The sequence below is a fragment of the Mesoplodon bidens genome, assembly GCF_964165515.1.
Source record: "Mesoplodon bidens genome assembly, chromosome: 4".
In the NCBI taxonomy this organism is placed as follows: domain Eukaryota; kingdom Metazoa; phylum Chordata; class Mammalia; order Artiodactyla; family Ziphiidae; genus Mesoplodon; species Mesoplodon bidens.
Window position 1 is genome coordinate 67,092,488 of NC_138160.1, and position 1,153,433 is coordinate 68,245,920.

General features: G+C 37.8%; 6 protein-coding genes and 1 pseudogene across 16 annotated transcripts; 4 read left to right on the forward strand and 3 right to left on the reverse strand.

Moving 5' to 3' along the window:
- The first annotated feature begins 347,547 nt into the window (after nt 1-347,547).
- On the forward strand, nt 347,548-348,000 carry LOC308615868 (cytochrome c oxidase subunit 6A1, mitochondrial-like; annotated as a pseudogene). Its single transcript has one exon. The product of its transcript is annotated as a cytochrome c oxidase subunit 6A1, mitochondrial-like (transcript).
- A 64,593-nt stretch (nt 348,001-412,593) lies between these two features.
- On the reverse strand, nt 412,594-446,131 carry TMEM167A (transmembrane protein 167A). Its single transcript, XM_081232753.1, has 4 exons — nt 446,022-446,131; nt 425,682-425,791; nt 421,273-421,307; nt 412,594-413,565 (listed from the first exon to the last, which is right to left on the reverse strand). Exons 1-4 carry the CDS (start codon nt 446,022-446,024, stop codon nt 413,495-413,497), a joined length of 219 nt encoding a protein of 72 aa, XP_081088879.1. The 5' UTR covers nt 446,025-446,131; the 3' UTR covers nt 412,594-413,494.
- A 123-nt stretch (nt 446,132-446,254) lies between these two features.
- XRCC4 (X-ray repair cross complementing 4) lies at nt 446,255-814,415 on the forward strand. 7 transcript variants are annotated; one of them, XM_081231089.1, is made up of 9 exons: nt 446,301-446,429; nt 471,933-472,081; nt 479,113-479,288; nt 560,539-560,705; nt 567,944-568,096; nt 568,976-569,082; nt 611,515-611,662; nt 683,454-683,536; nt 711,261-711,378. In XM_081231089.1, the coding sequence occupies exons 2-9, from the start codon at nt 471,943-471,945 to the stop codon at nt 711,287-711,289; spliced, it is 1,002 nt and encodes a 333-aa protein (XP_081087215.1). In that variant the 5' UTR covers nt 446,301-446,429; nt 471,933-471,942; the 3' UTR covers nt 711,290-711,378. The 7 variants fall into 7 exon arrangements, with proteins under 7 accessions (XP_081087210.1, XP_081087215.1, XP_081087209.1 ...); XM_081231084.1 differs by lacking the exons at nt 683,454-683,536; nt 711,261-711,378 and adding an exon at nt 811,949-814,415 and having other exon boundaries at nt 446,255-446,316; XM_081231083.1 differs by lacking the exons at nt 683,454-683,536; nt 711,261-711,378 and adding an exon at nt 811,949-814,415.
- LOC308615551 (large ribosomal subunit protein eL34-like) lies at nt 671,622-672,101 on the forward strand. Its single transcript, XM_081231090.1, has one exon. It carries the CDS (start codon nt 671,661-671,663, stop codon nt 672,012-672,014), a length of 354 nt encoding a protein of 117 aa, XP_081087216.1. The 5' UTR covers nt 671,622-671,660; the 3' UTR covers nt 672,015-672,101.
- A 1,379-nt stretch (nt 814,416-815,794) lies between the features above and the next one.
- Nucleotides 815,795-930,954, forward strand: VCAN (versican). Of its 3 annotated transcripts, none has more exons than XM_081232754.1 (15): nt 815,795-816,372; nt 827,852-827,927; nt 839,774-840,151; nt 843,765-843,939; nt 844,024-844,151; nt 858,813-859,106; nt 866,188-869,172; nt 888,170-893,404; nt 896,970-897,083; nt 899,315-899,428; nt 904,347-904,505; nt 905,756-905,838; nt 923,657-923,801; nt 929,135-929,317; nt 929,464-930,954. In XM_081232754.1, exons 2-15 carry the CDS (start codon nt 827,858-827,860, stop codon nt 929,589-929,591), a joined length of 10,191 nt encoding a protein of 3,396 aa, XP_081088880.1. In that variant the 5' UTR covers nt 815,795-816,372; nt 827,852-827,857; the 3' UTR covers nt 929,592-930,954. The 3 variants fall into 3 exon arrangements, with proteins under 3 accessions (XP_081088880.1, XP_081088882.1, XP_081088881.1); XM_081232755.1 differs by lacking the exon at nt 815,795-816,372 and adding an exon at nt 817,429-817,536; XM_081232756.1 differs by lacking the exon at nt 866,188-869,172 and having other exon boundaries at nt 815,814-816,372.
- Nucleotides 930,955-945,035: 14,081 nt separating this feature from the next.
- Nucleotides 945,036-945,545, reverse strand: LOC308616327 (small ribosomal subunit protein uS19-like; the record flags this gene model as incomplete). Its single annotated transcript, XM_081232598.1, has 1 exon — nt 945,036-945,545. One exon carries the CDS (start codon nt 945,543-945,545, stop codon nt 945,036-945,038), a length of 510 nt encoding a protein of 169 aa, XP_081088724.1.
- A 30,898-nt stretch (nt 945,546-976,443) lies between these two features.
- HAPLN1 (hyaluronan and proteoglycan link protein 1) lies at nt 976,444-1,048,585 on the reverse strand. 2 transcript variants are annotated; one of them, XM_081233939.1, is made up of 5 exons: nt 1,047,791-1,048,585; nt 1,008,977-1,009,102; nt 988,041-988,412; nt 980,106-980,408; nt 976,444-978,065 (listed from the first exon to the last, which is right to left on the reverse strand). In XM_081233939.1, the coding sequence occupies exons 2-5, from the start codon at nt 1,009,074-1,009,076 to the stop codon at nt 977,776-977,778; spliced, it is 1,065 nt and encodes a 354-aa protein (XP_081090065.1). In that variant the 5' UTR covers nt 1,009,077-1,009,102; nt 1,047,791-1,048,585; the 3' UTR covers nt 976,444-977,775. The 2 variants fall into 2 exon arrangements, with proteins under 2 accessions (XP_081090065.1, XP_081090066.1); XM_081233940.1 differs by lacking the exon at nt 1,047,791-1,048,585 and adding an exon at nt 1,028,589-1,028,642.
- Between the last annotated feature and the right edge of the window lie 104,848 nt (nt 1,048,586-1,153,433).

The following is a 1,153,433-nucleotide window of genomic DNA, read 5'->3' on the forward strand; positions in this document are numbered from 1 at the left end:
GGGCATAGCTCTTTAGGTATATCTTCAATGGAGAAATCATCTCAAACCTGTGATTAAATCAGTGTTGGGAGTTTTAAGGGTACCCTATAAAGAATATCCTTTGAACAAACAGAATTAAGACAAAAGAGGAAGGCAGATAAAGGTAAGAGTATGGCCAACACATGATACAAAGAATAGTGGTTAGATCATGGACTTCAGATCATATGGGCTGCATTTGAATCCCAGGTCTGCCACTTCCTGAAGGTGTCACCTAGGGAAAGTTGCTTCCACTATCTATGTCTCATACTCTTAAACGTAAAATGGGGATAATAAGAGTATACCTGCCATAAAAGGTTGCTGTGAGGATTAAATACTTAAGAAAGTGCTGAGGGAAGAAAAAAGTGCCTGGTACATGGTAAGAAGTATGTAAGTATTAGCTATTATTATTGTTGGAAAATGGGGCTACTGTTACCAATCTCTAGAATTAAGAATATTTTACCCCCGTCTCCTGCAAGTCATGGCAGGCCTGGATCAGGCAGGCCTCACCCATAGAGAATCTACTCAGTTAAAACTTGCAGCAGAGAGGCTAGGAGGAGAATTCCCCCTCACAGCAGGCAGCTGGCCTCCAAGAAGAAAACAGAAAGTAGCTGAGCTGGGCGTGACCTGTTTACTCTTCTCGAATTTACAGATCAGATGAGTTGATCTACCTTCTCTGAGATGAAGTAAATGCACAGAGAGGGGCCAGGAGTATTTAGGAAAAACACCCCCCTCACAGAAAACAGGAGTAGAGAAAAGACATTCCTCACAATTGGCCTTTCTCATAGGACACTGTGAGGACCCTTCCAAATGACAGCAACAAAAAGCCAATTTTAGCATAAGTATAAAATGACATTTTAAACTCACATTACTGAAATGAATTAAGTGGAATGGCCTCACGCATGAAAGGTGCAGATGGTTAAAAATGACAACTCTCTGCCTCTGTCCATCTCTCATCTCTGCTTGACTCTTCAGGTTCATGTTGTCTCACTGCATATAGATTTCCTTCATGTGGCAGAGAGGAAGACCACTACCAGTTCCCCCTCATGCTCTTCCAACTCTGTGACACAAAAGTCAAGGCCTCCTCTCTTTCACATTCAAACTGAAAACCCTGAGGAGATGCCCACCTCTGAACTAGCTCCTTGGCTCAAGGGATGGTCTGGTTGGGCCACCTCCTGTCCTTTGTGGTTAGTCAATTGGGTTTTATGCTTGTTAGTTCAAAAACAATCACATTAGAAGGGAAGGCCCCTCAACTTTTTCCTTGGTTCCTGAGGGGATCCTGGCCTATTTGCTTGCATAGTGACTGACATGATATTGAATGAATGAATTTCACAATCTTTCAGATTGTGAGATTGAGAATCTCACTAGTTTTTCTATTTTAGACTATTCTTTATCTTCCTAGCCTTTAAAATGTGTTTTAAAACCTATTTTTCTGGGCTTCCATGTGGTTGAGAGTGGTTCCAGTGGTTGAGAGTCCGCCTGCCGATGCAGGGGACACGGGTTTGTGCCCCTGTCCGGGAAGATCCCACATGCCGTGGAGCGGCTGGGCCGGTGAGCCATGGCCGCTGGGCCTGCGCGTCCGGAGCCTGTGCTCCGCAACGGGAGAGGCCACAACAGTGAGAGGCCCGCATACCACAAAAAAAAAAAAAAAAGAAAAAAAATGTATTTTTCTGAGTCCTTAATAAATAATCATAATTATATCTTTTAGGGGATTTGTAGAGATAAAAAATAAGCTGTTTCTGATATGGCTTACAGCAACCAATTAGTTAGGAGCATCATTGGGTTGCAGGAAATCTCTTAAATCAAGGGAGCTATCTGGCCAGATAGAAATAATGGAACGAATGTACCAGTCTAAACATTAGCAATTAAATGGAGACTGTTAAATCAGCTATTCAGGCTATAAGTCTCTGAGAGAGACTTATAAAATGAAATGTATCTATTTTTCATGGACGTTTGAACTCGTTCATACTCCAGTTCCACCAGCTTCTCCGTGTATTCCTTGCTCAATTAGAGTTTTTTGTGGCATGGGATAAAATAATGTTCAGCCTGGTGTTTGGTAATCAATAGACTATAATGCTTAATTTAAATCCTTCCTTACAAATTCAGAGGAAAGATTTTCACTTTTTGATTTGGATACAAGAACAGAGCCAGGGATTAAGAATTGCAGGGCAGGGGGTTTACTTGGGAATGCCATCCTAGGGAGCAGGGGTGCAGGGAAGGACGAGTGAAGCAACAAAGAAGAACATTTTTAACGAAGTTGGACACTGCTGCAGGTGGCTCTCGCTTCTAGGGACCCTTACAAAACATGTCTAGGAGCCCATTCTCCACTGACCAAGGCTGGCCCCAGGGGCATTAATTTTCTCTCACTTCTGATGTGCACATGCATGAGTTTCCAGTAAGGTTTTCTTGGGTAGCCCACCTTGGGCTGTCAGAAATCCCAGGCAGGAAGGAGAGGAAGGGTGGATCAGGAGGCCTTTGAAGTGTTCAAGTGGTGTGTGATGCACTGGCTGTCTACTGCTGTACACTCTTCTAACAGCCTATCTCCTGACATTAACCATATCTCATTCCCTCACATACAATCATGTGTTTGCCAGGAAGCATCATCTTGGGGAGGGCACTATGCCTGGATCTGGTTCTCAGAACTTCTTTGAAGGCCCCTCTCTGGGATTTCCAGAATCTATTTAGGGCTATCAATTTGGTTTATCTCTTCTAGTCTATAGCAGCTATGATAGTTAATTTTATGTGTCAATATCTCTGGGTCACGGTGCCCAGGTATTTGATCAGACATTATTCTAGATGTTTCTGTGAGGATGTCTTTGGATGAGATTTGCATTTAAATCAGTGGGATGTGAGTAAAGCAGGTTGCCCTCCACAGTGTGGGTGGGTGTCATCCACCCAGTTAGATACCTGAATAGAACAAGAGGGAATTCTCCAGCAGTTTGTCCACAGATTTCATCTGCACATTCTGCCGTTCCTTTTCTATAGCAGACTGATTTTGGACTCAAACTGCAACTCTCTCCTAAGCCTCCAGCCTGCCAGCCTTCTCCATCAGATTTTAGACTCGCTAAGCCTCTACAATTGCATGAGCCAATTCTTTAAAGTAAACCTTTCTTTGTATATATACATCCTATTGGTTCTGTTTCTCTGGAAAGCCCTACTTATACAGTAGTTATCACAGCTTCAGAGAGAAAAAGGAAGGGTTTTTTACAGGGCTTAGTGGATGGGGTTCTTAAAGTAATTGAATGGCCTGTTACCTAGAGGTCTTTGTTAACATCTGAAAATTAGTGGTGGAAAAATGCTGCTTAAAATAACCCATTTCATACAGAACCAAAATTTCATAGGAAAGTGAGAAAAAAAGCTTCATTGGGATTCACCTTAAAGAAAACTCATCTATGTCCATGCCACTCTCTCACTTTGTCCCAGTTTACCCTTCCCCCTCCCCGTGTCCTCAAGTCCATTCTCTACATCTGCGTCTTTATTCCTGGCATGGACATATATACACTACCAAATGTAAAATAGATAGCTAGTGGGAAGCAGCTGCATAGCACAGGGAGATCAGCTCGGTGCTTTGTGAGCACCTAGAGGGGTGGGATAGGGAAGGTGGGAGGGAGACACAAGAGGGAGGAGATATGGGGATATATATATATATATATATATATATATATATATATATATCTGATTCACTTTGTTATAAAGCAGAAATTAACACACCATTGTAAAGCAATTATATTCCAATAAAGATTAAAAAAAAACTCATCTAAAGTTGTAAGAATCAGTCAGTTTTAATTATGTCAAATGAAATTTAGGTGTAATTGCAATTATGTACTATTAGGTCAAAAGGTATATTGTGTTGAATATTTTGCATATGATTAAATTTGTAACAAAAATATGACGCACTTTATGTTGACTTTGGCAGCACAATGACTAGTTCAGACATTTTGGCAAAGAAACCTTTTGACCCCTTCATCAATTTTCTCAAGAGCCTCTTGGTATTTTGATAGTCATTCTCTTGAAAGCTGGTGTTGCCTTAACTCGTGTTGATTTTTTTCTTCTTCGATTGCTCACCAGGTAAGCAGATTCTCATTTGTCAATGTCTTATGTAATACGTGAATGTTTCTCTAAAATCCCCTTCTATGGCTTCATCCAATTTTATGTCTTTCAGTAGATTTGCAGTTTCACTTGGAGAGCGGTTCATCATACTTGCATTGTACTCTTGGCTGTTGCACACATTGGCAGTTAAAGACTCTCCAAGAAGGACTCAGGCATGATGGGTTGAGATAGAAGCTGATGGTTAAACAGGGATGATGATGGTAGAAATAAATGGGGTGGTGCTGGTTCATCAGTGGTCAGTTCCTTAGTGTTATGACCAATTTTGTTCCCCTCTAGAGCAAGTTACAACCTGTAATTGCAGGGACTCCAAACAGGGAAAATAACAAGGAGTCCTTTTATCTCAAGACCGCTAGAGGAAGCTGGGTCTATGTCTCCAGGGCTCCCCAAGATTGGCTGAAGCCCAATTCCAAATCACATGGCCCAGATTGCTGACCCCTGCTTCAGCTGTTAGACCATAGATCCCACTCTGCATTAGCTCGCAGTAGCTTGACTGTATTTCAGGCTTTAAAGACATGTCAGAAACAGATGAGTCATGTTTCTTTTGGAACAGATACCAAATTCTGCTATTTTATCTTGGATTTCCGTAGAGACTCCTTCAGACAGGGCCTATGTACTTGGTAATGTTTATTGAGCAAGTTGATAGAGTTGATGAACTCAAGCTGCCACTTTAGACAGTTTCTGATTTTCTTTGTCTGCATGGAGGCAAGGTGACTTTCATCTAGAGCACATACACACAGTTTGCAGGAGCTTGAAGCCTGAAACTTCAGCAGATTGGTTATTTCAGCAAATAGCTTTGAGAACCTGAGCTAGTATGTCCAGTGACAAGATGCGAGAAAAACGTATGCTGACTGTTTTTGGTTGGGGGTCAGGTTCAGTACTGTAAGGAAGTAACCAGGCACTTTGCCCAGAGGTCTGTCTGGACAAAATTACCTGTGTATTTGGCCTTAGGTGTGGTATAGTGATTAAGTGTGTGGCTTCAGAGTCACAGGGCTGGGTTTGGACAGTGGATCCTCTGCTTAGACATTTTATGATCTCAGTCTAATCCTGTTATTGCTCAAGTCCTCAGTTCCCATGTATGTAAATTAAAAACATTAATGGCACTTGACTCCTTAGGTTACTGTAAGGATTATAAAAGATGATACTTGTAAAGGGATTACACCAGATGTTCCCAAACTTTCTCAGCTCATGGCGCCCTCAGGGTCTCAGTCATTTTTCACGGGGTTCTCGAGCCAAAAGAAATACCTAATGGCACAGTGAGGATGCACAGGTGTAATTCAGGTATGACTCATGATGGAAATATGGGAGCTGAATCTTTCATTTATTAAGTAGTTAGGGCCACATATTTTAATACATATTTATGTCCTAACAGTTTAGTGGGTACTTGAAAAGATAATACATATACATTGAAAGATTAAACATATGTTTCATTCTTAACCAGAGTGTTTTACCCATGTGATTATGTGTTTGTTGGACACTGTTAAATTTCTCAAACTTTGAAATCAGATTGGATGTTGCCACTCTCATTTCCTGTTCTACATTGATTTTCCTGCAGTACTTGCTTTTTATCACAGTGCCTGTGGAAAACCCAGCTTCACAAAGATTTAATGTCATCAAAAGGAATGTAGTGTGATCTGATGTTGAGGGTGAATTACGTCAGGTTAGTAGGTCATGCAGTGTTCTGTAAGTGGAGAGGATCATGGTTTTCCTTGTAATGCAGAATAGCTCCCAGAGGTCCTTTGCGTTCACTGTGCTGCCCTGAGGCAGGATACCATTTGACAAGCTTGGGATGACACTCTCTGGCACTTTGATCCCTTATTAATTGGTATCCTGAAGCCCAGCTTTCCTATTCTGTTTGCACATGTCCTTAAAAGCTCTTCCAGGTGACTTATACATGTAACATGCTTTGTTGGGGAGGAATGACACTTGAACAAGCACAGTGACAGAGTATGTTATCTGATGAAATCATCATCACTCAGTATCATCTGGAAGAGCAGTTGGGTAGCTACTTTGCACAACACCATTCTGGATTTTCATTGTAGGTGTAGGGCACTCCTGAGAACACAATATGAGTGATGTTCCTTAGAGCTTCGCAAAATGGAAACCCTAGAGTATAGGGTGACAGGCATCGTGCTAAATACTTCCTATGGATTATCTCATTTAATCCTTAAGAAAACCTTCAGTAAGCTTTTAGGAGAGGCAGTATGCCTTAATAATAAAGTTGTTTCTGGAAATAAAAGGTTGGTGTCAAAATCTTGGCTCTGGGTGGGATAGGGAGGGTGGGAGGGAGGGAGACCCAAGATGGAAGAGATATGGGGATATATGTATATGTATAACTGATTCACTTTGTTGTAAAGCAGAAGCTAACACACCATTGTAAAGCAATTATACTCCAATAAAGATGTTAAAAAAAAAAATCTTGGCTCTGTTGCTTACCCATAGTGTGATCTTGGTAAAGTTGCTTAATCTCAGTGCCTTAGTTTCTTCATCTACAAAATGAAGCTAATAATAGTCACCTACCTCACTGAATTTATTATGAGAATAAACTAATTTGTGTAAAGTCCTTTGAATAGTGCCTGACAGCCGATAAATATTAACTTTTACTGTAAGTACTATTATTATCTCTATTTTACATATTACTATTTATAATAGAAAATTGAGGCTTTAGAGATCTTAAAAAGCTTGCCTAAGTTTATATAGCTAGTAAGCAGTGATGAGAGGGTTTGTCTTTCTCCAGTTACAGTGCTCTGGGGGAAAACAAAACTGTCTCCCATTTGAGAGGGCCAAATGTCACCTAATCTACAAGAAAACTTAAAAATCTCAGGTCACTGATATACCCTTATAATTTAAACTCTTATAATTTATAAAATGTATGACCCATTTCCACGTTTGTTACTTGCTCGTGTACACAGAGCTCTCTAATTTTGCCAATCTATGGCTCAATAGTAAATCAGTGCAACAGACTATGTTGTAACATTTTTCCATTAACATCTTATTTCATTACTTAAGGAAAATCCAATGTCTTGTCTTGCACTTTACTCTCATGCAGCAAGACTCTATTTTCTGAAAGCCAGAAAATAAACTATGGTGTGTGCATGTCCAGCTTGTCTGTTTCCACCCATGCCTTCATCCCTTAATGAATGACAAGGAATGATATCATCTTTTACAAAACCTCTTAACCACATAACTCTACTGAAAAAATGGTAACAGAATGTCCGACTTTTGGCTGGGAGGAAGGAGAGAGAAATATTCAAAGCCTGGGCCCTTTGGAGAATACCATGGCATGGATGCCACAGGTTGTCAGGACTCTGCAGAAAGGCCTGGGGACCTGTGCTCAGAGCAGGACAGTAGGCCAGGGGAGTGAAGAAGGAGGAAGGACAGGAGAGCAGGGGAGGAAATGGGGGACATTCTGTTTCATAATTAACTTTGTCCAGTATTGCAGGCAGCCACCTGAAGGGGAGAAAACAGAAGTGAAAGGCCACTGACATTTACTAATTCCTGTGTTAAGTATTGTGCATGCATTTTCACATACTTAACCTTTTTACTCTACAAAATAACACTGCAGCATAAATACTATTTAACAGAATATACTGTTATACTGAAGAAATACAGAAAAGTAAGTTGCCAAGGGCTCCTGAATGCTGGAGCTAGGGTTGCAAATAATCTCTGCTCCCCTCATTCTGTTAGGGAGTACTTGAGTGACTATTAAAATCTTTTGTGGTCATAGCACAGTGGTGTGCTAATTTGCAAGAGTTAGTTCTGCTCATATCTTCCCAGCTCTGAGCTCAGTGACATGTTGTAGCTTGAAATCAGCCCCCGTGGTGGTAGCTTGAAATTGTGGGAGCATGTATACTGCAGAAATTGACAAACACTGCTTGGCTCCCTGGAGTAACGTACCACCCTTCCTTGGGGGTAATGAATGGTAGTGAGGCTTGGGATGGAAGGAGAGGTTAACTTTTTTTTAACATATAAATTTATTTATTTTGTTTTTGGCTTCATTGGGTCTTTGTTGCTGCGTGCGGGCTTTCTCTAGTTGCGGTGAGCGGGGGCTACTCTTCGTTGCAGCGCAAGGGCCTCTCATTGCAGTGGCTTCTCTTGTTGTGGAGCATGGGCTCAAGGCATGCGGGCTTCAGTAGTTGTGGCTCACAGGCTTAGCTGCTCTGCAGCATGTGAGATCTTCCTGGACCAGGGCTCGAACCCATGTCCCCTGCATTGGCAGGTGGATTCTTAACCACTGCACCACCAGGGAAGCCCAAGGAGAGGTTAACTTTTATGTGACGAAGAGAGAGAAGGGCATCTGGGAGGGAAAATGAAAAACATAGTTGAGTTCTCAGGAAATTAGTTTTAGGAAAAATATACTTATGAAAGTTGAAGACCTTCAAATTTATTCCCATGAAATTTTGGCCCAGGTGCCTGTATTTCTCCCAGACAATCTTCATATCCTCTCAGAGGTATGTATAAACTAATTTGAAGATCACCAATGAAAAGATGTAGTATTAAGAAGAAAGATACTATCCCTTTAAATAGCTCACAGTGTAAAAAGAGAGACAGATAAGTAAATAGAAAAATAGAATATGGTATAAATCATGTTTATAGAGCCTAGTTATGTTCCTTCCACACAAGGTGGGAAGTTTGCAAGGCCAAGGGGATAGACTTATCCACAACATGTTGCCCTCTCTCTTTTAGACCAGGTGACCTTTCAGGATACCTGGGATCCTGTAATGCCAGGTTTGCTCAGCCTCTTCTCCGGGCCTGTCCTCCTGAGGACATTTGTGTGCATCTTCTAGGCCTGAGGGGGAGGTAAAGGGTAGTTGTTTGGAGGAATGCGGGCAACAGTTGAGATTGTGGGCTGGAGTGTCTTCATACGTACATGAGACACCTGCCATGCTGAATGGAGCCAGGGATGAGAGGATAAAGGAGGAGGACCCTGGGTCAGGGGAAGTCTCTTCCTGTGCAGCTAAGCACTGGTAGGGAACGTTGCAGGCCTGAGAAGTATATATTTGGATGAGGCATTCTAAATTATGAAATTATATTTGTCAATAAAGAAAATAGAATATACTTAACAGCTTGCTAGTTTGATTAATAGGTTTCAGATAGTAAGGTGTATGGTAGGTGGACCTCCATGTCTGTTCCTACCCCAGGCCCTGAAAATGTTGGGATGCGAAGGTTGGAGACTGGCTACACAAACTTTCCAAGCATAATTTGGCAGAGGAGTAAAGTGATCAGCTTTGCATTTCAGGAAGGTCAGGCAGCAGTGTAAGGGTAAGGGAAGGGACACAACAGCAGGAAGTCCAGACAAGAAATGATAATTCATTGGTATGATGACAGTAGGAATAAAAGGAAGGTGGGTTAGAGAAATATTTAGAATGTAGAACTCACAGGGCTTAGTTGTGACATTGAATTACCATTCAGTTAGAGACACCCAGTTACCAGTTGCATATTTGGTCAGGATCTCAGGAGAGAAGTTGGGACTCAAGCTATAAATTTGGGGGTCATAGATGTGTACAGAGGTCGCTGAAGTCATGGGTGGGCAATGAGGTCACTTGAAAAGTAAATAGCATAAGGAGAGGAATCTTGAGACCAAATCCCTGAAGCAGCATTTAAAATACAGGTAGAAGGTGAAGAGTGCTTCAAAGAGGCTGAGAATGAATGCTAGAGAGTGGGCGAGAAACCCTGAGGACATGGTGTCAAGAGGGCAAGAGGAAGTGTGTTTAGAAAAGAAAGGTCAACAGTGTCAAACGCTGTAGAACTGTCAGATAGAATATGCACAGAATAGTGTCCCTTGGGTTGGCAGTATTCCACATCGATTTAGTCTGGTCAGTAAATACTCTTGACTGACTAGGTGTGGAACAGCAGAGATAGCATAAATCTGTAAAAGAAGAAGTGATACAAAAACCCATGGGAAGTTAATGCAGCCATGCTCTCCTAGTAAACTTGAACTGTGATTGTGATATCATCAGGTAGTTGTCACCAGCCAAGAACCTGGCACAACCCTAGGTATTGTGGAGATGTTAAAATCTGGCAGCATGTTGATTTCTAAAGAAGGGGGAAGTACAATAATAAAAACAGATGAATTTCTGTGGAAAAACTTTTTCTAAAATGTAAGTCAGTCGGTGTTATCTGTCGCCACAGTTCTTCCTGAGCTGCTGCTTTCTACCAAACCAAGTTCTATCCTTCCTCCACAACCAGCATAAACCCTACTTCTGCCAAAGCTGCTCCTTCAGGTTTGGCCCCTGCTCATTTGACTTTTCTTATCCACCTTTTGCTACCTGTGAACCACTATTCTACTCTAGTTATTTATCTGTACTATCTAATCACCCCAGTGATATTTTAAGGACTTTGTCCTCCTATCTATTTCCCATGGTAGCTGGCATGGTGGTTAGCAGATTCTCAAATATTTTTGAAGGAATCTTTGATTAGCACAGGGCAGGAAATGTGCCAAGTGAGTGGTGTCACTGGGAACAAGAAGGGCTACTTCTTTATGTCTTAGAAATGAATAATCACAGAACGTTAGAGTTGGAAGGGCCTTGACAAGGAATGGCCTTGTCTAACTCCAAGGTCCATTTATGACTTTTAATTAAACTTTCAGAGTGGACAAGTTATGAGGTATTATTCTTTATGTGGACTATGTAGGTGGTGTCTTCGGGACTTGGCCTCTTTGCTCTCATAGTCATTCCTTATTCTTCTCTGGGATTGGGAGGCTGACCCATGTAGACTGCATTTCCCAGGTTCCAGCTGAATTCAGCCAAGGACAGGCTGATGGGAGATTGGAAGGTGGGCGAGGGGAGCCAGGGTGTTTTGCCCTGGTTCTGCCTTGGCTGATGTTTCCAGCAGTGACACTGTCTTCTCCATGGCCCACATCCTGTTGGATGGGTTGCTGTGGTTCCAGGTTGACTGGCTTCTGGGCTCTGCTAATCCAGTGTTGATTCAGGGTGGTGGTGACTTTCTGTGTTGCTAATCTCTGGGCTACCTCACCGTTCCCTATTTGGTTTCTAAACTATTTCGTCACTGAGTAACCAGATTTCCTTATTACATTCCCCTTGTTTGGAATACATAACGTAAGGACAACCACAGAAATAAAGATATTAAGTGTAGTGGGGCTGGGGCTGGGGGACTTGAAGAAGAGATGAAAAAGAGAAATGAATGTTTTCTCCAGGAAAGAAATACAGGAATGGGTTACTAAAAACAACATGTGCAAAAACTCTGAAAACAAATGTGAGGCCTCACCAGAATTACTAGCAGCAAAAAGATTTTATCATTGGAGTAATTTGAGAATCGATTTCTCTGACTGAACGCAGTGGAGCCAGAAAGGAGACAAAGGGGAGCTTGTGATCTGATGGAGATGAACTGGGAAAATTGATTTTGGCACTTTGGCCTGTGGAAGGAAGTGAACCATACATAAGTACATAAGTAGTAAAAAGGGAGTTAGCTGCTACTTGGATGAGTCTTGATTTTAACTTGGTGCCACTGATGCCTTTGACATTGTAAGACAGTTTCTACTTATACCAGATTGGCAATGCAGCGGAGTTAATAACCGAACAATTACTGGTATCAGGATAGAGTTTCTAGATTAGCATCCCTTTGCCTTATTTGTTTATAAATCACCAGTGGATTCATGTCCCGCCTAGAAAACCTCCTACATTCAAAGATGGTCTTTAGGCTCTGTAATTTCCCTGCTGTGGCCAATCTGAGTGCCAGTATCTTTTTTAAAAAACTGAGCTATGAGTTTATGTTCCTTGAACTGGAAAGATGAGAGTATCCCAAGGCCCCATAAACCATACTTCTGAAGGAAAGGGAAAAATATTCTCATTAAAAAAAAAAAATCCTAATTTATTTTTCTCTTTGTAATCAAGCCCAAGGCTATAGAAAGTTAAAGCAAACCCCTGGCCTGGAGAAGGATACATATGTGGCCATTCTGAATGTAACCAAGGAGGTAAAATCTGGGAACAGGCTCGTTTTCAATGGATTGAAAGCATTTAATCTTTGTAGTTTTTCCAGGAAATGCTGCCTAGATATTGGCTTTTTCAAATAATTTTGTTTTCAAGTTTTCCTGGGGTTTGGAGTATTTTGCTTATTGGATTGGGATTAGGTCGTGGGCTTTTGTGATGTAAATGAACGTTAGTATTCAGCCAAAGGCAGCCTTTGCATTATTTGGCGACATTTCCTCAGGATTCTCCAAAGGAAGCCAGAGACCTTCAGACTTCCACATTGTATCAGAGTGGGACTGTTTTTTCAGATTTTGAGGAAAATCACAATCTTTGCCCATTAAACCGGGGCTGTTCTGGTTTTGTGGACTCTGATTAGTTAGGGACTTCCTAGAAACCAAATCTTGCTCTGATATTCTACTCCTATCTCTTATTTTTTAAAAAGCACCATTCAAATACTTGACAAACCTTTCTTTTGGACTCTTTTAACTGCATTTTTATAGATTTATATAGCTATAGCATTTTTTTCTATATGCCTTACAAAAATTCCTTTTTCTAATTAATTTTCAATCTGCATTATGACTTCAAATACCAAAACAAGGCTCAATACTTTAGTAACAGCAATGGGCCTCTAATTTATCAGTCACTTGGCTTTTCCTTTTATAATATGTTAGTTGGATTTCAGGGGGGAAAAAACCCCATAAATCCTAAAAGACTGGAGACCCAAGGCTGTATATTAATAAAAGTGGAAGTGCTGAGGGCAGGTGTGGTTCTATTCTTTGTTCTCTGAGTAGCTACTCCAAGGCGGAGGGGAAGTGCTAAGCACTGAGATTCTCAAGTTCATAATGGACACAGAATTTGAGAACTAAAATTCCAGTTACTTGCTTTCTTAATGCCTCAGCTTCCTCATTGAGCAAAAGGATCCTTGTGAAATCATAATAGTAATTATAGCTAACATTTACTGCGTATTCTTCTACAGAGGGATTTACTAACCTATGGAGGGGTCCTGAGTACTATTGATATATATGACAATACATGAAGATCAGTTTCCAACTATATACCTTACAAGCCTACATAGATTTCATATACTTCAGGAAGGTTATGCTTTGAAAACTTAGCACTCCATCCATGGCCAGTCTGGGGCCACAAAAGCTTTCTAGCCCCCAGACTGGGGTCTCTGCTGAACAGAAGGCTGACCATAAGCTGACCCAGCACAAAGCCCTGGTTTCCACACTGACAGTGACTATTAGCCAGGCTCTCAATTACAGTATCAACTTTCTGGAGGAAGACTAGAAAAGAATCACACTCCCCTTATTCCCAGATATATGTAAAACAAGGCACAGTGGTAATCATAAACAATAAAGAGGAGGTTAATTTGCTTTCCATCTAAATCTGAATGCTAGTATAACCATTTAAATAGTGCCAACAATGGAAATAAACAGAAGACTGAGTTAAACCACAAATGTACAGGCCCACACCACTTGGCACAACATAAGAGCCAGCAGTATTGAAATAACAGCAATTAATGCTTTATATGTAAAATGAATCATAAGACTGTAGAGGGCCAGTAGAGCAGTTTATCGAATTGAACCAGCGTGACCCTAGAGAAAGGAATATGTCCTTTTTGAAATGAAGGAATGTGTTTCCATAACGTTTCTTAGAAAACATGTGAGTTCTTAAAACTCTTAGAGCCCAAATCTCCTTCCTTATTCTCCTTGGAGTACTGAGAGGCTGGGGAATATTGAGATGCCAAGGTAGGGGAAGAGAAAAGGGCATTAGGTGGGGAGCCCTTCAGTCTGTCCTGTGCTACTACTGAGGAATAACGGCATCTTTTTTCTGCCTGGCACAGGTTCTCCACATTTTTTTTAACCCTAAACTATTCAATATATACTACTCCTCTTGTGTCTACAAAGTAGAACTGCACAGTGGTTCCTCGAGCGTCTCTCTGCAAATAAATGAACTTTGTGTGACTAAAACACAGCATCCTGCATTAATCTTCATATGTCTCAGAGTGAGCAGGCCCAGTTCTTATGCTTCAGTCAAGCATTTGTACAACTCACTGTGTGTTAGGCTCTTAGCATTGAGTGGTGGTAAGTGTAGCTCATGGGCGCTATGGCGATGACATTTGGGGCCAGTCACTTGCAGGTTGTATAACCCCATGCAAATGATTTAATTTCTCTGTACCTCAGTGTAATCATTTGTAAAATGGGTGTGATGATCCTTACCTCATAGGATTATTGTGAGAATTAATTAAGACTGTGTATGTTTATATTCTACCTTGCAATGTGTCTGGTATTAATCACTTCTCAAAAATTAACTATCACACTATTATTACTGCGACCCAGTTCTGCCCCACAGACTTAGAGTCTGGCTGGGGAACATAGGATATATATTTATGGAACAATGAGTAAACAGGTCTTTGTTAGTTTTAAGTTGCAGCTCCCTAGATGGCACTTTCTCAAGCTGGAAGTCATTTCTCTCCTCTCCATGTCCCTGTGCCAGTTTGTTGTCATTAGAATGGATTGCTGGGGAGGTTGTGTGAGACTTTTGTAAGCACCAGACTAGGAGTGGGAGATCAAACTCCATTTCAGACTTTCCCTTTTCTTTGTTGGCTGGCTTTGCCCAAGTTCCTTAACTCCTTGGGGTCTCTATTTCCTCATCTATAAAATGGGAATAATACCATAATTCCCTCTCAGGATGTTTGTGAGGATCAAAGAGATCATGAAACACCAGAGTATTGAAATTTATTATTAATATTGTGTCGTGGTTATTTATGAATGTGTCTTACTCCTCAAACTAGACAGAAAGATTCCCAGCATAGGGACTTGAACAACCAGTTTTCAAAGGCTGTGGGCTAGTGGGGGAGATTCACTATAAGAAATATGGCAGAGCAGCACTTAGATAAATATTTCTAGTCCATCACTTTATCCCTTGAGCCTTTGTTGCCTTTTTCCATATAAATTATTTTGATTTTTGTCCAAGGAGGATCCAATGAAGGGGGAAATAGACAGTTGGGACTGTCAGGGAAAATTTGCAAGAACCAGCCAGGAAGGGCAGACAACAAGTAGACAATAGTAATAAAACAAGGTACCTGTTTGTTGGGGTGAGTTTTGAACTATGATAGATATATGCAATGTATTCTTTATTTCCAGGACAAAAACACTCAAGCCAAAATAAACAAAAACAACCATTCACCAAGAACCAACCCAAGCATCAAGAACTCCCCTACTCAATATCATAAGAGCCAAAAAGAATCACAAGTAGTTTTAAGTTGCGGCTCCCTAGATGGCACAGAATTAAAAAGATCTCGCTGATGCTTAGGCCCAAAGCCTTCAATTGTGGACAGCCACAATCTGAGGCTGACTGCATGTATGTCTGGTGTCCTTACACTGGGCACCCAAGAGAAACCAGCAAAGCTTACTGAGTAACTGTCACACATTCCTTCAAAGACTGGGAGAGGGGTCATTCTTATTTATTACCACCTCTTATGATTTTAATGGGGTCCTGATTTGTGGTAACCTCATTCTCAAAGTGCAGAACCTGCAGATCTAGAGGGCCAATTATACTTCGCCATTTTATATAAGGGACTTGTGCATCCTCAGATTTTTGGTATCTGCAGGGGTCCTGGAAACAATCCCCTGCAGATACCAAGGGATGACTATAGTTCATCTTACAACAATCCTGTGAAGGACATATTATTTTTGTTCTATTGATAAGAAATAAAAGAATCAAAGAAGCTAATTAATTGTTTCAGTGCCACATAGCTTATTAATGATGAAGCCGAGCTATTAAATCTGATCATGAATCCACTGTTTCTGGAGAAAGCAGATTATTTGCTTTTATCTTGATTTTTAGCAAACATCTCAAAGATTCCACTCTGGCCTTTAAGCAGTGCTTAAAGGACTTGCATTATTCCACAACATTGTGTCTAGTCAGAGGCATATGCAAAACTATCTACACTACAGCATACTTTTTTTCAGTCTACTTTGTAGGTACTTTTAATCTGCATTTTAGGGAACTATTCTTTTTTAAAATTTTTTATTTTTATCTAATTTTTTAAAGGTTACTTTCCATTTACAGTTATTACAAAATATTGGCTATGTTCCTCATGTTGCACAATATATCCCTTAGCCTCTTAAACACAGTAATTTGTATCTCCCACTCCGCCTTCTATACTGCCCCCACCACTGGTAACCACAAGTTTATTCTCTATATCTGGGAGTCTGCTTCTTTCATGTTATATTCACCAGTTTGTTGTATTTTTTAGATTCCACATATAAGTGATGTCACACAGTATTTATCATTCTCTGTCTGACTTATTTCACTTAGCATAATGTCCTCCAAGTCCATCCACGTTGCTGCAAATGGCAAAACTTAATTATTCTTTATGGCTGAGTAGCATTCCGTTGTACATGTATACCACAGCTTCTTTATCCATTCATCTGTTGATGGACACTTAAGTTGTTTCCATGTCTTGGCAATTATAAATAATGCTACTATGAACATTGGGGATGCATGTATATTTTCAAATTAATATTTCTGTTTTTTTCGGATATATGCCCAGGAGTGGAATTTTAGTCTTTTGATAAGCCTCCATACTGTTTTAGGGAACTTTTTTTTTTTTTTTTTTTTTGTGGTATGCGGGCCTCTCACTGTTGTGGCCTCTCCCGTTGCGGAGCACAGGCTCCAGACACACAGGCTCAGCGGCCATGGCTCATGGGCCCAGCCGCTCCGCGGCATGTGGGATCCTTCCGGACCGGGGCACGAACCTGTGTCCCCTACATCGGCAGGCAGACTCTCAACCCTGCGCCACCAGGGAAGCCCGGGAACTATTATTTTTATTTGTCTTCCACAGGTTCCTGTATAATTCTGCAACAGGGCAGATTCTTGTAAGAAAGGCAATCATAGATTAGTTTTTGAACTAATCAATTGAAAAAAATTCTACCTCCAGTACAAAAGGCTATCATGATTTGATCGTTGTTAAAATCTAATATGCCTAAATACAGGCAACTTGAAGCCTTGTAAATATTTTATTTTTTATTACATTGTGAGCAGCTGTTTTGGCTAAATGAGTTTTCTGGAGCAAGTGTATTACTGTATAATGAAAGTTCACTTCAAAAATGAGATTATTTCCTTCAGCAATTCTCTGATTTATGTAATGTTTAGCAAAAGTGGTGTCATAGAACAGGATATTTTAAAATATTTTTCAGAGGCTCTGGAAGTATTTCCTGGAATACTTTACGAAATTTTGATTTGAAAACTAAGCCAATACACTGTTTAGTTAGGAGTGTTTCCCTGTGTTTGCATAATTTAAGACACTGTGAGAAAAATGGGATCTTTAAGTCTGGGAAGTAAATTCTTTTCTCTTGAGCCAGCCTTATTTTGGTGATCAAAGTGCCTTCCTCATTTTCTTAGTGATTGACATTGAGGTGTGTCCCAGAGTCATCACACTATGTGGGATATTAAAGATCAGATATATACAAATATAGAGCCAAAAGCCTCTGTAAATGTTTTAGTGAGCTTCATGGTTATTCTGTAGTTTATCATCATTTCTACCAGTTGTCACTAAATGCATGATGAATGAGAATGAGAATCAGACTGAAGTGCAGACTGATCTGCCCCAAATTGTGAACTTGGCCAAGTGTGTGCTGAGTTCTTTCCTCTCCTTCCTCTTTTCCTGCAGTCCCTTCACATTGTGACCAGGTACCTAGTCACCCAATGTGTCCTCATGTTCTTCCACTTTGAGTCTCATGCTGGTTTACAAGGGTTAAACTTTTCCCTGTTTCCTTCTGTCCCAGAGTAATCTGGAAGGGAATTTATATCCATTGAGTACCTTCTCTCAGCCAGAATCTTGTCATGATTTTCTCTCAAAACAATCTCCAAGAAATATTAGAGGATATTATTCCCATTTTACACGTGAGGCTCATATACACTGAGCAAATTGCCCAACTCATATCACTAATAATTAGTGGAACTAGTGATATAAGCCCAGGTCTGTTTGACTGACAGCTCATACGCTTACTACCATGACATGCTGCTTCCCAATCTAACTTACTACTTCATTTTTATTACTTCTTCAGAGGCCAGCAAAGTGTCTGATAAGATCAACTCATGAACCAGCTCCAGATAAGTTGTTAATGGCTTGATGTCAAGTCAGTGAGAGTGTGGGATGGACCACCATTCATCTGCAAGTGGTTCCTCCTGAGGTCAGCTGTTTGTGCCCTTGGGAATCAAGGTTGGGGACTGTAGCACGAGGTGAGCCTGGGGGCCTTTACCCAGGAGGAATTTCATTTCTCATTTGTCCCTTTGAGTGTCCTTATTTGGTAAATTTTCTAACTCAAAGTGTGTTCCTTTTAGATAATATTTGTATTTTAAAAACATCCTTGAGTGACGTCGGCAAGATGGCAGAATAGGAGGTCCCAGCCTTTGTCCCCTCACACAAACACTGATTTAACAACCATCCCTGGATAAAAATACCTTTATGAGAACTTCATAGTCTAGGTGAGAGGTCACAGCACACATTTCTGGGGCACAGAAATGAGAAAAGATGCATTGAAAAGGCTGTATATATTAAGAATTTGCAGCTTTTTGTATGTCAGTCATACTTCAATAAAGTGGTTTAAAAAACAAAAAAGTAAAAGCAACCTTAAATGTCTTGAACTCAAGTGATAGAGTAGTGTAGAAATTTTAGGCACAGGGTAAGGGAGCAAGCACTAGTCTTCTCCTAGCTCCTCCCTTCGCATCTCATCCCGCAGAAATGACTTCCTAAGCCACCTACATAGAGAGCCAGCCCGTGAATTATCCTTGATGCTCCATCAAGCCTAATCTCACCTGGCTTCAGATGAATAACTGTATGAATGTGAATGTGGCAAAGACAGTTAGTACAAACTAAATACTTCCTGTGCTTCTCTAAATTTGCTCTCCTCCCTGCAGTTAAGGCTGTGTGACCAATTTAGTTCAATGGACTGTGAGTACAAGTTAAAAGTCAATGTTCTTCCTCCATCTCTCGTCCCCTGCTTAAGGAAAGGTGGAAGAAACTTGGATCCCTGAATTATCAAATGAGCAATAGCTGCTCTGGAAAATTTGCCCCACCCACATCAGACTTACTTGAGAGAGAAAAGAATCTTTGTTTTGTTAAGCCACTGAGATTTTAGGGTTTATTTGTTACTGCAGCATAGCCTATCACGTTCTGAAGAACACAAGGAAATTTTGTGTAAAATGCCCTCCTTCTCAGGATAGATGCTCATTGAACTGACCTTGCAGAAACAGACTTGTTATTTGAAGAAAAGTCCTGCCTGAAAACTGGGAATTTGTTTCTGCTTTATAATGACAGCCTTGGAGAACCTTCAGACAGCAAATTTATATGAGTATCGAGAACATTGAGTATTGAGGAACAAAAGTAGTTGTAGTCATAGGCTATAGATAACTATGGTTCTGTGCTATGATTCTCCCCATTCCTGCAGTGAAGGCTTAGTTTTTATATGTGATGCAGCATTGCAAATACCCCTTTCCCAGGTCAAAATGGCTTGGATGATAGAGCTGCTATTTAATAAGAAATGCATCTGTGGCCCATAATGGGTAGTTCTGGCTTTGGCACTGGCTTCTCTCTCAGTGAATTCTGGGGTTAAAATAGATGCTATTCTCTATATGATTCTTACAAAAAGAAGGATTAAAAAATTAGAGCACTATAAAGGAAGCTTACAATGTTGCTGCCAACCCTCCCTGAACCACTTGGCCAGGACATTCCTGTGTGTTTGACAGAAGGCCGTCTGCCTCTTTCCACCTCCAAACTCTGTGTCATGCTCCAAGGAATATGCAGATGGCAAGAATGCCAAACACACCAACCACATTTTTCTGGGTTGAAGATGTTGGGAAAATTGCAAGCAACTTATCATATTTTTTTTCTTTTCATGAAAGTCCTCCTTAATTATCTTTATTGGTTAAAACTCTCTTCTCCAAACTCTCTCCTCCTCTCAAGTTGGAGCTTTTTGCCTCAGAATCTTTCCCCTTAGGCCTTTTGGGCTCTTTCCCATAATAGTTTTAGCCTCATCTCTCAAGGGATGTCTTGTCTGCCCTGATAGAGGCCTATGCAGTCTAAGCAGGCTCAGCTTTTGAATTCACTGCCTTGTTTGAATAGAAGTTTATTACACCAAAACTTGCTGTCTCTTCTTTTCTTTTAAAATCTCCTGACATCTTATTTATCCCCACCAGGATCCAGATAGAGCTCCCTCACATGTGGCTGTTCTGGCTTCATGACAGGCTCCATCCTGCCCACCCCCTGTTGAACTAAGTGAACTCTCAGATTCTGTTTGTTGTGTGTTTAGAGACACCAAAAGCAAATCTCAGAAAATGATGGTAGGGTCACTTCAGTATCCAAGTTCAATAGAGTAGCTGGGAAGTAGTATTACTGTCTTTTGGGACCATTTAAACCCTGCCTCTTTTGAGGACTATTCAGGAATGGCACTGATTAGTGTTTTAGAAGCAGAGAATTCACAATTCTTATGAAATGTTATAAAGCTATTTAGGGGGCTGAGTTGACTTAATGCCTTTCTTTCATTGAGGAGAGACTGTTAACTCCAAACACTCAACTCACTGTCCTTTACCCACACTTCTGAAACTCTATTAGGGTGGCTCAGACTCCAGATTCACCAGGAGTTTATATGGAGAGTCTGAGAAAAGAAGTGGTGGCTTTCCTGATTTGACCATCTTTATTTATTGCTTCATGACAGTATGGTCATTAATGTCATGACAGGTCATGAACCACAATGATTTATCAAACTCCAGTCAAAAATGGACTACAGTGAAGTCACATGTTAGAAAAAAGACTAAATTCCATAGGCAGTAAGTAAGTGAAAATCACAGAGACAGAATAATTCTTGGAAAGCTTTAAGGAAGATGCTCTGTTGGAAACCAAGATAGATCCAGTTTTCAGATTTTCAAGCAGATGAGCACCAGATGAAGAGGTTGGCTTACTTTTAGGGGCCATGTTATTCCCAAAATATGTAATTTTAAATACTCAAATCTCACTTAAGGGAAAAGTAGATTCACCTCTCCCGTGGCTAGGGCATTTTTTCATTGAAACAAAGGAAGGCAGGTTGCCCTCAATTGCAAACTCAATCCCCAAGTTTCTATGCCTAAATTTGTGTAATTTAGATGCACATATGGTGTGGTTGCACATATGATAGAACTACAAAGGTAGTTCCTGGAAGAAGGGTTGCCAGTCCCTAGTTTTGAGAGATAGGAAGGAGATCTGGAGTCTATTCTGGTGGATGTCACTATCGAGGACAGCAGAAGTGTTATAAAGAAGGGATTATTAAATGTAACCTCAGTGAGGAGAAAGAAACATCCATCTTCTGAATGAGCCTTTGACAGTACAGAGACTACAGAGATGTGTAGAGGGAATGAGGCTTCTGGAGAGAATCTCTAGGTACCTATATTGGAGCTGAAGTTCTAAGTGGATGAACTATTAATGGTTGCCAATCCAGGAGGTGAACTCAAGGGTACACTCTTGTAAAATCTGGAGAGCTCAGGTAGGGCTGTGGGTACCCCAAAGGGCTGGAAGATCCTTGATCGCTGTGATGTCAGAGTTTTGAACAGACTACTGTGTCGAAAGCAACAGTGACAGGAAGAAATATCTGCATTACAGTCCCTGGCTTGGAAACTCTTTCCTGAAATTTTAAAAGTTGGTTGGCAAAGTTTCACTGAAAAATTGTATTATTTTGTTAGTAAGCAACTTTGATGATTTCCATTGTAGCCAGTAGACTCTCTTTTTAATACTTTTCCTCTGGCCAGTGTAGTTTCGACTAGCAACCCTGAGCTGCCAAGGAAAGATATTTGTATAGGTTTCTGGATAAGACTTGAATGAGGGAAGTCTTGTCCAGGGACATCTCCGCCATAATGTGGGAAGAGGAAACAGGATGAATTCTGACTTGTGTCCTCCGGACTTCATCCCCTAGAGGGCATACCTGTGAGGCTTCCTCACTAGCCACATTGGGATTCAAACCCTGACCAGGAGTCATGACTACTTTTCTGTTAAAGAAACCTGAGACAACATAACAGTGAGCTTTGATTGTCTGACAAATCAGTGGCATCATTGCCATGTGACCTCTGGCTCACACTTAACTGGTAATGCCTGTAAGTTTTGTGTGAGAATCCCATATTTTCGTTTATATTAAATCAAATATCAATTTAAATAAAGGGGAAACAAAAAAAAAAGTATTCATGCATTGAGAGACCCCAGATTTCGTTCTGGATTGCTTCTAGACTTGGATGAATGAAAGAGAGGGAACCATAGCAATTAGCTGGGGTTTTTTTTCCCTTATAAAGTAAAGTGATAGAGGGTTAGGCGGTGGGTTGTGGATGTTGACTAGCCTGAGATCGGTTGCTGGGCTAGCATTCTACAGGTCTGTGGATGAGCAGCTCTCTTTGCATAAAATACAAATGAAATGTGCTCTGAAACCTGTTTTTTACCTAACAGCTCTTCCTAGAGAGTGTTTCTCTGTTAACTGTGGTTCTGTATTTTGGATTTCAGTAAACAAAAAGATCCATGTGCTTTTTAATAATCCCTATGGTAATAGGTTTCTAATGAGCCTTGTGGCTCCAGAGCTGGGGTGCGTGAACAATTCAGGGCAAATAGGTAGATTAAATAGCCAATGCCAAGTTGCCAAAAAGAGTAATAATATCTGAGTACTGACAGGCATTCTATTAATTGCTCTACCTGCCTTGTTTTATTAATGCTCAAAATAACCCTATGAGTTCAGGATTGTTTTGATCTCATTTAGTAGATGGTTGTAGTGCGGCTTAGCGAGTAACGTCCCCACACTCACAGAGCGAGAAGGTGGCAGAGGCAAGAATTGAATACAGGTTGCCTGTTGTCGGGAAGGCTCTTTTAAACATAGTGTGATGGTCTGTTGACTTTTTATGTTTATTGCATTAAACTCTTTTCTCAGGGCTTTTGGAAAATTGAAAATATCTTAAAAAGCTACATGTTTTAAGTGTTTTAAAATTGCCATCTAAAAACAAGCATGTAACTTAACCAACCGTTAAAAAATTTATATAAACTTACAGTACAATAAAATGTTCCAATTTTAAATTAAACCGATGAAAATAAATATCCAGTTTAATTCCCAGAACTGTCAGCTACTCTCTGTCTATCCAGTCAACTAGACATTATCAGCTCTTTGTGTTTGTCAAGAGTTTTATTGAGTTAACCACCAGTCGTCTGGTGTTTTGATTGTTACTATGGGTGCCGTGGCTTTGCTCTGCTTTGAGAACTGCTGTCAGAAGCGATAACACGTAACTGAACTGGTGTTTTTCCCAATGAAAAGACTTTTAAATGGAAGACTGGCTTAGTGCTAACTACTTTTGATGAAGACTATGCACACAGTGAAACTGCCTCTAACATCCTCACAAGTAACCTTTCCTTGAATGTATATTTGAAAACCCCAAACAAAAGCCAGTGACAACAACAATATTCCCAAGGAACCTATTGCTTTCATGAACTGTCCCGAAGCCTCAAGCAGCTTAAAGCTTTTCACAGCTGAGTTCACACATTTTCTGAGGATGCTGAGAAGAGTTTGAGGGGGTGGATCTAGAAAAGTATGAGTGAAGCTAGGGGAAAGAATGACTATTTCTTACATTTTAGTTTGACTTTCCTCCCAAACAGGTTTTCTTCATGGGGACCTCTTCTTTGGGCAATCATGGCATTTTCTTATTTTTCATGGTATGGCAAAATATTTAACTTTTCTTGCTGGAGAGAGTTGTCATAAAACACATGAAGGACACTTTTGTTTTTTAGCTGCACTAGTGTAATGTCCCCTCTTCCACAAACCACAAAAACTCGACCCCACCCCCTCTGTGGATTTCAGAATACCATTTCTGTCTGTTTATGATCAGGAATGTGTGAGATAAAGAAGAGGCAGCTCTTCTCACCACAAACCACATTTCTGTATGAACCCACAATAGGGTGGGCTTCTAGGAAGACAAGCTTCATGTTCTCAAACTTTATAAATGTTTTCCCCATTCCTCCTCTGCCTTTCTCATTGTTTCTGCTGGCTTCGGGCCTCTCCTGCCTTTCCCTGGCTGCTCTTACATCGATTTTCTCACTGGACTGGCCGGTTAGCATGTTAAATATCGTGAGAATAAGCTGCTCCCTGTCCTGGCATTGCTTTTCGAAGGAAACATTTCCTTCCCTTGTGCAAGCCAAGGAGTTACTTCTATGAGGAGAAAGTTGGAGTGCTGATTGGAAACATGCATGATTGCTGGTTTAAATTTGGCTTATTTGCAACAGACAGAGGTTGGGAGAGATAGGAGAGAGGGATTCTCCTGCTTCTGAGGTGGTTCCCCCATCTGCTGCTTATTAGGAGCAACTGTGGAGAAAAGATTTTGAAATTAACTTAGTTGTGGAATAATAAAGTAGGCCTTTTAATATGAGGGATTATAAATGATTACCCTAGAAAATTAAGGGACGACTTTTTCTCCCCTAGGTCCCTTACTTTTTCTCAGGTGGTTTGGCACCAGGTAGAACCTGGAGAAGTATCCTGTACCTTCTGTATCCTCAGTGGATGAAGGTGCTGTTTTGTTCCCTCTGTGTAAAGAGCCTAGATTCAGGCTTTCGAGACCCAGAGTGTACAGCCAGCCAGAAGCCGTTCACCCACACGTCCCCAGTCTTCTGGAATCTACAACACCCAGGGGTATTCTTAGTGACATATACAGCTAAGTGTCTGTGGAGGGGCAGGCCTGCTGGTCTTAACTGTTCTGGAGCTCTCAGGTAGTACCATAGAAGGTGGCATTGGGGCACAGGACTTCAAAGAAACAGTATATTTTAAAACTTGCCTGACTATCTTTCTCATCGTTCCAGCTCCTGAACTTTTTTTAAGAGGTCAGCATCATAATCTGAACAAGACACCCAGCCCTCCTAAGAGCTATTCTCTGCATATTCTCATTTATTCATTTGTTTGTTTTTCTTTTTCTCTCCCCAAATTGAATGTAAGAGCTGCAATAGCAGAGCTCTTGTTACTATCTTATAATCCCTATGACCAGAGCAATGTTTGGACTGTTATAAGCAATTCACACTCAGATGTTGACTGAGTGAATCAAGGAAGCAATGAAGGAGACTCTCTGCCCGTAAAGGGTAATTCTGGATGCCACCTCAGACCCAGGATTAAAGGAGATGGTTCTGCATTGGGACTGAAGGCCCAGATTTGCGATAGATCAGTAGAACCCCTAAGGTCAATTTAGCCTACATTTTGGGATTAGGCAGGAGGAAGCCTAATCTGTGGAAATGAGACCACTTTCTAGACCACTTTCCAGACCACTTTCAATTACCAAGATTTGGGGAGCTTTTACGTTCACTTGAAACATCTTCATCAGAGAGCTCTCAAAGTAGGAACAATAGTTGTCCATTTTTTATGGCATAAGTTTGCAGGCAAAGTGCTCAATTAGTTCTTTAAGGACCATCTAACTCCATGATTCTGATTTTCCCTCATTAAAGTGCTCCTAGATTATTGATCTTAAAGTTATTTTAAGTAGTCACTTTTGGTTTTAAGAGTCTGATCAGAAAATCATCAGTTACCTCAGAAAACAGGGGTTTATGGTAAAGACAGATTTTACATCTTGTCATGAGAATTTTTTGATTTGTTACTTTGTAATTTCTCTGCTAGAGAGTGATGAAGGTCACCTCTTCATGCCTCAACTGTGAGAGGAGAGGTTGTAACTGAAAAAATTTCCGTTGGTCATTTTGGGTGTAAAAGAGGAAGGCAGGTCATTCCAAACAAGAGAACCCATGAAAATTATGTCTGAGCTTGGCCCTCCTAAGACAGGGATGTCTCTAGTTGGTGCTCAAAATTCTGAAATGTTCATGGAGGGAAATCTCAGCGCAGAGGACTGTGACTAATCACAAGCCTTGTCACTCATTATTTTTTAGTGTTAACTTGAGTAGAAAGCAAGGGGACTTTCTGAAATAATCTGCTAAACGATGTCTGTCTCAAAGAGTTCCAAACCTTTTATTTATTAGCTAATAACAAAAAGTCTAATTAATGTGGTACAAGTAAGGAGGAGCAAGCCTCCATAACCTTTGAATAAAAGTATTCTAAATTTCTTGAGCTCTCTTAGTCTACCATGATCTCTCCAACTTTTCTGCTTGTAATGACTGTATATCTTCAAATTCTATGAGTAATTGACTTATTTTCTCATTCTAATTCCAAATTTCCTGGCATTCAGAGAATCTTATGGGTCATGCTCAGTTAGTTGCTCCAGAACATGGCCAGAGTCTGAATTCATCGTGTGAACCAAGTGACCATGATGGGGTTTGGGTTCAGCATTGGCTTCCATGAGGCTGCCCCTGGAGAGCTCTAAACAGAGAATTTTCCCTCAGAAGAAGCCACGTACACAGCAATGATTGAGAACCCTGGCATGTCTGAGACAGAAACCTGGCTTGTTAGTGCCTGCAATTCTTTGAGTGTCAACTCATTACAGAACAACAAGGAAGAATTTAGCTTCCATTGAAGCTGAAAGCAGCCTTGGGTAGTACTTAGATGAACTCCCTCATTTTATAGATCAGAATCTGATGAACAAATGCCTTGGCCAAGATCACAAAGGTAGTAAAGGCAGAGCTGGGAGAACTCAGGTAGACTCACTTGAGGAGTGAAGACATGGTTCTGACAAATTATCTCTAAAACCTTTGCTCCCCCACATTCCCCTCTCCCCCTATTTTCTTTAATTTCCAAATGAATACATTAAAATTATAATTAGAATATCAAGTAAAAAGGCAATAAAAAGTCCAATGTTCTGGTAGGTTTTCATGTGTTTAACCTTATCTAGCTTGTGAAATGGAAATAACTTTACCCAAAGTTTGGTAATATTGTTAACATTGTTTAGGCTGTTTGACTTCTCTCTGTAGAAATTGATAATATACCTCTGACTACATCAACGGAGGAAGTATGTAAGTGTATAGAGAAGATTAATATTAAACCAAAAACTCTCATTTATTTGAGAGAGAGATCCAAGTTGGGAAAAAGAAACAATTTATAGAAGAAAGGACATTCATTGATTTCAAATGCATAAAATAAACAGAGCCAGACTAACAATTTATTTATCTGATGGGGTTCGTAAGGAGACCTACTATGATGACAACTTAGTGTATTAATGTCTTGTAATCATAAGTTGTGCTTCTGGAGTATATATAAATTATCCAGAAATGGGGGTTTTACAAAACTAAACTTTATTGCAGACGTTGTTCTAAAGAGTACCAATTCTTATTTAGTACACCTGAACTTAAAAGTTTGGATAGTTTTGAATATTTTTGTTTCAAAATCATGTATTTCTCTGAGATTTCAACATGCTTTACCACAATTAGGTGCACACACATATAATCTATGGACTGTATTTTGCTGATGACTATGTGAATCTCAGGACTAAAGGGGAAAGGCAAGGATGGTGTTCACCAAAAACTGATTCTTAGACTAATGACTGCCTTAGGCAAGAGACCACACCCTGCTGTTCCCATTCATTCTAGATTTCATTCTTTAAGACTTTAGCATAGAAAAGTGAGAAATGAAATATGATAAGGGCTACTTATCATTAACATGTAGGTATTTTGAAGGAAAAATTGCCCTTTTTGTTCTTTGACCATGGGACCTGTGTTGAAAAGCAAGAAGAACAATGCCCTATAGATTGATATTTAGGACCTCTACGACTCATCTCCTCTTCAGTTCAGGATCAGTTTAGTCTCTGATGCACAGGGTAAAACTCTGGAAAACAACCCAGTCACTTTCATCCTGTTTGAGGACTGCTGACTTTTATCCTTAGTCAGTCTTTTAGAAAAATTTAATTGTTGAATTTGCTTTGGCAGTTAAGCTTGATGTAGTGCATTAAAAAAAAATCGCAAGCCATTTAATTACAATAAAGGGAAGATAATTCCTTAATGGCTGCTGCTGTAATAGATAGTCATAACAGCTTTCTTCATATTTTTCATTTTTTCACCATTTCAGACAATCCAAAGGAGAAAGAATGAGAGGGCCTGTTGAGTGTACTGCCAGCGAGCTAGACACTGAGACAAAGAATATCAGTGACACGGCAGTTCCTCAAGAAACTCAGGCTGTTTTTAAAAAAAAAAACGAAAAAATGAAAAAACAAAAAAACATGAGCTTGAGAAATTTTGGTGAAACCCTTGAGGAAAAAACTTAGCAATATTAAAGGACATTCTGAAAGTTGCTGGAGATATTTATTTCACCCTTTTCCAAAAGACTTCATTGGTTCAATTCTATTTTATGAGTAGAATTAATAGGACCTCTCTCATTCTCCTCTCCCCTGTTTCCTCCCCAAAACTCCTCAGGACTGACTCCACCTCAGATCACTACAGAATATAGCTATAGACTCAAAGGGAATGCACGCACTAAACTGAACCATGCTCCCTGATATATCACATCCCTCACCCCCAGCTAACACATGCTTTTAAACAAAGCATACAGGGACCTTTTTCAAACCATCTTTGAGTCAAAGGGAAATAACAACAGGTGACACCCCAAGAGCAGCTGTGGTAGCTAGAGAATTATTGCTTCCTTCACTTTGTGGCTCTGTTGAGTCATCAGAAAGTACAAGTGAAAAATCAAAGCCAGATGACTTTGTTCTATAGGAAATGCTTCTTAAGATTCTGATATGGTTAGTAGGATAAAGGCCTTTGTAGATAATCAAACTTTATCTATTTATTTGTTCATTAATTCAAAAATATTATTGAATACCAGTTTGTGCTAACCATATGTTAAGTGGTGTGATACAGTGGTGAGTAAAGCAATAGTAGACACCCTCCCTCCCCTCCTTCAATTCTTTACTTATATGTATTGTAACACTAAGTCCCATGCTGGCCACTCTATCTGTAATTATTCCCTCACTTCTTATCACACACTTCTTATCACCCTTCCTTACTTTTATTATCTTTAACCCTTATTACTATCTAATATATAATATATTTTACTTATTTATTACCTGTCTCTGTCACTATAATGTAAGCTTCATAAAGCCAGGAATTTCTCTTCTAACGTGTCATAGCTATTTATATACCCAGCACCTAAAACAGTGCCTGGAAACAGGCACTCAATAAATATTTGTTTAACTAATCAATTAATTAATGAATGAAGCAATTGGAGGCAAGGACATAACTACAGAATGGCACCTAAAGCCCTTCTGTTTTCCATCTGGATCTATTCATTTGTATTCATTGCATTTTGTTTTTCAACTTCCTAGACATTTTATTGTTTCTTCTCCAAAAAAGTCAGGAATGACAGTGTCTGAAGACTTGGTAAAAACACAGTTGTGTCTGTGGTATTCCTCTGATCTACACATCAAAACTCCTAGCAGTAAAGGAGATCAGATTTGCCTGGAAAACTTATTCTTGATAACCATATGCTTGCACAAGGGCTCCAAAATCATCTGCTAAAATTTATTAATTGGGTTGATAATACCTACTTTGCTGGGTTTCTATGAAAAGTACATGAGATAAAGTAGTGAAAAACTGTGAAATCTGTATAATGTCTTTAGCTGGTAGAAGTAGTAACATTAATCTGTTTTATAATTTGATTAAGGATCAATATCAAAATCCCTGGCTTAAAATATCTTGAACTATAGGTCACGGAGATGTAGAAGAACCAGCAAAGAACACCAAGTAGGAACAGCCAGAGAGGTAGAGAAAACCAGGCTATGGTGTTATCAGGGCCAAGTGACAAACTTTAATTAGTAGGCCAATGAAAACAAAGCAATAGCAAGGTGGACGTTATTGATGACTTTTATAAAAGCAGTTTCAATGGATTGGTGAGGGAAAAACTTTATTGAAATAGATTTAAGAAAGTTGGGGACTACAGGTATAAACAGCATTTGCACAGACTTTTGCTATAAACGAAAGGAGAAAAATGAGGTATGAGGTCATAAGAGTTTTTTTTTTTAATGGTGCCCCCCAATAATAACCTGTTGATATATTCTGGAAATGATGCAATAGAAAAGAAGAAAGTTACCGATGTGATTTATAGAAAGGATAATTTTGGGGTCTACTGGACAGGTAATGATATTGGCCTTAACTAGAACAGAAGTGTTAACATTTTTGCCCATGCCCATGAACTATTAATAGATATTGCAAATTTGGTACAGATAGCTGATACACTGGATAATAAAACTGAAATTTAAAATGTCTTTCATAGTTCAAAAACAAAGTAGGCTATACCCTCAGTAAAAGAATAACCTTAACATTCTACTTTACAAAGGGAGATGCCAAGACAACCTGGACAGTAGGGAAAATATTATCTCTGATGATCCATAGCTAATGGATTACCCCACCTGAGTTTAAGGTTCAAAGCCAGATAATCTGTGATCAGAAAAGACTGCCACCTGAGGAATTATTTTATCATAACTGCAAATTGGTAACACTTCCAGGCACCAATGTAAAGGAAATGAATATTTCTTCTGGAGGAACCTAGTTTTTACTCAAGCTTCGTACAATTTTCATAGATAAATTCTCAATGAATAAGTAATCACAGTCAGAAATTACAGATGAGGTACTGTGAGGGAGAACAAGTAGAAATAACAAACAGCAAAACCAGACCCATAAAGCATCAGTAGTAGAGTTGGTATTTGAACCTGGACAGTCCAACTTCAGAGCCCAGCTCCTAACCACTATGTTATACTATATACTTTTTGGTATTCTGGAAACATATTTAAATAAATGAATGATGGAATCTAAAATTCAAACAAAGAATAAGAAAAAGAAGGAAATGGAACATTTAAAAACTAAAAAAAATTGAAGTTAAAAACTCACTTGGAGGCATAAACAGAAGATCAGGTATAATTGGAGAAATTAGTAGACTTCAAGTTAAAGTTGAAGAAATTTCCCAGAAAGTAACAGAAAGGCAAAGTGATGGAAGATATGAGAGAAAGGTTAAAAGATGAAAATCCAAATGTTTAATATATATCTACTTGGAGTATCAGGAAGACCTATTAGATAAAGTGAGAGAAATTAAGTATGTGCACAAATAATGGCTAAGAATTTTCCAGAATTGATAAAAGACATCAATCATTAGCTTTAGGAATTCCAGAATATCAGAAACAGGATATCTAAAGAGACATTCATAACCACACACAAAATCGAAGTACAACATACAAGAGATGAGAAGATTTTAACAAGTGGTCTAAATAGACTGACAGCAGTCGGTTCAAGTGCAGCAATGGAAGGCAGGTGGTGGAATACTATCTTCAAAATACTGAGAAAATGCTTGTTAACTCAATTGTTTATCTATTAAAAGTTATCTTTTAAGAACATATTCAGAAAAACAAAAACAGAAGCTACATTATCAGTAGAACCTCAGTAAAGGCATTTCTAAAGGATGTACTTAAGAGGAAATGTCATAGGAGTGTTTGACCTGCAAAATGAATGGTGAAATCAGAAAACTCTATTAGACATTGACTATCTAAAACAATAATAATAATGCCTACTATGTGAACCTAAAAATATAAAACTAAAATACAGATAATCAAAAGCAGGTAACTTGGGAGGGAGATAATTAAAGCTAAAATTTCAAGGTGGGTAACACGAGACTCTGTTAAATTAATTATGAAGGTCAAAAATTTTCGATGCAATCACTAAAACAAAGAAAGTGTACCTATCAGTCACTCTATTACAGAGAAAATAATGAAATTACAGAAATAAAATATCTGTAGTTTTATCAACTGGAATACATGTAAGGAAGAGCAACCAGAATATCCAAAGGTCTTGAAACAGGGCATGAAAATATTTAGTTTTGGTAAGAAAATACATTTTGGTGGGGGGGGGATAGCTCTAATAATTTCTTGAATTTGATAGTCTTTGAATGTTTAAGATTTATCATAAAAGGGCAGGGTTAAATGTACTATTTAATGCTAGAAGATTGAATTAGGGCTTTAGATATGAGTTATAGGGAGGTAATTTGGGGGTTTATTACAAGGGAAATATTTATATAAATGGAATGGTTACACTTGAGACACTGAGCTTTTCTTCACTGGAGGTTGTAGCATTGTCTGTCAGTCAACTTTTGTGTGGCTAACTCCTGCAATGGGTCAAAGTTGGACTAAAAGAACTAAATGAACTCTGCCAACTCTAAGATTCTAAAATAATACTATAGAATTAATTTGTTTAAATCATGCTAACCACCATAAAGGCAGTAATTTATTCAGTCTTTGCAACAGCACCATAAGTGTTGTCTCTGTTTTGCAGGTGAAAATGCTAAAGTTCAGAGAGTGTAAATAACTTGCTGAAAATATGTGAGTTGTATAGAGTATAACTGAGATTTCAATCCAGAACTGTCTTACTCCAAATTGGGAACCTTTCCAGCATGCCTCACTGAACCCCAGAATTAGGAGCATCAACTCAGTTCTAATCTTGCCAGATTCTCACAGGAAAAGTCCCCTCTGTTTCACAATATTTGTGTAGAATATCATAAGCCAAAATTGACAAAAGCAGACACACACACACAGGCTAAATTCCTCATACAGACATTGATGTCTCCTTCCTTTCTGGAAACCTACATATTATAAGCACTTAAAAGAAGCCTTCTTCATCCATAAAAAAATACATTTGTCAGTGTGAATTTTGAGGGTAATTTTGTTTTTAGAACTAATTCCCTCCATGTACAAAATAAACCTTTAATAGTTCTCATATAATTGATTTTCATTTGCATTGACCGATATAAAATTTGTTTTTCTTTTTTGTGTTTGATCCATTCAACGACCTTTAATGAGGTTTGGTAGTGTTGGATATTCTTGTGCCAGTTCTGCTAATACATTTTAACATTGGCTTGTCTACTAATAAGAGAAGCCCAGAACAGCTGCACTACTACTGAATGAAAAGAAACCTAATTTGGAAGATTAGGTTTCAATTTCATTGTCACTACATGCCGATAATCAGTTGGCATGTAGTGACATTTAAGAGGGGAGTTAGGTAGAAGATAAATGGATAGAAATTATTTTAGACAAAATAGAATAAAAATTGAACATATCATGAAACTGAATTTGCACTAAGTTAAACTGCTAAGTGTTGAACATAGCCACAATGGTCCAGAGAAAGGAGACATTCTGTTACCCTGATTAGAGATGCACAGATTCTATAGACTTGAGCTAGATGGATCTTTCCTGGAAGCAAATTTTCTAGTTAGACAGATTTGATGGCATTTGGTTGGATTTAGGTGAGCTCAAAGTAAACAGTCCAGATCTAAATCCTTTCACCTGGCTGGTAAACCTGTTGGGTTCATAGGTCACTGGGGAAAAATGGCTCGTTTGACTGAATAGGTTTTGTCAAAGCTTCCAGGAGTTGTCTCTGGGCTAAGAAAAGGCATGGAAAAATTTGACCCCTAAGGAAACGGGGAAAATGTAGCGCACACTGTTGGGGCCTGTCATCTCCTAAAGTTCTTGCTCACATGTAGGATGAGTGTGCACTCTACCCTTCAGTTTTGTAATGGTTGAAATCCAATTTCTACAGCTGACTGCTAGGTATGTCATGTTTACTCTTCTTTTTAATCACCAATAGGCAACAATCACTATTATTGTTGAATTTTAGAACTCTACTTTTCCTTAAAAACACAGGTCTTACTGTGGGGAAAGCAGGGATGATGGCAGGACTGCTCATCTGCTCTCCCTTATCACTGATTGAAGAATGGAGGTAGAGTAGGAGAGAAGGGGAATCTGGTTGATAGTTCCAATCCATTTTGGCTTGCCCAATATAGAAGGTTTCCCAATTGTGTGTGTGTATGTGTAGGTATATGTGTAGGTGGCAATGTTTTGATGCTGTCTTCTGAAGAAATACTGACATAATCATGCTGAGGCTGTGCTTGATATTAGTTCCCTAAAGGAGTGTCCTGAAGGGATACCCTAGCTTCAAACATTGGCTCACTAGACTTACTCTAGGGGACCTGCTGTTTTCATTGCAACACTCCTTTCTTGGGAGACATATATCTTTCTTGCTTTATACAATTGCTAAACTGAGGGAAGTTTAAGCTAAGCTGTGTCTCTCTCATGTATGTAGGTGGGTAAGTTTAGCTAAGGTCAAACTAGGAAAATTTTGAGTCTGTGTCTATTAGTAGTCATCTTGCCTTCCAGGAGGAGAAAACCCACATGCAGAACAAACTCAAGCAAAGAGAACTGGAGTTGAGATACCAAGAGATCCCTGCAAACAGTTTGGCCTAAACCCAGTTCTGTCCCTCCAGATCCCAGTTACATGAGCTAATAAACTTAATTCTTTTGCTTAAGCTTAGATTTACTTGCATTTTATCACTTCCAACTAAACCTGTGCAAACATACCCATAACCTCCAAGATTCAGAGTAAGATAGACACTGAGAGATCTATTTTATTTGAATCATTGTGATGGCCAGAAATTATATTTATCCAGAGCTCTAAAACTGGCATCACCAAACCATCATGTAGGATTTCCAAGTGGCCTCATCTTTGCACTGCTTACAGAGAATGGTGGCTGACTCATCAGTATGACCTGAAACCCCAGAGACCCAGATATCCTCAGAGGGGATATCTGTCTCTGATAACCCCTTAAAGTGAATACATCATAAACTAATGAGGGAATATGTGGGCTTCTGTTAGCCTGTGGCTATTTTCCAGTCATTTTACTTGAATGGGACATTTATTTACTCCTTTTTGACATACAGTTTTGTGGCTCCCAGGTATGATCAGATACTGTATTTTAGGTATTGATGAATTCTTCCTGAATGCATTATGTTTTTCTGTAAAACTCTCTACCAGTCTTCTTCCACTCACCATTTAGGATTTTTTGGGGGGAAAGATGCCCTTTAAATTGTCTGCATTATTAGAATATTATAAACATGGAATGCTAAGTTAAACCTGACATTCTTCCCCTTAGCTCACTGAACTATGACGTTTTTTTTTTTTTTTTTTTTTTTTTTTTGCATTACGCGGACCTCTCACTGTTGTGGCCTCTCCTGTTGCGGAGCACAGGCTCCGGACATGCAGGCTCAGTGGCCATGGCTCATGGGCCCAGCCGCTCCGTGGCAGGTGGGATCTTCCCAGACTGGAGCACAAACCCGTGTCCCCTGCATCGGCAGGTGGACTCTCAACCACTGCGCCACCAGGGAAGCCCTGAACTATGACCTTTTTACTACAAGCACATAAGTTAAGTATGCACTGTCAGCTTTAATTGAATTTCCTAAGTTATATTTATGATTTAACCCTATTCCACAATTGGAATTTTAAAAAGATGAGTCCCATAGTTATCTTTACTAGATATGTATTTATGCTCATGTTCACTCTCACCAATTCTTCTGCCAACATGGCAGGTTTTCATTTTGAGTACCATAAAACTGCATTTGTTTTAGTGGACAGAATTACAGAATTACTGTATTTTAATGATGCTGTTTTCTTTATTCACTGTTCAGGCCATTGCTCTAATTTTCCAGTGCAGTCATGGCTAGGCAAACTAAAGTGTTTTAGGCAGTATTTAGGATGGCTTGCCTCCACCATCCAAAAACATGCTGGTAATACCATAAATCCTTAGAAACTTGGAGATTTTTCTCAGTGTGTAAATACAGAAGTGTGGGATGGATTTTGCTTTGGGTGATTTTGGAGGGGTGGCCATGCAAGAAATTGTTTTCAGAACAATCAGTCCCACCATCTGTGCACCAGAAAACAGATTCATGGGGCTGATAGCTACCCTTGGACACGGTCAGCAGAAAAGAACTCAGGAAACCATTGAGATCACCTACCTTTTATGAGAAAATAATTGGAAAAAATGGCTTTACAGAACTGCCTTTGCCTGGTGGAGAGAATCTGAAGATTATTAGGATAATGCTGATTTTTGTGTTGTTGTTTATATCACATGACTTATTGCTGCCTAACTGGCAAAATACTATCTTCCTTTCTCTTAATAATGAAAGTTTCATACCAGCATTATTAGGAGGTTCTATAAAAGGTCTAACTTTAAAAAGAATATGGAAAAATATGAGTGAGTAAAGAGCATGGAAATGTTGAATTTGCAAAGATGGACTGCTTTCCTTAGGTAAAAAATACCTTCCTAATTTCAAACTCTCTCCAGAGGGCTAAGGAAAGCTTTAAATATCCATTCAAAATTCTTCACAGCCAGACATCTCTTTTAAAGGATTTAGGTTACATCAGTTGATGTAATTAGCTCAGATTGTTTGGGTGATTCAAATCCCAAAGGTAGCAATACATCTGTACAGCATACACATTTCCCCTCTGTGCGAAGGCGCCAGTGGTTTCGATTTTGGTTGGTGTTTTGAGGGGGTTCGAGGGGGGGCAAGAGAATGAGCTGGTGGAAGGTAATACAGAGGAGAATCATGTGCTAAAAATGTTTTCTGATGCTATCTGATTTCCTCTTAAATCATTCTTTGAAAAAGAAATATCAGTTTGGACTCTGTTAGTGGTCAAACGTATTAAAATAAAACATCTTTTGTTTCATTAGACCAGTTATTCTTTACTCCCCTTTGAGTATCTGGCAAGCCATATAGAGCTGGAAGGAGGTGAATCTTTTAGTCACTCGGTGAACTGGATGATGTGTCATTTATTCACCTCTGACTTGCAGGAAGGGGGTCCAGAATCTGTGCTTTCAGAGAAAATCCAGTTGCTTTATTTTATATTTGAATTTCATATTACATAGAATCTTTAAGCTATGAAGGTGTATTCATGCTTAACTATTTCCAACTCCTGATGGTGTTGCACCTGACCCATTTCATAGCTTTCTAATTCTTAAAAATATGTAGAGCGTCAGATAATGCCATCTTTCATGATAATTATTAAAAAGGCTCATTTCCACTACAAACCCACTCTATTTCTTGACTAGATTCTACATAGCTTTGCCAGTCTCTACTTACTCCGTGTCATATTAGCAACTGTGGAAAACAATTGTTGCTATCTTTTAGATTAAGTTATTTTTGAATTTAGATTAAAATCTTCAAAACTGATGATGTCTCCTATAGTGAGAAGATTTAGAAGAGGTGGATATAATGTGCTCAATTAATTAAGAACTTGGCATATATTTATAGAGTTTTTATTGACTGTGACTAGATCTCCAAAGGTAGAAATACATAATATTTTTACGAGAAAATTTTCTGTTAATATTTTATATAGCTTAGCTTAGTGTTGTGTATATTCATTTGTGGTAGAAAGTTATTATTTTAAGCAAAAGAAACTGTTCTGCACACAATTTTGTCTTTAAAATCAAGACTTCTTTGGTTTGGGAGTACTAGGATTTTGAAATCACATTTTATCCATGTTCTTAGAAATGTCTGGTAAAAAGATATCTGAGCCTTAGTGAAAGAATATAAAATGTAAGAATTTCAATTACACTTGAAAGAAAAGTGAAAGAAAAGTCTCCAACCTGAGACTGACCACAGTATTGGAGGAGCTTAGGTGTTTTTAAATAAATGTCTTAGTTTTGGCCCATTTGTCTAAACATCACAAGGGAGAGTGCTTTTCCCATCAATTCTAGGGCCAATCTATACAATTCTGGTCAACTTTTTCTACCTCCCTCATCCACTATATATATTTTCCAGGGAAATTTCCTGGTTGGTAATGGTACAGCAAATTTACTCTTACTCCTGGAATTGTTCAACATTAGAGTTGCAAGAGTCCTTAGGAATCATTGTCCAGATCTTTTTTTTTTTTTTGCAGTACGCAGGCCTCTCACTGTTGTGGCCTCTCCCGTTGCGGAGCACAGGCTCCGGACGCGCAGGCTCAGTGGCCATGGCTCACGGGCCCAGCCGCTCCGTGGCATGTGGGATCTTCCCGAACTGGAGCACAAACCCATGTCCCCTGCATCGGCAGGCGGACTCTCAACCACTGAGCCACCAGAGAAGCCCCAGCTCTTTCTTTTATAGGTGAGAATTCTGGGGTCCAAAGAGGTGAAGCAACTTTCACAGTGCCATACCATCAATCTTTGTCAGACTGGACTTAAGATTCACTGCCTTTGAGATTCTATATTCAGGCTCTGGAATCCATCACTCTACATAGGTTGGTGGATTTCCAGTCCACCAATTGGGATTTTTGAAAGACAGGAATCAACCACTCTGTGTGGTGGTGTCGTGATAGACAAATCCTTTTCCAAGCGAAGAGATACACTGCTTAAATGTGACCAGTCTTTAGTACATCAGTGCTATAGCTTGGCAGTTACTCAAACTTTCTGGAAACAATTGCTGCAATCCTCCAGTTGGACGAATTCACTTCTTTCACTTGCAAGGCAGGAAATAAGAATTTCTACACAATTACTGCCCCTTTTTCTGTACAAGGGCTTGAATCAGTGATCATTTTACATTGTTAACAGGTGAATTAGATCTTTTTGCCAGCAGTCTTTAGTCATAATGTTTCATGCAGTCTATAAAAGCAGGTCTATCAGTGTGTTCACTTTTCTAGACCAATACTCAAGATGGAAGCTAGAACCATGTGGAACGCAGTGGAGAAAATTCTCAGGGGTTATCCTCATCCTGTGTCTTGGTCAGGAGTGTGGGAAGGATTGAAGGATTGATTTTTCATGGTTTGAAATAGTTTTTCACAGAAGAGGGGGCAAGATTTTCTTTAAATGTATAGAAAATGAATCATAATAAGCAAAATACAGATTTTTTCTGGATGCTCAGCCTGCTAAAATTTTTTTATAAAAGGTTGTTCAAGTTTGAACTATGTAATAGAACTCTCTAAAAATTATGTTTGCATGTTGAGTAGGGCCACACCAGGGAACTGCTCTCAAAGCTCCCTGCTGGGTAGGGAGAAAAAGTGCGTTTGCCCATCTGAGAAAAAGCTGATGTTTTGCTATTTGACACACAGAGAGTCCTGATACCAGATTACGGATGTCCTAATTGAATATGACCTCTGCGTTTCATCTCCCCTCCTGCCCTCAGTAAGCTGTGGAGGGGCCGAAGGAATCTGCTAAGTATAGGAGGAACCGTAGGAGCACAGGGGAGAAACAGTGAAGGAGCTGGCTGGTCAAGCTTACTCTCCTCCCCTGGTGCTGGCTTCTGAGCTGAGGAAGGGGAGAAGTTTTAAATTGGATAAGAGATCAAAGTTTTGAAATCACCTGGATGGGTCTTCTTGACAATGCAATGGTGTCTTCAAAAGGTTTTACCTAGGGGAGGGAATTAATAGTTGGTAAAGCAGGTCAAGAGGAGATTTATGAAAAAGAATAAAATTATTTCCTATTTGTGTCCTATTAAAATTACTCAGTAAACGAGTAATACTTAGAAAGTTTTCTCTGATAGGTTACTTACTAATTATGAAGGTGTTTCAATTTCACAAAATTCTGACTTTTAAGAAGTCAGTTTTTATAACAATCTGAAACTAGTCCTCCAATAGACTTTATAGCTTTAGCGCAAATTCATCTCTTTGGGTCCATCCAGAAGGAAACTAATATCTAGAATAACTCTTCTTTACCTTCCCACCTTAATTCTAAGATAACTCTAATTTTAGGTAATGTCTCTATTTCTTTTACCCTCCTGGTCTCAGCTCTGAATAAGTTCCATTAATATATTAAATGGAAGTGCCAGAGTTCAATGTAATTACACTGGAAAACAATTCTTAGTTGAATTAAAAAAAATAAAGAGCTTGAAATAGGTAAAGATTTAACTTTTGCAGTGGTGGTCTCTTTGAGACTATGATTTGGGGAATAGCTCTGTTCTCACAAACCAAAATCTAATCCTTCACATGACAGTGACTAAATTCTCACAGAAACCCTCCCCCACTATTTGTTTTTCTTTTTTGCAATTTCAGATATAATTTGTTGAAGGGGTAGTGAAAGAGTCAGTGCCATCCTTACTCCCTTGATTTCATAGCCACTGCCATCTTGCTGATATCCCACTATTCAGCAGTTGTGAAGGATGAACCCATTATGAATTGGGCAGGCTAGCGAGAAAAGCGAAAAATTCAAACCAGACAGATGTGTGTCTTGCTTCAAGTCTTTTTATGATTTATCCAGGTTGCAATTTTACCTCTGGCTTTCATTGAGTACTTAACTCCAGCAGATGAACAATATTTTGGCAGTGCTGTATAGTGAATGCAAGTAGAGTAAGGATTAATTTTGGAGGTGCTTCCAAACCATAGAACTGGTGGCAGAATGCCAGCCCTTCAGAATGCCTTTCCCAACGGCTCAAATCAGCAAACTCTTGGCTGTTAACAGCCAAATGAATGTTGCAGTTTTCAGTGGTACCTGTTACATTAAATCACATATTGATGGGGAAAGAAAGCAGAAACATCATGCCATTTTGTAGGAAAAAAAATGAAATCCAGAAGCTTTTCTGCCAGTGGTAGCCTAGTTTAATAAGTGAGAAACCGTTTTGGGGGTTTATGGTCTCCTATTTATTTGGGTGGAAACCAACAGAATTTTTCACATGTTACTGTGACTTTCTATGTTAGTTCTGAGGTTGTTTCTTCTCTGGCACGTGACAACCCTTGAGACTGTGCTTTCTACACTCCCTAGGTGTAGAAAGCAAATAGATGCATTAAGCAAAGCCCAGAATCCTAGTTAATAATTCACTGATCTGACAGACAGGTTATTAACAATAGTGTTACCTTCAAATAAATCAGTAAATTATCAGCACATTCCTAGATGTGTGAAGTATAATAACACAGCCCGGACTTAACTTACATTGGGCAGCGTGGATTGGATTTGTGGTATTCAAAGACATTCACACTGCATCCTTTTAACCCATCTCCTAAGTAGTCAATGTTCTCACCTGCCCCATTTTTCATGGCCCCACTCACACACTATTCTTATGGTTTATTCCAAAGCATGGCTAGTGCTGTCTCTGTGACTTGGAAAACACCAGCCCTTCTCTCCATTTCTCTTCAGTTTTCTTGGAGCAGTTGTCTTCACTTTGCCATTTCCTCACCTCCCACCCATTCCCCAATCAACTCTGATAGAGGTTCTATTCCCACCACTTTATCACAACTACTCCTGCTCTAGACTCCAAGGTCTAAGTGGCTAGTTCCAAGGGATGATGTCCTCCCCTCAGGCTACTGTTCTTAGTCTCCCTCCTCAGTATCACCTTCTCTACTTGGAAGGTGTCTCTACCTTAAATGTTTGACTTCCTCAGGGCTCCTCATGGATCTTCTTCTTTTTTCATTTTATACATACACACTAGTGAGTCTGCTCTGCCCCTGTGGCCTCATTTTCTATCTATATTCTCTCACCTGCCAGATCTACCTTCCCTGTCTGACTTCTACCTGCATGGTAGACATCTCTATTTGATCTTGTGCTAGTGATTGCACAAGAGTACAACTGTACTCATGGACCTCCTCCCCCAAACTTAATTCTCCTGCAGGGTTTCTTATGTCAGAGAATGATGCCACTATCAACGAACTTGCTCAACCTGGAAATCTTGGAAACATCCAAGTGTTTCTAATGCCCCTTTTCTCTTTTCTCAATCTCCATTTAAAAACTACAACTAGTCCTGATCAATTTTACTTTATAAAAATCTCTTGAATATATCTATTTATCTCCATACAACAACATCCACTTTAATCTAGTCCACTGTCATATCTTAGTAGGTTTAATAGTTTCCAATTGCTGCTGTAACAAGTTACTATGAATTTGGTGGCTTAAAACAAAACAAATTTATTTTCTTACAGTTCTGGAAGTCAGGGTCCAAAATGGATTTCAGAGGGGCTAAAATCAAGTTCCACACTATAAACTAAAAAACTGGTAAACCGGGCTTCCCTGGTGGCGCAGTGGTTGAGAGTCCGCCTGCCGATACAGGGGACACGGGTTCGTGCCCCGGTCCGGGAAGATCCCACATGCCGCGGAGCGGCTGGGCCCGTGAGCCACGACCGCTGAGCCTGCGCGTCCGGAGCCTGTGCTCCGCAACGGGAGAGGCCACAACAGTGAGAGGCCCGCGTACCACAAACAAACAAACAAACAAAAAAACAAAAAAACCCTGATAAACCAAGAAATAATAAAATTCATTAATCCAGATCAGTAGTAGAATAATGTATTAGTTTCCTATTGCTACTGTAACAAATTACCACAAACTTAGTGGCTTAAAGCAACATAAATTTATTATCTTACAGTTGTAGAAATCAGAAGTCTAAAGTGAATCTGTAGGCTGTGTTCCTTCTGGACACTATAGGAGACAATCTTTTTTCTTGCCCTTTCTACCTTCTAGAGGCGGCTCACATTCCTTGGCTCAGTGACCCCTATACTCACCTTCAAAGCTAGGAATGGCCAGTCAAACTTTTCTCGTGCTGCCTAGCTCTGATATTGATTTTCTTCTGCCTCCCTCTTTCACATTTAAGAACCTTGTGATTACATCAAGCCCACCCAGATAATTCAGGACAAGCTCCCTATTTTAAAATCAGCTGGTTAGCAAACTTAATTCTATTTGCAACTTTAATTCCCCTTTGCTATGTAACATAAAATATTCACAGGTTCTAGGGATTAGGCTGTGGACATCTTTGTGGAGGAGGAAGAGGTAGGTATTATTCTGCCTGCCTACCACACTGGGCCAGTACAGTAGCCTCCCAACTTGTTCTTCTGGCCACCATCTGGCTCCGGCCTATGCTACCAACTATATAACTATATATAGTTTTAATGATAAAATATGCATAATATAAAATTTACCATTTAAAAATACATATTGTACAACTATCACTACTATCTAGTTTTAGAACATTTTCATCATCTCAGAAGGAAACACCATACCTATTAAGCAGTCACTCCCCATTCTCCCATCCCCTTAGTTCCTGGCAACCATTAATATGCTTTCTGTCTCTACACATTTGCCTGTTCTGGGTATTTCATATAAATAGAATCATGCAATACGTGGTCTTTTGTGTTTGGTTTCTTTCACCTAGCATAATGTTTTCAATGTTCATCCATGTGGTAGCAGGTAACAGTACTTTACTCCATTTTATGGCTAAATAATATTCCATTATGTGGCTAGACCATTTTGTTTATCCATTTATCGGATGATGATTGATTGACTTGTTTCCAGCTTTTGCCTACTGTGACTAGTTCTCCTAGGAACTGCCAACCACATCTGATCTTCTCTCCCATGGCTCCCCACACCTTACTCATTTCTATCATTTTAGTGTCATATTCCATTATTTTTTTGTTTCAATATTTAATTCTTTAATAAATAAAATGAAAAATGAAAAACTAAGAATTCTTTGCACAAATGTCCAATTCAGGAGTCTGTGATACACTGATTTCTTTCCAAAGTGTTTTTGATTCCACTGTCCTATGACAGTCTAGTGTATTAGTTAGGTGAAGAGTTCACAGATGCAGAAACTGAGTTTAAAAAACATTTCAGATCGCATATTTTGTCAGTGGTGTCACTGAAAAAAGAGGTTACATTACTCATGTTATTCTCTATTTTCATCTTTCCAAGGACAGACTGTCAGTGCATTAGGCATTGTCATTGTCTAGAAATTTTAAAATTGCAGGGCCTATTTTTCATTCTATGGGGCTGACCTAAAATCTATGTTAACCAAAAGGTACAAGCTGTCACAGGTCATGATACAAGATGATAAATGGGTCTAGAACAAGTTCTAGTTTTGGAGTCTTCTTATTTCATAAAAAGGACAATATGAGGACATTGATTGAAAGGGTTTCCACAATGTGAAGCCTCAACATATTACCCATGACTAGGAGCAACTTTTAAGGAAGAAAATGGACTTTTGAATATGAGTAAGTGTTAAGTAAAAAATTCAAAAATGGAAATCTGGAGTATCTTTCATGATTTTAGCTTTTAATCTGCTTTTAAAAATTATCTTCAGGACTAAATAAAATTTGAGTTCTTTGATTTTTCTCAATTAAAAAATAATCACTCAATTTTAGAAGTAAAATCTTATTTAATGAAAATAGTAAAGCAAAGACAATTGTAAGTAAACATTACATGGGGATTTCTATTAAATATTATACTTTTGTTATAATGTGTTGAATCAACAAAGTAAAAATAGAATGAGGAGAGAGGGAGGAGGGGGGAGAGACAGAGAAAGAGGTATGAAATACCCTTATTCACATACACAGGTTTCTACTCAAATGGATTGATGTTATTGATCCTTAATGGGTCCTAATGGGGTTTAAAATAAATACTTTGAACTATTAAGTGATCTACTGACATTTGGTGTAAACCTCCATAGAAATGGTAGAAAGAGAAAGCATTGATTGAAATTCTTCAGTGTGTATTTTCTGAGGAACTCCTTCAGCATGAAAGAACTCATACTTTGCGGAGGCAATAATTGACCCATAGCAGGTTCTCAAGAAAAGATCAATGAATGGATAAATACTACATCTGCCCTCCCTCTCAACCCCAAGTGTATTTTCAGTTATACCTGAACACACACACACACACACACACACACTCACTCACTCACTCACTCACTCACTCACTCACACAGAGGGACTTACCACCTCCAGAAGGAACTCACTATCCTTTTGTACTGTTTTAACTGTTAGAATTTTTTTTTTAAACATCAAATCTCTCTCCTTATAACATTTGCCAGTTAACTTTTGTTCAAGCCCCTAGGATCCAAGATAGAAAAATCTAACCCTTTCTTGCCCAATCAAATGGAAGTGGAGAAATGTTGTGGCCTCTTAAACACTTAACCACTCTTAAAATGTTGTGGTTCCTTTAACTATATGAAAATGATAGTTCTGATAGTCTAAGGTTTAAAATCTTCACACAAAAGGACATCTTAATTGTATCGGAATAAAATGGATTTTTTTCTCCTTCCTGAAAATAGCTAGAGGCAAAAGTGTATATTGAAAGCAGTTAGCTAAATTTCATGGAAACCCATTTTTCCTTATTTGCCATAGGAGCCATGAGCACCACCACCACCGTTAAGGGATTTTGAGGCTGTGGGAAATTATATCTTACTAACAGGAGTCCTACATCCCTTCATAGGGTCACATAATATTTTAATTGAAGACTGCCGGACTGGCTTGTCTGAGGGTCAGATGCCTCTGCTTAGCACTTATATTATTATGGAATGATTTTGAGGTTCTCAGTCTGAAGAGATTAGGTTTACATTATAGAATGTTGTCAGAGTCTAGAAAATATTTATAAACGTTTTGAACACTTGAAAGGACCCTGGGATAAATTGCCATTGAATTTGTTAAGGCCACTATAAAAGGTCAGTGAATAAAAGGAGGGCTGAGCTCCAGTTCCGTTAAAGTACCTCATTAAGCCAAGAAATCAAGCTATTAGATAATCACTAATTGTTGAGCAGTGGCCATTAGGTTAGAAATAGAGCAATGTGTTTTATATGCTCATATGTAAGTAGAATATTGCTTTCATGAAGTGATCAGACTGATAAGGCATGTGCAAGACATGTCATGGACATGCGCTAAATTTCTTTCTTTTCTTCCTCTTTCTCTTATTTTGGGTTATACAGACCCAAAATTGTCCCCATGTGCTGTATATTGGGGCCATCAGACTCAGTGACCAGATTAAATAATTTGTCTAAGTTTCACTAATATGTCTTTATAGGACTTGATGGAAACTTCACAATGCCTGGCACTCTCCCTAAGAAAAGGAGGCTGCCACAAATGTGCAAAAAGACTTCTTTTGGATGCTTCCTTAGTGACGGAAGTTCCTTCCCCTCTTCTAACCGTGGTGTGCACTTTATACAGCTTCTGGCCACTCGGGGTGGAGGTGGAAACATTTGAGCTCGGGTGGCCAGCTTTCCTCCTGACAGATGCCCTCCCCTCAGTGAATGCAGCAGGAGGAAGAAAGTCCATGTGTGCCCTCTGGGGCAATGGTGGCCCCCTTTTCTGGTAGCTGTTCAAACTGGATAAAGGCTGACTTTTCTCTCCACAAAACGGCCAGAGGATGTAGAGGAGTTTATTTCTCCTTCACATCCAGGAGATGCTACCCTTCTTCTCTTACCTCCTCACCTCCATAGGAGAACCTTATTAACCAGGATGAAAGCTTTCCCTAAGTCATCCGAGATCATAGGTGAACACACTTCCCCCATGAGCCTGTGGTCCGGGAGCTGCCCTTGTGGCTCTGGGGCAAGCTACTGGTGATTACGCTGGAAGAGGATGGGTGGAGTGGATTGACCACAGGTAGTGTGTTTTGCTGTTAATTCTGCAAGGAGACTCTGAGAGGATTTACATGTATCTGACAATTACCCTAAAATGCTTCTCACTGTAATGATGTGTTGGGAAATGGAAAATGCTCAGGGTTCATTTAGCAATCATATTCTGATAGTGTTCTCTCAGCATATTATGGGGTTTTTCCCTCCCTCTTTATAGTAATATATAGGAGGAAACACAACAACAGAAAATTCATATTCAGATGAGAACCATTTTAAACAACTAGGGAAATTATCTGAGAAGAGACCTCTTTGAAGTGTCTTGGAGGTTTTCATGAATAAACTTTGGAGGGCTGTACATTCTAGCTATCTTCCCCACAAATACAGTTTTTGAGCTTGTAAATGCCCACAGTGTATATGCCTGAACACGTACATGTTTTCATTATGTCCCACAATTCCCTGCCATAATTACCATGGAGAAGAAGGATAGAACACTTAGTTATAGTTAAATTCACACTTGTGAATTTAACTCTTAGTTGTCTTTCAAGGCTGTCCATTTTGATTAGAGCTTGCTTGATTATGTAAGACTATCTCCAAGCCTGAAAATCTGTAACTCTTAAGGAGACCAAGCTGAAGTCTTAACTTTTTTGAAAGTGAATGTCTTCCAAATTTCATCTCAGCTTTTTTTAAAAAGAGACTGATATTAGAAAACTGTAAGTGTTTGTATTTAAATAGGTGTACAGTTCTATTTTATTGTATATGAATTAATGATGTATTTATATTAAGTTTTGCCTAAAAAGTAAATGTTATTACTATTGGATACATAATTTTATTATTTTTAATCACTAATATGAAGTTAAGTGTGTGGTCAGATGCCTGTCTAGAATCTCTAACTCAATTTTCCTCTTACTTAGTTTAAATCTGTTTTTAAAACAGTAAATCTTGCAAGCAGTTTTACTTTCCTTAAATATCATTTACAAATGTTTTTCCACTTTCTGAAACTCGATCAAGTATACTGTGAAAGGACTTTTAAATCTCTCTGCTTCTTGAAATATAGATAAAAGCTATAAAGATTTCCTACTGTATTTGCTGTTATAATTTTGTACTGAAATCCCACAGACCACAGTATTTACTAAATCAGGTTCTCAGAATAATGCATTGTTTACCAAGGCATGTAAATATGGTTTCCACAGTTAATAAGTACTATTGACTGAAGGGAACCACCAGAACAGCAGAGTTACAAGGGATACTTTATATCACATGAAGAAAAGTTTCTCACTAGATTATTAGGTTTTTGCGATTTTTTTTTTTTTCCGGATGGTGTGTCAGGAGAATTAGTAGACTGGAAAAAGACTGCAAGGTCAATAGCATAAATTGTATGTAAATAGCCAAAACATATTGTTTGGGTTGCCAAACACCCACAGAAGATTGCATTATTAAGGTAGGAATTTGTACACCTTCTAAATACGAAGTGGCAACATTTCCAAACACACAGGTCATACTCATACGTATTTATGTCAAGCTGCATGGTAGAATGTCCAATTTGTTTATTTTTCCTTGTCTTCTTATTAGATGATGATGCTTGTCAACAATTATTGAGCTCTTGCTATGTGTCAGGTACTGTTCAAGGGCCCTAGATGCTCTATCAATTTATTTACTCCTCTCTAGCATACTTTTTAGTCTCATTTGTAGGTGAGAGATCTGACTTGGTTGCAATTTGCATGGAAAAGAAAAAATCTTCATGCTGTCCGTAAATGCCCCGTATTTGTCTTCCTTACCTTTTATTATCCTTTTTCATACTTGAGAACACTTCATAAGTTTTGTTTGAGATAATCTTTGGAATACTGTTTTCTTCTTCCAGTTTTATTAAGATAACAATTGACACACAGCCTCGTATAGGTTTATAAAAGGTTTATAAGGTGTGCAGCATAATGATTTGACATCTATACATCATGAAATGGTTATCACAATAAGTTTAGTGACTATCCATCATCTCATATAGTTATAACATAAAAGATATAGAAAAACATTTTTTTTCTTGTGATGAGTGGTTTGTTGTTTTTATTCCCTCCTCGTGTAACCTCCTTCACTCCCAAGTCCACTGCCCAGGTAAATGCCATCACATAGGTCTGATTCCTGTCCTACCCTTTCCCTTCCTTTTCCATCTCCCACACCCAGCTCAGCAGCAGTGCTGGTCCTTCTAACTAAACAAGAAAAGTTTTTGTTTTTGTTTTTTTTAATGGACACAGTCATTACTCAGCTTAAGTTGATTGTCACCATAAGATAATGTTGCTCTAGAATGATCATAATCTGGCTTTTAAACAAGAGAATAGAAATCTAGGTTTTACATGCAAAATTTCTGATTTTGAAATAATGGTTCAAGTTTTGAGGGGAAAAAACCTGAAAACTGAAAAAATATGCTCTTGGGCATATCTAGGCTGTAAGTTTGAAGTCTCCATTTCTACTCCAGTCAGTGCTCAGTTCATTGGTTACGATTGTAGGTGTTAAAAAACAACTGCTACTTTTATACGTAGAAAACTTTCGATTCCACAAATTACAAACTTCAAAAAAAATTAAAAGAAAAACACAAGGCATCACAAAAAGTACTGACTTCAGTAATTAAGAAATTAATTTAAGAACGATATAAGTCTCTAAGGTTCTTTGTTTTTCTATTCTGCCTCTCCAGTCATATTGCTTATTCTTTTACTTCATTTGGCAAACTTCCTTAGGAACACTGAAAGTTTAGTTAAAAACGCAATGGCAAGGGTTGCCAAAGGGGAGGGGGTGAGGGGAAGAGAGAAATAGGTGAGGGAGATTAGGAAGTACAGACTTCCAGTTACAAAGCAAATGAGTCACGGGTATGAAATGTATAGTGTGGAGAATATCATCAGTAATAATGTAATAACTTTGTACAGTGACAGATGGTAGCTAGACTTACTGTGGTGATCATTTTGAAAAGTATAGAAACACTATATTGTATAACAAGAAGTAATACAGTGTTGTAGGTCAATTATACTTCAAAAACAAACCAACAAACCAACAAGCTCATAGAAAAAGTGATTAGATTTGTGGCTACCAGAGGCGGAGGGGAGGGGAGAGGGGAATTGGATGAAGGCAGTCAAAAGATACAGACTTCCAGTTATAAGATAAGTAAGTACCAGGGATGTAGTGTACAACATGATAAATACAACTGACACTGCTATACATTACATATGAAAGTTAAGAGAGTAAATCCTAAGAGTTCTCATCCTGAGGAAAAAATTCAATATCAAGCAAAAAATTAAGGCTTTCTAATTTTCAGCATCCCATTATTTGGATTGTCTTGGGGGTGGCACAGTGCACTTCACTGAAGTAAGCAAATTGTTTAAGAAACTATACCAGGTGGAAAGCAAACTTCAATTAACAGTAGAAAGGAGGGCCCTTTAAACAAGCAAAAAACACTTGAGTGTTGTTTACAAGTTGGCAAAAGCCATCCTGTGGTCGAGAAGCTGATAAAGTCTTGAATGAGGGCCAGTTGGGTCTCTAGGCAGAGGAGTGGCCTGTGCACGGTCTGTGGTTCTTCTTAGATGTCTCTAGCAAGCCTGAGGTAGGGCCAGTGTGGATGCATAGGAAAGGGAGAGGAAAAGGAACAGGGAGAAACATTAAGAGAGAAAGAAGAGAGAACTGTAATCATAGCTACTATTCAATAGTGCTAACTATGTGCTGGCTTTGTTTTTTGGTTCTTTTTCTTTCATTTCATCCCCTCCTCCCTCCCTGAGTAAGCCTACAAGGTAAATGTTAATATTTTCATTTTATAGATAAAGAACCTGGGACTCAGAGAAGCTTCTGTATAGGTTAGACAGTGGTGGAGCTGATGTTTAAATTGAAGTCTGCCTGACCTCCAAGTTATTAATCACTACAGTATATGGTCCTCCCAGTGTCTCTTATGGAAAGGGAAATAAGGGTGCCCCAGAAGTTCCCTCAAAGGCCTATTGGCAGCTCCTGGACTAGGCCATAGGTGTCAAGATGTTAAGAACATCTACCTTGACTTTGGCTGTTCCAACCTTAAGATCACTTGAAGTCAATAAAAAATGGCTGGTGTGTCCCAGGGATTAGTTTTATAGATTGCCTAGCACTTCATGCCAAGAGAAGCAATTCCATTTCTCATGTGGCCCCATGTGGTTCCAACTCCCTTTCCTTCCTTGCTGTGCAGACATGCACTGTGGAGTATAAAAAGTGATTTGGTGGCCAAATATTACAGTATGGATGGAAAACCCTTGCCTTATGCAGAAGCAGCTGTGGGGTTCTTGGTATTATTCTTTCTTCTCTGACTGTCTGTTAAGGAAGCCAAGTGAAAATGGACTCTCCAGGATGATAGGCAGTTTATATATGCAGAACTGCACGCATCGACTAGGTTTTTGGTAGTTGGATAGTAGCTTTCCAGATAAAGCCAATGATATTCAATTATGGATGGAGATCTTCAGCATTCAGGTTCTATTTTTCTGACTCCCCAACACAAAACCAAATTATGGTTCATCTCTGCTGTGACTTCACTTCTCTTTTGCAAAAACCAGGATGCCCAAGTTTAAGTGGTTGATACTTTTTAAAGATTTAATTCAGCTTTATTTCAAGGCTAAAAGCCAAGTTCATCATGACCAAAGTATAGGCTGAAAAAAGGGGTATGTAGCACATTAAAAATTTTCTTGATTATGAGAAGCAGTTAGAACTTCCACAGTCTTAGATTCCCTGCCTTTTCTTTTTCCATTGCTGAGTTTTAGATTCTTGTGTATAGATAATATATCTTGTATATCTAGATGAAAATTTTGCCAGAGAACCAAAACAGTCACTATTATTAATCCCCAGTATAGATAAAACCCCAATTAGTTTGTCTTTTTCTTTTTTTTTTTTGGTTGGGTATTTATTTCTGTTTATTGCTGTAGGTGGCAAAGATTAAACAGTACTGTTAAGTAATTTTTTAAATGTACTGAACATTTATTCTTGGTCAGATACAATACCAAGACATAGCCCCTGCCCTCAAGATTCCTATAGTACAAAGGAAGAAACAGGAAAATAAACTGACAAATACCACTCAGTAAGCTAAGTAGTTATGACCCCTGCCTTTGGTTGGCTGCTGCTTCTCCTTCATCCCAGTGAAAGTGTCTACTTCATTCACAAATGACATACCCAAAGGCTGAATCTTCCTGTGAACGTGTGTGTCTTACGGGAAAGGGAATCGAGGGAGGATTTAGGGGTCAGGAGGGAACTAACTTGATGTACAAGACATTCTTCCAGGCTCGAGGTAGGGTGTGGGCACAGGAGCCTGCATTCAGAGGATGACTTCCCGAGGATGGAGGCTCTTTGCCTTGTCTGGAGCAGCAAAGCTGCTGGAGAGAGATTTCAGTCAAAACTGATATACAGGTGGAGCATTGTAACATTCATTTTAAGCCAATTAAATAGGGTAAGAAGGACAAGGAACACCTCTGAGAACTTTGTGATTGAAATGGTTTCCCTGTTCACTGAGTAGAGAGAAAGATGTGTGATGAAAGGAGAAGCATAGTTCTCAGGGTGTAATTTTCAATTTCAGAGCCAGAGTGAGTAATTTATAAAGAAGAGTAAAATAAAGCCAATTTTTGCCCCCCCAGAACAAGCCTAGCTAGTTCAACCAAGCGAAGGGTGATTTTCTACATATTTAATCCATGTAGAGAAGTATTATTTGGAGCACTTGCTAGAACTTCTTCACATTGGTCTATTTGATACATTTGCAGAAAAGTGGTTTTCGATGTATGTTTTTTTTTATTAGTTTCTGCTTTATAACAAAGTGAATCAGTCATACATATACATCTGTTCCCACATCCCTTCCCTCTTGCGTCTCCCTCCCTCCCACCCTCCCTATCCCACCCCTCCAGGCGGTCACAAAGCACCGAGCTGATCTCCCTGTGCTATGCGGCTGCTTCCCACTATCTATCTGCCTTACGTTTGGTACTGTACATATGTCCATGCCTCTCTTTCACTTTGTCACAGCTTACCCTTCCCCCTCCCCTCGGTGTATGTTTCACTGGCCAAAAAGAAGGTTGTATTTGGCTTCCTAAAAGGTGGTTGTGTGTGGAGATGAGTGGAGGAAATTGTCATATTTTTGGTTATTTTAAATTTAATTGATAGAATCATGAACTGCATTCAAAGGCTATGTAGACCATCGTTTTCTGAGAAATTCACCAGATGTTATGTGGTTATATGTGAGCACACCTGAAAAGGATTTTAAACATTAAAGTCTGAATCCAAAACTATTCTTTAACATTTTAAATTTTTCTTAAAAAGACTCTTAAGACTGAAGGATAATAATGTTTAGGAGGTGAGCTTACCAAAGGCCCAATCAGTGAAGCCAGATCTACATGAAGCCCTAAATCAACTTCTGCCTAGTGGGGTCTTAGAATTGTCTTAAATGAAGAGGAAAATTGTCCATAACTGCAAGTGGAAGTAGTCATTAAGACAGGGTCAATCACCACCAAGATAGATCACTTTTCAATTTAAATGTGTTTCATTATTGGACACTATAATAAACCAGCACTGAACAATGAGATCACTTAAATTTACCAGATAGTTCACTTCCTGAGAAACTCGTTGCCTTGCCTTTCTCTCTGTTCTCTCAATACTCCAATACCTGATGCAGCAGATACTACAGAAACAACTAAGGAAAACTCGTCACCCCAGATTTGATCATATATGGGGAGTAAGATGTGATTGCCAAAGATTACAGGTTTATACTTGCCCAGAATATACTTGTGCTATCAGTCAATAGGGTATCTTTGAGTCCCTGTGGGTGAAGGGAGGCAAAATTTTACCTCTGCCCATCTTAGGTTTTCAGCTGGGACTCTTTAACAAAAAGACAGATTGACAAGAGAAAAATAGTTTATTAATGCATGCAGTACGCATCATGGGAGAAACTTAAACCGAAAGTAATTCAGAATAGCAGCTTTGAGTTCCAGCTTATATAACATCTTCAACAAAAAACATTAAGTTACTAGAGACATGACAGACACAGTAAGGCAGTTTTAGGCTTCCAAAGGCAGCAAACTGGGAAGGTAAACATATGGGTGGAAACTAATGAGGTAAAATTTGTAGATTCCTCTGGTGCCACCTCTGGGCTGATAAGAGTCTGTCTCCAGTGAAAGGAGAGTTTACATCTTGCTTTTAGGCAGAAAAGGGAGAGGTTTTCTCTGCTTTTGCTACTTCTTAATTGCCTTCAGCTCAAAATTATTATTATTATTATTATTTTTTCTGTACGCGGGCCTCTCACTGTTGTGGCCTCTCCCGTTGCGGAGCCCAGCCTCCGGACACGCAGGCTCAGTGGCCATGGCTCACGGGCCCAGCCACTCTGCGGCATGTGGGGTCTTCCCGGACTGGGGAACGAACCCATGTCCCCTGCATCGGCAGGCGGACTCTCAACCACTGCGCCACCAGGGAAGCCCCCAGCTCAAAATTATTTTTATGTCAAAGAGGGATATTTTGAGGTGACATATTCTGGTTTCCTTTTAAGGAGCACTTAACAAGGGCCTTCCCTAGCCAAAGGGTGTCTTTAGCCCCCTAAAAATATCCTCTTTCTTCTGGCGTCCTGCGTACTAGTAACCACAATTTCTGTTACTGAAGTCTCAACGACGGAAAATGGTCCCATGCCTTTTTTATCTTGAGATCATATTATACTTACAGAAGATTTACGGAGATAGCCAGAGTCTCTGCCCTTAACCCAGCTTTCCCTAATGTTAGCCATTCTGTATATCACCGTCTTATTGCTGTTTGAATTTACATTTCCGCAATGACTACTGATGTCAAACATCTTTTCATAGGCTTATTTCCACCCATATATCTTCTTTGAGCATCTGCTCAGAAACATCTCCCATTTTTAAAAAATTGGGCTGTGTGTTTTCTTTTTTGGGGGGTGGGTTTGAGAGTTGTTTATATATTCTGGATATAAGTTAATTATCTATATATAGTTAATCTATATATTAATTTATCCTGGTCTTTGGTGCTCTTTATTTCTTTTTGCATATTCAAGTTTTAGTCTGATTTCATATTCCTTCTGCCTGATGAACTTCCTTTAGCATTTCTCATAGAATAGATCTGCTGGCAATGAATTCCATCAGTTTGTATTTGTTTGAGAAAGTCTTTCTCCTTTAGTTGTGAAAGTTATTTTCACAGGCTGTAGATTTCTAGGTTGATGATTTCCTCCCAGCCCCGATACCATCACTTTAAAGATGTCTCTCATTGTCTTCTGGTTTACTGGTTTCCGATGAGAAATCTGTTGTCATAGTTCTCTTTCTTCCTCTCTGCATGTAATGTTTCTTTTTCTTCTAGCTGCTTTCAAAATTTTACATTTGTCTTTTGTTTTCAGCAATTTGAACATAACATTAGAAGACGTGTTGTGTCTGTATGTGTGTTAGTATTTATCCTGCTTGGTTTTCTGTTTGGCATCTGTAATTAATATTGGAAAATTCTTGGCCAAATTTTCTTCAAATATTTTTTTCTGCCCTGTTCTCGCTCTCTTCCCTTTTTGAGTTTCTAATTACGTATATGTTATAAATGTTTGAAATTGTCCCACAGCTCTTAATTATTTTAGTTTACTTTTCACTCTTTTTTTCTCTTTGGGTTTTAATTTGGGTTATTTATATTGACTTCTCTTCAAGTTAATCGATGCATTCATTGGTAGAGTTAAGTGTACTGATGGGCCTGTCAAAGTCATTCTTTAACTTTGTTACTGTGCTTTTCATTTTTAGCATTTTCATTTGATTGTCTCTCTCTCCTGATGAAATTACTCATCTGATCTTACATGTTGCCTACATTTTCTTCAGAGCTTTTAACATATTAATCACCATTATTTTAAAATTCCCAATCAGATGGTTTCCACATCTGTGTCATACCTAAATGTGGTTCTGATTATTGCTTTGCTTTGTGTCTTCTTTCTTTCCTTTTTGTATACCTCATAATATTTTTTGAAAGCTGAATGTCTTGTATAAGATAGGAAAGACTGAGGTAAATTGTTTTTATGCCTGGAAATAGACACACTTTTCCTTTCATTAGGTCTTTAATGTGGGCATTGGAGTAAATATAATGAGCAGTTGGGCTGGTTTGAAGTTTGTTGTTGCTATGGTTACCCTCAATGCCCCACAGGCTTCAAATGTGGATGCCTTGTGTTTAATCTGAGAGTTTGGAGAGCAGTGTCAGTTTGGCCCTGCACTCTAAGTCTTCCCTTTCTACTTTACCTCAGGAGGATCTCTTTGTCCATTCTTGCTCCTCTGATGTCCCTCTCCCCACAGTATTCTTGTTACTTGTTATTTGAACTTTTTCCTTGGTGGTGGAGGACAGTGGAATGGAACATCCTCTACTGTTATAACTAAATCTCAGTCTTAGGTAGGGTCTTAGGAGTATGGCCTTCTCAATTCTCCTACCCCTTCTCTGACTGTAATTTGGGGCCTAGTGTGTATTCCTGCCCCTAACATAGGACTAACCTTTTGTCTTTTTCTATTTCCCTCCTCCCACTGCAAGTTTTCATCTGTGTCCTAAGGAAAACATCATTGTTATTCCTCGCTTCCCCAAAGATTAAGACTTTTGTTCCATAGGGAGACTGGAGACACCGAAGAGGTGTCCTGCTTCTCCCACAGGGCTCCTCTTCTCCTCTCCCAGGTTTGCATTAAAATTGATATTTCTTAAGACTTTTTCTTTTTTGTGGATGAGCATCCAGTGGGGTTTATAGAAAAAAAAAAAAAAAGGGACTGAGAGTATGGACTCTCCCAATTTCTGTGGTTCTTAGCTGTTTCATGCTGTCCACCCAGTCCTGTCCTGCCTTCAGCAATTCATCAGTTATTCTAGCTGAAGGCTCACTGGTGTGTGGTTGCTTTTAACCTGGGTTAGTGAGTGCTTATGTCTCCTCTCTCCCAGTAGGTGCCTGTTTCTCTTAAAATTTTGAGCAAGTTATTTGTTCTGCAACTGCAGGTTTCCTATAGGTTAAAAAAAATGTCATGAATTTGAAGCTAGTTTAGCTCTTTTTCATTGCAATGCTGTGAGTAATATTCCTTCCAGCTAAGCTCAGCAGATAAAATACAAAACACCCAGTTAAATTTGAATTTAAGATAAATAACGATTAATCTTTTAGCATAAATATAATTCCATACAAAATTTAAATTTAACTGAATGTACTATATTTTTATTTGCTAAAACTGCCAACCCTACTCTGAGCTCTCTGTATCCTGGTGCAGAAGTAGAATTCCCATAGTTTTTATTTGTTTGTTTGTTTTGTGTGTGTGAAGTCTCATCACAAGCAAGTTCCATATTTAAAGAACATTTTAAAACAAGTGATGTTTTAAAAACGGAGCTGAAATAAAATATAATAATGAACGCAAAGGTATCAAGTCATAGTGACATTTGAGGTTTCAGTGGAGAGGATATTTTTACTTGAGTTTTTTTAGCCTTTCTGCTACCTGCCAATCGTACCCTATAAGCTGGACTAAAATTTAGGTTTGGTGAACAGTTGCATTTTTTTCCCACTTATTCATTAATGATGTGATTTTTCTTACTTTGGGATCATGGAGTTCTCTGAGAAACTATTGATAGTTATGAATACTCTCCTGGGAAAAAGTTGTATAACATTTTCCACTTATGATTTCAGAGGTTCACATGACTGTAAAGATCTTTTACAAAACCTTAGATGAGGCAGAGAGGGAAGAAATATTGAATGTTACCTCAGCCTATCAATGTCATGTCAGACATACTGGGCTGTGCTATGTATTGTGGAATGGATGACAGCATACTGATTACTGTGCGACTGGAATATATCTATTTTGGTCAAGGAGATACTTATTTTAGAAATAGTTTTCTTTAACCATTATCTGCATGAGCCTGTGCTCCATTTGCATTTGTATTTACTTCCGTGTTTGACACAGCTATCTATTACACAGAGCAGCATTTTTCTTAAACTTCCAAAGTACAGCAGACACACTGTGAAGCTGAACTTGGATGATCCATCAGTGCAGACAGCCCCATTTCATGTTCTGGAAGTTTTTCAGAGTTATGTGCTTACTTCCATATGTACCACAATGACATCTCTCCTCTTTCCATATATTGTAATAAGCTAAAATATAGTGGTTGGGTCACTGGGACAAAAGGATGGCATAGAAACAAAACAATGTAACCTCACTCTATTGTTCTTTAAGTTTCTTGTTCTAGACTATGGGTTGGAAAAAAATAGTTGGCAGGCTGGCCCTCTTTTTATAAATAAAGTTTTATTAGAACACAGCTACACAATTTGTTTACATATTGCCTCTGGCTATTTTCAATCTACAAGGACAGAGTTGAACAGTTGCGACAGAGACTGTATGGCTCATGAGCCATGTTTAGTATCTGGCCCTTTAAGAATGAGTTTGCCGTTTTAGACAAAGGACAAAGAAAGATAGGAAAAGAACAAATTTATACATGACCACAAGCTGTTGTGCTACTCATTTAGTTTCCACAGCAAGGTTGTTGCTATGTGAAAAATTGCTTATTTATACTTAAATTCTTTAGAAGCCCCCAAGTTGCTCTCAGAGGCTCAGAGGCAATTTCAATAGCCTCTTTAGACTAGTTTGGAAAATCTCTCCAATTCTCCCTTCTACTTTAATTCCTCATTAGTCTTGGGATAAAAAATCGAGTAGAGTTGAGAGCCAATCAACTTGGTTTTGGGGATAAAAACTAAGCAGAGTTGAGAGAGAGAATTAAAAGTTTTATCTCAGCATGAGATCAGGAAGGGAAGGAGAGAGCTATGTAATCCAAGAATAAATACATTTTATTTAGGAGTCTTTTATCATTCTTGGAAATTTTGCCAATGATTTTAAATGAAAACTAATTTTCTTTCTTTTTTCTTTCTAAATAAGGAAATGCTGAGAGAGGCATTGCATTTTTCTTAAAAAAAAAAGATCTGTGGAATTTCTTGAAAGGTCAGTTGTAAAATGCTCTCTCTCACACATAGATATACACAGACACAGATAGCTTTTGCAAAAAATATTATCTGGATTCTGGGGCACAGACCATGGGGTTAGGATCTGGGATTTGACCTTCTTTCTGCAGAGAGCTGTCAGGCATTATACAAACTCTACAGGAACCAGTAGTGTTTGGGAAACTGCCTGAGATAGACTGGATATCTCAGAGTTTACGTGCAGTTGTCCAGATACGATTCTAGCAGTAATCAGAGGTGTTCTTTTACTCATATTTCTGTAAAAATAACAAAAGAATAAACTGGGAGCCAAACCCACACTATGAAATTAACTTAAAGATATTTGCTAGAGGTCTTCAGTTGGTGTACATGATAGGTGGATAAACTGCAAACGTTTCAAGTTGGGCCACTACATTTTGATCCAAGAGGACAGTGTATTTGAGTTGTAACTGAGTGTACATGCTGTAGCAAAGTCTGTCAGAGAGAATATTGGGCTGAACAAGTTTTGTGCCTGTGAGGTGAAAATGCTATAAAAAAGAGATGAGAGACGTGTAATAATAAGCCACAGGAAGAGTATATGTTTACTGGGTTATGCTAGAAATTTGCTTCTTCAATATATAAGAAATAGAACCATCAATATTCTAGCAAGTCCTTGACCTGGTAACACCATGCTAAGGGGAGACAAAGTACCTTAGCTTGGGTTCCCACACCCCAACCAAAAACAGAGCCTGAGACAAGAGCTTTAGTAATTTCTCTCTGAGAAGAGGTTAACAGGTGGGAGGGAAAGCCAATAAAGGATGCATAACTGACTTGGTCACCACTGTGAGCACCTGGTGCTTGACGGCACTGGGGCCTTCTGGGGGTCTACGTAGACTGTCAGAACTGTCCTTTATGCAGCAGCAGAGGGATGATGATTCTGCTGGCTACTGTCCTACATGGGTCTAGGGTTGCCCCATAAGGACTAACTCCCTTGCACTTCAGGTAGCAGAATTGGCCATCCCAAAATAGGCCTCTTTGGCCTAAGGAAACTATGAGCTGATTATTTTGAGGAATTACAGATAAAGGAGAAACTCTGAAAACAAGAGGAGTAATACCCCTTTCATAAGGGAAATTTACATTAGAATGGGGGCCTGTACCAGGAAAGAAGATATTACCAGAGATCACTTTTTCCCCTGAGAGACTTATCTGCAGGGCAGGGCAATTTTGGTTACCAAACTTTTCCTCTTTTCACCTTCCCATGAATTACCTTCCCTCACTTGAAGCCCCAGACCCTATCCCTCTCCTTAGCTCAGGATGGCATATAAGCCTCAATCGTCTGGCAGCCTTTGGAGTTTCATATCTTTGTGGGGTGTACATAATCAACATTATTGTTCTTTTCTCCTGTTAATCTGTCTTTTATTATGGGGGAGGGAGGGTCTCAGCCACAGAACCTAGAAGAGTACTGGGAAAATTAATTTTCCCCTCCTACACAGGTTTGTACATGTGTAATGGTGAGCAAGTTCCCACAGGAGTCTTATACCTGTAGTGTCAGAAGTTTTGGGGCACGAAGTGCAAAACAAACAAGACAACTAAGGGGAGGTGCTGTCAGCTTATACCTGTGAGAAGCCAGCTGCCATAGCCACAGCTGGAATCAAAGTTTGCTGTGAAGATATTAGGAAGGGGAAGTGTATATTAGAGTTCTATATTGCTGTCTAATAAATGACCCCCAAATTTAATGCTTGAAACAGCATCATTTATTATCTCCATTTCTGTAGGTCAGGAATCAGGTGTGATTTAGCTCAGTCCTTCTCTGCACTGAAAAGCTCTGGATGAATATACTAACATACAAACAATGGAGGTTATGATCAAGCGGATTTTCACCTTTTCCTCAACTATTCTGAAACTTTTGAGATTTTTTGTAAGTTCTTAGTTTACTCATGTAATCAAGACAAATATATAGTTAAAATATATCACAGTTGCTTAAACACTGTTTAACAGATAAATATCAACCTCCTCAGCCAGGCACAAAACACACTTCCTGATCTGGCTTCCACCTATGCCTGGCCTTATTTCTCATAATTCCCTCTCTGCAAAGGCCACATTCTAAGGAGCAGAACTGTTCCCTGAAGATGCCATTCCCTCTGTCTGGAATGCCTTTTCTCTCCTGTTTGCTAAGCAAACTTTTATTTATCCTTTAAAGCCCGTCCCCAAAGGTGGTACCTCAGTGAAGCCACATCTGACTCCCCAGGCTTCATCCTCAGACCTCCTTGGGAATGTATCTCTTATAGCCCTTTTCCCATGGTATTTTAAATCTTTCATCTCTCTCCTTCTGGATGGTGAACACAGGAATTCTGTATTTATTCTAAATGTTTCCTCTACAATTGGAAAGCCGATACTTATATGTTTATATGTTTATTTATATGTTTATATGTCTTCCTGTGCTACTATGTTAAGAACCATTTAGCTCAAGTGATACAAAGAAGACTGAGTGACAGAATTATAAATTAAAAGGAATAAATATTTTTCTATCTTTTCAAATTGTCTTTGTTGTGGATTAGTTATCTGAAATTTGAAATATATTTCTAGAAGTTAGTTTACATGGTAAGAGAGTAAAGGAAGAAAGAATGGTAAAATGTAAAACCAAATAGGTCTACTGTATGATCCAAGGGTGACTTTAAAGTCTTGCTATACCCTGAAAATTTCTTTTCATTTAACAATTTTGGAGATATATATATATATATATATATATATATGTAGTTTAAATTATAGCTAATTTTCCCCTAAGAAACTGAAGGCATCAAAGAGGGAGCTGGATTCTGTTTCACTAAACCAAGCTGACATCTCTGGTTCAATCCCAGAATCTTAAAGGCTACAAAGAGATAGAAAACAGCCCAACTTGCAGCTCAGACCATGAGTGAGTTTGCCAAGCTATACGTTAACAGCAAGCTCCACTGGGTTTATAAACTGCCCAAACTTGGCACATACTGGACTCAGTTTTATTCCTAGTCTGTTCACACTTCAACATCATGTTCTAGAATAATCCAAAATATCATGCTTAAGAAGAGCAATATAGTCTATGTAGTGGTTCATTGGGAAATAGCTTCTCCATGTTTTAATTACCTTTCTTCCCAAGGCATGACAAATGCTTCAGAGACAGCAAATAGGAACCCAGAAATAGTGCCCACACTTTAATGTTAAGTACATATTCTCCTAGGCTAAATGCACTTTTCCTTAAACCTAAAAGTCAGAATTACTAACTTTTAGAACAACTCAAAATGAGAGGACAGAAGGCAGTCTGCACTGTTTCGTATGTTAAGCTTTAACAGAGTAAAGAGATGTGTCTGTTTGGCCAGTGGCTGCCAGTGCTAGACAGTGGTTGACCAAACCCTAATGTGGAGAAATATCAAACAAGACAAAGAAAGAATTAGAGGGAAATGGTACAATTCCTCATTAACAGCTAAGTGCCAATAAAAATGGAAAATCAAAATGAAAATGAATCAAAAGGAAATTGTCTGCCCATAAAAATCACTGGGGGAAAATAGACTGCTAAATCATACTGTCATTTTCTTTATACTCAGCTCTCCATTAGGAATGAAAAATTATCCAATTGTACTAAAACTTATCTTGGAAAATCTTAGTACCCATGCTGGTTTTTTGCACACCAGCCCCCTGCATGAGTCAGATCCATTCCCTGCTGTTCCCTGCCCTACTTTGGTCTGAAAGACACTGACGCCTAAGCACACTATTACCAGGGCTCCTTGAAGAATATCCTTGGCCAATGATAGGCACCACCAGGAGATAGGAAGGCAGCATGACAAAGGGGAGGTCATTTTTTTTCCTGTATCCTGCCTGCTTTGGGCTGTTTTCTGGCATTGGGTGCACCCCTCCACCACTAGAGGTCCTATTTTATGGGCCCTTCTCCCTGGCTCTTTCTCTCATTGGGCTTCTCAATGCTTATCTCTCTCCTGCCCCTTCAGGTCTAGGCATGATAATGCCTTCCTGTATTGCTAGTTCCTAAGAGATTCCAACATCGTTTTTGGTCTCTCTTCACCCAGCCTACACCTCTGTAAATGGTCCCTTATGAAAGTCTTTTTTATCATGTGAGTTGGATTCTCTTTCTCCATGGGAATTCAGTGATACAATTCTCCTGTGAGTCCTGAGAGGTAAACTTACTCCTGAAGCATCAAGGCACCTGATTTCGCATCCTTAACCCTCCTTGCTCACACCCCTGCTTGTTGGCTTCAGTTGCGTAAGAAAATGTGCTTGTTGATCGTAAGTACACTAGTGTAGTTCTGATGAATTCTACTCGTTAAACTCTACCCTGACTCACCCCCACTGACATCTTAAAAACGCCTTCGGTCACTTACATCTCATCATAGTGCTGCCCAGAGCACCAAACCACAAGCAAGTTTTGCTCTGGAGCTGATCTTATGCACAAGATGGTTGGGCGATGGTTGTCTAAAGGCGTGGGAAGGGCGACATGTAGGGAGACATCATGAGGAGGGGTGCCCAAGTTGAGAAAAGTGTGTGACGAAATCTTTTTCTAACCCACACTGAAAATTTGTTTAAGTGACACTTCAGAGAAAGTATAGAATCTTGCTGCTGGAGGGGATAGAATTCATACAGTCCAACGACTTCACTTTATAGATAAGAAAACTGAGGGTCAGAGAGACCCTCTGAGAGACTAAGTGTCTTAGTACAGAAGCAGGACTAGAACTCCAGCTGCCTCTGCAGCTTTTGTTCAATAAAATCTTATTGTGATCTCATATACTCATGGTCTATGGAGTGGGCAAAGTAGTGTGCCAAAGTCTGCAGCAAAAACAATTTATATTGATCAAAGAGAAAAACAATTAGGAACTGATTTTTATTTTAATTTTTGGATGCCAGAATTGCCATGGGATAGGAGATGAAACTTTAATTTCATAGTCTTGCTATATTTTAAGATGGCTTCTATTGAGGAAGAAAGGAAGGGAGGGAGGGAGGAGCTAGTTTATTTAAGACTAAACTTCCTGAGAAATCAAATGTCTACATCTTACATATATTAGCTCATCTGCCAGGTAGACACTGTCTCTCATCAATGACAAAACATGCTGAGTTTGCCCCTGACTCATTCAATATGGCTTCAAAATACAGACTAATTTTTCAGTCATCCTCTAGTCTAAAGCTATAAGTTTTCCTTTTCGTTCATTTAAGTTTCCATGTTCATTTGCAGAAATTTTAAACCTACTTTCCACCATAACATGTGACCCCTCAATGTCTAAGCAGTATCATGTAGTGATTAGTTCATGGGTTTGGAATCAGACAAACTGCATTTAGGTGCCCCTCTGACATTTCCACTAACCATGTGACTTCGGGAAAATACAAAGCCTCTCTGCCTGCCTTGGTAGTCAAACGGGGATGCTAATAATAGTACTTAACCTTTTAGGGATGTTGAAATTAGAGTTTTAAAAGTGAAGTCCTTAATAGAGTGCCTGGGGTGTAGTACATGTATGATATAGAATAATTATTATTAGTGGGAATAATTGTTTATAACTACCATCTTCTCTCTTCTCACTTAATTTCCCAGTTAATATTAAAAAAACAAAACCTTTGCTGCATAAACGTATTTCATTAGAGATGGTATCTAGCTCAGAGGATTAACTGCTAATAATTTAACCTAGATTTTATACTTCTACACAAGTAATAATAGTAATTAAAGAGCAGAGCTGCCTGATTAGATTTAACATTTTTTAAAATCGTATCAAAACACAAAGGATCCATTGAAAATGTTATCCAGAGGAAATTACCTTTGCCTCCTGTGTGGCTAAGGGAAACTTTTTTTCCCTGAAACTAATTCTATGACTTATTTTATCTTGTATTAAAAGTTTTAAAGGCTAATAAGAAAATTGTCCAACAAGGCAAGTAGTGGCCTGGAAGATTGAAGTACAGATTTTCATAAATCAGACTATTTTCTTTCTCTCTTCCCGTTATATCCAGATAACTGAATAAAAGTTTTGACTTTCTTTTGGTAAATGTTCAACATAATGATTTAGTTTTTGAACTTCAAACAAACTAAATAAACCCAACAGAAGACATAACTAACATAACTAAAGTCATTGCAAAGATAATTTCCCAGTAGTTACCAGTTACCAAGGAAGTTCAAGGAATCACTTCTGAGGTCCCTTTTAAAAAATATATAAGTAATGCCTTTATTTGTTAGTCAGAATGATCAGTTAAGACTATTTCATAAATACCATGAATAATATAACATTTTAATTTCTTTTCGTTGATGTTGCTTGCACCATGAACAATTTTAATTTGAACTCGTAGACGTTACATGTGTAACCTCTGACCAGATGGCCTCTTCCAGTTGGTCAAATCAACAAGTCAGTCCATCATTCTAAAGACTTCTTAGGAATCTCCCATTATGTTTTTTTCAGTCCTAACTTTATCCTTATTCCTATTTCAAGATTCATACATGTCAGCATATAGCATCTTTATTATATATTCACATATTAGTCAGAAATACTCTTCTCGGGCCTCCCTGGTGGCGCAGTGGTTGAGAGTCCGCCTGCCGATGCAGGGGATACGGGTTCGTGCCCCGGTCTGGGAGGATCCCATATGCCGTGGAGCGGCTGGGCCCGTGAGCCATGGCCGCTGGGCCTGCGCATCCGGAGCCTGTGCTCCGCAACGGGAGAGGCCACAACAGTGAGAGGCCCGCATACCGCAAAAAGAAAAAAAATAAAAATAAAAATAAAAAAAATAAAAATAAAAGAAATACTCTTCTCCATTGAGGGTAAGTGTGGAATTATTATTGGTTGCTTTCAAATAAGAGTTAAACTTTCTCCTCAAGGTCAGCAAATGGGGTTTGAATTTTTTCCATTACCAATAGTATCAGAAAGGATTAGGTTCTGCTACCAATAACAGAATATTCAGACAAAAGTGGCTTCATCACACAGAAGTTTATTTTTCCTAAAGGTTCAGGTAGGCATTTGCTGGCTTGGTTTGGCACCCCTAGGATATCTTGGCCCAGCTCTCTAAGATACGCTTTTTTTTTTCTCCTCATGAGTCCAACATGGATGCTGGAGATATGGTGATCATCCTCATTTCCTGGCAAAATTGCTTTCTCAGAAATGCCACTTAATAATCTCTGCTTCTATCTCATTTGCCACCTTCGTCTGTGAGGGAGGCAGGAAAATAAACTCTTTGTAAGAAAAAAAGAAGGAAAGAATAGATGTTAGATTGCCAACTTGTGTTTCTGCCACCCCATTCAGTCTTAGTTGATGTTAATTTTTCTATCTAGACCCTTCTAGGATATTAGAATTCTACAAGAGTCCTTACTTAAAATCACTTCCATATTTGACAGTTATTCTTACATACTTCTTTGTTTTCTAAACTCTGCTGCCCATTTTTGTAAGCTTATGTTCTCCTCAACATCTTAATAAATGAAACAAAACAAAACAAAATAGACAGAATGTCAGTGGAGAAGGAAAAGGATCAAACATGTTGCTTAATCAGAAATGAAAAATAAACTGGCAAGAGGACCAAGTGCATCCACTGTATTGGATAATATGTGTGCAGTGGGATATGAGTGACTAATACGGATAAACAACAGATTGTTCTACCAGAGCCCTCAACAATTTCCTCAGGGTTGGAGGGGACAATTGCAACTGTTTGCATCTCTTGGCCCTCCTGCTTCTTCTGATTTGACCCTGCATTATACGTATTTTGGCTTTTGTGTGTCTGATGAAGCAGGCTGCAATTCCTGAGCTCTAATGAGTGATTGAATCTCTCTTGCATTGTTAAATTCAAGCCAATGAATATATATATGTGTGTGTGTGTATTATATATGTATGTATGTATGTGTGTGTGTGTATATATATATATATATATATATATATATATATATATATATATATATATATCCATGAAGAAGCCAAAACTAATCCAAAAGCAACTACAAAGATATTTAAATAATTTCCAAGTGTCAGAGAGCACCTCATACCTGAAAATTCACTGTTAAAATGTGAATTGGGGAAGTCCGGGTAAAATGAGAAATAGATCATTAGAATCAAGAAAACTGAACTGCTGGGTTGTAATTAGATGTGGCATTTGCCATACTGGCTTTATATACACTGAGAGCTCTGTGTAAGGCTGAGGCTGTGACAGGACAAACTCTTCCCTCACATAATAATTTTTAACTTTTAAAATCTGTAGCAGTTGGAGCTCTTGTTTTACTGGTAATGGCCTGATACATGTAACAATAAACTATACCATAATAGGGCTTACAGTTGTTATGGGAGATTTTAGGGATTTAAAACCAAGTTCCCCTAGCTCCACCTTTCATTGGCCTACATTTGGGTGTCTGTCACTTCCATAAAATAAGAAAGTGATGATCTTTCCCACCTAGAGTTCTGTTGTCAAGCTACGAGTCATCTCTTAGAGAGGTTAATGCAGCTCAATAAACACCATTGTGCTTACAGGAGAAGATACCATTTCTGATGACAAGAAGCTCTCAGTGAGTAAATGGTTGTCTTTCCAGCAGACACATGACTCTAGATCTGAGTAGTCTAGTCTCCTTAGGTGAAAACTTTTTGAGAATGCAGTTATTCTTTTTAGTTAGAAAAGTTAGTTATCACTAAAAGTTAATGTGGTTTAAACTGACCCTAGCACATGAAAAGATGCTCAACAGCATTAGCCATCAGGAAAATGCAAATTAAATCTACAATGAGAGACTTCCAGTTTTTGATCTGGTATAAAATGAGCTTAGAAGTTGTCACTTTGTCTTAACAACAAGTAAAAAGTTGAACAAACTGAAAAATCAACAACTCCTGTTAGATCTGCCAGAGAAGTGAGATCATAGGAAAAAGGAAAAACTGCAACCCCCAATATTGGAGAGACAGACAGGAAGATACAGAGAACTACAACTTACTGGCGCAGGTATCCATGAGCAAAAATCTCCGTGGGAATCAGTACCTGTGTAGGAAAACCTGAACTGTAATTCACAAATTGCTGGAGCTCAGTGTGAACAAGTGTGAGTTAAAAACTCCAGGATAACACAGTTAGAGGGGCACTCCAACACTTTTGTGAGTTTCACTTCCAGGAACTCTACCATGTTTTTACAGTGAATACCAGAGAAAAATCCCTTCATGCTTCTGGCAGGAGAAGGGGAAAAGTCACCATTTTGAAATAGCCAGAGCATTCTATTCTTAACAAAGCCTGTCCTCAGGAGAAACTGTGTTATCAGAGTCTAACCTGCTGGGGTTTTATCAGAGCCTATAGAACTCCCAGAGAATAATAGGAGAAAAACTAGATGATTTGGGGTATGGCAATGACTTTTTAGGTACAATACCCAAAACATGACCCATGAAAGAAATAATTGATAAGCTAGACTTTAATCAATTAAATTCTGCTCTGTGAAAGACAATGTCAAAGGAATGAGAAAATAAGCCACAGACTGGGGGGAAATATTTTCAAAAGACACATCTAATACAGAATTTTTATCCAAGGTACACCAAAAACTCTTAAAACTCAACCATAAGAAAACAAACAACTAGATTAAAAAAGGGGCAAAAACCTCTTAACAGACACCTCACCAGAGGAGATATGTAGATGGAAAATAAGCAAATGAAAAGATGCTTCACATCATATATCATCAGGGAAATTTAAATTAAAACAATACAGTAAGTCCCCTACATACGAACGAGTTCCGTTCCGAGAGCACGTTTGTAAGTCCAATTTGTTCGTAAGTCCTACAAATTTAGCCTAGGTATCCAACTAACAGAATCGGCTATATACTACCATACTGTAATAGGTTTATAATACCTTTCACACAAATAATACATAAAAAACAAGCAAACACAAAAAATAAACATTTTTAATCTTACAGTACAGTACCTTGAAAAGTACAGTAGTACAGTACAACAGCTGGCATACAGGGGCTGGCATCGAGTGAACAGGCAAGAAGAGTTGCTGACTGGAGGAGGGAGAGGAAGTGGGAGATGGTAGAGCTGAAGGATCATCAGCAATAGGGGACGAAGGGCAAGCTGCACTTTTATTCATGCCTGACATTGACGACACAGGTTCTGGTTCCTTGCTAGATTCAATTCTATCTACCCACTTGAAAAAACAATCCAGTGATGTTTGGGTAGTAGCTCTTTTATTCTCATCATAGATGACACGGTAGCATGGGATTGCATTCTTAACAGCTGCTGTAACCTTCATGTACCGTTCTACTTTCAGGTCCTGTGTCTCAAAAACTAACAGTGCCTCCTCAAATAAAGAAAATCCCCTTTCCATTTCCTGTATCGTGAATCTCTTCGGTTCTTCAGTTACTTCTTCTTCCTCTTGTCTCTCTTTGTCCTTTCTCTGTGCCTCCAATTCCGTTAAGTCTTCATTAGTAAGCTCCTCGTGTTGCACAGCAAGGAGTTCAGTGAAGTCGTCCTCCTACAGATCTAGCTTGAAATAAAGATGCTGTACTACTGTACTCTATACAGTACTGTACAGTAAAGTACACAAAAGCACAACCACTTGTAGAGGATGCATGCATGTGACAATGTATGCTGGACATGGGAACTAACTTACGTGATTGGACATGTAAATGCATGTTCGCATCTTTGAAAGTTCTCAACTTGAAAGTTCATACGTAGGGGACTTACTATAATGAGATACTACTATATACCTATTAGAATGGCTCAAATCCAAACCAATGACAAACAAATGCTGGTGAGGATGTGGAGCAACAGGAGCTCTCATTCATTGCTGATGGGAATGCAAAATGGTACACAGCCACTTTGGAAGACAATTGGGCCGTTTCTTACCATATGATACAGCAGTATTACTCACTGGTATTTTCCAAATGCATTAAAAACTTATGTGCACACAAAAACCTACGCATAAATATTTATAGCAACTTTATCCATAATTGCCAAAACTTGGAAGCAATAAAAAGTCCTTCAGTAGGTGAATGAACTGTGGTACATCTAGATAACAGAATATTATTCAGCACTAAAAAGAAATAAACTATCAAGCCATGAAAAGACATGGAGCAAACTGAAAATACATATTTCTAAGTGAAAGAAGCCAAACTGAAAAGGCTACATACTGTATGATTCCAACTATATGACATCCTAGAAAAGGCAAAACTACGGAGATGGTAAGAAGATTATTGGTTGCCCAGGGTTAGAGAAAGAAAGGGATGAATAGGTGGAGCACAAAGGATTTTTATGGCAGTGAAACGATTTTGTACGACTCCTCAATAGCGGATACACGCCTTATACATTTGTCAAAACCATAGAATGTACAACACCGAGAGCGAACACTAACATTCAGGTGATAATGATGTGTCAGTGTAGGTTCGTCAGTTGTAACAAATTTACCAGTGTGGTGTACAGACAGTGGGCATATGGAAACGCCAGAATCTGCACTTAATTTTGCTGTGAACCTAAAACTGCTCTAAAAAATACAGTTTAGTAATTTAAAAAACCAGTGAGCTATCCCTACACACCTATCAGAATTGATGAAATAAATATTGACAACACTACATGCTGACAAGAATGTGGAAAAATTGAATCATTCATACACTGCTGTTGGGAAAGTAAAATGATACAGCCATTCAGGAAAACAATTTGGCAGTTACTTAATAAACTAAACATGCAACTACCATGCGATCCAACAATTGTCCTTTGTCCTCTAGGCTGTTTATCCCAGAGAAGTGAAGACTTATGTTCACACAAAAACCTGTACACGAATGTTTACACCAGCTTTATTCATAACAGTCCCAAACTGGAACAACTCAGATGTCCTTATTGGATGAATAGTTAAGCAAATTGTGGTAGATCCATACCATGGAATACTACCCAGTAAGAGAACTGAGAATACAAGTAACTGTTGATACAAGAAGTATCAACAGTTGATACAAGAAGTAACCTGGGGGCTTCCCTGGTGGCGCAGTGGTTGAGAGTCCGCCTGCCGATGCGGGGAACACGGGTTTGTGCCCCGGTCCGGGAAGATCCCACATGCCGTGGAGCGGCTGGGCCCGTGAGCCATGGCCGCTGAGCCTGCGTGTCCGGAGCCTGTGCTCCGCAATGGGAGAGGCCACAACAGTGAGAGGCCCATTTATAGCAAAAAAAAAAAAAGAAGTAACCTGGGTGAATATCCAGAAAATTATGCTGAGTGAGAAAGCCTATCTCGCCTATCTCCAAAGTTTTTGCACACTGTGTAATTCCACTTATATAACAGTCATCAAAGGACAAAACTTAGACAATGGAGAACAAATTAGTGGTTGCCAAAGTTTAAAGAGGGAGCGGGGCATGAGGGAAGAGACTGTGTCTGTGAAAGTACAATAGGAGGAATTGATGGAAATGTTCAGAATATTGACTTATCAGTGTCAAGATCTAGTTGTGATACTGTACTGTAGTTTTGCAGGATGTTCTCACCTGCAGGCGGCGGGTTAGGGGAACTAGGTACAGTGTACACAGGACCTCTCTCTGCCATTACAACTGCAGTTGTCTATAATTATGTGAAAATAAGAAGGTTTAAAATAAATACATGTAACACATTAAAACTTTACAATTTTTTCTTCAGAAACAATCAAAAACCCACAGCTGTCCTCAGAAGCGATTTGGCTTTAAAAATTTTTTCTAGCCAAAAGGCTAAAGACTTTCCTATGTGAATTTTTAAAGAGACTGGTCATCAGAAAAAAGAGAAAGCAAGTGAGGGAGATGAAAAAAGATGGAAAGCATGTGTAGTATTTTGCATGGTCCATTCATGCAATAAATGCCAAACTGCCAAGTCACTTATAGAAGAAAGGTTACTAAATGGGAAAATAGGTACTATGTATTAATACATTAAAACACAGGTAGAAGTAAATAAATGTTGTCAGATATGTATTAATAGTCATAAATTCATTTGACAAATCTGGCATATTCCACAAAAAAATGCACTAATCATTTCTGTGCCAAGTAGTGGGTATAAAACAGTGAGCAGAAAAGCTCTTACAGCATCTGTCCTCATGGAACTCAATCTGTTGGATGCGTGGACTTTTTTGCTCTTCTGTTTCCTTTAGCGTACTCTGTTAAGTTTCATGTGGGATCCAAAGGACATATTTTATATAGTTTGTGACCTTAAAGTGATTATAATTTTGGGTGCAGGGACAAGATTCATAAACACATAATAAAAATCAAAGAAAAGTAGAATATTGGGCATAGGTCCACATTGATAGAAGGTTTCAAGTCTGAGACATCACCTTGAGTGGGTGTGGAGGATGCTTAACTCTGCTGAGGGTGCCCAGACACTTCACGCACAGGTCAGTAGCAGCAAAGGGAAACAGAGTCTCCTATGGTTGACTCTTGGCCCCAGTTTCTCTGTGTAGCCAACACCTCACTGATTCTTCTAAACCAGATTTATTGTTTGAACATCCTTGCTCTCTGTGACTTCTCCCCTCCTAGCTGACACTAGTGTTGCATTTTCATGTTGTCTGTACACTTTTTGAATATGAATTTCCAGAGTCTGAGCCCAGTTCCCTTGTAAGGTTCTTCACTCCCTTTCCAAAGGAATTGGTAAAAATATTTGACTTTTTTAATGTGTTGGTGACACCACTGAGCACATTAAAGCCTTCTCGGTAAGTAGACCTAAGGATAGCTCTGGAATTCTCTTCCAGCGCTGAGTCTCTAGTGGCTGATAAAGGCATTCCCCAAAGCAGTTATGACAGCATGGAGAAGGTGTGGGAAATGATGTGTTTCTATAGTGGCTTATGAAAGGGGAGTCTTTCATTCAAGAGCACAGAGGATGCCCCATGTAGGAGTGAGTATAGGACACCCTGCTGATAATGTCATTAAGTGAGCTCAGTGTAGACTTGCAGAAATAGAGCGTTACTGCCTGGCATAGCCACCACTGTACACTGACCAGAGGAAGATGGCATTTCATTATATAGTTTCTATGTATTCTCTTATTTTGGGGATTAACAGACACTTGCCTCCACCTCTGTTAAGCACTTCATGAACTAAGGCCTTCCCACTACCAGACAAAGACACAGTTTCTACTGGCTCTCAGGACTCTAATCACTCTACATACCTCCACAACTCAAAATTCCATGAGGGGCTTCCCTGGTGGCGCAGTGGTTGAGGGTCAGCCTGCCGATGCAGGGGGCGTGGGTTTGTGCCCCGGTCCAGGGGGATCCCATGTGCCGCGGAGCGGCTGGGCCCGTTAGCCATGGCCACTGAGCCTGCACGTCCAGAGCCTGTGCTCCACGGCGGGAGAGGCCACAGCAGTGAGAGGCCCGCGTACCACAAAAAAAAAAAAAAAATTCTCTGAGGACCATAATTTTTTGGACACTGTTCAGCGAATGGGTGGAGATTGTTTGCAATGAGTCTCACTCAGCAACTCAGGGCAAACTGCTCTGTGTTCTGTTTTGTCCTAGTCTGTGGAATAAGCTTTAATAAAATTCACATGCCCAAGGCCTGTGGTTGCCTGTGAAACTATTTCATCCAACAATGAAATATTTGGATTGGCTGACGTGGGCTACCAGCTGGCTAAACATTGGTGAGGCTGGGTGTATTGAAATGGCGTCATTAGTAGACGTTGGCATACACTTTGTGGAGATAAAACCACTATAACAGGACTGTGTCCAGCAGAGAATGGGAAATATTTTAAGGGAGGCGAAACCTCAAGCTTACAATATTTATAAAGTACTTTGCAATTGCAAATGGATTTTCTAAAGAGTCATTTTTCTCCCTTTCAAAAGTTTACTTGTATATCCAACGTCATGATACCCTGATATAAAAGTAAAATAGTCCTCTAAGGAAACAATGGTGGTTTGTTAGGGGCCCCAGACCAAATTTCCTGAGAGACCATTTTACTGTTATTGTTTAAGTCATATTGACCTGGGGCTCAGAAAATGCAATCTCAGCAGCAGTCTTTATTCTTTCTACATGTTAGCTGTCTCCCATGACAAGCCTTCAGGGTAACAAAAAAATGTACATTGAAAACTCTCATTGTTTGTTTTTCCCGAAGTTCCTTATGAAATGTCAGTATCTTTGAAGGGGTTTTCCTTGAACTGAACTCCTGAGGTTGGAGATTTACCAGGTTGATTTAAGAGTTTGAAATCCTGGAGTGTTTCCATAAAATGAGGATTTACAGTTCATAAATATAATGACAAAAGTGTGAAGATACATTTTTGTTCTGAAAAACTATTGGAACAAAGGTACTTTTCATAAAAAGCTTCAGTGCTGCCATTTCCTTCAGACAGAAGTCTATTCTGGCTTCATGAAGTAGCTTTTTATTGCCATTTGTTTGATTTGCTCTCCCTCCCTGCTTCATGGGGAGCCACTTCCTCCTGAAGGTGTGCAGATGGAAAGAGGAATTGAATTCTGGGGCATTTAACCAGTGATGAGCATAAAGAAATGAAAGGAAGACATGTTGCAAGGTAGAGCACATTCCTTCTGTTTGTCTCATCTCTACCTGGGTTCAGCTTCCAGATCATTATAGTCTGGTTTTCACATTTATTCTCGGATAGGTAGCTACATTCTTTCTTGCATGTGGCAGCAAATGACTCAGTTATTAATTGACATTAAATTGGCTACTATGACTAACTGTTTGGGGAAAGAAAAATATGCCACACTCTGGCCTTACCCAATGGTATGGGGAACAATTAGGAAATTGTGTCGCTAACGGACCTTCTCAGTGGATGATAGAAGTGGTATGAGACCAGCTGTTGATGTAGCTCTGCAGAAAAAGACCTGTGTTGAATAATAACAATGGATTCATGAGTCTGGGGAAAATCTCTGGACTTTCTTCCAATTTAGTTGTAAATTGAGCTGACATGATTTCCAAACTCAGGATGAATGTTGGAGCTTACCTTGAGGTTAAAGAAAGAACAGCCTTCCTTCTTTATCCCAATGAGCTTACTTTAACCCAAATCTTAGAAAGGGAGAATCATGGTTCTGTCCTTCTCTGACTAAACATTCTGCTCTATAAATTTCTAGCAACCCAGAAGGAGGGAGGGAGTGTTGTGCTCCCCACACCCCTTAATGCTGATATTTGGTTAGAATTGGAAACAACTTGATATTGTGAAAAGAGCACTAAACCATGCTCTTTGTGTCAAAGGAACTATGATCTAGTCCTGAATTCACCATTGACAATAATTGACTGTCTTCAAAACTGGGATGTTTTGAGGGTGAAAGGGACGGCTATTAATACACCAGGACAACAGGCATAAACCAAGACTGTCTTGGGAAAACTGGGATGTATGGTCATTCTACTACTCACAATGTGTTTGGGCAAAAGAGCCCACTTCCTTAAAGTTATAGTTCCTCATCTGTAAAATGGAAATAATCCTATTTTATAAGATTATTGTAAGGATATAATGAAAGAATATGTGTGCAACTGTTTTGTGAACTGTGAACTATGAAACCATATCCAATGCAGGTGAAATCATGATAATTAATTTTATCAGCCGTAGCTGTAAAATGCTCTCAAAGGAATGTCTATGTATTTCTCCTTGGACAGGAGCAGAGATTTGAGAGCAGCAATTGCAGATATAAACCCAGATAAGGTGCGGTTTCTAGGTTTCTAAAGGAATATTGAAGGAACCAAAGTAGAGTGCTCTATTTTTGACAGATTTTTCCCTTTAAACCAATATAATTTTTAAGAAGAAGTAGGGCCTCATGTGAGAAGAGGACTGTGTTTGGGGAAGTGTTAGGAAATGTTGAAGATCCTGATAACAAAGTTAGACAAGTCTGTTTCTGTGTATATGCAGAATCTGACCTAAAATATAAAGGTCTGACATTTTGCAGAATTAACTTTACTCTTAAGTTATTGCAGCCCTGGTGAGGAAAACCCAAGGACTCTTGATCCTTCTCATGTCATAATTTGATGTTTTTTGGTCTGACTTTGCTGATCATCTTCAGGTCCTCTACCCCATTGTGTTAGTTTGCAGGATTAGAAGGAATCATGATGCCTTTTGTAGAGTTCCTGCCACCACACTGACAACTGTGTTCATGGTCCATGTAGCCTAACCTCCCCCACCATCATCCAGCCATCTGCTCAACCTACTGGCCATAGTTCTCCATTAAGCAACTGGAGGCCAGTCATTAACAAACACCTTCTGTTGGCTTACATGACCGTGACCAAGAAACTTCGATTGGCAGTTTGAGGTCACACAAGACACTTGACTTTAGTATGTTTTATGTAAGAAATTTAATTCACAGGCACGACCATGTAAGCACTATATACATGTCGATTACATGTGAATAATGCAAGGTCCATGGGCATGTATACACAGAACGGCTCTTTTGCCAAATAAGGAGTTTCTAGCTATGGAAGTATCCCTTTAAATCATCCAACACATATTTTGGAACATCTTTTAAGTTGAGAGTGGGGCTAGTTAGGTGATTGGCACAGATTTGTGTTTCGTCTCCATTGAATACAGTTTGGTGCTGGGAGGCTGCTGCCCATTCAGGATTTCCAGCTCTTAGATTTCTAGCACACCTGACATAGTGAAAACTAGTTTCTAGTTCTTGACAGTGAAACATGAATAGAGGTGGAGGTACCTTCCTCCAGTCTGATCCCCATATACTGGTTAAATCTCAATGTCTCCAAGAGCCTGGAGGAGGGAGGGTCCAGAAGGTGAAAAGAGCCTGGACCCTGAATAACCATGTGGAAAGCTACGAAGCCAAGGAAATTAATGTGAGAAATATAATTCTATTATATTAAAATTTGAGAGGTTATCTGTTAGAGAAGCTAGTATGATCTTAAGTAACAAAGCTAGGCACTGGGACTTTATTTACAATTTGTTCACGATATATTTGAGATAACCTACAAGAATACAAAATTTAAATAGAAAATAAAAAATAAAAATGGGAAAATACAAATTAAATTATAAGACCAAAATCAGTGGTAATTTAGAACAGAAATACTCAGCTGAGCCACAATTTTGGCTCTTGAATTCCAGGAAACCAAAGCAATACTAAAAATAAATTCTTAAAGTTATATGATTCATATTGTCCATAAGAAGAGAGCATACTAATTTCTGAGGCAAAGCAAAAAATTTCCTGACACTTCAGTTTGAAAAAAAATTGTTTTATGGAGTGTCATTTAGAGAATATGTTCATTGAATAATAATGAACAATGTCCTCAACCATATCTCTTAGTACATATAAATAGTGACATTTGTAGAGACATTTCTTGTAAGGTGTTGGCATCTACCACAGGGCAACTTGTCAGTGTGATTTGGCAGTGGGGGCTAGTTAACAGAGATAAATAAGACATGTACCTTGAACTAGAGAAACTCACTTTCCCACTTTAAGTGGGAAAGAAAGATATGTTGCACAGTAAACATCAATACATAGTAATAAGTATGGAGAGAGAAGTATTAATCAGTATGTTCTGGTCAGTTTTATAAAGTTTTCTTTCCTTCTTAATGCTGTTTTTCTTTGGAGCATTTATTTTTCTTGGTTTTATTTATTTTATTTCAACAACATACATTTTCCAAGATAAGAATAAGGAACTTTCTAGATATTTTAGTTACTCCTAAGGTTACAGTCTCTGGAAACAGCACAGAGGGAAGATGAGGAGGGGTAGGCAGAGGCTGCAGAAAAGACATAGGCTTTGGATCACATAGCCCTGGGTTGAATTCCAGCTGTCACATTTATTAGCTGTATAACCTTGGACAAGTTCCTTCACATCTCTCGGTTCTAATTTGCCAGAATGAGACAATAATACCTGCCTCAAAGATAACGTACGTAAACAGTCTGATACTTCATTCGATCACAACTATAACCAATCGTCCTCAACACTACTCTGAATAAAAGATTAAAAAAACTAAGCTTTACTTAAATATTTTCCTTAAATCCTGCTTTCAACTTCCTTTTAGAGGAAAGAAGTGAATGGCAAAAAAAAAAAAAAGCTTGTCTCTTGAATCTCTGCAAATATTCTTTGGTCAGTTCAAACCCAACAGTGTTTCTCAAAGTGTGTTCTTCAGATCACCTGTATAAAAATCCTCAGAAGGGTGCTTGTTGACACTTGCTCTTGGGTTTCACTCTCTTACTGAATCAGAATGTTTGGAGAGGGGCAGGAAACCTGCATTTAAAACAAATTCTCCAGGTAATTGTTATATACATTGAAGTTTGAGAACCATTGCCTTAAACCACCTGGATTTGAACTACCTTAGTGAGAATGGCTACTGGCAAAAACACGTTTATCACAAAAGAAGAGTCATTATATTCACCAAACTGTTTTTATGAAGGTAGGAACATTCTTTTCCCATATTGTTTTAATATTGGTATTAAATATAAAATATTAGAATATAAGCAGTGGAAGGATGAGTAGTCATGAAAAGAGCTGACTTCAAACAACTGAATTTTCAGAAATATTAATTTGATGCATATGCATGCATAGAGATTATTGTACATAAATAATCCTCATAATTGATGTAATTAGCTTTACTTTTCATTTTTAGCCTTTTTTCTTCCTTCAGTAATTCTCCTGTGTCTATTTAGAAGCATCAGCACAGGCTGTTTTTCTCGGTATCATAACATAGTTAATTCTCATCATATACATTTGTAGTTATAGTCAGTTACTAGATGAAAAGACTGGTCCTTAGGGAAGAGTATTTTTAAGGCTTGAAGCTTCAGCTGAAAGAAGTCATTGTATATCTCAACCACTCCACTGCCTCCCAGCCTCATAAACCAATTTCTGATCACTCCTATATTTACTAAATTATTTCAGAAATGAATTCATCATCCATTTCTGAGCTATTCTCCATGACCCTACCACTTGACGACCAAGTCAGATAAATCCAGTAGTGAATTATATAGAAGAATTACAGTGCTTCTTGTCAGAAAATGTACAGGTGAGAAGACAATGGAACAGCATTTCTAAAAATATCTTTCAGAAATGAAGGCAAATTAAAATAGCCAAGATGTGGAAACAAACTAAGTGTCCATCGGTGGATGAATGGATAAAGAAAATGTGGTATAACACATAGATAGAGAGAACAAAGTAGTGGTTACCAGAGGGGAGGGGGTGGCAGGGGGAGGGTAAAATGGGTAAAGAGGATCAACCTTATGGTGACGAATGGAAACTAAATTTTTGGTGGTGAGCAGACTATAGTGTATACGGAAGTAGAAAGATGGCTGTATTAGTATTCAACAAGATAGGGCTCAGAACAGGAAATATTACCCAGGATAAATGGGGATGTTTCAAAATAACAAACAGGTCAATACATCAAGAAGAAATAACAATCCTAAATTTATGTACACCTAATGAAAGAACATTAAATTTCATGAACCAAAACCTGAAAATACTGAAAACAGAAATAGACCTGAAACTACTGCAAACAGAAATAAACAAATCCCAATTATAGTTGAAATTTCAACATTCTTTTCAAAGAATTTGATAAAACAAAAAGAAAAATTAAGTCAGGCAACAGAAGCCTTGAACAAAACTATTAAGCAGTTTGACCAGTCATTTATGGAATACTCCACCCTAAAAAAGAAAAAACACACATTCTTTTCCAGTATACATGGAACATTCATCAAGATAGGCCATATGCTAATTCATAAACCAAATCTCAACAAATTGAAGAGGATTAAATTGTACAGAATATGTTCTCTAACTACAGTGAAATTTAGTAGAAATTGCTAGCAGAAAGATATATGAAAAAAAATTCCCCCAATATTTGGAAATTAAACAAAACATTTCTAAACAACTCATGGGTCAAAAATCAGTCACAGAGAATTTACAACTAAATAATAATAAAAGGCCAATATATCAAAATTTGTGAGATAAAGCTAAAGAAATACTTAGAAAGGAATTTATAGGATTAAATAATTTTATTAGAAAAGAAAAAACAGGGCTTCCCTGGTGGCGCAGTGGTTGAGAGTCCGCCTGCTGATGCAGGGGACACGGGTTCGTGCCCCGGTCCGGGAGGATCCCACATGCCGCGGAGCGGCTGGGCCCATGAGCCATGGCCGCTGAGCCTGTGCGTCCGGAGCCTGTGCTCCACAACGGGAGAGGCCACAATAGTGAGAGGCCCGCATACGGCAAAAAAAAAAAAAAAAGAAAAGAAAAAAATCAATGATTTAAGATTTCACTTCTAGAAACTATAAAAAGAAGAGCAAATTAAATGTAAAATAAGCAGAAGGATGGAAATAATAGTTGAATAAATGAGTTAGAAACCATAAAAAGCTTGTTCTTTGAAAAGTCAGTAAGATCAATAAAATTGATTAGTTTCCATACAGATTGAAGAAAAATTCACAAGACACAAATTACCTGTATCAGGAGTGAGAAGAGAGAGCATCACTAACGATCCTATAGAATTTAATTAAAAGGATAATAAAGGAATATTTGAAAACACTTATGCCAATAAATGTGAAACTTAGAGGAAAAGACACAATTTTTAAAAATAGACTGCCAGAGCTTACTTAAAAGCAATAGATAACCTAAATAGTCCTATAATCTCTAAATAAATTGATTTCATAGTTAAAAACTTTCCCATCAAAAAATCCCCAAGCTCAAATGACTTCACTGGTGACTTCTTCCAGTTAATGAAGAAATTATACTATTTTTACTCAATCTTCCAGAAAATAGGAGGATAGAGTATTTTCTAACTCATCTTAGAAGGCTGGAATTACTGATACTAAAACAAGGCAAAGGCAAAATAGGGACTAAATAGAGAGTCCGGGTACAGATATAGACATATGGTTGATTTTTGACAAAGTTGCTAAGATAATTTAATAGAGAAAGAATAATGTTTTCGACAACTGGTGTTGGAACAGTTAGGTATCAAATGGAAGAAAAAGATCCTAACACCATATATAATTATTGATTTGATGTATCATGGCTCTAAACATAAGAGCTAAAAATGTAACACTTCTAGAAAAAAGTAGGAGAATCTTTTCTGACCTAAGTGAGACAAAAATATCTCAGGACATAATCATAAACTGTAAAATAAAATGAAGAAATCACCTCATCAAAATTCAAAATTTTGCCCTACAAAACTTTTGGCTTTGTAAAATGGACAAGCAAGCCACAGACTGGGAGACAATATTTTCAAAACATATGTCTGATAAAGGACTCCAACCAGAATATACAAAGAGTACTTCTATCTCCATAACAAGAATAGAAACAAATCAGTTAAAAAGTGAGAAAAAAAATTTGGACAGACACTTCTCCAAAGAAGATATAGAAATGGAAAATAAACATATCAAAAAATGCTCAATATCATTAATCTTTAGGAAAATGCAAATTAAAACCATGATAAAATGCTTGTTCTCATGCACTAGAATAGCTAAAGTTAAAAATATTGACAATATCCATTGTTGGCTAGGATATGGAGCAACTGGAACTCTTACATATCACCAGTGGGGATACAAAATGGTGGGAATGCAAAATGGATAAAGTTAGGTAGTTTCTTAGAAAGGTAAGCAAACACTTCCCATATGTATTTTCTCAGAGAAAAGAAAACCTATGTCCACAGAAAGACTAGTATGTGAATGTTCATAGCATTGTTTTCACCGTAACCTTGAACCAATTGTGATATATCCATACTATTCAGCAATAAAAGGGAATAGACAGCTGATGCAAAAAACAACATGGATAAATCTCAAAAGCATTTCGCTGACTGAAAGAAACTAGATATAAAATAGTGGGCACTGTATGATACTGTTTACCCTAAATTCCATAAATGATGGAACTACAGTGACAGAAAATAGATCAGCTGGTGCTAGGTACTGAGGAGAAGAGGAAAGGATTAACAGCAAAGAGGCAGAGGAAAGTTTGAGGTGATGAAAAGGACTTGATTATGGCAATTGGACCATATAGTCAAAATTATTGCACGTTGTTGTATGTAAGTTTTGCCTTAGTAAAGGTTATTTTTTAAAAAAGAACCTGAAAAACTGGTTAACTCCAGTGTTATGCAAGGGAAAATAGCTTCCCCTAGAATATCTTTTTGTGCCTGACAGTAAAGAACTGTGCAGAGAATACTGGGGGAATGTCAAAAGGACCAAGGGACCAGTCCAAAGGAAGGGACTCTCACTGAGCAGGTCAGAGACAACTTGAACATCAAAATAAATAATGATATACTTCATGTGCATAAAGTGAGAATTGACCAATCCACACTGTTATAAATAAATTAATGAAAAAAATAAACCAGTGGGAGGAGTAAATGGAACACTCTTCTTTATAGCTAAATGCCATGCAAGTAAAGGTGGAATGGTGGTATTAGCAAATCATCAGTGGGCAGTAAAACTAAAAGTTTTACAACAGACAGGATATTAATGTAGTCTCAAAGTGTCCCACCCCTCCTAATTGTTCTTAATTATAAAGGGAAAAATGGTAACTTCACAGTGGAGAAAACTAACAGACACCATGTTAACTAAGTGATCAAAGCTAGTATGGCCAATACTGGGACAGAAGATACTGATAGCATCTTCTGAGAAGGATGCAGCAACATTTCCTTGCAAAAATGCATAACCTGAATCTAATAATTAGGCAGTACCAGAAAAACCCAAATTAAAGGACAGCCTATTAAAAAAAACTAAGATATATTCTGCAAAAATGTCAAGGTCAAAAACGAAAGGCTCAGGGACTAGAACCCCAGATTAAAGGAGACGAGGGAGAAATCACAGTAAAATATGTTTTGATCTGGGGTTCGATCAGGAAAAAAAAGCTATAAAAGACATTACTGGCAAAATAGTAGCTATAAAATAGCTATAAACAAATGACATTGTAGGCACAATTTGAATATGGAATATGAGTTAGATAACAGTATTATATGAACATTAAACTTCCTGATTTTGATAACTTCACTGTGGTTATTTAAGAGAATATCTTTGCTTTTAGAAAATACACACTCAAGTATTTAGAGGTAAAGGGGCATGATGTTTTCAACCTACTCCCAAATGGTTTAGAAATAGTATGGATACAGATGGAGAGAATCATAAAGTAGTATAAACAATTCATGAATCTGGATAAGACATCTATGGGGGTTCTGTGTAATAGTACATTACAACTTTCCTGTAAGCTTTAAATTATATCAAAATAAAATGTTGTAAAAAAATAATAACCTGGCTTAAAAGGGTTTGGGTCTCTTTTTTAGATTCATCTTTCATTCTCTTAATAACTTGACAGCCATCAACTGAAAATCTGTCATGTGTCAGGAATGGATCTAAGCTCAATCAGCTCTACAGAAACAAAGCTCAATATATTGTTTCTAATGTCAAGAAGTGCACTCCCTAAGAAATATAGAACTGGGATAAGTGATGTAGCAGAGTTGGTCCAGGACAACATGTGAGACATGAGAGAGGCACTGAGCAGATTTGAGAGGCACGGAGACATCTGGGAGGAGATGACCTTTGAGCTGGGCTTGGAAATTGAGTGGGAGTTAACCAGGTGCAGGAGGCTTCCAGGCAGAAAGGGCACAGATACAAAGGAATGAGTTCAAGTTCAAATGAATGTGTTCAAAGAAATGCAGGTTGGTTTGTTATGAATGGTCGGGGAGAGGTGAGCAGAAGCAAAGTGAAACAGGAGCCCAGAGAGCAGCCAGGGTCAAATTATGAGCATCCTCGATGCCGTGTTGTAGATCTTTTCATTGTACCCCGAATGTGACATTTTTGGAAGATACTCAAGTGGAGATATCCTTCAACACAGAAGAGTCTGTGGCTCAGGAGGATAGTGCTGGGTTGGAAACTGACTTTTAGGAAACATCAAAGTACAGAGGTCATTGAAGCCATGGGGGTGGCTGGACTCATGAAGAGAGAGGGAGTTGGAGCATGAAGAGAAAAAGATAACAACATGATCCTTGAGATCATCAGTATTTATAGGACACTAGGAGGGAAAGGATGCGAGTTCAGAAGAAGAGGCCAAAATTTGGGAGGAAAACCAGGAGAGAATGAAATAGCAGAAAGGAATTTTTAAAAAGCGGTGGGGGGATTTCAACAACAACAACAGTAATCCACAAAGCTTAATATTAACACTTTTATTCCCAGATGAAAATCCCGTATATAGTATCTGAACTAAAAATTCATCTCCTCAGTCATCTACACGTTCCTTGCAATGTGACTTACTGAGCCCTGTGGATAAGTAGGTCAACTACCTTTCCACCCTCTGTTTATAGAACTTCATCAGGAAAAGTAAGGAACTGTACCATCTGATTTCCAAAGTCTTTTCTGCTTTAAGTCCCTGTGATATTACAGATGCTTGCTCAGGATCCAGGACTCAGATTTTTCTATGTTAATAGAAAACAAAGTTGCATGTGTTTCATCTATACTGTGATGTGGCAGGAACTGCAGCTGGATGTGACTTATTTCCAAAGAGGGCAGAGGCAAGGCTTTGGAAACATATTCCAAGTAATTCTAACAGTCTGCAGTCATGTGAAACTTCAAGAGTTTAAAGCAACAGGAGAAACGAGACTGCTATTTGTTAGGCCTGCTCGACCACATGGCTTCATTTACATCATTACGTTGGGCTGTGATGTGGGGCTGAGGTTAAAAGTTTAGTCTTCAGACAAAACAGGTGATTCAGATGGTGTCACACGTGAAGGGCCCAGCCATATACTCTCACACAGACTGTTTCTGGTTTTTAAAAGAAAACTAGTTGTTCATCTACTTGAAAGTATTTGTACACACATGTCATTTTTGTGCTTTTCCTATCAGTTTTGCTCAAATAACTGTCAAATATGTGCTTTATGTAAACCCAGTGCTGACCACTGCTGAGGAATAGAGAGATGAAAATGACACAGCCCCAGATCTCGAGGAACTTCCCATCTAACAAGGGCAGACTGACATAGAGGTGTGCGAAATGGGATCACTGCTATGGCAGGAGGGGAGAAAGAAGTCTTAGCTCACTGTGTCCCATTGCAGACACAAACAGTACACCAAACCCTGAGATCTGAGTTGTAATAGCACAAAGCCTTGGAAAGAAGAGACAGTATGCATTTGAATTTGGCTATCACCTAAAATATTAATTAGAGGTGATACAAATTTACATGAAGACTTGATATTAAAGGTGGGGTGAAATTCCATTCCCCCTTGTCCCCTTTCCCAAGGGAAGGAAGAGGAGCTTCTGGAAGGATAAGGTAATGTGGTTGCCGTTGGGGCTCTAATATTGTGCTCACCTGTGAGATTCTTCAGCTCCCCGTTTGTGCTGTTTATATGTGAAGGAAGATTCTGAAAAAGTAAGACATTATGTATTTAACAGCCACTTAAGTAGCTCTTACTCTGTGCCAGGTACGGTTCTGATTCACAAAGAGTAACTCGATGCTTTTAATAAACATGTAAAACCTTATTATCCCCATTTTACAGGTAAAAAATTGAGGCAAAGAAGGGTTAAATAATTTGCCACAGTCACATTTATTTTATTTCATTTTGTTGAAAGTTCTCAGAGGTGAAAATGGCCTAAGACATTGTTGAGAAGGGGAGGACCTGGCAAATGACACGACAGATGGCTCAGTCCTCAGGCTTAGAATTTTGATGCCGTCTTCAATGCCTCTCTCTCTGCTTTGTGTGCACTCTTCAGAACTTACTGTTCCTTCCCTATGGTATCCCGCAAAGCACTGCCCTTAGTCCTGGGCCACTGGGGCCCCTCCTCTGGGTCCCACACCTCAGGGCCACCCTCTGGTTCCTGGAACTGGCTGGGTCTACTGGTGCCATTCTGGAGGGTGTCCCAAGCCTGTAGGGGTCCTGGGTGGTCCCTGTTTCTCGCTTCAGGGCACCCTCCTTGTTCACTGAGGAAGTACAGACCACTTCCCACTCTTGCATCCTTTCAATCTAACTACAGATCACCTTTCCAACTCCACCTCTCAGGTGTTACACGCTGTAACAAAGCTGAACTGGCTCTTCTTCAAGCTGTCTGTCCCCTTCTTATCTCCTCACCTTTGCTTTTAATATTCCTGCCCCACTTCTGTCTCTCCCGTTTCTCTCCATTAAAATTGTACCCAATCTTGAAGGTTTCACATGCCTCCCTTTCCCCAAACCTTAAGTCATATGTCATAGCTCCTTCTTTTCATCTATAGTGCTTATTTACAAAACTATACTTCTTTTGTAGATTTTTCGGGGCCTCTTTAGAAGCTGACTTAAATGGCATGAAGACTAAGAGGCCTGGCCAGGGTTAGGGTTCAAATTAGTCAAATAGTCGTTCATATTGGCAGAAACATTTTTACTGCTGCCAACTATTGACACTTAACATGATTAGTTTTATTACAGAGAATCACAGACATTAAAGAGAATATGAAGCTTGTTCTTAAAGGGGAGCTGGTAACAGGAATAAGCTTGCAGTTCTCAAGATGAAAAGCCCAAATGCTATTTTGAGTAAAAACTAAGGACAAAAACAGTCTAAACCAAGACGGTCTAAAAATCTTATTAAATGCCATGCATCCACAAAGACATTTTTTTTCTTTTGGAAAAGAATAGAGTAGGAGAAAAGCAGCTTTCTATCTTTTGCCTTTGTTGTCTTAAAAAAGCAGATTCTGCCAAAACTATAGCAATCGTGCAGATCTTGGCATCTGTGATCTCTAACAGGTTTCAGATTCCGGAAAATGACTTGAAAGTCACATGTCAGCCAACTAAAGGGGCAAAGGGAAATGCTGATAGGGAGTGAGTTTTATGTGCTGTCGAAATTCTGAGGGAAAAAATATGCAAAATGCTAATCAGAGAGCCTTCAATCTTTCATCTTCCCTTTAGAACAATGATTAAGCTCATAATGTCTTTCAGAGACTTGGGCAAAGAAAAAAAGCTGGGAAATCAGTACAGCAAATGGCAAACATGCCATGGGTGTGGATTAGACTGAGAACCAGCATCAGTGAGAACATGGTATTTGGGTAACACTGTCCCGGGATTGGTAAACTTAGATCTGTTATATTTTTAGTCTGAAACACACTGAAACACAGATGTGGATGTGAAGGCACAGATGCGATTAGAGCAGGCAGTTTGGTGATGAAGGTTCAGATACCTCTGATTTCATCTAGGTCCAGCCCACCTGTCACAGAGGAGGAAAAGAAGACTCCAGAATAGTGAAGTGGCCTGCTAGAGTGAACAGGCTAGCTGGTGACAGGAACACAATTAGAATCCAGGTCTCTTGATTCTTAGTGCTCTGTCTGTTCTTCACATTGTCTCTTCTTTTTCATTAAGCTCCATTCAGCTTAAAAAGTAATGTTAGATTGGGGGCTTCCCTGGTGGCGCAGTGGTTGAGAGTCCACCTGCCGATGCAGGGGACACGGGTTCGTGCCCCGGTCCGGGAGGATCCCACATGCCGTGGAGCGGCTGGGCCTGTGAGCCATGGCCACTGGGCCTGCACATCCGGAGCCTGTGCTCCACAATGGGAGAGGCCACAGCAGTGAGAGGCCCGCGTACCACAAAAAAAAAAAAAAAGTAATGTTAGAGCCTGAGATCCTATGGTTATCTTACTGTCAAAGATGAACAATTAGAAAATAGATCAAAATTGTATTTTCACTTCTATTGTGAAGGAACCCAACTTGATGGTTTAGGGAAGCCCTTATGTCAATGAGATATCAGGTAGCATGTGATGGTGCAATCGGATTGGGGGCTGGTGGGCCATTGGGTCATAATTAGCCCAGCTGAACTGCTAGCTACGACAACAGAAATATAAATAGGAGAATATTCTCATGTTTTGCAGACTTTAGAATGTTTGTGTGTGTATGTATCATTTACATATAAAAGGTATTTGCTTTATTTCTTTTATTTTTGGAAGTCAGAACCTGCTATTTCCTGAAATCAGTAGTGATTGGAGGGGTGCCTGGAAACAAAATATTGCTACTTAGAAACATATCTTTGGGACATGGACTAAGGGAATGTGGAAAGAGCAAGGAAGTACAGGCCAGATAGTGATCAACTAGGTAATTTGAGTTTTCCAGGTAGATAGGTACATGGGACCTTGAAATTTTTTAAAAAAGGTAATTTGACATTATATTTATTTGTTTGAAATCACTTAGAAATTGATATGTCATAGGAAACCTTTCAGACCTATGCAAGTACACCAATTGCAAGAATTAGACTTTCTTTTAAAAAAGCAAGGGAGTGTTTATGTGGTAGGGTATAAACTGCAGATTTTTCAAAAAAACTCTCCCTCAAGGCACTTTTGTTCCCAGCTCTAAAGCAGAAATCGAAGGAAGATATAAAACAGGGAACACAAAGATGTTTCTGTGCTGCTAACATGGCCCCCGGAGTCCAGCATGGGATCCATACTGCAGCAAGCTCATGTTCAGAGATCCAGGCAAGTACAGGGTGCTTTATTTTGTAGACAGCCCAGACTGTCCCAAAGAGATTAGCTCACACTAATAACAGTGCTTAGACCAAATAGCTCCATTCCAGAAGCCAATCCTAAAGCCCTCATGTCTGACCTCAGAAATGTCTTTTTATTTATTTGCGTCCCTGCTCTCCTGGAATGGTAGCAAATGGCAAAAACCCTGGTCAAGGATATCCATGTAATGCTGACTTAAAGCAGGCTCAGGTCCAGGAGGGTGTGGCTCATATGCGTTTCTTTTGAAAACTAGGTTAGAAATGTGACCTAATGCTAGAAATGTCTGTAGCTCCCAGAGAGGAGGGAGCTGTGACAATCTGGTGCTGGTGAAGATGGCAACTTGCCATCCTGACAGAATTGCTCAGTCAGCTTCCAGGACACGTTCCTCCAGTTTATTTTAGGAACCAGTAAACTACACTAGAGGGCAGACTAACTTAGACCTTTTTTCCCCTTCCAGTTTAATCCATTGTGTTTGACAAGAACCATTATATCAATAGAAATGTAGTCCTGCGAGTGAATCAAACTGTGGCGATGTTTCATTATCACTGACGGAGATTGTGCCTCTGCTGGTATTTCCTTACTTAACTTTGTCCTAGGGCATTTAATGTCTTAAATGCCTAATCTAGGTAAGATTTAAGGACAATAAAACAACAAAAAGCCTGTGAAGACAGTAGCTGGCATATAATTATTACAAGCTATCTTAATGGAAAACAAATACCACTGTGAGAAGGAGGTAATGATCAGGTACAAACAGAAACCTTTTCCAAAGGAAGAGGAAATACATGAGACATCATCACAGTGAGATAAATTGGATTCATAATGCTAATTTATGCTTAATATGGTGCTTTGTGATTTCTCATTTTTTAAACCATGAAATCTCATTTCCTTTTCTTTTATGTGACTATGAAGCAGTCTAGGGACAAAGAGGACAAGCTGAGTGGAAATGGACGGTTCCAGAAATAAGCTCAGATGGTCCTATACCACCTCAGATCAGCCTTTTTCATAATTTTAAGATGTAGTGGAGAAGGGTGCAGAATTTTCAGACTGATCACTGGGCATAGATATTATGATGAAACTGCTTGATTGACACAACTGTTCACTAGTCATTCTTTTAATTTACCCAGCTAACAGGTATAAGAAATAAATATGTCTCATAACTAGTATATTCAGGGTTGTCCAGAGAAGCAGAACCAATAGGAGATATATTGACATATGTTAATTTACATATATGATATATAATAATAGGATAACCAGTAAGAGATCGATTGATCTATCTATCTACCTATCTATTTGCCATCTTCTTAACTATCTAATTTATTATAAGGAGAACTGACTTATGTGATTATAAATGCTGAAAAGTCCCAAGATCTACAAGCTGGAGAGCTGATGGTATACTTCCACTTCCAGTTATTCATCCAGAAACCACCCTCAACAGACACTCCCAGAATAATGTTTAACCAAATATCTGGGCACTCCATGCCCAGTCAAGATGATACATAAAATCAACCATTGCAGCTGGTCTCTTGTTGTATTTATGTCATGCTTTAGAGATTATAAAGTACTTTCATAAACATCTCTTTTGGTCCTTACCACAAACCTGTGAGATAGGTAGGCTATATTACCACTAACCTTTTCACAGGTGATGACTGTGACCAAAAGTAATTATTAAGTCAGTGAATGATCTTCATGCCTTTTACAAATTATGAAAATGAAGCATAGAGAGATTTTGTAACTTGGCAAACATATAGTTTATAACAGATCTTCCAAATCTTAGCCCTAGACCCTTTTGACTACATTTCACATTTATTTCAAAGTCTAAACAACAGCTACAAGAACAATCAAGTCTCCAAAAGATGCATATTCTGATATATAATAAAAATTTCCTTGGCCAAGCTTGTCCCTGTTATAACGTACATAGTGTACCTGTAATAGGCTTGACATATTAAAAAAAATGTTAACTTGAACTCATGGTAGTAGAGGTTAAAATGGGCAAGAAATAAACGGAATAAGTATGTCAGCATAATTAATAATCAAAGAGCTACAGGAACTGCCCCAGACCAAAGACTTCTTCCCACTAATAACTCAGATTTGTCAGATTTCCTTTTCTTTGTTACTTTTCTCAGACAGCATTTTTTCCCCTCAATATATTCCTGGGACGTGTAGCCCATTAAGTTTATAGGATGTTTTCATTTGGTGACCAGGGGCAACAGAGTACTTTAGGGGTGTGGCCTCTTAGTTGTGGCAGATGCTAAAAGGGGGCAAAGAGCGCAGAAAAGGGAACGGAATGCTGAATCAGACAGAGTTTTCATTCTCTTGGTTTTGTGAGTATATAGTAGCCATCCAGATAAAAATGTTAACTCATTCATTCATGTAACTTCTTTCTTTACCTGTAAATGAGAGTTCAGTGTAGTCACATCTTGCTTAGGGACAAGACCTAAAGTTGTCACATAAAGCAAAAATCATACACAGCCAAAATCACCCTTGAAAACCTTAAATCACCCTTGAAATGTAGTATATAGAGTTTTATAATCCTGTTTAACAATTTGTATGCCTAAATGTGTAATATATACTATATAATAAAAATGCATATGCAAATTTAAAAAAATAGACACAAAAATTATATGTATTAAAACCCTAGACTCACACTCAGCATGGCATGATGCTCATGCTTGGATGGAAGTGTTAACTACAGGTAACTGAGGCTCTCACATCCCATCCCATCTTCCCTCATTCCATGGCCCATGCTCATTCAGTGGAATGGCAGATTGAGTTGCAATGTAATTTTCCTCTTTTAATATTTTATCTTGGCATAATTTCAGATTTACCAAAAAGCTGCAAGAACAGTGCAAAGAATTCCCCAATGTTAACATTTCAACCACATTTGCCTTATTCTTTTTGCTCTCTCGTATTTTTGCAGTAGATTTTAAAAACTGTTTCCCCTTATTTGTGCGTATATTGATTGAGTTCACATATTTTAAGTGTACAAATGATACAACCCCACTCAAATTGCATCTCAGAGAAATTATGAGAGCGATTTAATTAATGTCACTGGTGTGCATTAGAATCTGACAAAAATGCATAAATCAGAGCTCAGTGAAATAAAGATGCCCAAAATGTTGACCTGGCCAAGTAAATTAATGCTAACAACTGTAAAAAATGAAAAACAGGCACTTCACTGTTGGTAAAAGTGCTATTTGGACTGAATTATGAAAATCTTCACTAAGCCAGAAAAAAGCCTGCCTTTTTGTAATTTGCATCACTAATGTGCTATTACACATTCGTGTTTTTTTGTTTGTTTAACATAGAGATGCAAGTGACATGTATGAGCTCATGAATAATTCAAAGATCCACTGTGAGTTCTCACCTCTGATTTCCATTGTTCCTCAGCAGAGGAGGTCAGCTTTCCATTACCATCGGAACTGGAAGAATTGTCACTGTGCAATATTATTATTATTAACATTATTACGAGTGATTATTGTGATTACAAGTGATTATTCTTACAAGTAATTATTAAGATCCTGAATTATCCGGTCTTCAAACATCAGGACACAACTCATGCATTTCAAAACATAACTCACTGCATCTTAATGTCTGTTTGCATATGAAGCTGGTCAGTAAGTTACTACCTGATGGAGAACTTGACCATCTTTGTGCTCTTGTACAGGCTTAGCATAGAAGTTACACTTTCTTAAACAATCTGTTTCAGATCATAGAAGATGCTAAAACACTTCTGAGAGCAGAGTAAGGAATATCCAAAAAGGGACCCCCAATGAATAAGTCAAGTCAATTGAAGTCTGCTGTTCTTTTTAGAAATGACCCTTTGTCAGCTGGTTGCCTTTATGATTTTAATGATATATTCAATACCTGCAGTACTGTTTCCAAATCGATGTACATAGAACTAATCTCCGTGACTTCCTTTGTCTATAGGATACTTAGTTTTACTTGTTAGCACATCTCGGCCCATGCCCAACACCCGCACACCCCTACCCCACCAAAAAAACAGTGAAAAGATGGAATAGTCAGTGATGGTTCAGAAACTCACAGAGAAAACAGTCTTTCAAATGAGTGCCTAGTGAACGTTGAGGAACACCAGCTGCTTGCTCTTATCTATTATAGGCTGTGGACATATAAGTCATTGAACCATAGTAACACTGTGAATAGAGTGAAATGTTTACTGTGGATATGGCACAGTGCAGGCACATCGTGGAAGGAAACTGAGGGCAATCCGAGAGCACGGAGACAGAGGACATGGGTCTCAGCACTGGATCTGCCATTTACTAGCTGTGTGACCCTGGGCATATAACTTAAGGGAGAGGCAAGAAGAAGGACTGTGTCTTTAATGCAGCATTTACTGGGACAAGAACTTATCAGAAGTCATGCCATTTAATCCACAAAACAGGCCCAGACACAGATGTTGTTAGCTGTATGCTATCTATGGGGAAACTGAAGCTCAGAGAGGTTGGAACCTGTCACCTTCTTAGAGCAAGGTAAACAGGAGGGCAGGCCACCATAAAGGTTAAGGGTATGGGCTCTGAGTCAGTCGGACAGAGGTTCAAATCCTCTGTCCTAGCTCTATCACTTATTGGCTGTGTATTCTCAGGAAAATTATTAAAATAAGCTTTATTTTTCTCATTTCTGAAATGGGAACATAATCACTTTTCTCTCCTGGGGTTGTTGTGAGGTGTAATTAAGATATTGCACTCAACTGCTTATCTCAGTGCCTGAGCCTATAAAGTGTTTAATTCTTTAGTTACGTTATTATTAATTTATGACAGAAGTGGAGTTTTTCAAACTCAAAAGCTCACAGATAACAATAATGACTCCCCTCTCTTCCCATATTATAAGCTTTTGGGGGAGCTGGTGAAATAATGTGAGGAAAGTATCTTGTAAATGGGTGTGTATGCACACTTTTGCAATTGTTCTATTTGTTCTTTATGAGTATGTCCTGGGTCTCTAGTCGCAATATAAGTTTCTGAAAAGCTGGAGTCATATTTTCATTTCTTCTAGACCTTGTGTTTCTAATTCAGATCTCTGAAAATGTAAAGTCCACAAAAAACCCTGATTCAGTAACTCTCACTGTCATTTATCTGCAGCACTTTTACTCAAATTAGAGTTTCTCAACTTAGAAACTTTTTATTTTGTATTTATCATCTTGGATGGAAAATTATATAATCCAATTTGTCTTATATAGAAGAAGGGTATTGAGACCCAAGAATGCCATGAGTCCAGCAATCACACTTTTATGATATTATAAATCTCCCCCTTCCACATGTCTTGAATATTGTTCATAGCAGCAGAAATCATTTTAAAGGGGCATGTTACTATTTTTAATACCCACAGGTGTTTCATTCTTAAACTTCTTTCTTGTCCACATGAATTGCTACTCTTACCCAGTACTGAAATAAATGCATATTAATTTTTAGGGTTGTTTATTTTATTTCTGCAGGTACATATTAATTTTGGAGTCCAGTTAAACCTGTCTAGACCTTAAATGCCAGCAGAGCTCTTAAACACATTTATTTTTTATTGTTTTTGTTACATTCTTTATTATCAGAATTAATGAATGTAGTTTTTATAAAGCTTATTACTTACTTACCCTGAAGACTGGATTTGAGCATGCTGTTCTGGTCTGCTGAGTAAATGGAGATTTAATTACAGATATTTAATTGCTTATAATGAACTTCATGGACTGGAACTAAATGAGCCCTTCTTACCCATTTTCCATATTTACATGCACTGTACAAACTCATCCTGGTCTAGCTTCCATTCTGTGCAGCTTTCACTACCAACTTATGAATCATCATCTCCTGGGGTTGTGATGTCAAACGTATGTATGTTGGACAGTCATACAGGGATGGTCCCTGGTTTTTAAAAGTATATAAAGGAAAAAATATTTTACTTGAAAGCAGAAATCAGGGTTAACCTTAAGAGAAATGAATTCATGAGCTAAAGAAGAAGATAACCTTCATTTTGGAGAAAGCATAATTGGAATTTTGAAATCAGAAACCTCACTCAAAGATTCAAGTGAAATGTGGAGTAAAATGAAACTCTAATATCTAACCATATTTATTTTCAAAAAAGTCAAATACAAAATGGGATATAATGGAATAGAGGGATTTTGGTGGTAGCAGGACATAGTATTAATATTAAACTGTAACAGTGATTGATTAAAGTTCAGTTACCGTTCCCCTTCACATTACTATTTTTTGGTGAAATGTTATGGAGAAAACTATATTTACTAAGATTTAATGGACTGAATTTTAGTAAAAAAATTATTTTACACTAGAAACACATTTATCCCGAAGTATAAAACAAACTTAAAATATGTATGTGATCCTGAAGGCTGATGAGTGCTTTAATCTGAACAATTTTATGATTAAATTTTCACTTCGAATTAAAACAGGTATTCATATTTGGACTTAGAATCTGGATACCGTTTATATTGGCTTGAAAGCAGGGAGTTAAAAAAAAAACTAGTTTCAGCAAAACTGTCTCAATCAATATGATTCCCAATATGGTGCCAAATATACTGTAAATTCACAAATAGTTTTTTTTTACTTTAAGTGTTCTTTGAATGTTATGTAACATCGTGGTCCCTTTTCTCTGTCTTGTGCATGTTTCCTTTATTTTCCTTTATTAGTAAGTCCATCTCCTTCTCTCAAACCTCACCCCTGGGATGTCCAAGAATCCCTCAGGGTGCTGGCTCAGGTCTTAGAGAGGGTCACCCTCACCTTGGTGCTGGATCCAACTTCAGCTAGGCCAGGGAACCTAGGAGGCCGATGAACTTCACAATCATCTCTAGAGATAGTTGCTTCAGAAGGAGCTGCAGAAGATCTCAGGTCAAACTCATGGAGTTGTCCATTATCACCACTAAGACCACTTTTAACACTGTCTCCTGTTAGACCGGAAGTGCTGACCCAGGGGCTGAGCTTTCTGGTCCAGTGGTTGCCACTGAGGCTGGTGTAAATTCCTTCTCTTGCGACAGTGCTTCAAGAATGTGATACTGGCCTCGGGCAATGGAGTAGCTCTTTTTATTTGATAACACAACGATATTCTCGCTGGCTGCCTTGGGTGTTGGAACATGTTCTCAGGGCTAGTAGTTTATAAATGTGGGGTATCCATTCCACTTTGGTCCTCCTCACCCTCACACTGCATGAACAGTCAGCCTTTATTCCCGTCTCTCATGGGGATTTTATTTCAGGGCTCTCATTACCCTTCCCTGTCACTTGCCATTTGTAAGGATTATCTCATTTCACCTTGTTAGGTTTCAGTATAAATCTTTTGAATCTTTATAGAGATATATCAACCTTCTGCCCAACAACCTTCAAGATCTCCATCCAACATGTACAAAATATCAGTTCTGCCTCCCTGGATTAGCCTCTACAAATATTTTCATTGAAGCAATTGTTTTCATAGAAAATACTGTATTTCATGAGCTTTCCATTTATGAAATTACAGTGTCTTAGGTTTTGGATAATGATCAAGACTCAATTTAAAATTATCTGAAAGAATAGTAATTTAGTAGAAATTATCTTCATTTGAAAAAGTGTGATACCCTTTTAAAAATTCTTAGTTTGTCTCATTGAAGAAAATTGTACAATATATTCTGGAAAAATATGAAACCTAAATACTCATGAAACTGTACTTTATCACATTTCATGCAATAGCTTTATTATTTTACTTTTTTTCTCATTTGCTATGAGGATGACAAAATGAATATAAACAGTACTCACAAAATTTGACATGTTCACTTTTTTGACCTTCAAAAAAATCAGATAATACATGATAAATTTTAAAAACTAGCTCTGCATTACATGTGGTCTATTGGACACAAACCAAAATCAGTTGATGCTTTTGACAGAAAGGAACTGCAGACATAAGCGTACGGTAGGAGGCTCTCTGAGTGTCGTGGGCTGGAGGGGATGGGTTAGGAGTAGGTGACTTCAGAGTGACCATGGGTGAAGATGTGAACACTTTCCTTCCCGTATGACCCAAAAAGATAGATGGAAGGCTGTTTGAATGTAGTCTAGCTTTGGATGATTTAAGATATATGATATCTTAAATATCATATATCTTAAACAAAAATATTGAACAATATTTTCAGAGAGTAGGGAACAGAAAAACATCTCCAGCTTAGTCTTTGACTCACCCTCAACGAGTTTCATGGCCATGACTATGAGATATTATGGCAGTCGAGGGTTTGGGACATCTCAATACCTTGGGGTTAAAGTCAGCTGTCAGCAGGTATAAGCAAAGTCAGTATTCAAAACAGCACTTTTCATTAAACTAAGACAAATTAAAAATATGCATGCTTTCTTTCCCTTGAATAACACATTTGTAAAGAATTATTGGGCAGACCCTTTGAGGGAAGGGAACATCAAGCATTGCGTTATCTCAGGGATTTGGGGAAAGATTAGTTCAGTCAGGTTGTTGGAGGTGTCAGCAGGGGAAGGAGGCTGACTTTCACTATCTCTGGTTCTTCTTGATGGATATGTCATCATGGACTCGGAGTGATTAATTGGAGTGATTTTCACCTCATATTTCTTTGACTCCTTGCACTTGGGCACAATTTTACTGATTACTCTTGGCTCTGTGACAGCCTAAGATAGTTTAACACTTCAAAGGCACAGCCATTGGAATGGAACCCTGTTATTTTTTAATAGGAAGGGGCCCTAGTCATTGTTTAGAGCTTTACCTTTACTTTAGACCTAAGACACATACAAGTTACTTGTTACAAGGATAGCAGGAACAGCTAACATTTATGGGCATTGTGATAAGCAAATAACATGGACAATTTCATGTAATCCTCATGATGATCCTGTGAGGTCCCCAAAGGATCATCATCCTATAGTCCCCACTTTACAGCAAGAAAACTGAGGCACAGACAGGTTTAGAATCCTGCCCAGAGTCACACAACTCAAAAGGGTAAAAGTGAAATTTGATCTAAGTAATCTGGCTGCAAAGGCAAAAGCTTAAATCTTATATCAATACTATACTGCCTTTTTATTTTATGCAAAATATTACATGGCAAATTAGTGCAACCCAGGTTGTCTGCCTCCCAGTCTTCTGCTATTAATCATTTGATTGAGCAATGGTAATAGCCTCCAGTTTTAAATATATTCATTCATCTATATTATATATACACACACATGCACACATATAATCAGCAGTCCTTACTTCATTGTCTTGCCCCTTTCCTCTATCTTTCTTTCTTTTCCCAGCTTTACTGAGATATAAATAACAAATAAAATTGTATGTATTTAAAGTGTACAACTTGGTGATTTATGTATATATTGAGAGATAAAGTTACCACAATCAGGTTAATTAACACATCCATCACATCACATTGTTATGTTTTGTATGTGTGTGGGATGAGAACACTTAAGATCTACTCTTTTAGCAAATTTCAAATATACAGTACAACATTATTATAGTCACCATGCTGTACATTTTGTATTTTCCTAAAGACCTTTGCCATGAGTTTAATTTACTCACCCTAAAGAATTTTGTACAACTGTTAATGTAAGTAACTGTTTGCAAACTAGGAGCATCTTTTTGTCCTTCCCAACCCCAATTCCCATATGTGAATTCTTTTTCCATTTGTTCCCCTTTCAACAAAAGGCTGTTTCTCTTCTGTATATTCCCTTGTTGATCAATTACTCTCCGTCAGTCCAAACACAAAATCCCACACTCTCCCAAGTACCTCTAGCAATTGATTTTATTTTTTGTCTTACTTATGAATTTATCATACAGAAAAGTGCATACACATAAGCTCCTTGACAGATTAATTACCATACAATGAAGCCACCCTGGTCAAGAAATCAAACATTGCCAACACTCAGAAGCCCTTTGTGGATGCTCCCTCATTATGCGCTCCCACCTCCCAAAAGGTAACCTCTATCCTCAATGCTGTGTTGTTTATTTTTTTTTAATATGTAGTTTTACCAGCTATGTATGCATACATTGAGTTTAATTCGACCAGTGTGATTCTCATTGTCTTCCTCTTCTCTTCATCTCCTTTAAGATGTCCTATGTTCTTCTTCTTGTCACCTTCACATTTCCAGTACAGAAACTCTCTGTTTAATCTTTGCATCATGCATATTTCTTCCACAGTTTAATCAAAGTTTTCCCTCTACCATTGCGGTGTACATTCATCTCTTGTGAATTCTCTGCTTGCCTTTTTCTTTTATTCATTGCTTAATTTTGTCCTTACATCTCATCATTCCCTAACATCATGAAAAGAAAGCAGAAATTCAGAAATGTGTTAGGGAAGGAGAAGTGGCAGGGTATGGCACTTAACTGTTTCTTACCTTCAGAGATAAGCACTTGAGTGTGGATTCCACACTTGATGAGCTCAGATCTCCAAAAGGCTGCATGTCAGCTGCTTGCACTCCTCCACAAAGAGCTGAATCAGTCCTTCCACACCACCCCACCCCATGAAAAATCCTAATGGAAAACGGAACACGTAACACATAGAACAAAACCTGGGATCTCTTTGTGCTTATTAGAAAAGGCCTATGATCTTCCCCAGCCAAAAACATTTCAACATTGTTTCATTTAAAGAAAATGACTATGCAGCTATCCCAAATCATGTTTTGAAGACCATTTTATGATCTGGGGCAAGTGCTCAAATTTCAAATTTTTTACAGTCAGTAAAAGAGCAGGACCCCAGACTCTATACAGAGCATAATCCCAATTTGGTGAAATAAATGCAAGGGGAAGAAATGTGGAGGAAAATATTACAAAATATTACTGTATTTATCTCTGGGTGGTGGTGGGATTCTGAATTATTTTTTACTTTGTTCTTTACATTTTTCTGGATGTACAGGCTTTTCTATAAGGATCATGTTACTTTGAAACCTGAAAAAAAAATGTTATGTTAAAAAAAAAAAAAGGAAAGAAAATTAATGACCTCATCAGGTAGTTTTCTGCGTATTCTCTGACAAAAAGAAACAAACAAAAGCAAATCCGGGGAGAGTTATACAAGCCTCAGTGTTTGTCTGAGTCAGAGCCCTGCTCTACAGTCATCATGGACCATCACCCCCCCAGCAAGACAAAAGAGTGCCGCCCCGGAGAACGAAGTCCCAGAGCTGTCTGGGGTCTTGACCTGGAGGAGATTTTGTTTTGATTGCAGACATTTAGGCTGGCACTGCTTTGCCCTTTCTGTTCCCATTCCTCAGGTGCCTTGATCTGGGCACTTTGGGGTCGTACTCAGCACCCGGACTTCTCACCTTACGTACCCCTAAGTGTTTCAGTAGGACCTGGGATCCGCGTTCCCCTGGTGAGTGAGGAGGCCGGGAGAAGCAAAGCGCTGCCTAATACTGCGTTCCTCGCCACCCCACACCTGCGTTCTCACGCCTGTGGGGGACACGTGGGACACCAGGGCATAGGGCGTGGCTGATTAAGGACACCCACTCTGTGGGTTCCTTTCTTCCTGCTCTGAGCTCGCCCCCCGCCCCGTACCCCCAATTGTTGGAGACTGCAAAACGATGGGCAGCGCCAGGAAGCAGCTAGAAATGTTGGGTCTCCGTGAAAGTGAGAGTTTGGGTTGCAAAGTTAATTGCAGTTTTCATCAGGATAAAGATATCCAGATGTGAGAAAGAATTAAGTCCTTGACCATGCCATGGAACAGATGACTGAGCTAAAAGAAACATTTATTCTATGAAGGAAGAAAATGAATACACCTGCATTACTTTCTGTCTATTCTCATGTTTCTCAAATTAAATTAAACCATCAAACAGGTTATACTCGCTAAGGGAACAAATGCAATACTTTACTCAAGAGTGTTTGATGTAAATTTCTTAATGAAGGAAGGATAAAAATACATTTACATGATATTTATGGATGTTGTAAGCATTGCAAGGGCTTACACAAAACTTCTTATTTCCAAACCTATCATATAAATGTGCTGAATCCATTCGGTACATTTTATCCATAGAACATTTGTGAGAAGTTATGAGAACAAGTTTCAGGTGAGGCTTGTATCTCATTACTTTAAAGTAGTACTTTATAAGATTTTTGACGGAATCGGAGAATTCTGGAGTTGGATCTCAAGGTTGAGATCATGTAGTTAATTTTTTATATGAAAAAAAGAAACACCGAGGTCCAGAAATAAATATATATACATACCCATTACATATATATGACTTGAAACCTAAATTGAAGTTAATGGATTTTTCTTCACATTTTAAAATATCCTACAAGTTCAATGCTCTGTTATATCAATATTAATATTTGTCAGTTAACTAGTTGGTAGATTTTTAACCATGGCAAAAAAATAATATTAAGCAAGAGAAGTAAAAGGGGCTAAAAGAAAAAATATCTATCATGAAAGTGGAAACCATGGCTTGGCATATGAAGGAAATAATATGTTTTTATTGCTACTAGTTACACAGCATAATTTTTAGCAGTGTTCTCATCCCAGATGACAGAAATCACCATCACACACTAAATAAAAGCATGGGCTGTGGATTTAGAAAAGACAGAGGGATGAAATTTGGGCCAAGTCTACAGTGAAGAGGTTCAAATATCTTATAGAGGATCAGACCAAACTGGTCTTTCAGAATTTGGGACAGTTTACTTTTGGCAAAGTCCAGTTTCCTGTTCACAAGAGCAATGGCTTCAGATTATTTTTTGAACATCAAACAGGCTTTTTTTTCAGGACCTCATTTTGATGAGTTCTGATGGGTAATCAGAAATACATGGATTAACTCTGCTTTCAAATAAACATGGGTTTAGCAATTAAAGAGAAGAAAGCTTGGCCCAGTGTGCTCTGAGTCATGCCAAACTCTAAACATGGGACTCGGCAGTTCAGGGTATGGGATGAGAACATGTGGTTGAATTAGGCCTCCTCCAGTATTATCTTAATAACCTACAGGTCACCCTATTTTGCTCAGGTCTATCCTGGAGGATGAGCAAACTCTTGGTGCCAGAATATTAGGGACTGTCCATCAATAGCCAGCCACACTTGTGTGGCAGAGATTCGGGTGACTGATCCTGTGCCACCAATTCTTTGGGTTTAGATGTGTTCCCACAAACCTCATTAGCTTTCCCTTCACATGACAGTACAGCGTGGTGGGCGAGGGCATGGTTTCTGGAACCAGATTCCAATCCCAGATCATCCACTTCCTACTTATGTGGCCTTGAGCATTTGATTTAACCTCTCTGTTTGCTTACCTATTAAATGGGAACAATAATACTGCCTGTTTTATAGGGTTGCTGTAATGATTTTATGAGGTAATAAACAAGTACCCAGTAGATGTAAGCCGTTATTGGTATCTATTTAAATTCTGAGAATTTGACTAAAATTTTTCAAAAATTTTGTCTCAGGCTCTTAAGAACAGACATGGATGGACCTAGAGATTATCATACTAAGTGAAGTAAGCCAGACAGAGAAAGACAAATATCATGTGATATCACTTATATGTGGAATCTAAAAAAAAATGATACAAATGAACTTATGTACAAAACAGAAATAAACCCACAGACATAGAAAACAAAAACTTATGGTTACCAAAGGGGAAAGTTTGGGGGGAGGGATAAATTAGGAGTTTGGGATTAACATACACACACTACTATATATAAAATAGATAACCAACAAGGACCTACTGTATAACACAGTGAACTATATTCAATATTTTGTAATATCCTATAAGAGAAAAGTATCTGAAAAACTATATATATATATGTATATATATATATATATATATTTATATATATATATAAAACTGAATCACTTTGTTGTACACCTGAAACTGACACAACATTGTACATCAACTATACCTCAACCAAAAAATAAAATAAAAAGACTAGACAGCACCGTTAACTCTAATGATGTGATACTTCCAGAGAGAGCTGGACTAGAAAAGCGTTAGCACTTTGAAAGGTCACATTTGATAAGAGACAGATATGGGAATGCTGCTATTCTCAGCACTCCTGGGTAGGGATTTACATTCTTCAGGAAGAAATCAAATTAACTAGGTTTTACACTGTCAGCAAAAATATGGGTAATGAGTTTAATAGGAGGAAAATATGGATTTTTCTTAAAGGCTGGTCTACATTAATAAAGTAGATGCTTGATATGCATTTAGATAAACATTTCCCAAAGTTTGTCCTATGGAACACCAATACTATAAGATGCACCTTGCAAAAAGGGTTCTATGGTCCAGTACATTTGGGAAATGATGATTTGCACTATGCCACTATTATCCCACCTTAAAAATTCATAAGGTACCTTAGCTTATGAAAGTCTCTGGTTAGTTCTGCTGTAAAGAAACCTATTTAACTTTAACCCAACATTTCCCAAAGTTATCTGACTGCAGATCCCAGGGGAATTTTCCATGGACCACACTTTGAAACATGCTAATATATATATCATCTAAGGAAACAATCATGGTTTCATTGTGCAAACTCAGGTGTACTGGAAGATTGGATTTCTTCAAAATCTTGCATATTGCTACCTCAACTGTAGGCTTTAAATTATTTAGTAGAGTGAACCTGCTTTGTTCCACCAGAAATCTGTGACTTAATCTTTCTTCATCTGAAGTTACAGAGAAACTGAAATTTCTGCAGGTAACTTCCCAATAGCTGCATTTCAGTACTTTTAGGTTCACTTAGATAAACATTCTTTCTCCACTGTGTTTCCTTAGCCTTTGAATTAATTGGGAGCAAGGAGTGGCACATTCAGACTTGTATGGACTGGACAGAGAGCTAGTGGGTGGAGATCCACTGGAATTATGAAACCAAGGCCATGATTTGAATAACAAAGTGCCAGACCCTCAGTTACTGGGAAGAAAGGCTCTCCCTCCATTTACCAACTGAGCAGATGGGATTCATCCCTGGATGAGACACTTTGAGGACCCCAGAGATGAGGGACAATCGCATCTATCACATGGCAGAGATGCTCAGATTTTTTTTTTCCCAGGCCCTACAATCAGTGCCAGAGTCCTTGGGACAGGAAACAGCAATGAAGACCAAGTCAAATTCCAAGCCTCTCAGAATATCGGAATAAAGTGCCCTGTTTTTAGTCCTAGTCTGTGGATTAACAGCTGGGTGTGGCATTGGTGGAGCACAGACACAGACCTTCTTCTTCACTCTGTTTAGAGCTGGGGCTGTGGGATGGGAGAGGGAAACACCAGGCTATTCACAGTGGAAGAGCAGCGCTTTACAGATGCTCATGTCTTCTCCAAGCTGTGGCGATAACAAGGGCAATGGTGTCTGGGGTCTCTAGGAAGTTCTTGTACTCAGTCCACAAGGAGGTTGTATGGGGGATAGTGACCCGGCATCAGGACCCCCGTGAGGAGGAACAGTACTTGAAATACCCTTGAGGCTTTTTATTCTTGCTGCAGCACTGCTGACATTCTGCCTTCTACCCTACTTACATGTGAGTTTGTTTTCCCCACCAACTGCACGTGCCTTAAGATCAGACCTGGATTCTTCGTGTAATGCCTGCTTCTCTGCACACAGTGCCCTTCACAGAAGCAAGTACTCAAGCAGAGACATATAGATTAAGTCCATATCTCAGATCTTTCTTTAGCTTATCCTGGATGAGGCAGCACAGCCACTAAGAGAGTAAGACTGGCACCAATACAACAGTAGACCCTTGCAAAGGAGCAAGAGAAAGGTGTGGCACTGAGTGAAATGTGGCAGGTGGATTCACATGTGGCAGGAACGGGGTGCCAGTCATGCTTGGCAGAAGGTGAGACCAGCTGCAGGAGGAAGGATGTGCAGGGGTCCTAAATCAAAGCCTCATCATGAAATAATTCACCTTGCTTTTGTTTTGGGGTAATCTCTTATTCCAGAGATTAATGGGAACAAAGTGAACTTCAAAGTTCCACGTGTGTGTGAAGGCCTGCTCTACTACATATGAACTATGTTCAAGGCACTGCATTGGATTCTGGGGCTCAGGCACCGTTCTTGCCCCTGAGGATCTCAGAGTTCAGGAGAGGGAAGCAAGACAAGTAAATGGTGGAGGCACGTAAGGAGAGGGCAGATCTGCTAGAGTGTACAAGGTAGAACAAGCCCTATGAAACTCAGCTTTTGCTGATATTAGAAAATTAGTGGCTAATCTAAATGATTACTAGGTAGAAAGGGCATGGTAGCTAGAAGGGACCTCATGAATGAAGAAAAGGAGGTGAACTACAACCATGGGTGTTTGGTGGGGATGACAAATAGTTGAGAGGACCCAGAGCATGAGTGGAGGCGTTGGCACAAGACTGTAAAAGTAAAACAGAGGCAGGTTCCTGGAGGTCCTTGTCTACCTCCCTCAGGGAGGAGTGGAAGCATCTGACCACCTTTCACCTGGATCTGCAATGATTCATACGTGAATTTTTAAAAGACCACAGAGCTACAGAACGTATAGAGGGCTAAGACTGCAAGACTAGAACAAAGAGATAGAAAAATCTGATAATAACTGCTATAAGAGAGAAGGGGGTCATAAAAGGATAGCAAGAGGGAAAGCAAGGAGAACCAACATAGAAACATGAAGACGAAAACATCAGAATGTACCTTCCTATTGGTGTCTTGGCTCCAGAGTCTCTCTGATCAAATGCCATCTCTTCCAGGAGGACACCCTTTCCTTGACCACCCTTTCTAAGACAGTATCCTCTACCTTGGTCCAGTCACCTTCTGTCCCTTATCTTACTGCATTTTCTTCACAGACCTCATCACTCCCTGGGGTAACATTTATATCTTGTTTATTGCCCATGAGGGAGGGACTTTGCCTTTGTCTCTGTATTCTCAGCAAAGAGAATTGTGCCTGGTAAGGATAGATACATAATAAATACGTTGTGTAAGAATGAATCGAGGACAATGGGGTCATTCATTGAGATTCCCACTAGTAGAGGAGTAAGTTTTTAGGAGGAAATGAAAAGCTTAATGCTTGACATACTGAGTTTGAGAGGAATCATCAAATACGTATTTGTAGGAACAATGGAAGTGAGACCTCCCTCCATGAGCTATGGAGTGGGGAGAGGGCCATCATAACAACAACAACCACAGCTAATGTTTATTGAGTGCTTGCTATGTGCCAGAAACTATTGTAAGCACATTGCTTATGCTAATTCACTTAATCTTCACAATAGCCCTCAGAAGGAGGTGCCATTATTATTCCCACTTTATAGCTGAAAAAATAGAGGCTTAGAATGATTTCTGAAACTCCTCCAAGGTCACACAACTGAGAAGTGATATAATTGGATCTCTTAAGAACACAATTATTTAAAAGTTGGACAGCAGACTGGGAACTGGTGAAGAATACTGGAAGAAGGAGGCCAGAGACATTAGTGGACAAGAGAGTTTAAGAAGGAAAAAGATGACATTATTAAATGCTGCAAGATGACAAAGGAAAAGAGTTCTTTAGTTTGGAAGTTTCATTTACATTTTTCAGAGCTTTTTCAGTGATATTTTCATCTGAACACACCAGGTGTCAGTGGTTTGAAGAGTGACTGGGAGGTGAGTAAGTTGGTCTCTCAGATTATTCTTCTGAGGAGCTTGGCTGTAAAGGGCTGGAGAGAGATGAGGAAATAACCAGAAGTAGACACAAAGTAGGAAGAGAATTTAAAAATAGATAATATAGATATTATGGGCTGCGGGGGGAAGAAAACAGAGATGGAAAGAATGAAATTACAGGAGAGAAAACAAAGTGCTGGTTTTGAAAAATGTGAAAAGAGATGGGACAGAGAACACAGGTGTCAGAGAGATGACAATCAGGGGCTTGGAAAGTGTGATTCAAGACATGGCAGAGGAAGCTGGCCAGGACCATGTAAAAGGACTGTAGGTTTCTGGACTTTCAAATAAATTTAGATGATACATTTCTCATGGACTCCGTCTATACGTGTGTGTGTTTGTGAGTACATGTGTGTGCTTACACAATAATACTTAGCATTCTGTGAGTGGAAACTAAAAGGTCACTAATGAGATTGAGCCAAAGTGGAAGGCAGAGTGGCAGGAGGATCCTGAGGGTTCTGGCTGAAGTGATGCAATGGGGCCTTTGAGAGTAGAGAAGGAAACAGCCATGGGGAGGGTTACGGTCAATGAAAAAAGAGAGGAGGAGGCTTTGAAGATCTGAGATTGGAGAGCAGTTGCATTGGAATCGAGGGGGTGAGATTGCTGGGGCCCAGGACTGTATTCAGGGACCACTAGATGGAGCAACCCTAGGTGATGATGGGGCCCGGGAGGGGTTCATAAGGGTGGGTGGCTGGGGTGGAGTGCAGGTGAAGGTTGTTGGTTTCAGGAAGTGAGAAGCTCTGCGGGTGGGTGATGGACGTGTCACTCACAAGATGGTGGATGCTGTCCAGTGATGGCAGGACTTGGGGTGGAGAAGTGGACAGTATATTCCAGGAATGGGTCTCAGGGGTGTGTGGGCTTGGGAGGTGTGTAGACGACATAACAGCGGCAAGATGAGAGGAATGGCTGGGTGACACAAGCTGAAAGGCAGAGAGGTCATTCTACGAAGGAAAAAGGTTAACGTCCTGAAGGTGGTAAACGGAGGAATAAGCAAATTCTGGAAGCCATTTCCCCATCCTAGCTATTGCTTCAAACCAACTTAGGTACCTCTTGATTCTGCTCGTTTTAGGACACTCTAGATATACCTAAAAGAACCAGCCTTATGCTGCTGCTCCACCCCCTCCCCCATCCACCTTCCGCCATATTCCACCCCCACCCCCATCTCCCCACCAGGGGTCACTTTCTTTGAGAAAGATAATGAATGCAGGTTTTCCAGTACAAGTGTCTCCAAAGAAGGCTAATATTTTAAGCTATCGTTTACTATGAACTGAGGTCTGATCACCTGTCCACTCAGCTAGGCAAGAACCTGAGAGACGAGAAATTGAATGAGATTTGCCAGAGAGTCTCCAGCAAAGAAAAGTTAGGTGCAGAGCACCTTCCTCTGGCTTGTGCCGGTGATCCAACCTGTAAATAGGAATTCTGACCCTGCAGCATGCATGGGCTACGTGAACGCCCGTGGGAAACTCAGGGGCACTGGACAAGCAGGTGACAAGTGGTGCTGCCCTGAGCCTGAGATGGATGCTCAGGGCCCTAATGGCAGGGCTGTGCAGAGACCTGGTTCCCTTATGAATATAGTCCTCATGCTGTTTTTTATCCTTTCTCACTCCTTTAACTTGTTAAAAATAGGAACAGAGTTATCTTTGCAGATGAGGCAGCACAGATAAGGAGGGACTGGGAAGGTTTTGTTAAGTCCCTATTTCTGTGTGTCTTGTTTGATGGGAGACAGGGCTCTAGGCTAGTCTTGGTTCTCCACCTACGGCTTTCTCTGAGCAGAGATTCCTGACCCTGTGACTGGGCACTTCAGCAATGCCATTTGCAGTGAGCCCAGAGAGGCAGTGTGCCAGCCTGGCAATCCAGTGGGCTCCAGCAAACAAACTATTCTCCTCCATCGGTAAACTGCTGTCTTGTCCTCCATCCCTGCTCCCAGACAGAAATGGGGAGAGTCAAACCCCAGTGCCAGTGTTTGCAAAGGTGCTATGCAGAGCTGCAGCTGGATTGTAATGGAGGAATGAAACACACAGAGGTACTGAAGCACAAGTGCTCCTGGGAAAGAGTCCACCCAGAGACAGCAGAGAAAACGGCTCTCTAAATGTGCCTTCATTATCCCAGGTATTTTAGTGGGTTATCTCAAAACAGGTGGCAAAGCAAATACATAACTTCTGAGTGCCTGATTTTATTGGGTGACAAAACATGCTGGGTAGTGAAAAGTGCCTTGGGTGGTTTGAACACTATAGACACATACCACAGATAGTTTGGTCCTAGTTTTTTCCCAGATGTACAGACTGATTGTTCACAGGGGGAGGAACTATGGATACCCAATAGTTGAGCACTGCCTGCCTTTTCAACTCTTGGAGACCTAGCCATTGATTTTGATTGGGGTCTCCCTCATCATCTTGATGACCCGTGAACTAGTTCAGCAGTCAGCCCTTCATATTTTAAAGAGAGCTCTCTCTCCAACAGGTGGGTCCACATATTCACAGGTCTCTCTGTTGCAGACAAAACAGGTCCGATTTCAAGTCTCAAGCCAGAAAAGGCCATTGTTATTGTTCTTACTGCAGGGGAATGGGGAAAGGAAAGGAAAAGCTAGGTAGAGGAAGGAGCTGGCTGGCCGCAATCTCTTCTTTAAGGCTTCTCTTTAGTCCTGCTAAATTCGCTTGATGTTTGTTCATTCTGAAGGTTTCATATTTTGTTCATATATGCATTTAGTCACAACGAAGGCATTTTTCTCTTTCATATAATGTGGAACATTAAAAAAAAATAAGAGTCTGGTGATGCACTGGGGAGGTTTGCTTTTCCTAGTGTGTGGTTCTTGGCCCAGAGTGTATAATGGTTGGAAAAAAATCAACACAAGGCTGCTCTGTACAATATTATGTCTCTGGAAGAGAGTGGTTTGGAGGGCTTTATGGAGCACGGATCCTAAAGGTAAGAGCCTTTAACGAGTCGCAACTTAGAGACTGATGAAACCTTACATTCAAACCTTAGATAAATAAACTAAAAAATTTCCAAAGGAGAGCAAGTCACCAAGTGTTCATGTTTGATTTAGATATTGCATTTAACTATTTTCCAAGTTTGATATATTCCCCTTTTTGGCAAGAAATTAATAAAACAAACATACATACATGTTGGTAATGCATGTCTCTTATTGATGTAATATCTTACTATTAGGATTTTACTATGTCCCTTCTAAAACAACTTGTCACTCTTCAGTTTTCCCCAGGAGCATTGGGGAAAGACCATCAGGTACAGTTTGCTAAAGACTCTTTGAGCAACCCTCTCCATTAAACTTCTCTGCCTTTTATATTTACTGGTCTTCACTGACCCCGTATCTTGGGTTTCTTTCCCCTTAATGACATCACTTATATTCAGAGAATTCCGTAAAGCCCATCACTAGTCTGAGGTAAGGAAGGCTTAGCATGCACTTACGATTTTACATATACCTCATGTTTTAATAAAGGACTGAGGCAGAAGTAACAGATTTTAGGGATGTTGGTGGTCCTCTGTAAGGGATCTTAGTGCAAGGGCGGGGATGTGGTGAAGAGGCTGCAGCACTTGATTCTGAGGCTAAATTGGCAGAGTGCATGATTACGCCTGGCTTCCTTAAGTGCTGTTTCTGCAAAGACAGGGATTTATTGTAAGGAACTTAGGAGTCATCCCTGACTCCTCACTTTGTCATCATCCCCTAACATCCATTCATTTCCAAATACTGATTCGTCTAAAATATTCCTTGAGCCCAGGCCCTTTCATCCCCCCGCTTTGCCACGCTGAACTGCTTCTAAGCTGGATTGGCTGCCTTTGGTTGCCTGCCCTTCCCAGTCCATTCTCTGCTCTGTCACAATGAAATCTAAGTCTGATCACATACCCTTCCTGAGGAAACACGTCCGTGGACCTCCCATTGCCTACTGAATGAAGAACAAAATCCTTACAGGGCCCATCAGGCCCCAAACGATCTGCACTGCACCCACCTATAGCCTCATCTTTAATTAGAAAAAAAAGTAAACCTAATGAGAGAGAGAGAGATGTTTGGCTAACAACAAACGTGATATTTGCTTGACGTACAGTGCAGTCAAAGAAACAAATAGATGCAAACACAAGTAGACATTTTAGCATAAACCCATGTAGTTCCAGGAACAAGGCTAAATTTTTTTCCCTCCCAATCTGCCTTCTCCCTTCCTTTTACTTTCAGCTCCACCCTACAATCTCAGTTTGGGGTTCTTTCAGGGTCCATGTAAGGTCAGCAAACTGTCTGCACCATGAATGGCAAATAGAAATACAATGTGAACCACATACGCCACCTTACATTTTCTAGGAGGCATATTTTAAAAAGTAAAAAGAAAGAAGTGAAATGAACACATTTCATTTAAATGTAATCATTTCAACATGTAATCAATATAAAAATGATTGAGATATTTTACATTGATTTTTTTTCATTCTAAGTCTTTAAACATCAGTGTGTGTTTTACACTTAGAGCTCATCTCAGCTTGTACCAATCTCATCTCAAATGCTCAATCAATAGTCACATGTCTCATGCCCACGCTATTAGGCAGAGCATGCCTAAGTCATTTATAGAGCATTGCAGGTTGGCCTGACATAAATTCCCATTCTTCACTTCTGTTTTTAAATATTCTGTGTTTTACATTCTGGGTATCTTTATAAGTTAAGACTATACCTCTGAGATTCAGGAATTAGGGTTGTTCCCCTAGAGGGCTCTGGAGCAGTATTCTTCCTTCTCTCCAACAAAATGGCCCCCAGATTCATTGTCCATCAGTCATTTATTTTGACAAGTCAGAGATTCCTAATATAGGGTCTGAAGTAATCACCCTAATTTTAGTTGCCCTCTGAACATCTGCATTCCAAAGTATCCAAGCATTGATGCTCATCCAGTGAGTGACTTAACAATGACTTGTCTACAAAAGGTATTCATGGTTCCTTATAAGAATCCTAAAATATGGAACTAGAAGGGATCATGATTATTATCTAATCCAATGCTGAGTTGTTAGGCAGCTTGATGAGGGAAATACAACCTAATAGTAGTAAGCACACATCTAGAACTTAGATTCCTGGACTCCTGGACCAGTGTGTATCCTGTCCATTACTTAGCATGAATATTGATGATTCACAGTCAGGACTCTGAGACCCAATGAACAGTGTTCCCATTAAGGGCCATACTCCTTGACTTCCTCTCAGCACATGATCAGTGAATGCAAATGTCATCTGGGTTAAATAGAAAGGCTGTGGGTAACACAGTATTAAGCCAACTATGCCCAAAGCAGCATGTCTTTTGGTATAGCTGAGTCAGGTATGTAGCCAGTCGTAAACCAAAATGAGGCCTACAGATTGTGGCTTTTCTTGAGATAAAAATGCTCTTTTCTCACGCACTCTACTACAATCTCTTTCTCCCACTTAGTTATGAGTGAAGAATCTCTATATACAATGACAGGATTCCTTTTGGTGAGACTAGCTGCTGCTCAACCCATGAACCACTGCCAATATCCTGGTCGGAGAGCGAGAACCACTCAGCTACTTACATTCAATTTTTGCTTTTGTTCCAAGCTGCTTTTCTCTGTTTGAAAAGCACCAGTCCCCTTATTTGTTCCACTTTGTAGTAATGTGTGAAAAGTGCCATCATTACTGGCAATAGCTTCCCGGGAGCTTTTCTTATCCTGGTTCAGCAGTTGCATGTTAACTAATCTGAAAATTATTTCCATGTTAAGTTCTCTTTTATGTTAAAAATAATAAACAGTGCAGCCTGCCTAGGAACTATTTACTTATTTTTAAGCAGGCTTAGTGGACACAGGATCTTGAAAAGATGTGAAAAGTGCTCAGTCTATGCCTGACTTATTCTAAATCATGAAGTGTGGAGAGCGCACTTAAAGAACTCAGACCTGAGCTGTGAGTTAGACGTGTATCTCCCATACAACATAATTGTGGGGTCTGAAAGGCGCGGGTTGCCTCTGTGGAAATACCATGGAGAATCACGTGGGAGGTTTCTATAGCAGTGCTCTTTCCTGCAGCATGCCAGCGAGGCAAATGGCAAAGGAGGCCTGGGACATTAAACCATGAAAAGTCATTAGCACTGTCCTCTAGGCCAGATGCTTTTCAAAGATTGCAATGAAGATTTCTCCCAAAGAAGATTGTCTGGTGATTGACTATTTGGCCACTTGAATAATTGCAAACTCATTTCCTTATGAGCATGGTTTCCTTTGGGTTGGCTCACTTGGAATCCTAGGATGTCAGGATCTTACCATCGCTGATGGTAAGAGACGAACACGAGGTTTTATGACTTGAAAAGGGTCACTCAGCTGGGACTAAAACCCAAATCTATTCCTAATAGTTCCTCAAAACCAGAGGACCTGGTGTGTTGCAGTTTGTTTTATTAACTCATTAAGAGAGCTGCCTCCTGATGGAAATGTCAAAAGAGAATATACCAAATTCTTCTCTCTGGAAAACTATCTAAATACATAGTAGGCATTACTTCTAATATCTACAGTCTCCATTGAATGTAACAGAATACACACTTAGTATTTATATTAATTCTGGTTTTAAGCCTTCCCATCTTAGAACATAGGTAAGCCATTGGAACCAATGATGAGAAAACAGGTTAGTCCCCGTCCAGCCACTCCAACCCAGGGATAAACTAGATTTGAATAACAGTGACAGGGTAGAATTTCCTTACTCACCTCCTGTCTAAAAGAATGTGTGGGGACTTCAGCCTCTTTAAATTCCTCCCAGTTAGCTTAAGAAATCCCTTGAGCTTATTTCCCTATGTGATCATGTAAACAATACTGCTGGCCAGTAGGTGGAGTCTTCCATTTTCTCCGGTATACACTTAAGGATGCTGTTCTGGTACCTCATAGAGAGGTAGCCCTTGCTTTCTCCCATCTGTCTGTTAGAGTAATGTTGAGCTCTCTGAACCCCATCTGATCCTCCTTGATGCATTATGTCCTGTGGGACTCCTAATCAACTCCAGACGTAAACCAGACAGACTAGTCAGGCTTCTGTGCCCTCTCCTGCTTTGCATCTTGTGTTGGGTTCCCTAAGTCCTGGTTCGGCATCCTGCTGAAGTGAAGAAAAATTCTCTATCCTAACTCGTCATACACTATTCCACGGTCACAAGGCTGGGCTGCCTCATGCTGTCAACGTCATACAGTGAGCTTAGGGAAATTGCATATTCGCTCCTGCTGCTGTCCTCTGCCTTTCAGAGGCTTCATCGTGTGGGACTGTGGCACAAAGCTGAAGTGGAGGAAAGAGCTAGAGGGCAGTATATATCCCAGCTGTGCTCACACCGTTGCCCTTGGTCCATACTTGGGTGAATCACATTTTTCTGTCCTTAGGATATGTTATTTCACATGGGGCTCTTCGTTTCCCCAGGAAGACATTGTCTTTGAGGCCCCATGCACGGTGCTCAGACAGATGTGGATTTATACGATGCACGTGGCTCAAGTCCCTAAGATGAGGATGTTTCCTTCTAGAACAACAGAAGAATGCATTTAATGTAAACGAGTTTCTGATTTCTACCAGAGTTCAAGACACAGAGAGACTTTTTGTCCTGTAGTTAATTTCTTTCGGTTCACAGTTATCCACAAAACTTGTAGTCAATAAGGTACTGTTCGTTGTACCACGTATGAACCATGGAACATTGTAGTCACTGGTATGCTGGTAAATTATCAGCAGCTACCTCTGGAGAGGACAAAAACCCTGATTTGTAGCATTTGTTGATTTCCATGGTGTAAATACTCCCACCAGTGCCAGTTTTAAGCCACCAAAGTAACATCACTGAAGGTGGAATTGGGAAGAGACATTCAGGACCACACCATTATATAGTATTTTCACCACGTAGAGTCAATAGTTATAAATAACCTCAAGGGCAGAGATATTAATAAAACATAGTAAAATAATTAGGAAGTGGTGAATTTTGAGTATTTGTTACCTTTGCTTTGAATATAATTTATTTAATTGTAAATTTATATAACTTTTCAATAATGGCTGTGTTGAATAAGTGCTCACAAAATTTTTGAAAATTTAACAGTCGGTTCTTACAAGCCAGCACAGCCTGGCTCCAGCCCTCCGCTGGGTGTAATATAATGAGGCGAGTCTAATACTAATCTTCCAGAGCTGTGTGAGCTAGCACTGCAGATTGTCGTGAGGGAAAAATGAATGCATATGAAATAAAAATGTCTAGCATAACGCCTGGCACATTGGGGCTCAATAAATCCTGAGTGAGACCAGAATAGTCTTGGATAGTAGAAGAGGCAGGAATTAGTTTGGTGCACTGAAGCAAGTCAGAGCTTTCATCTTAATAATTCTGAGACTGTGTGCATATTGTGTCCCGCTCAGGGTGGATCAAATCCTGCAGTTAGAGACCGAGAAGGAGAAAGAGAGAGACCAAATGACATCATCTTGCTTATGCTCCTCAAATGGTCCTCATTAAGTTGACTGCACAGACTATAAAGAGGGATTTTAAGAGCCTGGAAAAGTTGAAGGCAGACAGTCCCTTGTTCAGAGGATGAAATGGGGGTAAACCATAACATATGTATCAAATAATATAGTCTTTGTTTTATGTAAAATTTATTTTCTTCCCTCCCCTTCCTGGACATGGAAGAGACCTAACTTGAGGTCAGTTCTCAGTACCCTTGAAAGCTGAAGAAAGGGCAGGACTGATTTGACAGCTTCTCTGGCAGGCACACGGCTGGAGTCCACTGCACAGTGGCAGCCTCGCCAGTTAAATTACGAGGGCTGCTTTGATGAGAGGAGGTTTCGTGCTTTATGAGGCTGATAGCATTCAGCGTTTAAACCATTAAATTTGCATCTGGGAAAGCCTTGGTCAGGAAAAGGTAAAAAGGTCAAATTTTCATAATGGCTTTCAGAGCCAAAATGGTATCTTTCCTGAGGGGCTGGCTGGAAAACATTCAGCTTTTTGTTGTAATAGAGGTCTTGCTTAATTGAAAACCAGTGAGATAAAGAGATCTTTTAACAGGATGCTGGATACTTAATACTTAAACTCATTGACAGATATTTTCCTACTAATGATTGGGACTAGTGGCTAAATATAGGGCACTGCTGTAAACAGAATGAATCTCCACATTTAAAGTTGTGAGGATCTATTCCCCTGAATTCATCTTCATTGATACTGTCAAATTAAGCAGAGAATTGCCACACCTCCCATGAACTTAGTGCAGTGTAGAATCAGACTTAAAGTCAGATTTTCCAAATTGCTTTAGATGGAACCCCAGAATTTAGTAGGGATTTTGTAATTTCATTGTGCCAATGACAGCTTATTTTATTATTTTTTGTTTGCTTGTTTTTTGGGTTTTTTTTTTGCGGTACACGGGCCTCTCACTGCTGTGGCCTCTCCCGTTGCGGAGCACAGGCTCCGGACGCGCAGGCTCAGCGGCCATGGCTCACGGGCCCAGCCGCTCCGCAGCATGTGGGATCTTCCCAGACCGGGGCACGAACCCATATCCCCTGCATCGGCAGGTGGATTCTCAACCACTGGGCCACCAGGGAAGCCTGACAGCTTATTTTTAAATGATGTTTGCTGCCCTAATAGTTCTTAATTCTATTTCTCCCAAGAGCAGTTAGTTCTGCTATAATGTGACACGTGCATGCCTTAAAACCACATGCTATGCAAAATCATTTAACAGAAACCATAGAGCTTTGACACCAAAGCATGAAACACAAAAGGCAAAATTGACTGAACCTCATCAAAGTGAAAAACTTTTGATCTGTGAAAGACCCTGTTAAGAACATGGAAAGACAAGCTACAGACTGGGGAAAAAATTTGCCAACCACGTAGCTGACAAAGGACAAGTATCTAGGATATATAAAGAATCTTAAAATCTTAACAATACAAAAGCAAACAAGCTAATCTAATTAGAAAATAAGGAAAAGACATGAAGAGACATTTTACTGAAGAGGATATACAGATGGTAAATAAACACATGAAGAGACGTTCAACATTAGCCCTTAGAGAAATGCAAATTAAAATCACAAGAAGAGGGGCTTCCCTGGTGGCGCAGTGGTTGAGAATCTGCCTGCCAATGCAGGGGCCATGGGTTCAAGCCCTGGTCTGGGAGGATACCACATGCCGCGGGGCAGCTGGCCCCGTGAGCCACAATTACTGAGCCTGCGCGCCTGGAGCCTGTGCTCCACAAGAGAGGCCGCGATAGTGAGAGGCCCGCGCACCGCCATGAGGAGTGGCCCCCACTTGCCGCAACTAGAGAAAGCCCTCTCACAGAAACGAAGAGCCAGCACAGCCATAAATAAATAAATAAATAAATATTAAAAAAAAAAAATCACAAGAAGATATCCCCAAACCTGTCAGAATGGATAAAATTAAAAATGGTGACAATATTAAATGCTGGCAAGAATGTGGATTAACTGGGTCACTCATACCTTGCTAGTGGGAATGTAAAATGGTACAGCCACTCTGGAAAACAGTTGGACAATTTCTTAATAAAGTAAGCATGCAAATTCCATACAGCCCAAAATTTACACTCCTGGGCATTTATGCCAGAGAAATAAGGACTTAGGTTCACACAAAAACATTTACATGTATGTTCATAGCAGTTTTATTTGTAGCAGCCCAAAACCGGGAACAACCCAGATGCTCTTCAACCCTCAATAGTTTGTGGTACATCTGTACCATGGAAGGCTCCTCAGCAATAAAAAGGAATGAACTACAAATATATACATCGTGAATTGCCAGGGAATTACGCTGAGTGGAAAATTTCAATCCCCAGAAAGTGATATACTGTAGATTTCATTTACATAACACTCTTAAATTGACAAATCCATAGAAGTGGAGAACAGATTAGTAGTAGCCAGGCATTAAAGATGAGGAGGGAGACCAAGAGAAAAATAGTAGTATTTACAAAAAGGCAACAGGAAGGATCCCTGTGGGGATGGAATCGTTCTCTAACCTGACTGTCTCAATAACAATATCTTGATTGTGATATTATACTATCGTTTTGCAGGATGTTATTATTGGGGGAACTAACTAGGTAAAGGATACACTGGATATGTCAGTATTTCTTACAATTGCAAGTGAATCTACAATTATCTCTAAAGACAAATGTTTAATTAAGAAAATTACAAGGGTACTTTTAAAGAATAATAACCTTATAAAACTGGTAGCACAGTTTTACACAGTGTTTAAGAAATACATAAATACCACGCTAAACATGGCACTTTACCTTAATGAAGAGCTGAAGTTTGCATGTGGAAGTAGGCTTTGCAGGGCTTGCAGTTGTGAGTTACTGTGATGTGGTGGAAGGAGGGTTGTTACAAATGGGATGAAGAGTTATAACACCAGATGCATTGGTGTGGCTCATAACACATGCAGTGAACTGAAGTAGCTGGTGATGTTTGAGACCTGAGATGTTGCACGTATGTGTTTTGTGTATTCCTGCTCGTCTCATCATTGAGCTATGTACAGTTTTCTGTGTTCACCTACTGTTTCTTCCAGTCAGAATTACACATAAACACAAAATCTGTGTTATCCTAAAATTGTCTCCTGTTATATCAGTTGCTTTGAAACAAATTTGCATTTTTCAAAACAAGAATTAAAGCAGACCTGATTGTACATTCAGTAAACAAAAGTGATGGTATTTCCAGATAATTATTGGAAAGGGAAGAAAATCCGACTTCAAAATAGATGTCATCAAAGATTTCAGAGACTTTGGGTCATGTTGATCCTACATGTATTCCTTTCTACAACTGGAAAGTATGTTAAAATTTTGGCAAGATTTGGTTCTCTGTGTTTCTCCAATGTAAATTGATTAAACTTAAAAATAAATAAAACCTTCTAGATTTTGACTTAAAGACAGCATTAGGGTGGCATCAGATGTGAGCTAAAAGGAAATAACACAATTTGAGAAAAGAGATTGGGCATAAAATATTCTTTTTTTCTATTTTGTTTATCTTACCTTTACTTTGGTCTAACATGTAAGGGAGAGAAAAACATAGATGTGGTGAAAAATAATAGCTTTTTTTAAAGGAACTTGAAATTTATTATATTTTGTTATTAAGAAGTATTATACCTAATGAAGTAGATGAGAACATAAACAGATTGAATATTAGAGCACATTATTACAGAATAGAAAATTGAGCCCATGGTTGATTGGTTCACTTAGGTAGAAACAGAGTCCTAATAAAACAAAGGCCATAAGTTGGAGTCCTATGGCCAAGTTAACTGTTTATTTCTGTTGATACAGATGGCTCGCCTAACCAGACCTGCCATCTTGCAATACATCCTATTGGTCACAGAAGAAATTTATGAAATTATACATTGTTCAAATCTGTTGAGACCCTATTGCTTATAGATCAATAGTATAAAGGAATTTTAACTTAGATACCTAGGCAATGAGGCCGCCCATGACATTACTATAATCATGGATTTATTTTTGTATAACTGGTCTCAGAGCTCAAACACTGAAATATTATGTGGTGATACACAAATTATGGGGAGAAAAGCACCAGATGATTTTCTTGTTCCCAACTTAAAGTTAATAACCCCCAGAGATAGTGGGATAAGAAGCGGTTGTGGAGAAAAAGTCTGAGCTGGATGTTGAAACATTAAAAAAGATTCAGTTTTCTAGATGTGAGAAGATGATGGTAACAATGACAAAAAGACGGAGATACATGTGGGTAGGTTACGCTCCAGAAGAGGAAGACACCATGGGTAAAACTCACACTCTTTCTCAAACCCAACTGTGAACAATAAATTAGTGAAAAACTGAAGGGAAAAGCTCTCCATTTTTAATAAAACAGAGAAATAACCACAACCTCAAACCACAAATTGTAAAGCAAACCTTCCAAATACTGAGAAATCTACACCAACAAAAACGAGAGGGAGCTGAGTGCCCAGACAAACCTTTTCAAACATCAGGCAGGAGACAAATTTCCTTAGAAGTCAGCGTTACGGTCCTGAAAGGCTCAGCCAATGATCCTTTAATTAAAGGGATAAGAGCTCCAGACTGTGGGCCAACCTAGGGGAAGTAAGAGTATTCCTTATAGACAGCTAGCTGAAATAGCTCAGAATGGCCAGGAATTACGTCTGCTCTAGCCTCTTAGCCTAGGTAAGTGATAGGGCAAAGAGGAAACAATCTGGCATTTGAGGGATTGTACTGTGAAGAACACTGGATTTTTGAATGCCAATCTTGAAGGAAGAGAAATACGTACCCAGATAAGAAGAGAAACAGACACGATGAGAAAGTGTCCAATATAAACCTGTGTTGTAGAGTTGTTCATCTGTTTATTCAAATAATATTGAGAACCTTCTTTGTGCCAGAACAACTGCTCTCTGTTGGAGAAACATCTCAACCCTCACAGAGTCACCTTCCAGGGATGAAGTTGCATTCACATTCCCAACTCAAGAACACTCTTCATGACACTATTCTTTTTTTTTTTTTTTTTTTAATTTATTTTTGGCTGCATTGGGTCTTCGTTGCTCCATGCGGGCTTTCTCTAGTTGCGGCGAGTGGGGCCTGTAGTAATCCTGTAGTCCTGCATTGGCAGGTGGATTCTTAACCACTGTGCCACCAGGGAAGCCCCATGACACTATTCTTTAGCAAAAAGCTGGCTCCATTTAAAAATGAGTAATCATTAGAAAAAAATGAAAATGGATCATACACATGAAAAGTGAGTAAAAATAAAGCAAAGAAAGAGCTTAAACAGCAGGTAAATGAAGAATATTATCTTTTTATTTTTATCACTATAAATGTTAATTTCACATCAATAAAATAAGAGTATGTTTTTAATTCCCAGGGACCAAAAATGAAGATGGAACTGAAAACCTCTTCTAATGCTAAGGCAGCCCTAAAGGTGTTTGCCAGTACCAGAAACGCATGGCCATCGATTTTAACAGCTACGTACAGGACAGAAATAAGGCATTAGGTCTGTGCAAGGTGGGGATTAGAACTAAGAATGCTATAGGGTAGGCAATAAAAATTTATGCTTTTTTGAAAAGGGAGACAATAAATTAATTTGTCTTTACAGTGAAAAAGAAAGAAATTATCTCCTGAGAATTTGTAACTGGAGACCAGCCATTATGTGAGTTTGGAGTTTTAAATTTGGACTACCTGTGCAGTCCAGGAAACCTAAAATAGGAAATTAATTTAAAGTGATCATAAGTGTTCCAGAGTCACTGGAAGAAACCAATGCAAAACTTCTCTGGAGGAATGTCTCTGCCGCTTAAACCCTCATGATTCCCACAAACATAGATTACCAAACTAGGAGCATACACTGAAATTATAAACAGCAAAACAAACCCCACAAATTAACAGAAACAAGTAAGGAATGAAAGCTCAAAGGACTTCAAATTTTGGAAATATCATGTAAGAAACATAAAGTGATTATCTTTAAATATATAAAGAAATGAGTGAATCTAAGAGACTATGAGAGCAAATTAGAAATGAAATGAAGAGTTTAATGGACAGGTTAAATAGGAGACCAAATACAAGTAAAGCAAGGAACAATAAACTGGAAGATAATTCTGAGAAAATCATGCGGAATATACGTCAAAGGGAAAGTGAGGGAAAACATGAAACTGAGTTAAAGAAACATAGGGAGGGTGGTAAAATGAGAAACTCAAAATCTACCTAATTGGATTCTTAAAAAGAGAAAATGATAGGAGCCAATGTTAGAGATAACTGCCTAAGAAGTTTATATAACTCAAGAGAAACATCAATCCAAAGATTCAGGAATCCCAACAAATCCCAGGAAGAATACAGTAAAAAATACATATCTACACACATTGTTGTGAAACTGCACAACAGCCAAACCAAACTAAAGATTTTGAAAGCACTTTGAGAGAAAAGAAACATTATCTATAAAGGAAAGAGACACTGATGGCTGACTTCTCAACAGCAATAGAAGTTGGAAGATAGTGAAATAATATCTTCAAAATGCTGCCAGAAGAGTATTATTAACTTGGAATATTTTTCCTAAAGAGCAAAATAGTCCACTTTCAGACAAATCAAAATGGAGATTAGATTACTAATGGACTTTCACAACAAAACCTTCTATGAGATGTACTTCAAGAAAAAAGAAATTGAACCCAAAAGTCCTCAGAGTCAAGAAGGAAAGATGAAGAAAGACATTTTAAACATGTGGGAAACTCCTCAAAAATATGAAGCATATAAAATAATAATGATTTCTTTAAAACAAGAGTTTAAGTATAGAAGCATAAATAACAAGATGGAAGATTAAATTGGACTTGTGGAATTTGTGTTCTAAGGTTTTTGTGTTGTATGTCAGGGAGGTAAAGATGATTAACTTAAAAAATCACTACAACAGTGTTAGGGAGTACCAAACATGAGAAGACTCTGGAGGGTGGAGAGAAGAAATCATGCCAGCTAGGGACCTTGGGATCGTTCTTATTTATTTATTTTTCCTGCCTTTTCAATTGGCAGATTTCATGCTATTACTTGATTGAATATTTTTTTCTTTCATTTGTTCTATTCTTTTTTCTAAGAACAACAATGTATACATTGGTATTCTTTTTTTCTGCTTTTCATCTTTTTTAGAATCACTTTTATATCTTTTTCTTTTCCATTTTATTTTTATATAATTTTATGAAACTTTTCTATCTCTTGTTTACCTTTTATTGTTTTTTTTTTTTTTTTTTTTTCTTTTCTTTTTGCGGTATGCGGGCCTCTCACTGTTGTGGCCTCTCCCGTTGCGGAGCACAGGCTCCGGATGCGCAGGCCCAGCGGCCATGGCTCACGGGCCCAGCCGCTCCGCGGCATATGGGATCCTCCCAGACCGGGGCACGAACCCGTATCCCCTGCATCGGCAGGCGGACTCTCAACCACTGCGCCACCAGGGAGGCCCCCTTTTATTGTTTTTAATGTAGCTTTCATCTGTTGAGGTTTTCTTTTTTTCTTCTATTCTTTCCTGAGCTTTAACTATTTGTTGGTCTTCTCCTGATGTTTTATCATCTTTTCTTTAACCTTTTATATGATTTATTTGGGATCCTTTTTTTTTTCAAAGGCCATGTTTCAATCTCTCAGAGAGTATGAGAATGATATAGATGCTTTCTCTTTCATATAAGGTTTTCATGTCCTTCTCCTTTGAGGTGTGTGTGTGTGTGTGTGTGTGTGTGCATGTGTATGTTTCTGTGCTCCTTTCTCATCTTTGGACCCAAGTAACTATATTAAAGTTAGTATTTGCTGATGAATAGTGTGGGGAGGGTTAGGACAGGGATCTAAGTCCATATGAGGCTTCAATTCAGGTTTGTTGTCTCAAACATCTTTCAAAAATTTGTTATTCTCTGCCATAGAGCTGCATATTCAAATCACTAATCAACATATGAAAAATGTTCAACATCCTTCATTATCAGACAAATGCAAGTTAAAATCACAGTGTGATACACATCCACTCGAATGGCTATGATAAATTGACTGACATTATTAAGTGTTGGAGTGTCTGTGCAGCTACTAGACTATCATATACCATTGGTGGGAAGGATACATTGATGCAAATGTTTTGGAAAATGGTTTGGCCACTAAAGTTAAATATATATATATTCCCTGAGCTATACCAGCATTGATCTGAGTGTTATTATAATGATGGAATAGAGAAAGTCAAGGTGAAGAGTGGATTTAACTGTTACACCAATCTTATTCTGAGCAGTAAAGTATTCACACTTTATAGAGTAAAACACTAGTTTCTTATAGGAAAAAATTAGTATCAAGTTGATACAACAAAAGATACAGAAATAATAAACTTTTGGGTAGATAATTTCTTTATTCATGGAGTCGTTCTACAAATATTTGTTGAGATTTACAATGTATCCCCCAGTACAGTTGCCATTACCAGGAGCTAACATCTGGTAGTAGGAGGTAGCTATATAAATAAACACAGTGAAGTGTTGTGTAGTCGGGATGGACGTGTGCACACTTACAGTGAGGGCACAAAGGAGGAAGTGGTTGGCTTTACCTGAGACAGTCAGAAAGGGCTTCATACAGAAGGTTATCTTAAGCTGAGTGTCTGTGTAATCATTATTGTTATTGATATTATCATCATTATTAAAGCATATAATTTAGAAATTTATAAGCATGGCAAAAATTACAAATTAATAGTGATAAAACTTGTATTTTTGATCTGTAGAGCAACATCATACAATGGTAAAGAACAATAAAGAAAGCTTAGGAGAAAAAGAAAGAGATGGATCATTTTGGGGGGTACAAGCTTCTAATCATTACTTTTTACCCTTGAGTTTGTGTTTGTTGACTGTGATTCCAGTGACTAGGCACTGAAACCTGACAGTTTTTCAGGACTGCCCCTCCCCCTCTCCCCCTCCCCCATACTCCTTTCGTCAAAGCATGAGTAGACCCAGTGTACACACCTGTGAGATCAACTTTCCAGTCTAAATATCTTACATAAAAATCTTTTGAAAGCAAGAGGGTGCACTCACTTAAAGCTTGAGGAATGGGAGCCAATTTTTAATTTGTTCCTCCTGTTTGCTGAAAATATAGTATTTTTCTTTCAAAGACTTTATTAGAAGCCTGGTTTTCTTATGGGAACACAGACAAGCAATTTACGGTGATAAATTAGTGATGATGGTTAGAGTCAAGAGTTTCTTCAGTTATTAGAGGTTTGTACTATTTTTCAAAAGCATTAAATTTGCACAAATATTTCAAATTTTAAAGGAGCCGGTTCCAAAAAGAGAAATAAGAGCAGTTAATAATGACAGTCATGATGACAACAGGGACAATGATGACTACTACCATACCTCACAATGTGCCAAGAACCATACAAAGCATTTTGCATATAGATTCTCTTTTAAGGTTAAGTGCAAGTGAATGTCAGAGTCTTATTAGAATTATGTCAGGAAGTCTATTGTAAAAATGTTGATGGCAGAAGAAAAAACTTGCTTTGGGTTATTTTTTGAAGCCATAAAAGCAAAGGAAAAATAGGCCTGCTGCCCAAGGACAATGGTACAATTTTGGAGATATGAAAAGCTGAACTCCACATTCTATTTTGCTTCTCTTGTCCGTCAAGAAGAATCATCTATAGATGGAAAACGGTGAGATGAATATGAATAAGGGGAAATAAGCCCATTAAACACAAAATGATTCTAAAAGTGGCCCTAACAGCTCTAAAGGAGTCTACCTAAAGACCAGAATAAATTCAACCACAAGGTACAAAAAGAACTTTCAAAGGAGAGCAGCACCAACCTTGGAATACAGAGGACTGCTGAGAGACCAGGGATGTGTGTGTGTAACTCTGCTATTTTACAACAGGAGAAAAGTATACTCCATGAACTGCTTTGACAGCCTAGATTGTAAGAGAGATTATTATATTTTCTTGATTTTAAGTCACACTTTTCTTTTTTGCACATTAACATTTTGGAAAATGAGAGGTGTCTAGTAACCAAAGACAAAGTACACCCTCAAGCCACCAGGCCCAATATAGATTTTTAATGCCTACAGATGCATTAGTGATGATTAGTTACCACGTGTTCTTCTGTTAAGTTATTTGCATTTAACATATATGGTAGATTTGAACTCAAATTTGGTTCCTTTTTTTGTCATATAAAATATCTTACAAACCATTTTGATCTATTGGAATGAAAAGCTATGGGGCATACAGAATATATATTACAAAAGAACACAATGATGACTGGAAGGAATGGTCATGTTTTCTGGAATAGATCATAGAATTTTCAAAGTTCAAAGTGTTTGTTGTGCTGAATCTATGTGATGTCCTCTACCTGACAAAAACTTCAGAGTGCATTTTTAAATTTTGTCAACAGCCAAGCCTAAAAGTAACAAGAGATCAAGACTATGAGTGTGGGTTGTGAAAGAAGAGTATTATGGCAAGCCAAAATTATTTAAAAGAATTCTTAGCTTCTGAATGTAAAGAAGGCTGAGATTTTTTGAAAGTAGTATATAATTATAGGGTAACTATGGGCTAGTTTTAATGAAAGACAAAAATAATGTAATTCCCCCCAAAATATACTATTAAATTGATGTAATTTCTTATCATTCTGTTATATTACAATTAGATAATAATGGCATTAAAGATAAACCCTAACACTTAGGGTTAAATGGTTTTAGACAAAGGGGCCAAGAAAATTCAATGAGGAATTTTCATAAATGATGCTGGATGCTGGACAAAAAGGTATCTATATGCCAAAAAAAAAAAAGAATTTAGACTCCTTTCACCTTACACAAAAATTACCTCAGAGTGGATCATCGGCATCCATATAAGAGTTAAAACTATAAAACTGTTAGAAGAAAACACAGAAGTAAATCTTTATGATCTTATGTTAGTCAATGACTTCTTAGACATGAAACCAAAAACCCAAGTGATAAAACATTGATAAAAGGGACTTCATCGGGGCTTCCCTGGTGGCGCAGTGGTTGAGAGTCTGCCTGCCAATGCAGGGAACACGGGTTCGTGACCCGGTCCAGGAGGATCCCACATGCCGCGGAGCGGCTAGGCCCGTGAGCTGTGGCCACTGAGCCTGTGCGTCCGGAGCCTGTGCCCGCAACGGGAGAGGCAACAGCAGTGAGAGGCCCGCATACCGCAAAAAAATAAAATAAAATAAAATAATAATAATAAAAAAAGGGACTTCATCAAGTTAAAAACTTTTGTGCTCCAAAGGATACCACCAAGAAAGTGAAAAGACAGCCAGCAGAATGTGGAAAAATATTTACAAATTATAGCTCTGTTAAGAGACTTGTAGTTAAGATATATGAGACTCAAAACTGAACAATAAAAAGGCAACCAAATTTTTTAAATGTACAAAGGATTTGAATAGACATTAATCCAAAGAAGATGACTAATTAGCAAATGAAAAGATGCTCAACATCATTGGTCATTAGGGAAATGCTGATCAAAACCATGTGATACCACTTCATACCCACTAGAGTGGCTATAATAAAAAGTGTTGATGAAGATGTTGAGAAACTGAAGCTCTCATCCATTGCTGGTGGGAATGTAAGATAGTACAGCCACTTTGGAAAATAGTTTGGTCGTTCCTCAAAACGTTAAACATAGAGCTAAATATGACCCAGCAATTTTATGCCTAAGTATTTACCCAAGAGAAATGAAAACATATCCTCACATGAAAACTTGTACACAGGAGCATTATTCACAACAGCTAAAAAGTGGAAATAACCCAGATGTCTATTACTTGATAACTGGATAAATAAAATGTGGTATACCCATAAAATGGACTCTTATGCAGCAATAAAAATGAAGTATTGATACATGTACCACATGGAAGAACCTCAAAAACATTAAATAAATTTTAAAAAGCCAGTCACAAAAGAACACACATTGTGTAATGCCATTTAAAGAGAGTGTCCAGAATAGGCAAATATATAGAGACAGAAGGTAGATTTGTGGTTGTCTGGGGCTATGGAGAAGGTGAATGGAATGGGGCAGGGATGGGGAGTAACTGCTAATGGGCACAAGATTTCCTTGGGGGATGGTGAAAGTGTTCTAAAGTTACATTATGGTGATAGTAGTATAACTCTGTAAATATACTAAAAATCATTTAATTGTACACTTTAAAAGGGTGAACTTTGTGGTATATAAACATATTTCAATAAAGCTATGTTTTTAAAAGGCATTAAAACTGAATAGTTTTCAAGCAAATTGAAAAGAAACCAGAGATCACAAGCGCCTGGACTGAGTTTACTAAAAGTAGGTCAAATTCCATTTTTCACAGGTGGGGTTACTCATCTACTAGATTGAGAAATGCCATTAACCTAGTGTATCTGAATTTTATTAAGTTATATTAGCAAGGTCTCTCATAAAGTCCCATTTGACAATTGAACAATTTTGGGAAATCAGACTTGAAATCATGGAGAGTTTGATGGATTCATAACAGAACAAATGTACAAAAAAGGGCTGATTGGGCTTCCCTGGTGGCGCAGTGGTTGAGAGTCCGCCTGCCGATGCAGGAGACACGGGTTCGTGCCCTGGTCCGGGAAGATCCCACATGCCGTGGAGCGGCTGGGCCCGTGAGCCATGGCTGCTGAGCCTGCGCGTCCGGAGCCTGAGCTCCGCAACAGGAGAGGCCACAACAGTGAGAGGCCCGCGTACCACAAAAAAAAAAAAAAAAAGGGCTGATTAATGAATATATATCATTGTTAGAGGGATACTTTGTTGTGAGTTGCAGTATTATGTATCAAATATTCTGATTAGCATTTTTATCAATGACTTGGTATATGAATGATCGATGAGAATAATCATTTATTGAATTCTAGCAGCAAATGCTATCACTGACAAAAGATCTCAATACATTTGCTAATATTTATCTGGATACACCTAGTAAAAGAAGCAAGAGGAAAATGAAACAAAAGGCAAGAAATATTTCCTGGGATGAAATTTTTATAGCTTATCATGTATTCATATGTTCCAAGTAACTATAAATGTTAAAATTTAGAAAAATGGGGTCTCAAGTTAACTACTTATTTTTCTCCAAAGTTCCCCCAAATTTCAATTCTGATCTGAGTAGCTAAAGCCACTGGGTGTTACACACATACTGAACAACATTGCTAGTCTTGGCCAGTACAGTCCCCCATGGACTAGAGCTGCAAGCCGGCCATAAAGGGTAGTACTGGGTTATGTTTCCAGACATAGAATCCACTTGCTAAAGCAAGAAAAGGCTAAGAGACTCTTGGGGAATTAACATCCTAAAAGAACCCATCAAGTCAACCCTCTGTTCTTCCAGCCAGTTTGAAACAGAACTGATGATTCTGTGCACATGTTGTCCTTCTGGATTGCATGTTGGCTGCTCCATCATATTTACTAAAGGTGGAGAAACCAAGTACAACATGTTTTGGAAACTAAATACCTGGTGTTCTGACATACTTTCTGGATGAGCCGTGAGTTAGTGGGTTCCTCACAAACATTGGTCTGTTCACTCATTGTTTACTGGGAAAGATGTTTGCTCTACTCTCTCTCTCTCTCTTTTTAAAATTGTTTGGTTAGAATAGATTTTTTCTTTGGACCTTTTGAATGAAGTTGGAAGTTATGGTTCTGCCAAAATGCAGGTTGCAAGGCACCTCTAGGTGACCTAAACTACTACACCAAGCATGAATCACATGCTTTCAACATTTTAGCAAGGGTCTTTCAAATACCAGTGTCTGTCCTATTCTCCAATGAAATAGATACTTGATGCTTTTCTCCCGGGGCTTCTCTCAGCAACCTACTTCCACAAACAATGCAAAGCAGAAAAGTGGTGGCATTTAAAAGGATGAATGCTGAAGATTACATTTCTCCTCTAAATAACATATACTATGTGAGGGCTTTAATAATTAATCTAAAGTATTCATAACATAGTCATTTCTACCTAGAATTCTCTGATAACATCTCTTTCCTCAGTCATAAAATATAATTTAGGTCAAACCACATGATTGCTTTGATTTGGATATGGGATTACTTTGCCTTGATTCTAGAGTTTTCAATGATTCTAGTAATCCTAACAATGCATACCATTTATAGAGAAAAGTGCCAGGCAGTTACGCCAAATATATGCCGTGTAACATGTCCAAACTTTTAGCGTTTCTGGGAGATAATTATTACTGTTCTCATTTTCTATATGAAGGTGTTGGCACTCAGAGTAATTAACTCATGCAGACTCAAAGCTAGTAAGTGGCAGAGTCAAGATTTGAACCCCTATTTGTCGGGCTCCAGTCTATTACTCCCTCTTCTGAGTTGGGTAAGGCAGTCCCACATTCCTTTTCTTTCAGTTTTGCAAGGCTTTGTTGTTGCTGAAGTGGGAATATGTAGATGATTATGTAGAGTAATGAATATTAGGTGAGAAAAGAATATTCCACTCAGGGGTGTTAACTATATGTGATTTTAAACCTTCATTTTATAAAAGTTGTAATTAACCCATCTGTTTATTCATAGCACAGATTATTTTCTTAGTCTAAACCCCTACCATTTTTCTACCTATATTAAGTCCTGAGTCTTAGTTTTTGATTTGATATTTTATTATCTTTTCTCCTTACTTATTCTAAACTATACATTTAAAAATAATTTATTTCTCTCATTTATTTGTTATCTCCAATTTCATATTTTTCTCAGACAATTCACACATGAGAAGAATATTGTGGACCACTAATATCAGAAAAGATAAGACTACCAAAAAAAGAAAAAAAAACGCAATCCCTCCCCAAACCTCTATGTTCCTATTCATTTGTCCTGTCTTTATTTTTTTTTGTCTAGCAAGACCAATAGCAGAGATATTACTTCTGTCCTATTTGTGTCTTATAATCAAAGATTTAAGAAGTGCTAGAGCTGCAGTATTTTGTAAGTAAAAAACAAAAAAACACAAAAACTTGATATAGAGGAGGGGAGTAATAAGACCAATTTATGTTTTAGGAAGCATATTCTGGAGATATGGAGCATATTTAGGAGATCATTGTAATAGTTTAGACAAAAGCCAGTGAGGTTTGAACAAAAATAGAGGGGATAGGTGATAGAGGTATCAGATATGGAAGCTGTTAAGGAGATACTATCTACTGAACTGGACGAATGATTGGATGACAGGTATGAGAAAGAGGAAATGTTCTAAAGTGCTTTCAAAATGAAGAAGAGTAGGTTTAGGAGGAAAGGTGACACAAATAGATTTTTTAATCTATTTGCTTATCACTCTACCATTAGACTGTAAGAGTCAGTAGGACACGGACTTAATTTTGTTTAATGCCTGACGTTTAATAGGCACTCAATATAGGGTAAGTTTAGTTTTGGTTATGTTGAGTTTAAGGCGTTCGTGGGTCATATAGTTAGAGATGTAAAGAGACTAGAAGAAAACAACTAAAATACACTTGTAATTCACTCTGGTTGTTAGAATTATGATAATTTTCAATTTATCATTTTATTCTGAGTACCCCAAGTTTATTTTAGTATTTTATTTTGAATACCCCAGATAACTACAGTGAATATACATTTTTATTTTAAGAAAAAGGTAAAGCTTATTTATTGTTTCAAAAAAGAATAAGACTGGACAGACAAATATGAAACCATCAAGGCAGCCTATAGGGACAAATAATATATATCAAAGAAATAGCTAGAAATTTGAACAGCAAGTTTATACTAATTTATATTCCAATCAAAATTTTGATAGTGCCTGTGTCACCACACAATAGAGCACAGATGTCATAGCTTATTTTCAAATTTCATATGCTCCTTTATTATTTATTAGGAGGATCAGAGTTCAGAGCTAAATCACTTGGTCCTAAAGACTAAAAAAGCAAATAGCTGGTAGCATCCCTTACCCATCAGCTCCACTCTTAACATTATCCACTTATCCTTTTGTTTTGAGTTTCTGAAGTCTTTTGTTTTAAGGCAAAAGAGGTCATTATATCTGCCTATAACTGCTGCTAGTTGTCTTTCAAACCAACCTTTTACAGAAAAAATTTTTATAGCAGGCAGACTATTTTACAACAAAATGAAATATGAGGGAAATGAAATAAAAGCCACACATATAAATTAGATGTACATAAAACAGTTCTTTGTTTTTGTCTTTCCAGCCAGTGAAACTTTCAATTGAGTTTCTCTAAAACAGAAAGGGTAAGACCTAACTTTATATAAGTCAGTAAGGCTGCTTTTCACGGCAGCGTAAAGAAAGAAGAGAAAAAAGGATGAAGAGATTTCTTTCAAGAACCATAAGAAACAAAGAATTAAAGGATGTTTAGTACCATAGAAGAATGGAAGAACTGTGATGCATTTGAGGAAACAGGAAAAAAAAAAAAAGATTTAGCAAGGAAGAGAGTAGGTACAAACAGAGCAGACATATTTCCTCCTGGTTAAAACGTAAAATATTAAGTATTCATTGCAGACAGCAATGAGAGCAAAGTGAAGAGATGGAGAAGGAAAAAAAGAACAAAGGCTGTCAAATGTCATATCGTGTTTCCTGTCATTAGCTTGTAGGATTTTAAACTCTAACCAAGTGCATGATACTCTGTATGTGTCTGTAATGTGGACACACACATTTGATATTTCTGGAAAACTTGACTTTTACTATTGACACTCTTCCTCTGCAAGAGGTTTCTTAGATGCAGACGTATTTTTAGTGAGATATGACAGATTAATGATGTACCAAGAACTGAGAATAAAAGATCTAAAAGGTTTCTAATGTCCCAAGAAGAGAAGAGGAAAAAAGATTACTTTGGGGGGAAAGCACCAAATTCAAAACCATCCTCATATTTCAACATTCAGAAAGAAGTTCAAAGACGTTATCAAGTGCCCCCTTCAGTATTTTACTGTGGGCATCTTCATTATAAAGTCACTAAGAATGTCATAAATGCCAAGTGTGAAAGAACATGATGTAAGGTTTAGAGACTGGGGAAATTCTTGAGTTACTTTTCAAAACCCATGTAGAGGGAAATAGTAAAAACTGCTGGCTGGAATATGTCATGACATCAAGGATGTATATCATTCATGTATTTATGAGCAAAGGTGTTGCTAGCTAGGTCATCATGCACAGGAGACATGGCAATGTTACAAAAGTCAGCTGTGGACCAGTTTCTAGGCAGATTTGAAGTATTTATAGAAGAATATAAATATAAGTAATAATCGTGACCAGGAGAGACTAGTATAAACCATCAATCACAGCTCTTTTTCATAACAGTGAAAACCTACGGAAGATATATTTGCCCTTAGATACTCATCATAAATTTGGGTTTTACATGCACTTAATTTGACTTGTGCAAAATTTAAACATTTCAGTTGTAGTCAACAGTGGCACACTATAACACGGAGAAAAATGTATATATTATATTATTTGCTTGGTAATGGAGTTTATATTTATTCCAGAAGAAAAGGAAAAATAGAAACAGTAATTAGGGTGAGACAAACTGTGAGAGAAATTGACAAATGCAGGAAAGGTGGTACAAGATGGCATTCAAGGGCAAAGTATGCATACATTAATGTATTATGATGCATGAAAGTTACTGGCCTAGGTTGTGAATTATATTATTAATAGCTTGGTAGACTCAGTGGCGATGATCTATTTATGTGTACATGGGTGTGATAAACTGATATCATTAATGGTCTCAGGTCTTCACCCTTCCCTAGGTCCCTGTCCTTTGCCGTGTGACTTTGCATGTGGAAGTGAAGTATATATCCATGCTTCTTGATTCAGGCCCTCAGCTATGTAACTCACTTTGGCTGGTAGGATTTAGAAGATATGACCAAGCAGAGACTTGGAAAAGTGTTGGCATATTTCTGCTTGTGCTTTCGTCCTCTGCCATCACCATGACGACAACATGTCTGAGCTAACCAGGATGATAAGATCCATGTGGAGTAGAACTGAGTCATCTAAGTCACTCTAGCCACAGCCATTAGATCAGCCTTTAGCTAGCCAACCCTGCACGTGCAAATGAACCCTGCCTGGATTACAGAGATGCTTAGCCGCAGGCCCTAGATGTGTGAGCAGTTGATGCTAATTGTTGTATGCCACTGAGGATTTGTGATTGGTCATTATAGGGCATCTTTGTGGCCATAGGAAAACAATTCAATGGGCAAGATGATTATACTTGTAATATCCAGGGCAGCCAAATGATTTCTTATGGATAGGCAGAGTGGATCATATACTTTCGGTTATCTGTCACTCCTAAGATTTGTTTTGAATAGTGGGAAATGATCAAGTTTTCAAAGACTTTTGTAAATGTCTTCCCTTGTAGAAATCAAATATTTAAAATATTTTATTAAATGTATTAAGAACCTAATGTTAGCCATCTGGCCCTCTATTTTGAAGGAAGAATTATAAAAAATAGAAAAGACCCCATAGAAATTTTCAATTTCTATGTAGAACAAAAATTAAACATAATTTTTATCCATATCTATTTTCCAAAGGTTTATGTGCTTTACAATAGTTAACACTGTTAAGTGCTTACTGTGTGCAATATTTTAAGAGAGGTACTAACACTATAATTTACAGTGAGAAAACTGAGACCCAGAGAGGTTAAGAAACTTGTTCAGAATCGCTGAGCTAGGAAGTGATTGAACTAGGACATAATAAACCTCCACACTTAACCACCACACTTCACTAGCCTGAAAAATAGGGAATAATTAAGTGCTAGATTTGGCAATACACTTGTGGTTTTATTTTTAAGGCAGTATTTCAGTGTAAATGTATTTTAATCATTTATAAGTGCCCAATACTTGTAATTGCTTTTCTATTCAATAAAGTGAAAAGAAAGAAATGTAGAATAAGGCATTTGGACACCTGCTGCTAGTTCTATCACCTTTATTTTTAGATATTTTTAGATATTTTTATACAAATTAACCACTTTTGTCTTCATTTCCATCATATACATAACTGGGGCAATAGCTTTTGATTCATTAAAAAAATAGTGCTTTGCATTTCCTACATTAAAATACAGAATAATTATCATTGTTATTTGTTGCATTAATACTTAAGAGATGGTAGTGATGGCAGTCACATGATGTCTAATCACATGATTCTGCAATGTATTGATAGAATCCTGATCTATTGATGGTACCACAACCATCATTATAGATGCCAAGACCCTTTGTACATAGTGTCCCCAATCCTAGGCTGATAATAACCATGCTTTGCCACTTCTAGGCAGTCAGGACTAATACCATTTAGCTTGCAAAAGAGCTATGCCTAATGCAGGCAGAATATACCACTAATTTTTTTTTGGAAAAAAAAAAGGTTTTTATTGGAACTCATCTTAACATCAGATATACCTGGTGTTGGTTAGAAAGAACCATTTGTATATTTGATATTGATGGTGCCAAAACCAAACAGTGACTGGACATGATGGGGAAAGATGTTGAGAACAAAAACCTGATTTTGGAGAGGAAAATAAAAGCCAGTCAGATTCAGTGAGGATGCCAAACCTGGTACAACAAAATCCTTTTACAAAATATAAATTTATTATGAAAACCTGGAATTATAATCTGAGAAAGGGAAAGAAAGATAAAACAAAGCCAGCAGGAAGGAGGCAGGAGGAGGGAGAGAGGGAAAAAGAGAAAACAAAGGGGAAATGAGAGGAAAAAGAAAATATAGCTGAGCATGACAGAAGTGCAGAAACTTACCTGCCCAAATGGCATTAAAGCCTTGCTATGTAATCTCATCATAAAACAAAGCATGCTGGAATACAGTGCTCTACCTCCCATCCATTACACCACTTTTAATTAGTTACTATGACTAACATTAGACCCATAAAACTTGTGTTGGCTGCACCTCCAACTACTGCGGAGAAAGGTTGTAACATGGGCTATGCTTGTCTTGGGTGGATCCTGGCATTGTAGAGACCTAGAAGAAAAAGGTGAAAACATCTCACGCTGTTCTTAGGCAATAGCTGGAGAAAATGAATGATACAGACCATGAATTTTTACTACTCTTTCAAGAAGAGTTTTTCTAAATGTGTTCCTCTTATTCTTAAACAATATGAAAGATCACATAGTGGAAAAATCATAGGTCTGAAGCAGAGGTTCTTAACTTTCACTATAAGTCTATGGTATTCTATTCTGGCAACACAAGCTGACTAAGACATTGATAGTCACAGGAACTAGGAATACCACAGAAATTTGTTGCATACATTTAAAATGGAAAGAAATGTTTAGTTACAAATTATAAAATAAAGATATAAATTGGTTTTCCTATCCAAGTTCATGGATCTCCTGAATCAGAGTCATAAATCTAGGTTTCAATAAGGGCTCTGTCACTTACTGACTGTGCAAACTTTGTCATTTTAACTTTCCAAGCTGGGATTTTTAAAATCTGTAGAATGAGGGCATGAATATATACTTTATAGTGTTGTTTCATGATCAAATGAGATAATAAAGATGGAAAAGCTTCATAAACTATAAAGTGATAACAAAATGTTAGCTAATTTTATTTTGTTTTTTTATACTTGCATCATTAAAGCAATTTTAAATTTGGTTTGGATTCAAGCCAAATTCAATAAGGTTGGAATCCAATTTGTTCTCTCCTGAAGTCAAATGATTCTTCAATCTCCCATCACCTTCTATGTAAACATAGGAATGAAAAAAAAAAGATGCAAGAAAAAGAGTTGAAAGAAGCTAAATAAAGTAGAGCAGGATCTAGTGAAAGGAGATTAACTGAAGCTAGTTCTCTCCTCTCTTCATTTTTTAAATGAAGTCAAACATTCATGTAGTCAAGTGCACAAAATGCACAAATTTTAGGATTATACACCTTAATGACGTTTTACTTCTCTACAGACCTGGGTAACTACTACCTAGAGCAAATTAAAAACATTTCCAGACATTCACAGAAAGGGAGACAAGATGAAAAGGCAGAGGGCTATGTACCAGATGAAGGAACAAGATAAAACTCCAGAAAAACAACTAAATGAAGTGGAGATAGGCAACCTTCCAGAAAAAGAATTCAGAATAATGATAGTGAAGATGATCCAGGACCTCGGAAAAAGAATGGAGGCAAAGATCGAGAAGATGCAAGAAATGTTTAACAAAGACCTAGAAGAATTAAAGAACAAACAAACAGAGATGAACAATACAATAACTGAAATGAAAACTACACTAGAAGGAATCAATAGCAGAATAACTGAGGCAGAAGAACAAATAAGTGACCTGGAAGACAGAATGGTGGAATTCACTGCTGCAGAACAGAATAAAGAAAAAAGAATGAAAAGAAAGGACGACAGCCTAAGAGACATCTGGGACAACATTAAACGCAACAACATTTGCATTATAGGGGTCCCAGAAGGAGAAGAGAGAGAGAAATGATCCGAGAAAATATTTGAAGAGATTATAGTTGAAAACTTCCCTAACATGGGAAAGGAAGTAGCCACACAAGTCCAGGAAGTGCAGAGATTCCCATATAGGATAAACCCAAGGAGAAACATGCTGAGACACATAGTAATCAAATTGGCAAAAATTAAAGACAAAGAAAAATTATTGAAAGCAGCAAGGGAAAAATGACAAATAACATACAAGGGAACTCCCAAAAGGTTAACAGCTGATTTCTCAGCAGAAACTCTACAAGCCAGAAGGGAGTGGCATGATATAATTGAAGTGATGAAAGGGAAGAACCTACAACCAAGATTACTCTACCCGGCAAGGATCTCATTCAGCTTCGATGGAGAAATCAAAAGCTTTACAGACAAGCAAAAGCTAAGAGAATTCAGCACCAACAAACCATCTCTCCAACAAATGCTAAAGGAACTTCTCTAAGTGGGAAACACAAGAGAAGAAAAGGACCTGCAAAAACAAACCCAAAACAATTAAGAAAATGGTCATAGGAACATACATATTGATAATTACCTTAAATGTGAATGGATTAAATGCTCAAACCAAAGGACAGAGACTTGCTGAATGGATACAAAAACAAGACCCATATATATGCTGTCTACAAGAGACCCACTTCAGACCTAGGGACACATTCAGACTGAAAGTGAGGGAATGGAAAAAGATATTCCATGCAAATTGAAATCAAAAGAAAGCTGGAGTAGCAGTACTCATATCAGATAAAATAGACTTTAAAATAAAGAATGTTACAACAGACAAGGAAGGACACTACATAATGATCAAGGGATCAATCCAAGAAGAAGATATAACAATTATAAATATATATGCACCCAACATAGGAGCACCTCAATACATAAGGCAACTGCTAACAGCTATAAAAGAGGAAATCAACAGTAACACAATAATAGTGGGGGACTTTAACACCTCACTTACACCAATGGACAGATCATCCAAAATGAAAATAAATAAGGAAACAGAAGCTTTGAATGACACAATAGACCAGATAGATTTAATTGATATTTATAGGACAATCCATCCAAAAACAGCAGATTACACTTTCTTCTCAAGTGTGCATGGAACATTCTCCAAGATAGATCACATCTTGGGTCACAAATCAAGCCGCAGTAAATTTAAGAAAATTGAAATCATATCAAGCATCTTTTCTGACCACAACGCTATGAGATTAGAAATCAATTACAGGGAAAAATACATAAAAAACACAAACACATGGAGGCTAAACAGTATGTTACTAAATAACCAAGAGATCACTGAAGAAATCAAAGAGGAAATCAAAAAATGCCTAGAGACAAATGACAATGAAAACGTGACGATCCAAAACCTATGGGATGCAGCAAAAGCAGTACTAAGAGGGAAGTTTATAGCTATACAAGCTACCTCAAGAAACAAGTAAAATCTCAAATAAACAATCTAACCTTACACCTAAAGGAATAGAGAAAGAAGAACAAACAAAACCCAAAGTTAGCAGAAGGAAAGAAATCATAAAGATCAGAGCAGAAATAAATGAAATAGAAACAAAGAAAACAATAGCAAAGATCAATAAAACTAAAAGCTGGTTCTTTGAGAAGATAAACAAAGTTGATAAACCATTAGCCAGACTCATCAAGAAAAAGAGGGAGAGGACTCAAACCAATAAAATTAGAAATGAAAAAGGAGAAGTTACAACAGACACCACAGAAATACAAAGCATCCTAAGAGACTACAACAAGCAACTCTATGCCAATAAAAAGGACAACCTGGAAGAAATGGACACATTCTTAGAAAGGTATAACCTTCCAAGACTGAACCAGGAAGAAATAGAAAATATGAACAGACAAATCACAAGTAATGAAATTGAAACTATGATTTAAAATCTTCCAACAAACAAAAGTCCAGGACCAGATGGCTTCACAGGTGAATTCTATCAAACATTTAGAGAAGAGCTAACACCTATCCTTCTCAAACTCTTCCAAAAAATTGCAGAGGAAGGAACACTCCCAAACTCATTCTATGAGGCCACCATCACCCTGAAACCAAAACCAGACAAAATACTACAAAAAAAGAAAATTACACAGCAATATCACTGATGAATATACATGCAAAAATCCTCAACAAAATACTAGCAAACAGAATCCAACAACACATTAAAAGGATCCTACACCATGATCAAGTGGGATGTATCCCAGAGATGCAAGGATTCTTCACTATACTCAAATCAATCAATGTGATACACCATATTAACAAATTGAAGAATAAAAACCATATGATCATCTCAATAGATGCAGAGAAAGCTTTTGACAACATTCAACACCCATTTATGATAAAAACTCTCCAGAAAGTGGGCATAAAGGGAACCTACCTCAACATAATAAGGGCCATATACAACAAACTCACAGTGAACATCATTCTCAATGGTGAAAAACTGAAAGTATTTCATCGAAGATCAGGAGCAAGACAAGGATGTCCATTCTCGCCACTATTATTCAACATAGTTTTGGAAGTCTTAGCCATGGCAATCAGAGAAGAAAAAGAGATAAAAGGAATACAAATTGGAAAAGAAGAAGTAAAACTGTCACTGTTTGCAGATGACATGATACTACACATAGAGAATCCTAAAGATGCCACCAGAAAACTACTAGAGCTAATCAATGAATTTGCTAAACTTGCAGGATACAAAACTAATGCACAGAAATCTCTTGCATTCCTATACAGTAATGATGAAAAATCTGAAAGAGAAATTAAGGAAACACTCCCATTTACCACCACAACAAAAAGAATAAAATACCTAGGAATAAACCTACCTAGGGAGACAAAAGACCTGTATGCAGAAAAGTATAAGACACTGATGAAAGAAATTAAAGATGATACAAACAGATGGAGAGATATACCATGTTCTTGGATTGGAAGAATCAATATTGTGAGAATGACTATACTACCCGAAGCAATCTACAGATTCAATGCAATCCCCATCAAATTACCAATGGCATTTTTTATGGGACTAGAATAAAAAATCTTAAAATTTGTATGGAGACACAAAAGACCCCGAAAAGCCAAAGCAGTCTTGAGGGAAAAACACGTAACTGGAGGAATCAGACTCCCTGACTTCAGACTATACTATAAAGCTACAGTAATCAAGACAATATGGTACCGGCACAAAAGCAGAAACATAGAGCAATGGAACAAGATAGAAAGCCCAGAAGTAAACCCACACACCTATGGTCAACTAATCTATGACAAAGGAGGCAAGGATATACAATGGAGAAATGACAGTCTCTTCAATAAGTGGTGCTGGGAAAACTGGACAGCTACATGTAAAAGAATGAAATTAGAACACTCCCTAACACCATACACAAAAATAAACTCAAAGTGGATTAGAGACCTAAACGTAAGACCAGAAACTATAAAACTCTTTGAGGAAAACATAAGAAGAACACTCTTTGACATAAATCACAGCAAGATCTTTTTTGATCCACCTCCTAGAGTAATGGAAATAAAAACAAAAATAAACAAATCGGACCTAATGAAACTTAAAACCTTTTTCACAGCAAAGGAAACCGTAAACAAGACGAAAAGGCAACCCTCAGAATGGGAGAAAATATTTGCAAATGAATCAACGGACAAAGGATTAATCTCCAAAATATATAAACAGCTCATGCAGCTCAATATTATAAAAACAAACAACTCAATCCAAAAATGGGCAGAAGACCTAAACAGACATTTCTCCAAAGAAGACATACAGATGGCCGAGAAGCACATGAAAACCTTCTGAACATCACTAATTATTAGAGAAATGCAAATCAAAACTACAATGAGGTGTCACCTCACACCGATTAGAATGGGCATCATCAGAAAATCTACAAACAACCAATGCTGGAGAGGGTGTGGAGAAAAGGGAACCCTCTTGCACTGTTTGTGGGAATGTAAATTGATACAGCCACTATGGAGAACAGTATGGAGGTTCCTTAAAAAACTAAAAGTAGAATTACCATATGATCCAGCAATCCCACTACTGGGCATATACCCAGAGAAAACCATAATTCAAAAAGACACATCCACCCCAATGTTCATTGCAGCACTATTTACAATAGCCAGGTCATGAAGGCAACCTAAATGCCCATCGACAGATGAATGGATAAAGAAGATGTGGTACATATATACAATGGAATATTACTCAGCCATAAAGATGAATGAAATTGGGTCATTTGTTGAGATGTGGATGGATCTAGAGACTGTCATACAGAGTGAAGTAAGTCAGAAAGAGAAAAACAAATATTGTATATTAACGCATATATGTGGAACCTTGAAAAATGGTACAGATGAACTGGTTTGCAGGTCAGAAATAGAGACACAGATGTAGAGAAGAAACGTATGGACACCAAGGGGGGAAAGCAGCAGGGGGTGGGGGTGGGGGTGTGATGAGTTGGATGATTGGGATTGACATGTATACACTGATGTGTATAAAATGGATGACTAATAAGAACCTGCTGTATAAAAAAATTAATTAAATTAAATTAAAAAAAAAATTTTCCATATGCCAGATGTTTCCTTCATGCCCTTCCCAGGCTTGTCCAACCCTTACCCTTGAGATAACCACTATTCTGACTTGAACACCATTGATGATTTTGCCTGTTCCTGAACTTCATATAATGAATCATATAGTATGTAGGCTTTTATGTCTAGCCTCTTTGCTCAGTGTCTGTGAGCTTCATCCATTTTGCTGCATGTTATCCATAGTTCATTGCTTTTATTTCTGTGTAGAGTCCCTTCACTTTTAGCACTGATTTCATCTTGCTCAGAATCCTACTAATTCAAGTTATAATCTGTGCCTCCACTTTAGAGATGGTACAAATATGTTGACCAGTTGCCCTCTTAGAAGAAATAGTTTCCAAGACAGCTCATAATTCGCAGATCTTTCCAATTCGGGAAGAAAACTCTTCCATTTCTTGTGGGTATACTTTCTTTCTCTAGGTCTGGAATGCATGAAAACATAAATAATCTATAGTGTGAAACAAGATAATATGAACATTTTTGTGGTCTTTTCTGCCACCATCTTTGAGCAATTTCCCAATAGACCAAATCAACATTGAATCAATAATGACCATTGTTATAAATTAAAGGAAAAAAATCCAGATCTAACATTCACAATAGAAGAGCAGAAAATCATCTGAGACTCTAATACAAACCTCTTCGGGAATTTGTGAGTATAACTCTGGTCCCATCATATTAAAGATTGTTATGCTTACAGAAAAACTGAGACACTGGGATCTGTTTGCAATTACCAAATCAGAATGCAATTAACTAGTCACTGGGAACAAACAATGGTGTCTTTAAATGCCCTTTTGGAAATGTAGAATTGGTAACGGGGATCAGGTTCCCGAGGTTCGGATGTTTTCACTTATGAGTCTTCCTATAAAATATAGGTATGAGGGCCACTGTGGTAGTTTGTCTTAGGAGAGAGAGAGAGAGAGAGAGAGAGAGAGAGAGAGAGAGAGCGCGCGCGATGGAAAACACAAAGTAAATGGCACTTCCATCTGTGTATTGGAGCTTCTCTTATTCTCAGAACACTTCAAAGGAAACTTTCCCTCCATTCCCTGAGTCATTTTGTTCTGACCTCACTTATGTATAAATACATTTCAACCTAAGGATTGAGGTTTGCTGGCACATGATCTTTTTTCCTTGTAAAATTATTATAGGAAATGTCTCTGATACAGCTGAGATGGGTAATTCGGGTTGAAAAAACTTTGCTGCGTATGGAAATAAGAATATTTCATTTTTCTTTCTATAGCAGCATAGCTGACAAGATAGAAACGTTCATTTTCCCCCTTCTGTTTTGCAAAAGCATTTCTCTAGTGTATGATTTCCTAAACATTTGTTTGATGTGTGTTAGCTATTTGATATGTCTCCCAAAATCGGTCTTTAGTCAGCTTTGGGCTCTAGCTTTTAGTGGAGAGCAAAAGCATTGAAATAGATACGTAATGGTAGCAATAATAAAAACAAAATAATAACATTTTCATACTTCCAATACTTGTCCATTACAAGGGACATTAACTCAGTGAAATTAATATCCATTTTCTTTATATTTCTCCTGATACTGTACTGATAGAGGTGGAAAAGTGTAGTACAATTGTTTAAAGTTGAGCAGGAGAAGAAGCAGTGAAGAGCCTGGATGATCCATGAGCTATTTCTCAGACTCAAGTTTGGTTCACTAATGGCCCTATAATGATGATCTCAGAGAGGATCATGGGAGCTGTGAAGGATTCCCCCGAATTCAGTTGACTTCTGAGGCTTATGTTCCACTCACTCAGAAACAGTGGGTTAGTTGAGCCTAGGCAGTTTATGCAAAAAAGTAGAAAAAACAATTATCTCTAAAGAGTGCTTCCTCAGCAAGAAGAAAGAAAGCAAGAAATCACTCCTAGTGATTGCAGGCCTGGGGGGAGAGTACAAATAGAGTATCTATACTGTTTCTCTAAATACTTAAACATGATACATCAAGAGAAAATACTCAAATAAAATATCCTAGCCTCCTACCTTAACAAATGTACCTTGATAACAAGCTGGAAAACCAGGTTAGAACTTGACCACTCAAGACTCCTGAGTTCCCAGCTGGCATGTGGCATATAAGGGAGGCTGGTCCAGGCTCTGCCCACCTCTCCCCATAACCCAGTCCCACTTCTCCTTCAAGCCCAGCTCCCTCCGAAATCTCAAGGTTTCTCATGGGTTCACGGGCAGACTAGCCCTCTGGTCCAAGCTCCATCCACAACCCCTGCAAACAGTCATCCCATGGCCAGCCTCCAGGCCTAGGGGTGTGTACATTATTGGCTCAGAGGGCCTCCCAGGAGATCAGACCTGCAGAAAGTGTGGCTCAGGTCCTTCAAAAAGCATTTGGGGCCATTTGTGCAGTGAATTCCAGGGTCCATGTATCTACAGCATAGTGTAGAAGCAAGGGGAGGGCCCTGGGTGGGTACGCCCCTCAGCCCCAAAGAAGCCTCACCCCACTGGGAGAGGCATGACTGCAGGAGGCCAGGGTAGAGCCCTTTACAGAAGGGGCCCCCCTTGCTTGGGTCTAAGACAGTACTGAATAGCTGCTCTTGATTATATGTTAAAGGATGTCAGACACTCCCCAAAGTCTGACCCTTAATGTACCAGGGACTGTGCCAGATACTGCAGATTCAGAGATGAATCAGTTACTACCCTTGAATGAATTATCCTCTTGTGAAAAGGCTACTATGAAATGCAAACATTAACACAGGCAGAGAGGGGAGTTCCTTCCTTTCCCAGGACCACTGTAATGTGACTTTGCCCCTAAGATGGGCTAATTGTTCTATTTAATGGGTAGCACTGAAAGCCAGACCCTGGTCAGCACGGCCACTGATTCACATTTTCTGAGAGATATACATGGTCAGGTAAACAGCTCTTGACCTAGTTCCTGCTTCAGTCCTGGCCCACTGCCTGCTCCCCACCCCTTCCTCTGACTGCAGTTTCCTAATCACAAACTGAAGAAAAGGGACACTCCCCTGCCAGCCAGTGCCCAGACTAACCCATCCACGATTTAGAATCTTCCTGAACAGTAGACACACACACCAGGGCTCTCTCCTGGCCTAAACCAGAAACCAGGGGAGGAGGCGTCTGGGTCTTTTGATTTTTTCCCATCCCCCAGACCCCCAGCTAGATTATCTGAATAACCAGAGAAACCTAGAAGGTGAGACACTTTGCTGGACTACTTGCCCTGTCCCGTTAACAAATTGAGGTCATAATAAAAAGATTGTATTTGAATAGAGACCTAAGGAACCTAATAACCAGATGAAATGAATCTTCTTGGATCCTAGATTTGACAAACCAGCTGTAAAAGTGTTTTAGAAACAATTGGGTAAATGTGAATGTGGTCTCAGTATTGATTGAAATGAAAATTTATTAAAAGGGAAAGATGGGGCTTCCCTGGTGGCACAGTGGTTGAGAGTCCGCCTGCCGATGCAGGGGACACAGGTTCGTGCCCCGGTCCGGGAGGATCCCACATGCCGTGGAGCGGCTGGGCCCGTGAGCCATGGCCACTGAGCCTGCGCGTCCAGAGCCTGTGCTCCGCAACGGGAGAGGCCACAGCAGTGAGAGGCCTGCATACCGCAAAAAAAAAAAAATAGGGAAAGATGAAGATCAGTGATTGGGAAAAAATCAAGTTGGCAAAAAAATAAAAAATAAAAAAGTACAACACTTGCAGAAATATCTGTAAAGATATGCTTAAGAATTTATAGTAGTAATCACTGGGTGGTGGCAATGTGAAGTTTTTATTTTTTTCTAATTATCTACAATGTCTGCATACTTCTATAATAAAAGTATTATTTAAAAATAATTAGAAGTTGTAATATTATATTTTTCTTTTTTTAGAGAATTACTACATACCTCTCAGCCTATTCTTTCAGACTAGCTCAGACCTGGTGCAGACCCCAGAGCAAGTTGTGATCTAAAAATCATGCATTCCCACAGGTATTCACAGGGAGAACCACATTAATCTTTTACCCCAAGTTTATTGAGTTAAGGTTAATGTTATTCCTTTAGCTTCCACAGAAATGAAATGGAAACATCCATTTGAAGAATGATTTAAAAAACTATAATAGAAGTCATTTTCTATTATTTCATGTGGTATCTCTTCAGTAAGTACCTAATTTATGAATTCTTTCTGGAGTTCAGTGCCTGGAAAAGAATGTTTTTCCTTTTATTAATTCTTTTTCTGGACAAGAGAATTCTATAATCTATCAGGTTTTCCTGTTGTCTTGGCTGCTGGGGAACTCAGATGTAAATTTAGCATGTAATTACATTAGCTAACTAATTACCTCAGAACTCGCAAGAGTCATCTATTTTCTCATTACATTTCATTATTATTTCATATAAATCTATTTTTAAAACAATTCTAATTGCCCTTTTCTGTTCATATGATCATTTTCTACACCATTTGAAATTCATCTGGGGAGAAGGTAGACTATAAATAAATAATAGGACTGCCCTACAGATCTCTGTAGAGCCTGCAGGCAATTTAACAAGTAGTAAATAGATAGTGTTTTAAAGCATCTTCCCAGCCTGACACTCGCCTCACTTTCTCTGAGTTGTGAGGCCCCTGGGGATGGACCTCCCCCACCCCAGCTGCAGTTATATAACTGGATTGGATGGACACATGACCAGATCCAAGCGTGAGAGACTCTATTCTGGGCATTTGGAATTGATAAAGTGAGTCTCTCTGGTCTTGCTTCCTTACTCAGGATGCTGTGAGGCATAAGTAAGCTAACAATTAAAACAGTGTGTAGTTGTCTCTTTTTATCTTTGAAAAGAAATGTAACTTAAACAAATCGTGTTGAATCATCTTATTTTGCTTTTTCTAAAAGATGTTGGAATTAAGAGAATATTCTAAGTTCTGGAACCAAAGACAATCAAACACAACAGTACACTGTGCAGTGTTTCATGAAGCACCCTTAGTGAGGTGGGAGGGGCAGGAGTGAGGTGGCCATCATCATCACTTGGGCATTGAGGACCAACAGCACATTTCATTCCTGCATCCCCCAGTTCCCTGTAGACGAGGAAGATTTCAGGAAAGTTTGTTTTTTAAAGGCTACTGATAATTCTCAGGCCTGCCTGTATCCCTACTTCTTCCAGGAATGAACAAAGAAAGGATTTGTGTCCTTTTTAGTGATGACTATCCCACTGAGCATCATTGCAAAGGTAATGGTGTATGTGCAGTACAACAAAGTCCCTGCCAGGGAAGTGTACTTACTTCCCTACATATAATGATCATTTTCAATCAACTCCACCTTTGTAGTTTCATACAGCAATTTTTGTTGTTGCTGGTGTACTATGTGGCATTCAATGCACTGTGTCTCCAAGTTTCAGTTTATTATGAGCACCGGAGTTGTTCCCCCAAAACTAGGAATTACACCAAATCCATGTTTTGTCTCATCAATTTGGTCTCTCTAACTAAGTGGGTTAGAATAAGAGTTCTCTCTTCTCCCACCAGAACTGATTAGGTTAGTTTTCAATAAACGGTCACTGATTTCAGTTGAATTAAAATTAAGGTCACACTATTTTAAGTGGCATGAGATTGCAGCTTGTTAAATAAGTTCCTTCTGGCTTGGAAGGGTCAATGAGTTTCTCAGATGAGACAGGCTCAGTGCTCTTACAACTAAAATGCCCTGAATAGAGCAGTGAGAGGTGGCTGGGATAGTTAAACCTCCACCAGATCAAGGACCTACTGTGAATCCACTGTACTATCCCTCCCAAACCCCCGACTCAAATTCTCTGCACAGATTTCTGATCCCTCTATTTTCTGATTTTCACATGTCTGTTTAAAAAAAAAGTGATGTATTCTCAAAACAGAAACAGATGTGAGATCCAATTTCTTATTGGAAGTGACAAAACATATAAAGATTTGGCAAGATATGTGTTTCACATATTTCAAGATTTCAAAAATAGTCATCAAACAAATGCAAGAAGAGTTAGATAGCAGGGTGGTCTTTCTCTGGTTTCTTTGTTCCTTTTTCTAAGATTCCCATGATGGCCTATTGTCAATAAGATATGGAAAATACAGAAATGTCTCATATATAACAGAAAATACATACTATTAAAGTAATGATTCAAGAGAAAAAGCAGTAAATGTTCTCCTAGTTTTAAATAACTGAATATAATCATTTCTACATTTTAACGTGACCATAAACTTTCATCAAATCACTTTTAACCAAATGAGCTTTTTCTATCAAAAAGAGAAAAAGCTCAGAAATGAATAATTTTGCTCATTAAGTTCTAAGGGCAGTTGCTATACAGAGCCAAGAAGCAGGTGTAATAGCCTTTAAGAAAGAAAGGTGTGAGGAGGAGGCACACCCTGATGAGCACGTGTGATTGTGATAAGTGACTAAGCTTGCATTTATACAGCACCATTTCTCAGCATTTATACAGCACCATTTCTCAAGGGAGGCAATCGGTAATATATTCGCTACAGTGCAGGGCTCTGCTGTAAAACCCATACTAAAGAGAAATGATGTGGCTCTTTTTAAAATAAAGGCATTTGGGTCTGATGAACACTTATCTAGTTCTTACAATGTACCAGACATCGGGCTAGATAAGGAATTCTTGCTGTGATTTAACTTTCACAATAACTCTCTTTGCTATCACTACCTCAATTTTTGTAAAGGGGGAAACTGAGGGTCCAGAAAAATGACTCAGTCAGAGTCACGTATTTGGTGAATTGCAGAGCCCGGATAAGAATGCAGAACTTTCTGGGGCTAAAGTTGTTTTCACTCTACCCCAGTTAAATCAAGGGAAAATGCTACAAATTTTCAGGGATTCTTATATTTGAAAAACACTTAAAGTTTGCAAATTAGTAGGACTCTATGGTAGAGATGAAGAAGGGTTTGCAGAGTTTCAGGGATGTGCCAAGTCTGCATGGCTTGGCCGCTTTGGGGGACTTGGTTTAGTGCCTGACACTCTAGTCAAACTCAACCATAGAAATGTTACTGCATGTGTCGCATGAAAAATCTGTTCTCCTTAGAATAGTTGTCTTCCAACTGTGTCTTGAGGAGCCTGAAGACCACTTCAGAGAGTCTCAGGTGGGCGCCTGGGAGAGAAAGGAAACAGCAGCTAAAGAACAAAGAACTGGGGTGGAATCCGTGCAAACAGGGCTGTAAGCAACCTCTCCCCTTTAATTGAGGAGGCTTGATTTAATTTGCTTTGTATATTTATCTCCCTCTTAAGACTTTGCTTGAAGAAAAGGGTTCTGTGGCCTTAAAGTGTTTGAAAACTAGATATTGCATCATTTTAAAGGTTTTGTACATTATGTATCCAATGCATTTAAGGAACCCAGTTAAAACCAGTGATTATGAAATAGACAAGAAAGGAAGGTGGTGCAGAGTGTTTAAGAGTGCATACGGTTATGCGCTATTCTTCATGGATGTCACAGTCGATACTTACCAGCTGGTTAATGTTTACCAGTAAGCAGAAAACTAACCAACTCTGTCCATGTTGAGGCTTCTGACATCAAACTTAATAGATGTTCTTAACGGGAGCCTTGTTAGTGTCCCAACAGCTGTCTGTGGAGCCTGAGGAAGTGAGCACGACACTGGTGGTTAGACTTCCAATTTTTAGAGTCACTGTGAGTCTTAAAAGTGAGTTGTGCTAAGACTTCTTACAGAAGGACACAAATAAATAGATCTCATTGTAGACACTCTCTCCCAAATTATCAACCACTTGGGGATATTCACACACACGCGTGCACACACACACACACCCTGTTCTTCTTACGTTGCTTCTGAGTCTATGCTCTAAAGAATTTTGTGCATACCGTTAGTGTAACCCCTACTATACAGCTAGTGGTGTCTGTGTCTGTTTCTCCCACTGGCCTGTCTGTTTCTCATAAAGATCAAATATTACTCATTGTAATCCCTGGAGTTGGCACTGAGCATGGCACACAGATGCTTAATGACAATTCTTTGAGTATTAAAGACTATATTAGAAAAAAAAAGAGGACAGAAACATATCAACTCTCATTTGATCCTTGTTAATACAAAGAGAAAGAAGGTTTATCTTCAGGTCTTGAAAAGCAGTATGCTGCCTTACAACTTGACTATTATTCATAATTATTCCAATTTCAAAAGTATCTACAATTAGGAAAATTGGTAATGGAGTTAGAAAAATGCCAATTTCTTTTTCTGCAAGACATTTTGCATTAGCAAATATAAGTCTCAGAAGACTAGGTGGAAAGAATGTGTATAATCTGACTTTGTACCTTCCAAAGTCAGTTCGCATAATGATGCCTTTTTATAACAAGGGTGTTGACTGTTCTTTGCAGGAAGAAGAGTATTGGATGAACTTCCAAGCTTCCTTAATATCAAAATCAAAAACTATCCTGACTGTTGTACACTGGTTCTCTGTCATATTTCTTTTACTTTTTCTCAATTTTAATTGGGTTGAAGTAAAATGGTGTGGTTTCTATCTTGTGTGACTCAGAGTTTCCCCATTGACAATCCAGGCCAGTCTGAGCTCAGGGATGGGAACTTATTCCAGGGGACGGCTTTCCTTCTTTGGCACCCAGAAAGGCTAGTTGAGTCTGCTGAGAACAAGGGCCCTGGGACATGATCCTGAACCTTCCAAAGTTCTTACTCCTGAAAGGGGCCTCTCAGCTGCTACAGGGGCCATTGTGACCATTGCTCTATTCTGCTCCAGCTGCCCTTGGCACCTGCTTTATTCCCATGTTTAAATGTCCTTCCCCAGTTTCCTCTGGGAGTTGAAGGAAAACATGAATACATCTACTTCTGAGTAAGTTGAAAGGAAAGATGAGAGACACCCTATTTCAAGGTATGTGTACCTCTCTGTGTCTTGACTAATCTTTCTTCTTCCTTTTTAATATTTACAATTGCATCAACTTGGCTCCGGTAGTTCAGAGTTCACCTTACACACTGTTCTCAGGAATGCTTCTATTTTTTTTCATTTGAAGGTACCTGAGGCAAATGAGGTGGCTTGAATCATGAAGCACCTTGTAACTCCCCAGTTGGGTGGCTGGGACATGATAAGGGAGGTTTTAACAGCATATTCTGGAACAGAAGTTCTCAAGCTCGGTGGCCCATGAGAGTGCCCCCTGCACGTCTGCCCAATTCTCTACAAATCTCTGAGTGTGGAACCAAGGCATCAGAGTTTCTTAAAAGTTCTCCAGGGGATTCAAAAGCATGGCCAAGCAGCCACTGCTATAGAGAGAGAGGTATGATCTTTCAAAAATGGTGATTGGGGGTAATCCATTAAACACATTTTATGGTTTGTTTCTTGCTGCTGTAATAGGCATCTTTCCATATCCTGAATGCAGAAGTCCATCCTTTACGAATCTAAGTCACCACAAGAAGATTTGACTAAGTCAGATGGTTTTCTTTCAAATTTAGGTACATCATGTAAACAGCACAAAATTGAAACACTGTTCTCTCAGATGAACTCAGAGACCGATAATACATCTTTATGAGCCAGGAGTACTACAATTTAACATTTAGAATTCATTTTCACTGCCATTCAAAATAAATTGCTCAATCACTGATAATTCTAAATTCTTGACTCATACTAGATGATAGAAAACAAACGTGGGTGTCTGGTTCCCAAAAGCTTTCTCTTATAACCTAGTTTCTTCATTCTTTCCCCTCCTGTCAAAATTTGGTGTGAAGGATGAAGATTTATAAAGAAGTGGATCTAGAAAATCTAATGTCAGTCCAAGAGCCATGTATGTTTTGAAATATCAGTGTCTTCTGTCATGGTTTTTAGTTTTAAATTCTCAGTCAATGTTTTAAAAGGCATAACTCATTTAAATGGCCAAATGTTTCTCTTTTCAACCAAGCCCAGAAATATTTCTTTTACTTTTTGGAAACAAACAGGGTAGGGATTCTTGCTGCTTAGAACACTTCTTGCTGGTAGAAAGGGAAGGCCTCTGTGTTTAGAAGGAAGTGAAGAAAGATCTCAGAGACATGATGTCATAGAGCAGTAAATTAGGGAAAAAAAGGAAAAAACTATTTTCAGACATCATTTAAAAAAGAGAAATAGGCTAAATTTGCTTTGTCAGATTTGATGGACATGCCATAAGCGGAAAGCCAGATTTCTTTTCCTAGAGAACAAGGATTAGTCTCTGGTTGGTAGCTACATTCTGTGAAATACCTTTCTCTTTCTTTAAAGTGTTTAAGATTGGGTGTATGGCCTATAGTCTGGGCAGGGCATTGGGAGGGCTGCCTCCTGATTGCAAAGGCTCCATCAGTATCTACCCAGTGACGTTATCTTTACAGTGGTGGGAAAGGACACTGCTTTCTCTCCTTTGGAAGCTGCGTGAGTTAATTAATTAGTCTGATAAACCTATGTTACTCTTATTTTCCACAAGAGAAAGGAGGGATAAATCTAGAAATAGCCTCAAAACTGGGCTGAGGGAGCTTCTTTCCTCCATACCCAGACAAAGCGAAACGAAGGGAAGTGAGCCCTTCTCTAGTTCAAAGAAATGGAATATGTTCCCTTTTATAACATGAAACATTTTTATTCCTTCCTTTCAGGAGAAGTTGGAAATCAAAATTAAGGTCACAGGGCCTCTCTGTTTCTGGTGTTGATTATGAACATAATCAAGATCTAATGCCACTGAGAGAAAATCCTTCTGTTAAATTCAGGAGGGCTCTGCGTAGAAGGAACCTCTCTTTGCTCACTCATCTTTAGACACCTCTCTCTATCACGTCAGCCCTTTCGGAGAACTTTGTGACCATGACGAGGAATCTCTGCATTCCTGTTACCATTATTTAAAGTACTTTCATTTATAAAATGACATGGTTTGACTTATTTCTTTCAATTTGATTACTAACCTTCAGAGTTTAGCAAAACTATAAGTAGTAGGTTACTTACTAAATTAAATAAGTCTTACCAATTTTAAGGAAAATCTGATTGCAAGAATAAATATTTAATATATATAATTAGCACTTTCCTATAGGTATTTGACTAGGCTCTCAAAAGATGTTTGTTGGTTAGTGGTTGATTGATAATAGGTTACCAGTTGAAATAAGACAAGGACAATTCTCTCTAAATACTCAGTGAGATACTTTTGAGTCTATCTGAACAGCATACATACTAAAGGAATGAAGAATGAGCCAGAATAAGATTTTTGCACCTGAGCTGAACTCCAAGAACTATAGCCCATTCCTGGACCTTAGGTGTATTGATGATGAGAAACAGGCCTTGAACAGGGAGTTGAAGAAATTCAAGTTCAAGTGGTAGAGAAGATAGATGGTGACCTAATCGGGGTCAGGGGTCCAGCTTGGGGTCTGAGATAGCCTTCCTCATGGGTGCACCACACCAGCCATCTAGCTGCTAGGTGCAGGGAGCATGGGAGCAGTCACATGTGATACTTTCTTTCATTTCTCTATTGAAGGAACAAAACAACAGCAAAGTTATTGTTGTTTTCTGAAGTTAGTTTGGGGAGGATGGGAAAAAACATAAAACTAACACATGCTTTTTGTAATAATTCCAACAATACAGACATGTTGTATAAAGAAAATGTTAATGTCTCACCAGAGCTACTCCATTCCAGTAAACAATGTTATCAGTCCAGTGTGATGATGTCTTATCCACCTTTTCCTATGCTCTTTATAAATATATACAAACACATTCTCACATAAGTCTTCTCCTCTATTATTTTTTTTACAAGCATAGGACCATAACATATATATTGCTTTGCAAACATTCTTTTTAGTAATTACATGATAAATTATAGTATGAATGTCCCACAGTTAGAAGGGGGTGGTGGTCCTTTTTTTCATGGAGGATAGGGGCACAGAAGTTGCATTATTGGGACAAAGAATTATTATGTTTAATAGATACTTTTCAAATATGATTTTTATATGCATTACATATATTAAAATTAGCACAGTGAAATAGAATGTCTCCATTTCTCATTCAGTAAGGTAAGGAAGTACATAAAGTGTGTAAGTTCTCAAGGTCTTTATCTCTACTAAAGACCTCAAAAGATGATGATGATGAGTGTGTGTGTGTGCGTGTGCATGAGTGTGTGTGTGTGTGTGTGTGTTGTATGTTACAACAAGTCTGGCTTAATAGAGCTTGACCTGGGAAGTTATGGAATTCCTGTAGTTATTTTGTCAGTCAAGTTTCAATCAAAGAAGTAGAACCACTAAAGTATATTAATAGATCTATTGATATTTTATCTATCTATCTATCTATAGCTATATCATCTATAATTATAGATATCAATGATATAGATATTAATACAGACTTTTAGAGTGATCTGATCTTACACAATCATGAGAGCTGGTTAAGCACTCTCTATAATGCCATTGTCCTTGCATCTGATGCTAAAGCCTGAAGTCTGCAGGGCAGGCAGCAGGAAGGGAAATGGGGAAGAGCAAGCGCAAGTTGGAATATATGAGGACACACACGTTGGTTTTCATTGTCTCTGACCTTGCTGGTGTGTGTCCCACAGAAGCTGGGGATCCTTTGTCTTGAAAGTAAACATAGACACTGGCCCAAGAATCAGAGAAGCTGAAGAAGTTCCAGGGAAGGGGGAGCAGTTGCAGTCTCCAAATCCCACAGAAGGATCTCTCATGGGGTCCACCTTAATGGGAAATGGACAGGAAAGGCAATTCTGGGAAACGTATTTCAGCCTAGCCAAGTTAACACTATGGTTATTATGCAAAAGGCTATAATAACGTCTCTAACCAATCCTCAGTATTCCAGCAACATTCTCATTTGGTTTTCTGGCTAGCCCCCAAGAAATTTTTTAGTGATCTAAACTAGAAAAAACAACATTCCCAGAAAGGTGAGATTGTTGTGACACAAACTTGCACATGGGCACACACACACACACAAACATACACACATTCTTTGATTATGATTACTGCCAAGGTTCCTGTTTTAATGTCTAATTCATCTAAGTTTCTACTTTCACCATACACCCTGATTTCTATTATTCTACGACACCAATAAACTCCTGAATAATATAATTTCTGTGTCATCTGGAAGTTAAAATGTCATCATTTATTTTTATGCTTAAAATATGGTAAAATGGGCTTGAGGGAAATTTTTGGCTTTTGTCCAAAATATGCTAAAAGCAACTGCTTGCTGTTTGTGTTGTGTTGTGGTGTATTCATACCCTGTTGGACAAACTGTATGTCTCCAATCCATCAGCATTTTGGATAGAAGAGGATCAATCTTGTCTTATGATGTCAATAATGTCTTATTGATGGCAACATTGTTTCACTTCAGTGAGTCTTGATTCAAATGATTCTTCTGTCTTTTACGATTAATACTACTTTTAGCCAAATGTATCTTTGTTTTTGGATCACTAACATAGGACATGTGTAAGTGGTTTTGAAGACGCAGGAAGCTAAAATCATAGAAATCCTTAGGTGTTCCCTTTGGATGTTAGCAGAAGTATTATTGAACCCATACCAAGTGTGGTTGTGTTTATGAATGTCAAAGGGATTTTCTTTTGTATTGAATTAATGGTCTTTTTGACTTCCTGTCTTCTCATCCTCTATTGCCCACACTATACATTTCAGCTGAGATCACTTAAAAATATAGATAAACTCTTTCCCACCCTGTGTTCTGGGACCGATACTTTTCTCAGTCCTTCTAGACTAGCGCAGGTGAGGTGGCATCTAGTCAACCTTACCAAGTCTTGTTTAGACCTCATGCTCTTTTTTTCATTTTTACATAATATATAGTTATTATTTAAAATGCAAGACAAAAATGACAGCTTATTCCAGCAGAGAGAGCATAAGTGTACATTGGGAAAGATTTGGCAAATATCTCAGTCCAACTGCATAGGAAAAAGGCAATGATGGAACAAGATATTAAAAGAAAAATAGACCTTCTGCTCTCAGAGCTCCCACTCCTAGGCCATGTGTGGGAGAAGCTTCCTTTTTACCAAAACGGCTGGTAGAAAAAAGGTCCCAAAATATGGTATCTGAATCATATGGTAAACTTTATAAATTTTCAGATCTCTAAGTCCCATTCCAAAAGTTCTTATTACCAGGTCTAGGGTAGGACCCAGGAAATAGTAAAGAAAACTTTCTCAGCTCTTTGAATGAATAGCTGGGTAGAGAGACAACTGACATGTTCTGTTGGTAAAGCAGCATTTCTATAGCCTCTGTTTTCTTTAGAGACTTACTTTCCAAGTAGAGAAAGTATCATTCTTGACCAGTACACTGTTGCTTTTTCCTGTTTTGATCAGGATCAGTCTTATTGGTAGAGAGTCAATTTTGTGCCTCTGTGTTGTGATTTTCTCCCATTAACTTGGAACCTTTACTAAAGTTTTATTATACTTTACAGACTAAGTTTAGATATGCAGGGGGGCAAGCCTTGCATTTTCCAGGACTTCCAGGGTTGCAAGTGACAGAAAACAACTCTTATTCACCTAGAGATTGTGAATTGGCTCCCAAAACTAGGAAGTCAAGAAGGGAGCTGGCTTAATTCATTGCTAGAAATAGAAATGTAGATGGTGTTGCTGGGGCCCTCTCTCTATCCATCCCTTGGCTCTGCTGCTTTTTGCCATGATGGTTGGATTGTCCCCCTCCTGCTGTAGCCCTCCCTATGGGGGCAGATGACATCCACTGGCACCTTGAGCCCCAATCTCTCCCCAGTCCTTATTTGTCCTTTGTATTGACAACCAAGTATTTGAATCCCAGTTTTAGAAAAAAGAATCTTTTCATATTCTATGTTCTTTATGCTTTGGATGGGAAGAAAAAGGGATAAAAATAGGCTTCTGAATTTAAGAAGAAAGATCATGAATATGACAAACTGCCTTCTTTATGAATTAGACAAAATACTACTTCTTTTGCAATCTAGGTAAGAAGACTGAAAATGTTATCAAATATATTATCACTGAACATTGCAATATCAGCTTCTGAGAGTAAAATTAAAAATCATTTTTATTAATTTTTAGGTAATTAGAGCAAGAAAGGAATTATAGTCGGGACCTGTGTTTTCTTAGAAAAACAAATTAGTGAGATGAAAATGTAGTATGTTTAGGCCATGAAAAGAGGTAAATCTACTTTACATCCACAAAGTGGCATTTCTCTTTCCCTTTCAAAAATGAGTCTTTTTCAGCTGCAAAGACCCTCTTCCCTCTGCAAACTGATATGATAAATGGGAATATGAAATCACTATAGAAGTAGAATTATTATTCCTGTTGTGGGATCTGCTTTTCTCTAAGGCATCATAACTCCACGTGGAGGAATTTAGGATTAACACCACTGGCCTCTCTCTGCCCCTCCCTTACTCCTGCCCAGGGGAGGAGGAGAGACTGCACAGGGCCTCAGAGCTTCTGGGTTGGCTCATCAGATCACCTGGTCCATGCTCCGCCATGTTCTCTGGAGCCTTCACTTCATGGGAGACCTGCAGCTGCTTGGCTCTGTCGGAAACTTTTGGAGGTGTAAATGCTGAAATATAAAATCACAAGCCATCTTGGCTGCAAATCAAAAGTCACATTGTCCAGTTTATCAGTAACAAAAGTAATACTTTGATCTCCATCTGTCTGACTCTTGGTTCTGTCTCTCAATTCTGCTTCGGAGTTCAGGTAGCAAAGAGAAGGATGCTAGATACTGATCCCCTAAAATCCCAACAATATTGTTATCATAAGCCACAGTAAAATTCATAAAATAAAGGACCGTGTCTTCTAAAGTTGTTTTTCACAGTAGCAAGTGCATGAACACATACATACAAATGGTGTTTGAAAGTGCAGTTTCCAACACCGAATTGGAACAGATGCCAAATAGTTTTCCTCCCTATGCAGCCAAAAGAGGAGAGTAACTCAGGCTAAAATCCAACATACATTTCCAGTCTCATGTGGGACTGAGACAACCAGAAACTGCCACTCACTTTCTGCTTTGCTAATATAATGTAACATATCTTACATCTTTATTTTTCTGAATAATCAGCTTATAATTTGACCAATCTTAAAAAAATCAGAAACATTTTTCTTTTTGTTTTATTCTAAATTCCCACTTCAATATATAAACTCCAATTTGTCCTGAAAAGGAGAAAGAATGTATTCCATTTGACAAATTGCAGCGCTCCCTCCTCCCTTACCTATCTCCCTTCCCGATTCCTTGTAATTCAGTTTGCTTTGCAATTGAAAAGAAAATACCAGATCCTCTAGATTTTTGGGTGTGATCCAAAATTGCTTTCAAGGATCCCGCTGGTTCTTTTGGTGAAGGAAAATCTCAGTAGATTACCTGACTGAAATAACAGGACCCCAAGAGAATTGGGCACTAAGCAGTGGTGCTTAGCTGCTGAAGTGAACTGGCTTAGTTACTTAGGAAACAATGCAAAATTTAAAAGTAATAATTACACATAAGAACCACTCCTCCCATTTGTTTTAGATTGCTTTTCTTTGTTCTCCTAAGTTGCTTAGATTTGGTCCACTTCCAAGTCCATTTAGAATTCTAGACTCTGGTAACGGAAAAGCCCTTTAATTCATCACCTCCATCCCTTGGATAACTCTTCATGTGTCGACTCAGACAGCTTAGCTGTACAACTAACACAGCATCACATACAAAGCCGACCAGAAAACAAACCCACCCATGAGCTTCCTTTTTAGTATTACTTGTTGATTTTCTCACTAACACTTGGCCGCGAGAATTCATAAGAAAATCTTTGAGAAGTCAGAAGTTTTTGTTTGGTCATTAATTTCAGCATGAAAGAAGAGTATAGAGAAAGCAGCAGAATCTGGGTAAATTTCCTTCTTCTTGATTCATAGTGCCTGAATAAAATGCATACAAGTTTACTTCTAGAAAGAACTCAGCTAGCACAATTAAGCTGACCAAAGAAAGCAGCTTTAATACGCAAGGATTGCCTCCAGCGTTTCACACCCCTCATCTCTTCCATCCCATTAATTCTTTGCCCCTGGATGTTTTTCTTCTCTGAGGAGAGTTTCTGACAGCTGAGGAGTGGGGAAGAGGGAAAGTTCTCTCATCCAGTGTTGGGAATTGAAGAGCTACTGGTGAGTCTTGAGTGCCTTTGGGACACAATGGCCTCACTTAGCCAGCTTGTTAGAGTTGCTGTATTTATTTCTTCTTATTCATTGTACTTGCTTGGCCATCCTTTTAGCCTTTTAGTGTCTCCTTCTCCTTTGTGCTTGCTAACATCCTGCACAGCACACCCATGGATAGAGATGATTAGACAGCACAGTCTAGGCTGACGGTAATGGAAAAGCAACACTATCTAAATTCCAAGTCCCAGCTGCATCTCCAAAATCCAGTCATGTTGACTATCTTTTGTGGTTTTCCTACTTTAGATTGATTTTATTTTATTTTATTTTATTTTTTAAACTTTTTTTTAAAGATGTTGGGGGTAGAAGTTTATTAATTAATTTATTTATTTTTGCTGTGTTGGGTCTTCGTTTCTGTGCGAGGGCTTTCTCTAGTTGTGGCAAGCGGGGACCACTCTTCATTGCGGTGCACGGGCTTCTCACTATCGCGGCCTCTCTTGTTGCGGAGCACAGGCTCCAGACGCGCAGGCTCAGTAGTTGTGGCTCACGGGCTTAGTTGCTCCGTGACATGTGGGATCATCCCAGACCAGAGCTCGAACCCGTGTCCCCTGCATTAGCAGGCAGATTCTCAACCACTGCGCCACCAGGGAAGCCCCTAGATTGATTTTAGAAAGGGACTTGGCCAAAGAACCATTGTTACTCAAGAACTTCTTAATACGTGATGTGAACCATTTTGAAAATCCTAAGTTTCTGGGACTTGGCTTCTAGGTTGCCACCTCTGAGATGTGCTGTAATTACAGAACATTCCACTGTCAACTAGAGTTGTCCCTTCAGACTGCACAAACCCCCTCCAATGTTTCACATAGAAATTCCTGGCCAGAGGTAAAAACAGCAAACAAATACAGTCCTTATCTTCTGATACTGGTTAGTTTGCTTCCAGTCCTCCTGTCCTATGAGAACCTCTGCCTTTCTCCTACTTCTTGTGATTAATCACACACACACAGACACACACACACACACACATACCTCCCTGGAAAAACAGTCGTGCTGTTTTCCTTTCTCTGAGGCTAGTCAGTGATAAGAACCATATTTGAAAGCCAAATAGTACAAAGTTAACCTCCCTTATGGCTAAAACACAAGATGCTATTTAGAAAAACGTTGATCCAATCACCTCTGGCTCTGTTAAATAAGGGATCCCTAATGTGGCCCGTGATCAAACTCACTTCCTCGTTAGGAGCAGGAGCATAGGAGAGACAGAGCCTCCTTTGTTTAACAGAGGCTGTGTGAACTCTGCCACGAGTCCCCAGACACCCCTAAGTCCTCTGTTCTGAACGTGTAATTAATTCTTAAGAAACCAGGTACCACAGCAGTCGTGGCTTGACAGTAGATTCATTCAGCACCAGCCAGATGTGAAGGGCTTTCAAAGGGACCAAAAGGCAAGCCTATTGCCTGGGGAAGCTGGAGATGGTAGCCTCTGGTTTGCAGCCTTGCCATCACCTGGTAATGCCATTTCTAATGTATTTCAGTTCGCTCTTAAGAGTCACAGATGGTTTTGCAAAACCAAAGGTTATTGATTAACCCAGAATGAGTAGGAGGTCCCTATCTGAGTTCTTATATTTTTCAGCCTAAAATAACTTAAAAACCACTCAGTAGGAAATCCTGACATTAATCATATATTACTATTTTTTGTGCTGTTTTTCAAAGATGGTAATGAGTTATTTTCAGGGATTAAAGGAAAGACACTTTCTTTTAAAAATTGTAGGTTCTTTAGAGAATTTGCTTCATGGAGAGGAATCATAAGTTTCCTCTGGGGAAACTCCATCAGAGTGTCACTAGATTCAGTTCTATTCAACCTCTATCAGCAATTAGGAAGCTATAGCAATTTCCCTTTTTTTTTTTTGGCAATTAGAAATGACACAAATACTTTGAAATACTTAATGCAATAAGCTAATTTGGAATGAAAAATTATCTTGACATTAGAATCAACAAAACAGACTTTATCAGCAATAAATATGTACACTTACATTCAGGATTTAAAAATCAATTATGCAAGAACAGGATAAAGGGGGCTGGGTTTCTTAGAATTCATATGAGTAAAAATCTGGGGATTTTACTTTTATCGAGTAAAATTCACTAAGAATTGGCCATATGGTTTGGCGATGAAAAAAATCTAACATAATTTTGGACTACATTAATAAAAGGTCATTTGTACATTAGTCACATTGTATTCTGCCCTAGCCAGAGAATATCTGCAGTATTATACAAAACTTGGGACATTGCATTTTTAGAGTGACCCAGCTTGTCCCGAAGGTGCAAATGGCAAGGAATTTGGAAACTTCGTCAGATTGTGTTAAATAAACTGAGTAGACATCTTCTAATACAGCTTCCTAACTGGTGTGACAGCATCCATGCCCAATTATCATTTATCTTTGGCTGTAATATGTTCAGTTATAAGGAGCTCATTACTCTACATTGTTGGGCAGCTTCCAATTTTAAAGTCTTTTCTAACTCTGCCTTCTGTATTGCACTCTTAAATCCTAGATTATTAGTAATCTATTTCTCCTGACAAGCCGTTATAGATTTTGAAAGCCTGTTATGACTTTTTCAGAGAATTTAAAGAAATTGTTTCTTTCCCTCAGAAAAATGAACTTGTGAGAAATCTTATCAATACAGTAATGAACAAAGATGTCTATCAAGTATTTGAAACACGAGGATAGGTAAAGATTGTAACTCTCATAGGTTGTTATAATGTTTGATAGATAATCAAGCTTTTTAAAGACTTCTTCACCTATTCTTATGTTTTGTCCTTTGAGACCCTGGCCTGATCTTTAAACATTGTTAGCAAATTTATCTGATGTAGTGACCTTGAATTACTACAGCATTCTCCTCGGAGGTCATCTCTCTAGTCAATTTCATGATGCAAGTGAGCCACAGCTGGTAGTTTGGGAATGAGTTGATTTTTGTCTTTAGGAATATTTGGGAATATGACTGATGAAAGTAGTAATTTACTGTTTTAAGTTGGCCCTAACTACTCTTTACTCTTTACTCCGCTAAAGACTTACCACGAAATGGTGAAGAAAAACTATCGAAGATAATAATCTTCATGTTACACTTGTTCTTAATTATTTAAAGTCTGTTGAGAGAGAGAGAGATTGGTTGATTCAGACAGTCTAATATCAAGTCACATAAAGAAGGAAGAATGGGCAAGAGACAGGAGCTAAAGGATTCCGAATTTGAAGCAGCACTAATAACCCTAAGTATTAATACCAAGCTTGTTTACAAAACCTCACATATCAGCCACTCTCTGTTAAGTTTTACATCTGCCTCTGACAAAGACAATGATCTAGAGGGTAATCTGGAATCTTTGGACTTATTTCCCCAAAGGTGATTTTTATCCAATGCTCCTTCACACTCTTTACACAGCGTCTGATTGTTCCAGGTAGGATTCTCTTCAGTCCATCTCTAACAAGAGCAGAAAATATGTCCTTGGCTTCCAAACTCAAGGAGACTAGTACAGAGAAATTCTGTTTGCTTTCATTTTTGCTAAATCTTAGTGGTAAGAGGCAAATTTCAGGGTCCCCTGAAGTCTATTTGAGAACTGAGGATGTCCCCATGTGAAATGTCCCCATGCACAAAAAAGGCTCTGGGTGATAAAGAGAAAAGAAAGGAAGAGAGAAAAGGAACCACACAGGGACTTGATGCCACTTGGATGGGAGCGCAGACAGGCAGTAGCTGAGGGGGAGGCCGTGGTTATTGCCCTGTTAACAGGTCCCTCTGAAAATCCATCATTAGAGGCGAGTCCTGAAACAAGGTGTGGGAACTGAGAAAAGGAAAAACAGGAAATACACACCAACAATAAAAAGTAGGCTTTTTAATGAAAAACATATCTATAACGTCCAAAGATTCAGCGATGAGAGATGCCAAATTCATGGAAATATTTATTAGTGAAGTGAGTGAGTTCATGTTCCTTAGGATGATCTCTTTCCTCTCCTCAAAGAGAAGAATAAGGAGAAAATGCACAGAATGAAAATTTTATCCATAAATATATAATCCTATGAAGTATATTTCAAAGCATTGTACAGAATTAATATCTTTGCTACTTCCAATGCTGCAGTTAATTAGCTCAGCCTATGTGGAAAAATGAAAAATGAGAGAACAATGAAGTAAAGCAGGTGCCAAAGGATCCTGGAATGAGAACAAAGACAAGGAAATGAGACAATTAGCAGCCATAGAGCAGTAATCCACAGGCAAATTTCCAGGAGACCTTTATGGTGGGTAATTCAGAAGTATTTATTCAGCATTTATTTGTTTAAGACTGTCCTAAGTACTGAAAAAAAAAAACTATCTAAAAATATGTACAAATAGGTAAGAAACTAAAGAACAAAATAAGGCCATTTGTTTCCAGTAATGAATGTGCACATGAATGAAAAAATTGTGTGGGTGAATTTGGCGTAGACATGGAAGGATCTAGAAATGATATAAATGTTCAAGGTTCTGAATTGCATTTCAGAGACCCTGATAGTAGAAATCATGTAGAAATGAAAGAGATTCTAGCCTTCTACTTTCTTTTCAATCTGCGTGTGAAGAACAGGGAGCCTTTGTTACATCGCCTCATATACTCAGCACGTAGATGGGGAGCATCCTGGGTGACTTAGGATGAAACAAACAACCTCTGGGGTCACCAGCCACTCCTCTACAAAATGACACTTAGAATACTGTCACCTTAAGTGTGGCCTTTGCGCTCTGATGGTTATCACAGTGGTTCTAAGAGAGCCATTAATGGTTTTTTAAGCTTTACATATACATTAAATAATTCTTGAACAACCTCAAGTTTAGGTTCTTTGCCCCCATTTATATCTCACAAATCTAAAGGAAAGCGACAGAAAAGCTTTCCCCATATTGGGAGTGCCAGAGTGACTAGAGGAAATGAGTCATCAAGATAATTTATGATCTTTCCCATAAGTTGCAATGCACGAACATAGTAATCCTTTGTTATCCATCCCCTCAGTGACCAGACTCCCAGACCTTGATGGAACATAATTAAAATAGGATTTCTGTAGACTCAGGCTCTGCTGCATATCCCAAAATGGTTTTACCTCATTGAAATATACACATTTAATAATGTTTACTGTTTTTTACTTTCCTGCTATATAATCACATTAAGCTAGCCTCAGTAAGAAATTGTTTTTTAGATGAATGAAATAAATTTCATGGTTTCTCAGAGCTTATGATCTATAGGAGAAAAAGAGAATCCCCCATGGGAACCGGAATACTCAGTAAAGTGTGCTAGGAGTCACAGGAGAGGCTCAAAGTATTGGAGGAGAGAGAGAATTTACATTCAAACCAGGGGTGTTTGTTCAGTTGTGGTATTTTAAGATTTGAAGCTTCTGGATCAATGTGTAGCTTCTAATGAGGTATGAGTTTTAAAACTCTGGTTATTTTTGAGACTCTCTGGATAGGAAAGCCAAAAGGATGCTCTTCAACTCATTTGCAGGAGGTAAAATGTTTAAGAAATCTAAGAGATGGTTAAAGTCCTATATTTTAAATAATAGTTTTATATTTTCATATATTTGTAAAATTTCACTTTGAGTGTGTTTCTAGGTTTATCACACATTACCTTAAATTTTCCCCCACCCCTGAAATGTGATTTAGCCTGATTGGGTGTTGAGGGGTATCCTCCAGGCCCAGAGCAAGGATAGCCTTTCACATCCGGTCTTCTTATAAACACCCTATCATAAAGCACTTATCCTTAACACCTTGGAAAATTGGGTAAGGCCAAGCCTTTTGTCTGCCACTTTATTTATCATGTAGATGTAGACCATTGACAATTCCAGACACCACACAGGGGCAAAGAAATTTCTAAAGTAACACATCAACCTCCCTCTTGAACATCAAACTCTATTCTGTGTGGGAATATTTGCTGAGTCAAACTCTGGTTTGGTAAAAATATTTTCTTGGGTGGATCCAACTCAGCGCTTAAAAAAGTTATCTGACTCATGAAGAACACATTGCACATTGTTTAGTCCTGGATATGCCAGCCCATTACCTACCCTCCTGGAGACATTAGACCACATATCCGCACATGTGCACATGCGTGGTCCATGAGGTCAGCTAGCAATTGCTCATTGAAATACTAGGTGCGTTTTCCTAAAGTTTGAGTATTAACTAAATTATGTAAAAACCATAACGATTTAAAATATTTTCTTCTAGACAATGCAGTCCAATTTTTGGTTTAGAGAGTATGGTCACCATACAGTGTATATACAGTGATGCTGCTGACCCACCTTCAGTATGGCATATAAATCTTTGCAGTTCCCTAGTGATAATCTTGCCAACTTAAATGTCTGAGTAATAAATTAGTTAGTGAGATGCCTGGCTAGATTTTGCAACATTTGCTTAGCAAAATGGGTTGGAACCAAGTTATGGCCCTTTTAGGGAATAATCCAGGCAAAAAGGAGTATATGCTTTCTGAAGATGATGAGCTGAATGATAGGGAGAGAGTAAGATGCACAATAAATCCCAAGTAGAACAGAGATTCCAGAAAAAAAATAAGTGCAATCACAATACTATACCTCCACTTCTCTGTCTCTCAGATGTTTCTAATCTCTATTCTGTAAAAGGTTTTCTAAAATGTGATTCGCTTAAGGCACACAATTTGTGCTTCTATGTGCTGCTTCCCACGTTTGGCACTTCTATTTAGAAAGATTTCTGCAACATGTGGGATTGATTTTTAAGTTGTATACAGGTATAAAAAGAATTGGTAATTAGCCAGGGTGTTTAATAAACATAGAAACACCTAGACCTGATCATCCCAGTCTTAAATCTAATGCTACATTAGTCAAATTAACAAATTATTAATAATTATTTCCTTCCTTAAAGGGTGATGTGGCGTAGAGGAAGCAGAATTAATCTTTTTAACAGTCTACTATAAGTTATGCAGTTTATGCACAATAAGTGACTTCTGCTTCATGACAAACACTATTCTTAGCATTATTTTACTAATGAGAGAAATGGAGACTCAAATTAATAACTAGCCCGAGGTCACAGAACTAGTAGTCAGCAGAGCTAGAACTTGAATTTTGGTAGGCTGCAAAATCCAGGCTCTTTTTAAAACACTAAGCTGCCTGGATCAATTGAATTGATATTGCCTAAATGAAGAACAGTAAACCAAAAACATAAAACCAAGGAAAGATGGGAATATCCCTGTATGATCCAAATTTATTGTTTCTTCCTGGCAGCTATAACTATAGAATCCCTGGTGATCCTAAGCACTCGAAGATGAATGCATAAGGTATGAAAAGTCTTTGCATTGAAGAGCTAACTGATCAACTAATCATTCCAATATGTAGTCTATGGCAACCTCCAGTGCACTGTGTGGCCGGGGGAAATGAGATATAAAGGAAAGTACCACGGCTTCTTTTATTGGACTAGAAACATAAAAGAGGGGGTTAAGCAATAACACATATGAACATTCATTTGCAATTACCTCTCTTCTAACTTAATGTAGGGCCTTGGGTCATTTGATAAACTAGCAGTTTGGGCAATTCAAGGCATAATAACTTCCTCTCTTTTCATAGATCAGAGTCAGAGAATAACTCTCCCAAATCGTGCATTCCTAGAAGTCTCTACAATAAGCTTTTGGTGCTAACCAGTCTGGGATTTTTAGCCTTCTAAGTGACCTTCTAACACTTTCCTTCAAAACCTCATGCTTGTGGTTTGCTAAATCTGTCATGGGTCTTTTCATTAGGAACTGCTTCCTTTTCCTTATTTTGCATTGCTTCCCCTTGTTAATGGCAGTACTAAATTTACCAGTTGGGAATCTTCTTAAAGACAATGTGGAAATCAGTATTGGGAATTGAAATGAATTTCCAAAATGTTTATGTATCCAGATGAGTCCAAAAAGCCCAGTTAACAAAAAATGTCTCTGAGCTATGGAACTGAATGAAGTACCATCCAACTTATCTCTAGTCATCATTTACAGCATTGTTAATATCAGGGGAAAAAATGTATTCCCAGTTCTATATTTATTTACTTAGTTAGTTAGTTAGTTATATAAGATATACTCATGAATGCCTTCTAAGGGCCAGGTTAAATGGTAAGTGAATACCATGAGCTGCTCATGGAACATTCAGTCTAGTCAATTAAACACATTAACACACAAACACAAGTGTGATAAGGGAAAGTACAGGATGCTGCTGAATACAAGGCAGGGGCATGTAACAGCCCAAAAGATGAACAGGAATAAGCAGGTGAAGGTGACAAAGAGGAGGAGACAGGTCACAGGAAGAGGGAAAATGTGTGGAAGATGAAACAGGAAAAAACACAGTTCACTCAAAGTGCTTAAAAAGCTGAGCAAACTGGAGCTCAGTCTAAGAGGGGGTTAGTGACCGGATGAAGCTGGACAGATGGATGTGGGTTGGGCCTCAAGGGGTTTAGGAACAAGTGAAAGAGTTTAGACTTTGTCCCAGGGAAAAGGGAAGAGTTAAAGTAAGGCAATAGCTTTGTCGTATATTCTTTTTAAGAGATGCTTGTCAAACTTGGGAGTGCATAAAAATCATCTAGGGAACTTTTTAAAATATAGTTTCTTAGTCCCTACTTACAGAGAGTATGAATAGTGGTCCTGAATGGACTTGAGATTGCTGGTCCAGGGACCACACTTTGAGTGGTCCTGTTTTATAGCGTTCCCTCTGACACTCTGCGGAATATGTGGGAAAAGGGCGAGACTGGGAATAAAGAGCAATCAAGAAATTCAAACTGTCATTTATTTGTTGGTTCATTCACTCATTCAACAAGTGTTTATTTTGGAACAGTCCATGCCAAATAGTAAACACAGGTGATATAGAAGTGAAGAAAACAAAATCTCTTTTCTCATAGAGCTTACATTCTAATCAAGGAAACAGACTCCCCCTGCAAAAAATCTGATAAATAGATAAACTATATGAGTTGGTGATTAGTGCTATGAAGAAAACTAAAACAGGATAAAGGGAATAGGGAATGGTGGTAGGGGGGTGATGCTATTTTAACTAGTGTAGTCAAAAAAGGTCTCCCCGAAAATGTGACATTTGAGTGGCGATCTGAGTGAAGTAAAGAAGCAAGTCGTAGATGAAAGGAAAAGCTTTTCAGGCAGAGGGTTGGCGTGTGCAAAGGTCCTAAGTGGGAAGGTCTGGGGGGAGGTGTTTTGGGGGAGGAATAGCTAGAATGTCAGCAGGAGTCAAAGAGGGAAAGATGGGCATCAGAGGTATCAGCCAAGTCTGGGAGGCAGGAGACTGTGGTAGAGATTTTGGATTTTCTTTTGAGAGAATTTAGAGGTGATTGAAGGGGTATAGGTGTAGAGAGTTTGTTGTTCAATGTTTGAACAGAAGGAAAATTGCTAGTAGCGGTCACTGTGAAGAATGGGGAAAGCTGAGACAAGGGAAACATAGCAGGGCTGCTGGGAGTGCTTGAGGATGCTGTAGTGAGTTTAAGGTGCCCATCGATGTGGTTGTATGATTTTTCTCCAGCTGCTCCAGGTACAGGTGAAGAGAAGGGTGGCAGATAGATTAAGTATTTTGCAAGGAAGATGATATAATTTAAAAATGAGAAACTACAACAATAAATAAACTGAGCCGATCTCACCATGGAATATGACAATTTGTGACTTGTGTATTTTATAGATATACTTTCCTAGATGAGCATATTATTCAATGATTCCAATCTTCTGAGTGCTAATATTCACTAAACATATTCACTAAGTGCTAATATGAACACTTAAAGGCTTTTCCTAAACAGCACATCATCCAAAAGTAACTTAGTTTTGGATATCACTGAAGTTGTATCCTTGCTGACATTTGAGTGTAAGGTCTCCATGTTAAGCCCACCTATCAAGCAAAATAATGAACATACCTTTTTAAGGATGTGGAAGATGGAAAGAATACTGTGTCTTCACTCTATCCTCCTGCTTGGCTGATCTTTTAGTTCTGATTACATTGAAAAACTGATGCAAGCACCGCCAAAAGCTGATGATCTCTAAGCTTGCTTTTAAACACCATCCAATCAGCAGAAAGATAATGGTTTTGGTTTAAAAGAAAGCAGTATCCAATTCCAAAAAAGCTGGAGTAAACAACCATCTCAGCCTCACAATACTGAGGGGCGTGTGTCAGGAAGCACGGTGGTGGGATGCGGTAGTAGTGGCTTGGGAATCACATAAACTGTGTCTTTGCTACTTAAATCTGTGCCACACTGGGCAAGCCTCAGTGGCTTGTCTAGATCTTGACTTTCTCATCTGTTAAAATAAGGGTGGTTGTACCGAGATTGTAATGTGGTTACAAAAAACAACATGTAAAAAGCCTAAAGCTAACAGAGTGCCTAGTTCATGGTAAAGCTGCATACATTTTTAGCTGCCATTATTTTTTTGTTGTCTTGATTAACGAAGAACTTAAAAGATGATGGAAAAATGAGTAGGAATGTGAATGGAAGATTTGTGAGAAATAGCCTATATTGAAGGCAATTGAGAGATGGATGAATGAGGACATTTACATTATCAAAATTGTGAAAAAACACATTCAAAACTTACTTAACATTGTTGCACTTTGAATACTATAATCAATGAATATTGATTCTACTGGGAAATAGGCATTTGATGTACTTTTAAGTAAAAATTTAAATTAAAAATTAGGATACAATTAATAAATACAGTAGAAACTTTGGGTTACATTGCAGTAAATGCAATAAAGGAAATCACTCATAATCCCAGTGTCCAAAGAAGATGATCAAAGTTTTGGTGTATATCCTTTAAGCCTCTTACAAAATATACATCAATAATGTGGTTTATAAACAATATAACATTATCTTAAAATTAATTATGGCAATGATAGTGGTTTTATAGTAATGAGAGGTTCGATATTGTATCCAAGACAAAAGCCCATTCCATTGATTTCTTTTCTTACTGTTTATTCCTACTCAGTCAGAACTTCCTAACTCACAGTTATTAAGAATGGGACTAAGTGTTTGATGATTTTCTCAGATAACTCTGGAGATTCAGATGAAACAATGACCCAGAAACCATGGTGCCAAGAGAGTCCAGACAATAGTCCAATATCAAAGTGATAAAAGCTTGCAAGATGAGAATGGCACCAGCATTGTTGAAAAGTTCAGTGGTGATTATCCCCAGCACACATAGTAGGATATACTGTTAGACAACTGGGCTCCCTGGTAGCAATGTGGGTAAGAAGATACTAAAATAATAGAGGTCATATAGAGACTTAACTACCAGAAACAAGGTGGGTGCAAGTACAGCACTGAAAGGCAAGGTTAGAGGGGGTTATGGAGATAAAGAGAAGTTAGCATACCTAGCAGCAAAGTGAATGGAAAGGCAACAAGGATATTAATCTATACAATAAAAAGAAATGAAAGATAGATAGGATTAGATGGCCTGAGGGCAGCTGTCCAATAAATAAAAAGTTAAGATCCATTTCCCAGTTTTAGAAACTGAGCTGTTTTGGGGCTCAGAGCTCACTGACCATAGGATAAGGTAGGTCCCCAAGAGGAAAGACTGTGCAACATAACAGAAATACATAGAGTAACAATCCCCCAAGACCCTTCTCAAAGGAGGCCATTTACTCATGTAACTGTATTGTGAGAAAAGGAGAATACTCAGATGTTTTGAGGTCTGCTCTAACAGGGTCCAGGTTGACATCAACATCAAGGCACATAAAGCATCAAGACGGAAGGTGGCCCTATTCAAGGGCTTACAGAGTGTTCGATCCACTGACATGGCATCCTAACTATCATCCCATCAGACCAAGGATCCCAATTTAAAATAGAAAAGGGGAGGCAGTGGGCACATGCCTAGGCGATTCACTGATCCTACCCTATACTGTAGCACCCAGAAGTTGCCAGCCTGATAAAACAATGGAATGTCCTTAAGTTGGTGTAGGTGAGATCGAGTTTGGAGATGACACCTACTAGAATGAAGTATTATCCTTTAGAACAGAATATACCCCAAATTGATGACTATTACATGATGCTTTGTCCCCATGCAACCAATTCATGGTTCCAGGAATTAAGAGCAGAGCAAGACTGGCCCTACTTACTGTTGTGCCCAGAAACCCACCTCCTACGTGGCACAGGGTTCCCAAGCAAGCAAAAGCAGAAGTTGCAAAGACTTAGTAAGACTTAGGTCCGGAGCTGACACCATGTTGCTTCTGCTATATTTCATTGGTTAAAGCTAATCACAGGGCTAGTCCATATTCAACAGGTATTTACTGCCTTTCCAGAGTAGAAGGGGCTCAAGGTAGATAGCTTGCCATCTTGATGCATCAGGTCCCCTGATTATCAAAAAAACTTTGGACTGTGTCCAGCTGTTTTCAAAATATTCAGGTATTTCCCTTTCCCAGAATGCAGTCATATGAGTACACTGCCATGGGCCCCGTTGGGGAAGAATGAGGGGATTACTACTCTACATACTTATTATGGTGTTGAGGGGGCTTCCTACTGGGAACCTGGTTTGAAAATGTTGTTCTCTTTGGGGGCAACCAAAGGGCACAACTTCTAGGCCACTGGGAACCACCACTGTCACAGACTACAACACTCCAAAACAGCTCATTATTTCCCTTGGGTTTTCCATGGGAACCCAGGCTGTATCCAATTCCAAAGGTAGTGCTTCACTTGCCTTTCTATACCGTGAAGGAAAGCACCTCTAGCGTGAAGGAAGTGTGGGCTTCCCTTCTGAGCACATACCTATTGTCTCCAAGGTAAGGGTTATAAACTAGGAGTTAATTAGTATGAATATCCTAGGCCTCTTCTTATGTGATCCTGTATTTCTGCTTTAGGGTCTTATTCGTGTTTTTGTCAGATTAGTGTTTTGTCAGATTTTTGTCGGATCTGCAGATCATTTAATAATCCTAATACCTATCTCCTCTGGCACTTTACTTCTCTCTCCCATTTTTATTTATTAATATTTTATAGGCAGGTAGAGGAGGGAAAATCAGGAGTAAATAGTTTTCTGTCTTCATAATTAAAGATGAGTTTAATTCAGTCATTTGGAGCTGGGGTTGGTGAGGGGAGCCATTAGGGAGAGGAGAGGATGAGCAACATAATTAAGAAACTTTTCAAATTATGCACATAACTCTCTGGTGAGTTGGTAGAGAGGGGAAAGGGAAAAGTTTGAGGACCATCATCAGTACTTTTTAATGGAGAACATATTGCAAACATAATGCTTACTTTCCCAAAATTTATTGGGAAATGGGGAATATTCATCCTTAATTTTTATCTAAACCTTAATTCAACATTTACAATTTTTAAATTCTTTTTACTCACAATGTGTTTTACAGAATCTGACCCTTAGCAGTTAGTATGAGCTATCATTGCTTTTTGTTGAAATTTTTCTTGTGTCTGTACCTACCTAATAGGTAACATAAAGTAAGTGATACAATTTCTGGAAATTTTGAAGATAGAAAGTTATTTAGAGAGAAAAATGAAATTTGATGAAAAGCCAAGTATTTTCAGCACTCTCTCCATGGCCCTCTTTAGATATCTCAAATCCCTTTGTTTCTGATCAAGTAGCTCCCTCTTTGACTTAGGCAATTGTCCTTTACAAGGTGACTTGAAGGCCAAGTGATACTCTGGGTCAAATTAGCATTTAGTGAACTAGAAGTTTCTGCATACCACCACACTAGCTTGAGGCTTTGATCATGCTAAAAGCCCATTGTCCTAAGTCTGTCAGTGCACCTCCGCCAGACCCAGAGTGAGAACTGTCTCCTTGGTAGCTCAATTTCCAATTGTAAATTCAACAATAAAAATAAACATGTAATATGAGCTGACAAATGGTTGATAAAATATGAAAATATGCTTGACCTTTCTCATAATAAAAGAAATGGAAATTAAAACTATACAGGACATCCTTTTTTTTTTTTACTATTACATAAGCAAAACTTTTAAATATTCCTAGTAAACAATGCTGAATAACCTATAGAGAAATAAGCATTCTCATATATTGTTGACAGGGGCTTACCTTGAGTAATTTGAGATCCAACCATTATTTTTAAAGGCTTTCTTTGTTTTCTAGAAAATTTTCAGAAGGTGTTACTCTTCTATTATGTAGAGTATTCTAAAGAGTTGTAATTTTGCTATTTGATAATTTTATTCTGTAGGCAAGTTTTTCATAAAAACATTCCTATTGCCTTGGCAATATACATTGTTTGGGTAATTACTCTATAATAAAATCTTGAGAAAAAATTTGGAAAGTTTTAGAAAATCATACCCAGCATGATTTCTCTTCTGCCTAAAATGACCAGATATCTTACAACTAAATGTGTGTTGATTTACTTACTGATTACTAGTCCAAGAATTCAATCAATATTTTATATACCTTCTCAACCTTTCAAGATCGGTAGTGTTCACATAAAAATCCATATTTCTGGCCATACTTAAACTCAGTCCATATATTTCCATGAGAAATCAATGAATTGGAGCTGAGGTGCAGCTGGACACTTTAGAAGGAGCTATACTCTTTGAAGGGACACAATCCCACCCTGCCCAAGTTACTCTTTTATTGTTACCTACATGTCAGTTTATGGTGCACTTTCAGATTCCTACTGCGATTTACTGAGAGTTTCTCAACCTTGGCACCGTTGCTATTTGGGGCTGGATAAGTCTTTGTTGTAGGAGCTGTCCTGTGCATTGCAGGATGTTTAGCAGCATCCCTAGCCTCTTCCTGCTAGATGCCAATAATGCCCTCTCACCCCCAAACTCCATTGCAGCAACCCAAGATGTCTCCAGACATTGTCAGTGTCTCTTGGGGGGCAAAATTGTCACCAGTTGAGAACCTCTGGTTTAACTACAATCAAAACTGCAGAAAATATGACAGTTTTAATAAAACATACTTTTCAATTTACCTGTGGATACATGGTCAACCCACTATCTATCTAATATTTAACCAGTTGCAATACAGTAAAAACAACTGTATTTTGAAAGTGATTTCTGCTAGGATCAATAGTCTCTTTCCTTACTTTACCTTAGATCATGCTGCTTCAGATGTTTTTAGCCATGGTTTATGAATTATGCTTGACATCAAGGTTCAGATTATTAGGTTAAGTAAAAAGCAATTTGAAAATGGTCCAGTGGTGGCAAAAATAAGATGTTTATGCAGGAATGTAAGTTACATAGGATCATAAGGTTGTAAAGAGTCAACAGCAGCTGTTTTGGGAGAAAGTTTGACTGCGTATCAATTAGGTTCATTAAATGGATTTCCACCTCAAATTCGAATTTGCCTAATCCTGTTCAAATCATTATTCATCTCTGACAAGATAAAACAATTACTAAAGAAAGAAGGTCAAAAAGTTGTTTTTCTACTTAATCTTTCTGCGTTTGGATTTAGACAAGTACAGGATAGTCAAAGCACTAAGCTAGGGCACCTCCCTTCAAGGGGCCGATGGTGGGGGAGAGCAGGAATGCGGTGTAGCTGATTCACTTTGTTATGCAGCAGAAACTAACACACCATTGTAAAGCAATTATACTCCAATTAAGATGTTAAAAAAAAAAAGCTTTAGTGATGACACTGTGGTCCTCCCCTCCCAATTCTTTTGAAGGAATTTAAGAAAAAAATACAGAGTGAAGTAAGTCAGAAAGAGAAAAACAAATATCGTATATTAACGCATATATGTGGAACATGGAAAAATGGTACAGATGAACTGGTTTGCAGGGCAGAAATAGAGACACAGATGTAGAGAACAAATGTATGGACACCAAGGGGGTAAAGCGGCAGGGGGGTGGGGGGGGAGATTGGGATTGACATGTATACATGAATATGTATTAAATGGATAACTAATAAGAACCTGCTGTATATAAAAAAAATAAAATTCAAAAATTCAAAAAAAAGGAAAAAAAGGAATTGCCACCTAGTATTGGACAGTATCCTCTTGTGGCTTTATCCTCTTAGACTCAGCCTGACTACAGTGCCTGCCCTGCCTACCTCATAAGGAAATTTTCCACACCCACGGTCTTTTATGCCTGGTTAGCCCTGATTTACATTTCCTGAAAAACCTCGCTAACAACCCCAGCTGATCAGAGGTGGACATGTGACCCAAGCACATCCAATTCCTGACAGGGGATTATGACATTGTTCCGGTCCTAAAAAATGAACTAGACCAAATGTATTTCGTCTTGAGGATTTAATCTAGGAAATATACATAGGAAGTTGAAGTTAATATACTACATCGAGAAATTGGCCAAGGGGCACAGTGAGGGTGTTAAGATAGAGCTGTAAGGCATCATGCCAAATTAATGTTATGAATAAGAAAAACATCTATGAGTATACAGAAACTGAAATATAGAACAATCATATTCAGAATAGAAGAAAAGAATAACTCACTTCTTGACTAGCTATTTGGGAAAGAAAAAACTATTTTTGAATTTCCACCTCTCTCCTTTCATTAGAATTATTTGTAAGGATTCCAGCAAAAGGTAATATTGTCAAGTATGTCAGTTGTGGAATCAGGCAGCCTGGGTTCGAATCACAGCTTTACTATTTAGTAGCTGGAGTTTCATGGTTGTACAAATTACAAAACTCTCTGTGCTGCAGTTTTCTCCTTCCTCACAATATGGAGAGAATAAAGCTGAAAGGAATCATTTTAGAAATAATTTTCTTCTTAATGAGTGGGTTTTTGCATATGCTTACCTTCTTTTGTTCCAAGCTCTCAACGTTGTCTGCGGCCTTCTGTTTTCTTGTTACTTTTTTAGTTCCTGAGAATGTTAAAAACAACAACAACAGCAAAACCACCACCCATTGTGAGCTAGTCACTAGCTTAGGATATTATACCTTCCTGGGAGGCTTTTGGGCAAGTCATTACTTTCTAGGATACTAACTGCTCAAAACATCCCAGGTCCCTACACAATATAGCTCCACCTTTTCCAGGTTTACCTCCTTATTTCTTTTCTGAGATAATCACAGTCCTGAAACATTCACTGATTTCAGATACACCTCTCTCATTGCAGGCTGGGCAGTATGGGAGGCATTTTCTAAGATGGAGATGAATATGCTGGAAGGTTAGCAGGCAGCAGTCTTAGGATCAATGACTGTAGAAGGGGAGGGAAGGAAGCAAGATGAGCAGAGAAAGAAGCAGGGCTACAGAGCAGATCCAGCAAGGCCTGGGCAGGCCCGACGGGGGACATGGCAGCCAGGATAACCCTTCAGAGATTTCCCAAATCAGAGCAAGGGGACGAGACCTTTATACCCACGCTCACCCCATTGACCAGTTTTAGATGTGGGCGACCCCTGGAAGGGACAACTCTCATCAGCTGAATCAGCCCCCAGAAAGGCCCCACAATTGAGGTCTATTTGCGGGCAGCATCCCCAGCAGTTGTGAAAATACATCCTTCAGTCCTGAAAGGGAATCTTGGGGGGCATAGTCCAGGGTCCCAAACAGACCTCTGCAAAGATAAGGATATTGAGACCAGAAAGATCCAGTCTAGACTGTATCAGACAAGGTCCATATCGGTGTCACCAGCTGGCTTGTGACTCTTCAGCAGGTTTTCTCTTGCCCGTGTAATAAAGTACAGACTCTCCTACTTGGCAGCCAAGCCCCACTGTAGACCTTTCTCTCTCTCTCCTTCCTTTGCAACCCCCAAACCACTAGAATACTTTCTCCTGGGCTCATGTTTCTTCCTCTGTATGGAATACCCTTTGACAATCCAAGCTGTGTCCACCCTGGAAGCCTTCCCATTCGGTCCTTCACTGAACACTCACCCCAGCCTTGGCTACCAGTTCCTTCTGTGGCACATGTAGATAGTTCCATCTGCTCCATTCATCTGGGCCCTTGAATGCACCCTGCTCTGTGTAGCCATATATCTGGGCAATGTATCTATCTTGCTCTGCCTGTGAGATATTAAGCTCCTTGAGGCATGAACTATGTGTGTAACATCCAGCCTAGGGCCTGGTGCACGGTGCTCATCCAAAATACATTTACTCCTCAAACCCTGACCTACTTCAGATCAGCTGTGTAGAAGAAAAAAATCCTTGCTTCTTAAAAATGCTCATGAATGCCCTCCCTGAGCTCTCCTCATACCTGGGTGCCCCTGCTTCAAGAAGAACTCATAAGGCACTGCTTAGTAGACAAAAAAAAAAAAAAAAAAAAAAAGACAAATAAAAGGATGGGAGCCCCGTTCAGATGTCCTCCTCACTCACAGCATACTTCAGGACAGGAAATAAAGACTTCCTGCCCATTCAAATAGCATTATTTCTGTGTAAGCTTATCTACAGCCATGTAGAACGAAATACACACAAAGTGAGTTAATCATATATCGTATGAATTGGTTAAAATTGAGTTCAAGGAAATCAGAAATTTTTGAAGAATAACAAACTTCTGAAATTCACAGTCATTTCCTGAAAGTACAGTCTGGTAAAATTGGCTTATCACCTCACTTTTAATGCACATATACGATTTCCTTCTTACAACATTTCCCAAAGGGATGAGAAAAAAAAATATTTCACAACTAGGGAAGTTTTATAAGAGGGATTATCTATATTTCCTGAATAAGAAGACTTCTCCCTCTCCAAGCACACCTGCAGTTCCTAATAACCGACTTAATGCAATTTTCCTCTAATTGAATCAAAATTGGCAATGAATGTTGTATATGTCTCAAAAAGTGAATTTTTCAATCTCTTATTTACTGGTTCATGAAACTGGTTCCCTCTAGTTTCCCAATCTGGAGGGGTGGGTTTGCAAGGAGCAATTAGGGATAAGATAGCCAAAGAAACACAAAGTCGGTCGAAAAAAGAAATCTGTGTGTCTGGCTCTCTCTATGAATTATGACTATTCAAGGGGGAAAAAAATCTGAACCTTTGCCAAAAGGCTGGCGTGTAAAGGAACAGCTGGAGTTTTCTGTTAGGGGTTACAATGCATTGCTTGTTCCATAAGGGGAAAAGGGGATCACTTACCACAGAGACTACACATCGCATGAGACACTGGTACATCTCTACCTCGTGAAGAATTTTCTTCAAAGGAAAAGAACTAAATATTTCAGGAAGGTCATTGGAGATCTTTGGGTACAGACATGCTGACCTTCCTGGTAGAAATTTGTAGCCTTTGTGATGTGCAGACTCCGTCTCTATAGATGCCTTCATGTGCTATAACTTTTATACAGGATGTATTGTTTAAACTGCCAACCCTAGTTTCAGTTCTTTTCAAGGCTCAGGAAATTCTAAGTGAAATAAAACCCTATGGTATTTTTCCTTGGTTGAAATGCAAATAACATTTTGAATAAGAATGTAAACAAGCACATAAACATGGCACCAAGTTGGAACCTTCAATGGGACTCTAAAATTGAAATGTTTTAAACAGCAAAATACAAATGAGTGATGAAGAATGGGGAAAGAATGATAACCACATTTAAAAATCTATCAGAGAAACCAGAAACTCTGCCCCCACTGTGTTATGTCCCTGAATCTGTGCTCACAGTAGGTCTATCTGTTTGTTTATCAGCCCTGAGAACAGTACTAATCAGTGTAGGTTAAACTCAGAAGAACAGTCCTCCCCACCAGGGTCAAGGCAGAGACAGAGAAAGAGTCACATTTTTTCTAACACTACTTCTAAACAAACAAAAAGCTTTTTAAAGACTATTGGGCAAATCACGTTCAATGAGCTGTGATCAGTTTATTACATGCATTTGGGGTTAATTTCCTAAATTTCTAAAATCAGTGGAAGAGTCAGACTCCATCTTGCTGGTTGAACATATTAATTTTAAAATTTATCTTTGACTTGCTTTAGGAAGTCACATGTTTAGATATTCATAATATCTATGGAGAGAAAAAGTAGAACTGATGAATTTAAACCAAACTTGAGGGGTTTTTTTGGGGGGGGAGGTCTCAAACAAAGGGGAACAGGTTTCCAGGATTCATTGTAGGAATCCTCTATCAATAGAAGGCAGCTAGCTTAAGGGTGGAGCATACACCAGCCCTTGTGTCTTCTTGGATCATGGTCTCAACAATAAGCTGCACCAATGGGCCAGGGATTGTTCAGATTCAGGGGCAACTCTGAACCATTGTAGCAGGGAATATGCCACCCACTTGTCATTAGAGAACCCCTCACATATAATTTAGACGTCTGGCATTTGTGGTGAGACTTCAAAAGAAAGAAGTAACTATAGGAGACATGAATAATAGTTTCCAAAAAGGTTCTAGTTGCCTGACGGATTCCTATCATTTAAAATGTCTGTTGGCAGGTATACTGAATAAAAAGGATTTCTTCTCACCAGGATTTTACAAAATTGTTAAATGCTCATATTAATGTTAAAAGACTTGAAGGAAAATAAGAGGAGCCCACATTTTATTTTATGCTCTGTTTGCTCAGATCACATGTTAATGTTTCAGAAAGTAGCTTATTACCATTTCTATTAAGGAAGTCCCTTTCTACTTCATTTACCCGGTTGGATTTCTTTGTTATCCCACTGACAAAAGGAGTCTGTTTAGTACTTTTGTCACTGACCTTTTATCTTTGTTCATAGTTTACTCTATAATATCTTATGTGAGACTATGTATTTTTTAGAATGGGTAATGTCTGTAATCTTTTTTAATACCATACAAAGAAAAAAAGGAAGTCCTTAGTAGTAGAACTGTAGTTTTCGATCACATTTCCTTTTTTAAGCATCCTAATTTTTTAAATTGTGGTGAATACATATAACATAAAATTTAACCATATGAACCATTTTCAAGTATATAGTTCAGTATTAAGTATATTTCACAACATGCAACCAATCTCCAGAACTTTTTCATCTTGCAAAACTGAAACTGTACCCACATTCCTTCCCCCCTCCAGCCCCTGGTGACCACTATTCTACTCTCTGTTTCTATGAATTTGACTACTCCAGATATCCCATATGAGTGGAATCCTACAGTATTTGTCTATCTGTGACTGGCTTATTTCGCATAATACAATGTCCTCAAGGTCCATCCATGCTGTAGCATGTGTCCAAATTTCCTTCTTTTTTGAAGCTGAATAATATTCCATTTTACGTATATACCACATTTTGTTTACCCATTCATCTGTCAATGGACACTCGGGTTGCTCCACCTTTTGGCTACTGTGAATAATGCTCCCATAAACATAAATGTACAAATACCTGTCTGAGTCCTTTCAATTATTTTGGATATATAAGTGGAATTGCTGGATCATCTGGTAATTCTATTTTTAAATTTTGAGGAACCACCTTACTGTTTCCTACAGCAGCTATACCATTGTACATTCTCTCTAACAATGCACAAAAGTTCCAATTTTTCCATATTCTCATCATCATTTTATTTTTGTTTATATGATGAGCCATCCTGATGGGTATGAGGTGATATTTCACTGTAGGTTTTATTTTCACTTCCCTAATAATGAGTGATAGTGGACATATTTTCATATGCTTGTTGACCATTTTTATATCATCATTAGAAAAATATCTGTTGAAGCACTTTGCCCCATTTTAAATTAGGTTATTATTTTTTATTGTTGAGTTGTAGGACTTCTTTATATATTCTGGATATTAATCCCTTATCAGATAGATAATCTGCAAATGTTTTCTCCCAGTCTATAAATTGCCTTTTCATTCTGTTGATTATATCCTTTGATGCTTTGATATAGTTCAGTTTATTTACTTTTATGTTTGTTGCCTGCAGCCATAGTCAGTCAATTGAGATTTGTACATTGTGTAGAGACTTACTAGATTTCTACATCTGTAGTTGAATTTAATGCTGTTCCCATTTGGCAGTAGTTTCTAGTAATTTTTCAAGTTTTTAAGCTTGATGGACAAGATGATGACTCTATCCCTTTAAAGGGTTAATTAGGTTGATGAAAATACAGAGATTAGGGTGTATTTAGAGAACTGCATTTTTTTGTCCAGCCAAATTTATGCTACTCGTTTTTTTGCAGTGAAAGACTGAAGGGATTTTTCATTACTATATATTTTAGCTCTCTCAAACATAGTAAAAATGGAGAACTGATGCTTTTAACGTATAATCAGAAACCTATGCATTAGAACCCAACAGAGAAAAGCAAAAGATATTGTTCCTACAATATGTATTGTAACTACAATTAACACAACCTGCCTTCCTCCAAAAACCAAATCTTTTGATCTTCACTGAGACCAAACAGGAGTTTCTTTGTATAGTCTTAAAAGTCCTGAATGCTGAGAAGCTAACTCTGGGGGATAAAATATTAAAGAAGCTCTGTTTGTGTTAAGAGAGCTGTTGCTCAACATTTGTACAAGACTTAGTTACTCCACTTTAGTGAAAGTAGTACTGTAGGATTGTAGTTTCCTGGTGGAAAATATGGTAGCAAAATATCAATAAAAATTATATGGATTTACAGGTAAAGGGAGAAAGAGCAACAACAACAAAAAAATACAAACACTTGTTATTCTTCTCAAATAGCTACCATTAAATTTTTCTTTTGCTTTTTTCCCCTCCATTTGATTGTGACACATGTTGAACTAATGGATCTACGGTGTGTAGCATTTATTGTTTTTCTTTACAAATCTGTATTTAAGCAGTTAGAAGTATTTCACTTTTCTTTTTTCTATGGTAATTCAGTAATTACTAAAATAGATAAAGTTTAAGGTCCACAGCTATCTGCGTTATTCTCTGTCTCTCATAGCAGACAGATTCTTATGGGTCAAATCTGAATTTGGTCTTTGTAGAAGTTTTAAGACCTCAAGGCTGTCTCACACTTGCTGTCATTTGCCACTTTTGACTCTCAACTTACTGGGAGAGGGTATATTTCTGCTGGTCATGGACAACTTTTTGTTCTCATATACCTGAGATTTATAAGGACCTGAGTAATGTCATGATAACTGTATGTCACCTCTCGAGATGCAAATCTGGTTGGATGATGCCTCTATGGCTTTTTCTGTGAATACTTGACCATCTATGGAAAGGCAAATTGGCTTATTACATTAAAAGGAATATTTCTTTTCTCTTTCTTTTTTGGTTACTTTGATATTAATACTCTTATTTTTAGTTTTGGAAGGCGAGTAAGTGTTACAGTGGGGAAATTTAGAAATAAACAGAAGGAAAAAATAGAAATAAAAGAAATGATGAAGAGTTAAGAGAAAAAAAGGAGAATGATTAGGAGGAGGAAGTTGGGAAGAAAAGAAAAAGTACAACAGAAGATTTTGATCTGCCCCTCTGCTAATTTCCTACAGTTTGGGGATTTATACTGTAATTATTATTCAAATGACCTTACACATTAGTATGGTAAAATGAAAAGAGTTGATTAATTGGGAATTCAAGCTAAAGGAGCCTTTGAAAGAACCTCATCTAGCTTAGCCCCATAATTGCTGGGGAGGAAACCACACGGTGAAATGGTTTCGCCAAGTTCTTCCTGGTCATTAATAGTCGAACTGGAGTTAGAACTAATGACCAAGTCAGTATTATAAAGCGACCAACTCAAAATTTAACAAAGACCACCCCCCCATACATTATACACGCATAATTCATGCCACTGCAGTCTGTGTGAATCCTGCCCTAGGTGCTGTGCAACACAATGGAACTGGGTCAGAGGCCCTGGAAAAGGAATCAGAAACAAATTTAGGCCCTGACACAGTAGACACATCTGTTCACTTTTCTGGTCCAAATATAAGTGTTGGACTGATGACTTCTAAAGTCTTTTCCAGGTCTGAAAATAGATTTCTAGGAATATATCCTCATTCAAACTCACATGGAACTCCCCACATGCTCAGTCCAGGAGCACTTTTCCCAGAGCAATATTTGCCTAGTGGATCTCATCAGCACACAGCCTGCAGTGTCAACACAGTCAGCCTGGTTGGCCAGTCAGGTGGGGATAAGCTTTGCTATTTTACTCACTTTGAAACAATCAGAGTTACACTCTTCATCATCCACACCACCCAAGTGTGTATTCCTGATCTGGCCAAAGTTGTTAAATGGCTCAAAGGGGAAGGAATTTTTTCTTTTTCTTTTTAAAATTCTCAACAGAGAACAAAGTGAAGGATATTAGAAGACCACACACCCACAACTCCTGCGCTAGGCTCTGTATGTCATCCTAGGGAGGACAGGTCCCTCTTTCTCCAGCCCCCAAAAATCTAAAAAATAAACCTTAAATTTGTACAGCATGAAGTTAACTCCTTTGCACTGTGGAAAGAACCTCAAAAATAGACTTGGTTTACTGAAGAACAAAAGAATGAAAACAGACGTTAAGACTTTTGTAAACAGTAGAAAATGGTCTACAGATGGATGGATGGATTGCCATAAGAGCTGATGTACTTGTAACTAAGTGGAGGGAGCATACGTCCTGTTTGGCCTGGGACAGTCGTGAGTACTTCTCTTATCCCAGTGTAACTAACATCAGCACCTCCTTTCACTTCAAAAGTGTCCCACTTGGGACATAAAATAGCATGGTCATCCCTCAAATAGGCCACACTAATGAAAGTAAATCTTCCCCATTCCAGGAGGGAAGGGGACCGCTCTCTTCAAGGCTCTGTTTCAAGGTCCTCACCTTGAATTCTAAATTCAAGAACATTGGCCTCCTGTATATCCATTACCAAGTTGATCCTCTCACTTCAGTTGCCTATCTGTCTAACCATGAGAAAGCTATTTGATCATACTTCTGGCTGATCCTACCCTTATGTTGGTCCATATAAAGGCAGATTGCCAAAGGCAGCATCTTCTGAGCCGTGTGTCGTAACACTGGGAAAAGACCTTCTTCTCTGTTGAGAAACATTGGCTCTCTACAGCTTAACAATTTAGCCCTTATTCTCCCCTTTATGAAGGAGAGTGTGTTAACTGTTAACACGTGCCAGTTGCCAGCACCAATAAGAAGGAACAGTTTCATACTGGAACACAAAAAATTAAAAAGCTTGCTTGTGGGCAAGAGAAGTAGACTGTCAATACATTGTGTGTTTTTACAAACGTGAGCCAAAATAAATTTTCAGATGTTTTCTATGGATCATGTGACTGGGGAGAGGAATTGTTGTTGCTGGGCAAGACAGGGCTTCTAGCATCATCACTCATGTGGAAAGTCAGATCATCACACTGGGGCTTCGAACCAGGAAGTGCTGAGCATCCCATGACACAGAGAAACACATGTGGATGAACAGGGCATCCTCCGTTCCCCGTAAATCCAGATACATCCTGGGGAGCAAAGGGAAAGGAGATGAACCATCCACAGGAGGCATATTTATTCTGCAGCTCCCTCTTTTTTTTTCTGATGGTTGGTTTTAGTTTTAATTTTTTAGAAGTATATGGTGAATAACCTGGGAAGATTCATTTTTGCTTTACAGTGTCTCTAAACAGGCAGATGAGATGTCTCTGCATTAGACAATAATCGTATCAGCTATATCCTATGAGAAGAGCAAGAAGGATAAGATGTATATGACCTGTGATCATGTGTACAAGGAAAAGAAATCTCTTTTTTAATTTTTGCATTTTTTTCACCAGAAAACACTAACTGGAAATTTAAAGTTACCGTGTCTTACTCTGGGAGATTTTTTTTTTAACAGAAACATTAATAAGGTGTTTCAAGACCTTTCAAAGTAACAAAACCAGAATAAATAATTCACTTGTTTTTAAGACAACAAATGTTAGTGTTATTATTAATAATGTTAATATTTAAGTAGAAGAAAAAAGAAGCCATTTATTATAAAAATATTTTAGCAAACTCAGACTTAGCTTTCTGAAAACAACACCACTCCCCGGTCAAGCTTATTCATCCTATCTAAAATTCTTGTTTTGTTTTTAAGAAATTTCTCATCATCCATATCCCTGAAGCCATGTCTTTCTATAATATTACTTTGACATTTAAGTAAAGCTTTCCTTCCTAGTTCTGGAAGCCATTTCAGCTAACCTCTGAACACTTTTAAAATCACAAAAGGAGCTAGATTGAACTAAATTGTGTTCTTTTTTGACTTAAGGTAGATTCTGTTCCCTCAGTAGTTATTTAGCCAATAGTTCCCAGGGAATTTTCCTAAGATATAAAGTGAAGAGAATCAAATAGGAGACCCAGAATATTTGTACATAACTTTGGCATTGTATTTGCATAGACCTCCATGGAGCATGAAGTTTGCTTTCTGCCTAAAAATATTTGTTTGCTATGCTTGAGTTAATTTTTTTCTCCCAGTATCATGTCTTATCCCTCTTTGTACTCATTGCATCATTTATTAAAAATATTTATTGAGAGCGCAGAGCCTCAAATGCAGACAGCAGAGCAGCAGTGAGGAGGAAGCGAGAACCCAAGTCCCTCATGGGCCCCACACGGAGCTCAGGACCCCCAAAGAGGCAGCGGCAGGAGCGCACGGTGTACACCAAAGAGCAACTGGACGTGCTCAAGGAATACTTCCAGAAGAATGAGTACCCTGGCTACCAGGACCGCCTGTGCCTGGCGACCAGGCTCAGCCTAGAGGAGCACAAACTGCAGGTGTGGTTCAAGAACCGCCGGGCCCAGCGCTCCCGGCTGCAGCGACTGGCCAAGGGCTGCCGCTGCCGCCGCAGTTGCCGGCCCCGCATTCCCAGACGGCCCGGGATTCCGCAGGCCCCCTCTGCCCAGCCCCGCGGGGATGCTCCCAGCGCCAGAGCCCAGCATCTCCAGCCACAGCCCGGCCATGTGGGCCCCGGCATAAGGCGCCCAGGCGCCCGTCCAGGCTGCTTCAGACCCGGCCCCGGCCCCAGTCTGGCCTCTGGACCCCTACGCCCCCAACTTTGGCCCAGATCCTTTTCCAATTCCAGTGATATTCTCACGCCAAGACCCTTGCTTCCCGACGTCTGGGTAGCAAACAGAAGATAGCTTTGTGGATGAGAATGACTTAGGCCCCGGCCGGTTACTGACTTTATAGGGTCATCTGTCCCCGCAAAGTCCTGCAGACCCCGCGAGGCCAGAGAGAACTAATGCGTTATGGGCGCAGATGCGGGAAGTGGTGGCCGCTTGTCTTCACAGCTGGTTACTCTCAGGCACTTGTCCGCACCTCCCTTGATCCAGCCTGGGGAGGGGGCATTTTTGTGTCACTGTGAGGCCATCAAGGGTCGCGCAGCTCTGAATGTCCCCCTCCCAGTTAGTATTTGGGGAACACGTGGGCATTTCTGTCAATGCCTAAGTCAGAGGTGGAATTACGTTCGCAGTGTACATTTCGCTTTCGTGGATGCTCCCAAGAACTTTCTATAGGACCTTCACCAGCCTCGCAGTGAATTTAATTAAAATCGCGTTAAATCTTTAAATATATATATATATATTTATTGATTATAAAACTGTCCCATAAATTGACTAATGAGAATAAATAGGTCTAAGCAGTCCTTGGGAGCTTTTTCATCATGAAAATGATTTCAACTTTTGAAGGGTTTTTTTTTTTTTCTTTTTCCATTTTTGCTTCGATTTTTGTTTTTGTCCATTAAAGAGAGTATTCCAAGTAGGATGCTCTTAAGTGACATTCTGGGGGCAGGTCATTCCTCACATTTTTTTTAACTTTTTGGTTTATCAAGAAAAAAATCTAGAAGTGAGAGAACCAAAAGAGAGGAAAATGGCTTAGTTAGAGTCAGTGGAGAGTCTTTGAGGCATGCGAGATCATCACCTCGTCTCTGGGCTCCCATGTTCCCTGAAGCATGCCCTCTCTCGGGGCACCCGTCACCATCGTTCTAGCTACTCCTTACATGACTATTTCCCTCATCTTTTAATGGTTCAGTTGCTTTAGAAAAAGATCTTCCCTGAGCATATAAATGGAAAAATCATGAGGTCCCACTTCTCAAGATGTAATGACTTACTAGGATTTATAAATTTTTCAAAAATGAAATAAAAACCTGCAGATCCAGGCTGCATCATTGTCTCTTTTGCTTACAGAAGAGACTAGAAAGATTTGATGCCTAGTTCTTATTAAAACATCATACTGTTATAAAAATCCTTCTTAGTTGTACCAACTATCTGTAAACTAGATGCTTTCTTTGCCTTTAAGGCTGAAATAGCAGTCTTGCTTTTCATACTGTTCTGTGCTTAGCCTTACTTGAAATAAAAATCATGTCCAATTTTCTCACACATCAGGTTTCTTCATATGTGAAGACATTTGCTTTCTTACTTCAGACCAATGATCTGATTACTGTCCTTTAAAAAATAATATCTTGGAGGGTTAGGGTTCATCAGTATTTATGTTCCATTTATTTGCATTCTATCCCTTTGAGAAAATGGCAAATCCCTTTGGTATGCCAGCAGGAGAAGGGATGTACTTACATACAAAAGCAGAAACAACTTTTGTTTTTAACAAATAATTTTTTTCATCCAGTTCAAACAAGGATTTCTGTACAATCTGTCAGTTGATCTTACCACACAGTAAAGCTGACTCACCTGTTTAATTGACAGGAATCGGGTTTGAATGGGCTTGGATTTTTTTAATTTTTATTTTAAAGAAAAGAACTCAGCCTCCAGGAATACCATTTTAAAAATCAGGGCTTAATTCCTCTTCAGAATTACAATTACTCAACTCTTGTGCCTTATTCATTTTTACATAGTAGTTTTCTAAATCGTTTGTTAACCATTTTACAGCCATTTTACAGATTCATGATGAAATGTATTAGTCTCAGTATATATTAGTGAATAGCTACTTATAAGTACTAATCAAAATGAAACAACCTAGCACTTGAATATTCATGCAGAGTTTTATCTACCGGATAAATTATGGCCACTTGGTTTGGCTGGTCTAGTATCTTAGGCATTAATTGCATAATACTCACCACTTTCTCCAACTCAATTTTGTTGAGAATTTTGTTGTGTTTAAAGGTATCCTTAATTAATACATAAATCCCAGTATAAAATGAGAGATACTAATCAGTACTGGAAAGACATTTTTCTAGCGATTATAATTTTTGTTGTTCATATGTTCTGTATTGATGGAAAAAAGGAAGCTATCTTCTGCATCTAAAGCAAAACTTATTTGTTTTTATTTTTGACAAAAAATTCTAAAACCATAGTTCCTGATAATACCAGAATCACTGAAGTTTTGATCAGACTTATAAAGAGAAGCATAAAAACGTTTTTGTAGTTTTTACAGAACCTTTTAAAAACTTTTCTCCTTATCAGTTTGATGATGATGCATCTTGGTATAGCTTTCCTGTTTCTTGTGCTTGAGGTTTATTGAGCATCTTGGATCTGTGAGCTTATAGTTTCATCAGTTTTAACAATTTTGCTCAATTATTGCTTCAAATAGGTTTATATCTCACCCCTTTCTTTCCTCTCCTTTGGGAACTCTAATTATATATATATATATATATATATATATATATATATATATATATATATATATATATATATATATGGTCATTTGAAGCCATCCCACGGATCACTGATACATTGTTCTTTTTTGTTGTTTACACATTTTCCTCTGTGTTTTTTCATTTTACTGCTCTGTCTTCAAGCTTTGTAATCTTTTCTACTGCAATTTTTGATCTTCTGTTAATCTCATGCAGTGAATTTTTTTTAATCAGACGTAGTTTTCATCACTCTAAGTTAAATTTGGGTTGTTTTTATATTCTTCAGTGGATGGAATGCAATTATAATAATAAATATTTGAATGTCCTAATCTAATTCCATCATCTTTGTCATCTAAAAGTCAGTTGCAAATGATTGGTTTATCTCACTATTTTTCTTGTTTTTTGCATACCTTTAGATTTCAGACACTGTGAATTGTACTTAGTTGGGTGCTGGATATTTTTGTATACCTGTAAATATATATATATATATATATATATATATATATATATTTTTTTAGCAAGTGAGAGTGAATGGTTTCTCACTTTTCCTCTCCAGAACCTGCTGGCTCTCCTGCGGAATGTGTGAGCACTGCTTAATGACCCAGGGGGGACTGCCCCACTGGGGTAAAGGCTTTCATCCAGCTAAGCCTTCCTGATATAATTATTTGGAGAAAGTGGGTAGCAAGATTTGAAAGTGAATTCTTCACTGCAGAATATAAACCAAGTAAGGATAAATACAGCAGTTACTACATGACTTCCAAGTCTCATAAACAGAGTTCTCAGAGCCTAGGCCTCCAGAATGAAAACTGGTATTCTTTTATTTATTTATTCAATAAAGTCCTATGGAGACTACCAGGAGTTAGATAGTCGGGTTCCAGGGGTTCAAACAAGAAAGACTTGAGCTCATAATCTAGACAAAGGCCAGAGAACACATCTAATACAGTATGATAAGGGCCAAGTGTGGCAGATACAAGGCCACATGGAAGCAGAGGAGAAGCACTTGTTTTTGTTTTGTTTTGTTTTGTTTTTTACATCTTTATTGGAGTATAATTGCTTTACAATGGTGTGTTAGTTTCTGCTTTATAACAAAATGAATCAGTTATACATATACATATGTTCCCATATCCCCTCCCTCTTGCGTCTCCCTCTCACCCTCCCCATCCCACCCCTCCAGGCGGTCACAAAGCACCGAGCTGATCCCCCCGTGCTATGCGGTTCAGGTAGTTTCTTCACACACATGCCCCAATCAGTACTCGGCTGAATGCTCCTTTGCAGATCCCTGGACATCTATCTCCTGGGCAGCTATCTCCTCTCTGGTCCTCTGCAATCTCAAGGTACCTTGGCTTCCCAGACTCAAAGCTGCCTCCTCAACGCATGAACTCGCTGAGCCCTGCCTAGCTTCCCCCTCCTTTCCTGTGGCCTGGAAACTTTCTCCAGGCAATTGTAGAAGTCAACTGATGTGTTTTCCATGTCTGAGAGATCCTTCTCCACACGATGCCCAATGTTTTGAAAGTTGTTGTTTCCTATATTTTGTCTGCTTTTCTAATTGTTTCAGGCAGAAGGGTAAATTCAATCCTTATTCCTCCATCAGAAGCAGACTTTACAGGATGGATTTTAAAACAAAATTGCTTTATGTCAGCCCCTTAGCTCCAAATCTCCAAATAGTTTCCCTTGCAACACTCTTTGCCAAGGTCCGCAAGATTCTCCATGATCTCATTACCATTCTTACTCCACTTGACTCTCATTAGTTGTCTGGCTTTTCTCCCAATATGCCAAGCTTGTTCTTGCCCCAGGGCCTTTGCTCTAGTAGACGTCTCCCCCTGGAACACCTTTTTCTCATATTTTCCTGACTCCTCTTCACTCAAGGCTCTACTCAAAAATAATCTCCTCAACAGGGCCGTCCTATCTAAAAGAGTTCTGAACCTTACTTCATTGTATTTCCTTACACTGCTTTATTTTTCTAATGATCCCTTATTCCTGAAATTATATTATATAATTCTTTGCTTACTCACTTATGGCTGTTTCTCCTATAAAATAAGGGGAATGACTTTTTCTTATTCACTGCTTTATCATTGCCTGGCACTAAGTAAGTGCTCATTACAGATTCATTGCATGTGTGGATGGGTGGATGGATGGACATAACCTCGGAGTTAAAGGGTAGCAGAGGATCTATATAGGAATTTAGGTACTGATTAACATTTCAAACAACTCTTGTGTCATCAGCTGGTATAGGTGGCTGGAGAAAAAAAAACATTTTTTTGGTAGAAAATGGAAGCTAAAAAATTGCTCTCTTCTTCTTGTTCATTCAGAATTTAAAGGAAATCCACAACCCAGCAGTCAGAAAATGCAAGTGGTTAAAGGTTTACTCTGATGACCTCCCACCCCTTATTTTTCTTCCTTTTCTTGTTGCTTCAGCTGTTGTTTCTCTTTCATTTTGTCTGACAAAATCCTCTCTGTGGCTTGAAAGGCAAGTTCCCTGCCCCATGATGGCTGCATTCATGGTTCTTTTGTCTTAAGTCATGTAGGGCTACTTACTTTTGCCCTGTATGGCCAACAGCCCCATTCCTTTGTGGAGCCTGACACAACTTTGTCACTTTATAAGGCATAAAGATAAGTCTTCAGCTGCAGAGGACACATCCTGCCAAAACTCCTATACCATCTTTCAAAGTCATTTTTAGGAATACATTTCTTTCCACTAATATATCTATCACACATCTTCAGCTTGGCCGAAGTCATTCTGTCACTTGAGCTTGTTACTGAAGTGCCAAGCATCCTCAAAAATAGCATGTCCTACACCATGGTTTTAAGATACAAATTGGATAAGTTGATATTATTAAATACGATTAGACCTGATGCAGTAGATATCTTCTCTGAATGTTAAGTATAAAAGTCTAATTTTTTTTTCCAGATGAAAACAATCCTACTCGGAAATGAATATGTGGATTTCGTCTATGTCCCTCATTTATAAATATACACATTGGTAAAATATTACAAATTACTTCCTGGGGGAAAGGGTCTCTCACTCCCCACCCCAAACTCTTGAGAATAAACTTAAATTTAGTGACTTACCAAGTTATGCATGGATATCCTTGCCCTAAAATATTGCAATGGGAGGGGAGGGGAGACATCTGAGGAAAGAACATCTAATTCTGGGGGGAGAGACAGAGGAGCTGAATTTGCACATTAAGATTTCCTGACTTGATAAACTCCTACTTCCATGATGGTTATAGATGATCACATCATTTCAGGAATATTTATGATTGAAGTTGTTCATGGATTGATTTGGGAAACAACTTCCATATATATTGATAATACTGTTTCTATAGGAAAGTGTATTCTGAATTACAAATAACCACCTTATAGCTAAGCTTCTTTTTTTATAGCTAAGGTTTTGAAACACAATTTTCTATAATTTGGGGACCCTCTGCATTCAGGGAACAAAAAGACATAATTGCCAGTAAGTGCCTCTAGTAGGGAAGAGAATGATTCACTCCCGTAGAACAAAGTAAATCCAAAGAAGGAATAGGTTGGTCTTCCTTCAAAAGAGAAACTTCTGGTAGAGTAGAGAGTGTGAATTAGATCAGGGGACCTGACTCATCATCCCAACTCTGTCACTCCTAGCCTCAGTTTCCTCATCTATCAATTCATGACATTAGCCTTGATCTGTTCTTTGATTCTTAAAGATTGAAGGATCGGAAGAGTGGTTGCATGTGGCCTTGTTGCTACACTGAATCTTGTGACCACTGAATCTTGAGTCTTCCCAGTGTCAGGAGTGGGACTGCCAACCTACAAGTCCCTTGAAGTCAGCAGTCTGCAGCAGTCATCCACTGGAACCAGCTCTAGGCTAAATTGAAGAGACGGCTAACTTAGTCTTCATTCCCTCTTCCCTGCTCTCATCCTAGTGCCGTCCTTCTTGGTGCCCTAAGACTTCCTCTGACTTTGTGGGCTTCTCTTCCTCTGTTGACACCCATAAATAATGGTTTAAATGATGAAAAAGGCTCCATACACTCCTTTCTGGAGTATGTGCTTTATAACAGAGGACAAAGCCTCTTATTAAGTCAAAGGAATTCATCCCTAAGTGTTGAATCTTAGGCATTAATGTGTTATTTGGGGAGAAGCTCAGGGGAAAGAGGATTTTTTCAGCACCTAAGAAATCATACTGCATAAATAACCGATTTATTCTACTAGCTTTTCAGAAATTGACGGTACAGTAATGGTTTTCAGCTCTCTCTGCACATTAGAATCTCTGAGTTTTTAGAAAATATCTGAGGACACAAGTCCTGCCCACAAAGATTCTGACTTATTTGTTCCAGGGTGGAACCTGGGCACTGGGGTATTTTTAAAACTTTGCAGGTAATTCCAGTGGGAGACCAGGATTGAAAGCCCTTCTTATATAGGTACAAAAGCCCCTTTGCCCTTTCCTCCAGAGATCCCTTCTTTCCCATTCCCCCTGGCCCTGCCTCTAGGCCTCTAACAGGCCTGACAGTTCACCCCTCTCTCACCTCTGCCTCCTTGCTCCACAGGGCTGAGTGGGCCAGGGTGTCCACTCACTGCCCCAGGATGGAGGAGCAGCACTTCCCTGCCTGGAAAGGGGGTTTCTCTCAGAGGAAGATGTCAGTGGGGCCCCTGACTTGCCTCCTATGTGGGCCTGAGCAGGTGGGCCCTGGCCCACTGGGGAGAATAACATGCTCCTTATTCTCTAAGATGATTTTTCTAGTAGATGGACTTACAAGGGGAATTTTCTGAACAATTTGATCAAATTACAATCTATTTCTGCTCCTGTAAGTACCACAAATCAATAACAGCAGTTTCTATTGCAAGTTAGTGAGTTTAAACACTGGTATTAATGTTTTATGTGCTGAGAAATCTGTACATTTACTTGTAGTCTTTTTCTGAAAACCTTGATCACAGCCTTTTTTCTGTGAGCTCCTAAGAAAGCCATGCACAACTGATGGGCAGTTAATTGAATCAGTGAAGTCTCCCAATTCTATAGCCCTTGATTAATTAATTATTTTTGCAGAGAACTGGATCCACTTAGGCTGGTCTCTTAATGGTTCTCAATTCTGACTGCACATGAATCACCCAGAGAGATTTTTTTAAAAATATCTAGGCTCTGTACAGAGAGGAAAGAAAAACCCTCTGAGGATAGGGCACAGAAATGGTACTTATGAACTGTGCCCCAGGCCAGGAGATTTTAATGTGGAGCCAGGGGTGAGAATTGCCACTCCTCCACAGAGCTTAGCAAGTCGTTTTGGGGACAAGTCCACCGCTGCAACAAGTCTACTCAAACCTGTTCCACACACAGGTGAATTCTCTTCTGAGGTGCGATGTTTGGTTTGGTTTGATTTGTAAATCCTATAATGCCGAATTTTGAAGAATGATGTTGACCAGAAGCAAATGTAAGCAAACCTTTGGGAATCATCCGTTTTTCTGTATTTGAGGATCTGTTTTATACATAACGTCATAAAAACTATAAGTATTTTTGCTTTTCCTGCCCAACCACGCATTACGGAACTTTGCAAGAAAGAAGCTGGCCCATCATGAGGATAGGACATTTCTTTAACACTTCTGCAACACGAGAATACTGGAGCAACACAGTGACCTCCTTTTCCCTGGCCAGCAGAAGGGAGAAGGACATCACCTGTGACTGGACACTAGAAGGGACTATCGGAGGAAACTTTCTGATATCAGAGATTATTTGGGGGAGGAATTTTTTTTTTCTGTCATGAGAAACTGGAGTTTCCTTGCCTCTGGCATTTAGGAGAGCCCTTTAACTTCCTATACTAAAACTTTGGACAGTAGGATCTGAATGCTGTCTTTACCAGCCTTGCTGTAAATGTACTATATGATCAAATGGGAATTTTCTTGGGATGAAGAAGAGAACATAATCTGATCACTCCTGTTTCCAGCGAGGCAGCCAAACAGTGTGTTAGGGCCCACGATAGGGAATATGTGCTCTGCAAAGACACAAACCAAATTTGATTTTCTAGTTTCTGTGGAAATCTAAAGATGACATTTAGCAACTACTTCTAGTTGGAATCTTATTCTAAGTAATTGTAAAAAAAAAAAGTACACATAAAGTATACATATATATGTGCATATGTGTATATGCCATTTTTGACAAAGAAGAAGAAAAACACTGTCAAGAAGAATGATGCTTAAAACATGTCAAGACAATTTTATCAAATAGAAAATAAAAGAAAGGGAGGAAGAGGGGCTTCCCTGGTGGCGCAGTGGTTGAGAGCCCGCCTGCCGATGCAGGGGACACGGGTTTGTGCCCCGGTCCGGGAAGATCCCACATGCCGCGGAGCGGCTGGGCCCGTGAGCCATGGCCGCTGAGCCTGCGCGTCCGGAGCCTGTGCTCCGCAACGGGAGAGGCCACAACAGTGAGAGACCCGCGTACTGCAAAAAAAAAAAAAAAGAAAGGGAGGAAGAGAGGGAGGGAGAGAGGGGGGAAAGGGAGAGGGAGGGAAGGAGGGAAGGAGGGAAGGGGGAAGGGAGGAAGACAGGAAGGAGAAAAAGGAAGGGAAAGGAAGGGAGGAAGGAAGGGAAAGGAACGGAGGGAGGAAGGAAATCCTAGACTGTGAGAACCTGTCTGTCCAGACCAGCCGTATCCATCCAAGCCCTGTGAGGATGCTGTGAATGCAGAGTGATGATGACGTAGAACAAGGGTGGAGTCTGGGAGATCTCTTTCTGTCCTTTAGCATCTGTATGACCCCAGGCAGGTCTTTCTTCACCTCTGAGGGCCCCGCCTTCTGAAAAAGGACAAAATTTCCTTTGAGTTCTGAGATTTCCCAGGAAGAGGAATGAGGGGAAAAGTGCCATCTGAAGGCAAAAGGGAAATTTGCTGACAAAATTAGAAACATGCTAGTCAAATTTCAAACAAGTAAAGGCAGTAGCATATTATAAGACAAGGATGTATTCCGGCTCCCCCCATTCCTGATGTATTGACGTGAGTGATATCGGGGTATTTCAGGTTTATTTAAACAGAGAAGCTCTGCTTTGTGCAACTGTATTGCTTATCAGCAGCCTGCAGAGTCCCAAGAAAGGGATGTTTTGAAAATATGGAAAAGAAATGTCAGGGGCGGAGTCTAGCTTTTTGGCCCTGAAACGAGATTGCCCTGTGTTCTCTGGCCATTTTTAGGAATCTGTGTTAGTAAATGGAGGCCACAGCATTCAGTTTTGAGGAAGGTGGGAACTTGTACCTCTTCCTTTCTCCTTCTGTGTCAGACCTTCTAGGGGAGGTTCTAGAATGATTAGGCTTTTTCCAGTATTAGTACGATGGCTCTAAAATCTAATCATTATTTAAAATCTGCTATACTGACTAGGTGTGAGTTTGGGAATATATAGCACCTGAATACCTAGGCGCGTCCTGCCTCACCAAGGAGACGCTGTTATGGAGACAAAGTGCTAAGCTTTCAGCCTTTAGCAAGGATGAAAAACTCCACGCAACCCGTTCTGTTCATCTGAGGTTTAAAAGGCTCTTGCAATAATTAACGGGCGAGCCAGTTGACGTAGTGAGGTCTGTCCTCCTGGGAATTTGGGAAGCTGCCCACAAAACACTGGAGCTTTCTGCCCAAGCAGAGGATTACATCCTGATCCTTGGGAGAGACCCTCCCATTTGTCCTTTGAAGTGACTGCTTCTCTGCAGGTGTCAAGTAGCTAGCATCTTGGGGCTGGCTTGCAGATTTGGAGCTTTCTGCTAAGTACTCTCAGCAACGCTTCTCCACGGGTCTTTGGGAAATTTACTTAGTAATCCCTTAAAAGCTTTATGGATATCAGAGACAGTTCTGAAAGTAAAATCAAAGAAGGCTGCCCAGCACTCTCATTCCTGGCTTCAGTTTTTTTAAAGGTGGGGTAGCCCAGGTAAGGCCTGGAAACCGACTACCTCCTCCTATTCACACATTCAGCGCCCTGCCTGCCTGTTCCCAGTCAAGCACATGGGTCGTAAGTGGTCGTTCTTTGTTAAATGTCCCATACCAGGATTTACTGCACCCAGGAAGAGGCAGTAGGGGTGTGTCCCATTCCTGCGGCCACCTTGGCTGACATCCCTAGCTCAGCCTGGGGCTCCGGGACCAGCTGTTCCACCAGAGCCAGCCCCAGGTGTTCACTTTTCCTGTTTCCCCTTTCTCTCCCCAGCAGCTCTTTCAACCCCCTCTTAGTCAGGAAAGAGACATGATAGCCCTATTTGCCTCTGTGTGTATTTAGGATATTAGTATTTTCCATATTTTCTGATGATGTCCATTAGTGCTTTGGCAGGGAGGGCAGGACGAGGGGCCATGGAAGGTCACATCGGGACAGGATTCTTTGCTTCCTTCCCCAGCTATCACTTTTTGAAGTTTAACTTCATTGGTTGTGCCCCTTTGTTTAGCTGTTTCTTTCAAAAATTTTAAAACTTCACCAGACTTAAATTTTATTTAAAATCTGTACATGACCAATTAATTATATTCATTTTACTTCATGGTACGGAAGGTAGATTTTTTGATGGTTCTTTATTTCACCAGTTTTGGTCAGAATAATTGTTAAATATTCTAAAAATGTCTAAATTTTTTTTTTTTTGGTTAACAATAGACAATTTTATTTTCAAATAAGACTTGTTTGGTTTCAAGTCCTTGCCGTGTGACTTTGACCAAACTACTTCACCTCTGTAAGAGTCAGTTTCCTTAACTTTAAGAACTGAGATAATAATACCTACAGTCAGTGTTGTAATGATTGCATGAAGTAATGGTGTCCAGCTTTCAGGAGAACACCCGATCTATGGTAAAAAATCCATAAATGATAGTGGCTCTGAGGATGATAAGTGAATGCTCTTTGTGCAGAGGAAGGCACAAGGTAGGTGGTAGAGGAGGAAATCAGTGTGTTGGGAATATGCAAGTTTGGAGCACACATGAAAGCAACAAAAGGAAATACTTTATTTAAAGATTACAGTGATAAGCAACAGAAAAGAGCTCCAACAATATGTATAACAAGTAGTGAGATAGGCTTTGCTGACATGTACATCACATGCCCAAACACACACTCATTACCTCTCACCCACTTGCATATGCACACATATACATATAAAGTCACATACACACACCACACCCATGTACATACTCATCCACATACGATCATTTATGTATAGATATGTATAATGCATGGCTTGGAAAGCTATTGATAGTAAGGCTTTTAAAACTATGTGTTTAGCGTAATCAGTCAACCTGTCCTAGTCTTACTGCCACAAGTGTCCCTGGCTGTTTCCAGCACAATTCTATCCCAGATACAGGTCATTCACTTGACTATACATTGCATTGTCCTCGTAAACAAGCTTCTTTCCTTTCTGTGGCCCACGTGGTCTCTGTGGTCTTCTATTTTTTAATCTGTTAAAATACTTTGAAGTTCAGCTTTGTGGATTTGACATCCAGCTCTCACTGGAACCTAGTAGTGGTTTTCTATTTCTGGTTTATTGCTGAAGAGTGATCAAAAAGAGAAAGCATTAGGGCAAGGTCACTCCAATACACTAAAAAAGAAATATATCGATGGCGAACATTCCAAGGCAAAAAAAAAAAAAGAGGGCTCTCTCTCTCTCTCTCTCTCTCTCTCTCTCTCTCTCAGGGTGATTTCCTGTCTCTGTCCTGTCTTAGAAAATGAACTATAATTCTCTGAATTATTTGCCACATTACTTACTTTATCAACCATGATATTCCAATCTTTCTATCTGCTTGTAATTAAAGAGAAGAGTCTCTGAATGTCACCAGGACACTGGGGTACAGGCAATGGGACTTGTAAGCTGCTGTAGAAAGATTTTGGTTAAAATTTCCTGCTACTTTAAAACTCCACTACTCAAAAAAACAAAAACAAAAACAAAACCCGTCTAGTAACACTTTACCCCACAAAGCGCTGCTAAACCTTCAGATCTGTGCCAAGCTGCCAACATGAGTATCTGTTCGGACAGATGATGTTTGTACAATCTGTCAAGCATAAAACCTACCTGCGAGTACAATATAGGAGAAGATGAGAGGGGAGAACTGATTATTATGCTCAGAAATGCTTGGCGATCCAAGATAAGAGTAAACACATCCAAATACAGGATGGTCGTGTTACCAACAGAGAGGGCATTTGAGAAGGGTTTGTGCACATGAATCTCCAAAGTAAAGTGTGAAGTTTCCCCTGACAAATAGTGCTGTGGCACATGGTTTTGGGTCCTGCATGCCTGCTGTGGGCCAGCACTACTTCTTAATCTGCTTGGTGTGGATACAATCTATGAAGGTCAAGTGGAGGCAGGCAAAGACGAATACAAGGTAAATGTAGTCAAGACCAACCTGGTGCCTTTGCAAGCTGCTTGGGTACAAGCCTCACCAGAATGATCCCTGGAAACAAACCTTTTGGGGCTCTGAGGGAGCTGTGGATGGATGCAGATTCAACCCTAACAGCACCAAATGATTCCTGGGTTATGGTTGAGAAAGCAAAGAATCTAATGCAGAAGCACTTTGTAAGCACATCAAGGAAAGAAGATAAAGGAGTTTATAAGAAACCATTTTCTCTATATGTTAAGAACAGCGTAACTCCAGACCTGTTAAACACAGCTCTCTCAAATTCCTAAAACAAAAACAATCTTATCAAGTCTGATCAATTACCATCCGGTCTAGAATATCTCTATGGGACACATTTTAAAGAGGGCTTCCTAGGGTATAGACCCATGAGGCAATCAATTGTTGTCACCAGAGCACCATTACAGGACATGAAATGTGACAACTTCTGAATCTTAGCAATAATTCATTTTCTCCTCACTCTAAATGAGGTCAGTGAAAAGCCAATACTTGGGCTGGACCTCAAACCGTTATTTTAATAAAAACATATATGTAACTATATATGAATGGGAGTTGACGACCTCAGGGCTCTGGCCCTCTGTCAGTTGGCTCCCCAAATCACCTCTTTGGGGAACCCTTGAGAGAAATCCTATCTATGACAGACTTGCTGGCAAGGAAGAGTGGTGCAGAAGAGAGACCTGGAGTTTAATAGCAAACTGTGATCTTATTTAAGTAAACGTGTTCATAGATTATAGTCTGGATATGGGATTAAAAGGTGATGTGAATATAGTGATTCCTTTGACTTCAACAAGTCCATAAAATTTAGAAAGAAAAAAAATTTAATGTTGTGGAAAGAACTGGACACTGGCATTCTCATCAAGCTTTTGCCTCTAAGAATTATTTGACACAGACTAAGTAGTGCAGCCTCTCTAGAAGCCCGTCTTCACACCTATAAAACAGTGGGATTGGCTGAGAAAACCTGTAAGGCTTGCCAGTCACAGCCACAATAACTTAGAATTCTGGATTCCAAGTGTATGGATGAACATTCTTCTGAATTTCCCCAATATGTTGCCTATTCAGTACATTTTGCACCGATAATACTTTGAAACTTTATCAAGTTCAAAATTTCCTATTCAGGCAGAAACTAAAGAATAAAGAAACATTTACAAAATTCCTCTTTTAGTCATTATCTGGCATTGTTTTATGCCATGTGGACAATTTTAACCACTTAAGAATGATACCTTTACTCCATAAATATTAAATGTGATACTAATCCATTGTAATACTAAGTGCCAAGAGTCACAGATAACCATGCTAGTACAAGTTTTCTGCATTATGGTGAGAGAGATGGATTATACAGCACAATGCACTGGGGATATGAGGAGAACATGGAATTAGTAATAGTGTTTGTGTCGCTTTATAACAGCTTTTTGGTCTTTTAACAAGAATCCTGCCATGTGTGCCCTTTAGGGCTAAAGACTTTGCTCAGTGACTATCATTCCACTGCATTTTGCCCAGCATTGATATGTATGTAAAACATACAAAAGGATATCTAATCGTTCTTTTGTAAAAGTATCCATCCTTTTGGGTTTCTCTCTGGGATTGGACTGACCGTGAAGTCAGAAAACTCATAATAATGCTAGTGTTCCGAAAATACAATGGTGTGTCTCCAACCCTAAATAAATTGTAGAATGATGAAACACAATCCCATTATTCCATTTCTTTACATATGTGTCACTCTCCATTAGGTCATAAAATAAGGTTGCAAATTTAAATGTCTCAATGGACAGGGGAAGAGTGAATGAGTGAAACAGCTAGGATTAACATAATAGGGAATGATGGGGAGTGCAGAAAACTGGAAAGTGTGTACCACAACCTAGAGAATGCAAATGAACTTTCTAAAAGAAATAAAACAAAGACCCCCAAAAACTATGGGGCCAAAAACTTATGACACTGTTCTTTCCATGGATAAGCCACTAAAGTGGATGTGGACTCTTCAAGGTGGAGGAGGGTAAATACTAGTGACTGGCCGAGGTTTAGAAGAGTTTTCATGTCAAGGAGTTTCCTGGTTCCCTGTCTAGCGATATGTTCTACTGCCTAGGGGAGTAAACCACTGCTAATTGCCCTTACTTAAATTTCTATTATCTGAGAAAACAGGAAACAATTTTCATCCCAATACCTAATTGCGCACAGATTAATTTTACTTCCATAGAGAAAATCAAGTGAAGATATGATTCCCCATAAGTGCTATATGACTCTGCTTGACATCACACAACAGCTCTTTCTCATTAAGCAATAGGCTTAAATTCAAAATTTTAAAATATCAACAACATGTTCACATTTTATAGGCAACCATTGCACATCGTGTGTCTAATTGGGATCTAAATTTGTGGCCCGTTGTCAGATAATCTCCTCACTAATGCTCACAACAAGTCTGTTATAGGATTTATTCATTTTGACAACATTACTTTCTTGGGTGTTTTCACTTTCTTTGTTAGGGGTCTCGCTTCAAACTACATTTGATGGAGTACGTGCTAAGAGAAATACAAGCCAGAAGTTAGAGCAATGTCACCAGTCAGATGTTGCTCTGAGGAAATCAAATCTTAGAACTTCCAAAGGAAATGTGAAGAACAAACAGTGCTCGTAAACTCTCCTTATGAGCTCGTTAACCCCAGAGAAGACTATGATGAGTGAACTCTGTTAGAATTTTAGATGATGCTAATGTCATTTGAAGCATCTGCTTAGGTAGGCAGTGAAGTGAGGAGATTAATAATACAGGCTCTGAAGTCAGAGGGCTTGGGTCAAGTCTAAGCTCATACTTAATCACTTAAGACTCAGGTTCTTCATCTGTAAAACTAGCTGCCTCATAGGCTTGTTAAAAAGATCATGTGAGAGAATTTGCAAAGGATTTAGTGTCAATTCTGACACATAGTAGGACTTAATAAATGATAACATATACTACTGTTAGTATTTGTCTGAAATTAAAGCAAGAAATCAAATGGCATTTAATTATTTTGGGGTCATAAAGAAGCTTACATTCTACTATTCCTTATGCTGATTATTTAAAAACTTCAACATTTGTATTATATATATATGTGTGTGTGTATGTATATGTATATATATATTTATATATATACACACACAAACACATATATAGCAGTTTTTGTAAGATTATAGTTAAAAAATGATAATTTTACCTAGAGTTACAATGATGAGGGAATCATCTCCATGCAAACTCCATCAGCAGTGTTGGAAACTATGGCAAGAAACTAGTGTAATTACTACACATTCAAGGCCCTGCATTCTTCTTATTCAATTACTGACTTCACTGAACTTTCAGATTCTTATTCAAGCATGGTGAAGAGAATATAGTATGTTCAATCTCTAGTTGAGTAATTATAAATAATTAAATCTAATTAAACCCTCATTATGCATAGAGAAAAGCCTAGCATTTCCTTGGGTCTTGAGATGTTCACGCAGTCTCATGACTAGCTCGGCTGGCTGTACACAGCAGCACAAAACCTGACTTGATAAGAAACTTAAAAAATCAGCAGATGCCAGGAATTCCCTGGTGGTCCAGTGGTTAGGACTCTGCACTCTCACTGCCAAGGGCCCGGGTTCAATCCCTGATGGGGGAACTAAGATCCCACAAGCCGTGTGGCAGGGCCAAAGAAAAAGGAAAAAAAAAAAAAACAGCAGATGCCACTAACTCACTTGTGCCCTTGAACAAGTCACTCAGTTTCTGTTAAGACTTAACTTGCTCACCTACATAGCCTGGGGTAGGACCAGTTCCTTCCAAGATTTCTTCCAGATTTCAAAGTCTGTGCTTATATGTTCACCTGCTCCACCTTTTTCATATCCCAACATAATTTAAGGAGAGCAGCACATTCCCATCATAGGCAGTGGGAGAAATCCTAAAATAGGAGGATAGGTGCCGCCTACTGGAGAGTACCAGAATTGCTAGTGGGGTAGGAAAGGGGAATTTGTGGTTTGAAGAAATCCCTCCACCCCAAGGTAATCTTTCAATGCCCTACAAGCGGACTTTACTTCCCTCTTCTCCACTAACTGACTTACCCTAACCATCCAAATATTAAATTTTAAAGCTTATATTATTTAGAAAATCTCTAATCCAGGGGTCAGAATGGGGTGGCTCTCAACCATTAAGAGCCTGTATTTGTACTTTATACAGTCAGTGTTCTTAAGACATTTGAATTAGTTGTCAAAACTTACAATTCAGGAGAATTCACAAAAATCTGAATTTCTGGTTTCCTTTGGAAATTCAGACGATCAGGCTACACTAGGCTCATGTTCCTGCAGAGCAATAAGTGACTGCAGCAGAGAGGTAACTGAATCTCCCTGCCCTCCCACTGTCCACAGCCCTGCCACCTCCCATGACCTGCATAATGTTTATCACTCTGCATTGTTCTTTTTCTCTTCTAGTGGAGAAACATTTCTCTATACCCTAGCTCTATCGAAGGTAGGCCGAGTAAAGATAGACCATGCTTTTTACAACCACCCTGTTTCATTCATTTATCATCAGTGTGTCATCTTATTTGGCCCTGTACTACAACCCCTCAGTTTGTTTCCCATGGACTGGCCAGTCCAATATCAATTTTTTTTCAGCTTTGTCCTTTTGAGAAATACTTATTTGACCATTTTTTACTTATATTCATACACTCTCAAGTTGATTGCCATATTTTTCTTTCCTTTAAATCCCATTTAACAAAGTATATTATTTGTACAGAAAAGCACACATATCATATGTATGTAATAGAACAAAATTCACAATGGACACAAATACTATAAGGTAAATATAAGAAAATATAAGCAAGAACTTCACATAGAAGCTGACAAAGTATCTATGAAAGATATAAAATATCTAATTATAAGGAACAATATGCCATATTCATAAATAAGATGCAATAATATAAAAACATCATTTATCCCAAAATTCATTTATAAAGTCAATAAAATTCCTCCCAAAATTTAATATTTTTTGGTGAAACTTAATAAGATGATTCTAAAATTTACATATAAGTTTATAAAGGCCAAATCTATTGAAGAAAATTTTCAAAAAAGAAAAATGTAGAAGGACTTGTCCTAAAAATTTCAGGACTTTAAGCTATGGAAGTTAATATGATAAAGTATTGAAACAAGAATGAAAAAACAATACATAAATTGATACATCTGCGTTCCTAGTTTCTATATTATGGTCTCCAAATATAATTTCCTACTAAAATGAACCAGGGCTCCTTAGAAGAAATAGCTGATTCTAGGTTTGAGGTAATACATTTATAAGATGGTCTAAAATATCTTGTCATCTCCAAAGCAAGGAAGCTCTCAAAACTACTAAAATCATGACAGAAGGATTTAGGAGCCAACTTAAAGAGGTTCCCACAGACCAGAGATAATCTGAGTATCAATAAGAATGACAGTAAAAATGATTGAAGTAAATATGTATATATCCTTGAGATCACAGTGATACTACACAACAATAACCACCATAACACACCTCACTCATCATTTTTAGGGGACGCTACAGAACCAAGTCATTTTGCCAAGTAGTATATAAAGGTAAAGAATCAAGCATTTATCCTGACTTTCCAATCAAAACAATAACTCAAGTGATCCAAATAGGTGATGAGAATTTATTTTTATAAAAAGTTTTCAGCTAATAAATGAAGAAGGAATGACAGAATTAGAATATCACTACTTTGTAACCCTTGTGGAAATAATTAATCTAGGCAATGATTACTAACATCACCGAAAGCAATCAATCAATCAATCAATCAATAAATGACATGGCTTGCTTTCTAATAGAAGTACATGTCTCAAAAGTACCTGTGGGAGTTTTATACATAGAGGTGACTGAGTGAGGACATGGAGAGGCTTAAGGCATTGAAAGAAGAATTTTATCATTGATACTTACATGTCCCAAGAGGAGGGGGCATGCCATGCACTCGGGGTCATGTTGGGGAGCACCAGATTTGGTCAGGAGGCAGAAGGGACAAGGGGAAAGCATGGCCCATGGACTTCATTGTGTTTTCTGGTGGGAAAGCAAGAGAAACAGTTTAGGATTGGCTAGTTTGAATAATGTTGGCAGGCTCTGGTCTCTAGAGGTCATCTTTAGTTGTCCAGTACCTGGCCCTGGTAAGCAGGGATCTTGCCTCCTGGAATGTAAGGGCCAGATAGAGGAAGTGGTTCGGAGTCTGGGCTCTGAACTCGCTGGTGTATATATGAAAGTCCTTTGCTATCTCTAAGGATTGGCTAACGCTGGGAGGGGCAGCCTCTCCCCAGTCAGCAAGGCCACAAATAACAGAGCATCAGGAATACAGAAAATAGGAAAAGATAGTTTATACAGTACACACTGCCGCATATGAAATATTATTGCCTCCAAATCGAACCTGAAAGGTATAAACCAGCACACACGAAGTATTATTACCAAAAACAATTAAGCTGATCAAGATTTGAGACCTGACTGCCAATTTAAAGGATATAGATTGCAAAGAAGAAATTGTTAAAGGACACCCAAGGATACATTCAGCAAAATCCAAACTATAGGAGACTCTGTAAGACAGATAACACTGTTTCTTAAAAAAAAACAAATTGTGAAAGTAAATAAATAAATAGGAGAGGGGGACATATAAATGAAGAGATCACACATCAATCAATTGTAATATTTAGATCTTATTTGGATCCTGATTCAAATAGACAAACTAAAGATATACAATACAATTGGGAAAACTTGAACAGGAATTGGATATATAATATTAAAAGTTTTCATTAATTTTTTAGGTATGATAATGATTTTGTAGTTATTTTTAAAGAATCCTCCTATTTTAGAGACACAGGCTGAAATAGTTACATATGAAATAATATTCTGTCAGTGATTTGCTCCAAAATACCCAATGGTGGAAATGGGGTAGGTGTATAGGGAGTGGGTGCATGCCTGAAACAAGACTAACCATCAGCTGACCATTGTTGAAGCCGTATGAAATGAACATCAAAGTTCATTATATTATCTTTCTACTTTTTAAATATGTTTACATTTTTTAAAATTTATTATTTATTGGCTGTGTTTGGTCTTCCTTGCTGCGTGTGGGCTCTCTAGTTGCAGTGAGTGGGGGCTACTCTCTGTTGTGGTGTGTGCGCTTCTCATTGCGGTGGCTTCTCATTGCAGAGCACGGACTCTAGGCATGCAGGCTCAGTAGTTGTGGCTCACGGGCTTAGTTGCTCTGCAGCATGTGGGATCTTCCCAGACCAGGGCTTGAACCCATGTCCTCTGCATTAGCAGGCAGGTTCTTAACCACTGTGCCACCAGGGAAGCCCTATGTTTACATTTTTGCATAAAAGTTTAAAGTAAAAAGCTTAAAAAATAAAAAGCTGAGAAATTGAAATCTGACAATATCCAGTTTTGCAGGGGTGTAGAACACTAGGGGTATAAATTGATCCATTGACTGGATCAGTTGGTAATTGTGAGGACAGGGGTACTCCATGACACAACATATCTGGTAATTATGAGGACAGGGGTACTCCATGACACAACATATCTGGTAATTGTGAGGGCAGGGGTACTCCATGACACAACGTATCTGGTAATTGTGAAGACAGGGGTACTCCATGACACAACATATCTGGTAATTGTGAGGACAGGGGTACTCCATGACACAACATATCTGGTAATTGTGAGGACAGGGGTACTCCATGACACAACGTATCTGGTAATTGTGAGGACAGGGGTACTCCATGACACAACGTATCTGGTAATTGCGAAGACAGGTACTCCATGACACAACAGTTCCGCATCTACTTACTCCAGAGAAATTTTTCACCTATACATGGGAATATACACACAAGATTGCCGTTACTTGTTGCCAAAAAAAGAAAAAAAAGGAAATAACCTAAATGTTCATTAATATTTAGGAAAAGATAAATGAATCCATGTAAACAAAAGATACACCACAAATTTAAAAGACATGAATGAGAGCTTCATGCATCTTTCAACTCTTTTGAGTTGAAAGAAAGCAAGTTGCAGAATAATAGATGAAATATAATTTACATATAGCTTATATAAAGCTTAAAAACAAGCAAAATTAAATGGTATCATATTTATGAACAGATAACTAAATAGTAATAATATATGAAATATATGTTGGTCTGATAAACTCCAAATTCAGGACAGTAGTTACTGCTGGGAAGGAAGGGATCAATACAGGATCTTGGAGAAACCTCTAGGAAACAAATAAATAAGTGATACTTTATCTCTGAAACAAAAATAAAACTAAAGCAAATATAGCAAATTGTTAAAATTCACTAACTCTGGATGGTGGCTACTTAGTGTTTTTCTATATTATTTTCCATAGTTGCCAACATGTTTTAAGTAGTTTATCATCCTAAAATAAAAATGGTGGTATGGGGAATTCCCTGGTGGTCCAATGGTTAGGACCTGGTGCTTTACTGCTGGGGCTGAGGTTGGATTCCTGGTCAGGAACTAGGATCCCGCACACCACATGGTAGGGCCAAATTTAAAAAAAAAAAAAAAAAATGGTGGTATGCTCTGTGTTAATAATGCAAGAATGGAATGTTGCAGCTGTTTCAAAATTGCCTTTAAATAAATTAATAATTTAAGCCCAGGTGAACACAGTAATCGGTCGAGGGAATTGAAAGTTTGAACCTCTAGGGTATTAAGTGAGTGTTGTGCTACCCAACTGGCCTCGTAGCAAAGGTTTAGCTTTAACTGCTATTGAAAGGGGATAAACATATATCATTATACTAGCTTCTATTTTTAGTGCACACAATGAAGATTAGCTGTATTCCTTCCCTTGACTTTTGAAAATCATTGTTTCCACTTGTAATGTAAAACTTTTTTTAGTACTAGCTTGGCTTTGTAGGGTGACTGCATTATTAGATGCCTCATATACACAAATGCTCTCTCCTAATACATTTTAAAGAGCCCAAATGAGACATTCACTTTTTCTTTTTACACTGCATTTGAAATTAGGCTGTAGAAAACAGACAACTTAGTGATGACTGTCTCCAAATACTGAAGGCAATAAGGAGCTGCAGAACAATCCACTCCTTGTTAGTTACAATGGTTTCTTTCCAAATGAAAAAGATATTTTAAATACTCAGAGCTTGGGGTTTTTTTTTCCTCCCTTTCAATCTTATTTTCTGTCTTTCTTTTTTGTCATTAGTATTGTCCTAGAAAGGAGGACCTGTGACATCTCTTCAATTCTGAGAAAGTTTCATTTAATACTATAGCCGTATTTTACCGTTCTCAGTTGGCACTTAGCATGTTCACTCTCACAGGAAGCAAGGTGTGAAATGTACTATAGAGCAGTCCCATATGCATGACTCCACAAAGATGCCTTCTGCTGCACAGCTGAAGCCTGTCAGCAGTATCTTTGGGGTGCAGCAGTAACAAGTAGTGGTAAATGGAGACAGAAGGCTAGCCTCCGAGCACTACGAACCCTCAGCGTCTGAGGGGGGCTATTATTTGTTCCTTGTTAAGAAAGCAATAGAGAGATTCCAATACACTTGGTAGAATCCCTGAAAGAAAGCTTAGTCAAAAATCTCTAGGATCCCTGCCTCCTTAATTTCAGGCTGGTAAAACAAGAAAGACCTAGCTCTCTGCTCAGGTGAGTGATGAGATGGCACAATTACCCAAGGGTGACAGGCTTGGAGTAGACATCACTTTTATAATGTTGGAAAATTGTACATGGTCTTCAGAAGCAAGACCCGATGTAGATGTGTGTGTGTGTGACATATGGGGGACATTAACCCAGTGCTCTCCTTTTCAGACAATGATGCAGAACAAAAATGTAACAGAAAATCACTCAGGTTTGGAATGAATCATCAGATTCTACCCTCCTTCCTTTTCTTATGGGAGCACGCCAGGAAAATGGCCTCAATTATACAGGGAGGGAGAATGTGAAAGACTAAAGCTGTGCTTAAGTCAATGCAAAGACTCATATTTTCCCACTCTCCTCTGTTGCCCTTTCGTCAGATTTCCTTCCTAAACAGGGACTGAAATGGAATAGATACATGAACTCTTTAGTTTCTTTTTGTTAATCTGTACTTTTGCCTTCCATTTTATCTTCCTTGCTCTGTTCTCATCCCTTTCCTAATTTTCTTTCTCCTGCTTCTAGCTTGACATTCATAATAACCTTTTCATTTGGTTTTTACCCCAAACCACGTTTGCATATTTGTTCTTATAACTTCTGGTTATTGCAGTTGTCATAGTTCTTTGCTAGCTGTTTTCTCATCTTGTAACAGCTTCATCATAATTTGGATGTCTTCAACAAAATACATAAACTCACTCTCATACTAAACCACAATTTTTGAAATTAATCCAAAAAAATCATAGTATTTCATAAAATCCCCAGAGTTAATGGGTCAGTAAATAATCATAGGTTGTCTCCAAAAAAACCCCACAAAAAACCCAAAAAGTATTTTTACCAACGTGAACAGAAAATACAAATGTTCCCTATGAGACTCTGAAAAATATATGAATAATTAATTCCTGTAAACAAAATTCTCCTCCCATGGTTGCGATTATTTTGACTGAAATCTTAAGATTTATTTCTGAGTTTTTCTTGAGTCTACAGAGTCTACCATCTAGTCCTAGGGGTCACAGTTTGTAACAGTTCTTGGAATAACAAGAAAATCACTGCATATGTTCAGCTCCTCTTTGTCTCTGTCAATGAACTTTCATTGGTCTAATATTTTGTCAACAGTTCATCAAGGTAGTGAATGAGCAGTCTGACAGTTCTATCTCCCGGGAGCACCATTTCCATCTGTGAGGTCTTCCAGTTGTCTCTCCACAGAAGAGTGAATGCATAGGATTGTTTTAGGGACTGGGTGGAGGAGCATAGTCCTTTCATCCTCAGGAGTCTAATCCAATCATGGTAACAGGCCCAAGTCATTTATTCTTTCTCAAAATGTGTTTACAGAAGAATTTTTGTTTGTCTGCTCAAGCTCAGTTATTTATGTAATGGTATGGAGCATTTAGCATCCAATTTTTGTTTCTGAAGGACTGACCAAGTAAGCTGACCAGACTGGAACCACATCTTTCTCATTGTTATACCTCCAGGGTTTAGCTAATTTAACAACACAATGTAGCACTTCACAGACATTAACTCATTTCATCTCCACAGTAGCCCTGGGAAATAAGGCTATTTCTTTGAATTTATCCCCCTTTTAAGGCTGAGGAAGCTAAGGCACAAAGATGTTCAGTGACCTTACTTAAGGTCACCACAGCAAGTAGTAGAAATTGGCTCCAAGTCTCCACAATTATGATGCTAGTTTATATGTCTCTGCTCTACTGCTTTTGGTGCTTCTATGTATTCAGTATAAGTCTATGAATGAGAGAACAAGTAGAAAAGAGAAAAGGAAGAAAGAAGGGAAGGTGAGGAGGAAGCAATTTTAAAAATATATGAATCTCGGGCTTCCCTGGTGGTGCAGTGGTTGAGAGTCCGCCTGCCGATGCAGGGGACATGGGTTCGTGCCCTGGTCCGGGAGGATCCCACATGCCGCGGAGCGGCTAGGTCCGTGAGCCGTGGCCGCTGAGCCTGCGCGTCCGGAACCTGTGCTCCACAACGGGAGAGGCCACAACAGTGAGAGGCCCGTGTAACGCAAAAAACAAAACAAACAAACAAACAAACAAAATATATATATATATAAATCTAAAAATATTATTAATGATTCAGGGAAAAAATTTGGATCTGAATTCCCTTGTTATTATGTAGCACCAGCTGGAATAAATTTATCTTTTTAATATATTTTGATAGCTAAAAAATATAGGTAATATTTATTTAAATTTTTTTAATTAAAAAAATTATTTAAAATTTAAAGCATAATACAATGAATGTCCACAAAGCTAATACTCATTCAGAAACTAGAATGTAAGTCTACCTATGTGTTACTAACCTACCTCATCTCATTCCCCTGGGAAGAAGTAACAGCTAAGTGAATTTTGTGCTCATGATTCCCTTCCTTTTTTTGTATAGTTTTATCACCTATATAGGTAGGCTGAGCAATAGATTGTTTAGTTTTGCCTGGTTTTGAGCCATATTAAAATGGTATGATAGTGCATAAAATCCTCTATCATTTGCTTTTTTCCCTTCACATTCTACTTCTAAGATTCATATACGTTAACTCTTCTTTATAAAATGTCCTATAGTTTTCAATGCACTTTATGTAAATTATCTCATTTGATTCACATAAAAATCTATTGATAATAGATAGGTTGGTCTAATTTTTCCTATTCCTTTTATAACAATAGTATCAAGGACTACTCTGGCAGCCACTAACAAACCCAGATTTTTAGCCCAGCCACCGTATGCATCAAGACCCACAGGTCAATTTGGGTGCTAAGACTTAACACAAACAGCAACACTACAAGCCTTCGTATCAATGAATATGTTTGAATGCTTGCAATTGTGAATTTGCTTTCCATGTGGTGTGGGTGTTCCCACATAATACTGCGAGAAAAAAAAGTAAAATGAGTCAACGCCCTCTTCTTAGGACTTCTTGGAATTTCATCTGATCTCCATATGTATGGCACATAAGTAAAGGTTTGTGTTCATTCCAAATATGACTGTCATGTCTAGTTCACCATATCCAATAGGATATGGTAAATAATAGCATATGTAAATTCCAAAATAATATATCTGAGCGAAGATTCTGTCTTCTATTACCTTCCAAATATCTTTTACAGACATTCTTGCAGCTGCCTGGCAAGCACGTGAGGCAGGAAAAGACCTGACATTCCTGTGGTTGTCATGGCTTTTGTGTTACTTATTACTCAGTGATGTGCTAATATCTACCTTACAAAATAGCACCAGGTCAGCGGAGAAATTAGAATTTTGCTTCCTACATGAAATGTTCAAAACAAATATGCCAATGGCCCATGATACCTGTGAGAAGATTAAGAATGCAGAAAACTTCTGTCAACTAAATTGAAAGGGTGCTAAATCCTCTGGTGGTTTCCTCCATGACATTGGACTAACTGATATCTCCCTGTCTAATGTGGTATATTTGACACAACACTGATGCTTTCTTCATGAGTTTTGACTAAAGTTATGTTTTTATAGGGGGATTCATTAATGAATTGAAGAAACTAACCGGGCAATTCAAAGCACCCTTCCCTGACTATTGGGAAAGGGATGAGAGGTAAATTTTCCACATAAACTTTTCAAGTTTGTTCTTGTTTGTGGATTAATTAACTGCCTAGCCACACACACAGAAAAAATTAGCCATTACATGCGTATATGAGAAGCAGTGTATTCTGTAAAAATAGTGAGAATTGACTTGTGCTGAGACTAAAACAGTTACCATCCTACAGATAAGAACAAGTTGTCCTTTTTTTTTTTTAAGTTGTCCTTTTAAGTAGCCAAAAGAACTGCTCCCCTTTGAGTTTATATGACTTAAGAAAAAATGCAGAGCAAAAGTTGTTTCCTTTTGCCTCATTAGCCTACAGCACAGCAAGGAAGTTGAGGGCACTTGATTTGGAGTCAACCAGACTTAGGGTCAAGGCTCATCTTTGCCACTGATTAAATTTGGAGCTTAAGAAAATTACATAAGCTCTTTGAACCTCAGTTTCCAACATCATCAAATGGGGACATTTTAAATGGTCTTTATTTCATAGAGTTGCTCTATGAGGTAAAGCAGATAGACCAGCTGACAGTGCCTGACATATAGCAAGAGCTTCTTATAATAGCATGTCCTGTTGGGTGATGAGATCATCCTGCTCATTTAAAGAGTTCTGTCACACTTGCCATTCTAGAATAGTGCTTTCCTGCAGATGAAGTGCCAGTGGCCACACTCTTAGACATCATTTTGCATTTGGTTTCCATGTGGCCCCCCAGCTGGAGCAGAAGGACAGGCGTCAGTGCTCAGCAGCACCTGGGGAACAGCAGGTTTGCACTAGGGTTGCGCTTTCTCTACTCAGCCATCTGAGGGGCCGGAAGGGTCCCTCCAGCCTCCTCTCCAGCAGTGTGACCCCTATGGAGAGTCCGTATACACAACCCAATTTCATTCTGCTTCCACATGGTGATCGTTGTTCCTTTCTAGGGCTTCGTGTTTTCTTTCTTACCAAGTCCTTTTCATGTTGAAGTTAGTCAAGATGCACCTCCACAGCAGGCGTGCTCTCCCCTCCTGATGAGTATCTACTTCTTGTTTTCATCCCACATGGTCAAAGCTGGTTGTTTTGTGAAACAAACAGGCTAGGCTAGAGTGAGGGCAAACAGGCTGTGTTCCCACTCAGTGGGTGGCATCTATAAAGGAAAGTCCCACGTTCAGTACGCTCTCTTACCCAGTGACTCTGTTTGAAATGGTCAAGAAGAGCAAAGCAAATCTGGACAAAAGGAATAAAGTTCATGCAAGTGAGATTTGCTGGTTTTGATCACAGCCCATTCTGTCTCAGAAACAAAACTGAGCATGGTGTTTTAAAGACAAGTCATTTGGAAACTGTAATCAAGTAGCACAAATGTACTTACAATATGGAACTGAAGTGAGGAGTTCCATTCTGAAAACTGAATGATTCCAAGGGGCTTCCAATGACTGGTATTTAACTAAAACATGACAATTTTAGCTCACCACTGAATAATACACACCACAGGGAGGCAGAAGATAAAAAGCAAAGGAGAGGGGGACTTTCAGGTTCAGTTCAGGAATGGAAACCATAAAGAACAAGGGTAGAGTGGAGAAAAGAAAAACTGAAGGACAACGTTATGGAGTGTATTGAAGGAGCTATATGTTTAATGAGAAATGGTCATGCTCTGAGTTAAGAGTTCTCTGAACTCTGAAGTTCTCTGAAGTCTCAAGATTCCTCCTTGTTCGATGCTTCCCATAGGCAGTCAGCTGGCAACTTCCTAGGTTGCATGTTCCTCTCACAATAGTTTCATCTTTGACTGTTTGGCTTATCATTTCTTTTTCCCAATATAGTTCTTGTACATACTGTCATTCTTGATGTCTATACAGTCAGCTGCATTGATTGAGACTGAGTAGGATTTTCATCTTAAGCAGATTTTAAACTCATTTGAACATATTTCCAATTGAAATTATTTCAGTGCATTCTAGTACACTTTTTTTTTTTACTTTTGAATTTAATTTTATAAGAAATAAATTGAACTGTGGTGGTGGTTTTTTGAAACTGGACACTAAAAGGGTGAAATTTACTTAATATCAATTATACTTCAAATTTTAAAAAGCTTTAAACAAAGAGAAGTAAATGTTGCAGAAGTATCTGCTAAATTAGAGTGCAATAGATAAACAAAACAAGTTGGGTATAGTATACTGAAGCTTAGAACATCATGAGCCCTAGATTTTAGGCCTAGCTATGCCACTAATTAACTGTGGGGCCTTGATGTGCAATTTAACCTCTAAAAACTCAGTTTATCATCTGTAAGATGAAGGGCTTATCCAGATTAGCATTTCTCAAAGTAGCATTTGGCAAAATGCTAGTTCTTCAGAATGTTTGGAGTTTTGTGTAAAAAAAAAAGGCGGGAGGGGTGGGATTCCTTTGTCAAATAAATTTAAGAAGGGTTACATCAAACAAAATCAAATAGGTTTATTTGGTGCTGGACTTCTCATGCTTTTTGCCTATATACAAAATGTGTACAAAATTCCCTAAATGTATTTAATCATCATACCCTTTATCCTCTCCACCCCAGCCTCCAGCATCTAGTGTATAAACTTTGGGAGACACTTACTAAACCCTATTATCTTCTTGACAATTGTTCTGATAATTTTCTCAGGCAATAATTTTACTGTAACACTTAAGTTCAAATATAATGAAGCATCAAGCAAAATGAAGTTATTAGTTGCTTATTATAATACAGTGATTTGTCACAGGGAATGAATAGTCAGGACCACACTTCATGTTGCATGTGTAGACACAGACATGTTCAATGTATTCATCATATAAATACATTTCAGGTTTGCCCCAGCATCTTTTGAGTGATTTCTATGTAGAAAGCAGGCTGAGGCTAGCAGAAATAAGAGATAACAGTACAAGTATGGGCAGAGTCAAACCAAAGTCTATTGGAAAATATAAACAATGGTAGGCCTAAAAAATGTTTGAACTCTGTTACAAACTTGAATCAACTATTTTCTCTTTCCTCTCCAACAATTGTAAGAGCCAAGTCACAGTACAAAAGAGATCTCATTTTTAGCCCTATTCTGGGAGCCCCTATACTTATTGTTGGGGTGCAAATCTGGAAATGGGAGGATCTTTTTGAACTGAATGAACTAGATAAGCACTAGACTGTTTTTCCACACTCTGATCAGCAGCCCAGCTTTATGCAGTAGTGCTTCTAAGAAAAAGCTCATCTTAACTTTCCCAAAGTTTGTTTGGTATATATCAAATTATTTATATGCTGTCAAAAATTGGCTGAAACCCAGTTATTCACAGCTATCCACAATTGCTAGAAAACTTAGCATATAATGTTCCTGTGGCCTCTCTGCCTTTCTATGAGGAACTTATCTAGTTATTAATGGTTATTGGCCTCCTTTACCATTCTTTTGCAACAAAATCCTTCTGGACAGCACAAATATAGAAAATGTAAATAGGTCCCATATAATAAATGACTACTTTTACAATAGTTTGACTATATGCTGTATATGATGAACCCCAGCAGTCTTCTCTCTTTCCTAATTTTATTTATTAGCAACAGTGGTTGCTTTTCTTATGTTACCAGAAATAATACAGAATTAAGCAATTCCCAACATATATTTCTTATAAGTTAAATCCAAATAAAAACCTTGCAATTAAATTAATGGCACCATTTTCTTGGAAAAAAGTTGAACAAATGCAACGAGGAAAATATGAAGTCCTCAGTCAGAGTTGCAGAAAATAAAATTATGGTATACACAATTGGAAACAGAAGGATAACAGAAGTTTGTGGCCCCTCCAAGGCAAAATTTCAAGAGTGACCTCACTGGTCCTTTACTTGAGAAAATAAACCAATTTAGGTGTCTTCTCCTTCACAATATTAGAGATACTTATGTTTCATTTAAGCTTAAGAAGAAAGGAGGAAAACACAAGCAGATATTATTGTTTTCTCCTGTATATTAGAGCAGTGTTTATCCATCAGCTAGTAAATAACTAATTTTTAACAGTAGGATGCTTCCTTCTACTACTGACTATACTTATGCTACTATACTCCAATCATCCTGTAAGGGAATCAGAAGTACCGATGGGGTCACTAATAAAGCTCTGTAAATACCTTAAGTTGATATAACTCAACTTTGAATTAGTGAATTATAGTCTCACCTTCAGTCCCTAAACTATAACCTTTAACCTTTCCATAGTCTGCCTGGTCCCAGATGCTCCTCGGACCACTTGGGTGAAAACTGCTTTCATAATTGTAATATTTCTATACTTAGTTTGATATTGCTAACAAAGAATCAGATCTAGAGAATTAATACCATTAGCTTCTAAGACAGAGACATCAATTCTTGACCTAAATGTCAATAGTAAAAAATCTCATGGGATAATAAAATTGTATGGGCCTTTAGATTTTTTTGTTGTTGTTGTAATTTCCTTCAGTCCAGATATTTACAAAAGACCTTAAAAAGTAATATATTTGATTTTGGTTATACAAGATGGGTAAGTCCGAGAGATCTACTCTATAGCATAATGCCTACAGTTAACAATACTGTATTGTATACTTATAAATTTGATAAAAAGATAGATCTTATGTCAAGTGTTCTTATCACAATAATAATAGTAAGTAATAAAAGGACAGGAGGAAACTTTTGGAGGTGACGGACGGATAGGTTTATCGCATAGATTACGGTATGGTTTCACAGGTATATACTTACCTCCAAACTCATCAAACTGTATACATTAGTCATTTACAGCTTTTTGTATGTAAATCATTCAATCAATCAATCAATCAATAAGCAAACAAATAAATGGAAGAAATTAATTTTTAAAAATAATATATTTGAACTTCTTCAAAAATAAAATAACTGCCAGTTATATATGTCTTGTTCCTGTTCTGCAAAGAAAAAAGACGGAAAAGGTTACTTGAAAGTTTCCAGCAATACATTCAAGGTACATAGTAAGAGATTTTAAATGCTTATTGAATTGAAAGAATATCAGCTAATAAGTAATAATTTGTTACCTACTAATCTAATACTAATACCTACTAATCCCAACACTCAAACGTTGCCAAAACTAAACTATGGGCTGAAAAGTTTCAAAAAGCTTTAGAACAAAATAGGAACTGGGCTTTCTTCCTATTGCAGCAGGAAAACAGACATAATGTGTCCCAGCCACAGGGAACATTTTACTGTCCAATGAGTCTTCTACCTGCTATTAAATGCCAGCAAATTCTTCCCAGAGGGGAAATCATGGACATTTTCTGTATTTTGGGACAGAGCAAGATGAGTCTGTGCTCTTCATACCCTTGCCTACATGTCCCTACTATGTGCTAGGACAGGACTGCCATACTGGGCGACTGGAAAAAGGTGATGAGCTAAATTTGAGGAGCAAGAGAGAAGATGCTCCTGGTCCTAAAATATCATCCTTCCACATTTCCCAAATGGGTGTCCTCAATTCCTATATTACTGCTTCATGCCGAGACCTTGAAGACTGTTAAAATGAAAATATTTGGGTTTGCAGCACTTTGGCAAATAGGTTTGACCCCATTTGATTTCTCTGATCAAGTGGCAGAGGCTGTCTGTAGTGTGCTGACCACCTCCAAACTCAGCAGAAAATAATTCTGTTTTTGATTAGCGATGTCTGCTATGAACACAGAAGAAGAAATCTGTAACATGTAAGCTGAGTATTTCCTGACCCTGTTGTTTCTGCCACCATTATCTTGATTTTCCCTTGAAGATTCACTTCTTCCCTAACATATCCATTTGCATTCTAAAATATTTGTATCTCTGTTTTTTTAACACATTAAAATTCAGATCAGTTTGATTAAACAAGAAGTGTGTCAATAATCATAGGTGTTCCCTCCTGTCAACCACGTAGGCAAGCTATTTGGTTGGTGCAGAGAGGGGAGATTTGCTCTAACTTCAGTCCTATAATAAATGCATTGAAGATGAAAATTTTGCGTTGAATCATACACTTTGTGAAAACGTTCAGCAGTTAACAGAGCATTTTGCTGAGACAGAAAGAAAGAAAGAGAGAAAGAAAGAGAGGAAGAGAGAAGGAAAGAAAGGAGGAAAGGAGGAAAGAAGGAAAGGAAGAAAGGAAGAGAGAGAGGAAGGAAGGAAGGAAGGAAGGAAGGAGGAAGGAAGGAGATAAAAATATATTTCAAGCCAGTACAGGGTTGTTCAAGATATTTTAAAAGTGGTACAGAATTACATAACAAAACAATATATGTGTGTGTGTATATATATATATATATATATATATATATATATATATATATGATATATGAGATAATCTGCAGCAGCAAATTTTTTTCTGAAAAATTAAAGAAGCTGTTTAAAAAGAAGGGCTATCTACCAGTGCAAGTTTCTAATACTGATGTGCTTGGTTTCTTCTGCGAAAGGATATCTTATTTGATTTAATGTACTCCTAAAATACACTTACTTCCATGTTTATCTCTTTTTCTCTAACCATTTATTTTCCATGACAGTTTGATCTTGCTATCTATGACACTTTTGAAGAAGTAAGTCCAGACTTTGTCAAAGGGGTGTTATATATCCTTTTCCATAAGAAAATCTTTGAGACTTTCCTAATAGAGCTTGATCTTGGGATCCATGCTTTCAAAAATAAGTTTAAAGATTTTCTTTATTGAGCTATTTATTTCCTCTGTAGCACTTACCTCAATCTGTAATTATTTTGTTATCTGTTTCCCTGTTCTTTGTCTACCCCATACACTACATGAGGGCAGGGACTTGTCTGTCTTGTTCACTGCATCTCCAATACTAAGCAGAGTGTCTGGCACAATAATTATGTGTGAAAAGGATGATGAATGAATGAATGAAGCTGATGGTGATAGAACAGAATACAGGTGCTTTTATTTTGCAAACAGGTTTCTTCAACAATTTAAATGGGAAGATCCTAAGTAGAGCGTAGGAGTCTAGATTCCTAGGCCGCCACTCCCAGTGCATCCCTGCCATTCCTGGAATAAGGGATTATGAGCCCAAATCAGGTTTTCATGCCTCTGTTGGTCCTGACCCTGCCTGGAACCTTTATTCAGCAAAGCAAGCTATGGCACATTTTCTTCTCATTGTTTTACCATTTGAGTCTACACAAAAGTTTGGGCCTTTCAGTTCTCTGCCAAGAAACAGTCTCTACACCATTCATAACATCTGGCCTACAGCTTTTAATAACCCACAGGATGGCTTGACATAAGCAACAGCTAATTTCATATTATGCAAGGTTTTGGTAATATTAAAAAATGAGATAATATACATGAAAATGCTTTATAAACTATAAAACCCTATACAAATGAAATAGATAATGATCATGATTATTACTATGATCATTGTTGCCTTAGCTAAGACAGAAACCTCTTTGAAAAAGCCTTTTCACATTCTGTTCTTTTGGCTTTTAAGAAATATTGAGCTACATGCTTTCAAGGACATTGTTTCTTGGCATTAAAATAGAAAAAAAATTTTAAATCACATCAACACTTCCAAGTGCTATGTTATAAAAAAGAAGAGAAAAAACAAACAAAACCATTTCCTGTTGACCCAGATCCACCATTTATCCAAAATGTGGAGGACAGGCAATTCTGGGTAGTTTACATTTATTGGGCATATAACGTAAGGTTTGAAATATACTTTCATTTCCTACCATGAAGAATGAGGCTGATTCTCTTTTTACACAAATTGTCTCCTTATCCTGCTTCACAGAAACTATCTCCTCAGGGAAGAGACCTCGCTATGCGAATCAACACAACAGTATCTCAGATCACATCAGACTCATCATAAGAGAAATAGAAGTTGCCTTAAGTGTAACCTGAAGCATATCAGAAAGGTCCCCTAGACCCAAAGTCTCTACCTAGAGGTCTAGCCTTGAGTTCTGAACAGATGGAATAATAATCCTAGTCTCCCTGACTACTTTCAACTAACAAGCAAAAGTCACACTAAGCAAATGGGAGTACAAAGATAAATACATACAAACATGCTTCTTTAGCATACAAACTGAATTACATGTTATCAAGAGAGCTCGCTGAAAAAAGGGCAGTATCAGAAAGGGTCTTACAAACAAATTCATCTGTTTCACAGCTTTGACATTTGCTGTTCAAGAACATTCAGCTCTCTCCCACTACCCTGAGTAATATCACTATTTCCTAATAATCCAGATAAAATAAAATGTAGACCAAGAGTCGCTGAAAGCCCATAACTACTAAATAAATGATATAACAGGATTCTGAATAAGTTGATAGAGATTTCAAACATGAAACATACTTTCATGAGGGATTGTACTAGAAAAAATCTAGCTCATTAATTTTTGGACAAGCCAAAGCACTTTTCAAGGCTTATTTTTGCAACATCAGTTTCTCTTCCTTTAGCTCCCCTCTAGTTATGAAGAATCGGAGGGGAAAGTAATGAAATCTATCTCTGGTAAAAGGCATCTAATTAAAGAACCTCGATATTATTTACAAGCATTTGACACTGACTTGAGGTTTCACTGATGGTTGGACTGGAAATTGGCATTTGTGAAGAAGCTCTTAAAAATATGTATAATTTAGCTTTGGTAGTTTGCTTAAAGTAGAGGTTAGGCTCTGCCAGTGACCATTCATGAACCTCTAGGAGTGGATATTCTTTTGGTGAAAAGGTAAAAAATAAAGACTCCTTTTTCCTACCAAGGTGCTAATTATCCTTAAGTTTATGTAGCTCTGACTGTTCATGGGAGATCTTTATAATTTACTACTGGGTAGGTTCTCTCTGTGAAGCTTCTTTTTTTTTCCCTTGAGAGAAAAAATTTTTTTTAACTAACATCCTTGCAAATTGGATAAGTGTGGCATTACAGTGGTTTGCAACCCATTGATAGAGGCCCATATGCTTTGAGCTTTAGTAACAGCATTTGAAAGAGAGATTAAAATCCCCTTAACCAGCAAGCATTCACTTTCTAAAAGTTCCTATTTCCAAGGCATGAAAGCACGGCATTTTGAAAGCCATGTAAGTCCAAGCAAAGCAAAATGTACCTCTACACAAATGAGTTCAGTGGTGGTCAGGGCTTTCAGAAAATGACTTTTTTTGAGGCTGTCTGCCAGAAGAGCTGGCCCTTCACTCAACATCACAGCGTTCTTCTGCCATCATGGTAATTACACATGTTGCCAACCCAATTAAGATTGCATGGGGAGAGATGAGTATTCATTGTAGCCATTTCACTTTACAGTCAGTGGTAAATTCTGTGAGAAAACTTCATCCGGTGACTTTCCCATCCTCTTGGAAGGGGGGCCCTTGGTAGTCAGCCAGAAATATGCAAACCTATCAATATAATTCATGCTGCTTAGGGGTTCAAAAAAACAGATATTTCCCAAGGGCAAATTAGCCTTTGGCATTGGAGCTCTAGATTATTTATCCACTCAGGCACATCTATACAATGAGAAACAACTGCCTAGAAAGGCAATAAAATGTTGCATACAGTTCCCAGGGGAAGGCCTGCCTGATGAAGCATTTAATCAAGTAGGTCACAGAGCTGTTTGCCTTCTGCACGTGCAGGGGAGGTAGGCAGTGAAGCTGGTTGAGAGGAAGCCATCTAGCCCAGGGCCTGATTTTCTCCACAGGGCTCCTCAGGCCAAGTCCCAAAAGTCCATCTTCAGGCTCTTGAGGGGGTGTTTCCAAGCTCAGAATGTCAGCTCTGCTTTCTCAGAAAACTCAGGGCAGGAAGGTGTTTATTCTCTTACACTCTTCTTGAACTTTCAGACTTGTGGTCAGAGCTTCTTGCTCATCATTTTGAGTGCTTTAGTTTTCTTTCCTCAATAATAATGTAGACTACACAAAGGCAGGATGATGACATGTCCCCCACAGCATCTAAAAGAGTGCTTAGATGGATAATTGGTTCTTGAAAAATATGTCTCGATTGGTCTATTTATGGCTCCTCACCTAAACAAAATTTTTATTTGGAAATGGGAATACCCCAGTCACTTACGTAAACACTGCCTTCGCTTTCTTTTGATCTAAGCTTTTCCCTCAGCCCTTTCCATCTAATGGTTCCCTACTCTAAAGTCTCCTGGGTCCAAAATTTGCTACTTAAAAAATTTTCAGTATATAGGTTTTCAAAGTAACTATGCATCAGAGCAAAAGCACAGTATCCATTTATCTAATAGTATTTTGCATTATAAGAATACAAGGGAAAAGATCTTCCAGAACTCTAGTTGATCATCTCTAGAGGAGTATCTGTACAGATTATCTGGCCTCCTTATTCAGGAAGCACAAAGAACCTTTCTTTATGTATTTGAGTATTATGGATGCATTTGTTTGTATAAAATGGGCAGGCTCTACAATGAGTTCTAGTGCTAACCTCCAGTTCCTCTTCACTGTAGAACTGCTGATGACTCATTTGGGGTCTCTGTGCACTCAGACATAACATAGGATAATTCCAGCTGTATTTTGGTCACATTATTTAGCTTTGATATCTCAAGTTTCCAAATCTGTAAAATGGAAACAGCGATAGTACCAGTTCAAAAGGCTGTTGGGGAGATTAAATGAGTTAATACATGTAAAGCACTTACTGCCTAACACTTGATGTGTACTCATCAATTAATAGTTTTTTTTTTCTTCCAGATTTAGGGATGTTCTGATGTGTCCTAGTAAATCTTGTCCCATATCAGCTGAGAGTAGTAGGGAGATGCCTCTTAATTTGGGATTCTTAGTGCTGAGTCCTTGACCTTTTATCATATACTTGTTCAAATGACAGGCTTCAAGTGATGACTCTATTTCTACGACCTCCAGATTATAACTTAGATTGAGAGATTCCTAAGGACACAAACTCTATCCTAAATTTCTTTGTATTACCCACCATGTCTAACACAGTATGTCACACAGAGTAAGAGCTCCGTATTTATTTTTTGTTGATATTTTTTTCTGTTTCTTCCTCTCCCGTTGTCCAAGGCTGATTATGGCAGCGTTCCACTCTTCATTCTCTTCCGCACCATGTGTGTTTTGATCTGTGAGGGGTTACAGAGCCTGTGAAGCATAAAGCAATGGGGAACTTAACACATCAGTAACCAAACATGTGATCCTTGCCAGAACTTTTGCTCTTTAGATGGAAGAAGGGGCAGAGATTTTTTTGGACAGATTTGTGTCCTGGGTCATGTTATTTGTGGGCTACTGGTGGGTTACTTATGGGCAGGTATGCTGATAACATTGGAAGGCAATACAAAATTTTCACCAAAAATCAACTGAAGCCAATATGAGAAACATTGATTTTGATTGTAGCAACTTTGGCTACAACAGTGGGGGAGACAGTCCATAAAGCTGTGTTTATGAGAAATGCTCCACCATGTGAATGAAATAATGGATGAAAAATTCAAATTCACTGGGATAGACTCCTTTCCACACATTCTTATGTGGTCCAAGTACAAAATACCTTTATTCTCACCTATTCATTGCACCTTTGAATACAAATTCGATAGTGAATTGACTTCATTCTCTCCAGAGGAACTGTTTCCAGTGCTAAAAAATTCAACCACAAAAGAAAACCCTTGTAGAGGAATTTCACTCCAGTGGGAAGAAGCAACCCCCAAGCTACCAGATTGTTTTTTCATGAACTTTTTGGAAAGTCCCCTCTCTTATTTAGTCCCTTACCTCCCCATTCAGCCTACTCCCCTTATTTTAGTTTCCAGAGTTATCTTGTGATTATTATTAATGTTATTAACATGCTATTTCAGACAGCCTACTCTCCGGTCCATAAGAGTGAAGCATACCCTTTCTTTCCATCTACTGGCAAAAGACCTCTCTTGTACTTTTTTTTTCTTTAAGTTGTGACTTTTCCTGGCACTTTGGTTTCATCTCATTTGTTCTGTGACCTGTGTACAAGGCATGTCTTTTTAGTTGGAAATGAGGTAGGGTTTTTGGTGATCACTTACGCATGTTGCCGTTTTCCCTTTGTTTCTCTGCCTACTCCGTTCTAAACCCCTCACATGATAAGGTGAACTCAATTGATTTTGAACCAGGTGAGAATTGAACTTTGGACTAAAGTTTTAAACAAATGGGTTTTTCGAGTGAAGAGCTTTAATGGTTTTTGCTTTTAAATTTTGCTCTTTTCAGTCATGTACCACAATGTTCATTGCAGCTCTATTTACAGTAGCCAGGACCTGGAAGCAACCTAAGTGTCCATCAACAAATGAATGGATAAAGAAGATGTGGCACATATATACAATGGAATATTACTCAGCCATAAAAAGAAACAAAATTGAGTTATTTGTAGTGAGGTGGATAGACCTAGAGTCTGTCATACAGAGTGAAGTAAGTCAGAAAGAGAAAAACAAATACCATATGCTAACATGTATATATGGAATCAAAAAAAATGGTTCTGAAGAACCTAGGGGCAGGACAGGAATAAAGACGCAGTTGTAGAGAATGGACTTGAGGACACGGGGAGGGGGAAGGGTAAGCTGTGACAAAGCGAGAGAGTGGCATGGACATATATACACTACCAAACGTAAAATAGATAGCTAGTGGGAAGCAACCGCATAGCACAGGGAGATCAGCTCGGTGCTTTGTGACCACCTAGAGTGGTAGGATATGGAGGGTGGGAGGGAGACGCAAAAGGGAGGGGATATGGGGATATATGTACACGTATAGCTGATTGACTTCGTTATACAGCAAGTAACACACCATTGTAAAGCAATTATACTCCAATAAAGATGTTTAAAAATTTTTTTTTGCTCTTTTCAATGCTTTTCTAAAACCTGGATGTTGTTTATCATTAGTAGAGGGCATTTGAACTGCATGACTAAAAAGATATCAACTATTATTCAGTGTGTTACATATTTTTTAAACACATAAAATCAAATCAGAATTACTTGTTCATTAGTTGGTGACTTAAATTTGCACTATAATGAGAAGAATTTCATGCTATTGTCCAGCATGAATTACTGAGGCAATCTCAAATAAGGAAATCTTCCATTGGTCTGAACATCAGAAAAGGGGTAGTCATGTATCACACTAGTTTCTGTGGCTGCCAAAGGGGTCAGGAAGATCCTTCATGATGTGGGATGAGGGCAGTGATAATTGCAAGAAACAGAGTCTCCTTAATTTCTGGAACCTAAGACAAACCAGAGAGAAGGTTCCTGAAGGCAGGGATGAGATCTTTCTTTCTCATCCTACAAGCCCTCTCTTTCCCACCAGAATCAATAAGAGGGAATTTAAAAAGTCTAACATTAAATCTGAATTGAATTTTTAGTTTCGGTTAGAGTGAAAGCCTTTCAAATCTCCTAGAAATAATCACTAGGCAGTTGCTCCCTCCCCACCATAGCAAGTTACTTAATCTCTGTCTCAGTTTCCTCATCTTTGAAAGCTGTATAGCTTACCTCCTCCACCATCTCTCACATACCCAGCTTGTTACTCAAGCTGTACAGCTTTGTATCTTCAATGTAGGCTATTTCTACACAACTAAAGTGTAACAGAGAATTGAAAGTAGTATGAAGAATTGAAGTCTCAGGCCCAGTATCACTCTTGCAACACTCGGAGAATGACTATCTTTTGAATAGCTGTTTAAGTGCCCTGAAACTAGGCCCTGTGGTAAAGAGAGAAGTAGATGGTATAGGTAATATACCTATACCATGGTATAAGTAATACTACTTTACAGCCCATTTGCTTCAAACTTCACTTCACTTCACACTTCACCCCAAGTTCACTAAAATGACTTGTGCTAAGACCAGTATCTTCCTAATTATCAAATCCAATGGAAAGCCAAGCTATTCCCATTCATTATCTTAAGTGACCTCTCTGGAGCATGTGGCACTGTGCAAACGTGGACCACTCTCTTTATCTTGACTCTTTTCTTCTTTTTACTTTGGAGAGATATTATAGAAGAGACAAGGGTACCAAGTCTGGAATCACATGCCAACCCCACTACTAACTGGTACTCTTAGGCATGTTACTGGGCCTCTCTGTGCCTCGGTGTTCCCATCTTAAAAATGGAAATAATAGAACTTACTTTATAAGGTTATTGTGTTGGTTGAATTAACTGAAGCACAATGCTTAAAAAGAGCTCTCCCACGTAGTAGATTCAATAAATATTAGCTTCATTATTGATAACACTGTTTTTCTTAGCGTTCTTCCTGTTCTGATCATTGTCTCACCGTCTCCTTCAGGGGAACTAATTCCTTCGCCTAATCCCATAAAATCAGCATCCTTGTCATTCTTGCTCCACACACTCAGCTTACATGATCTCATTCACCCCAAACCTTCACTTACAATCAAGAGGTGAAAGCCCCTTCAATCTCAGTCTCCAGCCAGGCCTCTGAAGCTCCAAGCATATCTCCAAGTCTTTACTGTACAATTCCCCTTGTTTGTATTGCGGAAATCCCAAACGAACTTTTTGGCCAACCCAATGCTATCAGTACCTCAGATTTAATATGTCCACAGAGGAACTCATCAGCCCCTTTACAGAACTTTAACCACCAGAGACGAGGCTGTTCTATTCAAAACAAAATGGGCAACATGGGACGGGGCAGGGGCTTGGGGGGTGTGTGTTGAATGTTGACCGTTCTCCGGCTCAGTTCCAGCACAGGGTGGGCAAAGAGACTTCAATCCAAGAAGGTAGATTTGGCTCAGATTTTTATAAACCTTGCTTATAATTCTGAATCCCATTCCATAGGGAATGGGGGATCATTGAAAATTTCCGATTAGAGCAGCACCTAAAAATGTGATCGCATGTTTCTAGCTCCCGTGTCAGCTATTAGACTCTAATGATATCATGGATGACCTCAGTCTCTTTCTCTGTCTTCTATGTACCTCTGTAAAGAGCTTCCTGCTGTCAGATTTTCTCTGAGTGAGCTGAAAATGTTTAATATGTGAACACGAATCCTTTCCACCATGGAAACCTGAAGACCAGCTGTTCGGGCTCCCTGCCTTTTTCTGAAATCTCTGCTGAAATGAGATTATCCAGTTGCAGTTGCAGGACATCAGGCCACTCTGATAGTTGTTTCATGGCCTTTTAGACTGAACTATTTTAACTTGTACCTAGGAGGGTATTTTTCAGATTTCCTGAGTTATGATAACAGTTTAATATTAGATATCTCAATAGATGGTAGATTCTGATTTCTTTACTACCCATATATTCATGCAGCAAAAGACCAAAGGCCAGGGCCCAAACTGGTTGCTCACTGGTAATAATTTAAGCTACTCTAGAGAGTTAGCAGGGCAGCCAGACAACTCACAGGAGAGGCCCTCAAAGCATCTTTGCTTTATCTGGTAAGAAAATGTAGCAAGTCAAAGAAGATATCCTCACTCAAGACCATCACCTAACACAGTGCAGGACAAAAGAGGATCACAACCACACCAGGTTTAGATGGCATGGAGCATCCACAGCCAGGAAGAGAAATTTCTGACTGTTATATGCCAAGTACACAAAAATTACTCAGGAGGAATGCTGTTATTCACACCATTTCATTCAATATCTATTAATTTAGCACCTACTATATACCAATACAAGGCACTCTTCTAGATGCTGGGAATGTTCCAATAAACAAATAGACAAAAATCCTCATACTCGTGGAACTGACATCCTGTTGTACTGAGAAGGAATTTGAGACATAAGAGAAAGTTTGGTTGGAAATGTTTGCTTACTGTTCTTACTGAGACCAAATTTCTTAATTGTACATCTATGCTCTAGTGTTAAAACAAATAATAAAGCACACACACACACTGAGATGTATGCCTATATATGTATATATTCATACATAATCATATATATCAATATAATTAACAACACCATTCCCCTCACCCCACATGTATTTTTACAAGTAAGAAGGTATTCTCTCAGATGGTGTCACAGTTGAAAAGAAAAGCAGATGGTGCTTCTGGATGAGGCAGCTTGCTTGCTGAAATGTCATGGATATACAGAAATAAAACCGAAAATGAAAGGCAAGAAAAATTCTCATTTGAATAACGAACTATCTCATGTTTCCTCAGAGCCACGTAGCTCAGATAATGAAAAGAAACACTCTCAGACCCTTTGTTCTGCATGTACAATAAAACTCAAACCACATGTCTGTCATGTAACAAGCCACTCTGGATAATTTCTTGAAGAATAATAATCACTATTTGATGGGACCACTTGTAAAATCCAGAATGTACACCAGAGAAACTGGCACTCGGAGTAAACCATCCAAGGGGTAATTTGTGGGAACAAATGATACACCGAGTATTGCATTTGAACTTTGAAACAATCACTCACACACAAAAGAAAACTAATGTCTGAGCCTGCTCTCCACCCCAGCTTCCTGTCACTGTTCATTTTTCAGTGTTCCCCATAGTTGAAGGAAGCCCTCGGGACTCATGGCAGCAGATAGTTCAAAATGATGCCTATAAAGCTTTTATAATTATTATTATGTTAAACACATAATTTGGTGGCTTTGTTCTGTGACTATATGTGCTTATTTCAGCCTTATAATAGTTGCCAAATTCTGCTGCAGGATTTGTATCCTGCAGTGAAACACACAGACCACGGACTCTTTCCTCTGCACACACAGTTCCACCAGCACTAGGCACACAAACAATGCCCATCACTGTCTTCTGGGAGCCTTGTCCAGACCTGAAGTGACAAAAGGGAGTGACTTTGGACAAATCAACAGCATGTAATTACAGGTGAAGAGTTGGGCTTTACTCCCTTGAAAGGTCTTTGAGGCCTGGGATAAATTTTGACTCAACACCAATTCAGCTGGTTTTAGGATCAGTTGTTTACTTAAATCTGTAACATCCAGATTTTACACAAGCCAAGAGACCCACCCGCAGAGCCTGCCCAGAGTGTACTGTCTTCCAACTACCTTCTGGGGCAGGGAAAATCCTTCGGGAAAGATGAAATGAACGATACTTGAGATGTGACCTTTAGCACTGTCAGGGTGGACCAGAACCAAGCAGTTAAGGCCCCTGGGATCCCAGTGATGTGGAAGAGGAGCCGACCATTGTATAAACCCCTCTGATTGCCGTCCCCCCGACCCCCCCACTGGCTTCCTCCTCCAGAAGCTGCTTCTGGGAGCAAAGCAATTTGCCTGCTATTTGGAAACAAACCACCCCAGGTCTGAACAGACAGAACACACATTTCTTTTACGGAGAAGGTGAGATACCCTGAAAGCAATGTGAGCCAGCAAGGGAAGAGGTTTGGAAAATTGATTGAATTGTTTTCCCTTAAGAGTTATTTGATTGAATAGTGAGAGGCCAATTGTTAGGATTTGAAAACAATTCAGAAGCTGTAGAAATCCTTTGATTGTAACCTCCCTTGCCCAGACTTTGGTCTCATGAGAAAGAAAACGCTCCACAATTAGACTCAGCAAATAATGGCTCCACGAAGGTTCTCAGTAAGGGCAGATGAATCAAAGTCAACAGGAGGCAGCCGATAGCAGTGCTCTGCAGTCTGGCAAATCCTGGTTTTAAAAATCAGGCCTCTCCTACGTAGTGGAGAAATCGGACAGCATATTGACCAGGTGGTCACAATTAAAATATCAAGGAAGGGCAGACAGACTTTGGTGCCTCTGGGTGTCATATCCTGAGAAGCACACGACCTCATCTCGGTAGTCGTCTGAACAGGACATACATAAAGTTGACTCTAATCATAAGGAAACATCAGAAAAATAATTTTGGAGCACTTTATTTAAAAGGGAGGAGTGAGGCTGGAGGCTTCACAAATGACAATGTGATAAAAGGCAATGAAAGGATAACATGTGATCTTAGACTGGCTCCTGGATGGAGGGGGAAATGCTATAAAGAACACTGTTGGGCTAATTGAAACATGGAAATATTAATTAGAGATTAAAGTATCCAATGTTAAATGCCCTATTCTGGTTATGTAAGAGAATGTCCTTGTTCTTAGGAGATACACACTGAAGTATTTAGAAGTAAAGGGGCATAATATATGCAACATATTCTCAAACAGTTCAGAAAAAAATATACATATATATGAGAGAGAGAGAAGATGGGACAGAATGGAGGAGGAAGAGAGAACGAGAAAGGAAGGAAGAGAGGGAGGGAGGAAGGAAGGAATTAAGGAAGGAGGGAAGAAGAGAGGGAGGGAGGAAGGAAGGAATTAAGGAAGGAAGGAAGAAGAGAGGAAGGAAGGATAGGAGGACAGGAAGAAGGGGAAAAGTAACTGGAGCAGAATATGAACAATAGGAGAATCTTGGTAAATCATATAGCGATGTTCTTCGTACCATTCATGCCACTTTTCTATAAATTGAAATTAATTCTAAATAAATACATTTTTAAAAAAGCTTTTAGGATGGATACCAGGGTGTCCTTTAAGAGAAGGCAAATTGGTTCCTCTATTTATGTGTTCTAGTTTATTTCAGAATCTTCTCAGATTAAGGGTGATTAAATGATGAAGGAAAATATACATGGCATCCAGGCATTAGCTAAAACCTATATGAAAGGTTAAGTGAGTCTATTTTCTGATTATAATATTTGGTTAAGAAAGTATTTGAAAGACATTTAATAATTTTTTAAAACAAATCAATAATACTATAATAGAGCATTTAGTAAACATAAATCAGTTTCTAAACTTAAAGAAAAAAAGCAGCCTCTTCAGCTGCTTGTCCAAGATACTCAACCTTTCTGGGCCATGGTTTCCTTAGAGTAACATGGAAAAAAATGCTACCTCGACTTCTCCTAAGGTTTACATGAGATAACATATGTATCGGTGTACATGTTTTACTGTAACTAAAAACATAACTCAAAGTAGTTTAAATAGTAAGGGAACTTATTATCTCACAGAAGAAGGTGTTCCAGTTCAGGATATTGTCTCAGAATAAATATGCTGAACTTACTCTACTCCCTCTTTTCATGTCCTGCCCGTGTTCCCATTGGTTAGAACCAACTGGAAGCCAGAGGACAAGACAGCCCATCCATACAGGTGCAGACAAGTCGGTCTTTTACAGCAAAGAGAAGGGTGAGAAAAGTAGATGATGGCTATGCAGGGTGAAAGGAGGATATCTGCCCAGCGCAGTTTAGGTTTGGTTGATTGATTTAATGACTGTGGCATCAAGGATCTAGATCCTTCCATTAGATCCTTCTAGATCCTTCGGGGTCTGCCACCCCGAACTTTGGCTTCTTCCCCCCCAAAATGGAAAAACTCATTACTTTCAGTCAGATTTCCCAGATTAGGTCTCATGCCCAGCCTAAATCCAATGACCCATTAGGTGAGTGCAATGCTCTGATGGGCTTAAACCTGGGTTTTCAGAAGCCCCTACAGGAGAGAGAATGGAATTACTATGATGGGATTAGCCTGTTTAGAAACCATTCCTTTGTTACTGCACAAAGGAAGGTGTTGGAATGAAGGTCAGAGAGTTAATCTCAGTGTCTATTATAGATGTAAAGCACCCCTACAATTCCTGGCACTGAGTGGATGCTTAATCATTTTTTTTTTCTTCCTGCTGGGCAAGGCCCTCTGCCAAGCACTTTTCTTTCTTTTTTAAGATTTATTATTTATTTATTCTATTTCTTTATTTATTTTTGGCTGTGTCAGGTCTTAGTTGCGGCACGCTGTGTCTTCACTGTGGCGTGCGGGCTTCTCTCTGGTTGTGGTGGTGGATTTTCTCTTCTCTAGTTGTGGCGCGTGGGCTCCAGGGCATGTGGGCTCTGCACTTGTGGCTCAAAGGCTCTTTAGTTGAGGTGCACGAGCTCAGTAGCTGTGGCATGTGGGCTTGCCCCGCGGCATGTGGGATCTTAGTTCCCCGACCAGGGATCGAACCCACGTCCCCTACATTGTAAAGCAGATTCTTTATCACTAGACCACCAGGGAAGTCCCCAAGCACTTTTCTTGCTCCTAAACATTCCGGGCATTAGAATGTGACACATAGTTTCTCTTTTTAGAGGATTTGTGATCCACATGAAGGAGATGAGGAATATGAACATAAAAAATATATAACCGAAGAATATCAGTGCAAAGTGGTATATTACTAGGGGCACTGATTTGGGGCATTTAGAATAGTGGTTTCCATGACATGGTCTCTTGTAGACGGGTGGAAAGAGTAAAGCATTACAAGAGTTTGGGAATCCAAGTGCTCATCAAGCATTAACCCTAGGTTTCAGGCTGTATGTGTTAATAATAAATATATACCCCGAGTGCACTCACATTTCTTGGTGGTGGAGCAACCTTCAGCAGTCTCCCCTGCAAATGGGTTGGGTGGTCTAGCACCACCAGTCCCTTACACACCTGGGCTTTTGTTAGCCACAAGCGGAGCATGGCAGCCATGCTCTCCAGCAGCTGGCTCCTGGCTACTCCTTAGATGAGTGTTGGTGCTGCCTGGATTCCCCTTCCAGTAAAAGTTCCTGCAGAAGTGACAAGTACCCTGGGGAGCCATCCCTCACCACCCAGTTCCCCCCAAGGCAGGCCCTGGTGAGCCAGCTTGTCTTTGGAAAGTCCACTCTCCCCTCCTGGCCATGGTGTTGGAATCCCCAGAGCTCTCAGACTCTCCCCAAGGCTCTAGTGGCATAATCCTCTGTGAACTGGCTGGGGAAGCCAAGAGGAAGCAATTGGGTGGCTGGCAAGGCACAACTGCAGTCACCAGCCTTCATGTCAGAGGCAACAGAGCCCTAGCTAGGCAGGCTGCAGTGAGCACAGAAGCAGTTGGGTTTCTTTTTGCATCAAAACACCAAAAACGGGGCTTCCCTGGTGGCGCAGTGGTTGAGAGTCCACCTGCCGATGCAGGGGACACGGGTTCGTGCCCTGGTCCGGGAGGATCCCACATGCCGTGGAGCGGCTGGGCCCGTGAGCCATGGCCGCTGAGCCTGCGTGTCCGGAACCTGTGCTCCACAATGGGAGAGGCCACAACAGTGAGAGGCCCATTTATAGCAAAAAAAAAAAAACAAAACACCAAAAATGAAGTCAAGAGTACACCACTGTTACTACCCTTTCCTTATGCAACCAGCAGAAGTAAAATAATAAAATAAAAATATTATCTGCTAGTATTTGTGAAATGTTAGATACAAATTAACGTATTATTATATTCATGGTAGCTTTTTGCTATTATGTATTTCACTCAAAACTAATATTAAATGAACAACCATTGTCGTAACACATCCCTGAAATGCTTTTCATGCTTATGAGATATCAAACTGGAAAAAGTTGAGACCCCTGATTTAGGAGTTCTTAGTTGCTTTTACCCTTAGTTGTTTTACCCTCCTCCTCCCAGCACACGTTCCTTGTCTTCCTATGGGAATCATACGGGCTACTTCATTCTTGTCATGCTGTTCTGTGCCCCGTGAACTTTCAGCTGGAGTTTGTATTAAAGAAAGTACTGAGGAAAGGGAGAGATGTGCCTGGCAGGAGAACCTGACCCTTTTATAAGCTTCTGCTACCAGATCCCACTCACTTGCCCTGGGCTTCAGAGCATCCACTCTTCTTTCTGGACACAAAAGTGCTCTGTCAGAACTCTTGGGTTGAAGACCCATCTTGCCAAGGAACTATTTTCCACTGACAAATCAAGAACCACATGTGTGAATTTTCTGAGGAAGAACATCTATTTTCCCTCATTTCCCATTCTCAAGAGAGCAATGTAATATTTTTCCTGTAGAGACAGAATTTCCTCTATTTCATTCTCTCTAGGGGATTTGAAATTAGATAGACTTTTTCCAAATCCTAACTCTGTATTTACTAATCGCATGACCTCAAGCTGTATTTTACCCATCAGTAAAAATGGCTTATGGTGAAAGATAGGATATTCATCTTTACACCATCAAATACATATAGGAAGAATTCAGTAAACTGTTGAGTGTATGAAAGAATAAGTAAATAAATTCCTAAACATCCCTATCCCAGCCAAACTAGACCATGATCTTCTTTAAAGCCATAGAAATAAAACGTTAAGTGGCAAGTACAGCTGGAATGGTCTTGGGTGATCTGGAGAAGACATTCTCTTAATTGGAAACCTCTGGCTATTCCATTCTTGGTATATATCCCAAGGAGGTGCTCACACAGATCCAAGAGGACTTGTGCAAGGATGTCCACTGCAGCATTACATGTGGTGGCAGAGAGTTGGGGCGACATGGGTGTCTATCACTGGGAGTGTAACTGTCAAAAGAAATGGATTCAGTATACACATGGCAACATGGATGTATCTTAAAACAATGGTGCTTAAGGACAAAAGTAAAACACAAAGCAATTTACACACAGGCACACAGAACAGCAATAGTCATTTTGCCAGGAAAGCATGCAAATGAAAGATTCACAATAAAAGCCATTGCCTTTCTTTTTTCTTTCTTTCTTTTTTTTTTTTTTTACTTACTTTCATGGCAGGCAAGGTGTAAAAGGGGAAAAATCAGTTTTATTAATCAGATGTTACAAAAACAATATACCATTCCTTTTCACACAAGAATAAAAAGCAGGGGCTTCCCTGGTGGCACAGTGGTTGAGAGTCCGCCCGCTGATGCAGGGGACACCAGTTCGTGCCCCGGTCTGGGAAGATCCCACATGTCGCAGAGCGGCTGGGCCCGTGAGCCATGGCCGCTGAGCCTGCGCGTCCGGAGCCTGCGCTCCGCAGCAGGAGAGGCCACAGCAGTGAGAGGCCCGCGTACCGCAAAAAAAAAAAAAAAAAAAGAATAAAAAGCAAATCCAAGAAATTAGTTTGTTTAGTATTTCTTCAAATCACTTGACATTGGCAATAAAACATTAGCTGAGCTGGTATCTATTATAATTATGCATGCTGATGTATGTTATTTCTTATTCCATGGAACACGTGGCAACTCTCCAGAAACTCTTGGTCTGTTATTATATTGTAATATTCTTCAATACAGAGGAAAACTTTTTTAAAAAAATTTTCCACTTTTGTTTGAAATGATTTCCCATGCCTTTCATGGACCTTGGTAATGTTCCAATACTTTTCTAATCAATCTAACTTTGTAAGTTGTCAGAACAGATTTTCTTCCCTAAAATTTCTATGACACTATACATTTAATATCTTTTATACATAAATCCTTCTATTGTTTTTTCTTTGTATTGTTTCCTTTGTTTCTTGAGAGTCATTTTTTAAAGATCTATTGAGTTATCTCCAATTTTAAAAGCTTTATTAAATAAAGTAGCTCTAGAATTCTATTTTCAGAAAAACTGAATCTGTAAAATCTTTTTCACAATTTTCTATCATGTTCCTTGGGGTTTGTGACTCACTTCATTTGAAAAGTTTCTAAAAAGAGGGGTGTTAGAACTTTGAGGAGTATGAACTGTTTTGATTGAACTAGTTGGCAAATTCAGTCACATAACCAGAGAATTCTGATAAGAAGTTTGATGATTATGGGATTGTTTTGTTGTTCTTTTCATATATTGAGTGGCTGCCTTCATGAGTTTACCAAAACAGAAGTTTTGTTTGTTATGTTTTTGCCTCATTCTAGTCCATAATCAAAAACTAACTATATCGAACATAAAAGTAAAGATTAAAATTAAACAATAATTGTAACTTGATAAATGAAAGTTCCTTCTTCATGTAAACAGTTTACAAATCTCCCATGTTCAGAAGTTGTTTTCATTGTCTTCTTTGGCCATTAGCATCACTGACATAAAAATATCACACTGCACAAGCTCTTTAATCTATCGACATGATGTTGGCCTCCATTCCTAAAGAAAATCCTCTCTATGGTTTCTGTGGGTCATTGGATTTGATAATGTGAATAGAAAAATAACAATTGCCTGAAAACAGAACATAAGGGCTGCTTATGGTGTATTAAAATAATAGATCAGTTTATTGTCATTGGTTTGTTTTATAGATTTTGGGTTTGTAATTGCTGTCATCCTTTAATCTCCACCTGCAGTGCAGTGTAATTTAGGAGTCACTGGGTGTTGGTTCCATGTGGCTCATTTATGTCCCTGCTACTCAGTGTGGTCTGGGGGCCAGCAACATCAGTAGCTGCTATTGTTTTTTGGTTGTGCAGACTCAGGCCCCAATATGCACTTGAATAGACTCTCCAGATGCTTTGCGTGCACTTGACAGCTTTGACCTTCTAACTGGTTTCTTCTTGCATTCATGCATGTTCCTAACATGACTTCAGTTTCTGGGATGAATTACTTGTTTGTTGCTTAATTAAAATGATTATAACCCCACCAGCAATACTGTTTATTTCTGTGGACTTCTTTTTCACTGTCAGCAGTAACACAAAAACAAACACATTGACTTTCTCCCCCAAGTTAATTAAATCAGCAGAGTCCCATTTGAATGCCCTTTACCTGAAGTTCTGTCTTTAGGAACTGCCCTTCTCTAAGATGTGGCCTCACTAGCAACTCAAAGCTCACCTCAAACATGTCTGTTAACAGATGTTAAAGTTATAAAAACCAAACAGTAAAAGTGGGTCAAGGAAAGAATGCCTGCAGGAAGGAGGAGTGCTTCAGAATGCTCTACTCATTACCCTTTTGGTCCAAGGGGATTTCGCAGGTATCTTAAAGGCAGAAGGATCTGGCTACTGCAATTTCTGCACAATAACTCTCCTTTGCTCCTTTCTTGAATTTAGCTCAGCAGTTCACAAACTCTAATGTGCTGAAGAATTACTGTACAGCAATCTTATGCAATAATATACATCTTGGCCTCGATGGCCTAGTGAGGAAATTTAAGGGTGGGTTTGACTTCCTGAAATTTTTATCTTATGTAGTCATTTAAAACCTAATCTCCATATAAAATGGGGCTGTACTTTATTGTTTTAAACATCAATAACTGAAGTTCCTGAAGTGTTTGTATCATGTGATTAAATATTCAGAATTACTAGATTATTTTGGCATCAATTTACCAATTTTTTAAAGTACATATGTTATGTAGGTAAAATAATTGATAATTCGGGGAAATGCTCAAATGTTAATAATGGATTATCTGAGTGGGATGTAAAAATAACATTATGTAACAAATTAAAAGTGGAAAAACTGAGTCTGATATTCACCACATAAAATACTTTTCCTCTTTATATAATGTTACCTTAGCTGTCCAACTACAATTAAGATTTGAGCTGCATATTATATTTCAGTATTATATTAACTTTGTGTGTTACTGATTGTTCTTTCAAGAACATACATTGGAGAATATATGCAGAATTCTATATATTGTTTGCATCTCTTAAAGATCCCCCAACCATTGGGAATATGTCAGAATGGGTACGTGCTGACCTTGGAACCACTTACCTTTGTGTTACTCCTGTACATGCCATGTGGGGAAAAAAGGACTGAACATTAAAGAGTATGTGATTGACTGAGAACAGTGGAGACCAGCCAAGTCAGTGCTCATGAGTTAGTAAAAATCATAGTTATTTTGCAATATGAACCTTTCTGTTAATTTGGGTTTAAGGCTAAAGAAGCATTATATAAATACATTGACGTTAGACTGCTGACAAAGTAGAAATGTTTTGTTTTCTGAAAACACCACAGACTATTTCTGAAATGTTTAGACTTTAGCATTAACCAAATGTACTTTCCAAGTACCTTTCCCCTATTTATAAATATGAATACATATAGTCCATATGTTTCTGATTAACTTGCAACTAATTTATCAAAATTGGCAAGACCTATTTGCTAAGCACAAGGTCTAGGGAGTTCATGAAAAAAAAAAGAAAGTCTTTTAAAATCTTCCTTTTGGATTCAGTTAATCCAGAGGGGATTCAAGCTCTGATTATGAGAGTTTATTAAAAGTTGAGAAGCCATTGCATGTTTCTTTTCACTTTATTTTTTTCAAACTTGAAAAAAATTTATTTATTATTTATTTGGCCGCGCCGGGTCTTAGTTGTGGCAGGCAGGTTCCTTAGTTGTGGCTCATGGGCTCTTTTAGTTGTGGCTCGAGGGCTTCTTAGTTGCTGCTCAGTGGCTCCTTAGTTGCAGCATGAGAACTCTTAGTTGCGGCATGCATGTGGGATCTATTTCCCTGACCAGGGATTGAACCCAGACCCCCTGCATTGGGATCGTGCAGTCTTACCCACTGGACCACCAAGGAAGTTCCACTTTATTTTTCCTGTCTTATCTCCTTTGCCATTCTGAGAGGTCCCCAATTCTCCTATTGTTTGCTTTGCTCTCAGGATAGGTCGGACATGTCCATTAACAATATTAACAATGATAAATCCCCAAAATGTGTATTATGAATATGAATGCTTTCATCCCCCTTGATTCTTATTTTCCAAAAGAAAAAAGTTATTTGAAGTCAACTGTATAATAAATTCAGCACATGTGCTTTGAGTTTCTTCCATACTTAACTGATGGTGTGTTTCAGTCTAGATGTTCTCCACTTAAACATTCCCTAAGACCCAATACAGAAGCTAAGTGTGCATATGAGCAATGGAACAGCTGAATATCTACACGTCAATCTATCTGTTAATTAATCAGTTAAGAAATATTTCATATTATCCAGTCTCCCAAATGTGCTTTATCATAGGACTTACTTGAGCACTTCCTTAGCATACAGAATCCCAGGTCCCTGCTCTGGAAGCTGCGGAATGGGTATATTTAAACAATGCCACAGAGTGATTCTTGACAATCTGGTCCCCAGAGACACTATGCTGGTTAATTATGCTGCTATGAAACAGAAGTTCTCAAAAGGCCTTGATTTGGGGTCATTTTAATCTTTTCAATGAATATTACATTTTAAATGTACAATTATATGTGATTTAGTATTTACATATCATAAGACCTTTCCTATTAATATATTTATGAACTGGAAGATTTCCTGTATCAGACCACTTGTCTCAATTTTTCCTTTGGAAAAATGATCAACATAATATTAAGTATAGTCTTTTTCTTCAAGAAAATTGAAGAAGCTGTTTAGACAGGGGACGTAATATGATGGTGACAGCCACAAACTAGCTTTGTGATTTTGGACAAGTTACTTCATGTTTTTGAAATTTATATTTGGCCATGAAGGCAAATATCAAAATTAGAAATGGAGTTGCATATACTTTGAAAACAAAGTAGCGCTATGTCATTGTTTTTACTTTATTTGGTCAAAGTATTTATTTTTACTTTGTATTTTAGGTAACATTAAAAGAGTGGTAAATGTGTAAGTTTACTGTTATAAAATGGGGGACATGGATTAAAACAGGTTAAGTATAGGTTTAGGCAGTGCATTTGTTTTCTATTGCTGTGTAGCAAATTATCACCAACTTAGCAGCTTCCAGAAACACATTTTATGTCATAGCTTCTGTGGATCAGAAGTCCAGGTGTAGCTTAGCTGGCTCTTCTGCTCAGGATCTCATCAGTCTGTAATGCTGGATTGATTTGGAGCCTTGAATAGGGAAGAATCTGTTTCTAAGCTCATTCACATTGCTGGGAGAATTTATTTTGCTTTGGTTATAGGACTGAGGGCTCTTGCTTCTTACTGGTCATCAGCTGGAGGCCACCCACAATTCCCAGCCCTCTCCATTGGCAGTTTATACCATGGCCATTTGCTTTTTCAAGGCCAGCAGGAGAATCTCTCTCTCCAGTTCACTAAGATGGAGTCTCATATAACAAAACAATCAAGGAGTGACATCCAGCACCTTTGCTATATTCTGCTGATTAGAAGCAAATCATAGGCTTTATCTGCTCAAGTGGAAGGAATTCTACTAGAGGCATGAATCATGTGGGTCACCACGAGTGGGTCCACTTCAGGGGTGTCAACTAGATGATCTCTTGAGTAAGTTATTTACTTAGAAAATAGTGTGGCTTGAAATATGGTCCCTAGACCTCATACTTGAGAATCTCCTGAACTGCTTTCTAAAAATGCAGATTACTAGGTCCAAAGCCATACCTACTGAATCAGAATGTCTTGGAACAGGTTGAGGGAATCCTTGTTTTTCACAAGCTCCCAGGTTATTCTGATGCATATTAACATTTGGGGACATTATGATTCCTATGATTCTGTAAGTTAATTGTGGAAAAGTAACCTTTAAAAGGCAATGAGGATACCAAAGAAAAAATAAATTGGACTTCATTAAAATAAAAACGTTTGTGTTTCAAAGGACACTGTCAAGAAAATGAAAAGACAATTCACAAAATGAATAATGTACCTAATAAGGATCTATTTTCCGGAACATATTCTTACAACTAAAAATTCTTACAACTCAAGAAGACAAATAACCCAATAAAAAAGGGACAGAGAATTTGAATAGACATTTCTCCAAAGAAGATATAAGAATCTTTCCATAGGCATGTGAAGATATTCAACATTATTAGTCATTAGGAAAATGCAAATCAGAACCTCAATGAGATACTACTTCACACTCATTAGAGTATTAAAATAAAAAAGATGAACAATAACAAGTGTTGGTGAGGACATGAAGAAATCGGAACCCTTACATATTGTGGGTGACAAAGACCCCCTCCTTGATCAGACTTAAGTCAGGCTCCTCTGAGCCCTCATCTCCACTAGACATCATCCTTGGCCTGCCCATTCTTGGATTGATGAGCCCAGTTCAGCAAGAATCCTGCCAAGACAGTTTAGCAAGAATTACCCACCTTGATACCCAACTCAGATCCTCTTAATGATTTTCCATCCACCTACTCTCTCACCCTGCCAGCTGTCTGTAAATTCTCAGCTGTTCCTGTTATATCTGGAGTTGAGTTCAATCTCTCTCTCCTGTTGCAATAATTTTGAATAAGTCTTCCTTGCCTATTTAACTCCATCCAGTACAATTTTTATATGACAATGGTGAAAATGTAAAATGGTGCAGCTATTTTGAAAACAGTTTGGCAGTTCCTCAAGAGGTTAAATATAGAGTTACCCAGCAATTCCATCTCTAGGTATATATCCAGGAGGACTGAAAAGATACCTTCACAAAAATAATTTGCACACAAATGTTCATAGCGTATTCATAATAGCCAAAAAACAGAAACAACTCAAATGTCTATCAACTGATGAGTGGAAAAACAAAAGGTAGTATATCCATGCAATGGAATATCGGTCATCCATGAAAAGAAATGTAGTAATAGATGTTAAAACATGGATGATATGAAGACATTTTGCTTAGTAAAAGAAGCCAGGCATATAAGGCTATATATAACATAATTCCATTTATATGAATGTCCAGAAGAATCCATAGAGACAGAAAGGAGATGAATGACTATCAGGGCTGAGGGAGGAGGGGATTGGGGACTGACTGCTAATGGGTACGAGGTTTCTTTTCAGGATCATGTAAATTCCCTGGAGTTAGATAGTGTTAATGATTGTGCAATCTTGTGAATATACTAAAGGCCACAGAATTTTACACTTTAAGAATGTGAACTTTACGGTATATGGATTATATTTCAATTTTTTGAAGTATATTTTAAAAAGCAGTGAGGAAGAATCATCTTCTGAATGAACTTGCCTCGTGTGTTTGTGTTGTGTGTATGTCTGAGTGTTGAAAATGAATATTCATTATGAGACTAAAATAGAAATACTGAATGTTAATATTTCAAACAAGTACACCATCAGAATCCCTTCTCTTTTCCCAATCACTATACCTAACCTTACATTAAGCTTTTAAGGATTTGTCATCCCTAAATAATCAATAGAAAAGACACAGGGAACAAATATGTGTGAATGAACCTTTTCTGCATCACATTATCAGAGATACACACATCTTCTCAGGTACATAGCTTTTCTCACCTGTGCTTCTCTCAAGCTTTATGTTATCCAGGAAAGGGGGGAAAAAGAGGAGGAGGGGAAGGAGGAGAAGCAAGCAGAGGGAGAAGGAAAAGAGATCAAAAAAGAAAGGGAGAGGAGAGAGTCATCAACGTGCATCCCCAAAACTAAGCTTTCTGGCTTCGTGCTTTGAAGCTACTGCTGGTTTTCTCCAACACCTTCTTGAGCTTAGGCATTTTGGCTGCAGAGCATGTTATAATACCTTCCATAAAACATTCTGCAATATTCATTTGTAGCTGTTGAGTTACATAGCCAGTAGTTTGGAAGGAGAGAAATAAACCGGAGAGAAATAAACCAGAGAGAAATAAACTGCTTTGCATAAGAAAGAAACAGGAAACTCATGGGTGAGAGACAAGCAATTAAAACAGCCTAAGGAGGGGTGGGAGAATCTATTTAAAAGACAGGGTCCCAATAAAATGGTGAGATGTCCGGCTCCGTGGCAGGGATTAGCCATTGAGAATGAGGAGGGACTTTTTAAGAACAGGATTCTCTAATACAATTGAAAGTCACTTTCTGAGTGGTGCTATAGTAAATACCACTTGCTTTCCCTCAAAGTCTGCTGAATGCACAGCCTTGTGCATGTAGTAGTGTGAGGGGTGAATAAAAGCCAGAGGTCAGGGAGAGACTCCAGTATACAGGTGAGGCAGTGTGTGGGTTGCAAATGAACTGCACATATAATGAGGTGAGAGAGTAGGGATGTGTAAAAAGCAGGAGATAAACCTGATGAGGGGATATATTGACTGTATCAGAAGGACCCCTACATTTCCCAGTCTGTGTTCTGCTCAGCTTTCTTCTCAGAAGAGATGGTAATAGGGCCTCCTATGAGTCAACAAAGAGTAAAACTGAAAATATTAAGCTTATATGTTTCTTACCCTATGGACCAATTGTGATTATTTCTGGTCTGATCTTGAGTAAGGACTTGTAAGAATTCAATGTGCAGCATGTCACATACAGAGAATGACCCAAGTCCCTGCTAAAAGACCGGGTTTGAGCCAGAACACCCTAGCCTGCCCATCCAGCCATATTCACTGGGCAACTACAAAGTGTTTAATGCCTTGATCCATGTTTTGGCATGAAGATCAATAAAAGATGGTCTCTGCTATTAAGGAAATAGCTGATCTGTGTTTAAAATGCAAATATAACGTTAATGGTGCTCAAGTACAGTGCTACTCAGAGTGTGATCTGAACACCACTGCTAGTCCACAGATGTTTATTGTTTCAAGATAAGTACAGAAATTGAAAGTAAGTGTTTAAAACTTTTATTGTACATTGACAGAGTAATTTTGTACCTGTTGAATCTAATGATTAATAATTGTGATTGTATTATACATCTTTTTATTTCATTTTTCTATGAATTGATTTGTATTGTATTTTACAAAATTATTAGTCCATGATAGATTGGAGCTAAAAAAATACTAGTCCTTCACCACTGATACTTTGTGAAATTCTGTTCTAAAAGAGAGATGTGGGATGCACTATAAACTTTCCCTGGAGAGTCAGGGTAAACCTCCCAGAGGAGATGATTCTTCAGGAGAAACCTCAAAGATAAATAGATTTGTCAGGCAGGAGAAGGAAGAAAGGCATTGCAGGAAAGAAGTGCTTATACCAAGGTAGAGAGTCATCAGACAGCAAGGTGCTCTCAGAGGACTGCAAGTATTTCAGCATGGGTGCTGGGTTTGGGGGCAGGGGAAATTACCAAGATGAAATTGGAAAACGGCCTTATACCTAAGTTTGAATTTCATATTGCAGGCAATGTGTGAGGTTAGCAGGTAAGAAATATAGCTTGTCTTAGTCTGCTTGGGCTACCATAGCAAATTACTATAGGCTGGATGGCTTAAACAACAGGTGTTTATTTATCACAGTTCTGGAGGCTAGGAAGTCCAAGATCAAGGTGCTAGCAGATTTGGTTCTTGGTAATAGCTTTCTTCCTGGCTTGCAGACCACCGCCTTCTCACTGTGTCTCTACATGGCAGAGAGAGGAAGCTAAGGGCACTAATCCCATTAAGGGGGGGTCCATCCTCATTATCTCATCTCCCAAAGGCCCCACCTCCTAATACAATCACATTGGGGGTCAGGACTTTACACATGAATGGGGGTGGGGGGCACAAATGTATTTCCAAACATTCAGTCCATAACATAGCTAATGAGTTGGCCATATCTTATTAGAGTGGTAACTGTACATCCAGAAGAGCTGCCCAGTAGGCAGCTATGTATACCAGCAAGGTACACTGCAGAGACTCAACTAGGTTCAAGATTCGGTTTGTAAAGTCATCAACCTAAAGGTGATAGTTAAAGCCAAGGAAGCACTATGATGCTACAGATAAGAAATATAGAGTGAATAAAGAAGAGGGTCAAAAACCATAGCAGCTCCAAGGTGCAGACAGGGAAAGAGGAATCTGCTTAGGATTCCATAACACTCCGTCAGAGAGGGAGGAGGAGAATGGGAATGCAGAGTCAAAGAAGCAAAAGAGAATTCCAAGGATGGGGAAGGGCTATTCAGGAAGCACTAAGAAATTGATGTACCCCCTAGTGCCTCCTATTGGCTGGCCTTGTTGCTTAAAATTTCATCATCTGATCATCCCAAATGATGGCAACCTGGGGGTGGAAAGAGACAAGAGTATCTTGACTTGGCTTAGTTTCAGTTCAGACTTTGCTACTTATTGTGTCACCACCAGCAAATCATTTAGCCCCTCAGAACCATAGTGTGGTCATCTACAAAAATCAGGATACTATTGGATTGGCAAAAAAGTTCATCTCGGTTTTCCCATAAGATGTTATGGAAAACCCCGAACAAACTTTTTGGCCAACCCAATATTTCTAGCCACGTCTTCTCCTTCATGGGGTTGTCAGTATTGAGTGAAATCATATGTGTGATTATTAAAATGCTATATCTGCAAAGTGATAATATTTTAAAAGTCTTCTGCTAAGCTGCAACATCTTAACTGAGAAGAGTTAATCCATAATCATATTTATGGATAATTAGTTCTCATCAGCTTCCTCTCAGTGATGGAACATATGCTTAGGTGATCATAGGAAATGTCCACGGCAGGAAATACAAAGTTGGGCATCAGAGGGACACTGCAGAGATGGATGACAACTAAGGACAGGGGCTGTTGAAGAGGAAAATTGTCCTGGGCCAGAATCACTGGGAATAGAATGGGTCATGAATTCACAGCATTCCAAAGTCCCTGCAATCTGGTGAAAGGACAGGTGGTCCTTTGAACTTAAGTTTTAAAGTTACATTTAAAAGGCACATGCGGGGCTTCCCTGGTGGCGCAGTGGTTGAGAGTCCGCCTGCCGATGCAGGGGACACGGGTTCGTGCCCCAGTCCGGGAAGATCCCACATGCCGCAGAGCGGCTGGGCCCATGAGCCATGGCCGCTGAGCCTGCGCGTCCGGAACCTGTGCTCTGCAACGGGAGAGGCCACAACAGTGAGAGGCCCGCGTACCGCAAAAAAAATAAAATAAAAAATAAATAAAAGGCACATGCAGTAGAATAGGCCCTTTAAAAGAAATAATAGCTTAACTGTTGGCACAATTACCAGCAGGTTTTCTAGTGTTAAGTATACATTCTGAAAATAGAAAGGCCATTTCATAAAACTTCCTCTCTAGCCAAACAATCAAAAGCAAGTGTTAAAACTCTCAGACCTTTGGATGACAGAATTACTGAACTCAAGGAGGAGATACATTTCTTACCCTGGGACCTCTAAAATTACTGGTAACATGACTATGGAAAACGTGTCAAACAAAAACACCAACTTCAGACAACATAAGTTCCCAATTTCCCCATGAAGAATATCAAATGTTTTAGACTTACTGGGCCAAACATATGCTCAAGTTAGGTAAAGAGAGTGTGTTATAATATTTTTCATTTCTCTTGCTGTGCATTTATTGTTAATATATTACAAGGAAAATGAAGGTGATAAGTTGACAAAATACAGACTAGATGTCTTGATGGTCAAATTTAGTTCTGATTAAGGCAGCTGCTATTAGGGAATTTCCCATAAAGGGACTTAAGTCTTCCAGCCTTGGGCTTAAGGAGAAAGGGAGTTATTGATGTAGAGATAAATGAAATAAAAGAATAGGGAGATGACCTGCCAAGTGAAAGATTCTAAAGGGAGACAACTTTTCTTGAAAGCATGTATTCATTCATAAAACAAATCCACACTACAATTATTAATTAGCCCTTTTATGTGCCATACATGTTGCCAGTGCTGGGGAGAGAGCAGGAAGAACTTGGAAGGGGCCCCTGCTCTTATGAAGTTCACAGTATAGTTGGGAAGACTTAGATCAATCAAGCAATTAAACAAAGCATCACCTAACTGGACAGACAATGGAGTGTTGGATGGAGATGAATGAAAGGTCATTTGAGGCTATGGATACTGTTAATGTCTATAGCATCCCCTTTCCCTCCGATTCCTATTTGCCTCACACACTGTGACTCTGTTCCAGCCTTCCTTTGCTTTTAACAAAAAAATCTGAAAGGTTGCATGTCAGAAACCGAAGAAGCTCCTTGGCTCAGCATAGAATCAAGTGCAAGTTCCCTCACAGCAACCAAAGTTCAGCCATCAAACTAACGACATGCGTACTACCTATTGTGCTTCATTGTAATTAACCTAAATGGTTCAGTGAAATCACTTTAACTTGTATATGCCGACAGACTCAAACTACTTTTTTTGCTATTTTTCTCTTTACCTTTTAGTTTAATCTTGTCTGTTGTTGACATCATAGATCATGCTAGGAGACATCACTGTTTCTCCAATTTGCTACTGTCTGAAATTCCTTCCAAAATGATAAGAGAAAGGAGTGGTGTCTTGTATCCCATCAGCAGGGCTGGAATGAGTGACATTGAAGAGTCAGAGCTCCATATGCTTGGGCCCTTCCAAGCAACTTTTTGTATTTGTAATTGTGTATTCTTTTTTCTTGAAGAGTGTCCCCAAAACCTGGATCCACCCTCAAACAAGATTCAAACTAAAAAAACTATATGCCCCTGAGAATAAAAAATGTTGACTAAAGTATATTCCTATCATATCAACGGGGCATCACAATAAAAGATGTATTTGCAGGTGGGTCAGTACTGTCCAGGGAGGGAGGAAAAGGTATAGAAATAAACTTTACTGGTCTTCTTTACTCTTGCTTGGGGTGGACACTGTCCAAACATTCAATAATTCAACAAATAGTTGTTGTGTGCTCACTCTGTGCCAGGCAGTGTCCTAGAAAAGTGGGATTTATCAGGAAAATGAAACAACTAATAATACCTGACTTGTAGAGCTTACGATCTAGCAAGGGAAGACAGACAATAAACAGTAAGCATAATAAGTAAACATCTATTACCTTAGAAGGTAATAAATACAATAGGGGGGAAAGGTAGAGCAGGATAAGGGAGACTGAGAGTGTAGAGTGAGAAAACAAGTTCCACACTGATAGTAAAAGACTGGTTATTTTTGTAGCTCTAGTAACAAGACAACTTCAGTGAATCAGGACAACTCACCTCTGTGAACACACTTTTACAAGCCAAGCAATCAGTGTCAATCCCTTTCTTCTAAAAGTCAGCCAATCAGAAAGGAACTTGTTCCAAAAAATCATACCTCTGAGTGCCAACCCACCAATCAACAGTAGTCTCTTGGAGTAATCTCTCTTCTACCAATGAATTCATGCCTCTGAAATTCTGCCAATCCTTAAACTTCATGTTTCCCAAAACTTTATGTAAGATTAACGTAACAGTCTGCTCTCTGCTTTGCTTGGAGAAGCTGTGGGTGATCTGCATAGCTCTCTCTGACCATAGTAAGGAAAACAATTGAGCTTTGTCTTTTTAATCTCTGAGTTGCTAACGAATTGATGGGTAGACAGTATCGGGTGGTGGACAATTGGACAGAGTAGATCCCATTGAGAAGATGACATTTGAGCAAAGATAAGAAAGCTAGAGAGTTGGCCAAGTGAATAACTGGAGGCAGTACTAAGAAGGGATGAAAAAGGAGTTCACTCTTCCCTAGATCAGTTCCTGAGTTCTTCTCAGCAGGAGGTTAATGTTTAAAAACATGGACTTTTTAATGACATGGTTCTTACATGCAAACTTACTACACTACTTGGTGTTTAATCAGAGAAACAGGAATCTGTTCCAATATTGAAAGAAAAATTGACAGTGCTAGACATATTGAGAGATGGGCTGTGGGTCTCCAAAAAGGTAACTTCTTGAGGATTTTCATGGAAAATTTGATTATATCTAAATATCACTTTACTTACTGATTTTCAAACCTTATCATCAAGTAACATGCAATTCCATTTATATGGAGACATAATGCTGCTAACACTATATTTCAGGTACTATTAAGTAAGTTAATTTATTTAACCCTCATAATAACTCTATAAACTTATATGCATGCATCCCTATACACATACATAAAAATCCTATAAAGTTTTCATTTTACTTATGAAGGAACTGAGGAACAGAGAGGTTTAGCAACTTACCAGTGTTACACATGTGGTAATAGCAGAGCTCGGGTTTCAGACCCAGGGAGTCTGGCTCTGGAGTCTGAACTTCCACAAGACTAGGATATACTACTCTCTGAATGCTTTTATGATTAAGTACTGACTTTTGCAAACTCAAAAATGGTTACTTTCTTGCAAGCAAAGGCAAAGTGTCTTCTCACCAGGCAATCTGAAGTCATGAATTCACTGTGTAGCCAGAAAGGTTAAGTGTTGAGAGAGTCAAAAGAAATGTAGAATGTACAGACCCCTGATGTTTAGAAAAAATGAAACTCTCTAAGACAATAGAGAAACCTTCCTTGGCCTCTCCAAGTACACCGAGGTAGCATTTTCTGGGAATTAATCATCTGCTCATTCACCATTCTCCATGCCCCTCTGCACCTGCTGCATCCACCCTGCCCCTCCAGAATGGGAGCATCTGAGAAGGTAGAAATCTGCTGTCTTCCTCATAAAATCCTAGGTGCCTAGTATGGGGCCTGGCACAAAATAGAGTCTCAAAGTTGTTTTGAATGAAGTAATTAAATGAATGGGGAAAAAAAGGAATAAAATTGTCGTTTACATGATGATTGACATTTCTGTTCTTTTTTATATCTGTGTATGAGTCAAACATGCAACCATATATGCAGTAACCTTGAGGCTGCTGCTTGTCACTTTCATGGAACCCCAGGTAATTATGCTGTCCTGAAAACATCCATTACTTATGTAAAATCTTCAGATGTTTATCTCTAGGGGCAGTCAACTTTAGGTGACCTAAGGCAATTTTTGGAAGCAGTAGCTACTAAAACTAGTAGAGAGTGGTTGCTCTCTTTTATGTATATGGTAAATTTGCTGTCTTTAGTGTTGCCTTCAGAATAAGAGAAAGTATGCGCTTTTAGGCTGAAGAGTAGAGATAATGAAATGGTGAGGAAAAGGCCAAATTCTTTGCTGGCTTCTAATGATTAGCAATAAAGACAGTTAAAGTTCAAGGGTGTGCTGTCTGAGGCAGAGTTTTTCACCTCAGGGCAATCTTTGCTTCTTTGTGAAACCAAACTGCCTAATTGGTACCCTCCTCTGGGTCCCAGGAGCCCTGTAAGTATCTAGGGCTCCCAGCTATCTAGCAATAATGGGGACAAGAGGGGAATAAATTATCATTAAAGACTCATTGTCCTCCAAAGCTGGGAGTTTCAGCATTTGAAAACATCAAAATGTGCTAGGTCATTTAATAATTCACTTCCTGAAGCGCAATCTAATCTTAATTGAAATGTATGTTCTAATTAGCACTTTGTGGGAAACCTAAAATAGAACCACACTTCTAAAGGTATTTCTTTGAGGAAGCCTGGCTTTAGTTTTATTGAACAGCTTTCCCTTCATCTTCATAACTTTGTAGTTCACATAGGTTTTATAAAGATAACTTTATTTTATAAAGATAAATCTAAGGTGGGTTTTTTCCTTAGGATTTGTTCTCTCTCAGAATTCAGATGCCCGGCTCTACAACAGAAAGTGAACATGAGTGCTTTGCAGATGATTTTTACTTATACATATGGCTATTATGTTGTACATTTTAAACATTATATTTAATGCAGTAAATTCAAGTGCTTTCCATATATTTTTTTTCCTCCAACTCCATGTGGGTTAGTTCTTCCTCTACTATTTCATAACCTTGAGGGATATGTTAATAGGCCAAAGAACGACCACATACCAGCTTCAAATTGTATATAGTTAGGACTCTCTTGGCTGCAAGTAACACAAGACAGCTTAAACCATTAGGACAAATATTGTCTCATTAAATGGAAAGTCCAGAGTCAGGGCAAACTCCAAGTTTGATAAGCAGCCCAACAATGTCACCAAAGCCCTAGGTTCTTTCTTTCTCTCCTCTCTACTTAATTCAGTGTCAATGTCATCCAAAGGCTGGTTCCTCCTGTAGTACCAAGAAGGTTGACAGTGTTAATCAGGCCTTTATTCTTTCTTATTCTTGTCCAGCAGGAGAGAGAAAAGAGAATCTCTGCCCACAAGCAAGGTCTCTGCTGCCAGCCTGGCTGGGCAATCTTAGGCTCCAGATGAATTATAGTTTCCAAGGAAATGTAGTCAACTTAGACCTTCAGTGACCAATATGGTGGCCGCTAGTCACATATGGCTACTGGGCACTTTGAAATGTGGCTGGTCTAAGATGATATGTGCTGTAAGTGAAAAAGATACACTGGATTTCAAAGACTTAATATCAAAATTATATCACATATCTCAATAAGTTCTATATTGATTATATATTAAAATAATGTTAGATAAGATAAAATACATTATTAAAGTTAATTTTACCTGTTTATTTTTACTTTTTTAAAAAATGTGACTACTAGAATATTTTAAATTACATATATGACTCTCTGTATTTCCTTTGGACAGTGCTAACTAATCTGGATTCCGCCTGGGGGGTGGGGAGGTGGGCAGGTATACATTAAAACAAAATTCAGGGGTCTTTTAGAAAAAGAGAGAATTGGTGTTCAGTAAACAGATGGCCTACTACATCTGGAGAACTATTTCTTTAATTACTCTCGCTGTTTTTATTCTAATTGCTAATTGGTGGCTAGAGGATATAGGAAAATCAGTAGCCAGAGGTGGGTTTCATTTGGGACATGACAGTTTTCTCTAAGCATTCCAAACCTACAACCACTGTCCTGTCCGGGAGTTCCGAGAGAGCAGAGATTTCAAATACTCTTCCTCATTTACCTGCAAAACCACTTACATGTGGGAACAAAACTGGATTGATCTCATAGGCTTGAGTTCTCTTTGACTACTGATGCCAAAAACTCGACCTTTGTGCACCAGTGCTGAATTGAATCTCGGAGATAGAGTTTGGGGTGAAGTAGCAAAGAATATCTTTATTGCTTTGCCAGGCAAATGGGGGACACAGCGGGCTTGTGCCCCTCAAAATTGAGTGTCCCAACCCAGAGGGTATTTGGTGAGGAGTTTTATCGCGATGGTTCCAGGGTGGGGTTTCTGATAAGGATCAGGGTGTGAGCAGGGCCTGCACTCCTTTAATCTGTCCTCAGGTGGTCTCCTGATGAGCTTCTCTGGTTCCTTTAATCTGATCTCAGGTGATCTCCTGCTAAACTTCTTGAAGTTATCAAACTGTGGCCTTCTCTGGAATGAAAAATGCTAACATCTTCCATTTCTTCGGGGTTTAAGTTCTGTAGAAGAGCTCAGAGATATTGTTATGTGTATCCCTTGAGGCATAACCAGGACCCTGCCACAAGGCTGCACTATTGTTTCTTGACTGTTCCTGCCTTGTCTCTGCATCCCCTCCCTTCCCTGATTAGCAACAGTTGGAATCTGCCTTTTGGAACTCAGGGAAGGTCATGGAGGCTGGAGTCTATTCCCTACAAACAAGAAACAGGAGGGCTACCCTGGTGGCACAGTGGTTGAGAGTCCGCCTGCCGATGCAGGGGACACGGTCCAGGAAGATCCCACATGCCGCGGAGCGGCTGGGCCCGTGAGCCATGGCCACTGAGCCTGCGCATCCAGAGCCTGTGCTCCACAGCGGGAGAGGCCACAACAGTGAGAGGCCCGCGTACCAAAAAAGAAACGGGAGACAAAGAAAGGCTCCCAAGCCCAGAAGCCCCACAGGATCCTCCTAGGTTTCACTACTTAGGCCTAAACAATTTTATTTTGTTCATATGCAGTATTTATTGTTATTAAAGCTATATGTAACAGCAGCACCAAATGCATAACATTGATTAAAATGCTGTGGGGACAGGAAAATCATTGATGGGTATTGCTTCCTGCTTTTCTCCTCAGCACTATTTCTCTTTCTCCCCTTGTGTTTTCTTTCTCACGCTCATAGGTGGAAGGGTTCTTTTCCACATTTACCTTATTATGAGGTTATCCTTGTCTCTCTGACAGCTAATTGCACGACTGTTCTAAGAACAAGGATTCAAAAGAATTTGTAATCAGGAGAACTTTAGAAATTGGCAAAGAAAAATCAGTGTGAATTCTCAACAAATTATATGTTATAGTCAAGATTCTCAGTCATAAAGTGAAAACACTTGCTTTGAGAAAATTTCCCCTCTCTCTTCATTCAAGAAGTGCACATGGAGCAGAACTACATTCTCTTTTAGAGTCAACTATACCCAGAGCTGACATTCAGCTGGTGCAGCATACAGCACAGGCTATACCATGAGCTACAATACTGAAGTATTTGTGTAGTAATCAGTAAGTAACCATGGCCTCAAGCCCCCAGATGCCCTTTTTGCCACCCTGGCTCTCCTGGCCTCTCCCCTGCAACCATGTTTTTTTCAAAAAACATAATTAACTTCCAAGATTAAAAGAGACCTAGTTAACCATGAGCATATGAATGCTGTAGACTCAGGTCATGAGGCCATAATGCCTGGGTCACTCTTCACCTAAGAACTTCCTCATAGAGCAGGCAGACAGCTGTAATTAGAAGGAAAAGAATCAAGTTCTACAAGTGTGCATGCCAACCTAAGCCTGCAAAATGATGGCCAGCGTCCCAACCATACTTTAGCTTTAAAGTTGGATTGAGAATGAAGCAGCTCTTTGTTAAAACCAAAGTAGAACAAAGCATTTTTTTTAATCATGCTTGACGTAGATAACAAAAGAAATAAATCCAAATTAGAGCATGTGGTTGACCTTTTTTGGAGTGGGGGTGAGGATGGAAGTTGTTGAATGTAGACTTTACAAATGCATATTTGTTGCTTAGTAATATAAGGAGCAGCTTTTTACCAGGGGGGAGGAAGATGCAGGTGGGGAAGGCTTGAATCTGCTTTCAATAGGAACAGACAGGATGTATCTTCTCTGACCTCTTGCTACTCTCCTATTTATGTCAGGCCTTCTGGGTGACTGTGCTCAGTTTCTTATTTAAATCCAATTAAATCTGAGACTTGAGTAAACACACATGTATATCATCCAGAAGATAGTATTAAAGGATTCTGCACTTAGGCCAGAGCAGCTGTATCTTTTCTTCTATTTAAGATTTGTTCTTTTTCTTGGGATCTTTGGGGGAAAAAATTGGCAGTAAATATTGGGGGTTTTAATTTCATACAAAACCAAAGTGTTGCTCTTTTCTGGTCTTTCCCCCTTTTTGATCTAGGCCAGACTGATTATATTAAAACAGAGTCTGATTGGGTCTCCCTTTTCAGAGTCTCCCCATCACCCACAAAATAAAATCCAGCCTCCTAGGGGAACCTCAGATTCCCTTTATGTTCTAGTCCCTCCTTGCCTGTCTAGCTTTATGTCCTGCCACTTCTCACATAGAATATTCCACCAAACCCAGACTCTTGCAATTTCCCCTGCTCAGAGCTATTTCATACCTGCATGCTTTACCAGCCTCGTTTATCTTACCCACATTATTACCATGTGTGTTTGTGTGTGACTGATCCTCATCTAGCTGGTGAGCTCTGTAAGGGATGGTCCTCCCTCCTAATTGCCTTACACTCCTCAGTGGGTAGTACAGTAACCAGTACGTACATGGTTGATGTTCTGTGAACGTCTGATGAAAGAATAAGGCATCATGTTCCTGAGGTATAGGAGCCTGTAGACACTTTCATTATTATTGGATAGTTTCTAGAAAGAAGATGATTGAGGGCTACCTGTGAAGGGCAAGAGTTTGAATTTACGATACTTGCTTACTCGCTTTGTGCCAAAGTAAATGATAAAAGGTCATCAGAAACTATAGGACTTTAGCTGGCATACAACTGTTTTGCACTTCATGGACATGGATGTGGAGGGTATCAATTAATCAAGAACTAAACTGGGAGCATAACCATCCTGAGAACCAGCTAAGTGACCTTGGGCAAGCTGCTTAATCTCAGTATCATCTACTCTGTAAACTGGGAGCAATGATAGACTATTTGCATTCCCCACCTTAGGTGGAGGTGTTAGAAAATGAGAGAATATAATTTTTGTGGACATTTCTGAAAATGTAAATAAGGCAATTCCTAGCAAGGAGTGATCTTGCCCCACCCCCCAGAGGATCTTTGGTAACGTGTGGAGATATTTCTGGTTGTTGCAACTGTTACTGGCAGCGGTCACTGATGCTGGTAAAAAAAAAAAATCCACAATTCACAGGACAGTCCCCGGACTCTCAAGAAATAATTACCAGGCCCCAAATAACACTAGCTCTAAAGTTGGGAAATCTCTATGTATAGGGCACTGTGACATTTCTTAACATTTGGTTCTGTTAATATTTTTTCTTACATCTTTATTAAAGACAACAAAGGATGACAATAGTACTTAAGTTTTACCAACTGTAACTTGGAGACACGCTGGATTTATTGAATTGTAGATTGTCAACATGCCATTCTCTGCCACCTTGGTTAACTAGCTGCTATCATTGAGCCAGGTGCTATTCTAAGCACTTTACCTGTATTAACTCATTTAATCCTCACAACAACCCTATAAGGTAAATAATTTATTACCCCTATTTGACAGATGAGGAAACTGAGCCAAATTGACAAAGCCGGGTTCGAACCCAGTCTTGCTCCAGGCATCATGACAAAGATTCAGCGAAGACTAAGTCTCTCCACCCTCCACTACGAGTATCTCACTTCTGGTCTTAATTTTTTTTTTAAGCTTGTGTGATTTTCTTTTCATTGTCACCTTTGGCAGGGAAATTAACTCTGGTTTCTCAGGTCTTCTTAACGGAGGACCTACTGGTTTGAGGTGCTTGACTAACTGGAGAGGAAAACGGCAACAGCATGGAAAAGGACATAGGAAACAAACCTCTGAAGAATCTGGGATTTGAGCCTGGCAGTCTATGGAAAAGCACTTCATAAGTGGCAGGGCAGTGGTTTTCAAACTATAGCATATTCAAGAATTACCAGGGGAGCTTGTTAAAAATGCTGATTTCCCAGCATTACCCTAAGAGCTTCTGAATCAGAGGATCTAGGAGTCTCCCAGGAATCTGCCTCTTTAACAAGCTCCCACGTGAGCCTGATGCAGGTGGTCCAAGCGCACGCCTTGAGAAACACTCTGGTATATGTAGGGCTTGGGGACAAGCACTAGCTGATCCCAGAAGAAGATTTGGGTTTGCCTGCACATTAATTCAAACCACCTGCGAGGGAGCATATTCGTGCTGTTCTGGTCCTGTAATTCGCTAGCTTTAGGCCAAGGAGGTTGATTGAGAGGGCAGGGATGGGGAGGACGGAAAGGAGAAGAAAGGAGTAGGGCAATTACAACCACTTCCAGGGAGGTGATTGTTTCCCTGCTGACAGAGAAGGAGCTGTCACTGGAGACCCTTCTTCCTTCAGTGTCCCCCTAATTGGCTGTTGTGACTATCGTTCTGCCCCAAGGGAGTTTAATAGAATCAAGAAGAGAGAAGAAAAGGATGCCAAATAACTTGGAGCAGGAACAAAAGAGGAACAAGGCTCATTTCCACCAGCATGGAGAGAAGCCCTGATTGGTCCCTTTCCCCAAGGTCCTCTTTCACACCATCTCTGTCCGAGACCTTTCCCCTCTTTTTTCTTTTCTCCCTCCCAGGGACCAATAAATGCAGGTTGTCTGGACAAGCAGAGCTTTATAATTATACAGGGAAAAATTCCGATGGCCCAGAATTCTGCCATAAAGTCATGTTGTGCTATTGCAGCAGCAAAGCCGGGGATGTTTTAACCTTCTCGCTGAATCACATTGCTTTGGAGATGAACACCAGGCAGAGGCTTTTTTATTCTGAGCATCTTTTCAAGAGATCAATTGAGTTATTTTGATTTTAACATCTGAGCAGTATATGACATGCGTTAACAACGTAGGCAACTTCCCTTTCCCTGAACTGAGTAACTTAAAGCCATTTCAGCAATATAGTGTAGCATAGTGATTAAGATTGCCTGGCTTCATTCCTAGCCCTGCAAATCCCTGGCTGTGTGATGTTGAAGATTACTTTACATCTCTAAGTTGCAGGTACTAATCTGTAAAACTGAGATAATAATAGGACCCCACTCTCAAAACACACAGGCGCGTGTGCGCGTGCGCGTACGCGCGCGCACGCACACACACACACACACACACTTCAGTGGATTGTTGTGACCACCAGATGAGACAGTATATTTAAGATATTCTTCCTCTTTCACAATAAACCCACAGTGTTTGCCTCCATCATTCAACTTGTTTTCCCTGAATTATTAATGTTTGATATTTTAAACCCATCTCTGGACAAAAATCAGCAGAAAAACATAAGGAAAAGAGAAACAATGAGAAAGGTGTTTCCACTCTCTTCGCATTGAATTTCAAATTGTGAGCTGGACAACAGATGACTTCCATCCGAAGGGAAGTACACAGAACTTGAGAAGCAGACAGAGGAGAACAAGATAAATCACTCAGTTGCCTACCACACACATCGTGAGATATTCAGTGTGGATTAGAAGTTTCTTACCAACAGTTTGGCCTCCATTTCTTGAGTGGTTTTATATTTCCAGACTGCAAACAAATGATTATGTGTGTGAAAAAAATATGTAATAGGCTGGAGGACAGATTCAAGTGAGCCAGAAGACCAGGGGCTCTGGAGTTGCAGCTCTCTGCACAAGAAATCCTCTGAGTGCAGAGTTGCCGCCAGGCATCTCATTCACGGGCAGCTTCCTCCCGGTGGTGGCTCTTGAGAGTAACAGCCCCCAGTCAGTGTCGGGGTTAGCAAGCAACTCATTCCCACTTCGACATTCCAGGAGAGAAAGTCTTGATTTTAAAAACAAAAGAAAACCGAAAAGCCCTGCTGAGCAGACTTAATAATACACACACACACCCTTCTCCTTTAAGTAAATTAACCCTTGAGGTATTGTACCTTTACCAGATAGCACAACCTCCTGGGGAAATCGAGTTAGAAAGCAAGCTGCAATTTTACAAAGTAACTTCAAGCACCGTCCTAAATTACTGCTAATAAATTTTATTTTAAAGTGGAACCTCTTATAGTGAATTATATCATATGCCTCATCTCTCAATTGGGTGCCTGAATGAAAAGCAACTATCATCATCTTAATAATAGTTTTAGCCACTCAATTAGCCAGTTTTTACTTTTGGACTTAAAGTTGCGCTATTTTTGTGTGTGTGTGTATTATCCAAGTCATACATGCTTATGGCAAAAATTATTACATTTAAAGTAGTTAATGCACAGATGATAACAATGAATAGTTGACTGGATCATGAGCTTATTTTAAGAATTATAAATAGATCTGTACATATTTGCATGTTCCCTACATACCCCCTTAGGAGGACACAACAAAACATTTTTGTGTTCTGGTTCTCACCTTGATTAGCGTTTATTAAGCATTGATGTGTGCAGAGCATTGTGCTAGACTCCAGGGTTGAAGCGGGAAAAGGAAGAAGAGACACCATGTAATGGCATAAGGTCCAACCACTCTAGGAAGTGTACATTTCAATGGAACAAATAGACTCATGCATAGATAAAGCAAGAGGTGGTGGGAAGAGGAAAGAGAAAGCTCTTACTTATGTCATAATAATTGAAATTCCTAGCTTCAAGTAGCCAAGTGATAGCATCACTGTTCTAACCTTTCTCAGGATTGGGCAGGAGAGCAGTACAGAGGGAGTGGGAGAGAATTAGAACTCCCAAGTAGAAATGAGCCTGGGTCTGACAGCAGGCTGTACCTTCTGACCTTTTTCACATCATGGTATATTACGTAAAAAAAAAAACAAACAAAAAAACCCCCCACAATTTCATTTTTACAACGGATCAAGGCAAAAGGACTTGTGTTGGAGGAGAATGAGGCACCAATAACCCAGGTCTTATCCAGCTGCTTCCAAGTCACCTCTGGAGCCAGACATACCCATGGGAAGCCCTGCACATTCAAGACATGCTGCTTACATGGCTTTACCCACTGGGGAGCCAGAATCTTCAGCATAACATGAAGGAATGTTGTCCCTACAGAGCTAACTATGGTCTGTGGGATGTAGTGTGCTTAGCAAGGCAAACTGAGCTGGGATGGAACCCCAGCCTGAACACTCACTAGTTTACATGACCTTGGGCAAGTTAGCTCACGTCTCTAAATTTAGGAAAATGTCTAAATTTAGGGAAATAATATGTAGTGCCCTGTTGAACCATGTTGGGGCCTGAAACAAAAGGAAGAATATACCCTCCTACATACACTTATCAAAATACCCTTCCATATTTTGAATCAAGTAGAAAAATTTAGCAGAAGCTCTCCAGCGAAAAAACATGCCTTTTTATAAAGCTCTGTGTTGCCCAGTCCACTCACGCCATTACTAACTCTAATCAAGTGGCTGGTGGAGGACATGCTGACTGGGAATGACTGTTCCTATTGCATAATAGTACAGGGTTGTCAGACACAACCTGAAATTTTTATTTTTAAAAAAATTAAAAAAATTTTTTAAATTTTTATTTCAAATTATGTTTTATTCTTCATGGAGTTTTTGTATTAGTTTTGATTTTTAAAAAAATATTACATGAAAATATTTTGTTAAGTACAGAGTTTTTTGATGCCGCTTTAAATTTTGCTTCTGTAGTGAGTACATCACCTGCCTCATCGTGGTCCTGAAAATAGGGACTTTGAAAGACTATTATAATTAGGAGTAAAGACTGTAAAATACCTTCACAAAATCAGTACTTAAAAAGAGTAGCCATTGTGATTGTATTTCTACAAGATCTGCAGAGACTCTTGTAGCTATTACAGGACACATTGGCTGGGAATCCCTGAAGCAGCAGTGTGAGGACCTGCAGCTTAGTCAACAGCCTTGAGAAGATGGTCAGTGAGTTCTGTGATCAGCCCCCAGACCCTGCTCATCAGGAAGTGTTGATGATTCTTAACCAGAACCTGCAGGAGATGGGGTTTGGACCAGCTGGGATTTCTCTTAGGTTCTGGGGACTCTTTTGTGGATCCCAAGCTGCACGCACACCTGTCACTTTACACCGTAATGATTACACTCAGAGAGCTCTCAGTCTTCGCACCCAAAATAGTCTTAAGTACTGAGTTACCGGTAGACGTCTATAAAAAGCTCTGCTTCTCTCCTTCACATTCAGCAGAATGCAGACGGCCTGCTTGACTGTGCTGTAGGCCTTCTGTCTCTCCAGCTAGGGAACTCTTCTCTCTGGCCCAATATTGGGTCTCAGTGACAGACCTGGGGATTTTAAATCCCCCCTTGGCAGGAGGATCAACTCCCTTCTAGGAGTCTGCCCCAAAGCCTTCCCTGTTAGCAGCACTGGGCCTCTTCCTCCTCAGCAGGGGCAGCAACTCAACAGCTCTCCTGTCCAACCACTTCCCTTCTGATGGCGTGAAAGCTGCAGAAAACAAACCGACGCGAAACATCACTTACCTCTGCCTCTGAGAATATAGTTTGGGGGGATTTGATGGAAAGCATCGTAAAAGCACCAGCGTGCAGTTACATTCAACAAACACTGGAAAATTAGCACACTGACTGCCTCTAACTACCTCCACTTATTCTCTAACGTGGTGTCTAGCCAAACAGTTCCTGGGTAACTTTGTGATATGCTACTTTCAGCTTAAGAAAGCAAACAAATAGGTACTTTAACTTTTCATTCCCTGGGTTGTTTGCAGAGGGAAAAAAAAGAAAAAATCAACCTACTCAATACTGAAAAAATTTTAGGCATCAAGAGAAAGCGCTTACCAAAGGAAGGCCTTGACAAAACGTAATATCTAGACACAACACAGGCCTTCTCGCTTCTGATGCGTTTGCAGCCTAAATAGTAAAATATGCTCTTTCCCATTTCACCTTCTTTCCTCAGAGATCAGGCGGACAAACAGCCCATCACCAACAGTTATCACACTTTGTCTGTCCCGGATGCCAAAGGCTCTGTAAGCAGAGAATGAACAAATGTGAAATAAATGTTAGCTGCTGATTTCATTCTTACTCAGAACCGTCCCTCTCTCACTTCTGAGTCACTATGGAGCTCTCAGATTTGCCTCAATCGGACTCATTTTACACTCTGGCTTTTCTTCGATCTGCTTTTTTCTCTTGGTGTGCAGTAAAAATAAAGTGTACTACAAGATGGTGCTGTGTTCTGCATTTGCTTGTTTACATTTTAATTCCAATTCCTTTATTATTTATTCTCATTACAAAGGCAATCTATGTGCTATAAGCTATTCCAAAATAGAAAGATATAAAGAAAAAAGTGGAAAAAATCACTGATAATCTCATCATCAAAAAATAGTCACAAGCAACATTTTGATGTACCTTCTTCCGGATTTTTCCCTGCCTCCCCTTCCTTATTTATTTATTCTCTATCCATTTTCTTCCCCTGCTTATTTGAAATGCTAATTATATTACATAGAAAATTCCCAACGATTTGTCAGTGTGTTTTCTAGACTCTATCCCAGTGATTTTTTTGTACTGACTCAGAGTTCTGAGGGCTCTTCAGAGCCTTTGGGGTGTGGGCAGGAAGCACATCCGTCTGCTGAGAGCTGGAGGTTCTGGGTCTCCCAGTCCCCTTTTACCAGACCGATTTTTTTTTTTCCCAGACATTTGGGCTTGTGTGTGAGATTTTGTTAGAATAAAGAATTACATGGCAAAACCAAAATCAAATTCAGACTTCACATATTCTGCTCCATTTTCCCATCAGGGTAGACTTTGATATAACGCTTTAGTAGCAGTCATTTTGGTGTGACTGCATTGATGTGACGATTTTGAAGTTAGGATGTCTCTCTCTATGGCCTAAAAAGCAATCATTCCGTGGATAACTCATCAGTGAGTACTGTGTGAAATAGACAGACATCCTCACCAAATTCCTGAGCCATCCCTGGGCACAGTTGTCCTTTTCTGATGTCCCCTGTTGGTGCCTCTCTCCATCCCAGGGAAAGAAAAGAGTTCTCACAAGGTCTCCATTCATTCCTGGCTGCTCTCCCCGCCCATTCGTGGTGATGTGAAAGTTGGACACACCCCATAGCACTAGAGGCCTCCACAGTGGCTGAACCTGACTTGCTACCCAGGGACTACCCACCTGATACACTAGTTTTCTTGCTGTAGTAACTGCCTCCATGTACAGATGGGACTACGGGGCCCCAATTGCTCTTTGTCTGTCTTCATAGGCCAGGGACAGCTCACCAACCCCATTGTCATCCCCTCCCCCCTCACATTCCCTCACTCGCTAATGAAACCTCTCAATGTCTCACTTCTGCTCCAAGACTAACCATTTCCCAGGATTACTGAGAGTAGGAAAGGACCCACTTCTATCAACCAGGATGTGGTCTTGCCTCATGACCAAGAAGGAGAATAACAGACAAGTTTTACATTGGTATATATTATATATTTAAAGTGTGGGTTATCTGTCCTACTCATGACTACTTTGTCACATAAGCAAAGTAAGCAAAAAGTTTGTACATTTTCTGAGAATTTATTTGTATATTAAATGGTCTGCCTTTCAATACTTTCATTTCTCTATTTACTATGGCCTTATTCATGTACATTCAATTAATAAGTTATTGAACTCTTTACTAATGGCACTTATTTGAAGATCTAAAAGATATACACCTCTTTGTGTAGACTTCCTCCTTATTCTAAATCTATCTAAATCAACATAAAGTAGATACAAGAGAGTATGTATGAGAAGGGGCGGAGGGGGACTCAGACCTAACACTAACATTTATACAACGCCTCAATGATATATGTGAATTATATGAAATTTATAAATGGGGTTAGAAGAATAGGATTAATATATTTGGGGAGGCTGGTTTATAACAGGCTTTTGAAATATTTTATCGAATTCATATGACTGTAAAATTAATGCATATGTAATTTTTAAAATCCCAACAGTGTAGCACTGAGTAAAGTAAAAGTTCTTCATTTTTGGTGTAAGGGTTAGAGATAGAATAAGGGTAAAATGTGTCTTTGGTACAAATTTCTTGGAAATAAAAGAAAAAAAGTAGGATCACTTTTGTAGGATCATCTTGGTGTGATTATGCAAGAATATTTCAGATTGAAGGTCTACACCAAAACCACACAGTTTTCATTGCTGTAGCTTTATAATATGATTCAATATGTAGCAGGTCAAAGACCCACTAATTACTCTTCCCCCCATCCCCCCGCCCTCAGGATTTTAGTGATGACTCTTACTTGTTTATTGTTCACTTAAGAATCATTTGGCTAAGAATTGAATTAAACTTTGACCTTACAGAAACAGCATTTTTAGCAGCTAAGAGACATGAAAATATCTAAAGTCCTAGTCTTTCAATGCAACACTATTATAGGCTATAGGCATTTTGCTTCTGTGAGCATCACCAGAAACTATCTTGACCTTTAATGCTTAACATCTGTCCTCATGATAAATTAGAATTTGTGAACACAGTTGGTGGTTCTTTCTATTTTTACACTGTTTTTCCCCCGGGGAATGTTTCAAAGAAGTGAGCGTGTTGTCCTGATCAATTAGCACTTTATTGGCACCTAAGTGCAGCTCTGCAGCTCTCTTAACAGGAATCGTAGGGTATAAACTTGGTGGGGAAAAGAGGAGGAAGAAACTTCACATTACAAAGTGGGAAGTGGTCTCTTGAAGGCTAATTTTGTTTTTCCTGCAGGTTGCTCTTTGTAACTTCAGAAAATTTATTCAAATGTATCTATACACACAGTTTCTAGGTGGCAACACAAACGTTTCACCCATTCCCCTTCCTCTTCTCCTTTATCTTATGTTCTTGTAGGTTGTGATGAGCAGAGACTCACTCAAAATACTCAGGTTATTGGATTTTATTTTAAAGATATATGGGAAAATGAGGACTCTTTAAGCTCTTTCAGGTTACAAGGAACAGAGAACCTTGCGATGGCGGTTAAATATAAGGATGCCCACTGAAGTAAGAATAACAGGGGGAAAAAAAGAGTTTTATATTGGCATGTATGACATATTTTGAAGTGTGTGTTAGCTGTCCTACCTATGAATATTTTGCTGCATAAGCAAAGCAAGCAAACAAACGAAAACATGAATTTTCTGAGAATTCATTTGTTTATTAAATGATCTGCCTCTCAAATACTTTGATTTCTCTCTTGACTTTACCATGGTTTTATTCATTTTTACTCAACTAATAAATTGTTTGAATGTTTACTAATAGCAGCTGCCCATTCAGGCCTCAAGGAACTAGAACATGTTCTAAAACGGCATCAGAATATAATGCTTCCTACTCTAATACGTCCTTCTAATAGGTCTCAAGTTATCTCTGCTTTCACTTCTTCTGAGAATTCACTTCTGACCAGCGTTCTCTACTCTTTTTTTTTTTTTTTTTGTGGTACGCGGGCATCTCACTGTTGTGGCCTCTCCCGTTGAGGAGCACAGGCTCTGGACGCGCAGGCTCAGTGGCCGTGGCTCACGGGCCCAGCCGCTCCGCGGCATGTGAGATCTTCCCGGACCGGGGCACAAACCCGTGTCCTCTGCATCGGCAGGCGGACTCTCAACCACTGCGCCACGAGGGAAGCCCAGCGCTCTCTACTCTTATCCTCTTTGCTTGTGAGCACCTTCTTACTCCTGGTACATGGCATCTCCCTATTGCCTCCTTTCTCTGTCTCCCTCAACCCACGCTACTCTACTCTGCCAAGTCTCTCTGGATATCTGGCGTTCAAATTCACCCGGAGGGAGAATCTGATTAGTTCAGCCTGTCACAATCCTTACTAAAAAGCTTTTGTAGTAGCCTCTAAACGGACTGCTTTTGTATCAGGCATCAGTCCCTGGCCCAGTTAACTGTGACCAGGGCAGGGTCACCTGGCAGAAAGCATGAGTCTCCATGCCAGGGAATCCCCCTGCAGCTGCTTTTCTCTGAAAGACATAATGCATATGACAGGCCTTCAGAGTGGAAGGGCCTGGTTAGTATGGGAAAATTTTAGATTTCTATTCATGCTCACTAAAGGGGTCAACACTTATACGGCCACAAATACAGGTCTTGACATTGGTCATTGAAATGATAGAGCACCACGAATGCAGCTCAAAGTAGCACATGTTGGCAGCAAAGATTTCTTGGCCTTTACCACTCAAATACAGCAGTGAGTGATTCCAGCCAGAAAGGCGTAGCTGATGGGGAGTATGGTATGTGATCTAGATTTCCCCAATCATACCAGCCTGGGGAAAGGACATCAACAGCAGCAGCCAAATAGCATTTGTCAGAGTCCATCGTTTTGTGCTCAGAAGGAACTGGTTTTTTTCACCAATGGAGCTTGCATTTCCTGGAGGGTTTCTCTCATGTGCTAGCAGAAATAAGCCTCTGGACTACTGTGGCGTATTTGAATTCTATCCCTCTTTTGTCGTGACTCCTTGTGATGAAGACCCTAACTGCAGCTGATGCCAAGAGTAGCAGCTGTGCCGCCTGCCAAAAACACCATTGCAGCTGCTTCTGCTGCTGCCGCTGCCTTCCAAACAGAAACTGCTCCTGCCTGCAGAAAAAGATGTCACTATATCCACACCAAGTGTAACTCTGCCCACTGTAAAGACATGACAAACAGCCACAGCTGCAGCAAACTCCATTTCCACTAATGTTGCTGCTTTCATTGCCAGCAATGTTGTCACCACCACCAGTGCCACTCTTGGTGTCTGTGGGCCAGATGCCTTGCACTCTTAATGTCCCAGAGAGATGTAAGAAAAAATAGCTTTTTAACTTTTACTTGTTAAGTAAAAGTAACTTTTACTTTTACATTCAAATTTTATCCTCCATAAACTTGGCCATGAGTCCATAGGAGCTGGGCCAGGGCATAATCTAGGTGACAAATTGTGTCCAGAATCATCCCTCCCTTCCAGTATCAGCTCACTGGCTCCTCTCCATCTCCTCATTGCTTTGGGATGAGTTCTTTCCCACAAACTTCTTGGTGCCTCATGTGTATAGGAGTACGATCGGCCTCAGGCAGCCCACAAGCTGCAGAGTAATTAGCCACTTCAGGGGAATTAGCTATACCTTGTTATGTGATTAAGTAATTTAGAGATCACCCAGCCTAAACGATATAGTCTATAAGCATGTGTTTAAGGAGATTAGGGGATATCTTAACATATATGATTGATGTGAACAAGAATTCGAATTTTATCAGCTGTATTCTTCCCAGTCTACAGAAAGAAAGAGAAGGTAGGTGGTCTCCCTGCATTACAGAAATGGGAAGACCAAGATGCAGAATTTTTGCACTTATTCAACATCTTTCCGAGGAAGAAGACACTGAATCTGGCAGACAAAGATATCCCAATCATTACGAATGCGTAGTCTATTTTAGCATAAAAATATCTTCTTCTTCACCATAGCCTGAGTAAAATACCAATACTTCCTCAAGATTATTCAAGTATTTGCTCTACTTCTGTGTTCATCAAGACATTCTTGTGGACTATTAAATACATTCACTTTGAGCATTAATAAATTTGGGACTCTGCAGGGAAATCCATCCTCGTGTTTAGTGTTGGACACAGTATTAGTTTTCTGTATAATACTGAGTAAGTGTACACTATACTTACTGACTATATCCTACTTTAAAGTTTTAGAAAGTTACTCAAACTAAACTCTTTACTGCGAATTACAGGCACTCTTGATTCATAAACATCGTTATCTCCCTAAATTCATGTTCTTGTATATGATACTTATTTTAAATGGGAAATTAGAGAGACATCACTTAGTTTCTTTAAAAATAATAATTTTTCTAAAACTATAGAGAATGTGTCTTTTGTGAAAAAAAGTATTTATGCTGTCTTTTTATTTCCCCTAGGGCTATTAAACACTGTGTGCTAGTCCTTTATCAGCAGTGTTTATACTGCATGATTTTGTTTATTTAGATGCTTGTATAGAGTGTAAAATTATGGGTTTGGTGGTTTGCAGCTAAAATTTGCTTCCCCACTTCCATTCTTGCTTTTACTTGAATTTTGAAGGTTGTTTTTTTTTTTTTTTGGTATCTTTTGTTTTCCTCTGTAAAGCAGATAAAGAGTATGTAAACTCCCCAAGGAACTCTCTGCAGATTGATAATTGGGGAGAATTCCTCTCCATTTGGGAGGTGCACAATTTTCAAGTCCAGTCATATAAAAGGAGTATAGCTTGGGTCAGGCTGGGAATTGGCCTTGTAATGTCTGTAGCTTTTCCAGACCAGGGTAGTTCTTCTGCTTGCCCTTCACCTCTCCCAGAAGAGATCCTATTCTCTTTTTAGTTTAGGAAGCAACTTAGGAAGGCTGATTGGCTCAAAGCTGTGGAGAATATCAGTTTTCAGTTCATTTATTCTTTACATGAGTCAAATATAAGCCTACTTTGAAAGAATAATCTAGAGCTGAGTTGTTCACCTCTACTCCTTTAAATGGGTATTTGCTATGCACCCTCTGACAGGGGAACACTGGCCTTGGTCAACTTCTTAGATTGTTCTCAGCTCATCCTGATTTTGTGACTTCTACACTCTTAAGTCTCATGGACTCTTTGGAGCTAAAGTCAGTTTGCCTTTCAGAAGTCTACATGAAGTTACAATTATTGAACCTAACTCAATCATGCACAGCTATACAACATCAATTATATTAGTTTTTATTTTTGTTTTATTTTGTTTTGGAGGGCTAGGAAGGTCTGTTTTTTGTTTTTGTTTTTTGGTCGCAACTAACAGAAAATCAACTTGAACTAAGCCAGGCAACCAAAATAGGAAAGGGGATTTATCGGTTCATGGAGACTAAAGACTGAAGAAACAGAAAGGATACAAATGCATCTGGGTCTTAAGTCAACAGGAAACCTCCATCTGGATTTTGCAAGGTCTCTCTCATTCTCATTCTCTCTCTCCCACTTTCCCTCTCCATGACTCTCCTTGGCTCTTCTCAGGGAGTTGCCTTCATTCTCTTTCATGGAAGTCTTCTCCATGGGGCAAGAAACCACTGATGGCTTTTCATTTCCCTGTGTGGTTCCTATATACCAGAGAGGGGTACTGAGTCTCTTCTTGGTGGTTAGCATTGCTCAGGGAAGAGTTCAGAATGACTTAGCTGGGAAGGTGCCCACCCCTGGACTAATCAAAGGACTAATCAACAGTACTGCTTTGTAAGAATTTGGTGGTTTCCATAGGAACCACGGGTTAGATGGGGAGGGAAGGAAGGAGGAGGAACAAGTACCCCAGAAAGAAGGGGAGTAAGGGTGCATGGTATCCACAGAAAGGAAACAGTATATGCCCATTTGAGAAATGTGGTATAGCTGTATGGACACAAGGTTATTCCTTTTCCTTATTGGAGTAAGCTGACGTATGTTTATTTGTCACTGCCCCACATTCACTCCCAAGATTAGATTTTCCCCCTTTGCAGTATGTGGGAAAAATAGGCTTATTTGTACGTACTTAACAATAATTAAGATCTTTTTTGTATTGTGGGATAAGTTATCTGATTAAATTCAACTTTTTACTTCATGAATTTGTCAGCTGATTGGTTGATTCTGCATCCACAAAGGAGTTTGAAGTGGGTTAAAGGAAACACATTCAGACTCCTTCCATTGTGTGTGATATGCCGAAAGTAAAACAAATTTTCCACACAGCCAGTGCTGAAAATAAACTATGATTTCAATCGCAGAATCAAAGAGTCATCCAGAAAACCACCCTTTAATGGCACTCAAACTGCCATTTGAGTTACTTTTTATTTTTTTCTGACTTTAAAGGTTATGTAAGCATTGTGCAGCTCATGGCTCATCCAAATATTGGACAAAGGAAAACTTCAGAAATCTCCCAGGAATTTCCTCTGGTTGTAAATTAATAGAAAGGATGGAATTTTTGACAGTCAATGGATAAATTTAACAAATGATTACTCATTAAAAACACAAACAAAAAGAAACCAAAGCCACCCTGGCTTTGAGCATTGGCCTCACTAGCAAGATTTTTTTCCCATTTTCTTCCCCTTTTGCTCTTATTTAGATGGCTTTAGAGCAAAATGCACTGTTGGAAATTGAACAAACCAGTTATCTCTGAATACACTTCTTGCTTCCCTTTTCCCAGAATCCATCTTTGAATGCATACTTGCAGAAAGGGTCTGTCTTGATAGGCAGAAGGACATTTTCCACCAGAGGTCAATTTGGCAATACTTCAGCCACGCAATCTACAGACACTTACTGAAAGCCTACTCGGTGCCAGCGACAGTACTAGGTGCTGGGTTACAGCACTGAACAATCAGGATAAGGACCAATCTTCATAAAGTGCATAATATTCTCCAGTTTCTCTTCTTCCTCCTGCCATCAAAGTTCTGTCCTTGAATTTCTCTTTTTACTTGATCTCCTTTGATCATCACACGTAATGTTCCAGTTGTATAACTTGCGAATCTATAGCTTTGTGTGTTAAATAGAGTCCCATAGATCTAATGGCACGTAAAACTTGTCTGTATTTCTGGTTACCACCTCAAATTCAATATGTCCTGAAAAATGAATCATCTCCATCTGCCTTCAGTGTCCTCCTTCCTCCACTTCTGATCATTTCAGTCCCATTATTCCCACCCCATCACTCAGACTTAAAATCCCAAACGTCATTGCAATGGGTTTAACAGGTCTTTGGCTCCCAATATTTCCTCTTTCTTTGATCCAGATTAAATTTTGATGTCAGAGGAAAATTCATGACGAAAAACCAATCATTAACTCTGATCACATATAGGAAAGAACTTAGTAAATTACAAAAGTGTACCATGTTAGTTCTTTTCCATGTTCGTTATCATGTTACTACTCAGCTGAGGAGTTTTCAACAACTACCTACACTTCTCAAATTCTAAACTCTTGGACTGGACATTTGAGGCCCTATAGGATCTACCCCCTGTCTATTTTTCATACTTATCTGCCTTCGATTTTTCTGTGCATTGTTCACTGTTCCTTCACAGCCACATTGAAGAGCCTCGTCACGCATGCTTTTCCTTTGTCCTGGAACACACATCTCCCAGTCCGTCCCTTCATGTCTCTCTCCTTGTGACCAACAATTGAACTCTGCCAGGAGGAGAGGTCCTAACGTGGGAGTAACGGGATTCCACAGGGCATAGGATAACTGTGACTTCATGGACCAGTTAATATAAACCTTTGTTTGAAAATGCCAGGCATGAAAAGCTACGAAGAAGTATTGTAATTCAGGGAGGGAAAACGGGCAAAAATTTTATGGGGCTTGAGCAGTAGGACGACAGTCAGCATATGCTACTTTCAGAAGTGGGAATAGAGGGACTGATCTTGGAGTCTGGGTGTTTGGACAGTCTGGAGTTTTGATATCAAGAGCTGTGGAGAGGATGAGTTAGGGGATACAGTCATTTGCAAGGGGATATAGGGGTGGGGAGGAACAGCTGCAGGGACCCAGGACATGTGAGAACTGCCGTGGAAAATTCTCAAGCCTCAGGTCCTTCTGGGTCTCTCCCAGTAGACTCATATCTACTCCACTGTGGATTTACCCTAGATCGGAGAGCTAATACGGCCTCCTCTGAATCATATAAACTGGCTACAAAATTTTCAGTAAAGAGAAAGATGAATAAATTAAATTCTACCCTTCTTTGTGTGTGTGGTTCATTTAACTTGCACAAAGAACAACTGAAATCTGGAAACTTCCCAAGGACTTATTGTTTGTGCTTGTCAGCACACCTGAGTAAAATCAAACTCCTAAGAATTATCTAATCTAACTTTACAGGTGGCTACAGGGAGGAATAAATATCTAAATGCTTAGGGGCAAGTCAAGTGTAAAATATGCTTTGTGAAAATGCCTGATGAATTATGACATGATATGCTTCATTATAATAATGAATGATCTGAGAGTAAAGGACCCTCAGGCTTTTGAAGCTCATTGGTGTCAATTTGGGGAACAAGGGTAAAAGATTTAATCTTCAAGCTTTGCTGTTACGCTTTATATTGGGGTCTTTTTAGAAATGTTTATGATTGTTATTCAATAAAAACAACAAAAAGTAGATCTGCTATAGAATTTTTATATGAAAAATTATCAAGCTATAAATTTATCTTGTGATATTTAGTCTATGCCAACTCAATTTTGAAAATAAATATAGAAAAGTTAGAAGTTTATTTCTTGATTATTCATATCAACTTTCCATTTGTAGTTGTGACAGATTTCTCAAATTTGGTATTTCTTACACTGAACTCCTGATCTCCCTCCACCAGCCTGATCTACCTGAATACATACATGTCCAGCTCAGTAAATGGCGACTCCATCCTTCCAGTTGTTCAGGCCATGATCTTGAAGTCACCCCTGACTTCTCTCTTTTTTATATCCCAACGTTCAAGTGATCAGCATATTCTATTGATTCTATCTTCACAATAGATCCAGAATCCAATCAATCACTCCTCATGTCCTTCATCATCACCTTCCTGGTCTAAGCAACCATCATCTACTGTTTATTGCCGTAGCCTTATCCTTCTTTCGGCTTTCCTGCTTCACTCTTCTTCCATATAGTCTACTCTCAAAAGAGCAGCCAGAGTGATCCTCTAAAATCTCACATTCTTCTGCTTAAAACTTTTCAATATTCTCCCATTTCTCCCAAAGTAAAGATCCTTCAAAGTCTCTCAGAGCCTCCAAGGCCCTGCAAAATCTACCCCCTTATCTCATATCCTGTTTACCTCTCTGACCTCACCTCCTGGCACTCTCTCCCCTGCTGAGCTTCAGCCACATTATCTTCCCCGCCCTTCTTCCATTCTCAAGGTGCTAGTGGTAGCCTCTGGGACTCTTCCCTCCAATGTGAGTTTTCTATTCCTGACCCCATAGGAGCTGCATCCCCTGCATAAGAATTCCAGCCTTGAAGCTAGCAGTGGACAGTCATCAGGAGAAAACGGTTCCTACCATACTCCTTTAAATTTCTTCTATTGAAGTCACATGTTTACTCTAAGTATGAAGAACAGCTAAATCATACGTGATGGAAAGAAAAGAAAGGGAAGATGAGGAGACCTAATGGAACTATAAATTTATGAGAATGGAGCCTTAAGCCACAGCTGAGATTAATTCCCAAAGTACTTCATATTATTTTATATTCTTACTTTTCATTAAAACGAGAAATTTCACATGAACATTTCTGTACCATTTAGAAGAGAGACATGAATATATAAATGTGTAGACTGGTTCCTAGGCACCCAATTAAAGCTGCCAGAGTGGGTTATCTTCCAGATTCTGAGAAACACTGGTCAGCTTTGGAAGATAGAAATATTTCATCATTGATACCTCTAGCCTAGGCAAACAACTGAATTAAGATTATGAATTTTAAGGTCCTAGACACTGACCAAAGAATAAAGGAAATGAAAAAGCAAAAAAAATGCATGTTCTATGAGGTCCAGATTAAGAAACATTGATGAAATCGACAAAGCAAGCCTTGCTCTTTTTAGTATGTATTACACATTTTCTTAATAAAATAAGACTGTCCACATGATTCACCTCAGGTTTCCAGCACTGACTGCAAATATGTTCGTCCTTTGGGAAAACAGGAAAGGATATCTAATGATGCAGAAATAGTCATAGAGCAGCCAGGAAAGAAAGAGACCAGAAAGAGAAGCGAGGACTGGATGGCAAAAGCTACACCCAAAGAGCTTGAAGTCAGCAATCAAACACCTCCTCAAACTATGCTTGACGATTTCAAGGGGTGGGGGAAATAAAAGAGTAACAGACATTGAACCTCACTCGTTTTTCAGATGTACTGTGATTTTTGCTTGACTTCATCAGTAAAAGTACGCATTACCTTTGTCTTTTATGGTCAATTCCTAGACTATTTTAAACTGATCAAATTTTGTCCAGAAACTGGCATTCTTTTCCTATGATTTCCATATTTTCCAAACTCCTGGAGTTTCCTGAAATTCCTAGCAAGAATTCTAGATATCATAGTGTTAATTTTACTTCTTGTTAAAAATATTTTGCTCCCACCATCCATCCCAAATCCCCTTCACATTCCTTTTTTTACTTGTTTGTTTTATTGAGTTTTCGGTTTTAATAGACAAATAAAATTTTAGGATATTGAAAGGTAAAGATATTTACCTTCCTTGATTCCTGAATAGAAACACTTTTATCTATTTTTTGGTTCTTCTATTGTTTCTTCCTGTATCTCTAGATTATAAATTTACCTGCTAGCTTTTGATTTGTTCATTATAGTCATAATCTGCTATTAGCTTCCTGCTATGATGCATTATGATTTAACACATTTACATAATTATATTGCCAAATTTTATTTTTCTTTTAGTTTGCCTTTGTTGTTTATTTTTGTTTCTATCAACTACAAACAGTATTCTTGACTCTGCTTCACTACTGTTCTTCCCCACTTTCAACCATCTGTACTTATTATACATGTATATTGTCAAATTTAATAACATTTCATTTTGTTCTGTGTCAAGAAATACTTCTATTTTTTTAATATAAGGTTTGTTATTGTTTGGCTAACACCTATTGAGGACTTTCTACGTGTTAAACACTGTTACAAGTGCTTTGTTTAAATTAACTCAAGCCTCACGAGACTATAAAATAGATAACTTATTATTTCTATCCTACAGAAAGGAAATTGGGTAGTATAGAAATCAAGAAAATTTATAGATTCATATAGCCAGTAAGAAATTTAGAGATGGTGCTCGTAACAGCTGTGTAATACTATCTCTTTAGGTTGTCTGTTCAAGTTGAAACTCATTAACCACTATTTACATTCTAATAAGAAATCAAATGGAATCCATGGCAATGCCAAGTAGTGTGCTAGGATTATACTTAGTTTCTTATCTGGTCTGTTTTCTTAGAGTTCCTAAGTGCTTTTTTTTTTTTCTTACTTTACCTTCCTTTTCTGTCTCCTAAACTGTTTTAGGATCTCAGGAGTAGTATTAAATCTTTTTTTCCTTTGATACCTTTTCCCAAGCCTTCCATTATTCTGCTCCAAGTTGTTCTGATTTCTCTCTAGGATGGATCATCACAGCCCCCTCACAGATGACTGGATCATCTGTTTGCTAGATCTCATCTCTTCTTGGTTTACTGTCTCATTGTGCTATAGCATATTCTCAAGTAATATCCTAAGAAATAGGATAGTATCTTTCAGGGGATGTACATTTTTGAAGGTTTTAAAAATGTGTCCTTCTTTGGACAGTTGATTTGACTGCTTTTATGATTCTAAGTTGAAAATAATTTCCATTCAAAGCTTTGAAGGCTCCATTACCTTCTAGCATTCAAAATGGTTGACTGGATAACCAATGCCAAGCTTAAACTTATTATTTTTGTTGATATGCTCTTTCTTCTCCTTGAAAACTACTAGGATAGTCTTTCTCCATGGTATTCTGAAACTCTATGACAATATGACAATTAATCTGGGCTGTAATACGTGAGGCACTCTGGATTCCCTGGACTTATTTAGTCTGAAGACTTTTGTCTTATATTCTAGGAAATCTCTGTTTTTGTTTCCTCCCTTCTATCTTTTCTGTTCTCTTTCTAAAATTCCTATGAACAGGCTGTTGAGCTTTTGAATAATTATATATGTGAATATATATCTTAAAGCTTTTTTCTCTTATTTTCTTTTTAGCCTTTTGATTTTTATTCTAGAAAGTTCACTCAATAGTCTCTTTTAACCCTTCCATTTTTTTGCTTTTCTATTTTTTAGTTTCAGACAACATATTTTTAAGTATCTAGGGATCTCTTTGGTCTCTGGTTTTTATTTTTCATTGCATCCTGTTTTGTTTTATGGATGCAGAGTCTTCTCTGATTTCTCTATATTAATTAGAAGTGTTTGGGGTCTTTTTTTCTGAATTAACTCTATGTCCTCTAGGATCATGTTTTCCTGTTTGTTAATTTTGATCTTTCTCTTTTTTTGTTGCAGGGTTTTCTCATGTTCAGTGTCCCTTGTTTTTCATTTATAGTTAAGCACGAGGCCACAGAAGAGTCAGTCTCTCTGGGGTGAGTGGGGCTAGTCAACTGGCCAGCTCTCACACTAGGGGACTCTAAAATGACAGAACAGAGGCATTTGCTCCAGTGCCCTTCCTGGCTGTCCTGGTTCTCCTTAGATTGTTCATTCAATACGATGGGAAAAGATCTTCCTCCTTTTTTCATTGGTGGGTTTGTTTGTTTAAGGAGTGTGTGCCTAGCTTCCAGGAGTGCTGTGTGCAGGGGAAGGGAAGGCTGCAGCAGGGTAGTCTATATTCTGTACTTCAATTCACTCCCTATTCAGTGCCCCCTGCTTCACCCCTACTCTCCACTGTCCCTGTGATTCTACGAGCCACATTCTCTAGTGCTGTGAGAGCTGATGAGTTTCCATCTGACCTGCAGCTCTCCCCTCCCCTTTCAGGCTTCGGCCTTCTCTCCTCCACATCAACAAATCCCAATCATCCTTGTCCTTCCAGGAAAGTATTGAAATGTCTATTCCGATGATGGCTCCCTTCCCATTCTCTTCAATATTGAGAGTTTATACTTTCACTATTAATGTCAGACCCTGCAATCTTCACTAACAGAATGTGCTAAATGTTGTGGTTTGGCTATTAAGACATTTTATGTCAGCCCTTTTTTCTCAAAATATACCTCTCTTCAGCCTTGCAGGACTGAAGATATTCCTTTCTGGTTCTTCCACCACAGTGTAATGAAACCGGAAGTTCTGGAGTGAGCCTTAGTTTTGGGTGTTTTGGGGAAGCTCTGAGTGACTAGAACATGCAGCTGGGGCTGGAAGGACTGCTTTTGCTGGAAGCACAGAAGAGGCAAGCTGTAGTCCATCTCAGTGCTGATAGATGTCTCTGCGTGACCTATTTCGAATATTCTGCTTTGGTAGACATTTTTGAAAGACTTACTTGATAATATATTAAGTCATTAACTAAAGTTGAGAGAGTGCCGTATCAAGCTACCGAAGTGTTATCATCAAGTTCTGCTACTCGTCACGTGCAAGTAACTGTGTGTGTAATAGTTATAGGATCAGGACGTTGCCGACTCCTACTTTTCCATGGTGCAATGGGACGGAAAAGCCTCCTGTGATGTACGTCCACAAGAATGCAGGTCTCTGTGGGCGCTCATGCAATAAAGTCATGTTATGTCACTTTTAAACTTCCCATAAGGAAAAGTATGTATTTCTAAGTTAAACATCTATCCCAGTTCAATTACCAGTTCAATTACCAGTAAATTACCAGTATGATAAGTGCCCCCCAGATACTATTAGAACTGTTCATTTTTAATGTGCAAGTTTATAAAACATCTTGAAGCGTGATTGTGTCCCCTTGGCCAAAAAGCTCTGAGTTCCCTGCCCATGCCCCACTTTTACATTAAAGCTGCCACTCCTTGGAAGATAAGTTTTCCCAATATGAAAGAATTTTGAAATTCTAGTGTGTATCACCTGATGAGTTTATTAAAAATACAAAATTCTGGGCCTTGAGCTCAGAAAAACTGATTCAGTAGATGTGGCCCAGGAATCTGCATTGAATAAATTGTGCAGGTTATTCAAATGCAGGAGGTATTGAACCTTCCTTTGAGAATCACACTCTGAGGCATAGAGGAGAAAGAGGCAGATTAATTAGCAAGCCAGTGTCTTTTGATAAATACTTTAAGAGGAAACAGAGTAGAGAAAATCAGTATGTAAAGGTCTCTAAAGGACCTGAGTCCCACTAGTGCTAAATAGATGGTAATTCTTCACATTATACGTGTAAATGAACCAAAAAGATACGGAAATCATTATCAGGTTAATTTCATTTTTTAAAGAAAAACTCATTTACTTAGGTAAAGAACTTTTAGTTATCAAAATGCCAAACTTTGAAATGACAGTATTTTCATTCGCTTTGTGAAACCCTAATTCTACAGAATCATGCTTCTTCGGCATACAGGATTGACTTGTGTCTCCCAAACACAGAAGACACACAACCTCAGCCTGCCCTTTTAAAATAAATAGCAGTTTTCATACTTGTCTCTTCCCAAGAATATCTCTTAGTCTCTGAACCTCTGTGTGTTTGTTCGTTGTGTCAGGGCAAACCTCAGGCTCAAAGACAAAAGTGAACAGGTGAACATGTTGAAACTGGAGGCCTTTCTTTGCTGTCAACTATTTCACTCAGAGGAAAGATCACCAAAGGGGGCTAAATGGTTGAAGACAAGTATTCAGATGAAGTCAGTATTACATTCAAGCCACTCTATTCTTTTTTTAAAGAACCTGAGCTATTTTTCACTATGTTATCATAAATGTAGGCAGGTAGAAACCTGCAGACTCAAACTGTGAGGGAAGTAAAAGTGACAGAAGTATTTGTTAGATACTTAAGTAGCTTGGCCCATCTTCCTCTAGTGTATATCCATCAGACAAGCAGTTATGATTGCTTTACAGATATCAAATTCTTCAGGAAGGTGACTCACTCTGATCGAAAAGCCTAGCATGATGGGGCCCAAAATAACCATGGCCAGGTGCCAAGTGAAATTTCCCCTAAACATGACTATCTTGCCCATTTCCACAATCCCAGACAAGGGTTGCTTCAAATCGATTCACCACCCACCCCATCCCTCTACTGGTTAGAGCAAAAGTCCTTGACTTACTTTCCCAGTCCCCTAAATTGTCCCTTCTAGCCTGCATTTCTCATCTGGCTGTAAGTTTGTGGCCAGTATTTAGTGGCTGACCTGTGGATGGACTTAGCAAAGCTCAGATCTGCTCATCTTGCAGTTTTAAAGATATTTTGATTCCCAAAATGATTAGCTTCTTTTTATACATAGAAATGTCCTCAATTACGAGGCTCGTCACACAAGAGGGAGGAGAAAAGAGAGAAGGTAAAGGGAAAATAAAGGGGTCCCTGGAAGATGTCTGCTGTGAGCCAGCACTGGTTCTGCCTATGAACCCTTCACCCTCCTCCTTCAATAGGGTTTGGAAATTGGTACAAGTCTTTCCATTCTATTATTTACCTTGTGATTCAGATTTTATTTTTTTTAAAAAAGGATCAGTTTACCTATAACATATTGTGACCAAAAATAAAACTCAAATCAAGAGAAGTTTGCTAGTTGACTTATATTTTATAGGGTGATGAGAATATACTACGCCTTATGCCAAGTGAGTATCAGTGTTTCAACCATCTTCATTAATTAAAACTGCTTGTACTGATGGCCCATTCTGTGCCAGGCACTGAGTTGAAATAAAGGTCCCACTGTGCTCGCTTTGGCAGCACATATACTAAAATTGGAAGGAAACAAAGACAGTTAGCATGGCCACTGTGCAAGAATGGCATGCAAATTTGTGAAGCATTCCATATTAAAAAAAAAAAAAGGCAGTCCCACTGATCATTACATACATATCACCCAAACTTAAAAAAAAGGCAGTCTTAATTTCTACATGCCACTTGAGTTTATTTATTTTAATTTTTATAAAACAGTTTTTCATTTCTTGCCCTTTATTATCACTAAAGAATATTTTCTGTGTTTTCAAAATCTTCTATGATGGTTCATATGTCATCAGTCCTCAAACTGTGGTTGGTACACGCTGGGATGGAACTGCCATCCAGGGGCTTAGAGTCTGGTTGGTGAGAGAGATTATTCAAAATATGATGATCTAATGCAGTAACCATGTCTGTGATCCTAAGTTGAGATTTTACCTAATAAGTAATAACAATAATTATTTCCTCATTTTTTTCCTGGGAACTAATGATCAAGTTTAGAGAGATGCTATGTTAATACAGTAACACAAAACACTCAAAATATTTCCATTAGATTTTAAGTTTTTTCTTTTAATTACAGTAGAACATAGGTTTAGCTTTCTTCATTTCACAATACTTGAAATTATAATACATCTAATGAATGAAAGCAGGTGGTTCTCCCTGGCTCCGTGATTGAGTTTTCTGGGCCCAGGAGTAGAAACAGGCTACCCTGTGCAGACAGCTGAGAGCACCACAGCAGGTGAAGCTGAGAAGAGGAATTGAGGAGATAATGAGGCCTATGAGAGTGAACCAAGTAGTGTCAAGTAAATAATTTAATTCTAGCCTTTTTTCATTAATATTAAAAAATTAGACAAAAGGGGAGTTTTGGCTGTCTCCTTCTGGTACCCATAAATTACATGTGTAGCATTAAAAATGTCTGTTCCTGGTCTAGGCTTTTAAAAAGTAGCTCAGGGATTAGATTAGCCATAGGAGGTCTGAGACTAATACCTAGGATTCTGACTCCTAAGGCGATGTTTTTTCACTACCATATACAATAGCCTGATCGTCAGCAAGAGATATCTTACTGAAAGGGACTTTCTTATAGGACATAAAGGCGACTAATGATCTATTCTGGAATGCCCAGCAGAATTCTTTAGCTTTAGTCTTCAAGATTCAAGTGTGAGCAGCTGTCATAAAGAGCGAGTTCTCAGCAGAAACAAGGGCATGGGCACAGGGCGAGGTAGTGGTGGGAGGGGTAAGGATTGTCTCTTCTCCCCTGTCCTGCCCCAGGCCAAAATGTTCCCTTGACTCTCATTTCAGAATCACAAGTCAGAGGCAGCACTTGTAGAATGGCTGGATATTCACAAAAGCACTGCTCTTCCTTTCAGTACCCATCCAATCTGAAAACCAGAATGATTGTAATCTTTGATCTCTGGATTCAGCCACAGGGTTTAGAAACAGATGTACATGAAGAGAGACGCTGAGCTGATCAATTATTTTTCTAAGTCATTTTCTAACAGTCATATGAGAAATCTCATGACAAAACCCGACACAATTTAAACACAACCTTAAAAATTGCTTTCAGATATTATTATAAAAACACATCAATAATTAGTCGATAAAACTAACAATGTAATAGGGAGGTCAGAAATTGAGTTTTTACAATTAATAATAGAAATCACAGAAAACACACCATTCAAAGAAAGTAAGTGCTATTTAACACGTTTTTCTCCTTTTCTGGAAATGAAGGATGACAGTCTCAGAACTTCAAGAAGTAGAGGTATTTCTGTGAAAAGCAATCAATTAGATGGGTCAAATGAAGCTATCAATCATTTACATCTATGTATTCCCATTAACATTTACAAAGTTTTGGCTCTCCAGCTGGTCCCCATAAATTATATTCACAACACCCCAAATTTGTAAAGTGTTCAGTCTCAATTAAAAATAATTTGAAATTAAATTGGCAAGGGTGTGGTGGGTGAAGATTGAAAAAGCAGTGCAGGCCAGAGGGTAAAGTTAAATTTGAACCAAAGCCACAGCATCTTGTTATAAATATGCTTAAAATGTAAAGTCTTTGTCTTTGTCAAATGATGTGGGAAACTGAGAAAATTCTGTGGGGATAATTAAAAGAAAGTAAAGAGAAATCCAAAGTTACCTTTGATTTGAGGTATTCAGAAAATTCAAAACCAAAAAGATTTTTGATTTCGTTTTGGCTTGAATTATCTAAACATAATTGCTATGAATTTCTCCACTTCAGTTATTATGTTTCCCTTAGAATAAAAGATAAAAGGATACTATTTAGAAGCATGTTTGTTGAACAACAGCTAGAGTGAATTAATAAGTATAGTCTATACAAACACGTAAATCCCCACAATATTTCCTTTCTTCTTCTCACTTCTTTCTTGAGAATATCTGGAATTTTAATTGCCAATTATTCTTTTTTAAAGTAATAGAATACTATTTACACTTAACTATAAGTTCTATAGTTTTCCTTGCTCAATTATTATTTTTTTAACTCATAGTTTTTCTTATACTCAGTTTTTTATTTTGCTGTAGCGTATCCCCTTGAAATTCTTTCTGAGAAATTCTGTGGGTGGTAAACTTCATGACTCCTTATAGGTCTTAGTATTAGTTTGCATTCTTGATTCAAAATTATTTTCCCACAGAAATCTTGAAGAAATTGTTTCACTATTTTCTTGCATTCAGTGTTGCTGATGAAAAGTCAATAGAACATATTGATCTAGCACAAAGTAGGTAGATTCTGGAATTTAAACAATGAAAGAGATAAAGGAGTTCAGCGTTTTTACAGTGAGTGATTAATCTGAGCAAGGAGTGAAGGGTGGACAAAAGGGGGGTGATGAGAGTTTGAAAGTGGTAGGATCAATGGATTGGACTTCTTGACAAGGTCAAACGATAGATGGAGTGGGCATACAGAGTAGGTTTGATGATTAATTTTATGTGTCTATTTGACTGGCCCACGATGCCCAGATATTTGGTCAAACGTTATTCTAGATGTTTCTGTGAGAGTGTTTTTGGATGACATTCACATTTAAATTGGTAAATTTAAGTAAAGCAGATTTGAGTAAAGCAGATTGCCCTCTGTAATGTCTGTCAGCCTCATCCAAGCAGTTGGAGGCCTTTGGACTTGAATTGCAACATCAGCTCTGCCCTGGGTCTCAAATCTGCCAGCCTACCCTGAAGATTTTAGACTTGCCAGTCTCCATAATTGCATGAGCCAGTTCCATAAAATCTCTCTCTCTCTCATACCTATCTATCTATCTATCTATCTATTTATCTATCTATCTATCTATGTATCCAGGTACTGTCGATTTGGTTTCTCTGGAGAACCCTGACTAACACAATCGGTGAGCTGGAAGGAAGCACAGAAAGTCATGGTCAGAAGGTAAAATTGAGGATTTCTGATTGAATTATCTGAATAAATATATGTAATCTCTGATAGATTAAAAACATTAGTGAAAGTTTTCTAAAATGCTTAACCCATTCACAGGGCATTAATAAAGAGGCGGGAGTGTTTAGTTATACGCAGTATCCCATTTCCTTAGGATGTACTTAAGGTTAAGCTCTGTTCTTAAGGTTATACTTCAGATGATAAAAATAAATAATAGTAACAGTGATCATGGTGATGACACTGGTAGCAATAGTGGTATTAACAGCTAACAATAACAAGTGTTTTGTCTATGTCAGGCTCTATGTTAAGCACTCCAAGTGTCTTACTGCATTTAAACTTCACAGTAATTATGAGATAAGCACACTAGTGCACACTAGTTAGCATTATTTTAGAGATGAAGAAACTGAAACATATAAAGGTGAAACAAATTATCTAAGACCATATAACAACTAAGGGGCGATGTGGTCCTGGAAACCAGATCTGCTTTATCACTCCACTTACCTCTTTGTATATTTAACTTGGACACTAAGGTAGAATAATCTAGAATCACTACCTTATTCTTCTTCCCTTCCCCTCTACAATATCTTGCTCACGTGTTATTCTGTCCTCAGTCTTCTTCCTGGACTCTAGTGAGCCTGTGTCACTAACTAGATGCTCATCCCCGGGCAATTCACATCAGCCATGCAGACCTCGCCGTCTCATTCTACAATGTGAGGCTATCTTGGCCTCTGTGCCCCTTCTTTCCCCTCATCTTGTGAGCCTGTGCATTTGCCTAACATTTATTTCAGTAGCTGTACTTGTTTTCTTTCATTGCGTAACAAATCACCACAAACTTAGAGGCTTACTACAACACAAAGTTATCATCTCAGTTTCTGTGGGTCAGGAATTTTGGCACAAAATGCTCTGTTCCGGGCCTTACAAGACTGAAATCAAGAGTCACCTGGGGCTGTGAGCTCATCTGAGGCTCAGGTCCTCTCCCAAGCTCACCAGTTGTTGGCAGAATTCCGTTCCTTGTGGTTGTAAAGTCCCTGTTTTCTTGCTGGCTTGTGGTCGGGGATCATACTCAGCTTCCAGAGGCCACCTGCACTTGCCTGACATGTGGCCTCTCTGCAGTTTGTGTTTTCGAATCCACCAGGAAAATCTCTCTGATGTGTCTCTCTGTCTTCTAGAACCTCTATTAATAGGGCTCATCTGATTACATCTGACCCACCCACACTCAAGGAGAGATTTTTTTTCTCCAAGCAATATGATTTAGAGGGCCATCCATTCTGATACATGTTGTTTTTGCTCATTTATTTTTTAGTTGCTATATTGAATCCCATTGTATGAACATACCAGTCATCCTTTGGATCTTAGTTCACATATTTCTTCAGGAAGGACTTTTCAGATCTGACAAACTCCCCCCAATGCCTCATTACCATTTAAATAGATAGATAGATATAGATCAATCAGGTCCCCTAATGAGGCACTCTCATAGCACTTGGTAGTTTTCTTTGTAATGCATTTTTACTACTCATCATTATTTGGATTACTTGGTTAATTTCCCTCTTCCCCACCAGTTCATAAGCCCCATGAAAGAAACAATCATGTTTATTTTGCTCACTATCATGCCCTCAGTTCCTAGCATGAAGGAGTTCAATACATATTTGTTAAGACTGTTCTGGTGCAAACATTTCTAACAGCGTGGTTCTGATAGAATTATATGGCCATGGGCATTGGTGAAATGTGGAAGAGAACTTCAAAGTCAAATCCTCTGTCAGTGAGAGCAGGAAACTGGAGGTTGGTGCACACAGGGCAACAGACTTTGGAGCTGCAATAACGCTGGATCCCTGCAGTGGAGGGACAGTCATTGCTTCTCTTTTCTCCATCAATAGAGAGTTGTGTGTTTATGGGGCTCAAGGTTATTTTCTTTTGAGAGAGTTAGTTGATGGAAGGTTAAATAAAGCCACAAGTTTTTACTTAAAGAAAACAGAGAAAATGAAGAATTACTTTAATTATGAGCAATGTGTCAAAAGAAATGTTTCCAAAATTAATCTTTTCTGGGAGTGTAAAAATTCTTCCTATAATTCATTTTAACTCCTCTTAAAAAAGGAGGGGGCTACATTCTACCCAATCCTTCTCTTGTAGACACACACACACACACACACACACAGAGAGTGTTCAGTTAGCTCCTGCTCAGATTACAACAAACAACATGAATTAATTACAGGCATTAAAGCTTTTCTTTCCAAGGTGTTTGCTTTCCAAAGATTATTTTTTTCCGTGTTAGCTGCAGGAGGTACCCCTTTATGGTTAAAGAAGAGGCTCATTCTGGAAAGTGACTATAAAAGCCTTAGCACTGCTCCCCTCCTTCAAAATACCCCAAAACCAAGAGGTCAAGGGTCAGAAATGTTACACATCCAATTGTGTCTTTTAAAGACAGCTCAACTGAAATTCTCCTGGAGAAAGAGAGCAGAACAATCTTGGAATGGCTTGACTGTTAACATTTGTTCTTAATATATCAAAATTCTCCTACTCCTGTTCACAGAGTTTCTGAGTATTCTCTGAAACCTTTTCAGTTGAAAATCAGTCCAATCCCAGTAGTATGGGAGGATTTAAAAGAATGGAGAAGGTGTTCCATTGATTTCTTTTTTCCCTTCAATGTAGATTAGTGAGAACACTCTAAGACGTTGTTTCTTACAGGTCAGGGTTTGTTTGTTTGGGTTTTTTTCCTTCTTGGTCTCCCTAAGGGGAATGTGTTGGTAGGGGAGGAATTGTTGAAAAACAGGAAGGAGGAAACGAAGTGTGGGAAGAGAAGGATCTAAGATTGAAGATGTTAAGTGTAAAGTGAAATTGTCAGGATTTAAGTAGCTTCATCTAACTAACCTGCCATGAGCTCTGTGTGGTGACATTATAATGGTCCTGCAACCTGAAACCCAGGAAAGGCACGGAAAAACAGGGGGAAATTTGAGGTTTCCTATACAATAAATTCTGGCCAAGAGCCAGAAGCTTTGAGGGTTTTGCAGCCATTTTCAGACTGGTCATGTTTTTTTTTTTTGTTTTAACTTTACACTCATGCAGATTTTCTGGAAGTTCAAGGAGAGAGTTCACAATGTATTGGCCTTGGCTTCAGTGATTTGTGATAAACAGTAACCTTCTGCAGAGTTTAACAACGGTGGGACAAAGCACACCATAAAGAATACAGGGTAACTTCATATAGTATTAAGGAGTCATTGACATAAAAGTCCATGAAATGTTAGGTCTGTGAACAATGGCAGAGCAGAGTATCAGAAAAACAGTTACTGAAGATAAGTGGCTAAACCTAACGTTGGATGTAAGGCAGGCAGCAGGGGATAAAATGTCAAAAGAAGCAGGTCATAGATCTCTATCTCTTGTCTCAGCAGAGGAGGTCAACCAGATGTATAAAAACAACTAAGGATTTGGAAAGAGAACAGCGGGTCCTTTCCTTCTCCCCACATGCAAGGGAAATGGACATAGTTTTAAGAGAAATAAGTGAGGAATCGATATTCCCAGCTCCCCACATACCACCCCATTGTACTGACACTGATGATTTGCTCGGGGTCAGATGAATATCTTTAGAGGCTCTTAACATGGAAAATATTATGAGGTCCTTCCCACTGGCAATTTAAAACAATACCTAAAGAGTGAAACACAACTTGCAGGAATGCTGAAACTAAAATAGCCTCTTTCTAGATCTTTTTTAGTAAGAAAAATAGCTTTGCTGAGGTGTAACTGACATACAATAAACCAGATGTTTTGATTGCAGAATCTGGCTGAGTTCACTGGAGCTTGACTTCTCTTATTGGTGTGGGGTTGGTGGCTCAGCTTTGTTGTTGCCCTGGACCCACAGTGAGTCTGCTTGTTGGTTGATAACCCCCTGGACTCCTTCCAGATCCAAACAGGGGCTGGAGAAGGCAGAGGGAGAGGACCGGGGCACAGGAACAGAGCTTACACTGGATAACTGTGGAAAGCCTTCCAGAATCATCTTCCCTCTGAAGTGGCTGCTGGTCCCAGGCCTCAGCCCTCCTGGCCAGTGAGGAGGGTGTGAAGCAGTCCTCTTCCCCACATGGGCTGGGCTGCTGCATCTGAGGTGGTGTGAGCGAGGGGAGAGCCCTGACAGTGCCATGGTGGTCACTTAGCAGTTGAACTTCCAGGCTGCAGAGTCAAGCCACTGAAGGGAAAATGTCTGTACTTGAAGTAATCATAGGCTTTCTCCTCTAATACCAGCCTGTCCTGCCAGAGTGTCAGCAGCACAAAGGGCCCCAGTATTCTTCCTCCATCACAGAGTACATGGCACATCCCCCTGCCGCTTGGCTCCCAGCTCCCTGTCTGGACAGGAACACAGCTGGGCTTTCATCTAATAAGGGGTGGATTCAAGCTGATTACTTTTGTTTGGCCTTCACTGAAGACAACAGAGCAGGAGGCATTTTACATTTGTCTTGTATTCGAAGCCCCAATGCAGGATGACTCAAGAACATTTTCTTCTCAGAGCAAAGGCTGCTAGTGAAAAATCACATTAAGAAAATGCTCAGAATTTTGTACAGAAGGCATATATTACTTGCATCATCAGAAAAATAAAACAGGATTAATTTAAAAGAGGCAGAAAGAGAAAATCATCTTAATATTTTCAGTAATTGTCCAAAAGACAAATTGCTCTCTTTTCCTTACTCTCTCCTTGGCAATATCCTCTACCCCCATGGCCCCAACATTCACCCATAGGCTGATGGTTCCCCAAATCTATATCCTCAGCCCAGTCTTCCATATGAACCCCAAACTCATATGTATCCAACTGACTGCTTGTTGTCTCAATATATAAATATATCACAGCTTCCTCAAACTTAACACTTGAGACACTGAAATTCTTTCTTCTTTCATGACCTTCCCCAAATCCTCACCTCCTTCTATATTCTTTCCTTATTTATCATGCACTCAATCAATAATCCAGTTGTTCAAGTTATCCTTCTCTCCTTTTTTCATTTCCCTTTATCCTAACATTTCCTATATCCCATCAATTTTCTCCTTCTGGTAAAATTATACTTTCCTGTATAATAATACTAACACTTATTTAGCACTTGTGTTGTTCCAGATACTATTCTAATTGCTTTGTATGTATTAATTCATTTAACCCTCACAATGACTCTAAAAAGCAAGTACTATTTTAATCCCTATTTTACAGCTGAGGAAACTGAGGTGCAAAGATGTTATATAACTTGCCATATAATGTCATACAACAGGTAACTAAAGGAGGAAGGGCTCAGACCCAAGTGAGTAACGCCAGGGCCTATGCTCTCAATCCCAGTGCTGTTCTGCCTTCTCAAATTATTTATTATATACATTATATACATATGTATTTACATATACACACTGCTCTCCGTCCTCACCACTTAGATAAAGCTCTGACCATAATGTATCTGAATGATTCCTCCTCCAGAATTAAGTTCCTAAACCACAAATGTGCCACACTCCTGCTTAATCTCAATGGATTCTTAGGAATGATTCTCAATCATTTTCTCAGATGGTCATTCTCACAGATGTGTTGCTGAATTTGAGGCAACATGCACGTGTTTTGCCTTACTGGTTTACCAGGGCTGATACTGTGGCAGTGACACCTATCACACAGAACACTGAATTGGGGTGATCATGAAATGATGGAGAAGGGGTGTGGGTTGCTAAGTAGCCTAGAGAAATGTTAAGTTGGGCCAAGGAAAGCACATGTCCACGGAACACGAGTGAACTTTTCCATCTTTGTATAATCAAGGCAGGATGCAGTTCTACTCAAACCGTTGGCAAAAAAGATCTGCCATAAATATGGATGCAAGTTCATTTCTCTCAGGTGCCACCAGAAATCCAGTGTACAAACAGATGTGAGAAACTCAGACCTGTTAGGAAAAGCAAGTCTAGAGGATAAAGTTCAAAGTCCTTCTCACATCGACAATGCCATTTGTCTATTCTCTGGTCCCATCTACCATCACCCCACTTCTCCCTTCACCCCAAACTCTGCTCCAGCTTTAAGGACATTATGTCTGAGCACACATTCCTCCTTCATGCCTCCCCGCCTAAAGTTTCTATCTCCTCTGCCTAGACGGCCCTTTCTTGGCTTTCTGGAAGGTGTGTTTTTGTTTTTTAGGGCTTCACTCAAAGATCATCTCCTGTGCCTTGCCTACGCTTTGCACTGCGTAGATAAGCTACTATTCTCCCCTATACTGTGTTCATATACTCACCTAAATCAAATTCTATTACAGTGTTTCACAGAACATCGTAATCGTTCATTCTTATGTCTCCCTCACTAGACCAGTAGCTCCTTAAAAGTAGGGTCTTTGGTCATCTTTATATAGCAATTCCAAGCATACTGAATAACATATTGTAGATGCCCCATAAATACTGGAATGAAGGAAGGTACACTGTTTCTAAACTATTTAGTGAATCAGGTCACAAGTGTGTTGTTTTGGCTGAAATGACCTGTATAGCACATTCTCTTTGACTTTATCATTTTTATGCTACAAAGGAGAAAACACCAGAAAGCTTTATTTCAGCTAGTTGTCCTTTTTCCTCAAATAACATGGGAACACCTATTATAAAAAGTGCCAGTAAAGGGCCAGAGATGCTTTAATGGATTCTGAGGATGAAGGAAAGGAGTTTCCATGTGCCAGCAACTTAATATTTTCCTGCTTCAGCTGTCCTGCCAGAGACTATAATTCGGGAACTGATCTCAAGCTGAGCAGAGGAAAAAATTAGTTGCTTAATGAAAATGGCCAAATGTTATCAACAGCTATTTTGTGAGAGGAGATGTGTCAGGAGCCATCCCCAGGTAAAATGGACTTCTGCTGAATTCCAGCCATCTGCAGGCTTATGAAGCCTCGCAATACATCTCCTGAGGGAGCCTTTTCAGTTTTGTGCTTTTTCTGATGCTAAGAAATCAGACCCTTGTGATTTACTACAGGGCAGTTATAGGGATGAAGTCAACTATTTCCTAGGAAATCTAAAGACTGAAATGAGAAATTCAGAAAATAAAAATATTTTCTATGTTAGAAAAATATATATCAGAAAGCTTGAAAAGTAGGAAAAAAATAACTGCGCTTAATAAAATGTAGAGTAACGAGAGTCTGAAAATCCTTTAGTTTCCAGTATATTTTTTAAATATCTAAGCTATATTAGTTTTCTTTTTTGCCTGGGGAATTACAATATTGTGACTGTGTAAAAGAGTATCATTCTAAATAAATATTGTTAATTTCATTGAATATATCTTTGAAGGTTTAGTATTTTGATGTTTGAGGTCTCCATAGCACATTATAGAGAAGGAATATAGCACAGAAGAAGTATTAAAGGGCTCCAAGTAAGAAATGCTAGTCTGGCTTTATCATTTACAAATTCTGTGACCTTGAGCAAGTCATTTAGTCCCCGCAAAGTTTCAGGTACTTCATCTATAAAATAATTTTTTGATAGTGTTTTAAAATTAATTTATTGAATTTATTCATTTCTGGATGCACTGGGTCTTCATTGCTGTGCGTGGGCTTTCTCTAGCTGCTGCAAGCGGGGGCTACTCTTCGCTGCAGTGCGCGGGCTTCTCATTGTGGTGGCTTCTCCTGTTGCAGAGCACGGGCTCTAGGCACGCGGTCTTCAGTAGTTGTGGCTTGCGGGCTCTAGAGCACAGGCTCAGTAGAAGTGGCGCACAAGCTTAGTTGCTCCGCGGCATGTGCGATCTTCCCCGACCAGGGATCGAACCTGTGTCCCCTGCATTGGCAGGCGGATTCTCAACCACTGCGCCACCAGGGAAGCCCCTATAAAATAATTTTTAAAGATATCCCTACCATTCCACTCCCTATGTTCCTATCTCAGCTCATAAGGTGGAAATTGACCAGTACTTCTCACCTCATAGGCAATTCTTTGAGGCCAAACACAACTATTTTCTCTGCATTTTACTTTTCCTTCCCATGAGAGGAAGAAGTGATGTAATTGACTGATGCAATTAGGGAGAGTCTAATATCTATTAGTCTTGGTTCCTTTTTTGGAAGGGATAATGCCTTATTTTTTTCTGTTTAAATGTGGCCACTTTTTCGAGGTGGAAGGCTATTATCTTTGTTTTCAGTTGTTTCAGAATCAAGAAGAGGGGATGCATAATTAACTGGTAATCTCCAGTGATTCCCAACAATAACACTTGTGATGTTAGTTGCAGATCAGGAGGGCAGAACGTGCAGCAAACCTGCCATTGCTCTAAGGACTCGATGGAAATCCCAGTGATTTTAAGATATCATACAGCAGTACAAAAAAAAAAATTAATCTTATTAACAGAGAAGATAGTGAGGGGTTAGAGGTGGTAACATTCAGAACAGAGACTCTAACAAATTTTTGAAAATCTGAAAGGGTATAAAAGGCAATTGACATATGAAATAGAACACAGCAAAATGCAGGTCCAAATCCACTAATCCCAGACTGCAGTGGAGATGGAAGTGGGAGTCAGTTTTCCCATTGGAGGCCCCATGCTGAAGGTGGCAAAAAAGGAAGAGTGTGGGAGAGAGAAACAGAGCAAACAAAGATTATCTGGAGGTCTGTGAACCAAATCACTGCCCAGTGTACCTCTCATCTCTCCTTCCTCGCACCAGAAATAGAAGGTCAAGTAGCCTAAATTGCTTGAACTGCTAAGGCTTATGTTGTGGTATACAAGTTTGAAACCTCTTTGTCCTAGCATTTAGAGAAACCGCAACCTATCAGCTGATGTCCAGATCACTCACCCTGAAGCAAATCATTTTATTTGACACACCCTTGTCCACATACATAAAATTGTCCGTCAAATTTCAATGTAGTGGAGGGTACTTTTTGGGAAAAAACCTATTCACATACCAGCAGATGACACTTATACCAATCACTTAAAATAAAGAGCCTCATTCTTTTTTTTTAAAATAAATTTATTTATTTAATTTATTTATTTTTGTCTGCATTGGGTCTTCATTGCTGCACATGAGCTTTCTCTAGTTGTGGTGAGCACGGGCTACTCTTCCTTGTGGTGCGCAGGCTTCTCATTGCGGTGGCTTCTCTTGTTGCAGAGCATGGACTCTAGGTGCGCGGGCTTCAGTAGTTGTGGCACGCGGGCTCAGTAGTTGTGGCGCATGGGCTTAGTTGCTCCGCAGCATGTGGGATCTTCCTGCACCAGGGATCGAACCCGTGTCCCTGTATGGGCAGGAGGATTCTTAACCACTGCACCACCAGAGAAGTCCAAGAGCCTCATTCCTTATTCTTAAAGTGATTGAATAACAAAAACTATAGGAAAACTAGAAGCACAGAAGAAAAAGGACAAAATAATAAAACAGAAAAATCAACTTGGCAGAAAACAGAAGAGAGTTTAATAACAGCACTTGTATAGCACTTATTTGATGTCAGGCATTGTTTTAAGGACTTTATATATATTAACTTACGTATTCCTCACAACTACCTTGCCAAGTATGTATCATCACCATCCTCATTTTACCGGTAAGGAAACTGAGGCACAGAGAAGTGCGGTGAGTTCCCCAAGGGCATCCAGCTGGTACGTGGTGGAGGCATGATTCTAACAGGGGAGCCTGGCCCCAGAGTTTGCTCTCTTAATCAGTCTGCCAATTCTAATTAATATCCTACTGTGATGTGAGAAGACATTATATTCATGTAATAACAATAGAATGCAATATTTTAAAGGAACCTCCCTAAAAGTTGTTTAAAGATACAGAGGCAATCATGAGCAAGAGATACCATAGCTCCCATCTATTTGCCTAATTATATTCACAAACTGAATGTACAGACATTTTAGAAAAATTATGAAGTATTCTATTTAAACCATCCTACACAAGTGGAATCCATCCTAATATGGAAAGGTTGCCACAGAAGGAAATTCCACAAATTTCCTTTGTAAACCTTTGCAATATTTAACAACCCATATTATTAAGAAATTCTTCTTATATCTAACCTAAATCCCTCTCGCTACATTTTTAAACATTTCCTTGTTTCCTTATTTGGTGGAGATGGAGAACAGCTGGCCAGCATTTTGCATATTTCACCTTTAGGCCAAAATAATGACAGTTGTTTTAACTCTTCCTGGAAGGCTGTGCTCTCTATCCCTTTATTCCATTTTCTTAGATCTCTTCTGAATCCCCCTTCCATCTTCTCTGCATTTCCGATTCACCTTTAGGGCCCGTCTGGGAATTGAGCAATGTGAAAAAATTAACTCAGTCCTTTTTCAACATTATCAACACCAATTTCTAATTTGTAAACAACACTGTTAGAAGTACTTGAATTCATACTGAGTCATAGTGAGTAAGTCACATCCTGAGAACACTGATAATGAAAGAGAAATTATACTGACGCCTCCAGGACATGGGAACATTATTAAGGGGCAACACGGACAAGAGGGCAGCAGGAAAGAGCAAACCGTGGGTGTAGAGCAAGGACAATGAGTTGTGTTGGATGGGGCTCTGCTGAAAGTGGGAGCAAAGCTACACTCCTATGTCCTGGGTGTGTGTGCTTAGGGAGGGAAGCTCTGTGTGTGGTGAGGCAACTGCGTCACTTCCCCGGGGTGATAGTGTCTGTGCACAGCAGATGGGAGCTGGCAGAGGTGGGATGAATGAGCCATTTGAATGGGACACACCAGTTCTGAGGATGACTCTGTCTTCCAGCTGCCAAGGAGAGGGCTCTGCTGCTCTGATGGGGTGAGAGCAGGTGTAGACGGTGGTGGTGTGGAGAGACTCGGATCAGCCAGGCGAGGGCCTCCGTGGAATCCAGGACCAGTAACACCTTGTGTTTGCCCAGGATGGCCAACAAAGCACTTCCACATTCTTGAGTTATGTCACACTTCGCCCTGTGATGTTAACAGGCCACACATATTATCACCGCTCTACTGGGAAAGAGAGGAACGCACAATCACATGACCAGAAAAAAAGGGAGGAAAGCCCCTTGCCTTTTTGCCTCCTCCTCTGGTGCTCTTTGCTCCACACCACCCTACCTTTCCTGCAAGAGTTCTCAGGGCACGTATCAGTGAGCATTTTGTTGAGATTCTTCTGTAAGGAAGAGGGTGCTGCTTAATTAGCTAAAGACTTCCGGTACCTGAACCCAAGATGTGCAGAGAGCATGCTCCATAAACACTGAAAGGAGGTAATAACTAATATGATGAAATGGCAAGGAGGAGGAAGTTGTTTCATTGGCACGTTGAATGGTAGCCTGTAGACTCCCCCAAACAACTGATTACCCTCAGGAGACACCGTTTACTCTGGTTCAGGATTGGACAAAGCTGCCTTAACCACTGTTGTACTCCTTGGTGAATAAACACTGAACAGAAAGAAGACAAGTTCCTTAAATACATGTGCTCTTTAATCATATAAAAGAATATATTCAAAGAATTATTAACGTTATTTCCTATTCACAATACCCTAAAACCAAACATTATCCCCATCAGGGTAAGCTGTGTACATTGAATTGTTCATCAGTCAAGTAAGAACTGAATACTCTGTTGAAACCAAAGCAAAATTTGTTTTTTTTTCCCACGATAAGAAAAGGCTTCTTCTTCCCACTCCAAGAGTTTCCACACAGATTAGAGAATGGTCTATTTTATTTTGACAAAGCTTTTGGCAAAATGTTAACCAGCCACAAATGTGGCCTCCAAGCCCAGGAACCAAAGAAACTGATACTGTTCCTTTGAGAAATACATAGTTTGTCCAACAGATGAGAGAAAGTAGAAAACCCTAGTTTGTAACACCTAGTAAATTAGTAAATCCAACTATCCCAATTATAGTGTGAAATTTCTCATAAATCAGCTGCCATTAAGTCACATTACACAATATCACTTTTTATTTTTACCATATTTTGTCATGCTTCCCAATATAAATTAATGGCTAGCTTAGTGTGCTCAGTTGTTTATTCATTCAATACTCTTACAGGAATATGGAAACATTCAGCCTGTACAAGTCAGTTAGACAACATGCAACCGCCAGTAAAGAGCAAGACAGATACATCTGGCCCCTGCTCCACAGGGCAGTCATATAGGTGGCCAGATCCAAATCTTCCTGACCAATCAGAAAGAACAGCTATTAGATATCTTGGAACCAACCATGGAAGTATAACTATGAGCAATAGAATAGAAAACTCATTCTAAATCCCATGAGGCTATCCATGGAAAAGTACAGAAATTTTTTTGTTTTGTATTTGACTTCATAGTTCTGCCATTTTAATCAAAAATGTATTCTTGGTCCTAGGAATATAACTTCTCTAAATGATATTCCTTATTCTGTACAAATGTTCTTTATGTATTCTGATTACTGTAGGCTTAAAACTTCAATCATGAGATGATGGTGTTTATGGTGGTTTGTGGACCTACGTTCTCCATCTCATATATGTCTGAAGAATATTCAGTCTTATTTGCTCAGGGCATCAGTAGTTATAATCTGTCTACACAGTGTATCAAAGCATTCATTTATCTTAGTTCATGGTGTAAGTAAGGCCAGGTAGTATATTTGGTCCCTCTAAGAGTCATGCATTTTACACAGTGACAAACTGCTGCTTGGTCACCCTTGAACAGACCACAAAGGGAATTGGGCATCTTTGGATGATTCATTCCAAGACCTATTGCCTGCCAATGAAAAATGAGCTCTTGGGAGCCACTAAATGTGGGTTCTGTTCCATTATGTTCATCTGCAACCTTCTAATCTGCTTGTGTAGCCATTGAAATGTTTGCCCATTTCACACAGCCAGTGATCCCAGAGAGAAGGCCCTTGGAGGGACCAGGAAATCAGTGTGGGTCCAGAGCTTCCACAAAGAGCATCTTCACTGGCTGCACCACTCCTCTGTCCTGGCCTGGACTGGGTACCCTCTTTTGAACTTAGGCTGGGATGGCAGAGTTTCTCATCCCCTGTGATCATTTTTCTACACAGCTTTTATTAACTGAGCAGAGCAGAGAAATGCAACTTGCATTATAGCCAAACTAATATGTGGTAGAAATTCCCTGAGGGATTAAGGTGAACATACTGTCCCCTCCCTCTGAGAGACAAAGTCAGGAGAGTGACAAATCTGAGTTCTGCTTCATTATGCAAAATATACAATCCCCAAGGGCTTTATCTGAAAGGAATCTAAAGACTAATGAAATATAAAATTCCACCCTATAAATGAAGAAACTGGCAAACCAAGAAGTTAGCAAAGTGATTAATGTAGGTCAGTGGTGGAATAATGTATTAGCTTCTTATTACCATGAGCTTAAAATACAAATTTATTTTCTTAGAGTTCTGGAGGTCAGAAGTCTAAACTGAGCTAGCAGTGTTGTGTGCCTTCTGGAATCTCTACAGGTGCTTTTAGAGGCTACTGGCATTCCTTGGCTCATAACCCCACAGTCCCTCTTCAAAACGAGCTATGTAACATTATCAGGTATCTTTCCTCTCTGACCTCTGCATCTCTTGTCACCTCCCCTTCTCTGAGTCATCCTCTTACAACGACCCTTATAGTTAATAATCTCCCAACTCAAGATCTTTAACTTAATCATGAACGCAAAGTTTCTTTTACTGTGTAAGGTAGTATATTCACAGATTTTGAGTATATGGGGTGGGGGTCGGGGGGGAGGCAGGATATTATTCTGTCTGCCACAAATAACAACCAAAAAGTCTAAACCTCATTAGTGACTAAGAATCTAGCAAATACATGTGTTAATTTTGTTTTAAAAAGTTTAATAATTATTTACTAGATCTGGGATACTGTGATTGACAAACATGGCAAAGCAAATAATAGGCCTGAAATTCTCTCTATTTACTTTGCAAAGGTATATTTTAAATGTAATTCTCAAGTAGAGAAGCCTTCTTAAGATCCTTAGAAAGAAAAAAAATTAAGAATAAAACTGTGCTGACATATAGGAAACAAAGACCTCATAATCCCAATATTTTAAAAAATGATCTTACAAATCAAAAAGAATGGGATGAACAACACAATAGAAGACATGGATAAAATGAGCAATTTACATAATAAAACACACAAATGGAAAATGCATATGTAATAAGAAATCCTGTTTTACTTCTCAGATTGGCAAGATTAAAAAGATAGGTGATAATAATCTTTACAGTGGCCTACAAGGCCTGCATGATCTGCCTCCTCTCCCTCTCTGATCCTTCTCTCTCCCTCTCTGATCTGATCTCCTCCTCATCTCCACCTCACTTGTTTGCTCCATCCAAAAAAAGATGCCCTTTCACACACTGTAATAAAACAACCTTGCAATATCTACTAAAACTCAAATCTATATACCACTTGACCTAGCAATGCACTTATAGGAATTTAACTTTCATAAATATTTACACAATGAGGTTGTATTACAAAAGTGTAACTAAAAAAACTTCCCTGGTGGCGCAGTGGTTGAGAGTCCGCCTGCCAATGCAGGGGACACGGGTTCGTGCCCCGGTCCGGGAAGATCCCACATGCCGCTGAGTGGCTGGGTCCGTGAGCCGTAGCCGCTGAGCCTGCGTGGCCAGAGCCTGTGCTCCACAAAGGGAGAGGCCACAACAGTGAGAGGCCCGCATACTGCAAAACAAACAAACAAACAAAAAAACTTGGAAACAACCTAAATGTTCCTAACTAGAGATTTGGTTAAATAAATTAATGTAGGTTCATAAAACAAAATACTATGTGACAACTAATTTGAGTGTGTGCATGTGTATGTGTGTGTGTGTAAAATATTTCTCAAATATACCGACACGGGAAGATTTCTGAATTGTGTCATTTAAGATAACTAGTAACATGTCTATTTTTGTCCTTCAGGCTGCTGTAACAAAAACATCATAGTCTGGGTGGCTTATAAACAACAGAAACTTATTTCTCACATTTCTGGAAACTAGAAGTCTAAGGTCAGAGTACCAGCACGGTTGGGTTCTGGTGAGAACCATCTTCCAGGCTGTAGGCTGTCCGTCTTCCCATTGTCTGCTCACACAGTGGAAAGAAAGATGAGAGAGCTCACTGGCATCTCTTTAATAAGGGCACTAATCCCAGCTATGAAACCTCTGCCTTCATGACCTTTTTACCTCCCAAAGGCCTCTCCTCCTAATACTATGTCATTAGGGGTTAAGATTTGAAATTATGAATTTGGGAGGGGTACACAAACATTCAGTTCATAACAATGTATGTTATGTATTATATACTTATTCATTATACTTTGTATTACTTATAAAACAACTGTATCCTAATACACGTCCTTTCCAAAATACCTGAAAATGGCTGTAAGAGGAATGAATATTGTTTTCCATTTAGCTGATTATTGACATATATAAACTGTCTTAGTGCATTTGAGCTGCTCTAACAAATTGCCACAGAATGGGTGGCTTATAAACAACAGAAATTTATTTCTTACAGTTGTGGAAACTAGAAGTCTGAGATCAAGGAGCCAGCATGGTCAGGTGAGGGCCCCCTTCTGAGTGGCTGATTTATCATCATATCCTCACATGGCAGAAGGGGCTAGAGATTCTCTGGAACCTCTTTTATAAGACACTACTTCTATTCATGAGGATTCCACCCTCATGACTTAAGCATCTCCCAAAGGCCCCATCTGGTAATACCATCACATCACTTTTGGGGATTCGAATTTCAACATGTGAAGTCTGGGGGGACACACACATTTGCACCATAGCATAAGCCCAGAGGAAACATTTCTTCAAATCATTTTTTTAATTCTCCCTTCCAGTCAGAGAGAAAAGACCTAGCAAAAACTGGCTTTGTCAAAATATTGGAAAATCTCATTCCTTGTAGTCTCTGTTTTACTAGTCAAAGTCACCACCGTCTGTTATACACATTATACTCAAAGCCCTTTGGATGTTTTCATTACATTACGTATTACATAGAGAAGACTTAGGCATCCTTAGAATTTTTATAAGCATATGTTCTTCCTTCCTTATGAGGAAATGTAGATCTCATTAAAGTAAATTTTTCTAAAACGAAATATTTTAATATATAAGCTTAGTAAGACTGCATCTGAAAGCCACAACTTTTGTTTGCTACAATCTTACGTATGACCAAATTGACCTACAGCAAATTTTACTAAAGACAGAGCAATAACAACTTTGTCTTATTCTTTAAGAAAACTCAAAGACAGTGGTCTTTGTGTAATTTCTTCTAGTTTTTACATGTATATTATTTTTGTTCTCACTAAAATGGTTTCTAATCATTAGTGTCACCAGTTAAAATTATTTTAAATAACCAAATTCTCTATTTTTACCTTTAATGGAGTCATTTCCAAACAATCACTTTCAAGGTGGTTTTTAACTTTTTTTTTCTGCAAATCCATACATGCAATGTTATAGACAATTTCCCTCTGGACAACATCCTCCTAGCCATGCATGTTCAGTTTGTTCTCAATGTCCTACAAAAAAAAAAGCACTGTGTAAGGTTAAATTGAAGCAGATTAAATTTGAATTAGAAACACTTTTGTATTAACATGGAAGTGTTAGTCATATTTCCCCCTTCTACTCTTGGAAATCAAAAAGACAAGAAATATAAAAAGAACCCACAAACTCCATTTTGGCAAAACTAGGTAGCAGATTTAAATTACAGTCTCAAAAATAAATGTGAAGGCTACCAAAAGCAGCCAAGACCAGGCAGAAGCCACACATAAAACATGAGGAAAATAGCAAAGAGAGTCACAAGATGATCCAATGGCAGCAGATTTCAAAAAAACACACTTCCTGCAGGCGAGAGGTTCATTGAGAGGTGAGGAAGCTGTATCCATGTTGGCAGCAATGGATGTAGGACCTGTGTGAGTAGGGCTGGCAGCAGAAGTCTTCATGAACACAGTTAATTAGAGAGAAGCAGAGAAGGCGGGGTTACATAAAAAACACCCAGCTAAGCCATATTAGAAGGAAGAAGTCTGTCTCTGAGGAAGCAGAATAGGAGAGAGCACTGCATTAGGAAGCCTGAAAAGCTACAGTGGTGTTTCTTCTCCTATAGGAGCTTTCTATGAAAAGTTGCTCAGGAAAATTCAAATTGTTCATTAATAAAAGGAGTTGATACAGTATTGATACAAAGGTTACATAAGAGAAGATATGGAAAATAGCACTAAAACCTTCAAGTACGAGTAACATTCGCCAGAAAATGTTGCCACAAAGCAAATGAAAGTTGTAGCCAAATACTTCATTGTGAATTAAAAAATTTAATAGATCAGTTTTCTCTATAAAAGAAAATCATAAAGCAGAAATAAATAAGTAAATAATAAAAATATGGAAGACTGAAGTAACATGATAAATAAGACATCTCGTCAAATCAACTGATAAAGTGATATATGCAAGAAGAAATTTCTGACTATGGTAAACAAATGACTAACCTTTCTTTATATCATTTAAACATTTTTTCAAACATCTGTTTTATTCATTAGATTATTTAGTTTCCTCAACAAAGAGAATTATTTTTAAATAGTTAATATTTCTCTTTGGTTTACCATCACTTTGAGGAATTTGGTGCACCTAGGTCAGTGTTTCTTGAATTTCAGTAATATAACATTTTAAATGAAGAGAAAAGTTCTTGAAGCATTAATGTTAACTATAATTTTTATTATATTTTTTAATTGTACATATACCAAAAAATTAACTGTAAGCTTGTCTCACAGTTGTGCTACAACTATAAAACCAAAGCAGACAAATCAATGTAAACAAAATTACAAACATGAAGAAGTCAAAATTGAAATTAACAGATTATGTGATAAAGTACATTGTGTGGAAATGAAGTCACCATTCACAAGACCAGTAGAGAGTTCACATGCCAACACCTCTGTGTGCCTTTTGAAGATTCAAGTCTCCTTCCAAGTCTTTTTCAATTTCAAATTATGCCTAATGATGTAATTTGTTCTTTACTTAGTGGGAAGCCATCATTTCTAAATTAAGTAATCTTTTGTTCTCTTTCTAACTAGCACACAACAATGACAAGGTACTTTTTGGTACCAATAAGAAAGTTGAAAAAAATGCAACTGTAAGCACTAAAATCAGATGGTGCTATTCAGCTATAATCATTCAGAATAGCAAACTGAGCTTCTACTAATTTTATTTTAGCATTTTGTGGAATACAAAACAGAACTTTGAAAGTTATTTTTAGTGTTCTTTCAAACCCCTGTTTGAGAAACATTATTCGAAATTTTTAGAAACCTAAAAATTCCCTATAACCATCTTTAGATAACCATACTTGGTATGTTCTTGGCAAGCCAAGTGTGATTTTATAACATCCCAGAATTCTTGCTGCCTGAGTCTCACATTACACACAAGAGTACTGTTTTGTGCCCTCGTTATAAGACTTAATATCAGTGTGGAAATCTCAGGAACTTAATGTTTCACCTTTTCTGAGAGTAATAAAGACTCCAAAAACTCAGGGTATGACTCTTTAGATTTAAGGGGGAGTCAATTAGAAGACTTCAAGATTCCAGAATACGTAGTTAGGGGTCAGAGTCTGAACCCAGTGGACAGATGGAGAACTTTGGAGCTGGGAACAAATGAGAACATTAAGAACTATAAAGACATATAGTTTTATCTTCAGTACATATTACATACTATAGATGTAGAAGGGGAGATATGCAAATAATCAGTGATAGACTCAGAGTCACCCCAAAAAATAGATTGAGATTCCACCAGTCTCTTCTCCAAGCACTGAGGCTATAGAGCCTCTACGCTTTCACAAGGTGCCCTCCACATAGAAAATTCCCCTGGATACAGGAACTCACAAATCACTTGCTGGTCACCGTTAAGTTTTCAAAGATGCCTCTTTATGAGAATTATCATGCCCTCTTCTTTACCTCCCATACTTTCTCTGTCCACTTGTTCTAGAAAGAACTGTTCTGGAAGTCCCTTCAAGTTACTGTCTTTTCTGAAGGAAAATGGATAGCAGCAGGTGCTTGAGAGGTGTTTTCCCCATGAGAATAGATGGGAAATATTCCAGGTCTCTCTTCAAAACTATAATAGAATTAAGTTAACATTTAAGGCGTGACTAAGAGCTATAGGCAGAATCAACTAGTTCTTGACCATATTCTACATGTGCTTGTAATGGACTATTAAAAAAAAAAAAAAAGTGTGCTTAGGTTAAGAGTTCCAGGAACTGGTTAGTCACAGCTTTCCATGCTTTGTCATGGAGAGCACTTTTAAGCAACGAGAACAAATAAAAATACTGATCCCAAACCATATTGTTTTTATCATAAAAATATGGTAAAAACAGAGCCAGTGCAGTAAAAGTGAAATAACTATACAAATGTTATCATGTGACTCTGGTTTATTGAAGGGAAACCTCAACAAAACTATCATGTCTAGATCCAGCATCTAGGTCTCCTAGTCATAATGCACTATAACTAACAGAAGTGAGGGTTTATCCCTGCATTTGCTTAAATTTGCTATACTAACTTAGCTTTTTGTTTTTTTTAAGGGTGTATCAAAATAGGTTTACTCCCTTTGGGCTTTATCTCCAAATTATGGTATTTAGTTCAGTGCTATACCCAGCCTATAATACACTAGCAATAATGTGTGATGTACTGCTAATATCCTGGAGAATTCTACTGGCTGTGTTCTTGAAGCAATGTAGCACCTTAGCACCATGCCTGTTGAATAGTTATGGATCACACGTGGGAGCAAATATTATCCTGTTACCTTTTGTTCTACTTTAAGTTTTTTCATCATGATGTCTCAAGAAATTTTACTATGAACTGCAAGTTTTCTTCTTTTCCTATTCTAGATGAGGAGATATTGTATGACACAGGTGTTTTCAGATGCATAAGTACACACATATACTTCTCATCACCACAATCATTTTAACTGTCTGGACGGTATACTACCCCTGCACTTTACTCTTGGAAGTGGTCCTTGCTAACTAAGAAAATAGCTTTGGTTCATGTATTAGTCTGCTAGGGCTGCCATAACAAAATACACAGACTAGGTAGCTTAAACAGCAAAAATTGACTTTCTCACAGTTCTGGGGGTTGGAAGTTTAAGATCAAGGTGTCTGCAGTATTGGGTTATCCTTCGGCCCTTTTCCTTGGCTGGCAGATGGCCATCCTCCTGCTGTGTCCTCGAGCGGTCTTCTCTGTGCATCTCTGGTGTCTCTTCCTCTTTCTGTAAAGACACCAGTCCTGTTGGATTAGGGCCCCACCCTTATGACCTCATTTAACCTTAATTACCTCTTTAAAAGCTTTATCTCCAAATACCGTCACATTGAGGGTTAGGGCTTCAACATGTGAATTGTTGGGGGCATACAATTCAGTTCGTAATAGTTCATAATCTTAAAGAGATAATGGGCTGGTGTCTCAGTAATAGATAAAAACAGTCACACATTTCTCCTCTAAAGTCTCCAGATCTTTTCATGATATGTATAATCTTAACCCCAGGGTACCACATCACATCATGTGTCTTTCCAACCAACGTTATAATGGACACAAACACTTCCAGATGTTGACTGCTGGCTGAATCAGCCTAGAGCTGGATTCATGAGCCCTTTTCATGCCAGAGATTGGAGAAATAATTCTATTCTCTGCTCCAACTGGATCAATGCATAAGTGGCTGGAGTTATTTCAACTGGTATCATTTGGTCTAACCAAAAATTAAAATATGGCCTCATGAAACAAACAAACAAGCAAAGAAAGTTGAAATTATTCAGGTTAGAGGCTATAGACCACTTTGACAGCATGATCTCTGCTGGAAGGAATGCTCAGGCAAGCAGATAGAGCATCTCTAATTATGAGGGTGTTATAATATCACTGTCCTAACAAGTGTCCTTTAAGTTAGAACTAGAAAGTCTCCTCCTGTGAAAATGGAAAGTTTGCTGGGATTATTAAATTTTCATAACATGGTAGAGTTAATCCACTTGTTCTAGAGGGCAGGGACTGGGTAAAACATGAAGACAAGGATGAAATCACTCAGTAGCCTGACTGAAGTCAGGAGAAGAAATCTGTGCTCTAAAATAAAAAATTTTCTCTGAGTACCAAAAAAATGTAAACTCTGTAGACTCCTTCTATCCCTTATCAAAGTCCACTGGAAGATACACAGTGGACAGACCAGGTCAGGAAAACAGAAAAGAACAAAGGCAAGACTTCAGTTCCTCTTTATTAACCACCTGAGTTTCATTTTGAAGTAGAAGAGAAAAGGAACCTCCTCCAAAACAATTTCACCATTGTCGGTTACTCTTCAGGTCTCAGCCTGATTCCCTCCTCAGTTCTCTGAATCAGAAAAGAGACACATAAGACCGTGAGTGCAAATAAAATCACACAGACCAGTAGGCTGAATGTTGATTTGGTGTAATTAGGCAGCCCTGAGAGCTCTCAGTAGAAACTGCTTTGATTTTTGACTTTTAGAAAGTTGTTCTACCAGAGGATTATTATGGTAATTGAAATTAGGAATAGAATTATGGTTGGACCCTAAATAACACGATGTGGATGCTAAAGCTGGTATTTAGCTGTTACACTGAACAATTTGGAACAATGGGAGGGACAGGGTGTACTCGTGAGGGCTCTAATTTTAATTTTGGGATTGCCAATTTGTTAGCCTTTCACTGTTTCCTTAAAGGAAATGCAGGGTCTAAAGGAACTTGTTCAAGACCTATATTTAAGTAGAAAATTATGAGCTTCACCTCCTAAGGAGGAGATATTTAACTTTTTCTTTCTTTGAGGGTAGTTCACATTCACAGTTCTCAAAACCTCTGCTACAAAATGAGAGATACTCTACGATGGATCAGTTGTAAGAGCTCATTACTTTGGGAGCAATCCGTTTTACAAGTGTTTGTGTAACCCATTTTTCTGCAAAAAGGGTGCACGTAGGGGTGCTACTATAAAGACATGATTTATAGGCAAATGTATGATAGAAGATCAAGACTAAAATTCGCTTGTCATAAAGCATAATTCTGACAGTTAATTTGCTCTTATCTTCATCTGCAGACATTTGAATGAATGTATATCAATGGCAAAGAGTTGTTATGTATCTTCATTAGATGATAAAGAGGATTATTATGATAATTGAATTCAGGAGTCACAAAGAATCAGCTTAGAAATTAGAGTCACAAGGAGCAAATCAGTGAAAAGTAGGGAATATTTGTTTTGAAAAACAGAATAGGCGTGGCCTGTTATGTTTTCCCCAAATTGACAGTGCATCTCACTTTTGTCTCTACCTTTAAAAAAAAAAAATACATGTGATATTCATACACAACAAAGCTAGGGGAGAGTCCTTGTTATCTCAGCCTCTGAGAGAGAAGCACTATTAACAGTGCAGTGTGTTATTTTTTCAAATTTATTTTATGTATATACTATCATATTACTATCGCTGTAAGAATGGGAGTATATATAGTACATGTTGCTCTGCGATATTTTGTCACTAAACATATCATAGGTGACTTTCTATGTCATTTAATGAGAGAGAAATGTACAAATCACAGACATGTGCTAATAAATACATTAAAAGTTTTTGGAACAAACAGGAAACTATAAACTGTGCTTTGCTCTACAACGTGAAAATAGAGATGAGGACAGTGACTGCAAGACTTTTAATTCTCCATTTTGTTTTCTTTTAAATTATTAAAGTTTTATTTATAACCATGAATTATTTTTATCATAGAAAGCTAGAAAAGCAAGTGAGCAAGAAAGAGAAAAAGAGAAAGGCTAAATTTAAAAGGATAAAGTAGAAAAACAACCCAAGTTTCCTAGTTGTAATTTTTGTACTAAAAAAAATAATGAAAGATCAAATATTTAATCTATTAAATCTTTGGCTACTTCTAGAAAAGTCCATAAGCAGTAAAATTTTATCCAAACTCCCAGCGCAAATCGTTAGCTCTGGTACAAACCAAATCGACACCCCTCTCGTCCTCTGAGATGTGTTTTCATCGTGAGCTGCCCAATCTTGCTTTATTCATGTACTCTCCATGACAGGGAGGGATAATTCTAATACAAAGCATTGTTTTTTTGTGGCCAACCTAACTAATGACTCTAATGAACAGAAGGCCCAGTAAATTCCCTGAGAAGTTTGATTTCTACAGCCTACTTTTGGGTTCTTTTTTATTCCAAGGTAATGCCTGGACCCAGTGGAGGGAAATCTTTGTTTATTTCCTTTGATCTTACTAAGAGCTCATTTAAAGCAAAGGTCCCAACTGGGGACCTGCACGTGAGGACAAATATACTAAAAAGTATGATTTCTTGGCATTGCGCATCTTTCCGGTACATTGCACAGCGTCTCCTCTATGAAGACTCCAGGGAGAAATTTCCTTCTGGTCTCAAGAACAGTTGAAGGCACCTGAGCAATTGATTTGTTTTTACATTATGGACAATGTGGATTTTCCAATAAGGCCTGTTTCTGGTTTTTATATTATTTAAAATATGTAACCTAGATGTCCCTAGATCACACTAGCCTAGGGGCACAAGTGAGTCACATTAAGATTAACTCCCAAATACTACTGGCTGATGGGCCTCAACCCACTGCAGAGAAGACCCCATGCTCCAAGCATTTCTGCATATCCCTCAGGGGGAATCACATGTGTTTACATTCATTGATTTTTAAGTAGAAGAAACCAACTGTGTTAATTTAAGCAAAGAAAAACAAATTTATTGCAAGCATTAGGACATGACCCGTAGAACCTAAGGGCAAGAATGCATCCTTGCCTCAGAAAAGACTGGAACCAGAGATTCCAGTGTCGTCAGGATGTTTCCTCATCTCTGTTTCTTGCTGCCTAATATTCTCTCTCTCTCCCTCTCGCTCTCTCCCTCCTCCACCCCCAACCCCTCTCTTTCTCTCTCTCTCTCAGCTTCTCCTGCTGATCCAACTCAGTAACAGAAAATAAAGACAACTGAGGGCTCCCAGGTTTATATGATGCGCGTCCAGCTACCTGGAAAGAGACTGAAAAATATTTCTGGGTCCCTATTCTGAATTTCTGGGGAAGGGATTGAGAGCTGATAGTCACAGCTTGAAGAGAGTACTCACCTTTGTTTGCTCCAGCCCACTGTGGCAATGGTGACAAGGACATGTGGCCTTGCAATGGCCTTGTGGCTAGGTGGGTGGGAGGGTAATTCCCAGAGAAGGGGATGAGCAGAGCTATGCTGACAGCAGAAGACAGCTTCGGGGGGGAAAGAGACTGCCCTCTGGGTATGGTCACCCACCCCCATGGCCCCAGAGTGAGCTGCCGGGCTCATGCAAAACTCTGCTCTGCATTGTTCATCTGATCCAATTGCTGAGCAGTTTTAAAAGAGATTTTTTTTAATGAAAGCAATATTTACTGAAGATGTGACCTTTGATACTGCTGATTGGTGAAAAATCTTTCTGGAAGAAAATTTGGAAATAGGTATTTAAGGCCTTAAAATGCAAAGATCTTTCGACCCATTTCTGGAAATTTATCTAAGAAAACAGACAGATATATGTAGAGGTTTATCACATAACGAAATTGTTTATAGTGGAAAATTGATATGATGTTAAAGTGTTATAGTAGTTGGATAAATTATAGCACATTCGTTTCATGGACTATAACATCCATCTAAACATACAGTATATTTATTAACCTGGAAAGATGGTTGTGTATAATAATAGATATGAAACAGAACAGAACACACAGCACAAAGTTAAATAGTCATTTCTGGTTGAGCAAGTATAGTTGATTTCTATATATTTTCTCCAGATTGGTTTATTTATGTTTTCTAATTTGTCCTCAATAATCGTGTCACTTGTATAATATTTTTTTAATCTTTTGAAAAATCACACTAGTGATACAAGTTTTTTCAACACATAAACGTTACCCCAGCATTAGAGATAAATGTTTGTACATCCTTCTTTAAAAAGCAGAAAGGACAGCTCTCATAGTTATAGAGACTATGCTATGTAGCCCTCTATATATTAATTTCATAGTCAGCATTCAAAAATAGGAGAAGGAGGGTGAGAATAAAGAAAAAGTGCACAGAGATCTAAGGAAAAAACTTCTCTCTTTAACACCTTTGTCAGCTCTCCATCCTTCCGTGGTTCTCCAGCAGGGGTGGTACCACTCCTAGGGGCTGTTGGGAGATATTGGGCAGAGGACATTTTTGGTTGTCCAGGGACTAGTGAGCATGACTGACATTTAGTGGGTCGAGGGAAGAGAGGCTGGCTACCCTACAAGGCTTGGAAAATCCAGAACAAGAAAGACTTGTCCCGCTCAAATGTCAATCACACCCTCCACTGAGAGACCCTGCTAAACTAAACTTCTCTGAACAAAATCCAAGGCCTTCACTCGCTAACCCCTGCCTATTTTTCTAATCTCCTCTCTCCCAGCTTCCCTTCCTGTTTTATACCCTGCTCTGTCCCACTTTAATTCCTTTTTCCTCTGTCCCATGCCTTAACCATATCAAATTTCTGGCAATTCTCATAGAGTGCCAAGAAGTATTATGCTTCTCAGCTTTCATTTGGTTTAGATTATTTGCTCTGCCTAGAATACTCCTTTCATAAAGTCCTACTTATTCTTGAAGATTCAGCTTAATCATCTCCTTTGTGGAGCCTTTTTTTTGGATCATAATTCTTCCCCTATTTTGCCCTCATTGTTACTTTTGTGCATCGCTATTGTAACACTTAAAACACCATACAGTATTTCATGTCCGTATTCTCCTACTAGAGGTACAAGTTCCTTGTGGGCAAGGAGGGAATACTTATTCATGGCTTAACCCCAAACAAGAGGAAAAAAATCTCATGTTGCTCAACAAATGCTTGTTAGCTGGGAGAAAAAAATGGAAATCAGCTTTTCTTTCTGTTGCCATTGAAAAAAATAGAAAATTAATTCAATCAGTAAAAAAAAAGGGTTTGATTTCTGCCTCCAAATTATTTTCCATTTCAATAAAAATAATGTTGACATCTGCTTCATTACAATCGCACAAAATGATTGGGGGAAAAAAAGGCAAGAAAATATATTTATTGGCTCCAAATGTGTCCAAAGGCTTAAATGCTAAGAAATCCACATTTGTGTATGGTATGTGATATATATGTGTATCATTCTATTTGTAGTACAGTTTATTCTATTATAATGTAGACCTGCTGGCAAATGCAAAGCAAGTTTAGGCTAAGAAGAAATTCCAATAATCTTTATGATTGAAGTTCAAGGAACTCCGAGGAGATTCATTTTTACTGACAGTTGCCTCTTTTTGCTTACAGAACATATGCTATGTTACTGTGATCACTGAATTTAGGGAACTGAGCTATAAAAACATATTGAGCAAATTAAAATTAAGAGTCAGAGTCCAGGGCTTCCCTGGTGACGCAGTGGTTGAGAGTCCGCCTGCCGATGCAGGGGACATGGGTTCGTGCCTCGGTCCGGGAGGATCCCACATGCCACGGAGCGGCTAGGCCCGTGAGCCATGGCCGCTGAGCCTGCGCATCCAGAGCCTGTGCTCCGCGACGGGAGAGGCCACAACAGTGAGAGGCCCGCGTACTGCAAAAAAAAAAAAAAGAGTCAGAGGCCAAAGACAGTGATCTCACTTTTGTTTTCGTGTCTTGATCTTTAAGGTTAAATGTTTTCCCCCTTCTATTAATATAAAGTGTTTAGAAATATATTAGTCATTTATTAATAGGGCATCTATTAATTATGTTCATATTTTAGGAGACAAACACCGTTCTCTATTCTAATTAACAACTTGAAGCAATTAAAACATCAGATTTGTGAAGGGTGTCATAACCATCTAATGTTTCAACTGGCTATTTTATTCCACATCAGACACCACTCTTCCCCCTTGAAAATGATATAACTACAATGTACTAAGCACTGTGTATATTACTGTGGCAGAAGCAAAAAAATAAGAATCTGAACGCTCCCTTCTAACTGTTCAAACTTTAGTAGAAGGAAGAAAATATACATATAGATAAAGTAAAAAGAGTAATGACAAATCAGAGGAGAATCTTCTGGTTGTAGGAAACGTGAGAACATCTGAGGTAAAAATTGAAAGGTGGATAAGTTTTGGACTGCTTCATTCATGTGGATGAAGACTATGACAGATTCAAAAGAAACAGTCCTTGCAATCATAAAGATTTCACAAATAGTAAATTATTTGATTTGAAAATTAGGATGTATCTGTTCTTTATTTTAAAAATTATCAGTAGGATTTTTGCTTCAGGTCAAAATGGAATAACAGGGACTGGATCTACCCTTCTGCCTGAAACAACCAAAAATCAGAAAATACCTGAAACAATGGTGTTGAAGACACTGAACATCTATCAATAAAATACAATGATTCCTGAGAGATGGGAAAGAAACAAAGTGAGCAAATTGCCCCAGTTTACTGCCAGGGACCACAGCACGGAGAAGGAGAACTTGGGTGGAGTACTGCAGATTCCCTGAGTTGAGGGAATAATGATGAGAGTCTGGGGAAGTAAAAGCAGCAAGAGCTTGAAGGACAGAAAAACAAAGGAGAAAATTGCACAGAAAAAGAACCCCAGAGGCTCTTCAGAGTATCTCCATTGAGTATTCAACAGAGTATTGATAAGTGCATGCATAAGGAAACCACCCGGAGCTAGGGATAAAACTACCCCCAAAATAAAAAAGAATAGTACATGGGCTCACACAGGGCAAGAAGTATTGTCTGTCCCACCAGTCATACAGAAAAAACTCATAATTCAGAGGGCATCACAGAATACTTAGAATAGTCTTACTTCATGAGTGAACAATCAGTCCTAGTTTAAACATGGATCTAGTGCTGTTAACAAATCTTAAAATCAAGACCCAAAGGGATCATACTGTTTCCTAAGTAACTTAACAGCACCCCAGAACAAACTTCAAGAATATTCATAGGGGGCTTCTCTGGTGGCGCAGTGGTTGAGAGTCCGCCTGCCGATGCAGGGGACACGGTTCGTGCCCCGGTCCGGGAGGATCCCACATGCCGCGGAGCGGCTAGGCCCGTGAGCCATGGACGCTGAGCCTGCGCGTCCAGAGCCTGTGCTCCGCAACGGGAGAGGCCACAACAGTGAGAGGCCCGCGTACCGCACCAAAAAAAAAAAAAAAAGACTATTCATAGGAATATAAAAATGTCTAAAACCAAACGCCAACTTGACCTAATTAATATATGTGAGATGTTGCTAAGGAAAATATATACCCCTAAATGCCTATATTAGAAAAGAAGAGAGGTCCATCTTGGAAAAAGAAAAGCAAATGAAACTGAAAGAAAGTGATAAATAAGAGAGTATGAGAGTGGAAATCAATGAAAACCCAAAGCTAGGTTTTTAAGGTTTGTTTGTTTTTTTTAGGAAGATCAAGAAAAGTGATAAACTTCTATCCAGACTGATTAGGGAAAAAAAGAAAATATAGATATTACTGATACAGATATTACCAATATTCTGACAAGATTTGCTCTTTTTTTCAGTGAAACTGTTACTTCTTACTTGGTAGTAAATGCTAAATGATCTTTGAACACAAGTATTTTCCTACTTGTCTTGCCTCTTATTGAAAACAGAAATGTCTTTACGTTTGTGTGTATGAAAAACATTTAAAATATCTAACAGATTATCTTATCAAAGAAACTGAAATCTCCCAGCACCAGGAGATTATGTCTGAAAATGAAACTGCTTATGACTACCATCACTTCAAAAAATAATTGCTCTTCATCAAGTGACAGTAGTTGAAACCTGATTTTTCTTTGAATGTACATATGCTTTACCTCAAAAACCTGTGACATGTTGCTATGAATTGAAGAAAGTCTTTAAGTGCTCAGACCTCAAGTATAAAAATATGTCCACATTTTCCTCTGATCTTGAAGATTGACCTGTACATCTTCTAACTGTGCTCTAAACATTTCTATCCATATTTGATTGCTCCAAAAAAAAAGAAACCCTCTGAGATTAGTTAAATAACAGGCAATCTGTTTAGGGTTTAGTTCTGTCTTTTGGGCTTTATCAGGATGGAAGAAGCTTGTGATGTAAATTTCTCAAGTAAATATTCCTTGATTATCAAAATGAGATTTCTCACCAGCATTTTGCTTTTAACATCAGAAAGAAAGATGAAGGGAAGAAAGGCGATGTTTATACAGGGAAGCTGGGCAGTTGTTCAGGAATGAGTTCCAGATGCTATGGCCTTGAAGACCTTGGCTTCCATGGAAGGCCTTATGTCTTTCATGGTATGAGAAGCTCAGGAGAATAAATTTCCTTTCAAAACCAAATAACTCAATCTCTTCAGTAGTTGCAGCTTGATGGAAGAGGGTTTATTTACCCTGTCAGGTAATGTCAATACACCTAACAGGACCATGGTGCAGGCAGGTTATCGGAGAAACTGGAACATCTCCAAGGAATCTAGATGTATATAATATCAATTTATTATAGATTCTGCTGCTATTTCATTCATGATGCTAATTTATCACAATTCAAAAGAATGAGAAGTTTTCTCTAAGCTTATGTATGAAAAATGGGGGACTTCCCTGGTGGCGCAGTGGTTGAGAGTCCGCCTGCCGATGAGGGGGACACAGGTTCGTGCCCTGGTCCGGGAAGATCCCACGTGCTGCGGAGCGGCTGGGCCCGTGGGCCATGGCCACTGAGCCTGCGCGTCTGGAGCCTGTGCTCCGCAACGGGAGAGACCACAACAGTGAGAGGCCCGCGTACTGCAAAAAAAAAAAAAAAAAAGGGAAAATCCAGACTTTTTTGGATGATGTAAATCTTCAAAAAATTTTTGAGGATGTTTTCCTTAAAGAAGAGTTTAATGGCTCTATAGGTGCTTGTTAAATAAAAGATTATAATAGATACAAACACATTGAAATGGCAAAGACTTAATCCTATGAGAAACTTTCTGTGAATTATATCTTGTCTGCTATGAATTTTGTGTACATTATTAGGTTTAGATGAAACATTCTTTGTGTGACTCTATAATTTTGTTAAGAAGAAGGCTTTCTGTTATCAGTTTTATAGACCTGCCAAATCATGACAAATGTACTGAGCAGTAACTGTGTGGAGCACTGACCCTTGAACTTGTAGTTCATCCCTCATCTCTCAGTTTCCACCACTGCTCCCTGACAATCGATGCTCCAAACAAAAACAGTCAGAATGATCTTTTCTAAATGGAAAGAATTCATATCTTACTTCTGCTCAAGACCCTCCAATAGGTTTCCATCACATTCAGAATAAAACCCAAACTCCTTATTGTAGCTTTAGAAGTTTTTCATATTCTAGACCCTGCTTACCTGCCCCAAAGTCCTTTCATTCTTCTCCCCATTCACTCACTCTGCTCTAGCTACCTGCACCCAATCAGCAGTGAGAGCAGAAGTTTCCATTTTTTGTGTGCAAACATGGAGACTTGGTACATATTGCACATTAACAAATAACATACATTGAAAGGAGTTATTCTGCAGGTATAGAATTTAAATATCCCTGGAGAGCATTCTATCCAGCTTTTCCTTCTAGGTATGGACAACGTACACTCTTACATTCATTTCCTCTTTATAGATCATTGTTATGATGGGTCCTCTGAAGAAGGAGATAGAGGGAAGAAGGAGATAGCTAAAAGTCCTCCCTCAAAACAGTTTTTAAAAATTGGTTTATTTCTTATTTTATGTTATATAGATCTCTTCTCAATGGTTTATGTCTACCTTCACAGATTGAGATTCATTCCATAGGGGGATGGAAATAATGATTTTGAGAAGCCTGGCCACATTACTCTCATATTATTTACATTTTGACTGGTTTGCGTTTGCTTACATATGGGGCCAGGAGGGGAAGGGGCAGTATCAATTTGCCTTTAGGTTCATTTCTTCCAACTGCAAATATGAAACATACCTGTCTCCACATTTGTATTTTAAGATGATCTGTTTTGTTATTTTAAGTTTCCTATACATTAAACAGCAAACTCCATTTTTCAGTTCAGTCTCCACCACCACTTCCAACTGTTGATTATTGGGCACTTGCTTAGAACTGGAATCTGATCTACGTGGTTTAAATGAAGCAGCTCACAAGTGTCCTGCAAGGGCAAATCGTGGTGGCCCTTTTACACGTGAGGAAACTGAGAATTTAAGTGGTTTATCCAAATTCATGCATCCTATAAATACAACTGGACTGAACAACCAGGGAACTTTCTTTTGTCTTGGCTGGTAAAGTATTTGTGGCTGGTTAACTGGTTACCTAACAGCTGGTTAGAGGCTAAAGTTCAGTGCTAATGAGTTGAAAGTCATAAACGGGAAGTTTAAGTGCAGGCTTTCCTGTGATTCATAACTGAAAGTTCAACATTTAACCCTAGACAGTCAACATATACTGTTATTCACAAGGAGGACAGAGTGAAGGGTGGGTGGCTTAGTGTAATTCCATCACAAATGCAGGAAGCAGTACTCAGAAAACATGTTTCCTGATGAATAGCCAAAATCATCCTCTTTTTCCAAAAGCAACAATAAGTTACATTTAAGCTAGGAAATCATCAATAGTTTTCACTCTAATAGCCAGGCAATGGAAAAACCAGAGAATGGTTGAGCTGGATGCTACCAGCAGATCTCTCTGGTACAATCCCTTCATTTGACAGATAAGAAAACAAATTAAAATTCAAGAGCAGGGACAGGGGCAGGGATTACTGGATTATTTCCCCAATGTCTCTAAACCAGAAGTACAGAGTGGAGAGTAGAACTTGATTTCTCTGACTCTTGGTTTATGGTTCTTTCTACCAAACTAGGGAGAGGGTATGCTGCAGCCCCAGCCTGAGCCTGAGAGAAATTATTTTCTGGCTACCTCCTGAATGTGAAGAACACATAACTAACCTGCCTCCAGATGTAAAAGAGAGAATGGAATGCATTGTTTCCCTTAGGGGATGGCCAAATCAAGAGAACACTTTTTTTTTTTTTTTGATTCCCATTGAAAGCCTTTAGTTTTCCCTTAAAGCTTATTGAAATTTACATTTCAAATTTTTCTTTCTTTGCCTCATTAGTTCCCCTTTCTTCCTCTCAGAATCCTAAACCACACCATTCTCTGTGAGCAATGCTCCCAAGGTTGTCTTTCATGGATAAAACACCAACCAGCCTCTCCTAATGTCTGTGGGCACTTCAAGAACAGTGCCTGTTCCTTGTAGATTTCTTCTCTCTCTTCACATAGAAAATAAAAGAAATTTTCTAGAAAGAGATTGACTTTCATAGAAATACTGATTTCTAGCATATGTCTCTCTGTGTAGGTAAATTCTCCTTTCACCTTTAAATTGTGTAACTTGGCAGGATGTTGACAAAATAACAAACATGGAGACCAGGAAATTGTATAGAAAGAAAAATAAAGTAAAATAGGAATCTAAATATTTAGTATACATATATGATTCACCCTGTTTTCAGCCAGTTAGAGTCAACTTTTTATTCTTTGACTAAATTGAAAACAAGTGAAAAGAAAGCAATGTGATGGTGTAATACAGTTAATAAAGTCTTTTGTTTATATCACCATCACACTTTTAAATTATACTTTCTAAATTTGACTTCACATCTCCATGATACCTAATGAAAGCTGTAAATCAAGTAATTGTGTAGATTTTATTCAGAATTATAACACTGTACTCTTAATATTACTCATATGCTTAAAACAACTATGATGGAATTCTTTGTGATTTATTTAGACCAGTGGTTCTCAAATGTAGTGAGCATCAGGGTCACTGAGAGGGCTTGTTAAACAGAGATTGCTGGGCCCCCATCCCCAGATTTTCTGATTCAGTAGGACTATGTGATATCTGAGAATTTTCATTTGTTAAGAAGCTCCCCGGAAAGGCTAGTCCTGCACATTTTGAGAGCCACTGATTTATACCAATACAAGTCTGAAATTCTTTCTTTATGTTGGTGTAAAGAGACACCTTAACACAAAAGCAACCTCAGACACAGACCATTTGGCAAGAATCAGATTTGGATTTTTCAAGTGTCTGGAGAAAATGATTGTGGACAATTTCACTTTGCCTCTTTTCAGCAAAGTCTCTTCATCCAGGTGAGCCTCAAGTGACTCCCAGCCAGACTGTCAAATCTAATTCCAAATCCTAAGGTACTTGGAAAATACAATAAAATGTTTGTAAATGCAATTGATCTTGTGAATACATAGCAAGTGTCCTTAGAAACTAGCAGTTCATAGATCAAATTATGTAAATGCTGCTCAATGTTCATAATGTGCAAATGAGAAATACTGAAAGAAAGAAGTCCCACTCAACAGTTTGGTTATTAGGAACTACCTGGGTGGCACCCTTCATTCAGCCTTGTTCTCATCCTGAATGAAGTCAGTCCCTTTGCCCAGTAGTCAAAACAAACATTAGCAAGACAAGAAAAGAAGGAAACAATGAGGAAAGACGTAAATAATTACCTTATAGCTACTTGTAACATTGCTGCAGTTTTTATGCACAATAGAAATAGTCCCAGTTTTTCTTCCATTAAAAAAAAAAAGATCCGAATCATAAATATAAGTCATGCTCATTTACTTCCTCCGTGACAGAGTCAGCTTCAACAACACAGCTGGCTGAGATTTATTGCGCTAGACAACTGTTTGAGATCCATGGAAGCCGTTTGGGGAGCAGATAAGCACAGCCTAACTAGAGAAACACTAGGTTTACTTCGGTGTGGTCTGGTTGGTTACTCATTCTTCCTGGACTATTTCCTGAATGGAAGTAATCTATTTTGCAGTGGGTCTGAGTACCTTTTGTGAGAGACACTCTATGTTCTGAACCGTAAGTGGGAACTTCAGGCTTCACTGCCATCAGGCCTCCCCTGAAAGGCCAGTAACAGCTACGAAAGGACTTGATAATTTAAGATGAAAAGGCATGATTATGAGTCTCAAAACCCTAAGTGCCAAAAAGCATTTAAACAGAAGACTGACAGGCTTGTCAAGCAGTAATGCATCTGTATTTGCATCTGACCTGAAAGCACTTTCAACATATGCAAAGAAAAAAAAAAAATCAACTGAAGAAAAGTTTTTTTGGAGCAAAAGGTCACCCCAGCTCTTCAGCTGTCACCCCAAATTAGACGTTGTTTGGAATAGCTCTGTCTTTAGGGTTATGTATTTGTTTTCTTGAAGGATAAAGTAAGAGCAAGAGGGACAAAAAGAATGCATTTCATGTCCTTTTAACTGCAGTGAATCCACAGGCACTGGTTCAAAGATGGAGACTGAGCTGTCTGTCAACTTGGGTAGACATCTCCTTTGTCAACACTTTTGTCACCAACTTCCGTCTGGTCGGCTCGTAGCATTTGTAATCATTTCCTAGTATAAGGGGTTGGAAAAAGGTCTCAGTTTCATTACATCAACCATAGGTCAAAGTCTCCATTGATAAAGTGTGGATAGTAGAAGCCAAAAATATTTTAACCTTGGACTTTTTATTTTGTTCCAGCATAATAAACCTATGTATGAAATCAATCGAATGGGTCTTGCAAAGGCCTATGCCAATTAGAGAAAAAAAATTAAACGTTTCTCTTACTGTTATCTACCCATTATTCTCAACTGTCATTGTGTCTGTAACATAATGTGGATTCACTGGGTTTAACTAGGAATTTGAAGGTAACCTTATACACTGTATATTGTAAATGTTGTAAATTGATCAAATATATATGCCTTTGAGCATATATATTTCTCTTAAGAAAGAGAACTTTAGAGTAATTTTACACTCTTTTCCAGATATGCTTAAGTCCATTTTCTGTTGTAATTAACATAAGGAGAGCTCTCTTGAAGCTATTTACAGAATGCAATGTCTCTAGGGGTTAGTAAATTGCATGCTTTTGAGGTAATTTCCTAAGGAAGAAGCTTTTATACCTTACGATGAAATCTCTTGGACACCTCCCATGGAGCTACAGTTGACTTTCATATACAATATAATGACTACATGTCAAAGAAAGAGTGAAAAACTGTACGTCTTCAAAGAAATAGGAGCCCATAAGCTTGCTTTCTTTCTTTCGACACATTTAACATACAGTTAGCCCACAAAGACATTTGAAAATATATTTTCTTTTGCAAAGATGGGTGATTGTTTTCAACATTACAAAGCAACTGTAGCTTCCTTGTTTAAAATGTTTTGTTTATTACTGTTTTGTCGGGGAAGAAGAAAATTCTTCAACAAAGTAAGGATTTTGTAAAAATATAAACCTTAATGAAAAATCATATTATGTTTTATGAAGAAAACAAGCAAAAAAAAAATCTCTTGGTCAAAGTTCCCAGGAACTTAATAATTATAGGCTATAATATATATATATATATATATATATATATATATATATATATAATTTATATATATGAGCCCAGATCCTATATATCAGAACTTTAGAAATCTTAGACATTCTTCGTATTTTCAACTAGCATCATGATGCAGCTCTGTCCTATCTTCTATCTGTCCTTTCTGCAATGCTTTTTAATTTATACTCATTAGTATAAATGAGTGTCACTGCTATTCATGAAATGTTTCAATATCTGAGGGTAGCTTAGTGTAGATACATATATATATATAGTTATATTACAGGTCTGAGAGGGTTTTGTTTTTGTTTCTTTTTTTTGTTTTTTTTGCGGTACGCGGGCCACTCACTGTTGTGGCCTCTCCCGTTGCAGAGCACAGGCTCCGGCGTGCAGGCTCAGTGGCCATGGCTCACAGGCCCAGCCGCTCCGCGGCACGTGGGATCCTCCCGGACCGGGGCACGAACCCACATCCCCTGCATCAGCAGGCGGACTCTCAACCACTGCACCACTAGGGAAGCCCTTGTTTTGTTTTTTTAATTACTGAGCTGTTCTAAGCATAACCAAATACTGTAAAAAAAGGTTTTAAGAAATAAATTATCCTGCTAAAAGCAATTTATATAAAAATATAAAATATTTTGAATGACCTTGCTCAATAGTAAATATTTCTAGCCATAATAGAAGCCAAAGAAATAATCATATTTTCTTGGGAAATTAAGTCAAAACAGGATAGGTTTTAGCTTCCTGAAGTTTAAAAAGAAAGTTATATTTGGGAAACTGGGCATCATAATAATATTATATTAACTTTCTGTAGTGCTTTTTGAGTTTGCAAAACACTTTCAGATATATTACATTTTCTATCTTCAAAATAGCTTCATGAGACAGACAGTGCAAGTCATCATTTTCCAGATTGGGAGATTGATGCCCAAATTAGTTACCTGTCCAGGTTTATGCAACTCTCAGCCATGCCTCTGATTCCAGCCAAGTCATGGTGAACACGTGTATAGATTTTGACCCACTTCCTTCTGCCAGTGCCCATCCTCAGATATAAGCTCCTGAATGCTAGCTTCCTTCCAGGGGCTTCTCTATCTCTCGTGTGGGATGTCCATTTCAAGGGAGTCCACGCAGCATTGAGTTGAGCCACCAGAAGCATGAGGGAATAAACACCAAGTGGGGCAATTCTCAAAAAATGGGGGAAGGCAGACAATGGATAAAGCCTCTTCCTTTCATGCTCTGTGTAGACAATTCTGAGAAGCCTTTTAGAAGGAGTTTTGTGTGAGCCTTTATAAGGCTCCTGAGAAGACCAACGCAACATAGCATTCTCCAACACCCTTAGAATAGCGTTCTCTCCTTCCATTTCCCCTTTGTCTGGTCTCAACTTCTGTTCACATCCCCAAATAAACTACCCTGTCTCAGACTCTGCTTTCCAGAGAGGACTCAAGTTAAAATAGTCACCTACATAGTCAGAGTAGGTAGTGGGAAGTAGTACGGTTTTGGACCTCAAGAGAGGAGTAGACATTTGAGATACGTAGTTGGAAATAATTGTTTATTTACTTTAATTGTTTAGTATGTAGGGAATTCCCTAGCAGTCCAGTGGTCAGGACTCCGTGCTTTCACTGTTGAGGGCTCGGGATCAATCCCTGGTTGGTGAACTAAGATCCTGCAAGATGCGCATCTTGTCCAAAAAAAAAAAAAATAGTGTGTAAAGCCTTAGGAATACATGGTAGAAGAGGAGAAAGAAGAGGGAGAATCCTGAAAAGAGAGAAGACCTACAGACAGAACGGTAGGGAAGAGCAACATCAACAAGATACATAGAGGAAAAATATCTAGCAAAAGAGAAAGAGAAAGAATAGTCAGGGAAGTAAGAAAACCAGAAAAAGGTAGTCATGGAGGCCAAGAAAAGAATTTCTACAAGGAGCCATTTTCCACCTGGTTCAGTGCTGTGTTCCAAGATGCCCAACATGAAAGACTAAAGAAAAGTAGGAAAGATACAGAAAGGGGAAACAGTGTGCTATACTGGACACATGTTTGGTTTTTGTTGCACTACAGAGTATAGCACATGAGCACACAGACAATTCCAGTGCTTCTTCCCAGTGGCTGGTAGATGAGTTTCTAATTGTGACCTCCTATAACCTCAAGCTGAAAAACACACTTCACAGTGGTTATCTCTATGTATTTTCCTGAGTATGCTTTACAAAATAAAATGCCAGTTGTCCAGGGAGCTTATCATCCTATCTGAATAACCATAAAATGATCTAGAATACCATAGCAAAATAATTTTTCAAGATTATTAGTTTTCTTCTTAAAAGCATTTGCTGCAATCCTACATGTGTGTATGTGTCTGTGTGTGTGCATTTAAAAAGTTTGGAAAAACATATGCCAACATAACAGTGGCAATCATTGGGTGTTGGGATTACTGGAATATTTTAGGTTTTTTTTTGGGGGGGTGAAGTAGAAAAGAATAGCTTTATTGCTTTGCCAGGCAATGGGGGACACAACAGGCTCATGCCCTTCAAAAACTGTGTGTCTCAACCAGAGGGAATTTTTTTTTTTTTACATCTTTATTGGAGTATAATTGCTTAACAATGGTGTGTTAGTTTCTGCTTTATAACAAAGTGAATCAGTTATACATATACATATGTTCCCATATCCCCTCCCTCTTGTGTCTCCCTCCCACCCTCCCTATCCCACCCCTCCAGGTGGTCACAAAGCACCGAGCTGATTTCCCTGTGCTATGCGGCTGCTTCCCACTAGCTATCTACCTTACGTTTGGTAGTGTATATATGTCCATGCCTCTCTTTCACTTTGTCACAGCTTACCCTTCCCCTTCCCCATATCCTCAAGTCCATTCTCAAATAGGTCTGTGTCTTTATTCCTGTATTACCCCTAGGTTCTTCATGACATTTTTTTTTCTTCTTAAATTCCATATATATGTATTAGCATACGGTATTTGTCTTTCTCTTTCTGACTTACTTCACTCTGTATGACAGACTCTAGGTCTATCCACCTCATTACAAATAGCTCAATTTCGTTTCTTTTTATGGCTGAATAATATTCCGTTGTATATATGTGCCATATCTTCTTTATCCATACATCCGATGATGGACACTTAGGTTGTTTCCAGCTCCAGGCTATTGTAAATAGGGCTACAATGAACATTTTGGTACATGACTCTTTTTGAATTATGGTTTTCTCAGGGTATATGCCCAGTAGTGGGATTGCTGGGTCATATGGTAATTCTATTTGTAGTTTTTTAAGGAACCTCCATACTGTTCTCCATAGTGGCTGTACCAGTTCACATTCCCACCAGCAGTGCAAGAGTGTTCCCTTTTCTCCACACCCTCTCCAGCATTTATTGTTTCTAGATTTTTTGATGATGGCCATTCTGACTGGTGTGAGATGATATCTCATTGTAGTTTTGATTTGCATTTCTCTAATGATTAAAGATGTTGAGCATTCTTTCATGTGTTTGTTGGCAGTCTGCATATCTTCTGTGGAGAAATGTCTCTTTAGGTCTTCTGCCCATTTTTGGATTGGGTTGTTTGTTTTTTTGTTATTGAGCTGCATGAGCTGTTTATAAATTTTGGAGATTAATCCTTTGTCAGTTGCTTCATTTGCAAATATTTTCTCCCATTCTGAGGGTTGTCTTTTGGTCTTGTTTATGGTTTCCTTTGCTGTGCAAAAGCTTTGAAGTTTAATTAGGTCCCATGTGTTTATTTTTCTAGGAGGTGGGTCAAAAAGGGTCTTGCTGTGATTTATGTCATAGAGTGTTCTGCCTATGTTTTCCTCTAAGAGTTTGATAGTTTCTGGCCTTACATTTAGGTCTTTAATCCATTTTGAGCTTATTTTTGTGTATGGTGTTAGGGAGTGATCTAATCTCATACTTTTACATGTCCCTGTCCAGTTTTCCCAGTACCACTTATTGAAGAGGCTGTCCTTTCTCCACTGTACATTCCTGCCTCCTTTATCAAAGATAAGGTGACCATATGTGCGTGGGTTTGTCTCTGGGCTTTCTATCCTGTTCCATTGATCTATCTTTCTGTTTTTGTGCCAGTACCATACTGTCTTGATTACTGTAGCTTTGTAGTATAGTCTGAAGTCAGGGAGCCTGATTCCTCCAGCTCCATTTTTCGTTCTCAAGATTGCTTTGGCTATTTGGGGTCTTTTGTGTTTCCATACAAATTGTGAAATTTTTTGTTCTAGTTCTGTGAAAATTGCCGGTGGTAGTTTGATAGGGATTGCATTGAATCTGTAGATTGCTTTGGGTAGTAGAGTCATTTTCACAATGTTGATTCTTCCAGTCCAAGAACATGGAATACCTCTCCATCTGTTTGTATCATCTTTAATTTCTTTCATCACTGTCTTATAATTTTCTGCATACAGGTCTTTTGTCTCCTTAAGTAGGTTTATTCCTAGATATTTTATTCTTTTTGTTGCAATGGTAAATGGGAGGGTTTTCTTGATTGCACTTTCAGATTTTTCATCATATAGGATGCCAGAGATTTCTGTGCATTAATTTTGTATCCTGCTACTTTACCAAATTCATTGATTAGCTCTAGTAGTTTTCTGGTAGCATCCTTAGGATTCTCTATGTGTAGTATCATGTAATCAGCAAACAGTGACAGCTTTACTTCTTTTCCAATTTGGATTCCTTTTATTTCCTTTTCTTCTCTGATTGCTGTGGCTAAAACTTCCAAAACTATGTTGAATAAGAGTGGTGAGAGTGGGCAACCTTGTCTTGTTCCTGATCTTAATGGAAATGCTTTCAGTTTTTCACCATTGAGGACGATGTTGGCTGTGGGTTTGTCATATATGGCCTTTATTATGTTGGGGAAAGTTCCCTCTATGCCTACTTTCTGCAGGGTTTTTATCATAAATGGGTGTTGAATTTTGTCGAAAGCTTTCTCTGCATCTATTGAGATGATCATATGGTTTTTCTCCTTCAATTTGTTAATATGGTGTATCACATTGATTGATTTGCGTGTATTGAAGAATCCTTGCATTCCTGGAAGAAACCCCACTTGATCATGGTGTATGATCCTCTTAATGTGCTGTTGGATTCTGTTTGCTAGTATTTTGTTGAGGATGTTTGCATCTATGTTCATCAGTGATATTGGCCTATAGTTTTCTTTCTTTGTGACATCCTTGCCTGGTTTTGGTATCAAGGTGATGGTGGCCTCGTAGAATGAGTTTGGGAGTGTTCCTCCCTCTGCTATATTTTGGAAGATTTTGAGAAGGATAGGTGTTAGCTCTTCTCTAAATGTTTGATAGAATTCGCCTGTGAAGCCATATTGTCCTGGGCTTTTGTTTGTTGGAAGATCTTTTATCACAGTTTCAATTTCACTGCTTGTGATTGGTCTATTCATATTTTCTATTTCTTCCTGATTCAGTCTTGGCAGGTTGTGCATTTCTAAGAATTTGTCCATTTCTTCCAGGTTGTCCATTTTATTGGCATACAGTTGCTTGTAGTAATCTCTTATGATCTTTTGTATTTCTGCAGTGTCAGTTGTTACTTTTCCTTTTTCATTTCTAATTCTATTGATTTGAGTCTTCTCCCTTTTTTTTCTTGATGAGTCTAGCTAATGGTTTATCAATTTTGTTTATCTTCTCAAAGAACCAGCTTTTAGTTTTATTGATCTTTGCTATCGTTTCCTTCATTTCTTTTTCATTTATTTCTGATCTGATTTTTATGATTTCTTTCCTTCTGCTAACTTCGGGGTGTTTTTGTTCTTCTTTGTCTAATTGCTTTAGGTGCAAGGTTAGGTTGTTTATTCGAGATGTTTCCTGTTTCTTAAGGTGGGATTGTATTGCTATAAACTTCCCCTTTAGAACTGCTTTTGCTGCATCCCATAGGTTTTGGGTTGTCGTGTCTCCATTGTCATTTGTTTCTAGGTATTTTTTTATTACCTCTTTGATTTCTTCAGTGATCACTTAGTTATTAAGTATTGTATTGTTTAGCCTCCATGTGTTTGTATTTTTTACAGATCTTTTCCTGTAATTGATATCTAGTCTCATAGCATTGTGGTCGGAAAAGATACTTGATACAATTTCAATTTTCTTAAATTTACCAAGGCTTGATTTGTGACCCAAGATATGATCTATCCTGGAGAATGTTCCATGAGCACTTGAGAAAAATGTGTATTCTGTTGTTTTTGGATGGAATGTCCTATAAATATCAATTAAGTCCATCTTGTTTAATGTATCATTTAAAGCTTGTGTTTCCTTATTTATTTTCATTTTGGATGATCTGTCCATTGGTGAAAGTGGGGTGTTAAAGTCCCCTACTATGAATGTGTTACTGTCGATTTCCCCTTTTATGGCTGTTAGTATTTGCCTTATGTATTGAGGTGCTCCTATGTTGGGTGCATAAATATTTACAACTGTTATATCTTCTTCTTGGATCAATCCCTTGATCATTATGTAGTGTCCTTCTTTGTCTCTTCTAATAGTCTTTATTTTAAAGTCTATTTTGTCTGATATGAGAATTGCTACTCCAGCTTTCTTTTGGTTTCCATTTGCATGGAGTATCTTGTTCCATCCCCTTACTTTCAGTCTGAATGTGTCCCTAGGTCTGAAGTGGGTCTCTTGTAGACAGCATATATATGGGTCTTGTTTTTGTATCCATTCAGCCAATCTGTGTCTTTTGGTGGGAGCATTTAGTCCATTTATATTTAAGGTAATTATCAATATGTATGTTCCTATTCCCATTTTCTTGATTGTTTTGGGTTCGTTATTGTAGGTCTTTTCCTTCTGTTGTGTTTCTTGCCTAGAGAAGTTCCTTTAGCATTTGTTATAAAGCTGGTCTGGTGGTGCTGAACTCTCTCAGCTTTTGCTCGTCTGTAAACGTTTTAATTTCTCCATCAAATCTGAATAAGATCCTTGCTGGGTAGAGTAATCTTGGTTGTAGGTTTTTCTGCTTCATCACTTTAAATATGTTTTGCCAGTCCCTTCTGGCTTGTAGAGTTTCTGCTGAAAGATCAGCTGTTAACCTGATTGGGATTCCCTTGTGTTATTTGTTGTTTTTCCTTTGCTGCTTTTAATATGTTTTCTTTGTATTTAATTTTTGACAGTTTGATTAATATGTGTCTTGGCATATTTCTCCTTGGATTTATCTTGTATGGGACTCTCTGTGCCTCCTGGTCTTGATTAACTATTTCCTGTCCCATATTAGGGAAGTTTTCAACTATAATCTCTTCAAATATTTTCTCAGTCCCTTTCTTTTTCTCTTCTTCTTCTGGAACCCCTATAATTCGAATGTTGGTGCGTTTAATGTTGTCCCAGAGGTCTCTGAGACTGTCCTCAGTTCTTTTCATTTTTTTTCTTTCTTCTGCTCTGCAGTAGTTATTTCCACTATTTTATCTTGCATGTCACTTATCCATTCTTCTGCCTCAGTTATTCTGCTATTGATCCCATCTAGAGTATTTTTAATTTCATTTATTGTGTTGTTCATCGTTGCTTGTTTCATCTTTAGTTCTCCTAGGTCCTTGTTAACTGTTTCTTGCATTTTGTCTATTCTATTTCACAGATTTTGGATCATCTTTACTATCATTATTCTGAATTCTTTTTCAGGTAGACTGCCTATTTCCTCTTCATTTGTTAGGTCTGTTGGGTTTTTATCTTGCTCCTTCACCTGCTGTGTGTTTTTCTGCCTTCTCATTTTGCTTATCTTACTGTGTTTGGGGTCTCCTTTTTGCAGGCTGCAGGTTCGTAGTTCCCGTTGTGTTTGTTGTCTGTCCCCAGTGGCTAAGGTTGGTTCAGTGGGTTGCGTAGGCTTCCTGGTGGAGGGGACTAGTGCCTGTGTTCTGGTGGATGAGGCTGGATCTTGTCTTTCTGGTGGGCAGGTCCACATCTGGTGGTGTGTTTTGGGGTGTCTGTGGACTTTTTATGATTTTAGGCAGCCTCTCTACTAACAGGTGGCGTTGTGTTCCTGTCTTGCTAGTTGTTTGGCATAGGGTGTCCAGCACTGTAGCTTGCTGGTCGTTGAGTGAAGCTGGGTGCTGGTGTTGAGATGGAGACCTCTGGAAGATTTTCGCCGTTTGCTATTATGTGGAGCTGGGAGGTCTTTTGTGGACCAGTGTCCTGAAGTTGGCTCTCCCACCTCAGAGGCACAGCACTGACTCCTGGCTGCAGCATCAAGAAACTTTCATCCACACGGCTCCTCAATTTGGGATGATTCGTTGTCTATTCATGTATTCCACAGATGCAGGGTACATCAAGTTGATTGTGGAGCTTTAATCCACTGCTTCTGAGGCTGCTGGGAGAGGTTTCCCTTTCTCTTCTTTGTTCTCACAGCTCCCGGGTCTCAGCTTTTGATTTGGCCCCGCCTCTGCGTGTAGGTCACCGGAGGGCGTCTGTTCTTCGCTCAGACAGGACAGGGTTAAGGAGCAGCCTCTCCGGGGACTCTGGCTCACTCAGGCTGTGGGGGAGGGAGGGGCACGGAGTGCGGGGCGAGCCTGCGGCGGCAGAGGCCAGCGTGACGTTGCACCAGCCCAAGGTGCGCTGTGCGCTCTCCCAGGGAAGCCATCCCTGGATCCCGGGACCCCGGCAGTGGCGGGCTGCACAGGCTCCCCAGAAGGGGGGCGTGGACAGTGACCTGCGCTCGCACACAGGCCTCTTGGCAGTGGCAGCAGCAGCCCCAGCGTCCCACGCCCGTCTCTGGAGCTCCTTTAAGCAGCGCTCTTAATCCCCTCTCCTCGCGCACCAGGAAACAAAGAGGTAAGAAAAAGTCTCTTGCCTCTTCGGCAGGTCCAGATTTTTTCCCGGACTCCCTCCCAGCCAGCCGTGCCGCACTAACCTCTTCAGGCTGTGTTCATGCCGCCAACCCCAGTCCTCTCCCTGCGCTCCGACCGAAGCCCGAGCCTCAGCTCCCAGCCCCACCAGCCCCATCGGCTGAGCAGAGAAGCCTCTCGGGCTGGTGGGTGCCGTGCGGCACCGATCCTCTGTGCGGGAATCTCTCCACTTTGCCCTCCGCACCCCTGTTGCTGTGTTCTCCTCCGCGGCTACGATGCTCCCCCCTCCGCCGCCCACAGTCTCCGCCCGCGAAGGGGCTCCTAGTGTGTGGAAACCTTTCCTCCTTCACGGCTCCCTCCCACTGGTGCAGATCCCGTCCCTATTCTTTGTCTCTGTTTTTTCTTTTTTCTTTTGCCCTACCCAGGTACGTGGGGAGTTTCTTGCCTTTTGGGTGGTCTGAAGTCTTCTGCCAGCATTCAGTGGGTGTTCTGTAGGAGTTGTTCCACGTGTAGATGTATTTCTGATGTATCTGTGGGGAGAAAGGTGATCTCCGCATCTTACTCTTCCGCCATCTTCCCCGGAAGTCGAATTTTTTAGTTTTAAAAAATATTTTTATTTATTTAATGAGATTTGTGGGAAGGGTATGTTTTTCTCTTAGAATTAATACAAAAACTATCAAAAAATTTTTAACCTAAATTGAATTATGTAAAAAATGTTTCCTTCATAAATTGTTGGCTACTTAAACCATCTCATCTTCAATATGTTGTCAACTCTTCTATTTGCAGCCCAGATAAATGGGGTTTTCTTCCAAAGCAGTTACCTGTAGATGGAGGTAAAAGTGGTACAGAAATGTCTCCCTGCTGGCTTAGTGCAAATAGATCAAGGAAGGAAAACTGAACACTCATGCAGCTCTTGTTTTCTGTGGATTAAAAGATATTAGTCCTTATTGTAAATATCTGGGACATCAACTGTGTATTAATTTTCCCCTTTAAGGAGAGGTGTGAAGGGAAACTCACAAAATTTAATCCTAAAAATGACCTAATTCTGAATCAGAGGTATTCTTCTTAGAAAGTGATGGTTGGATTTATTTTGTGTTTTTGGTTTTTAAATTTCATTTCATTAGGCTAACAGATGTGTCAACTTTCATGCTATCATTTGAAATACTGAATGGATTCAGCAGAAGTTAGTTGATTTTCTCTGATAGGAACCTGAAATGTTTTCTCTTTTGAGGGTTTGGAATATATAAAATTGATTATAAGAAGGAAAATTCTTCAGCAAAAGGCTTTAATTTACAAGAAACAACTTGCATGTCCAAAGACATAACTTTGAACCCTGCTGAAGATTTGGTGTTGGGTGAACCCTGACAGCAATAAGAGTCTTTCTGGTTTACTGTGCAGGGCACCAAATCCCTTCCATCAGTGGTTTTCAACTCCTCAAGGTTAAAAACTCATTGTACCAAAACTAAAAAAAAAAAAAAAAAAAGAGAAAACTCTCCGTAATAGTTGCTGTTAGGGAAATATATAATGTCAGAGAGCTATTATAAATTCATTATGTCTTTGAAATAAATGTTTTATTTTAAAAAATTCCATCAGCATCCACACACATTCGAATATATGTCATTTATCTGGGAGTCTAAACAAAGAAAGCATCAAAAGTGGAAATTTCCAGTTTTTCTCTATGACCATAATTTTTTTAAAATCTCCATTATAATAATTGAAGGACAATTTGTTATAATGCGTAATATTCAAGGAAGACATTGTGCGGTAGGAGCAAATGAGCAATATTGACAAGTGTGGTATGATTCAAACAGGTGAAATGCCCACACATTGGTCTTGCTGTTTGTATATTTTGGCAAATAACAAATGTTTTAAAGATTTAAGCTGCAATGGTTAAAATGCTTATTTTTATGCATCTTCTTTCTTAATATATATAACAGAAAGAAAACCCAAAAGAATACATCCAGAAAATTTGGAGTATACTTGTTTTGAATTGACGTATCTAAATTTTGGTAGTCATTAATTTGAAAGTGGTTATTTCCATTTAGTCTGAATAAACACCCTTCTACTGGGAAGATGTATGTGGAAGGGTAATTTTTTGAGATCTTAGCATCTGTTTTGTTTACTTTTTGATCTTTCCCTCCCCTGCATTGTGATCATGAAGCACAGTGTATCAGTAAAGACCATGAGTAAGGACTCTCAGTCACAGTGCAAAGTGAAATCACCACAAAAGATTACTGATTGGCTTCCCTAGAAAGTCCAAGCATGGCTAGAACCAAAGCTCAAATGTTGCTAACTGTCTCTGCCTATCTCTGCTCTGCTTTTCTTTGGACTGTTTCCATTGTCTTGTGGGCTCCCACCCCAGCTCTCAGCAGCTCCAGAAAAAAAGCCTTGGGTCTTACTGGCCTGGCTTGGGTCTTCTATGCATCTCTTACCAATCACTATAGTTAAAGGGATAAAATACTCTTATTGGTCAGGATTGGGTTATGTGTCCAGCTCAGCAAAAATTCTTCCCATATAAGCCAAACAAACTAATAGTGGGGAAGAGTTGTATTCCCCAAGGAAACCAAGGTACTGTTACCAAAATAAGGAAAAGTTACAGGGCAGACAAAAGCAAATATATTCAAATCTCCCTGTCTCAGGAATTTTTACAGAGATGAAAGCAGATGTTGCTTGAAGACCACATTCCAGCAGGTCCTGAGCCCTTAGGGATCCAGGCAGCCTGGAGCCAGAGAGCAGTAAGCTTTGCAGAGGGACCAGTGAGAAATGCAGGGGCCTCCTCAGGCTTTGGTGCTACACAAAGACTGAGGACTCTGATACAACCAAGGGGAAGGAAACCCAGTGATGATTATGACAGAATTTCCCATCAGCCTAGTATGTTGGGTGCTTGGTATTTGATGACTAAGATTTATGTGACCACCCATATTATTCAGGAAACAGGAAGTACTTAGAGCATATGAACTCATGCCATCTTTGACAAAACCATGACACTCTAGGAGCCTGTGAGCTCTGGGTTGGAAAGTAAATTCCAGATCCACTTCAGCAGTATTATGCATAAACACACTGTTGTGAAACAGATCTCCAGAACTTTTTCATTTTACAAATCTGAAACTATACCCACTAAACAAAAACTCCTCTTTTCCTCCTCCAAGCCCCTGGTAACCACAATTTTACTTTCTAGTTTCATTCCATTTGTGATTGAAGAAAATACTTTGTGTGATTTTAATCTTCTTGAGTTTGTTAAGATTTGTTTTGTGGCCTAACATGTGGTCTATCCTGGGGGATGTTCCATGTGCACTGAAGAAGAATGGGTATCCTGTTGTTGGATGGAGTGTTCTGTATATGTCTGTTTGGTCTAATTGGTCTTTCCTATTGTTTAAGTCCTCTGTTTCTTTATTGATCTTCTGTTTGGTTGTTCTAATTAACCTTTATAAGTCTCAGTTCCTCATCTGTAAAATGATGAAAAAAGCAGTACCTACCTCACAGGTTGATATAAGGATTAAAAATGCTACTCTTCATTAAGTGTTAATACTTGACATGTAGTAACTGCTCTTTAATGTCAGTTACTATTATTAATCCCAAAGAAAGCATGAAAAGGTCAGAGTATATCCATCACCATATTTCACACATCAGTGCAAGATGCTTAGCCAAAAGACCAAAAGGTACAATTAGTTGAATTATTGAAGGACAGATTTGCCAAGCAGTGGAAAAGAGGAATATTACAAATTTCATTTGTATTTATTGTAACCCAGTTGTCAGCTGGATGCCTTCCTACCTCCACCTTCAGCCATCTACCAATCAAGAAGTCTTCCTGCTCTCACCTATATGCTCTCATCACAAGATTTAGGAATACTTGACATAAACTCCTAATTTTCATGACCCAGAAGGGTCCAGAGCCCTCCCCATACTTTCTACCGATTTGTAACAATTTGAATTCTAATATTTTCCCTGAAACTGTATAGGATGCCTTGTTTCAGCCTCTGCTGACCTAGATCCAAAATTCAATTTCTTAGCTGATGTCCACAAAAGATCAATTTGAGGGGACTTCCGGGTAAGATGGCGGAAGAGTAAGACGCGGAGATCAACTTCCTCCCCATGGATAAACCAGAAATACAGCTACACGTGGAACAACTCCTACAGAACACCTACTGAATGCTGGCAGAAGACCCCAGACCTCCCAAAAGGCAAGAAACTCCCCACATACTTGGGTAGGGCAAAGCGGAGAGATTCCTGCACAGAGGATTGGTGCCGAGTGGCACTCACCAGCCCGAGAGGCTTGTCTGCTCGCCCGCCGGGGCAGGCGGCGCTGGAAGCTGAGGCTTGGGCTTCGGTCAGAGCGCAGGGAGAGGACTGGGGCTGGCGGCAAGAACTCAGCCTGAAGGGGGCTAATGTGCCACAACTAGCCGGGAGGGAGTCCGGGAAAACTCTGGAGCTGCCGAAGAGGCAAGAGACTTTTTCTTCCCTCTTGGTTTCCTGGTGCGCGAGGAGAGGGGATTAAGAGCGCTGCTTAAAGGGGCTCCACAGACGGGCGCGAGTCGCGGCTGAAAGCGCGGAGCCCAGAGACGGGCGTGGGACGCTGGGGCTGCTGCTGCCGCTGCCAAGAAGCCTGTGTGCGAGCGCAGGTCACTGTCCACACCGCCCTTCCGGGAGCCTGTGCAGCCCGCCACTGCCGGGGTCCTGGGATCCAGGGGCGGCTTCCCTGGGAGAACGCACGGCACGCCTTGGGCTGCTGCAACGTCACGCCGACCTCTGCCGCTGCAGGCTCGCCCCGCACTCCGTGCCCCTCCCTCCCGCCCGGCCTGAGTGAGCCAGAGTCCCCGAAGAGGCTGCTCCTTAACCCTGTCCTGTCTGAGCGAAGAACAGACACCCTCCAGCGACCTACACGCAGAGGTGGGGCCAAATCCAAAGCTGAGACCCGGGAGCTGTGAGAACAAAGAAGAGAAAGGGAAACCTCTCCCAGCAGCCTCAGAAGCAGTGGATTAAAGCTCCACAATCAACTTGATGTACCCTGCATCTGTGGAATACATGAATAGACAACGAATCGTCCCAAATTGAGGAGCCGTGTGGATGAAAGTTTCATGATGCTGCAGCCAGGAGTCAGTGCTGTGCCTCTGAGGTGGGAGAGCCAACTTCAGGACACTGGTCCACAAAAGACCTCCCAGCTCCACATAATAGCAAACGGCGAAAATCTTCCAGAGGTCTCCATCTCAACACCAGCACCCAGCTTCACTCAACGACCAGCAAGCTACAGTGCTGGACACCCTATGCCAAACAACTAGCAAGACAGGAACACAACGCCACCTGTTAGTAGAGAGGCTGCCTAAAATCATAAAAAGTCCACAGACACCCCAAAACACACCACCAGATGTGGACCTGCCCACCAGAAAGACAAGATCCAGCCTCATCCACCAGAACACAGGCACTAGTCCCCTCCACCAGGAAGCCTACGCAACCCACTGAACCAACCTTAGCCACTGGGGACAGACAACAAACACAACGGGAACTACGAACCTGCAGCCTGCAAAAAGGAGACCCCAAACACAGTAAGATAAGCAAAATGAGAAGGCAGAAAAACACACAGCAGGTGAAGGAGCAAGATAAAAACCCAACAGACCTAACAAATGAAGAGGAAATAGGCAGTCTACCTGAAAAAGAATTCAGAATAATGATAGTAAAGATGATCCAAAATCTGTGAAATAGAATAGACAAAATGCAAGAAACAGTTAACAAGGACCTAGGAGAACTAAAGATGAAACAAGCAACGATGAACAACACAATAAATGAAATTAAAAATACTCTAGATGGGATCAATAGCAGAATAACTGAGGCAGAAGAATGGATAAGTGACATGCAAGATAAAATAGTGGAAGTAACTACTGCAGAGCAGAAGAAAGAAAAAAAATGAAAAGAACTGAGGACAGTCTCAGAGACCTCTGGGACAACATTAAACGCACCAACATTCGAATTATAGGGGTTCCAGAAGAAGAAGAGAAAAAGAAAGGGACTGAGAAAATATTTGAAGAGATTATAGTTGAAAACTTCCCTAATATGGGACAGGAAATAGTTAATCAAGTCCAGGAGGCACAGAGAGTCCCATACAGAATAAATCCAAGGAGAAATACGCCAAGACACATATTAATCAAACTGTCAAAAATTAAACACAAAGAAATCATATTAAAAGCAGCAAGGCAAAAACAACAAATAACACACAAGGGAATCCCAATCAGGATAACAGCTGATCTCTCAGCAGAAACTCTACAAGCCAGAAGGGAGTGGCAGGACATAATTAAAGTGATGAAGGAGAGAAACCTGCAACCAAGACTACTCTACCCAGCAAGGATCTTATTCAGATTTGATGGAGAAATTAAAACCTTTACAGACAAGCAAAAGCTGAGAGAGTTCAGCACCACCAAACCAACTTTACAACGAATGCTAAAGGAACTTCTCTAGGCAAGAAACACAACAGAGGGAATATACCTACAATAACGAACCCAAAGCAATTAAGGAAATGGGAATAGGAACATACATATCAATAATTACCTTAAATGTAAATGGACTAAATGCTCCCACCAAAAGACACAGATTGGCTGAATGGATACAAAAACAAGACCCATATATATGCTGTCTACAAGAGACCCTCTGCAGACCTAGAGACACATACAGACTGAAAGTAAGGGGATGGAAAAAGATATTCCATGCAAATGGAAACCAAAAGAAAGCTGGAGTAGCAATTCTCATATCAGACAAAATAGACTTTAAAATAAAGACTATTAGAAGAGACAAAGAAGGACACTACATAATGATCAAGGGATCGATCCAAGAAGAAGATATAACAATTGTAAATATTTATGCACCCAACATAGGAGCACCTCAATACATAAGGCAAGTACTAACAGCCATAAAAGGAGAAATCGACAGTAACACAATCATAGTAGGGGACTTTAACACCCCACTTTCACCAATGGACAGATCATCCAAAATGAAAATAAATAAGGAAACACAAGCTTTAAATGATACATTAAACAAGATGGACTTAATTGATATTTATAGGACATTCCATCCAAAAACAACAGAATACACATTTTTCTCAAGTGCTCATGGAACATTCTCCAGGATAGATCATATCTTGGGTCACAAATCAAGCCTTGGTAAATTTAAGAAAATTGAAATTGTATCAAGTATCTTTTCCAACCACAATGCTATGAGACTAGATAACAATTACAGGAAAAGATCTGTAAAAAATACAAACACATGGAGGCTAAACAATACACTACTTAATAACAAAGTAATCACTGAAGAAATCAAAGAGGAAATTAAAAAATACCTAGAAACAAATGACAATGGAGACACGACGACCTAAAACCTATGGGATGCAGCAAAAGCAGTTCTAAGAGGGAAGTTTATAGCAATACAATCCCACCTTAAGAAACAGGAAACATCTCGAATAAACAACCTAACCTTGCACCTAAAGCAATTAGAGAAAGAAGAACAAAAACATCCCAAAGTTAGCAGAAGGAAAGAAATCATAAAAATCAGATCAGAAATAAATGAAAAAGAAATGAAGGAAACGATAGCAAAGATCAATAAAACTAAAAGCTGGTTCTTTGAGAAGATAAACAAAATTGATAAACCATTAGCCAGACTCATCAAGAAAAAAAGGGAGAAGACTCAAATCAATAGAATTAGAAATGAAAAAGGAGAAGTAACAACTGACACTGGAGAAATACAAAAGATCATGAGAGATTACTACAAGCAACTCTATGCCAATAAAATGGACAACCTGGAAGAAATGGACACATTCTTAGAAATGCACAACCTGCCAAGACTGAATCAGGAAGAAATAGAAAATATGAACAGACCAATCACAAGCACTGAAATTGAAACTGTGATTAAAAATCTTCCAACAAACAAAAGCCCAGGACCAGATGGCTTCACAGGTGAATTCTATCAAGCATTTAGAGAAGAGCTAACACCTATCCTTCTCAAACTCTTCCAAAATATAGCAGAGGGAGGAACACTCCCAAACTCATTCTATGAGGCCACCATCACCTTGATACCAAAAGCAGACAAGGATGTCACAAAGAAAGAAAACTACAGGCCAATATCACTGATGAACATAGATGCAAAAATCCTCAACAAAATACTAGCAAACAGAATCCAACAGCACATTAAGAGGATCATACACCATGATCAAGTGGGGTTTCTTCCAGGAATGCAAGGATTCTTCAATACACGCAAATCAATCAACGTGATACACCATATTAACAAATTGAAGGAGAAAAACCATATGATCATCTCAATAGATGCAGAGAAAGCTTTCGACAAAATTCAACACCCATTTATGATAAAAACCCTGCAGAAAGTAGGCATAGAGGGAACTTTCCTCAACATAATAAAGGCCATATATGACAAACCCACAGCCAGCATCGTCCTCAATGGTGAAAAACTAAAACCATTTCCACTAAGATCAGGAACAAGACAAGGTTGCCCACTCTCACCACTCTTATTCAACATAGTTTTGGAAGTTTTAGCCACAGCAATCAGAGAAGAAAAGGAAATAAAAGGAATCCAAATTGGAAAAGAAGTAAAGCTGTCACTGTTTGCAGATGACATGATACTATACGTAGAGAATCCTAAAGATGCTACCGGAAAACTACTAGAGCTAATCAATGAATTTGGTAAAGTAGCAGGATACAAAATTAATGCACAGAAATCTCTGGCATTCCTATATACTAATGATGAAAAATCTGAAAGTGAAATCAAGGAAACACTCCCATTTACCATTGCAACAAAAAGAATAAAATATCTAGGAATAAACCTACCTAAGGAGACAAAAGACTTGTAGGTAGAAAATTATAAGACACTGATGAAAGAAATTAAAGATGATACAAATAGATGGAGAGATGTACCATGTTCTTGGATTGGAAGAATCAACATTGTGAAAATGACTCTACTACCCAAAGCAATCTACAGATTCAATGCAATCCCTATCAAACTACCACTGGCATTTTTCACAGAACTAGAACAAAAAATTTCACAATTTGTATGGAAACACAAAAGACCCCGAATAGCCAAAGCAATCTTGAGAATGAAAAATGGAGCTGGGGGAATCAGGCTCCCTGACTTCAGACTATACTACAAAGCTACAGTAATCAAGACAGTATGGTACTGGCACAAAAACAGAAAGATAGATCAATGGAACAGGATAGAAAGCCCAGAGATAAACCCACGGACATATGGTCACCTTATCTTTGATAAAGGAGGCAGGAATGTACAGTGGAGAAAGGACAGTCTCTTCAATAAGTGGTGCTGGGGAAACTGGATAGGGACATGTAAAAGTATGAGATTAGATCACTCCCTAACACCATACACAAAAATAAGCTCAAAATGGATTAAAGACCTAAATGTAAGGCCAGACACTATCAAACTCTTAGAGGGAAACATAGGCAGAACACTCTATGACATAAATCACAGCAAGATCCTTTTTGACCCACCTCCTAGAGAAATGGAAATAAAGACAAAAATCAACACATGGAACCTAATGAAACTTCAAAGCTTTTGCACAGCAAAGGAAACCATAAAGAAGACCAAAAGACAACCCTCAGAATGGGAGAAAATATTTGCAAATGAAGCAACTGACAAAGGATTAATCTCCAAAATTTATAAACAGCTCATGCAGCTCAATAACAAAAAAACAAACAACCCAATCCAAAAATGGGCAGAAGACCTAAATAGGCATTTCTCCACAGAAGATATACAGACTGCCAACAAACACATGAAAGGATGCTCAACATCTTTTCATTAGAGAAATGCAAATCAAAACTACAATGAGATATCATCTCACACTAGTCAGAATGGCCATCATCAAAAAATCTAGAAACAATAAATGCTGGAGAGGGTGTGGAAAAAAGGGAACACTCTTGCACTGCTGGTGGGAATGTGAACTGGTACAGCCACTATGGAGAACGTTATGGAGGTTCCTTAAAAAACTACAAATAGAACTACCATATGACCCAGCAATCCCACTACTGGGCATATACCCTGAGAAAACCATAATTCAAAAAGAGACATGTACCAAAATGTTCATAGCAGCCCTATTTACAATAGCCCGGAGATGGAAACAACCTAAGTGTCCATCATCGGATGAATGGGTAAAGAAGATGTGGCACATATATACAATGGAATATTACTCAGCCATAAAAAGAAATGAAATTGAGCTATTTGTAATGAGGTGGATGGACCTAGAGTCTGTCATACAGAGTGAAGTAAGTCAGAAAGAGAAAGACAAATACTGTATGCTGACGCATATATATGGAATTTAAGGGAAAAAAATGTCATGAAGAACATAGGGGTAAGACAGGAATAAAGACACAGACCTACTAGAGAATGGACTTGAGGTTATGGGGAGGGGGAAGGGTAAGCTGTGACAAAGTGAAAGAGCAGCATGGACTTATATACACTCCCAAACGTAAGGTAGATAGCTAGTGGGAAGCAGCCGCATAGCACAGGGAGATCAGCTCGGTGCTTTGTGACCGCCTGGAGGTGTGGGATAGGGAGGGCGGGAGGGAGACGCAAAAGGGAGGGGATATGGGAACATATGTATATGTATAACTGATTAAATTTGTTATAAAGCAAAAAAAAAAAACAGATCCAGAAATCTAATTCTCCCCCAAACCTACAAAACACAAATTTACATTCCTTTCTGAGAAACTGGGCAATAAAATATTCACCAAAATTTTATATAACAACAACAACAAAAAAAAGATCAATTTGAGCTAACAATTTCATGCATTCTAAAACGTTCCTAAAGTTTCACAAGGTCATGGGAAGAGGTCACATCCCACTCTGCCATTTTCCTAGACCTACCCTGTTCATTCTCTCCTTCCTTTGCTCCAACCGCTCTAGAGTAATAAGCAATCCTTACTCGTATCCCTTGGAATGAACTTTTTACTTTCAAGGACAATTATCAAGATATATTTTCCAAGCAAATGTAGTTTTCTTATTGAGGAATTCTATTGCAAATGTTAGACAACTAATATTTTTAAGCCCATGACATTCAGTTAGGCTCCATTATATACTCCCATTCAGGAGACAGAAACTGTGCCCATTCTTCATAAAAGTTATAGAACAGGAGCGAGACCTTTTTTTTTTTTTTGGCCACACTGCATGGCATGCGGGGTCAAACCCATGCCCCGTGCAGTGGAAGCGTGGAGTCCTAACCACTGGACCACCAGGGAATTCCCAGGAGTGAGGCCTTGAGCAGAAATGCTACCACCTAATCTACTGCAAATGAAATAACATTACATGACACTGTACCAATAATGAACACCAAGAGTGTAATGAATCTGCAAGAATTTTAAAATGAAATATTACTATGTTTAAAACTCCAAATTATTATGACTATCTAAGTGTTTATAATTGCAGACTTACTTTTATCTCTATTTTCAATGCTGATATTTTGTATAATTTGTATATATTTCATTAAACTCTGGGGATTGCAACTAAGACAAAGAACGTGATTTTCTGGTCTATAGGAGATTAAGATTCCTTCAAATTATCTGTGTTTCCAAGAGAAGATAACTCTGAGATTACAAAAGTATTTACTTAGAAAGTTAATAATAGATATAAACTCCAGGAAGGCAGGAACTTTTGTTCACTAAAGTATCCCAAGCTCATAGAATAGCATCTGGCAGGAACTCACTTCACTTTGGAAAAATTAATTAACATGTAATAATTTATAGAACTTCATTTATCCAACTTACATTTATTATGTGCCTATTTTATGCATGGCTGCTTCTAGGTGAATTAGACTTTCAATTTATCCAATTTTATTTTTAAGGTCCCCAAATATTGAAACTTCCATCACTTTCTTAGAGAGATTAACAGCTCTTATACTTAGGAAGCTTTCCCTGACAATTAAATATTTTATTTTTCTTTTTATTCTTTCACACAGCTCAATCCTTCAACTTCCTTCTCAGGTGATCTTTGCTGGCCTACGCACAGCATCTTTTCTGTACAGTATGACTTGTGCTAAACAAAGCATCATGTTCCAGATGTGAACTCTTGAGTCATTTTGCAAGGAGCTATCAGTTCTCTGTTAAGCACAATAATTAAGTGTAGTTTTTTGTGGCATTCAATTTTTATATTTTTATTGACATAATTGCTACTGAAAATTACCTTTCCTTTTTTCCCTTCATTTGGAACTTTTTCAGGATGACTGTGTTTTCATCAGTATATTACTAAAGCTAATATCTAAAAAACTTCTACAGCTAACTTTGAGAGTCATTTTACCTACATTTTCTCATGTAATTCTCACAATAAAATCTCAGTGATATAAATATTATTATTATGGCCATGATACAGGTGGAGGATGGGGTCACATAGCTATATTGAACTGAGATTTGAATCTGTCTGTTGTGACTCAAACTCTTAACTACTCTGCTATTGTTGTCACATGTTAGATCGAGTTTATTTACACTTAACTACTTTTGGCTTAATATTTAAACTTTCCTTAACTACTTTTGGTTTAATATTCAAACTTCTGTGCTTATTGTTGGTCTATATCTCAGGACAAAATCTTGGGATGGAAAGGTTCTTATTTTTCTCCACACTCGGTACAATAATACACGTTCAATTTGGAAGTAGATGTTTGTTGGTAGCCTATCAGGTATCCATTCCTGTCTTTCCCCTTCCTAAGAGCAACCAGATTTTCCTCTGGGGGATCAATCTTCCCCCATTGTGCAGCAAGCATATGGTTTGAATGGAACTGACCCCACTTCCTGCTCTAGGTGTGGACTGTGATATCAATCCACCTGTTCATCCAATCCCTGATGGTTGAGGAAGGAACAGTCATTTAGATTAAAGTCAATCAGAACATGGCATTCATTTGACTTCAGAGACTGGTTTAGCTTGGTCCAGGGTGAAATTCAGATGTTTATGATATGGTGGAGGGAAGAAAAGCCCTCTCTCTTGCTTTGGATAGTGTCATGAATGCTAGTGAGACCTGGAATTGCTGCAACTGTTTGGTTATCATGATGGAGGCCAGTCTAGACAAACCAATGCATGGAGTGAGACTGAGCCAGGTGAACTGATGGGAATTTCAGCCAACTTCCTGGTTAAACCATGACTGAAGCCCACTCTGTACAGATGAACTAATAGTTATATATGCCAATAAATTTCTTCTGTCTTTTGTTGCTTGGAACTGACATCATCCAAACTGATAGAACTACTCTCATTTTTATTTCTTCTTAATTTTCCTTTTCTGTTACTTGACCAAGAAGTTTCTCTCAAATTTCTACTTTTGAAGGATATATTCTGTGTTGAACTTTGTCCTTGGAATAACATAAATTTTAAAAACTCATTTAAATTAGTTTCTAGATTTTTCTAATTTCCTAGTCATTTCCTTTTTTGGTGCTTTATTCACTTGAAATCCTTTCCCTGAAGCCCATTTATTAGTGTACTGAATTATCACAGTTCAAGGTCACCATAGCAAAGTTGCCTCTTAACTTCACATTGCCAATCAATTAGTTCCTGCCAGTAAACTGTAAATATAATATAAATATTCCTGTCAATAAGCTGTGGATACAGTATGGCTTTGCATCCATTCAGACCACAAAAACCATATAATCTTAATGGTGGAAGGAACCTTAGAAGTCATCTAATCCTGCTTAATTATTTTACAGATTGGAAAATTAGAGCCAAAAGAAATTAAATGACCTGCCTAAGGTCACACAGCTAATGGTAGGTCTCCTGTGATTCCTGGTTCTTTCCATTAAATCATGCCCCCCCATGTGCAATGAAGCCTACCAAAATTAAATAAATATAACCCAGTATTTCAGGAGACTAGTATAATTCCATAATGTCTCATGTAACCAGTGTGCCATAAACCTTGGAAGCAACATAAGAAGGGCACTGAATTGAATTGAATTGGTTTTCAAGTCTCTGTGGAAATTAATATAGTTTTCTGTGGTTAAAATTCTATTTGAAATTTGACAATCACTGAAGATTGATTTTTAATACATTTTGGATCATAAAGTTGACTTCTTAATGCTAAAAAATTTCACTGAAGATACAATGTAGATTGTTTTCATAAAACAACAGAAATATTAAGTATGAAAGAACATGATTTTGGGTGGACTCTTCTTTCCCTACTTGAAGACAATGATATTTATATATTAAAATTATTTTTCACATACTTCCTATACAGCAGATACACTCCTCTGTTGTTCTCCTCATATGTAGCATGGCTCTCATCAGAATCAGCCTGGGACAGTTCTAAAATTACAGATTCTCAGATGCATCTAGAACCAGAAGCTCAGAAGGAGAGCTCAGATATCTGTATTGTTTTAAAAGTTCCTCTGGTGATTCTGCTAGTTGGTCAAGTTTAGGAAGCACAGCTCTATAGCATTCTATAAAATATGTGTCTAGAAATGTTTTACTGTAAAAACAAACAAACAAAAAAACTCCAGTGTACAAACACACACACTCATTCTGAGAACAGTGGATGATGACTACAATACTTAACAAGATAAATAGTCACATCTTCTGTGTTGGTGAAAATAAGCATGCAAAAAAAAAGCCAAATTTCATTGACTCCAAGATACCATTGACTGTAAGGTGCACCATTATTTATGTACCACTTGGGGGAAAGGAAAGTTACTAAGCTGACATGCCATCAGTTGTAACATGCCTTGTGATTTCAGAGATGATAAAAAACATGCATCTTAAAATGGATGAAGTACAGTAAGTTCTACTCTTGTAATTGGAGTTATAATGGTGCCCGCCAGGTTGAAAGTGTATAAAAGAGGGAGATTAACTTCTAGAATATTAGGATAAGGGGAAACCATATTAATGATCCTAGCAATGCTACTAAGAAATCTCTGTGGATCTTATATGCATCAACTTCCAAGGCTTTTCTGATAACCAGAAATCCATCCTGCTGAGATATGAGCTCCCATGACACCTTAGGGAGCTTTGGTTAAAATTGATGGTGGAACAAGGCCCTTTATCTACAGATCTGACTTGATGCACACCACCTCCACCCACACCCTGCCCCCCACATTCTTCTCAGAGGGGTCACAGAGAAGCAAAGTACTGAAAGCAGAACATGCAGAAGAAAAAGAAAGTGACTGTTCATAAGGGTGGCACTCAATTTTTATTGTGCATTGAGGTGAGAGAATCTAATTTTAAAGGGTTTCATATTATTGTTGCTTGGACCAAAATTGTAGTTGTATTTTCTGTTAGGCTGCTCAACTTGGTTCCTATAGCCAACTCTAGAAATGCTTTTAGTTTATCTCACAAAAGAAAAGCCAAGATTTATTGAAAGTCTTTGGTATTAATAGGTGAATAGTGACTGAAAAGTATGGACTGAACTTATATTCTAACCAAAGTAAACCTCTTATCCTTCTCCCTCCTTGATATTCATTGTAAATAATGATGCATTTGGATTTATCTGTCTTCTTTGTTTCAAAACTACCCATACTAATTTCATGGACATAATATCCTTCCTTGTTTATAATGTTAATGTCATATATTTTAGCATTCCCTCTGGCTGCCCTGCTAACTCAGTTTCCTTTGGTCCTGAGGATACCACCTCCCTTTATGCTGTTGGCTTTTCTTAAGTGTGCCTTAAGAAAAGGATATTTTTGGATTGTGCCTTTATGTTTACCATTGGGAGTCCTTATTAGATTGTCTTGACACATCTATTCATGTAGTTTCTTTGGGAGAATGTGGGCACTGCTGTTGCAGCTTGCATGCCACGCTGCTTTTAGTGAGAAAGGGGGTAGGGCAAGATATGCCACTAGGCAGTAGCTGTTTTCGTGATCTGGGGTGATTCCTTCTTTAATCAGAGTGCCCGTTTTCGTTGTCCCTAACTGGAGGCAGACTTTAGATTTTGTGGTCCAAGGTAGGAACATGAATAGAGCTCAACATTCATTTCTACTCCTTATGACTGACTCCAAATAATGATCCTATCCAATGTCCCACCTATGCTTGGCTTCCTCTCACTCTGTCTGTGACCCACCGCTAGTACTCCTCTGCACACATCCTGGCCCACAATTTCTCAATTTAACTTGATGTCATCTGCTTTCTAACATTCATGGGTTCATCACAGGTTTCAGTCATATGAGTTTTATGTCTTATTTTCATGAGCAGCTATATATTTATGCATGTTGTATGTGTAATTTTAGAGGTTTGGTGAAGGAGGGTTGAATGTCAGTTTGCCAGATTGGAAGATTGGAGGAGGGAAAAAGTCAGGGTATTTCCCTTCCGTTTCGTCTGTTTTTTTTTTGGCATCTCTAGCAATAGTTCTGTTTTCTCTGCGGCTTCAATACCCATTTACCCCACGTTTAAGGATCCCAGACCAAGGCTAGACCAATAGCTGTATGGTTCTACCCTCTAAGCTGTGTTCCCAGAGCTTGTAAATAGTGGTTTCCTGCTATCGTATGCCTTTTATTTCTCTTAACATCTCCTCTTTTCCTTTCTACGTTTTGATTGTGTGGTAACCAATCACCTGTACTAAATTCCTTTCATTTAAAATGCCTGGGACTTTCCTGGTGGTGCAGTGGTTAAGAATCTGCCTGCCAATGCAGGGGACATGGGTTCAAACCCTGGTCTGGGAAGATCCCACATGCCACGGAGCAACTAAGCCCGTGCGCCACAACTACTGAGCCTGTGCTCTAGAGCCCACGAGCCACAACTGCTGAGCCCGCGTGCCACAGCTACTGAAGCCCGCATGCCTAGAGCCCATGCTCCGCAACAAGAGAAGCCACTGCATTGAGTAGCCAGCTCACAGCAACCAAGAGTAGCCTCCGCCTGCCGCAATTAGAGGAAGTCTGCAAGCAGTAACGAAGACCCAACGCTGCCAAAAATCAAAAAATTAATAAATTTATTAAAAATAAATAAAATGCCTAGAATAGTTTGTTTTCTTGCTAGTCCCTAAATGATAGAGTAGAAGACCAAAGCACCTTCTCAATCCACCATCTTAAAATAAACATTTAGAAATGTTAATAATGTTTTAAGAGCACAGTTGAAATGCTATTTAAAATCATCTAGGAAACCACAGATCTATTTTCTGTACCAGGTCCACAACTCCCTAGCTGAGTAATTTGACAGAGCAGTTGGGACCATTCTGGTCGTTACATAGGCTGCCATTTCCAGGCATACCTGCAACTGTGCTTTAGTGACAATGATTATTATTTATCTAATACTGTTTATATCCATTTTTAATTTGCAACCAGAAGAACTGTTTTCAACCTGCACTGCACCTGTTTTTATGTTCAAAAGAATTTTGATGTCAACTCCAGCCAGCTGATGCAGTTTGGTGTTGCCATGCTTGCCATGAAAGACATTACTTCAGCCACCAAAAGCCTTTAATTGTCTACATATTTTAATTTCTTTGGCAAGCACTTTGCCCATTTAACCCAAGAAATCAAAACTCTTGTATTTTCTTTGTCCAACGAGAATTTCCTCCCTGCATTGTCCTTGTCTCATGGCAAGTGAGGAAGAGACGGTTACCAAGGAGCCACTGTATGCAACTCATATTTCTCCAAGGCCCTTTTCTTCTCAAGAACCATCAGTAGCTCTTCTCCCAATTTACTCCTTGCTTTCAATTAAAATTTTAGGTTTAGATCAGTAATTACTTATTATTTTATATAGAATGATTTAAGATTACCCATTAACAAGTTCAGCATGATGGGTTTTTTTGGGGTTTTTTTTGCAGTACGCGGGCCTCTCACTGTTGTGGCCTCTCCTGTTGCGGAGCACAGGCTCCGGACGCGCAGGCCCAGCAGCCATGGCTCACGGGCCCAGCCGCTCCGCGGCACGTGGGATCTTCCCGGACCAGGGCACGAACCCGTGTCCCCTGTATCGGCAGGCGGACTCTCAACCACTGCACCACCAGGGAAGCCCAGCATGATGTTTTTTAACAAGAGATTTTTACAAGGCCTAACTTCTTTTTTTCTCATGAATATTTATACCTCTGAACTAAACACAAGAGCTTTAAGTCATCCAGGTGATGATTTGTTCACAGGTAGTTGTAATTAAAGCAAATCTATTTTAAAGTGACCTTCCATATGTGGACACATCTTGTACCTGAATTATAAGCATTCATTGTAATTGAATAGGACAGCTAAAATTTTCAGTTTGGATCTTCCCTCTCTAAATTTCTAAAGCAACTCAGATTTTTTTATAGGCCCTGAGAAACTGCAGTTTGATAACCACATAGCAGCTTTTGAAAAAATAGGCCTCTGACAAAGCAGATTCCAAACACAGTTTCACTAGACTTTTAAGAGGACCATCATTTCTTTGTCAAATCACACACACACACACACAAAAACTCAGTCTAAAATATTCCATAAGCGTAGACCCTTTGAAGATGGATGAAGAACAGCTACAAGGCAAGAAAACAAAGTTTTCATTTCTTCTGGAACTTAGAATAGCTGCTTCTTCGTTCTGCACAATCTCACCCACTAGTAGTTTCACCCACTGGTCTGACTGAGGCAAAATAAGTCATAGGCTGTATCTCAGATATTTGTTCTGACGGTCAATGTCTTACTTCTCAAACAAGCTAAAATAAGGCACCATGAACTCTCTACAAAGGAAGTAGACAATATATATCACCTCTATACTGGTTTACTCACCCTTCCCCAGATTTCCATCTGGAAGCACCATTTTCAAGCAAGCATCATAAATATGTGGAGGGCCAAATTGGCTGGCTGTGTAAATACTTATGCCTCAGAAAACCCTTTTATTCATGGCAAGGCTGGATTCCACTGGGACAGCCAATGTGGGCACATTTAGCCTTGGCTTTTAGTCCTGGCTCATTCCTTCCCTCCTGAGTTTCTGAGCCACATATATTTTAATCATTCCAGCACACTGATTCATTGAAAAATAAACACTGAGGCGATAATTAATTAGAAAGGCTGCATATTCTTCTCCTACAGCAAGTTGAGTCTCTTCCTGCCAGAAATTGACTGTCAGGAAAGGAGGTGTGTAATATCCTTATGTTTTGGTTTACATTGGTTCATTTTTCATCAGATCCTCCAAGCTTTGATACCTGTGGCTTAATATTCATAACATTTTGCTTGGATTTTTGACTTTATTCAAAACCCGTATAACTTCCACAACCAATTGAAACAAACCAGATGAAAGATTTCAACCACATCCACTCATCAAACCAATTTGTTGCTGTTTTCTTAGGTTTCTGATTCCCCCATCTGTGTGGCTTGGTTCATGTGAGGCCAAATTCAGAAATGGGTGGGAACATATTGCCTAACTAAAGGAGTGTTAATCATTTCCACTAATAGAGGGAACCTTTCTATTGCTACTTTACTGATGGAATCTTTACCCCAAGGCAAGAAACAATAACAAAATCCCTCCTACCTTCCTGTCTCAAAAGAATTATAATCTGTCTGGGAAACAGCCATCCCCAAGAGATGTTTATTGAATGCCCTCAGGGGGTGGTACTCCTCTGGAAATAAGCAGCAGGTCAGGAAAGAGTAAGCACTGCACTTGGAGGCTCTGGGTTCCAGTTCTGGTCTGCCATTTATATCCGTTCTAACCTTGGAGAAGAACGGTCATCATTTACTGAACAGCTCAAATTTGCCAGGTATTTTCCATCCATTTAAAAAATGTCACTAGGGCTTCCCTGGTGGCGCAGTGGTTGAAGGTCCGTCTGCCGATGCAGGGGGCGTGGGTTCGTGCCCCGGTCCGAGAGGGTCCCGCGTGCTGCGGAGTGGCTGGGCCCGTGAGCCATGGCCGCTGGGCCTGCGTGTCCGGAGCCTGTGCTCTGCAACGGGAGAGGCCACAACAGTGAGAGGCCGGCGTACCACAAAAAAAAAAAAAAAAAAAAAAGTCAATAATGCTACAATAATGATTAAACCCCCATTTTATAGACTAAAATGAAGTAAGGCACAGAGAGGTTCAGTGACCTGCTCAAGTACTAATAGCTAGCTAGCAATTTGCAGAGCCAGGAGCTAGCCCTGGGTTTGATTTTTCAGACTCCAAAGCCTACTGCCGCTTCACTATACTATGACAAGTAATTTTCCTTTGCTGGGTTTTAGTTTTGATTTATTTTAATCTGAAAAAATAAGATGATTGGACTAAAACTTAAAAACCCCTTTGAACATGGATACCATATGGTCCTATAATTGAGCCTAAGCTTTAAACGTGTAGAGATTATAGTTTGGTTCAGTTCAACCCAAACAATACACATATTTATAAAATAAATTTGGGCGGCAGTGGGGAGGGGTGGTATGAGATTAAGGGTCTGGTATTAATCTGGGAAAGCTTCCGGCCTAAAGGGTTTTCATCTGGTACAGGCAGGAAGAGACACGATGTAGGATGGCAGATGGGAGGAGGTCAGCTCCAACCTCCGAGGGTCTCTGGGCAAACGCGGTCGGGGAGGATTCAAAGTAAGAGAACATTAGCAGGTCTGACTGGCTGAATGACAGACTCTCTGGATCAAGGCATCCATGCTGAGGAAAAGGAAAATGGGTCCTTTACTCAGTATTCTTCCCTCCATGGGAATTCAATAAACATTATTGACTGACTAGCTGAGGTGAACTGAACTGCAGAATTGCTTTGAAGCCCATAGTTACAAGCTATAATTGAGAAACTATCAAGAGATTCAAATTCATGGAAAACCAGGAAAGAATAATGTTTCCATGTTTCAGAGCTTGCCAAAATATAGTTCCCTTTCTGCTGTTCATTTCCTCCCCGGCTTCTAATTCACTTTTTAAAACTTTTCCATCAAGGAGAAGTCTATTTTGTAACTATGCATAATTACTGTTTAGCATCTTTCTTTCTTTTCAAAATGTTGAGAACTGTAACTTTTCTAGTACCCTAGGGGGAAAGGGGCACTAGTTGTAAAGACTGTTCTATTTGTTTTCCCTGATAAAGGAAGGACCCTATTAAGAAAGGAATACTAATATCCACAGGATCACTAGCTACAAAATAACCATAAATAAATGCAGGTTGAGAACTATAGCCCAACTCTGTACAGTGAGTTCTTCCAGTCTTTTTCCTCTGACACTGTATTAATCGTTGGCTCCTGAGTGGCTTGAAATATGCGATCTTTGAACCTATAAAACAATCATATATACTATATGCCAGGCACCTTTTGCTAGACACTTTATGTATATTACCTTTAATCTTTGAAGCAATTCTTTAAGGAAAAGGAGATGTCAGGGCAGAGTAACATGCCCATGGTGGTAAAGCCAGGTCCCAACGCTGGTCTTTTTGACATCAATCCCTTTCTCCTTCCTCTCTGTACCTTACAGAAGACAGGTATCGACCAGCAGGTACCTGTGCTTGTCCTTCTGACAAAATCACTGATGTGATCTTTAATCATTCTTTCAGAGTATCTTTGGACTAGTCCTTTACAGAATCATGTGAAATGTGCCATAAACACAGCCACTTATACCCAGATATGTCCCGCACCTTGGTCTGGAAGCAAATTTTCCATTTTGAAGTTAATGGGTGAAATTTTAAAGAAAGGGCCTAGGTGTGAAGAACTGTTTACCAGAAAGTTAAAATTACTGTTTAAACAGACCTCTTTGTTAAGCGATAAAGGCAAACCTTGGGATGGGTGAGATCCTGCTACGTTCTCATGCAGGTTAATAATTGCCTTACAAACGAGCACAGCACACGGACACTCAGTTGCTCCAGGTCAATTTCCTGCAAAGATAAACAATGACATGGGCACTACTAAAATCAAATGCATCTCCTTAAACATATATGCCCATAAATGTGTACATATGGTATATTAGGTTGTTTTCATTCGACAATTTTTTAATTAATAAAATTCACTCACAATTTGACTCTCTAAGGAAAACCCAATGATTGATCATCTCCTAGGTTATCTAATTAAGTAGGTCTAAATAAAAGTTTGCTTTTCTCAAAGGATCCATGTAATATAAATATTAAGAAAAGTACAGAGTGGATTTGTCAGCTAACTCATCTTAAGTGAAGGAACAAGAGGTCTTGGAAATCACAATGATGTGTTCATTTCACTTTGTTGAATAAAAATGATAGATGCCATGGCAATTTCAACAAACAAAGCTAAGGAAACACAGTGTGAGGGCAGCCCATGAGGAAATTAGTAGAACATGGAGAATAAGCTTCTTGATCTACTGATTTTTGATCCATTGCAATTTATTATGTATCTTCATGCTCTTTGAATCTGTGATTCTCTGTGAAAGTTGTTTCTTTGTTCTTAAAGCAGAAGTTAGGTGCAAATACTAGGAATGAGACAGAAGTAAACCGATGTGGTTAGCCCATGAGCTCAGGGCTAAATCCCAAGCTATAAGTTTTTCAAGTCAAAACAAATGTGTAAACTAAGAAAAATGTCTTGGTAAATGCCACCAACCCAGCGATTCCCACAGGCACTCAAAAAGCCTCAGCTACAAAACTACTGTGGAAGAGTTGAGTATTTGGAGACATTAGCTAGGATAGCCTCAGTCAGCAGATAGCATTTGGATCAATAATCACTCCAAAAATTATCACTCCAAAAGCAGTCAGAGGCTTCTTATTGTGTACGTTAGATTTATTTGTGTATTTGCGCACTTACTCTTGCCACTAAAATAGCAAGTCTTTTGTTCAAAGTAGAAAACTGCCATTATTTTATTTATTTCATGCCTTCATGATTAATACATTGTCCTCCTTCTATGGCACCACTAATAAACCTGGTATGTTCTTTTTTGGCAAATTCTTGAAGATAAAAATTCAATAAAGACAGAAATGTTAAATATCTTGAAATCAATTTGGACCATTTTTCAGTTCTTTTCTCTATAATTCCTCCTTTTTAAAAAACACGCAAAGTTTAGACTCAGAAGAATTTTATTTTCAAATTCCAAAATTTAATTAGAAAACCTTACTTATTAAACAGTAACTGGATATCAGTTTAGAACCATTTTCTCCCAAAGGGCTGGCAGTATACGTGGGAGTCTTCGAAATTTTCTGGCACATCAAACACCTAACACCTTTAGCCTTTCCTTTCAGGGGAAGAACTTGCCCATAGAACTGTTTCACTACAGTTTTATTAAGCAACTAGTGACAAATAATATTTTTATATCAACCCAGGGAGGTAATCTAAGTACCTTAAATTATTGACTCACTGTTCTGAAAATGTTAAACATATATTGCCCTCATGTTTTAAAATGTATCCTAAGAAACAGACTTGCCTGGTCATCGCAGTGGACAATCTCTAGAGTGTGGACCACATTCACAGAAGTAACTGATATAATTGTCTGATATCTAAGTTATTGGTAACCTCCACCAGTAGCATACAAATGAACTTATTTACAAAACAGAAATGGACTCACAAACATAGAAAACAAACATGGTTACCAAAGAAGATGGGGAGGGGGGAGATAAATTAGGGGGTTGGGATTAACGTATACACAGTACTATATATAAGAGAGGTAAACAACAAGGACCTACTATATAGCACAGGGAACTCTACTCGTATCTTGTAATAACCTATAATGGAAAAGAATCTGAAAAAGAATAGAGAGATAGATATGTATAACTGAATCACTTTGCTGTACACTTAAAACTAACACAACATTGTAAATTAACTATACCTCAATTTTAAAACTGTAATTATAAAGAAGAAGACCAAACCTTCACTTTATGGTACTGGATTAGGCACCACACAATCATGTGCAATAGACACAATCTGTTCCTGCCACTAGCTCCAAAAATAAAAATGACTGTGTCTTCATGTTATCACATATAATGTATGTTAATTCCATCAATGTGATTTGAGTCCTGATTTCTAGTCTGCCTTAGTATAAGAAAAAAAATGAAAAAAAAATTGGGTTGACCATAATTCTTTTCAGGGAAGACACTGAAATTCTTCAGAAAAACTTTCATAGACTCTTGGGATTAAAGGTACAAGTAAGGCTGCTCTTCAAACTGTTCTGCAAGACCAAGTGGAAGAATTTCCTGGTTATATCAGAGAGGTATGGACAGGAGTGGAAATTAAAGGAAAATGGAAGAAGAGGAGTAAAAAGAGTGCTAACAAAATTCTGTCACTCCACAGTGAGACCCCATTCACCTAATATCTTCCATAAAGTTACAGAACCCCAAGCTGCTTCAGTTCATGTAGATGAATCAGTAAATTTATTCACTTTTTAACTTAGTTATTAAAACAGGTGACAGGAGGGCAGCTGGGACTGCAGGTGTTAACAGAGAAGTGAAGTAGACAAAGAAAGAGGAGATAAACTTTAAATCAAATTTTACTAATACCCCAAGGGGAAAATAGGCCCCAAATGGAGTGTGGGTTGCATACGGTTTTTCCAGACCTTTCCAAACACTGTGCAGTGAGCTTCCCAAGCACAATAATCTCATACTGTATATAGAAAACTATCTCCTGAAGGACACTGCTGTTTGCCCTAGTTTCATATGAACTTTTTTACTGACTATTCCTATATCATATAGACTTACCTTTTATGCCTATAATCCTGATATTCTTCAATTAGATTACAGCAGAGTTATGGACAAATAGAGGTATTTCAGGTGTCCCTTTACACACAGATTTCAAAACAATGTACATCTTTCAAAATGTTTAGAATTTATCATGAATTACATATTTTCAAGGTATGAAGATGAAGTAAATTAAAAATTCTCTTTATGCTATTACCATGTGGCAATCCCCACATGGGGGCTGATAAATAGAAATGCTTGTCACCCTTTTTGAATGATATGGGGAAATTAGTCTTGAATAATGCAGATTATTCAGGGTAATTGGGAATGTTTCTTTGGCATAGAGTATGATCACCCTGCTGTTAAAGAGATTGGAAAAAGCATCAGAGAGTAGCTGGCATGAGATATGGAACTTGAATGACAGGACTATAACAGGCAGAAATGAGAAGATATCATTTAGAAAGAGGGAAGACACGGGGACAAGAAATCAGATGTGTTTGGGGGAAGAGCCTACAGTCCCATTCATCTGTAGAGTGAAGTCCAGAAGTCAGCCTTGGGAGCCAGCTCTTGGCACAAGTGTCAGTGTTCTCATGATGGAACAGTGGTCAGCTCCTTCATTGAGCTTTTTATGAAGCAGGCGTTGACAAGAGGAAAGAAGAAAGGAAGAAGTTGGAAGATGCTAAGTGTTGACTACAGCTGGCAAATGGGTGTGATTGGGATCAAAATTATTAATGTATGACTGTTGCCAGCCTTTCCCATCCACCGACTGGCTCAAGAGGAGTCTTGCTTTTCTATGCCATTTCTTCCCTTTCTCCAGCCACCTAGGAGGCCCTTGCCTTGTCAGTTTCATTCTGTAGGTTCTCACAATCAAGAATGGAAAATAGACAAAAGAGCACATAATCAGAGAGGCAACAGAAGGCCTGTGCCATTGTTATTGGAATATAAAGGAGTACAGCAATCTTCAGGAAAACCCAATACACAAGCTGAAAACAGCTTTCTTTTTCTGTTTCTTTTTCTTTTTTTAATCCAAAGCAAAGTTAGATAATAAGAACCAGAAGTTTAAGGAATATCCTCTGCAGGGGGTAGCTCAGCACCATTGTAATTTAGACATAAATATAAATTATATTCATTGGTTAGTGGGATCAGGGCTATTATGGTAGGCATAAATAACAGACTGGGGAGATTTTGCTAAATTAGACAAAGACTAGGGAGACATTGAGGGCTCCTGAACAAGGTGGTGATGTGATTAGTATTCTTCTTTAGGAAAAATTATCTAACAGCTTTATCCACATAAATGAGAGAGGAAAAAAATTGAAGACAAGTAAAATCAGATAGACTTTGCAATATGCCAGTTTAAAGGTAGTGAGGAACTAAAAGAGGAGAGTGAGGACAGAAAAGAGAAGATGGCAAGGTATTTGGAAAGCAAGCTCAACAGTACCATGATGAGAGGAAAAGGAAAAGAGATAACAATTTGAGGTTTCAGGCCTCAGAAATTGAGGGAATAGAAGTGCCATTAACAAAAGTGAGGATACCAGAAGGAAAAGCTGACTTCAGGGCAGACATCGTTAGGTCAATTTTACATACATTGTTTTTTATGTACATCTGGGTGAGAATGTCCCATGGACAAATTGAAATGTAAGCTCCAAGAGGAAAGGCCTGTGTGTGCCTTGCTCCCTTTGCCCCATGGTATCTCTGAAGCCCAGCATATAACAGGTGATCAATAAACACTGCTGAATAAATGAAGAATGAAAGTCTACCCAATACTCTGAGTTCTTATGATACATGATTACAATTTTTCATGCTTGTTTCTCTTTATTTATAGATTCTGCTTTATACACATGTGTCTTAGATCTCCATTTCCGAGTGCCCTCAACCCTTGTTTGTTGAATTAATGTTAGTAGATGCTCTTTAATCGTAGTTTATGTACAACCCCATTCACAATTCTCATCTGCTTTTAGCATATTCAAATAAGATAAAACTCACTAAATGCCATATTAATATAAATAGAGAAATATACATATCTCTAATACTTATTTTAGGGAAAGAGCAACAGATATAAATAACTACAGGTATAACTACGTAAATAACCATCAGCATTTCATCTGGTTATTCTGTTTGGTTAAGAGCCTACTTGAAGTTGTCAACTATTACATTTCCTTTCAACTACAAAGAGCCTGAAAGGGCTTCCCTGGTGGCGCAGTGGTTGAGAGTCTGCCTGCCAATGCAGGGGACACGGGTTCATGCCCTGGTCCGGGAAGATCCCACATGCCGCGGAGCGGCTGGCCCCGTGAGCCATGGCCGCTGAGCCTGCACATCCAGAGCCTGTGCTCCGCAACGGGAGAGGCCACAGCAGTGAGAGGCCCGCGTACCACAAAAAAAAAAAAAAAAAAAAAGGAGCCTGAAAAAGACTGTTGGGCAACAACTTGGAAAAGACTATTTAAAAGGTAAATATGGGTCCTGGTCGAAGATGGCAGCGGCAGCTGGAGCCCAGGTTTCTGGGCTGCTAGGTCGTTCCTGGCTGTTGAGCCAGCCTATGTCGAGTGGCGCCCACAGCAAGGAGGGCTCAGCTCGCATGTGGAAGGCCCTCACCAACTTCGTGGCGCTCCCCGCGGTGGGAGTGAGCATGCTGAATGTCTTCTTGAAGTCACACCACGGAGAGGAGGAGAGACCCGAGTTCATCGCCTACCCCTATATCCACATCAGGTCCAAGCCCTTTCCCTGGGGAGATGGTAACCATACACTTTCCGTAACCCTCATGTGAATCCGCTTCCAATTGGCTATGAAGACGAATAAAGAGAACCTGGACCACTACCCAGTGAAGACCACAACACTGGTTTGGACCATTACTCTGCACACATGGACCAGAAAATTGTACGGGACCTTAAGCTCACCTCCTTGTATCCAGTGATGACCATTATACTTGATGGCCATTATACTGATCTTCTGTCCCTTTGCTTATGGCTTAAATAAATAACTTAGTCACGAGCTGAAAAAAAATGTAAATATGTTTTAATTTCATGAATGGCTGGAGATTCCCTGTACTCAGCAGTAACATATGACTCACATTTGTCCATGGCACAAACTTGTAGAGCAGATACAGATCACAAAACTGACTGTCTCACAAGGCTCCTGTGATACAAACTTTTCCCAAGGTCCTCTCTCTCCTCCTGCAGTGTGTGAGGGCCTTCATAAGGAACATGGTGTTTCTATTTCAGAAAAACTGCACATCCCATATTCTATTTTAAAGGATTTGACAATATATGAGCAGTGTATATATTTATATTGAAAAGGTCTCTTTGGTCATTATGGATGATTCACTGGAGATGTTCCTCATAAGCATGGATTTTAATCTGCAGTGATTCGCCTTACCCCTTGGACTGAGATGGCTTCATGAAAGTTAGATTTTTTTTTAAAAGGCAAACCTTGAAAACAACATCTGGTGTTGAGTTCAGAAATTAGAACCAGATATGCTTCCTTATCCATATTTCGGTTCACATGAGTAGGCTGCCAGGATGGTGAAAGGGAAAAGGTTTGCTAATTTAATTTTTGTCTTGTTTTTAAAGAAATAAGAGAAATATTTTAATGCTCAAAGTAGTTATGGGTCTTTTTAAGTATACAGACCATCCCTGAATGTACATAAAGAAATATTAGAATTAATATAAATTTTAGGTAATAGTTAGCATTGTAACAATTCACATTCAAAGGATTCGCCGAGGGTTTCCTCTAAGTAACAAGAGCCAAACAGTATAAAGGCCTCATAGATTGCTTTTAAAACCAGTTTTCCAAATAATTTATGGTATATGTGTTCCCCCAAAAAACTGAGACAGCAAATAACTATTTGATTCAGCTATATTTCGAGCATTAGTATACATCCCATTCAGAATGTCAACATGAAAGAGCAACTAGAATTTTTGTTTTCTAAAACTTCAACAATAACTAAAGGTATGCACAGAAACGTTGGGGATGGTGATTAATAGAATTCTAATTTGGGGTTTACAATTTACCAAGCACTACAGAGCCTATTTTATTTTGCCTTTATAATAAGCTTAAAGTAAACCAAGCATATATTGTTATTTCCATTTAACAGATGTTAAAATTGAAATCTTCAAACATAATGTGTTACATAGTTACTTTCGTAGATCCAGTAAGTACTAGAACCTAGATCATCTGTATCTTAGAGCTTTTTCTATTATTTCATAATACCTTTCTGCATGATGAAAATCCAACAAACAGTGTCCCTAATTGGCTGGTATTTGAAACCTTGGTTTTAACTGCACTCAATTCTAGAAAAATCGATCTGAGTGAAACATCAGCATTAAAAAACAGACATACTAACATTGCACTTGGAATATCTGTGTGATAAGGAATCCATTAGATCTGGAACTCATTACTTTGACAGGATATCTCTATTAGTGAATTTTTCTAATTGACTTTGTAAGTATGATTTTTATCTTCTACTTTTTTTCAATTGTTTTACATGTAAGTTTCTCCATAATCTTTCCATTTCAAGCAATTCTACATCATGAAAATATGTCCTTTGTTCATCCAAGTGTAGAAAGGGTATAAAATTGTCTAATGCATATGCTACATCAATAAGATTTATTTTCCTTTTTTGGTGGGGTGGGGGTGAAAAGGCATCTTTTAAATTCTGCTCTACATCTTACAAATGAGAAAATTGAAATGGAATGTTTCCCTTTTTTAAAATAGGGTTTTTCTTGGTGGCATAGCCCTTTGGCTATTCTGTTGAGGTCAAAGTTTTATTCCAGCACTAGATTATTGGGTTTCCCAAAATGAGCATGAACCCTGGGACATTTTGCATTTTTCTTACTCCCTCCCCAAATAATGGATAGTCAATCCGTCTCTTTATATGAGATTAATAGCAACAACAACAACAATAATAGATGTCTTTAATTATAAAATTTAGTGTTTCCAGGTGTGGAAAAACAGTAAGGAAGGATGAGAAAATTACAAAATAATGATAATGCATACTTTTTTTTGTACTTTATAGTTAATACAATTTGGCTGATTCCTCAAAATCTATGATGTAGACAGTGAAATTTTTATTCTTTCTGTGCTCAAGAGATAGAAATAGGGGCTCAGAGAAGATAAATAAGTTGTACAAGCTGATATGCTCAGTAAATGGCAGAAGTGGATTAAGAATCCAAGCAGCTCTGCTCTGCTACTGATTTGCAGTGTTTATGCTACAAAGTTCTCTAATTCTGAAACTACATTCACTTTGAATAGCCAGATGAGACAAGTGCAGACTGGTCTGAAATTCAGGAGCTCTGAATTCCTGTCTCCACCCCATTTGGCCTGATTTAGTATTCTCAAGTAGCATGGCATCACAGTTAAGTGCATGGGCTCCAGAGGCACCCAGACCTGGCCTTACATCCCCATTCCTCCACTTAGCATCTCAAGGAAGCTTCACAAGTTAGTTTCTCCAAGCTTTAATTTCCTCATCTGTGAAACAAAAATTGTTATGAAACTTAAATATAACAAATGTAAAAGTCTTGGCCACAATAAGTATTGGATAAATCATTGCTACTAGCACTTCACTTTATGCTGATTTCTCTTTTCCCATTAATACATATATTTCTTGGAGGAAAGAAAGTGAAAACCCATAGAGGTTTCATCACACACAAAATGCTGACCACACACAGAGAGCCCTCCCCCAGGCACTTACGTTCTACCTTGGACACCTTGGAAGTATTGCAAAGGTTCTTGAATACAGATGTACAAGAATAATTTCTTTGAACTGAATAAGTAGTATGTCTTACAGAGCTATGTGACTCTATTTCTTTTATCTCTAGGTTTTTTTTTTTTTTTTTTTTTTGTGGTAGGCGGGCCTCTCACTGTTGTGGCCTCTCCCCTTGCGGAGCACAGGCTCCGGACGCGCAGGCTCAGTGGCCATGGCTCACGGGCCTAGCCGCTCTGCGGCATGTGGGATCTTCCCAGACCGGGGCACGAACCCGTGTCCCCTGCATCGGCAGGCGGACTCTCAACCACTGCGCCACCAGGGAAGCCCTATCTCTAGGGTTTTGATCTCATAATAAATAAGCTGAAAATTTACTAAAAAGCTTTATTGAATTCCAGTATAGATTTTCTTGATCAACAGATGGTTAGAGTATTACCATAATTGTAGATGGGGTAGGAAGGCATTGCTTTGTGAAAATATCTGACATTATTCAAAAGGGATGGGAATCAATGTTAGTTTTCAAACCTCAATCAGCATGAATTCATAAGTATTTCTAAAATCAGATGGTACAATTTGATACTGATTCCTAGAGGCTAAAGGATTCCTTTTAATTTATGGCTTGGATTCATTTCCTTGAATGTATCCCAACAACTAAAAAAAGATCATGTTTGATGAAATAATCATAGTTAACAATGAATGCCCTGTTTTTTCCTTGTCTCCTTTTAATTCTGTTACCATTCCAAAAATATAGGATTGGAAATCAGTAGTAATAAATGTAAAGGTGAGAAACTCAATTATAATTCCAAGGGACTCATTCAAAGACACCCCAAAATCTTTACACAAATATTAGTGTTGATAACTCCATTAATATACTTATGTACATAAATTCAGAGTATTTCTGTATCATTTACCATGTTCTCAGTCACAAGTAATAGGAAGCTCAAAATGGATTAAACATTAAGGAAACTATTGGCTTTCATAGCTGGAAATTCAGAGGTAAGGTGAACTTTGGAGGAGGCATTATCCAGTGGTTCTGGTTGGGTTCCCTGACAGTTTTCTCTGCTCTGTCCCACTCCTCAGGATGGAGCAGAATAGCTTCAGAAGATACAAACCCCACAACAGCAAATGACCACAGCCAAGAGAAGAAAAAAGTAGCTTTCAGAACTCTCATAAAAGAGAGAGAACTTCTTTCTGAATCCCCCCAAAATTCCCCCTCAAATGTGTTTGGTTGAAATTGAGTTGCATGCTCATTTTTATTCCAGTGTTTGGGGTGGTAGAGTGATGGAATTATGGCCACTCAAGGTCAACTTTCCCTGAGGTACTTGGCTGTGTAGTAAAAGGGTAATGAATGAAACAAAACTGAGATTCTCTTGGGAAGGAATAAATGGAGAATATGTACCTCTACATAGGCAACGATCAGTGTCTTCTGCCTCTTTCAATATCTACCCATTCATTTTTCTAAGAGGTATTAACTGAGATAGTTAACAATATCTACCCATTCATTTTTCTAAGAGGTATTTACTGAGATAGTTAAGATCCTGAAACAAAAATACTCCTTCTGATATACTCTTGGAAGAAAAGTACAAATATTTTAAGTATTAAATAAATTGGCTTGAGCTATGAAATTCTTATATTGCTGGCAAGCAACTATGTCACAAGTCATGGACAAGATTAAACTTTAAGTTTAATGGCTGGGATAAATCCAAGTATAAGAAAGGAGCACACTGCAAATATGTTTCATGCTCATACAATGGTGCATATCACCTCTTAAAAATGTAAACCAGAAGATTTCATGCAAACTAAAACACGTTTTCTCATAGAAAGCACTCAGTTTTGGGATAGGCATTCAGGAGTGGGATGGTATTAAGATTCATATAATGCCAGATGCTACTATGATCCACAAATTAATTTTAACCAGTGATCTGTCCAGAACCCAGTAACAAAAATACTTCCCTGGAAATGAGATTTTACTTAAAAAAAGATTTATATATGACTGTTAATGTTTACCACGATTTTTAAAAATGAAAAATGAAGATTTTCAGAGGTCTAATGAAGCCAAGAGGAAAATAAAGACTTTCTGGAAATGGTGTTTTGGACAGTGTTGACTGCATCAAAGTAGGAAATTTTTTTTTTTATTTTAGAGTTTCTTTTTATTCATGCCCTATAATTATTTTTAAAGCACTTACAAATCTCTTCCCCAAAAAAGTTTGGGCTTTTCTTTTTTTTTTAATATATATATTTTTTAATGTGACTTTATTTGGAAATAGGGTCTTTTAATCTATTTAATTTATTTATTTTTGGCTGCATTGGGTCTTTGTTGCTGCACTCAGGCTTTCTCTAGTTGTGGCGAGTGGGGGCTACTCTTCCTTGTGGTGCACAGGCTTCTCATTGCAGTGGCTTCTCTTGTTGTGGAGCATGGGCTCTAGGCGCACGGGCTTCAGCAGATGTGGCGCTTGGGCTCAGTAGTTGTGGCTCACGGGCTCTAGAGTGCAGGCTCAGTAGTTGTGGCACACATGCCTAGTTGCTCTGCAGCATGTGGGATCTTCCCAGACCAGGGCTCAAATCTGTGTCCCCTGCATTGGCAGGTGGATTCTTAACCGCCGCACCACCAGGGAAGCCCTGGGCTTTTCTTTAAAACTAATTTAACTTTGAAAAATTATTGTTTATATTAATTGATTAAGTACAAAACGGATACTATACCCAGAAAGAATTAAAATGCATAGTCCTGCCCTCAAGAATTTAAAATCTATTTGAGGACATCAATCCAAAAATATAAGAAACAATTAATAAACAAAAAAATGATAGCATTTAATTAACCACTAAATTGTGAATTAAGGCATAGTCATATAGAAAAGACCAGATGAGGAAAATCATGTACTTCAGAGAAGTTGCAGAAGCCTTATTAACATCATACTAACATCTATTGAATACTCACCATGTACCAGATATGTTTAATCATTAAATCATATCATTTAATCCCACTACAACCCTATACATTCCAATCATTATCATCAATATTTTACAGACAAAGAAATTAAGGCTTAGAGAGATTAACTTGCTCAAGTTGAAAAGTTAGTAAAAAGCAGAATTGGGAATTGAGCCCATATAGTCAAATCCTACCATGTGGTTACTTAGTTACTAAGGTATTCTGCCTCCATGGAATATGACAAACTTGGTGAGCACTTTCAAGACTTAGAGGTCCTTCTAAATCAAGGAGGATAGAGAGAGGTATTTTAGGAAGGAGGACCAACACCATTGAAGGCATAGTTGCTGGAGTGTCCATGGTATATATTAGGGCCCTTAAAAGAAACTGCGCAGACTGAGTCTAAAGTTTGAACCAAGTCAAAGAGAAGAAAAGGTTGGACAAATTCAGTGGAGTTGGGTTACAGAGATTAACAGAGGCATTGATGGTTTTACAAAACAATTTCTCAATATAAAATAACCATTTGAGGGACTTCCCTGGTGGCGCAGTGGTTAAGAATCCGCTGGCCAATGCAGGGGACACGGGTCCGAGCCCTGGTCCGGGAAGATCCCACATGCCGCGGAGCAACTAAGCCCGTGCGCCACAACTACTGAGCCTGAGCGCCACATCTACTGAACCCCACATGCCGAGAGCCCGTGCTCCACAACAAGAGACGCCACTGCAATGAGAAGCCCGCACACCGCAATGAAGAGTAACCCCCGCTCGTGCAACTAGAGAAAGCCCATGCACAGCAACAAAGACCCAATGCAGCCCAAAATATAAATAAATAAATAAATTTATAAATAAAAAATAACTGTTTGAACTCTTTCCTCCCCCCTCTTTCTCTTCCTCAGCTGCATCTTCAAATTCCAAAAGACTTGAAATGAATCACCAGAGACCACCCAACATCTTTCAGACATTTAGATTAAACTCAAAAGCATAGAAGTGTTCTTAATAGCTAAAAGGTTAATACTTTTCAAATCCTGGGTCAGCCTACCCCAGAGAGAAAGCAAGAGACATCCTGGTAACCTGGAAAGCCCCCAGGCCCCCAGGTGACCTTCCAGGGATGCTCCTCCACATTCCACATATTTTGCAGTCTAGCCTTGCCTTGTCAGTTCGAAATGGAATGTTTATAAATACGTGGTTAATCTCTGGGCTAAAAACTGGCCATTGTGATTGCCTCAGGGAAAGATAGCTGGATGGTTGGGGAACATTCAAAGAGAAGAGACTTGCTTTCCTTCTCCCTACCAACCCCTTGGACGTTTTCAATTTTGAAGGCTATACATGTTTATGCAATATGTTTATTGCAAATGAATTAACTTTTTAGTGGCCTTTTTGCCTGTCTCAGAATGCATTCAAAGCACAATTGCCAGCCAAGTTCCCAAAAGCACAGTTCCCATCACATCCTGCCCCATCCCAAACCTTCAGTGCATGCCCATTACTAATAATAACTAACTCACAAGGTTCACAAGAATTGATTTACTGATATCTTTTATGTTTCACACCACACTTTGAAGTAGGTTATGCCTCATATGACAAGTAGTAAAATGGCACGTAGTGAATTTAAAAGATTTGTTCAGGGTTACACAGCTAACTGGTAATGCTGCTGAGACTTGAGCTTTTAATACATGCCACTTTCTGTGATATCATGCAGCCTCTCACATACAGCATAATCAGATCAAAACTCTTTAGCCTACCATTGATTTCTAACCTTCCTTGGAAGTTTTCTCATGCAAATCCTCAACACCTATCCTTCGCTCCAGGTAAACTAGTACTTAAACACTGGTTCCCCAAATACCTCTCACTCTTCTATCACTGTATCTTTTCTCATGTTCTCTCTTTCCCCTTAGAATGTCTCCCCACTTCATTTGTCACTGAAAATCTTCCAGTTAACCACAAATGGTCCCCCTTAATGCACCTTTCCCAGAATCCCCCAGTTTTCAATTATTCTCTTCTCAGTACTTTATTATGTATCTCACAAAACTACATGTTAGTCTTAAATTGAGTTGAATTGGTATTTGTCTTAACCTCACTACAAAACTGTAAACGTTGAGAACAAAGATCATTGCTATCCATGTTCGTTTTTCCAAATATCTAGGAAACTATTTTCACTTATTAGAGGCTCAGAAACATTTGTTGAATTCAGTTTGATAACTGATTTTTCTGGAACACCAGGGGTGCGTTGTAAGATGAAGCAAACTTTGGAGAGAACCCAGAAACTGATTTTACAGTAGACATCACGAACTGGTAGTTTGTGACACTCTGAAAGACATGTGTGTTGTTAGCACAGGGTTTGTTTCTTTGGGGGTTTAATTTTTAATTTGAATTATTTGCCAGCATTTAAAATCAGAAGATCTCATGTAAAAATCTAAATTTCTAGCTTTTCTTGAAAATGGGAAAATCTAGCAACACTGAGCCTGCTCTACCACATGACAAAATTGGCTAGAGTTGGTAAAACCTGCCCGTTTTCAATAAGGTGCCGGCTGTCTGGTGTGCCACAGCCCACCATTCATGGTTGTCTCACACCGAGGGGGCTATACTGATTTGTGATACCTGTTGGATGCTATACATTTACGTTTGCAATTCCTATCAGAAATGTTGATCCTTTTTCCTTCAGAAAAAAGTCCCTAAGGCTCATTACCTCTACCCAGAGCTCTACACCTATTTCAACAATGGGCTGGTGAAAGCAATTTTCTCAACCATCTTTGAAAAAGTAGCTTACCCTCCTCATGTAGGAAAACCTCAAGGAGAAGTTAAGTCAGTTGTTACATTCAGGTGTATTAATGGAAATACAGAGAAATTCTATACACAGAAAGAAAACTGTCATTTGAACTACAGGATGTCACACTGAGACATTGCCAGGGAAGCTATTTACTAGTGTCCCACAGTTGGGGGGGAGCAGAATACAATGCAGGTGACAGAATCCCATAGCAAGAAGGGATCTAAAGAAAGGCAATCCAATGCTTTAATTATTTTTATGACATTCCTACCAAATTGATTTTTTATATCTTCAGCTCTCTGATGAGGGCAAGCCCATTTAAATTTTCACAATTTGTACTTCAAAAGCATTCTTTTTTGCATGTAAGGAAAAGATGATTTATTGTAACTTTCCCTCATTAGTCCTTCATTTACCCTCTGGGGTAACAATAATCACATGTGACAAACTTTTTTTATATTTAAAGACAATGGTCATAGTTGCCTCAAAGTCTTCCATTCTTCAGGTGAAACACATTTGGTTTCTGGTTAGTAAGACTCTCTTCACCCCCTGATTATTTCTTCTCTGGTTCATTATATTCCATCAAAATTCTTGGCACCCCAAACTGGCCAGAGCATTACAAGTATTGTCTGGTCCAACAGAGCACAGCAGAGAATACTGAATCACTTTGTTACAATAACTTTATTTATGCATTCTTGAAGTTTAATTAGTTGTTTTGGCAGCTACAAATCTCTGTTGACTCACATGTGGTTGCAGTCAACTGGAACCGAGTTGCACCACCAAGTTCTGTTAAAGCTCATCTTCACCATCGTGTGCTTCCACAATTAGCCTTCTGGATTTCATATTTATCCCCATTAAATCTCATCATGTTTATATTGGCCCATTATTCCAACCTGTCAAGGTCTTTTTGGATTTGATTCTAGAACTCTCTCTCCTTGATTTCTATCTCTGAAAATTTCATGTGTAGTCAATTATTTCCTCCAAGTCACTAGAAAATAAGCAGAGCAGGAAAGGACTGTGCTTCAGGTCCTCCTTTCTGGTTTCCAGATTCAAGCTGGTCCTTCAATATGTTTTGAGAAGAGACATTTACCTGTCAGTGATCCACCCAACTCTATTGTTAGTTTTCTTTATCTGTCTTTAAGAATACTATGGGAAAAGAAATGTTGAATCCCTCAAGTGCACATGCATACACAAAAATATATACTTTCCTCGGGAGAGGATTCATAGCTTCCACTAGATCGTCAGAAAGTTTCCTGACATAAAAAAGATTAAGAACCATTAACTTATTAATTCTCCAGATACACAATATATTAAAATAGTTCTATTTTTTAAATCTCTGATGATCATTATTTATTGAGTGCCTACCTTGTGCCAGGAAAGCTCTAAATATTGAGATATCAATGTGAACATAATAGACCAATCCTCTGCCCTCATGGAGTTTACATTCTAGTGAGGCAGAACATTGACCATAATGACCAAGATTAATAAGGAAGCCAATAGTATGTTTAATAGTAAGTAGTGCTAAGGAACAAAAATAATATAGAGTGAGAGGATATGAAGTGTTGAGTGAGAAGGCTGCCTCACTGAGAAGATGACATTTGCGTAAATACAGCAGCAAGTGCAAGGCACCCTGTTAGCAAAATGCTTAGTCTACCCAACGAACAGCAAAACTGCAACAGAGTAAGCCAGGGGAAATAGTAGAGATGATTTAGGAGAGGACTGTGGGTAGGGAAGCCAAAATATTTCTCCAACGTGGAGGGAGTTTCCCCTTAGGGTGCAGCTAGAAATGTGGGAGAGAGGTTTTTTTAGTTGTCGCAAGGACTCCGGGACCCTACTGGCACTTTAGGGGAGCAGAGGCACTCTGTAGGACTCTTTTGTATGGTGGAAAGCTGTTTTGCCCATTGACAACAATGGACTTTACTCCAAATGAGATGGGAAGCCATTAGAGATCTCAGTGCAGGAGAGTGAGTGGTCTAACATATTTATCAAGGCTCAGCCTAGCCGTCGTGTTGGAGATGAAGAAGACCACAGCAGAAGCACAGAGACCAGTTAAGAGGCTGTCACAATAATCCATGTAAAAGATGATGATGGCTGAACCAGGGTGGTAGAAAGGAGGAGATGACAACTGGTTGGATTCTGAATAACTACTTAAGATTGAGTCAACAGGTATTGCTGATGCAGTAGAAGTGGCGTGAGAGAAAAAGAAGAGTAGAGGATGAATCCAAGATTTTAGGCCTGATTACTATCTATCATTTGGAAGGATAGAATCGTCATTTGTGGTTGTGATGGAAAACTCAGAGGGAACACAATTTTGGTTGGAGGTGGAGGGAGTAGGAAGAAAGGCCACATGGCATAGCCACTTAGACTGATGGATGAATGCAAGTATATAAGGATATGTATTGTATGTAGATACAGTTACAGAGAGATAAAGATACAGATATGAGTACTGACACAGAAAAAATATAGAAATGGGGATGTAGGAAGAAATCTAAAAGAGACCAAAAATGTTAACACCAGCTATCTCTAGCTTTTTACTTCATACGAAGATTTTTTTCTTACATGTTTCCTAGATTATTTACATTAAGCATGTCTTAATCTTGTGAAATGTAAAAATTTTGAATATCTACAACACTCATTTATGAAAGCGACAGAGCTCTGATGTGGTTTTTCTTTTCAGTAGACTCCTCCTCCCTCTCCAACTGCTTAGGCATCAGTTAGCAATGGACTCCCAACTTGCGAGGCCACTTGTAGGGATTTTAAATCTCAGCCTTACTCTACTGTGGTCATTATAACCATGCAATACATTTCCAGACCCCCAGGATTTTCATTTCGAGGAGAAACGGTGGAATTGTTAGCAGCTGGATCCTCTTTGAAGGAGCAAGCCACACATATTTATAGAGCTTTGGGGGATTGTAGGAGGAGCGAAACAATTGTCACTCAGGTCCCCTTTCCTGGCAGCACCTCAAAGGTTACCAAGTGAGAACAGCAGTGCCCAGCTGCCCTGAAAATCCAGAGAGAGTGAAATTTAAAACTTGAATTGCCTCTCTCTTCTCATTATGTATTATTTGTCAATCATGGATAAAAAGTGGTTTTTGCCCTCCAGCTGCTAGCCCTGGGGTGCACATATCACTCAGTGGTGCCACTTTCTTGTGGAACATTGCAAGAAAAATCAATGATTACACCTTTCTTTGAAAGGAAGTGTGGTCTTTCTTTTCCTCATTTTTTTTTCTTTTTTCATTTTAACCTGATGGCTTAAACTAAGAAGGCAAGTCACTTGGAAAAATATAAATAAACTTTGTTGTTATGGTGATAGACATCTTAGATATGGAAATAATATGTATTAGAACACATACACTTTCCTTTTTCCTATTGGAGCCAACATGTCTGAAATGTGCTGAATGACTACAGCCTGGTGGGAGAGGGATACTGTACTCCTTTGTACCGGACCTTGCAAGTGAGCAATAAAATGCACATTATCACTCTGTATGAAATTCAGACCTTTAAAAATAGATTCATTTTGATGCCCGCCTTTCAAGCTTGTTTTACAACATCAAAACACATCGCCCTCATTTGTACATTTCACTCATGTGACGATGGAGTGCTTTTAAAAATTTTTTAGCACCATTTTAGGACTCAGTAACTTTTTATTGTACTCTGCAGGGAGTGAAGATACAAAGCTCAAATACGTTTTCAGTTGATGTGATAAATACGCATTAAGCCATACTGTACACAACTTTCTGTCTAATGTTCTTAAACAAAGTACCAAAGCATCATCTGTTATTCAAGCACATTCAAATAGGAAACATTAGCATCTGTTTGTTTCTAAAATTTGCACCTTTGGCTTGTATAAAGGAGAAAAGTCCCAATAGAGGCAATGCTGAACTTTTTAAAAGATTTATTTAGTCAGGAAAAGTACACTAAAGGCATCAGTTGTCACAGTTTTATTCTTTTGTAAGTTAAATACCACTCACCAAACAATTCAAAATTGTGGTTAAAAGTACACATTTTATAGGTGAATCAAAATGCTAACATAATTGATAACCTACAATGAAACAGATCCTGTTAAATTAAGATAAGACGATATGGTCTCCCTCTCATTCTTTTCTTTTTGTCATAATTCCACCTAGGCACAGACATTGATGCCAACTGGAAAAATCCAATAATGGAAGCCCCAGCAGGTTCAGCTTCCCCTTTCATGCTCTAATTGACATGGAAATGTGAGGTGATCACATATGTCATAAATTTTACAGAATGTAGGTTTGGGCAGTAAGGACAATCCAATAGTTTGGGCCCACCTATTTCTTCAAGCTTCTTATTTTCTGTGGGCAGGATATGCACCCTGCAGTAAGCTCAGGTTCAGATGGAACACACTGAACTGACTGGGCTTCTGGCCAAAGCTGTGCATTGCCATGGCATTTCATATGGTTTCCACCTGAGTACTGAGGATGTCTGTCTGTACCTGTGAATGTATGTATGCAGGCTGCCACCTCAGCTGGTTCTGATTTACACCTAATTCTCTACAGGATCCCTAGAAGTGAACTTTGGTGAACTTTGTACAAGTTTGACCTTCAGAACAGACCTGAAATCCCAGTTTTGTCTGGGATTCCATTTCAAAGTGAGGACGTCTTTCCAAGTTACATGTTTCCAACTATTGTTGATTATTTGGCCCCAGTATCTATCATGTTTAATATTGTACATTACTGAATATCTAGACAGTGTTAAAGAACTGGAACTTAGAGGACCAGCACCATGGAATGGGTGGTTGTAGAACACCTACAGTTTCAAAGTGTGTCTCATTAAAGAAACTTCCAAATACGTGAGGATTTTGTGGTGGTCCTTGGCAACAAGTATCTACTAGTTGCTTTTAATGCTCCTCTTTTTCTCTTTATACCTCTTTACTCTTCCCAACTGACCCATCAAAACTGAGAAAATAAGTCAGCCAAACTGAATGCTTGCTCTTGCTTTGTTGATTGTCTCTGAGTTCCCAATTTTATGCCTTTGTTCTCCTGTCCTTTACATGGGCTACCTTTCTCTTTTTGCCATGTGTTCATAACCTCACTAATCATATGGCTCCATTTACAGCCTCTTCATCCATGAAGACTTTCATGACCCTGTCAGCTGGAAATAATCCTTCCTTTATCTGAGCTTCCATAACTCTGATGGAGTGGTATCATCATCATCATGTATATACATGTATTATCTCCCACACTAGACTATAAGATGCTTGAGGGCAGGACCAATTTTTTAAAAAAAATTTTATTGAAGTATAGTTGATTTACAATGCTGTGCCAATCTCTGCTGTACAGCAAAGTGATCCAGTTATACACATACATACATTCTTTTTTTAAAAATTATTTTCCATTATGGTTTATCACAGGATTTTGAGTATAGTTCCCTCTGCTATACAGTAGGACCTTGTTGTTTATCCATTCTAAATGTAATAGTTTACATCTACTAACCCCAAACTCCTAGTCCATCCCTCTCCCTCCCCCCTTCCCCTTGGCAACCTCAAGTCCGTTCTCTATGTGAGTCTTTCTATTTTGTAGAGAGTTTGATTTGTACCATATTTTAGATTCCACATATAAGTGATATCATATGGTATTTGTCTTTCTCTTTCTGACTTACTTCACTTAGTATGATAACCTCTCGTTGCATCCACGTTGCTGCAAATGGCATTATTTCATTCTTTTGTTGGCTGAGTAGTATTCCATTGTATATATGTACCACATCTTCTTTATCCATTCATCTGTTGATGGACATTTAGGTTGTTTCCATGTTTTGGCTATTGTGAACAGTGCTGCTATGAACATAGGGGTGCATGTATCTTTTTGAATTATAGTTTTGTCTGGGTATATTCCCAGGAGTGGGATTGCTGGATCATATGGTAATGCTATTTTTAGTGTTCCGAGGAATCTTCATACTGTTTTCTATAGTGGCTGTGCCAACTTACATTCCCACCAACTGTGTAGGAGGGTTCCTTTTTCTCCACACCCTCTCCAGCATTTATTGTTTGTAGACTTTTTGATGATGGCCATTCTGACTGGTGTGAGGTGGTACCTCATTGTAGTTTTGATTTGCATTTCTCTAATAATTAGTGATGTTGAGCAGCTTTTCACGTGCCTACTGGCCATCTGTATGTCTTCTTTGGAGAGATGTTTATTAAGGTCTTCGAGGGCAGTACTAATTCATCTTCCTTTCACTCAATTGTTAGAAAGATGATAGAGTCACTCAAATGATTTGTTGAAAGAATAATGAATGAATAGATAGATGAATATTCATTATATTCAAATATAAAGTGACAGGAGAACTTAAATACAGGCAATAAGTATCATAAGAGAAGGCTGCAGTGATAAAAAGTATTTAAAGAGGAAAGACATTTTCAGGGCCCTCATTGCTCTTGTGTACTGTCTAGTTAGTGCCAACGTCACCACCACTGTGAGCCTCAGAAGGACAAGCACCTCATGGTCCTCATTCAAAGCTACATCCCCAGTCCCTAAGCCCGGAAACTGGCATATAACAGACACTCAATAAATGTTTTTTTTTGAATGAATAACATGTTGAATTTTTAAAAGCAAAGACTCTTTATATAATGTAAGCCTCTGGGCTAGAAAGAGAAATTTTAGGGACATCAGGAGAAGATTTAAAAAAAACACACACAAAAAAAACCCTAAAGCATCTTAAGGCAAAACACTAAAAATGTTCTCCCAATATCTACCTGTCTGACCTTGTCTGAGCCTCCTTGAGCTTTGAGTTCTCCCCCTGTTCAATGTCAAGTTGATGAGACAGCCACAAATGATAAACTCAACCACTCTCTGTGTAAACTCAACCACTCTCTCATTAGCCCAGAAACAGATTAAAAACTGATACTGGCTCTTGAGAGTTCTTCTGTTGAGCACTCTCTTATTTCCAGAGTAGCTCCAAATTTGATAAGATCCAAGCCTTTGGAGGAAAGATTAGCATCAAGCCCAGTGGGGATTTTTAATCACATTAAAACAAGATAACATGTTATCTGAGAGAAAATTAATCCTCACATCTAGGCCATGTTATTTATGCAACTTGACACATGGGTATTCTTTTAAATAGTTATCTGGTCCATTTCATTTCATAGACTTTATTGCCTTGACACCTAAATATCTTTAATTTATGAGCATTCAAATGTTTCTTGATTAAAATAACTAGAAATTTTATTATTTCTTGCTTCATAAAATAAGTCATATAGTCAAACTCCTAAAGAGAGCATGTTGATATCATATTTCCAGGTTTATAACATCAGGTACCCAAAACTGACAACATAAACAAATTCATTTAGTTCTGCACTTACAACTTAATATTAGTTGGAAGAGATCTACAGAAAATTACCTGGTGGCTGGTGCTCATTCATGAAGTGATGAAGAAAGGTGGATGCATGTTTGAATGAACTTTGTAAAACAACTAACTGCTTGTTTTGGTATCATATCCTACTTCAAAGTATGCAAAACCTTTATTTATTTATTGAACTAGCTATTCACAACTCTTTCCACAAATGACTTTATTTTTTTTAACATCTTTATTGGAGTATAATTGCTTTACAGTGGTGTGTTAGTGTCTGCTTTATAAAAAAGTGAAACAGCTATACATATACATTTATCCCCATGTCTCCTCCCTCTTGCATCTCCCTCCCACCCTCCCTATCCCACCCCTCTAGGTGGACACAAAGCACCAAGCTGATCTCCCTGTGCTATGAGACTTCTTCCCACTAGCTATCTATTCTACATTTGGTAGTATATATATGTCCATGCCATTCTCTCACTTCCTCCCAGCTTACCCTTCCCCTCCCTGTGTCCTCAAGTCCATTCTCTACATCTGCATCTTTATTCCTGTCCTGCCCCTAGGTTCTTCAGAACCTTTTTTTTTTTTAGATTCCATACCTATGTGTTAGCATACAGTATATATTTTTGTCTTTCTGACATACTTCACTCTGTATGACAGCCTCTACTTCCATCTACCTCACTGCAAATAACTCAATTGAGTTTCTTTTTTATGGCCGAGTAATATTCCATTGTATGTATGTGCCACATCTTCTTTATCCATTCATCTGTCGATGGACACTTAGGTTGCTTCCATGTCCTGGCTATTGTAAATAGAGATGCAATGAACATTGTGGTACACGACTCCTTTTGAATTATGGTTTTCTCAGGGTATATGTCCAGTAGTGGGATTGCTGGGTCATATGGTAGTTCTATTTTTAGTCTTTTAAGGAACCTCCGTACTGTTCTCCATAGTGGCTGTATCAATTTACATTCCAACCAACAGTGCAAGACGGTTCCCTTTTCTCCACACCCTCTCCAGCATTTATTGTTTGTAGATGTTTTGATGATGGCCATTCTGACTGGTGTGAAGTGATGCCTCGTTGTAGTTTTGATTTGCATTGCTCTAATGATTAGTGATGGTGAGTGTCCTTTCATGTGTGTGTTGGCAATCTGTATATCTTCTTTGGAGAAATGTCTATTGATGTCTTCTGCCCATTTTTGGATTGGGTGGTTTGTTTTTTTGATATTGAGCTGCATGAGCTGCTTCTATATCTTGGAGATTAATCCTCTGTCAGTTGCTTAATATGCAAATATTTTCTCCCATTCTGAGCGTTGTCTTTTTGTCTTCTTTATGGTTTCCTTTGCTGTGCAAAAGCTTTTAAGTTTCATTAGTTCCCATTTGTTTATTTTTGTTTTTATTTCCATTTCTCTAGGAGGTGGGTCAAAAGGATCTTGCTGTGATTTATGTCATAGAGAGTTCTGCCTATGTTTTCCTGTAAGAGTTTTATAGTGTCTGGCCTTACATTTAGGTCTTTAATCCATTTTGAGTTTATTTTTCTGTATGGTATTAGGGAGTGTTCAAATTTCATTCTTTCACATGTAGCTCTCCAGCTTTCCCTGCACCACTTATTGAAGAGGCTATCTTTCCTCCATTATATATACTTGCCTCCTTTATCAAAGATAAGGTGACCATATGTGTGGGGGTTTATCTCTGGGCTTTCTATCCTGTTCCATTGATCTGTGTTTCTGTTTTTGTGCCAGTACCATACTGTCTTGATTACTGTAGCTTTGTAGTATAATCTGAAGTCAGGGAGCCTGATACCTCCACCTCTGTTTCTCTTTCTCAAGATTGCTTTGGCTATTCGGGGTCCTTTGTGTTTCCATACAAACTGTGAAATTTTTTGTTCTACTTCTGTGAAAAAGGCCATTGGTAGTTTGACAGGGATTACATTGAATCTGTAGACTGCTTTGGGTGGTATAGTCATTTTCACAATGTTGATTCTTCCAGTCCAAGAACATGGAATATCTCTCCATCTGTTTGTATCATCTTTAATTTCTTTCATCAGTGTCTTATAATTTTCTGCATACAGGTCTTTTGTCTCCTTAGGTAGGTTTATTCCTAGGTATTTTATTCTTTTTGTTGCAATGGGAAGTGGGAGTGTTTCCTTAATTTCTCTTTCAGAATTTTTGTCATTAGTGTATAGGAATGCAAGAGATTTCTCTGCATTAATTTTCTATCCTGCTATTTTACCCAATTCATTGATTAGCTCTAGTAGTTTTCTGGTAGCATTTTTAGGATTCTCTATGTATAGTATCATGTCATCTGCAAACAGTGACAGTTTTACTTCTTCTTCTCTGATTTGGATTGCTTTTATTTCTTTTTCTTCTAGGATTGCTATGGCTAAAACTTCCAAAACTATGTTGAATAGCAGTGGTGAGAGTGGACTACCTTGTCTTCTTCTGATCTTAATGGAAATGGTTTCAGCTTTTCACCATTGAGGACCATGCTGGCTGTGGGTTTGTCATATATGGCCTTTATTATGTTGAGGTAAGTTCCCTCTATGCCTACTTTCTGGAGGGTTTTTATCATAAATGCGTATTGAATTTTGTCAAAACCTTTTTCTGCATCTATTGAGATGATCATATGGTTTTTATCCTTCAGTTTATTAATATGGTGTATCACGTTGATTGATTTGCATATATTGAAGAATCCTTGCATTCCTGGGATAAACCCCACTTGATCATGGTGTATGATCCCTTTAATGTGCTGTTGGATTTTGTTTGCTAGTATTTTGTTGAGGATTTTTGCATTTGTGTTCATCAGTGATATGGCCTGTAGTTTTCTTTTTTTGTGACATCTTTGTCTGGTTTTGGTGTCAGGGTGATGGTGGCCTCACAGAATGAGTTTGGGAGTTTTCCTTCCTCTGCTATATTTCGGAAGAGTTTGAGAAGGATAGGTGTTAGCTCTTCTCTAAATGTTTGATAGAATTCACCTGTTAAGCCATCCATTCCTGGACTTTTGTTTGTTGGAAGATTTTTAGTCACAGTTTCAATTTCAGTGCTTGTGATTGGTCTGTTTATATTTTCTATTTCTTCCTTGTTCAGTCTCAGAATGTTGTGCTTTTCTAAGAATTTGTCCATTTCTTCCAGGTTGTCCATTTTATTGGCATATAATTGTTTGTAGTAATCTCTCATGATCCTTTGTATTTCTTCAGTGTCAGTTGTTACTTCTCCTTTTTCATTTCTAATTCTATTGATTTGAGTTTTCTCCCTTTTTTCTTAATGAGTCTGGCTAATGGTTTATCAATTTTGTTTATCTTCTCAAAGAACCAGCTTTTAGTTTTATTGATCTTTGCTATTGTTTCCTTCATTTCTTTTTCATTTATTTCTAATCTGATCTTTATGATTTCTTTCCTTCTGCTAACTTTGGGGTTTTTTTTTTTGTTCTTCTTTCTCTAATTGCTTTAGGTGTAAGGTTAGGTTGTTTATTTGAATTGTTTCTTGTTTCTTGAGGTAGGATTGTATTGCTATAAACTTCTCTCTTAGAACTGCTTTTGCTGCATCCCATAGGTTTTGGGTCATCATGTTTTCATTGCCAATTGTTTCTAGGTATTTTTGGATTTCTTCAGTGATCTCTTGGTTATTTAGTAGTGTATTGTTTAGCCTCCATGTGTTTGTATTTTTTACAGACTTTTTCCTGTAATTGATATCTAGTCTCATAACGTAGTGGTTGGAAAAGATAGTTGATATGATTTCAATTTTCTTAAATTTACTAAGACTTGATTTGTGACCAAAGCTATGATCTATCCTGGAGAATATTCCATGAGCACTTGAGAAGAAAGTGTAATTTGATGTTTTTGGATGGAATGTCCTATAAATACCAATTAAGTCAATCTTGTTTAATCTGTCATTAAAGCTTGTGTTTCCTTATTTATTTTCATTTTGGATGATCTGTCCATTAGTGAAAGTGGGGTCTTAAAGTTCCCTACTATGATTGTGTTACTGTCAATTTCACCTTTTATGGCTGTTAGCATTTGCCTTATGTATTGAGGTGCTCCTATGTTGGGTGCATGTATATTTATAATTGTTATAACTTCTTCCTGGATTGATCCCTTGATCATTGTGTAGTGTCCTTCTTTGTCTCTTGTAACAGTCTTTATTTTAAAGTCTATTTTGTCTGATATGAGAATGGTTCCTCCAGCTTTCTTTTGATTTCCATTTACAGGGAATATGTTTTTCCGTCCCCTCACTTTCAGTCTGTATGTGTCCCTAGGTCTGAAGTGGGTCTCTCGTAGACAGCATATATATGGGTCCTGTTTCTGTATCCATTCTGCCAGTCTATGTCTTTTGGTTGGAGCATTTAATCCATTTACATTTAAGGTAGTTATTGATATGTATGTTCCTATTACCATTTTCTTAATTGTTTTGGGGTTGTCATTGTAGGTCTTTTCCTTCCTGTGTTTCCTGCCTAGAGAAGTTCCTTTAGCATCTCTTGTAAAGCTGGTTTGGTGGTGCTGAATTCTCTTAACTTTTGCTTGTCTGTAAAGGTTTTAATTTCTCTGTCAAATCTGAATGAGATGCTTGCTGGGTAGAGTAATCTTGGTTGTAGGTTTTTCCCTTTCATCACTTTATTTTTATTTTTATTTTTTTTTTGCGGTACGCGAGCCTCTCACTGTTGTGGCCTCTCCCATTGTGGAGCACTGGCTCCGGACGCGCAGGCTCAGCGGCCATGGCTCACGGGCCCAGCCGCTCCACGGCATGTGGGATCTTCCCGGACCAGGGTACGAACCCGTATCCCCTGCATCGGCAGGCGGACTCTCAACCACGGCGCCACCAGGAAAGCCCCCTTTCATCACTTTAAATATGTCCTGCCACTCCCTTCTGGTTTGCAGAGTTTCTGCTGAACGATCAACTGTTAACCTTATGGGTGTTCCCATGTATGTTAATTGTTGTTTTTCCCTTGCCTCTTTTAATATTTTTCCTTTGTATTTAATTTTCGATAGTTTGATTAATATATGTCTTGGCATGTTTCTCCTTGGATTTATCCTGTATAGGACTCTCTGTGCTTCCTGGACTTAATTAACCATTTCCTTTCACATATTAGGGAAGTTTTCAACTACAATCTCTTCAAATATCTTCTCAGTCCCTTTTTTATTCTCTTCTTCTTCTGGGACCCCTATTATTTGAATGTTGGTGCATTTAATGTTGTCCCAGAGGTCTCTGAGACTGTCCTCAATTCTTTTCATTCTTTTTTCTTTATTCTTCTCTGCAATAGTTATTTCCACTATTTTATCTTCCAGGTAATTTATCCATTTTTCTGCCTCAGTTATTCTGCTACTGATTCCTTCTAGAGAATTTTTAATTTCATTTATTGTGTTGTTCACCATTGTTTGTTTGCTCTTTAGTTCTTCCAGGTCCTTGTTAAGTGTTTCGTGTATTTTCTCCATTCTATTTCCAAGATTTTGGATTATCTATACTATCATTACTCTGAATTCTTTTTCAGGTAGACTGCCTATTTCTTCTTCATTTGTTTGGTCTGGTGGGTTTTTACCTTGCTCTTTCATCTGCTGTGTATTTCTCTGTCTCCTCATCTTGCTTAACTTACTGTGTTTGGGGTCTCCTTTTCACAGGCTGCAGGTTCGTAGTTCCCATTGTTTTTGGTGTCTGCCCCCAGTGGCTAAGGTTGGTTCAGTGGGTTGTGTAGGCTTCCTGGTGGAACAGACTGGTGCCTGTGTTCTAGTCGATGAGACTGGATCTGGTCTTTCTGCTGGGCAGGACCACATCCGGTCATGTGTTTTGGGGTGTCTGTGACCTTATTATGATTTTAGGTAGCCTCCCTGCTAATGGTTGGGGTTGTGTTCCTGTCTTGCTAGTTGTCTGGCATAGGGTGTCCAGCACTGTAGCTTGCTGGTTGTTGAGTGGAACTGGGTCTTCGTGTTGAGATGGAGATCTCTGGGAGAGCTTTTTCTGTTTGACATTATGTGGGGCTGGGAGGTCTCTGGTGGACCAGTGTCCTGAATTCGGCTCTCCCGCCTCAGAGGCTCAGGCCTGACACCTGGCCAGAGCCCCAAGACCCTGACAGCCACTCGGCTCAGAAGAAAAGTGAGAGAAAGAAAGAAAGAAAGAAAAAGTTAATAAAATAAAATAAAATAATTAAAATAAAAAAATATTATTAAAAATAAAAATATAGGGCCTCCCTGGTGGCGCAGTGGTTGAGAGTCCGCCTGCCGATGCAGGGGATACGGGTTCGTGCCCCGGTCCGGGAGGATCCCATATGCCGCGGAGCGGCTGGGCCCGTGAGCCATGGCCGCTGAGCCTGCGCATCCGGAGCCTGTGCTCCGCAAGGGGAGAGGCCACAACAGTGAGAGGCCCGCGTACCGCAAAAAATAAATAAATAAATAAATAAATAAATAAATAAATAAATAAAAATAAAAATATATAAAAGCAATTAAAAAAAGGAAGAAAGAACAACCAAACCAAAAAACCAATCCAACAATGATAACAAGCACTAAAAACTACACACACTAAAAAAACAAAAACAAAAAAATGAACAGACAGGATCCTAGGACAAATGATAAAAGCAAAGCTATACAGACGAAATCACACAAGGAAGCATACACATGCACACTCACAAAAAGTAAAAAAGTAAAAAATATACATATAAAAAAAGGAAGAGGGCAACCAAATCAATAAACAAATCTACCAATTATAATAAGCTCTAAATACTAAACTAAAATAAACATAAAACCAGCAACAAATTAGATGCAGAAAGCAAACACCAAGTCTACAGTTGCTCCCAAAGTCCACCACCTGAATTTTGGGATGATTCGTTGTCTATTAAAGTATTCCACAGATGCAGGGTACATCAAGGTGATTGTGGAGATTTAATCCGCTGCTCCTGAGGCTGCTGGGAGAGATTTCCCTTTCTCTTCTTTGTTCGCACAGCTCCTGGGGTTCAGCTTTGGATTTGGCCCCGCCTCTGCATGTAGGTTGCCTGAGGACATCTGTTCCTTGCCCAGACAGGACAGGGTTAAAGTAGCAGCTGATTAGGGGGCTCTGGCTCACTCAGACTGGGGGGAGGGAGGGGTACTGTATGCGGGGCAGGGCTGCAGCAACAGAGGCCAGTGTGACGTTGCAACAGCCTGAGACGTGCCACGTGTTCCCCCTGGGAAGTTGTCCCTGTATCACGGGACCCTGGCATTGGTGGGCTGCACAGGTTCCCAGGAGCAGAGGTGTGGATAGCGATCTGTGCTTGCACACAGGCTTCTTGGTGGCTGCAGCAGCAGCCTTAGCATTTCATGCCCGTCTCTGGAGTCCGCGCTGATAGCCGCAGCTCGCGCCAATCTCTGGAACTCGTTTAGGCGGTACTCTGAATCCCCTCTCCTTGCGCACCCTGAAACAATGATCTCCTACCTCTTAGGCAGGTCCAGACTTTTTCGGACTCCCTCCTGGCTGGCTGTGGCACACTAGCCCCCTTCAGGCTGTGTTCATGCAGCCAACCCCAGTACTCTCCCTGGGATCTGACCTCCGAAGCCCGAGCCTCAGCTCCCAGCCCCCGCCCGCCCCAGTGGGTGAGCAGACAAGCCTCTCGGGCTGGTGAGTGCTGGTTGGCACCGATCCTCTGTGTGGGAATCTCTCCGCTTTGCCCTCTGCACCCCTGTTGCTGCGCTCTCCTCCGTGGCTCCGAAGCTTCCCCCTTCCGCCACCTGCAGTCTCGGCCCATGTAGGGGCTTTCTAGTGTGTGGAAACCTTTCCTCCTTCACAGCTCCCTCCCAGAGGGGCAGGTCCCGTCCCTATTGTTTTGTCTCTGTTTTTTATTTTTTCTTTTGCCCTACCCAGGTACGTGGGGAGTTTCTTGCCTTCTGGGAAGTCTGAGGTCTTCTGCCAGTGTTCAGTAGGTGTTCTGTAGGAGTTGTTCCACATGTAGATGTATTTTTGATGTATTTGTGGGGAGGAAGGTGATATCCATGTCTTACTCCTCTGCCATCTTGAAGGTCCCTCCCACAAATGACTTTAAATGGATTCTTCCCTGATATGATTTCATTAGAAGTGAAAGGGAAAGTTTACCATTACTTAACAAACTTTACCTGGTTAGTGAAAATGAAAAGTATAAATGAGATTATAAAGAGAGAGTTTAAGATATGTCAATACCTCAAATACCTTTAACAATTTAATAAATATCATTCATATATCAATTACCTAGCCAGGAAACATTTCTCAATCACTAATATTAAATGAAGCAAGTACAGCCAAAAGCTATTTAAATCCAATAATATGAAAATTAACATTATTACATTATAACCAAATTACATCCAGTGAACTACCAGTTATTCTTATTTACTTATTATAAAGAAAGCTAGTCCCAAAAGCTCTCTCTGTTACCTGGGTTGTTACTATTTATAACTGTAGCAATCAAGTTCCTAAAAAGTCACTTAAAGCATATTTAATATCACATTCTCAAACTAAAATTTTACAACATCAATTACCAAAAAGGTGAGAGTACAAACAAATTTATTTAGTTTAGTCACTTATTTTACTTTAAAATGTTCTACTTTGTGTGTGATATGCATTCTAGCAAGCTACTCATAGGATGCATTCTAATTTTCAGATACAAACTACAAAGGCCTGCATAATTACATTTCTGATTTGGACTAATGCAGTAAAACAGTTTCAAAATTCTGATAAGGAAAGCATTCACTCAATATTTTAGGTAATCATTAATTTTTCACCTGAAAACACAAAGTGACTACCTCAATGATGAGTTCAAGCTTAATCATAGGTTCCAAAGTGTTACGTTAGTTAAAACATGACAAACAACCACAAAGCAGCATTTCTTTTCTACCCTCACTTATTCATGGAAATGCTATGACCAGGCTTAAACTACACTATCACATATTCCCTCTTTTTTGAAAATTAAAACCAATAAAGTAGGCAGAACAGGCATTCTCACTCCATTTTACATATGAGAATTTTGAGACTCAGAGATCACACAGTTGGTAAACAGCAGACCCAGAGAGCCAGATTGCTGGGAAAAGAATTTGCCAGCAAAAATTAATGAAGCATTTTGCATTCAGGTCAATCATAACCACTAGCTCTTCATTTCCTATATTTTTTCCAAGAACCCTTATTTGCTTTCCTATGGATCAACCTAATTTGTTTCTACTCTACTCATATAGTAGCATGTCTACTATATGTGATCCATTTATTCCAGTCAGATTTCTATTTTCCATTGTCCTTGGACTCATGTGTTGGTATCCTTAAACAGTTTTGGGGGTTTTTTAGGTTGTCAATCAAAGGTCTTATAAGTTTTTCTACCTTTCAAAGTACCCTGTACCTGAGAAAAATTAGAAGAGCAGAAATAAAATTCAGCCAGGTCAAAAACATATCTTAAGAAGAAATTTGCTTTGTGTACTGCCATTTACCAAGTACTCACTTGATTCCTACCATGTATCTTACAATGATTGAGGGAGTCATTACCTAACAAGGGAGACATATAATAAGCCAAAGATGACTACATGTACCATGGTATGTGCTCTAATAAAAGCAACAAGTTAGAGAGCTTCCAGGAGGGCGTATGTAACACTGGGGGAATTAGGGAAGGTTAATAGAGAAGGGTCATTGAAAGATGAAAAGGAATGAGCAAAGAAGACCAATCCAGGTGAAGAAGAGAGTTGCCCAACCTGGTGTGGCACTTTTAAGAACCTGCCTCTTTCTGGCAGAATGTGATGTGTCCCACAGTGTAGAATTTCCCATTGCATGCTCAATTTTACTAAACTTTTCTTCTTGAAACTCCATTTTTCACCAGCTTTGTATGACCCATCTGCTACCATTCTGTACCTTGACCTCTACCCCATTGGCTCGATAAAGGAGCCAATCTGTCTTACACCTTGACCCTAGCAATGGTTCATATCTCAGCATAATTGTGGGAAATTCTTGGACAACACCACCTCCATTCAACCCAAAGTCTAGCACCTTCCAATGATCCATAGCTCCTTAAATCACTTCTCTATAAAGTCTGCCTCTTCCTCCTGGGCAGGACCTGAAAAATGGTGGGAAATCACAGGATATCCTCCAGAGACAGACAAAAGTTGAATACGGCTAGAAAATGTTTGGGAAAAAACAAATACTAGAGCTAGAAAAGTAAAAACAACAACAGTAATAAAAATTTTCAAGCATTGAGCAGTAGCTATCTGTTAGGCATCATGTCAAGAATTTTTGTGTTATCTAATTTAATCCTCACAACAATTTCACAAGGTAGATCCTCTTACTTTCTCTATTTTACACATGAAGTGACTGAAGTTCAGAGTGGTTCAGTAATTCCTGAAAATCACACAAATGGTAAAGGAAACAGTCAGGCTCACCCACACTCCAGAACCCACACTCTTAAGCTATATGCCTCCCAAATGTAGATCAGGTTAGCTTGTAAAACCCCATTTCGTGCTTCATTAAAAATCTGAATTTGATTCTTATGCAATGAGCCATTGAAGGTTTTTAAGCAGTGGTGTGTTTAGACTTGAAATTTAGAAAAGGTCATTCTGGGGACATAGGATAGGATAGAGAGAATGGAGAGAGTTCAAAGAGCACTGCAGGACCCCATGGTGATGAAATGAGGCCCTCAACTTGTATGGTAGCCATGGCAAAAGGAAGTGATAAGAAATATTTGAGAAGTAACTTACCATGTGTGAATGGATGAGGAAGGGGAATCAAAGAGCATTCCAAAGTCTTTCATCTAGCTGGCTATTGGTGGCTGCGAACAGTATCAGCAAAGAGAGAGAACACAGAAGGAACTGGTTTAAGAGACAGGATAAGGAGTTGTATTACAGCCCACCACCAGACACACTTCCCTCCATGATCAAGCTTGCTTGGTCCAGATTGTTCTTCCAAGTCAATTTTATAGCTGAAATTTTTTTTTTTAAAGTAACTTTCTTGGAGATCTTTCAAAGAGTATAAAATCCATGGAGACTAAGAATTTGTGGACAGTCTGTTCTGATGGGTCTGGCTTCACATTCCCTTCCTACTCCATTTTCTAGAATATTTGTAGGCACCACAAAGAGAATCCACTACTATCTTCCAAATCAGCATCCAAGCCTTACAGGAAAAAGCCCACCCAGCAGGTTTTTAATTACCTCTACATCTAACAACACAAATATCTTCATTATCTTCTCTCTCTCTTTTTTTTTTTTTTTTTTTAATACCATGACTCATCAGACCACCAGGTAAAAAGCCTCAGGTCAGCAAGCCAGCAGCCAGGGAGAGCACAGAAAGGAGAGAGAATGGCTCTTAAAGTCTCTCACTTCAAAAAGCTTTTGTAGCTTATTCTTGCAGAGCAGAAAGCAACTTTTGAGTAGTCCAATTTACTGAGATACCACAAGGCTGACACAGTTGAAAATCAGTCCTAATATGAAAATATAAATTGGCTTCCCATGCTGAGAAAAACATTTCCACAGAGCCAAATATTTCATCACAATAACTAAAGCCTCTGTCTTAGTTCTAAGTCATGTGTCAATAAGAGGGTTGCTTATTTTTTAAACCTTGTGTCATGTGACCCAACTGCACCATCTATAATAATTTTCTGGAGTGAAACAGACAACCAGGACCCTCTCTCAAACACAAATACCGAGGCCAAGTCAAATCAGCAGCTGCTCTGTTTCTGAATGAGCTGTTGTAATTTAAACGTCTCATTCCATTGGGAACTAAGGGAGGTGACATAACCCAGAAGAAGCTCGGAAGTGAGAGTGTTTGTGGGGGTGGCTGAACTATGTGACCTTTAAGGTCACCTTTAAGGTCTGCCCTCCAATTCTGTCTTCAGGAGTCAATGAATGTACTTCAGGAGTTTTTGGTGCTCAGGACAAGCTCCTTGAGATTTTAATTTGAAAGAAAAAGAAAAGTGAGGCTACAAGTAGGTGGATATGATGAAAGGTTTTTCTTTACATCACCTTCCATGGAAAGTATTTTTAAGTAGCTAGTTAAACAGTGGATGTCTATTATGCTCTGTATTATGAGAAAACAGGAAGTTCATTTTCTTGGACCAAATCCATACTACAATGAAGAGTGCTTGAGTAGCAGTAACGGGCAGAGATCAAGTTGATTCTAGGACTTTGCTTTAACTCAGCTAAGACTATCACTAAGCACTCTCTGTATTTTATTGTTTAAAAAACAAAATAGAGGTAGTTAAAATGGACTTGGAACATGATACACAGACTGTCACTTCAGTAATGTGGTCAAATTTTCTCATGAAAGGTGGATCTCAGTTTTTATTCTAAATTGTACAGAGTCCATTTTTCTGTTTACTAAATGGTATCATTCAGTTAGCATTCAATAATGCCTAATTTAAAAGATCATATAATTAGCTCAATAGATGCAGAAAATCATCTGACAAGATGATAAGATTCAACACCCTTTCAGGATAAAAATCTTCAACAAACTAGAAATATCATGTAGTCTTAAAAAGAAGAAAATCCTTCTCGTTTGCAATAATATGGATAAAACTGGAGGACATTATGCTAAGTGAAATAAGCCAGACACCGAAAAATAAATACTGCATGATCTCACTTATATGTGGAATTTTAAAAAGTCAAACTCTTAGAAGCAGAGAGTAGAATGGTAGTTACCAGAGGATGGGGGTGGGAAAAATGCAGAAATGTTGGTCAAAAGGTACAAAGCTTCAATTATGCCAAATGAGTACATTCTGGAGATTGAATGTGCAGCATGGTAACTATTGTTAAAAATATTGTATTGTACGCTTAAAATCAGCTAAGGGAATAGATCTTAATCTTTCTCACCAAAAAAAAAAAAGATAACAATGTGAGGTGATAGATATGTTAATTAGCTTGATTGAGTGTGGTAAACATTTCACAATGTATACATTTATCAAAACCTCACATCGTACCCCTTAAATACTTACAATTTTAGTTTGTCAGTTATACCTACATAAGGTTGAAGAAAATAATGGAAAGAATGGCTAATATACTTCCACTTAGAATTTGGCTTGTTGTATTATATTCCAGTTTGGGGAGGAGGGTACAGTATAAGACATAACTCTTCTAATTGACTAAACATTCCAAGCAGGGTTTTTACCATTTATTTTTAATATTCTTTAGAGAAAATTTATCAGCATGATCTTTTGGTTGGGCCAAGAGCATTTTACAGATTTCTATTCGTTACATTGAATAGTAGTATGTACAATAAATATCTTAGAAATTTTCCAGCTAGTTTAGGCCTCTTATCCTAAAGTTAAGATTGCTATCAAAGCTAACATTTATGGAAAGATCATGATGAGATTAAGAAAGTATTGAGATTCTGTCTTTGTAAAAGCATATAAGGTCCCTGGGTATAAGGGTCTAATTATCATGGTATAAGGTCATGTGCCATATCCTAGACCTTACCATGAACTCTGAATTTATGTCTCAAGTGATATATAGTGCTAATTTCAATTCCAAAGGATCTAGAAGTTACTCATATTTAATCATTTATGTTATATATTGAACCAATTTCTCACCCTCTATGAGAACTGCCTGGGATGTTTTATGAGCCTGAAATTCCCCCATAGGCCATCTAGTGTGTATCCAAGTGTTCTGTGTTACTTGGATCAAAGTACTCTATTTACAGCCTTTGGAATACCACACAGCTTCCAGTGATTTCTGACCTTCTGTGGAAGTTTGGATATGGGAGTGCTTGTCAGATTTGTCTACTGGACACCGCCTAGACGTGGGGTCCGGTCCTCCTCTGTTCTTGCCCTCCCTTGACCCCCAAATCCAGGATTGCTGGCAGAGTAGTTCATACATAGCTCAGCTTGGAAGTAGAGCACACCCATCCAAGCCTTAAGGACTGCTTTCAAAATGACATTTTGAGAGTAAATTTGGGAATCTTCTCAGGCCTTCAGCTGGGACTCTTTTCCAAACTAGTGCTGCTGCTTATTTGGTGCGCTCAAATTGGAAGAATTTCTCAGGTACTCTGAGGCTGTCTTTGACTGTGAGGAGAGAAGCAGAAATGAAACCACTGCCTCCACTGATCTCAAAGACAGAAGTATCCTAACCAGCAGAGATGATTCAGCCATACCAATCTCTTCCTACTTCTTCTGGCCTCTGATCAGCTTTAGTCTTGGGTTCTGGTTTTTTTCTTGTTTGGGCTTTGTTTCTATTTTCTAGCTCTCAACTTAGCTTGGCCCTTGTTTTTTATTGCTTAAATAGAGCTGTTTAAAGAACACTGATTAATGGATTAATGTGAAACTGGAGGGAGCTTTTCAGAAACCTGTGCAGAGTATCCTTTGCCCTATTGTCATATTCACCTATTCCAATGGCTTGGATAAGACATTATGCTTCTCAAAATTTCAAACTCTACATGGTAGAATTCATATTAATATTCTTTATATTTATTCAGGGCTTTGCTGTTTTAAAAAGTTTCTGCATATAGTATCTCATTTGATTCTAGGAATGATGGGTGCAGATGATAAGATAAATTTCAGTTCAGTATGAAAGACAGCTTTCCATAAATTGACCTGTCCACAAATGAAACAGCAAGCTTCAGAAAGAAATAAATTCCAGGCAGTGGAAATGTTTGAGTAGATGGTAAACAGTCAACTCTCAGGGATTTTGTAAAAAGATCCTTGGTTTGGGTGAAATCTTGGATTAAATGACACTGTGATGAGAAAGACAGAAAATGAGAGGAGATACATATTAATTCAAATATATTGTCTCGGGAGAGAGAAAAAAATGAGAATACAAGCTACAGTTTTCTTAAAATCTTTGGCTAGATTATAGAACTCCCAAATACAGCTTTAATATAGCACATGTAGTTGAGCAATTCATCATTTTTTAGGTTTTGTTTCAAAAGTTCAATAAGAATCTGAAATGGTATAGGCTTAAATCATGGTCTCAGGATTACAACAGGGATGTGTGATTTACTTCTCCTCAGACCAAAATGACCTAAAACTGAAGAGTTAATGGGAATATCTGAGGGTTAAGTGTAAGTGGGAGCAAGATGCATGTGAAGACTGAAGACACTGCCCGGGTACAGATAGAAGGATGGGGGTGGGAAGGTCAGCTGGCTGTGGAAAATGCTGGGGTGGCCAAAATGAAGAGAGTAGAATTACCAACCCAGCATAGGGCAGGGCTAGAATGAGGTCACTGCCCTTTTGAATTAGAAGCAAAGGAATCAAACAAACAGCAGAACTGGTTTGCATTAGTGCTTCCATAGTTGAAAGAAATGCCTCCCTTCTTCACTCCAAGACCAGCTCCAGTGGAATGTTTTAGTAAAATATTCACTTGGCCTAGTCCAACGTTACCTTAAGAAAGAAATCTTTTTGTAAGTTCTTAGAAAAAAGTTTTTAATGATTTTATGGTACTGGGATGGGCAGGTAGGGCAAGGGACCAACACATTTTCCTTTCTATTTTACTGAGGTGATTTTTTTGGGGGTGTAATATACTATAATGTAACATAAATAACATTAAATTCAAATCACTTGCTGTCTTTCATATCTGACTCACATCACACACAAAAAAAGATTATGAAAAGTGTTATTTGCTTGGCTTGGGTACATTTTCTATCCTACACCTTGATTGCCATTGACAGGAATGCCAGGCTAAAGATGCTCTTCAAATTTTACCATGTGTAAATGTGTAACTTGGAAAACGTTCAGGATAGTTGCTCACTTTTTTCAGGGGAAACTGATTATAAATTACTAACAATGCTTTATAAAATGATAAGTACCTAGCAATCAGATCTTGTTGTTTTTGTTTTGTGTTTTACCATTCTCCAATAAAAGAAACCAGGGCTTCTTGGAGGAACATCTGATTCTAGGACTAGGACAGGAAATATATAAAATGATCCTGGAACATAGTGCCAGAAAGTAAGGAAGTTCTCAAAAACAAAACAAAACAAAACAACAAAACAAAAAGAATCTAAAAAGACCACAATGATGGGGGGGGGGATGTCAAAGAGATACAGGCACCAACTGAAAGCTTCCCAGTGGCCCAGCCAAAGCGGAAATGATTTGAGCAGCCAAGTAAATAAAGTTGTATTGGATAATAACCCAAAGTATAAAATAAATATTAGTGAGTCCAGACAGCTATAAGAAAATAGGATTGGTTAAAAAATAATAATAAATTGGGTAAAGAGACAAATCTTTCATGCAAAAATAATTCCAAATAATTTATGAAGCTATTCTGCCCTCAGGGAGGTGGAGCATAATTCCCTACTATTTTAGTTTGGACTACACATAGTAACTAACTTCCTGCCCAAGTGTACTGTATGGAAAAGGTAAAAAAGAGAAGCTTTAGAGTGTAGAAATCTGACAAACACCGCCTGAACCAAGTGGTCAAGGTTAACATCACAGTCATAAGTCATATGCATAGTGTGTGATGAGAAGGGCACTTTACATGTGTGCTCTTCCTCCCCCAAACTCATAAGCTCAGTCTAATGATGAAAACAAAAATCAAAGAAATCCCAACTGAGAGCCATTCTACAAAATGCCTGACTAGTGCTTCTCTGAATTGTGAATGTTTTTAAAAACAAGAAAAGCCTGAGAAACTGTCACAGCCAATAGGAGCCTAAAGAGACATGAAGTCTAAATGTAACGTGGTAGACTGGCACAGAAAAAGGACATTAGGAAAAAACTAAGGAGATCTGAATAAAGCATGGACTTCACTTCATAACAATGTATCACCATTGGTCTATTAATTATGACAAGTGTACCATACTCATATAAGATATTAATATTTGGGGAAACTGGATTCAAGGTAAATGGAAGCTCTCTGTACTATCTTTACAATTTTTCTATAAATCTAAAAATACACCCCAAATAGCTGGAATTATGCTACACTAAAGCAATTTCTCTGAGATGATTTTTGCTGCCATGAAAAACCACCTACCGAGATAAGAAGCTTTCTTGACTTTTCACGCTTATTAGCTTGAAGATTACATGTAAGAAGGGACGCTGGAGACCCACTTCTTGAAGGACTTGTCAGTGAGAAAATTTAAATGTATAATGAACTATGTGCCACTGTGTAGAGCACTTATACCAGCGCTTTTATGGGTTTACCTCTGAAGTGGAGATGTCGCTGCTTTCATATTCCACTTGCAACATTTTTAAAAGCACGAAAGTGTTCTAAGGCAGTAGTATCCATATTACAGCAAAGCAACCAGTCGAAAAATAAAATAATGACATATCAGTTGTTTGGACTGTAGAGGCTATCAGACAACCAGGGCGAACAATTAACAAGAGCCCGCTTAGTTTGCTAAATGTAAATTTCTTCTTAAAAGATGAGTGAAGAACAGGCTTCAGCTGGTATGGAAGGCAAATATGTGTGCTTTTTCATTTTGAACAAAATTTTGGCTTTTAAATTATTCTTCCTTGAGTGCATTATCTTGAGAAGAAAGAAATGAGAGCCACACAGAATGTTTCAGTTTTACATAGCAACATAGGTAGATCTGATCATAAAATTTCTAAATTTAATTAAAGTTTATCACTGTAAGCAAGATAAATCAATTGCCAACAAATATGGTCACCTTCTGCTCTGAGAGGCTCTTAGCCAAAAGGAGAGAAAGCCCTGTCTTTTTGTGGAAGAGCCTTGGGAAAAGAGGTTCAGTGAAGAATTTGTCTTACTCTGATGGGTAGAATTGAGCATGAGACGTGAGAAGGGGACAGCATAAAAACATAATTTATGTTACAGTTTATAACCTGACTATTCATACAATGGCATCTACACTGGCACTGCAGGAGATTCATCTTGAAATTGTAGGCAGGAGCCCAGTAACCAAGACTAGCAATCTATGTACCTAACACACACAGGTGAGAAAACAGAGGCACAGAAAGCCCAAGTTATTTGCAATCATACAGTCATGCAGGGGGTCCTGGACTGGGGCTCTGTGACCTTGGGTTCTTCCTAGGAACGATCCCTGCCTCTTTTACAAATATCAACCTCAGCAGATAGACCTAACTAGTGTTCTGGGAGGCTACAGAACACCTAATGTCAGGTTAAAAAAAACCTGCTCACAAAGTTCAGGTTGATTGATCCTGATTCTTTTCTTGAAGCAGAAGGAAGAAAAGATGCTCCTACCCTTTCACTGTGTCTCTCACTGAGACCTCAGAGTTAGGAAAGCTCTGTCTGAATGGTGTCACTCTGCCTCAGAAGTTCAACTTGATCAGCTCATATACCTATGCAAACCCCACCAAGCTTCTGAAGCAATCACACGAGGGAGTCTAAACATGTTCTGATGCACACGAAGAGCAGGAAACGTGTCCTGCGCATCTCAGCTTCTGTGCGGGATGGATATGCTCACTGCCTCTGGCAGAAGCCAGCTCAGCGTGCCCCCTTGATTCCAGCTCTGAAACCCAAGTCCTGTGTTAAGGGCCAGAGGAGGGGGGCTCCGTGCACGGCTGGAGAAGCACATCAGTAATAATTTAGCACTCAGCAGCTGCAAGAGCAGGGGTCCCTGCCAAGTGCCAGTCTTTGATTCTCCTCTCTACCAGGCAGTAGCTAGTTCATTTCCTGGGCACCCAGCCACATTTCAGAGAGAGCAGGACTGGTGATGGCTGGGACAGCACAGACACACAGCCCCCTGAACAAGTAACGGCTATGAACCAGCCTGCACTATTAACAGTGTTGAAGAATTGAGCTATTAGCCATAACTAAGAGGATACGGGGAATGATTCATTTATAGAATTGTAGAGTCAGTAAAAATGTAAAAAGTTCTAAATAAACGCATTATAATAAGCAGAACATGATTTAGAGCCCCAGCTTACAGGGTGGCTTCTAAGGTAAGTTCCAGTTTTGTTTACATGGATTCTGGAGCTCAACTGGTTTTATAATTAAAAAATAAACAATCCACCGTTTCCTGTCAGATCCCAGGGTGGTTCCTTGGAGTCAAAGGGGCATCCGTCATTCCAAACATAAGATAATCAATGGATAGGAGTGTGTATGTGGGAAGTAGGGTTTATGAAACAATGGCTGCCTCGGCAGTGTGTGAAAGGCTCCTCGAATTACCACTGCCCAACAGAAAATCTCATTCATATCTTCCCTAGTTTTTCACCATCAATCTCATCTAGATCAGATCCATGATTTCAACATCAAGTCCTGTTCGTGGTGGCATTATTGCAGCACTCTGTTTTTATTGGAAATGGCAGCTCTTATTTCAACAGACCCCCTGGCTTCTGTTTGTGGCAGTCTGGGTTTGTGTTCGTTGTCAGCCTAAGGGTTAAAATTCATTTTAAATTACAGCATGATGGATGCAATCCTTCTTTTCACTTGCTTCAGGAACCATTTGGTAATTTGCATTTAAAGTCACAGACTCTATTTGGGTTTAAAAGCAAATTGTATTACAATTAGTCTCTTTTTTTGAAGGTACAAGGAAAAATAAAATCATTATTTAATCGACAGTGAGCTAACCTGGCGTGTTGCTGAAAAGTTTTTGAATACTAACGATAAGTTAATTCTGTAATTTAAGATAGATGACAACGCAATTGCAGTCACCATGTTTTGAACATCTGTATGCATATTTTTTCAAGAAAGAAAGAACCTTGAATCATCCTGGCCTTAACCCCTTAGAAGTCCTAAGGGATGCCTGAGCCAATTAATAAGGAGCCCCTTCACTTGAAGTATTTGGAAAGCCAACATTTGTGGTTAACAGGGAACATCAGTTAATCACATATTAGGGATGATTCCTTTGTTCACTGTATAAAAGTGGTTTCTAGCAGATATTCTTATATTCCCATACACAATATTTATCTTCTCAAAGCCAAACAAATTCCAACAGCCAATGTGACCTTTAAATAGTATTTTTTTCTGTCTCTTAGAAAACAATTTAAGGGGTTTCACTATATTAGTGGGATTTTCCCCTTTTTTTTCTAGTCTTCAAAAGATTTTACTTTCATCTTCTTTTGCTTTCTCTCCAGCTACAAAATGTGCTCATTACGGGCCTGTCTGCCAGCTACAAAAGGGAGGAGACTCCTATTTCAACAGGTCTGAATCTCAATAGCCACTTTCATCTCCCGAGAGTTCAATTCTGCTCTATTTAATAAAACCCAACACTTCAGTTATCAGAGTCATTAGGAGGAAGCAGGATTGGAAGAAGGAAAGCCTTCATTTATTTCAGTGCCATATATAATTACACCATTTATTTCCCTAATGGGGTCTACACTTTTCCACTACCTTTTTTCTCCTTTCAGAATATTTCTAAGGAAAGCTCATCATTTAGAAAACAAAGACTAAGCAGTAACAAAATTTAAAAAAACACTCCTTCAGAAACCAAAGTAGTTCTAGTACCAGGCAGTTAACACCAAGTAAGTGCCAGGATGCTATTCATCCCTAAATAAACCAAACCCCCCTGAATATCATTGTCACTTTGTTTATTGTCTTTTCCCTTCAACTAAGGTGAAGTATTTTGATGAGCCAAGTTTTCCCTATGACACAGAATAAAAGGGATTTAAGTTTGATAACTCTAAAGGGCTACAAGTCTCTGTGGACTGCAGATATGACCGATAAAAGTTACAAAATGCATCTCCTGAAGGTGCAATCAGAAATCCAGTATTACATTAGCACATGAAAACCAAGCTCAATTAATTAATTATTTCTAATCATCCATCCTTTGTTTAAGAAACTAAAAGTTACAATTAATTGAAAGTGCAAAATATCCTGAAAATTATCTGTTAGGTCTATAGGGAAGTGGTTTTCAATGGTTTTCCACCAAGGTCATCCATATCCTGATTCCCCAGAGTTCTGTGAGCTATGAGATAAGCCATCAGCTCTTCCTGATTGATATTAACTCAGATGATTTAAAAAATGAAATCACATCATCCTAGAATTTTTTAAGCAGAAAAAAAACCCCAAACCCATATAGTTGGGAAATTGCTAACCTGGAGCTCATAACCTCCTGAATATATAAGCATAATTGTTTATAGGTATGTGCATACTTTTGGGAAGAGGATCCTTGGGTTTTGTCAGCTTTCTTAAAAGATTTATGACCCAAGGAAATGTAAAAATTATTAATCTAGTTCATTCTCCATCTCTGCAAGAACTTGCTATATAATAAAGCTGTATTTTTTTCTAATGTTCTAAGCTAATCCATGATTGATGGTCAATCTGCATACTGTCAGCCAGAATTGTGTAATATTCTCCACATACCGTTGTTGGTTCAGTGCATTTAATGAACAGAATCAGAAACTTTGCAACACAAAGCAAAATGTGCTCTAACTTGCCCTTGGTCTCCTGGGTCAAGAGTTTTATTATAGTCGTATAGATTAATCTGACAATTTTCTTTCTTCAGAAATCATTGCTGGTTCTTATTCAAGCTCTCTATAAAATATAATAAAAACTAATTTTTATACCTTTTTCATATTTTTTCAAAGCCTTATAAAGGTATGCTGAGCTATAATTTCTAGTCTTGATGGACTGAAACTGGAAATGTGAATTTCATTGAGGAGTGAACTGGAAACCTGTAAAGATTATGGATGACATGTGCACCATATGGAAAACATTGTTCAAAATTCAAATTGTTCCTTTCAAGTGTCTCTCACGTCTCAACATGGCTTTGTTTTTCTAACATAAAAAGGTCAGATCCCTGGTATGAGGTGTCTTTTGCCTAGATTTGACATCCTGCAGCACCAAGAATCTTTTTTTGTTTTGTTTTTCTACTACTTTTCCTGGTGTTAGTTTACTCCTCATCTCTTCCCCACCTTCCGCATCGCATGTATTCTCCCCTTCCTACTCAGCCTTACCAACCAGAAAAAGAAAATAAAACTTGTAATGCCATGTAAAAGTAGACCAAAATGAACTATCCTGACAATTATGTGAAAAACGACAAAATCATAAGTCATTACAATCTATATAGTAAAGCAAAAGTCAAAGACTCCCAGGCATCTGAAAATGAAAGGAAGGGAAAATCTTACTTTTTAAATTTATGTGAAATGTATGAAGACAGAGAAATAGATTTTAACTGGTGGTCACAAATGGTGGTGGTTTCCTCTAGATTTACTCAAGAAAAGGCTACATGTCTGGTTTAGCTGAAGCTAGTTCCCTGGCAAGAAGAAAATGGAGTTATAAGTGCCTCTACTTTGTATAAATGTATACACTGATTTCAAAACTGATGGTGTTCATGTGTCACTTTCCTTTTTCAGTAACACTTCCATGTATCTAGCTTACAGAATTCAGAGTCATATCACATGAAAAGGTCTAACCCTGGTGTCAAACCATCTAAGTCTTAGACTAGAGCCACCACTTACTAACACTGTAACTCGTCTCTTAATCTCCTGAAGCCTTCATATATTTAGGTACAAAATGGGGATAATAATAGCAACTACTTCAGACTTTTTGTGAGGTTTTAATAAGATCATGAATGTAAAGCAAAATGTCTGACACACTCAAGTTTGCCATAAACATTACCATTATTAGTACTGTTATTTTTATTATTATTAAGTTCCGTGCCTTGTGCTCTCATTTCAGAAAACAAGCCACAGTGCCCTTCTCGTTGGGATTCCAACGTCATTCAGATCATTTTCATCTTAACATCCTTCTATACCAGTGGTTCTCAAACTTCAGCCTGCATCAGAGTCACCTATCTGGCTTGTTTAAAAACACAGATTTCTGGGCTCTGTTCTCATTGTTTCTAATTCAAAAAGCCTGGGTAAGCCCAAGACAGCATTTCTAACAAGTTTCCAGGTGGTAATGATGCTGCTAGTCATGAATCATACTTTAAGCACCAATGCTTCTATATCAGGGTTGGCAAACTTTTTCTATAAAGCACCAGGCAGTAAATATTTCAAAAGCAACCCTGGACAATACATAGATAAATGAGTGTGACTGTGTTTTGGTCAAAGTATATTTAGGCACAGTGATACCCTGCATTTTATATAAGGAACTTGAGCATCTGTGGATTTTGGTATCTTGGGGGGGTGTCCTGGAACTAATTCCCCCGTGTATACAAGGGATGACTGTACTTGAATTTTATATAATTTTTATTTCATGGAATATCATTCTTTTTAAAATGTTTTAGTCATTAAAAAAATAAAAAAAAACATTCTTAACTTGTGGGTCATATGGAAATAGGCTAGGGGACATTTTTGGCCTGTGGGCCATAGTTTGTCAATCCTTATTCTATGGAGACCCAAGTGCTCTTTACCTGCCCAGTCTGAAGCAGAGTCATCGACCTTCCTCCCTGGCTCAGCCTGAGCCTGGTGGTTTACTCACTACCAATTGGCATCTCACCAGCAGGTTGGATAAATTACTGGTTTTTTAGCCTGCTCACTACTGCCCTTCCTAGAAAGTGCTACTTCTATTACTCTAGCTTATTAGCTGCAGCTTCGGCCTCTCAGAGCATATACTTCAGTATGTGTAGAGGAGTCGGTTGTCTCTCCAGTGCTGATATCCCTCGTCTTCTAACAAGTTTACACTAATTTCCTTTAGGGTGTGTACTTAATTTCCTCCACTGGTAATGGCCCTGTGATTTGGGTAAGTTAGGCCAATCAGAGCATCTGATTTCCCCTGGTCATGGTGATTGGTTTAGGACCTCATTCTGGCCAACGAAACATGAAAGGACTTTTGCTGGGGAATCCTGGGAAAGGAGTTTATCCACTCTTCATCAGGAGCTAAGGAAGAGGTCCTTTCTTTCCCTGTGTACTGCATGGTAAGGAAGCAAATTCCGTAATTGCTGTAGCCATTAATGTTATTATGAAAGAAATAAGGGTGAGGCAAAAGCAAAAATAGAGAGGATAGAGCTGAGAAAACTATATGTAAACAACCAGAGTCTTATTCACAGTTCGTGATCACACTTCTGGATCAAGCCACATCTGAATCAATTTGATTACTTATTAACTGTGATTAAGGTTTTTTATAAGATTCTCTGATTTAAGCAGCCATTGAAAAACTTCATCAATTTTTCCCCTCCTCTTTTCTCTTATGGGATATACTTCAATTAGGCGTTACACCCAGGGGTAAGGGATAAAAGAACAAGTAATTAAACCGTTGCTGTAATCTTAATTACCACTAATTGAATGAACCCTTGGTGTGGCAGAATAAGATTGTTTCTTGCAGTCTTTTTTATCAAAAGGCTATTTGACGGAGTGGATGGATAGTCAAGGCAAAGCTGGCAGGAATTATAAATATTCTTTGATTCCCTTTCTCATTTGTTTCTCATTATAGAAAGATGACCTATGACTTATTTAGAAACATCTGGGTATCTTGAGGCATATTCTAAGAACTCTCCTTATTATAAGACTTGAATATATACAAAGTGCTTGAGAAATAAGAAGCATAATTATGACTAGAGTCATAAGTAGCGTAGATACCACTTCAGTCATGTCTTATGTTTTCCAGTGTTTAAAAAGATCAGTTAGCTGCTGTTTGACTTCATCTGGGTGTCCCTGTCCTTGTTAGAAGATGGGAAGCATTCAACCAGCCACCTATTCTGGAGGATGTTATTAGAAGGAGCACTTGACAATGAGCTCTTCCTGGATTCTTTAGTGGGTATAAAATAACACTGCGTAATTGTGAGAGTCTGTGGGTAACTTGCATGTCCTTGAACCCCAAGAGGAATGTGTTGGAATAGTTATTTTAGTTTCAAACAACAGAAACAAAATATAGCTAATTTAAGCAAAAATAATGATAATATTAAAATAAAAGGAGTAGGAAAGTTACTAGAAAGCTTTTGAGGGTTTTCATGAGGATCTCACCAGAATGCTGCCATTAATGCACCTTAACTCCACTTACTCCAAGACTCACTGTCTCTCCAAACTAGATTTCAGATACCTGGGGGAAAGAATCTGGTAGTCTCTCCTAGCCAGGTGTCATCCACACCTGGAAAATTCAGCCCTTTGTGGGGTATTCCCAGAGAAGCAGGAAAACTAAGCTAGGCTGGCAATCAGAAAGGGTCTAGCTCAGGAAACTTGTATCAGGTACACATCACTCAAACTCACCTGATCTTTAGGAAAATGCCCGAGTTGGGGGCAAAGATCTAACTTCCATAAGAAGGAAGAAGTCTATTTCTTGTCGAATTCAATCAGACTTAACATGTTTGGTTTTTTGTGGGGGTGTTTTTGTTTGTTTGTTTTTGTTTATTTTGCTAAGGAAAAATTCAGTATTAGGCATACATCTGCATTTTGATGGCCAGGGCACAGCCTGTTCCTCATTGCCTTGGTGTTCAGTACCTCATGTCCATTGAACTGGCAGAAAGATAGAAGCTGTTTAAGATGCTCCTTAGGAAGTGGGTGATGTTAATGAAAGTTTTGAGCCTATTTCTTACCTAGAGAAATCAGTATAATGTATGGTCATCAATAGCAATAGCAACAGCTACTTATTTACAAATTGACCTCTCCATGAGTCACTTTTGCTATACCAGTAGCAGTATAATATCTGGCCCATCTCTAAGCCTAGCAGTATTTTCTGGTGAATGACCCTGTAACTCTCTCCAGCAACAAGCTAGGTGAACCTAATCTGATGGTGGGGAAATGCATCTGAACTCAACTTCCCATGGGAACTTGGATGTGCAAAGTCTCCAGGAGCTGAACAGCTATCTCTTATTATTGTCCTAAACAACTAATGGCTTATTTTGCTTGGCAGCTGAGTCCAAATCATGTGTTCCTCCAACTAATGTTACTTTCAAACCTGACCTATGAGAAGGAAGAGCAACAGGGGTCAAGGTCCATTTCCTGGAGCACCCTTTATATTAGCTATGCACCAGCCCAAACATGCCCCCCTGAAGGATGTGGGGTAACTAGTTACCCATGGACAGCTCACATTTCTGCCTCTACATTCTTGTCTTCACCAAGTAATACCACTTGGGTTAACTCTAAACTTTTTGCCCAACACATAGATATGCCTGAAGTTACATTCAAGAAAGTTGTAGAAGTCAAGAGACTAGAGGTAAAATCAGACTAGATTTGCCCCAGATTTGTTTTCGTTTCTATAGCGGTGCTATCAACCTAATGATTGTTAAAATTCTTAAGAGAAAAGTGGTGTTTGGCAGAAGATTTCCCTGCTTTTTTTTAAGGAGTTTAACTTTTGCTCCTGGGATATGTGCATGTGCAGAGAATTGAACACCTTCATAAATGAGAGTGTTCCTTTCTTTCCTTTTCACATATATTTACTTCCAGTAAATCACTTGGGGTGTGAGGATGAGAGAAGAATAGCATATTGATTCAGGGTTCTATGTAAAGACAGGACAAAGGTCTTACAAGTATGATCATCTCATTGTCATTATTCTAGAGAAAATGATGTTTTTTCCTTTTTCCTACATGTAGCCCAAATCTCCAAATTCCTACTCTGATTTAGTCTCCACTTTCCAGGTATGCCACTTCTTTACTGTCTACTGAAACTCCATGGAAGGGAATGGGAAAGCATAATGACTGGGCACTTTTGATAGATATTTGTTGCTTTGATACCTGCTTAGCATTTGAACCCCCTCCCGGTAGGTCCCTTACTCCCCTACAGAAGTAGAAAGGACCAGATAGTTGCTCTACTCATCTGCATGGCAGCCAGGGCACTATCAGAAGACCTAAACTTGACCAGTAGTAATTGCCACTGGAATAAATTGAAATATTAGCCCCAATTCTTCATCCCATCCTGTGTGTGTGACTTTTGCTATGTCACTTCACAGCTCTTCTCATTAGAGGTGGAATGTTTTTTGTTGTCCCCTTGACTTTGGGCTTGCCATGTGACTTGGATTTGCCAACAGAATGTTAGTAGATTTGATGTTGAAGAAATTTGAAACATACTTATACAGTTTGGCTTGCCATCTTGAACTTCTGCCATCACCGTGAGAAGAGATGTCAGGCAGCTGACTGATGCAAAAAAAAAGAGATAAGGAGTTTTAGTGGAACCCAACTTGAGGTTTGGAGCCAAGTACAGCCAAGTATAGCTTAGATCAGCTAACCCCCACCTCACCCACAAATGAACAAAAATAAAATACTGTTATTTTAAGCCACTGAATTTCAGAGTGCTTTGTTATGCAGCTCTGGTGTGGGAACAGTTGACCAATACACTCAGCTTGGCACTTTGAATCTATAGCCCATGATGCATAGGAACAGACACTGAAGAATTTATCTCCTCCACAGAGAGACTGTATTCAGGGACAAGTGATGAAGTGCTGAGGACAAGGCTCAGTGTGCAACCAGGGCATTAACTTGGCTAAGATTTTGGCTACCCAGCTTCCCTCTCTTCTTGTTTGATTTCCTTACCTGGTTTGTTGGTCTTCTCGGTTATTCTATGAGATAACTAATATCCTTCCAGTGAACTTATTTTCTGCTTAACTTGGTTTGGGTCAGTATGTAGTGTTTGCAAATAAGAACCTGTCTGAATCAGCCCTTATATTTCACTGGAAGTGGAGGATATGGAAAAGCAGAGAGTGAAACTGGCCAAGAGTGGAGGAAGCAGGGACATTAGTTCATGGGTCCACAGTTCTGATGGCAGGGTGTGGAGAATTTCTGCATAGTGTAAGGTGGGGTTTTTATTTTATGCTTCTGAGAACTTTCAATGATTCCTACTTTCACATAGAGCATGTGAGTAATGGGGTCGGTGAGTAAGCTTTCTTTCAAAAGGAGTGATCAAACTTTTTCAGTCAGTAAACTATGTTCATCAACAATCGTAAAACTAATAAATTATGTCTCACTGACACTTCTATTCCTTATGTAATTGTGTTTTTTTCACATCTTTTTGGAGTATAAATGCTTTACAATGTTGTGTCAGTTTCTGCTGTACAACAAAGTGAATCAGCTATATGTATACATATATCCCCATATCTCCTCCCTCTTGAGCCTCCCTCCCACCCTCCCTATCCCATGCCTCTAGGTCATAACAGAGCATTGAATTGATCTCCTTGTGCTATGCAGCAGCTTCCCAGTAGCCATCCATTTTACATTCCGTAGTGTATATATGTCAATGCTACTCTCTCACTTTATCCCAGCTTCCCCTTCCCCACCATGCCCTCAAGTCCTTTCTCTATGTCTACGTCTTTATTCCTGCCCTGACACTAAGTTCATCAGTACTGCTTTTTAAAATTCCATATATATGTGTTAGCATACAGTATTTGCTTTTCCCTTTCTGACTTACTTCACTGTGTATGACAGATTCTGGGTCCATCCACCTCACTGCAAATATCTCAATTTTGTTCCTTTTTATGGCTGAGTAATACTACATTGTATATATGTGCCAGATCTTTATCCATTCTTTTTTTGATGGACATTTAGGTTCATTCCATGTCCTGGCTATTGTAAATAGTGTTGCAATGAACATTGTGGTATATGTATCTTTCTGAATTATGATCTTCTCAGGGTATATGCCCAGTAGTGGGATTGCTGGGTCATATGGTACTTCTATTTTTAGTTTTTTAAGGAACCTCCATACAGTTCTCCATAGTGGCTCTATCAATTTACATTCCCACCAACAGTGCAGGAGGGTTCCCTTTTCTCCACACCCTCTCCAGCGTTTATGTTTGTAGATTTTTTGATGATGGCCATTCTGACTGGTGTGAGGTGATACCTCATTGTTGTTTTGATTTGCATTTCTCTAATGATCAGTGATGTTGAGCATCTTTTCATTTATTTTTTGGCCATCTGTATGTCTTCTCTGGAGAAATGTCTATTTAGGTCTTCTTCCCATTTTTGGATTGGGTTGTTTGTGTGATATTGAGCTGCATGAGCTGCTTGTATATTTTGGAGATGAATCCTTTGCCAGTTGCTTCAGTTGCAAATATTTTCTCCCATTCTGAGGGTTGTCTTTTTGTCTTGTCTTTGCTGTGCAAAAGCTTTTAAGTTTCATTAGGTCCCATTTGTTTATTTTTGTTTTTATTTCCCTTACTCTAGGAAGTGGGTCAAAAAGGATCTTGCTGTGAGTTATGTCATAGAGTGTTCTCTCTGTGTTTTCCTCTAAGAGTTTGATAGTGTCTGGCCTTACCTTTAGGTCTTTAATCCATTTTGAGTTTATTTTTGTGTATGGTGTTAGGGAGTGTTCTAATTTCATTCTTTTACACGTAGCTGTCCAGTTTTCCCCACACCACTTATTGAAGAGGCTGTCTTTTCTCCATTGCATATTCTTGCATCCTTTGTCAAAGATAAGGTGACCATATGTGCAGGGGTTTATCTCTGGGCTTTCTATCCTGTTCCATTGATCTATATTTCTGTTTTAGTTCCAGTACCATACTGTCTTGATTACTGTAGCTTTGTAGTGTAGTCTGAGGTCAGGGAGCCTGATTCCTCCAGCTCTGTTTTTCTTTCTTAAGATTGCTTTGGCTATTCGGGGTCTTTTGTGTTTCCATACAAATTGTGAAATTTTTTGTTCTAGTTCCGTGAAAAATGCCATTGGTAATTTGATAGGGATTGCATTGAACTTGTAGATTGCTTTGGGTAGTACAGTCATTTTCACAATATTGATTCTTCCAATCCAGGAGCATAGTATATCTCTCCATCTGTTTATGTTATCTTTGATTTCTTTCATCACTGTTTTATAGTTTTCTGAGTACAGGTCTTTTTCCCCCTTAGGTAAGTTTATCCCTAGGTATTTTATTCTTTTTGTTGCAATAGTAAATGGGATTCTTTGCTTATTTTCTCTTTCTGATATTTTGCTTTTATTGTATAGGAATGCAAGAGATTTCTCTGCATTAATTTTGTATCCTGCGACCTTACCAAATTCATTGATTCATTCTAGTAGTTTTCTGGTGGCATCTTTAGGATTTTCTATGTATAGTATCATGTCATTGGCAAACAGTGACAGTTTTACTTCTTCTTTTCCAATTTCTGTTCCTTTTATTTCTTTTTCTTCTCTGATTGCTATGGCCAGGACTTCCAATACTGTGTTGAATAATAGTGGTGAGAGTGGACATCCTTGTCTTGTTCCTCATCTTAGAGGAGATATTTTCAGTTTTTCACCATTGAGAATGATGTTTGCTGGGGGTTTGTCATATATGGCTTTTATTATGTTGAGGTAGGTTCCCTCTATGCCCACTTTCTGGAGAGTTTTTATCACAAATGGGTGTTGAATTTTGTCAAAAGCTTTTTCTGCATCTATTGAGATGATCATATGATTTTTATTCTTTAATTTGTTAATATGGTGTATAACATTGATTGTTTTGCATATATTGAAGAATCCTTGCATCCCTGGGATAAATCCCACTTAATCAACAGTGTATGATCCTTTTAATGTGTTGTTGGTTTCTGTTTGCTAGTATTTTGTTGAGGATTTTTGCATTTATGTTCATCAGTGTTGTTGGTCTATAATTTTCTCCTTTTTGTGATACCTTTGTCTGGTTTTGGTATCAGGGTGTTGGTGGCCTCATAGAATGAGTTTGAGAGTGTTCCTCCCTCTGCAATTTTTTGGAAAAGTTTGAGAAGGATAGGTGTTAACTCTTCTCTAAATGTTTGATAGAATTTGCCTGTGAAGCCACCTGGCCCTGGACTTTTGTTTGTTGGAAGATTTTAAATTTCAGTTTCAATTTCATTACCTGTGATTGGTCTGTTTATATTTTCTAATTCTTCCTGGTTCATTCTTGGAAGGGTGTACTTTTCCAAGAATTTGTCCACTTCTTCCAAGTTGTCCATTTTATTGGCATATAGTTGCTTGTCATAGTCTCTTATGATCTTTTGTATTTCTGTGGTGTCTGTTGTAAGTTCTCCTTTTTCATTTCTAATTTTGTTGATTTGAGTCTTCTCCCTTTTTTTCTTGATAAGTCTGGCTAAAGGTTTATCAATTTTGTTTATTTTCTCAAGGAACCAACTTTTAGTTTTATTGATCTTTGCTATTGTTTTCTTTGTTTCTATTTCATTGATCTCCACTCTGATCTTTACAATTTCTTCCTTCTACTAACTTTGGGTTTTCTTTGTTCTTCTTTGTCTAGTTGCTTTAGGTGTAAGCTTAGATTTTTTATGTGAGATTTTTGTTGTTTCTTGGGGTGAGTTTCAATTGCTATGAACTTGCCTCTTAGAACTGCCTTTGCTGCATCCCATAGGTTCTGGAGCATTGTCTTTTCATTGTCATTTGTTTCTAGGTATTTTTAAATTTCTTCTTTGATTTCTTCAGTGATCTCTTGGTTATTTAGCAATACGTTGTTTAGGCTCCATGTATTTGTGTTTTTTACTGTTTTTTTTTTTTTTTTTACTGTAACTGATTTCTAATCTCATAGTATTGTGGTCAGAAAAGATGCTTGATACAATTTCAATTTTCTTAAATTTTCTTAAATCACAAAGGTTGATTTGTGACCCAGGATATGATCTATTCTGGAGAACATTCTGTGTGCACTTGAGAAGAAAGTGTATTCTTGTGCTTTTGGGTGGAATGTCCTAAAAATATCAATTAGGTCTATCTGGTCTATTGTGTCATTTAAATCTTGTGTTTCATTATTTATTTTCTGTCTAGATGATCTGTCTGTTGGTGTAAGTGGGGTGCTAAAGTCCTCCACTATTATTGTGTTACTGTAGATTTCTCCTTTTATGGCTGTTATCATTTCCCTTATGTACTGAGGTGCTCCTACGTTGGGTACATAAATACTTGTAATTGTTATGTTTTCTTCTTGGATTGATCTCTTGATCATTATGTAGTGTCCTTCCTTATCTCTTGTAACATTCTTTATTTTAAAGTCTATTTTATCTGATATGACTATTGCTACTCCAGCTTTCTTGTGATTTCCATTTGCATGGAATATCTTTTTCCATCCTCTCACTTTCAGTCTGTATGTATCCCTAGGTCTGAAGTGGGTTCCTTGTAGACAGCGTATATATGGGACTTGTTTTTGTATCCATTCAGCCAGTCTTGTCTTTTGGTTGGAGCATTTAATCCATTTACATTCAAGGTGATTATCGATATGTGTGTTCCTATTACCATTTTCTTAATTGATTTGTGTTTGTTTTTGTGGGTCTTTTTTTCTCTTCTGATCTCTGCTTAGAGAAGTTCCTTCAGTATTTGTTGTAAAGTTGGTTTGGTGGTGCTGAATTCTTATAGATTTTGCTTATCTGTAAAGCTTTTGATTTCCCCATTGAATCTGAATGAGATCCTTGCTGGGTGGAGTAATCTTGCATATAGGTTTTCCCCTTTCATCACTTTAAATATGTCCTGCCACTCCCTTCTGGCTCTCAGAGTTCCTACTGAAAGATCAGCTGTTAACCATATGGGGATTCCCTTGTATGTTATTTGTTGCTTTTCCCTTGCTGCTTTTAATATTTTTTCTTTGTGTTTAATTTTTGGTAGTTTGATTAATATGTGTCTCAGTGTGTTTCTCTTTGGGTTTTTTTTTTTTTTTTTTTTTTTTTTGGCAGTATGCGGGCCTCCCACTGTTGTGGCCTCTCCCGCTGCGGAGCACAGGCTCCAGACACGCAGGCTCAGCGGCAATGGCTCACTGGCCTAGCCGCTCCACGGCACGTGGGCTCCTCCCAGACCGGGGCACGAACCCGCGTCCCCTGCATCGGCAGGCAGACTCCCAACCACTGCGCCACCAGGGAAGCCCTCTCTTTGGGTTTATCCTGTATGGGACTCTCTGTGCTTCCTGGACTTAATTAACTATTTCCTTTCCCATGTTAGGGAAGTTTTCGACTATAATCTCTTCAAATATTTTCTCAGGCCCTTTCTTCTTCTCTTCTTCTTCTGGGACCCCTATAATTTGAATGTTTGTGCATTTAATCTTGTCCCAGAGGTCTCTGAGACTGTCCTCAATTCTTTTCATTCTTTTTTCTTTATTCTGCTCCCTGGCAGTTATTTCCACCATTTTATCTTCCAGCTCACTTATCCGTTCTTCTGCCTTAGTTATTCTGCTATTGATTCCTTCTAGAGTATTTTTAATTTCAGTTATTTTGTAGATCATCACTGTTTGCTCTTTCATTCTTCTAACTACTTGCTAAACGTTTCTTGTATTTTCTCCATTCTGTTTCTGAGATTATGGATCATCTTTACTATCATTACTCTGAATTCTTTTTCAGATATGTTGCCTATTTCATCTTCATTTATTTGGTCTTGTAGGTTTTTACCTTGCTTCTTTGTCTGTAACATATGTTTTTGTAGTTTCTTTTTTTTTGTTGTTTTTTTGATGGGTGGGGCTGTATTCCTGTCTTACTTGTTGTTTGGCCTGAGGCCTCCAGCACTGGAGTTTGAAGGCAGTTGAGTAGAGCCAGATCTTGGTGCCGAGATGCGGACCTCCGGGAGGCCTCACTCCGATTAATATTCTCTGGGGTCTGAGGTTCTCTGTTAGTCCAGTGGTTTGGACTCAGCGCTCCCACCATAGGAGCTCGGGCCTGACCTCCAGACTGGGAACCAAGATCCCGCAAACTGATAAGAAATGGTGTGAATAATTTTTCTCCACTGTAAGTATAGCTTATTGTCCAATATGCCAGCCACTAGCCACATGGAGCTATTCAGCATTGAAAGGTGGCTAGTTCAGATTGAGATGTCCTTCACTCTGTTCAGTGGCCACCAACTGGATCCTTAGTTTCACTTAACTTCTTGGAAAACGCATGTTGTTGCTCACAAAGAGAACAGGAGGGTGTTGAGGAAATGTATCACTTCTTCTAACTGTGCTCCTGTCACTGGAATCCCTGCCTCACCCCATGGGCAAGCGGCCAAGCAGGCCCCTTATCTAATTGTTAATACTTAGATGGCTTTTTGATATTCTAAGAACTCCTAGTGAGGAAGGTGGAATAAATCATTAAGTGAGAAGGAAGGCTTCAATCATTAGCCACAACTCCTATATTATAGGCTTCTTCAACATGCCATTCATTAACCTGGTTTCAGTAATTAACAGAATTATAGAAAAATGTTTTAAATGTCCAAAGCTATACATAACTGCTACAAAATCATTCATGCTCAGATTTTCTTACTAAGACTTGTCAAGTGCTTCATTTTTTCAAAAGCCTAAAAGTATACATAATTGAGTGGTGTAATAAATACTAAATTCTCTAGTATTGTATTAAGTATGTAATGTGAATGGAGATATGTTTGCCATTATTTTCATAAACCAGAGAGTCAGGAAATTTTATAAAGTTGACATCTTTGTGTCATGTAATTGCAGATAGATGCATATAATTCCATTTAAAATAAAAAAGAATTGAGTTTCATCACTTAAAAAAATAAATTCATTTACTTAGCATGAATTTTACATTCACTGCAAGACATTTATTTCTGGAACTTGGATCACACTCACTGTGTTGTATATGTAAAACCTTCATTGACTAGTATATACATTTTAAGTTTATTATCTTTTGCCTTTACACAAAACCCTTGGCAGACTAGTCTTAATGCATACATGTTGGAGATAACTGAGTCTGTTTCTTGTCAGTTCTAAATTTAAATGATTTACTTTTCTTGATGGTTGAAAATGCTTGAAGTTGGGGCATTAGGGGGTAAATTCAGGCCATTTGTGCTTCTTCAAAGAATTTAGAATTTACATGATAGATGAAAGGTTACTAAATACTGTTCACATTCTGGATTTAGAGAGGCAAATAGGAGTGCCCATCCTTAAATATATTAACTTCATATGAAACATCTAGTTTGAGAAAATGAGTGTGGGAGGAAGTGGGAAAAAGGGAAGATTAGAGCAACATATTTGGAGAGAAAATGACAAAGACCTTTTATATTCTCATGGGAATGAAACAAAGAGGGGAAAAATATCAATAAAGCAAGTTGCAAAGAAAGTTTGATGGCCTGAAAATAAAAGCATGAAGAAAAAAAGTAGAGCATGAAATTCAAATGTACATTTGTTGCCATTTATTTTATCATGTATGTTTACCATAAAAATGCAGATTTAAAAAATAAAAGGAAAGAGAAAAACACTGTCATTCCTACCCCTAGAGAAAGTCATTCTTAGTATGTTGGTATATATTTTTACAGTCTTTTCCTAAAAATGTGTGTGTGTGTGTGTGAGCACACACACACATACACACTTACACGTAGAGGATTTTTTACACTAAGGGATCTCATTCTATCAAGTGTTTTGTAACATATTTCATCACTTAATATAGTGTGTGCATCCTTTCATGTCAAAAATCGACTTCAATATAAATACACTTAATGGCTGCATAAATATTCCATTTTGTAGAATAAACAAATAAAAGAATTCTATCAAAATATTCTGTAAATTGATCCCTCACAACTTCCATTATTAAAATGGAGCTACAGCCCCCCTACACCCTGAATGACTGAAAAACTGTGGAAGCAGAGGCATCAGTAGGCTAGAGTGCTGTTGCATACAGGAGTGCTTTGCTTAGTCTGAAGGATCTACAACACTCCCACAGCCTCAGCTCACTGTTCAGTTTCCTGTGTCTGATGTTATTCAGTCTCTCTCACTTCCCAGATGCCTAATTTCTTTTGCCCAGCCTGGGGAACATATCTGTTTTTCTCAGTGTCCTGCAATGTTTGATAGAACTGGATTCAAATATGGTACTTCAGTGGCTGATTCCCCCATCTAATGCATGCACGTGCTTCACTGAAGACTCATGGTCTTGGGGGAGGGAATAATTTAAAATGCATCATGTCCAACTCTAGAGAAAACTGATAAAATATGAATGTTAAGCTTTTTAAGGGTGTGATTTCAGTTTGCAGGTAGAGGTGAAATGGAGAGATATTTCCAAGTGCCCTTGAAATAATCAGAAATAAGCAGTCAACTCTTTTGCATACATGTGCCTCTTATCTTGAACAAGAGACCTGTTCATGCAGACCTAAGTGGAACTTTGGAATATCCATTTAACTTAGGTACCTGTGTAATATACATTAATCTTAGAGGACACTGATATGATTTGTGCCGTGCTGTCCTTTTAAATATGTCATTACCAAAGTGGAAACAATATACTTATCCAATAACAGTCTATGGGTTAGATAAATTATGTTGTATTCTATAGCAGAATACTCTCCAATTATTTTTAAATGGTATAATAGCAAAAATCTATAATTTATGTAAAGATGTTCATGATGTATTTTTTTGTGTTTTAATTTTTTATTATTATTAAAATTTTTTAAATTGAATTTTCATTTTATAGTTGACTTACAATGTTGTGTTAGTTTCAGGTGTACAACAAAGTAATTCAGTTATACATATACATATATTTATTCTTTTTTTAGATTCTTTTCCTATATAGGATATTACAGAATATTGAGTAGAGTTCCCTGTGCTATATAGTAGGTCCTTGTTGGTTACCTATTTTATATATATTAATGTGCATATGTAAATCCAAAACCCCTAATTTGTCCCTCCCCCGACCTTTTCCCTTTGGTAGCCATAAGTTTGTTTTCTATGTCTGTGAGTCTGTTTCTGTTTTGTAAATAAGTTCATTTGTATCATTTTTTTAGATTCCACATATAAATGATACCATATGGTATTTGTCTCTCTCTCTCTGACTTACTTCACTTAGTATGATAATCTCTAAGTCCATCCATGTTGCTGCAAATGGCATTATTTCATTCTTTTTTATGGCTGAGTAATATTCCATCATATATATGTACAACATCTTCTTTATCTATTCTTCTGTTGATCGACATTTAGGTTGCTTCCCTGTCTTGGCTATTGTAAATCGTGCTGCAATGAGCATTGGGTTGCATGGATCTTTTCAAATTATGGATTTCTTCAGATATATGCCCAGGAGTGGGATTGATGGATCATATGGTAGTTCTATTTTTAGTTTTTTAAGGAATCTTAAAAATTCCTTAGTGGTTGTACCAATTTACATTCCCCACAACAGTGTAGGAGGGTTCCCTTTTCTCCACACCCTCTCCAGCATTCACTGTAGACTTTTTGATGATGGCAATTTTGACCAGTGTGAGGTGATATTTCATTGCAGTTTTGATTTGCATTTCTCTAATAATTAGCAATGTTGAGCATCTTTTCATGCGCTTTTTGGTCACCTGTATGTCTTCTTTGGAGAAAAATCTATTTAGGACTTCTGCCCATGTTTTGATTAGGTTTTTGTTTTTTTGACATAGAGCTGCTTGAGCCATTTGTATATTTCAGAGATTAATCCCTTGTCGGTGGCTTCATTAGCAACTATTTTCTCCCTTTCTGAGGGTTGTCTTTTGATCTTCTTTATGGTTTCTTTGCTGTGCAGAAGCTTTTAAGTTTAATTAGATCCCATTTGTTTACTTTTGTTCTTATTTTCATTACTCCAGGAGGTGGATCAAGGAAGATGTTGCTGAGATTTATGTCAAAGAGTTTTTTGCCTATGTTTTCTTCTAAGAGTTTTATAGTGTCCGGCCTTACATTTAGGTCTATGATCCATTTTGAGTTTATTTTTGTGTTTAGTGTAAGAAAATTGTTCTAATTTCATTCTGTTACATGTAGCTGTTCAGTTTTCCGAGCACAACTTATTAAAGAGACTTTCTTTTCTCCATTGTGTATTCTTACCTCCTTTGTCATAGATTAATTGACATAGGTGTGTGAGTTTATTTCTCGGCTTTCTGTCCTCTTCCATTGATCTATATTTCTGTTTTGTGCCAGTACCATACTGTTTTGATGACTGTAGCTTTGTAGCATAGTCTGAAGTCAGGGAGCCTCATTCCTCCAGCTCTATTTTTCTTTCTCAGGATTACTTTGGCTATTCGGGGTCTTTAGTGTTTTCATACAAATTTAAAAATTTTTTGTTCTAGTTCTGTGAAAAATGCCATTGGTAATTTAATAGGGACTGCATTGAATTTGTAGATTGTCTTGCGTAGTATAGTCATTTTGACAATATTGATTCTGCCAATTCAAGAACATGGTGTATCTTTTAATTTGTTTGTGTCATCTTTGATTTCTTTCATCAGCATCTTATAGTTTTCAGAGGACAGATCTTTTGTCTCCTTAGGTAGGTTTATTCCTAGGTACTTCATTCTTTTTGATGTGATGGTAAATGGGATTGTTTCCTTAATTTCTCTTTCTGAGCTTTAATTGTTAGTGTATAGGAATGCAAGAGATTTCTGTGTATCAATTTTGTATTCTGCAACTTTACCAAATTCATTGATTAGCTCTAGTAGTTTTCTGGTAGCATCTTTAGGATTTTCTATGTATAGTGTCATATCATCTGCAAGCAGTAACAGTTTTACCTCTTCTTTTGCAATTTGGGTTCCTTTTATTACTTTTTCTTCTCTGATTGCTGTGGCTAGGACTTCCAAAAGTATGTTGAATAAAAGTGATGGAGGGGACATCCTTGTCTTATTCCTGATCCTAGAGGGAATGCTTTCAGCTTTTCACCATTGTGAATGATGTTAGCTGTGTGTTTGCCATATATGGCCTATATTATATTGAGGTAAATTCCCTCTATGCCCACCTTCTGGAGAGTTTTTCTCATAAATGGGTGTTGAATTTTGTCAAAAGCTTTTTCTGCATCTATTGAGATGATCGTATGGTTTTTATTCTTCAGTTTGTTAATATGGTGTATCACATTGATTGATTTGCGTATATTGAAGAATCCTTGCATCCCTGGGCTAAATCCCACATGATCGTGGTGTATGATCCTTTTAATATATTCTTGGATTTGGTTTGCTAGTTTTTGTTGAGGATTTTTGTGTCTATGTTCATCAGTGAAATTGGCCTGTAATTTTCTTTTTTTGTGGTATCTTTGTCTGCTTTTGGTATCAGGGTGATTGTGGCCTCATAGAATGAGCTTGGGAGTGTTCCTCCTGCAATCTTTTGGAAGAGTTTCAGAAGGATAGGTCGGAAGGATAGGATAAGATAGTTTCAGAAGGATAGGATATCAAACATTTATCTCTTCTCTAAATGTTTGATAGAATTGGCTTCTGAGCCATCTGGTCCTGGACTTTTGTTTGTTGGAAGTTTTTTAAATCACTGTTTCAATTTCTGGTGGGCAGGGCCATGTCAGGTAGTGAGCTGTGAGGTCAGTAAGGCTCTAGACAGCCTGTCTGCTGAGGGGTGGGGCTGTGATCTTATCCTGCTGGTTGTTTGGTCTGAGGTATTCCAGCACTGGAGCTTGTAGGCTGCTGGGTAGGGCCAGGTCTTTATGCCAAAATTGCAACCTCTGGGAGAGCTTACACCCATCAATATTCTCTGGGGCCTCTGTCACCAGTGTCCTTGCTGCCCCAGTAAGCCACAGCTGATCCCCTCCTCTCCAGGCAACCCTCCAAGACTCATAGGTACGTCTGGCCCAGGATCCTATGGAGTTACTTCTTTTTGCTGGGTCCCAGTGCACGTGAATCCTTGTGTGCACCCTTCAAGAGTGTATTCTTTGTTTCCCCTAGTCCTGTGGAGCTCCTTTACTCAAGCCCTGCTGGCCTTCAAAGCCAAATGCTCTGGGGGATCCTCCTCCTGATAGCAGATCCTCAGGCTGGGGAGCCTGACATGGGGCTTAGAACTCTCACTCCTATGGGAGAACCTCTGTGACACAATTATTTTCCATTGTGTGGGCCACCCACCCAGTGAGTATGGGATTTGATTATATTGTAGAAGCACCCCTCCTACCATCTCGCTGTGGCTTCCTCTGTGTCTTTGGGTGTAGAATATCATTTTTGTAGGTTCAAGCTTTTTTTGTTGATGGTCGTTCAGCAGTTAGTTGTGACTTTGGTGTTTTTATGAGAGGAGGTGAGCTCAAATCCTTCTACTCCGCCATATTGTCCAGGAATCTCCCATGATGTACTGATAAACAGGGAGGCTACAAAATAGCACGTGCTATTTTATAAAAATAAATTGTATGCTTTATCTTTACATGGCTATCTTTGCATGAATATCTTTACATGAATTATTAATGGTGGTTGTTTTAGACTGATAGGATTATTGGAAACTTCTATTTTTTTTCTTTTTGTGTATTTGTATTTTTTAAGTTTTCTGTAAATCATAGATTTCAATTTTGTAGTGAGATAAAAAAATTTGAAGGGGCTCATTATACCATCTCTCAAGCAGATGGCTTGTCATTCAGAGGTTGCCATTCTCTTAAAAGGCAGAATCAATAGCAGAAATTAGAAGTATCTCCTGCTGAGTGACTCATACTGTCCTAGGGTGATGAGAGGTAAGGGGCAGCTACATTAGCATGTTTCCTTGGATTATCATGAGTAAAAACATTTGGACAGCAGAGAGTAGGGGGAAATGATTAGCAATTCAAGGCCTAAAAGTTATTTTCTTAATATTTTTTTCCTCCTTCTTTTCTTTCAAGTTGATGTGGACATTTCCCTTTGCATGGTGTAGCTAATGGGTGAGCTGATTCTTGCTGATATTCATAGAATAGGTTAATCTCAGGATTAGGTTTAAAAAAAAAAAAACAGGAGCAACAAGCACATGCTCCCTGAATATTTCCTACTGAAATAACCACTGTTCAAATCACAGAATGTCTCCTGTAACTCTTTAAAATGATTGAAGTGAGTCCTTATAGAATTTCTGGCAAGGTGAATTCCTGGGTACATTTCACAAAGTAGAATTTCCAACCACAGTGGGATTTCCAAGAATATGTCTAGAAGAAAACAAATGAATCTTCACTCTCTAAGAGCTCTTTTTCTTTGTTTAACCAACTGCTGAGAAATATAAGTGGGGGCCAGTGAAGAACAGCTTGTGCTATAAATAGTCATCGGTTTTTAGAGCTGGACAGGCTTTTAGAGATCATCTAACTCAAATCTGAGAAAGATGAGGAGACTCGCCCCAAAGTTTTGTATCTATCATACAGATGGCGGCTCCCTTCTCACCACTTTCCCATTATATACGTGGAAAAGGAGGACTGTATTCACTTTCTTAGGCTGAAGCTCTGTTCCTTACTCATATTTTCTCATTATGCCTTTTGGCATTTGTGCCGCAACTGCAACTACATATGCTTCAGTAGATGGAAGAAGTGGGAGTAGGATTTGTAACATGAGCTATACCTAGATTATGTGGACGAGAATATTAAATAGAATGTACTCAGAGATATTTGTCCCCTTTCAAAGAAAATTAAGCATAAGAATTCAGTTTATTTCAGTTTTAAATCTCAACAAGTTTATTCTCTGAGAGCCAATTTCTCTAGATTTCCATGACATTTTCAGATGGAGCAGAAAAAGTCCCTATGGAATAGATTAGAGAGTGTTAATATGCTTAAGTAGAAAGAAAACCTCTATAGAAGAATTAGTGCACGTGACTAAGGTTCTGTGAAGTCTGCTGATTGTACCAGCACCAGCTCACCAGTACCTTCCAATGACCACTTCTTTCCTTGTAACTCCATTGGGTGTGATTCAGATTGACCAAGATCATCTATCATTTCGTTGGACTTCTTCACAGCCCCTCTGCTTCCTAGCTGAGTTATTTATGTAACATTATTCCACATGGGAAAGTCCAGCTGTTAAAGTTTTAGAATCGGGAATAAGAACAGATTTTTATTAGATCTTTCATCTTGTCTACAGTGTGTTTTTCTTGGTTTAAATAATGATAACAGCATGCTAGCACCTCTGCCATAACTCACTCTCCTGTACGTGTCTTTGGAGGGGAGAATGCCCTTGTACTTCTGGAGTTCCAGAATGAGGCTTATATAAAACTGAATCTGAAATCAATGTGTGGGATGGTATAGCCACCTGGTGAGTTTGAACTCATATGCCTGGGGTAGGCACTGCAGAGGTAAAAATGATAGAACTAAACTACAGATTGGCGGGAGCAAGGGAGGGATATGAGAGAGAGAAAAGAAAGGAGTTTAGGGGATTAGAAAGTTTCTATCATAGAAGGAAAGTTGTACTGTTTACAAAAATAAGGAAACCCAGACAGAAGCAGATTTAGAAGGGATAAACAGTTTTGTTTGGCATATGTTTTTGACTTGCTGGGAGGCGATCCAAGTGGGTCTTTAAGAAGATGTGATGCCCTTGTGTCAGCTTGGTTAGGCCATCCTACATTTCCCAGAACTCCATTTCCTCTAAGGTTTGGTTAGAGTGGGCCACAGGAGAGTCTCATGTGAAATTTGAGGGCAGAGGTGCAGCAACCACCGTTTTGTTAGCTCACACATGTTGTCCCAGGTGTGCTAAACTTTTTAGCATGAGGCAATGGCTGGGCCTATAACTATTCCACTTTCTCCTTCAGTTTCTCTGACCCTTGGCCAGATGTGTGTTTAGCTCCAAGGTGAAGGGCACTGGCTTCTTTCTGCAGGACGTCCACAGCACCAAGATCAGAGCAATAATAACCGATGGGTTTCAGTCCATCCTGAAGCTTCTAGCCTTTCCTTCCCAATTACCTGCCCTGTGGATTTCAGTTCCAATACGAGATCCAAGGACAGCCTGATAAGACACTATACCTGCTCCAATTTTGCAAGCAGGTATTGACTCATCCTTTGCATGAGTCTGCCAGTCTTCTCTATGGCTCAAAGCACTGCATAATTTGGCTTATTTTTCTATCCAACTTCTACCATTCTTTGTCTTATTTAGTTCATGCTTGTTTCCTATCAACTTCTCCACTTCAAGTCCCAAGCTCTTTCCCGTCTCTGGGTTCTCGAGTATGCTGTTCCTTCTGCCTCCTGGCTCATGCTCTTTTCGTCTGCAGGTCTTAGCCTAACCCATCAACTTTATGGACTGGCCATCTCTGACCACTCCATCTAAAATCATCCTTTGTTTGGTGTCTTCAAGGTCCTTACTAGAGGTTGTGTATGCCTATCTAATTATTTTGATTAGTTGGTCTTCATTAGACTCGAGGTTCTGTGACAGGAGGAGCTGTCTTGTTCCACATTGTATATGCTGATGCTGGCACTGTATCTGGCAAACAGCCAGTTCTCAAAGGATTCTTCTAGAAATAGAAAGGAAGATGTGGAGGAACCTACTTTGTGGGACAGCCATGTCAGAGGGATTAATTTTACATTCCTTGGAGGCATAAAGACTATCCTGAATTCTACCCTTATTTCTGTTATTCATGGCAAGTCAAATAATTGCCTAGGGATTCAGGAACCATCTCAATAGTTTCCTATGTCCAATTTCTGTCTTAACAGATTCAATTACGCCTCTTTGAAAGGATGCTTGTGATAGTAATACTTAAAAATAAAAACAACTAGGATTGGAGTTGCCAGTAGTATGAATGCAGTTTTAAGTTATGGGTTTTAAGTTCTGTTACTGTATGTTATTTTAGCTTTGATTCACTTAGAGCTCAAAACAGTGACCCATTAACAGAGATCTGAATGAGGTTTAGATTACATACTCATAAAACTAACTTTTCTGAAAACTCATCTAACTTTATTACCCTATATTTTGTGTTCTACAGCTCTTTTAATTTCATACTGTAAACTTCTTAAACATATTTTATAAGTCAAAGTACTCTCATCACTTTCCAAGATTTAATAGAGGTTCCTCCATTTGTGAATAACGTTAGCTAAAAAGCAGGCAAAGAATAAACAATACTTTTATTAAATAAAATCAAAAGGAAAATCCTATCTTGTTTTTCTAAGGCCCTAATGAAATGTTATTGAAAGAGTATTCTATCTTCCTTTCAGTCTCCAAGATCAAATCTTTTGGTGTTCCCCTGAGTCTGCAGATCATTTTTCTTTAAAACTTCACTACTGCAAATATTCCTTCTTTGATGCCAGCCTTCTTGAAATCCTTCATGCCTTAAATGTGTCCTTATTTCTTTTTAAGCAGTCTAATATCTTTGCACATTACTTTTCCAGCATTTAGCCTACACATACTACGTGATCAAAAGTGTTGAAGTGGCTCATAAATTAGACGTTTTTGGCAATTTGGGTACAAACCTTCGATTACTACACATTTGCTCCCAGGCTACCTCCCTTGCCAAATAAAGCTCAAACAGTAGTGGTGTCTGGGTATTTTGAAATTCCTGAGTGTTCTCATCCTCCACAAAGTGTGTGTGAAGTGACGTACCCTATTTCCAATATTTATGTTTCTCTCTCTTTTTTCCTCCCAGCAAATCTGTTATGGTTCAGGATATTAATGCAAACCCTCCGAATAGAAAACAGACTTTGCTTTCCTACTGTGTTAAACTAATGGTCTCAGGCAAAGCCATTTTGAATTCTTTTGATCTAAGTTAGAAATCAGAAACTTAGTAATTTTTCTCTATAGTCTCACATCAACTCGTAGTTACAGTGGAGCAGTGAGGGAGGTTTATAATACACTGAGGATACAACTAAGATACTGTTTTTCTATTCGTATATGAAGTTTTTTTTTTTTTTTTTTTTGCGGTACGCGGGCCTCTCACTGTTGTGGCCTCTCCCGTTGCGGAGCACAGGCTCCGGACGCGCAGGCTCAGCAGCCATGGCTCACGGGCCCAGCCGCTCCGCGGCATGTGGGATCTTCCCAGATCGGGGCACGAACCCACGTCCCCTGCATCGGCAGGCGGACTCTCAACCACTGCGCCACCAGGGAAGCCCTATGAAGTACTTTTTGAATTCAAAACTCAACTAAAAATATAGTTGTTGCAATTCACTTAGTTAAGTCAATTATTTCCGGTAACAGGTCTAACAAATGTTTGTGTGTTAACTGGGTGCTGGGAAGATAACAGTAGAAAGACCATGCTACCCAAAGCAAGGTACACAGTACATGTTTTTTTTTTTCCATATTTCTCAATAAATGGTATAAATTGGCTGAAAAATCTCACTCTGATGGTCACTGCTCACAGATTTTGATAGCTACTTGCCAGAAGGCTTGGGCATCTGAAGGCTCTCAGTTGAGGACAAGTTGAAAGTCACTGTCAATAATTAATTGTTGGGTTTCCCTGGTGGCGCAGTGGTTGGGAGTCCGCCTGCCGATGCAGGGGACACGGGTTCGTGCCCCGGTCCGGGAAGATCCCACATGCCGTGGAGCGGCTGGACCCGTGAGCCATGGCCGCTGAGCCTGCGCGTCCGGAGCCTGTGCTCTGCAATGGGAGAGGCCACAGCAGTGAGAGGTCCGCGTACCACAAAAAAAAAAAAAAAAAAAAAAATTGTCACTTGTACTCAGAATCAGATTTCCACCATCTCTGGAGGGAATTCATGACTTCACATCTAAAGCAAGTCATAAGACTCTTGAAGGCTCACTCAAAGAAACAGCAATATAATAGATTGAACAGCTTTAAGATGTAAAACAATATAAAAATAAAACTTCCCCAAACCCACCTTGACCAGCCATGAATTAAAATGCAGGTAAAACAAACAGAAACATTCCTCTATTCCCATCTTACTCAAAACATGGCAATTTCAATACTCTAACCAACCCCTAAAAAACCTTTCACTCATCTGACAATAAGACAAAACTAGGAGGCTCTTGCAAGTTCATTTTGATTTTTATTACATACCACAGACGTATGCACTAACCATAGAGTAGGATGATTTTTTATATTCTCAAGACCACAGGAAATATATTTCCACATACCCTTTTTTTTTTTTCTGATATTGGAGTGGCATTTCAGATAACCATTTTGGGACTGGTTGAGGGCAAAGTAAAAGAAACTGTGGAAGGCAATGTATAGATTACATAATCATGAAGCTATTTTTGGAAGCTAGTAGTAACTTATTGAGAATAACAGGGCTGTGCAGTACTCACGATGCTGATATTATACAAGTACTTATATTTTGTTCATCTACTGTTACTGGATACCAAAGAAAGTAAAGAGGGGTCCCTAAGAATCTTCCATTCTCGTTTTCAGTTTCCTATGATCCAGTATTTCTCAAAGGCTTTGAAAGGAGCACATGTCCTTGTTTATTAGAAATCTTTTCTGTGCACCCTGGAAATGTAGAAATTGCAACCACCTTCGCTTCTTATGCACATGCGTGCTTTAACAATCCTGACTACTTTTGGCACTGATAGAGTATGAGCTACTCAGAGTTCCTGAAAATACTTGACCTGACTGGTAAGTTACCTTGGCTTTATGCTATGCAGGTGCCTCTGGAGAGGAATGTATTCTTGGTCCAAAATAAGGTTGGCATGGATATATTCAACCTTGTTTACACATACACCAAGGGAGGATTTTATTTTTATTCTTGAATTTTTTTGTCAGGCAGGAGGAAGCATATTCAGCTTCAATTCTGAGGTAGATAATAGATGGAAATGAGAAAAATACAAGACCCTCTAGGATCTAACCTCTCTCCACCTTTCTAGGCTTATATCGTAGTGTAGTTGACCCTTGAACAATGTGGGGGTTAGGGGCGTTGACCGTCTGCGCAGTCCACACTCCAGGGATATCCTACAGTCAGCCATCCATAAGCGAGGTTCCGTAGCCAGAGATTCGACCAACCTGGGATCGTGCAGTACTGTAGCATTTACGACTGAAAAAAACCCAACATATAAGTGGAGCTGCATAGTTCAAACCTGTGTTGTTCAAGGCTCAGCTGTACTCCCCAAGTGGCTGGCACGACAAGCTAGGTACTGATGGTCCATAATATACCCCTGGTGCTTTTGCATATTGCTCTTAAATTCAGCTTAAGCCTTGCTTCTCTGGAAGGAAGTTCATACCCCTGACTGAGCTGTCACCTTTTTATTTTCTTCTAGAATCCTGGTGTTATCTCAATAATAAATGCTATCACATTGCACTTCATATAAAATAACCTAATTTCTCTCTCACTCACTACATTATGAACTGCTAGAGGGAAGAAAACCGTGTACTTGTGTTCAGTGATAATAGATTGAATGTACTCTCTTAATGCCTCTTAAAAATGCTGAGGGCTTCCCTGGTGGCGCAGTGGTTGAGAGTCCGCCTGCCGATGCAGGGGACGTGGGTTCGTGCCCCGGTCCAGGAAGATCCCACGTGCCGCGGAGCGGCTGGACCCGTGAGCCGTGGCCGCTGAGCCTGCGCGTCCGGAGCCTGTGCTCCGCAACGGGAGAGGCCACAGCAGTGAGAGGCCCGCATACCGCAAAAAAAAAAAAAAAAAAAAAAAAAAGCTGAAATATAAATATTCTATTTACAAGTGGTAGGTCTTTTTCACAAAACCAGGCAGAGATCTTTTTTTTTTTTTTTTGATGCGGGTAGGAGTTAATTAATTAATTAATTAATTAATTATTGCTGTGTTGGGTCTTTGTTTCTGTGCAAGGGCTTTCTCTAGTTGTGGCAAGTGGGGGCCACTCTTCATTGCGGTGCACGGGCCTCTCACTATTGCGGCCTCTCTTGTTGTGGAGCACAGGCTTAGTAGTTGTGGCTCACGGGCCTAGTTGCTCCGAGGCATGTGGGATCCTCCCAGACCAGGGCGCGAACCCGTGTTCCCCTGCATTGGCAGGCAGATTCTCAACCACTGCGCCACCAGGGAAGCCCCGAAATCTGTTCATTTTTGATTTTGTGAACTTGAAGAAGTTACTTCACTGAAATCTCAATTTTGTGCTAGGTTAGAACTAGACTGATCTGCATTTTACTAAGATGATGGTGTCTATTACAAGTTACATATTACTACTTTTCCCAGCATAGGACTGTTTTGAATCTGACGATGTAAGAACATTCAGGATAGTAGTGTCTGGCACAGCAGCATAGGCATTAACAAAATACTGGACTTGAATCTAAACTTTTTTAAGCCACAGAGGGAATTCAGCAGACTATGTCTTCTTTTGATTGAACATCTTTTAAGACTGCCTGGAAAGAAGGCATGCTCCTGCCATTGGCAAAGCTGAGGCCAATCAGGAACTAAACATGAGCACAAAACAAATTCCAGGCAAGATGAAATCAAGAGATTCTGGAGCCAGGAAGGAGCTTAGGGAGGGTATTTGAATCTAGCAAGCTGTGGACGTTAGTGCCCATCATCCCATCTGGCCCTGCACCAAGACTATGTGACAGAGGCCGTCCATCTGATGTTTAAATTGATCCTTGGTCCTCTTCTGCATCTTACCACCTCACCAAGACCACAAAAGGAATATCTGAATATTCTGTGGGCTTAAAACTACCTACACCACCCTTTGGGTTAGAGAAAAGGATTTAGTGGTAATTCTTTGGAAAAAAAATACATTAAAGAAAATGCTCATTGCTTTTCTTCACAGGATCTTGTGTCTTTCACCACCTCCCAAAGAGCTTGTGTTTCAAAAGGTCAGAATGTCTGGGGTCAGAAATAAGCTGCTTCCCCTTCTGTTCAGCATCTACACACAGTAAAAAAATGTTTATATGTTGCCACAAATTTTCCAAAAAATTACTTCTTCCTCTACTTTCCACCTACCTCCTCTGAAATGCCAACTTAAAAGAAATGTCCTAGAACTGATTATCTAGAATAGTCCTCCCTTTTTCATATTAGATTTGTGTTAGTATATAAAAAATTAGTTGATATAGCTTTTGGAAAGTCTAGTTGGCAGCAGAGCTGGACAACAGATGGCCACTCAAGAAACTAGACCCAGAAAGGTGACTTACTCTGCACGTATATGCTGATAAGAGTCCTATTTTGGTGATACCCTGAAAATCCTTGACCTAATGCAAAGCCCAAGAGACAGTGCAGAGTAGGAACAATTATCATAACCTGATTAACCCGTTTAAGGCAAAATATACCATTTTAAACCAACTATAGATAAGCCAGAAATGTACAATAAACAAATATACTGACAGCCAAACAGCAGCTTTTATCTTTTGCAAAAAAAAAAAGCAGGCAATGTGTAACAAGATTTTCTTAGATGTTTCCTAGAATTCTAAGTATTTTAAAGTGGTCCTAAAAATAGGTAACTTTTAGTTCCATACTTTGTTTCTGCAGAAACAGCTACTGGAAGGCTCGTTTAAAAATAATTCTAAACAATTTTTTTTCTTAAAAAAAAAGTTTATTCTTTTTATCTTTATGGGGAATTAACAGCTGACGACAATATCTAATTAATACTATGTATAATGGGCAATTTTTAGTTAAGAAGTTCTCCTTCACTTTGAAACTTTAACTGAATTTTGAAATGTTAACCATAAATGTGTAATAACGGCTCTACTACAAAATTTATGCCACATTTCCAATGTTTCTCTTGCCTCAGTGAAAATTACTGAAGGTCCTCCTTTATCATCAAAGCTCAAAGACATTTATGCCATGGCATACGGTAAGTAGATGTGAAAACTGTTTATCATCATGTAGTAAGTTACACAAGATTCCAGTTCAAGTTGATAGACAAAACATAAACTAGATTTAAAGTGCTGTATTAAAAAACAAAAACACAGTTTGCATTTTGGGGTAATTAAAATGTAGAGACCTAACACTAAAAAGAATGAAAAACACGTGTAAGATTATCATTCTGTTTAGCTCTTTTTTACGCTAAGCATGTAGTCTTATTCCAAAAACAACAGTTAGCTGGTCAAATTTATGCTTAAGACATTGATCCATACTTAACCAGAGGTTTCAGAGGCGATAACACCAGTCAGGTATTCTGAATTCTTTTATGTTAAATAGGAACATTTTCTCAATAGCACTCTTAAGTCACTTCTCATTTATCTTCCTCCTTAAGAACTGCATAGGCTTGTTTTAAATAGTTTAAATACCTGTAATAAACTACAGTTTGCTAACAGTAGAGGTACTCTGGTTAATGCTCAAAATGATGTGGCCAGAGGAAAAGCAAGCATTATTAAATATGAAGGCGTCCTTTCCAACACGAATTGAACCTTTTTTTTTTTTCAATAAAAAAGCTAGTCCAGAAAGTCTCATTCTATAAAGATTTATCGTTTCCAAATCATGGTGAAAGGAACTTAATTTACCAATTTTGTTTTCTCTTATGTGCCTTAAAGATACCTCACTAAAAACTGGTATCTGACACAATAGAATGACATATGCAGAATGTAATATTGTAGTGACAGTACTGAGGTTGATTGTTACAGACATATTTAAACTCTGAGTATTAAATGGTTACATCCTAATTATTTATATAGAACATTGGTCCAATAACAAAAATAGAGAACAGCAGCTGAAAATTTATCTCATTCAATGTTCAGAGATAAAAGGGTTAAACATTCTTTCCATTATTTTCTGCAGACAAGTCCTTTTTTTCATATTTAAATCTGATTGCAACTGAATTCTGGCATTTTTCCAAGCTACTGTATGAAGAGGATGCTGAAGGCCATCACAATACAGCATACCGCAACATAAGGACTCTTCCGTTCACCTGTTGGAAAAAAGGTAGATATATTCACGTTGGTTAGCATAAGGCTATTACTTACTACAGGAAAGGGGCATATAAAAAACCAAGATAAAATTCTTGCCTATGAAGCCCATATATTTAGGGGCAGGGGTGGGCAAAACAAACTACATGCAACATAAAAATGAGTATACTCCAGAATGAGCTAGACTATACTGATCTATTTCTAAGACCACCTCCTTTTCATGCCTTTAGAAAACCCTTCATGAGCCATTTCAGTGTCACTGCATAAACCCAGATATTAAAAAATATAACACAGAGTGTAGGCTAAAGAGCCAAATGAAATTATCTCAAAAACTCAATTAAAACCAAAGAAATATTGCTTGTTTTTTCCCTATAAAAAAGGGAAATTTCCACCTATAAAAAGAAATTCAACATACAGTTTCTAGCCATACTTTTTTTCTTCATTGATAGCAATTCATGACAGTTATAAGGGGTAAAAAATAAGCATTCCTAGATGAAAATAAACAGAGGGTGTTCAATCAAACTGCATTTACAAAATCAACATAATGTAGAATGTTTAATAAAAACATATCAGAGAAAACTAAACTATTTCTGAAATGGATTTCATATCAAATCTTTTACAGTATAATTACTCTGGGTTAGAGATGTAGAACTTAGAACAACCACTTCTGTATTAGTCAATTTTCACATGTGTTTAAGGAGTGTTTGTTTATACTCAGAGACTTTCCTTTGCATGAAGTAGATCTGGAGTTGGCTTGTGAAACTGTCTTATAAACAGAGATCCTGCAATTGTGAGCTAACTCAAACTCATCTTGTTCTTTCCTGTTTCTTCAGTAATTGCAAGGCTGCACAAAGCACCAGGCATTTTTATGCTGCCTTGAGGGCACGTAAGAAAGGAAGAAGGAAGGAGAAAGAGTGATGTGCTACTTCTAGGAATAATCCTGGGTATGTACCTGGTTCCTTTACAGAGATGGTTTATACTCACCTCACCTGTGTTTTTCTATGATGTTTAAAATAATCTTTTCAAGTAACTAAGTTCCGTATTTCACTAGCAAGTTCAGTTAACTACTTCTGGAAAATGTCAATCTTGACCACTTATCAACTAAAACCTTGAAGGTCATCTTCATTTTCAGAGCTTCCTCACTGAGATCATAGTGATACAGTCAAAAAATTTATATCTTTGTTCAATGGTAATATTCACAGAAGACATTATACACATACAAATAAAATAAACATTTGGTGTTTTTCTGAAAGTTTTTTTCTATCCGTAGACATTTAATGGCCTGCATTCCAGCTAAAGGAAAAAATCTAGAAAGTGAGAAAATACAGTGTTTTTACAATATTATCTCAACTGGAAAAAAAAATCTTTTGAAACTAAAAAATACCGTGGTTCCTCATTTTTTTAGCCATGCTGATTCTTTCAGGGTAAAAATCTCAAGTTACCCAACAAAACAACAACAACAACAAAACAATCAGACCAAAATTTCTGGGAGATCTCATAAGGAAGCCTGTCACTCACCATAGGGCTAGATACTCTCACTGTCTAATATAGTCTTCTTAAACACTAAAAGAAGAAACTAATATTGTCCTAAATTTTCCATCTGCTGGAAATTAATTTTTGAGGAAGTTCTTCTCTTCCTCATCCTCCAACTTAGAATGCTATAATTTATATATGGGTTTCATTTTCCCGTTTTTAATTTTCTTAAAAGAGACTGCCATGTGGTAGAGGCTAAACATCTTCGGTTGAACTTGGGTTAGAATGTTACTTCTTGTCTGGTCTTAGGTCTCTATAAGTGAATGTGAAACAGTTGCTGTAATGTGATGTGTAACATGATAAGATGATCTGGCTGGGCCTTTTCCCATTAAAACTGTTTCCTTTCTTTGTGGATATATTCTGTGTCAAGATAAGAGAGGAGCGTGTGGTTGAGAAAGCACCATATCACCATCAACATTTTCTAAACCACTTTGCCAAAATGAAAAGCTAATGCTTTCCACCTAATTGGCAAAAATGAATAACTGAACCATTTAACCTATGGTATTCATATAGTCAAGACAGGAAAATGGAAATACATGGGCAAACAAAAAAAGGCACAGTTTATAATTAGACATAAAAATAGGTAGTACTATAGGATAACATGAAGAAAGCTATAAACTAGATGTCTGAAAACTTTAGCTATACTTTCAAGTAAAAATTGTGAACAAAAGGATCACCTGGATTGGCTACTAAATGGAGTTGTACATCGTTTTCTAATTTATTACACAAAAGGTGGATTTAAAATATCTTAATATTTTATTCATGAGCTAGCAACTTTAATGTTAGTATGACTCTAATCCAGTGATATTCTCTACTCCCTCAAACTGTCTTGCTCTTCCATATGTTCTCTCTCTTTTTTATTGAAGAATAGTTGATTCAATGTTTCAGGTGTTCAGCAAAGCGATTCAGATAGACACACACACACACACACACACACATTTATACATATACTCTTTTCCAGATTCTTTTCCATTACAGGTTATTACAAGATATTGAATATAGTTCCCTGTGCTATATAGTAAGTAGGTCCTTGCTATTTCTATTTTATCTATAGTAGTGCGTATCTGTTAATCCCAATTTCCTAATTTATCCCCTCCCCTTGCCCCTGCCTTTCCCCTTTGGTAACCATAAGTTTGCTTTCAATGTCTATGAGCCTATTTGTTTTGTAAATAAATTCATTTGTATCATTTTTTTTAGATTCCACATATAAGTGAGATCATATGATATTTGTCTTTCTCTGACTTAATCTCTAGATCCATCCATGTTGCTGCAAATGGCATTATTTCACTCTTTTTTATGGTTGAGTGATATTCTATGACTGCAGTGAACATTGGGGTGCATGTATCGTTTTGAATTATGGTTTTCTCTGGATATATGCCCAGGAGTGTGATTGCTGGATCATATGGTAACTCTATTTTTAGTTTTTAAAGGGTTCTCCATAGTGGCTGCACCAATTTACATTCTCAACAACAGTGTAGGAGGGTTCCCTTTTCTCCACAACCCCTCCAACATTTACTATTTGCAAACTTTTTGATGCTGGCCATTCTGACCAGAGTGAGGTGATACCTCATTGTCGTTCTGATTAGCATTTCTCTAGTAACTAGTGATGTTGAGCATCTTTTCATGTGCCTGTTGGCCATCTGTATGTCTTCTTTGAAGAAATGTCTATTTAGATCTTCTGCCCATTTTTTGATTGGGTTGTCTCTTTGATACTGAGCTGTACAAGCTGTTTGTATACTTTGGACATTAATTCCTTGTTGGTCACATCATTTGCAAATATTTTCTCCCATTCCATAGACTGTCTTTTCGTTTTGTTTATGGTTTCCTTTGCTGTGCAAAAGCATGTAAGTGTGATTAGGTCCCATTTGTTTATTTTTGTTTTTGTTTCCATTACTCTAGGAGTCGTATCCAAAAATATATTGCTGCGATTTATGTCAAAGAGTGTTCCGCCTATGTTTTCCTCTAGGAGTTTCATAGTATCTCTTAAAATGGATTAAACCACTAGATGTGAGTTTATTTTTGTATGGTGTTAGAGAATCTTCTTAATTTCATTCTTTTACATGTAGCTGTCCAGTTTTCCCAGCACCACTTACTGAAGAGACTGTCTTTTCTCCATTGTATATTCTTGCCTCCACTGTCCTAGATTAATTGACCATAAGTGCGTGGGGTTTATTTCTGGGCTTTCTATCCTGTCCCACTGACCTATATGTCTGTTTTTGTGCCAGTACCATACTGTTTTTATGACCATACCCTTGTAATAGTCTGAAGTCAGAGGGCAAGATTCCTCCAGCTGTTCTTCCTTCTCAAGATTATTCTGGCTAATCGGAATTTTTGTGTTTCTATACAAATTTTTAAATTATCTGTTCTAGTTCTGTGAAAAACACCATTGGTAATTTGATAGGGAATGCAACTGAATCTGTAGATTTCCTTGGGTACTATGGTCATTTTAACAATATTGATTCTTCTAATCCAAGAACACGGTGTATCTTTCCATCTGTTTGTGTTATCTTCAATTTATTTCATCAGTGTCTTCTAGTTTTCCGAGTACAGGTCTCTAACCTCCTTAGCTTTATTGCTAGGTATTCGATTCTTTTTGATGAGATGGTAAATGGGGAAACTACTAGAGCTCAACGAATCTGGTAAAGTCGCAGGATACAAAATTAATATACAGAAATCTGTTGCATTTCTATACACTAACAAACAACGAAATACCAGAAAGTGAAATTTTGGAGACAATCCCATTATATTTTCTCTTTGTAGTTTACGTGAGGTATTATTACCAGCCTGTTCCTTAGCGAGATTACTTTTTTCCTTGAGTGACCTGGATCTTGAAGCAAGGAGTTTGGTGTATATATATTTACATTTACCATTAGCTATCAGCATTAGCCCTTGAGGGTGCTTTTTTGTCTCGTTCTCGCCCTCTTTTTGGTTACTTTTGAAGGGCTTAAGATTTCTTCTGTTGTTTCAGGGTTTGCATTGGGACTCTGCAAACGTGCACTAAAAGCATCAGAAAATACTGTCTCTTGGGGAGATTGGCCAAGATGGCGGAGTAGAAACACCCGGAGCTCACCTCCTCTCACAAGCACACCAAAATCACAACTATTTGCAGAACAACCATCAATGAAAAAGACTGGAACCTACCAGAAAAGATCTTCTACAACCAAAGACACAAAGAAAGAACCACAAGGAGACAGGTAGGTGGGAAGACTAGCTGTATAGTCAAGTCCCATACCACTGGGTGGACAACCCACAAACTGGAGAATAATTACATTGTAGAGATTCTCTCAAAGGAGTGAAAGGTCTGAGCTGAACATCAGGCTCTCCAGCCTGGAGGTCCTGCACTGGGAAGATGAGCCCCCAGAGCACTGGCTTTGAAGGCCAGTGGGCCTTAATTTCGGGAGTCCCATAGGACTTCGGGGAGAGAGACTTCACTCTTAAAGGGCACCCACAAAATTTCACACACTCCAGGACTCAGGGCAAAAGCAGTAATTTGATAGGAGCCTGGGTCAGACCTACCTGCTGGTCTTGGAGAATCTCCCGAAGGAGCAGGAAGCAACTGCAACTCACCCTGGGGACACAGACACTGGTGGCAGCCATTCATAGAGTTACTTCTACCATGGGGACACTGGTGCTAGCAGGTACCATTGTGGAATCTTCCCTCTACCTTATTAGTGCTAGGACCCAACCGTGCCCTGGCCCAACAGTCTATAGGTGCCAGTGCTGGGACACCTCAGGCCAAGCAACTCACTCAGTGGGGATAGAGCCCCACCCATCAGCAGACAGGCTGCCTTAAGACCCCCTGAGCCCACAGCTGCCTCTGATCATGGCCCTGTCCAGCAGGGTCCCAGCACCCAGTTCCCCAACCAGTGGGCAGGCACCAGCCCCAGAAACTCCTGGAGCCCAGCCCTGCCCTCGCCTCTGGACCAGCTTCATCAGGTGGCAGACACCAAATTCAAGAAAACCACAATCCTGCAATCTGCAGACAGCCTGCCCACACCCCTCAGTAGGCCAGACCCTGCCCTGGGACCAGTTGGGACATGGTCCTGCCCACTAGCAGGCCAACACAAGTTTCAGGACACCCTGGACTCCATACAAAACTGTGTCAGGATCCCCTCCCCACCCCCCTCAGTGGTGCTGGGAAAACAGCTACATGTAAAAGAATGAAGTCAGAATAGTTTCTCATACCACATATAAAAATAATCTCAAAATGGATTGAAGACCTAAATGTAGGACCGGAAACCATAAAACTCCCAGAAGAAAAACTAAGTGGAACACTCTTTGACATAAATCATATTTTTTTTGGATCTGTCTCCTAAAGCAAAGGAAACAAAAGCAAAAATAAACAAATCAGGCCTAATTAAACATAAAAGCTTTCACACAGCAAAGGAAGCCATCAGCAAAACAAAAAGACAAACTACACAATGGGGGAAAATATTTGCTAATGATATGACTGATAAGGGATTAATATACAAAATCTATAAACAGCTCATACAACTCAACATCAAAAAAACAAACAACCCAATTAAAACTGTGCAGAAGACCTGAATAGAAATTTTTTCAAAGAAGACATAGAGATGACCAACAGGCAGATGAAAAGATGCTCAACACTATTAATCATCAGAGAAATGCAAATTAAAACCAAAAATGAGATGTTATCTCACACCTGTCAGAATGCCTATCATCAGAAAGAACACAACAAATGTTGCTGAGGATGTGGATGGTGGTGGGAATGTAAATTGGTGCAGCCACTGCGGGAAACAGGATGGAGGTTTCTCCAAACAGTAAAAATAGAGCTACCATATGACCCAGCAATCCCACTCCTGGATACATATCCGAATAAAACAAAAACATTATTTTGAAAAGATACATGCACCATAATGTTCAAAGTAGTATTACTTACAATTGCCATGATATGGAAGCAACCTAAGTGTCCATCAACAGGTGAATTGATAAAGATGTGGCACACACACACACACACACACACATACTCTCTCTCTCTCTCTCTCTCTGGAATACTACTCAGCCATAAAAAAGAATGAAAATTTGCCATTTGCAACCACATGGATAGACTTGAAGGTTTTTATGCTAAGTGAAATAAGTCAGACACAGAAAGACAAACACTGTATGATATCACTTATATGTAGAATCTAAAAAATAAAACCAAATAGTGAATATAGGAAAAAGTAAACAGATTCACAGATCTAGAGAACAAACTAGTAGTTACCAGTGGTGAGAGAGAAGGGGGGAGGGGAAAGACAGGAGTAGGGAGTTCAGAAGTACAAACTGTAATGTATAAGATACATAAGCCACAAGAATATATAGTACAACACAGGGAATATAGCCACTATTTTATAATAACTATAAATGGAATTTAACCTTTAAAAATTATGAATCACTATGTTGTACACCTGTATCTTATGTAATATTCTACATCAACTATACTGCAATAAAAAAAGAATACTGGCAAATAAAATGCATTTTAATTCATTTACTTACCAATCATTTGAGAGTCTACTATGTGCTGGGCACTGTGTTAAATGTTATTATATACATAGTGTTATGGGACAATGTATAGTATATATTGTTATCTAACCATAAACACAAACACACTTAAGGTGCTACTAATCTTATTATGAAAAGTTAGAAGATATCCACATTTACACAAAGTTCAAGTATGACCACATACATGGATTCAAAAGATGAAATAGTTCATGTTTTCTAAAAGCAACCAATAAGTTTCTATGACCTAGCAGAGGGCGATTAGATGGTTGCTCAGCAAGCCTTTCATTAAATGGAAAAATCATACTGTTATCAAAATGGTACACATTATACAGAATTGCATGCTCTATACTAAAGTATGTATGCATGAAACTATACATATTTGTCTGAAATCTCTCCAAAACCAGGAATGCATAGTATTTGATATCTGAATTAGAGAGACTTTTGTCATATTTTCCATCTCCCTGCTAATGAAGTATTATGAGCTATCTATGAAGTCTAGTTTTAAATAGTGTCAGGAAAAGAGTTAGGTGGAACTCTACAAACTACTGCAAAATGCACATAGTTGGGAAGGCTGCACTTTAAAAACTGACATTTGATTTGTTTGAACACAACAAGTAAATTGGCCAACAATTTACAGATGAAGAAGTGGAGAGGGATTATAGATAGATACTCACCAATTCTGGCACACTTCCAAAATATACCCAACAACCTGCAAAAGAATTAAAAAAAGTAGCTACTGTTTACTGGGAAAGGTGAATTATTCAGAACTATATGGAGAATTTATTATATAATAGTATTTTAACTGCTGATGCTTTGCTTTAAACTGAAATGTAGTTGATGTTGAGCCACCACTTATGGAGAAAAGCAGGACACAATAATAGCTTATCAACCATCAATGTATAGAAACTGTCAGAAACTGAACATATGTTGCGTCACAGGTTAAGCCCAAAGTAAATTAATGTGAGAGTGGCAAAAATTTGCACCAGGGCTTACTATCAGAAGATTGATTCAGTCAACTTCAAGTGCTTTACCTTCAAAAGCAGAAAATACATATGCCCATTTAAATAAATGTTAACTTTGAGAAAACAGTAAATGGGAACAGTTGGTTCTGGATAAATTTTGACATTAAAAAATAAAACTCATACTGAAAAAACTTACTTCTTACTGAATATAGTTCTTTATTTAAATGATCTATAATCATGAACTCCAATGATAGCATTTACATAACTATAACATTAAATAAGGAGGAATACAAAAATATGAGCCTATATTTCAGTGTAATATATTCAATATAATATATTTCAACATATATATTTCAATGTAAGTGGAAAACCCTAGTTTCATATAATTGTATATGAAATTAACTAAATATGCCATTTAAAACACATATACTCTGGAAATAAGAAAAATTAGACTAATGTGTCCATTTCAGTTCTATGAATGAATATATTATGAATACATATTATATAGATATATCACTTATTTTGCATGCATTAAAAAATACCAGCTCAAAAAAAAGGACAAGTCATTCAATGAAGAGATATTTTGAAAAAAAAACACACTGTAGACAACTATTTTGTTGGTGTGACAAAAGAATAGAATTATAGTTACACATGGTTACAAATCAAGATAAATTAACATTACTTATTAGGACTGGTATAAGAAAATCATAATGTTTAAATTACAGGGAAATTTATAATTTTTTTTTTTGGCCCAAAGAGATGGCTGGCAATGAATCATTGTATTCGAATGGTTAAGACTGAAAGAAAATGCTGATTCAATTAAGTTCTATACACTTTCCTCCTTCGAAGTGTACAGTAAATTCCTGACATCAAAGCAAGAAGTCTCTTAGTACAGATTAAATGAAACGGGCAAAAATACAAGTTTATTGTGAGGGATGGGCATTCTGACAAGTGAAACAATTTTCTTCTCATAGGAATAAAAAGGACAAAAATCATATACATTCTTGAAAGCAAAGGATCAGGGCTAGATTGTGCCTAAGTTCAACCCTACTTAATTGGTTGCATAACTGTGGGCAAGTTATTTTACCTCTTTTATCTCTTTATCTCATCCTCATAGGGTTGTTACAAGGAGTAAATGAGTTATTACACAGAAAGTCTTTAGAATAGTGATTAACATGCGCTGTGTTCAGTATTACACAGGCTAAAGGTGTATGTGACATAACTCCAGGTATCACTTAAATTGGCTTACATTTCATCAAAAAATGAAAGACAACTGGTTAGTGATCTGCAAAGCCTTGAATGCTTGATTCTAAAAGTCTATGGATTATAAAATGCATTACTGACTTAAAGCTTCTCTGGCTGAGGTACTCAGAGGCAGGACACCTGAAGTTCCTCTATGCTTAGGGCCCCACAGAATAATCTGAAACCACATGACCACAGTCAAGGTCTTTTCAGGTCTTATAGTCTAGAAATAACTAAAAGCCTCATCAGGAAATTGGTATAACACACTTAGCATATTGAAAGCTATTTAAATGAAAAAAATTTCCCAACTTGGCAACTTAAGAGATTAATTGGTACTGCTTTGGCCTTTTTCATGTATTTCCCTAGCTAGACATTTCTGTAATATCCCAAATGCTAAAAGGAACTTTCTTAGCTGGTAAAAACCAATGCAGGTACGCTGCTTAGTTTCTATGGATATAAGCCAATAAGTATATCTGCTGATAAAACTATTAAGTCTACGAAAATATGAAGCAAGACAAAGTAGCAATCTTTCTTTGCTGCTTTTTAGTCCTATATTATTTGAGGCAGCAAAAAATTAATTTGTTATTTTCAACAGTGAAGTTATCAAGAACTCATTTTATCTAATTGGTCCAGATTATCTTCACTTTAGCATGGAATACTCACTATAATGAAAGGAAAGCTTATTTTTTTTAAATTTATTTTTTGCGGTACGCGGGCCCCTCACTGTTGTGGCCTCTCCCGCTGTGAAGCACAGGCTCCGGACGCGCAGGCCCAGCGGCCATGGCTCACGGGCCCAGCCGCTCCACCGCATGTGGGATCCTCCTAGACTGGGGCACGAACCCGTGTCCCCTGCATCGGCAGGCGGACTCTCAACCACTGCGCCACCAGGGAAGCCCGGAAAGCTTATTTTGAGTCTCATAAAAATATGTATTACAACAGAACAATGACCAGTAAAAATTTCTTCTACAGAAAATACTTCACATGTACAAGTCAAAATAAAAGGGGCTTAACATTTATATAAATAGAAGCAAAGTTTTTAAAAAAAGCTTTGAAACTGTTGACTATATCATTATATATTTTAAAATGTGAAAATAGGCATGCTATTTCTTTGGTTTTTATGTAGGAGAAATATACTACTACTCAACCTCTACTGTAAGGTTGGCAGCCCTGAGAACTCCTTTTTTAATGTAGCATGTTATGGATGTATTCCTGCTTCCAAAGGAATGAGGAGCAGACATTTCCACATGCAATCTACTTTTTTGGTCACAGCATCAGAAAAGTACAAATACACTGTTCTGCCACTATGAGATTATTCTTCAATGACATAAACACTTAAATTCCTTATTAGACATTATGTATTACATTAGAAATCTAAACTAATGATCAATGATACTGTTTACTGGATTCTACCATATGCTTTAACTATAAGTTAATCGTTGGGGGTTGCAGAGGAAGGGTAGGAGGAAATAAAACTGGCTGGGTAGAAAGGCTTCAGGCACAACTAAGCAACAAAGAAGATTATATAATTTCAACAAAGGGACAAAGTATTGAGTGCTGAGTTCAGAGAAAAAGGTGGACTGATGAGAAGATAATGTCTACAAAGGAAGTGAGGCATTGTCAGAAAAACTGATGGACAAATAACATCTATTTTCACCTTCAGTAGGTTAAATAAAATCCCTCATGCCAATAGAGACAGACAATCAGTTTACTGGAACAGGATTATAGATTTTCATTATTCAAAACTGGTTAGGGGTTCTATTTATATCTTTATAGATGTTCAAACAAACCTATGTAATAAAAAGGAACAGTAACAAAAGCCAAATGATTTAGATAATAGGATGTTTGAATAAATGTTAATTATGACTCCAAAGATATAATAGAGTTGAAGGAAAGAGAATTATTTCCTCTCATGGTTGAGTATCTACTACCTGGCCTTTTGTAGGGGCTTTTTATTAGTGGAAAAGCAGAGTTTGACCTTGCAGGATCTTAATTTGGCCCTTTTCCTTTCATCAAAAACAAAAAAGGTGCTGGAGATAATTAATTATTTGTATGTGAAGTATTCTACTATTCCATCCTATTATTTTTTAAGATGATTAAGTGAGGTACAGGATCTTACCACAAAAGAATTCAGACAATTGTGAATTCAAGAAATTAATAAATCTGTAAGGCAAAGAAAGTCTGCATAGTTTTCACCACATGGTCTCTGTTTTTTTACATACTTGTCCTTCTGGTTGAACTCAATATGCATTTCTGTATTAGGAACATGGCACTTAAAAATTTTAAGTCTTTGTGGTGTCATTTTAAGCTTAAATTTTTTTGGGGCGTGAACATATAATTAAAAGTGATGTGACATGCCCAAGACTTAATTTTTATTACTTTTTTAAGTAAGCTAAATAAATTTCTCCAAAGATGTTTGCTTTATGATACAGATGAGGAGCCTATATGATTAGACCAATCTTGGAATGAAGAGGCAATGTCTATATTATTATTTTTATGGACACAGCGCTAATAAGATGTTTAATGCTTTCAAAATATGATAACCAATTTTACTAATATTCTATTAAATACTAAGGCCAAACACTGTCTTTGAAAGTACTAAATTGTAGCTTCAATCTCCGAAAAAAATCTATCACATCTTTTAAAATACACTTTTTTTTTCAGTCCAACACATTTCAGGTCACTTCTGATATTTATATTTTTATTTAGTGAGCTTCTGTGAATATAAAGATTTGGATTTTTAAAAATAGGGAAAAAATAATATAAAAAGTTATTACAAACTAAATTACATACAGAAATTAAATTATTTAATGACTTTCAATAACTGACATTCAATATCTCTAAGAACTAATTTGGGTGATTAGACATTATTAGTGACATACCCAGTTTTATTCCTGTCCAGGAGGCTGGGTGCCAAGGATCGGATATAAGCACAGGTACATATAAGCAGCAAGATTACAGTCAACAGACTCTGAAAATTGAAAATGGCAGACTAAAAAGAGAAAAAGAAAAATTAATGTCACAAGATAAACTGCACAGGTAAAAAATGTCAATTTCATATTAAGAATCATACTTTTTTCTTCAAAAAGGCAAACAGAATGACATGTCTGAGAACACTTTAAAAGCAAAACCACAAGGTATTTTGAGAGCATACTTTCGTCTCCATTCTTTGGGCTAAGGAATTCAGAAGATGTAACAAAAATTCTAAATTCAAGAACTTAAAAACACTACCAAAAATGTCATGAATCCAAAACAGCTCACCAAAGCTTAACCAATAATTAATAGAGATATTATTCTAGGATCCCAGACTACTAGGCAGGATATGGGGTCTCCAAGCTCTGCAAGTAAGCTGGTTATATGACCTCAGTTGACTATTGGCTTCTCTAAATCTCTGTTTCACATCAGTAAAACTGGGTGGAGAATGGGGAGACAGACTCAATGCTGGCTCAAGTTTCTTTAAATTCTGAAATTCTTTTAGAATAAGAATGCTTTAAATTTAAGTAATCATGTTCTATTTATTGACTAATACTACTAGCCTATTAGGTTTTGGTGAAAGAAAAGAACTTGCTCATTCACTGCTGAATTTTTAAAAGTTATTAAAATAAAATTTAACACAGGATTCTGTTCCTGAAGAAAACTGTTATATGTTTATCACAATACTCATCCCTGAAGAGTGGACATTGTCTATGAACTCTGAATCTCCAGCACCTGACTATGTGCCAGCCGCACAGTGGGAGCCCAATAAGAGATGACTGAATACAGAAAATAATTTTTAAAAAGTGCAGGAATACTACTGTACGTATAATAAAGAATAACATTTCCATTATATACAGGCAGCTAAAATATATCAATCTCACACAGTAGCCAGCAATATGCTTATTTAGTAAATTCAGAAGTACTTCCCGAGGGGGATCATGATGGCAGAGTAGGAGGATGTGAAGCTCACCTCCCCCAACAAACACATCGAAAATACATCTACATGTGGAACAATTCTCACAGAAAACCAATGGGAAATGGGCAGAAGATCTATACAACCAAAGCTGCAAGAAAGACCTCCGTGTAAGTAGGTAGGACAGGAAAAGAAAAAAATGGATCAGGATGGGACCTGAGCCTCTGGGGGGGATGTGTAAAGGAGAAAAGGTCCACACAGGCAGGCTTAGGGAGACCCCTTGCCTGCTGGGACAGACAGAGGGGCTAGAGAAGCCTGGACTTTACTTGAGAGGAGTATGCGCAGGCTGGCTTGCTAACAGTCACGGTGGAGGGAGACTGGTGCTGGCACCTGTACCTCACCACACTTCCCAATCAAAGTGTGAATCTGGTGGGGCTACAAATACCTACAGCAGCTAAGCAGTGAATCTTGGCAGACAAACCCTAGGGAAAGACTCCATTTAGCTGCAAGGAGCTAGTCCTGAGGGTCTGGGGTGTGGTCCAGGTCTAACAACAGAGCGCACTGTCCCGATGTCAGCACTCCTAAGGCGGGGGTGGGGGGAAAGGGGGTGGGTCTGGGCTTTGTCAGCAGCACCTGGTGGAGCACAGAAAGGCATGTATCTGGTACAAAGCCTCTAGGGAGGAGTACTCAGTGCTCCAGTTCTGCCAACCCCACACCTCTGCTTGGAGTTGGATCTGGGGTGGACAGGTCCTGGGAGAGGCCTGCCACAGAGGCCGTCAAGGTCCCAGGCAGCAGCCCAACCATCTTGATTCATGCAGCCACAGCACCCTGGCCCCCAGCGCCAGCCTAGTCCATACCACAGCCTAGTACTACATCTAGGACGAACACAATGGAAAAAGGGAAGCAACTTTGGACTGCATGGGAGGTACATAGGTTCACCGTGACCACATGGGCCTCACCTGCTTCAGCGGTCACCTCCTTTGGGACAGGGCACACACTCAAGGGCAACGGAGCCTCATCAAATCCAACCCTCAGGGCTTCTACTCCAACAACTGGGGAGGAGGCCCTGACTCCAGCAGGCCATGGAGCAATGAGGGGGCTCTGCCTAACACCCAGTGCAGGCCCTGGACACCAAAACACCAATCACATCCCCATCAAGGGGATGACAGCCAGCAGACTCTGGGGAGAAGAGGTGGCTGGCATCCATACCAAAACCAGCCCTCACACCAAAAATACTGGACTCACACAGAGTACATATGATGCTCCCACGTTGAAAACACCCCTTCAAGACCACAGTAGAAAACGTTTCTCCTAAATTCAGACAGAAGAAGTTAAGCAAAATGAAAAAGGAGAGGAGCTACTCCCAATTAAAAGAACAACAGACATCCCCTGAAAGAAATGAAGCAGACCTCACCAGTCTCCTAGACCCTGAGTTCAAAAAGCAGATAAGAAAAATGCTAAAGGAATTAAGATTACCAATAGAAATGCAGACCACTGTAACAAGGAACTAGAAACTACAAAGATGAAGCAATCAAAAGTGCTGAGATAACAACCAATCTAGAGCAATCAACAGCAGACTAAATAACACTGAAGAACAAATAAGTGATCTGGAGAACAGAATGATGGAAATCACTCAATCAGAACAGCTAAAGAAAAACAAAATTTAAAAATGAAAACAACTTACGAGATTTCTGGTATAACATTAACCATACTAATGTTCACATTACAATGGTCTCAGAAGAAGAGAGGTAAAAGGGGATTGAAAATTTATTTGAGGAAATTAGGGCTAAAAATTTCCCAAGTCAAAAGAAAGAAACAGATATCCAGGTACAGGAAGCACAGAAGGTCCCCAAAAAGATGAACCCAAACAGACCTATACCAAGACATATCATAATTAAAATGGCAAAAGTTAAAAACAGAGAGAGAGCTCTAAAGGCAGCAAGAGAAAAACGAAGAGCCATATACAAGGGAATCCCTATCAGGCTATCAGCTGAATGAATTCTCTGCAGAATATTACAAACCAGAAGGAAGTGGCATGATATACTCAAAGTCCTGAAAGGGAAAAACCTGCAACATACTTTACCCAGCAAGAATATCATTTAGAATAGAAGGAGAGATAAAGAATTTCTCAAACAAGTAAAAACTAAAAGAATACAGCAATACTAAACCTACCCTAAGGTCTCCTCAAAAGAGAAAAGTAGCAAGAATTTATACGAAAGTGAAAATTACAATAGGAAAGGCAAACATATAAAAGGATTGAAGATCATTTAAATAAGACATTACATTGATTAAAAACAAGAAGGGACTTCCCTGTAGCGAAGTGGTTAAGAATCCACCTGCCAATGCAGGGGACACAGGTTCAATCCCTGATCCAGGAAGATCCTACATGCTGAGGAGCAACTAAGCCTGTGTGCCATAACTACTCAGCCTGCGCTCTAGAGCCTGCATGCCACAACTACCGAAGCCCATGCACCTAGAGCCTGTGCTCCGTGACAAGAGAATCCACCACAATGAGAAGCCCATGCACCGCAACAAAGAGTAGCCCCTGCTCACTGCAACTAGAGAAAGCCCATGTGTGGCAATGAAGATGCGATGCAGCAAAGACAAAAACAAAAACAACAACAAAAAAAACTGTAAAAAGCAAGTAGAGATAGTTATGGATCAACATACTTGAAAACCCAGTTCACCACAAAATAAAAAACATACGATAGATTCACAAAAATCAAAAAGAAAGGAACTCAAGCATAATACAAAAGAAAATCATCAAACCACAAAAGGAAAAAGAAGAAGAAATCAACAAAGAAGTACAAAATTAACTGGAAAACAAGGTTTAAAATGGCAATAAGCACATACCCATCAATAACTACTTTAAATGTCAATAGACTAAATGACCCGATCAAAAGACACAGAGTGGCAGATTAGATAAAAAATAAGAACCTACAATATGCTACCTACAAGAGACTCACTTCAGGGCTAAGGAGACACAGACTGAAAGTGAGGAGATGAAAAAAAATATTTCAGGTAAATGGAAATGACAGTAAAGTGGTGGCAGCAATAATCATATCAGACAAAGTAGACTTAAAGTCCATAAAGAAAAAGGACATTATACAATGATAAAGGGATCAATACAATTAGAGGATATTATACTCATTAACATATATGCACCCAGTATAAGCACCTAAATATATATCAATAGAATACTAACACATAGAGGGAGAAACTGGCAGAAATACAATAATAGTAGGAGACTTTAACATCCCACTGACATCAATGGACAGATCTTCCAGACAGAAAATCAGTAAGAAAACAGATGTCCGAAATGACACAATAGACCAGTTGGACTTAATTGACATCTACAAGACACTACATCCCAGAAAACCAGAATACACATTTTTTTTCAAGCGTACATGGAACATTCTCTAGGATAGACCACATACTGGGTCACAAAACAAGCCTCAACAAATTTAAGAGCATAGAAATTATTTTAAGTATCTTTTCTGACCACAATGGTATGAAACTAGACATCAACCACAGGAAGAAAAATGGGAAAAGAACAAACACATGGAGACTAAACAACATGCTACTAAAAAAACCAATGGGTAGGGGCTTCCCTGGTGGCGCAGTGGTTGAGAGTCCGCCTGCCGATGCAGGGGACACGGGTTCGTGCCCCAGTCTGGGAAGATCCCACATGCCACAGAGCGGCTGGGCCCGTGAGCCATGGCCGCTGAGCCTGCGCGTCCGGAGCCTGTGCTCCGCAATGGGAGGAGGCCACAACAGTGAGAGGCCAGCGTACAGCAAAAAACAAACAAACAAACAAAGAAAAACAAAAAACCAAAACAAAACAAAAACCAATGGGTAAAGGATGAAAAAAGAAAAAAAATCAGAAAATACCTTGAGACAAATGACAATAAAAACATAACTTTACACAATCAATGGGATGCAGCAAAAGTTGTTCTAAGAAGAAGTTCATAGCAGTACAGGTCTTCCTCAAGAAATAAGAAAAATCTCAAATAAACAACCTAACCTACTACCTAAAAGAATTAGAAAAGAACAAACAAAACCCAAAGTGAGCAGAAGGAAGGAAATAAAGATGAGAGAAGAAATAAAGATTAAAAAATCCCCAAACTAACAGAAAAGATCAGTAAAACGAAGAGCTGGTTTTCTGAAAAGATATACAAAATCTACAAACTCTAGCCAGGCTCACCAAGAAGAAAAGAATGGGCCCAAATAAACAAAATAAGAAATGAAAAAGGAGAAATAACAATTGATACCACAGAAATCATAAGAGAATACTATGAATAACTATATGCCAAGAAATTGGACAACCCAGAAGAAATGGACTAGTTTCTAGAAACACACAGCCTGCCAAAATTGAGTCAAGAAGAAACATAATTTTAACAGAACAATCAAAGTGAAATAGAACCTGTAAGAAAATACTCCCTGCGAACAAAAGTCCAGGGCTGGATGGCTTCACTGGGAATTTCTACCTAACCTAGAAAGAACTTAAACCTATCCTTCTCAAACTGGTCCAAAAGGTTGAAGAGGAGGGAACTCTACCAAATTCATTCTATGAAGCCACTATCACCTTGTTACCAAAGCCAAAGACACTACAAAAACAGAAAATTATAGGCCAATACCTTTGATGAATATAGATACAGAAATACTCAAAATGTTAGCAAACTGAATCCAACAATACGTTAAAAGGATCATACACCATGATCAAGGGGGATTTAGCCCAAGGATGCAAGGATTTAACAGTATCCACAAATCACTCAATGTGATATACCACATTAGCAAATGGATGAATAAAAATCACATGATCATCTCAATACATATAGAAAAAGCAAACAAAATTCAACATCCATTCATAATAAAAACTCTTGTGAAAGTAGATACAGATGAAACATATCTCAACACAATAAAAGCCATTTACGACAAACCCACAGCCAACAATACTCAACCCTGAAAAGCTAAAGGCCTTCCCACTAAATTCAGGAACAAGACAAGGATGCACACTCTCACCAATTCTATTCAGCACAGTATTGAAAATCTTAGCCACAGCAATCAGACAAGGAAAAGAAAAGGTATCCAAATTGAAAGGGAAGAGTAAAACTGTCTCTGTTTGCAGATGATATGATACTCTATTTAGAGAACCCTAAAGTCTCCACACAAAAATTAGCAGAATAAATGGGGCTTCCCTGGTGGCACAGTGGTTGAGAGTCCGCCTGCTGATGCAGGGGACAGGGGTTCGTGCCTCGGTCTGGGAAGATCCCACGTGCTGTGGAGCGGCTGGGTCTGTGAAGATCCCACGTGCTGTGGAGCGGCTGGGTCTGTGAGCCATGGCCACTGAGCCTGTGCGTCCGGAGCCTGTGCTCCGCAACGGGAGAGGCCACAACAGTGAGAGGCCCACGTACCGCAAAAAAAAAAAAAAAAAAAAAAAAAAAAAATTAACAGAATAAATGAATTCAGCAAGGTAGCAGGATACAAGATTAATATAGAGAAAGCCATTGCTTTTCTTTTCACTAACAATGAACTATCAGAAAGAGAAAGTAAAAAAACAATCTTGTTTAAAATCATCTCAAAAAGAAAAGAAAACCCTAGAAATAAATTTATCCAAGGAGGTGAAAGACCTATATGCTGAAAACTATAAAACACTGATAAAGAAAACTGAAGATAACTCAAAGAAATGGAAAGATGTCCCATGCTCTTGGATTGGAAGAATTAACATTGTTAAAATGGCCATACTACCCAAAGCAATCTACAAATTTAATGCAATCCCTATCAAAACACCCATGACATTTTTCACAGAACTAGAACAAATAACCCTAAAATTTACATAGAACCACATAATTCCCAAAATTGCTGAAGCAATACTGAGGAAAAAGGACAAAACCGAAGGCCTAACACTTCCAGACTTCAGACAATAGTACACAAAGCTACAGTAATCAAAACAGCATGGTACTGGCACAAAAACAAACATACAGATCAATGGATAGAACAGAAAGCCCAGAAATAAAACCACACACCTACGGTCAATTAATCCAGAACAAAGGAAGCAAGAATATATAATGGAGAAAAACAGTGTCTTCAACAAGTGTTGTTGGGAAAGCTGGACAGCTACACATAAATCAATGAAACTAGAATATTCCCTCACACCATATACAAACTCCAAATGGATTAAAGACCTAAATACAAGACATGACACCATAACTCCTAGAAGAAAACATAGGCAAAACATTCTCAGATATAAATTGTAGCAATATTTTTTTTAGCTCAGTTTCCCACGGCAAAAGAAATAAAAGCAAAACAAACAAATGGGACCTAATCAAACTTAAAGGTTATTACACAGCCAAGGAAACCATCAACAAAATGAAAAGACCACCTATGGAATGGGAGAAAATATTTGCAATGGATGAGACCTACAAGGGGATAATATCCAAAATACACAAACAGCTCATACAACTCAATATGAAAAAAACAACCCAATCAAAAAGTGAGCAGAAGACCTAAAACTAAATAGACATCTCTCCAAAGAAGACATTCAGATGGCCAATAGGCACATGAAAAAATGCTCAACATCACTAATTAGAAAAATGCAAATCCAAACCACAATGAGATACCACCTCACACCCATCAGAATGGCTCTCATCAAAAAGTCTACAAATAACAAATGCTGGAGAGGGTGTGGAGAAAAGGGAACCCTCCTATTCTGTTTGTGGGAATGTAAATTGGTGCAGCCAGTATGGAAAACAGTATGGAGTTTCCTTAAAAAAGGAAAAATAGAGCTATCATATGATCCAGCAATCCCACTCCTAGCCATATATCTGGAAAAGATGGAAACTCCAATTTGAAAAGATAGATGCACCCCAGTGTTCATAGCAGCACTATTTACAATAGCCAAGCAATGAAAACTAGTCAAGTGCCCAACAACAGTGGATTGGTTTAAGAAGATGTCACACACACACACACACACACACACGCACAAACACACAATGGAATATTACTCAGCCACAAAAAGAATGAAATACTGCTATTTGCAGCAACATGGATGAACCTAGAGAATATCACACTAAGTGAAGTAAGTTAAAGACAAATATCATATGACATCACTTATACGTAGAATCTAAAACATAATACAAATGAATCTATATACAAAACAGAGACAGACTCAGAGACACAGAAAACAAACTTATGGTTGCCAAAGGGCAAAGGTACATGGGGAGGGATAAATTAGGAGTATGGGATTAGCAGATGTAAACTATTATACATAAAAGAGATAAGCAATAAGGGTTTATTGTATAGCAAAGGGAGCTATATTCAATATCTTGTAATAACCTGTAATGGAAAAGAATCTGAAAAAAATATATCTGAATCACTTTGCTGAACACCAGAAACTAACAGAATATTGTAAATCAACTACAATTAAAAAAAAGTATTTCTTGTAAAGTCAGGAGTTAGACCAAAAATAAGAGTTGTAAAAAAAACTATTTTAAGGTGAAACTGTTACTTGCAAATATAAAGTGTTACCTGAAAAGCCCAAAAGAATCTAGTGAAAAATGATTACAGACCATAAGGGAATTAAAATTGATTAAGGTGGCTAGGCACATATTTAAAATACTTAAATCAACAATCATCAAAATTACAGTATCAACCAGTTGAGAAACAAAATGGAAAAAAAGGACTCCATTTATAACAGCAATTAGAACAAAACACTAAAATATATAGGAATAATCTTAACAAGAAATCTGTAATATTGGCATCAAAGGCCAATTGACAAAGCCTTACAACATACTGAAGCATACAAAAGTAGAATGGAGTGGTATGCCAGGTTCTTATATTGAAAGGCAATACTGTAAAGCTAATCTATAAATTTAAAATGAACCCAACTGCAACAAGTTACTTTTGTTGAAATTGACAACTGATACTGAAATTCATATGGAAAAATAAGTAAGGAAGAATAGCCAAGAGATCCTAAAAAAAGAATTAGCTATCAGAAACTGTCATAATATTTTTTAACCTTTTACACATTTAATGATTTTTATTTGCTAACTATTCAAAACATTAAAAAAATTATACATGTTATTTGCCAATATTTTAAGGACAAAAAAATGCTTCTGTACAATGCTACGTGATGGAAAAACATGATTTCACAATCGGTATATCTGTAGCTATGTAAACCTTTATGCAAAGAGAAGACAATGAAGTGATTATCACTGGAAGGTTTTCAACCTAATTATCAACTTTTCTGGATTTCTCAAATTTTCTAAGTGTTACGATTATGGTCTGAAGAAGGTAAAATTGATTTGTAATTACTATTTTAATAACTGTTCTCTGTGCAAATCATTTCTTCATGGATATAATAAGGATAAAGTTTAATATGTCTTGTTTTTAATTGAACTGGATTTTAACCTTGCATCTGTGAAAGCAAGTAATATGTATTTTTAAACTTGAAATAAGTCAATAAAAGAAATGGTGATCAACTCTAGAGAGAAATCATAGTATCTCACAATGCTTATTTTTAAAGGTCATATTTTGAACATGTATATGAATCTGTCGATGAATAGTATTTGATAATAATCTAATAAAATATAAAGCACAGGTTTCCTCCTAGCCAACATAACTAAACATGTATTTGATATCTACTTTGTCTGGAGCATGAGGGTAGACACTGGATTAAAAAAAGTACATAGCAAAACAGGAGACAAGATGGTGGAGCAGAAGGACTTGAGCCCATGTACTCTCATGAAAACACCAAAATCGCGACAAACTGTTGAACAACCCTCGACAGAAAAGACTCCAATCTACCAAAAAAGATATTCTACATCCAAAGATGAAGAAGCCACAATGAGACAGTAGGAGAGGTGCTTTTGGCAGGTGGGCGACCCACAAACAGGAAAATACTTATATTGCAAAGGTTCTCCCACAGGAGTGAGAGTTCTGAGCCCCACGTCAGGCTCCCCAGCCTGGGGGTCTGGCAGTGGGAAGAGCAGCCCCCAGAGCATTTGGCTCTGAAGGCCAGCGTGGCTTTAATGTAGGAGCTCCACAGGACTGGGGGACAGGACTCGACTCCAGGAGGGCAAACACAAGGTATCACGTGCACTGGGACCCAGGGCAAAGCAGTGACTCCATAGGAGCCTGGGTCACACCTACTTATGGGGATTGGAGGGTCTCCTGGGGAGGCAGGGAGTGGCTGTGGGGGCAAGGACACTGCTGGTGGAGGCCCAGGGAATACCCACTGGCTGCCATGTTGGCCTCAGCCAATGGCCTGCAGGCTCCAGAACTGGGATGCCTCAGGCCAAGCAACCAACAGGGTGAGAACACAGCCCCACCCATCAACACACAGGCTGCCTAAAGCCTTACTGAGCTCACAGCCAGCTCTAAACACACCCCTTGACACGGCCCTGTCCACTAGAGGGACAAGACCTGGCTCCACACAACAGTAGGCAGGCAACAGTCCCTTCAACCAGAAGGCCTGCACAGACCCCTGGACCAACCTTACCCACCAGGTGCATTCCTATACACTAATAACGAAAGATCAGAAAGAGAAATTAAGGAAACAATCCCATTTACCATCGCATCAAAAAGAATAAAACACCTAGGAATAAACCTAGCTAAGGAGGCAAAAGACCTGTACTCTGAAACCTACAAGACTTTGATAAAAGAAACTAAAGATGACACAAACAAATGGAAAGATATACTATGTTCTTGGATTGGAAGAATCAATATTTTCAAAATGACTATAATACCCAAGGCCATCTACAGATTCAATGCAATCCCTATCAAATTACCAATGGCATTTTTCACAGAACTAGAACAAAAAAATCTTAAAATATGTATGGAGATACAAAAGACCCTGAATATTCAAAGCAACCTTGAGAAAGAGGAACAGAGCTGGAGGAATGAGGCTCCCTAACTTCAGACTCTACTACAAAGCTAGTCAACAAAACAGTATGGTACTGGCACAAAAACAGAAATATAGATCAATGGAACAGGATAGAAAGCCCAGAGGTAAACTCATGCACCTATGGTCACCTAATCTATGACAAAGGAGGCAAGAATACACAATGGAGAAAAGACAGTCTCTTCAATAAGTGGTGCTGGGAAAACTGGACAACTACATGTAAAAGAATGAAATTAGAACATTCCCTAACACCATACACAAAAATAAACTCAAAATAGATTAAAGACCTAAAGGTAAGGCCAGACACTATAAAGTCTTAGAGAAAAACATAGGCAAAACACTCTGACATAAATCATAGCAATATCTTTTTGGATCCAATTCCTAGAGTAATGGAAATAAATACAAAAATAAACAAACGGGACCTAATTAAACTTAAAAGCTTTTGCACAGCAAAGGAAACCATAAACAAAACGAAAAGACAACCCACAGAATGGCAGAAAATATTTGCAAACCAAGTGACTGACAAAGGATTAATCTCCCAACCTAAACATCCACCAACAGAAGAATGGATAAAGAAGATGTGGTATATATATATAATGGAATATTATTCAGCCATAAAAAAGAATGAAATGCCATTTGCAGCAACATAGATGGGCCTAGAGATTATCATACTAAGTGAAGTAAGTCAGACAGAGAAAGAAAAATATAATATCACTTATATGTGGAATCTAAAAAGATGATACAAATGAACTTATTTACAAAACAGAAACAGACTCACAGACTTTGAAAACAAACTTATGGTTACTAAAGGGGAGAGGTGGGGGGAGGGATAAATTAGGAGTTGGGGATTAATATATACACACTACTTTGTATAAAATAGATAATCAAGAAAGACCTACTGTAAAGTACTAGGAACTCTACTCAATATTCTGTAATAATCTATATGGGAAACAAATTTGAGAAGAATGGATATATGTACATGTATAACTGAATCACTTTGCTGTACATCTGAAACTAGCACAACATTGTAAATCAACTGTACCCCAATATAAAATAAATATTAAATTTCAAAAAAGGACACAGCATGATTCCTTTTCAGTTTATAGCTGACAACAAAAATAACTGATATTCACGGAATTCTTTTTTTTGGTTATCCTATCTATCCTCATATTTGAGGCAGTTGTTATTAATATCCTTCTTTTATACATGAGACAACTGAAGCACACAGTAGTTATAATCAAGTTAGAATATTAAACTTTAAAAACTCAATAGCAACTCATAGCATATGTAAATGATAAGTCAGCAATGCTCACAAAAAAAAGAAAAAGAAAAAAAAGAGGCCATTTTCCCAAAGAAAGGTCAGGAGAATCTTCAAGGAGAAGGCAGGAACTGAATCAAGCCTTAAACGGCACAGTCACATGGCAAAGAATAGAGAGCAGGCTCCAGAGGAGACAAAAGCATGGAAAACGTCCCCACAGAATCAGGAATTCGCAAGTTCAGGGAATAATGAGCAGACTTATTGTTTTAAGCAAAGGATTCACTTAGTTAAGTGGTTGGAAAAGAAATTTGCAAAGTAGGTTTATCATCTTCCTAATAGAGTATCTAAATTCATGATTTTGCAATGTATACTTTTTTTATTCCTTGAATGTCTTGTTAAAGAAACATGCTTACATGATATGTCTGGGATTGGTTTCTAAATAATCCAGTGTGTATGGTGGGAGGCGTGGGGCTGATGATGAAACACTAAGTAACTGAGACTTAGTTACACTCTTCTTTCTTCCTTTGTATGTTTGAATTTTTTCAAAATAAAAGATTTTTAAGAGGCACTTAAAAACATACTGTTATTAAAGAAGTGGGGTGTGTATATCTGTGTGTGAAACCGTTTACAACTGAAAACCATTTACAAGTATGCACTATATGATACATACAACTTTGTTCCTGGGGTTTATAGACCCTTAAATTTAAACAAATAACCTTAGGTGGTACAGTCTTTTAGATGTACTCAGTCTCTGGTCAAGAGTGTTTCAAACTCACGGACACTAGCCTACCACTGCTCAGCCTACCTAAGCATTCCTCTTAATGCTTAGCATCTGTTGCCCACTGATAAAATTTTAGTCTCAGAGTTAAAGGAAACAGATGTTACTGTCCTTTAGAAAAATAATTGAGATTTTCAATACGAAAATGTTATTAAAGGGAAGGGAGGAAGCTAAGAAGCAAGCAAACATTCGATCACAATATAGAGGGTAAGATGATTAAAAAAAAGGTGATAAGGGAAGTAAAATTCATTTACTATGTTTTTTTCTCAGATCCTTCAAATCATGCAACCTTTTTCAAGGTACTCTGTGTTTTTGTACATGCTATCTATTTTTTTCAACCTTTTGGTCTCAACTCAAGAGTCGCCTCTTCTGAAAAGTGTTCCTTGTCCCTACTCCCCACACCAAGCAAAGTCTGTATCTTTGTACACCTATGTGTTACACACATACCTGCCACCCACCAAATTGTAGTGTAATTGTCTCCTCTATTTTATTGAGGTTCTTATCAATCCCCTGTGCCTATTAAACAAAATAGTGCACAGTAGTCACTGAAAAATGCTGAACTAACAGGAACTTGACAACAATTGCAAATAATGAACATTTTAACAAATTCAAGAGAACATTTTAACAAATTCAAAGGCACACTTAGATTACAAATTAACAATGCATGCTATGTTTTCTTTAAGAGAAACCTCCACACATTGCTTTGCATGTATATTTACTTGTCTGATATTTTGGAAAATTCAGAATGAAGAAGCAAATATATTTATGTTTATGGTAAGGGACCAGGCTGTAGGGTTTCTCCTCAGCATCCAAATCTTTTATCACTAACTGGAATTCAGAGAAAGTTCAATTGAGCAGCCAGCCTCGAGGTGCCTGCATATGGGAGTGTGTTTTTCTGAGTCCACTTAATTTGTAAGAGAGACACCCTCAAGAGTTCTGGATGCCTGAGTAGGCAAGCTGGCTGGCAGAAAATTCTTGGACCTGAAATAGTTCTCAAACCTAAGGTTTACCTAATTTTCATCGAGTACACCCAGTGGCAATGCCCTGTGACAATGCCAGGGAGTATACAATGGCACGCTATTCATTTTAATAAATTTAGCTAACTATTAAATAACACACATTGGAACTAAGGAGTTATAAAACACAAGACAATGTGTTTGTTCTGGAGGCTGTAGGGAAGAATCTCTTTTCTTGCCTTTTCCAGCTTCTAAAGGCTGCCCGATTCCTTAGCTTTGTGACTTCCTGATCACTCTGACCTTGACAACTTCTTTTGTTATGTTATGACTGTCCCGCCTCCCTCTTACAAGGATCCTTGTGAATAAACTGCCCTGTCTCCCCATAATTCAAGATAATCTTCCCATTCCAAAATTCTTAACTTAATCACACATGCAAAGTCCCTTGTGTCAAGTAAGATAACATATTCACAGTGTTTTTTTTTTTTTTTAAAAACGGGGTTGGAGAGAAGGGCATTGTCTACCACACCTACATTTCCTTTTTATAAAGAGGTATCCAGTAACATTCCCTAGACTCAGGGCTGCCTGTAGCAACTTCTGGAGCACATCCTCAAATACAATCAGAATGGTAACCTTTGGGGTCCTGGAATACAGGAGCCCTGCCCTGACCCTAACTGGCAATGAAAATCCCAAACTTTTTTTCTCCAAAGGCCCCTTTTACTATCCCTCCATATTCCAGACCCATCATACTACTCAGAGCTGATTAGAGCTTCTGATATGCTTCAAATCATTGTACTAAACTAACTTATCCAAACCAGAGGAAATACACTTAATGACTCAGTCACTTTGTATAATCAATCTGAAGTAAATCGCAATTTGTTAGGCCACTGAAATAACAAAAATAATTCAGACTTTCAGTTGGTCACCACTAGATCAAACTGTTCATCAATGAAAGATAGAGATTGGCCAATGCAAAGCTTAGTTTCCAAACATGAAATAACCTCTAGTGTTGACACATCTCTTTAAAATTCTCTGTTCTCAAGTCAATTTGAAAAGTTAGGAATATTTATTTCAGATTCAATTTCTATCATTCTATCTATAAAGATATAATTTCTTATTTTCAGAGTCATTCCTGAACGTTAAAACTATATTAAGTATGGATATAAGGGCAAGAATTCAATACAGAGTTTTGTTTTTAGCTGTAGAAATAAAAATGCTTCTAAGTAAAAGAATACCCAAAACATTAGGAACAGAGGAAAAAACGGTGAAAAGATCCAAGCAACAGAACAGAACAAATAAGGAAACATTGAGAAAAGCAGAAGAAATACACATATTGATATGCTAAACAGTGCTCTGCCCAAGATGCTAAATGACTGGTTTCTAACTGTACTTAATTGGCAGAAAGACTTCGACTAAGCCTCCAGTATATTCATTAGTCCTGGATCACTTGAGCTTCATGGAGCTTATTTACTTATTTTTAGGATTAGCAACACAAATTATTTAACCAATGTATTGATTAAGGCCCGTTTTTATGCATAACACTGTCTAGGAGCTTCAAATGTTGACTATGTGGGAAATACATTTTTACTGACATATTAACTAATTCTTCCAGTTTAACTGAATACCAAAATTTTCTAAAACTGCAAACACTAACAATTTTACTTGTTTTAAAAACCTACTGTTTTTACACAAAACTAAAGTCACTGATCCCTTTCTGGAGGTGGAAGGAAACCCAGAAATGACATTCCTGACCTAATTGTGATAGAAATTATACAGCACTGGAAAAGTGGGTCAGCATTTTATCATTTACAAATCTAGGTGAGGTCAGCATTTCCCAACTAGTTTCTACTTTTAAATTCATATGCACCACTATTATCCCTTAAAATGGAGAACGTGGAAATACAGGGACAAATGTAAGGTAATATGTGAATGTGCAAAGACACCCAACACGCCGTGTGCCCAAGATAAGTGACCACAGGTGACTGAAAAGATTTCTAATAACACACAGAAATATTAACATTTTCTTTTGCACCTCAACTCTATTCTCCACTGGCAACATTGGTGGTCATTTGTGCCTATTTTCATCTCATTGTCATGGTACCTAGAGTGCATTTGCTATATTTGTGCTGCTTAATTTGAGCTATTTTATGGACACCTCACATCTAAATATAAAGCAACAAGAGTGTCACAGGTATTAACAAGAGAAAGCATACATATAACTATGATTAATAGTAGACCTAAGAAAATGAAGATGTAAATGCTTCACATGTCCTTGATAAATTGATAAGAGAATTGATAAGAGATAAGAGAATTGATAAGATAATTGATAAGATTGATAAGAGAAACTATTCTGAAGGAAAAGTGCAAATTCTGCTATGAAAAAAGTACTCTGATCATGCAGTCAGATAAAGACAAAGAATGACAAAATGGAAAAACCTGCAAAAATATCAAGTCAGGGTAGGAACCCTGGCTACTCATTAGAATCACCTAGAGCTTTAAAAAACAATCAATGCCCAGAAATTTGGACTGAATTGGGTGGGCATATAGTTTCTCAAAGTTCCCTGGGAGTTTTTACTTGCAGTCAAGGTTACAAGTCACTGTGCTACAGAAGACCAGCATCTACTTCAGATACCTACCTATTAGCCTGAGGTAGTAGTTTTCAAAGTGTAGTTTATGGAATTTTTCATGGGTTTATGCAGTCAAAACTACTTTTATAATGCTAAGAAAATAACCTGCCTTTCTACTGTGATGTTATTTGTATTGATGGTGCAAAAGCAATAGTAGCTACAGAATTGTCATCTTAACAAACTCCCTCCACCCTCAACCACTGAGGCATACAAACACTGCTTTTTCTCTTGAATTTCCTGTGGAATTATCGGCATTGTTGTGTAATAAAAAGGGCTCAAGGTTTGGTGACAAACAGAGCTGTTAAGTTTAAATTTGAGCTTCACTATTTATCAGCAGTATGGTCTTGGGCAAGACACGTAATCATTCTGCGCCTTTTTCTTCATATGTACACTGTGGCCAATAATGTAAGTTTTCAATAAAGCATTGTATGTAAAACACATGACAGAGTAGGTGCTTAATCAATATTTCCTTGCAATCCAACCAATTATCTAAACTGGAGTTGTGCTTCACCACTCCTTACTAAGCACCATCAAAATGATTTTATTTATCCTTATCTTTCAAACCTAACTACTATTGTCAAGAGTTAAGGCATTCAATCATCTACTATCACTGTATTTGTTTCTAAACTAGTCTTCCAGATTTTAATCTTCTATGTAAATAGACCCTGCACATTGTTACCAGTTGGTTTTCCAAAATGCACACCATTCTTTTCCCTGCTCAAAGTTTTTATCAGGTACACAAACATCATCAAAATATAAAGGCCTTGAAATGACTTTAAGATCTGGCCCCAATCTTTCTAGTCTCATCTCTCATCATTTCACTGCTTAACTTCTGTTCCTGCCAGTCCCCAAGCAACTATTCGACTTCATGCACTTTGTGTCCATAACTACCATTTCCTTTATCTGTCTGAAGGATAGAAAATGCTTTCCCAGCTCTAGCTAATGATTCCTTCCCTAATCCCTACTCACTCCTTAATATACAGGTCAGAGTGTTACCTCTTTGGGGATGTCTCCCCAGCAGTTCTGAGCCACAATTACTCTTTGCTCTGTTTCTAACATATTTCCTATGTATCTCAGCTACAAGATGAGGGAAACTATCTCACACCCTTTCTCTGATATTTGATTTAACTATAAAATGGGGGCAATAGGTCCTACTTTGCAGGGTTTATGAGCATTAAATGAATACATCTGTAAGTCACGTAACACATCAACAGAGGAAGAAATGAAGACAAACTTCCTCAGGTTGATCAAGCAAAGGCTGGGCACTGGGAATGATTATAACCCTGTTTGGCTCAGTCTAAAGCCCATGTTCTTTCCACCACACATGTCGTCTCTCTACGTCCTAGCAGCTAACACATAAAATTTACTTATTTAATACTCGCCCCCACTGGACTGTAAAATCCTTGAAGACAATGAGCACGTTTTACATGACTTTGTATCCCCAGACTCTCATTCATTTGAGTACCAACTCTGACACTGTGATGTAGAGATTAAAAGACGCAGTTCCTACTTTAAGAGCTCTGCCTAGAGAAGGGAAAAATATAGGCAACACTTTACTGCTGTTTTCTATGCAAGAGAAGCACTGGGGGTATATACATGGAGTACAGATGTCCAAATAGATACCTAAAAGGAGCAGAAGAAAACAGAAGGTACAGGGAAGGCTTCTTGGGAAGAGACGAAATTAAAAGTATTAATTCATAAATGATATAATTATCAGACTGTTTATGCTTTGATACTTGTAAATTATTATTGCTGATAAACATTTTATGGTCTTCAAATGCATTTTAAAAAATGGATTCATTAAAATACAGTAATTCAGATTTAAGTCATTATCACTGGGCTACCTCACAAATATACCAAGTGTAGGTACAAACTCAAAAAGAAACCTCATTGTGTAGCTCTTCCAACTACAATGTACGTTTTCTGAAATGTGGACAACTTAAGCTCACAGGAACAGGGCAGGAATGAAAAATTAACCACCGGGCAGTTGTTTCTATTTTCCCCCATGTCTGATTGACATGTTATATCTGATAGCAACAAATCATTACGACATATTTTATCCTCAGTTATGTTGTTTTTATTAACAACAGCATGAGGACTTCTGGCATCTGGACATTAAAATAAGTTTGAGTTCTGGCTTCACTACCTACTAGGTGTATAACCCCAAGCACGTCAGTCTCCTTGTGCCTGACTTCCATTGCCTGCAAACATATATTCAGTTTCGAGCCTGAAATAAGACAGTGCTTATAAACTGATTTTTCAAATGCAGCCTGGCACATAGCAAGTGCTAATAAACGAGAGCTATTATAGTTACTTTGAAAAAACAAGTATGGCCAGATGATTCAAATACTATTAATCTTAAACACAGTATGTCTTGCTTCTGGATAGCACATAAGACAGTAAGGTGATGAAAAGAATAATCTATCTCTGACTGTACTATGAGCAAAATAACCCAACTTCAGCCTCGAAGAGCATATGCAAGAATTAAGAGTAACAGTCTCTCTACTCTTTTTGAATTGAAAAAGGAACATTTTCTAAGTTAAATAACCGCTCACTCATGACACAAGTGTATCCGTCCTATCATGTGGTAGGTGGAAAAAGACGCTGGCCAAGGAAGGAATAACCCGCTAATAAACTGCCATCTCATCTATAAATGGTAAACTTCTCCAGGGAAGACACTGTGACTTATGCCCCAGCTATAACCAAAGTAGCTGGCATAAAGCAAACAACAATTAATGAGTTTTCGATTAAATGTCTAAGGGTTTTGTGCTGTATGGGATTCTGCAGGAACTTCTGGGAACACAAGCTCAGCAACTTTTCACTGTATAAGAGCTTTTTTGTCATGGTTGCTTTTGATACCATAATAAAAGGCATGCATCTTTTCCCCATAAATATGCTCATAAACGCAAATCTGGCACATGGACCTCATACATTCACCTCGAGGCCTGGTGTAGAGGCTGTTGGCATTTACCGTAACGAAGGTGAAATGCCTGCAGACATAGCTTGGGAGATTTTTGCTATTACTACTGATTATTACATCTGTCCTCTGCCTATGCTGGCTTTATTTTTCTCAACCTGGAGACGTAAGCATTTTGCGAAATTTTGTGACTTATTTCAAGCTTTTCTAAAAGGCCCAAACTATTAAAGGAATCTGCAATAAGACAAAGTAACACATAAAACCTTCTTAATGTGCGGAAGGGGAGGAAGGCCCGAGGCCAGACACACTCCAAGCACATTAAGCTCCTAGAAGAGAAGCCACCTCCGCAGACAACTCCAATCATTAAAATATAGCTCATAAAGTAGCATCTCTAAAGTTGAGAGAATGGAGTTGGAGGGACCCAAAAGGCCACTAATTCAACATGTGAAAATTAAGGTGTAGCACTTGGGGTTTATTTGACAGCAGGGAAATAAAAACCTGGATCAGGCCCGCGGAGAGAGAAGGCGCCGCAACATAACAAGCGCAAACCCGGGCAGCGCTAATGCCTCAAAATGACCACAAAGAGTCTAAGTAACTGATGGGTTAAACCAAACCAGCGCACTTCTTCGAAACAAGTCAGGAAAGTGGCCTCGGCGTGTGAGGAGGGGTTCCGCGGCCCCGGGGTCTTTCTTGGGCTGCCGGCCCTCGTTCTCCCTGGTTGGACGTGGAGGGGCCACATGGCTCCCGGGCCTGTGCATCCTCCGAGGCCCGGGAAAATCAAGTTAGTGACAGGGTTCCCTAGCCGGGGACCCAGGATCGCCGCCCAACCCTCCAGCCCTTGTGCGGGCCCGCAGCCCCTTCACAAAGCTCAGCCGCGACCCCAAAGCCCCGGTTCTTACCATAGTGAGGCCGGCGAAACACCAGCCACATCACCCTTCCGGGCCCTGGGCGGAAGAGGCGTGCTGGCCCGACTTGCCTTTCTCGCTCCTTCCGCGGTCTGGTTGGGCCTGTCAGGGTACCTCCTCCTGAGCCGCACGTCTCAGACTCTACGATAGGCTCCTCTGTACCGGAAAGGGCGGGGTTTAAGTGACGTCATTCAGCCCCGCTGAAGTAAATGACACTCTCATTGGCTGCTGGTCGTCTGCCTGTGGGAGCGGGGCTTTTCGAGGAGACCGGAAGTGGAATTACTGACAGGTAGGGTCCTGAAGTGGCGACTGCCTCGTTAGTCCAGTTCTTTTCTTTTTTAGCTTTGTAGAACTCCGCAGCGCGCAAATTTTTTCCTGCTTGGATTCCCCCGCCTACGATGTGTAAGCTTTTGGCCCTTCTGTTTATGGACTCTTCGGGAACACCTGGGTTCCCTGGGCTTACACGCAGGGCGTTCATCTCCTGGGCTCCCTTCTCAGTTTCTCCCTTTGCACCTGAGAGAGATTCTTTGGAATGTAAAGCGCCTTTGAAATGCCCTGTAAAGTTGTGGGATTAGGAGGACACTTGAATTCGGTGGGTTGTGTTGAGAAGGTGTTGCATAATTTCTCTAACATTGGCGTTCTCTCTCTTCCAATCCCCAGCTTTTTGTAAATTGTAAATGGGTTCCATCTGGGGCTGAAACGTACTAGGCCCGTTGGGGTCAGGAAAGAACTTTCTGTGGTAACAAATGGAAAGGAACTGCGTTTCCTGAGTTCAGTAGTTGATTAGGTACTCCAGAGAAGGAGTCCAGCTGTAAGATCAATAACATGCCAACTTTTTCTTTTAATCAGTAGTATTATTATTTAGCTTTCTCTAATTTTAATAATCCCATTAGATAAGACTCTATTCCCCCCCACCCCGAGATTCTTTTTAAAATGTTATCAGTTTTTTAATGCTTTGACTTAAAGTGGGGTAGAGAAAAAGAGGAAAGGAAACTCACATGAGGTGTTGATTTATGTGCTGTTCTTGGCCAAACTATGAGACCCTTCTATATTTAGGGCAACAGTGATTAGAACATTTGGGTTTCTCCTGTGATTACATCGTTGGCTACAGCCCAACACGTTTTCTTTTTCTTTTTTTTAACCATAACTAACTTTACTTTTGAATCTATTGAATTGTTAAGAGTTGGTCAAATACACAAATTTAGCAAGTATTTAGCTGAGCTTTATTCATGGGATCATGAGAGTGCAGTAGAGGAATAAAGATGGCCTGTTCCTTCCAGAAATTTAATGGGCATGGGGAAGAGAGGAATAAGAAATGTATAAAAACGTACTGTACCCTCCTCCTATCAAAAAACAAGCCATAGTGCTCTGGCTTGTGATTGCTTTAGAGTATACCTTGCAAGTCTTGCCATTCAAATTAAATAACCTTGGCTTAGTTATGGGAAATTATGTTGTGCAACTCATCAAGCTTGGCTTCTAAAGTAGTAACTGTGTCTGCAGACATTTTGCTTTCATGTGAAGATTGTTTTCATCTTTAGGAACGCTTAGGGTAATATGTAATACCTGAAGTGCACCAGGAAACTGAAGTTGTTAGAGATCACAATTTACTATATTTATGGATTTGAATTAATTTTAGGCCATGGGCTCTTATGTACTTCAGCTTCAAAATAGGAAAGAACAATGTCAGTTATTTTAAAGTTACCCATAGAGGAGCCCACATAGCAATAGATAAGGCTGAACATACGTAAATGTGTAGTTTGTTTTTCATGTATCACAGCAAACAAAGTTAATCTGATGTGTGGCAAGATCTCTAGGGAGGTGGTAATTGAGCTATATGGTCATTAAGCACATAAACTCCCTGCTCTTGGTTTTCACTGTGAACTAATGTAAGTACTATCTTACATTGCCGTTTCCAAAGTCTACTTTCCATAGCTCTGCTATGGATTCTCATTTCAAACTATCTTGGATCATTTTCTTACTTACTAAAAATGAAATCTGACTCTATTATTTCCTTCTTCAAAAATTATTGTCTCTCCTGCATCCAGAAGAGTATTTTAAACTTTGGTTTCATGGGTTCAGTAGGATTGTATGCAAAAATAGTATGTATTTATGTTTTTCTGTGGAGAGAATGCATAGGCTTCCCCAGTTATTGTAAGGATTAAATGAGTTATTACAAGTAAGTCATCTAGCCAGGTATTTGACATACACTAAGCACTCAGTAAGGGTTGCCTGTTGTGTGCCTGGCTTGCTTTCTTCACTAAATTAAAAACTCTTTGAAGGGAGGGATAATGGTGGAGGGCTGATTGACTTGCATGTTAAGCACTCAGTAAAAGGTTTTTTAAATTAATGGTTTTTAAAATTAAATTGGTATTGCTTTTATACCACCAGACCACTTTCTTCCCTCTTCTCTTTTTACTTTGTGTCTAGTATTGATAGTGTTGATTATTTCCTTTTATCTGACTTCCTTTTTTCCCCCTCATTCAATGATATTCACATATGTTAGAAGACGATGGTTTTACTTAACTCGTTTTCTTTGATCCTCAACTAGTTTTCTTTGATCCTCAACTAGTCTCCATAGACTGAGGTTGAAGTTCTTTGTTATCTAGTGTTCGTTTTTGTCCTTTTTTTCTCCCTCTTTTTTTTTTTTTTTTTTTTTTGCCGTACGCGGACCTCTCACTGCCGTGGCCTCCCCCGTTGCGGAGCACAGGCTCCGGACGCGCAGGCCCAGCGGCCATGGCTCACGGGCCCAGTCGCTCCGTGGCATGTGGGATCCTCCCGGACCGGGGCACGAACCCGTGTCCCCTGCATCGGCAGGCGGGCTCTCAACCACTGCGCCACCAGCGAAACCCAGCAAATTTTTAATATTGATAAAATTGGGCTCTTTCTAGGAAAAAAAACACCACTGAGACTTTCGTTGCCCAAAAGAAAAAATCTGTGTGAGATTTCCAAACTGTTGATGAGGCATTCATGCTTTTACTAGATGCCAGTATTGCCAATAGCTTTAAATTAAACTTTTGCTTTTGTGCTATTGGGAAATCCCAGGGTATTTACAAGGTAGTGCACAGATTTTCTCCCAATGATGGAAATTTGCTCTTAAGATTGAGTTAATGATGGTTAGTTTGTTAACATGATTTCTGATACTTGGCACAAAAGTTAGGTACACTAATTTTGCATATAAAACACTGTTTAATTCTAGATAATGAGCCAGACTTTCCAACTACCTTTTATGGCAGGCATTCTGGATTCAAACTTCTCTCTGAATATCATCATCATTGTTGCAGTCTGTAAACCAATCTTTTATAAATTTGTCTAGCTTTTAGGACTAACAAAAAAGGAAATAATTTAATTCGATAAATTCTGAAAACGCTTCGGCGGCTTTCACCCTTAGCAATGGGGTTGAAAATGATGATTAGGCTTGGAATTGCTGTAGTCAAAAACAAGTATTACTTGGAGTACACTCCTGAATTTGTGCCTTGTTTCTTTGAGCGTTACTAACCCTGCAGAAGTGACCAAAATGTTGAAATAAGCAAGGAGTTCAGTCTGGTCTTTGTGTGAGAGGATGCTATTAGCTTACTTGTAATTTTGTCGGAACAGTTAGTGAGAATTTTATTGAATAAAGAAAGATCTTGCTCAGTTGGAACAGAAACAAGTGGCTGCCAAGAAATAAGATGCAGTCATTCTTGAAGAGACTCATCAAAGTGTCCTGACAGTATAAATATTGACATGCTGAGATATGTCAATATTTACCATAGAATTTGGAAGTTGCCAAGTTCCTGTTTAAGAAATGTGACCCTAGCATTGAACACAGTATATCAATAAATAAGGAGCATGTCCAAATGAACAGCTGCTCAGAGAAAATCTCAGAGAAAATAGGATAACATCTGTCTAAACTTTAGGGCACTTCAAAAGTTAAATTTTAAAAATTTATTGATGCTTCTTTGGTAATTTTTAGGTAGATACATGTATAATATAGTATATTAATATAGTTCTATATGTAGGTTTAACTTAAGTGTTTTTTAAAAAAATTACCACATGGTTGCAATTTATAACTTTGTAAATTAGTGGTGCTGTGATACTCATCTCTAAAATGAATAAAAAATAAATCTTGCCATAATATTGTGTTTAAGCACCAACCTCTTCATTTTAAGCATTATTCTTACAGAAATTGGCTCGTCATGCCTTAGATATTACTTTTGGGAACCAAAAGTTTGTGCTCTGAGAATTTAGCAATAGAGAAAACATAAGCTTCTGAAGTTTTACTGTAATGAAGAAATTTGTCCTGGTTATTATCTGAAAACTATGTCTTAGAAGAAAATCTGTAGGGTAATGAGCAAGTAAAGTCAATATGTTTGGTTGAGTATCACAGGTCACCACTGTTAATTCCCATATGAATATCACTGTAATATAACAGAGCACTTGGTGAAAAACAGATGTTTGAAACCTTTATATCAAGTCATTGGAACCACACAAACAACGTGACATCTATTTTGCAGACTTCTAGAAGGTTAAACTTAACATTCTTAGAATAATAATAGTCCAAGCAGTCCTAGAAGAGCATAAACCATGGGTATTGGGACTGGTCCTCTCATTGCTTCTCTTTTCTGATAGCAAAGATTGATTTTGTACAGTAATCTAATCATGTTACCATATTGTAATGTTATGTTTATATTGTGAACAGTGAATCCAAAGTACAGTTGAGGTCATATATTCTTGCAGAAGCTACATTTGTTTCTATAAATAACTTGATAAACATGAAGAAACAGCTTTGCTTAGAGGTTCATAAAAGACTTTTGATCTATTTTCAGTGTATTAAAGACAGAAGCAAAAACACAATTTTAAAATTTAAATTGACTGGATCCCTCTTTTGGGGAGGCTTTGCCAATATTTTGAGGTAAGATGTTGAGTTTTAAGGAGAAAACATTAGAATATTAATTAGTGATTTTTAAAACTTGGGAAACATTTTTTGCCCTGTAACGAAGACTTGAACCTTTGTTTTGAATAGACTTTTATGATTTTTTTTCTAGAATCATTAGCGCCTTATGCAAAATATTTACCAGTTGTCTTCTTGAACCACCTGTTTACTGGTTATTTATTATGTAGTGACAACAAAGTCCCAGTGTTTTTGAAATGCCATGTGTTTTGGATTTGATAAGAACGGAAGCATATAAAGCTGAAAATGTAAAACTTCCTGTTTGGTATTGAATATTATGTTTAATAGAGTGTTTCCCAAAGTGTGTACTTATACCACTGATGGAGTATATACATTTGCTTACTTACAACTGTTTTGCACGTACTTTGAGATAATTCACGTAACCAATGAATGACAATGAAGATTCGTCCTGAAATATGCCTGATTCCAAAGACTGACACAGGTAGCTTAAGGAAAAAGGAATTTCTTGGCCTCACACCTAAAACATTCACAGTTAGATCTAGATTCTGGTGCTGCTGAAATCAGATCTGACCTGCTGGCCACCCCTCAGTTCTACTTTCTGCTCTCTTGGTTTTGTTCCCAACAGCTCCAGTCTTGGTTTTGTTCCCAACAGCTCCAGTCTTACAGCGTCGTAACACCAAATCCAGTAGAGAAGAGTATCTATCCTTTATATTCAAATAAAAGTCCTGAAATTGAGCCTTACTGGCCTTAGTTGTCCTAACTTGAATCACGTGCTCATCTTTGAATCAGTTACTGGGGATTAAAATGTAATGTTGGTTTAGCCCGGGTCTGTGTTCTGCTGGAACTTGGGGCCAAAAGTCAGCTTGCTCATAGCCTGTGGATAAGAATAGCAGATGTGAGGGGGGCGGTCACTCGAAGTTTTATTGCTACCAGTAGGGAGTCTGTTTTGGGTAACAAAAATCAACAAATTCTCTCTAAATGTTGGGTGAATGAACACTTTTAACCTGAATTGTGGTGGAGCATGGACCAAGACACTGATGGCATTCTCTGACCGATGTTTAGTGACAGCTAATAATACAGAACTCTTCAGTTGAGAATGGAGGAGGAAAAGTATAAACTAGAGTCATTCCAATTGGTACAGATTAAATGAATTCAGCCATTTAAGTTAGAATCGTTTATTGATTACGAGTCAGGAACTATAATAGGTATTTGACTTATATTGGTTAGATAAAAAAATCAAAGATATCATGAGTCTAATGATGTGCCATAGGATGGGAAATTTTGGAAAGTTTCAGTACAATTATTACTTCTGGTTTCTTTATTGTGGATATTCTGTGCAATCTTTGAATATACTTGTGATTCATATTGAATATTTTGTTCAATTAAAATTTTTTACACATTTTGGCCTTAAGACCAAATTACTATTTTTTAAAATGTTTGTTTATTTTATTTTATTATTTATTTTCTTTTTATTATTTTTTGGCTGCGTCGGGTCTTAATTGTGGCACGCGGGATCTTCGTTGAGGCATGCAGGATCTTTTTCGTTGTGGCGTGCAGGTTTTCTCTCTCTGGTTGTGGTGCGTGGGTTCCAGAGTGCATGGGCTCTGTAGTTTGCTGCATGCGGGCTTCAGTTGAGGTGTGCGAGCTCAGTAGTTGTGGTGCATGGCCTTAGTTACCCTGCGGCATGTGGCATCTTAGTTCCCTGACCAGGGATCGAACCCACGTCTCCTGCATTGGAAGGCAGATTCTTTACCACTGGACCACCAGGGCAGTCCAAAGACCAAATTATTAATGTATAGCTGATAAATATTGAAATAATTTAGGTATTTTTATTATCACCTTTTCAGTTGATTATACAAAACAGATTTTTTATCCTTAGTATCTTTGATTCATTATTGTATAATAAAATTCAACAATGTATTATGCACTAGTATCCCTGGTGTAATGTTTATCAGATAGGAGTATTTACTAGGACCAATAATGAGTTCCATACTTTTTTAGATAGGCTCCTAAATTTTGAAGTATTAAATTATATATGTAAGAATAAATTTCTAATAGACGACTTTTTCTTTTTTACAGAAGTACCCTATACAAACAATTATCCTGATGGTCAAAGAACACTTTTTGAAAACACTTTTCTTTTTCTTTTTCTTTTATTTATTTTTTTAACATCTTTATTGCAGTATAATTGCTTTACAAGACTGTATTAGTTTCTGCTTTATAACAAAGTGAATCACTTATACATATACATATATCCCCATATCTCTTCCCTCTTGCGTCTACCTCCCTCCCACCCTCCCTATCCCACCCCTCTAGGTGGTCACAAAGCACCGAGCTGATCTCCCTTTGCTATGCGGCTGCTTCCCACTAGCTATCTATTTTACGTTTGGTAGTGTATATATGTCCATGCCGCTCTCTCACTTTGTCACAGCTTACCACTTTTCTTTTTATACATTTTATTATGGAAAATTTCAAACATATGTAACAGTAGAGAGAATAATGGATTCCTATTATCTAGCACAACAATTATCAACTCATGGCCCATCTCATTTCATTTATATCTTACTCAAACTTCACTCTTCTTTTCTAAATTATTTTTAAACAATCCCAGACATCATATCACCTGTAAATATTCTAACATGTATCTTTAAAAAGTAAGGACACTGTAGAAAACATAACCACAATTCTATTAACATAGCTTAAAAAATTAACAGTAATTCCCTAGTACTACCAGGTACCTAATCTGTCTTCAAATTCCTCAATTACTACTTCATAAATTTTAATATTTTGTTAGTTGAGTCAAGATTTAAATAAGGTCTTTAAATTGCAGTTGCTTGTGGCTTTTAAGTCTCTTTTAACTTAAATAGTCCAACCCTCCTCTCCCTTTTGCACGGAAGTTTACTTGTTGAAAAAACTGTCAGTTGCCCCATGAAGTGTCCCACTGTTTAGATTTTGCTGATTGCATCCCTTTAGTGCCATTTAACATGTTCCTTCATCCCTTGTGTTGCCTATAAATTGGAGGTTTGATCTGATTCTGTTGAATTGTTTTTTTTTTTAGCATGAATATATCATAAGTAATGCTATGTAGAGTTTTATGGCTTTTACCAAGGCAACCAATGGGTTATGAGTTCTTTTTTGTATTGGTTAAGCCAGTGGGTTTTGAATTCTTTTCTGTTTATATCTCAAAATACAGTAAGTTTGGCTTTAAGACAGAATTTGTATTAGGAAATAAAAGAAGTCAGGATGTGGGGAAAGGGAAGAGGAATACTTATATATATAGATATGTTTACTGGCCATAAATTTGTCATTACTCTAGTAACTCTTCACTTCTCTAATTTTAAAACAAGTGATGTTAGGAGTTCCTGTCTTGAGCCATATAGACTCAAAGAATGTTTTTCTTTAGAATTTCATGAGTTCTCATTAGTAGAAGAAGGATTGGCTCTATACCTTGAAAATTCTGTTTGTGGTTAGAATAATCTAAAATAAAGCAGTTGTTTGTAGAGAAGGTATGGTAAAGTTGTATAAAGAACTTTCCCTCTACTATTTGAAGTCTGTACCTGGGTTATTTTGGGTTATACATCAGGTCATGATTTAGATTTGTGTTAATACATTGTGATACTTTGTTCATAGGTTAAGGAAAAGCAATTCAGTACCTTGATAGTTATAAAATGAGAAAATTCAGAGAGAGGCTGAGAGCTAAGAAGTAGAGTTAAATATGAGACTCATAAAGAGGCTATCTAGGGTTGAGACACTTTTAAGGCAGTGTGTTGGATAGACCTAGTTTTGAATACACTTCTATCTTTACTACACCTTGCTGAATTTCAGTTTTCTTGTTTTTAGAATGGTTCTGAAGATTAAAACAATATATGTAAAATTCTCAGCACAGTTCATGACATATGCTCAGTTCATTTTTGTTCCACTCCCTCACTGACAGCCACATAGCTTGAGTTTTTAGGATAAATTAATGACTTAATAAAGCTCTATCTGTATCGTACATTTTAATTAGCTATATATGTACCTTAATTTTTCTGTGTTTATCTAGTTGTTTTTGTTCTCAGATTATTACCACCCTCTTTTTCATTTTGTCCCGAGTCTAAGAACCTCCTTAGATGTTAAACCAGATATACCTGAACTGAATGTTTTCATCTAACTCTCTAACCATGATCTTCATGTCCTAGAATAGTCTAACTTGATTGAATCTTATTGGCCATCAGTTAAATAGATACCTCTATTACAGATAATTTCCAAACAAGGTTTAACCAAAAATTAGGCATTTCCAAATAACACCAGTTCTGTAAAATTGGTCATGGTCATCATTTGTCTATGTTTTCTGAGCAAGCAAGATACCATACTAAAAGACACAAAAAATTTAATATGATTTTGTTTTTGAAAATTTGATCATTTATTTTGATGTACGTCTTTATTTAGTTTGGAGCTAGGTCCCTTTTTATAATGAAAAGCATTTATATCAGTGGGCATCTTCCTGGATATTTTGTGCTATGTTTCATTGGACATTCTTGTATCTTGGCCAAAGAGGAGTATTCATGCAGGAAGAATTGAATTTACTAATATGCGTTTCACTTGTTAATTAAAGATAATTTTCAAGGCATTGGATTACATTGTTGTTGTTTTTAGTGAATCTACGAGTTTATTATTGGAATTTTATTTTATAAACATTGGATTCCTCATATGGACATACTCTTAATATCTCTTGTTTTTGTTTATTTTGGGCCTGTAAGTTTTTTTTTTTTACATTATAAAATGTAGCAACTTCATATATCATCTACCATGTATTTAAGGTATCTCTTCCTTACTTTTTTATTATTATTTTAGCTCCCATCTAGCAAAATTATATACTACCTTGTATTTTAGTTATAATTTTGTAGAACTCTATTTTGTCGTGTTCTTGTAACTGGATTAAAAGCTCCTGAGGGAAGGCATCATTCCTTTTTTTTTTTTTAATTTGCTGTTGTTCTTATTGAGCACAAAGTTTGCACATAATGCTTCCTCAGTGAATGTTTGACTGGTAATGGAGTGGACTTTTTTTAACTGGCTTTCCTCAAATTGATATCAGTTCATTATTTCAATTTATGGAAAGTTTTGGTTTTGTTCTATGTACTAAGTGACTCTGAAACTAACTTTACTTTGAATGGCTTTTCAGATCAGCTCTTTAAATTCCTCATTGCAAAATTAAACTTACTTCTCTTCCACAAAGTAGCTTCATTTGTTACTAAATATTTTATTAATTCTTTGGGGAAAGTGTTTGTTTAAAAGATAATTATTTCTAAAGAATGTGATATTTCCAACTTCTTCCTAATGAGAAGAATCATCATTGATGACTCTGTAGTTTGAATTTTGTTGATGACTTTAATTGTTTTATAGGATGAACATCTCTGATTCAGTGCTATTTCATAATCTTTTTAGGATTTAGTTTCAAAATTGATGTTTTGTTGTAGTCAGAAAAAGACAATGGATTGATTAATCTTTCTGATTAATATGGTAATGCAAAGAGGCTCTTTCTTAGCTATGTGACCTTATTTTTTTGCTGCCTGCTACAGATATTGGCTGCCAGACACTGCCATTCCACACTGTAGAAGCACAGCCTCCAAAATTCTGATACCTTAATAACAAATGACTTTTAATCTAGGTTAACTTCATTGCTTGCTTTATTCAAATGTTGTAGAAGTCAAACCATAGGAAGTCAGCAGAGTGGTACTAGAATTCTGAAGCTGTCAAAATTCCATTTCAGAGTCAGAAGCTGTATACTCTAAACTCACTGTTGAGTGATTCAATGGGCATAATTCAGCTCAGGCCCTCTTCCATCAGGAGGAAGAGCTGGAAGAATCTCTCTGACCACGATGATCCTGATATCTTCCCTATATTAGACCTTCTTTCTTTTTTCCCCAGTTGGTGAATAAGATGATTGACAGCTGGGATCCTTGGAGGCTGATTCTAACTGCTTTCAATGCTTCTGGACCTTGAAAGGATGGATAGATATTCACAGGTATAGACCAGAGGTAGATATTTTAGGAGAGGGAATAGCATAAGCAAAAGGGCAGTTGCAAGGGTGGATTCAGAATTCCTACTCAGCCTTTAGGTCTTAGATCTCATTTCCTCTAGAAAACTTCCCATGACTGTCAATCTGGGTGTGTCTGATCTGGGTTCCCCTCTTGCCTCTTACTGCCTTTTTATGACTCTTAACCTCAATGTTTTGTAACATGTGTTTATTTGACTTTCTCTTCATGAGAGTATAAATGTTCTGAGGTCAAGGGATATGTCTATTTTATTCATAGGTCTATTCTCAGCACCTAGCATAGTACCTGTTGTCTGGCAGGATCTAAATAAATATTTATACATGACTCGTCATATTTCAAAAGTCACTTTTTTTGTGAGAGGCCAATCTGGGCCTCTTTATCCAGTGACATTAGAAAAGACCAGATTTCTCAGGTAAAGATTCCCTATTCCAAGAGCTTGGGGACAAAAGAATTGATTTCCGATTTAGTGGAGGATATACACCAACAGCCTTAAATAAAGCTGGACTAAGGCTATTTTGTTTGGCACATTGGGGTGTTTTCCAGCACCAATAACCAATTCTCCAGTTCTCCAATACCAACTAGGTGTCCGAAAATTCTATTTAATTCTTACACTGCCTACCTGGAGTTAGTGTCAGTTTCCATAGGTTAAAGGGTTCAGTCCCACAAGACTGCTGTCACTTCAGATGCCAGTTGCAGGTCCCGGGTCACCCATACTTCTGACCTGCTACAAATTGGGGGTTCCCATGACCATCTCCTCAGATTTGATAATTTGCTAGAATGGCTTACAGAACTCAGGAAAACACTAAAACACTTTACTTTTTAATTTACTGGTTCAGTAAAAAAGATACAGCTGAGGAACAACTGGAAGAGATGCATAGGACAAGGTATAGGTTAGGGTGCAGAGCTTCAGTGTATTGACTGGGTAAGCCGCTCTCCCAGTACTTAGATATGTTCACCAACCCAGAAGCACCCCTCCCCCAATTTCTTTGTTCCAGAGTTTTAATTGAGCTCAATCTCCAGTTCCACACTCCTCTCTGGAGTTGAGGTGGGGGTGAGGCTGAAAGTGCCAACCCTTTAATCTTTTGGCCTTTCTGGTGAACAGCCACATCCTGAGGCTATCTAGTGACCCCACCCTAAGTCAACTCATTAGCATAAACACTGGTATGATTGAAAGGGGCTCTTCATGAAAAACAAAAGACACTCCTGGTGTTAGGACTTGTACTCTTCATAAATTGTACAAGGCTTGATTTAAATTTTAGGGATACAAAGTTTCAATTCAATTTGAGAATGCATCACATAAGGGGACTCAGAATTGAATCTTTTCTTTGATCTTGGAATCTCCTCCCACTAGAGTTATCCACAGTCTGTTCAGGGATGTGTTTGGAAGTGACTCAGACTCAGCAATTACAGCATGGGAGATAAGTGTGTAATTATTCGTCCAGTTAGGTATGTTAAGTAATCATGTGCCATTTATAACTTAGTATAATTTGAACCATGTGAAATTGCCATTTTTTTATAGGTTAAAAAATGTGAAATATTGGCAATTTCATATGGTTCCTAAATTCTTTTGTTTGGCTGAATTAGGTAGGGTCACCAGTTGAGGATATGTTGTAGGGTTTTTTTTTCAGGGTTAACTCTCATTTGTACCCCAGTCTTATCATTCATCCCCTTGTTTGCCATTAGAAAATAGGCAGATAAATGGGTATAGTTTTAAGTAAATGGTGGATTTGTGAATGGGGGAAAAGTATAGTACAAGTCTTGTTTCTTTTCCATACAAGTGCTTTTAGTTACATTTCAGTTCTGAGCAGCACATTTTTCTAGTAGAAGAGGCTTGAATCTTTTGATCTTTTTGATCTGGCCACCCAAGATGTCTATTCTCTTGATTTGTACATCCCCTGCTTAACCAGTGCCTGCTTCACCTACACCCTCCTCACAGGACTGACCTTCTTACATACGTGCCCCTGCCCCAGCTAGTGATTGTTCACATCAAGGGTCAGTGAGGGGCCTGTGCCCCTCTGCTAGTTTCCCTGGTAGTTGAGGAGCCCACCTGATGTCAGTTCCCCCTGTAACTGGGAACTTCCCCCTTCCCACCCCCCTGGAGCGAAGCCTGCCATCACATCCTGCCTGCTGTCTGCCACACTTGGTGAGGTGTTGCTCCAGGATCTTGCTTCAGACATGTAAGCTCCCCTTATACATTAAACCACTCATGTCTCTGTTACTGACTCCAGGCTCTTTCTTCGGTCTTGAAGCTGGGCAAGTACAGGCCTTGCAGGCCTGCATGGTGTAGCCCAACAACTTTGTGTAAGCTTAACTGATGGTGTTTCATAGGAACCTCTTCACTCTTTCTGAAATTAAAATATGAGAGAGGGTCAAAATTTTGAGGCTTAAGAAATCATAATTGTTAAATTCTTAATGAAAAAATACTGTTGGTTAAGCTAATACTATATTTGAGGTACTATCTTACTTCTTCATTTCTGTTGTGTCTTTCTCATAAGAAACTGCAATCAGAATGGAAGTATTGTTGTGAACATTTAGAAAGTTTCCAAAATGTTAAGTATACTCTCATTCTTTCTGCCAAAGTTGTTTGTAATCAAAAGTGTCCATTTGATGAATATAAAGGAAATCATAGTCTTGGAACTTTGAGTCCAATTCTAGGTGTTAGATTTTATGTGGGAAATTTATTCAGGCCATTTTATTGTTTTTTAATACTTCATTGGGTAAGAGAAAAGAAAGGAGAGGAAGTGGAATTTGAACAAATCACTGAAACTAATGATTATTAATGGTGTTTGTAAAAGATAAGCAGAGGAAATGAGCAGTAATATGATATTTGGAATGCCAGCAGCTGGCATTCCATACTCATAAGAGATAATTGAAAATAGTCTGTAACCATGGCAAAGATACTTTAGGTTTAGACTTATTTTATTGTTCTAATGCTTTATTCCTGAAGCATCAGATTGTTTATTTAATGTCTTCTTTGAATATCAGCTGTATATTACAAGTGTTTGAACAAGATTATACCAACAGTCTTAATTATATTTTGCTCTTAGGGTAACCAACCATCCTAGTTTGCCTGGGGTTGTTGAGAGATTTCCTAGGACATGGGACTTTCAGTGTTAAAACCGGAAAAATCTCAGGCAAGCCTGGACAGATGGTCACCTTACTTTCATTTCAAATTTAATCGAATGGAGAAAATCCTGACATAATTAGAAAGGTATTTAAGAATCCTGTAAATTCTTTACCCTTAACGTTTAGAAAATTCTAACTTGAAAACATTATTTCAGGAAAGCATTTCTTCTATAGAAGGTTAGTTTTGTTTTAATTGCTTTGGAAATTTAAAGGTAAATTGATTTTGTGGTCATTTTTCAAAAAGACCTTAATTTACCCTTTGGTCACATAGATAACAACCAGCAAATCGACATGCTATTAATAATGAAAATGCTAGGAATAAATTATTAATTAAAAAATACTCAGTGTGGGAATTCTGATAAGATAAACAGGAATAGTCATTGCTTTTAAGAAGTTCTGAACAAATAAGAAAATAGTCTTCTTTTCTGAAATTGTTATATGATGTTTGTGTTAAACGTAAGTAGCTGAGCGGCTGTTGTATAAACCTTTCTTTCCTTTTTATATATCCTTGAAGTTTTGTAACATGATAAACTTTTAAAAATTTATCACCACACTTTTGGTTTACAATTTATATTTTTTTCTTTTCCTCGTTTTTAAAAAAGGGAAGGTCAAACAAAATAATGTGATCAGGAATCTAATTACAGACTATTAACAGCATGTGCATGTGCTAATCTTTATTCTGAACTCACTTTAGTTATCAGCCTACTTTTCTCAACAAGGGGGCACTTAAGTTAATTGCTTCATTAGAAACATGCTTTTACCCCTTTCTGATCCATAAGTACGACTCCTTGGCAGAGCTGCAGAAGTTTGAACACCTGCAGCCCAAGCATCTTGAAAGGAAGCCATAACTCACTATAAAGGAAAATAAAAGAAGCTCAAGTTCAAAATGGTGTTATCAATGATACAGTGTTGTCACTAACTTGAGCTGACCTAAGAGAATTGGCTTCTGCATTGCTTCTTATCAGCATCCAAAAGGGCATACAAAATTCTTTGTAAACTAATTTAAAAAGTGTCTTGTTTATTCAGAAGCAACTGTGAATGGTATTTGTTCAGAGTGTAGATCACATCAGCCAACAACTTATTTCTCTTCTAAGAGAGAAGCCAAGTATCAAAGACACAAAGTACTAAAGATAAGCTTCTCAATTCTCAACTGTTCTGAGCTCTCAATAAAGCTACTGATGTACAAATTGGGGTGGGACCCAACTGTTTCCACCTGCAGGCTTGTCTTAGATCCTTGGCTCTGGCTCGGAGAGGTGCTGATACTAGTCTGACCTTTAGTGCCCTTAGAAAACAAAACACAGGCTTTCTTATGGCCCTAATCAATCATTCCTTCTGAAGATTCCATCCCCTTTTTTCAAGTACTAGTCTTGGGGCAAAAAACCCATGGCTGACTATTCCCATTTACAGTGCTGGTGAAAGCAGAGATCCTTGATTCGCTCTTAGGGAATCTTAAAAGACATTATAAGTCATCCTTTTTCCTGTTTCTATGGTGGAGTCTTAGATGATTTGTATTTGATATTTAATGAGAGGGTGACCTCAGTAAGTAAAAGAATGAAGTGCTTTCAAAACTGGTTCAAATAGTATATTATCAGGAAATTAAGACAGTTGATATAAAGAAAACATAAGGCTATTGAGGCATAAAATACTTATAGGATACTGAGTTGTCACATTTGAGCTATTAATATGTTAAGTCCCTAAGTGTGGCCAGCAGGTAGCATCCAAAATTTCAAATCTGAGTTAACTAGAATAGAGTCTTTAAAATAAAATCATTTACTTTCTGTGATGAGTATCTAGAGTTAATCAGAAAATTGGAAAATATTTGAAACATGAATAATTCAAAGATGTTAGAACTAATCTGACCCCTAAATGTCTTTTTAACATTATTATGACTAAAACCTTTTGTATCATTGTGAAAGTAGGATTTACTGATAGGTATCTGGAATATTGAATTTCAAATTAACTTGTTTCTATAATTAGAAATTCGTCACTTGTTTCAAACATGCTAAGAAATAACAGTGAAACCAATTGCTGTTTTAGAGTAATTCTAAGTTTCATTAATGCTAAAAATAGCCAGGATTCTTCAGGCACATTTAAGAAAAAATAATCTGCGTAAGTGTGTGTGTATCTTTGTGTGTGCATATAAATTCTATACAGGCAAAAAACTTCATCAGTAGTTTCTATTACATTCTTCCCTCCCGGAATTGTGGTTTTGGGCCCATTAGAATTATGTAAGCCTATAAGTATGTCTTTTTCAATGATTGGCATAGAAAAACCGTAACATATTTTCCAGTAATTTTCGAATTTAAGAATTGCAGACCATATGGGTAATTTACTGCATGTTAAATGTATTGACTAATTGATCTAAAGAAAATATTTACAAGTGGATGAAGCATTTCAGAATTAAGTACATCTAGGCAAAGAAGAGCTCAATGTAGGAAAAATTTTTGACTAAGTGAAATATTTAAAAATAATTATATTTTTTCAGTGATTATGATGTAGTCAAATTTACAAATTTCATATTTAAAAATATTAACATAATTGATGTGGCTACAAATATGGTTATTTTAAACTGTCTTTTTCTTCTGGGAAGAAGAATAATTTTCTAAGTAAACTTTAGGCAGATATTAGAATGATTGATAACTTATCAATTTAGAGGTATCTTACACTTTTTTTTGGAATTTTTGAATTTTATTTTATTTATTTTTTTATACAGCAGGTTCTTATTAGTTATCCATTTAATACATTTTAGTGTATACATGTCAATCCCAATCTCCCAGTTCATCACACCACCCCCCCACCCCACGTTGCTTTCCCCCTTTCGTGTTCATATGTTTGTTCTCTACATCTGTATCTCAGTTTTTGCCCTGCAAACCGGTTCATCTGTACCATTTTTCGAGGTTCCACATATAGGCGTTAATATACGATATTTGTTTTTCTCTTTCTGACTCACTTCACTCTGTATGACAGTCTCTAGATCCATCCACGTCTCAACAAATGACCCAATTTCGTTCTTTTTTATGGCTGAGTAATATACCATTGTATATATGTACCACATCTTCCTTATCCATTCACCTGTCGATGGGCATTTACGTTACTACCATGACCTAGCTATTGTAAATAGTGCTGCAGTGAACATTGGGATGCATGTGTCTTTTTGAATTATGGTTTTCTCTGGGTATATGCCCAGTAGTGGGATTGCTGGGTCATATGGTAATTCTATTTTTAGTTTTTTAAGGAACCTCCATACTGTTCTCCATAGTGGTGGTATCAATTTACATTCCCACCAACAGTGCAAGAGGGTTCCCTTTTCTCCACACCCTCTCCAGCATTTGTTGTTTATAGATTTTCTGATGATGCCCATTCTAACTGGTGTGAGGTGATAACTCCTTGTAGTTTTGATTTGCATTTCTCTAATAATTAGTGATGTTGAGAAGCTTTTCATGTGCTTCCTGGCCATCTGTATGTCTTCTTTGGAGAAATGTCTATTTAGGTCTTCTGCCCATTTTTGGATTGGGTTGTTTGTCTTTTAGTATTGAGCTGCATGAGCTGTTTATATATTTTGGAGATTAATCCTTTGTCCGTTGATTCATTTGCAAATATTTTCTCCCATTCTGAGGGTTGTCTTTTCGTCTTGTTTATAGTTTCCTTTGCTGTGCAAAAGCTTTTAAGTTTCATTAGGTCCCATTTGTTTATTTTTGTTTTTACTTCCATTACTCTAGGAGGTGGATCAAAAAAGATCTTGCAAAAAAAAAAAAAGATCTTGCTGTGATTTATGTCAAAGAGTGTTCTTCCTATGTTTTCCTCTAAGAGTTTTATAGTGTCTGGTCTTACATTTAGGTTTCGAATGCATTTTGAGTTTATTTTTCTGTATGGTGTTAGGAAATGTTCTAATTTCATTCTTTTACATGGAGCTGTCCAGTTTTCTCAGCACAACTTATTGAAGAGACTATCTTTTCTCCATTGTATATCCTTGCCTCCTTTGTCATAGATTAGTTGACCATAGGTGCGTGGGTTTATCTCTGGGCTTTCTATCTTGTTCCATTGATCTATATTTCTGTTTTTGTGCCTGTACCATATTGTCTTAATTACTGTAGCTTTGTAGTATAGTCTGAAGTCAGGGAGTCTGATTCCTCCAGCTCTGTATTTCCCCCTCAAGACTGCTTTGGCTATTCGGGGTCTTTTGTGTCTCCATACAAATTTTAAGATTTTTTTTGTTCTAGTTCTGTAAAAATGCCATTGGTAATTTGATGGGGATTGCATTGAATCTGTAGATTGCTTTGGATAGTATAGTCTTTTTCACAATATTGATTCTTCCAATCCAAGAACATGGTATATCTCTCCATCTGTTTGTATCATCTTTAATTTCTTTCATCAGTGTCTTATAGTTTTCTGCATACAGGTCTTTTGTCTCCCTAGGTAGGTTTATTCCTAGGTATTTTATTCTTTTTGTTGCAGTGGTAAATGGGAGTGTTTCCTTAATTTCTCTTTCAGATTTTTTGTCATTAGTGTATAGGAGTGCAAGAGATTTCTGTGCATTAATATTGTATCCTGTAACTTTACCTAATTCATTGATTAGCTCTAGTAGTTTTCTGGTGGCATCTTTAGGATTCTCTATGTATAGTGTCGTGTTATATGCAAACAGTGACAGTATTACTTCTTCTTTTCCAATTTGTATTCCTTTTATTTCTTTTTCTTCTCTGATTGCTGTGGCTAGGACTTCCAAAACTATGTTGAATAATAGTGGCGAGAGTGAACATCCCTGTCTTGTTACTGATCTTCGATGAAATGCTTTCAGTTTTTCACCATTGAGAATGATGTTTGCTTGGGTTTGTCCTATACGACCTTTATTATGCTGAGGTAGGTTCCCTTTCTTCCCACTTTCTGGAGAGTTTTTATCATAAATGGGTATTGAATTTTTTCAAAAGCTTTTTCTGCATCTGTTGAGATGATCATGTGGTTTTTCTTCTTCAATTTGTTAATATGGTGTATCACTTTGATTGGCTTGTGTATATTGAAGAATCCTTGCATCCCTGGGATAAATCCCACTTGATCATGGTGTATGATCCTTTTAACATATTGGTGGATTCTGTTTGCTAGTATTTTGTTGAGGATTTTTGCTTTTGTTGAGGATCTATGTTCATCAGTGATATTGGTCTATAATTTTCTCTTTTTTGTGATGCCTTTGTCTGGTTTTGGTATCAGGGTGATGGTGGCCTCATAGAATGAATTTGGGAGTGTTCCTTCCTCTGAAATATTTTGGAAGAGTTTGAGAAGGATGGGTGTTAGCTCTTCTCTAAATATTTGATAGAATTTACCTGTGAAGCCATCTGGTCCTGGACTTTTGTTTGTTGGAAGTATTTTAATTTCAGTTTCAATTTCATTACTTGTGATTGGTCTGTTCATATTTTGTATTTCTTCCTGGTTCAGACTTGGAAGGTTATACCTTTCTAAGAATTTGCCCATTTCTTCCAGGTTGTCCATTTTATTGGCATAGAGTTGCTTGTAGTAGTCTCTTAGGATGCTTTGTATTTCTGTGGTGTCTGTTGTAACTTCTCCTTTTTTATTTCTAATTTTATTGATTTGAGTCCTCTCCTTCTTTTTCTTGATGAGTCTGGCTAATGGTTTATCAATTTTGTTTATCTTCTCAAAGAACCAGCTTTTAATTGTATTGATCTTTGCTATTGTTTCTATTTCAGTTATTTCTGCTCTTATCTTTATGATTTCTTTCCTTATGCTAAGTGGGTTTTGTGTGTTCTTCTTTCTCTAGTTCCTTTAGGTGTAAGGTTAGATTGTTTATTTAAGATTCTTCTTGTTTCTTGAGGTAGGCTTTATTGCTATAAACTTCCCTCTTAGAACTGCTTTTGCTGCATCCCATAGGTTTTGGATTGTCGTGTTTTCATTGTCATTTATCTCTAGGTATTTTAAAATTTCCTCTTTGATTTCTTCAGTGATCTCTTGGCTATTTAGTAATGTATTGTTTAGCCTCGATATGTTTGTGTTTTTTACGTTATTTTTTTCCCTGTAATTGATTTCTAATCTCATAGCGTTGTGGTCAGAAAAGATGCTTGATATGATTTCAGTTTTCTTAAATTTACTGAGGCTTGATTTGAGACCCAAGATGTGATCTATCCTGGAGAATGTTCCGTGTGTACTTAAGAAGAAAGGGTAATCTGTTGTTTTTGGATGGAATGTCCTATAAATATCAATGAAATCTATCTGGTCTGTTGTGTCATTTAAAACTTGTGTTTCCTTATTAATTTTCTGTTTGGGTGATCTGTCCATTGTTGTAAGTGAGGTGTTAAAGTCTCCCACTATTATTGTGTTACTGTCGATTTCCTCTTTTATAGATGTTAGCAGTTGCCTTATATATTGAGGTGCTCCTATGTTGGGTGCATATATTTTTATAATTGTTATATCTTCTTCTTGGATTGATCCCTTGATCTTTATGTAGTGTCCTTCCTTGTCTCTTGTAACATTCTTTATTTTAAAGTCTATTTTATCTGATACGAATTTTGCTACTCCAGCTTTCTTTGATTTCCATTTGCATTGAATATCTTTTTCCATCCCCTCACTTTCAGTCTGTATGTGTCCCTAGGTCTGAAGTGGGTCTCTTGTAGACAGCATATATATGGGTCTTGTTTTTGTATCCATTCAGTGAGCCTGTTTCTTTTGGTTGGAGCATTTAATCCATTCACGTTTAAGGTAATTATCGATATGTATGTTCCTATGACCATTTTCTTAATTGTTTTGGGTTTGTTTTTGTAGGTCCTTTTCTTCCCTTGTTTTTCCCACTTAGAGAAGTTCCTTTAGCATTTGTTGTAGAGCTGGTTTGGCAGTGCTGAATTTTCTTAGCTTTTGCTTGTCTGTAAAGCTTTTGATTTCTCCATCGAATCTGAATGAGATCCTTGCTGTGTAGAGTAATCTTGGTTGTATGTTCTTCCCTTTCATCACTTTAAGTATATCATGCCACTTTCTTCTGTCTTGTAGAGTTTCTGCTGAGAAATCAGTTGTTAACCTTATGGGAGTTCCCTTGTATGTTATTTGTCATTTTTCCCTTGATGCTTTTAATAATTTTCCTTTGTCTTTAATTTTTGCCAATTTGATTACTATGTGTCTTGGCATGTTTCTCCTTGGGTTTATCCTATACGGGACTCTCTGCGCTTCCTGGACTTGGTTGGCTATTTCCTTTCCCATGTTAGGGAAGTTTTCGACTATAATCTCTTCAGATATTTTCTCGGGCCCTTTCTCTCTCTCTTCTCCTTCTGGAACCCCTATAATGTGAATGTTTTTGCATTTAATGTTGTCCCAGAGGTCTCTTAGGCTGTCCTCATTTCTTTTCATTCTTCTTTCTTTACTCTGTTCCGCAGCAGTGAATTCCAGAATTCTGTCTTCCAGGTCACTTATCCGTTCTTCTGCCTCAGTTTTTCTAATATTGATTCCTTCTAGTGTATTTTTCATTTCAGTTATTGTATTGTTAACCTCTGTTTGTTTGTTTTTTAGTTCTTCTAGATCTTTGTTAAACATTTCTTGCATCTTCTTGATCTTTGCCTCCATTCTTTTTCCGAGGTCCTGGATCATCTTCACCATCATTATTCTGAATTCTTTTTTGGAAGGTTGCCTGTCTCCACTTCATTTAGTTGTTTTTCTATTTTTCCTTCATGCAGTAGAAATCTGTCTGACTTTTCATCTTGTCTCTGTTTCTGTGAATGTGGTTTTTTTCCACATGCTGCAGGATTGTAGTTCTTCTTGCTTCTGCTCTCTGTCCTCTGGTGGATGAGGCTATCTAAGAAGCTTGTGCAAGTTTACTGATGGGAGGGACTGGTGGTGGGTAGAGTTGGCTGTTGCTCAGGTGGGTAGTGCTCAATAAAACTTTAATCCACTTGTCTGCTGATAAGTGGGTCTGAGTTCCCTCCCTGTTGGTTGTTTGGCCTGGGCGAACCCAACACTGGAGGCTACTTGGGCTCTTTGTTGGGGCTGATGGCGGACTCTGGGAGGTCTCATGCCAAGTAGTACTTCCCAGAGCTTCTGCTGCCAGTGTCCTTGTCCTCACGGTAAGACACAGCCACACCCCGCCTCTGCAGGAGACCCTCTAGCACTAGCAGGTAGGTCTGTTTCAACCTCCTATGGGGTCACTGCTCCTTCCCCTGTGGCCCAATGCACACACTACTTTGTGCCCTCCAAGAGTGGAGTCTCTGTTTCCCCCAGTCCTGTCAAAGTCCTGCAATCAAATCCCACTAGCCTTCAAAGTCTGATTCTCTAGGAATTCCTCCTCCCATTGCTGGACCCCCAGGTTGGGAAGCCTGACATGGGGCTCAGAACCTTCATTCCAGTGGGTGGACTTCTGTGGTATAAGTGTTCTCCAGTTTGTGAGTCACCCACCCAGCAGTTATTGGGTTTGATTTTATTGTGATTGCACCCCTCCTACCTTCTCATTGTGGCTTCTCCTTTGTCTTTGGATGTGTGGTATCTTTTTTGCTGAATTCCAGTGTCTTCGTGTTGATGATTGTTCAGCATTTAGTTGTGATTCCGGTGCTCTTGCAAGAGGCAGTGAGAGCATGTCCTTCTACTCCACCATCTTTTTTTTTTTACGCGCAGGCTCAGCGGCCATGGCTCACGGGCCCAGCCGCTCCGCGGTATGTGGGATCTTCCCAGACCAGGGCATGAACCCGTGTCCCCTGCATCAGCAGCCAGACTCTCAACCACTGCGCCACCAGGGAAGCCCCCTACTCCACCATCTTGAACCAATCTCATTAGACTGTTAATTTTAGATTTTTTTTCTATCATTCTGGAAGTTTCTCTGCTTCCTTGTGCTTTTTTCTGTAAGATAGTACAGCTCTAGCCTTCTATAATTAAGCATGCCTCTCATCCCCCAGAAGATAGAGAAGTTAGTTTTGTTTTGTGAAGATCTGACAGAATGAGTTGTTTTGATTTTCATATTCATTTGTTAATTGAGAAAAATATGATGCTTTATTTAGGAGGACATAATAGTTTTAAATTGAGAAAGCAAATTAAAATGACTTAAAAATTTGGCTTTTATTAAAACTTATTAGTTATCAATGAAATGTCAATTAATAATTTACCTTTGGATTGTCACAACATAGTATTTATATTGATCATAAAACTTGGAGGCAATTTTATACTCTTAGCTTTTTTAGGATCACCTAGTAAGAGATTCATGCTATGTGATTGAAGAATAATTCTCTCTAGTTTTTCATCTTTGAAGTGTGTGCTTTGTTCCACATTTTGACTTTTTATAATGTTTTTTCTTTGCATATTTGTAATTTTTAGGGTATTCCTTTAGTTTTGTTAGCATCTATAGCTTAAGTATTTCTTAATGAAATGTACATGGGCAAAGGATATACCAGTATTAGAAAAAATATAGTTTTTTGCTTTGAACTAAATAATACGTGGCATATTGCAGTCTGGTAAGTTTGAGGTCAATCTGGGCAAGATTCTAGAGTGAATTACTGGAAGAATTGTTTTTGAATTAATAGAAAAATAACCTGTAATCATTAGAAATGAGAGTGGGATCACTAAGAAAAGGTCTGTCTTAATTTCTTTTCCCTCCCCTCCCCTCCCCTTCCCTTCCCTTCTTTTCTTTTTTTTTTTTAATAGCACTCCTAGACTGGCAGAGTAGGTAGGTTTTACGAAGGACCATCTTGATATCCTTGTGACTTAAATGGAGGTATCAGCAGTACACCCACCTAGTAGTAGTGATTGATGTCTAAGAGAGGCTTGTTTCTAATGGCAGGCCACAGAAGTCTATGCTTGAGCTTATTCTGCTCAACATTTTACATAAATGATTTTAATACTCAGAAGGGAGGTTTATTAAACTTTTAAATGGCAGGGTCAGCAAGGGATTATAAATGTGCTGGATCACAGTAACAGAATCACTATTCAGTGTAACCTTGACAAGCCAAATGTATAATATTTGAAATTGCTCATCTGCAAAGAATGAACAAAACAAAAATTGAACCTTGTACACATATTCGGTCACATGATTTATGACAAAAGTAACAGCATTGCAGTAGGAAAGGGTAGTCTTTAATAAATAATACTTGGTCAATTTGATATCCATGTGGAAAAAATATATTTTGACCCCTCCTGACAATTGATGTACAAAAATCAATTCCATATGGATTGCAGTTCTAAATGTGAGAGGTACAATTATAAAGCTCTTAGATAAACATAGGAGAACATCTTGGTGACTAAAGAGTTCTTAAGTAGTACAGAAAAAGTATAACTATAACATACAGATTTTGATAAATTTTAACTTCATGAAAATTGGAAATTTCTTTTCATCCAAAGATACCATTATGAGAATGAAAAGATAACTTACAGAATGGCAGAACTGTACATATATCTGTAAAAGGATTCATAATCCAAAAAGTAAAGAACAAAACAAAAAGAAAATAATATATCAATAAGAACGTCAATAAGAAAAATACAACTGAATAAAAACATTGGCAAGATTTAACAGATACTCCACAAAACAGGATGTTCAAATGCACAATCAAGATATGAAAGGGACTCAACATCATTAATCATCAGGGAAATGTGAATAAACCATTGTGTAATACTACATACCCACCAAAATGGCTAAAATTAAAAAGATGAGAAATGTTTGTAAGGACATGGAGTGATCAGAACTGACATACCAAGTGTGTAAATTGGTGCAAACCTTTTAGAAAGTTTTTGGCTGTGTACTACTAAAACTGAACATATGCATATCCTCTGGTCCAGAAATTTCACTCATGGGTATATACTCATAGGTATATGCCCAACAGAAAAGCCTAGATATTGCTAGCGTATTTATGGAAGCACTATTTATGCTAGTCAAAACCTGGAAAGTACTCAAAAACCTGTCGCTAGTAGAATGGATAAATAAATTGTACTATACCCACATAATGGAATATTATACAACTATGAGCATGATCTACAATTCTAAGAAGGATTTCTCAAACGTAATGTTCCATAAAAGAAGCCAGACACAAAATAAAATGTGCTGTATGATTATATCTACATGAAAGGACAAAGATACTCAAAATTCTAATCTGTTAGGAAAGTGGTTATTTGGGGACACAGTGACTGGAAAAGGGGCGTTGTGAGAATGAGTTCTGGGGTGGTAATGTTCTGCTTCCTGATCTAGGTACTGCTTACATGGATTTGCTCAATTATAAAACTTCCAAGTTAGGTTTTAGATATCTGTAATTTTGCCTGGATATGATACTTCAATATAAAGTTTTAAAAATGCAAAAAGTTTATTAGCCTTAGGCTCTAATAGCTTGATATAATCCATCTCCATTACAGGGTACTTCTATCTCAGTGGACAGAGTGAGTCCTGGGAACCCCTTTCTTAGAGAAGATGTGATAGGTATGGCCAACTCTTGGGTTCTGAGATTTTCTTTTCCAAATCTTTATGCTACTCTCCTTTTTCATTTACACAGTCTTTCTCCAGATAGACTAAGAACTTGATCCAATTTATCCTCACTAATTATAATCAGATTCCAATCCTGAGATTACTCCCAGATCACTCACACAAGTTCTTGTGACCATTTGTCATAGAGAAAGAGGCTTTGGGGAAAATGTGATCTTCATATTGTTGGAGATGGTCTTTTTTATTCAGCTACACAACTTGGGCAAATCATTTATGAGCCTCTGCTTTTATCTGTAAAAATTGTGAATCAGTATTGAACAGAACTGTGATTTACTGAGTTTGATGGTTGGCTATTATATAGCTTTTTGTTTTACTTATTTCCTTGGTGCTTTGTATAGCTGAGAGACCAGTACAGAAAGCATCATTATTTGATAGTCACAGTTTCCTGCAAAAATATTTTTTTTCTTTTATAACAGGTGATCAGAAATGGAGAGAAAAGTAAGCAGAATCTATTTTGCTTCTGAACCTGATATAATTCATTTTCTACAAGTTGCTTGGGAAAAAACACTAGGATCTGGTTTTGTTATTACACTTACTGATGGGCAGTCAGCATGGACTGGGACAGGTAATGTTAAAAGCGAATTTTTTAAAGAAAAATTTCAATAATGTGCTATTCTTCAGTCCTCAGTGATACTTCAAATTAAAGTGTTTCTTTAATAGATATTGGTTAAGAGGAACATGATTGCTTTTACTTGTTACTGCTGTCTGATTTACACACAGATTTGTAATATTAATATTATTTTCTGTAAGTAATTAATAGAAGGATAGAGAAATAACCATTTGAGTCATAGTTCTTGGAGTTGGTCAGAGTTTTTAAAATGATCTCTTTATACAAAACATAAATAGTACTTTTTATATGTATCTTTTCTTAGGACCCCAGGGAAATATTGGGAGGCACAGGAAGGTGGATTGGCTGGGCCAAGGCTTGGGAGAGTGGGGTGATGGTGGTTTTCTTTTTATTTCATATACTTACATTGTTGAATTATTTTCCAGTGAACATGTACTACATTTGTAACAAAATGAAGCAGAACTAGTAGCCTAAAACTTTGTAAACCAAAGTTCAAACCCATATATGGGATTTTGGCTGTTATTTTATGAAATAGACTTTTGCTTTTTTTATCTTTGGTAATAATCTTTTTAAAGAGGTTAATGACCCTGAAATCATTTATGGAACATTGCAGATATAAAGTCAAAATATCTAGAATTATGTTTTACTCATATAGCAAAGTTTTGTTGATAATATACTTCTAAAGTGTTTTATTGAAAGATTTAAAAAGCTATTTCTACAGTTATGAAATAGTCATTTCTAGAGTTATGTTGTAAATGATGTTTTAGGTAAAATAATTTTGTCATGTTAATTTATGTGCTATTTGTATCTTCTATCAACTTTTGAAATATTCCCCTAAAATTTATTACTGTAATAATTATTATCACCTTTTAAAATCACAATACATTGTGAAGTTTTGTTTTCTTCTTGAGTATTACAAATTCTGTTATACAACATAGTCAAACTGAATTTGTACTTACAGGGTTTTGGTTTTTATTACTCATTTTTTTATGACAGAGAATGAGGAATGGTAATATAAGTATTACTGTAAAATAAAGAAATTTCAAGGATAATGTTTGTAGTACCTGTTATGGTATCTATTTAAGCTGTAAATTTCTATGTAAGAGAATTCAGTTGTTGGTTTGTTGTTGCAGTGCAGAACTGGAGGAAAATTTGTCAGGTTAGCTCTATGTATGCTGGTGAAGGTATACCCAACTGACAATAACTCTGTTTTGGGGTAAATGGTACACAGGGTTGAAGACAATGGCAGTAGGCTAATGCCAGTTTTCAGGGAGAAAAGAACAGTTCCAACAGCACAGCCCAGGAGGCAGGTCCTAGGTGATGTGGTTGGTTGTATGTAAGGAATTTATAACTTAGATATTTCCAATTAACCAATGGTTTATTCTGTATAACAAGAAGTTATGGTCAGACGGATGACCTTGAGGTATTTTAAGGGCCTTAATTATCAAAGAAAAATATTAAATTTTGATGTAGTCAGTAAACCTCGTTCACCAAGACAAAGAACAATATTACGTTGTTTGAATTTTTTTTAATACCATTAAGGACTGGGAAAAGAAAAAGAATACTGTGGTTAACTCTTAAATCTTAATTTAACCAGAAATTTAAGTTAACTTTAAATTTATGGAACATTTTGTTTATGTCATACAAAATGTGCTGGCAGTTGTTCTTAATGTTGTTAACATGAATATTGTTTCACTAGCCTACATTCATTGAGAGCAAAGGACACATCTGATTTGCCAACCACTGTTCATAAGTATTTCTATTAGTACATAGGACATACATGCCTTGATGGATATTCTCTGAAAGAAAGAATGAAAGGATGCCTGAAATATATAAAATTGGTTAGGAAAAAGAAGAAAGTAAACTACTCATTTTAGAGTTAGCATATATTTTAATGAAAACTCCAGTTTCATATTTACTTGTTGGCATTGATCATAAATGCAGTATGTTTTACCATTTGTTTTTCAGCTAATGAAATTTAGTGTGACAAAAATGTGATATCAAACTTCTGTATCCCTTGGTGGATTGTTAATATTTTGGCTTCCTGTACTGAACAAGCTTTCAAACAGAAAATTTTATAGTGCACTGGATCTGGTCATTTATTTTCAAAGATACTGAAGTTTTAAATCTCACAAATGTTTAATGCCTTTTATTACTCACTTGTGTGAATTTCAGGGACAAAATACGTAACCAAATAATATAATATTGTTTCCATGTTTAGTTAAGTCTTATACATAAATATAATTTAGTTTGGCACTTTATAGATAGACAATAAAATAATTAAGAATATTGAAACAATTAAATAATTGAAACATGAAAATGAATTTCCTTCCTATACCTCATCCTGTTTTTTGTACAACTTTTTGATTTCTGCAACCTTCAATTTGGATAATTTTTTTTCTCTTTTCATTTGAGTGAAATTAAAAGGATGTGGGGTTCCTTTTAATCTCCCACACACTAAACTCACTGATTTCTTTTCCATTAGCAATGTTTTATCTAATGAATGTTTTGGGGTCTAATTATCATGTGGTCTATCATCACTTCAGCATTATAGAGGGTTGTATCACAGGATTAAGTCACAAAGTGGGTTAATGATCGATGACTGTTATTTGACTTTCATAAGAATTGCAGTCAGCGGTAAGAAACTTATATCACCCATCTCTGGAGTAAAGTTCATTGAAGAGTAAATTAAACTTTTTAATGCATTTATTATCAAATAATTATATCCACCTATATTTGTTCTAAACACTGATATGTTTGGTGACCTATATGGAGATTATGTGACAGAGCTCAGTAGAAAAAGGATTTTTAAAGAATGAAGTAGAAAAGTGGGTCCGTGATATGATGACTTATTAAGTCTGTGTGTCTTCTCAGCTCTGACACAAACTTAGGATATGCAGTCTTTTGGTTCATTATACATAAGGATCCAAAGTAAAGAATTTTCTTTCCTTACTTATATCTTCACCTACCCACAAATGGTGTTAAAGTGATGCTTTCTTGGATCCTTCCTATCCGAGAACAATTCCTTGTTTTTTGGTCATCTTGGCCTGCTCACTTTTTATGCCATATTATGTTGCTCATCTGTATCCTTGCTGAATTTTATTATTTCCATGGCTTTTATCCGTGGTCACTGAAGTTTTTAAAGGAGCTTTGACTGCTTACAGCTGTGCTTCCTGCAGCACAAAATTCAAAACCGGTGACCAACTTGTTTTTCTAGGATTGAAGTTCTAAATAGGCAGTCAGAATTTCATATTGACTGTTATAGGAAATGTTCAAGTAAATTTTTCTTCTTAAACTAATACCTTTTTTTTTTACAAAACATATTTTTTAAAGGAGAGGCATAAATAGAAATAATTTCCTTTCACATGTTTTTTTCCTGTCAAGAATGAAATATTTTGAAACACTAACCAATGCAGCATTCATAGATGGAGTAACATACTAAGAGGGTATCTGAAAGGTTATCTAAGATGTCAGCACTTGAATCAAGGCTCCATAAGCCTGGCATTTTTGTCTGTCTAATGGTTGTATCCCTCGTGCCTAGAATAGTGCCTGGCACATAGTAGACTCTCATTAAGCATTTTTGGACTAAATGAATTGAATCAATAAATTCTATTAAATATTTTCAGACAGGCATCTTTTCATTGTAATGAAATTTAGAATACTTTTTACTAGATGTTTTATCAGACATACTTTATTATTTTTTTAATTTAATATTTATTTTATATTGGAGTATAGTTGATTTACAATGTTGTGTTAGTTTCAGGTGTACTGCAGAGTGATTCAGTTATACATATACATATATCCATTCTTTTTCAGATTCTTTTCCCATATAGGTTATTACAGAATATTGAGTTCCCTGTGCCATACAGTAGGGCCTTGTTGGTTAGCTATTTTATATATAGTAGTGTGTATATGTTAATCCCAAACTCCTAATTTATCCCCTCTATCCCACCTTTCCCCTTTGGTAACCATAAATTTGTTTTTGAAGTCTGTGAGTCTCTTTCTATTTAGTAAAGAAGTTCATTTGTATCATTTATTTTTTTTCATGTTTTCTTATAAGTTTTTCTATAGTTGCATTAAAGATAGTTTCTACAGATTATTTCCTATTTCTCTGAGAAGTAATTTCTCTCTCTCTAGGTACTTATAACTCTTCAAAATTATCCAAACACAAAATATGAAATTATTCCTCAGATAATATGCATTTGCCTTCTTACTTTTATGTTTTTTCAGAAGAGTTAATAGGGTATTTGAAAGGTCAATAGATTTGATAGTGGTGATCATCTTAAATATGCATATGCTTCAGAGAGAGAAAAAAGTATGTTGAAGTATTTTAGAAGCTGTAAAATTACACAAGAATATTTTTATTCTTACCTTTTTTCAAAGGCTGTGTTGAGACTCATATTTCAATATTAGAATTTATCAAAAACTGATCAGGAAAAATATATGGATGCATTCCCAGACTCTCTTCCTCATTGCCTGTCATGGGGCTTCTAGACCCTTGATAGCACATGGACCAATGTTATGAAAAGCTGTTATATTTTTAGGGATTCTTTTTTTTTTTTTTTTTTGCGGTACGCAGGCCTCTCACTGCTGTGGCCTCTCGCATTGCGGAGCACAGGCTCCAGAGGCGCAGGCTCAGCGGCCATGGCTCACGGGCCCAGCCGCTCCGCGGCTTGTGGGATCTTCCCGGACCGGGGCACGAACCCGTGTCCCCTGCATCAGCAGGCAGACTCCCAACCACTGCGCCACCAGGGAAGCCCTTTTAGGGATTCTTTAATCAAGATTTTATTGTTTCTATATTATTTCATACCAGTGTGTTTTCTTAATGTTATGGAAGTAAATAATTTAGCTAATGTCCCATATCTCTGCTTCACCTCAAACCAGAACAACCAGAGAGATATAAGTATGACCCCAGTTTTACCACTTACCTACTTCATGACCCTAGATCATTACTTGATCTCTCTGAGCCTCACTTTTATCATTTGTAAAATGAGAATATCTATCTTTCAGTGTTGTAAGGAATAAAATAGATAAATGTAACCTTTAAGTAAAAAAGTATAGAACCCTATGAGTCTTTCATCATTGTGGTATCCTGAGTTGATACAGGAAACCACCCAACCATACGTACATTCCAAATAAATATTAGATTAAATCTTGTAATTTTAAAAGCAAATAAAGAGACACATTGCAGCCTTTGAATCTAAGAAAGGGAATCCCCAGGTGCCATGTGTGAAGAGGTATCTGAAAACCGAAGTGGTTAATGGGAACTAAAGAACTATAAGTTCATGGAATATCTGAACTAGTTACACATCTAAGTGACTGTGGTTGTAATACCTGAGTGGAGTGGCATGTTGAGACTGCAGGCCTCTTAAGGAATTTCTTTATCTCTAAAGATAAAGAAAGTAACCTGGAAGTGATCCTGTTAGAAAAATCTTTAAAAAAACAAACAAAAAAATTACTCTGGCTTGGAGATGTAGAATCAGAGTAGTCACGAAGGGTTATGAGTAAATTAAAAGTCCTAACAGAAATCAGAATCCTGTCTGTGTTATATAAGTGTGAGGGTGGGGGGTTTAAATTTGAGCTCCCTTAAATTTGCCACAAGTGTAAAAACCAAGTGAAGAAATTAACTTTCAAAACTGGACCAGAACTGGTGAAACCTGTAGGGACTACAAGAAAGGCCAACCAGTAACCTTCATTTAAAGCCTTAAATGAAGGACTTCCCTGCTGGCACAGTGGTTTAGAATCTGCCTGCCAATGCAGGAGACACGGGTTCAATCCCTGGTCCGGGAAGATCCCACATGCTGCGGAGCAACTAAGCCTGTGCTCCACAACTACTGAGCCTGCACTCTAGAGCTCATGAGCCACAGCTACTGAGCCCACGTGCCACAACTACTGAAGCCCGCGCGCCTAGAGCCCGTGCTCCACAACAAGAGAAGCCACCGCAATGAGAAGGCCACACACCACAACGAAGAATAGCCCCCACTCACCACAACCAGAGAACAGCCCACGTGCAGTGAAGACCCAACACAGCCAAAAATAATAAAATAAAATAAATAAATTTATTTTAAAAAATAAATAAAATAAATAAGTAACGTCTTAAATGAAGACTTTCTGCTGTCCAGAGCACTTGATACTCTGGCTAGAGGAGAGTCATGTTCACACCTCACAAAGCAGGAAAGGAAAAAAGGCAGAGCAAGAATGTGTCAGCAGCTAGAAGAAATGGCATTCATACCCTAGGAACCACGCAAAGAGAGTGATCTGAATGAGATCTTAAATATATTTAAATCCTTCAAATATTGAAAATAAGGGTGTGGCAAGAACAAGATATTATGAAAAAGAAACAGAGGATATCTAAAATTGAACACGTAATTATTGAATTAAAAATCTCTATGGATGAGTAAAACATCAGTTTTAAATGTACCTAGATGAGAGAATTGGAAGCCAGATATATAATATAACGCAAGCCATAGAGGAGACAATAAATATTAATTCCCTTCCCTTTCCTTCCTCATCGACTCCCTTCATCTACCGTTTTTATTGTTGGCACATAATTAGATGAGAAGAATGAACTCCATTTTTAGTTTAATTTGACTCTGCCCATGTGAGTGAGAAATAGACTATAGACTATTTAATCTCTTTAATAATTGAGGCAAGGAAGAAAGATGTTTTAAAATATTGAGCTTACTAATCATTATAAGAAATAATTGCTATGACCTAAGAGCAGGTACACAAGATGGTTGTTTCTTTGGTAACTTATAATCCATGTATTTGATCTGAGGACAGAGAAAGAACACAAGGAGTCTAATGCTTTCTGATGAGATTTGAGACTAAATTAATGTCTCAAAAATTGCTAGTTCAGTTAAAAGGTATAATTTGACTTAAAAATGTGTGGTGCAGACATTGATTTTACTTTTTGTTTAAATTTCTGTTACATAAGTAATAAATTAGTAGCAACAGGTAAATATGTTTATTCTTAGGTTTAGAATTTATTTTCAAGTAAATAAGGCTTTTATTACTGTTTCTCATAGTTTGTGAATCAGAGATTTCCCAAGAAGCTGATGACATGGCAATGGAAAAAGAGAAATATGTTGATGAACTGAGAAAAGCATTGGTGTCAGGAGCAGGACCAACTGACACATACAAGTTTAATTTTTGGAAAGAGTCTTGCCACTTCTCCTTTGAGAAAAACTTGAAAGATGTTTCAGTAAGTAAAACTTTCCATAATGTTATAATTGGTAAAATGTTAGAGAATACTTATTGAGAAATTATTTAAGTAACTAGCATATTATTCCCAGAATAGCTCAGAAACAAAAGTTTAAAAAGTACTTGGTTTCCAAGTGGAAGAATGCTTCAAAGTTATATCATTAAATGCTTTATATTAATGAATTGTGAAAAAAATTATTGGAAAATATATTTCATTTTTAATGCTTTAAGACTAAGTATTATTGAGATAATTACATGAATGAGCAGTATGAAAAGTGGCGTCAGAAGTTTTAGACCGTGAGACAAGGCTTACTGAAATGAGTTTGGGGAAATACTGATTTTTGAGAAAGAAAATAATATATTTTTCTTTGAATATTTAATAATTATAACCTATTTTCTTCTTTATTAGCATGTATTTGCAATTACAAAATTATATAGATAAGTGTAGTAAGACATTTGATTAGAAATTAAGGTATTTTATTTATATTATCAAAGTTAGAAGTATTAAAATAGAAAGAAATAACTTTCAACCCAAGCTTTCTTAAGTTTACAGTTATTGAACAGTTTGTGCTGAAACTAAATCGAGTTTAAAAAATTCTTTTTAAAAAAAAATCTTTAATTCAGAATGATTAAAGGGATTTCACCAATTAGAGAAACATTTGAAGCAACAGATGGAATCATTAATTTGAAATATATATTATCCTGTATAGAATAATACAGAGAGCCTGGCTTCAGTAATTATTTCTGAAAAATTTAGAATTATTCTGAATTGTTTAGAAGATACATACTAATAGTACTTAGCTGCCAATTTATGTAAGTTTCAATAAGCTGAGGTTCTTAAGATGATAATTTAAATTAGGGTAAGGTTTGAACTGACTATTGAAATTTTGTTATTTATCGCAAAGTGCTCTTTCCTGTGGCTCAAGTACAATCAAATGATGTTATATACTATGGAACTGCTGACTGTTTCTTCTAATATTTTGAAGCAGATCATTGTCAAATTGGTTATAATGCCATTTCCCACTCAACAAGCATATGTATGTAATGACTAACATTATTTCATGCCTCCAGTTTCTGGTTTTCATATGTTTTGTGTACACTGGTGCATAACAAATTAAGAGCGTGAGAGTACTTTTGGGTACTTGAAAGGCTTTTGGTATCTTTGACATGGTGAAAAGGAGGGTTTGGATGGAGTACTTGCCATGCTTAGCTATACATTGGAACTTGCTGCCTTGGTGAAGAAAGTCCTCATGACTTCAGTTGTTTACAATTGGCTTGGCATGTATCAGACTCAAAAACCGTGACAATAATCCTGGAAGATAGCTTGCTTACTACCCTGATATTAATCAACTTTATCAGAGCCAAAGGCTTGAACCACTAGCTTTTCAACAGGTTTTCTCAAAAAATAGAAACAGAGTAAGAGATTCCTAGTAAGGCAAATGAGTGTTGGTTCCCTAACAAATATGCCCTAAAGCACTACAATGCAGTTTAGATACCTGCCTCACTATTTATTCATTTATTAATTTGCCTATGAGAAAAAGAAAGGCTACTTTCAGAATGGTTTGATGAGGAGGAGTTCATGACTTGGCTTACTTGAGAGATATTTTTGGATGTTTGAATGAGAAAAAACTTTCAGTATGAGGTGCTACAGTCAGCCTTACGGATGCAGATGAAAATCACAAGTTTATTTGGCCAAATTTCCGTGGGAATCTTCTAGTGCTGTAGGATGTGCTTCTGCAAATTGAATTTTAGAGTGACAGTATCTTTTAAATTCATCTGCTGGCAAAAATATGCAGACAATTGGAAACATGGCAGAATACTTTTTAAGGCTAATTTTGCTTTGGATGACCTAAAACTTTAAAAGGAGTTTGTAATCCATTCCTTGATGACACAGATGTCTGATTGTTGCCAAAAATGACCTCTTACACTTAGAAGAAAAGAATAAACATAGATTCACCTCAAAAGGTTATAGTGAATTACGTTTTGTTGTTGATATAAGGTTACTCTCCCATGACAAAGAATATTCCATGAGTTCTAAGTACATTTGCTACCAGTTTCATACCTCTTAGAGTCAGGGTTTTTGGGCATTTGTTGTCATCAATTCAAGAAGTTTTATCTGTCTAATTCTGTGTTGAAGATCGCTGCATAATTTGAACATTTTGAGTATTCAAGTCATATGACTTATTTGAAATTTACATTTCTATCAAAAATTTTTTTCCTATTTTTAAAAGAGAAGTAACTACTAATTTTTATATTCAAGAAGACCTGTTTTTTTTGAAATATTACCTTGTGTTTTAATTGTCCATTTCCAAAGCAATGAAATATTTAATATGTATAATGTATATGTTGATGTTTATATACATTTTTTGAGGGATGGGTCCATAATTTTCATGAGATTGCTTTTGAGTTCATAATACTCAAAATTTCATTTTTGCTCTCATTGGCTTTTCCTTACAGATAACATAGACTTTTAATTTTAGCTTAATTCTCATTGGGATAAATGTTGAATGGCCAGTTGGACGCTAACTCTTTTTCTCCGTACAGTACAAACCTCTGGGACCCTTCCTGCCCCATCACCAGGACACTTCAGTTGGCAGTAGATTGTTCTGGATGACAGCATACTCTAGTACAAGCCCTTAGAACTCATTATCTCTTCACTATAAGTACTGTCGCCTACTCAAGAGATTATCATGTACTTTGTGTCACCGTTTTCCCCCTGCCTTTCGCAGTTCATATGGATTTTGCAGTATATACTTTGTCATGCAAATAATACATCTTAATTAAAAATGTCTTCCTCTTCTTCTCTCATAATTTGCTCTGTTCCTTCAGAAAACATTTTCATTCATGAGCCATGTATAAAAGACCTAATTTTTTTTTGATAAGAGTAACCCTGGGGGGAGACAAAATACCTGTATGCAGAAAACTATAAGACACTGATGAAAGAAATTAAAGATGATACAAACAGATGGAGAGATATACCATGTTCTTGGATTGGAAGAATCAATATTGTGAAAATGACTATACTACCCAAAGCAATCTACAGATTCAATGTAATCCCTATCAAATTACCAATGGCATTTTTACAGAACTAGAACAAAAAAATCTTAAAATTTGTATGGAGACACAAAAGACCCCGAATAGCCAAAGCAGTCTTGAGGGAAAAACATGGAGCTGGAGGAATCAGACTCCCTGACTTCAGACTATACTACAAAGCTACAGTAATCAAGACAATATGGTACTGGCACAAAAACAGAAACATAGATCAACGGAACAAGATAGAAGGCCCAGAGATAAACCCACGCACCTATGGTCAACTAATCTATGACAAAGGAGGCAAGGATATACAATGGAGAAAAGACAGTCTCTTCAATAAGTGGTGCTGGGAACACTGGACAGCTACATGTAAAAGAATGAAATTAGAACACTCCCTAACACACACAAAAATAAACTCAAAATGGATTTGAGACCTAAATGTAAGAGCAGACACTATAAAACTCTTAGAGGAAAACATAGGAAGAACACTATTTGACATAAATCACAGCAAGATCTTTTTTGATCCACCTCCTAGAGTAATGGAAGTAAAACCAAAAATAAACAAATGGGACCTAATGAAACTTAAAAGCTTTTGCACAGCAAAGGAGACTATAAACAAGATGAAAAGACAACCCTCAGGATGGGAGAAAATATTTGCAAATGAATCAATGGACAAAGGATTAATCTCCAAAATATATAAACAGCTCATGCAGCTCAATATTAAAAACACAAACAACCCAATCCAAAAATGGGCAGAAGACCTAAATAGACATTTCTCCAAAGAAGACATACAGATGGCCAGGAAGCACATGAAAAGCTTCTCAACATTACTAATTATTAGAGAAATGCAAATCAAAACTACAAGGAGTTATCACCTCACAACAGTTAGAATGGGCATGATCAGAAAATCTATAAACAACAAATGCTGGAGAGGGTGTGGAGAAAAGGGAACCCTCTTGCACTGTTGGTGGGAATGTAAATTGATACAGCCACTATGGAGAACAGTATGGAGGTTCCTTAAAAAACTAAAAATAGAATTACCATATGACCCAGCAATCCCACTACTGGGCATATACCCAGAGAAAACCATAATTCACAAAGACACATGCACCCCAATGTTCATTGCAGCACTATTTACAATAGCCAGGTCATGGAAGCAACCTAAATGCCCATCGACAGGTGAATGGATAAGGAAGATGTGGTACATATATACAATGGAATATTACTCAGCCATAAAAAGGAACAAAATTGAGTTATTTGTTGAGACGTGGATGGATCTAGAGACTGTCATACAGAGTGAAGTAAGTCAGAGAGAGAAAAACAAATATCGTATATTAACACATGTATGTTGAACCTAGAAAAATAGTACAGATGAACTGGTTTGCAGGGCAGAAGTTGAGACGCAGATGTAGAGAACAAACATATGGACACCAAGGGGGGAAAGCCACGGGGTGGGGGGTGGTGGTGGTGTGCTGAATTGGGCAATTGGGATTGACATGTATACAGTGATGTGTATAAAATTGACGACCAATAAGAACCTGCTGTATAAAAAAAAAATTAAATAAAATTCAAAAATTAAAAAAAAAAGAGTAACCCTGGGTTCATAGTTTAGTTTGCTCATATGTCTGTTTTCTCATCTATAAAGTTTTGAAGTGATTTCTTGGATTCATTCCAGGTCATCTAACATACTGCAGTTTTATGTTTCCAAAAATAGTCCTAATGAAGGAAAGCCATGAGGTTTGAAAGAAAATTAAACATGATAAGCACACATACACACACCCCCCCACACACACTATAAGCATACACATGAAAATTGGCTTTAGGTTTCTATTAGAATTAAAATAAAGTCTTTTTGCATTTCTCTCCCTTCCTCTCTCCTGACCCTACCAGCAGATATTGGCTTCGGATACAGTTAGCCTGAAAATTTGATGACTTAAATAGCATGGAGGTTTGCTTTTCTCTGATGTAATGATCCAAATAGGCAGGCCTGGGTTAATACAATGATTTTATGATGCAGGGGCCCAGGCTTCTTCAATCGTGTTGCTTTACCATTTTTAACAAGGAGTTTTTATCTCATTGTTACTGTTATGCTCACCTTTCAGGCAACAAGACTGAGTTAAAGAGAAAATAAAGCACACATGCATTTTCTTTGACCATCACTGTAAAATTGCATGCATTACTTTTGCTTGCATCCCATTGTCCAGAACTGTCACATGGCTTCACCTAGTTGCAAGGGAATCTGTGAAGTGTGATCTTCAGCTGTGTCCTATGCCCAGAAATTTTCATTACTGTGTAAAAAGGGGAAGGTGGATATTGAGGGACAAGGAGCAATCTCTGCATGTTACAGTTTAGGAGAGATTGAAGTGTCATTCAATCATTTAGAAGGGTTTACTTTTATTGTTACAAGGGTCTTTCTCTAGAATTTTCATTATAAATAATTGTTTCAGTTGTTTAAAAAATGTTACAACATATAGTAAGATATAGGTTAGTTTGTATCTTACTATATATCATAACTGTTTTTTTAAGTGGAAGTTAAAAAAGTTCAATCAACCTCCCTACATTTATTTAACTTACATTTCTCAGATATAGAAAAATGAAGTAAAATAAGTTAGCCCAAAGCAGTCAAAGTTGTTTTTAAAAACAGCAGTCTAAAATCCTATATTATTGCCATGTGTCCCTGTGGTTTGGGGGACTTTGAAATCAAATGGGTATTTCTAGATGAAGTATCAGAATTGGAGCATTTGTTATGGTACTCTGCCAAAGAGTTTGTCAAAAATAGTAATGATTTTCAGGTTTGTGGGAGTATGGGTTGCAAATGTGTTGCTTGAATGCCTCAAAAAGAAATTGTAGTATTCTTTATTTCCATGATAAAAGTATTTGTATACATACGTCTGCCATTTTTGTATTAAACGCTTTATAATTCCTGACCTTTTGGAATGTGGGAACTAAATCAGTAATGTAAGTGGTGCAGAAGTCCTGATCAAAGTATATGTTTTGTAGCTAAGTCATGGAAAAGACTTTAGAATTATTACTTAAAAAAATTAATTTTTAGTTATACAGCTTTGTATTTGAGAACTCATTTTCCTTTTCTTTTTTCATATTGCTCTGCTTTGATTTAAACTGTTTTCTTCTTTTATAAGAAACACCTCAGTCATTATATTTTAATTTTTTCAGTTATTCCAGGATTTTTCAGAAAATAAACAACTTAGAGTAAAAACAGAAGTAGGAAGTAGCATGTAAAAACTATGCTCTGGGCTTCCCTGGTGGCGCAGTGGTTGAGAGTCCGCCTGCCGATGCAGGGGACACGGGTTCGTGCCCCGATCCGGGAAGATCCCACATGCCGCGGAGCGTCTGGGCCCGTGAGCCATGGCCGCTGAGCCTGTGCGTCCAGAGCCTGTGCTCTGCAAAGGGAGAGGCCACAACAGTGAGGGGCCCGCGTAAAGCAAAAAAAAAAAAAAAAAAAAAACTATGCTCTGAGAACTTTTGAGTATTAATATTAATATTTGCTTATTATTTTTCAGTTAATCTCCTTTTCAGTTAACATGTACTCTCGCTTCATCATGTGGCGTTGGCATCGTCACTCTCTGTATGTGAGGAAACATTTGCTAAAAGCATAAGCAAGTTCCTAAGGAAAGCACAGGTAGTAAGTCAGGTAGGGTAGAATCCAGGTCTCTGTCAAGATCAAGTAAAATTATTGTTGTTGTTGTTTAGGTGTAGTGTACATACAGTAAAATGTACCTATGTAAAATTCAGTTTTCATTACTCTAGACAGTTCCTTTGTGCCTCTTTGAGGTCAATCCCCAATTAGCCCCTTTCTTCCTCACTCTGCTTACTCTCCAGGCTCCAGGCAGCCACTAAACTTTTAAATTTATTTGGACTTATACTGAGGCTCCAGATATAGTCTCTCTTGTTCAGTGGTCTTTGAACACTTGAAAGAAATGTTTATTCTGCTGTTGTTTGGTGGATTGTTCTATAAATGTCAGATCAAGTCAGTTGAGCTTGTTTAAGTTTTCTATATTTTTGCTTATTTTCTATCTACTTGTTGCACCAATGACAGAGAATGTATTCAAATCTGTAACTGTAATTATGGATTGGTTTATTCTCCTTGAAGCACAATCAGGTCTTGCTTCATGTATTTTTGAATCTTTGTTATAAAGTGCAAAACATTAAGGTTTGTCTTGTCCTCGTGATGATTTGACCCCTTATCATTATGAAATGACCCTCTAACACTTAAAATTCTTTGATCTAAAATCCACTTCCAGCTTTCTTTTGATAGGAGTTAGCATGGCGTATCTTTTTCCATCCTTCTGCTTTTGACTATTTTTGTCTTTATTTAAATTGGGTTTCTTTTAAGAAATATATAGTTGGATTTTGCTTTTTTAATCCAATCTGGCCATCTGTGTCTTTTAATTGGGGTGTTTAGGGCATTTACAGTTTATGTAATTATTGATGATGGTTTTAAAATCTGCTGTCTCTTTCTGTTTCACCTTATTTCCTTGTTTCTCTTATTGTGTCTTTTTTTGGACTAGTTTAGTATTTTTTTATGATACTATTTAATCTTTTTGGTTGGCTTATAACTCATTTTTATGCTATTTTAAAGCTTGCTTTAGAGTTTATAGCATGTATCTTTACCTTATCACAGTCTACCTTGAAGTGATATACTGTTTTACAGATAGTTTAAAACTCTTATAGCAATATACATTATATATACACACACACATTATACATCCATTTTTTCTCTCCTGGCCTTTATGTTATTTTGGTCATACATTTTACTTCTATTGATATGTATGTTATAAACTCCACAATATAGTATAATAATTTGTGTTTTTAACAGCCAATTAACTTTTAAAATCTATTTTGAAATAATTTTAGACTCACAAAAAGTTTCAAAAATAATACATAGAGTTCAGGATACCCTGCACCTGGGTTCCCCAATGATAACAATATATAACCATAGTACATTATTAAGAGCAGGAAATTGACACTGGCACAATATTATTAACTAAACTACAAACCTTATACAGATTTTGCTACTTTTTACAAGTAATCTGTTTTTTTGTTATGCTTTTTTGTTTCATTTTTGTGTGTTTATAGTTATATGAATTTTATTACATGTATGGATTCATATAACCACTACCACAATCAGGGTGCAGAACTGTTCTGTTATCACAAAGAAACCTCTTCGGTCCTTTGTGCTACCCCTTTATAGTTGTACCCGCTCTCCAATGTAACCCTCAGCAAACACTTATCTGTTCTTCATTACTGCGCTTTTGTCATTTCAAGAATATTACATTAATGAAATCATACAGTATGTAGCCTTTTGCGATTAGCTTCCTCTACCCACTGAGCATAGTAATGCCCTTGAGAGACATTCAAGTTGTTGCAAATATCACTAATTTATTTTTATTTATTTCTGAGTAGTCCATTGTATGACTGTATCAGTTTGTTCATCCATTAATGACTTAAGAACATTTGTGTTATTTCCACTTTTGGGCTATTACAAAGCTGCTTTAAACATTCATGCATAGGTTTCTGTGTGAATATAAGTCCTCATTTCTCTAGTGCAGAGATTGGCAAACTATATCCTGTAAATCGGCTGCCCATTTTGGTAAAGTTTTACTGGGACATAAGTGTGCCCATTTGTTTGTGTATTGTCTGTGACTGCTTTTGTGTTATAATGGCAAAGTTGAATAGCTGCAACAGGACACTGTGGTGTGTAATGACTAAAATATTTACTTTTGGTCCTCTTAGAAAGAGTTCGCTGATCTCCACCTTAAGATAAATATCTAAGATTGGGAATACTGGGTTGTGTGATAAGTATGTGTTTACCTTTATAAAGAAACTGCTAAACTGTATTCAAAATTGGGTGTACCATTTTATATTCCTACCTGAAATGTATGAAAGATCCACACTCTTTCCAGCACTTAGTGTTGTCTGTATTTTTTATTTGAGCCATTCTAATAGGCATGGTATGTATGGTACCTTATTGTGGCTTTAATTTCTATTTCCCTAATGGCTAAGGCTGTTGGTTTCATGTGCTTATTTGACATCTGTATAACCTTCTTGGTGAAGAGTCTTTTCAAATTTTACCCATGTTTTTAGTTGCATTGTTTGCATTTATTTATCAGATATGTGATTTGCAAATATCTTCTAGTCTATCATTGGTATGTTCTTTTTTTTTTTTACATCTTTTTTTTTTTTTAAGAGAAATTGCAGAAGAAACCAGAAGTTTCTAGGAGGTTGAAATGAGGGGTTTTTTTTCTTTTTAAATTTACTTATTTATTCATTTTTGGCTGCATTGGGTCTTCGTTACTGTGTGTGGGCCTCTCACTGAGGTGGCTTCTCCTGTTGCAGAGCATGGCCCTAGGGCGTGAAGGCTTCAGTAGTTGTGGCTCGCGGGCTCTAGAGCGCAGGCTCAGTAGTTGTGGTGCACGGGCCCAGTTGCTCCGCGGCATGTGGGATCTTCCCGGACCAGAGCTCGAACCCGTGTCCCCTGCACTGGCAGGTGGATTCTTAACTGCTGCACCACCAGGGAAGCCTTGGTATGTTCATTTTATTAATAGGGTCTTTTGTAGAGCAGTTTTAATTTTTGATGAATGGTCCAATTTGTGGATTTTTTTTATTTTTATGGATTATTCTTTGGTGTCATGTGTAAGGACACTTTACCTATCCCTAGGTCATGAAGATTTTCCATGATTTTCTTTAAAAAAGTTTTATAGTTTCATGTTTTACATTTAGATCTGTTATCTGTTTTGAGTTCACTTTTGTTTAGGTTAAGGTCCATTTTCTTGGGTATAAATGTCCAGTTGAACTAAGACCATTAGTTGAAAAGACTCTCCTTTCTCCATTGAATTGCTTTTGCCCCTTTATTAAAAATCATTGGCTGTACTTGTGTGGGTCTATTTCTGGACTCTGTATTCTGTTTCATGAATCTATATGTATATCCCTCCACCAGTACCACACTGTCATAATTACTGTAGCTACATTATAAGCCTTAAAATTAGGTTGTGTAATTCCTCTAACTTTATTCTTTTTTCAATGTTGTTTTAGATAATTTAGTTTCTTTGCCTTTCCAAATACATTTTAAAAGCAGCTTTACTCTGTTTACAAAAAAACCACAATTGAATCTTCTAGTCCATAAGCACAGTATTTTTTAGATTTTCTTTGATATCTTTCATCAGTATTTTGTAGTGTTTATTAGCACACAGATCCTGTATGTGTTTTGTTAGATTTATTTCTAGTTGTTTCAGTCTTTCTGGAATTATTATAAATGGTTTTGTTTTTTTAAATTTGAGTTTCCAATAATTCCATTACTCATATATAAATATAGTTTATTTTTTTGTGTTGACCTTATAATCACCAACCTTGCTAAATTTCCTTATTTGTTCTAGAGTGTTTTGTTGTTGTTGTTTTATTATATGTGTGTAATTTTGTTGGTATCTTTTACTTATATAATAATGTCTGCCAGTGGGTATAGTTTTATTTCCTTTTCTCCCCCCCCCCCAATATTTATGCCTTTTATTTCCTCTCTTTGCCTTATTTCACTGGCTAGGACATGAAACTAGTATGTGGAATTTTAGTGGTGAGAACAGAAATCCTTGCCTTATGCCCCATTTTAGGGGGAAGGCATTCAGGCTTTCACCATTAAGTATGCTGTTAGCTGTAGTTTTATTTTTCAAATGCTCTTTATCAGATTATGGAAATTTCTTTCTATTCTTAGTTTGCTGATTGGTTTTATTATGGATAGATATTGAATGGTCTTAAATGCTTGTTTCTGTATCAAGTCATGGTCATATGAGTTTTCTTTTTTAGACTGTTAATATGGTGGATTACAAAGATTGAGCTTTTGCCTTGAATTCCTGGAATATACTTGATCATGGTGTATGTTTGTGGTACTGGGGAGAAGAGTGCCACCTGATTAGTGCAGAGTGAGAATGGCTGGATGTTAAGTCCCTGCCCACCATTTCCATGGCCACAGCCCCAAGCAGAGAGAGGAAGGGACTTCACCTTCTGAGTTCAGGGTGAGGGTGGTAGACTAGGCTCCACCTACAGCCTCCTGTCTTTAGTACAGGATTGGGATCAGGATGGGGATAGGCATGTTTCTTCTGGGTTCTTAGCCTGAACTGAGAGGGGAAGGGTTTTAGGCAAAAGGCTTCTGCCTTTCCTGGCTACCCTTTTCTACTTACCACAGCCAGACAGAAGTAGTTTTTCTTTTTGTTTATTTGTACCCACTGGTGTTTTCATGTTGCAGGCTTCTTTAATATCCAGGTTGGATATATGAAAGTCAACAAAACAAAACCAACCAGGGAACTTTCTGCCAGTCTTTCCTCAAGTTCCAAGGTTCCTAGTAAATCTGCTTTCTTTTCTCTACCTTAAAGAATCTTTTAATAGTTGCTTTAAGTCTTTCAGGATTTTTGTTTGTAATTAGTGAGAGTAATAGAATGTAATGAGCTATCTCCATCTTGTCCAGAATCAGAATTCTGAGTTGTCTTTTAAAGTGATTTAAATATTTTGAAAGTCTTTTATATTTACCCACAAATTTACCTCTTCTGGAGCAATTCATTATTCTGTGTAGATCCAGTTTTCCATGAAATATTATTTATGTCCTGTCAGAAGGACTTTGTTTAATGTTTCTTTTCATGAAGGTCTGCTTGTGATGGATTCTGTCAGGTTTTGTGAATCTGCAAAAGTCTGTATTTCACTCTTCTTTTTAAAAGATATTTTCACTGGGTAGAAAATTCTAAGTTAACAGTTTTTTTCTTTCAGTACTTTAAAAATGTTGCTCTATTGTCTTCTGGCTAGTCAGTTGTCATTGTTCGTATCTAAGCAATGTGCCTTCTTTCTCCAGCTTCTTTTAAGATTTTTCTCTTTATCACTGTCTTTGAACAATTTGATTATGATATGCCTTAGTGTAGTTTTTTATCTTTATTGAGCCTCTTTGATCTGTTAGTTTATATTTTTAGTCAGTTTTGGAAAAATTTGGTCATTATCCAAATAGTTTTTCTGTTTCCCTTCCTTCCTGTTTGGAGACTCCAATTATATATATCAATACATATATATTATGTTGCTTGAGTTTGTTCTATAGCTCCTTGAGCCTCTTTTCTTTCTTCCTTTCTTTTTTTTCTCCCCATTTTTATTTTTGAATAGTTTCTATTGCTCTGTCTTCATATTCACTAGTTGTTTCTTTTGCTATGTGTAATATGCTGTTAATTCCATTCAGTGTATCTTTTATCTCAGAAATTGTGGTTTTCATCAAAGTTTGATTTACATCTATTTAATGTCTTTTCTAACTCTTCTTACCATGTTTCTTTTACATTCTTGAATATATGGAATAAAATTATAGTCACTTTCAATGACCTTGTCCATTAATTTGGTAACCTGTATTATTTTGGCATAGGTATTGATAGATTTTTCTGCCCTATCATATTTTCTGTGTTATATTTTCCCTTTTTGTTGCATGCCTGCTAATCTTTGATTGGATGCCAAATATTGTAAATCTTACTTGGTGCTGCATATTTTTGTATTTCTATGAACTTTTGTTTTGTTCTGGGACACAGTTTAAGTTACGATGGAACAGTGTAATCCTTAGGGTCTTGCCTTTTAAAGCTCTGTTAAAGAGGACCAGAACATTTATTTTAGGTCCAATTTTACACCCTATTGAGATAAAAGACTTCCAACTCCCTTATCTGATTCCCATTCTTTCTACAGAGGGTAGTAAAATGAAGAATTTTGCAATTATGTGTAGCATGTTAGCTTTGTCTGTCAATTACAGTACCTTAAGTTAGATCACATGTTGTGATAATGTCTCTTAGATCTGTTGCTTATTTTGCCCCTACAGAAACTTTTAAAATTTGAGATGGTATTTCCCCCCTGGGTAGGATGGCATGGTCTTCTAGGTATCATGATGCATTGCATCATGCCATGCACTTAAGACACTAAGGTTAGGAAGAAGATTATCAAGACACCCAAGTTGTGATAATCTTCATTATTTAGTTACTTTTTTTGAATTTGGATTTTCTTTTAATTCTCATGACACTCCAGCTTTAACTAAGTCATTAAGTTATCATCATTTAAAATTTGAGTCTACTAAGGATAAAGTACTTAAGGTGATTCTAGGCCTTTGACATTCTTACTTCAGAATTTTAAATTTGCAAAATATTTTTAGGTCACCTACATTCTTTTTTTTTTAACATCTTTATTGGAGTATAATTGCTTTACAATCACCTACATTCTTAATACTGTTTTAAATTATTGCATAGAAAAAATTAAAATTAGTTATACTTAGACAACTTGATTTTCTGAAGCTATAAAGACCTACGGTCTTCTTTATCAATTTAATCAAATTACATTCAGTTGTTTGTTTTCTTAGATAGGCATTGCTTTTTTATTTCTAGAAGAAAATTGTTTATTATGAAATTCAGTCAAGAATCAGATTTTCATTGACTGTTACTATCCTGAAATTGTAGGTAAATAACCAATTGAGAAAATTAATAGAATCTAAAATATTTGAGGAACATGTAAAATCAGATGGTAATGATGATGATGAAGGTGGTACATACTTTTGTATTAGCAGGAAAAATTGTGGAACATAATTGCTAATTAAGTTGATATTAAAACTAGGTATTTTAAAAATGAATGCAGAACAGAAATCTTTAATGTTGATAAAAAATCATAACTAATGTAATAATTAGACCACGTAGGATATTTCAGTGGTTAGGTTTGGAAGAGATGCAGTGTAGTATAGCTGTATGTACCTCTTCAAAAAATATTGAATTTAGGAAGTTTATAGAGAGAGAAGTACTGTTCAAATGACTTTGAAACTATTATACATTTTTTAAAGGCTATACTTTTATACTTTAAAAATTCACTACTAAAACAGTTTATAGCCTACTGCACCTATGTAACCCATTCTGGACATGCTACTGTCCCATTGCCTGATGACCTGATTTGGATCTCAGGTGTGGGACTGTGGGCAGCTTATTCAGTTGTTTGTCCTCAGTTTTTCTCTTGTAATTCAGAAATAATACTAATACCTGACTTAGTGATTGTAAGGATTTAATGAATTAGTGTATAGGTGTGTGTGTGTGTATACTTTTTCTAGGACAGTTCTTGCTTATAATAGGCACTTTATAAATATTTGTTGTTATTAATTATTTACTTGGGTGTCTCTTCCATTATACAGTAAAATCCTTGAGGGCAGTGACCATGTCTTAGCTGAGTTTGAAATTCCAGCAAATCTGGATGTCTTGGGAGTGACCTTTTGTTGAGAGGAAATGTGGCATAATGGAAAGAACTTGAGATCTTGTCTTGAGTCTTGTATCTATTTCTAATTATATGGGTTTCAGCAAGTCATTTGTCTTTATTTAATGATGAAAAAACTGAGTTCATATAGGCTAATAATGAGAACACCCAGAGTTTATGGCTGTAGGCAGTAAGATTGATGTGTGTGTGCAGATCTTTGTTAACTGTGAATTGTATGGTTTGTGACCTGTCCCATCAGGTTGATGCCTTGTATTCAGAAGGGCCTCCAGCATATATTTCTGATATTATCTATAAATGGGTTTATACACATTGTCTTAGCAGATATTCTTTATGCCAGTTTAAAATTTTATCCCATTTCAAGCTATATCATTTGAAGCACACTATAAATAAAATCAATTTAAATATGATGATATAATTTTTGTAATCTTGATTTCACTTTTGATGTGTCTGGAGATTAAAAAATTGGGAGTGATGTAGAACTCCCTTGACCTCAGAGAAGCCTTGTTAAACACATGTTATTGTTATACTGTATGCTCTATCAGATGTAAGTTTACTGGTGGATCCAGAGCTTCGTTTTCTCTGTTGAATTTTCTGGTATAGTAACATAACATACGTTGATTAAAATTGGCCCCATAGTAAATAATTTTTATTCAAAACAGGAAGCATGCAAAAAAAATAATTGTTTAAAAAGGTATACCATTATAACAATTAAAGATTAATTGCTTTATTTGTGCAGCTTCTGGAGAGGGTGTGATATTTCTGGCTACAAATGATCCAAAACCAGTCCAATAGTGGAGATATGCCCATGTGACTAGAACGATAGTGGTGGATTATAATGATGTTTTTCCTGATTTGTTATGGTTCTTGATCAATTTATATCTTTTGACAGCTATCTTTTTTAACACTTTAATTTTAGACTTATAGAGAAAGTGGCAAAAATACTAAGGAGAATTCCTGCATATCTTTTACTCTATATTCCCTAATATTCACATTTTGCATAATCATGGTACAGTTATTAACAATCAAGACATTAACATTGACACAGTAATCTACAGATCTTATTTGAATTTTCCCATTTTTACCACTCTTAGTCTGCCCTGGCTTCCATAACAAAATACCATAGACTGGTGGCTTACACAGCAGAAATTTATTTCTTACCGTTCTGTAGGATGGGAAGTCCAAGATCAAGGAACCATCCAGTTCAGTTCTTGGGAAGAACCTGCCTCCTGGCTTGCAGTCGGCTGCCTTCTTGCTGTATTCTTACGTGGTGGACAGAGAGCTAGCTCTAATCTCTTCCTCTTCTTTTTTTTTTTTTTAATTTAATTTAATTTAATTTTTTTATACAGCAGGTTCTTATTAGTTATCTATTTTATACATATTAGAGTATATATGTCTTCCTCTTCTTATAAAGTTACTAATCCTATCAGGGGACCCTGCCCTTGTGAATTCATCTAAACCAAATTACCTCCCAAATGCCCCACCTCCAAATACCATCACATTAGAAGGGGTTAGGGCGTCAATGTATGAATTTTGAGGAGAAACAAACATTTCAGTTCATTATGCTCACTAAAGTTTTTTTTCCTGGTCCAGAATACAAGTGTCTCACATTGCATTTGATGGTCTCCATTATCTTTTAGTCTGTGAAAATTCTTCAGTCTTGGTTTTCCTACCTTTGAAGAACACTGGCTGGTTATTTTGTCTGATGTTTTCTCATGGTTAGGTTGAATTTATGGATTTCTACAAGAATATCAAAGAAATGATGTTCTATCCTTCTCAATGCAACATATTATGAGGTACATGTTATCTATCTGCATTATTACTAGTGATATTAACTTTGAATACTTGATTAAGGGAGTGTCTGCCAGGTTTCTTTCCACTGAAAACTTGCTATTTTTTCCTTTTGTTGTTAATAAGTATCTTGTGTTTAGGTAATTTTGAGAGTATACAAATATCCTATTTTTCATCATAATTTTACCCACTAATTTTAACATGCATTGATGATTTTTGTCTCCAACAGTTATTAGTCTGATATATCTAATTATGATTTTCTAGTTTCATCATTCCTTTACTTCATTAATTGGAATTCTTCATTAATTGGAATTCTCCTGTAAGGAAAAGCTGTTTCTTCTCTTCCATTTATTTATTCAATTATTTATTTATATGAGTGTATAATCTTATGAGTACATTTATTTTATTCTGTGGGTTAAATTACTCTCATTATTTGTTGCTCAAATTGTCCTCGATTTTGCCATTGGGAACTTCATCAACTTTCAGGTCTTTGAGATATGTCTCCATTACCTTGAGCCCTTCCTGACTTTCTGGCACTGCAAGATGTACCAGGCTCATCTTGTCTTTCCTGACTCAGCCCTGGAATCAACCATTTATCCAAAGAGCAATAGTTCCTTTTATTTAAGATTACATTTTATAATCAACATCTGGATACTAGCTGGGCTTCTTGCTACTGCGGTGCCATTGCTTCTGGGTCCTCTCAGTGGACTAGCAGAGCTAGCAAATACATGTGTAAACTTATAAATATATGGGCACACATCTGCATTTCTCCATTTGTATATGTTAAAAGCCTTTAGTTCAACCCAGTGTCACAGAGTTTATTCTAGCCTTCCCCTCTTGCTTATTTGCCACTTCCTCTGGCAGTGAAAAGTCTGGCTTTCATTATCCACAATATGTTTACTTATTTACTCAGTCCTAGTGTAAATGTAAAGTAGTTTCAGAGTTGTTTACTTATATCCCAGTGAAAAACAAATTTTCTAAATATAGTGCACTATTTGTATATAGTTCTTTTTGTCTTTATCCTTACAATGTACATTTAAAATACGATTTTCCAAAATGTATTAAATTAGTTTTGTTCCTTCCCATCCTTTCAGTGTTCCTATTCCATTTTGGGTTCAACTCACATTCCGATTGATATTATTTATTTAGTTTTTGGGATGTGAACATTTGCCAAGAATCAGCTATATACAAAGGTATATTCAGAAAAGGGCCACTTCTCCCTCATCCCTACTACCCTCTTCCCATTCCAGTACTTTTTCCATTAAGTTCCAGCAGCTCCTCTAGGTAACCAAGCTCATTAGTTTCTGGTTTATATGTCCCGTATTTCTTTTGTACAAACGAGCATGTATATTTTTTCACATTTTATTCTTTCTTATATGAAGTGTAGTATGCTGTAAACACTTTTTTTTGAATTTTTTATTTTTTCACATAACAACGTTTCCTGGAAATCACTCCATGTCAATTCATAAAGATTTTCCTCTTTCATCTTTACAGGCACTTCATATTCCATTGTGTGGGAATATAAAATTTTCAACTTCTCTCCTATGTATGAGCATCTAAGTTGTTTCCAGTATTCTGCAATTCAGAGAGTGCTGCAGTGAATTATCTATGTATTTTTGCATTGTTGGGGGTTTATCTTCAGGGTAAATTCCCAGATGTGTGATTGCTAAAAAATAAGTGCATATATTGTTTTCTTAGATATTGCCAAATTCCCCTCCAGAAGAGTTGAACCAGGTTGTATTACCATCAGCAACATATGAAATTGTCTGGTTCCCCAGAGCCTCACTAACAGAACATACTGCTATACTTTTTAACTTTTTCCAGTCTGATAGGTACAAAGTGGTACCTCAGTGTTAGTTTGCATTTCTCTAATTTTGAATGAATTCGAACACCTTTTTATATGTTTATGGGTCATTTTTGTATCTTTTTTTAATATATGGTCTGTTCATTTATTTTACATTTTTTTCTGTTGGATTTTGGTCCTTTGTACTTGAAATGTTAAGAGGTCTTTCTGTGTTAGAGGCATTAGCCCTTTGTGTGGGTATTCTTTTAAAGTGTTGCAGTGAGATTTATTCAGTCAGTGTGCTTCTTTGGAGTTAAACTTCCCAAAATATTAATCTGAAACAGATAAATATATAAATAGCCTTGTGCTGAAAAAATAATGCTATTTCAGTCTCTTTGTGACAGAAATGAATCAGATATTTTGATCACCTCTGTAAGGCCCTTGTTATTCTCTAAATACCTCTTACATATACTATCTTATGAAAAGTGCATATTTTTGTGGGTATGTGGAAATGCCTTATTCTTCAAGAAGTTTTCACTTACCTTCTTTTTTTTTTCAAAACTGGTGTCACCTTTCTTGTTATTCCTATAGGTCATCGAATTATTTCGTAATTCGATTTACACTGAGTTGAGTTCAATTTATAGCTGCATAAGGTCTGGGACATTGTAATTGTCATATTTCATTATTTTACTGTGCTTAATAATGAGAATGACCTCTGTATGCCATACATTATGCCACATGCAACCCTGATGATTTTATGAAATAGGTCCTGTTTATTCTCACTATTATGGATGAGGAAACTAACATTCAGTGGTGTATTACTTAATTCGGAGCCAAATAGCTAGTGAGTGGCAGAGTTAGTGACTTCAAAAGCATGTGGGCTAATTACCATGCTCTATATAATATCTCTTAATTTTGGATGTAGTTAATGTGCTCAAATTTTTATTGAATTGATTTATTAAAGTTCTAAGGCATTCACTATATTCCAGGTGTAAAGTTGGGAGGACCTTGGCTAAAGGAGCAGCAGTAAGTGGAAAGAGTCATGGCAAGACAAATTGCACATCCACATGCAGCCAGTATATACTGAGCTTATGTTGCCAAGTTTGTAAGGATCTTTGAAGTTTTGTCAGGGTAAGCTTCCTTATTTTTAAAGAAATTATCATTAATTTTGATTACACTGGTAAAATAGCTCATTCTGTACATGGCAACTGGGTAGTTGACATCCCTGAGATGCCCATTTCCTTTGTATGTTGTTGCAAAATTGTTATTTAGAGATCCCAGCTGTGATTTTATTTTTATTTCTAAGTGCTAAATGTTAGACATTATTAAAATCTCCTTCAGATAAATTACTTGTTCAAATAATTTTTACAAATCCTGTTTAACATAAATTTTTTTCAATAGGTTTGCTTGTCTATTTGGGATACATTACTTTTGATACAACTTCATTTATATTATGTGATCTTTTACACTTCATACCACTTAAATATAGACATTCAAATAGTTATCAGTGACAGAATACTTTTTGATGAAAAGTGACAACTTTTTTTCATGTCATTTTACAGCCTCCTTATAACCCTGTGGAATAGGTATGATTATTTGTTAAGGTGATTCAGAGATTAAATGGTTTACCTATTCCAGTGCTGTTTTGATTTTTGGAGAATCACTTTTATTAGTATTTTTTTTTAATTTACTATTATACTTAGGTATAGTAAAGTCTGTTGAACATTTAAATTAAATGAAAATATAGAAATGTAATGTAAAACAGCTGTTACTTAATTTTTTGGGGGGAATAGCTGTTACTTAATTTTAAAGATATTCAATATAAGTTAATATTACAAGTTCACTCAAGTTGATTAACTTTTCCTCTTAATTAAAAATATGACTGCTAAAAGCAAAAATTTTAACATTATACTGTGGGATTGCTATTTACCATTTCTTTTTGCTCCTTATTCCTTCCTGCTGATCTGTATTCTTATCTGGTATCATTTCCTTTTAGCCTAAAGATGTTGCTCTAGCATTTTTTGTAGTGTAGGTTTGCTGGCAATGAGTTCTCTTAGTTTTATTTTATCTGCAGTTGCCTTTATTTTGCCTTCAATTTTGGAAGATCTTTTTGTTGGGCAAAGAATTCTAGATAGACTTTTGTTGTTGTTTTAGAAATTTCAGTGTGTTAATTTTCTGTTTTTCAACCTGTTGTTTCTGATGAGAATTTAGCATTCACTTGAATTATTGTTCTCCTGTTTATAATGTGTTTTTTTCCTGGCTGCTTTTAATAGTTTCTCTTTATAGTTGGTTTTAAACAATTTGACCATGATATGCCTAGGAGTGGAGTTTAAAATTACTTCACAGGGGTTCCTGAGTTTCTTGAATCTATAAGTTTATGTCTTTCATTAAAATTGAGAAATTCTGGGCCATTATTTCTCAAAAAAGTTTTATTTACTGTCATTCTCTTTCTTCTTTCCTTCTGAGACTTCAGTTAAAGGGTCCTGAGCCTCTATTTATTTAAAAAATCCTTTTTCTCTCTGTTCTTCAGATTCAATCATCTATATTGATCTTTCTTCAAGTACATTGTCTCATTTTTCAATTCAATCCAGTAGTTTTTGAATTTAATATTTTTTATTTGTAATATTTCCTTTAGGTTCTTCTTTATAACTTTTATTTTTCTGCTAAGATTCTCTACTTTTTCATTTATTATCATCATATTTTACTTTAAATCCTTGATCATAGTTATATTGGCTGACTTAAAACCCTTGTCTGGGGCTTCGCTGGTGGCACAGTGGTTGACAGTCCGCCTGCCGATGCAGGGGATGCGGGTTCATGCCCTGGTCCGGGAGGATCCCACATGCCATGGAGCGGTTGGGCCCGTGAGCCATGGCCTCTGAGCCTGCGCGTCTGGAGCCTGTGCTCCTCACCGGGGAGGCCACAACAGTGAGAGGCCCGTGTACCGCAAAAACAAAACAAAACAAAACAAAAAAAACCCCTTGTCTGCTAATTGCAACATCTGGATAAACTCATGTCAATCTTCATTGATTGTATGTATTCTATTTTTAATATGTTTTTGTTTCTTCATTTGTTGAGAACTTTCAGATTTTGTCCTGGACATTGTGAATGATATATTGTAGAAAGTGGATTCTGTTAGACTCATTTGAAGAATATTGAATTTTATTTTTGCCTGTTTGTTTTTTAAGTCATTTAACTTGGCTGTACTCCAACTTCAAATTCTGTTTCCCATGTGGTGGGTGTTAGCTGAAATTTCAGGTCAGTTCTTTTAACCTTAGGAAGGCTGCTTGGAATCTTTGTCTTACATACTTGTTTTGAGGATTAGCAAGAGACTTGAACAGTTTATCCATAGAATTTAGAGCTTCCCTTCTCTGGTTCTCTCCTTTACAGAATTCTTCCCCTTACTTTCTTGCTGTGGTTTCCCTGGATTCTGTCTTTCAATTCTATAGGAGAGTAAGACTACTGTTTTCTATTAAATTTTAACTGCTCTTCATGGCAGGGATTGGGGTCCTAACTCAGGCCATAAAAATGAGAATCTTACTCAGTGCAATTTCCTTTTTTCCAAATTCAGCCTGCTTTTGTTCACTTTCCTGTGCCTTCAGTTCTTTTTTTTTTTTTTTCTGAACTATTTTATTCAGAGTTTATAATTGTTATCTAGGGTAGGGTTGGTTTTATGGGAACTATTTGACCATGACTAGAAGCAGAGATCTGTACTTAGCTTTTGAGTTCTCCAGTCCCTTATGGTCTGTGGCTTTTCTCCATATTTCAAAAGAAGTATGTTTATACTGTTGAACTTTATGCTTGTTCAGAAATTGGTGCTCTGGCCTAATTTCTTAGAATCAGTCTCTCTGCTGTCCTAGTTTATGCCTTGTCTAATTAAAGTCATGCCTGTATTTGAAAAGTGGACAATTTCCAGGGAAAGTGAGCAGCTGGTATTGACACTCAAAAGAGTTATGAAATGAAAGTAAGCAAAGGGCCAGTTCGGCTGAACCTCAGGAAAAAATATCTAATGGTGAGATTTGTGAGACTAAACAATCTGGCAAGGGGACTTTCTCTGAGCTGTTTCAAACTGAATTGGAAAAGTCAGAGGAAAAACAAGTAATCAGCCCAGGTCATGTATTGGCTGATGGACAGTTTATATGATCTCATAGTTACCTTTCCTAGTGGCTATTTGACTCTGTGGTCATTATCAAGAAAGCCTTTTAGGTTTTATTTTATTAACATGCGTGTCTGCATTGGAGTGACAAAATGGATTCCTCTAAAAAGTTTATAATTGATAGTAAAAATTCTCCTGGAAAGGAGGAAATAGTATGATATTAATTTTATATGTTCTTTATATAATTTTTTGATATCAAGGACTTGAACTGTTTATCATTGTATTCCCAACACCCAGGATAGTGCCTGGCTCATAGAAGGAATTCAATAAGTATTAGTATCTTTTGTGCTTTTATTATGCTTACTAAGAAACAACCTAATCTCAAATGAATGTCAGTTATTGAAAGTGACAATTAAATTTGATGTTTTCTATTATTTCTCTTAGTCTTCTCTGTTTCTGTTTCCAACCCTAAGTCCAGAGGCCTGAATTTAAGATGTTTAGGTGTGCTTTGTAGTTTTGGTCACAGGAAAAAACAAAAGGTTAATTTTGTTGTAACTGTGAAATGCACTGTAGGAAAACAGAAAATCAAAGTTTTTTTTTTCTGGAAGTGAGAGTATTAAACAAAGTGGTTAACGGTACCAGATATGAAGTCAAATAGTTCTGACTTTAAATTCTGGCTACATATTACACTCGCTTGTGACCTTTGAAAACTTCCTTAACCTCTCTGAACCTCAGTTTCATCATCTTTAAAAAATGTGGATAATTAATACCTATTTCATGTGGCAGATGAGAGTTTAAGATGAGTTTATTGTATAAAATGATTTAGCATCATACCAGATACACGATAGACACTCAGTAAAAGCTGCTATTTTGTGGCGATTCTTCTATTCATCTTAATCTTCTTTGTAGTTTCTTCTTTCTTGCTTTTTAGGTAATTTTATATTTTAACATGGGACCACTTACTTGCTCTGTGACCTTGAACCTTTCTGGTTTACTTTTGATCCTCAGTTAAAATGTTTATGAAATGAGGAATTGAATTAACTCAGAGTCTCTCCCTTGTGCCATCTCTGATTGATGGGAGCTTCTTGGAGCTCTATTCTTCAGAATACTCTGGAGCTACTTTCATGGTTCACTAGAGGACATCCTGTAATGATATGAATCTGAACCAGATTTGACATCACTTATCTATTCATAGGCTCAGTCTTCAACTTCCAGTAAAGGAGAATGTAAAACAAGTCCTTAAAGACATGTTTATGTAACTTTACATTTTTAAAGACAAATACTTATTGAGTGCCTGCTTTATATAATGCCTTGTGTTAGGTGCTTACTTTGGGTTTGTGAGGGGTGAAGATATCAGTGAATAAATGACTTTCTGTGGAATAGATAGCTTAATTAGGACATTCAGTATAATAATAATAAAGAAATTATAGTAAAGACACAAGAAAATAAGACACAAAGAAAGACACAAAGAAATTGTATTAAATGTACTCTAAATAGATATGCTTTTTAACAGAATATTTAACAAGCTGTAAGAACTTTAATTCCTACCAGCAAAAACAAGAGTTTATGATATTTTATTTTTTCAGTGTTGTACAGTGAATAGCCCTATCTAAAACAAGAAATTTATTATTAAATCAGAATACTAAAATATAGTGCATTTTGTATTTAATTATCAGATCATATAGTTGATATGTCAATATGACCATATTGGTTTATATTTTTATTTCCTAATGGTTTCTGCAGCCAGACAGAGATTTGGATCAACCCATTGATGGTTCTTTTTGATGGATCTTGAAATGTGAGAAAAGTCTCCACTTTACATAGTATTCTGGTATTCATAGAGTTTATGTTGGGCTCTTGTTCTGTTTAGTTAATCAGGGTTAGCATGTATTCTTCAAATGACTGAAACACATTGAAATGTGTTATATTACCTTACTCTTGGTCTACAATATTTTAATTTTTATTTTTTTGAGATATAGGAAACGTGTAATGAATGTGTCATTACATGTTACATTGTGTTACATGTTATACTTTAATAGCAGCGTAATGATTAAAGGCAGCTTTAAAGCAAAATGAATAATTTATTCAACACAACAAGAAACTCCAAATATTTTTAGTATTCTAATTATAATTCTTGTTCTCCTTTCAGTTTTTTGAAGCAGTGATCAAAGAAGTTGCATTTCTGTGTGATTCAGTATTTTGAAATATTTAGTCCCAACCAAAGTAATATTTCATCAAAAGAGATGGTGTCGTTAGAACTGATTTATAAATGCACTGATATGCTAATCCTCTAAGCTGCTATCTGGCAGGTTGTAAATGTTTTATATAGGAGCACTTTTTTTGGGTTTTGATTAGAGTGAGCAGAGGATGTTGTTTATTTCTATTAATGTAACAGTTTGGTATACTGTGGCTAAACTGACTGCAGTGTCAAAATGGACCACCCACAGAGAGTCCAGTGAGGGCTTACTGAGGATTGGCTGCTTAAACTGCTGCCACTTACCCAAATAGCATTGCTGATTCTGTGACTTAGTGCTTGATCTAAGTTAGTGATTACTTAGAAATGAATCTTTCCAAGTGCCTGAACTGCTGATATTCTATATTAAAAAATATAGGAAGAATCTTCTTTGGTATAAATCTAAAATCTGATAAGTAAATTGAATCTTCAAATTGTGGCTATTCTCTTAAATATTAGCATGGAAAACATCTTATTATTTTAAATAATGTCTAGCTTTCTATATAATGCTATCATTCTTCATAAAATATTATATTTGTATTGTCTGTCTCTGTGTTTTGCCACTACAGTGGGATTTTTGAGAATATTAAAAAAGCAGTTATCTCTCTGATACTAATTTTATTTGGTGTCCTTGAATGATGCACATTCATAGCAATCTACCATAATGAAGTAAGTTTTACTTTGCAGGAGAAGCCTCTTGGTGTTAAATCTTCCTAAGGATGATGTGGTAGATCAGGGTTTGAATGGTAGTATAACTGTTTGGTCTGAGGATATAGTGTTTGGAATAGCAGAGGTCACTTGGAGTTCAGAGTGTTTCTTAGGTAATTTAACTAACTGCTCAATTAAGGGAAAAAGCCTTGCTCTAAGATGAAGTTGTTTTTATTAGTCACAGAAAATATAGGTACAATGAAGATATTTGTGAGTATTTACTACTTACTGAGGGTTTAACATAAGTACACACACACACACACACAAGTCCTCGCACTGAGGGTATATGAACAGTGAGAAAGATTATTGGACTTGTGCGCTATGAAGTTTTTCCAAAAATTACTCTGTGCTCTGTCACACAGCTATAAACTAGTGTGAAGGATTTCTAGGATTTAGTGTGGTTGGAATTGTTACTTTCATGATAAACATAAACCTAATTATTCAGGGAATTGGGTGTTTGTATAATTCATAGTCTGCTGGTCAAGAGAATTTTTTTATATTGAAATATATGTCATATAAATAGAGCTTGTGTGTTTTTTTAATATAGTAAGTTTTAAAATAAGATTTGTTTAAAATAAAAACAAAATTCCTACATAAGCATTCTTATGTAAACATAAGCATATAGCACTTTTTAAGTGGTTTGTTTGTCTATGGCCCTCAATGTAGAGAGTGGTAAGTTAAGTGAAAATGAGTTAGTGTAAATTATGGTAATTTATGTTACAATTATAGTGGAGTCTTGAATGAGGGCTAAGTTTTAAAATCAGTTCCTAAGGTAATAGTTGGATGTAATAAAAATTACCCTCGAAAGTCCTTTAAATTGGTCTTAAGTATAACATCTATGGCACTAAGTCCAGCATAGGCAGTTTTTTCCTCTAGTGATAAAAGATATTACTGCTTCTTTCACTGGCCACCAGGTAAAGTAGTAAAAGCTACCTTTAGTTTAGGTACTTTGTACCAAAAATATTTGTTTGTATTTTTTTACATAAGCACATAGAGTTGATTTTGCATATCTTAAGTATGTGTATGATGTAACTTCACAGTATTGCTTGTGGTGATAGCCTTAAGGTAAGTATTTATAAAAAGTTGCCAAGAAGAAAGGAACATAGAGGAGCTACAAACAACAGCCAGAAAACAATTAATAAAATGGCAATAAGTACAAACCTATCACTAATTACTTTAAATATAAATGGACTAAATTCTCCAGTCAAAAGACATAGGGTAGTTGAATGGATTATAAAAAGAAGATCCTGAGCTTCCCTGGTGGCACAGTGGTTGAGAGTCCGCCTGCTGATGCAGGGGACACGGGTTCGTGCCCCGATTTGGGAAGATCCCACATGCTGCAGAGTGGCTAGGCCCGTGAGCCATGGCCACTGAGCCTGTGTGTCCGGAGCCTGTGCTCTGCAACGGGAGAGGCCACAACAGTGAGAGGCCCGTGTACTGCAAAAAAAAAAAAAAAACCAAACAAAAAAACCCCCTGCTATTTGCTGCTTACAAGGGATTTACTTCAAACCTAAAGACACTAACAGACTGAAAGTAAAGGGATAGAAAAAGGTATTCCATAAAAATCGAAATGAAAAGAAAGCTGCTTTCTTAATACTTATGTCATAGAAAATAGACTTGAAAACAAAGACTGCAAGAAATGACGTAGAAGAGCAGCATAATGATAAAGCAGTCAGTCCAACAAGAGGATATAAAACTTGTAAACATTTATACACCCAACATAGGAGCAACTAAACATATAAAGCAAGTGTGAACAGAAATAAATGAAGAAATAGACAACAATATAATAATAGTAGGAAACTTCAGTACCCCTCTTACATCAATGGATAGATCACCCCGACAGAAAATCAGTATGGAAACACTGGCCTTAAACAACACATTAGGGCTTCCCTGGTGGCGCAGTGGTTGAGAGTCTGCCTGCCGATGCAGGGGACGTGGGTTCGTGGCCCGGTCCAGGGAGATCCCACATGCCGCGGAGCGGCTGGGCCAGTGAGCCATGGCCGCTGAGCCTGCGTGTCCGGAGCCTGTGCTCCATAACGGGAGATGCCACAACAGTGAGAGGCTCACATACCGCAAAAACAAAACAAAACAAAACAAACAACAACATAAAACAACAACACATTATATGGGATTAATAGATATATGCAGAACATTCCATCCAAAACAGCAGAATACGCATTTTTTTCCAAGTGCATGTGGAGTATTCTCCAGGATAGATCACACTTTAGGCCACAAAAAAAAAAGAAGTCTCAGTACATTTAAGAAGACTGAAATCATATCAAGCATCTTTTCCAACCACAGCACTTTGAAACTAGAAATTAATTACAAGACGAAAACTGGAAAAAACACAAAATATGGAGACTAAACAACATGCCACTGAACAGTCATTGGGTAAACAAAGAAATAAAAGAGATCAAGAATACCTTGAGACAAATGAAAATGGAACCACAACTTTCCAAAATCTATGAGACACGGTAAAAGCAGTTCTACGAAGGAAGTTCATAGTGATATTGGCCTACCCCAAGAAACAAGAAAAATCTGTAATAATCTAACTTTATATTTAAAGGAACTAGAAAAAGAAGAACAGATAGAGCCCAAAGTTAGTAGAAGGAAGGAAATAATAAAGATCAGAGTGGAATAAGTGAAATAGAAACTAAAAGTAAAAAATAAAGAGATCAATGAAACTAAGAGCTGGTTGTCTAAAAGATAAAATCGACAAAACTTTAGCCAGACTTATCAAGAAAAAAAGAGAGAGACGCAAATAAATAAAATCAGAAATGAAAGAGAAGAAATTACAGTCAGTACTACAGAAATACAAAGGATCATAAGAGAATACTATGAACAATTATATGCCAAAAAATTAGACAACCTAAAAGAAATGCATAAATTCCTAGAAACATACACTTTTCCAAGACTGAATCATGAAGACATAAAAAATCCAAATAGACCAATTATTAGTAATAAAATTGAATCAGTAATCAATAAAACTCCAACAAAGTCCAGATCCACATGGCTTCACAGGTGAATTTTACCAAACATTTAAAGAAGAGTTAATATCTATTCTTCTCAAATTATTTCAAAAAATTGAAGAAGAAGGAACATTTCCAAACTCATTTTATGAGGCCAGTATTATTCCTGATACCAATACCAGACAAAGACACTACAAAAAAAGAAAATGACAGGCCAATACCCTTGATGGAAATCAATGCAAAAATCTTCAACAAAATATTAGCAAACCAAATTCAACAATGTATTAAAAAGATCATCCACCATGATCAAGTGGGATTTATTCCAGGGAGGCAAGTATGGTTCAACATCCACAAATCAGTCAATGTGATACACCACATTAACAAAACAAAGGATAAAAGTCATATCACCATCTGAATAGTTGCAGAAAAAGCACTTGATAAAATTCAACATCTATTCATGGTAAAAACTCTCAACGAAGTGGATATAGAAGAAACATAACTCAAGATAATAAAGGCTATACATGACAAACCCATAGCTAATACACTCAGTGGTAAAAAGCTTTAAGGTTTTCCTCTAACATCAAGAACAAGACAAAGATTCCCACTCTGGCCACTTTTATTCAACATAGTATTGGAAGTCCTAACCATAGCAGTTAGGCAAGTAAAAGAAGTAAAAGTCATCCAAATTGAAAAGGAAGAAGTAAAACTATTACTGTTTACAGGTGGCATGACACTGTACATAAAAAACACCAAAGACTCTACCAAAGATATGATTTGAACTAATAAATTAATTTAGTAAAATTGAAGGGTTTAAAATTAAGATACAGAAAACTTGCATTTCTATATACTAACAGTTATTAGAATGAGAAATGCAGAAAACAATCCCATTTATAATTGCATCAAAAAGAATAAAATACCTAGGAATAAATTTAACCAAGAGGTGAAAGACCTGTACCCTGATAACTATAAGACATTGATGAAAGGAATTGGAGGTGACACAGATAAATGGAAATATATACTGTGATCATGGATTGGATGAATAAATATTGTTAAAATGTTTATACTACCCAAAGCACTCTACAGATTCAATATAGTTCCTATCAAAATATCCATAACATTTTTCACAGAACTAGAACAAATAATTCTAAAATTTGTATGGAACCACAAAAAGATCCTGAATAGATAAAGTAATCTTGAGAAAGAACAAAGTTGGAGGTATCACATTCTCTGATTTTAAACTACACTACAAAGGTACAGTAATCAAAACGGTATGGTACTGGTACAAAAACATACATGTAGATTAAGGGAAGAGAAATGAGAACCTAGAAGTGTAAAATGTTGCCAATATGTAATCAGAAGAGCTTGGGCTTTGGTGATAGATAACTCCCGTTATCTATCACCAAAGCCAGCCCATTTACTCAGTGTGTGGCCTAGGGCATTTTCCTAAACTTCTATGCGTCAACCTACTTACAATGGGAACAGTAATATTTCTCTGATAGTGTGTGAAAGTGGTCTAGTAATAAGTTAACAACAACTACATTTCTGTTTTCTTTTTCTATTTCCCTATGAATGTAACTACAAACACTTTTGAAAAGTAACTAGAATTACATTGGTTATTTTAAGTGCATCTAATTTATAAAGACTTTTTAAAGCCAAATAATTTGTTATTAGTCATAACACATTCTGTATCCCCTTCCTGCTTAAAATATTTTAACAATTCTTCAAAGTTTTCTGATAAAACTCAAGTTTTTATCATGGCACATGAGGCCCTTCATGATCTGGTGTTCTCCAACTTTCCCTGTCCACTTTCACGAAAAAACTCTTTCTGCTGGTGCTGCTAGTTCTCTCACTATCCTTATCCTGACTAACTGCCAGCACTTTGACACTTATCAACATATGCCCCTTGGTTTCTCAAGTCATCTCATCTCCACCCAGTCTTCTCTTACAGGTCTGAATTCTATTCCTTCTATGTATTTCCACAACACCCTGTATGTTGACATAGGTATTGTAAATATTTGACCTACCTCTTAAATGCTGTGCTTTACTTTATTTGAGGTTGTGGACCATGTATACACAATACGCAGCATAAGTATGTGAGATCATTAACCAATCTTTGGCTCAATTAAAATGTGGAATTTTGAAAAATAGAGAAGAGTTTATTTGAGCACTGCTCTGTTCCTTTGAAATAGTTTTTGAGACCCACAGTTTTCAGTTGCACACTAAACTGTGAATTTTTTATGGACAGTCAAGATTCCAACTATATCATATTTTTATGTTACAAACTGAACATCGTTGCTTTTTGAGAACTGGTGGTTTCCCATGAACAATACAATGGGCTTGAAAATGTCTTCTATGCTTTACTCAGAGGGTTTATCACCCTTTTAATTCTATTGGCATCAGAAGACAAAATAATCATCATCAGTAGTCAATTTTTGTCTGAGCATCTAGACATATTAGTCAGAAGCACTTGTGAGAAACTGGTGCGCCACTGTAATTAACTAACTGGGTGTTTCATGGAAGCAGTTGGCAATGTCACAGTCAAGAGATTTCAACTGTGATAAATCTGCAGAGTGGTTTGCTTGTAAATATGGGTGCTATTTTAGGAAAAAAAAATTGAGAACTGCTTTTCTAAATCAATGCTCAACTAGTCTGTTGGCCAGATACCGCCTGTCTGCTGTTTTTTTAAATAAAGTTTTATTGTAACATAGCTACGCTGATTTGTTTCCATATTGTCTGTGGCTGCTTTTGTGCTACATGGCTGAGACAAATCATTGCAACAGAGAACTGCATTGTCCTCAAAGGCTAAAATATTACTATCTGACCCTTAGCTGAAAAAGTTTGCTGACCCTTGCATTAGGTATTTTGCCAGTTTTACAGTTTGACAAATGTAGAGTGAGAAATTTATATATACATACTCTAGCAAGGAAAGTAAACTCCCTCAGAGGCAGGTTAGTAAAATGAAACCTACTTTTGGTTTTTATTATATCTATTAAAAGTATACCTTTGGGCTTCCCTGGTGGCGCAGTGGTTGAGAGTCTGCCTGCCAATGCAGGGGACACGGGTTCATGCCCCGGTCTGGGAAGGTCCCACATGCCGCAGAGCGGCTAGGCCCGTGAGCCATGGCCACTGAGCCTGCAAGTCCGGAGCCTGTGATTCACAACGGGAGAGGCCACAACAATGAGAGGCCCGCGTACCGCAAAAAAAAAAAAAAAAGTATACCTTCAAAATGTAAAAATCATGACTCTCCTATAAATATAAAATGAACCCATAAAAATTTCTACTTAACTCATTAATTAATGAGGGAGCCTATGTTAAAAATATTTCAAAGGAGAATATTATATATATGTGTATTTAATCAGTAATTCTGAAATAAAGTTACTAATCCACATAACACTGCATAATATTTTATAGGGCAATGTAATATTTGGAATCATATTTTCTGTGGGTGAAAATGAGTGTATTTGTTCCAGACAAAATTCATTTCTGTGTACAAAATCATTAGCACTGTCAGTTTTCTATAACTTACCAAATTATAAAAGAGCCTTGTCTAAGACAGTTATGTTTGTACACCTCTATAGAATCAGATAACTTGGAAGGCTCTCTAGAGAACATCCCGCATTCCATTGAAAAGACTGGGAGATATCTCTTTGCCTATTTCAAAGTCTTTAACAATTTTCCCAATCAAATATAAGCCAGTTAAAAAATACTTTGAAACAATAAAAATGTAGGAATTAAAATAAAAAATAATGCTATTAACTGTTGTTCCAAAGAAAATGAAACACTCAGGTATAAACTTACTAAAACATGTATAGAATCTATATCAGAAATCAAAGAAGATCTAAATCAGTGGAGAGATATATTATGTTCATGGATTGGAAGACTACGTAGTAAAGATTTCATTTCTCTCCAAATTGATCCGTAGATTTAATTCACTTTCTATCAAATTACAGTAAGTTTTCTATAGACACTGTCAAATTTATAAATTTTATTCAAATGGAAAGGCATAGACCCTAGAATATCTAAACAATCTTGACAAGGAAGAATAAAGTGAGAGGAATCACTCTACTTGATATGAAGGCTTGCTATAGGCTACACTAATCAATACAGTATGGTGTTGGCAGAGACATAGACACAGATCAATGGAACAGAATTGAGAACCACTGAAAGACCCACACAATTATGACATTGATGTTTTCAAGAAACGATTTTACTTTAATTCATTAAGTGTTGTAATCAAAGTAGATATAAAGTCCTGAGACAGGAATTATCAGGGAATGGTCAACTGTGGGTCAAGGAACCAGGAAGTGCCTCAAGAAGTGAGCATAGTAATTAAGATGGCTCTGCTCCACTTTGCATCATTGTTTAAGATTTATGCTAATCTAAAATTAGCATAAATTAGACTTTTTTTTTTTTTGCTCTGGCTCTCCTTGAGGAAGATGGTGAAGAGAAGTGAAGTGGCTACTACTACAGCCACCTGGGACTGCTCCCCAACCTTATTTTTTTTTTTTCCAACTGATTTTGATAGAAGTGCAAAAGCAAGTAAATGGAGGTAGGATAGCCTTTTCAACAAATGGTGCTGGAGCATCCATAGGCAAGAAAATGAAGCTCAACCTAAACCTCATACCTTATACAAAAATTAACTCAAAATGGATCACAGGTTTGTTTGGTTTTTTTGCGGTACGCGGGCCTCACTGTTGTGGCCTTTCCCATTGTGGAGCACAGGCTCCAGACACACAGGCTCAGTGGCCATGGCTCATGGGCCTAGCCGCTCCATGGCATGTGGGATCTTCCCGGACCGGGGCACGAACCCATGTCGCCTGCATTGGCAGGCGGACTCTCAACCACTGCGCCATCAGGGAAGCCCCGGATCACAGGTTTAAATGTAAAACATAAGACTATATATATTTAGAAAAGGTGACATAAGGAAAAATCTTTGGGATATTTTTGGGATCTAGGTATAGGTAAAAAGCTCTTAGCCTTGATGCCAAAAGCATGATTCATGAAAGGAGAAATTGTTAAAATGGAACTTAAAAAAACTTAAAATATTTGCTTTGCAAAAGACCTGTGAAGGGCTTCCCTGGTGGCGCAGTGGTTGAGAGTCCGCCTGCCGATGCAGGGGACACGGGTTCGTGCCCCGGTCCAGGAAGATCCCACATGCTGTGGAGCAGCTGGGCCCGTGAGCCATGGTCGCTGAGCCTGCGCATCCAGAGCCTGTGCTCCGCAACGGGAGAGGCCACAAAAGACCTGTGAAGAGGATGAAAAGACAAGCTATAGACTGGAGAAAATATTTGCAAACCACATTTCCCACAGAGGACTAGTGTCTAGAATATATAAGGAGCTCTGAAAATGCATTAGAAAAAACACAAATGATTAAATTATAACAATGGGTAAAAGACATGAGCAGACATTTCACTGTTCTGTTCACTGAAGAAAATATTTAAGTGGCAAATAAGCACATGAAAAGATGTTCAACATCATTAGCCATTAGGGAAATTCAAATTAAAACCACAATGAAATATCACTGCACACCTATCAGAATGACTCAAATAAGAAATAGTGACAGTAGCTGATGCTGGAGAAGATGTGGAATAACTATCAGGTGCATTGCTTTTGTGAATATAAATTGTCACAGTCACTCTGGAAAACAATTTGGCTGGTTATTATGAAACAAAACATACACTTATCACGTGACCTACCAATGATACTCCTGGACATTTATCCCAGAGAGATGAAGACTTATCTTTACACAAAAACTGTTCAATAATGATCATGGTAGCTATGTTCTTAGCCAGAAACTGGAAACAACCCATATGTCCATCAACAGGTGAATGGTTGTACAAACTGTGGTACATCTAAAATGGAGTACTACTCAACAATAAAAGTGAATGAACTATTCCTATACACAGCAACTTGGATGAATCCCAAGGGAATTATGCTGAGTGAACAAGGCCAATTGCAAAATGATGCCATTTATATCAAATTCTTGAAATGACAAAATATAGAGATGGAGAACAGATTAATGGTTGCCAGGGTTTAGGGACAGAGCAACACGAAGGATTCTTATGGTTGAAGAAACTGTGGTAATGGAATGTGCTCTTGATTCTGGTGATGGATACAGGAACCTACACATAAAATACCAATACTTAGAACTTAATATACACACAAAAATGAATACATGTAAAACTGTAGATATCTGGATGAGTAGAGTATAGCAGTGTCAATTTTCTGGTTGTGATATTGCACAATAGTTTTCCAAGATGTTACCATTTGGGAAACTGGGTAAAATCTACAGAGGATCTCTTTGTACTACTCCTACAACTGCATATGAATCCACAATTCTCTCAACATTAAAAATTTAATAAGAAGAAAAGAACATGGATCTTTCCAGAACATTCTTTTAACCTTAAAACAGTTATTTAAAATAAATATGTTTGAAGCCCTAGAACAATTGTACTTCTATATACAGGTAAATATTCTTAGGTATTAAGTTTAAATTAGGAAGGGGGGAATCTCTTAGTTCCTTAAAATTAAACAAACGTGGATATATATTTTTTAATTTGAATAATTAGAAATCAATATTTATCATTAACAGCAGTGAAATTAACATTTTTAATCTTTTATAGTTTGGTAACAGCTAATTCATTACTTTAGTTACCAAGAACTATTGTATCATTTAAAAATTTCTATAAAATATTAGTTATAAGTTAGTATGTTTTGTACTATATAGGCTTAGAAAATAATAAATAATTTTAAGCCATTCTTATGGAATTATAAGTAGTTCTGTGACTACCTGGCTAACTATAGCTCCATTTTAGAGTACTCCTTGGGATCAGTCCTAGTGTCTGTAGTGACAAAGTGCTTTAGCAAGGGAAATGATGAATATAGAAAATATTGTAGTTATGTATGGATTTGGATAATTTCTACTGAACTGAATGTGTATTATAAAACTTGACTGTTTTTATTCCACATTAAACCACATATTCAGGTTACATTATTATGTACTGACATCTAATTTTTTCTTTGAGTGAGTTCCTGACTTTTCCCTAGTGGTGCAATTTCAGCAGAAATGTATTAATCAGAAATAACAGTGCACATAGACCCTTGGTAATCAAAATGGAAAAATGTGTGTCACTGGTTTTAAATGAAGTTTTTTTATTGTTCTTAATAGAAGCACAACTAAAATGAAAATAGCTTCCTTCATTTTTATACTAACTGAAGATTTTATAGCTTTCTTGGAAATAATTTCTGTTCATCAGCTTTTAGAGTTAGATAAAAAATAATATACATTTAAAAACTTTTCGTTGATGAGATTTTCTATAAACCTTCTACAAAGGAAAAGATAATTACTTTTGGATTCAGTTCAGTGACAGTTCTTGTTCTTCATATATCACTTTTTTGACAGTAGGTAAACCTGGTATACCAGGAAGAAAGCCACCTGCATACTAAATATCATTCTGGTCTCTCATCTTATTTTCTCCAATGTGACAGTCAGTGGCTATACTATTCTTATAAAACGCTATCTTGTGAAGAAAATACTGTCATGATTATGATATATGTTTTCCAGAGTTCTGAATCTAATTTCAAGACACTATGTTTATTCTGAAAAGTAAAATACACATTAATGATTGTTTTAATTTTATGAAGACATTTGGTATCTTTTCCATGTTTGCCTGTGTCTAAAATTTATAGTTAGATACATAGATATAGATATATATAGATATCTCCTTGCTACTTTACAAGTTTTTTGCATATAGTAGGTATTAGTTTTCTATGGCTGCTGTAACAAATTACCACAAGCTGGATGGCTTAAATCAAATTTATTCTCTCACAGTTCTGGAGGCCAGAGGCCCCAAATCAATGTGTCTGTGTAGACAGGGCCATACTCCCTCTAGAGGTTCTGGGGGAAAATCTTTTCCTTGCCTCTCCCAGGGTTTTTTTGTTTGTTTGTTTGTTTTTCCAGTTGAAAAAAACTTGTGGTGAAAAATCCTGTAGCTAGTTAACCTCTAAAGTCTGACTGTATGATCAATTTTAAATGCTACAAAGAAGTCTGATTGGGTTTGTCAGCTCAGGACCTTGGATGAGCTACTTACCTCTATATGCCTCACTGTCTTAAAAGGTGGGGATTATAGTAGCACATATCTCTTAGGCTAATAGGGAGAATTAAATGAGTTAATTCATAATTAACTGTGAGCTATTATTATAATTATTATCTGAAATGTACACAGTTCTTAGGGATCTACCCTCCCAACTAGAACATAAATACCACGAGGACAAGAAATTTGTCTTGTTGGTTGCTGGGACTCCAGAAGCTAGAACAAAACCTGACACACACTAGACCCTCAATAAACACACCTTGTTATGTTGTCTTTTTCCAGCTAACCTATTCTTTTAAAATCAACATTATTAACATTTTTGAAATTTAGCTTTTATTTTATCTGCATATGAACATCTAAATACATTTACTACCTCCATCTGTGTCAGAGTTTCTCAGCCTAAGCACTGCTGACATTTTGGGCTAAATAGTTCTTTGCTGTGGGGGTGGTGGGAGCTGTTGTTGTAGGATGTTTAGCAGTATCTTTTTTTTTTTTTTTTTTTTTTTTTGCGGTACGCGGGCCTCTCACTGTTGTGGCCTCTCCCGTTGCGGAGCACAGGCTCCGGACGCGCAGGCTCAGTGGCCATGGCTCACGGGCCCAGCCGCTCCGCGGCATGTGGAATCTTCCCAGACCGGGGCACGAACCCGTGTCCCCTGCATCGGCAGGCGAACTTTCAACCACTGTGCCACCAGGGAAGCCCTTAGCAGTATCTTTGACTTCTACTTACTAGATGCCAGTAGCAACTTCCCAGTTGTGACAACCAAAAATGTCTCCAGACATCGCTAAATGTCCCTGAGGGTCAAAATTGCTGCAGTTGAGAACAACTGACTTTAATTCAGATGTCTCTCTCTAGCTGGCATTTCCCTTCTCAAATGTCCTGCTTGACCCCAGGAAGTCTTAGTCCCACTAGCTTCCCCTCCTGCGGCTTCCTAGAAAGTTTCTCACACATTGGCATGGTCCCCTGCCTTAGTTCCCTATGTGATAACCAGTACGCTTTACAAGGAATTACACAGAGAAAACCACTGAGTGCTGAATATGGCTGTTCTGAATTATCACATTGCAGGAGTTAACAAAAACAACAAAAAAATGGTGAAATACATGTAACATAAAATGTACCATCTTAACCATTTTTAAGTGTGCAGTTAAATGACATTCACATTATTTTATTTGCCTTTTCTCGCTTTTATAGCTGCTGTTCCTTGTCTTGTGGCCACATCACTGTAGTTTCTGCCTCATCTTCATCTCACCTTCTTTGTGTGTGTACGTGTGTGTGTGTGTGTGTGTGTGTGTATGTGTGTAAACTCCCTCTCTCTCTTATAAGGAGGATAAGCTCTTTCTCTCAAGACCTCTAACTTAATCACATATTTTGCCATATAAATTAATATTTACAGGTTCCAGGGATCAGGAAGTGAATATATTTGGGGGGAGCCCATTATTTGAGACCATCACAGTAGACATTCATTAAATATTTAATTATAGACAAAATATGGAGTTACTTTTAGGATTATTTTATGTAAGTGATTTCTTTACATATCAACTTTACAAATCAACTGGACAAGTCATGAGGTAACTACAAAGTGCCTCTTGGTCCCCTACAGGATATGGCTCAAACTTCTTCACATAGTCTTTAAGGTGCCTGTTACTTGGCTTGTGTCTTCATCCCCCTTCATCTCTAATCTTTCCCAGTCTTATGGATTCTTATATATCCAGACAGATGCATGTGGTCTACCCAGAAACTACTCTGTTATTTTATTCTGTACTCTTGCTGATGTTCTCAACTTATCCAGAATTCTCTTTTTTAGCCCTTCATGCATTCTTTAAAACAAATAATTCTTAGGTTTAGGGCTGAGAAACAAGGAAGAAAATGGATATAATTTAAACAAGCATATCCAGTATTATAATAATCACACATTTGGAAAAGTAACAGTTTGTTTCTTTGTTTTAAATTTAAATTACCACAGTTTATTTATCCAGTCACCTACTGAAGGACATCTTGGCTGCTTCCAAGTTTTGGCAACTATAAATAAAGCTGCTATAAACTTATGTCCACACAAAGACGTGAACAGGGATGTTTATAGCAGTTTTATCCATAATTGCCAAAACTTGGAAGCAACCAAGATGTCCCTCAGTAGGTGAATAGATAAATTAGCTGTGGTACATCAGATAATTTAATATGTTGATAATGGGGGAGGCGATGCATGTGTGGGGGGGTAAATGGGAAATTTCTGTACCTTCCTCTTAATTTTGCTGTGAACCTAAAACTGCTCTAAAAAAGAAAGTCTTAAAAATTTAATTTCTAAAAACAAAGCTTGTCAGATCTTGCTTGCTAAAAGTATGCTCAAGATTTGATTCTCGATCAGACCTCCTTGGGGGAGTCCTCATTAAACTCTGAAGAGAACCTTGATGTATTTCTAAAGAGGGAAAGGATTAAAATACTTTAACAAAATATTACTTTTGTCACCTTTAGACAGTTAACAAAATATTACTTTTGTCACCTTTCCTTCAGTTCCTATATTCAAGCAAGTAGTATACAAAACTATTAATTGCTCCATACATACCTGTCACCTGCCAGTTGTATTTACTAGCCTAAAGGGGTTTCATGTGATCTTACATTATGTGAAATTGGAAACTAATAAGTTAGATGTAAAGTACAAAATAAATGTTTATTGAGTCTCTAACTCTGTCCTCAGTGGATTTCATTCCAGCAGGTGAAGATTCATTTTAAATTAGCCTCTTCTAGAATTATTTAGAGTTGAAATCAGGAAGCAGCTCTTAGATGATCATAGTTTAGGCCTTTTTCTAATACATCAAAAAATGAACCTAAAAATGCTGTTCAAGCTGTAAGAATAGACATGATTAGAATATGATTAACTAATAGTAATTTAGCATGTAGAATGCTTTAAAATCATTTACACAATTTGAATGTCAGTATTCATTTTGGTACCAAGAAAAACTTAAGAAAAGTCATTTTCAACACAATGATTTCTTTCAAAAATCATTTAAAAACTAGAAACTTCTAGGATATTTTGTTTGAAACTTTTATTTTAGCTGTTTTTTCTCTAGCTTTATACAGGCAATATGAACTGTAATCTTCATTTTTTTTTGCGGTACGCAGGCCTCTCACTGTTGTGGCCTCTCCCGTTGCGGAGCACAGGCTCCGGACGCGCAGGCTTAGCGGCCATGGCTCATGGGCCCAGCCGCTCCATGGCATGTGGGATCTTCACGGACTGGGGCACGAACCCGTGTCCCCTGCATCAGCAGGCGGACTCTCAACCACTGCGCCACCAGGGAAGCCCTTCATTTTTTTTTACATGTTAATTTTACTCTCATTAGTTAAATGCTTTCTGGAAATTGGTAGCTTTAAAATGGAAGAGTAAATTAAACAAGTTATTATAACTGATAGGTCAGTTGTGAATGAAATATGTTCAGTGCCAGAGAACTCTTAACTATTTTATTTCAAAATTTTTAGAAGGGCAAACTGGAAAGGATATAACCTTTCATTCTGAAATGAGGTCTTCAAGCATCATTTATTTACAAGTATATTCTTCAGGGAATGTAACCTATCTTCTTTGCCTTTTGACAAACAGTTGAAAATTTAAGACATTCATCAAAGCAATTCCCCGGCCAATAATGGTCTGGTCCAGATGGGATTTTCTCAAGTGCTTTGTCTGGGCTAGTTCTCAGATATGATCAGGCTTAAGTGAAGGGGCGTTCATTGCATACCTAGGGAGATTATTGCATCATTTGATAGACTTCACTTTAAGAAAATGTTTTGCTTTGTTCGGATTTATATTGTTATTGTAGTCATGCCCTTTAAGCCACTTCTATTTTTTCCTTTTACTCATCCTCTTTTTTGCCCCTACTGCTATATTTACATTTGTTTCAAGGTGATTTATTCATTGTATAGAAAGCAAAATGTCTTTTATGGAATGATTCACATAGTACATGTGAGTCTTAGGAACTGAATTTAGGTTTCTAGAGGACCTAAATGCTAGTAATAGTAATTTCTACATATTATTGTTTTTAAATTATGTGTACTTATAGTATGTTTCATAGATCTTTTTCAGCTATTCTTTAATAAGTAAGAACTTTTATTTTTTGAATTATTTGAATGTTTTATATTTAGGAATACTCATACCTATTTTGATACATGGAATACAAACATGGAAGAGAAGGGATTATGGCAGAATTACTGAAAGTTTCCTAAACAGGCATACATAATGTTATTTAATTTTGAGTATGTATTGTGAAATCATACTATTACTATATAATATAATTATGTAATTATATTATGAGTTTGTGCTAATATCATCTAAAATAAATGAACAAATATAGTTACCATTGTATTTTTGCTTGTGCCAAATGTACATTTTGTATAGTTGAGTAAATAATAATTACATAACAGACATCTCAGTCCTAGTTACTGTATATGTCTTTACATTGTGTATTTCATGTAATAGCTTATTTCTGGCTGAGGGTTTTATGCACTTTGATTTCTTTTTGTCTCATCTTTCTAAACATTGTTCTTTTCGTGGATAATATGGGGTACAAGTAGTTTAAAAAAACTAACTGTGGGCTTCCCTGGTGGCGCAGTGGTTGAGAGTCCGCCTGCCAATGCAGGGGACACGGGTTCGTGCCCCGGTCCGGGAAGATCTCACATGCCACAGAGCGGCTGGGCCTGTGAGACATGGCCGCTGAGCCTGCGTGTCCGGAGCCTGTGCTCCATGACGGGAGAGCCCACAGCAGTGAGAGGCCTGCGTACCTCAAAAAAAAAAAAAACAAAAAACTAACTGTGTATTCTATTATCTTAGTGTTTGTAGTGTAATTAGAAAAACTTAATGAAAACATTAAAACTAAATGATAAAATTCTCGATGAAGACTATGACTAAAGGCCTATAGCTCTGAGTGTATCCTTGGTATTCAAGAATTTACATTGTTGTGCTTCCAAAATTTGTGATGTAAAATAATTTCTTTCTCAAGGCACAAATTCAAATCCTGTATACCGCAGAGGATCTTCTGTGGAAGTTAAGTCACTAAGTGAGAGAGTAAAATTGATAAATTGATAACTCAAAACAATTTTGTCTTTTTGCAACCCACAATGTTATAAACAAAAACTATTATGAAGTAATAAAACTATTTCTTTGTGAAAATCGTTATTCACAAGGAAATGAAAATGTGCTAGTGATGAACTGGCATTAAGAAATAAAATGTAAAAAATAAAAGTTAGGCAAACTGAGGACTACCATGTGAACATTCCATTTATTACTTAGGCTATGGTAGTTATTCTTTAAAAGGTTACAATATTTCGTGAGCATTAAAATATTAATATATTCTCAGTGATATACTTTTTTTTAACATCTTTATTGGAGTATAATTGCTTTACAATTGTTTGTTAGTTTCTGCTTTATAACAAAGTGAATCAGTTATACATATACATATGTTCCCATATCTCTTCCCTCTTGCGTCTCCCTCCCTCCCACCCTCTCTATCCCACCCTTCTAGGTGGTCACAAACCACAGAGCTGATCTCCCTGTGCTATGTGGCTGCTTCCCACTAGCTAGCTATTTTACGTTTGGTAGTGTATATATGTCCATGCCACTCTCTCACTTTGTCCCAGCTTACCCTCCCCCCTCCCCATATCCTCAAGTCCATTCTCTAGTAGGTCTGTGTCTTTATTCCTGTCTTACCCCTAGGTTCTTCATGACCTTTTTTTTTTTTTTTTCCTTAGATTCCATATATATGTGTTAGCATACGGTATTTGTTTTTCTCTTTCTGACTTACTTCACTCTGTATGACAGACTCTGGGTCCATCCACCTCACTACAAATAACTCAATTTCGTTTCTTTTTATGGCTGAGTAATATTCCATTGTATATAGCCACATCTTCTTTATCCATTCATCTGTTGACGGACACTTAGGTTGCTTCCATCTCCTGGCTATTGTAAATAGAGCTGCAATGAACATTTTGGTACATGACTCTTTTTGAATTATGATATACTTTAAAAATAATCAAAAGTCATAACTGAGAAATACTATCATATACATCAAATTAAGTTCCTTAGTGAGATAATACTTTTAGGTAGTGAAGAGGTCTAAGAAATTGATGAATCTTACTTAAAAATTAGTTTTTATTAGTTGAACAAGGAAATGTTGAAACTAGGGAGTATCTCTCAGATCTATGTCTTAAACATATCTAAAATCAAAATCCTCAGTATTTATTTGGTAAAATATTAATTATTGCAAAACCACCTATTTTAAGGTACATATAATCTTCAATATGAAATATATCACTAATCTTATGGCAAAACTTTTGGTTATTTAACTAGCTGGAGATATATATACACACATATGTATTTTCTCTTCCTTTCTTTCTAATAAAATTTATATGCAGTGAAATGCACCTATTTTAAACATACAGTTTGATGCCTTTTGAAGATGTATACACCTATGTAACCACCACCTCAATCAGGGTACAGAACCTTAACATCACCTCAGAATGTTTTCTTGTGCCCCTATCCATTCAATCCCCAGCCCCTATAGGCAGCCACCCTTCTGATTTCTCTCAAGGTAGATCAATTTTGCTTGTTCTTGCACTTCACATAAATAGAATCATACAGTATGTAATCTGATATGGCCAGCTTCTTTTGCTCAGCATACCATCTGTGAGATTCATCCAGTTGGTGCCTGTATCAGTAGTTCATTCCATCTCATCGTTGAACAATACTGTGTTGCTTTCATATACCAGAATTTGATTATCCATTAACCAGTTGTTGGACTTTTACATGGTTACAGTTACAACTAGATTTGGTTTATCTTATTTCTTTAATTGTTTTTTTTCTCATCAATATTTTTAGAGCAGCTGTAGGATCACAGCAAAATTGAGAGGAAATTACAGAGATTTTCCGTATATGTATAGCCCTATTCCCACGCATGTACAACCTCTTCAGTGATCAACAACCCCATTTGTTACAATCAATGAACCTTCATTGACACATCATTTATCATCCAAAGTCCATAGTTTATGTTAGGGTTTAGTCTTGGTGTTATACATTTTGTGGGTTTGGACTAATGTATAATGACATGTATCCATCAATTACAGTATCATGTAGAGTGTTTTCACTGCCCTAAAATCCTCTGTTCCTCTGCCTACTTATCCTTCTCTCCACTTCAGTCCCTGGCAACCACTGATCTTTTTATTATTTCCATGGTTTTGCTTTTTACAGAATGTCACATAGTTGGAATAATACAGTATGTAGACTTTTCAGATTGGCTTTTTAAATTAAGTAATATACATTTAAGATTCCTTCATGTCTTACACAGCTTGATAGCTCATTTCTTTTTAGTACCAAATATTATTCCATTGTCTGGATATACTACAGTTTATTCATTCACCTACTGAAGGACATCTTAGTTGTTTCCAAGTTTTGGCAGTTATGAATAAAGCTGCTATACACATCTATGTGCAGGGTTTTTTTGTAGATAAAGTTTTCAAGTCCTTTGAATAAATACCAAAAAGTGCAATTGCTAGATTGTGTGGTAAGAGTATGTTTAGTTTTGTAAGAAACCCCCAAGCTCTCTTCCAAGGTGACTGTACCATTTTGCAATTCCACCAGCAATGAAAAAGTTTCTGTTGCTCTATGTCCTGTCAGCATTAGGTGTTGTCAGTGTTCCAGATTTTGTGCTTTCTGACAAGTGTGTAGCAGTACCTCATTGTTGTTTTATTTTGCGGTTCCCTGATGACATATGGTGTGGAACATCTTTTATATGCTTATTTGCCATCTGTATATCTTCTTTGGTGAGGTGTCTGTTAAGGTCTTTCCCTTATTTTCAAATTAGGTTGTTTGTTTTCTTATTATTGAGTTTTAAGGGTTCATTGTATATTTTGGTTAACAGTCTTTCATCATATTTGTCTTTGCAAATGTTTTCTCCCAGTCTGTAGCTTGTTTTTTTATTCTCTTGAAATTATCTTTTGCAGAACAATTTTTTGTAATGAAGTTCAGTTTATCATTTATTTCTTTGGTGGATTGTGTCTTTGGTGTTGTATCTAAAAACTCATTGCTGTACCTAAGGTCATCTAAATTTTCTTCTATATTATCTTCTAGGAGTTTTATAGTTTTGTACTATACATATAGTTCTATGATCCACACTTTGAGTTAATTTTTGTGACGCATATAAGGTTTGTGCCTAGATTTTTTTGTGTGTGTATGGACGTCCAGTTGTTCTAGCATGATTTGTTGAAACCAACTGTCTGTGCTCCATTGTTTTGCCTTTGTTCTTTTGCCAAAGATGTTTTTCATTAATTTTTGAATGTCAGAGACTATGTTTATTTAACCACTGTTCCTCAAACATTTCCATTCAATTATTCTTTTTGGCTAAAGGGAGTGAGCTGGGTGTATGGCCTATTAGTTAGCATAAATGCAAAATTCCCTTGAAGTGTATTGCTTTAAATATTTCATATGATGCTTTCTGTTAACATGGCAGAAACTCAGTATAAATTCACAAGGTTAAGAAGAATAGCAGAGGATATCTAAAAAATAGATCAGCTCGGTGCTTTGTGACCACCTAGAGAGGTGGGGTGGGGAGGGTGGGAGGGAGACACAAGAGGGAGGGGATATGGGGATATATGTATATGTATAGCTGATTCACTTTGTTATACAGCAGAAACTAACACAAAAATGTAAAGCAATTATACCGCAATAAAGATGTTAAAAAAAAGAAATATCTATACAATTTTTGAAGATGGGAGACAAACGATTTGTAACTCAGTAAGTGGAATGGAAAAAGAGTCTAATTCTTTTAGGAGAGGTTGCTACAGAGGCAAACAGATTCCTAAACAGAAAGCCTCAGGAATTGGAGGTATCAGTTATATACCTCCAAAGCTAAGGGTATAGAACACTGTTAAAATCATGATAATTTGTTTAAGGCTAATAAGGGACACTTAGACCACCCAGGTAGCCATGCACCTAATTTTCCCTCTTCTCATTCTCAGAAAAAAAAAAAAATCTGGGTTTACAGACACCAAACAAAGCTGAAGAAAGGTTGAGTGACTTTACTAAAAACATGAGGATTAAATGAAAGTCTCCATAATGAACACTGGGAACAGGCTCCCTTCCCTTGCTTAATTGCAAGAATATAAGCAGCCAGTCTTATAACTCCTAAGGACAAGGATGAGCTGATCAAGAGTAAAGACTCGGATATCGGCAGATGGTGGGGGGGGGGTCTTTGAATACAGTGACTCTGCATGACCACACTATACTGAGGCCTCCCTATACAGAGATTACAATCAGGTTTTAGTTTTTCACTGTCAAATACAGATGGCTAGCAAAGATTGCCAGACATTGGGGGAAATCCTGTAATATAAAACACAGTGATCAAATCAAATAAAAAATATAAAACAACTTTGAATAAACAGAGATACTGAAGGGGAAAGAATAAATTTCTAATAACTTATAATTAATATGTTCAGATAAATAAGAGAAGTTTGCATTAGTAAGGCAAAGATAGGATATATGCTATTAAAACAGAGCTGTCAGAGAAAGGGCAAAGGGTCTGGGAAATTAAAATAAGTTTTAAAAAATATTAGAATAGTGGAAGATAAACAAAGGCAGTCTTCTAGGAAGTAAAATTATAAGAAAAAGAGATTAACGAAATGGGAGAGGAAAGAAAATTTGATCATCAATCCAGGAATTGCATTCTCTAGTAAGGGTTCCAGAAAGAAATAAAGAGGAAAATGATAAAGAAAAAGTTAATTTTTAAAAGACAAAATACAAGAATATTTGTTGGATACGTGGGACATATATAACATATATGAAAGTGTCCAGCACAATGAATGTAAAAAGACCCATACCAGCTCACATATCATTGTGAAATTTCAAAGCACCAGTAATATATTGATGAGCCCCCAAAAATCTGGAAAAGGAAGAAAATAGATAGAATAAATATACACTAAACATTGGGAATGAGAAAATATTTGTAATTCTCAATAGCAATACTGGAAGCTATCAAGAAGTAGACCAAATTTTGAGGGACAATAAGGTTTAACCAGGAATTCTTTCATAACCAACCAAACTGTCAGTTGTCAATAAGGATACTTGCAAATATTCAAGGTCTCAGAAATTTTATCCAACAAAAATTCCTTCTCATTAAGTTTCTTAAGAGTGTGTTTCACTAAAATGGGAGTACACCAAGGAAGAAGGAAAATACAGGTAATTACATCATAAATAGATATCCAAGGAGAGAAGCAAAGGGAAAGATAGGTTGATGGTGATGGGGTAAAATCCCAGGATAACTGCTTTGTTTCAGCCTTAGGGAGTAACCACCTGAGAGTTGACAAGATGATGGAGGGCTTTAGGAAGGTTTTACCCAGGGGAAAATGTATTGCCTAATTAATGGTTGTCCATGTTGAGAGACATTTATAACTCTGTTGGAGACTTTGGGGATGAATTAGTGATAAGCATGTAGAATACAGGTGCAAAAATGAGGCAATAATTAATTCAGAGAAAACAAATAAAGTTGACCCTTGAACAGTGTGGTAGTCAGGGGCACTGACCTCCTACCCAGTCAAAAAATCTACCCGGAATTTTACAGTTGGCCCTTTATATCCACAGTTCCTCTGTATTCCCGCTTCCTCTGTATCTGCAGCTGTGCATCCCTGGATTCAACCAATCTTGGATTGTATAGTACTATATAAGTGGACCCATGCAGTTCAAACCTGTGTTGTTCATGTTAACTGTTGCTGTACAAGAAAGAAAATAATAAAACATAGTGTATTATGTAGTTCAGCCATGAACAGTTTTACACATTGCATCATTATGTAAACACTGAAATGATTTATTAAGAAGTTTAACTGTGGTGAATGAGTGGAAGCAGAGAAAATGAATTAGGGGTGAAGAGTGGTAAAAAGAGTTAAATTCACATCTTGCATAGTGAGGAGATTGAAGAAAGACTATAAAGGAAATAGTGAATGGCTAAAATTGACAAGTTGTGAAAAGTAGCTAAAAGCATGAAAAGGGATGCTTCTCTGGAGCTGGAATCTGGGTGTGGGAGTGGAATGGGGCTTTTTCAGAATAAATCTTGTAGAACTCTTTGACTTTTTAAATTACATGTGTGCATTATTTTGGTTAAAAATGGAATTAAAATATGCCCATGACTTCAATATTCTCTTCCATATTGTACTTGTAATAGTTTTAATATTAATAAAAATTTCTACCTCTCAAAATGCCTGAGTTAAGTGTTCACTGGATGTGCCAGTTGAATATGTGGATTGCTGTGCCCACTTCCTTGGACCATAGCCGCATACTTCTAATACGATATAAAACCTAGTCTGAGAAGTATAGATTTAAATTTTTTTTACATAAAAATCGTGCTGTGAACATTTAAGAACATGAATACATTTTTAATAAATAAAGTTATGATAATGGCCACTAGTGCACAAATGAAAGCTGTTAAGAAAAACACAACACCCCCAAACTTCGGATATTCTGTGACTGAAAACAGCAATCTTTGTTTTGAAATTTGTTGTCCATCCAATCTGCTGTTTATCAAGAACCTACATTTAGGTGGATAGTACATTGTATGGTGAAGAGTTTGCTTATTCAAATGCTATTTGGAAGTTTTTGTAAATAAAGATATGACTGCTTTATAATAATCTCATTGTATTGAGGAAGCACTCCCTAAATCTAAATGCTTATGTGGGATTTTTATCTCTTGAAAACAAATTGAGAAAAGCTGACTGTATTCAATAACTTTAAATTTGTGAAACCATGGGATTTCTATCAAGTAAAGGACTAGGACATCATCTTCTGTAACAATCTGTCATGCTTCTGGGCTAGGAATAAATCCATGACAGGAGATGGATTAGATGATCTAATAGTTATTTTTCCTTTTAAAAAGAATTCTTGTTTTCTTTTTAATAAATTAAGAAAAACAACCACCCCTCATATGACAGGGATTAGACCTCCTTCTAGATTGTGAAAGAATTATTGTCTATATTTTAGAAACAATATAAGAGGATTTTGTATTGATAATTAATGTAAAACCATTGCCAACCTATGAAAGAGACTTTATCTTGAATGTATTTAAAAAAATAAACCAATAAAATTTACCTAATATACACAAAATAACAGTTACTTCATGCAAAGATGATAGTAATGTCAAATACTGTAAAGTATTTGTAAATACTGTAAAATACTGTAAAAAAATGAATTTTGAGAAACAAAAGAGGAAGGTAGGGGGAAGTAATTTATGATTGGGCAAAGACAACTTGATGTTTGTCTTTTATGACTCATAATGAATATCACAAATTTGTTTTTCATGAGACTGTGGCATATTAAGCTGGAGAACTGTAATAGATTTTAATCGTAGGAGACAGAAGGGAATGTTGTCCAGTTTTGCTGAGAGAAACTGTGCTTTTTTCTTTAGTTATGAAATAGAAAATAGGATAATCATAAAGAACTAATCTTGTGTGTACAACATTGAGCAAAAAGTATTTATTTTTTAATTCTTATAGTTATGTTCATTCCTTTCTTAGTTTTCTTATACCGCTCACCAAATTGCATTACTTCTCCAAGTAAAGGTATATATACTTCTCCAAGTAAAGGTATACTTCTCCAAGATATATGCCGCTATGACACAGACATCCAAATTAAGAGAAGAAGACAAAGTATTGAGTAGAGTTCCCTGTGCTATACAGTAGGTCCTTATTAGTTATCTATTTTGTATATAGTAGTGTGTATATGTCACAAACTTAGACTTTTTTTTAACATCTTTATTGGAGTATAATTGCTTTACAGTGGTGTTAGTTTCTGCTCTATAACAAAGTGAATCAGCTATACATATACATATATCCCCATATCCCCTCCTTCTTGCACCTCCCTCCCACCCTCCCTATCCCACCCCTCTAGGTGGTCACAAAGCACTGAGCTGATCTCCCTGTGCTATACAGCTGCTTCCCACTAGCTATCTATTTTACATTTGGTAGTGTATATATGTCCATGCCACTCTCTCACTTCATCCCAGCTTACCCTTCCCCCTCCCCGTGTCCTCAAGTCTGTTTTCTACGTCTGCGTCTTTATTCCTGTCCTGCCCCTAGGTTCTTCAGAACCTTTTTTTTTTTTAGATTCCATATATATGTGTTAGCATATGGTATTTGTTTTTCTCTTTCTGACTTACTTCACTCTGTATGACAGTCTCTAGGTCCACTCTAGGTCCATCCACCTCACTACAAATAACTCAATTTTGTTTCTTTTTATGGCTGAGTAATATTCCATTGTGTATATGTGCCATATCTTCTTCATCCATTCATCTGTGGATGGACACTTAGGTTGCTTCCATGTCCTGGCTATTGTAAATAGAGCTGCAGTGGACATTGTGGTACATGACTCATTTTGAATTATGGTTTTCTCAGGGTATATGTCCTGTAGTAGTATTGCTGGGTCGTATGGTAGCTCTATTTTTAGACAAACTTAGACTTTTTGATGATATTTTCAAATAAGAGTTTACCTACAGTTCCAGAGACACCCTGACAGGATAAAAAAATAATATTTTTTTATCTTACTTCTTAAAATTTGAGTCCCATTGTCAGATTAGATCACCTATATTGCACTATGAATATTGTTTATTATTGTAAATGCATGATTTTATTATGATTAGACGTGCATAGAATTTTATATTAAACCGTTGTAAAGGCACATAATTTTATGTTAAATCAATAATTTGTTAAATGTAAACATTTAGAAGAGTTCCTTATATTTAAGACTGTGTTTAATATTTCTCATTTTCAATATGTCGTGAGCTAAAATTTTAAAAATAAAAAAGAAGTGGAAGTGGCTCTGAATCTTATCTTCCAAATTTTACCCTATTTCTGAAATTAAATTAAAAAATTAAGCTTATTAAATAATTACATTTCTGAGAGCCCTGTGAAAGACTAACTTTTAATGATAGGGTATGCCATTTGAATTGTATCAATCAGATAATATTAAATTATTTCAGGGAACACAAAAGAAAAAGCTCAAGGAGCCTATGCTTGTGATTGTACAGCAGTCAGCTTTCAAATTCATGATCAAACACATAAATCATATTCTATAGATCTTTGATGCATTATTATTAATTATAATTATGTATGTGCAGTGTCTATTTGGAAAGTAGTCTAATCAATTCTGTTTCATTTACTTGTATTTCCTTGAAACGTTCTAGTAATAGCCTCTTTGTTCCAAGTTATCAAATTTTTTATAACCAAAATTAGATATTAAGTATGTGTAGTCAGCTATCACCAGTGTACCATATAGGATGATTGATAACTTTTGTTTATATTATTCTGTGAAGTTCTTTTGTTTATTATTACTTCAGATAGTGTTCTTTCAGAATTCTAATCAGATGGCATTTTCATGTAGGAAGTCAGATTGCCTGTCATTAGAGTGTTCCTGCTTTTCTTCTCAGTGTATCTTCATGACTTATCTTTTGGTTGTTTACAGACTGCTATCACCTCAGTGCCATAAGAGATAGTGTAGACCTCTATGTCTTTTGTCCCCCCACTTAAGAAGACCAAATATAAATTTGATTACTTGGAAACAATTATTTTTAAATTTTGTCACATGATAGTCTATAAGTTGTCATTTTTCAGACACTTAATATAGCATTTATATGAGCTAGGATTGTTATAAGTGCTATATCAGCTAATTTAATAATAACAACTATATGCAGTTGATACTATTTATTTATTTATTTATTTGGCTGCATGGAGTCTTAGTTGAGGCACACTGGATCTTTTAGCATGCGGGCTTTTAGTTGTGGCATGTGGGATCTAGTTCCCTGACCAGAGATCGAACCCGGGCCCCCTGCATTGGGAACACGGAATCTTAACCACTGGACCACCAGGAAAGTCCCTTGGTTGATACTGGTATCATCCCCATTTTACAGATGAGGAAGCTGATACACAGAGAGGCACATAGCTAGTAAATGACCATTGTGCCCTCAGTTCTTTTTATTTTTATTGGATGAATAATAAGAAATTTTTTTTTATAGTGTTTATTTTTACTTGTTGACAGTTTGCTTTATTTATTTATTTATTTTTGGCTGTATTGGGTCTTCGTTTCTGTGCGAGGGCTTTCTCTAGTTGTGGAGAGCGGGGGCCACTCTTCATCGTGGTGTGCAGGCCTCTCACTATCGCGGCCTCTCTTGTTGTGGAGCACAGGCTCCAGACGCGCAGGCTCAGTAATTTTGGCTCACGGGCCCAGTCGCTCCGCGGCATGCGGGATCCTCCCAGACCAGGGCACGAACCCGTGTCCCCTGCATCGGCAGGCAGACTCTCAACCACTGTGCCACCAGGGAAGCCCCCAAGAAATTTTTGACCTTAAAAAGCGTCCCTATGATTACAAATCATACCTTTTAGTAGATAAGAATAAAAACAGTATCTGATTAAAGAAGTCTAAGGAATCCCTTTAATACTTATTAATATACTCAACTTCCATTTATTTTATTTCAATTCAAATCAGTTGCATTTTTTTAAGCCTCAATAGAATTATGTGCTAGTAGAGCACTGGGTTGCTCCAGGTTACTCATGAAGTACTGTTCTTTCCTTCACTAAGCATATTTGTTCATTTGTCTTTTCTATTAGAAGTATAAAGAACTTTAATAAGTAGACTATATTTTCTATATTGTCCTTGAATCTGGACTCATAATTTCATGTGAATTTGCTACTTTTGGCTTACTTATACCAGCAACTATTTTGTACTCTTACCTTAAATTCTAGTTTGGCATATGCCTTTAAATCTTAGTCTCTATGAGTAGATATTGAAGTCCAATGCTTATGTAAAATTTAAGTTCATTTATTTTCTGCAGTGAGGATGCTAATTCCCTCTTATGTTGGGTTACCCTGCTTGCTGTTGTCATTTTTAACTAAATAGCTATGGACTATCCGAACTTCGCATGGCTAAGCATTAGTTGATCAGGGGAAAAAATTAAATTAAATTGCGTTTTATTTCCTGTCTTATCTTTGGATTTCTATTTTAATGACAATCAATTTGTAATAGTGGAGTTTATGGAGTTTACCAATTTCAGTAAACTCACAACCCACCTCTTCAGCTGCTTTGATTATTGAAAAAGGAAGGAAGAAATATATCTGGAAGGCTTTTGATTAACTCTTAGTTATATACCTACTAAAATGTATCACACATTTTGCCACTGGGACATTTTATAGCTGTCTCCTTTTTGTTTTTAATACACTTTTTTCCCCATGTGAAGACATCTCTAAAGTTACTGGGTTTCTAGAAACATAAATAGAGAACAGATGGCCACTCACACCTTATGATGAATACAATGGGGACAGAGGACTTTCATCACGTCATGGGCAACATGCTAGCTGTCATGTGGTGGACATCTGTGACTGAAATAGTCCCTGCTGTTGTTGTGGAGTCTCTCAGGTCTGGTGTCAGTCCTTTTTACAGTAGCTTATTTTCAAGCAATTGGGTTTCTCAGTTGTTTATTAGTCTGAAAAAAAGAAAGATAACTCTGAATAAATAAGAGTTAGGAAGTGTCCCAAATAAAGTTGTTTTTCTTTTAGATTGTCCTGTAGTTGTGCAAACTGATTCGTTAATGTTGACTGATATCTCATTACTCATCAGCATTGCCAAATTTGGGAATTGAATTTCATTAATGAAACGATCTTAATGGACACATTGCTATACTTGTATACCTGTGGACAGAGCGCTGTAAAACAAAATAAAGCATTGCAATTTAGATTAACTCAGGGAGAAGACCAAAGGTAAAAGTTAAATCATGAATTATATCAGTAGGCTTCCAATATTTATAACTTTAATATCCAAATCATGAGCAATCCCTAAGGGTCTATGACAGGACAGAAATGATCAGTAATTTTCTGTAACTATGAATTTTAATTTTTCATCGCAGATTCTTAGATGGCAGAGTTTCCTCTTTATCCACATATAATATGATATTTTGTTACAGTAGCCTTTGAAGTTTCCAAAACATTGTGTCTTTATGGAAAAATGGTCATCAGATCAGAAGGAAAATTTTGGTGAATATTGAAAATGCTCTTAACTTGTAACAAAACATATCTGAAACACATCTCCTGAGAGCAGTGTGGCTTTGAAAATGTTAGGAGCTATTGGAAAGGTTTATGTTTTGTAAATGTGAATTCCTAAGGTCTTAGAAAATCTAACCATGTCAAAGGTCTTGTATGAAATTTGTAAATAAATGGTATAATAGAGGGCATTAAGGTTCTTAAACAAAACAAAGCAAAAACGGAGACAAAACCAAAAGGATAAGTTTTAAAAATTACCTGATTCTTAGAAAGAAATTTGAACTATTTGGAAGTCTTATCCACTCTAGTGACCTCTATATAAGAATTTACTAAACAGAAAAAAATCTCAGTTTTATACTATCTAAAGTACCATGAAATTTGGAATTGTAGAATATATACTAATTAATTTTATTCTGTCAGCAGAGCCTGTGAGTGAATTTCACATATTTAAGCTGTTCTTCAGAGAAATTTTTGTTACACATGTTTTACAGTAACATTTTCAATAGATTATTCTTTGGAAAAGTCAAAACTCATTACTTTTTAGATAGTATGAAGATTAAGGACAGGAAATTTTAAAATTTTACACTTTGGTATATATTTTGGGCATGTAACATATTATATTAAAGTATTTCCGTTAAAAAAAATTCTTTCAATCTCTCATATTTTCTCCCAAGCTAAATAAGACTGCATCTATGAATCACATTGATTTTATTTTGTTAAAGACTGTAAGAAATTATTAGGAGCAAACTCATAATTATAGCTGGCAATATAAAACTTGTTAGGAATATGAATTTGCTTTATGGAGGATGTATAAGTTATGATTGTGTATCGTTTGATGTGTTTATTTTGATATGTTTATTTAATTTTAAATAGTAATTAAAATTGTTTTTCTCTCAATGCTCTAAATAATGTGAAATGTTAAAGAAACTATTACCTGATTAGGTAAGGGTTTAAGATAATCCTATTATACAATAAAATAACATCCTAGAACTTTAAAACTTTGAACAAACATGCAGAATTAGTTACCATTTTTCAATTCAAAATGAAAACAAATGTGAAAGTTTCCTGATCCAGGGAATAATGAAATAACCCTCCTTTCTAAATAGGTATAACCTCTGAAAGTAAAATTAGTTTCTGTGAGGAGATATTCTTTCTGAAAAGTCTCTAGCATTTCTTGAGGTGAAATACATGTCTATGATTAGGGTAATCTCTGGACATAATTGATTTTATTAGATTTATCTTAAAATATTATGAAGAAGACACTATGGAATTAGAGGATTTTATGTTCTGGATAGAAAACTGGAATCGTGGTAATACTGCATGTTGAAATCGCTGAGGACAATGATGCATAATCCTCAGGCCTTTTGTAAATCCAAGTGGACAGAGAACATGACCTTCTTGTCATTCACATTTGTGCTGAGCTGATCACTCAATAAAATACCAAATGATATTCATGAAAGTAATGTGAGTGATCAGAAAATTGTTATATGGATTTCTAGGACTGACCTATGATATAAGTCTCCATCCCATTCCAGGTACATAGAAATGCTGAGACATGAAAAGAGGGGTGAAATCTCCAGGGGACAGAAATGAAAAGATAACTTGAAGCTGGAGTTTTGCTGCATTGGCCAGAGAGGTCATTTGGCCAGTATAGTTCTAGAGACTTGAATTTAATGTCTACATGGTGATAGGATACTAGGGATTCACTGTGGGAGGCAGGGCAAGGGTGAAAAGGGAGGGAGCCTCTTGTGCACATGTGTAAATGGAATCAGAGTTTATAATGTCCCCACAGCACAGGGATCCCAGGCCAAGAGTTTGTCATAAATAATTTCTCAAACTCTTGCAAAAGCAAATGCTAAGCTATATAGAAGCTAGTGCAAAGCCCATGCAAATGGGAATCTTATGAAGAGAATACCCCTTCTGAAGACGAGTTCAAAATAAAAAATTCCAGCCCACATGAATCATCTAACATGACTAACATGATACAGTCAGCAACCACAATAAAAAGGACAGTTATTACCATGAAGTATGAAATAATATAAAAAAGTAATATAAACTAAGCATATTTTAAGTGATTAAGCATATTTTAAAGGAATATGAAACAATAAAAGGGAGCAAAGGAAACATAAAGACATAGAAAATAGAGGAACAAAGTAAGATGGTAGAAATAAACTGGTAAATCAATTATGTGAATATTAACTCTCTTAAAGAGATTCTAGATTCTACAAAATGCAAAATCCAACTTTATGCTGTTTATAAGAAAGACATCTAAAACATAAGGATCAAAATGATTGAGAAGAATGATAAAAGTAATGCACCAGACAAATATTAATCAAAATATAATTTATGAGGGAATTTTATTATTATACCAAAAATATACCTGAAGCCAATAAGTGTTGCTGGGAATAGGGAAGAACTAGAAAAACATAATAATTCTGAGAACCTGTATTCACCAGACAACATAATCTCAAAATTCATAAAGTAACAATTAATTGACTCAGTTACAAGTTGAAATTTAAAAATCCAAACTCATATGGAAAGTTTTTAAAACATCTCTCTCAAAAATCAATATATTAAGCATATGAGAAAACAGCAAGAAAATAGAAGACGTGAACAGTGTATTTTAACAAGATTACTTGGATGGGTGGATGGATGGATGGATGGGTGGATGGGTGGATGGATAGATAAGCAGATAAGTAGATAGATAGATAAATGGATAGATGGATAAATAGATCTATCTAAATGGGTAGATTCTCTAACATTAGAGAATATACACTTCTTTTCAATCTTACTAAAGCATGACACAATATTTAACTATGTACTAGGCCACAAAGGACTAGTAAACTAGAGAATCAACATGCAGTTCTAGTTTTCTATAAAGAGTTAATTACGAAAAGATTGTTTCTGCCACAAATATAAAGCATACACATATAAGAAAATTCATGGGCCAGAGAAGCAATTTAAAGAAAGTTTATGTAATATTTAGAATTGAACAGCAGCCAAAACACTGCATATCAGAACTTGAAGCTAAAGAGTTAGCATAGTTTTTAAACGCATATTTTAGCAATGATTGAAGATTGATGAGCCAAGCTTTCAACTCAATGCCACACGATCTGAGAAGCAGGGTGTACAACAAAGAGAATCCTCAAGATGATGCTGAAGGGAGATCCAGGATGACTGCACTACAGTTGACTTAGAGAGCATACATCCATCTTGGAGTAGTGGTTGGTCAGAGAGCCAAGAGGGATGAATCTGAGGGGGCTGGTAGTGGGTGTGCTTATTTGTTGTGTTGGATTGTTTTGAGTTAAGAGTTGAAATTTGCCAAACGTAAGTTGTTTTTAATATTTCCCCATTATCATTTAACATCTATTTTATCCTTCCATTTTTTTAAAGAATATGTTTCAGATTTATGTTCTAATTTTTTGTAAAATAGTCATTTTTTCATAGTTCATTTCCTTTTTAAAATTATGGATGATTTTATGTTGTTTGACTAAGTTTAAAGGGAAGTGCTTTTGTTCGGTTTAGAATATATGCTGACTGGATAGCAAAGAATACCACCTTGAAACTGTTCATCTGAGGACAACTCTAAATTTTAAATACTATTTTCTCAAAGATTGATTTTCTTATATTCCTTGATTTGGAGTAGACTTTTCACTTTTAATCTAGAGGGAATTGTTTTGTTCTCTTTAGGGAAAGAGAGTTGAACTTTTACAAGAGGATTATGAAACACGAAGCGAGTGCTGTACTTGCTAACATAAAATGAACAAAATGGACACATCATGTCACGGGCTGCTTGTCTCCCTCAAGAGACAAAGACTAGGCCAATCTGGGCTCTCCTTCTATGAAGTTAGAACAGCTGGAGTTTGACATTTTTCTTCTCTAAATCTAAAGACTGGATAATGTTCATATTGGATCTTACTTGTCTTTCCCACTTTTGGTCTCCTGTGTTCTTTTTGGCTTGGGATCTTGGTTAGTGTGCAGGATAAGCTTGAGGAAAAAAAAAATCCTTCTCATTTCAGGATGAAATATTTAAAATAAACAGGCTGTGTGTTTATTACTGTGGAAACCAGACAGTAAGTATGACTGTAAACAGAGTGATTTCAAAAGACTAAGTGATTAAATGCCAACAGGACTGCAATAATGCTATCATTCTTTCATAGCTTTTATTTCTACCGTAATTATTGAAATGCTTTCTGAAATAATTTTATGAAACTTACGTTAACCTTTTGTCATACATACATGATTTTTTAAAGAGTTTTAGAAGAAATGTCATTTATTTTACTGAATGGAGAAACTTGAAGGTATACTTGTTTTCAGCAATTATGATGGTTAGACTCTTCTGAAAGTGTTAAATTCTCAGGAATCACTTGATAACATTTTTCATGTTTGTTAACCACCAGTGAAATAGTGATTTTGTATCTTGTGAGTTTGCTGCATCCATCTGCTTTCTTCTCCAGTCTTTTCATGGGAATGCATTCTGAAAACCTAGTTGTAACTGTCCAACTCCTCTGATATATAACTTAAGATTTTATGTAACACAGGTTATTTCTCATTCTAGTGAATCATTTTGTGCCTGATAGGACATTTGGGTAAAGCTTAATGAAACCAAAGTTGCTAGAAAATGAATTTGGCTTGACTCACTCATGGTAGTTGCACCAGCCTTATCTTGAATCAGTCCCTGTTGTTTCATTCAAAAAAACTGTATTTTCTATATACTAAGTACATTAGTTTTCTATTGTTATATAACAGATTGTCACAAATTTAGCAGCTTAAAGCACCATCCATTATCTCACAGTTTCTGTAGGTCAGAAGTCCAGCCATGGCACAAGTGGGTTCTCTGCTCAGGATCTCACAAGTCTGAAATCACAGTGTCAGCCAAACTGCATTTTCACCTGGAGCTCAGATTCCTCTTCCAAGCTCAAGTGGTTGATGGCAGCATTTATTTCCTTGCTGGCTGTTAGCCAAGGATTGTTCTCAGCCCCTGGAAGCCACTCTTATGGCTCCCTCCATCTTCAAATCCAGCAACAGAGAACTTCCTTCAAGTTGACTCCTTTCTCTTCACAAAGATCCCAGTCCATTTTGAGGGCTCACATGCTTTGCTCAGGCCCACCAGAATAATCTGTCTTTTTAAAAGTCAGCTGTGCTATATAACCTAACCTAATCATGGGTGTGACTATCTCATTAAATTCTCAAGTTCTCACACAAAAGGAGAGGATTACACGGAACATGTACACCAGAGGACTGGAATCTTGAGGTGCATCTTAGAATTCTGCCTACCATTAAAATAATAGAGGCTGTTAGGTATGTATTTCTTCAGTTTCTTTTTTCCATCTTCATCTGTGTCTGTATTCTTTTCTTCCTCTAGTTTCAGAAAAGGAAGACTCTTTATTTGAAGTTTAAATTCTTCCTTCCTGGTCTTTCCCACCCCTCCTTGAATTTGCTCTATTAGACCTGCATGTGTTCTCACCCTCACACTCAGCTTTACTCTTGTATTTTCATTTCTCCCTGTCTATTTGCTCCTTCCCTTCAACTTATATGTTGCGTGGTCCTCAGTTCTCTTCACTCAAGTGAATCTGACTGCACTTTTCTATGGCTCAGGTTTAAGTCTCCTATCTTTTTTGAAGGAACTTTTCCAAACAGCTGATTTTCCTGTCTCTGGTCCTCCCTACTCTCATCTACTCCCAGAGGGACATTCTAAAATGCAAATCTAATCACACTATTCTGCTTAAAAATCAGTGGAAGTCCCACCTTGTTGCCTTTACCAGAGGACCACATATGGACTACAGACAGGTTATGTTTGGCCCTTATATGCAGAAAACACTTTAAACCAGTTTCCAAGAATTTAAATCAGGAGCTTATACCTAAAAATATGGATTTCTGGCCTCTCTTGAAAAATTAGAAATCTGAGTAGTCTGGCCTACATTTCTACAAGGCAACTACTCCTTCCACTACTACTACTACTAGCTGCCCCTGTAGGTGGGAAATGTTCTGTATAGTTTTGCCAACCCATCAACTTTATTCATTTACTTTACCTGCCTAGCCCCTGAAGACAGTGACTTTACAAGCCCTGACCTAGAGAATAAAGACTAAATGTCTTAGCATTTATCATTTTTCGTAACATCATTCCATTCATAATTTTCAAATCATGTTGCATCTTAGTTGACTGATTACGTTTCAGTTTCTCCTGCCAGATTATGATTTCCATAAGGACAGGAAGTATGCTTTGTTTATGCTTTCACTCTCAGCCCCTAACAATTTCTAACACATACCAGGAACTCAGTGAAATTGATTTAAATGGTGCTGATTGTACTTTCACACTTACATACTGATTTTATGTGTCCATATAAATTGCTAAAAAGGCAATACAGACAAAAGTAGGTATCAACTCTCTAGCACTATTGGAAAATCTTAAAGCATAACTTTATGGTCTACCAAAAGTGAATCAATAGAGTCATTTTGACTGACAAAGAATAATCCATTGTAATACTGTTATAGTGGCAGTGGTGGTGGAAACCCTTCAACATTTTCAATGTCTTGTTCCTTTTATACTTTCATTGGAGTATAGGAATTTGGACTCCCCTGACGGTGTTGTACGTTCAGAACATAGAGAAAATAGGGCTTCCAGTTAGCTCTTGTTCCTTTCTCTGTAAGATACTGAAAGGCTTTCTCTTTGTTTACATCCATCAATCAATAAATATTTATAATTTTTCGAAGTAGGTTTCCTAACCATTGCTATTCATTAAAGAGCATTTTAAACTATGATTTTTTAAGGTGTTTTGAGAATGATGGTTTTGGTTATTGGAGGTGATTAATAGAATTTCCACTGTAATTCTTTATGATTGGATTAAAACATGAAAATGTAAATGGGATTATTGAACATACATAAATCTAGAAGGATGAAGTTTGTAGTGCTTTGTGTACTTAAATTTTCTTGTTAGGGTTTGTCTGCAGATTTTAGTTCTGTTTTTCAGAAATGTCATATTGAATTACTTAAAAAAAATCTTTCTCTCCAGTATCCCACAGAAGCATACTTGCATGGAATTAGAGGTAGATTCTCATGTTAAAAAGAATCATAGATTGTTGTTGGCAATGAGAGGGAAATCATATTTAATCCAAGACAGGGTGGTTCCTCTAGGTTACTCACTGATGAGACAAAAACAATGGAAAAATTTGCATCATTGCTCTTTTTCTCCCTCTCAGTAAAATTGTGAACAAATTCTTTTTGTGATCCTGTTTTTGTGTTGATCTCACAAGTTGAAAACATTCTGGACTGTTCCCTATTTCAATGGTAGTTCACAGTGATGACGTGAATTGTCTACAAGAAATTGTTTTCTGCATATGTTCCAAAAACAGTCATTATTTGCGATATTCTCTGGTTTTATTTTTAAATATTGTTTCAGTATTTCTTTATTTTGTTATTTATAATGTTCAATCAACACTCATTAAAAAAAAAACAAAAACCTGGATAAAGGTAGTGCTTACCCACTTCACGTTTTTTTTATTTTTTTTAATTGAATTGGCCAAAAGATAATCAGGGCACAGTGGGGAAATTTAAGAAATGAGTTATCTTTAGGACATAACCATAGGCACTATAAGACTGAAATACTACCTGTATTAGAGTTTTCCAGAGAAAAAAATATATATCTCCTATGTAAAGTATCTATCTATATAGATACAGATATCGTAAGGTATTGGGTCACACAGTATGGAGGCTGAAAAGTCTCACTATCTGGAGACCCAGGAAAGCTGGTGGTGTAGTTTAAAGGCCTGATAGCTGGAGAGCTGATATTGAATTTCCAGTTCAGGTCTGAAGCCCTAAGAACCAGGAGAATCAAGGGCAGGAAAAGATCTATGTTGCAGTTCAAGTTGTCAGGTAGAGAGTGAATTTAACTTTCCTCTGCCTTTTTGTTCTATTCTGGCCCGCAGCTGTATGGATGGTGCCCGCCCACAATGGGGAGGGCAATCTATTTGACTTAGTTCAGTAATTCAAATGCTAATCTCTTCCAGAAACACCCTTACAGACGCACCCAGAAATAATGTTTAACCAGCTCTCTGGGCATCCAAATAAAATTGACACATAAAATTAATCACCACACTAGCTATTGCCAATCTTGATATTGAGAGTCTGATTATGGTCCTATATATTGATATCGTCCTTAAAATTTCACACTGCTACTATAATCCCCAAAATGTGCCCATCTATTCTGAGATTGATGAACTTGTGAAAAACATTGAATATAATGAGCATTTTTAAAAATTGAAGTATAGTTGATTTACAGTGTGTTAATTTCTGCTGTACAGCAAAGTGATTCAGTTATATATATATACATATATATATTATATTCTTTTTCATTATGGTTTATCACAGGATATTGAATATAGTTCTCTGTGCTATATAGTAGGATCTTGTTGTTTATCTATTCTATATATGATAGTTTGCATCTTAATGAGCATTTTTAATAACACTTCTCATATTATATAACAGGTACCTTTTTATAAGAGTCTCTTTGTGGGCAGGAGCACTGTATTATTTCTTTGTACCTTTGATATATATATATTAGTATTTGGTGAAAAATTCCTTTAAACTGTTAGTTGGGTTAAAAGTGTGAGAATGAACAATTCTTTGAAGTTACATATTAATTTTTCTTTTTCTTTTTGAATGTCACTCATATATTACCTGGGAATTAGGGTAAACAGGTTGGATGATAGTATTATTTCAACTTTTTGAAGTTCAAAGATCAAGGTCACAGCTTGTTGGCAAAGCAACCTCATCCTAGACGATAATATTTATATTTTGTATATCTTGTTCTGGAATTTAAGTACCAAGAATGCGGATAACATAAAGAAGAGAATTTCAAATTTTAGAGCCATTTTGTGACACATCCCGTTTTTCTTCATATTTTTAGCTTCAGCCAAAAGGAAAATATACATAGGAAGAAAGAAGTGTGTTAAGAAAAACCAGAATTCAAATCTAATTGTCAATCTTTGATATCACATTTAGGTCTAAGAAATGGCTATTAAAACCAATTTAATTGTTACATTTGACAACATCAAAATTGTAAAGTAGACTTTGAATTTATGCTCAATAAAAACAGTTGCTGCTAAGATACAGAGTTGTTAAAAGTAAAAATCTCAGTTAAACAAATGCTAAACAAATAGGAATTTACATTTCAGATAGCTATTCCAGTAGATATTCAAGTTCAGAAAATCTTTCTAGATTGCAGAGTCAAGGTGGCCAGATTTCTTAAAATCATTAAGAGGAGATCTACACAGATGACCTTTGAGGGTGGAAGTATATTAGGTGTATCCATATGGATGAGAGTATTTTGGTTAAGGGGAAGATAAGGGCAGAATAAAAAATAGCCTTTTTTAGCCCCCCAATAATGCCTGGTTTCTATTTCCTATGAGACTAATGTGCAATGAACTAAAATATTAGCTCTGTCCAGTTTAGGAAAACAACCTAACCTTATGGGAGCCATCTTCTATTTATTTACTTAAAATTACTACTTCCGTAGTGATTCTAAGGAACATGGAATGTGATGATTGCTGTCACTTAATATATAGAATCCCTTTGGGAAGAGTTTAGGTCAAATCATTTCAAAAGCAGTTGGCCATCCCCATGTAACTTTCTTTGGCTTATGCATTGGCCCAGTTAGCAATACTTCAGTGGCAAATTTGAGTTTATCCAAAGCATGAACTTGTAAAAAAGCTTGCCATGAACTTCAGAAGTGTACTTACCCAGTTTAAAAATTAAATAAACCTGTCAGAGCTCCCTTTCCAATGAGGAGCTCTGTATGTGCACACCAGGCATTATGGCCTCCTTCTTCAATTTATAACCAAACACTGATTTATAAAATTAAGTCATGGTAATTTTTAAAGAGTCTACATTCTGTGGTTTTCTGGACTGGCTTATTAAGGGGAGTGCTTTTTTTCTCCGTTAGTATGTTGTAACCTTGACGATAAGTGCCAAAGCGTTTCTCATAGCTAAATATAAACCTTTGATCTGACCTTTTGAGTCATACAATCAAAGAAAAATTATTCTTTAAAAATTTTATGAAATATTCATTTTGTGTCTGACATTATTTCCCCATTGGCTTTGACTTTTCATGTAACCATATATCTCAGTATACACGGTATTTTCAGAATGCCACCCTCCCTTCCATTGCTCCCTCACTTGAGTTTTAGAGATTCATCCCTTAGCACCCCATTGAATGAATGGAGATTACTACATTGTCAAAATACAATAACTGCTATACCATTTGGACATTTTTGGCAATGGGTAAGTGTTCTCATTTGAGATTGCTTCATAAGAAACAGTTCACAGAAGTGGAACTACAATATGCCAAAGCAGTTGATTTCTTTTGGACTTAACTAAGTTTCTGGTTTTAATATTTGCTAACAGCAAGGTGCTATTATATGTAACATGACTTATTTACATAATTACCACAAAACACTTGGTATTTCATCTAGTAATGACATTATTTCATTGAAAACAGTAATTTTACTACTGCAATATTTTGACATTTTTGTCTGGCTACATTTACACTTTGAGCTTTTAAAGGCTGAAAATTCATGGTTGTAGTATAGTTTGTATCAATTTTTCTAAAATTAATCTACTAACATTGTAGGCCTTATAAAATACTACTACCCTCTTTACATTTATGTAAAGCAGATATTCTATCTGATTCATCTTTCTGTAATGTAGATTGCCTTGTACATATACATGGTAGGAACTAAAGAAAGAATATTTAATTGAATTTCAAGTCTTCATGTAGGATTCTACAGAAACTTATTGACCATATTTCATATATTCCTTGTACTACTTTAGTCTTAGATCCAGAGCTCAAAATCTGAATTTATTACAATTAGCCCCAGAGAAATATAATTTGATTTATTTCATCACATTGAGTGGTGAAACATATTCTCTGAACATGTCTTTATTATTTTGAGGACATTAATTCATTGACTTCTGGTATCCAACATTGCCATGGAAATCCAGTGCCATTCTAATTCCTTATAACTCATTCACAAGTAACCTATTTTATTGCTGTGTAATCTCTTAGGATTCTCTTTTTGTCCCATATGTTCTAAAATTTGATGATGCCTTGCCTTGCTATGAGTCCTCTTTTGATTAAGAGTGCTGGGACCTTAGTAGACCCTTTCCATTTGGAAATTTAAATCTTTCAGTTCATGTATTTCTTCTGCTTTTTAAATTCCTTCTCTGTTTTGTTGTCTGTTTTGGCTAATTCTATTATGTGGATTTTAACTCATCCTGTACTGTACTGATCCTCTCATTTTCTCTCCTATTTTCCATCTATTTACTTATTTGTGTGTGTGTGTGTGTGTGTGTGTGTGTGTGTTTAGCCCAGAATTCCATCCTTTGACACCTCAAGTCAGGAAGAGAGGACTCTACTTGTTCTACATGAGCTCTAGGACCGGACAGTGCCATGTGAGGAACAGTCATACAAACATGGATCTCACCCTATTTGAGTACTTTCTAGTTGCTGCCTGTTTTCTGTCATTCTTCAGTCCTTGAAATAGGGTTTTGTTTCTTGGGTGTTCTTTTTTTTTTTTTTTAAGTGTTGGGGGGCGTCAGAGTTTATAATTGTTATCTCCAGGAGGGCTTAGTCTAATACAGCTTACTTTGCTATTAGCTGAACTAGAACTATCTCAATGTTAACTTTTAATTACATTTTTCTTTGTGAGAAAATTCGGTTCAATGCATGGTTACCATCCATTGTACTCTCCAATTCTTCTCAATCTCATTAAAAATAGTTGTTAATTTTTATACTTTACAGGCAGTTTTCCTATTAGGTAATTATCACCTAAAAAAAACTACCTTGAAAAATTTAAAATGTTTTTTAGACCAATAATTTATTTTTATCTTGTCTCTATGTCAATAAAGAAATAAAGTAAATATTACTAGTTTTCTATATAAATATTTTAGATTGGAATTTGTTTTTTAGAGATCTGCCATTAAATTATAATAAGTATGCTTGTTAGGATTCTTAGTAAATATATTTGGATGAAAATTCTGACAGAAGAATTTTTTTTATTATTATTTTTTTAACATCTTTATTGGAGTATAATTGCTTTACAGTGTTGTGTTAGTTTCTGCTGTATAACAAAATACATCAGCTATATGCAGACATATATCCCCATATCCCCTCCCTCTTGCATCTCCCTCCCACCCTCCTTATCCCACCCCTCTAGGTGGTCGCAGAGCACCGAGCTGATCTCCCTGTGCCATGCAGCTGCTTCCCACTAGCTATCTGTTTGACATTTGGTAGTGTATATATGTCCATGCCACTGTCTCACTTCGTCCCAGCTTACCCTTCCCTCTCCCCGTGTCCTCAACTCCATTATCTACGTCTGTGTCTTTATTCCTGTCTTGCCCCTAGGTTCATAGAACCTTTTTTTTTTTTTTTAGATTCTATATATGTGTGTTAGCATATGGTATTTGTTTTTCTCTTTCTGACTTACTTCACTCTGTATGACAGATTCTAGGTCCATCCACCTCACTACAAATAACTCATTCGTTTCCTCTTATGGCTGAGTAATATTCCATTGTATATGTATGCCACATCTTCTTTATCCATTCAACTGTCGATGGACACATAGTTTGCTTCCACATCCTGGCTATTGTAAATAGTGCTGCAGTGAACATTGTGGTACCTGACTCTTTGAATTATGGTTTTCTCAGGGTATATGCCCAGTAGTAGGATTGCTGGGTCATATGGTAGTTCTATTTTTAGTTTTTTAAGGAATCTTCATACTGTTTTCCATAGTGGCTGTACCAATTTACATTCCCACCAACAGTGCAAGAGGGTTCCCTTTTCTCCACACGCTCTCCAGCATTTATTTGTTTATTTTTGGATGATGGCCATTCTGACTGGTGGGAGGTGATACCTCATTGTAGTTTTGATTTGCATTTCTCTAATAACTGGTGATGTTGAGCATCTTTTTGTGTGTTAGTTGGCAATCTGTATAACTTCTTTGCAGAAATGTCTATTTAGGTCTTCTGCCCATTTTTGGACTGCATTGTTGTGGGGGTTTTTTTTTGATATTAAGCTGCATGAGCTGCTTGTATATTTTGGAGATTAATCCTCTGTTGGTTGCTTCATTTGCAAATATTTTCTCCCATTCTGAGGGTTGTCTTTTTGTCTTGTTTACGGTTTCCTTTCCTGTGGAAATGCTTTGAAGTTTCATTAGGTCCCATTTGTTTATTTTTTTTTATTACCATTTCTCTAGGTGGTGGGTCAAAAAGGATCTTGGTGTGACTTATGTCATAGAGTGTTCTGCCAGTGTTTTCCTCTAAGAGTTTTATTGTGTCTGGCCTTAATCTTTAATTATCTTTAATCTTTAATCTTTAATTAAAGACCTTAGGTCTTTAATCCGTTTTGAGATTATTTTTGTGTATGATGTTAGAGAGTGTTCTAATTTCATTCTTTTACATGTAGCTGTCCAGTTTCCCGAGCACCACTTATTGAACAGGCTGTGTGTTGTCCATTGTATATGCTTGCCTCCTTTATCAAAGATAAGGTGACCAGAGGTGCATGGGTTTATCTGTGGGCTTTCTATCCTGTTCCATTGATCTATATTTCTGTTTTTGTGCCAGCACCATACTGTCTTGATTACTGTAGCTTTGTAGTATAGTCTGAAGTCCAGGAACCTAATTCCTCCAGCTCCATTTTTCTTTCTCAAGATTGTTTTAGCTGTTTGGGGTCTTTTGTGTTTTGATACAAATTGTGCAGTTTTTTTGTTCTAGTTCTGTGAAAAATGCCATTGGTAGTTTGATAGGGATTGCACTGAATCTGTTGATTGCTTTGGGTAGTATAGTCATTTTCCCAATGTTGATTCTTCCTATCCAAGAACACAGTATATCTCTCCATCTGTTTGTATCATCTTTCATTTTTTTCATCAGTGTCTTATAGTTTTCTGAGTACAGGTCTTTTGTTTCCTTAGGTTTATTCCTAGCTATTTTATTCTTTTTGCTGCAATGGTAAATGGGAGTGTTTCCTTAATTTATTTTTCAGATTTTTCATCATTAGTGTATAGGAATGCAAGAGATTTCTGTGCATTAATTTTGTATCCTGCTACTGTACCAAATTCATTGATTAGCTCTAGTAGTTTTGTGGTAGCATCTTTAGGGTTCTCAATGTATAGTATCATGTCATCTGCAAACAGTGACAGCTTTACTTCTTCTTTTCCGATTTGGATTCCTTTTATTTCTTTTTCCTCTCTGATTGCTGTGGCTTAACCTCCAAAACTATGTTGAATAATAATGGTGAGAGTGGGCAACCTTGTATTGTTCCTGATCTTAGCAAAAACAGTTTCAGTTTTTCACCATTGAGAACGATGTTTGCTGTGGGTTTGTCATATATGGCTTTTATTATGTTGAGGTAAGTTCCCTCTATGCCTACTTTCTGGAGGGTTTTTATTATAAATGGGTGTTGAATTTTGTCGAAAGTTTTTTCTGCATCTATTGAAATGATCATGTTGTTTTTATCCTTCAGTTTGTTAATATGGTGTATCACATTGATTAATTTGCGTATATTGAAGAATCCTTGCATTCCTGGGATAAACCCCACTTGATCATGGTGTATGATCCTTTTAATGTGCTATTGGATTCTGTTTGCTGGTATTTACTTGAGGATTTTTGCATCTATGTTCATCAGAGATATTGGCCTGTAGTTTTCTTTTTTTGTGACATCTTTGTCTGGTTTTGTTATGAGGGTGATGGTGGCCTCGTAGAATGAGTTTGGGAGTGTTTCTCCCTCTGCTATATTTTGGAAGCGTTTGAGAAGGATAGGTGTTAGCTCTTCTCTAAATGTTTGATAGAATTCTCCTGTAAAGCCATCTGGGCCTGGGCGTTTGTTTGTTGGAAGATTTAATCACCGTTTCAATTTCAATGCTAGTGATTGGTCTGTTTATATTTTCTATTTCTTCCCAATTCAGTCTTGGAAGGTTGTGCTTTTCTTAGAATTTGTCTGTTTCTTCCAGTTTGTCCATTTTATTGGCATATCGTTGTTTGTAGTAATCTCTCATGATCCTTTGTATTTCTGCAGTGTCAGTTGTTACTTCTCCTTTTTCATTTTAATTCTGTTGATTTGAGTCTTCTCCCTTTTTTTCTTAATGAGTCTGGCTAATGGTTTATCAATTTTGTTTATCTTCTCAAAGAACCAGCTTTTAGTTTTATTGATCTTTTCTATTGTTTCGTTCCTTTCTTTTTAATTTATTTCTGGTCTGATGTTTATGATTTCTTTCCTTCTGCTAACTTTGGGTTTTTTGTTGTTGTTGTTCTTCTTTCTCTAATTGCTTTATGTGTAAAGTTAGGTTGTTTATTTGGGATTTTTCTTCTTTCTTGAGGTAGGATTTTATTGCTATAAACTTCCCTGTTAGAACTGCTTTTGCAGCATCCCATAGGTTTTGGGTCATCTTGTTTTCATTGTCATTTGTTTCTAGGAATTTTTTGATTTCCTCTTTGATTTCTTCAGTGATCTCTTGGTTATTTAGTAATGTATTGCTTAGCCTCCATTTGTTTTGTTTTGTTTTTACAGTTTTTTTTCCCTGTAATTGATATCTAGTCTTGTAGCAGTGTAATCGGAAAAGATACTTGATATGATTTCAATTTTCTTAAATTTACCAAGACTTGATTTGTGACCCAAGATATGGTCTATCCTGGAGAATGTTCCATGAGCACTTGAGAAAAATGTGTATTCTGTTGTTTTTGGATGGAATGTCCTATAAATATTAAGTTTGTCTTGTTTAATCTGTCATTTAAAGCTTGTGTTTCCTTATTTTCATTTTGGATGATCTATTGGTGAAAGTGGCATGTTAAAGTCCCCTACTATGATAGTGTTACTGTCAATTTCCCCATTTATGGCTGTTAGCATTTGCCTTATGTATTGAGGTGCTCCTATGTTGGGTGCATAAATATTTACAGTTGTTATATCTCCTTGGATTAATCCCTTGATCATTATGTAATGTCCTTCTTTTTCTCTTGTAATAGTCTTTGTTTTAAAGTCTATTTTGTCTGATATGAGAATTGCTACTCCAGCTTTCTTTTGATTTCCATTTTCATGGAATATCTTTTTCCATCCCCTCACTTTCAGTCTGTATGTGTCCCTAGGTCTGAAGTGTTTCTCTTGTAGACAGCATATGTACAGGTCTTGTTTCTATATCCATTCAGCCAGTCTATGACTTTTGGTTGGAGCATTAAATCCATTTACATTTAAGGTAATTATTGATATGTATGTTCCTATTACCATTTTCTTAATTGTTTTGGGTTTGTTTTTGTAGGTGTTTCCCTTCTCTTGTGTTTCCCGCCTAGAGAGGTTCCTTTAGCATTTGCTGTAAAGCTGGTTTGGTGATGCTGAATTCTCTTAGTTTTTGCTCATCTGTAAAGGTTTTAATTTCTCCGTCAAATCTAAGTGAGGTGCTTGCTGGGTAGTGTAATCTTGGTTGTAGGTTTTTCCCTCTCATCACTTTAAATATGTCCTGCCACTCCCTTCTGGCTTACAGAGTTTCTGCTGAACGATCAGCTGTTAACATTATGGGGATTCCCTTGTATGTTATTTGTTGCTTTTCCCTTGCTTCTTTTAGTATTTTTCCTTTGTATTTAATTTTTGATAGTTTGATTAATATGTGTCTTGGTTTGTTTCTCTTTGCGTTTATCCTATATGGTACTCTCTGTGCTTCCTGGACTTGATTGACTCTTTCCTTTCCCACATTAGGGGAGTTTTCGACTATAATCTCTTCAAGTATTTTCTCAGACTCTTTTTCTCTTCTTGTTCTGGGACCCCTAGAATTCGAGTGTTGGTGCATTTAATGTTGTCCCAGACGTCTCTGAGACTGTCCTCAATTCTTTTCATTCTTTTTTCTTTATTCTGCTCCCTGGCAGTTATTTCCACCATTTTATCTTCCAGGTCACTTATCCATTCTTCTGGCTCAGTTATTCTGTTATTGATTCCTTGTAGAGTATTTTTAATTTCAGTAATTGTGTTGTTCATCACTGCTTGTTTGCTTTTTAGTTCTACTAGATCCTTCTTAAAAGTTTCTTGTATTTTCTATATTCTGTTTCTGAGATTTTGGATTATCTTTACTGTCATTACTCTGAATTGTTTTTCAGGCCGCTTGCCTATTTTGCCTTCATTTATTTGGTCATGTAGGTTTTTACCTTGCTCCTTCATCCTGAACAAATATTTTTGTCGTTTCTTTTTTTTTTTTTTTTTTTTAATGGGTGGTGGTATATTCCTGTCTTACTGGTTGTTTGGCCTGAGACATCCAGCAGTGGAGTTTGCAGGCAGTTGGATAGAGCTGGCTCTTCGTGCTGAGATGAGGGCCTCCAGGAGGCCTCACTCCGATTGATATTCCCTGGGGTCTGAGGTTCTCAGTCCAGCAGTTTGGAGTCGAGCTCCCACCACAGGAGCCTGGGTCCCACCTGTGGCCTCGGAACCAAGATCCTGCAAGCTTCATGGCACTGTGAAAAAAAAAAAAAGAAGGAAAAAGGAAGAAAAAAGAAGGAGCAGTACAATATCAAAGAATAAAAAACAAAATAAAATTAGAAAGATAAAAAATAAATTAGAAAAATAAAACTATAATCGAAACAGTTGCAACAAGGTAAGAAAAAACCACAACAGGAAAAAGAAAAATAAAGGGGGAGGGGGCGGAGAACAAGCCAGAAGGAGAGATCACTAACAAAGTATAAAAATAAAATTAGAAAAGTGAAAGGTTTATAAACGAATCAACAACAATGAATCAATAAGATAAAGCAACCCCAATCTAAAAGAGGAAAAAAAAAAAAAAGCCTTGGCTATAGGGGCAGAGTTTAGGCAGGGGGTGGAACTTAGGCAGGGGCAGGGTTTTGGGTGGCAAAGAACCTAGGCAGGTGGAGGGGTGATGGTTGAGTGTGCGGCACGGTCTCTGCTTAGGACCTACACAGGAGGGGAGAGGTAGCATGTTGAAAGGAGGGCCTTTGGATTGTGGAGTTCGGAGTTCTGGAGTTTGGAGGTAGGGCCCTGGGTGGGGTGTGTGGGTGGGGTTTAGGCCCAGCGTTGGAGGGGGTCTCCGAGTGTAGAGGTAGGGCACTGGGTAGGTGGGTGTAGGGGCGGGGCTTGGGCTCTGTGTGGCAGGAGGGAGGCTCCAAGGGCAGAGGATTAGGTCCTGGAGCCCAACAGGCTTCCCGTTGCCTAAGTGGACAGGGAAAGCACAGGCCCCGTTCCCTTCCATTCCTTTGCACCCCTCCCCCACCATCTCCCCCAGGGTCTCCCCGTCACCACTGGACCCCTAACCGTGGGTGAGTCCCGCTGGGTGTAGGAACTCCTTCCCTTCCCCAGCCGCCCCTCAGGGGTGCCGGTCCCGGGGGTCCGGCCTTTACTTTTGCTCCCCCTCCTCTCCCTCCCACTCCCTCAGGACCCATTCAGCTGGAGGGAGCCTAGGTGGGCAGAGGATCAGGCCTGGGATCTCGGCAGGTTCCTGGGAGTCCAAGTGGGCAGGGGAAACCTGGCCACGCTCCCTTTTGATCCTCTGCCCTCCCAATGGTTCCCCAATTTCCCCCTTCAGGTGTGGGATCCCTTCCCCTCCCGCATCTGTCCCTCAGGGCCTCCAGTCCCATCCCACCTCCACTTCTCCCCCTTCACTCCCCCCACACCCCACGTCCTACCTGGTGACCTACTCTGGGGGTTCCTCCCATCCCCTTAGGTGTCTGTGATCCCCCACCGGTGCCTGGTAGGTGCCCTAGTCATGAGGAGGCGCGAATTCCGTGTCCTCCTAGTACGCCATCTTGATTCCGCCAAGATGGAATTTTTTAATCCATAGTTTAAAAAGACAGTTATTAAGCTTTGTGAGATTTTTTTTGAAAGAAATTCATATACCAAACAAAAAATGGACATTTTTTTTCTGGATTCCTATATTTTATCATTTCATTTAAACGAGGATTTTAAAATCCTAGTTGGTACTTCTATGGCTTTTTAAAGATCACCCCTTTTGAGTTTACTAGTTTATGATAACTGATTTTAAGGAAATGCAGTTATAGTTAACACAATAAGTGTTTATGATTTTCTTTGTTTGTTTCCAAAAATTTCTAATGTCAATATAATGCCTTTTAACTAGTCAAGCTGTTTCATGAAATATATATAGTTCAGTGCTTTGGGATTGAGAGAGTGGAGGTTGGCTTTAAGTTTCTGTAATTTTTAACTGATGAAAGTCCAGGATTCATAATCAGAAAAAAATGTAAGATTCTATTGTTTTCATTTAATTTTCCTAGAGAATGTTAGAGAGACCTAAGCAGTTGTTACTAAACAGTGTAAACTGGTTTAAATTCAGAAATAAATAGTCCATGATATTTTGTACTATGTCTTATTAGGATATATTTCCTAAGTATCTCATAGTAGATATTTTATCATATTGTAAGTTTTTTTTTCCCCAGTGTTGGCTTGCTTATTGTTTCTATGAGGCCTTAGGAGCTAAGCAATAGCACACAGTGATTCCAGCCCCAGTGAGATTTTTCTCTGTCATACTCACTCTGGAATGCTACTGTGTTAAAGTAATCAACCGTTTTTAGAAGACAAATCAATATCAAACTAACAAGAGAGTGGAGTTTCGTGCCGTTTGGTATTATTTCTGTTGTGGCTTATTTGTAAAATCCTTCATGCCCAGCCCTTAGATTGTGTTCATGAATGTCTTATAGGATAAGTCATTATTTTGAATACAGTGGTTATATTTGCTTGTTCACGACCCACTTCAAATAAATGTCAGTATTGGGATTCTAAAATAGAGACTGCTAACTTTCCCAAATACCATATAATCCTTTTGATATGACCAAGGAATTCAAAATAACAAAAAATAAGACTACTAAGTAGGCAGTTACATTCATATTTCTACCTACACATCATTTGGGAGTCTTATCAGCTACAGTGTAGGGAGTTTGATTAAAAAATAAGCAATTGGTACAGCCACTATGGATATAAGAGTATATACATTCCTCAATAAACTAAAAATGGACCTACCATCTGATTCAGCAATTCTACTCTTGGGTGTATATCCAAAGAAAACGAAAACACTACTTTGAAGAGATATATGCACCCCAGTGTTCACAGCAGCATTATTTACAATAACCAGGATATGGAAGCAATTTAAGTTTCCATCAAGAGATGAATGGGTAAAGGAGATATGGTACACACACACACACACACACACACACACACACACACACACTGGAATATTACTCAGCCATAAAAAGAGTGAGTTTTTGCCATTTGCAACAGCATGGATGGACTTGGAGGATATTATGCTTAGTGAAGTAAATCAGACAGAGAAAAACAAATACTACATGTGTTCACTTAAATGTGGAATTTAAGAAATAAGACATGAACGAATGTAACAAAACAGAAACAGACTCAACAGATACAGATAACAAACTAGTGGTTGCCAGTGGAGAAGAGGGATTGAGGGAAGGAGCAAGATAGGAGAAGGGGATTAAGAGATACAAACTAAGAGGTATAAAATAAATAAGATACAAGGATATAATGTACAGCACAGGGAATACAGTCAATATTTTATAATAACTTTAAGTGGAGTATAATCTGTAAAAATATCAAATCACTATGTTATACATCTGAAACTAACATGACATTGTAAATCAACTATACTTCAATAAAAATTTTTTTAAATGAAAATAGAAACGAACAAAAAATTAACAATGAGAAACTTAACCAAAGGATATAAAAATAACCCTTGATTAGATAAAGAAATGCAGTGGTCCTGAATGGAGAAATTACACTGTAATTCATGTTGGAAATAAGTTAATTCCTTATAAAATAACTTGAAAATGAGTGTAATTCCAAACCAAATTCCTAGTATATTTTTTATGCTTCTTTGTTTTTAGTTTGTCTGAAATTCTGATATGTGTCACTTTTGCCATATTCTCTTAGTTAGAAGCAAGTCAGAGACCTGCCCACACTCAGGCAGAGGGAATTACATGGGGCCTGAGTACCAGGAGGTTGGGATAATCGGGGGCAATCTTAGAGGAAATGCTGAGTATTCTGTAAGCACTTGTTTTTCTGCCTGTAATCTTCTGATGGCTTTTTCTTAGAATAAGTTCTGAACTTGTTACTGTGGCCTACAAAATCCTATATGATCTACTCTCCTGTATACCTTTCCAATCTCGTCTCTGTTCTCTACCTCAGTTTTTGCAAGGATTGTTCCCTGACCACTATATCTAAGCATACTCTGCCCTCTAGTAGCTATCTTATGACTCATTTTATTTTCTTCATTGAATTTACAACTGTGTGAAATTATTATTTGATCATTTGGCATCATCAACCTCCTCTACTAAAATATAAGGTCCAAGAGATTGGACACATTGTTTTTCTTGTTCACAACAGTATCTCCAATGCTTAACATATAGTACATACTCAGAAAGTCTGATAAATGAAGGAATGAATACATTCTATGTTTAACCATGTAAGAATGGGGATACTAATTTGAGTAATATGTAGCCCCTATCCCTTTGCAGCTTTCAGACTAGTACAAGAAAAAAAAGTTAATATTGTAATGCTATGATAATTGTCCATGTTCACCCACTAGACTACCCAAGTGTAACTGAATGAATGTCTAATGGAAAGTACAGGGAGGAGTTAGTTTAGTAGTGAGAGGGATGGACAATGAATTCTGTCTTAGCATTTGAAGTTTCAGGTCTGAATAGGACATACTGGTGACATCACTCCAAAAATGAGTTAAATGTTTATAGAAGTCTGGACTTTAGGAGAGGTACCACCTGTAGATACACGTTTGGCAGTTTTCAGCTTATCTGTAATAATGGAAGCTGTGATTGTGGATAACCCTAAAACTCTACAGAGAAAAAAGAGAAGTAGGTCAAGGGACCATTCCAAGAAATATTACCATTTAGGCTCTAAGTGGAAGACAGAGAAGCATACTATGAAGATATGATTAGATGAATATTATGAAATCTAGTAGAGTGTCAGGAAATCCAAGGCAATATTTCTTTATCAGAACCTAATATCAAAATTAAAGTAACAGGCAAATAATAGGCAACCCCTGCCTTCTACCTACCCCACTACCCCCAATTCAGTTAACTATGGGAAAAGCCTTTTAGTTGATTCTAAATCCATGTATAGTAAAAATTTTCATTGTTAATTATAACCCCTAATTAGACCAGATAAGTCTTCTAGTTTTTACTATATTTTCCATGAACCAAAAGGCTCATCATCTCTATTTCAAAACATAATGGAATGAACATTTACAGTCATTCAAAGTAAAAGTAACTTCTGAGATACTCTTATCACGTGAACCTTTGGGCTTTTCATTCTCAAGGATTCTCTGACTCCCACAATGAATTTTGCAATTATGAATACCAAATAATTCTTAGATGGTACTTAATATATTAAAACATATAGCATGGCCTTAAAATCTAATAATTTTTATCCCTATAATTAGAGCTCAGTGTATTTTCACTTTTAGATGATTGCATTTTGATTGTAAGAACCTATAGGATCTACAGATCTACAACTCTGCATATGCAGAGCCTTGTTTGATCATATAATCATCTTGAGATATTTAAACCTTTTAAAATAAGCTTTAAGAAATTTGGTCAAGAAAATAGTTGGAAAGGTGAGATTAATAGTCTCACAATAAAGCTCTCTTATCTGTTTAGAAAGTCCTTATCAGTATTCTTTTCTCAGTTCTAGCTACCTTGGAAGTTAAATGTGACCAGTTGTCAACCTAGGTATGTCACTGCTTTAGAAGATTCATTTGTAATATTTTTTATTTAAATCTAAAATAACATTTCAGCAGGTCACAAAACCAAAGAGTTCATGATACTAAGATCTTAGTAAAAAATAGTTGATTCAAAATACTTACAGTTGATGATTAACATAACTAGGCCAAAGTAATACAGTTTAGTTTCTTTTTTACTACATAACTTGACTGATTTCCTTTATTACTAGAATTTTACAACTATGTATTACAGCAATGGTATATTTACAACTATGTATTTGTCTACAATAGACAAAATATCCTGTATTACAAACTATAATTAAATAGGCTTTACTTTTTTAGTGTATACATATCTAGACACAGCTAAACTTTTTTTTTAATACTAATAAATTTTAAAACACATACTGAAAAAAAAGGAGTTCCTATCTGACCATTATTGCCTAGGAATCACATCAAAATATCTTTATTCCTCCTTTTCCTTTAGCTTTACATCTTGGTTCCCAGGACAGTAACGAAGATTAATTTTGTAAGGTTATTTAGACTACTTTGATAACATATCAAAATTCAGCTCTTTAGTTGATATATTCTTAGCAGAGTATCAACTCACACCTTGATAATCCTCCTATCCCCAGAAACATTTGGAATGACCATAGACAATTCCCCTGGAATTAGTGTTTATTTAGTGTATTTTACCAATACTATATATTCTCTTTTATCTGTTTGGCCACTCCAAAGAACCTGATAACTGAGTACATATATAACTTTATACATTCTTTAAAAAAAAAGTATGTTTTTAGGTTTTTATAAACTTATGTATTATCACAGTATTGAGAGCTATTATGCGATATTTTAACCATGCCCTTTTGGTTGAAATTATACTATTCAATAAAATAAAACCGTTACATCCTTAAACAGATTAAAATATTTCTTAATTTGTATTCAGAGAATCACTGTCCCAATTATTTCCTTTACCTGCCACATTATAATTGTATTCTCTTATTAATAAGGATCATTGCAATTTTTAAAAATTCGTCTTTATTGAGCACTTAATATATGTCTAGAACTGTATAAGACACTGTGGAGACTAAGGAAGACATAAGATAGGGTCTCTGACCTCAAAGAGGTAGAAATTTAAAGGAAAAGACTGCATTTCTGAAACAACAAGAGAAAAATATGGGGAGGATGAAACTGAGTGAAAAATTGTGTGAGACAAACTCTGAAGTATCAAGAACAGAGAAGCCAATGTAGGCTAAAGTAGTTAAAGAGAATTTGATCTGGACTTTGAAGTGATGAGTAAGGGGGTGTGCCATTTAATCTTGGATTTAAAGAATTGACAGATAGGTATCCAGAATAAAAGCCTGGCTAAAGAAAATGGATAAGTTTTCTGAAATTGAGAATTTTTAATGCAGATCAGATCAAAGATGCTATCTGTTTTGCTAGTTAAAATAATGACAATTTAGAGTCAACTAGTGCAACCTACTATGATTACCAGTATTTAAGAAGTTAATTGTTTTCAACTTTTTTTTACATGGAAAAATAAAAACATAGCTTAAAATCTTAGATTATAGACTGAATGAGATGCTTAATATAGGTCTGTGTACACTGAATTCTCCATACGATCTTGAGAACTAACTACAAGAAAGAAATTTATTTTTGCCCATGCCTCTAAAGAAGAGATATACTTTCAAAATGTCTTTAATTTGTGGTTTCTGACTCTGGTGTACCATTTGAAGTCCTGATTTCATATTGCAGATTATTTTGAAATTACAGAACTAATAAAGAACATCTGTGTTAATAGCCTTACATGTCCAACAAAAAACTAAAGTAAAAGATTTTTAAATTGACAAAAACATACAGTGTAACTTTTGTTGGAATTTGCTAGTTTTAAAAACAATACTTTTCTAAAGTTGTCACTTCATTTGAGGGATGGTATAAAGATGGGCTGAATATAGAGTTAGAGCACAAAAGTATTTTATGCTTCTCAACTCATTAGGCCTGATTTGAGGCCCTTCTGTAAATGCAGTTCACATGGGCGTGTGGTCCCTTGCATCTATGAGGTAGACAGGCTGGAACAGAGGTAGTGAGAGTGGAAGGGTGCTTCCTGCCTTGGCTCTGAACCATACAGACAGGATGGTCCAGCAGACTCACTCTCTCATACATTCCAGAATTTTTCTACAAAATAAGCAAATATCTCAAGTAAAATATTTTTCTTGGATTGAGTTTTAAATACTTCTTGATTATTTTTATTGTTTGGAATAACAGATGTTCACGCCTGTTAAAGGACCCCAAACTAGTGAATATAATTAGAAAAAATAGAAACTGAAAAATACTTGCCTACTCTTAAGAGGAAATGACATTTTAAGTTTATTCTATACCGAATAGCCAAGAAGAAATTTAAGAATTCTCGTTTGAGAATGGACTTGAGGATATGGGGAAGGGGAAGGGTAAGCTGTGACAAAGAGAGAGTGGCATGGACATATATACACTACCAAACGTAAAATAGATAGCTAGTGGGAAGCAGCCGCATAGCACAGGGAGATCAGCTCAGTGCTTTGTGACCACCTAGAGGGGGCTAGGGAGGATGGGAGGGAGATGTAAGAGGGAGGAGATATGGGGATATATGTATATGTATAACTGATTCACTTTGTTATAAAGCAGAAACTAACACACCATTCTAAAGCAATTATACTCAAATAAAGATGTAAAAAAAAAAGAATTCTCTTTTGGAATTTTGGATATAAGAATTTGAATGATACTTTGAAAGAAGTTTCTTGTTATTAGTGATTTAAAATTATTCCCTTTTTCTTTTGCCATCTAAAATAGAATGTTAGGGGGCTATCCTTGTGTTTACCTATGCATTTGTATTTTACTGATTACTGTATTCAGGATCAGCTTGTGATCCTGAATATCACACTTTGAAATGGATAATGGATCCTTATCCATTTGACATTGTTGAAACTTCCAAGTGATGAAAAACTCTTTTCTTTCTAAAAATGTCCATCTTAGTCAAAGCTTCCTGACAATTGTGATAATGCGAGAATACAAAATCACGGTGTGGGTTTATGTTTTACTGATAATGTAATCTATTGTCTAAAGATAAAATAAGCTTAATTTTTCTTCTGTATCGACTCAAAAAAGTAATATTCTACAGCTAATCTTTATTTTTTGTATGTTTGTTTGCATAAGAGAAGCTTTAAAAGGTTAGTGCTCAAATTTACTTTCAATTTATATATTCTTTACATAGATAAAACTTTCCTATTGAAACTTATATACTTGTTAAATGGACTCATTATATGCACTTATATGCAAATGTTTTTGGCCATTTGATTCTAAGTATAAGAGAAATAAATCAGATGTGACAAATAATCTGAAATAATTTCAAAATTCTTAGAATTTTTCCAAGTCTCTTTTGGGTAAAGGTTTAATAATAATAATTATACTATTTTAAAATAATAATTTTGCTATTAAAATTAGAATTCAGCTCTAATTTAGGTTTTATTTATCTATCTACACAACTGGATGTACTTATTGAAATATTGAAATAAAGGACAATTTTTCTTAATCTGATTCCCATTATTTTGTTAAGAAAGAGAAAGAGGTGAGATAAAACAGATAAAACAAATTAAAAGATTAAGAAGACATTGTGACCACCTCGGATTTCAAAAAAAAAATTACACAAATACATACACAATTTCTTTGTGACTAAACCAGTACTATTCAGTCCTCTAAAATGTGCCTATAATAGAAGAATGTAAATATCCTTTGTTTTCCTTTACATTTTAAGAAAGTATATATAAATGTTTTTCAACACCTCGGAATTGTCAGTGTTTAACTCTTTTCACAGGGTTTCTAATATATTAAGTAAAACATCTACCTGTGTTTTCGATCTGAAAATTTTAAATAAATTGGTAAATATAATTCATCCAGAAAAGTTTACTGTGTGGGGTTAAACAACTAAATGCTTCTAAATTATAGGAATTAACTGAAATGTTTTATAAATTGCCACTCAGATTGCAAACATTGAATTTTTACTGTAGTGACTTTTAGTTTTATTTGTAAATTGACTAACAGTGATTTGTCTCAGAATTATCAATCACTGTTAAATATTTCTCAATCTGTATGTAACATATTTATAGAAATACTCCTTTACAAGCAAGACATTTTAGAAATATTCCTATTAGTGAATGCCATAATAGAAATTACTGATCCAGGAGACAAACAACAACACAAAACCAAAAAAACCCTTTTGAACTCTCAATTTTGCCACCTACTTAATGCCTTTAAAATATCTCTTCAGAATTATGTATAGGTTCTGAACCTAATTCTTCCTCTTACTTGTTTGTTTAGCATACTCATTTATGTCAGGAAACAGTGTAACAGGATAGTATAGTAGGATCTTGATTTTATTCCTTCAATATATTAGATAACTACTCTGAACCTCACTTTACTAATCTATAAAATGGATATAATAATAGTTCCATTTTGGTGATGATTAGATTAATTTGTATTTGTGCTATGCTTGAGTTATACTTCAATTATAAGGTATATAATTATAATTGTCATTTAAAAGCTTATTTTAGTTACAATAATTCTCATTTTAATAGTAAGGACATTATAGTTATTAGTAAATCATTGTGTTTCAGTATCTTTATCTACCAAATGAGGAGAGCCTGTGTTCCTTTCAGAATTCCTTAACTATAATAAAATTGTATTACACTGTTTTATTTTGTAGTGCCCTCTAACAGAGGAATTAAGATATTTTTATGTCTTACCTTTATGCAAAAGTACTCAAGTTTGACATGTGACATTATTATTTATAAGTTATAGTAATAAATTGTTGGTTTTTGATAAACCTGGTAACAGTCATTACTCCTTTATCTGTTTTTTAAAACCTGTTTTTTAAAACCTGTTTTTTATATTTTTCTTAGATATTACAAAAATTTTTCTCTTCACAAGTAGCTTCTGTCAGTTATTTGATTTTACCATCAGTACTAACAGAAACTAGAGTTAAGAATCTTCATGTAGGGACTTCCCTGGTGGTCCAGTGGTTAAGACTCTACGCTTCCACTGCAGGGGGCACAGGTTTGATCCCTAGTCAGGGAACGAAGATCCTGCATGCATGCCACATGGCCAAAAAAAAGAAAAAAAGAGTCTTCATGTATAATTTCTTTCCTTATTCTGAGCATAGTGACTTAAATTAGGTAGTAGCAAACAGATGGTAGTATGCTTATATGGTATTTATGTTGTTTTCTTTGCTGCTAGGAGGTGGGGGAATGACTTACCACTTAAAAAGAATTATTCTTAGGTTATATGTTGATTTATATGATAAGCTTTAGTAAGAAAGTAGGAAATTGCCCAGTAATTTTGTTCATTGTATTTATATATGGTAAATGCTCTAGATTGAAATCTTTTACCTTTTTTCCCCTCAGAAGAAAATATGTGTATTTAAAACTGGGCCACTCAAACTTGATATTCTCCCCCAAAGCTAATCATGTTTTCCTTTCATCCTAGTTCAGACTTGGTTCCTTCAACCTACAGAAAGTTGCAAACCCAGCTGAGGTCATTAGAGAACTTATTTGTCATTGCCTGGACACCACTGCAGAAAACCAAGCCAAAAATGAGCACCTGCAGAAAGAAAATGAAAGGCTTCTGAGAGACTGGAATGATGTCCAAGGACGGTGTGTGCATAATGTGCTTGTATCATAAAAACACTAAGTTCTTTATATCATTGTAGCTATAAGTTAATGATTTATACATTTATAATATATGTAGACTAGCATATATTTAAAATGAAATCTGTCATTAATTATACCTTTGCTTAATATGATTAAACTAAATTATTGGTCATTATTGTACATTATATGAGTACATTAACACTTTTAGGTCCTTAGTATTTGGTGGCACCGGCAAACTAATAACAATAAGGAGTAATTGGACAATGAGAATCAGAACCCATTAATACTAATCAAAGTTTAAGAAGTTGATGTTTATAAGGATTAATTGACTTCAAGTTATAAGATTAATAATGAATAAAAAAGACATGAAATATAAATAAGCATAGTTGATTCCTTATTTGGAATCTTTTTATGAATGGCATCTATTTCAGGTGAAGTTTGTGTTTGGTTCCTAATAAAGACTTATTTTTGCTGATTGATTGAAAATTCATACTATCAGCATTTTAAAAAGAAGTAATTGTTACTACTGGATAAGACATTTGAAAGTCTTTATTTTCCTGATTTTCTCCTTATCTTTTAAACGATGAAGAAGAAAGTGACCTATCTTCTCAATTATGCATTTTCTCAACTATATCATAATCTAGGCTGGTCCAGGGTATAGCGTGTATTACTCTATTATGTAAAAGATGTTTGAAGGAAATAAAATATATGTTCTGAATATTTGTATCTCTATAAAGATATATTAATATAATATGCATGCATTTGTATATATATACATTGCAACATTTGAAATAATTATGTAGAATATATAAAATAATAATAATTATTATTACATCCAGTAAGTAGATTTTTTATCTTCCATTCAAACCAGTTGCTCTAAAACATAAGAACATTTATCCAATTTAGGGTCTTTTTAGGGCACTCACTAAGATTGTTCTTTATGGACATTAGTAAGTATATGGGGGAGTGCATGAAAAACGTGAAGGGTTTTATCATCATCAATATATGTATGTGAAAATGAGGTTGACTAGAGGAAATTGTTTCTATACATTTACTTATATTTATTAATTAATGCAAGGCATCAACTTAACACCTATCACCTAAAACTTGGTTCTATTTGGCTCTCATTTATTACATTAATAAAGTATCTTGTTTTCTTTTAGTTTTTTTTTTTATAAATTTATTTATTTTATTTATTTATTTTTGGCTGTGTTGGGTCTTCGTTGCTGTGCACGGGCTTTCTCTAGTTGTGGGTCGCAGGCTCTAGAGCGCAGGCTCAGGAGTTGTGGCGCGCGGGCTTAGCTGCTCCACGGCATGTGGGATCTTCCCCGACCAGGGCTCGAACCCGTGTCCCCTGCATTGGCAGGCAGATTCTTAACCACTGCGCCACCAAGGAAGTCCCTCTTTTAGTTTTGAATTAATTTTTATCTCCAATTATAGAAAGTGATTAGACCAAATCAAAATTATATAAATGTTAGGAAACCATACAGAAAAATAATTTAGCATTTCTCTTTAACTTTCTCTTTAAAATTCATGTTCCTATGAATTAATATCAAATATTTGTTCTAGAAAGCATGTTTTGGGGCTCATGTCAGTAGTTTGGGTGTGTTTTTCTATTTTATATACAAAATAAATCAAATGAAATGAGACGTACTCTGCTCGTGATAAGCCATTATATTAAAAACTCAAAATACCCTCAGGATGATTGGAAATTTGATTCACAAATTGCCCACAAAAATGCAGACTGGGTACTTGGTACTTGAGCAAATTGCTTTAAAATGTCTGCCAGAGGTTGAAAGAGGTATTATCTCATCAGTATTCAACAACACTGCCATAGGATGGAAAGCAGCAGGGAACAAAGATGAGACAGTGGAGACAAATATACCTTGTGCTGTAAAACAGCATATGAGGGTATATATAATATGTGCCCCACGGATGCTTGATTTGCTATTTCTGAATTATCCAGAAAATTCTTTGTGTTATTGTGGCAAAAAGTTACCTATTTGATCAAAAGCATAGCCATGTAGCTTATCACCAGTCTTATTATGCTCCAGCTATTCTTTTTTTTTTTTGTAAATACTGGATCACATATCTTCTTCAGGAATTGAAGATGTGTGCCCTTGGAGTGGCCCTTCAAACAGAGGAAACAAAATCCATTCCAGAGAATTCTAGGCTCTTGGTTGTATTCTAGATGTTGGATTAGTAGATTTATCTATTTTCCAAATTTGGTTTTCTTTCCTATCACAGAGAAAGTGGCCATTTTAAAGAACTGTAAATACACCTTGGTCGTGGCCAAGCAGTATTTCCTGAAGTGTTCCCTCTCCAGAGCCTTAGTACACTGGGAAATGAGTAAAGGATTTACAGCTCCTGCTTCCATAAGGCAGTAGTACTGATCAAGAGTCTTTAGAGAGATTAGAAATAGGATACAAACATAGTGAGTTAGGTAACTGACCACATAGATAGTAGAGTTGAGGTCATCTCATTAGGCCTGGTCACAGTTCAGTTTCCTGTGCTGCTTCTGATTAGTCTTATATCAGTGTCCATTCATGATCCAATCATTTCTTCCTTATCATTGTTCAAGACTATGTGTGCCTGGGAGAGTGGGGGTGTGGGGCACAAAATAGGTGCTGAGAATTCCCTTAGAAGCTATGGTACATAGGTCTGAAATATATTTAATACACAATAGGATATTATATGAGCAAAAAGCAGTCATATACATGTGTGCTTATACCATGGAAAATGTTCATGATGTGTTGAGGTGAAATGTGAATTTCCAAAAATATGAAGAGTATCTCATGTTTTTTGTAAAATATGTCTTTAGATAGAGAGTATCTAGAAGGAGAAAATTCAGTGATAATAGTGTGTGTCTGAAATTGTGGATTAAATTTTCCTTTACTTCTTGGGAGTATTTTTTGCATATATTTTTATATTTAAATATGTATCATTATTATAATCAGAGCCAAATCTAAAGCTATTTCCATTTGGGATGACAGTGGAGAATAAATAAGGTTTGAGTAAGGAGTGAGGAATTACAGTAAGAGTAAAAAGAATGAGCTTTAACGTGTAGACTTTTAACATATATATTTGCTGTTATTCTTTTATTTGCTATTTAATAATTGCAGTCTTAGCTCCATTTTAAACAAGTGACATTACTGGATTAATTTAATTCTGTATAGTTTAGATAAAGGAGAAGACATTAGAAATATTGTATGTAAATCCTTAGGTCATTAGCTATATTTATTTCACTGGTTTTTCCTATTTAGTTTCAAATAACAACTCTCAAGTTCCACGTTACTGAATAGGTCTTTTGTTTGCACTCAGACATCAAGTTAGAAACTCTCTAGCTTTGCTCTGAGTTATAGTTATTAAACCTATAACTGAAGGCAGTTTTCAGCATTTTGAATTGGATTGACACTCATGGAATCATTAGAATAGAAGAGACCTTGAAAGCTCTTCTACTTCATCTCTCTGCCTTCAAGCTAGGATCACATTATAGCCAGATGAATTTAGTCCAATTTTTAAAGACCTCAAGAGGTATCTTCAACTCCCGTTGGTAGCCCATTACATTGTTTAAGAACAGTCACAGGCAGAAAATTCTTCCTTCCACCTATTGGTAATCTGAGTCCTTCATGGTGTACTGAAGGCCATTTCCTCTTGTTCTGTCATCAGAAAGGATGAGGAACAGCTGTTTACCATCTTCTTCAGTACTTAAAGGCTTATTAAATCTCTTTACCACTGCTTGCTTTTCCGTTTCTTTTTAGCATTCTTTGTCCTCTGAACTCTATGTAGATTTTCTTTTGCTGCACAACCCTGACCTGGATATAAATTTGATCAGAGCTGTAAATACAAGGATTACTGCACTGTTTCTAAGTACCACATGTTCACATTTACATATATATTGTTTTATTTTGGGTTATCATTTACTCTTTTATTTTGGATGTTATTTCTCCATGAAATTACCTTGTTTCTGCTCTTATTTTTGTTGTTTTTTTGACATTTATTCTTAAATTCTTTGTTTTCCCATCCAGAAATATTTTATTTTGAATATTCAGTGTTTTCCATATTTAGTTTTTACTCTTTTAGTTTTTTTTTTTTTTTTTTTTAAGTACTATCCTTTGGTCTGAGTTCCTAGATAACCTCAGTCCTAGGCTGCTAATTAAACTTTATTGTTCTGTTGTCCCAGTCACTGTTAAAAGGATAAAGCATCATTAGGCCTTTCCTGTTTGATGTTTATGGTTTCATCAGGTTTGAGCTTTGCTTTGTAGATGATCCTTGGACTAGCTGTGGTCTGATCTGGTTGTATGTGAATTCTCCTTTAGTATTGCTAAACTTAGCAATGAATCCCGTATGTCTCACTTACTAATACCTGTTCATTTCTTGAGGTGGAGGGTTGGCAGGAGGCAAGTATCAATAATATGGAAGGCATAGTAACATCATAATGCTGTAAGGGAGGAATGGCATTACAAATGTGATGGGAGGATGGTATGTACCTGTTAGTTACTGAATATTAAATAAAAAGATAGAGTTCTCTGAATTTGTTAATAATTAATAATCAAGAGTAAATTCATATCCTGAAACTATTCACAATAATAGTATTTCCTAGCCAACCCCCACTCCCCAGCTTTGTCTAGGAAGTGTTATTCAGTTAAATGATTAGAGGTTTGGTTGTAATAAAATCCTAAAGCTTTGCTAAAACCAAGCAAGGTTAACTCACAGAATGCCATGCATTCTACTGAGTTTGCTTTCCTATCACAGAAATGTTGTTACCATTGACAATGTAGCCGTGACACTATCTATTTAGATAAATAATATTCTTTAGACAAAAAAGATATATTTCATTTTGATATCTATTTTCATTTTTAATTCATGAGTTATACCAAATGTTAATTTTAATAAAGGTTTGGAAATTTGCTTGATAGTTGATAAGTACACATAATCTTTCAATCAAGAATTATTGAAGTGATTTATATGGAAATTAAATATGCCTTTAAATCAGATAAATTACTAATTGGTTACTATTGTTATGGTTTTACATATTAAATTATTATACAAGATTTTTATTTTAAATTTTTATAACTGATTTTTCCTTTGTATATGTTTAAAGTATTTTATTGTACACTCAGGTGTATGTTCTAGTTATCATTTAACATTTGTTGTTGTGTTACATTGGAAAATAGTACAAGAAAGTAAGAATATAATGTTTACAAACACTTTGCATCTGAAATATAAATGCAGTAACGTCCCAGCTGAAAATAAGCCATCAGTATTGGCAGCTTCTCCTCAACTTTGGCTCTATTTTTTCCCCACACCTTTTGGAGTACTTCTTTCTCAGAGAGCTTTGCTTGATGATAGAGGTACTGCTATATTAATATTTATCACAGTTTTTTTTGCAAGTGGATAAACAATTTTTTAAATTAAAGTTAAGCCTGTATAAAATGTTCAGCAAGTACAGATGAGTATGAAATTAAAAATCCTCTATCCTTAGCCTACCCTTGGAGGTAATTAATTTTTAGAATTTCTATTTTCATTCTTTTGGTGATTTGCTACATATACTTATTCACTCTACTTCTTAATGTTCTGAAATTTAAGATTTACTTGTTTGCTCCCTGCTATAAGATGAGGAATTTTGAGCACTTCCCCTGGTCTTGTTTTTCTCCCCTGAACCGCATCCCAGGTTTCATTTTAATTTTACTTTCATGCATCTTTTGGTCACATTTATTTATTTTTAAGTCCATTAGCCTTTTAGGCAATGTAATTGATTCCCTCTTTACAAAATATAAGCATTAAGCATCCCTACGCTCTTTCATTTATTTTCTTCCTTTCTATGCCTAAACTCTTTTAGCTGTACCATTATGTGCATCACTTAAATATCACAATTTTTTAGAAGCTTGAAGACAATGAAAAATATTACTGTTACAATAGTGAATAGCTATTAAAGGAGTGAAAAATATAATATTCAGAAACACTGGTTTTCCATTTCTTTATAAGATGTCCATATTAACTTGCTCACTTCATTCATTTATCTGATAAATAGCTATTCAACATGTGTTGAATGCCAAACACTATGCTAGGCACAGAGGATAAAGCAGCCAATAAAACATACATGCTCTCTGCCCTTACGGAGTTCATAGCCTTGGCAATGACTACGGTATAAGACTGCCGTAATTGGTCCCAGAAAATATAATGCCATATGTTCCCTTTCATCCCTTGAGAGGCCCTAATTCTTTGCATTTCTAGCTAGGTAGTCTCTTGAAAGTATAAGGGCATGTATATCAAATTTTGACATTTTTGTTTCTAATTATTTCACTGAAAAATATATATAGTTAAATAATATATATAATGAAAATACTAGAATACCTGTATAGAACAACAAGTATAATTAACAGTATGGTAAAGAGAAAACCAGGCAGAGCTAAACTACTTTTAAAAGAATATATTACATGAAATAATTTATATTTGAATCTTTAAAATAGAGGTTTATTCATGGTGTGTGTGTATGCACATATCAAGTATATACAACCTCTGCTAGTTTGCCTTCTTTATTTTATATATATCTGAGAGATTAAAATTAGTAAGTCTCTTGTTAGCTCATTTGAACATTGTAGGAAGAATTATAGATAGAGAATTTTATGTTTTGTCTTATATATCTAAAATTTAAAATGTATAGTGTTTCACATTTGCTGTTTCATTAATCTCCTTGGAAATTTCAAGTTGGATAAATATGTGTGTGTGTGTGTGTGTGTGTGTGTTTGCTGGGTTATAAGATACAACTGGGTATGTCATGTTCTTGTGGAGCAGTTCATAATCTATTTGGGGAGAACAGATTAGGTAAATCACTTAATCACAAAACAAGATCATGGTTGCTATTATAGTAATATTAACAAAGTACAAGAAACATAGGCTATAGTTACTCTTGTTTGAAATTTCTCCCACAAATATGTGCTTTTGGAAATAAACCATAGATGTGAATAAGTTATTACATTTAGAGGTTTAGATGTTTTAAAAGCTTTTTTGCTATCAGTTTCCAATTTCTATCCTTTTCTCAGTATGTAAACTACAAACGCTAATGAACAATAAGTTCTAATTATTTGTTTACCTGTATAAAACTTTAAATCAATGAAAACATGTTTAAATGATTTTAATGGTATTTTTCTTGAAAAATTTTCTTGAAATTGTCTTCAGTATTAGATTGAATAATGCTAAAACAAAACACATGATTTATTTATTTGTTTATATTTTAGATTTGAAAAATATGTGAGTGCTAAGGAAGCTTTGGAGACTGATCTTTATAAACGGTTCATTCTGGTGCTGAATGAGAAGAAAGCAAAGATCAGAAGCTTACATCAATTGTTAAATGAAGTTCAAGAACTGGAAAAGAACATCGAGCATAAAAGGTATTTTGACCTTTCTGTTTTGGGATGGCAGATGCAGACATTTTAGTGGAATTTCTTCCCAAACTTAATGAAAGTTAGATGCCAACTTTTTAGTAATATGAGATCATTTGATAGTCTGGGGTTGGATGCTCTTGTTGTTAGATGCAGTGGACTGGAGAATTCTCAACATGATCTCTCCATGCCTGCCCAACTGTCACACCTAGACTTAAATCATAAAACTGGCATGAGATTTACCTAAATAATATTAATTTAATTCTTAGGCATCACTAAGAAATATATTAATTAAAAGCTTTCATCTTCTGCAGAACCATAGAGTTGGGCACACATTTGTAATCTCGATGTCTAAGCAATGCTTAATTTTAGAATCAAGTGGCTCTAAGTGTGAATATGTACTTGATTTTTAAGGAAGAATCATAGGTGACTTATGACTGGTATGGCTTGGACAATCCTTAAACTCTCTGTGCCTTACTTGGATATCTTCGTAATAAGAATAAAGGTACCCATCTCAGAGTTTTGGGGAGACCAAATGAAAGGCAGAACTGCTTTGAGATCAGTAAAGTACTGATTACTCTGTGACCCACAGAAAGTAATTTAGAAGAATAGTATTGTGATTTGATAGATAAATAATAAATGATAATAAACTGACTCAAGAATTAATTATAGTGAGCACTAAACCACATTTATATAAGGTAAAAGAGAAACTTGTTCTTAAGAGAGTTAACATATAGTCTTTAAAGTGCTTTCATCCTAATTATATATATTTCAATATATATTTGTTTAATTATAATGTTTTTCCAGGGATATTTTCTATAATTACTTACTGGTGAATTTGATACCTAGCCAGGAATGAACCATAAGTCTACCTCTCTCTGTTTCTAGGGAAACTCCAACATGTTCTGAAATGACTACTGACAGAGATGCAATCTATGATGAAAGTACTGATGAGGAAAGTGAAATCCCACCTAATCCCTCTGGGTTAAGTCCAGGTAAAGTAAATACATTTATTTCCTTTGTTGAACATCTCACTTGGGCTTATTATTTATTACTTATTATGATAATAAACCTTAAAGAAAAATGTTATGAAAATAATTTTTTCTACACACATTCTTTAGGGTTTTTAGTCTAAAACCACAAGTACTTAATGTTAAAAATTAATATTTATTATAAAATGCAGCAACTCATTGGCAACAACAAAACAAGCAAGCATGCACATGTATATACATACACACACACATATACATCAAGGTATACTATTCCTCATTAAACAAAGATGCATAAACGATAAGCAAGATATGTCTTCACGTCAAATATGTACCAGGAACTCTTCTATGCAGTAGAGAGCAAAACACAAAAATTTCCTCTTTCGTGGAGTTTAAATTCTAGCCAGGGAAACAGAAATAGCAAGATGAGTAAATTAAAGTGTGTTAGTGATAAATGCTGAGGAGAAAAATAAACCAGGGAAGGATGATAAAAAATGTCAGGGTGGGAATAGGGATGAGGGTTGTGATTTTAGCTAAGGCACCAGAAAAGACCTCGGTGATAAGGTGTAAGTCTACCTGTGGGAAGAGCGTGCCAGGCAGAAAAAGCAGTTAAGTACAAAAGCCCTAATGTGGGAGTTTGCCTGATGTGTTCAAGCAATAGCATGGAGAGCAGTATGCATAAAGTGGAAAGATGAAGATAGGGAGTATTAGGAGATGAGGTCAAAGAGGCCAGATGATGTATAAGGTCTTCTAGGCCATTGTATGGATTTCAGTTTTCAATTTGAGTGATACTGGAAACTGTTACAGAATTTTAACTAGTCAAGTGACATGATCTGACTTGAGTTTCTTTTTTTTTTTTTTTTTTTTTGCGATACGCGGGCCTCTCACTGTTGTGGCCTCTGCCATTGCGGAGCACAGGCTCCAGATGCTCAGGCCCAGCGGCCATGGCTCATGGGCCCAGCCGCTCCACGGCATGTGGGATCTTCCCAGACCGGGGCACGAACCCGTGTCCCCTGCACCAGCAGGCGGACTCTCAACCACTGCGCCACCAGGGAAGCCCCTGACTTAAGTTTTAACAGGATTAATCTGTTGTGTTGAGAATATAGGATGATAAGTGCAGAAGATATAACAGACAGAAAGCTAGTTCAACAGTGAGTGAAGGATGAGAGGGCCTTAGACGAGAGTGAAAGCAGTGAAGGTGGTAAACAAAGGGCAGATTCTAGAAATGTTTAGAGGCAGCAGAATTTGCTGATGAAGTGGGTATGGGTCATCAGAGAAAGATAGCGGTGATGGTAAGCTTTTTGGAATGAACTATTGAAAGATGCAGTTGACCTAGCAAGGTGGGGGAGACTGCGAGGGAAAGGGCTGGAACTCAGTTTTGGAAACATTAATTTTGAGATATTGAGTAGAGAGATGGATATACAAATTTGGACTTTGGGGGAGGGCTCCTGCTGACAAATAAGATGGTATTTAGAGCTGGCTGAGATCTGAAGGGAGTTTGAGAAGACTGAAAAGAGCAGTGGTCCAGGGACTCAGCCCTAATACACTTGAGTGTGCAGAGGTCAGGAAGATGAGGAGACCAACGCAGAAGACTGAGGGAGCAGCAAATATTGTAGGTGTGGGATCCTGAAAGCCAAGTCGACAAAGTGTTTCAGGGAGGAGACTGTGATCAGCTGAGTTGAATGCTGCAAATTGGTCAAGGAAGAGGAGGATGAGCACTGACTGCTGTATTTAGCAATATAAATGTTATTGGGGCTCTTAATAAAACATTTTCAGTGGAATGGTGGGGAATAGAATAGGAGGCACAAAAGGAATGAGAAGAGAGAGTTGGAGAAGAGATAGCTAATATAAGCAACGTTTTTAACAAGTTTTACTGTAAAAAAAAAAAAAAAGGAAAGACCCAGGTCAAGAGCTCGAGGGGGAAGTGAGGTCAAGAGGGTTTTTTTTTTCTCTTAGATGAGAGAAATAATGCTTTGTTTGCATACTGATGGGAGTACATAAGGAGAGAGAGAAAAAAATGTCCAGGCAGTAGACAGAGGTAAGAATTGCTAGAATACTGTCTCGAAGTAGATAAGATGGGATCAGATGCACAAACGGCAGGATTCATTTAGCTAGGAGCATGGGCACTTCCCCTAATGACAGGAAAGAAGGTAGAATAAATGAACAAAGACACAGGAAAGTGTCTAATTACATTCATGGAAACGTTCTGTTGTTGATTAAATTAGTTGATTGATTAATCTGATTCTAATTAGATTTGAATTGGGTCAGTCACACACAGACTCTCATTTTGCACATGAGAGTAAAATTTCATTTGGAGGCTATGCTTGGTTTACATTTGTGGCCCATTTAAAGTGAAATCCTTTTTTAAAATAATCAGATGTAATTGAAAGCTCACAAAGAAAGAGAATCTGTACTCTTTCCAATTTGAACGTTCTGAATTTTTATTAAACACAATGGCCTTTGATTTTGTTCCCTATTCAGAGTATCTCACGAAACTTTGATGTAGATGAAAATTATTTTTGAAGAGAAAGTATACAGTTAAACATGGGTACATGAGAATGGGGTCCTTTATGTGTTGTCTCTTTTAAGCAAAGCTTTACGTTATAATAGTACTCTTTTAAATTTGGCAAAATTTCTCTTCAAAAATGTTTAGGTCATTGCATATTTTTTCTATATTTTACATGGAATTTTTTCTTTAACTCATATCTAGTTCACAACATATTTGACCATAGGTCTCTGATTCTAATTTTTTTTGTTTTGCATTTAACTTGCTTTTTACAAGTTTTCTATGTCAAGAATTAAGAGCATTTTTTATTAGAAGTTTTAACTATTCTTTTCTCTCTGCTTCAGCAAGAAGTGTTCATGAAACTGGTTTGCTAAAGGAAAAAAAAGTGAATCTTAGATCTAAAATGCTTAATTTTGCATTAAGCACTAGATTCCGTAGATCTGAGGAAAAACATTATACATGTTAAACAATAAAATCAGCCTCATAATTTACCAGATTCCATAATCTATTCTTTTATGGAGACAAAATATATTCTTAGTCCATGAGTTTTTTTTTTTTTAATCACAGTTTAGTCTTTTGGTATTTTATATATTACTACTATGTGTTTGGGGTACAACAGTGAGAATTTCTTCCCTATTCTGCTGTCTTGACAATAACTTCTTAGAGTACCAGTAAATACATGAATTTATTTTAGATACTGCAGGTTCATGTGTGTTTTCTGTACAATAAAAACTAGAGGAAAACAAATCGATGGGATTTAATACATTTATCTTTCAGAAAGCCATTTCTTTAAATGGCTAGATCTGTAACTTGACAGTAATTTTTATTAAAAAATATATTTTCATTATTAATTATTAAAATCACCAGATTTCCTCATGAGTTGTTTACATTATTACCTCATTCCTGCATAATGAAGAGGTTTAGTGAGCCCAGAATCGTTTAGTGGTTCCACAATATTCATTCAAGTAAAAGATTTGAATGAATATTGTGGAACCACTAAACAATTTTTATGCATATACCCAGAAGTAGGGAAGGGATATTGTAGTTTGTAGGAAACTGATAGGTAACATTTTTATGAATAAGCAATCTGTTTTATTACTTTTTTCCTCCAAAGTTTTTAAATTTCCCTCATCGTTAGGATTGTTGAGGAAATAACTAATGACAAGTAGTTCAATCCAATAAGTGACATCATGTTCATATGTACTACACCATATTTAAAGGTTTAAGAAAAACCTTTAAAATATTCACTAACAGTTTATTAGCTAAAAGTAGATCTCTGAAGTATTCTAAAACTTGAACATCACAGTCGATAGCACCCCACGACTATGTTTTATGTTTTTCTCTAGTAAGATTTGCTTTCTCCATGTCTTAATTTCCAGAATTTCTAGAGAGGTAGCAGTTGTTTTACAGACTTTATTTTCTAAACTGTGACTGCATACTGAAGCCCTAGAGTTCATAGATATTCACTTTGTTTCAGATTAAGATTATGACAGATAAACTAGTTGCTGTGTTCCCTATTTATAGCTCAATTCCTGGATTACAAAGGAGGATGGGTCACTTGCATTCTCATCTAGTTGGTATTAACTCCTTGTGGCTTTCCTGGTTAGTCTGGACTCCTCCTACCTCCAGAGTTGTTTTTGTTTTTTAATTCAATGGAAACGTATTGGGTTATTATAGATATTATTAAACAACCTTCTCTACAGGAAATCCTCTGTTTCTTTAGTTACAATTCAAGGTAATACCTGAGGTCCATCACTGTGGAGAAACTTCAAGTTGAACTAGGTCCACTGAATAACAGAACCTCACCAAAATATACAGAGATATAAGTGTAATTGGTATAGCATTTTAGTGACAAAAGGCCACTAAGCAGCAGTGCGTGCAAGTGGCCTTTCATTTGCCCCAACAATAGCTGATCTAACCTAAGAAATAACTTAGGGTTATGCAGATTTTTATATTGTTTTATAACCATTTTGATACTGCAATAAAAGTAGAATTATGTGAAAACAAGTTTTAAATGTATGTGAATGTTCTAAGAATTTTGGCAATTATTACAAAGCATTTCTTAGTCTTAACAGAATTCAAAATGCATGTGAATATTTAGGGAAAAATTGGGTTTATTTTATAGAAATAGGATCTTTATGTGAAGCATTTTGAAAACATATGGTTAATGGCTCCTACTTAGCCACCACAAGAGAACTTATTTTAACATGTCATTAATTATTTTTAATATTATTTAAAATTATTTTCATGAATAACCAGTATTTTAAAATTATAGTTATTTCTATTAGAAATTGACAAATTTATAACATTTAGAGAACAATTAAATCAGCCTTACCAGAAGTTCAAATAAGAAATATACTTATTCTAGAATGTTTTAGCCTTCTTAGCTTCATATAAAGGTGCACAACCACTAAAAACTGATAAAATAAGCTTTCTTACCACTTTTCTGCATAATTATTAGCCCGAGATTTAGCACATTCATTTAATTAGTCCTCCTGCTTAACCAACAGGAAGGTCCCTGTATAACTGCTATCAGTAGTTCAGGCTTCTCTTAGTTGGTGGGCTTCCTGAAAGGAAGGGTAATTATAGAATAGCCTTTTGAATATAAATGAATGGCCATGTCAAACAGTTGATGAATACTGATATAGTAGCTTTTAAAAATAGAACAGAATGCAAAATTTCCAAGTATCAAAGAGCTCGTTGCTTTGAACACTGAATGTCTCCTCACAGAGGGGATAACAGCATGTCCTGCCAAAGAGATTACTCAGAATTCAGCTTTAGAATCACAGACTCTGCCCTTAATATTATCCAGCTTGTTTATCATAGGCACACTTGTTTATAAATTCTGAGTAAAAAAGCTTGATTTAGTAGAACCTATCACAAAACTGGAAAAGCAATTTGAGTGTATTTCCTAGCGATCATGGGCTCTTATATATAAGCAACTTTGCAGAGGAATGATGGCATATATTTGAGAAATCTAGATCTAATATAGTTCTAGATCTGCTAGTACAAGCCCATCATTTTTCAGATGAGGAAACATAGGCCTAGAAATGTTAAGTACATTACTTTTGGCCACACAGGAGAAAAGAATGAGAAAATATTTGCCTTCTGTAATAATAGAGTGCCCACTTTTGCACATTTCTTTTTGAGGTATTGTAAAAACCCTTGGGACTTTGCTAGCACTAAAGAGACTGCCACTGATGCAATAGAATAATGAGAGCATTTTTTTCTTCTAAAGAGAAGAGAGATCCTATTTATACATAAATTTTCCATAGAGGTAGTCAATATCATCAGATTAAACAAGCTAGGCTTTATGATGTAAAGCTTGTGGAGAAAATTCCAGAATGTACATATTTCTATTGAGGTCATCCCTCTGTATATTTTTTTTAATTGAGATATAATTGACATATAACATTGTGTAAGGTGTACAATGTGTTGATTTGGTACATTTATAAATGCAATGTGATTACCACCGAAGAGTTAGCTAACACCTCTATTACATCACATATTTATCATTTCTGTGGTGAGAACAATTAAGATCTAGTCTCTTAGCAACTTTGAAGTTTATAATACAGTATTATTGACTGTAATCACTCTGCTGTGCATTAGATCTGCAGGATTTATTGATCTACTAGTTGCAAGTTTGTACCCTTAAACAACAACTCCCCAGTTTCCCCACCCCCAGCCCCCAGTAACCATCATTCCACTCTGTTTTTATGAGTTCGGCTTTTTTAGATTTCACATATAAGTGAGATCATACAGTATCTGTCTTTCTCTGTCTGACTTACCTCACTCCCTGTGTATACTAATTGCTTTAGATTTTGACTTAGTATTTTATTTACCTGAGAACTCTCAAATGTACCAAAGGTATTTAGCAGATTTGTGATAACTTCTCTATACCCCACTATTAAAATATAACTTTGATATAACCTCCTAGGCAACTATTTCTACATTTTTTTATGTTCTTGGAGAGACAAAAATAAATTCTGTTAAGGATATTTGTCTCCGGCTATGGGTGATGAGAAGGTTGGCAGAATCTCTCCTCCAAAAGTAATTATGTATCTAAAATTGCCAAAAAAGAAATAAACATATACTTCATTGCTCTGGAAATGAGCAAAAAGCAAACAGCAATATTAGAAGTATTTATGCTTAAAAAAATTACTGAAATTCAGGTAAGAATTGGGAGTCTGTGGAGTTCTTGCCCCAGCTACCCTCGTTGCTGTTCCCCCATCCTCTGTTTCCTGAACTTGATAGATATGGAGTTCTGTCAGGACCTGGGAGGACTGGGAACTGTTTCCAGCCATGAGGACTGGAAACTGTTATGCCTGGACCAAATAGGTCTCACTTAATTATCAGTGGAAGGTGATACCCACATCCAACAGTGTTGTTGGTGGCAGTAACTATCTTGCCAACAGTGGCTAACTGGGTTGGGCCAGTGAATCTAAATAACGTGAGGTTAGCCTGCTATGTGGCTACATTTATACCATCTTTCTCCAAGTATGTATGACTAGGATTTTACAGAGTATGGCGACTTGACATAAGTAGTCATCTACATGATGTTTCAATGGGTAATACATATGTGAGAAAAAACTATGTGGTCACTTATTTAACTTAAACAATTTTTTTCTTTCCTGCATAATCTCTCCTAGTCTCTAATATGTTAATGTGCATAATGATGAAAGATAGAATGTATTGTGAAACAGATCTCAAAATTATAAGACCTTAGGAACTTTTAAAATGGGCTTTATTATTCTGTGGAACCCAAGTGAGAAACTCTGCTTTATATGGTTTTGAATCATATATGAATTAGGTGAGAAAAAGGGAAGTATCTAAAGAAAATAAATATTTTCCTATATTTCTGTATGTCCCAATTTTAAGAGGACATGTACTAAACATGAGCAGAAGATCATGTAAATAAGGTTATAGTCTCAAAGTGTAGCATAACCCATGAGAATCATATTAAACCTTAGAACATGCAGTGACTTGCAGGAATTCTGAGAATAATTTAAAAATGTTATTTTACCATTCTTGTGGTAAGAAGCCTGATCTGAGAATGGACATAGGACAAATGTTGGTTGATATAATTAATGTTAATAAGTGACAGAAACACTACATAAATGCTTTTTAATTTGTTCAATCCAAAGTGAGTTCTTAAACTCTGGTTCTTTTTCTTGTTTGTTTTTGTTTCGTTTTTATAAATTTATTTATTTTTGGCTGTGTTGGGTCTTTGTTGCTGTGTGCGGGCTTTCTCTAGTTGTGGTGAGCGGGCGCTACTCTTCGTTGCAGTGCATGGGCTTGTCATTGTCGTGGCTTCTCTTGTTGTGGAGCACAGGCTCTAGGCACGTAGGCTTCAGTAGTTGTGGCATGTGGGCTCAGTAGTTGTGGCTTGCAGGCTCTAGAGCTCAGGCTCAGTAGTTGTGGTGCACAGGCTTAGTTGCTCTGCAACATGTGGGATCTTCCCGGGCCAGGGCTCGAACCCATGTCCCCTGCATTGGCAGGCGGATTCTTAACCACTGCTCCACCAGGGAAGCCCAACCTCTGGTTCTTAAAGAATGTTTAGTGGGGAATCTTTGAGCCCTTTGGAATTATATGTAAAGTTATATGTATGTATGCATGTATTAGTTTGCTAAGGCTGCTGTAACAAAGTACCACAAACTAGGTAGCTTATACAATAGAAATAAATTGTCTTAAAGTTCTGAAGACTAGAAGTCTGAAATCAAGATGTCAACAGGGTTGGTTCCTTCTGAGGGCCATGAGGGAGAAGGATCTATTCCAAAATTCTCTCCTTGGCTTGTCAATAGCCATCTTCTCCCTGTGTCTCTTCACATAATCTTCCCTCTATGTATACCTGTGTCCAAATTTCTTCTTTTAATAAGAACACCAATCATATTGTATTAGGACCCACACAGATGAGCTCATGACTTTATTACCTCTAAATACTCTATCTCCAAGTGAGGTCACATTCTTAGGTACTGGGGATTAGGACTCTAAAATATCTTTCTGGGAGGGGATACAATTCAACTCATAACAATGGAAATGTACGTTTTTCTGAAGCAAGGACCCAAACTTTTTATCTTTTCAATAGGAACCATGTTCCAAAAAAGATTCAGAACCATTGACCTAGGAAAACGATGTTTAAACCAGAAAAGATGGAATAAGACTCATTAAAAGGAAACTTAAGCTTAGAATAAATGAGAAATTGAGGTGAAAAGAAGAGAAAATAGCCATGTTCAGACAGAAGCTAAGTCACCATCTATTAATACATTGGACTGGAGGTTTGTCTAGAGCTGCATTGTTCAATAAAATAGCCATCAGTCACATGAAGCTTTCGAACAGTGGAAATGTGGCTAGTCCAAATTGAAATGTGCTGTAAGGATAAACCACACATTGGATTTCAAAAATTTAGTATGAAAAAAGAATATAACATGTCTAATAAATTTTGATATTAATTATATATTAAAATAATATTTTAGATATATTTAGTTAAATATAATATTACTATTAACTTCATCTTCTTTTTTACTTTTTAAAATAAGGCTAATAAGAATTTTAAAATTCTCTATGTGACTCACATTGTATCTCTATTTTACACACGTAAGATCTATTTGATCTTAATGTTTAGAAACCTTCCATCTCAGGCTGATTCTGTGGTTCTAGAACAGATTTAGAGTATTGTGAAAAAGAAATCAGATTTTACTAGCAAGTTTTTATGAAGCTCTTAAGGTAAGTCATGAGACCTTTGGGTGGGTGTAGATGATTGTGGGTGTAATTGAGTATTGTAATACCTAGTAAACGCAAAAGGTGTTACACTGTTTTTTGGATTCATTGTAGTAAAACAGATTTCAGAAATCTGTTTTACTACATTTATCAATTTGACTGAGAAAAATGAAGCTAAACATTTTCACTGGCGCTGTAAAACTGCAAACCCCTGTTAAGACAAAGGGGTGTAATGCATCAGCAATCTCTAAATCAGCTGAATGTCTATACAGTAATATGTAGGATTCTCATCTCTCTGTGATTGTGACAGGGATCTCTACCACAGACAACACATCTGGTTCCTTTAGCCATTTCATCAATATCACCTATAAGCCATACTTAAGATCAAAAGGATAGAGAAGGTTACCAGTGATGAGGTTCTGGAATGTTGCCAGCCCACCAGCATTGACAACGATATTTGCTGCAACTTAACTCTGAGGGCCTGGGGATGTGTGAAGGATGGATATCAGCAGGCTTGCTAAGCAGAGTCTGAATGCATGATGCAGTGAAAGAGAACAGTTACAAGTAGGGTAGGCAAAAGAAGTACTCAAACTGAGACCCTAAGTGCCAAATTCAAGCCTTGTAAAGCTCAAGAATGCTGAGAAATAGTAGCTGCAAATATATACCTATTGGCACTCAGGATTTTGTGGGGAGAGGGGAAGGGTTATAACTTGGGGGATGACAGAACAAAAAAAACTTAGGGTACTTTCAATCACAGTGACTAGCTATATTAACAACCATATTAAAAAAAATTAAATGCATAACTTGGACTAAGTCAGAGGTTGTAAACTGTTGATCCTTGTTACAATCTAGGTCACATACTTTGTTTTTCCTCGGTGATATCAGTGTTTCAAATAATAAATTTGAATGCATTTAAACAGGGCATAGGTTTCCTTGTTTTCTGTAGTCCTCAACACTTCTCTTAGATCTGGCTTACTTCATTCATTGATATCACTTGCATGATTTCTGGAAGTATTTGAGTGTGTGGCCCCTGGAAATTGATGGTTATACTGACAATGAAGACTATCGCAATAGTTCTTCTATCTATCATAACTATCATATCATTACTACTACTACTCCTACTACTACTACTATCACCACTACCACCACCACTACCATTACTACATCTACTTCTATTACTATTACTGTTCTGTTATGGTTCCACTACCATTATTACTGGTAGCATCATCACCACCACCACAACGACTACAGACTCATAGTTATTTTACTCACAGCCCTTATAAATGGGTGCCAGAGTCTATTCTAGGTTTCTTAGATGCATTGTTTCATTTACATCTAATAATAATCCTACAAAGTGTGTACTGTGATTATGACCATTTCACAGCTGAGAGAACTGAGGCACAGAAATATTAGAGAACTTGCCCAATGTAACAAGCCTAATAAGTTATGGAGTTGAGGTTCTAACACAGGCATCTAACCACAGAGCTCATCTCTGAGAACGCTTCCCATGCTAAAATTCTTCATGTTCAGTAAATAGAACACTAATTTATTAAAATCTTAAGAGTTCTGTATGATTTCATATTTTAATTCAAGTATATTTGATGCCTTCATTTTTATAAAATAATTTAAGCCTCTTAAAAAAGGAAGCATGGAATATTTGGCCTCCTTCTTACTTAATAGAGTGGGCACACATTCTACTAGAAAAGCTATAGCTTGGTGACATTAATGCACCGTTAAGATGAATGAGAATGTTCATGTCTCTTTTGGAAGTTGTGTTATGATTTGATGGCAAAGCAAATAAGGCAGGAGAATGGTGATTTATACTCAGTCCTTGTTTAAAAGCCTTGGGTAAAGTGCTAAATAAATATTAAGTAACACTATCAAATGTCCATATGGACATTAAAAAATATAGATTTATAGTTTTAAGTATAGACTTATTCTATATGCTGTTTATTTATTATTTGGTGGATAGAAATTTTAGAATTGTTTTATCTTTCTGGTGAATTGACTTTTTCTTATCATTATGAAATATCTCTCCTTATGTCTAGTAATGTTTCTTTCCTTAAAGTTGTCTTTGTCTGATAATAGTATAGCTATAACTTTCTTTTCCTTGCTGTTTACAATGGTTTATCTTTTTCATGTTTTCCCATTTTTTTCAACCTTTCATATATTTAAAATCTGTCATTTGTTAGCAATATATAGTTGTTTTTTAAATCTACCCAGATAATCTTTGTCTTTTAAATTGGTTTGTTTACTCCCTTTATAGTTCAAGTAGTTACTTATATACTTAGATTTAGATCTACTAAGACACTATTTGTTTACTTTTATTATTTAAACTTCCCCCTTGTTAATTGTGCATTAACTTGTTAATTATGCATTCTTGTGTCTTTTTTTTTGTTTTGTATCTTTGTCTTAGTGATTACTCTAGAGATGGCAACATACATATCTGACCTATTACATTCTAGTGTAAATTTAACTTTCATACTTCCTAGATAATGCTAGGACTTAGGGCAATTTAACCACTTAACCTCATCACTATTTTGCATTATTGTAACATGTATTTGAATTTGTCATATATTCGAGACCTCATAAAGTATTATTATTGTAACTTTGAAAAGTTAATATTCATTTATGTTTATCCATATCTTTACCTTTTACTTTGTTCTTTTCTATGCTTTCTGTTTTCATTCCAGATTATTTTTCTTCAACTTAGAGAATTGCCTTTAATATTTCTTTTAGTGTACTTCAGATTTTGACAAATTCTCTTGGTTGTGGTTTTTGTGAAAGCCTTCAGTTTTTTAAGGAATTTTTGCTGGTATGGATTTCTAGGTTGACAGTTGATTTTCCTTCAGCACTTTGAAGATGCCGCTCCATTGTCTTCTGGCTTCTTTTGCTCCTTGGAAATGAGTCAGCTCTTAGTCATATTGATGCTCCTATGAAGTTAACGTCTTTTTTTTATTCTTGCTGATTTTATCCTATGGCTCTGGTGTTTAGCAAGTTTTCTCTGATGTACCTAAGTGTGGTCTTCTTTTTATTTTTCCTGCTTGAAGTCGTAGAGCTTCTTGAATTGGTAGCTTGGCATCTTTTGTCAGTTTTAGAAAATTATTGGCTGGTAATTTTTCAGATATTGACCCTATCCTGTTCTTTCCCTTCTCCCTTTCTGAGAATATGATTACACTGATATTTGAGTTTTCCACATGTTAGAGTTTTCACCATGTTTCACACATTTCTTATGTTCTTTTCCTTAATTTCAATCCTTTCAGATTTCTGTGCTCCAGCCTAAATATTTTCAATTGATCCACTTTTGTTTATTAATATTTCCAATATTTGTTAATTTGTTCTTTACTTATCTCCCTTTTATATCAGGAGTCAATTAGGGAGGTATTTTAATCTACTATGAAGATATGTTTCTCTCCATTAGGTTGTTAGCTGTTCGAAGGTGGTGGTCCCTCATGGCACCTAGTTCATTCAGTGTCTTGCAACTAAAAGGAAAGTAGTAATTTTTAAAAAATAATTTATTTAGTAAATTCAATTATGTGTATGCCCCATATTGTTTTACTGAAGAAAGATATATGCAATGTACTTTGAAAGTGTTTTTTCTCCATTGATGATATAAAAGTGCCGAAACTAGTAATAAGCATGTTGTAGTCATATACTAAATGGGTTTGTAGTAAACTGTTCATATAATTAAGAAGTAATTGTCTTAAATTATCTATATGGTTTTCTCTGGTTAATACTGTGCTCTGTGACATGCATTTTCAACATTGTTGTCTAAAGACAGATATTAGCGTGTTTTCCAGTTGGGATGATTTCAGCTGCAAGTATTACAAAGACTCAGTTTTAGGTAGCAACAAGGAGTTTATTATCTCATATAGCAAGTTTGAACATAAAGAATTTCCATGGTTGGATAATTCAGTATGTCCACACTGTCATCAAGAACTCAAGTTGTTTTTATCTTTCTACTCTATTCTCTTCAGGCTTTTTCTTTCATGTGGTAAAATACTAGACGGCTGTCATTGCTTCAGCATATCTATCATATGTGTATGTACATTTCTTCTCAGGGCTTCTTAAAGAGTTGCCACAAACCCTTTTCTGAAACCATCACTTGTAGGGAGAATGACATACCTTCAATGATTGGCTTAACTAGTCAAGCCTTCATCTCTAAGGCTCCCCTGTGGAAAATGAACAAAAAGCATTATCTGTAATCAGAAAAGAAGGGATGTTGGAATGGCTGTTGGCTAGACGTGGAAAAAAGCAAAACTAAGAGTCATCTCCTGAAAAAGTTATATTTTCCATGCCACTGTCAGGAATCCTTCATGCTTGGTGAAGTGGATTTATCAAGGGATTTCCTAGGAAACAAACTGGGTATCTATATTTTACAACTCTGCACTTTATTTATTAAAAAGGTCTTTATTTAATCTCAGTTCTGTGATCATTGAAATAATGTATAACAATTTTTACAATGAAGTATGTCTGTTGTTCATAATTTTGAATATATGTGGTAGACCAAAACGTTGGTTTCATGCTGAATCTCATTGTGATACTACTTTTAGATATGTCATCTTGATTATAAATTACTTGAGAGCAAAAACCAGGTACTTTTCTGCCTCCAAAGTTTCTATCTGAAGTAGGACTTGCATAAAGGTTTTAAAGAGGTAGAACTAATCTCTAGCCTAAGCCAACACTTGAAAAGCAATTATTGATAATATTTTCAAGAATAACTATAATAAAATCACCAGTGCTCAGTTGCTAGAAAGTTGAGTCCACATCTAGGGTTTTAGATGCTGGCCAATAATTAATGAGCATCCATTCATAATAGATATCTACATTTCACTATTTTAAAAAACACTATTTTGGAAGATTTTTATTGTTTTATTTTTCATTTATAGCATGTAAACTTTGGTGGTTAACTTCATTAAAAAAAAGAAAAAAATGTTCAGAACTGAAGTGCCCTAGATGCTGATTTTTCAGGTCATCAGTTTTGGCTACATTCTCTTCCATGAGGCCCTTTATGATATTCTGCTTTTTCCTTTACCTTAAACATTTACAGTCTCTTTTTTTGATTAAGATATATTTAGGCACGATACACCTTACCATCCCTATATTAGCAATATGGGATTTATGTGTGTCAATAATAGCCAAATACTGGCAATTCTGTGTGTTTCAACCAAATATTACAGCTCCCTTGGTTCAGAAAAACAGAGACCAGCTTGATTTGCAGAGGATTTGTCAAGTGCAAATTAGCACCTTAACTGAATCCCAGCAAAAGATAATTAAAATCAACATAAACAACTCCAGAATTTAAACACTATTGTTCATTTTTTCCATGTCTCTTGATATAATGCTCCACTGTTTATCATTGGGAGGGAACTAGGAATGGTGTTGCAATGTAAATGGGAATTTTAAAAAAATTTGGTGTGTAAGCTGGCCTTGATATGAGGCTTTGACATATACCATGATACTCTTAGGCATTATGATGGCAAATATTGTGATGACTACAAGATGCATTAACTAAGATTATACAAGTCAGGCTGAACTCTTTCCTCAATATATCACTTTGGTGACTCCAAGGTTATTAAAACTGCTGAGGCCAGTAGTGTTAACAGTTGGTGATAGGATTTCAGGGATAATTCTATTATTGTTGACCCAAAAGGCCAGTGACGGATTCTGAAGAATGCCTTCCTTTGAATACATTTGTAATGGTTTTTATTTGGAAGAAATGGTTCAGTTGAGTACTAACAGGAAGATGAATTTGAACTAGAGAAATATCTTCTGACAGATTATCTTCATTCCATTAAAAATATTCTAACAAGAAATATTAACATATTTTTTGCTAAAAATGAGTTTTGTGACCAAATAAGTTTGGAAAACACTGAGTTAATAAAAACTAAACATGTTTCTTCTAAATTGTTCAGTCTTTAATATGGTAATTAGTATGCACTTTTTAATACAGCATGCACTATTTTCCACATTTTACCATTTGAATGATTAGAAAGTTAATTTATTTCCAACAGAACATGAGATTATTGAAAATTAAATAAAGTGCATAACAATATTTGATATACTTTTTAATTTGCCTTCCTATACTGGGATTAATTTCATTGATACTAGATTAAGTTTTTAATAACAGTGTTTACTGAAATAGAGGATCTGTGCATTTATCTTTATTTACTTTTATTGGTTATTCTTTTTCATAGATATATTGGTAGCATACTTGATTTAGAAGTGCAAAATTATGAAGTTAGGTAATATTTTTAAAATAAAAATTTTAATAGTATCAATTTTTGAGAGATTAAAAAATGTCAGATAGGTTTAGTTTACCTGACAAAACACTTGGCACTTTCCTTAATAAAAAAGACTAATTTCAAAGGCTAATTAATGTGACTTTCTTCTTGAAAACTCTGAAGGCTTCTTTTCATGATTTTTCAACTGCAGATCAAGACTTCACAGATCTTTCTCTGCTATATTATGGTATAGCTTTCCAAAGTGAAATAAAATAGACTGTGCTACCACTAGAGTCAGAATTCACGTGAACAATATCTTTAAAACATGGTGTGCAAAGTATTTTATACTTGCTGTAATTTCCATTACAAAGGAGATTAGCAATAATGAGTCATTTCTTTAAAAAACTTAATTGCTTTTTAAGTGACAGCCTTTCTTTTACATTTTATTTTAAGCTCAAAGATAAACAAAACAAAAAAATAGCATCTGATAGTTAAATGGAGAACCTCCCATAGTCATGCTGTCAGTTGGAAAGCCTTTATTTTCAAGCCAATTTCTTATAGCTCAAGTTACAAAGAGTGTGATTGGCAGCTCAGTCACTTGGTAACTCAGAAGTGTGTTGCTTTAAAAACATAAGATGAAGGTGCTGCCACTTTATTAGCATCTTTGTGTTGCTTCATTCACTTCATGCTTATTTAGGACCAGAGAATTAAAAACCAAAAATTAAATACTTTAAGAACTAATCTGTGTGGCTCACTTAGAAGGAAATTTGACATTTGAATTCTGATAAGTCACCCTCTTGTAAGAATTCCTTTTTGCCTAAGGTTGCTTGTGTATTGTTCTATCTGCTTATTTAAATATCACATAAGTGGTAACAACCCACATATTTTAGATGGTACCTCATTTTAGTGCTACTTCTTTATTTGATTGTCAGCATCATGTAAATAAAATACATGTTCATAAGGAGAAGCATAGCCTATTTTAATGGAAAAGATTTAGACAGTGAGCTGAGAGCTCATGTCTAATCTTCCCTTTATTATTGTGGATAAGGATACATGTCCCTTACCTCTGTATCAGGCAGGGATTCTGGAAGCCATGTATCAATAATATATATGAAAGTGTTTGCACTCTCTAGAGCACATGGACTAGTATTATTCTTGTCCATGTTACTCTTTCATCTAGGAGATAACGTTTTTCTTTGTTTCCCATACTCTTTGTTCTGTGTTCTAAGAGGTAGATGAGTTAATTTACTGTTATTCCTGCATCACCTAGCACAGAGCCTTGCTCACAATAGAATTTTTAAATTTGTTTATAAAGTGGTGAATGCATCCTTTACAGTATAATTGAATATATTTGACATGAACATAATAAATGCAGTTTACATTGGATTATTATTTTAAATTCATTTTACCTGTCATGTTGTTTAAACATCATTAGTAAAATTTCACAAATTTGGTCTTTTATTGTTGTTACCTGGCATAACATCAGGACTGCCTCAGAGTTTATTTTAGCATCGTAATATTGCTAAACAAAGCCCAGCAATTGTGACTTTTATTTGGCGCAATTTCCTACCTATTTCAGAAGGATAAAGTATGGTTTATTCAGTTGTTTTTCTCTACGCTTCATAACACTTATTTAAACATTGTGTTATATCAAATTAGCCTAAAAGACTCCATTCATTCTCTGTTCTTTGGCTGGTGTGCCACTTACTCACAGATTCATTGACTATGATTGATTATAAACTGCCTGTGAGACCCACTTACATGGATTCGTCATTTGTTAGAGTTTAAATGAGTCACAATTCCCTCTGCTATTGGACTTTACGACGTGTTATAAGGTGTTTTTAATGACTTTCCCTGCAAAATACACTTCTTTCATCTGCAGGTCAGCTTGGTTTAAATCTCTATTTTGTTGGACATCACCCCAAAGAAAACTTTTATTCTTCATTATTCTTTTCTTTCCATGAAATATGTTCTTTCCTAAAATGTTTTAAAAGTCAAAGTGCAAACTAATTATGCTTCCATAAAATATTTTCACATAAAAGTTGCAATATTCTACATCAGCCTTTTACATTTTCTGCATTCCTGATCAATTTTAGAATGTTCAACAAATGCCACCAATTTAATCAGTTGTCTACTTACCTGATCATGAGCTCCTAAAGAAAAGGGATAATACCATGGTTTACTCTTGCTTCCCAGCATCAGCATAGTGCTTTGTACCTAAGGGGTAACCAACATTTTTTGTCACACTGAATTGTCCTAATATTTCCATAAAAGGTCTATGAAAGATCTTCCTAGGGAGAGCTCCACAAAAGTCTTTAGTAGAACTATTGCCTCAAACCAAAAATTCAAACAATAGCTGAGCTGTCACGTTTCTTAGGTGGCTGTGCAAAAGACTAGGCATTAGAGCATTAGGACTTTCATCTGAAACTACTCGTACAGTTTGAGGTTGAATATGTGGAGTTTTATCCACATTCATCTAGATAACCTCTTTTATGCCCCTTTCATTCTAATATCTAAATTAGGATAACTAGGATTATTTTAATCAAATTCTGTTCAAGAGCAAGGTCAATGAGTCTGGTAAGTTTCTGGTCCAAAGAGTAATGGGAAAGTGAACTAACATTGATTTTGTGCTGCCCTGTTGGGATGCCATGCTGTGTGCTTTACGTAATTTATCTCATTTAATCTTGACCACAATCAATATTAGGCCTTAGAGCTCTCAATTCAAGAGAGGTTAAGTAATTTGTCCAAGGTCATTCACTTAGTAAGATAAACAGCTAAAATTTGAACTCACTTGTGGCTGACAACAAAGTCTATGCTTTTTTGTTTGTTTGTTTGTTTTTGCGGTATGTGGGCCTCTCACTGTTGTGGCCTCTCCCGTTGCGGAGCACAGGCTCCGGACGCGCAGGCTCAACGGCCATGGCTCACGGGCCCAGCCGCTCCGCGGCATGTGGGATCTTCCCGGACCGGGGCACGAACCCGTGTCCCCTGCATCGGCAGGCGGACTCTCAACCACCGCGCCACCAGGGAAGCCCTATGCTTTTTAATTACTAACTCTGTTATTCAGGTTCTCTTATTATCAAGTAATAACTAGATTTGGTTGTTAAATCTTATTTTATATGGGTGAACTGACAAGATTTAATATAAAGAATATTGAAGTCAGAAAGCTATTTTGACATTTATTATACTGGAAAATAAACAGTTACGTAGACATTATTTATTATTTAATTTGATGCATAAAAGGATCAATCTGTAAAGAACGCCTTATAGTTGAATAATTCCAATGTCAATATAAATCTTATTTCTCTAACTTTGACCTGCATACCCATGTGTTCTGTGTCTGTCTGTGCAATAGGCAAATGGAAGTACCCAACCGATTCAATTCTGATTTTCTCTGGATGTGAATCCAGAGAAAGAATAAAATCCTCCTCTACTCTTCCTTAATCTTCAGCACTATTACTGTTGTTAATAATTGGCTAGAGTCCTTCCTCGGTATCTGTGGGGTATTGGTTCTAGGACCCCTGTGGATACCAAAATCCAAGGATGCTCAGTCCCTTATATAAAATGGTATAGTATTTGCATATAACCTATGCACATCCTCCCATATACCATAAGTCATCTCTGGATTACTTACAATGCCTAATGCAGTATAAATGCTATATAAATAGTTGCCAGGGTACAGCAAATAAGTTTTGCTTTTTTGAACTTTCTGGGATTGTTTTGCCAAATATTTTTAATCCACAGTTGGTTGAATCTGTGAGACCAACTGTACATCACTTTTGAAGCATTAATTTAGTATAGTATAATTGATTTTTTGCTTACTGATTGTTGCATTAGGGGCAACTCATTCTTCCCCAGAAAAGCACAGATCTCTCTTGAATTAATATATTATCCAGAAATGTTTATTTCCTATAACTTCCATTAAAAAAATCTTATATACCAACAATAATTATTGAGTGATTTATACCGCAATTATTTACAGCACTATGAAACCTAGGATTCCACTGTAGTGCTACCAATACCTTAGTTCTTTCATCAAGGCATTTTTTGCTAACCTCTTGCATCTCGTTTTTCTCATCTATAAAATTTAAGGAGAAAATTAGATGATCTCTGAAGTTCAGCCAACTCTAAATTTATGGTTTTCCAATGCATTTAAAGTCTACTGTTTGTTCTACAATATAATGAGGTCAGGGGAAGTCTGTGGTGGCCTAGGAGATAACTATGTAATGCCATTTGGTAGAAGCGTATTCCTAAGTTTTCTTCTACCTATTGCCATCCCAATAATTCTGAAAAGAATTATATAAGTGACTCACTGCTGAAATCACAGCTTTATTTCCCTCCATCTGATTTTTGGAAAGTCCTAAGGTATTTGATAATTCCGCCCATCAGAAATTATAAACTAGAAATATAATCAAGGGGAAACTTAAAAGGTATAAAATTTATCAGCCTGGGCTAGAACATTTCTTCTGTGTCACTAGGAAAATGTATGTTTTACCTTATTTGTATTGCTAAGTCGGGGCAGGGGATATATTAATGGAGACTACTATAAGTTCCAAAAGGTTTAAATTTAAACCTCTTTAAATAAATCTTTATGATTTACATATTTATATAGTATTAATTATACCTTTAATATAGTATCCATCAATACTCAATAAAAATTAGCTGAAGCTAGCATTATTATTAATATCGCTATTACTATTGGTAGTGGTCATGGTAAGATGTACCACTGTTAAATATTATATTTTATTTAAATTTTCAAAAAATATCTAAAGAAAATGTTGCCAATAGCATTCATTCTAGAAATTCAAATATTTATAAAAATATTCTTGGAATTTAATCTTAGTAGAATTTGATGAGATTTATGAAGAGTTATAGTGGCAGTACTCAGAAAATAAGAGCTTGTCTCTTGAACAGATACTTTTGATTTTGGGAAAGGATCTGCCAGTCTTCAGAGAAATGTAAATTGTTAGGATAAACAATGAGTCTTCATCCCTGTGTGCCTTTCAGAATTTGGACAAAGCTGCTGTGTGCTAATAATCTTTTAGTGCTTATTTGTATCAGTAGATGTTATTAAATGCTCACATAGCTCTTTCTTGAGCAAATTCTGTAATTTGCAGATTGATTTTAAATAGCACAAAGATAAATATTAAAGGATGAGCTATGAAATAAAATAATAAACACTAATAAATGCCAGTAGACCCAAAGCATTCATCTATGTGTGTATATGAGCAAATAAGAGAGAATTGTATTTACATATGTGATTTTGCTGATGTTGAAGTAAGTTTGATTTTTCCATGAGTCAATTTATTCTTCATAAAAGAAGCAAGCTTACATCATACCTTTTAGCTATATGGTTCCCAGGTTCATTAGTAATAAAAAAAAAATTAAACCATTTTCTTAGGAAATGTAAAATTTTTTAAGATACAGAATTTTTGAAGCATAGAAACTAGGCAAAATAGGGTTAACTTTTTCTTTCAGAAATAGTTAGTTGCTAAGAGACCACCAATAGATGTAATGATTCCAAGTTTCAGGCGTCTCTTAAATAGGCTTGTATCTCTTTATCAAAGTTGTTTAATTCCTGTCACACTAGACTATGTCATTAATAATTAAATGCCTAATGATTCTGTTCTCAGAAAATTTTAAATTTTGTTGGGGAGAAGAAAATAGTGTGTTAGAAAGCATCAAATTAATTTATTTACTTCAACATTTGTTAAGTGCCTGTTAGGTGTTGGGCCTGATGTCTGGCTCCAGGGATGCCACATTGAACAGGATGTTGTTTCTGCCTTTTAGGAGTTTAACTTCTATTTGAGGAAAGGAACAATTAATTACAATGTAAAGTAACAAGTGTACATCATAGAAGGTACTTAGTATATGGTAAGTGAATGAATGATTAATGAATGAATGTTTAAAATGCTATGTAGAAAGTGCCCTGAGGTAAAGAGGATGGTTTACAGAGATGGTGAAGTTTGAGCTGTATATTGAAGAGTGAGGAGTAAAACTAAAGAGTGAGAAGGCTGAGAAGGTAGTACAGGACATTCCAGGTAGAGAAAAAAACATATGCAAAGGCATGAAGGTGCTTTGTTTTTTGTTTGTTTGTTTTAAGAAGAATAAAAGAGTAGGACAAATTCAAGGAAGGGAGACAAGTTGTATGTGACTGGCTCCGAACATGTGTGGCAGAGTGGTGAGAAGTGAGCTGGACAGGAGGTCTGAGAGTGTTATGATTAGACTGACATTTTAGAAAGAAAACTCTGGTTAGAGTGTGGAGGATGGGCCAGAAAGAGGAAACCCAGAAGGCAGAGATGAATTAAAAGGGTACTGAATAAAAACAAGAGAAAATAGTGTCCTCCAGAATAGAGGGGAGAGAGACAGCAGGCTGTTGGAGATAAAATTTGACAGAACTTGGTGATTTCTTCCACACGAATGGGAGCATCCTGACTTTTAGGTTTCCATCGTAAGTTAGTAGGTAGATGGTAAAGCTAGAAATCAAAACTAATGAATTAAAATTTTCACATACTAAATTTATGTTTGGGAGACCATATATATATATATATATATATTTTGGCTGCGTTGGGTCTTCATTGTCGCACATGGGCTTTCTCTAGTTGTGGTGAGCGGGGGCTACTCTTCGTTGCGGTGTGGGGGCTTCTCATTGTGGAGGCTTCTCTTATTGTGGAGCACAGGTTCTAGGCACACGGGCTTCAGTAGTTGCAGCACGTGGGCTCAGAAGTTGCAGCACACAGGCCCTAGAGCACGCAGGCTTCAGTAGTTGTGGTGCATGGGCTCAGTAGTGTGGCACGTGAGCTCTAGGCTTCAGTAATTGTGGCATGCGGGCTTAGCAGTTGTGGCTCGCGGGCTCTATAACACAGCCTCAGTAGTTGTGGTGCATGGGCTTAGTTGCTCCACGGCATGTGGGATCTTCCTGGACCAGGGATCAAACCCATGTCCCCTGCATTGATAGGTGGATTCTTAACCACTGAGCCACCAGGGAAGTCCCGAGACCTCAGATTTTTCAAAAATATACTGGAAACAGTTGGAATCCTGTATCCAGAAAGCACACAATGGTAGATGCTTGTGCCTTTGTGTGTAGGTGGTTTCTGAAGCTGTGAAAGTGGGCAGGGTCTCCAGGGAGAACCAGTACCATGAGATACTGAGAGCTCTGAAACTTACCCTCTACGGGCACTGTCAGAAAAAACAAAGATTATTTTTGAGGGGTTTCTAAAGTAACCCAAAATAAGTAATACAGATGTGTGAAAACCAATCTTTATATCTGACATCTGGTTAATGTCCCACAGGACTTTCAAAGAGTGATTCATTCACTGTGTTAAAAATTCAGCAATAAAAAATAAAGAAAATAAAAATTTGAGTTGTAAGATTTTTAAGTTAATACATTTGTTAAATCATTGGATTCATATTATTTATTTTAAAATCCAAACAGCCCAAGTCTGTTTTTCTTGTAATGAATATACGTGTGAATTAATTCTGTTAAATAGAGTAATACTTTCCCAGTGCCAGTTCACTGATCCTTTTTTCTTCTCACCTCAGAAGAAAAGTCTATCTCTTTCAAAAATGGCTTATGCTCTAAAATAAGTCTTTCAACTTTTACTTATACAATAAGAATATATTTCACATATCAACTGAGTAAACACATTTGTCTGTATGTGTGTGTAAAGCTGACACACATTTTATGAAACACTACTTACGCTTGTTATATCTTATGATCTCTGATATTCTCTAGGATATTTTATTTTTTTAAAAATCTGAGTACCGGGCTTCCCTGGTGGCGCAGTGGTTGAGAGTCCGCCTGCCGATGAGGCGACACAGGTTCGTGCCCCAGTCCTGGAAGATCCCACATGCCACGGAGCGGCTGGGCCCGTGAGCCATGGCCGCTGAGCCTGCACTCCACAACAGTGAGAGGCCTGCGTACCGCAAAAAAAAAAAAAAGTAATTTCTGTAACACCACATTGCTGTTTGTATTTGCAAATAAGACACCTCTCTCTCTAGAAGTAGCAGTAGTTGGTAAGTGTTCTGGTTATACACTTGTCTTCGAGGGATAAGAATGATGTTTTAAGGGCTGTGGTGTCATTAAGTTAGTTTTGCAATGATGAGAAGGTTGAGTGAATGTTCCAGCAAAAAATGAAAATATATTCAGGAGTGTACTGGTTTGCTAGGGTTGCCATAGCAAGCCTGTGGCTTAAACAACAGAAATTTATTTTCTTACATTTCTGGAGGCTGGAAGTCCCAGATCAAGGTGTCATCGGGTTTAATTTCTACTCTCTTGTTTGCAGGTGGCTTCCTTCTCGCTGCATCCTCATGTGGCCTTTTTTCTGTGTGTGCATATCCCTGGTGTCTCTTCTTACAACGGCAACAGTCATTTTGTATTAGGGCCACTCATACAATCTCATTTAACCTTAATTACCTCTTTAAATGCTGATCTCTAAAATCAGTAGCATTCTGAGACGTATTGGGGATTAGGGCTTTAAAAATATGGGTTTGGGGGGCACACAATTCAGTACATAACAAGGAGTTTCTTATCATGAAAAAAAGGTAATCTCCTGCACATAGTTACCTGGATTGTGGATCAGTTTAATGAAAATGAGAGCTAACAAAGAGATATTGACAGATAGAGCACTGATCCTGAATACTGATGTCAGCAGGATAAAGGAGGCAATAGGTGAGGAAATTGGAAGCACATTTTTATGATGTGGAGAAAGGAAGGACAAGACAGGAAGATGTGCTAAATTTGTTAGCCTAACCAGCCTCCCTAGATGCAAGCATAAAGTTGATGTTCAGAGCTCTGCAAAGTTTACATCTTGCTTCATGCCAGACACTGAGAAAGTCTAAATTAATAGAGCATGGAGTAAGTGATAGTAGGGATGTGGCAGATGAAGGCAGGCTCTCAGAGCATATCTTTTTGAGATAATACATAAAGTTAAAATGTTTGGAATATGTGTGTAATTTGAAGATACTGTTTTTCTAAAATTCCAAAGATTGTACTATTTTACATGGTGAATGTAGTAGAAAACTGAATATAACTCTCCTCATCATGTACTTTAAGTATTAGTTATTTCTTCCTTATTATGGATTAAATTTTCCTATTTTACATGTTTAGTAATTTTTTTTATTATATACTAGGCATTACGATCTTTATGTTGTTGAGAGTCTAGAATCTGTTGTCTTTCTTTAAAGAGTGTTGAATTTTGTTCTGGCAGGCAGTTAATTTACTGGCAAACACATTTGACCCTTTTCTTTTCTTTTTAAGCTTTCTTAAGGTGGGTTTAAACATTTCAGAAGTATCGTTGAATGCTCAGCATTTTCAATGTGGTGTTTTACTCTGCCTGTCAGAAGTTCTACATCTCTCAGTATATATTTAACATCTGGAGTATCTATTCAGCTCACAGCTCTGGCTCATCAGCTATTTTCTGCTGAGCTTCACAGTCTTGCTCTCTGCACTTGCAGCTTGTTATTCATCCAATAACTTAAGATGACCCTTTTGGGGGCTCATTTTTTGTGCAGTTATTTCTTTTTCAGTACCCAGCCCCGCAGGTTCCAACTATTTAAATGACACCAGACTCTGATTTCTGCCTCTTCAGTTGAGGGAAATCATTATGCCGGGCTTGAGTTCCATCTACCTCCCTGTGCTGCGGCCTGGAAAGTGCCACCAGTCAGAAAGACAGAGTGGTCCTGGGCTCACCTCTTGTATCTCCCTTTTTTCTGGAAGGATAGTACTGCATTAACTACTGTCCAATGTGGAAACCAATTATTTCTTCCTGAGGAATTGAAAACACCTTTAACCTGAGTTATGATAAAATTAAATTCAGCTTTGTAGAGGTTATTTTTTTGCTGAGGTTAATTTCATATATTCATACTAATATTACTACTGTGTTGAAGAAGTTAAACATGGCTATATGTTAGCAACATATCAAAGATAAATCACACCAGTTTGAAACATTAATGTAAACCACTTTATAGGAACCCCATCCTGAGAAGGAGAAGCATGTTAAAATCGCTTGTGTTGAGAGAGGTGTTCTGAGGATGGTTCTACTAAAGAAAGTTTGTTTTCTTAGCTTTTGATGTCCTTGGGTAACAAAGTCAACATTCTTCCGTATTTAATGAAAATAGGTTTGGAAATAGCAACAGGTGTTTTGGTAATAAAAAACTATTCATGGCTTAAATCATTAGGGTGCCCTGTTTTCTTTATTATAATTACTGAAACAAGAGATTTTGAAATTAAACTGTTGCCCTGTAGACTTGAAGAAGGGAGTCTAGGAAGTGACCTTATTGATCTTTGGACCTATCATGTTTAGTATAACAACTTAGAGTTAGTAGATTTTAAAATAATTTATTGTCCAAAAACGTAAACAAAACAGAAACATGTAGCTACTAGAAACCTAAGAATATCATTTGTATTGTCATCATAGAAATAACATATTAATAAATATAAAATAAATAAGGAAAAGTTAGACAAATTACTTTTTGAACGACTGTATAAGATTTTTTTCATGAATGTCAAAATGTGCCAGTTTATTTAAATTTCCAATTTAAAAATGTTATGTGATATCTGTATTTAAAAAGAATGATTATTTACCTAAAAGTTACATGGATAGAATAAATAATTGTTTGAGAGATATTTAAAAATATTTCATGTGATCAGTGAAGAAAAACATATAAATTAATTTTAGATAGAAGTTCAATAAATATTTCCTCCTTGGTCTGTCTTTTCTCCCTCCGAATCATTCTCCTCCGTCCCCTCTTCACCCTTTCTGTTTCTCTCTCCCCCTCCCTGCTTTCTGACTTTATTTTAAAAATAAATACATAAATTTGGATCTAATATTATTGTGTGTTATCGTGATCTACTGAAAAAAAAAAGCCTTGAGGCCAGGTCTCCCAAAATGGTGAGATAGTGATCTGGGTAATCAGGCAGAGGTTCCAGTTACTTCCCTGAGAGATAACATTTGCATTTTGCCAGTGTATCTGGATAATTGCCTCTAAAGCCTAATTTTCTGTAACTGTAGAGGCATGGCATGAAGGTGTGTTCATACCATCCTCTTTCCCAACTTTGATACTTTATGATTGAATTGCTTATTTTTCCTTATTTGTGTTCTTTCTACTTCCCTAAATTCAGGATTCAAGGCAATTGTTTGAGTGTCATGATGGGCTTGACATCTATGTTGTTACACTGGCAGCCAAGGTCCAGCTCTTGGCAAGGTCTTAAATCCTGCATGATTATAGTGGGAAGCAGCAGCACAGCACAGGGAGATCATCTTAGTGCTTTGTGATGACCTAGAGGGGTGGGATAGGGAGGGTGGGAGGGAGGCTCAAGAGGGAGGGGATATGGGGATATATGTATACATATGGCTGATTCACTTTGTTGTACAACAGAAACTAATGCAGTATTGTGAAGCAATTATACTCCAATAAAGATCTATTAAAAAATAATAGTAAAAAATAAAAGTTTTGACAACATACAATATGAATGCACTTTAAAAAAAAAGAGAAAAATTTAAACCTTACAGAATTTCTAGTTGCTGCTTAAACCATTTTAAAAATGTACCAAGGGGCTTCCCTGGTGGCGCAGTGGTTGAGAGTCCGCCTGCCGATGCAGGGACACGGGTTCGTGCCCCGGTCTGGGAGGATCCCACATGCCGCGGAGTGGCTGGGCCCGTGAGCCATGGCCGCTGAGCCTGCGCGTCCAGAGCCTGTGCTCCGCAACGGGAGAGGCCACAACAATGAGAGGCCCGCATACTGCAAAAAAAAAAAAAGTACCAAGTGTTAAGAAAGGAAGGTGATTTTTTTTATGTCTATTTTCTATTCCATTGTTGTTCCTAGATTATTATCCCTTATGGGTAGAGATTGTGTCTATTAATTTTTTTAAAGGGCAATTTTATAAAAGGCTGGTATCTATTTAATGCATGGTTTTCATGACATATATATTTAACTAATGATCTATATTAGTTTATCCATAAAGAACAATTACAGGAGTCTGTATACTGGCTCAGCCATTTATTAGCTTTGTGATCTTGGGTACTTAATGTCTCTTGAATGATTTCTCATATGGAATATAAAGATGATAATAGTGCCTATCTCATAGAGTTGTTGAGATTCAATGAGTTAATCTAAATGAAACACTAGAATAATGTAGCTAGGTATTTGCCATCATTATCAAAATAACAGCTAATTTATTCATATGCTAATATGTCTTAAAGTCTTACTGTTATCAGTGTTCTATGTAAGCAATCGTACATCCTATGTGCTTCCTTATATAAACAGTAAATGCAAAGTATATGCATTCTGCTATGATCACAGTGTTTGTCCCCCCAGGATTCATATGTTGAAATTCTAATGCCCAATGTTTAGAAGTGAGGGCTTTGGGAAGTGATTAAGTCATGAGGGTGGAGTATTCATGAATGGGATTAGTGCCCTTATAAAAGAGGTTCAAGAAAACTCCCTTGCCCCTTCTACCACGTGAAGAAGGAGAAAAAAGTCAGCAATATGCAACCCAGAAGAGGGCCTTCACCAGAATCTGACCAGTCTTGCAAAATCAGAATTTAGGGGCAATTATTCAGATACACTGGCAAAATGCAATCTTCACCAATCTGACTAGCCTCCAGAATTGTGTGAAATAAATCTGTTGTTATGAGCTACCCAGTTTGTCATACTTTGTTATAGCAGCCCTAACAGACCAAGATACATTCCCATTTTCTTACATAATATTATTTTGTTTCTGTTTGATTAAAAACAATAATGCATTTTCATTTAATAGTCTTATTAGAATTTAGAAATGTGACCTTTCAAAGTTGATTTTATATTTTTGAAAGTATTTATTTCAATATATTTAAATGTTACTACACAAAGTGACTTAGACTTAGAAATTAGAACACAATGATCTAGTCTAACCCAATAATTTTTGAGTTTAGGAAATTTAGGACTAGCAGAGTTACTTTTTAAATTTCACTATTAGATGGTGTCTTAGATGAGGATTAAACTGTGATCTCCTAATTCACATCTAGTGTACTTTTAACTACTCTGTGCTGATATTATAGGGCTCAAAAAAGGGGGAGAAGGTCTTTGCTGTCCGAATATTTGAACAGAAATATATTTAAAATTGTCTAAGATATCTGATTTGGATGATAAAGTTTGTGGGTATGTGTCTTTCTCCTGCCTGGTAACTACTCTCTCTGTCACTACCCTTCTAATAGCTCACAGATTAACATACATATCTAAGAAAGAATTGTATATTATGAGCAAAGAAACACATGCCTAATTGCTTTTGCTGTGTAAAAATGTACTCTTTTTAAGATGTGAAATATTTATGAATTGACAATAACAAATCTGCTAGAAGATTTAAAGCACTCGGAACTTTGGTTCTTTGACTCTACTCTGAGGTTATCATTGGTAACTGGTATTTGAGTTACTCATCATTAGCACTGCTGTGCTAATGGATTAACACCTGTTGAAACTTTTCAAAAACATAAGTAATAACCTATGACTTATTGCATCAGAATTTTTAACAGGTGAGGGCTGGGGTTTTACATTTTTTACGTGCTGAGGATTATAAAATGCACCTCCTGTTGAGAGCTACTGCTATAAAAGATAGTTTTGGTGGTTATGGGAAACGATTTAAAAAAACCCACCACCTAAAGAAAGTATGGTCCCTAGGTAATCTTTTATACTATTGCTACACCTGTATAGGAATCTTCCAATAATATCATTCCAAATATGTTGTAAAGAACACCAGTTCCTCAATATGTTAATAGGTTTGAGTAGGGAAGTTGGGGACGTATTCTATAAAGTTTTAGAATTACAAGTTTCAGAAAACACAAACTTCATATGTTTAAGATCTTCAGAATGTTAAAACAGAGTTGTTTCCCAATTCTTTTATGGATTCTTTTATGGTGGACTCTTTTGTATGTTCTACATACCAGAAACACATAAAACAAAAAAGCGTGGGAATATTCAGACTTAAAACTACATTAATTCTGAGAAATATTCCCACCAGAGGGATGACTGTGGGCAGGGGGACACATTAAGGTTACTGAATAAAAAACGTTGACACTTTCTCTCTATTAATACCAACTTAATTTGCCTACTTCTGAGTAATTATTTGACTCTTTTCAGTCATGATGAGTCAGAATGGAACTCAAAACCTTACTCTTCCCATTCCTGTTTCTGCTGAATCTGTACTCATCCTGAAAAATCATTCTTATACAATACTCTAAGATACTTTTACTAAACTATTAGAGTTGGCATTAAAGATGATATCCAAAAAAAGTAAGTATTTTTTTTATGTTTCTGTTGAATCAGTACCTGAACCAGAAGTTTAAACAAACATTTTGTGCTGAGTCCACTCTAAGACAGTAACATCAGCTTTTACTCAAATGATTTATGAACTCATTAAATTTACCTTTTTTTCCTCTGCTGTTTGAATTGGTAAAATAAATCCAATGGCAATTATTTAGACAGTGAGTTTAACTCTTTGTATAGTCATCTACAATAATCATGTGACCAACAAGAAATGTGTTACTGTCTGTTGAATACTCATTCTTGAAAGTCTCCATTTCTTTCACCCTCGTGTTTCTATATTTTCTCTATCAAGTTATTTGTCTAAGTTTCTGACCAGTTATCTTTTTTTTTTTATCTTTGGCCTTGGTTAGGCATAATACTTCTCACTTTTATTTAGGGCATTTACAGTTTTTGGTTTTCTAATTTATGTATAATCTATATGTATTTATATAGATATGGATCCATTTATCTATCTGAATAAACACCAACACAAGTACACACTTTTTTTCTGCTTCTGTACTTTCCCGGCTGTGTCATGGTAACTTCCCTCTGTAACTGTGTTTCTTGGCTAAGATGTCTGGTAACCATTATTTACAAATAATATACTCTTTTGTACAAGGTTAGAATATTCTCCACAAGGGCATTTTAAATGCCAACCATAGTTTAATGTATTAGGTTTTGAAATCAGTGTTTGCTTTATAATGAATATTACAGGCTGTTTTTTTAGAAGTTATGTTTATGGATAAACAAATCAGTCAAACTTTTATGTTTTTTTTAAAACTTATTTTTATTGGAGTATAGTTGATTTACAATGCTGTGTTAGTTTCAGGTGTATGGAAAAGTGAATCAGTTATGCATATATCCACTCTTTTTTAGATTCTTTTCCCATATAGCACAGGGAACTCTACTCAATATTCTGTAATGGCTTATTTTGCTATTTTTGCTTATGTTTAACTGCAAAAGGTTTGCTCTCTTTTAGAGTCTATTTATAAAATCTTCAGTATTTTCCTTGGTGATATTTTCATTCAACAATGATATGTTGAGCACCTACAACATACCAGGCAACATGATGAACTATTTTCCTAAATGTCAGTTTATTATGGATTAATTATAAACATCAAAAATGTGGGGATACACAGCATTTACATCATTGGAAAGACATTACTTATATTGGTAGTCTTATCATTTTTTTTCATTTTATACAAAATTATAATGCCTAAAAATTTCTAGCTCTTCATAGTAACAGTTTGTCCATTTTCATTTTTGACTAAACATTATGGTAAGTGCATCTGTGCAAAAGCTTGTTTTATGAATTTCAGGGAGAGTAAGACGCATAACTCTGTGAGGCCAGCTATTGGTATGATGTCCCTACTTCCCATTTCATGATTAAAATACCTTGAGAGATTGAAATTTGGACTAGTCGTTTATGAATTATAGTGAAGTGGCATCATATATATACTTAATTTAACCTTATTTAACTAAATTTTCTAGATAAATATAGATTTTACAAATGAAGAAAATCGCAGTTTTAAATAGTTCTGCTGACTGCCTGCTATTCTACTTAACAAGTCTATGTCTACAGTGGTGGATATAATTAAGCCTGACAAGAGTAAATACCATTGTGAAAAACCTAGGAACAAGTATGACTAACTTTAAAGTTTGGGGCTATTGACAAGGAAACGGTAATTACTGATTTAGGTAGCCAAGCAAATAAGGTGATAATGTGACCCAGGAAAAAAAAAACAATGAAAAATTAATTTGGAACCAAAAAGAAATTTGAATAAGGAAGCATCAGAGGAACTGATACATCTTTCATAGAAGGTTAAGATAATGACATTAAACTAGAAGAAGTAGGAATTGAATCTTTCTGTATTGATGATGTGTTTAGATTATTGAAAACCTGGGGTGATTTTCTTTCTGAATGTAATTTCTCTATGAAACTATGTATGGTATTCATTAAGTAGTTATGTATGAACATTACCATACAGAGTTATATATACTGTGTATTATTGTACTTATTGGACAATTTAAGGAATTTTCAAGGGTAGTTTTGCTTAATTGTGATTGTTTGCCTTATTCACTGACTTTACAATAAAATTTAACCCCACTTTATCTACTTCTCCAGGAAAACCCAAAACAGTTTTTCTCTGTTTTCCTTCATCTGTGACCTTAATCACTCTTCTATACTGCAGTGATAGAAGGAGTAAAACGTACTATGAAGGCACAGAGAAGGGATATCTAATTGACACTTCTAAGGCCTCCTGACAGAGTAACATCTTTACTGAGATATCAAGGATGGGTGTGAGTTAGCCAGTGGGTGGTAGATGGTGGAACACTATTCCTAGAAGAAGATCACATGTGCAAAATTCAGGAGTAGAGAGAGAGGTAGAATGGAACATCAAACAAAATTCAGTAAGGCTGTAAAAGTAAGCTGAATCAGGAAAAGTAGGAGACAATAAAGTTTATTAGGAATTTTATCTTTTTCTTCAAGGTAGTAGAAGAGTACATGACTTGATCAAATTTGTATTTTTGGAACAATTCTCCTAGATGTTTTGTAGGGAATGAAGTGTAACTGCTTTGGCCATTTATAAGCTATAGCAATAATCTAGGTAAGAGATTATGGACGTACTGGGGATGCAGAGAATTATTAGACAAATTTAAGAACTTTTTAGGAGGTGCTGATTGGATGTGTAAGATGAAGTTTTGGAAGGCATCAAGAATGATTGTTTGGCTATTGGCAAGTTGTAGGGATAATGGCATTATGAAGGCTTTGTCCTGAGACTGCACATTACTGAGCAACATGTTGAAAATGATTGTTAGACAAGCTTCATAAACATGTGAAAAGTATATATTCTAACGTGAAGATCTAACGTGAAGAGTATAGATTCATAATAAACTAATAACTTTCTGAAGTATTATTCTCTTTGTCAAATCAATGCCTAAAATATTTTTTGCTCTTATTTGTTTACTTTTGAGTATTAAGATGAAAGAATATACAAATTATTTGTTTAAAAATAAACACTTTACAGGGTTTTTATTGAAAAATTAAAAATCCATGAGCATTATGAAACAGTGTAAAATGTTTGGAAATGTAGATGTTTGGAAATGAAATTTCTGAAGAAAAACTTTCTCATTTGGGTAAAACATTTAACCCCAAACTAACTTAAAAGTGCTTCAAAATGGTCTGAAAACACATTTCTTTTTCTTACCAAATTTAGATAATATTAAGGTAATCATTTTTAAAAAGCATAATAACTTAAATTGTAGAATCAAGGCATTTTTTTTTTCCACCGGAAATAACTATTTGGTCTAACTTCTCCACACCTGATTTTGTGGATTAAAAATAAAAACCTTCACAGAATTGTTACGGGATTTACACTAAGTCATTAAGACGTTGATTAACAGAGTCAGGTTTAGGATCCTTGTGAAGTATTTTGCTAATTCTGTGTAAATGTTATCTTAGTTATTTGACCATTTGGCACATATTTTTTTCTTAATCCTTCTTAGTGAAAGTATTACTTTAATCACATTTGGTTTGAAAGATAGTTGGCACAACATGCCTAGCACCACAGATCTGGGAATCTCCCTTTTGAAAAGCATCCCACAGTTGTCAAGGGACACCTCGGAAATTTAACTTCATATTTGCCTCTTCATACAACTACTCCAAACTGGCTAAGTGATACCAGAGAGGCATTTACCTCATTGTAAAGGAGTTTAAATAAGTGCAAATAAAGCACTTTTTCTTAATGTACCAAAGTTATTCTAAATCTAAGATTAAGCAAATACTAGCAAAATGAAGTGGGAAAGTCTATCATGTCACAGAACCACAGTCAAGTTCTTCTTCTTACCCCTGTGAATATTCAAAGAAAGGGTTTGTGCTACAGGTTAATGACTCTTACCTACCCAATTCATCAGAAGAGGAAATAGAGGTAAGTTTAATGAGTTCATAAATCATTTGAGTAAAAGCTGATGTTATTGTCTTAGAGTGGACTCAGCACAAAATGTTTGTTTAAAACTTCTGGTTCAGGTACTGATTCAATAGAAACATAAAAAAAAAAAACTTACTTCTTTTGGATATCAGCTTTGATGCTAACTCTAATAGTTTAGTAAAAGTATCTTACGAGTATTGTATAAGAATGATTTTTCAGGATGAGTACAGATTCAGCAGAAACAGGAATGGGAAGGGTAAGGTTTTGAGTTCCATCCTGACTCATCATGACTGTAAAGAATCAAATAATTACTCAGAAATAGGCAAATTAAGTTGGTATTAATAGAGGGAAAATGTCAACATTTTTTATTTTGACTTGCTAGTTACACTAGTGATCTTGTCCTAGTTCTAACCAGTTCACCTAGAGTCACTGCAGATAACATAATGGTAACACATTATTAAAATAGAAACAAACTGGAAGATTCCCTGTATCATTTCATTAGTTTTTGTATTTCACTTATTTTTGTCCATTTTTTTCAGTTATACTAGTTCAATAAAATCCTCCTGAAGCTATGTAAAATGTCCAGGTTTTATTAAAAGTTGGCCAACATAAAAGAGGATGAAAATTTTAAAAAGCTTTAAATCTATTAAGAAAATGCTGGAAAAAATGTCTTAAGTCGACAGAAGTCCATACCTGACTCATGTACAACAATGAAAGCTTTATGTTGGCTCCAAACATTGCATGATGTAGGTCATAGGCAGAGACCCCTTCATAAAGCTGGTGAAAGCTGAAAAATTGTGGTTTTGTTTTCTGAAAACTTATTAACCATTAAAATGACTTTCCAGTGTTTGTTATTTTGAATCATAAAATAATATAAATTGAAGGCTAATGTTGCTCTTTCATAAACTGCTTTTCCCTACTAATATTTTTATTTTCTTAATGTTAACTGGACTGGCAGCAGCAGGCATAGCTAATCGATAGTGTAGTATTTTATGTAGATTTAAAATAATTTTTTAAAAGTTATTTTTAACTCTATTAGTATTTGAGAATTTATGCCAATCAACTAACATTTATTGAGGAATTATTATGTATTAGAGACCATGCTAGTCCGTCTTATACCAACAGTGAATTAGACAAGCTCAGCCCCTGCCTTCATGGAGTTTTATAAATATTAGATAAATTATTAAAAGTATGATGAAATCTACTAAGGATGTTGTGGGGACTTATGAAGGACTACTAGTCTTTTAATTTTCTCCTTTGGGAAACCTACTTCAGAGCTGGCTGATACTAACAATTATGCTTTCAAAAGAAATACCCATACAAGAAAAAAAAAACAAACCAAAAACCCAGAATGAGAAATCAGGTTACAATTGGTGTTTCATAATGAAAAAAGAGGAATTAAAGCTTCACAGATTAATTTGGAAAACAGTAAAAGGTTGGAAAAGTCTGCCTACCTTAGAACTTTCAAATCCGTGCCTTTATAATTGCTTGTGTAACTAATAGCTTTCTTGCAAAAATAGTTGTGTCTTTCTGCCCTTCAATTATACACTTTTTGAATACATGGTGATGGTGTCTTTGGGATAGTGCCTGACATATAGAAGCTACTCAATAAATATTTGTTGAATAAGTGAAAGAATAAATGAATCCTTAAGATTTCAAGAACTGAGTTCATTTAATATTAAAATTCTTAGAAATATATTTTTAAGTGGATTGTTTTGTAGATATGGAACAAAACTTAGTATATTCAACTTATATTTTTTTCTACACTGTGAACACTTTTGAAGCCTGTATTTTATCTTTAGTGGCCCACCCTGCCTCTGACATTGAAAGTATTGGATTTCCAAAGATGACCTTTTGGGTTACCCCAGTGTCAGTAAGTATTTGTCATTAAGTCTGACTCCCATCTGTGCTGGCTAAAAGCGGAGCCTGACTTTTGGAAAAGTGTATGCACATGGATGTGCGTGCATACATACACTTTTAAGTGTTTAGTGAGATGTTAATTATCAGTTTATTTGGTGATTGCTAATAATAGGTTAGACCATTGACCTTCCGTGTAAGGTCATCAGTTATTCAGGTTAGATTGTGAGAGCTGGGTAGAAACTGATTACAGATTTAGAAAAGGGCTATTTGACGGTGAGGAAAAAATAATGTTTGCTTGTTTGGTCAGATTAGAAATTTACTACCTCAAGATAAGTCACTTTAAGATACTGCTTATTGAAGTATGGTGTGACTAACCCTATCTAAGCTTTTTTTGCTTATCTTTATACCTGTCAGTAAGACAAACTACAGAGGCACATTGGTTGGTTATTTTCCTTGGTGAAAGAAAGAGTATGTTTTTTGAAGTTTCAGCTCTACTTAGGGTAGTATTTTAAGGTTTGGATTTTGGTTTTTCCCCTCAATATTTTACATCTTTCAAAAGAAAACACAATGACTTATTGATTCTAACACTTAATAAACATTTATGAAATGAATAAATGAATAAAATAGAAAAAAACAGCCACAGCAGGCTGGCTGATCTATATTCATAACAGATGATAGTTCTGTGACAGTTGGGTTATTTTGAATTTGGAAAACCATGAATTTATTTTAATTTTTTAAATTTAATTTTTATGTGCCTAAGAAGCTATAGAAGATAGCCTGAAAGCTCTTCAGATTCACCTAAATGAATCTGAGTATACAGGTGTTGAAGGGCACACACATTTTGTTAATAATACTTATTGCTGATATCAAATATTTCTGACAATATCAAATATTTCTGACACTATGATTTATAAAACAGTTATATTATCCCATGTAATCATGGTTAATATACATTTTTTTCACAGAGGAACTTAGAGATTCTGTAATACGTCAAAGGTAAATGGCAGAAATAAAGATTCCAACCCAGGTCTTCTGATTGGATTTTTCCCTATACTTCTTCTGAGGTCCATAAGTAAATAAGTTTTGATTAAAAAAATAAGATACACATTTCAAAATAGGAGTTCAAGTCATCACATTTCTCATGTATAACACGATTGGGTAATACATTAGGAATATAGCAAACTATAAGGCATGGCCTCTAGCTGTTGAGTGTTCATAATCTATTTGGGAAATAGGAGATATACATAAAAAGAATAACAATACAAGATAGTATTGAGTGGTTCAAACTATAAGCCCTATAGAGAAAGGAGAGATTGCTATGGACTGGAACTACTAGGGGTGACTGAAATGACTGAAATGGGCTGTGCTGAAGGGGAGCACATAGTTGAGCCAATAGAGGATTGGAGGACATTCAAGACAAGGAAAGTAAGGAACAAAAAAGGAAGATGTCGGAAGCCTGGAGCCCTTGGAATAGTTTATATACTATGGTAGAAGGTTTGTGGGAGGTATGGTCAGAGAGGCAGGTGAGGGTCATGTTGTAGGGAGATTTGAATGTAGGACTAAGATCTTAGGACCTTATTTTATAGGTGATGGGGAACCACTCAAAGTTTTTTGTTTGGATATGGCATATTGTAAATAGCATACATTTTTTTTCTGCTCCAGGGACCTGAAGATCAGAGCCTTCTTCATTCAGTAATTAAAGAGCTAAGGAGCCATTGCCATGAATAACGTGCCTCAGGACATTAATTTTTTTGTGTGGGAGGGAAGTGGGTTCAGGGGCTGGAGATAGGTGTATATGTTTGGTGGGGGACCAGAAGGAGAATGGTGACAATCTCCATTACAGTTCCATAGACTCTTTGTGTATGTGAAGATATGTATATTATGAAGAAGGAAAAAAATCCATAGATATGAGATAATAAAGAATCCCTAATAAAATTAATTATAAATCTGAAAAATGATTTTTTTTTTTTTTTTTTTTTTTTTTTTTTGCGGTATGCGGGCCTCTCACTGTTGTGGCCTCTCCTGTTGCGGAGCACAGGCTCCGGACGCACAGGCTCAGCGGCCATGGCTCACGGGTCCAGCCGCTCCACGGCATGTGGGATCCTCCCGGACCGGGGCACGAACCCGTGTCCCCTGCATCGGCAGGCGGACTCTCAACCACTGCGCCACCAGGGAAGCCCTGAAAAATGATTTTTAAAAATATCAATATTTAGGTGTTTAATCATCAGAGACTTAAGTTTACCAGGTAGTTTAACTCATGGGGCTTAGGCTTAGTTTAGCCAACAGTGTCATTTCACTTCAACATTGAGAGCACCCAGGAAGGCCAAGACTCTGCCCCGCTCATGTCTGAACCACTGCTGCCAAGCTCCTGTAGTTCTTCTATCAGATAAGAAGAAGGGTGGCTTTCTGTGGAGCCTCCTTTTACAATAACAAGGCTTGTGTAAAGATTCCCCATTTTCTAGATGCAGTGAAGCTAATTAGAAATTGAAATTCATCCCACAGCTCTGCCAATCAGTATTTCAGCTGTAGTAAGTTAATTGGCAATAGTTTTTTCTTTTCTTTTCTTTCTTTTTCCTTTTCCTTTCTTTTCTTTTCTTCTCTTCTCTTCTCTTTTCTTTTTTTTAATTTCCTGGAAATGGTGAAAGACACATTGTTATGACAAAGAAACTGATGATAATATTAAAAACTGAGAATTCTGGTTGTGGAATCTCAGAAAAAAGCTCCCCTGTCAATATCAGATTCATACTCTTCTGCCTGGATTTGAAAGCTTGCAAATTTATTTAACATGTCTCTCTATCTTCTTTTTCCTTCCTCTCCTTACCTGCTGCCCATACTTATCCAGTCTCATTTCCTGCATCTTTTTCTCTCATGAACACTCCTCCAAACAGGCCACACTCCTTCTCATTACCCTTTGAACATTTGTTATTCTTTCCAACTATATTCAAACTCTTCCTCACAGCTAAAATGAATATGTATTACCTGGTAAGCTTAATATGAATTGATTTTTTTCCTTAAAAATGGCATGCAAAACTTGAAAGTGAAAACTTTGTCACCATTAAAAATATGTAGGGTTATGAATAATATAGACATTTTGGAAGTTCCATATTTGGCTTTGTGTAGATGTAGTTCAGATATCTTCTGTTGTATATAAAACAGCTTTGCTTGTTTTGAGATCCAGAATCGTTGTTCAAGGCATCCAGAGTCAGAATAGAAATAAAGTATACAGCCTTGAGACCAAATGGAATCTGAGGACCAAACATCAGCACAAGTAGTGGAGAGAGGTGGGATGGCTTGAAATTTGAGGAGTGCTCGAGCTGAGCAATTTAACACGTAGGTACCAGATGTTTGGAGTAGCGCCTCATTTTCCTGGTTACTGGCATTGTAGTGCGAAGAGGAAAGGATAAGATGGAATGTTTTCCTTTTTTAAAAGGCTATATAATTATTATCAAAACTTCGTGTTAAAGACATATATATTAAGTGAATCTATTACAATATGATTCGCTATTGCATGTATGTAGTAAACTGAAGGGAAAACTGTTTCTCATGGTGCAAACACAAACCAGAAAAGATATACTTGGTTTAACCAGTAATTAAGCTTTTATGGTAGTCATTTTTCCTTATGGCAGTGTTACAGAGAGCTACACTGTAACTGTAAAGAGAAAGGAATAAACATGGTGCAGTAAACTGACGTGAAACTCTTGGTTATACAAAACTCTTAAGTTCTTTGTGGTACATAATGGTAGCCACCAAGAAGTTTAAACTGTAGGAATAATAATAAATTATCAGATTAGGTTTTCCCACATATACAATTATCAGCTAAATATTTACTAACAAGTAAAGACAAAATAATTCATGAACTTGTTCTATAAGCTTGAAGAAGTTCCAGCTGTGTGTCCTTTTAGGTGTTCCAGTCACCCCCTCATATAAAATGTTCACTTTTGACAAATATAAAGATTCCTGAGGTAGGAATGGCAATTTTTCCTGGCATCAGGCAACCATAATCATCCAGAGTTCACAACTAGACACAGAACTACTTGAAGATTTAGCACAGGGCATCGTCTCTAAGAGTAAACAGACCTCATTGGATTCTTATAGCCTGTTCATAAAATGGTGGGGAGTATCTCTAAAATATTTTAGCCAATTTTTGTATCTTAAATGCCTTTAATTTTACTCATGAGAGCTCATATGCAATATTCATCATGCATATTTTCATACCTTGTTTTCACCAATAGATACACATTTTTGTCATTCAGTATACTAATTAGTGAATCATCAGTTATTGAGATGTAAATAAAATAAGTGCCTCTAGTAGCCCCCTCAAGTATATAGACTTTATTATTAGAATCCCAGAAAACTACTCCTGGTCCGTAATTCTTGAGTAGATGCCACGCTCTTACTAATACACACCTTTAATCACATTGAATTTTAAAATAAATTCTAGGCATTATAACAAATAATATAACCATTTGACGTATAAAATACCCTATTGGGTGCCAATGCGTAAGTTGTTATCTGGAGTTTTGAAATGAATGGCAGAACTTTTATGTAACTTTATTTTTTAAAAGTTCACCTTAGCTTTTAATTTAAACAACATTCTTCCCTCATAATGTCTAACATGTCATTAAATGCAATCTTTCTCCATTTTACAAGTCTATCTACAGTTGAAGCATCCTCTAACTCTGATAATTTTGCTAGTTTTATTCATAGACAAGATTGTACTTTGTTGATTGCTTATGTGATTGAGTAAACCCTGTGTAAGAGCTGACTGGGTGAGAAATCAGAATTATCTTCCTTAGTCACCTCATAGCTTAATAAAAATCAGGGTATCATTCAGCTGGAATACATTCAGAGAAAAACCCCTTTTTATTTAACTTTCTTTATTCCCAATACATTTTTAGAGGTTAATAAAATAATGTATAAGAAATCTAATGGAACTTGCATGTCTTAATAACTTAAGCAGCTTTGGAAAGTAAAATATGCTTTGATGAACATTCAGTTAATATTTTATCAATAAGTAATTTGCCTACCAAGCAGAAATATTTTTTAATTGTCATAATGATAAAATATAAAAGCAAAAGCTGGGCTTCCCTGGTGGCGCGGTGGTTGAGAGTTTGCCTGCCAATGCAAAGGACGTGGGTTCGTGCCCCTGTCCGGGAGGATCCCACATGCCGCAGAGCGGCTGGGCCCGTGAGCCATGGCCGCTGAGCCTGCGCATCCGGAGCCTGTGCTCCACAACGGGAGAGGCCACAACAGTGAGAGGCCCATGTACCGCAAAAAAAAAAAACAAAAAAAACAAAAAACAAAAAAAGCAAAAGCTGTGTGATTTGGGCAAGTTACTTAACCTCTCTAAAGTCTTGGTTTCCTCATAAATAAAATGAAGTTAGTAAGTACTTCACAAGGTTAAAGATGAATAAGATAATATTTACAAAACCCATAGCAAAGTGTCCAGCACATACATTCTCAAAAATGGTTGTTAGTTCCAGGAAAAAAAATCCAAAGAAGCATTTCAAGAGGGTGGTCAGTAGTGTCCAAGTGATGTCAGGTCACTCAGAGAAACCTGGACTGCACAGAATGAGAACTCAAAATGCAGACTTTTCTTCTAGAATGTGATATATGTGTGCCTGAACAACTACTCACTCTGCAAATTAGCACACTAAAATTAATAGAGCTTATGGGGAAAAAAAGTTAAGTTTTGGGCAGAGCACTTAAAGTCTATGCAGCTTTACATTGTTGTTGTTAGTTCTCCAGTTACAATCCTAATAAAAACATCAACTCCATTAAATCTCTAATAACATTTGCACCAAGCATCACAGTCGGCTAACCCTTTGCATCATCATACTTCCTTTTAAACGGAGGAGATAGGAGGTATTGAATGCATTTGATTACACTAGTTTCATCAAAATTAAACATCTGATTTGAGATACAGGGAGAAATGTCTTCACAGCTCTTTAGGTGTAATTGCAGCTTCAGCAGAGAGCTTAACTTTTGAAAAGTATCGGGTTCTTGACTCCACTAAACCAGCCCGTTTGTGCTAACGGGATGGACTTGTATAGGATTTTTAGACACTCATCTCCACTTTTTAAGGCCTTTATACATTGCTAAGGTTTTCTCTTTAATTGGGGTGAAAGCTTGCCCGTGATCACTTTTAAACATTAACAAGCTGGAAAAAAATCATATGAACCAACAGGACATCCAGAGTCCAAATTATACTGATATTGTTCATGATTTACCAATAGCAAAGGAGCTCTTTTTTACAGAAATATGTGTTATAGAGAATATACTGTGTATTGGATGAAACAATGAATATTCTGAACTCCCCTAAAGCTCTTGGCAATTAAGTTTTTCATAGAGAATAAAGGAATATAAATCAAGCCTGTTTCTATTGTTGCTTCTGTTTCATGTATATCAAACATTTTTCAGAGTAATTTAATGGTTTAGCCACATTAGAGACATCTGATAGTATTTTCTTACATTTTTCTTGTGCTTATTCCCTACAGTTGGCTAAAAAGTTTATGAAAATTATCTCTGGATCACTAGAAGTCCCCATTCCTGCTAACAATTACTGTTTTGCTGTCAGTTTGATTCATTATTTCCATAGCAGTATCCCCCCCACCAAACACCTTTTAGAGTTGCCTCTAATTCAGTTTTATCTATGCATTTGAGAAGGTTGTTGTTCAAGATAGGCAAAGACTGTTTTGATCATGTTGTTCCGTGTGTACAATATACTTCAGATTTTATATTGGTATTAAAGTATTATATACTATCTAACTAGCTCACCTCACCAAATCTGAATAAATTAAAAAAGTAATTTTGCTATATTTCAATGTGTCACTTTATATCAGTGCTCAAGCGGCAAGTTGATACTGTGCTCAAAAATTATATGCATAATTTTGTTGGGTCACATTTTTATGTGATTTTATTTTAGCTACTGTAAGAAGAGATGATTCCATTATTTCAAGTCCTGATGTCACTGATATTGCACCAACTAGAAAGAGGAGGCAGCGGATGCAAAAAAATCTTGGGACAGAGCCTAAAATGGCTTCTCAGGAGCATCAGCTTCAAGAAAAGGAAAAGTAAGTCATTTTATTCTTTGCCAAATAGTGAGATGACATTTAAAAATCTAATATATAATCTTAAAATTATATTTTTATTTCTGAATTTACTTATGGCTATTTTTAAGAACAAAAATTATGATTTTGGAAATTGTAAAATGTTAGAATCCATTTATTTTCTCTGGTTTTTGGTTAATTCCTATTAATATTTAAAGTGGAAGTGCTAAAAATATAAGTAAATTTTTTTCCTTGTGGTTTTATGGATTAATTAGAAATGGCATGTAGGATACTAAAAACATTAGAATCCAGCTTATGTTCAGTAAAGAACTTCGATCGAATTTACTGCTTTAAAGAGACTCATAGAACATTCGGCTTAGCCACTTGATTTGATTATGTTTGGTATTTTTTCAAAATGTCTCTTTGTAGTAATCAATTTATTCCTATTAGATTTTGGAATTATAAACTGTATTTTTGCTGTTTTTCACTTTTTGCTTCAGACTTCCCTCCTTCAGTATACATCCCAATTTAGTTGTCATATGTTGAGGTGTTGGGATAACTAACATTTCATTGCAGTAAAACAGTCTGCATTTATAAGGAATATTATCAGTTGAATCCAAAATGAATGTACAAATCATTTGTATGTGTGTGTGAGATATATATATATATATATATATATATATATATATATATATATATATATATATATGCCCTAAGGTTTTATTTCTTTTTCTCTAAACTTTTTATTAATTTAGCAAATGGTAGTTGAAAAATAGCCTTGTGACAGATGATATTACAGACCACTGGTATTCAAAGTATAGAATGAGGATCTGAGGGTTCCCAAGGCCCTTTGTGGTGATCCACAGGGTCATCCCTTCTTCAGTTCCATAGCTATGTGAGGCCAGATTTTCTTCATATATTTTAATTAAAATAATTGTCATATCTGTTTGAATGCAGAAGCTAATGAGAATCTAACTGTTTTCATTCAAGCCAGCCATCAACAGATTTGCAAAACATTGACCTCACAAGATTTTTTGTTTGGGAAATATAATGATTTTTGTAAAGAATGTGTTATTCATGTTATCATATACTCGGTTTATTATTATTTTTAATTATTTAATGCATATTTTAAGTTTTTCTCAGTTTTTATTTTGAATATGGCAAATACAGTCCACATGAACAAAAGTTCTTGAGGTCCTCAAGAACTTTTGAAAGTGTAAAGGGGTCCTGAGAGCAAGAAGTTTTAGGATTCTGTTATAGACAATGAGGATGCCAAGACAGGCACAATCCATGCATTCAGGAAACTGAGCCTGATAGGGGGGAATTTTCGAGTTTCTTGCATCAAAGTTTGCATTGTACAGTTAATAGTGGCATTGTTTTGTTGTCTGTTTATCATTGGGTTTTGAGTTTATAGTTGCATTACCATGGCTTATTAACCATTATATCCCATTAAATTTAGCTAGGAAGCCTGACTTCATTACTTGTTTTCAATTCTAAGCATATGCTGGATTTCAAACATTTCTGTCAGTCGCTCACAATGGTATTTCCTCTGTATCTCCTGCAGTAGTCTCTCAGTAGAATTTACATTCATTGTATGACTACCACATGATTTCACATTGTCTAAGGAAATGCCCAGTAGTTACTGTTGTTTGTTGAGAACAAAATAATTGTGGCTATGGCCTTCCCTCATTCATTCGTTCATGTATCATTCTTTTAACATATGTTTACATGCTGAGCAAACTTGACACAGTCCCTGATGTCATAAAGCTTAGTCTACGTGAGAGGAGACAAACATTACTCATATGATTACATAGATATGAGGAGTACAGTAGTGGAGTAGAGAGCAGAGATTTAGGCAGAGGAAACAGCCTGTAAACATGTGCTGAGGTGGACTGTGTGAGGGTGAGGGCAGTGGAGAGGGAGCAAGGAAGGGAGGGATTGCGATGAGGCTGAAGGCTGCTCAGAGGCCAGTCCTAGCTGGGCTGTGTGACCCTTGTTAAAAATTCAGCCTTTTCTCATGTATATGATAGCATTTCTGGTTCTCACATCGCAGAGGATTTTTCTTTTGGTTGTCCCTACCTTTTGATATTGCTTTTTGACTCTTCTTAAGGGTTATCAAAATATTAGATTGACTAGAAGTCTCTGATATTTTAGTCATTATTGTGTCTTCTTAGATATAGTCATTTAAAATTATCTAAAGCTATTGTCCTTCCTTTCTTTTTCATTTTTTAATTCTGCTTTCAAACTGCTGAATGTTGTACAGTTTTGGATTCCCAATAATAAAACTTTAATTCTTTTGAAACACAGTAAACTAGAAAATTGAAAACATACTGAAACTTATGTAGAGTACTCACAAGGATAATAGCCTAAATTGGCATGTGTTAGCAGTCCTGAGGTGCAGAATTGTACTGACATTTTGCCTTTTTCTTTTTTTTTCGGTAAATATAAATTGTTTTCAGGAATATTTTTAGATCTTTGATGATCTCCCGCTTTTAGTAAGACTCTGAAATCCTTGAATCTGGTATCTATTGATAAATATTCATTAAAATTTTTAGTGTGACTAATCCACACAATATGATTATACTTGGGGAACCCTCATCCTCTCTGTCAACTAGCGTCAACACTAAGAGTTATTATTCAACATAACCATGTGGTATACATTCCTTGCTATTTACTATCTTACATCACTTGAAATTATGATTTGTAGAGTTGTTTGGTATGTCCTTTTAATTCTACATATTAAACAAAATGAACCAGCTGACAAAGACTACAGAAACTGTGAACTTATTTTCATCCTTATATACTTTATTAATATCATCAGGTAAAATTCTGAGTGTAAACAATTTAAAATCACTTTCTATAAATATACAATGGCATGGACTTCCCTGGTGGTGCAGTGGTTAAGAATCCGCCTGCCAATGCAGGGGACACGGGTTCGAGCCCTGGTCCGGGAAGATCCCACATGCTGTGGAGCAACTAAGCCTGGGTGCCACAACTACTGAGCCTGCACTCTAGAGCCCGCGAACCACAACTACTGAGCCCATGTGCCACAACTACTGAAGCCCATGTGCCTAGAGCCCATGCTCTGCAACAAGAGAAGCCACTGCGGTGAGGAGCCTGTGCACCGCAATGAAGAGTAGCCCATGCTGGCTGCAACTAGAGAAAGCCTATGTACAGCAATAAAGACCCAATGCAGCCAAAAATAAATAAATTTTGAAAAGTAAATTAAAAAATATATATATATATATATACAATGACACAATATGTATTTAAATTAAATAACACTATATTTGGGCTTTATTAGACACCCAGCTTAAGTTTTTAATGCTTTATCATATAACATAATAATTGAGGAAGAATTTTCATTTCAATTTTTTAAATTTAAGAGCTCTTATTAATTCTTTCAACATCCTCAGAAAGCTAATATAATAAAAGTCTGTTAATACCATTTTGTTGGTATGACATGAAATCATTATGGCTAGGTAGACTAGTTGGATTATTTTAACAAAATGATTAATCCAGTCATTATTCACTTATTTGTCTAAATTGAATCAGTGTCCCAGTCTGTTGAAATTAGCAACCAGTTAACAAAGTCAGCCAATAAACAAAATGCTCAGTTTAAGTGATTTAATCAATACTTTAATGTCTGTTACTTCTTCAACTATTTCAGCTCATTTCTCCCCACCTGCAAATTCTGCTTTACCTTCTTTTGGCTGTTCTGTTTCTCATTTCTGTAGATTTTCTTTATCAAAAGCAAACTACTTTTTTAAGAGATACTGAAATTTGTATCTGAACAAGGGACCTATAAATGAAAACTTTCTCTTAGAATCAGGGCTCCAGACCCTGGGAGACGTGACCAAGAAGAGAGCCAAACCCAGGTTACAACCAAATCATGTTTGTACTGGAGACCAAGACAAGGAGCCAAACACAGGGCTACACCATGCAGACCTAGTTACCAAAACCGGGATATGAAGTTCTTATTGGAGCAGGAACAAGGGTTATCGCAAATCTCAAGCAACTCTAACTCTGAGCTCCTCCTTAAATGACTCTTGACTAGAAAAAGCATTAGCTTCTGTAGTCAGAAGAGCTGCTAAATATATAGGTGGAACAAAATGCCTCTAGCTCCGAGATTTGAGTAGGGGGGGCAAGAAAGCTCAGACGTTTATTCAAGTTAAATGATATTGAGTACAGAATTTATTCTTTATGATAGCATTCACAGGCTGCATTCTACAGAATTATATAAAAGGAGATCTTAATAGGTATCCCACAGAGGGTTTCATATTCAAATAAGTTTAGAAATTGCAATTTCTAAATTCAATTGGAATTTCTAAACTTATTTGAATATGAAACCCTCTGTGGGATACCTATTAGTAAGGATCTCCTTTTACATAATTCTGTAGAATGCAGTCTGTGAATGAGAAGGAAATCCAAAAAAGAGGGAATATATGTATACGTGTAGCTGATTCACTTTGCTGTACAGTATAAACTAACACAATATTGTAAAGCAACTATACTCCAATTAAAAATAAATAAATAAAACTAAATTTCCCTCTCAAAAAAAAAAAAGAAAAAGAAATTGCTGCATACCACGCTCCCTTATGCTCCAACCCCTAAAACTTGGAGATTTATATGTTAAAGGATCTAAAAAAATCCATAGTAAATAATTCATTTGACTTGTTTAATCATTTTTCAAAAGTACTCAAGCATAGCACCATCATGCAGTCTGCTTTCCTCCCTCCCAAAAAGGGATTAGTGACAGTCCAAGGGGTAGCATTCTTTAGGGCCGTAGTTTGGGATATGAACTCTCAAAATTCTCAAACATTAGTGATTTTAAGTATATAAGATCCTTTCAACCATAATTATAGGGTTTTAGGCATTAAATGTATCTCAAGAACAAAATGTTAGTTTGTATATAGGACCTTCCTCCCCACCTCCCCATCTCCCCACAATCCTATTGCTTAGAAAACCTCCTACTTGTCCGAGCAACTGCCCTTCTGGGAGCAGCAGGGTCATTTTCCAAGAGAATTCTAGTGATTGGAACACATTCGTACACCCCTAAAAGAAGGAGTTCAACATCATCTCAGCTGCAGGATAAAATCATTAAAATAGTTTGGGCCAAAATTACAAAAAAATACTTGTATAGTCTTTAGACACTTTTATGTAGTCTTTGTTTCTGCAGGCTAGCAAGTAAAAATATATAGGTTCACATATCTCGTGTAAGGCACACAGACATGATGTAGTCTTCTTTGTGATGGATGTTTTCTGAAAACACAGAGTTCTAACACATTGTTCCAAACAACCTTAAAAATATTACCAAATTATAACTTTTCACAGATGTTGCTTCTTGAACTGTAAGGAAGAAGTTTTAACTGTGTGTTCTGAATCAACCTTTAAGTGGTCCCGTTAAGCAGTTGTGTAGCTGCAATATTTTAGGTGTTAGGTTGTAAATCAACATGTGCATCCGCACGCACATGCAGAGTCACGCACCCCTACGTTAAGTTCACAATTTAATTAGCCAAGGTTGCACAATCTTATCATAGTCCATGTGGCTGCACAGAGCAGGAAAAGGTGCAGCACATCTTAGCACAGTATTTCTTCACCTCCTTGGAGTGGGGTGAGGTACTACACAGCCACCACTGATACAATTTGTTTAAGATACAATCTTCCTCGACTCAGAAAAGCTCAGTCTTTCCTTTTTATTCTAGAAGCTTACAGCATCATCCAGGATGAAATTGCACAATCCATGCACTTTTGTTTAGAGGAATAATTATACACATCAGGCTCTCCTGGCTCTGAACCAAAGTTCTCATGTCTATCAGAGCTTTCCAGGGTTCTAGAGAGTCCACTTCCCCACTGTAGCCCAATTGCAGTCAAATAGAGTTTAAATGAAATATTTACTATTACTAAGATTCTTCTTAGGATGATGTGTTGAAGAAAGTTATTTGCCTTCTTCCTGTGTTTCTGTTATCAATGTTATAGATTATAAAAAACTAAATAAAACCTAACAGTAGGCAGGGAAAGAGCCCAGTATTTATTAATTAATTATCTTGCTTACTTTATTTTTTTTAACATCTTTATTGGAGTATAATTGCTTTACAATGTTGTGTTAGTTCTGCTGTATAACAAAGTGAATCAGCTATATGCATATGTATATCCCCATATCCCCTCCCTTTTGCGTCTCCCTCCCACCCTCCTTATCCCATCCCTCTAGGTGGTTGCAAAGCACGGAGCTGATCTCCCTGTGCTATAGCTGCTTCCTACTAGCTATCTATTTTACATTTGGTAGTGTATATATGTCAGTGTTACTCTCTCACTTCATCCCAGTTTACCCTTCCCCCTCCCCGTGTCCTCAAGTCCATTCTCTTTGTCTGTGTCTTTATTCCTGTCCTGCCCCTAGGTTCATCAGAACCATTTTTTTTAGATTCCATATATATGTGTTAGCATACGGTATTTGTTTTTCTCTTTCTGACTTCACTCTGTAGGACAGACTCTAGGTCCATCCACCTCACTACAAATAACTCAATTTCGTTTCTTTTTATGGCTGAGTAATATTCCATTGTATATATGTTTTAGGGTAGTTTTAGGTTCACAGCAAAATTGGGTGGAAAGTACAGAGAGTAGCCATCTACCTCTGTCCCCACACATGCACAACTTCCCCCACTCTCAGCAGCCCCCATCAAAATAGTACATTTATTACAATTGATGAACCTACCTCGACAAATCATTATCACCCAAGGTCCGTATTTTACGGGTTCACTCTTGGTGTTGCACATTCTATGATTTGGACATATATATAATGTATATAATATAATATAATAATTTGGACATATATATAATATATATAATGTATCCATCATTGTAGTATTATACTGAATTGTTTCATTACCCTAAAAATCCTCTGTGCTCCACCAATTTACCCCTCTTTCCCCTTAACCTCTGGCAGCTACTAATCTTTGAAATATCTCCATAGTTTTGCCTTAACCAGAATGTCTTATAGTTGGAATCATACAGTATGCAGCCTTTTCAGATTGCATTCTTTCACTTAATAATATACACTTAAGTTTCCTACATATCATTTGATGATTTGATAGCTCATTTCTTTCTGGTGCTGAATAGTAATCCATTGTCTGGATGCACCACAGTTTATCCACTTACCTACTAAAGGAATCCATTTATTTCTCAATAAAATGAGGTTCATCTTCTTTGTTTCCCAATTGTAAAAGCACCGCATGCTTATCTCCCTCCCAAAAGCAGAAAGTATACAGAAACAAAATGGTAGCTAGGAAATGCATAATCCCACCCACATGGAGACCACCACTATTACCACCATGGTATTCTGTATATTTGCAGATCTCTTCTCTTCCACACTTTACGTGCAAAACAAGGCTCGTACTGTTTATGATGTAGCCTGCTATTTTATTTTATTTTTTGTGGTACGCGGGCCTCTCACTGTTGTGGCCTCTCCCATTGCAGAGCACAGGCTCCGGATGCGCAGGCTCAGCGGCCGGCTCACGGGCCCAGCCGCTCCGTGGCACGTAGGATCTTCCCAGACTGGGGCATGAACCAGTGTCCCCTGCATCAGCAGGAGGACTCTCAACCACTGCGCCACCAAGGGAAGCCCGAAGCCTGCTATTTTAATATTTAAATGTATATCTCTACTTTAATAGATACATTGCTTCAACATCATTTTATATTTATAGTGTCCCCTTGTGTAAATGTATCATAATTTCTTTAACCATTTCCCATACTATACATTTAGGCCTTATCCACATTTGTCCTATCGCAAAGAATGTTGTATATACTTGTACATTTCTACTATCGCAAAGAATGTTGTATATACTTGTACATAAATTTGCACATATGACTGATTGTTTCCTTAGTATGAATTCCCAAAAGTGAAATTACTAGGTTAGTAATGTACTTATTAGGCATATGTCTTGTTAGTCCTTTGTTATGTTTTGACAGAGTTCCTCCAGAAAGCTATCACAGCTGGTACTCCCACAAGCAGTGTTTGCCTTTTGTTCTTTTGTTTTCCAATTCATTCTGATCATTGCTGGGTCATTTTAATCATTTAATCAATAAATAGTATCTCATTGTTTAAGTTTTGTACCTAGCCTTTAGAGACATCCTTTTTCTCTGACATTTATTGATTATTGATATTTCATCTTTTTTTATTACCTATCCATAACCTCAGCTGATTTTCAGTGGAGGTCTTTGTCTCCTATTGCTTTATATCTAAAAGTATTAATTTTATTTTACCCAGACTATCATTTGCCTTTTAATTTTTGTTAATGATATTTTGTATTTACATAAGTTATTAGTTAATCAAATCCATCTATCAATAATAATGATAATATTTAACATTCACTGAATACTTATGTCCTAGATACTGTGCTAAACCCTTTATATATGCCCTTTATATGTCTCACTAAACTATACCCATTTTATAGATTAGGAAGCTCAGTCCTAGAGAGATTAGATAACTTGCCCAAAGGCAATGCTACGTCTGTGATTTTGAATCTAGGATCATCTTATTCCAAAGACCATACTTTTTAGCTACTTTATTATACTGCTTCAATAAGTAATATTTAATACGATTAGTGTGCGCCAGGGGTTGTGTTAAGCACTTAAATTCCTTTAATTCATTCATTTAATTCATTCAATTCTTACAGAAACTCAGTGAATTAAGAGCTGAGTAAATATCAGATTCAGTGACTTCGACTGTTTGTTCAAAATTTCTACAATAACACAGTAGAGATAGAACTGCAGCTCTGTGAGTACAAGGACTGGTTTAATAGTACCTCCTGCCTGCCTTTCAACATGGATATGAGGGTCAGATGAGATCACATGAATGAAAGCACCATCTAAGTAGGAAGCTCTAAGACTGTGATACACTGTTATTTTTAAAGCACTGTTTTCCCAGGGCTTTTGGCTAAATCTTGGAAATCTCTTCCTGGAAAGGAAACTTTGTTTATGGAGTTTTTTAACCTGTAGTGTTTCCTTTCCTCATAATTCTTATGGAAATGAGGATTGCCCATACCTTTCTATGGCACATTTGCTGAGTGTTAACTCAGCAAATCTTCTTTCCTTCCAATTAGCAGTCAATAAGATTATATTGAAGGAAAATAACACAATTGGAAGACCGGGTTTTAAAAGCAGTTGATAATAAGTAAGTAAATAAATAGATAGATATTTACATATATTTACATTATATATATGCATTTGTATTCTATCATTTTGTTTCATTCAAAATTTAATTTCTAACTCATTCAAACATTTACTCATTTTTTACAGTTTATTCATTTGCATCTGCCAATTTAGAATATGGTAGTTGACCATCCTATTCTTTCAAAAAGAAACTATTTTCATGTTTATACCTTGATTGCTTTTTTTTCTAATTTAAACCTCAACATATCTGATGTGTGTGTGTGTGTCTGTGCACGTGTGTGTATTTAATTTTCGTGGATAATATAATTTATCAGATTTAAATATCTAATTCTTGAAGGTTTTTGGTAACTGAACTTTAAACTTCTCTAGTGTCAAATTAGGGACATAAAATGTATGTGCAATTGCTATATATTTGCTTTGGTCATCATTAGCAAACCTCATTTTTTATACAACTTTAATTTTATCATAATGTTTATCTTAGTTGCAAAAGTAAACACAGTGGTGGTTTTAAAATGAGATAGGTTTTTATTAACTTCACTGTGTGTTTACCTAACTCTTCAGGCTGTGGCTCTCACTTTCCTTGCTGCATGTTTTGATTAATGGCCCCCTGGACTTGTTCCAGAATATACTGATTATGGTCAGTGCATTTCAAAGATGATTTATTAGTTGTGTTTGCAACTCAAAATAATTAAGTAAAGATTGATCATATGCATTATTATAGGTTTGCCAATAAAATCAGCAGTTACACTTTAAGATACAGGTTGCCTGAGTGGACTTTTTTCGCTATACAGAAAGGACAAAATATTAATATTTTTAAAAAACATATTCAATATCAACCACAGCTTTATGGCCTTTTAAAGCATGATTATTAAATATGTCCGAAGCTTAGGCTTATAAGTACATGCATTTTAAGTTCTTTTTTAACATAATTTCAAAATAATATGTTTCAATGGAGATTACATAGATGTTTAAATAGAGTATTTCCATGTTTATAGCTCACCCTGGGAACAACCTGTACTACAATTCCCTCAGGCTATTACATGCATTTAGATTTCAAATTACTGACAGACTTGGATTTCTGTTTTAAAACAATTTTAATAAGAAGCTATTATAATCTTTCTGTGTTTTAGGTAAAGGGAATTTATCACATATTTCATATATATTATATTTCTGTCACTTGAAAGACTTTCTCACATAAAATTTTTCCAAATTTCACTTGATAATCATTATTGTTTCAGGCATTTTAAGTACTCTACCAACACAGAATAATGTGTAAATATTCATTATACCTGGTCAGAGGGGTTATTAATCAAAGGAAGTGACTCCCTGTTCATAATTTATAGTTTAATATTCTTTTTTTTTTTTTTTTTTTTTGCGGTACACGGGCCTCTCACCGTTGCGGCCTCTCCCGCCGCGGAGCACAGGCTCCGGACGCGCAGGCCCAGCGGCCATGGCCCACGGGCCCAGCCGCTCCACGGCATGCGGGATCCTCCCAGACCGGGGCACGAACCCATGTCCCCTGCATTGGCAGGCAGACTCTCAACCACTGTGCCACCAGGGAAGCCCTCATATATATTATATTTCTGTCACTTGAAAGACTTTCTCACATAAAATTTTTCCAAATTTCACTTGATAATCATTATTGTTTCAGGCATTTTAAGTACTCTACCAACATAGAATAATGTGTAAATATTCATTATACCTGGTCAGAGGGGTTATTAATCAAAGGAAGTGACTCCCTGTTCATAATTTATAGTTTAATATTCAAAGAAATATAGGAGCATTTATTTTTTATTATTTGGCATACTGTATTCAAAATTTACATTTTAACAGTGAAATTCTATAACTTAAATCATCTACTATGATATGTAACTAAATGTTAAATAGGTATTTGTTTTGTATTAAACATCCTGAAATGAAATAAAATGGCTGTTTCATGTTCTAAGCTTGTGTGAAAGCATAAACTACTTATGTCAAAATAAGAAGATATAAACCCACAAGTAACAGTTCTTGGCAAGTAGAGTAAGGAAATCAAATATGAGGATAAAGAAACAAGAAATGAACAAACAGAAAACCTAAATAAATTAAAAGTATATAACTATTCATAAGTATTATTCAAGGATTTTGTTCAGTTTTGGTAAATCATTATGAAAGGACAAAGAATACAGACATGCTTTGTTTAAACATCATTATTAAAAGTTTTTTCAGTAAAATTTTAGGACATTGTTTACTTGAAAATCTTTTACAATAATTTTGTTTCTAAGTAATTCCTTAAATTATAATTTATCAGTGACTTGAATAAAGCAATGTTATCATTACCAGCATTATTGAATGCTGTCTTCTGCATACACCACTTCTAGAAATACAGAATAAAGACTGTGTCTTCTACAATCTTTGTATAGGAAATAAAACAATGAAGGAAGATTAATCAATAGCATACATTTATCTTTTCCTTTTTGGCCACATTATTTTTCCTGACAGATTATCTTTAATATGTATATAGCTAAAATGTGCTAAACTCCATAATAGGTACAAGAACTTTGAAATTTCAGAGAAGGGAGAGTTGATATTCCATTCGGAGGACTATGGAATAAGCAGATGTGATAAGATCAGAGAAGACTGGCTAGAAGAAGGTGATATTTGAGTTTAGCTTTGTAAAGTAAATGGGGGTGTCTAGAGACAAAAACTGAAGAAAGATAATGCAGAAACTAATAATTGAATCCAGGCTCCCAACTCCCCTTCTTTCTTTTAGTAATAGAACCCGTTCTGCCATCCCATGCATCTGCGTGTTTTAACAGGGCACATGGCTCCCAGCCTAGAGGATACATTTCCCAGCCTCCCTGGCAGTGAGTTATGGCCATGTGACACAGTCCTTGCCAATAGGATGTGAATGGGAATGATGTGTACAATTTGGGGATCTTGCCCATAAAATGATTCGACATACATTCTTGACAACCCTGTCTCTTTCTCCCTTCTCAGCCCATCTTCTACCAGGCATTTAAGGAAAACATCCTAGGAGATGCTAGAGTAAAAAAAGAGGAAGAATTGTAGTCCCTGGACAATCTTATGGGGCAGGGCAGCATATCCACCACGGACTACCCACTACCTTTAGACTATTGTGTGAAAGAGAAATAAATGTCTAGCTTGATTGAGCCATGGTGCTTTTGGGGTCTGTTACAGAAATGAAATATCTCCTGACTAAGAAGGGCCTTCCTGTCAGAGGAACAGAGTGCATAAGTAAATATATGGAGGAAGAGTCTGGAAGATAGGGAACCAGTGACCTTATCATGAGATGCAGAGAAATGTGAATAAAACCAGCGAGGTAGATGGAATTTGGTACTTAAATGCTAAGCTGATTTATTTGGACTTCTTTTATGAAAGCAGCAAGGACCTGTTAAACATTTTCAGCCGAAGAATATCATAATGAACAGTACGTTAGGAACATTTCTTTGGAAACCATACATTTGATGGAGGGAATGTTTACAGATTGGCAGTGAAGCTAGGATATTACAGTAGTCCAGGAAGAATTATCTGAAGAAGAATAATGATTATAGGTGTGAGCATGATTGAAAAAAAGGGAAGGGATGGATTGAGAAACACTTAAGGTTGCTATCCTCTTACTATGGAAGAACTGGGAAACCTCATCAGTTATTGAAAGCTATTTGTTAAACATTGTCTTTATAAAAGTAAGTCATCTGTCTTACTTTAGAAATCAGCCTACCGCAAAAGCTGGATAAACAAAACTTGGTGGTCATGGGCATTGACTTCCCAGAAGACTGGAAAAGTTTTCTTTGTCAGGCTGGGATATTTGTACACTCAAGTATATAGACATATACTACATTAATTTTATATTATTTTACTTCTTTTTATTTATTCAATTTTTTAAAATTAATTTTTAGCATATAAGAAAGTATTTTAATCAGTAGACTATGTCCAAGTCACATTTTTAAAAATTATTTATTTATTTATTTATTTTTATTGTTGTCCAAGTCCCATTTTTAAAAAAGTTGTCATTCGGGAATGTGTACTATAGCCTTTGAAAGCCTTCCTTGATGTAGGTGGGGTCCTTGTTAGCTCCAATCCCAGGAAGTATTCCTTTTGGACATGTACTTTCATTGCAGTCTGAAGTTATGGGATTTTTCTTACTTGGAGATATATTCTACTTATGGACTACAGAGAAAATCAACTTTTTCACTGTCACAATCTGTTATGGATATAGTGCTGATTTTATGAAGTGTTTTGCCTAGGGCCAAAATATCTGACTTTGTAGGAATTTCCAGACTATAGGGGATAAAATAGGAATTGTACTCACAAATGAATTTGGCAAACTAATGAAGTTATGAGATAATGATATAAAGCCAAACGGACCTATATATTCAGAAACCGTGAAAATAATACTTTTTTATTTATTGAGGTTTATTTTTGGTTAAGCAATAAATGACACCATATAAAGCACAGAAACTGTTAAAGAAAATATTTCATTTGTTTTCAACTGCTGTGTGTGCAGGTAAGACAAACGAAAATCTCCATATTCTTACTGAGTAATAAGATGGTCTTTCAGTCTAAAGTATACTTTCGGAGTCTTCCATATAAACTGTTAGGAACATACACCAGTAACTTCTAAAGGAGGAAAATAACCCAGCATAGGAAAGAAAACTAACCATTACAGATTATCATTAGATATGGTTATAGGCCTCTGTCTTTTATCTCCTCCTTAATATAGGAATGGAGTACCTATTATGTGTCAATTACTGTGCCTGGTGCAGGGCTACAGCACCAAACAAGATAGAACAGGTACTTTGCCTTTGGAAGGATATGATATAGTTGCAGAAACAGATCAATAAATAATTACAGTACAGTGTGATAATGAGGCCATGTGATATGAGGTCCAGATACATTTGGAATGCCTAATTAAAATGAATACTAGAGGTAGGCACCAATAACACAAAGGAAAAATTATTACCTTTTTTCCGTTAACCCAGGATGGACACGCAGATAAGTGACTGCAAATAAGAAAATATATTACATTAATAGAGTTCAAAAATTAACCTCCAAAACTGGGAATTTCATACAAATCAACCATTACAGAAAAGAAAATATTCTACAACTAGCATGATACCTGGCACATAGTTGGTACTCTATAATCATCAAGTAAATGAAGTAATAAACAGGTCTATAATGAGATAAAGGAGATATCAAAGTAGATCTCATGCGGTTGAGTCTTCCCATTTTTTGGTAAATGTTTCTACCATCTACATAGTAATGAAAGCCTGAAATTGAATCATCCTGAACTTCTCCCTCTCCCTCACCCCACATCCAGTACAACTGCTCATCTCATACATTCTGCCTTTAAAATATCTCTTAGAATCTTTTCACTTGTTGCCCGTTTCTACTGCTGCTAAGCTAATGTAAACCACAATCATAATTTACCTAAATACTGCCGCCTGCTCCTTCTTGGTTTCCGCGTTTCACTTCTCCATCCTCTAATCCATTCTCCACATACTGAACTTCAGAAAACAGAAATTTGATTATATCTTTATACTTCTCACTGTCTCTCCCACTTCCTATACTTTCCCTAAAATATTCCAGTGGCTTCCCATTGTACTTAAAATCTAAACTCATTACCATGCTCTGAATGACCTTGCCCCTGCCTCTTGAACTAATTGTGTGATTCATTCGTTTAACAAAGATTTGGGGACACAGGCATATATAGTCAATTCTCATTCACAGTAGTTATGTACTATAAAGTTGCTGGGGACACTGAATTAACAAATACTGTGTCATTGTCTCTAGGGGAAATACAGGGTTAGGTTCCTGAAGCCTCTGGTCACATTTTTGCCAACCAATCAATACATAACCTGGTTTTATGTACATTTCTGTTTAAAGACACCATATTTGATATATATTGTTGATTTATTAACATTGAACTCATGGCCAACAGCACTATAACTCATGCTTGGATGAAGCTTATCTAACATATATTTTCTCCTATAAGGAATATCATAGCCTTCTTGTGATTGGGAACATTAGGTAGCACTCCAGTTCTATACTTGGGGGCCATTTAAAAAAGCAAAATCGGCAATAAAAAGCACAAAAATGGAAAAAAAGGCACTAAATACACTGCAAAAAGGACACTTGTGTTTACAAGTATGAGAGGTGAAACTGGAAGATGCTAACCTTGTTCCACCTCAGCTGGGCATATGTACTTCAGGGACTCAAATTTTTCACTGCTCCATGCATGAGCATGTCTGCAAATGACTGAGAGAACACTTTAAGTGTAGATTTGAAGGTTGGAAGTAAATTTTAGCTAGTAGGTGAATCTGGAATTCATGAATAATGAGGATTGACTGTAATTAGTATTTAAACCATGGGATCAGAGAAAATTCTGAATAAAGGATACCCATGACTGAGCCTTTAGAACGTTTGTTTCAGGATTTGGGGATTAGGTTCTACATATATCATCAATGAGAGGCCAAGCTCTGAGAAAGGGGGACTATTACATAGGAAGAAGATGAGGTGATTATGATTTAATAGAAGCTAAAAATATGTTTTGAAAAGAAAAGATCAACTCTCAACTGCTACTGAGAAATCAATAAGGACAGAGACGCTACCCGGGTCTCAGGGAGTTTTGAGACAGATGACTAATTAGAGTGGAATGAGGTGAGAATTAGACACATAGAATATGGGTAAAACTTTGAAGGAGTTTTGCTCTAAAAATGAGCAGACAAGTAGAGATGTAGCCAGAGAGGGCTGTAGGCTTGCTTTCTTGCTTATTTAATATAGGAAGTAAGAGAATGTGTTGTTATGCTTTTGTTGATGACCAAGTCAAGTAGAAAATAGTGATCTTGACCAAGTTATTCAACGTTTCTTGGCCTTACTTTTTCTTTCTAAAAAATGTAGGACTTAACCAGACAAAATTATCTTGATTTACTTTATATGTAGTGAAACACCATATTATAGTGATTTAGAGTATGGATGCTGAAATCCAACTGCCTGGGTCTGTGTTTTAGCTTCACAACTTACCACATGTCAGCTTGTGGACATCACACTCAACCTTTATATGCTTTGATTTCCTTATCAGTAAAAAAAAAAAGGGTAATAATAGTGCCTACCTAGATTTGTGAGAATTTTTAGATAGTGCATGTAAAATTCTTAGCACAGTGCCTGGCACAAATACTAGCACTCAGTACATGTTAACTCTTTTCTATTTATCATCATTTTTATCATCTATCTCTAATATGCTATCATCTGTGAATTTCATGTTTATATTACTTGTTCTTTCAACTCTCTGCACATGCTCTATAGTATATACATAGTGTGGAAATGTCTTCCACCATTTTCTGTAATACTTTTATAAACAATGATAATTTCTATTAGTGAACCAGTAGAAAGTCCCATATTTAAAGCAGGACTCTTTGGAGGAGATAGTTTTTCTAATAAAAAAATTATTCAGCAAATATTTGAAGGCCTAATATTTGCCAGGCACTGTCTTAAGTGATATAATAGTGAACAAAACAGAGTCCTTGCTTTCATGGAGCTGAAGTCTTAGTTGAAAAAGAGAAATCTTGAACTCATCACAAATTTCAATTCCTTTTCGAAGTCCTGTAACATGTGTCTTTGAAAATTTAGAAAATCATGTTTTAAAAAAAAAGGAAAGGAAAGGAAAGATTTTTGGAAAGAAACAAATGTCAGAGGAAGAAAGAGAGGGAGTAAAAGGGAAGAAAATAAAAAGGGAGGGAAAGAACCTCAGTATGATAATGTGTAAAGGTTAAAAGTTTATTTTTCTGGTTGTCTGGAGTCTTGTGTATATCTGCCAAATCCTCCTTCAGAAGTTCGCTATTAATATTTTTTTTTCATGATTTAAACATGCTGTCATTTAAAAAAATCATCTTCTAACTCTAATCTTAATGTTACCCAGTCAGTGGTGTTCGCTAATATGTCATATATATCTCATCTCAGAGTTCAGGCCCACATTTACTGAGTACCAGACACTGTACCATTCCTTTTTCTCAAGGAGCTAGCAGCCAAGTCATCTAGTTAAAAAGATAATTTCTACATAATATAACAACTTTTAAAATACAGATATACACAGGCTACATATAGGAAAACAGAAGGGATTTTATTTAGCCCTTTATAATCAACTGCTGACTCAAATGTATTCCTGAATTATGTTTCAGAGGTAGTATTATACCTTGTCTATTCAGTGAACCCAACTGAAATTTTCTTTTTGTTAAAGTCACCTGAAACTTTGAAAAATCTTGTTTCTTTTGGCATTTATATTATTTTATTTCATTTTCTACTGTCTTTTGCACTTTTCTTTAAACTTTATAGTTATTGTAATTCTATTCTTTATTTCAAATAATTTATAATGATAAGACATCCAATCCAGTGACTCATTCAGTCTGAACTTTAGAGATATCATAGATCACTGATTTACTCTAAGATTCTTAAATTTATTACTTATTACACTCCCATTTGGATTTCAAGCAATGAAGGGGACGCTATTGTGCATTATGTAAAGTAGCAGACTGTAATTCTTTTCTTCCTACTATTTTATTTTCATTTTGCCCACTTCAGATAATTATTGTATTAGTATTGGAATGAAATTTATTATCTAATCCAAAATATATGGTCATGTAACCTTTATATAAATATTTTGTGGGACAAAAAAGTTTTACTGCTTTAAATGAAAGCCTGTTTCACATGCCAGTGTCTACCTATTAGCCCTACTTCTTCTGCCTTCTGTGTCATATCAGATATTCTACATTAAAGTCACTCATACAGTATAGTGGAGTTGTGTTCTAAATGCAAACAGCTTATTCACATTCAGCATACACTCTCCATTCCCCTCTCCCACCATAAAAAGGGGAGGAGGAGGGAGATAGGAAAAAGAACAATTTAAATAGTTCAGGGCATTCTACTCAAACATGCCCAGAAGTGGATGTCAAGTGGGAAACATATCTTCTTATCCCCTGCTTTCTCATTATTCTTCCATAATATGAGGAGCACATCTAAAGAGAAACCTTTTTCATACAACTGGCCACTAAACACAAGATAACTACTTCACAAAAAGCCATTTATCAAAATAGCAGGAAAACCCTGTGGTGCTGGACCAATTGAAATTGGTATATCGTGATGGAGTATAATATTTTCCAAAGGGTTTTTCAGGATAACTTGATTTTCACATTAAGACATACCATTAAAACCCAACCCCTAACTATCACTGCATTTAATTTGGAGACCATTTCATCCTCTGAGTTTTCTCCTCTGCACACTAGAAGAACCTAAGTTTACCAGCACTCCCCAAGTATAGCGTGGTTTTACATGGGCAGTCTCTTGGTTGTGGTTGCCTTTCACTGAACGTGTATAGTTTGCCATCGCTCCATTAAAGTCGTGTTCCCAGAGTCCCCTTATATTTCAGATGTGGTGTGATCTATACAGAGAAGAATGAGACACCACACTTCTGTTAATATGGGATGTTCCGTTGCTGTTACACCTTTTTTTTTTTTTTTTTTTGCGGTACGCGGGCCTCTCACTGTTGTGGCCTCTCCCGTTGCGGAGCACAGGCTCAGGACGCACAGGCTCAGCGGCCATGGCGCACGGGCCCAGCCACTCCACGGCATGTGGGATCTTCCCAGACTGGGGCACAAACCCGTGTCCCCTGCATCGGCAGGCGGACTCTCAACCACTGCGCCACCAGGGAAGCCCGCTGTTGCACCTTTTATTCCTCAGATATCACTAATTTTTTTTTTTTTGAAAACCTACTTAAAAAGGTAAGTACGAATGCCCTGAATTTCCTAAACTTCAGTTGTGCATGGGCCACCATTTGGATTTGCATTGTATCTGAGTTTCACCGCCTCCCTCCACGATTTTTGCCACTTCTTGGTAACAGTTTCACTATGAGTTAATTATTGATTAAATCACTTTACTTTTTAAATTAAATAAACTTATTTAAAGAAGAAGCTACACTTTCTTATCTTAAATGGAGAACCAGTATCACTTGAACGTAAATGTAAATTTTCATACAACATAAAGTTAATGAATACAGTAAAATTTGATCGTTATCTGAAGGCTCTGCACCTGTCTATGGTTCCCTCTCTATTAAAAGGTCTACCAGCCATCAGCTCTTTGAGAGAGAGATCACTAATTTTACAGCTGTAGCAGCTGCTGCTGCTTCTCAGTCAGGACTCCCCAGGTAACTGCCTTCTAAGGACATGCCATGGAGTAAAGAATTAGAGATAGATTAATATCATAGCTCTGTTCGATGCTGTGTGATTTGGGTCAAGATACTTTATCACTCTGAGCCTTAATAGTCTAATTTCTAAAGTGGGAATAGTAATACCCACCTCGTTAAAATTGATGAGGGGACTAATATAATGTGCCAGTCACGTGGTAAATGCTCAGCAGTGGTTACTACTGCTACTCGGTTCTTGTTCATTTTCTTTTTCCCTTCCAGTGTCTGACTGTCTAGGTTTGAATGCAAATTGTCTTCCAAGTTAACTACTTGTGATAAAATTATACTATGAAAGCATTTAATTTACGTATTATTACGTTTAATAATTTATAATCTAATAATTTTTATCACTGGAAATTCCAGAATAATTATAGAGTGGCCAAAGATGAATTTAGAAGTGTTATGTTATGTAACATTTGTTTCTTGCTTGCTGATACCGTGTACCTTGTACATACTCAAATCATAAATACCTTTTCAACAGATATTTGCTCAGTACCTAGCATGAGCCAGGCACTGATCTCGTCACAGAGGATATGGCACAGCACAAAACAGCTGACGTTACATTCTAGTGGTGTGAAATAAGCAAACAATAAACAAACAAGGACACATCAGATAATAATCAAGAGATATGCAGATAATTAAAAGAGGGTGACATGGGCTTCCCTGGTGGCACAGTGGTTGAGAATCTGCCTGCTAATGCAGGGGACACGGGTTCGAGCCCTGGTCTGGGAAGATCCCACATGCCGCGGAGCAACTGGGCCTGTGAGCCACAACTACTGAGCCTGCTCATCTGGAGCCTGTGCTCCGCAACAAGAGAGGCCGCGATAGTGAGAGGCCCGCGCACCGCGATGAAGAGTGGCCCCCACTCGCCACAACTAGATGCACAGAAACAAAGACCCAACACAGCCAAAAATAAATAAATTAATTAATTTTTTAAAAAGTAACAAATGTGCAAGTACAATTGGTGTCTTTAAAAAAAAAAAAGAGGGTGACGTAAAAGATAGTGATAAGATGGTTCCTCTTTATATAAAGAGGTCATGGAAGGTCCCTCTGAGGAATTGATATTTAAAAACGGAACCTAAATGACAAGCAGACATTGCTGCAAAGACTGGGAGGAAACAAGTAATGCAAAGGCCCTAAGGTGAGCCAAACCTGGCATGCTGAAGAAAAGAGGGTCCATGTAGTGGGAAAGCGAGGGAGTGGTATGTATCGATAATATAACTGTGTGGTCAGTGAAATGGATTCAGTCAGGTCATGCAGGGCTTTGAGGGCCGATATTCTTTAAATTTTAGTCACAGTGTAATGGGAGATTTTAAGGAGGGAAATGTCATGGTCTGATGTTTGTTTAAAAGATTGCTATGACCACTATGTTGAAAACGGATGTAGTGGTGGGGGTTAGTGAAAACAGAAGATCAGTTAGGAGGTTTTACGGTAGTCCAGGTGAAAGTCGGTCACGGCTCAGGCTATTTGTGGGGAGAGCGAGGCGTTCTTAGACCGCGGGTATGCTTTAGCAGTAAAGTTGCCAGGACTTGCTTCTAGGTTTGACTTAGAAGAATAAGGGATGGAGGGGAATCAGGAGGATTCCTATGTTTTTAGCTTGAGAAACTAGGTTAGTGGTGCTGTTTTCAGACACAGGAACGACTAAGAAAGCAGATTTGCAGAGCAGAAAAATGAAAAGTTCTGTTTTGGCTAGGTTATGTTTAAAATACTTAGTAGACATCAAAGCAGAGATAGCAAGATATATGATTCTGGAGTTCCTGGAAGAGTGAGGTCTGGAGATAAAGATTTGAGAGTCCTAAACATTTGGGATTTATGGCTATGATCTTAAAGTGAGAACACTTGGCATGAGTGAGTGTTTCTCTTCAGCAGTGCTTGAGTGGTTCCTAATGTGGAGCTTTAAACAGTAAATACAGTAAAGGTAAAGAGAGATAATATTGTAGTGTCAGAGTTCCAGGCTTTATTCTTTAATAGATTGTAACATCTGTGGAAAAATGAATTCAGTCCATTTTTGATTATCTATTTTATGATTACACCTGGCTTGCATAGCCAGGTGATTACTTTCTGGGCTTGCAATTCATCTGAATAATTTTGTTATCTATTTCTGGCAACTTTACTGTATCAGAACTGAACTTTAAAATATAGTATTGGGGGAAAATTTCCAAAAGGACATAATTACTTTACTGAAATCACACTTTAATCAAGCTGTTCTCTTCATGTACTGGATCAAAAGAATTTGTTGGGAGCCTTTTAAGTCATAGGTTCTAACTTAACAGTCCAGCCAAGTAGAGAAAACAAAGATACATGAAACCATAATAGACCAATTATTTGGGTGACTGTGATAGTCATTAGTTCTGTTCACTAAATATTTCCAGTTCTCTGTCATCTGGGCACATGGTAAAACTGAACTTCATAGCTATAGCTGAGTGCAGCTGTGATTCTAGTTCTCACCAGCAAGTTTTGATTAAAAGTGAGCGTCGTGTAATTTCTGAGCCAGAGAACTTTCTTTCCTTCTGCCATGGTGACTGGCAATGCTGGTAACTGCCCTGTCATCCAAAGTCCTAGAATGAGGACAGCACAGAGTGGAGCCCCCAAGCTACCCGTGATGAACATATGGCACTAATGAGAAATCAAAGCTTTGTTGTTTCAAGCCACTGATTTATTGGGATATTTGCTACTGTGGTGTAACCTAACCTATTCCAACCGATAGAATAGAGTGTCTAGTCTACATATAGCATATTCTTAGTACCATCACAGTACAGCTTAAAAAAATAACCATAAGACAACATTGGTTGAAAGTTCAATACCACTCCCATGAAGTAAACATTGACACCCTTGCCATAAACAGAGTAGAGGGTCACAATAAGCCACTGTTTAGCTACATTATTACAAACTTATTGCATTACATTATTACAAACTTAAAATATATAACATCATTCCAGATGTTATGATCGGGAAGTTTTATTTTCTCTCTGTACCAATGTAATTGCATAATATGGAAACTTTAGGAAACATCAAATTCTCAACAATTTTGCAAATTAATATCTTGTTTAATAAAGAAAAATACAGCATTTTCAGCTTTTTCTCAAGCAGGTAGTAAGGGTAGATTTTATTATTCACAGAGCTATTTAATAAATGCTCTTTTATAAACTCATCTTGTGCCAGCCAGACAAATGGAGTCCAGCTCCCATCCAGAAGGTTAAGAGAGAAAACACTCAGAGATTTGACATCACTTCACCCCACCTAGTGACTTCACTTTCCACTTGACTTGCTTGTTGTCTGGCTCCGTTATTCATTGAACTAAAAAATGTACTAACCAAATTAAAGCTGTAGTCTTCACTTGCACTAAGTGTGCAGGGATTAACCACAATGCCGATGACCCAGAAACTCATTAATTGAGTAATTTTTAGTCATAAAATTTTTGAGGCAGGAGTGCAGTAAGATAGTCCCTTCTTTTCCTTTACCAAATACTTAATAATATCTTCATCCATTGTTTAGTTGTAAACTGGCATAGAATGTTAGCCAGTGAAGCATGATAGATGGGCTTTATTCACGGTCAGTGTCTGTGCCCACTGTCTATCTCCTCATGATTTCTCTGTATATCCTCTTTCCTGGAGTTTACTTTAGTGTAGAGTTTGCCTACACTATACTAATAGTATCTATAGGAAAAAATTCTGGTGTTTCAAGGTAATGTTTGCAAAGAATCTCCCCTGTAACTTATTAATTGCAAACCAAATAGTATTCTACTCAAAAAGGCATCCTACAATGTTGGTATAGTTATAAGAATATCAAGCAAGGGAGTAGGAGACCTACGTTCAAGTTTCAACTGTAATTTACTAAACTGTTTGCCTTGTTTAACATCTTTCAAATCTGCCTCCTCCGTTCCATGTCCCTGTCACCACCTTGGTTTAAGCACTTGTTACATAGCAACCTTCCAGACTTCACACAGCTGCCAGAGTGACCCTTCTAAGATGTTAATCACTTCAAGTCTTTTAATGAGTCCCTACAGTTTTCAGGATAAAGTCCAAACCCCTCAGCTTAGTACACAGAGCCTTTCATGAGCTGCTCCTGGCCTAACTCTCTAGCCCCGAGGTTGTAAACTGGCAGACTATTAGCAAAATTCAACTCACATATGTGTTTGGTCTTGTTTGTACCATGTTTTCTTTAAAATTTGGTACCAACACTTATTTAAAAATTAAAAGATTTCTGGCTTCTCTTCAGATTATAAGATTATCCCCTCACATGGTGACAATTGGCTATACTGACATTTTCTCTTTAGAGAGGACATTAATTTACCACAGACCTCATCCATGAAGTTTCACCCATTTATGTAACTTGTGTGCATTCAAATTTTAACCCCCTAGTGTTCTCCTCTCCAGCCACTTTTTAAGGTTTATCCTTTAGAGTACTGAATTATTCCCAGTTCTTCCAAAGTTTTATGCTTATCCTTGCCTAGAAGGCCCTACAGCCTTTCCATTTCTTTATGTCACTGGCCCATTCACTTCCTTCAAAGTACAGTAAAACTGTTGCCTTCTTCAGAAAATTCTTCCAACCTATCCTTCTGAGGTACCTGCATTACCTTATTCTCCCATAGCATCTATCACACAGGATAGTGTTGTTGATTTGTTTGTTGGTATTCCCGCTAGGCAGTCAACTCCTTGGGGACAGAGATAATGCATAATTTGTCTTTGTGTCATAATTTGGGCTCTAGGAAGCCACTGTGGGCCTTAGTATCATCATCTATAAAATGAAGAACATAGATAATCTCCAGGGTCTCTTCTTATTTGAAAATCTGCTTTATACTGTTCATTTTTAGGAATCTGGAGTCAGAGGCTGCTTTGAATAGATTTTAACCAAAGCTTAGATATAACAAATAAGACTTAAAGTAAGGCATGTTGTGCCCTAAGGCACCAAGTAACAAAGATATTCCCCTCCAAAGGGGACTATATGCTTTGGTTGGTCATTCCTATATAGAAGCTGACTGCTTGACTGATCATTGTCCAAAGAAAGCAAAAGACTAATCCATTGGGCATCTGGTGGCATTTAACAAAAACGAATTATTGGTGCTTCGAAGAGGGCACTTATTTAACCTTAATAGCAATCTGTTTGGCATCATGAGGAAGAGACAGAGAAGAAGAGGAAATATGTCAGAGAGAAATAGAATCTGATTCAAATGTTACACATGGGTTAGTTACCGTTAAAAGCAGAACAGAAAATGGGTACCTCCTGCTGGTGTCAACTGGTTTGGGTGTATTGCTAGCCTGAATTGGATCGAAATAAATATACTAGCCATTATCCCCATTATAATAAAAAAAACTTTAACCCACTAGCCATTGAAGCCTCCACTAAGTATTTCTTAACACAAGCTACCACATCCATGCTACTTATAAGAGCAGTCATCATTAACTTACTATATTCTGGCCAATGAACTATTACAAAAATATTCAACCCAACAGCATCAACAGTAGTAACAGTAGCCCTGGCCATAAAACTAGGACTATCCCCTTTTCACTTTTGAGTGCCCAAGGTAACACAAGGCATCCCATTAATGGCAGGCCTAATCCTATTGACATGACCAAAACTTGCACCTCTATCAATCCTTTAGCAAATCTCACCATCAATCAACCTAAACCTAATACTATCCCTGTCCATACTGTCCATTCTAATTGGAGGGTGAGGTGGATTAAATCAAACCCAACTCCGAAAAATCATGGTTTACTCATCAATCACCCACATAGGTTGAATAACAGCCGTCTTACTATACAACCCAACTATAACAACTCTAAACCTAGTAATCTACACTATAATAACCCTCACTATATTCATATTATTTATTCACAGCTCGGCCACTACTACACTGTCACTGTCACACACATGAAACAAAACACCTGTGATCACAACCCTTACCCTAGGCACTCTACTATCAATAGGGGGACTCCCACCACTATCAGGATTCATGCCTAAATGAATAATTATTCAAGAAATAACAAAAAACAATAATATTATTTTACCCACACTTACAGCCATCACAGCACTACTTAACCTGTACTTCTACATGCGACTCACATACTCCACTGTGCTGACCACATTCCCCTCCATAAAAAACATGAAAATAAAAAGACAGTTTGACTCCACAAAACAAATAATCCTCCTACCAACTATGATCGTAATATCCACAATACTTCTGCCCCTCACACCAATACTATCAGTGTTGGATAGGAATTTAGTTTAAAACAGACCAAGAGCCTTCAAAACCCTAAGCAAGTATAATTTACTTAATTCCTGCCTAGTAAGGATTGCAAGACTATATCCTACATCAACTGAATGCAAATCAAACACTTTAATGAAGCTAATCCTCACTAGATTGAAGGGATACATCTCCCAAGAATTTTTAGTTAACAGCTAAATACCCTAGTCAACTGGCTTCAATCTACTTCTCCCGCAGCAGGAAAAAAACAGCGGGAGAAGCCCCTGCAGGGTTGAAGCTGCTTCTTCGAATTTGCAATTCAATATGAACAATTCACCACAGGGCTTGGCAAAAAGAGGACATCACCTCTGTCTTTAGATTTACAGTCTAATGCCTACTCGGCCATTTTACCTATGTTCAAAAACCGCTGATTATTCTCAACCAACCACAAAGACATTGGTACTTAATATTTGATATTTGGTGCCTGAGCTGGAATAGTAGGTACCGGCCTGAGCCTGCTAATTCGTGCTCAGTTAGGTCAGCCTGGAACACTGCTCGGAGACGACCAAATTTATAATGTGGTAGTAACAGCTCATACATTTGTAATAATTTTCTTTATGGTCATACCCGTTATGATCGGTGGCTTCGGAAACTGGCTACGCCTCTAATAATTGGAGCACCTGATATGGCTTTCCCCCATATGAATAGCGTGAGTGAGTTTTTGACTACTCCCTCCTTCTTTCTTATTGTTGCTGGCACTGTCAATAGTTGAAGCCAGTGCAGGTACAGGCTGAACCGTATATCCACCCTTGGCTGGAAATTTAGCACGTGCAGGAGCTTCAGTTGACCTTGCTATTTTTTCCCTACATTTAGCTGGTGTGTCCTCAATTCTAGGGGCTATCAATTGTATCACCACTATTATTAATATAAAGCCACCACTGTAAACCAATATCAAACACCATTATTTGAATGATCAGTATTAATCACAGCAGTATTACTTCTATTATCCATACCTGTACTAGCAGCCAGAATCACTATACTGCTAATTGACCGAAACTTAAACACAACCTTTTTTGACCCTGCATGACCCTGATGATATAAGATGGGGGAGATCCCATCTTATATTAACACCTGTTTTGATTCTTTGGACACCCTGAAGTATATATTTTAATCCTGCCCGGATTTGGAATGATTTCACACATTGTAACCTATTACTCAGGAAAAAAAGAGCCTTTCAGGTACATGGGTATGGTATGAGCTATAATGTCAACTGGATACTTAGGGTTCATTGTATGAGCCCACCACATATTCACAGTGGGTATAGACGTTGACACACGAGCATAGTTTACATCAGCTACTATAATCATCACTGTCCCAACAGGAGAGAAAGTGTTTAGTTGACTGGCAGCACTCCATGGAGGTAACATTAAATGGTCCCCAGCCATGATGTGAGCCCTGGGTTTCATCTTCCTTTTCACAGTCGGTGGGCCAACAGGTATTGTCCTAGCTAACTCATCATTAGATATTGTCTTTCATGATACTTACTATGTAGTCGCATATTTTCACTATGTACTTTCAATGGGGGCTGGTTTTGCTATCATAGGAGGGTTTGTGCACTGATTCTCACTATTCTTAGGATATACATTCAACTCAACATGAGCAGAAATTCACTTTGTAATCATATTTGTGAGTGTCAACATAACTTTCTTCCCACAACATTTTTTAGGTCTATCTGGCATACCTCGACGATACTCCGACTACCCAGATGCCTATACAACATGAAACACTATCTCATCAATAGGCTCATTCATCTCATTAACAGCTGTCATGTTGATAATTTTCATTACCTGAGAGGCATTCATATCCAAACGAGAAGTCCTAGCAGTAGAACTTACTACTACAAACTTAGAGTGGTTAAATGGCTGTCCTCCACCATATCATACATTTGAGGAGCCAACTTAACGTCAGTCTAAAATAGTCAAGAAAGGAAGGAGTCAAACCCTCTTTTATCGGTGTCAAGCCAACATCATAACCACTATGTCTTTCTCCATAAATGAGATATTAGTAAAATTTTATGTAACTTTGTCAAAGTTAAGTCACAGGTGGAAATCCTGTATATCTCTACGGCATATCCTTTCCAACTAGGGTTTCAAGATGCAACATCACCCATCATGGAAGAATTACTACACTTTCACAACCACACACTAATAATTGTCTTCTTAATTAGCTCTCCGGTTCTTTGTATCATCTCACTAGTGCTAACAGCTAAGCTAACACGTACCAGCACAATAGACGCACCATCTGAACCATCTTACCGACCATTATCTTGCTTTTATTGCCCTGCCATCGTTCCGAATCCTGTACATGATAGATGAGATCAACAATCCATCTCTTACTCTAAAAACTATAGGCCACCAATGATACTGAAGTTATGAGTACACTGACTACAGAGACTTAAATTTTGACTCCTATATAATCCCAACATCAGACTTAAAACCACGGGGAGTTACAACTGCTAGAAGTAGATAACCCAGTAGTGTTGCCCATAGAAATAACAATCCGAATACTGATCTCCTCTGAAGATGTATTACACTCATGAGCCGTACCTTCCCTAGGCCTGAAAGCAGACGCAATCCCAGGGCGCCTAAATCAAACAACCCTAATATCAACACGACCAGGTTTGTATTACGGACAGTGTTCAGAGATTTGTGTATCAAACCTTAGCTTCATGCCAATTGTCCTTGAATTAGTACCCCTAAAATACTTCGAAAAATGATCCACATCAATATTCTAAACTCATTAAGAAGCTAGATAGCATTAATCTTTTAAGTTAAAGACCAAGAGCTGAGACTCTCCTTAATGGCATGCCACAATTAGATACATCAACATGATTCATTACCATCTCATCTGTGTTTCTAACACTGTTTATTATATTTCAACTAAAAGTCTCAAAGTACACTTATTACCCCAACTCAGAATCAACACACACCAAAGTGTAAAAACAGTCCACCCCTTGAGAAACGAAATGAATGAAAATCTATTTGCCTCTTTCATAACCCCAAAAATAATAGGACTCCCTGTAGTTATTTTAATTATTATGTTTCCAAGTATTTTATTTCCAACATCAAAATGACTAATAATCGCATAATTTCCCTTCAACAATGACTAGTCCAACTTACATCAAAACAAATAATAAGCACCCATAATCACAAGGGACAGGCTTGATCATTAATTCTAATATCACTCATTTTATTTATTGGGTCAGCCAGCCTTCTAGGACTACTACCCCACTCGTTTACACCCACCACACAACTCTGAGTAAATGTAGAAGTAGCAGTTCCCCTATGAGCCGGCACCGTGATTACAGGTTTTCATAACAGAACAAAGGTATCTCTAGCTCACTTCTTGCCGCAAGGCACACCCACCCCCCTCATCCCCATACTAGTGATTATCGAAACTATTAGCCTGTTTATCCAACCAGTAGCACTAGTTGTGCAATTAACAGCCAATATTACAGCAGGACATTTATTAATACATCTAATTGGAGGGACAACTTTAGCACTAATAAGCATCAGCACTACCACAGCTTTTATTACATTCATCATTCTTACCCTACTTACTATCCTCGAATTTGCCGTTGCTATAATTCAAGCCTGTGTTTACCCTCCTAGTAAGCCTATATCTGCGTGACAATAATAATGACCCAGCAGACCCACACATGCCGCATAGTAAAGCCCAGTCCTTGACCCCTTACAGGGGCCCTTTCAGCCCTCCTAATAACATCCGGCCTAATCATGTGATTCCACTTCAACTCAATAATCCTACTAATATTAGGCCTACTAACTAATACTCTAACAATATATCAGTGGTGGCAAGAGAGAGAGCACTTTCCAAGGCCACCATACACCAACTGTCCAAAAAGGGCTTCGATATGGGATAATCTTACTTATCGTCTCAGAAGTCCTTTTTTACCAGCTTCTTTTGAGCCTTCTATTACTCAAGCCTCGCCCCTACTCCTGAATTAGGCGGGTGCTGGCCACCAACAGGCATTCGCCCTCTAAACCCCCTAGAGGTACTGCTTCTCAACGCTTCCGTGCTACTAGCCTCTGGCGTGTCTATTACTTGAGTCCACCACAGACTTACAGAAGGAAATCCGCAAGCACATACTCCAAGCCCTCTTTATTACAATTGCCTTGGTTGTATATTTTACACTCCTACAACCCTCAGAGTATTATGAAGCTCCACTTACAATCTCAAACGGAGTATATGGATCAACTTTCTTCATGGCCACAGGGTTCCATGGCCAGCATTATGAGCCCATAATCATTGGGTTCACCTTCCTTACTGTCTGTTTTCTGCGCCAATTAAAATTCCACTTCACATCCAGCCACCACTTCGGCTTTGAAGCCGCTGCTTGATACTGATATTTTGTAGATGTTGTGTGACTATTCCTTACGTATCCATCTATTGATGAGGCTCATAATTCTTTTAGTATTAATTAGTACGACTAAATTCCAATCAGTTAGTCTTGGTACACTCTGAAAAAGAATAAGAAACTTAATAATAACCCTACTAACAAATACAGCACTGGCTTCATTGCTCATACTCATTGCCTTCTGACGCCCTCAGCTAAACACTTAAACAGAAAAAATAAGTCCCTATGAATGTGGATTTGACTCCACAGGATCCACCCACCTGTCCTTTTCTATAAAAGTTTTCCTAGTAGCAATTACATTCCCCCTCTTTGACCTAGAAATTGCCCTCCTACTGCCCCTCCCCTGGGCAACTCAAACAAATAATCTAAAAACAATACTTACCATAGCTCTACTTCTAATCACATTATTGGCAATTACCCCAGCCTATGAATGAACTCAAAAGGGGCTAGAATGAAAAAAAAGGGGGGGGGCTAGAATGAACTGAATATGGTACTTAGTTTAAAATAAAACAAATGATTTCGACTCATTAGATTATGACTAAACTCATAACTACCAAGTGTCTTTAGTGTACATAAATATTATTATAGCTTTCACAGTATCCCTTGTAGGGCTGCTAATATATCGATCCCACTTAATGTCCTCACTATTATGTCTAGAAGTCATAATATTATCACTATTCATCATGGCAACCCTAATAATCCTAAACTCACACTTTACCTTAGCCAGCATAATACCAACCATCCTACTGCTGTTCGCAGCCCGCGAAGCCACACTCAGATTATCCTTGTTAGGAATAATATCAAATACATATGGCACCGACTACGTACAAAACCTTAACCTCCTCCAATGCTAAAATTTATTATCCCTACGATTATACTATGCAATGGGCGATCCTTAGGATAAGTTGGTATGACAATGAATACCTTAAAACCATTTGATCCAGAAATTTAGCCTCCAGGAATTATCCTAAGGAAATAACCATGACTGTGCACAAAGATCTGACTTATTTATAAAAGCAAAAACAAACACACAAACAAACAAAACCACAGAAACAGTGTAAATGTCCAGCATTAGGAAATTAAGTCAATGGTTTTAAAACAGTACTTGTTTGAGTACAGGGCTCCATAGAAGTGTGTTGACAATCACCTCAGGAAAACCCTGGCCCTTCATCACCATTTCAGAGTATTTTCATTTTTATTTCTTGTACATATTAAGGTTACATGTGAGATTTTCTTTAGAAAAAAATTATTCTGCACATAAAAAAATTTGAAAACCACTGGATTCAATACATTACAGTAATTGATATAACGATAGATGTGGAAACAGGTATGTTAACAGATCAGTTTATCTTTGGGTAGTGATTATAGGTCATTCTTTTTCTTAGTTGGGTTTGTCTCTATTTTCCACATTGCCTACAGATAATGTGTAATTATTTCTGTAGCCAGACCCCCAAAAAAATGGTTTTTGAAAAAAAGAATTAGTTGACAGCAATAAGTATTCCACAAGCCATTAAAAATTTCCCAGGTTACCATTTTTGGCATTCAAATCATAGGTTTTATAAGCCCACTACCATTATGAAATTTTTCCCATGAAATATCATAGGCTGTAGAGAACATTGAAGATATAGTCCAACCCCCTCATTTTATATTTGAAGAAACTGTGATCCAAAATGTTTTAGTATATTGAAGCTAGGGCTTAGAGCCTGTGGTCTTGTGAGATTCCATGTGCTTTTTCTGCTGTTCACCTAATTTGTAGAATGGATAGTTATAATTTTCATTTCTCTCATTTTTGTGTACCTAGTCTGAGCATCTGTCATTGTGTTATTGCTTACTTTTTCCTATGAGTGAAAATTTGAAGTACCAATGGTCAGAATTTCTCTATTTAGAGAAATTGGCACAAACTATAAAACATTAAAATGGGTCCTAAAACTGTCATATGACTCATTGTTCTGATTTATACAATTAGAGTTTTATGATCTACTGTATTCCACTAATTCATTAAATGTGTATGTTCACTTAGATTTATAATTTAGAGCTGGATTAAATTGACCTCAAATAATTCTTACAGTTCGCCTTCACTCTTGGCATCTAAAAGGGAGACATTAGATACATGTTCCATCTGCCCCGCCTTCCTTCTCAGACATGAATGTACTTGGAAATCACTCTTAGTTGTGTTTCAGGATCTTAACTCAGCTCTGAGTTATCTTGCTATGATCACATTGACACCCCCCAAAATGTTATGGCTTTGTGTAATATTTTTTACATATATGTATATACGTCAGTACTTTCCTATGGTTCTTTTTTTTTTTTTTTTTTTTTTAATGACTCCGTGTGTTTGGGACTTTGTTTCTAGGGCTGCTGGAGACAGTAGTGACACCTCCCATTGAGAGGTGTGTTTGCCAGTTTAGTCATTTTCCAAATCAAATCAGGTCCCTCTGGGAGTCCTTTGTGATTCTTTTATTTATTTATTATTTATTTATTTATATATATATATTTTAACATCTTTATTAGAGTATAATTGCTTTACAATGGTATGTTAGTTTCTGCTTTATAACAAAGTGAATCAGTTATACATATACATATGTTCCCATATCTCTTCCCTCTTGCGTCTCCCTCCCTCCCACCCTCCCTATCCCGCCCCTCTAGGTGGTCACAAACCACCAAGCTGATCTCCCTATGCTATGGGGCTGCTTCCCACTAGCTATCTATTTTACGTTTGGTAGTGTATATATGTCCATGCCACTCTCTCACTTTATCACAGCTTACCCTTCCCCACCCCCGTATCCTCAAGTCCATTCTCTAGTAGGTCTGTGTCTTTATTCCTGTCTTACCCCTAGGTTCTTCATGACCTTTTCTTTTTTTTCTTAGATTCCATATATATGTGTTAGCATACGGTATTTGTTTTTCTCTTTCTGACTTACTTCACTCTGTATGACAGACTCTACGTCCATCCACCTCACTGAAAATAACTCAATTTCGTTTCTTTTTATGGCTGAGTAATATTCCATTGTATATATGTGCCACATCTTCTTTATCCATTCATCTGTTGATGGACACTTAGGTTGCTTCCATGTCCTGGCTATTGTAAATAGAGCTGCAATGAGCATTTTGGTACATGACTCTTTTTGAATTCTGGTTTTCTCAGGGTATATGCCCAGTAGTTAGATTGCTGGGTCATATGGTAGTTCTATTTTTAGTTTTTTAAGGAACCTCCATACTGTTCTCCATAGTGGCTGTATCAATTTACATTCCCACCAACAGTGCAAGAGTGTTCCCTTTTCTCCACACCCTCTCCAGCATTTATTGTTTCTAGATTTTTTGATGATGGCCATTCAGTATGAGATGATATCTCATTGTAGTTTTGATTTGCACTTCTCTAATGATTAATGATGTTGAGCCCATGGTTCTTTTTTGTTTTAATGTTAAGCAGTGAAAATTAGGTAGCCCTTTGAACTTGGAGATGCTGAAGAAATAGTGTGAAGTAATGTGTTTCAAATAAAGGAAATTGGATAGGTTGAAAAACATGTCACTTCCTCAAAGCCTCCTCTGAACCCCCAGCTCCCCCCTCCCCACCAAAAGTGAGTAATTCATAAGGAAAAGCAAACAGAACAAATACATGGCAGTTTTCAGTTTAGGTGAAGGTGATATTGTTTGTTATTGAAAAAAACTAGAAATGAGGGGGACTTTGTAGTGCATTCTTTTTTAACTATTTCCCCCAAGAATCTTAATGTCTGAATTTACTTAAAATGCAGACCTTCCAGGCTTCTATCTTATAAAGAGCATTTTGCTAAAAAGAGTTGTAACTTAAACTGAAATAATTTACACAGTTGTTTTTACTAAAATAGTAGATTTAGCATAAATTTTAATATATTTTTAAATGTCATAGTTTTGCAAATCTGTTTTCTGATTTCGTTATTCTAACTGTTTTAATACATTAGGGCTGCTGTTCATTTACTCTCGGAATCAAGCACAGAAGCTCACAGAATTAAAAATTGAATCAAATTTGTAAACAGTTTAATAACTTGAGCTTACATGCAAATTTATTTTCTCATGATTAAACCTTTGATGTAATGCTTCCAATGAAGCATTCAAAAGCTAGGAATGCTATGCCACTAGCTAAATGTTTCAATATTGTGGCACTTCTTGGTTAAAATTTTGAGTTAAATACCTATAGTATATAGTTTTAGAATAGTAGCACTACCTGATTTTATTTTCCAGATAATATTTAAGAAATCACATTTTATTTATATATAAAACTGTACAGCTTTTAAAACACACACACATATTACTTCATTTAGTTTTTACACAAAACCTGTAAGAGAGGGAGATGGAAGATTATTCAGAAATGAGGATAGTGAAGTTAGTAAGGGACCCAAAATTTCATGGTTGTGCACATGTTCTTAGAACCTGCTGTGTGTCCACCATTGTTTCCACTAATCTTTTAGCCTCTATAAGTGAATATGTGTACCCTAGAATTTCTTACAACTTAATAAAAGCAAGTTACAAGATTGTACATACATTATAATGGCAATTGGTAAAAAACAGAACAGAAAATGGCAAGTATTTTCTATTGGTGAATAAAGGTTTTGAAAGGTTACATATACACTGTTAATAATGGCTACCTCTGATGCAGATGGGGGTTGGAATTGGGGGCGAGGGTGAGTATCTCAAACGAGATTTTAGCCTTATCTAAAGTACAGTCTAAGTACATTCATGTATGACTTGTAGAATTTAAAATAATTTTTAAAAACTGTAAGGAATGTAGAGTTGGATTCTGGGAGTTATTGGACTATATCAGGAAAGAGAAGGGATAGATTGAGAGGTAAGTGGGGGAGTTACTACATTTTGTAAATAAAAACAGGTCATCAAGCTGTCTTTGGAATCTCTGTGTAAAACAAAGGAATGGAAAGTAAGTATCTTTTCAGAATCATTCTGATTTGTTCATAGTTTTGGGAAATACTCTGCAAAGAGAAACTGGCTGTGGTGCTATATTGTGCAACAAATTAATATCAATCAAAGTGAGGGGGGATGTTTGTTTCATCACAATAGCTTTGGTAAATTAAAAGTAATAAATCCCTCTGAGAACCATGAGTATGTTCTTGTAAATTCTTCATTGTATAACTTTCTGGTCCTGTGGGTAATTCCTTTGGCCTTTATTTAGAGGGGTGGAGGCATGGACTGTGGTTACCTCCGCTTCTCTCCACCCTCCTGGAATGTAGCGTCTGATTTACAAAAACTTAAAAACATGACTTTTCACAGGAGCTCGCTATTACCTTTTTCAAAGTTTGCTTGAATCAGAAGTGGGATTCGTGTAAAATATCCCCTGACCTTGTCATGTGTTCCTTTAGAAAAGCCAGCAGATCCAGCCCTTAATGCTTGGTTAGTAAGAGAATATCCATAGCTGGGTGAGGTTCTAGAATAATTTAACATCCACCACACATCTCTGACTGAAACCTAAATGTGACTCTTGGGACCAATGGACTATGACTTGGTCTGTCTGTGTGAATTTCAGTATCCTTTCTCCACTAATCAATTTCATGCCTAAAATCTCTAAAAGAAGCTCCCTGTTACAGTTCTTCTCTGACCTTTCTGACTCACACATTCACTTTTCCGTCTGACAGCTTGTCACCTTTATTCCACGCCCAAAGCAGCCAACTGTGGTCTTCACCCTCACTTAGTGGCTCTCTGAAGTGATTCTCCAAGATCCTCTCTTTATAATACAGGCAACTCTCTACATTTATTTGTGATAACAGTAATAATGATAGCAATAATAACAGCAGCCATAATTTATTTAGCACCTACTATGTTTTCACCATTCACTACATAGATTCTCTCTAGTCTTTACAACAGTCTTGCAAGGTAGGTCTTGTTATCCTCATTCAACTCATGAAGAAACTGAGGTACAGGGAGCTTTTCCAAGCGAACTTTCCCAAGGATATGGCAAAGTAAGGATATAGATCCATGTCTAAATAGTATACTCCAAAATAAGCGTGCCTGATAGCAGATCTCACTCTATAGTGGTAACTGTGAGGTTCCAATGAACACATATTGCTATCAAAATCAGTTTTTTGCCACGCATCAGTTTCTTGTTAATTTTGATGTTTGCTATAAATTAAACAGATATGAGTTAAACTGTTGAAAGATAGTTACTATTACCTTTTCCTGGCATTTTCTGCTTCAAAGTCTATATTAAATGCTATTTTCAGATATTTATACTAATCTGATTATCTGCTAGTCACATTCCTATCCTAGAAATTGTTCAAAAGAATTGCGTACCAGTGGTCTCTGTTCTTCAGTAACTACAACAAAGTCAACATATAGTCAATCACTGGTTTGGAAAGGTGGAATGAATTCTATTCATTCAAAATCATTTCTTGGTTAAATAGCAGTTAAGAACACAGGCTTTAGAATCATGAGCTCCCAGCTTTTTTGACCTCAGGCAAATTACTTCATATCACTAAACTTTTTTCTTCTCTGTTAAAGGTCATATTAAGAGGTCATAGCTTGTAGTTTTTTGTTTGTTTGTTTCCTCTTGTTTTGATATTGAATGAGATAATCCATGTAAAACACATAGCATAGTGTATATCTTATGATAATAAATGTTTCTCTTTATTATTATGTAATTTTTATTTGAAAATAATTGTTTAGCATTTGTAGCTATGTAGCATAATGACTTAACACACTTGACATACTGCAAAAATTTGTTGATTTAGATCATAAAACATTGCAAGGTTTTGGTGAAAGTTTTTATTATTCTTAGCTAGACTGCAAATACATACTAATGTGTAGTATATATCTTGAAGCCCTTATAAAAAGGCTTCCTTAAAAATTTCTTAATTGGTAGTAAAGATGGAATTAAGAACAGAATTCGTTGTTTGGGACTTTTATCATGTGAAAACATATTTTCCCATTGCTGCTTAGATCAGATGAAAATAAAAAGTTATTGAACATCATTATTCCAGTAACATGAGCCATCTTCTTGGTCCTAAATGTCAAAGACCTAAGCATTGCATCAGTGTCACTGGGAAGCCTAAGGCAAAAATGAACAAATAGAAAATTTTGTGTCAGTCAAGGTTCTCCAGAGGAACAGAACCAACAGGAGAGGGGTGTGTGTGTGTGTGTGTGTGTGTGTGTGTGTGTGTGTGTACACATATACACTTTCATTCATACATATATACACACATATGTATATGTATATATATGAATTGTGTGTGTATATACATAATATATGTATGTATACACACACAGTTCTAGTCAACATATTCTTAGATAGGCAATTGGAAATGAAAGGCATACATACTAGATCTGTCAGTGGATTTGGTATTCGGTCCATTCATAAGGTTTCAGGGACAATATGAGGAAGAAAAAGAAAAATCTTCAGTGCAAAATTATTGGCAGAAGCTTATCCATCTGACAAGGAAATCTGTTTTCAAACAACATACAACTCAACATGCCAGGGCAACAGGGAGAAGATAGCACAGCTCTCTAGACCTTATTCTGCAAAAGTTAATCCAAAGGGTTGAAAAATAAAGCTGAGTTAAATTTTATTAATGTTGATGTTTGATTATTTCAGCCTGACAATTTACAACACCATTTTATAATGCAAATAGTTTTCTTTGCTAACCTTATAGATGATTCAGGATGGAAGTGCAGACAGGTATCTAGAATCTAATCATAAAATCCTTGTGATATATCTCATCCATAAATTATGCAAAAGACTGTGGATTGCTGTCAGTGTTTTCACCATCTGTACTATGTTCAGTCCTCCCCCAAATTTGAACATATTTTAAATTAATGAATAAATTCAGTATTATATAAGATATTTACAGTTCACAAGGTACTTCCATATACATTGTCTAATGTAATAATTTTTTTCATCTTTTCATGAAACAGCTTTTGGTTTAATTGATTTTCTCTATTGCTATTTTGTTTCCAATTTCATTGTTTTTTGCTCTAATATTTACTGTTTCTTTTCTTCTCGTTGTTTTAAGCTTAAATTAGTCTTCTGTCTCCTCAAATGGAAGCTTAGGTTATTGATTTTAGATCTTTCTTCTTTTCAAATATATGCATTCAAAGCTATAAATTTCCCTCTAAGTACTGCTTTTCATCCATCCCACAAATTTTAATAAGTTGTATTTTCCTTTTCATTTACTTTAGAGTTTTAAAATTTCTCTTGAGATTTTTTATTTGACCCATGTGTTTAGAAGTATGTTGTTTGGAAGTAATTAGAAATATGTTGTTTAACCTCCAAATACTTTGGAATTTTCCAGCTGTAACGTTTCTGTTACTGGTTTCCAGTTTATTTCCATTATGGTTTAAAAACATACTTTGTATGATTTCTGTTCTTTTAAATGTGTTAGGCTATGTTTTATAGCCCAGTGGATGGTCTATCTTTGTGAATGTTACTTGTGAGCTTGAGAAGAGTGTGTATCCTGCTGTTGTCGGATGAAGGATTCTATAAATGTCATTTAAATCAAGGTGATTGATAGTGCTGTTCAGGCCCACTGTATCCTTACTGATTTTCTACCTGCATGATCTGTCAGTTACTCAAATAAGGGTATTGAATCTCCAACTCTAATAGTGGATTTTTCTGTTATACCTTTCAGGTCTATCAGTTTTGCTTCTTGTATTTTGACCCTGTTATTAGTTGCATACACACTTAGGATTATTATGTTTTGTTGTCTATTATATCTTTTTTTGGTTTTCTGAGAAAAGCATTATTTCTCTGATTTTGAAGGATAATTTCACTAGATATAGACTTTTAGATTTTTGGGCTTTTTCTTCAACACTTTAAATATTTCACTCCACTTTCTTTTTGTTTGCATGGTTTCTGATGAGAAGTCCACTGTAATTCTTTACTTGTTCCTCTCTAGGTAAGATATCTTACCTGCTCTTGCCTCTTTCAAGATTTTTTCTTTGTCTTTAGTTTTCTGCAATTTGAATATGATATGCCTAGGTGTATGTTTTTTGTTTTATTTTTTTTTCTGATGTTTGTCTAGTTTGGTATTTCCTGACCTTCCTGGATATGTGGCTTGTTTTCTGTCTTTAATTTTGAAAAATTCTCAGACATTAGTACTTCAGATATTTCTTCTACTCTGCTTCCTCTTCTTTCTTCTTGTGTATTCCAATTATTCATATGTTATACTTTTTGAAATCGTCCCATAGTTCTTGGATATCCTGTCATTTTTCATTCTTTTAATGTTTCATATTTCAGTTTTGCTACTTTCTGCTTACCTGTTTTCAAGCTCACTGATTTTTTTTCCCTTGGCTGTCTGCAGTCTGTTGATGAGCCCATCAAATATATTCTTCATTTCTATTATAGTGCTTTTGATTTCTAGCATTTCATTTTGATTTTTTTCTTAGAGTCTTCATCTCTCTGCTTACATTGTTCATCTGTTCTTGCAAATTGTCTACTTTTTCCATTAGCACCCTTAACATATTCATTGTAATTATTTTAAATTCTCTGTGTGATGATTCCAACATCTATTCCATGTCTCAGTCAGGTTCTGATGCTTGCTTTTACTCTTAACACTGTTTTTTTTTCCTTGCTGTCTATCATGCCGTGTAATTTTTTGTTGAAAGCTGGACATGTATTGAGTAATAGGAGCTGAAGAGGACTTTAATGTGAGGATTTATGTTACTGTGCTCAGAGTTGTGCTGTATCTAATGTTTATTGTCAGAAGCTTCAGATTCCCCCGGTGCCCTTGTTTTTGTCTCTCCTCTTATCTTTGGACTTCCCTGAATACTTCTCCTCAAAGAGAGTCTTCCAGCTCTTTCAACTCTAATCAACTGTGTTTTACTGAAACCCTATTGGTGTGATGGTATGGTGTAGGAGAAAGGCATTCTACCTTTTTATGATTAAATATCAGTCTTTCAGCAGGCCTGTGTCTTGAGGCTGTGAGTTTCATAAGTGTTTATCTGATGTTATAGCTCTTTTTTCCCCTCTTCTCTTAAGTGAAATAAGAAAGGGAGGGAGGCTGGAGCATGAGAAATATCCTTACCCGATATGGGAAGAAACTCAGATCAGGTCTTTTTCCCTGGAGAGTAGGCCTTTGCTACAGAGAGTCTCTGGGTGTATTTCACAAAGATGACTCATTCCCTCCCCCCTGCTAGAATCAGGAGAAGATCTTTCTTGGATCTTCACTATGAGAACCTGGTGGGATTCCTGGAGGCAAAATCCAGGAAAGGGTGGGGATTCCCCAAAATGTGCCCCCCACCCCAGGAGTTTCTTAATCTCCAGCTAGTCTACATTCAGTCTCCAGCAGTGCATTGCCATTTAACCAATTTATGGCTCCCGGGTCCTCAACTCCAGGGAAACAGATCTCAGCCTTGATAATCTGGATTAACATATCTCTCCAGATTTTGAGGTGATGGTTTCCTCTCCAATCTCAATTATCTGATTGGTCCAACAAACTGATTTTCAGTTTGTTCAGCTTTATTTGTAAGTATAAGAGTGATGACTTCCAAGCTCTTTACATATCAGAAATGAAACTGGACATCTCCCTTATGCAATACATTAAAGTTACTTAATCCAAAACAGAGAACTGAAATATTGTTGACTAAATTCAGCTTTAACAATTGAGAAATTATAAAAATGTGGTTACGTATACATTATATAAGAATGATATATAAAGTGGGTACTTTTATTAATTCTGTTTAAGAAAGTCAAAACTTAAATGTCCATCTGTATTTCATTCATTTTATAAATACTTATTGCATGATAACTACATTACAAGTACTCTGATTATATTCTGTACCATGTGATTTATAAGGATTCTCTGCTAAAAATAAATCTTCATTACTTGGACACTTAAAAAGCACATTATTAAGGCTCAAGCTAGCAGTTTCTTGACTGAAAAATAGTTGGGAAGAATCTGTTTCACCTTATTATTTGCATAAAAGGAAATTTTTCATTATTTGTGACTTCTTGTTTAAGAGCCTATGTAGTAATTTAGAGAGCTCAGGGATTTTCTAAATTAATACAAAGAAGTCTAAGTTCTCTACAGTTTTCTTTTCTCTAATCTAAATAAATTGAATTTTTATCCTTTTGTCAATAGTCACTATTCAGAGATTTGTAGAATGCTACAAAATTACCAATCCTTGTGAATATTGGCCGGTAAAGATGTGCTTTTCTTTAGGCATGATAATAACAGTATCACTTTTTTTGGGGGGTGGCTGTGTTGGGTCTTAGCTGCAGCACCTGTGATATTTGCTGCGGCATGTGGGATCTTTTGTTGCAGCACACGGGCTCTTCGTTGCGATGTGCAGGTTACTCTTTAGTTGTGGCATGCGGGTTTTCTCTCTCTAGTTGTGGCACACAGGCTCCAGAGCGCACGAGCTCTGTTGTTTGCGGTACGCAGGCTCTCCTGTTGTGGCATGCAAGCTCAGCAGTTGTGGCATGTGGGCCTAGCTGCCCTGCAGCATGTGGGATCCTAGTTCCCCAACCAGGGATCGAACCCACGTCCCCTGCACTGGAAGGCGGATTCTTTACCACTGGACCACCAGGGAAGTCCCAATAATAGTATCACTTCTGAAGGAGAAATGTACACTCAAAAATCATTACTTCGTCATGTTTTGTGGTCAGTCAGCTTAGGTAGGTTATGCGTGTGTTGTCAAGACTTCAAAATCAGCAGATGAATATGAATAAATTCAGAAAGGAAATAAAATAAACATTGCTGGTAACTTTTAATATTTAGACATGTAAGTATGTAGAATACAAGCACAAAATGTATTACTATATCTTATTTTTCTGCAATGTGTGAAGATTTTCAAAAGCAAAACAGGGCTTCCCTGGTGGCACAGTGGTTGAGAGTCCGCCTGCCGATGCAGGGGACATGGGTTCGTGCCCCGGTCCGGGAAGATCCCACATGCCATGGAGTGGCTGGCCCAGTGAGCCATGGCCACTGAGCCTGTGCATCCAGAGCCTGTGCTCCGCAACAGGAGAGGCCACAGCAGTGAGAGACCCGCGTACCGCAAAAGAAAAAAGAAAAAAAAGCAAAACAAAACAAAAATGTGGGAGGCACTCTGGTGAATTGGAAAGCCTAGGGGACAAAGAGTTGAAAGATTTGGGTTTTAAGCTCTGGTTAGGCAACGTGTTTGTGTGACTTTGAGTTCATTTATCACCTCTCCTTCCTTTTAAAATTTCATACATAAATGAGACTTTTGGATCAGGTCATTAGTAAGAGTAGTTTCAGCTCATAAATTATATAATTCTACTTCACAGTTCACACTAGGATTATGCAATTATAAATTTTATAAAATATGTATAAAAAAAGTTTTGTCATTTTCCTATAAAATTTGCCTGAATTTTCTTTCTCTCTTTCTTTCTTTCTCTATTTTCTGTTTCTTTCTCTGTTTTTTTCTTTTGTGTTGGGAAGGGTAGAAGAAGAACATTGAAAAATTTAAATACTTTTCCCAAAGAATAATAGCAATGCTTTCCTTGGATAAAAATTTGTTACTGGACTTACACGTAAACAAGGTGGATAGATGCTTATGTAGAATAGTTGTTGGATCAGCAGAATAGAACATCTTCCCTCTGACTTAATCCACCTTCAAACTTCATTTACTGTTTATGGTTTATTTCTTTAGGTTAAGACAGATAGGCCTGTGCTTTTAAAATTTCTGTACACCTGATTATTACCAACTTTATCTGCCAAATCATTTTAATTTATTAGGTGCTTTTCTATGACACCTGATTCAGAGGCACTATGTGTTAAGACTTGATTTGGGAGAAAGGGAAGGAGAAAACAACTGGATCCTGGGGCATTGCTCAGAGAGGGTAAATTTTGATAGGTAGATAGATATGAAAGATACATACATACTTAAAATTTTGTATTTGTATAAATGCGGCATATATATTGTGTGTATGTGTGTGTATTTATATATATTTGAGGTGTAGGGCAAGATGTGGGACTTGAGGACATTCTGTGAATAAGACATAAAGAAAGGTGAAGCGAAACTACCAAAGTTTGTAGGGAAAACTGAATCCCATCATTTCTTATAAAGCAACATCTCAGAGTTTGTTCCTTGAAATAGTAAAAGGGACTGTCCGGCAAGTAAGAGGTTCCCTAGCCATCTGCTTTGGGGAAACTTTGCAGGCTATAGCCCTTCCCTGAGATTCACAGTGAACGTTTACGTGTTAGCTTTATTGAATCAACATTTCCCAAACGTGTTTGAATTTAAAACATCTTTTACTGGAGTGTCTCATGGGATTTTGGAAAACACTTGCAGAGAGCACTTCCTGTTTACAATTATTACAAATTCTAGTAAGTATCCTCCTGAATAATTGAGATTGACTAAATATTTTTCTGCTGAAGAATTAAGTGTTTTGTGGTATTCATTAGCAACAAACTTAAGCTCTAGTATCTAATTTGAAGTAAATCTTTAAATATGTATTCAACTTTCCCACTGTTTGCCTTATGGTAATGAAGTGGCATTATTTTACTTCATATAAATGAAATTTTAAATTGTACCGTATTTCCAAAATTAATGAAATGATTTATTTTTGTAGATAAAATAATTTATAGTTCTGCAAGTTAAACACAGCAGGACTCTTTCTTTTTTTTTTTTTTTAATTAGTTTCTGCTTTATAACAAAGTGAATCAGTCATACATATACATCTGTTCCCACATCCCTTCCCTCATGCATCTCCCTCCCTCCCACCCTCCCCATCCCACCCCTCCAGGCGGTCACAAAGCACCGAGCTGATCTCCCTGTGCTCTGCGGCTGCTTCCCACTATCTATCTACCTTACGTTTGGTAGTGTATATATGTCCATGCCTCTCTTTCGCTTTGTCACAGCTTACCCTTCCCCCTCCCCATATCCTCAAGTCCATTCTCAAGTAGGTCTGTGTCTTTATTCTCGTTTTGCCCCTAGGTTCTTCATGACATTTTTTTTTTAAATTCCGTATATATGTGTTAGCATACGGTATTTGTCTTTCTCTTTCTGACTAACTTCACTCTGTATGACAGACTCTAGGTCTATCCACCTCATTACAAATAGCTCAGTTTCGTTTCTTTTTATGGCTGAGTAATATTCCATTGTATATATGTGCCACATCTTCTTTATCCATTCATCCGATGATGGACACTTAGGTTGTTTCCAGCTCCGGGCTATTGTGAATAGAGCTGCAATGAACATTTTGGTACATGTCTCTTTTGGAATTATGGTTTTCTCAGGGTATATGCCCAGTAGTGGGATTGCTGGGTCATATGGTAGTTCTATTTGTAGTTTTTTAAGGAACCTCCATACCGTTCTCCATAGTGGCTGTACCAATTCACATTCCCACCAGCAGTGCAAGAGTGTTCCCTTTTCTCCACACCCTCTCCAGCATTTATTGTTTCTAGATTCCTTGATGATGGCCATTCTGACTGGTGTGAGATGATATCTCATTGTAGTTTTGATTTGCATTTCTCTAATGATTAATGATGTTGAGCATTCTTTCATGTGTTTGTTGGCAGTCTGTATATCTTCTTTGGAGAAATGCCTATTTAAGTCTTCTGCCCATTTTTGGATTGGGTTGTCTGTTTTTTTGCTATTGAGCTGCATGAGCTGTTTATAAATTTTGGAGATTAATCCTTTGTCAGTTGCTTCATTTGCAAATATTTTCTCCCATTCTGAGGGTTGTCTTTTGGTCTTCTTTATGGTTTCCTTTGCTGTGCAAAAGCTTTGAAGTTTCATTAGGTCCCATTTGTTTATCTTTGTTTTTATTTCCATTTCTCTAGGAGGTGGGTCCAAAAGGATCTTGCTGTGATTTATGTCATAGAGTGTTCTACCTATGTTTTCCTCTAAGAGTTTGATAGTTTCTGGCCTTACATTTAAGTCTTTAATCCATTTTGAGCTTATTTTTGTGTATGGTGCTAGGGAATGATCTAATCTCAAACTTTTACATGTCCCTGTCCAGTTTTCCCAGCACCACTTATTGAAGAGGCTGTCCTTTCTCCACTGTACATTCCTGCCTCCTTTATCAAAGATAAGTTGGCCATATGTGCGTGGGTTTATCTCTGGGCTTTCTATCCTGATCCACTGATCTATCTTTCTGTTTTTATGCCAGTACCAGACTGTCTTAATTACTGTAGCTTTGTAGTATAGTCTGAAGTCAGGGAGCCTGATTCCTCCAGCTCCGTTTTTCGTTCTCAAGATTGCTTTAGCTATTCGGGGCCTTTTGTTTTTCCAAACAAATTTTGAAATTTTTTGTTCTAGTTCTGTGAAAAATGCCATTGGTAGTTTGATAGGGATTGCATTGAATCTGTAGATTGCTTTGGGTAGTAGAGTCATTTTCACAATATTGATTCTTCCAATCCAGGAGCATGGTATATCTCTCCATCTATTTGTATCATCTTTAATTTCTTTCATCAGTGTCTTATAGTTTTCTGCATACAGGTCTTTTGTCTCCTTAGGTAGGTTTATTCCTAGATATTTTATTCTTTTTGTTGCGATGGTAAATGGGAGTGTTTTCTTGATTTCATTTTCAGATTTTTCATCATTAGTGTATAGGAATGCCAGAGATTTCTGTACATTAATTTTATATCCTGCTACTTTACCAAATTCATTGATTAGCTCTAGTAGTTTTTCGGTAGCATCTTTAGGATTCTCTATGTATAGTATCATGTCATCTGCAAACAGTGACAGCTTTACTTCTTCTTTTCCAATTTGGATTCCTTTTATTTCCTTTTCTTCTCTGATTGCTGTGGCTAAAACTTCCAAAACTATGTTGAATAAGAGTGGTGAGAGTGGGCAGCCTTGTCTTGTTCCTGATCTTAGTGGAAATGGTTTCAGTTTTTCACCATTGAGGACAATGTTGGCTGTGGGTTTGTCATATATGGCCTTTATTATGTTGAGGAAAGATCCCTCTATACCTACTTTCTGCAGGGTTTTTATCATAAATGGGTGTTGAATTTTGTCGAAAGCTTTCTCTGCATCTACTGAGATGATCATATGGTTTTTCTCCTTCAACTTGTTAATATGGTGTATTACATTGATTGATTTGCGTATATTGAAGAATCCTTGCATTCCTGGGATAAACCCCACTTGATCATGGTGTATGATCCTTTTAATGTGCTGTTGGATTCTGTTTGCTAGTATTTTGTTGAGGATTTTTGCATCTATGTTCATCAGTGATATTGGCCTGTAGTTTTCTTTCTTTGTGACATCCTTGCCTGGTTTTGGTATCAAGGTGATGTCGGCCTCGTAGAATGAGTTTGGGAGTGTTCCTCCCTCTGCTATATTTTGGAAGAGTTTGAGAAGGATAGGTGTTAGCTCTTCTCTAAATGTTTGATAGAATTCACCTGTGAAGCCATCTGGTCCTGGGCTTTTGTTTGATGGAAGATTTTTAATCACAGTTTCAATTTCAGTGCTTGTGATTGGTCTATTCATATTTTCTATTTCTTCCTGAGTCAGTCTTGGCAGGTTGTGCATTTCTAAGAATGTGTCCATTTCTTCCAGGTTGTCCATTTTATTGGAATAGAGTTGCTTATAGTAATCTCTCATAATCTTTTGTATTTCTGCAGTGTCAGTTGTTACTTCTCCTTTTTCATTTCTAATTCTATTGATTTGAGTCTTCTCCCTTTTTTTCTTGATGAGTCTGGCTAATGGTTTGTCAATTTTGTTTATCTTCTCAAAGAACCAGCTTTTAGTTTGGTTGATCTTTGCTATCGTTTCCTTCATTTCTTTTTCATTTATTTCTGATCTGATCTTTATGATTTCTTTCCTTCTGCTAGCTTTGGGGTATTTTTGTTCTTCTTTCTCTAATTGCTTTAGGTGCAGGGTCAGGTTGTTTACTCGAAATGCTTCCTGTTTCTTAAGGTGGGATTGTATTGCTATAAACTTCCCCCTTAGAACTGCTTTTGCTGCGTCCCATAGGTTTTGGGTCGTCGTGTCTCCATTGTCATTTGTTTCTAGGTATTTTTTAATTTCCTCTTTGATTTCTTCAGTGATCACTTCGTTATTGAGTAGTGTATTGTTTAGCCTCCATGTGTTTGTATTTTTTACACATCTTTTCCTGTAATTGATGTCTAGTCTCATAGCATTGTGGTCGGAGAAGATACTTGATACAATTTCAATTTTCTTAAAATTACCGAGGCTTGATTTGTGACCCAAGATATGATCTATCCTGGAGAATGTTCCATGAGCACTTGAGAAAAATGTGTATTCTGTTGTTTTTGGATGGAATGTCCTATAAATATCAACTAAGTCCATCTCGTTTAATGTATCATTTAAAGCTTGTGTTTCCTTATTTATTTTCATTTTGGATGATCTGTCCATTGGTGTAAGTGGGGTGTTAAAGTCCCCTACTATGATTGTGTTACTGTCGATTTCCCCTTTTATGGCTGTTAGTATTTGCCTTATGTATTGAGGTGCTCCTATGTTGGGTGCATAAATATTTACAATTGTTATATCTTCTTCTTGGATCGATCCCTTTATCGTTATGTAGTGTCCTTCCTTGTCTCTTCTAATAGTCTTTATTTTAAAGTCTATTTTGTCTGATATAAGAATTGCTACTCCAGCTTTCTTTTGATTTCCATTTGCATGGAATATCTTTTTCCATCCCTTTACTTTCAATCTGTATGTGTCTCTAGGTCTGAAGTGGGTCTCTTGTAGACAGCATATATATGGGTCTTGTTTTTGTATCCATTCAGCCACTCTGTGTCTTTTGGTGGGAGCATTTAGTCCATTTACATTTAAGGTAATTATTGATATGTATGTTCCTATTCCCATTTCCTTAATTGCTTTGGGTTCGTTATTGTAGGTATATTCCTTCTGTTGTGTTTCTTGCCTAGAGAAGTTCCTTTAGCATTTGTTGTAAAGCTGGTTTGGTGGTGCTGAACTCTCTCAGCTTTTGCTTGTCTGTAAAGGTTTTAATTTCTCCATCAAATCTGAATGAGATCCTTGCTGGGTAGAGTAATCTAGGTTGCAGGTTTCTCTCCTTCATCACTTTAATTATGTCCTGCCACTCCCTTCTGGCTTGGAGGGTTTCTGCTGAGAGATCAGCTGTTAACCTTATGGGGATTCCCTTGTGTGTTATTTGTTGTTTTTGCCTTGCTGCTTTTAATATGATTTCTTTGTGTTTAATTTTTGACAGTTTGATTAATATGTGTCTTGGTGTATTTCTCCTTGGATTTATTCTGTATGGGACTCTCTGTGCCTCCTGGACTTGATTAACTATTTCCTTTCCCAAATTAGGGAAGTTTTCAACTATAATCTCTTCAAATATTTTCTCAGTCCCTTTCTTTTTCTCTTCTTCTTCTGGAACCCCTATAATTCGAATGTTGGTGCGTTTAATGTTGTCCCAGAGATCTCTGAGACTCTCCTCTGTTCTTTTCATTCTTTTTTCTTTATTTTGCTCTGCATCAGTTATTTCCACTATTTTATCTTCCACCTCACTTATCCGTTCTTCTGCCTCAGTTATTCTGCTATTGATCCCATCTAGAGTATTTTTCATTTCATTTATTGTGTTTTTAATCGATGCTTGATTCATCTTTAGTTCTTCTAGGTCCTTGTTAACTGTTTCTTGCATGTTGTCTATTCTATTTCCAAGATTATGGATCATGGAAATAGAATCTTGGATCAGCTTTACTATCATTATTCTGAATTCTTTTTCAGGTAGACTGCCTATTACCTCTTCATTTGTTAGGTCTGGTAGGTGTTTATCTTGCTCCTTCACCTGCTGTGTGTTTTTCTGCCTTCTCATTTTGCTTATGTTACTGTGTTTGGGGTCTCCTTTTTGCCGGCTGCAGATTCGTAGTTCCCGTTGTTTTTGGTGTCTGACCCCAGTGGCTAAGGTTGTTTCAGTAGGTTGTGTAGGCTTCCTGGTGGGGGGGACTAATTCCTGTGCTCTGGTGGTTGAGGCTCGATCTTGTCTTTCTGGTGGACAGGTCCACGTCTGGTGGTGTGTTTTGGGGTGCCTATGGCCTTATTATGTTTTTAGGTAGCCTCTCTGCTAATGGGTGGGGTTGTGTTCCTGCCTTGCTAGTTGCTTGGCATAGGGTGACCTGCACTGTAGCTTGCTGGTCGTTGACTGAAGCTGGGTGCTGGTGTTGGGATGGAGATCTCTGGGAGATTTTCGCTGCTTGATATTATGTGGAGCTGGGAGGTCTCTTGTGGACCCGTGTCCTGAAGTTGGCTCTCCCACTTCAGAGGCACAGCACTGGCTCCTGGCTGCAGCACCAAGAGCCTTTCATCCACCCGGCTCAGAGTAACAGGGAGAAAAAGTAGAAAGAAAGAATTAGTAGAAGAAAGAAAGAGAGAGGGAAAGAAAGGAAGAAGGGAAGAAAGGAAGGAAGGAAGGAAGGAAGAAAGAAAGGAGGGAGGGAGGGAGGGAGGAAGGATGGAAAGAAAGAAGGAAAGAAAGGAGGGAGGGAGGGAGGAAGGAAAGGAAGAAAGACAGGAGGGAGGGAGGAAGGAAAGAAAAAGAAAGTGGAAAGAAGAAGGGTGGGAGGGAGGAAAGAAAAAGAAAGAAGGAAAGGAGGAGCGGAGGGAGGGAGGGAGGAAGGGAGAGTAGGAAAAAAAGAAAGAGCAGGTAAAGTAAAATAGAATAAAGTATGAAATATAGTAGCGTTATTAAAATTAGAAAGTAATTATTGAAAAAAAAAAAAAAAAACGGACCGATAGAACCCTGAGACATATGGTGGAAGCAAAGCTATACAGAGAGAATCTTACACAGAAGATTACACATACACATTCACAAAAAGAGAGCAGGGGGAAAAATCAAAAATCTTGCTCTCCAAGTCCACCTCCTCAATTTGGGATAATTCGTTGTAAAAAGAGGAAAAGGGCGAGAAGTCTGAAATCTTGCTCTCTAAGTCCACCTCCTTAATTTGGAATAATTCGTTGTAAAAAGAGGAAAAGGGGGGAAAGTCTTAAATCTTGTCCTCAAAGTCCACTTCCTCAATTTGGGATGATTCGCTGTCCATTCATGCACTCCACAGACGCAGGGCACATCAAATGGACCGTGGAGCTTTAATCCGCTGCCTCCGAGGCTGCACAGAGAGATTTCCCTGCCTCTGCTCTCACAGCTCCCGGGTCTCAGCCTTGGACCTGGCCCCGCCTCTGCGCGTAGGTCGCCGGAGGGCGTCCGTTCTTCGCTCAGACAGGACGGGTTTAAAGGAGCCGCTGATTCGGGGGCTCTGGCTCACTCAGGCAGAGGGGAGGGAGGGGCGCGCAGTGTGGGGCGGGCCTGCGGCGGCAGAGGCCGGCGTGACGTTGCAGCAGCCCGTGGCGCTCCGTGCGCTTTCCCGGGAAAGCCGTCCCCGGGTCTTGGGGACCCCGGCAGTGGCGGGGTGCACAGGCCCCCCGGAAGGCGGGGCGGACAGTGACCCGCGCTCGCACACAGGCCCCGCGGCGGCGGCGGCAGCGGCGGCGGCGGCGGGCCGCGGTGGCGGCGGCGGGCCGCGGCGGCGGCGGCGGCGGCGGGCCGCGGCGGGCGGCGGCGGCGGCGGGCCGCGGCGGGCGGCGGCGGCGGCGGCGGCGGCGGGCCGCGGCGGGCGGCGGTGGCGGCGGCGGCGGCGGGCCGCGGCGGCGGGCGGCGGGCCGCGGCGGCGGCGGCGGCCCACGCCCGTCTCCGAGGTCCGCGCCTTACCCGCGGCTCGTGCCTGTCTCCGGCGCTTCCCCAAGCAGCCCTCTTAATGCCCTCTCCTCGCGCACCAGGAAACAAAAGGGAAAAGAGTCTCTTGCCTCTTCAGCAGCTCCAGACCCTTTCCCCGGACTCCCTCCGGGCTAGCCGTGGTGCACTAACCCCTTCAGGCTCTCTTCCTGCCGCCAGCCCCAGTCCTCTCCCTGCGCTCCGACTGAAAGCCGATACCCGAGCCTCAGCTCCCAGCCCCGCCCGCCACGGCGGCCGAGCAGACAAGCCTCTCGGGCTGGTGTGTGCCTGAGGGCACCGGTCCTCTGTGCCAGAATCTCTCCGCTTTGCCCTCCGCACCCCTGTTGCTGTGCTCTCCTCCGCTACTCCGAAGCTTTCCCCCTCCGCCACCTGCAGTCTCCGCCCGCGAAGGGGCTTGTAGTGTGTAGAAACCTTCCCCCCTTCACGGCTCCCTCCCACTGGTGCAGGTCCCGTCCCTATCCTATTGTCTCTGTTTATTCTTTTTTTCTTTTGCCCTACCCAGGTATGTGGGGAGCTTCTTGCCTTTTGGGGGGTCTGAGGTCTTCTGTCAGCGTTCAGTAGGTGTTCTGTAGGAGTTGTTCCACGTGTAGATGAATTTCTGATGTATCTGTGGGGAGGAAGGTGATCTCCGCGTCTTACTCTTCCGCCATCTTCCTCCGGGGTCAGGACTCTTTCTTTATTCTCATACTTACAGACTAGTTAACATCCCAGTGAACTTAATGGACCGGCAATTCTTTCTTTCCTCCCCCCCACCTTTTTTTTTTTTTGGTTTAGTTGTTTGACCAATCGCATATTAATGAAATTATTTTTTCATAAATTCACAATTTCATCAAATGTGTGTCTTTTGTTTATTTTCTAGACTAGCTGACAAAAATGTATTTTGGATTTTTCTTAGTTCACCAGAAAAGAGAGGAACTTAAGTCTTTATTTTATTGTAGATTTAGTGACAGGATAAAGTGATCTTTTAAAACTCAGTATATAGTATATATAGGAACTAGAATTAGTTCCTATTGTCATAAAAATAGAAATAATAGTGAGATTTATTATTGGCCCATTTCTTGCTCAATGTAATTTTATTTAACAGTTATAATTTAAAATGTAAATAAAGATATGGATCTCCATTTTTGTCATCTGACTAAGCTGTTCTTTTCATGGATACATTCCCACCACACCAGAGACTTTGTCTCTAGTCATAGACCCAGTAGAAGATGTTCTCCACTCCTTATTATTTGTCACCAGTCATACTCATCTTATATATCACTATAGCTTCTTCCCTCCTCTCCCAAAGAAAATGATGTCCTTTTTCATGACCAAACCTCCACAATCTTATCTCCTAATACTACCCTATGCTTTACTTATCAGTTACTGTTCTCAAATCAGACTTACTGAAATTCTGTAAATATTTCTCATCTCTTCACTTTTATGTTTTTGTTTTGCCTAAACTCTCTGCTTGAAAATTCTTATTTCCTATTCTTTTATAGTCCTAGCCTTTAAAAGTCACCTCTTCTACCAGACTTTCCTGGAAATACTGAGTACAGTCTTTCCTCTTTGAGCTTGTAGGCTATTAAGTACATCATCTAATTTTTAATCCATTTTGCCTGGTATTTATGTATGTGAATTACCTCCATACTAGGTTTTTAAGCTGCTTGAATGCTGAGGCAGTGCTCCGGCACCTTCTGTATTCATAGAGCTTCCATGTTAGGAAAGTAACTTTGTAAAAAGTTGACAAATATAAAAACTAATCGTACACTATGATGTATGCTAAAAACAGGGAGTTGAGATACGTGGTCAGGAAAGACTCGAGGCAGGTAATATTTAAGCTTCATGTAAATAGAAGGAATAGGCTTTTAGAAGTGAGATATTCCGTGAAGAAAGAAGGGTATATGCAAATGTTCTAAGGTGGATAGAACCTCGGCACGCTTAGGTAGTAACATACACAGGAGGTTAACACACACACACACACGCACACACGGAGAGGTAGGCAGGCCAGATCATGCAGAGCTTAGAGCCCAAAGTAAGGGAGGTTGGATTTTATTCTTTGTGCTTTGGGAAACTTGCGGGGTTTTAAACAGTGAATTTTGTTATTTGATTTACATTGTGAGATCACTTTTTCTGCTCTATGATAGATTGATTGAAAGTGGTCCCAAGTGGAACTCTGGAAGACCAGTTAAAAGGCTGCTCTAATCCAGATGAAAGATGAAAGGGGTGATGTATTGTCAGATTCTAGATACAGTTTGATGCTTTGCAGTGGAAGATAAGAGAGAAGTAGCAAATAAGCATGACCTTGATCTCCTTTACCTCCTCTGCTCTTCTTTCCAGATAGCAGCAGCAGTGATATTTAGCATTACTTTTTGCCAGAGTGTAAATTATATAAATTACAAATCTCTCTTGAGGTTGACTTTATTTGATGTAACGTTTGGAAGAGTTCCAAAATGATTGGCAGAAACAATGTGTAAAATCATTTGGAATCACATCTACCTCTTTGCCTGTTCCATCCATCTTATTCTGACACTATTTCAGCACATCCTTTCATTTCGAATGAATCTCATTTTCTTTTATGACACTCTTGTATAGGACATGCAGATGAAAATTAATTTGGTACTATGAGAAATGAGAACTAATTTAGCAAGGATATGTCACCATGGCATTCTCTGCAATAGCTGTCCTTATCAGCACTATCATTTACACTAGCCAAGTGTTATTCCCCCTAAATTTAAATCTTGCTTCCTACCACTTATGGCCTTTGAGTCCATGATAGAAAAAGCAAAAGCAAAACTAAGGGGGGGACCTCTTCCATATAGAATGTTTATGCTACACAGACATATTATTCAGACTAATTTTAACTTCACTTACTCAAACTTAAATTACATATACTTTTATATGTTAGCCAAATTCCAAGTAAATGAAAATTATAAAGAAAATAGAGTTTTCTTTAATATTCGCTTCATTTGTGTTAACGAACTGAATGGCCTCAAAAATCTGTGCATAGAAATATTTTCTCTTGAGTTTTCTAAGATTATTTAGAGAATACACTAATATGCAAATATTTTAAGTATCTGTTAATAGCAAGTAACAGAAATATGCAGTGTTTACTTTGGGGGATTGGCTGTGAAGAAGTACCTAACAGTGAGGATTATTAAACTTTAGATGATATTAAAGAGTGAGATCAGAGAATACTTTAAAAATAGACTTATTTAAAAAATAAATCTATATCTGTTATCTATATAGTATATGTATATACACACAAATAAAATATACCATAGCTCAGTTGCTTTTCCGTGTAGGTCATAGAGATATTGCCTTAAAGATTGCGTCTTAAATTCTCTCTTTTTAATGAATGAAAAAATTGTGTGCTTTAACATTTTCAGTTATTCACCAAAGAATTTTAAAGTAATAGCTATATATTTAGTAGACCTAGTTTCTGTTAGTTCTCTTTGGCACTGAAATTGTAAACAGGAAGGTAAATATCTGTGAAGATATGTCCTTTCACACGCTCTTCAAGCCCTCATTATTTCTTATCTGATGTATTATAATTTTTCCTAACACATCACCCTGCTTCTAGTTTTCCCTTTCTCTAAGCCATTCTCTGTCTTGCTGCCAAAATGATCTTTCTAAAACATATCTAATCATGCCATTCCTTGTTTAAATTCATTATTTTAAAATCCAAACCATCTCTCATTGCGTGTAGGACCCCTCAGTGCATCATCTCTTTCTGTTTCTGGTTACACAGCTGATGTATACCATTGTTACCCCATTTTGAAGTTAGGAGACTGAAGCTCAGAAAGGCTAAAGAACTTCAGCAATGTCACAAAGCTAATAAGTGACAGAGTTTAGGTTACATGTTATATGAATTCAGTCCTTTGAAGTTTGTTGAAAATTTTCTTAGGCACCATAAATGTTCTATATGTGCTAGAAGAGAATATGTCTGCATTTGTTGGGTGAAGTGTTCTATATATGTTCAGTGGGTCAAATTTGTTAATCTTCTTATTAAAATCTATATCCACATCCATTTTCCTCTGGTTATTCTATGAAAAGAGATGTGTTAAAATCTTTCACTACCATAATAAGCTTGTCTATATCTTATTGTAGTTGTTAATCTGAGTCTATGTTATTAGATAAAATAGTTTATCTTCCTGAAAAATGGAATCTTTAAATTATTATAAAATCACTCTCATTATTTCTAGTAATTCTGTTTATCTCAATAAAAGATATTAATATAATCACGAGTTTTCTTTTTGTTAGCATTTACCTGGTATATATGTTTTTCCATCTTTGTTACTTTCTACCTTTAGATATCCTTACATTTTGGAAATCTCTCTGGTATACTGCATTTAACTGCATTTTTTGTTTGTTCGTTTTTGTTTTGTTCTGTTTTGTTAATCTCATCTGATAGTTTTTGTCTTTCAACTTTTGTTTTTTTACTGTTTTGGAGTAAATATACTGTTTCTCTTCTTTTAGTGGCTACTCTACAATTCCAACATGTTTTCTTAACTTATGAAAGTGTAGAAGTCAATCATGTACCCTTTTGCTCCCATCAGAGAACACAATATTTGGAACACTTGAATTCCTTTAAACTTTAATTCCTTTAATACCTAAATCCCACAAAGTTATATGTTATTTTAATGTATTTGAGGATAGTTAAATTCTTTTTTTTAAAAGACATTCTTCTTATTGTTTCATATATGTAGCCAGTGATCATTTAAATTTATCTACAAATTTATAACTGTCACTGTTCTTATTTTCCTTCTTGGATTTAGAACTACTTGCATTTTAGAACTACTATCTGGAATTATTTTCCATTTATCTGAAATACATTCTTCAGAATTGCCTTTAATGAAGCTCTATTAGAGGCAAACTTTCTCAGTTTTTTAGTGGGTTGAAAAATGTCTTTGACTTTTGCTCTTGTGAAAGTTCTACTGGAGCTAGAATTTGGGTTAGCAGTTATTTTCTTTCAACATGCTAAAGATTTAATTTCATGGGAAATTGAACATTTGCTGACAGTCTCACAATCACTCTTTGGGAGGTAATCTGCCTTTTCTCACTGGCTACTTTTAAGATTACATCTTTGTCTTTGGTGTTCTGAAGTTTCACTCTGGTACATCCAAGTGTGAATTTCTTTTTGGTTATTTTGCTTGTGATTTGTGATTTTTAAGGAGAATGATTGGTCACTTTCATTGGTTCCAAAAATTTCTCAGTCATTATTTCTTCAAATATCTCTTCTGTCTTATTCTCTCTGTCCCTTTCTTTTGGAACTCAAATTACACTTAGGTAAGGCCATCTTACTCTATTTTCTATGTCTCTTAACCTTTCTTTGACTTCCTATGCTGAATTCTGCATAATTCCTTCTAGTCATGTTTCAGGTTACTAATTCTCTCTTCATATCTGAAAACCTAATCTCTGTTAAGCCTGACCATTGAATTTTGAATTTCAGGTATTATATTTTTTATTTCTAGAAATTGTATGTGGTTCTCTTTCAAATATGCTTTATCATTGTTTATAGTTTCCTGTTACTATTCTTAAGAGTATCTTTTATTTCTTGAAATTTAGTAAGCATTGTTATTTTATTGCTGTCTGTTAGTTCTAATATTTGAAATCTTTGCAACCAGTTTCTGTTGTTCTTGTTTCTACTGTTCTTGTTCATAAGTGTTGTTTCTTTATGAGTGAAGTAATTTTTTACTGTGTGATACTCATTTTTTCTTAGAAAATTACTTGTAGGAGGTCTTTGAGACCTAGTATAAAGGTGTTTTCTCTGAAAAATATTTGTCATTGCTTCTGCCACAAAGGGGCACTAATGGTCTTCAACTACTTTAAACTACCTGGTTTGAGGTGTTCTTGTTTGTTTATTTTTCATTTTTATTGAGGTATAATTGACAAATGAAAGTGTAATCTATTTAAAGTGTACAACATGATGATATGTATATATTGTGAAAGAATTACCACAATCCAGCTAACACATTCACCGTTGAGGGTTTGCTTTTGTTTGTTTGTTTTTTAAACTACCCAAGTCACATTAATTTGAGCTGCAAATACACCCAAGGGTAGGTTTGTGGTTACTAAATGAATCTCGGGTGACCCACTTCTATGGGGGAGGGTCTCCTCTTTGGGCAATCCCTAAGCTTTGTCTCTGTACCCCTGTGCTCTGCAACTCTGTGAAAACTGCAGCCTAAGGTCACAAAGTTCCAGTAAATGTCCTCATGCAAAAAAACGCTTTAGTGCATTTTAACCCTCTAGGGTACTGCCTTCTTTAGATTTTCTTCTAATAATTTCCCTAGTACTTTATCAGCTCTCCAATGCTATTAAGAAAAAAACCCAAATGTATGTATACACACACACACACACACACGCACACACTCACACTCCAGCATGTTTAGTTCTTTTAAGCAAGAGATATTATGCAAACACCTAGCCTTTCAAATATTGGAAACAATCATTCAAATTCATAAGCTAAAATTTAGCAAGATTTATACTAAAGGTATAAGTAGAATAACTTAATGGGTAAAGTTAATCAGATGGCTATAAGGCAGCTTATTGTGACATACAAATTTCATCTTTAATAGAAAACAAATTGTGGAAGACCTAATTCAAGGAGAAATAGCTCATAAGGGTTCTTGGGAGGGTGAAAAATAACACCAGCAAAATTAATAATAGCTAATACTATTAAGGACTTAAAATGTAACGATTTTTCAAAGTGCTTTACATGCATTACCTTAGTTAACCCTTCCACTAAGTCTATGACATACCTAGTATTTTTATCCCCATTTTATACATGAGAAGACTGAGATGCAGAGAATCACAGATTATAAGTGGTATAAAAGGGAGTCAAACCTGGGTAGTAACAGTCTAAAATCCATGCTTTATCTATTGATATATTGCTGCCATAACAGTAAAGGAAAATGATGGATATATATTTTTAAATTTATGTGTGAAGAAAGGTTTCAACTATATCTCATTGTGGGTAAAATTAAAGCAAAACATGCATTTGAAAGAACAGTTATTACATAGTATAGGAGAAATCACATAAATGTTGGCTGGTGACTGAATGTTCTTATAAGAAAGCTTTGATTATTATTGTGATAGTATAAAATAAAGTATAAGGAAAATAAGTAACAGCAATAATCTACTATACTTCCAAATTGTAAAAAAGAGAGATTATTTTCATGGCAAATTTTAAAGAATGGGTCAATTAAAATAACTTTAATTTTATACTGCAATAACTTGTGAAAATCAAGTATAATCTAGCAAAAAAACCTACAAATAACATAATAGAAAATTCAATTAAAGAGACAAAGAATACCACATACCCTACTTATATTTAGTTAATATTATGTGGAGTAAACTATTTAAGAATGAAGGATTTGAGGGAATGATTCATCTGAGTGCAACTTCAAGTTAAAAAAATGGTTACAAATATAATTAGGGAAAACTGATAATATTTGCAGATGACACATGGCAAATCAGGAAACAATTTGAGAATATAGTAAAACTAATTACTTGGAACTCAACTACATTCAACCCTTGTTTAACTGGCATAAATGGGGTGACGAATAGATAGAAAGGAAACCACAGACTACCCAGAATCCTGGTTAAAACAAAACTGTAAAACTAATAACAATATGACATAAAACAAATTTATGAATAATCTAGTAGTTCAACACAGTCCACAGATGTTACCCAAAAGTGTAAAAGAAATACAAGTACTTGGATTTAAGACCATGTAAATTATCTGCCAAAAAAGTACTGGGCTGTTAAACAACTCTTAGTAAAGATCCTTGTATTTATGAGTCTTGAATTAAGCAGACACATGCCTCCTTTCTCTTTCATTACTACCCTTAATTAGAAGTTCAACCAAACTTCTTGCTCAGTGGTGTTAGAATACAGGCATACCTTGTTTTATTGAGCTTCACTTTATTACACTTCTCAAGTATTGTGGGGTTTTTTGTTGTTTTGTTTTGTTTTTTACACATTGAAGGTTTGTGCCAACCCTGTGTCAAGCAAGTCATTTTCCAATAGCATTTATTCACTTCATGACTCTGTGTCACATTTTGGTAATTCTCAGAATATTTCAAACTTTTTCATTATCATTATATTTGTTATGGTGATCTATGATCAGTGATCTTTGATGTTACTATAGTAGCTGTTTGGGGCTGCCATGAACCACACCTATGTAAGACAACAAACTTAATCAATAAATGTTGTGTGTGTTCTCATTGCTCCACCCACCAACCATTCCCCCATCATTCTCCTTCTCCTTGTGCCTCCCTATTCCCTGAGATACAATAGGATGTTGAAATTAAGCCAATTAATAACCCTACAATGGCCTCTAAGTGTTCAAGTGAAAGAAAGAATCTTACTCTTTCTGTAAATCAGAAGCTAGAAATGATTAAGCTTAGTGAGGAAGGCATGTCAAAAGCAGAGATAGGCTGATAGATAGGATTCCTGTACCAAACAGTTAGCCACACTGTGAATGCAAAGGGGAAAGTTCCTGAAGGAAATTAAAATCGCTTTGCCAGTAAACACACAAAAGATAAGAAAGCAAAACAGCCTTACTGCTGATATGGAGAAGGTTTTTGTGGTCTGGATAGATCAAACCAGCCACAACATTCCCTTAAGCCAAAGCCTAATCCAGAGCAAGGCCCTAACTCTCTTCAATTCTGTGAAGGCCGAGAGAGGTGAAGAAGCTGCAGAAGAAAAGTTTGAAGCTAGCAGAAGTTGGTTCATGAGGTTGAAGGAAAGAAGCCACCTACATAACATAAAAGTACAAGGTGAAGCAGCAAGTGCTGATGTAGAAGCTACAACAAGTTATCCAGAAGATCTAGTTAAGATTATTAATGAAGGGGGATACACTAAACAACAGATTTTTAATTGTGGACAAAATAGCCTTATACTGGAAGAATATGCTATTTGGACTTTCATAGCTAGAGAAGAGAAGTCAATGCCTGGCTTCGAAGCTTCAAAGGATTGGCTGACTCTTGTTAGGTAGAGGCTGGTGCAGCTGGTGACTAACTTGAAACCAGTGCTCATTTACCATTCCGAAAATCCTAAGGCCCTTAAGAATTATGCTAAATCTACTCTGCCTGTGCTCTGTAAGTGGGACAACAAAGCCTGGATAATAGCACATCTGCTGACAATATGGTTTAGTGTTTTAAGCCCACTGATGAGACCTACTGCTCAGAAAAAGATTCCTTTCAAAATATTACTGCTCATCGACAATGCTCCTGGTCGTTCAAGAGCTCTGATGGAGATGTACAACGAGATTAATGTTGTTTTCATGCCTGCTCACACAACATCCATTCTGCAGCCCATGGGTCAAGGAGTCATTTTGACTTTCAAGTCTTATTATTTAAGAAATACATTTCAGCTTTCTTCTTCCTCTTCTGGGGATGGTACCTAGAGGCATTCAGGATGGTTCAGCGTTTGACATACCATCGTAGGCTGTCCTACCATACAGACTCTAACAAAACCAGGCTGTCCCGAACCCCTGGTAATAGAATTATTTACCTTTATACCAAGAAAGTTGGGAAAGCACCAAAATCCGCATGTGGTGTGTGCCCAGGCCGACTTCGAGGAGTTCGTGCTATGAGACCTAAAGTTCTTATGAGGTTGTCTAAAACGAAAAAACGTGTTAGCCAGGCCTATGGTGGTTCCATGTGTGCTAAATGTGTCCGTGACAGGATCAAGTGCGCTTTCCTCATTGAGGAGCAGAAAATCGTTGTGAAAGTGTTGAAAGCACAAGCGCAGAGTCAGAAAGCTAAATAAAAAAATGAAGCTTCTTTGAGTAATAAAAAAATCAAAAAGAAAAAAAAAGACATACATTTCATAAGATGATAGCTGCCATAAAGAGTGATTCCTATGATGGATCTGGGCAAAGTAAGTTGCAAACCTTCTAGAAAGGATTCACCATTCTAGATGTCATTAAGCATATTTGTGTTTCATGGGAAGAGGTCAAAATATCAACATTCACAGGAGTTTGGAACAGGTTGATTCCAACCCTCATGGATGACTTTGTGGGGCGAAAGACTTCAGTGGAGGAGGAAACTGCTGATGTAGTGGAAACAGCAAGAGAACTAGAACTAGAAGTAGAAGATGTGACTGAATTGCTGCAATCTCATGATAAATCTTGAGCAGATGAGAAATTGCTTATTATGGATGGGCAAGAAAGTGTTTTGAAATAGAATCTAGTACTAGTGGTGATGTTGTGAAAGTTGTTGAAATGACAACAAAGGATTTAGAATAAATATTGCACTAACTTATTTAATAAAGCAATGGCAGGGTTTGAGAGGATTGTCTCCAACTTTGAAAGCAGCTCTACTCTGGGTAAAATGCTATCAAATAGCATTGCGTACTACAGAAAAATTGTTCATGAAAGGAAGAGTTAATCAATGTGGCAAGCTTCACTGTTGTCTTATTTTAAGAAATAGCCACAGCCACCCCAACCTTCAGCAACCACCACCCTGATGAGTCAGCAGCCATCAACATCAAGGCAAGACACTCCACCAGCAAAAAGATTGTGACTCTCTGAAGGCTCAGATGATGGTTAGCATTTTTTAGTAATAAAGCATTTTTAATTAAAGTATATGCATTTTTTAGACATAATGCTATTGCACGCTTAATAGACTACAATATAGTGTAAACATTTATATGCACTGGGAAACCAAAAAATTCATGTGACTTGCTTTATTGTGATATTCGCTTTATTGCAGTGGTCTGGACCCCAATCCACAATTATCTCTGAAGTGTGCCTGTACCCCACAAGTACTTCTGTATGAGCTGAGGGATAGGGCCTAGTCTATCAGGCTATCTTAGATAGCTCTGTACCCTTTATTTATTACTACAAATATCTTTTGGTATATAGTTGTTTTATTCATAGTAATTTTCATTTGTTTACAAATATACTCTTTATGATTAATTATTACTTTAGTTTATCTTCTCCCAGGTAATCAAGAGTTGAGTGCCCTCCCAAATATGTAATCATTTAGATATTGTCTAGAGAAAATTTACCTTTGCTTTTTTGCTGTAAAAATTTCACATAAACTATAGATTTTTGCATAAATTGATATTTAGATAAAACTCTAGGAATAATGTTTCCTTTGTTTCAGAAAACAAAAACTTTGTTTCCTTTAAAGACACACTCAGATTGGTTGGTATGATATAGCAACCTAAAAATATTTATTAAATTGAATTACTGAACTGAAGTTGAATTTCTGAATTAATAACAAACATGGAAATAAACTAATTATAACTAATTCATATCCTGAGAACATTTTATAGTGATTGGGGAAAAAAGAAAAAAACCCAAACCTTACTAATCATTTTGCAGCTGAGAAGACCATTATACTGAGCTGACCAAGACCTCACATCAGCAGCCTATTAGAACGGAATCTTCAGCTTCCAAATGAACTTTTTTTTTTTATGATGGACTATATTTTTTAGAATAGTTTTAATTTAGATTTACAGAAAAATTGAGAAAATAGTACAGAGTATTCCCATATATACCCCCCCTCATCTTCTATTATTCACATCTTGCCTTAGTATGATACATTTATTACAGGTAACACACCAATACTGAAACCCTTATTTTCAACTAAGTCTATAGTTTAATTCTGAAAATCACCCTTTGGAAAATTCTGTCCTACAACATACCATGGCCTACCACATTAACTTAGATTGGGTTAATATATAAATCTGAAAGCATTAAAACTCAGTTTCATTAGAATTATCTCTGGGAGTGTAGCTAAGAAATTAATAATAGCAGTTAGTTCTTAGAGAGAGTTATTGGCTGAAGGTATAAAAATGAAGGGAAGATCTGTTTCTTGTGTACCACTGTGTACCTTTTAAAGTTTTTACCAAGTATATATATTACCTATTTAAAAATTAACAAAAATTAGGGCTTCCCTGGTGGCACAGTGGTTGAGAGTCCGCCTGCCGATGCAGGGGACACGGGTTCGTGCCCCGGTCCAGGAAGATCCCACATGCCACGGAGTGGCTGGGCCCGTGAGCCATGGCCGCTGAGCCTGCACATCCGGAGCCTGTGCTCCGCAATGGGAGAGGCCACAACAGTGAGAGGCCCGCATACCAAAAAAAAAAAAAAAAAAAAAAATTAACAAAATGCTATAAATTCGATTACTCTGTAATTCAGTCTGTCCTGGAAAAAAGGGTTTACTGTGTAAATATGGATTTTGTTACCATAACTTTTATAATACATGTCCACAGCAATAAAACATTGTTGCTAACTAAAATCATACACATATAACCTGTTCTCAAATATAGGATGGTAAATTGTTTAACATAAAGCAATCAGTATAGGAGTATTTTAGAAAATAACTAACACACGATGTTCTTAGATAAGATAGTGAGAAATCAGAGAATTATACTCACAAGACATGCATGTCTATAATTTAATAAAATAAATAGTGTAGTATGCCTTATTGATTTTAGTTTTTAACGTAATATGAGTAATATGTTTTTAAAAGTTGGTTATTCTGGAGAAATTAACCCAAATTTGCCAAAGAAAATCAAAATAAAAGTTCATTAAACAATGTGTTCTGCAAGGAGGGATTCATCATAATTTAGCCTCTGTGCAAGCAGCAACTTTCTCAGCCATTTCACTGGGAAATGTCTATCTAAATAAAATTGTTGTAAAATACTTGGCTAGTGGGGTCTATACTATAGCATATTATTCTGATTTACAATAATAAAATTATAACCTACTTTCATTTATTTCCATATATTTATACTGTTATTATCATTATTATTAGTTTACCCTTTCAGTAGTCCTGGGAAATATACTTTTTTTTTTTTTTTTTGCGTTACGCGGGCCTCTCACTGTTGTGGCCTCTCCCCCTTGCGGAGCACAGGCTCTGGACGCACAGGCTCCGGATGCACAGGCCCAGCGGCCATGGCTCACGGGCCCAGCCGCTCCACGGCATGTGGGATCCTCCCAGACCGGGGCACGAACCCGTGTCCCCTGCATCGGCAGGCGGACTCTCAACCACTGCGCCACCAGGGAAGCCCGGAAGTATACTTTTGATGCCACTTTCCAAAGCAGGGGACGGACACAGCAATCAAAGGTCTTTTTCTAGGTTACCCAGAGATCTCAGAGCATCGTCAACTCTACTTTCTTGACCCAGGTCAAGGTACCCCCTCTTTATATTATACTCCCTGACTGTAACTACAGCTTAATTATGCAAAGCCTTAATAATTAGAAATTCAAGCAGAATTAATTAAAAAAGAGAAAGATGATATTAAGTATTTTTAGAATAACAGTGTCCAAGGAGCTTCAGAATAATCTCTCAGGATCACAACGCAGTGAGAACTGATTCTCAGGATGATCACATGATGGAGATGTTAAACTTTAATCTGCAGGCTCTATTAATTAAATCAGGAAAGTAGGATGTATTTCACAAAAGTTTTCAGCAAACATCTCTTGCATTAGTGCTCAGTTATCCCAAAAAAACTCAAAACTATTAACCATACCAATTTTATCCCTGAACAGTCCAGTGAATTTTCTACAGAAGATTGCAAATTCTTAGTGAGCAGAAACCATGTGGTCCTCATCAAGAGTTGTTATGATACCTATATGTGCTGTTGCGTAATCAGTGCTTGTATCTATACATCAGTAAATATTCATGAGGACCAAGAAGTAGGAAAATGAGTAGTTATTAAAAACCATGGAATTTGTCATCACATTAAAATTTATTTGAGATTAATTTGTCATCCTATCTTCATCTCATTTTAGACATGTAAGGAGAAATATTTCAGTAGATGAAATCACAGATTATTGAATTCCCATGTTAGGCTTTATAGTCACAATTTAAAGTGGGGCCAAACTTAAAAACATTCAAGTAATCAGGTAAATCTCTTAAGATTGTGGACTCTTAAGATTGACTTCAGGTGCCAAATGTTTAAGATTTTATGTTAACAAAAATAATTTTATGATCAAAGGAGTGTCAGTGTCATAGAAATGGAGTGATACAGTTCCCAGCCATTGTTGTTTTAGACTTTGTATAGTTTAGGATTTTCAGCAATACCTGGCACTGGTGGAGAGTGGATGATGCGTGCAAAGCCACAGCGGCAATATCCCTCCCCAACTCCTGTGAGAGGGCCGATTAGGCAACAGGAATCTGCATCACTGAAGTGCTTCAGCCCGGCCAGTGTTTCTATCACAGACGCTGGAAACACTGATTCATCTTTGTGCCTTCTTTTCTTCCATTGTGAGGCACAAAATACAGAACAGAGAACAGAGCACAACAAAAAACAGGGGAAAGGAGAAAGGGAAATGTTGTAACTCTAAAATATTTAATTGTTCAATGCTTTGGCCAGACCTTATTTCTGCGACAGTAAGTAGTCAGAATTGCTCGTGTTGGGGATTCAAGGCTATTACTACACCAGGGGAGAGCACAGTTTCCTTTATTCCTGCTCCCCCTGTTATGTATTCTAGCCTCACCCTGGCCAGATATTGAACAGAAGTACAAGACTTTTCCCCAAAGTATTTCAGTCCAGCACACTTTTTTGCTAATGGAAGAATTTGAAAAGCGCTCAGGGAATTCTGATGGGATTTTTAATTTTATTAATTCAAACTAGTAATGTTTACTCACTTTTTTCTAAAAGTGGTTATACATGGTTTCTGCCAGTTGTTTGGCATTTGGGGGCAGTGGAGGAATTGTAGAGAATAGGTAATTTTTCTATCTATGGCCCTTCCATAAGCAATTCTGAAAGATCTCACACTATACTCAACACAGGGGCTACCAGCTTTCCTTAATGTTAACTCCCTAGACATAGCTATAATTTAGCTGAGAGATGAACAAGTACACAAAATCTATACTTCAAGGCAAAATAGAACATATATCTTAAGAAAACTGTAAGAAAATATTTTTATTTGTTAAGAGAATCATAAGCAGGGTGTCATAGACGGGGTGGAGGGCATACTGAAAGTCATGACTATCAGGAAGCTTTATACCAAAGTGGTAAAGAGCTGGGTTTGTGAATGGTGAAGGCAAGGCAGAATCCCAACAGAGAATGACAGATTTAGAAGCACAGGAATAGAAAAACAAAAAATATGTGTGAGGGGCAGAAAGCACTTAGCAGTTCTTTTTTAGTTGAAATGTAGGGCATAGCAGGAAGATTGAGAGAACTGCGTAAGTAAGGTGAAAGCCAGGAGGCATTATGTGGTTATGTATTCAGTTCTTTACTACATGTACATGCTATAAAGGATTGGCTGTCTAGAACCATGTGGAATTCCAGATAGAAAATTCCAGATCAAATAACTATAAATGATTGAACCTTACATTTTAACTTTTGTGAAGAAAGCCCTTATGAAACATGCAGTATACTCTGCGTCTCACTAAAGCATGTTATATATATTCCCCCCTTTCCGACTGTGTTTCATGAAGCCCTAAAAATTTGTCAGATATATTTTGGAGGACCAAGGGAGCTGGTGGTAAATGAGACGGTCTTCCTGCTACCTCCTCTCCCTCATTCCCAGAGCAGTTTAACGTTTTACTGTTTTTCTTGTTAGATTACTTCTACAAGATTTCATTTGAAGAAGGAGTTCCACCAATAACATGAAGTTTGAGTCCAGTGAGAAACCCTTGTGTAGTCAGATTACTAAGAAAGCATTGACGTATTGTAAGCAGTTTATTTTCTTTAATGCAATAGACATAAATGTCATAGATAGATGAATAGATAGAAGCATAGGCACATGGATGGAAGTAGTAGTACATGGTAGGGGATATTTGAATGAAAAAATATGTGTGTGGGAAGAAGTTAACATCATATTATAGAAATAGACAACTTTTAACCATTTATCTTTTGGAGAACATAGAGATCTTGTTTAATATATGGATACAGGCATTTACAAAATAATTACCTGGTTTCCTTAGAAGGGTCAGTGCCGAAAGTCCTCCACACTTTTGAACATGTTTTTTGTCCTTAATTCAAAAGTTCTCTTTGAAAATTTTTACATCCTGAGAAAATGTAAGTACTTGTAATATTTGGCATGTTTGTTACCTAATAGAAAAAGATTCTTATTAAATAATATCTCCTAAACTTAAAATAATAGTAAATAAAATCCTAGTTGTGTTTTTTAAATGAAATGTTTCTAACTTTTACTCCTTGTATAATCCACAAGCCATTCATTAAATTTTAACTTTCATAATCATTAAATCTTTGTGCAACTTAGTCTTGATTCATAATTATTTCAATTAATATTTTTATCCCAATACTCAAATCTGACTTGAGTTGTCCATAGTTCCATGTTTAGGAATTCATGATATGAAAACCATCCTTTTCATTTCTTGCATAGCAAGATCAACTCTTAAGAGAGTATTATCCATAGAAAATGTAATTTGCCCTTTTGAGATGGCTATTTATGGCGATCACATTAAGTTACAAACATTGAAATATTAAAATAGAAATTTTCTCCGTGCTCTGTTAAGCTACTTTTGTTAATATTTAGAGGAATGTGATTTTCTGTGCTTTTTTAACAGAAAGAATTATTTTGGGTCTTCTCACAAATGGATTAAGGATTTAGGAAAAAGGAACTTTTACATTCTATCTACTGTCATCTCTTTGTAGTTGGTGACTGGTCTAAGTACAAAGTGAAAGCACAGGAAATTAATAAGAATTTTTAAACTAATGTTTATATAATAGGAAGTTTAGAGAAAAATACACATATTCTATACATATAAAAATAGGCATATGCTAAAAAATGTATTAAACCTCCATGTTGTATACACCTCAAATTTATACACTGTTACATTCGGTTATGTCTCAGTTTTTAAAAAATCACTGTTTTAAAAAGGTAAACATGTTTTTTAAGCTTAGTAGCATGAATTTCCTTTTGCTGTATTCAGGAATGACAAATAATTAACTGCCTGTGAATGCAAACTAGAGTATCTGATGTCCAGGAGCTTACATTCCTTCTGGGGATAAAGATGTGGTCATATGTGAAGATAACTGCACACAGTCATAAATCTTATGATGGTAAAGGCAATATTACAGGATCCTAAAACTCTCTCTAAACTGAAGTGATGGGGGAAGATTTTAGGGAGTGGGAAGGATTTCTGTTGGTCCTGGCAATAATGAGGGAGAATTGAGCTGTAGGGAGAGGAAGGAGGAGGCCATTCCACCTCCTTCCAGATGGGGGAAGTTCATGTAGCCACTTGTGGACGCTTGATGTGCTCTAGCAGGAGGTTTATCTAGTAGAGCAGCAGGAGTCCAAGCTAAATAGGAAGGATGGGCCAGATGTGGGGAAGGTGATAAAAGAAAAAAATCCGCCTGGCAGCATTAAAAAGTTTATTTATTTATTTATTTATTTTAAAATTTATTTATTTATTTTTGGCTGTGTTGGGTCTTTGTTTCTGTACCAGGGCTTTCTCAGTTGTGGCAAGCGGGGGCCACTCTTCATCATGATGCACGGGCCTCTCACTATCACGGCCTCTCTTGTTGCGGAGCACAGGCTCCAGACGCGCAGGCTCAGTAATTGTGGCTCACGGGCCCAGTTGCTCCGTGGCATGTGGGATTCTCCCAGACCAGGGCTCGAACCCGTGTCCCCTGCATTGGCAGGCAGATTCTCAACCACTGCACCACCAGGGAAGCCTAAAAGTTTATTATTTTTATATCATGTTTTCACATGTGTTCTATACCTTTCTGTGGCAGGTAGGATAATGCTTCTTCCCACTCACCATCCCAAGATGTCAGCTTCCTAATGCCTGGAACCTGTGACTGTGTTATCCCATGTGACATGTGAAAGAGGAAGGCGTAGTGTGGTAGGCTGAATAATAGTCCCCAAAGACATCCAAGTCCTAATCCCTGGAACCCATGAACGTTTTCCTATGACAAGTGAATTTTGTAGTTGTGATTAAATTAAGGATAATTAGATGCAGAAATTATTCTGGATTGTCCAGATGAGCCCTAAATACAATTACAAGTGTCCTTATTTAGGAGGAGGAAGAGGGATATTTCAGACAGATGAGAAGGAGGCTATGTGATGAAAGCAGAGTCAGAGAAGATGCTGAGGTGCTGACTTTGAACACACAGGAAGCGGACATGAGCCAAGGAATACAAGAAACATATTTCTGTACACTGGAAAAGACAAGGAAATGGATTTATTCTAGAGCCTCTGGAGGAAGCTTAGTCCTGCTAACACCTTAATGTGAGCCCCATAAGACTCCTTTCAGACTTATGGCCTCTAAAACTGTAAGAGCATAAATTTCTCTTGTGTGGGTCACCAAGTTTGTTATAATTTAGCCACAGAAAATTAATACACATAAGGTATCATGTGCTCATAAAGTCATTGGAAAACCTGGACTGTGCTCTAGTGGACTTATAAGAATGGTCTACCTCAGGCTGCCATGAGAACACAAGAAGTCATTACCATAACTCTAATCCAGTTGCCAGGAACCTCCTCTGCATGACAGCCTCAAAATTGGTGAATGGCCACTGGAACTTGTATTCTGACTGTCATCTCAGCCACAACGACCTCTTGACACACAGCTGAAAAATGGGCACAGGAATCTGCTGCAGGAAAAAAAAACCCAAAAAAAACCCCACCTCTTAATTTTCCATTAAGACTTTGCTTTTGGGGGTATGGGGGGACAGTAAAATAAGTCAAGAAGCTGTCCTTTGCCTCCTTTTCACCTTCTAGATATCTCAGTAGTTTTACAAAGGAGACAGAAATACAGTTTTTAGCTTTCCAGCTCCTGCAGTAGTAAAAAGTTATCCTAGAAAGAGAATGAATGAATGAAAGATGAGCAGAAAAATCCACAGAATTTATCACAAAGGTTTTGAGGTTATTTACATGACCACTCTGACCTCCATCATTCCCTATGCTTTTTATAAAATTACAGTTGACCTTTGAACAACATGAGTTAAAACTGCGTGGGTCCATTTAAATGTGGGTTTTTTCCAATGGTAAATACTACGTGATCTGCAGTTGGTTGAAGTTGCAGATAGAGAAAAACTGCATTTGGGGGGTGGATTTTGACTGTGCAGAGGGTCTGTGCCCCTAACTCCCCATTGTTCAAGGGTCAACTGTACTTTCTAAGCAATGTGAATTAATAAAATTGCCAATTAATGCAGCAATGTGAACAGAACATCTACTGTGTGCAGAGTATCATATGAGGTCAAGATGGGAAGATACTAAGGAAAGGAAAGACTTGGTCCCTGTTCTTTCAGAGAGTACATGCTTAATGTGAAACAGAACTGATGTGTACATATAGGTAATACAGGATAAATTGTGTTTGGAAGTTCTGAATGAATTCAGAGAGTCGTCATGTGGGAGGAGAGTTTTGAAAGAAGAGACTCTTTCTCTGAGAAGAGTAGAAAATGCGCCTCTGGATGATTGAGAACTTAGCTTATCTGTAGGATGGAGGCAGGAGGGAATGTAGTCATATGTGTGATTCTAGTTGGTTGGCACACAAGTAAACATGGAGAAGTTATGGAAATGAAAGTGCTAAGGTTGACATTGTTGCTAAGTAGCCAAGAGGAAATTGAGGAACTGATTTTTCTTAGTGAAAAAGTTATTATGACCTGGTAAAATCATTGGAATAAGCTCTGAGAAAGGAAGTTAGGAAACAAGAACACTTGCGAAATTCATTTAAGGATGCTGAGATGGCATCCAAACTGCAAAAGGCAAAACTCTTACATCAACTGCTGATGAGGTTTGACTGAAAAGAGACCATGCTGCAGATACACAAATAGCTCTTTTTCTTGTATTTTTAGAGTAAAAGTAATGTGTAGAGAAGGTTTTTTTAAAAGTACAGAAAAGTGTAAAATGAAAAGTAAAAACCTCTCTCATTCTCCACTCCACTTCTGGATCTTCTGTCTAAAGGTTCCTGCTATTAACCGTTTCCTATGTATCCTTTGGGAAAGCATTTTTCTGACATAAAGACCACATGTAAATATACACAGATAGGATCATGGTATTATACAGTGCTTACCCTGTCCATTGAGATCTTTTAATACCAACACATTTAGATCTAACCTATTCTTGGTATGACTCTAAAAGTATCTCATTGTACAGAGTTCTCATGATACATATAATCAGTCTACTACTGCAGGATATTTATGTTGGTTTTTTCCCCCCAGTTTTTACCTATTTGTCCCATTTACCTCTCTGAGCTCATCTACTCTTCTCCCTAGGGCTCACTCTGCTCCAGCCACACCAGCCTCCTGCATATTCTTCAAACACATCAGTTGTAGCCTTGCTTTTGCACAAGCATTGCTCTGCCTAGAATGCTCTTCCTTTACATATCGACTTGCTTCCTCCTTCACACCTTAGCTCACATCTCAACTTCATCTTTTTTTTTTTTTTTTTTTTTTTACGGTACACGGGCCTCTCACTGCTGTGACCTCTCCCGTTGCGGAGCACAGGCTCCGGACGCGCAGGCTCAGCGGCCATGGCTCACTGGCCTAGCCGCTCTGGGGCATGTGGGATCCTCCCGGACCGGGTCACAAACCCGTGTCCCCTGCATCGGCAGGTGGACTCTCAACCACTGCGCCACCAGGGAAGCCCCTCAACTTCATCTTTGATTGTGCTATATGATATTGTAATTCCATCACACTTCCAGTCTACTTCCTTTTAAAATTTTTTTTCTCCATAGAACATTTCACTCTCTAAAATATCATATGCTAATTTATTTTATTTGCCTCTTTTTTCCCCTAAAATTTAAGTTTCATAAGGAGAGTAATTTTGTATGTTATTTGTTACTAATACCTTTAGGAGTTAAGAATTGCTAGACGTGTCTAGACAAGAATATAATCTTAAATAAAATCTTATTCTCAATCAAATTATTTAATTATTGTTTAATCACATCTTTGCTCCATATATCTCTCTTTTGATTTTCAAATATCTCCTAACACTGTAGACTTTTCCTTTTAGTATATATTACTTTTATATTCCTTTAAAGAGGATGATCTTAGCACATAACAGACACCAGTTTAAAAAAAAACCAAAAACTGTACCTGACCTAGTGAAAGAAAATCATTTGATTGCACAAAAGAGTTCTAATTGCAGATAAAATTGTTATGTGTAATAGTCTGGATTCTCTGTACCCCAAATTGAAAGAGGGAGCAATTTAAATGATGTAGATGATAACAGCTTTCAGTGGACACTCTTGTTCCAATATTCAGTAAACAATAGTTTTGAGCATTATGGGTGCTATAAATTTATATCAGTTTCACTTCATTTTTTTCAAGTTGCAGAATTTGCCACAAATTTCATCAGATATTTTGGAATGACATAGCAGGGTGCATCAACAAAATACCCAAATCTTTTGACAGTAAGTGCTTTCAGAGATTTTAGATCCTTCTCCTTCATGGAAACTTTTATATTATTAACATAGAAAAACTTAGATTAAATTATTTTCTTGGTAGCTTGGTATGTTCTATTAAGCTACAGCAAATATTTGTTAATAAGGTTAACAATAATTAAATAGTTGTTAACAATATTCACTTTTTTATTTTTCAAATTGCTGTTAATCTCAAGTACACTTTGGAGAACAAACATACAAACAACTTGATACCTCATAATATAAAGTATGTGGGTAAGTTAGATCTGTCTACCTTCCAGGCACAAGTATGGAGGGCTTATTTCATGGCTTTAACTGGAATTGTGGAATACAGGTAGGAACATTAATGTAATTGCAGAGATGTAGTGATCCCTGAAGAATGGCCTCTATCATGACATTTATCATCCTTGATCAAGGTGTAAAGAAACTGTAATGTGTTGTGATATTTTCTATTACTCATGATTAAGTCACACCAAAATGGCACGAAGACCAGGAAACCAGTTAGATGTTCACCAGTGGCATTCATATTTAATCTCTGAGAGATCCAATTGACTTCTATGAGTTAGTTAATAGTTCATTACCTAGTATGTATGATTTTCAAATAAAACAACCCTTTTAAAGATAATAATTGCAAATATGTGAACTGTATTTTTAATTAGAAAAATAGTGAGCTTGTACTGGTAAGCTATTTCTTATCATATGTTTGGTGCTGTCACACTTAACAGTTATTTAATTATTTGTAAATTTTTCTGGTTGAAGAATTTTTTCCTATTTGATGTCAGCATAGTTTTTGAGTGTTGTCAGACATTAAATGGGAACCTAATTATAAAACAAATTCAGCTGTTCAATATATATGGCCAGGGCTTCCCTGGTGGCGCAGTGGTTGAGAGTCCGCCTGCCGATGCAGGGGACACGGGTTCGTGCCCCGGTCTGGGAAGATCCCACATGCCGCGGAGCGGCTGGGCCGGTGAGCCATGGCCGCTGAGCCTGCACATCCGGAGCTGTGCTCCGTAACGGGAGAGGCCACAACAGTGAGAGGCCCGCGTACCACAAAAATAAATAAATAAATAAAATAAAAAAATATATATGTATGGCCACTAATAATGCTATTATTAGCCTGTGAAAGCCTCTAGTCAGTTTTTCTTAATACTGAATTCTACTGAACACTATAAACTCACAATTTTGCATGACTTTATGTACAGTTAAAACCTCAGTGAAATTATGTATTTGTTTATTCAACAATTATATAACATTTACTCTGCACCAGGTAATGTACTAAGGACTGAAGGTATCAACATGAATAAGATACCTCTCCCTCACTGAGTGTGATAGACTGAATAATTGCCCCCTAAGATGTCCATATCTTAATCCCTGGAACATGTGACTGTTACATATACAGCATGGCACAGACTTTGTAGATGTGATCAAGTTAAGGATCTTGGGATTATCCAACGATTATCCTAGAGTATTGAGGTGGACTCAAATGCAATTACACATATTCTTTTAAGATAGAGGTACAGGGAGATTTGACCAGAAAGAAGGAGAGAGAGCAATGTGACGGTGGAGGCAGAGACTGGGGTGACGTGCCTCCAAGCCAGTGGATGCTGCAACACGTATAAGCTGGAAGAAGCAAAGACCAGATTCTTCCCTAGTGAGTATGGAGGGAGCTAAGCCCTCCTGACCCCTTGATTTTGGTCCAGTGATACTAATTTTAGACTTATCGACTCCAGAACTGTGAGAGAATAAATGTGTTTTGTTTTGTTTTTGGCTGCGTTGGGTCTTCATTGCAGTGCACGGGCTTTCTCTAGTTGTGGTGAGCAGGGGCTGCTCTTCGTTGCAGTGTGCGGACTTATTACGGTAGCTTCTCTTGTTGCAGAGCAGGGGCTCTAGACACGTGGGATTCAGTAGTTGTGGCACATGGGCTCAGTAGTTGTAGCTCGAGGGCTCTAGAGTGCAGGCTCAGTAGTTGTGGTGCACGGGCTTAGTTGCTCCACGGCATGTGGAATTCTCCCGGACCAGGGCTCGAACCCCTGTCCCCTGCATTGGCAGGCGGATTCTTAACCACTGTGCTACCAGGGAAGTCCCCAATGTGTATTGTTTTTAATCATCAAGTTTGTGATAATTTGTTGCAGTAGTCACCAGAAATGAATATACTGAGGTACTCAACATTTAGTGAGAGACAGACACAAAAACTAATAATTATTGTGCAGTGAGAGTGCTATGGGAGGTATGTGGGAAAAAGGAAGTGGGAGGACAGGTGTGGAGCACTAACTCTGACAGATCAAGTTCTTATAAAGCTACTTAGAAGATCTGGACTGAGGCTTGAAGTAAAAATAAGAGTTTTCCAAGCAAGGAGAGGAGTACAAAATGGCAAAACAAAAAAAGTGCAGTGAGTTGTATTACAAGACCGTATTTTGAATTGCATATTTTATTTCAGGAAATACTAAGCGCTAACATAATTTTCATTGACTTTTAATATTTTGATTAGTTGTCATTTATCAAAGAAGAGCATAAGGCTGTATGAAGCATTCTTGGAAAAAGTAATATCATATATACTACAAATAAGATAAAAGAATAATCCAGTGTTACAGAAGTAAAGAATAATTATTATTTCCTGTCATTGCTAGTAGCTGGGTGTTTTAGAGAGGTTATTACATGGAAATTTTGATTAAAGTCATCTCAACAGTGTTGTAGTGTAATCAGTTGGAGAGAGAGATCATTTATTCTAGTTATACAAATAATCACCAGCCACTCAAATCGTAGTAAAAATAAGGCAACAATTTTAATAAAATCTTTCTCTTATCTTCTTTCATTTTATTTGGATTATTAAGAAGTTTGCCTAGAAGTTTTGGGCCAAGTAAAAAAGTAGAGAGAGGTCATTTCTCTGTATTCTCTTGTCAAAATTAAACAATAGAAGTAGTGATGATGACTGAACAAAACACCTGATACTGTGTTGCGGACCCCTAGAAATTTTGCAAACTGAACAGAATCTGCATGAGTTTTGAAATCTATTTTCAGAGTTGAATTAAGTATTAGAATGATAACAAAAAGAGGTCATAAATCAAGTGGATATTTATTACAGCGTGCATCAGGTATCAGTGATTTGGCTGTGAGAACAAGGTAAAGACAAATAAATTATAATATAAAGGACAATTAGATTATCCAGGATGACAAGAAAAGTAAAATTAAAAAAGCAGCTGTTAGGGCCTCCCTGGTGGCGCAGTGGTTGAGAGTCTGCCTGCCGATGCAGGGGATACGGGTTCGTGCCCCGGTCTGGGAGGATCCCATATGCCGCGGAGCGGCTGGGCCCGTGAGCCATGGCCGCTGGGCCTGCGCATCCGGAGCCTGTGCTCCGCAACGGGAGAGGCCACAAGAGTGAGAGGCCCGCATACCGCAAAAAGAAAAAAAAAAAAAAAAAAAAAAAAAGCAGCTGTTGGTTTTAGTTCTTTTCCCAGAGCCAAGAAACTGGATTAGCTGATCACTAGATACTGAGAATTTCATTCCCACACCCTTCACAGCATTAGGCATTATCAAACTTTTTAATTCTGTAGGGAAAGAAGCCAAATACTGGCACTTCCCAAAACACTAGGGAAAACATTTTTTTAAATAGTGTTTTAGCCATATTCACTAGGCTTGCTCCCCTCCTCAGCATCTCCAAGTCACCTGAGGGCCGTGGAGCTCACAACCCCTCCCCAGACCTTCCTGGACTCTGACCCAAACCCTAGGTAAAATGAACCATGTCTACACCCCACTCAAAAATAGATTTGTAAACTCAGCCACTCAGGGAGGTCTAATTTCACATTTCATTTTGGCAGAGGGTTTTCTGGGATAATTGCCTCCAATACAGTCTAAACAACTTTGCTATTAATGGAAATCGAAGCAGAACTGAGAAGGAGATTAGAATTCATTTAGATGGCAATATTCTGTTTTGTTTTGTTTAATCAATGGTCCAAGAGAGCTTTCCCATTGATACAACTTTAAAAATACTTTAATCATATGCACAGTAACTATACTTGAATAATGGATGGCGCTTAGTCTAGGAAATCCTCTTTCTCCTTATTTCTGTGAGCGTAGTTTCATTTTTTTCCTGTATATATCATTTTTTCCTCTATATCCTATAAATATAATCAAGGTAATAGTATAATAGTATGATAACCTATAGGAACAGTACATATGCTAAAATTCACTTATAGAAAAAATTTATTTTAAATATTTTACAATTTCTACTTCTCATTTTACTGCAAAACAAAAGATTTCTATGATTATCCTAAAAATATACTTATCCCTTAGTTTTGTAATGAGATACCCAAGTGTTTCATGTACATTGGTAGTATCATCTGTTTACAGAGGCATATACCTTTCCATTGATTTTCAAGGAGTTTTCATAAGTTATGTCTGTCAGCTACTCTGTTAACAAAAAATATAGTTTTATGCTGTCTCTATCTCTCTGGTTTCTATCCACATCAACCTAAGCCTGGAAACCAGTCATTACAAAATTATTTAGTCTGCTAGTCTCTAGACAACAAATTATTTCAGTTAGTTACCATTTGACAATAATAGGGAAACTAAGCTGAAAAGTAATTACCAGTTTAATCAGCCAATATACCAATGTGAATTTTACAAAAGTCACAGTTGTACTTGGGATACTGTGTTAATTTATTTAGAATGTTAACAGGTCTTATCCTTGCCCCAGCCTAACAGATGTAAGAGAGAAACAGTAAGATGTCTGCATCAATGCTTCTTTTTTTTAAGTACATAAGATGGGGTTGGCTTTTGCTATCCCTGCAGCTTTTTGTGCAGCTAGAAGAAGGAAAATACAGTTTTTATTACTCTAGGAAGAATAAAGTATGCTCTAGTAAATGGGATCTATTTGACATGAGGTAGTCAACTTAAGGGGGTAAAGATTTTGATTGACTCAAGATAATATACCTACTGTCACGATTTAAATTCAAAAACAAACCCACTCTGTAAAAACAGACTAAAAATCACTTGAAAATAGAATTATTGGGAACTCACAAGATTGATTTGGTCCCGGGTCATCAACTATAATGGGATCTCTCCCCACTTTTTGCTACTTTCACAGATAAGATAGGAGCCCTTCAAGTGATTTTTTATGAAGTTGCTTCCTAGAACAATGTAGAACAGTATAGTCTTTCTTGACATGTAGGCATTTCCTATTCTATTCCCTACTACGATCTAATTCCAAAGTCAATATTCCCTTTTTGCAGTGAGGCTGGAAATGTTTCTGCCTCATAATCAAACTATCACATAGTTGAGCTTATTGTACTTTTAGAAATTGTGACTTTACTTGCTTTCAGCCAGATTCTCTTGTTACTAATAGGCAGTTTTCCTCCAAATTCCATTTTATTTATTCATGATAGAATCTGTGTCTAATTTTTTAAGTATGATTGAAATAAATTAAGTAATCTTTCTAACCAGGCGTGAGCCATTTCACATTTTATATTCTTTATGGGAAAATCCGTTTTGTATCTATATATTCTATTAATACCACGTTTTCCACTCTTCCATTTTGAACTACAATATGGTTTATTTCTTGAAGTTTGGCTTTGACAAGTGTAATTTTGTCATTGCATAACATGAGTTTTTAGTACTGTACATTTCATTTGGTCTTATAGCGAGTAATTCTTGCCAGAAAGCATCTCATAATCTATGTCTTAAAGAGTGTAGAAAGAAATAGAAAATCTTAAGAAGAAACATATTCAACATCCCTTGACAGTTTGAAACTAACAAGCCCCTTTCCTTAATCACTTTCCTCCATTACCAGAGGCTTGGTAAGGAACTCTTATTGCTATTCCATGGATATGTATTTCACAATTAACAATACACTGTATTTTTTTAATCAGTAGATTTTAAAAATAACTAACAGCATAACTCTGTATGTTAATCAGAGATGAAAAGCTCATCGTGAATATAGCTTGAAAATGCTCTTTCAGGGGAAAGATTGCTACCTGTTTTTAATTTGTATGTTTTGCTTATTGAGGAAAAATTACCATAAAGTAAAATTAAGGATTCTTAGTTGTATAGTGCTATGAATTTTGACAAACAAACAATAAAGCTAGGAAATATTTCCATCATCCCAAAAAGTGTCTTCACGCCTGTTTGTAGTCAATACCGTCTTCCCACACTCAGCCCTGGCAACACTGATCCATCCCAATTTTTGCTTTTTCTGGACTGTCATATAAAATCATGCAGTATGTAGCCATTTTTGAGTCTGTCTTCTTTCACGTAGCATAATGCCTTTGAGATTCTTCCATGCAGAACTGTGTCAATGTTTCATTGCTTTTAATAAGTAGCACTCCATGTGTGGCTGTATCATGATTATTTATCTATTCACCTTATAAATTCTCCCACTATTAATTATATTATTATTGTTATTATTATTTGGCTATTATTTTAAAGTACTTATTATGTGCCAAGTACCATGGCAAACTTTTTACGTAATTTGAATGATTTAATGCCGCAAATTATAGCACAGTGTTTTTTTTTTAACAACAGAGTCAGACTTCAGGTTTGACTCCTATCTCCTCCACTTATTAGTTTTATGGCCTTGGGCAAGTTACTTAACACCCTTTAATTTTACACAACTATGCAAAGGTGATGATAATAATACTACTTCACAGAGCTGTTGTAAAGATTAAATGGGTTAGTACCTATGAGTGTTTGACTCTTAGTGTTCAGTAAATATCAGTTATATTTTGTAGGAGTTAGTCCCCAATTTGAAGAGGAGACAAACTCAGAAAAGTTCAGACTTCCTCAAAATCACATGATAACTAAAGTGGAAGATCCAAGATTTTAATCCAGCTTTATCTGACTCCAAACTAGGTACCTCTTCCATGACAAGACATTATTTATTGTCAGATTGAAATCACTGGATCTTTCTCTGATATTATGGCAAACTAGACATTCTGAGAGATCCACTAAAATGTAAAATGCTGAATTATGAATATACATATTTTTTCTAGTGCACACAAAAATGAGATTAAAATTATAAGAATCTTCAAGACCAAAACAGCAAGCTGAAGCCAAAGCAGGCACCTTGCTACAAGCAGTAAACAAACTGAAAAACTGTGCTGCCCTGAGATAAACATGCTGATTGAATGCAGCCACTGAAAGACTACATTAGGCCCTGAGCACCCAGGAGTAGTACCCCCTGCTCTCATTAGAAATAAACACAAATCCTCTCTGGAGGAAGGTCCTCAGATTTTGCAAGGAACGAGTCATTTTAATATTATCAAACTTTTCTGGCAAAGTGAATGGGAGCACTCCCAACTCATTCTATAAAGCTAACATAACCTCAGTTCTGGAACCAAAAAAAAAAAGTAACAGCTCGACACAGAAAATTACAGACCCATATTATTCCTGAATATAGGTGGAAAAGAAAAATCCTGACTGGTATTAGAAAACTAAATCTAGCAATGCATATTTTAAGCATAAAAAATATATGATGAAAAAGTTGGGTTTATTTCCAGGAGGAATAATTATAATATATCACATTAGATAAAAGGAGAAAAAACATATGATCAACTCAATTGGTGCATAGAAACTTAATGAAATTCACCACCCAAACATAACATTTCCTTGAAAATTAGGATTTATAGGAATTTCCTTATGTACCTAACAAAAGCTCATGAGAAATAGCAGTGTTGTTTGTATTAGATAGATAATAGATAGATAGATAGATAGATAGATAGATAATGTGTGTACATACACAACTATAATATGTATACATATGTATATAAAATCACACAATATAATATTATACAACAGTGAAAATGAATGAGATGGAATCATAGTTACTTAATGTTGAGTGAAAGAAGCAAGTCACAGAAGGCTAGCCATAGTGTGATTCCATTTTTATAGAGCTCAAAAATAAAGTAGGATTTATACATTATTTAGGAATCTGTACATGTGTAATAAAACTCTCCTTTTATGGCAAAGGAATGATTGACACATAATATAGGTTACAGTTATAACTCTGTGGGGAAGCCAGGGGAGAAGGTTGGGGAAGGAGCATGTTGGATGTAACAATATTAGTAATTTGTATTCTTAAATTAAGCTGTAGCAATGCATTAGTTTGATTTATTATGATGATTTTTATATGTATTTATATAGTATGTATCAAATATTACATAAAACTATTTTTAAGTTATTGAAAACACTGAGTAATTTAAGGTAACAGGTTTGAGTTTTCCCGCTTGATGCTGGAGAGAAAGGGGAAGACACAGCAAATCAATCTGCCAGGACATTTTTGACTATGTAGTCAAACAATAAAAGAAAACCCGGGGGCTAAAGCATTAAAATACAGCTCAGTATTATGTCCCAAGGGCCCAGGTTATTTGAGAATACTTACAACTGTTTCTACCTCAGCCTTAAACTACAGCAGGGCTGGTTGGATACAATATTCTAGATGCCTTTGATGCTGTGTGCCCACCTCGTGTATAGTTTCCTAACCAAAGTGTTCCATAGAAGTAGACTTTGGCATGCTGATTTTCCTTGTTTTAAAGGGTCTCCTTGAAGAAGAAAATTAAACTCTTAAAAGGCTTTGCTGTTAACTAGAGAAGTCCATCTCTACTTGTCAGATGGTGCTCTGACACATGAAGAAAACAAGCAATCGATTATGTAAATAGGTAGACAGCTTTATGAAACACAGACTAGTGACCCTTGGAGCTCAGAGAGTCAATGTTGTAAAACATAGATGATTCCTGACAGCTTTTACATGGGTTTTGTTTATCTGCAATGAATCCATATATATTGAATCAACATTTAAACTATATGCAAAAGAAAACATTTGTAGTCGTTTAATACTGAGCTCACATTCTGAGGTACTGTACATGAATACTTACCCTAACAGTCATTAATTAGATCTATAGGAGTTGTATGGCCACTAAACATTTTATTTTCTGTTGAAGTAAAATCCTTTGAAAAGGAGAGGATATAATGTAAACTTTATTGGCACAATCTTTACTAATAAAATGTAGCAATAGACATCTGTCCCAAAGATATTTGACTGAACACATATAATCATCACTTACCTCACCACAAGGATAATATAGCAAAGCAGCAGAAGAAGAGTTTATATTTTAACATCTCAAAGTACCCATTTTTGTATTTTCCACTACTTCAGGATGGATAGTACCATATGGCTTCCACATAAGTGAACCTGTTACCAATAAACTAGGACCAATGTGTAATTACATTTTCAGTGATTCATCTGTGAAACACCCTGGGTTATTTTACATGGAAGCATCTGGTTCACATGTGTACAGTGGTTATTCTGTGGTGATTGACATCTGTATTCTTCTAATAAAGTCCCAGTCTCCCAGATGTGAGCCATTGCCTTCTTTCTTATACAGACAAAACCTGCGTTTGAAAAATCCTTACCTCAACCCTGAATATGAACACTTCAGCCTTCTACACACACACACACACACACACACACACACACACACACCACTTGCACTGTGACTAGAACATAATATAAATATTTCATGCAGTGTATTTCAATTGTTGAACAGATGTATGTGAGCACCTTTATCTCTTTCTATGTTTGTTTATACCATGACATCTGTTTTAGATTTTAAGCTCAAAGAGGGCAGTGACCATGTCAATTGACTATTATGCAGACAATGTCCAGTAAAGCATAATTCACTCTCAAATGTTTATTAAGTATTTGTCCATTAAGATGGTGATGTTAATGACTTTAAGGAAAAATAGAGCTTATAATCTGACTGTAAACACCTTTTTGTGCTTTAAGAAATATTTGCTGTAAATGGCCCTGCTTTCAATTACACACATTATAATTAACCAGGTAACATATAAAGCTATGTTGTTTTGAGCAGAATTAGTTTACTTTATGTTAGAATAATTCTGTAGTGATGCATGATATGAGATTTCAAAGAGGCAGAGTTCAGGTCAAGTTTCATGAAGGTGTAGAATTTTAGCTGAGCCTTCAAGATTAAGTAGAATGTGGGCATGTAATAATGAAGGAAAAGACATCTGAGGCAAAGAGAAAAAGGGAAAGAGGCACTGGTTAAAAGCATGGAGGAGGCCAGCAGGCCTGGGCTCAAGTCTTGCATTGGCCATTTATGAATTGTGAGAACTTGGGTGAGTTGCTCAAATATCTAAGCTTTTGGTTTCTCATCTGGAAAATAGAGACTATACAGGACATAAGATTATTGTGACAATTACATGAATCAGGAGTTTAACGCAGTATCTGGCATAAGGAAAACATTTAACAAGTGTTAGCTGTTGTTCTCAGTGATAGATTAGCAACTTTGAATAGACTTTCAACAGAATTTTGAATATTGAATTTGAGAAAAAACAAGACAGAGAGGGCAGCTTCAGACTGTGTTGGAAGATCTAAAACTTCCAGGTGGGATTCTTATTTGTACCAAGAAAGGTCAAGTTTCTCTTCTAAAAAAGTTATCTTTTTCCCTCTTAAATTATTCTCTTCAGTTACATATGTGGCAGAGTGACATCAGAGCATGATTATGTATGCTTGAATTAAAATATCAATATCTCAATGAATAAAAACTTTTCAATGAGTTGTCACCTTTGTTTTTTGTTTTTGTTTTTGTTTTTTGTACTTTTACTTATCCTCTGCACACGAGGCTCAGAAACATTGTCTGCTCTGACTCTCCCTGAATTCTGTGAAAAAAACTCTTTGCCTTATCTCCAAATTGATAATAACCATTTATTTCATGTGTAAGAAAGAGAGTTTGGCTCACACGTCAACTAGCAGACACAAAACACTTATCTTCTGTAATAGGTCAGATGACCTAATCTAATTTCCCCAAGAAAAATAAATAAAATTAGCAGTCAGTATATAATATTTATGAGGTCCACCTCTGAAGTCCAATAGCAAAACCTTTTGACTTAGAAGCAAAGTGAGGGTGGTCTTCAATGAGAAACATAAATAATTTCTAACTATTTTCTATGTTGGTAATATTTTATTTATTTTATTTTAATGAGTACTCTTCACTTTCCCAGGTTTTTGTTTTTGTTTTGTTTTTAATAAATTTATTTATTTATTTATTTTTGGCTGCATTGTATCTTCATTGCCACATGCAGGCTTTCTCTAGTAGCGGTGAGCAGGGGCCACTCTTCATTGTAGTGGCTTCTCTTGTTGCAGAGCATGGGCTCTAGGAGCATGGGCTTCAGTAGTTGTGGCTCATGGGCTCTAGAGTGCAGGCTCAGTAGTTGTGTCACACGGATTTAGTTGCTCCGTGGCATGTGGGATCTTCCCAGACCAGGGCTCGAACCCATGTCCCCTGCATCAGCAGGCGGATTCTTAACCACTGCACCACCAGGGAAGTCCCAGTTTCCCAGGTTTTAATCACTATTTTTTTCCAGGTTTATATATATTGTTACTGTGTTTGTTCTTAACATAGAATTTTCATCTAAAAATAATTTAATTTCCAGGTAGTTAAAATACATATATGCTACTTTCTTCGTTGTGAGCTGTACTTTTCCCCTTAGCATTCCTAAGAGTAAGAAATTTCAGGAACTATAGTCTTATAGTCAACCATTTTCATTTAGAATTAAATAGACCTGTTGTCTTAACATTACTTAGAAAGAGTATATTTAAGGATGTTCATTTAAATATAATTTACAACAAGTATTTAAATTATTTCTAGTATTTGTCTATGGATCAAGATTAGTTATAATTTTAAGGTAGCTCAGTGTGATGGAATACTATGAGGACATTAAAAATGATTATGTAGACCCATAATTGTTGACAAAGAGAGGTATTCCTCAATTAATTTTTAAGAAAAATATAATAAAAAGTACTTTTCATAGTAGTTATTTTAAAAAGACTTTGTATATATAATATCATGTATATAAATTCAGAAAAGATATACACTAAAATATCAACAAGTGAATGAATAGACAGAGGATAATCTTTATTTTATTCTATTTTGATGAAATTTTTGAAGTCTTTGTAATATACATATATATTACTTTATATACTCCCAAATAAATAATTTTTTTGTTGCTTGCATCTACTAGGATTGTTACAGGATTTTTGAATTTCTATATTTGAAATCTAAGTCTTCTTAAGAAATGATTAGGAAATGTCATTATTTCTTTTTACCAAATATTTAAGAAGTAACAATTTCATGCTAAGGAATTTTTTTTTTTTTTTTTTTTTTTTTTTTTTTTTTGCGGTATGCGGGCCTCTCACTGTTGTTGTGGCCTCTCCCGTTGCGGAGCACAGGCTCCGGACGCGCAGGCTCAGCGGCCATGGCTTACGGGCCCAGCCACTCCGCGGCACGTGGGATCTTCCCGGACCGGGGCACGAACCCGTGTCCCCTGCATTGGCAGGCGGACTCTCAACCACTGCGCCACCAGGGAAGCCCAGGAATATTTTTTTTATTATGATTCAACACCCAAAATAAGTTAAGGAGAGAAGGTTATACAGAAAATTTAGATTCATAACTTTGGATGAAACCTAAAAGTTGCACTAGTCTCTTCTATCCTGAAAATACAATACTAGAATTTTGGACCTACAGGGGAAATTCAGATGTGGAAATAGCCTTTTAACCCCATCCCACCTAAATGTTGGATATTTGGATTGGGTTTGTCTGGATAGTGTCTATCATTATTTTAATAAAATTCTCATGAGTATAAATAAATGTTTCCCTTAAGTATTCAGTGTTCTGATACAGCAATCAATTCCATTTTCTTTATGAGAAAAGTTGCTTAAGGAAAGAAAACAGTCATTGCTATTGTGAGTAAAAATTACTTTTAATCGTTAATAATCAAGTATCTCTTCAAGAGTTATGGGAAATTACCATGTAGTAAACATCAAAATCTGTAACATGTTTATTTTTATGTGTACAACTGCAAATACAAATAAGCCTTCCATAAGCACAGATGTGTTCCTGACATCTAGATTTGGAAAGTAAAATATTTTTTTAATCTTATAAATCAATACTTTGTACATACTTCATCACACATGTTATATTTAATTATTCAAATACATTTTTGTTCAACTGGACTGTGAGATTTTCAGAGTCTGGGATTATGTTTTATTTGTTGATCTCAGAAGCTGGCACAGTGCCTTATACTGAGAAAATATTGCTTGAAGTAAGAAGTGTATGAAAAACAGATTTTTACAATTATGTTGACCACTAGTTCTCATCATTAATACTTTCTAATAGTTTGTCTATATCATAGGCTAAATAGTCTTAGTGGAATGATCTGAGAAAATCTATTATTTATAACATTTCTAAAAAATGTATCCTGAGTTTGTTTAAAAACAAACTCTATTAAGAACAATTCTTTCCTAAGTTGTAAATCTCCTATATGTGGTTAAACTATACAAAGATAAGCATGGTTCCTGCCTTCTGGAAACTTAACACTCTTAAAAATGGAATTTTTAAGTGGTCCTTCTAGTCACTTCCAAAGTTCTTAGTTATAGAAAAGTGTCCAGTGATAGATTAGGAAATGTCAAATATCTTTCTTCTTTTGCAGTATGATAAGCGGGCCTATTTTTACAGAAAGCAGTAAAAGAATGCACTGTAGACAGCAATTTAAATGAATTAAGATTTAAGATTTTCTCTGATTACCAATCCACAGAGGCCTAGTAACATTTTGAGGGGACTTTGGAGGTTATATATATTTTAAGGGAAATTATGATCAGACTGTAGAATCTAGCTGAATATTTTCCATGCATGGTTATAGCCTGTTCAATTTTCATGGTTGTCTTTTGGAGCTGCATGTGAATTTATGGGTGACAGCTTTCCTAATTCCAAACAACTGTTAGAATTTCTTGGTTTAACATTTAATTTCTGTTTATGGTTTCTGATTTTTGAAATCTGATTATTCTTCTTCATTGGTCATTGAAGGTGAGATTGTTGGTGGTAATTCTGTGTTGCTAACAGGGGTCACATTTCTTCTCAGAATAAAGGATGTATGGAGATGAAGATTTTATTTCACTTCTGACTTTTACTTGCATTAGTAATGAAAGTGTGATTGCTTCTTACTGTTGTTGTTTCTCAATAACCAGATAGAAGAGGTTTAAATTAACTAACACTCCTAAAGCTTAAGTAATAATAATAATAACTTAATGAAACTTAAGTTAATAGAAAATCCAACTAACTAGATCCTTCTAGTAGTTGAGTTCTGAGTGTGTGTTTATTTAGAAGTTGACCAGCATTTGCTAGTGAGGCTTTTAGCCATGAGGATTGAAACACCATTCATTTAACCATAGATCTCCCTTCCCAAACATTCCAGTGAAGTGGAGTATAACTAAACTAATGGTATTGTGTGAACTTGTAAGCATATAAATTTATAAACATCCAGAACTACTTGGAAAAGTAAATAATTTAAGTTACTTAATAATGGAAAGTGAGCTAACTAGTGGCCAGCAAAAGTTGTCAGAAATTAAAATTTCCTTGCTGAAGTATAAATTTTATGTGATTGCATTTCTAAAAATCTATATAGTTGCCCTTCTGATCTGGAATGGTTTTTATTCTGTGTAAATTGTATATGAAACTAGCTATAGCTTTTTCATACTCAGCTCTTAGAGAAAAAAGGCAAACACCCTCAATAAGACACTTCTTAGTCAGTTTCAGTGCACATAGTTCATTATTCTAGGAATTGTGCCAGATTCTGAAAGAAACAGTAATTCTAAATCATAGTCCTTGTTCTCTGATTGCTTACAATGTAAGTGACAAAGATGTGCAGAATTAAAGTCTGAGGTTGATATTCCTTCCTTTGAGAAGTGGTTTCTATATCCCCTCCCCTTGTATCTAGGTGGGCTTTTGACTCTTTTGTAAACAATAGAATGCAGGAGAAGTGATGCTCTGTGATTTCCAGAGAGGCTAAGTCAACAAAGGCACCTCATGCTTACAGCCCTAAGCTTTCATGTAAAAAGTCTGACTATCCTAGGCTGCCAGGCTGTAAGGAAGCCAAGCCACTGAAGAGTCTCCAGGAGCCAGTCCTATTCTTTCAAGGCTCCCAGCCAAGCACCAGATATGAGTGAATGAGCTTTTCAGAGGATTCCAGCTCCCAGCCATCATGTCAGCCCCAGTTTTTCTGGTATCCCCAGTTAAGGCCCTGATACCATGGCGCGATGACAGACCATCCTCACTGTGCCCTGTGAGATTCATGGAAAGTATGAGCATAATAAAATTGTCATTGTTTTGTGCCACTAAGTTTAGGGTCGTTTATTACACAGCAATAGGTATAGGAACAAAGAGCTGCTTGATTTAAGATGTACTATGGGAGAATAGGAGATGATTAATTCCTCTGCCTAGGAGGGTTTCCCAGAAGCAGTGACATCTGAACTTGGCTTTTAATGATGAGTAGGAGCCTGCTAAGTAAAGAAGGCAGGAGAAAGAGTCCTCAAGCTGAGGGAACTGTATGGAAAAGTATGGCAATGAAGACAGAATGATGCATTTGGTGGATGACAAGAAGTTTGGTGTGGAAGAGCATTGGATAGCTAGAACCAGAAAGGCAGACATGAAGCTAGAAATTTTGTGATTTTTTTTTTGTTTTTTGTTTTTTTTGCTATGCCAAGGGAGTTTCAACTACAGCCTTGTAGGAGTACAAAGTAATAATCAGACTTGTGTTGTAGAAAACATTTGCAGCAGTTGGAAGATGGGCTGAAGGAGAAAACAATAAAACGCAAGGAGAAATGTCAATAATTGTACAGTTCAGGGCTTCCCTGGTGGTGCAGTGGTTGAGAGTGCACCTGCCGATGCAGGGGACACGGGTTCGTGCCCCGGTCCAGGAAGATCCCACGTGCCGCAGACCGGCTGGGCCCGTGAGCCATGGCCGCTGAGCCTGCGCGTCCGGAGCCTGTGTTCCGCAGTGGGAGAGGCCCCAGCAGTGAGAGGCCCGCGTACCGCAAAAAAAAAAAAAAAAAAAAAAAAAATTGTACAGTTCAGATGGCAGATGATCAAAGCTGAGATATATAGCTTTCTTATAGTAGCAAAATAAGATCAGTTAGGTAACAGTGGTTATTTAAATTGCTGATCAGTTATTTACTGAATGTGTCTGTTCCAGCCTTAATAATTAAGTGCTACAGCCAGTCCAGCATTTTGGCAAATCAAAACAATGCCTTTACAAAACACTGATCTCATTACATTTGTTAATGATAGTTCAGTGCCATGTAAAATCTTCCTCCACTATGAATTTTGGAGAATTATGACTAAATAATACTATTTTTACATTTTTTAAGACATAGATTGCAATGGGACATTTAAAGGAATGAGACCAAACTGTACCAGTTAATACACTAATGGAACCATATGTGACACTTACTCTACTCCCTCAAAATAAACATTAGTTCAGTAAAAAATCTTGAAAAAAAATGGTAATTTATGTAATCATAAAGATATCACAATGAGAAAGGTATATGGTGCACTTAGTAAAGATAGTTATCTAAACATAACACACAACTGCAGTCAACAGCTTTTTGTGTGGATTGGATTGTAGTTTAGCAGTGATATTTGAACTTTTTTTGAAATCATAGTACCATACATGTAATAAACTTTTCCAGGGCAAAAAGGTTAGATAGGTCTTTCTCCAGTCATTCTGAGCATATAGACTGAATCCTCCATGGCTTATACTGCCTTATCTCACAGTGACTTGCCACCAGTTGTGAGGTATAGTGATTTGTTTTAAAAACATTCTATACAACTTGGTTTTACTTTACACTTTGGTTATATTTTTAAAGTCAACTGAAAAATTTAATCTTTTTAATTAAAAATCAAAATCCACAGAATTTTGTAGATTGTTTCCATCTGCCTTCTTGCAGTGCTCTGACTCCTTTCTGGCATGTTTCTTTAAGACAGAACATCTCCCAGAATTTGAGCAGAGACTGTCTTTACATTTGCCAATAATACCACATTGAGTTAGTATGCTTTGTGAAGAGATGTTTTTTTTTTGTTCATTTTATGTATCAGTTATATGATACTCATTTTATCTAAAAGTTATATGATGTTGGTGGTGTTACAAAGTAGTCTGTCTTCTTTAAAATGTCTGGCTGCCACATGATCCTTGGTCAACCATTCCATGTAAAGCTAGGAAAATATTCAGGAAGGATTTGGGGCAGACTGATACTCAACAAATCAAAAGGGAAAGAGATAGGTAGGCCACAGCACAGGATGGCACTGATGAGAGGTTTGCTGCTTTGTGAGCCAAGGAATTAATTAGAGTGGGTAATTTTGAGAACACTAAGAATCAAGTCCACTAGCTAGGACTAAAGTAATGGAAAAATCTGTTAATTAAAATAGAAACTGAATTCTCTTACTATAAAACAAAAGACAGTGGAGCTTTAAAAGAGAGAGAGAGAGAGAGAGAGAGAGAGAGAGAGAAGGCAAGGGAGGAGAAGGAGAAGCCTAACAAAGCGGAGTATTTATTTGCCAGGAAACTACATTCATTCTTATTAATTTACAGGTCAAAAAAAAATTACCAGTGAAAAAATTCACCAAGTAGTTCCCTGAAGAGAAAAAGCAAGTGCTTTTCAAGTGTTAAAAAGGAGGTTTACTGGTGGTTAGGCTAATTAAGGATTAAAACTCCATTCTGAATAGGACAGAATGAGTCCATCATCAGTACATAATTAGTTAAAAAAAAAAGTCCCATTGTTTATTGGTCCAGAATAAGTGTGAGCAATTGTTTAGGTTCAGTTTGGGTCTGGTGTATGAAGGTCACTGAAAGTGCGTGGTCTGGACAGACTGCAATAATTTGCAGGACCAGTGTAAAATGAAAATGCAGAGCCCTTTTGTTCAAAATTATTAAGAATTTCAGGACAGTGACAACAGACCATTAAAGCAGTGATGAGGCCCCTCTAAGCTTGTGGCCTTGTGTGACTGACAGCACAGTAACACACCCATGAAGGTAGCATTGTCTGTGGTTCTTTAATAGCCTCACTCGTTAGAGCTGTCATAGTGAAACAGTCTCTGTGTTATCCCCTAGACAAGGGTTGTAGTTAGTGTGTGTTCAGGGCAGCTCAGCCGCTCAGGGTTACCTCTGCCTTGGACCATTTGTTTGTTCCCTTTGTATCCCAAGCATCTTGCACAGTCTCTGACCCTTGGTAAGCACTCAGTAAATAGTAGACACGGTAGGTGATGGATGATGTAGTTGACAGCCTATCTCAATGATTCTGGTTCAGTTCATCTCTAGATATGGAGCCCCAGTGTGGATTCTTTTGAGTTTCAGGTCATATTGCACAGACCTTGCAGATGCCTCCTCCAGCCAGCTTGAAGGTTTCTTTTAGCTCTGGGCCTTGTGGGTCCTGCTCTTTCTCAAAGCCTGTTTCTCTGTTAAATGATCCTGAAACATTTAAACTGATAGATTAGAGTAACAGTTGAGCCCTAACCAAGTTAAGGCTGGAGCGGTAGGCAGAATAATGCGTTCCCCACCCACTGCCGCCAAAAAAGGATGTCAAAGTCTTAATTCCTGGAACCTGAGACTGTGTTAGAGCACATGGCAAAAGGACATTAAGGTTGCAGATGGATTAAAGTTGCTAATTAGCTGACCATAAAAGTAGCTAAATTATCCTAGATTATCCGGGTGGGTGCATTGTATCACAAAGGAAGAGAGAGGCAGAAGGAGAGTCAGAGAAAGATGTGACAAAGGAAGCCGGCTCAGAGTGATGTGATGTGAGAAGGTATCCACCTGCCATTGCTGGCTTTGAAGATGTAGCCTCTGGAAGTTTCTCCGCTAGAGCTTCCAGAGAGGAGCACAGCTCTGCCAACACCTGCATTTTAGCCCAGTGAGACGTGGGTCAGATTGCCGACCTCCAGAACTGTAAGATAATGAATTTGTGTTGTTTTAAGCTGCTATGTTATGGTAATTTGTTACAGCAGCAGCAGGAAACCAACAGCTGGTTCCACATTGTGGTGAAACTATCACTCCTGGTCCCTGGTTCATTAGAAGTCACTAACCTCCATGGCTGGGTATTATTTTCTGCCCATTCTTTTTCCACTTCTCTTGGTAGCCTGAAGTAGAATTCTTTTTTTTTTTTTTCTGTGTTTTTTTTCTCTTCATTGGACCACTACATTTTTGGGTTCACGCTAGTAGATATTGTATTCTCAGGAAAGCAAGCAATGCAGGCTGTTCTAGAAATACTCGTTTCTTGGGATATTAGTAATTGAGAGATAGTGAGAAAAGAGGCTTTGACTGCCAAATTCATTTGTAAAACTGAGGATAAACAAGCTATTTTTTTCTTAAAGCACTTTAAAAAGATATAATCTGTATATAAATTTTTTTTTTTAATCTCAACTGTTTAAAAGACTATCCAGCAAAAATTATCCCTGGCCTTCAGCCCAAGCTCCTCTCTCCAGAGTCAGCCATTGCTGGTTTCTTGTGAATCCTTCCAGAGATACTCTGATATTCTATATACATATAAATGCACACATACACACACACATATAAATTTGTACATATATGTGTGTGTGTGTGTGTGTATATATATATATATATACACACACTCTAATTTTCTACACACACTCTCCTGCACCTTGCTTTTGTTTTACTTAATAATTTAACAAGTTTATGGAATGACTTTAATAGCTTTAAATGTATAATATGCACATGAAACACTTAGAGGACTTAATGGAGAAAAATAATTACTTTCCAAACATTTTAGACTGCAGATTTTATTTTTTAGAGTGTCTCATGGAATTACTTTTTCAGACACACTGCACAGCACCAACTTGCCTTCCTCTGCAGTAGAAATAAGAATTAGTGACTCCCATATACTGGTATAGTAAGAAGGGTATGGATTTCGGAGTGAGGGAAATCTAGGCTAATACCCTGGCTTCATTGTTGACTTGCCTGCCTGCTCACATTCATGTTTATTGGCTGTGTGGCTTTGGGCAGGTTGCTTAACTTTATTGAGGCTTCTTGTTAATACTGTCTACTTCATTCATTCAATCATTTGTTCATTAATTAATACATGCAATCATTGGAACGTTTATGAGCCAGGTCGTATAAAGCAGAGTCATTCTACTTGAAAAGCTTCTAATCTAGTGAGGGAGGCTTCATTTGTAACACACCAAGTAGCAAAGAGCAATGGCCTGTCTTAAAAGTAAAGTTGTGGAAAATCATTTTTTATTAAGATGACAGTTTTCTGCTTTTATAGGCACAGATCACCAGTAGCAAATGTCACCTATACCGTTTCAAAACTTGCAAGGGATACAAGAAGTTTAACATAGGGTTTTTCGGGTATTGAGTTTTTAAAGCATGTATGGGCTTTGATATTGCTGATCTAATGAATTATCACAGTAATGTTACTTATCTAAATAAAGTAGAGTAAGAATGACAAAATCTTCCAATTTATTATTATGAAATTCCTACATAAATTCTGGCATCCCTGTGGATTATGGACATATTGATCCTAATGTTTGTAACTTTAAATGTTAACTTGGATAAAACTAGAGAATCTTATTTTCAAACCCATAATATGAATATTTTACAGGGAAATTTTATAATTATTCTTTCCCAATATCTATAAAGCATGTAAGTGAATTTTAACATTGTGTATTTACTCTTCATAAGTCTCTATTCTATGTTTTATTCAAAATTACTTATTTCAAAAGCCTATTTCTATTTTATTCTTTTTCTTGATAAAGTTAAACAGCAAAAGAATATTCATTAGAAAAAAAATATAGGAATTTAGTTGAAAATAACTAACGCAATTTATTTATTTGCCATTTTGGTTGCCAGAAAGAAAGTTTCAACTTTTTTTCATTTTCTCAGACTAGTGAAATGCTGTTCTAGGCCTATTGAATTCCAGACAATGTTTGGAATTCACTTGTTTTACTGAATCCTGATGACTTCAGTCTGTTAATTTATTTAGGAGATGCTTTTGGTTTTTATATAGTCAACTAGAAATGTGTAGCTATTTTCCCATTTATTCAAAGTTCAAATATTTTTTTAAATACTAAAATTTAATTTGAAAATACAGTGGTAATGTTGGTGATGTCAAATCTTTAAGCCCATTATTTATAACTTTTCCATTTAAAAGATATTTCTCTAATTGAGTTTGTTCCATAATGAGAACTCTGTTAAGGCCAGTTCGATAGCTGTCTAGTTATTTAATAGTAACAAGTACATAATACTTTGACTTGGCTGTTTTTGTGGTCATTTTGATGAAGGTTTGATTTGTTACATCCTAAAAAACAAACCATTAGATATTTGGCTTTTATTATTACCATTTGGTAATAATATTCGGGTCTGTTTCTCTCCTAATACATTGCCCTTACCTCATCTCTTGCCACACATCTGACCTCTACCCCAGTCCCAGGGGAAAGTCAGAGGTGAGGTGGGTAGATGCCAGGGAAGTTGCTAGTAAAACAAAGCTCTCTTTCTCTCTCTCTTTCTGTCTCTCTGTCTCTGTCTCTCTGTCTCTTTCTCTCTCTCCCACTCTGTCTGTCTATCTATCTATATACATATATATATATATATAATTATTTTATCATAATGTGAGAGAAAGAGCTACTTACGAATGCTTTGCTTTGGTTGCCAGGCAGGAGTTGACCATTAACCATTTTGCTAGATTTTTGCTCTGACGGCTGCAGTCCAAGGGTTTAAGACTTTCTTCCTCCCAAAAGAAAACATTCCCTGTTCTTCTTGTCTGTAACGAATCACAAGCATAGCAGCATCCTTCCAGCTTATTCTTCTCAGCTCCAGATAATTCTTAGTGGGTGAAAATAATTTACCTAATATGTGTTTACAGATTCAGCAGTCAAAGTTGTATAGAAAGCCAGCATTTGGGTGGCAAATGGGAGTACCACAGCTGTGGGCACACAAAATAAACTTGGTTCTTGGTTGCCACAACAACTCTCTTCCCTGGTTCTCCCCATATCTCTTGAATCATTCTATTTCAGTCTCCTTTTATTCATTTCTCTCTCTTGCCATCTGCCCCTGTAATTTTAACATTTCCCAGGATTCTATATTAAACGTTTTTTCTCTGGTAGACTCTCTCTGGGAGTTTCTTCAACTCATTTGAAGATCTCTTCAACTCATTTGTCTTTAGTGGCCAGTAGTAATGGCAGTGACTGCTATCTCTGTACATGTAGTCCAGTCATCTCTCCTGAGCTCTACATCTATACAAGCATTTACCTACTCAACATCTATCTCCATTTAGATATCCTGCGGTCACTTCAGAGTCACCCATTATACCTGAAATGGAACCCTTTATGCATAGTCCTCAACCTGCCCCTTCTGTAAAACCATCTTCACAATTGCCAAAGTTACAAGACTCAGAAATCTGAGAGCATTGTCTTGGAAGAGCAAACAAGATCCAGAACTATTATGTACATACACAGATACACACACACACACACACACAATCAGTGTTCAAAGAGTAATATTTATATAGTTTTGCATGTTTTTGACTTTAAGTAAATAGAATCATATTGTGTATTATTTTGTGCCTTGCTTTTTTGTTCACCCATCATGTTTGAGATTCGTGCATGTGTGTAGCTGCATCATAGTCCATGGTGTGAAAATTCTATAATTTACTTGCCCATCCTGTGAAGAGACATTTGGGTAGTTTTCAGTTTTTCACTATTATAAATAATGCACCTGTGAACATTTGTGCACATATATCCTGACACACATATGCAAATATTTCCCGGAGTATGTAACTAGAAGTGGAATTCCTAGTTATAAGTACATAAATCTTCATGTACCTGGACAGTTATTGCCAAATTGTTATGTAAAGTAGTTTCAAATGTTTACACTCCAGCCAGTAGTAATTCATCTTGTCATTTCATGTTCTCTGTGATCTTTGCTATTGTTGGACATTTTCGTTTTTGCTAATCTAGTATAAAATACTTCATACTGGTTTTCATTTGCACTTCTTTGGTTTCTAATGAAGTTGAGCTAGTTATCATATGCTTATTTGCCTTCACTGTTCCCTCTTCTTGGAAGTTCTTGAAGTCTTTGGCATATATTTTTTAATAATGTTGGGTTTTAAAAAATTGTAGTAATTCTTTAGATAATCCTTTGTTAATAGCATATGTTGCAGTATTTCCTCTCAGTTTGTGACTTGTCTTTTCATTGTCTTTAAGATGTCTATTGATGAATAGGAGTACTTACTTCTAATGCTTCTTATGTAATTGAATTTATCTATCTTTACCTTTATGGTTTCACTTTCCACCTTAAAAAAAACTTTCTATCCTAAGATCCTAAAGAAATTCTCCTCTGTTTTCTTCTAAATGCTTTAAAATTTTGCCTTTTCTCATTTAAATGTTTAATTCACCTGGAATTGAATTGTATGTGTAGGTAGAGATATAGTTAAGCCACATACAAATTGACTTTTGGTTTTTGACTTTAGAACCATTGTTTGTGTCATAGTCAAAGGAAAATGATTTTTCAAGTGTCACAGTGCCATCAATCATTACACCTTTTCCTGGACCTCTCAGTCTGCTCAAACTGGCACCTTGACATTTTTCAGAAATATTATTTTCAGAATATGTTATAAAATGCAAGTAATTCACTCCAAACAATACTAATGATTCTCATTTAAATAAGAAAAGATTGATACTCCAGCCATGGTAATACTAATATTAAACGTGGCTGAGAAAATGCCTTTACAAAATGAGCCAATAACTGGAAATAATCATTTTAAAAGATGTCGGTAATTTAACTCTCAGAAAGTTAGAAGTCAATCATTCCTTCTAACATTTAGAGAAACTTTGCCAGGATGAGATATTTCTTTTGACAAATCTAACTTCTGATCTACACTATTTACTTTTAATTAGATGGTGGTAATGCAATTTTGATTCAGGTTATAGAGTGTGTGTGTGTGTGTGTGTTTTAATGCAGTGTGAAATCAAGTAATAAAACATAAAACTCTCTGCAAATTATTGAGACCATAAGCCATTTTTTAATAAGGCTGTCATCATCTGGAGAAGTTTCATTTATTCACTTTATTTAAAAAGTCCTTATACTTTAGCCTTTAACTCTACAAAGACTATTTCTTATTCTGTCATTAACCTTTCCTTTTTAATTCACCTTTTTTCATTTATTCCACAGGTATTTATTGAGAGCCTGTATTTTGCAAAGTAGTCTATTTGAGTATAACTGTCTCAGAATTTAGGGACTGAAAGAACTTCCAAGATCATTTATAGTAACCCTAACTTTCTACAGCTTAAATCAAGACAGAGATCCAGAAAGGTGCTGCCACCTGACCAAAATCTTAATGTGGTGAAGCATAAATAAAGATCGCCTAAGCTTGGATTCAGGATTCTTCCTTTTGAACCATGTTGTCCATAAAAACTATCTAAAAGTCTACTTGAATCCTATATACTGATTTAATGTTTATAGAAATTCCTAAAGGGATATATCACTGTGAACAAATTATATTACACAGTCGTTGCCTTAAAGCTACTTATAAAATGTTTAGGGTAAAAAAACATATTTGAAAAAAAATTAGAGAAAGTAAAAAGTTTAACTGAAAGATTCCTGAGGGCAGAAATTATGTGTTACCTTTATCAAATTTGTTATATTTTCCTAACACAATGAGCTGATCATAGTACATACTTAAATATTGATTAAAGGAAAAACTAGTATTGAAATATTGGATGCAGACATTTGGTACTTTAAATGATTAGAGAACATGAAAATCAGCTTCAATGTGGAAAGTTAAAAAAAAAAAAAGGAAAAAGAAAAAAAGTCTTCATGGAAGATTTAGAATTTAAAATGGGCCATAACTAGTGCTTGTAACTTAATTAGAAAGCGAGGAACTCCCAAGTTTCAAATTGCTTGTTTAGCTCACTTTCTATTAAGACTTCAGGTACAGGTTCTCTGAGTTATTTGCTTTCAGATTTCACCTATAAGCGTGAATGCTTGGAATAAGCATGCTCGTGAAAAAATAATATGATAAATATACTAAGATATAGGTATAAGGTTATTGATCGTTGTGTTGTTTATAAGAGCATTAAGAAATGGAACCAACCCAAACAGTCATCAGTGTATTCTTAGTACAAACAAATTAAAATTAATGATGAGTATAGATCTGAATATATTTTTCAACATGCAGAGACATTTCTAATATATTTTAGAGTAAAGACATCAAGCTGAAAAATTATATGTATAATCTCATGTTTGTAAAAAAAAAAAGACATGAAAATACAAATGATGCAAAGTAGGATGATGGACATTTTAATTTTCTTTATGTTTTTCAGGAGTTTTATAAAGTCTTACAATAAACATTTATTACTTATAAAAATGATTAAACTATTTTTTTGGCTGTGGGGAGAGTTCTAAATTTACTCTGTTGACTTGCCACAGATATGAAAGCTGTACAACAATGATCTCCATTCATGGAACAGCTTTCATTGAGCACCTATTATGTACTAGACACTAAGAACAAAAGAGTCAAAATCTATATCTTAGGCTCCCCGTAACTTTAGAAGGAGATGGGAATCTTAAATGGAGAACCAGGGATCTATTCCCTTCAGATTTGTAACTTCACAGTGGTCCTTTTGTCATATGCTGATTTTTTTTTTTTTTTTTTTTTTTTTTTTTTTTTGCGGTATGCGGGCCTCTCACTGTTGTGGCCTCTCCCGTTGCGGAGCACAGGCTCCGGACGTGCAGGCTCAGCGTCCATGGCTCACGGGCCTAGCCGCTCCGCGGCATGTGGGATCTTCCCGGACCGGGGCACGAACCCGTGTCCCCTGCATCGGCAGGCGGACTCTCAACCACTGCGCCACCAGGGAAGCCCCTGATTTTTTTTTTAACTAAATTGATCACTCTTTCTGTTCTGGTTGTACAGTGTCTAGACGATGAATGAAATTACAAAGGTTTTTCCATATCTGGCTTTTTAATGGAAATAATTCAATTCTCTCTTTTGCAAGGAGGAAAAAAAGCAATTCTAAGATGTATAATTTGTTTTGAGTTGACATTGAAAACTTATACATGTAATAATTATACTTCTGTACTGTATCATTTTCTCCTTCTATGGAATATATTTTTAGATATTTAATTACATGTTACAGTAATTATTTCAGTATTTATTGTTAATTTTAACATTGAAACTCCCAGAGGGTAGTACTTGTCATCTTGACAATGCATTAATGCGTAGCACCTCCGCATTCCTGTGAGGGTTATGTTATCTTAACTTGGCTTGCTCAGGATAAGATAGAACATGTCCCAGGCCTAGTAGCAGCCAACCAAGGTTAATTGTATGCAGTCATGAGGCCAAGGAGGACCCTGTGGTGGATTCATTTTTAATAATCTGTGCAACTAAGTATGGGTGCAGGCTTTTGGAAGTACTCATAATCTAAACATAACATTTGGGGATCTTTAGTTGATTAGTCTTTTAAATTAAAGAAACTATTAGCAGGAGCTCTTTTGTAATTTATGCAATATTAGGAGCTAATAATAGTAGTTTCCAAATGTTTTGTGGGAATTTACAAGCATTTTCATTTATAACATCTCATTTAATCTTTAGACCACCTCTGAGGTGAGAGAACAGAAGTCCAGTTAGGTTAAATGACTTGCCTAAAGTCACATGGCTAATAAGAAATAGACCTGGATTTAAACCCTATGTGTCCTGACTTCAAGTCCTATTCTTTTTGTGTATGTGGGTGGCTGTGTTGGGTCTTTGTTTCTCTGCGCAGGCTTTCTCTAGTTGCGTCGAGCAGGAGCTGCTCTTCGTTGTGGTGCACGGGCTTCTCATTGCGGTGGCTTCTCTTGTTGCGGAGCATGGGCTCACGGGCTTCAGTAGTTGTGGCATGCGGGCTCAGTAGTTGTGGCTCATGGGCTCTAGAGCACAGGCTCAGTAGTTGTGGCACACGGGCTTAGTCGTTCTGCGGCATGTGGGATCTTCCCAGACCAGGGGTCAAACCCATGTCCCCTGCCTTGGCAGGTGGTTTCTTAACCACTCACCCACCAGGGAGGTCCCTCAAGTCCTATTCTTTTTTAGCTGTGCCAAACTGCTATGATGCTTCTGCCTTTGTAGTTGGAAATATGGGTATTTTACTGAGTATTACTGGGTTGATTCAGACAAGCTTTATACAAGGTTATAAATATACATTCCTAAGGTCTTCTTCTGATTGAGCTTTGTTACCCTCCAGCTCACCATTTTTGAAACACCAATTATCTGTTAGTGATCATGCCTTTTATCCTAGGACTCAGAGAACATTTACATAAATATAGAGATCAGTCCATTCATTTAGTAACTACAGTACTGAAACTGAATAAATTCACTTACTAAATGAAGATATGTAGATTCAGTAAATGAATATGGACCAACAGCATTTCATCAACAACTGTAAAAACATGAAGTCATTATATACACACAATCAAATGACCACTAAAAGAAATTTATGTGATCAGAACTTCCTGCTGTTGAGATTCAAATGAATGTTAATAGTTAGAATTTAAGGGAGCCGAAGGAAAGTGTAAATTGTGATGGAATTATTAAAGAAATGGCTTGAGAAATCTTCAGTATCTTGGCATAAAAGTACAGCACAGAGGATATTTTATTTCTTGACCTTAATTATGAATATTGTTGTAGGCCCTTGAATTTTCGTTAGCTCAGAATAGAGGCAGATTAATTCCAAAGCAGTTAAAGAAATTAAATGCCTTTCATCTCTCTTTATGTTAATGCAGCAGTTTGGAAACAGGGTTTAACTTTTATTTCACTTATGTATCTCTTAATTTTCTTTTACTCTGTATATAGTTTTTCAAAATAAAATTATCTTGATTTTTCTTTTTACTCTAGGCTTGATCCTCCACTACCTGAGATGCTGAAAAAGGATCACAGCCCAGCTGAAAACATGTCTTTAGAAACTCTAAGAAACAGTAGTCCAGGAGACCTCTTTGATGAGATTTAATTGTCTCAAAAAGTACTTTGATGTTCACAAGACTGTGTTTTCTATTCATTTCCTTAAATGGCAAAAGAAAAATTTCAACTCAGCAGCAGCTCTTAGTGTGCTTTACAATGTAATTATATACACACTGAGCTGAAACCATTATGCAAAATGGATTACACATGTATATGAAGATATGATTTGATGACAGTAGTGCATTATTCTAAGCTATTCATTCAGCATGCCTATAATTAGATAAAATCTCAGACCTTTTTGTTGCAAAGGTCACATTTACCTTATTCAGTTCACACATATTATATGTAGTAGCTATCTATTCTGTCTCAGAAGATTTTGAAAATAGGACAAAGAAAATGTCTACAAATCCTTTTTTGAATAGTCATTCTGAACACTGATGTTTGAACATTTTAATTTGTGGAATGATGTGTAAAATCTATTTTTAGTTTGTACACAAACAACCTGAAAATCTGATGATAAAACTTTTGATTGAAGATTTTGTGTTCTTAATAAAAGATGTTATTTAGTTTAACTTTTTCCTGCAATATAGTAACAGGTCTTTATAGAGTATATATTAATATAAATGTAACCCTGTTTTGTATCAAAGAGTGTTTTTCAGAGATTGTTGATAAAAGCTTTATCTTATAGGTACAAGGGCCCTCTTTGAAGACAAGGACCTTGTTGTATCCACTTATCTACCCCCATTTACATCTGGCACAGATTTTTTTTTTAATATTCATCGTTTCTACTTCCTGACCTCTCATTCACTTCTATCCAGCTGAACATCCATTCCCTCTATGCCACTCAAGTTAACAATGACCACCATGTTGCTTGTTGGTCCATTCCCAGTCCTCATCTTACTAAGCCTCTCGGCGAAACATTTGACAGAGCCAATCACTTCTCCTTAAGAAACATTTTCTTCACTTGACTTTTGCAATAACATATGCTATTTGTATTTCTCTTCCATTCTGGCCACTGATTTTTTAGACTTCTTGGCTGAGTCCTTCTCCTTGTCCAACAGTTAAAAGTTTCAGTGTCCTGGGCTTAATCTTTAGCCTTTTCTTTTCATTATTTACATTGTCTCCCTAGATTATCTGTGGTTTTAAATACCATCTATATGCTAATATCTCCAAACTTAAAATGCTTCCCTTTCTTCCCTTCCCTTCCCTCCTCTCCCTCTCTCTCTTTCTTTCTCTCTCTCTCTCCAACTCCCCCTTCCCCCATCACCCCTGTTTCTCTGTCTCCCTAGAAAGTAAACCCCATCCTAGCAGAGGCATGGCCGTCTGGTTTATCTCGCAGTACCTAGGACAGGGCTGGATTCATAGAGACTTAGTAAGTGTTTGTTGAAGGAATAAATGCATGTCTATCACATAGTAGCCCCTCAAATCATCTAGTTTCTTTAAGTTACTAGATCACTTTGAAAAGAAACTCATTAAAAGATTGAAATTTAGCTTGATGATTTGATACAAAGAAATAGTTGTTCAGAAAGCTCAACTACCTTTTGTGATTAATTATAAATAAATATACATATATGTTTATGCATAGGCTTGACTACAGAGAGGGAATGAGAAGGAAATTATACATTATTGTTTATATCAGAAATGGAATTTTATTAAGTCAATGGAACAACAAAATATTTTAAATAGAAATTTTACTGTATTTTTATTTCTATACTAGCTTCCATTTAAGAGGAAAAATTTTAATTAAATGTAAATATAAATATGTGAAATATAATTATAAAATTCTACTCAGTCACCTAGGAAATTCACTATAATAATGAATTAATATAATCCAAGATTTACCTTGGATCTTTCCAAGGAGATTGTGTACATAAAGTACCAGAATCTCAAGATAATGATACCACATCTGAATAGACCACAAATGACTAACCAAAATTAGCATACATCAGTGTATATATGTATGTATATATGTGTATGTTATATATATGTATATATATATATTTTTTTAAGTGAAAGAGAAGAAGAAGAAAACAGAATATTGGCTGTTAACTCACTAGTGGTGAGAAAGGGATACATGGAAATTGTTTCCTAAGTAATCATAACGAGGGAATCTGTAAAGTTCATGGTACAGTTGACCCTTGAACAGCATAGGTTTGAACTATGCAGGTCCACTTATAAGCGGATTTTTTTCAATAGTAAATAATATTGTACTACACAATCTGCAGTTGGTTGAGTCTTCAGATGCAAAATTGCAGATATGGAGGATCTGAAGATATGGAGGAGCCACAGATAAGAAGGGCTGACTATAAATTATACTCAGATTTTTGACTATCTGAAGGGTCAGCACCCCATCCCCCATGTTGTTCAGGGGTCAGTTGTATTTTTTCAGCGCAGTGGATCTTTTCAACCACTGCTATGTGTCAGATTAATTCAGCTGGTTAGAACAGAAAAGAATAAGCCCATAATCATAGTTTCCTCTTTTCTATCTCTTGTGGTTTTAAAGTTCTTGTCCTCTATAGACAGATATCTATAGATTTGGTTAAGATGTCCAGATTCTATCATTCCATGCCATGATTTTTTTCCCACATTTTTCCATTGTCTATACTCTAAAATAGATTTTTGTGGAAGACACTGAAATGGAAGGCACAAGAATTGAGTTATAATGCAGCATGGCTTTTTTTTTAACATATATACAATTTTATTTGCCAATTATACCTTGATAAAATGGGAAAATTACCAAAGGATTTGAATAGATATGTTTACAAAGAAGATATAAAAATTGTAAGAAACACATGAACAGAAGCACAACTTCATCACTCATTAGGGAAATGCAAATCAAAACTATATTGAAACCCCAATACATAAAATAGATAACTAATAAAGATCTACCCGTAGCACAGGGAACTCTACTAAATACTCTGTAATGACCTACATGGGAACAGAATCTAAAAAAGAGTGGATACATGTATACATATAGCTGACTCATTTTGTTGCACAGCAGAAACCAACACACATTTTAAATCAACCATACTCCAATTAAAAAATAACTATATTGAAACCAGGTCACACATACTAGGATGGCATAAAGACTATGCCATATTGTCCTTATGCTGGCATAAGGACTCCTGTACAACCAAGACTATAAGATAGATATATACATAATTGGGAAAAATGGAAAGAAAAGCAATTGGGTCAGGACTTGTGCTCCTGTGAGGGGATTCAGAGAAAAAGGGAGATTGTATGGGTGGGCACCCTCCCTGGGGAGTGGGTGGGTCGAGAGCCACAGACCCGGTGTGTCAGTTCCCGGGTCCTGTGTAGGAGACCAGCACCCTTGGCTGGTTGAAGAACCTCTGGGACAGATAGAAAGGCTGGAGAAGCCTGGACCCCTTCTTAAGGAGTGCACACATGCTGACTTGCCACCAGACAGGTGCTTCATGTATTTCAAATATTTGTTCAGTTAAGATACCTTTGACATCTTCAGCATTATTCTTTCTGGAAATGTATTTTGTTTTGAAATAGATTTTATTTGATGTTAATATAAAGACTCTAGCCTTATTATTATTATTACTATTTGAATTGTACATTTTTTTCTGTCAATTTAGTTTTAACCTATAATATTTTAGGTTCTATTGTGGGAAGCATAAAGTTAAGTTTTTTTTTAAAACACATTCTGTTAACCTCTATCAGTAGATGGTGTTTAGACCATTAGCAATTAGTTTGATGTGATAATTATGATTTTGTTTCAGTCTACCAATTCATTTTTTGTTTTATAAATTATTTTCTTATTGATGATAATGATTATGAATATGATTTTGTTCTCATTTATTTATTTATTTATTTAATACCTTCATTGGAATATAAGTGCTTCACAATGTTCTGTTAGTTTCTGCTGCACAACAAAGTGAATCAGCCATACGTACATATATATTCCCATATCCCCTCCCTCTTGAGACTCCGTCTCACCCTCCCTATCCCACTCCTCTAGGTCATCACAGAGCATCGAGCTTATCTCCCTGTGCTATGCAGCAGCTTCCCACTAGCAGCATGGCTTTTTTGATCTTGATGCCCTCACTTCTAAAACAAGGTGATTGCATTTCTGAAGGTTTTTTCAGCTTAAGATTTATAATGATTGACCCTGGCATCAGATGGTATGGGTCATGCTTCATTAGGGAAGTTCATGGAAGAAAAAAAATCCCATCCCAGGAAGAGAAGTCTTTATTATGTAGTTTTAAAAAAGGTCAGGAAACTACTTAAAACTTTTTTCTTAGTGGTTAATAACTCAAATTTATAAAATACTAGATCCCATGTTTTGGAGCCAAGCAGCTCTTGGCTCTTGGGTAAGTTTGTTTCAACAAATGTTTCTAAGGGATTAGTTATGCACAAAATACAGAACTGAGCCATGTGGAGAATTTAAGGATAAATCCATCCATTCACCAGATATTTGTTAAGCGCTTGCGTCAATCTCTGTTCTGGGCACTAGATGAGGCAATGAATAGTACAACTGCTCTGTTACTGTGGAGTTTATAGTGACGTGAAATTTGGGGTCTGCTCTCCAAGAGTGGAGTATATGAGTGAGTATATGAGAGTGGGGTTGAGATTGGGCTCGAAACCGCTGTATGGTGAACTATAATATCAAGGAGTAGTAGGATAAGTGGCTTAAAGAGAAGGATAAAAAATTTAAAGTTGCGGGTGAGGATCCATAGAAGACAAAGGATCCAGTTGGGGGCTTAAGAGAAATTGGTAGGGGTTGGGGGAAAGTCAGCTGAGGGTGAAGCTGTCTTCCAGGTCAGAGGAGAGTACAGAGGGTCCTGGGGGATCAGGTGTGAGGTTAATTTCCAAGTTTGTAATTGTGAATCATCCGAATGAAGAAGACAAGTTAAAAGGTATCCCAGGAGGAATGTTGGCCCGGAGCGTTTAAGAATGTGAAACTAAGTTATATAATAAAGATATGGAGAGAATTGAGCTCCATAGTTCTAACTGGCACTTCCTTGGGAAGGTATGGGCTGCCAGAAAACTTTAGGTCATGGAACCCTTCCTGGGCATCTGGGAATGGGAAAGGAAGGCCAGTCAGTAGGCCCCTTAGCAGACATTTCCCTGAGGTGCAGCCAACCCTCATCCTTTTGTATCTCTCTCATTCTTTTACTCAGTTATATTTGTATAGAATCCTTTTTTAATAAAATGAAATTAAATAGCTGACATCTAAATTCATGAAAGGCCTCATGAACTTACCTATAAATCAGGAAATTTAAAAAAATAGGTAGTTAACACATTTTGTAAGGGTGAATGATATAGTCACAAAAGAACTATTCATGCATCCATGTGTAGCTATTGTCTGAATTAAAACTTTTCACTGCTGATCTGACAGCTTCTAGTAAATGCTTCTCAGGAGGGCAGATTTCATTTGCAAGTGTTCTGTGCTCAAACCTGAAATGATTTCCTCTATTTTAATAACTGGAAAGGATACCTTGGAAAATATATGACAGGCAAGCACCATCTCCTGTCCTGTCTCCCAGCTCTCTTTTACCTACTCAACCTAAAACACTCTCCAGCCTCCCTTTTACTCATTTTCTCCCTTTCAAATATCCACATTCCCTCTCATTTACCAACTATGATCCTCACTTTTTGATTTTCCTCTCCTCTATTTGAATAAAATTCAATATGAATTTTATTGTTCATATGTTGGTTTTTCTTCTCTCTTCTGGAGGCCCTTCATCCTAAACTCTCATCTCACAATCTCACTGAGAACTATGCTTTCTGAGTAAGGGTCTCTTTGTCCCTAAAGGCTCTTGGTTCTACAGAAAAAAGAGATTTCCTTCTTGACAGTAGATGTTCCTATTAATGGCAGGAGCAATTTTGGTGGCCACTGTTCCAGTAAATAGAATGTAGGTTAGTCCTGAAACACTTACTTTTTTTTAAATTTATTTTTTATTGAAGTATAGTTGATTTACAATGTTGTGTTACTTTTTGCTGTACAGCAAAGTGGGTTCTCCCTCTCCCTCCCGCTTTCTCTCTCTCTCTCTCTCTCTCTCTCTCTCTCTTTCCGTCTCTCTCTCCCTCCCTCCCTGCCTCTCCTAAATGGTCCGATTGAAAACCTCATGAGACTTCTAGAATCCCTACTGGGACAAAATGGTGGTAGAGATGATGAGAGAAGTAGGCTTGAAAGAGGTGGTTTTGTCCTTATGCTTTGCAAACATTTAGGGAACTCAAGCATGTGAAATTTTCCAGAGCCCCTACTAAATAATATTGGAAGCAATCTTGTTCCACTCCCCTAAGAGATATAATGTATCTCTCTGAGGAACTAAGTTTACAGAGGAGTAATTAGATTACTATGAAAGATTAAAATATTGTCAATAAATTTTTGCTCTTCACCACCACCACTCAGTTGACTTGCTTTGGCTGATAAAATGTGGATGAAATAACAATATACACGTTTTTGAGCCTAGGAGTTAAGAGGCATTACATGTTTCTGCTTTTCGCTTTGGGAGATGCTGATCTCTGCCATGAGACAGACACGCCCCGGGTAGCTGTCACCCTTCCTGCCTGGGCCCCTCGTGAGCTACAGAGTGGAGTTGAACTCAGTGCCAAGCTGGAGCCAAGCTCACTACCCTGAAACCTAGAGAAGAGCCTTCCGTCTGAGCCCAATCTAGATAAACTGAACTATAGTCAACCGTGCTGATTGTGAGCATGAGAATAATTGCTTTCTACTCAAAGCCACTGAGATTTGGGATAGTTTGTTATATAACTATTTTGATAAGCGCTGACTAAAACAGTTAATCACATAGAATAACAAAGACAATTTTGCATTTGTAATAGCTTTCAGTGTATACATGGCACAAAAATCTGGTGTCTTCTGGCTAGAACCTGATAATAGAATAAATAGGAATTAGGAATGTGAATTTGGGGACTTAAGCCAGGTTTCTACTCTGTGTCTGCCAGCTGTTAACTGTCTAACCTTGGGCAAATTCTCTGAACTTGAGCTTTCTTATCCATACATTGAGAATTAAGTAAGATAATGCACAGTGCCTGCTTCACAGTAAGTGAAGCACATAAGGAAGATCGTATGATTGTTACTGTTGTTCTGTCTTATGATGGTTGTGTTGCACATAATGAATCAGCACAGTTATGTACCACCAGATTATCAGTTACACTGACCCTCTCTTTGAAATTTATTAGCTCAAGCTCCTTGTCCCTGATCCATTCTAAAGTCTGATGCTTTTCCCAAGAATTTTGTGAATTCCTGCGGGGTTTATTTTCATGGCTACCTCTGCTCTGAATTCTGTGGGGCTGAGCCTCATGTTTTATCAACCCCAATTTTCTTTTTTCTCCCATCCATGCCAACTCAGCCATGGAACTCACTTCATTTTCTTTGATTTACATGACAAAAGCACTGAGAAATCTCTGTGTATAGCAGAATTTATTGAAGGTGTGGGTCAGAGAGGCAGTTTACCTCAAAATGAGTACTTATCTTTGACTTTACCATAACTCTATTCTTTAAAGTCTTCTGGCTTTCCTACTCATGAATCTCCCATTGGCAACTTGTCTCCATAAGATCCAGCCTGCTGCCCCGTTGTCCATCCATCCCTTCCCTCTCTCCTCCCTCCTCTCCTCTCCTCTCCTCTCCTCTCAGCTTTCCCCCAATTCTTCTTATTTTCTCATGCAGAACCACTCAGCTATTATCTCTTTCTTTTAATTGTTCCTTGTTTTTATCAGTCAGGGAACATGTTTTCATATTACATTTTCCCTAGTGTTAAATGTTAAAATAATACTGTCTACCCCCCCCCACCATACCTGCAATGTCATTTTTTTTTTAAATGGCGTGACTTCTAGGCAAAGCAAGACCTGATTGAAGATATTGACCTATCTAAAGAAATAATGTAACTGTCAGAAGGGAGGTGGATTGGCCACTGAAATATAAAAAATGAAGAACTCCAGAGGAAAACACTTTAGGTGTCTGTCCAAGTGCTTTCTAGGGAAGAGAAAATCTATCCCAGAGCTTTAAGTATGTTCATGTATTCACTCATTAATTCATTTATTCATACTCTCCCTCAAAAGATAAAATTGCAGTTCTTCTGTATTGGCCATAACTGGTTATCTTTCCTTATGATTAGAATGTCAAAATTCTGACTTGGAGACAGATCTTCATACTTAACAATATATCATCTGGAGGCCATGTTTGTTTAATAAGAATTTTATATTCTGTAAGAATTATGGAATTTGAGGAAGGTGAGAGAGAGAAAAAAGTATATAATAAAACAAATACTAGTATTTTATTGAGGAATTTTATATAAAATATTTACATTTCTGAAGGGCATTTCTTTTTTTAATTAATTTATTTAATTTATTTGTCTTTGGCTGCATTGGGTCTTCATTGCTGTGCGCGGACTTTCTCTAGTTGCGGTGAGCAGGGGCTACTCTTTGTTGTGGTGCATGGGTTTCTCATTGCGGTGGCTTCTCTTGTTGTGGAGCACAGGCTGTAGGCACGCGGGCTTCAGTTGTTGTGGCATGTGGGCTCAGTAGTTGTGGCTCGCATGCTCTAGAGCGCAGGCTCAGTAGTTGTGGCGCACGGGCTTAGTTGCTCTGAGGCATGTGGGATCCTCCTGGACCAGGGATCGAACCCGTGTCCCCTGCATTGGCAGGTGGATTCTTAACCACTGTGCCACTAGGGAAGTCCCTGAAGGGCATTTCTTTGGTTTTTTCTATTACAGCCCTAACCTGTCATACATGACATCAGTAACTTTCATAATTTTTTAAAAATTTTTATTGGAGTATAGTTGATTTACAATGTTGTGTTACTTTTTGCTGTACAGCAAAGTGAATCAGTTATACATATATATATATATACACTCTTTTTTAGATTCTTTTCCCATATAGATCATTACAGAGTACTGAGTAGAGTTCCCTGTGCTATACAGTAGGTTCTTATTAGTTATGTTTTATATATAGTAGTGTGTATATGTCAATCCCAATCTCCCAATTTATCCCTCCCTCCACTTACCCCCAGGTAACCTTAAGATTGTTTTCTACATCTGTAATTCTATTTCTGTTTTGTAAATAAGTTCATTTTTACCATTCAGTAACTTTCTAATTGCCTACAATCAGCCAATGTTGAATTTCTTTTGCTGATAGTAACCCAGTGGTACTTTCACTTTTACTATCCTTTGTATCAGTCATCTTATTAAACTTAAGAATTTGAAATTTGGATTCTGAACAAGGATATGGTACCTTAAGCTTACGCACAATTCTCACTTATGGTTAGAACACAAGTCCTGACGTGTATATGTTCATTCATTCATCAAATGTCTACCCAACACTTTGTGCCAAGCACTCTGCCAGGTACTGGGGCTAGAAAAATAAATAAGACATCACTTTTGTCTCTCGGTGTCTGGAAGTCGAGACTAAGAAAAGAGGCAGAGCTGTACACAGACAATCAGGGTGTGGTAAGTGCCGTGAAAGAGCTGTGCCCCGTGTGCTCAGTACACAGGGAGGATCAATCTGATCTTATTTTGTTGGGAGAGTACAGGGAGAAGAGGCTGTAGCCAAGGGAAACTTGAAAGAGGAGACAGAAGAACTTTGAGCTGAATTCTGGGATGACTCTGGCCTTGCCAGTTGGCTGAGGGATCCTCAGCCGTGTGTGAGGCTCCGAGGAACGGGTGAGTGTGGCATCTTCTGTGCCTTGTGGCTTCAGTGAAGGGAGAGAGAAAAAATGAAGCACGAGGCTGAGAGGGTAGTGCAGGCTACCTATTGGTTTTGACTTGAGTGAACGTCTATAGAAGGATCTTAAGGGAAGTAAGGGGTGACCTGATTAGATTTGTACTTTGAAAGGGAGCACATAAGGGCATAACCACAGGCACCCAGAGGTCTCCCATCTCTTTGCGGCTTGTATAACTCCATGATGCTTTGTCAAAACCCACTGCACACCACCACAGATTAAACCTTTCCGATAATCTTTGGAAGTTGCGAGTCTCCTGTTAGAGCGACATGACGCATTCACAACAGATGAACCCCTTTCTAGTGCCTGGGCCCAGGCCTTTGGTACAAGCAGAAATGGTTTCATCATTTCCTCTCAGAGCGATTTCAGGATATTTTTAAGCCTCTTGTGGAACTAGCCTCTTTCTTGAACATTCCCAGCCCTGCTTTGACTTCCCATTTCCTGCAGACTGTGGCTTGTATACACCTTTGGAGGAGCTGCCGTCGCTGTCCTCATTAATTCACTCCTTGCACCTCTTTCTGGAGGCTGTAGGTGCAACCACGCTATTGGAAGCAATATTCACATTTATTTCCTAAGGCTTCAACACTTTGTACCTGTTCTGGATCCAAATCTCACTGGGGGAGGGAGGGCGTGGATTTCAATACACTGGTGCCATTCAATGGATGTTAAATAACATAAAGCATCATGAAAGAGGGGCTTAAATCCTGGAAGGAGACATTGTGAACTAACCCTTTATTCCCTGGGATTCTGATCTCAGGACAGTTAAGAGCTATAGAGTACCTTTTCCCCAAATATAAAGTGGCAGAAATAACACTTTTTGAAAAATCAAATTATATTTTGTTTTCAACTTTCAACAGAAAACTTGAGACAATATTTCTCACTGTCTTTCTAGTAGATACATATTTTGGCCACTATTTCTCCACAGATTTCAGTGGGCAAGTGCGTGAGGAGGTACTTTTTCCACCTCACTGATGATTTTCTCAGTAACTGAACTTTATAAGAATATAGAAAATCTTCACAAGTCAGTCTTCCAGTGCACTTGAAAATAATTAGGTGTTCTATCACTTTCCTTTATCGCCTTATCAGAGGAGCATTTGCAACCAGGCCTTCTATGAATGTGGCTAAATCATACCATAGAATCATTGAGAATGTCTTAAATATTAAAACAAGTATCAGCGTCCCCACATCAGTCCTGCTAATGGAACAACCCAGCAGCCTGTTATAAAGAAATGTGAGGCTTAGTCCTTATTTTATTCCATTTAATTAGAGAACAGCTGAAAATCCTGTCTTGCATTTTCAACACATGTTTCCAATTAGTGTAGCGGAGCAGGACCCTGAATGTGATAAAAGCACTGATGTGTACCTTTGGTGCCTGTACAATGTACTCTTTCATTTTACAAGGTGGCTGAAGTGCAGTTTTAAATATCTTTTTTTAAATGCTAACAAAAACCCAGGGGTTTAAACTTAGAAAAAAGTGAAGAGAGGCAAACACAATTTTGTTTGAATTGCTTGCCTAGACTTTTAGAACCCTGTACGCAGAAGGAAGCTTATTTGGTAAAATCTGCACTGGGCATTTACAGGCTTGTGTGCAAAAAGCATTATGGTTTATGCGAATTGTGCTCAGAGGCCATTAGACGGGAGATCCATCACCTCAGGAAATACCACTTACTGTACTGTAAATTTGCTTCATGTGACCGATCTGCTTAAAAGGCAATGGAAATCCCATTCAAATAAATTGTTTCAGACCATGCTATAACTGATAGGACATTTGCCTTCGGTGAAACTCTTTCTGGGTAACTTTTGGAAGTTCATATATCTTTAAGTAGGAAAGTAAAACTGGTGTTCAAGAATCTGGGAATTAGATGTGGAAAAGCGTAATTTAGGTCATCACATCCCACCTCCTGCCAAAATAAAGGGAACTAGCAAGAGGAAAAAGTAAGATAAAACAAGTAAAATATTTTATGACTCCTTCACATGGTGTGTGTTCCAAGCTGTGCCAGGAACAGTGGAATGATTTTCCATTTTGGGTCATGGGAAAGCATGATGTCTTTAGTCCAAGAAGGTAGAGACACTTATACTGTTATAGGGTCCTACATGAAGATTAAAAACAAACCTCTTTGTGCCTGAATTTTATTTTCAAAACTACCATTCCAGTTTTGGTTCATAATTCACAGACTAGAGAAATGTGCCCATCAAAAACAAGAAACTCCATCTCCTAGACTCATTACCAATTACTTTATTCAGAAATAACCAAAAGTGCCAAGATAATAACAAAAATCTGAATAGAGGGCTTCCCTGGTGGTGCAGTGGTTGCGAGTCCGCCTGCCGATGCAGGGGACACAGGTTCGTGCCCCGGTCCGGGAAGATCCCACATGCTGCAGAGCAGCTAGGCCTGTGAGCCATGGCCGCTGAGCCTGCGCGTCTGGAGCCTGTGATCCACAATGGGAGAGGCCACAACAGTGAGAGGCCCACGTACAGCAAAAAAAAAAGAAAAAAAAAATCTGAATAGAATAAAACTGAGTAACTGGATTCCTTATAACCAACTTAAACTTAAGAAAAAATAACTCAAGTGAGAACACTTAAGATCTACTCTCAGCAAATTTCAAGTATATAAAACATTAGTATTAACCATAGTCACCAAGCTGTTTATTAGGTCTCTAGAACTATGTATCTTATAAACTGAAAGTTTGTGCCCTTTGATCAATATCTTCCATTCCCCAGCCCCCCCCCCAGCCTATCATAACCACCGTCGTACTCTCTGTTACTATGAGTTTGGCTTTTTTTTTTTAGATTCCACATATAAGTAAAATCATATGATATTTATCTTTCTGTGTCTGGCTTATTTCACTTAACGTAATGCCCTCCAGTTTCATCCATATTGTTGCAAATGGCAGCATTTCCTTCTTTTTAAAAGCTAAATAATAGTCCATTCTATATATATATATATATATATATATATATATATATATACCACATTTTCTTTATTCATTCATCTTTTGACAGACACTTACTTTATTTCCATATTTTGGCTACTGTGACTAATAATGCTTCAATGAACTAATTTTCACCAAAGTGCCAAGAATACACAATGGGGAAAAGATAGTCTTCAATAAATGGTGTTGGGAAAACTGGATTACCACATGCAAAAGAATGAAAGGAGTCTTATCTTGCACCATACACAAAAATCAACTCAAAATGGATTAAAGACTTAAATGTATGCCCTGAAACCATAAAACTCCTAGAAGAAAACAGGGGGTAAGCTCCTTGATGTTGGACTTGGAAATGAATTTTTTGGAATTGACATCAAAGCACAGACAGCAAAAGCAAAAATAAACAAGGGGGACTGCATCAAACTAAAAAGTTTCTGCACAAGGGGAACCGTCAACAAAATGAAAAGGTGACCTGTGGAATGGGAGAAAATATTTGCAAGTCATACATCTGATAAGGGATTAATATCCAAAATATATAAGGAATTTCTACAACTCAATAGCAAAAACAACAAATAACCATATTTTAAAATGGGCAAAGGTCTTGAATAGACATTTTTCCAAAGAAGAAGTAAGATGCCCAACAGGTATAAGAAGAGATGCTCAACAGCACTAATGATCAGAGAAATGCAAATCAAAACCGTAATGAGATGTCACCTCACACCTGTTACAATGACTATCATCAAAAAGTAAAAGATAGGGGCTTCCCTGGTGGCGCAGTGGTTGAGAGTCCGCCTGCCGATGCAGGGGACACGGGTTCGTGCCCTGGTCCAGGAAGATCCCACATGCCGCGGAGTGGATGGGCCCGTGAGCCATGGCCGCTGAGCCTGCGCGTCCGGAGCCTGTGCTCCGCAATGGGAGAGGCCACAGCAGTGAGAGGCCCGCGTACCGCAAAAAAAAAAAAAATAAATGATAGGGACTTCCCTGGTGGTCCAGTGGCTAAGACTCCATGCTCCCAATGCAGGGGGCCAGGGTTCAATCCCTGGTCAGGGCACTAGATCCCACATGCCGCAACTAAAAATCCTGCACGCAGCAACGAAGATCCCACGTGCCTCCACTAAGACCCGGCGCAGCCAGATAAATAAATATTTCTTTTTTAATAAAGTAAAACATAACAAGTATTGGTGAGCATGTGGAAAAAAGGAAACTTTTGTGCACTGTTGGTGAGAATGTAAACTGGTTCAGCCATTACGAAAAACAGTATGGAGGTTCTTCAAAACATTATATATACAACTGCCATACAATCCAGCAATCCCACTTCTGTATGTATCCAAAGAAAATGAAATCATTATCTTGAAGAGATATTTGCACTGCCATGTTCATATTAACTTTAAATATCCAATATAAAGATCTGAGCCTTCACCTTATGTGACTGTTGGGCTCTTCTCTCTACAGGTTCTCCCTGGTCATCATTTATCATTTCAACCAACTATCTGGCTCAGAATTTAGGTCTCACTTTCTTCTGTGGGCCACTGATCATTCCTTTATCTTCCTAGAATGAGTTTCCTTAAGCTGCCACTGCCCCACCATATTGCTTCATCCCCAAAAGGGGCATCAAGCCTTCTTTGATTCCCCACGGTGCAGCAGAGACCAGGCTGTTACTTTATTTTTTTTTATTTTTTTTTTTTTTGGCGGTATGTGGGCCTCTCACTGTTGTGGCCTCTCCCGTTGCGGAGCACAGGCTCTGGACATTCAGGCTCAGCAGCCACGGCTCACGGGCCCAGCCGCTCCGCGGCATGTGGGATCTTCCCGGACTGGGGCACGAACCCGTGTCCCCTGCATCGGCAGGCGGACTCTCAACCACTGCGCCACCAGGGAAGCCCCAGGCTGTTACTTTAAATAAGTCTTTATCAAGGTCCCCAGAGAATTCCATATTGGTAAATTTGGTGGTCATTCCATGCTACAACCCTGATTACTTGAAAACCTAAAAAGTTGGCAATTATGCATGGGAAGTACACCACACTGACTAATTTAATTACCATAACCAGACCTATAGTGAGTCACCAGTGACATGCGAGCATGTTGCAAGAACCAGCTTATCATCACATACCCTCCAGCACACACATATGCACCCCCCTCAATGGGAGTCTCCCCTCCTGGCCCAATTACCTTGAGGCCCCAAAGGAAAAAGAAGTCATCTTAAGTCAGCTTCCTGGCCCATCACTGCATATCCCAGGATCTGTCTCTTTCCAGGATGATTGTGTTCATTCTCCAAGGGAAGCTCCATACTCTACCTGAACCAGCCTTAATCTATATACTTCAGCAGACAAATGTTTCAATATCAGTATATTTCTCCCAAACTGTGACTATTGAGCCATTTATTACACCAAGTATGGACATCTGTAACCCAATCAAAAGTCTTTTATAAAATGTCACGTTCAGACATAGCCAACTTTCCTGCAGTCTTCAGATTCTCTGATACAAGGATCTTGTATGGGAACAGTAACGCATAAACACATGCATTTATGTACACAAACACACACACACACAGGCCTGCATGCTCTGAGAGGGTCTTCTTAACAATAAACAATATGCTATTGTAAAGCAGCATAAATCTATATAAAGAAAAAAGTTGTCTACCCTGGATTCTGCCCTCCTCCACCACAAAGAGTATCTTCAGAGAAAGAGAAGTCTGTTAGATTATATTTGATTTATGTGACTAAATGGACCTCTGGGTTTAAAGTATCTGAATCCAGGTTATTATTTCTCCCCCAAGAAGAACAGAGGGTAGTTACTTTCTTTATTTTTCAGAACTGAAAGCCATATTGGATAGCTTTTCACAGAATCAAAAATCTGTCTGCTCTAGGTCTCACTTCTTGGGATATAAAAAATTACTTGCAGCGTCAAAGTGGCAGATTCCTCAGCTTCTGCCTTTTGGTGTACAAGAACTTTGAAGTACAGACATGCAGGAAATCCCATTGCATTTGATTTGCTGAGTGTTTGTGGTTTATACACATTACTTCTCTATAATCTGGGCTTCCTTTATCTATTAGATAATAGTGATGCTTTGCTTCCAAAAAGTTTTCATGCCATACAATAAATTCTCACAACATCTTTTCTGAACTGGGAAATGATAGCTGTCTCTAGAAGGAAGATAGTATGTTTTTCTAACTGTAGAACTGTCATTAGGAAAAATTATAAAGAGACTTGCCATGTAGTTTCTTAGAGTGGCCGCTAAGAAATTAAATCTGATTAATTGCCTTTCAAATAAACTGCAATGCATCAGAGCCATCTCTTTTTTTTTTTTTTAAATTTCTTCTATGTGGGACTAGCACATTATGGAAAAAAAAAAAAAGCTTTTCCCTCATTTGTCCCACTTGATCTCTCATGAGCTCTTCAGTGGGTCCCCACTGTTGTAACTATCTCTGACCTTCCCACTAACAAAATATACCTGCCCATGTGTTCTGTCCTGGGACATTCCTGAATGACAAGGTGACTAATAAATTGATGCCAAAGATAGATGGGAGTTAATTTGTACTGGGCTACCCTTTGTCTTGTCATATGATCAGTTTGACAGGCCTTCGTTGATCTAACCCAGAGTTACTGACATAAGATTTTAGGCTTTGTAGCCAATCAGTAGGGTTTTTCTTTTCATCAGTCATTTAGTGGCCCTTGAGTGCACAATGCGGGCACTTCTGGGTTCCATTGCAGTAGAACTGCTTCAAATGCTGCCCAGAGACAACAGAGTCAATGCAGGCCCTTCGAACTGTTTTTAAAACATGGCTGTGGACCCTTATTTCAATAAGCTCTGCATTGAACCTCAGTATATAAAATAACAAAAGAAGAGTTGCTTGGTTGGGGTAGGATCCTGGAGCTATGCCCCTTCATCCTTTGGGAACAAAGTTGCAAGCCATTGGTCCAGTGATTAAGGGGACAGATTCAAGAGTCAAACAGTTGAGTTCAAACCCCAGTTCTGGATGACCCTTGGGAAATGTCTTCCTCTCCTTGAACTTCAGTTTTGTCATTTCTAAAATGCAGCCAATAATCCCACATTGCAGGTGGTTCTAAGGATTAAATGAGATCATGTAAAACAGCGTTTAGAACAGCGCCTGGTGCACAAGAATAGCTGCATGAGGGATACAGGTTATTAGTGTTAAAATGCCACTTCCATTGCAGCCAAAAGTGTTACAGAGGAAGGATGGGGACTGTATGATGTGGGACCAACAAAAGCTGATGCTGGTGACTAACTAAACACTCCCCTGAGGATAGTGGAACAGTCTTATAAACTGAGCCACACTCCCTGGTGTGGCTGACAATGAGTAATTCAGCAGAAGGGAGTTGGCCACCCTTGTCAGGAAGTTGACCTGACTCTGTGTATAGAAATTCAGGTCACCGATGAGCCCTAATCCCGTAGCTCCTGCCACAGTTCTTAACTTAGAACAAATATACTCATTTGTAGAAGAAATTTCAACCCTTAACATACGCTAATTATAATTTTTCTGGGCATTCCTAACAGACTTCCTAGAGTGAAATACACTCAATTAATGGTGTATTGATAGCCTGTTGATGAGGCAGGTTATGTTGGAAATATTTTATGGGTAAAAATTATAAATATTTATAATTATAAATAAATACTTTATGTGTAAAATATTAGCATGGAGAGAGACAGAGGATGTGATAGATGATAAGTAATGGGAACGTGAACTGGAAAACTCATGTTGAAAACAGAAAAATGGTCCCCTTGCACCACAATATTTGAATTCTTCCATTTTTGTCCTGCTAACAGCACAGAGAAGCACAGTATTTCAACTAAGTGTGTTAGAAAGGTATTGGCATTAAACAGATATCTAGCAATTTGAATGATTTCTTCAAAGTGACTGAAATACACTTCCTCATTTTTTCTTTCACTTCTACATATTGCTTCAGATAGGATTGCACAAGCGATGATCTTGCAAGAAATAAGACCTCCACTGCAAATGGTTTGCACCATTAAAATACAAAAGAAAATTCACAAGCCAACAAAGCTAAAATGAGAAAAGTTAATATTTTTCTTCCCATACATCCAATCTGTCTAGACTCATTTCAACTTGGTCTGATTTGCTGATCCCAAACCTGGATATATTGCTTAGATCTTGCCAGGATCCTGAGAAAGGACAAGAGCCCCCCACTCAGGTTGTAGCTATTTCAGGGCTGCTTCTACTTCCCCAAACTCCTTACCCTCTATGACCACTGAGGCCTATTAAAGCCTATTGCTGAGAACTTGGCAATGAGGTCATGTGAGCTTTGGCACTAAGTATCTGATTCTCATTGCAGAGTCCTGATACCCCAATTCTCAAAGCCATGGCTCTTGAGCGGTGGCTTCTGTCTGACTGTCATGGGAAGTGTCCTCCCACTTAGAAGAAAGGTAGATTCCCCCTAGAAGCATGTCATGCCCACTCTCCACGTCATGCATCATGGGTCACTCAGATGTACCCCCTGAGATGGGTCCCAGGAACAGAGACATCATCATTATTTCCTCCTTCCTTTACTTATACTTGAAAGAGACAGAGGAGAGCCAGTATCTTTCAGGGTCCCCACTTCCTGTCTGTGTCTCTGCTTGTGAAGAGTGTCAACAAACTCAACGGAACTCATAATCTCCCTTCTGCCTTTAGCCACATCTTGTTCCTACTTGGGTGTTTTCCAGATGGGTGAAAGGCACCAACCTTATCAGGATTATTAATGACTCTTACACCTCCCTGACCAGATGTTGTTCCCTATCCTAGGCCCCAGCCAATCACCAGATCTTGCTGTTTCTTCCTTTGTAATGTTTTTTTCTGTTCCATGAATACTACCACCATCTGTTGCCTGGATCAATGCGACAGACTCCTAACAAGTCTTCCTTCCTCTAACCTTGCCCCATTCCAATCCTTTCTTCCACTTCAGTCATTTTCCAGCTCAACATTCTTCAGTGGCTCCCCACTGCCTTCAATGAAAGAGTCCAGTCTTCTTAAATTGTCTTACAAGGGCTGTCATATGATTCCTCTTCCCTCCGGTGACATTTTTATCATTCCGCCTTTGTTACCCTTTCCCCCCAAATACTCTACATTTGACTGGCACTAAACTACTCCATCTCTCCACAATCTCTCTTCACCTCCAAGCCCCTGCATCTGCTCTTTTGTTTGTCTTGGGTCCCCTTTCTCACTTCACTTTCTCTGTTCTCTTCCCCTCCTATTCATCTTTCAAGTCCTGAATTAGATTTCACTTCCTCAGGAAAGTTTCCATGCCCTTCTACATCCTGATTAGGCATTCCTCATAAGTCCTTTCTTAACGCAGTGTTTTCCCCACCTTAATACTAATATCTAGCACACTTTATTGTAACTGTGTATTTCCCTCTCTGTCTCTCTCACACTGTCATTCATAAAGACAAGAACCCACTCCTTCTTTTTCACTGTTCTATTCTTTGTACTTAGAACAAGTCTTCCTGAATGAATAAATGAATGAGTATAGTTGATACAAACTTAAGTATTCAAAGGAGTGTCAACATGTCAGATGCGCCTTAGAAAAGCAAGTGAGCTGACAACCAAAAAGTGACCTTTGGGCTCATATGGAAGTGGCTTGTGATCATGACAAGAGCACTTTCAGTGGGACAACGGAGACAGAAGTCAGAGTAGAGTGGGTTGAAACTGGCTAGGACGTGAATTCATGTAGACAGCAAATATAGACAAGTTTATTGGAAAGTTGTGCCATGGTAAGAAGGAGACACTGTTGATGCAGGAGGGAGAGGGGGCACCTGTAGGAAGATACCCATGAAAGACTGGAGAAACTGCCTGTGAGAAAGTCAGAGCTGTCCTTAGGGTCACACACAAGGCAGCCACAAAAGAAGCGAAGCACAACTGGGCTAAAGTCTACAAGCACATTTTGAATCCCAAGTTCTGATGCCATTTGCTAAGACAAATGAGTTGAAATTCCATAAAGCACTCAGAAAGAGGTTTACAGTGTTGCTTAGCTCTGCTTTGTATAGCAAGTAAGAACTTTATTGGTAGACTTTGTTGGCCTATGGTGATAATATATATATATATATATATATATATATATATATATATACTTTTAAAATTTATTTATTTTTTGCATTTATTCTTGGCTGCATTGGGTCTTTGTTGCCGCGCGGGCTTTCTCTAGTTGCGGTGAGCGGGGGCTACTCTTTGTTGTGGTGCGCGGGCTTCTCATTGCGATGGCTTCTCTTGCTTTGGAGCACAGGCTGTAGGCGAGCGGGCTTCAGCAGTTGTGGCATGCAGGCTCAGTAGTTGTGGCTCGCGGGCTCCAGAGTGCAGGCTCAGTAGCTGTGGCGCACGGGCTTTGTTGCTCCGCGGCATGTGGGATCTTCCCAGAGCAAGGCTGGAACTGTGTCCCCTGCATTGGCAGGCAGATTCTTAACCACTGCGCCACCAGGGAAACCTTTTTTTTTTTTTTTTTTAACTGAGATGCAGGAAATCCTTGTGCTTTCATTTATTATTAAATATGGACGTTTCAAAGGTATGGAAAGTCATGCAGCAAACAACCGTGTATCACCACCTGCCTTAAGGAAGAACATATCGTTAAATGCAGTAGTGGACCTGCTACATCTTGAATTTAAAACAACTCTTCTAGTTGTTCAAGTCTCTATTCAAAGTGCAATTCATTTTTTATCATGAAAGAAAAAAGTTTCCACTGCGAAAGTCATAACCAACTTGTTGAGGTTTATACAAAAAATATTTTCAGTAAACAAATCCAAGTACAGGGTTTCAGGAAGAAAGTGTGAGGGTCATGATGATAAAACCAGTGGAAGCCCAGCAGATGTGCCCCAGGCTTTCCTCATTGTCGTCAGTCATAAGCCTGTCCTACCCTGTGGTTCCCAACCAGTAGGTCTTGGGCCCCTGGGTGTAGCAGAATTTATTATAAGGGGCCTATATATCCATATGCACATTTAGTATAGTAGACTAAATAAATAATATGTCATATACACACACACTACTATTTTTTTTAGATGTCTATAGATGAAATTTTGAATAAAATACCAATTTGCTTACTTGCTTTACTGAATTAATAGCAGCCTTTGGTCACTGTGTGTTTTCTCAAATCGTAGACATTGAAAATATAATGTATAGCATGATACAGTCCTCATACTCAAAAAGGTTGGTCTCTTGGTATAGTTATTTGCTAGAAAGCCACTGGATGATGATTTAAACAGGAGGCAAAACGTGTTCTTTAATATTTTAAAAATTGTTGGCCTTATAAAAATCTGTTCTTCAAAATACTTGCAATATGTTTCAACACACAAACTTGTTTTATTCACAAACGTATGGACACCAAGGGGGGAAAGTGGCGGGGCGGGGGTGGGTGGTGGGTGGTGGTGGTGGGATGCATTGGAACATTGGGATTGACATACATACACTAATATGTATAAAATAAATAACTAATAAGAACCACTGTATAAAAAAATAAAATTCAAAAAAAAAACTTGTTTTATTCAGTCTTTGCTTCTGCAGGATGCTTTTGTGCTAAAGCCCACCTTAGTCCATACTCAACACAGCAAACACCTCAGATCTTGCACCATCAGAGCATCCAAAGGCCAATTCTTTACGAGTCTGAGTGGGGTTTCTCTCCTTCTTTGACCACAGATAGTATTTCCAGAGGCAGAAAAGTAGGATCAGAAATCCCACCTTCCTTTTACTTCCCTTCTGCTTGCCATGCCCTGAGGCCCACTGGGCTGCTTCTATCAGACATGACTCATTTCTGATTTGCCCAGAAGAAGCACTGTTTTGTGTGTTATTCATGCAGAGGAGCCCAGGGGCTTCTTATGTGCTTTCATCTGGCCAGGTACTTGGATAAGAACCCTTCATTGAGCGTTGATTTGTTTAGTCGTTATTTGTTTCAAATATATTTGCCCCTCCTCACCAAGAGAACAAGCTACTCGAATAGCTGAGCACATAATTCATATTGTGTGTCGAGTGGCATTGACTGTGGAGGAAAAGCAACACCCAACCTTGTCTCCAGTTCTCTTCCTCACGAGCATCTAATTGAGCAGCAGAAATGCTCTTTCAGTCAAGGCAAGTTTTACAGAAACTCTTCCCTACAGTATTTCCCAAGTTGAGAGAGCACACAAGATGGCACAGTGACCCAGCATCATTACTCTGAATCCTATAATGAAAAATTGATTTCTTTATCAATTTTCTCTCAATCCTCTGATCACACAAAAGAGATCTTAAGTTAGTGCTGGCATGTGTTTGACATTCCTTACAGTGTCCCCTGCCCTCTCTCCACTTTTCTTTTCTTTCTTTCTATCTTTTTCTTTCTTTCTTTCTTTCTTTCTTTCTTTCTTTCTTTCTTTCTTTCTTTCTTTCTTTCTTTCTTTCTTTCTTTCTTTTTGACAGAGAGAGTATCTAGGGCTCACATTCAGCGTTTTTAGCACAAGGTAACAATATTTACCTAAACTTTAAAGCATTGTTTTATATTCATTATATATTTTATAGCTACCTCCTATTTAAGGCAAATAATATACTCTAACCATTTACAGTAGTGATGTAATCTTTTAAAATAGTAGAAAAAGTGGGTCAATTTAAAGAAGAGTATTATATAGATATTGGTGGTTTCACAGTACAGCAAAAACCATGTGAGTTATTCAAGATCAAAGTTTGTGAGATCCTGTCCTATCACAAAGCAAATAGATTACTAGGAGACACAGAATACTAACCTGTGAGCACGAAGTAGTTTATCAAGGTAGAAAATCCACTCATCACCCAGCATCCTTAATAAGAGGACCCAGAATAAGTCAGTGTTATGGCCATAGGGCTGTGAGTTCTGATTTGACCCTTTCTGCCACATTAGCAGACGCTGTTACCACTTGCATTGGCCCCAGCAACTCTGAAAGTGAAGAAGAATGATAAAAGCAGTTTTTCATCATGTTTTTAACCTGGCAGTGTATCATTTTTCCCATGCCACAGTGTCACAGGCTCCATTAATATAAGGGGTTAAAGATTATGTTCTGAGTGGCTGGCAAAACAGTTCTCAAGTGCATTACTCAGCTCAAGGCAGACGTCACAAGGGGAACTGGCTATCGTTTTCAAGCCAGTGGGTGTAAAACTTACTGTTCCTTTCTATTTGTCTGTGAGATAATTCTGGCTCTCCCTTTCCCTCCAGGATATGGCTGCCAAAACGAATTAATCCCATACCCCATTCGTTATGACCTCCACAACAGAAGTAAATGTTTCTTACTGCTAACTGGAAACATTTCCCCCAAATGATCGCAAATAGCGTGAGTGCCTGTTCCATAATTCCAGCAACAGTTTTTTTTTTCAGCAGAGTGGAGGTAGCGTCACAGTGGGATCAAATGGGCTGGAGCCACTAACTTTGATGTTCCAATCCTGGCTCTCCTGCTTCCTAGCTCTCTCCTCTCCAACCAGCCACTTAACCTCTTTTTGGAAGGCAGTTTCCTCCAGAATGAGACCTGCTCATATGTACTTCTTGTCTGAGCGTGGATAAGGCAGATGCTGTACAGAGGCAGTAGCCACAGCCTAATTGACAGTGCAGAAGTGCTTTCCAGAAGTTTTTATTTTCTAAGTGATTTCTTAGATCACTTAATTTCAAATACTCCCCACCAGTGCCCAAGACTCCAGCCAGACAGAAAACCCTTGCTTGTACTGAAGAACATCCCTTTGCCTGGTTGTGGGCTCATTAACCACATAGCATGATACACTTATAGAAATAGTGGACTTGCTTTTCTTACTATCTCTACGTTGGTGGATATCATCTAAGTGGAAAATTTTTCATTTTTTTTGTTGTTGTTTGTTGTGTTTTTTGTCTTTGCTTTTGTTTGTGCTTTGAGACTCTGAATTTCCAGATATCTGCAGAAACCGGAAAAAATACGCCTTACTTCCCAGAGAAATAGTTTTTATAAAACAGAGATGTCTAGGACTTCCCTGGTGGTCCAGTGGTTAAGACTTCGTTTTTCCACTACAGGGGGCTCAGGTTCCATCCCTGGTCAGGGCATGGCCAAAACAAACAAACAAACAGACAGAGATGTCATTTGTTATCCACAAAACATGCTTTGCCTTTTGACATCACCTGGAACGTTGACAAGATGTACTCATGTGTCTACTTGGGCTGAGAATAGATAGCCAAAGTTGATCTTGGAAATACATAAAGATGTCACTGTTATCTTTCACCTCAGCCATTACCAAAGAATTGGATTGGGTTGGAATAGGTATTTGCTGAGCAGTAAGGAACACTGAGAGAACAGATTTTATTTAAAAGTGGCAAGCTAAAAGTGGTATCTTGCATGGACAAATTAGTTTGTGTACTTGAGCCAAATAGTTAGCAGAGAGCAAGAGGCACCTAGCTTTTCAGAACCCTGCCCCATAGGCTGTTGACTCCTGGTAGCTATTTCCTACGTGATACTCTAGTGGACTGAAAAAGCCAAGTGACTTCCAAAATTTACCCTATGTTTACATAAAAGTACAACATACATGGAATGTTTTAGTCACACTAAATGCTTTGGTGTCTCATCTTTAATAAGGAGCTAACTGGATTAAATTTAAATCTCTCAGGTATAAGGTAAAACATACATTTAGAGCATTTTTACAACTTTTGTGACTATAGAAAGCAATAAATGTAAACCAATTTGTGAACCTAACCTTGATGCCCAGGGTTCAAAGGAACAGGTTATAATGGACAAGACTGATGAGAAACCACATGTGTAGAAGATCATGGTGAAATGAAATAAAAGAGGCCTCAGAGATATTTTTTGTACCTGATTTGGCCCTATCTATTGACCACTTTGGCTTTTCATCTGTCTCACTGGAAATAGTTTTCAACAAATATGTCCATTAGACAAATTACAAATGGTGTGTTAATGTGTTTGATGAGGTTTTTCGTTTTTCTTTCTTCGAAGCTCTGAAAACAACTTTCTGGTAATTATTATAATTGAAGTCCACTTGCAGACTGGATTCCCTTTATTTCTTATTAACTATGATTTTGGGCTGAATTTCCACCAAGGGAAAGTAGCACTGGTGCTAATCCCAACTTGGCAGAATTACTGGGTTCCACCCCAGCAGTCACCAAAACATTTGGGTTTAGTCAGAACACCAATTCATCACTTCCTAAAACCAAATCTCTTCTCCATCCTTCAATAACCTGTTCATAGACCATAGGGAGAGTGAGAGAAATGTGAATAGACTCATTGAATAATAGGGCCCAGGCCTCTGAGGTGTCAAGAGAGATCTGAGCCACTTTCATTTTTTTGAGTCTCCTGGAATATTAAAAAAGAAGAAGGAAGAAATGCCAGAACAGGATAGCAGAAATTGTATCACATTTTAAGTACTTAAAAGCATGCTTTAAACACATAAAAAAATAAACTAACCTTTTTGGGAATGCAGATCAAAAGGCCAGATTTGAGGCCCTTTGTGAATATAAGGCCCTGGCTAAATGGCTCTCCTGAAGACACCTATTTCCCCGCCATTATGGCTCCTGCTCTGATCTGGATGGAAGTTCCAGGATCATTTAGCCTCATTTGATAGATAAGAAAACTGAGGCCAAAGAATGTAAATTATGTGCTTTGCAGCACAGTTAGTTGATGACAAACATATCTCGGTTTGCTCTGTATGTAGACAGGAGGCACAAGAGGAGGTCTTGCATGGGTGGAGTGACTACCAGCAACTGATCAGGTGACGCGTATTGAGAGCATTATTGCAGGGAAAATAAAAATATTGGTCAAAGGCACCATAAAATGGACTGAGTCATGGCCAGATGTGGCTAATCAAGACTCCAGATTTAAATATCCACACAATTTCGGTGAGTGCTGTAGTTGTAATGCTACTCCGTAAGTGGGACCCAGAAGTTCCTTATTTTTAATACTCTTTCTTACTCTGTTTTTAGTCCTCTGGTTGGGAATCTATGTGAGATCCCTGTGTAGAGAGGAGACAACTTTTTCCAATGAATGTCTAAGCTAGGAAGCAGGAACATTAGGAGTTGATTTTGACTCAGTCTTTTGTGAGACACTCTCTTCTCTGAGTCATGCATTAATAATTTGGATCTCAGCAAGGATTTTATTTATTTAGGGGAATTTTACTTTTCTAGACAGCCAGAATAATTCCTCCCTTGTAGATATCAGAAGCAGACACTGGAAAAGCTGCTTTCTGTGTCTTTCTCATAGTGCAGGGATTCTGGGCGCCTTGGTAACTTGGCCAGCCATCTTGAATCAAATGTTAGACAAGTATTGGCTCTATCTACTCAGAGATCATTTCCAGCTGTTAGCGCAACACAAATATGAGATCTTCTAAGCCAAGTAAACTTGAAATTTGTATTGGATCCCCCATACAAAGATTGGATGCAATGATTAAAAGGAAGTGTCAATCCCCTGTGTTTTGAGGGTGACAGGATACAGGTATCATAACACTGTTAGTGGAAATGTAACTTGATGCATACACTTTAGTAGGCAAATTAGCAATATGTATCAAAAACCTCAAAATGCATATATTTTCCAATTCAAGATGGCAGACTGAACACATGCATTGGCCTCCCATTTCTTCAAAGAACTCATTGAATTAAAAGTATGGAAATATAGAATAGAATATCCCCTTTATATCTATATCTCTCAGAATTCAGCCAGAAAAAGTTGAGCCAAGTAGTTCAATAGAGAGAACTCACCATGGGGAACTATTTATGAAGGTGTAGGAACATGTTAAAAAAAAAAAAAACAGATACATTAGCAACATTGGGTGCTACTATCAGCACTAGGACTCAAAAGACCAAAGAAGAAGTTATTACCCCTGGAGCCTAGGAGCCAGGGCTATGTGGCAGGAGCTGGAACCACGCGAAAAGGGGCTGCTTGGGGTCAGGACATATTGGACAAGATGGAAAAATGTAGCCACTTTAGAGATATTGCCCAAGGCAGAAAGAAAAGAGAGAAATATCCTGCCTTCTCTCTTCTTCCTTCTCTCCAATATCCATCCTATCAGTTTCCCACTGGCTGAACCTAGGTGGAAGCCAGTTGGCATGGACATGTCATTTGCAGGAGTCACTTCCCTGTGATGGAGAGCAAAGCAGAGGAGTGGTGAATAATGGCTGAAAGCAAAGCAAGAAGGCAGCTGCCTGGCACAAGAGACAGGGGAGCATGTGGGTGTGTCTGTGTTACTAAAGGGTGAGATATTTAATAACTTCTGGACTACAAAATATAGACAGGAGCCATTAGAGGAAAAGGGCAGAGAAATCATCAGCTTGGAGGAGACTCTGTCAGCTCTGTACGTAGAGGAAGAAAGCTAATCTGCCCCGTGGAACCCCAGATGCCTTTGGTACAGAGTCAGCAGACATAACAGAGGGAGAGAGTGAAAGATGGAGCTAAAAAGAGAGAGATTACTTAAAGGTCTGAATATGTTCTGAATTCTTCCAGTCAGCACCCCATCTCCAACATGTACACCATGAGCAGGCGGCCAGCAATTTACCCCCAGGCAAAACATGACCACTCCTCTCTAAAATTAAACAAACTGGGAAAAGATAACATTTCTAAATTTGTTGGTGCCTCAAAGGGAAGCCATTATCATTGGGGCATTTTGCAGGCACTCAGCCTGACAGCCAGTTCCCACTCCATTGATCCTCAGTCAGAGTTCACCAGTCAACACTGCCTGACCTATCCTAGGAAGAAATTTCAGAAGGGAACACACCCATTAGGAAAACAGTGTTATTCATACAGAAGCAGAAACATCTATTCCATCTACCCAAGCCTCCTTTTTTAATAACAGAGAGGAATCACTAGAATGTAAGGAGAACTAGCAATATAAAAAGAGAAATACCAAATTTTATAAAACAGAAAAGCAAAAAAGAACTTTAAAAATCATCCTTATGTCCTCAAAAAGATTCAAGGAAACATTACATCTACAAAACAATAAATAGAACAATGAGGGAACGAGAAGAGGTATTAGCAATTTAAAATGTAATTGCCAAAATTAAAAATTTAGTAGAGATACTAGAAAAATAAAAAAGAAATCTTCCAAAATATTAAACAACAAGCAAAAGAGGGAGAATATGAGGAACAAATTGAGAGGACCTATATTCAACCAATAAACACCTGGAAAGAGAGAGAGAGGCAAAGAAGTGTTGAAATGATTCAAGCAAATGATAAAAAGATATGTACCAGAGCCAAAGAAGGATAGAATCTTTAGTTTGAAATGGCCCACTGAATGTTTAACCCAATGAATGAAAAAAGACCCCCACCTAGCCACACTGTGGTGAAACAGTTTCAGAACAATATAATTAAAAAGAAGAATCTAAAAGCTTCTAGGAAGAAAAAGGTCACAAGTTATTGCAAAGCTGCTTGAGAGTACTTCAGCAGCACAGATCAGCAACCTAGGAAGGGAGGAACAATAGATCTGACCCAGGAAAGGAGTAAAGGGATGTCCCAGGTTGCCACAGGTCTAGGGGAGTGAGACCATAGCCCAGGGATAGGCTTCTGGGACGATCCATGGCTTGTGGAATAGCGAATATGTCTTAGAGTGTGGGAAAACTAAAGGACAAATAACAAAAGGGATGGGGTCGGGGTGGAAATAATAGGAACTCCAGGGGAAAAATTGTACTTGATAGAAGTAGGAAGTAAGCTAAATGCTGTGATTTTAAGGAATCGGTGGACCTTCATGCTAGGAACAGTATTCTTTGGGTGGCCCAGATTCCTGAACGAGGGCCCACGGGGAAGGCATTGAAAGCCTAGTGCATCACTTTGCATGGCGTAGATCTGTTTTTGCATTAAAGCCTGACACCAGCAAATCTGTTTGTTGGTTTTCTGCTTTAAGAAACAACCCAAGGACATAAAACGGCAGATTTATCTGTGGTTCCAGGAGAGAACAGAATAGTAACTACCTGGATTATTTATATGTCAAAACAAAGCTAACAAAAGATGGAACAAAATTTTTCTGAGAGGAAAGATGGAAGGAAAAATAGGATACTAATCATCTCATCTTTTAATGGGGGTTGAGTATCAAGAAATACTGTCAATATAGGAGAAAGAAACTGGAATTTAGTTATATTATCTAATAAAATTACCAAAGTAATCAATAGTAGAAGTAGAAGTAATAATATAACAAGCATTGAAAGAAGGAGGTGAGAGGGAAGAATGAAAAGAAGCAAACTCTGTCTTTAACTCAGGGAGTCACTGCCTGTTGTCGAAAGGAGTTAAATAGAAGAATATCCGTATTATCTAGCTCCTCAATACACCGAAGTGTGGTCTGCAGACCAGAGGTTTTTTTTTTTTTTTTTTTTTTTTTTGCGGTTGTGTCGCCTCTCCCGTTGCGGAGCACAGGCTCCGGACGTGCAGGCTCAGCGGCCATGGCTCATGGGCCCAGCCGCCCCGTGGCACGTGGGATCCTCCTGGACCGGGGCACGAACCCATGTCCCCTGCATCGGCAGGCGGACTCTCAACCAGTGCGCCACCAGGGAAGCCCAGAACAGAGGTTTTTTTGGGTTTTTTTTAACATCTTTATTGGAGTATAATTGCTTTACAATGGTGTGTTAGTTTCTGCTTTATAACAAAGTGAATCAGTTATACATATACATATGTTCCCATATCTCTTCCCAGACCACAGGTTTTGACATCACCTATTAGAAAAGCCGAACCTCAGCTCCTCCCACCCCCGACCCCTTGCAGAACTACTGAAATGGAATCTGCATTTTAACAAGTTCCATCAGTGTTTCATATGCATGTTAGAGTTTGAATAACACTCTTCCAAAAACAGTGAGTCTCAGGTTTGGCTATGCATTATTAGAATCACCTAGGAAGATTTTTAAAATATTATTTAATAAGGGGCAAAGCCCAGACCCCACCTTAGGAGATTATGCTTTAAATGGTCTGGGATAGAGTCCAGAAATAAATAATTTTTTAACAGCCTCTAAAGTGGCTGTAATGTATAGTTATGGTTGAGAAGTTATGATCTAGAATGACTGTGGTAAATGACCAAGAGAATGGGAAAAAAACAATTTCGAAAATGTGCTTCTGGATCTATCTGGTCAATGGACTGAGGATGGGGAAGCATGAGAAAGAGCACGATTATTTTGATTGTAAGAAATTTTGTAATGTTTGATCTGTACCTTGTGAATGTATTACTTTGAAATATATGTTAATTTTCCATGCATATACCCTTTGACTCAGCAATTCTACTTCTAGGAATTTTCTTAAGAAAATAATTCACCAATTATACAATTATTTATGTTCATAGAAGTTCATTATAATGTTCATAATTTTAAGAATTATAAACTATAAATACTGCACACCCATATTTATAGCAGCACTATTCATGATAGCTGAGAGGCAGAAGCAACCCAAGTGTCCATCAGTGGGTAAATGGATAAACATAAAGTGGTACATACATACAATGGAATATAATTCAGCCTTATAAAGGAAGGAAATTCCTTTACATGCTGTAACATGGATGAACCTTGAAGACATTAAGCTAAGTGAAATAAGCCATTCACAAAAAGACAAACACTGTATGATTGCATTTATATGAGGTATCTAAAATAGTCAAATTCATAGAAACAGAGTGGTACTTACCAGGGACTGGGGGGAGAGCTGATGATTCATGGATGTAGAGTTTTAGTTCTGCAAGATGAAAAAGTCCTGGAGATCTGTTTCAAAACAATGTGAATAGGGCTTCCCTGGTGGCGCAGTGGTTGAGAGTCTGCCTGCCGATGCAGAGGACACGGGTTCGTGCCCCGGTCCGGGAAGATCCCACATGCCGCGGAGCGGCTGGGCCCGTGAGCCATGGCTGCTGAGCCTGCACGTCCGGAGCCTGTGCTCTGCAATGGGAGAGGCCACAACAGTGAGAGGCCCACGTACCAAAAAAAAAAAAAACCAATGTGAATAAACTGTGCACTTAAAATGGTTAAGATTGTAAATTTTATGTTATGTGTTTTTCATCACAATAAAAAGGATGTATTTTGGTAAACAACTCTGTGTGTTTGAATGCATATTAAAAATTACAGAAGCGGGGCTTCCCTGGTGGCGCAGTGGTTGAGAGTCCGCCTGACGATGCAGGGGACACGGGTTCGTGCCCCTGTCCGGGTGGATCCCACATGCCGTGGAGCAGCTGGGCCCGTGAGCCATGGCCACTGATCCTGCGCGTCCGGAGCCTGTGCTCCGCAACAGGAGAGGCGACAACAGTGAGAGGCCCGCGTACCGCAACGACAACAACAACAAATAAATTACAGAAGGGTATGCAACAAATTGGTTGTAATGCCTAGCACAGCTACAGTTAAGACCTCTTGTCTTACCTTTCTAGATTCTCTAATATTTATAGACTAAGCACAAAATATTGTTGTAATTATGAGGAAAATACAAAGTTCTTTTGATTTGAAAATATAAAACAAAACTTCCATTGGGGCTCACTATGAGTGAATGACTCATGTACTGCAATCAAATCCCTTATTTTCCAAGGAAGCAATTCCATTCTCCTGAGAAAGTCAAGGCTTCACAACCCTGTAGATCTTTGAATACTGTCTGGATCTTCTGAGACTTCTGCAGTTCTGTCTAGTCTTGGGAAGAAGAAACAAAAGCTAGTTAGCCCTCTTTCATGTGAAGTAGTAAAACTCATTATCTTCAAAGAACAAATCGTGTTTCATAAATTGCTTTAACTTCAAGGAACCAGGAAGCAGAGGTAGACATTGGGGAAAATAAGAGGTAGGGGGCCTAGGGAGGACATTAATTGCTTTGGACAAAATGGCCCAGCCCAAGTGTAAGTTGACATTTTAGCTTTGTGTTAACAGCTGTTTTATCTTGACCTCGCCTGTGTATCCTGAGCCACAGTGACAAACAAGTGGGTCATTACATCACAATTGTTTTACTACTATTTGTGTATTTGCCTTTTGGCGCTTGAGGCTGTGGTCCTTTGCTACACTATATTGTGCTGAAAGGGGATCATTAATCATTTTTCTTTTATTTTAAAAGATTGGCCAGATGAAGTATCTATGAAAGTATAAGAAAGAGTTAAAGATTTAAAGAAAGTTAAAAAGTTCAAGATTATTAAAACCAAATGTTCAGAAAAGGAGTTTCCTGTGAATGTCAAAGTCTCTCTGTGGCTCTGTAATGCTTTTACATTCTACCAGCTATTAAAGTTCATCAATAAGACAATGTATATCTCAATCAGCAAAACCCATGGATCATACCTGTGTGGGACTTCTTTTGTGGGGTTTTAAGCATTCTAATACAAATGGCTCCAGACACCAATGCTGAGTGCTTTTTAACCTCATAAAAATCAGATGGTATGCAATAGTCTTGGCAATCAAGAGTTTAAAAACATTGATAAAGGTATCATAGAATAAATATAGCAGTTAGATATATTTGAATCAAAGAATTTAACATGGGCTTCCCTGGTGGTGCAGTGGTTGAGAGTCTGCCTGCCGATGCAAGGGACACAGGTTCGTGCCCCGGTCCAGGAAGATTCCACATGCCGCGGAGCAGCTAGACCCGTGAGCCATGGCCGCTGAGCCTGCGCGTCCGGAGTCTGTGCTCCGCAACGGGAGAGGCCACAACAGTGAGAGGCCCGCATACCGCAAAAAAAAAAAAAAAAAAAGAATTTAACAAATCTTATCTTCAATCTAACATTAGAATTGTGATCCTAACCTACTTCTATTCTTGTTATTAGGCTTGAATATACAGCTTTGGTTTGTCATTCTCATTTTTTTCTCACTTTTATTTTTAAGGAATAACCCTGAAATATCACATTTCTGGTTCATCTTTTCCTTCCTATAATCCATTACTCAGTTTAGAATACAACTTCCATTTTTTGAAGAGAATGAATGTAGTTGCTGAAGATAAAATAGTTTCAATAATTCAGTAATGATTTTTGCAGTATAAGTGACCCAAGTTTTTATATACTTAGTAATCTTTCATGATATTGGTTGTTGATATTTTAGTCATGAAAAAAGAAGGAGAGGGGGGATAAAAGTAAATGAGAGAGAACAGAAGTAAAGAAAGGAGGGAAATGAGGAAAAAAAGCAAAATAAGAAAGGAAGAAGGAAGGAGAGAGGGAGGGAGGAAAGAAGGCAAACAATCAGAGCTGACTTTTCAGATATGTGTTTCTTCCGATATTGGAACTTGTCCAGAGTAATCAATTGAATTTCCGCACTAAGTCCAATTTGAATAAATGTTCAGATCTGTAGAATAAAAGTAAAACATATACAAAAATAGCCCCAAGTTGTTTTATTGAATCTAAGAGAATTTCTTTTTTTAATCTTAGAGGTAAAATGTTGCTACAGTGTTTCAAAACAACATTATAATTTTTAAATAATGTCATGCAAAGGGAAAATAAATTTTCTTATTGCCTCCAGGATAATTTGGGTAGCAAGCCACACAAAATTTTTGAGTGGATTTGTGCTGACTTAGAAAACATTCTCAATATCTGGGTCTTAAAAAAATTGTGCTAAGCTTGCAATTCCTTAGCAGATCAAGAATAAGAACTGTCTTAGGCCATTTGTTGGTTTTTCTTTAGTTTATATGTAGCCAGCTGGTTTCTGACCTCTTTGTGTAAATATCCAGCTTTTCACATAATCAGACTCCATATTACCTTGTTATGACATCATTCAGGGCAGACTTTGATCCCTTACTAACTTTTCCAAACTGTACACAGAGACTTAAATAACAATAAGAGGATGGCTGCTTATCCACTAAATACCACTGCTGGTGGTGTAAAAAAATGTATATATGTATACATATACATACTGAGAAGTATATCCTATTTGATACTGGATTACTGAATTTTCAAAAATGTATATCTCTAGTGAAATATACATTTAAGTTCCCACTTTCTGCAATAGTAACTGATATTTTTGTTCAACTGATATTTTTAAAGCAGGTGAATTGAAATATAGGATTCAGAAACCCTGTCACATATTATTTTTCTACATGGATAGATGAAAGTAAAGGTTAAGCTGTATTCTTTGGTGATCCAGGAACCATGGTATAAAACAATGATCTCGTAAATTATTAAAAAATGGCTTATTTAGTGTCTGATCAAGATAAATGACACAAAGCAGGTGTAAAAAGGATTCCCACTAGCCACTGACCCATAAACAGTAGTGTCATTTTTCATTTTTAGAGAACCTAAATCAATTTAAAATAATACCACATCTTTAGATATAGAATTAAATGTCCTAAATTCTGCTTCACAGGATATTTTAATTAATGTTATTTTTTAATTTAAAAATACATTAAAACATTCTGATTTCTATAGAACTTGGATGGCTATTAAATATGAATCATCTTTCTCTGGGTACACTGTATCCCCAACACCTAGAACAGTGCCTGGTACATAGTAAGTGTTCAATAAATATTGTTGAATGAATGAATATGAATAACATATTAACTCATGTGGAGGTTTGGATACTAAAAATGTTGTCACACACACAAAAGATAAATATACAGAATTAATAGACACATAATAGTAATGAATACTTATTGGCCACTTTTTATGTGCCAGGTGTGATGCTAAGTGCTCTACCTGTCTTCTCTTAAATATTGATCAAAATAGCCTTATATAAAGTGGTGGTTAGGCTATCTCACATGAAAAACTGTGGCTTAGAAAATAGTAATAATATGTTCAAGGTTACACAGCAAACAAATGGAGCCTCAGTTAAAATTCACACCATCCCGGCTCTAGGGCATACATGTTTTTAACAAGTAGGTACCACTCTCTTCGACACACTGGTTTCATGGTGACTTTATGTTCTCTAGGATCAGTCATAGACTACAGCTACAAAGAAAAGAAAAACTACATTTTCTACTTCTAGAAGAATTAAGGCTCTCATGAAGTATTGTTTTCCATCAACAGATTAAATGTTTCCATTATTATAGTATGTAGAAATTTTAAAATCGATTGATCATATTGTGCTTTTTCTGCTCAATACATAGGAATTTATCCTGTAAGTACATTTGCACAAATGGGAAAAGAAGTAGGTATAAGGATTTAATAGTTGTGTTTTTTCGTAATAGCACGAAACTGGCAACAGCCTCAATGCAACTCAGTAGAAGTCTGATTAAGCAAATTATGAATGTGTAGTGGATGGCTACACAGTTATTAAAAAGACTGACAAATGAAATTCCAAATTTGAAAAAGAAAATAGCAAACTGCACATGGGTACCACAGACTTGGAATCAAGTGGATCTGGGTTCAGTCCCAGCTCATGCCCACTTACCAGATGTGTGACACAAAGCAATTATTTAACCTTTATAAGCCTCATTTCTTTCATCTGTAAAATGTGGATGCTAATAGTATCTACCACATGGAGTTGTAAATGGCACTGGTGAAGAAGGTGTGGGGGGTTGCGGGAGGGAGTTTAAATGCTGATCCAGCATATATTTTTCTGTCTCCATGCTGCAGTATTTGAAGTATCTGGATCAATATCACTAGATAATTACCAACGGCAGTCATAGGGAAAGATGACCAAATTGCCGTGCAGAGTTACAACATTCTCAAATTCCTTTTTATTTTTATTTATTTATTTTTTTAAACATCTTTATTGGAGTATAATTGCTTTACAATGGTCTGTTAGTTTCTGCTTTATAACAAAGTGAATCAGCTATACATATACATATATCCCCATATCCCCTCCCCCTTGCATCTCCCTCCCACCCTCCCTATCCCACCCCTCTAGGTGGTCACAAAGCACCTAGCTGATCTCCCTGTGCTATGCGGCTGTTTCCCACTAGCTATCTATTTTACATTTGGTAGTATATATAAGTCGATGCCACTCTCTTACTTTGTCACAGCTTACCCTTCCTCCTCCCCGTGTCCTCAAGTCCATTCTCTACATCGGCATCTTTATTCCTGTCCTGCCCCTAGGTGCTTCGGAAACTTTTTAATTTTTTTCAGATTCCATATATATCTGTTAACATATGCTATTTGTTTTTCTCTTTCTGACTTACTTCACTCTGTATGACAGAATCTAGGTCCATCCACCTCACTACAAATAACTCAATTGCATTTCCTTTTATGGCTGAGTAATATTCCATTGTCTATATGTGCCACATCTTCTTCATCCATTCATCTCTTGATGGACACTTAGGTTGCTTCCATGTCTTGGCTATTGTACATAGAGCTGCAATGAACATTGTGGTACATGACTCTTTTTGAATTATGGTTTTCTCAGGGTATATGCCCAGTAGTGGGATTGCTGGGTCATATGGTACTTCTATTTTTAGTTTTTTAAGGAACCTCCATACTGTTCTCCATAGCGGCTGTATCCATTTACATTCCCACCAACAATGCAAGAGGCTTCCCTTTTCTCCACACCCTCTCCAGCATTTATTGTTTGTAGATTTTTTGATGATGGCCTTTCTGACTGGTGTGAGGTGATACCTCATTGTAGTTTTGACTTGCATTTCTCTAATGATTAGTGGTGTAGAGCATCCTTTCATGTGTTTGTTGGCAATCTGTATATCTTCTTTGGAGAAATGTCTATTTAGGTCTTCTGCCCATTTTTGGATTGGGTTGTTTGTTTTTTAGATATCGAGCTGCATGCACTGCTTGTAAATTTTGGAGATTAATCCTTTGTCAGTTGCTTCCTTTGCAAATATTTTCTCCCATTCTTAGTGTTTTCTTTTCGTCTTGTTTATGGTTTCCTTTTCTGTGCAAAAGATTTGAAGTTTCATTAGGTCCCATTTGTTTTTGTTTTTTCTAAATTTCCATTTCTCTAAGAGGTGGGGCAAAAAGGATCTTGCTGTGTTTTATGTCATAGAGTGTTCTGCCTATGTTTTCCTCTAAGAAAACATAGTTTTCTTATATAGTCTTTGTGATTTCTGTCATAGAGTGTACTGCCTATGTTTGCTTATAGTGTCTGGCCTTACACTTAGGTCTTTAATCCATTTTGAGTTTATTTTTGTGTATGGTGTTAGGGAGTGTTCTTTTTTATTATTTATTTATTTATTTATTTATTTATTTATTTATTTATTTATTTTTAATTAGTTTCTGCTTTATAACAAAGTGAATCAGTCATACATATACATCTGTTCCCATATCCCTTCCCTCATGCGGGAGTGTTCTAATTTCATCCTTTTACATGTAACTGTCCAGTTTTCCCAACACCACTTACTGAAGAGGCTGTCTTTTCTCCATTGTATATTCGTGCCTCCTTTATCAAAAATAAGGTGACCATATGTGCATGGGTTTATCTCTGGGTTTTCTATCCTGTTCCATTGATCTATGTTTCTGTTTTTGTGCCAGTACCATACTGTCTTGATTACTGTAGCTTTGTAGTATAGTCTGAAGTCCAGGAGCCTGATTCCTCCAGTTCCGTTTTTCTTTCTCAAGATTGCTTTGGCTACTTAGCATCTTTTGTGTTTCCATACAAATTGTGCAAATTTTTGTTCTAGGTCTGTGAAAAATGCCATTGGTAGTTTGATAGGGATTTCATTGAATCTGTAGATTGCTTTGGGTAGTAGAGTCATTTTCACAATGTTGATTCTTCCAATCCAAGAACATGGTTTATCTCTCCATCTGTTTGGATCATCTTTAATTTCTTTCATCAGTGTCTTATAGTTTTCTACATATAGGTCTTTTGTCTCCTTAGGTAAGTTTATTCCTAGGCATTTTATTCTTTTTGTTGTGGTAGTAAATGGGAGTGTTTCCTTAATTTCTCTTTCAGATTTTTCATCATTAGTGTATAGGAATGCAAGAGATTTCTGTGCATTAATTTTGTATCCTGCTACTTTACCAAATTCATTGATTAGCTCTAGTAGTTTTCTGGTAGAGTCTTTAGGATTCTCTATGTATAGTATCATGTCATCTGCAAACAGTGACAGCTTTACTTCTTCTTTTCCAATTTGGATTCCATTTATTTCTTTTTCTTCTCTGATTGCTGTGGCTAAAACTTCCAAAACTATGCTGAATAATAGTGGTGAGAGTGGACAACCTTGTCTTGTTCCTGAGCTTAGAGGAAATGATTTCAGTTTTCCCACCCCTGAGAACGATGTTGACTGTGGGTTTATCATATATGGCCTTTGATATGTTGAGGTAAGTTCCCTCTATGCCTACTTTCTGGAGAGTTTTGATCATAAATGGGTGTTCAATTTTGTTGAAAGCTTTTTCTGCATCTATTGAGATGATCATATGGTTTTTCTCCTTCAATTTGTTAATGTGGTTTATCACATTGATTGATTTGCATATATTAAAGAATCCTTGCATTCCTGGGATAAACCCTACTTGATTGTATGGTGTTTGATACTTCTAATTTGCTGTTTGATTCTGTTTGCTAGTGTATTGTTCAGAGGAGTTTTGCATCTATGTTCATCAGTGATATTGGCCTGTAGTTTTCTTTCTTTGTGACATCTTTGTCTGGTTTTGGTATTAGGGTGATGGTGGCCTCATAGAATGAGTTTGGGAATGTTCCTCCCTCTGCTATATTTTGGAAGAGTTTGAGAAGGATAGGTGTTAGCTCTTCTCTAAATGTTTGATAGAATTCGCCTGTGAAGCCCTCTGGTCCTGGGCTTTTGTTTGTTGGAAGATTTTTAAACACAGTCTCAATTTCAGTGCTTGTGATTGGTCTGTTTATACTTTCTATTTCATCCTGGTTCAGTATTGGAAGGTTGTGCTTTTCTAAGAATTTGTCCATTTCTTTGTGGTTGTCTATTTTATTAGCATATAGATGTTTGTAGTAATATCTCATGATTCTTTGTATTTCTGCAGTGTAGTTGTTACTTCCTTTGCATTTCTAATTCTATCGATTTGAGTCTTCTCCCTTTTTTTCTTGATGAGTCTGGCTAATGGTTTATCAATTTTGTTTGTCTTCTCAAAGAACCAGCTTTTACTTTTATTGATGTTTGCTATTGTTTCCTTCATTTCTTTTTCATTTATTTCTGATCTGATCTTTATGATTTCTTTCCTTCTGCTAACTTTGGGTGTTTTTTGTTCTTCTTTCTCTAATTGCTTTAGTTGTAAGGTTAGGTTGTTAATTTGCGTTGTTTCTTTTTTCTTGAGGTAGGATTGTATTGCTATAAACTTCCCTCTTAGAACTGCTTTTGCTCCATCCCATAGGTTTTTGGTCATCGTGTTTTCATTGTCATTTGTTTATAGGAATTTTTTGATTTCTTCTTTGATTTCTTCAGTGATCTCTTGGTTATTTAGTAGTGTGTTGTGTAGCCTCCATGTTTTTGTATTTTTTACAGTTTTTTTCCTGTAATTGTTATCTAGTCTCATAGCATTGTGGTCGGAAAAGATACTTGTTACAATTTTAGTTTTCTTAAATTTACCAAGGCTTGATTTGAGACCCAAGATATGATCTATCCTGGAGAATGTTCCATGAGCACTTGTGAAGAAAGTGTATTCTGTTGTTCTGGATGGAATGCCCTATAAATATCAATTAAGTCCATCTTGTTTAATGTATCATTTAAAGCTTGTGTTTTCTTGTTTATTTTCATTATGGATGACCTGTCCATTGGTGAAAGTGGGGTGTTAAAGTTCCCTACTATGATTGTGTTACTGTCAATTTCCCCTTTTATGGCTGTTAGCATTTGCCTTATGTATTGAGGTGCTCCTATGTTGGGTGCATAAATATTTACAATTGTTATATCTTCTTCTTGGATTGATCCCTTGATCATTATGTAGTGTCCTTCTTTGTCTCTTGCAATAGTCTTTATTTTAAAGTCTATTTTGTCTTTCATGAGAATTGCTACACCACCTTTCTTGTGATTTCCATTTGCATGGAATATCTTTTTCTACCCTCTCACTTTCAGCCTGTATGTGTCCCTAGGTCTAAAGTGGATCTCCTGTAGACAGCATATATATGGGTCTTGTTTTTGTATCCATTCAGCAAGTCTATGTCTCTTGGATGGAGCACTTAGTCCAGTTACATTTAAGGTAATTATCGATATGTATGTTTCTATTACCATTTTCTTAATTGTTTTGGTTTTCTTATTGTAGGTCTTTTCCTTCTCTTGTGTTTCCTGCATAGAGAAGTTCCTGTAGCATTGGTTGTAAAGCTGGTTTGGTGGTGCTGAATTCCCTTAGCTTTTGTTTGTCTGTAAAGGTTTTAATTTCTCCATCAAATCTGAATGAGATCCTTGCTGGGTAGAGTAATCTTGGTTGTAGGTTTTTCCCTTTCATCACTTTAAATATGTCCTGCCACTCCCTTCTGGCTTGCAGAGTTTCTGCTGAAAGATCAGCTGTTAACCTTATGGGGATTCCCTTGTATATTATTTGTTGTTTCTCCCTTGCTGCTTTTAATATTTTTTCTTTGTATTTAATTTTTGATAATTTGATCAATATGTGTCTTGGCATGTTTTCCTTTGATTTTTCCTGTATGGGACTCTCTGTGCTTCCTGGACTTGACTGACTATTTCCTTTCCCATATCAGGGAAGTTTTCAACTATAATCTCTTCAAATATTTTCTCAGTCCCTTTCTTTTTCTCTTCTTCTCTGGGACCCCTATCATTCGAATGTTGGCGCATTGAACGTTGTCCCAGAGGTTTCTGAGACTGTCCTCAGTTCTTTTCATTGTTTTTTCTTTATTCTGCTCTGTGGTAGTTATTTCCACTATTTTATCTTCCAGGTCACTTGCCCATTCTTCTGCCTCAGTTATTCTGCTATTGATTCCTTCTAGAGAATTTTTAATTTCATTTATTGTGTTCTTCATCATCATTTGTTTGCTCTTTAGTTCTTCTAGGTCCTTGTTAAGCGTTTCTTGTATTTTCTCCATTCTGTTTCCAAGATTTTGTATCATCTTTACTATCATTACTCTGAATTCTTTTTCATGTAGACTGCCTATTTCCTCATTTGTTTGGTCTGGTGTGTTTTTACCTTGCTCCTTCATCTGCTGTGTGTTTCTCTGTCTTCTCATTTTGCTTAACTTACTGTGTTTGGGGTCTCCTTTTTGCAGGCTGCAGGTTCGTAGTTCCCATTGTTTTTTGTGTCTGCCCCCAGTGGTTAAGGTTGGTTCCGTGGGTTGTGTAGGCTTCCTGGTGGAGGGGACTGGTGCCTGTGTTCTGGTGGATGAGGCTGGATCTTGTCTTTCTGGTGGGCAGGACCATGTCCGGTGTTGTGTTTTGGGGTGTCTGTGACCTTGTTATGATTTTAGGCAGCCTCTCTGCTAGTGGGTGGGGTTGTGTTCCTGTATTGCTAGTTGTTTGGCATGGGGTGTCCAGCATTGGAGCTTGCTCGTTGTTGAGTGGAGCTGTGTTGTAGCATTGAGATGGAGATCCCTGGGAGAGCTTTCACCGTTTGATATTTCATGGAGCCGGGAGGTCTCTAGTGGATCAATGTCCTGAACTTGGCACTCGGCTCTCGCACCTCAGAGTCACAGGCCTGACACTTGGCCGGAGGACCAAGACCCGGTCAGCCTCATGGCTCAGAAGAAAAGGGAGAATGGAAGGAAGAAGGAAGGAAGGAAGGAAGGAAGGGAGGGAGGGAGGGAAGAAAGAAAGAAAGAAAGAAAGAATAAAGGAAGGAAGGAACAAAGAACTAATTATTAAAAATAAAAAGATTAAAATGTAATTAAACAAAAGAAAAAAGAACACAAAGAAAGAAAGAAGAGAGCAACCAAACCAAAAAACAAATCCACCAATGATAACAAGTGCTACAAAGTATACTAAGAAAAAAAAAAAACAGACCGAACCCTAGGACAAATGGTAAAAGCAAATCTATACAGACAAAATCACAAAAAGAAGCATACACGTACACACTCACAAAGAGAAAAAGGAAAAAATATATATATGTATATATTAAAAAAAAGGAAGAGTAACCCAATGAAAAAACAAATCTACCAGTGATAATAAACTCTAAACACTAAGGTAAACATAAAACCAGGAACAAATTAGATGCAGAAAGCAAACTCCAAGTCTACAGTTGCTCCCAAATTCCCCCGCCTCAACTTTGGGATGATTTGTTGTCTATTCAGGTATTCCACAGATACAGGGTACATCAGGTTGACTGTGGAGATATAATCCGCTGCTCCTGAGGCTGCTGGGAGAGATTTCCCTTTCTCTTCTTTGTTCGCACAGCTCCTGGGGTTCAGCTTTGGATTTGGCCCCACCTCTGTGTGTAGGTCGCCTAAGGGCGTCTGTTCTTCGCTCAGACAGGACGGGGTTAAAGGAGCCGCTGATTCAGGGGCTCTGGCTCACTCAGGCCGGGGTTAGGGACGGGTACGGATGCGGGGCGAGCCGCGGCAGAGGCCGGCATGACGTTGCACCAGACTGAGGCGCGCCATGCGTTCTCCCGGGGAAGTTGTCCCTGGATCCCGGGACCCTGGCAGTAGTGGGCTGCGCAGGCTCCCGGAAGGGGGGGTGTGGATAGTGACCTGTGCTTGCACACAGGCTTCTTGGTGGCGGCAGCAGCAGCCTTAGCGTCTCATGCCTGTCTGTGGGGTCCGCGCTGTTAGCCGCGGCTTGCGCCCGTCTCTGGAGCTCCTTTAAGCAGCGCTCTTAATTAATCCCCTCTTCTCGTGCACCAGGAAACAAAGAGGGAAGAAAAACTCTCTTGTCTCTTCGGCAGCTCCAGACTTATTCCTGTACTCCCTCCCTGCTAGCCATGGTGCACTAACCCCCTTCAGGCTGTGTTCACGCCGCCAACCCCAGTCCTCTCCCTGCGCTCCAACCGAAGCCCGAGCCTCAGCTCCCAGCCCCGCCTGCCCCGGCGGTTGAGCAGACAAGCCTCTCGGGCTGGTGAGTGCCGGTCGGCACCGATCCTCTGTGCGGGAATCTCTCCGCTTTGCCCTACCCAGGTACGTGGGGAGTTTCTTGCCTTTTGGGAGGTCTGAGGTCTCCTGCCAGCGTTCCGTAGGTGTTCTGTAGGAGTTGTTCCACGTGTAGATGTATTTCTGATGTATTTGTGGGGAGGAAGGTGATCTCCACGTCTTACTCCTCCGTCATCTTGAAGGTGTCGTCCTCAGATTCTTTTTTAAAAGACTATTTCTGGTAGAAATATTAAATTTTACTAACAACTGTATCTTTTTTACTTACCAGTCCAAGTGCTTCTTTATATGACATAGTCAATGGACCTCCAATCAGATTCTTTTACTGAATTGAGGAAAATGTTCATGAAATACCTTTCAAGGGAGGAAGAGCTGTCTGACAATGCCTTTTTTCCCCCTTTTAAATCATTAATACTGTTAATTACATGTCAGTAAACAAAAGAAGAGAGACAAACATTTTAAGCACAACAAGATCAACTGTCTGCATCCAATACTTAAACTCCATTTTCAGTTGCAGCTCTCTGCCTATCAGTGTACAGTGAAAACATTCAGACTTTGGCCATAGAACTGGCTTCAGAAAAAAAAAAAAATCTAAATAAGCTAGCTCTCTGAGCCAATCTTATTATCAGAAGCACAATGAACTCATTAATCTTATTCAGAGTTTTACCTTTTGTCATCATGTTTTTTGTTTACTTTCCTTCCTGAAGTAAAACATGTTTTCAGTTCTGAATCCAAACTCTTGATCATCTCCTCCCTTTGGAAAAGCTAGTCTGCATCTGTATAAGGAAAGCAGAGCTTCAAAGGAACTTCCTAAGTTCACTTCAACCTCAAAATAGGAAAATTAAAATTACATTTCCAAAGTTTACTATTTTACTTCCCTGTGGTTCACACTAAAAAATTGGGACATAAATGTAGGTAAGATTGGGAGCAGGTGAGACAAAAGCTGCTGGGACTCCCAGGCCTTATTGTAGGCAGTTTACCTGAGGATAAAGTCCACAGACTTTAACACGGCATACACAGCTATTCCTGATGGGCCCCTGACACTTCATTCCAATTTCAGGTTTTGACTCTTCTGAACATACTTCATTTCCTCACATGCTTATAGGCCTTTCAAAGTGCAATCCCTATTGCCTGGAACTATTTGCACCCTTACCTGTTCTGTGTGACTTCTCCTCTTAACTCCTACTTATTATTGTTTCTTTATCCTTCAGCCAAGATGTCACTTCCTTTGTGAAATCTCCTGGGGCCGTGATTGGCTGAGGTAGCTCTTCAGTATGCTTCCATGGCTCTGCATAGTTTTGCTGTCTTGATACAGTTATCACAATATATCATAGTCCTTCCTGTTCACTGATGAATTCCCAGGTCTTAGCATAGTGTGCTGAGACCAAAGGAGGAGTTTAACAAGTAGATGAATGAATACTGCATTTTCTAATACTGAGTAAATAAAATATGTCTCTACTCCAGACCTGCAGAAGAAAGCATAAGACAGGTCACTATTGAAAAATAGAATTCTTATGTAAACTATTCATGTAAACAGCATGCATGAATCCTAATTGCATTTTGTTAAGTGAAAGAAGCCATACATAAAAGGCTGCATATAGTGTCAATATGATTTCATTTATATGTCATTCTGGGAAAAGCAAAACTATAGGATCAGAAGATAGATCAGCCATCTCCAGGGGTTCTGGGTGGATGGATGGGGAAACTGTAAAGTGGCAGCCCAGGGAAATTTAGGGTCATGGAATCGGTCGGTGTGGCACTGTGGAGCTGGATGCATGACTCCATGCATTTGTCAAAAATCATAGAGCTGTACACTGTGCAACCTGTATGCAAGTGTAAAAGGATTAATCAGGATGTTGAGAGAACCCAGGATGGGATGCAGAGTGTGACAAATGAATCTAACCATTAAAACACCATAGTACCTGCACTGTAGGCAGTGACAAATGCCGAAATTAGTGGGTGGAAACTTTAAGGAGGAATGGAATGTTTGCATCACTTTAAAGTATCTCCTTTATTTATGAATTACTGTGGTGGTTTTAACATATGTCCATAAATTCAAGAAGTTGAAACTTAATGTCCTCCTCTGGCTGAACTTGGTGACTTGCTTCTAACAAATAGAATATAGAAAGGGAAAAATAGTAACTTAACATTGGAGAAATGTAACAAACGCTAGGTTAACCTGCATGTCACAGTCAACATCGCCAGTGATAAGACCTATCAAAATCCTGTACCTAGTTGTTTTTTTTTTTTTAATATTTTCTTGGCCGTGCCATGCGGCATGTGGGATCTTGGTTCCCGCCCTTTGCATTGGAAGCATGGAATCTTAACCACTGGATTACCAGGGAAGTCCCCAAATCCTGTACCTCTTGACGTGATGTATTGAGAAGGCACATCACTTCTGTGGATTCCTCTTCCAGGATCCATAAGCTCAGTCTAATCATGAGAGAAAAACACCAGACAAATCCAGATTGAGGGGGCTTCCCTGGTGGCGCAGTGGTTGAGAGTCCGCCTGCCGATGCGGGGGACACGGGTTCGTGCCCCGGTCCGGGAAAATCCCACATGCCGCGGAGCACCTGGGCCCGTGAGCCATGGCCGCTGAGCCTGTGCGTCCAGAGCCTGTGCTCCCCAACTGGAGAGGCCACAACAGCGAGGGGCCCGCGTACCACAAAAAAAAAAAATCCAGATTGAGGGGCATATTGCAAAATACCTGACCACAAATGTGTCACAGCCATAAGAGAGATGAGGAAAGACCAAGAAACCGTGACAGACTGGAGGAGACTGAGGAGACAGGATGAGTGCATGTAGTGTGGTGTCATGAATTGTATCCTGAAACAGAAAAAGTCATTAGTGGAAAAACGGAGGCAACCTGAATAGAGGTTAGTTAATAGTATTGCACCATTGTTAATGTTGATAGATGTACCATTGTTATGTAAAATGTTAATATTAGAGGAAGCTGAATGAAGGGTATATGGAAGCTCTGTTTACTGTTTTTGCAACTCTTTTGCAAATCTAAGATAATTCCAAGGAAAAAGATTTAAAAAGGAAAAAAAAGGGTACCAGATAGTTCATTGATTTGCTGAGATCATAGGAGTAGCAGGCTCAAAGGCCACACAACCAGAAGCACTGTCCCAAATGCTGTGGTGAAACTGACCTCCCCAGCATATGGCTCTCTCTGCTGTTTGAACTGCCAACACCACTGGCGCTGATTCACCCAGAGGGAGCCATGGTCCCTGCTGCCCTGGGAATGGAGTCTTGTTGCAATAGTCACTGACTCTAGAAAGAATTCCCTGAGCTCCTGCTTTGTATCAATAGCCTTCTACAAATATGGCATATGTATGTGATTAGTGGATGTCAGGTCTTATGCCTATATCTTGCTTAGAGAAACTGGGAAAGTGAGTGTCTGGCCTTTTTTCAGTTTGTCTAATGATGGATAGATAATAGATGAATATAGGAAGGGAGTTCAGATACTTGGCAGCCAAGGATAATGAAAAAAACCTGCTATATTTTGTGAATATAATGTTGGTACAATTAGAACATTCAAGCTATTATAAAAGAAGTCTAAGAGCAATTCGATTCAGCATGTCTAATTGTATAAAACAGAAAACTAGGTAGAAAGACAAGGTAAACAGAAGTGTTTTGTTTAAGCTTTGAAAGATATGTATTTTGATTTAACTTCCTAGTATTCAGTCTCCTACAACTCATCATTTTTCTTTATTGGCAATCCTGCCCCTTCACTTTAAAAAAAAGGGTGGGGGGGAATGCAAACAAAAAGCTCTGCATCGTCTGTTTCCAAGTGAAAATATTTATTCCTCTCTCATTGAAGACAAGTTTTTGTCACAAAGGTTCTTCTTAATTTTAAAATATGCATCACTTATAAATCACTAATAAATATTTCAGGGATTTAATTTATGAAACAAACCAAATAGATAATGACTTGTACTCAAGCTTTAAAAATCAAGTGAGCATCTATGCTTTCTTTTTTCTTTTCCTTTTCTTTTTTTCTTCCTTTTTCTTTTTTTTTTTTAATCTTCTGTGAGCAATGAACTCAATGCAGACAGTGTGGGCAAGTCTGAGCAATTATCATCATCCCAATATCGACAAGTTTCCCTTTGTTGTTACCATGTACCTTTGGTCACATTCATGGTCTCTGCTTCTACCCCATCTGTTATCTTTTTAAACTTATGGACAGTTAACTGACTTCTGAAATGGAGAGAAATGGAACTGAAACACTCTGGCCAATAATTACTTTTTAACCTTCATAAGCGAGTCTGGCTGCCTCCATGATAAAGTGTCCAATGAAAGAGAAAGGGCAACAGTGTCCTTTCAAGCATTAATCATTACCTATTGCCAGGGATTTGGAGAAAAAATTAAGAATGTCTTAATGTGTGAAAATTCATTATAAATTCCACCCCCCTCAACCAAAATCTTGGCTCATGATGGAGCTACCCATTCCTTACAACCATGATAGGAAAACTGGCCTTGAACTTCCCACTGTAACTCAGCCACACTGAAAAATGTGGCAAAGACTGGGTAGGCTTAGGCAACAGAAATCTGAACTCAGATTCATGCCTTGTAAAAATGCCCTTTCAGCAGCAGGAAGGGGACAGACACATCCACCTGGACCCAGATCTCACCTCCAAGTTATTGTTGCCTGTGAGTGTCTTAAGCCAATTCAAATTTAAAAGTTTTCTTGGGATTTCCTTGGTGGCACAGTGGTTAAGAATCCGCCTGCCAATGAAGGGGACATGGGTTCGATCCCTGGTCTGGGAAGATCCCACATGCTGCAGAGCAACTAAGCCTGTGCGCCACAACTACTGAAGCCTGTGCACCTAGAGCCCGTGCTCCACAACAAGAGAAGCCACTGCAATGAGAAGCCCACATACTGCAATGAAGAGTAGCCCCTGCTTGCCACAACTAGAGACAGACCGCACGCAGCAACGAAGACCCAAAGCAGCCAAAAATAAATTTTAAAAAATAATAAAAAGGTTTCTTTTTTATAAATCTGAAAGTAAAAAAACCAAAAGATTCTTCCCTTCTGACTGTGTGAGAACATAAATGAGTGAACTCAAAGAATAGAAATATAGTAAAAGAAAAACTTTATTACTGCCTCCCGGCATCCCTAGACATGGAGAGAAGAAGAGAAGGTGAGAGAAGGTCCTTTGCCTAGAAAAGATGTAAGAGTTATAAGGCTTAATCTTCCAAGCAGGAGGGGAAGAATGACTCAAGTATTATGATAAAAATGCTAACAGTAATAACTAACATAGATTGAGTGCACACCATGTGCCAGATACTCTTTTAAATGCTTTATATTGCTTAACTTGTTTAGTCCTCAAAACAACTCTATGATATAGGTATTATTATTTTAATGACTTAACAGATAAGAAAGATGAGCACAGAGATTTTAATCAAATTGCCAAGTGACTCAGCCACTAAGAGGTGAAAGCAGGATTGAACTCAGGTAGTTTACCCAGACTCCACCACGTGAGTCTTTAAGGAGTCACAGGTCCATAGGATTTGAGAGGAGGGCAGCAGGTCCCTCAGCAGGTTCCAGCAGATTTAGTGGAGAGAGAACCAATCTGACTACATGTTCTACTGGGCCAAAGTGGTTGCTGGGAGCAGTCATGACTCTTAACAGGATCAACCAGGCCTTTGCAGGTGAGGCCACGTGTACAAATAACACACCCATTTTCCCCAACACACATCACTAAATACCAATCATAATCTTTATTTAAAATGCAGCATTCACCCCAGTGTTCATACTCCAGGACTGTTTTAGTTCAGATAAATAATGTTAGGTGCTGTTAAAATCCCAGTGACCTAATAAAGTAAAACTTATTCTCACTCTCGCCATTCTCTGATGCAGGTTGTCAGGGAGCCCCTGCCCCACCCACTTGATCAGGGACCTAATTTGCTTCCTTCCTCAACACAAGCTTGCCTAGTGTCATCTAGTAGGTGGATGAGGAAAGAGAATGAGAATGGAGGATCCCAAGAGAGGTTGTTAGAGACCAGGCACATGACTTCTACTCATGTTTCATTGGTCAGAATGTCAAGAGGCCAGGAAGTACAGTTTAGTGTTGGTTCCAGGTAGAAGAGGAAAGTTGTGTGTATATATAGGCACTGGCGTTCTGTGCTACAAAAATTCTAACCGATTTTACCAGTATGTTTGTGTGGTAGGGTGTATAGGCTTCAACTAATTTAGGAGATCATCTGGGAACCAAAGGGAGAAATTCTGACTTCAAAATAGCTTGAAGTATCTGCAGTGCACACTTGTCTTCTGACCACTCTTCATTGCTATGTTCTCTTGTTTGCTCATGGGATCAGTTTATGACCTGGCTTCTGGCTTTACAATGGTTTGTTCTTCAAGCTCATATTAATCCCTTAAATTCTGTCAATGAAATGTCCCTCCATAGATTTCTCCACCAGTAAGGTACCCATGATTATATTTGAGACTGTGTTTTTTTGTCTCCCCAACATTGTCTTAGAGTGAATTGCTATTAACTACTCAAATATTTCTTATTTTGATTTTATTAAAAATAAAATATGACTGATTCCTTAAAAGGTATATTTTATCACTAACTTTATAAAATCATCACAATATAAGATATTCTGAAATCATAATTTTTAATATTTGTGCTGAGTGATATGGGCTATATCCAAACCTTCAGAAAAATTCTCTAAAATTAAGAAATCATGAATATGTTAAGAGAGCAAAATGACTCATAATGGATGGGTCACTCCATTAAAGCATTTAGCATTTCTTATTATATTTGCTTTGGAAAGTATCAACCTTGCTTTAGTGATGAAAGAACTTAGCTGATCTCCAGTGATTACAGGAGGGAGTAAAGGTTAAGAGCTTAGACTCTGGTGACAGACTTCTTGAGTTTTATTAGCTCGTGTTTTGGGGCAAGTCACTTAACCTTTCTGTGCCTCAGTCTCCTCAGCTATAAAACAGAAATAAGAATAGTACTTACCCCATAGGGTTGATGTAAGAATTAAATAAATAGTAATAAATAAATTTAAATAAATAAGTTAAATAATTGTTATATCTTCATAACAACCTAGTGGGGTGGCTACTATTATTTTATACCAACATGTGAAAGCACTTAGAGTAGTGCTTGGCCCATACTAAGTAACCAATAAATGTTAGCCACAATCATCATCAGTATTATCATTATTATTATTTATTATTACCCCTGCCAATCAAGAAATAATTTTTGCATTTTTAGATAAAAGCTTTATTTTTATTTTGAGATAGTTGAGAGCCAAAGTATTAGACTGCGGTCCAGAAGAAATACTGCACTGAGGATTAGTTGTTAATACACCCAATGGTCAAGAGTCAGCCAGCTTGAGCCCTCATTCTCAACTATAATTTATTCATTCGTTTATTCATTCAATCAATACTTATTGCATTTCTACAATGTGTCAATATTATAGCTCTGCCACTTAGCAGCTGTGTGAACTGGAGCAACTTTCATTACCTCTCTGAACTTGATTTTCTTCATCTGAGAAGTAGAATAATAATATCTACTTTTATCTCTGTTGTGGAGAGTAAATTAAGTAAGAAATTTTATGAAGCACTGGCATAGTGCCTGGCCTGTAATAAGCACTCAATAAATAAATTATTATTTTTACAAAAATTAATATTAAAAGATGTTTGTCCTGAGATATGGTTCTTTCATACAGTTTTTCAAAGTGCAGATCTTGATCCATTGGTAGGTGGTAAAATCAATTTTTAACATAAAATCAGCACTTTTAAAAAACAAAATTTGGGGGCGGAGTCAAGGTGGCATACTAGGAGGACACGGAATTCACATCTCCTCACAACTAGGGCACCTACCAGGCACCGGTAGGGGACCATGGACACCTAAGGAGACGGGAGGAACCCTCAGAGCCTGGGTAGGATGTGGGGTGTGGGGGGAGTGAAAGGGGAGGAGAAGTGGAGGTGGGACGGGACTGGAGCCCCTGAGGGGCGGCTGGGGGAGGGGAAGGGATTCCACACCCGAAGAGGGAAACTGGGGAACCATTGGGAGGGCAGAGGATCAAAAGGGAGCGTGGCCAGGTTTCCCCTGCCCACTTGGGCCCCCAGGAACCTGCTGAGATCCCGGGCCTGATCCTCTGCCCACCTAGGCCCCCTCCAGCCGAATGGGTCCTGAGGGAGTGGGAGGGAGGGGAGGGGGAGCAAAAGTAAAGGCTGGATCTCTGGGACCGGCACCCCTGAGGGGCGGCTGGGGAAGAGAAGGAGTTCCTACACCCAGCATGACCCACCCACGGTTAGGGATCCAGCGGTGACAGGGAGACCCTGGGGGAGATGGTGGGGGAGGGGTGCGAAGGAACGGAAGGGAATGGGGCCTGTGCTTTTGGAGCCTCCCTCCTGCCACACAGAGCCCAAGCCCCGCCTCCATAGGCAGAACACTCTATGACATACATCACAAGATTGTTTTTGACCCACCTCTTAGAGAAAGGAAAGTAAAAACAAAAATAAACAAATGGGACCTAGTGAAACTTAAAAGCTTTTGCACAGTAAAGGAAACCATAAACAAGACGAAAAGACAATGCTAAGAATGGGAGAAAATATTTGCAAATGAAGCAGTTGACGAAGGATTAATCTCCAAAATTTACAAGCAGCGCATGCAGCTCAATATCAAAAAACAAACAACCCAATCCAAAAATGGGCAGAAGACCTACATAGACATTTCTCCAAAGAAGACATACAGATGGCCAACAAACATATGAAAGGATGCTCAACATCACTAATCATTAGAGAAATGCAAATCAAAACTACAATGAGGTATCACCTCACACCAGTCAGAATGGCCATCATCCAAAAATCCACAAACAATAAATGCTGGAGAGGGTGTGAAGAAAAGGGAAGCCTCTTGCACTGTTGGTGGGAATGTAAATAGATACAGCCGCTATGGAGGACAGTATGGAGGTTCCTTAAAAAACTAAAAATAGAAGTACCATATGACCCAGCAATCCCACTACTGGGCATATACCCTAAGAAAACCATAATTCTAAAAGAGTCATGTACCACAATGTTCATCACAGCTCTATTTACAATAACCAGGACATGGAAGCAACTTAAGTGTCCATCGACAGATGAATGGATAAAGAAGATGTGGCACATATATACAATGGAATATTACTCAGCCATAAAAAGAAATGCAATTGAGTTATTTGTAGTGAGGTGGATGGACCTAGATTCTGTCATACAGAGTGAAGTAAGTCAGAAAGAGAAAAACAAATACTGTATGCTAACACATATAAATGGAATCTAAAAAAATTTTTTGTTCTGAAGAACCTAGGGGCAGGACAGGAATAAAGACACAGACGTAGAGAATGGACTTGAGGACACCGGGAGGGGGAAGGGTAAGCTGGGACAAACTAAGGTAGTAAGATTGACATATATACACTACTAAATGTAAAATAGGTAGCTAGTGGGAAGCAGCTGCATGGCACAGGGAGATCAGCTTAGTGCTTTGTGACCAACTAAAGGGGTGGGATAAGGAGGGTGGGAGGGAGACGCAAGAGGGAGGGGATATGGGGATATACGTATGCATATAGCTGATTTACTTTGTTATACAGCAGAAACTAACACAACACTGTAAAGCAATTATACTCCAATAAAGATGTTAAAAACAAAAACAATATTTAAAAAAATAGACTAGGCTACAATAGAATAGTATACATGAAAGGAAGAGGTTAATATAGAGCAATACAGGTAACAGTGTATCACATGTACTGAAACATTAATTTTACCTATGAAATGCCTACATGTATATGGATATTGATTGTGTGTAAAACATATTTCTTACTATGGGTTGCAGTCAAGAAACTTTGAAAGCTTTTTAACAATATATGATCGTGCTATGTTGGTACCTTTAATTGCCCAGAAGTCAGAAGATTGTGTTTGTTATGAAACTAGTTCAAAGAAATATCTTTACCAGCGTGTGGCAGAAATTGCACATATAGAATTTTTAACTCAGTCAGTGCCAAGCTTGCTTGGTTTGGTGGAAAGGATTAAAACCATTATCTAAAAAGGAAAAATCAGCATTATTGATAAATTGCATTTTTATGTGCTACTTCTGCCCACTGTCATTCTGTAAAATTTAAAAAGTCATTTATCATGGAGATAAGTCATATGAATGTATGATACCTTTGAAACATTCTGCATTAAACCTGCCTTCTCAGATGCGAGGGGAAATCCAGCAGTCCTCTGTTGTTCCTCGTGTTTAGCCATGTAGACTACAGGGAAGAGAGCTGTCACCAATCGCCTGAAAAACTAGGTGAATAACTGCCACCTTCTCAGGAGTGTCCTTTGCCCTAAAAGCCTTCAATTCCAGATCATCTGTCTTTAGAGTTTCTTGGCCACAGAGGCTTCCTGTCTCTTTTTCCAAATTAAGGGCACTCAACAGAGCTGCCACACTGGGCACTAATGAATTCTCTGAGACTAATCTACACAGTAATGAGAACTGGTATCTGTCACTCACTCTCCCAGGAGGTAACAGTTCACACGCCATTACATCACCCTATTAAAATAACTTATTAGCTGTGTTACTTGTCCGCTACTATTCACTAAGAAGGTACGACCAAAGAGACATGTATTTGCACAAATGATGAGATTTAATTTGATTTCTTCTCCATTTTGTTTTTATGGCTGAGTGCACACATGCTGTAAGTAAATGTAAGCATTTTATACAGATCATCCGTACCTTAGGGAAGCATCAACACAATTATGACTTTTCACCAATTAGATGAAAAACAAGTTAGATGAGACTCTGCATCCCATTCAAAATGTGTGAGGAACTCGTATACTCCATTCCTTGCATTTTTGTATCCCAGGAAGTATTTATATTTTTGCAGAGGCTTTCGTTATAGGCATAATACCATGAAACCACTGATAAATGATTCTGAGAGCTAAATTAGGGAGGGTAATTTTGGATGGAGTAATAGAGAGTTGGTACAATTTTTATCACAAACTCACCAAATTATGTAAACATTTCTTTGCTGTTTATTTTTGTCAATGTAATATCTCAGTAAGAGCATGGGCTTTTGTCCTTATATGGAGGTTACTTAAGTCCTGGCTTTTCCTTTTGGTGGTTGGTTGTGTGATCTTAGAGGAAGTTACTTAGATTTTTATCCTCATTTACTTCATCTGTAGGATGAGAGTAAAATAATATCTATCTCATAACCTGAGGTCATTAAGAGGATTAAATGTGTTTAAACAGTGCTTGACCCACAGTAAATACTGAATAATACCAATTATTATTATCATTATCCAGTCTTCCTCCTTAAAGAAAAAGTCAGAAAGAGATTTTTTTGCATTTTTGCTATATTTTAAAGTGTTCTTTTGATGCAGTTGTCTGAAAACTATCGAGTGTAGTTCAAAAAATACTGGAAAGCAGCATCAATGCTTTAGTAAGCTCAGTGGCCCCATCAATTGCCCTGCAGGTCCATCCTCCAACACCGTTCTCTGAAGAAAAGCATTTCTTCCACTTATTGCTATGGCTCTGCCAGTTATTAGCTGTGTGATTATGAGCAAGCTTCTTTAAATCTCCAAGCTTCGTGTTCTTCTTCTTTGGAAAGGGGATAATAATACCTCCTTCATTGTATTGCTATGAAGATTAAATCAAATTAAACAGACTTTGTAAAACATCTATCACTGTATCTAGCAGGTGTAAGTATTCAGTAACCTGCAATTGTAATGATTATTATTACTCATAATGCCACTGACCCATCATCTGTAAGAGCAGTTCTGAATTACTTTCTAACAGTTGCATAGATGCACACTCTATCCTCCCCACCCTTGCCTAGTCTCTCTTGTGTCCTCAAAAGCCAGCAGTCCCAGGAGGCTGCCTGGAAGTGCACTTATTATAGAACAGAGCTTTTCAAGCTAGACCATGTCATACTTAAATAGAATCTATAATTTTGGCCTCATTTGCTCAACATTAGAGCAAACTATACAAAGTAGCCTATGTTAGTGTCCTAGTTGTTTTATTATTATATCATTAATTGGATTAACTACTATTTAAAAATGTTTTAAAATAACATTTGTATTCATATTATCAGTGAACAACATAAACCACTCACAGGCTTTCAAAACTACTGGAATTAAAAGGATATTCCAAAAATATCAATCACATAAGGCCAATTATTCTATAACATAATAGGTTGAAGAAGAGATTTGATAATTTTGTATTTTTCAGAGTCAAGCTAAATTCATGAACAACTGGCAATTAAAATTGTACCCAAATGCTATTTAAAACAAACCAGATTCTTTTCTGCACTTTGGGGCTTGGCATGAGAATGTTTTGGGAGTTTTATAGCCGCATGGTGCATACAAAATGAGGTGCTGAGTTTCTGTCGTTCTGCATGAAATATGTCTTTCCAGATTTGTGTTTCCCACAAATCTTATCATAGTTTTCTAAAATGCAATATAGTTTGGTTAAAAGCAAATTCTTAATAACAATCTTGAAAATACATATAAAGAGTTATCTCCACTTTTATTTTTCTTGTCTAGACTAAAACATCCTTAATAGATAGCTCACCATCTTAAATTAGAATAATAATAATAATAGTAATACGGTAATAATAGCAAATACTTCTTCCCTACTTCTACATCCTGCATAAGCCGCTTACACATATTTAATCCTCATAGCAACCCTATGAGGTAGGTACTATTTTTGACTCCATTTTACATTGCAGGAAAGTGAGCCCAGAGGAGTAAAGTAACTTGCTGAAGGTCACACAGGAAGTGGAAGAACCATGACTCAGACGTCAGGTTTTTACCCTAAAATATCATCTGGCTAAAATTGTTATGTGGTCAAAACTTACTCATCAATGTCAAACTTATGGCACATCAGTTGGTGATGAAGACCCCTGTCTTGGAATGCAGTACTCGTATATAATTCCTAACTAGGAAGAAAAATTCCTTCTTTTCTATGGCCTGGTTTCTCTCAAACTAAGCTAAATTTCTTTCCTGTTTGCATGATCTGGGCTACTTTACATGACTAGTTTAGATAAAGCAAGTAAGAGAAGATACTTTTAAAAATCACATTAGTATAAATTTCTAACTCAAAATTGAATCGTTTATTGGCATTTGAAAGCAACATGGTGACTGTATCAAGCTAATCAAAAAACAATATAGGTCTTTTAGAAAAAGCTGGTTACAGGGATAGTGTAATTGACCTTCTAACATGCAGCAGCCATGTGGTTTGGGAGCTGACCCTAATTCTCGAGGCAGGTTCTGATTCGACTAAGCCAATTATAATAATCCTATCTTCCTTGCCAGTATTTCTTGAGGAACCTGTGCTTAAGCCAATCAGAATACAGCATTCCTCTGGCTGTCATTTGCTGAAGAATGAGTGACCTAAGTTGGCCCAGTCAGACTCAATGGGAGGGACTTACGGTTGAGAGGAGCTGCCTTTACTCCCACTGGAGAAATAGAAGTGGGATGAAGTTAATACTGTGGACAAGATAGAAGAATGAGAAAGAACCTGAATGTTTGATGACATTCTTAAGTTGCTAAATCCACCAGCCCTGAAGGCCACACTACCTTGAACTTCATCTTGAAGGAAAAAATACATTTTTTATTACAGTTTAAGTTTGTTTTAAGTCTGGCTTTCTGTTAATTTTTGCAGCTCAAGCACAGCTAGGAAACACATTTTCACCCCTTAGCACCTGCCCTATAGTCTTGGTTTTAAAGGCGCAGTTAGGATCTGTGCATTTTGAATCATTAATAATTTGGTTCAAACACATGAACTGACCCAGATTCATATCTATATTTATTAAGCACATAATGTAACACATGCCAATAAAACAATGTAGACACTTTCGTATACATTATCTAGAAGTACCTTCGCAACAGGCTCAGGGAAAGAGAGATCATTATCTGCATTTTTTAGGTGAATAAGTAGAATTCAGAGTGGTTATGTTACTTTCCTCCCATCACACTATTAGTTGTTGGAAAATTCTTACTTGAGCTCAGGTCTTTCAAATCCAGTTTCCATTACCCTGGCACTTTGATTCAGTGCAGGAAAGATGGGGATGCATGAAGAACCCCATATTGTATCATTTGGAGGCAATTTCTTTTCATGGGATAGACCCCTACTTACTACCATGAACCTTATACTCTAACACTTTTTTTCCCTGTTGTATCTTGTGGAAAATTACCAAAATCATCATGTGTGTAACATTCTATAATTCTATGAAAATTGAAGTAGAAATATCTATTCTGGCACAACTAACACATTTCTGAAGTTTCTTTGCAGTCACATAATAAAATTATGTGTATATATATGTATGAATATATATATAATATATATATAGAGAGAGATAGTATATCTGAAGCATACTTAATTTAGCTTTTAATTTCTTTATTGTCTCACGCTTCTCCCTTTCTTGGATTTGCTAACTTAAAACATTCTAATGCCATTCTAAATGGGAAATATTCCATACTCATTCTAGGGCCACATGCTGAATTAGGTTTGAATAACATAGTAAATAAAGATGATTATCACACAAGAGAGTGAAACAACGCAATGTCAATCTCAGATGACAAGATCTCTGTAGAGCTCTGCTTTTTGCTTTTAAAAGCCTGAAGTTCTTCAGAAAGGGCTACTGCAGGTTCTCTTGATTCTTATAAAATAATGTCTGGAAAGATAAAAACTCAAATAATCAAAAATTTTTCCTCTTCCTCTCCCATCCAGCGCTTTCTCTTGAGTGTTTCTTTTAAAGCCATTGCATTTGTTGCAGTTTTGGACTTTAGCATGAAATTAATTTTTACCATAGCCAACAACTGGTGTTCAAGCCCAAGTGTGGCATGCAAATTGTCCAGAGATGTTGTAAACCTAGATCTCAACCATAAGGCTGGGGAAACATAGAACTTGGGGAAGCAGGATAAGTTCAGACTTTGACCAGTCATACTAGCAATGATTTAACTCAGCGGTCCCCAACCTTTTTGGCACCAGGGACTGGTTTCCTGGAAGACAATTTTTCCACGGATGGGGGAGGGGAGATGGTTCAGGCAGTAATGCGAGTGATGGGGAGTGATGGGGAGCGATGGGGAGCGATGGGGAGCGGCAGATGAAACTTCCCTTGCTTGCCCACCACTCACCTCCTGCTGTGCAGCCCCATTCCAACAGGCCACGGACCAGTACCAGTCCACGGCCCAGGGGTTGGGGGATCCCTGACTTAACTTCAAGGAGCTCAGTACGAACTAAGAGGCATTGTAAGGCTGCCCAGAGCGTGCTGGGCTGAATAGAAATTCCACTGGATATTGATAGGTAATATGTATTCCATGGATAGTAAGTACTCTATGGATAGTAAGTATTCCATGGATACAGGATGTAGGATTGCCTAAATTTATTTATCCAAAGAACCTATTGTGTGTGTGTGTCTGTGTGTCTGTGTGTAGCATCTTAGCAGACCAGTGCTCTACAAAACACACATGGGGAAGTGTAAAACACACTGTATAGAAAGGCTCCATTTGAAATAGGTTAACTACATGAAAATAAAGAGGATACAATGGAGAAAACATTTCTTTTTAACTATTTTTGTTTGGAAGTTTTACTTTGAATCCTTTCATTGAAATAATAACATTTTGTTTAGTGTAAACACTACTTTTTTCTAAATAAATCCCTCTCCATTTCTTCTTTTTACTCTCAAGGAAACTCTGAGAGGATAATTAGGACAGTTGTATTCTATTTTACAGTTGAAGAAACTGATGCAGAGAGAAGTAAATGTCTTTTACACTTAACATAGGCTAGGTAAGGGCATTGGAAAACTAGGGCCAAATCTGGTTTGCAGCTTATTTTTGTGCAGTCTGGAACTAAGAATTGTTTTAAAGGCTCGTTAAGAAAAATAAAAAGTGGAATATTTGCTATCTGGCCTTTTACCAAAAAAGTATGCCAACCTCTGGACTAAGTTATGCTGTGGTAACAAACAATACTTATATCTCAGTGGTTTTGTCAGACAAAAATGTATTTCTTGCTGACACTGCATGTCCAACACAGGCTGCTGGGAGTCTCTGCTTCCAGATCACTCAGGAAGCCAGACTGACAGAGACCTTGTGTCATTATATGCTTCTGTGGCTGCCACAGCCACTGGAAGGGAATATGATGAGATGAACACTGGCTCTCAAAATTTCCACCTGGGTGTGAAACATACCACTTCTGCTCACATTTCACTGGCCAAGCAAGTCACATGGTGTCAGCTCACTTCAAAGGGACAGGGAAATGCTGTCCTACCTTGTGTGTACAAGAAGGAAATCCAAAAATATTTGGTGAACAATCGCACTAATACAGGCTACACATACTCGCACACACACATATGTGTGTAGAAAGCTAATTCAAGAAACTATATCCTGTGAAACTTGATTTATTGATCCTTTCTCTCTCTCTCTCTCTCTCTCTCTTTCTCTCTCTCTCTCTCTTTCTCTCTCTCTCTCTCTCTCTATATATATATATACGTACATACATACATATATGTGTGTAGCTATCTCTATTATATATATAGAAATCTCTATTATATATAATTCTTATCCTATGTATAATTCCATATATATATCTCAACATGTAATAGTTATCTCTTTATATAGGTAGACCTATGTATCTATCTGTTGACAAATATTAACATTAGAAGGAAACCTACAGCTGGTTCTAAGGAAACTTTTTCTATTTTATAAAGACAGGTGAGATTAATAGTGACAGATCCAAAGTGCAAGATTCTTATCAATTTTTAGGTTCCCGATAATCTCTTGAGTACTTCTTCCTGTACATTAAACTTCTTCTTTTCTAAGTAAAAGCCTTATATCATTTTGAAATCATGCTAGATAGATTTGTTTGTTTGTTTGTTTTTGCGATACGCGGGCCTCTCACTGTTGTGGCCTCTCCCGTTGCAGAGCACAGGCTCCAGACGCGCAGGCTCAGTGGCCATGGCTCACGGGCCTAGCTGCTCCGTGGCATGTGGGATCTTCCTGGACCTGGGCATGAACCTGTGTCCCCTGCATCGGCAGGCGGACTCTCAACCACTGTGCCACCAGGGAAGCCCTAGATAGATTTTTATATGTTCTCATGTTGGAAGTATTTGCTCTGTGTGACAAAGAGAAGTCTGCCTACCCCCAACCCCCACCATCCCCCCCCACACAGCAAAGAACAATCTTGGTTTCCAAGAGTCATTGTGAATTGACAGTGTCCTTACTACATGCCTGCATGCACAAGGTCAAACTGTGCTCTGAAATAATCCCACACCTGAGAGCACAGTGGCCACACTCTTCCTGGCTCAGTGGCTAAGCAAGAAAATTTGGGGTGATAAGGAAGTGAAGGAATCATTTTTTCCTCTTCATGTATGTGTCCTTCCTTCAACCAGAGATTATTGGTGGGTTTGTCTCCTTCCATCTTCAGCCCTTTCTCTTTACTTAGGAGATGCCAAATGAGAGAAACATCAATTGTGAGGTTTCTTAACCATACACTTGGCCATTCCATCCGTGTACACTTTGTCCCTAGAGAGCTATTACTGCAAAAATGGCAAGTTACAAATAACCAATTCCTGGTGAGGGGGAAAAACCCTGAAAGGGACAATTTCTTTTCAGGAGAATAAATCATAATATTTAAAAAGGGGAGATCTTGGAAAAAGCCACCAGTGGAAGAGTCCAAGCAGGTCTTCCATCTGTGTTTGGGGAATGGTTAACAGCAATATGTGGGAAGTCAAACAAAAATGGAGAGCAGAGATTTTCTTTGCTTATTTTTTTTTTTAAAGGATGTTTGTTTAAGGAAAGTATGCGTGGGGGCAGGAATGGGGAGAGCCATGGCTCCAGTGAAAGAGATGAGTCTTGGTGAGACAAATACCAGCAGTAGTTCAAAGGACTTCTTGGCATGAAGATAGTAAATAAATGAAAAAGGCAATTTTCGTAAAAAATATTTGCCCAGCCATAGAGGGAAGACAGTGAAATTGTAAGGTTGCTGTTCAATAATTAAATCCATCATGTAGGGCTCAACTCATGAACATCACTGATATCCATCTCAGTTGGTCTCTGGGTTTTTCCATTTTTTTCTCTGAAAGTCTCCATATTTCCATTGAATTTCTTCTGGAATTAACCTGTACCTCTGAGAAATGTGATTAAACTGCTTTTAAAAGCCCCTGGTTTCCATCAGGAAAGAGAAAATATAAATGCAAAGAGAGTGCAATAGCTCCTAGCTCTATTTCCACGGCATCTGGATGTCAGCAAGTTGAAGAATAAAGTAAGGAAGTCATTTTATCAGACACTATGGAAAGTGATGCAGAAATCCCAGAGAAGATAGCAACTTTTTTTTTTTAAAGGAGCACGAACATCCAGTTATAAAGGCTACATTTTGGTTAAAGATTATGTCTGCTGAAATGAAAAGAGTTGGAAGAATCATTTTATATGACTTTGTTGGCTCATGAATATAATCAACTTAAAAATATTGTAAACTCTTACTTTGAAAGGACCCAGTAATAATTTTATTATTTGTCTTCAAAGAGAAACAAGTTTAAGATTCTCAGTTTTTCACTGATGAAATTACAGGCTATCTGGTTCTCTATGCAGATGATAAAGGAACTTATATAAAATTTTATCCCCACATATTTAAACCTTTCTTATTATTGTAAATTCAAGTCAATATATGAAAGTTAAAACATAGCTCATATTTGGACTGAAATTAAACTTATTTCAAAGAAAATATTCAAATATACAATGTATCATTCAATTTCAGAAAATAGAAAGTCTTCAGATTTTACATATTGCAGGCTTTATATGTTAGTGGATCATACTTAATCACTGAAGGGTTAATATTCTATGCATACTGTAATTAAAAATAAATAGATTTCTAAGCCATCTTGTTCTTAAATGTGCCAGATGAGGCAAACATTTCACTTCTGTAAAAATAACTTTCTAATTTTGAAGCATTAGTTGAGCCTCCCATCAAGGAATTCTGTGGTGTTTGTTCATTTATCTAAGATACTTTTTTTTCAGACTCATGAATATTTATGAACTACTGGGTTCAACTGAGTGTTATAAGAAGTGAAAAAAAAAAAAAAAGAAGTGAGAGGTAGTGTCTTCCAGATGTAAAGGGTGCTTTTAATTCTATTGCTTCTCCAGATATTCACTGGCACCTTGTCATGCTTGAATGAGCCATTCAAAGTAGAGCTGCCATCTAATCGAAGTACCTGAAGTGCAAAGACGAGAGGAGAATTTAATGAAGCATAAATTGTCTGTTTGGTTGGAGATACAGACTCCTTTACCATAGCACAATTAAATAAAGCATAGTGAAGGCTTCCATTTATCAACCGCAGCCACCTTCTGTTTTGCAGACACAAAACCTACAAGATCAATTAATGTCTTTATTATGAAGTGTGATGCATGGACAGTAAATGTGTTCTCTGTGTGTGTGTGTGTGTGTGTGTGTGTGTGTGTGTTTATAATTAAGAGTGTACTTTGGGCTTCCCTGGTGGCGCAGTGGTTAAGAATCTGCCTGCCAATGCAGGGGACACGGGTTCGATCCCTGGCCTGGGAAGATGCCGCGGATCGACTAAGCCTGTGTGTCTCAACTACTGAGCCTGTGCTCTAGAGCCCGTGAGCCACAACTACTGAAGCCCATGTGCCTAGAGCCCGCGCTCCCCAACAAGAGAAGCCACTGCAATGAGGAGCCCGCACACCACAAGGAAGAGTAACCCCCTCTCACCGCAACTAGAGAAAGCCCACAAGCAGCAGCGAAGACCCAACGCAGCCAAAAATAAATTAAAAAAAAAAAAAAAAAGAGTGTACCATGACAGATGTACCACTCTGATGGGGGATATGCGGGAGGATAGTGGGGGGAGGTTGTACATGTAGGTTCAGGGGATAAAAAGGAATTCTTTGTATATTCCACTCAATTTTGTAGTGAACCTAACTAAAACTGCTCTAAAAATGAAGTCTATTTTAAAATATGAAAAAATAATAATAAATAAAAGAGCCTACCATGTGTAAGACACTCTGTTCAGTGCTGGTAGAGGATACTAAGATTAATCAAAATGGTCCCACCTGCTATAGGAAACAATAGCCCTTATCAGGTACCAACAAACTGGCTTATTGTTTAACAACAACAACAAAAAAAGTCATTATGCAGCTCTTCAGGCTAAGGCTGTGAAAAGTGCAGGCATTGGAATTTGGAGGAATGGCAACTAGAGTGGCTCAATGGAAAAAACCTCATCTATTTTTGGGATAATGAACTTTCTTCTGGTTGTGAACTGTATTGAATTTCTTAGTCTTATGGGTGTGTCCATGGGTGACTATGAGCAAGAAAGTCAGAAGCTTAGTCATTAAGGGGAGAGAAAGCAGAGGGCTGTGGGAGGAGTAGCAATGGTCAAGTACACACTCTCCCCACTTGTAATTCTATGGGAACCAAGCAGCTCAAGACATGGAAATGACAACTGGCTGAGAGACCAACCAAGTTCAGGAAATGGGAATGGCAACAAAGAGATCTAAAAATCCACCAATAACATGCTATTCATTCATATATTCTTTAGTTTAGAAACTGTTTCTTGAGGACCTATACATATATGTAAAGTGTTTGGGGTGCTAGTCACCAGGTATATAGTAGTGAACAAGATTGACATATTTCCTGCCTTTTTGTCATTGATAATCTAGTGGTGAATGGTTGGCTCTTTGTGCCAGAAGGCTGTATCACCTGCCACTTTTCCTTTTACCATCACGGAGCTCCAGGATCCAGTTCAGGATCATTCATTGCATTTAGTTGTTATATCTCTTTATAGACTTCTTTCATCTAGAATAGTTCTTCACCCTTCCTTTCATTTTCTTGACCTTGACTCTTTGAAAAATACAGGCATGTTATTTCGCAGAATTTCCCTTAATTTTGGTTGTCTCATGTTTCCTTACAATTAGAATCTTGTTTTCCTTCCATGGCTCTATAGATTGGTCCTCAGCCTAAGACTCAAGGGGACCCTTCTGCAGATCCAGAGCTTTCTGTCTGTGCAGTTCCTTCCTCTGGTAACTCTGTCGCATGAATTCTAACTCCTTGGCTTTCCTAAACTCAGATCTCTATCTCCTGAACTCAGTGAAACCAGTGTGCTTTGCACATTGCACATTGTACTGTGCTGTAACCTGTAAACTACCTCCAGGAAATAAGCTCTCCTCTTTCTTGCCCTTCTCTGGGATAATGGTATGGTGATTCCTGTTGTCCAATGTCTTAAAATTATTGTTTCACATGTTTTCTCATGTTCTCTGATTGTTTAAGAAGAAAGAATGTATTTGGTCCTTGTACCCTATCATGACCAGAAGCCGAAATCTATTATTGTCTTCTGACAATTGAAACTACAGCATAAAAATTTAGTGAGTTGACAGATGCTAAATGCCTAGATTGACTGTAGTTTCCTTCTTCAAGTATATGTGTCTGGAACCTAGAGCTTACTCCTGATCAACTACTCCAAACTGGACAAGTCTTTTCAATAAAGAATTATGGTACAAAACAAAAAAGTCCTGATGGGTCCCAACTGTGTGGCAGGGGACGATCCCCCATCCCAACACCTGCGGGTACATGCACAGAATGCCCATGGTGCCAGGGAGCTCCTGAAGGGACCGCAGCAGCCACAACCACACATGTAAATGGATTAAACGCAACAACCAAAAGACATAGACTGGCTGAATGGATGCAAAAACAAGACCCATATATATGCTGTCTTCAAGAGATGCACATCAGACCTAGGGACACATACAGACTGAAAGTGAGGGGGTGGAAAATGATATTCCATGCAAATGGAAATCAAAAGAAAGCTGGAGTAGCAATTCTCATATCAGGCAAAATAGATTTAAAATAAAGACTATTAGAAGAGACAAAGAAGCACACTACCTAATGGTCAAGGGATCAATCCAAGAAGAAGATATAACAATTGTAAATATTTATGCACCCAACATAGGAGCACCTCAGTACATAAGGCAAATGCTAACAGCCATAAAAGGGGAAATTGACAGTAACACAATCATAGTAGGGGACTTTAACACCCCACTTTCACCAATGGACAGATCAACCAAAATGAAAATAAATAAGGAAACACAAGCTTTAAATGACACATTAAACAAGATGGATTTAACTGATATTTATACGACATTCCATCCAAAAACAACAGAATATACTTTCTTCTCAAGTGCACAGGGAACATTCTCTAGGATAGATCATACCTTGGGTCAAAAATCAAGCCTTGGTAAATTTAAGAAAACTGAAAGCATATCAAGTATCTTTTCCGACCACAATGCTATGAGAGTACATATCAATTACAGGAAAAAAACTATAAAAAATACAAACACATGGAGGCTAAAAAATGCGCTACTAAATAACCAAGAGATCACTGAAGAAATCAAAGAGGAAGTAAAGAAATACCTAGAAACAACTGACAATGAAAACACGACGACCCAAAACCTATGGGATGCAGCAAAAGCATTTCTAAGAGGGAAGTTTATAGCAATACAATCCTACCTCAAGAAACAAAAAAACTCTCAGATAAACAACCTAATCTTACCCCTAAAGCAATTAGAGAAAGAAGAACAAAAAAACCCCAAAGTTAGCAGAGGGAAATAAATCATAAAGATCAGATCAGAAATAAATGAAAAGGAAATGAAGGAAATGATTGCAAAGAGAATAAAACTAAAAGCTGGTTCTTTGAGAAGATAAAAAAAAATTGATAGGGGCTTCCCTGGTGGCGCAGTGGTTGAGAGTCTGCCTGCCAATGCAGGGGACACGGGTTCGTGCCCCGGTCTGGGAAGATCCCACATGCCACAGAGTGACTGGGCCCGTGAGCCATGGCCGCTGAGCCTGCACGTCCAGAGCCTGTGCTCCGCAACGGGAGAGGCCACAATAGTGAGAGGCCCACATACCGGAAAAAAAAAAAAAAAAAAAAAATTGATAAACTATTACCCAGACTCATCAAGAAAAAAAGGGAGACAAATCAACCGAATTAGAAAAGAAAAAGGATAAGTAACAACTGACACTGCAGAAATACAGAGGATCATGAGAGATACTACAAACAACTATATGCCAATAAAGTGGACAACCTGGAAAAAATGGACAAATTCTTAGAAAAGCACAACTTTCTGAGAGTAAACCAAGAAGAAATAGAAAATATAAACAGACTAGTCACTAGCACTGAAATTGGAACGGTGATTAAAAATCTCCCAACAGGGGCTTCCCTGGTGGCGCAGTGGTTGAGAGTCCGCCTGCCGATGCAGGGGACACGGGTTCGTGCCCCTATCCCGGAAGATCCCACATGCCGCGCAGCGGCTGGGCCCGCGAGCCATGGCCGCGGAGCCTGTGTGTCCGGAGCCTGTGCTCCGCAACGGGAGAGGCCACAGCAGTGAGAGGCCCGCGTACAGCAAAAAAAAAAAAAAAAAAAAAATCTCCCAACAAACAAAAGCCCAGGACCAGATAGCTTCACAGGTGAATTCTTTCAAACATTTACAGAAGAGCTAAAACCTATCCTTCTCAAACTCTTCCAAAATATAGCAGAGGGAGGAACACTCCCAAACTCATTCTACGAGGCCACCATCACCCTCATAACAAAACCAGACAAAGATGTCACAAAGAAGGAAAACTACAGGCCAAATTCACTGACGAACATAGATGCAAACAAAATACTAGCAAACAGAATCCAACAGCAACTTACAAGGATCATACACCATGATCAAGTTGGGTTTATTCCAGGAATGCAAGGATTCTTTACACAAATCAATCAATGTGATAAACCATATTAACAAATTGAAGGAGAAAAACCATATGATCATCTCAATAGATGAAGAAAATCTTTTGACAAATTCAACACCCATTTATGATAAAAATGCTCCAGAAAGTAGGCGTAGAGGGAACTTACCCCAACATAATAAAGGCCATATATGATAAACCCACAGTCAACATCATTCTCAATGGTGAAAAACTGAAACCATTTCCTCTAAGATCAGGAACAAGACAAGGTTCCCACTCTCACCACTATTATTCAACATAGTTTTGGAAGTTTTAACCACAACAATCAGAGAAGAAAAAGAAATAAAAGGAATCCATGGGCTTCCCTGGTGGCGCAGTGGTTGAGAGTCCACCTGCCGATGCAGGGGAAATGGGTTCATGTCCCGATCCGGGAGGATCCCACATGCCGCGGAGTGGCTGGGCCCATGAGCCATGGCTGCTGAGCCTGCGCGACCAGAGCCTGTGCTCCACAACAGGAGAGACCACAGCAGTGAGAGGCCCGCGTACTGCCAAAAAAAAAAAAAAAAGGAATCCAAATTGGAAAAGAAGAAGTAAAGCTGCCACTGTTTGCAGATGACGTGATACTATACATAGAGAATCCTAAAGACTCTACCAGAAAACTACTAGAGCTAATCAATGATTTTGGTAAAGTAGCAGGATACAAAATTAATGCACAGATATCTCTTGCATTCCTATACATGAATGATGAAGAATATGAAAGAGAAATTAAGGAAACACTCCCATTTACCATTGCAGCAAAAAGAATAAAATACCTATGAATAAACCTACCTAAGGGGACAAAAGACTTGTATGCAAAAAGCTAAAGGACACTGATGAAAGAAATTAAATATGATACAAACAGATGGCGAGATATACCATGTTCTTGGATTGGAAAAATCAATATTGTGAAAATGACTATACTACCCAAAGCAATCTACAGATTCAATGCAATCCCTATCAAACTACCAGTGTGATTTTTCATAGAACTAGAACAAGAAATTTTACAATTTGTATGGAAACACAAAGACCCCAAATAGCCAAAGCAATCTTGAGGGAAAAAAACGGAGCTGGAGGAATCAGGCTCCCAGACTTCAGACTATACTACAAAGCTACAGTAATCAAGACAGTATGGTACTGGCACAAAAACAGAAACATAGATCAATGGAACAGGATAGAAAGCCCAGAGATAAACCCACACACATATGGTCACCTTATTTTTGATAAAAGAGGCAAGAATATACAATGGAGAAAAGACAGCCTGTTCAATAAGTGGTTCTTATTGTCCAGTGGAAAACTGGACAGCTACATGTAAAAGAATGAAATAGAACACTCCCTAACACCATACACAAAAATAAACTCAAAATGGATTAAAGACCTAAATGTAAGGTCAGGCACTATAAAACTCTTAGAGGAAAACATAGGCAAAACACTCTATGACATAAATCACAGCAAGATCCTTTTTGACCCACCTCCTAGAGAAATGGAAGTAAAAACAAAAATAAACAAATGGGACCTAATGAAACTTAAAAGCTTTTGCACAGCAAAGGAAACCATAAACAAGACGAAAAGACAACCCTCAGAATGGGCGAAAATATTTGCCAATGAAGCAACTGACAAAGGATTAATCTCCAAAATATACAAGCAGCTCATGAAGCTCAATATCAAAAAAAAAAAATCCAGTTAAAAAATGCATGGAAGACCTAAGTAGACGTTTCTGCAAAGAAGATATACAGATTGCCAACAAACACATGAAAGGATGCTCAACAATACTAATCATTAGAGAAATGCAAGTCAAAACTACAATGAGGTATCACCTCACACCAGTCAGAATGGCCATCATCAAAAAATCTAAAAACAGTAAATGCTGGAGAGGGTGTGGAGAAAAGGGAACCCTCTTGCACTGTTGGTGGAAATGTAAATAGATACAGCCACTATGGAGAACAGTATGGAGGTTCCTTAAAAAACTAAAAATAGAAGTACCATATGACCCAGCAATCCCGCTACTGGCCATATACCCTAAGAAAACCATAATTCTAAAACAGTCATGTACCACAATGTTCATTGCAGCTCTGTTTACAATAGCCAGGACATGGAAGCAATCCAAGTGTCCATCGACAGATGAATGGATAAAGAAGATGTGACACATATATACAATGGAATATTGCTCAGCTCTAAAAAGAAACGAAATTGAGTTATTTGTAGTGAGGTGGATGGACCTAGATTCTGTCATACAGAGTGAAGTAAGTCAGGAAGAGAAAAACAAATAACGTATGTTTACAGATATATATGGAATCTAAAAATATAAAAAATAAAAAAAATGTTTCTGAAGAACCTAGGGGCAGGACAGGAATAAAGACGCAGAGGTAGAGAATGGACTTGAGGACATGGGGAGGGGGAAAGGGTAAGCTGGGACAAAGTGAGGGAGTAACATGGACACATATACACTACCAAATGTAAAATAGCTAGTGGGAAGCAGCCGCATAGCACAGGGAGATCAGCTTGGTGCTTTGTGACCACCTAGAGGGGTGGGATAGGGAGGGTGGGAGGGAGATGCAAGAAGGAGGAGATATGGGGATATAAGTATACGTATAGCTGATTCACTTTGTTATACAGCAGAAACTAACACAACAATGTAAAGCAATTATACTCCAATAAAGATGTTAAATAAATAACTAAATAAATAAAAGTGCAAATGAAAAAAAATGTACTAACTTACTGTACAAAAAAATGTTAAACAAATTTGTAACAGAGGTTAACAACTTTTACATAGTAGTTGATTATTGGCAGAAGAAAATTTGATCTGTGTATCCTGATTTCCAGCCTGAGCTTTTTTATATAAACTAAATAAAAGTTATTTCATAAAGTTTTATGACAGTGAAACACTTTAGAGGTAAGTATTAGGGACTAGGTTTTTCTCTAGTATTTTTTTTTTTTTGGATGTGTTGGGTCTTTGTTTCCGTGCAAGGGCTTTCTCTAGTTGTGGTGAGCTGGGGCCACTCTTCATCGTGGTGCGCGGGCCTCTCACTGTCGCGGCCTTCTCTTGTTGCGGGGCACAGGCTGCAGACGCGCAGCCTCAGTAGCTGTGGCGCACGGGCTTAGTTGCTCCACGGCATGTGGGATCTTCCCAGACCAGGGCTCGAACCCGTGTCCCCTGCATTGACAGGCAGATTCTCAACCACTGTGCCACCAGGGAAGCCCTCTAGTATTTTAAGTATATAAAATTATAAACTATTTTTGAATGTTTTAGACTTTTGTTAAATACAAGTGATTTTTGTCAAGTACATTTTCTTTGTGTTTCTTTGTGTTTCTTTTTGGATTCTTCCAGGCTTTATTTCCTTAAAATGAATGTTTAACCTACTAGATTCACTCACACAATGACAATTGGCTTTCTAAGAACTATTAGATGGGCAAGAAACCTTTGAGCCTAATAAGAGTTCATTCTTAGAAACAGGAAACAAAACTTTGCCAAGATTAAACAAGACCAAACACCAAAGGTTCCAGGTCAGTTTGAAACAGAAACCACAAATTTTGATTGTATCTAAACATGGCAGTGTAAGACTCTCAAGGATTGTTTCCAGTATTATATAGAGGAGATATATATACACAGTCTAACAAAGGGAGACAGGAAGGCCAGTTTAATCTAGCAGAACGTTCAGGGAAGGATTGAAAACTCAAGTGTGTTGTCATGAACATATACCTGGAGCCCCGAGTCTCATGTTCTGTCACTAACACACCTGGAGTAAGTTAACAGAAGGACAAATGCTTTTGGAGACGTCAACTAACTTTTCTGAGGTGAATGAATGACATACAGCACTATGCCAAGTACACCCTCCTCCTCAGAGAGAAAGCAACGCTAAGAAATGAGAGTTCAAAGGATAGAGTTTAAACATGAAAAAATTAATTTCAGAATTCTCATTTTCTTAATTTATATGATGTAGTTAACTGGCCAGCATCCCCTCATTTGGTTACCAGGAGGCTAAGAAAAGCAAAAAGATATTCGTGAAGTGTTTTCGAGTCACTAAAAAGAAAGTGGAAATATACATTAAAATGCTTTACTTTTAAAGTGCAACTATAAAAGAAATTGTTATTATACAGCTGGAAACCAGTTTTTCATTGTCAGTGCAACTCAGGGAATACGACTCTTGGGTTTGTTAGCACTTCACTGTGTTTCTTAAAGGGCCTCACAAATTCAAAAACACAGACCATAACATTTTTTAAGCTTTTTTTTTTTTACTATGAAATATAATGCACATAAAGAAAAGTATAATATATAAAATAACATTATTATAAAACAAAGTAACATGGAACCACCACATACATCACGAAATAGAACAATGTCAGCAACCCACCGGTCCTTCCCAAGGTTTGTGACATATTGAGTTGTTCGTTAAAATAATCCATAATGTTTTCAGAGGATAAAAACATCATAAATCATGTCTTCAAAAATTCACATCCCAGATAAGAGGCATGTTCCAGACTCACTTAAACACGGTAAATTCAAACCAACAATAAGCCAAGATTTGTATTTGGTTTGAGTGAAACATGTCAAGTTAGGAGTTAGAGATAATGAATACAGTCAGTATCCAACAGAAAACTCAGCTCTGCCCTCCTGGTACTTTGCTTCACAATGAAATTATGCTGTTAAGATCTGAGACCCACCTACGGCTTTTGGCGGGGAGAGGCGCCTGAGAAAACAGGTAAATATCATAAGGCCTCGAGGCAAAATTTGTGTAGGAGTAGGTTAATATTGGCCTGATCTGGCATTCACTTTCTAGAGTAAAGGAAGAACTTGTCTTTCTCACAATTTACTTGGTGTTCTTGCTTCCATCTTTCCCAGACCCAATGCTTCCTCTTAATTGGAAATTGTTTCTGGCAGCAGGTATGTGGTCACGCACAGCTAGAGAGTCTTCACAAATGGATTCCAAGATAGCTTCTCTTCAAAAGAGGCCATGTGCCTACTATAATATCTTTTCCTCACCTCTTCTTCACCAAATCTTCTCCCGTATGTTTTGAGATGAGCACAGATTTCTGAAATTTTGCATACCAAGTTTGTTAAACTTTTGATAAGGATAACTCCGTAGCTGGGTGCAATTGTTAGGTGAGTAAACTCAATCTCTCTCTGTATATGTAGCTTCATCAAGAAAAACAGAAAGAATAAATGAATAAGTGAATGAATGAGTGAATGGAGTCCTACTTGTGTGTGCTTTCCAGCAGATGCTGGGCTGCTCATGTCTTGGAACTATTTCTTGTCCCAGCAGAAAGCATATTAGAAGCTTCCTGACTAGGACAAAATTGATTTGCACACCAGATTCTTGTATCCTTACTGGTTACCTGATCAACTACTGCCCGTCTTCGCTGTCAAGGTTTTTTCCTCATCACCTTGCCTAACCTCTGGCTTCCTTCTTGATTGCCTCATGCCATCTTCCTGGTCTCTACTCACTTGCCTGGGCTTTGGCTTGTGTGGCATCTGACTCCAACATGGATCCTGCAGCTAACCTGGTTATGGCACAGCCTTGCTGTTAACCCCTGGCACTTATGTTTTCCATTTCTAACCAAACTGCCTTACCTTTGCCTTTGTTTGAGTCCTTGACCAACTTCTGAACTCACCTCCTCTCCCACACCCTCAGCCTTGCCTCACTTTTCTCAAGGCCTGCCTTTGCCTTGTCACATGACACATTCTGTTCGGAGCACCAGGCACTGGTCATTGTTTAATGCACTCTCTGTATTTTTATGGCCATGAGATTATTTGTTTCTCCAGCTATACTATAAGGACTGATTTAAGACAGGTGCCATTTCTGCACCTGCAGCATCTAGCTTTTTGCCTAGAGCTTAATGTGCCTATATGTACATTTGTTGACGAAAGCTTTTAACCTGGACCAGGATGATGCAAGTGACATGGAGTCTAATCCCTATCTAATACTATAACCTTAGGCAAGAGATTTGATATCCTTGGTTCTCAGTGTCTTCACTTGCAAAACAAGGATGATCATTGGGATGTCCAGCTTCAAATTCTTCAACTGTGCTTGATACTCAGAACCTTAATTATGAAATCTTCCATAACGATAGTACTCAATTTTCATCCTAAAAGGGGGATCTGCATTGTTCTCACCATTATTCAAAACTGATTTTCATAGAAAAGTGATTTTGAAGGCAAACAATCCATATTTACCTTTCTCACGCCCATCACAGTGCTTAGCAGACAGGTTCTTCCATCCTAGGACTAATGTAAGAGATGAATCGCCACCTAGTGGACATGTCCCTAGCCTGTGCACTCCCCACCAGAACAAGAGGGAGCTTTGTTCTCTGTGGCTGATGGATCCTACCCACAGCTTCTTCCTCCACCTGACATGCATCTCAACCTTGTAACTGCTTTTGCATTCTAAAAAAAAAAAGTAACAGACACGTTCATTTTGGTAAGAAAAATGTATTTATTTTGACCATATTTGATTTAATTTTTACCTGTTTGTGTTTCACAGTTACAGTGTGGTAGGCATTTTAGGGAAAAAAGATAATGTCCAGCAAACTCAGACTGAATCTTTTTAGTCTCTTATCAGTTTGTTTTGAAAACAGTCCTTGAGCATTCAAAGACACCTTGGCTAGACACGCAGAAAAGGGATAGTAGAATTCACACGTCTCCCAAGCAGAACAGACTATAGGTAGCCCAACTTTTCATCCAGTTCATCACCAAAGGCTCAGAGTTTTACAGTTTTTTGTTTGTTTGTTTAAAGGAAGACCATTTAGAGGCTAATTTAGGGCTTTGGATTAGTAGTTATTTCTGTGTGGAGTGGAATCTTCGCCTGGATAATGTTTTCACTGAGCTTAAGGAAATCTAAGTGACCACTGCTTAGAATGAACAAAAGGATATAACTGCACTAGTTTTTCTTTCTCCATCTAGGAAAAAATAGCCATGAGTTCTGTCAGTGGAGGTTCAAAGAAGCTTAGGAGAGGGTGGTCTTAGTTAATTAATGCAATAGCAAGAGAATTGCTACAGATCTTCAACACAGCTTCTGATGCCTCTAAGGTACTTAATTATTTTAGCAACAGAAACATATTCATTTAGCCAGCGCTAATGATTCCTTCCAGCAGCCCCAGATTGTCCAGCTATTCATACTGTAATTGCAGCACAAGGCTCTACATTTCTCCCGCCTTCTCCACAAACACATTTTTCCCCTTTTCATTAGTTTTTCTTTGCCAGCCAGCTCATGACCTTCTGAGAATTTAATTCCTGTTTCCTACAACCAACAACCCAGAGCAAAATTTCTTCACTTCTCCACAGACTTTTGTTTAATTTCTCTCTCTGATATCTCTTACTATGTCTCAAAAAAAACTTTGGAAGTTCTTTGAACCTAAAAATAACTTTTCTATTGATCCTAATATCTATTCAAACTAAAGTTCTCTCCACCCTCCCTCCTTACCCCCTTCCTTCCTTCCTTTCAAGATAATCGTTCCAAACAGTTCTAACCAAGGTATTATTACAGTCTCCCTGAGTTCTACAGACATATTGCCCAGTGGCAATCCTGTAGAGCCTCAGTCCTAACTAAATCACTCAAAGGATTTTGTCAAGATTTCTAAGCCATGTTCTTGTACCTTGCTCTTGAACAGACTTTACAGGCTTGCTCTTTTTACCTGTATTTTCTAGAAGCAGGTATGTAAGTCAATCCAAATAACCAAATAGAAAGGACTCAGTAGGGGGTGGAGGGAGGAATGAAGAAATTATCAGCCTAGAGCTAGTCTTACTCATGCTTTCACACCCGACCCCCGAAGGAAAATATACTGTCCTACGAAAGCTATTCTTGTTCCTCTGCTACATTCATACTCTTAGCAAAATCTCTACAGAGATCAGGAAAAAAGACTAATTTCAAAATGAATATACTAATTGATAAGCAATCAATAAATATCTGTCAATGTGCGTTAGGCTGTCTTAGGTGTTGAGTAGAAAAGAGAAATAAATGTAAAGCACTGTACTTGGATTCTCAGAGCTTAAAATATCAGTTGAATGTTGAACTAACATTTAAATATTCATGGAAAACATAAGCAGCCATGTCATAAATCACATGTAATTTTTTCTATAGAAATCATGGCAGAGTTAAGCCTTGTGTTGTGGACCAAGGACTTGATGCTCAGCCCTTCATGGAATTAAAAATGAGAGCCACATTAAGTATAAATAGTATATCTGTATGGTATAAATGTTTCTAAGAGGTGTATCAGGAGATCAGACAGTGAAATGTGGTATATTCTGTCAGATGGTGGACTGACAAAAAAAGTATATGTTCACATCTTAATCCCCGGAACCTGGAAATGTGACCTTATTTGAAAAAAAAGGGTCTTTGCACATGTAATTAACTTAAGGATCTTAAAGTGAGATTACCCTGGATTACCCTGGTGGGCCTTAAATCCTATGACAAGTATCCTTATAAGAGAAAGAAGAGAAGACACAGACACAGAGGAAAAGGTTATATGAACACAGAAGCAGATATTCAAATTTTACAGCCACAAACCAAGGAACCCCTGGTACCACAAGAAGCTAGAAGAGGCAAGGAAGGTCCATTCCTAGAGCCTTCAAAGGGAGAGATGCCCGGCTAACAACTTGATTGCAGACTTGTAGTCCATAATTGTGAGAAAATAAATTTCTATTATTTTAAGCCACCAAGTTTGTAGTAATTTGTTGTGACAGACACAAGATTTTAATACACATGGTAACCAAGTACATAAAACCTTTCGATGGTCTTATTTTACTTACCATAAATTCTGCCTGACCTTTACTGTAATTAATCAGAAATTAAAGGTATAGCCATATAGGATTAACGAAATTCAGTAGATTTTCTCTGGGGAGTGTGATAGCATCTTTGAAGAGATGTGTGGGGATGATAAAAAAGATTTACAGAAACTTATACACATGTATCTGCTTTGCTCTCACCTTTTTCTTTTCTTTTCTTTTTTTCTAAGTTCTGGGTAACACCTAAAGGAATTAGGGAGTAAGCTTTGGCTCATCTGTTACTCTCAAACCCAAGTGTGCCTGGCTTTTTGAGGCAAACCTAATTTTAAAAATTGTATTGTTTTTCTTATCTGTAACACATTTGAGAAAACCAGATCACAAATCTTTAAAATATTCGAACCAATCCTTTAATTTACCACAGCATTACTTCATCATTTTGGAATCCTTAAAGCTATGTTTGGATTTGATGACCAAATCGTTGTCGAAATTTGATCCTGAATGTGTATAATTAAAAGCGTTTGTATCCTAGTCATAAGACTAACTCTTTATCAGATATTGTTTGTAATCATAATCATTAGTCAATTTAAGGGAAATCCAAGATATAATCCTGAAGTAATGACATTGAATCCTAAACAATGCCAGGTATATAGTAGGCACTCAAGAAATATTTGTTCAGTGAATGAATTTATTCCGCTAAAAAAGAGTTTGACTTCAGGTAGTCCTCTGGTTAGAATTGCATAATAAAAATAAACCCATTAAAGCTGAGGATACCTATAGAAAGTCAGAGACAGTGATAAGATAATACAACTGTAGAAGAAACAGCTGCAAATCCCTGAAGAGGCTGGAAGAGTGACGCTGCCTGGAGTGAGATAAGAGAGGGGTTGGGACTGGGGTAGCTAGAGGGCACACACTGTCTTGAGGGAGCAGCCACTACTCAGCTGTAGCCAATTGTCCCCATGCAGAAATTTGAAACTAATTAACCATTCGTCTGTATTTTCAAGAGAAGCCAGAAATATAGATGAGAACACTTGCCATTTTAAAAGTTGGCAATGAATTCACTTTTTAAAAAAATGCTCTGTGATGACCAAACAAAACATCTGCTGGCCAGATAGGGCTAGAGCCCTCCAGTCTGGGTCTCTGCTTCCCAGCATCTTTCCCTTTCTCTACCTCCCTCGGGTTTCTCTCTATTTCCTCTTTCTTTCGCTTTCTCTCCTCAGCCTCTTGAACCACTAATTGTCTAGAAACTAATGTCTCAGATAAAAGTTGTGCAGGGCAAAAAGACCGGAGAACTGGATGGGTTCTGAATGTCAGAACAAGGCTTACCTTGTGCAAGTCAGAAAACAGACCAGGAAGCAAGTAAATGGGCTTTGGATGTCATAAATGCTGGGGTTTAGTACATAATCTAATGAATATCTAATCACTGGAACATTAATTCTTTGGTTCTTAGTTTCTCCATCAATAAAATGGGGATAATTGCACCCATGTCAACTGCACCATTATTATGAAACCAAATGAGATAATAGTTTTAAAAGAGCCGCATCAATATAAAGGGCTGTACAGTTAGTAATCATACAGTAGTTACTAGTAATGAGAGGCATATTTGTGTGCTGCATGTTCGTTATCATATGATGGTTCTATTCACAGAGCACCAGAAATGTGGGTAGCCAGAAGTCAGATAGTCATAAATCAAACATGCTGTAGTGAGTTCTACAAGACAGTGTATAATTCAGTGCTAAATTATGTGGTAGAGACTAAAAGTGCTATAAAATTTCAGAGAAGATTGATGACAACTAGAGTAATAGGAGAAAGAGTCCTCAAGGAAGCTGGACTTATACTAGACTTTGAAGGCCACAAAGGATACTCATAATATTATTGGGTTGTTTCAGTTGTCAAAACAAATTTTACTTTAGAATCACGTTTTTATGAATATATCCTATGTAGAGCAACAAACAAGTTTAGTTGTTGGTTTCCCAAACTTCATTCATTCGTTCATCCATCCATCCATCCATTCATTCATTCAGCTGACACTTATTGACATCTATATGTGCCAGGAACTTTGATAGGTGCTAGGAACACATTGTCTGTGTCCTTGGGGAGCTTACCATCAAGAAGTTTGGAAAATGCTAGGTTAATCAAGATAAAACCTTTTTGGGTGAGGTTACTGTGTGTATGTGTATGCGTATATATATGTGTGTTTAACTGAAGAATTTTCAGATCTTTTGATATCCTTGAGTCTGAAAATATATAGAAAATGGTGTATTGAGAGTTATTTTACAGATTAGCAATTGGACCCAGCATTTAGCCACCTGAAAAATTGTCTAGAGGTTGAAGAAAAATATTGTATCATTTGAAAACATAATATTAGACTCTTCAAACATAAATTGATCTTCTGTTTCCTGCATGTATAATAATAGCCAATTTGTAGATTACAGAGATATTTGAAGGTATCCAGGAACTCATCTATAGTGAGGTATCTAGGAACTCATCTAGTGTCACTGGTTAATAGGGCTTGTACATATGTCTGACCACTGTGATCAGCAAAATACAAAACCATTTAAAATTGTTCAGTCATATTGTTATTATGTAGTTGGTCAATTTTTAGGATGTCTATCATGGAGTTGCGCTCAATTTTTAAATTTTAGTTTAGAATAGGATTCTCTGACATACGTTACCACCAGTCTTACAGACACATTACAATACTTGTGTAGTTTATTTTGTTCTACTGTTTTCTTACTAAAACAAAACCTCAACTTTAGGAGCTTCAAAATTTATTTGGAAAAATATTGGTCTCATGTAAAGCTGACTACAGTGGCAGGTCTATATCTTACCAATAACTTAAATTTTGAAACATGGAATTTCTGTGAGAGATTTTGAATGAAACTATTGTTTCATTCTTCTCTAAATCCATAGTTCATTCATTATCCCATGCAATCACCAATAAACAGGCACCTAGTATGTGCAAAGAGCACCAAGGTTCGAGGTAGCTTTTTTTCAATAATGACCATGCATTTTAAAATAAGCTTTCTACTTGTTTGCTCTAATTTCAACTTCATGACTTTGTTTTTTTATAAAAAATGCCAAGTATCTCTCCATTTTTGAGGGATTAAATAAAGAAGCATTTAAGTGATAGTGTTTTTAAAGTAGAAAAGTAAGTTAGATTTAAGAAAAACAGACCCTAAGGAAAAATACAGAGAAAAAATAGGCATAAAACATAAGCAGCCTGAGCCAATGATTTTCAAGCAAAATTGTTTTCCAAAAAAATAATTTTCAAAGTTTTTCAAAAGGCATCTAGGTTTCTTGAAGATAAATTATATATTATAACATTTAAGGTAAAATTCAGCTTCTTTTTTATACATTAACCTTTATCCATTAACACAAATACTAATTGAATTTAGTTTACTAAACTCTAACATTTTTTGAAAATTAAAAATAATTTTAAAATTAAATTTAAATAATATAAAGCTTTATAATTTCTTCAGTAATTTAAGCTACTTTGAAGCATAGTAGTATTCTCTTTAAATTCCTTTAAGAAACTATCTTGTTTGAAAGCAGAATGCAGGAATGCCGTAATTTTTGTTTCTACTTTTCCTATAACTGCAAGCTCTTTGCTCTAGCTATCTCCATACCAATGATGTAGGTTTCTAGTAAGGCAGCCAGCAGGTTTTTATTCCCACTTAACAAATGTTAGTAGTAACAATGGTAATGGCCAATACATAAAACAAGCAAATCCACAAATCAAACCAAACCTAAACAACAACAGTAACAAATAAAGTTTTCACCTGTTGAGCCTAAAGGTGGAGTATGAGACTAGTAATCAAAGATGTGCTTATTAAAAGAAGAATAAACATTATTTATCACCTGACAGATTAGTGTAGATTAAAAGTAATATTTTATCTGATGATTCTGAGGGCACAGAGAAACGGTTGCACTAAATAAGTAAACTTCTGGAGGGAAATGTAAAATGTGTGCATCTTTGCTACCTGGTACTGAAATGTCCATCCCAGCTTTGGTTTCAGCAGACACCAGTTGGAACTATGCAAATAACCAATAGCAGAGGACTTGAGTACTAAATCACTGTACATCCAGACAGAAGCTTAAAGCATTTTTTTAAATGTTCAGTGAAATTGGTTTTTCATGAAAAATAAGTTCTTTTCAAATTATTTTAGCTGTTTAGTATTACTAAGTATTATTATATTAATGATGTTAGTATTTAAATAATTTTACTCAGTGAAAACTGAGTAAAACATACTACAGAATACTTAGGGTGTTTAAGATGCTAAAGTACATTATGGATTTTCTAAAGGAAGGTTAGTATTTAATGTTTATGGGATCAGAGAATCCTTTTTCCAAGACATAGGTAACAGAATTAGTGCTCTAGGAAACTATATTCTCTGCTTTCTACCATATAACCTCTCCTTTTAATTCTATATCCCTGTTATTTCAACATTTTTAAAATTATAATATTTTTGAAGGTAAAAAAATCATAAAACATTGTATAAGGTGTAGTATTACTGTTATTTAATGCACTTAAAATATATGAGTACATATGAAAAAATATGTAGATATACTATATATGGAAATATGTAAATAAAAGTGTCTAGAAAGCTATGCATCAAAGAATTTGCAGTGCTTATCTCTGAAGAGTGGCATGACTAGTAATATTTCTTTTTTTAATTATATTAATATTTTCCTGTAAAGTATATGTATTGAGATAATAATTTATTATTTATTTCTTTAAATTATTGTTTCAAGAGTATAACATACAAAGATTAGGAAGGTGAGTAGTATGGGCTTAAACTTGAGATTTATAGCAGAGCATTAGGAGACCCATAAGAACAAGATAGGAGTCATTAGGAAAGCAGGTGCCTTAACAGGAGGGTGTCAGCGGGGAAAGCTGTATCTCTTGCAGAAAATGTATAACTTATTCACATTGGAACTGTGGTTCAGTTGTATCCATTTGTGAGCTGGATCTGGCTTGTACCATCATCATAGGGCCAACTGTGTGCACCTCTTCCCAGGAACTCATTCAGTGATACCACACTGATAACTCAAAATTGGCCACAGTTAGAGTATTTAAGCCATGAAAATTGGGAAACACTATAAATCAGGGATCCTGCACCTCTGCAGAGAGCCAATTGTTAAACACTTACCATCACAGTACTGGTTATATGCAAGTTGTTCATGCACCTAAAGTATGCTTTTCTTTTTATTTTTAATAAATTTATTTATTTTATTTATTACTTTTGGGTGTATCTTCATTGCTGTGCACAGGCTTTCACTAGCTGCAGCGAGTGGTGGCTACTCTTTGTTGTGGTGCATAGGCTTCTCACTGCAGTGTCTTCTCTTGTTGAAGAGCATGGGCTCTAGGTGTGTGGGCTTCAGTAATTGTGGCATGCGCGCTCAGTAGTTGTGGCTTGCAGGCTCTAGAGCGCAGGAGCAGTAGTTGTGGTGCACAGGCTTAGTTGCTCCATGGCATGTGGAATCTTCCCAGACCAGGGGTCGAACCAGTGTCCCCTGCATTGGCAGGCAGATGCTTAACCACTGCACCACCAGGGAAGTCCCCCAAAGTATGCTTTTCTTACTGCTACCTACCACACATGTATCTCTTATGGTAAACCACCTCTGCTTACACGACTTAAAATCTTTAGAGGAAATGATTAGGTTGGTTTGGTCAATTTCAAGTTGATAAAGCAGGCTTAGGAAAAAAACTTTGAAGAGTGCTATCTACTAAATATGGAGATATTTCTTCCTCCATCTTGACTCCATCCAACAATTCACCCAGCCAGCCATCATTTTAACCCTCAGAAGTAAAGAAAGAAGAAGGCACTCAACACAAAGACTAATCACCTTGTATTATTTCCACCTGGAATACCTGAGGAGCTAAGGGTGTTTTCTTTCACTTGACTCTGTGAATTGACTCTTATTTTAGATTCAAGTTATTTCTGTGGCCAGAGATACTTATTTTATTTCTATATTTGGTGTTAATATTGGTATCTAAACTAACAAGAATCCTAAAAAAATTAAGAAAGCAATTCTATGTACAATAGCATCAAAAAGAATAAAATACTGAAGAATTAATTTAACCAAGGAGGTGAAGGACTCATATAATGAAATCTACAAAACATTGCTGAAATAAAGGAAAGATAGATAAATGGAAAGACATCCCATGTTCATAGATTGGAAAATTTAATATTGTTAAGATGTCAATGCTACTCAAAGAAATCTACAGATTTAATGCAATCCCTATCAAAATCCCAATGCCTTTTTCTGCAAAAATAGAAAAACCCATCGTAAAATTCATACGGAATCTCAAGGACTCCAAGTAGCCAAAAAATCTTGAAAAGGAAGAACAAAGCTAGAGGAATCGTATTTCCTGTTTTCAAAACTTACTACAAAGCTACAGTAATCAAAATAGTGTGGAGTTGGCATAAAGACAGACATTCACTTATGTGAAATACACAGAATAGTCAAATTCATAGAGACAGAAAGTAAAATGGTGATTCCAGGGTCAGGGGGCAGGGGGGAGGGGGAAGGTGGACAGAAGAATGAGAAGTTATTATTTAATAGGTATAGTATTTCAGTTTTGGAAGATGAAAAGAGCTTTAGGGATGGATGGTGGTGATGGTTGCACAATAATGTGAACATACCTGATGCCACTGAACTATACACTTAAAATGGTTATTTAAAATAGTAAATTTTTTGTTATGTTTATCTTACCACAATACAGAAATTGGGGGAAAATAGTAAATTGATTTTTAAATAATTATGATAAAACATTGACTTTGGAGTTTTTAAAGACTTCAGCCTACACCACTTGAGCTTTCTCTTCTTTCTCACTCTTCACTATTGTTTTTGTTTTGCTTCACTTCAGGGCCTTTGGATCCAAAAAGTTCATGTTCAAAACTCTTGAAACATGGGCACATTTATTTACAGGCCTTTTACACACAGTGAGGGTGTTTCAGTTGCCCAGTTCCATCACCAGTCTGAACCTGCACTAGAGGGATTTATTACAAATGAACACCTTGTAGTCAGGGCCTCCTCTTTGCCTCAGGACACTCACCATCTTGAGAGGCTCCCCCAGAGGTTGCTCAGCCTTCTGGGAACCATTTTACTTCCCCCGGAGGGCTGCCACTTTCCACGCCACCACCTCCGATATGTGCATGTCAGTGGTTTCACCCAAAGGCTAGAATAATTTTCTCCTCTGAATTGGCTTTCATTTGAAACAATATAAAGATGGAAGAATAACATGAGGGGAATGGATACTTAAAATGTGCACTAACGAGAACCCTCAGATCCACAAGTCCATGAACTCTCCACTCTGTGACTTCCCAGAAAATGATAGCCAGTGACTCAGATGAGAGCGTCTCAGGGCTGACCTTCCTTTTGAGTTGTCAGAGAGCGGCATTTAAATTGCCCTAACTCCCCAAAGCTAGGAAATCTACTCTTCACAGACAAAACACCCTGCTGACACCAGAAAAGATGCAAAGCATAATGTGATCTGTTAATCAGCCACCAGAGTACCTAGGGCAATAAGGTTCTTTATAAACCCTATTTAATGAGAGTTGCTTGATAAACCGCATCAGATGTAAAGTATAATAAAGTGAAAAAGTCCTTAGAGGTCTCTCTTGCGGTTTAGCTGATGTGTAACTGGGTTTCTAAGCTACCCATCTTCATTAGTAAGTTCTTACAATTGACTGGGTGCGGCCCTTTTTCATTTTGCAATTCTGGACACATTAATATGTTTGTCACTCATATTTCAATAAAGCTGCTGGAGGAGGGGGAGTAGAAGGAGGGGGAGAGAAAGGAGAGGGGAGTCGCCACAAAGCAGGGATTTTCTTCTCAGATTTTAAAAATGAAAGTAGATTGTCAGACACTAGCCTGATAATTGGTCATTGTTCCCATGGTCTGGGCCTTGTGCAAAGTCCTTTGTGTACATTATATCCTCTAATACCCACAAGAACCCTATGAGGTAAGTAGTGTCATAATCCCTATTTTACAGATGAATACACTGAAGACTTCTCTTTTGGGGAGATGGTAGAATTAATTTACTTTTCCAGGTTTATTTAGCTAGTAAAGTGGTGAAGTCACATTTCAAACCCAGGCAGTCTATTGCTATTTCAACCTTTATATGTCTATGAATAATTTTTTAATGATGACAAAATAGGTGCACTAAAGAGTTTATTTCATTTTGAGAACTGAGAAGGAAACAAAAGAATCTCTGAAGTAGAAATTAGATGTTCTTTCTCATCATTTATTTTTTTCACCAAATAATTTTTCAGGTTATCTAGATGTCAAACGCTGCTCCAGAAATCTGAGACACAGGTATAAAACAAAATAAAACAAAACAAAAAAACAAAAAAACCATGATCCTTGCTTTATAGTTATGTAACCCATGAATTTTAGCCTTCTGGGATAAATGTAATAATGGAAGTACATACAATTTATAGTAGCAGATTCCCTGGTTAAGAATCCACCTACCAATGCAGGGGACACGGGTTTGAGCCCTGGTCCAGGAAGATCCCACATGCCGCGGAGCAACTAAGCCCGTGCGCCACAACTACTGAGCCTGTGCTCTAGAGCCCACAAGCCACAACTACTGAGCCCCCGTGCCACAACTACTGAAGCCAGTGCTCCTAGAGCCCGTGCTCCACAACAAGAGAAGCCACTGCAATTAGAAGCCCGCTCACTGCAACAAAGAGTAGCCCTCACTCGTTGCAACTAGAGAAAGCCCGCGCACAGCAATGAAGACACAACGCAGCCGAAAATAAATAAATAAATAAATAAATAAATAAATAAATAAATAAATTTATTAAACAAAAATTTTATAGTAGCTACCTCTTCTGAGAGGCAGCAGGGGTGAGGTAGGGGTGAGCATGGGACTACCTCAGAAAAACTTCATGGAGCACTATAAACTTAATCTAAGTCTTGAAATTTTGGTCACTTTTTTCCAGATAAACCAAGGTGGGAAGCAGAAAAAGAAGTTTACAGGCTATAGAAACAACATATGAGGCAGGCAGGGTGGTATAAAAGAGCAGATGTTTTCAAAGGTAGAAGCCACAAGGAAATTAATTTTTAAGTCAAATAAGAAAAATCATCCATATTAGAGTTGGAAATTTCTGGAACATGAAGAGTGTCCATTAGGCTATAGTAATTTCCAGAAATAAACATGAAACCCATTGTGCTTTACGGCCAAGATGTGAAAAAAAAAAAAAAGATGAACTTGAGGAGTTTAGCTGTGATAGACACTTCAGGTCACAAGGTGTGACCTAGGATTGCTCAGTGCGTGGTATCTCAGTAAAATGAAAATAATTTGGGTCTGGACTAAACTTTTCCTGGTAAACTAAATTTTACATGGCAACAAGACCACCTCAAAGATATTTTAATAAATGAACTAATGTTTATTAAACCTGCTTTACAAACTTTACACTTTTATGAAAATGTCATAAACTACTTTTCTAAATCCCACTTTCTCTTTAGGAAAATGGAGCACTTGAAATGCCCAAACTTTTAATGCTCATTTTCCCCTTACAGAGTCTTATTCTTATGAAATTGCTGTCTTACTTTTGTTGGAAAATTTTAAGTCTATCATTTTTAATACCATATAAATGGACGTTTCTTAGTTATCTTCTTAAAGAATTTCTGGTTTTATTTTTATAGATTATTGACTTAATTTGTAAACATTGCATTAACTTTAAAGAAACCTCCAAAGACAGTTTATTGTTTTTGTTTTTTTTTTAAGGCCAGAATTTCCTGAAGATTTTGAAACTTCAGTTCATGTTTATTATGACTACCTCAGGGACTGATAGGAGTCTGAGAACACGGATAAGTTATTACAGCAAGTCCTATTGAGCTTATTTCAAGAACATTTCTATCTGTGAGGGCTAATACCCAAGGCTGATGCTATCACGTCGTGTTACTTTGAAGCTTGGTAGGGAAAAAAGAAAAAAAAAAAGGTGAAAAGAAGCATTTAATTGACTAAAAGCAATGGAACAAAACACCGATTGATTTTTCTGTGTTCTTGCATAAAACTGAATGAGGCAGAAGACAAATTATCAAAATCAAAATAATACGTCCCCAGAACAGAGTTTATCATTACGTCCGGGATGGTAAGGATTTACAGAGCGCTTAACTAAGTCTGAGGCCACTTAAATGTGATAAGCAGTTTTGCCACACACTTCCCTTCCTTTTCCTCTTTTTTCTTTTTCTTTTTCTTTTTTTTTAAAGAGGGTGGGAGTAGGGCAGTCCCTGTTCTGTTCAGCCTCAGTTTAGAAAAGAAAAAGGGGAAAAAAGTGGCCCTCTATCTAAACAGTAAGAACTTCCTGGGAAAGTTAAAGAATACTTATTCTTTGGAAATTCAATTGTAACCTTTTCCTAGATTAAGTTTTGCTTTGGACCTGATGGTGTCTCAGGTCTGAGAATAAAAAAAAAAATTGTCACAATCCACACTGTCATGCTCTCATAAGACATATATGAACTTGTTTGCTGTAATCTCACTCTTGCTCTCTCTGCCCTCAGTCCCTTTCTCTATCTCCTCCAAAAACTGTATAGAGACATATATGGTATGTTGTACATGGACATAGCAGAGGGGATCAGTCATATCTTGACTGCTTGAGGTAGTGTCTTTTTCCTCTGAACTTCAGGTTTCCCTTCTGTAAAGCTAGAGTAATCATATCTACTCTTCAAGATTATTATGAAGATATGCTTGGCTTATATTAAATACTCAGCAGTTGGTGGCCATTATTACTGTTATTTTTATTATTGTCATTATTATTCTTTATTACTACCATAATCATGTTTGGAGAATGAATGAAAGAAATTTAGAGCTCCTCTGAGATTGTAGTACCTTTTGTATCTTTTAGCCACACACTTTCCTGGAAACAAAATATTTTGGTTTCCATAACTAGAAGATAGAATAATGATTAGACTTATCACCAAAATAGAAGTAAGAAATCAATGCCAGCCTTGTACATTTACCTTAACCAAGAAGAACATCCTTTTTCAAACCTAATGGTGGTTGCCCCATTCAGTTTAAAAACTAGTTTTGGCTGCAAACTTTTTGAATGTAACTTTAGCCAGCATTTTAGGTTAAAATTGTTCTAAAATCATTATTTCAAGATGGCTAACAGTACTGCCCCATGCCAGCCACACGAAGCCAGCACTCCCAGGGGCCTTCACCTCAGGCCACAGGCCCTCCTGCTTCCCTTCTTGCTCTCAGGAAGAACTGGAGACCATGTCAGCCATACAAAACGCAAAGCTAATTTTCAAGCAATATGAGAGTATTTGAAAGCACTTCTACTAATTACAACTTATGACATAGGAGATATAGTAGTATTTTGCTTATAGTAATACAGAACAAGTTAGAGTAGGAAAACTTCTGAATCAATAAAGAATGCTTGCTTTTAAGCCTATTCCATTTCCTATGAAACGTACTTGAACAAGAGGGAAAAATATATGACTTTTCAAGGAAGGGGAAAACTTGTGAATTAAACTATGAATTTTAGGGTGTTTTTAGAAAAGTATCTCTTCGGTCTGTGGAGGCAAAATTCAGTTTTGCAGTTGCTATTATTATGCATGTGTGTTTTAGAGCAACTGGCAGATAATTGCAGAATACTGTTACAGTGCATATAAAATTTTGACACTATTTTTCTTACACCTGCAGAGTTGATATGATATATCCTATTGATGAAAATATTTTATACTTGTTTTCTTCTTACAAATTAATTATCTCAATCATCACTTAACTACATCTCCCAATTAAAGCACAATTTTAAGTACCGAAAATCAAATTGGACCCTTCAAATAAATGAATCCCCCAATATCACATGTTCTAAATAAACTAAATTTGAATCCAATATCTAATCTTTCTTTCATAAAAAAAGTCTCTAGTCATTTATGTCAAAATTGGACCTCCCCAATGGAGTTCCTATGTACCTATTTCCGTCCTCAAACCACTCATTTGGTTCACAAATCACGTGATTATGAGTACAAAGGGATCTTGGGAAGTGCAATCACTTTACTGGCACATGTAAGTAAAATATGGCTACTCAATTTCCATCTTAATGCATGCAAATGATAGACCCACACATCCAGGCATCATAACTGCCCCTGTGCACAGCCAGTCATGTTGGCTATCGAATTTAAGGGAGATAACCCTGCTCCTCTGAACATGCTGAACAACATTCAGCAGAATTGTCTCCAACTCTATTTTTGTTTAAATGTCTTACTTTTATTTCTAAGTAGGTAAATATTGAATTCTAGTAATTAACTTTTTTTTTTTTTTTTTTTTGCGGTACGCGGGCCTCTCCCTGTTGTGGCCTCTCCCATTGCGGAGCACAGACTCCGGATGCGCAGGCTCAGCGGCCATGGCTCACGGGCCCAGCCGCTCCGCGGCATGTGGGATCTTCCCGGACTGGGGCATGAACCCGTGTCCCCTGCATCGGCAGGTGGACTCTCAACCACTGTGCCACCAGGGAAGCCCTACTTAACATATTTTTATCTTTTGCCTAAGAAAGTTGATGTGTTACTATATTTTATTTTATAATGAAACTACCACATTGTCCTCTGTCAATTCTATAATCCTTGTAGGGCTTTGGATCTAAGATTTGCTAAAGGTGTGGCCTAACCTCCTTGAGCTTTGCTGTCCTCATTGGAGAAACGGAACTGTATTTAGGGGTGCCACGCTCAGCACAGAGGCTGTACGCTGTGCAGTGTGAAAGATGCTTGCACAACTGGACACCACAGCTCAACTATCTATGTTAGGATACAGGTTTAATCTTTGTAACAGAGGCTCAAAATTAGTGACTTAACAAGCTATCAGTTGATTTCTCTCTCATGGGTCAGTCTGATTAACTGAATGTAAGCCAATCAACACTGTCACGGCAGAGTCACAGGTCCTAGGCTCCTTCCCCATTGCTTCTCTGCCATCCCTAGGCTGTTGTCCTATAAACATGATCCAAGAAGGCTAACTGCCACATCTGCATTTCAGGTGGCAGGATGAAGGAAGAAGGGAAGAGGGGCCATGTTGCCATCCTTGAAGGACATATCCTAGAATTTGCTCACATCATTTCCCCTCCTGTCACATTGGCCAGAATCTGGTCATGCGGTCCTTTGTGATTGCAAGAGACTCTGGGAAATGTTTTCATTTTCCCAGCAGTGATAATCCAAGTATGCTATGCAAGAAGGAGTGACCTATTGGACAGTTAGCTGGGGGGAAGTACACCGACTGTATTTCTTTATTTTCTATGTTCTTGACACTCTAGCATTTGGGGCCTTGATCCTGGAGGGACTGCTCCTCCTGGAGCCAGCTAATTCCTAAATAAGAGCATGCCTCCCACTCAGAAACCAACCAATCCAGAGCCCATACCCTCAACCATCTCTTGTATCAAATGCTCACACACCAAGCTAACACAATCCCTACATCTTCCCAGAGCCAGGGGCTGAACAATTAGGGACCACCTCTACAGCCCAGGGCCTGCCAAACTATTCAAACTATCCAACCCCAAAGTTACTCAGTGAACCTACCCTGTCTTGTCCATACCTCCCACAAAGTAATGATGATAATAATAATAATAATAATAATAATAATAATAATAATAATAATAAAAGGCTCTGGATCATGTTCTGCTCTCGCTTCTCTTCTGGCTTTTGACCATCCTGGTCCTTCTCCAGGTGACCCTGTGGGGCATGCCGTTCATCTGTTTCTAGGGATCTGCAAGTACAAACTTCTTCCTTCATGACAATCATTTCCATGTCTGCTGTCTTACTATACCTGACTAAAACTAATTCTGGGTACTTTTTTTTTTTTTAACATCTTTATTGGAGTATAATTGCTTTACAATGTTGTGTTAGTTTCTGCTTTATAACAAAGTGAATCAGTTATACATATACATCTGTTCCCATATCCCTTCCCTCTTGCATCTCCCTCCCTCCCACCCTCCCTTTCCCACCCCTCTAGGTGGTCACAAAGCACCGAGCTGATCTCCCTGTGCTATGCAGCTGCTTCCCACTAGCTATCTATTTTACGGTTGGTAGTGTGTATATGTCCATGCCACTCTCTCACTTTGTCCCAGCTTACCCTTCCCCCTCCCCGTATCCTCAAGTCCATTCTCTAGTAGGTCTGCGTCTTTATTCCCGTCTTGCCCCTAGGTTCTTCTGACCATTTTCTTTCTTTCTTTCTTTCTTTTTTTAATTTTGGGTACATTTTTAACATAGGGAGCAACTAGGAGTCTCTGCCAGAGGGCCTGTTACTATCTTTCATATATACTACACAGGGATAGTTCAAGGATTAAGTCACTAGTGAACACTAACTTTGTAACTTTGTAAATACTAACATTCTATACAAATATAAAGACAGTTATACAATCCAAGAGTAAAAGATCTTTAATATGAAAATTTTTAATATTAATATTTATTGTGTCATGCTGTTGAAAGTAACATCCCTCACCACTAACTTTTATTCTGATTTGGCAAACGCTGTAAAAAGAATGGCCAGATTTGAGATGTGGGAGATGAAATCTCATCCCAGTGCTTAACGGTGAAGGGGCAAGTAGAAACTAGATCCCCCAAGTTTTAGACACCTTCTATAGAGCCTTCTTGTCTTTATTTTGGTTGATTGTGGGGACAATGGTAATAGAAATTTCTTCCATGAATTACTGAAATTTTCCTTGGTTTTCCTTGTATTACCTTTAATTTTTATCACTGAGCACACTAATAAGAAAACTAGAAAGACAGAATCTTCCATTTAGTTGCCTTTAACAATTAACACTGAGAAAAGAGGTGTTTTTTTTGTCCAAACTGTTTCTCAACTGTTGAACTTCAAATTTGCATGTATTACAAGGAAAAATCTCCCAGCAAAAGCTACAACCCAGATATAATACAATTCATTTGTAGGACAAAGTTTTTGTGTGGTTGACAAACTTGATACAAATGAGAATGACCCAGTGTACTTGTTTATATTGCGCATTCCTGAATTTCACTCACAGAAATTCCAATTTAGTGCGTTTGAAGAAGGGCTCCGGCACCTGCAATTTTACAAGCATCACAAGTAATTTTTTAATATACATTTTTGTTAAGACCTTTTGAGATATAATTCATGTACCATACAACTCACCCATTTAAAGTGTACAATTAAATGCTTTTTATTGTATTCAGAGAGTTATGCATCCATCAGTGCTAACGTAATCCATAACATTTTCATTACCACAAAAAAGAAACACCATACCCATTAGCAGTCAACCCCATTTCCCTGTACTCCCCAGCCCTAGGCAAAGCACTAGTCTATATTCTCTCTGTATACATTTGCCTATTCTGGACATTTCATGTAAGTGGAATCATACATTATGTGGTCTTTTGTGTCTGGCTTGTTTCCCTTAGAGTAATGTTTTCAAAGTTCATCCATGTTGTAACATGCATATATCATTACTTCAGTCCTCTTTATTGCTGAATACTATTCTTTTATATGGACATACCATATTTTATTTATTCATTCATCAGCTGATGGGCATGTAGATTGTTTCCACTTCTGACTACTGTGACTAATGCTTCTACGAACATTTGATTATAAGTTTTTGTGTGGATATACGTTTTCATTTCTCTCAGATATATACCTAGGAGTGAAATTTCTGGGGCAAATCAGTAACTTTATGCTGAACCTTCCGAGGAATAGCCAGACCGTTTCCCAAAGTGGCTGCACCATCTCACATTCCCAACGCCAGAATGTGAGGGTTCTGAATTTCTGCACATATCACCAATGCTTGTTATCTGACATTTTGATTCCAGCCATCTTAGTGGGTGTGAAGTAGTATCTCATTGTGGTTTTGAATAATATTTTCCTGATAGTTAATCAGCATCTTTTCATGTGTTTACTGGTTATTTGTATATCTTCTTTGGAGAAATACCCATTCGGACACTCTGCTCATTTTTTAAAATTAGGTTATTCATCTTTTTCTTACTGAGTTGTAAAAGTACTTTATATACTCTAGATACAAGTTTCCTAAGACAGATGATTTGCAAAAATCGTCTCCTATTTGTGGATTGTCTTTTCACTTTCTTTAAGCACAAAAGTTTTCAATTGTCGTGTAGCTCCATGTTTTCATCTTTCTGCTATTGCTTGTGATTTTGGTGTCAGAGCTATAAATTCCAAATGATTTTTTGCAGTGACACAAGATATATCTTGAGAAATGCTGACCTAGTTGCAGATGGTCCTTGACTAGTTTATTCTTTTAAAAAATAATAATTAATTAATTAATTTTGGCTGCATTGGGTCTTCTTTGCTGCACGTGGGCTTTCTCTAGCTGTGGCGAGTGGGGGCTACTCTTTGTTGTGGTGCGCGGGCTTCTCATTGCGGTGGCTTCTCTTGTTGCAGAGCACGGGCTCTAAGTGCGCAGCCTTCAGTAGTTGCAGCACACGGGCTCAGTAGTTGTGGCGCACGGGCTTAGTTGCTCCGCGGCATGTGGGATCTTCCTGGACCAGGGATCAAACCCGTGTCCCCTGTATTGGCAGGCAGATTCTTAACCACTGTGCCACCACAGAAGTCCTAGTTCATTCTTTTGGAGGCTGCTCTTGTGGATGTATTGAGAGCTATCCTCAAGGAGAGCTGGGAAGGTTAGCCTAAGCACCCCTGTTACAAGACAGTCTTCCATTTAGTCATTCATCTAGTAGCTATTAAAGTATTACAGACATTATGAAAATTAGAAAGAGGTACCAGCTGTGGGAAGATAGAATCTTTGGTACAAGTCTCAGTGGTAGGCTTGTGTCAGATGTGGAAGACCATTTGCCCCTTTCTCCTGTCCTGTGTAACCCTGTGCTGGGTCAGTGGCTTAACTAACAGACCTTGGGAGCTATTTCAAGCCCTGCTTATTTGCTTGGCTGGACACTTGTATAGTGCACAGCTGTACATGGTGGCCTGGCCACTTTATTGGGTGCTTTGTTTTGTTATCTCATCAAATCTTTGTGTTAACACCTCTGTTGTATAGATATTGTTACCCCCATATGGCCAGTGAAGATATTCGGGCAGGTCAATTGGCTTCCTTAAGTTTACAAAACTTGTACGTAGTAGTAGAACTGAGATGTACACCCCCATCTGGTGACTTCGATTCTAACGGTCTTTCCATTATGCAACTTTCTTGTATTCTATGTGTCACTCAACTTTTAAGACCTTAAAGCTTAGTAAATTCCTCTATCTGAAACCAGATCAGGAACTACTTGACATGTCGGGAACCTATTTACCTTGCCTGAGTCTGAACTCAGATCACTACTACCTTCCCGTTGCTTCCCTACATCAAACACCTGCTCTTTGAACTCAGGGGCTTGGCAGTGTTCCTCTTCCTGTGCTGCTGAACCAGAGGAAGAGCTCTTCTACTTTCATGGAGTTGCCAAAATGCTGTGAATCAGAAGAAATTCTGGAATTTGGGATGGGATTACCTAATCCCTGGAATGCCTGGAAGGTTTTTATTCAAATGAGACGTAAAGGTCTGGGATATGAAGCTCATGAACACACACAGGTACACAAGGGCACAGAAAGAAAACCAAGGGGCTATGGCAGAGGAGACTGGAGGAAAGGCTTTTATAATTCCTTTCTTTGCCGGCAAATCCTTTTTTCACCCATGAGATACATATGGCTGCATCTCTGGACAACCTGACAACTTGTTGTTCACCTCACTGATATCTCTCACACTGCTTTCCACCTATACTATGTTTCACTGTGTGTGAGTGTGTGTGAGTGTGTGTGTGTGTGTGTGTGTGTGTGTGTGGAGAGAGGGGCTGTCTATTTTCTCTCTTCTCCTCAAGGGAGAAATAAAAAGGAGGCTACAAGAGAATGATTCACAGAAATTCAGGATGTCTGTAGGAAGTAGAACTCAGCATAGGTAGTGGATTTGTTGCTCATCCTTGTACCTACCTGAACAGGAGCAAAGGTATTTGGAGAGAAGTGATTGGAAGGACAGAGGGCATGGGTAGCCTGTGTTCCCACTATGTGGTCTGGGAATAATCAGGGTTTGGGGTATTTTGATGGGCTAAGTGACAGAGCAGAAAGCAGCTGCACTAAGCTGCCTTGCTGGGGTCCCAAGGGTGGCCTGTCAGACTAGGGGACCACAGCACCAGGGGATATGGGGCATATCAACTGAGATCAAGTGGAGGAGGGTGAAAGAAGCACAGCTGCATCTCCTAGGGCAGGGAATCGCACAGGGGGATGTCCCTTAGAGACTCTTGGAAAGTACACATGTGTCCTCCGTGGCCAGAGTTGGGATACCTGCCACACCAAGGGTATCAGCTGTCAGTCACTGTTATCCAAGGAAGCTTTCATGATTCCAAAGAGGATTAGAACAGCAGCCACTTAAGTAAGAGGCTCTTGTTCCTTTCCTTCACCCTCTCTTCTGCTATTTCATAACAAAGATGCTGAAGCCAGGAAAAGACCAAAAGCAGGGTCTCAGAGCAGCCTGCCTGGTCACATCCTCCCCTCCCCCATTCATGTCCCTTGAGCCACAGAAATAGAAGCTTTGGTAGAAAGAAAGCCTTAATTCATATATGAGGTTAGCATTTTAAACTCTGTAAAAACAGGCATAGATTAATGAAAAGTGTACACATAGTTATGAAATCTGCCCAAGATTCAAGAACTTTATTCTGAATGTGAAGGGGACTTTTGATATAGTAGTTTGGGTAGTGACTGGAAAAATAAAACCCAATAACTTCCAGGTTTTTATTTTTTCACCTCACTGAGTAGAGTCTGCCAGATAACCTGGTTTTAAGCAAACTAATTTTGTACTCACCTTTGCTCTTTACTACTCTCCAACTGTTTTCCAAACATCATCTACTCATCTGTTCCCAAGTTAACGCTGTCCTCCCTCAGGTTCTTCTGTTTGTGATCAATACCTTCTGTCTTCGTTAGGCATCTCTGGGTCATCTTAGGAAATAATTCCCAATTACAATCGAGTTTCTGGCTTATTGCTCAGGTGTGAGCATTCTTTTTTTTTTTTTTTTTTTTTTGCGGTACGCGGGCCTCTCACTGCCGTGGCCTCTCCCGTCGCGGAGCACAGGCTCCGGACGCGCAGGCTCAGCGGCCATGGCTCACGGGCCCAGCCGCTCCGCAGCATGTGGGATCTTCCAGGACCGGGGCACGAACCTGTGTCCCCTGCATCGGCAGGCGGACTCTCAACCACTGCGCCACCAGGGAAGCCCGGGGTGTGAGTATTCTTGATCTCTACTTCTCCACTTCTTCCGCTTCTAAGGACACAATTCTCTTTCCCACAGGAGGTATCCTTTCCTATTTTGTTTACAGTCTGATGTGCCAGTCTCTACTTATGAATAATGTAAAATTGTTCTTTCAGATCTCAGAATACATTGTCTCAAAGATTTTAAATCATGTGGAGCCTACTCATTGAGAGTATACATTGAGGGGTGCAGAATTAATGGTATTATTGTTTACAATTCCCATATGAAAATGCAACCACTGTTCCCACTTGGTTTGCTGGGGATTTGGATTCCTCAGCTGCAAGAGGAAAAGGGGCTCTCTTGGCCCCTGGAACTGGGGCTCAGGTGGAGTCAGGGCTGCTGATGGCACATGGTGAGGACAGATGGCTCAAAAAAAGGGGAGCTGGGTAGGTATGGGGAATCTTCCCTGCCTGCTACATTTTGGCCCCAACCTTTCTTATTTATCAGGGCATAGAACACACTCAGCAGAGTGTTCATTCCACATCTATTCAACACATATATGCTGAGCACCTATTATGGGCCAGGCACTGGGCTAAGGAACTGTATGTACAGTGTGAACCTAACATATAAAGGCCCTGTTCTCACAGAACTTCCACCAGCGACTACATGTCTGAAGTAAGAGGACTTTGCAGAAAGTGAATTTATAGTCCTTCTAGACTGTAACTTCCATGAATTTAAGATTCATTTACGATTTCCAGGACAGCAATTTTTAGGCCTCATCTGGCTAGTTCTTCCTGGAGGTTGAGTTGTATGAGGGAGTCAAACTAGATCTGTGGGCGGGAGAAGAGGCACTGAGATTCAGGCTGGGGATCCTGTTAACAAGACAGCACTGGGTGTGGGAAAGGTAGCAGTAGGGATGATGCTGGTGTAGGTGGAAAGTGGCCTAAGAGGGAGGAGCTGCTGGATGGATTCACACTCCTCCCTGATATCCTAAGACTGTCATCTCATCTTACGCCAACCCAGGTAGAAAACCTGTTGTTGTCAGCCCTGCAGTCCTAGCCAGTGCAGGTGGTGATTAGAATATAGAGAATTACAGCAGCTGTAATTGGTACCCCACCTGTATCCCCTTACTGTTATCATTTCCATGCATGCTGGACCAACTTCTCATTGTGGACCCAGCATCATTTAACCTGAGAGCTTTCTCTGGCCACCAGAGCCCAGTCTGCCTGCACCCATGCAGAAGTGGCAGACTTACCCCCTTGGAAAAGCCCTCAACCAATGACAGGTGTATAAATATTCCAGCTCCCTCTCTCTCAGATGGGATACCACTGAGGTTCATGTTCTGCATGGTTTCTCAGCATCCCCTGGTGAGACCAAGCTCCAGTTGCCCGTAGTGACAATCTGCTTGAAATGCACCCTTCATTAGCCTCCTTCCCTGCTCTGTCTCATTCCCTACTTCTCTATAGACATTTCTTGGCCTTGCCTCCCAAATAAACTACTTGCACTCAAATCCTTGTTTCAGGGCTTGTCTCAGCGGGAGCCCAAGCTAAGATAGACATTGTGTTGTTCCTGTTTCTAAAAAATGTCATTGAGGTTTTGATAGGGATCCCAGTGAATCTATAGATATCTTTGGGTAGTATGAACAATATTAACTTTTCTAACCATGAACACAAGCCATCTTTCCATTTATTTGTGGCTTCTTCAATTTCTTTCCTCAATGTCATTTAGTTTACAGTGCATAGAACTTTCACATCCACAGTTAAATTTATTCTTAACTAAATATTTTATTGTTTTTGATGCTATTATTTTCTTTATTTCTTTTTCAGATAGTGGTTACTGTGTGGAAATGCAACTGGTTTTTGTGCATTGATTTTGCATTCTGCAACTTTACTAGTTTATTAATGCAACAGTTTTTTGATGAAGTCTTTAGAATTTTCTATAAACAAGATTGTGTCATCAATAAACTGAAACAATTTTACCTCTTCTTTTTTGATTTGGATACATTTTTTTCTTTTTCTTGCCTAATTGTCATGGCTAGAACTTCTAGTACTATTTTGAATAAGAGTGGTGAGAGTGAGTACCTTTGTCTTGTTCCCGATCTTAGTGGGAAAGCTTTCAACCTTTCACTTTTGAGTATGATGTTAGCTCTGGGATTATCATATATGGCCTTTTATGTTGAGAGTAGGTTGGTTGTTGCCAGTGGATGAGAGGTAGGGGAAATGGGGAGAGATTGGTCAAAGGGTACAAACTTTCAGTTATAAGACGAGTAAGTACCAGGGATCTAATGTACAGCATGGTGACTATAGTTAACAACACTGTGCTATATACTTGAAAGTTGCTGTTAGAGTAGAGCATTAATATTCTCACCATAACAACAAAAAAATGGTAATTATGTGAGTTAAAGGATGTGTTAACCAAGCTTATTGTGGTAAACCTTTCACAATATATGCATGTATCAAATCAGCACATTTTACACCTTAAACTTATACAATGTTGTGTGTTAATTATATCTCAATAAAACTAGGGGAAAAAAGAAATAGATATTATGTGAAATCGTATGGGAAGGAGGAGGTAGTCACAGGCAGCTACCAACAGAGAGAAAAAGAGATAAAAATTCCCCAAAGGAGTTGCAGAAATAGGGCATGGGAAGGGCCATTATACATTCACAACTGCATTTTTGGGTGAAACTATAAATTTGATACTATATTTAAAATAAAATTATTTCAACTTTCTGAGGACTAAGAAGAATAACAGTTTTTAGCACAATGTTCTTTTCTCTAGTTTTTTAATGTCTACATTTGACACTCATGTTCAACAGCCAAGGACCCTAGTGTCCTTGGGGTGAGCAATTTCCTTGAATTCTTTTCTTGTTAGAATGACATTTAATGCTTTCCTTCCACCTTTTAACTGTTTTTTTTTAACATCTTTATTGGAGTATAATTGCTTTACAATGATGTGTTAGTTTCTGCTCTATAACAAAGTAAATCAGCTATACACATACATATATCCCCATATCTCCTCCCTCTTGCATCTCCCTCGCACCCTCCCTATCGTACCCCTCTAGGTGGTCACAAAGCACCAAGTTGATCTCCCTGTGCTATGCAGCTGCTTCCTACTAGCTATCTATTTTACATTTGGTAGTGTATATATGTCCATGCCACTCACTCACTTCATCCCAGCTTACCCGTTCCCCGCCCCTCACCGTGTCCTCAAGTCCGTTCTCTCCATCTGCGTCTTTATTCCTGTCCTGCCCCTAGGTTCTCCAGAACCTCTTTTTTTTGTTTGTTTGTTTCCATATATATGAGTTAGCATATGGTATTTGTTTTTCTCTTTCTGACTTACTTCATTCTGTATGATGGACTCTAGGTCCATCCACTTCACTACAAATAACTCAATTTCATTTCTTTTTATGGCTGAGTAATATTCCATTGTATATATGTGCCACATCTTTATCCATTCATCTCTCGATGGACACTTAGGTTGCTTCCATGTCCTGGCTATTGTAAATAGAGCTGCAATGAACGTTACATGACTCTTTTTGAATTATGGTTTTCTCACTGTATATGCCCAGTAATGGGATTGCTGGGTTGTATGGTAGTTCTATTTTTAGTTTTTTAAGGAACCTCCATACTGTTCTCCATAGTGGCTGTATCCATTTACATTCCCAACAACAGTGCAAGAGTGTTCCCTTTTCTTCACACCCTCTCCAGCATTTATTGTTTGTGGATTTTTGGATGATGGCCATTCTGACTGGTGTGAGGTGATACCTCATTGTAGTTTTGATTTGCATTTCTCTAATGATTAGTGATGTTGAGCATCCTTTCATGTGTTTGTTGGCAATCTGTATATCTTCTTTGGAGAAATGTCTATTTAGGTCTTCTGCCCATTTTTGGATTGGGTTGTTTGTTTGTTTTTTTGATATTGAGCTTCATGAGCTGCTTGTATATTTTGGAGATTAATCCTTTGTCAGTTGCTTCATTTGCAAATATTTTCTCCCATTCTGAGTGTTGTCTTTTTGTCTTGTTTATGGTTTCCTTTGCTGTGCAAAAGCTTTGAAGTTTCATTAAGTCCCACTTGTTTATTTTTGTTTTTATTTCCATTTCTCTAGGAGGTGGGTCAAAAAGGATCTTGCTGTGATTTATGTCATAGAGTGTTTTGCCTATGTTTTCCTCTAAGAGTTTGATAGTGTCTGGCCTTACATTTAGGTCTTTTATCCAGTTTGAGTTTACTTTTGTGTATGGTGTTAGGGAGTGTTCTAATTTCATTCTTTTACATGTAGCTGTCCAGTTTTCCCAGCACCACTTATTGAAGAGGCTGTCTTTTCTGCACTGTATATTCTTGCCTCCTTTATCAAAAATAAGGTGACCATAGGTGTGTGGGTTTATCTCTGGACTTTCTATCCTGTTCCATTGATCTATATTTCTGTTTTTGTGCCAGTACCATACTGTCTTGATTACTGTAGCTTTGTAGTATAGTCTGAAGTCCAGGAGCCTGATTGCTCCAGCTCCGTTTTTCTTTCTCAAGAGTGCTTTGGCTATTTGGTGCCTTTTGTGTTTCCATACAAATTGTGCAATTTTTTGTTCTAGTTCTGTGAAAAATGCCATTGGTAGTTTGATAGGGATTGCATTGAATCTGTAGATTGCTTTGGGTAGTAGAGTCATTTTCACAATGTTGATTCCTCCAATCCAAGAACATGGTATATCTCTCCATCTATTTGTATCATCTTTAATTTCTTTCATCAGTGTCTTGTAGTTTTCTGCATACAGGTCTTTTGTCTCCTTAGGTAGGTTTATTCCTATATATTTTATTCTTTTTGTTGTGGTGGTAAATGGGAGTGTTTCCTTAATTTCTCTTTCAGATTTTTCATCATTAGTGTATAGGAATGCAAGAGATTTCTGTGCACTAATTTTGTATCCTGCTACTTTACCAAAATCATTGATTAACTCTAGTAGTTTTCTGGTAGAGTCTTTAGGATTCTCTATGTATAGTATCATGTCATCTGCAAACAGTGACAGCTTTACTTCTTCTTTTCTGATTTGGATTCCTTTTATTTCCTTTTCTTCTCTGATTGCTGTGGCTAAAACTTCCAAAACTATGTTGAATAATAGTGGTGAGAGTGGACAACCGTGTCTTGTTCCTGATCTTAGAGGAAATGGTTTCAGTTTTTCACCATTGAGGATGATGTTAGCTGTGGGTTTGTCATATATGGCCTTTGTTATGTTGAGGTAAGTTCCCTCTATGCCTACTTTCTGCAGGGTTTTTTATCATAAATGGGTGTTGAATTTTGTCAAAAGCTTTTTCTGCATCTATTGAGATGATCATATGGTTTTTCTCCTTCAGTTTGTTAATATGGTTTATCACATTGATTGATTTGCGATTATTGAAGAATCCTTGTATTCCTGGGATAAACCCCACTTGATCATCCATCTTTTAACTTTGATTTTTTTTATCAACTCTGGAAGACTTTCAGAAACTTAAAATGAATTCTGAGTACATATCATCTAGCCAACTGTTTTTATTATGGGAAAGTAAGAAACACAGTTTCTTCATCTATAACTAGATTAATACCCAGGATTCAATGTCAGTAGAATGTGTGTGTGAAGAGATTTTCTAGTAAAGGAAATAGATTTGTTAGGCTACCATTCTTCCCTGATCCATTTGTAGTCAGTGGCATGTTTTTAAATGATGGCTGAGTGAACCAGCCAAAGGACACACCCACACAAATACTTTTTCCCCCTCTACGTTCATTTGTCATTATGTAGGTCATAAGCTTGACTACTCTAATAAATTAATTTTTTCTATAGAAATTATAAACTTCTTTAGGATGGGAAGCATTTCTTACCTTTTGAATTATTCCTGCATACCTAAGGTCTAAAACAGTGCACATAGAAGGTGCTCAGTAAATGTTTGTGGACTTGAACAAAGAAAATAGAAACGAAATTGAGAGCAGTCTGTTTGTGACAAGTATTTGCTGAGTCTATAGATGTTCTTCTCTTCTTTTTTTCTTGATGAGTTATAGCAAATATTTAATCTCGTTTGTATCACAGGGTTAAAATGTGGTCACTCATATTTTGTGACAAGAGCCTAAAGTCCCTGACATTCATCTCGTCCTTCAATTCTTTTTACTGATAGAATAAAAATAATAACTGCTGTTACTTCTACTCCCTGTTCTGATACCTGTACTAGAGTTCTCCAAACATTCTTCTCACTCTGCAGAACATCCTTTGTTTTCTGTCTTACTTCCACCTTTGCTCACAGGAGACAGTAATGATGCTATGTTGGCTTTTTGCCCCAACCATGGTGCTTTCATTAAGCTTCTTGTCCTCTGGGTCCCATTGTCTTCTAATTAAATACATGGAGCCTGGTACTCACTGAAAGTACACAGCAACTGCTAAAGTTTTGCCTCTTAAGAAAACCTCTGCATTGCTCTCTGCCCTGCCGCATAGATTCTAAGATCTCTACCGCTTCCTTGTGTTCAGAAACAAGATTCTTCGGTTTGCCTTGGTTCAATCAGACAGATGCTTTATAAAAATAAATTAAAAATAAAAACCCTTATACTTGTCAGTCTGTAGGAGGAAAAGAAAAGAGATCGAGAAAGTGACTAAGGAGAGGAGTAAGGTTGCTATCTTTGATTCAATTTAGTTAGACTGCTTTATTTATGCCTTGATCTTTTCCTTTACAAAAACGATGGCATTTTTGATACTTTCCTCCAGGCAGCCTCCCCAGGGCAAGTGCAGATGTGCTGAGCCATTTGGCTGCAGCGTGGACCTACTCAGAGAGCCTCCCTTCTCCCCAATGAAGTCATCTCCTCTCGGCAGCCCAGCGTTTCCCATCACTCCATGTTGGAACTTGGCTTTGGCTTACATAGTTCTGTCATGATGTAGATGGTCTTCCAGTTAAGTTCTGGAGAAATCTACCCAACCATGAACAGGACATTTACAGAAAAAAAAAAAAAAAAAAAAGAGCCCTTTTATTTTAAGAAACATTTTACTGTAACATTTTGATTTGGAGGTTGGGGAGCAAAGGCTTGGTATCTGATTTCTGGGGGGAAAAATCGCATTCTTCATGGCTTTCTAAGGATATTTGTCTGTATTTAATTTCTCTGAGTAATTTATATACTTCAGGCTAAAGTGTAATGAGCTTGTCACCATCACTTTGCCTTTTGTAGGGTTCCTTTTATTTTTTAAAGAAAGCAACAAAAACCTTATATTATTGAATAGTTCTGCATTTCCTAGAAACCAAAGAAGATTTGAAGTGTTGGGTAAAATGTCTTTCCCTAATCTGTAATTTTTTTTTTTAAAGCAATCTTAGAGGGTTGACTTCCTTTTTCTAGGGTCTTTCACATTTTTAATCTTTCACATTCTTTCACCACCCAGAGAGGATATTTGCTTCATTGTGCCTAGGATCAGCCAGATCAGGGACTTGAAATGTGAACTCTGTTTTTGGAGTGTGGATGGGACTGGAACCTTGTCATTCCTAGTGCAGCAACAGATAATACGATGTCTAAGAACACTTCACCTGATCAATAAAAAAGGAGAAGACTGAAATGTGATCCTAAAGGACCTCAGAAGGAGGTTTAGATAAAGATAATGAAATTCTCTGGAGACCCACCTGACATCTACACCTTTCTTCTCTAAGTCTTTGGCTGTCTGCCCTCTGACCTCAGCCAAGTTCCTAAAGACAAGATCAAGGCAATGAACCAAGGCATGTAGCTTCTGGCTTCTGGTTTCTTGTAGACACCAGCACTGGGAATGAAGAGCTTGTTTTATCTACACCTGGGACCATGGAGTTTACATACAGAACATCCCCAGTACAAGGACATGATTTAAAGGGGGATGCACAGAATGATATTTTAATTACTGTTTAATTCAGACAAGTGTATTGGGCAAATATAGTTTTAGTTATAAAAGCTGCAAATATATATTTTCTCATTCAAGGACTTTTGATGATTTTTCAGACATAGGAGAATAAGAAGTAACTTTCTCTCATTCTCTTTTTCTTGATTAAAGAAAGAGAGAAAGGAAGGAAGGAAGGAAAGAAGGAAGGAAGGAAAAGGAAAAGGGAAGAAAGGAAAGGAAAGGAAAGAAAGGGAAGGGAAGGAAAGAAAAAACAAAGAAAGAGAGATAAAGATGTCCTCAAGGAGAGTTACATATAAATAATACAGCTGTAGACTCTATCCTGGATGTACCAGGTATGCTTTCCTTTTTATTCTTTCTCTATCGTAAATAGCTAGAGGGTGAATTCTGCCTTAGAGAAAGAAAGCAGATATTCAGGGGTGTCATTTCATTCTGGTTATTTGACAGCTTGAAGAAGCATTTAATTTTCTAAATAATAATGTTACAAGCCAAGGTAAAGAAAAGGCATGCAGTTTAAAGCTTTTCAACTTTGTCCAAGTTCTGACTAGTTATGTCTGCCTGAGAAAGTGCCTTTGCCCCGTAGAACTACTCAATCAAGAGTTGTAATGTCTATGGACATTACAAGGAACCAAAACGTTGGAGGGCTGGAGGAACACATTTGGCAAGATAAAGGAAAATACCTCAGTATGTAAGGAGTAGCTGACCCATAATTTTAATCATGTTCCATTATGTACAGATGGTATTAGTTGTAGTGAATGTTAACCATTAACATTTGCTTGAAAATGGATATTAATCTGCTATTAGTTTCTTGTTTCTGCTCTAGGTCTCCTTTGTAGAAAAGTTTTACTTAACTATATTATGAAGGGAGAACAGGGTAATGGAGAGATAATAAGCTTTTCAGATTGGCAGATCTACCACTTAAAAAGTGGCCATGGGCAGGACACTTAAATTCTTTGGAACTCAACTAGGTTCACTCAAATTTAAAAATGAGAATAATAATATATACCTTGAAGTGTTTCAGAGAATGATCTAACCTAATGCCTGGGTATAAACTTCAAAAAAGACTCTTATTTCATTTTTCTCCGTTTCTGAGTGAGCTCATCTTGGTCATAAAGATGCTATGAGGAGCACTGAAAAGACCACTGGGCCAGGAGTCAAGAGTTGTGTGCTAGTAACAGCTTTGCTATTAATCGTGTGATTTTAGGAAAGTCACTTTCTGGGCCTTAGTTTGCTTATCTGTTAAATGTAAAGGTTGAACTCCAATTCTGTTCTATGGCTCTGTTATTCTAAATATATTTTAATGGACTAGAATCTCAATGTTGGAAATGGTCGTACAATAACTGTACTAAGAATAAATAAATCATTGTAAAAACAAATAAGTTGATTTCCAAATCCTAAAATTAATAGTTACATCGTTCACTGTAGTGAGCTCATAGATAGATAGATAGATAGACAGATAAATAAATAATGCACATTCTGAGGACTGAAGTTCTCCTAACAAATCTTGTACCTGTTTATTAATTAAAATCTATGATCATGCAGAACACATACAACTTTCAAAAGAAACATTACAACAAGAGTCTAGGCTGCTACAAGTTTTAAAGTATGAGCTTAAGCCAACCTACTCAAAGAAATTCAGAGTGAAAATGGACTTTCTCCTTTAATCATCACTCTGTGAGGTGTTGTGTTTGATATAATTTTATGAGTAGGGACTTCAGAGAGAAGAATTATCTCATTTTCCATATTTGGAATACTTCCATATTTGTGTAGAAAGAAAAGTTTGCTCTCCACTCCAGTATCCCAAGTGTTAAACTGATGTGCACCTTGGATTTATTTTGTTTCCATTATATAAACTCAATACTTGACTTCAAAGAAAAGTAAGATACAAAGTCCCTCTTTTCTAAGGGGCAGAAATCCTTTGTGTCAACTGGTTGACCCTTGCTCTGTCAGGTCCTATTGGAAGTCTTTTGTAACACAATGCAGGGGACTCTTCCATGTGTTGATGCTGTTTACATAGTCGGGTGGACCCGGCTAGATATAAAAATCACATAAACTCATGAAAGATTATGGTCCCGTTTCCTGACCACAAGGATGGTGATTGATATATCCAAGGAACCTCTGTTACTCAGAAAAATTGCTAAATGTTCTACCATGAGGGGCACTTTGAAACACTGAGGGAAAGAAAGAAAGAAGAAAGCTGAATCTAGACTTCTGTAGGTTTGTGGCAGGGGAAGAGGATCTGTTTGAATCCGACAAGGGATTTGCTTCGGGGAATTTCCTGTCCAGCCCATTATTACCGGGGTCTTTGTAGATTGCGCAATGACGTTGGGTTCCCCGTTGGGCAGCTCCCGGGGAAAGCAATGGGGAATCCTTACACTTTCCCTCTAGGTCTCAGAAGGATCTCGTTTTCTCAGTGTCTCTTTCAGGTTGGCAGAAGCCAGGAGCCTGACACTTCCCTCAGATGGGACAGGCAGGGTCGGTGGCCGCGTAAACACACTGTAACCAAGTTCTTTGCTGATTTTACAGAGTTTCATTTGCTCCCAAGAAGCACTGACGGTACTCAATTGTCTAGTGCTGGCCTGCCCCACAGGAGCCTGGGGGCTCCTTTCCCCTAACCCAGAACTAGCAGCACGGGGGGCGGGGAAGCGGAGGTGGGGAGGGGTGGGAAGGCAGTGGTTTCCTTGCGCACAGCGCGATGTTACTTAGTGAGTCGCTGAATGGGGAGCGCTGCTGTCCCCAAGCCGATTGGTACTTCTTGTCAGGAAGAAACGCCGAGAGGTGGGAGTGCCTGGGGAGGGAGGCAGGCGGTCCCTACCGCAAGCGCGGGGAGCTGCCTTTCCGCTCCTTTGCCTGCTTTCCAAGCCTGGGCTTTTAGGAGTGGCTGAAGCTGCGGAGTGCTTGAGGAGCCTGTGAATGAACCCTCCTCCTCTTCCTCCTCCTCCTCCTCGCTGAGTCTCCTCCTCGGTGCTGACGGTACTGTGATATAATGATGATGGGTGTCACAACCCGCATTTGAACTTGCAGGCGAGCTGCCCCGAGCCTTTCTGGGGAGGAACTCCAGGCGGGCGGGCGCAACAGCCGCGAACATTAGGTGCTGTGGACAGGCGCTGGGACCGGGCTCTGCGGTCAGCCCCGCATCCTCCCGCATCCTCCAGCACCATCCCGCACCCTTCCCCAGGCCACCGCGCTTCCTATGTGACCCGCCCCGGCAACGCCGAGCCCAATTCGCGCAGCGCTGAGGTGAATTTTTCCCCTCAACTGCAGTAAAGCCGCCTTTCAAGGTAATCACGTTTCTTTTGTTCCCCCTTAAAAAAAAAAAAAAAAAAGAAAAGAAAAAGAAAAACTTATAGGAAAAAAATCGAGTTTAGAAAAAAGAAGTACGTTGTAATTGGTAGAAGGCTTTTAATTAAGGCTAAGAGAACTAGCTCTGAGAAATTAAGAAAATATGTGCACTGTAAAAAATGCAGGTAACTTTCCGAAGGATGTTTGGAGAGAAGAATACAGAGGGACCTTGGTGCTGAAAAAGATCCAGACAAAAGAAGCCCGGGGTGGGGTGGGAGTAGAAGGACAAATGGAATTGGGGGAAGGGAGGGAAGGGAATGCAGAGAACCCCTAGAAACGTCGTGGGGTCTTGAGCTGGAGAGGAGGGACCCGTGGCACCTTGATCCCCCCCCCTTTTTTTTTTAACCTGCTCGAGGCAAAAGTTTGAATGGGGACCACCGAGACTTGCCTACATACAAGTCCCCGAAGCCGCCTTGGTGCAGGCCACCTGGTTCCCGGTCCCTGATGTGTGGTCAGTGCCCGGCGTTCCTGGAAAGCTGTTCCCAAGCAGCTTCTGACAGGGCGATCCGGGACCTGCGCGGACGTGACCCCCTCAGCCCGCGGGCGGTCTGGGAGGAGGTCCGGTCGGGGAGGTGCAGGGTCCCCGGTCCGCGTCTCTTCGGCAACGCGGGGGCTGTCAAGGCTCTCTCCGGTGCCCCTGGGTTCTTTTGTCCTACGCGCGGTGCGCCGGAGCCGGCCGGGAGGGAGCAGGGAATGGGGGTGGGGTGTTTGGAGCGCCGCGGAGGTCTGCAAGGCGCCAGGGCGGGAAAAGCTTGCCCCGAACCAGTAGGGATGTGCAAGAATTTTATCTCGCCCTGAGGAGCGAAGTGGAGGCTTTTGCTCTGGTCTCAACGAGCAAACCAGCGCTCAGATCGCTCTTCAGACAAAGGTGGCGCGGGGACCCGAATCTGGGGCCTCTAGGACCAGCCCTCTCGCCCGGACTACTGCAGCCCTCCTTTTCCTTCCATTTCCCCACCCCCTCCCAGCCCGCGGCCCTAGTTGAGCAACTTTACTGGCGGGTCTTGCGGCGGCGGAGAGCGAGTGGCTGCAGCTCCGGGGGACGCCCTCGGCTGGAGCGCCCCACCGCCCTGCGGAGGCGTGGGCGCCGCCGGTCTACATCCCTGGTGCGTGAGGGCTGGGGGGCATCAGGGTTGTCTAGGCTCACTGTCTGTGTCACTGGGCGTGGAGCAGTCAGTGGGTTAGGCAGTGTAGAGCGAGGTAGAAAACTAGTGTCATAGCTTAAACTATTTGCTCTCGGATCCAGCTGCGCCGTAGCAAGTCCTGCAAGTCCCCGGGAGATGCTACGGGAGGGAGGAGAAATCTACGCGGCGCCTGGAGAGCTGTCCCGCGGTGCGCACACCCACAGGCGGAAGGATAGTCTCGCTATCTGTGTCCCGTTTCTCATCTTTGTCTCTCCCTCTCTGTCTCCATCTTCTCTGCCTCTCTTCCCCTCTTCCAGCCTCTGCTTGGTCTCTTTAGCTCCTGCGTCCCCTCCCCCCACGGCTGACAAATGAATGGCTAGTGTGAAATCCCTGCCTCCTCTGTCCGCGGAGGCTGGCAAGGAGGGAGGAGCGAGGGAGGCGGTGCGCTCCTTCGGATCTACCCCCACTTGCAGTGCTTCGAGCTTGCAGAACCCAGATGTCTAGGAATAGGGAGTTTCTTGGTGGGTGTGGGCGCCCCCTGATGGAGAAATGAAGCACACGTGGAGGACAACGAGCCCCCCGCCACCCCAAACCAAATGAGCCGCTTTCACAGCCATGTATTCAAGGATGGAGCACCCTAGCTTCCCCTTTAGTTGTTAGTTTTCTACTTCGGAATCTGCGACGTAAATCTAGGGGTTTGGAGGGCCCAGGAAGGAGACTTGTCTTTAAGGGCCGAAGCGCCTTCTCCCGAGTCAGCTGGGACATGCGCGGCTCTCTGGACCAAGCCTGCAGTTTGGTGGACTAACGCACGTGGCCAAGGGAGGATCCAGGTTTCGGGGGGCTTGGCGCTCAACCTTGGACGTCACTTTAAGAAAGATCATACAGAATGCCTTACTTTTGGAAATTTTATTAAGGCCCACGACCACTCGAACCCGAAGCTAGAGCCCCGCCCCAGACCATTGCCTAAGAAGGGACCCTAATCCAACGTTTAAATTTCCTCAATTTCACAACACTGGCCGAACGTGGAAATTTGGGAGGAGGGAGCCGGGAGGAAAAAGGAGAGAAGGGAAGGAAAGGGACGGTGGGGAGAAAGGGAAGAAGAAAGGAACAGAGACGGGGCACATGCACGCAAACAGCCGGGAGCGGACCGGCCGGGTTTCTTTCAAGGTTTTGGACTAAATTTCGCGTCTCCTTTTAAGCCATTGTTTAAATCCCCAAAGCGATAATAAACCCTACTGAAGCGGCGTGCTGGGAGGGAAGGCGGAGGAACTAGCCCCTTAGAGAGGCTGAGGCTGGGGGCATCTCTCCACTCAGCCCGCGCGAAGGGAAGAACCACACCGGGCGCTTCCCGCAGCGCCGGGGCTCACCAGCCGCCGCCACGTGGGCTGGGGCTTCAGCTCCCGGCCCGACACGGGTGTGACTTCTTGGGCTCGGAGACAGCTGCACTGCGGGACCGGCAGTCGCTCAGCGCAGAGGCTGGCGGGGCGCCGCCTGGGTCCCCGCCCAGAGGCCAGTGGGGGCGTGGCTTTAGTCCTTCCGCGGGACAGGGGCGGGGCGGGGAGAGCTGAGCCGCTGGGCGGGGAGAGCGGAGCGGCGGCGCACCCAGCGCTTAGGCTCCGGGAGGCTGCTGGAGCCGACCAGACTTCTATCCTGACGGCGCTAAACACGCTTATTAAATAAAAAAAATTTGAATTTTTTTTTGCCTTGCTTCTTGGGAGTGGTAGGAGGAGTTTTCCCCTTGCGGCAGAAAAGAAGTAAAGATTTACTCCAAGCAAACATTTTTGGCAGAAATATGAGACGAGTTTATCCTGTGATCCATATATTGACTTTAAAGATCACTTTTAGTCAATTACAGGATAATCACCTTCCATACGTCCTAAAGAGTTCGTCTAGCATGGCAAACAATTGCCATTGACAGGACTGATAGATTCCATGACCGCAAACCTTACGGGCTGTGAGTGTAACCCTGGTCCCTTTGCATCAGGAACTTTATTTTAGCTCGGGCCCCGGCCCATAGTGGGAGCTCAGCTCATATTTATGAAATGACTGAGCTAGTGACTTGGGGGAATGCGGCTCAGAGTTGATGCCGCCACTTAGTGCTACATTTTAGACCCTCCTACTTCTTCGCTTTATCTTGGAAGAACAGAGTTTTAATGATCTATTCCATCTCCAATTCTGACATCTAATTGATCCCCTTTCCCTTCCTTTTTGACTCCTAAAAGCTGTGACCTAAATTCTTTTAAATACTGCTTGGCAATTGTGCCAACCCTACAGTGAAAATATTCCTCTAAAGACCTAAAATGGGATGTTTTGATTCTAATATAAAAATAGGAAGGCGTCAAAGTAAGCAACAACTAGTTTTCTGAGATAAAATCTGTTCCAGTTTGGAGAATATGTAACTTGGGATGTGAGGGCATATCAAGCAGAAGGTCTCAGAGGCTGACTTCTGGTTCTGCGTTCTATGTGAAAAAAGGAAGATTTTACAATTGTATGTGCCTGTCCCAACTAAACTGCAAAGGGTTTCATGGATTCCAAAGTGGCTGAGCAATTACTTGCTCCAGCAGAAAGTCCACGGTCCTTCATCTAGTGGGTGGTGGGAAGAGGGAGGAGATTCAAGACAATTGCTAAAGATTTGTGTAAGATTCAAAGTTTCGCTTTGTTTTCCTTAGTAGATAAAAAAAAAGAAATATAAAGTTAGCCCTAAATTGTATTTCCTGCTTTTAATTTAAAGTTTAAAAAGAATTTAATTTTAACTTTAATTCAAATTTAAAGTTCGAAAAGAATCCCCCTAGATTTATATATGTTTACAAGCATAGGTTTCTTCTTTTTCCCTGTGCCTACAAACTGGAAGGAAATACCTGTGCTATCCTAAGATACCTATATCTGCACCCTTGTAAATTGTTTGGAAAGGACCTAAAAAGTTAAGTTAAGGCTGAATATGATTAATGTTAAAGATATAGTCATTGTTCTTTCTTTCCTCACATTATTACTCTTAAATACTTTGTGGTTAATGATTGGTCAGTAATTGAACATCAGAGCCTTTGAGAGCACAAAGATCAACCAACACTGTCACCCAACAGCCATATAACTAAGCTCTTTTTGCCTAGTGGGATTCAAACATTTTTGTTGACTTTATTCATGGACAAACATCACTAGATACTGTATTTAAAATGGGATATTGCCCTGTGACTGAACAGAACTTCTCCAGACCCATGGTTCTTTTGAGGAAGAGAATGAATGACTGTAGTAGGCCATTATTCCACCACCCACCTAGAGAAACCAGTTAGGACTCACAAATACTCATTGTTGGGGGTTACTGGCTCTGGTATGAGAAAACATGCTGATTGTTGCATAGGTCTGTACTTTACCAGAAAACACAAGGCCCGTACTCTCTCTGATTTGGAATCAGAACAAGGAGAAGTAGAGATAAATGTCTTGGCCAAGCTCCACTTCAGTTAGTGAACGTTTGCCAGTTTCCTCTGGTAGCTTAAATGTGGTTAATTACTTATATATACATTTATACATTTATATTATGTATATGTTCTCCAGGGTACTTGACTGCCATGTTCTTATCACTGAATGTGCCAGAGGTGGTTCTATTTCAGTGGTCAGTGCAAAGCATCTTTATGTAATGTGTTTGTTTGTTGTGTTTGCCTGAAATGCCTCTGGATAGATCTATCATCTTTAAAAGGGTGTAAATGCAGATCCACATTTAAATTTACCTTTTTCTCTGTATACATCCTTTCTTTTTCTGTGTACATCCTACCTCATTCTTCTTAAGAATTTTAAGAGGTGTTTATGTCTGTAAACATGAGATTACATAGTTTATGATAAACACATATATAATATATAAGTTATAATGTTTTTATTATTAAATTACTGAGTTGGTATTACCTGTGGTGTAGTGGAAGGAGCACTAGGCTTAGAATCAGAAAGCTTGAGTTGCATTTCCTCATTGAGAAAACCAGGTTAGACACAACTTTTAGACATTTGGTGTCAAAAATCTATTAAATGGACATGCAGTTATAAACATCAAAAGGGTGAATACCTGTGAAAGGACTTTGATAAATGAGAACTCCACAAATAAATGGTGTTAAGATATATCCCTCGGGCTCATATTGATCTAATTCTATGATCTTAATAATAACAGCATTACCCAAATCATGTATTTCCTACTAAACCTACAAAATGTGTTAGAGAGGGACATACTGTTTTAAGAATTGTCTAGTTTCACACTTGTATGTGGAATCTAAAAAAAAAACAATACAAATGAACTTATTTACAAAACAGAAATAGACTCACAGACATAGAAAACAAATTTAGAGTCACCAAAGGGGAAAAGGGGAAAGGGATAAATTAGGAATTTCGGATTAACAGATACACACAACAATATATAAAATAGATGAACAACAAGGACCTACTGTATAGCACAAGGAACTATATTCAATACCTTGTAATAACCTGTAATGGAAAAGAATCTGAAAGAAGAATATATATATGTGTATATCTATATATCTGAATCACTGCTGTTCACCTGAAACTGACACAACATTTAAAATCCACTATACTTCAATTTAAATAGAAAAAGAACTGTCTAGTTTCATTGAACAGAAGACAGAGTCCAGAAACAGGCTCAAACGAACATGGAAATTCAGTGGAAATGAAGAATTATTCAGTGAATGGATTGGGCACAGTGGATTGGTTCACTCAAAATACAAGTCAATCTTTACCTCATTTCTTATCCCAAAATAAAGTTAAGATAGATCTAATATGAAATGTAGGTAATGACATTTAAAAAAATAACTAGAGGAAATTATAAGATTTTTAAAATAATAAGCTAGGAGTAAGGAAACCTATGCTAAGGAAAAGGTGAAACCCGTGCTAAGGAAAATGTAAAACCCAGAAGCCATACTAGAAAAGATTAATAAATCTGACCAATAACAATTAAATTATTTACATGAAAACAAATAACACATCTGGAAAATATTAGCAACATATGAGAGACAAAGAGCTAACAACTATTTTGATATGCCAGGACCTTTTACAAAAACTAAACCACAATCTATCAAAAAGAAAAATTATCAAATGTTTTATGCAGGCTGCTAACAGAAAGAGAAAAATAAATGTTTTAAAATCATCTGAAAAATTGCTCAGTTTCATTCATAGTTAAAGAAATAGTAATTAAAACAACAATGATATTCTGTACCATTTTTTCATCAGTCAGAGCTGTAAAGATAAAAAAAGTTCAATGAAAGTTTGTGTTGGTCAAGTTGCGGGGAAACTGGATCTCTCATATATGTAAATAGGTTCATCTTTGTTAGAAAGTGATTTGGTAATAGCTATCAAAAAATTTTTTAAATACATATACCTTTTGACCCAGCAATTCCTCTTCTAGATATTGTCATATAGACATTGGTATGAATGCCACCCAAAACAAATGGCCAAGGATGCCCTTTGCAGTATTATTTCATAGCAAAAATTTGGAAACACCTTAAAGGCTCATCACAGGAACTGGTAAAATAAAAGATGCTACATTTATCTAGGGGAAAACTATGCAGCTGTTAAAAATGACACAGATAAACTGTATTAGCTGATTCAGAATATTCTCCAGGATAAACTGTGTTTTAAGTGAAGAAAGTAATGTACCACATAGTGTAAAATATGCACCCAATTATGTACAAAATGGGCATATTCATTCATTCAACAAATATTTACTGGGTGTCCTGGGCATTGTGGATACAGCAGTGAACAAGACATCAAAGGCTACATTCCTGGAGCTTATATTATGGAGGGCAGAGAAAGGCAATTCCCAAATATACATATACAATGGGGAGATGTGCTATGATGTAAATAGAGCATGAGAACAGGAATGGAGAGTGCAGTGTGTTGTAGATCAAGGAGGAACAGGTTCTCCAGGCAGAGAACAGAGCAATGCTAAGGAGCAATGACATGAAAAAGCTTAGCCAAGTCCAGGTGCAGGAATCCAGTCACATGTTAGCGGTATATTCACACGATGCCATTATTCCTGTGAAGCAAATTCATGACACTTCATGTTTAAACCATGATATCTCTCTCTGCATTACAGCGTTTCCTCCTTTGAGAAAGCACTCCGTAGCAACATGATAGACAATGCTCTTTACATCTACTTTGTGGCTGAGGTATCCTGGACAATTGGTTGTCTAGGGTAACTAATTCAAAAACTAGAGGACAAACCACTGTGTCTGCATCCTTAAGTCACCCTTTGCTCAGTGGAGCTTCCCCAAGATCAAGGGAGAATACTAAATATCTGTTTACTAGAACCTTGGCTCTCTCTTTCTCTGAGGCAGCCCATAACCGGCCTGACCATTATCCCCTCTGCAGACACCTCTTATGGATAGGAATCCTGTTGACCTTGTCTCTTGTGTCTCCCAGGCAATTAAACAGCTTCAGTCAGCTGTGACTTGATTGTTCAATGACTTTTTCCTCTTCTCATTGACTTCACTGGAATAGAAGACTAAATATAGGCACTGGCTGTCATATCTCCCAGGTCTTTCTGTGCAGACAGACTCGTTATCACTAACAAATAATGCTTACAAGACCCACACACAGAAGAGCAGAAGAATAGAGATGGGGGTCGGAGTGGTGCTCAAAACAAAGAGGCTCCAGAAAGTTTCTCATTTAGTGAAATCAAAGAAGGCAAATGGTGTGCTTTAACAACCATGACCATGAACACAGTCTTATAAAAATTACAGAAATAGAATGACATCCATGGGCTCTAAGGAAGAGGCAATGGAAATATAGTTCTGAGGTCAGAACTTGGTGCATTTGAGTTGCAAACTCTGGTGACTACAAGGAACAGGCATGGAGTGGAAATGGATGAGAGGCCAAGAGGGGCCAGTGCTAAGCTTGAGTGCACGGAGCCAAGGCCAGAGGCTGCTGCTTGCTTAGTGCTAATGATTGGCCAGCTAGAATATGGACCTTGAGCTGCTAGGTCTGATTTCCCAAAAAAAGTCAGAGATCTGGGACTTAGTGTGAACTCTCCAATTTTTAAATGTTGGCAACTTATTTAAACATATTTTTGCAAATATATTTAAAACATGACTGATCTCTCCCTTGCACTTTTAATGCACTGGCTCCTTCCCTAGCCTTGTCTTAGTGACAGTCTTACTTGAGCAAGTGATGAGTATACTTGTTATATAGATGAAGAACTGTTTCCTCCCCTCCCTCAAAAAAAAGCCACTTTTGTGAGGATGAAGTATGGCACAGAGTTAGACTTTTGAGTATCTGCCTTGGACAGGAGATCAGGATGCAAAAGACCCATTCCTGGTCAGGATTACATCTTCCCCCCTGGTTTTGTTATAAGATCCAACACTCTAGATATTGACAAACATCAGATATTATTGAGTCACAGTAAATATTAAATGTATTTCAGGTGTTAGTTGGCCCACTCACCCATGTTTAAAGAGATTGTTGACACTTCTCTTCAAAGTGTATTTCTGAATAGGAAATAAGGGCATTGGTCACACATTTGGTCAGCAAACCTACCTCAAGGGTCACTCTGAAGCTGGCACTGTGGGTGAAATATTGTGGGAATTAATAAGCTGAATGTGATACCGGCTCTGCCTTCCAGAAGCCTACTGTTCTACATAGGAGATAAAACATGTTTCTAAATAATGATTCAGAGCACATAGAAATAGGTTATAGGACAATTTACTGTGAGCATGAAGTTGTACACAGCTATAGTAGTAACCCAGGTTATAATTTTCAAATCTAAGAGCTTTAAATACTTTTCTTTTTACTACTGGTGATATGAAACCAGGAAGAGAACACTGGTAGAAAGCTTGAATTAGAAATGTTAATAATAAATATTGAGTACTGAATATGCTGTGTATCACTGAACTATATTTTATATACATTCTTTTATCAATTCTCATTGTACTGCTTTTCATTATTAAATAGCTACTGGAAATGAGAGAGTTAGTAACTTACCCAAAATCACAGAGTATTAGCAGAAGATTTGGAACTTGAATTCAGGGCTATTTGACAATGGAAATAGACTTTTAACAGTAAGCTTATAAAAGTTTCCTGAAAAAAAGAAAAAAATTAAGAAAAATTTTTCTTGAAGGACAATAAGAAATTATTGTTTGTAAGCACAATTAAAGAAAAGTTTCTTATTTGGATTCAGTTAGTACTCATGGAATACACTGTCTTTAATAGCATTGTATGATACAATCTAAAATTTCATTTTGTTGAAAACTAACTGTAGGGTATGTGAAGTTGATATCTTAATTTTTCCCTGAAATATTGTTATAGTATTGAGATATAGGTATATACTTCCTGCTTGCTGTGGTATCTTATTAAAAAAAAAGAAATGTAGAAACCTAATTTCCCAGTTAGTGTGTAACAACATCTATTAGCATATCTCAGTAATTATATGATAAATAAACTTAATTATCAAGGTTACTTTAGGATTATCAACTGTATATTTTTCATTGTGAGTTGTCAAATGGCCTATTGATGGGAAATATGAGACATATAATGTATTAGGTAAAAAAGTGGTCTTCAGGACATATCTAGAATTTTTTTAGAAAGGTTCTAACACTTATTTCAATATATATAAAATAAAGCAATCAGGTAGAGAAGAATATCAAAAGTAAAGGTATAGCTGTCATAAATTATGAAATTGAATTTGAGCCCAAATTGGACTTGGATTCATTCTTATAGCATTTACTTCTTTTTAATCTAAGTTTTCTAAATCATACACAATTTAGATATTTTCTAAGGCAGTTATGCAGGGCACCTACTCAAATATGTGTCCGTTAGGATGCCTTCAGCGACAAGCAACAAAAATCCTTGATTTTATTGGTTTAAATAATAAAGGAATTAATTATCTACTATAAAGAAAGTTCAAGGTTATGGTTGGCTGTAGGTCTAATGCCTGAGCACTTCAGCCCTGCCTCTCCTGATTCTTTCTCAGCTTCATCCCAGAGGGTATCTTATATACTCGTGGGTGCAAGATAGATACAACAGTTTCACGAGGTATATCCTATCTTGATAATGTCCAGTGAAGAAAAGCAGCCATCACTTCCTTTTTTCTCCTCTTAAAATGAATATACCTTTCCCAGGAGCGACCCCTCCATGCAAGATCCTCTCACATCTCATTGGCCAAAATTGCATCATATACTCATTCCAAAACCAGTCATTGGCAAAAGAAATGGGACCAATGTAATGGACAAAGAATAATCAGGATCATCCACTTGGGCTGGGGTTTGACCCAGGTTCCATTAAAGTATATGGCTGTGTGAAGGAGGGTAGATACTAGAATGGAATTAGAGTTTTGTTAGAAAAGAGAAAGAGGAATGGCTACAGGATAGCCAATCCACAATGGTTGTTATAGAACAGTCCTAAATGTAACTGAGAAGGGAATAACTGTGGAGATCAAATAACCTTCTGCAGTTCTTCTGAGCTTAGCTCTTTGATTTCTAGATGGTCCCCAACAATGGTACTTATCCTCCTCATAATGATAGCTTCATAGATATTTGAGCTGGAAGGGACCATGCTGAGACCCAGATTTGTTAAATGTCTTCACACAATAAATTAATGGCAAAGCCAGGGCAGGGTTTCTTGACTCTCAGTACAGGGTGTTTTCTTTCATTCTTTACCCTCAGACAGTTGAAACTGCTTTAAAGCTCATGGCAAGCACTGGCCTTTTCTGTAATTAACAGCTTCTTATAAAATATTTATTTTGTTTGCTCGGCCTCCTAGAAACTAAATTGAGTTTGTGCTTTAAAAAGCCTGCTGAGATCCTTGTTCTCTGTTCTGATACCATGTGCATGAACCACCAATGGGTTTCCTCCTACCTCACATTTGATGTGAATCCCTTTCTTTTAACATCTCTCTCAATTACTTCCCCATCTTCTCTTGCTCCATCTATGACCAACTTCCTGTTTCTAAATAGATTTTGTGGTCGCCCCTCCCTCCTTGTGCCAGCTCCTAGCCACTAGTTACTTAGGCTGTGGTCTATATTGTTCTTCCAACAGCCTACCCTGTTGTGGTTGCCCCACACATCCACATTGTTATATGTCCCCAGTTTGGGTTCTGGGATTATTTTGGTAACTACCACATTGGGTGAGAGTCAAACTAATAATTTAAAGTGTTGGGACAACTTCTCCTATTGCAAGTCTCCTCCTGTTTTTACAATCCAAGAGGAGCTGCTTGTTGTACTCTTATTACCTATAATGCACAAATAGAATGTGATGTATGGCCTCCCACAAACCTGAATGCTTATGATTTACTTTGTGTTTTTCTTCATTTCTAGGACAAGATGTTGATAAATATAAAGAGCATCTTATGGATGTGCTCTACCTTAATAGCAACCCATGCACTACAGAAAGGTGAGTGTGTTAACAGTTTTTTTAGGACTAATTGAAATAAAAATTGAAGTACTGGGGCATGGAATGGGATTATGGAATCATTAAAATAAAGGATGAATTTTGATCTATTCATTGCTGAACACTTTTAGCTAAAATATTATTAGGTTGAAAACAGTGGTTTTAAATAAATCAATCATAACAAAATAATGAACCAGGTGCTAAAGAAGCAAGTGGGCTTTCAGTAACTTCCCAGATTACTTTCAGACTGTGCAAAAAGGCTCACATGTGGGGCTGGGCATTTTTTTTTTTTTTTTTTTTTTTTTTTTGCGGTATGCGGGCCTCTCACTGTTGTGGCCTCTCCCATTGCGGAGCACAGGCTCCGGACGCACAGGCTCAGCGGCCATGGCTCACGGGCCCAGCCGCTCCGTGGCATATGGGATCCTCCCAGACCGGGGCACGAACCCGTATCTCCTGCATCGGCAGGCGGACTCCCAACCACTGCGCCACCAGGGAGGCCCTGGGCATATTTTTAAGTTCTGCTTTCTTCAACACTGCTCAAAAATTTTCTATATTAAAAAAAAAGACTACTAAACATTCAGGAGGATAGAGTTTGAAAAAAGTAAAGAAGATAGAGAGAGGGCTGATAGCCAAGTTTTTCCCCCACCTCCATTTCTTTTTTCCTTCCCTCCCTTCCCCTCCCCTCCCCTTCCCTTCCCTTCCTTTCCCTTCCCTTCCCTCCCTTCCCCTCCCCTCCCCTTCCCTTCCCTTCCCTCCCCTCCCCTCCCCTCCCCTTCCCTTCCCTTCCCTCCCCTCCCCTTCCCTTCCCTTCCCTTTCCTTCCTTTCCCTTCCTTTCCCTTCCCTTCCCTTCCCTTCCCTTCCCTTCCCTTCCCTCCTCTTCTCCCCACCCCCTTTCTAGTAACTGGATAAGTACACATCCACTGTTTTTGTTAGCTGTAAATTATATATCCATCTAATGAAGGTTCTGTGATTCCAAATTTGTGGACTCTGGTCTATGGAAAAAGATACTGTGCTGAGTTTCAGTGATCTGCTCCCATCAAGGGTCTCTCCAGACTCAGCTTCCACTTCTTTCTCATACCCACTCTATGCTTCTGGTCTCTGCAAGAATTTACAATTCCATTCATAGACCTTCTTAATCCCTTTTTTTTTACATGCAGTTCCTTCTGCTTGACAGTCCCTTCTCTTGTTCTCTACAGTTCCACTTCAGTTCATTCTTAAGACTCAAAATTTAAGTATCATTCCATCTATTCATCCATCCATCCTTCTACCTATCCATTCATTTATCCATCCATTGACAGTGTTGTTTGAATACATTCTGTGTGCTATATGTTAGTCTGGGTCTCCAGGGATATATCGGTGGATGAGTCATACATAGTCTTGGATTTCATTAAACCTAATCTCCTTAGTTACCTGAGGTAAGCGATAAACAAGTAAACAAACAATCCAAGTACTTCCGAATAGATGAATATAAAGCAGAATGACATCATAGGAAATGGCATAGGGTGGGGGGCGGGGGGGGATAAAGGGTCTTTGAGAAAGTCATACTTAAACTGATGTGGGAATGATGAGGAAGAGCCAGCCAGCTAAGATCTGGCCCAAGTTAGATAGTGTGTTTGAACAACAGAAAGTTCACTGTAGTTGGAGAGCAGTGATCAGGAAGAAAGTAGGAGATACAGACAGAGAGATAGTCAGAGGTCAGTTCATATAAATAGTAACAATATCTAATACTTAGAAAAGAGCTTCCTATGAGCCAAGAACAGTTTTAATGCTTAACATTAGCATATTGAAACATTCATTATCCATAGAGGAAACTGAGAACCTAAGAGAGTTGCTCAAAGCCACACAACCAGTAAGTAGCAGAACTGGGAGATAAACCAAGGCTGTCCCAGGAGTGTGTGAGCTTTACCTCTGTTACATTTCTTATATATATAGGGCATTGTAGCTTTAGAAATGACTAGATTTTGTTTCCAGGAAGCACTGAAGGAAGCGCTGAAGGGTTTCAGCAGGTGAAAGACATGAGTTGATGAATGTTTTCAAAGTTCCATGTTTGCTATTCTATGTAGATTTGATTGTAGGAGAGCAAGAGTGGCAGCAGGGAGATCATTTAGGAGGTTATTGTGGTCACCTGTGTGTGAAATGGGGGCGTGGCAGAAGAGCTGGAGAGAAGTGAATTCTCATCTCTCCAACATGGAGATGGAGGATTCAGACCAACAAATGGATTGGATGTGGTGTGGTGAGGGCAAGAGAGGAATCAAGGGCGAGCTGACTTCGGACATGGCTCTCATTCCCCTTTCCAGCCAATTTAAAAGCCCTTTCTCTATGTTCCCATTGTCCCCTGTGCTGTGACATCTGTTATAGCCCATACCACTCGCTATGATAAGTTATGCTTCATTTTTCTTCCCAAGGGGAGTGTAGCTTCAAGAGAGCTGTTTTTTATTTTCTAGCAGAGTTCCTGACACACTGCTAGCACTTAATCAATTTATGTGTTGAGTGAATAAGTGAATGAATAAATAAACAATGTGTGAATACCACAGTGAATGACCTGGATGGCCGTTAGAGTCTAGGCTCCACCAATCCAAGAGCCCAGGAGCTGTCCTTTTCAGCGTTTTCAGGAAGTAAAGGTTGAAGGTCACAGAGAGGAAAGGACAGCGGCATCCAGTGAAGAAGGAAGACATAGAAAGGAGATAGAGAAAAGGAGTTGGTTTGGGTGGGAAGTAATAGGAGGGAATTATAGAGAAAGTAGTGGGAGAACCTTGAGGAACAGGGCAACTAACCCTCCACTTAAAACAAAGAAAGAACTCATACAAACAGTAGGGAAACGAACAAACACTTATGGTATAGCTCCTTGATGGTATTTTAAAATAGTAGTAATAGCTAACAGTATTGAGTGATTTCTACATTAGGCCTCGTTCTAAGTATTTTACTTTGTTAACCTTTTTTAATCTTAGCTCTCCGATGAGACACATGCTTTTATTCTCCCCATTTGGCAAATGAGGAAATTGCAATACCAAAAGATTTAGAGACATAGCTAATGTAGAAGATCATACATCAATTTAGTGATTGAGCCTGGAGGTGAACCCAGGCAGTCTGGCTCCACAGTCCATGCTCTCAACCACTGTATTGTACTTTATCCCAAGCATCAAGTTCTTTGCAAATCTGCAATCACTGTTAAGAGATGTCATTAGTTTGGGGCTAATTTCAGAAGAATTTTTACTTTTTCATGTGAGGGGTAAAAATTGAAAATGTAAGATCCATATGAAACAGGTTTGCCAAGTTCATAGTGAATCACAGAGCAGTAACTAGTTGAGTCAACACGAGTACTCTTATCTTAAGGTTTTCTCTATTTATGTCTAGGCATGCAAAAGGTCAATAACTAATGAACACTCTGTCTATTGGTTTCTGGATTTATTTTAATGCATGAAGAGCTCTTTGCTTTAAAAATACCCTTTATATTGATTATCTAGCATTCACCCAGTTATTTGGATATTCCTCTAATATTAATAAATGCAGCCATGCACAGTTATTAGTAAATGAATGAACAAGAGAGTGACATTAATACTTGAGAGGGTGATAAATTCCCCTATACTCACTCTGACAATTATTTGGCCAAGGTCTGTGTGTGTGTGTTTGTTCAAATTGTGTAGATAGAATTTGCATCATCCTTGCTCTGCAGAATTTATTGGCAGAGAATGAAACATAACTGATCATTCATTGTTCAGAGATTTCTCCCTTGCTGTATTCATTTAGACAACAAACTATCTGGTGGGAATAGTGAATTTTTTTTAAAGCAATTATTTTTTTTTTGAATTTTATTTTATTTTTATTTTTTTATACAGCAGGTTCTTATTAGTCATCAATTTTATACACATAAGTGTATACATGTCAATCCCAATCTCCCAATTAATCACCCCCCCACCCCCACCCACCGCTGCTTTCCCCCCTTGGTGTCCATACGTTTGTTCTCTACATCTGTGTCTCTATTTCTGCCCTGCAAACTGGTTCATCTGTACCATTTTTCTAGGTTCCACATATATGCGTTAATATACAGTATTTCTTTTTCTCTTTCTGACTTACTTCACTCTGTATGACAGTCTCTAGATTCATCCATGTCTCTACAAATGACCCAATTTCGTTCCTTTTTATGGCTGACTAATATTCCATTGCATATATGTACCACATTTTCTTTATCCATTCGTCCATTGATCGGCACTTAGGTTGCTTCCATGACCTGGCTATTGTAAATAGTGCAGCAATGAACATTGGGGTGCATGTGTCTTTTTGAATTATGGTTTTCTCTGGGTATATGCCCAGTAGTGGGATTGCTGGGTCATATAGTAATTCTATTTTTAGTTTTTTAAGGAACCTCCATACTGTTCTCCATAGTGGCAGTATCAATTTACATTCCCACCAACAGTGCAAGAGGGTTCCCTCCCTTTTCTCCACACTCTCTCCATCATTCGTTGCTTGTAGATTTTCTGATCATGCCCATTCTAACTGGTGTGAGGTCATACCTCAATGTAGTTTTGATTTGCATTTCTCTGATAATTAGTGATGTTGAGCAGCTTTTCATGTGCCTCTTGGCCATCTGTATGTCCTCTTTGGAGAAATGTCTATTTAGGTCTTCTGCCCATTTTTTGATTGGGTTTTTTTGTCTTTTAACTATTGAGCTGCATGAGCTGTTTATATATTTTGGAGATTAATCCTTTGTCCGTTGACTCATTTGCAAATATTTTCTCCCATTCTGAGGGTTGTCTTTTCGTCTTGTTTGTAGTTTCCTTTGCTTTGCAAAAGCTTTGAAGTTTCATTAGGTCCCATTTGTTTATTTTTGCTTTTATTTCCATTACTCTAGGAGGAGGATCAAAAAAGATCTTGCTGTGAGTTATGTCAAAGAGTGTTCTTCCTATGTTTTCCTCTAAGAGTTTTATAATGTCCGGCCTTACATGTAGGTCTCTAATCCATTTTGAGTTTATTTTTGTGTATGGTGTTAGGGAGTGTTCTAATTTCATTCTTTTACATGTTGTCGTCCAGTTTTCCCAGCACCACTCATTGAAGAGGCTGTCTTTTCTCCATTGTATATCCCTGCCTCCTTTGTCATAGATTAGTTGACCATAGGTGCATGGGTTTATCTCTGGGCTTTCTATCCTGTTCCATTTATCTATGTTTCTGTTTTTGTGCCAGTACCATATTGTCTTGATTACTGTAGCTTTGTGGTATAGTCTGATGTCAGGGAGTCTGATTCCTCCAGCTCTATTTTTTTCCTTCAAGACTGCTTTGGCTATTCAGGGTCTTTTGTGTTTCCATACAAATTTTAAGATTTTTTGTTCTAGTTCTGTAAAAAAATGCCATTGATAATTTGACAGGGATTGCATTGAATTTGTAGTTTGCTTTAGGTAGTATAGTCATTTTCACAATATTGATTCTTCCAATCCAAGAACATGAAATATCTCTCCATCTGTTGGTATCATCTTTAATTTCTTTCAACAGTGTCTTATAGTTTTCTGCATATAGGTCTTTTCTCTCCCTAGGTAGGTTTATTCCTAGGTATTTTATTCTTTTTGTTGCAATGGTAAATAGGAGTGTTTCCTTAATTTCTCTTTCATATTCTTCATCATTCGTGTATAGGAATGCAAGAGATTTCTGTGCATTAATTTTATATCCTGCAACTTTACCAAAATCATTGATTAGCTCTAGTAGTTTTCTGGTGGCATCCTTAGGATTCTCTACGTATAATATCATGTCATCTGCAAACAATGACAGTTTTACTTCTTCTTTTCCAATTTGTATTCCATTTATTTCTACTTCTTCTCTGATTGCCGTGGCTACGACTTCCAAAACTATGTTGAATAATAGTGGCAAGAGTGGACATCCTTGTCTTGTTCCTGATTGTAGAGGAAATGCTTTCAGTTTTTCACCATTGAGAATGATGTTTGCTGTGGGTTTGTCATATATTGCCTTTATTATGTTGAGGTAGTCTCCCTCTATGCCCACTTTCTGGAGAGTTTTTATCATAAATGGGTGTTAAATTTTGTCAGAAGCTTTTTCTGCATCTATTGAGATGATCATATGGTTTTTCGTCTTCAGTTTGTTAATATGGTGTATCACATTGATTGATTTGCATATATTGAAGAATCCTTGCATCCCTGGGATAAATCCCGCTTGATAATGGTGTAGGATCCTTTTAATGTGTTGTTGGATTCTGTTTGCTAGGATTTTGTTGAGGATTTTTGCATCTATATTCATCAGTGATAATGGTCTGTAATTTTCTTTTTTTGTGGTATCTTTGTCTGGTTTTAGTATCAGGGTGATGGTGGCCTCATAGAATGAGTTTGGGAGTGTTCCTTCCTCTGCAATTTTTTGGAAGAGTTTGAGAAGGATGGGTGTTAGCTCTTCTCTAAATGTTTGATAGAATTCACCTGTGAAGCCATCTGGTCTTGGACTTTCGTTTGTTGGAAGATTTTTAACCACAGTTTCAATTTCATTACTTGTGATTAGTCTGTTCATATTTTCTATTTCTTCCTGGTTCAGTCGTGTAAGGTTATACCTTTCTAAGAATTTGTCCATTTCTTCCAGGTTGTACATTTTATTGGCATAGAGTTGCTTGTAGTAGTCTCTTAGGATGCTTTGTATTTCTGTGGTGTCTGTTGTAACTTCTTTTTCATTTCTAATTTTATTGATTTGAGTCCTCTCCCTCTTTTTCTTGATGAGTCTGGGTAAAGGTTTATCAATTTTGTTTATCTTCTCAAAGAACCAGCTTTTAGTTTATTGATCTTTGCTATTGTTTTCTTTGTGTCTATTTCATTTATTTCTGCTCTGATCTTTATGATTTCTTTCCTTCTGCTAACTTTGGGTTTTGTTTATTCTTCTTTCTCTACTTCCTTTAGGTGTAAGGTTAGATTGTTTATTTGAGATTTTTCTTGTTTCTTGAGGTAGGCTTGTATAGCTATCAGCTTCCCTCGTAGAACTGCTTTTGCTGCATCCCATAGGTTTTGGGTCATCGTGTTTTCATTGTCATTTGTCTCTAGGTATTTTCTGGTTTCCTGTTTGGTTTCTTAAGTGATCTCTTGGTTCTTTAGTAACGTGTTGTTTAGCCTCCATGTGTTTGTGTTTTTTACGTTCTTTTCCCTGTAATTCATTTCTAATCTCATAGTGTTGTGGTCCGAAAAGATGCTTGATATGATTTCAATTTTCTTAAATTTACTGAGGCTTGATTTGTGACCCAAGATGTGATCTATCCTGGAGAATGTTCTGTGCGCACTTGTGAAGAAAGTGGAAACTGCTGTTTTTGGATGGAATGTCATATAAATGTCAGTTAAATCTATCTGTCCTATTGTGTCATTTAAAGCTTGTATTTCCTGCTTAATTTGCTATTTGGATGACCTGTCCATTGATGTAAGTGAGGTTTTAAAGTCCCCCACTATTATTGTGTTACTGTTGACTTCCTCTTTTATAGCTGTTAGCAGTTGCCTTATGTATTGAGGTGCTCCTATGTTGTGTGCATGTATATTTATAATTGTTATATCTTCTTCTTGGATTGATCCCTTGATCATTATGTAGTGTCCTTCCTTGTCTCTTGTAACATTCTTTATTTTAAAGTCTATTTTATCGGATATGGGTATTGGTACTCCAACTTTCTTTTGATTTCCATTTGCATGGAATATCTTTTTCCATCCCCTCACTTTCAGTCTGTATGTGTCCCTAGGTCAGAAATGGGTCTCTTGTAGACAGCATATGTATGGGTCTTGTTTTTGTATCCATTCAGCAAGCCTGTGTCTTTTGGTTGGAGCATTTAATCCATTCACGTTTAAGGTAATTATTGATAAGTATGTTCTTATTGCCATTTTCTTAATTGTTTTGAGTTTGTTTTTGTAGGTCCTTTTCTTCTCTTGTGTTTTCCACTTAGAGAAGTTCCTTTAGCATTTGTTGTAGAGCTGGTTTGGTGGTGCTGAATTCTCTTAGCTTTTGCTTGTCTGTAAAGCTTTTGATTTCTCCATCAAATCTGAATGAGATCCTTGCTGGGTAGAGTAATCTTGGTTTTAGGTGCTTCCCTTTCATTACTCTAAGTATATCATGTCACTCCCTTCTGGCTTGTAGAGTTTCTGCTGAGAAATCAACTGTTAACCTTATGGGAGTTCCTTTGTATGTTATTTGTCATTTTTCCCTTGCTGTTTTCAATAATTTTTCTTTGTCTTTAATTTTTGCCAATTTGATTACTATGTGTCTTGGAGTGTTTCTCTTTGGGTTTATCCTGTATTGGACTCTCTGCACTTCCTGTACTTGGGTGGCTATTTCCTTTTCCATGTTAGGGAAATTTTCGACTATAATCTCTTCAAATATTTTCTCGGGCCCTTTCTCTCTCTTTTCTCCTTCTGGGACCCCTATAATGAGAATGTTGTTGTGTTTAATGCTGTCCCAGAGGTCTCTTAGGCAGTCTTCATTTCTTTTCATTCTTTTTTCTTTAATCTGTTCTGCAGCAATGAATTCCACCATTCTGTCTTCCAGGTCACTTATCCATTCTTCTGCCTCAGTTATTCTGCTATTGATTCCTTGTAGTGTATTTTTCATTTCAGTTGTGTTGTTCATCTCTGTTCGTTTCTTCTTTAATTCTTCAGATCTTTGTTAAACATATCTTGCATCTTCTCGATCTTTGCCTACATTCTTTTTCCGAGGTCCTGGATCATCTTCACTATCGTTATTCTGAATTCTTTTTCTGGAAGGTTGCCTATCTCCACTTCATTTAGTTGTTTTTCCTGGGTTTTATCTTTTTCCTTCATCCAGTACATAGCCCTCTGCCTTTTCATCTTGCCTATCTTTCTGTGAATGTGGTTTTTATTCCACAGGCTGCAGGATTGTAGTTCTTGCTTCTGCTGTCTGCCCTCTGGTGGATGAAGCTAAGAGGCTTGTGCAAGTTTCCTGATGGGAGGGACTGGTTGTGAGTAGAGCTGACTGTTGCTTTGGTGGGCAGAGCTCAGTAAAACTTTAATCCACTCGTCTGCTGATGGGTAGGGCCTAGTTCCCTCCCTGTTGGTTGTTTGGCCTGAGGTGACCCAACACTGGATCCTGCCCAGGCTCTTTGGTGGGGCTAATGGTGGACTCTGGGAGGGCTCACACCAAGGAGTACTTCCCAGAACTTCTGCTGCCAGTGTCCTTGTCCCCACAGTGAGCCACAGCCACACCCCCCCCGCCTCTGCATGAGACCATCCAACACTAGCAGGTAGGTCTGGTTCAGACTCCCATGAGGTCACTGCTCCTTCCCCTGGGTCCCAATGAGCACACTCCTTTGTGTGTGCCCTCCAAGAGTGGAGTCTCTGTTTCCCCCAGTCCTGTCAAAGTCTTGCAATCAAATCCCACTAGCCTTCATAGTCTGATTCTCTAGGAATTCCTCCTCCTGTTGCCAGATCCCCAGATTGGGAATCCTGACTTGAGGCTCAGAACCTTCACTCCAGTGGGTGGACTTCTGTGGTATAAGTGTTTTTCAGTTTGTGAGTCACCCACCCAGCAGTTATGGGATTTGATTTTATCGTGATTGCTCCCCTCCTACCGTCTCATTGTGTCTTCTCCTTTGTCTTTGGAGTGGGGTATATTTTTTGGTGAGTTCCAGTGTCTTCCTGTCGATAATTGTTCAGCAGTTAGTTGTGATTCTGGTGTTCTTGTAAGAGGGAGTGAGAGCACGTCCTTCTACTCCACCATCTTGAACCAATCTCTCCAGGAATAGTGAATTTTTGTTAGCATTCATTTTTATTTCTTGCATTGTCAGAGTTTCAGACAAGTTCTTGCAGGTAGCAGTTTTTTTCTTCTTTTTTTTTTTTTTTAGCATGCACAGTTGGTAAACATTATCCTCTGAACTACTAAATTTCTCTCTTAAAATATTTAGATTTGGCAAACTTAGTTCTTGTTACCCAGTGCCTTACGACCCAAGATTTCATACACAAAAGACTTGGCCACACAGCTTTTTGTTCATCCTGCTGTTAAGACTGGATTCTACATGAATATTTATTTACATCCAGCTGAAGCTTTTAATTTTCTTGTATCTGTAAACACCCAGAACAATAAATAACCCTTGGGAAAATGCCTGTTGATGTAAGTTTGTTCTAATATATTTTTTCATTACAGCACAGTTATTGAGTAATGCTCCAAGTGTCAGAAACCTCCCAATCAGATAGATAGAGGTGAATCTCATATCTGCCCCTATACCTCTAAAATTGTGAAAAGAACTGTAATTTAGTAATAAATATTAAGGAATTGAAAGTCACTTATCTTAAACTCATTTTAAAGGAACCCATAAAGGGTCTTATAATTTATATCATAATTGATGTTGATGGTAAAGATGTTTATTCTCCATTTAAAAAGCAATATTTTGGGGCTTCCCTGGTGGCACAGTGGTTGAGAGTCTGCCTGCCGATGCAGGGGACATGGGTTTGTGCCCCGGTCTGGGAAGATCCCACATGCCGCGGAGCGGCTAGGCTCTTGAGCCATGGCTGCTAAGCCTGTGCATCTGGAGCCTGTGCTTCACAACGGGAGACGCCACAACAGTGAGAGGCCCACGTACTGCAAAAACAAACAAACAAACAAAAAGCAATGTTTTATTTGTGAAGTTAATGATCTATAATTCTTCAGGAAGGAAGATGGGATTTCCTAGAACATATGATGAATATAAATTAGGAGATTTTTAGTTCATAAAATTTTCACCCCTTCCCTTCTCAGGACCCCTCTTCTTGGCAAAAAAGTACAAAATATCTTTTTGTTGTCTTCATCTCCCTAATGGGATCTAATCTTTTTGAAGTTAAGTTTCATTCCTTAGCATCTGTATCATTTCTAATGCATGTCCATTTTGAGATGTGTGTTACTAATGCCTTTAAGCACTAATACACCAAGTGTTAGATGCATATCATTTTGTTGATTAACATTATTTCACTCCACCTAGAGGCTACTATTACTATTCATCATATTTGCATGAACTGGGAGTTCCTTGTGCACTAATGATAATTTCTATTCTTATTACCAACACATTGTCTACCCAACTAGTAGAGACTGGAAGTTGGGGGAAAAAGGGAGAAGAGAGGTATAGATTCCTATAAGAGTGAAACAATGTGGGGTTTTTGCATGTAATAGTATTAAATTGTAGTCAATGTGTTCTTTCTCATTAAAAGTTTAAGGGCTTAAACAGACAGGCCTTCTGTAGATTAATACTTTAGAAGTTTAGATGAACAGACGCTAACTCCCCCGCCCCCTCAGGATATAATCTAGAGGTAATGTTTCACTGCAAAGTGATTGCAGCTGGATTTCTCATTACAATGAAAGTCTTTGGTTCAAACACTGAACCAAAGAGCATTCTTCAAGTTCTGGGCTTCCCCCTGTTCCAGTCTACTGAAGTATGTTTTAAAATTTTCACTTCCCCTTTGAGTTGTTTTCATTTCCTCTAAGGTAATGTGGCAGTTATCTTAATCATTTTTCTTCTTCAGACCTGTAGACTTAAATTTGTTTTTTAACTGTTCTTCCTAACATTGGTCCAGTCTTTTAAACCTGCATTGCTTAAGTCTAGTCTTCTCTTGCCCTTGATTGCTTGTCTCCCTACACTTGCCTTATTTTATCACTTATTTTGTTCATGTTAAACACTAAGTTACAAATACTTTAAAATGAATGCCATATTTTTAGCACATAAAAAAATAAGCATTATTAATCCCTGTCTTTGTTATAAAACATTACTAAAATTGTGTACTATTCTCTGTATATAAAATCATTCTAATTATTTCACATATTGAGGATGTAACCAACCCCCTGTAATGGTTCTTATCCATTCACATATTTAATAGACTCAGTTTGTTAATTTAGTATTTTCTCTTTCCTCTAGTCAAAGTGGGAAAAAGCCCACCTGTTAAGGGCTCCCTCTCTGGAAAAGTCAACCTACCTTGTCATTTTTCAACCATGCCTACCTTACCACCCAGTTACAACACCACCAGCGAATTTCTCCGAATCAAATGGTCTAAGATTGAACTGGACAAGAATGGAAAAGATTTAAAGGAGACTACTGTTCTCGTGGCCCAAAATGGGAATATCAAGATTGGTCAGGGCTACAAAGGGAGAGTGTCGGTGCCTACATATCCCGAGGACGTGGGCGATGCCTCACTCACCATGGTCAAACTGCTGGCCAGTGATGCAGGCCTCTACCGCTGCGACGTCATGTATGGGATTGAAGACACACAGGACACAGTGTCATTGGCTGTGGAGGGTAAGGCTTTGGGAATCTAGAAGAAGGTAGTATAACACGATACCTGGTTCAGAAATGTGGTGAAACAATATTCAAAAGTAGCCATTGCTCAGGGTTTGGACAAGGGGAAAAAAATCAATCAACACAACAGTCCATGTCTTTCACAAAAAATGAACTGTTATTTGTTCAGGAATCAAGGAAGGTGACTTTATACTAGATATAATGAATACCTCAAGACATGGTTTATAGCTCAAGAGTCATTACTTCATTATTGAGACCCATCAGTGGTTATTTTTTAAGACTGTAAAGGCTGTTCTACATTTTGTTTTAATTTTAACATATGTGTATATGTGCATATACATGCATACACATACACACATATAGATATATACATACACACACACAGGAAAAAACCTCTTTCCTCCTTTTTCTCACTCTCCTAGCATGATTATTAAATTCTTTGAATTTGCTTTTAAGAAATATAAATTATATCTTAACTTACATTGAAGAAATAAGGCACCTAATAAGTACCATGGTATATATCACAGTGCTTTGAGAAAGCTAGGACTCAAACATTTGAATTGGATCAAAACAAGAACTCAGTGAATTTTTTTTAAGGTCAATGCACTGGTTGTTGTCCAGTGTCTTGCAATGAGACATTTTAGTTTTAGCCCACATTGAGCGGTGGTTTGTATGTCATTTGAATTTAAGTTAGGAGACAAAGCAAAGAAAAATTGCTTTAATTGGGTACACACATAATGCCATAGCTCTTGGAAGAAAAATATTTTGGCAAGTTATTAAGCAAAATTCTAATACCCAGACATGATGGAACAGATTTTTCTTCCAACCCTCCACTTCCCTATAAAATATTTACCTTTCAGAAATATATACAAAGGGTTTTATTAAAACTCTTTCTTGCGTAGCCAAAAGGAAATATTTTGAATTTCAGATGTGACAGATTAATTTTCTGAACATCCTTTTCCATTCAGATTCTATTGCTCCCTTCTATAAATCTATTTTTATGTTTTCCAGGCATCCACTAAACACCCTGGGCTCTTTGCTCTTTTAACCCTTTTATCACTTACTTTGGTTTGTCTAGTATTGTTTTTTCTACTGATCTCTCTCTTCCTCTTTTTGTATAATGTAACATACATGATATATATATCTATATATATATATATATAGATATATATATAGATATATATGGTGTTAGATACACATTGCATATAAATATATATATACATATATGTTTTTAAAATCCCACAAGAAGTTTACAACTTCTTACAATTTTCATCATTAAAGAATTAGCAGTGGATTTGCCCCTTGCCCCCTTTGAAACAATGAAAATCCTCCACTTAATCTCCTTAGCCCCATGAGGTCTTCAAATTATCCCAGCAATTGCAGATACTTATACAGCCTGGTATTCCCTGCCTTGGTCATGGAGGCCCCTTTGTGCCCCCTTACTACCAATCTTCAGTGCACATGGAAGATTTTTAATTACCAAGAAGGCTATTTGAAGCTTTGATCAACATAAGACTAATTTAAAACCATTCAAAGTCTGGTTTAAACCTTAGAGATCATTATAAACTATCTTTCATACTTACTAGATAGCACCATATATACCTCCTGGTAATTTTAGAGTCATTCTACAAAGCTACAGATTTTATGAAAGGCATTTGATCAGTTTTTTCTTTGCAATATCAGAAATGGGAAAATGAATGTTAGTTGTCAATGCATCTACTTGGTGCCTCTGCAGGTCTTTCTGTATTGACACTGATCAGAGGTGCTTATTTATGACATGGCTAGTCTGTTCCCTGTAGATATTTTATTGGCACATACCTGTTTTGGAAGAGAGAGACAATCTAAGGATAGGCATGTGGGAGACAGTCTTATAGCTAGAAGTCAGGCTGTAAGAGAGAGAGAAAGAGAGAGAGAGAGGGCTTCCCTGGTGGCGCAGTGGTTGAGAGTCCGCCTGCCGATGCAGGGGACACGGGTTCGTGCCCCGGTCTGGGAGGATCCCACATGCCGCGGAGCGGCTAGGCCCGTGAGCCATGGCTGCTGAGCCTGCGCGTCCGGAGCCTGTGCTCTGCAAGGGGAGAGGCCACAACAGTAAGAGGCCCGCCTACCGCAAAAAAAAAAAAAAAAAAAAAAAAAAAGAGAGAGAGAGACTTGTCAACTCCAGGAAATTACTAGGAATAAAAGGAGAGTAGAAGATATCTTGGAAACCAAAATTAATTCCACCTAACAAAAAAGTGGTCTTAAATGATATGACTCAATAAAATCTCATCCATAAGACCCAATTACCCCAAATTCTATTTTCCAGTGACTTCCTAGGCACATCTGCTTGACTCACTTTGCTCTTTTATGAAAATGAGTCACCATATTTACTCCAGTTAAAAATGGAGATGCTTTTGGTAAAGTAGGAGAAGAGGACCAAAGCTCCACCCCCTCAGCTGCTCTTTCTTCAGGCCTTTGACAATTCTTTGAGCCCTGAGACACAGTTCAAGAACCACTAGTTTGGGCCTCCCTGGTGGCGCAGTGGTTGAGAGTCCGCCTGCCGATGCAGGGGATACGGGTTCGTGCCCCGGTCCGGGAGGATCCATATGCCGTGGAGCCGCTGGGCCCGTGAGCCATGGCCGCTGAGCCTGCGCATCCGGAGCCTGTGCTCCGCAACGGGAGGGGCCACAGCAGTGAGAGGCCCGCGTACCGCAAAAAAAAAAAAAAAAAAAAAAAAAAAAAGAACCACTAGTTTATGTAACTCCTAAAATACAACGAAGTGGAATTTGAGGCACATATCAGGATGCCTGGCTTCTGCCCATGGGAGTCTGGAGAATTTTATTTCAGGCCTCCTTTGGGATAAAAATCATACATCTTACCTGTCAAAGTGGAGACCCTAAATTATGAATATGATAAACATTTATCACAGCAGCCTATCCAACATTTTTAAATTCTTTATCTAATTTGACCTTCCTATCAATCAAATAACCTAAGCAATATTAGTTATACTTTATGAAGGGGGAAATTAAGACTTATGTATGATTAAGGAGCAAATTAGAGATTGGAACAGGCCTTCTCACTCATACCTAGTCCAGCATCTTTTCCATTTTAGTATATTGTCTCTGGAAGTAAGTTTTACAGTGCTTCATGTTTGTAGGAAGTAGTGCTGGTGAAGGCTCCATGTGCTTCTATTGAGTTGGCCCTGAGTAAAAACATGAAGTAGGAGAAGTTGATCTTGTGGCCCCCTTAACTCTTTGTATCTGTGGCAGCACCTACTCCATTTAATTGTCCAAGGTTCCCATAATAGCCTGAATACTACCTGCAATTAGGACAACTAGTCACCATTTGGGATTTAGTGACTTAAATCTTTTTTTTTTTAAGATTGTTTACATGGGAACAGAAAATTCTTGAAACTCTCTAATGGAGCAGAATAGAACACCTAAGTGAACAACATTTCTGGGGCTCCTCAGATCACCATAATTTTGCATAATGCTACATAAAATAAAGTAAAAATAAAGAAGTATCATGATGTTATTACCGAGTTAGCAAGTAATTTGATGAATTACTCCAATGAGAAACTGCATAGTATGGTGGGAGACTTGAACTTGCCCATAATTGTTTGCTGCTATCTTTGCAGGGGTTGTGTTTCACTACAGGGCAGCGACCAGCAGGTACACTCTGAATTTTGAGATGGCACAAAAGGCTTGTTTGGATGTTGGGGCTGTCATAGCAACCCCAGAGCAGCTATATGCAGCCTATGAAGATGGATTTGAGCAATGTGACGCAGGCTGGCTGGCTGATCAGAGCGTTAGGTGAGCAGTCTGGGGGCCACCAGCTTTAATTCATCTATTTGGAGCGAGAATAAAGTGCTACCTACTAGTCCTTTATTTCCCCAGGTATCCCATCCGGGCTCCCCGAGAAGGCTGTTATGGAGATATGATGGGGAAGGAAGGAGTCAGGACCTACGGACTCCGTGCTACGCATGAAACTTATGATGTGTATTGTTACGTGGACCATATAGATGGTAAGATGTTCAAATTTCTATAGCTTCATTTGACCTAAGAAAATTGAGGAAAGACTGGGAGCACGTGGGGATAGAGCAAGTCTTCATGCTTGTTTGGATTCCAAACAGCAACATTTAGTTTAAATAACCGTATGATTCTGTGGTGAAATAAGCTTAAATTAAAGTGGAAAGAGAACGAGGGCTGTGTAAATGGTTATGTAGGTTTGAAATGTCTTTAGTTAATGGCAGGTTTGCTTTCAGTCATGCTGCCATTGGACTGTTTCCAATACACTTTTAGAGCATTAAGAATAGAAACCTGTAAGGGTGGTACCTATTCTTGTAAGAACTTCAGGTAAAATCCTGTGATGACAAACCACTGTGAATCCAAGTGCTGATAAACACCCCGAAGTGCAGCTGAGTAAGGCAAACTAGCCCAGGAAGGATTTTCATGGTTTGCTTCTCCTTGTGTTCACTTTGCTACACTAATATTTAGAGCAATCATTCATTCATTCAACCAATGAACACATTAAAAGAAAACACCTACTGTGTGATAGGTACTCTGCTCGTACTTAGGACTATGAAGCCGAGTAAGATATAAGCCTCGCTTTAGAGATGCTTAGAGTCTGATTGATTCTGGCACTATCATTTCTCACTTAGCATGAGTTAGATTCTTAGAGACAAGTTTGAGTTCTCTTGTGGTGATGTAATCTAAGGACACAATGCAGTTTTATTATAAGAATAGAAATTTCTGTGACTTTTGAAGTGGAATTTCATTTGTAGCAACAGGTATCTTAGAAGCCTAAATATATAAATAGAAGTATTACATTGAGTTATACTTTTAATTTTGGCTGGCTCCACAGAAAAAAATGATCTCAATTTTCTTATGTGTAAAATAAGGAAGTAGGACTAGATAACTTCCATAGTCCCTTCCAACATTAAAATTCTATGATTCTATGAATTGAAAAAACAACCTCAGAGACTGAAAGCTAGAAAATAAGCAGCTTATATTTGCCTAATGCCCTAAATTTGAATAGGATGGCCTGCTTGCAAGAAAGCTGCTAAGTGTGGTTCTCTAGCATCTTAACATTCTTATTATAACTATTATTTAAGACTGATAAATGTGTTTTCTAAACCATAACTTTGATACTAACAATTTCCATTTTTTACAAGGACAAAGGGAAAAGATATGTAAAATCCATGCTATGAGATATAGATAGATAGATATAGCTTAGCTCCTTCCTTTAAATTTAATTTTATTTTAAATTTAGTTAACTTTTTTCATAGAATAGGAGATGGTTGGTGGGATTCTGGTTCTAGGAAATAAATTTGTTACTGCTATCTCAGTAAGATGGAAATTTGTATTCAAATTCACTAGGTGGAATTTGTTTTATCACTGTGGTTCTCCTTTGGAATAATGTCTATTAGAGTGATAGTTATAAAAATTTCTGGAACACTGGTAATGCTGGAACTAAACCAGAGATAGTTTCTGAAAAAGTATACATAACTTCTAATTACCTAAAAGATCTTTACCAAATATAATTGAAATGTGGTTTTCAAGTATAAATCCATGGCCAATTTGATCCCAATATGAATAAGCATCACAAGCCAGACTCCTTGATGGAAAGACAGGCTTAAGTATTTACAATGCTCCCGGAAGGAGCACCTAGGGGCCCCTCTGCATGTCTCTTCTTCAGTCTTATCCTGAGAGAGCTACTGAAACCCCAGTCTCTAAGGCTGCAGAATCCCTAACTTCTTTGAAGGCCAGAGGACTTTCTGCTTCTGCAGAAGTTCCAGAAATTCCTTGCCCTGTACAAATTCTGTGTGAGATACTTTTGACAGGTCTTGGTGGTAAAAGCCCTACCAAGGATTCCTAGCCACATTGTACCCACTGAGAGCTGCTTTCCCAAAATCTGTTCAGAGGATCAAAACTAGCGTTCAGGGAAAATTGACCTCTGTCAGAAGAGTCATTCTGAGGATGTATGCGTACACCACAATGAGAAGGATTTATTAGTCATACAGGAACACCTCCATAAACATCGCCACTTCTAGGGCAACTGGTATTGGTCAAACCAGTCTCTCGTCCAGTGTAAGCCAACTGTATTTCATACAGTTGTGTATTTACTTGGGATAATTGTTCCACATATTTGATAACTGAAAACTTGTAATGTGTAATATAGCATAACTTTAGTTGGAGTATTTATACCAAAACAACAGAATTTGAACTTTTTTATCTTATCACATAACAGCTGGAAGAAAAAGATAAAAGAATAAGTATAAATAGGAATTCAAGCACTGGCTGAAATTTGTGTCAGCAGAGTAACAAGACGCCCTGATATGGGCAACCTTGGGAACCTATCGCCTCTCCTTCTCTGGCCTATATTTTCCATGTTAGCCCTACCCTTTGGCTTTTCTTTCACCTGGAACAACTACCACCCTACCATTCCAATTCCCTGACCTTCACACAAGCTTCCCAGCACTTGGATGTGTCTGTATTATGGGCTCTCACACTGATCCCATATCCCGTTCCTAAGTCCCAGTTGGTCTCTCTCACCTTTACCATCTCCAATCTTTGAATGTGTGACTATAATCACCCTCCTGCAAATGTCTGCTTATTCCTCCATCTCTCCTACTAGACCATGGATTCTGGGAGGGAAGGAATCATGTGTATCCCCACTATGTCCTTGGCACATAGTAGGTGCTCCATAGATGGAGTTGAATAAAATGAGTGAATTAATAAATTAACCTCCAAACTCAGTGCCAACTCTACTCACATGGCTTTACACTTGCACTTTGGATAACTTTACACATCTCCGGGCTTCATCACAATTCTACTTCCCAGTTTTTCATTGCTCCAATGTCCTTACTGGTTCATTTAATTTCACTTTTGCTCTTTTGTATGTAAATAAGTCAAATGCCTTGTGGGATGAACAGGGCACCAAGAGACACCAAACAAACAAAAAAAATGAAAAATGATAATTTTTAGTTTTGCATGTCTAGCCCTGAACTCTCTTCTGAATTCTATACCCACAGTTCTATTTTGTGAATCATTTTTTAAATAAATTTACTTATTTATTATTATTATTATTTTTGGCTGCATTGGGTCTTCGTTGCCACACAAGGGCTTTTCTCTAGTTGGGGCAAGCGGGGCTACTCGTCTTTGCAGTGCGCAGGCTTCTCATCGCAGTGGCCTCTTTTGTTGTGGAGCATGGGCTCTAGGTGCACAGGCTTCAGTAGTTGTGGCGCACGGGCTCAGTAGTTGTGGCTCTGGGGCTCTAGAGCACAGGCTCAGTAATTGTGACACACAGGCTTAGTTGCTCCGCGGCATGTGGGATCTTCCTGGACCAGGGCTCGAACCTGTGTCCCCTGCATTGGCATGCAGATTCTTAACCACTGTGCCACCAGGGACGTCCCTGTGAATCATTTGTGTGTCTCATCTCTGGTTTTCTGTTCTATCTCACAAATAATCCCCAAGCCTTTAACAGTTCTTCAGGGGACCTGTTTTATGACCATCAAAGCACATGAACACCATGGCCATTATCATTCCCCTGCTCAGCGTTGTGTAGTGTGAATTTCCTGTTGCCTTCCTCCTCAGGCTAACTCTGCCTGACCTGCAAAGCCCCTCAATCCTGGTTTGGGAGTAACCTATTCAGCTGTGTTTCCCTCTCTCCAATATGATGCCACATATGTGCACCAGTCATCCACGGACCCTCTGCTACCTCCTGCCAGCAGTCCTGCTTTGATCCTCTCTGAAAACACAAGCCTCTCACCTTTCCAGCATTCTACTCTTCCCTCTGCCTATGAACAGACTGCCTCCAAGAGCCCATCTTTGCCTCTTCCAGCTCACACTGACATTTCCTGATTCTGAGCTCCCACTTTTCTTAGAGTTAGTTCCACATATCTGGTGTTTAATTCTTCTCTGGTTGCTTTATGTTCATCAGACACAAACTATTAACTGTTATTTTTATTTCTGAAAAACTTCTGTAAGCTCCTAATAGAGATAAGGCCATAGTCATCTTCTGTAACTTTCCCAATGACAATGAAGAACCTATTCCAGTAATAGACACATCATAGTTATTCAAAAACTACTTGGTGGTAATTGCAGTATTTCTCAAGACTTTGTCTCTTTCAGAGGCTGTCTCCACCATGCTACCATTTCTACAGTGCTTGAAAAAAATGCCAAGCTTTGTCCACCAAACTTACTAAAGATCTTTTTTTTTTTAATTGGATCACCATGATACTAGTTTTTTCTCTTTGAATTTCTTCTCTCACTCTTTTCTGTGGTGTCTCTTAGAAATAATTCCTTCCTAGAGACACTCTTTTCTCCTTTCCAGCCTCTCACAGTCATGGCCCTTTCTTGCCTTCCCAGCCAATTGTCCTCTCTGGCATTGGTTCCTTTGTCCCTATTCACAAATTACAGGTTTATTTTTCTACTGCTTCCTCATGTCAAAATCCAGGATAGCTCTGTCACCTCTATGACTTGTCTAATGCCTCCACGTCATGCTTGTGTCTGACCTAGAACCAAAAACAACCTTTCGTTTTTCTCTTAATGAGCTGCTTTAGATATGAAAAGCTAAAAATTTAGTTAAAAGGCTGAATGTCATTAAACAGGTCTTAGAGCAAGGCTTAGTTCCAGCTTCTTTAGAGTCTTTGATAGGATCAAAATCAAATATATCAGATCTGGAAACTGTGTGATTTCCTGCCTGTGGATGCTCAGATTGACTTAATTTTGATGGAATTTACAGCATGTAATCTACAGAGTACTTCACCAATGAGAGTTATTTAAGAATTAGTGATAACTTGGTTTATTCAGTTAAAAAGCCCCGTGTCAGCTAGAATAGCTTCCTGCACACTCTGGTTCAGCAGATGGGTTCAAATATTGATTTTGGATTATAGAACCTCTCCACATTGGTTGAGGTTGGTGCTAGAAGATGCTGAAACTTTTTAGTTATTCTCTGTAGAACTCACAGAATCATAGATCACAGTTATGGCTGTAGGTTCCCAAATAGACTTTAGATATTAACACACCTTGCTAAGGATTTGAAACTGAACTTGAAGTTGTTTTTGTTTAAGTGTTTGAATGGTCTAGCTAAGAGCCACTGAGGAAGGTGACCAGGCATGGCACCCTGCAGCACCTATGGAAAATGTGTCCTCATTCAGTACGGTGACTTGAATAGATTAACTGTGAGGTAGCTCCATAGGTAGGGTAAGGAAAGAAACTATTTATTATATGGTTGCATTGCCACTTAACTTAATTCTCACAAAACCCTTGACAGGCATTTATTTAAAACCTTTATTTTTACACATAAGGAAACTAAGGCACAGAGGTTAAGTGACTGGATTATACCCTTTTTCCTGTTCTACTGTAGTAACTTTTCAGGACCACCAAAGATTCCCCAGTAGAGCAACAGGCAGTCTTAAAAACCAAGAGGTTGCAAACTGCTCTTAAAGCTCCCCCAAATCTCTGATTTCTCACACAAAAATATCCTAATTCCTAAATCATTACTCATTATTTGAGTAATGACTGCATTCCTGTTTGGATTGCAGTGATTGGAATTGCTGGGTTAAATGAGAACTCTATTTTTAACTTTTTGAGGAACTGTTTTAAAATTCTTACCAGCAGTACATTAGGGTCCTGATTCTTTCATTCTTGCCAACATTTGTTTTCACCTGACTTTTTGATCATAACCATGCTAATGTGTGTACAATGCTATCTCATTGTGGTTTTGATTTGTATTTCCCTGATAGCTAATTATGTTGAGCAACTTTTCCTTTATGACTATTGGCCGTTTACCTATTTTCTTGGAGAAATACCTATTCAGAAACTTTGCCCATTTTAAACTGGGTATTTGTCTTTTTGTTATTGAGTTGTAAGAGTTCTTTGTATACTCTAGATTCAAGACAGCCTATTCAGATACATGATTTGTAAATATTTTCTCCCATTTGCCGATCTGCATTTTTAGTTTTTTAGTGGGATCCTTTGACACACAAAGTTTTTAATTTTGATGAAGTCCAATATCTACTTTTTCTTTGATAGTTTGTGCCTTTGGTGCCATATCTAAGAACACATTACCAAATCCCAAGTCATGAAGACTTACTTCTGTGTTTGCTTCTAAGAATTGTCGTTTTATTTTTATCTATTTTGAGTTATTTTTTGTATATGGCATAAGGTTAGAGTCCAAATCCATTCTTTGGTATGTGGATATTCAGTTATTCCAGAAATATTTGTTAAAAAGACTATTCTTTCCTCATTTAAGGGCCTTGGCACCCTGTTGAAAATCAGTTGATCATAGATATATGTTTTTTTTTCTGGACTTTCATTGATCTATATGTCTATACTTACGTCAGTGCCACATTGTGTTGAATACTATTGTTTTGTAGTAAATTTTTTTTTTTTTTTTTTTTTTTTGGGCCTCGATCAGAAGGACTTGGGCCCCCCATGAGCGGCGCCGGGGAGTGGGGCTTCCGTATGTAGTAAATTTTGAAATTGGAAAATATGAGAACATATTTTCTGAACAGAACAGAATTTTCTGTTCTTTCTGAAAAAGAACAACTGTGTTCTTCTTTTTCAAAATTGTTTTACTTGCCCTACTTCTGGGCCCCTTGAGTTCCCATATGATTTTTAAGATCAGCTTGTCAATTTCTACAAAGAAGCAATTTGAGGTGTATTTTCATCTTAACAATATTAAGTCTTCTGATCCATAAACATGTGATTTTTTTCCATCTTTTTTTTAGATTCTTTACTTTCAACAATGTTTTATAGCTTTTATAGCTTTCAAAGTATAAGTTTTGCTGTAATTTTATTAAATTTAATCCTAAATATTTTATTCTTTTTGATGCAAATGCAAATGGAATTTTCTTTATTTCTTTTTCTGATTGTTCATTGGAAATGTATAGAAATATAATTGATTTTTTTTTTTTTTTTTTTGTGGTACGTGGGCCTCTCACTGTCGTGGCCTCTCCCGTTGCGGAGCACAGACTCCAGACGCGCAGGCCCAGCAGCCATGGCTCACGGGCCCAGCCGCTCCGCGGCATGTGGGATCTTCCCGGACCAGGGCACGAACCCGTGTCCCCTGCATCGGCAGGCGGACTCTCAACCACTGCGCCACCAGGGAAGCCCTTGGTTTTGTTTTTGTGGTTGTTGCTTATGGGTAGAGAAAGGTGGGATGCAAATGAGTTCTTTTAAGCATGATTATGCTTTTTACGTTGCTGCTCATGTCCCCTGCATCGGCAGGCGGACTCTCAACCACTGCGCCACCAGGGAAGCCCAATATAATTGATTTTTGTATATTGGTCTTATATACTGTATCCTACAACCTTGCTGAAATTGCTTATTAGTTCTAATAGTTTTTTTAATGGAATCCTTAGGATTTTCTATATACAGTCCCTTTTATTTTATAATGTTACCTTAAATAAGTAGAAAGTAGAAATGTCTTGACATAAAACCCTTGAAGCATGTGGCAGTCATTTGCTTTAAGGTTTTGATATCAATTTCTGGAATTCTAAATCAGAAGAGCTTCTTTGGAAATACAGTGGCCATTTAATTCAGCTGTGAAAAGTAAAAAAAAAAACTAGGCTAATTCTCCTGTGTTGGCCTGCAGCCATACTGAGCCTGTCAAACCAAATAACACACTCAATCTCATATATTTTGAAGACTCAGACATCCAGAAATGTTTTAGAACCTCTTTCTCACTCTAATTAAAATCTTACTGCTCTGTCATTGGGAAAGAATGAGATCCGACATCCTGCAAACCATAAAAATATGTTTAAATTTTAGTGGGATTTCCTGTGTCTTTAAACCTTTCAAATGACATATATAAGATCTTGTGTAATAACACATTGACAAATATGTGGATTCCCTTTCCCATGAATATGATCTGATTTAGAGAATGTTAACTGACTATCACAGCTGACTGATGACAATTCTCTAAAATTAATTAGAGGTTAAAATTTTCAAAAGTGTCTATGCTTTAAGCCACATTATGCATCTACTTCAGCCTAAAACAAGTGAGAAATTTGAAAGGTGCTGACCTGGCTTTCCAGTCTCATTACCCCTCAAATGAGAAACATTGCCAGCCTAACACTAGAATTGGATGAAGTTACCTTGGCAGCCCCAGAAGTTTTCTTGTCACTGTTAACAGAAGGTTTGTTTCTGTACAGGTTAAAGGACCAGATCTTAGGGGGAATTGACATGCTTTTGAATTACCTACAAATATTGGCTGTCAAGAGATTATATAGTGGTGTAGGTTAGCTGTTAACCAACCATGTACAGCTGATGGATTTTGTGATCCCGGATAATGAGTATTAGTCTTTATTGCTTTGATCTTGTATATATAGACATGGGCAAAAAAGAGAAAGATAGAGAGAAAAGAGAAAAAGAAGCTTCCTTTGAAAAAAAATAAAAGTCCAAAACTTTAAACCTAGTAATAATTATGTTGAATTGTCTTTATCACCATAATACTTGCCATATATTCTAAGTGGTTTTATCCTATGGGCATTTCATGTGACTGTTTCCAGTTCACACACCATATCTACTTTTGCACACATTTATTACTCATATACCATTTTGACCCACATTGCAATGAAATGTAGTAACAATCACAAATCTTGAACTTCCTTACAGTGAACAAAAAATCAGGAAGTTCTGTTCTCAAATGGGCAAAGGGACTCATGATTAGTTTATAAGAATTGATTTTCAGACCAGACAGTTCAGGATAGAAAGGTAATGAGCACAAATAAACAGAATAAGTATAAACATTGATCACACTACCCAGAAAATAGACGCATCTAGATAATTGTGGTGATATATCAGCTTTGACTACCACAGGCAGCGGCCCATCAGCTGCAGTCCAGGAAAGAATTGAATAATTATCGGTGATCTGCTGATGCCAATTCCCCGTTTCACCTTGGTGATCTCAGGGAATTTTCAGTGGAAGAAAAATATCCTATCTTAGCTTTGCTCTGGACCCAGGCTCTTGCATAATTTTTCTGAGCTACTCCTGAGTGTAAAGTCTAGCTTTTGAACAGTGTAGGTCATCTTAATGTTTTGATTTGTTTTCATCATTGCTTGCCATTTTAGTATGTGTCATTCTAAAGTCTGCTAAGAAATAGCTTTTCCATTTAACAATCAGAAGTGTGGAAAAATAACATGCATGGTCCACTTTCCAGGGAGTGTTTTAGCAGTTACTTGTCAAATTTAAGTATTTTTTTCTTAATATTTCTGATGATGTTAATTCCTATGATTAAGACAAATTTAGTTTGTAGAATGTCACCACATATTGAAGTCTCATCAGCAATGTCTTCCAGTTTCTTCTAGAACATCCCTGGAAAGTTGGAATAACAGGAATAATTCAAAGCCAGATCATTTAACTTGAAATTTTGGAAAATTAGAGGTTATATATGTTTTCCATATGAACATGCAAATTATCCTGTGTGTGAAATCCTCTGTTCTACATTATAGTTTATGTGTGTACTAATGCAAATATATGTGTATACATGTCAGTAAATTCTTACTTACAACAACTTAACTTGGCATTTTACCTTAAGTCATGCATTGTTTTGTGTATAAAGGATACTTTGCATATTTCTTTCCTGACATTTTATTTGCTTTCCTTAATCAGCGAAAAAGTGATAGGTAATTTTTATTATTTAATTATATTATATCATAGATAATTATTTATTATCTATAATAATCTATGAGAGATACAATTATCTCATAGATAGATAACATTTAGAAACATGTTTCAAATCTGTATTCTTGTTACAAATTTGATAATAAATGTCCTATAGATGTAACTGTTTTGATGAGGCAACTTCTGGAACTGAATAGTAGACTCCTTGTTAACTTATAAAAGTGATGCTTGTCTTCCAGGAAGGCACATATCCAGTAAAGCTAAAATACATTCAATTGTTCAGTCACAGTATTCAAGAGTAGAGCTAGAACACGGCCTTGTCCGACGCTAATAATAGGTGTTTTCTCTCTCAAGGAAGGCTTTGCTCTCTCTTCTCACTCTTAAGGTGATACTGTGATAAAATTCAGAAGGAACTTTTATTACTTACATCAGAGGCCAAAAGGTGCCTTTAAGATACCCTTGGGGTAGGAACTTATACAACCTGACCAATGAAGTCCTGTTGGAGAGAGAGAAGCTAAGCAAATGCACTGAGTTGCTTTGCTTGATTTCCCATGTTTGCTTTCTCTTTCTCTGTTCCTTTGGTTCCTGGTTTGGCTTTGCCTCTGGACTTTAGATTTTATCTCTTGGTATTTCCTCATATGATCATTCATTTTTGGACCAAGCCTAGGCTTACATTCCTGTTACTGGGCCAGACTTAATTTCTGTCTAATGTCATTAATGCTATGAATGACTGATATTAGAGTTTAGAACATATAATTTGACCTATAAATAATTCCTGACTATAGATTTTAAAACTGAGAGTAGATCAATAAAATCTTTGAAAATCTTAACATCTTGACTGCTCTTCTCAGTGTAAAAGTGGACAGTGTTTAGCCTAAAACCTGCATTTTTCTATGGGATATGGGATTGAAAGACTTGCGCCTACAGTTAGTGACTAAGGAGGAAGACTGCTACTTTTTTCTGCTCTACCTTGCTTGACTTTTTGCAAGAGCTTCTTTTTAAGAAATGAGACACTTCTGTGTTCAGCTTAAATATGGTCTTGGACACTTTATCAGGGTCCCTGCTCTGCGCCAGATTCCTTTGCTCCCTTGCAGTCTCTGATACACCCTTGGGAGGCAATGGACTTCATATGCCCTTTGCTTTGTTTTTTGGCTCCTGCTTTGATTCTGTCTGATTACCTGGTCTACGCAGTCTGCTTCTATTTCGAGCAGGTTAACACATAGGCTACCAGAAACTTAATACTAAGTTATCTTTGTTATGGCTCAATTGAGATTCCTTTTCCTGACTGAAACATACATGTCTCTAGAGCAGTGTTTTCCAAACTATTCCATGAAACAGATCCATGGACTGTTAATTAGTCTTCTATGAGAAAAGGAGATTACTCTGGTCAAATGGCTTAAAAATCCTAAATTCTTTGTGGGGACTCCCAAATAAATACTATAATATTAACTACTCTGAGAAGCCTTACAGAAACGAAGACCTGTCAGATGACTTGTATTTGTTTCCTAAATGCCAATGTCCACGAAACCTCTTTTCTTTGGAATACCTACTCATGTCTCAAGGATCACCAGAAAACTGTTGAAGACATTTTTGGAAATTATATTCTTAGAACTTGGACCATAAGTTAATAACCTTTCCAATCCACATCTTCAACAATAAGCTTTTAACAGGTTAATTCTGATTTAAACAGCAGATCTCCTTACATTTGTATTATGTTAGATAAAAAATACATAATGTCAAAGGATTATCTATTTAAAACCAGGCAACTAATGAATCAAAAAGTACTTGACAGGAAGTTATTTTAGTTTTGTCAATAAAATGTAAAAATAGATGTCTTAGAAATCAAGGACACAGTAATATGAATTAGTTCAGTTATTGCTATCTGTATATTACCTATTAATTCACTTTTTTTTTTCTTTCTGGTTTTGGTTTTAGTATGAAACTGATGCCAGGATATTCTGGCATATTTGAGAAAAGTAGATGTCTGGCTTTAATAATTTGAGGTTGAAACATAGGAAGGACGAAGTTTAGATATTCAACTTATTGCTTTCGGTAGAGATTGAGTGTCAATTCTAAAAGCTTTAAGACTCAGTAAGAGAATTCCATAGTGTGGATGCTTCACTATATCATTAGATTTTTGAAGTTGACAAGGTAATGTTTATGTTAAACAGTTATGATTTAGGAAGGCTTAGACTTTTTTTTTTGGAACAGAGTTAAAGTAAATGTTTTTCTTTTCCTTTTCTCATTATTTTGAAATGAAACAACAATTATGACATATATGATGACAGGCCACACATTATCTTTAGAGATGAATTGATTTGATTCTCACCTTAGGGTAAACTCAATTAATGCCAGTTAAATCTTCCTTTTTCATCTGAGTTACATGAAACCCAATGGTGATATCTCTTTCAATAAGCTTTTAAAATTTTATTTGCAATGTTTGATAAAATTTTACATATAAATGAAAAGGAAAATAGGAGGCTTTGGGATAACAGAATTTAGTTAAATAAGTAAAATCATTATTTTTTGGAGATTGGATAGATGGAAGTTGTATCCTCCAAACAAGTGAATTAAATCACTGTTTTGATATAAAGTCAGATTTAACAAGAGTTTTTGTATGAAAAGTTCTATAAGTAGTTCTTTATTGATTTAATAATAAGGGTACTCTCTTTTTAACCTGCCAGCACCTACTAAAGCCTTTCTTTCCTTTAATACCCCAAACATGTTTGCTATTTAAAATAGGGAAAGCAGTTACTCAGAAAATCATGCCGTCATTTCTCTTCATTGGCCCTTTGGTATGGCTGTGTTTGGAGAAGTTGATTTCTTCCATCATGTGGACTAAAATTGCTGTTTGGAGAAGCAGAGTTTTATTCAGTTAATTATATTTCTCTGTCCTGCTCTGGTTGGCTGATCACTCTTGTTACTGAAAAGGAACAGTACTCTTGCCTCATTGTAGAAGTACCTCACAATGCAGAAAATGAAGGCAACAAAACTGATATTCCAGCTGTAATAACAAATCCAAGTGTTCCACCTTGGAAGGAAGTGTGCTGGCCTGCTGCCCTCTTTCACACTTACATTCCTTTCAGACCAAATGCAAGTGTAATGCTGAGGTGAACGGGGCTGCTGAGGCTGCTTGGGGTGATGCAGTCTCTCTTGTCTGCCTTTCCCCAGGTTGCTTTGAGCCAAATCCATAGGCGAGTGAATCGCCTGTCCCAGACAGCAGCTACCCAAAGGTCTGCAGCAGAGTTAGTGCTCTTTAATGTGCTGCTTGGGAAGGATGGAAGAAAAAGGACCCCTTGTTTCTGAACAAGAACTTGAAATGCCATTCATTTAACAAATTATTAAGTACATATTATGCAACTGGTCCTGTGACCCTTAAGCTTTTCAAACTTAGCGGGAAGGGAGACATTCTAGGAATGGGGAGGGGGCATCTTTGTTCTTATAGTATATTTTTGGATGTGAGATTACTGTCCTTTGCCAGCCTAGATAATTAAGGAAAAAAACCCATTCTCACCTCTACCTTGCTTTTTTCAGTCAGGTAAAAGTCATTTTTCTTTCTCTTCTTCAAATAGCTCTTATTGGGATTTGGCCTAGTTTCGTTGGTAGCATTTTTAGATTTGCAGTGAGAAGAGCTGATATGGGTGATTTGGCCTTTTTCCCCTGACTGATTTTTCTTGTGTTATAAAGCTAGGACACACGCACAGAGAGAAATGGCTCTACTCATTTTAAACAATCCCTTGTTACATATGGAGTTAGTTAGGTGAAGATCCAAATCATGAGAGCTCTGCATCCCAGCTGTCTAATGTCTCATAGAATCAGAGTGGCCTCAGTGAGACAGAAACAGGACCCACAGCTGCTGTAATAATGGCCTATCAGTATGTTAGCTTCCTCTCTACCTCATTTTATACTCCTCCCCTTGCCTGCTATATTTGCTTAGGTATTCTCTAATTCTGTCTCCTTTAGCCACTTATGTGCTCATGTGTGAAAAGCATCATTTAATTCACATTGCATTTATTTCAGCAAGTTATTATGTTAGTTACCCAAGTAAAATTCCAATTTAACAAACTCTCTGGCATTTCCAGAATACTTTATTGTGACATGTTAAGTGGTAATGAACATACTAATTGGGTCTAATTGAGCCTGGTGATGAACAAAGTAAATGTTCTGCCTTTCTTTGTTCATCAATAAGCAATGTAAGAGTCTCTGCAACCTAGTTAGAGCCCCTGCTAGCACATACAGTAACTTTGTGAGAACTGCAAAGGGCGCTCCTTCTGGGCAGACAGATTGCAAAAGGTATCCACCCTGGGCAGAGCAAGCAGAAAAAGCATGCCCCTTCCTCCAGGGAGGCTTTGGTACCTTTGGCTGGTTGAATGGGGTACTGGCCCCCATACACTCTCAGCCCTGCCCAAGTGCAGGCCATGACCTGCATAACTATCAAGGCAGCCTTGTGCCTAGGACAGGAAGGCAGGAAACAGCATTCCATTCTGCCTCTTTCCCGTCCCCCTCTTCAGACCCTGGAGGTCTTCTTGTTTTGTTGTTTGCTTTGATGGGAGTTAATCCATTTTGATGGTAGAGATAGATGAGAGAGTCAGAGAATTACTATTTGATTTTAGGGTAGACAAAGAAAAATAACCTCAGTGACATTTCAATGCAACTTTCTCTTTCCAACATGCAATGTTAATAAGTACATCACAACCTTTTTCATTCAAGAGAAAACCCGTTTCCTGGCTGGTAAACCAAAGAATAATTTGGAAAAGATTGTTCATTTTAAAGAACTGATTGTAACTTTATTATCAAATGACTGCTTCTATGGCCTATGGGAATATATGTATATAAAATGAAACTTTTCTGGCATGTGTTCTCTTTTTTTATTGTGTTATTTCTTATCATACACTAATAATAACAAAATGCGGTAACATTGAGTTTTCTGCTTTAAAGTATAGAAGCTGCTACCTTGCCATGAAGAAAAGAATTACATGCTTTTCCCCATCTCCCATAAACAGAAATGGACTGAATAGTAAAATTTAGACCCTTTTTCCTCTTCTGATTGCAGGTGATGTGTTCCACATCACTGCTCCCAATAAATTCACCTTTGAGGAAGCTGGAGAAGGGTGTGAAAAACAAGATGCCCGCCTGGCGACAGTGGGGGAGCTCCAAGCGGCGTGGAGGAGCGGCTTCGACCAGTGTGATTACGGGTGGCTGTCGGATGCCAGCGTTCGCCACCCTGTGACTGTGGCCAGGGCCCAGTGTGGAGGTGGTTTACTTGGGGTGAGAACCCTGTATCGTTTTGAGAACCAGACAGGCTTCCCTCTCCCTGATAGCAGATTTGATGCCTACTGCTTTAAACGTAAGTGTTTGGTACCTTTTTAAACATTACAGATTTTTAAAAAAATACTTCGAAGCCATGCAATTGATGTTCAACTAGCCATTGGAATGATTCCATGTCTTGCAGTGTGTGCACGGAATGGAAACAGTTCAGTGACTTTCAAAACCAAGGAAATGCAACAACAGTGATACAGTTAAAACAAGAAGTTTGACAAATGGGTGTTTTTAGAGAGGATGAGGAAATGTCAGGTGAAGGCCTTAATGTGATGCATTGCACTTAGAACCATAGAACATGTTTCTGCATACTTATTTTACATTAATTGCAGTCCTTCAATGCAATTAGATTGTTGATGCTATAATGCTGGGACCAACTGTGGCTGAATTGAATCCTTGAATTCTGTTTATTTCGTCTTTGTTTGCTATCACCCTTTCTTTTAAATGGCGGAGGATTTAAATTTCAGTAATTGCAGGTGAGTACTTGGAGCTGACGTGGATAATACCTCAAAATGAACCATGCTATAAATAAAAATCTTATTTTATCTCATTTTATTTCAAATAATGGAAATGTGTGCCTTCTAATGCTTAATTCTCTAGTATCACATTGAAGTACAGTATATGTTTTTTGCAAGCTCTAACATAAATAGGCTATCTTCAGTCAGGTTTACTACTTAAAATGGATTTTAAGTAACATTTCTCAGCATTCATGATATAATTATTTTAATTCTTCAGATGTCCTTAAATTATTTTAGCACTAGTAGTCACATGCTATAGTGCTTGTAGAATGCTTAATTAAACAAGCAAGTAATCCAGAGTCTCATTGTGATATTTAGTAGGATCTATATTGTGCCAGCAAAACAAATATCTCCTAGAATTTTTGGTGACCTTGAGTATATTCAAGATAGAGCCACGTTATATTGAAATACAGTGAGAACTTTTTTTTTTTTTTTTTTTTTTGCGGTACGCGGGCCTCTCACTGTTGTGGCATCTCCCACCGTGGAGCACAGGCTCCGGATGCGCAGGCTCAGCAGCCATGGCCCACGGGCCCAGCCGCTCCGCGGCATGTGGGATCTTCCCGGACCGGGGCACGAAACCGTGTCCCCTGCATCGGCAGGCGGACTCTCAACCACTGCGCCACCAGGGAAGCCCCAGTGAGAACTTTTTACTAAGTTTCCAATATATATTTTTATAGCGATATGTACAGTCATCCCTTGGTATCCATGGGAGATTGGTTCCAGGACCTTGGGAATACCAAAATCTGCAGATGCTCAAGTCCCTTATATAAAGTAATAATTGCATATAACCTGCACACACCCTCCTGTATACTTTAAATCATCTCTAGATTACTTATAATACCTATATTATGTAATAGTATATAATACCAACTATGTAAATAGTTGCTGGCACACAACAATTTCAAGTCTTGCTTTTTGGAACTTTCTGGAGTTTTTGGAACTTTTTATTTTTTTAAATCAGAAGTTGGTTGAATCCTCGGATGTGGAACCCATGGATATTGAGGGTCAACTGTAACTGAAATGAGTAGAAAATACACTAGCTTATTTTGTAATTGGTTTCTGAAGTGAAATATACAGACATTCTTCATCAACCAAAAAGACACAGAACTGGTATGTCTGAGTAGTCAGGAGAATAGATGTTAGTGCAACAGAAAGGTATGATTTTACATACTGCTATTTCCCAGCTAAGATACTTCTGTTTGGATCTCTCTGTAAACTCAACTTTCTGAGTGTTAAAGCCATGTGTTGTGTATCAGTGTGATACAAGCTGGCCATGAAAAGCCATTGAAAATATTAGTTTTTGTTCCTAGGCCCTGAAACTACAGAAAAAGTCTTAATCATTTTTAGGAAAACAAACAAACATCAACAATAATAACAAAACCTTATCCCTAGAAGTAGAAAGAAGAAGAAAGATATCATTCCTTTAAGCCATATACCCATAGTGGGTTATGGGTATATTTTCAAGTAGTTCAAGCTTTAAAATCAATTTTACACTAAGTGACTGATGTGATTAAGGAAGAAAATCAAATCTGTATGTGTGTGTTGGAGAGGGGATGGGGACAGGTGGGTTAGAGAGGTTAAATTAAGGAAGGAGTTGAATTATCCAGCATGACTACCTTGTTTGATTTTATTTTCTTGTGCTTTATAAACTTGGCACTAGAAAACTTTTAAACATTTTTGTTCTCCTTGAGAACAAATTTAAACCAAAGCCTGTCTGTAGCCACAAAGAATTCATCCTGATGTGTTTTAAATTATTTATTTAAATAAGGAATTCACATGAATGTGCAAAATAACAATGTAGTTAGATTCAAATAAAATAAACACCTACTAAAAATCTATATAAAATATGAATAAAATTTGAAAGCTTAGGTCCATTTTTTTCTCCCTAATTCATTTGAATCTATATAACTTAGAAATATATAACTGGCAAATATAATGGATTCAGATTTTCATTTTTCTCCCCACCTAAGCTAAAGGCTAGATTCTTATTTAGTTCTTCTGTAAGACTCTATCATACTCAAAATTTATTCAGCCTATAAAAGTTCAAGAAAGTTTAGTCATACATAAAAGCCTTCCTTAAATCACACACAATGCCAACAGCCTCCCTAAATTTCTAATTCATTTTTCAAAGATTCTTTTAAAATATACATTTTTTTTACTTTGAAAAATATTCTCAAAATGACTTGCCTGCTGTCCAGTTTCCCACATAGTTGAGTAGTGACTAAATTTATGGAGTTAAAGTTGGTAAGAGTTATGGCCTTAAGGACAATTCCAAAAGTGATTTCAGAGATGTACAGCTGGCTGGTTAGGTAGAAGAATTTAGAAATATAACGATATTTTTCTTGTTTGCTTTTACCAAATGTAGAAAGTATTTTTAAGGCCACTTCATGGTGAATAAACAATACCAGATCTCATTTTGCTATAATTCCCTTTTCCTTCTAAAATCACTGAATAGAACACTAACAATGTCTGATGATAAATATAATTAGAACCTGTTCTTGTCAAATAGATTTGAAAAACAAGTAAATTAATGTCCTTGTGAAATAAAGTTTTCCTGCACATTTCCCCTTGATGGTTAAATTGTGCACTTTTCATTTTTCTTTGACCTCAGAGTTAAGCAAGTTCTATGAAATAGAGTTATGCAGGGCTTTGAAGGATCATCCATACTACCCAAATTTAAGTGAATCAAAACTATTGAAGACTCATAATAACCTCTCACTTAATATTATTAAAGATCTCCAGGAGAGGGAGATAGGGAATATTTCCTAGAAAACCCATTCCAATATCCTATTACTATCACTCTCAGTTTTTCCAATTATCTAAATCCTTTGCATTAGAACTTGAGTTCATCTTTCCTTCTTAAGTTGGAGACCAAAATCTAAATTACAGCATTTCTACTATTGAAAACAACTGTTTGGTTGTCCCTCAGTGTCTCCCTCAGTTGAAATAATTTCCTTATTCTGAAATTTTAATTTCGAGGCCTCTAATCACCTATGCCATCTTGCTTTGAACCCTCATTGTTTTTCACGTCCCTCTGTTGGATTAAACTTGGAGCTAGAGATAGTGGTCTAGAGAAGGCTAAATAAGTACCCACCACTTCCTATGCTATCTTTCTTATATATTTGTTCACTTCTACAATTGACCTGCCCTTCTAACCAATGGTCAGTATATTATGTTTTTTGTGCCCTAGATCATAATCTGACCATAGGTGTCAAAACTTATCCTTCCCAAACTGGTATTTTTTAAATGTCTCTGTTTCTTGAATTTGAATTGGTTAGCATTCAATCACTCGTAAAACTTTAAAAATTAGTTTGAATTCTAATCTATCTCATTGTTCCAAACTTTACTCTTTCTGCAACCATGAACCCGGAATCAACTTATTGAATATCCAGTGATTTCCCTATAATGTAGGCAGTATGGGTATAAGTTAAATCGACCATCATGCTGCTGATAGGGTTTTTATCTTTTATTAGGAAAATCTGCCTCATGTCTCACAACAGAAGCACTGGAGAAGATAGTCCATAGGATATAAAATACCATAAAGTACAGTGATGTGAAACATCTGTGTGGCAGACAGCTGCAAATGTTGGAAGGGAGCTTTTGTGGGAAAAGAATCCTGCTGCTTTCTGTTGGCTTCCTCGATAATGAAGTTGAAGGGACACTGGTAGTTTTCCAGGGCAAAAATTTCTCCATGTGATCCTCCTTCTGGAGAGACACTTTTAGAATAATCTGGAGTCGTGCTTTCACCTTTGTAATAGTCATCATTAATACACTGGCATTTATTCTTAAGATATTTCTTTGTAAATATTTGTGTTTTTTAAAATTAGTTCCTTTGTTTTGGAATGGTTGAAGCAAATGGCTCAGATGCTCAGATATACTGAGTTGTGATGGAAATCAGCTGTTAAGTTGATGAAAAAGCAACCCAACCCCAAAAGGAAGTCTGAGGTTTTCCATTCCAAATAGTAGAATTAATCAACTTAATTATAAGCAGGCTTTTAAACAGGGCTCTCAAATTATTGAAAACCCTTGTTTTTGAAAACAAAGTCACATAGATCCTAGCTTTGTAAAGGAGATTCTCTGAGACATACTACTGTCATATTACTGTGTTCCAGGCCTAGAGGAAGGCAACACCAAACAGTTCAGTAATAAATGATAATGACAGACAGTTATGTAGTTTTTGAAATCTGAGTCCTTCACTTTTAAAATGCTATAAAAGTAATTTCATAGCACTGTGAAAAGTTGCTAATGTAGAACTTGGGTTGGAGCATAGGAAGACCTGATTCACAGGCCCTCTTTTGGCCCTATTGCAGTTATCACCTCCTTTTAAGTGAATTTCATCAGCTATGGAACTACTCAGAGGGAAAAAGCAAAATTAGCTTTTTTGTTGTTGTTAATAATAATATGATTAAATTTTCTCTAATGTGCAGTGTGCTAAGTGTTTATATTATGTTTCCATGGGAACTTTCTCTGTATGTACATTTTACTGTTTCCCCAAAGAATGCAGTTATAAAACAAACATGATATTTGGCAGTTAAATGAGGTAACAGTTATGGAATTTCAGAGGATAGAGAATTGAATGAAAAGAAAAATAGTCAACCTCACTTAGGTTCCTTAAGTTGTTCATGTCAATCAAAATAACAAAAGCTTCTTCCAGGAGATGAATGCAGAAAAAGCTTTCTTTAAAAAAAGGGGGAAAAAAGTTATTTAACATGTTTTTGAAGAGTGCGATTCTTTTTTGTTCTGTTGTTTAGTTTTGTTTTAATACAAAGGGATAAAAAGTGGCAGACTGAAGAATTTTTAACTACATCATAATGAAATGGCCACCAAGTTTTTGTTATAAAATTGATGAATCTGGGCTTTAAAATGGTCTGGGAAATGACCACAGCTCATACCAGACAAAAAATGAGGAATCTGTTACAGCTCAAGTCTGATTTACAACAAAATCATATCATTTTATCATTAAATTTTTAAAATAGACTTTCTTTATTAAAGCAGTTTTAGGTTCACAGTAAAATTGAGTGGAAGATGCAGAGATTTCCCATATGTTCCCTGCCCGCATTCATGCACAGCCACCCCCATTATCAACATCCCCCATCAGAGTGGTACGTTTGTTACAACTGAGGAACCCACATGGACACAACATAATCACTCGAGTCCATAGTTTACACTAGGGTTCACTTTTTGTGTTGTACGTTCTGAGTTCGGACAAATATATAATGACATGTATTTGCCATTCTAGTATCATACAGAGCAGTTTCAGTGCCCTAATATCATTAAGTTTTGATGGAGTAGCTGGAGCTCAAAAGTATCCAGTTTTGTTTTCCAAGGACTCTGGTTTGGGGATTATTAAGAGTAAGCCACAAGATATTGCAGATACTACAGATATTACAACTTTTATCAGGGGAACAGACATTACCCATACAACTAGTTTTAAATCATACAGGATGTAGCAAAACAATGACTACAGACTTCTTCAGATCAGTTCCTTCTGAGTCTAGTGGCAATCAGTTTTTGATTTTTGAAAATCTGAGTTTTAAAAAAAAGAATAACAAAATCTTTATGCGCTAAGCTGCTGCATTTTCTTTATGTTGAGATGGAATCTTATCTACAACACTCTCACTTTTATACACAACTTAAATTTCTTTAAACAGGCCAGGCCATTCTCTGTAAATCTGGAGGCATTATAATGTAGCATTTTATGATGACATGTTACTTTTTATTGCCTGAGCCCATTCTTTCTGATGCTCAGGGTTGTTTCCAGTGATTTGTAATTACAGAGCTAAAATATATCATGTGGGTACTTTACTTCCTGTTCTATGTTTGCATTTCCTGCTAAAAGTAAGGCTGGAACCAAGACCCTTAAGAGTTACAAACATAATGGGTAGAACATAGAACAAGATGTAGAACTACAACAAATGCCAAGCAGCCTCGGCCAGAGGCATTTTATTATTTATTATAAACAAGGCTACTCTGCAGACTTGAAAGGAATATGAAGACAAATGTCCAACACCAGGGATCAAGTGAATAGTGGTGTTAATATCCTGTTTTTATGAAAGCCTCCACATTATGGACAATGTAATCATTGATATGTAACTCGTGTTCATTTGATGTGCTTTTTTGTTGTTTTGCAGTCTGAGGCACTCCCTCTCCCCAGAGACATTATGTAGCTAGAGACAGAAGCCTCCAGAATAGTAGCACTAAGTTCTCCTACTAGACTTCAAGTTGGTGCTGTAGTTTCTGATAAATAACGTACCTACTCTTTCCAAACTCTGCATTTATTTATTTATTTATGTTTAACTTCTCCTTATCTTAAAACTACATAGTATTCACTTCCCTTAGCCAAGAACAGTCATTCATACCTATGGGTAAAAGCAGTGTTAACCCTTTCAATATAAAACAAGTGATCATTTGTGATGATTAAATGTTCAATTGTCTGTCTTCGGATTAATTTAAGTATAGTTTTTAGACTCCTCTCCATCAGAAAACACTTTGGGGTCGCCCCAAAGTACACAACAGCACTTAACAAACACACTGGACATACAACTTTTTATTAGTGACTTGTCTAATCAACTCTTTGAAATTATTTTCTAGCTAAACAGAATATATCAGAGGCTACAACCATCGAACTGAATATGCTTGCAGAAACTGCCTCACCCACTTTATCGGAAGAACTACAAATGGGACCCGACAGAACTACACCAATCGTCCCTTTAATCACCGAATTACCTGTCATTACAACAAAGTTCCCTCCTGTGGGAAATATAGCCAATTTTGAACAGAAAGCCACAGTTCAACCTCTAACTATCACACACAGAATAGCCATGGAATCACCCGCGCCTGATGGGAGTACTAAGAAGCCTTGGGATATGGACTATTACTCACCTTCTGCTTCAGGACCTCTTGGAAAGCCAGACATATCTGAAATTAAGGAGGAAGTGCCCCAAAGTACAACTGTCATCTTCCATCATGCTACTGATTCATGGGATGGTGTCAAGGAAGATATACAAATACGAGAATCAGTTACACAAATTGAACAAATAGAAGTGGGTCCCTTGGTAACATCAATGGAAATCTCAAAGCACATTCCTTCCAAGGAATTCACTGTACCTGAAACGCCATTTGTATCTACAACAATGACCCCGGAATCCAAAACTAAAAAGAAAGCAGTAAGCACAGTCTCTGAATCAGTGACCACAAGCCACTATGGGTTCACCTTGGGAGAAGATGATGGTGAAGACAGAACATCTACAGTTAGATCTGGTCAGAGTACCTCGGTCTTTAGCCAAATACCTGAGGTCATTACAGTATCAAAGACTTCAGAAGACACCACCCGCACTCAACTAGAAGAGGTGGAATCAGTCTCAGCATCGACGATTTTTTCACCTGTAACTGTGCCCGACAGTGATGGGTCATCCATGGACCACTGGGAAGAGAAACAAACTAATGGTAGGATAACTGAAGATTTTCTTGACCAGTATATGTCCACCACACCTTTCCCATCACAGCATCATACTGAAGTAGAATTGTTTCCTTATTCTGGTGATAAAAGACTAGTTGAAGGATCATCCACAGTTATTTATCCCTCTCCACAAACAGGAAGAGAAAGAACAGAAACACTAAGACCAGAGATGAGAACAGTTACTTATACAGATGATGAAATACAGGAAAAGATCACCGAAGATTCATTTATAGGAAAAACGGAGGAAGAAGGCTTCTCTGGAATGAAGCTCCCTACAGCTTCTTCAGAGCAAATTAATCATACAGAGTATTCAGTGGGAATGACCAAATCTTTTGATTCCCCAGCCCTGACAACAACAAAGCTAAGTGTGGCACCAGCAGAGGCAACAGATGTGGAGAAAGACTTTACGACAACTCCAAATGGATTAGAAACAGATGGCTATCAAGATACCACAAAGTATGATGAGGGTATTACAACAGTGCATTTGACCCAAAGCACTTTAAATGTGGAGGTGGTTACTGTATCAAAATGGTCATTGGATGAAGATAATACAGCATCAAAGCCTTTAGGGTCCACAGAACATGCAAGCTCTCCAAGATTGCCGCCTGCCTTACTCACCACTATGGGAGTGAGTGGAAAGGATAAAGAAATCCCAGATTTTACTGAAGATGGAAGAGGTGAATTCGCTCGTATCCCAGATAGTACTCAAAAGCCATTAGAGGAGTTTACTGAGGAAGACACAACAGACCATAAAAAATTCACAGTCAGCTTTCGGCCAACTACGTCAATTGGTGTCACAGAAAAGTCAACTTTGAGAGGTTCTACGACTGAAGAAAGAGTTTCTCCTATCACAAGCACAGAAGGCCGAGTTGTTCATGCAACCATAGAGGGAAGTGCTTTGGATGAAGGAGAAGATATGGATGTCTCTAAGCCTGTATCTACTGTCCCCCAATTTACACACACTTCAGATGTGGAAGGATCGGCATTTTTAAATTATAGTAGCACCCAGGAGCCTACTACTTATGTAGACACTTCCCATACCATTCCTCTTTCTGTAATTCCCAAGGCAGAATGGGGAGTGTTGGTACCTTCCACTCCATCAGAAGGTGAAGTTCTAGGTGAACCCTCTCAAGACATACATGTCATTGATCAGACTCACTTTGAAGCTACTATTTATCCTGAAACTATAAGAACAAGAACAGAAATTACACAGGAAACAACTCAGGAAGAGTTTCCATGGAAAGAAGAGACTCCAGAGAAACCAGTTCCTCCTCCCAGTTCTACAGCTGACACAGCCAAGGAGACAACCTCACCCTTGGATGAACAAGAGAGCGATGGGTCAGCATATACAGTCTTTGAAGACAGATTGGTGATAGGTTCTGAGGGAGTCCCAGTTTTAGAAACAACTCCAACTGGAAAAATTGAGCAGAGTATGTCTTATCCACCTGGTGCTGTCACTGAGCCCAAAGCAAAAACAGATGTAATGGTAACACTAATACCAAGCATGGAGCCAAAGGTATCTTTAAGCCCAGGGCCTGAACAAAAATATGAAACAGAAGGTACCAGTCCAAGAGCATTTGTATCACCTTTTAGCACCAGTGTTACCCAGCTTATAGAAGAAACCACTACTGAGAAAAGAGAGAAAACATCCCTAAATTATACAGATTTAGGCTCAGGATTATTCGAAAAGCCCAAGGCCACAGAACTCCCAGAAGTTTCAACAATTAAAGCCACGGTTCCAAGTGATATCACTACTGCTTTCAGTTCAGTAGACAGACTTCACACATCTTCAGCATCCACTGAGAAGCCGCCTCTCATTGACAGAGAACCTGATGAAGAAACAACCAGTGACATGGTAATCATTGGAGAATCAACATCTTGTGTTCCTCCCACTACCCTTGAGGATATTGTAGCCAAGGAAACAGAAACAGATATTGATAGAGAATATTTCACAACTTCAAGTACTCCTTCCGCCACACAGCCAACAAGACCACACACTGTGGAAGGCAAAGAAGCCTTCAGACCACAGGCACTTTCCACTCCAGAACCCTCAGCAGGGACAAAATTCCACCCTGACATAAATGTTTATATTATAGAGGTCAGAGAAAACAAGACAGGTAAGTCTTTGCTTTCTAGACATACCAGTCAAGGCAACCAGCATTTTATCTTGAAAATTACTTTTGGAAAAAAAATATCAACATGCCAAATGCTGCCAGTAGAAGATAACTGGAGTGTGAAAAAATTCTGTTTTAGCTTCATGTATTTGTACAAGAATTGGAAGAATATGTTAAACAATTTGGAAGAATGTTAGATATTATTTTATTTTAAAAGTCATAAGAAGCCCTGCTTTGTCATCTAATATAACCAAATCATCACTGTTACATCACTTCAGAACATGCAGAACAAAATGTTTTAATTTCAGTGTCTTTCCATGTGTTACTACTCAAGTGTAGTACTAGACTGTGTTAACATTCCATTGGTCTTTAACTATTAACCTTCAGTACTTACACTGTGGACAGCTAAAACCATATTGCATATGCCTAGGGCTGATAAAAAGACATCTAAAGGTTTGTTTTGGGTTTTCTTTTGCAGGTTTATTATACAACTTTTGGGGTGGGTAATGTGGGTCTGTAGTTTAAATGTTATTTTAAAGAAAGTTCAACATATTTTCAAGCTGTTTTCCTTGGGGATTTTTGTTGGTTTGTTTTTGTGGTATGCGGGCGTCTCACTGTTGTGGCCTCTCCCGTTGCGGAGCACAGGCTCCGGACGCGCAGGCTCAGCGGCCATGGCTCACGGGCCCAGCCGCTCCACGGCATGTGGGATCTTCCCGGACCAGGGCACGAACCCGTGTCCCTTTCATCGGCAGGCAGACTCTCAACCACTGCGCCACCAGGGAAGCCCCTGTCCTTGTGTATTTTAATGAGGCTTTACATATTTAGAACAAATACAATCTAGCTCAGTTCTAGGAAATGCTGTCATCTATTGTGTCAAATATAATTTCATAAAGTGGATATGTCAGCATTACCTCTGTTCCCTAAATCCAGGCTGTAATTTTATTTATTTTATAATTTAGTTATTTTATCTCTAGGAATATTCACAGTGCCTTCTATTCTGTTCAAATATTTTATATATCTCTCTGGCAAAGTTCTTAAAAGCTGTTTCTTTACATTGATTAATACTTGCAATTTTTATCATCAAACATAACTTATTCCTTCCTAAAGGTCAGTCAACTGTATCTTCTAAATTCGGTAAGCTGAATTGCCAATACATAGTGTATGCAATTCAATAGATCTATTCAGGTTTGTTTGTCTTTTTTTAATTTAGAAGTTAAGATCATTGATTTTAGTTAAGTTGCTGTGTTTTAGTTTTAATATGTGGATTAAAGGAATAAATACTCATTTTTCCTTGACCTGGCTCTGAGAAGTCAGGCTAGAAGAATGATCTTGAGCAGGTTTTCTCTCTTAATGTTGGGCTATACCCCTCAAGGTGTCATTTTTCTTAAGAGGGATGCTACCCTCATTAGCCCGCTCAGGGGTGCACCTGTTGGGAGCACAGGTGGCTCTAATGTCAAGTCAGCTGGCTCCCAGTGCTGTTAGATGGTAACTTGGCTTCTATCACCCAGAACTTTCTCAGTGTAAAAGTTCATGTGGGGCAGTGAACAGTAGAGAAGAGAATACACTCCCAGAATATTGACGTTAATCTCCACTTCCCAATACCATTGAACGAGGCCAGGATTGGAGCATTATTTTCCTGCTAATAATGCTGTTTCTTGGAAACCATAACATATTTCTTCTCTCTTACATTCCTCTTCCGCCTCTTGGAGCTGGAGTTGGAGAGAAAAGGAGAGCTGCCAAGTAGTGGGAATGAGGATTCCGGTTAGTAGGGTTGGAAAAGTGACAAGAAGATATTACTGTGAAGAAGAAAGAATTGAAGAGAAGCATAGGGATTACTATGAACGCTTAATTTGAGAATTAAAAAGAATTACTTGAATGACTAACTATACAGAAGTTTTTCCCAATTTAGATTACTCTCTTCTTAGGGTAGATACTACATTGAATCAAATGATATAGAAAACAGTAAAAAAAAAAAATGTTCTGCATTTAAAAACTCTTCTAAATGGGAAACTGTGCGTTCAGGTGAGGGTGATCAAATTACAGAATGGAAAAAGTGAAAGTCAATCTCCGTGGAAGAATTGGCAGTCATCAGGGAAAAACAAAATCTAAGTTTATAAATGCTTACTTGAAATGGAATGGAGGATCTGAGTAACCTAACTCAGAAACCATTTATACAAAGCATGTATTTTCATCTGAATTGTCAGCTTAATTCAGCTGGGTCTGGGAAACACAACTAGGTGTTTCCTCCTCTTTCTTCCACTTTTAAAACATGTGACCATGATTTCCCTTCAAACTAATTTTCGTTCAGCATTTATAACAATGGGTCAGAAAACTCTGTGGAAAGGGAATACTTGGTTATCTCCTTCGGCATGGGGTTCCAGTGAGTGGTGCGGGGTCTGGGGGTGAGGATAGGACATGTCTCTATCTAGTTCCCTCCCTCCATCTCTCTCTTTCCCACCACCCCAGCCCCCTCATCTATCTGGCTTTTTCGGGTGCTTTATACATGCCATTCTCCTTAAGAATAAAAACACTGTATTGTCTTGATAAGACAATGAGGTTGACTCAGATCCAACTGCTTTACTTATACTCATTTGTTTCCTATGTGAAATTTAATTTTTCAAGGATTTTTCATTTTGACAAGGGCAAACCCTAAAGCAGATGTTAAATTAATGAGTTTTAGGGCAGGTGTACATTAATAAGGAAAAATACATATGTGCCTGGAAAACCAACCTTTTTATGTATTAAGGCACATTTTTCCAAACTGGAAAATCCTTGGTACATGTACAAATTTATATAGATCTTTTCAATTTTATGTAAACATAAAATTGAACTCTACACATACTGTATATTCAAGTAAGCAAAAATACCACGCATGCTACAGTAAACCAAGGCATTCATAATTTTTTTGCTGCACTCAGCAAGTCATATAAATCTTGATTTTCTAGAAGAAAGTTTTACTATTATGAAACAAAACATGCTATGCAGGACATGTTTATGTTATATTTGTTCCAGTGGATCTTAATAGCAACTTAGGGTGCTATTGCTAGAGGGCAACTGTAGTTAGCAGTTAAACAAAATCTGAAGGAACTTTTCAGCTCATAAAACTTTTATGAGCTGAAAAATGCTATAGGGTGGGTTTAACAGTGGTTCAGGGGATACTGAAAATATGACTCCTGTCTATTTCAGGAGTAATTTGCACACCTGCATTTGAAAAATTATTGAAAGGTTTTCTTTGTGAACATGTATGAAGTCTATAGAATTTAAAGGCATAGGAAGAGTTTTATCAATTCTGGACTTTTTTTCCTTTTTTTTAAAGAATGTTCCTCAAAATCATCTGAAATGTCACAAGTTAGTGTAACAGGATTCTGAATGTTTTTAAAAACTGATATACTGTACTTTTAAGTGTACAGATATTAAATTTAACATTATTATGCAAATGTTCATGGTTATAACCTTAAAATAGGTGGCTTATTAGTTTTTTTAAACAAGTTTTAAACAAGTGTATACTACATACTATTTGTCAGGCCTGCTTGTTATTATTTTCTTTCCAGGTGTTCCTTTTTGCTAGTTTTATAATTTATATCTATCCAAATCTAAGTGTAAGACAGGTACTAAGCCAATATTAAACTAAAATGATATATATATATATTAAATATTGATAAAATTATTAATGAAATGGCATTAAAGATTAATGAGATTTTGAGAAGAATAATTTTGGCCTCTAAATTAGAGTTCATTTTGCTTGTTTCCTTATTGAGTATTATGGTACTTTATTGCTGACATCATTCAGAAATAATTCCCATATGATTAATCCCATCTGCATTTTTGTTTGTACATTCGAGAAATGTATATAGAGATAAAGATTTATTTTCTGAATATGATGCTGTTGAGGAGAGGGTAAAGAATAAGGGACATTAGTTCTGAGAACAGGGGATATCTGGGTAAATGCCAATATTTATATCATTGATTGTACGGTCATTTTTTAAAAGGTAATATTAGCCCAAGATAGCCTCATATAATTTTTTTAAATAACATTTTTCATTTTTATAGAATTTACTATGTAGGAAAATTATTTTCAGAGTTTTAATTATAGGATCAGATTCCTTTCTTCAAATAAAATGTTATTCAGGGCCTCTATATTTTGAGTAGATAAAAAGAGTGGCTGTTCTGGTTAGTGTTTGAGGGGGGTATCAGGAGGCCCACTTTCTTGGGACCTCTCCCTCACCCCCAGTGACAGTTTCTAAAGTAACATGTACCTCAGAACACAGCTAGGTAGGTAATTCAAAATAAGCAGCAACATTTAATTCCTGAATGAATTGATTTTTTTAAGTAAAAACATTTTCTAAATTGGCCTAATTATCTATCTATCTATCTATCACTATAATGATACACATTTATTAACTTTTACCTTTGAATAACTCTGTATGATCCCATATAAAACAAATTAAGCAAATCTAGCTTCAATCTTATTGATACCTATGTGTAATCAAAATCATAGATAATTACATGTCAGAGTATGTGCAGAGCAAAGTCATCAAGCACACACTTAGAGCTTGATACTTTCAGACCACTTTTTACATATTTTATCATGTTTAAACCTCAGAGATAATTTGTGAAGCAAGTAGGGAAAGTATCGCAGATGGGCAAGGGGAGGCACACTGTGTCTGACACTTTGGCACTGGTCTATGTCTTGGCACTCCTTGGTGCATTTTTGTAGTGAGGCAATTCTCTCCCCTGATGAACTCACAGGAATAATGACTCTCTATTGGCTCAGGTGCCACCCTGTCCATCAATTTCTGAAAGAACATAGACTCTGGAAAGACTGGCTTCTCGTTGGCATTCTATTGGTTTAAAAGCAGATGGCTTATATTTAGTTTGCTGCTAATATGGGACACTGTGTATGCTATTCAGATACCTGCTATTGCAAGAGAACAGCATGCTGAAATCAGTAGCTCTGATTCTGGGCTGTTTCTCTCCTGCAGAATTTTGGAGCACTTCCCTGAAAGTGGGTGGGGTGGGTGCCTGCACATTTGAGTGGTTCCCTTTGCTGGGCTCCAGCTGTGGCTCCCTTCCAGAGAAGCACATTTTTTTCTGCAGGGAATTAGGATGGCTTCCCCCATTTCTTCTTGGCTGTCTAGAAAAGGATTGAGTTCTTCTATTAGTCAAATAGTGAAAAAAGAAGAGACTGTCTATCTTCCTTTCGCTTCTATAGTAGGAAAAACAGAATTGACCTTAATGTTTCTAAATTATTAATGAGCTTAACGCTGCACTACAGACCAAAAGTTACCTTTTTACAAAGTCCTCCTAAGTGAAATATTTTGTATGTATAACACATACACACGTGTGTCTCCCATAGAGACACACATGCAAACATACATAGAGTCTCAATTTTTTAAAGCTTTTTTTAAAAATTTATTTTATTTAATTTATTTTGGGCTGTGTTGGGTCTTTGTTGCTGCACCCGAGCTTTCTCTAGTTGCCGCGAGCAGGGGCTACTCTTTGTTGCGGTGCACAGGCTTCTCATTGCGGTGGCTTCTCTTGTTGTGGAGCATGGGCTCTAGGTGTGCAGGCTTCAGTAGTTGTGGCTCATGGGCTCAGTAGTTGTGGCTCTCAAGCTCTAGAGCGCAGGCTCAGTAGTTGTGGCGCACGGGCTTAGTTGCTCCGCAGCATGTGGGATCTTCCCAGACCAGGGCTCGAACCCGTGTCCCCTACATTGGCAGGTGGATTCTTAACCACTGAACCACCAGGGAAGCCCGACTCTCAAATTTTTAAATGCTCTATAAATATTTTATTAACCCACTAATCTCAAGGAAAAATTTAAGAAATTGAAATTGTATTTCTCACAGGTTGAATTTTACTAATAAAAGAGATGTTCCATAGATAGCTAGAAGGAACTTGTCTTCTTCCTAACATGAACCAATGCCTATTCTTTCTGAAAATGGCATTTGCAATTACAACTTGCTATTATCAAAACTACTACTGAGGTAGGGCGTTAACCAAAGGCAGATACCACTTAGTTCTTATTGGCAGTGACCTCTAGAGAAAGGCACACACTGTCTTCCAGCATAGTGCAGTCAATCAAGGGTTCTCTTCAGGTAAAGCTACAACATGCCTTGTTCTTTAACAGAATTAAAAGGGGCACAAACTAAACATAAACCATAGGCCCTGCTCCCAAGGATTTTAAGTGCATTTTGGGGAGCCAATATTAACACAATCAAATATAATTACAGTACAGAAACACATAATTACACACTTGGTATGAGGTACTAATTGTGAATGGCAGATGAGGTCAGCAAAGAAGGAATCAATGAAGGCAGGGAATTCAGAGAATAGTTCATGAGGAGGAAGATATATAAGTTAGTCCTTGTTGGAGGGGTAGATCAAAAATAAATTACCAGAAACTAGTTATTAGCCAATCGCTTCCCAACAGAGGCTCACCAGTGGGGCTAAGGAGCCCCAAGTACGATCAGGCATTTTTCCAGATAGGGCTGGGATGACAGAGTGGGCATCCCTCCTTCAGAAGATGAATGCCTTCTTAGGATTCACCTAGAAACCTATACAGATTCATGGATACCAGAGATATTCAGGCAGCTTCCTCAGGAGGGATTGTTCTCACATTTTTCTGTTTTTTAATGATTGATACTTTTTGATAAAGATAGTGTCTTCTGTAAGTTAAATACGTTGAACTTTTCAAAATACATCCCTATGAAGTATCACGGTTCAGAGTTACACACTTGTAAAGTTAAATGACAGAAAACTACTCTTTAAAGAGTGGGCTGCATGTTCTAAACGGTGATCTATAGGTTATGATATCTTAATTCAAGTGAAATTTGAATCACTAATATTACAGAAGCAGGTGCTGTAAGTTGGGGAATCTAGAGTCAGTCTCTCCTTTGATTCTTGGCAATGCGGACCCAGGAATTTCTCAAATTTTCTGTCAGAATTTTTTGCCAGTAAGATGGATGTAGTGGTGATTATTGTATAAAAAGAATAATATTTCCTAAATTCTGACCCATACTCTTTTTTCCAAACCACAGGGATTATGAAATAAAAAGATGATTATATGTATATATAAACACATATATGTATCCAAACATATATATAATATACACGTATTCAACAAATAGTCAAATAATTGCCATACACTAAGTACTACACTAGAACTGGATTTTTGAAGCACACTCTGTCTGTGATATTCTGAACGACCACGGATAAGTAGTTGGTTTGCTCCATGGGATACATGGAAGACGCAGTTGATGTAGTGGAAAGAACCTTTGGAAACAGACCTGGGTTCATGGTCAACATTGTTATTTCTGATCTGTTTCGTCTTGAGTAAATTGCTTGATCTCCATAGACCTCAGTTGTTATATCATTAAAAATACATGCTAATACTACAAACTCACCATATTGCTTAAAGGAGAAAGGATCTCTTCCAGGGTTTGCCAGTCATGGTGGCAGACACATCACACATTTAACACTCCTTAAGTGACTAGAAAGCACCAAGCACAGTGCCTGGCACGTGGCAATGACTTAGTACAAATTAATTCCCTCTCAGCTTCAGCACTTATTTCATTCTGAACTTCTAAATGTAGGAAGATTTGGACTGTTTTGTATTAAATAGGTTAAAAATGGAATTATCTTAAAATTCAAGATGATTTATACCAGGGAGCCAAATATAATTATACTATAGTATCTGCTTAACTACAAGAGCTTGTTAAAACTTTAATCTTCTATGGATTGTGTTTGTCTAGGATGATGCCATTTTGGGTGCAAATCAGAAGCAGCTGCAGCCCTTATTTAAAATTTAAATATAGTTATAGTATTGATTCTATAATATCTACATGTAGAATTCACTAGCTTTCTGCTCTTTTTCATGTGTGAAAATTGGGCTTGTGATTTTTGATAACTACCAATTTAATTTTGTTTCAAAGAAAAGATCTTTTTACGAATTCTTTACAAATTTTTCCAGGTGCTGGGCCAGGCCTCTTCTTGCATATTCATAGAAAACATGGGCATTCCCTGCTGTCTTTTTGTTGTTGTCAAGGAAACCCCCCAGTTCTCTACACAGGGATTACATTCTTCTTTCTTAATAGCTCTTAGATCATTCATTTGTGCAATGAATAAAAAATGTATTCACGGGCCCAGACAGTGTTCAGATCTTTGGGGGGGGGGAAGGGGAGGGGCATAGCCAAGGGGAGAGACGTGTGGTGAGAGGAGCAATAGGGATAAAAGAAATGGAAAAAGAAATGCTTTGTGAGGTTCCATTTTAATGAGGTAAAGTGAACAATTTATTTTGAAAAAGGCATTACCTGTTTTTGTCAGTTTACAAAATTTATAACATTGCACCTCATTGAGGCCAGTTTGTCACGTACAAATCGAAAAGCTGGTGAATAAGTGGCTTTATTGATAGGATTCCAAGAATGGGGCCCTGGTTGAGGGCGTGGGGATGTGTTTTAGTGAAAACTGTTGTATATATTTTTTCATTTGTATGGAAGTACTTTGATTTTTTTTTAATAACACAATTGAGGCAATAGAAAAGGTAGAATATTCTTTCAACCTAGGGCATCATGTGGACAATTGAGAACCTATTTTATTGCATTAGAAAGTGTGCTCCTTAGAGAGATATGCCAGTGTTTAGACTTTGAGTATGGATCAGGAGGGAAACATTGATCTATTGGCATGAAGGCTGTAATTATTCTTAACAAGAGTGGTTTGATTTGGGGGAGGAAAATAAATTATGGTGAACCTTCTAAATACTTGCTAGAATTATTGTGATAATATATAAAGCATTTTTCCATGAATAATTTGAAGTCTAAGTAGGAGATCTGAAACTGGAAAGAAAGGATCTGTGGAGTGAGAGGAAAAGTTTAATTGTATTTCAGCGTCCGTGTCTATGAAAATCTGACGTATTGTGTCACAGTACTATACCCGGACTTGCTTGCACCCAGTATATAATCAGCACACACTACCTTGACTGGCTTCTAGTGACTTTATGTTTTCATTTTAATACCACAGTATTCCTGGCGTCTCACAGGGTGAGTTAGTTTCTTTGGCTGTATGCTGCGCATAGTGGTTTTTCTAAGTTGAGAAAGGGAAAAGAAAATATACTAATGTATGCTTTTGTAGAGTACAATGGAATATACTAAAATTATCATTTTTTATTATGTTGTGATCTTATCTTGCTCTGCTCTGCTCTATAGGGGAACCATTTTACTCTCTGCAGATAAAACATTCTCTGCCCATCTCTTCACACTCACCTCCAGGAAATATTTTAAAGGCTTGTTGAAATAAAGTCATTCAATCAAGCTGCTCTGTGGCTGGAGGAAAGAAAATAATGTCATCCATAGCTTAGTTGGGAAGGCAACTTGAAATAGTTAGTAAGCAACAAGAGTATGCAATAAAGGTTAGTTGGTTGCTTTAATAAAAGGAAAAATAAAGGTAATATGAAGTAAGTTAATATAAGCGGCACCTTTTAGCAGGCAAAGTCTCAGAATTGATCTCACAGGAAACTCTGGGCATTTATCCCCTCACTGAGCAGCCATCCATTTTACTCAGGAAGACCCAGAGTAGCACCAACCAGGCATCAGCCAGCTGGCCAACAATGATGCCATTCTGTAGAGGGGTTTGAGGAGCACCAAGAAATCTCCCAGGGCATAAATTTTGCTCACACTGCTTCTCAACCTTGGCTCTATATCAGAATCACCAGGGAGCCTCCAGATAAAAATATCCACTACCCCATCCTCCACCAGATAATTTGAATCTCAATTTCTAGTGATAAGGCTTAGGCCTTTGTACTTTTCTTTTTGTTTCTTTTCTTAAATTTGCTTTATTTATTTATTTTTAATATTAGGTATCTGTATTGTTAAATGCATGTGATTTTGATGCCTAGAGAATGTTGAATTCTACTGGTAAAGTAAAGGCTTTCTGACCTCAGACAGAGGCTGAAATATAGACATTCCTGGGGAAGGGGCTGCTTTAAGCCTCTGCAAGTTTAAATTGTATTTTACCATTTTTAAGGAAGAAAAAATATATGCTTAATTTAGTCTCCCCTGAGTGAAACTGTGGTCTTTGATCATGTTTTGGGAAGTGTAGCTTTTCTCACAAATGTTAAATGAACCTTGGCATCTGTAAGTAAGGAGGAAAGTAGAATTAACTATCATTGAAATATATGTTTTTTAAAGTCTCAGAATAATTGTAATGGAATCAAAAGTGATAGTGAAGAGTGGAGAATACATCTGGAATTACCCAGAACTGCATACCACACTTTGCTGTACCCATATTACCTTCTCTCTATCAACATGGAAATTAAAAGGAAATAAATATGCTTATAGCTTAAGGACCCTTTTGGCTATACTGCCAAAGTGAATTTGTTCATTATATATTTACATTTGAGAAAAACAGTGTGATAAGCCTATACAGCTTCTAGATTTGGAAAGAAAAAGAATGATAAAAAGAATATTGAGACTGTGCCTGCATATTTACATTATCTGATTTTTATAACCATAGAAGTCTTTAGTATTTGAGTTATCTGTATGCTGTTTTAGTTGTATCTCAGAATTTGAGCTATTATTGCAGCCAAAAAACAACACTTTTTCAGTCCAAAAAAAAAAAGGCAAGTCTTTCAAAGGAAGTATCAAACTAGTAAATGTAAACTTTTCCATTCTTTTTTTATAATTAATTAATTTTTTTTGGCTGTGTTGGGTCTTCGTTGCTGCACATGGGCTTTCTCTAGTTGCGAGGAGCGGGGGCCACTCTTTCTTGTGGTGGGCAGGCTTCTCATTGCAGTGTACGGGCTCTAGGCATGCAGGCTTCAGCAGTTGTGGCACATGGGCTTCAGTAGTTGTGGTGTGCAGGCTTCAGTAGTTGTGATGCAAGGGCTTCAGTAGTTGTGGCTCATGGGCTCTAGAGCGCAGGCTCAGTAGTTGTGGTGCACAGGCTTAGTTGCTCCGCAGCATGTGGGATCTTCCCGGACCAGGGCTCGAACCTGTGTCCCCTGCATTGGCAGGCGGATTCTTAACCACTGCACCACTAGGGAAGCCGCAATTTTTCCATTCTTGATGATAAATAAATGTGTAGACATTCATCCAACTAAATTCCCAAAAGAAGGGCTAAGTGGCTAGTGTAAGGAGAGCATTACATGTTTAAAGGATCCCTTCACTTTAATTATGGAATATAGAAGTTAGTAAGGAAGGTGAAACAAGTATATAATAACAACTAGGGAAGTTATAAATAAGAATAATATGACATAAGTCTTATGGCATACAAATTAAAGATACAGCCAATTTGGGCTGATGAGTTTTAGTGAAGAGATATCTAGGGGCTTCTGCTGGATCATTCATAAATGCAGGGATGAAGTTCAAAGGAGGGTTTATGAAGATTCCAAGTTGGGGACAGGAATGTTCTTGTTGAACAGAAGTGTGAGTTGGGAACGAGGAGGATCTTGAGATGGGGGCATGGATTCTCTGCATGCAACTTAGAGATGCAGAGAATGAGAACAGAGAAAAAAGGCAGAGGATAAATGTGTGTACAGTGATGGAGCTGTTTGAGCACCCTATTGAAGAGGTCAGGTGGCAGAGATGACTTTTGAAGAAGGGGTGGTGTAATTAAAATAAAATGGTGTTTGGTAAGTTTAGTTTAGTAGCTATAATTTGGGGGCTTAAAAGGAAGTATATATATATATATATATATATACACATATATATATATATACACATATATATACACACACATATATATGTATATATGTATGTATTTATGAGAGGCTTTGTTTTACTTTAGTCAAAGCTTTTTTACTTAAATTTTAAATCCTTGATTTTGACCAAAGTACTTTTCTGGTGTTAGGACATCTGGTAATTATTTGTCTATTATCTATCTCTCTGGCCCCTATTTATCTATGAAAAGCTTTGACAGTCTTAGAGAACTAACATGAAAAAGATAAGAAAAGTACTGTGGTATTGTTGGTTTTTGTTTATTTGCTCTGCTTTCAAAGAAACACTTAGAAACCAAAATAACCTGGATTTTCTTTCATATAGCTCTTTATCTTATTGTTCAAAAATGCTTGAAGGGCCCAAAATTACTTGATTAAGCTCTCTAGGAAAGCCCTTACTCTTTAAAAACTGGAAGTTAGGAAGTCCCTTGGGCCTCTTCTATAAGCAAGAAAAGCCCACACTCAGTGATAACTCCTTAAGGGCACTTAGACTAGATGACTGTATCTAAACACATTCTTTCCACTTGAAAGAACAGCATTATTAGAGAATTATCTGAATTTGGGAAAAGAGTTGATTCCCACTTATCATCCCCATATCATGTCTGCCTCAAAAGTGAGGCCATCAGAAACACTTATATTGTTTATTACCCTTTCTAGGTGTAAAATTCATGAATTGAAAAATATGGAGCTCCTCTCTCAGCAAGAGGGAGCTGTCAGTGTAACACAGCATGCTTGGGTGGTGCACCAAATGAACCTCAGCTAGCAGAGCTACTAGGGAGATGCAGGTCACAGAATCCAATCTTTCTTTCTTTTTTTTTTTTTTTTTTTTTTTGTGGTACACGGGCCTCTCACTGCCGTGGCCCCTCCCGCTGCGGAGCACAGGCTCCGGACGCGCAGGCCCAGCGGCCATGGCCCACGGGCCCAGCTGCTCCGCGGCATGCGGGATCCTCCCAGACGGGGGCATGAACCCGCGCCCCCCGCATCGGCAGGCGGACTCCCCACCACTGCGCCACCAGGGAAGCCCGACAGAATCCAATCCTGATCTCCCAGCCTCTAGCGTAATCTCTCACCTCTGGAGGAATTGGGTATTGATATAAATATCACGTGATTTTCAATTATTAATGTAATTAAGTACGCAGAAACAACTGACAAGATTTGGGGAGGATGTTTGTATCTTGATCACTAATGTCAATTCTTTTTTCAACATCCTGAGTTGGCACCATTTTTAGTGCCTCAAATTTTGAAAATGATGGGGAATTTAGGATGTCTGAGACAATCTAGTTGAAATGCACATTAGGTGGTTTTCTTTGCTTTATAAGGTGCCAGTTAGCATTTTATTTTAATTAAGAACATATCAAAAGGTGAATGAAATTGAAGCATTTGTTTATGTCTGGTTCTTAGATTCATAGGTATATGTCAGAAAGCTTAAACATCTTAGAGAACTTCCAGTTTTCTCTATTTTAGTTCTATAAGTGTTTCTTAAGTACTTCAGTATGGCTGTCTATTGTATTTTTAAAATAAAGAACCAAAATCTTTTTTGATGCACATTAAGATGAAATCTATTTTAATAAAGAAATGTGATCCTAATATCTCTTTGCTGAGTAGATTTGTATATAATTACACTTAATTAAAAGCTCTTAAATTGTAAAATTCCCTATAGAGAACATGAACTTTAGCCAGCTGCCTCTGCATCTTAGCAACTATGTTTTGTGTCTGCTAACAGTAAGACTGGAAGACTTGTGCTATGTCTACAAAACTCTGCCATGAAGTACTTAAAAATACTTGGTGAATAATTTGAGGTCAGCTAGCAGTAAGGCTTTGTGTGAAATGCCATTAAAAAAAATCTATTAACCGTGGTACTAGTATATTCAAGTCAAGCTGTTAAAATACATTCATGTAAACATAGAAAAGATTATACATACACCTTGTGGAGTTTTGTGGTTTGACTCTTGCAATCCAAATAAAAGTTGTATCACCCTCAGAATAAAATTCTAAAATAGAGCCGTCTTTTATAAGGACTTGTTCATCTAAGAGCTGGGAATATTAATTACTCCCTGAGGTTGCACTGTTGGTACAAAGTAGAGCAGATCACAACTTTGTAATGAAATACCTGCTTTCACGATAGCACAGGTGTCCCCCTGCCACACCCTACAAAGAAACTTTTCTGGTTTATAATAATTATAGCTCTTGCAACTCTCTCATAGCATGCGTGGTGGGTGATGGTGGTGACAAGAAAGGGAGATGAAGAAGTAATTTCAGAAACTAAATAAACAAAGAGGAGCAAATAGGAATATGGGTGAGATGTAGGTGGCAGTGGTAGGAAAGAATTCACCTATCTATACTAGGTAGGTTTCATGAAATTTTAAAAATATGGAAACAAACTAGCCACGCTGAGAATGAAATGTAGATTTATCTGTAGAGAATCTGTTGGCAGAAAAAAATATCTTCAAAGCCCTGGGCAATGAATATTTTCGTCACCCTCAAACCAATACTAAGAAAACGGAAGATACCATTTGGAACACAACTTATTTTAATAATAAATACTAGTAACTTAATTGTGAGAAGACTCCTCGGGAATCTTCCTTCAGAAAAAAGAAACTAATCCCAACTCACATTTCATATCTTCGTTTTATTTAAGAATTCTCATTTGGTGAAATATTTTTACAGTACATATCCAGTGAGCACTTCTAAAATCACTGTTTATTACGATGTGCTGATAGTTCTTTGGTCAGTGCCAGCTTTAAGGTACCATGAGAAGCATAAGATGAAACAGCTTAAAGTATTTCTGTGTTTTCTACCATTCTGAGGCAAGTCAGATCAGATGCTTGTAAGGCAAGTGGAAAAAGGAATCCTAATTTAAATTTAATGATTGGTACATTCGCAATATGTACACTGAAAAAGTGTCCTTTTTTTAAAAAAAAATAGGGAGAAAAGAGTTATAGTAAGGTCATTTCTCTAACCTATTGGCAAGAACATTTGTTTCAGAGAGAAAAGAGAGAGATTTAGAAGATACCCTTGGAGGTCTTAGGTCTCTGTAAAATTGGTAAACATGTGTCTGCCATATAGTCTCATAGATAATAGGTACTCAGTAAATTTTGTGCAATCAGTTGGTCCTGGGGAGATAACATGTTTAGGTGCCATGCATGTTTGTGGTGGTATGTTTAATTTTGCATGCAAAAACCAGTAGGATGCCGAGCTGTGTTGTGAAGTATATGCAAAGACCACTCTCTGCTGTGTTTGTATGGCTGTGATTGAAATATTGTGATATTTATTTAGGTTAGAAAATATATTCCATCTAACATTTGAGTCTTTTGGTGAAATTTTCTAATACAATGGTCTAAAATACTAAGAAGTCCTCATAGATTTATGAGCAGTAAGAAATGTCAGAGTTCCTTACCCAAGTGGAAAATGGACTAAAAGAATATTATCCTTTGTTCATTGAACTAAAACTAGAGAATATAAAGTGAATGTCAGGGACATTAATTAATTGAATTAAGTAGACAATAAGAGTTGATAGTCAATGAAATTACTATATAAATTGTTGATTTACAATGACTTCTTTGTTTTCTTTGTTAGAAAAACATTTTATTTTAAATTATTCATTCCTTTGTAAAACATGTAAGTGAGCATCAGGGTGTCAGTTCCTTTGACATGCTGACATTTGACACACTGACATGCCTCTGTGTCTTTTCTCTTTCTGCTTTATTCCACCCCACTTATTTTTAGAGCTACCCAACATGATACTTAATGAAACCTCTATCTATAATTATTCACTAAAAAGATCGTGGGATATGTTTATATCAGTTTTGTTTTCTAAAAAAGTAAGGAATTTATTTAGAAATCCATACAAATCTATAATAACACTGAGTATTTTTACCCTATTGCTAGCCTAGGAGTTTATAAATAAAGAATACCAAGCAGTTATTTCCTTATCCATCCTTGTGTTTGGCTGGAGAAGCTTGGCTGAATGGTTAGTTTAATCTCCACTATTTTGCAAAAAGGTACAAAATGTGGTGGGGATTTTTTATGTTTTTGACACAGACCCATGCTTCTTATTGAAATTCTTTCTGTATTTAAATATAAGATGCTGTGGGAATTTAGCAACTGTATGTGTGATAATTCTTAATAGTGAATTCTCATTTACACCTAGTGAAAGCTAATGAAAAGTGTTGTAGGTAAAATGACACTATAAGCAATTTAAGATAAGCGTATTTTTGAAGTTCCTGTTAAATCCTACATAGTTGAACAGAATAGTTTAACTGAGTGTGGCTTAATTCTACTATGTTCAAATAGTATTAACAATGAGAGACTACTCGATTTGGTGATTAGATAAGATTGTCAATGTGATATTTCAAGAGATTCATTTGTACAGAAAGCATTTAAAGATGTATTCTCATATACCTCTATATGCACATGCATATATAGTCTCTCACATTCTTTTTTCTTAGTGAAAGGTAGCCTTCAACACAAGCCATATTAAAAGGTGTTTATCATCTGAAGATGTTTTCTTTTAAAATATATACACCATGAGGCAATATAAGATTACAGTAACAACTTCAGTGATCTAATATTGAACGAACTTATTCTTTTTGGGAAAAGAAAGGTAAGGCATTTAGCCATTTCCTTAAGTTTGGCAGTTAGGAGTAGTTGTAACATCTGTGGCAGAAATCATCTGTATTCATTTTATATTTTTATAATATACTGGAGTTATGTATTGACCTCATTTCTCTTTATGGTAGAAATATTTTTCATTCATTTGAATACATATACTCCTTTGTTTACATAGTTGAAAGGCTGAATGTATGGGGTGGAGATATAAGGAATGGTTTGTAGTGTGTGAAAGTTAAATAGGATGGATATATATATATATATATAAATATATATATAAAATATATAAATATATATATAAATAAATATAAATATATAAATATATATATATATATAATATATATATAATATATATAATATATATATAAATAAAAATATATATATAAATATATATAAATATATATAAATAAATATATATTTATATATATAAATATATATATAAATATAAATATATAAATATATATATATAAATATATATATATAAATATATAAATATATATATATATATATATATATATTTAGGGAAGAGTATCCCACTCCAACACAAATAGTGTTTTATGGAGACAATACAGTGAAAATGGGATACAGAAAAAAAAAAGAGTTTTCGTTTTTGTTTTTTTAGAGTGAAAGGGATAAATGTAAATATGGTATATCTTCCAGTTACATAAAAGTCTTGTGGTCTTTGGGGGTTTTTTTAGCAAACCATAGTTAAAAACAGAAGGAGCTCCGTAAAGTTTCTGTTTGTTTGTTTTTTTTTAAGTTACCTTTTTTTTTTTTGGCTGTGTTGCGTCTTCGTTGCCGTGCACGGGCTTTCTCTAGTTGTGGTGAGCGGGGGCTACTCTTCCTTGCGGTGCACGGGCTTCTTATTGCAGTGGCTTCTCTTGTTGTGGAGCATGGGTTCAAGGCACGTGGGCTCAGTAGTTGTGGCACACGGGCTCTAGATCTCAGTATCACTAGCTGTGGTGCCCGGGCTTAGTTGCTCCACGGCATGTGGGATCTTCCCGGACCAGGGATTGAACCTGTGTCCCCTGCATTAGCAGGCGGATTCTTAACCACTGCACTACCAGGGAAGCCCCGTAAAGTTTTTATTGACAGTTCATATACTTCTTATATATTTATGTTGACATAAAGAATATAAACAATATTGCTACCTTTTCAATAGAGTATTTTTCTTTTTTGACATCGGTAAATGCTAGATACTGATCCTTTCATGCGTGGAAGGGTGTGGCTTATTTATTTATTTATTTATTTGTCTGCGCCCAGCCTTTGTTGTGGCGGCATGCCCCACCTTTCGTTGTGGCATATGGGCTCTAGTTCCCTGACCAGGGATGGAACCCAGGCCCCTGCCTTGGGAGCGCCGTGTCTTGACTGCTATCCCACCAGGGGCATCCCGGGAGCAGATTCTTACAACAGGAGCCATCTCTCTACCAATGGGGGGCAGGGGTGATTCCATCGTAATTATTCCCCCTCTAAGTTCTCAGGTTCAGCCTAAGTGTGTGTGTGGCATGGATTAGGGCTAGGCTGAAAGTGAACTCTGCGACAGTGTTCCTGGGGCCAAAGGAGGAGACACGGGGCCATCCCCCATGCTTCTCTTTGTCTTCTTCCTGGGTTAGCACACCCACAGGTACCTTTTTGCACTGCCGTGACACTGAGACTAGGGCAGCTGCAGTGACAGGACCCTCTCCTAGGATGACTGAATTCCTCTCTGATGAAAGTGAGGGTGCAGAATGGCCTCCCTCCTGGTGTTTGCACAAGGAGCTTTGCTGGTGGATATCTGGAGACAGAAAAGATGATTGGGCTTAGTGGTTGGTACCCTGTGGCAATCTACAATCTAGGAAATGTTCTGAGGATAAGTGTTATTTAAAGTATGCTAGTTCTAATGTTTAGCTGTGACTCCTGAACTTCCTTTGGAGAAAAGGTTAATAAAAAGAATGATAACTGACCGAATCCAGGTCACCTCTCATGAAGGATAAAGGTGTAAATGTGTGGAGGGCTCTTCTTTCCTGGTGCTTTCAGTGAGCCATCCCTGCATGGAGACCACCCTCTCCCTCCAGGACTTCCTGCCTTTGTGTATGGGATGTGCCTGCAGCCTATGCAGCCAAGTCTTGTCTCACTGTTGCACTGGGGTGGGGTTGTCATCACACTGTGAAAGGGCTATAAAGAAATCTCTCTTTTGCTTTTCTAAAAACAGTCTTCTCTAGGACAAATTATGACAAGAGTCCAGAAGGAATCGCTTCTCATTTCCTTATTGAATAGAGGGCGTCTAAGCATCCTCCTACATTAAGGACAGCAATCAGTTACTTTTTCTGTATGATCTGGTGAAGTGGTCTTAACTTTTAACTTTTTTTCAGGTCACACAAAGATGAATTCCTATATTTCATGATTACAATGTGTGTATGTGATTCCTTGTTCCATTTTAAGGACATTGCTGTGTTAAACATGTTGAAGAGTTTTCCTAACCCGTTGCTACAATCAAATTAGATTTATTTTTCCCATTGCTAATATCAAACAGCAAATTCGAAGACTGAGAACCATGTATAGAAGGGTGATTGCTCTTAATGTGAAAAGATTTGAATCCTTCTTTTTGTGTGAGAGTGTGATCAGCCAGCCTTGCTATCGATTTCTTCTGTCGTACACTGCCAAATCATCTATTTAAGTATTGTGAAAACTCTTTGTTTTTTTCAGGTCGAATGAGTGATTTGAGGGTAATTGGTCATCCAATAGATTCAGAATCTAAAGAAGATGAGCCTTGTAGTGAAGAAACAGATCCAGAGCATGATCTAATTGCTGAAATTTTACCTGAGCTAATTGAAATTGATCTATACCACAGTGAAGAGGATGAAGGGGAAGACGAGGAGTGTGCCAATGCTACTGACGTCACGACCACCCCATCTGTGCAGTACATAAATGGAAAGCATCTAGTTACCACTGTGCCCAAGGACCCAGAAGCGGCAGAAGCTAGGCGTGGCCAGTTCGAAAGTGTTGCACCTTCTCAAAATTTTTCAGACAGCAGTGAAAGTGATAGTCATCAGTTTGTAATCACCAAAACTGGAATGCCTACTGCCATGCAACCTAATGAGTCTAAAGAAACAACCGAATCCCTTGAAATTACATGGAGACCTGAGATTTACCCTGAAACACCAGAGCATTTTTCAAGTGGCGAGCTTGATATTTTCCCCACAGCCCCAGGCCGTGAGGGAGAAGCCACAGAGGGGCCAGAATCAATCACAGAGAAAAGTCCTGACCTTGATAATCTGGTACATGAACATACTGAATCGGTACCTCTGTTTCCTGAAGAGTCTTCAGGAGATGCTGCCATTGACCAAGAATCTCAAAAAATGGTCTTTTCAAGGGCTACAGAAGGAACATTTGGTGAAGAGGCAGAAAAAAGTACTTCTACCACATATACTCCAAGTATAGTTGCAAGTTCTGTATCAACGCATGTTTCAGAGGATGTATCATTTACCTTAACAGGGACTCCACGGCCTGATGAGCCATTGTCCACAGTAGAAAGCTGGGTGGAAATAACCCCTAGACAAATTGTAGAGTTCTCAGGAAGTCCTTCAATTCTGATTCCAGAAGGCTCTGGGGAAGCAGAAGAAGATAAAGATAAAATGTTTGCCATGGTAACTGATTTATCACAGAAAAATACTACAGATTCTCTCATTATTTTAGACACTAGCAAGATAATGATCACAGAGAACCTTTTGGATGTTCCTGCAACCACCATATATTCGGTTTCTGAACAATCTTCTGCAGTAGTGCCTACCAAATTTGCAAGGGAGACAGACACTTCTGAGTGGGCTTTCAATACATCTCTTGAGACAAAGACAAGGAAAGATGAGAAGAAGGGAACTACAGGTATGGCTTCTACAGCTGAGGTACATGAGCCCACACAGAGATCAGATCAATTAACTTTACCCTCTGAATTAGAAAGCTCAAATGAAACTACATCTAGTGATTCAGTATCTGCTACCAGAAAGAGTTTTATGTCCTGGATGACACCCACACAGTCTGAAACAGAAACAGCAAATTCTACTCTTGTCTTTACAGAAACAAACGTTTTAGACCATCTGGGGGCACAGACTGCTGAGCCCAGGCTTAGCAGTCAACCTGGGGTTCGGGAAGTGCCACCCACTGTCCCAGGTAGCCCCGTCTCTGTCTTTATGGAGCAGGGCTCTGGAGAAGCTGCTGCCGACCCAGAAACCACCACTGTTTCTTCATTTTCATTAAATTTAGAGCCTGAAATTCAAGCCAGAAAGGAAGCAGCTGGCACTTTGTCTCCACATGTGGAAATTGTATTCCCTTTTGAGCCAACTGGACTAGTTTTGAGTACTGTAATGGACAGAGAGGTTGCTGAAATTAAAAGCCAAACATCCAAGGAAAACATGATTTCAGAGATCTCAGGAGAGCCAACTCATGGGGCAGAAATAAAAGGCTTTTCTACAGATTTTCCTTTGGAGGAAGATTTCAGTGGTGACTTCAGAGAATACTCAACAGTATCTCATCCCATAACAAAAGAAGAAACATTAATGACGGAAGGCTCTGGGGATGCAACATTTAAGGATACCCAGATGTCACCATCTGTAATACCTACCTCAGACCACAGTAATCACACAGCTGACTCAGAAGAGCCTAGTAGCACCTTGGTCAGCACTTCAGCCTTCCCTTGGGAAGAGTTCACAGCCTCAGCTGAGGGCTCAGGTGAGCAATTGGTCTCAGTAAGCAGCTCTGTTGACCAAGTGTTTCCCAGGGCTGTGGGAAAAGTCTCTGGGACAGATTCCCCATTTATTGACCAAAGATTGGGTGAAGAAGGTGCTATCAATGAAACTGATAAAAGATCCACCATCTTGCCAACAGCAGAAGCTGAAAGTACTAAAGCTTCAAAGGAAAAGGAGGAAGTGAAGGTCAATGGCACAGTTTCAATGGACTTTCCTCCAACTATGGAGCTGGACAAATTATGGCCCAAGAAAGAAGTCAACCCTGTAAGGCAAGGAATTGAAAGTGAAATAGTGTCAGAGGAAAAGATTCAAGAACAAAAATCTTCTGAACCCCCTCAAAGTTCTGTTGCACCAGAACAAACAACTTTTGATTCACAAACACTTCCTGAAACTGGACTCCAAACCACAGATTATTCTACACTAACAACAAAGAAAACTTACAGTAACAATAAGAAAATGGAGGGGGAAGGCATTTCCTCAGTTGACGTGTCTACTCCAAACCTAGATTCAGAGGGCTTAGAGTCATATACTACTCTCCCTGAAGTTACTGAAAAATCCCATATTTTCTTAGCTCCTGCCTCAGTGACTGAATCAATACCAGCTGAAAGTGTAATTACAGGTTCAACAATCAAAGAGAAAGAAAGTATAAAACACTTTCCCAAAGTTATGAGACCAATAATTGAAGAGTCAGATACGGATCTTTTATTCTCTGGACTGGGATCAGGAGAAGAAGTTCTGCCTACTACAGTATCAGTGAATTTTACTGAAATAGAACAGGTCATTAGCACATTGTATCCCCAGACTTCTCAAGTGCAAAGTTTAGAAACCAGTATCTTAAATGACACAGCTGGAGACTATGAGGGAATGGGAAATGTGGCAAATGAAATCAGACCACTCATTTCCAAAACAGACAGCATTTTGGAAGCCAGTGAGACAGCATCCAGCACAACCTTACTAGAAATTTTAAGTGACACCACAACAGAAGGACCCTTCACAGCAACTCTCACTTTCTCTACAGACATGGAACATCCTCAAAATCAGACACACAGTTGGGCAGAAGAAATCCAGACTAGGAGACCACAGCCTACGACTGATCAAGTCTCTAACGAGAATACTTCAACAGCAGAAACTAAAGAAACAGCAACCTCTTCCACTGATTTTCTGGCTAGAACTTATGGTCCTGAAATGGCCAAAGGATTTGTTACATCAACACCAAAACCATCTGACTGGTTTGATGAACATTCTGGAGAAGGATCTGGGGAATTGGATGTGGTTGATTTAGTCCACACTTCTGGAACTACTCAGGCAACTAGGCAAGGCAGCACCACATTTGTTTCTGATAGATCCCTGGAAAAACATCCTGAGGTTCCAAGTGCTGAAGCTGTTACTGTTGATGGATTCCCAACAGTTTCAATGGTGCTGCCTCTTCATTCAGAGCAGAATGAAAGCTCCCCTGGTCCAACTAGCACACTGTCAAGTACAGTGTCATATGAAACGTCCACAGAAGGTGCTGCAGACAGTTTCCAAGACCATTTTGGGGGATTCGAGGATTCCACATTAAAACCTGACAGAAGAAAAGCTACTGAAAATATTATTATAGATCTGGACAAAGAGGACAAAGACTTAATACTGACAATTACAGAGAGTACCATCCTTGAAATTCTACCTGAGCTAACATCAGATAAAAATACTATCATAGATATTGATCACACTAAACCTATATATGAAGACATCCTTGGAATGCAAACGGACTTAGATACAGATGTACCCTCAGGACCACCTGGCAGTAATGAAGACAGCACTCAAGTTCTAGAGAAGTATGAGGCAGCTGCTAACCTCTCTTCAACTGAGGAAAACTTTGAGGCCTCTGGTGATACTCTTCTGGCTAATTACACTCAGGCAACACATAATGAATCGATGCCTCCTGAAAACAGAAGTCAGTTAGATCACATGGGCTTTATCTTCACACCTGGAATATCCATCCCTAGCCCAGAAACAGAATTAGATGTTTTGCTTCCCACAGCAACATCACTGCCCATTCCTAGTAAGTCTGCCACAGTTAATCCAGAGATTGAAGAACCAAAAATTGAAGCAAAAACCCTGGATGACATCTTTGAATCAAGCACTTTGTCTGACGGTCAAGCTATTGCGGACCAAAGTGAAATAATATCAACATTGAGCCATCTGGAAAGGACACAGAATGAGGATGAAGAAAAGAAACATGTGGGTCCCTCTCTTCAACCAGAATTCTCTTCCGGGTCTGAGGAGGCACTGATAGATCCTACACCCTATGTAAGTATTGGTACTGCCTACCTTACGGCTCAGAGTTTAACAGAGGAACCTGATGTGATGGAAGGATCCAATCCCCCAGCATCCACGGATACGTCAGCAGTTTTAGCTGTTGCAGAGCTGTTCTCTCAGACACCATCATCTCCTCCACTCAGTGTCCACTTAGGCAGAGGAGCCTCTGAGTACTCAGAGGACCCCCAGCCAAGAGCTCTGCCAAGTACAGATGCCAGCACATCCCCAATACCCCCAGGAAAACTTGCAAATATTGAAGTGACTTTCAAACCCTCAAGTGAAGAGGACTTTCACATAACTGAGCCTCCATCCATATCTCCTGACACAGAGCCTTCAGAAGATGAAAGTAAACCTAAATTATTAGAACAAATGGAGGCTTCTGCCACAGAATTAATTGCTCAAGAAGAAACTGAGATTTTCCAAGACTCTCAGAACAAAACCAGTGTTCAACTTTCTGGAGACCCAGTCAAGGTATTTCCCAGTATTGAAACACCTGAGGCTGGGACTGTTGTCACAGCTGCAAGTGAAATGATGTTAGAAGGTGCTACACTGTGGCCACATTCTACTTCTGCTTCTGAGATTTATGGGGTCGAGGCAGGTGTGGTGCCTCAGGCCAGCCCACAGACTTCTGAGAGGCCCACCGTCCCTTCTCCTCTGGAAATAAACCCTGAAACACAAGCAGCTTTGATCAGAGGGGAGGATTCCACAGTAGCAGCACCAGAACAGCAAGTATCGGCGAGGATTCTTGATTCTAATAATCAGGCAACACTAAGCACCGCAGAGTTAAATACTGAGCTTGCAACACCATCATTTCCCCTTCTGGAAACTTCTAATGAAACCAGTTTCCTGATTGGCATTAATGAAGAGTCAGTGGAAGGCACAGCAATCTATTTACCAGGTAAGGGCACAACATTGATAAATCTGTTTCCAAGCTTGGAAACAGTCCCTTGGTCCTAACATAGATGTGTATATAATTTTTGCTGTGATGTTAAAATCAGTGAAGGTTTTTGTATTGTTCATGTAACAGCATGACAGGCCGTAGTATTGATTCCATAATGAGATGCAAAGAAAGTAAGTATAGACTGTTTGGGGGCTTTAAAGATATGCTTTGTATTTTTCTGGGTGTAAGAAACAACATACAATTGCAACATGGAAAAATTGAAATTGTTAATGGTATAAAAATTCAATTTGGTTTTACCCACAACTAAAGTATTGCTTTGTCTTATATCCCATAGTTATACATCTTAGTTTTAAAAACAGGAAAAACATCTTATTTTTAAAAAATCTCTCATGAATGGGTGCAATTATGGCAATATCAAAATCTGTCAGGTCTTTGAAAATGAGATTAGTAAATAACTTTAATAAACACTTCACATAGTTTATGCAATATTGGTTATCAGTTCATACTTTTGTGTAATTCCCGTGCTCCAGATTGTCTACATAATGCTTCTAACACAGTGCCTAGCCATAGGGAGTATTCATCCAGTATATATTCAAGCTCTGCCTGTTGAGAGAAGATTTCTGTTTTTTTACTGAATGAACAGGAAGCACGAATTTGATGCTGGTTCATGTAGACTATGTCATTTAAGCTTCACAAAAAGGCTACAACGCACACGTTATTATCCGCATTTAAAAGGGTAGGACGTGGAGGTTCAGAGAAGTTCTGTAATTTGCCTGGGGCTGTAGCCACACACATCATGGCGAAAGTGGGATTTGAACCCAAATCAGCCCCACTCCAAAGTAGGTGTTTTTTTCTACTGGTCTTTGGTGGTTTCCTATTAATATGGTATAAAAATGAATAATTGATATTTAATGATATGTAAGTCAGAAATCTTGGAATGTTTACTGTGTAGAATTTATTTTCCTTTTAATCTAGCTTGATAATGTTGAAAAGTTCACTTTAATGGTGTTTTCCAAGAACAATGGAAATAACAATGTCAGTGGAATCCACAAGTAGCTATCACCACCTAGTTGCTACCTAGAAAAAGAAAAAAAAAAACAGTACTTCTAGGACTGTGTTGGTTGAAAATATGCTTTTTTTTTTTTTTTTTGCGGTACGCGGGCCTCTCACTGTTGTGGCCTCTCCCATTGCGGAGCACAGGCTCCGGACGCACCGGCTCAGCGGCCATGGCTCACAGCCATGCCGCTCCGTGGCATGTGGGATCTTCCCGGACTGGGGCACGAACCCGTGTCCCCTGCATCGGCAGGCGGACTCTCAACCACTGTGCCACCAGGGAAGCCCAAAAAATATGATATTTTGATATCATATTTATATGATATCAAATATATGAAAATATTTTAATTAATATGTTTTACAGCATGGCTGTACTTAGAATTATTCTTCTGATCGTTTCAAACTTATCGTTTGTGCTACTAATGCTTCAGTTTGTTGTGCTTCAGATAGAGTGAAATAGTCATAGAGTGTAACTTTCATAAATGACTTGAAGTATTTCGTGAATAAAATTGATCAAAGGTGGCTGATGGATTTTTTTGTTGTCACTCTTTATTTAATCTGTAAATGATAACCTAGTAATCTGGCCAATATTTATTCTTTTGTAATTTAGTTGAAATATACTTCAGGTTAGATAAAATATGATATAGAAATCACTGGTAATAACTATATATAGAGAGAGTGTTGGATTTGACAAATGAATGAGAAATGTGTACCAGTTATCCAGTCCACAATGTTTACCTAGAATCAGAGCTTGCGTCTTCATTGCAAAACACATCGTCACTTTAGGCTAATTCAGTAAACAGTAGCTCCTGTTGGATTGCCTGGTCTATCTGTTGCAGTTTCAGCTTTCAGAGATGACTAAAAAGTGTTTAGGGGAGAATAAAATGCACAAAAACAAAACTATTCTAATCTAAACTACTTTAACTTCACAGCCCCCTTCCTTGTCAACTCCTTGTCCCATACTCTCGCATGGTGTCTCGCGTCTGTGGTAGGAATAATGCTGTACTTCACATTTGTGTGGCACGTCGCACTTTACCAAGCCCTTTCACTTAAATGTCATTTTGATTTTGCACTAAGAGCAGCATGTAGATGTGCTGTTGACCATAGCCTTGTCATCTAGGCAGTGTGCTTTCAAAAGCAGAAGGCTAAAATGGCTAGGACGATTTTAAATATCTTTAGAACTATAGGAGAGTCTTAGCAAAATTGGGGTCGCTTTTGAAGAAGTAGTTGCAACCATCTGAGTTAACCTAATTTTCATGTTGAACCCACACCTGTGAATGTGTATCTATCAAGTCTTTCTAGTAGTCCAGAATTTTCTTAACACTCAGAAAGTGTGAGTTTGACTTTCCTGGGTGGGAAAGGCTCAGTTATCTTCTATAGCAGTACCTGTTTATCCAAATATTCATGTGTCATAAGTAGACATCTTTTCTTCATGTACATTATTTCAGACTTTCAGGACTTCAATTTTTGACAATATGGTTTTTATTCCATATATGACCTATTTATTTCAATTCTTTTGTAAAACATTTAACTCTCATTTGGATTCTTAAACATTTGAAGCAAGCAATTCTGGAAAAGTATTCAAATAATATATATAAGCTATTAATGTAAATAAAGTTATCCATGCAATATAACAGAATAATATAATGTATATATTATACAATAACATATGTAATAATATATATATTACATAATAATAATAATATATTACAGAATAATATATAGTGTAAAAGTACTTGCATTTAGAAAATTCGTATTAAACTGTTTTCTCCTCATAAATTTGTATCTCTGGCCTTTATATTGATCCTCTAGGAGTGTCAGTTTTGTGTTTTAATAAGAAAATTGTAATAAAAATTTGGGGTTTCATTTAAGGTGAGGTTTTTGTATTTGGGTTTGTTTTTATACAGTAGAATTTAATCCATGTGTTGCTTTTCTTCAAGTATAGTTTAAAGGAGTACATTTGGAACGTGTTTTTGGAAAAAGCATATTAATGTAGCAGAAGAGACTTCAGTGCACACTTTCGAAGAAAAAGTTTCTGAGCATTAAGTGGTAAAAGGCAATAATAATTCAAATGATGGTAACAAGCCAATGCTAAAAAGAATGCATGTTCTGTGTATCCAGCCATTTCACATGAACTAACCTCGTTTAAAAGAATACATTTTCCATTCACTGTGCACATACGTGTAATCATTTTGACTAAAATCAATTGCCATTATCATGCCAACTAAATCTGCAGTAGAATGTATTAGTTGCCAGATACCATACAAAATATTGTTTAAAATAATGATGATTGAATCCCAGAAATGAATAGATGCAATTTGTAATAATTAGTTATAAAGCCAAGAAACACTCCAGAGAGAAAAGTTAATGTTAATTTTTAATGTGTAGTATCTCTAAATTGCTATGGTAAAGCTTATGTTATGGTAGCAAGAAGTGGCATTTTATGCTAAAATATGTTGAAACTTAGAGATGAGCCTAATTGCTTTTCTTTCTTTCCTGAACATGGTAGGACCTGATCATTGCAAAACAAACCCGTGCCTTAACGGGGGCACCTGTTATCCTACTGAAACTTCCTATGTGTGCACCTGTGTGCCAGGATACAGTGGAGACCAGTGTGAACTTGGTAAGATGTTCTCGCGTGAAAGACTGTAGTGCTTTTCCAGAAGATGTACTGGGGGAGAATTTATATTGCTTGAATCAGTCAGAGGATTTCGGAGAAACCTATGTGTAGATGAATTACATGTTAAGTGAAATTAAAATCATAGAGTAACTTAAGTAGGGTGTGGGAAAGAGGGATAGATATTTACTGAATTTTGTTGATATACCCAAGACTCAGTGAAGCTTACTGGGGTCAGCTGTGTCTTTGTGTGTTTTTTACACATAGGCTTTACAAATGTAAAGTTGCTTTAAGTATTGACAAAAAATTTTAATCTGTCCCCACATCTGCATATCAATAAATTATCAATTTAAATACAAATTTTGTAAGAAAGCTCTATTTAAAAAATAGGGAGTTTTTCTGTTTTGAGATAACTTATTGCTCTCAGGTGGAACAGGAAAGCTCCTTCTCTGGCTGTCCCGGGAGACCAGCCTCACCCACCTCTCCCTCAAGAGCTTGTGACATTGTTGTCTTCCTCCTCTCTTTTGGGTTCCAAAGAATATCACTGTCTCTTTACTAAATCAGCTCCTTTTACGCCCATTCTTATTTAGGTTTCCTTTTCCTTAAAAAAATTTTTAAAAAGGACCCCAGTTTTTATTTGGCTGAATATAGATGTTGACTCTAGAAAAGAAATGATGGGATCTACTGACTAGGTGCTCCTTCTGGCAGCACCATAATGGTTTACTCATAATGATCGAATTAAGAAGGCCCATGGATTACACTTTAGATTACCCCAGCATTCATGTTAAAAGAATACTTATCATTAAAAAAAAAAAGTCAACAGAGCTAGTAAGCTCTATTTGTGTACTAATCAGTGAGGATATAGAGATCACAATAAATAACATTTAAGAAGTAATTATATTTTAAATATCAAATTTACATATATATGTATCAAAACATTTCTGTGGCCCCCATTCTTTTTCACATTACAATCAGTTAAAAATAATTTAATGAGTTATTATATGTGAAGCTATTAGATCAGTGTGGGCTCTCAGCGAACACTATAAAAGTATTTGCCATCATTATTATATAATATTTTTCCTAAGGCCATTTCTTTAGGGAAGAATACAGTATATACCTCTTAGAAATTTAATTTACTTTATATATTCATCTTTAATACTTAATATAAACATTAATTAAAATTTTAGTGGAATTACAAAATGCTATGGAATAAAGGCATTCATTTCATCACAAAAGATCATAGAGGTCTATGTTAGAAAGGGTGCATTTGATGTAGATTGAAGTTGGGGAAGATTTTGATAAGAGGAGAGGGGGACTCAACACAGCAAACAAAAGCACAGAGACCACAAACTGCAGAATGCATCTGAGGGGCTATGAGTATTCAGGATGCCTACTTAGGGGTTTGTGAGAGAGAAACATTGGGAAAGAATATTGGAAAGCTGGTTGGATCTAGATAGGTCTAGGAAGGTCCTGGATCCAATGTACTGAAGAGGTTTACTTCATACTCTAGTCAAGTGATTCTGAGACTTTAGCATGCGTGAGAATCCCTTATAGGGCTTGGTAAACTACAGTTTGTTGTTCCCATCCTCCACAGTATCAGATTCAGTAGGTCTGGGGTGGGCCTGGGAACATGCATTTCTAATCTCAGGTGATGCTGATACTGCTGGTCCAGGGACCACACTCTGAGGACCACTGCCCGGGATAATTGGGGCCCTTGGAATGTTTAGAAGTCAATGAGTAAAATTATCTTGATTGTGTCTAAAGAAGAAGACAATCAGCAGAGTGAAGGATATATTGGAGAGGGAAGAGCCCAGAGGCTATGCTCAGTTAAGCATTTTCAGTGTTTCACATGTGAGGTCATCAGAGTGTGAGCTGGGATAGGGGGTGGGAAGGCTAGGGGGATTCTTTATTGGTTTTAGGACTCATGTGACTCATCTAAAAGCAATGGAGATAATGACCCTACTCTGAATATATTTGAAATTTTCTTCCGGTTGCCAGATTTAGCAAATAAAAATATTAGAAGATCAGTTAAATTTGAATTTCGGATTAAAAAAGATAATTTTTTTAGTATAAGTATGCCCTAAATATAGCATGTGACATACTAAAGTTTCTCCTTTTTTTAATCTGAAATTAAAATTAACTGGCTATCCTGTATTTCACCTGGCAATCTTACACTAAATAAGATCATTTGACCTGTTTTGAAAGTACTTTTGTGGCCTTTTATGATTTTATTTCAGATTTTGATGAATGTCACTCTAATCCTTGTCGCAATGGAGCCACGTGTGTCGATGGGTTTAATACCTTCAGGTGTCTCTGCCTTCCAAGCTATGTTGGTGCACTTTGCGAGCAAGGTAAGAGCTCTTGCAACATTTGTATGATGAACAGGTTGATATTTCAACTGTTAATTATAGACAGCCCTTTTTTTTTTTTTTTGAGCAATTTTGGCCATGCTGCAAATTCTTTTTTGCAAAGGAAATTCATAGGTTGCCTAAACACATTAGGTTTCCTGATGTGTTCGTAGCTCACAACATCTGAACAACAGTGTTGATTTGATCATTGTTGTTTAACTGATAGAATGGAATTGCAGACAGGCACACTGAGCTGAATTTAAGGACATCTGTCCACCTAAAGGAATGTTGTTGTATGTATTCCTCCTGGGGACAAACTAGGCATTGATCTTAATCCATGTACGTGGCTTGTACCAAGGAGTATTGAATTCAATGTTAGTTGCCTTTATTTTCTCCCCCTAAGCATGTGAGACTCAATGGGCTTATTGTTCATAGTCAATCATCTCTGGAGAATGAGTTAATACAGTTGTGTGAATACGTTCGCCTTGGCTTGGCAAATACTACAGAAAAGATATTGTGAACCAGGTTTCTTTCCTACTGAAGAAACATCTACTTTCATTCAGAAACATCTGAATGAAAGAAAGGCTTAAATTCATGATGGCTTGAATCATGTGATCCCTGTAATTTGCATTTTATGGCCAACATGAGATGTATTTTGGGTGGTTAATGGTAACATTCCTGAGCCCATCAATCAGAAACAGATTGCATACTCAGCACACTCAGTTTTGGACCATCGATTTCTTCTACTTAAAGTCATACGGTGGTTTGGCTTTGACAAAAGTGCTTAATGCCAAACTTCCATTCCACCAGACAAAACGAAAATGAGTGTCTAATAACTCAGGCACATTGGGTCTGGCCTCACATTCAGCTTTGCAGCATTAATCTGGATGGCACCACAATTAAAGCAAAACTAAAAGGAGCATGCATTGAATTGCCAGTGGAAGGGGATGGATGATGCTTGGGTTTTTTAGGATTTTTTTTTCTTTTTCTTTATTGCATAGGATGGGTCTGTTTCAGAATTTTAAAAGGTAAATATGATAATTGACCAGACAAGATCCTCTTCTTTAAGAAAAACAGTAAGAAAGATGCTATTTGTTGAAGAAAACAAAAGGGTGAGATACTTGAGACATTCATATATCTTATTGATAAAAACGATTCTGGCTTCGCTTAGTTCCAACTATAAGGAGTGATTCAAAAAATCATTTGTTCAAAAAGTGTTTATTGAGAACCTACTGTCTTCCAGGCACTGTTCTGGGCACTGGCAATAGAGCTCTGAACAAAACAATGTCTCTGATCTTCCTAACCCAGAATAATTCTTGGCAGGGAATAAAAAGAGATAGTATTTGTTGGATACTTTATAATTTACCATATGCCTCCAGGGTACACCATTTCCTTTGGTTGACAGCAGTATTTCTGTGGGTTAAGTGGGCCAGAAATTGAGGCTCAGGAAGGAAAAGTGATGTGTTCAAAGTCACACAGCTAGTAAATTAGACAGTGGGCAAAATGAACCTAAGTGGCCTTGGAAAGCCCAGGTTTTTCTCAGTATCTTTACTCTTCTAAAATAACTTTTAAATATAAGCATTTTATTTATATGTGAATCTGATAGATTCAACAGTAACATACTTGGAAGGGAGTTTGGGACCAATTACCTTTTTCTTCTCTTTAAAAGAATATTAAAAAGGAAGTTTTCTTTTTTTTTTCCATTTCTGGTACCACCTAACTGTCAGGTATATTCTATTTTATCTTAAAGCAAGTTTAACTTTCATCCACAATATTTGCTGAGAAACAGCTATCCCAGTTTGTTTACCAGATGCAGCTGTGCTCCTGTGATTTATTGCCAGGACACTGATTTTTTTTTCCTCTTTCCAGGTTGCCTAAGAACAAATGTTTTCTTCATTAACAGCAGCATTGTTGTCTAAACAGTTTTCTATCCAAATTTCGGTGATGACTGTGTTGTTTCTTCAGCTGACCTATTCTGTTCTCTGCTTTAGAAACTTCACAACTCCCAATAACTCTGAAATAGGGGACACATTTGGTGGAATGATAACAGATCTTAAAATCTAGAAGAAGGTCTTAGAACATTGGAGAGACAGTTCTGTACACAGTTTGCCCCCAAAGTCAAGATACAGCTTGCCAGCCCGAAGTGCTGAAGTGTTGACAGTTTCTTAAGGCTTGAGGGCTATATGTCAGAAGTGTTGAAAACATTACCTATATAGCATAAAGAGAATAGATTTTTAGTGAGATTGTTTAAGAGTGACAGTTTCAGCTTCACTGAAACTTCATGTGGTCATGAACAAGTGTTGTCGTACCCTTCCCCACCTCCCCCGAAACACACAGGCAAAATTAATCTGGGACCTCGTAATGTAACCTATGCACTATGGGAGTTTTAAAGTATAAGAAATATTTCCCAATGTAGGATAACACTTAAGAAAACATCAATTCAAAAGAGTTGCCTTTTAATAGATGATATGTATGTCACATTATTTTTAAGTAATTTGAAAAAATCAGACTGCTTCTGAAATTCTCCTTTCAGAATAGCCTCCTAGAAGATGCTGCTTGATACATAGTCCTTAATTACATATATGATGAATTCATGAATAGTAAAAATTAGGTGAATTAATGTGGATATTTGGCTTTTTAAAAAATAAAAACTCATCTGTTGTGTGATTTGCACATTATCTACAATCATTGGGAAGTTATGAGAGTACAGATAAATAATCTGTCCCTATTTGGTTTTAGCAGAACCACTGCCTCTATGTTTTGGACCCATGTCCTGATAGGAATATACACACCTGCTAATTGAGGAAGGTATTATAACAATGTCGTTGTCATGCATCTAAATTTTAGGATCCTTTGGTTTTTTGTGTGTAAGAGGAAAAATACTTAATCTATCTTAGTGATAAAAGACAAAGAAAGAAAACCAGACTAAAACCATTTGGGTTAATAGAAGATAAGAGTGTATAGAATAATTTTTTTCTGATATATTATTCAGTAAGTTACGGCTCCTCTAGAATCTTAAACTGCGTGTCTTCAAACAAATGATAATTTCCAAGGTTAAGGGAAGCTATGCTATTACAATATCATATCATTGACTTTGTCAGTAAGGGTAGTCTAAAAAATTTTCCAACTCTCCTCCCCTATAAACTAGCCCCTTCATATGTGAAGATCTGTTTCCTCCCCACCCTTCCCACCTCACTTCTGAAATCTTCCATGTGAACTGCCCCCCCCAAAAAAAAATCACTACATCCAAGTAGCCAAAATATGCTTCACTCTTGGGTGCCAAGTGCTACTGTTATACCAAACCACCTAACTGTGTCTTGAGTCCTTTCCTGTGAAATTTGGTGGTGTCCAAACAACTCTGTAATATAACTCAAAACTTCCGGTGCACATTGTTTAAATCAATTAGTCAGCTGGCTCTAACTAAGCAACAGGCCTGATAGACTAAACTGAAATAAAGACTGCTCTCAGAGATAAGCTGCATCTGTTGTATGATTATGGTCTAAATCACTGAAGCCAGGAAAAAATTAACTCTCTCACCATGCAAGCTTTCCCAGAATTACAGGACGAGGAGGAAATGCAGTGAGAATCAGGAGACAATCTGACTTTCAACTTGACCACCAAGTCAGACATATAAAACGAGCATTCATTTCATCTAGTAGAGTTTTATCTTCATCCATCAGTAAAATTAGGGGAGGGGAGGATGATCTGGAGTTTTCACAGTGTCTCCAATTTCATAAGCTTTGCAGTTTTGTTAGTTTTTACACGTAACTAGTTCAGTATCTTTGTGAGATGTTTTGTGAAAGTTAAAATTATTTCTATTGATTGCTTAATACATACAGTTTAATCTCACCTGCGAGTGGTGGGCAAGTCCGAGGGAAGATTACCAATGAGAATGCAGTTCTAGGGACTTCCCTGGCGGTCCAGTGGTTAAGACTCCACGCTTCCACTGCCAGGGGCGCGGGTTTGATCCCTGGTCAGGGAACTAAGATCTTGCATGCCGTGCGGCACGGCAAAAAAAAAAAAAAGAGAATGCAGTTTTATGAGCAAGACTGCTTTCCTATGAAATACTTAAAAACTGGCAATCTAGAAAGTATAGCTGAAGCTTACTGCCAGTGCGAAATTTAGACATATTTGAAAAGTGTTTTCATCTCACCAGGATACTGGTTACAGTGTGCTTGTTGCAAAAGAGAAAAAAATATATGTATATACACATACACATATGCATATGTGTATATGGCGTGATGGAATGAGGGGTACTAAATTAAAGTCATTCTTGATAAACTTCAAATCCCGATGCTTTTGCACTGGGAGTTACCCATATTGCCTCTCATTTTGGGAAAAAGGCTCACAGTCCTTAGCTATATCCCAGAAGCTGCCGACTGATGAAGAATTTTTTCCCTCTTAGTAAATCTTACAAGAGCCTGTGGCCATCCAGCTCTCTCTTCGGGAAGTGGGAAAGGACTATTTCCAGGGCCTTTGAAGTCCTTAAGCAAATAGAGCATTCATAATCCTTTTAACCAGAATTCTTATCTTATCACTTGAATGATGCTCTTTAGAAAAGTTGTGTTGGTAAGGAATTAGCCCCAATTGCTTCACAAGTGAGTCAGTAGACACTGCAGTCTAAGGAGGTTTTGAATGGCCCCTGTTCCAGTTTTTCTCTTGCTGAGACTGGCTTTCATCAAGGAAAGAGCAGTTCGATAGTGCCTTTCCAGTCCTAAGATATATTGCCACCCACTTGGCAGGAATCATTTGGGCTCTCTTTATCATAATTTTTTTGTCATCATGACCAAAATTTGTGAATCCCTTGCTTCGAGGACATTGCATTGATATTGGTTTGGGTCTTCTATGAACTTTTGGATGGGTGAACCAAGTCTGAATGACATAGCTGTGTTTAATAAGCCCCTGCCTTGTTTCTTCCCAGACACGGAGACATGTGACTATGGCTGGCACAAATTTCAAGGGCAGTGCTACAAGTACTTTGCCCATCGACGTACGTGGGATGCAGCTGAACGGGAATGCCGTCTGCAGGGCGCCCATCTCACAAGCATTCTGTCTCATGAAGAACAAATGTTTGTGAATCGTATGTACCAAATATACATGGGTTTTCTGAAGCTTCATTCATTCTTACCACCTTTTTAGTTTTTCCTGTATCTAACTGAAAACAAATAGCTTTCTCAGTTGTGACTCAACTTATTAAATCCTTCATCTGTGAACTGAAATCATCTCTACTACATGAGCCCCCTACTTTGAAAAACATTCAACTGTAACATAGGAAGGCATTTCATGGTTTGCCAGCAGTAATAGTTGAAACAGCATGCTATAGGTCAAATCACATATGAAATTACTATTTGATCATATTTTGACTTACAAAAGTGACCACCTCTTATGTTTCCAATCTAATTCTTCCTAGGCTTTTGGTCTCTGTTTTGAATATGTACATATGCTGTCTAAAGTAAAAGAGAAAATTGCTTTCAGTTATTTTTATCCCACTAATTAAAATTGAATTATAAATAACACCCTAATCTTATCCTCTGTGCATAATTGGTTCTCATCCAAGTTTCTAATTATTTTAGACCATAGAAAGTGGGCCTCATATTAAGAACATGAATTGAGGGAGACTGAAAGCTAATGAAACTTATCACCAGAGCTGTTTAATAACTCCTTAGACTATAGCAAAGAGGAGGGCAGCTAGCTTTTATGTAGAAATTTTTTGCTCATGAAGCATTGTTTGATGCTCTATTAAATATGTTCTCGTGATGCCTGCTCTCTCTTAGAAGTTTGTTAATTTGCAATCTGAGTAGAGGTTCATTTAACTTTTTTTCATGGTGTCTTTACCTGTGACTCATTTCATGGTGAAAGTAATTATTTTTGAGGAAGTTTTGCAGATCTGTCCAGTCTAGGTGTTCACCATTAAAAATGCTTTGAGAAGAAACATGTGGCTTCCAAAATGAGGCTAGCATGGGTGAGATCTGTCACATTTTATTGGTTCACTGAATTTTTGCCAATTGCCCAATTTAATAAAAAAGTAAGTGGAAAGTTTGTATCATGAGTAAAGATGGAAAAAAATACTTAATTGTCGTGCACTGCTAGGGAAATAATTGTCCATGTCTGATATTTTAATGTTTCATGATATTTGTAAACTAGCTTTTTGGTTTGAAACACATTGGGCAGAAGAACAAAAGATAGACCATGAAAGATTTTTATGAGCAACTAAACAGAAATCCAGCCAGAAAAGAGGATGCATGATTCCTGCCAAAAATAGTTTGCTTCGATACATTTCGTCCATATGTGGGAAAGATAATAAAATGTCTGTGTTGTTCCCCTTCTCAGGTGTGGGCCATGATTATCAGTGGATAGGCCTCAATGACAAGATGTTTGAACATGACTTCCGTTGGACCGATGGCAGCACACTGGTAAGTTACTGATGAAAATGATACTGATTCTAGAACTTGGTACTGTGGGTTGATTGCAGAGGCACATTAGACTGGAGACCAGTTAAACATCTTGCTCAGGGTCACTCGGTGAACTAGACGGGGGTTAAAAATAGAGGTAGTTCCCTGAGAACTGATCCATCTACCAGTGCTCCAGTCAAGGTGGCTCTCTTAAAAGAAGAGTGTATCCAATTTCCATTGAACCTGTAAACCGCAGGCTCAGCAGAATTGCCTCAGGTCTGTATTTCAGATGGTTATCTTTGTTTTGTATAGCTTCAAAGCAAAAAGGAAAATAATACACATAAGAGAAAAGGTCCTTTAAAAAACACCTTTTCTTCTTACATAATTGCACTGCAAATCTGCTATAAGGCATGGCTCATTTTTATCCAAGCAAACATGCTCATTTTTTACATCTTAAAAAAGATTGTTGAATTATGACCTTGTAAATTTCTTTCCATTCACTCTGCTGACTAATTATATGGTTTTTTAGCTTTTTCTACTTCTTGAAGAAAGGAGTGATTTGATACCCACATCCTTGAGTAAGCTGCAATAAGGGTCTTAAGTCAGGATGGGTGAAGCTGTTTTGAGTCACTACTAGTAAATACACAAGTCAAATTCTTTAGAACTAGTTCAAGTGTGGTTAGCTATAGTGGTGGTTCTGGGCTCTGGCTGTTCATTAGAATCACCTGGGGAGCATAATTAAAAAACTGGTGTCTAGGCCTCAGCTCAAATTCATTAAAGCAAAACCTCTGGCAGCTATATTTTCTAAGTGTTCCCTGGGTGATTCTAAAATGCAGACAGAGTTGGGATCCACTGGGCTAGACAGTTAAGTGTAAATTCAATTCTAACTTAGACAAACAAGAGGAAGACTTGAAAATAAGCACACACAAAAAGAGTTTAAAAATTAAGTTTCATTCATTACTGCCATTCATCTGCATTTAATGAGTTTGGCAAAACGTAAAGTTCATTCTAGAACAGAGGCCAAACAAATAATTGTTTTCAGAAGTTCTGCTCTGCCTGTTCAGGAAAGCTTCTCTGTGCTCTCCTGGACGTGCCCCTCAGTTTATGTCTGTGTCACTCATTGTACTCAGTGCTTTGCACTCATTTATTCTCCACAGTAACTTTAAGAGAGGCATTAAGTGTTTTGTAGGTAAGGCAAGGGATGGTCAGTTAGGCTGAGCTATTTGCCCACAGTCACAACGCTATTAAGTGGTGAAGCCATAGGCTTTCTCCTAGCTGGCACCTCCTTGACTTTAAAAAGCATATCCCTTATCACATTTTGCCTTTAGGAATCCTAAAATAAAGCCTGGCTTGCCCTCTCTCTGTCATCACTCCTTATGTTTAATCAGCACTGTTTGTCATTTGTGTGCCTGAGTAGATTCTTTGGCAAGATGCAGAAAAAGTAGGGAAAGTAGATTGTTCATAAAATATATTCCCCGTAAGGTATAGGATTACATCTTCTACATGAATAGTCTCATTTTCTTCTAATTGTCCTGGGTGGATGGTATATCTGCAACTGTTGTATCTGTATGTTTTCATTTTGCTGAAATGAATAATAATTTCAGGGAGATAATTTTGGTCAGATTAATAGTGGTTGGTATAGCATGACTTCTTATGTATTCATTTTAATTGAAGATAGACAATTTTGTTTTTACTAATTTAATTTATAAGTGAACATAAAAATTAAAAGGTTTTTTTCCTTTATATTACAGATAGTTTTTATAGACTTTTTATAATTTTATTAATGTATATTATAAAGTATAGGTATTTAGTCAGTTTTCCCTTGTTGAATGTAGGCTTCATTCCTGTGGGAGAAATTAGGTCTAGGATACCCACTATTAAGACTTCCTCCCAAAGACTTTCCCTTATAAGTGGTCCAGTGAAAGTACAGAAATTAGGTCTAGGATACCCACTATTAAGACTTCCTCCCAAAGACTTTCCCTTATAAGTGGTCCAGTAAAAGTACAGGTTCTTATGAGCTGTAGTGCAGAAGTTAGAATGCCAAGGACTCAGGTGGCCAGTTGCAGTTGCTACTTCCTTGTGCCTTGCAGACCTGGACCACGACTTATCTCAAAGTGTAACTGTTGGCTGGGTGCCTGTATGGTCCTGCCCTGAGCCTAAAATAGTTGCATTTGCCACAGTGAAGTGAATGTAAAGTCTGTCATTTGCAACATACCGACCTGATAGGCCAAGTCCCTGACTGTTTTCAGTCTGTCCTTGGTTATATAGAATTGATTTGTATATTTTCATTCTCAGCATTTTTCTGTTTTACTAGGTGTTTATTCTGGTCTCTCCATTAGCAATTCAGCTCTTCAAAGAAGTGGTTCTCTTGCCTGCTTTCTATTTCTGAAGGTGTGTAGGATAAGGCCCTATGCTTCTCGTGAGCTTGGTTAATGGGACTGAATATTGGCTTGTAGCTGGCAGATGAGTGAGGTCTGTAAATTATCTTAGGGAATTTATCTTGCCTGTTAGGTGCCATCCAGGTGTGCTTGATTTCATCAGATGTCATTATTCCACTATGCTGAAGCAAGCCAACTCAACTCATGTTTTTGTCTGTGTCCATTAATTTTTAATGGACTGTGCTGTGAAATATACTGTGAAAAAAATAACTTAATTACAATTTCCATAGTCTAGACTGGTGCTAAATTTGGTAAATAAGTGGGCATTGCACTTTGTCGAAGGAGAAATATTGATCTTCCTATGAAATTTTCAGAGGAAGATAACATAACCTAAGATAGATAACTATACAACATAAACAAGAAACGTACCCTTAATTCATTCACATTTTCTAATTGGAACCTAAGGGTTATGGAGAGAGCACCAAGGAAGGGCCTCAATTTGAAGAGGGCAGCAAATGAATTACATACACAAGGCAAAGTTTATCAAAGAAAGGAGACAAGTAAATCCAGGAAAAACTCTGACGGACCCTTGGTTTCTTCTTAATTCACTCTTTGTGTAAAATAAAAGTGTGCTAAGGAGTGTCCTTAACTTTGAATATTTTGGAACAGAAGAGACCATCTGCCCAACAGCCTGTCTCCCTCCCATTTGACTGATCTCTGGCCCACTTTCTGCTTTTCTAACCACCCTTGCCTCCATCCCTTCCTTTCAGAGACAGCCTAGGTGTCTCTTAAACTTGTTTGTAGTTCTCTCTACAGCCACTATCCCCTTAACAGGTTCCATATGTGCTCAGGCCTTTGAATAAAATAGTTCTCCTTTGTTTCGCTGTTTACTCCAAGTGTCTTGCTTTTGAAAGTAGCCCTAATAGTAAACTCTTCATCGGGAAAAGCAGTATCTGCTTACAATTGGGAATGGTGTTAACTTGACTGTGTGCAATTTCAAGAACTTTGTTTATGTTTTAGAGTGATTTCTCCCCTCTCCCCTCCACCCCCATTTTTTGTTTGAAAGGTTTATTAGAGCTTATCCTTCTTGGGAGGTAGAGCAGTATTAATACAAAAAGAACCTTTGATATTGACCGTATATTATCTTTTGTTATTCAGTCTTAGAGTAAAAACAAATAAGTTTATAGTAGGTCTCAATTTCAATCATTTCTTTTCTTGAAATAATTAAACTTTGCTTCCAATAAACTTGTAGTGTATTGTATTTAATACGATTATCCTTTATAGCTAGACTAATTCAATTTATATGCTTATACTAAATTAATAATTTTATTTGGCCAAGTTATCTACTTTGCCCTTATTCTTCAGATTCTGATGGCTTCATCCCACATTATTGGTTTCTATAATAGGATGTTGATATCACTAATAAAATGCCAAATTCTTGCTTTTATTGGATCTTTAAAATCTTTTTTATTATTTATTTGGGGTGTTTACCCAGTAGATTTCACAAAAGTGTACTCATGAACAGAATTGGTTCTAGCCTTACCCTTGTGATTTCTATTAAGGTTATTTTCTCTTAACACATTTCAGTTTTCACTTTGTCACTTGGTTTCCTACTAAGCAGTCACATTTCAGTTTGTCCTTTGGTTTTCTACTCACCGGTCATTCTTTAACTTGACTATAGATTTCTAACAGCAAAATGCCCCAAGTGCTTAGTAGAAAGCCTGACAAATAACTTCAATAATGAATTACTTTACTTGTCACCCAAGTAATGTCTTCAAAGACACTAAGTTAAACCATCCAAGTTAAATACACATTAAAGCTGGCGAACTTAAACAAACATTTCTTATCTAGCTTCTGTACTATTAGCTGACTTTTAAGTTCTTTCTTTAACCTATTGTTAAATGAATGACTAGTCTGAAGTGTTTTCCCCTAGATCTGTTTTCCAGTGCCTGTGACCTTCCTCTCCCCTTGCTCTGAACTCTTGTTACTCCCTTTTTAATTTTGCAAATGTCTTCCTCTTGCCTTCAGTATAAAATTCTGTAATTATTATCAAGGCATACCAAGCCCACTTACTCCATCTGCTACTTCCTAAGCTGCCTCATCTCAAAATACCCACAGTTCCAGGAATAAGCCATGACATCTCACTTCTGCTGGTCTTTGCATCCACTTGCCCTCGTGCTTAGAAAATGTTCTCACCTCTTGCCCTAACTTCATTTGATAAATGTTTGAATACCTTGTTTAGCCAAGAGTCACCTTCTTCCAGGAAGCCTTCCTAGTTGGGTGTGACTAAGAGCTCCTCCTGTGTGTTCTAGAAGCCCTTGGTACCCTCTTCCCATCCTACCACTGGCCTCTATAGAGTTAATTTCCTGACACTGAGCTTTCTGAGGTAGGGATTAACTTTCATCTCTATTTTTTCTGCACCTAGCAGAGTGGTTGACAAAAATAGATATTTCAATGATAATCAATATCCACACTTTGCTCAACAAATTCACTTTGTTATCTTTTCAATCCTGAAAGGACCAATTAAGTCTTTTGGCTGAATCTCTATATGACAATTTTTGTTTATCTAAATTAAATATTTTATTTAAAGTTGTATCAGTATGAAAAACATTAAAACATAATAGGTGGTACTTCAAATATGACGAAAAGAAAACAAATGTTTCTCAGAAACAGAAGTATGTAGCTGAGCATAATGCACTTACAAAAGTTATTAACCCAAAGGAAAACAGATGTTCCTACTGGAAATGATGACAGTTTTGTCCATGGTTGTCCCAAGAATACATAAGCTTTGGGAAGAGGAGATGGAAAGCAAACTTGTCGAATGTTTAAGTTATATCAGGGCAGATTTTCCATGAAGTTTTAGGAAACTGACAATTACTCAAAACTTTGACTTAAAAAAACCTTATTATCCAAATCCAAAATGTAGTGAAACAAGCAAAAGGAAATCTCACTCCTAAGTGTTCTCAGCTCATTTCATTTTTTATAGGTTGCTTGACCAAGGATGACTTGGTTGCCTAAGGTTGGACAGGGCTTCCTTTTTTTATCCACTATTTGAGTCTGTTCTTTCAAGCACAGAGGGAGCCAGACATCAGGGAACACTATGGAATCATTTATGTTTCTTCACCTATGTACATCCTGGCAAAATCATTTTTACAACTTGCTTTTCAACTACAGACTGTAGTGTGTCCATGGACAGCACAGTTAGGGAGATATTGGAAACCTGTAGGTGCCTTAATCACATTACTTTTTATAACATGACTTCCTAACCAATGGTTTAAAATCAAGCTGTGGACCTCAGAGATTTAAAGCTGTTACCGTCTTGCCCCCTCCTCTCCCTGAGCCCCAGGAATAAGATTCTCGCAGTGGCAATTCTCCCGAGGTCTGTATTGCTCCCTTCTGTGTTCTTTTTAGTGAGCTCCTGCAGCACCTCAAAGCTCAACCCTCACCACTGGGGATCGGATGCTTCAGTGGATCAGATGAAGTTACTTCAAAGGAAAATGTCACCTTAGGTTGTGTTGTCCAGAGGTTGAGGATTGAGTAGAACTGACAATCCAGTTCTCTTCTAAAAATGTTGAGGAGCTTTAGGAAAGTTTGATTTGTAAGGGAAAAAAACCCCAAAAAAACCTCTGACTTTATCCTTATACATTAAAAAGAACATTTTCTACATCTCTTTTACATTTTCCATCTGTCAACTCTATTTTATCAGCACTCAGTGTCAACCCATGCAAGGCTGCTGGCTTGTCAGCTTCCTGGGAAGTAGTCATGGCCTCCTTCTCACTCTCCAGTGTCCTGTTTGGAGAAAACAGAGACTTCCTTTCCTCTGCACTTTCTGGATCTAGTCAGAAAGTTCTCAAACAAGTTACTAATTCACAGCTCCATAAATGTCTTATTTTCTAGCGCTAACCAACTTATCTTGCCCCTTGTTAGTTAGGATATAGATTCCAAAAGGCTAATTGATGGCCTTTTGTGCTTAAAAAATGCTACATGAAAAAAATATTTCTGGAAGATAACTGAATTCGGCATTTTTTTTTTCATTTTGATAAACATGGTCAAGCACTGGCAAACTGGCACACCTAGAATTTGGGACACCCACTTGCCCTCCTGGTTATGCTGCAGAGTTAATGAAGGAAAATAGCCAAATCGGATGTGGAATTGACTTTAAATCCAGAGACCCATTTTCTCCTTTCATAAATAAACATGTCAGTCTGTCAAGCAAAATATGGTGAGAAAAAAAACAGCTTTTAAAAAGGTAGAAACAATAAAGAAATAGCCCTTAACCCAGGAAGAGACACCTAAAAAGGAGTAACTCGCAGGCCATAAACCATTATTCTTTTTTCTGCAGGAATGTATTATTATTACCCTTTTATAGACACAAAGGTTCATATCCTCCTCCCTCTCCCAGATGTCTTGGACACTGAAAAGAGAATCAAGAGTATTAACTAACTCCCTGTGTTTTCTAAGCTGGTTTGTAGGTTTGTAGGTTTGAAGGATTGCAAATGATTTGGCAGAAAACAATGATGCAAAACAAAACCCCCAAACCAAAACCTTAAGTTTTACTTTTTCTACCTGAAAATCTTAGAAGACTTCCTGTAAAGTGTTTGCAGATGGGTGTGTGTCGGCTGTGCTGTGGTTTTAGCTCCAAGTCAAATGCCACTTCTCTGTGAGCAAGTCACACCGCATATCAACATTAATTTAATTATGTTAAATCTCACAGGCTTCATTAGATTAATCTAAAAGCCAAGGAAAACATATGCTGTTTCTTCATTCTTTAGCACATTACTCACCAGTAGAAGAATTTTCAGTTTCTTTTCTGAGAGACCATTGAGCTCTTAGTGAAAATTTTTACTTGTGTTGCAGTTCAGTTTGATTTGAAACCAAGAACTGGTTCTTCTGATTCTTCACATAAAATATATCGAGCCATAGTGTAGTTCTAGAACACAAAACCCTCATCTCCGCCTTTCCCTTCCTTGAGTGCAGATGGCTATTGATGGGCAAACAGCTGGAAGAACAATATTTACCCACCCCTGGAAAATCATTTCATATTTGACAAGATTCTCCTTGAAAAACAGAAGAATTTATCAACGTGGTAGTTCCTTTTCACAGATGCTTTTCCAACAGTGCTCTGTGAAACCTTAAAAATCACACATGGTTATTTAAATTTAATTGCTAATTAGTTTACGGCAATGCATAACCATGGAAAAGGCCAAGAAAATGTTGAATGGGTTTGGCAGTTTCAAGTTGCATTTGGATCGTGAGCACTTCCTGACTGAAGACCTGTACAAACAAACTTGGGGCGAAGGAACCCACTGGCACCATTCATGGTGGGGATTAAATGCAAGTGGCTTAGTGGGGCTGTGCCTGGGACCCCGTCTCCAAGTGCTCTCAGAGTGGGAGGAACTCACATCCTTTGGAAACTGCTGTGGATAATTACTACTTTGTAGGGCAGTGAGCTCACGCTATTACACAAGATTAGTGCTGTGCTCCAGAGCTGGCAGATTGTCTCTCCCGCACAGAGATTTGCCAGCTAGGAAAATAGTGGGCATATTGCCACTTTCACAGCTATCAGGAGACCCCGAGTTAGTTTTTTTTCCCTTCGACATATTTATGTTTGTAGGATCCCACTCCAGGCTGCCAGCCTTGGGCAGTGACACCAAAACAAACGTCTCTTTCTCCTTTAAAACAAAGCTGCTCTTTTCCTTTTGGTTGTTCAACTAAAAGACAACAGCCAAACCATAACCTCCTTTAAAACATAAATAAACAAGGACCCAGACCAGAGTAACCCGCAGCAAGTACGCGGATCAGAGGAGGGAGGGTATATTTCTACCTTGCAGTGAGGTCATTTGCCCCAACAATTTAAAGAAAACAAAATTAAATATAATCCCCCACAGACTGCAGACAAATGCCTCTTGTGACCACAGCCATCTAGGGAAAAAAGGCATTTTAAAGTTAACACATGTTTTGATTTCTCTAATAAACAGTCCTTCTAAGCTCCGGGCAGATAACTGTTTGACCTGTGTTCTGAAAGGTGAGGGCCGGGGGATAAACCCAGAGTGGTTATTCTGAGTTCTTTATTTAGTGCAAAGGTGATTTCTTATCAGCATATGTTTCAAAAGGGTAAGCCGTCCTCTAGGGACTGTGTTTTCTATTTGGAGTTTGCTTTTACCCTTTGGTGGTTATCTGCTTACCCCTGGCATCGACTGCATTTGGATGTTATTTGTGGCCATGTGAGTACGGCAGTGGCGCTACCGGTTCCAGGTGATAAAAGGAGTTTGAACATAGAGAAGCTCAGCTTTTAGTACAGGTGTCATGTTTTTATAGCTAATCTACATAAGTTTTTACCTAAAAACAGACTAAACCACATGCAGACATTAATTGTGTGCCTTGATGTTTATTTATGATCTGCCCCGTCCTAAGGATTTTAGGTGGCTATTATAGATTTGGCTTTGCTTCTGATGCAACTTCACTGTTGATGTAAATCATCTGATAATTTTAAAAGGACAAATAGAAAAAAATAAATATTGTAGTTGAACGTTTTAGTCAACTAGAAAATTCAGATTATAGCTATATTGGCCTGTAGCTAAATAGAATGGAGTTGGTAAATACTGTTTAGCTGAGGTCTATCTTTTAGCAAAGTGTTCTCTTCTTACTTTTCCTCACAAAACTGAGGGGACATATCACAGATAATCCTTTAATCTTTTTTTCCATATGGAGGAAATAATCATGGTTTGGGGCGGGGCGGGGGTGGGGGAGGACGTCTACATTGCTTTGTTAACAGTGACTTAGTTGGTAATTCAAAATCTAATGATGGATGGATATCACCACCTAGTGGCCATATAGTATTTTGCGTTTCAAAACTTCACAGTCCCAGAACTCCACTTAGGTCTCTGCAGGAATAATATTCTCTGTGAATTAAGTCCCTATAGCTTTGGGTTTTAAAATTCTAGTATGAATTGCATTATATCATGAACCAGAAAGTTAAATGTGAAATGAGATGATTTTTCAAATGCAGCGTAAAGCTAATACATGGAGTCACATGCTTAGTAAAATCCTAGCAACTGAGGTAAGCATTAGGACCAATCTTTCCCGTATCTTCACTTTATACACAGTAATAGCAGTGGAAAGTTTTCCTTGGCTGGTTCCCTTGGCATGTGAACCTAGAGGACATTTTTGGTTTTCTTATGAAAATTTTTTTACAGTGAATTAAATCAGCAGCGTTTGGGGGAATAGAGAGTAGGTAGAAAGCAGAGACTGGACTGTTCACGGAAGAAAACTCCAAATTATAGCTTGAAGCCTTAATTTCTCCCAACAATTACCATAATATATTATGTCAGAGCATGGCTTTACTGGACAAATGTCAAGAGCGGTTTTTATCAATGGAATGTGTGTGGTTAATTGTTTAAACATACTTGGCAAAACTCATAATAGTTCTAAAACATAAAGCCTTTAATTGGCCATTTAAGATAATCTAAATTACAGTGAATTTAAAGAATAAAAGGTGACTCAATCTAAGCTGAAAAAACTATAGGTAAATATGTGGGTAGGTACAAGGTCAATGATAGAGTAGGCCCTTGGCAGATGCAGATTCAAGATTTGTAGTTTCAAATATACATGAGAGACCCTGAAGATCCACAAATATGAACTATTTCGTACTTTTTGCTCAGGCACAAATTTGAACTGTACCCACTGGCTGGCTAGTCTGTAAAAATCATTCAATTAGCTAGCAAGTTTGTCCAATGGACAGCTCAGTTTTCCCATCTCTAGGGGTCTGTTGATGTTTATTCTACTAACTATTTAACCATTTTGGACCTTCTCTATTGTATTTATGGTGGGGACCTCTCTGCTACACAGGTCTGTGTGAACAAGGGCATTCCCAAAGGTCTATCCTAGATATATCCTTCCCTGCTGCCAAGAAATACTGTATTTGTAGGGGGGTGTGTATGTGTGTGTGATGGTAGTAAATCTCAAATTTGTGTCCCACAAAAAGATGAACTTTAATTGTATCTAGTGTGTGAAAATTCCATTTTCTTTTTATTAGAGAGGAAAAGAAACCAAGAGATTCTAAACAGAGTATCTAACTGTTTAGAACTTGTTAGTGCCCATCGATTATCCTTTATAGTTATTTGACCAAATTAAATGGTAAAATCTCAATGAAAAGAATTTGAAATGGGTCAAATATTATGGAGAAGGGCTAGTTATCAACTAAGTTTTGATAAGCCCAGTTGCTTTGAAAACTTCTTAGTTTTAAATTCTGATAAAAGGGATTTAAAAACAAAACTCTTTCATGTTCCGGGAATTCTTTCTCTACTAGAGGTTGCAGCATGACCTTATTATCTTCAGGGTTTTGAATTTTGAATTGACATTATCTTCTAAAGACAAAAAAATCTTGATGTGGAAAAACAAATACTGTTTTGGAATGTTGCATGAAGGGTAAGTCATTCTACGGTTCAAGAGCCTTCCGTGATCCAGCCTTTTCTTCTCACCATCCAGCTGCTTGCATATTTCCTCATAAATCAATTTGCTTATATATGTATCATATAAAGGACCAGCTGGGACGTGACTGTCACAGCAGTTAACTGACTAATACTGTATGGTCTTGTTTCCTTTCTTGAACTGAAAGCAGTGCTCAAAGCTGAACCAAGCAAACTCCTTTTGTAAAGCAAAGCAAAGCAAAGTACCTGATTTATTTTTAAAGCTTGTGTATTTCTGAAATAATGCTTTTTTAAAAACTGAAGTATAGTTGATTTACAATGTTGTGTTACTTTCAAGTGTATAGCAAATTAACTCAGTTATATGTGTGTGTGTGTGTGTGTGTGTGTGTGTGTGTGTATTTTTTTTCAGATTCTTTTCCATTATAGGTTATTAAAAGATAGTGAACATAGTACCCTGTGCTATACAGTAGGTCTTTGCTGTTTATTTTATATACAGTAGTGTATATCTCTTAATCCCAAACTCCTAATTTATCCCTCCCCACCCTTTCCCCTTTGGTAACCATAAGTTTCTTTTCTATATCTGCGAGTCTATGAAACAACACTTTTTTAACCTTAGAAAAAAGACAGTGATCCATCTCTAGTTCAATTACATTACAGTTGTTTTTGGCGGTATGCGGGCCTCTCACTGCTGTGGCCTCTCACGTTGTGGAGCACAGGCTCCGGATGCGCAGGCTCAGCGGCCATGGCTCACGGGCCCAGCCACTCCGCGGCATGTGGGATCTTCCCGGACCGGGGGCACGAACCCGTGTTCCCTGCAGCGGCAGGTGGACTCTCAACCACCGCACCACCAGGGAAGCCCAACATTACAGTTTTATCTTCCATTTATTTTGTACATGCTTGTGATACTAGTTATCTGCTGAGATTTCAGGGCCATTGATCATGGTGGTGTGTATTTTAAAGATAAAAGATCATCTGGTATCTCTGAATGACAGTTGGGACTCCTAGATACTATATAGTCAGAGTCACCTTGAAAGGATGTAAACCCTGTCTGACTTTAGTAGGTTGCTGGTAACTTTCAAAAGCAGAGACCCTACCCCCATCCCCAAACACAACACACACCTTTTCCCTCCCCGTATGTTGATTGAATTAAGTTGGAGACTTTGCAAAGAGCTGGGAAGGAGAGAATAACTCTTCAGCCATTCTGCTTGAGAAACCTAAGTCAAGTTTGTCTTAGATCTGTGGAATTGAGATCACTCTCCAAGAGTGGAGAATATTGGCAGGCAGGGGAATCCCATGTGCTCCATAAGACCCGCAGGATAATTCTCTGCTTTTATGTTAATATAAGGCAGAAGTAAGTTTTTGACAATAAAATACAGATTATTTGGAATAAAATAATCTAAGCATTTGTAAAGTTTGATAGATTGTAATGAATAACTTCAGTCTGCTCTGACTTTGTCCTCTCAATATTAGGATTGGTTCAAAATGAATTCTCTGGTTTGTGGAGACAATTTTCATTCAAGAGAAAGGTACTTAGCTGTTAGATTTTGGCCAGGATTTTTAGAATCATTTTATGCTTTTGGCAGCTAACTTGCTTGAATCTGATTGGGGGGAAAGGAAAGAGAAAACAATAATTGAAAAGTTAATAAATCCAGTTTAGTTGAAATGGTTGTCTTTTGGGGCACTTTTTTTTTTTTTTTTTACACATACAAAGAGGTAATCATTTAATTGGAACACTACAAGTAACTTTTTCATATAGTGTACAGCATTAAGCAGTTCATACTAGGTATAAAAAATTACTTCTTAATAAAATGCATGTTTGTTATAGAACATGTAGATAAGTTTACATCTGAGCTGGCTTTCCTTTACATCAACTACGTGACTTTTATGTCATAATTTTCTCTGCCATCAGAAGAGAACAAAAATGCACAGTAATTTAGGGGTTTCTTTTCAGACATGGGATTGATCTAATTCTGGTCTCTGGGGGAAACAATGAGAGTTCAAGGTTTGGAATGGAGAACATGAGTCTCTGAGACAAAGACAGGCTGAGGTCTGATCAGCATTTATTTTTATCCACAGTGTTAAAATGAATTCTCCCAAGCCATGCTGTTTGGAATAATTTTAGTTTGCCCATCCAGCCCTAGAAGAGGGTCGACCTGGGCTAGATCACCCAGGATGTTTGCTTATAATCCCAGCGAGGAGAAAAAGATCCAGATGGGAGCAGAGAATTTTTCTCTGCTCATTCCAAGAGTCTACATTTCTGTATGTATGAGACACCATCTATGTGAGAGAGGCTCGATTACATTCTTTTTTTTTTTTTTTTTTTTGCGGTACATGGGCCTCTCACTGTTGTGGCCTCTCCCGTTGCAGAGCACAGGCCCCGGATGCGCAGGCTCAGCAGCCATGGCTCACGGGCCCAGTTGCTCTGTGGCATGTGGGATCCTCCCGGACCGGTGCACGAACCCGTGTCCCCTGCATCGGCAGGCAGACTCTCAACCATTGCGCCACCAGGGAAGCCCTCGATTACATTCTTATAGCTCAGAATTGATTTCCTGAGGAGAGATCTCTTCCTAACATTTAGCTTTAGTGAAAAAAATACATTATTGAACCTAAAATCAATGATTTATTTTTTCTACTCTGTTTCTCTGCAAGTGATATTAAATAAGGCTATAAGAATTCAGGAGAAAACAAAGAAAGTTGTTCAGAAAACTGGAGTTTCCTTTGCTAAGTCAGTTTGGCAGTAACATGGAGCAAAATCAAAGCATCCTAGCCAAAATAAATCTGCACAATGGAGCAATCAGATATGAGGTAATAGTGTGACATGCCTGTGGGTATCAAACATTCTTGTAAAAACCACAGACTTAAAATTTGGTCCTGCACCATTAAGCCACAGTTCTGCCAAGCAACAACACAGATCACTGCTGCAAGCCAAATGCAATTCCCACCCAAAACAATTAAATCTTTTACCAGAGGTCTGAGCCTGGGAAGCTTAAGGCCTGAGAATTACTTTGGTGGCATGGAATCAGAATCTCATTTCAGTGTGAAAATGAGATGGTTATTGTTCAGATCAGGAGGAAATGTCAGCTGCAAAATACATGGCAGTCGAGGGACTTGGATGACTTGAAGTGATGTTTGTTGAGGTTAGATTTAAAAAGTGTTAGCTAAGAAATCGGTAAGTTCTTTCTGATCACTGCATAGGTCATGTTATAATGTTCATTTTTACTGATTAGAAAAGTAATTCATGCTCATTCAAGGGAAGTTGGAAAATCTGTAAGAATATATAGAATAAAGTATTACCTTAGTCTCATATCACTAGATATAAACTTTATAACATTTTACTGTATTTTCTTTGGGTCTTTTACATACACACACACACACACAGCTGCATTGAGAGTATGCATAAAATTTGGATTATTGTACATTTTTAGCACTTTGCTTTTTATTTAAGTTAACACTTCTTTTAGTATCTTTCATCTCCTTATATAGTCCTCAAAGCCAAGATATTTGATGGTTATATAATGTCCCATTTGTCTGGCTATACCATGATTTATTGAATATATATTTGCTCTATAGATTTTTCCCACTTACTGCTAGTGTAATATTTTAGATAAAATGTTGTTCATATCTCTGATTATTTTTTAGGATAGCATTTTAGAAGTAGAATTATGAGGTCCAAGAGTAGGAACTTTTTAAGGCTCTTAGTATGTATTGCCAACTGTTTTCCAGACCAGTTATTTACTTCTGCTGACTTTGTGATTGTCTTGCTTGCTGTTTGCCAGCAGCAAACAACATTTTCGAGCAGGGGCAGGTATGGATAGGGAGGAACGCAGCACACTCTGGGGTTCATTATTTCTAAATATGAAATTATTAATTAAACAACACCAGTATGTGCCAGGCATAGCTCCTGGTACTGGGGATACAGGAGTAAACAAAAGAAGCCAAAATCCCTGTCTTCAATGAGCTTACACTCTAACTCTACTAAGGAGAAAAAATATAATAAGGAAGTAAAATGCATAGGATATTAGAAGGTAATAAGTGTTATGAAAAAAATAAAACAAAGAAGGGAGATGCATAGTGTGGTAAGGACAAGGAAAGGGGAGCACTGCACAGTTTACACATGGTATTGGGATGCTGGAAAATTTTCCACCTTTGAGGACATTCACTGTTTTCCTGAAAGAGGTCAGTTAGAAAGTAAACTAGAAAGTATTGAACTCTAAAATCCAAATTAAGTATATGAGGAACTCTGGGACCTTTCACCATAAAAAGTATTAAATGTAGATCTTTGTTAGTTTTAAGGAATTCTTATTCTTTTATTAATTTAATTTTTAATTTTATCCTGCTTTAATTCATCTGTTAAAGACAGCTTAGTTATACAGCAGCAGCAGGCTGAATGTGACATTTATATCTGCATTGTTAATCCATTTCCTTTTGTTATCTATTAAAGGAGGGTAGCCGGAAAAAAAAAAAAGGCAAAAATAAGGCTTGGTGGGTGGAGGGTAAGAGATGATAAGGAAAGGAAAATAAGCAAAGAAAATGAAAATAGAGAAATAATTAGAAACCCAGGTCAAATCAAATGTCAGTTCACCGTCGCAGGAAGACCTGCCAGACAGAATGCTTTGGTGAGTATGGTCCTCTGAGCATCTTTCCCAGGGCCACCTAGGGGGTAGCTCAGTGGTACCATTCAGGCTACTAGAGTTGAATTTAAATCCATATAATTCCTGGATTTCCACCAGAGAAATAAAAACACCCTTAATTCTGTGTTTTGGGGAAAAAGTCTTTATTAAGCTTCCCTTGGTTCTTTGAAGTTTTATCACTTTTCAGAGACTCTTCTTTACATAGCAGAGGTCTCTTGTCTCCTATCTTAATTTTGGCATGATTGAGGTGTATTTCAAAGCAAAGCTAAGCAAAGAGATTGAAGGAAAAGTAGAAGGTCTCTTAATCCTGAGGTTTTCAAACTTAACGTCTTCTTCTCACAAATTATTTTATCAAAGATCTAGGTTTTTACCATATTTTAAAGCTTTAAAAACCGCATTATTTTCTGAGAAGAAAGAAAAATTAGAGCCATTCTCTAGTATATTTATTATACATTTTTAAAAGACATAAAGATAGCCATGGTGCTTTTGGGAGTAACTAGCAGGACTGTTTTTTGGCATGCTCTGAATTGGAAACAATTGCCTTAACTCATATACAGTTCTTTCTTCTCTGACTTTGTCTTTTTCAAATAAAATCTCTTAACTCACTGTTTCAACCACAGACTCATATTTTTTCCCCCTTGGTTCTTTTTTTTAAAATGTTTATTGGAGTATAGTTGATTTACAATGTTATGTTAGTTTCAGGTGTACAGCAAAGTGAATCAGTTATACATACACATGTATCCACTCTTTTAGATTCTTTTCCCATATAGGCCATTACAAAGTATTGAGTAGAGTTCCCTGTGCTATACAGTAGGTTCTTATTAGTTAACTGTTTTACATATAATAGTGTGTATATGTCAATCCCAACCTCCCAATTTATCCCTCCTCCCCCTTTCCCCCTTGGTAACCATAAGTTTGTTTTCTACACACAGACTTATTTTAAATTTAATTCAAGGAAAGACTAATAGATCTGTAGGCCCAGAAGAAACAGTCACATTTGCCATTGTCACATAAATCTGAATACGTATTTCTTTCATATGAAGGAAATTTGTCTCCACCAGTCTGGTCAGCATTAGATGTGATTAAAACGTGACAGTAGGCAAAGCATATTGGGAAAGCAATACCCAAGTTGAGCCAGAGAGACAATGAACAAACATGTCCCACATCACATTCTAGTTAAGAGACTGGAGGCTAGAAAGCTTCTCTCTTATTTATGGTCCAATATTATTTTCATCTCACTAAAGTTTGTTATTTTTGAATAGGCATAAGGACTGTGTTTTTCATATAATTATTGGTTGATATGGAGGTTACATTTTAAGGCAACAAAAAATTGAATGTAAACCTAAAAGTCCTGGGTGTTTAACATTGCTAAGTTTCAAGTTATTCCCAGTCTTGCTGGATTACTGTTAGAGATAATGCAGACCAAGTACCAGAAGAGGGCTTCATTCATTACTGGTGCTGAATAAAAGACATGTATTACTGTGATGGAAGGCAAAAGATATTTCTTGTTATATCTCATTGCTCAAACTAGGGAATCAAAAGGTATCATCTAAAGATGTAGATATAAAGGTAAACAGTAGAAAAACATCAGGTCAATAAAATTACTTTTAATTATCTGAACACACATTAAAGAAAAGCAAACATATATTTATAGTAAGACATATTTTAAAGCATTATCTTGTATATTAATATGCATAAATGTGATAAATGTTCCTATTAAAACAACTTCCAGATTAGATCATAAAGCAAAACACAACTGGATGGTGCACATAAGAATCATATCTAAAACAGAATTACTCAGAAAAGTTGAACATAAAATGATGGGCACAGGTATATCGGGTAAACAAAAAAATAAATATAACAAATATATCAATTTATATATATATCAACATAGCAAAGAATTTGGATGAAAACAATTACATTCAATAAGACAAAGGTACTTTATAGTGGTAAAAACATAAAAGAAGGAATGACCATTTTATTGCACTATAATCACCTCTACATAAAATTATATGTGCACATAGGGTTTGGAAGAAAACATGACAGATTAGAGTGATGAGATTATGAATTTTTTTCTCTAGTCGTTCCACTTCCATTAATGCTGTTATAATTAATAATAATGACATGGTTAAAATTCTTAAACTGAGCATTGATTCCTTAGATATATCTCATCGCCAAAGGAAAAAATATATATATTTGTTGAAGAGAGACTTTGAGATATATACATTTTCCACTCAAAGTGTAAAAATCTTTTTCTTTACCACCAGAATTATTTCAGCTAGATGGTTCAACAGAAATTGTTGAGTCCCTTCTAATTTAATCGTGCAGTAATGGCACTGTCGCTTTTATAATATGCTTCTCTTTGACTGTCAATAGTTATCTTCTCCCTCCATTTTTACAGCAATATGAGAACTGGAGGCCCAATCAGCCAGATAGTTTCTTTTCTGCTGGAGAAGATTGTGTTGTAATTATATGGCATGAGAATGGCCAGTGGAATGATGTTCCCTGCAATTACCATCTCACCTATACCTGCAAGAAAGGAACAGGTAATGATTACTCCATTAATAATGTATACTTAATCTGCATTTCAATTATCAAGTAAATTCAGGAAGAATAAATGTCATTCTGTTTTTTTGGGTTTGTTTTTTTTTGTTTTTTTTTTTTGCGGTACGTGGGCCTCTCACTGTTGTGGCCTCTCCCGTTGCGGAGCACAGGCTCCGGACGCGCAGGCTCAGCTGCCATGGCTCACGGGCCCAGCCACTCTGCGGCATGTGGGATCTTCCCGGTCCGGGGCACGAACCCGTGTCCCCTGCATCGGCAGGTGGACTCTCAACCACTGCGCCACCAGGGAAGCCCAAATGTCATTCTTTAAGACATAAGCTGGATGTCACATATGGCGTCTCTTATTGCTCTGGAATGGTTTACTTTTTCAATATAATTGAAAAGTTTTTTTTCAGTAATGTGTTCATCTTAGATTTCAAGTGCTTAAGATAACAATGTAGCATTTATGTAGAAAAACTACCTGGCAGTATTTTTAAGAAAAACAATTGCCAGCCCAAGGGCCTATAAACCTGTTTATTTTGATGAAGAGAGCATTAAAAAAAAAATAGTTGTAGAATAAATAAATAAATAAAAATTTTAAAGAAACAAAAAAAATTTTAATTAGTTGTCAACAATAAAAAACTGGTATGTATCATAAAATAATGTGAAGTTTTTACTTAAAAAAAAAAGAACACCTGGTGCCATCTGGCCCATGTTCAAATTTATCAGTGGTTTAAATACTGCAGCTGAAAACTACCACCCTCCCTTCGTGGGACTGTGGGCTCCAATTCATTGCAGTCCTCATTCAGACCTTTCCTCCTTTTTGGTTAAGTTCCTGGTCTTTATAGACATTTGAATTTTTCACTCATTCCCTTAGAAGCTCCATCTGTACACATAAACCATAGAACAAAAATGCCATCCCTATATTTATTGTTGAATACCTTCAAAATATGATACAATAAAAACATTTATGTTTATAAGTTAATAATATAATGAGAATTGCTTAGTTGATATTAAACAGATAAAATTAAGAAAGCTGATTTTTGAAAGTGTTTATCATTGACCAATATGTTCAAATTCTAAGGCACACTCTATAGACTTCTTCCTTTAAAAAATAGGATTTCCATAAAAATTTATAAACCTATTTGCAATTGATAATGATGTTAGAACATGAGTATTTAATCTCTATACTCAGATTTTACCCACCTCAATTAAACATACAAAGTACAAATGCAAAATACAAAATCCATTTGACTTATTTTTGAATATAAAAATAATAAAACTAAAAATACACTCTATAGGTATTTTAGGAAAGACAAACACCACTAGAGAAATTCTATCAGAAGAAAGAGAACAGTAAGATACACAAAACTGAGATGAAACTCAGCTGTTATCCATGACTACTATACTCTGCCATTCTCTTGTCTAAAGCAGAATTTATTCTGAATATCTTTTATGTGTGAGCAGCTTTCCTGACTATGTACGTTACTTCCGCACTTATGCGATGGAACTTGTGAAAACAGCAAATCAAGTTATTTGCTCTTTTCCCTGTTTCTAGTGTAAGAAGTCTTTAAAGAACTGTTTGTCTTTATCCAAATGTCATGTTTGCCCTCTTAGATCTCCAAATGTTCCCTGGAGTCATGCTTTTCATTTTGTGATCCAAACATTCTTTTATTTCCGGTGTTGTTTTTTCCTATGCCAGGGTTTATTAGCAGCAGCACTATTAACATTTTGGGCCAGACAGTTCTTACTTGTTGGGGCTGTCCTGTGCATTGCAGAATGTTTAGCATCATCTCTGCCCTCTATGCACTGAATGCCAGTAACATTCTCCTCCACTCCACAGCCTCCTTTGCTTTGTGACAACCACCCATGTCTCTAGCCATCACCAACTATCCCTGGGAAAGGAGGGAGAGGAGGAAAACTGCCCCAGGTTGAGAACCACTGCCTTATCTAAAAAGGATTCACAAAAGTAACATCATGGTAGACATTTACCAATGGGGAAAGATTTACAAAACATTAGGTCTACCTCATTAAAGGAGAAAAATAAAACAAAACAAAATTATTCATATATTTTATCTCCCTACTGTCTGATTTTTATTTGTGTAGACTTAATTCTTTGTTAATCAGTACTCTGGGGAATGTTATGAATTTTATAAATGTCTGTAGACTTTTATAAATGACACTTATTTTTCCTTTCAGATATTTTAGACATCTTAAACATGCAGACCTAGGTCGTTTTAATTAAACACTTGCAAAGAAGTATTATATTATATATAAAAGACTTTTAAAAAAAAACAAACACCACCTCGTTTGATACTATCTACACATCTTTGGGGCATCCTGCAGGTTCCTTCCAATCCCATCCATTTACTTCCCAAATCCAGCCATAGATAATGACTTAATCCCCTTTCTTTTCTCTTTAGAATGATCACATATGCTTGTATCTGTAAACAAATTTTTTAGTTTTGCACATTTTTGAACTTTAAGTAGAATCATACTGTTTGTATTTTGTGCATTGCTTTTTTTGTTCAGCATTATGTTTGTGCAATTTATCCATGTTGATGCATGTAGCTGTATTTCTTCATTTTGGCTGCTGTGTAGTATTACAGTATATGACTATATAACATCTTATTTATCAGTTCTCCTGCCAGTGGACATTTGGGTTACATTCAGTGTTTTCACTATTATAAACAATGTTTCTTCGACTATTCTTGAACTTGTTTGTGGTAGATCTCTGCAAGTTTCCATAGGGTGTTTTTCCAGGAGTGAAGTGCAGAGTCGTAAGATACATGTACTATCAAATTCACTAGAAAATGCCAAATCATTTTCCAAAATGGTTGTACCAATTGTCACTCCCACCAGCAATGTGTGAAAGGTCCCGTTACTCCACATCTTCTCCAGCATTTGATATTAATGGACTTTGAAATTTTTGCCAATCTGGTGGGTATAAAATGTTATCTCTTGTGATTTAATTTACGTTGTCTTGGATACTTCTCCCTGGATATCTTTTCATACACTTTTATTTATAGCTCTTCTTTTGTAAGGTTTCTGTTCATGTCTATTGTATATTTAAAAAAATTGATTGCTTCTCTTTATATATTGATTTGTGAGAGTTTTTTAAAATGTCCTGGTTATTTATCCCTTGACAATTATATGTTGCAAATATCTACTCCCAGTTTGTAGCTTGTCTTTCCCCATGGCATTTTTTAATGAACAGAGTTCTTCATTTTGTTGAATTTTCCTTTATGGTTTAAACCTTTTTGTGTCTTAAGAAATCTTTACCTATCCTAAAGTCAGAAAGCTATCCTATGTTGTTTTTAAATGTTTTATAGTTTGTCTTTTACATTTATATATTTAAACCATCTAGAATTGATCTCCCATGGATTCTCTGAGGTAGGGAACCAAATACATATTTTTTTCCATATGAATACCCAATTGTCCAAGTGAAAAAACTACCTTTTCCCCACTGCTCTGCCATGTTGCTTCCATCAAATATCAAGCATATATATGTGGATCTATTTCTGGTCTGTTTGCATGTCCTTGCCAGTACCACACTCCCTGAATTATTTTAACTTTATAGTAAGTCTTCATTTATAGTTTTGGAAGAAATCTGTATATTGCTTTCCTCTCAAATTTAAAGACAACTTTTAATTAGTCAGAATCAAGTATAGTGAGTTATCTAATTGATAATTTTTAACCTTCCGTATCACTTCCATCTCATTCTATCTGAAACTTGCTAGTATCTGGACCCTAGTATAGACTTTCCATATTACAGTAAAAGAAGTGTAGATATCCAGATGTGGGTTTTCATTGAACTATATACATAGTGTAGGTTATTAATTGCAAATGACATATTATTATAGAAATCTCAGTTTATCTTCTACGAATTTGTAAAAATCAAATACATACACAAATGTTTCTAATTTCTTAGTTATAGATAGTAGGACTTTATAATCTATTTTTAGGTTATGTCTATCTGAGTGACAATTTCTTATGTGAATGAAAATATATGCTTGGATTGTGTTTCATTAAAGACAGCTTTGTTTGCTATGGGTCAATACATTCTAAGCTGTTTTGTCAGGCAGAAGTAAATTAAAGGAACTAAATATTTAAGTTAAACCTACATTTGTCATTTCAAAAGAATATGGTTATAAACAGTCTTTTGAATATGTAAATAAATTTAATATTCATGAACTTTTGACATCCAAACATCTTGGTACCAAGGTTTCTGGTAATCATCCATCCTCCCATTGAAGATTTGCATTATTTCATGAGAGAATATGACATGCTTATCAGGTGGGCCTCATGATGGCATTCTTAAAGTAAACTATTGATAGGCAATGTCATTTAGGGAAATTATATTGAAGTGAAGTTATATTTTTATTAGAGATATATAGCAAAACACAATCACTTAATAAAAGTTAAGTTTTAAAATATATCATTTAAAACAAGTACACTAATATTGAATAAAATTACAAATTAATACAAATTCAGTTGAACCAATTTTCCCAGCTTCTTGAGTTTCGAAATTGTGAAGTTTCTTTTACTACTATTTCCTTTTTACTATTTCTACCATCACTAAGTTTGTTGATATACAGAATTTTTTATTGTGGGTTAAAAATGATGGTTATATATTCCAAGATTTACCTTTACTTACCCTGCTTAAGAGTTGAAATTTATATTTATAAGGTAATTACAAAATTGAAGCATGAATACTATGTCCTGACTTGCTCCCTGTCTCTGTACAGAAGACAAAAAAGAGCAAATAAACATAATTGAACCTGGAGATATTTTATTTATACTGAAGAGTCGGTATTTTATCCATATTTTGGACATATTTTGTCCACATTTTGAAGCTATGATGTTATTATAGATTGTAAGTTTTTTGGGGAGAAGTGACAATAATAGTTAATTATTACAAATCTATTATTATTTGAAGTGAAGGTGGCTAATAAATAAAAACATTGGGATGGTGGTGAAGACAACATCAACAGGCCACATGGTGGCATGAGACAGGAAATTCCAAATTCCTTTTAATTTAGAATTTTTTTCAGAAAAGTAGCACCTCCAAATGGACAGATGAATGTATGACCATATGCCCTATGGTTCTTTAAAAAAAAAAAAGCACAATTCAAGATGAAAGAATCTGAGATTCAAACTAGGCCCAGAGCCTTACTGTTTAGTTTTGTCTTGAAAATTTTCAATTTCTTAATCTAAATGACTGCTGAAGGTGCTTGATTGGGTATAATAAAGAAGGAAAGGGAAAAAAAAAAAGAGAAACTCATGCCAATAGAAATACTTAGATTATTTGGAAATAACCCAATTTACTTTTCTTTAGTTGCTTGCGGCCAGCCCCCTGTTGTAGAAAATGCCAAGACCTTTGGAAAGATGAAACCTCGTTATGAAATCAACTCCCTGATTAGATATCACTGCAAAGATGGTTTCATTCAACGCCACCTTCCAACCATCCGTTGCCTAGGAAATGGAAGATGGGCTATGCCTAAAATTACCTGCCTGAATCGTAAGTGGTCCTTTAGAAAGAATGGACAACCATGCTATAACAACTACTAGACACCCTCATTTTACGGCTACGGTATTGGTAGTTTAGGGTATGGAGCAAGTAATATTGTTGTGTTTTCTTTTCTTTCTTTCTTTCCTTCCATGTAGCATCTGCATACCAAAGGACTTATTCTAAGAAATACTTTAAAAATTCCTCATCAGCAAAGGACAATTCAATAAATACATCAAAACATGATCACCGTTGGAGCAGGAGGTGGCAAGAATCAAGGCGCTGATCCCTAAAATGGCGAACATGTGTTTTCATCATTTCAGCCAAAGTCCTAACTTCCTGTGCCTTTCCTATCACCTCGAGAAGTATTATCAGTTGGTTTGGATTTTTGGACCACCGTCCAGTCCCTTTGTGTTGCTGTGCTCGAAAACATTTTAAATGAAAGTATTGGCATTCAAAAAGAAAGCAAACAAAAGGAAAGAAAATCAGGGCAGAATGTAACCATTTCCAGACTATCTAATTTCTTTAGTTTTCTATTTGCCTCCAGTGCAGACCATTTTATAATGTATACCAGCCTACTGTACTATTTAAAAAGCTCCATTTCAGCACCAATGGCAATGTAAATAAGATGATTTAATGTTGATTTTAATCCTGTATATAAAATAAAAAGTCACACTGAGTTCGGGCATATTTAATGATGATTATGGAGCCTTACAGGTCTTTAATCATTTGTTCGGCTGCTTTTGGTAGTTTGTTTAGGCTGGAAATGGTTTCCCTTGCCCTTTGTCAGCAAGATGGAGGATGGCTTTTCCTGGACTATTAACAAACACAAAGTTTTGTAGATCACTGCACCATTTCCACCCTAGGTACAGCCAGCTTCCATGTGATGCTGAAGCCTGGCTGGCTAATGGGATCCCGACGGAACTAGAGACTGCAACGTGGAACTCTCTTTTTGCTGCATTCCTTTTTCTTCACTTACAAGAAAGGCCTGAATGGAGGACTTTTCTATGACTAGGAGCATTTTTTAGGGGTCAAAGTGCTAATTATTAACTCAACTGGGTCTCCTTTTTAATGGCTTTTATAACACTAACTTGCAAGATTACAGATCAACAACATTTCAAATGGATATAGACCTAGGGCTCTGGAGGGGGGGGTTTTGTTAAAACAACACACATTCAAAGAAAGAAATTTTGTATATATAACCATTTTAATCTTTTATAAAGTTTTGAATGTTCATGTATGAATGCTGCAGCTGTGAAGCATACATAAATAAATGAAGTAAGCCATACTGATTTAATTTATTGGATGTTATTTTACCCCAAACCTGAACATTGACATAGTATGTTAGTTATTTTTCAGTGTTAGCCTTTATACTTCCCTCACACAGTTTGGAACAATATAATCTAGGTACTCTGTCCCTGATTAAATAATGGGATGGATAGAATGCATCAAGTGTTTATTATAAAAAGAGTGGAAAAGTGTATAGCTTTCAGCAAATGATGTTTGCCCATTCTAAGCAAGGAGCATATATATAGAAATAGTGTGGGTGTTGCTTCCTATTAGGTGGAGTGTATGTGTTAAAGTTTCTCCCTATCTCTTCCCACTCTGTTTTCTCCCCTTAATTTGAATAAAATGACTGCTGAAGATGACTCTGAATCATTATCCACTTAATTTACTGTTTAAAGAAAACCCTGTAATAGAAAGAAAACATTTAGGAGTCTTTCCCTAATTTTAGTTAGAATGATCTTGAGAGGACAACAAATAAAATACAAATAGAAGAAGAGCAGACCCAACATGGATTCTTTTTCACAGAACCTCTTTTGACTTAGAAGGAACCACAGTAGCCACAATCATACACACTGTTTTTAGGCAAGTTCCCTTGGTTGCTGCGTTAAATGTGATCCACCTTTGGGTGTTCTAGAGCACAGAACAACTCTGTGTCTACCTATTAGGTTTTAATTTTTCCTCTTTCATTACAATGCACATAATACGTTCCTGTATTTATATTATAACGTGTATAGTGTAAAATGTGAATGACTGTTTTTTTTTTTTTTTGTGAATGAAAATCTAAAATCTTTGTAACTTTTTATACCTGCTTTTGTTTCGCCAAAGAAACCTAAAATCCTTCTTTTACTATACTGTGACTGGTCTGGTTATTTACAACTTTAAACCCTAATGTGCACCAACATTTTTACATTCTAGAACTATCATGAAGTACAAGCTGCTGGCTTGGATGAAATTATTTTATGGCTAGCAGAGAGGTGATTATAAATGTCCCTGCAAAAATTGAGATAGTAATTCTGATAATGTTTACATATACATTCTTAGGCTTTAATCTCAAATATGAAGGAAACATGCAATAGGAAAAGTGATAGGTCACACTTACAGAATTCTTCCTATTAACCAGGCCAAGTGTTTTATGTGTATTATCTCCCAACAAGTCTAAGAGAGAGGCTGTTAATGTCTGATTGATGAGGGATCAAGCATAGAGAATTCAATTCATTTGTCCCAAGTTACATAGTTTGTTTGTAGTGGATGTAGGTAATCTCCAGAACCTGGAGATTAATAATACTCTCAATAAAAACATAAAATATTATGTTCTCAATTGTTATACATTTAGGAGGTTAATTTATTATTGGCTAGAAGATCATATCTAAAAAAAAGATCAGAAGATGTCAAAAACACCAAGTTCCTATCCATCCAGATATTCATCCACCCCTTTATTTTCATTCATTCACTATTACTAAGTACTTACTATGTATTAGGCACTGTACTAGGCCCTGGAGATTCAGCAGTAAATGAGCTAGACAGGTCTCTGCCAATGTAAGATTTTTATACTGGATGCATCCCACGGGAGTTATTTTACAGCCCATTCTATTCAATCTCTTTATTGATAATTTGGAAGAACAAATCCATTATATATTCTGCAGCTGTATAGAAGATATCATAAAGGACAAAGGTGAGTGGAAAATTATTTTGAGGTTTCTTTCTTGGAATGTCAAAAATATGTGGGAAGTTAGGCATGAATAGATACAGAAGAGATTCTTTTCCTTGCTTAGCTTGTCCTTTTAATATTCAATCTGTCATATCTTTATACAGAACTTTAAATAGAAGTTACCCAAGAGAGTATATAAGAATTTGTATTACTTGTGCATATACACCCTTATTAGATGTTTATAAATCCATCAGATAAATTTTTATTGACCTAGGTGCAAATAATAGAGTCTATGGGATGTTCCATTACCCACAATGCTGGAACAGAGTGAGAAGTTTAAGGAGGCTCAACACTACTCAAAGTAAGCCAGAGGTGGTTTTCTATTCACTTCTAAAAGTTAGGTTGCATATCAGGGGAAGAAGAGGTGTTTTCTTGGGTAGCTGAAATGGAAAAGAGGTATGAGAGATTGTATCGGGAGGAATACATCATTTTAATATGATAGCAAGTAGAACTTTGCTGATCTTAAGTGAATTTTCAATTACGGTACAGGAAGTAGGAACTGGATTAGCCTTGAGCTAATTGTGCAGGAGTCATATATCATGCAAAATAAAGTTGTGGAGTTTGAAAATGGACAGAAAAAATATAATAGGTTTCAAAGAAGTTCAGAGTTGATTTTGTGCATGCCTGTGCAAGACTGTCTCCCAAGAAAAGAATCTGCAAGAGAAAATATATCTTAGATAAAAGCAAAAGATGTTATTATTAAGAAGGTAAAGACTCAGTGATGACTTCAACATTTTTTAATGTGTTTCTTTTTATGTTTCCCAGTATTACAAATGCAGTGAAGTGGTTTTTGAAGGAAAAGGCCTGCAGTGATGCTTTTGTACCATTTGTGCATCCTTTCTTCTTTTCTTTTAACTGTGCTGCAGTTCCCATTTGCTAAACAAACCAGAATTCACCCAAATGATTCTTTTCTAAAACAAGTCTATATACAAAGTTTATAAAGGTCTTTGAATGAGTCATTCAAGAGTGTATAATCTTTTCCCATTATTACTCATTTCTGAGTGTTTGGATCCCAGCTGGACAAGAAAGAGAAAATGCCAAACAAGAACAAGAATGGTTTTTGTTGAGATGTTTACAGAATAGGCAAAGCCTGGGTTTTCATTGGAATTTAAATTCACAGTTCTGTCTGAGTCCATCAAATGATCCCTGCTGAAGATTAAAAGTTGATTGCCTTAAGGCAGTAAGTCGTAAGTGATTTTTTGATAGTGTGTACTCTAAAATAAAATTTTAAACTCTGTATCCATCACATTTTAAGTTGTCAACCAAAATGTTTTTCATCATAAAGCAAAACAGTTGTAAAGGATTTTAGTTTTGGCATATTCTAAATATTGCTGTTCTAAAATAAACATGTAATATCACTCTTTTAAATATATTCAGTGGATTCTAAATACTGTAACAGTTTGATTCCCACTATCATCCATCTAAAAAATACTTGAAGAAAAATACTCTTTTAATAGTCAGATATTTTATGTTTTTATTTTTGGACTTGCTTTTTTAATTTCAGTTCCCCCATGGAATTGTATCTAAATATTATACATTTATGTGCTTGAAAGTCTTCTATTGATTAAGCTATCAACATATATACATCAAAATTTGTACTTTCAAGTGGAAAATTAATTTTGTCTTATGAACATAAACATAAAGGTATAAAAGTTAAAAATCCTCTCCTGGATTAAGTTATCATTGTAATTTATAGGTATACAATTTCTCAAAACAATATTACACTCTTACAAAATCTGAAAACTAATTACACAAATTGTAACATTTTATTAGAAATGTATCTCAATGAGATGATTAGGGCTGTTTTTCCCAATTCACATTTCCATGAGTAAATATTACCTAAAACTAGAATGTGTCATGCCTTAGCATTAATTCTATTCCTATTTTATTCTTACAGATTTAAACATTGAAAAAAACTTTCTCACTTAAATAAGTAAATGGAAATGATAGTTTTATTATGCAGAACTCAATATTTTTAAACTTCTTTCTGAATTATATGCCAAAAATCATATAGTGGTCTGTCAAAAATTACTTTCAATTACCTTTCAGTTGACATCTCAATGAAGTCCTTCTTAAATTTTTTTTGGTAAACACCTGACTTAAAAAACGTTTTGATTTGTACACTGTCACCAGAGTCATTCATTTTGATTCATCCTTTTCTCTTCATAATTTTTACATCCCATGTCAATGCATCCTAAGACTCAGGATGGATGAAAGGTGTGTTCGATGTGGTAGTTGTTTCTTTATGAAGTCAGAGTCTAAAGCCTTCGGTTTTCAAAGCTTGTTTCCTGAAACAACAACATTAACATCACCTAGGAACTTGTAAGAAATGCAAATCCTCAGGCCCTGCTGTACTGAAATAGAAATTTGGGGGAATGAGGAGAGCAACCTGGGTTTTCACAAGCACTCAGGATGATTCTGATGAATTCTAAAGTTTATGAGAACTGGTATAAAGAAGATGATATCAAAAAAGTTGAAGTTATGGAAATTTCTTCCTTTTGTGTGCCCATGTACCCCCCCCCACCAGAGTCTTTATTTTGCATGATACATGACTTCTGGACAATTAGCTCAAGGTTAATCCGGTTCCTACTTCCTGTCCTGTATTGAAAATTCACTTAAGATCACCTAAGTTCTTATCAAGCAACCCTGATTTGGAGACCACTGCTTTAAGATACACAGTCCTTAAAGTATTTTTAGATTTTTAGTACATTATCTATCTGTACTTGTGAGCATGTTTGGTGATTGCTTTCCAAATATTGAATGGGCCTCTGGTTATACAAGAAAAAAGTGAAAAGCTTTCTCTACAGGGAAAGCTGAATAAAGAGGCATGGTTAAAAAAATCATTTCTTAAAAGACAGACCTGAAACAAAGCTTGAAATGAAAGAATTAAGACAAATTTAAAAACTGAGAAATAGTAGAAGCAAAAAAGATAAAACTTCCTAACAATAGCTAGCCAAGAAAAGGAACTTCAAATTCAGTGGGGAGCCCTAAAAGAGGTCTAGATGGGAGAATCAGAGTGAATTGATCTATAAATAACTCCAGTTCCTAAATCAGATGACCCTCTCCAATGCCCATTAGCCAGATTGAACTCATCATTCATTCAATAATGTATATCGAGACTTACCATGTGCCAAGCATTCTGCTAGATATCGGGGATACTGTTATAAACAAGATAGGCCACGTCCCTCTCCTCACTGGAATTTACTGTCTGATGGGAAAAATTATCAATGGCACTAAAGCAGGAAGAGATCTGAATTCTCAAAATGTTGCTAAAGTCTCCATTCTTGGCCATCTCTTTGCTCTGTTCTCCATCTTCACCCGATTCCAACCATAACCATAGGCCTTAACTCACTCCTACATTATAATTTCCATATCTCTTTCTTCTGTGGGAAACGTATGTATCCAGCTGGTTGGGTTTCAGCAGTACATTAAGTTCTATATGTCCCCAATTGAAATATCCACCATCCTACTGATTGTCTACACATTTTTTTTTAAACTAGGAGTCTAAGAGTCATCCCGGACTCCTAAGTTATGCCCATATTCAATCAAGAACCAAATTCTATTAATTCCACCTCCAAAATTTTCTCATATTATCATCTTCTTTCTATCCCAACTGTCCACACTATCTCATATAGTATTACTGTCTCTAGATGCATCACTTTCAAAATGATCTTTTAAACTACTACAGAGTATTTTTTCAAATGTGCAATCAGAGCTTGGTGTCCTACAGCTCAAAATTCTCCAGAAGCTATTGTTTACAAAATGAAATTAATTTTACATGCATAGCAAAATGCTTTGGGGGGGAAAGACTGTCTAGGTATTATGTGCTTGAGAATAGAGGAACTGATTTAGAAATCTTAAGTAAATCAACAATTAAATTTAAATAATTTACGTTTTAATCAATTAAATTTAAGTTTTAGTTTTTTTCTTTGAATTAGATCCGTTTGGCTTCCTGTTCCGTCTCTGGTGAAAAGTCAGTTTCCCCTTGTAGCGATTGTGTACAAGGTAAAAATGGAAGACCAGAAATGTTCTCTAACTTAATGGGACAGAGGGTTTACCCCTCCAGATACACTCTCTACCCTTCTCCTTCTGCTTTGTGCCCTGGAAGACTGACACCCGTCCCCACATAGCCCTCTCTACCTCTTATTCTCTACTGCTGTCTCACCTTGACCCTTCAGGACTGAGGGAGTAAGAGCTCTCCACTATTACTGGTCCATGGGTACTGCACTATAAATTGTGATTTCCTTAAGCTACCCATCTGTATATTAAAGAGTCCTTTTGTTAAGCTGTCTTCATCTTACCCAGTTTGATTGTGTCATCTGTTTCCTACTGGACTCCTGACTGACAAAGAGTTTTTAGATGCAGCGCTTCAGGGAAGTTATGGAAGTAACCCAGTCCCTATCAATCACAGGACGGGCATGCTACATTACAGTCTGGAAGCGACCACGTTGGTTCTCTCGGTTTCTTTCATAGCATCTTATTGTGAAGTTATATCTTTAGTCCTTCCTTATAGCCACTAAAAGCTAAACATGTGCTGGTTGCAACTGCCAGCCATTTTTCTGCCTCAGCTATGCATAAACATAGCCACGCTGCAGACTGCTTGGTCCTAAGGCTGTGTTCTCTGGCTTGATTTCCAAAATTAAATGTGATACTTCTCAGCTTGAAATCACAGTCAAGTTCAGTAATCAATGCTTGTCTTATAATAAGGAGCAAAGAAAAGAGTAGGTGTCAAGGTTTACATGTGCATAGCTTTCTCTGAGATTAAATCCCCAATATTTTTGAAGTTTTATGACCACACATGGGGAAAGTGGGAAGAGAAAGGAAGGGAGACTGGTATTTTAAAGCTGCCAGACCATTTTGTTTCTCTGGATAGAGGTCTGCTTCTGTCTTTCAGAGAAGTTTTTTCTCCCTTTGTTTTTGGAGGAGCCATTCCGGCGGGGGTGGGGGGGGTCTGTAAATTACACAAGTTTAAGACCAAGCTCCTACTTCAGAATGAATTGGTAAAAAGAGAAGCTGAGTTGCTCTGCATTAAAAAGTGGATGTTATCTTCTCATTCAAAGTGGTGTATTTTTAGAGTAAATTTTTACTTTGAGAAATATTCTGTTTACATTCTCTAGGGTCTTGATTCCAAGGAGTGGAAAATTATTGGCAGAAGGGCCTTCCTGTGTCAAGGAGGGAAGTTAGTTTCAGCAACCTGGTAGTAGATGTGCTGAAATTAAGAGAAACAGGTCCCCACCTGTGGAGGGGCCTGTAACCTCTGTAAGTAGTCGATAAACTGCACAGTTCTGAGTTATTTAGCTGTGTAAGAATTCTTTACATTTCCTCACGTCCTCAGCATAGTTTTCTTAAGTTAGGGCTTAACTGAGCTTTTCAGAATTAAGGGATAGGCCATGCCCTCCTATGGGAAGAGTGGAGAGGTAAAGAGATCAGCAGCAGCCTTAGAAAGCCAAGCACAGATGGCGTGATGGGATCTAGAGTCATGTGCCTGGTACCAGAGGCTGGCTGGGGTCAGAATGACATGCCAGGTGGATTTATGGGACTGGGCAGTGCGCCGGGAACATTTGGTGGAAGGAATCTGCTAAAATGTTTAAATTTTTTGTCAAGTAACAAGTGGTCTTGGAAATATTGTTTGAGCACTAAAGGGAAGTACAATTTCTTAACACTAAATGTGGGAACATCTGTTTACACAGGCTTTTTTATAAGTAATATGATTGTGTAATACGTGGCAATACTTATACTTTTACCATGGAGTCTCTTCTACCTTAAGATGTGAGGTGAATTAACAGATTCTTTTATTTTGCATAAGGATATGTAGGGCAAAATGAGTAATTTGGGAATTTAAAAATGAACACATAAGCAAGAAAAAAAAAGTAACCCAGTAAAGTGAATAGAAGAAAATTAGCTAAGTAATTCCAGAAGAATGAGAGTAATAAAACAATACTATGCTTTTGGATAAGGATTTAGGAAAGGAAGAAGACTTGCTGGGACTTTGGAGGTTGAACTAATCTAGGCAGAGACAAAACATGTCATTAAAAAGCAGGCATTGGGATTTGGTGATGCTCTGATTATGAAAGAGGATAAAAGAAAAATATTAATTATAGCATTTTGAGTACAGCATTAGGGAAAATAGTAATGCTACAAAGCGTTCATGCTAAAGAGAGAAGGTGATTTACCTGAAAAACCAAGCAATATTTGACGCTCACTAACAATGGGCAAGTATCAGTTGCTTGGGGGTTTCTGATTGTATAAGAATGAAAAATGAAATCATTTAGAATGATTTTTAATTAACTGAGTTCTTGAACACAAAGATACCAGTCCTGTCCATCCAAAGGAGGAGGCCCAGGATGGAGACTAGACCAAAGGATGAGAGATGCTGAAGTTACCCAGCATAAATGGACCACTGTGCAAAAGCTGGAAAATATGCATCCAGGCTGAAAACCGTGTGGGCAAGTAATGTTTGTTGAATCATTTCCTGAATCATAATTCTCATTTTTAGATGCCATGGAAACACTTTCAGGTATTCGTTAAATTATGTCATTGCTCTTTATTGTTCTTAATTTATTACCTAAGTAATCCCTGCTCATTGTAAATACATTGGAAAATTCAGAAAAGCACAAGTAGGAAAATAAATGTTCAAGAGAATATTTGCTTGAGGTCACTATTTTTTACCCATACCGTCCCAAAGAGTGCTCAATAACTATGTGTTGAAGGTACTGTTTACTGGGTGCCAGTCCCTCTCATAAGCGAATTGCCATCTGTCTTCTTTCATGAGAATGTAAGCTCCGTAAGTACGGGGACTCCTCTGTCTTGATCATCACCATGTTCCTAACACCTGCAATAGTGCCTGGCATGCAGCAGGCACTCAATAAATATTTGCTAAATGAATGACTAAATCACCTCTCTTAATATTCATGTCGATTTTACTGTCATTCCTATTTCCTGGTGGAGATACAGAAGCCCAGGGAGATTACACTGACAGCCCCAAGTCTCCTAGTGCATACTCTCGGATGTGCACCCAGAAAGCCTGACTCAGGAACTCATTGATACATTTGGCCGATACTCCTCAGATAGAGGGGGAGCTTGTTGAAACTAAGGTCAGTGGGATGAATTAACAACGCCATACTGAAACCAAGACAGAAATCCCTTGTCTCCTTGCCTCAGGTACCACCAAGAGCCTGTTATGTTATACTCATTGAGCAGTTCTATTAACCAGTAGCATCAGCATCAGAAGCTGAGGACAGAAAAAGAAAAATGTGAAGCCGTTTCTCTCTGTCTCTCACCACTCTTTGCTCCAGAAATATGCCATCCACTGTTGTCTGTCACCTAAGTTAGTGGCTGGCTGAATGGTTTAGCAGATGAGAAGCTGTTGGGATTTCTAGAAAATCACGTGAATGTTTGGAAAAATGCAGCTGCAATTTGTGTCTAAGTCTGCAGAGTCATGCAGAGTCAGTGAATGTCAGTGTCATTTCATGCTAGATGTCAGTCCATTGTGACCTTCACTGTTGCCTATTTAACCAAAGTAAATATTTGCCGTTAGAACAGAACCAGAAGTTGCTTTCCAGCAATATGTGAACAAATCTCCATGCAGCCATTTAACTTGATCCTGGAGACCAAGAAATTATTGCCTGAAATTTGCAGATACAGCCATGTTACAGCATTCACAGTAGTCCTGAGAATGTTTATGTATGTGAATAGGTATATGTATGTGTGTGTATATATATATATATATATATATATTTTTTTTTTTTTTTTTTTTTGCGGTACGCAGGCCTCTCACTGTTATGGCCTCTCCCGTTGCGGAGTACAGGCTCCGGACATGCAGGCTCAGCGGCCATGGCTCACGGGCCCAGCTGCTCCACGGCATGTGGGATCTTCCTGGACTGGGGCACGAACCCATGTCCCCTGCATCGGCAGGCGGACTCTCAACCACTGCGCCACCAGGGAAGCCCAGGTATATTTTTGAAGTGAATGTTGAGATTAAATAAAATACCCAAATTACTGCTTCAAAGAGGATGTAGCAGAAAAAAACATGAAAATAACGTGCTCTAAATTTTCATAACCCTTAAAAATTTAATTAGATTTAGGGTACAGATTTAAAAGTACACATTTATTCATTTGTGCACTCACTTTTACATTCATTCAACAGATATTTTTTTGAGCAGGAACTACACTCCAGGAACTATTCTACTGAATTTCTTAGATTCATTTCAGACTTTATTATGTTGTTCTGACAATAGCACAAGGCTCTTCTGGGTTTTAGAAGTTACTCCCAACAAATGAAAAATTTCAGCTTTCCAGAAATAAATTGAGAACATCCTACACCTATACTGACACACTGAAAATATATATGATCGGCCTCAGGATTAAAGATGTTTCAGAGTAAAGCAAGCTGTGTTGGCAGCTAGAAATAGCCTGTGAGTTCAGAATGGAAATAAATGTTTGGGGGTAGGGAGGAAGATTTGTATCTAAGCAACAAGTCGTTTGTAATAATTCTGTGATAAATAAGGACCTTCGTCTTGAATACATTGCTTCAAATATTTCTTTTAAAGTCATGTCTTCCACCATATTGTAAGGAGATTTACAGTGTACTGACATGGTGCCAAACAATGTTTGGGCTGAACTTTCTCTTCTTATGTCTCCCAGTTCATTGTCTGGGAGTTGGGAACTGAATACTTATGCTCCAAGTGGATGGCAGAGCCCCTTGCATATCCTAAAAGCCACTGAAAGATCCTGAGTTGACCCTGCAGAGGGTGCCTTCAGGGGGAGGGGTCATTATCAGACCACAGGCACTAGAGGCAGATTAGGTATGGTAGAAAGTAGATCTGCCTGAAATCAGAAGGCGTAGGATCAGCCCCCAGCACCTCCATCTACCATCTACGAGGCTTCTTGAGACTTGGTCCCTATGGGACTCAGTTTGCTCACACAGTGTTGCTGGCTCCAAACTGGACCTAAATGGTGTTTAGGATTTGGTGATGTCTGATACACGATGAAGAGATTATTCTTAGGAATCAAGTTTTATGAATACATTTCTACGGGGAATTTTGGTTTAGCTGAAAACTAAGGCAAAGATGTTTTCTTTGTTTTTTCCAGGTGAGGAAGTGAGAGGACAGGGACCTACCCCATCCATGTCTACCCCATGAGGCATAAGCGGAAGGCTCTATTTTTATTAGAGAACCTGACATCAAGGCTTATTCAGTGCTGTGCTTTAGGGACAAAACAAGCCCATAGTTAGGGGGAGAAAAGCAGAGAAAGTTGAGTGGCTGCAGGCCAGGCAGCAGTGGGAATGTTGAGACACGCCAAAAGAACCAGAGGCCACTTTGGGAGCTAGGGATGTTGTGAGGCCCTCTGAGCATAGACAGAGGCAGGAGTCAGACCATTTTAGCTATTTCAGCCAATGTGATTCCTTCTGAAGCTGTTCTAGTGAAAAGGGCAGGAGAAGAGGCCACTGGTAGCAGAAGAACCCTTCTTACTGTGAAAGGTTATTCCAAACCATGAAAGAAGAGCTCTCTGTGTCAAAAGGGGGAGAACCAGGAGCTGCCTGCTCAGCACACCAGGTACCTATATATATATTTTTTACAGCTCCACCAAGCTTCCGATTTGTAGCCAAGGCTGGAACCAGTGTCTTCGAGTAGTGCTTCTCAAACTTGAATGTGCCTGCAAATCACCTGGGGACTTTGTTAAAATGCAGATTCTGCTTCGGAAGGTCCAAGATGGGTCTGGGGTTCTAACAAGCTCCTAAGTGATGTTGATTTTGCTGGAAGATAAAACACACTTTTAATCGTAAGAGCTTGGAGCACTGGTTCTCATACTTTAGCGGGCATCAAAGTCTGCCAGAGTCCTTATTAAAACACAGATAGTTGTGCCCAGCTCCCAGTTTCCAATTCAGTTGATCCAGGGTAGGGCCTGATAATCTGCATTTCTAATAAGTTCACAGGCAATGTAGCTCTGGACATGATCCTGTACGGCAGTGGTTCTCAAACCTGCCATAGCTGGGAAACTTACAAAGCATAGTCAGGCGAGGCCCTCCACCCTTCCCAAGCCTCCCCACCTCCCCAAACCCTGCTCTCACAGAATCTGTTCTAAAGCCCCCTGGGTGATCCTAATGCGCCCTCAGGTTGGAGAACCGTTGATAGAAGGCTTCATGGGTCACATAAAGGCTTCACATTTTATTCTAAATATAATACCATGTACTAGTTGGCTCTGCTTTTAGAAATAATTGTGACTGGATATAAAGGTGTTTGAAGGCAGATCACTGATGAAATCCTGACGACTGAACTACATGCCTTTATCTCGAAAGGTGAATGAGTAATCTCTATGAGGCAGACACTATCTTCACTATCTCTTTTATTACAAATAAGGGAGACTCAGAAAGGTTAATCAGACGACTCGTTAATTCCTGTGGAGATATATATTAAAAGGTACACAAATTGGTTAATTTTGAAATCTACTCATGCCAAACTGGCTCAGTAGATTTGCTCCCACTTTTCTATTAACTTTGGTCTGTTCCATTATGTGTTATGTGGCAGAAGCTAATTACTGGGAGCCTGTAATTTGAAGTGACAGGTAATTGAAACTTGGGTTCTGTAGGAATATCTGTGTAATGCATAATACATTATTAAACACGAATTATTTAAAGCACAACTGAAGCCAGTTGAAGTCATCTCCAGCAGTTGGCGGTTCATAATAAAATTGAAACTACAGATAATTAGCATGGGTCCAAAAAAGCTCATTTCAAGTTGGCCTGCAAAAATTATTTTTCATCATTTGATATTAATTATGACATGCTAATATGTCTAATTTTATTTGGCCCATCTACATTCACCTCATGTACTCAGAATGAAAAGCAGAACGAAGCTCTAAATCCAAGAAAGAAAGAAAATGATCTATCCCACACTTCTGTTAATATTTAATCTTATTTACTGGATTAATACTCCGAGGTTGCCAACACAAACCTCAGTGGAAATGGTGACTCTTTTGAAAGAATGTGGAATCAGATTTTAGTTTCAAATGGAATATTATTATCTTATAAAATTTGATCACTTGATTTTTTTTAAATGGAGAAAAGCCTCATTAGAACAATGGGATGTGTATCACCAGTAGTTTATATATTACACACTACAGTAAATATAATAAATATGTAACATATAAATAATACATAACATAATGTATAATAAATATGTACATATAATATAAAATACCTAGCTCTATATGTATCTATATAATTTCCTTCCTGGTCTTTGCTTCTGAAATTGTCCATCTGAAGCTTTGCATCCTGCAGGAGCATCACTTATAATGATGCTTGTAAAAGAGTAGACAAAATGTGCAGATTTCATAAAGTACAGTCCAAGTAATAGCTATTGATGAACGTACCACTGTGAATTGCAGAAAAGCCTCCAGAATCATGCAGTATGCATTTCTCCAGTACAAATAATGCCATACTGCTATGAAAATAACAGCTCTGACTTCCTCTGCCACCTACCTGCAACTTGGGGCACTGGCAGTAAAATCCACTTCTAGCCCATTTTACCATCTTTGTGGGACCTTTAAAACCCTAACCATCAGTATTTAGTTTTCTACAAGAGCAGCAATCTCTAAGGCTAGTTTTCTTTGTAATGAAAACAAACTTACCATAGGTGTAAATATTTATAGTTATAAATATAGCTAGAAACTACAGACCTTTCTGACCCCAGGTCTTTCTTGTTGGCGATCCATAAATAAATAAATAAATAAATAAATAAATAAACAAACAAATAAATAAATAACAAAATCTCTTCCTAGTCCAATCCTTACCAAAAAAAAAGGCAAAATTTTCCTAAGATTCTCTGGCCACAGAAGACACAACGTCTGTGTTTTATGCCAGGTACATTTGATCCAGTTGATCAGTCATTTAAACTCCTGCAAACACTTCATTCACTTGACTTCCAGGAATCACATTAACTTGGTTTTCTTCTACTCCTTGGGCATCTCCCTTGCTGGTCCCTCCACATCTTTTCTATTTATACTCTTTCTCTTGTTGATCTCATCCAGTCTTGTGACTGTAAACGCTATATATGTTTATGACTCAGCCTGGATATTTCCCTTGAATTCCAGACTTATATGGCCAATTGCCTACACTCCATCTCCACTTGAATGTTAACAGATATCTCAAATTTAGCGTGTCCAAATACAAATCCCTGTTCTTCCCTCCTACTTCATCCAAGGAAGAAACTGAGCACTGTGAGGAAGAATAACAGGGGGGAGGGTATTTACTTTTGATGGAATGGGAAGACCACCCTGAGGAGGTGACATTTAAGCTGAGGGGAGGTCTGAAGGATGAGAAGAAAAACAGGAAAGCAAAATATAAATCTGGGGCGGGGAGGGCATTTCAGGGAAAGAAAATCTTATGTGAAGACCCTGAAGGAGTAAAGAACATGGCGTATTTGAGAAACCAAAAGAAAGCCCATGTGACTGAAGTGAGAGATTGGCAGTTATTTCCTGTAGGTTCTACAGTATCTGTGATGGTTAAGAGAGGAGTCCTAGAGCTGGATTCCTGAGGTCAAAACCAGGTTTCGCCTCTTAACAGCTTGTAATATTTGACAAGTTACTTTACTCTGTAGCATATATTTTAGTATAAATGGGAACATCTATTTTGAATTCAATTACTTCTCCCCACATCTAAAACTGCCACTCTGGTCCACCATCATTTCTGGTCCTCCTCCTAAAACTGCTTTCCATTTGATCTCTAGGTATTTACCCTTAACCCCATACAATCCATTCTCCAACAGAAGTCAGGGTGATTTTTTTTTTAAGGGGAGTCTGTGTCTTTATTGGCCCGCAGGCTGCGTGAGGGGGATGAAGCGGGAGGAGTGGGGTCCCTGATGCCAGGCAGCCGAGCTTCACGGGCTTGTAGGTGATGGAGAACTCGCCTAGGTAGAAGCTGATCATCTCAGGGTTGATTTCCACCTGGCTGAAGGCCTGGCCGTTGTAAACATCCACCATGCTGCCCCGCATCTCGGGCGAGATAATCACCTCGAGCACGGGCGTCTTCTCCACATGGGGCTTTTCCGTGGGCGGTGCCTCCTCCCTGGCCTGCGCAGGCGCTGCAGCAGCAAGTGCGGCTTCCTCCGCAGGCCAGGTCTCAGCGGCGCGCGCTGTGCAGCTGCATCCGCTGCTCCTAGGACGGATGTCCGGCAACTGGTTGAGGTCCACACCGAGGCAGGTGAACTTGCGGAAGGTCCGCTTCTTCTTTGGCTCCACTTCGGCCATTCTGTTGGTGTTGCGATAAGCCAGGGTGAGTTATTTTTTTTATAGAAATGTAATCATGTCGCTTACCTGCTCAAAACTTTCCTAGATTTAAAGCAGATTCATTGAGAATAAAATACGAAGGTTTTCCCTGGCCCTCAAGGCTTTCCACGCTCTGACTCTTCCCTGCCATCCTAGACTCATTTTCTCCCGGGTTCCCTTCACTCACTATGTTTTCTGTCTCGTTCGCATTCTCATCTCCTGGCCTTTATATGTCATGTTTTCTGTATCTAGAATGTTCTTTCTCTAGCTCTCCACGCCTTATTTTTCAGGTCTCTGCTCAAATGTCCTCTTAATGACTTTCCTGATTATCACATCTATGCAGGCACATGCTTTGTCCTCGGTCCCTATGAAGCATTTACTATTTTATGTTTTCCTTTATACTCTTCATCAGCTGAAATTTTATTACTTATTTCGTTGTTGCTTGTTTCTTGCTTGTCTCCCTTACTAGCTCTCAGTGTTTGTAACTGTAACATACTGGAGACTCAATACCTATTTGTTGAATGAGGGGATGCTTTTCCATATTCTGGAAAATGAAAGAATGATTGAGGATATTTGCTTGGAGTTTGTGAATTATTTCCACTTGTCAGAGATTCAGATGGAAAGGTTTTTTTTTTTTTTTTTTCAGTTGCCTCACCTGTTTCTCCTCTATCAAGGATTGTGGTCTGGTGCTGCCTGTTGTTCAGTATCTGAAAACCATTGTTTTTCTATAGCTTATCTGTTTGTTTTTTGTTGTTTAAAACAAAAAAAGTAAATCTGGTCCCCATTTCTCTATCTTGGTGGGAACTAAACAATTGCACGTATATGATTTTTATGACTCCAAATGGTTGTTTATACTTTGTATGGACTTTTACAAATGGAGAGCATCTTACATAAAGGCAATTCATGCAGATCATTGTGTCCTTTCTCCATTTGTCTCCAGGTTCTTAATACCCAAGTCAGTGTGCTGCCATCTTGGGATACCATGCATGATAATGGAAGTTCTATGAATACAAATTTAGAAGGGTCTGATAGCATTTCCTTAGTTTTTTTCCCTAGAGCTCATCTCTGTATGTCATATCTAGTTGGTTGAAGAGCCAGGGCAGATCCCAGAGGAGATGTTTCTGGGAGACCCATAATCCGAGATGTGACTGAACCCTACGTGGTGCTTTGAACAATTCTTACTTATTTTTCACTAAACCAGATAGGTTGTTTCAAATCTGAATGCTAGAAAAGGGAACACGCTAAGTTAATGTCTGCAAGAATTTAGTTGTTCTAAGAGTCAACCCAAGATTTTTATTGTAAGAAGAGTTTCCGCCTCCCCATCTTGGAGATATATTTAAATAATAAAATTGAATGTATGTGGAAATTTATTCAATAAGTCTATACTTGGAAATTTGGATTACAATTCAAAACAATAAGAAATATTTTCTATAGAAAAATCAGGCTTCTATTACATGGATTTCAAGTCAGAATATTTCAACTTAAATATCCTGGGATTGCCTTTCTACAAACTGAGAAGTGGATAATTAGATACGAATTAATCTACTCGCACTTATAATTTCTATTTTCATTTCGAACAAAACACTTTCTCCATCAGTTAAAAGGCTGAAAATGAGTGATTTTATTACAGCGTAGAAAATTCTGTGTTATTTAATCCTTTGCGTAGTGAAAGGGAAACACGTAAAGAACTTTGAAAATGACTTTGCTGTTGGTAATTGTTCTGATGTGTGGTGCCAATTTCTGCATTCAGACCTGGTGTGACGCCAAGAAGTTGTGTATGGTTACTCTTAATGTATTTTTATTATAATAGAAATAAGGCATGAAGAACATAATGATACCCTGGAAGGAGGGAAAAAACTAATTTAGAATGAACAACCAGTTCTGACACAAATGAGGGATATCAAGTAGTGAATTTTTTATAATGTAACTTGAGTTTAGATGTAAATATAGCATTGAAAGTTAGTGTTCCACACTACTAGGTTAACCCTAAGGGCTTGACATCAATGTCTAGCTTTTAGGGACTAACTTTTAACTTGGATTAAAAGCTTTGCTGAAGTACTGATATTTTGGTTAATGAGCTGTTTAGAAGACTTTATTTATGAAAATCTCATTCACCAGAAGTCTCTGGGAGACACTTGCTATTTGTTGGGTAGGAAAAAGAGGGACAATTATGACAAGGAAGGAAAAGAAAAATGATTTTCTCAGTCAGACTTACATGGACCAGTCCCCAAATGATAGGTCCAAATTGCCCTGAAAATATTTCCATGACACTGGAACAAAATGTGAATTACGTGCATTTATTCAAGAAATGTATAAATATATGATATGCAGGAACTATGCTTCAGTCTTTCTTCTAGATATTTTGGAAACATCAGTGAACAACAAAATACCTCCATAATTCCTGCCCTCTTAGAGCTTAGGCCCTATTAGGGGATAGATACACAATAAAAATAAACATAACTGAATATATTACAAAGTAGAGAAAGTGAAGGGGGCTTCCCTGGTGGCGCAGTGGTTGAGAGTCCGCCTGCCGATGCTAGGGGACACGGGTTCGTGCCCCGGTCCAGGAAGATCCCACATGCCACGGAGCGGCTGGGCCCGTGAGCCATGGCTGCTGAGCCTGTGTGTCCGGAGCCTGTGCTCCGCAATGGGAGAGGCCACAGCAGTGAGAGGCCTGCATACAGCAAAAAAAAAAAAAAAAAAAAAAAAAGTAAAGAAAGTGAAAACAACTTTGGGGAAAATAATAGTTAAGTGGAGTGGGGGCAGGCAAACTGAATGCGTTGTCAATGATGTCTGAGTAGGTCTCATGCAAAGCGTAATATTTGATCGAAAACTTGGAGGAGATGAGGTCCTTGGCTAAAATGATATCAGAAGAACTAGTGGTTCCAAGGGAGTGGTCAGTACAAAGGCTCTAAGATGGGAGATTCCTTGAAGTCAGTAGGAAACAGCAAGAATGGTGTGTGCAGAGCAGAATGAGCAAGGGGGAGGAAAAGATATTATCTCAGAGAGATAACAGGGAGCTAGACCTTTGGGTTTTACTCTGAGGAACAAGATCCACTATGTGAGTCTACTCACCTACCCGTTCTTAAAAGCTTCTATCCCAAGAGACCCATTTTGTTCTACAGGTCTAAAATTAATTATGTACATCGGTCACTATGACTGAAACTGTACTACTTCTGATTCCAAGCACCAACCACTGTCTTCCCTCCCAGAGCATCAGCATCATCACTTACTTTATATTAAGGAGTGATAAGTCAACAGTACTTAACCAGTTGATGAAGAAGTCAATAGCAAAGAGAGCTTCATAAATTGCCACAGTCAAATTTCTTTTTGCAATGAGCTAGGACGTGGGTCAGCAAACTTTTTCTGTAAAGGGGCAAAGAGTAAATACTTTTGGCTTTGCTGGCTGTATGGTGTCTGTTGCACATACTCAGCTCTGCCCCAGTGGTGCAAAATGTGTAAACAAATATGCACGGCTGGGTTCCATAAAACATTTATTTACAAAACCAAGTGGTGGGCTAGATTTGGGCCGCAGGCTCTAGTTTGCTTTCCGTTATGATAGAGCACAGGGAATATATTAGCTTTGGAGAGCAGGGCATTAGCTGAGGGGGGGGGGTGCAGCATGGTGCAGGAGAAAGAGCAGTCATTAAACTCTGGACTCATATAGACCTGTCCTTCAAGCTCAACTCTTCTACTTACCCAGTGCACATAGCAGGTGTTATGGGGTGAATGTTTGTGTCCCACCCCATGCAGGGCTCCTTTTCTGAATTTCTCTCTCAGAAATCTGTTTCTGGAGTGTCCTGCCCTTGCAAGACGGCCACTGTCTACTTAGGCCCTGTTTCCCCATGCTTGAATGTGTAAAACTACCTCAGAGGAAAATCCAGGGGGGACGTGGAGCTCACCTTCTATGCTTCCTTCTCTCAAGGATTACAGCACCTATATTGCTGGTTCTTCAGTGTCAAGCAGTTGTTTGGTATATTTTATCCAGTTCTCATAATGGCCTCAGCCGTAACGTTGATACAGTACAAGATACTCTGCCATGGCCAGAACTGGCTCCCCTTTATGCTTCAACTTACTGTAATATAATTTCCATCCCACTACCCCATTGAAACTGCTCTTGCTAGAGTCACCAGTGATTTCCATGGTCCTACTCCAGTGGATTCTTTTTAGGCCTTATCCTGTTCCATCTCTTAGTAGCATTTGACACAGTTGACCACTTTCTGTCTTTGGCTTTCACACCATACACTCTTGGTATTCCTTCTACCTCTATGGCCATTTTTTCTCAGTCTCCTTCATTGACTTAATTCTCCTTTACTCAGCCTTTGATGTTGGAGTTCCCCAGGCCCTCCGATAGGACGAGTCTTAAGGGCTTTTTTCTCCTCACTGTACGCCCCCTGTATAGGTGATCTCATTCAAATCTGATGATTGCCATTGTATGCTGGAAACTTTAAAATTCATATTTTCAGCCCAGGCCCCACTTCTAAGCTTCACAACTTAGATCTAATGGCCAACTTGAGAGCTCCACTTGGATGCCTTACAAGGTTTCCAAATTTATTATGTCTAAAATGGAACTATTTTTGTGCTGTATGCCGACCTCCCTCTTCCAAGTTCACCATCTTAGCACAGGGCATCCTTCACCCCTCTCCACCCTGTAACTCTTGCCAGGCACTTGGGAATAACCCTTGATTCTTCCCTTTCACTTTAATCCACCAGGTTTCAGTAGCTCATCTTTTAATCAAACTTTCAACGTTATGAGAATCCATCTCTTTGCTGGCTGATGACCTTAGTTTGCTTTGTCCTGGGCCAAGTGCATTGTTTTAGAGCCATCGGAGTCTTTTTTTTATTAGGGTATGTGAGGGTATAGGGGCACAAACCCTGAAATCTCACTGTATGGCAGCATAGGATACATACAGATATTCACAGGCAAGACCAAAGTCATCAAATAAAGACTAATGTATGTTCTCTATGCTTTAAGACATTTAGCACATTTATGGTTAGTTTTTAAGTAATTTGTAGGAAATTTTAGAAATTTAGAGGCTAATTTTCTGTAGATTCTGTAAGGCTCGCCTTATGGAAAATAGTCTCCATCTAACAGAACTGTATTTACAATTTGTGAAACTGCTGCTAGCTAGATTGGCTTTCAGTTTATATTACACAGGCTGAAATTTTAGGGTTTTTTTAGTTGTGGGTAACTGGGGGTTTTAGATGTATGCATGCCATGTAGTCTATTAAATATCTTGAAAATTAAAATGCTTATTAGAAAGAACAATATGTTTTAACTAATGAGAAATGGTCTAAGTAAAATGGTACTCATGTTTTATATATTTCCTTCAGAACCCCTAGTCACAGCACAGTACCCACTGACCGTGAGTGACCTTGGGTATGTCACTTACCTCACGTATAAAATGGTGATGGTAATAGTGTCTGCCTCATCAGTTGCTATGAAGCTTAAGGGACTTAGTATTTATAAAGTGCCTAGAACAGTGCCTGGCCTAGGACAAACATGATAACCATTTGTTAAGTAAATTAAATAAGGTATTCCTAGCTTCTCTTTTTTAGTTTCTCTATTGTTTTGTGAAAGAACTAAGGAGTCAGGAACCCTGGATTCTTACCTCGGAGGTGTTATTGCTTAGCTGTGTGGCCTGTGTGCCACTTAGTGTCCCTTAGCTTTGATTCTGCATCTGTAACATGATAAGTAACACTTACTGGCTACTTTTCTTGTGCCAAGTACTCCATGAAGCACTTGACCTACATCATCTCATTTAATTCTCACAACTACCTCAAGATAGGTGGTAAAATAATAACTTTCATTTCATCTGAGACTTAGAAAAGCTAATAACTTGCCTGAAGTCGCACAGCTGGTAAATGTGGCATCGGGCAGCTTGTCCATTTCCAGAGCACAAAGCTCTGACCTCTGCTCTGAGCTCCTGAGCCTCACTCCTCATTCTTCCCCAGTGGCTGGCTGCTTGTTTCTTACAGAGCTTTTAGGCATTGAAAAGCAGCCCGGGTTTCATCCAGGCCTCTGCCTCTGCAAACTGTCTGCAGTGTTGTCCGTGGGAGGAGTCCTGGAGATTGTCTCTGTGTCAGAGGGAGACTTACCCCTTGTCTCCTGGAGCAGGCTGGGGTCCAGCCCACTTCGGCAGCTCACTAGTTCTCTCCAGAGATGAATAGTGGGAGCCTGGGTGGGCCTTTGTTCCCTGGCTTTTGGTTTTTCTCTGTCATTGCTTTCTTTCTAGGATGTATTTGCAGTTATAACAGAGAAATCATGCAGACCCAAAGCCCTGTGCTGCTTCTTTGGCATTTTTCTTCTCTGAACCAGGTCCTGGTTTCCATTGGCAACCATGTAACTTGATCCCCCACAAAGCAGTTCTCCCTGTAGTGTTAGCATTTCAGAACTGAATCCCTTGTCAAAATAATTGTTTGTTGTCCAGAATCCAGATTGTCTTTACAGTGGCCTTCAGGAGACAACATGTATGTCTATTTGTTGTTTAATACCTTTGTGACCCTAATGGTCAAAGGAGCAGGCCAGGAAGGAAGGAGGCAACACAAGGGGAGAGTGTCCTCAGACCAGCAGAATCTTGTGATTCTTCTTAAGCCACACTGTGTGTAGGGGGATGGGGGAAGGCTTCATCTGTTCCTCCACTCAGGACCAGTAGAATCATTCAATGTCACCGCTAGAAAGGATCACAGACCGTATCCCAGCCACCATGAAGATGAAGAAATCAAGACCATTATTAGTGGCTACTTGCCTTGCTCAAGGTCTCACGTCACCTTAACATTGGACTGGGACCAGCCTTCCTGACACCAGCGCTCTTAACCCTGTGTGGTGTCACCTCCTCCACATCAAACTCGTGTGTAGCAGATACGGATCCCAGACCACAGATTCAGGTGTGCAGTGGGTTGAATTGTGTCTCCTCAAAGAGAAGGGACCCTGGTATCTGTGAATATAAATGTATTTGGAAATAGGGTCTTTTCAGATATAATCAAGATAAGATAAGGGCCTATTGATTAGTGTGGATCCTGAATCCAGTGGCTAATATCCTTAGAAGAAGAAGAGAGGACACCCAGGGACACGCACACGTGAAGACGGAGGCGGAGACTGGAGTGAGGCAGGCCTGCCAGCAAGCGCTAGAAGCTGGGAAGAGTCAAGGGCAGGCGTCTCCCCTAGAGTCTTGGTGGGGAGGATGGGCCTGCGGCCACCTTCATCTTGTGCTTCTAGCCTCCAGAACGGAGAGATTAAATTTCTGTTTCTGCAAGCCACCCATTTTGCGGTAACTAGTTGTGGCAGTCCTAGGAAACGACTACAAGGTGGCTATTAAATATAATTTTATTTTTCTGTAATTCAACGTGACGTTTATTTTGTCCTTCAGTTCTGCCAGGGGGTAAACACTTAAACCCAGGCAACTGAGGTTCCTTCCACCTCCCAGGGTTGTGCCTAAACTACAAGTTGGGCCCAACCCAGTTGTCTGGGAACATGCCTTGTGTCCGTGCCCATGGCCTCTACATCTCTTATGGCTCCAGGGGCCTCCAGAACACCGCAAGGCACAACCGTCTCAGACAGGCAGTTTGCACTCATGTAAGCCTGATTGAGGTGGTCTGGACATTTCTGCAGGAGTGCTTCTTTGTCATTGACTCAGCCAGGGAAAAAAGCTTTAGGGCCCCTCCTCCCAAGACCCACCTGTGTCTGTTCTCTCATCTGTACCCCAGCTCTGCAGTTATGGAAAAATAATTATACCCACTTCGCTCTACCTCATTTCTTGGCTCTCTTGCTACGCTCATTATCGACGCCTTGATCCTCTAACTTCCTTACCTAGACTTTTGGGGTACAAAAGCCCAGATATTTGCCAGGTCTTTCAGCTTTCTGTCTGGCCACACCCCTCCCCTGAGGCAGTGAACCAAGAATATCTACTCTAGGGGAGGGGGGAGCAAGGAAAGTGGAAAATAGCAGTGGAAAAACAAAGAACATTAGTTGGTTTATCAAAACTATTATCTGGATGAATGTGATATGGAAGAAAAATGTGCTCCTGAAGCCAAAGAGACATGAAATCAGATGCCAACAATGCTACTTTCTAGCTGTAAATAGAGCAAGTTATATTTAGTCTCTCTGAGCCCTTGTACTCTCACTTACCAAAATAGGGAATTAAAGACCTACCTTCTGGAGTTGTAAGGATTAAATTTAGTGAGATAATATATGCAAAGTCGTAGTACTTCCATTTAGCAGAAACACAAAGAGGATACCAACTAGCCAAGCCAACATTGTCACAGAAATGACTTAAGAGTGGGTCAATGTCCCAGTTCTTTCCTAAGCAAACAGCATCCGTGAAGATGCCAGCTATTTATTTAGCCTGAAGATTCATTCTGTTGTGGCCTCCCACTACTAAACAAGATGCCGCTATGGAGGCTGGCCAGCTGCTTAATTGTCTTTCTTGTGCTAAGGAATAGCCTGAGGATAGGAACTAGATTTTCAGTTCTTCCCTATCATCATCACTTTCAGGCTTTGGTGCACTTGGTTTTTTTTGCTTTCCTGAATCCAGATAAATACTCTGCAGACAGACAAATGCCTTATATTTTAATCCACTTGGCTCTTAAACTGGAACACTGCTGAACTCTTGTGGGGAATGAGGAGTGCTCTGGTGTTTTTTCAGGAGCTGGAGGAATCCAGCAGAGCCCTGCTGATGTTGCCAGTTTTCCTTTTCTGGCTACGAAGTTGTCATGAAGATGCAGAGCCGCTAGATGTCACCAGTGGGGAACCGTTCCGCCCTGCTCTCTGTGGTCTCTCCTGCGAGGAGAGGTGGTGATGTACTATAAGCCTTCTTTTTAAAAAATTGTTCTAAAAGACTTAATTTTTTTAGGGCAGTTTTAGGTTCATAACAAAATGGAGGGGAAGGTCAGGAGTTTCCCATATACCCACTGTCCCCAAACATACCTGGCTTCCCCTATTATCAACATCACTCACCAGAATGGTACTTTTTCTTTTTAATCAAGGATGAACCCACACTGACACATCATTATCACCAATAGTCCATAGTTTACCGTAGGGTTTACTCATGTTGTTGTATATTCTATAGGTTTAGACGAATGTATAATAACATATATCCATCATGATACTGTCGTTGCTATGGTCTGAATGTTTGTGTTATCCTCCCAAATTCATAGGTTGAAATCCTAACCTTCAAAAGTGATGGTTTTAGTAGGTGGGGCCCTTGAGAGGTGGTTAGGTCATGAAGATGGAGCCCTCATGAATGGGATGAGTACTCTTATAAAGAGCTCCCTAGCCCCTTTTGCTTTGTAAGGATATAAGGAGAAGTCAGCCACTCAGAAGGGGGCCCTTGCCCTACCATACTGGCACCCTGATCTCAGTCTTCTAGCCCTCAGAACTGTGAGAAATAAATTTCTTTTGTTTGTAAGCTAAGCAGTCTGTAATATTTTGTTTTAGCAGCCTGACTGGACTAAGACAATCATAGCAGAGTATTTTCACTGCCCTAGAAATCCTTTGTGCTCTATCTACTTATCTCTTCTCCATTTCCCTCGCCCCTGGCAACCACTTATCTTTTTTTTTTTACTTTTTTTTTTTGTGTGTGTGGTATGCGGGCCTCTCACTGTTGTGGCCTCTCCCGTTCCGGATGCGCAGGCTCAGCGGCCATGGCTCAAGGGCCCAGCCGCTCCGCGGCATGTGGGATCTTCCCGGACCGGGGCACGAACCCGTGTCCCTTGCATCGGCAGGCAGACTCTCAACCACTGCGCCACCAGGGAAGCCCCCCACTTATCTTTTTACTGTGTCTATAATTCTGCCTTTTACAGTGTCATATAGTTGGATTTATACAGTATTGTAGCCTTTTCAGATTGGCTTCTTTCACTTATTAATAAGGTTACTGCACGTCTTTTCATGGTTCAATAGCTCATTTCATTTTATCACTGAATAATAGTTCATTGTCTGGATGTGTCATAGTTTATCCATTGACCTACTAAAGGACATCTTGATTATTTCCAAGTTTTGGCAATTATGAATGAAGCTGCTATAAGCATCCATGTGTAGGTTTTTGTATGGACAGGAGTATTCAACTCCTTTGGGTAAATACGAAAGTGCGTGACTGCTAGACCATTGGTAAGAGTATGTTTAGTTTTGTAAGAAGCTGCCAAACTGTCTTCCCAAGTGGCTGTACCATTTTCCATTCCCACCAGCAGTGAATGAGAGTTTCTGTTGCTCTACATCCTTGACAGCATTTGGTGTTGTGAGCGTTCTGGGTTTTGGCCATTCTAATAGATGTATAGTGGTAACTCACGATTGTTTTAATTTGCATTTCCCTGATGACATATGATGTTGAGCATTTTTTCATATGCTTATTTGCTATCTGTATATCTTCTTTGGTGAGGAGTCTGTTAAGATCTCTGGCCCATTTTAAAAATCAGGTTTTTTTTTTTTATTATTGAGTTTTACGAGTTCTTTGTATATTTTGAATTAAAGCCTTTTATCAGATGTGTCTTTTGTAAATATTTTCTTTAGTCTGTGGCTTGTCTTCTCATTCTTTTAATATTGTCTTTCACAGAGCAGAACTTTTAAATTATAATAAAGTCCAGCTTAACAATTATTTCTTTCATGGATCATGTCTTTTGTGTTGCATCTAAAAAAGCATCACCATACCCAATGTCATCTGGGTTTTTTCCTATATTACCTATTAGGAGTTTCATAGTTTTGTGTTTTACATTTAGGTCTGTGATCCATTTTGGAGTTAATTTTTGTGAAGATGTGAGGTCTGTGTCTAGATTCAGTTTTTGCATGTGGATGTCCAGTTGTTCCAGCACTATTTGTTGAATAGACTACCTTGCTCCATTGTATCACCTGTGCTCCTTTGTCAAAGATCAGTTACCTGTATTTATGGGTGTCTATTTCTGGACTCTGTTCTGTTCCATTGACCTATTTTCTTATTTTTTCACCAGTACCACACTGTCTTGATTACTGTAGCTTTATAGAATATCTTGAAGTTGGGTAGAATCAGCCTTCCTTAAATATTGTATTGGCTATTTGGGTCTTTTGCCCCTCCATGTAAATGTTAGAAGTTTGATGATATCCATAAAATAACGTGTTGGAGTTTTGTTTTGTTTGAAGTTTGCTGATATCCATAAAATAACGTGTTGGAGTTTTGTTTTGTTTTGTTTGAAGTTTGCTGATATCCATAAAATAAAGTGTTAGAGTTTTGTTTTGTTTTTTTAGTAAATTTATTTATTTAGTTTTGGCTGCATTGGGTCTTTGTTGCTGCCTGCGGGCTTTCTCTAGTTGCGGCGAGCAGGGGCTACTCTTTGTTGCCGTGCGTGGGCTTCTCATTGCGGTGGCTTCTCTTGTTGTGGAGCATGGGCTCTAGGTGCGGGGGCTTCAGCAGTTGTGGTGCACGGGCTTAGTTGCTCCGTGGCATGTGGGATCTTCCTGGACCAGGGCTCGAACCCATGTCCCCTGTGTTGGCAGGCAGATTCTTAACCACTGTGCCACCAGGGAAGTCCCCGTGTTGGGGTTTTGACTGGGATTGCATTGAACCTATACATCAACTTGGGAAGAATTGACATCCTGTGTATTATGCCAGTCTCAGCCTTTAGATAACCCATGTGGTAGCTGGACCCACCCTTGTGGTTCTTACTATGATTGCAGAACACTATCAGTAATAAACATCAAAGAACTTAAAAAAATGTTTATTATTTACAAGTCCTGGAAATTACATGGCACATCTGGGGGCACACAGTGAAGTCACAGGTAGAGAGAGAGAGAGAAAGCACAGACCCGCTTTTATTGGGGTCAAGGGTGCAGGCCTAGGGAGGGGGCCTAGGGTTTTCAAGGCTCACTCTGTATTGGTGAATTTAAAGCATAAAAGTGGTAATTAAAGGCTCAGGAAGAGAAGAAATACAAGCAGTGCAAATGGTTAGTTATTGAAATCAACTAAGATGTCTAAAACAAAGGAGTCTGGGGGAAAGGTAAGGGAGGTGGCAGCCTGCCTCTTTACCTAGCCGTGTGGCTCTTACTAAGGACAAATGCTGAAGAAGTCAAGAATATGGTTAAAGGAAGGCACATGGCTCTTTCCTCTAGAATGGTGATGGGGCAGAAGGTGGGAATGGACCGAGCATTTCAGGACTGGGGCTGCCTGCGGCTCAGTGTTCCGCCTTGTCCAGGGACACACCTTCCCGGGGTGCCCACAGCCAATGACTGACTGGTGTATAAAGGGTCCGTCATTTCAGTGCAATGTGGGACAACTCTGCAGGGCCATCTTAACTCCAGAACTCCCCACAGGGTCAGCTGAAGCCGTTTATGAGGCCTGCATCATAGCTTGGCTTCTCCCTCAGCTAACCCTCCTTCCTTCTCCTCCCCTCCACGGGCACTCCCTAGTAAACGTTCTACTCCGGGCCAGCTTCTTGCAGAGCCTCTCCCACATCTGTGTGCGTGGAGAGACAGCTCATGCTCCACAGTCAGGGTTCCCTTCCCCGCTGGGAGCAAAACTGGGTATTCCCCAGTGTGAAAAGGCAGAGAGAGCAAAATAATTGACTAACCTTGAAGACTAGCTGTGGTACCTCTTAGCTGGCTATGGATGGAGGTAACGTCGAACACAAGCGTATATGAAGAGTGGTGCCCCACACAGAACAGTGGGCATTAACTCCCTAATTCCAGTAGGAATTCATATTGTATAATTTTCTAACTCAAGATAATTAGGCGAACTCCTAGTCCTTTTCAAAATTCAGTTTAAATGTCACTGGTCCTGTTATTCTTTCTGTAGCTTCCTCAGAAAAGGTCTATCTCTTCTTTCACTTTGCTTATACAGCACTTGACATCCGTGTCATATCAAGGAGATGGGAGATAGTGGATGGGGGAGAGCAGTGTGCCCTGGAGGCAGGCACAAAGGGGGTACATTGTCTGTGGAGAATTTAAGAACAATAAGAAAACAGACTAAGGGTCAGCCTGCTTTCCATTATCACCAGGCATTGGCAATTCTAAACAATGTCAGTAACAAAATACTGCTTCCTCCAGTGAGGAGTGCTCCCTCTCCCACCCCCGTAATTCATACACTCCTTCCTACCTCTTGGTCAGGAAGACATACGACTCAGTATGTACCTTAATCATTGGCACTTTGTATTATACTGTTTACCCCAGACTGTGAGTTCTTTATGTCTAATTTAAGTATGGCTGATCTTTGCCCCCTCTTTGTCATCTCTGTATTATCCCTATTATAATTCCTGGCCCAAAGTAGTCACCAATAATACTTAATTGAATGAGTAAAGGGTAGTAATTCAGTTCTTCATCTACATGTGGGAGTAGCAAGTTATTACAGAGATAATAAAGTCTTCTAGCTGTAAAGCTCAATCAGTGTCCTAAGTCAATGTCATTATGATCCCCTCAAACTTGATTTTCTTTTAATTTTCCACAGTTATTAAATCTAAATTCCGCTTTTCCTGGTACCACCAGCATATTGGAATCGATGAAGTTATGTAACAATAATAACTTAAATGTCACTAGCCCTTGTCCCTATCTGCCTGCTCAGGACCAGACCCTATTTATTCATGTATTCAATTGTGCAATGGACAAGAATCCATATAGTAAATAAATATTGACTCCCATGTGCCAGGCACTGGGCTAGCACCTCTGACATCTCATCCAGTTATGTCTGAGAGTTCCAAGTAGATGTCTTAGCCATGATCACAGACAGAGTGAAACTTAAACACTCTTACATTTCTCTTGCTAATAGTGACCTCCTCCCATAATGAAACTTCAATGCATTATTTAATAGCAATGTCTCTGACTATGAATGAGTCTTTGCAAAGTCTCCTTCCAAGGATGAGGAGAAGAGGGCAAAAAAAGAAAGAAAATTCTCCTTAGCCACTCATCACCCTTCATTTCTCCAATCAATCCTTTACGTTATGGCCAGACTATCTTCCAATGTCTATACATAAGTTTAAGTCATCTTTCTTCATCAAATTTCATCAGTGGTTTCCCATTACTACAAAATACACCCCAAACCCCATGACATTTAACGCTAGTTGAAGAATAAAAACATACAAATAAATGTCACAGAACCAAAATGACAAACATATGGGAACTCTCAGGCTTTTTTTCTCCCTGCCAACTGAAGAGTGGTCTGGCTTTCCCCTGCTCAGTTTTTTCTTTCCTTTTCTCTTTTGGGGAGAGTTCTCCCAATGTCCTATGCACAGCTGCTTGTTGTTAGGTATAGTTCAGGGGCAAGAGGGAGAATGGGCCTGAGCTTCAGTGTGTGCTCAGCCTACCGAGTGGTGCCAGGAGATGACGGTCCATCCATAGGTGGCAGGTTTATCTTCTTTGCACAGAACTCCTGCAGAGTTGGCTTTTGTGAATCAAAATTGGGAGAAACAATGAGAAGGCTGAACAAGAAAAGAGAAGGAAAGGTGCCAGCGAGAGGATAGCTAGGACTGAAAATGGAGTTTTTAGGGTGGTTACTTTGGGAAAGGACCAGAGCAGCTGTGGGTTGGGAGGGAACTGGATGGGGGAGAAATGGGATTTTAAGAAGTATTGCTCAAATAAAGAATCTGAGTTACTTTGAAATTTCTTTTGGTTGCTGGATGGTGTTTTCTTTGTCTGCCATAGTGTTAGAAAAATCATTTTACATTCCAGACTTCACGTCTCAGTTTAACTAGCTAACCAGTTAACTAAGGTCTGCAGCTGCCTTCCAGGTGAATGAATGCTGGGAGAAGAAATACTCTCATCTTCGCATGTATCAGCTGTTTGACCTTTTGGAAGTTAACACTTTTCTTAATTTCCATGTTTTCATCTGCAAACTAAGGTGGTAATAGCACCTGCCTCGTGGAATGGTTGTGAGGATTAAGTGAAACCGTGCGCATCTACAGTGCTGTCCTCGGTGTTTCGCGTAGTGTGAGTGCTCAGTGAATGACAACATCCTGTTACTGTTCATGTTGTTAGCTGGAGAAACTCAAGCAGAATCCTTGGAAGTCTCCACAAGGAAATTATGTGTCCTGGCAAGCTAGATGGGCCCAAGAATAACCCTGGGGCTTGCTGAATTACAGTGAATGGCATCAAAGCATTCTACGCCTTGCAGTGGTTCCTGTAGTCTGTAGACACAGCATATTTTCATATCTAACTTCTAACATGTCAGATTTCCTCTAAGTAGTAGTTCCTTATGCTAAGCCTTTCATATAATTTTAACATTTTTCTGCATCTCATTTGCTTAAGTTTGTTTTTCTTTTTCCTTCCATATGCCATCTTGTTTGCTTTCTCCTACTCAACCTCACTTCTAATAGAAGGATTGAAGGATCGCAAAGGGCTCCTCCAAATTTGAATTTGAGGTAGAAATATGCCTGTCATCTCAGCCGTCTTCTCCATACGCCATTGCCTTCTTCCCTTTCCTGCTCCCTATTTCTCCTATGGACAACTTACTCTGCAAGACCTCAGCTCTTTCACCTTCAGAGGGGAAAAGGATGGAGGCCTTTAATCAGCTGTATCAGTTGTTTTTGTTTCATAAGGAAGCAACAACAATAAAAACAAAACCCGCACTGCCTCAACACCTACTTGTAATTATAAGCCAGATACAAATTAAAATAAAAGTCAAACAAACACTGGGGCAAAAGCTCCTTGAACTAGAGTGTTCCAAAGGGACTGTCTTTCCCTTGGTTTTATTTCACTTTCTCCTAAAGCTTGTTCTTTGATTATTGAATTGCAGGGTTCTATCCTCTCATACCATTTTCAAAGGCTCAGTGTTCTTAATCTATGGCCTGAGAATACCAGCACGAAAGCTCTCTACTGGAATCATCCATGGAAGTGTTTCAAGGGGATAAGACCCTTTATAACTATCTTAAAGACGTGTGTGTGTGTGTGTGTGTGTGTGTGTGTGTGTGTGTGTGTTCATATGTATAAACAGACCATTTTCTGGGAAAAGGCTCATATCTATTAGTAAAATCCCAAAGATCCCTCCAAAATTAATCACAATTGGTAGGACTTTAATCCTTCATCCAAATACTTAATTCCATTTCTTTCTTTTTTTTTTTTTTGCGGTACGCGGGCCTCTCACTGTTGTGGCCTCTCCCATTGCGCAGCACAGGCTCCGGACGCGCAGGCTCAGTGGCCATGGCTCACGGGCCCAGCCGCTCTGCGGCATGTGAGATCTTCCCGGACCGGGGCACATACCTGTGTCCCCTGCATCGGCAGGCGGACTCTCAACCACTGCGCCACCAGGGAAGCCCCATTTATTTCAGTTTTGTTCCTGCTTCTCTCATTGCAGTTATATTTTCTTTTTACCCTAGTAGTTCTATACAGGCATTTTAGATCTCGAAGCAGAAATATTTCTTCCTTATTCACTATCATTTGAGAGGATTAACTCCCAGTTTAGGGCCTATGTAATAGACATTTCAATTAAAATAAACTTTTCAAAGACTGTGGATGTGTGGTGATACAAAAGGTCATGAAGCTGGGCTCCTGCTCTCTAGGAGTCTATAAGTAAAACAGGAAGGCATATATATTTTTTAAAAAATGACCATCAACAACAACAATCACAGCAATGCAGAGTCATATGGGGAATAATGGGAAGGATAGATGAGGAATTTCTAAACCTATCCAGGAGAGTTAGGATGGAGCTGTTGAAATAGGTGATATTCAGATGTATCTTGAAGGGCCTTGAGGAATTTTTATAGGGAGAGCAGGTGGGAATGAGCATTGTTGGCAGGAAGGGGGACAACAGTTAGTTTGGGTGTGTCTGGGGCCTGAGGTAAATGGGTCAGTGCGGTGGGACCTGTGACTGGTAGGGGACCTTGGAGTCAGGTGAACGATCCCAGGTGGATGACTTGGGATTTCAGGTGAAATCATCTATGCATATATATGGGGTGTGTGTGTGTGTCCTTACATATATGCCTATCTAGAGAAAATGTACTTTGGGTGAAGTCTGCTCAGTTGTTGAGAACTTCCAGGGCGTGGGATACGGGAAAACAGAGGGTGAGCAGACAGAGACCATATTGGAATTGAGGAGTCCAGGATCTAGAAAGGCACGTCCAGGTCTGAGGTAGAGACACGGGGACAGTTCCCTGAGACGTGAAAGAGGACCCGAAGCTGCCAGAGGGGAAAGAAGCCAACACTGCTGTATACGCTCTTTGATTCTATGAGCACTTTAAAACGCAATAATGAATATAGACCCTTAAACACTTCAGTTTGATTGTTTAAATTGGGAGCTTTCAGCTTATTTTATCAAGAAGTATCTTGGGTTTTGTGAAGAGTATTGTGCAGAGTGCAGTGGTTTAGGTCATGCAGTTATGTTCCAAATGAAACCCTATTATTCGCTGGTAAAGGTCAAATACAAAATGACTGTTTTGAAAAGGTGACTCACACATAATTCCTTTGCATTTTAATAAATAGCATGTTCATAGATACTTTATCCTGAGCATGTCTTTGGTGCCTTGGCAAATAGGGCCACATAATATTTTCACTGATAAACACATTACCGATGGCAGAGCCTATAGACCACAGAAAGCAAGACTAAACATTGTAAAGTTGTTTGTACGTTATGGCTCTCTGAGAAAGAACCAGACGTTTGTATCCTTTGCCTAGGGCTGCTTAGAGACAGTTTAGCTGTCACATAGTTACTAAATGGGCTTTTAATTTACTATATATATCTGAACCTGAGGATAATGTTGTGAGTATTTGAGAATTGGCTTGTGGAAGAAGCTACATTTGGCTGTTATCACTGCTAAAGGGGCCAGTTTGCAGAAAAAATATTTTTAAGGTGTGCTGAGATAATACATTTGAATTAAATTTAGTGGGCAGAGTATGGAAGGAGTTTGCTCTGAAGATAGCTTTTATCTAAGCCCTTTTCCATGATAAAGATAGAAAATTTTATAAGCTGTTGTTTTATTTGGTTTTTTTCCTCCATCAAATAATATTTACTAGTTATCTTTTTTGATGACACAGGTCTTGTTTCTTCCATTGTTACCCTTGATGATTTTGTCTAAGCATGTTGCCAGTGTATACCCTTAAATCAAGAAACCCCAGGGTCTTGCTGGCAGAAGGAAGTGTGATAATTTTTTACAGGATATAGTCACAGATTATAGGATTTGTTAGAAGTGGGGGGAGGGAAGAAACAGCCACCTGGAAGTTGCTTTCCGCCTCTCAGAGCTGCAGCAGTCTGTGGAAATGGTGACCAGTACAGTCAGAGAGAAGACCCCCTTCCTGAGTCCTCCCAGGCATCCCCAGGAGGACACATTTGCAGATGGGAAGTAGCAGACAGTGCACCTCTTAGGGTCTGGCCCTGCAGGGCTCTGGACATTTCTGTATGCAGACTTTTTCCAGGAAAACTGAACTGTGTTAATAATGACTAAAAGGTGTTTCTCCATAGTTGGTTGTTAATAATAAACTGAAAAGCAGTTTATTAGTCTGATTTGACATCTTGTCATTACCACTTAACTTACATGCTGATCCGCTACATTGATTTTTAAAGCTTTACGTATCCTTTGCATTTACATTGTTAGCTAAAAGCATTTTGTCGAAAAATTTCACCATCTGGCAATTTAATTCTTTCCAAGTGTCTCTTGTTTAAATATGAAACCACAGCTTACACTTTTATCTAGCAACCACTTAACTTGAACACAGTTATTTAAAATTTTTAAACTGTGGATAAACCTAGTCACATAAAATTGTAAATACTGTATACTTCAAAATATTACCAGCTTCTCCTAACAAAATTTAGTATCAGCAATGCTATTGCCCTGTGTGTTAAAAAAACAAACAAAAAAACAAGAACCAGCCCTGTATCTTGTTTAGAAAGGTTTTTCTCCTAAAGACAAAGATGCCATCAATGCTAGCTCGGAAGGATCCGTTTAACAGCTGGTGTGTGGCATGCAGTGCCTAAACACTTGTTACATAAAGATGGCATGAATCTAATAAATAAAAATTATTCAAATGGTCATAATTTTAAATGCAGTTAAATCAATGCATCTGGGTACATAGGATTTAAAAAAATTCTCTCTTCATCCGTAGCCTCATCTGGAGTTACTTAGCATGTTTGTTTTGAATCTCTGACTGCTAACCTTAATCCCATTTCTCCAGCATTCTGCTCAGCAGTTGTCCTTATATTATCATGAGGTTGTTGCCAATACTGAAAGTTTAGAATTTGCTTTGAAATTTCAGGATGTTTCCCTGCTCTCAGCACTATAAAAAAATGTATATATGTGAAAAAAAAGATTTTTAAGTTTCTCTTCAGTGCTTATAGGGAAACTGTTTACCTGAGCACTTGGGGGAGAGAGGAAGTCCTCAGGGTGTGTGTGAACAAATTCAGTATTTGGGAAGAAAGATGCCAGCTGATACTTCAAAATATTGCACTACATCACGAACGTCTGTATTGTTTGTTATATGTGAGGTGGCATACATAGCTTGAGAACTGCTGAAATACATAACATTGTATGACTCGACCAATTAAGAAACATTTCAGTCAAACCTGGAAGTTGGTCTGCTTTTAAAACTGGTAGGCTTTCACAAGTTCCACTGGGACAAGTTACATGTATTTCCACTCCTCTATTTAGCAACCAGAGGAGCACCTGCAGACTTGGAAATTTGTCTCATGACCCTAATTTCTTCCCATATTTACCAAGACCAACTCATATTAAATTGCCCAACAAAACCTGAACAAGCATCAATAATATTTTCCTGTTACACAATTTGCTTTTCATTAAAGGCTACATGAAGAGGAGAAACTCAATTATTTTAAGATAAGAAGTTAGTTTAGGTGGAACTCTGCAGATATGCCAGCCATCTGGTTCTGTCACAGACTCCCTAGGGATCCTGAACATGCTTGCAACTGAAAAGAATTTGAACCTGAATGACTTTTTTTTTTTTTTTTTTTTTTTTTGCGGTACGCGGGCCTCTCACTATTGTGGCCTCTCCCGTTGTGGAGCACAGGCTCTGGATGCGCAGGCTCAGCGGCCATGGCTCACGGGCCCAGCCGCTCCGCGGCATGTGGGATCTTTCCGGACCGGGGCACGAACCTGTGTCCCCTGCATCGGCAGGTGGACTCTCAACCACTGTGCCACCAGGGAAGCCCTGACTGACTTTTAAATTGGGACATAAAATGTGGCAACCCAGACTATGCACAGATACTTAGCAAGGACTAAGGACTACCAATTTTGAGGTTTATGCTCCATGATGTTTTCTTCAGAGAGAACTAAAAGGGATGCAGACACTTGTTAATAATTGAATAAAAACTCTTTCCCTAAAATTAAACCATACCTATAAGATATACATATAGATAGATAGATAGGTAAAGATATATTTTAATTTTTATTGGGGTATAGTTGATTTACAATGTTGTATTAGTTTCAGGTGTACAATAAAGTGAATCGGTTATACATGTACATTTATCTACTCTTGTTTTAGATTCTTTTCCCATATAGGCCATTACAAATTATGAGTAGAGTTCCCTGTGCTATACAGTAGGTTCTTATTAGTTATCTATTTAATGTATAGCAGTGTGTGTATGTCAATCCCAATCTCCCAGTTTATCCCTCCCCCTGCCCCTTATCCCCTGGTAACTGTAAGTTTGTTTTCTACATCTGTGACTCTACTTCTGTTTTGTGAATAAGTTTATTTGTACCCTTTTTTTAGATTCCACATATAGGCAATATCATATGATATTTGTCTTTCTGTGTCTGACTTACTTCATTCAGTATGACAATCTCCATACATGTTGCTGCAAATGACATTATTTTGTTCTTTTTATGGCTGAGTAATATTCCATTGTATATATGTACCACATCTATATGATATATTTTAAATTATTCCAAAAAGTCTTTTGCTCTGAGTGACCTTTCTCATTTGCCAGTTTGCAGGGAAACACATTATCAGTAGTTAAATTCTTATGTAAGGAAACTTCTGTAAAGAAAATCCAAAGTGTTATATAGATTAGTCTAAAGACTATAAAGTAACAAATCTCATTTTCGTTGTAGAATTTTCTTTTTTAATTGAAATGTATTTGACATATAACATTGTATAAATTTAAGGTGTACAACATGTTGATTTGATATATTTATATATTGTAATATGATTGTCATTGTAGTGGTAATACCACTATCACATTACATAATTATCATTTCTTTTTTTGTGGTGAGAATAAAATAAGATCTAGGAAAGGATTATTTTCATTTTCACATCAGACACCTCTTCAGCTGTCTCTCCCTCAGTCAAGCTGCACCGTTTTTGAGATCTGCAGTGAGCAGTATATGAGAGCACAGGCTGCTGGACCATATAGGAAGTGGAGAAGTGTGCAGGGTGTTTGATCTCAACAAACTTGCAGTTTTTCTTTATCAAAAATGTCACATGTCAGAACACGGGTCCTATGTCAGAACACAGCTGACTTTGTAGTTTGTCTGGCAAACACCAATTTTAGATCTTTTAAAAATCATTAATAAGGATATTGCCTCCACAGCCTGCCACAATCCCCCATTAACTACCAAAATTGCATTTACCTCCACTAAGGGACTGCAGTCTGTGCCAACACAGGCCTAGACAACAGATGTTCCAGGATGATCATTTAAAGATGTCTCAGACTTTTCATGATGTAATTGACAGTGATTTTGAGACCATTGACTCTGATTTTGAATCCTAGAGGGATGAGCTCTGATCAATGGAAAAAAAGCTTCACTTGCTACAGGAAGATATGCCAAGCCAGGAAAATTTTTTTGGTTCAAATGTCGCTAGAATTATATATTAAGAAAATTATATATTCAAGTAGTTCAGCCCATGCAGAAAACTTCCAAAGGAATATGTACGGCATAAATCTTACATTGTATTTGATTTTACAATTCAGTAGGTGTTTGTAAACACAGAAGACCATGAATAGCCAAAGCAATCTTGAGAAAGAAGAACAGAGCTAGAGTAATAGGCTCCCTGGCTTTGGACTATACTAAAAAGCTACAGTCATCAAAACAGTATGGTACTGACACGAAAACAGAAATATAGATCAATGGAACAGGATAGAAAGTCCAGAGATAAACCCACACACTTATGGTTACCTAATCTATGACAAAGGAGGCAAGAATGTACAATGGAGAAAAAACAGTCTCTTCAGTAAGTGGTGCTGGGAAAACTGGATAGCCACGTGTAAAAGAATGAAATTAGAACACACCCTAACACCATACACAAAAATAAACTCAAAATGGATTAAAGACCTAAATGTAAGGCCAATACTATAAAACTCTTAGAAGAAAACATAGGTAGAACACTTTCTGACATAAATTGCAGCAAGATCTTTTTTGATCCACTTCCTAGAATAATGAAAATAAAAACAAAAATAAACATATGGGACCTAATTAAACTTAAAAGTTTTTGCACAGCAAAGGAAACCATAAAAAAAAATGAAAAGACAGCCCACAGAATGGGAGAAAATATTTACAAACACAGCAACCAACAAGGGATTAATCTCCAAAATATACAAACAGCTCATGCAGTTCAGTATCAAAAGAAACAAACAACCTAATCAGAAAAGGCGTGGATTATCTAAATAGACATTTCTCCAAAGAAGACATACTGATGGTTAAAAAGCACATGAAAAGATGCTCAACATCACTAATTATTAGAGAAATGCAAATCAGAACTACAATGAGCTATCACCTCACACTGGTCAGAATGGCCATCATCAAAAAATCTACAAACAAATGCTGGAGAGGGTGTGGTAAAAAGGGAATCCTCCTACACTGTTGGTGGGAATGCAAACTGATGCAGCCACTATGGAGAACAGTATGGAGGTTCCTTAAAAAACTAAAAACAGAGCTACTATATGATCCAATAATCCCACTCCTGGGCATATATCCAGAGAAAACCATAGTGCAAAAAGATACATGCACCCAATGTTCATTGCAGCGCTATTTACAATAGCCAAGACATGGAAGCAACCTAAATGTCCATCAGCAGAGGAATGGATAAAGAAGATGTGGTACATATATACAATGGAATATTACTCATCCATAAAAAAGAACAAAATAATGCCATTTGCAGCAACATGGTTGAGTGAAGTAAGTCAGACAGAGAAAGACAAATATCATATGATACTGCTTATATGTGGAATCTAAGAAAAAAGCTGAAAATGAACTTATCTACAAAACAGAAATAGAGTTACAGATGTAGAAAATAAACTTATGGTTATGGGGGTAAGTGGGGGAGGGATAAATTGGAAGACTGGGATTGACACATATATACTACTATATATAAAATAGAAAACTAATAAGAACCTACTGTGTAGCACAGGGAGCTCTACTCAATACTTTGTAATGGCCTACATAGGAAAAGAATCTAAAAAAGAGTGAATATATGTATATATATAACAGATTCACTTCGTTGTATACCTGAAACTAACACAACATTGTAAATCAACTATACCCCAATAAAAATTTTAAAAATAAATAAATGTTTGTAAAAACATACATTTGTGAAGAATTTTGGTAATTCTTTTGAAAACTACATTGTCAAGGACAGAATCATTGTGTCTATTAGAAATATGGGTACAATTTATGAGGCCCAAATTTTGACTGTGGGGCAAGAACTGTTTAGGTCTTAAATTGATCATCACCAGATTGAAGAAGGAATAACTTGCTTTGTGCAGAGCATGGTATATAGTAGACTAGAGGGCAGTCATTATAAAGTTGCTATTTGATTTACTGTGCTTGAAAAGGAAATCACAAATAATGATTATGATGATGATGGTAATGACGACTAATGATGAATATAGCATTTCTTGAGCACCTACTAGTGCCAGGCACCCTTAGAAGCACTTAACGCATTTAATCAGCAAATAACCTTAACCAATGGGATAAATGCTGAGATGAGTTTATTTCCCTCCTAATCTCAGGCATTCATAAATGGACCACTGCCGATAAGATATTAGAGTTGGGTAAAATATTCCAGGACTTTTTGGAGAAGGTCAACCTTGACTGAACACCTGAGAGGTGGCTGGTTTTTCGGGAGAAGCACACTCATCTAGCTTGGGTGGATATTAAGGCAGGAGCTTGCTTGTGGCCACCTTATAGCAGATGTAGCAAAGCTCCACTGGGGCTTGAGTTCCACTGGTTTGTTTAGTTCTCCTTTTACTCTGATCATCCACCTTATAATAGAAAACTCAGGCTGTTCCCCAAAAAGGCAGTATTGCCTATCTTGAGTATGTATGGAAACTTGTGTGGTGTGTTTTGAGTTATTAGATTGATTGGAAGGGAGTAATCACTGGCAGTGAGTGGCTGGAAGAGTGAGGGATGTTAAGTGCCCTGAAAGGTGAGATAATCCCACACAGTAAAGAATCATTTTATCCAAAATGCGCATGGCACTTCTTGAAATGCAGTGCAGGTGATTCAGGTCCGCACCAAGAGATAGCCAGGGTGGCTTTATAGTGGCAGACCTGGAATCGAGGATGGTACAGTGGGCAGGAATTAGAATCAAATCTGGAATACTTTTTTCCAAGTTTTTTGGAAATTGTTAGACTCCAGTGAGAATATGCTAATGTTATGGCACATGAATTTGTTAAACAATTTTTGCATAATGCACCTTTGCTGTGGAAACTTCAGAATTAGAAAGAAAAAGGATAACCCCTTTATGTTATGAGTTTGGTAGTATATATCTTTTATGTTATGAGTATGTTAGTGTATATCCTTCCAGGCTTTACTATGCATATTAATAAATTGACTGCACAAAGATGAGATCATAAAGACAACACACTTTCTTAATTGCCATTTTTGAGTATTTGCATGGAAGGGAATAAGTTTCGTAGCCTCAGATAAATACTATATGCTTGTAAATTTTTGATGTTTTTAAAAAATTCTGTATGTGAAGAGACATAAATATTTAGATTTCAAGTAGCAGTAAGCTTTAGTGATATTTTAAGTGTTTTATTTGTCTTTGCTTTATTCCAAACAAGATTGGAAGTGGTTCATTTACATTACATGTCAGAATTGACTTGTGAAGTAGTGCTTTGGTGAGTAAGATAAGGGCATTTCTGCAGACCACTATCACAGGGATAGCTTTCTTCCACAGACTCTCTAAGGCATTAGGCAGCAGTCTCTAGATACTGTTATTCTGTCTATTGCTTTGAGAATTTCTAAGTTTCCAAAGTTCATCCTGAGCCGTGCTCTCCTATCAAACCCTCCAGACCCTGATGCCTGAACCTCCAATGACCCTTTAATAGGGAGCCAGTTCTCAAGGGATTTGTCATCCTTCAACAATTTCTTCTATCTTTTTGGTGGCAGGTAACTGTTATATTGTTAGTGCACCTTAGTGCAGTTAATTTGTTATTAACTGTTAGTTAATTTGTTTTTTTCTTTAGAATTTAGAATTTTTCTTCTGGGTGGGGAGGATACAAAACAGAGCTTTATACTTTCTTTTTGCACAGGTAGTATTCTGATAGAAAGCCTCCATGCCTTGAGCCACTAGTCTTTCTTTTGTTAGTCTAAAGCCAGGGAAGGAAGGGCCAGGTCCCACTCCCTCTGTGAATGCTAGACCATTGGCCTCTGTGCTCTTTGGAGGGGCCAGGAAACTAAGGAAGCTGAAGAATGGCTAAAGGACATTTCAAGCTAATTTATTATTGAATTGTGTTGTTCAAGTCTTTCACTTGCCTCAAGGTGAGTTGCAGCTGACTCAGCTCTGTCAGATTCATAGGCCAGTTAGGAAATCACTTATAGCTTTATTAATGACATAGTTCATACATCTTATATTTACTAGAATTGATGAATCAATTAATTAATTGATTTATCAAGTGTTTAATTAAAATCTGTAACGATGACTTAATTTTTATCAAAAACCATGACCTTTTCACATACATAATGGAAAATATGATATAAAATTTAACAGTATTTTTTCCCTGAATGTTTGGATTATGAGTAATTTTCATTATCTTTCTTCCCTATTTTACCAGCATTGTGTTAGCTTGTTTTTTGTTTTGTTTTGTTTTGGGTCTGAGGGCCCATGTTGTAATATAAAGCTCACAGTGAGCATAGGTCTTTTTCCCTGAGATAACTAAATCTCAGAAGCCACTGGCTTCAATGTGGAGCTTGAATTCTTGTCCCCAAAATGTTTTACACAATTATTGTTATAGCTCTTGGATTTTGGTACTTTATATGGGAAAGAAGAGTTTGATATTAGGATACATGTGGCTTAAAGTAATTTTTACAGAAGTGACAATAATAAGGCAGGCAGGCAGATAAATAGCTTATTACAACACATTTGCTACTATAATGGGAACTATTACTAGAAGAAAAAGAGCAAATCAAATGAATTAAATGTTTACATTTGAAGAATTTCTAAGTTTGATCAAATTCAAACCAATTATACTATTTTAAAAAATTATTTTTAATTGTGAACTATAAATATCAATCCAATCATATATCAGTGGGATGGCTTTGATTTTTCCTCCTAAGTCTGTTAAGACCAGTGTTTCTCAACCCTGGCTACTTATTAGAATTAACCAGGGGTCTGTGGGGGAAGGTTTAAACGATCCTGATGTCCAGGTTGTACCCTTGAGCATGATCTATGGAGAAGAGACGCAGACATCAAAGTTTTTCTAAAACTCCCTAGCTGATTCTAATATGCTTACAACTGCTTTGATAGATTATTGAATTTTTATGTATATTGAACTGAAAGATTGGCATTTTTTTTTTTTTTTTTTTTTTGTGGTACGCAGGCCTCTCACTTTGCAGAGCACAGGCTCTAGATGCGCAGGCCCAGCGGCCATGGCTCACGGGCCCAGCCGCTCCGCGGCATGCGGGATCCCCCAAGACCGGGGCACGAACCCGTGTCCCCTGCACCGGCAGGCGGACTCTCAACAACTGCGCCACCAGGGAAGCCCTGAAAGATTGGCTTTTAAAAAACATTTTTTTCAATTAGAAACGCAGAATTTGCTTCTCAGCCGCTTGAAATTTGGCTCCTATCACAGGAATAAGTATCTTCCCATGGAGCAAGGATGTTCAATTTGGCCGACCTTAAGTACAGGGAGAGCCACAAAGGACTGTATTTATCTTTCCCCTGGGCTCACAGCAGTCATTACACGCAAATATGTTTATTTATCAGAATAATAAATGAGTGGTTCTGCAGTTCTGTTTCAGATTCACATGCAAGATTCTCAGTATCTTCAAAGAAGGGCCTTTCAAAGACTAAAACCTCAAACTCCCTTGCTTTTTATCTTTTTCTGCTCTCTACACATATATGAGTTTTGGCAGCCAGGATTTTCATTGACTAAAATCAAAGGGAGAAACATTAAAAAAAATTTAAAACAACAACAGAAGAATCCCAGATATTTCAAGCAGGATGAAGAGCTGGCAATCGGGCTCCTTCCTTAGAAAGAAAAATACGGGAATACGGTATTCTTAGAATTCTATCCCCATCCAAGAATCTTACATTTGTTGATCAAACCAATAGTTTCATTGTTAGAAAATGAAGAATCTAAGCTTTCTCTCCACCTTGGGAATACTCTCCTGAATAAACGGACCTCAGGCTGTAGCCAGATACCAACTGAATGAAAGAGCCATCTTTTAGTAGCTGAGGCATGTGAAACTGGACAACCCCAGTGAACAGAGATAAGCTGAAAAGGAAAATTGCTTGATTTCAGAAAAGACATGGAGTTACCCTCTGGGCTGACCCAAGTTGTCTCAGATGATGAGTGGCTATGGAGGTGACAAAACTTTATTGGCCTGTAGGAAATATAGACAAAATAAATAAGCTTCGTTTGCTCTTAGTGAAAAAAAAAAATGTGTGTGCAGTGAATTTCCTCCTTAAGATTGGAGTGAGTAGCCTGCTGTCAGTTTCCTAAATATATCACCCATAGAGAAGCACAGACTTCAGAGCCATCTTAAGCTCTGCCCCTAAATAATCCTAAATGAAGGGCCCAAGAAATCATACTACCCAATAATGCTTTAATGTAACGCTTAAGTTTTTTTTTTTGTTTTAAACTATCCTTGCATATCTGACCATCCTGGACAGGGTTGCTTCTACTCAAGAATATTCTTAGTATTAAGCCTTGTCACCTGGTAGAGAACCAAGGCCATCACATCTGAACAGTGAACTTGTTTTTATTTAAGCACTATGAGAACCCATAGGATCCTTCAATATTAGTACCAAGCAGGTTTGTGTATGACCTAGCCTTAATAATACAAGAGATTTGCTGGAAAAGTGAAGGTGATATCTTTCATCTGTGTGAGAACTTAAACACTAAAAGAAGATGATTTAATTTTATGTTATCCTTGGGCTTTCTTCTCCAAGGTTGTTCAATGTATTCCAAATAAGTATGGACAACATTTTAAAGTTCATTTTTCTGTTTGAATGTCAGTGACCCAAATTGCTTTAGGTGTGCTTGCATTTAAGTCATTGCATCAGCAAGAGACTCTTGCACCCAAGAAACCATTTTTAAATACCAGGAATATCCAGAAACTGTTTTCCACGTTGAAAATTCAGGAAGGAATGTAAATATTGAAAAATATGTTCCTTGTTATTGGAGTGTAAAGTGCTAGAAAGACTTTAGTAAGAAAATTAAAACCTTTTTAATTCAGTACTACTAATTAAAGTCATACAGTATCTCAAGTATGTAAATCTAATCAATGACACCACAGATTCCTGGGATTGCTGACCTGGTGAACAAAATAAATTGTACTTTGACATATAAAAAGCCAGTAGATTTGGGGATACTACTATTGCTGATTTAACAACAACACAGATGTATACTCTGTTTTGTTGTTCTTATTAACTTTACAAAATATAGGAAATGGGAATTCAATTGTGTTTACAATTTGAACTCAAATGTATCAGAACAAGGTTGGGTTAAATGTCTTTTCTTGAAATAATGTATTTATAGAGTTTGACACAAAGAAAAGTAGCTAAGATTCTATAACTCAGAAGAATCAAAAGATACTGCAGTAACACAAAATTAACTTTTAATGTTTGTTTACCAGTTCATTGTATCTTACAGAAAATGAAAACATTTGTTTTTTTTTTGTAATACAGATTGGTTCTTCTCAGATTTGTACTTGGTAGGTATTAAATGCCTTGAAATACTGACTTCCTTTTAATCAGGTGGCATAATGACTTTTGTATTTTTCATTTCTCTCGTTGTACATCATTGCTGTGCTGGCAGTAGTGAGCTATGATACAGTTAACTTCTCAACACAACTGTGTCAGTTATCCATCGATCATTCTTGATGCATTCTGTGCTGAGAATGGATGGGTAATTCCCTTTTCATCCTTCCCTCTTTAGTGGTCAGCTACTCCTTGAGACCACCATGTTCTTTGGAGCATTGAAATCAAGAAACCCAGTATGGCTGCCAGCAACCAAATTGGAGTCTCCTTTGAGACTACTTCTAATTGCCAAAATAATAAGTGACTATATTATTGCATAAAATAAAACTTTAACAGGTACCGGCCCCCTTTCTATGAGAGAAAGTTTAAATTTACAAATACCATATTTGACTAGAAATTACTGTGATAAAATATGGCAGCAGTCATTAAAAGATGGCTTCCAGTGTTAACATGACTAACTTGTTTTTCTTCTTATACTGTCTTTTATACGAATCGTTTCTTTTTGTTTAGGTTTTCCCATGTAGGTGAGTCAGTGAAATGTGCAGATATACTTTGTTCCTTAAATGGGCCAAGTGTTAATTATGGACAAAATGATCAAAAGATTTCCTAACCCAGACTCCCATCTCATCCCTCTGATACTCTTGGTACCCAAGTCTGAGGCAATTTTCTGAATTAACCAGTGTTGTACCGACATTCTGTTAGGAATTGTGTTAGGATAACCTTTCTTTTTCAGACATTCTCAGTGAGATACCTTGAGGAATTAAGTAGGACAATAGACATTTAGTGGAAAATGGCAAAATAAGAACATTAAAAAGAAACTCTTATTCAAGGAGGAGTCCAAAAAGGTATGGGAACTCTGATCCTTTGGGGGAAGTCAGAAGAAGATAAAAATTCTGCCCAGCAGTATTCATTCTTTTAAGACATATATATATATATATATATATATATATTTTTTACAAGCATGGAAAAATGGTGTGCAGTCAGTATAGATTTTAATCAGCTAACAGTCACTCCAGAGATTTTGATCAGCACCAATTCCTGTACTAGTAAGTATTCAAAAGTTAAGAAATGCTACTATGCTTAATATTATAAAGGTAGAGTTCTGCAGCAATAACTGAAAATTATTTGTCTGCTTCAATAGAAATTTGTGTCCACTTGCAATTCCAATAAGATTCTTGTAATGTGGGTAATAATCACTCAAGTATGGGTTTCCTCCAATGAGCTAACCCCCATATTTGAGGTACTAGAGTCACTATTTTGGAGATAGTCCCTCTTTGAATAATATATTCATCTTATCCTAGACCATTCAGGTATTTTTAATTTAGAAGTTTGAGTTCTATTTGTATTAGCAGTGTTTGAGTTAAACCTCACAACCTCTTTGGATTTATATTTTTTGTACAATTTGCATATCCAACCTAATGTAAAAATGTGCATGCATACATTCTCATCTTTTAATATGAAAGCATCTGAAAACTTCCAGATATGCTTTTGGTGGAAGAAATGATCTACTTTTATTTATAATATTCTGCCTAGATAATGTATGCATATAGTTATGATTTCATGGAATTCCAATCGTTCTATACCTTCCACACACATAATTCTACATTTATAGAGTAAATTTATTAGAATTATTACAGAACTTTGAATGCAACCACAATCAATTCAGGAAACAGATTTATTTACTCACGTTCATGGGAGGAAAATCTACATAAAAACATTCATGAAAGCATACGAGCTATGTCATACTTGGATTATTATACTAAATCCCATTTATTAGAACTCATTGTGAAACAATGGGAAACCATGAAATGTAATTTGAATACAAATATTGGTCCCTGTGGGGTCTCAACCATCATAAAAATATAGGAAAACTGAGCTTTATTTAAGATTGGAGCTGCTAACAAGGAAAATAGTTTTCCTGAAGCTGTTCTTACCCTTTCGTTTAAAGCCCTGAAGATTTTAGTGTAAACTCTTTGATGACAGCTTCAGCATTTCATTTAAGCCTAATGATGATCAGCAAGAAAAGTGACATCACTGACCACATTTTCTATATGGAGAAAGGTTTAAAACTACTTTGTTGACTTTTTCCCCCAAACACAGGCACCATTTGGGCTTTCTAGTATATATACAAATAGGAATAATAAGAATTTTTAAAGTTGGGTTCTTATTTCTTGGTTAGACAAGTATAGTAATTCATTCCTTTTATGATTTAAATTTTTGTCGTGTCATGTAAATAAAGAAATATTAAATATTTTAAAGTTATTTTTATAGGACAATAACATTTCGTAGGCTAACATAAAATCAAGCTGCTAAATTTTACAATTTTTCTGTCCAGCAGTTTATCTATATAACTGCCCTGAGTAGATGCTAAATGCTGCTTAGCAAACGGCCCTTAGAATTTAAATATAACTCAGTAAAGCTACTCAAAAGATAAAACAATTCTTCTCAGGCATGTGTAATTTTAATTAGAAGAAGGTAGGAGTCTTATTGGTTAAATATTACTTGCTTATTTTAGTTTCATACTTCATATAAATGGGATTATTAAGGGGTTTTAACTGTGCTTGTTATTATACATTGGAGTCCATATGAACTTTTTTTTTTGGTCAAAAAGGCAGGATTTTAAAGAGTAAAATAATTCTGTCTATTGGAGCTTTGAAATATTTTAGAAAAGTGTAGATTGTTCCCTTGTGAAACTAAGTTTTGTGCAGCCTCTCAGAATCTCAGTTTATGTAAAGAAGCCTGTATTTCAAATCTATTGCTCTAATCTGTTTATTGTAGTGCATTTCAAAATTGTACAAATGTGTAAAATTTGTGCTTGTGGCAGCTGCTACTCTGAGTAGCTTTACTTTCCTTACTTTCTTTACTTTCCTAGCAATCCTTAAGCTATTGCATGCCCCGATCATGAAAGGATACTTCGTTGGGATGATGTAGCCTAAACAGTTTGGCTCTAAAGCCTCCTTATGTAGTGCTTCCCTTAAAATTATATTAATTTATAATATATATTGAATGATAGCTTTACAAAAACAAATTAATGAATTGGTCTTTATGAAAATGACTTTACAGTAAGTAAAAAAGGGTTATCACAGTTTTGGTAACTTGCATGAGTTCATATTGAAAAAAAAACCTTTCACATGTTCTTAATGACTTTAAAACTGACGTGCTCTAGGGGCACGCTCAGTTGTATGCTCTGAAGCAGTAGACACCATACAGCTTATGCTTTTTATCTGGGAAACCCACGAAGCGCACTGCAGCCTCAATAGGACTGCAGCGCCTTCTTGGCCTAGAGATGGGGTAGCGGACACTGCCGTCCGCCATCCAGCCTGCATCGCAGCGGTCATATCCTAGAAGTTTCCAGGCAGCGAATATCTGGCCCACTTTAGCGATCTGAGCACCATCATTGAGACAGGCCTGCACCGCTTCGTCGTAGGTCAGCTTGGTGGGGTGGATCAGGTAGTAAAACCGGCCTGCGGAGAAAAGGAGAGAGGGTCAGTGGGCCTGCCTGTGGCTCAGCCCCACAGAGGTGGAAGGAGCCCTAAATGGAAGTGTTTCTCAATGAAGGGGGATATAGAGCAGTGTCTGTAAAGGTTCTGAAACACAGGATCGTCAGTTAAATGTAGTGCCCCTAGGTTGCTCTCCATTAAATTAGTTTTTTCCTTGCCCCTTAATGTGTGTCCAGACATGCCCTTTTAGAGCTGTAAAAAAGAAAAGGGAAAAGACAGATAGGTCTCTTTTAGCTAATTAGTGGCAAAAAGGGCCCTTCTGTGGCACTAGAGAAGACAGGATTCCATGTTAAAAGCAAGAGCTATTTAAATTCTAGCTGTAGCAAGACTGAAGCCCAGCACAAGTTTCTAGAGAGGCAAAATTTGAATGTGAAAGGATCAAAAAACATTCCTGACAGAAAAGTCCATTTAAAAATAATCAAAAGCCCTCAAGGCCTTTTCATTACAGGTATCAATAAGACATTATTCTTATTCAAAGACTACAGTATGAAAATGCAAAACATACAGGAAGTCACTTGCCATAAATAATATGGACTCAGAATGTGAACTCAGTTTGTTCACTCACTAGCAAAGAGGAGGAAGTTAGTTATTTTTTTCAGTTTCCCTCTGTGGGAGCTCTGACCCCTAACCATTTCTTGATTTTACAAGAAAGAGCAAGTTAGTCTCAACCACGAATTCAATTGTGTTAATTACTGAGATTCCTTCAATTTGTATCAAATATGCATGAAATGTATAAAATATGACATCAACTGACTAAAGTGATACCCATCAGTGCAAGATTTTCTCAGACTTTTAGTTTCAGGCAGAATAGAATCAGACTGTCTAACCTGATTACACATTGTAATGTGATACCCTCCTGCCTCTCTTTAAATACAGATGATTGAAGTCTAAATTAATGCTTGCCTGTTCTTTCTAGACTAAGAGGATATGATTTGGAGAAAGGGCAGCCGTCTCGGGAACATTAATAAGAGGGTTAGTTCTATCATCTGTAGCTGAGGCCGGCAAACTACAGCGCACGAGTCCAGTGAGGTTTTATTAGAACGCAGCCACACCCATCTGTTTAATATTGTTCATGGCGGCTTTTGTGTTATAACGTACAAAGCTACATGGAGTAGTTGCAACAGAGACCATATGGCCCACAAAGCCAAAAATATTTACTGTCTGACCCTTTACAGAAAGTTTGTTGATCCCTGATCCCTTGCTGTTTTCGCCAAAGCATGTCACCAGGCACCTGAAATATAAAATAATGGAGCCAGGGTCAGCCTCGTGGGTTTGCGACCTGTACAGTTACACTGGGCCGCACGCGTGATTTAATGCTTTACTGTGTCATCTTAAAATTCTTAATAATTGTTTAACAAGGAGCCCACATTTTCATTTTGCACCGGGCCCTACATGTTACTACGTCACTGGTTCTGGAAGGAGCAAGATAGGGTTGGGAGCTGTGTCGCATTCAATGAGTCAGTCATCAACACTGATACAACCTGGATCTCTCACTTCCGCTTTCACCTCCAATGTTATTTCTACTTAATTTTCTTGCAAAGGTCTCTTTATCCTGAGCCCTCTCTTTATCAGAGAGATAATGCTCTCTCTTTATCCTAAGCTTTGCTGATCATCTATGAATGAATTGACATTGTAATTTAGAGAAGAAGACCATGACACAGATGCCATCCTTACTTCAGTGGAGAGGTCTCTATCCCATGGAGGACACACAATGGCAGCATCATCTTTGGCAGTAAGAAAAAGACTCCATACAACACGGCAGTTAAACTATTTCATAATAACAGTTGGATGCAATAAAACCAGAGAATCATGGAAATATGTACTTTTGCTTGATGTCTGTGGATTTTAAAAATTTATGACATTTACGAATTTCTTATATCTGGAGCAACACTTCAAAGCTTTTTTTCTTTTTTTGTAAGTAGATAAGATTAAAAGTTTAATGTCACATCATAGTATGTATTGGTCTCTGGGATAGGAAACAAGGCAGTATGGTTAATATCTTACCATTGAAGTTGGATGTAAAACAGAAGACATCGTATCTGCTTTTATCTTTGTCCCAAAACCCGTAGTTCCTGACTCCGGGCACTGTGTTCTGGCCTCCGCAGGGTTCTCTGGGTTTTGTGATGGGATACTGTACAGACCCATCACTAAGCCAGCCAGCATTGCACCAGTCCAGCCCACCCCTCCAGGCATCGTACAGCTGGTCAAAGGAGGCGATCACAGCATCCTGGTCCAGACAAGCCTGCTGTGCCTCGTGAAAATTGAGATTGTAGCGCCCCAGTCGTGGAAAATAAGGAAATACCACACCTGTCCAAAGGAGAAGGCAAGGAATCGTTAGTGGCACAGATAGTAAGAACTATGAGCAAATCCCACTTGAGTGGGGAAAAACCTAATAGAATCCCCATCAGATGAAGAAGCTGTTTTTGTTCAACTTGCAGTGTTTCCTCATGGACCCATTTCCCTTCAAACAACCTCTCAGCATCTCACAGTTAGCTCTTTGGTCTGGTAACTTCAGTGATTTACCTCTTTTGCTAAGAGTTCAGCTCAGTCCTCACAATTCTCCTTTCCGAAACGATTCGTCTGCAGATTATAGCTTCCAAATAGCGCTCCCTGAGAACTTACCTATTGCATATCTGGCAACAACACAATTAAGCGGTCTTATTTCATATGAATAAGGTAACTTTTTACAGTGAGGCACTTCCGTAAAAAACATCGTGGCTCTCTTATCTGTTTCAACTTTTAGTGTAGTTCTTAATCTTATTTAATTCTGTCCTTGAATAATGTGACTAAAATAAGAGTTTTCGTTTTTTTTGTTTTTTTGTGGTGTTACGCGGGCCTCTCACTGTTGTGGCCTCTCCCGTTGCGGAGCACGGGCTCCGGATGCGCAGGCCCAGCGGCCATGGCTCACGGGCCCAGCCGCTCCGCGGCATGTGGGATCCTCCTGGACCGGGGCACGAACCCGTGTTCCCTGCATTGGCAGGCGGACTCTCAACCACTGTGCCACCAGGGAAGCCCAGAGCTTTCGTTTTTAAAATGTTTCCATTACTATTTTTCAGTTTCCATATTCATGTATTGCAAACTGAAACTAAGCTTTTAAAAACATTTTTATTGCAAATAGGAAAAAAAAAAAAGCTTCCAGAAGCTTGTCCTGTGCAAGGTAGGTACAAAACAGACATCTGTCAAAGTTATTGCCAAAGAATTAAATATTTTAGAGGACAAAAACCCTTAGTATATGTAAACACTGTGACTTGGCACTTGACTTTGGGAAGATGCAACAGCTTTCCAAAAGCATTTCTTTCCATCAGATAATCATGGGAGGTGTCTGAGCTGTTTCACAACTTTCTGCACAGTTTCTTTAAAGGATAAGGATTGCATCATAAGAAAGCAAAGTTGTATCATTTGTTGGACTTTATGAAGGACCACTATCAAAATGTCTCCCCCATGGTTGCTAAAAGACAATTAATTTCAAGTGATTATTCAAGGCTTTGCCTTGAATTTTTAAATATAATTAAAAATAATTCATATTTTAGTGTGTGGAATGTAAAAAACTCTGCTGACGCAGTAATTTGGTGGATTATACCAAATGTGCTATTTTATGAGACTGCAGACCCTATACAAGATGGGTCCACAGTCCACTAATAGTGTAACCAGTACACAGGAAATGTATTCTTTTAAAAATTGTCCTGGAAGGCTCTACAAGAAGAAATTTCAGTAGCCTAAATCAAGTCACATCCACTGAAAGTCTCTGCTGGACACGTTTGTCCCTGTAGGGCAGTCCAGCTGGCACCATCCACTAGAGGCAGAGATCCAGGAAGGCTTCCTGATCTCATCCTGCCTTCTCAGGTTCTTGGCTGAAGGATCTGTAAGCTGAATCGGAGCCAAAAGTAAGGAGGAAAAGACTCCCTTCGTTGCCTTTGCCCCCTGCAGCAGTGGGCGGAATGGAGGTGGGGAAGGCCTGAAGATGACTCCTTCTAAGAAGTGCTGTGCCCAGGCCTCCAGCTAAGACTCAGTCAGCACTGGGAAGGAGCTGCTCTAGTGCTCCCCGTCCCCTCATGCCTTCCATCCTCTTTCTCAGCAACCCCAGGAATGCCAATGAAAAGGAAAATATTTAATTTATCCAGTAGAGGTTTCCTTGGCAGCTAGACCTTAAGTGAGAGACAATCTCAAAGTATTTAAACCTTAATTCAACCATTTAGGTTGAATTCCATTTCTCAAATAGCTCAAGATGGTAACAGTGGAGAATGTAGACTATTTTAATTTATAATAATTTTAAAGACCTAGACAACCTCTCAGTTTAAATTCACCAGACTGTGTTTGGTGGCCTTCCATAGGCATTGTGAAAATTTTTTCTTTAGTAATTTGTCCTTGATTAACCACTGAGTTATGTTTGATTCAGTTCCAAATCCATTGTAATATATTTCTGAGTTCCTTTCAAATTTAACATAATTTCATGCAATCACTACTCAAAGTGAAACCCTATATTAAAATTTTACTATTTTTCAATTGTAAGAATAAATGATCAACTTACAGTAACTCAAAGGATTTACTTAGCAGATTTTAATTAATGGTTGATGATGCTGAAAAGAACACATTCCAAGTAAATCAAGGTCAATTTCTGTGTCCCCACCAACATTTTAAAAGTTTCACTGTATTGTACACATTTGGTGCATACATTTCAACAATCAAATGTTTCGTGAAAGTGTGGGCATTTCTGGAACTGCACGTTTGTTAGTATTTTATTTATTTGCTCATTTTACTTTCAGCTAGTTAAGATGTCAACATCTAAAACTATAATTACAGAAACCTTCTTGGCTCTGTGGAAAAAAGTGCAATTCCTACAGCTGAATTATGGAGCAAATGGTGATTGCTTTCATCCGGCATTACAAAAATAAGAAAAGTTAAACCTTCATGGGTGAGAAAGAAGGGTATATGATTATTTTCCAAATATGATTATTTTATACTTATATGTCAAAATATAATCAGAAGCTCTTTTCCATGAAGGGCTGGTATGCATCACTAAAAAGGGGATTAATAAGGAAGATACCTCACATGGAAAAGAATAATATCAAATGATGTGGGTAGTTTAGTCAACTGAAATGTTTTAAAAACATTCTTTAAGACTTACAATTGCACAGACCAGTTCATCCTAGTGGTTGGCAAATATCAATTTGTTGGATATATGAAAGGTTTTCATGCCATGGTACATATAAAAGCTTAAGGAAATTTCAGTAACTCCACAAAGTAAATATTTTTAGTAATAAAAAGGTAGAGACCATGCAGAACAATTTTACCTTATTCAGTGCCTCTCAGAGTACCTTTCAGTGCTATGTACATACCTGAAATTAGCTTTCTATTTCTAAAAGTTCTCAGACTATATTTTTGTGTATTTGGCCCCATTTTCTTCAATGGAACACCAATACAGTGGGAGATTGGAAGCACAAATATGTTTTTCATATCATTATCTATATGTTTATTGATTGCACAAATGAATTCTGTATTGAGCTACTCATGAATGTCTAGTGACACTCTCCTTGTTATATTCATATAAGGCTTGTCTCTTGCTGGGTGGTGTTGTTTCTAGCAGTGTGGGTAATTTGGTAGTAATCAGAGGGCTTTACCCTATCCAAGATGCTATATGAAAAAAAATTGTGTTTCCACAGCTTGTGTTTCCAACTCATATGTAGGTCAGTTTTTCAAAAGGGTTTACTTTTTTTTTAATCAGTGTGATTTGAAAAACACACAACTAAGAGCAAGGCATTGCGCTCAGTGCTCTAGGATACCTTGAGTTTGGAGTGTGGCCTGTTTCTGCAAAAAGTCTATGATTTGATACATATGCTATGGATATATAAATTTGAATCCAAGACAGAATAAAATCTTATAAATACAAACCATACAATTTGGCATCTTGAAGAAGAACGATATTTTTCTAATTGGGAAAATTCTTCGAAGCACATAGCATTTAGTCTGGTATTAAAGGACCAATATGATTAAAGGCATTGTACGATTACAGTTGGAAAGGCAGCTTAATTATGACATTCAAAATGATACACTTCCCTGGTCTTATTTATGCATGTTAGAAGATTGACAAGGAGCTTGAATGAAACTTGCTGATTGGTAGATGGTCCTCTATAAGGATGTAATTGGTAATAGAAAAAGGTCAGGACCTGGAATAAGAGCTAGTAAATGATAACCACAAGGTATCTCTTGTGCTACATGTGGTTTATCATAGCCTTCAAACTCTTATGTATATAATTGCTGCACCTTGAGCATCTACCCCTGACTAGGTGGAAATTGTCAAGTCCCTCACAGTGTCCATCCTCAGGTAGCAATCAAGGTTCCTCAGATCTTATTCTATAATTAAAATGTTGTAATTTTATTTTAAAATGAGTTCTTATCTCATGTTGAAGTATAGATAAAATAATGTCTTGAGAGTTTCTTGAAAATTATTCATTGGGGATGGGAGTAAATAAAGCAAGATAAAATAAGATTGGCTATATCATGACATTTTTTGAAGCTGGTGATATATAGAGATTCATTATACTAGTCTTTCTACTTTTCCGAATGTTTGAAATTGGCTATAATAAAAAGTTTAAAATTTTTATCCCACCCCGTTGCCATGCTGAGCCTTAAACCAGTCAAGGTGGATGCTAACTGTCTGTGGCATCTGTTATTCACATTTTGGCCTTTGAAGAGTTTCTCCTTCACACCTGTGATGCCCTCCTTCCCGCTTTGTCATGCTCTCTACACCTTGAAAGAACCAGGTTCACCTTTCATGGTCCAAATCAAATGTCTCTTCCTTTCCACCGCCTTCCATTTCATGCAGGCTTTTTTGTACTTGAAAGTGTAAACCCACTGTATCAAACATTCACTCACCTATAAACTATTTACTGAGCACCGACTTTGTTTTGGCACTTGACTGCCTCAAGTAGATCCTATTTAGCAGGTGAAGATGGACAATTTGCAGATATTTACAAAACAAAATGTCATTAGAATTACAATGGAAATCTGTAGACTGTGCTCTGAGAACATCATAGCTGGGGGTGGAAGGGGAGGGCTCAGGGTAGAGTTCATCTTTTCTTTTTTAAAAACTAAATTTATTTATTTATTTATTTTTGGCTGAGTTGGGTCTTTTTTGTTGCGTGCGGGCTTTCTCTAGTTGTGGCGAGCCGGGGCTACTCTTCGTTGCGGTGCGCGGGCTTCTCATTGCAGTGGCTTCTCTTTTTGCGGAGCACAGGCTCTGAGTGCACAGACTTCAGTAGTTGCAGTGTATAGGCTCAGTAGTTGTGGCTCGTGGGCTCTAGAGCGCAGGCTCAGTAGTTGTGGCACACAGGCTTAGTTGCTCCGCGGCATGTGGGATCTTCCCGGACCAGGGTTCGAACCAGTGTCCCCTGCATTGGCAGGCAGATTCTTAACCACTGTGCCACCAGGGAAGTCCCTTTGATCTTATTCTTGAGGAATATATTTTCTCCAGTTCAGAAATGAATTCATGTATATAATGTTAAATATGGAAATGTCAGTTATTTCAAGGCAGAGCCTCTGAGTAATGACTGCTTCTTTGGCCAGAACAGTACAATGACTCCTTTTTATAGTACACAAGAAAGATGGAAAAACATTCTCTGCAGTGAGAATGGGCACACCAATTAATGAAGTATGACCAAAGGACAGTCCCTAGGTCATCTCCCAAATAACTTTGGGGCCTTTGAGAAAACTTCAGAAGAACTGAGGCTGTCAAACACCACTGTCTCTCTGAAACCTCCATTTTTTCCCACCCCAACAGAAGCTTTCTCCTTCCTGCAAACTCCCAGATCATAGTAGATAAAAGCATAGACTTCATTCAGTGCCCTTGGTATCAAATTCTAGCCCTAGTTCTTACTCCTAACCATGTTATCTTAGAAAAGGAGCTTTCCCTAAGTTTCAGCTGTCAAGGGACATTACTGAAAGTGAGCAAAATAAATATGCATATGATTAGAGCAATTTGTTTTACCTACTTACTTTACCAAATACTACCCTATTTTAAAGTACTTACTTTTGAAAGTATCTTAGAATCTTTAATGGACTGTAAGATTGTTGAATGAAAGGAACCATGATTTGGAATTTTTTTGTTTCTCATGGTACCAAAACAGCACTTGTAAAAATATTTATCAATTAAATTGGTTTCTTGGACACATTTACTTAGCTCATATATACGTATGTGCTATATGGTAGAGAAGTGTTATGAAAGCATCGAAAACATGGAGATTTGGGAGAGTGCAGGGCCTATGCAGGAAAAATTACTCTTCTTACAATTCCCCTTCAACACCTCTGATTGTGTCTTAAAGGAAGTCTCAGTTTGACCGTAGAGTGTGTTATCTTCTAACACGTGTTAAATCTGCTTTTCAAGAAAAGGGAGAGCTGGCTTCATGCTCAAAGCCACCAGCAAGCATGTATCCATTTATAATTAGAAATATCTTATGTTCACTGTACTTATTTTTATGGTTTCCTTCTATTTCTGGCAAGTTATACTGGTTTCTATTTATTTAAAATGTATTTTTAAGTAAGTGTAGGGAGATAATAAATGTGGCATGTGAATTACTTAAGTTTAAGAAAAAGTAACTTAACAGATAATACAGTTCAACCTATTATTCATAGATTGGAAGCCAAGGTACAATAAGGATAAGTAACTTGCTCTGGTTACAAAACATATACTAACAAAGCTGGGACTAACATAAGCATCTTGATACTACTAGCGTCCAGTGCCTGATGCCCCTTTGATAAAAGAAAGTGACCCTCAATTAATATTTGATGATTGACTGTCTTCTCTAAGCCAATTACTTCTTTCATCCTGAATAATGCCAATGTTCATGGATATGGAAGCGAATCAATAAAAACTCAAAGTATAAGGTGGCATGCAATCAGGAGCCAAGAACTACAACTAAGGAGAGACAAGAGAAGGTCACAAAAATGAACTTTACAACATCAAGCAATGTATCAGATACATAAAGCTAATAAACCTGCACGCATGTGATGGCACTCTGTGGGATTCAGAAGGTCACATCTTCAATGAAGTGCTAGTGTGCCAAACATATTTTTCCAAAAGCCACAAATCTGGCCTAGAATGTGGAAGGAGCTTCTAGCAAACACACACCTATAGTTTATATAAGGAAGGAAAGTCTTCTATTAATGCAGCCAAAATTCATCCTTTCATGTAAAGAAACACTGAAATTCATGAATAAAGGGTGTCTTGAGATACATGAGAAACTAAGGAGAGGCCTAAAGGGCTTTGGGCAGAGGGGAAAACAGGATGGCATGGATACATTTTATTGTTTAGCTTTGTATACACTTTGATCTTTGAACCTACTGAATGTATTACATATTTAAGAAATAAAACTCCCCCCACAAAATGCCTTGACCATTTGGTATTCAGTGTCTAAGAGACTCTGGACCATTAAAAAAAATTACTTCTTTACAAGAATATTTAAATAAATCTAGAGTCTACTTTTTTGTTAAATTAAGTTTTCACAGTTACTTTACAGAATACAATTAAATGTATTTTAGTTAGCAGACGTCCTTCACAAAACTTGCCATTATTTTGCAACTGAAATAATTTTAGAAGCATAATAAAAAAGCCTCCACTCTGAATTTCTTAATAACTATGTAATGAGATTTAAATTTTGAATGGCATAAGGCAGTTTCTGAATGTTGTTAATTCAGTTCCACTGCATGTTTCTCCTACTTGCAAATAGCTTCAAATTTGCATATAACCATTGTGTGTACATTTCAAATATGAAAGCTGGAATCATAGACAGATTGCAGATTACAAAAGAACAGAAAAACATTCTTTACATGGACTTTTGATTTCTCACATCAGCACTGTGGTAACCATTAGACATTACTTGTCATGAAAAAAAAAGCAATGATTAATTATCATTCCTAAGTTTAACATGATTTATAGATACTTACCTTGTAAATCTAATGCTACCACAGCAGTATCATCTTCTAATCCTTCAATCACCTCACACTTGTATCTCCCATAATCCTCCAGGGTAAGGTCTGTGATCACCAGAGAAGCATCATTATCACTGCCTCCTTTCAGAAACACTCTACCCTGGTAACCCCCATAGGTTTTCTTGTGGTATCCCATGGAAACAAAAACATCCACTTCCTTGAGGTAATCTGAAGTTAGCTTGGTCCACTTAATTCGGATTTTGTGGGTTCCTGAGCCAAGTGCTGTAGGGTCTCGGTAAAATTTACATGGCAGTGTAATATTGCCACCTCTGTGTGAGAACACCTTGGCTTGTTCTGCTTCCACAAGTAGACGGGGGCCATTTTCTGCTATAATTGAAAAGAGAGAAAAAAAGGAAAGAACCATTAATATGCTTTTAGACTTTTTTATAATATGAAATATACTACCTACACAGGGTATCTGACAAAGAGTAGCATTAGCGATAAGCTTCTCTGCATTGTTGAGCAGTGATATCCTTTGAACCACATAGAAAGGTACCTTTAGTAACTAGAGGGCATCTACAAGGTAGTCATGTCTTTTAAGCTACTGAAAAAAGGAAGGGTGTACATTGTAATCAATGAGAAATATTGGCTCTAATACTCTATAGTCATCCGAAGTTTGAAGATGTCATTGTAAATTCTATTTATTTTTCTTCTACAGTTAAATATTAAAAACGTAGAAACGAGACCAAGAGAAGTGACAGGGAACCATAACTATTTCATCAATATAAACCCAAAACCTTCAAGCTAGGTAAATTGATCTCTCCCCAGCTGAGCTTTCTAATACGATAAATCTGTATTGTATTTCTAGGAAAAGTATACGGCAACATGATTAACTTTCATTGTACTGTCTGGCCAAAGAATTAGAATGTCCTCCCATCTCTGGCTTCAATTCAAATATACACCTGCGATATGCCGTTCTGGAGCATTTTAAGCAACATGTATGTATTATTTTCACACAAAGGCCAGACATCAGAAAGTTATTTTTAGTGAGTGCTTTTTAAAAAACTCCAGATTTTGAAATATATTCCTCAAACCTTGGATGTTAAAAGTGTATCCAAAGTTATATTTATTTTCTAATTAACCAGATAATTATGTTTCTTTATTCCCTTAAATCTCCTTCTACACGCGCCCCCCCGCCACTGCCGCCGCTGCCCCTGCTTTCTGCTGTATCTTGGTTTACAGAATCCTCTCGCTTTGCTTCTGCCTTGCCATGCCTTGCCCTTTCGCTTCCCTCCTCCCTCCTCCAAGGATTTTATTGCCTTCCTGGGAGCACCATGATATTCCTAGCCTGCCAAGTCAGCACGGCCGCCCGGCCTCTGGAGAGCCAGCTGTTATTTTCAGATCTTGGCTTTCTCTGGGGTTTCCCCTGGTTCACTCATTGCGCTTTTGACCTTGACAAGGTCTCTTGAGGATGCGCAAGCTTTGAAAATGAGAAAGCGATATAAGAATTCCTGGACACACATACCTCATCCACACACAGCTTTCAAAGGCTGCCAAAGCTGTCTTTCAAGCAGCCCTTCCTGCTTTAGGCTGGAGGTTCTGAATAAACCTTGGTCACGAATCGTTAACGATAGTACACAGGTCATCAGGAGGAGTAGCCAGTCATCTCCAGACAAACCTCAAAACTTAGTTATTTAATGGCGTATGTAGGATTCAGATTTTAAAATAAAGGGTCCAAGAATAGACAGTGGTTATATTTTTACCATAGAGCAATCAAAATTCATATTAAAAAATGAACATATTCATGTCAGCCCCAGTCCTCAGAAACTGAACAGTTTTACCACTTTTAAAGCCATCAGTGCCCCTACTTTGAATAGATCATAAAATGAGAGGATAATGGCTTAAGTAAAATGAATCACAAATCCAGCTCATTAAGCATTTCCTTTAGATTCTCTTCTTTATCTTCTTATTTAGGCCCATAGAATCATAAGACATAAAAGGTAAATGTATCCAACTCTACCCTATGTAGAATATTCCCCTTGCAATATCCCCAGGGACTGCAGCCATATTCTACCTAAATATTTCTAGTATATTCTTTCTGGGAGGAGGAAAAGGTGCTGTTTAATAAGTCGGCTCAGCAATGCCTGAGGCCCTAGGGAACATGGATCTACCCACTAGCTTGGGAGGACACCTTAAGCTCGGCCTTCCTATGCTGGGACTTGAGTTTAGACAAGACATGAGACCTTCAAAAAGTTGCAGTTTCATGATTCTCTCAAGCTTTTTACTTTAAACTCAAAACTAATGCCCAAGTGCACTGGGCTAAAGGGGAGTTACAGTAGTTAGGAACATGGGCTTTGATGTGTTAGAGACCTTGTTCTAACCTCACCTCTTCAATTTGCTAGCTCTGAATCCTTGAGCAAGGTGTGCAAGCCCTAAGCCCCAACTGCCTTACATGTGAATTAGGGAAAGTAATATCTACTATGTATAGTTGACCTAATAGGCACATAAAGCACTTAAAATAATGACAGACCCAAACTGTTCCTACTGCATAGTTTTTCCCCTGTATTTCTCCTATATGATACTACCTAATATTGAGCATAATTTTGACATATATTAACCTTCCGTGGTTCCACTTACTTATAAAGTTTTTAATCATGTGGAGTAAAATAATACATACAATGCCACCTGTGTTATATAGGAAACTTGGAAATTATTGTGTGGTTTAGCATAATCATAAGGTATTCCAGAATGAATACAAGGCCTGTGTGTTTCATAAATTAAAGAGTTAAAGCACAGATCAAAAGTCTTGTACAAGAGACTGAAATTTCTAATTTTTTTCTGAGGTTAACTGTAAATCATCTTGTAGTATTCTAGAAGTATAAGCTTCTGATTATTTTTTAGGTACTATTTACTTATACTCTAGCATTCTGCGTAGATGATGACTTATGTGGTATAATGTTGAGAACTAAGCAGACACCAAAAATCTATTGGCTTCCCACAAAATAATTTTTCTAACAAGTCTGCTAGAATGTATAAATTTCTACCATTCTTATTTTTGGGGCAGCTGGGGTGTTGAGGTAGTAGATGCCACGAGGCCCTGGATAAAATTCAAAGAACCCTAAGAAAGTTGGGTAATGTGTAACACTTTGAGTGACTGAGGGCCACTAACGTTCATTAACCTAAATCCCCAACATGGCCTTTAGAACAATGTGTTTTATTAGTTTGCTTGCTTTTAGAAGCTCAACATTGCAGATTATACAGCATTGAGCATTGCTGGTGGGAGTGGCCTGTTGCAGAGCAGGTAAGATGTAAGAAAGAGCACTGGCCAGTGAGTCAGGAGCCCTGGGTTCTGTTGCAGGCTCTAGCAGGGCTTAGCTGTTTGAGTGACAGGTCTACATCATGAGAACATTGAGCTTAAGATTCGTATCTGGCTCCCTATGGCAGGTTGTCATGATAGGGATCAGCCAGGAAACACACTAAGAGGGAGAGGGTAAAGGGCTGGAACAAAGGGGGCCTATAATGCTGATGGCAAACTTTGCACAGTCTTGTCTAGAGTAATCTGATCATTGGGTTAAAAATGTGTATTGGTTTGAAATTAATGTTTAAGTCAAAACTGTTCAATCAGCAGGGCAGTTGTAAAACAAATCAAATGCAAAAGATAAAAATAAACCTTGATCATCAGAATGACTATTGCTTATCCTTTTTTTTTTTTTTTTTTTTTTAAATATTAACTAGAGAAAACCAAGCAGCATACATGTGCTCATTTTAGGGGGACTGAATTTTTTTTTAAAGTTCAATCTGTAAGTTACAGGAATTTCATCTTTTTATTAGTGAGTGTCAGTGACAGTGATGAAAGATTTGATGGCCTTCAAAGACCACAGTTGTCTCCAGGGGAAACAGCAGGGCTTCATTATTATTTTACAGTCTGCTGTGAAATCCAGAGGACATCATTCAGTTTCACCAAATGATGAAAGCAATGGCATGACCAAAAAACTGATCTTTGTATCACTCTGTAATTTAGATGAAATCTTTTAAACAATAGGACAAAAACAATTTAGAAATATGGTATTGGACTATTACCTATTGTTCTTAGTTCTATTAAAAGTTTAAACATTTGGGGGGGCAGTTCATTGCCAAAGAAATAGAGGTAACAGAAAGAAAAAAAAAGGGATTATGGGTCAAAGTTTGTCTTTTAAAAATAAATAACTTTTTGGATTGTACAAAATAACCAGTCTTGGTGTTGGTTACTTTCTCACTGGTGTATAATGAAGGAGCCTCTAGACTTTTGGTTTTCCTAGACCAATAAAATGTAAAAAGAACCCAAATAAACAAAACTGAGGAATATATTTAAGATGGTTAAACAAAGACAAAAAAATATTCCCCTCCCAAGAGAAAAATTCTACCACCATCATTTGATTTTTTTATTGTGGTAAAATACACATAACATAAAATTTGCCATTTTAACCATTTTTAGTGATTTGGTGGCATTAATTACTTTCACAGTGTTGTGCAACTGAGGCAGGAGATAGATGGGCCACAGGCTGAGCAGCTGGAGTTTGTCCCCTCTGGAGAGATACTTCAAGATGAAGATAACAGCAGGAGCGGGGAGAAGCTGAGCCTGCCCAGGTAAGAGGTACAGAGACCACATATTTTTCATTCTTGAGGTCAAGGAGACCTTCCCGACTACACCTGTGCAGAAAGGCTCCTCAGGGGTCAAAAAGGGAGGGAGTGCCACCCCACAGTAGGTGATGTCATCCTACCCATAGGCCTCTTCGCTAGAATCCATCTTGGCTAAGAGATGCGCACGCACACAGGGGAGGACCCTGAGACAAACCAAAGATGGACTCAGAGCCAGGCAAAGCAAGATGACTGGCCAGAGGAAACCCAGAAGAAATGCCCCATGTAAGTGATTCAAACTACCACGAGGGCGCGACTCTCTCTCTGAGTCTGCCCGAGTGTGTGTGTGTGTCTGTTCACACATATTCTTTTTCCTCCTAATAAACACTTTACTTGTTTCACTACTTCCGCCTCTTTGTGGAAGTTCATTTCTACAAAGCCGATGGGCCAGGGGCCTTGTCTCTGGCCACTGGCCTTGGTGGTCTGGTGGCTAGGATTCAGCGTTCTCACTGCCTTGGCCTGACTTCAGTCTCTGGCCAGGGACCTGAAATCCTGCTTCAAGCTGCTGCAGGCCGAGGCCACCTGCGATCACAACCACCACCACTATCTATTTCCAAAACTTTTTCATCGCTCCAAACAAAAAGCTAATTCCTCCCTGACATTCCAAACTAGTAGGCAGACACTCAAGTGCCAGCTCCACGATGAGTCATTTGAAAGTGCTGCACAAGGATTTAAAGATGGTTCCTTATTTTTGTGGCATCTGTTACCACTTTGGTGGGTTGAGATGTGTAAGACTAACACTTTGGAAGCTGTTACTTCCTTTAGGGTAGCCAACCTGCCCGATGATGAGCAACCAGGATGGATTTGTATCCTCATCGTCGTGCTTACCACAGTCTACTGAAAACAGTCACTCTGTCTCCCTAGTCCACGTCTTGTTATATTGTTCCTCCAGCATCAAAATAGTGCCTGGCATGTGATAAGTGTCTGTGACTGAAATAGACTAATGCCTCCCAGAGGCTGTGCTCAGCTATGGCAGTAGACATAGACCCCTGCCCTTGCTTTATACCATATTGCTCTAAAATGAAAACACTTTATAAAAGCAGGTAAAGAGGGCTTCCCTGGTGGCACAGTGGTTGAGAGTCCGCCTGCTGATGCAGGGGACACGGGTTCGTGCCCCGGTCCAGGAAGATCCCACATGCCGCGGAGCGGTTGGGCCCGTGAGCCATGGCTGCTGAGCCTGTGTGTCCGGAGCCTGTGCTCCGCAAGGGGAGAGGCCACAACAGTGAGAGGCCCACGTACCGCAAAAAAAAAAAAAAAAAAAAAACAGGTAAGGATACATATTAAAGGCACAATATTTAAAAAGAATACATAATTTAGACATTTGTCTCTCATCTTACACATTACATTTGAGTAGGATACATAATTTAGGAAAAAATCATCTTACTCATTAATCTTTAACTGTTTATAATTACAGTTAGCCCTCTGTATCTGTGTGTGCCTCATTCGGGATTCAACCAATCAGAGATGGAAAATATTTGAAAACGACATTCCAGAAAGTTCTGAAAAGCAGAACTTCAATTTGCTGCTTGCCTAAGTATTTACATAGCATTTACATTGTATTTACAGCTATTTACATAGCAACATTTACATTGTTTTAAGTATTATAAGGGATGATGCCTGTAGGTTAGGTGCAAATACTGCAACATTTTATACAGGGGACTTGAGCATCTGAGGATTCTGGTATTGGAGTTGAGTCTTGGAGCGAATCCCCAGTGGACATTGAGGGGCGACTGTATTTTGTTTCCTTCAGACTGGAGTAAATACCATTGTTCCCGATCTTGCTCACTGGGACCAGACGCTCCCATCAGTGGTCTTGATTCTGCTGTGTCTTGTCAGCTTTGCATCAGAGATGTTTACAAGGGCCCTCCCCACTGCCCCTCCCTCTCTCCATCTAGTCTTTACTGTCCTTTCAGAGGGCTTTTCATTTATCAGAGACAGAGCTTTAGTTTCTTGCCCAGCTGTTCCTCAATGTAAGGACTCTGAGTCTCTCCTCTATGACTCAGCACTTCAGGAAGGGTGACCTGAAGAGGGCAGGAAAGAAGCTTTAAGGAGGATCCATGTCTGCCCTCTGCCCTCTACTACTTGACTTGGGTTTGAAATCCTGTTGTATTTATCCCTGGCCCATCTTTGCTTTGACCTGGAGTTCAAATGCTGACCTGAAGACATATAAGAATATGTGTGCTTCTTACCATTTGTGTAACTTGGAAAGAAATGTATACTTACATAAACTATATCTGAAGGAATCACTAGAAACCCATGAAACTAATAACCATGGTAGCCTGTGGAAAGAAAAGGTAGATGTCTGGGTCGAGAGCTCCTGGGATATTTTCACTGTGTATACTCCCATATTTAAAAATTTTTGAACCGTGTGCACGTATCACCTGTGCACGTACTAAGTAGAAATGGAATAAAAATATAAAAAATGGTTGACAAAAATTAACAAAAAACTTAATTGACAAATATAAACAAAAAGCTTTCCCTAAAGTGTCTCTAGAAATACATACAAGAAGCTGGTAGAAGAAGCTGGTAGCCAGAATTGCAGTATATTGTTATAATTGGAAGATTATATTTCTGTAGAAGACCTATGGCTCTGTTAATAATAATGTTATATTTAAACAGGTCTTCAAAACATGAAAATTTTACCTCATTTTTTCAATTCCTTTAAGATACCACGGACAAAGGTACTGACTGTCTTCTAGTTTTGACTATAAAGGAAAAGTCCAAAGCTGAAAATAAGGTAAGTGAAGGTTGCTCTTTGCTGTAAAGTGATTACTGCTGTTTCTCACCCTCTGTGACCCTGTCTTTTGGCCTCACAGGCTACAGGAACATACTCCTCCCAACACCCCTCTGCTGGGGCCTACCTGCTCTCTAAGCACTGTATGGTCATTGTGCCCTGCTAGTTCCTATCAATCTACAGCTGAACCAGATTACCTAGAATTGTGTTTCCAGTTTCCTTAAATGGTATGTGACCTGCATTATCTGATGTGATGCGCTGTGGAGCATTCCCTTAGGTATTGACCACATCCATCTTCCTTCCTGTATGGTCAGACCACTCAAGATGGCTGTTCTCTTGCTTTCTGTACATCCCCTGCTTGACCAGTGCCTGCTTCACCTACTCCCTACTCTCATGACTCACCTTCCTACACAGTTGCCCCAGGCCCCAGCAAATGATTATTCTACCTTTAGATCAGTCTCCACCATGATAGCTTATCAAAGGGGAGGTGAGGGGTGTGCTCCTCTTCTGGTTTCCCTGGTAACTGATGAACCAACCTGACATCAATTCCCCCTATAAATGGTAACCTCCCCTCCCCCTGGGGAGCTAAGACTGCAGCCAGGTCCTGCCTGCCCTCTGCCACACACAGTGGGGTGTCGCTCCAGGACCTTGCTTCAGACGTGTAAGCTCCCCAACCCATTAAACTGTTGATGTCTCTGTTGCTGACTCTGGGCTCTTTCTTCAGTCTTGAAGCTGGGCAAGTACAGGGCTTGTAGGCCTGTGGGGTGCAGCCCAACACTTGCCTTAGAGCTAAATTGATTCTGTGATGGGAGACAGCCCAACACCAACATATAGTGTTGTTTCGGGTGATGTTGATCATGAATGTGTACCATGTTATTATATCCAAGTTTCATAGTAAAAAATAAGGATAAGTGCTATCACTATTTTAGAGCCTGAAGGTTTTTTCAGGGACAGTGGAAATTTTTCTCCCCAAAGGATACTTTAGACAGATCTTTGCCATATAAAAGTTGAGCTTCTTTGCTGGAAATAGGCATCAAGAACCTCCAAGTAGTTCTAGGGGGTCCATTGAACGTAGTTCAAAAATCTGTGTTCTGAGACGTAAACCTGAAACTGGGTTACTATCTTGAAAAATATTGTCTCTTTTTAGTTCCTTTTTCTTCATCTTTTTCAACCAGGAAGAAGTAAAGTGTGATGAGGGTGTTTAGCTCTGTTCTACTAAATTCTTTGTGGCTTTTGTCTTTCCACATTCGTTATTGTTTCAACTATTTTCTCAGCAGCTATAGTTTATTGGTTAAGCATGTGGACTGTGCCTCTTACATGGTGTCACCTAACCTTTATGTGCTCAGTTTTCTCATGAGTAAAATGGAGTTAAGCCACCTTCTTTGCAGGGTTCTTGGGAGGGTTAAAGGAGGTGATATGCTGAGAGCTTAGCCTAGTGCCTGGTACCCTGAGTGCCCAGTAAATGTTGGCTGTTACTAACAAACATTTACTGAGTGTCCAAAGTGTGCCAGGTATGCAAACCAGCTTCTGTCTTCGACATTTTCTTCTTTCCTGTGCTCTTTCAGAAGACAGTTCCTAGAAAGTACTGATTCCTGAAAACTCGCATCTCATCCACTGATGATGATTCTCCTAATCTAGTGGTTCTTAATAGACTAGGAGCCCATTTCAGGACCACCACCTTAAAGCCTTTTCAAAAAAAACCCTGTATCTAATCCAGCTTCTTCCTGCTTCCTCCTCACGTTCCTTGGGGGTTCCAGAAAGTCTTCGTTTGGGTGTAGAGGTGGAATGTGTGTATTGGTAGCTGTCACCTCACCTTGCTCCTTGAACTGCTCTTCAGAATCACTATGGTGGCCTGAGGAAAAGTTTCTCCAAGGCTTGAGACCAAACCTTTTTCTCATAGTGATTTGATTTCTTCTGGAACATAATTATATCAGTTGAATGGAATAAAATGGGAGCCGTTTTTACCCACTGCTTCACTCAGAAGTTTTTCAGAGAAGGCGTAGATAGAGGCTGTATGGTTCCTGGTGGGTCAGGAGCAGAGGAATCAGCCTGCCTGAGTTTGAATCTCAGCTTTACCACTTAACAGCCATACGACCTGGGGCAAGCTACAGACCCTCTCTCAGCTTCAGTGAGGATAACCACCTTTATCCAGTGTGGTGGTGAGGGCTAAATGAGATGACCTAGGTAATGAAGTTTCTATTGTGTATCACACAGAGTAAGTGGTTTTAAATGTTAATATTAATTTATCAGTATTATTGCCATTGCTTAAGTCCAATATAACTGGTCCCAAAACTTGAGACAGTCATACTAGCTTTGTCAACTCGGAGTTGTCTGCTCTTGCTAATAATTTTCAGAATTTAAATTTATGCATGTTATCAAAGATTTCTGGGTAAAGAAATAGCATTTGATTTCTATTATTTTAGTCTTAGAAAAAAATAGAGTTATCACAGATATAGAGAAATTAAGGAATACATTATAAGAAAATAAAATTTGAATGTTTCACTAATATAGTAAGTGACAATCTTTGAAGAATCATACTTTCCAGGACTGTAATACAGACTTCTTTCAAAGGGTGTGGAGAAACTGAAACATTCGCATGAGTCATTCTTCTTCATTAGGCTGTAATTAACCACACAGTCCCTAATATTGGAAATGTGTTTTTATGTGGTAAAGGACTCAGATCTGCTTGTCTCTGCTCAGACTATTTCCACTTTGTGGTAAAACGTAAGGTCAAGTTATCCATAATTTGCAGAAAGGACACTGTAGGTTTTATACATTGGTATGCTTAGTGTCTTCACTTAGTGTGAAAGATATCAAGATAGTACTATACAGAGTCAGTTCTGGAGGCAAAAGAGAACTTCTGATTCTTAATCAACAATCATGAATTGATAGCCTATAATGTGTCAAGTATTAAGTTTAGTGCTGAAACAAAATGAAAGGTAAGTCGAACACAAAAGCCCAGGTGGGCAAGGCTGAGGGAAAATGAAGGGAGCATCATGGTCTTGAGAACACAAGGAGTGAAAGGGACCGTACCATTGCTGGGTGCGTGCACTCCATGCTCACGGGGAGCAGGTACTCGTTCCCACTGATGTTGTCCAATGGGAATGCAGGCTGAAAAGCAGTAGGTCTTTGGATTTTTCAACAGATGCTAGAAATACACTTTTTTATTTTTATTTTCTTTTGGCTGCACCTCGTGGCCTGTGGGATCCCACTTCCCTGACCAGGGATCAAACCCCCGCCCTTACACTCTTGGCAGTGAAAGCGCAGAGTCCTAACCACTGGACCACCAGGGAATTCCCTAGAAATGCACATTTTAATGTGAATATCTCCTATTTTTAAATACTTGCAATTAATTTAGATTTTTTTAAAAAGTTACCTGGGGAAAAAAATTACCACATATCAGTGATCAGGATTTAGACTCTGGGAAGTGAATATGTGACCTTTGTATCCTCCTTTATCCCACCTGTTGTTGCTGAGGGTTTCCAAATTTCAGACCCGGGCGATCTCCTTGTCTCTGCTTGCATTTCCTCCTTCTCCTGTGATCTCATCTAGTCCCATGGCTATAAATGTTGATGCGCTGGTGATTCCAAAACTTTCTAGCAGTGTACTTTTTCCTGAGCTTCGAACTAGTAAATCCAGTGACCTGCTGGTCATATATTGGATGCCAAACAAATAACTTGAGTCCTCCTCTCCTGCCCAGACTTGTTCTTCTCCCAATCTTCCTCAGTTCATTTTATGCCTCCGTCATCTGTCCATTTGTTCAAGCCAAAATCTAGCAGGTGTGTTTGATATGCCCTTTCCCTTAATCCCTACATCTAGTCTATCAGCAAGTGCTGCCATCTCTACCTCATTTTTTTTTTTCCAAATTGGTTCATCTCCATCCATCGCCACTGCTACCATTGTGGTCCACACCACCATAATTTCTCACCTCAACTACCTGAAGACCCTCCTAAAAGTCTCCTCACTTTTACTCTTGACCCACCATAATCCAGTAGTCACCTGGTCTTTTGTACATGTAAATCATATTACATCATCCCTTTGCTCAAAACCTTTTAGCCATTTTCAAGCACTTTTAGAATAAAATCTGAACTCTATACTCTGAACCAAATAAGAAGTACAATGGTCTCACTCATGCCTCCTCTTCCAGTCTCATCTTAAACCACACCCTCTCCACTGCCAGGCTGTAGTCCCTTTAGCTTCTTTCTGGTTTGAAAATACCATGTTTATTCCCATCTCAGAGAATTTGCACTTCCCATTCTTTCTACCTGGAATGCTCTGTCCCTGGCTTTTGATGTGACTGGCTTCTGCTCGCTATTCAGAGCTCAGCCTAGCCCTTCCTAATGCCCCTCTATGGGGTTCATCCTACAGCCCCCTAAAGGCTCTCTCACAAGATTTTCCCCCTTAAAAACTCTTCTATATTTATTGTTTATATGTTCATTTGTTTTTATTTATTCAACTACATATGGAAGCCAAATAAATAGTTATAAGAAAAGAGGCCAAAACTTGGTTTGGGAGCACACTTTGATTTTAATGTATTATGGGCAGCCTATAAATAACTGTTATATTATACATCTTTTAAAATAAGATATTCCGTTTACATGGAAACATGTCTATTAAGTATTAATGTCCAATCAGCTTTTCAGTATTTTAAGCTAATTAAGACCCTTCGTTAATGATTGTGTGATAAAAAGCAAGGCAAAGTGAGGACATAAAATAATCATATGTAGATTCTGGAGATTTAAAACCTTTCAGTATAATTTATGACACTTTTCAAGAGAAAATAAGAATTGTTCATAACCCACATTATTCTAGGGAAGAAAACTTTAGAATTTTCCTCTCTATTCTTGAGAAAAGGAAAAAACCCTTGTGTGGGGCTTCCCTGGTGGCGCAGTGGTTGAGAGTCCGCCTGCCGATGCAGGGGACGCGGGTTCGTGCCCTGGTTCGGGAGGATCCCGCATGCCGCGGAGTGGCTGGGCCCATGAGCCATGGCTCCTGGGCCTGCGCGTCCGGAGCCTGTGCTCCCAAACGGAAGAGACGGAAGAGGCCACAACGGTGAGAGGCCCACGTACCACACACACACAAAAAAAAACAAAAACAAAACTCTTGTGTGAGTGTTCATTATTTTTTACTAGCAATATTATTGGTCACAGATAATCGTAAATCCATTGTGAAAAAATGTAGCCATATAACTAAGAAAATAAAAACTGTATGTAATACATACTGTAGTTTATAACGAAACCTGTCTTTAACTTACATGCCTTTCACCTGTCTCATCTGTGCCTTCCCTACCATTCAGAAACTCTGAGCCAAACGGACAAACGTCATTTCCAATGCTTTCCAGGAACAAGGCAAAGCAAGGAAGCAAACAAACACCACTTCAAATAGAATCCTCTAGAAGTGGAAATCTCCTCACTTCAAGGATATGTTTTCAGTGGTGTTTCTATTTTAAATTTATGATCTCTCTTTAGAAACAAGAAACGACTCTCCCTTCTTTCCACCCCCTTCACCTAATCTGAACCCTTGACTGTAGTAAATGCTCCCTGTTCTAACTTGCTTTGTTAATTTTGTACTTGATGGACTATGGTCTTTCTGTGTTTTTATCTTTAATGTCCTTGTCTTGTTTGAGTGGACAGTGTGTGGGAAAGGTAGGTAGAATTCTTGTTTCACTTAATATTCTTTAGTACATTTCACAGCATAATCCTTGAGTATGTAAAAACATACTACTCAGAGCTTATACATGTGGTAATTAGTTACCCAGTAAGCAATCAAGTCAAGCAACCAACGTGTTTAATTAAAACAAGATTAAAATGACTCCAATTTGTACTGACTACTTGATAATCATTTTTGAGAACATATGTATTTAGTGCTGCTACTACATTGTAGCAATACAAAATACACAAAATGTTTTTGAAGTGATTTGTATAGAAATTTTAGATTTCTTATGCTTTCAGTGTCTTCATTTTGAAATAAAAATATTTCTGTAACAAAGATCCCCTCCCACCCACTGGATATTTTCACTTTGATACCTCTTAATTAAATATTTTAACTTAGCACTTTGGTAGATTTTTGTACTCCGAAATACATTCCTAAAAGAGTAGTTTCCATTTTCCATTTAAAATAAAGAGCCAAAGCAATAAAGAAATCTAACTATTCTTTCTTGGTAGCTGGGAAAGTCAGAGAAATATAGCATGTTGAAATTACTTTAACATTAAGCCATTCAGCTATAGGTCAGTGCTTTAGCTGAGTCAACACTGGTTCCAGCAAAGCTGCAACCAAAGAAAAAGGCTTCTCTATTTAATGGATTTTTCTGGGGGGGGAAAAAGAAAGCTTTGGGAAAGTTTCCAAACAGTCATTGGCTTCCTGCATAATTTGCCAGTTTCAGCACTCAGGATGGAACAGAGAATGCAATGGCTGTTAGTGTGAATTTGTTGCTACCTGAAAATATTAAATATAGGTTTTTATACCTGGAAATATTCTAAAATTCATTGTTTTAATAGATGCATTATAGAATAACATAGAATTCAGCATTTTAGGCTACTCAACAACAAGTTTAGAAATATTCTTAAGGTGTGTTTTATGGGTTTAAAAAGTGAGTATGAATACAAAATTCTAAATAGTAGGATATTTTTGTTTGGTAACTAATTATTCTTTTCTTCATATTTCAACCTCTATATAACACTTATTTTATTGTTTTTTGTCATCTTTGTCGCCCCGATAATATTATCATTAAGCTCATTGAGGAGATGGTTTGTTCTTCCATTGAGAATAACTCAGTATTTTGCACAAAGAAGGCCAATGTTTAGCAAATGCCCGAATGAGTAGATTATTTCAAAAGGGCATACAAATACAAAGAAGACTGGGCAATGGGCTAGCAAATGCAAAGTTGCATTTCATTCCTTGCTTTTTCTATTTATAACCGTTGTGTATGTGTGTATAAATGTATAAACTATATGTGTGTGTGTGTGTGTGTATCTAGTGTACCAACTATATAGTTGAGAAAAATTATTGCCATGCTTGACTTATACCTATAATTTAAAGAAAATGCTTTATTGAATGGCAGTTATCACAGTTAGTAGTTCTATATTCATAGTAATGTCTGCCTTTCACTGAGCCATAAGCTTGATGAAGACAAAGACCATGAGTTTGGGTCATCATTCTATTCCCAATGCCTATTAAGGTGCTTACTGTAGATGACACATTTGTGCCCCCCCCCTCAAATTCATATGTTGAAACCTGATTCCCAGTGTGATGATATTTGGAGGTGCGGCCTTTGGAGGTGATTAGGTTATGAGGGTGGAGCCCTCATGAATGGAATTAGTGCCCTTATATAAGGGACCCAGGAGTGGTCCCTTGTCCCCTTCTGCCATGTGAGGACACAGAGAAAAGACGGCCATCTCTGAACTAGGAAGCCAGCTCTCACCAGACACCAAATGTGCCAGCACCATGATCTGGGACTTCCCAGCCTCCAGAACTGTGAGAAATCAATTTCTATTGTTGATAAGCCACCCAGTCTATGGTATTCTGATATAGCAGGCTGAATAAGTGTATATATGTATGTGTGCAGTATTTTTACATATGTATGTATATGCCTATATACATTTTCCTTCTTCTCTTTTGGTTTTATTTATTGTGGTTATATGGTGATATTTTTATTCTGATCAAATGATAAGGCTGTGTTTAAAGCAGTAGGTTCTTATTAGCATATTTGGTTTCACATCCTATAGTAAGTTAAGAAGAGATTTTAGAATTAGGATGTTGCTTATTTTTATAATTTCATGATGAAATTCTCTAATATTTTATTTTTTAATTTTTATTTATTTATTTATTTTTGTGGTATATGGGCCTCTCACTGTTGTGGCCTCTCCCGTGTGGAGCACAGGCTCCGGACGTGCAGGCTCAGCAGCCATGGCTCACGGGCCCAGCTGCTCCGTGGCATGTGGGATCTTCCTGGACCGGGGCACGAACCCGTGTCCCCTGCATCGGCAGGTGAACTCTCAACCCCTGCACCACCAGGGAAGCCCTCTAATATTTTATAGCTCATAATTTCTAGATAGTATTACTAACAGTGTATACATTTAGCCAAATGCAATTTGGAAAAGATAGTTGATATTCATGGATTTTGCATTTGTAGCTGCAGATAGTGTACTCTACCTCGAAAAGAAAAAAATAAATTATAATTTAACTTTTAGTAACAGACTCATGGAGTCTGAGTCCAAACAAGTTTTAAGTGGAAGAGAGTATGCTTATCTAGCTCTCCCATTAAACTTTGGCTCTGTAGATGGTTTATGATCATCCATTATTAAATACACTTCACTCCTTTTGATCCTCTCTGCACCACCAGATCCCAACTCTTGCAGATATTACATAAGGAACACGATAGCATTGCAGTGACCAAATGTAAATCAAATACTCTTCAAAGCTTCGTGCACACATTAGGATTGCTGCATCCTGCCTCTGGTGGATTCTCCTGGATTGTAAGACGCTATGTGCAGTGTGGGAGCAATAAAAAATGACCAAACAAAAATTGCTATCGAAACTCAGAATCCTCTTCCTTATCTGCTGCCTCTCATCGTACAAACTGTAAAGTTTCCTGAGATTTGGAAAGACTGACTAGGACTTGATTAGGAAAAGTTCCTAGATTTTGGTCCTGAATTTATTTAACAAGTGTATTGATTACCTATACTATGTGCCCAGTATTAGTTTAGGTGACTGGGATACATCAGACAAAGATCCCTGCCCTCGTGGAGCTGATACATGTTCTTGTGGCAGAGATGGACACAAACAATTGCATAAAAATAAGTAAAGTAGATATCCAGGACTACAGAGAAAAGGAAAAGAAGATCAGAGATAGATCGGGATGCCAGAGGAGGGGAAGAGCACAGTAGTCAGGGTGCATTCATTAAGAAGGTGAAAAAGTGATCCCAGATTTGAAGAAGGGGGTTAGCCAAGAGAAACTGCTCCTCATCAGCCATGCAACCTGGGCCAAGCAACATTTAAGTGCTGGGTATTGAACAATGGCGTATTGATCTCAATGATCTATATTAAAGTCCTTTTAAGTTCTTAAATTCTGTAAACTATGATTTACTTTATGCCAACATTACAGAATGAAAGCAGTGATCTATTAATGTACATTAGGCCCACACAATGTGTCATGTGTTGCTAAATGCCATGGATGCCACAGGATTTGAGAAGTGCTCATTATGATAGTGGCAATTTAGAAGTGTCTCATTGCACTCATTCATGTATTCAGCACATATATTAAGCACCTACTATGTGCCAGGCACTACTGTATAGCTGGAGTGTTACAAAGCTGACAGTCTGATGCTAAGCTAGGATGGAAGAGTGGTTTGGGGCACAAGAAGGGGGAACCAACCACATTGAGTGGAGAGTGTCTACTTCTGCGAGGGATTCTAGATCTACATTATTTTTGCCACCCACAGAGATGAACTTCTGACAACACTTTCTTTAAAGAAATCTAATTGCTTTATCTTTTGAGAAAAGTGACCATAAGTTTTACTTATTATAAAGAAGGGAACTGTTTTCATCTCTTAAGATTTCCTCTTATTATTCTTTTAAAAAATTTAATGTAGCTTATTTGTGTTCACCTAATAAGTATATTAAGGGGAATAGTACTTAAGTTTGGAAAGCTTCATTTTCTACACGGAAAGTAAAAGTGATCAGATAATGTTTAATACTATTGGAGAAATTTAAAACTGGAATTAAGGAGGGCAAAGAAGGCCACTTATAAAATGTTTATTACTTCATTAGAACTAAGGTAATGATATGGTTCTGCTAGCAAATGAATTTGAAAAGCATGACCTTTTCCCACCAGTATTTGTGCTCCTTTTTCTATTTAAAAATCAGTTTTCCGTAACAGTGAAGAAATAATCAACGTGGCGATAACAACTATCATCTACTGGAGCTTATTGTGTTCTGGGTACTAAGCACTTTTCCATATATTATCTAATTTAATTCTCACAAAGCTTTATAGAATAACAGTGATTATACCCAATTCTATAGATGAGATAACTGAGACTTGAAGAGATTAAGTAAATTGCCCAAGGTCTAAAGCCAGTAACTGGCATTAGGGGAAAAACTCCTGAACTTGTCATCAGAAGACCTGCACTTGGAATGCCAGAGGCAGGAAACACTGGATCGCTGACACGGATAAGATCAGGCGGTTACGTATTCAGTATAACTATAATTGTTCTGCAGCTATTTTGGTTAATAGGCAAATGCTCATAAAGTTTCTCTGCTGTCCATATAAATGTCTTTTTAAAAGTTGTATTTTAAAAAGTATATTCATCATCTCTGAACTTCTGCTGGTAATTGAAAGTCTACAAAGAATTTTTTTAGACCAGATCCAAATATTTTAAAAATTGTGCTTTTGTGTGATTTAGTACTCCATATAAAATTCTTCCTAATGAACTCAAGTTTCAAAGGATTGAGAAGTTGTTTGACTAGGCACATCATGAAATGAGGAGTATAATCCATTAGTTGAGATTGTTATGGAGACAATGTCAACAGTTATCTCTTCCTGTAGAAGTATTTGAGGAAATTACTATCCCCCACACTGCAAACAGTATATGATACAGAAGCTGATATCTTGATTGCAAATTTTTAGCAGGCTCCATGGACAAGTGTAGTTTACTTTCTTATATAACCAAGTTGATTCAATAAAAAAATTAAAGGAAGTGAATTAGTACAAGTGCAATTTTATCTAAAGCTTTTCAATAGAAACACTTTGCACAGGAATCTATACTTGCCATTTTTTCCCCTGGTATTCTGACTTTTTTTTTTTAAGCCAGATTAAAAAAATTTTTTTGCCTATATCTCTATAGAATCTCCCACAACTAGATAAGGAGGAAGCCTTCAGAAAAAATAATTAGGTAACTCTTATGCATAAGAGTTAAGAACGTGCTAACAAAGTGTTCAGCATCTTTATCAAGGCAGCCAAGGAGAATTTGAGGATTATGTGCATTATTCCCCTGGTATTATTTAAGCCTGGGAAACTTGAGGTACAAAAATAAAAAATTAATTAAAAATGAGAGATAGAAAAGGTGTTTTTGTAGTAACACGAATTTTGAATAATTTTCTGTCACTGAGAGAAGCTCATACTGCTTATCAGTACAATTTGGGAATTTGAGATTCAGATTACTAATTTAATCATTTGATTGCAAAATTCTTATAAAATTTTATGAAGGCTTCAGCTCCCTTAAATTCCTTCTGGGCCATGTTTTTGTTTTGTTTTTGGAGGGCTGTGTTTGATAAATAAAAGTTTTAAATATGAGAAAATAATCCAGTATGTAAGTAATGAAGTTTATCTGCTTTAATGATTATCTGCTGTGCTATGGATTTATTTTTGTGTTATAAAAGGCAACTGAAATTATGGCAGGCCATTTGGAAGTGTTTCTCTGAAGGGCTGAGAACATGAAAGTTCAATCTGAATGCTATAATAAAGTAAAAAGAAAACTTTTGTTGGATAAAAACTAATGAGAACAGGTATTTGGAGCAATTTTTAAAAAAAAATTTCAACTATGGACATAGCATCATAATATTGACCCAAATCACATATCAGTGTTAATTTCCACAAGCAAAATGTAGGCCTCGTAGTTTTTTGTTTCTTGGGTTTGTTTTTTTTTTTTTTTTTTTTTCGATATGCGGGCCTCTCACTACTGTGGCCTCTCCTGTTGCGGAGCACAGGCTCCAGGCACGCAGGCCCAGCGGCCACGGCCCACGGGCCCAGCCACTCTGCGGCACGTGGGATCTTCCTGGACCGGGGCACGAACCCGTGTCCCCTGCATCGGCAGGCGGACTCTCAACCACTGCGCCACCAGGGAAGCCCTGTTTTTTTTTTTTTTGTAGTTTTATTACTTGAAAGCTCAGAGCAACTTTCTAAGAACATGAATTTACAATTAAAATGAAGTGGACTAGCAAGTGATTTTTTAAAAAATTGGATAGTGTAGGCAAATAATCTGGATAATTCTGATACCTTGTGTCAGCAATTCCTTTGCACTAAATTTCAGCAGAGTATATGGGAATGGAAAGACTGGAGCAACAGAAGTTTTCCTTGCTGAGAAAACTTGAGTCTGACTTGCAGGTTTCCTTCAGGAGTCACTTTTAAAACGTTAATATGGTTTTAAAATAATATTTTTATACTCTGCATGAAATTTAGACTAAATGATTTATACATCGATAACAGGTATCTAGTCTAGTAATGGCTTGAAACCATTGCTAAAGTTTATCCTCCATCGGATTTAAAACTGCTATTGTTAACAATTACTAGGTATTACTGTCTGGCTGAATTGACTTCTGTGACTTGATGTTAAAAGGATGTTCTCCCTCATCAGAAATCTCTATGTGTAAATATCTTAAGTCTCTGGGAAACAGCTTTGATTCTACTATATATAGTAAAGGAAACAGCTGAGTCAGCAGCTTGCATAGTAAAACTTATGATTATGTAATTCCTTTTTATGGTCCAACAGTGAAAATCGTAAAGCTGTTAGAAACAAAGAGAACTGAAAGAGAAATGCCTAAAATAGCTAGACATTGTCAAATTCAGAATTCTATCTGGGTAGTTGTAATTCATGCAGGAAAATACTTCCAGCCAGACCTACACTATCATTTGACCTTCACAAGTCATACTTTTCAACAGTGGATGCAATTTTCTGAGACTACACCTTTGACCTTGAAGCTATAACTTGATGTTTTATGTCTCTTAGCAAACTTATAATGCCTCTGGTCCCCAAACTGAGTTCATCTAAAATTCATACCATCATATGTTTAAACTGTTAAATCCTGTAATTCTTATTTTAATTATTCAGCATACAAGGGCAAAGAGAGAAGCTCCAGCTCCTTTAGAATTATATTTTTCTTATTGCATTGAAATGCAACATTGAAAGCTAAGTCTTATTGAAAGCTGTCTCTTAGCTTTCTTAATGCAGGATGTCCCTCATCTGAAGCTGGGGCTGAGGAAATCGCTGCATTTTACTGCAGCCTCAAATCCTGCTACAGCTCCCAGGCTTAGGATTCAGCTGAGCTGAAAAGAAATATGCAGAGCAATACATTGGTCTATGGGAACTAAAGCTTTACCGAAGGAGATTTTAATAGGGTAAGTTAATTTTTCCTGAACCTTAGCTTGTGTGACTTTCATTTTCATGTTGCTTTTCTTAATGATGATTCTAACAAAATGACCTTACATCTTAAGTTTTACTTCCTATTTCTCCCCCCCCTTTTGCCTTGCCTCTAAATAAACTTTCTACCCTCCATTCTACTTAGAAGATAACAACTGAAAAGCCTTGAACAATTGCATCAACTCCCTGCAGTTGGACATTCTTAAGCCAATCCACTTTAATTGTCCCCCGATTCTTAACTCTACTGTAATGCAATAGCATTCAAAAGCCAGGGAGCATGATCACCAATTCACTGAAAGGGAAAGTCAATGCAGCAGAACTAAAATTAAGAAACACTAACCAAGCATCTCAACTCTAAGTAACTTGAAATGAATTTGACTTTCATAAGAGAAGCTGTGTTTTCTTACCTTGGATGTGAATAACTCTGTCATGATCTACAGTATAGTTGTCTGAATGATGATCGGCCCAGCAGATTGAAATCAGCACCAGAAGAAGGAGACTCTTCATCTTTGTAGCCCAAAGAATCTTCTTCACTGTGAAAGCATCACATACAAAGAGGCTTGTGAGATTTGGAACCCTTTGGAGTGTTGCACTGCACAACTTATTACTGCCTTATCATCATAGAATGGGTCTGTAAAAATATTTAACCCAATGTGCTCAGAAAGTTACTGTAGCTGTCTTTGGGAGCTGAAGACTGCAGCTTTGAACAATTCCAATTTCTCTTATGTAGCCAGAGTCCAAACAGTGTTTAACTCTATCTTTGCAGAATTGTAAATCTAAAAATTTATTTAGAACAGTATAGTTTCAATGTAGAGAGTTATAGCAAGTTACAAAAAGACATGGCAAGGATATAAACAGACTTTTCAAAAATATTTAAACCTCTGAATTTGAAGTATAAGTTAATAAAACAGTTTGATATAGCTACATATGCATATTTATCATCAGGTTTAATTCGGAACTGAATCCATTCATTTTACATATGGCTTCCTAAGCAGGTTAGATTTGCGTGTTCTAAATAGAAAAGAGGACACACAAAAGAATGCCTGATTAAACAGAAGCAGCACATTTGTTACAGACTCACCATCTTAAACACTGCTTGGGTCTATGGTGAATAGACAAACTAGGTTAGAGTTGTGCATGCTACCGGTGCAGTCATCCTGATTGATTTTTCATTCATTTCTACCTAAAATGCTGACGCATCAACTTGGAGTGCCAGGTAGGGTCTCTGCAGTCAGCAGAGCCACGGCTGCAGGGACCGTTCCTGCCAGCCTCCCAGGGCAATTAGGCAAATAAAGAGCTGAAATAGACAGCCAGGCGCAGCTCTAGTCCTGAGTGAAAGAGGCTGAGCCATCGCCTGGCACTCCTTTATTGCAAGACCGATTTGACAAAAAGGGACACAATCCCCCCAAAACTTCGTCATTCTAAGGACCAAAAAGTGATTCCAAATAATACAAACCAGACGACCTTTGCAGTATTTGCCAGGCAAGATTTTCAGTGTAGCTCCTCTTTTAATGTGGAAGCTGAGGCAGATATTAACAAGAGCTTTCTTTTTCTCTCATGCACACAGCAGCCTTAACAATACTTGGCTATTTTTAAGACTGAAATTGCACAGTAATGACTTCTCACACTAGTTTGTTTTTTCCAGGAAAGCCTGACTCCCTGCAATACTTATTAAAGAGCTCTGAGTCTGTTCCTGGAGGTCCTTGCAGGCCAGCCTCTTCTCCAGAGGCTAATGCACTACTCACAGACATCCCCCAAGTCTCTTGGGACAGCAATACCTCTCTGTCTTCTCCCCTCTAAAAATCTGCATCGTTGTGATGCTTACGGATTCAGTCTCTCATGTTTGCTTTAACCCTTTTCTTTTTCTTCATTATGTCACAGAAAGAAGATGGTGGATGAGCAAATTGAGAAACTTACTTTCCCAGGAAACTAAAACTGTCACCTGCAAAATTCTCTCTGATTTACTCATCTTGTTTTCAGGAGTTCACTTGCTTGCTTCTCTCAGGTTTTTTGGGAAATGATTATTTTTTTGAAGCAAGTTACTTTTTTCCATAGGAATACTATTAACAAATATTACCTGTTTTCAGCCCCGAACTACACTTTGGGTGAACAGATATAATAGAGGTGACGTTTTGGAATTTGGAATATGATTGACACAGTTATAGACAGACACATAAGACAGTGGGTCAACGGGTATACGAGGTGTCCTGTGCTTTTTGCTCACCACGGGAATCAGAGGAGAGGGGGAAATGTGGAAGAGAGGGTGTGAGAAAAACATACGATTTTGACTGTTAAAGGAGACATTCTAGGGCTTCCCTGGTGGCACAGTGGTTGAGAGTCCGCCTGCCGATGCAGGGGACACGGGTTCGTGCCCCGGTCCGGGAAGATCCCACAAGCCGCGGAGCGGCTGGGCCCGTGAGCCATGGCCGCTGAGCCTGCGCGTCCGGAGCCTGTGCTCCGCAACGGGAGAGGCCACAGCAGTGAGAGGCCTGTGTACCACAAAAAAAAAAAAAAAAAAAAAAAAAAAAAAGGCAGAGAATTTGCTAGATTATCTTTCACATTAGGGTGGACATCTACAGTATAATTTATAGGGAGTTGTGTACTCCCCCCTAAACACACACACACACAGTTATGCATCCTACCACAGAAGTCACCCTGATTTTTACTCATTTGTACCTAAAATATATCACACACAAATTTATCTACTTTAATTCCATATCATAGTATTAAAAATTATATCACTAAGGATTCATTCCATTGTGTCACAGTATTAAGTATCCAACGACCCAATTTCAAAATGCAAACATCCTGGGGTGGGGGCAGTGCTGGAGATAAATAATAATAACAGCAGTTCCTTTTAATTCAATGTCTACTATGTGCCAAGTGCTCTGCTAAGCACTGTGCGTGTAATGGCTCATGCAGTCTTTATAATAATCCTGTGAGACAAATCTTTCCATTTTTTCTGACACAGTTACCTTGCTGGAGGTCACACATCTAAGAAAGCGACAATGTTTGTATTTGCCTTAGGCAAAAGCAACACCTACTTTGAGTTGCACTTATTTTTCTGAAAGAGAAAGTTGTTTGTTTTGTTGCCTTTCTTATTTAGGCTCTTTTACTTGAATGTAGGTGATATGAAAACTTTGACTTGTTATATGTGAGTATAAACTTCTTTTTCCAAGGCTTGCATATGAGAGTCAGATGGCACTTTTCCTGGCAAGGTCGTGCCCTGCCTTGTTTACAGCACCACTCTGGTGCCATGAGCACCACCACGGTGGCTCACATGTGGGCACACACACGTGCATTCACACGTGCACCATCTTTAAAATAGCTGAGGACATTACACATCCTCAGTGCAAATACCCCTCCACGGGCATCAATGCAGTCCAGGTAGGAGAAAGTGGAAATGGTCTCTGTTACCCTGGCGGTATAACAACTGTGTCACCAAAAGACATGAAACTAGGAAAGCAAACCTCAGGGACACAATTTTCAGGTGTTTAAGCAAACTGCAAGTACACACGAGGTACTGCACACCAGGTTGAGCTTCCTGAGAATGAGGGCTGTGCCAGCTGTCTGTGTGCTGGTCCTCAAAGGAGGACACTGAACCCTGTTTATTTGCATTTGTAATGATGTCTTCTCTGAATATCCAGGTATTTTTGGTTAAAATTTTTCAGTTTTTGATAAGAGCAGAATTTAGGAAATTTGGGGGCTTCTATAGAACCAGTTATTGCCAGCCTTGAATTAACAGTCTTAGTTCACCTGCAGCTCACACACTGCTGGTCTCTTTCTACAGCCTACCAAACCATGCCACCATGATGCTATAGCCAGCTTCAAGATGAGTTCAAATTGAGATGTGTGTGTTCACAGTCACAGGCATGATAGTACTGTGATTTTACAGTTCTGCTTTGGTGACAATTGAACCACTATTTGGAAGCAAGATATCTGCCCAACCTGAAAGTCTAACAGTTTGATAGACACAAAGATATACAATACCAATAAGTCTAATACCAAAGTGGCCGACTGCTATTTGTTAAACACCTACTTTGTTAAAATTATTGTATTAGGCAATGGGGAAATAAAAGTGGAAGGCATGTATGCTATTTTCTGTGTCTTGAGAGCTAATGCCACATATTTCCTGAACTAGTATTACAGTGGGCCCTCTTTATCCATGGGTTCTGCATCCTCGGAGTCAACCGGCCTCAGAACAAAAATGTTTAGGAAAAATATTGCAGAAAGTACCAAAAAAGCAAAACTTTAATTTCAAATATTTTCATAGCATTTACATCGTATTAGTTATTATAAGTAATCTAGAGATGATTTAAAGTATACAAGAGGATGTGCCTAGGTTATATGCAAATATATTAGGGACTTGAGCATTTTATTTTATTATTTTTTAATAAATTTATTTATTTTTTGGCTGCATTGGGTCTTCGTTGCTGTGCACAGGCTTTCTCTAGTTGCAGCGAGCGGGGGCTACTCTTCGTGGAGGTATGCGGGCTTCTCATTGCGGTGGCTTCTCTTGCTGTGGAGCACGGGCTCTAGGTGCATGGGCTTCAGTAGTTGTGGTGCATGGGCTTCAGTAGTTGTGGTGCATGGGCTTAGTTGCTCCACAGCATGTAGGATCTTCCCAGACCAGGGCTCGAACACGTGTCCCCTGCATTGGCAGGTGGATTCTTAACTGCTGCACCACCAGGGAAGCCCTTGAGCATTTTATATAAGGGACTTGAGCATCTGTGGGTTTTGGTATCCACAGGAAATCCTGGAAGCAATTCCCACAAGGACTCTGGGGACAACTGTACATGCTTGGTACTGTCCTTGAAGCTTCACCAACTTAACTTATTTCTCAGAACAGCTCAATTGAAGTATGTTAGTATACACATTTTACAGCTCCGGAAACACGTCAGAGTGGTGAAGTCCACATCATGTAAAGTGAGAAGCTGGGAATCTGGGCAGTCTGATGTGACCCCAGAGTCTGCACAATCCACTGCCATCACTGGTGTCCGGTGTACCCTGAGGAATGCCATCAGCTCTCACAACTCTTTCAAGGCTTCACACAAGCTGGAGTGCTTCTCCTCATCCTTCTCTCACTGGGTTGTAGGCATAGCACTGATCACAGCACTGTTGGCACAAGACGTGTGTACATCCAAAGTTGGAATGCTTTCCTCACTGCACGCCCATCCTGTGTGCCAAGAGGAAGTGTGAATGGAAAACTGGACCTGGGAGAAACCAGGACTAAAGGAGCCAAGACTGAGGTGAGTTTTTACACTGTTTAAAGATCACGTGTGTAGTTATATAGAGGACAGGTGAAGAGTTGTTTTTTTCCTCCATTGAGGGCATAATTAAATACACCAGGTTTCAATTCAGCACTTGAAATGTAGTTTACAGGTTATGAGAATCAATACAGAGGTTGCTAGAAACCGAATGAGCAAACCATAGAATCTGATTGGACAGAATTATTTTACAATAGACTGAATTTTCTCCTCCTTGATACCTTTCAAGTCTGATCTAGTTACAGGCAGAAGACGGTGCATGATCAGTGGTGCAGTGAAATGAAAAAAAAACCGAGGGACTGCAAAAGTACACTTTTTCATTAGGTTAAATTAATTCAACTTTTAAAAATTGTTCTTTTTTTCTGAAGAAACTTTTCTGACTATTTTTCTGTTAGAATGGCCTTTATTTCATGGAATTATAACTTTTAGACTTTTTAAAATTGTAGATTATTTTATACTTACTTAGCAATATATTTTTAATGACAATCTTATGCTGACTCATCACTTGTTTTGTTTTTGTTGGTTGGCTTTGTTTTCTGTTTTGACTCTGCAGGTATGTAAAATCCAGAAGTCAGACCACTGACCCAAATGATGGCTAAAGAACTCAGACTACTGATGCATTTGAATTGTTCAGTGTGCGGAGGGACCCCTGGGTGTTTACCTAAGCCCCAGGATTTACTGCACACAATGGGGCAGAATGCAGAACTGCTTGGAATATACCCAATGATCAAAAGAGAAGCCATGAATGAAAAAAATCTGTGTTCAATTATACAACAATAACTACCCTCAGGGAGTGAGTCTGTATAAACTCCAAGTGAACAAAACATCTGCCCTGTCATCTTGCATTGTTCTATGAAAGTGCAAACTACTGAAGAAGTAGAAGAGAATTTATGATGCCCTGAATTAGATGTCTAGCCACAGACATTGTGGTAACCTCCTTCTCAGGCCATGGTCAGTCTGCTTGCTTCCTTGGCATGATCCTTTGGCAACCTAAGAAGCTGGAAAAAGTCCTAGGTCAGGAGGAAGAAAACATGAGTTCTATACCAGGTCTCATAATCAACACATCAGGTCTCAATTTTTTCATCTACAAAATAATAATAATTTTTTCCCCAAGGTGAAAAGTGTTTTTGGAAAGTGCAAAAACTGTGCAGACTAAGGTATTGTTATCAAGCTGGCATGGCTCACCTCAAACCTGATTAGTTTTCATGGATAAATGTAAGAAAATAGCAAACTAAAGATATTTCCTTCTCAGAGGCAGGTGAGTTCTAAAAAGTTCACTATTGCTTGTATGTGGAATCTAAAGATGATACTTTAGATTTAGATAAATGAACTTATATACAATACAGACCCACAGACAGAAAACAAACTTATGGTTACCAAAGGGGAAAGGTGCGGGGGAGGGATAAATTAGGAGTTTGGGATTAACATATACACACTACTGTATATAAAATAGATAACCATCAAGGGCCTACTGTATAGCACAGAGAAGTCTGCTCAATATTTTATAATAAACTATTGGGGAAAAGAATCTGAAAAAGAATATATGTGTATATATATATATATCTGAGTCACTTTGCTGTACACCTGAAACTAACACAACATTGTAAATCAACTATACTTCAATTAAAAAAGAAGTTCACTATTTGGAATGAGTGCAGGAATCAAAACACAGAGGAGGGCCTGAAGCAGCAGCAGTAACAGCACCAGGCAACTCGTTAAAAAAGCGAATTCCCTGGGCCCTACGACAGATCTCCTAAATCAGAAACTGAGGGTAGGGCCCAGCTGGCAGTGTTTCACAAGCCCTGCCCCCTCCTCCAGGTGAGTCTGACGCAGGCTCAGATTGGAGAACCACGTGTCTAAGCCTTTAAGAATACCAGGCGTTCTTCATTTCGTGCTTGAGCTTCAGGGAGTCAAAACTGAGTTACGAAAGGAAGGATCACGCCAAAGACAAGGAAGCAACAGACTGACCGTTTCTAGACTACGAGGTCACCACGGTGTCCGGTAATGTTAAAGCCTTAGAATAATTGAGCATAGGGTCCTCACGACTCTCAAAATAAGCTGCATTTAAAATCTTATGACTTTTTTCCTTCCTCCTCCATACTTTGAAATCAGCCTATTTAATTTCCACTTTGCCCCTAAATTTTTCATTTCAAAGATGTTTTTTATCTTTTGCTTTTCTGCTTCTATTTCTCCATTTGTTACCTACAAATCTTACCCATCCACTGTAACTTCATTTTTTCCTCTTCTCTTTTCCCTGTATTTATTATATTTATTACATTATTTGATATTTGATGTGATCATATGATTTATCATCCAAACCAGGGCAGAGAGTGAACAGAAGAACTATTTATAACTGTATGGGAAACCAGTACCATGTAAATGGGGGCTATCCTAGGGAGATGGTTAATATGTTATGAGTGTGATGGAGGAAAGGCAGAATTTAGTTTCATTCTTTGCTCTGTCATTCCAGTTGTGTGACTGTTAAGTAATTCAACTGCTTCAGGGTCAGGTTTTTTTTATCCATCAGTTAGAATAGTTGGTGACAAATGTCAAAGTCTTCCACACATTCTTTGTTGTTATTATTCAACTTTTTCTTAACGGAGATATCAGGCCCTCCATTCTACTTACATTGCATTTTAGGACTGTTCACCTCAAAAAACAAATTAATGGATTTTTAAAGGGATGACATCAATAATGCTTGTTTAAGTAGCTTTTTTTTTTTTTTTTTTTTTTTTTTTTTTTTGCGGTACGCAGGCCTCTCACTGCTGTGGCCTCTCCCATTGCGGAGCACAGGCTCTGGATGCGCAGGCTCAGCAGCCATGGCTCACGGGCCCAGCCGCTCCACGGCAGGTGGGATCGTCCCGGACCGGGACTTCCCCTGCATCGGCAGGCGGACTCTCAATCACTGCACCACCAGGGAAGCCCTAAGTAGCATTTTGATTCACTTATTGCTTTTTGGCTGGTTATTCTTTGCCAGCTGTCTCTTGGAGGACTATTGATAGAGTTTGGGACAAACTCAGCAACTCTTCACTTAATCAAAGCACATTTGCTCCAGCTTCTCATTGACCCATCTGAACCTGCTTTAGATAATTCCTGAGACAGGGGTTAGACCTCTCCAAAACCAGCTTTATGAAAGGGTTCCACAGTGGTTTTGTTTGTTGATTGCTTTTCTAAAACAAACATAAAAAGCATATAGAAATTAAAGCACAAATTATATTTGGTGTTTATAGTGTTCAGTCCTGCAAGTTTTTATTGAATCCCTAGGGAGTATGGGGGAAAGCAGTGCATATACATACTAATAAGCACAGTGACTTATTTGGACTTTTCTTGTTTCTGAGTATCTAATAGCCTGGCATTGCTGAACGAATAAATGAATGAGGCATATACAGCAGGATTCTGACACTCCCAGGTTATAGACGATGTGAAACCCTAACCTTATAGTGATGCTTAAGAGCTGGGAACATTTCATTCAACGTTTATTTACATGCAATACCTTTGGTTGGAATTGTATTGGAGAGTAGGCAGCATAAACTATGCCTCTCCAATCTTGTGAGATACCAGTGGACAGGTAGATGTCAAAGTCCACTCATATAACAAGATGGAAAAAATATAAGTTGTAACTATAGTAATGCCTGCGCATTTACATGGGCAGTCAGTAAGACTGTCTTCCCAGGTCATGCCAAGGAAATTCCAGACTTGCTCTCATTATAGTCCAATATTCTAGTTCTAATGCTAGTGGATAATTCACAATCTGTTGGAGAAAAAACTAGTATAAGATATGGGCAGGACTTAAGGTCTCAAAGCCCTGGAGTGTAGTGGACGTTGGTACAGTAGCTTGGGCATGTTCCTGTGAGCTGTCTGTGTGCCACCTGCAGCGTTCTCACATCTACTCAAAAACCTTTCAGTTACATGAGATTTCTAGGTTTTTAGGGTTGGGGCCATAATTAATAGTTTGTTTCTTAACCAGAGAGTTATTAGTAAAGGAGGTCAATAAATGTGAAGAAATACATTTTGATGATAATGGTGAGATTAAAAGAAAATGAATCTTTTACCTTCCCTTCTGTTTACCTGTGGGGAACTTATCCTACATTTGTTGCCCTAAAAAAAAAAAATCATGATTTTACCATAGAACGTTAAAAATTAGACTATAACTGATATGCATATTACATTGCTATGCAATTAAAAATGCATCCTTCATAGAATGCAGAAAACATTCATTTTCTATCATTACATGTAAAGAAAATTTTCAAAAATCAAATTGCCTCACGAGCAATTCTTAAAAGATGATTAAACCTGTTGGTATATAAATTAGCAATGCCGTCACTTCCCAAGCTCACTCACAATTTCTTTTATAGTTTGATTGCTAAATGCTGCCATGCTAAATGGTGTCTTGGCATTATAATCATGATCAAATTATGGGAATAATAAGTCCACATGCTAGAGGTAATTTTGACTAAAATTAAAATTTCACTAAAATTTTGTTTCTGGACTAGAATAATCTCCTCAAAAACCAAACAAGAAAAACTTGTACACATGTTAGCATTGTTCTGAAAAAAGTTTTTTTACTCTAAAGCATATACTTGCTAGTCATACTTGTATAGGAAACACATCATTTTATAGATTCATTCTTCCTTGAGTCCATGATCAAAATTCTCAGTAGCATCAATAACAAAGCATTATACTGAATAATATTAAATGTTAAAAATATTTTTCTTAATGTATAAAATCAAATGACTTAACTGCCATTCTCAGTAATACTAACTGATTTTTGAACGCTGACAAGGAATTTGGCACTAAATTTAAAACTCTACAAAGGTAAACATATTCCCTAGTGAATTGCAATGCAAATAGAACTTAAACACAGGCATTTTAAAGAGGTTGGAAGGCCCCTTTTAACCAATGATGTATAGTAAACAGTTTTTCCTGAAGCAATGTAAAAGAATGAATATATATATATATACCTATATGAATATTAAGAGCTTAGATTGCTATCTCATTGTTTCCTAACATAACAAATCTAAAAACACAAAAGTGAATAAAATAAAACAACTTCCATTTTTATTAATCTTTTACATCATTTTAACACCATGGAAAATAACTCTCTTTGTATTTTAATATGCAAATATGAATAAGATGAGGTTAGGACTGCTTTTAAATGTAGGTTACATAAAAACAAGTTACTCTAGCTCATATTCACACAACTAAATGAATCTAAACCTCTTAGCTATAGACTTTATAATTTGAAAGTTTTTTTAAACTAGAAGTAGAGTTTATACATATAGAAAACTGATCATAACATGAATTTCAACTAAATTGCTTTTGAAAGTTTCTAATTAAGCTAGCAAAACAGTATTTTAAGGCTCCATTTCATTTAAAATGTTAGCATTTCTTATAAAGTTCAAAATTTCAACAGCTGTCAAACATTTTATTAACACTAGATCTAAAAATACAACTGCAAATTATCTACAACACAGCTTTGGTGCATCACAGATGCGACAGTAACAAGTTTTCAACATAATGCAAAATCCAACTCTAAGCTCCGCACTGAATCCTACATGGAATTCTAAACTAGCTGACAACAAGAATCAGGCAACTCACAGATATTTTAAATGATGATCAGACTCTGAGAAGGTGTAGAAAGATTTTAAATATATGTCAATTCTGATTTTTTACTGAATGCAATGAAGAGTTTTATGATCAATGTTTTCCTGAGGTATCTGATCATACTAAGTCATGATAAAAACAAAAATAAATCCATTAATGATCTTTAGAGCATAAACTTCTCTCCTCTTTGCTTGATGCAGTCCCCCACCTCTTTTGGCTGTCACTTTTAAGATATCTTCCAAGACCCTGAAGCAGGCTTACTGTTGGTCCACATCCTACGTCAAAGCATGATCTCATCAGAATTCAGTTCGTTGGCTTATGAATAACAAAACCTGTTCCAGTCTGAAAGGCTGTGTCTACACAGCACAAAAAGGGAGAATCCAGTATTTTCCAATTAACTTGGCAAATATTGACTGCTAAGCTCATTAAATCAAGTTTCCACATTGGTTTTGAGATACAAGATACAACCCAAGAATATGTCTTAATAGATTAAGTTACAGTGATCTTTCAGTGTTTTTTAAGCTTTTAAAACTAAATAATCCTCATTTACATCTTCTTTAGCTGAGGAGTTTTTTCATTCTGAAAACATTTAATCAACCTTCTTTATAGGCACTGAAGCTTAGACAATCAGAGCTCTAGACTCTAAAAATAGCTACATAATTTATAACTTTTATAAAGAAGAATGCCATTTAAAACTTTTATGTAATATAGGCATTAGTCTTGCCATTGACTTAGAAGTAAATAATCATCTGTGAGTATAATGCATAAAAATATGGGCAGTATTATCAGAAGTATGGAAAGTAGGTACACATAAATCTCAAAGGCTTTTCAATGTCCTAAATACCATAAAATTACCAACCCGAACCCTGCCACAGACTTTCAATCTCCCTCCATATTCCCACCATTAGAATTACCAATACAAAGTTGCCCAAGGTCTTTTCCATTTCAAACTTGACCATGGTTTTGTAAGATATTATGGAGAGACTCAAGTCCATGCTAGTGAGAGCAGTGTAAAGGTGACAGAATTCCTGGGTGGGTGCTGTTAGAGTTAAGAGGAAAGGAGCAACCATAAAAACTAAGTTTCATAGAAAGAAATGGCTGTTCATGAACAATTGCCTAAAGATCAGAATTCTCATCAATGCCGGGTAAATGACAGTTGAGGATTATTTGTGTACTAATGACCTTTGAATAATCTCATTTTGCTAACTTCAGCAGTACGCAGATCTATCTGTATCTAGGCGATAAAATGTAATCCTGAGAATAAAGTACCTAGAAAGCAAGGGAAATGGTAACACTGTACAACTCCTCAAAAAAGGAACTGCTATTAAAAAGTTGTAGAAAAACCTCACCAACTCAGCTGTCAGTCATCACCCTCAGGTGTTGGTAATAACTGCAACCTGAAAATCATTTTTAGGGTACACAATACTGCAAATACTGAGAGAACCACGAAAGGTATAAATGTCATGGGAAATAAAATGTCAATGGCTGATTCAGAGTGCATTTGCAGACAAGCGTTTAAAAGGCAAAAGCTCCTACCACTGAGAAGCAAGCAGAACAAGAAGAGAAGGAGGGAGAAGAAAACAGCAGCAGCTGGGCGGTGGCAAAGGAGCAGTGTCCTTAGAGCTAGTGGACTCCTGAAAAAGGCAGCCAGCAGCACAGCCACTGGCGATGGGAGGAATGACTTGAAAGATATCCCCATAGAGAAAAAATGGCCAGATAGGCTAAGTGAACAATCTGAACAGATCCAGGGAGGGAAAAACCAGCCTGACATATCTTGAGGGCTCCTAATATGTACCGTGCCATGTGAAGCCATAATTCAAGTAATTATCCATTGAGCGCCACTTCATGCCAGGCAAGTAGAAATAAGGTTCAGCTTCAGATCGCAAAGCAGTTACCCCTTGGGAGGCTGTGAAGCAGTAGACAGAGCAGGATGCTAAGCATATATATATAGAGAGGCATCCCCGTAGGATACTACTGAAGAAGGAGGAGATCTCTGGTATGCAGAGGGAATGGCACCCCCTGGAGCTGTGAAATGCAGCAGCCTTGGCAGGCACCTAATCCTGTGCCTGGGAGGGGCTAGGAATGATTTCACAAAGAAGGTGACTGCTCAGCTGGATCTGAAAGAGAAGGAGATAGAGAAGAGGGAAAGGGATATCGCTGTCTATTAGAAGAGCACATGCAAAGGAAATGAGCTGTGAGAGGCTTGGGCTGCTTGTGTGACTACATGTAGCTCCCTGTGACGGGAGAGTAGGATAATCAGAATGGACTGGCTGGAGACGAGGCTGGACAGGTGGGCAGGGGCGGGGACAAGAAGGCCTTGCATGTCACGCTTGTTTGCATTTTTCCTGATGCTCTCAGCTCTTCTAAACAAAGTGCCACAACCACCGAGAGTTATTTATCTTTACACATCTCACAATAATATTCTCAAAATACAACCCTGTTAGAGCAATTACTAAGAGGAATTTTCTTTTCTTTTTTTTTAAGTATAGTTGATCTACAATGTTTCAGGTGTACAGCAAAGTGATTCAGTTATACATATGTATATATATATATCCTTCTTCATTTTTTTCCATTATAGGTTATTACAGATAATGAATACAGTTCCCTGTGTTATACAGTAGGTCCTTGTAGTTTATTTTATGTATAGTAGTTTATGTCTGTTAATCCCAAATTCCTAATTTATTCCCCCCTCCCCTTTCCCCTTTGGTAACCATAAGTTTGTTTTCTAGGTCTGTGAGTTTATTTCTGTTTTGTAAGTTCATTTGTATCATTTTTTTTTAGATTCCCCGTGTAAGTGATATCATACATAGATAGTATTTGTCTTTCTGTGTCTGACTCACTTCACTTAGTATGATAATCTCTAGGTCCATCCATGTTGCTGCAAATGGCATTATTTCATTCTTTTTATGGCTAAGTAGTATTCCATTGTGTGTGTGTGTGTGTATATATATATATATATACCACATCTTCTTTATCCATTCATCTGTCAATGGGCATTTAAGTTGCTTCCATGTCTTGGCTATTGTAAATATTGCTACAGTGAACATTGGGGTGCATGTATCTTTTCGAATTAGAGTTTTCCTCTTTTCTGGATATATGCCCAGGAGTGGATTGCTGAATCATATGGTAGTTCTATTTTTAGTTTATTAAGGAACCTCCATACTGTTCTCCATAGTGGCTGTATCAATTTACATTCCCACTAACGGTGTAGGAGGACTCTTTTTTCTCCACACCCCAAGAGGGATTTTCTTAACCATGTCATATATTCTCTGTTTACTAAGGAAGATGCAAACATAACATGCTTTAAAAAGATTTCCAATTTTTTATGAAAGTAACATGTAAAATTTTTTTAAAGTAACGGGTTAACTTTTAGTATTGGATTCTCACACTTCAGGAACGCCAGATTAACATAATATTGCTATAAATTCAATGATCAGTGTAATTATGGAACACACTCGAATTGTAATACATTTTCATATTGGGTTATAGCAAAAGGCTGTCAAGCCATGTACTTTAAAGTGCTTCTAGGAATATATTTTATAGGATTTGAGAGCAGAATCCAGCCCATTGCATGGATGCATAACAGCTGGAATGCAAGCTCCAAGAAGGTAGAAACTGTGTTCACCACAATATCCTCTGCACACAGTAGGAGCTCAGGGATGCTGGTTTTGCTTTGTGCACTGTAGGATGATGAATGGCAGCCTCCAGTGCTATATAGTACACAATCTGCACAACCATATGTTATAGCTCTCTAGATATTAGATATGCCGCACACACACACACACACACAACTTACCTATTGGACAAATCATCACATTTCATACAAACTTAGAAAACAGTCATTTAATTTTCAAATGATAAATGAAGCACCTAGAAGTGTTCGATTCCATGCTAATGTTACAAAAGTTTAAACCCCCTGAGGACAAAATATGTATTTTATTAGTCTTTGTACTCCTGGCACATAGTGAGTTTTCGGTGAGTGTTCAGTGAATGAATTAAAAAGATTGGCATTTCTGTGGTTCTAAATGCAGCTGATGGAGGGTGTACTAGAGTTAACTAAGTAATTACTAGAGTCACTACTAGTTACTCCATTTTTTTTTTTCTGTGACCCTTTCTGGCCTGCCTCAACCTCAACCTGTCATCTTTCAAGTTGCTGCTCATTTGAAAAGATAATCTACATAATCTGACTTAAAAGGACCACTTTTGGCCAAGAGCATAGGACTGCCTGTATCTTCCGGCAAGTGTTTCCACCCAGGTTCTTGAAGTTCATTTGTAGAACAACATAAGGCATAAAATCTTTAAAGGCATTTACGTGGACTCTCATTGCTGTCTGCCTCCTCTACCCCCACTGCTAATCCCCAGCCCATCTTATTGATAGAATATTCTCACACTGATAGAAAATAAACACCATACAAGCCATTGAAGGCTTCGTATGAGTAGAATTGATTTTTCATCAGCACTTCCTATTTGATTTCTTCACCCAGTACTATGGAGATTGTTTGAAATTGTACTACCACCAACAGCAGGCTCAAAGCAAAAACTATAGATGTAAAATATAGTCAAATAGGGGCAAAAAAGGGAAAGAGCAAGACCTGAGGACAAATTATCTATCTCATTTCCTCCTACTTGCTAATTTAAAATTTGCTTAAGGATCATGGCTTTTGATGCACTCCTTACACAATTATCCGACCTCTGTCATGAAAAGAGAAAGGTGTGACACGTAAAACAAAGAAGCAGCCATTGCTAGTGGTGAAAAAAAAAAGAAAAGGGAGCGAGACCAGTCTGTCAAACGTAATCACCTTAGTGAGGCTCTCTGAACTCTGCTGTCCTTTTCTGCCAGGCTAATGGAAGCCTCCCTGGGCTTAGAGGAGAGACAAAGAGAGTGAATAGTAAGAGCAGCCATGAAGTAAGAAGGTTCAATGTCATTGGACTTCAGGTGGTCGTTTCTAGCAATGAATGAGTTCAGGGGCAACCACGTCACCTCTTCATTCTGCTAATGCCGAAATGCGTCAGATCCAATGCCCACACGGGCATATGCCGCAGTCCCCACTCCACCCCGCCATGTTAGAAACAGTCTACAAGTGAGCTTAGAAACGCTCAGTGAATCTATGATGCTGGGCCAAAGGGGGTGGTGGAAGAGAGTAAAGCGGGTGGGGTGCAAAGTACCACAAAACCGAAGGTCATTTAAATTTCAGGAAGTTCAAGGGCAGGATAATGTTTATTTTCTTCACATCTGGAAGGGTGTGTCATTTTTTTCATTCATTCCTGAATTTCAAGGGAAGAATTTCATTCTGTCAAAATGCCATTGCTTAAAAAAAAAAAAGGTTAATAGGTTAAGTTGGCTGTTCGACAGTTAAGGTAGTTAAGGTGACAGGTATTTTGGAATAAGATTTAAGATTATGATTTCCTCTTCCAAGAGGGGAAATGTGCTTAAAGTATTTAATAAAATGTATACAATAAAACTGGTATGAAAAAGGGCAACTTGTCATTGAAAAGCAAACAAACAAACAAACAAAAAAACCCACAGGAAAAGAGGAAGAGACAAGGATCTCATTGAACCATTAACTTCTATGATCTGGTTTAGGCAAAATCAATTTTTAAGAACTGCACAGTTGGCAAATATTCTCTCAGTATGTAGTGAATGGCCAAAGGATACATCTGCTGTTTCTCCAATTGAGAAGAAGAGCATAGCCTGCTGTTAGGAACCTCTTGACTACGATTTGCATTTTTAGTGATAGTTTAGGAAGGTCTTTGCAAAATAACCCTTTCAGCAAAAGCATAAATTTCTATTTAATCATATGCAAAGGCAGAATAAATAACTACTTACTAGCATCATGTGAAAAACATTTATTCAATAATATTTTAGAGGCAAGTATATAAAATGAAGTCTATATCACCATTATGGAGACCAAACCAGGAAGGACCTCTTTAAATCCCACTGGATCGCATTTGGTGTCATACTGATGTGATTAGACACTCAACTTCTCCAACTAGGATGCAGCTGCCTTGATCAGAGCAATGCCTACATTGTAGTATCTGTCCTTGAATCTTCAGCACGCAGGCTGGAAGAATACCCTCATGACTATCTTTCAATTTATATCTGTCAATTTTAATATTTTGGAACACCCTATTCTTTAATCTACATAATGGAAAGAGAAAAAAGAGAGAAAACATCAGGAGGATTGATAAACTTTTATTTTGTGCTCTTTGGTGTTGGAATATCTAAATTCTGGAAATGCATTTATATAGAACATTCCTAGTTAGTGCTCTTCAACTGAAACATCAAAAGAATATTTCTATCCCCTTGGTTTTCCTAAAGTACAAATATTAGCTAGACAAGAATTTCTAAGTCACAAAACAGGCCAAGTGGGACAAGCTAAATTTGCTCCTGCATCCCTCCATGTCTTCCTTTGTTTCCATCTTCTTCTTTCTCTGTTTAGAACACGCTTGTGTCTGGGGCATTTTAGCTACTCATGGATCTATACTTCCAGGCTCCCACCTCAGACCTGCTGTCCTGACCCTCTCCTCCCTTGAAACCAACACTTCCTTTGTCTTGAGTCTTCTGATAACTATTGCTTCTCTACTAATGCTTTTGCTTCAAAGGTTTATCTTTCACAGTGAGCATATTAGGCAATGAGAGAAATATTTTGTCCAAGAAGTCATCCCGTTGACCACTGAATCACACCATCCACCTTGGCTGCCTGTTCTGGGGCACAGGCTCCATTTATCTCTATGCAGTAGCATAGCTCCTGCCATTCTTTATTTGGTTCTCTTGACAAATTAAACTTTTTGGTGCCCACAATGGATCTGGCATAAGCTCACTGGCACAGTCCCACTTTAAGAAGTTCACATTCTCAACAGCAAAATCAAGCTGCTTCAGAATGCTAGCATAATTGGCAAATCAAATTCCCTCCAATAATTAAACACACATGAAAAGCAAATAGTGGTTGACCTCTTTTGTTGGCATCCATGATTTTGGATAATTTCCTGGGATGGTATTTGCCAAATGCAGATTAGAGTCTTTGTGTGTGTGTGTGTGATAATGGGTACTTTAGGAAAGCTTATTTAAATGGGAGACATTTATATAGACTTGAGAGACAACAGCCCTAGAAAATGATGCATTCTGGGCAATGGTGGAGAGAAACAGGAAACCTTTTGCTTATGGACAGTGAGAAATAGCTGCTAATAATTCCACTAATAAAACAATGAGACAAGAAAACTAAGCTGAAGGCCATGACAATATTCATCTGCCAACCAAAGCTCCTTTGGCCAATCACTGATCAAGGTCAGCAGCACCATGGAGAACTTAAATTCAGTGTTCTGTATTCAGAACAATTCTTAGTACAGACATTGTATTTACACAACCAGAAATGCCATTTAGAATGAATTTGCCTGAAGGGTTTGCAAAGTCTACAATAGGCAAATAGTCTACCTTATTTAAATTTGCTCAGTCCACTAGCCAACCACCCCAATTTTTAAGTCCCTGTTTGTGGAAGGTTTTCTTTTTTCATGACAGAATTCATTTGACTATCCTTTCTATTTGGGGTGGGTGGGTGGAGAGGGTTTGGGGTTGCTGGATTTAGCCAAGACCAATATTGAGTGCTCTGAGTGCTAAGTGGTGACAATTTTCACTGTCAAACTGTTAGACTGACACATCTAGTGTAGTACTGAAAATCAGAGTTACAGGCATTTGAGTAGTGAAGGTGACTAATATTGTCAGCCTGTCCTGTGTTTCTCTGGAGGGAATAGCTACCTAAGTGGATATTTTTTTCAGGGAAATAAAAGGCCTCACAACTGAAAGACAATTTTTTTTTTCACTGACCAGCCAAGAAGAGTAACAAGGAAAAAGGAATCTCTGGAAGAGAATGGAATGCCCATAAAAGCAACTTCAACTACTTTAGTATTTTGCCTAGGGCAAGCTGTAATGGGGGGATAATATTGAAAGAACACATAGGGGTGATTTCAGACCCAAAAGTGGAAATGAAATGTGCAGGCTAAGTAATAGCCAATTTTCTCAGAATTGCACAGAGTTCTGTATTTACCACATGTCCCAGATATTTTAAATTTATTATACACTGATTTTAATATAGACTGCAGAATGTGTGTATGCATCTATTTACATATAAAAATAAGCAAACCATGTAGTTTACACACACACTCTTAATTAATTAAACTTGGCTAATTCTAAGCCCAAATATATACACATCTTTTTAAAAAGAATTTCTTCCATTGGATTTGTGTAGAATTTTTCACTCTTCAAAGTCAGAGGTGGAAAATTCTATATGAATAAACAAAAAACATTGAATTTCTCTTCATTCTTTCTTAGATTCAAAGTTAAAGGACTAAAGTTTTTTTTTTTTTTTACATTTATAGTATTATTAGTTCACTACTTTCTTCAAAGAACTATTTTTAAAAAGACCACCCAGAAGTTTCAACTAATTGAGGAAGCAGTCTTCAGCTTACTTAAAAAGAAAGGCTGCATGGGACACATTCCTGGCACCAGTACTCTGTCATATCTGTTTGGGCTGGATATAATGCAAAGGACAATCTTAAATTTTGAATGGAACTTGGTATTTTCTTTTTGCCCCTAAAACACCCAAAGCAAGAAAATAGTTAGGAATTTCTGATAACTTTTTCAGAGAGATTGTTTTATAATTTGAGGTTTAGTAACGCCAGGGAAAAAATGAGCCACCCAAGGAGATCATAAAAGCCAAAATCACAGATGTAGAAACAGGTTTTAGTAGTGTGATGAGTTTCCGAGTTTGGGGAAAGTATAAGATGTTATTCAAAGTGGATCATTTAGGCCATGGAATTCTCATTAGCTGTTTGGTCATGAGAGAAACATCTGTAAATGGGAACTAAAAGGCTTTATGAAAAATATTTGATTAATACATTGGGACTTGCAATAAGAAAAATCTTGGGTAATGGTAGAATTAAGTTGGAAATCAATAACAAAAAGATATGTGGAATATATCCATGTATTTAGAAACTAAACTACCAACCTCTAGATAATCCAAGGGTCATAGAAGAAAATCAAAAGGAACATTAAAAATTATTTCCAACTGAATGAAAGTGAAGATTCAACATATCAAAATTTCTGGGATGAAGCTGAAACATCATGTAGTGAAAAATTTATGGCTTTACATACCTACAGTAGAAAAGAGGAAAAGTCCCAAGTCAATGACTTCAGATTCCACCTTAAGAAACTAGAAAAAGAAGAGCATATGAAACCTGATATAAGCAGAAGAAAGAATTATAAAGATCAGCACAGAAATCAATGAAGTAGAAAACAGAAACAATGAGAAAATCAAAAACCAAAAGATGGTTCTGTGAAAAGATCAATAAAATTGATAAATCTCTATCCAGGCTAATCTGATGAAAGATAAACAATAGGACTAACCATACCAAGTGTTGGAAAGGATGTGAGCAACTGGAACACTGTCACACACTGCTGGAAAGAATGTAAAATGATGTGATCACTTTGGAAATTGTTTGGCTGTTTATTAAATAAATAAACATAGTTGGATAGTTGAAAACTTTCTGGGTGATGAACGCTTTTATTATCTTAATTGTAGTATTAGTTTTACAGGCATATATACATGCAAAACTTATCATTTGTGCACTTTGAACATGTCCTGTTTATTGCATGTTGATTGTACCTTAATAAATGTTATAAGTTAATATAATCATCTGTAATTCCAATGGAGATTAATTTTGTTTGCATTTTATTTCACACTTATCCAAACATTTTAGCCAAATGTAACTGCTTTTTATTTCTGCTGAGATGGGACAAAATTATATGGCCTTTTTAAAAGCGATTTTTAAAACTGAATATATCATGGGCATCTTTTCATTTCATTAAAACCTCTTTTACATAGTTTTTAATACCTGCGTGTTACACTATTGTATGTGTATGTCAAAATATTTTAAATAATTACCCATTTTTGGATATTTAAGTATATCTGTATTGTTTTACTAATAAAAAACATTATTACATAGCTTTAGGTAAATATTTTCTTCAGCTAGATTCTACAACGTGAGGTTACTAAATTAAGATGTATATCCACAAAGTTGTGCAGCCATTACTGCTATCTAATTCTGGAACATTTCATCACCCCTAAAAGAAACCCTGTACTCATGAGTAGTCACTCTCCATCCCCCCCTCCCCATTCTCTGGCAAGTATTAATCTACTTTCTGTCTATGTGGATTTATCTATTCCAGACATTTCATGTAAATGGAATCATACAGTATGTGGTCCTTTAATGACTGGCTACTTTCACTGAGCATAATTTCAAGGTTCACCCATTCTGTAGCATGTATCAGTACTTCATTCTTTTTATGGCTGAATAATAATCCATTGTATAGATACACCACATGTTGTTTATCCATTCAGCAGTTGATGGATATTTGGGTTATTTTTTCACTTTTTGGCTCTAGTGAATAATGCTGCTATAAACGTCCATGTACAAGTTTTTACGTGAACATATTATACACCTAGCAATGGACTTGCAGTTCACCAGTTTATATTTCTACCAGTGATGCATGAGGGTTCCAACTTCTCCATGTCCTCACTAGCACCTGTTATTGTCTTTTTAATTATATCCTCCCTAAGTGGGAGTGAAGTGGTATCTCATTTTGTTTTTTATTTGCCTTTCCCTAATGACTAATGATGTTGAGCATCCTTTCATGTTCTTATTGGTCATTTACATATATTCTTGGAAAAAATGTCTCTTCAAATCCTTTGCCCATTTTTAATTTTTTAAAGTGTTGTAAGAGTTATTTATATACTCTAGATACCATATCCTTACTAGATATATGATTTGCAAAATTTCTCCCAGTCTGTGTGTTGTCTTTACATTTTCTTGATATTGTCCTTTGAAGAAAGGTTTTAATTTTGATGAAGTCCAAGTTATGTATTTTTTTATTGGCTGCTTGTGCCTTTGTTGTCATGTCTAAGAAAACATTGCATATTCTAAGTTCATGAATATTAATTTCTATGTTTTATTCTGAGTTCTATAATTTTAGCTTTTATGTTTAGACCTTTGCTCTATATTGAATTACTTTTTGTGTGTGATATGAGGTAGAGGTCCAACTTAATTCTTCTGTATGTGGCTACCTAGTTGTCCCAGCATCAATTTTTAAAACAAGTATACCTTCTCCATTGAATTGTTTTGGCACTCTTGTTGAAAAGATGGTACTAATTTTTAAGAATTCTTTGTATATTAAAGATACTGCTCCTTTGGTGTATGTTGAAGACATTTTCCCTCTATTTTGATTAATAGTGTTTTCTGTGTATAGAAATTGTGAACATTTATGAAACTAAATGTATTACTATCTTCCTCAATGATTTCTTCTGCTATTATTAGATAAATATTTACCTATATTTCCCCTTAGTAGTAGTTTATGAAAATAATATAAATAGTTTTATATGGTGCTTTACATTTATTATCATGGTTAGATTCTCAGAACTACAAACACTATGAGGCAAATACTATCAATCATTCTATTTTAAAATGGATAATGAAACTCAAGGAGCAATTTGCACAATGTACATAGGTGGTCACAGTAAAATCTGAATTGGGATTTAAGCTCAGGTCTACCTAACCCCATAGTGCAAGCTCCAAAATAACTGAAATAACTTAAATTTGAACTTCATCATGGATATAAAAAGTTGCCCCAATACTTCTCTAATGTGGCAACCTTATACATGATGCTCAATTCTATTTAAGGATGAGCCTCTCTTGATTAAGGGAAATATAACATTTTTAGTGTAGAATATGCTATTTCAAAAAACTTTTAAACATGTTTAATAAATTTTTAATCCCCATGTAATATATTAGTTATGAAAAATCAAATTTACTGTTGTTTGTAAATTATCAATGATTTTAAAAAAGAGAGAATGCTAAGTCAGTAAAAAGTAAACTATCAGTATATAAAATAAAGTTGAGGTTTTAAAAACCATAAAGTAGCCAAACAAATGTAAAACATTTAATTCAATGTATCTTACCATCAATAAACTGTTGAAGGTAATTTTTTTTAAAGTATTTATTTATTTATTTGTTTTGGCTGTGCCGGGTCTTAGTTGCAGCACACGGGATCTTTGTTGAGCATGCGGGATTTTTTTTTTTTTTTTTTTTAGTTGCAACATGCGACTTCTTAGTTGTGGCATGGGGACTTCTTAGTTGGAGTATGCATGCGGGATCTAGTTCCCCGACCAGGGATCGAACCCGGGTCTCCTGCTTTGGGAGCTCGGAGTCTTACCTACTGGATCACCAGGGAAGTCCCTTGAAGGTGATTTTTGTTTTTCATAGAATTGATTCTTTCTGTCTTCCATCTCCTTCCATACTCCCCCTTGAAGTAAGTTTCTAATCCCTGTTACGCTTTGTATCTCAGCCCACAGGCAAAGGTTTTATAGAACCCAAATGTAAAGATCTGGCTTTATAAATAAAGGTCCAGTTTGTCTGCATCTCCCTTCACCACTTTTCACTTGGCTGTTTAACCAGTTAGTAAACCACCAAGGGCAGATAATCTTGACAGAGATTATTTTTTATCAAGTGTGTGTGTCCAAAAACTGTTTTGGTGACCTTATATGATGACGACTATTATTAGGGCATCTTACATAGAGCCTGTTCATGCTGAATGACAAGCACTTTTCTGGTTGTCCTTAAGGAGCATATATACAGTTCAAATTGTAAAATTTATTTATTGACTGATCGATTGGCTGCATTGGGTCTTCATTGTTGCACGCGGGCTTTTCTCTAGTTGTGGCCAGAGGGGGCTACTCTTTTGTTGCGGTGCGCGGGCTTCTCATTGTGGTGGCTTCTCTTGTTGTGGAGCACAGACTCTAGGTGCATGGGCTTCAGTAGTTGTGGCTTGTGGGCTTAGTTGCTCCGCAGCATGTGGGATCTTCCCAGACCAGGGATTGAGCCTGTGTCCCCTGCATTGGCAGGTGGATTCTTAACCACTGAGCAACCAGGGAAGTCTGAATTGTAAATTATCAAGGCCCAGGATGCCTTTGTTTTACTTCAAGGAGAAATCCTATGGGCTGTGTAGAGAGTTGCTCTGCTCCTGAGCCATCTTCCTTAATCAAAGGCCCATAGGCATTACACAAAGCACGAGTGCAATTACATCAAAATCTCAACTTCACAGGAAGTCAATACACTGTAAGGTATTTTTGTGTATGCTTAGGTAATTTTCAATTATATGTCAGGGCACAGATGAAGGGAAATGTTTTTGAATTCATTCAAAATTAAGTTTCCTATACTGTTCACGCATGCACCAAAAATTCAGATTTGTGATTCCTGGGAACATTCTCTTACATAAATGAAAAGTGTAAACAAAGAAAGAACTGATTCCCAATATATTTAATAGTAAATCAATCCTGTTCCATAGTTTAGGATAATAGGTTTAATGAACCACCGATTAAAATGTTGGTAATAATAGGACCATAATTCAGGCTACACTTCTACTTTAACATCAAGAGCAGAACACTGGAGTTCTCCTGTTGGTAGGTTGAAACAAATGCTGTATTTAAAATCTACTGCTGTACTGTGTAGAAACCAAGAGGTTTTTAAAAGTGGGAGGCCTGGCATTCGAGGTATTGCAGATGTCTCATCTCTGAATGACCCTCTTGCCTTCCATCAGTGTGAGGTGACAGCTGCTGTCCTATGGCAAATCCATTACCTTTCAGAATTTACAATTATTATTATTCAGGAGTCACAGATTTTTCACTTCTCATCCTTAGCATGGATACTGCAATACTGGTGCAGACAAGGAGGATTTGGGTGGAGGGAAGCATTTTTTCAAAGAATGTACAGTAATACAAATTAATGTCACATTTTGCTTTATACCAATTACAGTAAATTGGTATTTTCTTTTAATGTTTAGATCTCATATTCTTCAAAATATTTTATCTTTGGGAAATTAGTGCATTACCACTAATCATAACTATTAGACAAGCTTGGTTTCAGTTTTTGATATCCTAACAGTTTAAGGATATAGATATTCAATGACGGTACAATGCTGTTTTCATTCTGCTATCTGAAGATTAATTTGAAATAGTAACAATACGTAATGAAGTGAAGTTCATAAAAGAGTGCAGTTGATCAATGCCTTCTGTTTTCAAAAGAAAGGTTTTCAAGTCTCATTGACATTTATTTTCCGTTTCTCTGGTGCACTGCCTATTTGTTTAATAAAAGGAGACCTTTCCAGTTACAAGGACATTATCTTACTCATTTCAATAATTCTGTGAGCACTATCAATCAAGAGGTTTGCTTTCAAGTCACGTTAATATAAACGAAGTTTTTTCTTTCAGAGTTTCAAGGCTCAAAGCCCACAAGGGCCATAAAGCCTAATACTAAGAGTAGTTGAAATGTGGCTTAGAAGCTACAAGAAATAAAATGATCTGCAGAGTTTGGAATGATGTGCCCAAAATAACAAAATTTTACAGAACATAACAGTGTTTTGCATTTAGAATTAGATTGCTCAGATATAAACTGGGGAAGGTATTAAACTTATTCAATGTAACTTCACAGGGCAAAACGAGAACACGTGGATGGAAGTTAAGGAAGCCAGTTTTGCACAATGTCGGGAAGAACTTTTTTGGTAAGTCCTCTAAAAGTGAAATGAATTGCCCTGTGAAATACTAGTGCTTTCTGCTGCTGCAGGTGTTGAAGCAGATCAACAAACATCTGTCAATTATACTACACAAGGGATTCCTAGAGTGGGTGGAACATTGGAACAGATTTGGTTCTTTGAACTCCAATTCCCAATCTAACCTTTCAGGTCAGAACTCTTTAGGACATCAGATGGATAAACAATCTGCTAACAAGAAAGACATTTCAACAATTAAATACAGTATAACACATAGAAAGTGTGCTAAGTAATGGTGATACAAATAAAATATTAAGAAAGAATTGAGAGAAAAGTGAATTCCAGCTAGCAGTACAATGTAAAATCGCTTGGAGGAAGTGCTATATGAAGGATCCTAGCAGGAGTCGTATTTCAGGTGGGAGGAATAATGTGGTAAGGGATGCCCGCCTGAAAGGAGGGCATGAGCAAAGAACTAGAAGAGTGTAACTCCATGAATGTCTGGTAAGAGAAGAGAAATATTCTGGAGCTTTTAATTATCAGAATCTTTGTGATAAATTTGTATTTATTTTGGCTGCCAAGACCTGTCTTTCAATGCCTTAAACAAATAGTTATAACATTGTAAAATATCTGGCATACATAAAAAAGAATGAAATAATGCCATTTGCAGCAACATGGATGGACCTAGAGATGATCATACTAAGTGAGTCAGAAAGAGAAAGACAAATACCATATGATATCACTTATATGTGGAATCTAAAATATGACACAAATGAACTTATCTACAAACCAGACTCCCAGACGTAGAGAACAGACTTGTTGTTGCCAAGGGGAAGGGAGGGGGGTGTGGGAGGGAAGGACTGGGAGTTTGAGATTAGCAGATGCAAACTATTATATACAGGATGGCTAAACAACAAGGTCCTACAGTGTAGCACAGGGAGCTATATTCAATATCCTGGGATAAACCATAATGGAAAAGAATATGACAAAGCATATATATATGTATAACTGAATCACTTTGCTGTAATATACAGTAAGTCCCCTACATACGAACCTTCACGTTGTGAACTTTCAAATATGAGAACGTACGTTTGCATGTCCAGTCATGTAAGTTAGTTCACGTGTCTGGCGTACATTGTCACATGTGGCCATCCTCTACAAGTGGTTGTGCTTTTGTGTACTTTACAGTACTGTATAGAGTACAGTAGTACAGTGTCTTTATTTTAAGCCCAGGATGTCCGGAAGCAAACGTAAAAGCAGCGGTGATGTAGCTAGTACCACTGTACTTTTCAAGGTAATGTATTGTAAGATTAAAAATGTTTTCTTTATTTTTTGTGTTTGTTTGTTAAGTATTATTTGTGTGAAAAGTATTATAAACCTATTACAGTACAGTACTATAGAGCCGATTGTGTTAGTTAGGTACCTAGGCTAACTTTGTTGGATTTACGAACAAATTGGACTTATGAACGTGCTCTCGGAATGGAACTTGTTTGTATGTAGGGGATTTACTGTGTGTATATATATACACACACACACATATATAGATAGATATAGGTATATATATATATGTATATATATATGTGTGTATATATATCACCGGCATAAATCATCAACTTCTCAATCATATTTATTTCTTCTTTGTAATCTAAAATAATCTTAGTGATAAAGATAGGAGACTCCCAAATTGCTTCCAGAATTTTCCTAGATAGCAATAGGACTGTACAGCATCTGAGAACAGATTGCAGGAACTGAGTCACCACTAAGATTTATCTCAGTGCAGCTCCTTTGGGGAACCAGCCACACTGCTGTCCCTCTAGGCTTGAAGACTTTGCTCTCAGAGAAAGTAGGCTGACTCGATAAGATCCACCCAGAAGACGACCAAGCCAACCCACTGATTTTTGGCATTTTCCTAAAGTGAAAAGAAAAGCAAAATTTCCAACTAGCTAATTTTGCTACTTGTTAGTCTATCTGAAGTCTTCTGTTTCTGGAAGTTTTTAACATTCTCTCTTTGTTTTTGTCAGCAGTTTTTCTATATCATGCCTGGCTGTGAGTTTTTCATTTTTTTATTTTCTGGTTTTTATCCTGTTGGGCTTTGTAGTGCTCCTTGAATCCCTGACATGGACAGTCACAAGTTATTCTTTCTAAGAGATTGTTTCTGCCCCACTTGCTGATTCTCCTGATGGGACACCAGTGTCTATACCCCACATGACTTTTACTTTTTTTCCCCTCCAGTATCTTTCATCCTTTTTCTATCAGGTTTCAGTCTGGTTATTTTTTCAGAACTATTTTCCAGTTTACTAATCATCTCCTCAATGTATCTAAACTTTTCATAAGCTCATGTATTGAGTTCTTAATTTTGGTTATTACATTTTCTCAGTTCTAGAGTTTCCATTTGAATCATATTTTTGTAGTTTCCAGTTCTTTGCTAAATTTCTTAGGACCCAGTTTCTTAAAATAAACATAAAATCTGCATCTGATAACTCTAATATTTAGAACTATTGATCTGTTTCTACTGTTTTAATTTTTCTGGTCATTTGATCCTGTCAGCTGGGATGCCGGGTCACTTTAGATTAAAGATGAGGCTGGAAAGGTAAGCTAGAGCTGGTCACTGAGAACCCTGCCAATCATATTAAAGAACTTGGACTTAATTTTCACAGCAATAGAAAGGCATTGAAGGGATTTAAGCAGGCAAGTCTTTTCCATTTACACTTCAGAAAGTGTGAGAGAATGTGGGAGAATGCATTAGAAAAAGCAGTAAGACTTTCTAATCTAGGCAGTAAGACACAGAGACCAATGGGTAAGGTTTATAGGAATTTGAGAAGAGAGGGTGGCAATTCGGGGTAAGGTTTATGCTAATGGAGATAAAAAGGGTGTATATATCTAAGAGATATTTATGGGCTAGAGTCTACATGATGATTCCCATGTTTCTGATTTTTGGAAACTGAGTGAAGAGAAGATGGTGCCATTTACTAAACTAGATAAAATTGGGGGAAGTTCAAATTCAGGAGAAAGAAAAGGAGTTGATTTGGGACCTGTGGAGTTTGAGGTGTTAGGGTGACTTCCTAGTTGTGAGATGTTTGTGGTCCGGACACTCGGGAGAAAATTCTGGGCCAGATGTAAAGCTCTGGGAGTCATCTGCACACAGGTGAGAGTGGTGTAATGGAGAGGAGTAGATGGAAGAGCACAGGTAGGGTGAGGCGTCCTGGGTGGAAACTGTTCGAGTACAGAGCTGCCAAGGGGCAGGCAGGCTCTTGGAAGCCTGAAACAGACTGAGATGGAGTCAGCAAAGAAGTCTGTGGCAACTAGGGGAGTGGCTGTCACAGAAGCCAAGGGTAGAGATTGTTGTGAAGGGAACATGGTCACCAGCATGAAATACCACTCAGCAAACATACTGTAAACAGCTCATTTGGTGACCCTGGTGAGGAGTGTTCCACTGGAGTGCAAGGAGAGAGCACGTTGCCAGTGGGCTGAGGAGTGGATGGGTGAAGGGGTGGAGAGTGTGCACGGGGTGCTTCTTGCCCTCAGAGTGAAGTCTGGCTCTGAGGGAAGGAGATAGCTGAGTAGATAGGATGTATGTGAGGTTAGGGAATGTTTGATCATTTTAGGACCAAAAGATTTGACCATGATCAAATGCCAGTAGGAGGAAATTACCAGAGTGGGACAGGGTGAAGAATACAAGAGAGAAAAAACCTAATTAATAGCGAATATCTTTGAAAAGACTGGGGACTTCCCTGGTGGTCCAGTGGTAAAGAATCTGCCTTCCAGTGGGGGGACACGGGTTTGATCCCTGGTTGGGGAACTAAGATCCCACATGCTGCGGGGCAACTATGCCCATGTGCTACAACAAAAGAACCCACAACGAAGATCTGGCATGTCGCGACTAAGACCTGACACAGTGAAAAATAAATAAATAAAATTTAAAAATATTTTTTAAAAATTAAAAAAAAAAAAAAAGACTGGAGGATTCGGGATCAAGAACTCAGGGGGCAATGTCTGCCTGAGATGCTTAGAGGCAAAGGAGAGAGATCCTTTTCTGTTATTTTTCCTAACAGAAGGGAAAAGAAGGTTGTGTTAGGGACTAGTTTTGGTGACAGGACAAAGAGGGAGCTCTTTACAGATGGTTTCTCTTTTTAGCAGGATTAGGGAGTCTTGGATATCTGCTGCAGGCAGTTGGAGAAGCAAAAACTTTCAAGCAATATGGTAGAATGGCCACATGGCATTAAAGATTCAGCTGAAATCAGATACCATGAAGTTGTGCCCTGGCCCCATGCTGCAGGGTGATGAGTTCTCCCAGCAGTTGCCAGCAGTTTGGAGCAGCTGTGGAGGAAAGGGACTGTTAGATGTACCCTGGAAAAGGATTTGAGCCTGCTGGGCCCCTCTGCAGACACCAGGACAAGGCTAATGAGAATGTTGACAAGTGTGATGGACAGTGGAGATGAAAGGGAGCAAGTAGGTAAAAGGAAGTCTGAGATGGAGGTTCCAGGTCTGTTCGATGAAACAGTAGTCTGTGACTCCACATTTTCTAGTTTGGGTGATTGGGATTATGATGATTTTTAACTTATATATAAGCAGACCGGTTTGCTTGAGACAGTCTTGGTTTATACCTGTTTTGCTGGAGTAATTAGTAAGGCACCCCATTTCATTTCACTTTTGAAAGTGTCCTGGTTTGGATAATAAATGAAATGTCTTAGTATCTATATAGAGATGACATGGACCAGGCTTGGTAGAAGGGAGATAATGAGTTTAATTTTGGACATGTTGGGTTCAAGGAGTTTATAGGAAATTCAGGTTAAAAGGTTAAGTAGACCAAACATACAGGCAGATACAACCTATACTCACCCATAAAACATAAATTAATACAGTACTAAATGACTTATAATTTAGTGATTATCTCAAGGGATTTACTAATTTGCAGGTAATACATTAAACTCCTAGAAAATATTTGCATTAAATACTTGAGGGTCCTTTCTTGGTATTAAAATATGTGGCCTTTCTGAGTGAAATGGAAAATATTAATCCTGTGAGGAATCATTGTAACATTGACCAAATTGTCAATCTGGTACAACACATTAATGGACTGAGTTAAATTGGGTCATATCTCAAAACATCACAAGGTGGCAGCACAACTACAATAGGACATATAATTAAGTGAAAAGATCTTTTCAGATATTCTGCAGTTAGAATAGTTAAGAGTTTATAGCCATTGTACATTATACAAATTTTTCTAAATGTATTCTCTTTCATTTAAAAGCAATTAATTTGTTTTATTATTACTGCCAACTTGAAGATGTGAAAATTAAAAAGTTTTATTTTGAAACATACATTATTTTTAAATATTTTAAATGGACTAAAACACATCACTGATAGACACTCATGGCATTCTTAAGATAACTATTAGTATCCAGGGTATATCATACAGTAGTTATAAATGTTTTATAAATTTTCATCTTGATTGGTATATTGTAGTTAGATCATTTTATTTACAGTATCTTTTTAATGCATTTATGTCACTCATGAACATTCACTCAGTAACTTCATTTGTTGGCCTTTACAAGGGGAGTGTTCAGAAGTCTCATGAAGAAATTCTTGTTTGCCATATTTTGGCTTTAGTAACACAAATGTGGGAAGTGGGTAGGGTTTTCTGATTTAGCCAATGGAAAATACAGGATACCGGTTAAATTTGAACTTCAGATAAACAGCAAATAATCTCTTTAGTATAAGAATGTACCATGCAATACTTGGGACATACTTATACTAAAAATTACTCAATTCTTCAATATAGTTTACATGGTAACCCAAGTAGGGGGCAACAGGAGGGAGAAGAACTAGGGGGAAAAATAAAGCAAGTTGCAGAGAAATCCGGGATTCTAGGCTCCAAATCTGACCTAAGATTTAGAGGTCTTCAGGACCAAGGAACCAGAAAAAGAATTATAAATGGACTTGAACTAGGCTACATTCTGTGGCGAACTCATTTATATGTTAAGCTAAACAACACGGGCTAAGACTAATCAAGTACTGTGGTGAATTACTATCTACACCACACATTGATTACTGATTTTCAGACAACAAAATGCAGCAACGTATATTTAAAGCTAGCTCAGTTTTGGACAAAATTGAATAAATAACTGCAATTCAGACATTTTGGGGGCTTACCCATGCTCAGGGTTATCATTATGAAAATCTGTCATTAGAGCCTGAAGGCTCGGAAATGCCATTTTAATTTCATTTAATTCAACAAACATGTCTGGCACCTTCTGTGTGCAGAGGACTGACTAAGACTGTGAGATATAAGAATTAATAAAACATTGATGTTATTCATCTCGGTGGACATTTATTGTTGATAAAATGAAAGTGAAAATCATATGTAAATAATGGCAAACTCATTCTTACCAATTTTTTCCTGGGTTTTAGTCCTTGGTCAACTGTTTCTCCCTTTTTTCTTCCTTGGAATGAACTCCTTTCTCTTACGTATGATTTGCAACTACCATTTTAATACTAAAGACTTCCAAATATCTATTCCAGCCATGACTTCTCCCCTGTACCTAAGTATGTATGTTTAACTAATATGAGTTCTTGGCTGTCCCATGGGCACTTCCTATATTAGACTCACCGTTTTCTCCAGAAACTTTTATTCTTCCTTTATTCCCAATCTTAGTCAATTGCTCCCCTCTTCATATTATCATCTGCCCTTGAAACATTCACACAATCCTCAAATTCTCTCCCCCAGCCAGTGTATCCTTATTAGATCGTGCCTATACTGTTCCATGTCATTTCTAAACTCATTTCCTTCCTCCAGTCTCAATTTCCTTAAATTTAGAGATTTATTAAAATTATCAATTAATTTTATTTACATTATTAATTTTATACCAATAATTATTTTTTAGTCTGAGAAGAGTTTATGAATTTAATGACATTGAAAGATAAGAAGAAGACTGATAAGGAAACAAAGGCAGAGTCAGGGAATGGCCTGGGGTTGGGAGGTGTTCAGACATCTGAAATATAGGCACTTGGAAGAGAAGGCGGGGAGACCCCTCAAGTCTCAAGTTCAGCATGGTACTAGGCACTGATAGAAACAACAGGAAGCATTTATAGGGCACTTACTGAATGTCAGGCACTCATATCCCCCAGCTAGGTGACTGATGCAGGTCAAAGATCACTATCCTCTAAGCTGCAGGGAAGTAGGGGAAGGAAACCAAGTCTCTCAATCTGAGTCATTAGTCCTAGCAATTTAAAAAGTGATGAACACATCTTTATATTACAGGAGCATCTTACAGGAGCATCAGTGGTGGCATAATCAAAGGAGTATAATCAAAGAAAACATAAATAAATCTGAAACAACTAATAACGTGATTATCCGTATGCCCTATGTCAAATATAAAATAGGAAAATATTTAAACAAATGACTCTGATCATTTGTTTAAAAAGCCAAGGCAAATTTTCACTGTTTTTTTTTGCTTCCTCCAGTTAGTTTTCCAGAATCTGTAGTTAGCATTGATGTTGAAATTTCTCTGAAACCAAATGGAAAGTACCTGAGCACACATTTTAAAAAGATGCTGGCTTTGACCCATATTTTCGACAAGATGGCTAATTCCTGTGCTTGTCTTATGCATATCCCTGTCTTCCTCCTTCAAAACCTTGACTTAGAGGAGTTCTGGACAGAATATGTGGATTCTCACTGCTCCGTCCATCTATTTGGGGTGACATAGGGGCTCAAACAATAGAACATAAGAAGCTATAGGTGTTCTACCTGTCCAGGGGAAGCCACCCAAACATGGAAATAAAGGGCTTAGAGGACCCAAGCAAAGAGAACAGGAGGGTTCAAAGGGATGGGCTGGGATGCCCCTTGCGGTGGGGGAGGGAGATTGTGTCTGGGCAAAGCACTGGGGGGAGGGTGGAAGGACAGGTTGATCAGGCCGTGGGTTAGCAGGACCCAAGGTCCTGCACATTTCTAGAAACAGGCCTTGAGGGAATCTCTGTGGCCTCACATATGGAATGGGGATAACAGATTGAAGACCATGGAGGACTAAATCGGCTTAATTATACACTGTGGTGTAAGGAAGGGAAGGCCCCTAGATGCTTGAAATTCTTTTCACAGAAAACAAAACATTTACTTTACAGAGATAAAAGGCTTGAAATGTAAATGCATGAGTGAAACTCATTCACACTTGGGTGTAATCAGTCAGTCAAGAAATCAATAAACAGAGAAGTATCAGATTCTTGGGGTAGGGAGCGGGGAGCAGGAGTCTCAGTTTAAGAGGTGGGGCGGGGGTTGGTGGAGGATTTGGCTAAGTGCCACGGAAAGAGACCCAGGATACTAGGAAGGCCAGCTTCACCTACTTGGCACATTTTACTAGTGATCCATGAGGTGCGTCCATCTGTCTTCTCCACTGGCTTGTGAACTCCTTGAGCCGGTGACTCTGTAACACCTAGCATGGAGCCTGGTGCAAATGCTAAGCACGAAATCATTCTGTGCTCAGGCTGAATTTTAGTTCCCAACTGGTGGACAGCAACTGTGTGCAAATGAATTTTTGCTTTTCCTGCCCATCCAAATAGACAGATTATTGGAACCCTTGCCCTCCTGGGGTTTTGGAGTGTCAGAACTGCCCTCTCAGGCCCATCTGTGCCCACACAACCAAGAAACAAAGCTCTTACTCACTCAGCTAGGAGACGGCAAACAAGGGAAAATGATTTTAAAGATGCATGCTCAAAATTCTCCTAATACAAAAACTATGAGGCGAGAACAGTTTGGTTGTTTCTGTCGCTTAAAATGTACCTCAGGATCTTGCAACATTTTCCATTCATTATCATCAATGTGGGCTTTTTGATTTTTTTAGTATCAGTTTTCATGGTATAAAGTGAAGGGCCCAGCACCCAGAGCTAGCACAGTGCCTGGCAAATAGCAAATGTTCAATAAATTTTTGTTGAATGAACAAATGAACGCATGAATGATCGATTGAGGTGATCCCCAAATTCCAAATAAGAGAGTCAAAGTGAGGAAAATTCACATCATATAGGTGGAGACTAAGCTGAAACATTATCCATAAAACTTTGTGAAAAGTTGAGGAAAATCCAGATTTATCATTAAAATAATTGAATGTTATTAACTTAATTGGATTTTATTTAATACAGTAAATGGAATTGGAATATAGTAATCAGAATTTTGGAACCAATCAAGTAAATTGTGTTCTCTTTGGGTTAAGCAAGGTTGGCCAAAAGGGGAAATTTCTGTTGTCCTTATAAGACTGAGGACCTATCCCTGAACTTCCGTTATTTTTCTAGGTTATTTAGAAAACTCTGTGAGTTTGTTTGTTTTGTTTTGCAAATAGCCCCCTGGCTTTCTTGCAATACCCCCATCTCAGATATCACTCCCCTATCCCCTATTGAGCTATAAAACAATTAATAGAAGCTCAAAATAGTCCAGCAACATTTGCTATTTTAAACAAACCTGGTTTTGTCTGAACATAGCTAAGAACTCTTCAGCCCCAGCAAAGCCCCCTCCAGGTCTCCACCACTGGAAAAAGCCATTATGCAGAGCTCCTACAATACAGCCAAGAACCTAGTAGCATCAGACTATTTCAGAAAGCTTGGCTGGTTCTCTCTTGTAGAGTTTGTTCTTCTCTAGTATCAAGTCTCCTGAAACCGTTAAAACTTCTTGTAACGGTTTTCCAATTCATGACTAAATTTCTACTTTGAGGACCTCTGACTTTTAGGCAATCTCTCACTAAAATGAATCTATGATTCATGCTGAATCACAAGGATGATCAGATGAAATCGTTAACAGAATGCTGTGTTTCTGGTGGATAATAACTCATTGGAAATAAGAATTAAGATAATATGCTTTATTTTACATGATTGCTGATGTTGATTCCAGCCATTACCTCCGATCAAGTCAGGATATAATTTTGTGGCATTAATGAAGAAAGACTTAATGAGCAGCTCTCCTTTCACAGCGTAGGTCTCCCTGTTGTACACAAAACCAAAGTCCCCTAAACAGGAAGGTTGCATTCCACATGAGCAGGCCTAACTCAATTTGTGGATTACACCTTCAGAGCTCAGCAAGCAACAAATTAATCATTTTTCTTTTCCCCGACTGAGGCATTTTTCTTTCCAATCTGAATTTCACAACTTGTCTTGATTAAGGCTGATGTGCTGAATGCTGTTGCCATTAAGTCATGTATCTTGCAAAGAGCCAATTGGAGTAATAATTCATATATCTCCCAGAGTAAAGTTTTTCAAAAGTCTCTGTGCAATATTCTGATGGATTAATCTCCTATGATATCCTGATGCTTTTAATTAATTAATTTATTTATTTTTGGCTGTGTTGGGTCTTCGTTGCTGTGCGGGCTTTCTCTGGTTGCCGCGAGCAGGGGCTACTGCTCGTTGCGGTGCGCGGGCTTCTCATTGTTGTGGCTTCTCTTGTTGTGGAGCACAGGCTCTAGGCGCACAGACTTCAGTAGTTGTGACACATGGGCTCAGTAGTTGTGGTTTGTGGGCTCAGTAGTTGTGGCTCTCGGGCTCTAGAGCACAGGCTCCGTAGTTGTGGTGCTCGGGCTTAGTTGCTCCATGGCATGTGGAATCTTCCAGGACCAGGGCTCAAGCCCATGTCCCCTGCATTGGCAGGTGGATTCTTAACCACTGTACCACCAGGGAAACCCCTGATGCTTTTTTCCAACAGTGGCTTTCCCTGTAATTGTTCTTGCTTAAGATTTTTTTCTAGCATGTTGACTTAGAAGCAATGTTCCTGCTTCAAAACTACATATGAACAACAGGTATAGATGAAGTTGTTCTACATGCTGAGCATCAGTGTCTGAGAACAATATTCTGTAAAACATACCTCACTACCCAAAAGCAATTTTTACTCTTATCCTTTTGCATTTAGTGAAAAAAAACCCTAAAGAATATGTAATAATATGTGCTAGTATCAGTGTGCTAACCTTTTAAGCTAATCATTAGTTACCCACTTAACATCAGTAACAGTAAGCTTTATAGAAATTTATTTCCATTTGAGAAAGTGATTCAAGATTCAAACTCTCCCCACCCTTTTTTAAGCTAGGTCATGACATCTCTGCCAAAAACCAATCCTGTATTAGAAGCGAGTTACGGTTATTAAACTGTATCCTCATGGAGGCAGAAAGTTGATGGTAAATTACCCAGTAAAGAGTAAACTGATTTTAAATGCAGCTACCGGGAATTTAATCAACCGTTAAGTGGTGCCTTGATTTTTAAATTATACAAAAGTCAGCTGCTGTATTTTCTACTCTGAGCACCTACCCCAGCGTCTGGCCTGCAGTTAGTGTTCAATGACAACAAAATAGAAATCTCAGAATTTTTTACTAAGAGGCTGGTGAGAAAGCTTTCTTTGACTCGTCCACTAGGTGGCACATAGGGACCGTGCTTCACACGTGGAACCTTCACAGACCCTCCCATTCATAGTGTAAATAAAGAGCTGCATTATTAATTTATACCATCGCGTCCACTCTACACCTAATATTTGTTTAACCAGCTGTTTCCTCGAATCCTCCTTAAACACTATTGATTAAAATCCTAAGAATATTCAGGTTTCCATTCCAGTTTTTCCCCAACAATATATTGTTACCTTTAAATAACAGACTAAATATATTTAAATACCATAGGCTAAGAACTAGGGTTACTAATAAGGAATACAGGAGGTCGGAAAATTAACTAAAGGTAACAGAAGACTATAATGTAAAGGTTATTTTCAAATTTCCTCTGCATTTTGCTGGAATTTTAACTGGTGGAATACCATTATTTAAAAAATATAACCTGGAAAATAAAACATGCATAGGGCGAAAGGAAATGAAAAGAAAACCATTTCTGAAAAAGGGAGTTATTTTCTGAATATGCCTCTTGTTCATCTTTACAAAGATGAAGTGCTGTGCTACCTTAAGATTCAAAGACTTCTTCAACTACTCAGAAAATACCGACATTCCACATCCAAGATGCTAAAAGGCAGGACTGTTTAGTAGACCATCTATTCATAAAGCATCTTTCTGAGTTCGCCGAATGTATTTATCCTGGATGTGTTACCGGCTCCCAAAGGAAGGAAAAGGAAGTGAAACCACTAGGGATATAATGAATCGATTCTTCTCTGTGAAAGTATCTTCAGTTCTTCTAAATTACAGTGTCAGTCATTCCTCTGAGAGACAGGGCCTAGCTGACAATAAATGGCTCACTTTATAAGAACATGATGTTCTCCTCTTGCTTGTTTCTCACAGAAAGCCCAAGCCCACTGAACACTCCTCTTTGGAATACTGGCCTCTAGGTTCATTCTCTTTGGAGACCAGTGGTCTGGAGGTTGTTGGGTTTCTCTTGATCATTAAGTTACATTTAAACAAAATTACTTCTTATCTAGTTTTCCAATTTTTAAGCTGTTTTCAATTTTCTGAAGAGATTACCAAAACATGTAGTCATTCTCTTAGCTTAAAAATTAAATTAAGAACATATAGTCCCAAAGTGTCTAAAGGCTAAAGCTTAAATGCTCAACCAGCATTTGGCATACATTCTATTTTAGTGAATGAAAGAAAAACTTCTTTATTCATAAAAATATATGGAACTGAAGTTAAAAACTGATGTAAGGATTAAGAGATATCACACTAAAAGTTATCCAAAGAGAACTACTATGATGTATTTTTGGTGGAACAATATTCCCATTTTATGATTCCATTAAAATATCTAAGTCACTAAAGTGTGTATAAAATTACTGCAAATTTAGTACACTGAAATAATCAAATAGAAATGGTTACCAGAAACTACATTTGTAATGAATAAATATTACATTGCATTCAGAAATTAATTCACAGGCTTTATTTCTTAAGAACAATTAACTTCCAAGAGGTATGTTTGATTTTATGACATCACACTGGAACGTGTACAGGAACACTTTCCACCCTAAAAACTCCCAAATGTATTGGCTACTTTGTGTATTTTTCCAGGGGTAAATGAAAATAAAATAACTTATTTTCAAAATAAGAAACCATCTTATTTGGAACACAACAGTCATAGTCAATGGAAGAGAACAACTTCATTTCAACCCAAAAGAGTTCAGATTTGCTTAAGATGGTAAATAAACAGTCTCAACACAAATAATTCCTTTAAGCAACTTTTAAAAGTAATCTTACCAACCATGACTTAAAAAATCTTTTTTTCAGTGCATTAATATTATCTACCAACATCATTCTATATATGAAAAGCATCATAATTCTATGATCTTAATTTCACAATTAAGTTGAGAAGAGTGGACCAAAACTGGTAACATCTCAAAGATGATCAATCTAACAGGTATTACCTATGATTACCGTAACTTTCTTTTTCACATAAACTTACATATTCTCTAAAAGAAAACTCATACATGTGGAATGGACATTCCCATTCCTCAGCATTTTCTTCAGTCTATACTATCCGTTTTTTCAGGTGTTATAAAAATGTTTGTTGAAATACAGATGGAAACGCTGCCACTTGGAAACCATGCATCTACCAGATTTATAGTAGCACTAGCAAAAGCTGGGATACTGGACTTAATTCTTGCCCCAGTCGAGACTGAGCTTGTTTACTGCAGTACAGCATTGTATCTGACAATATGCATCTTAAAAAAAAAGTTGAGATGTCATGTTAAACTCAAAAGAAAATTAAAGAAAATAAGTTATTTTAATGTATACATATATCATGATATGCATTGCTCTTTGATATCTTAAAGATATCAAGGTTTGACAGAAAGAGTAAAAAAATTATGGAAGTTTTACCTTGTCCTAAAATCCAGAAGTTCAGATGCTCTCAAGTCCTGCTGAAGTTGGAGCCTGGAGATCAAGTGAAGCTAGGGCTCTTTCCCCTCACCTTAAGTTTGTCTCTGGGTAAGTGTGTGTGCTTGTGTGAGTGTGTGTGTGTGCCTGCGCCGCGCAGAATGTCTCTTTGTGGCGCTGGATGGCAGAGGTCCTGGTCCTGGGAAGAAGGAGGCACTTTCTCACCAAGAGCAGAAGAAAAGCAAAGCAGCGTCACCAGGAAAGTTCTCCTCCCAGATCCCCTAATTACAGCCTAACGTGCACTTCATGCAAACTTCAGGGAGGAAAGGAGGGGCAGCTCAGTGCCCAGACCTTGTGAAACAGCAGCCTGTTAGATGACTTTGCCCTCTGCTCCGATCCCCGAGTAACCCGCTCCTCGGGGGTTCAGGCAAAGCGGTAGCTAAAACCACAAGCCCCCCACTCACAGCACACCTCCTGGATCTGTCCAGAGGAGATGGGGCAAGGGGCTTGTGGAATGATCGTGGGGCAGCGGGGTGAGGCAGACAAGCGGGGACAATGAATTTTCATTTTGCTTTTTAGCCTCTGCTTAAAAGGAAAATCCAAAGGTAGGAGAGGTCCTCGCTTTCCCGCCTCCCTCTCCCCCAAGTAGATCCAGGGTAACCAAGTAGAAAGGTTATTATGACAACAGCGGATAAAGCTTCCTAAACTTGAGGTACCCTTTCACCCAAATTGCCAGAAGTGTGCTTTCTTGTTTACTGGCCTCAGTATTGATATTGAGTTTGAATCTCCGTTAACAAACAACTGCTGTCGTATCCCTGGATGACAGAGCTCAAAGAACCTAGATTTATTTATAGAGTGAAGAATGCAAGGGGCATACAGGATGGGTGGGGTTGGCTTATGGATCCATACCCAGGATTAGAACCAGATGGGTACAGGGCGCGCGCACGCACACACAGACGCGCGCGCGCGCGCGCCCCTAAAATAACCACTGGGGAAGATGCTGGGACGCGCGGGAAAACGCCTCCTGAACAAATAGACATTTATTTATAACTTCTGGGAGAGTATATAGGTCCATTGATTCCCGCTTTGAGTAACCAAGGGTTTTGGAGAGGAAATGGCTTCATATTTCAATAACAGAGCCACCTTTGATGGAGCCTAGGAGAGGAAAAAAAGAAACACACCGCAGGAAGCAAACGGCTGTTGCAGCCGCCGGGAGGAGGGAGCAGGGCTGGCCCGGGGATGAGGACAAGCAAACAAGCCCAGAGGCCCCTGGCCAGGGAGGAGGCGAGACGCAGGCCGGTCCGCCTGCGGGCCTCGGGTGCAGGCACCCTGGGCGCAGGGCGCTCAGGGGCGTCCAAGGAATCGGGGCTGCGCTCCCGGCTCTCGCCCTCCGGCTTGGGAGGTGCAGGCCGGGCTGCGGGCTCGTCACGTCGGCCGCCGCTCAACTGGTGCACTGGAAGGGCAGGGGAACCGGTGGGGCAGAGGTTCTGGAGAGCCAGAGGACTGATGGAGCAGAGGGATTGGTGGGGCAGGGATACTCGTGGGGAGATGATCTAGTGGGGTGGGAGGCACGGGGACCAGTGAGGCAGGGACGCCGGTGGAGCAAGTGACTCGTGGGGCCGATGAGCTAGCGCGGCAGGGGGACAGGTGAGGCAGGGGCGCGAGTAGGGCGGTGCGCGCGGTCTGAGCTGCGCTGGAGGCGGCGAGCGGCGCTATTGTCTTGGAGATAAAACCTAAGCAGTGTTGGCGGCTTCCTCTTAGAAGAGAGGCGGGAAGGAGGTCTTTAAAAAAAAAAAAAAAGTCTTCTTTCCCGCTTTTCCCTGATGTATTTCACCGGTTCCTGCCCCCAGGCTCACCCTTGCCATTCGGGTCTTTGGTAAATTAACAAGTGCCTCTTGAAAAAATTTTATTCCAAAGACAAACCGAACACCCACAAAGTCTGACTGGATGAATACAGTTATATTCGAAATGAAATAATTAAAAACGAATCCTGCAGCAGGCAATTCTACAGTTTTCTTGTAATTTCAAAACCTGGGCAAGGCGCCTCTTTTCATTTTTTCTGTTTGTCCTCACAGGGAACAGGCCGCTCTAGGCTTTGCAATTTTATGTCGTTAATTTCGTAGCTATTGAGACAGCTGTTACACTGTAGGCCTCACATTAACTGCCAATAAAAATAAGATACATCTCTGCCTTTCAACTGTGAAAAGAGTTTTTATGCTATTTCTTGTAAATGTTCAGGATGGTATGTATTTTAAGGAACATAAAGGAATTGGACTTAAGAACAAATATCCTACATTTTTCACATTAAAGCTCCACAAAGGTGGTGAAGCTGGTGGTACGTGGCTATGAAATGATATAAATATAGTTAGAATACTGATCTTGTTCCCTCTGCTTAAACACCTAATCTCTGGGAGTTGCCTGGGCAGTAAATCAGATTAGCTGGTCCATCCATCAGGGCACGTGTTTCTTATTCTGCGGCCTTCTCCATCCATATACTTATTCCAGCAGAGCATTAAAACAATGTAATGTGTTCTCTTCAGAAATTGTTTATTAGCTACATAAAACCATCCGTTTTGCATTTTAGATCACAGTGAGTTGTACCAGAATTTTTTTTTTTTTCAGGTAAAACCATACCAATTGAGACAGGCTTCCAGAGTCTTCTCGTCAATCCTTCCTCACCCCTATTTCCTATCTTCCCAGATAGGCCAGTTGCTAGTTGTGTAGTCAGGCCACCTGAGATGGCTATTCTCTTGCTCTCTATACATCCCCTGCTGGACCAGTCCCTGCTTTACTTAAATCCTACTCACCTGAGAGATCCTCCTACAAACTTGCCTTTAGCCCCAGCTGGTGATTGTTCTAATCTTTAGATCAGAACACCTCCACCAGGATAGCTTACTAAAACGGTGGTGAGGGGCCTGCCCCTCTGCTGGTTTCCCTGGTAACTAATGAGCCAACCTGACTTCAATTCCCCCTATAATTGGTAACCTCCCCTTCCCTCCGGAGCCAAGACTGCTGCCGTGTTCTGCCCGATGCCTGCTGCACTTGATGGGGTGCTGCTCCAGGACCTTGCTTCCGACATGTAAGATCCTCCCCTCTCCATTAAACCAGGGGCCCCCAAACCCTGGGCCGCGGACTGGTAGGAACTGGGCCATGAAGCCGGAGGTGAGCAAGCAAATCTTCATCTGCTGCTCCCCGTCGCTCCGCCCCTGTCTGTGGAAAAACTGTCTTCCCTGAAACTGGTCCCTGGTGCCAGAAAGGTTGGGGACCGCTGCATTAAACCACTGACGTCTCTGGCACTGACTCCAGGCTCTTGCTTAGGTTGAGGCTCAGCATGTACAAGGCTTGTAGGCCTGCGGGGTGCAGCCCAACACTAGCCTTTGTTAAAAGATCCCCAGTACCGTGTTTTTAATCACAAGTACTTAAACCTGTCAGTAGTGTATATTTGATTTTACTGATATTGACGCATGTATTGATATTATATACATTTCGATTCACTTGGGGGTTCACATGGTGTACTAATTACTTAAAATTTACACTGGAATTAGCTTTAAGTCTTTTAAAAAAGATTTTTGTGTTTAGTTAATGTTCAGTTTTGTAACTATTTATAGAGGTATACGTTACTTTGATCAGTCATTATAATTATGCATCAGGGCAAAGTCATTATAATAAGCTTTGGTTTAAAAAAAATCAAATCAGGGCTTCCCTGGTGGCGCAGTTGTTGAGAGTCCACCTGCCGATGCAGGGGACACGGGTTCATGCCCCGGTCTGGGAAGATCCCACATGACGTGGAGCGGCTCGGCCTGTGAGCCATGGCCCATGGCTGAGCCTGCGTGTCCGGAGCCTGTGCTCCGCAAAGGGAGAGGCCACAACAGTGAGAGTCCCGTGTACCGCAAAAAAAAAAAAAAAAAAGTATTCTGGGTATGAAGATTCCTTCCAATTATTAACATTAATAATTCATGTGGAAATGTTCCCGAATGCAAGTTTGTGTGCCCCATGCATGGTGAGGCCAAACAAACAGTGGAGTTTGGAGCAGAGAAAGGTTTATTTCAGGGCCAAGCCAGGAGAACAGGTGGCTCATGCTCACAACCCCAAACTCCCCCATGGTTTTCTCGGAGAAGGTTTTATAGGCAAAATGTGGAGTAGGGGCTGCAAGGTGTATGACTTTTTTCTGATTGATTGGTGGTGAGGTGACAGGGTGTTGCTTCCCGGAACCTGGTCCTCAGCCTGAAGTTCCCATCCTCCACCAGGGTAGGGATCTTAGTTCCTGCAGAACTCAAAGATATTGTTATGTATATCCCTTCAGCGGGGTGGGGGGCGGGGGGCGGGGGGTGGGCGGGGAACCGGGACCCTGACCCATTGCTGCACTATTGCTTCTTGACTGTTCCTCCCCTGTTTCTTCATTCCCTCACATCCTTGATTAGCTATTGTTTGAATCTGCCCTTTGGAACTCAGGTGAGATCTAGGAGGCTGAATGAAACCTATTTCCTACAAACAATAAACTGGGGACACAGAAAGGATTTGTACCTGGGAGGGCCCCAAAGGGTCCTGCTGAATTTCAGAAACATGTCTTTCATGGCCTAATGAAGTATTTTGTTTTTGTTTTGGAGAAGGCAGGGAGAGCAGCTTTCTTAAATTACAAGGAAAAAAAACCCCAAATATTTTCTTCAAAATTAATTTTCAAAATGACTTATATGCTTAAAATTCATGTGAAGTTTTACCTTTAATTACCTGGCTAAGTGCTAGAGATACAGAGCCTAGAAGTTAAATGACAAATCAAGGTTCTGGAAAAGCCAATACCAATTTAGAGCTAATGGATATTGAAAACACCTTGTTTTGCATAATGCAAAAGTATTATTTAAGAGTGAAAAATAGGCCAGGGCTTCCCTGGTGGCACAGTGGTTGAGAGTCCACCTGCCGATGCAGGGGACACGGGTTCGTGCCCTGGTCTGGGAAGATCCCACATGCCACGGAGCCGCTGGACCCGTGAGCCATGGCTGCTGCTCCTGTGCGTCCGGAGCCTGTGCTCCACAACGGGAGAGGCCACAACAGTGAGAGGCCCGCGTACCGCAAAAAAAAAAAAAAAAAAAAAAAAAAAGGTCAGAATGGTGTTATAAAATGTAACTTTGCCTTCTTTTGCTAATTGTAAGACAATTTGAGTAATTGGGTTGAACCAGATAAAATGGAATATTCAACCATTTTTGACCTACCAAAAAAGGCAATTCATCTGGCTTAACCTAGCACAGACTTAAATATGTGCATAGTATAAACATAGCAGGAACATTTTCAACATTTAAAAAATATCGGTATAAAATATCATGAATCTTTAATGTGTGATAAATTTGCAAGCAGAGTGGTATTCCTCCTGGCATATTACAATTCTAGTGAAATATACATTTATATTCAAATGGAGATTATCTAAATTCATCTCCTTTTCAAACTCTGAAAGTGGCTGCTCTATTATCTACTGAATTTCAGAGAACTCCCTCCCAGTGAATTTGTGTTTCCTGGAATTTTTGCCTCAGACTAATATCATAACTGGTGGAACATCTGCTAGGAAAAAGGTGCAGCTATGTGCACTCTGAGGTACTGGGATGGGGGTGGGGAGAAAAGCCATTTGACCTTTCCTGTCTGAGGGCTCAGAACTTCATTAAAGCATCCCTTGGGCTTAGGGGCATAACCATGAGAAAGACATCATTTGTAATTAAGTCGTTCCCACTGGCTATATTCCTGTTGAACTCCATGATTAAGATACAAATTCAATATTTTAAATGGTCACAAAGCATTTGATAAAAGGTTATTTTGCTTTTAATGCAATGGGTGGGATGACTTTCCAAGGGCCCACTTTTTGTACTCTCACTCTTAAAAAGTATCCTGCAGAGAGACTCTTCAAAGGGCAAATGAAGTAATTAGGCAATAAATTGTTCAAATGTTAAAAGCAGAGATGTTCCAGAAGCTAGTGAGGCCACATGAATATCATACCAAGTGATAAATATCCTCAACTCCTGAGAAGTTAAGTGCCTGCATGTTCTCTGGCTTGTCTGTTGGATTGGTTTTGGTTTCACAGCATCTTTCTTGTAATCTATTGTTCCCTCAGTGTGTTTCTTTTGTCCAGAATGCCCAAACACTTTCTTTAATTTTTCAGTACATTGATGTCTATTTGATTATTAACTAGGTTACTAGGTTATACTCATTTTGCAGTAGGGCCCAGATTTAGTCCCATCTCCTTTGTTGTGCTGTTAATTGTTAAGAAACTTCTTCCCCCAGTCACAATCCCATATTACTCTTAAGAGCACTCATTGGCCAATTTTATACTACCTTGCATTTTATTTATATTTTCATATATTTAGTTTTTTTTAAAATCAGTTGTACTGTAAACTCTCTGAGGGGCGATATAATATCTTTGCATCTTCATTTTCTAGCACACAGCCTTGATGGTAGAAGCTGTTCAAAAAATATTTATTGCTGTTGTTGAAGATGACAATGTCACCTTTTATATTCAGGAGAGACAATAAGAACAAATGAAGGAAGCTAGTTATTGAACAAACTAGTTCAGGGTATTTTGCATCTAATAGCCAGTGGCATAAATAGTAAATCATCAGAGGTTGATTAATAATTTGTATCATTGTTATTGATCTCATAGAATTAAAGGAAACATAATACATATTTTTCTTCCATGCTTGGCTGATGAGTGATTGTATAAATGATAATCAACAAAGATAAGATATTTTACTCTTAAGAAACTAGGTTGACGTTAGTCATAAAATAAGGTTATTGTCTTAGAATTACAATATCGGCCACTTGAATATTGATTTTTTTGCTTGTATTTATAGTTATTTTAAATTTAGGCCAGTTATAACTATCAATAAATGTAGTCCTTATTGTATTTTCTTTTTGCTCCCTATAACCTTCAGAGAAAAGGATGTCAAGTCTAATTGAGCTGAAGTGATTTATATACAGTTCTTCTTAGGGTAAAACGGGTGAATTAGCTAATGCATCAGGTTGGCATAGGGCAAGACTACTCAGGAGAGACTAAAGTGTAGGGCTTTGATTATTGGGAAGTGAAGGAAAAGTCCAGCCTTGTCAGAAAAATGGAGAGAAAGACAGGAGTATATTGTATCGGAAACCTATGGAGAAGAATTTCAAAAGGGAGAGACTGGTAAAGTGCCAAGCTTAGAGACAGTTCTACTAGAGACTAGAAGAGAATATTAACCTAAATACTTAGAACAGCATGCCTCTTAGTAAATTTTGACTTAAGTGGTTTGGAATAAACAGCTGGATGTTGTTAAAATCATCTATATCGGTCTATGTTTTTAAAATCGTCTATATCGGTCTATGCTAAACTTGATAGGTAAAATCTATTTTTTTCTTAATATCACCAGAAATACAGAATTAATTCTTTCTTTACATCCAGGTTTTAGGCAGGCACTAGGCAGTATTTAAAATAGCTAATATACCTATCAATATCTTTATATTCATGTATCTATCATATGTATATCCCCCTCCTTTTTTTTTTTTTTTTTTTGCGTTAAGTTCATTAGAAAGCTCACTTGTGGTCTATTTTAAGCATTGAGGAAGTAAAAGGATTTTGGAGGGAGCCTTTGAACAGTACATGCGGAAATAGTCTTACATATGCATTTATCTTAAACTTCCTTTCACAGACTAGTTCAGCCAATTGATTCTACTGTAAATAGGAAATCTGTACTTCTTCCTTAACCACAATCTAGTTGTTCCAACATATGGCTAAATTAAGGTACGAAAGGTTAAATTGGAAGGAAGACTCTTGTGAATAAACAAAGAAAGGAAAAAGAGGAAGTATTTCTCCATTTTGTGTCTAATTGCTACTGGCCTTGTTGCTGAATGCACCACAGTTCTTCAGTAATCCTGCCCTAATGGCAACTAGAGAATATTCGCTTGCCGGTGCAAATGCCTGGTGTTGGATCTCTTTTGAGCTTAAAGGCCGGTAATTTGGGAACATGAAAAATTTGCAAAGTTGAGGTGCCTATTATCTCATCTTGTATATGGAAAGAAATGTCAGTAACTTTAGAATCTGGTGATCTCTAGGAATTTTTTCCCTATTAATGCTCTCTATTCTAAACTCTGTTGACCCCCTTCCAGTAACACTTAAATAGAAATAGAAAGTGTTTAGAATGAAAAGTAAGCTGAAACGATTTAATTCAATCCTTCACTTTCTGGATAAGTAAACTGAGTCTGCTCAGATTAAGGAATTGTCCCCAAAGTTATGCACATATCCTGATGTAAGTCTGTGAATTGTCAGAGCCACCCATTTCTGTGAATCGGAGTAGTATTAGGATGCAGTTGTGACCAATGTACTTCTTTTAGAACATAGCTAAGAATTAATTATTTCTTCCTCTCCATTTATTACCTTATATCTCTGTTATGGAACTTTGCACAGCTCAACTCATCAGTTGGGTATATATCTATCTCTTATTATACTGTGAGCACATTGCTTGTTCATGTCTAATTCATTCTTAAATCTTCCAGTGTTGCCTCCACCCCGTCCCAAGCACAGTGCCTTGCCCACGTAGGGGTAGAGAAAAGCTTGCTGAATTGAATCACCTCAAAACCATAGAGAAAGCATGTTAACAGGGAGAAATCGGAAAGTGATTTCTAGTCGAACTTTTCAGGTTTATCTTTCATTAAAAAATAGCCATACATTTTGATTTAAAACCCAGCTTGACTCATTTTTATGCCCTTTGTTTCTTCCCTCTTAGTTTGTCTCTTCAGCATCTTAATGCCTCGCCACACAAATGCTTGATCTTTCCTGCTAGTTGGAAATTACCATGTCAGTAATCTGTTGACTCTGGAGGGAAGTCTGAAATGTTTCTCACACCTGTCACCTCTTTTGCATTTTGAATATGCCTTTCTTATTTGATCCCTACTCTTTTGTAGTGGCATCCTGGTGCCTTCCCTGACTTAGTTCTTCTTTGCAGGGGTCCATTTCTACATGCCTGTAATACTATTTTCCTCTGCCATAGCTCTGAACATAGCACTTCCTTCATCAAAAACTTTTTGATAAGGCTTGCGGATAGCTGAGTTCTAAAAACTTAAGATGTGTATTTAGTTTTGTGACCTATACATTAAAATCTATACTGCTTTACTGTAGTTGGCCTGAGAGTGGCATTCTTTACTCTTTGAATTAACTGCTTTCTTTGGAGGCTATAGAAACTACCTCTGGATCAAGTTAAGTGAATATTACCAATAGTGGTTCATCAGACTCTGGCAACTCCTAAAATATATTTTTTTCATTATTAAATTACTGTGCATGAATGTTTCTTAAACAAATACGTCTCTGCTGAATGGAATTTTGTACTCCAATTTCATAGACAGTCACTATGCTCCATTTCTGTATATCTAGGCTCATAAAATAATAGACAAATATTTGTAGAGCAAAAAATATGCTTGATAATTTTGTATTATGGTTTGATCACTTTGTGGATTTTCTTGTGGATAAAAGCCTTTGTGTTATTTGAGTATTACTTATTATTTGAGTACTACTATTAGAATTGTGTGCAGAGAGTTCAGAAGCCCCCTCCCTCAACTGGAATATTTGTAAAAAACTAACAAGCAAACAAACTGTGTGCATGGCCTTCTTGAGATTCTATTTCTTTTAAAAAGACAATTTTTTAGAGCAGTTTTATGTTCACAGAAAAATTGAGAGGAAGGTATAGAGATTTCCCAAATATCCCCTGCCCCGACACATGAAGAGCCTCCCCCATTGTCCACACCCCCCATCAGAGTGGTATATTTTTACAAATGATGAAACTATATGGACACATTCTTATCGGCCAAAGTCCATAGCTTACATTAATGTTCACACTAGGTGTTGTATATTCCGTGGACCTGGACAAATATGTAATGACATGTACCTGCCATTTCAGTATCATAGAATATTTTCAGTGCCCTAAAAATCCTCCGTGTTCCACTTATGCATCCCTCCTTCCACCTAACCCCTGGCAACTGCTGACTGAGTTTCCATTTCTAATGCCTCTAGATAATTTAAGAAGCTAACAGTGAGCTTCTGTGAGATCCCATACTGAATGAAAATTTAGAGTCCTAGAAGCCACTTAAAAAACACAAATTAGGGAACTTTAAATACATGTTATTTATTTCAAAATATGTCTAATATTGTCTAGTTCTATATAGAAGGGGAAAATAAAAGTTTTGAGGTAAAATAATTTAGTATATCAGGAGTATATTCCTGGCTCTTAAATGAGAGTAAAGCTTCATTACTGCCTAGTAGACTGTCACGCAGCCTGCTTCACTACTACTGATATTCACTAACTTTCTTTCAATCTTTATTAATGGTATTATTTTCTATTTTGTAATTTTGCTATTAAATATCATGAATTGTTTTAATCAACTACATAACTTAAAGTGAAATTAAGGTTCACAGCATTATTTTCATTTCAATGTAAAATATGTATGTCATTTGTGACTACCCTTTGATAAGCTAACTATGAAAATGACTTCTTTCTACCACCTTTTTTTGTTTTTAAATAGTTAAACTTGAAGCATATTTTGTCTCAGTCCTGGCTGTCAAAAGATATCTTTTTCTTTAGAGGGAAAAAAGCACTCAAATAATAAAATACTTAATTTTAATGCCTGTATTCTTTCTGTATGCTGATATTATCAAAGAGTAAGAAAAATAACAGGCCCATGACTGTAATTTCCATTCTTTACTTGACCTCTAGGAATGAAGTAATTTGATGCAATACATGTTTGTTGTTTTGATGGGATGACTATTTTAGTTGAGGTTAATTGACCAATAAGATAACAATCTGTTCTTAATGCTTTAAGTCGTTTAGTTTGTGTTCTTGTATCAAAATATTCATCAACAATTGTTCAGGCTATTTTCATTTGTTCAATCATCATGAGACAATGAAATAATAATAGAGTAAAAGCATACATGTACATATATGCTTTTATTCTGTGGTGGGAACTGGAAAAGGGTGCATTACAGTAACTGAACGGTTTTGAGGTTAGTTGAACTTAGTTGAACTTGTACTTTATATATTGGTAAAATGATTCTCCATAAAAGCCTTTGCATCCTCCTGTCCAACAGAACACATGTTCCGTCAGGGAAAGGTTTACAATTATGAACCTTTGATGCTTGGAAAAATTCCAATTGCACAGTAATTTTGGAATCCTAATTGTCTTGCTAGGTAAACTTTTGTTGGTTTTTCTCAAAGACATCTTATGATTCTCTCTTCCTAAAAAGTGTTTACGAGCACATTGATAAAAGGGGCTGTAATCATTTCTGGTTTTTATTGGTACTTGAGGAATAGATTTTGGGAAAAGTCATCCATTTAATCTGCCAAAATACTGAAAGACTTCTGCTTATGCGGTCTTAGAATTTCAGTCTCTATAAAATGATATTTTATACCAGATTAAGTTGTTATCATTATAATACATAAGATTGCTGCCTACCGAGGTCTAACCATTTTTAGGAATTAAGAGTGCAGTTACATATGAACAAGAAACAGAAAAGGGCCAGAACTTTAAGTTTTCTTTTGCTCCCATTATTAAGGTATTCTTCATATGAGGGACGATAAACGATGGAAAATGTAATAGATTTGGAAGTGAATGTTATCTAAATTTTTTGTCTTAAAGAATTACAGCTTGAGGTTCTCTGTCATATACTCCCTTAGCATCCTGAACCCCTTAACAACATATTTTTATGACTTGTTTGATATCTGTCTTCCTTGGTAGAGTTTAGGCTACCCTAGGGCAGAAACTAAGTCCATTTTATTCACTGCTTTATCTTCAGTGCCTACCATGTGGTAAGTTATTGACAAATATTTGACAAGTATTTTAAAAATAAAGTTTATTTTAAAAGTAATAAAAATAGGAAAGAGCAAAAGCTCCTTAACTAAATTGAGGTTTCATGTCCAGGGTGTCTTTAATTGAAGCTTTGAATGAAATTAACATTTGAGGGAAAAATGTTTCCCTACCCTAATTTATATATTCCTCCTCATAAGTCTTCTTCCAGATCTATTAATAAGAAATGGTATTAAATTCCTTTGAGCTGGGATGATCTAACTTATAAACAGAGTGGGAGGCAATGTTAGTAGTATAATCTGAGGGACAGCAAGAAGTAGGTCTGTTCAAAAATAGCTCCCACCTGCTAGCCAGAGTATTTGGTATCCCCATCATTGGAGTTGTTTTGTTGTTGTTGTTAAAGGGTCTCTAGGAGAACCATTTTAAATTTATATCTTCTGGTCATTATGAAAACAAGATGACATACTACCTCCTTTCTGGGGCAGGACTTGTAATTAGGGGTTATTGTGTGAAAGGTAACAGAAACTTTTGATCAGCAAAATGATACATGATGGGCTATCATTTTGTTGGATAGGCAGAGATTTTCTACCTGAAAAAAATTTGAGAAAGAGAAGAAAACATCTCTGAAAAGTTCTCTTAAGCGTCAGGTAAGGATTAGAAGCTATTCCTTTATGGAGGGTAAGCAGAGATTAAACAATATTAGCTACAAGATTATTTGTGGAAAATTTAAAGAAATAAAAGAAAAATGAAATATTCCTGAAGCATGAAAGAACCCAATGTATTATTTATGTATTTGGATTATGGAATGGGTAGGATGACAGGGCCAGAGTTTGAAGAGCAGTGATGGGTAGGACACATACAGGGGTGAGGAAGGGGTGTTGCTTAGCAACCCAAAGGCCATCAAGGCGAGGAGACCTTTTCAGAAGAGATGCCCTGGCTTATGGAATCACCATTTGCCCACTTACTTAAGCCAGGAAACGAAGGAGAGGTGGGAGATTTTACTTGTTTTACTTAAGGCTGACTGTGATATCGTGATTTATAATAAGCAATATATCTTTGATATTGGTCCTTATTTCTAAAACCCTTGGAATTCCCCAAGTGATAAGACAGACAAATGTGTCTTTTGTTATGTTAATGAGGTGACTTCTGGACAGCAGCTAGGGATGGGGGCTGGTTGTCAGTGGAGCCAACCAGGTGATTAGAGGGTTGGGAATTTCAGTCCCATCCCCTGACCTCCTGGGAAGGGAGAAGGGGCTGCAGGTTGAATCAGTTGCCAATGGCCAATGATTTAGTCAATCATGTCTTTGTAATGAAGCTTCCATAAAATCCCCAAAGGAGAGAATTTGGAGCGCTTCCAGGTTGGCCAACACATAGAGTTTGGGGAGAGTGGCACCTTCTGAGAGGGTGTGGAAGCTCCCTGTGCTTCCCCACACCTTGCCCTATGTATCTCTTCAGCCTGGCTGTTCCTGAGTTATATCCTTTTAGAATAAACCGGTAATCTGGTAAGCAAAATGTTTCTCTGAGTTCTGGGACCTGCTCTAGCAAATTAATTGAACCCAAGGACAGGGGTTGTGGGAACCTCTGATTTATAGCAGTCAGAAATACAGGTAACAACCTGGACTTCTGCTTGGCATATGATGAACAAGGAGGGAGTCATGGGAGCCTCCAATCTGTAGCCAGTGGGTCAGAAGCACAGATAACCACCTGTCTGATGTGGGAGGGGAGAGGCAGTCTTATAGGCCTGAACCCCTAACCTGTGGAATCTGATGCTCTCTCTGGGCAGATGGTGTCAGAATTGAGTTAAATTGCAGGATCCCCTGCTAATGTTCTGAGCTTTGCTTGGTGATGTGGGGGAAGACCGTCCCCCTCCGCAAACCACAACTGAATTGGGTGCTGTTTGTTGGTGTGGGGAGAAACCTCCACACATTCGGTGACTGGAAGTAAAGTGTTCTGTGTGGCTGTGTCTGTAGCATGAGAGTAAAAGAGAAACACAGGGGCAAGGACTGGGTTTCCCCTACACAGGTAGATGGAACTGCGTTTTTCCCATTTATTGACTCTCCTGTTTGGCATTTACCTTTTCTATTTTCTGCTTTCTCTCTGGTAAAGATGATACTGTGTTCTGTGGTGGGTAGAAGGCAAACTCAGGAAAGAAGGAAGGAAGTAATTCATGACTTATTCCCATGATAAATAGTCAGGCTTCTGAATCATTAAGAATATGAGTCATTTGCTACTTGTTTTCTTAACACAGCTTTTCCTCCACTGAATAAATGAATGGTGTACAAGTAGAGGAAAAGCAAAGGATGAAGCCACTACCTGGTACAGGTTATTTATATTCAAATCTGGCCCTGCCCCTCCCCAGCAGAGTCCTCACACAGGTCATCTAACCTTGTAAACTGAAATGTATCCGCTACAAAATGAAGATCATAATGGCTGCTGACTGCCCGGCTATGTGAGGGTTAAAAGAGCATGAAGAGAGCATAACCGGAGCCATGTGTTTGCAAACTGCTTGGTAAATATCAGCTGTTATTCCTCAGGAGACAAGAACCCCCAAGCCTGGCCAGGCTGGAATGATCTCTAAGTTAAAGATGACCCAGAAATTCCTGATGTATTTGGAGATTCCAGTTTTGACATCTTTCTAGCTAAATATGGGAAATTATCCAAAAACAAAAACCGCTGAGGGCTCCAAATGGCATCAGGAAGTAACTGCCTCACTGTCACAAATATGAGGAAAAGGAAACCTTTGATCTCTAACAAAAGTGACATTTCATTGAGCCAGTTTTCTCCCTAGAAGATTTGAATCACGGGTGGTTTGTTTCACATGAAGTTAATGCTAACTCATAACTAAGTTAATAGAGAAATGTTAATGAACTGTAATCAAGGAGAATTTAAAATACTACACGCTGGATAATTAACTTGACAAACAAGTCATGCTGGGCAGACTAATTTAAATACTCAACCTTTTGAACTTCCCTCTTGCACGTTACAACAGACCTACTTTTTCTTTTTTCTTTTTTGGTCTAAACTCTTGTCACTGTTTCAAAATTTTCCTCGAGAAGCTTCTGAAAGTATCTTCTTTCCCTCAATTTGAATGCCCAACCAACTGTAAGTTTGGCTGCTGCTTCATCCACTTTGCTGCTCTCCTAACAGCATCAATAGTGTCAGCTTTAAAGCCAGTGGATACTATTCAGTCATCATATGCTACTTTTATATTGTTGTCCACATTACATGTTTTTTCAGATTATTTATTCCTTTCACTTTGGTGATGATATTCTCTCCTTGTTCTCACAGATCTCTAACCACTGCTTTGTTTTGCAGGTTTTTTCTCTTCTGCCATCCCTTTAGTGTTTCCAAGGTTTAATCCTTGGTCTGTTGCTCTTTTCTTTTTACCTGTTCTTAGATAATCTCGTTTATTTATTATCAACATGTCAATCACTCCTAAATCTGAATCTCCAGAGTTTAGACCCTAATTTTCAGATGTATGGCTGACCATCTGTCCCAAGTGAACACCTGCACCTAAACCAGCCCCCTCCTTCTCTTTATCTCTTGTCTTGGCTTATGGACTCACCACCTACCCATTCACCTACAGCAAAAAGCCTAGGAATCATTCTCAGCTACTCCTGCATCTCCACCCATCTCAAAGTCCAGTCAGATTTACTTCCCAGTATTTCTCATTTCCATCTAAATGCCTGAGTCTTTACTGACTGAGTCACTGTATCGTTATTATTTCAGTAGCCTTCTAAATGCTCTCCATTCTTACCTTTTAAATAATGATGATAACAAACCCTGAAATAGCAGTTACTACTTGCCAATCTCTGTTCTAAGTGCTTTATTTATATTAACTCATTAAATTCCCAAGATAAGCTCCCAAAGCAGGTACTCTTACTATCTGCTTTTTACAGATAAGATCACTGAGGCACATAGAGGTTAAATAACTTGATCACAGAGCTGGTGGAGGCAAGAGGTAAACCCAGGCAGTCAGGCTCCAGAGTCCATCCTCCTCACTGTTACCAGAGTAATGGATGCACCAGGACATTTAACTATGTTGTGTGCCTGGTGCCCATAGCCCAAAGAACAGAGCTTAATCTCTTCAGTGGGGCATAAAAGCTCGGTCTCTACCTGTCTGTATGGCTTCAGTTGTCACCTCCCACTTCACACTGTGTTCTAGCCACACTCACCTGATGCCATACTCTGGCAATAATCTCTACAGCAATGATGTATTCTCAACCTTTGCTTGTCTACCATGCAGCTCAGCATTCATTTTCTCTGTTCTCATACTGATATATTTCTTTCTTTTTTCTTTTCTTTTTTTTTTTTTTTTTTTTTTTTTTTTTGCGGTACGCGGGCCTCTCACTGTTGTGACCTCTCCCGTTGTGGAGCGCAGGCTCAGCGGCCATGGCTCACGGGCCCAGCTGCTCTGCAGCATGTGGGATCCTCTTGGACTGGGGCACGAACCCATGTCCCCTGCGTCGGCAGGCGGACCCTCAACCACTGCGCCACCAGGGAAGCCCTGATATATTTCTTAAACACACAGTTACGAATGCTGTAATATTTCATCCAGTTTGTTGAAAGGGTATTGCGCCAGACAGAATTCCAGGATGCCCCTGTCTTCCCCAGTTCCTGACTTTTGGTGTACCTATAGCTTCTCCCAGCTATTCAAACAAACACTAATCTAGGTATTGCTATGAAGGGATTTTGTAGATGTAACTAGGGTACCAAATCAGTTCACTTTATAGTAAGGAGATTGTCTTAGTGGGCTTGACCTAATCACATGAGCCCTTTAAAAGCAGAGCGTTTTTTTTTGTTTTTTTTTTTCCCGTCAGGAGGAAGTCAAGAGATTCAAAGCATGAGAAAGATTGGATGTGCTATCACTGGCTTGGATGGAGGAGGCCCCATGGCAAGGGCTGAGGAAGGCCTCTGGGAGGTGAAACTAGCCCCTGGCTGAAAGTCAGCATGGAGACAGGAACCTCCGTTCTACAAAGGCAAGGAACTGCCTTGTGCCAACAAGAATGAGCTTGGATCTATTTTTAAATACAAGATCACACCATCTGTGAGTAAAAACTGTTTTACTTTCTGATTTCTAATCTGAATGAATTTTATTTCTTTTTCTGCCTGATTTCCCTAAGTAGAACTTCTAGTATGATATTGCATAGAAGTGGCAAGAGTGGTATCCTTGTCTTGTTTCCGAACTTAGTGGGACAAACTTTTTTTTTAATTTATTAATTTTTGGCTGCGTTGGGTCTTCGTTGCTGCGCGTGGGCTTTTCTCTAGTTGTGGTGAGTGGGGGCTACTCTTCGTCGTGGTGCATGGGCTTCTCATTTGCAGTGGCTTCTCTTGTTGCAGAGCATGGGCTCTAGGCGCATGGTCTTCAGTAGTTGTGGCACGCGGGCTCAATAGTTGTGGCTCGCGGGCTCTAGAGCACAGACTCAGTAGTTGTGGTGCAAGGGCTTAGTTACTCCGTGGTATGTGGGATCTTCCCGGACCAGGAATCGAACCTGTGTCTCCTGCATTGGCAGGCAGATTCTTAACCACTGCACCACCAGGTAAGTCTGGGGGCAAACTTTATTTAATCTTTCCCCATTAAGTATGATGTTAGCTTTGAGTTTTTTGTAGATGCCCTTTTTCAGTTGAGGAATTTCCCTTCTCTTCCTAGCTTATTGAGGTTTTTTTTTTAATGAAATGATGTTGGATCTAGTGAAATGGTTGTTCTGCATTGATTGAGGTGATCATGTGTTTTTGTTGTTTACTCTATTGATATGTTGTATTACAGTAATTGATTCTGTGACGTTAAGGCTATTTATTTCATTCCTGGGATATATCTCATTTGGTCATAGTGTATAATCCTTTTATATGTTGTTGCATTCAGTTTGCTAATACTACATTGAGGATTTTTGTGATTCATAAGGAACGTTGGTCTGTAGTTTTCTTTTCATGTCTTTGTCTGGTTTTGGTACGATGATAGAATAAAGCACAGTAGAATTATATTATAAATCAATAAAAGAATGAAATTTAGAAAATTCACAGATATGTGGGAATTAAAATAGTCATAAATAACCAATGGTCAAAGTTGAAATCACAGGCAAAATTTCATTAAAGATGAGTGAAAACAAAAACACAACATGCTAAAATGTATGTGATGCAGATAAAACAGTGCTTTGAGGGAAATCAATGCTGTAAACACATAGATGAAAAAAGAAAAAAAAATCTCAGATCAATAACCTAACCTTTTAACCTTAAGAAGCTACAAAAGAACTAGACTAAACTCAAACTAAACAGAAGGAAGGAAATAACAGTGATTGAAAATAAATTAAATAGAGAATAGAAAACATTAAAAGAAATAAAACCAGAAGTTGGTTCTTTGAAAATATCTACAGAATCTATAAACTTTCATTTATAGAATGACCAATAAAAAAAAAAAAGAGAAAGGGCTCAAATTAGTGAAATCAGGGTAAAAAGAGAACATCACTATCTGAGCCCTAATTTCCTCATCTGTAAAGTGAAAATTATAATATATGCCTCATCAAGTTTTCATAGATATTAAATGTGAAATTACTGGCTACTGTGCCTGGAATATAATAGGCTGTTATGAGAGGTTGTTTCCCTCTTCCTCTTTTGTACTTCTAGTTCATTTTACACTGTTTAATTCTTTCCAAAGTCTAGCTTAAAAAACCAGAAGTGATTATCCATACCTGTTAAAATCTACTTCACTGCTTATCTTCAGTGCCTTCCATATTCTAATCCCAATTTACCTTTTCATTTATAGTCCTCCCCTACACTTTGGCATTGATGCTTAGCTTCAGCCAAACTCTTTCATTCACTTCTCCTTGGATTGTAGATGATGTAGGGATTTGTTTTCATGTATTTATCTGTTTATTTTCTGGCTCTGGCTTTCCCTTTATCTCTGTTTTTTCACTGGTACTCTGCAGACTATTCTTTTCCCCTCCAGCCCAGACCAGAGCAGAGCAGAATCAATGAGTCAAGGCATTTCTTATTTGAGTGAAAGGCAGAATCTTTTGGCTTCTGCTAGCAGATCTGTTTCTGGATCCCCTACTCCTTATATAAACAACCTTCAAATTTTTCTCTGTCCCCATACTATATACCATTTAGGCCCTCAAGTCCTGCATCCCTCTTTAACTTTTCTTTCATGTCCAGTTTGAAGCTCGTCCATTTCTGAATGTGATTGCAATCAATTTACTCAATTATTTTATCTTTTGATTTGTTTAATTGCTTCATGACCAAAGCTTTAGTAGGGTGTGTATACCAGTGTATTGTTACAATGTTACCTTGGATTGAATTACAAATATCAAAAGAAAAAGCTCAAAATTTTAAAAGGTGTGAGTATAAAAGTAAACAATATTTCAGAGAGGGGTTAATAAAAGGAGTTTTTATGCAGTTCCTGCATAATTTTGCCCACAGCTTCTAAAATAAAAATGAGGTATCGTTTAAACAATGCCATTCAGAAAATAGTAACTTCAGACAGATCTACTGCATACCTGCTGTAAAAGATTAGGAAATCAATCACACACATTTTCCCACTTCCTATCAAACAACTTTGTCCTGTTTTGTCAGGCTTATTATTATTTTTTACATTTTGAGGTTTATAGTCTTGACCTAAAGATAAATTGACTGCCAGTTAATTCCCCAGCAAAAATGGGTGTGTTCGAGATCAAAAAAGAATTGAAATTCGGGTCTGCAACCGTGGCGAGCCATATGCAAGTCCCCAGACAACAAGAAGAGAACTGTTTTAAAGAGGGTAAAAGGAAGTTGGGAAATTTGTAGTAGACAAAGTGTTCATTGGCAGAATTGAGATTTCGAGATGTAGTAGCTTTTCATTGGCTACATAGTGACAGTCTCTCATTGGCTGAGCTCTTGCCAGCCAAGAAGAGGAAGTCTTTCTTCTTCCTGTTGGCCTCTGCTATTATGATAGGGTATGAGAGCTTCTCCTTCTAGCCTCCTGAGTTTATTTTAATAGAGGTTTCTGTTTAATTTTTATAAGAGTATATACGCATTCTTGAACGGGCTTGTTAAAACTAAGCAACAAAATGTCTACATCCCTTTGAGATGATAAATATATTTTTCAGTATTTGTTCTGTGGATGCATAGTAGATTCTGTTGTATGGCTGTATCATAATTTATGTGACCTAAGTATTATTATAAGACATGTATGATTTTCCATTTTTCTTATATAAACAATATTCTGATGATCATTTTTATAGGTAAATTTTGCTCATATATTTAATTTTTTTCATTCTTTCCTAAGTCTATCAAGATAAACAAAGGCAAGTTTAAAAATATAAGTCTGGGTAGTCATTGGCTATCATGTTGACCAAGCACACAGGAGTTTCAATTAATGTATATTAAACCTACTGTAGTTCACCGGTAAAATTAAAATGTAATGTGTTTTTCCCCAGGGTTTTGAAAGTTGCATTTAGATAACATCTGAGAAAGGTATGCTATCAAACAGTGCAGAGTATTACTAATTTCACTGTTGAGGCAGTTTTATGAAATCACTGCCCCCACAGCACAGCTTTTATGCTTTATTACCTTTTGACATAAATGACTACTTACAAAAACTGAAAACACAATGAAAATGTCAGAACAGTCCTGGTTTCTACACATCCTTGGCTTTATAGACTCTAGCGCATTGTGAGGTTTCAAGTGTGCTGTCATTAAGAATTGCTGACACACATCTCTTTGGAAAAATACAGGGTAATGACTTTTCCAAATATTCCCTTCACTGACTGTTGTATTCAAAATTCTAAATCTAAAATTTTATTTTTATTTAGTTAGTTAATTAATTTTTGGCTGCATTGGATCTTCATTGCTGCATGCAGTCTTTCTTTAGTTGTGGTGAGTGAGGGCTACACTTCCTTGTGGTGTGCGGGCTTCTCATTGCAGTGGCTTCTCTTGTTGCGGAGCACGGACTCTAGGTACGTGGGCTCAGTAGTTGTGGCTCATGGGCTCTAGAGTGCGGGCTCAGTAGTTGTGGTGCATGTGCTTAGTTGCTCCGCGACATGTGGGATCTTTCTGGACCAAGGCTCGAACCCGTGTCCCCTGCATTGGCAGGCAGATTCTTAACCACTGAGCCACCAGGGAAGTCCCTAAATCTAAAATTTTAATATGCAGATTATTGTTCCCACAATTGCTGTATAATCCCACCCATTTTAGTGATGACATTTTATGTGCTTAAGGAGAAACATTGTCAGAGGCTCTACATATGCATTGTAAATATAGAGACTAAAAGAATCACTGTTAGCTAGGTAGTACTTTTCATAATATTTCCAATAACAATGACTTCACAAAATGGGTGAAGTTTGGAGGAGTTTATTTTTAAGAATCTACCTGAATATGTGCTTAGGTTAAAGGAGAGGCAGTGTGCATTAATAATTCAAAATGCTATCTTTTATACTTGCCTAATTAAATAAGGCTCTTCACTGAATCTGTCGAGTGGAGTGGCGTGTCTGTATGCTACTAATGTCTCCACATCATTGGCTTTCCTCTTCTATTTAGAAGTGTTTAACAGAAGCAAATACTATTGTAAATATGCCATGGCTTTGCAAGGGATAGACAGGTAAACAAACATTTACTGAGATCCTACTATGTAGTGGGCACTATGATACTTGGTAGAGGTCTTAAGATCAATGCTCTGTGGTTTCTGTCTTTGAGTTTACAGTTTAGGGGGAGAAATAGACACACAAACAGGCCATCTCAGTATAATAGTTTTAGATTAGTATTCAGGCAGAAGCATTCAAAGTATTTTGGGAAACAGAGTATTGACCCTGTCTGGTAAGGTAAGGAAGGCAATGCCTGAACCAAGTCTTCAAACTTAAAAGCTAGACACATAGAGGCCAGTCCATGCATCTGAATGGATGGGAGCAGTTTCCACCTGGTTTTATCTAGTCCTGCCTTGGCCAGTGTGCTGAGTGCAGTTGTTCAGGCTGTGCATTGGAGTTCAGCCCATGCTGCCCTCACTTGTAATTCATCTGCCTAGAGGGGGCACCTTTCTGTAACTCCCCCATCCACAGAGGTGCCTTTTTAGATTTGTTCACTCAGAAGGACCTGTTTTCTTGCAGTTTTACAAAGGTGTTATACTTTTAGCCTTGTACTGCTGGTCAGAGAGCAAGGCTTGCTCTTCATACCATCTTTAACTCACGAGTTTTCTAAGCATCTAACAGTCCCTCATCCTCTTTTCTGAAAGCTTCCAAGTGTCCTAAGTTTTCTACTTGTGGGTTGCCAGCAGCTAGCGAATTGAGAAGCAGATGGAGAGGCTGGCTTGCACCCCGGGCTGTCTCTCTGTGGTCTAGGTCAAAGTCAATACAAACCAAAAGAAATGTGGACAACTGGCTGCCCACTCAGGGAGTGTATCTCAAAAGGGGACAACTGCACACTGAGTTAGCTTCCAGAAAAGTGAGCTCCCAGCGACTCGAATTTTCTCCACTATCTTCTCATTTCTACATGGTGCCTCCCTATCTTTTTATTCTTTCCTCCCAACTGGTTGCTTCTAAAGACTCTGCCAGTGGAAAACTTCCTCTGCCATAAGCCTCCAAATCGCTTTCTCTTGCATTGTTCTCAGGCTTTGTTTATCTTCGTGCAGTAGGTGATCATATCTACCTGTCCCTGTGCAAGCCTGGGAAATGGAAGAGGTCCCCTGGGTGAGGGGTGGAAGAATTCACTAAGTACAGGGAAGGTGTGGATGGTAGGAAAAAGCAGGTTAAAATTTAGAAATATATTTATTACCGCATGTGTATATGCTGGAAATCACTCACAAAAGAACTTTCAGGGACTACCTAGGGTAGTGGCCAGTACGTATAGCCACTTGTTTTATGACTCCTTCATTCAGGTAAACTCAGTCTCTGAGAACTAGGTCTAGTACTGGTACTGAACAGTGTCCCAGTACAATTTCAGAACTCCAATAAGCAAAGAGATGTGCTTGGTCAGCACCTGACTATCTTTGAAGTCGTTTAGCAAATATTAACCCTGTAGATAATAAAGGATGATGATAAATAGTTTAAATTCCTTTTCTACTCCTTGGGGGAGACATAAGAAGCCCCTAAGTGTATTCAAAAGCCTTTGAATTTCTTATTTAGTATCTCTGAAGCATTCCAAGGAAAGGTTGCAACCTGGGAAGCATGACTTTGAACAGAAGTTGTGTGATCTTCGGGGAGGTCCCAATCTAGCAAAGTCCTGCTTTACTTAGAAGTTGGACACAAAAATCTGATCCCTAGCCAAGAAAACCAGCAGTAGTTGTTCAGCAGCAATCAATTGGCAAGTAAAATATACATTTTGGAGAGGAAAAGTACTGGGATATTATCTAGACATTATCTAGAATCATCTAGGCAGACTGGACGAGAGTAGGCAGGTGCAAAGTAATTTCGGTAAGGTGAACAAAAGTCTGCACACTCTGCCATCACCCTATGCACAACCTTATGGCAGTGCTTCATAGGTGTAGGCTGAAGACCACTGAGAGCACAGTATCCTGGGATACAGTAAAGTGTCTGATTCCTGGATCCTACCCTGGCTTAATGGCATCAATCTCTCTGAGAGTGAGACTTGAGAATCTGGCTGTTTTTTTATGACCCTGAGTAACTCCTGGGTCTAACATTTAAGAATCATTGACTTATAGAATACTATGTACTGTATACAATACTAACAGGCAAACTTGCGGGAGTCTATTTACACAGAGAAGCTACAGAAGTAAACTTGAAATGTAGAAATTCCATGGTATGCATGTGTCTCTTCATGGGAGGTCTGCGGAGATATATTGCTACTTAAAAATATGAGCACTCCTACCAAGCCAATATGTTTCTCAATTAGGTTTTTTCCTCCGTTAAAAAAAAATTAAATAGAGAGTTTTTTTTTTTTTTTTATGGATGAACTGGGAGTGGATAGATGATGAGGAAGGGAAGAAATGTCTGATTTTATAACTGAAGTGATAAATGTGGGTATGTAAATTGCACTGAGTGCTCTGGTGGTATGCTGGTAAATGTTGAAGCACTAGCTCTTTGGGGAAAAAGTCCTGATTTGTAGAATTCACTGATTTTTGTGGTATAAATAGTTCCAGATTTATCCATTTCAAGCTACCAGTGATTTAACAACCAGCTAACAAATTTCCTAAAATTTTAATATCAGTTATTATGAACCAATACAAGCCTACCAGCCAGCTCCACTGATTTTATACAGATGCTAGTATATTTATATATATTTTTCAAAGTGAACTTTGTAACTTATTTATTATATTGAACAGTACATTGTATCCTCTCCAAGTCCCAGCCAACATTTGTGTGTCAACGTATTGTTTCCCTTTTGTTGCGCTTTTTGCATCATTGTGACTTTGATATGTTAACGTGGCCAGTGCACTTTTCATTCAATGTGATTTTCTAGAATTACATATTCTTAATGTGCTTTGAAAAGGAACAAAGAGACTTTATAACAGTAGCGGAAAATGAACTACAACTACTATATGAAGTAAAAGTTATGTTTTAGAAGTATTTATAAAACTAAATGGCACCAATATATCAGATACCAATCTGATTTGTCTTAAAAAAATTTCTCCTTTGCCAAATAATTTGTTCATAGACTTGGAGGATAAAGAGGTATCTGGTTCAATTGTTAGAAAACTCTGGCAGGCAGTGCATCTGTCACGGAAATATTCGTTGTATAATTTTCTGAAAGGAAAGTAAAGGCATGAGGAGAAATTTGGGAAGATCTGTTAACAGTATCTACAGATATCCACATACAACTTTTCAGAGCTGGAGAGGTTAGTGAGAAAGACAGGTATATTTTGGGAAGGCTTCCCGTGATAATTCTGATTTAATTATTATGTAACTGTCTACAGGCTGTGCTCCCTGCATCTGCCCAACTCACTCTCTCTTCAGAAGCACTTTGGTAGGATATAAGCAAATATTGGATGAGAGCTATGATTATAGTAACTTGGTTCTACCTGAAAATGCTATTTTTAGAGGAAATTTGGAATTAGGAATTTAATTTTTCAGAGTGCCATTAAATTGTTTTACTGAGTAATGCAGCTAAAGCAATGTGGGCTAAGTAGCAGGGAGGAATTGCATGGGGATATTGGTTAAAAATGGTAAACATCTGGATTATGTGTTATGGGCTGAATAGTGTCCCCCCCAAAAATTCATAGGTTGAAGCCCCAACTCCAACCTATGACTGTATGTCTTCCTGCTTCATGACGTATGCAGCTGCATATGCAAAAACATTATTTTGAACATCCAGCATTACCAGGTGGTATGAGTTAATCAGAAAAAGTAAATCAAAATCTGTCTTCAGTGAGTGTCCATCATAGTTGGCGAGCAAATTCTAATATACTGTGGAGAAAAAAATTTAATATAAAGAAAATATATTTCAAGATTGGATGGAAATAATTTAAGGTAGGACTCTATTGTCCAATTTTCTGTATTATTTTAAATATAAATTTAGCTGTTTCCAAAATAATTTAAGGTAGATTTTAAAATACTTATGTACATAACTGATAAGTTCTTCTGTATATTTCTGTATGTGGGAGCGTTAAGGAGAAAAAGGGAATCACATGGTAAAGGAAAAGTAGTTCTGCTCACCAGGGATAACACGGTCTGCAGAAGTGCAATTAAATTGGCTCTGGGAGTGTTGGTATTTCAAGGAAGGAATAATCTAATAGCTTGCATAGATCCCCTTGTTGGTATTACTTGCTTTATCACTTTGCAGTACATTTCATTGTCCAAACTCTGCTTAACATTCTGCTGTAGAACAAAAATAGCTGATTTCTAAGAATGAATCATGATGGACTGTAGGGTTTCATCAGTTCACTTAGGTGCAGTTTTTCCTTGTGGCCCTTAGCTTTCCCTTGCAGCTGGGTGATTGCAGTATCCCACATATTCTGGCTTCATGAAAAGGAAGAACGTGCTTGCTACTGCCCTATTTTCTTTTTTTTAAAGTATCTGTATCTAATATATGTGTATATTTCCTGGCTAAAACAAAGGGTGACAAAGATCCTTCCTGTTTTTGCTATCTTTGGTCTCTTCCTGCATTCTTCCCTCTGGCTCCCCAGCTTCTTCAGATCCCGTGTTGCCCATTTGCTTGAACTTTGACCTCCCATCCGGCACCCTCTGTATTAGTCATGCTCTTGTCTCTGACTATGTAAGATCTTTAGTATTTTTGAGGATTCTTCTTTTCTTTTTTATCATAGATAAACTACTCAGGTTAGTTTTGGGTTCCAATAACTAGAATTCAATTTATTGAATTCACAAGTTCAAAAACTTGTGAGTTCAATAAGAGTAAGTTATTGTTTTTAGCTTACAAATCTTACGATTATAATTTTTAGGTCCAGCGACTTTTGACCATCATTTTTGTACCATTTCGAACTTAGTTAACTAATAAACACCTTTAAATATATTTAGCTGAATTTATAAATTAAATATATTCAATATTCTTCTTAAATATTTCAGTCGTCCAAAAGACATGTTCAAAGTTAAAAGATCATCGTTCTGCATAGTAAATATTTCCCGTTAATGTGACAAATTCTTTCAATTCTCTTTATATAAAACAGTTTAACTTTTATTGAACTCTATCCTGGGACACTTCATCTTGAGACTGAAGGTTTCTGCTTGGTTCTACCCAGCTGTCATGTGCTACTGAGAATTTCCTTTAGAGGAAAGCCATCTAAATATGGATATCTCTCAGTGCAGTACCTTCTTCAGTTTCTGCCTGTTTTTGATCCCTCTCCATTGCTTTCAAATAGTTGTTTTTCATAATTTGTCCAAAATTTTAATTGTTTTCTGTGGGAGAGTTAGTCTGATACCAACTACTTTATCATTACCTGAGCTGGACCTCTTGTATCAGAGGCTCTTGGTTTGTTAACCTGTCACTGAATATAAGGTGAAGGCTGGGGAAATAAAGATACAGCAGATAGTTACCAAACAACAAATAATGTCTTCTTTCATAGGCAAAGCTGGAAAATTAAATGCAGAATTCATACATATCTTGTGTCATACCAATGAAGTAAAATGTCTGAAAGTCTATTCTGCTGCCAGCAAACTGTTGACCTACTAACTAGCAAGACTAATGAGAAGCTGTCTTTTCATTAGTGTGACCAGCAGTGCTCTGCACTTGGCAGTGGCCCACAGCTGGTCTTTCAAAACTGTGCCCTAGAACCAAAGTTGTATTTTGTTCTTCTTCAAGTGGCTCAGATACCTGACAAATGGCAGATTATTGGCCTTTTAGCCTGCAAAAAATAATGGATATGTCTTTAGCATATTGAGACACTTATTCAGACTTCAATAACTGTAAATTCTGTGAGTCTAAACCCATAAGAGAATTTGTCATTACTCCATTTGAAACGTACATGCTATTAAAATGCCTCATTAAATATGATGGATAAAAAGTAGCAAGGAACAAGTACAGAGAAGGATAGTGAGGGAGAAGATAATTTCCAACAGAACATTACACATAAAATGTATCTGAGAAAAAGGTACAAAGAAAAGTAGGGAGATAGGATAAACCATCTCCAACAAAAGACTAACACCTTTTGTGAACTAATCTAAGTCAATTTAACTGGCCAACAATGTCACCTCAGATGAATAGGAATAGGTAGGGGCTACGCATTCCCACCTTTGTGTTACCAGGTGATGTTTTATGAGAAAAGCAAGTCTGAACCTCGAACCCAGTTCTGCCTAATGTACAAACATCTGTTAGCAAACAGGAACAAATACAGTCATATAATCCATTCTTGTTACTTCTGGAACATCCATCTCTCTGTCCTCAGCCCCTCTGACATGCATCTTACTGAAGCATTCAGCCAGAGGCCAGTGTAACCAACACTTACTGGGGTCAAATGACAGGGCTGTCCTTGAAATGGAGTGGCCCAAGGCTGTTGGAATTCTAAATCTCCAGTGATTCCCAATTTAGATTTGCTGAATTTTTATGCCTTCTTTATTTAGTCTCACATACCCTTTCTAGCCAGTCATATATTTCAGAAACCTTTTCAGCAATGAAAACTTTTTTTTAAGATGATACACATTTACTACTATATTTTTTAATCATGTGGTTAGAAATTACAGAAAGGATTTTGGATAGGCCTTCTACCAGAAGCAAATTACTTTCTTCAGTTTCAAGTTTAACAGTTATTACGTTTGCTACACTTACAGAAATAAAAACTGAAAACAGCGCCCCCCAGAAGAGATATCTCAAGCTTTTTGCAGATGATTTACTACATTAATCACATCTGTTCATTCTTTTTTTAAATTAATTTTTATTGGCATATAGTTGATTTACAATGGTGTGTTAGTTTCTGCTGTACAGCAAAGTGAATCAGTTATACATGTACGTACATCCACTCTTCTTTTAGATTCTATTCCTGTATAGGTCATTACAGAGTATTGAGTAGAGTTCCTTGTCAGCAATGAAAACCTACTGCTAAGATTTCTTTGTGATTAGTAAAGTTTCTCGTAAAGATTTTGATAACATATTAGAAGGGCTTAAGTGCACTTCCAGAGTATGGATTCCTCTTTAAACTATTTCAAATGGTAACTGAATACCCCACCTTGAGGATTAGAGTTAACCTATACCTGTATACATGACACTGCTTACAGCTGGATTTTAAAAGTAATTTATTACACAGATAATATAACGTTCTCAATGACAATCAGATTTGTCTAGAATCTCTTAGCCCAAATGAATAGATTTGAATCACCACCCATGTACTGAGGGTAGACACAGCTAATGAATAATTAACTGCTTTTCTTCTAGGATTAAATGTAGATTCAAATCTTCAGTGGCAAAGGCAGTGACTACTAGTCAGAATTTTCAGTCAAGATATAACTTGTCATCCTAACCTTAGTCCTTCCTCAGTTTAATATCAAACATTTATCTTATTTAAACATCGAAGTAATAACCAACATTCCCCATTGCACATATTGTATGGCAGCAGCTTCAGCAATACATATCTGACATTTGCAGTCATTAAGCTTTTTTTTTTTTCCTAGTAGAGACAAATAAAGTGGAAAGCAGTTCAGTTCTGAGCATCACAGCTTTAAGAGAAGTCAATATTGCAGATGATTGCTTGGAAGTTGTAGCAGCAAGAGACCACCTATGAGGAAAATAGAGATAATTACAAACAACAATCACAGCTGTTAACGACAGCACTCATAACACATCCTCAGCATGAAAAGATTGCAACTGATGCATCAGATGTTCAGCCTCATTCAGTTACTGTGATGGACCCAGAGTAGAGACAATCTATAGACGAAGCCAACATTAACAGCAGGAGACGTCAGAATTAAAGTCCAGAGCTTTCCTTGCATGAGAAATTTTTAATCATTTCAGAATTAAGGCCTAAAGTCTTAACGTATTTTGCATAAGAAATATATTACCGAAAGTTTACTTATCAATCAACACTGTAAAATTTCTTACCATACTTTAACATTTCCTATAGATGGCACTTGAATCATTGTGCTTATTTTTCCCAACTGCATAAAGAACCACCCTTCATGCAGATACTATGCTCTGCATTCTTGAGTTCCAAAGCCATTTAGGAAACATTTCATTGTTCCCAGACAGGAACATGTAATTTTCAGTAGCCAAGGACTAAAGTATGTTGGATTTTTCTCCAGAAAAATAATTATGATTTATTGAAGAATATTCATTTTTGGAAACACTTATTCATTTCATTTCCTGTAAAGCATATTTAATATTGGAGTTGTTTAGTGTCTTTTATCCTCTAATTTCTTTTCTGTTAATATCTTACCAAGCGCAAGAAATAACCAGCCACCGTGACAAGTAATACAAAAAAATAAACCATGCATAAAAATAATAATAGTATAAGTCCAATAGACTAATTCAAATTCTGATAAAATCACATATAATTTAAACATAGTTAATACTACTTTGAAATAAGCAGCATAATCAGAATACATTAAGATTTATAAAAATGATAGAATAAGATGATATTGCCATCACCTCTTTTCTTTGTGTCCCAAATCTGCATTTCCTGTTAACATGAATTATATGCATTTGAACCGTTTATTGTCACACACAAAAAAGATGTTTTGCCTTAGGCAAAATGTTAGTATACAATGTATTTGCTTAAGGGACACTGAAATGCAGGAAAATATTGATGAATTTAGTTTTTGTTTGAAGTCAATGCGGGTTAGCTGGTCTGTAGTGAGATTTAGCTGGAGGTATCTATTTGAGAGACAAAATCCTGCAGATTCGTTGCAGCCTTGGCCAGAAAGGAGCTTCTACAGGGAATGTACAGAGGAACATCTATCCTAAGTGCAGAGGAAGGCAAATAATGATGTGTATAGAGTTAGACAACTTAAAAGAGAGAAGCGGGTTATTAAGAGAATTCCTGTGTCATATATTGTTTTCTCTTAGATGAGAGGTGAGGTCAGTTAAAAAACCCATAGTGATAATTACTTAGAAGTCTAGAAAGTAGCCCCATTTCTTTTTCAAGCCTTAGTTTTTTCCCCCAAATCTGTTTTCCCTCCTGCTGATGGTGATTTTGGGGGGGACCTTAGAAAAACTTACTTTTGCCATACACCTGGACCCATATCAATGTGGAGATATAACAGTGGGAAAACTGATTTCTTACCTTCCTTAACAGATCTTCCATCTGTGTTAATAAGTCAACAAGTTAAGCAACTTTCGAGTATATCCGAATGCATTCTCCATGGAAGATATATTAAAGTTTTCAAAGCATTGTCACATTTAGTATTTCTCTTGATCTGAACAACAGTCCTAAAAGTAGAAAGGAAAGACATTCTTGTTATTAATAAGACACTATCAGCATCTCATATTTATAGAGCATATAAATAATATGCAAAATGTTTTCATGTAATTTTCTCATTCCAGCTTCAAACAAATTATCAGAGTATCAGAACAATTTGCAATAGAATAAATATGAGTAGTTAATATTCACAAAAGTTGTTCAAGATCACTTAAGATCAAAGAAGTAAAAACTAAAATTACCGAAAAATATTTTCACCTATCAAATAATTGAGGGAATGATATACTCAATTTTTTCAAGGGCATGTGTTGGCAAAACAGGTACTGTTAGGTGCTGCTGGGAAAGTCGTAATTTGTTATGCCTTTCCTGAATGACATTTTGGCACTAGAAATTTATTCTGAGGAAAAATGGGAGCTATAAACAAAGGTTTACCTGTAAATGAATTCATTACAGAGTTTTTTTTGTAATATAGAATATTAGAAACCACATTTATCTGGGCAAATGTAATTTGAGGCAGTCATCTTGGAACATGAGATCTTGGGAATGTAGACCCTATACTGTGAAACCAAAGTTGGAAGAAGGTTGGGATCATAGCTGCCCTAATCATCTACACTGACATCCCTAGAGTTTAATATGAAAAAAATAAGATACTTATGTAGGGCACTATTCTTTGGGGACTCATTTGTTACAGCCCAACCTAATTTTAACTGGCCTAGGTATACTTGCTTGCTTATGTATGTATGAATGCATTTATTTAATACATAAAAATGTGTCCTAGGAAAACTCTCAATCTCTTTATTATAAGCATAGAATCTGTGTTATTAAGGAAATTGTAGGAATGAGCCTACAAGGTAATAACTTTACCCATTGCAAAGCCAATAGATTTTGAAAGCCTAAAGTTATTTTTAAAACTATCAAAATGTATGTCTCTGATTAAACTGGCTTAGGTAATATCCTTTATTCTGATTCTAGGACTTGATGATCCTGAGATTTCTTTTAGCTTTATGAGTCTATGGCTGATTTAGCAGCCACATTTATTATTTGGAGAAAATGCGAAAGATGGTGTTAAATGTTCCTCAAAGTGGAATTGAGGTTTTAATTATTACAGGATATATGGGGAGAGAGACACTGAACAGCTCAATTCTAAGCCTGAGAATTTTTCAGTGAATATTTAAAAATACAACAGTGTGGCTGTTCAATTAGAAAGCTCTTGGTATTTGTTTGTTTGCTTTCACTGGGCACAAATTTGGCCACTCAAGTCATTACAGCACTTCCAAATTAATAAGGAGAAAACTTTTTTAAAGCACTGATTAAAACTCCCTTAATTTTCACTTAAAATCAATGCTATAAAAACTGTAACACTTTTGGCTATGGATGCATATTTTGTGATGTAAAATAAAGGCCACCATAACAGTTAGTGAAATCTGCAAAGTTGAATTCAGTGTAATGGGCTGTAGGAAATCCTCAGATTTCTTCTCTTCCTGAATTATTATAGTAAAAATGCAGACTTCTTAACTATTAAAACAACTTTATTTAAAGAATACAGAGTCTCTTCCACAGATGTCCTCTCAGCAGACTTTGTTCTTTTCTTTGTGACAACCCTCATGCTGTTTAACTCTTCTATAGCACCTTACATTCTTTATTATTTTATCATTTCTCCCTCTCTCCCTCCTTTCCTTCTTTCTTCTTTCTCAGTTGAGATCAAAATGTCGGTGCTACTATAGATAAGGACAATGAGAAGTTGTAGCTTCATTTGTGCAGCCAAATGGGCCTAAAATACTCCCTCGAATGAATTTTTGCCCTGGACACTGACGTAGATGAACCTGCAGGGTAGTGTACCTGTCATGTGTGACCTGAGGACATGTGGCTGCAGAGGCGAGCTCTGCCCTTTTGGAAATGCCCTCAACCCTTAGTTTCTGTCCCAGCTCACTATCCTGTTCTTCTCTTCCCTCTCTCTGTCTCTTGGATGAAGCTTCTTTCTTCCCTGCTGCCTCTTTTTCCTTTACCATATTATCCTTAGGCTCAGATAGTCCTAAGGTTCGGTCTTCTTCTATATACCTACTTCCTTTGGGGCCTCTTTTTATCCTTGTGGTTTCACCTATTATGAAGGCAGACACCAAATATATTTCTCCAGTTCCGACTTCTGGGCCCCTCACTGGACATCAGTATTAAAACTCGTTTTTAAAACCAAACTCTTTCTCTTTCCCCTTTATAAACCATTCCTTTGATGTCACATTTTTGCTACTATATCAGCACTTTTCCAGTCCCCCAGACGCAGAAAGTCCGATATCCCTTCCTCTAATCAGACATTCCTTTGCCATATCTCCAGCATCCATCCTTTCCTCTCTATTTCCACTGATACCAGGCTGGCTCTATTCACTGTGAGATCAATTGCACCGAATCTGAAAGGACCACACAAAGATTAGTTTATGCTCGCTGTGTTTTCAGTCTTTCCCTTGTCCAGCTCACCCTGCATATGTCTGTCTTTTCTAAGATTAATCTTCTTTGCCTTTGGGATTAAATCCCTTTATACTGCATTGGAGGGTTCACACAATTTACCTTTTATATACCTTTGCAGCTAATCTACTTCTCTCACACACACTTTCCATTCCAATCCAACTTAACTAATTGCTATTTCTTTAATATTGTTTTTCCTCTATGTCTTTGCTCACTCTGTTATCCCTACCTAGATATATTCAGTACATTTCTCTAGCAAAATCGCACCCTTTCTTTAAGGTCCAACTTAAACTTCACCCCCTTTCGTGAGCTTTTCTCAACATAAAATTACATATGCTGCCTTTTGAGTTCAATGATGAGTTTTTATAACATTTCTTGTTATTTATCAGTTTTATGATGCTTTGTTGCTTTGTATATTTTAATACGTTTTACCTCTAGTTTTACATTATAAGCTACTTGAGGGCAAGGAGTTTATTTGTATTTTCCACTGTTAATAGGAAGGTTCAACGTATCAGTTAGTGATTGTTACCTAGGGATTATGTCATCTATTATAAAAACTACTAACCTCCTTTCTTTCCATGAATGATGAGTGATTCTGAAAGTTATTATTCAAAATAGCTACCTACATAATAGGAACTGAATTTTTCTTGATGACATATCTACTTAGTTTTTCTTTCCCACTTAAATACTGATGTGGGTTTTACTCTATTATTAATTTTATTCAACTCTTGGAGGACTCTCAGGGTCTTTAGAGCTCTAAGGCTCTATTTATCCATGGTAAATAATATCATCATCCAAAAAAGGAAATCAGCAAAACAAATTTCCTCATTGTATAACCACATGTAAAACTGCCAGATTTAAACTATCTGAGAACAGGAACTACCCCATAAGATTCCTTTGTTAAAATCCATAAAGCTTTGAAGACATTTCCAAGGCTAAAAGTAACACATAGTCAAGTCCGGGGTCCAAAAAAACTAAGGAAAAGACTTTTCCCAGAAAGACAGTATAGTTATTGCTGTCCTGAGACGTGATCTTTTTCTCCCCCTACAAAAAGGTGTGTGTTGATAATTAAGCTAAGAGTAGATTCCCTTTCAGTTTTTGAAAGCAAGGGTTGGTAGCTGGAAGTAAGAAAACTAGTATAATGACAGCAATTTCCTAATATAAAAAGCCACATTGCTTAAATTTCAGCATGAAATCAAAAATTTCAAATAAATGGAATTGATGTTCTAAAAAGCAGTTCACATAATTTGCAGTACTTACACTATTCTTTTGCAAAAGAAGTGTAGGAGAGCCTGACCAGAAAATGATGTAGTTGCTGACAGAGAAAGCCCTTTATTCTCAAATGTGAAGTAATTTGGACTTTTTATATATTGAAAGCAGCATTGAGTTACAGCCATGCTGGAGTTGTAAAGATCTATAGAGTCCTCTCTTTAAAATAATTTTTACTGCTTCATCTATAAGCAGAAATATTAGAATCCAATTTTCCATAAACTGCACTCATCAAGTATTCATTAAAATATTCCTTGCATATTTCCCATAGCCTCTTTTTTGCATTCTGTTTTCCAGGCAAGGTAAACTAGTAAGTGCTCGCTTGGTATAATTCCCCATCTCTGAATTTCTACTCTTACTGTCTTTCCCCCAGAAGTCCCAGGGGATTGCAGTACATAGGCAACCCAGTCTTAAGTCATTTAAGACACAGCTAGCCACACCCTTTCTAACAGCAGACAAATATGGATTCAAGTTCACCCTTAAGTTATATCAAAGTCATCTAGCACATACTCAATTCCAGCTACTGAATAAACATCATCTTATATCTAGCAAAGGTAGGAGCTCTAAATAGTTAAAATAGCGGGTGTATAAACCACCCTTGCAGTTTGAACAGTGATCTTGGAAAAATATCACGGTCTCTAATTTTTGGATCTTAAGATACTTGCTGAAAGAGCAAGAACATAGAGTTTTTAACATCTAGATTTCATTTTCAGGGCTCCATAGGGCATTTTTGTAACACACCAAGTCTGTAGTCATTTCAATGGCTGTTTATGTCCTCTGTCTCAGCCAGTTCAAGTGGAGGTTAAAGTTGACTGCTTCAATGGTGCTTCCTATTTTGAAGTGGACCAATTTTCTGTTCTTTGGCAGTGTGACTTTTTAGCACTTCAGTGTATTGCTTGCGATCTGTATTTTGATTGCTAAGGTTTTCAGACTTCGTTTTGGAAGTAAGAACTTTTGATTATTTCTTTGAAAGTTCTAGCTTTAACTGATCATGTTTAGCATGTGCTTAGAAATTAAAGAAACAACATCTGATTAGATGCTTGAGAGACTGCTGAGCAAAAGACAAAAAGCTGACTTTCAAGTCAGTAGGTGAAATGCCTGGACTGAATTGGCTTATCTATGTAAGGAAGTTTCTTAAAATATAATTGCTGAGAGTCACTGTGTCAGGTAATTGGCTGAAGTTATCTCATGTATTTGTCATGGTGACTCTGTAAAATAGGGATGAGTAGACCATGTTGTGGACGTCGGCTGCTTTTTGAATTGCTTTCATCTTTTTCTTTCGGAAACTACCTCTCCACGTAATTCAAGTGGTGCAGTAAGGTAATTGTGCCTTCACTTCCATGTGACGTAGATGAGATTTGCCAGTCTGTACTAACCTCAGTAGCCAAAGTTACTGTCCCAAGAGAAAGCACTCAAGAAAAGCCATCCAGAATCCACGTTGGAGATTCATGTGGTTCTTAGAGGGGAGATACCTTGCCATTTGGTCTGAAGTTTCTAATATTGAGAGTATGTATACTTGGAATGGCAAGGGACCATCTTTGCTATTCCCTGGGAAGAATATTCCTACAAATGAAGCCAATCCAGAGGAAAGCAGAGCCAAAAAACTATGTTAACCAGTACTCTTTTTTTTTGTTTAATGCTGAAGCCAATTTTAGTAGGGTTACTGACATTTACAATCAAAAGAATTCTAACTAATATTCCCTTCCAATTTTGTTACATGAAAAAGGTTACCTAACTTTGCCATATATACACAGCTAGTAGGTGGCAGGCCCAGGATTTGAATACAAGTCTCTACGATTCTAGAACCATTGTCACATAATGACACTTAGAGTAGCTTGGGGAATCTTGGCACCAGTCAGCTACTTAAGACATCCAGATGGCCTTGAACTCTGATTCCAAATTGTGCAAACCATTTTCTTCCCAAGAGGTTTTTGTGTGTCCCCAAATGATAAGGGGACTAGTTTTTGAAGAGTGGATGTAGCCCCACAGATTCTCACACATCTTATCTATTTTTGTTAAGACAGTCTTACAGCATGTTTGCTTATCTTAACCTTGGCAAGTGAGAATGTTTTGTAGAAATTGACTCTTTACCTCTATCAGTTGGCTTGCACTGGTTAAAAATCCTGATGTTTACTGTTGTACAAATAGTCAATGTAATCTGGTACCGAATGATGGGAGTTGCTGAGAGAATCCCTGGATTTCGATCACCAACCTCTCCTGAGATGGACCTTCCCACTTTCATAGGTGGAGCAGGGCTGTTTCTCCTATCTGGCCCCCGCTGTGTTTTGATGACCCAGTTGGTAAGAGGTCTCTGCTTGGATGGCATGGATAACTGTAACGTGGGGAAGCTGCTTCTCTGATGTCTGAGACGTTCTGTGAATTCTTATACTCTGGTAAATATTCATGGACCACTAAGTATATCCCCTTAGTTTGAGATAAAAACAGCTATAGGAATTTCAAAAGATTTCAAAACCCATTGTAAAATTTCCTTAACTTAATATGTTGGAAAAGAAGTTACAGTGTTAAGATAGATGGTAGTTAGTTGTAAGGAGAATTGCCTTCATTTCTTTCTTTATTTCATTTCTTTCTTCATTTAAAGAAATTTAAATCTCTTAATTTATGGGGATAGGGTTGCAGGTATTCAATTAATTTAAGTGTCTCAGACTTAATACATACAGTGAGAACTTAGGAATGGTAGATTGTTCAGGTGTCATAGATGTTCAGGTTTTTGTTTTATTTTTTGGACTCTTTTGTTTACTCCAAAGCATGAAGAAAACTTTCAATACATTGATTCCAAAGGCTAGGGTTCAAATATTCAATATTTTTCAGAGTGCACATTTTAAACTCAGTTTACCCAAGTTCCAGGACAGAGGCTGAGTTAAATACCTTATCAAAATTACTCTAAAGTGAATTTGTATTGCCTGCTATCCATTCATATTTAGTTAAAAAAAAAAAAGAAAGCCTGCAACTTTCTTGTTAGAAAATCTGGTGTTTGGGATTACAATAAATAAGCAGACATGGCTAGCTTGGCCTCAATATTAAAGTCTATTAAAGTATACTATAAAATGCAAATTGGAAAGTTAAACACAGTGAGTTGCACAAGCATTAGCTTCTGTTCCTTCCTGAAACTGCAATAAAATGACAGTAAAGGAATTTTTTTAAGGTTGTAAATAAACAAGGACAATGAGAAGAGATGAGAAGATGTCAGTAACTCAATGTTGGAAGCTGAAGAACAGATGGAAGAGTTATAACTGACTTAGCAGATCCCAGAAAGCTGAGTCCCAATCACACAGTGGAGAAAGCAAAAAGCAAACTGATTTATACCATGGGACCTCCAAAAGGCTCCAGAATTGCTGTTGGTGGCTAGTGCTGGAAGTGGAGATGCAAGTGTGCTGAAAACAAGGGTTTGGGTTGAAAGTTTTTTAAGAAAGTTAGTCCTCTAGTTCTTTCCTCATCTCTGTGAGGCTCATCGCTGCTCCTCCCCAGTGTGGCAGGTTTGCTCTCTATAGAAGGTCTCTGTCCTGTTTCCGTTCTAAGGCACATGGAGAACAGAAATGAACAGGGAATGAAGTGAAGATTTATGTACTCTATGTTGACCTGCTAAGCTTGGCTGTTAGGCTTATATCCTCAAGCAAGAATTGAAGAAGCTGTCTCTGAGGGATCTGATTTGTCACCCAGTGGACTAATTTAGGCAGACAGCACTGAAAAGAATTCACATTCAATACCTATCAATACCTATGGAGGCAGCTCCATGTAAACCTTCTAATCAACAGTTGATGGCTCAGTCATAAATTTGAGCAGACAGTCAAGGATCACGAAGTATTTGAGAAAGCCCCCAATGTGAAAGCCATAAACCAAAATAAAGAAACAAAACAATTAAGAAAACCCAATAACTTGGAGGAAAGAGATACATGAAACAAGGAGAAAAACAATAACGACTCAAACCCAGTTCTCTTCAAAACACTTAGAGATAAGAAAATATGTTGTGTCCAAAAAATAAAAAAAGAACGCCAGTAAAACAAGACACTTTCATAGAATATAACAGAGCTCTTGGGAATTAAAAATATATGAAAGAACAGAAATGAAATACTTTGTAGAAGTGTTGGAATGGTTGAAAAACTCCCCCAGAAAATATAGCAAAAAATAAATAAATAAATAAAAGATAAAATTAGAGCACCAATGTAGAAAGTTCAACATCTGAGGAGTTTGGGGTGGGAGAAGTGGGAGAAGATTACAGAAGAAATAATTTAGTGAAATTCTGAGCATTGAAAGTTATGAGTTTCTAGATTTAAAAATGTATACTGTATCTGACACAAGGAATGAAAAAAAAAAGGCCTCATACCTAGACACACTATTTTGAAATTATCTTGAAATTTCACAACATTAGAGACAAAGAGAATAAACTAAAAACCACTTTAAAATTCTGATGGGAAAATGGCTTCTAATCTAGAAATCTGTGTCCTGCCAAACTATCACTCAAGGTTGGGACAAGATTAAAGACATTTTCAGAAATGTAAGACCCCCAAAATTTTAGAACCCATGTTTTTCTCCAGGGATATTAGTGAAGTGTATGCCTAAAATAAAGAAATAAACCAAGAAGCAGAAGACACAGGATCCAGGAAAGACATCCAACATAAGATAGAAGAAAAAGGAATCTCTAGGAAAGAGTTCAAAAGAATAATTGGCCTTTATTGAAGCTTATCATCAGGCTCTAGGAAAAACTTTTTCTAGAAAATAAATTTGAGTGCCTAAAAATTTTCAATTAATTTAGAGGAGATTTAAGTAATGGGTGGGGGAATAGTATAGAAATCAATTAATAATAAGTTATAAAGAAACAAAGTGCACAAAAATAAGATGCTTATTAACAATAGAGACAGTAAAATGTTGTGTAGAAAAGGCAAAGTAATCATGGTATATACTAAATAGTATACTACAGCTGAAAAATGAACATTGATCTAATAAAAATTATGTTTTGATTGTCTTGAGCGAAGGGGAGATGGCAGGATGAATGCATGTGATGGGAGCCTTGTCTGCACAGTGGGAAGTCAACAGTGTCTAAAACTCAAAGATCAAGAAGAAGCAATTTAAGTAAATTAGTCAGAATAAAAATTAATTTAAAAGTTTTTAAATGATTTAAAAATGGTTGCCTCTGAAAATCAGGAAGTAGTGGTACATGGGAGGGCAGAGGCGTGCTGTGTTTTAGAACAAGCTATTAACTCTAAACTGTGTTCAGGTATAACTTTTCAAAAATGAAAAACCAAATTAAGAATAACAATAAGGAAGGTACATGCTGGAAAAATGTGTCAAAGGATACATAAGCATTTGGAATACAATTTTCATGGACTTCCTCCCCGTTCTATGTCATAACATGTAGTCATGATTCTGTGTGTATATAGACATACATAGTGTACACACATAAATATATTTTCATATTTCTTTTTACTAATGAGAATAAATCTGCAGTGAATATCCTTAATCATGTAACTTTATTCATAAATATACACATACACACGTGCACACACATGCTTATACATATATCCAAATAACTATTTTGTAACTTAGAAATGAGGGTCTCCAGAAGGGAAGACAACAGAGAAAGTTCCAAAATCACACCAGAGCACCCTCCGGTACACATAAAGCATGAATTTTCATTCTTACCCATGTGTTAGGTCAAGCTGAAGTGCCACTTGTTTTTTTTTTTTTTTTGGTGATTAACATAATTTTATTCATTTATTTTTTAAATTTAATTTTTTTTAATATTGGCATATAGTTGATTTACAATGTTGTGTTAGTTTCAGGTGTACAGCAAAGTGATTCAATTATACATATCCATATATCCATTCTTTTTCAGATTCTTTTCCCAATAGGTTATTACAGAATATTGAGTAGAGTTCCCTGTGCTATACAGTAGGTCCTTGTTGATTATCTGTTTTATATATAGTAGTGTGTATGTTAATCCCAACCTCCTAATTTATCCATAACTCCCACCTTTCTCCTTTGGTAACCATAAATTTGTTATCTAAGTCTGTGAGTCTGTTTCTGTTTTGTAAATAAGTTCATGTGTATCTTTTTTTTCCCTTTAGATTCCACATATAAGTGGTATCATATGATACTTGTCTTTCTTTGTCTTACTTCACTGAGTATCATAATCTCTAGGTCCATCCATGTTGCTGCAAATGGCATTATTTCATTCTTTTTTATGGCTGACTTATATTCCATTTTATGTATGTGCTGCATCTTTATCCATTCCTCTGTCAAGGGACATTTAGGTTGCTTCCATGTCTTGCCTATTGTAAACAGTGCTTCAGTGAACATAAGGGTGCATGTATCTTTTCAAACTATGGTTTTCTCTGAATATATGCCCAGGAGTGGGATTGCTGGATCATATGGTAATTCTATTTTTAGTTTTTTAAGATGCCTCCATACTGTATGTTCTCCATAGTGGTTGTACCAATTTACATTCCCACCAACAGTGTAGGAAGGTTCCCTTTTCTTCACATCCTCTCCAGCAATTATTGTTTGTAGACTTTTTGATGATTCAAATGCCACTTCTTTCATGAGCCTTCCCTGACCTATCCATCTGAAAGTGAAGTGTACTGTCTGTGCCCTTCTCTGTCTTACCTTTTGGTGTCATAAGTGATTTTCTTTCTGTTTCTTCCCTCTAATCTTCTGTTACCACTGATAGCTCCCTAGCTTTACATTCTCACAAATTCAGTCTCTTGGTGAGACTGCTTGATTATTTCTTTGGTTCCAAGTTCAAAACCAGCTTGGGTCAGGTGCCCGTCTCTATGGCCAGGGCTTAGGGAGGATTTCGTTGACCATAGTGGCTCCTCTTAAACTATGCGTGAAGGAGAAAGGCTGTTTCCATAAGAAGGTGAAGGTACTGGACAGATGCTCCCTCAAGTGTTTTCTCCACTGGTATTTATTATTATTGCTTTGAGAAAGAGATTATTGAAAAGATCACATTGGGTCAAAACTGTTAATATTACGAAATGTAGAGTATGTATGCATGTATGCATGCATGTATGTATGTATATATGTAGAGGTTTGGTAAAGAAACTGAGCCGTGTAGCCTGGTTCAATGCTGCTCTATTCATTACATTAACTTGTTCCTTTGTTAGGTTTAATTAATATTGCATAACATTATTTTTAACAATTTCCATTTTGCCATATACAAATCTGGCAGTCAAAGCAATAATTTGATGAACTATTAATTCTCTTTACTAATAAAATTTATCCAACACAGCATCTTCAGAGGCATGTTCTGAAGTGTTTAAATCTTTTTAATTTCTGTAGAAATTCCAGTGAAAGGTTAGGATGAATCATTATGGAAAAATTAGATTAAACCAGCATCTGTTCAATAGAGAAAGGGACATGACTATAGGAAACAGAAGACACTGGGGGGAAATGTACTGTTTACCAGTTTAACGTAGCAATAAAATTGTCCAGCACAACCCATTGATTCAGGAATTATCGTTGCACATCCTGTAACTGAGCAACAAAGTATGGCAAGAGAGCTTTTAGAAAAATCTATGGGATGTTTAGATTATAAATAGAAATGTCAACTTATAAATACTCGTTGGAGGGGCACTCACCTCACTGAGAAATGATTCTCGTGAACAACATATTCAGATTCGTTGTTATTTCATGGTTCAGGTTTTCACACTGAAAATACCTTGTCCTTTCTTTGTCTAAACATGTGTCTGTTCATTTATACTTAGTCCTGAACAGAATGACTTAAACATTATAATTTTCTTTAAAGAAAGTTGTATTCTTTGAGGAAAAGTTGCATTTTTATGTTGGATTCCTTTGTAATTAATGGATTAATGTTGAGCTCTCCTTACTTCCGCATAAATGAGTATCTGATTGCTTATGTATTCAGTGTACATATTCCTAATTTAAAATATAGAACCTAATCATCCGATTTCCCCTGTTTTGAGAGCCTTGCTCTCCCAGCTAACCATTCATCATTTAAATTGCTGCAGGCACACAGAAAAGGATTTCCTTCTTTATATTTTCTTAGTATATTTTCACAGAAAAGAAAATTAATAGAAGTGTAAAAGACTCCCTGAGAACTTCTGGGCCCCTGCGATTTAGAAATGTTACTGAAGTGGTAAAAAAAAAAAAAAAAAGTATGAAATAAAAGAAACAAAAAATGAGGCTAAGGAAACCTGCAATTTTGATTTTTAAAGTATTTGTGATGAGCAAAAAAAAAAACCACTAAGGTTCAGGTTGCCAACCATAGTGTTTCAAAACCCACAACTAAGCTGGGACTAACACATTCTCATACATCCTCTCACTAACACAACTGCTAGATGATGGTGGCAAACGCAGACACACCCACTTTCATTCTTAATGAAAGACAAGTAAATTACAACTGTAATGAAATACTGTTTCCAGCTATCACACTGGCAAAGTTAAAAAGGCTTGCTTATATGCTTCGAGGGTAAAAGTGTGGGGAAGACAGCTTTCTACCTTCACACACCACTGGTGGGAATGTAAATTGGAATGATCTCCACTGAGGATGATTTGACAGTATTTACCATGATTTAAAATGCTCATACTCTTGGCCTAGAATTCTACTTCTAAAAATGTATTCTTCAGAAAATAGATCCACATGTACAAGGACATTCATTGTGACTTCTCTTTTTGCAAATAAAATAATAAACCAGGAAATACCTTAAATGTCCATCAATAGACTGCTGGTAAATTTATGATAGGGAAAGTCTATGCCATAGGCAAGAGGTGTTATTAAGTGCAGAACAGTGTGTAAAGGTGAAACACTACCGTTCATGGGTTATTTTTCTTCCTTCATTTTTTTTTCTTATTTTTAAGGGTTTATGGAAGGCTTCAGAAAAGCTACATAAAAAACTATTTACAAAATTTGCATTGGGAAGGGGGGCTTGAGGAGGACTGGGGTGGTCTGTTTCCATATATCTTTTTGTATTGTGAAAAAAAATGATGCCAACATAACATTTTCTGTTCAGTTAAATCTTCAAAACAAAATGGCAAACCCAGTTCCACGGGCTTAAGTTCCTACTGACAGCTGCAGCTCTCACCTGTCACAGGTACCCCTAAATGTCCACAGGGAAGCTCTGGAGGTGCAGGGAAGGTGGAAAACAGTTGGATGGAGCATATATTGTGACATGAGTAACTGTGATGTTACCTCACATTTTTTGAACACTTACAACATGCCAGGTGCTGGTCAGTTTTCCATGCATTAACCTACTTAATCCTCACATCTATCCCAGAAAGTATGTATAGTCATCATCTTCATTTTACAGATGAGACAGGCCTGACAGACAGGGAGGTTGCAGAAACTGCCCCAAATCACATAATTATGAAAAGACTGCCTACAGTTTCAAGGACTACAAGCACTGCGCTGAGCAGAGCAAAAGGTCCCTGCCTTCCCACCAACACTCTCCTGCCCTTTTATGACCAACTAGATCCCCAGTCCAATAAAAAAGGTATTTTTCTCTGTCAACTCATTCTCAAAAAGGGAGGCCTGTTTTGATTCATTATTTGGATTTACAAATATTTGCAGAGACTGTGTGGGCACTATTAAGACTAGTTTCTTGGAAATTGGAAGGCTAAACAAACAAAGGAATGAGTGAAAGTTATGCCAGGCAAATGCCAAGAGAAGGACAGTGGGTTGTCGATATTAATATCAGAAAACACCATGCAAAAGTCATAATACAGGAGGAAAATTTTTAAAAATATTGACAGAATATTAAATTTTCACAGTGAAAATATCCACAGCCATGAATGTTGAATTGTTAAATATGTACAACCAAAGATATTAAAAATTCAAGAGGAAATGGACAAAACCACAGTCAGTATGGCAGATTTTGACACTCAGCCCCTTCTGTCTCTGTCACATCAAATAGATGACTAATGATGATATCAATAATAATAGAGGAATAAAAGAAAAAGGAATTAAAATATATTTACTGCCTTAAAATGATTACAAATCTATCTCACAAAATTTGAATATGCATTTATTAAAATTTTTAGTGGTCTAGGGATTTTGATGCTTCCTTTCCCTATACACTTTCCTGATGATAGAATAGATTATATTAAAAGGTAGAAAAAAACATGAGCATACTGTAGGAATTACGCTCAGATGCAGACAACAGTACCATTCTTAGTAAGATAGAGAAAAGAAAGTCTCTAATAAAGTATCTGGAGTCACACCGTTAGATACTGTCAATCTTAGGGGTAGACGGATATTTGCCTTGTAGCTCTTTCACCCTGTTGCTGGACCAGGAAAAGTGGAATTTCTTTAACATCCTCCACCTACAAGCAGGCCCTGATGTAATCATCAGTAACCAAATGACTGACAACCTAGGCCAGAGCCCATGCCAAAGAAGCAGAAAGATGCTGATGGGAGTTCAGAAAGGATAAAGAACCATGGAGGGAAAGATCACATTTTTGTTGATTGAGCACCAGGATTTCTTCTTCTGCAAATTGGCAATTCCCAATCTTATATCCATTTTAAAATTAGGTTATTTTTCTTTCACTTACGGGTTTATAGAAGCTCTTTATATATTATTTATAGTAACTATTTATATTCAAATTATACCTATTATGTCCAAATATTTTAATAGTTCTATTCCAATAATTATATCTATTGAATGTTAATGTTATTTTATATACAAATATATCTAGCATATTCACATATTTCCAGTGCATTTTCTGGTTTATTTTTGTGTAGACTTTTTGTCTACAAATGTTTATATTTGATATAGTGAAGTGTGTTTATTATTTCCTTTATAGCTTCTGGGTCCTTGTTTTGTTAAGCAAAATTTAACAACTCCTCCAGATAATATTTTTCTCCCAAACTGGAATTTCTAAATTATATCCTGGTAGTTCAACTTACTGCTCTTTTAGGTGTTTTAATTATTACATGGACCTCCTTTAACCTTCCGCATCTATTCCTTACAGTAACTTGGGAGTTAACCCCTCACCCAGGGCTCAGTTTGGAGAATAACCTTGGTGACTCTTCTCTTCCTTGGTCCACTTCATTTTCATTTTCTCTTAGCCGTCTGTGTTATGCAGTCTGTGCTCTGCTTGGATGTTCATTTCCTAAAACCTGTCAACAGGGAAGAAATAACTATAACTGCCTTGATCCATAGAGAGATACAGAATATCTTTATTTCCGTGTCGGATTTTATTTTTCCCTATTGCAATTTATAATTTCAAAATTTTCATTATCTAAGCAACACATCAGTAAACATACAAGCATATTAACATGCCCTTGATTACTCTCTTCCTGTGGGACATACACCCTGCCACATCTCTTCACTGATTCACAGCCCTCAGCTGATGTCTTTAAGTGGTATCTGTCACCCCAATGGGGCGGTTGATGCTATCTCTGCTCTGAACCCCATATTGAACCCCACCACTCTTCGGAACTGCTTTGCAAGGGCTCTGTTCTCTCACTGTTCTATCAATCTTTCTCTACTTGTCACCACCTTGAATCTTCATGGTGCTGGGAGTTTTTTTTTTTTGCGGTACGCGGGCCTCTCACTGTTGTGGCCTCTCCCATTGCGGAGCACAGGCTCCGGACACGCAGGCTCGGCGGCCATGGGTCACAGGCCCAGCCGCTCCGCGGCATGTGGGATCCTCCCGGACCGGGGCACGAACCCGTGTCCCCTGCATCGTCAAGTGGACTCTCAACCACTGCACCACCAGGGAAACCCTGTGCTGGGAGCTTTGAGAAAGTCTGGCAGAGTGGGCAAAGGGTCTTTCCCCCGGCTTTGTATTGTACCCTTTTAATGGAATTCAAAAGCTGAGTTATTTGGACCCAATGATACATGGAGTTCAGTGAGTATCACTGTTTGGATTCCTCAAAAGCCAACTCCAGGACAAGGATTTGGGAGCAGGTTGTTGATTTGTGAGATATTCCAGTAAGCGTGAGAAAAGGAGTGAGGGAGAGAAAGAGAAAAGGAAGAAGCACTGATCAAGGTTATGATAAGCTGGTTATGTGGAGAAACAGGGGCTCCATCTGACTAGGGGCGGTCTGAGATATTGGGTGGAATACACCACAGACTTGTCCGCTGAGTATCTAGGAAGCTTGGGTATTTATCCGCTGACTCCCATTTCTCATTTGTTGAGGGGTGCTCCTGTGGGTGTTAAATCTCCAGCATTTCTGAGCTATGCTGCAGCACTGGGAAAACTCCCAAGGCTTTGGAGAAAGCCCTAAGACTGAGAAACAGAGAGCTGGCCGCGTGTGTGGGAATGTCCACCATGGCTACCAGTAAATGGAGTGGGCATGGATAGCACCTGCCACTGAGGAACTGCACCTTCGTTTTATACGTAAAACTCCCTTCTACCATCACTGCAAATGTAGGTTCCGGTGTGTTTTCTCTGAGCCAAGTTCACCGCGAATGCTGCTGTCCTTTGTGGGATGCACTTGCTGTCAGCACACTCCTCACCCTCCTCCTGTCCTCCCCCATTCACTCTGTCAGCGCCTCCGGTTTTCCAGGCAGACCTGAGATGTCTGAACCCCACAAATGGATACAGGTTCAGTTATTTCCTAGGCGTCCCATGAGGCTTCCATGCAAATAGATTTCCCAGTAGTTCACAAGCTGCGGCCCATGACATATTTGAACTGTCAGCAGTGGACACAGCCGTGGTCAGGCTGAGCATCACACCATACAACCTTAAAATAAAATTTAATCTTTTATGTCTTTTTTCTTTCCTGAACTCTGCCACTGGTACTTGACTTATTCTATATGATGTAACGTAGATTTACTTACAAACAGTTCTTGCCAGGTTTCCCTAGATACCCTTAGCAACCGGCTTCTTAAAACTTGCCTAATGTGCAGACTTCTGTCTTTTAAAAGGACAGAAAATTAATCGGTTCTATCATGCGTAGAATGCCACATAATTGTTGTCTCTGGCTTGTTATATACAGCCTCTTCCATTTATTTACTTAACGATGACTTTGGAAGAAATGGCATTCAGTCAGAACCGTTCCAAGGACAGAAGAGAATGACTGGGGTTCAGATGATTACTGAAGTCCTCCCTCTTCTGTTGATTTATGCTAAAGCTCCAGGCAAGCAGGCCAGCTCCTCTATGTTGCATTTCCCTCAGTTTTAATATGGAAATGCTCATGTGCTAAAGGACTCCAGGGAAGGAAAACCAGGGGCAAGATGAGTTGCCCCTGGCAGAATTGGAAGTGGAAGGACTTGACAGAGGGACAGTGTGTCAGAGTTTGCAGACTCTTGTTAGCAATTGACATTAGGTGAAATTAACTTGTGTGTGGGGTACCTTCCCAACTAGCCATGCATCTGAAGTATCCCTTGTAGGGTTGAAGGATTTGTTGTTTGAGTTATTTGACTTCTAATATTGGTTGCAATCTGATTGGTGTCTCCTCTAGAGGACTTAGTTTAGTGCTTTATCCATGGTATACTTAATAAATGCCAAGTGATGTATTGCTGTACATTGAGGCTGTATTAAATAGCCTCAAACCCCTATTTAATATTTTTCTCTGTATTCGGGGGAAGGGTGCGATAAATTCACAGAGAAATAGAGAATTTCTCTTTTCCTCTAGTTCTAGAACTGAGGAAAATAAAGCAATCAGTCTGTTTGTTCATTTCTCTCCAGTTCACATCTCTGTGTCTCTGTTTACCCTATTTCACACACACACACACACACACACACACACACACACACACACACACACACACACAATATGTAGATTCTCTTTTCCATCCCAAGGACATTCCTCACACTTAAAGTTGCCCTGTCTTGTCCTTTTGAGATCCATGGTAGAGGCAGTGTGGAATAGCGTAAAGAGCTGAGGTGTTTTTTTTTTGTTTTTTTGTTTTTTTTGTGGTACGTGGGCCTCTCACTGTTGTGGCCTCTCCCGCTGCGGAGCACAGGCTCTGCACGCGCAGGCTCAGCGGCCATGGCTCACAGGCCCAGCTGCTCCGAGGCATGTGGGATCCTCCCAGACCGGGGCACAAACCCGTGTCCCCTGCATCGGCAGGCGGACTCTCAACCACTGCGCCACCAGGGAAGTCTAAGAGCTGAGGTTTTGACAGTAAACAAACAGTTTTGAATCCTGGCTCTGCTACTCAGCTACATGGCCTGCAAGTTACACAAACTTTCCTGAACCTTCCTTCTCTGAAAGTCCAAATAGTTGCTACCTCTTGCAGTGAGAGAATGAAACATCCCTTCCCACGGTACGTGGCTCATGGTACAATCTCCCTAAGAGAGGATTAGATTTCCAGCCGTTATGTCCCCCTTGTCCATGCATCTTGCTTTAGCCAATAGAATGTGAACAGCAGTCTTAGGAGCCATGTTGTGGTTCCACTATTGGTCTTTTCTCCTGTCACAAGATGAGTATGTCCCAGATAGGGGCCGTTCCTTCAGCTTTGGTCCAGAAGAACAGATGACATAGAGCACAGACACAGTGGATCCACAATGGAGGCCTATGATGTGAGCAGAAAACAAACTCTTATTGCTGTAAACCAATAAGACCACACAGCACCTTAGCCTAAAGTGATTTATACATTTCCTTATCTGTAAGATAGGGATAATAATATCCACTCTGCAAAGCTAATGTCAAGACAGAGTGAGATAACTATATAAAAGCCCAGCAACTGGTAGTCAAATCAACAGTTTGGAGATGGCGGTTTAAAAGTTTTAGGAGCTAGAAAGGAGGAATTTCTGGAGCCCCTACTGCATTATTTTTGAAGGTGCTTCTAATCAAAGGAAGGCCCTTCTTTCTGAAGTAATCTCTTTCCTCCTTTCTAGGAAAATGTCAGCATATAATTCAAGTCACCGTTCGAATTTCACATCCTCAATAAAGCTTTGCCCAACCCTCTGTCCCTGCGCAAAATCAATTGCCTCTGTATAGCCATAGCAACATTGTATTATACATGTTGACATGCTGAATTTCCCATGATACTGTACAGACCTTTAAGGTAGAAACTGATTTTCATATTCAAACATCCAAAAAGCAATGGAATAGGTAGAAATTATAGTGGAACCTCATCATAGAAACAATTTTAATTTTTGCTGAGAAACATAACAAAATTTGATATTCCATTATCTTGCACAATGACAAACACAGCTAGTAATGTGCATTCCAACGATCGGGTTTATGGGGTAACGGAATGCAGTAGGCACTGCATATAAGAAGGGTGCCTTAGAATTTTTCATCCTACTCTTCATCACTGGGATTAGAAGCAGAATGGTTTGAGTGTGTGCATATTTTCCTTTTGTCTTTTTTTAGTCTCCTTTAGTGGGTCTCACAGTATGCTCTTTATAAGAATGTCTGTGTGTAATATATGTGTGTTTATTGTAGTTTAGGGGCAAGTGAATGGGTTTTTAAAGAAAAATTTTTAATAACTTTATTGAAGTAAAATGGACATGTGATACATTGCACAGACTTATAAAGTACAGTTGAAAAGTTGTAATATATGTTTATACTAGTAAAACCATCACACAATCAAGATAAATCTATTCCAGTACAAGTTTTCCTGCGTCCCTTGTAATCTCACCCTCCCCCCCATTCCTCCTCACTGGCCCTTCCATCCCTAGATGCCACTGACCTTCTTTCTGTAATATAAGTTAGTTTGCTTTTTCTGAACTTTATATAAATGGAATCATACAGTATGTACTCCTTGTTGGGCTTCTTTTGCTCGCTATAATTATTTTGAGATGAACATTTGGGTTTTTCCCAGTTTGGGGCTATAGCAAATAAAGCTTCTTTGAACATTCATGTACATGTCTTTGTATAGGCGTATGTTTTTATTTATCTTAGGTAAATACCTAGGAATGGAATGGCTAGATCATATTATAAGTTTATATTTGACTTTTTAAGAACCTGCCAAACTGTTTTCCAAAGTGGTTGACCATTATGCATTCCACTAGCAGTGTCTGTGAGTGCCAGTTTTTCTACATCCTTGTCAACATTTGGTATGGCCAGTCTTTTTAGGCATAGCCATCCCAAGAGGTATACATCTCATTGTGGTTTTAATTTGCATTTCTCTAATAGCTCACAATGTTTAGCATCTTTTCATATGCTTATTTGGTACCTATATATTTTCTTTGGAGAAGTGTTCAAAATATTTTTTCCATTTTTTTTGTTATTTGGATTTTTACAATTGCAGTTTGCGAGTTCTTTATATCTTTTCAATACAAGTCTCTTATCAGAAATATGCCTTGCAAATATTTTCCCCATCTGTGGCTTGTCTTTTCATACTCTTAAGAATGTCATTTAGAGAGCAGAAGTTTTTAATTTTAATAAAGTCTACTTTATCAATGTTTTCTTTTATGGATATACTTCTAGTGTCTAAAGAATTGGTTCCTAACCCAAGGTCATTTAGATTTTCTCTTAAATTCTCTTCTAAAAGTTCTATAGTTTTAGGTTTAACATTTAGTTCTGTGATCTGTCTTGAGTTAATTTTTATTATAGTGTGAGTTAGGCATCAAAGTTCGTGTTATTGCATATGGATTTCCATTGTTTCTGCCACTATTTGTTGAAAAGACTATCCTTTCTCTACCTTTGCAACTTTGTTAAAAATCGATGGTCCATACCTTGGCAATTGTGAATAATGCTGCAATGAACATGGGAGTGCAGATACCTCTTCAAGATAATGATTTTGTTTCCTTTGGGCAGATACTCAGAGCTGGGATTGCTGGATCACATGGTAGTTCTTTTTTTTTTTTTAATTTCTTGAACAACCTCCATACTGTTTTCTATAGTGGCTGTATCAGTTTATATTTCTACCAAAAGGGTTCCTTTTCCTGGACATTCTTGCCAGTATTTGTTGTCTCTTGTCTTTTTGATAATAATTCTAGCCGGTATGGGGCAGCCTCTCACTGTGCTTTTGATTTGCATTTCCGTGATGATTAGTGATATTGAGTACCTTTTCATGTACTGTTGGCCTTTTGTAAGTCTTCTTGGAAAACTGGCTATTCAGGTCCTTTGCCTATTTCTCAATTCAGTTATTTGTGGTTTTTGCTATTGAGTTGTATGAGTTCCTTGTATATTTTGCATATTGACCCTTTATCAGTTTTGTGGTTTGCAAATATCTTCTCATATTAATTATTAGGTTGCCTTTTCATTTTGATGATGGTTTCCTTTGATGTGCAAAAGCTTTTTAGTTTGATTTAGTCCCACTTGTTTATTTTTGCTTTTGTTGCCTTTGCTTTTGGTGTCAATTTTTAAAAAATCATTGCCAAGACCAGTGTCCAAAGGGGCTTACCCTCTATAAAGAAAATGTGGTATGTATACATAATGGAATATTATTCAACCTTAAAAAAGAAGGAAATCTTGCCATTTGGAACAACATGGATGAACCTGGAGGGTTAGAATATCTAGTATAATGTTGAACAGAAGTGGTGAGGCTGAACATCCTTGTCTTGGTCCTGTTCTTAGGAGGAAAATATTTAGTCTTTCACCATTAAGTATAATTTAGCTGTAGTTATTTCATAGATATCCTTTTTCAGGTTGAGGGAATTCCCTTATATCCCTATTTTGCTAAGAGTTTTTATCAGAAATGACTTTGATTTTATCAAATACTTTTTCTGAATTAATTTGGATGTCACATGATTTTGACATGTATATGAACAACTAGGGTGAATTACCTTGATTGACTTTTGACTGTTTAATCAACCTTGTTTTCATAAGATAAACTCTATTTTGTCATGATGTATTTTCATTGTTTAATGTATTGCTGGATTTGATTTCCTAAGATTTTGTTTAAATGTTTGCATCTCTATTCATGAGGGATAGTCAGCTCTATTTTGCTTGTTTGTTTTTGTTTTAGTTTTTGTAATGCCTTTGGGTTTGATTAAAGAGTAATGCTAGCCTCATAGAAAGATTTAGGGAGTAGTCCATTCTCTTCAATTTTCTCAGAGTTAAAGTGAAATTGGGATGAATTCTTCCCTACATGTTTGGTAGAATTCACCAGGGAGACATCTGGGCTTGGAGTTTTCTGTGTATGAAGGTTTTTACCTACAGATTCAATTTCCTGACTAGATATTGGGTTATTCCTGTTATTTCTTTCTTTTCTTCTTGAGTGAAACTAGGTAGTTTTATCTCTCAAGAAATTTGTTCAGTAAAGCAATTATACTCCAATAAAGGTGTAAAAAAAAAGAAATTTGTTCATTTCATCAAAGTTGTCATATTTATTTGCATGAAGTTGTTCATAATCCTGTCATTTTTAAAATATATGTAGAATCTTTGGTGACGTTATCTCTCTAATTTCTGATATTGATAATTTTGTCCTTTTTTTTGGGATCAGTCTGACTAGAGGTTTATTGCTTTTATTGATCCTCTCAAAGAACCAGTTATTGGGACTTCCCTGGTGGCACAGTGGTTAAGAATCCACCTGCCGATGCAGGGGACACGGGTTCGAACCCTGGTCCGGGAAGATCCCACATGCCGCGGAGCAATTAAGCCCCTGAACCACAACTACTGAGCCAGTGCTCTAGAGCCCGCAAGCCACAACTACTGAGCCCATGTGCCACAACTACTGAGCCCGCGTGCCTAGATCCCGTGCTCCGCAACAAGAGAAGCCACCTCAGTGAGAAGCCTGTGCACTGCAACGAAGAGTAGCCTCTGCTTGCCACAACTACAGAAAGCCCACGTGCAGCAACGAAGACCCAATGCAGCCAAAGATAAATGAATAAATAAAAATTAAAAAGAAAACAGTTATTGTTTCATTGGTATCTAGTCTGGCTGGTGGGAACAGGTGCTATTCCCTGTCATGTCTGAGTTTCAGGAACTGTTCTCTCTTATCCTTACAGGTGGTTCTGTCTCTGTGGGCAGTTTCTTCACATGCACACACTGATCTAAACTGTAATGAATATTCAATAGCGACCTTCTGCAGATCTCCAGTGTTCTTTTTCTGTGTAGCTCACTTCTCTCCAGTACTCTGTCTTGAAACTACATCTTCTTGGTCTCTTTAGACTCTCAGCCTTATCTCTTCACCTCAGGGAGTCCACCAAGCTCCACCTGGATTCCCCCTCCCCGAAACACCATCTGGAAACTGTCTTGAGGCAATAAGCTGGGCAGTTATAAGTATCACTTCATTTATTTCCCATCCACAGGGATCACTATTTTTCTTTGCCTGATGTCCAGGGTCCTTAAATTCATTGCTTCAAATACATTGTCTGATTTTGAGGATTGTTTTAGTCAGGAGAGTAAATCTAATCCCTCTTCTGAAAGTCTCTCTTCCAAGACGGCAGAAGTCCCTCAAAACTAATTTTGATTTTGTGATTTTTCACCTCATTAAATTAAATCTGTGAAAGTTAATTGATTTGACTAAGGTTTTACTGCTAGTAAATAAAGCCTAGGTAGGAGCAGTTAGATCTAGAACTCACAACCAGTTTGTATTTCATGCAGCAGTCAATCCTCAACAAACTTGGTTTAAAACAATTGCATGTAGTCAGATGTATGTTTGGGCACATATGCACAACTATACCAATTTTTGGTGCTTGATAACTTAATTTCAAGTATTTTACACATATGCCAGTAAAAAGTAGTGAGTGCAGTAAAGTGATTTTTGCAAAGAAGATCTATTCCTGTCTGTATGCCTACAGTTACTTCGGTGTAAATTTACCATAACCTAGAGTTACAGAGCTAACAAATATAATTTTACGGAGTTTTTCCAACACTAATCATACAAAACTGTCAGCTGTCAGCTGTGAGCTATATGTTTATTTTGCATTAAGTATATCCTAGAAAGTGAAAACTTGCATCCACATACCATGGTTTTTATGCAGAAATAATACTTAAATTGACACATAGGGAGATTTAATTTCATTTGCGTATTTTAACATTATGAGACATTATATCTGCCAGATTTATTGGTGAAAACAATGTTGTAGATTATTCTAAAAGTAAAGTTGGCTTATTTTTGTCTGTTATTGGCAAACACATAATATTAATTTCTTCCATCTGGGAAAAACCCTAGTGCTGAATGGAATGTATCATAGGAGAGTTTCTGGCAAGTGATATATATACTCAAAATATATTTATTGAGTGAATGAATGAATACTTGCATGTTTCTTCAAGTTCCTGCCCCTACTTTTCTTTTTTTTTCATACACACACATTGTATTTTTTTCCCCAAGAGATAAATATACTGACACCAAGCATTGTAAATGGATGACCACAACAAAAGCAACAATGATTGCAATTACCAAACATGAAACACACTCATACTATGTCATAATAATGACATTCAGTCCAGTAATCCTCCACTGTAACAGCTCCTTTACTTTGCAGTGAAAATTGATTTGTATATTTTTTGCCTCTGAGTCCTTGTGGGATTTTTTTTTTATTCAAACAGAAAGTCACAAAAATTATAATCATCCTCATCAGTTCACTCAGTCTCATGTAATTAATTTCTTTTTCATCTTGATCTTTTGTTAGCACTTTTATGAATTCATCAGTTTTCCATTAGAGTTCTGAAAATGCTTATTCATTCAGTTCAGCAGTATAGTCAGTTACCAGAAACCTGTACTTGTCAGAGTCTTTTCCATGAATTCCTTGAAGATGAAACCCTTTTATAGGAACATTTTTGCAAAAACTGATCAGAGTACACTCAGAACTGTCTGTAAATGACAAAAGACTTAAAAATGACCATGGTTAAAGATTTGATGAAAGTTCATAATAATGCAATTGACAAGGAAATTTAGTTATTTCCAAGATATACATTTTAAAGTAAACACTAGAATTATGACTTATAACATTATACCAGAACATACAAGATTTTTAGAAATTTCATGTAATGTCTGAAACATTTATATTAACATATTTCCATACAAATAACATAAAGAAAGTTTAATATTAGTTGCTTTTTTTTTGTTTCTTTGTTTTTTTATACTGCAGGTTCTTATTAGTCATCAGTTTTATTTATTTATTTATTTATTTGCAGTACGTGGGCCTCTCACTGTTGTGGCCTCTCCCGTTGCAGAGCACAGGCTCCAGACACGCAGGCTCAACGGCCATGGCTCACAGGTCCAGCCGCTCCGTGGCATGTGGGATCTTCCCAGACTGGGGCATGAACCCGTGTCCCCTGCATCGTCAGGCGGACTCTCAACCACTGCGCCACCAGAGAAGCCCTAGTCATCAGTTTTATACACATCAGTGTATACATGTCAATCCCAATCTCCCAATTCAGCACACCAACATACCCACCCCACCATGGTGTTCCTCCCTTGGTGTCCATATGTTTGTTCTCTACATCTGTGTCTCAACTTCTGCCCTGCAAACCAGTTCATCTGTACCATTTTTCTAGGTTCCACATATATGCATTCATAAACGATAGTTGTTTTTCTCTTTCTGACTTACTTCACTCTGTATGACAGTCTCTAGATCCATCCACGTTTCAATAGATGACTCAATTTCGTTCCTTTTTATGGCTGAGTGATATTCCGTCGTATATATGTACTACAACTTCTTTATCCATTCGTCTGTCGCTGGGCATTTAGGTTGCTTCCATGACCGGGCTATGGTAAATAGCGCTGCAATGAATATTGGGGTGCATGTGTCTTTTTGAATTATGGTTTTCTCTGGGTATATGCCCAGTAGTGGGATTGCTGGATCATATGGTGATTCTATTTTTAGTTTTTTTTAAGGAAACTCCGTACTGTTCTTCATAGTGGCTGTATCAGTTTACATTCCCACCAATAGTGCAAGAGGGTTCCTTTTTCTCCACGCCCTCTCCAGCATTTGTTGTTTGTAGATTTTCTCATGATGCCCATTCTAACTGGTGTGAGGTGATATATCATTGTAGTTTTGATTTGCATTTCTCTAATAATTAGTGAAGTTGAGCAACTTTTCATGTGTTTCTTGGCCATCTGTATGTCTTCTTTGGAGAAATGTCTATTTAGGTCTTCTGCCCATTTTGTGATTGGGTTGTTTGTTTCTTTAATAATGAGCTGCAGGAGCTGTTTATATATTTTAGAGATGAATCCTATGTCCGTTGATTTGTTTGCAAATATTTTCTCCCATTCTGAGGGTTGTCTTTTCATCTTGTTTATTGTTTCCTTTGCTGTGCAAAAGCTTTTAAGTTTCATTAGGTCCCATTTGTTTATTTTGGTTTTTATTTCCATTACTCTAGGAGGTGGATCAAAAAAGATCTTGCTGGGATTTATGTCAAAGAGTGTTCTTCCTATGTTTTCCTCTAAGAGTTTTGCAGTGTCTGGTCTTACATTTAGGTCTCGAATCCATTTTGAGTTTATTTTTGTGTATGGTGTTAGGGAGTGTTCTAATTTCATTCTTTTACATGTAGCTGTCCAGTTTTCCCAGCACCACTTACTGAAGGGACTGTCTTTTCTCTGTTGTGTATCCTTGCCTCCTTTGTCATAGATTAGTTGACCATAGGTGCCTGGGTTTATCTCTGGGCTTTCTATCCTGTTCCATTTATCTATGTTTCTGTTTTTGTGCCAGTACCATATTGTCTTGATTACTGTAGCTATGTAGTATAGTCTGAAGGCAGGGAGTCTGATTCCTCCAGCTCCATTTTTTTCCCTCAAGACTGCTTTGGCTATTCGGGGTCTTTTGTGTCTCCATACAAATTTTACGATGATTTGTTCTAGTTCCGTAAAAAATGCCATTGGTAATTTGATAGGGATTACATTGAATCTGTAGATTGCTTTGGGTAGTATAGACATTTCACAATATTGATTCTTCAAATCCAAGAACATGGTATATCTCTCTATCTGTTGGTATCATCTTTAACTTCTTTCATCAGTGTCTTATAGTTTTCTACATAAAGGTCTTTTGTCTCCCTATATAGGTTTATTCCTAGGTATTTAATTCTTTTTGTTGCAATGGTAAATGGGAGTGTTTCCTTAATTTCTCTTTCAGATTTTTCATCATTAGTGTATAAGAATGCAAGAGATTTCTGTGCATTAATTTTGTATCCTGCAACTTTACCAAATTCATTGATTAGCTCTAGTAGTTTTCTGGTGGCATCCTTAGGATTCTCTATGTATCATGTCACCTGCAAACAGTGACAGTTTTACTTCTTTTCCAATTTATATTCCTTTTATTTCTTTTTCTTCTCTGATTGCCATGGCTAGGACATCCAAAACTATGTTGAATAATAGTGGTGAGACTGGACATTCTTGTCTCGTTCCTGATCTTAGAGGAAATGCTTTCAGTTTTTCACCATTGAGAATGATGTTTGCTGTGGGTTTGTTGTATATGGCCTTTATTATGTTGAGGTAGGTTCCCTCTATGCCCACTTTTTGGAGAGTTTTTATCATAAATGGGTGTTGAATTTTGTCAAAAGCTTTTTCTCCATCTATTGAGATGATCATATGGTTTTTATTCTTCAATTTGTTAATATAGTGTATCACATTGATTGATATGCATATATTGAAGAATCCTTGCATCCCTGGGATAAATCCCACTGGATCGTGGTGTATGATCCTTTTAATGTGTTGTTGAATTCTGTTTGCTAGTTTTTTGTTGAGGATTTTTGCATCTATATTCATCAGTTATATTGGTCTGTAATTTTCTTTTTTGTAGTATCTTTTTCTGGTTTTGGTATCAGGGTGATGGTGGCCTCATAGAATGAGTTTGGGAGTTTTCCTCCCTCTCCAATTTTTTGGCAGACTTTGAGGAAGATGGGTGTTAGCTCTTCTCTAAATGTTTGATAGAATTCACCTGTGAAGCCATCTGGTCCTGGACTTTTGTTTGTTGGAAGATTTTTAATCATAGTTTCAATTTCATTACTTGTAATTGGTCTGTTCATATTTTCTGTTTCTTCCTGGTTCAGTCTTGGAAGGTTATACCTTTCTAAGAATGTGTCCATTTCTTCCAGGTTGTCCATTTTATTGGCACAGAGTTGCTTGTAGTAGTCTCTTAGGATGCTTTGTATTTCTGGGGTGTCATAACTTCTCCTTTTTCATTTCTAATTTTATTGATTTGAGTCCTCTCCCTCTTTTTCTTGATGAGTCTGGGTAAAGGTTTATCAATTTTGTTTATCTTCTCAAAGAAGCAGCTTTTAGTTTATTGATCTTTGCTATTGTTTTCTTTCTTTCTATTTCATTTATTTCTGCTCTGATCTTTATGATTTCTTTCCTTCTGCTAACTTTGGGTTTCATTTGTTCTTCTTTCTCTAGTTCCTTTAGGTGTAAAGTTAGATTGTTTATTTGAAATTTTCTTGTTTCTCGAGGTACGCTTGTATAGCTATAAACTTCCCTCTTAGAACTGCTTTTGCTGCATCCCATAGGTTTTGGATCATCATGTTTTCATTGTCATTTTTCTCTAGGTATTTTTTGATTTCCTCTTTGATTTCTTCAGTGACGTCTTGGTTATTTAGTAACATATTGTTTAGCCTCCATGTGTTTGTGTTTTTTACATTCTTTTCCCTGTAATTCATTTCTAATCTCAGAGCGTTGTGGTCCGAAAAGATGCTTGATATGATTTCAATTTTCTTAAATTTACTGAGGCTTGATTTGTGACCCAAGATGTGATCTATCCTGGAGAATGTTCCGTGTGCACTTGAGAAGAAAGTGTAATCTGCTGTTTTTAGATGGAATGTCCTATAAATATCAATTAAATCTATCTGGTCTATTGTGTCATTCAAAGCTTGTGTTTCCTTATTAATTTTCTGTTTGGATGATCTGTCCTTCGGTGTAAGTGAGCTGTTAAAGTCCCCCACTATTATTGTGTTACTGTCGATTTCCTATTTTATAGCTGTTAGCAGTTGTCTTATGTATTGAGGTGCTCCTATGTTGGGTGCATATATATTTATAATTGTTATATCTTCTTCTTGGATTGATCCCTTGATCATTATGTAGTGTCCTTCCTTGTCTCTTGTAACATTCTTTATTTTAAAATCTATTTTATCTGATATGAGTATAGCTACTCCAGCTTTCTTTTGATTTCCATTTGCATGGAATATCTTTTTCCATTCCCTCACTTTCAGTCTGTACGTTTCTTTATGTCTGAAGGGGTCTCTTGTAGACAGCATATATATAGGTCTTGTTTTTGTATCCATTCAGGAAGCCTGTGTCTTTTGCCTGGAGCATTTAATCCATTCACATTTAAGGTAATTATCGATATGTATGTTCCTATGACCATTTTCTTAATTGTTTTGGGTTTGTTTTTGTAGGTCCTTTTCTTCTCCTGTGTTTTCCACTTAGAGAAGTTCCTTTAGCATTTGTTGTAGAGCTGGTTTGGTGGTGCTGAATTCTCTTAGCGTTTGCTTGTCTGTAAAGCTTTTGATTTCTCCATGGAATCTGAGTGAGATCCTTGCTGGGTAGAGTAATCTTGGCTGTAGGAGTTTCCCTTTCATCGCTTTCAGTATATCATGCCACTCCCTTCTGGCTTGTAGGGTTTCTGCTGAAAAATCAGCTGTTAATCTTATGGGAGTTCCCTTGTGTATTATTTGTCATTTTTCCCTTGCTGATTTCAATAATTTTTTTTTCTTTAATTTTTGTCAATTTGATTAATATGTGTCTTGGAGTGTTTCTCTTTGGGTTTATCCTGTATGGGACTTGCTGCGCTTCCTGGACTTGGGTGGCTATTTCCTTTCCCATGTTAGGGAAGTTTTCGACTATAAACTCTTCAAATATTTTCTCGTGTCCTTTCTCTCTCTCTCCTCCTTCTGGGACCCCTATTATGTGAATGTTGTTGCGTTTAATGTTGTCCCAGAGGTCTCCTAGGCTGTCTTCATTTCTTTTCATTCTTTTTTCTTTATTCTGTTCCACGGCAGTGAATTCCACCATTCTGTCTTTCAGGTCACTTATCTGTTCTTCTGCCTCAGTTATTCTGCTATTGATTTTTTCTAGTGTAGTTTTCATTTCAGTTATTGTATTGTTCATCTCTGTTTGTTTGTTCTTTAATTCTTCTAGGTCTTTGTTAAACATTTCTTGCATCTTCTCGATCTTTGCCTCCATTCTTTTTCCGAGGTCCTGGATTATCTTCCCTATCATTATTTTGAATTCTTTTTCTGGAAGGTTGCCTATCTCCACTTCATTTAGTTGTTTTTCCTGGGTTTTATCTTTTTCCTTCATCTAGTACATAGCCCTCTGCCTTTTCATCATGCCAATCTTTCTGTGAATGTAGTTGTTTTTCCACAGGCTGCAGGATTGTAATTCTTCTTGCTTCTGCTGTCTGCCCTCTGGTGAATGAGGCTATCTAAGAGGCTTGATGGGAGGCACTGGTGGTGGGTAGAGCTGACTTTTGCTCTGGTGGGCAGAGCTCAGTAAAACTTTAATCCACTTGACTGTGGATGGGTGGGGCTGGGTTCCCTCCCTCTTGGTTGTTTTGCCTGAGGCAACCCAACACTGGAGCCTACCTTGGCTCTTTGGTGGGGCTAATGGTAGACTCTGGGAGGGCTCATGCCAAGGTGTACTTCCCAGAACTTCTGCTGCCAGTGTCCTTGTCCCCATGGTGAAACAGAGCCACCCCCTGCCTCTGCAGGAGACCCTCCCACAGTAGCAGGTAGGTCTGGTTCAGTTTCCCCCGGGGTCACTGCTCCTTCCCCTGGGTCCCGATACTCAAACTACTTTTTGTGTGTCCTCCAAGAGTGGAGTCTCTGTTTCCCCCAGTCCTGTCAAAGTCCTGCAATCAATTCCCACTAGGCTTCAAAGTCTGATTCTGTAGGATTTCCTCCTCCTGTTGCTGGACCCCCAGGTTGGGAAGCCTGATGTGGAGCTCAGAACCTTCACTCCAGTGGGTGGACTTCTGTGGTATAAGTGTTCTCCAGTTTGTGAGTCACCCACACAGCTGTTATGTGATTTGATTTTATTGTGATTGCACCCCTCCTACTGTCTCATTGTGTCTTCTCCTTTGTCTTTGTATGTGGAGTATCTTTTTTGGTGAGTTCCAATGTCTTTCTGTCGATAATTGTCCAGCAGCTAGTTGTGATTTTGGTGTTCTCGCAAGAGGGCTGACCCTACTTTTCATTCTTTTTATTTTTAATTGTACAAATATTCACTAAGTGCTTAAGTACCAGGGACTTTAGAAGACACAAACATGAATACATTTTAATTGCTACACTTCAGGAGCTGATGGTCTAGTAGATGGCATTAGTCAGGAGGCACATACTATAGAGTACAAGCTGATATGTGTGAGGTTAAAGCCATAAAAGTGTACAAAGAAAGTTCTATAGGGACTGATCATCTCAAAATCAGGAAGCAGTCACCTCCACTTGAGAGAATTTGGGAAAGTAGACAAGGCATTTGTGATGGATTTGGAAGTACAGGTAATGTTTTGATAGGTGGAAATAGGGATGCAGGAAATTCCTAGCAGGAGAATAACATGTACTGAGATATTGCGTTTATCTAGTGAACAGAAAAACTGCAGAAAGAGCTGAGGGATGAAGCTAGAGTGATAGGAAGGATGAAGTGGCAGTTATATTGTTAGCAGCCATGAAATGAGCAGGAGAGTTTATATTTAACATCATTAGACAATTGGAAGCCTTCACATATTTTAGTAGGAATTTAGTGTGTGATCAGGGCTGTGTGTATGAATATAAACTGACACTTGAATTTAGGAAAGAACTGGGCAGTGATGAGAGGCATGGAAGCCCAGTTATGGCAAAAGCAAAATAATTCTCGGAAGAAATAGTTGAAGTATAAGTTGGGGAAGATTGTAAAGATGTTCCAGAGGTAAAAATCTACGTAATTTGGCAACTGATTAAGTACAGTTATTAAAGTGAAAGGGAAGGAAGAGATTTATTTAGCTGCAAAGAAAGAATTTTACAAATTCAATTCAATTTGAATTTATGTATTCAATTTGTTTGTAGCTAATGTTTCCAAATTAGAAAACACAGAATACTGAACCCAGAGATGAAGTATGTGTGAGAACACGCTAATCTGAACGTAAACTTTGTCCTTAATATCTGTACACAGAAACTGAGGCCAGAACAGTTAAGCCAACACAACAGGGTAAATAAACTTTTGAAAAGTACTCACATTAGTAGTTCTTCTTTTTTTTTTTTTTTTAAGACATGAATGACTTGGCAGTTCTGAGCTTACTTGGCTAGTAGAGTAGTCATACTATTAACAGAATCTGGAAATCTAGTGAGTAGGCTAATAAACTGATTACTACTAGTCATATGTTCTTTGACTCTGAATGCACTTGGACCACCAAAGCAAAATGAACAAAAAACAATATCTTTCTTCTTTTTCTTCACCAAGTATAAAATTGTATTCAAACTACCAGGTCAAAGACATGAGAGGGAGTTGCAGATGTTTATAGCAAATCAAATATAAAAGAGTTCGAAGAACAGATTATGTTTCAAAAGGCCACGTTTAAGTCTATTCATTGCAAGGTCCATATAAAACTATGCAAACACCTGGACCTTTCCTGAGTTAACACTGAGCTCACAGACACCTGATACTGAGGCTCAAACATTTTTTGATTCCAATAATCACTTTTTTCTCTTACTCCTTTTTGAAGATTGTGTGGACACCATACTTTTCTCATTCTGCACATGAACCCTCTTTGGCTTTCAGAATTATTCCTGATTTCAAAGATTTCATCCCCTACCCAACCATCACCATTTTTCATAACTCTCAATTATTTTATGATCTTTTACTTTTAATAAAAAATATCTCTCTTTTTACCAGCACTTTTAGTATTTCCACTGAATTTTCATATATCACACATGATAGGATTTATGTTCATGAAGCATGACAACACCTTCTACTAGCAAGTACTGTGACAGACAACACTAAATGAATGTACACAACTGCTGAAGTCCTCCTTGTTTGGGTGCAGAAATGAAGCAACCTTTGCTTTGGCTATGAAAGTCAGTAGGTTGAGAAGTTCATGAGTACAGGTGATGTGTGTGTACTCTGTGGCCTCAGGCCTTCCGTCTCCTGAGAACATACAGGAAGTGAGTCAGTCTTTTCCTGCAGGTCAACCATGACAGTGTAAACTAAGCAATTCAAGCCTTTTCTCTCTCTGTGAAACGAAGAGACAGGCTCAGTATGATAAATATTTCATTAATGTTTGGGCAGCATCTGAATTCCCCCATATGAGAAAATCACAAGAAACATCTATGAAAGCATTCTTATGAGGGAACTTCTCACAGAGAAAATGCATCCATCCCACAGCTCACCTGCCTCTCTCTCAGGACTTGGGACTTTTGCAAGGCTCAAGTGGGTGCCACGTGAGGGTGGGGTGGGGACTTTCTTCTCATCTCACAAAGTCTGTGCTGGGACAAAGTCCAGCTGTCCACAACACTTTTCCCATCCAGGGAAAGAAGCAAGTATTGTAATATTCTCCTTGATTTATATTCCTCTTTGTAAATTTCTTTTATTCTTTCCCTCCACTACTTAAGTGTTACTTTTCTTTAAATTGCACTGGTTCTGGATGTGCAAAGGAAGGGAGGGTTTAGAGGGAACTTCAGGGTCTTAAAAGGCATCAGTTAGAAACCTAGAAATTAAATGACAACAACAACAAAAAAGCAAATTGTGAGGCTGGAAATTGAACTAAAATATATAGGAGAATAGTTTGCATGCAATATAGTATTGATTAATTGTCTTTTGTTCTAGAAAGCAAAATTTTAGAAAGTTACTTTTGTATCTGGAACAATGTAAGTTGCATTTTCCAAGTCTAGTATTATGGATGGTTTCAGAGAATTGAGTGAGACTCAATATTTAATCAGATTTCATTTTCCCTATAAGGTTAAGTGGAAAATTGAGAAAAATGTCTCTTTTCTAAACACTCAGACTTATTCATACAGAGAATAAAGAGCAACAGGGAAACCTATGTAAAAATAAAAATCCATCTAGATAAATATGACTCCATTTTTTTTTTTTTTTTTTTTTTTTTTTTTTGCTGTACGCGGGCCTCTCACTGTTGTGGCCTCTCCTGTTGCGGAGCACAGGCTCCGGACGCGCAGGCTCAGCGGCCATGGCTCGTGGGCCTAGCCACTCCGCGGCATGTGGGATCTTCCTGGACCGGGGCACGAACCCGTGTCCCCTGCATTGGCAGGTGGACTCTCAACCACTGTGCCACCAGGGAAGCCCATGACTCCATTTTTTAAAAATCATATAGCAATATACTGGAGAAAATTTAGGCAATAGATTGCCTATTGACAGTGGCTAGTATCTTCAAGCCAAAGATTTGTGTATGGTTGTGGCATTGTTTTGTGTTGATACTTGAGCTTTTTTTTTTTTTTTTTTTTTTTTAGTTTTAAATAACTAGTAACCACATGCTCAGGATTTTGTAGAACAGTCTTGATTTAAAACAGTGCTGTCAACAGGGTGATTTTGACCTCCCTCCCCTGCCCCCTTCAGGGGACAATGTCTAGAAGCATTTTGATTGTTACGAAGGGTTGGTGCTAATGGCATCTTGTGGGTAGAGGCAAGAGATGCTGGTGAATGTACTGCAATGCACAGGACAGTCCCCTACAACCAAGAATTATCCAGGCACAAGTGTTATTGTAATAGTAATATTCAGTGGTAATACTCTGGCTGAGAAACCTTGGTTTAAAATATTCTATCCCATCGTCTTTCTGCATGCTCATCAGCTCATGTAGTCTGGCTTTCCTAATCTGGAGTTCAATAAGTATGATCCAGCCATTTTATTCTACAGTGGGCTTCACTTAGATCACGTTTTACAGCAAAAATACTTAAAAAGTACAATTTTACATGTAAAATTGTTGCCTAATATAACATATAAATTTATTTTTTTGTTTTAGTTCAACTCTGTGTTAACATTTTGATACAGTTTGTGCAGGTTTATTAAGCCAGTTAGCCATGGAAAACACATTCTAAACTGACAACAGAATGTTTATGCAAACGTAGGTTGGAATACCAAGTTAATAATTTTTATTACAAGAAAATCTCAAAAATTTAAATCAAGAATTCCAAGCTCTAAACCATGACTTTTTCTCAATAGCATTTCATTTGCTCTGGCTTTCTATATAGAACAGGTACTGACATTCTTCAACATGGGCTAAAGATCAACATTTTACCCAGTGGTTGCAGAATGACTGAACATACTGTTCCTCCTTTCCAGGCCCTGCTGTTTTACAAAGAGGCCATTTTGAGCAACACGTACCTGATAGTGGGTGTGCAGCTGGGAGCTTTGAGCGGGTGTGAGTAATCTTTCTGTGGGTTGAGTTGTACCCAAGAACAAAGTAAGATCTGAGCCTCAGAATGCAGCCTCTGTACTCTCTTTTGAAGAGTTTTGTTTATCTTTAGGTTAAATAACATTCTAGAATATGTAAGCAAAGTCCCTGAGGCACACGGTGTAGTAGAACAGATTGCACAAAACTGAAGCTTTTATTAGGCAAGCTGTGTGACTGGTGCTCAATGGACATTCCAGTATCATATGCATTTTCAAAAAACTTAGATGTTCTAGCAGTAAGCTAATTTTTGAGGGGCCACAAGTGTTATGCATCTGGAAATATAAATGTAAATTCCCATCAAACATAACTGGTCTGTTAAAGGTCAACAGAATTATTACCCATCCTCCCACCCTTGCCACCTCCTTGGCCTTATGATCAAAGCTCACTGTGTATTGACATTTTAAAAATGAATGTGACAAAAATTTATTTTGTTACTATCCTCCCAAGTTCCTATTCTTTAGGGAAAACTAGTTGTCTAGGGTTGCCATCTTTTGATCCATGATAAAGCATTCAGGCTTCAACTGTATGTTCAGTTTTTTCTATTTATTCAGTCAAAAAAAGAAGATGGAAATATATAACCTCAGAAATATCAGAGTCACTACAAAACGCCCTCAATCAAGTCTAAACTATTTTATTGTTATTTGTGGAGAAATAAGGTGCATAATACCAAATTTCAAAATATACGTATAAAATTGAAAATATAATACAGGTATTGCTTTTCAGTTCTAGATCATATTATCTTTGGAAACCATTTAAGGTATTTTAAGAGTTTTAACAAAACTAAGCCTGACTTATTCGCCAGGACAAGCAGAGATTAAGTCTTGTTTATGATGAGTTTTCTTATTGGCCTCCTTAAGAACAGTAGTTTTAAAATCAGGTTCATTGTTTCTATGGGGTAAGAGAAAGAATTGCGAGGAGAGAGGAAGGTATGGAGGATATAAGGGAGTATGACAGGAACAGAATTTTCAAGGTTCTTGGGGCCCAATATTTGTCCATTTCTTATCGTCAATACTTTTCATGGATTCTCTTCCTTTTTCTTTTGTCTTCTTTTGGGTTTACAACTTTCTGGTTTGACAAATTAACAAACACATAACTGAAATAAACTTTTCTGTGTTTATTTCTCCCTTACTTCATTGCAAGTATTTAAATATTCAGTGTAAGACAGTATATGGCCTTGTGGGGATAGAAGATATGTGGCCCGTGGTACTTGTTCCAAAGAGAGCTCTGCACATCTGCAAAATTGGCTGACTAGCTCTTAGAGAGGTGCAAAAAGATAGATTCCCTTAAAATCCTCCTTTTGCTTATGCACTGCCCTCCCTTTTTAGCTTGACTTCCAATTTCCACCTAGAGAATCACTGTTATTCATGGCTGCAAATTTACCTAAGCCAATTTAGCTGTTTAGCAAATGTCAGGGTTTTTTGGTAAATATCAGAGAGGTAGGGGTAGTTACTGATTTTCTGCCAGCCTCTCTATGAACTAATGGCCAGATGGTTAGTTACAATGAAAGCAAATCTGAGACCAAAGTCTGCCAAATGTACCTGCATTTATTAGTGAGCTGTCACAAAAAGTATCAGAGACTGTTCTCAAAGCACGGGGAAACATCTATCCTTAAACTTTCTGACTAGTACCATGCATGAAAAGTTTACTTTGAGGAGGATGCAATGGTATTTTTTTTCTTATTTTTTATTACTATTAAGATATAATTAAAAGACAATCATAAATGTTAGTTTGTTGCATTTTGATAATTTTATATACCCATGTAACCACTGTTACAAATAAGATACAGTTCGATATGTTTTCATTCCCCCCCCCCCAGAAAACAACCCGATGCTCCTTTCCAATTAATCCCCTCCCCCAGCAACTGTCTGGTTTCCATCCCTGTAAATTGGTCTGTGTGCATTCACATTTCATATAGGCAATTGTATTCTAAATAAGTTTGTAGTTGATTCGGGACAGAATCCCTCAGGAGTGAAGAGTTGCACTGCCGGATGGGCTGGATTCTTACTCTTCCAATCACACCAGGGATGAGGGTCTGCAAAGTCTTTCTAACCAACTGTATCTTAAATATTACTCATTTCACAAATGAAGAACTATTTCTTATACTCATTATACTATTTAACCAATCCACTGGCATAGATTTCAATAACAATACATGAATCAGCTCTCTTGAGTAGTGTATTAAAGTTTTCCCACCTCTATTACATACTCGGGATTGATAGAGGAAATTGATAGAGGAAATTGTGATGATCTTGCTCCTGGCTTTGCCTGTTTCCCTGAATAAATCCTACTCACCCTTAAATTCACAATTCAATAGCCCTTTGTCACCATCAAAGCAGGGTTTATTGTTTCTTCCATTTCCCATGGTTCTTTGTAAGAACCTTTATCAAAGCACGTATAAACAGTGAATTTACCACATAATGTGCTCTTTCTTGGCATGTAGATTTTCTCTTCAGGAATCATATCTTAGACATCTCTGTATTTTCCATGTAAATCACTGTACCCTCCAGCACAGAGTGCTAAATAAATATTTGTTGCAATGATAAATGGATAGATGGATGATAGATGAATATAGTTAAAACACTCATGTGTTATCTGGGGCTTTTTGTTCAAAGAGTAGTTTATCAAGAATTCGGGACATTGTTGAGTTTTGGGGAAAAGAATGTCTTCATTGGGGGAATTTCAACCACAAATGCTCTCTGGATGTGTGGGCCAGAATGATGCCACCTCATCAGGAAATATACCTCCCTAGGTCACTAAAAAGAGATGGATGATGATGAATTCTATAAAAGTAAATTTCTCTTTTCTCCTGATTTTTACCGAGGGTTTACATTGCTTCCTTGCCATGACAATTCTCCTTCCTTCCTGCCTTAGTCTTTTTTTTTTTTTTTTTTTTTTTTTTTGCTGTACGCGGGCCTCTCACTGTTGTGGCCTCTCCTGTTGTGGAGCACAGGCTCCAGACTCGCAGGCTCAGCGGCCATGGCTCACGGGCCTAGCCACTCCGTGGCATGTGGGATTCTCCCGGACCGGGGCACAAACCTGTGTCCCCTGCATCGGCAGGCGAACTCTCAACCACTGTGCCACCAGGGAAGCCCCCTGCCTTGGTCTTTATATGAGGTTTATTATATTATTGGAGCATATGAGGTTAATCATGTCAGTGAACTAGCTAGAGTTCATTGCAAGATTTTATCTCAGAGATATTGAGATGACTGGCTTAGAAAGAAAAGATTCCTGGAAAACAGTGATTTGGATACCTGTGACCATCTCCCTCCTAGCCACGACTTTTGCTTCCTGCAATGGTAGATAAAGCTTTCCTCTGAACAGAAAATCTTAGGTACTGACATATCTTACTGGACAAAAAACTCAGCCCGGGTTTTATTTGCTTCATGATGCATCAGAAAACAATAAAATTCTCAGTGTCTGTGGCAAGTTATCAGTTAATTGATCCTAACTTGGCATAATCACAATTAATTTTTTCTTAATTTTTCACGTTGGACATGTGCTCCTCTGTAAGTAGAGAGGAAATTTTTATTGCCTAATAGATTCTTAGCACTAATTAGGGTTATACAGTTATAGTTCAGTGAACTAAAGAAGAATGCTACTGAGAAAATTAGCACACTAGTCAGAGTTTTCAATATGAAATGGAAAAATGCCTTTACTGAAAGAACATCAGTCTTATACCTCTCCTTCTAACTCAGAGAAACATTCCATTTCTAGCTACATACTCCTTCTCTGCCTCATCTTCCAAACTCATGACTCTCTCCTTCTGCCCTGGTCCCCTTTGAACTATTTCAAACCAGATGTCAGAGCGATTCTGTTAAACTGCAAATCAAATTATGTCACTCCTTCGATGAAAACTTTGTAGAGACTTTCTGTCTCAGTCATCCCTAAAGCCTATCACTATCAGTTTATCCAAGGCTGTAAGAAATGTGGACCTCGCTCTGGAACAAGAGACTGTTTCTTCCAAGTCTCTTCTTTATCTAAACATCCTTGAGAAAATAGCCCAGAACAAAGGCAGTCAGTACCTCTGACCACAAGATGTGTGGAAATGTGAGACTCATGGAAAATTATTTCTCAGCAGCTATGCATTTTGTCTGTCTTGTTTGTTGCCTATATCCCCCATTACATTTTAAACTCCATGAAGTTAGGGGCGTTTCTCTAGCCCCTAGAAGAGTACCTAATAATAGATACTTAACATGTGGTGTTGACCAAATGAATTAATGTCTAGTCCTTCATTAGAGGTTACAAAGGAAGCTGGCTGACAGAACCCTCCTCAGTTCAATGATGTGAGTATGAGGCAGGCTTCTATCCCAGATAGAGATATTTGACCACCGATTCCCTCTTTTTTTTTTTTTTTTGCGGTACGCGGGCCTCTCACTGTTGTGGCCTCTCCCGTTGTGGAGCACAGGCTCTGGACACGCAGGCTCAGCAGCCATAGCTCACGGGCCTAGCCGCTCTGCGGCATGCGGGATCTTCCCAGACTGGGGCACGAACCCGTGTCCCCTGCATTGGCAGGCGGACTCTCAACCACTGCACCACCAGGGAAGCCCTGATTCCATCTTCTACTGCTTAGAAAACTGTCAGGCTCATGGTAGGCATTCTGTAATTATTTGTTGTATATATATGATTTATTATTGGATCATGGGATTACAAAGCTGAGAAGTCCAAGATGTTCAGTGAGCAAGCTGGAGACCAGGAGAGCTGATGATGTCAGTTCCAGTGCAAATCCAAGGGTCTACAAACCAGGAGAGCTGGTAGTTAAGTTCTAATCTGAGTCTGAAGGCTGGAGAAGACCTATCTCCCAGCTCAAAGATAGAAAGAATTCTTTCTTACTCAAGGTTTTTATTCTATACAAGCCTTTAACAGATTGGATGAGGTCCACCCACAATGGAGAGGGCAATGTGTGTTCCAGTTGCTTAGAGGAGAAAGTGAGGGGTGAAGGTCAGGAGACGGGGTAGTCTGTAGGATCATGATTGTGACTAGGAAATAACCAGGGTGAAGAGAGACTTGGGTGGAGTAGGGAAAATGCCTTGGGGTTTCCTACCAGGTCTGAAAGATACAGAAACCTAGTATGGCACTCATGGAAACTTCTGTGTTCTTTTCTTCTGCTAACCCAGGGAAGGCCCTGAGAAGAAGACTTCCTCTCTCAGTTTGTTCTCTGTGCTGGGAATTTTAGACTGGAGCCCCACCTCTTCAGCTAACTACTACTTTCTTTGTGATACCAAGGGCCTCAAACTGGAGTGGGAAAGGGGGACAGGTGTGAATCTACTGAGTGAGTGTGGAAACCATATCAGGACAAGGGCAAAATTAGGACTTCTCTATTAAGTACTTGGTCCTACATATATCACACAAAAGGCTCTAACTAGAAATGTAATAAAGTTTTATGTTTAGAAATTAAAACTTTATTTGAAAAACAAATCTCATCTCATCTAAGAAGCACCCTGACAGAGGTACCCAGAAATAATGTTTAACCAAATATCTGGGAATGGGTCTCAAAACTGGCAAGTTCTGGTAGCTTGGAAGTGAAAGAAGAGAGACTGTCTCCTGGAGTGTATATTCAGTTGAGTTTGGAGAAAAATGGACAAAGACCATTGAGACCACCCTGGGCCCAGTCAAGATGACACATAAAACTAACCATCATTATTGCTATAGTTCCTCCGATTCTTAACAGATACTAATAGATAAATAGCGGTGTTCCAAGGATCTAGTGAGTTCAAACCACTGTGTTCCGGGTCATCTTTACCACACACAAAACTTAGGTGGTCAAAGGTGACAGAGGGTTAGTCCTATTCAGCAGATCATGGCTGTGGATGGTGATACGAACAAGCTCACACTAAACTAACTGAAAATAAGGAATTCAGAAATACACAGAAGACAAAACAATTATCTCTAAAAGGTAGGAAGGATGCTATAAAGATAATCTTGATGTGTTTGATTGCCCATGAAGTTGACATAGTGACAGAAATAGAAGCATTGTGCACTGCAAAAACAACATCTCCTTGATTTGTTGTTATTAGATATCTGAAACATTGGAAAGTGCTGAGGTAATGGGACCCAACAACAGGCAAGTTCTGGTGGGTTGGGAGTGAAAGAAGGGAGATTGTCTGGATCTGGAGAAAAATGGGCAAAGACAATGTGAGGATGAACCACCAGTGTAGCTAATAGCACTGCATCATCCAGCTGTCCTCTTTACTCACATAAAAAGCCATGAAATCTGCTTGCTTTCTAATATCTCTTTTTTTTTTTATCATGGACAAATGAATTTTTTAACTCTCTAGTAACTCAATCATAGAACTGCATCTCATTTTATTGTTTTCCTTGGGCTTAGGGTCATAGAATATTTTCAGATTCTTTTCAAATAATTCTTTTACAGAAGGTACTACTCAATATTTGATTTTTTCCCCATATAATACAGTAGTGCCAAAAATGTCAGAGTGAAGCTCTAAGTAAACAAATTATTAGAGCTGTTTACTTTTTTAAATGAAGGTGTTTGGCAGATAAATTACAGTTTCATATGTACCATCTATTTATTTAAAGAATACATTGCAATCATTATCCAGGTGTCTTGTAATAAAAAGTTTTAAAAACAGTCTGTACTGTTGCTTTTTCATTCTGAAGGAATCACAATTTCACATGTTGAAAATTACCCAAAGTTATTTTTCTTCTGGAAAGAAAACTGGCTTTGACTCATCAAAATCTCACAAGACTTCAATTCATTCGAAGCTTTAGCTTCCCTTTTGGTAATTTATTCATGACTTATTCACTACTGAGAGTGGCCAATCTCCTAGGTAGAAATGACTAGATTTCTAGAAATGGTGCCTCAGTGAGTCATCATTTTGGCCTGAAAATCCCATTTCCAGGGGTAGAACACCAGGGATGGTGGCACACCCATTATGAGACATATGTTAGTAAGAACTGAAGCATTTGTGCATGAAAATTTTTTTCCTCAAGTTTTTGGATGTAAAACAGAGAAATTGAACTGAGTTAGGAGTCATTCAGTGGCAGTGGTCATGTACTGTTTTGTGGAACAGGATTAGGCAACTACAGACTAGCAGTGCTTCAGGGATTGGTTCCCTATGGGGTTAATGATATAGGCTTGGAAGTAAGACCAGAGTTCAGGACCAGCCAAAGCCAGTTACTAGGGAACTGAAAATCCAAAGAGCCAGATGGCATGGATTACAGAATTATAATTGTGAATGAGCAGTTATGATTGGGAACCAGTTAGAAGCAAATAAGTCAGATAGGGACTCAGAAAGTAAATGTAAGACATTCTGATGAAATCTGGCTGATACAGACTTGCTGGCTGAGTTTACTTTAAAAAAAAAAAAGGCTTCTTATGGTCCTCATAAAACTCAAATAATACTTGTGGGTATACATTTAAAAATTAAGGGGAGAATTGACGTCTTTGCAATATTAAGCCTTTGCATCCATGAATATATCTTTACTTATTCAAGTCTGTTTTAGTATTATTCCTCTAAAAGTCTTTCTATCTTAGGTCTATTCCTGGCTTCATGGTGATTTTGTTGTTGTCGTTGTTTTATTATGGAAAGGAATTTTGTTTCTATTACAATTTCTAATTGATTATTATTGGTGTATAGGAACCTTAATAATTTTGATGTTGACCTTGTATCATGCACACTTTGTGAAATTTCCTTTTAGTGAAAATTCCACAATAATCACATAGGTAGCCAATATATATAATTTCCTTCTTTATCTCCAGTATATTGCATTGGCTAAGATTTATAATCCAATAGAGGAATTATCTTCATTTATTTTTTAAATGTATTTAAAAAATCATAAATGTTGAATTTTATGAAATGCTTTTTTTCCTGCATCTGTTGTTATGATCATGTGGTTTTCTCTATCATCTGTTCACTAATGTAATACCTAATAGTTTTCTATTATTGAACTCTTCTTATATTCCCAGAATAAACAGAATTAGGTCATGATGTATTATTTTATACACAACTTTACGCATTTAGATAATATATTATTTAAGATTTGGGCATCTATATTTTTGTTAGATTGGTCCCTAAATTTGATTTGATTTTAAAATGTGCTTTATAAATGTAGGTCTGTCTTTTTCGTTCCTAATAGCGTTTGTGTTTTATTTATTTTATTGATTAGTCTTTATTCTATTTGTTTTTTGGCAAAGCATATTTTGATTTCACTGGTCATTTCTTTTCTTTCTTTGCTTTTTATTTCACTAAAACCAGTTCCTAACTTTATCATTTTCTTGCTTCAACTTTTCAGATTTATTTTGTTTTACTTTTCCTAGTTTCTTGAGTTAAATGCTTAACTCATTTAGCTTTTTAGGAAACTCAGTTTCAAAGTACTTTCCTTTTCAAAGAAATGAATTTATACATTTTTCTTTGTAGTACTTTCATTGTCATTTGCTTCTAAGTATCTCAGTTTCCATTGTAGTTTCCTCATTATCCTATGAGCTACTTAGGGTGCATTTTAAGGTTTTAGTGTGTGTGTGTGTGTTTATACACGTGTGTGTTTTCATATAAGAAAACAAAGTCTGTATAATATTAATCGAGATATTTTGAGACATACTCTATTCTCTAGTTTCTATCTCTGGGTTGTGGTTTTAAGGTTGCTTCTACCTAGTCTTATAGTACAGAACTAGGTCTTAAATTTACGGTTTAAAGCTTCCTCCCTGCTTTAAGTGGAGGATACAGAAAATCTAGAGACCAGTCCTACAGGTCTCTTGATTTAATACTTGATCCTAACTGTATCTGTGTTCCTTGCCTTCCTAAGTTAGCTGCTCCATGGAAACAGTAACCCTAGGAAGTGGTTGGGAGTAGTAGTTTTTGTTGTTGTTATTTTTAAGTGTGTTTTATGGGATGGAAACACCTTTCCTGTCTGCACTTTAAGCAGTGGTCACTGACTCACCTGGAACAGATTTTGGCTACCTGCTCTCAGGAGCTGAACTCTTGGCTATTGCTGCCTACTCTTGGACACAGGGCTCTGATGACCAATGGCTTGGGACCCACTCAGTGTCTTGAGTTGTTCGTTTGTTTGTTTGTTTCTGATTCAAGAGAAATTTTATTTTGCTTTTGATCCTACTATCCCATTTTGGTTTTTCCTTTCTATATTTTATTTCTGTGTGTTCAGATCAGAGGGAGTTCACCAAAGCTTTACTGGGCTTTTTTTTTTTTTTTTTTGAACTTTTGGAGTTAAAGTCACTTTGAAAGGGGCACAGTCTCTACAGTTAGATGCACTCCACAGCCTTCTCTCTTACTGGCCCTAAAAGCTGAGTGTGCAAATTCTTATGTAAAATGCAGTTCTTTAATTTTCCAACTCATAGATGCCATTATTTTTGACTCATTAGTATAAAGGATTTTGAAAAATTTACTTCGCAAAATATCATCCCCCGAATTTTGCCTGCATATAGCTTTACTCCCTTTAGATTGGAAACAGAGTATCTACGGAAGAAATGGTTAATGGCTAGTCTCAGAGTCTGCATAAGTATTGGGAGCAATAAATGATCTTTTAAAGATCACTGAACCTTGCTTGACCTTAACTCCCTCATCAGTTAAAATGAGAGAAATGGATTTATCTGACCTTTGAGATTCATGTAGGAACATGGCTGGGTCTATATCCTGAATCTGAGTAAAAAATTTAATAATACTAAACAGCACTTGAGAGAACCTACCATATGGTGTGTAACTGGGTGTGATGCTATGTCTAATCCTGTTAATTTAAAATTCCTAAAAAACGATTAGTGAGTTGGAAGACAGGGTGAAACACATATTAATTACATGGGCAAATGATGCTACATAAGGAGGTGTTGCAACTGTGAGGGAAAAGAGAAATGACAGGTGTGGTTTATTACCTATGCATGGCCAAGAGAGAGCAAAGGACTCGCTGACTGATGCACACATTATGTTTGTTATTCTAGCACAAATTTTTCTTAATGACCCAGGTTCTCCCATTGTTTAAATTGTTCCCTTAATTCTTCCAAGGCAGTTGGCATACCATGCCCTGGAGTCTCAAAACTGCCTTTGATGTTATACTGATGCCCCAAATGTTATACTTCTCAAAGTGTAGTTTAGGCAGTTGAGAAGATCTCACTCAATTTAATGTTTGGTTTTAAGTACCAGGGGCTTTTGCACAATATCATGTTTTCTCCCTGGAGGGTTATATTAATTGCAATAGGAACACCGAAGTGGTAACACATTTAGCATTATTTATCTCTGCATTGGCACACGGAGGGCCTATTTAGCTAGTGGGGGCATCGGAAGCATCATTTTCAGTTTCTAAAGAAATCAAGTTTTATTCCCAATCCTTTGCATTTCTTAGCAAACTTCTCTGTAGACTTAATGATCTATTCACCTTCTCAAAAGAGCACTAAATGTTAATAACGAAATATCCCAAAGAGACCAACATTTTGCTGACTTCTAGTTTTCCTAAATTTTTAGATTTGCTGATTATGACATAATTTTGGTTACTTATTCTTTCATATTTGTTGTTGTTGTTGCTGCTACTTTGTCGAACCTCAAAGCAATTTCATAACTTTGACTGGCATGCTACTACTTCCTGGTGCCCTGAAATGTTTATTTCAGTACACATGCTCACAGTTGCCATAGCTCAAGTTCAAGACTAATATATCATTGTTATCAAATATTTGCCCTTCACATTCCTTTCCGTTCCCCAGGTTTTGTTTTGTTTTAATTTTGACTGAAATGAATTGAAGTTACCCCTTGGGTAACTTTACCCCCCAGCCCCCATGAAAAACAAGAAGACAAGTTCTTTCACTTTTATGTTTTACAGCTATTCACTATATAGTGTAGCTGAAAGGAAACATCAAAGATGAACTAAACCACATTTAAATAGACTTTCACACATTTTTATCTGTATTCTTTTCAAGGAGAGAGAGAACAGATTTTTGCCTTTCTCTTTTCTACCTTCCTCTTTGAGTGGCCATCATCAAACATCCTTTTTTCCATTTTCACACATTAAGCCAGTATTTATCTGACAAACCATTTCTTCTCTTTTATCTATCTTATTTTGAACACAAGTAATGCATACTCATTGTATACATTCCTGAATAATATGAATTCTTGAAAGCACAAAAAAGATTCAAATCTAAAACAATAAAATCCACCCAAATTTGTACTCCTCTAAGGCACCTACTGCACCGTTTTGCATGCTTACGCACTGTCTTCTACAAATCTTTTCTCATATACACGTGGTTCACAAGGCTTTGATCAACTTTGCTGTTATCTTTGAAGAACAGTGATAGTTGCCTACCAGGATACGTCTACTACTCTGAATTTTAAACGTTTGAATTTCATTTAAAAAGCAAAATGATCCATTACATCATCATCTGCTGGAAAAGCTCAACCAAGGCCAGTGTCGTCAGGATCAGGCTTCTGAGAGCTTGAAGCTGCAATAGAGAAGTGCCCCAGCCACGTTTGCCTGCAGGTGGGCAGTCAGAGGGACCAGTGTATGTGGACATAGGGAACGGCTCCGGCTTCTCCAGCAAGTCTACACATCTGAAAGAAAAATAACCACTTCCCAGACTATAAACATTAATGAAATAGCATTTTACTTCTTTGGCATCAAACATTAACTGACTGTTACATACAGCCCTATAATTTATAATTCTAAAAAATCATAAAATATAATCAGGTTGGAAAAATAATCTTAGTTTGGTTAATCTTGTGATTTCTCTCCAAAATATTTCTGGATTTAGTCACTGGTGTCCTGTTACACCCCAAAGATATTTCACTGTATGCATATTTGAATCAGGTACAGAATTTCATGAGTCGAATCTTCTTTATCTTCTGCCTCAAATCATGTTTCACATGACTAAAACTCTTTGCACAATGTCTACCTACATTGTCCTGTGTATGCAGGATTGGGTGAGATCAGAGGACACCAAATGGAAAGCAATGGGCCAGACCTGGCTCACAATTATCTTTTATTTAGGTCTGAATTTAAAAAAAAAAAATTAAAATAAATCTGTTGCCAACATTTAAAAATGGATAGAATGCACATAAATATATGGATGCCTTGCTTTTCAAAAGACCAGACAACACTGGGACTATATTGAAGTCTAACAACCGTCAGCTTGGATCACCATATACGTGGGGCACGCCCTCTCTTGCTATCAGCCCACCACTTCCAGGTCTTCCACACCTGGCTGCTGTTACTCATTCACCTCCATCTGCTTTCACGTCTACACTTCTTCTCTCTGTGTTACTCTGCTTCCCCCTCACCACTGAAGTTCTTCACGGGCTCATAGTATAACCACACCTTGCAACCAATTATTTTTCCTTTCTTAAACTTATTTCTACTTCTGGAATATTCCTTTTGTTGTTGCTGGGTGTTTTTTTTTTGTTTTTTTTTGTTGTTTTTTTGTTGTTTTTTGTTTTTTTGTGGTACGCGGGCCTCTCACTGTTGTGGCCTCTCCCGTTGTGGAGTACAGGCTCTGGATGCGCAGGCTCAGCGGCCATGGCACACGGGCCCAGCCACTCCGCGGCATGTGGGATCTTCCCGGACCGGGGCACAAACCCGTGTCCCCTGCATCGGCAGGCGGACTCTCAACCACTGCGCCACCAGGGAAGCCCTGTTGTTGCTGTTTTGTTTCCATAGGTCCTTTCTCTATTTTCATAGTTGCCTCGTGTCACATTTTTATATTCCAGTTAAACCATTTGCAGTTTTCTGAAGTTTCACATGGTCTTACACGTCACAGAATTCCTTCAGCCTGTGTTCTTTTCTCTTCTCACAACGCCCGTGTTCTTCTCATCCATCCTTGGACATCACATAGTCATCCTCCAGGAGTCAGTACCAGTGCTGCCTTTTGCTGGCACAACCGGTCCCTCTACCAGCTAAGTTAAGGGTCTCTCCCTTTGTCTGCCAGAGAAACCTTAGACACAGTTCTATTAAAACACGTGTCCCATTTATAACTCTAGCGTGTGCTTGTTGATCTGTTTATCTGTAGCCCCTCAGCCTCTCTGCCCTGGACTCATTCCTTGAAAGTCAGGACCAGGTATCCTCAAGGCTCAGTGTGTTCGCACTCAACAATGTGCTCAGCACATAGTAGGAGTTGAATAAAGGAATGAGAAGTAAAGGATGCACTTAAAGATACATTTGTGGTTCTCTAATTGTTTCATTACATTTTGCTTTATTTGATGACTTTTACTAAACTCACACTTCTAACATTTGATGGCATAAGATTTCTGCTATCCTCTTCTATTCCTTTCCTTCTTTTCTTCCCTTCCTTTTACAGGCTGAAAGCATGCCCATGTACACACACACACACACACACACACACACACACACACTGCCAGCACCACCACTACTATCACACAGCAGAGTAAGTATACTTAAAATGGTTCACTAATTTGGAAAGTTCCAGTAGCACAGAAATGGAGATCCAGAATTTGCAATATAAATATCAGACTTATATGCTATAGTGTCTTATATACTTTATTAAATTTTATGTTTAAAACTTGCTCTAAAAGTAAATAATAATAATTAGAGGAAGAATTTCATGTAGAGATAGAATGAAAGGAAATTCTGAAGGCTCAAAAGACTGCTAGTTACTATGGATCGTGTAAATGTGGCTGCTTTCAGAAAAGATGTTAGAAACTTTTAGACAAAGCTGTAAAGGAGTTGACTACAGAAACCTTCTTCATGATTACAGTATCATGTCTACTTGCAAACATGGGCCATGAATACCCTCATCTGTGTGCCTACTTTGGAGCTGTTTGTCTTTATAGGACTTTACACAGCTGCCAGCTAATGCAGACCTTTATATGCAAAATCTGACACTGATATTTTCCCCCAAATGACACTTCAATTCACAAATTATATGAATGCGGGTAGCACTATTCATTTATAAAATAATGCAGCTATCACTTAGTAATGCAATTCAAAACATCCTTCACTTTATTTAGCCATTTCCAACCCCATTACGTGATGATGAAATGAATAAAAATTGATTACACGAGGAGTAAAAAGTGGACAAAAACATTTCCCAGCATGTTGCCTGCCTCGTGGCAAAATGATGGAACTGTAGCATTTTATTTCCTATTGAGGAGATGTTTCTTGCTTAGGTGGCCTGTTTCTGATTAAAAGCATGTTTGTAATATTGCATTTCACTTCCATAAACAGAAAAATATGTTCTGTGCCAGGAAAGAGTCTGGTACTAGCTGCAAAAACAAAGGAGATGCTATTGTGGCAAGACAGAATATCTCTGCTTCCAAAGCTGGTAGGATGGCTGGTTTTGAAAATGTAGCACATCTTGTCTCTTAGCTTCTAATTTCTCTATATTGGGTCAGGGATTAAAGTGGTAGTGGTAACAATAATAGTTGCTAAGATAACAATAATAGCTCTAAGTTTTGGAACTTTTTCGAGTGTGTTACATTACAGATAAATATATTATCTGTAATTGTCAAAACAACCTGGAAATGTGGACTTATTGTCCTAATTTACAAACGTGGGCTCTGAGCCTGAGCCCAGTTAAGTGACTTCCCTGAGGTGGGCAGTGAGTGCCCAAGCCCAGACTGCTGCTCTCAACCCTTTCTCTCTCATTCTTGTACCTTCCTAACTTAGGGGCTATAGTTAGTGTTCCTTTGTGAAAACTAGGAGGTTTCTGTTGACTGCCTTCCTTAATGTAGTTTGTGGCTCTGTGTGATGGGGGCACTCTTTGCTTGCTTCCATAAACTTTTTAGACTTCTGAAAGTATTTTGCTGTTTAGAATTTTCCTTTTGAATTTGGGAGAACTGGTCTGGATGCAGGTCTGCTCTGTTTCAGGAGGGGCAGGGAGAAGGCACATCCATCTCTCCTGTGGTACTTGGGGAGTGTCATCCTGGCAGGTCATCCATCATGGGAGCATTCAGGACACAGCTGCTGGTGTACTCATTTACAGATGCTGACTGAGAAGCAGCTCAAATTAGAGTTCGATGAAAAATAGCTTGCTAAAGGGCAAGGGAAATATTTCCCATTTACTTTTCCGATATGTGGTGCTAGATATGGGGACCTTGCATTCTGAGCAGAAGGTTGCTAATTTCTCACATGATCTTTATCAAGAAGTACAAAACCAGGGAGCAGCATACAGCCAGAGGAACGCATCTCAGGTGGCTTGTGAATTACACAGCCAGATCGCCTCAGCTGTCCAAGGACTGTTCCAAAGTCATACACATTCTTTATTCATTAATTTAAAATTTTGCTTAACATTTTTATAGGCATAAGTCTATTCTGCAAGGGGAAAATCCATTCCAATGAGAAGAAAAAGAGTAAATTTGGACATTATTTGTTTCATAGGAAAGACAGTCCTATACTTACAGAAAAAGAGTAAGTGCTAAGATGATATATGTGTTCAAAATACATTCACAATGTGTTTTTGCATCTCATTTATCAAAACTATTTAAGTCTCACCATTATTTCCCTCTTCCTAAGATCCTATGCCTTATTAGTAGCAGATGGAGCCCTGTAGACTAAATGTTCGGTTTTAAATATAACATGAAGCTTATTGCATAGAACTGCTTTCCTTGTCCTCTTTTAGTTTACTTCTTTTTCTTAATCCTAAATGATCCTGATATTGTATTTTTAGTCAGTTGGACTCTTTACCAGTTTTATACAGAAAAAGGTACTGAGTTGGATCTCAGGGTGAAAATTTGATAGTTGGAAGTAAAAGAAAGGATTTAAGGAACCATGATCAACACCAGAAAAACTTTATGTTAAATATAGACAAGAAGATCATAAAATAATGGCTGTAACTAGATACTGTTTTTCTTTTTTTCAAAAACCCCACCCTCAGGAATGCCCTGGCCATCCAGCAGTTAGGACTCCGTGCTCTCACTGCTGAGGGCCCAGCTTCGATCCCTGGTTGGGGAACTAAAATCCCACAAGCTGCGGGGCACAGCCAAAAAAAACCCCAAAAAACAAAAACCCAGCTTGATGCTTATCACCATAGTATAATTTCTGAAGCAACTGTCATGGATATATTATGGAAGGGCAAAGGAAAATGAATCAGATATTTTTTTGCATTTATGTGTCTACTCATTCGATTGACATGTTCTTCCCTCTGTTTGGCGTAATCTGAAAGTGGTACTTTTGAAATTATTAACACAGCACAGATGGCATGCTCTCATCAGTAGGGCCTCTACACAATCCATGAACAGACCATGTCTGTTCCACTTCCAAGAGTTTCATTCTGAATCTCTCTCTTCACCTGTCCCTGTTCCTGCCCTCCAGGGTAGCACACAACTCTCTCTCACTAAGCCTTTTCTGGGGAGCCCAGTCTTCCCCTGCCTCAGAAAAAGTGTAGCATTTAATTACATGTTGCTTAGTCCTCTGCTATGTTCCTCTTTGGTATGAGTCTCTCTCTGCAGCACCTAGACCGTGGGTCCCTTGAAGATAGGGAACATGGCATCTGCATCCCTCAACACAGAACGGGGCATCAGCTCTCAGCAGGAACTCATTGATTCAGAGTCTGCTTTCTGCTACTTTACTTTTATTATTTAATTGGGTGAGATTCTGCAGGGCATAAACTATACCCTTGAAACCAAGGCACCCTTGGGACTATATTACCTTAAGGCACACGGGCCTTATTTATTTACTGTTTCAATATACTGAGTTAGCTGTACTATCAATCACACCATCTGACAGTCTTAAAAAATGCAGTGCTTCTTCTACACTTTTCATCTTTGCTCCTTCTCTTATGGCCTTTTTGAAGCAGTGGAGAGGGACTAGGGAGGAGGAGTGCATGTCATGCTCTATCAGCTTCTAGAACCTCAATTAGAAAACTCAAGGAGAACAAGAATTCCTTTTGTCATATACTTTTTTTTTTAAATAATAAAGAAGTACCTTCCTATAAGTATAGAAAATCCTAGTATTTCTTTTCACTCTTACAATTAGAGGCATGGAATGAGCTGGTGATGCTTCCCTTAGGGTGGCATTTGTCCAGGTGGATCTGTGGCTATGCTCCTGCTTTCTCTTTTCATTTAGAAGCCATCTGGTTCTAGTGCATCTGAGATGGCACAGGTGAGTGTTTGGGGGCTTGTTTAGGGGTGAGTCCTCAGGAACTCTCAGCCAAAGGACATTTCCAATGAAGTGTTCTAAACAGCACTTCCCTGGCCATCAGGTTTTCTGGGAGCTCTGGATTTGGAGGATGAATCTAGGGGCAATGAGCTGAAAGTAAGTGTAAGAGGGAAAAATTAATCCCAGGACAGAACCACTACAAAAACAGCCAACCTAAAGAGGTATACAAATTTTAGATGTATCCCGGTTAGTGTTGAAATACCCATTGTTTGAAGGGTGTCTGCGCAGAGGGGGAAAAAAAAAAAAAGGTCAAACCTATCTTATGTAAGGAAAACAGAAAGCTGAGTCCAGCCCAGGCACAAGGGACTGCTAGGAACTTTGTGAAGAAACTAGGACAGTGGCCACTTTGGTTGAACTAGGACAGACCCTGATCCTAGCAGAAATCTTGGGTGAAAACCCAAGACTTGGGTAAAAGATTCATTAGGTAAATCAGATACACACGAAGGGATCTGCAGTCTTATGCCCTTACAAGTACTCTGAATGCTAAATGTATGCTGAAACTGGGGGGGCATCTGGCAGACAGGATCCCTGACATTCTTTGCTGGATTGTGGGAGCTCTCAAGCTACTACGTGACATGACTCTGATTGCCTCAGGGTCCTGCACTCCACACACCCGTTATTACTGGCCTCAGGGCAGGACAAGTGTTGGCCGGAATTCTTATAAAGACTCCTGAGGGGCTTCCCTGGTGGCGCAGTGGTTGAGAGTCCGCCTGCCGATGCAGGGGACACGGGTTCGTGCCCCTATCCCGGAAGATCCCACATGCCGCGCAGCGGCTGGGCCCGCGAGCCATGGCCGCGGAGCCTGTGTGTCCGGAGCCTGTGCTCCGCAACGGGAGAGGCCACAGCAGTGAGAGGCCCGCGTACAGCAAAAAAAATAAAATAAAATAAAGTTAAGACTCCTGAGAATTCAGGTCAGTTTGGCTTTCAGTTGAAATGGCACTAGGGTGGCCTCAGACTCTTGGGCCCAACCTTGTTCTTGGGTCTGCCCTAGAGTGAACCCAAACCCTCAATGCCTAAATTACTTGGATGTGTCCTCTGGCTTTCAAGACCACAAGGGCCCTCTCTAGGCAAGAGCAGACTCCAGGATTAGCCCAAGCAAAATGTATTTCTTTGGAATCCATCTAGGATGGAAATAGCCTTCCCAGGTCTGCAGCTGTGTGTGGTACAGCACTGCTCAACCCAGCACATTCTCCCTAATGTATGACTTCAGAGCGAGGGTGGCGCTAAGGCGGAGGCTGAGGGGAGAGGTTTCTCAGAAATGTCAGTTTCACAAAGCAGCTCTTTTTCTCAGTTGAACAACTTTGAGCCTATTGCTTTCATTTCCCTCAAATATCTATCAGGGCTCTGTAACTTATGAGCAAACAAACTGAGACAGAAAGCCATTTTTTAAGTTAGTTTTATATTTGGTACAGGATTAGAAACTGGGCTCTGTTCACACGCCAGCTATAGCCTGTAACACAGAAACTGTGCCTGCTCTTCCAACCCATTGCAGTGATGTTCGGTTGGAAGGGGATTAAGGATAAGAAAAGTAAAAACAAGGTCAGTTTCTATTTGTAGGTAATTCTCAGTGTCCCCTCTCAGAATCTCAACTACTTCTTTCTTGTTTTCTTTTCCATGTGTCTCATGGCCTTAAGACTCATTGGAAACACTAACGTCCTACGTTCTCATCAATGGCCACGGATCGTAGCACCACACACTCACGTTTTACTGCAGTGTCCTGAGCTGCCCAGTCACCTCATACTAAATTTAGGATTTAAATAGAGTATTTTCGTTGCAGCACTACTAGAAAGCAGCTGCAGTAAGGATAAATGGTTCTGCTGCTTTTGTATTGCTGTAATGGGAAGCATAATTTTGAGAGTTACTTTTTGTTCTTTTTTTTAATTCCAAGATATTTTATGGGAAAATAAAATATTTTCCCACTACAGCAGGGGCAGACTACCCCCTCAGATAAATGAATTCCTTAGTTAATTTTTTTAAACTAAGCAAATATAGAGAGAAACTAATTCTTTTCTTGAGCAATTCTGAGTAAATTAATTGTATATCCAGATCTAGACTCCAAACCAGAAGTCCCAAGTTAAAACAGTGGTCATCCTCTCAGCCTCTTTAGTACCCTTGGCTGTTCAACTTCGCGTGTCTGGTGTTATTCTCTAATGATTCATACGGATGCATCTTGCTCCCCAACAAGTACCCTGAGGAGAAGGACAGATGTTAGTCTTCCTCAGACTCTCTCATAGCACCTGCCATGGACCTGGGCACACAGTGAAGCCATCAAGAAATCTTTGCTAAAGGGATGTGCCCTGTTGGCCTAAAACGATAAAAACAGACAGTTATTTTACCAGAGCAGAGTGGGCTTATTCAGTAACAGAAAAGAATCACAATTCGGGAAACGCAGGTTACAGCGAACCACAGGCAAGTCCAGAGACCAAAGGAGAGGAATGTTCTTTTATAGAGAAGAGGGAGTTGGGAGGAGCTATTATAAACAAAGAGTCCATTGGAGGAAACTGGGAGTTCAACGTGTAGTGGCATTTCATTGGCAGAGTTGTGACAGTCTCTCATTGGCTGGGCTGTCGCTGGGTGAAGAGGAATCCTTCCTTCCTCCTGCTGGATAGTAAGGTAGTAACCTTCTTGCTGCTGGAGTTGCAAAGGTTCCTCTCTTTGTTTTTGGTCTGTAACTGATCTCAAGTAGCAGGGTGTGAAATATTTCCCTTCTGCTCTCCTGACTCCATTTTAAATGAGGTTTCTGTTTATTAGTTTTCACATCCTTAATATGAAATTGACATTTTAGAATCAAGACTTACTTTAATTTCTATTCTATGACCTCATCTGGACTTTCTAATTTGGAGTTTACAATGAAACTTGATTATTTTGGAGAATAATAAAAAGAGACTTACTTTAAAAAATAGTTTTTTGAACATATACAAGTATAAAATATAAAAGCCGCTACAAAATATAAACTTAAAAGGTAAGGCTGCTTCTTACCTCTATCTTCTAGTCACCCAGTTTTCTTCTGAGAGGCAAACAGAGGCCTCCTGTGTAACTCTCTAAAAATACTACATTCATTTACAAACACACAGAGAAATATATATGTACATTATCAAATTCTAGCAAAATATGTACACTGTCCTGCAATTGATTTTTTTTTTCTTTTACCTAACAGTATATTCTGGAGAATTTTCTGACAACACATAGAAAGCTAATGCATTCTTTTTAAGAGCTGCATAGGATATATTCTATGGTTGTATATTTTCCCAGACTTTTCACTATTATCAATTACATAGTAAGAATATCTTTGTATATATGTCATTTTATAAATGGGTAAGTATAGCTAAACGATAAATACCTAGGAATAGAGCTGTTGCATAAAGGCACTGACAAATTGCTTTGAGCCAACTTTCTCTCCAGCCAACTTACAATGCATGTAGTGACTGTCTCCTTGACATGCCCTGTGATACCCAAGTAAAGAAAGTCACATTATTAATGGCAGATGCTTACATAGCACTCAGCCTGCACCAGGCGCTGGTTTTTGTGCTTTACATATATTAGCTCAAACAAGACTCATTACAACCTTGTGAAGGAGGTACTTTCATCATCTCCAATATACAGATGAGACATTTTGCCTCAGGTCACCCAGCTAGTAAATAATAGATGACAGCTGAGCCCAGGCTGTCTGGCTCCAGGAGTCAGTTCTTGTAAGTATGACCCTAAACTGCGCTAAATCATGACAATTTTAAAAAAATATTCTGTATGAGATACAAAAAGAATTTCTCAAGAAATAAAAGTTCAACTGTTGAATAATCATTGCATCAGACTCTACCATTGTGCCCTCCTTGTTGCAATCTTCCACAGCACCCTGAGCCCCTCCCCAGCATTTCTTGAAAGCATTAGTTCCTGGTTCGCTAGTACATTTGTTCATAATTTGGCAGAATATCAATGCTCATGTAGATGAAACTTGCATTGCTTTGGCTTATCAGTTTCTCAGTCTCCTCTCCCTCAGTTACCTTACCTTTCACCTTACCTCAGCTCTTTTTCCTGCTATCATAACCAAGATCTAGATCTTGTCATCATCAATAACTGCATCTCATTTATAATGTCACTTTCAAGCATCCTACCTTCAGACCAACAGTTCCAATGTTCCTACTCACTTCCTCTAATACCCCTACTCCACCAGCTCAGTGACCTTACTGAGGTCAACATTCTATTGATACTGTGAACAAAGAAAGAACAAAGAGCATCACTCATCACCCAGTTATATCAGAGTTAAATCATAACCTATGGCAGTTGCTCACCAACAGTGTACCGTGAAAGGAATTCAGGATGAAAAACAGGATAAGGCACTCTCTGCTTTGGATAAACAGCCCCTAGATAGTTGAAAAGCACTAAAATCATTAACTTGATTTTATACATACATAGAAAAGCACTAAAATCATTAACTTGAGATATCTGTTCTTGTATGCTTGACTACATGTATTTCCTAGACAAAAAAAATCATATATATGCTAGCTTCTCCCCTACCTCTTTGGACCAGTTCCTCAGAGCTGTCTCCTGGGCTATAGTCCTCAGAAAGACCCTGAAAGAAAACTTAAACTCATAACTCTTATGTTGTGTGCTTTTCTTTAAGTCAACAATACTGTCATTTTTTCCACTGTCATCCCCACATTGGTGCCCTCACTTTTCCCATACACAGTAGCTTATCTTTCACAGTTCATTGCTGTAATCAATTTTACCCAGAATGTTGCATAGCCTGAAAAATCTCTCTGCTCCTTTGCCCCTTTCTATATATTCTTAAAACAGCAGCCGACTCTATTAAAATGTAAGTTAGATTAAGTTACATGTTAGTTTAAAACCCTCCAATGTCCTTCCATTTCACTCAGGAAAAAGGCTAAGTATTTTAAATGGTTTATAAGGCTGTATACAGCCTCTCTGGCTGTTTCATACCACTCTACTTAAGCCACATGTTTCCACCCGAAGTCTTTGTATTTGCTTTGTGACTTTGCCTGGAATATTTTTCTTCCAGATATCCACAAGGCTCTCTCTCTCACTTCTATGATCCCAAGAAAAATAGTGTTACAAGTATGATAATTTCAGTCACAAAAATCAAGTGTGCAAATGTTAATTTTGTTCCTTTTTTACTACTGAGCTCAACATAGTGTATTTCCCTTCATTAACTGAACTTTCAATCAAGCTTTAATCACTTACTGTTAAAACTTGGTGTTAAATTATGTCTCTCACACTCTTTCTCATGAGCTTTTCCTCATAGGTAATACAAATTCCTGGTTTTGGAGAGGTTTACTTAAGAGATATGACATGGGAATGGGGATACATTTGTTCCAGAGCAACAGGCTCTGCCAAGACTAATTTTTGCTTGAAGTGTATACTTCGTATTTGTTTGCAGCTTTGTTTGTAATAACAAAGAACTGGAAACAACTTCAGCATTCCATAAGTGGAAGATAGTGCTTGGCACACTTATACAATGAAATGCTATTTAGCCATTAAAAAGTAATGAAAGTGTATCTGAAAATGCTAATTTGGAAAGGTCATCAAACTAAGTGAGAAAAACATATAGAGAAAAAAGATATAAAACAGTGTATAGAGTGTAGATCCTGTATATTTTCTCTAGATATAGGTGAATAATAGAGTTATAGTTAGTATAATATAAATAAATAAATATATTTCTTTTAGTATACATAGGCAACCACTAAAAGAGTTCACTCTGGGAAAAGGGAGGCTGAGGAGACAGTTTTCATTCAATTTCTTTTTTTATAGCTTTATTTAAAAACCATACACATTAAAAAAATTTTTGTATTTAAATTTTAAAGTACATTAAATTATTGAACTGAGTCAGTTAGCATAAACTTATTTGTTAGTTATTCAGTAAACAACAGATAACTCTTAGACTTTTACTGTGAGCATCGTACCATGTCAGGTGCGGGGGAGGCCATAAAAGAAAAAGAAACAATCACTGACCTAACAACACTTAAGATAAAATAGGAGAAATAAGATTCACAGAAACAATAAGAGAACAGCATAAAAATCATATAATTCAGGCTAATGTCTATGAAGTGGATGATGGATATTATGTGAACTAAGACAAGGAGAAGACAAGTTGCCAGGTATCATCAGGTAAAAAAGATATAATTTGAATTTGGTGTTGAAAGAAATGTAAGGATTAGATTAGGGGAAAGAAGTGGAGAAGATAATCCAAGAAGGAGTAACATACATGAGGCAGCTTTAGTAAGCTCACAGGTAACAAACCAGCAAGGTCAAAATGTTTTAGGTCAGTGGATTGGCATGAGCATGAGAGGTGATAGAAATGGGTAGAGACTGGGGAGGAAATAAGTTTGAAGACTAACATAGAAGTCAAAGCCTGAGTATTTCAGTCTAAAGTGGAAGAATAAAATTTGGATGCAAAGAAAAGGGTGAATCCAAAATATACTGGAAAAGAAAAAACACTATTACATTGAGCCTGATTAAATGTAAGCACTGCGAGATAATTTTCAGAAAATTAATGTTTCAGAAAAAAAGTTTCTACTTACTTTGGGTACATCTTGATAAAATATATATTGATATAATATCATGTCTATCCAATTAAGAGCTGAAGAATAGAAAAAATAGATTTATAAAATGTGTCGATATATTACAAATAACTATAAATCTGTTTAATAAACCTGAAAGTAAATTCAAAACTCAAAAGAAATAAAATAAAAACATAATGTATTAAGAATAACCTAGATGCAAAATTTAGATATAACAAAAAATATTGAGAAACTAGGCAGATGGAATGAGAAAAATAAAAATACACTGCTAACTCATTTTCTCTTGAGGGACTGGAATGTTTTTATGCAACTCTTTTTTTTTTTTTTTTTCCCCCGGTATGCGGGCCTCTCACCGCTGAGGCCTCTCCCGTTGCGGAGCACAGGCTCCGGACGCACAGGCCCAGTGGCCATGGCCCACGGGCCCAGCCGCTCCGCGGCATGTGGGATCCTCCCGGACCGGGGCACAAACCCGCGTGCCCTGCATCGGCAGGCGGGCTCTCAACCACCACGCCACCAGGGAAGCCCCTATGCAACTCTTAATACACCGTTTCAACCTTGACTCCAAACATTGGGAAACAGTGTTGACTCCCTGCTACTTCCTCTGGATTGGCCCACCTCTTCAAGGTGGTGTTAAGAGAAGGGAATAGAATCCAAGGTCTAGACTGATTAGATTGCCCTGAACCCCTACACAGAACGCCAGAAGACTGAGCATCTGCTTTTGCTCAAGGAACATTTCTTTTTTTTTTTTTTTTTTTTTTTTTTTTGCGGTACGCGGGCCTCTCACTGTTGTGGCCTCTCCCGTTGCGGAGCACAGGCTCCGGACGTGCAGGCTTAGCGGCCATGGCTCACGGGCCCAGCCGCTCTGCGGCATGTGGGATCCTCGCGGACTGGGGCATGAACCCGTGTCCCCTGCATCGGCAAGCAGACTCTCGACCACTGCGCCACCAGGGAAGCCCCATCAAGGGACATTTCTTAATAAATAAGGATTCCTTTTAAGCAACAATGCCACAGTAACTAGATGAGGCAACTTGGATATAAAACTACAAGATTTATTACTTAACATCTATTCCAGCCTGGGTTAGAAAGAGTAGTAATAAGTCTGCAATGCTCAGGTCTCTCTTATATTTCTTTTTACAGATGTCACACTCTTTCCCTTCATTGACATCATTCTTTGTCTTCATCAAAAATCCTTTCCAAACTCCTCCCAGACTCTCCCCCAATTAGGCACTCTATAGGCCACATGTGCCCCCCCCAATTATTGTTAACTTCATTTGCATGTGGGTTTTCCTATTATAATTCACTTTCATAAGGTAGGATACTGTTGTCAGATCAGTAAAATAAAGCTTTGATAAGAACCTTAATGCCACCTGGTCTGATTTCTAATACATTCTCACTTGCCCTTCTGTAGTAAGCTGAATAAGGGCCCCTCAAAAATGTCTACTCTGTAGTCCCTGGGACTTGTAAATATGTGACATTTCATAGCAAAAGGACTGTCCAGTGTGATAAAGGTAATGGAATTTGAGATGAGGAGACAATCCCTTTGAGTCTAGTCTAATCACATGAGGCTTTAAAAGGGGAGAATCTTTCCCAGCTGAAGTCAGACAGACACAGTGTGAGAAGGATTCAACCTATCATTACTGACTTTGAAGATTGAGGAAGGGGACTAGAAGCCAAGGAATGGAGGTGGCATGTAGAAGCTGAGAACAGCTCTCAACAGACAGCTAGCAAGGACACAGAACCTTAGTCCTATAGCTATAAGGAACTGAATTCTACCAACTGTCTGAATAAGCAAGGAAGTTTTTTTCCCCAGAGCCTCCAGAGAGGATCACAAGAAGTACCAACACCTTGATTTCAACCTTGTGAGACTCTTAGCAAAGACCAGAGCCCACTGGACTTCTGACGCATAGAAACTGTGAAATTTATAAATTTGTGTTGGGTTAAACTACTCAGTTTCTGGTAATTTGTCACAGCAACAGTAGAAAGCAAATATACCTTTGTCGTGTGGTTAAGAGGGTGCAGGTTATTCCATGGGTTTTACATGTCTCTGTTCTTATTCTCCTTCCCTTTTCCCCTCAATAGCTAGCTGATAAGCACAATTCTTTGATAAGCATAATCTAACTCCTTCAGTTGCTTCTGGCAAATTCTGATGCTTGTCCACCTTTATTGTACAATAGATTCTTTTTCTAATCAATGCATCCCACTCATCAGAGAAATTAAATAATTTTAAATGTAAAAAAATATTCATGAATAGGATTTAGAATATGATACATATGGTCTAAAACAACAGGAAATATGAAAACAGACAAACAAGAGTCCATATGGCACAAATTAGAAAAAAAAGAAAACATTATAAAAAAGATAGAAATCATTTAACAAGTAAGTGGAAGTAAGGCCAAATATTATTACAATTATAAATCTAAAAGGGAAATTAGACTCTAAAACAAAATCCAAATGACATACTTAAAGAAACACAAAAGGGTTAAGTATTAAAGCACTTACAGAAGCATATATAATGCAATCAAGTTATAAGATGGCATTAGTTACAGTAATAACATCAGACAATGAATTAAAAACAAAAAGCATAAAATAGAATAAAGGTCTTCTTTTTATATTTTAAACTACATAATTTATGCAAAAGATTTAAGTGATATGAATCATCTATTAAATAAAATTTTATTGAATTATATAAAGCAAAAAGTTGTAAGGAGGAATTGAAAGAAATAAATTGAAGATTTAAAAATATCACGTAGAATTTGACAAAAGAATAAAATAATGATGCAGGTGCTTTGAATTAAAGAATAAGATTTATTTAAATTACTAAAACGTATGCCTTACAATAGAAATGCAACTTCTTTACCAGTGCCTATTAATTGGCATGCCAATAAATTCCTGAAAAGAGACATTTTATGAGTCATATTCCTATGCAAAATGCTTTAATTTATATTAGAAACCTGCAGCAATAAATTAACATTAAAAATCTAATCATTTAGAAACCTTAAAATAATTTACTTAGTATCTATTGATTCAAAGCAGAAATACAACTACAATATAGAGTATTTAGAAATCAACAACCATAGGAAAGTATATGGAATCTGGTCAAGGGAGTAACTCAGAGGAAAATTCATAGATTAATAACTGTATAGGACTAAATAAAAAAGCAGGACAGAGTTGCACTGAAAAGGATCATAAAATAAGAAAATGAAAAAGATGGTTAGATATGTTATGCTTTTCTAGAAAAATATAAATTACCAAAATTAATTGAAAGAAGATATGACTGAATCAAAAGAGATAGGAGCAATTCTTACCCCAAAATTGCCTATATGAAGGGTCTCTTGATCCATTCTAAAAACTATTACTGTGGGTCAAAATGCCATTCTAACAAGAGGATGGGAAAACAATGTACATATATAGGTGCAATAGATGGTTTCCATCCACGATGAGTTCTAGCCAGTATGAGCAGACTGCTCTGACAGAGATGTGTCCCCAAATAATGCACAGTACCCCACCCATAAGAGAATCATTTTGCTTTAAAAATTCAGCCACCCCTAAAAGGTGTGAACCAGAAAGGCCCTTATACCTAGATGAGTTTGTCCAGTTGCTTTGCTCCGCACAAGAGAGGTGAGTCCAAATGGACATTAATGTGGTTTTGGGAACACGTCCTTGAATTGGCTTTCACTCCTTCCCTGTTTCTTCAGTTCCTCTGACCTTCATTCCATCTCCCTGAATCACTTTCTGAACAATCTCCCGCACTGAAGGCTTTGTTGTAGACTCAGCTTTCTGCAGGACCTGAGTTAAAATGTGAGAGAAAGATGGTGCCGTCCTGAAAGGAAAGATGAGATTGTGTTTTACCTGAGTCTAGCTTTTTCTATGGGTGCTAGAAATGACTACAGAGTAAAAATTTAAGGACCTAAATTTATACCATGTAGACTCGTACTGCTTTTGGTGGATAGATGGAAAGAATATTCTTCACTATTTCACTTTTGCTTTCACTCATTACTATTACATAGTGAGACTAATTTGAAAACCCCTTTACACATCCATAAATAAACTTTTCCTTATGAGAAAACACTCCCCTCCAATTTTTAAGAATAAATCATGCCTGATGTTGTTAATGCTCATGAGCTTTACTGGTCTTTAAATATATGTAATTTTTTTGGAATGCCTTAGGTTTAGAATAAAAGATTTGAAAAACAAATTTCAGGAAAGTCAGGGATACAATGGCAGAAGCTTTGCATGAAAACCCTTTGGCATTCTTTCAAAAATTTTTAAAACTTATCATTCAGCAAGAGAGTCTGTTTAACACCCTCTGTGCTTTCAGAGAAATTAACACTTCAGCGGACGCCAACGATGCTTTTTTTTTTTTTCCTTTAAGTGACGGCCTTGCTCAAATTCAAGCTTTAGAGCAAATTTTCTAAATGCACATCCATAAAACCTTTATGGACTATAATGAACACCTATTGTAGGAAATGTCTAAATTACCGGTTTGGGGAGGGGGAGGAAAAATTAAAAGCAAAAGGATGAAATAGACCAGTGCCTGTGCTTGACATTATTGTTCACTGTTTTTTTCTCTCCTCAGATTAGAGCTTTCTTTACAGCAGGCCATAAATACCTATTTCTATTTTATAATGCATGTGCTACTGCACCATGGGTAACCAAAAGGAGTTTTTCCTGTTGACTGCTACCTGTCCGTCTTGCTGACGCTGCTGGAAATGAACAGGGATACAGACCTGAGACATGTTACCAATCCTGGGGAGAGTAATCTGCTCAGAATTTAGGGGCCCCTTTGCTCTGAGATTAGTCTGGATCTGTACAATTATAAGGTCAATCCCGAGAGAGAAGACCCAGAACCTGGGGAGGAAAAATAAGCACAAAGCTGGAGATAATTTCAAATAGTCAGAAACTGTGGTAAGCGCCGACCTTGAATGATGTTTTAGATAACTGCTTCATTCTTCCTTTCTTCACTGTGAAGAGACTTTGCAATTTTATGGCATAAGTTTTCAAGTCTCCATTTTGGCTATGGGGAAAAGTGTAAGAAATCTGATTAGATTTTACACTCAGATGTACCCTTTTTAGTAAATCTCCCTTGTGGGTCAAAGGAATTATATATGAACCCTAACTAATTGCTTAGAGGTTAGAGATATCTATTATTAATCACCAATGAGTCCAGAAATACAACCTATTTTAGGATCCACGCTCTATTCTAATTTCCTTTGGGTGCAGGGAGGGCACACCAATGACACAAATTAAAATTTTTGTCCCATAGGGAAAACAGTGTCCAAGAACCAAATTGTTTTTCTTTGATCACCAAAAATAATCAGATCTCCAGCTGGTCAGGCTCCAATATGAATTTCCCTCCTAATGCAAAAGCTACAGAGGGGAAGGTGTAAAACATACCTTAGGGTAGAGATGACATTATCCTGCAGGGTAGCATATGCATACCATCTCTCTTCTAGATTGCCAGAGAGCACTTTATAAGAAAGATCTGGTGGCGCTTTTAAAATGATTTACAATCTGCAGTGTATGGGACTTCCTTTTCTTACTGTTTTATATTTACAGACTAAAAATCTAAACAGCCTGGCAGCTTTCTAGTTAATTTGATTATTTGGGACAGCCAGATTAAATAATTCAGTTCCCAGCTGGAATATGATTGGTTTGGTGGTCTGCAGTTATCCAGTTGACACACATATTGCCAAATCTCCACTTCATGGCAGCTTTACAGCGTTTGGAACCACTGCTTTAAGTATCAGTCCCATGAGACTTAAGCTGGCTCTTGCTGCTAATGAGTCTAGTTACACGTGTTGCCCGCTCACAACCTCCTTTACTGCCCAAAAAATCCAGTTATAGAAGTAGATAAAAGACAGTGGGAGGGGCTTCCCTGGTGGAGCAGTGGTTGGGAGTCCGCCTGCCGGTGCAGGGGACACGGGTTCGTGCCCCGGTCCGGGAAGATCCCACATGGCGCGCAGCGGCTGGGCCCGTGAGCCATGGCCGCTGAGCCTGCGCGTCCGGAGCCTGTGCGCCGCAACGGGAGAGGCCGCAGCAGTGAGAGGCCCGCGTACCGCAAAAGACAGTGGGAGAGTTAGAGAATCAGGGTTAGTTGGCATTTCAAAGGGTTGAGCAAGGTCATGCCTTCCTGGTGAAGGAGGAGCCTGATAATTTCCATTTACTCCTCGGCCTCACTGGGGACTTGGGTTAAAGCAGCCAACAGATGCACGTGACATCAGCAGCGACTGACAGCAAGCTCCTTGTATGGTTCATTCCTCTTGGGTCGAGCGTTTCTCAGGAATCCTATTAGAGTTTTCACTTGCAGAGTTCTGGGGAAACAGCAGAGCTGCCCGAGAGCCCCACCCTCCTGGCATATTCTGGTTGGCAAGGCTGCCAACCTGAGTGGCCCTTGAGCCCAGGCTGAGTGGCCAAAGCCACCCAGCCTGGCTGTGGAGCCAGGCAGAGTCTGCAGCTCAGCAAAGCTCTGCTTCCAGACATTTTTGGTCATAGATTTAATTTCTGCTTTCAAAAATAGCCCTGAAGCAAGCAGGGAGCAGTCCATAAGAGATCTTTTCTGTCTTTTTCCCCCTGCTTCTATATTATTCACATCTAATTAAGAGGCATTTTTTCCCATGGGCTTACTTTCAAGTAGAACACTCAGTAGGGAAGTAAAGTTACGATATAAAATTGTTCTGAAAACCAAATTGGAGGAATCAAGTCACAAGATGTGCTTTTACCTCAAGAATTTTCCTCATCACCACCCTTGGTGCTGGAAACCACCCAGGTACACACCACATGAAGAAGCATATTTGTAAAGATTGAACTGTCACTCTAACTTAAACGTCAAAAATGAATGTGCATGGCAGCCGCATAGCACTCGGGAGATCAGCTCGGTGCTTTGTGACCACCTAGAGGGGTGGGGTAGGGAGGGTGGGAGGGAGACGCTAGAGGGAGGAGATATAGGGATACATGTATATGTATAGCTGATTCACTTTGCTCTAAAGCAGAAACTAACACACCATTGTAAAGCAATTATACTCCAATAAAGATGTAAAAAAAAAAAAGAATGTGCAGTGCTAAGTGATTTTAATCTTATAACCAAGGTAAAAACCATCTAATACCTTTATCTAAAATATAACAGAAATAGACATACATGTGTATAAGTGTACGAAGAAAAGCAATATGTAAAATATTGAAACAGGATGAAAAAATTATCTTAAATTGCAGCCAAACTTGAATTACATATTAGAAACTTTCTAAATGGAATGTTTTACTGAGGAGAAAGAGAGGTTGTCGGAAGATTTTTTAGGTAAGGTTTTATTTTTATTTATTTAAAAAATTTCAGAACATCTTGTTTATCTAGAAGTAGAGGTAAGAACTAAATGATTTTTTTTTTTAGTTTCTGCTTTATAACAAATTTAATCAATTATACATATACATATGTTCCCATATCCCCTCCCTTTTGCGTCTCCCTCCCACCCTCCCTATCCCACCCCTCCAGGTGGTCACAAAGCACCGAGCTGATCTCCCTGTGCTATGCGGCTGCTTCCCACTAGCTATCTACCTTACTTTTGGTAGTGTATATATGTCCATGCCGCTCTTTCGCTTTGTCACAGCTTACCCTTCCCCCTCCCCATATCCTCAAGTCCATTCTCTAGTAGGTCTGTGTCTTTATTCCTGTCTTACCCCTATGTTCTTCATGACATTTTTTTCTTAAATTCCATATATATGTGTCAGCATACAGTATTTGTCTTTCTCTTTCTGACTTACTTCACTCTGTATGACAGACTCTAGGTCCATCCACCTCATTACAAATAGCTCAATTTCGTTCCTTTTTATGGCTGAGTAATATTCCATTGTATATATGTGCCACATCTTCTTTATCTGTTCATCCGATGATGGACACTTAGGTTGTTTCCATCTCCGGGCTATTGTAAATACGGCTGCTATGAACATCTTGGTACATGACTCTTTTTGAATTATGGTTTTCTCAGGGTATATGCCTAGTAGTGGGATTGCTGGGTCATATGGTAGTTCTATTTGTAGTTTTTTAAGGAACCTCCATACCGTTCTCCATAGTGGCTGTACCAATTCACATTCCCACCAGCAGTGCAAGAGTGTTCCCTTTTTTCCACACCCTCTCCAGCATTTATTATTTCTAGATTTTTTGATGATGGCCATTCTGACTGGTGTGAGATGATATCTCATTGTAGTTTTGATTTGCATTTCTCTAATGAGTAAAGATGTTGAGCATCCTTTCATGTGTTTGTTGGCAGTCTGTATATCTTCTGTGGAGAAATGTCTATTTAGGTCTTCTACCCATTTTTGGATTGGGTTGTTTGTTTTTTTGTTATTGAGCTGCATGAGCTGCTTATAAATTTTGGAGATTAATCCTTTGTCCATTGCTTCATTTGCAAATATTTTCTCCCATTCTGAGGGTTGTCTTTTGGTCTTGTTTATGGTTTCCTTTGCTGTGCAAAAGCTTTTAAGTTTCATTAGGTCCCATGTGTTGATTTTTGTCTTTATTTCCATTTCTCTAGGAGGTGGGTCAAAAAGGATCTTGCTGTGATTTATGTCATAGAGTGTTCTGCCTATGTTTTCCTCTAAGAGTTTGATAGTGTCTGGCCTTACATTTAGGTCTTTAATCCATTTTGAGCTTATTTTGTGTATGGTGTTAGGGAGTGATCTAATCTCATACTTTTACATGTCCCTGTCCAATTTTCCCAGCACCATTTATTGAAGAGACTGTCCTTTCCCCACTGTACATTCCTGCCTCCTTTATCAAAGATAAGGTGACCATATGTGCGTGGGTTTATCTCTGGGCTTTCTATCCTGTTCCATTGATCTTTCGGTTTTTGTGCCAGTAGCATACTGTCTTGATTACTGTAGCTTTGTATTATAGTCTGAAGTCAGGGAGCCTGATTCCTCCAGCTCCATTTTTCGTTCTCAAGATTGCTTTGGCTATTTGGGGTCTTTTGTGTTTCCATACAAATTGTGAAATTTTTTGTTCTAGTTCTGTGAAAAATGCCAGTGGTAGTTTGGTAGGGATTGCATTGAATCTGTAGATTGCTTTGGGTAGTAGAGTCATTTTCACAATGTTGATTCTTCCAATCCAAGAACAAGGTACATCTCTCCATCTATTTGTATCATCTTTAATTTCTTTCATCAGTGTCTTATAATTTTCTGCATACAGGTCTTTTGTCTCCTTAGGTAGGTTTATTCCTAGATATTTTATTCTTTTTGTTGCAATGGTAAGTGGGAGTGTTTCCTTGATTTCACTTTCAGATTTTTCATCATTAGTGTATAGGAATGCCAGAGATTTCTGTGCATTAATTTTGTATCCTGCTACTTTACCAAATTCATTGATTAGCTCTAGTAGTTTTCTGGTAGCATCTTTAGGATTCTCTATGTATAGTATCATGTCATCTGCAAACAGTGACAGCTTTACTTCTTCTTTTCCGATTTGGGTTCCTTTTATTTCCTTTTCTTCTCTGATTGCTGTGGCTAAAACTTCCAAAACTATGTTGAATAAGAGTGGTGAGAGTGGGCAACCTTGTCTTGTTCCTGATCTTAGTGGAAATGGTTTCAGTTTTTCACCATTGAGGACGATGCTGGCTGTGGGTTTTTCATATATGGCCTTTATTACATTGAGGAAAGTTCCCTCTATGCCTACTTTCTGCAGGGTTTTTATCATAAATGGGTGTTGAATTTTGTCGAAAGCTTTCTCTGCATCTATTGAGATTATCATATGGTTTTTCTCCTTCAATTTGTTCATATGGTGTATCACGTTGATTGATTTGCATATATTGAAGAATCCTTGCATTCCTGGAATAAACCCCACTTGGTCATGGTGTATGATCCTTTTAATGTACTGTTGGATTCTGTTTGCTAGTATTTTGTTGAGGATTTTTGCATCTATGTTCATCAGTGATATTGGCCTGTAGTTTTCTTTCTTTGTGACATCCTTGTCTGGTTTTGGTATCAAGGTGATGGTGGCCTCGTAGAATGAGTTTGGGAGTGTTCCTCCCTCTGCTATATTTTGGAAGAGTTTGAGAAGGATAGGTGTTAGCTCTTCTCTAAATGTGTGATAGAATTCGCCTGTGAAGCCATCTGGTCCTGGGTTTTTGTTTGTTGGAAGATTTTTAATCACAGTTTCAATTTCAGTGCTTGTGATTGGTCTGTTCATATTTTCTATTTCTTCCTGATTCAGACTTGGCAGGTTGTGCATTTCTAAGAATTTGTCCATTTCTTCCAGGTTGTCCATTTTATTGGCATACAGTTGCTTGTAGTAATCTCTTATGATCTTTTGTATTTCTGCAGTGTCAGTTGTTACTTCTCCTTTTTCATTTCTACTTCTATTGATTTGAGTCTTCTCCCTTTTTTTCTTGATGAGTCTGGCTAATGGTTTATCCATTTTGTTTATCTTCTCAAAGAACCAGCTTTTAGTTTTATTGATCTTTGCTATCATTTCCTTCATTTCTTTTTCATTTATTTCTGATCTGATTTTTATGATTTCTTTCCTTCTGCTAACTTTGGGATGTTTTTGTTCTTCTTTCTCTAATTGCTTTAGGTGCAAGGTTAGGTTGTTTATTTGAGATGTTTCCTGTTTCTTCAGGTAGGATTGTATTGCTATAAACTTCCCCCTTAGAACTGCTTTTGCTGCGTCCCATAGGTTTTGGGTCGTCGTGTCTCCATTGTCATTTGTTTCTAGGTATTTTTTAATTTCCTCTTTGATTTCTTCAGTGATCACTTCGTTATTAAGTAGTATATTGTTTAGCCTCCATGTGTTTGTATTTTTTACAGCTCTTTTCCTGTAATTGATATCTAGTCTTATAGCATTGTGCTCAGAAAAGATACTTGATACAATTTCAATTTTCTTAAATTTGCCAAGGGTTGATTTGTGACCCAAGATATGACCTATCCTGGAGAATGTTCCATGAGCACTTGAGAAAAATGTATATTCTGTTGTTTTTGGATGGAATGTCCTATAAATATCAATTAAGTCCATCTTGTTTAATGTATCATTTAAAGATTGTGTTTCCTTATTTATTTTCATTTTGGATGATCTGTCCATTGGTGAAAGTGGGGTGTTAAAGTCCCCTACTATGATTGTGTTACTGTCAATTTCCCCTTTTATGGCTGTTAGTATTTGCCTTATGTATTGAGGTGCTCCTTTGTTGGGTGCATAAATATTTACAATTGTTATATCTTCTTCTTGGATCGATCCCTTGATCATTATGTAGTGTCCTTCTTTGTCTCTTCTAGTAGTCTTTATTTTAAGGTCTATTTTGTCTGATATGAGGATTGCTACTCCAGCTTTCTTTTGGTTTCCATTTGCATGGAATATCTTTTTCCATCCCCTTACTTTCAGTCTGTATGTGTCTCTAGGTCTGAAGTGGGTCTCTTGTAGACAGCATATATATGGGTCTTGTTTTTGTATCCATTCAGCCAATCTGTGTCTTTTGGTGGGAGCATTTAGTCCATTTACATTTAAGGTAATTATCAATATGTATGTTCCTATTCCCATTTTCTTAATTGTTTTGGGTTCGTTATTGTAGGTCTTTTCCTTCTACTGTGTTTCTTGCCTAGAGAAGTTCCTTTAGCATTTGTTGTAAAGCTGGTTTGGTGGTGCTGAACTCTTTCAGCTTTTGCTTGTCTGTAAACGTTTTAATTTCTCCATCGAATCTGAATGAGATCCTTGCTGGGTAGAGTAATCTTGGTTGCAGGTTTTTCTCCTTCATCACTTTAATTATGTCCTGCCACTCCCTTCTGGCTTGTAGAGTTTCTGCTGAGAGATCAGCTGTTATCCTGATGGGGATTCCCTTGTGTGTTATTTGTTGTTTTTCCCTTGCTGCTTTTAATATGATTTCTTTGTGTTTAATTTTTGACAGTTTGATTAATATGTGTCTTGGCGTATTTCTCCTTGGATTTATTCTGTATGGGACTCTCTGTGCCTCCTGGACTTGATTAACTATTTCCTTTCCCGTATTAGGGAAGTTTTCAACTATAATCTCTTCAAGTATTTTCTCAGTCCCTTTCTTTTTCTTTTCTTCTTCTGGAACCCCTATAGTTCGAATGTTGGTGCGTTTAATGTTGTCCCAGAGGTCTCTGAGACTCTCCTCTGTTCTTTTCATTCTTTTTTCTTTATTTTGCTCTGCATCAGTTATTTCCACTATTTTATCTTCCACCTCACTTCTCTGTTCTTCTGCCTCAGTTATTCTGCTATTGATCCCATCTAGAGTATTTTTCCTTTCATTTATTGTGTTTTTAATCGATGCTTGATTCATCTTTAGTTCTTCTAGGTCCTTGTTAACTGTTTCTTGCATTTTGTCTATTCTATTTCCAAGATTTTGGATCTTGGAAATAGAATCTTGGATCAGCTTTACTATCATTATTCGGAATTCTTTTTTAGGTAGACTGCCTATTACCTCTTCATTTGTTAGGTCTGGTAGGTTTTTACCTTGCTCCTTCACCTGCTGTGTGTTTTTCTGTCTTCTCATTTTGCTTATGTTACTGTGTTTGGGGTCTCCTTTTTGCAGGCTGCAGGTTCGTAGTTCCCGTTGTTTTTGGTGTCTGTCCCCAGTGGCTAAGGTTGGTTTAGTGGGTTGTGTAGGCTTCCTGGTGGAGGGGACTAGTGCCTGTGTTCTGGTGGATGAGGCTGGATCTTGTCTTTCTGGTGGGCAGGTCCACGTCTGGTGGTGTGTTTTGGGGTGTCTGTGGACTTTTTATGATTTTAGGCAACCTCTCTGCTAATGGGTGGCATTGTTTTCTTGTCTTGCTAGTTGTTTGGCATAAGGTGTCCAGCACTGTAGCTTGCTGGTCGTTGAGTGAAGCTGGGTGCTGGTGTTGAGATGGAGATCTCTGGAAGATTTTCGCCATTTGATATTATGTGGAGCTGGGAGGTCTCTTGTGGACCAGTGTCTTGAAGTTGGCTCTCCCACCTCAGAGGCACAGCACTGACTCCTGGCTCCTCAATTTGGGATGATTTGTTGTCTATTCATGTATTCCACAGATGCAGGGTACATCAAGTTGATTGTGGAGCTTTAATCCGCTGCTTCTGAGGTTGCTGGGAGAGATTTCCCTTTCTCTTCTTTGTTCTCACAGCTCCCGGGTCACAGCTTTGGATTTGGCCCCGCCTCTGCGTGTAGGTCGCTGGAGGGCGTCTGTTCTTTGCTCAGACAGGACAGGGTTAAAGGAGCAGCTGCTTCGGGGACTCTGGCTCACTCAGGCCGGGGGGGGAGGGAGGGGCACGGAGTGCGGGGCGAGCCTGCAGCGGCAGAGGCTGGCGTGACGTTGCACCAGCCCGAGGCGTGCTGTGCGTTCTCACAGGGAAGCCTTCCCTGGATCCCGGGACCCCGGCAGTTACGGGCTGCACAGGCTCCCGGAAGGGCAGCGTGGACAGTGACCTGCGCTCGCACACAGGCCTCTTGGCGGCGGCAGCAGCAGTCCCAGTGTCCCACGCCCGTCTCTGGGCTCCACGCTTTCAGCCGCGGCTCGCGCCCGTCTTTGGAGCTCCTTTAAGCCGCGCTCTTAATCCCCTCTCCTCGAGCACCAGGAAACCAAGAGGGAAGAAAAAGTCTCTTGCCTCTTCGGCAGCTCCAGAGTTTTCCCGGACTCCCTCCCGGCTAGCTGTGGTGCAGCAGCCCCCTTCAGGCTGAGTTCTCGCCACCAGCCCCAGTCCTCTCCCTGCGCTCTGACCGAAGCCCGAGCATCAGCTTTCAGCGCCGCCCGCCCCGGCGGGCGAGCAGACAAGCCTCTCGGGCTGGTGAGTGCTGGTCGGCACCGATCCTCTGTGTGGGAATCTCTCCGCTTTGCCCTACCCAGGTATGTGGGGAGTTTCTTGCCTTTTGGGAGGTCTGGGGTCTTCTGCCAGCATTCAGTAGGTGTTCTGTAGGAGTTGTTCCCCATGTAGCTGTATTTCTGGTATATCTGTGGGGAGGAATGTGATCTCCGCGTCTTACTCTTCCGCCATCTTCCCCGGATGCGAACTAAATGATTTTTACGAGCCCTTGTAAATCTGTAATTCAGTAGTCTCTGTCCTGATAAGTCTGCCTGCCATGTGTAGCTGGGGCACTAAAACACAAAAGGGCATGATAGTCTCTTACTATTCTTTATTACCTCTAAAGATATTTACTTTCTCAATATTAAGAAAGCCCTTCTTGGACCCACTGAAGGGCATTCAGTAGAAAGTACTTAAGTTCAAAGTGGTACCAAGAATCGGCAGTTACGGCCACACTATAGTGGCACGCTAAGGTATACAGATCCTGGATTTCACTATAATTATCTTTTCTCTTTCTCCCCATCCTCCCTCCCCGATCCAGTCTGAAAGCAATTTTGCAACCCCATCATCCTTAGGATAGTCATTATTGACAGGAATTTGGATTTCAAGTCTTGAAAGGATTCTTGAATTGTTAAACAAGGATAAGAAGAATGTTGTTTGGTGCAGGAGGGGAGGGGATTCTAAACACCTGGATGTGTCAGAAAGCCAGCAGTGTCTTTAAGATGCCCATTGTGAAAACCCCTGGGAGTGGGATTTGCCTAGTAATTATCACTCCAATGAAAGGCTTTGGGAAAGATGACCTAAGTAGTCCCAGACATCATTCTCTTTCAGACTGGTATATCTGTCCCTTTCATCGGGTTCCAAATAGGCCTTGTTCCTGGTGTAAGAGTGCCATCTCTCTGTGGTATATCAATAACTATCTAATTTTTTGAATTCTTTTTACTCATCTCTGTGTTTTCCACAGACTTCTGGAATGTGGGTCAACATGGCATCAATTATATATACTTGCAGAGACTCAGTAGCTTCCTGAACTTCATTTTCATCTTACTCTTTCTTAATGATTTTGGCAAAAGACAAAGAAAATAAAAGTTCATGAAAACAGGGAAAACCTGGGCTTGAAGCGTATTGAGGACAGGCATACTGTGAACTAACGTTAGATACAGAACAGGACACTGTTATTTAATGTTCAATCTAGAATATGCCAGAATACTCCTCAAAATACAGAAACTCATTTTCATTGGACCGTTATTTTTATCAAAATTAGACTAAATGAGGCTGTCAGAGGCTCCGCATTCTCCTAGTAATTGCATATGCCATCTGTACTGTGATTCTTAGCAACGGGTTGTTATTATTAAGCATAGGGTATGTTAAATGCCAGCAGTGTCCCCATATTCTATGGATATTTTTTAAAAGATATGCTTTCCATTCTGACTGTCAAATAAATAGGAAAGCAGAAATTATATAAGAACATAGCCAAAACCAAGCAAAAGTTACATGAACCTTCCTGAACTGTCATTGCTCTTCGTGTTTGAAACACTCATATTCAAGTATATTCCTTTTACTATTTTATAATCAGATGGGCTCTCATAGGTGCAATTCCTAGGGGTGGGTACCATTGCTGATATGTGTAAGTATTCTTGCTGTGAACTGGACCCAAAGTACAACCCTATAAACTTACATTCCCCTGGGGATAAGACGAAGTGTTTGCTACCAACACTTGGAGTGTGTGTCACTGTCCTCTCCAAGTTACTTCCCTGTGCCAGCTTCAGGCAAAGATATGAAGCGAGTAAAATGTGCTTTCGGTGCTCTAAGCCATCTCATTTTTATTCTTCTGCATTCGTCAGCATTCACTCCCCTTAGCTTCTTAGCCTTGTCAGAATCTACTCTCAGAAAGAGAGCTCCTTGAAATCCTTTTAAGTCTTAGTATGAAATTCTTTGTGTCACCTCTCCCAGGGTGACTTGTATGTTAGTTTCTAATGCTAACTATAGAATGAAATGCTCTTCCCCTTCTGAGAAATTCCATGCATCATTGGGCAGGTTAGGAAGAGATTCTGGAGGGACACCAAAGAAAGCCTTCTCATCACTGTGATACATACCTTGAGTTCACACACACACACACACACACAGTGTAAGGAAACATTAACAGGCATCTCTCCAGCATATGTTAGGAGGCATAGTAACAATCATTTGTATGTTTCTCACCAAATTCTGTACTGTTAGTAAGTAAAACTCAAGTGAGGGGTCAAGTGATTTTGTCAAGGTTACACAACTATTCCATACAAGATCCAGAATAAAAAAAGCTCAGCCAACACCCAGTCTCTTTTCTTTGTATGTTCTAATCTTTTTTTTTTAATATATGAATTTTATTTTATTTATTTTTTTATACAGCAGGTTCTTATTAGTTATCCATTTTATGCACATCAGTGTATACATGTCAATCCCAATCTCCCAATTCCTCACACCACCATCCCCACACCCCCGTGGCTTCCCCGCCTTGGTGTCCATAGGTTTGTTCTCTACATCTGTTTCTCAATTTCTGCCCTGCAAACTGGTTCAACTGTACCATTTTTCTAGGTTCCACATATATGCATTCATATACGATATTTGTTTTTCTCTTTCTGACTTACTTCACTCTGCATGACAGTCTCTAGATACATCCATGTCTCTACAAATGACCCAATTTCATTCCTTTTTATGCCTGAGTAATATTCCACTGTATATATGTACCACAACTTCTTTATCCATTCGTCTGCTGATGGGCATTTAGGTTGCTTCTGTGACCTGGCTATTATAAATAGTGATGCAGTGAACACTGGGGTGCATGTGTCTTATTGAATTATGTTTTTCTCCGGGTATATGTCCAGTAGTGGGATTGCTAGGTCATATGGTAGTTCTATTTTTAGTTTTTTAAGGAACTTCCATATTGTTCTCCATAGTGGCTGTATCAATTTACATTCCTACCAACAGTGCAAGAG

Bases quoted from the DNA above. Each gene is read 5' to 3' on its own strand.
- TMEM167A (XM_081232753.1), bottom strand. The intron at 421,308-425,681 runs GTATGTCACTAA...ATTCTTTTGCAG, and splicing joins CTGGACAGGAATAAAACTGG to GTTGTTGGGTATATTTTGGA. The intron at 413,566-421,272 runs GTGAGTATCTAT...TTTTTCCAACAG, and splicing joins TTGGAAGTGTGCCAGAATTG to GTGAACGGAAGAGTCCTTAT.
- XRCC4 (XM_081231084.1), top strand. From the start codon at position 471,943: ATGGAGAGAAAAGTAAGCAGAATCTATTTTGCTTCTGAACCTGATATA. The intron at 560,706-567,943 runs GTGTGTGCATAA...TTTATATTTTAG, and splicing joins TGGAATGATGTCCAAGGACG to ATTTGAAAAATATGTGAGTG. The intron at 569,083-611,514 runs GTAAAGTAAATA...ATTTTATTTTAG, and splicing joins TCCCTCTGGGTTAAGTCCAG to CTACTGTAAGAAGAGATGAT.
- LOC308615551 (XM_081231090.1), top strand. From the start codon at position 671,661: ATGGTTCAGCGTTTGACATACCATCGTAGGCTGTCCTACCATACAGAC.
- VCAN (XM_081232754.1), top strand. From the start codon at position 827,858: ATGTTGATAAATATAAAGAGCATCTTATGGATGTGCTCTACCTTAATA. The intron at 904,506-905,755 runs GTATGTACCAAA...TCCCCTTCTCAG, and splicing joins AGAACAAATGTTTGTGAATC to GTGTGGGCCATGATTATCAG. The intron at 905,839-923,656 runs GTAAGTTACTGA...CCATTTTTACAG, and splicing joins GGACCGATGGCAGCACACTG to CAATATGAGAACTGGAGGCC.
- HAPLN1 (XM_081233939.1), bottom strand. From the start codon at position 1,009,076: ATGAAGAGTCTCCTTCTTCTGGTGCTGATTTCAATCTGCTGGGCCGAT. The intron at 988,413-1,008,976 runs GTAAGAAAACAC...TTTCAATTATAG, and splicing joins CAGAGTTATTCACATCCAAG to CAGAAAATGGCCCCCGTCTA. The intron at 980,409-988,040 runs GTAAGTATCTAT...TCCTTTGGACAG, and splicing joins GGTAGCATTAGATTTACAAG to GTGTGGTATTTCCTTATTTT.